The sequence below is a fragment of the Scyliorhinus torazame genome, chromosome 3 (assembly GCF_047496885.1).
Source record: "Scyliorhinus torazame isolate Kashiwa2021f chromosome 3, sScyTor2.1, whole genome shotgun sequence".
NCBI classification, from domain to species: Eukaryota; Metazoa; Chordata; class Chondrichthyes; order Carcharhiniformes; family Scyliorhinidae; genus Scyliorhinus; species Scyliorhinus torazame.
This window is the reverse complement of record NC_092709.1, coordinates 110,008,690-111,014,997: the sequence shown is the minus strand read 5'-3', so window position 1 is coordinate 111,014,997 and position 1,006,308 is coordinate 110,008,690. Positions and strand designations below refer to the sequence as shown.

The following is a 1,006,308-nucleotide window of genomic DNA, read 5'->3' as shown; positions in this document are numbered from 1 at the left end:
ATAGAGGACCTACCGTTGAGGAAGGTAACAAGGGACTTTCGTTACCTGGGGATCCAGATAGCCAAGAATTGGGGCACATTGCATAGGTTAAATTTAACGCGGTTGGTGGAACAAATGGAGGAGGATTTCAAGAGATGGGATATGGTATCCCTGTCACTGGCAGGGAGGGTGCAGGCGGTTAAGATGGTGGTCCTCCCGAGATTCCTCTTTGTGTTTCAGTGCCTCCCGGTGGTGATCACGAAGGCTTTTTTTAAAAGGATTGAAAAGAGCATCATGGGTTTTGTGTGGGCCGGGAAGACCCCGAGAGTGAGGAAGGGATTCTTACAGCGTAGCAGGGATAGGGGGGGCACTACCGAGCCTAAGTGAGTATTATTGGGCCGCTAATATTTCAATGGTGAGTAAGTGGATGGGAGAGGAGGAGGGAGCGGCGTGGAAGAGATTAGAGAGGGCGTCCTGTAGGGGGACTAGCCTACAGGCTATGGTGACAGCCCCATTGCCGTTCTCACCGAGGAACTACACCACAAGCCCGGTGGTGGTGGCTACACTGAAGATTTGGGGACAGTGGAGACGGCATAGGGGAAAGACTGGAGCCTTGGGGGGGTCCCCGATAAGAAACAACCATAGGTTTGCCCCGGGGGGAATGGATGGGGGATATGGAATGTGGCAAAGAGCAGGAATAACGCAACTGAAAGATCTGTTTGTGGATGGGAAGTTCGCGAGTCTGGGAGCGCTGACCGAGAAATATGGGTTGCCCCAAGGGAATGCATTCAGGTATATGCAACTGAGGGCTTTTGCGAGGCAACAGGTGAGGGAATTCCCGCAGCTCCCGACACAAGAGGTGCAGGACAGAGTGATCTCAAAGACATGGGTGGGGGATGGTAAGGTGTCAGATATATATAGGGAAATGAGGGACGAAGGGGAGACTATGGTAGATGAACTAAAAGGGAAATGGGAAGAAGAGCTGGGGGAGGAGATCGAGGAGGGGCTGTGGGCAGATGCCCTAAGCAGGGTAAACTCGTCGTCCTCGTGTGCCAGGCTAAGCCTGATTCAGTTTAAGGTATTACACAGGGCACATATGACTGGAGCACGGCTCAGTAAATTTTTTGGGGTGGAGGATAGGTGTGCGAGGTGCTCGAGAAGCCCAGCGAATCATACCCATATGTTTTGGTCATGCCCGGCACTACAGGGGTTTTGGATGGGGGTGACAAAGGTGCTTTCAAAAGTAGTGGGGGTCCGGGTCGAACCAAGCTGGGGGTTGGCTATATTTGGGGTTGCACAAGAGCCGGGAGTGCAGGAGGCGAGAGAGGCCGATGTTTTGGTCTTTGCGTCCCTAGTAGCCCGGCGCAGGATATTGCTAATGTGGAAAGAAGCCAAGCCCCCGGGGGTGGAGACCTGGATAAATGACATGGCGGGGTTTATAAAGCTAGAGCGGATTAAGTTTGTCCTAAGGGGGTCGGCTCAAGGGTTCATCAGGCGACCGTTCGTCGAATACCTCGCAGAAAGATAGACGGAATGGGAAAAAGAAGGCAGCAGCAGCAGCCCAGGATCGGGGGAGTGGGGGGGGGGGGGGGGGGGGAGGGGGGGGGGGTGGAGGAACCAGAAGGACTCTCAGGGTTGTTAATATATACTGTATAGTATGTATAGGTCGTTGCTACAGATAATTATATATTGGACTGTTAAATTATATTTTTGGAGAGTGTTACTTGTGACAAGGCAGTTGCCAATTAGGGCTAGTTTTCATTTTTGGTATTTAATTATTTATTCATTTTTTGTTTATAAAATAGGTCATTGTTATTTGTGTTGTTATAATATTGTGTAAAGGATGCACAATGTACTGTGTTGGTTGACCAAAAATTTTCAATAAAATATTTAATTAAAAAAAAGAAACGTTCTGGACCGGTAACAACAGGTTCCCCCCCCCCCCCCCCCCCCCCCCCCCATGCCTATTCATGCCCAAAAGGAAGGGGAAAGAAACCAGGAAACCCGGAGTTGATATTCCTTCCACGGACTCGGGGGGGCCTCGTGAAACTCCTTGGTAGCTAAGATGGTGATGGCAGAGCTGCAGTCATCAGCTGTCCCAATTACAATGGATATGCTATCAGATGCACTGGTGAAGGAATTTAACATACAATTTAAAATACACATTGAGTGGCAGTGGAAGTTGGTCTTAGAGAGATTATGTAAGTCGATTGAGGATGTGTTGGGCCCAGTCCGGGTGAAGCTTGATAAAGCTGTCGGGATGGTGAAAATCCTTGGTGAGATTCTGGAAGGTGTTGAGGAGGCGCTATCGAGGTATGATAAGTAGCGTCGTTGGAGGCCGAGATAAAAATTGTGGCCGATAAAAATGAAAGGTAGGAGGCAAAAGTCGACGACCTGGAAAATCATTTCGGGAGGCAGAACCTCCGTGTTGTGGGGTTGCTGGAGGGGGTGGAGGGCCTGTATCCCACCAAATATCTAGTATGGATGATTTGGAAGATGGTGGGTGATAGTGATCTCTCCTCCAGACCCCCCCCCCCCCCCCCCCCCCCCCCCCCACCACCACCACCGGTACTCGACATAGTCCATTGGATGCTCGGGAAGAAGCCTCGACCAAATGAGCCATCTTGTGCAAAGATCATTTTGGTTCCAAGGTTTTCAGGATATGGAGAAGGTCCTGCAGTGGGCAAGGAGAACTACGACACGAAATGGGAAAGAAATCTGATAAGGATTATCGAGGATGTCTGGGTCAGAGCTGGTGAGGAAGCGGGCTGCCGCTAACAAGGTGAAGGCTGCTCTCTACATGCCCAAGGCGTAGCAATTTTGATTAATAAGCGAGGGCCCCTATCGGCCACTGGAATTGTGACATACCCCAAAGGTGATAGTAAGTAGGTATTTGGCAGGTACTTTGGTAATTATGGTACATGTATATGCCCCCTAACTGGGACGATGTGGCATTTATTAAAGGTTATTAAGGGCCTCTATCACTGATTTGGACGCACCGGTTGGTCTTGAAGGGGGACTTCAGTTGTGTGCTGGAACCCAAAATGGATCAATCGGGGCCTAAATCTCTGTCTCTCTCAGGATTGGTGAAGGTACTTCGGACCTTTGTGGAGCAGATGGGGGGAGCAGACCCGTGGAGATTCCTGCACCCACACAACCGGGAATTCCCGTTTATTTCACATGTGCATGAGGTCAACTCAAAGATAGACTGTTTTTTGTTGGGTAATTCCTTGCTCCCGGGGAGGGGTTCAGAAAGGCAGAGTGTTCGGCAATAGTAACGTAATCACACAAGCTTGCCACCCCACATTGATTCTACATATACCTCCCGCTGCCTCAGGAACGCAGACAGCATTATCAGAGACCCCTCCCACCCAGGCATTGCCCACTTCCAGACCCTTCCATCAGGCAGAAGGTACAGAAGTCTGAACACTCACACATCCAGACATAGGAACAGCTTCTTCCCCACAGCTACAAGACTCACCGACTCCCTCAGACTGATCTGTTCCCTGTAAGAACACTATTCACGACGCCCTATGCTGCTCTTGCTCATGTATTTGCTTTGTTTGGCCCCTTGTTCCGCACTGTAACCAATCACTGTTTGTCGATGTACATTTGTCAATGCTCTCTGTTGATTATTCTTTTGTCTACTGTGTACCTACTGTGTATGTTCCCTCAGCCGCAGAAAAATACTTTTCACTATACTTCGGTACATGTGACAATAAATTAAATCAAATTAAAGAAAAAAAAATAGTACTAGCTTTTGAACAGAGAAACTCAGACGTTTTGGCACCTGAGAGAGATCAGAGGGATTCGTTTGATTGATTGGCTGGTGGCCAATTAATTGGCAATAGGCCATATTCTGCCCGATGACCAGCAGTGATTAGGTCCTAGCAGAGTGGGATTTTATTCAGAGTACCAAGGAAAGAACAGTCGGGTCCTGGATGCTCAGAGACGAAGCTGTGTGTGTCTCTCTCTCTCTCTCTTTCTCCAGAGAAGCTGCAAAGCTGCTGTATTTCTGAACCTGCAGAGAAACTGGATGAATCTACAATGAAAATCATTACCGACTGAAAGCAGAAACTTTGAACTGAAATACTAGACTGAAGGAAAGTGTGCAAAAAGACAACCATCTAAAACAAGACTCTTCTCCTTTTACATTCAACATTATTTTGACACCCCTCTTTTCCCCTCTGTGCTTGTTTGTCTGCGGGGGGTTAGTAATTAGATCATAGTTAACCAGTTGCATTTGCTGCATATTTAATTATAGTTCTTGTTAATAAAATTAAATGTATTTAAATTTACAAACCTGGTGACTGTAGTTATCGGGCAGCCAAAAACTTCAGGTGGTTTGATAAGAATTATTTGTTGATTTCAATTGTGTTGCGACTCCAAGTCAAGTGGGCTGAAATTGACCATGGACTAGCCCAGAGGGTGTCATAACACAAGGTAGTCGAGGATGGCTACATACACTGTGTGTGGACCTGTGTCAAAATTCAATCCTACTGGTCTGGTGTGGTTAAAGAGCTTGAGAGGATATTCAGCACAGCCTTAGAATTTGATCCTTTATTCCTTATTCTGGGGCTCCCAGATAGGAGAATTATTGACGTTAAAGAAAAAAGGCTATACAATATCCAAACTTTTGCAGCATAGAAGATTACCTTCTGCTCCTGGATTAGAGACAAGTGTCCTTTAATTCACAATTGGCATAAAATTATTATGGAAGGTTTTCCTTTCCTCTGTATTCTGTTCTAAATCGGAAACAATACAAAAAGTGAGACCCCCAATTCAAATTTATAGGTTCCGCTGTGTCTGACCTGTTCTTACAAGGTTTTCCATGGGTCATGGCGCACCATCTTGAATTCTCTGTATGTAAAGGTGTGCATCTTGTTACTTCATTTTACTATGTTTCTGCAGCCTTATCCTCTTCCCCACCCCGCAATCTCTAGCTTATCTGTTGTATGGTTGGAGACACTAAGTTTAAGAACCAATGTTTTGGCATTCTCCTATCTTTCTCTGTATGCAAGCAGAAGTAATTGTTCTGTACTATACCAATTTTTTGAAATCGCTAAAACTCTAATAAAACTATCATGGGCGGGATTCTCCGCTGGCCGTCGGCGGAATCAGGAAACGCGATTGGGCGGAGAATCGGTCCCGATGCCGAAATTGTGGGCATTAATAATGGATTTATCAGGACTGGAGCGCGGAGGTGGCTAAGAAGAGGGCCGGGTACAATCGGGCTCGACGGCAGCATCAGTGCGTTCCAGAACACACATGCAGTAAACGCCATTGGCATATCATTAGTGGGCTCGACCCGGTATTCTCCGGGGCCTCTGCGATTCTCTGCCTCCAATGGGCCGAATTCCTGACGGCAAGGTTCACTTGTGCTTTTAAAAATCGTGAAACGGGGGACTTCCAGTTGCGGCTATGCGGAGCTAAGTTGCATGTTCGGCAGCTCCCGCTAGAAACTGACTTTTGGGCTATTTTTAAGGCCCCCAACAGTACTTTTTCAACGATTCCCAGTGTGGGAAGGGGACAGCAATATTCCCCCCGGCACTGTATGGATTGGACCAGGAGTGGAGCGGTGAAAAAAGTGGAATTGGAGCAGAGAAAGGTGCGAGGGAGGAAGACCACGATGACGGCGGGTGGAGAGCAGGCAGCGTGGCGCAGTGGTCACAGGAGCAGCAGGAGTTTCTCCAACGCTGCTTCACGGAGCTGAAGGCAGAGCTGCTGGAGCCGATGAAGGCGTCAATTGACAAGCTACTTGAGACTCAGACGGCCCAAGGGCGGCGATCCGGAGGTGCGGCAAAAAGTCTCGGAGAATGAGGACGAGATCTTGGCCTGGCGGTGAAGGTGGAGGCGCACGAGGCGCTCCATAAGAAATGGCAGGCGAAGTTCGAGGACGTGGAGAACCGGTCGAGAAGAAAGAATCTGCGGATTCTGGGTCTCCCAGAGGGGCTGGAAGGATCGGATGTCGGAACCTACGTGGTCACCATGTTGAACACGCTGATGGGCGCGGGGGCCTTCCAGGGGCCCCTGGAGCTGGAGGGGGTGCATTGAGTGCTGGCGAGGAAGCCCAAGCCCAGTGAGCTGCCACGGGGGGTGCTGGTGCAGTTCCACCGTTTCGTGGACAGAGAATGTGTCTTAAGGTAGGCCAAGAAAGAGCAGAGCAGCAGGTGGGAGAACGCAGAGGTCCGGATTTATCAGGATTGGAGCGCGGAGGTGGCTAAGAAGAGGGCCGGGTACAATCGGGCTAAGGCGGTGCTGCATCGGAGAGGGGTGAAGTTTGGCATGTTGCAGCCGGTGCAACTGTGGGTCACTGAAGTGGGAAATGGTTCAGAAGTGAAGTGGGAAATGGTTCAGAAGGGCACTTGGCACAGAAGATGGCTGCCTGACACACAAGATGGAGACACAGAGAATAAAGCAGACATAACTGATGACTGGAGTCCATCGGGGTGCCAGTGGGACAGATCGGAATAGATCCAGGACAAGGGGAGCCAGACAGGAAGATTAAGAAATACATAAATGCGGGACACCACTTGAATAAAGCTGACTTCAGCCAAGGTGTACACAATGATATGCTAATACGAATGTCTTGGGCCATTTCCTAAAACAAAGGGACAATCAATACTGTTTTCCTGCTGCTACCTGTAACTTGTAAAACCTCTTTAACTATAACCATGTGTAAATGGCAAAATGCTTACAAATAGCGATGTACAATCTATAAAATGTTTAAAGATAACAAGGTGATAATTGTTTTGTATCTGGGCTCATTGTGAACCCAAAGTATAAAATGAATGACTTCCATTCAAACCACGAGAAAGGCTGGCTACCGTACCGCGGGGTACGTACGCTTTCTCCCGAAGCTTTGTGTAACAATAAACTGCACTAATTGGACACAGCAAGTCTGACTCATGAAGTAGTTGATTTTCCCACAACAGTCACCTACAGGGACCGTCACCATTACTTCAAGACGCCGGAGGAGGCTTGGACCTTTATTCAGGCCGAAAAGCTGGAGTTGGATTGAGGGCTGGGGACGAGGGGATGCTGAGGGGGGATGGTTGGGACTGTTGACAGTGTCGTGTTTTGGGGGGATTGTGCGGTTGATTGCCCCCTGATCCGGCTGATAACCTGGAATGTAAGGGGCCTGAACGGCCGGTCAAACGGGCCCGTGTGTTCGCGCACCATAAGGGGCCGAAGGCAGATGTGGTCATGCTCCAGGAAACGCATCTGCGGGTGGCAGATCAGGTAAGGCTAAGAAAGGGGTGGGTAGGGCAGGCGTTCCATTCGGGGTTAGATGCAAAAAATCGGGGGGTGGCGATTTTGGTGGGAAAGCGGGTGTCGTTTGAGGCGTTGAGCATCGTGGCAGACAATGGAGGTAGGTATGTGATGGTGAGTGGTAAGCTGCAGGGGGTGCGGGTGGTCTTGGTAAATGTATGCGCCCCGAATTGGGACTATGCGGTGTTCATGCGGCGCATGTTGGGCTGGATCCCGGGCTTGGCGACAGGGGGCTTGATAATGGGGGGGGGGACTTCAACACGGCATTGGATCGCTCTAGGTCTAGGACGGGCAGGAGTCCGGCGGCGGCCAAGGTGCTGAGGGGGTTTATGGACCAGATGGGAGGAGTGGATCCGTGGAGATTTGCGAGCGGGGGCGAGGGAATTCTCATTCTTCTCCCATGTTCATAAGGCCTACTCCCGGATTGACTTTTTTGTAATGAGCAGGGTGCTGATTCCGAGGGTGGAGGACACGGAGTATTCGGCGTTAGCTATCTCTGTCCATGCCCCGCATTGGGTGGACCTCGAGCTGGGGGAGGAGAGGGACCAGCGCCCGCTGGAGGTGGGGTTGTTGGCGGACGAGGAGGTGAGCGGGCAGGTCTGGGGGTGTATAGAAAGGTATCTGGAGGCCAATGATAATGGGGAGGTGCATGTAGGGTGATCTGGGAGGCGCTGAAGGCGGTGATCAGGGGTCAGTTGATTTCCATTAGGGCCCACAGAGAGGGGAAGGAGAGGAGAGAGAGGGAGAGACTAGTGGGGGAGATGGTAAGGGTGGATAGGAGGTATTCAGAGGCCCCCAAGGAGGGACTACTCAAGGAGCGACGAAGCCTCCAGGCCGAGTTCGACCTGTTGCCCACCAGGAAGGTGGAGGTGCAGTGGAGGAAGGCGCAAGGGGCGGTGTACGACTACGGAGAGAAGGCTAGCCGGATGCTGGCACACCAGCTTCAGAAGCGGGAGGCAGCGAGGGAGATCGGGGGAGTTAGGGATGGAGGGGGCAGCACGGTGCGAAGTGCGGTGGGTATTAATGGGGTCTTCAGGGAATTTTACGAGGGACCGTATCGGTCTGAGCCCCCATCGGAGGAGGGGGGAATGGGTCGCTTTCTGGACCGGCTGAGGTTCCCAAGGGTAGAGGAGGGGCAGGTGGCAGGGCTGGGGGGGCCGGATGGGTTGGAGGAACTGGTCAAGGGACTGGGGAGTATGCAGGCGGGGAAGGCACCGGGGCCAGATGGGTTCCCGGTGCAATTCTATAGGAAGTACGTGGACCTGTTGGGCCCGCTGCTGGTAAGGACTTTCAACGAGGCAAGGGAGGGGGGGGTCCTGCCCCCGACGATGTCTAGGGCGCTGATTTCTCTAATTCTGAAGCGGGACAAGGACCCTGTACAGTCAGGATCGTATAGGCCGATTTCACTCCTTAATGTGGATGTGAAACTGTTAGCAAAGGTATTGGCCATGAGGATTGAGGACTGTGTTCCGGGGGTCATACACGAGGATCAGACTGGTTTTGTGAAAGGGAGGCAGGTGAATACCAACGTGCGTAGGCTCCTGAATGTAATGATGATGCCGTCGGTGGAGGTGGAGATAGTGGCACCTATGGACGCGGAGAAGGCTTTTGATAGGGTGGAATGGGGGTACCTGTGGGAGGTGTTGAGGAGGTTTGGGTTCGGGGAGTGGTTCGTCAGCTGGGTGAGGTTGCTGTACGAGGCCCCGATGGCGAGTATGGCCACGGACAGGAGGTGGTCGGAATATTTCCGGCTATACCGAGGGACGAGGCAGGGGTGTCCTCTATCCCCCTTGCTCTTTGCACTGGCGATTGAGCCCCTGTGCATGGCTTTGAGGGAGTCTAGGAACTGGAGGGGGTTGGTGCGGGGGGTGCGCGGGGGTGGGAGAAACACCGGGTATTGTTATATGCGGACGATCTGCTATTTTATGTGGCGGACCCGGTGGGGGGAATGCCGGAGGTGATGCGGATCCTTAGGGTGTTTGGGGATTTCTCCGGGTATAAGCCCAACATGGAGAAGAGCGAGCTGTTCGTGGTGCACCCGGGAGACCAGGAAAGGGGGATTGGTGAGCTTCCGCTAAAAAGGGCAGAAAGAAGTTTTAGATACCTGGGGGTTCAGGTGGCTAGGAGCTGGGGGGCCCTGCATAAGCTCAACTTAATGAGGCTGGTGGAGCAAACGGAGGAGTTCAAAAGATGGGATATGCTGCCGCTCTCTCTGGCAGGTAGGGTACAGTCGGTTAAAATGACGGTGCTCCCGAGGTGTTTGTTTTTGTTTCAGTGCCTCCCCATCCTGATCCCTAAGGCACTCCGTCTGGGATCCTCCGAGCAAATATGCCAGGACAAGCCCTCCACCCCCATTGGGTTAATACCAGTTGGCAACGGGATGAGACTTTTAATAAGTGGGCATTAATTGGCCACTTAAGGGTCTCAATTGGTGGTGGTGTAGGAAGGCCATCCAAGAGCCTTCCTGTCCTCGACTTAATTTCCACCTGGACTAGCCACCTCCCAACCAATTAAATACCCCATGCCACCAAACCGGGCATGGGGGAGGACACAGAATTCTGCTTCAAGTCTCTGAAATGGTGCCTGAACCCACAACCTCTAGCTCATGAGATGTACATCAGCTGAACCAGAACTGACACCTCCTATGTACTTCAGTTCTTCACTTCAAATTTCAACAAAGCGCTTCAATTGTGTTATTTTATTACATCACCTAAAGCCCTCAGTCACAATATTTAATTTATAAATTCTTCCTCCACTTCAATCCATCTTGTATAATGTGTCTTTTTTAGGTTGCAGAGAATTAAACAAAATTTAGGATAAAAGATCAGGGGCTCGATCCTCCGATTTTGAGGCTATGTCCTGACACCGATGTTTGAACAGTGGCGTTTTACACCTGAAAAAACGGCGCAAAAGCTGCACCGATCCTCCGTCTGATGGGGGACTAGCAGGCACGCAGCATAAGGCCCCCGGCTCTAGCTGCAGATACGGCTGGAGAATTGACGATCCGTGGCGGCGCATATGCACGGTTACGGCCTGCAGTGGGCGCGCCGTGCATCATGGCGTTGGCCGCACGCGGACCGGCCTACCAAATACCCCTTTGGCCAGGCTCGCCACCCCCAGACCACCCCCCACTAGTGCCCTCAGCCCCGTCAAAGCCCCAAGCCCACGGATCGCCCCCTCCTGACTGTGGCGGCGCTGGACTCAGTCTGCAGCTGCCATGCCAGGTTCCCAAAGAAAAAGCACATGCGCCTCACACTGTCGGGGACTCGGCCCATCGGGGGCGGAGCATTGGGGTAGGGCCTCAGGTGACGTCCTGAGGCCGTCCCGAAGGCGTACGGCGTACTCTGCGAGTATGTCGTTTTGGATGGGCGGAGCATCGCAAAAGCAGCACCGCCCCCGATTTCGGCACCAATGAGGATTCTCCAGTCAATCGCAAAACGCGATTTCGGCGTCGGAGACCGGAGAATCCCGCTTCAGGTCTAATCTTAAGCATTCAGGTAAATATGCTGGGAGATCATTCTAAATATAGCTTCCTTGAATCAATAGGTGATTCCAAACCCTGTAAATAATGGATCATTTATGTGCCAATTTGTAGAGATGTAACTGACCCTTAGATGCTGAATATGGGATTGATGACGTTAATTAGACATTTGTCCTTTCCCCACTCAGGTCTATCAGTTTTGAACATCCTTTCTCTTGTGATAATTACAACGAATGCCAAATGTCAGATACTTTGAGAGAAGTGCGTGCACTTAACGTTCAAATCAGTGATTTATGCAGCAGGCCTGCGTTCATAACTTATTTTTAAAAATATGTTGAACAGCTTATATTATATGTACTTGAGGGCTTAAAATCGCTTAGCAGGGGATTATTTTAAAATAAATTTAAAGTACCCAATTTTTTTTCCAATTAAGGGGTAATTTCACGTGACTAATCCACCTATCCTGCACATTTTTGGGTTGTGGGGGTGAGATCCACGCAGACAAGGGGAGAATGTGCAAACTCCACACAGACAGTGACCCGGGGCTGGGATCGAACCCGGTCCTCGGCGCCGTGAGGCAGCGGTGCTAACCACTATGCCGCCGTGCCGACCCAAACTAATGTAGTACCTAAATTGGTGAATGAGGGGAATCTTTTGGACATTGTCTCCCTGAACTTTCAGAAAGCCTTTGATAAGCTACCTCACACTAGATTGCTTCACAAAATAGAATCTTGTGATATTAGCAGGAATTTGATACATTGGATTAAGAAATAGATCTAATCCCTCAGCTAAACATATATTGTCAATGGTTCAATTGTCAATCTGGAGGCACATTACTAGAGGTGCCACAGGGATCGGTCTTTGGCCCATTTCTTTTCACTGCGTTTATTAATCTGACAGTGTTAGGGAGGTAGGTCAGATTGCTGATGATATCAAATTCTGTGCGTGGGTTAAGGCAGTAGAAGTGTACAATCGAATACAAAGAGAGTTAGATGCAATGGTTTTTTTTTGTGCCAAACAATGGCAAATAACATTTAATTTAGATAAATGATGCATGTCGGTAGGACAACATAGAATACGTTTATCATTTACAGTGAACAATGCTCCAACCGAACCTAATCCCTCATTCTTAGAACCATGCAAGTAAATCTCCTTTACACCCCTGCATGGACCCTCCACATCCATCCTAAACTGTGGTGATGATGCCAGACTTGCTGAATATTTCCAGCACTTGTTGTTTATATTTATTTTAGGCTTTGAACTACCACAGCAAATGCAGTCCTTGCTAAACAGGTTCAAGACAGGCCATGGACCATGGTTCCTGTGCAGCTAATTTCGACTGCTGGGTCCTGAGGTCAAACCCCCTTATGTACCTCTGGAAAGATACAAACCATGCTATACATTACTGAGGATTAAGTGGCAGACTAATCACCTTAAACTCAACAAAGGGCGACACGGTGGCACAGTGGTTAGCACTGCTTCCGCACAGCACCAGGGACCCGGGTTCAATTCCGGCTTTGGGTCACTGTCTGTGCGGAGTCTGCACAATCTCCCCCTGTCTGCCTGGGTTTTCTCCGGGTGCTCAGGTTTCCTCCCACATTCCAAAGATGTGCGGGTTAGGTGGATTGGCCATGATAAATTGCCCCTTAGTGTCCAGAGATGTGCAGGTTAGGTGATGGGATTACGGGGATAGGAGGGAGTGGGCCTGGTAGAGTGCTCATTCGAAGGGTTGGTGCAGACTCGATGGGCTGAATGGCCTCCTTGTGTACTGTAGGGATTCTATGAAATAAGGTGGCTATCGCTTGACTTTGGGGATTTGCATTCAACACAAAATATAATATCCAAGTCATAGAGTCCTTACAGTGCAGAAGGAGACCATTCGGCCCATCGACCCTCTGAAAGAGCACTTACCTAGGCCCACTACCCTGCCTTACCCCTGTAACCCCACCTAAACTGTACATCTTTGGACTGTGGGAGGAAGCCCACGCAGACACAGGGAGAACGTGCAAACTCGACACAGTCACCCAAGGCCGGAATTGAACTTGGGTCCTTGGTGCTGTGAGGCAGCAGTGCTAACCACTGTGTCACCATGCCGCCCAAAGTCTATCTTATATGTTTACCATTCTCCAGTCTGAAAAGCAACTATTTACAATGACTTGCTGTTTTCTGTCCTTAAGTCATTTATTTATTCAAGTGACACTGACTCTTCTATTCCATGAGCCACAATTTTCTTAACCAATCTTTCCTTTATGTGGTACTTTGTCAAATGCTTTCTTAAATTCATTGTAGACAAAATCCAATTCATTCCTTTCATCAAACCTCTCTAATACTTCATCAACAATTAGATTAGTCAAGTACTTTAACAAATCAGTGTTGGCCCTCCTTAATTAACTGAAACCTCCAAGAGCCTGTTCATTGTTTTCGTTGTAAGAAGTCTGACAACACCAGGTTAAAGTCCAACAGGTTTGTTTCGAATCACTAGGTTTTGGAGCACTGTTTCTTCCTCAGGTGAATTGTTTTCCTTGATTACTAGTCCTAAAACCATACCTACCACTGATGTTAAACTGTCTAGCCTGTAGTTACTAGGAATGTCCTTACTCCCTTTCTTGAATAATCCCCGGACACATCCCCCATATCTGTGAAAGATTGAAGATTATGGCAAACCCTACCAACATCTCCACTCCCATTTCGTTTAGCAACCTGCGATACAAGCTATTTAAATGTAGACAGCTTTTATTACTTCATAGCACTTTGCTCAGCATCCATTACCTCTATCATCCCTAAGCTTTTGTTAGCATCCTCTTCAGTAAACACCAATACAAAGTACCCAATGAGTATTCTAGCCTTGTCCTGCATTTCTAAGCACATAACACCCATTGTTCTTAAAGGACCCACCCAGCCCCTTCCTTTTTCGTGGAAGTATTTTATAATAATAATCTTTATTGTCACAAGTAGGCTTATATTAACACTGCAATTAAGTTACTGTGAAAACCTAGTCACCACATTCCGGCACCTGTTCGGGTACACAGGGAGAATTCAGAATGTCCAAATTACCTAACAGCATGTCTTTCTGGACTTGTGGGAGGAAACCGGAGCACCCGGAGGAAACCCACACAGACACAGGGAGAACGTGCATATACTCCACAGTGACCGTGACCCAAGCCAGGAATCAAACCTGGGACCCTGGAGCTGTGAAGCAACAGTGCTAACCACTGTGATACCCAATACCACGTAATGTCAGATCTGCTATTATAAAGTGTCAGAAGTAGATATGAACAACATGCCCTCTCTAATAAACAATGGCTATCATGCATAATTCAAGATTTCAATGTAAATGGGATGAAAATCCTAGACAAGCTGAAAAGGCTTAAAATAAATAAATTTCCAGAGAAAGATGGTTCCAGCACTCTGGGATAAATCCTATTGCGGAGATATATAAGACATTAGAAGGCAGTCAAACATATCCACAGGAAGTATCAGCAGATTTGAAAAATAATTATTTAGTGTAGACATTCAAAAAGGTAAGAACAAAATTGCAGAGAAGTACAGATCTTAAATAATGGAATCAATTATATGGAGTAAATATTAGGATTGGTTTTCAAAAACCAAGTAAGCAACCTTCAACAAGGCTTTAAATGGGAAAATCCTCCCTAATCAATGTCCTTGATTTCTTCGAGGAAATGTCAAGTCAAGTGGGTTGTATTAAACCCCAAGAATTTTGTATTTAGTCTTCCAAAGGGCACGTGATTAAGTTCCACAGAGAAGGCAATCAGTTAAATGAAAAGCTGTGAGCATTCGGATCAAATCTTGGATAGGGATGAGAAATGAGCTGAAGGGTGGAAAAGAACAGATGGGTTAAATGGGTAACACTGGGATGGGGGTCACTACTGAATATAGATCCAAGGAATCGGTATTCAGACCACTGATTTTTCTAATTTACCTCAATGACTTGGGCCCCACTTATAACTTGTTCTGGTCACCAAGAAGCAACAGTTATTCAAACAATGGAAATAGTGCAGTCAAGAGCCACGAGGTTAATCCAAAGTGTTGGGATCTTGTGTTATGAGAAAAGACTGGAGACTTGGACTTTTCTGTATGGAAAGGAAGCACTACACAAGGTGAGTTTATCGTTATATCAAAGAGCAAATAGAAATCTGAATGACTTCAAAATAATCAATAGAAATCGGACACTGGCCTAAACTAAAATGTAACTTTCAGGCAGATACCAAGAGGTTGTTCACACTGAGTGATCAGCGCTTGGAATGGATTTCTGGGTAGAGCAATGGAGGTGAAAACCCTGAAATAATTTAAGAAATAACTGGAGGTGACAATGAGTGGCATGTAGGATTACTCCAGATGGATGACTTTATCCATAAGTATCTTGTGATCCAATTAGCTTTGTTGATAATAGCTTCACACTGATTGTAAGTGCTCAATAAAGGAGCAATGATGACATGCAAATTCTTTTACGACTTCACATTGTGATTCCTCCTCCATTTGAGACCATAAATCTTGGCCCATCATGCTTATGGTGTAGCTATGAGAAACTGCACCATCCTGCTGTGACTGGGCCCTTCGGTCATGGGGCCAGGATATGTTTTTATTTTACAGCATATTAATGAATCATGTCTGGTACTTTAATCCCTTTGCAATTTGCATCAGCTCTTAACTCATGAAGGGTGTCTCATTAACAGGTCTTTAAAAAATAAATTTTGAAGAACTATGAGTGACAGACTTTTGTTCTCTATTTCAGTTGATTTTTATTTCAAAAGTGGACATTGTTAATGGTGCTAGGCATTGTCTTGGAAGGTAAATTGAAACTACAGGAGCTAAATTGACAGCCAATGTTGAAGCAATGCAAGATCAAATAACTGTGTGCCTATAAATGTTTATTGAATTTACGTATACATTCCGATTTAGTAACCCAGCTCAGCAGTTCATTATAAATGTTCCAAAATTAAGACAGCACGGTGGCACAGTGGGTTAGCCCTGCTGCCTCACGGCGCCGAGGTCCCAGGTTTGATCCCGGCTCTGGGTCACTCCGTGTGGAGTTTGCACATTCTACCCGTGTCTGCGTGGGTTTCGCCCCCACAACCCAAAGATGTGCAGGGTAGGTGGATTGGCCACACTAAATTGCCCCTTAATTGGAAAAAATGAATTGGGTACTCTAAATTTATGTTTAAAAAAAATAATAAAATAAATAAATATTCCAAAATTGAGTGACCTAGACAGGAGATTACACCTGCTTCCTTAAAACTGATTCTGATGGCAAGATGCCTTCTTTATAATTCACAGAGCAAAAATAATTAAATTAACATTTGGAGCAACTGTTACTGTTAGTAATTCCTCACAGACCGATGCTAAGAATTTCCATTCTTATTCCTTCACGTGAGAGCTGGGCATGTTTCTGGCTGTGTCAGAGGGCATCTCAAATAAAAATAAAAATGCTGGAAAATTTAAGAAGGCCTGGCAACATCTGTGGAGAGAAACAGAGGGCGGAATCATCCGGCCCCGTTGACCGCGGGCGCAAGTGCGGTAATAGGTGCGAAATCTCAAGAGTGGCCAAATACAAGATTTGTGCAGGTGAGATCTCAATTTGAGATCTTCCTTCCCCCGCCCTGCTATTGATGGAATTAGGTTCACACCCAGGAAGAGCGTGAACCTAATTCCATAGATTCTAATGCATTAACATCTAATTACCGGGCTTGATGCCATAGTGTCTGCTCACAGCTTTAGGGCTTGACGTCACACTGGTGTGAAACACTGCTTGTTTTCAAAAATGAAAACCAGTCGTGATGACCTTACTGGTGTAGCCATCTCAGATGGCCACCTGCAAAGGACCATGGGAATTACTCAGGACTCAGACAGAATCAGAGCTTGTGTGTGTATTTGCAACCCAGATAGCTAGATGTGATCGAAACCCCCGCTCGTTAGCATTCTAATAGCCCATTTCCCCAGAACAAAAGAACTGTACTCAGGTAACCGATACAGATACAGAGTAATTGGCACCACTCCCTTTACTCAGGGAGCCCAAACAGCCACGGTCAATGACCGCTATGGACAGGCCCAGCCATCAAGGCACCCGCCCCTTTATTGGCCAAAATCGAAGGCAGTGATCAAAGCCTGTTGAATTATTGGGTCCAGGATAAGGACCGCCCCAAACAGCGCGAAATCCAAGAGGGATGAGAAGAGACACAGCCATGTGCTCGGTCTCTCTTGGATCCGGCCTATGCCAACCCAAGTGCAGCATAACGACCAGACAGGCAAGCTCAAGACCGACAATCGATACCAGACGGATGAGCCAAGCAGAAACAAAGCCATTTCTTCCACCCAGCCACACAAGATCCAGATAAAGGCCTTGTCTATCTGCATAGAGCTGGTTGCCCTGAAGTTAAGTATAGGTTACTGTAGTTGTTAGGTGTAGTTTAACTTGTAGTGTTTTGTGTTGCATGTCAAAGTAATCCTTGTGTGTAAATAAACCACCTTTGAACTTGAACTGACTAACTGGTTGTGCGGTCCTTTGATCGATATCTGGTAAAGCCTTGAGGTGGTATCATTTGATACCTGGCGACTCTAAAGAGCATCATTTTTAATTGGCAACACTGGAGACATGGAGGGGCCAGTAGCCCAGGGGGTTGAGGCACTGACAGGGGTACGGGTAGAGAGGGTTACCCCTCTCCATGGGGGAGCGGGGGGAATCCCCTACTGCATGTGTGGGGGGGGGGGGCGGAATTCCCCCTATCAATGGGGAGGGTCACCTTCTGCATGTTGGGGACGTGGGGGGTGTTCCTCTTATCTACCACATGGGGTCTCCGTCAATTAAACATCGAGATTGGAGCTCCCTTTAAAAACGCCGCCCAATCTCAGATTCCCGGAATTACTGGTTCCTTTTGGCCCTGCCCCTCCAGCTGGCTGTGTGATCATAGAATTATCATAAAATCCCTACAGTACAGAAGGAGGTCATTCGTCCCATCGGGTTTGCTTCGACCCTCCAAAAGACCACCCTACCTAGGCCCAATCCCCCATGCTATCCCCGTAACCTCACCTGACCGTTGAACACTAAGGGGCAATTTAGGGTGACCAATTCACCTAATGTACATCTTTGGACTGTGGGAGGAAACTGGACAGCCGGAAGAAACCCACACAGACACGGGGGAGAATGTGTAAACTCCACACAGACAGCCGCCTGTGGTTGGAATCGATCCCTGTGCTGAGACAGCAGTGCTAACCACTGTGCGACCGTGCCATCCCTCCTCACCTGATCCTCGTCTGCACTTTGAAATTGCAGAGAGTGCTGTTTAATCAGGCGAGAAAAGGCATCTGTGAAGCCGGCAAATTTCAGTTTTTCTTGCCTCCAACACTCTTGTGCAATGTTTGGATGTTTTGAGTCAATGTTATCACAATTGTGTAGGACAAGCTGGGTGTACCAGAGGATATTTTACTGTCTGTAACTGTTCATAGGTTCATATTTCAAATAAGCAGCATTACGTACGGAAAGTGGCCAGTAAACAATGTTCATTGATTATAAGCATGTGTCTAATGTTATAACTTCCATCATGTCAGAATAAATTGTGTTGCTTCATTTTCATCCATGATTGTTCCAGGACCGCCCCCCCCCCCCCCCCCCCCCCCCCCCCCCCCCCGCCAAACACAGTGACAATTATCTTCAGTATATCTTTTAATTCATCTTTTTAATCCTAATGATTTTAAATGATCGTTTGGTTGTACAGAACTTGAGTATTGCTGAAAAAAGAGACATACTATCAAAACTTCATCTTGCACTTATCAGGACAGCTATGCAAGATAAACCAACAGTAAAGGGAACAACAATTTATACTGCAGGAGAAGAGAGTGCTGGTTGGTTGGCAAGTGGTCTAATGGTTTTATATTATAATAAATTATTTTTTAACCTACCAAATACTTCCTGATGTTATACATGTCATGAATTACTGGATTAATGGTTATATCTGTAATCATAGAAACAGAAATAGGAAAAGGAGTAAGCCGTTTAGCCCACCTAGCCTGTTCTGCCATTCGTTGAGGTCTTGGCTGACCTGAAACCTAACTCCATGTACCCAACCTTGCCCCAAATCCCTGAATACATATGGATAGCAAATATCTAGCAATATGTTTTAGAATTAACAATTGATCTAGTATCAATTGCCATTTTTTAGACCATGCCCCCTAGTTCTCCCAAACATTTGTGGAAATAATTTATTTCAACTCTACCATATATGTTCCCCTTAAATATTTTCTAAAATTCAATCAAATCACCCCTTAACCTTGTAAATTCCAAGAAATACAACCCTTTTTTGGGTAATCTCTCCTTGTAGCTTAACCCTTGGAGTCTAGGAATGAAACCAGTAAATCAATACTCCACTCTCTCCAATACCAATGTATCATTCCTAAGGTGTGCTCAGCAGTACCCTAGGTTTGGTCTAACCAGGGCTTAGTATATAGGTGAAGCATGACTTTCACCATCTTGTATCCTAATGCTCCAGATATAAAGGCTAGAATTCCATTAGCTTTATTGATTATTCATGTGGCAGTTCATGAGATTTTAATTTAGAATTCAACTGTTTCTAGCTTTTCCCCATTTAGTAAATATCCTGTTCTATCCTTTTAGGTCTAAAGTTGATCTCACATTTTCCTACATTTCAATCCAGTTGCTACAGTTTTGCTCATTCACTTAATCTATTGATATCTCTTTATAATGTTACACCTCTGTTTGGAGTTTGCACTTTCTTCCCCTGTTTGCATGGGTTTCCTCCCACAGTCCAAAGATGTGCAGGTTAGATGGATTGGCCATGCTAAATTGCCCCTTAGTGTCCAGGGGTGTGTAGGTTAGGTGGGGTTATGGGGATAGGGTGGGGGAGTGGGCCTAGGTAGGGTGCTCTTTCAGAAGATTAGTGCAGACTCAATGGGCCCAGGGATGGTGCAGGGGGGAGGGTTTCAGATTTCTGGATAATTGGGGCTCATTCTGGGGTCGGTGAGACCTCTACAAGCGGGATGGTCTACACCTGGACCAGAGGGGTACCAATATCCTGGGGGGGGGGATTTGCTAATGCTCTTCGTGAGGGTTTAAGCTAGTTCAGCAGGGGCTTGGGAACCTGAATTGTAGCTCCAGTATACAGGAGGTTGAGAGTAGTGAGGTCTTGAGTAAGATTTCAAAGTTGCAGGAGTGTACCGGCAGGTAGGAAGGTGGTTTAAAGTGTGTCTTCTTCAATGCTAGAAGCATCCGGAATAAGGTGGGTGAACTTGCGGCATGGGTTGGTACCTGGGACTTCGATGTTGTGGCCATTTCGGAGACATGGATAGAGCAGGGACAGGAATGGTTGTTGCAGGTGCCGGGGTTTAGATATTTCAGTAAGCTCAGGGAAGGTGGTAAAAGAGGGGGAGGGGTGGCATTGTTAGTCAAGGACAGTATTACGGTGGCAGAAAGGACGTTTGATGAGGAGTCGTCTACTGAGGTAGTATGGGCTGAGGTTAGAAACAGGAAAGGAGAGGTTAGGGGTTTTCTATAGGCCTCCGAAAAGTTCCAGAGATGTAGAGGAAAGGTTTGCAAAGATGATTCTGGATAGGAGCGAAAGCAACAGGGTAGTTGTTATGGGGAACTTTAACTTTCCAAATATTGACTGGAAACGCTATAGTTCAAGTACTTTAGATGGGTCCGTTTTTGTCCAATGTGGGCAGGAGGGTTTCCTGACACAGTATGTAGATAGGTCAATGAGAGGCGAGGCCATATTGGATTTGGTACTGGGTAATGAACCAGGACAGGTGTTAGATTTGAAGGTAGGTGAGCACTTTGGTGATAGTGACCACAATTCGATTACGTTTACTTTAGTGATGGAAAGGGATAGGTATATACCGCAGGGCAAAAGTTATATCTGGGGGAAAGGCAATTATGATGCGATGAGGCATGACTTAGGATGCATTGGATGGAGAGGAAAACTGCAGGGGTTGGGCACAATGGAAATGTGGAGCTTGTTCAAGGAACAGCTACTGCGTGTCCTTGATAAGTATGTATCTGTCAGGCAGGGAGGAAGTGGAAGTGGAAGTGGAAGGAAGTGCAAGGGAACCGTGGTTTACTAAAGCAGTCGAAACACTTGTCAAGAGGAAGAAGGAGGCTTATGTAAAGATGAGACATGAAGGTTCAGTTAGGGCGCTCAAGAGTTACAAGTTAGCTAGGAAGGACCTAAAGAGAGAGCTAAGAAGAGCCAGGAGGGGACATGAGAAGTCTTTGGCAGGTAGGATCAAGGATAACCCAAAAGCTTTCTATAGATATGTCAGGAATAAACGAATGACTAGGGTAAGAGTAGGGCCAGTCAAGGACAGTAGTGGGAAGTTGCGCTTGGAGTCCGAGGAGATAGGAGAGGTGCTAAATGAATATTTTTCATCAGTATTCACACAGGAAAAAGACAATGTTGTCGAGGAGAATATTGAGATTCAGGCTACTAGACTAGAAGGGCTTGAGGTTCATAAGGAGGAGGTGTTAGCAATTCTGGAAAGTGTGAAAATAGATAAGTCCCCTGGGCCGGATGGGATTTATCCTAGGATTCTCTGGGAAGCTAGGGAGGAGATTGCTGAGCCTTTGGCTTTGATCTTTTAGTCATCTTTGTCTACAGGAATAGTGCCAGAAGACTGGAGGATAGCAAATGTTGTCCCCTTGTTCAAGAAGGGGAGTAGAGACAACCCCGGTAACTATAGACCAGTGAGCCTTACTTCTGTTGTGGGCAAAATCTTGGAAAGGTTTATAAGAGATAGGATGTATAATCATCTGGAAAGGAATAATTTGATTAGAGATAGTCAACACGGTTTTGTGAAGGGTAGGTTGTGCCTCACAAACCTTATTGAGTTCTTTGAGAAGGTGACCAAACAGGTGGATGAGGGTAAAGCAGCTGATGTGGTGTATATGGATTTCAGTAAAGCGTTTGATAAGGTTCCCCATGGTAGGCTACTGCAGAAAATACAGAGGCATGGGATTCAGGGTGATTTAGCAATTTGGATCAGAAATTGGCTAGCTGGAAGAAGACAAAGGATGGTGGTTGATGGGAAATGTTCAGACTGGAGTCCAGTTACTAGTGGTGTACCACAAGGATCTGTTTTGGGGCCACTGCTGTTTATCATTTTTATAAATGACCTGGAGGAGGGCGTAGAAGGATGGGTGAGTAAATTTGCAGGTGATACTAAAGTCGGTGGCGTTGTGGACAGTGCGGAAGGATGTTACAAGTTACAGAGGGACATAGATAAGCTGCAGCGCTGGGCTGAGAGGTGGCAAATGGAGTTTAATGCAGAAAAGTGTGAGGTGATTCATTTTGGAAGGAATAACAGGAAGACTGAGTACTGGGCTAATGGTAAGATTCTTGGCAGTGTGGATGAGCAGAGAGATCTCGGTGTCCATGTACATAGATCCCTGAAAGTTGCCACTCAGGTTGAGAGGGTTGTTAAGAAGGCGTACGGTGGACTTCCGGGTGCGGCGATGACCAGCTAAGTCGCACGTTTCGGCTGCTCCCGTTGGAACGGACGTTTGGGCTCTTAATAGGAGCCCCAACGGCAATTTAAACGGCCAAAAACACTGTGCGGTAAACCAGAAGGGAATCCCCCCAGACATGCATGGAAAAGGGAGAGGATAGCGGCCGGATTACGGAGGATCCTCTGGAGCAGCGGCAAGGAAGGGAAGCTCAAAACAAGATGGCGTCGGAAGGTGGCCGTTTGTTATGGGGCCCAGAGCAACAAGAGTTCCTGCGGCGCTGTGTGGAAGAGCTGAAGAAGGAGTTGAAGAAGGAGCTGTTGGCCCCGATATTACAGGCGATTGAAGGGCTAAAGGAGGAGCAGAGGACCCAAGAGCTGGAGCTTCGGGTCGTGAAGGCAAAGACTGCTGAAAACGAAGATGAAATACAGGGCCTGGTGGTGAAGGCAGAAACGCACGAGGCACAGCACAAAAGGTGTGTGGAGAGGTTGGAAGCACTGGAGAATAATTCGAGGAGGAAGAATTTAAGAGTCCTGGGTTTTCCCGAAGGGGCGGACGTCGGGACATATGTGAGCACGATGCTTCACTCGCTAATGGGATCGGAGGCCCCGACAGGCCCTTTGGAGGTGGAGGGAGCTTATCGAGCTCTGGCGCGAAGACCAAAGGCTGGAGAAATACCTCGAGCTATAGTGGTGAGGTTTCTCCGCTACAATGACAGAGAGACGGTCCTCAGATGGGCGAAGAAAACTCGGAGCTGAAGGTGGGAGAACGCGGTGATCCGCGTATACCAGGATTGGAGTGCGGAGGTGGCGAGAAGGAGGGCAAGTTTCAATCGGGCTAAGGCAGTGATTCACAAAAAGAAGGTTCAGTTTGGAATGTTGCAACCGGCGAGATTGTGGGTCACACACCAAGGGAAGCACCACTACTTTGAGACGGCAGAAGAGGCGTGGACATTCATTGTGGATGAGAAACTGGAATAGTCTGGCGAGAGAAAGAGCTTCTGGGACAAAGTGGTGGGGTGATTATGTGGGGGGGAGATGATTTTTCAATTTGTTAATTCTGTGATCCTGTAACCTTTCTCTCTTCCCCATGTTGGGGGGGGGGGGGGGTATGAGGAACTGTGGGTGCCGGCCATTAGGGGCGGGGACGAGTGGGAAACGCGGGCTTTGTTCCAGCGCTATGGTAATTGTGGCGGGAAGAGGGACGCAGGAAGGAGGGGGCCTCGCACAGTGGGGGCTGAGGACAAGGGGGGAAGCCGAGGTTAGACGGATAGACTTTTTTGTCTTGGGAAGGGCACTGATTCCGAAGGTGACAGGGACGGAGTATACAGCCATAGCCATTTCGGACCACGCTCCACATTGGGTAGACCTGAAGGTAGGAGAGGAAAAAGAACAGCACCCACTCTGGAGAATGGATATGGGCTTATTGGCGGATGAGGGGGTATGTCTAAGGGTGAGGGGGTGTATCGAAATGTACTTGGAGCTTAATGACAATGGAGAAGTTCAGGTGGGAGTGGTCTGGGAGGCGTTGAAGGTGGTGGTCAGAGGGGAACTGATATCCATAAGGGCACATAAAGGGAAGCAAGAGGGTAAAGAAAGGGAGCGATTGTTGAAAGAACTTTTGAGGGTGGACAGGCAATCGGCAGAGGCACCGGAGGAGGGACTGTACAGGGAAAGACAAAGGTTACATGTGGAATTTGACCTGCTGACCACGGGTAAGGCAGAGGCACAGTGGAGGAGGGCACAGGGTGTACAGTATGAGTATGGAGAGAAGGCGAGTCGGCTACTGGCCCACCAATTGAGGAAGAGGGGAGCAGCGAGGGAGATAGGTGGGGTGAGAGATGAGGAGGGAGAGATGGAACGGGGAGTGGAGAGAGTGAACGGGGTGTTCAAGGCATTCCTATGAGAGGTTATATAAGGCTCAGCCCCCGGAAGGGAAGGAGGGAATGATGTGTTTCCTGGATCAGCTGGAATTCCCGAAGGTGGAGGAGCCGGAGAGGGCGGGACTGGGAGCACAGATTGAGATGGAGGAGGTGGTAAAAGGGATTGGGAGCATGCAGGCGGGGAAGGCCCCGGGACCGGACGGATTCCCGGTGGAATTTTATAGGAAATATATGGACCTACTGGCCCCGCTTTTGACGAGAACCTTTAATGAGGCCAGGGAAAGGGGGCAGTTGCCCCCGACTATGTCGGAGGCGACGATATCGCTCCTTTTGAAGAAGGAAAAAGACCCGCTGCAGTGTGGGTCCTACAGGCCCATTTCCCTTTTAAACGTAGATGCTAAGCTCCTGGCCAAGGTGATGGCGACGAGGATAGAGGACTGTGTCCCGGGGATGGTCCACGAGGATCAAACTGGGTTCGTTAAGGGGAGACAGCTGAACACAAACATACGGAGGTTGCTAGGGGTAATGATGATGCCCCCACCAGAGGGGGAGGCGGAGATAGTGGTGGCGATGGACGCCGAGAAAGCATTCGACAGAGTGGAGTGGGACTATCTGTGGGAGGTGCTGAGGAAATTTGGTTTTGGAGAAGGGTTTATTGGATGGGTACAGCTGCTGTATAGGGCCCCGGTGGCGAGTGTGGTCACGAACAGGCAGAGGTCCGACTACTTCCGTCTTCATAGAGGGACGAGGCAGGGGTATCCCCTGTCTCCGTTACTGTTTGCATTGGCGATTGAGCCCCTGGCCATAGCACTGAGGGGCTCCAGGAAGTGGAGGGTAGTACTCTGGGGAGGAGAAGAACACCGGGTATCATTGTATGCAGATGATTTATTGCTGTATGTTGCGGACCCAGTGGAGGGGATGCCTGAGATAATGCAGACACTCAGGGAGTTTGGGGAATTTTTGGGGTACAAATTGAATATGGGGAAGAGTGAGTTGTTTGTGGTGCATCCGGGGGAGCAGAGCAGGGGAATAGATGATTTACCACTGAGGAAGGTAACAAGAGATTTCCGGTACTTAGGGATTCAGATAGCCAGGAGTTGGGGAACCTTACATAGGCTTAATTTAACAAGATTGGTGGAACAGATGGAGGAGGATTTTAAGAGATGGGACATGGTGCCCCTGTCACTGGTGGGTAGGGTGCAGGCGGTCAAAATGGTAACCCTCCCGAGATTCCTTTTTGTGTTTCAGTGCCTTCCGGTGATGGTCACGAAGGCTTTTTTCAAGAAAATTGAGAAAAGTGTCATGAGTTTTGTGTGGGCCGGGAAGACCCCGAGAGTGAGGAGGGGGTTCTTGCAGCGTAGCAGGGATAGGGGGGGACTGGCACTACCGAGCCTAAGTGAATACTACTGGGCCGCCAATATCTCAATGGTGTGTAAGTGGATGGGAGAAGGGGAGGGAGCGGCGTGGAAGAGATTGGAGATGGCGTCCTGCAAAGGAACCAGCCTACAAGCACTGGCGACGGCGCCGTTGCCGTTCTCCCCGAAGAAATACACCACAAGTCCAGTGGTGGTGGCAACGCAAAAAATTTGGGGGCAGTGGAGACGACATAGGGGAAGGACGGGAGCCTCGGTGCGGTCCCCGATAAGAAATAATCATAGGTTTGTCCTGGGGAGAATGGATGGGGGATTTGGAGCATGGCAGACAGCTGGGGTTGTGCAACTGAGAGATCTGTTCGTAGACGGGACGTTTGCGAGTCTGGGAGCGCTGACGGAAAAATATGGGTTGCCCCAAGGGAATGCATTTCGGTACATGCAACTGAGGGCTTTTGCGAGGCAACAGGTGAGGGAATTCCCGCAGCTCCCGACGCAGGAGATTCAAGATAGAGTGATCTCAGGGACATGGGTGGGGGATGGTAGGGTGTCGGATATATACAGGGAAATGAGGGACGAGGGGGAGATCATGGTGGATGAGCTGAAGGGGAAATGGGAAGAAGAGCTGGGGGAAGAGGTTGAGGAGGGGCTGTGGGCTGATGCCCTACGTAGGGTAAACTCGTCGTCCTCGTGCGCCAGGCTAAGCCTGATACAATTCAAGGTTGTGCACAGGGCGCTTATGACCGGAGCAAGGCTCAGTAAATTTTTCGGGGTAGAGGATAGGTGTGGGAGATGCTCGAGAAGCCCAGCAAACCACACCCACATGTTTTGGTCATGCCCGGCACTGCAGGGGTTCTGGGTGGGGGTGGCAAAGGTGCTTTCGAAGGTGGTGGGGGTCCGGGTCGAGCCAGGCTGGGGGTTGGCTATATTCGGGGTTGCAGAAGAGCCGGGAGTGCAGGAGGCGAAAGAGGCTGATGTCTTGGCCTTTGCGTCCCTAGTAGCCCGGCGAAGGATATTGCTTATGTGGAAGGAAGCCAAACCCCCGGGCGTGGAGACCTGGATAAATGACATGGCAGGGTTTATAAAACTAGAACGGATAAAGTTTGCACTAAGGGGTTCGGCTCAAGGGTTCACCAGGCGGTGGCAACCGTTCATTGACTACCTCGCAGAACGATAAAGGAAATGGGAAGGTAACAGCAGCAACCCAGGGGGGGGGGGGGGGGGGGGGGGGGGGGCGCGGGAGGGCTCGGGTGGGTCCTCAGGGGTGTTTTTGTATAAATATTTGTATTAGGCTATGTATATTGGATTGTTTGATTTTATTTTGGAGAGTTATTATTTTTGTTATGGCAGTTGCCATTTAGTTTATATATTATTTATTTACTTGTTAAAACGGTCACTGTTATTTATATTGTTTTATTGTTGTAAAAAGGAAAACCTTTGTATTGTTTTGTTTGGCCGAAAAATTTGAATAAAATATACTTTTTTAAAAAAGAAAGCATACGGTGTGTTAGCTTTTATTGGTAGAGGGGTTGAGTTTTGGAGCCATGAGGTCATGTTGCAGCTGTACAAAACTCTGGTGCGGCCGCATTTGGAGTATTGCGTGCAATTCTGGTCGCCGCATTATAGGAAGGATGTGGAAGCATTGGAAAGGGTGCAGAGGAGATTTACCAGAATGTTGCCTGGTATGGAGGGAAGGTCTTATGAGGAAAGGCTGAGCGACTTGAGGCTGTTTTCGTTAGAGAGAAGAAGGTTAAGAGGTGACTTAATTGAGGCACACAAGATGATCAGAGGATTGGATAGGGTGGACAGTGAGAGCCTTTTTCCTCGGATGGTGATGTCTAGCACGAGGGGACATAGCTTTAAATTGAGGGGGGATATATATAAGACAGATGTCAGAGGTAGGTTCTTTACTCAGAGAGTAGTAAGGGTGTGGAATGCCCTGCCTGCAACAGCAGTGGACTCGCCAACACTAACGGCATTCAAATGGTCATTGGATAGACATATGGACAATAAGGGAATAGTGTAGATGGGCTTTAGAGTGGTTTCACAGGTCGGTGCAACATCGAGGGCCGAAGGTCCTGTACTGCGCTGTAACGGTCTATGTTCTAATGGCCTCCTTCTGCACTGTTGGAATTCTATAGTTCTACCTACAATACTTACAATTTTGCCTATCTTTGTGTTATCAGCAGATTTGTATTTGTTTCTTTTTATTTCGTTATCTAAATTGTTAATGAATATAGTGGACAGTTGGATTTGGATTTTTGTTTCTTGTCACGTGTACCGAGGTACAGTGAAAAGTATTTTTCAGCGAGCAGCTCAACAGATCATTAAGTACATGAAAAGAAATTTAAAAAAAAAATACATAATAGGGAAAAGAGAGAGGTTAGTAATAATGTTAGTCTTAAAATTAAATTTTTAAAGATTAGAACGATAAAAGGGGATCTGCTACAGAGAGCTCGGAGAGAGTTGCCACGTTCCGGCGCCATTTTGCTGCTTTCCTACTAGTCACAAATAGCCAATTATAGAAATCGCTCAATTTCCCTACTCTGTGTCTCCTGCATTTATGGTCTATAAACTAATGCTAACTCATCTTTCTGCATGCTGCTCAGCTCTGTAATCTCAAACTAGTTTATTGTCTGCCATCAACAATCACTGTTTAACCAAATAGATTTGTAAAAAAATCATTTTTTGTTTTTTTATCTAATGATTACTGGTACTTTACCCCCCCCCCCTCCCCCCCAAAATGTCTTGAACATAACCTTAGTTCCTTACAGCATCAAGGTTTATGCTAAGGTGCAAGGTTCATGTTTTACTTTGTCTGTACTGTATGTGCCAGGGCTGGGTCACCCACTCTGGGTGAATTTGATAATCATAGACATATGGTTTGGGGGTCCCCGCACAGGCACTTTTAGTAAGCTGGAAACAAGGACCTTTAATTTGCACATATCCTGGATTACTAGAGAGCGTTCTCAGTAGTCTTTCCACTGCCATGGATTCTGAAAATGAAACAAAAAGCTTTAGATAAGATTTAAGGAAATATGAATTCATCCAATACATTGACCTAAGATACGTTTAGTAAGTCACAAAACGTTTAAGTGAATATCACTTTAAAATATCAATCTTTCAGTCTTCTGGTAAAATGGCCACACCATTTTGAACAAGTTGGTCCTCGTACATAGTGATACCTAATATTAAACTGATGATATTATAATATGTATCCTTCGTTTCTGAGCTACTATAATAATATCATATAGGCACCTCCCTCTCCTATGCTACTTAAAACTCTTCTAAAAGTCCAACCGGATTAAGAAATATAAAAACGCATTGCTTGCTAACGCAAAATGGACGATAGCCAATCAACAATCAATGTCACAATTTTGTTTGAAATGGAAAACAATCTCAAGCAGAGTGAACAGCTTGTATTTATTTATTTAAAAAATGTATTTTTATTGAGAAATCTTTTTCAAATATAACACCATCACAACCATATTCAAACAGCAATTACAATGTTTCAATCCCCACCCCCTCCCGCACCTCCCCAAAACCAAACCCAAAAAGAACAAAAAAAACAATCCCCCCCCCCCCCAAAAACATCTGACAGTGACCAGCTCCCTGAAGTGGGCAAATAACGGCCGCCACCTCAGATAGAACCCCTCTGTCGACTCTCTCGGGATATACTTAATTTTTTCTAAGTGTAAGAACTCCATCAGGTCACTTAACCATGCCGTGGCACTGGGCATGACCAAAGACTTCCACCCAAATAGCAGTCTTCATCGGGCTATTTGCGAGGCGAAGGCAGAGCATCTGCCTTCGCCCCATCTGCAGCTCCGGTAAATCTGATATTCCAAAGATAGCCATCAAAGGCAGGGCTCCAACTTAACTCTGAGAATTCCCGACATGGTCCTGAAGAAGGAGACTCCAAAGCTCAGAAGCTTACAAGACCAGAACATGTGCGTATGGTGCGCCGGACCCTTAGGACACATCTCGCACCTAGCATCTACTTCCGAGAAGAACCCACTCACCCGTGCCCTGGTCAGATGTGCCCTAGGAACCACTTTAAACTGAATCAGGCTCAGCCTAGCGCACAAGGAGGTGGAGTTGACTCTGTGTAGAGCCTCGCTCCACACCTTTCCATTTTTTTTTAATAAACATTTTATTGAGGTATTTTCGGTATAGTAACAACAACAAAATAAACAATATACATGAAACCATAAACATAGTGCAAAAGCCATTTACCTCTCATACAGGTACCACCCTTATTGACCCCCAACTCTAATCTAAACTACCCCCCCCCCACCCCCTCCTGTCTGCTGACGATTAATTTCCCGCAAAGAAGTCGACGAACGGTTGCCACCTCCGGGTGAACCCTAACAGTGACCCTCTCGAGGCAAACTTGATTTTCTCCAAACAGAGAAAGCTAGCCATGTCCGATAGCCAGGTCTCTGACTTCGGGGGCTTTGAGTCCCTCCATGCTAATAGTATCCGTCTCCGGGTTACCAGGGAAGCAAAGGCCAGAACATCTGCCTCTTTCTCCTCCTGGATTCCCAGGTCTTCTGACACCCCGAAAATCGCCACCTCTGGACTCAGCACCACCCTTGTTTTTAACACCGTGGACATGACGTCCGCAAACCCCTGCCAAAATCCCCTAAGCTTTGGACATGTCCAAAACATGTGGACATGGTTCGCCGGTCCTCCTGCACATTTTGCACACCTGTCCTCCACCCCAAAGAATCTGCTCATCCGGGCCACTGTCATGTGAGCCCGGCGGTGAACAACCTTAAATTGTATCAGGCTGAGCCTGGCACATGTTGCGGACGTGTTGACTCTACTCAACGCGTCCGCCCATAGACCATCCTCTATCTCTCCTCCCAGCTCCTCCTCTGTTATAACCTGCCTACTTACCATTGGCTGGGGACTAATGACTATCCCACAATCCTGTGGGAGTATGAGCTTCCCCAATGAGGGGGGCGGAGAAACCACTAGTAAACTCCTAGTATAAATAAAGCTGGCCAGTTCAGGAACCAGCAGGAAGGAGTATGTAGCAAGGGAAGTTACTGCTACTGTTATGTATATATGTTATAGTAAATAAATGTTATTACTTTGTATCCTTAAAACTCGTGCTGGATTCTTCATGGCCCTTACAAAATCCTCCCACTTGCGCTTCAGCTCCTCAGTCTGCGTCTCCTCCGACCCCATAAACTCCTTATAAATGTCCGAGACACTCCCTTCTCCTACCCACCCTCTGGAAACTACCCTGTCCTGAATCCCCATTAGCGGTTGGAGGGGGAAGGTTGACACCTGTTTACGAAGGAAGTCCCGCACCTGCAGATACCTGAATTTGTTTCACCTCGCCAACCCAAACTTTTCCTCCAACGCCCTCATACTCAGAAAGCTCCCCTCTATGGACATATCCCCCATACTCTCAATCCCCACTTTCCGGCATAACCGGAACCCCCCGTCCATACTCCCCGGGGCAAACCGGTGATTATCACAGATTGGGGCCCAGACCGATGCTCCCACATGCCGCCTCCTCTGGCCCCAAACTCGCTCCACACCTTTCCCATCAAACAACTGGCCCAGCTCCCCATCCCACTTCCTCTTAACCTCATCCAGTGAAACCTTCTCCATCGACACGAGCCAATTATAAATGTCCGACATCTTCCCTTCCCCTACATCCACCACAGAGAGAACCCTATCCATCAACAAGGCCAGAGGCGCCAAGGGGAAGGAATAAATTTCCTTGTGTACAAAGACCCGTGCGTACCTGATTCGTTTTTTAAAATTTAGAGTACCCAATTCATTTTTTCCAATTAAGGGGCAAGTTAGTGTGGCCAATCCACCTACCCTGCACATCTTTGGGTTGTGGGAACGAAACCCATGCAAACACGGGGAGAATGTGCAAAGTCCACATGGACAGTGACCCAGAATTAGGATCGAACCTGGGACCTCGGCTCCGTGAGGCAGCAGTGCTAACCACTGAGCCGCTGTGCTGCCCTAGGCACGTACCTGATAATACCCAAAGAGGTTAGCTCTCGCGAGTCGGTACTTGCCCACCTACTCCTCAAAATCAGCGAACTTCCCACCTGTAAATAAATCTCCAAACCGCTCCAATCCCTCCTCCCTCCATGTCCCAAACATATCCAAGGCCGTCGGTACAAAACAATGATTCTCACAGATTGGGACCAACGATGACATAGCATTAAGCTATCTAAACTGCCTCCATATTCTCCAGGTGGCCACCGGACTTGAAGTTCATTTAGCTGAGGAGAATGGAAGAGGAGCCGTAACCAAAGCTCTTAAACTGGAGTCTGCAGGCGCCTCCCTCCATTTGCCCCCACACAAACTCCATCCCCTGTACCACCCCTCACACTCTCAATATTTGCCGCCCAATAATAAAATAATAGATTGGGCAAAGCCAGGCCCCTGGCTACAAAAACTCCCTACGGATTCGTGGGGTCTTAGCTGCCCAAATAAAAGTTAACATTTTACTGACTTTCACAAAGAAAGATTTTGGGAGGAAAATTGGAAAGCACCGAAGCAAAAATAAAATCCGTGGGAGGATATTCATTTTTACTGACTGAACCCTACCCTCCAAGGTCAGCGCGAGACTTTCCCACCTCCCCAGGTCAGCCTTCACTACCTTGCCCAAATCTCCAAAGTTCAGTTTATGGAGCGAGGCCCAATGGTGGGCCACCCAGATAACGGAAGTTGGATCTGGCCTGGCAAAAGGGCAACCTCCCCAGATCGGCTCCTCTTCCTGGGTGATTCACCAGAAGGGATTCCCTTTAGCCCAAATTCAATTTATACCCAGGGAAGGAGCCTCCCGAGCAGCTTCCTTATCTCCTCTCCACTGGCGTGGGGATCTGTCACATACAACAATAAATCATCCGCATACAATGTTATGCTATGATCCGTCCCTGCCTACCCTTAATAAACCCCGTCTGCTCCTCCAATATAACCACTGGGAGGCAGGGCTCTAGGCTCATCGCCAGGACCTTCGCCAACAACTTTGCATCTGCATTCAGTTACAAAATAGGGCGATACAAACTGCACTTTGCCAGATCCTTATATTTCTTTAAGATTGAGGAGAAGACTGACTATGACAGGTCACATATGGCGACAGCATAAATAAGAGCACTAAAAACGGCCGTCTTGGATGGCCCCCAAGCAAACGGAAACACCGGAGGGCAGGTGTATATCCACATGGTGAATATGGCAAGGATGGCCATCTTGGGGCAGCACGGTAGCCTTGTGGATAGCACAATTGCTTCACAGCTCCAGGGTCCCAGGTTCGATTCCGGCTTGGGTCACTGTCTGTGCGGAGTCTGCACATCCTCCCCGTGTGTGCGTGGGTTTCCTCCGGGTGCTCCGGTTTCCTCCCACAGTCCAAAGATGTGCAGGTTAGGTGGATTGGCCATGATAAATTGCCCTTAGTGTCCAAAATTGCCCTTAGTGTTGGGTGGGGTTACTGGGTTATGGGGATAGGGTGGAGGTGTTGACCTTGGGTAGGGTGCTCTTTCCAAGAGCCGGTGCAGACTCGATGGGCCGAATGGCCTCCTTCTGCACTGTAAATTCTATGAACAGCCTCTGGACAAAGGGAAACCCCGGAGTGCAGGGGCACAGCCACATGGTGAGTATAGCGACAACAGTCATCTTGGATGGCCCCCAAACAAGGGGAAACACCGGAGCGCAGGGGCACATCCACAAGGCAAGTATGGTTGACGCCGGAGGAGTGGGGGGACAGAAATCCCCCATTAGGCTAGTCACCTGGAATGTCAGAGGACTTAACAGCCCAGTGAAAAAATCCAAAGTCTTTGCGCACCTGAGAAGTCTGAGGGCTGATGTTATCTTCCTCCAAGAGATGCACCTGAGAGAAAGGAACGACTGAGGTTAAGAAAGAGCTGGGTGGGATAGACTTACCAATTGTGCTACAGGGCGAGGGCTTGATGGAGTGGCCATGCTGCTCAATAAGTGGACAGTTTTCTTGGCGACAAAAACAGCTATGGATCCAGGGGGACTGTATGTCATGGATTGGATTGGATTTGTTTATTGTCACGTGTACCGAGGTACAGTGAAAAGTATTTTTCTGCGAGCAGCTCAACAGATCATTAAGTCCATGGAAAGAAAAGGGAATAAAAGAAAATACATAATAGGGCAACACAAGGTATACAATGTAACTACATAACACCGGCATCGGATGAAGCATACAGGGTGTAGTGTTAATGAGGTCAGTCCATAAGAGGGTCATTTAGGAGTCTGGTAACAGCGGGGAAGAAGCTGTTTTTGAGTCTGTTCGTGCGTGTTCTCAGACTTCTGTATCTCCTGCCCGATTGAAGAAGTTGGAAGAGTGAGTAAGCCGGCTGGGAGGGGTTTTTGATTATGCTGCCCGCTTTCCCCAGGCAGCGGGAGGTATAGATGGAGTTAATGGATGGGACGCAGGTTTGTGTAATAGGCTGGGCTGTGTTCACGACTCTCTGAAGGTTCTTGCGGTCCTGAGCCGAGCAGTTGCCATACCAGGCTGTGATGCAGCCAGGTAGGATGCTTTCTATGGTGCATCTGTAAAAGTTGGTAAGAGTTCAGGTGGACATGCCGAATTTCCCTAGTTTCCTGAGGAAGAATAGGCGCTGTTGTGCTTTTTTGGTGGTAGTGTCGGCGTGGGTGGACCAGGACAGATTTTTGGAGATGTGCACCCCTAGGAATTTGAAACTGCTAACCATCTCTACCTTGATGCTGACAGGGGTTAGTGGTGACCTGGAAGGGGGACAGTGATCCACGTAAATGTGTACGCTCCAAACTGGGATGATGCAGAATTCATAAAGAAAGCCATGGCAGAAATCACCGACATAGACTTCCACCGACTCATTATGGGGGGCTACTCCCAGGTTCACAGGGTCTACACTCGGGTCGACTTCTTCGCAGTGGGGAAAGCGGTGCTTCCAAGGATAGAGGGAGCAGACTACTCCGCAATAGTAATATACACAATATGTGGATGTGAGGTTGTAAATGGGCCGGGAACAACGCCCCCTCCCCCTCCCCCATGGAGGCTGGACATGGCCCTCCTCACCGATAAGGCATTCTACGAACGGATGTCACCAGCCATCAACTGATAAGTTACCAGCAACCAAAATGGGGAGGATTCCCATTCGGGGAGGCATTAAGGCAGTGATAAGGGGGAAATTATTGCATACAAGGCATGCAAGGATAGGAAGGAGAGGGCGGCTAGGCAGCAGTTGGTTGACTCCATACTGGCAGTGGAACGGCTGGCGGAGAGGAAAAAGCCACAAATAGACTTTAACCTGCTCTCCACTGGGAAAGCAGTGCACCAGCTCCGCCAGACATGGGGGACCTTTTATGAGCATGAAGACTTAGCCAGTCACCTGTTGGCTTACTGGCTGAGAAAGCAGGCAGCCAAGAGGGAAATAGCCCAGGTAAGGGACAGGAGCGGCAAACCAGTCGCAGTATCAGAACAGATCAACAAAGCCTTTGCAGTCTTCAGACGAGAGCTCCGAGCCCCTAGAGGGAATGAAGGCGGACTTCAAGAGGTGGGCTGTGCAGCCATTGTGCTGGGGGTTCCTGCCTCCACCTAATGTACATCAGCAGCAGTGTGGTGCTCACCAGACTGTGCCCCGAAGCCTGACCACTAATATGTCCCACTGAGGTGTGTGTAGCTGCACTGGTGGAGGGCAGGGATGATAGCTGTGCCGCGACTATAACAGTTACATCGTCGGAGCTCTCCTCCAAGGTGTTCTCCTCGGAATCAGGAGAGGGTTCTGCCTGGGAAGAGCCAGCACTGTCGGCTGGAGGACCTGTGGGAGAATGGACATGTGGAGAATGGGATGGATGGGTCAGTCAGTGAGGCAATAACAACTGATTTTTGACAGGTCCTCCGGGTGGAACCCAGCGAGTAGAACAAAACCCCTCAAAATATCGTGCTCCAACAGCGAGTCATATATCTCCCATTGCGATTATAGTACAAAGAACAACATTCCCGTAACATCTGCCATCAAAATCCAACTTTTGAAACAATCATCCCACCCAAGAACAAAGAAATACGAACATGTACAAGGAACCCCAACAACTCCCCACTACCCACTTGCCCATCGTCAACATCCAAAAACCTCACAAAAACCACAATCAACTTGCACCCAGCCCATGTTTTTTTACAATAGCATCTGCATTCTGCCCATCGAAGAAATAACCTTTCGTCTCAAATGTCACCCTGAGCTGCACTGGGTACACTATCCCAAATCGAACTCAATTTATACAAGGTGATTTTAGCCTTGTTAAACGCCGCCTACTTCCTTGCCAGCTCCACACCGACGTTTTGATAAAGCCTGATGGCGTGGCCTTCCCATTTATATTCCCGATTTTCCTTAGCTCATTTCAGGACCCGCTCACAGTAACACAATCATTCGTTGGGACGGGGTTTCTGCCAGAGTGACCGGTGGATATGATTCAGCTCAGGAGGGGATGTGAATCCATCCTCCCCCACCATCTTCCCAAACATCTCTGAAAAGTATTCTGTGGGAGTTGGGCCTTCCATTCCATCTGGCAACCCCTGCACTCGAATATTCTGACTCCTAGAATGGTTCTCCACCTTGGTCCTCAATGCCTTATTTACACCGGCCATCAGTTACATCTCAACTTCCCGAGAGGCAATCTGGTCACTGTGCTTCGAGAGACCCACCTCCACACCCTTTATCATTGTGCCATGTGCTTTTACCGTCTCTTTGATCTTTTTAACACCGACAGAATGGCTTACGGGCATCCTCAGACACAGCCCGCCATTGCTTCTCGAATTCCACCACCAAGGTGCCGGCAAGTATCCCGGCCATTAGCTAGGGTTCCTTGATGACATACTCGGTCAAATACTGCCTTGATGTCAAGGCCAGTCACTCTCACCCCACCTCTGGCATTCAGCTCTTTTGTCTATGTTTAAACCAAGGCAGGTAATGATATCAGGAGCTGAGTGACCCTGATGGAACCCAAACTGAGCGTCCGTGAGCAGGTTATTGCTGAGAAAGTGGTGCTTGATAGCACTGTTAATGATTCCTTCCATCACTTTGCTGACAATAGAGGGTAGGTTGATTGGGTGGTAATTGGCTGGATTGGATTTGTCCTGCTGCCCTTACCCTAAATGGTACCATTGTGGGTTTGGAAGATGTGCCTCTGGAGCCTTGGGGAGTTCCTGCTGTGCATCTTGTAGATGGTACACATGGCTGCCACTGTAATTCTTTGGTGGAGGGAGTGAATATTTATTGAAGGAGTGTCAATCAAGCAGACTGCTTTGTCCTGGATGGTGTTGAGCTTCCTGAGTGTTGTTTGAGCTGCACTCATCCAGGCAAGTGGAGAGTATTCCATCACTCCTGATTTTAGCGGTTCAAGTAGGGGTTGCTCACATCACCGTTTCAAAGGCAGTTCGAGATGGCCAATAAATGCTGACATTGCCAGAAATGCCAACACCCCACCAAAGAGTTTTTTAAAAATTGGAAGTCTTGGTGACGGAACGCATATGGGTTCAGAGCCTCGTACCAAGGTCAAATAGAATGCCAAGGTTGAGGACATTCTTGTTTGTCCTCAGAAAGTGGCCAGGGAGGATGATGGAGTTGCTGCCTTGGGAATGTAGTTTGTAGCTCGGATGAAAGACAATGGTTTCAGATTCCTCAGAATCGGATTCTGAGGGCAGCACGGTGGCGCAGTGGCTTAGCACTGTGGCCTCACAGCGCCGAGGTCCCAGGTTCGATCTTGGCTCTGGGTCACTGTCCGTGTATAGTTTGCACATTCTCCCTGTGTTTGCGTGGGTTTTGCCCCCACATCCCAAAAATATGCAAGCTAGGTGGATTGGCCACGCTAAATTGCCCCTTAATTTACAAAAAGGAATCGGACTCTGGACAAGTAGTATGGCAAATTAGAGACAGTGCAATGGTCAAGAGAGAACAAAGAATATTAGCAGGGGAGACTAGGACCCGGGGGCACAGCCTTAGAATAAAAGGGAGTCACTTTAGAACAGAGATGAGGAGAAATTTCTTCAGCCAGAGAGTGGTGGGTCTGTGGAATTCATTGCCACAGAGGGCGGTGGAGGCCGGGACGTTGAGTGTCTTTAAGGCAGAAGTTGATAAATTCTTGATTTCTCGAGGAATTAAGGGCTATGGAGAGAGAGCAGGTAAATGGAGTTGAAATCAGCCATGATTGAATGGTGGAGTGGACTCGATGGGCTGAATGGCCTTACTTCCGCTCCTATGTGTTATGGTCTTATAATATAGGAAATAAGTGCAAGAGTCGGCCAGTCAGCCCTTTGAGCCCGTTCCATCATTCAATGAGATCATGGTTGATCTTCTATCTCACCACCATTATCCTGCACTATCCCTATCCCTTGCTGTTTGATATGCAGAGGTCTATCAATCTCAGTCTTGAACATACTTAACATCTGAGCCTCCACAGCCCTCTGGAGCAGAGAATTTCAAAGATTCAGCACCTCCTGAGTGAACAAATTCTGCCTCATCTAAATAACATACCCCTTATCCTGAGACTATGTCCACTGGTTCTAAACACGTCCTCCGTCCCCTGCCCCACCCTCACCCCAGCCAAGGGAAACAGCCTTCCTGGATCTAACCTGTCATGCCCCGTAAGAATTGTGTATGTTTGAATGAGATCATCTTTCGTTTTTCTAAATTCCAGAGAATAAAAGCCCAGTCTATTTAACCTTTCCTTATAGGACAGTCCATCCATCCCAGGAATTAGTTAATGAACTTTTATTGCACTCCTTGTATGGCAAGTATATCTTTCCTCAGATGAGGAGACCAAAACTGCACCAAGTACTCCAGGTGTAGTCTCACCAAAGCTCTACATAATTGCAGTAAGGCATATACTCACATCCTCTTGTAATAAAGGCCAACATACCATCTGCCTTCTTAATTGCTCAATGTACTTGCATGTTCGTTTTCAGAGGTAATGATGAGGTCGAGTTGGATGTCATTAGTGTATATGTGGAACCTAGTGTGGCTTCAGATGATACCAATGAGAGGCAGTATGCAGATGAGAAATAGGAGGGAGCCAAGGATAATTTCTTCAGCGACTCCAGATATACCAGCGTAGGAGTGGGAAAAGAGGCCATTGGATTGGATTTGTTTATTGTCACATGTACCGAGGTACAGTGAAAAGTATATTTCTGCGAGCAGCTCAAACAGATCATTTAGTACATGAAAATAAAATAACATAAAATGAAAATACATAATAGGGCAACACAAGGTACACAATGTAAATACATAGACACCAGCATCGGGTGAAGCATACAGGAGTGTAGTATTAATCAGGTCAGTCCATAAGAGGGTCGTTTAGGAGTCTGGTAACACTGAAGAAGCTGTTTTTGAATCATTGCAGTTGATTCTGCTGTTTAAAAAAGGAGGTAGGCAGAAAGCGGGTAATTATAGGCCAGTTAGCTTAATTTCGGTAGTAGGGGAGATACTGGAATCTATCATCAAAGAAGAAATAGCGAGGCAACTGGATGGAAATTGTCCCATTAGGCAGACACAGCATGGGTTCATAAAGGGCAGGTAGTGCCTAACTAATTTAGTGGAATTCTTTGAGGACATTACCAGTGCAGCAGATAACGGGGAGCCAATGGATGTGGTATATCTGGATTTCCAGAAAGCTTTTGACAAGGTGCCACACAAAAGGTTGCTGCATAAGATAAAAATGCATGGCATTAAGGGTAAAGTAGTAGCATGGATAGAGGATTGGTTAATTAATAGAAAACAAAGAGTGGGGTTTAATAGGTGTTTCTCTGGTTGACAATCAGTAGCTAGTGGTGTCCCTCAGGGATCAGTGTTGGGCCCACAATTGTTCACAATTTACATAGATGATTTGGAGTTGGGGACCAAGTGCATTGTGTCCAAGTTTGCAGATGACACTAAGATGAGTGGTCAAGCAAAAAGCACAGAGGATACCGGAAGTCTACAGAGGGATTTGGGTAGGTTAAGTGAATGGGCTAGGGTCTGGCAGATGGAATACAATGTTGACAAATGTGAGGTTATCCATTTTGGTAGGAATAACAGCAAAAGGGATCATTATTTAAATGATAAAATATTAAAACATGCTGCTGTGCAGAGAGACCTGGGTGTGCTAGTGCATGAGTCGCAAAAAGTTGGTTTACCGGTGCAACAGGTGATTAAGAAGGCAAATGGAGTTTTGTCCTTCATTGCTAGAGGGATGGAGTTTAAGACTAAGGAGGTGAGGCCACACCTGGAGTATTGTGTTCAGTTTTGGTCTCCTTACCTGAGAAAGGACGTACTGACGCTGGAGGGTGTGCAGAGGAGATTCACTAGGTTAATCCCAGAGCTGAAGGGGTTGGATTATGGGGAGAGGTTGAGTACACTGGGACTGTCCTCGCTGGAATTTAGAAGGATGCGGGGGGGATCTTATAGAAACATATAAAATTATGAAGGGAATAGATAGGATAGATGTGAGCAGGTTGTTACCACTGGCAGGTGAAAGCAGAACTAGGGGGCATTGCCTCAAAATAATGGGAGGTAGATTTAGGAATGAGTTTAGGAGGAACTTCTTCGCCCAAAGGGTTGTCAATCTATGGAATTCCTTGCCCAGTGAAGCAGTTGAGGCTCCTTCATTAAATGTTTTTAAGATAAAGATAGTTTTTTGAAGAATAAAGGAATGAAGGCTTATGGTGCTCGGGCATGAAAGTGGAGCTGAGTCCACAAAAGATCAGCTGTGATCTCATTGAATGGCGGAGCAAGCTCGAGGGGCCAGATGGCCTACTGCTGCTCCTAGTTCTTATGTTCTCTGGCTTTCACTGGATAGACAAGAACTGAATTGGGTGTCATGCTAGCACAGTGGTTAGCACTGCTGCCTCAAAAGCGTCAGGGAGCTGAGTTCAATTCCGGCCTCGGGTGACTGTCTGTGTGGAGTTTGCACATTCTCCCCATGCCTGTGTGGGTTTCCTCCGGGTGCTCCGGTTTCCTCCCACAGTGCAAAGATGTGCAGGTTAGATGGACTGGCCAATTTAAATTGTTCTTTAATGGTCCTTAGTGACCAAAAGGGTAGGTGGGGTTACAGGGATAGGGTGGAGGCGTCGGCCTTTCAGAGAGTTGGTGCAGGCTCGCTGGGCCGAATGGCCTCCTTCTGCATTGTAGAGTTCTATCAATCAGGCAATAGTAGGCCTACCCAGCCCGTTGGTGGAAGAGGGGCATTGGAGGAGAATGGAGTGGTTAACCATGTCAAAGGCCGCAGATGGATGGGTGAGAAGGAATTATTACCAAAGACACGGTCAGAGAGAATTTCATTTGTGACTTAGATAAAAGCAGCTTTGATGCCCTGGCAGGGGTCGAAAGGTGTTACAGGAAAGTTGAGCACAGATTTGGGGGATGGTGACAGCACATTCAAGGATTTTGGAGAGGAAAGGAAGGTTGGAGATTTGGTGGTACAGAGGGGTAAAGGGTGTGTATCTTTGAGGAAGAGAGGTGACTTGAATGAGAGGGTGTCAGCACTTGGGGAAAGAGAACTTTTAACAATGCCAACTAACCAGGAAAAGGCTCAGTGATCAGCTGTTTGGTGGTATTAGGTTTTGGGGAAGAGCAGTGGGTCTCATGGACAAGTTGAATAGGAGAGAGCACGAGGGCAAGGAGGAGTGAAATTAGAGAATATACAAATTTGTGGCTCAGGCAGAGGGGAACCTTAGAAGAAGTTTGGCTCGGTAGACTAGGGGAAAAGAGGGAAGCAGTAGGGACAGCTGAATGGATGGTTTTAATCTTTGTGACAGAAAAGTCCATGAGGGACGCATATTTGGTGTTGGAGCCAAGGATGAAGGGAACAAAAAACAGGTGTTTAAGAAGTTAGTTTGTAATGAAGAAGAGAAGCCCGAGATTATCTTTGCATTCTATGGTGATCCTGGGATAGTCAGCCATTTCACTATTGTCCATGTTACAAGAAACATGTCACAAAATATGACAAAGCCCACTGACTCATCTTGTTCCTGTAGCAACAGATTCCCACGTTTTTATGGATTAACTGCTACCAGGTTCCTTGGCTCTGTTTCTGATAAATTATTCTAGGTTAGGATGTAAATGGAGGCATCAGTGGCAAGACAGCAGATCTGTCCCATAATTATTTTTTGGTCAGTTATAGTCTGTCAACGTGAAATGAATCAGGCAGTCCCACAAGAAGCCTTCACTATAATCCTCTTCAAAAGTACAGTCCCTTCTTATCATTATTATTGTTATTTTGTAAGCAGAAATATATTGTAATGGTTAAAATTCCAAACATTATTGGTTCTCTGGTCAAAAATTGCGCTAATTCAAATATTTTATATATGAGATTGAAAACGGCGGTTCTTGCATGTGTCTGGAGTAAACATGAGCAGCTGCTTTTATTTTGTTCTTGCTGCTGTGGAATCTATCCCACAATGTGGACAGTTTCCATGGCATCGGAAATGTGAAGATTCTTGAAGTGGTTATGTATCATAAATATGTCCTAAGCCTCATGAAATTAATGGATTGAAAACTGGATAGACAATTAGAAGCAGAAAGAGACAGAGGTAAGTGGGAAAGACTGTCTGGTGACAGTGTCTGGCGGGAGATTCCACAAGAATAGTTCCAGGTTCTCTGTTGTTCACACTATTCAGAAATAATATAAGAGTACCTACTGTAATAATAATATTATAATATTTGCAGATGACAAGTTATGTGGCCAGGTAATGAATATAAAGGACGTTGACTGTATCGAAGGATCGGGGGCCAATTACTGCAAACGCATTATTTAAATAGCAGAAGATAAAATCGAACATGATACAGTAAATGCAATTGAAACAAGAAAATGAAATGTGTACACAATGAACGAGTGTCTATTAGCAAAAGGTTGTAAAGAACCCTGGGGTGATCATTGACCATTCACTGAAATGGTTCTTTGTAAGTATACAGGAAGTGTGCTGCTAAGTGCTGGTAAGTGGTTTATGCCATGAGCACAAATTAGTTATTGCCACAAATGACAAACCATCTAATGTACTGCCAGTGATGTAATATTTTAATATTCTATGGTTAATTGTGTTCACTGCTAAATGTGTTCAGAAACACTTATGAGAGAGTAAAGCATTCATTTGCCGCAGTGAATTGGTGTGTTAGTTCTCCTGTGCTGAATTTTCACATTTCTGAGCACTAAAGTTAGCACTAATCCTGCAGAAAACAATTTGAGTTTTGGTAGACATCTCGTTTACTGTATTAATGACTCATCCATTGCTTCACATTACTGACCGAGGTCGTTTGACAAATAGCCCATGGAATTTTCTATCAATGGGAAACTTAATGGAACGTTGCTTCTTCCCTGTTTTAGTGGGAATGCATCTTGGTGGGAAGAATGAGGAAGGATAACATAACATAGAACATACAGTGCAGAAGGAGGCCATTTGGCCCATCGAATCTGCACCAACCCACTTAAGCCTCACTTTCACCCTATCCCCGTACCCCAATAACCCCTGCTAACCTTTTTGGTCACTAAGAGCAATTTATCATGGCCAATCCACCTAACCTGCACGTCTTTGGACTGTGGGAGGAAACCGGAGCACCCGGAGGAAACCCACGCAGACATGGGGAGAACGTGCAGACTCTGCACAGACAATGACCCAGTGGGGAATCAAACCTGGGACCCTGGCGCTGTGAAGCCACAGTGCTATCCACTTGTGCTACCGTGCTGCCCATGTTTTTAAAAAAAATATATATTTATTAAAGTTTTTTAACAACACAACTTTTTCCCCTTACAAACAATAACCCCCCACTCCCCCGTAACAAAATAACACAAAATCGCACTGAACAAGATATATGGCAAAATGGTATATTTACATAGCTTTATACACCGGCTCTCACCCGCACGTTGCAGTTTCCCCCACCCTCCATGTTATCTCCTGCTCATCCATCCCCTCAAGCAATCTCTAGTGTCCCGCCCCCCCCCCCCCCCCCCCCCCCCCCCGGGGTTGCTGCTGCTGCTGACCGACCTTCCTCTAACGCTCCGCGAGGTAGACTAGGAACGGTTGGCACCGCCTGTAGAACCCCTGCGCAGACCCACTCAAGGCAAACTTAATCCTCTCCAGCTTTATGAACCCGGCCATGTCGTTTATCCAGGCCACCAGGCTAGGGGGCTTCGCCTCCTTCCACAATAACAAGATCCTTCGCCGGGCTACGAGGGACGCAAAGGCCAGAATTCCGGCCTCATTCGCCTCCTGCACTCCCGGCTCATCCACTACTCCAAATACTGCTAGCCCCCAGCTTGGCTTGACCCGGACTTTCACCACCTGAGATATTGCTCCCGCCACTCCTCTCCAGAACCCCTCCAGTACCGGGCATGACCAAAACATATGGACATGGTTCGCCGGACTCCCTGAACACCTTCCACATCTGCCCTCTACCCCAAAGAACCTACTCAACCTCGCCCCCGTCAAGTGCGCTCTGTGAACCACCTTAAATTGTATCAGGCTGAGCCTGGCACATGAGGAGGAGGAATTAACCCTACCCAGGGCATCAGCCCACAAACCTTCCTCGACCTCCTCCCCCAGCTCCTCCTCCCATTTACCCTTCAACTCTTCTGCTAGGGCTTCCCCCTCTTCTTTCATCTCTTGGTGTATTGCCGAAACCTTGCCCTCCCCGACCCATACACCCGAGATCACCCTGTCTTGAATTTCTTGTGCCGGGAGCAACAGGAATTCCCTGACCTGTCGCCTCACAAAGCCCACCCCTGCATATATCTAAATGCATTTCCCGGGGGTAACTCAAACTTCTCCTCCAGTGCCCCTCGGCTCGCAAATGTCCCATCAATGAACAGGTCCCCCATTCTTCTAATCCTCGCCCGCTGCCAGCCCTGGAACCCCCCGTCCATCTTCCCCGGGACAAACCGGTGGTTACCCCTCATCGGGGATCACACCGAGGCTCCCACTGCACCCCTGTGCCGGTTCCACTGGCCCCAGATCCTTAACGTTGCCGCCACCACCGGGCTCGTGGTATACTTTGATGGCGAGAGCGGCAGCGGTGCCGTCACCAACGCCCCCAAGCTCGTTCCTTTACAGGACGCCATTTCCATCCTCTTCCATGTCGCCCCCTCTCCCTCCATAACCCACTTGCGGATCATCGCCACATTTGCTGCCCAGTAGTAGCTCCCTAGGTTTGGCAGCACCAGCCCTCCTCGGTCCCTACTGCGTTCCAGGAACCCTCTCCTTACCCTCGGGGTCTTATTCGCCCACACAAACCTCATAATACTCCTACCTACTCTCTTGAAAAAGCCTTTGGTGATCACGATGGGAAGGCACTGAAACACAAACAAAAACCTCGGAAGGACCACCATTTTGACCGACTGCACTCTACTCGCCAACGAGAGCGGCAACATGTCCCATCATTTGAAGTCCACCTCCATTTGGTCCACCAACCTCGTCAGATTCAATTCGTGTAGGGCCCCCCAACTCCTGCCGATCTGGATCCCCAGATACCGAAAACTCCCCACCGCCCTCCTCGGCGGTAGGTCCCCTATCCCTCTTTCTTGGTCCCCTGCCTGTAATACAAAAAGCTCACTTTTCCCTACATTGAGCTTATAGCCCGAGAACTCCCCAAACTCCCTCAGAGTCTGCATGACCTCCACCTTCCCCTCCATTGGGTCCGCCACGTACAGCAGCAGGTCATCCGCGTATAGCGACACACAATGCTCTTCTCCCCCGCGAACCACCCCCCTCCATTTATTAGACTCCCTCAGTGATATGGCCAAGGGTTCGATCTCCAATGCAAACAACAGGGGGGACAGGGGGCACCCCTGCCTTGTTCCTCGATACAGCCGAAAGTACTCCGACCTCCGCCGGTTCGTCACCACACTCGCCACCGGGGCACCGGAGCTTAACCCAGCTAATAAACCCTCCCCCGAATCCAAACCTACGCAACACCTCCCAGAGGTACTCCCACTCTACTCTGTCAAAGGCCTTTTCCGCGTCCATAGCTGCCACTATCTCCGCCTCTCCCTCCTCCGATGTCATCATTATCACGTTTAAGAGCCGCCGCACATTAGTATTTAATTGCCTGCCCTTTACGAATCCCGTCTGGTCCTCATGAATCACCCCCGGGACACAGTCCTCAATCCTCGTGGCCAGCACTTTTGCCAATAACTTAGCGTCCACATTAAGGAGCGAGATCGGCCTGTACGACCCACATTGCAGTGGGTCCTTGTCTCGCTTCAGAATCAAGGAAATTGTCGCCTCCGACATTGTCGGGGGCAGTGTCCCCTCCTCTCTTTCCTCGTTAAAGGTCCTCACTAGTAGCGGGGCCAACAGGTCCACATACTTTCTGTAGAACTCCACCGGGAACCCGTCCGGCCCCGGGGCCTGCCCCGCCTGCATGCTCCCCAAACCCTTACTCAGCTCCTCCAACCTGATTGGTGCCCCCAAACCAGCTGCCTCTTGCTCCTCCACCCTCGGGAACCGCAGTTAGTCTAGGAATCGTCTCATCCCCTCTTCCCCCCCTGGGGGCTGGGATCTGTACAGCTCTTCATAGAAGGCCTTGAATACCTTGTTTATTTTCGTTGCACTCTGAACCGTGGCTCCCCCTCCATCTTTGATTCCCCATATTTCCCTCGCTGCCGTCCTCTTACGGAGCTGGTGTGCCAGCATCCGACTGGCCTTTTCCCCGTACTCGTAGGTCGCCCCCTGCGCCTTCCTCCACTGTGCCTCCGCCTTCCCCGTGGTCAACAGGTCAAACTCCGTCTGGAGCCATCGCCTTTCCCCAAGTAATCTTTCCTCTGGGGCCTCTGCGTATCTCCTGTCCACTCGCAAAATCTTCCCCACTAACCTCTCCCTTTCCATGCCCTCTGTCTTCTCCCTATGAGCCCTGATGGAGATTAGCTCTCCCCTGATCACCGCCTTCAACGCCTCCCATACCACCCCCACTCGCACCTCCCCATTGTCGTTGGCCTCCAAGTACCTTTCGATACACCCCCTCACATTCCCACACACCACCTCATCTGCCAGCAGTCCCACGTCCAGCCGCCACAGCGGGCGTTGGTCCCTCTCCTCTCCCAGCCCCATTTCCACCCAGTGTGGGGCATGGTCCGAAACGGCTATGGCCAAATACTCCGTCTCCTCCACCCTCGGGATGAGCGCCCTGCCCAGAACAAAGAAATCTATCCGGGAGTAGGCTTTGTGCACGTGGGAAAAGAAAGAAAATTCCCTGGCCTGCGGTCTTGCAAACCTCCATGGGTCCATCCCCCCATCTGATCCATAAACCCCCTGAGCACCTTGGCCGCCGCCGGCCTCTTTCCCGTCCTTGATCTGGAGCGGTCCAGTGCTGGGTCCAGCACTGTATTGAAGTCCCCTCCCATTATCAGTCCTCCTACCTCCAGGTCCGGAATGCGCCCCAACATGCGCTTCACAAATCCAGCATCATCCCAGTTCGGGGCGTATACATTTACCAACACCACCCACGTCCCTTGCAACCTACCACTCACCATCACATATCTCCCTCCATTATCCACTACGATAGTCTTGGCCTGAAATGACACATGCTTTCCCACCAGAATTGCCACCCCCTGCCCATGTTTGTTAATCCTACTTGGGATATGAGCATTCCCAGCAAGGTCAGAATTTATTGCCCATCCCTAAATGCCTTTGCGAAGGTGGTGGTGAGCTGTCTTTTTGAACAACTGCAGTCCATGTGGTGCAGGTACACCCACACTGCTGTGGGAATTCTGGGATTTTAAAACAGTGACAGTGAAGGAACGGTGATACAGTTCCAAGTCAGGATGGTGTGTCACGTAAGAGTGTAAGGGATAAGAACAGGAGGGGGTTACACTTATGTTCTGTACTTATGCCTTTGTGGGTTAAATGTGTTTGGTCTTGTTTGGAAGGGGGGGTTTTAATATAGGTAAGGAGATGGTCCTGGGTGTTTTGGAAGGGAAAGAGGCTTGTTAATGAGGGTGGTGTTTGGGTGTGTTTGTGAGGAGTTTGGACCAGAAGGGATGGGGTGGTTGTAGTTTCTGAGGGGATATCAGAGGAGGGCCTTAGCTGGGGGCCACATTGCTAGTGATGAGGAGGGGGGAGGCTAGCGGATGGTGGGAGTGGAGTGAAAGGCTGCGGTCTGTTGGGCCTGTTTAGGTGGGTTACATTGGGCCTACTTGCTTGTTTGGGGGGGGGGGGGGGGTTGTGGTGCCAGGCAGTCTGCGAGCCTGGCCCCAGGGAGGGGGGTCCTATGTTTTTTTTCTTTGTCTCACTGTAGGGTGGCCAGTGGCCATCTTAGATGGGACTGGGATTCAGAAATCACGGTGCTGATGACTGACTCGGGGGTGGATGGGGGGATTCAGAGTGTGGATTGTATCGGCTGATTACCCTGCTTAATATGGATGCAAAAACACAGCTAAGGTTTTGTGGTTAAGGTTGGAGCCGTGCCTCCCAGAGGTTGTGGGAGTGGACCAGATGGTCTTTGTAAAGGATAGGAAGCTGTCATCTAATGTAAGGCGGTTATTCAACGTGGTTCTTACACCGGCAGTGGGGCCAGAGACAGATGATTGTATCGCTGGACGCAAAGAAGGCCTTTGATGGGGTACAATGGAGCCTTGGTTTGTGTCGTGGATGTGGTTGTTGTACAGGACACTGATGGCTAGGGTGCGAACTGACAACACAAATTTGGGGCCCTTTCGGTTGTATAGGGGATGAGGCAAGGCTGTCCTTTACCCCCGTTGTTATTTGCATTGCCGACTGAGCCATGAGCAATTGCTTTGAGGGCCTCGGACAAGTGGAGAGGGATTGTGAGGGAGGGGGCAGTAGGCAGTAGGGGGCTGGAGCGGTTATAGGACATATTTTTAGTGTGCTGACTGGGAGGAGCTGAGGGAGAAGGTAGGTTTTGGTGGGATGGATAGGTTCAGGTACTTTCAGGTGTGTGATTGGGTCTGACGAGTGTTCCTGACATTCCAGGTAGCGCAGTCGTCCACTTTGCTTGAGAGAATTGTTTCATGTGCAGCATATCCGAGTTATATGGATGGATCCTGGGGGAAGACAAAGTTCCAATGGAGGAGGCGAAAGCTAGATGAGAGGAGGAGTTGGGTCCCATTTTGGAGGAGGAGATGTGGAGTGAAGCTCTGCATAAGGTAAATGCTACATCATCCTGCACGAGGTTAAGTTTGATAAAACTCAAGGTGGTGTTCAGAGCACAGCTCACCAAGGCCAGAATGAGTCGCTTTTTGAAGGGGGTGAGGATAGGAGTGAGTGGTGCTCGAGGGGGCCAGCGAATCATACGCACGTGTTCAGGTCCTGCCCCGAGTTGGTGGGTTTTTGGGGGCCTCTTTTTTTTTTTAAATAAATATTTTATTGAAAATTTTTGGTCAACCAACACAGTACATTGTGCATCCTTTACACAATATTATAACAACACAAATAACAATGACCTATTTTATAAACAAAAATGAATAAATAATAAATAACAAAAATGAAAACTAACCCTAATTGGCAACTGCCTTATCACAAGTAACACTCTCCAAAAATATAATTTAACAGTCCAATATATAATTATCTGTCGCAACGACCTATACATATTATACAGTATATATTAACAACCCTGAGAGTCCTTCTGGATCCTCCTCCCCCCCCCCCCCCCCCCCCCCCCCCTGATCCTGGGCTGCTGCTGCTGCCTTCTTTTTTCCATTCCATCTATCTTTCTGCGAGGTATTCGACGAACGGTTGCCACCGCCTGGTGAACCCTTGAGCCGACCCCCTTAGAACGAACTTAATCCGCTCTAGCTTTATAAACCCTGCCATGTCATTTATCCAGGTCTCCACCCCCGGGGGCTTGGCTTCTTTCCACATTAACAATATCCTGCGCCGGGCTACTAGGGACGCAAAGGCCAAAACATCGGCCTCTCTCGCCTCCTGCACTCCCGGCTCTTGTGCAACTCCAAATATAGCCAACCCCCAGCTTGGTTCGACCCGGACCCCCACTACTTTTGAAAGCACCTTTGTCACCCCCATCCAAAACCCCTGTAGTGCCGGGCATGACCAAAACATATGGGTATGATTCGCTGGGCTTCTCGAGCACCTCGCACACCTATCCTCCACCCCAAAAGATTTACTGAGCCGTGCTCCAGTCATATGCGCCCTGTGTAATACCTTAAACTGAATCAGGCTTACCCTGGCACACGAGGACGACGAGTTTACCCTGCTTAGGGCATCTGCCCACAGCCCCTCCTCGATCTCCTCCCCCAGCTCTTCTTCCCATTTCCCTTTTAGTTCATCTACCCTAGTCTCCCCTTCGTCCCTCATTTCCCTATATATATCTGACACCTTAACATCCCCCACCCATGTCTTTGAGATCACTCTGTCCTGCACCTCTTGTGTCGGGAGCTGCGGGAATTCCCTCACCTGTTGCCTCGCAAAAGCCCTCAGTTGCATATACCTGAATGCATTCCCTTGGGGGCAACCCATATTTCTTGGTCAGCGCTCCCAGACTCGCGAACTTCCCATCCACAAACAGATCTTTCAGTTGCGTTATTCCTGCTCTTTGCCACATTCCATATCCCCCATCCATTCCCCCCGGGGCAAACCTATGGTTGTTTCTTATCGGGGACCCCCCCAAGGCTCCAGTCTTTCCCCTATGCCGTCTCCACTGTCCCCAAATCTTCAGTGTAGCCACCACCACCGGGCTTGTGGTGTAGTTCCTCGGTGAGAACGGCAATGGGGCTGTCACAATAGCCTGTAGGCTAGTCCCCCTATAGGACGCCCTCTCCAATCTCTTCCACGCCGCTCCCTCCTCCTCTCCCATCCACTTACTCACCATTGAAATATTAGCGGCCCAATAATACTCACTTAGGCTCGGTAGTGCCTATCCCTGCTACGCTGTAAGAATCCCTTCCTCACTCTCGGGGTCTTCCCGGCCCACACAAAACCCATGATGCTCTTTTCAATCCTTTTAAAAAAAGCCTTCGTGATCACCACCGGGAGGCACTGAAACACAAAGAGGAATCTCGGGAGGACCACCATCTTAACCGCCTGCACCCTCCCTGCCAGTGACAGGGATACCATATCCCATCTCTTGAAATCCTCCTCCATTTGTTCCACCAACCGCGTTAAATTTAACCTATGCAATGTGCCCCAATTCTTGGCTATCTGGATCCCCAGGTAACGAAAGTCCCTTGTTACCTTCCTCAACGGTAGGTCCTCTATTTCTCTACTCTGCTCCCCTGGATGCACCACAAACAACTCACTTTTCCCCATGTTCAATTTATACCCTGAAAAATCCCCAAACTCCCCAAGTATCTGCATTATTTCTGGCATCCCCTCCGCCGGGTCTGCCACGTATAGTAGCAAATCGTCCGCATACAAAGATACCCGGTGTTCTTCTCCTCCTCTAAGTACTCCCCTCCACTTCTTGGAACCCCTCAACGCTATCGCCAGGGGCTCAATCGCCAGTGCAAACAATAATGGGGACAGAGGGCATCCCTGCCTTGTCCCTCTATGAAGCCGAAAATATGCAGATCCCCGTCCATTCGTGACCACGCTCGCCATCGGGGCCCTATACAACAGCTGCACCCATCTAACATACCCCTCTCCAAAACCAAATCTCCTCAACACCTCCCACAAATAATCCCACTCCACTCTATCAAATGCTTTCTCGGCATCCATCGCCACTACTATCTCCGTTTCCCCCTCTGGTGGGGCCATCATCATTACCCCTAACAGCCTCCGTATATTCGTGTTCAGCTGTCTCCCCTTCACAAACCCAGTTTGGTCCTCGTGGACCACCCCCGGGACACATTCCTCTATTCTCATTGCCATTACCTTGGCCAGGATCTTGGCATCTACATTTAGGAGGGAAATATGTCTATAGGACCCGCATTGTAGCGGGTCCTTTTCCTTCTTTAAGAGAAGCGATATTGTTGCTTCAGACATAGTCGGGGGCAGTTGTACCCTTTCCTTTGCCTCATTAAAGGTCCTCGTCAGTACCGGGGCGAGCAAGTCCACATATTTTCTATAGAATTCGACTGGGAATCCATCCGGTCCCGGGGCCTTTCCCGCCTGCATGCTCCTAATTCCTTTCACCACTTCTTCTACCTCGATCTGTGCTCCCAGTCCCACCCTTTCCTGCTCTTCCACCTTGGGAAATTCCAGCTGATCCAAGAAGCCCATCATTCTCTCCCTCCCATCCGGGGGTTGAGCTTCATAAATTTTTTTATAAAATGTCTTGAACACTCCATTCACTCTCTCCACTCCCCGCTCCATCCCTCCTTCCTCATCCCTCACTCCCCCTATTTCCCTCGCTGCTCCCCTTTTCCTCAATTGGTGGGCCAGCAACCTGCTCGCCTTCTCCCCATATTCGTACTGTACACCCTGTGCCTTCGTCCATTGTGCCTCTGCAGTGCCCGTAGTCAGCAAGTCAAATTCTACATGTAGCCTTTGCCTTTCCCTGTACAGTCCCTCCTCCGGTGCTTCCGCATATTGTCTGTCCACCCTCAAAAGTTCTTGCAGCAACCGCTCCCGTTCCTTACTCTCCTGCTTCCCTTTATGTGCCCTTATTGATATCAGCTCCCCTCTAACCACCGCCTTCAGCGCCTCCCAGACCACTCCCACCTGGACCTCCCCATTATCATTGAGTTCCAAGTACTTTTCAATGCACCTCCTCACCCTTAGACACACCCCCTCACCTGCCATTAGTCCCATGTCCATTCTCCAGGGTGGGCGCCCTCCTGTTTCCTCCCCTATCTCCAAGTCTACCCAGTGTGGAGCGTGATCCGAAATGGCTATAGCCGTATACTCCGTTCCCCTCACCTTCGGGATCAACGCCCTTCCCAGCACAAAAAAGTCTATTCGCGAGTAGACTTTATGGACATAGGAGAAAAATGAGAACTCCTTACTCCTAGGTCTGCTAAATCTCCACGGGTCTACACCTCCCATCTGCTCCATAAAATCTTTAAGTACCTTGGCTGCTGCCGGCCTCCTTCCAGTCCTGGACTTCGACCTATCCAGCCCTGGTTCCAACACCGTATTAAAATCTCCCCCCATTATTAGCTTTCTCATCTCTAGGTCCGGAATGCGTCCTAGCATCCGCCTCATAAAATTGGCATCATCCCAGTTCGGGGCATATACGTTTACCAAAACCACGGTCTCCCCCTGTAGTTTGCCACTCACCATCACGTATCTGCCCCCGTTATCCGCCACTATAGTCTTTGCCTCGAACATTACCCGCTTCCCCACTAATATAGCCACCCCCCTGTTTTTCGCATCTAGCCCCGAATGGAACACCTGCCCCACCCATCCTTTGCGTAGCCTAACCTGGTCTATCAGTTTCAGGTGCGTTTCCTGTAACATAACCACATCTGCCTTAAGTTTCTTAAGGTGTGCGAGTACCCGTGCCCTCTTTATCGGCCCGTTCAGCCCTCTCATGTTCCATCGTGATCAGCCGGGTTGGGGGGCTTCCAACCACCCCCCCCCTCCTTGTCGATTAGCCATCCCCTTTTTCCAGCTCCTCACCCGGTTCCCACGCAGCTGTATCTCCCCCAGGCGGTGCCCCCCCGCCCATCCCCTCCCATACCAGCTCCCCCCTCTCCCCAGCAGCAGCAACCCAGTAATTCCCCCCTCCCACCCCCCCCCGCTAGATCCCCTGCTAGCGTAATTACTCCCCCCATGTTGCTCCCAGAAGTCAGCAAACTCTGGCCGACCTCGGCTTCCCCCCGTGACCTCGGCTCGCACCGTGCGACGCCCCCTCCTTCCTGCTTCTCTATTCCCGCCATGATTATCATAGCGCGGGAACCAAGCCCGCGCTTCTCCCTTGGCCCCGCCCCCAATGGCCAACGCCCCATCTCCTCCACCTCCCCTCCTCCCCCCATCACCACCTGTGGAAGAGAGAAAAGTTACCACCTCGCAGGATTAGTACATAAAACTCCTCTTTTCCCCCTTTTTAACCCCCCTCTTCGCCCCCACATTCGCCCCACCACTTTGTTCAAACGTTCTTTTTAATAACCCGCTCATTCCAGTTTTTCTTCCACAATAAAAGTCCACGCTTCATCCACCGTCTCAAAGTAGTGGTGCCTCCCTCGATATGTGACCCACAGTCTTGCCGGTTGCAGCATTCCAAATTTTATCTTCTTTTTATGAAGCACCGCCTTGGCCCGATTAAAGCTCGCCCTCCTTCTTGCCACCTCCGCACTCCAGTCTTGATAAACGCGGATCACCGCGTTCTCCCATTTACTGCTCCGAGTTTTCTTTGCCCATCTAAGGACCATTTCTCTATCCTTAAAACGGAGGAATCTCACCACTATGGCTCTGGGAATTTCTCCTGCTCTCGGTCCTCGCGCCATCACTCGGTATGCTCCCTCCACCTCCAACGGACCCGCCGGGGCCTCCGCTCCCATTAACGAGTGCAGCATCATGCTCACATATGCCCCGACGTCCGCTCCCTCCGCACCTTCAGGAAGACCGAGAGCCCTCAGGTTGTTCCTCCTTGCGTTGTTCTCCAGTGCCTCCAACCTTTCCACACATCGTTTCTGATGTGCCTCATGCGTCTCCGTCTTCACCACCAGGCCCTGTATGTCGTCCTCATTCTCGGCTGCCTTTGCCTTCACGACCCGAAGCTCCCGCTCCTGGGTCTTTTGTTCCTCCTTTAGCCCTTCGATCGCCTGTAGTATCGGGGCCATCAGCTCTTTCTTCATTTCCTTTTTGAGCTCTTCCACACAGCATTTCAAGAACTCTTGTTGTTCAGGGCCCCATGTTAAACTGCCACCTTCCGACGCCATCTTGGTTTTTGCTTGCCTTCTTTGCCGCTGTTCTAAAGGATCCACTGCAATCCGGCCACTTTCTCCTCCTTTTTTCATCCGTATCCAGGGGGGATTCCCTTCTGGTTTACCGCACAGTGTTTTTAGCCGTCAAAATTGCCGTTGGGGCTCCTATCAAGAGCCCAAAAGTCCGTTTCACCGGGAGCTGCCGAAACGTGCGACTCAGCTGGTCATCGCCGCACCCGGAAGTCCTTGGGGGCCTCTTTTTAATACCATATCGGCAATTTTAAATGTGGGTCTGGAGCCCTGTCCATTAGTGGCGATATTTGGGGTGTCAGACCAGTCGGACCTGAGGGCGGGGGTGATGGCGGACGCTTTGGCTTTTGCCTCCTTGCTGGCTCGGCAGCAGATCCTGCTGAGTTGGAGACAGGCGGCACCGCCCCAGTGTGGCAGCATGGCTCGGCGATTTGATATTCTTGCATCTCAACAAGGTTAGGTTCACGGTGAGGGGAGCGATCGGCGGGTTCTATCCCATTGGGGCAGCATGGTAGCACAGTGGCTTGCGCTGTGGCTTCACAGCGCCAGGGTCCCAGGTTCGATTCCCCGCTGGGTCACTGGCTGTGCGGAGTCTGCACGTTCTCCCAGTGTCTGTGTGGGTTTCCTCCGGGTACTCTGGTTTCCTCCCACAGTCCAAAGATGTGCAGGTTAGGTGGATTGGCCATGCTAAATTGCCCTTAGTGTCCAAAAGGGTTAGGAAGGGTTATTAGGTAACAGGGATAGGGTGGAAGTGAGGGCTTAAGTGGGTCGGTGCAGAGTCGATGGGTATCGCATCCTTAAATATATTCACAACCCTCTGGGGAATTCCGAAGACTCACAATCCATTGATTGAATAAATTTGTCCTCCCCTCAGTCCTAAATGATCTCCTTATCCTGAGGCTATGCTCACGTGTTCTAAATTCTCCCATCTACCAAGGTATCTACCTCTCAACATACTTCATATCAATTAGGTCACCTCTCATTTTCTAAATGCCATAGATTGACTATAGGCCTCTTGAAGGGGAAGTTGCAGGGACTTGGAGGGCAACTTTCAGGTTGTACAATTTTAAAGAGGGTACAGGCATGGAGAAGCCGAGGAGGTCACATATGTAAATCTTTGAAAGTGACAAAGCTGTTAAAAAAAGCATGTGGGATCCTTAAATTTATAAATAGAGGTATAGAGCATAAAAGAAAAGAATTAAAAGTAAAAGATTTACATCAAAGTCCAGCTGGTTCACAAATGTCCTTTAGATAAGAGCTGCCTGTTTCCGGGTCGCGGCGATGCAGAGCAAAGCCGCACGAGTCGGCAGCTCCCGCAGAAACGGACTTTTGGGCCCGCTAACGGAGCCCCAACGGACCTGTAAAAAAAAACACCCCGTGGGGAAGAACGGAGGAAGCCCCCTACAGCCCTGCATGGACCGGACCCGCAGTGAAACAGCGAGGAAAGCGGCCCTGGAGCAGCGGGAGAAGAAAGAAGAAAAAAACAAAATGGCGGCGCCCACGGACAGAGAGGAGATGAAAGAGTTCATCAAGTGCTGCTTCGAGGAGCTGCGTAAGGAGATGGTGGCGCCTATACTGGCAATGGTGGAAAAACTTGGAGCAACCCAGAAAGCCCAAGAGGTGAAGATTCAGGAGATCCAGGAAAAAGTGAGTGAGAACGGCGACGAGCTCGTGGGCCTGGCGGAGAGAGTGGAGCGGCACGAGGCGCTGCACAAGACGTGGGCAGGAAGACTCGAAGACCCGGAGAACAGATCAAGGAGAAACAACTTGAGGATCCTGGGTCTCCCAGAAGGAATGGAGGGGGCCGATGCCGCGGCATATGTGGGCACAATGATCGGGACGCTGATGGGTGTGGAGGCCCCCCCAAGTTTGCTGGAGCTGGATGGGGCGCACCGAGTGCTAGCGAGGAAGCCCAATGCAAAAGAGCCGCCAAGGGCGATGGTGGTGAGATTTCACCGGTTTACGGACAGAGAGAGGGTCCTGAAATGGGCCAAGAAGGAACAGAGCAGCAAGTGGGACAACGCGGAGATCAGAATATACCCGGACCGGAGCGCGGAGGTCGCTAAGTGGAGAGCGGGTTTCAACCGGGCTAAAGCGGTGCTGCACCGGAAAGGGGTGAAATCTGGAATGCTGCAGCCAGCGCGACTGTGGGTTACACATAATGGCCAACACCACTACTTCGAAACGCCGGAAGAGGCGTGGACCTTTATATTAGCTGAAAAATTGGACTCTAATTGAGGGTTTGTGTGGGAGGGGGGTGTTTGAGGGGTGAAGTATGATGGTTGTTGTACATAGGGGGTCAACCACGCGCAGGAAAGGATATATGGGCTGGGGGAGAGGGACAAGGCCATGACAGGAGCAGCGCCATGGGGGGCGGGGCAGGCTTTGGGAAGCGCGGGGTTGTATTTCCCGCGCGCGGCAAAAAAAAAAAGGGCGGGAAGGGGAACAAAGGAATGTACATTGATTGGGAGATTCCCACACGGGGGGGTTAAAGGGATGGTGGGGAAGCCGGGGTCAGCAGGTGCCAGCTGACTTACGGGAGGGATATGGGGGGAATAAAAAAGCTAGACGGGGATCTAGCGGGAGGCGGGAGGGGGGAAGGGGGGGGAAAAAGGGTTGCTGCTGCACTGGCCGAAAGAGAACGGGACACAGAAGAGGTGGCTGGGACGGGGGTCCCCCAGCTGGGGGACTGGAGAGTGAGGGAGACGCGGACAAGGGACTGGCCCAGAAAAGGAGATGGCTAGTCGGCAGGGGGGGGGAGGGGGTGAGAGTCCCTCCAATCCGGCTGATAACGTGGCACGTGAGGGGCCTCAATGGGCCGGTGAAGAGGGCTCGAGTGTTCGCGCACTTGAAGGGACTGAAGGCAGATGTGGCAATGCTCCAAGAGACACACCTGTAGGTGGCGGACCAGGTCAGGTTAAGAAAGGGATGGGTAGGACAGGTATTTCACTCGGGATTGGACGCAAAAAATAGAGGGGTGGCAATTCTGGTGGGAAAGCATGTGTCATTTGAGGCCAAGACTATCGTAGCGGATAATGGAGGGAGATATGTGATGGTGAGTGGTAGGTTGCAAGGGACGTGGATGGTGTTGGTAAATGTATACGCCCCGAACTGGGATGATGCTGGATTCATGAAGCGCATGTTGGGACGCATTCCGGATCTGGAGGAAGGAGGACTAATAATGGGAGGGGTCTTCAATACGGTGCTGGACCCAGCACTGGACCGCTCCAGATCAAGGACGGGAAGGAGGCCGGCGGCGGCCAAGGTACTTAGGGGGTTTATGGATCAGATGGGGGGAGTGGACCCATGGAGGATTGCAAGACCGCAGGCCAGGGAATTTTCTTTTTTCTCCCACGTGCATAAGGCTTACTCCCGGATTGATTTCTTTGTTCTGGGCAGGGCGCTCATCCTGAGAGTGGGGGGGACCGAGTATTCGGCCATAGCCGTTTCGGACCATGCCCCGCACTGGGTGGAACTGGAGCTGGGAGAGGAGAGGGACCAACGCCCGCTGTGGCGGCTGGATGTGGGACTCCTGGCCGATGAGGTGGTGTGTGGGAAGGTGAGGGGGTGTATTGAAAGGTACTTGGAGGCCAACGACAACGGGGAGGTGCGAGTGGGGGTGGTATGGGAGGCGTTGAAGGTGGTGATCAGGGGAGAGCTGATCTCCATCAGGGCTCATAGGGAGAAGATAGAGGGAATGGAAAGGGAGAGGCTAGTGGGGGAGATCTTGCGGGTGGACAGGAAATACGCAGAGGCCCCGGAGGAAAGATTACTTGGGGAAAGGCGACGGCTCCAGACGGAGTTTGACCTGCTGACCACGGGGAAGGCGGAGGCACAGTGGAGGAAGGCGCAAGGGGCGACTTACGAGTACGGGGAAAAGGCTAGTCGGATGCTGGCGCACCAGCTCCGAAAGAGGGCGGCAGCGAGGGAAATACGGGGAATCAAAGATGGAAGGGGAGCCATGGTTCGAAGTGCAACGGAAATAAATAAGGTATTTAAGGACTTCTATGAAGAGCTGTACAGATCCCAGCCCCCAGGGGGGGAAGGGGGGTGAGGCGATTCCTGGACCAGCTGGGGTTCCCGAGGGTGGAGGAGCAGGAGGCGGTTGGTTTGGGGGCACCATTTGGGCTGGAGGAGTTGAGTAAGTGTTTGGGGAGCATGCAGGCGGGGAAGGCCCCGGGGCCGGACGGGTTCCCGGTGGAATTCTACAGAAAATATGTGGACCTGCTGGCCCCGCTACTAGTGAGGACCTTCAACGAGGCAAGAGAGGAGGGAACCCTGCCCCAGACAATGTCGGAGGCGACAATCTCCCTGATCCTAAAGCGAGACAAGGATCCACTGCAGTGTGGATCGTACAGGCCGATTTCGCTCCTCAATGTGGATGCTAAGCTATTGGCGAAGGTATTGGCCACGAGGATCGAGGACTGTGTCCCGGGGGTGATTCACGAGGACCAAACGGGATTCGTAAAGGGCAGGCAGTTAAATACCAATGTGCGGCGGCTCTTAAACGTGATAACGTTGACATCGGAGGAGGGAGAGGCGGACATAGTGGCAGCTATGGACGCGGAAAAAGCCTTTGACCGAGTAGAGTGGGAGTACCTCTGGGAGGTATTGCGCAGGTTAGGGTTCGGGGGAGGGTTCATTAGATGGGTTAAGTTCCTTTACAGCACCCCGGTGGCGAGCGTAATGACAAACCGGCGGAGGTCAGAGTACTTTCGGCTGTACCGAGGGACGAGACAGGGGTGCCCCCTGTCCCCCCTGTTGTTTGCATTGGCGATCAAACCCTTGGCCATATCATAGAATTTACAGAGCAGAAGGAGGACCCTCTTCTTGGAAAGAGCACCCTACCCAAGGTCAACACCGCCACCCTATCCCCATAACCCAGTAACCCCATCCAGCACTAAGGGCAATTTTGGACACTAAGGGCAATTTATCATGGCTAGTCCACCTAACCCGCACATCTTTGGACTGTGGGAGGAAACCGGAGTACCCGGAGGAAACCCACGCACACACGGGGAGGATGTGCAGACTCCGCACAGACAGTGACCCAAGCCAGAATCGAACCTGGGACCCTGGAGCTGTGAAGCAATTGTGCTATCCACAAGGCTACCATGCTGCCCTCACTTAGGGAGTCTCAGAAATGGAGGGGGATAGTCCGCGGGGGTGAGGAGCATCGGGTATCGCTATATGCGGATGACCTGCTGCTATACGTGGCGGACCCAATGGAGGGATGGTGGAGGTCATGCAGACTCTGAAGGGGTTTGGAGAGTTTTCGGGCTACAAGCTTAATGTAGAGAAGAGTGACCTCTTTGTATTACAGGCAGGGGACCAAGAAAGAGGGATAGGAGACCTACCGCTGAGGAGGGCGGAGAGGAGTTTTCGGATCCAGATAGCCAGAAGTTGGGGGGCCCTACATAAACTGAATTTGACGAGGGTGGTGGAGCAAATGGAGGAGGATTTTAAAAGATGGGACATGCTCCCGCTCTCGTTGGCGGGTAGGGTGCAGTCGGTCAAAATGGTGGTCCTTCCGAGGTTTTTGTTCGTGTTTCAGTGCCTCCCCATTGTGATCACCAAGGGCTTTTTCAAGAGAGTAGGTAGAAGTATTATGGGGTATGTGTGGGCAAATAAGACCCCGAGGGTTAGGAGAGGGTTCTTGGAACGCAACAGGGACCGAGGAGGGTTGGCTTTGCCAAACCTAGAGAGTTACTACTGGGCAGCAAATGTGGCGATGATCCGTAAGTGGGTTATGGAGGGAGAGGGGGCGGCATGGAAGAGGATGGAGATGGCGTCCTGTAAAGGAACGAGCCTGGGGGCGTTGGTAACGGCACCGCTGCCGCTCTCGCCGACAAAATACACCACAAGCCTGGTGGTGGCGGCAACACTAAAGATCTGGGGCCAGTGGAGAAGACACAGGGGTGCAATGGGAGCATCGGTGTGGTCCCCGATCAGGGGTAACCACCGGTTTGTCCGGTGGAAGATGGACGGGGGTTCCAAGGCTGGCATCGGGCGGGGATAAGAAGAATGGGGGACCTGTTCATTGACGGGACATTTGCGAGCCTAGGGGCACTGGAGGAGAAATTTGAGTTACCCCCGGGAAATGCATTTAGATATATGCAGGTGAGGGCTTTTGTGAGGCGACAGGTGAGGGAATTTCCGTTGCTCCCGGTACAAGAAGTTCAAGATAGGGTGATCTCGGGCGTATGGGTCGGGCAGGGCAAGGTGTAGGAAATATACTAAGAGATGGAAGAAGAGGGGGAAGCGCTAGTAGAAGAACTGAAAGGTAAATGGGAGGAGGAGCTGGGGGAGGAGATTGAGGAAGGGCTATGGGCCGATGCCCTGGGTAGGGTTAATACCTCCTCCTCGTGTGCCAGGCTCAGTCTGATACAATTTAAGGTGGTTCACAGAGTGCATTTGACGAGGGCAAGGCTGAGTAGGTTCTTTGGGGTAGAGGATAGATGTGAAAGATGTTCAGGGAGCCCGGCGAACCATGTCCATATGTTTTGGTCATGCCCGGCATTGGAGGGGTTCTGGAGAGGAGTGGCGGGAGTAATATCCCAGGTGGTGAAAGTCCGGGTCAAGCCAAGCTGGGGGCTAGCAACATTTGGAGTCGTGGATGAGCCGGGAGTGCAGGAGGCGAAAGAGGCCGGAACTCTGGCCTTTGCGTCCCTCGTAGCCCGGCGAAGGGTCTTGCTATTGTGGAAGGAGGCGAAGCCCCCTAGCCTGGAGGCCTGGATTAACGACATGGCGGGGTTCATAAAATTGGAGAGGATTAAGTTTGCTTTGAGAGGGTCTGCACAGGGGTTCTACAGGCGGTGGCAACCGTTCCTAGAATATCTCGCGGAACGTTAGAAGAAGGTCGATCAGCAGCAGCAGCAACCCTGGGGGGGGGGGGGGGGGGGGGGGGGGGGGGGGGGGGGGGAAGGGGAACGAGAGACTGTTTGAGGGGATGGACGAGCGGGAGATAGCATGGAGGGTGGGGGGAAACGGTACGCGCGGCCAAGAGCCAGTGTATAAAGCTATGTAAATATACCATCTTGCCTTGCATATATCTTGCTCAGGGAGAATTTGCGTTATTTTGTTACGGTGTGGGGGGGGGGGGGGGCGGTTATTGTTTGTAAGGGGAAAAAATTGTGTTGTTAAAAAACCTTAATAAAAATATTTTTTAAAAAAAAGATAAGATCTGCCTTCCTTACTTGGTCTGGTCTATAATAGACTACAGATTACAGGAATGACTCTGATCTGTCCTCTGAAATCATAGAGCCACAGAAATGTATGGCCCATTGAGTCTGCGAGCTGAAAAACTGCTATACAGTCTAATCCCAATTTCCAGCTCTTGGTCATAAAATCATAGAGTCATACAGCATAGAAAAGGCCATTCGACCCATCAAGTCTGAGCCAGTCAAAAACAACCACCTATCTATTCTAATTCCATTTTCCAGCACTTGGCCCATCGCCTTGTATGCCTTGGGAATCACAAGTGCACATCTAAATACTTCTTAAATGTTATGAGGGCCTTTGCCTCCACCAGCCTTTCAGGCAGTGAGTTTCAAACTCCCACCACCCTCTGGGTAAAAATGCATTTCCTCACATCCTCTCTAAACCTCCTGCTCCTTACCTTAAATCTATGCCTCCTGGTCATTGATCCCTCCACCAAGGGGAAAAGTTTCTTCCTGTCGACTCTATGCCCCTCATCATTTTATACATCTAAATCATGTCCCCCCTCAGTCTCCTCTGCTCCAAGGAAAACAACCTCAGTCTATCCAATCTCTCTTCATAACTAAAACTCTCAAGCCCAGGCAACATCCTGGTAAATCTCCTCTGCACCCTTTCCAGTGCTATCACATCCTTCTTATGATGTCCCCCCCCCCCCCCCCCCCCCTCACCCGGTTAGTGATTTATTTGCTAAAGGAAATAGGTCCTTCTTTTCCACTCTATCTAGGCTCCTCATCATTTTATACATCTCAATTTTTATAAAATAAATTTAGAGAACCCAATTATTTTTTTTCCAATTAAGGGGCAATTTTAGCATGGCCAATCCACTTACCCTGCACATCTTTGGTTTGTGGGGGTGAAACCCACGCAGACACGGGGAGAATGTGCAAACTCCACACGGACATTGACCCAGGGTTGGGATTCGAACCCGGGTCCTCAGCGCCATAGGCAGCAGTGCTAACCACTGTGCCACCATGCTGCCCCTCAATTAAAGTTTCCCTCAACCTCTTCCAATCCAAAGAAAAAAAACCCTGTCTATCCAATATTTCTTTCCGACTAATATTTTACAGCCCTGGCAACATCCTTGTAAATCTCCTCTCTAATACGATCACATCCCTTCTGTAATGTGGTAACTCTGACTCTAGTCTGCACAGTACTGTGGCTGTGGCTTAACCAGTGTTACAGTATACAGTTCTAGCACAGTCTCTCTTCTCTCCGCTAATAAAGGAAAGTATCTGTTCTAACCTGCCTGGATCTGAATGGCAGGGGACAATTGGTTACCCCATGTTACTTGGGGAATATGAGCTCCCCCAATGAGAGGTGGCTGGGGCAATCATTAGCAGTACAGCTGTATAAATAGAGCTGGCCAGTGTGGGAACCAGTAGTGAACTATTGGCCCTGTGTACATATTCTGAAATAAAGTTACTTTCTGTTTGACTCGACAAAGTCATGCTGGATTCTTTATGGCCCTCACAAACGTATCCCATATGCCTTTTTAATAATCTTATCTACCTGTCCAATGGACATACAGTCCAAGGTATCTCTGCCCCTCTACACCTCTGACTATCCCAGCATTTATTACGCATTCCTTGACTTATTGCCCCTCCCCAAATGTATCACCTCACACTTTTCCAGATTGAATTTCATTTGTCACTTTTCTGCCCACCTGACCAGTCCATTGATATCTTCCTGCTTTTTCCTTCACTATCAATCACATCCCCATGGTAGGCTTATGCAGAAAGTAAGGAGGCATGGGATAGTGGGAAATTTGGCCAGTTGGATAACAAACTGGCTAACCGATAGAAGTCAGAGAGTGGTGGTAGATGGCAAATATTCAGCCTGGATCCCAGTTACCAGTGGCGTACCGCAGGGATCAGTTCTGGGTCCTCTGCTGTTTGTGATTTTCATTAATGACTTGGATGAGGGAGTTGAAGGGTGGGTCAGTAAATTTGCAGACGATACAAAGATTGGTGGAGTTGTGGATAGTAAGGAGGGCTGTTGTCGGCTGCAAAGAGACATAGATAGGATGCAGAGCTGGGCTGAGAAGTGGCAGATGGAGTTTAACCCTGAAAAGTGTGAGGTTGTCCATTTTGGAAGGACAAATATGAATGCGGAATACAGGGTTAACGGTAGAGTTCTTGGCAATGTGGAGGAGCAGAGAGATCTTGGGGTCTATGTTCATACATCTTTGAAAGTTGCCACTCAAGTGGATAGAGCTGTGAAGAAGGCCTATGGTGTGCTCGCGTTCATTAACAGAGGGATTGAATTTAAGAGCCATGAGGTGATGATGCAGCTGTACAAAACTTTGGTAAGGCCACATTTGGAGTACTGTGTACAGTTCTGGTCGCCTCGTTTTAGGAAGGATGTGGAAGCTCTGGAAAAGGTGCAAAGAAGATTTACCAGGATGTTGCCTGGAATGGAGAGTAGGTCTTATGAGGAAAGGTTGAGGGTGCTAGGCCTTTTCTCATTAGAGCGGAGAAGGATGAGGGGCGACTTGATAGAGGTTTATAAGATGATCAGGGGAATAGATAGAGTAGACAGTCAGAGACTTTTTCCCCGGGTGGAACACACCATTACAAGGGGACATAAATTTAAGGTGAAAGGTGGAAGATATAGGAGGGATATCAGAGGTAGGTTCTTACCCAGAGAGTAGTGGGGGCATGGAATGCACTGCCTGTGGAAGTAGTTGAGTCGGAAACATTAGGGACCTTCAAGCAGCTATTGGATAGGTACATGGATTACGGTAAAATGATATAGTGTAGATTTATTTGTTCTTAAGGGCAGCACGGTAGCATTGTGGATAGCACAATTGCTTCACAGCTCCATGGTCCCAGGTTCGATTCCGGCTTGGGTCATTGTCTGTGCGGAGTCTGCACGTCCTCCCCGTGTCTGCGTGGGTTTCCTCCGGGTGCTCCGGTTTCCTCCCACAGTCCAAAGATGTGCGGGTTAGGTGAATTGGCCAATGATAAATTGCCCTTAATGTCCAAATTGCCCTTGGTGTTGGGTGGAGGTGTTGAGTTTGGGTAGGGTGCTCTTTCCAAGAGCCGCTGCAGACTCAAAGGGCCGAATGGCCTCCTTCTGCACTGTAAATTCAATGATAATCTATGATTAATCTAGGACAAAGGTTCGGCACAACATCGTGGGCCGAAGGGCCTGTTCTGTGCTGTATTTTCTATGTTCTATGTTCTATGTTATTACCAATGTTGTACATCCACAAACGCCTTAATCATGCCCTCTCACAGTTAAGTCTAAATCATTAATATGTACCATAAAAAAACAAAGGGCCGAGGACCAAGGCTGTGGAACCCTACTGGAAACTGTCACAAAATCACCCACCATTCATTACGATTCATTACTTCCTGCCAATTTTGGATCCAATTTGCTACTTTCTCATGGATCCCATGAGCTTTTCCTCTTCTGACAAGTTTGCTACCTAGGACCTGTTAAAAGCCTTGCTAAAATTCCAACTATACTAAATCAAGAAAGCAACCCTCAAGACCTCAACCAAGTTAAATCAAATTCAATGAAATGGCCTAGCAAGCCATTCAGTTGTCGAGAAGTTGGGATGATCAATAAATGCTGGTTTGCCAGGAATGCCCACCGGCATGAATGACTAAAAATAAAATTATTTGCCCATGTTGAGCGTAAATGTCAACACAATCTGGTTGGACCAAACAATATTTTTCCACGTTGCAACTTCTTTGTATGTCTATATTCATCATCTGATCTAAATACCAATTTACAAAGATATTCTTTTATCTCCAAATACGACAAATGGTATGGTCACATAGCATAAAGGAAGATTGATGTGTTGTTGGAGGGCAATCATCTCAGCCCCAGGACATCACTGCAGGAGTTCCTCAGGATTCCTAGGCCCAGCCATCTTCAGCTGCTTATCAATGACTTTAATGTCAGAAGTGAGGGTGTTCACAGATGACTGCACAATGTTAAATATCATTTACAACTCATCAGATACTGAAGCAGCCAATGCTCATATGCAACAAAACATGGGCAACAGTTAGGCTTGAGCTGATAAATGGCAAGTACCATTCGTTTTGCATAAGTGCCAGTCAATGACCATCTCCAACAAGCGAGAATCACCCCTTGAGTGGGATTCTCTGGTCTCCGACTCCGAAATCGCGTTCATATGGTTTGGTCCTGTCCAAAGCTGGAGGATTACTGGAAGGAGGTTTTTAGGGTAATCTCTAAAGTGGTGCATGTGAAACTGGACCCGGGCCCTCGGGAGGCCATATTCTGGGTGTCGGACCAGCAGGGGTTGGAAACAGGTGCGGAGGCAGAAGTTGTAGCCTTCGCCTCATTGATTGCCCGAAGGCAGGTCCTGCTGGGATGGAGGGCAACCTCTCCACCCTGTGCCCTGGCATGGCGGAGGGACCTGTTGGAATTCTTGACTCTTGAGAAGTTTGAACTGAGGGGAAGGATGGAGGGGTTCTACAACTCATGGGCGTTATTCATTATGCACTTTCAAGAATTGGATAACATCGAACATTAGTCGGGGGGTTTGGGGGAGGGGGACTGTATGTGTTAATGGTGACTATGGGTGATCCCTGATTCCTTTTTGTTATTTGTTTATGTTAACATGCGGGCAGTTGTTTGGGGGTTGGTGGGAGGATGGGATTGTTGTTGATATGGGCATTGACATTATATTCGTTACTGCTTATTGTTTATTGTTGGTGGGTGCAAATTTGGGAGAAAATGTGAAAAAGGAGGAGAATAAAAATATTTCTTTTAAAAAAGAAGCTCTACACCATCCAGGCCAAAGCTTAATCATCTGAGCACTTTCTCCTAGTTTCACCACTGAAGGTTCATGGTCCACCTATTATGGTTAAAGCCTTGAAAAATAACTTAATTAAGACAAGTATTGGTAAATTGAGTTATGATTGGATTCAGATGTACAAATTATACATCCCAAAACCTTAATGTAATCAAAAATCTTTTACAGTGATGCTCTGTGAACAAATAAAAAAAGGTCCTTGTGACCACCCTGGTCAGGTGGAGCCTGTTTCAACAGTAGTTCCTTCCTTCACAATGCTGGAGCTCATGCCCCTAAAATGGAACCCTATTTGCCCACAGCCTTCCTTCAGCCACATGCTCACCTCCCTAACCTGTTTACCTCTATGCTAATTTGCACCTGGTCAGGTAAAAATCCAGAAATTATGACCCTTGAGATTCAGTCCTTCATTTTAGTTCCGAGATCCAATACTCTCCAAACAGGATGTCTTGCTTACTTTTTCTGACATTCTTCCTTCCACTATGAACCTCAAAGATTTAATTCTCCCTCTCCATCTCCAATATCCTTTCAAGATAGTTATAGATGTCTATCACTTTGCACTGGATAGGCAACATACCATGAGGGACTCTTGATCATTGTTTACAAATAATGGTATCTGTCCCACGAATTATTGAATGTCCTCAAACTATCACGTTATTCTTCCTTTCTTCACTTTGGCTGCTGCCATACTTGAATGATACATGGTCAGTATTCTGGTTCTCCTTCCAACAGTTCTCATCTTTATCCTCATAGACAGAAAGTACATTGTACCCGTGGAATAGGATCCATTTCTGTGGATCCATGTTCTTTGTCTCATCTAGGTTCTGTTGCGTCTGTACGCAATAGGTCACACCAACTCAATTCTGAAATCTGCTAAAAGCACACCTCACTCCCACAGCTACCTTGATTAAACTTCCTCCCACCTCACATCCGAGAGGGACTCTATTCCAGCCTCCCAGTTTGTCCATCTCTTGCATCAGTTCTGGCAATGTAATCATCCACATCATTACTTTCAGTCGGTTTTCACTTTTCCTCAACTACAAATTCCCCTTCACTGAGCTTGACAGGCTCCATCTTGAACAATCCATCTCCCATTTTCTGTCCTTACCTCTTCCCCTCCCATCTTGAAACTCAATAGGGTTCCTTTTGTCCTCAACCTCCACCCCATCAGCCTTTGTGTTCAATGGATCATCCTCTACCATTTCCACCACCTCAAGTGTAAGGCTACCATCAAACTCATCTCTCCTTTTCATTTCAGTATCCCAAAAGGACTGCTCCCTCTACAACATCCTGATCCAATCTTCATTCACCCCTAGTACCTGTGACATTATGTTGAATGTCTGGAATATAAAGGGTCAATGTAATATCATAATTGACCACTAGATGGAGCTAGATGATGGCCTATATAAAGCACTGACTCACAGGCTTCTGGGAGAGGGCTGGAAAGGTCTAGAGAGTGCAGAGAACAGTTATAAATAGAGTGTAGAGACTAGTATTAGTAGTGTGTAGATTATAGATTACTAGATTATTGCTTGCAATAGGAGGAAGTGGTTGAGTTTTAATAAGTAGTGTAATAAATGTTAGCTTTGTTATTGAACTTAGCTTCTGTCGTCTTTTTGGACACTACAACATCCATCCTGATAATAAGAATCACAAAGGACAACACAGTACCCACTCCCCTTCCCTTGCATATGCAGAAAGTGGAACACCTGCTGCTCTTTCACCCTCCTCCATTACCACTGTCCAGAGATCCAGAAACTCTTAGATTAAACTGTGACTTGCTTGTACTTTTTAGAAATTTCATATCCTGTATTTACTGTTCACGATGCAGTCTCCTGCCCCTTAGGGAGACCAAAGGTACATTGGATGACTGCTTTTTGGAATACCTCTGTTCAGCCCATAGACATGACCCTGAGTTTCAAGTCACTTTCCATTTTAGCTCTCTGCCCCATTTCTACTTTGACCTCTTGGTTCTCAGTCACCTACATGGTTCCAATGAAGCTTGACAGAATAATGAGGAATAGCACTTCATCTTTCGATTGGGCACTTCTGGACTCAACACTTGAGTTCAACATTTCAGATTATAACCACAGCTCCCTTTTTTTGGACAACAGTCGCTGGTAATGTTTTTGGGTCAACACTTCCTGGAGACCCATCTTTCTTTTCTTTACGTATCCCCATAACTACCCCCTTTTTGCTTGCACTATCATCCCTTGTGTCATTTAATCTAATCTGCCTTTTACCCCAGCACAAATCTTCCCTTTTTTCCCTCCAGGCGTTTGACTTGCTTAGAATCTGTTACATCGCTCACATTTTTCACTTCTGATGAAAGATCATCAACCTGAACCATTAAATATGTTTTGTTCTCCACATATGTTGCCTGACTTGCTGAGTATTTCCAACATTTCTTATTTTAGTTATGTTCTATTAACTAGGCTCGGGGTTGCTAGGTTAGGGAGAGACAAATTAACCAGAATACAAGTTCCCTATCATATTGTTGTCACCCGTGTGATAGGGTGTCCATATAAACATTTTGAATGTGGACAATGGTAGACTTGCTATTATGGCTCACTATTTAAAACCAAGCAAACTAATTATCCAGGCTTGTACACAGTGTGGTCACTTGACTGTAAAGACTGTTTCCCTTTTTATGGTAGCCACCTTGTAGATTTTCTGGGGTACAATGTTAGTGCTAATTCATAACACGTTAACTTCATTTTTATGCAGCATTCCTAACTCAACTAGGAAATAGAGTTGAGACTCTCCAAACTCAAAGGCTATGGGGGGAAGGTGGGATCAGCCTATTGAATTGGATGACAGCCATGATTATAATCAATGGTGGAGCAGGCTCAAAGGGCCGAATGGCTTTCTCCTGCTCCTATTTTCTATGTTTCTAACTGACTTTGTACATGTGCCTTACAATCAAAAGAAAGTCCTCATTCTTCAGGGAGAATTTGATTTGAACCTGGACCCAAACCTGAAAGAATAGTCTTGCTTAATAACTATCAACAAGCTCTCACTTTGTTTTCAATATTATTGAGCTTATGAAAATGTAAACAAGACTGTAGAGAGGTATGTATGGGTCTGTTGTGTTCTTCAATATCCGTGTGTTATGGATGCCTGGTCAGCTCTCAACAGTGGCTAAGATTCTGGACCAGAGCCATAAATGTTTTAAGTTTTAAGACGGTGCGGAGAGATCGATTCATTCCAGGAGTGATAATATAAGAAATATGGTTTGGGTATTTTATAAACAAACTTTATTAAAAGAAAACAATACTTAAACTTTTAAACTTCAACTCTAATAATGACAGATTACATGCGGTTTCGTAACCTTAACACACTAGTTCCCATTAAACAACACTGTAACAGAACATGTCACTTTTTTTAATGTAATTTATTTCAAACAGTAACATAAACAATACACTCCACAAACTCACAGTCCACCGTTTGTACAATTTTCCCCCCTTTACCCCCACCCCCCTCCTTCTTACCCTCCGTGATGAACAGTTCATCAAACATTGTCATGAACAACCCCACCATGTCACGAAGCCCTCCGCTGACTCCCTCTACTCAAATTTGATCTTTTCCAACTGGAGAAAGTCATACAAGTCACCCAGCCAGGCCGCCACCCCTAATGGCACATTCGACGTCCAATTCAGCAAGGTCCTTCGCCGGGCAATTAGAGAGGCGAAGGCCACAACATCTGCCCCCTTCCCGTCCAGCAGCTCCGGCATTTCTGATAACCCAAAGCTCGCCACCATTGGGTCCGGCCTGACCTCCACCCCCATAATTTTAGATCACGTCCCAAACACCGCTACCCAATAACTCTCCAGCTTCGTGCAACCCCAAAACATGTGTGCATGATTCGCCGGCTCTCGCACTCATCAGCCACCCCTTGGAAGAACCCACTCTCCTTGCCTGGGTCATATCTACCCCATGCACCATCTTGAACTAAATCAAGCCCCTTTCATGCAAGAAGAGGTTGAATTAACCCTATGCATTGCCTCACACCACAGTCCACTTTTCCCTCCCAACACCTCCTCCCATTTTTTCTTGATCCTCACTACTTGCACCTCTCGCTGCTCCCCCAACCAACCATATATATTCCCATTCCACCCTCTTCCGACTCATCCGGGAGCAACAGTTGTTCCACTCATGTCACTTTCACAGGCAGACAAAGGCAATACTTGCATTACTAAGCAATTTCTCTTCTGGTAGGGGCATTCGTTCTGAACCCTTTTTCCAAAGCCTGCCTCGGTAGCAACGTTCATGACCTTTTCGGTCTGTTTCCAAAGCCTGCTCCTGTTCAAAACAGCATTCTCTCTCTCTCCCTCTCTAAGCTCCGCCCAACCACTCAAACATAGGTTCTCCACTGGGGTTTCCAGACTTGAACCCATTATCATTATCTTGGCTGTTTGATTGCCCACTCCCATTTATACAAAAGAACAGAGTCATGCTATCGATATGCAACTAACCTCCCATTGACAGTCAAAGATGCCATCAAACTCTGTAATGGGATAATAGTTGGTAAGACATCAGTGTTCCGAAGAACAATGGATCTGGGGAATCCAGTGTATTCCTACTAACGAGTTTAAGTCTGACTGGGGCAATGTAATTTGACCAATGTGGGCGTATCCCTCTGACTCTGTGATAACAGTTTTTTTTCCACCTCAGTCTATTTAACCCCTAAATTGCCTCTTACATTGAGGTCTCATTTTTGGACTCAATTTCCTAATATCTCCCTCGTGTGACATGTGCGAAAAGTCACGAAACATAGCTAAGATAAAATAATCCAATGATGGTACTTTCAAATTGATTATGGATTTACCTTCCCTTCCAGCCTTCAGCAACCAGTGACTGATTGGAGTGACGTACTGAGGCTTGACATATCTGGACAGTGCCTGGTAATGAAAACAGAAATGAACTGAGTTCAATAACAAACAAGAATCGAGCAGAAGCCAAAACATCGGAAACCTGCCAGTGTAAAAATACGTTGATATTCTCCTAATGATGGGTTAATGGCGGGTCGGTTTTCCTGTTGCCTAGTGGCATGAAAGACATTTGCATTAATTCGCATGTCATGACTGCTCATTAAATTAACTGCTCGCCGGAATTTCCCCATGCCTTCCACACTTACCAGCGGGAAATCATGTCAGCCTCAAACCCATTTGTCAGTGAGTGATGTGCACAAGGCGGACCTCAGATCACGTGAGACTTCGAGATGAATGCACATACATAGCCTGCGCTGAACACCTCTCTGCTGGTACAGATTGGTTTGTGTCCTCCAGCTCAATGTTAAGCGCATCTTTATGGACAACACGGCACTGCGGCACTCATGGACCCTCCATTTGGACCAAACCTGACCAGTGCTGCACCTGGGGTTGGGGACTGCAGAGGCTTTCTGCTCCCGGTGCCTACACCGTTGTCTGTATCGACAGCACTGTACTGGAGGATTCATGTATCCTTCACTTTGGTGGACCAAAGTTTAACTGGGGGTGGGATGTGAGGTGAGGTGGGGCTGGTGAGCACAAGTGGAGCAATGGGGTAGTAGGACAAGGGGCAGGAGGGAAGGCAGAGATTCCTCCTGCTAAATGGAAAGGAGTCACAAAATGCAGAGTTTCCTCTTTTGAAATGGAATGGTGTCACAGAGTGCAAAGCTACGCTCCTGCGAAATGGAAAGGAGTCACAAATAATAGGCAATCCAGGGACTATGTGAAATTCACAGTCAGCGATAAGAGACAATGAGAGATGCAGGCATGGTGTACCCCAGTTGAAGAGAGAACAAGGACTGTGTGCTCTGCAGGAAATGAAGCACAGCTTAGTGTGCAGAGTGGTCTTACAGTTGCGATCCCTGAGCTTGGCAGGCTGCAGAGGGAATGGCGGCGGCCATGGGGGGCACCCGCAACCAGTAATACGGGGGGGGGTATGTGAAGCTCTCATTGAGGATTTCATCTCTGTACTTAACTGTGCTCACAGCCCCCATATGAGGTGGGTGGGGGTCCACGTGGGGATTGATGCTTCGCAGGTGATGGGCTTGTGGAGAGAAGGTCAGAACATCCACAATAATAGGATCCAGTATTAGTGGGAAGGCTTTAGAATACCAGGGCGTAGTTCTACCTTTGCATTGTGAGGTTCCAGGTACATTAGAGGTACGTGGACAGTGAGAAGGTTGGGGTGAACTCTGACCTTAAGTACAGGTGTAACAGCACTATCTTGAGGTCCTAGAACAATGGCATCATGCAAAAACAAAGGTGAGATTGGTTCTTTCTGGGACGAGTGTGAAGACTGCGTGGGAGGACCGCTAAGCTGGGCTATGGGGCTCCTTTAGTGTTGCTCCAGTAGATAAGATCCAGGTCAGTTACAACGGAGACAGACCTCATTGCCAGGAATCAATTGAAAGCCAATCATTTCATTCAGCGCTATTAAAGGGATAGGTAAAATGCAAGACCTTCACATCAAAGTCTCAACATTGGCCAAATTATAAGGTTGGAATGCAGCATTGGAGAGTGAAGGCAATTGTGAAGTGGGTACAAGTACGTAATATCTGCCATCCCATCAGTGAAGGGAAGGCATGGGTTTACAATGAATGCCATGCATCACTGGCCAAACATATTCCACTGATTGACCATTTCAAAGAATGGAGGGGTGTCAGCAACTTTCCAGTGCCTGCAGCTGCAGAAGTCCAGCCACCTCCAGGCCAAGAAACGTGCCAACAATGGGTGGTACCCAGGCCAACACAGAACATGTTGCGCCTAGTGGAAGCCTTGGGTCAACATGTCAGAATCATGGGTCAAATTGTCCAAGGCTTGGGGTACACTGTGCGGTCGATGGTTGAGGTGCTGGATACGGGAATCCAGTCACAGTGGACATGTCCCGGGCCCACATGTACATTGCTGAGGCGCTCCAGAGCTTGGTCCATTCACAAAGGGTCATGGCAGAGATCATCAAGAGCATTGGCTGACTCACCTTGGCCAGTCACAGAGAGACATGTCACAGGCACAGAGGGACTTGGCACAATAATCTTCCAAGGGTCGCCTGTGTGTTTGGGTGTTGCGTTATTTCAGTGCAGTCTGGGGCCGCTCCCCCGCGCTTCCTGTGGTGCCCGTGCTGGCCCCTTGTGGGCCGCAGAATCGCTGGGCTATGGGGCCCATTGATGTCGCCGTGAAACACTCCGGTGTTTACGCCGGCGTCAACACTTAGCCCCCGTTTCGGAGAATCCCGGCCCTGCTTCTTTCCTTAGATTTTCAAACTTCTGTCTGGAGGCTTCTGGCACTAGTTCACATGCACATAAAATGGCTTTTCCAACCTCATAATGCCTAGATACCTCCTCTGATAGCGATGCAAAAACTTCACGTGTTAGCTCCTACTAATTTAACTGGCTAACTTTCTTATCTTACATGGCTTACCACTCCTTCTATGTGTAACCCCAAACAACACATCAGACGTGGGGGCAGCCTGCTAGGTTTCGTACCCTCTGACCTGAGATGCTTTTGGCAGCCGTTCTCTGGAGGTCCTGGACCTGGATGTGTCCGGCTGACTTTCAGGTGTCACAGGACACGATGTGCCACCCTATTCTGCCCGCTGCCCCTGAGATGCTGCAGTGTCAACTGGGGGGATTTGATAGTGCTGAGGTGTTCCAGCACCTCCCCTGTTGGAGGCATCAGCACAGGCCCCATAATTTCCTCCTTCCTCAGGGTGCTCGATGGCCCTGGGCTATTCCATGGGATGGATGTGAGGACGGAGTGAGCTCCAGAGGCTCCACCATCCCCAGGATCTGCCAGTGCTGGACACCTGCTCTTGTTTCAACCAGGGTCTCGATGCCCTCAACCATGGAGCTCTGAGACTGGGACACACCCCTTAGCGAGTGGCACACCCCATGCTGCAGCCGTATAGAACGTTAGTTAGGCCACACTTGGAGTATAGTGTTCAATTCTGGTCGTCACACTACCAGAAGGATGTGGAGGCTTTGGAGAGGGTACAGAGGAGGTTTACCAGGATGTTGCCTGGTATGGAGGGCATTAGCTATGAGGATAGGTTGGATAAACTCAGCTTGTTCTCACTGGAATGATCAAGGTTGACGGGGCGACCTGATAGAAGTCTACAAAATTATGAGGGGCATGGACAGAGTGGATAATCAGAAGCTTTTTTCCAGAGTTGAAGAGTCAATTACTAGGGGGCATGGGTTTAAGGTGCGAGGGGAAAAGTTTAGAGGAGATGTGTGAGGGAAGTTTTGTATACAAAAGGTAGTGGGTACCTAGAACTCACTGCCGGAGGAGGCATTGGAAGCAGGTACGATAGTGACGTAAGTCGCATCTTGACATCTACATGAATAGGATGGGAATAGAGGGATACAGACCCCGGAAGTGTAGAAGGTTTACGTTAGACGGGCAGCATGGTCAGCGCAGGCTTAGAGGGCCTGTTCCTGTGCTGTACTTTTCTTTGTTCTTTGACGCTCCCTGAGCTGATGCCTGCTGTCACTTCCTCCCAGGAGGCACTGGCTGTCCTGTGGTTGACCATCCGAACCTCTCAGGGGAACAGGGCATCCTGTCTGGACTCCACCGCGTCCAACAGTCTTGCCAGGTTGGCATCCCCAAATCTTGGAGCTGGTCTCTTTGGTGGCATGGCTGCGTGCTGTCTGAAGTTTGCTGTGCGGGATCGGTTTAAGTGCTGCTCCCTTTTGTTTTGCGGGGAGCTGCCGGGCGCCATCCTAGCGAATCAGCCAGCGGGACAATCATTTGCAGCGTAAAGCCCTTGGGTCCTCGTTAAGTGGCCCAGTTTATGTTTGATACCCGTGACAACCTCACCAAGCCCACCATTGGGAAGCTCGCGGCAGTTCCCACTTGCTGCCACGCTCTTTATCCTTCGATGGCCTGAACAGATTTCTTTATCCTGGGGAAGACTTTACCTTTCTGTCTGCTTGGATATTTCTTTTTTCCGCCCTTGAACTGTCTCTAGTCTTTCCATCCTTCTCTGGGAGACCCTATCAGTTTGATCATAATCTGAATGTGTTGCTGCCGGTCCTCACTTCACATTTGTCTGGATTTATTTTGATCCAGCCGAGGGTCTGGATTGGGGTTTGTTGCGTTGTGCGGCATCTATGTTACTCCGCTTAGGACTGGGGTTTTCATACATTTTCTTTTGATTTTTGTAAGGATGAATCTGCTCTTGGCTTCCACATGGGTGCAGATGGGTCTGGTATCTGAAGAGAGGAGGCTGCGATAGGTCAGTGGTGCCTTTGGCGCTGCTGGAATCGAGGGGGATGTACGTTGGTGCACACCCAACCATGTCACAGAAGACTCATGATGATTTTTCATGGTGATTGTAGGCCTGTGGGGCATGGGGGAGGGTGCGCTGTCTTGTCATTTTTTATGGCTTTATCCTGTCTGTTCCTCGGTCTCTGGTGGGAGTATCTAATCCTGTCTAATGATTGTATCGAGCCGATCGTGATGTCATTCTCCTGTTCCACTCTGTACTCACTCTGTAGCTGTTTGTCAGCTTTGACAAAGAGTCATCCAGACTTGAAATGTTAGCTCCCTTCTCTCTCCACAGATGCTGTGAGGCCTGCTGCGATCATCCAGTGTTTTCTGTTTTTGTTCCACTCTGTATTCGTGTATATTAAGCCGTTTTCTTCTTCATACTCGTGATGTATTATTTTGTAATTTTGTTGCATTATTCTCTAAAATGAAAAACCTCAATAAATATACTTGAAACAAAGAAAGTGAGTTCTAGTCTAAACTCGAGCTGTGCTCCACCAAGGTGTGTGAACTGGGGGAAGAGTGCGGGTGAGCGCTGTGATGGACCTTCATGAGTCCCTTCATCATCAGACATGCTTTGGGGATGTGTTAAATTCATGTCCCCTGTTTGTGGTGAGCCCACCCCAGGGCGACCTGGTGGCACAGTAGTGGCACTGCTGCTTCACAGCTCCAGGGACCCAGGTTCCATTCCGGCCTTGGGTGACTGGGCGGAGCTTGCATGTTCTCCCTGTGTCTGTGTGGGTTTCCTCCGGGTGCCCCGGTTTCCTCCCACAGTCCCACAGGTCAGGTGGATTGGACAGGCTAAATTTCCCCTAAGTTCGCAAAAGGTTAGGTGGGGTTACTGGGTTGCGGGGATAAGGTGGGGGCGTGGGCCTAGATAAGGTGCTCTTTCTGAGGGTCGCTGCAGATGCGATGGGCCGAATGGCCTCTTTTTGCACTGTAGAGGTTCTATGGTTCTAAGAAGGGACAGTGGATGGAGTGTGCACAACATGTAAGATGGGTTGGTGGTGATGTGAAAGTTTCCGTGAGAAAGTAAGTGTTGATATGTGTCCCCCGCTAATGGATGTGTGAGATCCGTGAAGAGAGTAGCCGTTTGAGCAGATGATGTTATGATGAGAGTTTGATATTGGAGGGAGTTGAAGGATGACATACACTGGCAGAGCGGATTAGATCATTCACCCACTTCCTGCACTGCATTGTGGTCTGGTGTGGTTACCAACCACACTGATCTCCTGGGCAACGGCTTCCCAGACCAGTGAGGTGACATTCGGGTGCTTCCTGGAGCCACCTCATGGGAAGATAACAAACCTCTGCACCTGGACTCCTCGAATCAAGGTGTCGAGGACCTGGTGACTGAAGAGGGGTTGTACCTTCTTTTTGTGGGAGGTGATATTTTGCTTGTGGCTGGATGCCATGTTGATCAGTCTGTTGAGGACAGGTGGGGGCTGGAGACAGTGATATGAATGTGTGGCACTTGTGTATAAATATGGCACCGGGACCTTCAAACCCGCCAGCTGACAGCAGGCAGACGAATCAGCTCCCGACTCACCAGGTGATTCAGAGATACTCATTCGTGCATAATTAATGAGGCTCCAAGTGTGGAATCAGGCGCGGGTTCACACCATTCCGGTCAGTGGGAATGGTGTCACCGGAACCTTCGGCCACTGCACTTCGACAAAAGAATGGGAGAGTTCTGCCCATGGTGTGGGACTCCATCCATATTCTTCTACTGCAGAGACAGGAGCATTACCAACTGAGGAAGGCAGATACAAGGTAGGAATGTCTAATAATAATTTCAAAAGGCAATATTTTCCAAGGCACAAAACCCATCTGGGGGCCTCAGACAGAAAATCCATTCAGTAGAAATCCCATGGGCCTGCGGTTTCCAACAAGCCACTCACTGTAGTCGAGGCTCCACTTAGTGGCATGTATGTCAGAATTCTCCATCATCTTTCTCAAAACGTAGCTGTAAAACTGAGGGACTGATGGAGTCTTCTAGGAACATATGATAAACATTTTTGAACTGCCTCACATACCATAGTTTCTAAAGTTTAAAAAATGTTTTCTCTGATTTGAGGGGCTAACCTCCCACACCTTGGGGAATGCCTTTTGAGTCAGAAAGCAAAGTGATGAGTGAAAGTAGCAGTAGAGTAGAGTTAGGGCAGCACGGTAGCACAGTGGATAGCATTGTGGCTTCACAGCGCCAGGGTCCCAGGTTCAATTCCTCGCTGGGTCACTGTCTGTGTGGAGTCTGCACGTTCTCCCCGTGTCTGCGTGGGTTTCCTCCGGGTGCTCCGGTTTCCTCCCACAGTCCAAAGACGTGCAGGTAAGGTGGATTGGCTATGCTAAATTGCCCTTAATGTCCAAAAAAGGTTGGGAGGGATTATTGGGTTATGGGGATAGGGTGGAAGTGAGAGCTTAAGTGGGTCGGTGCAGACTCGATGGGCCGAATGGCCTCCTTCTGCACTGTATGTTCTATGTTCTATGTTCTAGCCTGACACCCAGATGGCTAAATTTTTAACATTGCACATTGCTTCCTCCAATAGCAAGGCTGAATCAAAAACTCACAGTGTGTGGGATATTCTGGATGCTGTTCTGGACTATTCAGTGGAGCAGTCACTGATTTATAAAACTGAAATTTCCTTAATTACAATAATGGTGCTGCAGCAAATCCTATACAATTGGCACATGGAAACTTGCCAAACAGATATTCCTCGAATTCAGTGCTAATCTCTACAGTGTGGAACCAGTGCCAGCAGCACTATGGGATGGAGGGCATGTACATGAGGGCACTGATCTGCAGCAACCACAGATTTGTCCCCGCGAGGCAAGACGCTAGATTTTGGGAGTGGGAACGGTTGGGGATTGGTGCTTCGAGGACCTGTTTGTGGGGTGGAAATTTGCGGACTTGTTGGAGCTAGGTGAGGTTTACCAGTTGCCAAACGGAAATGGGTTCAGATACCTTTAGATTATGCACCTCCTTTCTCATGAAGGCCTGAGAAAGAAGGTGGATTCGTTCCCAATGTTGCCGCCCTCGGCACTACAAGATAGTCTCCTATCAGAGGACGAGATTGGGAAAGGCAGGATCTGGGGCGAGATTCTCCGACCCCCCCGCCGGGTCAGAGAATCGCCGGGGGCTGGCGTGAATTCCGCCCCCGCCGGTTGCCGAATTCTCCGGCACTGGATATTCGGCGGGGGCGGGAATCGCGCCGCGCCGGTTGGTGGGCCCCCCCCACGATTCTCCGGCCCGGATGGGCCGAAGTCCCGCTGCTAAAATGCCTGTCCCGCCGGCGTAGATTAAACCACCTACCTTACCGGCGGGACAAGGCGGCGCGGGCGGGTTCCGGGGTCCTGGGGGGGGGGGGCGTGGGGCGATCTGGCCCCGGGGGTGCCCCCACGGTGGCCTGGCCCGCGATCGGGGCCCACCGATCCACGGGCGGGCCTGTGCCGTGGGGGCACTCTTTCCCTTCCGCCTTCCCCACGGTCTCCACCATGGCGGAGGCGGAAGAGACTCCCTCCACTGCGCATGCGCGGGAATGCCGTCAGCAGCCGCTAACGCTCCCGCGCATGCGCCGCCCGGAGATGTCATTTCCGCGCCAGCTGGCGGGGCACCAAAGGCCTTTTCCGCCAGCTGGCGGGGCGGAAATTCGTCTGGCACGGGCCTAGCCCCTTAAGGTTGGGGCTCAGCCCCCAAAGATGCGGAGCCTTCCGCACCTTTGGGGCGGCGCGATGCCCGACTGATTTGTGCCGTTTTGGGCGCCAGTCGGCGGACATCGTGCCGATACCGGAGAATTTCCCCCCTGATATCTGCGCAGAACTGAGCAAAAAGGAGGAAGCACCAATGGAGGAAATTAGGCTAAAGAGGGAGGAGGAACGTCAACGGAGGGAGGGAGGGTCTTGTCTTTTTTTCTTTTCTTTGGGTGAATTGGAGGCGGTGGGTTATACTGAATAAAACTTTAAGGGGGGAGGTAGGTGGGACTGTATATATGTAGGGGTTGATATGTTATGTTATTACACCACGGTTCAGATGTTATGGCTCATTGAGTCTTTATTTTTCTGTATATATTTGGAAATACCTCCAATGAACTATCTTTTTTTAAAAAAAGAAAAAAAAAAGATAAGAGCCTAAGTTTGAGTAGGGAGGGTGAGCAGTGTTACGGTGCAGGTAGAGTGAAGAAAGCTGGGTGTTCAGGCAGAGGAGGTGAGCAAGCGGGGGGGGGGGCATGAGGAGTGCTGGAGGTGTGGGTGGGTGACGAGAGCCAGGGTTGCAGGCAGGGATTTGTGACCAGTGAAGGGGCGTGGGCAAGAGGGAATGAGCAGGGTGGGAATGTGGGCAGGGAGGCAATGAGCAGGGTCAGGATTGCAGGTTGGTGGTTGTAGGGATCTAGAATTAAAAATAGATGACAGATGTATTTAAAAACACTAGAAGTCGCCAAAGTGAAGACAGTCCCTAAGGGACATGTCTTCAGCTTGTGCCGTGAAAGGAGGGGTGGCTCTGCTGTCATTACGCCTCGCATCACGGGAAACACTCCGATCACTGATAGATCCACATTGCAGTCACGAAAGGAAACTCCTAAAACTCCAGCAGTGTGCGCTCGGACTCCAGCACTGACCGGGAGATCGAGACTTATGTATATTATCATTACACATTTTTTTTAGAATACCCAATTCATTTTTGTTTCCAATTAAGGGGCAATTTAGTGCGGGCAATCCACCTAGCCTGCACATCTTTGGGTAGAGGGGGCAAAACCCACGCAAACACGGGGAGAATGTGAAAACTCCACACGGACAGTGACCCAGAACCGGGATTGAACCTAGGACCTCGGCGCCATGAGACAGCAGTACTAACCACAGCCCCAGCCCCACCGTGTTGCCCCATGTATATTATACACAATACAGTATTTCAGATAAATGTAATGATAATTACTGCGCTAGAGGGCGCTGCAAGACAAGAATTTATTTTGTGTTCACTTGTTTCATTGCAATGACGGGTCGTGTGCAGGCATGCTTTAAATCTTAATTCTTTCATAGTTTCTGCCCATCACATGGTGACAAACATTTCCATTCTGTAAAGAGTTTGATTCTTGCTTGTTAGTCTGTGCAATATGTTGGTGCATTGGCACACGAGCAGTGGACTAACACGACACAGGGTCCTCACTCCTGCTGTCCTTATGTATTGAGTTCATAATTTCAGCCTGTCCTGTTCAGGAACCAAACAGCATTAAGGGATTCCTGCAGAAAAAGGAAGAGAGTCAGAGAGTAAGAGCCAGAGGGAGGAAATCAGAAAGAAAGGCATATGAACAAGGAGTGGGAGTAGACCATTCAGCACCATCTAACTCTGGTTGCTCTTGCACACCACCTCAAAGGTCCAACATAGCCTCTTCCCTTCAAAATCAATATAATAAATCTGAAGGGACAAGACAGAACAATTTTCAATGAACTGGGTGCTTAAATTCGTCAGCCACTTTTATGTCGAATCTGGTCATTTCCCATCGAGGTCTTTACAGGAAAGAAGTTTCTCTGGGAAGAAAACTGACAACTTCTCCAATTAACATTAGAGCAACTGAGCTATTGAACTGCATTAGCATCACTGGTCACTAAAGAAGCTATTGTCTTCCCCACTCCCCTTTTAGTTTGACTCTTAACACCAAGAAAGTGTACAGCTTTAAATGAGAGTAATAAGGAGGGAAGTTGGTCAGACACTAATTCATAGTGAGAAAAGTTTCAGAGTATGTTTATCTGTCTGCGGGGAATGGTCAATGTGGTAATACCAGGTATTGCAGTACCCGAGAGGTGGATGCCCATTGGCTAGACCTAGGAGTCTACCATTGGCTAACGCACATAGCTCCACCCTGAGAGGTGGGGTATAAGAACTTATGCCGTCCCAGCAGCCTTCACTTTCTGTATCGAAGCTGCTGGGTACAGTTCTAGCTGATTAAAGCCGATTAGTATGACTCTCCTTGTCTCACGAGTAATTGATTGTGCATCAGTCATGTCATAGATTTATAAGATGTACAGAAAATCACCAACCCCTTGCAACTGTGACGGCTTTGCCTCTTCATCTGAAACTCATTATTCTAATCCCATTTCCATGCCAGTTTTCTATTAATCTATTCAATATTAATTTTCTCCTGTGTTATTACATATGAGATAGAATTGAAAACCAAGAGGAATACACAAGGTTCAGGGGGGAGATGAAAAGCACATTAGAGAGCATAGAAGGGTTAACAGAAAAGACTGGCAGCCGAAATAAAGTGAAATCCCAAAATCTTCTGTAGGCTAATAAACAGTAAAAGAGTGATAAAAGGAGGAGTACGGCTAAATAGGGACCTAAAAGAGAATTTACACATGGAGACTGGAGTCATGGCTGAGATATTAAATGAATACTTTGCATCTGGCTTTACCAAAGAGGTAGATGAGACATAAGACATAGGAACAGAATTAGGCTATTCAGCCCATCGGGTCTGCTTTGCCATTCAATCATGGCTGATATGTTTCTCACCCCCATCCTCTTGCCTTCTCTCCATTACCCTTGACCCCTTTATTAATCAAGAATCTATCTATCTCGGTCTTAAAGACACTCAGTGATTTGGTCTCCACAGCCTTCTGCATCAATGCGCTCCACAGAACCACCACCCTCTGGCTGAAGAAATTCCTCTTTGTCTCAGTTTTAAAGGATCGTCCTTTCAGTCTGAGGCTGTGCCCTCTGGCTCTAGCTTTTCCTACTAGTGGAAACATCCTCTCCACATCCACTGTATCCAGGCCTCTCAGTATCCTGTAAGTTTCAATAAGATCCCCCCTCATCCTTCTAAACTCTAACGGGTACAGACCCAGAGTCCTCAACCGCTTCTCAGATGACAAGCTCTTCATTACAGTGATCATTCTTGTGAACCTCCTCTGGACCATTTCCACGGCCAGCACATCCTTCCTTAGATACAGGGCCCAAAACTGCTCACAATACTCCAAATGGGGTCTGACCAGAGCCTTATACAGCCTCAGAAGTACAACCCTGCTCTTGTATTCTAGCCCTCTTGACATGATTGGTAACATTGTATTTGCCTTCCTAACTGCCGACTGAACCTGCACATTAACCTTAAGAGAATCTTGAACTAGGCAGCACGGTGGCGCAGTGGGTTAGCCCTGCTGCCTTACAGCGCCGAGGTCCCAGGTTCGATCCCAGCTCTGGGTCACTGTCTTTGTGGAGTTTGCACATTCTCCCCGTTTGCGTGGCTTTCGCCCCCACAACCCTCAACAATGTGCAGACTCGGTGGAGTGGCCATGCTAAATTGCCCCTTAATTGAAAAAAATGAATTGGGTACTTTAAATTTTTTTTAAAAAGAGAATCTTGAATTAGGACTCCTAAGTCCCTTTGTGCTTCTGATATCCTTAAGCCTTTTCCCATTTAGAAAATAGTCTATGCCTCCATTCTTCCTACCAAACTGCATAACCTCATACTTTTCCACATTGTATTCCATCTGCCACTTCTTTGCCCACTCACCTATCCTTTCCAGGTCCTTCTGCAGCAGCCCCCCCCCCCCCCCCCCCCCCACTTCCTCATACTACCAGTCCCTCTGCATATCTTTGCATCATCCGCAAACTTAGTAATCAAATTTAGCAATGATGCTATTCAGGATTGGTGACAGAGCAGGAAACTCACTAGAACCGTTCAAAATTGATAAAGAGGAAGTGTTGGATAGACTGTTGGTACTGAAAGTTGACAAAGTAACAGGACCGGATGAGATGCTTCCAAGGATATTGAAGGAAGTGAGACTGAAAATAGCAGGTACACTGACCATAATCTTCCAGTCTGCTATAGACTCGGGGAGGTGCCAGAGGACTGGAGAATTGCAAACATTACACACTTGTTCAAAAAAGGTGGCAGGGATAAGCCTAGCAATTACGGACAAGCCAGTTTAACCTCGGTTGTGGGCAAGCTTCTAGAAACAATTATCTGGGATAGAATTAGTAGGCACATGGAAAAATGTGGATTTATTAAGAAAAGCCAGCGTGGGTTTCTAAGGGGGAAATCGTGCTTAACTACCTTGCTAGAGTTTTTTGAAGAGGTACCAGAGAGGATTTATGAAGGTAATGCTGTTGATGTGGTGTACATGGACTTTCAAAAGGCATTCAGTACAGTGCCATACAACAGACTTGTGAGAAAAGTTATAGCTCATGGAATGAAAGGGACAGTAACAACATAGATACAAAAATTAGCTGAATAATAGGAGGCAGAAAGTAATGGTCAATGGATATTTTTTGGTCTGGAGGAAGATTTGTAGTGGAGTTCCCCAGGGTTTGGTATTGAGACCCTTGTTTTTTCTGATAAATATTAATGATCTAGATCTTGTTGTGCAGAGGACAAATTCAAAGTTTGCGGAAAACACAAAACTTGGAAGCATTGTAAACTGTGAGGACAGTATAGAAATTCAAAAGGACATAACCAAGTTGGTGGAGTGAGCAGATGGATGAAGTTCAATGCAGAGAAGTGTGAGGCACTGCATTTTGGTAGGAAGAATATGGACAGATAATATAAAATAAGAATTCTTAAGGTGGTGCAGGAGCAGAGGGACCTGGGTTACATGAGCATAGATCATTGAAGGTGGCAGGACAGGTGGAGAGAGCAGTTAATAAAGAATATGTATTATTCTATGTATTATTAATAGGGGCATTAGGTACAAGAATAAAGAAGGTTGTGCTGCACTTACACATGACACTAGTTAGACCTCAGTTGGAGTACTGTGTGCGGTTCGGGATGCCGCACTACAGGAAGGATATGAACACATTGGAGAGAGTGCAGAATAATTCCAGGAATGAAAGACTTCTGTTATGAGGACAGATTGGAGAGGTTGGAACTGTTCTCCTTGGAGAACAGAATGCTAAGAGGAGATTTGATAGAGATGTTCAAAATCATGAAGGAGCTGGACAGAATTAATGGAAGAAACTGTTCCCCCCATCGACATAGATCGGAGTATTTCCGACTATATAGGGGAACAAGACAGGGATGCCCGCTGTCTCCATTGTTGTTCGCGTTGGCAATTGAACCTCTGGCCATGGCGTTGAGAGACTCCAGGAAATGGAGAGGGGTGATTAGAGGGGGAGAAGAACACCGAGTCTCGTTATATGCGGATGACCTATTGTTATACGTGTCGGACCCAGCGGGGGGAATGATAGAGGTTATGCAAATTTTGAGGGGGTTCGGGGATTTCTCGGGGTAGAGGCTAAACATGGGGAAGAGTGAATTATTTGTGATACATCCAGGGGACCAGAGTAGAGAGATAGAAGGCTTGCCTCTAAGGAAAGTGGAAAGAAACTTCCGATACCTGGGGATTCAGATCGCTAGGAGCTGGGGAACCTTGCACAGACTTAATCTGACACGGTTGGTAGAACAAATGGAGGAGGACTTCAAGAGGTGGGACATGCAGCCTCTATCGCTGGCGGGCAGGGTGCAAGCAATTAAGATGATGGTCCTCCCGAGGTTCTTATTTGTATTTCAATGTCTCCCTATACTAATCACTAAGAACTTTTTTAATAAAATAGACAGGAGCATCACGAGCTTCGTGTGGGCAGGGAAAGTTCCGAGAGTAAGGAGGGGGTTCCTTCAGCGTAGTAGGGACAGAGGAGGATTGGCACTACCGAACTTGGGCGATTACTATTGGGCCGCCAATGTGGCAATGATACGTAAATGGATGATGGAGGGTGAGGGAGCGGCGTGGGAAAGACTGGAGAGAAAGTCCTGTAAAGGGACGAGTTTAGAGGCGCTGGTGACGGCGCCGCTACCGATCTCACCTAAAAGGTTTACCACGAACCCGGTGGTGGCGGCAACATTGAATATCTGGGGACAGTGGAGGCGACAGAGAGGGGTGCGGGGAGCCCTGGTGGGGTCCCCAATCAGGAACAACCATAGGTTCGCCCCAGGAAGAATGGATGGAGGATTTCAGAGCTGGTTCCAGTTGGGAATTAGGAGGGTGGGAGATTTATTTATAGATGGGACTTTTGCGAGCTTGGGAGCATTGGAGGAAAAGTATAAGTTGCCCCGGAGAAATTTCTTGAGATATATGCAGGTGAGGGCATTTACTAGACAACAGGTGAGGGAATTTCCGTTGCTCCCGACACAGGGGATACAGGACAGGGTGCTTTCAGGGGTGTGGGTCGGAGAGGGCAAGGTGTCAGAGATTTACCGAGAGATGAGGGAAGAGGGGGAGGAGTCGGTGGGCGAACTAAAAGGAAAGTGGGAAGAAGAACTAGGGGAGGAGATAGAGGAGGGTATGTGGGCTGATGCCCTAAGCAGGGTAAATTCCTCTTCCTCATGCACCAGGCTTAGCCTGATTCAATTTAAGGGCTACATAGAGCACACATAACGGGAGCAAGATTGAGCAGGTTCTTTGGAGTGGGGGACAAATGTGGGAGGTGTGGCGGGAGCCCGGCAAACCACGCACATATGTTTTGGGCATGCCCGGCACTGGAAGGGTATTGGAAGGGAGTGACGGGAGTGATTTCGCGGGTGGTGAAGGCCCGGGTCAAACCAGGCTGGGGGTTAGCTCTATTTGGAGTTGCGGAAGAGCCGGGAGTGCAGGAGGCGAAAGAGGCCGACGTTGTGGCCTTTGCGTCCCTAGTAGCCCGGCGCAGGATCCTACTCATGTGGAAGGAGGCGAAACCCCCCGGACTGGAGGCCTGGGTAAATGATATGGCGGGGTTCATTAAACTGGAGCAGATAAAGTTTGCCCTGGGAGGATCGGCTCAAGGGTTCACCAGGCGGTGGCAGCCATTTCTCGACTACCTAGGGGAACGTTAGAGGGAAGACAGATGACCAGCAGCAGCAACCCAGGGGGAGGGGGGGGGGTTTAGTTTAGGTCAAAGATAAAGGGGTTTTGTTACTTGTGTATTGTTTAAAATTTCTGTATTGTTATTGTTGCGTTTGCTTTGTAAGAGGGGAAAAATTGTTGTTTGGGAAAAAATTTTCAATAAAACATTTATAAAAAAAAAAAAAGAAACTGTTCCCCCTCGAAAAGGATCAAGAGTCAAAGGATACAGATTTAATGATTTGCAAAAGAAACAAATGCGATGTGAGGAAAACTTTTTCACACAATGAGTGGTTTGGGTCTGGAATGTACTGCCTGGAAGTGTGGTGGAGGCAGGTTCAATCGAGACATTCAAAGGGGGGAATTAGATGATTATTTGAATAGAAACAATGTGCAGGGGGACATGGAAAAGGCAGGGGAATGGCACTAAGTCATGATGCTCATTTGGAGAGCCAGTAAAGGCATGATGGGCTGAAGGCCTCCTTCTGCGCTGTAACAATCTTGTGATTCTGTGGTAAGTGGTATGCTGATACATTTTATTCTCATTTGTGTCAATCACGTGTTTGCACATTGGTACATAATTCACAAAATCACAGGGTAAGTACCAATGAGGAAATACATTCGGTCCAGCCTAGTTCAACAATCAAAAAAAACTCCAAAGGTCCCACCATAATACTCAATTAGCTTTTAAATGATTCAAGAGTTTTTCCTCTACTACCATGCTTGGAAATCCAGTCCACCTTAAATTTTCTTTCCCCAGTTTGAACAGGAACCTCTGAGATTGATACATTTTTGGGGAACCAAAGGTTACTGAGGGATATGGGGCGAAGGCACACAGAGTTTGACTGCAAATCAGCCATATTCTCATTGAAGGGTAGAACAGGCTCAAGGGATCAATAGTCTCTTATGGTTCTCATGTTCCCTGTCCTATTATCATTGTATCATTCGAAGTAATCTTGCAGATTTACCTTCGCTGAAAAGCTCAAGTTTTCTCCAGATGTTCATCACTGTTGTCCTGATGGTCAGAGAAACCTCAAGCCTCCTCTCGCTATCAAATCAGGGTCTGAATTACTAGCTACCATATTAGATCAGAAGTGGAGAGGAACCAGCTGTGGGGAGATTGGAGATTGAGCCGGGGGGGCGGGAGGTTGTTGTTTTGTGATCTGGTTTCTAACTGGAACGTTGACTTTAATGGCAGGACCTAGTTAACAGTTTTTTTGTCTCCATCTCCCAGCCATAGCCAATCAGGCTAAGAGGCAGCAACTGGTTTTGCTCCCTCACATGGTGAATCAGCCTGAATACTCTAGCTCAGGGTTTTTCAAACTCAGGGTCGCGACCCGCCGTTGGGTCGAGGGTTGGGAGGGTCACAGAGCAATCAGTCGCAGTTGGGGCGATGGATAGTTACAAGGTAGCGAGGAAGGATCTAAAGAGAGAGCTAAGACGAGCAAGGAGGGGACATGAGAAGTATTTGGCAGGAAGGATCAAGGAAAACCCAAAAGCTTTCTATAGGTATGTCAGGAATAAGCGAATGACTAGGGACAGAGTAGGACCAGTCAAGGACAGGGATGGGAAGTTGTGTGTAGAGTCTGAAGAGATAGGCGAGATACTAAATGAATATTTTTTGTCAGTATTCACTCAGGAAAAAGATAATGTTGTGGAGGAGAATGCTGAGCCCCAGGCTAATAGAATAGATGGCATTGAGGTACGTAGGGAAGAGGTGTTGGCAATTCTGGACAGGCTGAAAATAGATAAGTCCCCGGGACCTGATGGGATTTATCCTAGGATTCTCTGGGAGGCCAGGGAAGAGATTGCTGGACCATTGGCTTTGATTTTTATGTCATCATTGGATACAGGAATAGTGCCAGAGGACTGGAGGATAGCAAATGTGGTCCCTTTGTTCAAAAAGGGGAGCAGAGACAACCCCGGCAACTATAGACCGGTGAGCCTCACGTCTGTAGTGGGTAAAGTCTTGGAGGGGATTATAAGAGACAAGATTTATAATCATCTAGATAGGAATAATATGATCAGGGATAGTCAGCATGGCTTTGTGAAGGGTAGGTCATGCCTCACAAACCTTATCGAGTTCTTTGAGAAGGTGACTGAACAGGTAGACGAGGGTAGAGCAGTTGATGTGGTGTATATGGATTTCAGCAAAGCATTTGATAAGGTTCCCCACGGTAGGCTATTGCAGAAAATACGGAGGCTGGGGATTGAGGGTGATTTAGAGATGTGGATCAGAAATTGGCTAGCTGAAAGAAGACAGAGGGTGGTGGTTGATGGGAAATGTTCAGAATGGAGTTCTGTCACAAGTGGAGTACCACAAGGATCTGTTCTGGGGCCGTTGCTGTTTGTCATTTTTATCAATGACCTAGAGGAAGGCGCAGAAGGGTGGGTGAGTAAATTTGCAGACGATACTAAAGTCGGTGGTGTTGTCGATAGTGTGGAAGGAAGTAGCAGGTTACAGAGGGATATAGATAAGCTGCAGTGCTGGGCTGAGAGGTGGCAAATGGAGTTTAATGTAGAGAAGTGTGAGGTGATTCACTTTGGAAGGAAAAACAGGAATGTGGAATATTTGGCTGATGGAAAAGTTCTTGAAAGTGTGGATGAGCAGAGGGATCTAGGTGTCCATGTACATAGATCCCTGAAAGTTGCCACCCAGGTTGATAGGGTGGTGAAGAAGGCCTATGGAGTGTTGGCCTTTATTGGTAGAGGGATTGAGTTCCGGAGTCAGGAGGTCATGTTGCAGCTGTACAGAACTCTGGTACGGCCGCATTTGGAGTATTGCGTACAGTTCTGGTCACCGCATTATAGGAAGGACGTGGAGGCTTTGGAACGGGTGCAGAGGAGATTTACCAGGATGTTGCCTGGTATGGAGGGAAAATCTTATGAGGAAAGGCTGATGGACTTGAGGTTCTTTTCGTTAGAGAGAAGAAGGTTAAGAGGAGACTTAATAGAGGCATACAAAATGATCAGAGGGTTAGATAGGGTGGACAGTGAGAGCCTTCTCCCGCGGATGGAAATGGCTAGCACGAGGGGACATAGCCTTAAACTGAGGGGTAATAGATATAGGACAGAGGTCAGGGGTAGGTTCTTTACGCAAAGAGTAGTGAGGCCGTGGAATGCCCTACCTGCTACAGTAGTGAACTCGCCAACATTGAGGGCATTTAAAAGTTTATTGGATAAACATATGGATGATAATGGTATAGTGTAGGTTAGATGGCTTTTGTTTCGGTGCAACATCGTGGGCCGAAGGGCCTGTACTGCGCTGTATTGTTCTATGTTCTATGTTCTATTCCCGATCGGGGAAGAAGTGTCTAATGGCCATGAGCGGATTTTAAGAATGCTGGCCGCGACTGGCTTTTGAATACAAACGATGGAGTCTTCCCACCAGAAGTGGTGGCAGAGATCAAGTCACGAGCGCGGCATGTACCCTGACCTTGTCCATCCCTGATTTGGGCGCACAACCATGAAGGAGTGATTCCTCCATTTGTAGCTACCAGCAAGCAAGCAGCAGGGCTGTGTGAAGAACTGAAGATGGGTAATTTTGTAAGAAGGAAGAGAGGGCCAAAGACACAAACAGGCCAGGATCTCATAACTGAATCCGCTGGAGAGAGCATCTTAGGGAAGGACAAAGCAGCGCTGGTGTGAACTGTGTGCAGAGCTCGAGGGCTCAAGGTGAATACCCAACAAATAAAAAACTGAAGTCGGGGATAAAGCAGCCTAAAAATAATTTATTGAGGTGTGGCTTTCTCAATTGTGCCAATGAAAATCAGGATGCAAAGCCCATGTGTTTTATGCAGGGATGTACTGGTAAATGAAAGTTTAAAACTCTCAAAACTTCAAAGGCATGACGAGTGTCGTGTTGGGTGTTCTGATGCACAAATGATCCAACACGGCTGTAGATGGTACAACCCTGTTTTATTGTCTAAACAACGGTAACAACTAACTACTGGCTTGGGTACGTGCTTCACCAGCTAACCTGTGAACCCAGCCCTATCACTATCTTAGTGAGGCACTCAGCACATGGTCTATGTCTGAGGGGCACGCTGTGAGCTCTGTGCTCTGAGCTATCTCCTGGTAGAATGAGCGGGAACTGTGGTGTTCCCTGTTTTATAGTGCGTGTGCTCTCACTGGTGATTGGCTGCAATGTTATGTGTGTGCTGGTTGGTCCAACTGCCTGTCCATCAGTATGTATGTGATTGCAAAATGATATGCTGATGTGGATATTATGATATCCCCCCCTTTCACAAAGGATATGTGCCTACATGCTAATAAATAGAAATGTGTACTGAGACTTCCGGGTGCGGCGATGACCAGCTGAGTCGCACGTTTCGGCAGCTCCCTGTGAAACGGACTTTTGGGCTCTTGATAGGAGCCCCAACGGCAATTTTAACGGCTGAAAACACCGTGCGGTAAACCAGAAGGGTGTTCCCCCTGGACACGGATGGAAAAAGGAGAGGAAAGTGGCCGGATTGCAGCGGATTCTTTGGAACAACGGCAAGGAAGGCAAGCAGAAACCAAGATGGCGTCGGAAGGTGGCAGTTTCATATGTGGCCCTGAACAACAAGAGTTTTTGAAACGCTGCGTGGAGGAGATAAAAAAGGAAATGAAGAAAGAGTTGTTGGCCCCGATATTACAGGCGATTGAAGGGCTGAAAGAGGAACAAAAGACCCAGGAGCAGGAGCTTCAGGTCGTGAAGGCGAAAGCAGCAGAGAATGAAAACGACATACAGGGCCTGGTGGTGAAGTCGGAGATACAGGAGGCACACCAGAAACGATCTGTGGAGAGGTTGGAGGCACTGGAAAATAACGCAAGGAGGAACAACTTGAGGATTCTTGGCCTTCCTGAAGGTGTGGAGGGGGCGGACGTCGGGGCATATGTGAGCACGATGCTGCACTCGTTAATGGGAGTGGAGGCCCCGACGGGTCCGTTGGAGGTGGAGGGAGCATACCGAGTTATGGTGCGAGGACCGAGAGCAGGAGAAGCTCCCAGAGCCATAGTGGTGAGATTTCTCCGTTTTAAGGATAGAGAAATGGTCCTTAGATGGGCGAAGAAAACTCGGTGTAGTAAATGGGAGAACGCGGTGATCCGCATCTATCAAGATTGGAGTGCGGAGGTGGCGAGAAGGAGGGCGAGCTTTAATCGGGCCAAAGCGGTACTTCACAAAAAAAAGATAAAGTTTGGAATGCTGCAACCGGCAAGACTGTGGGTCACATATCAAGGGAGGCACCACTACTTTGAGACGGCGGATGAAGCGTGGACTTTTATTGTAGAAGAAAAATTGGAATGATTGGACTACGAAAATGAACATTTGGACAAAGTGGTGGGACGAGTGGGGAGGGTGGGGCGAAGAGGGATTGTATGATTAATCCTGCGGTATGGTAACTTTTCTTTCTCCCACAGGTGGTGATGGGGGAGGTGGGGAGGGAGAGGAGATGGGGCGTTGGCCATGGGAGGCGGGGCCGAGGGAGAGGCGCGGGCTTGGTTCCCGCGCTATGATAATTATGGCGGGAATAGAGAAGCAGGAAGGAGGGGGCGCCGCACGGGGCGAGCCGTGATCACGGGGGGAAGCCGAGGTCAGCCAGAGTTTGCTGACTTCTGGGAGCAACATGGGGGGAGTAATTACGCTAGCGGGGGGTCTAGCGGGGGGGGGGGGGGGGGAGGGGGGAATTACTGGGTTGCTGCTGCTGGGGAAAGGGGGGAGTGGGTGCGGGAAAGGATGGGCGGGGGGGCACCGTCTGGGAGAAATACAGCCGCGTGGGAACTGGGCGAGAAGCTGGAAAAAGATGATGGCTAACCGGCAAGGGGGGGGGGTGGGAAGCCCCCCAACTCGGCTGATCACGTGGAACGTGAGGGGGCTTAACGGGCCGATAAAGAGGGCACGAGTACTCGCACACCTTAAGAAACTTAAAGCAGATGTGGTCATGTTACAGGAAACGCACCTGAAACTGATAGATCAGGTTAGGTTGCGCAAAGGATGGGTAGGGCAGGTGTTCCATTCGGGGCTGGATGCGAAAAACAGGGGGGTGGCTATATTAGTGGGGAAGCAGGTAATGTTCGAGGCAAAGACTATAGTGGCGGATAACGGGGGCAGATACGTGATGGTGAGTGGCAAATTACAGGGAGAGATGGTGGTGTTGGTAAACGTGTATGCCCCGAATTGGGACGATGCCAATTTTATGAGGCGAATGCTAGGACGCATCCCAGACCTAGAGACCGGAAAGCTGATAATGGGGGGAGACTTTAACACGGTGTTGGAACCAAGGCTGGATAGGTCGAAGTCCAGGACTGGTAGGAGGCCGGCAGCAGCCAAGGTGCTTAAGGATTTTATGGAGCAGATGGGAGGGGTGGACCCGTGGAGATTCAGTAGACCTAGGAGTAAGGAGTTCTCGTTTTTCTCCTATGTCCATAAAGTCTATTCACGCATAGACTTTTTTGTGTTGGGTAGGGCATTGATCCCGAGGGTGAGGGGAACGGAATATATGGCTATAGCCATTTCGGATCATGCCCCACACTGGGTAGACTTGGAGATAGGGGAGGAAACAAGAGGGCGTCCACCCTGGAGAATGGATATGGGACTAATGGCGGATGAGGGGGTGTGCTTAAGGGTGAGGGGATGCATCGAAAAGTACTTGGAACTCAATGACAATGGGGAGGTTCAGGTGGGAGTGGTCTGGGAGGCGTTGAAGGCGGTGGTTAAGGGGGAGCTGATATCAATAAGGACACATAAAGGGAAGCAGGAGAGTAAGGAACGGGAGCGGTTGTTGCAAGAACTTTTGAGGGTGGACAGACAGTATGCGGAAGCACCGGAGGAGGGACTGTATAGGGAAAGGCAAAGGCTGCATGTGGAATTTGACTTGCTGACCACAGGCACTGCAGAGGCACAATGGAGGAAGGCGCAGGGTGTACAGTATGAATATGGAGAGAAGGCGAGCAGATTGCTGGCACACCAATTGAGGAAAAGGGGAGCAGCGAGGGAAATAGGGGGGGGGTGAGAGACGAAGATGGAGAGACGGAGCGGGGAGCGGAGAGAGTGAATGAAGTGTTTAAGACATTTTATTAAAAATTGTATGAAGCTCAACCCCCGGATGGGAGGGAGAGAATGATGGAGTTTTTGGATCGGCTGGAAATTCCCAAGGTGGAAGAGCAGGAAAGGATGGGATTGGGAGCACAGATCACGGTAGAAGAAGTGGTGAAAGGAATTAGGAACATGCAGACGGGAAAGGCCCCGGGACCGGACGGATTCCCAGTTGAATTTTACAGAAAATATTTGGACTTGCTCGCCCCGCTACTGACGAGGACCTTCAACGAGGCAAAGGAAAGGGGACAACTGCCCCCGACTATGTCAGAAGCAACGATATCGCTTCTTTTAAAGAAGGAAAAGGATCCGCTACAATGCGGGTCCTACAGACCAATCTCCCTCCTCAATGTAGATGCCAAGGTCTTGGCCAAGGTAATGGCAATGAGAATAGAGGAATGTGTCCCGGGGGTGGTTCATGAGGACCAAACTGGGTTTGTGAAGGGGAGACAGCTGAACACGAACATACGGAGGTTGTTAGGGGTAATGATGATGGCCCCACCAGAGGGTGAAACGGAGATAGTAGTGGCGATGGATGCCGAGAAAGCATTTGATAGAGTGGAGTGGGATTATCTGTGGGAGGTGTTGAGGAGATTTGGGTTCGGAGAGGGGTATGTTAGATGGGTGCAGCTGTTGTATAGGGCCCCAGTGGCGAGTGTGGTCACGAATGGACGGGGATCGGCATATTTTCGGCTCCATAGAGGGACAAGGCAGGGATGTCCTCTGTCCCCATTACTGTTTGCACTGGCGATTGAGCCCCTGGCGATAGCGCTGAGAGGTTCCAAGGGATGGAGGGGAATACTTAGGGGAGGAGAAGAACACCGGGTATCTTTATATGCGGATGATCTGCTACTATATGTGGCGGATCCAGCGGAGGGGATGCCAGAAATAATGCGGATACTTGGGGAGTTTGGGGATTTTTCAGGGTATAAATTGAACATGGGAAAGAGTGAGCTGTTTGTGGTGCATCCAGGGGAGCAGAGTAGAGAAATAGAAGACCTACCGTTGAGGAAGGTAACAAGAGACTTTCGTTACCTGGGGATCCAGATAGCTAAGAATTGGGGCACATTGCACAGGCTAAATTTGATGCGGTTGGTGGAACAGATGGAGGAAGATTTCAAGAGATGGGATATGGTAGCATTGTCAATGGCAGGGAGGGTGCAGGCAGTTAAGATGGTGGTCCTCCCGAGATTCCTTTTTGTGTTTCAGTGTCTCCCGGTGGTGATCACGAAGGCTTTTTTCAAAAGGATAGAAAAGAGTATCATGGGTTTTGTTTGGGCCGGGAAGACTCCGAGAGTGAGGAAGGGATTCTTACAGCGTAGTAGGGATAGGGGGGAGCTGGCACTACCGAGCCTAAGTGAGTATTATTGGGCCGCTAATATTTCAATGGTGAGTAAGTGGATGGGAGAGGAGGAAGGAGCGGCGTGGAAGAGATTAGAGAGGGCGTCCTGTAGGGGGACCAGCCTGCAGGCTATGGTGACAGCCCCATTGCCGTTCTCACCAAGGAACTATACCACGAGTCCGGTGGTGGTAGCTACACTGAAGATTTGGGGACAGTGGAGACGACATAGGGGAAAGACCGGAGCACTGGGGGGGTCCCCGATAAGAAACAACCATAGGTTTGCCCCGGGGGGAATGGATGGGGGATATGGAATGTGGCAAAGAGCAGGTATAACGCAATTGAAAGATCTATTTGTGGATGGGAAGTTTGCGAGTCTGGAGCGCTGACTGAGAAATATGGGTTGCCCCAAGGGAATGCATTCAGGTACATGCAATTGAGGGCTTTTGCGAGGCAGCAGGTGAGGGAATTCCCGCAGCTCCCGACACAAGAGGTGCAGGACAGAGTCATCTCAAAGAAATGGGTGGGGGACGGTAAGGTGTCGGATATATATAGGGAAATGAGAGACGAAGGGGAGACTATGATGGACGAACTAAAAGGGAAATGGGAAGAAGAGCTAGGGGAGGAGATTGAGGAGGGGATGTGGGCAGATGCCCTAAACAGGGTAAACTCGTCGTCCTCGTGCGCCAGGCTAAGCCTGATTCAGTTTAAGGTATTACACAGGGCACATATGACTGGAACACGGCTCAGTAAATTTTTTGGGGTGGAGGATAGGTGTGCGAGGTGCTCGAGAAGCCCAGCGAATCATACCCATATGTTTTGGTCATGCCCGGCACTACAGGGGTTTTGGATGGGGGTGACAAAGGTGCTTTCGAAAGTAGTAGGAGTCCGGGTCGAACCAAGCTGGGGGTTGGCTATATTTGGGGTTGCACAAGAGCCGGGAGTGCAGGAGGCGAAAGAGGCCGATGTTTTGGCCTTTGCGTCCCTAGTAGCCCGGCGCAGAATATTGCTAATGTGGAAAGAAGCCAAGCCCCCGGGGGTGGAGACCTGGATAAATGATATGGCGGGGTTCATAAAGTTAGAGCGGATTAAGTTCGTCCTAAGGGGGTCGGCTCAAGGGTTTACTAGGCGGTGGCAACCGTTCGTCGAATATCTTGCGGAAAGATAGATCGGGGAGAACAAAGAAGGCAGCAGCAGCGGCCCAGGACTTGGGGGGGGGGGGAGGGATGGGGGGGGATGGGGGGGGGGGGTGGCCTGAGACAAGGCAGTTGCCAATTAGGGCTAGTTTTTATTTTTTGTTATTTAATATTTATTTATTTGTTGTTGTTTTTGTTTAAATTTAAAAAAGGTCATTATTATCTGTATTGTTACAATGTTGTGTAAAGGATGCACAATGTACTGTGTTGGTTGACCAAAAATTTTCAATAAAATATTATTTAAAAAAAAAAAGAAATGTGTACTGAGTGCGTCTGAGTATGTGTGTGCAATATTTACAACATGTACATGAGGTTAAACTATATACAGAGGAAGGAGTCATGTGCAACAGAACAACGAGGTTGTACCAATAACAGAACAAATGCAATCAACAAACGACAATAGAAAACTTCTGGAACAATGAACGTCAAGAAAAGAAACTAGTTAACAGTACTGTAAAACAATTCAGTGAGTCCAATGTGCTAACAGGCTCATAAGTCAAGTCTCTCAGGTGGGCGACGAATTCAGGTTGACCATTAGGGTGGCACACCACTCATCGCCCGGATCAATGCTGTGCACTGGCAGCGGCTGGTAGTTCCGACTTGGGGACATCCGGTCCTTGTGGATTACCGCAACGCGGAAGGGCTCCCTGTCTTCGGTGTCGCTGATCTGCATACTATCTGGATATGACTCAGTGTAGGGGGGCTGAATCGCCCGTGTGTCCCGGTGAGGCTGGCGGAATTGTTGGGAGTTGACAGGTTGAGCTGCTCGACAGCAGGCAGCATAGTGGCCAATCCTGCCACAGCGAAGGCATTGTCGCGCTTTGGCCGGACGTTGCCGCTTTAAGTGGGCGGAGCTACAGTTGCCACACATCATGACGTCATGGCGTTCGTTGCGCCACTGCGCGTGCATGGTGCGGTCCTGCGTAGAGCGCGCCTGCGCATCACGTCCCTCTGCGTCATCGTCCCCTCTTTTGGCGCGTACAAGCTCGGGAGGCCTCGGAAAGCGTGTGAAATGGCCACCCTCGTCCGGGCCGCGATGAACTCGATCGACTGGACCCGCTCCGCCTCGTAGGACCCGTGCCGTGCCGTTTCGGCCGCCTGGATTTGGGAGTACCGGCTGGTCGCGTTCTCATGGAGGACGCAGGTCTCGATGGCAGTCGCTAGGGTGAGGCGCTTTATTTTAAGGAGCTGCTGGCGTAGGGTGTCCGAGATGACCCCAAAAACTATCTGATCCCGTATCATGGAGTCGGAGGTGGCCTCTTAACCGCAGGACTGCGCGAGGATACAGAGGTGTGTCAAATAAGATTGGAAAGGCTCATCCTTACCCTGCAGGCGCTGCTGGAATAGGTTTCTGAAAGGGTGCAGGTAGGTCTCACAGTCGCTGGTTAACTTCCACTACTGGTATCATGTCGTGTTGTGTCTTCTGATGCACAAATGATCCAACACGTCTGTAGATGGTACAACTCTGATTTATTGTCTAAACAACAGTAACCACTAACTACAGGCTTGGGTACGTGCTTCACCAGCTAACCTGTGGACCCAGCCCTATCACTATCTTAGTGAGGCACTCAGCACATGGTCTATGTCTGATGGCGCGCTGTGAGCTCTGTGCTCTGAGCTATCTCCTGGTAGAATGAGCGGGAACTGTGGTGTTCCCTGTTTTATAGTGCGTGTGATATACTGATGTGGATATCATGACAACAAGTTCAAGGACAAACCTCTTGATTTTTTCAAAGGATGCAGCTAGAACGCATAATTGTCAGCCGAAGTCCTTAGCAGAAATATAATACTGAATGACAAATCAAGTGAGATCATGAAGATCAAGCAGGCTCACCTGTTGCATTAAAGGTAAGAAATAATGGTGGGCCACGAAGGTTGGCCCATGTGGGTCGCGAAGATCAGCTGGCCTGGGTTGCAAAGGTCAATCGGCGTTGGTCGTGAAGGTTTGCCGGCATGGGTCCCGAAGGTTTGCCGGTTGGTAAAAGTGGATCCCGGGAAAACAAGTTTGAAAAACACTGCTCCAGCTCATTCACCACAACCAGATACAGAGCATCAACGGGAGAGCACTCGCTGAGCTGTCTGTCCCTGATCAGATGTGTGACGTAGAGGGATTTAGGAGAAGTCTAGAAAATATGAACAAAGGTTGGATTTTGAGGTCAAACATGAAAAAGTTGAGAAGACGTAACTCCCGGCCCTCTAGATGTTTTTGGAATGAATGCAGATTAATAATTTTACTCTCAGTATAAAGTAACCCAGAAGCAATTATTACAATGGCTAGTATGGCACAAATCACCCTTCTGCTTTTAGAATAATAAAATTACAACGTTCACTTGATCTATTAATAAAACAATCAGGCTTGTGCTTTTAACAAAATGAACTGCAGCACTCTGACAGTAGTGAATGTCCAGGGAATGAAATTAGTCACCACAAGATAGATATCACTGTACAAAATAATCAGCTAATGATCAAACACATTCAGCTAAACAGAATATTGCTGCAGTCAGTAGCCAGATAATTGTCTTCAGCAAAAAGGCTTCCCTTTCTTCTCTACCTTCTCAACTTCATTAAGATAATGCTGTGTGAGAGAGAAAGGATGTGTGAAGCCTGCCGATGTTGGGTATTTAAAACAGAAAATGCTGGAAACATTGAGCAGGTCAGGCAGATTCTGTGGAGAGAACAGAGTTTTAAAAAAAAATATTTTATTGAAAATTTTTGGTCAACCATTACAGTACATTGTGTATCCTTTACACAATAATATAACAGAAGAGATAACAATGACCTGTTTTATAAACAAAGAATAAATAATATATAACAAAAACGAAAACTAAAACTAAATGGCAACTGCCTTGTCTCAGATAAACACTCTCCAAAATATGATTTAACAGTCCAATATACAATTATTTATAGCAACGACCTATACATATTATACATATATAGTAATAACCCTGAGACTCCTTCTGGTTCCTCCCCCCCCCCCCCCCCCCCCCCCGGGCTGCTGCTGCTGCCTTCTTCTTTTCCATTCCCTCTATCTTTCTGTGAGGTATTCGACGAACGGTTGCCACCGCCTGGTGAACCCTTGAGCCGATCCCCTTAGGACGAACTTAATCCGTTCCAGCTTTATAAACCCTGCCATGTCATTTATCCAGGTCTCCACCCCCGGGGGCTTGGCTTCCTTCCACATCAACAGTATCCTGCGCCGGGCTACTAGGGACGCAAAAGCCAAAACATCGGCCTCTCTCGCCTCCTGCACTCCCGGCTCTTGTGCAACCCCAAATATAGCCAACCCCCAGCTTGGTTCGACCTGGACCCCCACTACTTTCGAAAGCACCTTTGTCACCCCCACCCAGAACCCCTGTAGTGCCGGACATGACCAGAACATGTGGGTGTGATTCGCTGGGCTTCTCGAGCATCTCGCACACCTATCCTCTACCCCAAAAAATTACTGAGCCGTGCTCCAGTCATATGCGCCCTGTGTAACACCTTAAATTGAATCAGGCTTAGCCTGGCACATGAGGACGATGAGTTTACCCTACTTAGGGCATCCGCCCACAGCCCCTCCTCAATCTCCTCCCCCAGCTCTTCTTCCCATTTCCCTTTCAGCTCATCTGCCATAATCTCCCCCTCGTCCCTCATTTCCCTATATATATCTGACACCTTACCGTCCCCCACCCATGTCTTTGAGATTACTCTGTCCTGCACCTCATGCGTCGGGAGCTGCGGGAATTCCCTCACCTGCTGCCTCGCAAAAGCCCTCAGTTGCATATATCGGAATGCATTCCCTTGGGGCAACCCATATTTCTCTGTCAGCGCTCCCAGACTTGCGAACTTCCCATCCACAAACAGATCTTTCAGTTGCGTTACTCCTGCTCTTTGCCATATTCCAAATCCCCCATCCATTCTCCCCGGGGCAAACCTATGGTTATTTCTTATCGGGGACCCCACCAAGGCTCCCGTCTTTCCCCTATGCCGTCTCCACTGTCCCCAAATTTTCAAAGTCGCCACCACCACCGGGCTTGTGGTGTATTTCTTCGGTGAGAACGGCAGTGAGGCCGTCACCATAGCTTGTAGGCTAGTCCCCCTACAGGACGCCCTCTCCAATCTCTTCCACGCCGCTCCCTCCTCTTCTCCCATCCACTTACTCACCATTGAGATATTGGCGGCCCAGTAGTACTCACTTAGGCTCGGTAGTGCCAGCCCCCCACTATCCCTACTACGCTGTAAGAATCCCTTCCTCACTCTCGGGGTCTTCCCGGCCGACACAAAACTCATGATACTCTTTTCGATCCTTTTGAAAAAAGCCTTCGTGATCACCACCGGGAGGCACTGAAACACAAAGAGGAATCTCGGGAGGACTACCATTTTGACCGCCTGCACCCTCCCTGCCAGTGACAGGGATACCATGTCCCATCTCTTGAAGTCCTCCTCCATTTGTTCTACCAATCGCGTTAAATTTAACCTATGCAATGTACCCCAATTCTTGGCTATCTGGTTCCCCAAGTAACGAAAGTCCCTTGTTACCTTCCTCAGCGGAAAGTCCTCTATTTCTCTGCTCTGCTCCCCTGGATGCACCACAAACAACTCACTTTTCCCCATGTTCAGTTTATATCCTGAGAATTCTCCAAACTCCCGAAGTGTCCGCATTATATCTGGCATCCCCTCCGCCGGGTCCGCTACATATAACAAATCATCCGCATACAGAGATACCCGGTGTTCTTCTCCTCCTCTAAGTACTCCCCTCCACTTCTTGGAACCCCTCAACGATATCGCCAGGGGTTCAATCGCCAGTGCAAACAGTAACGGGGACAGAGGGCATCCCTGCCTTGTCCCTCTATGGAGCCGAAAGTATGCAGATCCCCGTCCATTCGTGACCACACTCGCCACTGGGGCCCTATACAACAGCTGCACCCATCCAACATACTCATCTCCAAAACCAAATCTCCTCCACACCTCCCACAAATAATCCTACTCCACTCTATCAAATGCTTTCTCGGCATCCATCGCCACCACTATCTCCGCTTCCCCTCTGGTGGGGGCATCATCATTACCCCTAGCAGCCTCCGTATATTCGTATTCAGCTGTCTCCCCTTCACAAACCCAGTTTGGTCCTCATGGACCACCCTCGGGACACAATCCTCTATCCTCATTGCCATTACCTTGGCCAGAATCTTAGAGGAGGGAAATAGGTCTATAGGACCCGCATTGTAGCGGGTCCTTTTCCTTCTTTAGGAGAAGCGATATCGTTGCCTCAGACATAGTCGGGGGCAGCTGTCCCCTTTCCTTTGCCTCATTAAAGGTCCTCATCAGTAGCGGGGCGAGCAAGTCCACATATTTCCTGTAAAATTCAACTGGGAATCCATCCGGTCCCGGAGCCTTCCCCGCCTGCATGCTCCTAATTCCTTTCACTACTTCCTCTATTTCAATCTGTGCTCCCAGTCCCACCCTTTCCTGCTCCTCCACCTTGGGAAATTCCAGCCGGTCCAGAAAGCCCATCATTCTCTCCCTCCCATCCGGGGGTTGAGCTTCGTATAATTTTTTGTAAAATGCCTTGAACACTCCATTCACTCTCTCCGCTCCCCGCTCCATCTCTCCTTACTCATCCCTCACTCCCCCTATTTCCCTCGCTGCTCCCCTTTTCCTCAATTGGTGGGCCAGCAACCTGCCCGAAGTGTCCGCATTATATCTGGCATCCCCTCCGCCGGGTCCGCTACATATAACAAATCATCCGCATACAGAGATACCCGGTGTTCTTCTCCTCCTCTAAGTACTCCCCTCCACTTCTTGGAACCCCTCAACGATATCGCCAGGGGGTTCAATCGCCAGTGCAAACAGTCGCCTTCTCCCCATATTCGTACTGTACACCCTGTGCCTTCCTCCACTGTGCCTCTGCAGTACCCGTTGTCAGCAAGTCAAATTCTACGTGTAGCCTTTGCCTTTCCCTGTACAGTCCCTCCTCCGGTGCCTCCGCATATTGCCTGTCCACCCTCAGAAGTTCTTGCAGCAACTGCTCCCGTTCCCTACTCTCCTGCTTTCCTTTATGTGCCCCTTATTGATATCAGCTCCCCTCTAACCACTGCCTTCAGCGCCTCCCAGACCACTCCCACCTGGACCTCCCCCATTATCATTGAGTTCCAAGTACTTTTCAATGCACCCCCTCACCCTTAGACACACCCCCTCATCTGCCATTAGTCCCATGTCCATTCTCCAGGGGTGGGCGCCCTTCTGTTTCCTCCCCTATCTCCAAGTCCACCCAATGTGGAGCGTGATCCGAAATGGCTATAGCCGTATACTCCGTTCCCCTCACCTTCGGGATCAACGCCCTTCCCAAAACAAAAAAGTCTATTCGCGAATAGACTTTGTGGACATAGGAGAAAAACCAAAACTCCTTACTCCTAGGTCTGCTAAATCTCCACGGGTCTACTCCTCCCATCTGCTCGATAAAATCTTTAAGCACCTTGGCTGCTGCCGGCCTCCTTCCAGTCCTGGACCTCGACCTGTCCAGCCCTGGTTCCAACACCGTATTGAAATCTCCCCCCATTACCAACTTTCCCACCTCTAGGTCCGGGATGCGTCCTAGCATACGCCTCATAAAATTGGCATCATCCCAGTTCGGGGCATATACGTTTACCAAAACCACCGTCTCCCCCTGTAGTTTGCCACTCACCATCACGTATCTGCCCCCGCTATCTGCCACTATAGTCTTTGCCTCAAACATTACCCGCTTCCCCACTAATATAGCCACCCCCCTGTTTTTCGCATCTAGCCCCGAATGGAACACCTGCCCCACCCAACCTTTGCGTAGTCTCACCTGGTCTATCAGTTTCAAGTGCGTTTCCTGTAACATAACCACGTCTGCCTTAAGTTTCTTAAGGTGTGCGAGTACCCGTGCCCTCTTTATCGGCCCGTTCAGCCCTCTCACGTTCCACGTGATCAGCCGGGTTGGGGGGCTTTTTACCCCCCCCCCCCTTGTCGATTAGCCATCCCCTTTTTCCAGCTCCTCACACGGTTCCCACGCAGCTGTGTCCCCCCCAGGCGGTGCCCCCCCCGCCCATCCCAACCCCATACCAGCTCCCCCCTCTCCCCAGCAGCAGCAGCCCAATAATTCCCCCCTCCCACCCCCCCCCGCTAGATCCCCCACTAGCGTAGTTACACCCCATGTTGCTCCCAGAAGTCAGCAAACTCTGGCCGACCTCGGCTTTCCCCCCGTGACCTCGGCTCGCACCGTGCGACGCCCCCCTCCTTCCTACTTCCCTGTTCCCGCCATGATTATCATAGCGCGGGAACCGAGCCCGCGCTTCCCCCCTTGGCCCCGCCCTCAATGGCCAACGCCCCATCTCTTCCACCTCCTTTCCTCCCCCCACCACCTCCTGTGGAAGAGAGAAAAGTTACCACATTCGCAGGACTAATAACATAAAACTCCTCTTTCCCCCCTTTTTACCCCCCTCTTCGCCCCCCCATACTCGCCCCCACCACTTTGTTTCAAACGTACTTTTTTTTTAATAACCCGCTCATTCCAATTTTTCTTCCACGATAAAAGTCCACGCCTCATCCGCCGTCTCAAAGTAGTGGTGCCTCCCTTGATATGTGACCCACAGTCTTGCCGGTTGCAGCATTCCGAATTTTATCTTCTTTTTGTGAAGCACCGCCTTGGCCCCGGTTAAAGCTCGCCCTCCTTCTCGCCCCCCTCCGCACTCCAGTCTTGGTATACGCGGATCACCGCGTTCTCCCACTTACTGCTCCGAGTTTTCTTTGCCCATCTAAGGACCATCTCTCTGTCCTTAAAACGGAGGAATCTCACCACTATGGCTCTAGGAATTTCTCCTGCTCTCGGTCCTCGCGCCATCACTCGGTATGCTCCCTCCACCTCCAGCGGACCCGCCGGGGCCTCCGCTCCCATTAACGAGTGCAGCATCGTGCTCACATATGCCCCGACGTCCGCTCCCTCCGCACCTTCAGGAAGACCAAGAATCCTTAGGTTGTTCCTCCTCGCGTTGTTCTCCAGCGCCTCCAGCCTTTCCACACATCGTTTATGGTGTGCCTCGTGCATCTCCGTCTTCACCACCAGGCCCTGTATGTCGTCCTCATTCTCGGCAGCCTTTGCCTTCACGACCCGAAGCTCCCGCTCCTGGGTCTTTTGCTCCTCCTTTAGCCCTTCGATCGCCTGTAATATCGGGGCCAACAGCTCCTTCTTCATTTCCTTTTTGAGTTCTTCCACGCAGCGTTTCAAAAACTCGTGTTGTTCAGGGGCCCCATATTAAACTGCCACCTTCCGACGCCATCTTGGTTTTTGCTTGCCTTCCTTGCCGCTGCTCTAAAGGATCCACCGCAATCCGGCCACCTTCCTCTCCTTTTTTCATCCGTATCCAGGGGGGATTCCCTTCTGGTTCACCGCACAGTACTTTTAGCCGTTAAAATTGCCATTGGGGCTCTTATTAAGAGCCCAAAAGTCCGTTCCACCGGGAGCTGCCGAAACGTGCGACTCAGCTGGTCATCGCCGCACCCGGAAGTCCGGAGAGAAACAGAGTTAATGGGCGGGATTCTCCAGCCGCGTTTACCCGGCGACCGGAGAATCCCGTCCGAGGTCAATTTTTCCATTATCGGTGTATCACCCATGGCATTCTTGCGGCGGGCGGGGTGGGGGAATCCAGCCCAATGTTACAGGTTGATGACACTTCATCAAAATTGAGGGAAGATGAAAATTTCCAATGAAAGGCCACTGACCTGAAACATTCACCATGTTTCTCTGTTTTTGGCGCTGGTCGGAGGACATCGCGCCGATTGCGGAGAATCCCGCCCCACATGTAGGAGTCCTTGTTGTCGAGATGCTCCAGGGATGTGTGTCGCCAGGGACGCAGCGTCAGCTGTGGACCGGTTGTGGCAGAATGCGAATTGCCGTGGAACAAGGCATTCTGGGAGTATGGAGTTAATGTGTCTAATGACCAACCTCTCGAAGCACTTCATAATGATAGATGTCAAGGCCATTGGACGGTAGTCGTTGAGGCATGTTGCCTGGTTATTGTTTGGCATCGGTGTTCTTCTTGAAGCAAGTGTGAATGTCGGAACAGAGTAAGGAGAGGTTGAGATATCCGCGAACACACCCGCCAGTTGGTCGGCGCAGGATCTTAGTACACGAACAGGACTCCATCAGGACCCGTTGCTTTCCATGGGTTCACTTTCAAGAAGGTCGATCTAACTTCGGAAGCTGTGATGGTGGGTTTGGGTGTGTCCGAGGCTGCTGGAGCAATTGACAACGGTTTGTTGATTTCTTGCTTGAAACGAGCCTGTGCCAGCGTGGCCGGAAGCACCCTCCAGGACACGGAATCATTAAACATATCCAGCAGAAGTAGGACCAACTGATCAGCAAACAGTTTGTAAAATTCAATAGTGAACCCATCCGAACCCGGCTCTTTGCCCGTCTGCATTAACCAGATACAATTTATGATCTCCTCTGGCCCTATCAGCGTCTCCAATACCGGGCTTCTCTCCTGCTCCTCCTCCGTGAAGTTCAACCCATCCAAAAACTGCTTCATTGATGAACCCTCCTCCAGGGGCTCTGACTCATACAACCCATGGTAGAAGGCCTCAAACACCTCATTAACCTTCTCTGGGGCAGAAACCAACGCGCCATCCAAGTCCTTAACCTGCACTATCTCTCGGGAGGCAACCTGCCGCCTCAGCTGGTGAGCTAACAGACGACTGGCCTTCTCCCCATACTAATAAAATGTCCCCCTCGAGTGTTGCAGTTGGCTCACCACCTTACCCGTTGACAACAACTCAAAATCCATTTACAATTTATTTTTTTTTAAATGTTTTTATTAGGGTTTTTCTTTTTACACAGAGCAAAGGTAAACATGAGGATAACAAAAAACTATCTACAGCGATCAGTTACCATTCACTATATGCATCAGTTACAAATTATATTTCTCAGCGTGCTTAGTTTTGACTAGGTCTCTTGCTCCCAACTCCCCTATTTCCTCTCGATTCCCCTCCCCTTTGTGCTATCTGGCACGTCTTCTTTGTTTGTTGGATCTTCGAACCTGGACCTGTTGGGGTTGCATGGTGTTACATATGCTGTTTCATGTTAGGTATGGTTGGATTCTGTGCCTCTTTGTACCCCCCTCTTTCCCCCCCTGCTCCCTCCTCTTCCCCACCCTCTCCACCCCCTCCTCTCTTTTTGTTGTGTCTGTGGTTCATCTGTAGATCCCCTCTTCCTCTGTCTTATTGGCTGTTGGCTATAAATAGGTCTTGGAACAGATTGGTGAATGGCTCCCATGTTTTGTGGAAGTCCTCTTCCGACTACCGAATGACGAATTAGAATTTCTTCATTTGGAGACATTCCGATAGGTTGAACAGCCAGTCCTCAGCTTTGGGTGGTGCTACTGTTCACCAGGTGCGCAGGATTCTCCGGCGGGAGTTAGGGAAGCAAAGGTAAGGGCGTCGGCCCTCCTCCCATAAAGAGTTCTGGCTGCTCTGTTACCCCGAAGACTGCCACTCTCGGACACAGCTCCACCCTCATCTCCACAACCTTGGACATCACCTTGAACAAAGGCTGTCCAGAACCAAACAAGTCTGGGGCAAGACCAGAACAAGTGGGCGCGGTTGGCCAGGCCTCCTTGGCCTCCATCACTGGGAAGAACTTACTCATTCGGGTTCTGGTTAAGTCAGAACTTTCAGCTGCATTAGGCTTAGCCTTGCGCAAGTGGAGCTGGAGTTGACCCTGTGCAGTGCTTTGCTCCAGAGTCCCCCACCCTATTTCAAGCCCTTGGTCCTCCTCCATTTTCTCCTTGTCTCATCCAGTGGTGCGGATGCCCTTCCCAGTAATCGCTCATACAATTCCCCGCAGTTTCCCTTCCCTAGAATGTCCGCGTCCAGTAGGTCTTCTAATAGCGATTGTTGTGGTGGCTATGGGTATGTCTTTGCTTCCCCACATAAGAAGTTTTTGACTTGCATATATCTTAGTTCATTTTCCCCAGTCAATTGGACCCTCTCTGTCAGTTCCTCTCGTGTTGTCAGTCTGTTGTCTGTGTAGATGTCCCTAACTGTCACGTTCCCTCCAGCCTATATCCAACTTTTGAAGGTGGCATCCATTTTGGCTGGCACGAACATGTGGTTGTTGCAGATGGGGGGCTTATTAAAAAAAAAATTTTTATTCTCCTTTTTCACATATTCTCCCAAATTTGCAAATAAACAATAATCAGTAACAAATATAATGTCAATCCCCATTGTTATGGGTCAGGGTTTACAGAACCCCAAAGTATAGCATGGAGTTCAACTGACCCACAACTTTCAATAGATTGTGGTGTGGGGAGCACACGGCGCACTCTACAGGTGTGGTACAGCAGAAATGGGCAAGTGTTTTTTAAAACAAAACCATGTTTATTCTATCAACTCAAGTTAACCTTTTTAAAACAACCATTGAATATCTTAACACCCATTAATTCAAAGATAACCCCCAAAGACTAAGTAATCATTTCAGCTGCCCTTTTACCATCCAAAAGACTTAACCAACCTTCAAACATGAGCACATTAGGTTACATTCAATATATATAGTGAGAAAGGGTTCAGCCGTGCTGCTGCTTTTGGTTATTTCAGCTACAGCCCCTTTGTTTTCTTCCTGCAGCTCACTGGAAACACACAGACACACCCAAGCTGCTCTCTCAAACTGAAACTCAAAAAGCAGAAGTGAGCTCAGCTCTCCCCACACTCTCTCACATCACTTCAGTAATATGATCAGTTCCATTTCTTAAAGGTACATTTCTTTTAAAAAAAAATATATTTATTAATGTTTTTAACACAATTTTTCACCCTTACAAACAACCCCCCCCCCCCCCGTAACAAATAGAAAGAAAACGCACATAGCAAGATATAAACATGGTAAAACGATATGTTACAGAACTTTGTACATTGGATTCCTCCCGTACATGCCAGTTTTCCAGATCCTTCATGTATTATCTTGCTCAAATACCCCCCAGACAGACCCCCCGTCCCCCCTGGGTTGCCGCTGCTACTGACCGACCTTCATCTAACGCTCTGCGAGATAGTCTAGGAACGGTTGCCACCGCCTGTAGAACCCCTGCGCAGACCCTCTCAATGCAAACTTTATCCTCTCTAGCCTGATAAACCCTACCATATCATTTATCCAGGCCTCTACGCTGGGGGGCTTCGCCTCCTTCCACATTAGCAAGATTCTTCGCCGGGCTACTAGGGACGCAAAGGCCAGAATGCCGGCCTCTTTCGCCTCCTGCACTCCCGGCTCGTCCACTGCTCCAAATATTGCTAGCCCCCAGCTTGGCTTGACCCGGGCTATCACCACCTTAGATATTGTTCCCGCCACTCCCCTCCAGAACCCCTCCAGTGCCGGGCATGACCAAAACATATGGACATGGTTCGCTGGACTTCCTGAGCACCTCCCACATCTGTCCTCTACCCCAAAGAACCTACTCAGCCTCGCCCCCGTCATGTGCGCTCTGTGAACCACCTTAAATTGTATCAGGCTAAGCCTGGCACACGAGGAAGAGGAATTAACCCTACCTAGGGCATCAGCCCAAAAAACCCTCCTCAATCTCCTCCCCCAGCTCCGCCTCCCATTTACCCTTCAGCTCCTCTACCAACGCCTCCCCCTCTTCTTTCATCTCCTGGTATATTGCCGACACCTTGCCCTCTCCAACTCATACGCACGAGATCGCCCTGTCTTGAATTTCCTGTGCCGGGAGCAACGAGAATTCCCTCACCTGCCGCCTCACAAACGCCCTCACCTGCATGTATCTGAAAGCATTTCCCGGGGGTAGCCCAAACTTCTCCTCTAGTGCCCCTAGGCTCGCAAACGTCCCATCAATGAACAGGTCCCCCATTCTTCTAATCCCCGCCCGATGCCAGCTCTGAAACCCCCCGTCCATCCTCCCCGGGACAAACCGATGGTTGCCCCTGATTGGGGACCACACCGAGGCTCCCATTGCACCCCTGTGTCGTCTCCAATGGCCCCAGATCTTTAGCGTTGCCGCCACCACTGGACTCGTGGTGTACCTTGTCGGCGAGAGCGGCAGCGGTGCCGTCACCAGCGCCCCCAGGCTCGTTCCTTTGCAGGATGCCATCTCCAACCTCTTCCATGCCACCCCCTCTCCCTCCATCACCCACTTACGGATCATTGCCACATTTGCTGCCCAGTAGTAGCCACCCAGATTCGGCAGCGCCAACCCTCCTCGGTCCCTACTGCGCTCCAAAAACCCTCTCCTTACCCTCGGGGTCTTATTCGCCCACACAAACCACACAATGCTCCTGCCTACCCTCTTAGAAAAGGCCTTGGTGATCATGATGGGAAGGCACTGAAACACAAAGAGAAACCTCGGGAGGACCACCATTTTGACCGACTGCACTCTACCCGCTAGCGAGAGCGGCACCATGTCCAATCTTTTGAAGTCCTCCTCCATCTGCTCCACCAGCCTCGTCAGATTTAGTTTATGTAGGGCCCCCCAACTCCTAGCTATTTGGATCCCCGGGTACCGAAAGCTCCTTTCCGCCCTCCTCAGCGGTAGATCGTCTATCCCCCTTTCTTGGTCTCCTGCCTGTACTACAAAGAGCTCACTCTTCCCTACATTAAGCTTATAGCCCGAAAAATCCCCAAACTTCCTTAGAGTCTGCATGACCTCCACCATCCCCTCCACTGGATCCGCCACATACAGCAACATGTCATCTGCATAAAGCGACGCTCGATGCTCCTCTCCCCCTCGGACTACCCTCCTCCATTTCCTAGACTCCCTTAATGACATGGCCAAGGGTTCAATTGCTAATGCAAACAACAGGGGGGACAAGGGGCACCCCTGCCTCGTCCCACGGTACAGACGAAAATACTCCGACCTCCTCCGATTCGTAACCACACTCGCCACCGGGGCTCTGTAAAGGAGCTTAACCCAACTAATAAACCCTCCCACGAACCCAAACCTACGCAGCACTTCCCAAAGGTACTCCCACTCTACTCGGTCAAAGGCCTTCTCCGTGTCCATAGCTGCTACTATCTCCGCCTCTCCCTCCACCGATGGCATCATTATCACGTTTAGGAGCCGCCGCACATTGGTGTTTAGCTGCCTGCCCTTTACAAATCCCGTCTGGTCCTCGTGAATCACCCCCGGGACACAGTCCTCGATCCTCGTAGCCAGCACTTTTGCCAGCAACTTAGCATCCACGTAGAGGAGCGAGATCGGCCTGTACGACCCACATTGCAGTGGGTCCTTGTCCTGCTTCAGGATCAAAGAGATCGTCGCCTCCGATATTGTCGGGGGCAGGGTCCCTCCCTCCCTTGCCTCATTAAAAGTCCTCACTAGCAGCGGAGCCAACAGGTCTACGTACTTCCTGTAGGACTCAACCGGGAACCCGGCCGGTCCCGGGGCCTTCCCTGCCTGCATACTCCCCAAACCTTTGCTCAGCTCCTCCAACCCAATTGGTGCCCCCAAACCAGCCACCTCCTGCTCGTCCACCCTCGGGAACCACAGTTGGTCTAGGAATCGTCTCATCCTCTCTTCCCCCGCTGGGGGCTGGGATCTGTACAGCTCCTCATAGAAGGCCTTGAATGCCTCATTTACTTTCGTCGCACTCCGCACCGTAGATCCCCTTCCATCCTTGACTCCACCTATTTCCCTCGCTGCCATCCTCTTAAGGAGCTGGTGTGCCAGCATCCGACTCGCCTTCTCCCCATACTCGTACGTCGCCCCCTGCGCTTTCCTCCACTGTGCCTCTGCCTTCTCTGTGCCAACAGGTCAAACTCCGTCTGGAGACGTCGCCTTTCCCGAAGTAATCCCTCCTCAGGGGCCTCTGCGTATCTCCTGTCCACTCTTAAAATCTCCCCCACTAACCTCTCCCTTTCCATGCCCTCTATCTTCTCCCTATGAGCCCTCATGGAGATTAGCTCTCCCCTGATCACCGCCTTCAGCGCTTCCCATACCACCCCCACCCGCACCTCTCCGTTGTCGTTGGCCTCCAAGCACCTTTCAATACACCCTCTCACCCTCCCACACACTGCCTCATCTGCCAGCAGTCCCACATCCAACCGCCACAACGGGCGTTGGTCCCTCTCCTCTCCCAACTCCAGTTCCACCCAGTGCGGGGCGTGATCTGAAATGGCTATGGCCGAATACTCCATTCCCTCCACTTTCGGGATGAGCGCCCTGCCCAGAACAAAAAAATCTATCCGGGAGTAGGCTTTGTGCACGTGGGAGAATAAAGAAAATTCCCTGGCCTGCGGCCTGGCAAACCTCCACGGGTCCACTCTCCCCGTCTGATCCATAAACCCCCTAAGCACTTGGCCGCCGCAGGCCTCTTTCCGGTCCTAGATCTGGAGCGGTCCAGTGCTGGGTCCAACACCGTATTAAAATCCCCACCCATTATCAAGCTTCCTACCTCCAGGTCCGGAATGCGCCCCAACATGCGCTTCATGAATCCGGCATCATCCCAGTTCGGGGCGTATACATTTACCAATACCACCCACGTCCCCAGCAACTTACCGCTCACCATCACATATCGACCTCCATTGTCCACTACGATATTCTTGGCCTCAAACGACACCCGCTTCCCCACCAATATTGCCACCCCTCTGTTCTTCGCGTCCAGCCCCGAATGGAATACCTGTCCTACCCATCCCTTTCTTAACCTGACCTGATCCGCCACCTTCAAATGTGTCTCCTGGAGCATTACCACGTCTGCCTTCAGTCCCTTTAAGTGCGCGAACACTTGGACCCTCTTTACCGGCCCATTCAGGCCCCTCACATTCCACGTTATCAGCCGGATTGGGGGGCCTCCCACCCCCGCCCCCCGCCGACTAGCCACCTCCTTTTCTAGGCCAGTCCCGTGCCCATGCCGCCCTCACCTTCCAGTCCCCCAGACGGGAGACCCCCGCCCCGACCATCTCTTCTGTGTGTCCCATTCCCCTTCGGCAGTGCAGCAGCAACCCCCCCCCCCCGCTAGACCCGTGTGTAGCTTTTTTGCTCCCCCCATAACACACCGTAAGTCAGCTGACACCTGCTGACCCCGGCTTCCCCCACCGTCCCATTGACCCCCCCCGTGTGGGAATCTCCCAATCAGTGTGCGTTCCTCCATTCACCCCCCCCCCCCTCCTTTCTTCCCAGCGTGGGAAAACACCCGCGCTAAACAACATAATGGGCTACAAAGCGAAGCCGAACAGTATCTCCGGCAGCAGCGCACCCCTCCCCGATGAACTCAATGCATTCTGTGCTCGGTTTGAGCAGGTAACCAACAATCCGCTGGCGAGTGCCCCAGCACCCCATAATTCACCAATACCCACCATCACAGCTTCCGAAGTCAGATTGGCCTTCCTGAAAGTGAACCCTCAGAACGCAACGGGCCCAGATGGGATCCCTGGTCGTGCACTCAGAGCCTGCGCGGACCAGCTGGCAGAGGTATTCACGGACATCTTTAACCTGTCCCTACTCCACTCCGAGGTCCCCAGCTGCTTGAAGAAGACCACCATCATACCGATACCAAAGAAGAACCAGGCAACATGCCTCAATGACTACCGGCCAGTGGCCCTGACTTCAGTCGTAATGAAGTGCTTCGAGAGGTTGATCATGAAGCGCATCACCCCCATACTCCCAGAACGCCTTGATCCACTGCAATTCGCATACCTCTGCAACCGGTCCACATCAGACACCATTTCCCTGGCCCTACATTCATCCCTAGAGCATCTCGAAAAAAAGGACTCCTACATTAGACTCCTATTTATTGACTACAGCTCCGCCTTCAACACCATAATCCCAGCCAAGCTCATATCAAAGCTCCAAAACCTAGGACTTGGCTCCCCACTCTGCAACTGGATCCTCGATTTTCTGACCAACAGACCACAATCGGTAAGAATGAACAACAACACCTCCTCCACAATAGTCCTCAACACCGGCGCCCCGCAAGGCTGCGTACTTAGCCCCCTACACTACTCCCTGTACACACACGACTGCGTGGCAAAACTTGGTTCCAACTCCATCTACAAGTTTGCTGACGATACGACCATAGTGGGCCGGATCTCGAATAACGATGAGTCCGAATACAGGAGGGAGATAGAGAACCTAGTGGAGTAGTGTAGCGACAACAATCTCTCCCTCAATGCCGGCAAAACTAAAGAGCTGGTAATTGACTTCAGGAAGCAAAGTACTGTACACACCCCTGTCAGCATCAACGGGGCCGAGGTGGAGATGGTTAGCAGTTTCAAATTCCTAGGGGTGCACATCTCCAAAAATCTATCCTGGTCCACCCACGTCGACGCGACAACCAAGAAAGCACAACAGCGCCTATACGTCCTCAGGAAACTAAGGAAATTCGGCATGTCCACATTGACTCTTACCAACTTTTACAGATGCACCGTAGAAAGCATCCTATCGGGCTGCATCACAGCCTGGTATGGCAACTGCTCGGCCCAGGACCGCAAGAAACTTCAGAGAGTCGTGAACACCGCCCAGTCCATCACACGAACCTGCCTCCCATCCATTGACTCCATCTACACCTCCCGCTGCCTGGGGAAAGCGGGCAGTATAATCAAAGATCCCTCCCAACCGGCTTACTCACTCTTCCAACTTCTTCCATCGGGCAGGAGATACAGAAGTCTGAGAACACGCACGAACAGACTCAAAAACAGCTTCTTCCCCACTGTTACCAGACTCCTAAATGACCCTCTTATGGACTGACTTCATTAACACTACACCCTGTATGCTTCATCCGATGTCAGTGCTTATGTAGTTACATGGTATATGTTGTGGTGCCCTATTATGTATTTTCTTTTATTCCCTTTTCTTCTTATGTACTTAATGATCTGTTGAGCTGCTCGCAGAAAAATACTTTTCACTGTACCTTGGTACACGTGACAATAAATAATTCCAATCCAATTCCAATCAAGCTTTCCTAAGCCTGCCCCGCCCCCTCTGGCGCAGCTCCTGTTGCGGCCTTGTCTCATTTCCCCCATCCCCATCCCTCCCCCAGCCCGTGGAACATTTCCTGCGCGTGATTAACACCCTATGTACAACAAACATCAAACATCCACCCCCACCCTCACAAACCCTCAGTTTGAGTCCAACTTTTCAGTTTGAATAAAGGTCCAAGCCTCTTCAGGCGTTTCAAAATAGTGGTGTTGCTCCTTGTATGTGACCCACAATCGCGCTGGCTGCAGCATTCCGAATCTCTCTCCTTTCCGATGCAGCACCGCCTTGGCCCGGTTGAAACCCGCTCTCCTCTTTGCAACCTCCATGCTCCAGTCCGGGTATTATCGGATCTCCGCATTGTCCCAGCTGCTACTCCGCTCTTTCTTGGCCCATTTCAAGACCCTCTCTCTGTCCGTGAAACGGTGAAACCTCACCACAATCGTCCTCGCCAGCACCCGGTGTGCCCCATCCAGCTCCAAAGGCCTCGAAGGGGCCTCCGCGCCCATCATCGACTCGAGCATCGTGTTCGCATATGCCCCGGCATCGGCCCCCTCCACTCCTTCAGGGAGACCCAGGATCCGAAGATTCTTTCTCCTCGACCTGTTCTCCAGGTCTTCAAATCTTCCCGCCCACCTCTTGTGCAGCACCTCATGCACCTCCACCCTCACCGCCAGGCCCAAGATCTCATCCTCGTTCTCATTGACCTTTTTCTGCACCTCCTGGATCTTTACCTCGTGGGCCTTCTGGGTCATCCCTAGTCCTTCAATCGCTGACAGCATAGGCGACAGCATCTCTTTCCGTAGCTCCTCGAAACAGCGCTTGATGAACTCTTGCAGCTCCGGCCCGCATTCCACTTTATCCCCGGCCGCCGCCATTTTGTTTTTCTTCCCTCGCTTCTCCAATGGCGCTTTTTTGGCTGTTTCGCTTCTAGTCCGGTCCATAAACGGTGAAGGGGGACCTCACTCTTCCCTTCCCACACGGAACGTCTTAAAAAAATTCCCGTTGGGGCTCCTCTAGAGAGCCCGAAAGTCCGTGATCGCGGGAGCTGCCGAATCATGCGGCTTAGCTCCGCATCGCAACCGGAAGTCTGAAAGGTACATTTCTTAAACACCCATTTCTTAAAGGTACTCTCACATGACACCATATCAATAACAACGATCCCATCCTCCCACCAAACCCCAGACATTAGCCCGCATGTTAACATAAACAAATGACAAAAAGGAATCAGGAATCACCCATAGTCACCATTAACACAAACAGCCTCCCTACCCCCAACCCTCCCACCCAGCCGCCCCAACTAATGTTCGATGTTATCCAGTTCTTGAAAGTGCACAATGAGTAATGCCCAATGTGGTAGTATGTATTAGGGGTCATGTGGGACTGTGAAGCCGTGATGCTATTGGCTGACAGATCCCGGGTCCTGGTTGGCTGTTGACTCCTGGCTCCGCCCTGAACGCGGAGTATACGAACCCGGGCTTCTCCCCGCCGCTCCATTCTGTTGCTGAACTGCTGGGGACAAGTCTCGCTCAATAAAGCCTCATCGACTTCATCTCTACTCGTCTCTCTCGTAAGTCATTGTGCGCTACAATTTATTGAGCGAGTTTAAAGGACTATGGAGCTCCGGATCGCCCCGGAATGCCTGCGGATCAGCCCCCACGCAGCGAACTCAGCAGCAGTTTTTAAACACTGGCAAGCTTGTTTCGAAGGCTACCTCCGAACGGCCCCCGGCCGGATCACAGAAGACCAGAAAATGCAGGTCCTGCATTCGAGGGTAAGCCCGGAAATTTACCCTCTCATAGAAGACGCAGAGGATTTCCCGACGGCGCTCGCAGCACTGAAGAGCATTTACGTTCGCCCCGTGAACCAGGTCTACGCACGCTACCAACCCGCAACGAGACGGCAAAGTCCCGGAGAATCGTTAGAGGAATTCTACGCCGCGCTGTTAATTTTGGGACGGGGCTGCAGCTGCCCGCCGGTGAACGCGATTGAACACACGGACATGCTAATTCGCGATGCGTTTGTGGCAGGTATGAACTCTACCCAAATCCGCCAAAGACATTTAGAAAAAGAGTCGCTAGGACTCTCAGAGGCACGGGCCATTGCAGCTTCCCTAGATGTGGCCTCGCAAAACGCCCGCGCCTACGGCCCCGACCGCGCGGCAGCCCCTTGGGCTCCGTGGACCCCCGTCGCGACAACCCCCCCCCTCCCTCACAGGCTTGCGCGGTTAAAGCGCCAGATCATCCCGGGGGGGCCCGCTGCTATTTCTGCGGGCAAGCGAAACACCCCCGGCAGCGCTGCCCGGCCCGCACAGCTATTTGCAAAAGCTGCGGCAAGAAGGGCCATTTCGCGGCTGTGTGCCGGTCCCGGGGGGTCGCCGCAATCCCCGGAGAAGAACGAGCCCAGCGCATCCCAAACGCTCCCCAACCCCCCCCCCAGCGCCCCATGTGCGACCCGCGGGCGCCGCCATTTTGGGTCCCGGCCACCACGAGGGGGGGATGGGCGCCGCCATCTTGTGACTCCCCAGCCACGTGCGATTCATGGGGGCGGTCATTTTGTCCACCCCCGACCACGTGCGATCCATGGGGGTGGCCATTTTGTCCACCCCCGGCCGCATGTGATTCATGGACGCCGCCATCTTGGATGACAACAAAGGACCCCAGCGTCGACGGCTCCAAGGGGTCCGAAGACGCCGCCGAGACACTACGACCACGAATGGCTTCGGTGACGCTGGATCTATCACGGCACCGGATGCTCCAGACGACGACAACAACGGTGCTGATCAACGGACACGAGACATCATGCCAGATCGACTCCGGGAGCACCGAAAGTTTCATTCACCCCGACACGGTAAGACGCTGTTTTCTGACCATCCATCCAAGTACGCAAAAGCTTTCCCTAGCTGCAGGATCCCACTCCGTAGAGATCAAAGGGTTCTGCATCGCGAACCTAACGGTGCAAGGGAGGGAGTTTAAAAACTACAGGCTCTACATCCTTCCCCAACTCTGCGCGCCCACATTACTGGGATTAGATTTCCAGTGTAACCTGCAGAGCCTAACATTTTTATTCGGCGGCCCAATACCCCCGCTCACTATCTGCGGCCTCGCAACCCTCAAGGTTGAACCGCCGTCCTTGTTTGCAAACCTCACCCCGGATTGCAAACCCGTCGCCACTAGGAGCAGACGGTACAGCGCCCAGGACCGGATATTTATTCGGTCTGAAGTCCAGCGGCTGCTGAAGGAAGGCATAATCCAGGCCAGCAATAGTCCCTGGAGAGCCCAGGTGGTAGTAGTAAAGACCGGGGAGAAGCAAAGGGTGGTCATAGACTATAGCCAGACCATCAACAGGTACACACAGCTAGATGCGTACCCTCTCCCCCGCATATCCGACATGGTAAATCGGATTGCCCAGTATAAGGTTTTCTCCACCGTGGACCTCAAGTCCGCCTACCACCAGCTCCCCATCCGCCCAGGTGACCGCAAGTACACAGCCTTCGAGGCAGACGGGCGTCTATACCACTTCCTAAGGGTCCCATTTGGTGTCACGAACGGGGTCACGGTCTTCCAACGGGAGATGGGGCGAATGGTTGACCAGCACGGGTTGCAGGCCACGTTCCCGTATCTTGATAACGTAACCATCTGTGGCCACGATCAGCAGGACCACGACGCCAACCTCCAAAAATTCCTCCAGACCGCTAACGCCTTGAACCTCACATACAACGAGGAAAAGTGCGTCTTTAGCACAAACCGGTTGGCCATCCTGGGATACGTAGTGCGCAATGGGATAATAGGCCCCGACCCCGAACGCATGCGCCCCCTCATGGAATTTCCCCTCCCCCACTGCTCCAAAGCCCTGAAACGTTGCCTGGGGTTCTTTTCATATTACGCCCAGTGGGTCCCCCAGTATGCAGACAAGGCCCGCCCGCTAATACAGACCACTACCTTCCCCCTGTCGACAGAGGCTCGCCAGGCCTTCAGCCGCATCAAAGCGGATATCGCAAAGGCCACGATGCGCACCATCGACGAGTCCCTCCCCTTCCAGGTCGAGAGCGACGCATCCGACGTAGCTCTGGCGGCCACCCTTAACCAAGCGGGCAGACCCGTGGCCTTTTTCTCCCGAACCCTCCACGCCTCAGAAATCCGCCACTCCTCAGTGGAAAAGGAAGCCCAAGCCATAGTGGAAGCTGTGCGACATTGGAGGCATTACCTGGCCGGCAGGAGATTCACTCTCCTCACCGACGAACGGTCGGTAGTCTTCATGTTCGATAATGCACAGCGGGGCAAAATTAAAAATTACAAGATCTTAAGGTGGAGGATCGAGCTCTCCACCTTCAACTACGAGATCTTGTCCCGGAAAGCTGAACGAGCCGTCCAATGCCCTATCCCGCGGCACATGTGCCAACGCACAAATAGACCGTCTCCAAACCCTCCATGAGGACCTCTGCCACCCGGGGGTCACTCGGTTCTACCATTTTATAAAGTCCCGCAACCTCCCCTACTCTGTGGAGGAGGTCCGTACAGTCACCAGGAACTGCCACATCTGCACGGAGTGCAAACCGCACTTTTTCAGGCCGGATAGAGCGCACCTGATCAAGGCTTCCCGCCCCTTTGAACGCCTCAGTCTGGATTTCAAAGGGCCCCTCCCCTCCACCGACCGCAACACATACTTCCTGAACGTGGTGGACGAGTACTCCCGTTTCCCCTTCGCCATCCCCTGCCCCGACATGACAGCGGCCACAGTCATTAAAGCCCTTGGCACCATATTCACACTGTTCGGTTGCCCCGCATATATCCATAGCGACAGGGGGTCCTCCTTCATGAGTGACGAACTGCGCCAGTTCCTGCTCAGCAAGGGCATAGCCTCGAGCAGGACGACCAGCTACAACCCCCGGGGGAACGGGCACGTAGAGAGGGAGAACGGCACGGTCTGGAAGACCGTCCTACTGGCCCTACGGTCCAGGGATCTCCCAGTTTCCCGGTGGCAGGAGGTCCTCCCGGACGCTCTCTACTCCATCCGGTCGCTGCTGTGTACCACCACTAACCAAACGCCTCATGAGCGCCTCCTTGTCTTCCCCAGGAAGTCCTCCTCCGGAACGTCGCTGCCAACCTGGCTGGCGGCCCCAGGACCCATCTTGCTCCGGAAACATGTGCGGGCGCACAAGTCGGACCCGTTGGTCGAGAGGGTTCACCTCCTCCACGCGAACCCGCAGTACGCCTACGTGGCATACCCCGACGGCCGACAGGACACGGTCTCCCTGCGAGACCTGGCGCCCGCCGGCAACACACGCACCTCCCCGACACCGATCATCCCCTCCCTGCCACCGGCGCACCCTGCGACCACCCCCTTCCCGGGAGGATCGGTCCTCCTCCCGTGTCCGCCCAGGAGTGAAACAGGAACACACACCGAAACGCTCCCGGAGACGACAACGCCGGAACAAGCACCTGCACCACCACCGGGGCTGAGGCGATCGACGAGGAAGACCAGACCGCCCGCTCGACTCGTGGCATCGGCGTGACACCAAGAATGTTGTTGGACTGTAACAAAAAAAAATTTTCTCTTACTAATATTGTAACTAGTTTCACAAACCTTGTACATAGCCCAGTGTAGGGCGAAAACTGTAATGACATGCCCGAAATTTTCCTCCCAGGACCAGCCTTGTAAACCCCTACCACCATGCGAACCACCACCCTGCCGGGTTCATTTTTAACAAGGGGTGAATGTGGTAGTATGTATTAGGGGTCATGTGGGACTGTGAAGCCGTGATGCTATAGGCTGACAGATCCCGGGTCCTGGTTGGCTGTTTACTCCTGGCTCCGCCCTGAAGGCGGAGTATAAGAACCCGGGCTTCTACCCGCCGGTCCATTCTGTTGCTGAACTGCTGAGGACAAGTCTCGCTCAATAAAGCCTCATCGACTTCATCTCTACTCGTCTCTCTCGTAAGTCATTGTGCGCTACACCCATGAATTGTAGAACCACTCCATCCTTCCCCTCAGTTCAAACTTAACCTTCTCAAGAGTCAAGAATTCCAACAGGTCCCCCTGCCACGCCAGGGCACAGGGTGCAGAGGATGCTCTCCATCCCATCAGGATCTGCCTTCGGGCGATCACGAGGCGAAGGCTACAACATCTGCCTCCGCACCCGTTTCCAACCCTGGCTGGTCCGACACCCCGAATATGGCCTCCCGAGGGCCAGGGTCCAGTTTCACGTGCACCACTTTAGAAATTACCCTAAAAACCTCCTTCCAGTAATCTTCCAGCTTTGGACAGGACCAAAACATAGGAATGTGATTTGCCCCCCCCCCCTCCATAACGTTCACGCACATCTTCTACCCCTTCAAAGAATCGGCTCAACCTCACCCTTTTGAGGTGTGCTCTATATACCACCTTCAGTTGTATCAGCCCCAACCTTATGCACGAGGAGGAGGCGTTCACTCTCCGGAGCACCTCACACCAGAACCCCTCCTCCATACCCTCTTCCAACTCTTCCTCCCACTTTGCTTTGATCCCTTCCAGTGGTGCCTTCTCCTCTTCCAAAATAGCTCCATAAACTGCCGACACTACCCCCTTCTCCAGTCCCCCTCTCGTCAGCACCTTCTCCAGCAATGTGGAGGCCGACTCCACCGGGAAGCTCTGTATCTCCTTTCTGGCAAAATCTCGAACCTGCATGTATCTAAACATTTCCCCCTGCCCCAGCCCATACTTTGCTTCCAGCTCCTTCAATCCTGCAAACTGACCCCCAAGAAACAAATCTTTTAGTGTCTTAATCCCCTTCTCCTCCCATTTCCGAAAATTTCCATCCCACTTCCCTGGCTCAAATCTGTGGTTCCCCCGAATCGGCAATTCCCTTGACCCTGCCCCCAACCCGAAGTGTTGGGGAAACTGCCTCCAAATTACAGCTGGGGGTCTTAATGGACATCTCGGTTAGACTGAGGTGCTGTCATAGTTGATTCCACGACCAGAGTATAGCTATCACCACTGGGTTCATTGAGTACCTGGTCGGGGGGATGGGAGCGCTGCCGTGGCCAGTGTCTGGAGGGAGGTGCCCGTGCAAGAGCCCTCCTCCATTCTTACCCGTTTGTCCTCCGGTTCTTTTATCCATCCCTTTACTCTTTCTGCTGTTGCTGCCCAGTACTGCTGGTTTGGGAGGGAAAAGCCCCCCCCCATGCTTCTCGTTCTTTGCAGGACTTTTTGGGGAATCCTAGAGTCCTAGGCCCCCCCCCCCCCCCCGCCCAGCCCACACACACACTCGCACACACAAATGCCATGATCAATGTTTCCACTGAGTTGAAAAAGGCCTTGGGATGTAGATGGGTATGGATATGAACAGTAAGAGGAACCTGGGCAGCATGTTCATCTTGACTGTCTGCACCCTCCCCGCTAGGGAGAATGGGAGTATGTCCCACCTCTGCAGGTCCTTTTTAACTTCCTCCACCAGGCTGGTCAGGTTCCACTTGTGGATCTGTGTTCAGTCATGGGCAATTTAAATTCCCAGGTAGCGGAATGGTTTTGTGCATGTTTAAATGGCAGTCCCTCTAGCTCTGCCCCTCCTGATTGCCTCACCTGGAAGACCTCACTTTTGTTCAGGTTGAGTTTGTAGCCCGAGAAGGTTCCAAACTCTTTCCCTCCATGCTGCAACATAGAGGAGCAGGTCATCCGCGTAGAACGAGATTCTGTCTCCTCTCCAGAACCCCTTCCAATTTTTTGCTGCTCTCAGCATGATCGCGGTTTGATCGCTAAGGCGAACAGCAGAGGGGACAGCAGGCATCCCTGCCTTGTGCCTCTTTGCAGCTGGTGGTGTTCGCCACTTAGAGCTTGTGGTGTTCGTCCATATGCTCGCCTTGGGAACGCTGTACAACAGTTTCCCCCAGGCGGTGAACCCCATTCCAAGCCCGAACAGCTCCAGCACCTATATGAAGTACTTCCATTCGACTATGTCGAAGGCCTTTCTGTGTCCAGGGAGATGATCACCTCTGGTGTTCTCTCCCCGGGTGGTGTCATTATCAAGTTCAGCAGGCGCCTGATGTTCAATGTTAGCTGTCTACCCTTGACAAAGCCCATCTCGTCTTCTGCCACCACCTCTAGTATGCAGTTCTCCAGTTGCTTGGCTAGGGTTTTGGCCAGCATTTTCGTATTTATGTTTAGCAGTGAAATTCTGTTGGGTCTTTGTGCAATTTCTATCTTTCCGCAAATAACTCCGGTGTCAGGGTGATCAAGTCCTGGCGGTCCACCTCGAGAATGGTGTTCCCCACCCTTGCCTCTCCACCTTCCCAGATTTATCCCTATGCGCCTTACAAGAAATTATTGCCCTCCTAATAACCATGTTCTGGGCTTCCCAGAGCTTGGAAGGTGAGAATGTTTCAATCATGTTGAACTCAACGTACTCTCCAATGGCAGAGAATACAGGCTCACAAAAAGTCATTTCTGTCATGTCCAATCTCCAAGGGAGTCACTCGCTGAGTAACCCACCACCCTCACCCCAGGGAGAAGAGACCTACACACCGCAAAGAAGTCAATCCAGGAGTAAACCGGTTGGCTGTGGGAAAAAAGAAAACTTCTTCTCCCTCGGAAACTTAAATCTCCACAGGTCTGCCCCACGCATCTGTTCCAGGAAAACCAATAACTCCTTTGCCACCCCGATGGACTCAGAGACTTGGGACTCGAATTATTCAATCTTGGATCCAAAACACAATTGAAGTCTCTCTACCCCCCTCACCCCCTTAATAATTACCTGATGTGAATCAAGATCTGGGATATCTTATTAATGAATGGCGTGTCATCCCAGTTCGGGGCAGGCACATTGACCAACACCACCAGCGGCCAGCCAATGACCCACAGATGATTATGTACCTCTCACCTGAGTCTGCTAATACATTAACCACAGAAAAAGCCACTCTCTTTTTAATCAACACATCGGCCTCCCCGCGCCTTATAATCAAAACCCGAGTGATATACCTGCCCCACCCATCACTTCTGCAACCTAGTTTGATTATTGATTTTCAAATGGGTCTCTGTAGAAAAAACACATCTGCCATCAAACTTCTCAAGTGCGCAAATATACGGGACCTTTTTACTGTGCCTTTTAACCCTATCACATTCCAAGTTATCAACCGGACAGGAGGCCACTGATCTCCCCCGACCCCGGGTCAGCCATATCCACCTTGTGAGGCAATCCAGCAGTCCCCCAACCAGCGCCAACTCCGGGCCTACCCAAGATGGCCACCACCTCTCCCATAAAGCCAGTCCAAAAACAAAGGAACTGTCACTGTCAGCATTCTACCCCGCCCCCATCCCCCTCCACCTCTAGCCCCACCTCTCCCTGAAAACCAAACAAAAAAACAAAATGAACAAAAGCCCCTCTCCCCCACTCCCAAACAGAATAAAAACAAAAAGCCTAAGCACATTACTTTAAAAAACTCCTCCATGGTAACAAGCTGCCGACATTTCCCCTTCTCTGCTCCTGTTAGCTGACTATACTACTAGCAGGGTGACCCCCCCCCACACAGGGTAGAAATCAATGTCAACAATCAGACCCCCTGCCTAACCAAACTTTAATACAAAACAACAAAGGAAAATCTACATCCAACCCCCCTTCCCCCAAAAACTCCAACAGTACATTTGGTAAACATCAACTTCAGCCAAAATAAAACACCCACCAACAAGTCCAGTCAAAACACAAAATACAAATACAGATGAATTTAACAATGAACAAACAACAAACTCCATAGTCCTTAAGCACTTTAGTTCACCCCCAATATGTGCTTCTTGACAAACTCATGTGCATCCTCCGGTGCATCGAAGTAATAGTCTCTGTCCTTGAAAGTCACTCGAAGGCGATCGGATACACACCAAACCTCACGTTGCTCTTGTACAGCATGGAGTTGGCCTTATTAAATGCTCCACACCTTCTTGCCAGCTCTGCCCCAACATCTTGGTATATTCTGATGGCGTGGCCCTGCCATCTACTCTCAATGGCCCTTCACCCACCTCAGGACCTGCTCCATATCCAGGTATCAATGGAACCTGACAATGATTGCCCATGGTGGCTCCCTAGATCTGCCTCAGCAACCGATCGGCCCAGTCAGAAAAAAAAACTCCCCCACCAACGTTTCGAACATCTTAGAGTGGGGTTGGAGCCCTCTAGGCCCTCCAGCAGCCCAACAATTCTTAGGTTTTCGCTTCTGGAGCGGTTCTCTAGATCGTCAACCTTGGCCTTTAGCACTCCATGCTCCTCAGCCAACAATGTCAACTCTGCCTCCAGGGAGACAGTCCAATCACTATGGTCAGAGAGCGCCACCTCCACGTTCTGGATTATCGCCATCTTGTCCATGGCCGCCCGAATTGGGACCAAAGCCCCCTCCAATGCCTTCTCCAGATTCTCAGCAACCGCCTGCCGCTGCTTCTTAAATTCATTGGTGTGGTAGTCACCACTGTTGTATTGTAGATACCGCATAAGAGGGGTATTACTGTAAGGCCCCTGTACTACAGGTAGGGGAGTAGATCCCTGCCTGCTGGCTCCGCCCAGTAGGCGGAGTATAAATGTGTGGGCTCTCCGAGTTGCAGCCATTTCGGCAGCAGCTGCAGGAGGCTACACATCTCTGCGTAATAAAGCCTCGATTACACTCTACTCTCGTCTGGTCGTAATTGATAGTGCATCAATTTATTACGCAGAGATTTTACAACGATGGATCTCCGCATCAAGCCAAATCGCCTGCAGCTGCACCCTCAAGCAGACAACGCCAAGTCGGCCTTCGTACATTGGCTAGCTTGCTTTGAAGCATACATCGGATCTGCGACAGAACCACCCTCCGAGGCACAGAAGCTCCAGATCCTTTACACGCGGCTGAGCTCCGATATCTTTCCCCTCATCCGGGACGCGCCGACCTATGCTGAGGCCATGGCACTACTGAAGGTGAACTACATTCAGCAGACCAACAGAATCTACGCCAGGCACCTCCTGTCCAAGTGGCATCAACTCCCTGGTGAGTCTGTGGAAGATTTCTGGCGTGCCCTGCACGCCCTGGTGAGAGACTGCGATTGCCAGGCCGTTTCGGCCGCTGAACATTCTGACCGCTAGTTAGAGACGCGTTCGTTACGCGCATTGGGTCGGCCTATATCCGCCAGCGCCTCTTAGAAGGGGTTACCCTCGACCTTGCGGCGACCAAAAAACTAGCGATCTCGCTCACAGTCACCTCACGCGATGTACAGGCGTATGCCCCCGACCGCACGGCCCACCCCTCCTGGGCATCGTGGACCCCGCCATCGAACACCCCATCGTGGACCCCATCAGCGACCGCCCCCAGCCAACCCCAGGCCTGCGCCGCGAGGCAGCCAACTAACACCGGGGGACCAAAATGCTACTTCTGCGGACAGACAAAACACCCCCGGCAGCGCTGCCCGGTGCGGAGCGCGCTCTACAAGGCCTGCGGGAAGAAAGGACATTTCGCTGCTGTGTGCCAGGCCCGCTCGATCGTTGCTATTGTCCCTGTACTCCCCACGTGCAACTCGGGGGCGCCGCCATCTTCCTCTCCTCAGACCACGTGCAGCCTGTGGGCGCCGCCATCTTCCCCGCCTCAGGAACCCTGCTCGTCGGCCACTTCATCGGGCCACTCATCGCCTGCAGCCGCCGCCGACCAGCCGCTTATCGCCTCCATCACGATCGACCAGTCCCGACCGCACAACCTTGCGACCGCGTCGACGACAGTGAAGGTCGATGGGCACAAGATATCCTGCCTTCTGGACTTGGGGAGCACTAAGAGCTTCATCCACCCCAATACGGTAAGGTGCTGCTCCCTCATGGTACATCCCATTAACCAACAAAATCTCCCTGGCCTCCGGATCCCACTCCGTGGCGATCCGTGGGTACTGCATCGCCACCCTCACCATCCAGGGCATAGAGTTCAGTGGCTTCCGGCTCTACGTCCTCCCCGACCTCTGCGCTGCCTTGCTACTTGGCCTGGACTTCCAGTGCAACCTCCAGAGCCTAACCCTGAAATTTGGCGGGCCCCTACCACCCCTTACTGTCTGCGGTCTCAAGACCCTTAAGATCGACCCGCCTTCTCTGTTTGCAAACCTCACCCCGGATTGCAAACCGTTGCCACCAGGAGCAGACGGTACAGCGCCCAGGACAGGACCTTCATCAGGTCTGAGGTCCAGCGGCTGCTACGGGAAGATATTATCGAGGCCAGCAACAGCCCCTGGAGAGCCCAAGTGGTAGTTGTGAAAACTGGGGAGAAAAACAGGATGGTCGTTGACTACAGTCAGACCATCAATTGGTACACGCAGCTCGATGCATACCCCCTCCCACGCATATCTGATATGGTCAATCAGGTTGCACAGTACCGGGTCTTCTCAACTGTCGACCTAAAATCCGCCTACCACCAGCTCCCCATCCGTAAGGCGGACCGCCCGTACACCGCGTTTGAAGTGGACGGCCGCCTTTACCACTTCCTTAGGGTTCCCTTTGGCGTCACTAACGGGGTCTCGGTCTTCCAACGGGAGATGGACCGAATGGTTGACCGGTACAGACTGCGGGCCACCTTCCCGTACCTGGATAACGTCACCATCTGCGGCCACGACCAGCAGGACCACGACGCTAACCTTTCCAAATTCCTCCACACCACTAAACTCCTCAACCTAACCTACAACAAGGAGAAGTGCGTGTTCAGCACGAACCGATTAGCCATCCTCGGCTATGTGGTCCAGAACGGAGTGTTAAGGGCCGACCCCGATCGCATGCGCCCCCTCATGGAACTTCCCCTTCCCCACTGCCCCAAGGCGCTCAAACGATGCCTGGGCTTCTTCTCATACTACGCCCAGTGGGTCCCTAACTATTCGGACAAGGTCTGCCCACTCATTCAGTCCACCGTTTTCCCCCTGACGGCCGAGGCTCACCAGGCCTTCAACCGTATCAAGGCCAACATCGACAAGGCCGCGATGCACGCGGTCGATGAGACGCTCTCCTTCCAAGTTGAGAGCGATGCATCAGATGCCGCTCTAGCCGCCACCCTCAACCAGGCAAGCAGGCCCATGGCATTCTTTTCCCGCACCCTCCATGCCTCCGATATTCGGCACTCCTCCGTCGAAAGGCAGGCCCAAGCTATCGTTGAAGCTGTGCGGCATTGGAGGCATTACCTGGCCTGCAGAAGATTCACGCTCCTCACTGACCAACGGTCGGTTGCCTTCATGTTCAACAACACACAGCGGGGTAAGATCAAAAATGATAAGATCTTGAGGTGGAGGATAGAGCTCGCCACCTACAATTACGAGATTTTGTATCGCCCCGGTAAGCTTAACGAGCCCCCTGATGCCCTATCCCGAGGTACTTATGCCAGCGCACAAGTGGACCGACTCCGGACCCTGCACGACGATCTCTGTCATCCAGGGGTCACCCACTTTTATCACTTCATAAAGGCCCGCAATCTGCCTTACTCCATCGAGGAAGTCAGGGCTATTACCAGAGACTGCCAGGTCTGCGCGGACTGTAAACCGCACTTCTACCGGCCAGACCGAGCGCACCTGAAGGCCTCCCGCCCCGTTGAACGCCTCAACGTGGACTTCAAAGGGCACCTTCCATCCACCAACCGAAACACATACTTTCTTAATGTGGTCGACGAATATTCCAGATTCCCCTTCGCCGTCCCATGCCCCGATATGATGTCTGCCACCGTCATCAAAGCCCTCAACACCATCTTCGCTCTGTTCGGTTTCCCCGTCTACGTCCACAACGACCGGGGGTCCGCATTTATGAGCGATGAGCTGTGCCAGTACCTGCTCAACACGGGCATTGCCTCGAACAGAACGACCAGCTACAACCCCCGGGGAAACGGGCAGGTGGAGCGGGAGAATGGGACGGTCTGGAAGGCCGTCCAGCTGGCCCTACGGTCCAGAAATCCCCCAGCCTCCCGCTGGCAGGAGGTCCTCCCCGACACCCTTCACTCCATTCAGTCGCTCCTTTGCACGGCGACTAACGAAACTCCCCATGAAAGTCTCTTTGTCTTCCCCAGGAAGTCCACCTCTGGGGTTTCGGTCCCAACGTGGCTGGCAGCTCCAGGACCCGTCCTCCTCCACAAGCACGTGCGACTACACAAGGCGGACCCGTTAGTTGAGAGGGTACAGCTACTTCACGCAAACCCGCAGTACGCCTACGTAGCGTACCCTGACGGCCGCCAAGACACAGTCTCCCTCAGGGACCTGGCACCAGCTGGGTCCCCACCCCCCCCCTGCCCCGGCGCCACCCTCCCTCCCCCTAGCGCACCCCACCACAGCCCCTGCTCCAGGACGATCTGTCCTCCCCTTGGTCCCACCCGGGGATGAAGATGAGGTCGACACGCTCCCGGAGTCACTGACGACCAAACCAACGCTGAAATCGCCGGTGCTCACAACAACGGATCAAGGCGCCCAATCGTCTGAATTTGTAAACGTTTCCTTAAAATGTTAAACACCTGAATATAAATAGTTTTCCACCACCCCCGCTAGACTCTTTAACAGGGGGTGAATGTGGTCGTCACCACTGTTGAATTGTATATACCGCATACGAGGGGTATTACGGTAAGGCCCCTGTACTACAGGTACGGGGGTAGATCCCTGCCTGCTGGCTCTGCCCAGTAGGTGGAGTATAAATGTGTGGGCTCTCTGAGCTGCAGCAATTTCAGTGCATTTGAGTGCTATAGTGAGAGTTTGGTGACTGAGGGAGTATAAGGGTTCATTTTTTATCTAAAGTCTAGTCTTTCTTTCTTTTATTTAGTTAATTAACTTAAATGTTGCTATTTGGTTTAGAAGAAGGTGAATTTTCAGTCAGCTTTAAACAAAGGTTCTACTTGCAGGTATTTGCAGCTAGAGCTTGTTAATTAGTTAATTGGATTAGGCCAGTTTTCAGAGGCTCAATTCACAGTATAAATGTGATCCACTTTCAGTGCAGATTTTGTTTGCACTGAGTGCTGAATTTGGTGCATTTGAGTGCTATAGTGAGAGTTTGGTGACTGAGGAAGTGCTGAATTTGGTGCATTTGAGTGCTATAGTGAGAGTTTGGTGACTGAGGAAGTGCTGAATTTGGTGCATTTGAGTGCTATAGTGAGAGTTTGGTGACTGAGGAAGTGCTGAATTTGGTGCATTTGAGTGCTATAGTGAGAGTTTGGTGACTGAGGGAGTTAGGTGAGGAGAGAGTAAGGTGCTCCTTTAATTTCATTTCCTACATTTCCTCAAAGAGCGTGAAGGGAGACAGTTTACAGAGAGCGCAGCTTACTGGGAGCAGAGTCGGAGGGCGGAGGTGCAGTTGGTCCACAGGGCAGCTATATTCTGTAAGGTAAGTGGGGATGGAGGCTAGGCCAGTTGCACGCTCCTCCTGTAGGATGTGGGTGGTGAGGGATGCCACCGGTGTCCCCGCTGACTATACCTGCGGGAAGAGCACCCAACTCCAGCTCCTCAGAGACCGTGTTAGGGAGCTGGAGCTGGATGAACTTTGGATCATCCGGGAGGCAGAGGGAGTTATAGAGAACTGTTACAGGGAGGTAACCACACCCAAGGTACAGGACAACAGTAGCTGGGTTACAGTCAGGGGAAAGAAAACAAACAGGCAGACAGTGCAGGGATCCCTCGTGGCCGTTCCCCTTCAAAACAAGTATACCGTTTTGGATGCTGTTGGGGGGGATGACCTACCAGGGGAAGGCCCTAGTGGCCAGGTCTCTGGCACTGAGTCTGGCTCTGGGGCTCAGAAGGGAAGGGGGAGAATAGAAAAGCAATAGTAATAGGAGATTCAATGGTTAGGGGAATAGATAGGATATTCTGTGGTCGCGAGCGAGTCTCCCGGAAGGTATGTTGCCTCCCGGGTGCCAGGGCCAGGGATGTCTCGGATCGTGTCTTCAGGATCCTTAAGGAGGAGGGTGAGCAGCCAGAAGTCGTGGTGCACATTGGTACCAATGACGTAGGTAGGAAAAGGGGTGTGGAGGTAATAAACGAGTTTAGGAGTTAGGCTGGAAGTTAAAAGCCAGGACAGACAGGGTTGTTATCTTTGGGTTGTTGCCGGTGCCACGTGATAGCGAGGCTAGGAATAGGGAGAGAGTGCAGTTGAACATGTGGCTGCAGGAATGGTGTAGGAGGGAGGGCTTCAGGTATTTGGATAATTGGAGCGCATTCTGGGGAAGGTGGGACCTGTACAAGCAGGACGGGTTGCATCTGAACCAGAGGGGCACCAATATCTTGGGAGGGAGGTTTTCTAGTACTCTTCGGGAGGGTTTAAACTAATTTGGCAGGGGAATGGGAACCGGATTTGTAGTCCAGCAACTAAGGTAGCCGATATTCAGGATGCCAAAGCGTGTAGTGAGGCAGTGGGGAAGGGAACACTGACAAAGGAGAGTACTTGCAGGCACGGAGATGGGTTGAAGTGTGTATACTTCAACGCAAGAAGCATCAGGAATAAGGTGGGTGAACTTAAGGCATGGATCGGTACTTGGGACTACGATGTGGTGGCCATCACGGAAACTTAGATAGAAGAGGGGCAGAAATGGTTGTTGGAGGTCCCTGGTTATAGATGTTTCAATAATATTAGGGAGGGTGGTAAAAGAGGTGGGGGGTGGCATTGTTAATTAGAGATAGTACAACAGCTGCAGAAAGGCAGTTCGAGAAGTATTTGCCTACTGAGGTAATATGGGTTGAAGTCAGAAATAGGAAAGGAGACGTTGTGGTGATGTGCATCACTGTAAATACATGTAAGCTAGACAGACACTAGAGGGAGCACCAGAAACATCACACACACTCAACCAATAGATAAGTTAGATGGGAGGCGACCAATGGACATTCACGATACACAAGGAGGTGACATGACCACGGGGGGCATTACACCAACCCATACATAAAGGACACCACACACATGATCAGCCCCCTTCGGCCAGTGGAGACAGTCAGTGAGGAGAGGCACAGGGTTGATTCATTATCACACCCACCACGTGGAAGACAGCAGCTGGTTAGTCAGTTTAGGTAGCTACAATAGGATTAGCAGTAGTATCGAACTCAAGTTATAAAAGTGTACATAGTGTAAATAAATGAGTTGAAGTTATTTACACGTCTCGACCTTCCTTGACAAATGCAACACAAGGAAGCCGCTTATGTTACAAAAGAAACATAACAAAACATGGTACCACGGGTGAACTGCTTAAATCCAGATAGCCATACCTCAGCGTACAGTGACAACCAGCAATACCCAGGCAAGATGTATGAGCTCCTGGTTCCGCAGCCGCTCCAGTGCCACGGCGATCTCCGCAAAAACTGGCAGCGATTCTGATAAATGTTTGAACTCTTCCTGGTGGCAGCCGAACTTAAAGACCTGGCCGATGATGAAAAAATAGAGTTTCTCCTCACCATCGCCGGTGCAAGAGCAGAAGAAGTCTTTTAAAAATTCAAGTTCTCCAAGGGGCAAAACAGGTACGACTTCCAGGCAGTCCTGGACAAATTCGCCAAATACTGTGAGGAAAACAGCAAGCTCGTGGATAGACTCCACAATTGCAGAAACGCATGACTCCGATGCGCAGTCCTTGCAGGAACAAGACCAAGAGGGTCTAGCAACCTCCTCTGACCAACTAGCGGCAGACGATGCAAGTCTGCCATGCTCACGTAAACAGCAAGAAGGCTATAACAGTCTACCACGCTCCACTGCACAGCAGGACGACCATGACGGTCTATCATGCTACAATGAAGGGCACAGCGCTGATGACTGCTCAAGCCCAAATGAAGTCAAGCCAAAGGAATGGCCTCTTCCAAGCCCGAAGAAAAAAGGATTATGCGCTGACCTTCAGGATCATTCTAGCCGAAGAGATATTAATAATGCTGCACAGTCACAGAAGGATGCTGAGGACTTGCTAAAGAAATTGCTTGTATGTCTAACTTGCAAGGAGATGACTGAAAATTGCCATTGCTTTAGTACGGATCGAAAAAATGGACAAGACATTGATCCTCATTTAATGGAAATAACACAACCTGAATCATATCTACAGCAGGGACAACTGTCTCCCTTCAACACAAAACCGCAAAGTCCCAACTACAGAGACCAGCAATTAGTCAGTAATGACTCTTCAACCCCTGATGGGAATATTAATCGCATTGAACCTCTGCACACTCCACTGATAAATGAGCAGAACATTGGAGCAAGAATCCTGAGGACACCGACATCGAGTAGCTAGATAAAGCACTTAAAACCCGCAGCAGTTTCAAGTGAACCAATTGTGCTTTCCAGTGATGGTGAAGATGCAGATAAGGTCGACCTGATTATCCATTGTACCACATTAACTCCAGAGATTAAGCATTTATGTCTGGGGAGTAGAATGTGGGCAATTGAGAACAGTAAAAGAGAGACTGTGACTGTGCCAGTCCCAGCAAAATCAGAACCAGAGATTATGAAGGCATGTACATTAGAAAAGGATGCATATGAAGTAACTGAGAAGAAAATTGAAGCGGACTGTTCTTTGGAAACTAGTACAATGATGAAAGAAACATTGGATCTAACATTTGATGCCCTACATATGGGAGAAATTGAGGGAAATGAACAAGGTTCTGTAATGTCTGGGGGAAGATTTAAAATTCCAAAGAAGAAAAGCCCAAATGAAGGACAACGGCAAGACAATGACAGTCCACCCACATTGTTTGCACCACCAGATGAAAACTCTGACAATTTACCCAACCCTAATGAACAGCAAGCAGCTACTGAGGATCTACCCACGGTATGTGAAACGAGTGACGACAGCATCCCACTTCCCATGCAAAAGGTGCAAAGTGACAGACCTCAGCTAGTGTGTACAGAGGCACTCGACGATCACTGTGAGACCACTGGTGACTCCGGTGACAGCACACTACTTCCACCCTCAATTGCTCGAACCTCTCCGCTAGTCAATGCATTCCTGCATGTTCCGACTCCAGACGTGCAGCTTCAAGAAATCTCAGCTGACTCCAGTGAACCTGCTAAGACTCCGGACGGGGAGCATCAACAAAAAACAGACCAGACTCCAGATGGGGAGCAACCAAACGCCGACTCTGATTCACGTAAGCCAGACTTTACTCCAGACAGGCAGTGTCGCAACCTCAGTGATGGCACGCTCAGGGTGACAGCAGATGCCACAACGACAGGAGATGGATCACGTGACAATCACACTGGGTCAGCAATAACAAGCAGCAGCTATAGTCCAAGAGGAATACACCAATTTTCACCACAGCTATGTCCACACATTTGTTCCACACCGACAGTGCGGCCAATGACAGCTCATGTTGGACAAACCCAGTATTCAAGCCTGCAGCAGCCAGCAGTCTATGCAGCATATTCTCAAACAGGCCAGCACTGCGGATTGCCCACTAATGGAATCGAGACCGAAGGAGGACTACTGCCAGCGCAATCTGGATGATTTAGTTACTGCCCAGGATTTGCTGCACCACAGCCTGGCCAGACAGCATATTCCTATCAGATGCACGGTTCTAGTTTCACACCATCACCAGACATTGATGCGAGCAGCAATTCTGTCTCCAAATCGACATGCTTCAACACTTCTCAGCAGAATCACCCTTCCAGCACAGCATGTGGCCAGAACCAGTATGCAGAGTCTCATCCGACTTCAACATCTGGCACATCCATGACCTCTTTAATGTCAACGACCTATCAACTACAAGATGCCATCCGACAGCACCAACACAAACATAAAAAGAAAAAGACTCCAAAGCGGACAGCGCAGTGATTCGACCACTTCTTGGTTCCTGTTGATGCCGTTCATAACCAAGAGAGACATTTGACCATGATGATTGATGGTTTATGGATTCACATGAATGATTTGGACCATTCCCATGACTTGTATATACCTTACCTTCTCTACCTGTTCTTTGTTCAGTTTTTCTTAAAGTGTACAGAAAATATGAACATATAAAAAGGGGAGGATGTGGTGATGTGCATCACTGTAAATACATGTAAGCTAGATAGACACTAGAGGGAGCACCAGAAACATCACACACACACACTCAACCAATAGATAAGTTAGATGGGAGGCGACCAATGGACATTCACGATACACAAGGAGGTGACACGACCACAGGGGGACATTACACCAACCCATACATAAAGGACACCACACACATGATCAGCCCCCTTCGGCCAGTGGAGACAGTCAGTGAGGAGAGGCACAGGGTTGATTCATTATCACACCCACCACGTGGAAGACAGCAGCTGGTTAGTCAGTTTAGGTAGCTACAATACGATTAGCAGTAGTGTCGAACTCAAGTTATAAAAGTGTACACAGTGTAAATAAATGAGTTGAAGTTATTTACACGTCTCGACCTTCCTTGACAAATGCAACACAAGGAAGCTGCTTATGTTACAAAGGAAACATAACAAAACAGAAGTCACCTTGTTGGGAGTTTTCTATAGGCCTCCCAATAGCAGCAGAGATGTGGAGGAACAGATTGGGAAACAGATTTTGGAAAGGTGCAGAAGTCACAGGGTAGTAGTCATGGGTGACTTTAACTTCCCAAACATTGAGTGGAAACTCTTTAGATCAAATAGTTTGGATGGGGTGGTGTTTGTGCGGTGTGTCCAGGAAGCTTTTCTAACACAGTATGTAGATTGTCCGACCAGAGGGGAGGCCATATTGGATTTGGTACTTGGTAATGAACCAGGGCAAGTGATAGATTTGTTAGTGGGGGAGCATTTTGGACATAGTGACCACAATTCTGTGACTTTCACTTTAGTAATGGAGAGGGATAGGTGCGTGCAACAGAGCAATGTTTACAATTGGGGGAAGGGTAAATACGATGTTGTCAGACAAGAATTGAAGTGCATAAGTTGAGAACATAGGCTGTCAGGGAAGGACACAAGTGAAATGTGGAACTTGTTCAAGGAACAGGTACTATGTGTCCTTGATATGTATGTCCCTGTCAGGCAGGGAAGAGATGGTTGAGTGAGGGAACCATGGTTGACAAGAGAGGTTGAATGTCTTGTTAAGAGGAAGAAGGAGACTTATGTAAGGCTGAGGAAACAAGGTTCAGACAGGGCGCTGGAGGGATACAAGATAGCCAGGAGGGAACTGAAGAAAGGGATTAGGAGAGCTAAGAGAGGGCATGAACAATCCTTGGCGGGTAGGATCAAGGAAAAGCCCAAGGCCTTTTACTCATATGTGAGAAATATGAGAATGACTAGAGCGAGGGTAGGTCCGATCAAGGACAGTTGCGGGAGATTGTGTATTGAGCCTGAAGAGATAGGAGAGGTCTTGAACGAGTAATTTTCTTCAGTATTTCCAAATGAGAGGGGCCATATTGTTGGAGAGGACAGTGTGAAACAGACTGGTAAGCTCGAGGAAATACTTGTTAGGAAGGAAGATATGTTGGGCATTTTGAAAAACTTCAGGATAGACAAGTCCCCCGGGCCTGACGGGATATATCCAAGGATTCTATGGGAAGCAAGAGATGAAATTGCAAAGCCGTTGGCAATGATCTTTTCGTCCTCACTGTCAACAGGGATGGTACCAGGGGATTGGAGAGTGGCGAATGTCGTGCCCCTGTGCAAAAAAGGGAATAGGGACACCCTGGGAATTACGGGCCAGTTAGTCTTACTTCGGTGGTAGGCAAAGTAATGGAAAGGGTACTGAGGGATAGGATTTCTGAGCATCTGGAAAGACACTGCTTGATAAGGGATAGTCCGCACAGATTTGTATGGGGTAGGTCTTGCCTTACAAGTCTTATTGAATTCTTTGAGGAGGTGACCAAGCATGTGGATGAAGGTAAAGCAGTGGATGTAGTGTACATGGATTTTAGTAAGGCATTTGATAAGGTTCCCCATGGTAGGCTTATGCAGAAAGTAAGGAGGCATGGGATAGTGGGAAATTTGGCCAGTTGGATAACAAACTGGCTAACCGATAGAAGTCAGAGAGTGGTGGTGGATGGCAAATATTCAGCCTGGATCCCAGTTACCAGTGGCGTACCGCAGGGATCAGTTCTGGGTCCTCTGCTGTTTGTGATTTTCATTAATGACTTGGATGAGGGAGTTGAAGGGTGGGTCAGTAAATTTGCAGATGATACGAAGATTGGTGGAGTTGTGGATAGTGAGGAGGGCTGTTGTCGGCTGCAAAGAGACATAGATAGGATGCAGAGCTGGGCTGAGAACTGGCAGATGGAGTTTAACCCTGAAAAGTGTGAGGTTGTCCATTTTGGAAGGACAAATATGAATGCGGAATACAGGGTTAATGGTAGGGTTCTTGGCAATGTGGAGGAGCAGTGAGATCTTGGGGTCTATGTTCATACATCTTTGAAAGTTGCCATTCAAGTGGATAGAGCTGTGAAGAAGGCCTATGGTGTGCTAGCGTTCATTAACAGAGGGATTGAATTTAAGAGCCGTGAGGTGATGATGCAGCTGTACAAAACCTTGGTACGGCCACATTTGGAGTACTATGTACAGTTCTGGTCGCCTCATTTTAGGAAGGATGTGGAAGCTCTGGAAAAGGTGCAAAGGAGATTTACCAGGATGTTGCCTGGAATGGAGAGTAGGTCTTACAAGGAAAGGTTGAGGGTGTTAGGCCTTTTCTCATTAGAATGGAGAAGGATGAGGGGCGACTTGATAGAGGTTTATAAAATGATCAGGGGAATAGATAGAGTAGACAGTCAGAGACTTTTTCCCTGGGTGGAACAAACCATTACAAGGGGACATAAATTTAAGGTGAATGGTGGAAGATATAGGGGGGATGTCAGTGGTAGGTTCTTTACCCAGAGAGTAGTGGGGGCATGGAATGCACTGCCTGTGGAAGTAGTTGAGTCGGAAACATTAGGGACCTTCAAGCAGCTATTGGATAGGTACATGGATTACGGTAAAATGATACAGTGTAGATTTATTTGTTCTTAAGGGCAGCACGGTAGCATTGTGGATAGCACAATTGCTTCACAGCTCCAGGGTCCCAGGTTCGATTTCGGCTTGGGTCACTGTCTGTGCGGAGTCTGCACATCCTCCCCGTGTGTGCGTGGGTTTCCTCCGGGTGCTCCGGTTTCCTCCCACAGTCCAAAGATGTGCAGGTTAGGTGGATTGGCTATGATACATTGCCCTTAGTGTCCAACATTGCCCTTAGTGTTGGGTGGGGTTACTGGGTTATAGGGATAGGGTGGAGGTGTTGACCTTGGGCGGGGTGCTCTTTCCAAGAGCCGGTGCGGACTCGAAGGGCCGAATGGCCTCCTTCTGCACTGTTAATTCTATGATTATCTCTGTGTAATAAAGCCTCGATTACACTCTACTCTCGTCTCGTCGTAATTGATAGTGCAATTGGTCAAGAAGTTAACCAACATCTCAGTCGTCCAACTGAGGGGCCAACGGCACAGCCGAAGCTGCCACTATGTTCACCCCTGTTGAGGCTCAAGGAACTTCTGAGCCTGATGGCGATCCCTTGCCCGACTTCTGCCTTGTGTTCTATTTACCGGACATTACTCGTACAAGGGAATCTTATTCTATTAAACTACACCAATTTCCTCCAAATAAATCGCCCATAATCCGGGCATAAAAGGCCAAAACAAAGCACCCTGGCAGGAGCCACCGCGTGTGAAACTACTCACTATATAACCGCCACCGGAAAGCCACAATCGCTCAATCTTGACCAACAGCTGCACCATGGTCACTTGTCACCATATAAACTAACCACACATACAAAATAACACAGCTTTTTTTTTAGTATGTGGCTTTTGCTCATGCAATTGGATGAAACCATAGCTGAAAAACTTTTTGATCATAGATGTTTGAGAAAAGCACATTCAAGGAATAATTTAAATTAATTATATAAAGATACAGAAGCATAATGTCAGGTGGTGTAAGGAGCAAAGAATTTTACTGATTTGTGCTGAATTCCACGGTGACTTTTGCTTTGAAACTCATCTCTTTGAAAAACAACAGACAAAGGAATTTCAGGCGCATGGAAACACTTAACAGGTTAGTATAGAATTCCGTTGTTATATTAGCAGAAATGTTGGATTGGTAAATTCCTCATTAAAATAATAGGTAGATAGTGAACTCATTAAGCATCAACATGCTAATATTTGGAGAGCCAAATTTCAAAGCACTAATTTTGAAATTATACTTCTGGATGTAATTTTGTCACTATTTTCTGCTATTTTTCTCATCTTATTACAGCAATAACATGATTTGTCACAATCTAATAATGTCAACAAAAGTTGGCAAAATTGCCAATTGTGGTCTGTACATAGTCTTCATGGAACTTTGCTGGTAATTACAAATTACTCTCAACCTGCCGTGCCAGTTACTTACTTGATTGATGTAGCTTTGTCTTTCAACATCTTTCTTTGTTATATCCACTGATGTACTGATGATGCAATCTATCATGCTCTTCACAGCTTGGCGATCTAAGGAACCAAAATAATTCACACTGTCACAATTTCTATCAAACTTTCAATCTGGAAATGTCAGAAAAGATTTTTCAAAACAGTAGGTAACAGTGGTTATTAGTTGGCTAGAGTCAGCATCACAATTCTTTACCTTTTTCACCGGTAAGCTTCATCCAAGCCTCTGCTGCCCTGGCTACATTTGAATCATTGAGCACTGCCTGAAGTAACTAGAGCAGAATGGGAATACATCAGTCATTTTTAGTTATTTCTGATGAGAATAGAAGAGTGATTAACAGACGTTACCATGTTTAGTAAAACAACTCCAATCTGTGTGATTGTTTGCTGGTTGTTATCTCGGTACATACATCCCATGCATTATATACAGCAGGCATATTCAAAGTGGGGGTTGCGACCCACGGGTGGGTCGCGGAGCCATCCATTGTGCCGTTCCAGAACGTATGCATGCCCGCTCATCAGTGCGTGTGCCCGGAGCCCAGAGAGAAACACCGCCTCCTCCTGACGTCAGAGCGCTGACCCACAAGATTTTTTTTATAATTCAATTCAGTCTTCCTGCATCTGACTTCAACATGCTCAATGTCTGAACCTGCAGAACTCTCTTTGATAGTGAATTTTAGAGATTAAAAAGATTCACAATACGTTGAGTTAAGTAATTCCTCCTCATCTATGTCTAAAATCGTCGCATTGTTCTATTCTATTTCTATTCTATTCCATACGAGATGGGGAACAGAACAAGAATCACCCCCTCCCTCCATCACAAGATTTGTCAGACAATATGAAACCCAAATACATTTAGGATAAAGACTGTGCACAAATCCTGCGTACAACATTCAGCTTAACATGATATGATCTTGGCAAATCGGGATAATCAATGGTACAGGACATCACACCCACATTATTCACTCCATTGTAAAAGAAAAAATGGACAACATAGAGCAGATGACACCATGATCAACAGGGATCAAAGTCCAGGATAATAACCGAGATGTAGAAATGCAAGGCAGCCCTCAGGATAAATATTTCTTCACTGGTTCATGAAGAAAGCTAAAATCAAGGACGAGGCAGGATCAGGATTAATGAGCACTCTTCAGGATCTCAAGGATTCCAATGATCGAAGCACGAGACAACATTACTTCCACCAAGCCGTCTTACCAGGCAGTCAACAACCGAGGCTCTGGCCTGGGGGGTGACTTGACCGATTCAGCCACCCCGAACCACTCCAACCGACATCTGGAACAGGACAACATGGGACCAGTGGTTGAAAGGCCAAACCAATCCCAGTCTTCAAAGACAGGATTGATGTGCTCCATTGGATTTAATTTGTCCAGACTCTAGATCAAAATCCGCCCCCCCCCCCCCGCCAAGGAAGATGCTAATTTTTGTTTGGTTGACTGAATGTTTGACATCAGGCTTAACAGCATTTAAAGGGGCAGCACGGTAGCACAGTGGTTAGCACAATTGATTCACAGCTCCAGGGTCCCAGATTCCATATTATTCTCTAAGTCTGAATAAAGATTGTAGACTTCCAGTTAACACAAATACTTTATTCAGTAGGTTTGCTCTGTTTCCAGAGCTTAACTAGATGTAATACAGTCAAGACGTATGATCAGTGAAGCTAAGGTAAGCTGCCTATGCTGATCTGTCTCTGTCTGCTGCTGCTGCTCACTAGCCCTGTGCTTCTGAAAGAGGCGGATCCTACCTTGGGCTGGACCCTTTATACCCATCTCTGATGCACTCTAGTGATGCTGTGGCTGTTACATCTGTCTGCAGTCCCTGGTGTATGTGCAGATGTATGTACAGATGTACAGATCACTACAGGTTTGATTCCCGGCTTGGGTCACTGTCTGCGGAGTCTGCACGTTCTCTCCGTGTCTGCGTGGGTTTCCTCCGGGTGCTCCGGTTTCCTCCCACAGTCCAAAGATGTGCAGGTTAGGTGGATTGGCCTTGCTAAATTGCCCTTAGTGTCCAAAAAGGTTAAGTGGGGGTTACTGGGTTATGGGGATAGGGGTGATACGTGGGCTTGAGTAGGGTGCTCTCTGTAAGGGCCGGTGCAGACTCGATGGCCCGAATGTCCTCCTGCTGCACTGTAAATTCTATTATTCAATGATGACTCCAACGCAAACTGCTGGGAAATTCACAGCTATGTTTGTGTTGGCCCAACAGAAAATGGTCACTCTTCCCTCTGCATTATGCACCCGAATTACTTAAGACCAGAGAGCTAACGTACAGGTTAATGAAGTTAACCAATTGAGCACAGGGGTACTGTGGCTATTTCACCTGCTGAAACCAATGTAGCCTATTAGTAAGGTTTCTAGCATCTTCCAGCTCCCATACCCATCCATGCTTACAGGGTTATCTGGAGCTGACTGGAAACAACGGCATTTAGCTCCCAGAGAAAACTCTCTCTGAGTCCAATCAGTGAGTCAATTACCAACAGGCCAGACCTGCCTGGCTCAGGCATGGGAGGGCCGCCACATAGGGCTTATAATCGTTTATTGTCAAGTATGCTTTCTTAAGGACTTCCGGTTGCGGCTATGCGGAGCTAAGCCGCACGATTTGACAGCTCCTGTGATTACGGACTTTCGGGCTCGCGAGAGGAGCCTCAACGGAATTTTATTTACAGACAACCCGTGGGGAAGAGGAGAGAGAGGTCCCCTACCAACTTTTATGGACCAGACCTGAAGTGCAACGGCCAGAAAAGCGGCATTGGAGCAGCGGGAGAAGCGAGGGAAAAAAACGAAATGGCGGCGGCCGGGGACAAAGAGGAGATGCAGGAATTCATCAAGCGCTGCTTCGAGGAGCTGCGTAAGGAGATGCTGGCGCATATGCTGGCGGTAATCGAAGGACTAGGGATAACCCAGAAGGCCCACAAGGTGAAGATTCAGGAGGTCCAGAAAAGAGTGAGTGAGAATGAGGACGAGCTCTTGGGCCTGGCAGTGAGAGTGGAGCGGTACGAGGCGCTACACAAGAAGTGGGCGGGAAGACTCGAAGACCTGGAGAACAGGTCGAGGAGAAATAATCTGAGGATCCTGGGTCTCCCAGAAGGAGTGGAGGGGGCCGATGCCGCGGCATATGCGGGCACGATGATCGGGGCGATGATGGGTGCGGAGGCCCCTTCGAGGGCGCTGGAGCTGGACGGGGCGCACCGGGCGCTGGCGAGGAAGCCCAAGACAACTGAGCCGCCAAGGGCGATGGTGGTGAGATTTCACCGGTTTACGGACAGAGCGAGGGTCCTGAAATGGGCCAAGAAGGAGCGGAGCAGTAGGTGGGACAATGCAGAGATCCGAATATACCCGGACTGGAGCACGGAGGTGCCAAGCGGAGAGCGGGTTTCAACCGGGCCAAAGCGGTGCTGCATCGGAAAGGAGTGAAATTTGGAATGCTGCAGCCAGCGCGACTGTGGGTCACATACAAGGACCAACATTACTACTTCGAAATGCCTGAAGAGGCGTGGACCTTTAAGCTATAAAAGCTGAAAGGTTGGACTCTAACTGAGGGTTTATGAGGGTGGGGGGTGTTTAAGGGTTGAAGTATGATGGTTGTTGTATATAGGGGGTCAAGCACGCGCAGGAAATGTTATATGGGCTGGGGGAGAGAGACTAGGCCGCGACAGGAGCTGCGCCAGAGGGGGCGGGGCAAGCTTTGGAAAGCGCGGTTTTGTTTTCCCGCATGCGGAAAGAAAGGCGGGAAGGGGAACGAAGGATTGATTGGGAGATTCCCACACGGGGGGGTCAAAGGGACGGCGGGGGAAGGCGGGGTCAGCAAGTGTCAGCTGATTTACGGGAGTGATATGGGGGGAGCAAAAAAGCTAGACGGGGTCTAGCGGGGGGGGGGGGGGGGGGGGGGGAGGGGGGGAAGAAAAAGGGTTGCTGCTGCACTGGCCGAAAGGGAATGGGACGCAGAAGAGGTGGTCGGGACAGAGTTCCCCCGGCTGGGGGACTGGAGGGCGGGGGGGGGGGGGAGGAGAGGCGAGGTGAGGTGAGGTGAGAGACCCTCCAATCCGGCTGATAACGTGGAATGTGAGGGGCCTGAATGGGCCGGTGAAGAGGGCTCGAGTGTTCGCGCACTTGAAGGGACTGAAGGCAGACGTGGCTATGCTCCAAGAGACACACCTGAATGTGGCGGACCAGGTCAGGTTTAGAAGGGGATGGGTAGGACAGGTATTTCACTCTGGACTGGACGTGAAAAATAGGGGGGTGGCAATTTTGGTGGGAAAGCATGTGTCATTTGAGGCCAAGACTATCGTAGTGGATAATGGAGGGAGATATGTGATGGTGAGTGGTAGGCTGCAAGGGACGTGGGTGGTGTTGGTAAATGTATACGCCCCGAACTGGGATGATGCTGGATTCATGAAGCGCATGTTGGGGCGCATTCCGGACCTGGAGGTAGGAGGCCTGATCATGTGAGGGGACTTCAATACAGTGCTGGATCCAGCACTAGACCGCTCCAGATCAAGGATGGGAAAGAGGCCGGCGGCGGCCAGGGTGCTTAGGGGGTTTATGGACCAGATGGGGGGGAGTGGACCCATGGAGGTTTGCAAGACCGCAGGCCAGGGAATTTTCTTTCTTCTCCCACGTGCACAAAGCCTACTCCAGGATAGATTTCTTTGTTCTGGGCAGGGCGCTCATCCCGAGGGTGGAGGGGACGGAGTATTCGGCCATAGCCGTTTCGGACCACGCCCCGCACTGGGTGGAAATGGGGCTGGGAGAGGAGAGGGACCAACGCCCGCTGTGGCGGCTGGATGTGGGACTACTGGCAGATGAGGTGGTGTGTGGGAATGTGAGGGGGTGTATCGAAAGGTACTTGGAGGCCAACGACAACGGGGAGGTGCGAGTGGGGGTGGTATGGGAGACGTTGAAGGCGATGATCAGGGGAGAGCTAATCTCCATCAGGGCTCATAGGGAGAGGACAGAAGGCATGGAAAGGGAGAGGTTAGTGGAGGAGATTTTGAGAGTGGACAGGAGATACGCAGAGGCCCCGGAGGAAAGATTACTTGGGGAAAGACGACGGCTCCAGATGGAGTTTGACCTGTTGACCACGGGGAAGGCGGAGGCACAGTGGAGGAAGGCGCAGGGGGCGACCTACGAGTACGGGGAAAAGGCTAGTCGGATGTTGGCACACCAGCTCCGTAAGAGGACGGCAGCGAGGGAAATAGGGGGAATCAAAGATGGAAGGGGAACCACTGTTCGGAGTGTAATGAAAATAAACAAGGTATTCAAGGCCTTCTATGAAGAGCTGTACAGATCCCAGCCCCCAGGGGGAGAAGGGGGGGTGAGACGATTCCTAGACGAACTGAGGTTCCCGAGGGTGGAGGAGCAAGAGGTGGCTGGTTTGGGGGCACCAATCGGGTTGGAGGAGCTGAGCAAGGGTTTGGGGAGTATGCAGGCGGGGAAGGCCCCGGGGCCAGAAGGGTTCCCGGTGGAGTTCTACAGAAAGTACGTAGATCTGTTGGCCCCGCTACTAATGAGGACCTTCAACGAGGCAAGACCCTGCCCCCGACAATGTCGGAGGCGACAATTTCCTTGATATTAATGCGAGACAAGGACCCACTGCAATGTGGATTGTACAGGCCGATCTCGCTCCTCAATGTGGACACTTAAGTTATTGGCAAAAGTGATGGCCATGAGGATATAGGACTGTGTCCCGGGGGTGATTCATGAGGACCAGACGGGATTCGTAAAGGGCAGGCAATTAAACACTAATGTGCGGCGGCTCTTAAACGTGATAATATTGCCATCGGAGGAGGGAGAGGCGGAGATAGTGGCAGCTATGGACGCGGAAAAGGCCTTTGACCGAGTAGAGTGGGTGTACCTCTGGGAGGTGTTGCGTAGGTTTGGGTTCGGGGGAGGGTTTATCAGCTGGGTTAAGCTCCTTTACAGCGCCCCGGTGGCGAGTGTAGTGACGAACCGGCGGAGGTCGGAGTACTTTCGGCTGTACCGAGGAATGAGGCAGGGGTGCCCCCTGTCCCCCCTGTTGTTTGCATTGGCGATCGAACCCGTGGCCATATCACTGAGGGAGTCTAATAAATGGAGGGGGGTGGTCCGAGGGGGAGAAGAGCATCGGGTCTCGCTATACGCGGATGACCTGCTGCTGTACATGGCGGACCCAATGGAGGGGATGGTGGAGGTCATGCAAACTCTTAGGGTGTTTGGGGAGTTCTCGGGCTATAAGCTCAATGTAGGGAAGAGTGAGCTCTTTGTATTACAAGCAGGGGACCAAGAAAGAGGGATAGGGGACCTACCGCTGAGGAGGGCGGTGGGGAGTTTTCGGTATCTGGGGATCCAGATAGCCAGGACTTGGGGGGGCCCTACATAAACTTAATCTGACGAGGTTGGTGGACCAAATGGAGGAGGACTTCAAAAGATGGGACATGTTACCGCTCTCGCTGGCGGGTAGAGTGCAGTCGGTCAAAATGGTGGTCCTTCCGAGGTTTTTGTTTGTGTTTCAGTGCCTTCCCATCGTGATCACCAAGGGCTTTTTCAAGAGAGTAGGTAGGAGTATTATGAAGTTTGTGTGGGCGAATAAGACCCCGAGGGTAAGGAGAGGGTTCCTGGAACGCAGCAGGGACCGAGGAGGGTTGGCGCTGCCAAACCTAGGGAGCTACTACTGGGCAGCAAATGTGGCGATGATCCACAAGTGGGTAATGGAGGGAGAGGAGGCGGCATGGAAGAGGATGGAGATGGCGTCCTGGAAAGGAACGAGCTTGGGGGCATTGGTGACGGCACCGCTGCCGTTCTTGCCGTCAAAATATACCACGAGCCCGGTGGTGGCGGCAACGCTAAGGATCTGGGGCCAGTGGAGACGGCACAGGGGTGCAGTGGGAGCCTCGGTGTGGTCCCCGATCAGGGGTAACCACCGGTTTGTCCCGGGGAAGATGGACGGGGGGTTCCAGGGCTGGCATCGGGCGGGGATTAGAAGAATGGGGGACCTGTTCATTGACGGGACATTTGCGAGCCTAGAGGCACTGGAGGAGAGGTTTGAGCTACCCCCGGGAAATGCATTTAGATATATGCAGGTGAGGGCTTTTTTGAGGCGACAGGTCAGGGAATTCCCGTTGCTCCCGGCACAAGAAATTCAAGACAGGGTGATCTCGGGTGTATGGGTCGGGGAGGGCAAGGTTTCGGCAATACACCAAGAGATGAAAGGAGAGGGGGAAGCGCTAGCAGAAGAGTTGAAGGGTAAATGGGAGGAGGAGATGGGGGAGGAGATCGAGGAAGGTTTGTGGGCTGATGCCCTGGGCAGGGTTAATTCCTCCTCCTCATGTGCCAGGCTCAGCCTGATACAATTTAAGGTGGTTCACAGAGCGCACTTGACGGGGGCGAGGTTGAGTAGGTTCTTTGGGGTAGAGGACAGATGCGGAAGATGTTCAGGGAGTCCGGCGAACCATGTCCATATGTTTTGGTCATACCCGGCACTGGAGGGGTTCTGGAGAGGAGTGGCGGGAGCAATATCTCAGGTGGTGAAAGTCCGGGTCAAGCCAAGCTGGGGGCTAGCAATATTTGGAGTAGTGGACGAGCCGGGAGTGCAGGAGGCGAAAGAGGCTGGCATTCTGGCCTTTGCGTCCCTAGTAGCCCGGCGAAGGATCTTGCTAATGTGGAAGGAGGCGAAGCCCCCTAGCGTGGAGGCCTGGATAAACGACATGGCTGGGTTCATAAAGCTGGAGAGGATTAAGTTTGCCTTGAGAGGGTCTGCGCAGGCATTCTACAGGCGGTGGCAACCGTTCCTAGACTATCTCGCGGAACGTTAGAGGAAGTTTGGTCAGCAGCAGCAGCAACCCTGGGGGGGGGGGGGGATTCATTGGGGGGATGGAGGAGCAGGAGATAACATGAAGGGTGGGGGAAACTGGCACGTGCGGGAGAGAGCCAGTGTATAAAGCTATGTAAATATACCATTTTGCCATGTATATATTTTGCTCAGTGCGATTTTGTGTTATTTTGTTACTGTGGGGGGTTAATTGTTTGTAAGGGGAAAAAATTGTGTTGGTAAAAAACTTGAATAAATATATTTTTTCAAAAAAGCTATGCTTTCTTAACATCCGATCAATGTAATCGACTGTACTTTAGAAGGTACTGATCAAGAATCACTGCTGGATCATGCCATGAGTAATGAACCAGAACAGATGGCAGAGATAAAATCAGGACAGCGTCTGAGTTGTAACGATCACATCATTGTACAGTTCAAGATTAGGATTGAGAGTGACATAAATAGGACAAAGTCTATGGTAACCTACTGAAAAAGAGCAAATTCTGATAAAACTAAGTTGAAACTAAAGGTAAATTGGGAGAAAGTCTTGAAGAGCAAGGATTTGAACAACAATTCTGGCCTTGCTAGTGGCCACATCCGAGAAAATAATTTTAAAAAGACAAACAGAAGCGAGATCTTTGAATGAATAGAGTTCAAGGGAAATGTAAAGCAATAAACGTCAAAACAAACAAGCTAATTATGGGCAGAGACACACACCTCGGTGAGCGAAAGTAGTGGACAGGACTCTGGGGCACATTCTGGGAAGTATGCACAGACAGGCATGATCATCAGGTGGTGGTCGCACTCAAGTTGAATGCTCAGGGAGTGTAACCCCTTCCTGTTAATGAAGGGTCCTTCTGGACTGCCCAGTGCACGCAAGGCTGCGCGCTGATGCCTCCAGAGTTCAGGACAAGGGTCCAGGCCTCACAGCCTGACCGGGATGCTAGGCAGTAACAGCTGCCTGCGACATGCATATGTACCCACGGAAATCTACTTGGGAGCTGTGAAGTGCTTGCATTACATGAATTGCTAATTCCCCATTCGCAATAGCCTTCAGCTGTGCGGCCAGCGGCCACCACAGCCAATGGGAGTTAATGTGACCTTCACAATATTAATCCGGACGGGGCTCTGTCACAGGGATGTTTGGTGGGTCAGACAGGCAGCCGCTGGAGCTTTCAACGTTATGGGTATACACGATCCAGGGGGTGGCATGGCGGACCCCTCGGCACTGCGCCCCCTCGGCTAGGGATGACCTACCCCCCCAATGATTCCGACCCCCCCCACTAGGACAGCAGCCTCGGTGCCCCTGGCTGAGTGTCCGATTTCGGAGAGGGCTACTCAACTCCTCGGATCCCCACAACAGCCAGTTTGCTAGCATCTCGTTTTTAAATAAGTGTACTAAACGGCGCCTGTGTGGACGCTTGTTCGGGAGCCGGTTAGATCACAGGAGCTGTTCGATAATGTGATGTAGATTGGTCTTAATTGGTAGTTATTGGTTTCTCGACATGCCACAGCCAGATCCAGATCTCTCCAAAGGGTGCGGGCCAGTTAAACCAATTAGCGGCTGGCGTGGTTCCTGATTTTAGCCTCTCCCGCTATCTAACTGGCCGTTCATTTTCGTGTCCAGCACCCTTAGTGTCCAAAGATGTGTAGGTTAGGTGGGATTACAGGGATAGGGTGGGGATTGGGCCTTGGTAGGGTGCTCTGTCAGAGGGTCGGCGAAGACTAAATGGGCTGAATGCCTTCCTCTGTTGGGTATCTACGAATTCCATGAATTCATGGACTTTAAATATCTGAGGCCCCAAGTACAAATCCTTGCGGCACCCTACTTGAAAATGACCCATTTATTCCTCCTGTTTGCATTCTGTTCACTAATCCTCTGTCAAAGATAATGGGCGGGATTCTGCGCGAACCGGCGGGGCAGGCAACTCCGGCGCGAAGGAATGGCGTGAACCACTCCGGCGTCGGGCCGCCCCGAAGGTGCGGAATCCTCCGCACCTTCAGGGGCTAGGCCAGCGCCGGAGTGGTTTGCGCCACGCTGGCCGGCGGGGAAGCGGCTTGGCGCCATGCCAACCGGCACCAAAGGGCCTCCGCCGGCTGGCGCGAATTGACGCATGCGCAGGAGCACCAAAGTTTGCTGGCGTCATCCCAGGGCATGCGCAGGGGGGGGGTTCATCTCTGCACCGGCCATCGTGGAGGTCCACCGCAGCCGACGCGGAGGAATAGACTGTCCCCACGGCACAGGCCCGCCCACGGATCGGTGGGCCCCGATCATGGGCCAGGCCACCGTGGGGGCACCCCCCAGGGCCAGATCCCGCCCCCCCCTCCCCGAGGACCCCGGAGGCCGCCCGCGTAGCCAGGTCCCGCCGGTATGAACTTTGTCCAATCCACGCTGGTGGGACTGGCTGAAAACAGGTGGCCACTCGGCCCGTTGGGGCCCGGAGAATCACCGGGGGGGGCCACTGTCAACGGCTCCCGACCGGCGCACCGTGATCCCCGACAACCGCCAAAAAACTGCCGCCGGAGAATACGGCAGCCGGCGTCGGAGTGGCCGGGCGGGATTCACGCCACCACCACCCCGGCGATTCTCCGATCTGGGTGGGAGGTCGGAGAATCCCGCCCCATATTTTTGGATTTTAAAAGACCCTTTTAAAAAATATATATATATTTTTATTAAAGGTTTTTAACAACACAATTTTTTCCCCTTGCAAACAATAACTCCCCCCCCCCCGCCGCGTAACAAAATAACGCAAAGTCACCCTGAGCAAGATATATACATGGCAAGATGGTATATTTACATAGCTTTATACACTGGCTCTTGGCCGCACGTGCCATTTCTCCCCACCCTCCATGCTATCTCCCGCTCGTCCATCACCTCAAACAATCTCTCGTCCCCCCCCCCCCCCCACCCCCCCCCCCCCAAGAATTGCTGCTGCTGCTGACCGACCTTCCTCTAACGCTCCGCGAGATATTCTAGGAACGGTTGCCACCGCCTGTAGAACCTCTGCGCAGACCCTCTCAAAGCAAACTTAATCCTCTCCAATTTTATGAACCCCGCCAAGTCGTTTATCCAGGCCTCCAGGCTAGGGGGCTTCGCCTCCTTCCACAATAGCAAGACCCTTCGCCGGGCTACTAGGAACGCAAAGGCCAGAATTCCGGCCTCTTTCGCCTCCTGTACTCCCGGCTCATCCACTACTCCAAATATTGCTAGCCCCCAGCTTGGCTTGACCCGGACTTTCACCACCTGAGATATTACTCCCGCCACTCCTCTCCAGTACCCCTCCAATGCCGGGCATGACCAAAACATATGGACATGATTCGCCGGGCTCCCTGAACATCATTCACATCTATCCTCTACCCCAAAGAACCTACTCAGCCTCGCCCTCGTCAAATGAACCACCTTAAATTGTATCAGACTGAGCCTGGCACACGAGGAGGAGGTATTGACCCTACCCAGGGCGTCAGCCCATAGCCCTTCCTCAATCTCCTCCCCCAGCTCCTCCTCCCATTTACCCTTCAACTCTTCTACTAGCGCTTCCCCTTCTTCTTTCATCTCTTGGTGTATTTCCGACAACTTGCCCTCCCCGACCCATACCCCCGAGATCACCCTATGTTGAACTTCTTGTGCCAGGAGCAATGAAATTCCCTCACCTGTCGCCTCACAAAAGCCCTCACCTGCATATATCTAAAGGCATTTCCCAGGGGTAACTCAAACCTCTCCTCCAATGCCCCTAGGCTCGCAAATGTCCCGTCAATGAACAGGTCCCCCATTCTTCTAATCCCCGCCCGATGCCAGCCTTGGAACCCCCCCGTCCATCTTTCCCGGGACAAGCCGGTGGTCACCCCTGATCGGGGACCACACCGATGCTCCCGTTGCACCCCTGTGCCTTCTCCACTGGCCCCAGATCCTTAGTATTGCCGCCGCCACCGGGCTTGTGGTGTATTTTGTCGGTGAGAGCGGCAGCGGTGCCGTTACCAACGCCCCCAGGCTCGTTCCTTTACAGGACGCCATCTCCATCCTCTTCCATGCCGCCCCCTCTCCCTCCATGACCCACTTGCGGATCATCGCCACATTTGCTGCCCAGTAGTAGCTCCCTAGGTTTGGCAAGCCAACCCTCCTCAGTCCCTATTACGTTCCAGGAACCCTCTCCTAACCCTCGTGGTCTTATTTGCCCACACAAACCCCATAATACTCCTACCTACTCTCTTGAAAAAGCCCTTGGTGATAACGATGGGGAGGCACTGAAACACAAACAAAAACCTCGGAAGGACCACCATTTTGACCGACTGCACCCTACCCGCCAGCGAGAGCGGGAGCATGTCCCATCTTTTAAAATCCTCCTCCATTTGCTCCACCAACCTCGTCAAATTAAGTTTATGTAGGGCCCCCCAACTCCTGGCTATCTGGATCCCCAGATACCGAAAACTCCTCTCCGCCCTCCTCAGCGGCAGGTCCCCTGTCTCTCTTTCTTGGTCCCCTGCCTGTAATACAAAAAGCTCACTCTTCCCTACATTAAGCTTGTAGCCCGAGAACTCCCCAAACTCCTTCAGAGTCTGCATGACCTCCACCATCCCTCCATTGGGTCCGCCACGTATAGCAGCAGGTCATCCGCGTAGAGCGATACCCGATGCTCTTCTCCCCCCCCGGACTATCCCCCTCCATTTATTAGACTCCCTAAGTGATATGGCCAAGGGTTCGATCGCCAATGCAAACAACAGGGGGCACCCCTGCCTCGTCCCTCGGTGCAGCCGAAAGTACTCCGACCTCCGCCGGTTCGTCACTACACTCGCCACTGGGCGCTGTAAAGGAGCTTAACCCATCTGATAAACCCTCCCCCGAACCCAAACCTACGCAATACCTCCAGAGGTACTCCCACTCCACTCAGTCAAAGGCATTTTCCGAGTCCATAGCTGCCACTATCTCCGCCTCTCCCTCCTCCGATGTCATCATTATCAAGTTTAAGAGCCGCCGCACATTGGTATTTAACTGCCTGCCCTTTACGAATCCCGTTTGGTCCTCATGAATCATCCCCGGGACACAGTCCTCAATCCTGGTGGCCAATGACTTCCGGTTGCGGCAGGGATGAGCTAGCCGCACGTTTTGGCGGCTCCAGCTCCGACGGAACTTCGGGCTCTTTTAAGAGCCCCAACGGGGACTTGGACAACCGTAAAACCCGGTGCGAGGCGCGAGGGAAGGGAGTCCCCCCCCGAACGACGGAGGGAAAAACCGGCGGCGGCGGCTGCAGCCCGAAGAATCTGCAGCCAGAAGGTCAGAGGGAGTGGAACAAAATGGCGGCGGAGAAACCACAGGTGACATGGGGGCCTGAGCAGGACGAGGTGGTGAAACGGTGCGTGGACCTGCTGAAGAAGGAGGTAATGACCCCGTTGTTACAGGCAATTGAGGGGCTTAAGGAGACTTTAAAGACCCAGGAGACTGAACTTCGCGTGGTGGAGCAGAAGGTATCAGGTATTGAGGACGAGGTCCTGGGCCTGGCGGTCAAGACTCAGACACACGAGGCACTTCATAAAAAGTGTGCTGATAGGATTGAGGCCCTTGAAAATGGAGCGCGAAGGAAGAACCTTAGGATACTAGGTCTCCCGGAGGGTGTGGAAGGAGTGGACTGTGGAGCGTACGCAAGTAAGATGCTGAGCTCACTGATGGGTGCTGAGGCCCCTGCGGGCCCCATGGAGGTGGAGTGGGCAAATCGGATCACGGCGAGAAGACCAAAAGCGGGAGAACCACCGAGGGCGATAATCGTGCGATTCTACCGCCTTAAGGACAGAGAAGAGGTCCTGAGATGGGCTAAAAAGGTGCGGAGTAGCAGATGGGAGAATGCGGTGGTAAGGATCTACCAGGATTGGAGTGCGGAGGTGGCGAGAAGGAGGGCGAGCTTCAACCGAGCCAAAGAGGTTTTGCACAAAAGGAAGGTGAAGTTTGGGATGCTGCAGCCGGCAAGACTATGGGTCACGCATCAGGAGAGACACTATTATTTCGAGACGGCGGAGGAAGCATGGTCCTTCATCAATGAAGAGAAACTGGACCGGAACTGAGGGACTGATGCTGCAGGGAACTGTTATTGTTGTTATTATTGTTTTTGTTAATGGGATGGTGAAAGTTAATCGAGAAGTAAACAGGGAAGGGGGGGAACACTGGGGAAATGTGGGTGCCGGTGAGGGGGGAGAGGCGGGACATAGTCAGAGAGTGGGGAAGGAGAGGGGGAGGGGAAAGGGAGCTGCGCCATAAGAGGCGGGTCAGGTAAAGGGATGTTCCCGCGCCAGAAAGAATAAGGCGGGGAAACAGGCGCAAGGCGGATGGGAGTTCCCTCACACCGGGGGGGCCGAGGAGCGAGCAGGAGTAGTTGGGGTCAGTTGAAGTCAGCTGACTTACGGAAGTGATATGGGGGAGCAATCAAGCTAGATAGGGATCTAGCGGGGGGGGGGGGGTGGGGACGACGACAACTGGGTGCTGCTGCGGAAATCCAAAAGGAAATGGCTAAAGAGAGGGTGGTCGGGGGCAGAATGCGACGCTGGGGGAGCGAGCGGGAGCGCGGAGGCGGGATATGGGACTGGCCTAGAGAAGGTAATGGCTAGTCGACACGGGAGGGGAGCAGGTAGCCCCCCAGTGAGGCTGATCACGTGGAACGTGAGAGGCCTGAATGGACCGATAAAAAGGGCCCGAGCGCTCGCGCATTTGAAAGGACTAAGGGCAGATGTGGTTATGCTCCAAGAGACGCACCTAAAGGTGGCGGACCAAGTTAGGCTAAGGAAAGGATGGGTGGGACAGGTGTTCCACTCAGGACTGGACGCAAAGAACAGAGGGGTGGCCATTTTGGTGGGGAAACGGGTAGCATTTGAAGCAAAGAACATCGTAGCAGATAGTGGAGGTAGATATGTACTGGTGAGTGGTAGGCTGGAGGGAATGGAGGTCGTGTTGGTTAATGTGTATGCCCCAAATTGGGATGATGCAGGGTTCATGAGATGGATGCTGGGGCGTATTCCGGGCCTGGAGGCAGGAAATTTGATTTTAGGAGGGGACTTCAATACGGTGCTGGACCCGGGGCTAGATAGATCCAGCTCAAGGACTGGAAGAAAGCCAGCAGCGGCCAAGGTACTTAAGGGGTTTATGGACCAAATGGGGGGAGTGGATCCATGGCGATTTCTTAGACCCAGGGCTAGGGAGTATTCCTTCTTCTCCCACGTCCATAAAGTGTACTCCCGGATAGATTTTTTTGTTTTAGGAAGGTCGTTGATCTCTAGGGTGGAAGAAGCTGAATACTCAGCCATAGCGGTTTCGGATCATGCCCCACATTGGGTGGACCTGGAAGTAGGCGAGGACAGGGAGCAGAGAACACTCTGGCGATTAGATGTGGGACTGATGGCGGAGGAGGGAGTGTGTGCAAGAGTGAGGGGGTGTATCGAGAGATACTTGGAGGTCAATGACGACGGCGAGGTCCCTGTGGGAGTGGTCTGGGAAGCACTAAAAGCGGTGGTCAGAGGAGAGCTGATTTCTATTGGGGCCCACAAAAGGAAAACAGAGGCCAAGGAAAGGGATAGATTACTGGGGGAGATTTTAAGGGTGGACAGGGAATTTGCAGAGACCCCGGAGGAGGAGCTGTACAGGGAGAGGAGACGACTCCAAACCGAGTTTGACCTTCTGACCACCAGAAAGGCGGAGGTACTGTGGAGGAAGGCACAGGGGAGGAGGTATGAATATGGGGAAAAGGCTAGTCGCCTGTTGGCGCACCAACTGCGAAAGAGGGCAGCAGCGAGGGAGATAGGAGGAATTAGGGATGAAAGGGGAGACACTGTGCGAAGGGCAGGAAAGATAAATGAGGTGTTTAAGACCTTTTATGAAGAACTGTATAGGTCTCAGCCCCCAGAGGGAGAGGAGGGGATGCGGCAGTTCCTGGACCAGTTGAGGTTCCCGAAAGTGGAGGAGCAGGCGGTGGCAGGCCTGGGGACGCCGATTGAGGTGGACGAGGTTATTAAGGGACTGGGAAGCATGCAAGCAGGGAAGGCCCCAGGGCCGGACGGGTTCCCGGTGGAATTCTACAGAAAATATGTGGACTTGTTGGCCCCGTTGTTGGCGAGGACGTTCAATGAGGCCAGGGAAGGGGGGACACTACCCCCGACAATGTCGGAGGCGACAATATCGCTAATTTTGAAGAGGGACAAAGATCCGATGCAGTGTAGGTCCTATAGACCTATTTCACTATTGAACGTGGACGCCAAACTGCTAGCAAAGGTGCTGGCATCGAGGATAGAGGACTGTGTCCCAGGGGTGGTGCACGAAGACCAGACAGGGTTCGTAAAAGGGAGACAATTGAATGTTAACGTGCGACGGCTATTAGGGGTGATAATGATGCCCTCAGTGGAGGGGGAGGCAGAGATAGTGGCGGCAATGGACACAGAGAAGGCATTTGATAGGGAGGAGTGGGAGTATTTATGGGAAGTGTTAAGGAGGTTTGGGTTTGGGAACGGATTTATTCGCTGGGTTAGACTACTTTACGGGGCACTGACGGCAAGCGTAGTTACAGGTCGACATAGATCGGAGTATTTCCGATTATATAGGGGAACAACCAGGGATGCCCGCTGTCTCCATTGTTGTTTGCGCTGGCAATTGAACATCTGGCCATGGCACTGAGAGACTCCAGGAAATGGAGAGGGGTGACTAGAGGGGGAGAAGAACACCGAGTCTCGTTATACGCGGATGACCTATTGCTATACGTGTCGGACCCAGCGGGGGGGATGATAGAATCTTGAGGAGGTTCGGGGAATTTTCGGGGTATAGGTTAAACATGGGGAAGAGTGAATTATATGTGATACATCCAGGGGACCAGAGTAGAGAGATAGAAGGCTTACCGCTAAGGAAAGTGGAAAGAAACTTCCGATACTTGGGGATTCAGATCGCTAGGAGCTGGGGAACCTTGCACAGACTTAATCTGACACGGCTGGTAGAACAAATGGAGGAGGACTTTAAGAGGTGGGACATGCAGCCTTTATCGCTGGCGGGCAGGGTGCAAGCAATTAAGATGATGGTCCTCCCGAGGTTCTTATTTGTATTTCAATGTCTCCCTATTTTAATCACCAGGACCTTTTTAATAAAATAGATAGGAGCATTACGAGCTTTGTGTGGGCAGGGAAAGTTCCGAGAGTAAGGAGGGGGTTCCTTCAGCGCAGTAGGGACAGAGGAAGACTGGCACTACCGAACTTGGGAGATTATTATTGGGCCGCCAATGTGGCAATGATACGTAGATGGATGATGGAGGGTGAGGGAGCGGCGTGGAAAAGGCTGGAGAGAAGGTCCTGTAAAGGGACGAGTCTAGAGGCGCTGGTGACGGCGCCACTACCGTTCTCACCGAAAAAGTACACCACGAACCCGGTGGTGGCGGCAACACTGAACATATGGGGACAGTGGAGGCGACAGAGAGGGGTGCGGGGAGCCCTGGTGGGGTCCCCTATCAGGAACAACCATAGGTTCGCCCCAGGAAGAATGGATGGAGGATTTCAAAGCTGGTACCAGTTGGGAATTAGGAAGGTGGGAGATTTATTCATAGATGGGACTTTTTGCGAGCTTGGGAGCACTCGAGGAAAAGTATAAGTTACCCCGGGGGAATTTCTTGAGATATATGCAGGTGAGGGCGTTTACTAGACAACAGGTGAGGGAATTTCCACGGCTCCCGACACAGGGGATACAGGACAGGGTGCTTTCAGGGATGTGGGTCGGAGAGGGCAAGGTGTCAGAGATTTATAGTGAGATGAGGGTAAATTCCTCTTCCTCATGCGCCAGGCTTAGCCTGATTCAATTTAAGGTGCTACATAGAGCACACATAACGGGGGCAAGATTGAGCAGGTTCTTTGGAGTGGAGGACAAATGTGGGAGGTGTGGCGGGAGCCCGGCAAACCACGCACATATGTTTTGGGCGTGCCCGCACTGGAAGGGTATTGGAAGGGAGTGACGGGAGTGATTTCGCAGGTGGTGAAGGCCCGGGTCAAACCAGGCTGGGGGTTAGCTCTATTTGGAGTTGCGGAAGAGCCGGGAGTGCAGGAGGCGAAAGAGGCCGATGTCGTGGCCTTTGCGTCCCTCGTAGCCGGCGCAGGATCCTACTCATGTGGAAGGAGGCGAAACCTCCCGGACTGGAGGCCTGGGTAAACGATATGGCGGGGTTTATTAAACTGGAGCAGATAAAGTTTGCCCTGAGAGGATCGGCTCAAGGGTTCACCAGGCGGTGGCAGCCATTTCTCGACTACCTAGGGGAACGTTAGAGGGAAGACGGATGACCAGCAGCAGCAACCCAGGGGGGAGGGGGGGGGGGGGGGGGGGGGGGGTGGGGGGGGGGGGGGGGGGGGGAGGAGGCTCAGTTGAGTATAGGTCAATAGAGTACGAGGTTTTGTTACTTGTATATTATTATTATTATTATTGTTTAAAAGTTTAAAAATTTCTGTTTTGTTACTGTTATCGTTTCGCTTGTTTTGTAAGTGGGAAAAATGTTGCTCAGGGAAAAAAATTTCAATAAAATATATATATTTTTTTTAAATCCTGGTGGCCAATACTTTTGCCAATAGCTTAGCATCCACATTGAGGAGCGAAATCGGCCTGTACGATCCACATTGCAGTGGATTCTTGTCTCACTTTAGAATCAAGGAGATTGTCGTCTCCGACATTGTCTGGGGCAGGGTTCCCTCCTCTCTTGCCTCGTTAAAGGTCCTCACTAGTAGCGGGGTCTGCAGGTCCACATATTTTCTATAGAACTCCACCGGGAACCCGTCCGGCCCCGGGGCCTTCCCCGCCTGCATGCTCCCCAAACCTTTACTCAACTCCTCCAACCCAATTGGTGCCCCCAAACCAACCGCCTCTTGCTCCTCCACCCTCGGGAACCTCAGTTGGTCCAGGAATCGTCTCATCCCCCCTTCCCCCCCTGGGGGCTGGGATCTATACAGCTCTTCATAGAAGGCCTTGAATACCTTATTTATTTTCGTTGCACTTCGAACCGTGGCTCCCCTTCCATCTTTGATTCCCCCTATTTCCCTCGCTGCCGCTCTCTTACGGAGCTGGTGCGCCAGCATCTGACTAGCCTTTTCCCCGTACTCGTAGGTCGCCCCCTGCGCCTTCCTCCACTGTGCCTCCGCCTTGCCCGTGGTCAGCAGGTCAAACTCCGTCTGGAGCCGTCGCCTTTCCCCAAGTAATCTTTCCTCCGAGGCCTCTGCGTATCGCCTGTCCACTCGCAAGATCTCCCCCACTAACCTCTCCCTTTCCATGCCCTCTGTCTTCTCCCTATGAGCCCTGATGGAGATCAGCTCTCCCTTGATCACTGCCTTCAACGCCTCCCATACCACTCGCACATCCCCGTTGTCGTTGGCCTCCAAGTACCTTTCAATACACCCCTTCACCTTCCCACACACCACCTCATCAGCCAGCAGACCCACATCCAGCCGCCACAGCGGGCGTTGGTCCCTCTCCTCTCCCAGCTCCAGTTCCACCCAGTGCGGGGCATGGTCCGAAATGGCTATAGCCGAATACTCCGTCCCCTCCACCCTCGGGATGAGCGCCCTACCCAGAACAAAGAAATCTATCTGGGAGTAGGCTTTGTGTACATGAGAGAAGAAAGAAAATTCCCTGGCCTGCGGCCTTGCAAACCTCCATGGGTCCACTCCCCCCAACTGGTCCATAAAACCCCTGAGCACCTTGGCCGCTGCCGGCCTCTTTCCCATCCTTGATCTGGAGCGGTCCAGTGCTGGGTCCAGCACTGTATTGAAGTCCCCTCCCATTATCAGTCCTCCTACCTCCAGGTCCGGAATGCGCCCCAACATGCGCTTCATGAATCCAGCATCATCCCAGTTCGGGGCGTATACATTTACCAACACCACCCACGTCCCTTGCAACCTCCCACTCACCATCACATATCTCCCTCTATTATCCGCTACGATAGTCTTGGCCTCAAATGACACATGCTTTCCCACCAGAATTGCCACCCCTCTATTTTTCGCGTCCAATCCCGAGTGAAATACCTGTCCTACCCATCCCCTTCTAAACCTGACCTGGTCCGCCACCTTCAGGTGTGTCACTTGGAGCATAGCCACGTCTGCCTTCAGTCCCTTCAAGTGCGCGAACACTCGAGCCCTCTTCACCGGCCCATTCAGGCCCCTCACGTTCCACGTTATCAGCCGGATTGGAGGGACTCTTCCCCCCCCCCCCCCCCCCCTGCCTACTTGCCATCTCCTTTTCTGGGCCAGTCCCTTGTCCGCGTCTCCCTCACTCTCCAGTCCCCCAACCGGGGGACCCTCGTCCCAACCACCTCTTCTGTGTCCCATTCTCTTTCGGCCAGTGCAGCAGCAACCCTTTCCCCCCCCCCCATATCACATATCTCCCTCTATTATCCGCTACGATAGTCTTGGCCTCAAATGACACATGCTTTCCCACCAGAATTGCCACCCCTCTATTTTTCGCGTCGAATCCCGAGTGAAATACCTGTCCTACCCATCCCCTTTCTTAACCTGACCTGGTCCGCCACCTTCAGGTGTGTCACTTGGAGCATAGCCACGTCTGCCTTCAGTCCCTTCAAGTGCGCGAACACTCGAGCCCTCTTCACCGGCCCATTCAGGCCCCTCACGTTCCACGTTATCAGCCGGATTGGAGGGACTCTTCCCCCCCCCCCCCTGTCTACTTGCCATCTCCTTTTCTGGGCCAGTCCCTTGTCCGCGTCTCCCTCACTCTCCAGTCCCCCAACTGGGGGACCCTCGTCCCAACCACCTCTTCTGTGTCCCATTCTCTTTCGGCCAGTGCAGCAGCAACCCTTTCCCCCCCCCCCCCTTCCCCCCCTCCCCCCCCCTCCCTCCTCCCCTCCCCCCCGCTAGATCCCCGTCTAGCTTTTTTGCTCCCCCCATATCCCTCCCGTAAGTCAGCTGACACCTGCTGACCCCGGCTTCCCCGCCCCTTTGACCCCCCCCCCGTGTGGGAGTCTCCCAATCAATGTACTTTCCTTTGTTCCCCTTCCTGCCTTTCTTGCCGCGGGCGGGGAAAAAAAACCCGCGCTTTCCAGAGCCTGCCCCGCCCCCTATGGCGCAGCTCCTTGCGTGGCCTTGTCTCTCTCCCCCAGCCCATATAGCCTTTCCTGCGCATGGTTGACCCCCTATATACAACAACCTTCATACTTCAACCCTCAAACACCCCCCTCCCACACAAACCCTCAATTAGAGTCCAACTTTTCAGTTTGTATAAAGGTCCACGCCTCTTCGGGCGTTTCGAAGTAGTGGTGTTGGCCATTATGTGTGATCCACAGCCGCGCTTGCTGCAACATTCCAAATTTCACTCCTTTCCGATGCAGCACCGCTTTGGCCCGGTTGAAACCCGCTCTCCGCTTAGCGACCTCCGTGCTCCAGTCCGGGTATATTCTGATCTCTGCATTGTCCCACTTGTTGCTCCGTTCCTTCTTGGCCCATTTCAGGACCCTCTCTCTGTCCGTAAACCGGTGAAATCTCACCACCATCGCCCTTGGCGGCTCATTTGCCTTGGGCTTCCTCGCCAGCACTCGGTGCGCCCCTTCCAGCTCCAGCAATCCCGGGGGGGCCTCCGCACCCATCAGCGTCCCGATCATCGTGCCCGCATATGCCGCGGCATCGGCCCCCTCCACTCCTTCTGGGAGACCCAGGATCCTCAAATTGTTTCTCCTCGACCTGTTCTCCAGGTCTTCGAGTCATCCCGCCCACGTCTTGTGTAGCGCCTTGTGCCGCTCCACTCTCACCGCCAGGCCCACAAGCTCGTCGTCGTTCTCACTCACTTTTTCCTGGATCTTCACCTCTTGGGCTTTCTGGGTTGCTCCAAGTCTTTCAATTATTGCCAGCATAGGCGCCACCATCTCCTTGCGCAGCTCCTCGAAGCAGCACTTGATGAACTCCTGCATCTCCTCTTTGTCCGTGGGCGCCGCCATTTTGCTTTTTTTCTCTTTCTTCTCCCGCTGCTCCAGGGCTGCTTTTTTCGCCGTTTCGCTGCGGGTCCGGTCCATGCAGGTTAGTAGGGGACCTCTCTCCTTCCTTCCCACGGGTTGTCTGTATCAAAAGTTCCGTTGGGGCTCCCTTAGCGAGCCCAAAAGTCCGTCTTCGCGGGAGCTGCCGAATCGTGCGGCTTAGCTCCGCATTGCCGCAACCGGAAGTCCCGATTTTAAAAGACCCTTGACAAGATACCACACACTAGGCTTGTGACAAAGATTAAGGCATGTGGAGTCAGGTGGCAAATAACTAAATAGGGAGCGAATTAGTCAAAACAAATAGAAAGCAGAGAGGATAGGTAAAGGATAGTGAATCAAATTAGACTGGAGGAAGATAGATGTGGTACTACTGAGCGACACGTGATGATGGACATTGAAGTCCCCCACTCAGAGTACATTCTGCACCTTTGCCACCCACAGTGCTTCCTCCAAGTCGTTCAACATGGAGGAATACTGATTCATCACCTGACTTGTAAGTTGTAAGACTAGTTTTAGGAAAGAGAACTTGGAAATAACATAATAAAAGTCTTTACGATTATGGGTACGATTTAACTAAATCCAAAAGTAGGGGTCAAAAATACAATGGGCTCAAATTCACCTCAGAAATGGAGCAATCTAACAAGCTCCCTTTCTTGACAGGCTAGTTGACAAATTTGTCAATGGATTCTCTACTATTGTCTACTGCACTTTCACTGATCAATATGCATGTTGGGATTCCTAGAGCACCACGAGCTACAGGATGGGCCTAATCAGCAATTTTGTAAATAGGGTCTGAGCCATTTGCTCACCAGGCAAGCTTGACCACCGGTCAGATCATTGCTTGCTGTTTATTGCGCATACTCACTAATTGGCTAAAGGAAGTCACTTTCAGACCTGAAAAGTGTTCAATCTACCTCAAATTACCCTGGAAGGGTAAAGTATCTCAGAAATTTCAGCAAGAGGTGACACTCGCCATTTCATGCTGTTATTATGCAGTGACAACCGAGTGGTGTTTTCCACTAACAGGATGCTCCTGTCACGCCAAAATGACATGACCACGAGGAATGTGATATATGGGGCGAGATTCTCCGACCCCCCGCCGGGTCGGAAAATCACCGGGGGCTGGCGTGAATCCCGCCCCCGCCGGTTGCCGAATTCTCCAGCACCGGATATTCGAGCGGGGGCGGGAATCGCGCCGCGCCGGTTGGCGGGGCCACCCCCGCGATTCTCCGGCCCAGATGGGCCGAAGTCCTGCCGCTAAAATGCCTGTCCCACTGGCGTAGATTAAACCACCTACCTTACCGGCGGGACAAGGCGGCGCGGGCGGGCTCCGGGGTCCTGGGGGGGGGGCGCGGGGCTATCTGGCCCCGGGGGGTACCCCCACAGTGGCCTGGCCCGCGATCGGGCCCCACCGATCTGCGGGCGGGCCTGTGACGTGGGGGCACTCTTTCCCTTCCGCCTTTGCCATGGTTTCCACCATGGCGGAGGCGGAAGAGACTCCCTCCACTGCGCATGCGCGGGAATGCCGTCAGCGGTCGCTAACGCTCCCGTGCATGCGCCGCCCGGAGATGTCATTTCCGCGCCAGCTGGCGGGGCACCAAAGGCCTTTTCCGCCAGCTGGCGGGGCGGAAATTTGTCCGGCGCGGGCCTAGCCCCTTAAGGTTGGGGCTCGGCCCCCAAAGATGCGGAGCCTTCCGCACCTTTGGGGCGGTGCGATGCCCGACTGATTTGCGCCGTTTTGGGCGCCAGTCGGCGGACATCGCGCCGATAACGGAGAATTTCGCCCATGAATTCCAGTACCAATGCAATGACACATACATAAACTGTACATCCCAAAGATTAATGGGTTGTATCAAACAGGTCCCTTCAGCTGTTTGAAATAAGCAGGGTTCTGACCAGACTCAATGAAGGTGGGAGGGTGAATTGTGACGAGGATGCAGGGATCCTACAGCAAGATCTGCACAGGTTGGGCGAGTGGGCAAACCAATGGCAGATGCAGTATAATTTGGATAAGTGTGAGGTTAATCATTTTGGAAGCAAAAACAGGAAGGCAGATTACTACCTGAATGGTTATAAACTGGGAGAGGGGAGTGTGCAGCGGAACCTGGGTGTCCTCGTGCACCATTCGCTGAAGGTAAGCATGCAGGTGCAGCAGGCGGTAAAGAAGGCTAATGGTATGTTGGCCTTCATTGCAAGAGGTTTCGAGTATAGAAGCAGGGATGTGTTGCTGCAATTGTACAGGGCCTTGGTGAGGCCACACTTGGAGTATTGTGTGCAATCTTGGTCTCGTTCTCTGTTGAAGGATGTTCTTGCTCTCAAGGGAGTGCAGCAAAGGTTTACCAGAATGATACCAGGGATGGCGGGACTGTCTTGTGAGGAGAGATTGACTAGGTTGGGATTGTTCTCGCTGGAGTTCAGAAGAATGAGGGGGGATCTCATAGAGACTTATAAAATTCTAACAGGACTAGACAGGATAGACGCAGGGACGATGTTACCAATGGTGGGTATGTGCAGAACCAGGGGTCACAGCCTGAGGATTCAGGGTAAACCATTTCGGACAGAGAGAAGGAGACATTTCTTCACACAAAGAGTGGTGAGCCTGTGGAATTCATTACCACAGGAAGTAGTTGATGCTAAAACTTTGAATATATTCAAGAGGCGGCTGGATATAGCACTTGGGGAGAATGGGATCAAAGGCTATTGGGAGAAAGCAGGATTAGGCTATTGAGTTGGATGATCAGCCATGATCGTGATGAATGGCAGAGCAGGCTCGAAGTGCCAAAAGGCCTCCTTCTGCTCCTCGCTGCTATGTATCTATGTATCTGTGTAACCAAGCCGTGCCTTCAAAACTCAGAACAAATGTCTAACATTAGATGTGATTCTGCGATTGGGCAACATTTGCTGAACAATCCAGTGTGCTAAGAATAACAGTAACAACTAATTTAAGATTATCAGTCAGGCTCACAATGTAGCTCAGTTATGTTTGCTAGAAGCTACACATATTCATATGCAGGGACATGTCATCTGCAGGCAAAAAGAATATGTCCAGACATTTTTTAAATATAAATTTAAAGTACTCAATTCATTTTTGTTCCAATTAGGGTGCAATTTAGCGTAGCCAATCTACCCACGCTGCACATCTTTGGGTTTGTGGGGGGTGAGACCCACGCAGACATGGGAAGGATGTGCAAACTTCACACTGACAGTGACGCGGGGCTGGGATTGAACCGGACCCTCGGCACCGTGAGGCAGCAGTGCTAACCACTGGGCCGCCATGCCACCCTGAATATGTCCAGATATAGAGCCTACTTTAAATAAACAAAAGCTTGGGGAACATGGATAGAATTTCTGCAGTGCAGAAGGAGACCATTCAGCCCATCGAGGGGGGCACGGTAGCACAGTGGTTAGCACAGTTGCTTCACATCTCCAGGGTCCCAGGTTCGATTCCCGGCTTGGGTACTGGCTGTATGGAGTTTGCACTTTCTCCCCATATTTGCGTGGGTTTCCTCCAGGTGCTCCGGTTTCCTCCCACAGTCCAAAGATGTGCAGGTTAGGTGGATTGGCCATGCTAAATTGCCCTTAGTGTCAAAAAAGGTTGGGCTGGGTGGGGTTAGGGGGATAGGGTGGGGTTATGGGCTTAGGTAGGGTGCTCTTTCCATGGTCCGGTACAGACTAGATGGGCCGAATGGCCTCCTTCTGCACTAAATTCTATGATTCTATGATTCCCCCTCCTTATCGCGGCAACTCCACCTAACCAGCATATCCCTGGACTCGAAGGGATAATTTAGCATGGCCAATCCACCTAACCCGCACTTCTTTGGACTGTGGAAGAAAAACAGAGCATCCAGAGGAAACCAACGCGGACACGGGGAGAAAGTGGAAATTCCACACAGACCGAAATGAACCTGGGTTTCTGGCGCTGTGAGGCAGCAATACTAACCACTGTGCCACCGTGCCACCAGGGAATCCCTGGTACATCTGACATGATAGCGTCTTGACCAATCAGAGCATATCAGCGAACCAATCAGCACCCCTTTTCTCATGCAATAGAAGTCGTTGTTCCTTTTAAAATTTGGCATTCTTGCATCTGTCCTGACAAGATTCGACAACACATCTAATTTTTCAGCAATGCAATATAATTGCCAATAAAGCCAATAGGAAAATAAGGTGTAGCATCCTTACTCAGACAGTGGTGAGAACATAGAATGTGCTGCCACAAGAAGTGGTTAAGGTAAGCAGCTTAGATGCTTTCAAAGGAAATTGGACATGCATACGAAAGAACAGAAAAGATAAGCTGATTGGCTGAGATAAGACATATGGAAATAGAGGAGTCACGTGGAGGATAAAACACTAACTAATTTGGTCAAGTATCCTGTTTCCATGCTGAATAGTCTAGGTAATTCTATGGATTTCTCCAAATGAAGAGAAGAAAATTTAAAATCTGGTTACCTAAATGCTGCTCTTTCAACTTCCTAGTTTTCAGCTATATATATTGGTGAACTCAAGGGGGCCGCACTGTGGCACAGTGGTTAGCACTGCTGCGCAATGGCGACAAGGACCAGAGTTTGATCCCAGCTCCGGGTCACTGTCCATGTGGAGTTTGCACTTTCTCACCCCCACAACCCAAAGATGTGAGGTTAGGTGAATTGGCCACGTTAAATTGCCCCTTAATCAGAAAAAAATAATTGGATACAAATACATTAAACAGGATAAGTTTATTAAAAAAAACATTGGTGAACTCCTTAGAGTAAGTATCAAGCCTGTTCTCTCAGCTGAAAAAATTGTGCGATGTGGTGAGATTTCAGAAATGAGAAAGAAAACAATTTTTCTCTTGTTTCTTTTCTTCCATTCCGTCCTGTGCTGAAGATTGATTTTTTGTTAGGATACAATTCCACAAGGTGAGACACACTCCTGTCCATGATTTATCTGTGAAACCTGATAGTATGCATTGATGCCATTGTAGTCCAACTCAATCCTATCCACATTCACCACTGAATACTGGTCGGCTGGTCAGGTGGCTGCATCAGATTGTCTGCTTATAAGCTTATTATGTATGCATAAATAAGTTGCTTGCCCTATCTCGCTGCAGGGCAATCTGGATTCATTCGCCCCGCCATTACCTCATAAGGTCAAAGTTTCACTTTGGTTTCATATAGGGTTGAAATGGCACCCATACACACATTCACTCTCTGCAGCACAGGACTTGTGAAGAGTCATGGCCTGCAGAAGAGACAATTTCATAGAATTTACAGTGCAGAAGGAGGCCATTCGGCCCATCGAGTCTGCACCGGCTCTTGGAAAGAGCACCCTACCCAAGGTCAACACCGCCACCCTATCCCCATAACCCAGTAACCCCACCCAACACTAAGGGCAATTTTGGACACTAAGGGCAATTTATCATGGCCAATCCACCTAACCGGCACATCTTTGGACTGTGGGAGGAAACCGGAGCACCCGGAGGAAACCCACGCACACACGGGGAGGATGTGCAGACTCCGCACAGACAGTGACCCAAGCCGGAATCGAACCTGGGACCCTGGAGCTGTGAAGCAATTGTGCTATCCACAAGGCTACCGTGCTCTGCATCGAAGTTTAGAGACAAGTGCCTGGAAAGACTCCTCCAGGCAGTTGAGAACCAGCGGGAGGTACTCTACCCCTGTAATAAGAGCTGGAGGTCCACCAACCTCACCACCCAGTCTTGGCAAGAGGTGGCCAAGAAGGTCAGTACCGCGGAACTCAGAAGAGGATCCCTTCCCTCCAGTGCCAGAAAAGGATAAATGATCTCATCCTCTCCATCAGGATAAGTCAACCTTCTCTCCACTCTCAACTCGCATCCTCACAAGGCCATCAGGCATTCACAGCATTACAGTCCATTGGGCTCTACCAACACAAGGGACATCATCACGGATTCTCTCACATGCGCTTTAACATCTTCATCCCTTGTCATATCCTGCAAAAGCTGCGTCTTGAAGACGTGACATGTGCAGGATGTGACAAGAGATATAGGTCTACTCAGCACACACAGTGGATAGGCAAGCTTATCATCTGCTTTTGCATCTGTCCTGCCCACAGTCTGCCCATTTGTCTTTACACAGGACAAGTTTACTAACAACAAATGGGAGAGATCCCAGACTGGAGGAGGGCTGTCGAGCTCAGGCCACTCACCATCTTCAAGGCGCAGAAGGCATAGCTAGCCAACGAGGACAGAGACAGTTCCAGCGCCAAAGGTGAGATTAGTATCTCCCAACAAGTTTGCGCCCAACCACCAAAACTGTGAGTGCCCTTTAATGTAAGTGTCTCTCCAGTCAATAATTAATTATCTCTGTAATAATGTGTAAGGAGTGTAAAGGGTTAACAAGATGATGTTCATGTATCTCAACACTAGATGGCACCACAGAGTAGTCAGATAAAAGACTGTGTCTCCTGAAGTTCTGGGAGAAGGTTTTGGAGAAAGTGTTAGAGAAGGTTAATTAAAGGTTGAGATAGAGTGTTAGTTGTATTAGAAAGATATTATAGATTTTGGTAGCATCGATTTAATACTGATCATTTATTACCTGTTACTTAGTAAATGTGAATCATTTACAGTAGTGTAAAATAAACTTTGTTTCAAATACATAGCTTGATGTTCTTTGTCAGCACTACGACTTTTAGCCATTTTGGAGGACTACACAAGGAACATCACAATATCATCTCTCTATTACAAGCAGCAGCAAGAAAAGGCAGAGGGACATCTCCAGCCATGGGCAGCACAGTAGCACAGTAGCACAGTGGTTAGCACTGTGGCTTCACAGCTCCAGGGTCCCAGGTTTGATTTCCGGCTGGGTCATTGTCTGTGCGCAGTCTGCACGTTCTCCCTACGTCTGCGTGGGTTTCCTCCGGGTGCTCTGGTTTCCTCCCACAGGTCCCGGAAGACGTTCTGTTAGGTAATTTGGACATTCTGAATTCTCCCTAGGTGTATCCGAACAGGCCACCGGTGGCGACTAAGGGCTTTTCACAGTAACTTCATTGCAGTGTTAATGTAAGCCTACTTGTGACAATAAAGATTATTTTTAAAATTTTAAAAGCTAGCCCATCAGCCCCAGCCCCCAGAGCATCTCAAATTATAGTGTTGTGAGCCTATTAGATGTACAGCAGTCAGGGCAGCATGGTGGCGCAGTGGTAGCACTGCAGTCTCACGGTGCCAAGGTCCCAGGTTCGATCCCGGCTCTGGGTCACTTTTCGTGTGGAGTTTGCACATTCTCCCCGTGTTTGCGTGGGTTTCGCCCCCACAACCCAAAGATGTGCAAGGTAGGTGGATTGAACATGCTAAATTGCCCCTTAATTGGAAAATAGAATTGGGTACTCTATATTTAAGGAAAAAAAAAGATGTACAGCCGTCACTGCATTCACTCTCCATCCCACGCAGATACACCCTTTTGTGGTACATAGTTTGAAATGAAAATCGCTTATTGTCACAAGTAGGCTTCAAATGAAGTTACTGTGAAAAGCCCCTAGTCGCCACATTCCGGCACCTGTTCGGGGAGGCTGGTCCGGTAATTGAGCCCGCACTGCTGGCCTTGTTCTGCTTTACAAGCCAGCTGTTTAGCCCATTGTGCTAAACCAGCCCCTAGCTTTAGAGCAGGCTCGGGGTCACCATCTGGTGAGCACAGTTTCGGGTCCATAGACCGTGACAGCCAAGGTCACCAACACTTTGAGGACTGCTGGATGCCAGGCTCCTGCTGAGTCTCAGTCAAATGACAATCCTCTGGATTGTCATCAACCTTCAGAGAGGTGTTGGAGCTGCAAAGACAAACGGGGTACCAGCAGGCAGGATTGTCAGAGGCCGTCAGCAGATTAGAACGGAGGATGGAGGAGTCCGTCCAAGTTCTGTCTGATAAAGTGGCTCCCACACACAAACTCACCAAGGTCACCACTGGAAGGGTAATGTCCATCATGGAGTAGGGATGGTAGGGACATAGAGGTAGTGGTCGCAATGGACGCAGAGAAGGCATTTGACTGGGTGGAATGGGGTTATCGGTGGGAGGTACTGGGGCGGTTTGGATTTGGGCGGGGCTTCATTGACTGGGTCAGGCTGCTTTATCAGGCGCCCGTGGCGAGTGTTTGGACGAACAGGCTGACATCGGGCTATTTTAATAAATGTTTTATCAAAGCTTTTCCAATTAGCGTTTTTACATAACAAAAATCGGAATACAAATAATAATAAAAAATAACAAAAAACATAACCCAAAGCTTACAATGTAACTACTTACACAACAGTTTTTTTTAAAAACAGAACAAGTTGGGTTTTGTTTCCATGCCCAACTCACATTATATCAACAGTAGCCCCCCCCCCCCCGCTCCCACCTGAACCACCCCCCCTCCCCCCCCCCCCCAGGATGCTGCTGCTGACACTTACTGCTCCCCTAGAAAGTCAAGGAAAGGGTGCCACCGCCGGGAGAACCCCATCAAGGACCCTCTCAAGGCGAACTTTATTCGCTCCAGGCTGAGGAACCCCGCCATATCGCTAACCCAGGTCTCCACGCTCGGGGGTTTCGAATCCCTCCACATTAACAGAATCCGTCTCCGGCCTACCAGGGAGGCAAAGGCCAGTACCTCGGCCTCTTTCGCTTCCTGCACTCCCGGATCCTCCGACACCCCAAATATCGCTACCGCTGGGCTCGCCTTCACCCGAGCGTCCAAAACCCTAGACATCACCCTTGCAAACCCCTGCCAGAATCCTTTAAGCGTTGGGCATGCCCAAAACATATGGGCATGATTCGTCGGACTACCCGCACACCTCGGGCACCTGTCCTCCACCCCAAAAAACCTACTCATTATATGTGCCCGATGCACCACCTTAAACTGGATTAAACCGAGCCGGGCACATGATGAAGAGGAGTTCACCCTGCCCAGGACATCGGCCCATAGGCCCTCATCCAGCTCCTCGCCCAGCTCCTCTTCCCACTTATCCTTCAACTCCCCCACTGAGGCTTCCTCCACCTCCTGCAGCTCCTGATATATGTCCAACACCTTCCCCTCCCCTACCCAGACGCCAGACACCACCCTATCCTGGATCCTACGTGGGGGCAGCCGCGGGAATGTCCCCACCTGTTTTCTAAGGAAGTCCCAAACCTGAAGGTACCTAAACGCATTCCCTGGGGGCAGGCCGAACCTCTCCTCCAGCGCCTGCATGCTGGGGAAAACCCCATCTATAAACAGGTCCCCCATCCTCCTAATACCTGCCCTATACCAGCCTTGGTATCCCCCATCCAACCTACCCGGAGCAAATCTGTGGTTATTCCGTATTGGGGTCCACACCGAGGCCCCCTCCTCTCCCCTGTGTCTCCTCCACTGCCCCCAGATCCTCAGTGCCGCCGTCACCACCGGACTAGTGGTGTATCGCGCCGGCGAGAACAGCGAGAACGGTGAGAGCCGTAACAAATGCCCCAAGACTGGTGCCTCTACACAACGCCGCCCCCACCTCCACCACCCATTTCCTGATCATGGCCACATTGGCCGCCCAGTAATAACTGCAGAAGTTCGGCAGAGCCAGTCCTCCCCCTCCTGGTCACTTGTATCCTCAAGTACCGAAAGATCCTTTCCACTATCCTGAGCGGGGGCTCCTTCAGTCTCTCCTCCTGGCCCCTACCGTGGACCACGAACAGCTCACACTTCCCCACGTTCAACTTATACCCCGAGAACCTCCCGAAGTCCCCCAGGATCCGCATGACCATCCCCATCCCCTCTAACGGGTCCGAAATATACAACACTTTGCATCAGTATTCACCAAAGAGAAGAAATTGGTAGATGTTGAGTCTGGAGAAGGGTGTGTAGATAGCCTGGGTCACATTGAGATCCAAAAAGACGAGGTGTTGGGTGTCTTAAAAAATATTAAGGTAGATAAGTCCCCAGGGCCTGATGGGATCTACCCCAGAATACTGAAGGAGGCTGGAGAGGAAATTGCTGAGGCCTTGACAGAAATCTTTGGATCCTCGCTGTCTTCAGGGGATGTCCCGGAGGACTGGAGAATAGCCAATGTTGTTCCTCTGTTTAAGAAGGGTAGCAAGGATAATCCCGGGAACTACAGGCCGGTGAGCCTTACTTCAGTGGTAGGGAAATTACTGGAGAGAATTCTTCGAGACAGGATCTACTCCCATTTGGAAGCAAATGGACGTATTAGTGAGAGGCAGCACGGTTTTGTGAAGGGGAGGTCGTGTCTCACTAACTTGATAGAGTTTTTCGAGGAGGTCACTAAGATGATTGATGCAGGTAGGGCAGCGGATGTTGTCTATATGGACTTCAGTAAGGCCTTTGACAAGGTCCCTCATGGTAGACTAGTACAAAAGGTGAAGTCACACGGGATCAGGGGTGAGCTGGCAAGGTGGATACAGAACTGGCTAGGCCATAGAAGGCAGAGAGTAGCAATGGAAGGATGCTTTTCTCATTGGAGGGCTGTGACCAGTGGTGTTCCACAGGGATCAGTGCTGGGACCTTTGCTCTTTGTAGTATATATAAATGATTTGGAGGAAAATGTAACTGGTCTGATTAGTAAGTTTGCAGACGACACAAAGGTTGGTGGAATTGCGGATAGCGATGAGGACTGTCGGAGGATACAGCAGGATTTAGATTGTTTGGAGACTTGGGCGGAGAGATGGCAGATGGAGTTTAATCCAGACAAATGTGAGGTAATGCATTTTGGAAGGTCTAATGCAGGTAGGGAATATACAGTGAATGGTAGAACCCTCAAGAGTATTGAAAGTCAAAGAGACCTAGGAGTACAGGTCCACAGGTCATTGAAAGGGGCAACACAGGTGGAGAAGGTAGTCAAGAAGGCATACGGCATGCTTGCCTTCATTGGCCGGGGCATTGAGTATAAGAATTGGCAAGTCATGTTGCAGCTGTATAGAACCTTAGTTAGGCCACACTTGGAGTATAGTGTTCAATTCTGGTCGCCACACTACCAGAAGGATGTGGAGGCTTTAGAGAGGGTGCAGAAGAGATTTACCAGAATGTTGCCTGGTATGGAGGGCATTAGCTATGAGGAGCGGTTGAATAAACTCGGTTTGTTCTCACTGGAACGAAGGAGGTTGAGGGGAGACCTGATAGAGGTATACAAAATTATGAGGGGCATAGACAGAGTGGATAGTCAGAGGCTTTTCCCCAGGGTAGAGGGGTCAATTACTAGGCGGCATAGGTTTAAGGTGAGAGGGGCAAGGTTTAGAGTAGCTGTACGAGGCAAGTTTTTTACGCAGAGGGTAGTGGGTGCCTGGAACTCGCTACCGGAGGAGGTGGTGGAAGCAGGGACAATAGTGACATTTAAGGGGCATCTTGACAAATACATGAATAGGATGGGAATAGAGGGTTACGGACCCAGGAAGTGTAGAAGATTGTAGTTTAGTCGGGCAGCATGGTCGGCACGGGCTTGGAGGGCTGAAGGGCCTGTTCCTGTGCTGTACATTTCTTTGTTCTTAACAGCAGGTCATCGCGTAGAAGGAGACCCGGTGCTCCTCCCCTCCGCGCACCAGCCCCCTCCAATCCCCCGAAGTCCTGAGCGCAATGGCCAATGGCTCGATTGCCAGGGCAAACAGCAACGGGGACAGGGGAGACCATTGTCTCGTCCCCCGGTGCAGCCTGAAATATTCCGACCTTAGCCGGTTTGTGGACACACTCGCGACAGGGGCCTGATACAGCAGCTTGACCCACCCTATAAATCCCTCCCCAAATCCAAACCTGCCTAGCGCCTCCCACAGATACTCCCACTCCACCCTGTCAAAGGCCTTCTCCGCGTCCATCGTAGCCACCACCACCTCCACCTCTCCCCCCTCCGAGGGCATCATGATAATATTCAGGAGCCTCTTCACGTTCATGTTCAGCTGCCTGCCCTTAACAAAACCCGCCTGGTCCTCCCCAATCACCCCCGGGACACAGTCTTCTATTCTGGTGGCCAGAATGATTACCAACAGCTTGGCATCCACGTTCAGGAGCGATATCGGCCTGTAGGACCCACACTGAAGCGGATCCTTCTCCTTCAGGATGAGCGAGATCAATGCCTGCGACATTGTCGGAGGGAGGATCCCTTTCTCCTTTGCCTCATTGAAGGTTCTCATCAGGAGCGGGCTCAGCAGCTCTGAGAACTTCTTATAACATTCTACGGGGAAGCCGTCCGGGCCCGGGGCCTTGCCCGTCTGCATGCCTGCCAGCCCCCTGACTACCTCCTCCAACCCAATCGGGGCCCCCAGTCCCTCCACCTGCTCTGCTTCCACCCTCGGGAACCTCAACCGGTCCATGAACCGCCTCATCCCTTCCCCCTCCCCGGGGGGTTCCGACCCGTATAACCTTCCGTAGAACTCCCTGAAGACTTCATTAACCCTCTCTGGGCTCAGCACCATGTTGCCTTCCCTAGCCCGCGCTCCCCCAATCTCTCTGGCCGCCTCCCTCCTGCGCAGCTGGTGCGCCAGCATCCTACTCGCCTTCTCCCCATACTCATAAACTGCCCCCTTCGCTTTCCTCAGCTGCGCCTCCGCCTTCCCCGTGGGCAGCAAGTTAAACTCCGCCTGTAATTTCCGGCGCTAGTTCAACAGCCCCCCCCCCCTCTGGGGCCTCCGCGTACCTCCTATCTACCCTGAGTATCTCTCCCACCACTCTCTCCCTGTCCGCCCTCTCCTTCTCTCTATGGGACCTAATGGAGATTAACTCTCCCCTAATGACCGCCTTCAGAGCCTCCCAAATCACTGCCACCGTCACCTCTCCTCTGTCATTCCCTCCCTCATAATTCTCAATACTCCTCCTTATCCGCCCGCACACCTCTTTGTCCGCCAGCAGCCCCACATCCAGTCGGCAGAGAGGGCGCTGACCCCGTTCCGCCTCCAATCGCAGGTCCACCCAGTGCATGGCATGGTCCGAGACCGCAATGGCCGAGTATTCTACCCCCTCCACCCTCAGGATTAACGCCCTACTCAACACAAAGAAGTCTATTCGCGAACAGACTTTATGGACATGGGAGAAAAAGGAAAACTCCTTCGTCCTTGGCCGCGTAAACCTCCAGGGGTCCACTCCCCCCCATCTGGCCCATGAACTCCCACAGGGCCCTGGCCGCCGCCGGCCTCTTTCCCGTTCTGGACTTGGAACGATCCAAGCTCGGATCCAAGACCGTATTAAAGTCCCCTCCCATAATCAGGTGACTTATCTCCAAGTCCGGGATCCTACCCAACACGCGCCTCATAAAGTCTGCATCGTCCCACTTCGGGGCATATACATTCACTAACACCACCCGGGCCCCCTGCAGCTTGCCACTCACCATTATATACCTGCCCCACTTGTCCGCCACGATGCTCCCCACCTCAGACGCCACTCGTTTACTGACCAAAATGGCCACTCCTCTGGTCTTTGAGGACATCAGGCTATTTTAGGCTGCACCGGGGGACGAGGCAGGGATGCCTCCTCTCCCCGCTGTTGTTCGCACTGGCCATAGAACTGCTGGCAATTGCATTGAGAGCCTCAAAGGCTGGAAGGGACTGGTCTGGGGAGGGGTGGAACACAAGAGTCTCACTATACACGGATGATCTGCTCTTATATGTGTCGGGTCCATTGGAAGGGATGGAAGAAATTATGGGGATTCTGGGGGTTTTGGCCGGTTTTCGGGCTACAAATTGAACATGGGGAAAAGCGAGATGTTCGCAATCCAGGCAAAGGGGCAGGAGAGACGATTGGGGGAGCTGCTGTTTAGAGTGGTGGGGGTAGCTTTCGGTACCTAGGCATCCAGGTGGGGCGGGAATGGGAATGGCTGCACAAGCTAAATCTGGCCCGATTAGCAGACCAAATGAACGAGGATTTTCGAAGGTGGAACGTGCTCCCGTTGTCACTGGCTGGGAGGGTACAGAGAGTGAAAATGACTGTCCTCCCGAGATTCCTGTTTGTGATTCAGTGTCTCCCCATCTTTATTCCACGGTCCTTTTTTAAACGGGTCAACAAGGTGATCTCAGGTTTTGTATGGGCGGGTAAGACCCCGCGAGCTGAAAAGGGGATATCGGAGCGCAGCCGGGGGGGAGAGCGGGCTTGCACTCCTGAACTTTAGTAATTATTACTGGGTGGCAAATATAGCCATGATTAGGAAGTGAGTGGTGGGTTGGGGGGCGGGGGGGGAGATCGGTGTGGGAGCGAGTAGAGGCGGCATCTTGTAAGGGCACTAGTTTCGGGGCGTTGGTAACGGCACCTCTGCCGTTCCCGCCGGCACGCTACTCCACCAGCCCCGTGGTGGTCGCGGCCCTGTGATTCTGGGGCAATGGAGGAGACATGCAGAGGGAGCATCGGTCTGGGCTCCAGTCTGCAATAATCACTGGTTTGCCCCGGGGAGGTTAGATGGAGGGTTCCGGAGATGGCAGAGAGTAGGGATCGAGAGGATGGGAAATATGTTTATAGAGGGAGCTTTCCCAGCCTGCGGGAGTTGAAGGTGAAATTTGACGGGAGGGAATGAATTTAGGTACCTGCAGGTGCGAGACTTCCTAAGCAGGCAGGTCTCAACCTTCCCGCTCCTACCACCAAGGGGGATACAGGACAGGGTAGTTTCCAGAATCTGGGTAGATGGGAAGGTTTCGGACATTTATAAGGAGCTTATGGGGTCAGAGTAAACTCAGACCGAGGAGCTGAAACACAAATGGGAAGAGGAGTTAGGAAGAGAGATAGAGGATGGTCTCAGGGCGGATGCGTTGAGTAGAGTCAACGCGTCCACAATATGTGCCAGATACAGTTTAAGATCATTCGCCGGGCTCACATGACAGTGGCCCGGATGAGCAGGTTCTTTAGGGTGGAAGACAAGTGCGCAAGGTGTGCGGGAGGACCAGCGAACCATGTTCATATGTTCTGGGCATGCCCGAAGCTTAGGGGATTTTGGCAGGGGTTTGCGGACGTCATGTCCACGGTGTTAAAAACAAGGGTGGCGCCGAGTGCAGAGGTGGCGATTTTCAGGGTTTCGGAAGATCCGGGAATCGAGGAGGAGAAAGAGGCAGACGTTCTGGCCTTTGTCTCTCTGGTAGCCTGGATATTATTAGCTTGGAGGGACTCAAAGCCCCCGAAGTCAGAGACCTGGCTAACTGACGTGGCTAGCTTTCTCTGTCTGGAGAAAATTAAGTTCGCTTTGAGAGGGTCACTGTTAGGGTTCGTCTGGAGGTGGCAACCTTTCGTCGACTTCTTGAGGGAAAATGAACCGTCTGCAGAAAGGGGGGGGGGGGGGGGCTGTGGGGCTAGTTTAGGGGGTTAGAAAAGGTGGGACCTGTGAGAGAGGAAGATGAATTTTGCACTATGTTTATAATTTTATGTAATTTTTATTATAATTTTTTTCTTCTGTAACTGTTATAAAACCACAAATGCCTCAATATAATGTTTATTAAAAAAAAATACTGTGCTAGTAATAAAGTTTGTTTTAATATTCCATATCCCTATTTTGCATGAAATCTCTCCTGGAGTGAGGTATCCTTTCCTCACAGTCTTACAAAATTAAAATATTAGGGGTTTCTGTCCAGTATCCTAGCTACTTTTGGGGTCTATCTGGGATTATAATATTAGCTTGTTCTTCTTACGCTACACTGAAGTCTGTTCTCCATGGATGTTATAGGCTTTAATCGTGACCCACATTGGAATAGTTCTAACCCAGTGCATTTTTCAATGGCCTCCATGTAATGTCTGTCAGGTTTGGTTGCGCTGGGCAACATGGTGGCCCGGTGGTTAGCACTGCCGTCTCACAGCGCCGAGGTCCAAGGTTCGATCCCGACTCTGGGTCACTGTCCATGTGGAGTTTGCACATTCTCCCTGTACTTGTGTGGATTTCGCCCCCACAACCCAACGATGTGCAGGGTAGGTGGATTGGCCACGCTAAATTGCCCCTTAATTGGAAAAATTGAATTGGGTACTCTAAATGTATAAAGAAAAAAAAAGGTTTGATTGTGGGTTACATTTCAAGTAATAGTCAGGGTCCTTAGCCATTCATGGCGGCCTGCAGAATGATGCCATGACCATGTTTATGGCTAAACATTGCCCCTATAATAGTTCCCACTGTCCACCTACATGATACAGGCCTCCTGAAATGGTGACTCCTGAAATGTCTGCTAGATGGCATTGACTTTCTGAGGTTAGAGATTGTGTTTAGTCTCAGGATGCCAGTCTATTAAATGGGATGCTGGTATGCATCTGAAGGTCTGGCTACTGTGGTTTGATACAATCCCTGTACTAACTCTCATAAGGGCAATCGATATGGTTATCTGTTTCTGACAGTGCCATCACTGCTCTAGGCTTCCTCATGTACATTTTAACCTGATAGAATGAAAATGTGGAGGCCTCTGTTGGAATCAGAGCAAAGTTCCAGAGCTGTGCTCTTTATTATCAACACAGGTTCTTACTAATGCTTACATGTGGTGTGGAGACTTGGGCCACCTCCCACCCAGCTATCAAGAAATGCTGAATGTGAACTTGGGAAGCTCCACAGCAAGGTTGGGTCATAATTGCTTGTCAATGATCAGACGATGGACTGATGGAAGCTCTCACACAAAGCTGCTCTCTCTCCAGATATTCTATCCCCAGATCCTCCCTCGCAGCAGCAGCACAGCCGTGCACTGGTAGCTGAGTTCCCCCTCCCAGTCCCCTTCCTAACATGTCTCAGCTGAGGCTTGCCCTCCATATCCTGAATTGGAAATTATTAGGTAGCCCCTTTAATCAGCCCAAAAGTGCAGCAGTTATGTCCTCCGAAAAGCCCTCAGACCCACCCTCTGGTGATTTATTTTCCAAGGTTATTTTGAACTGTGTCATTTCATGGGCTGTCAAAAAGATACTGCGCAGCTTCTATTATGAGACCAGCTTCCAACACTGTTCCTCCACAGTCCATCACCGACCAATCACCTCCTATCATCCTGGAAGAGAATCACGTGCAAATTTCCCCCCTCTGGTCACTCTCCTCCCTTCCCCTTTAATGCTAGAGCCTTCAACACCATAATCCCAGCCAAGCTCATATCAAAGCTCCAAAACCTAGGACTTGGCTACCCACTCTGCAACTGGATCCTCGATTTTCTGACCAACAGACCACAATCAGTAAGAATGAACAACAACACCTCCTCCACAATAGTCCTCAACACCGGCGCCCCGCAAGGCTGCGTATTTAGCCCCCTACTCTACTCCCTGTACACACACGACTGTGTGGCAAAACTTGGTTCCAACTCCATCTACAAGTTTGCTGACGATACGACCATAGTGGGCAGGATCTCGAATAACGACGAGTCCGAATACAGGAGGGAGATAGCGAACCTAGTGGAGTGGTGTAGCGACAACAATCTCTCCCTCAATGCCAGCAAAACTAAAGAGCTGGTAATTGACTTCAGGAAGCAAAGTACTGTACACACCCCTGTCAGCATCAACGGGGCCGAGGTGGAGATGGTTAGCAGTTTCAAATTCCTAGGGGTGCACATCTCCAAAAATCTGTCCTGATCCACCCACGTCGACGCTACCACCAAGAAAGCACAACAGCGCCTATACTTCCTCAGGAAACTAAGGAAATTCGGCATGTCCACACTGACTCTTACCAACTTTTACAGATGCACCATAGAAAGCATCCTATCGGGCTGCATCACAGCCTGGTGTGGCAACTGCTCGGCCCAGGACCGCAAGAAACTTCAGAGAGTCGTGAACACCGCCCAGTCCATCATACGAACCTGCCTCCCATCCAGTGACTCCATCTACACCTCCCGCTGCCTGGGGAAAGCGGGCAGTATAATCAAAGATCCCTCCCACCCGGCTTACTCACTCTTCCAACTTCTTCCATCGGGCAGGAGGTACAGATGTCTGAGAACACGCACGAACATACTCAAAAACAGCTTCTTCCCCACTGTTACCAGACTCCTAAATGACCCTCTTATGGACTGACCTCATTAACACTACACCCTGTATGCTTCATCCGATGCCAGTGCTTATGTAGTTACATTGTATATGTTGTGTTTCCCTATTATGTATTTTCTTTTATTCCCTTTTCTTCTCATTTACTTAATGATCTGTTGAGCTGCTCGCAGAAAAATACTTTTCACTGTACCTCGGTACACGTGACAATAAACAAATCCAATCCAATCATTATTCTAGTTGATAGCCCTGTCCTCACCCCACATAGTTTTCTGTGGATATCCCAATGCCCCATGTCAACTTCACCCCTCCCCACCTGAAGGCCGTATGCACAGTGACCTACCGAGACCACCCCCCCTTCCCCACCGCATGAGGCTATCGAATGCCCCATTTACTTAGCAGTTTCCCATTTACAGCCAGCCCAATTCTTCCCTTGACAGTAATACCACCTGTTGCCCCAGTACCAAGCCACCGACACCCTGACCCGAATGTGTGAGAGACTGACCATTCCCTGCACACCATGCTGTGCACAACTAACACAGCATAGACAGGCCTTCCCCTTTACTGGACTGGGACCAAGACACGCTTGCCAGGCATAACCTAGTAGCATAGTGTGCACTGCCTCAGGACTGCCTTTGATTTCTGGCCCTGACCACATGGTGCACTTGCATCAGGATTATCTCAGACTTTTGCCCCTCTTCATGTAACCATCAGGCACAGTAGCATAGTGGTTAGTACTGTTGCTTCACAAATAGGTTCAATTCCCAGCTTGGGGTCACCGCCTGTGCAGAGTCTGCACATTCTGCCCGTGTCTGCGTGGGTTTCCTCCGGCTGCTCCAGTTTCCTCCACAACTCCCGAAAGACGTGCTTGTTTGGTGAATAGGACATTCTGAATTCTCCCTCTGTGTATCCGAACAGGCACCGGAGTGAGGCGACTAGGGGCTTTTCACAGTAACTTCATTGCAGTGTTAATGTATGCCTACTTGTGACAGTAATAAAGATTATTATTATTCATGTGTCTCTGTCCATTCCTTCACTCCCAGGCTCCAGTCAACACTACACCCTCGCACATCGCACGCTTTCCTTCCCCACACCTCCCCCCCGCCCTCACTGCCGGACAAGCGTGTGCCTTCTACCACCCCCATCCCTTCCTGCTGGTCTTGCCTGATCAGCCTTGACATGGAGTCGGAACAGCCTTGAGACCAGTGCAGTGAAAGGTAGGAAAACGCTTCATGTCCAAACTTCAAAGTTGCAAGTTAAGTGCGGTTCACCAGGTGCACGTCAGTTATATCCGGTCGTGGTTCACACCTGTCTAATTATCCAATGGTCTGCCGATTAGATTTGGAGTTTGAACATGATTCCAGTGAGCTATGTGTTTAATTTTTTTTTTTAATTTAAATTTTTAAATTTTTTTTAGAGTACCCAATTCATTTTTTCCAATTAAGGGGCAATTTAGCGTGGCCAATTCATCTACCCTGCACATCTTTGGATTGTGGGGGCGAAACCCACGCAAACACGGGGAGAATGTGCAAACTCCACACGGACAGTGACCCAGATCGAACCTGGGACCTCGGCACCGTGAGACAGCAGGGCTAACCCACTGTGCCACTGTGCTGCCCGAGCTATGTTTTTAATGAGCGTACATGAGACACAAAGGCAAATGTAGTTGCCAACATGGCGCGGCAGACTACCTGACCTGCCATGAAACCAGTTTTTATGCCGGCTAAAAACATGACTTTGGCAGCACTCTGGATTTTCTGACACTGCCTCCCACAATGCCCACCGGTGGCAGGACAGGAAAATCCCACCAAGCAAATCATTATGAGATAAATGATAGTGAAAATGAAACAAAAGAAAACACTGAAAATAATATACTGTTATACAATCCTCAAATGTAGTTCACTGAAAATGAGTTCTGACAATCGGGAACAAAAACAAGAACAAATAAACTGGAAACATTAAGTAAGCCAATTACCATTTGTTGGGAGAAAAGGTAAGTTAAGGAGGAGGGGGTTATTTTCCACTCTCTAGTTTTCAGGAGATGGGAACAGCAGAGTGGGGGGAGAATAGCATGGGAGTCCCAAAACAGTCAAAAAATGGCAAAATTCCGTCCAAGGGTTCAATTGTTTTCTCTCGCTTGGATGTATGTTCTCTTTTCCGCCTCCTGTTTGTTTAGTTCTTGGTCAAATGCTTTGAATTTATTTTTTTATTCATTTCTGATGTAGGATTACACATTAAAAAATCAATTTATTTTTGTCTCTACAGGTGTCTCTTGAGTTGCTGTGTGTTTCTGCGTGTGATTCAGTTTTCTGCTTTTTTCTGATACATCTTGCTGTAAAACCTCAGCTTTTAAAATGAAATATACATATATATAAAATTAAGTCACAAAATTCAGTAGCCCTGCTGGTTATTTGACATGTCATAAACACATCCCATTATAAAAAAACAGAATATCCTCAAACTCAAAGCAGCGGGAGATTTGCTGATAGGTGAATTAAAGCTACGACTGTAGTTGTTTCTACATGTACTTTAACATAATTAAATGTTTGTATTATACTAATCTCAGTAAAGCTCTATAAATATACATACATTTAATTGTAAAAGGACAATGCTGAAAGTTGATTTAGACTCTGCAAAACATACTTTATCAATAATAATTTCTGAACACTTCTTATCAAGTATTTAATTGTTTCCTGTGTTGCTGTTTAGTTCAAAATTCTGTTTCTCCCACCTTATTTGACATGGATAAGCCAAAATAATTAACATTTAAAAAGTGAAAAAGTACCAATCACCAAGTTTGACTTTTTAAATACCTCTCTGATTCTGTCAGTATTCATTGTTGATTGTGAAAGTGCATTAGGTTTATACCATCCAGGTGATCGTCTGGGATTTTTTTCCAATTTGTCTGTCAATGGAATAACAGTCATAAGAAAAACATCTGACACCGCTGAATTTGTCAACGCAGAGTTTTACACATGATTGACTATTTTTTTAATAGAGCAGGAAAAGAATAGGCCTTAAAGTTTGAATGAAATGGATACACAGAGAACAATTCCCCTGTCTGAAAAGATTGGCTCGAGGCACACTTAATATTAGGCTTTAGCCCTCTTTATCATCAAACTGGTGAGCCGGGAACACCTAAAGGACATCACCAAATAGTCGTAATTGAAGGGAAAATGAAGATTGGGCCACAGCAACACCAGCAGTGGCATTCACCTAAGCCTTAATGTGGTGGAAGGATCCTTTCCTGTTGATTCCCTTATTTCTCATGTATTTTACTTAGTCGTCATCATTTTGAATCCATGGATATTTAATGGACATATACCTTTAAGTCGAGCAGAGGAAGAAAGGAACTCAAAAGTTGCTAAATAATCCATTGTGCTATGGAGGCTTAGCTTCTGAACAGAAAATCTCAGACTTTCTGGCACCTGAGAAATTGGAGGGGTTTGGTTTGACTGGTTGGCTGGTGCCCAATGAATTGGCCAAAGGCTGTATTCTGCTGGGTAACAGGTGGTGACTGGGTCCTATCCATATGGGATGGTTTTCAGAAGACCCTTAAGGACAGTTGGGTCCTGGACACTGAGAGAAGAAGCTGTGAGCTGCTCTCTCTCCTTCTCTCTCCCTTTCTCCAGAAATGCTGCCTACCTGCTGTTTTCCAGATGAATCTACAGTGAAACCCATTACAGAGAAAGCCAAAGGTGGGAATTGTGTGGCAAGTAACTCACCTCCTGACTTCCCAAAGAATATCCACCATTTAAGGCACAAGTCAGGAGTGTGATGGAATACTCCCCACTTGCCTAGATGAGTGCAGCTCCAACAACACTCAAGGTGCTTGACACAATTCAGGAATAAACATTCCACTTGATAGATACCCCATCCACCACCTTGAACATTCATTCCCTCCACCACTTATGCACAGTGGCAGCAGTGTGTACCATATAAAAGGTGCATTGTAGCAACTCACCAAGCCTCCTTTGAAAGCATAGTCCAAACCAACGACTTCTACTACATAGAAGGACAAGGGTGGCAGATGTTTGGGAACACCACCACCTGGAAGTTCCCCTCCAAGCTACACACCATCCTGACTTGGAATTATATCACCGTTCATTCACTTTCAGTGGATCAAAATCCTGGAACTCCCTCTCTAATAGCACAGTAGGTGTACCTACACCACATGGACAGCAACGGTTCAAGAAGACAGCTCAGCACCATCACCTCAAGTTGGGGATGAACAACAAATGCTCACAAACAATCAGTAGGGAGGGAGCAGTGATTGGGTTTTGGAAGGATTAGTAGGATTCAATTGGGATTAGAGAAGGCAGCGATTGCATTTAGGAGTGGAGTGGCTGTAATCTTTGAATTGGGTTTGGGGATGAGGTGGAAGAGCAGTCTACATGATTGAATGTGGGATTGGAAGAAACATTTCTCCTCTTCATGTGTGTATATTTTAAACAGTTACCTTGTCGGTTGCACCCCAGTGCAAACCTTTAAGAATCGCCTGTTAATTCACATGTACACTTGGTATTTCTGAACACTGCTGGCATCAGAGCATCCTAATAATGTAGAGGCGGCTTCAAGCTGGCATTAAGCCCTTAAAAATACGCATGGGTGCTGTTGCCTGTTTCAGGCATGGCAAATTGGTTTTCCCACATCACTATAGTAGGCAACACATTTCTTTTTTATAAATTTAGACTATCAAATTATTTTTTTTCGATTAAGGGGCAATTTAGTGTGGCCAATCCACCGAACCTGCACATCTTTGGGTTGTGGGGGTGAAACCCACACAGACACAGGGAGAATGTGCGAACTCCACACAGTGACCTGGCTGGGATTGAACCCGGGTCCTCAGCGCCGTAGGCAGCATTGCTAACCACTGTGCCTCCATGCCGCCCAGGCAACACATTTCTAATATGTAAAGAGTGTGTGCTTTCTGACCTATTGGAGGCTTAGGTGCTCATTTTAGCACCCAGAGAACTTCTAGAATGTAAGTAGACAATCTCCAACACAAAATCGCCACAGCAGCACAGTGGCTAGCACTGCTGCCTCAGAGTGCCAGAGACCCAGATTCGATTTCGGCCTTGGGTGACTGTGTGGAGTTTGCAGTTCTCCCTGTGACAGTGTAGATTTTCTCCAGGTGCTCTGGTTTCCTCCCACAATCCAAAGATGTGGAGGTTAGGTGGATTCGCCATGCTAGGTTGTCCCTTAGTGTCCAAAGATGTGCAGGTTAGGTGGGGTTATGGGGATAGGGCGGGGGAGTGGGTCGGATCAGGTGCCCTTTCGGATGGTAAATACAGGCACAATGGACCAAATGGCCTCCTTCTGCACTAGAGGGATTCTATGATGTACTCTATTAAACTTAGTAGGCCCCAAGGCCTAACTCAAAAAGTTAGAGTCAGCCGGATGAAAAAGAAGACCCTAAAATAATCCTAAAAAATTTTGTGAACATGTCTCCCAGTAAAAAATATATTTTAAAATAAATTTAGAGTACCCAATTATTTTTTTTCCAATTAAGGGGCAATTTAGCGTGGCCAATCCACCTAACCTGCACATCTTTGGGATGTGGGGGTGAGGCCACGCAGACATGGAGAGAATGTGCAAACTCTACACAGAGAGTGAGCTGGGGGTGGGTTCGAACCCCGTTCTCAGCGCTGTAGGCAGCAGTGCGAACTCCAGTAAAAAATATACTCCTCGATAGACATGCGTTCAATTCAACAAGCCAAAGAGCAAATGAATCATTGCAATTTTATACTGCCACCCTCAAAATATTGGCAAAGAAATGTGCATTGGGAACTCTCACTGATGAATTATAGACCATCATATAGTCAGCGGGCAATAGAGAAACAGATTTGCAGACAATTCCCTGAGGTAAACTTCTATCACCTCGGTAGGATGCTCTTTCGGAAGATCGGTGCAGAATCGATAGGCCGAATGGCCTTCTTCTGCACTGTAGGGATTCTATGGATTCAAATCGTACATTAGGTGAGATACCACGATCTTCAGTAAATTTGTCCATTCCAACCTTTGGTCTATTTTCACAATGATCTACATGTCCTTTATTTACCTCTCAATGGTGGATTGGTTGTATTTTTGGACGTACTGTCGTGCCCTGGAATTCTATGGAGCCGTGTCATTAAAAATATTCTGAAAAATGAAAGCACATTGTCAATAACCTGTTTTCCAGGTTAATAAAAACTTAATATTTTGCAAGTCTTACAGCCCATTTATCTATATAAACATTATAACATCATGCACTCACTATCATGATGTAGCCTCTATAATGTTTGTTTTATTGGCAATATTTCAGTAGGATGGCAGTTTAAATATGTACACTGTGTGAACAATATTTGAAAAAACAATAAATATAATAATGGAGGATAAATGGTTTCTGGCTCCAAACCGATGCCAAAGAAGAACCAGGCAACGTGCCTCAACGACTACCAACCGGTGGCCCTGACATCTATCATTATGAAGTGCTTCGAGTGGTTAGTCATGAGACACATCAGCTCCAAACTTCCAGATTGCCTTGATCCACTGCAATTCGCCTGCCATCACAACTGGTCCACAGCAGATGCCATCTCTCTGGCCATGCACTAATCCCTGGAGCATCTCAACAACAAGGACTCCTTTGTCAGACTCCTACTAATTGATGACAGCTCCACCTTCACCACCATAGTCCCAGCCAAGCTCATATCCAAACTCCAAAACCTAGGACTTGGCTCCTCACTCTGCAACTGCATCCTCGACTTTCTGACCCACAGACCACAATCAGTAAGAATAAACAACAACACCTTCTCCACGATAATCCTCAATACCGGGGCCCCGCAAGGCCCCCTTACTTAGCCCCCTATTATACTCCTCATACACACACGACTGCGTGGCAAAATTCAGCGCCAACTCCATCTACAGGTTTGCTGATGACATGACCATAGTAGGTCGGATCACAAACAACGATGAGTCAGAGTACAGGTGGGCGATAGAGAACCTAGTACCATGGTGTAACAACAAAAATCTCTCCCTCAATGTCAGCAAAACTAAGGAGCTGGTCATCAACTTCAGGAAGAGATGTTATATTAAAGTGATATCTGCATCAATGGTGCCAAGGTGGAGATGGTTGACAGCTTCAAATTCTATACTTCTATTCTATAAATTCCTAGGTGTAAACATCACCAGTAATATGTCCTGGTCCACCCACATCGACACTACGACCAAGAAAGCACAGCAGCGCCTACACTTGCTCAGGAAAGTAAGGAAATTTGGCATGTCCACATTGACTCTTCCCAATTTTTACACATGCCCCATATAAAGCATACTATCTAGCTGTATAACAGCCTGGTATGGCAACAGCTCGGCCCAAGATCGTAAGAAACTACAGAGAGTCGTGAACATAGTCCAGTCTATCATGTGAACCTGCCTCCCATCCATTGACTTTGCACCTCCCACTGCCTTGGGAACGTGGGCAGCATAATCAAAGACCACTCACACCCGGGTTATTCTCTCTTCCAACCTCTTCCATCGGGCAGAAGTTACAAAAGTATAAGAACATGCACTAACAAATTAAAAAACAGCTTGTTCCTCACTGTTACCAGACTCCTGAATGGCCATCTTATAGACTGAACTGATCTCTCTACACATCTTCCCTACAGTTGTAGCACTTATTTCGTATGCCCCACCCACTGACTATGTAGCCTATTTCTGACAATAAAGATTATTATAAATGTCTATGTATTTACATTGTGCATTTATCGTATGTCCTATGTTTTCACGTATGGAGCGATCTGCCTGGACTGTACGCAAAACAATACTTTTAACTGTACCTCGATACACATGACAATAAATCTAAATAAAGCATTTGAACGATTCAGATAACAACCGAAGGAGAGAACTTCAGCAGCTTTATGCTGTACTACTTCATTAATCGTACTCTCAGAATGAGTATTTAAGGAAATGAAAGGGATAGTGGCAGCATGGATATGGAGCAATAGGAAACAGGAACAAGTGGTTAACAATTGTTTTTCAGACTGGAGGATGGTATTTGGTGGGGTACTCTGGATGTTTGCATTAGGAACCAGCTTTTCCTAATCAATAGAGATATTCAGGCCACAGGTGTGTCGGACACAACTTGGAAGTATTGTGAACTGTGAGGAGGATAGTGACAAACTTCACAGGCTGGTGGAATGATCAGACACATGGGGCGGGATTCTCCCCCGGTGGGATTCTCCGGTTTTGCCAATGCCTGGGGGTTTCCCGACAATGGCCATTGACCGGCCAGCGTAACGGAGAATGCCGCCGGCGGGTTGAGGCAGAAAAGTGGCGTGGCGGGGTGGAGAATCCAGCCCATGGCAGATGAAATTGAATAGAGCGTAGTGCGAGGTAAAGCATTTCGGTAAAAAGAACAAGGTGGGGCAACATAAAATAGAGGATTCAATTCAAAAAGGATGCAGGAACAGAGGGGTTTACGTGAACAAAGGTGACAGGGGAGGTTGAGGAAGTGATCAATAAGTCACACTGGATCCTGAGCTTCATAAATAAAGGCATGAGAGTGCAAAAACATTAGTTCGAACACAACTGGCTAAAAGTGTTCAATTTTAGGCACCACACTTTCAGAATGATGTGAAAGCATTTGATTGAATAAGAAAACATTTCTGAGATTGATTCTAGGAATGGGGACTTCAGTTACAAGGGTATATTGGGGAAGCTAGAATTAATCCCTTTAGGGGAGGCGGTGGCGTAGTGGGATTGTCACTGGACTAGAAATTTAAAGACCCAGGGTAATGATCTGGGGACCCGGGTTTGAATGTCACTACGGCAGATGGTGAAATTTAACCTCAATAAAATATCTGGAATTAAAAATCTAATGATTGGGCAGCACGGTGGGACAGTGGTTAGCACTGCTGCCTCACAGCACCAGGAACCCGGGTTCAATACCAACCTTGGGTGACTATATGGAGTTTGTATGTTATCCCCGTGTGTGCGTGGGTTTCCTCCGGGTGCTCTGGTTTCCTCTCACAGTCCAAAGATGTACAGGTTAGGTGGGGTTACTAGGTTACCGGGAGGTAGCCATATGCCGGGCTACCTCCCGATGAACGAATGGAGGGAAATTCCTACCACAGGAACTCCAAGAACTCAAACGTGAAACGATGGTGACGGTGAAAGTGGTGGTAGTGGAGGCACTGGTCACCCTGCAAGCTGCGCTGGAAAAGACGGAGCGGTGTCTGGTGACACAGGAGGCAGCGATCAGAGAGCTGGAGAAGGCCGCGACTGTCCAGAGCTGTCAGATCGCCTCACTGGAGACAGAAATGGCAAGGTTGGTGGCGACACAAAGGACATTACTGGGGAAAGTCAAAGACCATGAAAATCGTTCACGCCGCCAAAACCTCCGCACCGTGGGCATACCAGAGGGCACCAAGGGCAGGAACGCTATGGAGTATGTGTACCAGATGCTGGACAAACTGGTAATCGGGGAAAACATCCCCAAAACCCCAGAAGTGGATAGAACCCACAGGTAATGCTTACCAAGGCCCAAGGCCGGGGAGCAGCCACGGGCCATCATCACGATATTACACCGGTATCAAGACCGGGCAAAGATCCTGAACTGGGTGAGACACAAATGGTCCTGTAAATGGGAGGGACACTCGATCTGGGTGTACCAGGACATTGGGGCAGATCTGGCCAAGCGCCGGGCAGAATCTAACAAAGCCAAGGCGACCCTTTTTAAGAACAATGTGGGGTTCGGGATTTGTGGGTGACTTTCCAGGGCAGGGAGTACTACTTCACCTCACCGACGGAAGGCGATGAATTTGTACACCAGCATGGGCTGGGAAGGCAACAAAACCAGCAGTGAACCAGACATTTAATCATATCGGTCAACAAACAAATGTAGAGACCATTGACGCGGGATTGAATCGTCTCGTCTTCAAATCTGACATTGAGTCTCAGAAAGGAGGGGGTGAGAGCAGTAGGATGCAGGATGGGGTGAGGAGAAGGAACGGGGGGAAGAGACACGCATTGGTCAGGGAGGGGGCACCACAATAGCGGGTGAGCTAACGCAAGGAAGTACGAGTGAGGGGAGGGCCGCAGTACATCTGCCCGGGAGACGGTGCCTGGTGACATGGGGAGAGAAAACTCTAGATGGGGGGAAAATAGGGAGGGTAACAGAGAGGGAAAACTCGTAGGGACAGAGGGGTGGGGAAGGGGAGGAGACAGATCCAGGGAAAGCCGAAGGTGGTGGGGGGGGGGGGGGGGGGGGGGGGGTAATAGGCTGGCTACGACAGATCACATATGGTGGCAAGGAAAACGAAGGCACCGCAAACATCCATTTTGGAGGGCCCCCAAAGGGAAGCCTCGGAGTGCAGGGGCAACATCCACGTGGCGTACACAATGATGGCAGCCATCTTGGTTGGCCGCTGGTCAAAGGGAAACCTCGGAGTGCAGGAGCACAGCCACCTGGGGATTATGGTGACCACGGCCATCTTGGATGGTCCCCAAACAAAGGGGAACCCTGGAGGCGGGGGTGCATCCACAAGGTAAGTATGGTTGATCTCGCAGGAGGTGGGGGCAGAAACCCCCCATCAGGAAAGTCACCTGTAACATCAGGGGACTTAACGGCCCAGTGAAAAGATCCAGTCTTCGCCCACTTGAAAGTATGAAAGGCAACATAGTCTTCCTCCAGAAGACCCACCTGAGAGAGAAGGACCACCTGCGGGTAAGAAAGAGCTGGGTGGGATAGACATTCCATTCGTGCTACGGGACGAGGACGAGGAATAAGAGGACAGCATTTACAGGAACGAGGATGGTCACGGACCAAGTAGGATGTTATAACATGGTTAGTGGTGTCCTGGAAGGGGTACCAGTAGTCCTTGTAAACGTGTTCACTCCCAACTGTGACAACGCGGAATTCATGAAGAAACCATGGTGGATATCTCCGACATAGACACACAACAACTCATCATGGGGGGGGGGGGGGGCTTTAACTACCTACAAGACACACGGACAGACAGATCAAACGCTAAATCGGGGTAAAAGTCAAACATGGTGAAGGAACTGGGCGTGTTCATGGAACAGATGGAGGAAATGGACCCATGGAAGTTCATATACCCAAGGAGAATGAGTTCTCCTTCTTCTCCCAGGTACACATGGTATATACTTAGCATAGACTCCTTTGTAGTGGGGAAAGTAGTGCTTCCAGGGGTAGTAGGAGTAATCTCCGACCATGCTCCACATTACGTGGATGTGAGGTTGGAGACGGGCCGGGCACAACGGCCCACATGGAGGCTGGACATGGTCTTCCTGGCCTACAAGGCGTTCTTCAAACAGATATCACAGGCCATAGATGGGTATGTGACCAACAACCAGAATGGGGAAGTCTCACCCTCCATGTTCTGGGAGGCGCTGAAGGCATTGATAAGGGGGGAAAATTATTGCATACAAGACGAGCAAAGATAGGAAGGAGAGGGTGGCTAGCCAACAGCTGGTCGATTCCATAATGGAGGTGGATCAGTGGTACTCCTTGGCCCCGACTGTAGAGCTACTGGTGGAGGGGGAGAAGCTACAAATGGACTTTGACCTGCTGTCCGCTGGGAGAGCAGTGCATCAGCTCCACCAGCCATGGGGGACATTTTATGAACATGGAGACAAAGACTGCCTGCTGGCTCACCAACTGAGAAAGCAGGCCGCCACGAGGGAAATAGCCCAGGTTAGGGACAGCAGCAGTTGGCTAGTCGTCATGCCAAAAAGGGTCAACGAGATCTTTCTGGCCTTTTACCGGGACTATACACCCTCTAAATCTCCCGAGTGGGACACGGGGTTGAAACAGTTCCTCGATGGACCGTTGTGGGGGAAGAGAAGAGACTGGGCCTGGACGCACCATTAGAATAGGACGAAGTCATGGAGAATATCAATTCCATGCAGGCGGGGAAGGTGCCAGGGCCAGATGGATTTCCGGCGGGTTTCTACAAACAATTTGTGCCAGCACTGGCCCCGCACCTGAAGGATATGTTCACAGGCTCGCTAGTTAGGGGCACCCTACAATCGACACTGGCACAAGCCTCAACATCGCTGATATCCACAAAGGACAAAGACCCAACTGAATGCGGGTCCTACAGGTCCATCTCACTGCTCAACATAGATGCAAAGATCCTGGCATTCTCAGAAAACTATCAAGGAAATTCTTGCCCAGAGCAGTATTTCAGCATTTCAGTATATCAGCCAGTGTAGAGGTGGATAAAAAGGGACGGGGGTAGTGGCAATTTTGGTTAGAGAAACAACTACAGCTGTGAGACCATCAATTGAAGCCAAATGGATTGAGCTTAGGAACAAAAAAGTGGGAGCACACTATAGACCCCCAAACAGTCAGAGAGAGATAGAAGAGCAATTAGGGAGGCAAATCTCTGGGAAGTGCAAAAACAATAGGGCAATAATAGTAGGGGATTTTAACTAACTCAATATTAACTGGGATAATTTTAGTGTGAAAGAAATGGAGGACACAGAAGGTGCATTCAGGAGAACTTTTTCGGCTAGATTGCAGCAATTCCAACAAAGGACGGTGCAGTTCTGAACTAACTTTTAGGCAATGAAGCTGGGCAGGTGAAAGGAGTGGCAGTGGGGCAGTATTTTGGTGATCGTGGTTATAATTCAGTTCATTTCAACATAATTATGGAAAAGGACAAAAAAGAAGAAGAGTTAAAGAAGAGTTACACACCATCCTGACTTGGAACTATATTGCCGTTCCTTCACTGTTGCTGGATCAAAATCCTGGAACTCCTTTCCTAACAGCACTGTGGATTTTCCTACAACACATGGTTCATGAAAGCAGCTTCCCACCACCTTTTCAAGGGCAATTAGGGATGGACAATAAATGTTGGCCTAGCCAGCAACACCCACATCTCATGAATAATTCAATGAAAAATAAATTAAAGTGCCAATCATCCAGGCCCTTTAAAGTATCAGTAACAAAAATTACAAATGCTTAAAACCACTTAATCATGTGTAAGTAAACATTGTACAATTGACAGCAGAGATCAAAGAACATGAGCTGTCGATCAAGCAATGTGAAATGAAATGAAATGAAAATCGCCTATTGTCAGAAGTAGGCTTCAAATTAAGTTACTGTGAAAAGCCCCGAGTCGCCACATTCCAGCACCTATTCGGGGACGCTGTTACGGGAATCGAACCGTGCTGCTGGCCTGCCTTGGTCTGCTTTCAAAGCCAGCGATTTAGCCCTGTGTTAAACAGCCCCAGGGTTTTCCCTGGGTTACTGGTGTTTCAACCTGAGTAATGAATATTTGAACTCTCAGCCCAGTGTTTTTCTTCTAAATGAAATTATTTTCTTTTCGCATAGCAGAACATTATGAAAGAATTACATTTAAAAAGTTTTTTTTTTTTTTAAATAATATTTTATTGAAAATTTTTGGTCAACCAACACAGTACATTGTGCATCCTTTACACAACATTGTAACAATACAGATAATAATGACCTTTTTTATTTAAACAAGAACAAAAAATAAACAACAAAAAATAAATAAATATTAAATAACAAAAATAAAAACTAGCCCTAATTGGCAACTGCCTTGTCTCAGGCCACACCCCCCCCCACACCCCCCCCATCCCCCCCCCCCCCCCAAAGTCCTGGGCTGCTGCTGCTGCCTTCTTTTTTCCCCCATCTATCTTTCCGCAAGATATTCGACGAACGGTTGCCACCGCCTAGTAAACCCTTGAGCCGACCCCCTTAGGACGAACTTAATCCGCTCTAACTTTATGAACCCCGCCATATCATTTATCCAGGTCTCCACCCCCGGGGGCTTGGCTTCTTTCCACATTAGCAATATTCTGCGCCGGGCTACTAGGGACGCAAAGGCCAAAACATCGGCCTCTCTCGCCTCCTGCACTCCCGGCTCTTGTGCAACCCCAAATATAGCCAACCCCCAGCTTGGTTCGACCCGGACTCCTACTACTTTCGAAAGCACCTTTGTCACCCCCATCCAAAACCCCTGTAGTGCCGGGCATGACCAAAACATATGGGTATGATTCGCTGGGCTTCTCGAGCACCTCGCACACCTATCCTCCACCCCAAAAAATTTACTGAGCCGTGTTCCAGTCATATGTGCCCTGTGTAATACCTTAAACTGAATCAGGCTTAGCCTGGCGCACGAGGACGACGAGTTTACCCTGTTTAGGGCATCTGCCCACAGCCCCTCCTCGATCTCCTCCCCTAGCTCTTCTTCCCATTTCCCTTTTAGTTCGTCCACCATAGTCTCCCCTTCATCTCTCATTTCCCTATATATATCCGACACCTTACCGTCCCCCACCCATTTCTTTGAGATGACTCTGTCCTGCACCTCTTGTGTCGGGAGCTGCGGGAATTCCCTCACCTGTTGCCTCGCAAAAGCCCTCAATTGCATGTACCTGAATGCATTCCCTTGGGGCAACCCATATTTCTCGGTCAGCGCTCCCAGACTCGCGAACTTCCCATCCACAAATAGATCTTTCAATTGCGTTATACCTGCTCTTTGCCACATTCCATATCCCCCATCCATTCCCCCCGGGGCAAACCTATGGTTGTTTCTTATCGGGGACCCCCCCAATGCTCCGGTCTTTCCCCTATGTCGTCTCCACTGTCCCCAAATCTTCAGTGTAGCTACCACCACCGGACTCGTGGTATAGTTCCTTGGTGAGAACGGCAATGGGGCTGTCACCATAGCCTGCAGGCTGGTCCCCCTACAGGACGCCCTCTCTAATCTCTTCCACGCCGCTCCTTCCTCCTCTCCCATCCACTTACTCACCATTGAAATATTAGCGGCCCAATAATACTCACTTAGGCTCGGTAGTGCCAGCCCCCCCTATCCCTACTACGCTGTAAGAATCCCTTCCTCACTCTCGGAGTCTTCCCGGCCCAAACAAAACCCATGATACTCTTTTCTATCCTTTTGAAAAAAGCCTTCGTGATCACCACCGGGAGGCACTGAAACACAAAGAGGAATCTCGGGAGGACCACCATCTTAACCGCCTGCACCCTCCCTGCCATTGACAATGCTACCATATCCCATCTCTTGAAATCTTCCTCCATCTGTTCCACCAACCGCGTCAAATTTAGCCTGTGCAATGTGCCCCAATTCTTAGCTATCTGGATCCCCAGGTAACGAAAGTCTCTTGTTACCTTCCTCAACGGTAGGTCTTCTATTTCTCTACTCTGCTCCCCTGGATGCACCACAAACAGCTCACTCTTCCCCATGTTCAATTTATACCCTGAAAAATCCCCAAACTCCCCAAGTATCCGCATTATTTCTGGCATCCCCTCCGCTGGATCCGCCACATATAGTAGCAGATCATCCGCATATAAAGATACCCGGTGTTCTTCTCCTCCCCTAAGTATTCCCCTCCATCTCTTGGAACCTCTCAGCGCTATCGCCAGGGGCTCAATCGCCAGTGCAAACAGTAATGGGGACAGAGGACATCCCTGCCTTGTCCCTCTATGGAGCCGAAAATATGCCGATCCCCGTCCATTCGTGACCACACTCGCCACTGGGGCCCTATACAGCAGCTGCACCCATCTAACATACCCCTCTCCGAACCCAAATCTCCTCAACACCTCCCACAGATAATCCCATTCCACTCTATCAAATGCTTTCTCGGCATCCATCGCCACTACTATCTCCGTTTCACCCTCTGGTGGGGCCATCATCATTACCCCTAACAACCTCCGTATATTCGTGTTCAGCTGTCTCCCCTTCACAAACCCAGTTTGGTCCTCATGAACCACCCCCGGGACACATTCCTCTATTCTCATTGCCATTACCTTGGCCAGGACCTTGGCATCCACATTGAGGAGGGAAATTGGTCTGTAGGACCCGCATTGTAGCGGATCCTTTTCCTTCTTTAAGAGAAGCGATATCGTTGCTTCTGACATAGTCGGGGGCAGTTGTCCCCTTTCCTTTGCCTCGTTAAAGGTCCTCGTCAGTAGAGGGGCGAGCAAGTCCAAATATTTTCTGTAAAATTCAACTGGGAATCCGTCCGGTCCCGGGGCCTTTCCCGTCTGCATGTTCCTAATTCCTTTCACCACTTCTTCTACCGTGATCTGTGCTCCCAGTCCCACCCTTTCCTGCTCTTCCACCTTGGGAATTTCCAGCCGATCCAAAAAATCCATCATTCTCTCCCTCCCATCCGGGGGTTGAGCTTCATACAATTTTTTATAAAATGTCTTGAACACTTCATTCACTCTCTCCGCTCCCCGCTCCGTCTCTCCATCCTCGTCCCTCACCCCCCCTATTTCCCTCGCTGCTCCCCTTTTCCTCAATTGGTGTGCCAGCAATCTGCTCGCCTTCTCTCCATATTCATACTGTACACCCTGCGCCTTCCTCCATTGTGCCTCTGCAGTGCCTGTAGTCAGCAAGTCAAATTCCACATGCAGCCTTTGCTTTTCCCTGTACAGTCCCTCCTCCGGTGCTTCCGCATATTGTCTGTCCACCCTCAAAAGTTCTTGCAGCAACCGCTCCCGTTCCTTACTCTCCTGCTTCCCTTTATGTGTCCTTATTGATATCAGCTCCCCCCTAACCACCGCCTTCAACGCCTCCCAGACCACTCCCACCTGGACCTCCCCATTGTCATTGAGTTCCAAGTACTTTTCAATGCATCCCCTCACCCTTAGGCACACCCCCTCATCCGCCATTAGTCCCATGTCCATTCTCCAGGGTGGGCGCCCTCTTGTTTCCTCCCCTATCTCCAAGTCTACCCAGTGTGGGGCATGATCCGAAATGGCTATAGCTGTATATTCCGTTCCCCTCACCCTCGGGATCAATGCCCTACCCAGCACAAAAAAGTCTATGCGTGAATAGACTTTATGGACATAGGAGAAAAACGAGAACTCCTTACTCCTAGGTCTACTGAATCTCCACGGGTCCACCCCTCCCATCTGCTCCATAAAATCCTTAAGCACCTTGGCTGCTGCCGGCCTCCTACCAGTCCTGGACTTCGACCTATCCAGCCTTGGTTCCAACACCGTGTTAAAGTCTCCCCCCATTATCAGCTTTCCGGTCTCGAGGTCTGGGATGCGTCCTAGCATTCGCCTCATAAAATTGGCATCGTCCCAGTTCGGGGCATACACGTTTACCAAAACCACCATCTCTCCCTGTAATTTGCCACTCACCATCACGTATCTGCCCCCGTTATCCGCCACTATAGTCTTTGCCTCGAACATTACCCGCTTCCCCACTAATATAGCCACCCCCCTGTTTTTCGCATCCAGCCCCGAATGGAACACCTGCCCCACCCATCCTTTGCGCAACCTAACCTGGTCTATCAGTTTCAGGTGCGTTTCCTGTAACATAACCACATCTGCTTTAAGTTTCTTAAGGTGTGCGAGTACTCGTGCCCTCTTTATCGGCCCGTTAAGCCCCCTCACGTTCCACGTGATCAGCCGAGTTGGGGGGCTTCCCACCCCCCCCCCCCCCTTGCCGGTTAGCCATCATCTTTTTCCAGCTTCTCACCCAGTTCCCACGCAGCTGTATCTCTCCCAGACGGTGCCCCCCCGCCCATCCTTTCCCGTACCCATTCCCCCCTTTCCGCCAGCAGCAGCAACCCAGTAATTCCCCCCCCCCCCCCGCTAGACCCCCCGCTAGCGTAATTACTCCCCCCATGTTGCTCCCAGAAGTCAGCAAACTCTGGCTGACCTCGGCTTCCCCCCGTGATCACGGCTCGCACCGTGCGACGCCCCCTCCTTCCTGCTTCTCTATTCCCGCCATAATTATCATAGCGCGGGAACCAAGCCCGCGCCTCTCCCTCGGCCCCGCCTCCCATGGCCAACGCCCCATCTCCTCTCCCTCCCCACCTCCCCCCATCACCACCTGTGGGAGAAAGAAAAGTTACCATACCGCAGGATTAAATCATAAAACCCCTCTTCGCCCCCCCCCCCACTCGTCCCACCACTTTGTCCAAACGTTCATTTTCATAATCCAATCATTCCAATTTTTCTTCTACAATAAAAGTCCACGCTTCATCCGCCGTCTCAAAGTAGTGGTGCCTCCCTTGATATGTGACCCACAGTCTTGCCGGTTGCAGCATTCCAAATTTTATCTTCTTTTTGTGAAGTACCGCTTTGGCCCGATTAAAGCTCGCCCTCCTTCTCGCCACCTCCGCACTCCAATCTTGATAGACGCGGATCACCGCGTTCTCCCATTTACTACACCGAGTTTTCTTCGCCCATCTAAGGACCATTTCTCTATCCTTAAAACGGAGAAATCTCACCACTATGGCTCTGGGAGTTTCTCCTGCTCTCGATCCTCGCACCATAACTCGGTATGCTCCCTCCACCTCCAACGGACCCGTCGGGGCCTCCGCTCCCATTAACGAGTGCAGCATCGTGCTCACATATGCCCCGACGTCCGCCCCCTCCACACCTTCAGGAAGGCCAAGAATCCTCAAGTTGTTCCTCCTTGCGTTGTTTTCCAGTGCCTCCAACCTCTCCACAGATCGTTTCAGGTGTGCCTCCTGTATCTCCGACTTCACCACCAGGCCCTGTATATCGTTCTCATTCTCTGCTGCTTTCGCCTTCACGACCCGAAGCTCCTGCTCCTGGGTCTTTTGTTCCTCTTTCAGCCCTTCAATCGCCTGTAATATCGGGGCCAACAACTCTTTCTTCATTTCCTTTTTTATCTCCTCCACGCAGCGTTTCAAGAACTCTTGTTGTTCAGGGCCCCATATGAAACTGCCACCTTCCGACGCCATCTTGGTTTCTGCTTGCCTTCCTTGCCGTTGTTCCAAAGGATCCGCTGCAATCCGGCCACTTTCCTCTCCTTTTTCCATCCGTGTCCAGGGGGAACACCCTTCTGGTTTACCGCACGGTGTTTTTAGCCGTTAAAATTGCCGTTGGGGCTCCTATCAAGAGCCCAAAAGTCCGTTCCACCGGGAGCTGCCGAAACGTGCGACTTAGCTGGTCATCGCCGCACCCGGAAGTCTTTTAAAAAGTTTTTAACATATCCAACTATCACTAATGGGGTTCAGTGAGCAGGATTTTCCTGCAGGATCTATTGGTCCCACCAATGGTGACCCCTAGGGTGGAGGGTGCTAAAAACGGAAAACCCCGCTACCAGCGACAGGACAGGAAGGTCCCGCCACCGCCAATGGTGACCCCTAGGCTGGAGGGTGCTAACAACGGAAAACCCCGCTAACAGCGACAGGACAGGAAGATCCCGCCACCGCCAATGGTGGGCTGCTTCTACTGCCGTAAAACACGCGCCATGGGTGCAGTAAATCCCACCCATTGACTCTGTACAATGCATAGTGGATCATGGGGCTTGGAAGTGCCATAGTTTGGCACGGAGGGCTTGAGGGGCCATAGGGCGTGGGTGGAAGGGCATGGCTTGGAACTGGAGTTATGAAGGACCACTTTCCTGAGTTATCTTTAACATTTAGTCATTAAAATTAAAATTATATTTTAACCATTTTGATTCTAATGAAAAGTTTTCTGTTACAACAAATAATGTATTATTTTATTTCCAGAATCTTATAATAATATTATTGTCACAAGTAGGCTTACATTAATAATCTTTATTATTGTCATAAGTATGCTTACATTAACACTGCATGAAGTTACTGTGAAAATCCCCTAGTCACCACACTCCAGCGCCTGTTCGGGTACACGGAGGGAGAACTCAGAATGTCCAATTCACCGAACAGCACATCTTTTAGGACTTGTGGGAGGAAACCGGAGCCCCCGGAGGAAACCCACGCAGACACGAGGAGAACGTGCAGACTCCGCACAGACAGTGACTCAAACGGGAATTGAACCTGGGACCCTGGTACTGTGAAGCAACAGTGCTAACCACTGTGCTACCATGCTTTCCTAGAAATCAATTCCACAAATATTCTTTTTTTTAAATTTCAAGTACCCAATTCTTTTTTTCCAACTAAGGGGCAATTTAGAGTGGCCAACCCACCTACCCTGCACGTCTTTGGGTTGTGGGGGTGAGACCCACGCAGACATGGGGAGAATGTGCAAACTCCACACGGACAGTGACCCGGGTCCTCGGCGCCATGAGGCAGTAGTGCTAACCACTGTACCCCCATGCTACACTGCCACAAATATTCTAACTATTGTTTAAAAACTGCACATCAAATGATGCCTTACTCTGGTGGATGGGGCCTGTGTAGTCTGGTTGGGGAGTTTGGTCGGACCCGGCTCTGGGTTGGTTCATCCAACTGTTTTTTTCTGTGTTCTGCTGAATAAGTAGTAACACTTCTTAATTGATTCTCATGTTCTGCAGTCCAAGCAGTTCTTGCTCTCTGTTTGATTTTTTCAAACTCCTCAGGATCTAATGGTCTGAAAGGCATTTGAAAATATGCAGTTTTCACTTGAGTAGAGCCTTTCTTCAGATGGTGAATTGGAGTGTGATAAGCAAAAGCCAATGGAGAATAATTCTTTGCCATCTTAATAATTATTGATGAACAAGCCTGCGTTTTGCAAGAGTACAGCGTTGCTTTTAGATTCTTTGAAGTATCCCTGCCTTCACGGCGAACCTGAGCAGAGCTGATTATCGCAGCATGGCACTGAGTAGCAACTAGCTTTGTTGATGTCTTTTGCTAAGCAACGAGGCTGGTGGAGCACTGGCGGTTGCCTCCCACAATTTGGATGACTCATACTCTGCTACAAGTCCTGTCAAACAGCAACAACAACTCATGTTTTGACAGTGCCTTTAGCATAATAAAACATCCTGCGGATGCTTCACACAAACATTATAAAACACAAATGATACTGAGCTACATAAATAAATATTAGAAGCAAAAATATTAGGGCAAGAACATGAAAAAAACACAGCAGGAAATGAAAAAGATCTTTAAAAATGTATTCCTCACGAATCACTCTTTACAAAGAGGTGGAGGTTACGCTACATTTGTATAAAACTGGTTAAACCACATCTGGGGCACCACATTCAGTGAGCAATGTAACTCAGGAAGGATATATTGGCCTTGGATGGGAATGCAGCACAGCAAAGATTCATCAAAATTATACTGGGGTTACAATTTACATAGCAGAAGGAAGCCATTCGGCCCATCGAGTCTACAACAGCCCCTGAAAGAGCACCCTACCTAAGCCCACACCTCCATCCTATCCCTGTAATCCAACAACCTCGCCTAACATTTGGACACTACAGGGCAATTTAGCGTGACCAATCCACCTAACCTACACATCTTTGAAGGAAGCACATATGGGAGGAAACCGGAGCACCCGGAGGAGACATGGGGGAACGTGCAAACTCCACACAAACCCAAGCCAGGAATTGAACCTGGGTCCCCAGCGCTGTTAAGCAACAGTGCTAACCACTGTGCTACCATGGTTAAATTATGAGAATAGCTTGCATAGACTATGTTTGTATTCCTTGAGTATAGAATACCTATTTGATCTAATTGAGACATTTAAGATAATATGATAAGGTCTCCTTTGGACAGTTGAAAACAGGAGGCTTAACCTTACAATTAGAGCTTAGTTCTAATTGATATCAGGATCACCTCTTCACACAAAATGTCACAGAAATCTGAAGCTCCCCCGACCAATGATGTTGGGTCAATCAAAAATATCAAAGCTTAGGTTGTGAATTTTTGTTTCCCTTCAGTCCGGATGAAATGATCAATCGAACACCAAGTTACTTCAACAAACGTACGTTTATTCATGGCCGGGACTTGAGCACTGTACATCAGAGAGTCTACAGTAGCAAGCCAAAATTAATACAGCAGACAATTACTTATATATAATTAAATGATAATGTTTCCTTCCTAAGGACAGCCCCCTTAGAGAAGGCCTGAGAATTACAGCATTCTGTGGCTCTCAGCTAAAATATAGTTATCTGTAGAATTAGAAACGATTCCCAAGGCCGTGTCTTGTTACTGCAAACTGTCTAGCGCAAAAGCATAGGTGATTACAAAAAATCCTTGACATTCCATTAGACTAAAAGCTCTGTTTGACATTTCATTTTCCCATCAAGCTAAAAGCTGTTTGACATTTCATTTTCCCATCAAGCTCTATTCTAGTTTAAGCCATATTCTCATTCCCCCCTTTTATCATTTCATGATAACTTCTAATCCATAGCCAATCGTCTCAGTCTCTCCCATTCTATCTGTACTTCTATCATTTTCTTACGTTCCTCTGCACTTTCTTTCACATCCATTAACTCTTCAAGGCACACTTCATGTTGCTGCATTAACTGTTGGGGAATTACTGCTGCACCAACACTTTTACACAAACATTTCATTAGGAAGCTAAACATGATTACTACAAGTATTACAACTACTAGGATTATTAATCCAATCCATGCACTAGGTAAGACCCCCATGATCCAGCAAATAACCAATCTAACCACCCATCCCTTGATGTTTCATGCAGTTTCTTAACCTCTTTGCGGATATGATCCACGAGGTGGGTGATGTTCTCCGAACTATCGGGGATGTAGGTGCAACATTCCGAACCGATCACGGCACAAGTCCCACCTTTGTTTACAAGGAGGTAATCGAGAGCCATTCGGTTTTGTAGGGCTACGGTTTTTATTGCCACCATTTCATTATTTATCTCAGTCAATGCTTCAGTGGTGTCGTTTGCTACCTCCTCCAGGATTTTTGCTATCTTCCTTATTTCCTTCATTGCAAGAGCTACCCCGATAGGGGGAAGCAGGATCCCAAAGTATCGTTGCGTTTCGGTTATTGCTCTCTTTTGTCGCTTCATCATTTGGTAATGGTCACCTAAATTGGCGAGATGGTGTATAAAGGGGACTACATACCCCAGATAACAGGATCCCATCCAATTCTCTGGCAACCAGGGATATGCCTTGTGGCCACAAATAAAGTATGTCCCATTGTACGAAGTGTGTTTGTCCACATCAAACCCTTCAGCCATCAGGGAGTACTTGAAGGTACCTGTCCCGTTAGCGTAGGGGACGGACGTCCAGTGTACACCCATAAAATTGAGGAGACGTATATACGGGATAGACCTCGGATATGTTGACCACCACAAATCTGTGCTCGCATTGACTAGCACCTACAAATATCCCTTTAACCACATTCCTTACTAAACATATCATTCCCAGTGGTCTTCCCATGTTGGTGGTATTAGTGAGGGTAAGAAACGGAGGCTGGTGGGATCTCTTATAACTTGGTTGGTACCACATCTCAAAGGTGTTCATTGGATAGCCCCCCTCTTTCCAAGGTCCTGGGGATATGGGGAGAAACGATAAATTAGAAGCTACCCCGCCATCTGGGTGTCTTACCATAGATGCAATTCTTATAGTCCTAGGGGATTGACGAGTACCATTCTGGTAAATATACCATTCTACTGTTTCTGACAGGTTAAGCGGAACAGGTCTGAGGGGGATCCCTCCCTTAGCATGGGTCAGGATATGTGTACATACCCAGCAACCAGAAACATTCATGTCCTTTGCGTACACATATGACATATACAGATACGTGTTTACATGTAATTCCCTTTTTTTCCGCAGCCTTACCCTCCCTTGGTCAACGCATCCCAAGGGTAAAGTCTTATTTTTGTTTCTGCAGCTATAGTCCCATTTACAGTTGACCTGTTGACAGGGTAGGTTGCCCTTAGTCACTCCACTGATGAGTATGGTCCGATTGCATCGTTGTACGTAGGCCGAACATCCGTCCGCAGGGGTCACATTCCAAGATCCTTCTCCTGAGCCTTGACTGGTGCATTGTAAGGTGTCTCCTCGACAGAGGTGATGAGTCCGTCTTCCCTTGGGGCCACAGGTTCTTCGCTTGGCCTCTCCTCCCGTTTCCAAAAGTCCCAGCAGGGTTACGATAATAAGTGTGTCCTTCATCCTTTAAATGATGCTGAAGTTATTACCTGGGGCTCGAAACAGAGGGTTATTTTCTATTGCATTTTCACAACCTTACAATGGTGGATGTGGATCCAGGCATTTCTGCCTTCCAGTTTTACAGCAGTGGGAGTAGTGAGTAAGGACCTGGTGTGGTCCTTCCCATCGGGGTTCTAATCCTTTCCTAACCCAATTACGAATCAGAACATACTCCCCCGGATTAATAGTGACAGAACTGGACAAGGGAGGTATCTCCTCATAAGCAGCTCTTGCCCGTGAATGGAGGCCTTTTAGTACTTTAGTCAAGGCTATCACATAGTTGGCCATTTCAGTGGTCATATGGTGAAACTGTACTTCCTTATGTTTCCCTTGATCCCAAGGAGTACGCAAAGGTCTTCCGTATAAAATTTTGGCGGGACTCAGTCGTGTCTTTCCAGCTGGGGTTGCACGTATTTGGAAGAGGGCAATAGGCAATAATTTGAGCCAAGTGGCTCCAGTCTCTGCCTGTAGTTTTGCCAGTTTCGTTTTCACTGATTAGCCCTTTCTACCATTCCCGCTGCTTGGGGTCGGTATGCGCAATGTAATTGTTGTTTTATTCCCAGCTGAGTACAAAATTCCTCATTGATCTGTCCCACAAAATGAGGTCCATTATCAGAGCTTAATCGATATGGAATCCCAAATCTAGGAACAATTTGTTGCATCAAAACTTTTACTACCGTGGAAGCTTTGTTATCTACAGTGGGGTAAGCTTCTATCCATTTGCTAAATACATCAACAATAACCAATACATGTTTATAACATTGGCATCGTTCCAACTCAATGTAATCCATCTGGAGTGTCTCAAAGGGACCTTCCGGTAGCGGGGTTTTACCCATTTCACAGGGTATTGCTTTTCCAGGATTATACTGCTGACATACTAGGCAACGACTGCTAATGTTTTGCGCTATGTCCTGCAGTCTTGGATGCCACCAAGTCTTGAGCAATACATCACCCATAGCTCGCGCACCACAATGAGTTGCAAAGTGAACACATTCGCTGACCCAGGCTGCTAATGCATCGGGCATACACGTTTGCCCTGCCAGGGTGACCCACAATTTGTTTACAGGATCATAACAACATCCCAATTCTTCCCATAGTCTTTTTACACAGGCAGGAGCATCCTCCTGTAACTGAATGACGTCAGTGATGGTCGGCATTGGCTTTTCAGAGGGAGATTGACCCTTCGAGCCTTTAGTCTGGCTCATCATTTTTGGTACCACCATGTCTTTTAAGCGAGAAGCCTCTTTGGCTTGGTGGTCCGCCTGCCGATTACCCGCGTCCACCAGGGTTTTGCCTGTCGTATGGGCAGCGCACTTTTTTACGGCTATTTGTTTAGGGAGCATTAAAGCCTGTAGTAATTGTGTAACTAACTGTTTGTGGGATATCTGAGTGCCTGCAGATGTAAGAAATCCCCTGTTCTTCCATAATTGACCGAAGTCGTGTGTGACTCCAAATGCGTATCTGGAGTCTGTGTAAATGTTTATTTTCTTATTCTCTCCTAACACACACGCTCGGATAAGTGCAAATAGCTCGGCTTGTTGGGCGGAGAACGGCGTTTCAAATGCTGCTGCTTCCAGGGTTTCGCCCTGCTGATTAACTATAGCGTACCCTGCTAATCTATCCCCCCTTTTGCCGACGGAAGCACTGCCGTCGGTGAAAACAGTTAAGTCTACATCGGGCAGGGGAGTGTCAGTGAGATCATCGCGCATGGAGGCTTCCTCTTTTAGGAGCTTCAGGCAATCGTGGCCCGGCTGTGAGCATTCCGAGGGTGGTTCGGAGAGAAAACTTGCTGGATTGATGGTGGTGCAGTGGCGAAATTGGAGCTTGGGATTATTCAGGAGATAAATCTCGTATTTGTTCTGCCGAGCCATGGTTAAATGTTGGGTTTGGAGCTGTCCGAGCAGTGCCGTGACAGAGTGGGAACTGTAAACCACAATGTCCTGCTGGAGGGTAAGGTTAGCCGCCGACTGGAGGCTGTTGTAAATAGAAGCAAGGATCTGAGTGCAGGCAGGATAGTCAAGGACTGTCAATTTAAGAGAACTGTCATTATTCTGAATATTGCTTTATTCATTTTAAGAAATTAACATATCTTGTTAGTTGTGCTTTTTTTAATAGAATCAACAAATTAATCTACAGAAAACCAAGAGACAGCATGAGATTGGTTCAGTTATATGTTGAATAAGTTATTGTGTTTGATATTTTAAAATAAATGTTTAGAATTAGCCTGGAAATTAAAACTTCAAACAATGTGGAAGCTGTTTTTTTAAAAAAACCAAAACAACTCTGATTAAAAGCAAATCTATATTCCAAAAGAACAGATCGTTCAAAGACATTTGATAACGGGAATTTGGCAGCAATCCAACTTTTACTCCCAGTCCATTTGAGTGACAAATATTTTTTTTTAAAGTTTAGAGATGCGAATGGCATCATTCCAAGCTATACGCCTCTTTTTGTCTCTGCAAGAAAATTAACCCTTTCAACAAGCTTTTGTGTTTAATCCAGAAGATGTCAAATTGCAGAATGTTGCACTTTCATTCCCAATAACTCTAAAGAAGTTAAAGATTTGGCACTACATATCCAAAAAGAAATCAAAAAACTTGATCCACCCCAATTTGTCTCTCTCTGGGATCAAATTTGTGGGTGGCTTGGACACACTGGAATGTCCACAATAAGAATAATCTTATTCTCCTGTGTAGCTGTGTTCATCATTTACATAACATACCAATGTGCTAAGTGCATAAAAAAACTATTCGCTAAACGCAGGGGACCAACTATTAGAATGATTCAAACTAACCCAAATGTACCCCCAATCGATGAATTTGAGCTGAAATACGATTATTGAAATGTTACTGATCAATCAACTGTTTGACTGTATTATTAACACATTGTATAATTTATTAATACTGAACCAGTAGTATCAAATTTGATTAATTTATTAATTATAATAATTATTTTGACATGCCTGGTTGTTGGGCCCCGGGGGTTGGCAGGGTTGTATGCTATATTGGGAACTTGCCGGATGGGAAACTGACACTGCGGCTGATAATCATCTGGGTAATTAGGGAAATCCACCTCCGGTGCCTCCTCTTTTCCCGGGACTAACTCTTGATTCATCTGTGGGAATTGATTAGCACGGGTTTTAGAACGAGTGCGAGTCGCCGGACCTCCTTGCGACGGTGGAGGTAGTGGCGGTGGGAGCGGTGGATAAAGGGCTTGAATGTAAGGTGGAGGCGGTCGTAGTGGCGCTGTAACGGTCGGTCGTCCCCTATATTGCCAATTTTCAGGGTCATCCTCATCGTCTCCCTCGGTCAGGGCAAGGCCGGCCATTTGACCGTACGGTCCTGATTTAGAAATGTTTTTTTTTACAGACTTAGGTCTTTTTCTATGGTGGGCGCATTCCTGTCTCAAAACCTCCGCAGTCTTAACAATTCCCCCTTCTGTTAATTCACTACCCAATTTTAAAGCGTTAGCCTGTCAACTAGCTAATAAAGATGTATTTTTAAATTTTTGGCAGTACTCCCGCCATAACTCAATCAATTTCTTAGCCGTGGAGCTACGGTTATGTTGCCAAATAATCTGCTGTGCCTCCATAACCGTGGGCAAACCTTTTGATCCTCCCAGGGACCATTTCCCCTTTCCCAAAATCTTATGCAATTCCCCCGGCAACTGCCGCAGCTGCTTAGAATGTTCCGGATATTGTTCGCAAAGAGTCTGAAGCGCGCTTCCACTATCAGAGGTGTTATCCAGAGTATTACCCATTGTCTCCTATCCTCGGATGATCCTTGTGGTTACCTATTTAATTTTGATGGCGATCCTAAATCGCTTATTCAATCAAGAATTTAAACGGGGTTATCCTGCCCCGTTACCCAATCAGGAGACTTAGGCAATTGTTCGAAAGTAACTTTTAAAAGGTCAAAGTCTGGAAATGAAACATGAAAAGAGAGAGAGAGCTAATCTTCAGCTAAACTTAAACTCAAAGTCAAAAACACTACTGTCATGATATTCAAACACACACATCATGATAGACAGACCAACAGACAAATCAGCACACATAACACGACAGCCAATCACAGACAAGGACAGAGACAGTATAAGAGAAGATACACAACACCTGGTGGCCAGTAGATCTGGAGACGAGGACAAGGACACGACATGATTAACAACACACTCAGAGAGTCACCACGTGCTGAGTACCAGGACAGATCTGTAAATAACAAGTTGAAATAAAACAGCGTTGTACCAAATACAACCGTGTTGGTTCATCTGTACCTCAGAACACCCAACACCACATGGTACCTAGTGAGTGGATAGATGAAAACTCTGACAATTTACCCAACCCTAGTGAACAGCAAGCAGCTACTGAGGATCTATCCACGGTATGTGAAACGAGTGACGACAGCATCCCTCTTCCCATGCAAAAGGTGCAAAGTGACAGACCTCAGCTAGTGTGTACAGAGGCACTCGACGATCATGGTGAGACCACTGGTAACTACGGTGACACCACACTACTTCCACCCTCAATTGCTCGAACCTCTCCGCTAGTCAATGCATTCCTGCATGTTCCGACTCCAGACGTGCAGCTTCAAGAAATCTCAGCTGACTCCAGTGAACCTGCTAAGACTCCGGACGGGGAGCATCAACAAAAAACAGACCAGACTCCAGATGGGGAGCAACCTAACGCCGACTCTGATTCACGTAAGCCAGACTTTACTCCAGACAGGCAGTGTCGCAACCTCAGTGATGGCACGCTCAGGGTGACAGCAGATGCCACAACGACAGGAGATGGATCACGTGACAATCACACTGGGTCAGCAATAACAAGCAGCAGCGACAGTCCAAGAAGAATACACCAATTTACACCACAGCTATGTCCACACATTTGTTCCACACCGACAGTGCGGCCAATGACAGCTCATGCTGGACAGACCCAGTATTCAAGCCTGCAGCAGCCAGCAGTCTATGCAGCATATTCTCAAACAGGCCAGCACTGCGGATTGCCCACTAATGAAATCAAGACCGAAGGAGGACTACCGCCAGCGCAATCTGCACTACAGACGGGATGCCTTAGTTACTGCCCAGGATTTGCTGCACCGCAGCCTGGCCAGATAGCGTTTTCCTGTCAGATGCAAGGTTCTAGTTTCACACCATCACCAGACATTGATGCGAGCAGCAATTCTGTCTCCAAAGCGACATGCTTCAACGCTTCTCAGCAGAATCACCCTTCCAGCACAGCATGTGGCCAGAACCAGCATGCACAGTCTCATTCGACTTCAGCATCTGGCACATTCATCACCTTGAATGATATTGTTGATGGTACCTCTTCAATGTCAACGACCCATCAGCTACAAGATGCCATCCGACGGCACCACCACAAACATAAAAAGAAAAAGACTCCACCTCGTTCCTGGTATGCCTGACGGATGGATCGGTGCGTAAGCGCAATCGGCGAGCCTTTCACCTACTTCCACGCTCGCAACGGAACCACACACAGACGCCGCATCCTCCAATGGTTCCTGATAGTGACTTCGTGGAGCTGCCATATACCATGCCACTTCTGTCGCCACCCATGGCCAGGCTCGCACCTCAGCCGGTGGTTCTCGACCCACCCTTGAGGCGGTCAACCCGAATTCGTCGCACACCTACTAGATTGGACTTATGAGACTGTTCACACGTTAAAGTTTAGAAACTATTGTATTGTAACATGTTACTGTTTTATCATTCCAGATCTCGTTTGACCGGACCACACTTCAAAGTTTTTTCTTCTTGTTTTGTTATTGTACAACCTCGTTAGCATGACACACCCGACATCGCCCTATGTATATAGGTACGCCACATGTACCTGCTGTAAATATCACGCACACACACTTTTAGCTGCACTCAGGGCACATTCATATTTATAACCACGTAGGCACATAATCTTGTAAAAAAGGGGGGATGTCATGATATTCAAACACACACATCATGATAGACAGACCAACAGACAAATCAGCACACATAACACGACAGCCAATCACAGACAAGGACAGAGACAGTATAAGAGGAGAAACACGACACCTGGTGGCCAGTAGATCTGGAGACGAGGACAAGGACAGGACCTGATTAACAACACACTCAGAGAGTCACCACGTGCTGAGTACCAGGACAGATCTGTAAATAACAAGTTGAAATAAAACAGCGTTGTACCAAATACAACCGTGTTGGTTCATCTGTACCTCAGAACACCCAACACCACAACTACATCACTACAAAGACAGACTGACTTAAACAGACTGACAGACTCAGGGAAACAAAGACAGAACAACAGACAGACAGACAGACTGACAGACAATTAAGGACAGACCATTAAGGACAGACCATTAAGGACAGACTAAACAGACAAACAGACTCAGAGAATTAAAGACAGAACTAACAGACTTAAAGACAGACTAACAGACTAAGAATTGTTTGAGTGTTCCGACAGGGTACGCAACGGTGAAACCCTGTTTATTGTGGAGTTTAAGGTGTCATTCGCACCTGATGGGAAGTACTATAATTTGGACGGAGTTATCCGTTCTCCGCTGTAATGATAAAATATTAAAACATGCTGCTGTGCAGAGAGACCTGGGTGTGCTAGCGCATGAGCCGTAAAAAGTTGGTTTACAGGTGCAACAGGTGATTAAGAAGGCAAATGGAATTTTGTCCTTCATTGCTAGAGGGATGGCGTTTAAGACTAGGGAGGTTCTGCTGTAATTGTATAAGGTGTTAGTGAGGCCACACCTGGAGTATTGTGTTCAGTTTTGGTCTCCTTACTTGAGAAAGGACGTACTGGCACTGGAGGGTGTGCAGAGGAGATTCACTAGGTTAATCCCAGAGCTGAAGGGGTTGGATTACGAGGAGAGGTTGAGTAGACTGAGACTGTACTCTTTGGAATTTAGAAGGATGAGGGGGGATCTTATAGAAACATATAAAATTATGAAGGGAATAGATAGGATAGATGCGGGTGAAAGCAGAACTAGGGGGCATAGCCTCAAAATAAGGGGAAGTAGATTTAGGACTGAGTTTAGGAGGAACTTCTTCACCCTAAGGGTTGTGAATCTATGGAATTCCTTGCCCAGTGAAGCAGTAGAGGCTCCTTCATTAAATGTTTTTAAGATAAAGATAGATAGTTTTTTGAAGAATAAAGGGATTAAGGTTATGGTGTTCGGGCCGGAAAGTGGAGCTGAGTCCACAAAAGATCAGCCATGATCTCATTGAATGGCGGAGCAGGCACGAGAGGCCAGATGGCCTACTCCTGCTCCTAGTTCTTATGTTCTTATGTAGTCAATAGTCAACCCGGAGTGACGAACAAGTCAAGACACTGGTTGAGACAATCACTTGTTTTAAGGGCAACCTTTTATCGCAAAGGTATCAAGCAACCAGAAGGATCATCAGCCAAGCACCTTTCTAATTCGAAGCGGACTCTAACGTCTTACGGGCCTCTAACCCTGATTCGAAGAGGACTCTAACCTCTTACGGGCCTCTAACCTCTTACGGGCCTCTAACCCTGATTCGAAGAGGACACTAACCTCTTACGGGCCCCTAACCCTGTCTCGGGCCTCTAACCCGGACTGTAACGGGTTCGCCGGACTGACCTGATCTCGTAAGAGTCTCTCCAGAAACAGACGGTAGGACCAGGTTGCGCTCGGTACAGTGGAGGGGGAAACCAAAGTGGTAACAAGGGTACTCACATTTGGGGGCCCGATCCCTCCTTCGCCTCCGGACACGATCTGTCAGTTACACCGTCTGCTCCTGGCAAGGCTCCGTGAGAACCACCCTCTGCTACCAAATGTGAATTTTCGTTTCCCTTCAGTCCGGATGAAATGATCAATCGAACACCAAGTTACTTCAACAAACGTACGTTTATTCATGGCCGGGACTTGAGCACTGTACATCAGAGAGTCTACAGTAGCAAGCCGAAATTAATACAGCAGACAATTACTTATATATAATTAAATGACAATGTTTCCTTCCTAAGGACAGCCCTCTTAGAGGAGGCCTGAGGATTACAGCATTCTGTGGCTCTCAGCTAAAATAAAGTTATCTGTAGAATTAGAAACGATTCCCAAGGCCGTGTCTTGTTACTGCAAACTGTCTAGCGCAAAAGCATTGGCGATTACAAAAAAACCTTGACATTCCATTAGACTAAAAGCTCTGTTTGACATTTCATTTTCCCATCAAGCTAAAAGCTCTGTTTGACATTTCATTTTCCCATCAAGCTAAAAGCTCTGTTTGACATTTCATTTTCCCATCAAGCTCTATTCTAGTTTAAGCCATATTCTCAAGGTAAGGTGTTATACCAATAGTGGAGTAAAGTGGAAATCTGAAATTTGTCCCTATGTACAAAAAACAGTTCGGAAATGCAAGGACATAGGTTGATAAACATTCAGGCCAAGAAAGCGGCTCTTATGAAAATAGTTGCCAAGATTTGCAACTGTTTAAGATTGGCCTATGCACTTCATTCAAAACAGACGCAAAAGCGGAAATAATAATCTTTATTAGTGACACAAGTAGGCTTACATTAACACTGCAATGAAGTTATTGTGAAAATCCCCTAGTCGCCACATTCCGGCACCTGTTTGGGTACGCAGAGGGAGAATTCAGAATGTCCAATTCACCTAATAAGCACGTCTTTCAGGACTTGTGGGAGGAAACCGGAACACCCGGAAACCAACGCAGACACGGGGAGAACGTGCAGACTACACACAGACAGTGATCAAGCCAAGACTCGAACCCAGGTCCCTGGAGCTGTGAATAACAGTGTTAACCACTGAAAGATCATGGACATGATTTAACTAAATCAGAACAAAGTCCCAAAGCGAGCGCATTTAGCTATGTGTTTCTCGTGCTCACAGTGCCGAGAAACACAATGCTATCAAACGTTACTGGGGTTAGATAGGGGGCCTCAGCTGGGAACGTGGGGCCAAGGCCGCACACAGCCCCATTTTCTGCACTGAGGGGCTCTGCTTGCCAAACCCCTCAGTGTAGGGAAATGGTGTTCCGATTTCTAGAGCCCCCGATGTGACCCCTGAACCCCCGAAGCCCCAATTCACTATGAGGGGGTCCCGGGGTCCCCCAACACCCATGCAGGGCACCCACGGCCCGATCGCCAATGCATGAAAAATGCTAGCTTGGCACCTTGGCAGTGCCTACGTGATACCCTGGCAATATCCCTACCAGGGTGCCCAGGTGGCACCAGCAGTGCCTGAGTGCCACCCTACCCAGAGGGCATGCATTTGGGGGGGGCTCTGATCCCCTGGGAAACTCCCATGAGTGCTGGCCCATCTGATCCCCGTTTGTGGAGACCAGTGTTGAATGGCGCTCGCCTTAGGTTTCCGAGGTAAAGGAGATATATCCCACACCTCAGGAAACTGCATATTAGAGTGAGAATAGCTGTCTTGCTCTGATATAATATAATAATCTTTATTGTCACAAGTAGGCTTACATTAACACTGCAATGAGGTTACTGTGAAAAGCCCCTAGTCGCCACATTGCGGCGCCTGTTCGGGAGCACAGAGGGAGGATTCAGAATTTCCAAATTCCCTAACAGCACGTCTTTCAGAACTTGTGGGAGGAAACCGGAGCACCCGGAGGAAACCCACGCAGACATGGGGAGAGTGTGCAGACTCCGCACAGACAGTGACCCAAGCCGAGAATCAAACTTGGGATCTTGGTGCTGTGAAGCAACAGTGCTAACCACTGTGCTACCGTGCTGCCCACAATGATATGCAGATTTGCCAAAAAGTGATCCCACCCACAATGGGCAGGATTTACATCGTAACATCTCGCGAGATTGTTAGATCTCGTGAGGCATTGCAAGCCGGGTAGATCCTGTGAGCGGGGTCGCCTGGCTTCTATTGGCCATGTTGCGCCACGGCGTGCTGCGTTTTGAGCGCAGGGTGGCTGTTTGATGAAGCCCCAGAAGTAGGCTGAACAAAATAACAATTAAACATACAACCTAGTTATTTTGTAGGCACATATCGTGGTTGTATTATAGTATTAGAATAGAAGTTGTTCCCCTATAAGGTGATTAGAAACCATACAGCCACATGGCTGACTTGATTATCATAGATTATCATAGAATTTACAGTGCAGAAGGAGGCCATTCGGGCCATCGAGTCTGCACTGGCTCTTGGAAAGAGCACCCTACCCAAGGTCAACACCGCCACCCTATCCCCATAACCCAGTAACCCCACCCAACACTAAGGGCAATTTTGGACACTAAGGGCAATTTATCATGGCCAATCCACCTAACCTGCACATCTTTGGACTGTGGGAGGAAACCGGAGCACCCGGAGGAAACCCACGCACACACGGGGAGGACGTGCAGACTCCGCACAGACAGTGACCCAAGCCAGAATCGAACCTGGGACCCTGGAGCTGTGAAGCAATTGTGCTATCCACAAGGCTACCGTGCTGCCTGTTCATACTAGACGTGCCCGTTGATACTAGAGAGGGCCACGTAGAAAGGTGGGCTATGTGGTTTTATTGGGGTTCAGAGCATTCTCAAGGTGGTTGGAGCCTGGAAACCTCGTTATATTATTTGGAAAGGATCATTTTATTATTTATGACATTCAGTCAATATAAACGTCATCTCAAGGTAGTCGGACCCTGTGAATCAAATTATACAATGTGCATGCCATTTTGTCATTTAGTGTAACGTTATGGAACTGTTATAAGAAATGTGGTGTTGTTATTAGTCAATGTAATAAAGCTTGTTGTTATAATAAACACTGAATCATTGCTGCTAGATTGTATTACACTTCATTGCATTGGAAACCACCAAAGAAATCTTCCTACATTGGCATTCCCGGGTGGGGACCAAGATAAAGATTTGGAGATAACAGGCATTAATTAATTGATTGATGGATTCTGGCCATGGATAGGTAGCGATGTAATAATCCTTGAAAATGGGGATTTTGCTTGTGACCAAGTTAGAGTGTAGTAGTCGTCCTAGGGAGCAGGTTGAGCAAAGGTTGGAACAGCAAGGAGGGTGATTAAATGAAGCAGAGAGCAGTCAGAGCCAAAACCTGAATATTCAATTCGACCAAAACACCCAAACAGATAGGTGATTGCCTAGTTGGGTTTTTAACTTTTTGCAAAAAAACCCAAAGAAAATATCCATGTCAGTAGATTATCTTCAACTGAAGGTGGAAGAAAATGAACATGTAAGAACATGAACATCAGGCAGGAGAATTAACCCTGAGGGGAGTGTGAAAGTGTGTGTGTCTGTCTGGAGGTTTCTGGACCTACAAATGTTTAACTGTGCTATAATCAGCTTAAACCATTGTAGTCTTGACTTTGATTGCTTCTGTTTGTGATTCCACTCTGGGTTGCACACGAAAAACAGGGGGGCGGTGATACTGGTGGGGAAACGGGTGTCGTTCGAGGCTAAGAATATAGTGGTGGATAACGGGGGCAGATATGTGATGGTGAGTAGTAGATTGCAGGTCGTCGTGCTGGTAAATGTATATGCCCCGAACTGGGATGACGCGGGATTTATGAAGCGGATGCTGGGACGTATCCCGGACCTGGAGGTGGGAACCTTGGTAATGGGGGGGGGCTTCAATAATGTGCTGGATCCAGGGCTAGACCGGTCTAGATCCAGGACTGGAAGAAGGCCGGCAGCGGCCAAGGTGCTTAGGGGATTTATGGAACAAATGGGGGGAGTGGATCCGTGGAGGTTTGCTAGGCCGTTGGCCAAAGAGTTCTCCTTTTCCTCCCATGTCCACAAGGTATATTCCCGAATAGACTTCTTTGTTATGAGTAGGGCACTGATCTCGAAGGTGGCAGGAACAGAGTACTCGGCCATAGCCGTTTCAGACCATGTCCCGCACTGGGTGGATCTGGAATTAGGAGAGGAGAGGGAGCAGCGCCCACTCTGGCGACTGGATGTGGGACTATTGGCGGATGAGGGGGTCTGTGGAAGGGTGCGGGGGTGTATTGAGAGATACCTGGAGGTCAATGACGATGGTGAGGTCCAGGTGGGGGTAGTATGGGAAGCGCTGAAGGTGGTGGTTAGAGGAGAGCTGATCTCCATTAGAGCCCACAAGGAGAAACAAGAGGGCAAAGAAAGGGAGAGATTAGTGGGGGAGATTTTGAGGGTGGATAAAAGATATGCGGAGGCCCCAGACGAAGGACTATATAGCGAAAGGCGAAGACTTCAGACGGAATTTGACCTGCTGACCACAGGAAAGGCAGAGGCACAGTGGAGAAAGGCACAGGGGATGCAATATGAGTATGGGGAAAAGGCGAGCCGGCTGCTGGCCCACCAACTTCATAAGAGGATAGCGGCGAGAGAGATGGGGGGAGTTAGGGATGAAATGGGAACTATGGAGCAGAGAGCAGGGAAGGTAAATGAGGTGTTTAAGACCTTTTATGAGAGGCTATATAAGTCCCAACCCCCGGAGGGAAAAGAGGGAATGCTACATTTTCTGGACCAACTAAGGTTCCCGAGGGTGGAGGAGCAGGAGGTGGCAGGTCTGGGGGCGCCAATCGAGGTGACTAAGGGACTGGGGAACATGCAGGCAGGGAAGGCCCCGGGACCAGACGGGTTTCCGACCCCCCAGGGGACCTACCACATTAACCGCACACCGACCCTCCTCCAGCCGTCCCCTCGGCCTGACCTGACCCGCCCAAATCCAACCCAACCACCCCCACCAACACGACCTGACTGTCCCCTTCCCAGTGCGGCCCCTCCCACTCCCTCCCCCACTGGACTGACCTCCCCCTCAGACTGAACCTCCTCCCTGGCTGACCCCCCTCCCAGACTAATCCCCCCCCCCTTGGACCAATCTCCCTTCCGGATTGATCTCCCCCCTCATGTCCTGAACACCCTCCCTCCTTCCCCTTCCGTACTATCTCCCATCTTAATCCCAGACTTAATCCATTCTCAGACTGGTCGGCCTCCCTCCTTCTGTCCCGAACTGGCACTTCTCCCGGACTGACACCCACCCCGCTCCCAAACTGACCCTCCCACCTAGACTGAGCCCCATTGTGAACTGAGCACCCTTCATCCCAGACTGATCCCCCTACCAAACTGAGCCCCATTGCAAACATAGCCCCCTCCCTCCCGGAGTGATCCCCCTTCTGGACTAAGGCCCATCCCGGACTGACCAACACCACCACGGACCGGCGCTTCTTCCCGGACGGAGCCCCCTCCCAATTGACTCCCCTCCCTCCTGGACTGAATCTGCTTCCCTCCACCCCACCCCCCCCAACCTGGCCCGACTCCGACCTCCCCCTCGCTGCAACCGGGTCACACTGCTCCATCACCCCCCACCCTCCGGTGCAACCCGGCCCTCCTCTCCATTCCCTAAATTTTATAACTTACCTGCTGCCTGTAAATTGTCTCTTTAAACCTACCATTTCTGGACCTTCGGTGCCTGCCATGGAATGAGTGGTCGCACATTTGGTGATTCCCGCTCGAGGTGGAATTTTTGCCCCTTTCCCAACCAATTTCGGGGGTGTTTGCTGGAATGAGGTGCATGAGCACTGAGGAAGTGGCTCTCCTTCGGTGAGCCAGTTTATGGCTTACCAGACGAGGAGTCTAACAAGAAACAGCAGTCTGGGCAAGGGATTATTCGAGGTGCGACACAGGAAAAGATGGCGGAGGGTCCTGGGGCAATGTTGCCTGCCCAGTGGTCTACTGAGCAACTTGTGGAATTTTTGAACATGAGGTTTCAACAGCAGAGGCAGGCGGTCTCAGAGGACCTGCAAAGGTGATGGAGCCATCGAGAAAGTGGAGCAGAGGATGGAGGTGCAGGGCCTGGCACTCCAGAAGCTGGAGGAATCGATGGGAGAGCATGAGGACCTTTTTGGAGATGATGCTCGGGGTGGAGAACCATAAAAGTTTGAGGGAGAACGTGGAGAACCTGGAGAATCGTTCAAGATCATAGCGCTGCCTGAGGGGATCGAGACAATGCAGGCCGCAAAGTATGTGGTGAGTAAGTTGGAAACGTTGGTGGTTCCGAGAGGTCAGCGAGCCAGTCTGCAGCTTTGGGTGGTGCTGCCGATCGTCTGCCGAGCAGGATTCTCCGGGGTGCGATTAGGGAAGCGAAAGCAAGGGTGTTGGCCCCTTTCCCCATGTGTAACTCTGGCTGCTCCGATACCCCGAAGATTGCCACTATTGGGCATGGCTTCACCCTCACAACCTTGGACATTGCCTCGGAGAAGGCTGTCCAGAACCCAGCAAGCTTGGGGCAAGCCCAAAACATGTGGATGTGGTTGGCCGGGCCCCTCTGGCACCTCTCACATTTGTCCTCCACCTCTGGGAAGAACCTGCTCATTTGGGTTTGTCATGATATCCATATTAACATATCATGTTGCAATCACACACACACTGATGGACAGGTAGACGGACCAATCAACACACACACAACATCACAGCCAATCACCAGTGAGAGCACACGCACTATAAAGCAGGGAACACCACAGTTCCCGCTCATTCTATCAGGAGATAGCTCAGAGCACAGAGCTCACAGCGTGCCACTCAGACATACACCATGTGCTGAGTGCCTCTCTAAGATAGTGCTGGGGCTGGGTCCACAGGTTAACTGGTGAAGTACGAACCACAGCCAGAAGTTAACAGTTGTTATTGTACAGAATAATAAAACAGAGTTGTACCATCCACAACCGTGTTGGTTCGTTTGTGTCGGAACGCCCAACACGACATGATACCAGGATTGGAAACTCACCAGCGACTGTGAGACTTACCTGCACCTCTTCAGAGATCCGTCATCCTGCGCCATGGACACCATCAGCCCGCCGCAGCCGCTCCAAATCGCTCGAAATCTCGGCGTCAACTGGAAGCTGTTTAAACAGCACTTCCAGCTCTTCTTAGAAGCCACAGACAGGGAGAATGCATCGGACACCAGGAAGATCGCCCTCCTCCTCTCCACGGCGGGGCAACACGCCATCCACATCTACAACTCCCTGGAATTCGCGGAAGGCGAGGACAAGACGAAGTACAAGACTGTCCTTCTAGAATTTGATCAACACTTCAGCGTCGAAGTGAATGAGAGCTTCGAGATGTACCGCTTCCAGCAGCGCCTGCAGGGTAAGGATGAACCTTTTCAATCTTTTTTGACACACCTCCGTATCCTCGCGCAGTCCTGTGGCTATGAGGCCACCTCCGATTCCATGATTCTGGATCAGATAGTTTTTGGGGTCACCTCGGACACCCTACGCCAGCAGCTCCTCAAAATAAAGCGCCTCACCTTAGCCACCGCCATCGAAACCTGCGTCCTCCACGAAAACGCGACCAGCCGCTACTCCCAATTCCAGGCGGCCAAATCGGCATGGCAGGGGTACTACGAGGCCGAGCGGGTCCAGTTGATCGAGTTCCTCCCGGCCCGCGGCCTGGACGAGGGCGGTCATTTCGCGTGCTTTCCGAGGCCTCCCGCACTTGTACGCGCCAAAAGAGGGGACGTCGACGCAGAGGGACGTGATGCGCAGGCGCGCTCTACGCAGGACCGTACCGCGCATGCGTGGTGGCGCAACGAACGAACGCAACTGTGGATCCGCACACTTAAAGCGGCAATGTCCAGCCAAAACCCGACAATGCCTCCGCTGTGGCAGGATGGGCCACTACGCTGCCTGCTGTCGAGCAGCTCAACCTGCCAACGCTCCGCAATTCCGCCAGCCTCGCAGGGACGTGCGGCCATTCAGCCTCCATACACCGAGTCATACCCTGACGACGTACAAACCGGTGATACTGACGACCGGGAACCCTTCCGCGTTGTGGTAATAGACAGAAATCGGATGTCCCCAAGTAGGTCACACCAGCCAATGCCAGTGCACAGCATTAATCCGGGCGATGAATGTTGTGCCACCCTAACGGTCAACCGATCACCAATCACATTCCGCTTAGACACTGGTGCCTCCGCCAATCTCATTGCATGGTCAGCCTTCCACACCTTGAAGGTCAAACTACCGATTCGGCCATCCCACTGTCAGTTGGTCGATTACAACGGTAATGTTATCCCGGCCATGGGGTCCTGCCAGCTCGAGGTTGCACACAATTCATACACAGCCACACTGTCTTTTGAGATAGTTGGACCCTCGATGGACTCTCTGCTAGGCGCACAGGCGTGCAAGATCCTCCACCTCGTTCAGCGGGTACATACTCTGTCTCCAGAAGGCACGTCCAATTTCCCGGATGCAGACCTTAGGGCGCAGCTCCACTCACTCCTCGCCCACGACCAGGAGGATTTCGAGGGCGTGGGCACACTGCCCTACACTTACAGAATACGGCTCAAACTGGACGCCATCCCGGTCATTCACGCACCTCGTAGAGTCCCAGCACCACTCAAGGACCGCCTCAAGCAGCAGCTGCAGGATCTGCAGGATCAAGGAGTGCTTTCCCGGGTCACGGAGCCTACGCCATGGGTCAGTTCCATGGTGTGCGTAAGAAAGCCCTCTGGCGAGCTCCGGATCTGCATCGACCCGAAAGACCTGAACAATAACATCATGAGGGAACATTATCCCATACCCAAACGGGAAGAAATCACGAGCGAAATGGCCCGGGCTAAGATTTTTACCAAGCTTGATGCCTCAAAGGGTTTTTGGCAGATTCAGCTGGATCAGTCCAGCAGGAAGCTGTGCACTTTCAACACTCCCTTTGGAAGATACTGCTACAATAGGATGCCGTTTGGCATCATCTCGGCATACGAGGTGTTTCATCGAATCATGGAACAGATGATGGAGGGCATCGAAGGGGTGCGCGTCTATGTTGACGACGTCATCATCTGGTCCACCACACCACAGGAGCACATCAGTCGTCTCCAGCGTGTCTTTGCTCGGATACGAGCCTCAACCGAGCCAAGTGTTCTTTTGGCCAAACTGAGCTAAAGTTTCTGAGGGACCACATATCCCGGTCAGGGGTGCGTCCGGATGCCGACAAAGTGGCAGCTATTGCAGCCATGCCGCAGCCGGCAGACAAGAAGGCAGTGCTACGCTTTCTCAGGATGGTCAACTTCCTGGGGAAGTTTATTCCCAATCTTGCCTCGCACACAATGGCTCTTCGCCACCTGGTAAAGAAGACTACCGAATTCCAGTGGCTGCCCGCACACCAGAAGGAATGGGAGGAGCTCAAGATCAAGCTCACCACCACCCCGGTATTGGCGTTCTTCGACACTACTCGAGACACAAAGATCTCGACTGATGCCAGCCAGTCCGGCATTGGGGCGGTACTCCTGCAACGGGATGACACTGCATCATGGGCCCCGGTCGCCTATGCCTCACGGGCCATGACCCCCACAGAACAGCGCTATGCGCAGATTGAAAAGGAGTGCCTGGGTTTGTTAACCGGCATCGATAAATTCCACAACTATGTGTATGGTCATCCGCAGTTCACTGTGGAGACTGACCATCGCCCCCTGGTCGGCATCATACAAAAGGACCTCAACGAGATGACCCCTCGCCTCCAGCGCATTCTGCTCCAGCTCCGGAGGTACGACTTCCAACTTGTCTACACCCCGGGAAAGGACCTCATCATCGCGGATGCCCTGTCCAGAGTAGTGAGTACACCGCCCGAATCGGGGGGGGTTCGTTTGTCAGGTCGACGCACAAGTAGCCTTCACATCGGCCAATCTGCCGGCTACTGATGCAAGTCTGGCCCACATTCGCCGTGAGACTGCGGCTGACCCCCTTCTACAATGTGTGATGCGCCACATGACGGAAGGGTGGCTCAAGGGGCAGTGCCCACAATTCTACAATGTCCGGGACGACCTGGCCGTCATTGATGGTGTCCTCCTAAAGTTGGACCGGATTGTGATCCCACAAAGCATGCACCGGCTTGTCCTTGAACAATTGCACGAAGGCCATCTCGGGGTTGAAAAGTGCAGGCGGAGGGCCCAAGAAGCTGTGTACTGGCTGGGCATCAGCGATGACATCGCCAACATGGTGCTCAACTGCCCCACCTGCCAAAGGTTTCAGCCGGCGCAACCCCCTGAGACACTTCAGACCCATGAGTTGGTAACGTCCCCCTGGGCAAAGGTGGGTGTGGACCTTTTTCATGCGCTCGGCAGGGACTACATCATCATAATTGACTATTTTTCCAATTATCCGGAGGTCATAGGCCTGCACGACTTGACATCATCAGTTGTAATCAGAGCATGTAAAGAAACCTTTGCTCGCCATGGCATTCCGCTTACCGTCATGTCGGACAATGGGCCCTGTTTTGCGAGCCAAGAATGGTTTTCTTTTGCCGCTTCATACGGCTTCACACACGTGACGTCCAGCCCTTTGCATCCCCCGTCGAATGGCAAGGCGGAAAAGGGCGTCCATATCATGAAGCGGCTCCTTTGCAAGGCTGCTGATGCCGGATCTGACTTCTGTTAAGCCCTGCTGACCTATCGCTCGGCCCCACTGTCCACAGGCCTCTAACCAGCCCAGCTGTTGATGGGTCGCACCCTCAGGACCACTGTGCCGTCCATTTATGTTCATAAACCCGACCATGCTCCAGTACTGCAAAGGATGCGACAGCAGCGTGCTCAGCAGAAGGGGGCACATGACACTTGGGCAACTGATCTTCCTGCCCAGGCGCCTGGAGACAACGTCCGCATACACCTACCAGAGGGTGGCTAGTCGCCAACTGCCGAGGCTCTCTGCCGCGTGGCTCCCCGCTCGTTCCTGGTTCGCATGCCTGATGGCTCCATTCGCCGGCGTAATCGGCGGGCCCTTCGGCTGCTTCCGCGCTCGCTACGTGACCATGCACCAGTGCCACGCCCTCCTGTTGTCCCTGATGTCGACTTCGTGGAGCTTCCTGCCACTCTGCCTATTCCTCTATCGCCTGTGGCCAGGCCCATTCCTCAGCTGGTGGATCCTGACCCAACCTTGAGGCGGTCAACCCGAATTCGTCGCCCACCTACTAGACTGGACTTATGAGCCTGTTTGCACATTGGACTCACTGAATTGTGCAATAATGTTAACGTGTTTCTATTTTTTGTCGTTCCAGGAGTTCTCTTTCGATATTTGATGATTGCACTTGTTTTGTTTGTGGTACAACCTCGTTGCTCTGTTGCACCTGGCACCTCCCTTTGTATATAGTTTAGCCTCATGTACATGTTGTAAATATTGCACACACATACTAAGCCGCACTCAGTACACACCAATATTTATTACCATGTAGGCACATATCCTTGTGAAAAGGGGGGATGTCATGATATCCATATTAACATATCATGGTGCAATCAAACACACACACTGATAGATAGGTAGACGGACCAATCAACACACACACAACATCACAGCCAATCACCAGTGAGAGCACAAGCACTACAAAACAGGGAACACCACAGTTCCCGCTCATTCTACCAGGAGATAGCTCAGAGCACAGAGCTCACAGCGTGCCACTCAGACATACACCATGTGCTGAGTGCCTCTCTAAGATAGTGCTGGGGCTGGGTCCACAGGTTAACTGGTGAAGTACGAACCACAGCCAGAAGTTAACAGTCGTTATTGTACAGAATAATAAAACAGAGTTGTACCATCTACAACCGTGTTGGTTCGTTTGTGTATCGGAACACCCAACACGACAGGGTTCTGGTCAGGTGCGTTCTGTGCACCACTTTGAACTGTATTAGGCTTAGGCTTGTGCAGGAGTGGGTGGAGTTCGCCCTGCTCAGTGCTTCGCTCCAGAGTCCCCACCCTACCTCTGCCATGATTAGGCTGTCTCCGTTTTGGAAAAAGGCCTTGGGGATGAAGATCAGGATGGATCTAAACAGGAAGAGGAACCTTGGCAGTATGTTCATCTTGATCGTCTGCACTCTCCCCGCCAGGGAGAGTGGGAGAGCCCCACTGTTTAAGGTCTTTTCTTACTTCCTCCACCAGGCTGGTCAGGTTCCACTTGTGGATCTGTGTCCAGTCTCTGGCTATTTGGATCCCCAGGTAACGGAATCTGTTCTGGGCCGTTTTAAACGGGAGCTCCTCCAGCTCTGTCCCTCCCCCTTTTGGGTTCACTGGGAATGCCTCGCTTTTGCCCAGGTTAAGTTTGTAGCCCGAGAAGGTTCCAAACCCTTTCAGTATTGCCTTCAGTCCCTCCTGTGGCTTCGAGACATAGAGGAGGTCATCTGCATAGAGTGAAACTCTGTGCTCTCTGTCTCCTCTCCGGATTCCCTTCCAGCTTTTCGCGTCCCGCAGGGCTATCACCAGGGGTTCGATAGCTAGCACGAACAAGAGTGGGGACAAGGGGCAGCCCTGTCTTGTTCAAAGAACAAAGAACAAAGAAAAGTACAGCACAGAAACAGGCCCTTCGGCCCTCCAAGCCCGTGCCGACCATGCTGCCCGACTTAACTACTTTTTACTCTTTTCCAAAATCTGTCTACCTATCTGCTCCTCTATCTCCCGCTGGCTGTTGGGAGGCCTGTAGTAAACCCCCAACATTGTGACTGCACCCTTCTTATTCCTGATCTCTACCCAATATAGCCTCATTGCCCTCTGAGGTGTCCTCCCGTAGTACAGCTGTGATATTCTCCCTAACCAGTAGTGCAACTCCGCCACCCCTTTTACATCCCCCTCTATCCCGCCTGAAACATCTAAATCCTGGAACGTTTAGCTGCCAACCCTGCCCTTCCCTCAACCAGGTCTCTGTAATGGCAACAACATCACAGTTCCAAGTACTAATCCAAGCTCTACGTTCATCTGCCTTACCCGTAATACTTCTTGCTTTAAAACATATGCACTTCAGGCCACCAGACCCGCTGTGTTCAGCAACTTCACCCTGTCTGCTCTGCCTCAGAGCCATACTGTCCCTATTCCCTAGTTCTCCCTCAATGCTCTCGCCTTCTGACCTATTGCTCCCGTGCCCACCCCCCTGCCATACTAGTTTAAATCCTCCCGTGTGACACTAGCAAACCTCACGGACAGGATATTTATGCCTCTCCAGTTTAGATGCAACCCGTCCTTCTTATATAGGTCACACCTGCCCTGGAAGAGCTCCCAGTGGTCCAGATAACGGAAACCCTCCCTCCTACACCAGCTGTTTAGCCACGTGTTTAGCTGCTCTATCTTCCTATTTCTAGTCTCACTGGCACGTGGCACAGGGAGTAATCCCGAGATTGCAACCCTAGAGGTCCTGTCTTTTAACTTTCTGCCTAGCTCCCTGAACTCCCGCTGCAGGACCTCATGCCCCTTCCTGCCTATGTCGTTAGTATCAATATGTACAAAGACCTCTGCCTGTTTGCCCTCCCCCTTCAGGATGCCCTCTACCCGTTCGGAGACATACTGGACCCTGGCACCAGGGAGGCAACATACCATCCTGGAGTCTCTTTCACGTCCACAGAAGCGCCTATCTGTGCCCCTGACTATAGAGTCCCCTATGACTATTGCTCTTCTGCGCTTTGACCCTCCCTTCTGAACATCAGAGCCAGCCGTGGTGCCACTGCTCTGGCTGCTGCTGTTTTCCCCTGATAGGCTATCCCCCCCGACAGTATCCAAAGGGGTATACCTGTTCGAGAGGGGGACAACCACAGGAGATTCCTGCACTGACTGCCTGCCCTTTCTGGTGGTCACCCATTTCTCTGCCTGCCACTTGGGTGTGACCACATTTATATAACTGCTATCTACGATGCTTTCCGCCACCTGCATGCTCCTAAGTGCATCCAACTGCTGATCCAACCGAACAATGCGGTCTGTGAGGAGCTCCAGTTGGGTGCACTTTCTGCAGATGAAGCCATCCGGGACGCTGGAAGCCTCCCGGACCTGCCACATCTCACAGTCAGAGCACTGCACCCCTCTAACTGGCATTGTGTCAATTAATTAGTAAATTAAATTTAAAAGTTTTTTAAAAAGTTACTGTTAACTATATGTTTCCTGAGAGACTTCCGGGTGCGGCGATGACCAGCTAAGTTGCACGTTTCGGCAGCTCCCGTTGGAACGGACTTTTGGGCTCTTGATAGGAGCCCCAACGGCAATTTTTAACGGCCAAAACCACTGTGTGGTGAAATAGAAGGGAATCCCCCCGGATATATATGGAAAAAGGAGAGGATAGCGGCCGGATTGCATTGGATCCTTTAGAGCAGCGGCAAGGAAGGGAAGCTCGAAGCAAGATGGCGTCGGAAGGTGGCCATTTGGTATGGGGCCCGGAGCAACAAGAGTTCCTGCGGCGCTGTGCGGAAGAGCTGAGGAAGGAGTTGAAGAAGGAGCTGTTGGCCCCGATGCTACAGGCGATTGAAGGGCTAAAGGAGGCGCAGAGGACCCAGGAGCTGGAGCTTCGGGTCGTGAAGGCAAAGGCTGCTGAAAATGAAGATGAAATACAGGGCCTGGTGGTGAAGACAGAGACGCACGAGGCGCAGCACAAGAGGTGTGTGGAGAGGTTGGAAGCCCTGGAGAATAATTCGAGGAGGAAGAATTTAAGAGTCCTGGGTCTTCCCGAAGGCGCAGAGGGGGCGGACGTCGGGGCATATGTGAGCACGATGCTTCACTCGCTAATGGGATCGGAGGCCCCGACGGGCCCTTTGGAGGTGGAGGGAGCTTATCGAGTTCTAGCGCGAAGACCAAAGGCTGGAGAAATACCTCGAGCCATCGTGGTGAGGTTTCACCGCTACAACGACAGAGAGATGGTCCTAAGATGGGCGAAGAAAACTCGGAACTGTAGGTGGGAGAACGCGGTGATCCGCGTATACCAGGATTGGAGTGCGGAGCTGGCGAGAAGGAGGGCAAGTTTCAATCGGGCTAAGGCGGTGCTTCACAAATAGAAGGTTAAATTTGGAATGTTGCAACTGGCGAGACTGTGGGTCACACACCAAGGGAAGCACCACTACTTTGAGACGGCAGAAGAGGCGTGGACATTCATTGTGGACGAGAAGCTGGAATAGTCTGGCGAGAGAAAGAGCTTCTGGGATAAAGTGGTGGGGTGATTATGTGGGGCGAGGAAGGGGAAGGCGGGGATGATTTTTCAATTTGTTAATTTTTCAATTCTGTAACTTTTCTCTCTTCCCCTCATTGGGGGGGGGGGGGGGGGGGGGGGGGGGGGGGGGAGGGGGGGGGGAGAGGATGAGGAACTGTGGGCGCCGGCGGGAAGGAAAGGGGAAGGAGAAGGGAACTGCGCCATTATGGGCGGGGCATGGCTCCCACGCTATGGTAATTAAAGCGGGAACAGGGGCGCAGGAAGGAGGGGGCCTCGCACAGTGAGGGGCCGAGGGCAAACGGGGAAGCCGAGGTCAGCCAGAGTTTGCTGACTTCTGGGAGCAACATGGGGGGTGTAACTACGCTAGAGGGGGATCTAGCGGGGGGGGGGGGGGGGGGGGGAGTTGACTGGGTTGCTGCTGCAAAGGGGAAGGGGGAGCTGTTATGGGGCGGGGTGGTCGAGACGGGAGGGCACCGTCGGTGGGATATACGGGTACGTGGGAACCGGGTGAGGAGCTGGGTTAAAAAAGGGGATGGCTAGTCGACAAGGGGGGGGGGGGGGTAAAGAGCCCCCCAACCCAGCTGATCACGTGGAACGTGAGAGGGCTGAATGGGCCGATTAAAAGGGCACGGGTACTCGCACACCTAAAGAATTTAAAGGCAGATGTGGCTATGTTGCAGGAGACGCACCTGAAACTGACAGACCAGGTCAGACTATGTAAAGGATGGGTGGGGCAGGTGTTTCATTCGGGTTTAGATGCGAAGCATAGGGGGGTGGCTATTTTAGTGGGGAAACGGGTACTGTTTGAGGCAAAGACCATAGTGGCGGACAGTGGGGGTAGATACGTGATGGTGAGTGGCAGATTGCAGGGGGAGGCGGTGGTTCTGGTGAACGTATACGCCCCGAACTGGGATGATGCAAACTTCATGAGGCGTCTGTTGGGGCGTATCCCGGACCTGGAGGCGGGAAAGTTGGTAATGGGGGAGACTTCAATACGGTGCTTGATCCAGGGCTGGACCGGTCAGGTCCAGGACCGGGAGGAGGCCGGCAGCAGCCAAGGTGCTTAAGGACTTCATGGAGCAGATGGGAGGAGTAGACCCCTGGAGATTTATTAGGCCTAGGAGTAAGGAGTTCTCATTTTTCTCCCATGTTCACAAGGTATATTCACGGATAGACTTTTTTGTCCTGGAAAGGGCACTGATTCCGAAGTTGACAGGGAAGGAGTATACGGCCATAGCCATCTCGGACCACGCTCCACATTGGGTAGATCTGGAGGTAGGAGAGGGAAAAGAACAGCACCCACTCTGGAGAATGGATATGGGCTTATTGGCGGATGAGGGGGTATGTCTAAGGGTGAAGGGGTGTATCGAAAGATACTTGGAGCTTAATGACAACGGAGAGGTTCAGGTGGGAGTGGTCTGGGAGGCGTTGAAAGCGGTGCTCAGAGGGGAACTGATATCCATAAGGGCACATAAAGGGAAGCAAGAGAGTAAAGAAAGGGACCGATTGTTGAGAGAACTTCTGAGGGTGGACAGGCAATATGCAGAGGCACCGGAGGAGGGACTGTACAGGGAAAGACAAAGGTTACATGTGGAATTTGACCTGCTGACCACGGGTAAGGCAGAGGCACAGTGGAGGAGGGCACAGGGTGTACAGTATGAGTATGGAGAGAAGGCGAGTCGGCTACTGACCCAGCAATTGAGGTAGAGGGGAGCGGCGAGGGAGATAGGTGGGGTGAGAGATGAGGAGGGAGAGATGGAACGGGGAGCGGAGAGAGTGAACGGGGTGTTCAAGGCATTCTATGAGAGGTTGTATAAGGCTCAGCCCCCGGAAGGGAAGGAGGGAATGATGCATTTCCTGGATCAGCTGGAATTCCCGAAGGTGGAGGAGCAGGAGGGGGCGGGACTGGGAGCACAGATTGAGGTGGAGGAGGTGGTAAAGTGGATTGGGAGCATGCAGGCGGGGAAGGCCCCGGGACCGGATGGGTTCCCGGTGGAATTTTATAAGAAATATATGGACCTACTGGCCCCGCCTTTGACGAGAACCTTTAATGAGGCCAGGGAAAAGGGGAGGTTGCCCCCGACTATGTCGGAGGCGACGATATCATTACTTTTGAAGAAGGAAAAAGACCCGCTGCAGTGTGGGTCCTACAGGCCCATTTCCCTTTTGAACGTAGATGCTAAGCTCCTGGCCAAGGTGATGGCGACGAGGATAGAGGATTGTGTCCCGGGGGTGGTCCACGAGGATCAAACTGGGTTCGTTAAGGGGAGACAGCTCAACACGAACATACGGAGGCTGCTAGGGGTGATGATGATGCCCCCACCAGAGGGGGAGGCGGAGATAGTGGTGGCGATGGACGCCGAGAAAGCATTCGACAGAGTGGAGTGGGACTACCTGTGGAAAGTGTTGAGGAGATTTGGTTTTGGAGAAGGGTTTATTGGATGGGTACAGCTGCTATATAGGGCCCCGGTGGCAAGTGTGATCACGAACAGGCAGAGGTCTGACTACTTCCGTCTTTATAGAGGGACGAGGCAGGGGTGTCCCCTGTCTCCGTTACTGTTTGCATTGGCAATTGAGCCCCTGGTCATAGCACTGAGGGGCTCCAGGAAGTGGAGGGGAGTACTCAGGGGAGGAGAAGAACACCAGGTATCATTGTATGCAGATGATTTATTGCTGTATGTTGCGGACCCAGTGGAGGGGATGCCTGAGATAATGCAGACACTCAGGGAGTTTGGGGAATTCTCGGGGTACAAATTGAATATGGGGAAGAGTGAGTTGTTTGTGGTGCATCCGGGGGAGCAGAGCAGTGGAATAGATGATTTACCGCTGAGGAAGGTAACAAGAGATTTCCGGTACTTAGGGATTCAGATAGCCAGGAGTTGGGGAACCTTACATAGGCTTAATTTAACAAGATTGGTGGAACAGATGGAGGAGGATTTTAAGAGATGGGACATGGTGCCCCTGTCACTGGTGGGTAGGGTGCAGGCGGTCAAAATGGTAGTCCTCCCGAGATTCCTTTTTGTGTTTCAGTGCCTCCCGGTGATGGTCACAAAGGCTTTTTTCAAGAAAATCGAGAAAAGTGTCATGAGTTTTGTGTGGGCTGGGAAAACCCCGAGAGTGAGGAGGGGTTTTTTGCAGCGTAGCAGGGATAGGGGGAGACTGGCAGTACCGAACTTAAGTGAGTACTACTGGGCCGCCAATATCTCAATGGTGTGTAAGTGGATGGGAGAAGGGGAGGGAGCGGCGTGGAAGAGATTGGAGATGGCGTCCTGCAAAGGAACCAGCCTACAAGCACTGGCGACGGCGCCGTTGCCGTTCTCCCCGAAGAAATACACCACAAGTCCAGTGGTGGTGGCAACACTGAAAATTTGGGGGCAGTGGAGACGGCATAGGGGAATGACGGGAGCCTCGGTGCGGTCCTCGATAAGAAATAATCATAGGTTTGTCCCGGGGGGAATAGATGGGGGATTTAGAGCATGGCAGAGAGCTGGGATTGTGCAACTGAGGGATCTGTTCTTAGACGGGACGTTTGCGCGTCTGGGAGCGCTGACGGAAAAATATGGGTTGCCCCAAGGGAATGCATTTCGGTACATGCAACTGAGGGCTTTTGCGAGGCAACAGGTGAGGGAATTCCCGCAGCTCCCGACGCAGGAGATTCAGGATAGAGTGATTTTGGGGGCATGGGTGGGGGATGGTAGGGTGTCGGATATATGCAGGGAAATGAGAGACGAGGGGGAGATCATGGTGGATGAGCTGAAGGGAAAATGGGAAGAAGAGCTGGGGGAAGAGATTGAAGAAGGGCTGTGGGCAGATGCCCTAAGTAGGGTAAACTCTTCGTCCTCGTGCGCCAGGCTTAGCCTGATACAATTCAAGGTTTTGCACAGGGCGCATATGACCGGAGCAAGGCTCAGTAAATTTTTCGGGGTAGAGGATAAGTGTGGGAGATGCTCGAGAAGCCCAGCAAACCACACCCACATGTTTTGGTCATGCCCGGCACTGCAGGGGTTCTGGGTGGGGGTGGCGAATGTGCTTTCGAAGGTGGTGGGGGTCCGGGTCGAGCCAGGCTGGGGGTTGGCTATATTTGGGGTTGCAGAAGAGCCGGGAGTGCAGGAGGCGAGAGAGGCTGATGTTTTGGCCTTTGCGTCCCTAGTAGCCTGGCGAAGGATATTGCTTCTGTGGAAGGAAGCCAAACCCCCGGGCGTGGAGACCTGGATAAATGACATGGCAGGGTTTATAAAACTAGAACGGATAAAGTTTGCACTAAGGGGTTCGGCTCAAGGGTTCACCAGGCGGTGGCAACCGTTCATTAACTACCTCGCAGAACGATAAAGGAAATGGGAAGGTAACAGCAGCAACCCAGGGGGGAGGGGGGGTGGGGGGGGGGGGGGGCTCGGGTGGGTCCTCAGGGGTGTTTTTGTATAGATATTTGTACTTGGTTACGTATATTGGATTGTTTGATTTTATTATTTGGGAGAGTTATTATTTTTGTTATGGCAGTTGCCATTTAGTTTATATATTATTTATTTACTTGTTAAAAACGGTCACTGTTATTTATATTGTTTTATTGTTGTAAAAAGGGAAAAACCTTTGTACTGTTTTGTTTGGCCGAAAAATTTGCATAAAATATATTTTTAAAAAACAAACAAAAAAAAACAAAAAACTATATGTTTCCTAGCACTAGATTTCTACTATAAATGTGAAAGCTAAATACAGTACTCGCCGATCTCTGGCTTAGATACCCCTCTAAATTATAATTAAGTAATTCTGTTTAATTAGTTTACCAATGCTTAATTTTTTTAAATTTAGTGTAGATTCCCAACCAGCCAATCAGGTCACAGCTTTTCTGTGATGTCACTTCAGTTCCCCCCCCCCACACACACACACAACTTTAAAAGGTAATAAAAGTAAAAATGAGTACAAATCACTTACTTACCTTCTGAGGGTCTCAGATGCTCTCAGGTTCTCTCCCTACTGATTAAAAGTTACAGGCCAGAAGAAAGAGAGAGAACAAAACAGTAGGGAAAAAGCACCTTCTCCCACTCTGCACCGAATTACCTCACTGCACCAAATTACCAAGTTCCAATTCCCACGCTGGATGTGCCTCACTCAGGCTATGTCTCTTTGAGCTGCTCAACACTTACTGAGTGCGCTTTCTGTCTGTCTTTTATACAGACTTCAGGATGACTCACACTACTTAAACTTCAAAGAGACGAATGCAAAGAGAAGAATACAATGTGTACCTTTGTGCCCCTAAACAGGCCTCAGGTGACTGCTAGATAACTGCCTCTCAGCGATTAGGGTGGTGGCAGCTTCAGCCAATCAGACACTAATCTACACACTGCACTTTTAACTGAAAAACAGCACAATTAGATTTACCACTTACCTTTCCTGGTTACCTCACTGCACCAAATTACCAAGTTCCAAATTCCCACTCTGGATGTGTCTCACTCAGGCTGTGTCTCTTTGACCTGAGCAACGTTCCTCTCTGCAGCTGGAAGTATTCAGAGCTGGTGGTGTTAGTTCGGGCACTCGCTTTGGGAGCGTTGTACAGGAACCTCGCCCAGGCGGTGAACCCCGCTTCCAGTACCTCAAGGAGGTAGCTCCATTCGACTCTGTCGAAGGCCTTTTCTGCGTCCAGGGAGACGATCACCTCTGGATGATCCACATTCCGTCAGGTCTTTGTTGGGTACCAGTGAGATTGAGGCCTGCGCTAGCGTGGGAGCAGGGAGCCCCCTGCCAGTGAGTCCGCGAACATGTCCCTTAGGTGTGGGGCCAGGACTGATGCAAATTCTTTGTAGAAGTCCGCCGGGAACCTGTCGGGTCCCGGTGCCTTCCCCACCTGCATGGAGCTGATGCTCTCCATGATTCTCCCAGATCTATTGGTGCTTCCAGCTCTCCCCATCTGTCTTCCCTCACCACTGGTAGTTCCAATCTGTCGAGGAACTGTTTCATTCCCGCATCCCCGTTGGGGGCTCGGAGGTGTACAGTCCCGGTAAAAGGTCTCAAATGCTCGATTGACCTGCTTTGGCTCTGTTACCAGTCTGCCTCTGCTATCCTTAACCTGCGCTATTTCCCACGTGGCTGCCTGCTTTCTCAGCTGGTGAGCCAATAGGCGGCCAGCCTTGTCTCCGTGTTCGTAGAAGGTCCCCTGTGTCTGGCGGAGTTGGTACACTGCTTTCCTAGTGGATAGCTGATTAAAGTCCATTTGCAGCTTTTTCCTCTCCGCTAGCAGTGAATGGGGTTTTTCAGGTCCCTTCTGTTCTCGCCGGTTCAATACTCCATGAGTCTGGTAGTGTTATCAGCACTGAGGGTTTGGAACCAGTATCAACAGCACTTTGGGTTTAAAGGCATGTCGTGAGGGGCGCCGCTTTGCAATAATCATAGGTTTGCGCCAGCAGTGTTGGATGCCGGGGGTGGCAGTAGGTGGGCAGTAGGTGGAACTTTGTGAGGAAGCAGGTGCCATCCTTTCCTACCCTGCCGCCCCCGGTGCTGCGGGATAAGCTTCTGTCTGAGGATGAAATTGGGGAGGGCACGGTTGCGGACATGTATGATGAAGAGGGAGTATGCTCCTGTGGAGAACGTCAGACGTAAGTGGGAGGAGTTGGGGGTCAGAGTGTGGAAAGAAGCTCTGTGGAAATGCGTCCTCATCTTGCACTGGGTTAAGTCTTATCCAATTTAAGATGGTGCATAGAGCCCACATGACGATGTCCAGGTTGAGTCGGTTCTTCTAGGAGGTGGAGGATAGGTGTGGGTGGTGTGCGGTGCAGGCCCTGCGAACCACGTACAAATGTTTTGGCCCTATCCGAGGTTGAGGGAGTTTGGAAGGGATTTTGGGGGGAGTGATAAGTTGGAAAGGGAGGTGGGTGCAAGGATGGCAGTGAGATGAGTGGGGGCTGATGCTGAGGGCGGAGGATGCGGGGGATACCTGTTGCCACGGTTGGCTATTATATTTTTGTAATTATGTATATATTTAAAATGCCTCAGTAAAATATATATTTTTTAAAACCTACCCTTTTCAGTAGCTACTTACTCTCTGTGCCCCAGTTACTCCACGATGATGTTGCTGGGGGCATACTTCGCTGCTCTCGACTTACCCAGCCTGAGTGAGGAAGGGCGAGACAAAGGCTTCAGAGTCCCAGTGAAGGTAGATCTAGCGGGAGTGGCAATCCGATGGAGATTGCCACTCTGTAGAAGTTATGTCTTTTCTAGAAGTTTGTTAATTTTTTTTTCTATACAGGTATGCACGTGAGATACATTGGGCGGAATCATACCATATTTTTTCAAAGTGTCAGGCTCAGACTGAAAACTGTTGTGTCACTCCCCAGCTGCACAGACCAGTTTTTTCTCCAGATGTTAAACCACTTTAAAGAAAAAAAGTGACTGGATGTGGTTTACACCATCACTCTGGCAGGGCGGGCCCTGATAGAGCCGGCATTCGGGTGCTCTGAGATCAGGGTGCCATTTTGAGTGGGCTTAAGTTGTTTGCGGAATGGAGAATTGGGTGGTCTGGGGAGTTGGAGATGATGGCGGATCTTAATAGAGGAGGAGGTCGGAAGCCTCCGGCGAGGATTGTAACCTGGAATATCCAGGGTTTGAACGGGCCGGTCAAAAGGTCAAGGGTGTTTGCGCAACTAAAGAGTTTAAAGGCAGATGTTATTTTTCTGCAGGAAACGCATTTGCGAGTAAGACCAGATGCGGTTGAGGAACGGGTGAGTGGCATAAACTTTCCATTCAGGGTTTGACTCTAAGGCAAAAGGGGTCGTGATATTATTAAATAAAAAGGTTGATGTGTTGGGTGCTCTGGATCCGTGGAACACATACAGGCCACCAACACTTAAAATAGTGCAACATTATTTTATTAAGTCAGAAACTGTTGAACATACTTTCACTGTGGGTTAACACGATATTAGATTGAACTAAAGACCTATGCCTTGTCCTAACCAGTCTATGCACTCAGCACATGGTGAAGATCTGTGCTGCAGGCTGTGAGCTCTGTCCTATTAGGAGGCTGCAGCTCGAATGAGCGGAAACTCTGATGCCTCCTATCTTTATAGTGCGTGTGCTCTAACTGGTGATTGGCTGCGTTGTTGTGTGTGTTGATTGGTCCCGCTGTGTGTCCATCAGTGTGTGTGTATCTGCACCATGATATACTGGTGTAGATTATGACATCCCCCCTTTTATAAAAGAATGTATATGTGTGGCAATAAATAGTGTATGGTGAGAATGTTCCTAACTACGTGTGGGGTGCGAAGACATATTTACAGGACTACGTACATGAGAACTAAGCTATTTACATGGGACGGTGCCTGGTGCAGAGAAGCAGTATGCAACAAGAATAACAAGATGAACACTATATACAAACCAGGTAAACAATTAAACAAAGCAACAAAACAATTCAGAAAGTCTATAAGTCCGCAAAGTTCACAAATTAAGTCTCTGAGGTGGGCGACGAATTCCGGTTGACTGCCTCAAGGGTGGGTCGAGAGCCGCCAGTTCAGGAGCGGGCTGGATTGCGTCAGAGTCAGGAGGATGCAGAGTGTCAGGGATTTCGGCATAGTCCGTGGCAGGGTCAGCAGGAGGGCGAGGCGACAGTGGAGGATCACGTAGCGAACGTGGAACGAGACGAAGGGCGCGTCGATTGCGGCGCAGAATGGAGCCATCCGGTAGACGAACCAGGAACGAGCGGGGGGCCACCTGCCGAAGGACAACAGCGGTTGCAGACCAGCCACCATCCGGAAGATGGATGCAGACGTTGTCATCTGGAGCCAGAGCAGGGAGATCAGCTGCACGGGAGTCATGAGCCGCCTTGTGCTGTGCACGAGACAGCTGCATCCGGCGAAGGACCGGAACGTGGTCGAGGTCTGGGATATGAATGGACAGCACCGTCGTCCTTAATGTACGACCCATGAGCAACTGGGCTGGCGACAGGCCAGTGGACAGTGGAGCGGAGCGATAGGCCAGCAAGGCGAGGTAGAAATCAGACCCAGCATCGGCAGCCTTGCAGAGGAGCCGTTTGACTATATGTACTCCCTTCTCCGCTTTGCCGTTGGATTGGGGGTACAGGGGACTGGATGTCACATGGGCAAAATTGTACCACCTGGCAAAGTTGGACCATTCCTGGCTGGCGAAGCGGGGGCCATTGTCCGACATAACCGTGAGCGGAATGCCATGTCGAGCAAAGGTTTCCTTTAGGCACGAATGACTGCAGACGAGGCGATATCGTGCAACCGTATCACCTCCGGGTAATTTGAAAAGGAGTCCACGATCAGGACATAGTCTCTACGCAGCGCGTGGAACAGGTCGATGCCCACCTTGGTCCATGGTGACGTGACCAACTCCTGGGACTGCAGGGTCTCACGTGGTTGGGCCGGCTGGAAGCGCTGACAAGTGGGGCAGTTGAGCACTGTGTTGGCTATGTCCTCATTAATGCCGGGCCAGTACACTGCCTCTCGGGCCCGTCGGCGGCACTTTTCCACGCCAAGGTGGCCCTCGTGTAGTTGTTCCAGGACGAGCTGGCGCATGCTATGCGGGATGACAATGCGGTCCAGTTTAAAAGAACCCCGTCTACTACCGCCAGATCATCTCTGACATTATAGAACTGAGGGCATTGGACCTTGAGACACCTGTCTGTTAGGTGGCGCATGACACGCTGTAGCAAAGGGTCAGCCGCCGTCTCGCGGCGAATTTGGACGAGGCGTTCATCCGAGGCAGGTAGATTGGAGGCCGCGAATGCCACATGGGCGTCAACTTGGCAGAAATCCCGCTGGGTCACATGGAGTGTTGACTGCCCTGGAGAGAGCGTCAGCAATGATGAGGTCTTTGCCTGGGGTGTATACCAGCTGGAAGTCATATTGCCGGAGCTTGAGAAGAATACGCTGGAGTCGAGGCGTCATGTCATTCAAGTCTTTCTGTATTATATATATTTTTTTAAAATAATTTTTATTAAAGGTTTTCATAAAATATCAATAACAAAATGAGAAAGGAAAAAGAACCCAACAGGGTTAAGTACAAAACACAATCTAAAAAAGCAACCCCCCAAACCCCTCCCCCCTGTACATAAATAATAAATTAACATTAATACCCCGACTTAACACAACAGGTGTATACACCCCCTCAGACCCTCCTGTGTAAATAACATAAACAAACATAAAGTAACCGTCCCCCCCCCCCCCGAGCTGCTGCTGCCATTGACCAATGTCTACCGTTCTGCCAGGAAGTCTAAGAACGGTTGCCACCGCCCAAAGAACCCTTGTACCGACCCTCTCAAGGCGAATTTCACCCTCTCCAGTTTAATGAACCCTGCCATATCGCTGATCCAGGATTCCACGCTTGGTGGCCTCGCATCTTTCCACTGAAGGAGAATCCTTCGCCGGGCTACCAGGGACGCAAATGCCAGAATTCCGGCCTCTTTCGCCTCCTGCACTCCCGGCTCCCCTGCCACCCCAAATATTGCGAGCCCCCAGCCGGTCTGACCCTGGATCCTACCACCCTCGACACCGTCCTCGCTATGCCCTTCCAAAATTCCTCCAGCGCTGGGCATGCCCAGAACATATGGGTGTGATTTGCTGGGCTCCCTGAGCACCTAACACACCTGTCCTCACCCCCAAAGAACCGGCTCATCCTTGTCCCGGTCATGTGTGCCCTGTGCAGCACCTTAAACTGTATGAGGCTGAGCCTCGCGCACGAAGAGGAAGAGTTCACCTTCCCTAGGGCATCTGCCCACATCCCCTCTTCAATCTCCTCTCCCAACTCCTCCTCCCACTTACCTTTCAACTCCACCACCGAGGCCTCCTCCTCCTCCTGCATCACCTGGCAAGTTTCCGAGATCTTCCCCACTCCCTCCCACCCACCCCCCCGAGAGCACCCTGTCCTGTACTGTGTGTGGCAGTAGCTGTGGGAATTTCACCACCTGCCGTCTGGCAAACGCCCTTACCTGTAAGCACCTGAATGTGTTGCCCGGGGGGGAGCCCATACTTCTCCTCCAGCTCACCCAAGCTCGCGAACTTCCCGTCCACAAACAGGTCCCCCAACTTTCGTATCCCTGCCCCGTGCCACCCCAAAAACCCTCCACCTGTTCTTCCTGGGGCATACCGGTGGTTCCCCCATAATGGGGTCCACGCCGAGGCCCCAACTTCCCCCCTATGCCACCTCCACTGCCCCAAAACTTTGAGGGCCGCCACCACCACTGGGCTCGTGGTATACGTCCTTGGAGGGAGCGGCAGTGGCGCCGTTGCCAGCGCCCCCAAACTCGTAACCATACAGGACGCCGTCTCCAGTCTCTTCCATGAAGCCCCCTCCCCCTCTATCGCCCACTTGCGCACCATCGTCGCATTGGCGGCCCAGTAGTACCCACAGAGGTTGGGCAGCGCCAGCCACCCCCTATCTCTACTCCGCTCCAGGAACATCCTTCTCACCCTCGGAGTCCCTTGCGCCCACACAAACCCCATTATACTCCTGTTAACCCGCCAGAAAAAAGCCTTCGGGATAAACACGGGGAGGCACTGGAACAGGAACAAAAACCTTGGGAGCACCGTCATTTTGATTGACTGCACCCTACCCGCCAAGGACAGCGGCAACGCGTCCCACCTCTTGAACTCCTTCTCCATTTGCTCCACCAACCTTGTAAAGTTAAGCCTGTGCAGGGCCCCCCAGCTCCTGGCCACCTAGACCCCCAAGTATCTGAAGCTCCTCTCCGCCCTTTTTAGTGGGAGCTCGCCAATCCCCCTCTCCTGGTCCCCTAGCTGAACTACGAACAGCTCACTCTTCCCCATATTGAGCTTGTACCCTGAAAAGTCCCCGAATTCCCTAAGGATCATTACCTCTGGCATTCCTCCCACCGGGTCCGCCACATACAGCAGCAGGTCGTCCACATAAAGCGACACCCCATGCTCCTCCCCACCCCGCACCAACCCCCTCCAGTTCCTCGACTCTCTCAGTGCCATAGCCAGGGGTTCAATCGCCAGTGTGAAGAACAGGGGGGACAGGGGACACCCCTGTCTCATCCCTCGGTGCAACCAAAAGTACTCGGACCTCCTCCTATTTGTGGCCACACTCGTCATCGGGACCTCATACAACAGCCTAACCCACCTGACAAACCCCTCCCCAAACCCGAACCTCTTCAGCACCTCCCACAGGTACCCCCACTTTACCCTATCGAAGGCTTTCTCAGCATCCATCGCCACCACTATCTCCGCCTCCCCCTCCCTCGCCGGCATCATGATAACGTTCAAAAGCCGCCGCACATTCGCGTCCAACTATCTCCCCTTCACAAACCCCGTCTGGTCTTCATGGATGATCTGCGGCACACAATCCTCAATCCTTGTGGCTAAGACCTTCGCCAGCACCTTGGCATCTACATTTCGCAAGGAAATTGGTCTGTAAGACCCACATTGCAGGGGATCCTTGTCCCGTTTCAGGATCAAGGAGATCAGTGCCCGGGTAAAGCCCCCCCCCCTCCCTTGCCTCATTAAAGGTCCTAACTAACAGCGGGCCCAACAGGTCCATATATTTTTTATAGAACTCGACTGGGAAACCGTCCGGCCCCGGTGCCTTCCCCACCTGCATGCTTCCTATCCCTTTGATCAGCTCCTCCAGCTCAATCGGGGCCCCCAGTCCCGCCACCAGTCCCTCTTTCACCTTTGGAAACCTCAATTGGTCCAGGAAACGGCCCATCCCTCCCTCCTCCCGTGGGGGCTTGGATCGGTACAATTCCTCGTAGAAGTCCCTGAAGACCCCATTGATGCCAACCCCACTCCGCACCACGCTCCCTCCCCTGTCCTTAACTCCCCCTTAACTCCCTAGCTGCGTCCTGCTTCCGAAGCTGATGCGCCAGCATCCGGCTTGCCTTTTCCCCATACTCGTAGACCGCCCCCTGGGCTTTCCTCCACTGCACCTCCGCCTTCCTGGTGGTCACCAGGTCGAATTCGGCCTGGAGGCTGCGCCTCTTCCTCAACAATCCTTCCTCAGGCTCATCCGCATACCTCCTGTCTACCCTCACCATCTCCCTCACCAGCCTCTCCCTCTCCCCCCACTCCTTGTGGGCCCTAATGGAGATCAGCTCTCCCCGCACCACCGCCTTCAGTGCCTCCCATACCATCCCCACACGGACCTCCCCGTTGTCGTTGGTCTCCAAGTACCTCTCTATACTTCCTCGGACCCGCTCGCTCACCTCCTCGTCCGCCAACAGCCCCACCTCCAAGCGCCACAGCGGGCGCTGGTCCCTCTCCTCCCCCATCTCCAAGTCCACCCAATGCGGGGCATGGTCCGAAATGGCTATTGCCGAATACTCGGTATCCTCTACTCTCGCTATCAGTGCCCTACTCAAAATGAAAAAGCCGATTCCAGAATAAGCCTTATGGACATGTGAGAAGAATGAAAATTCCCTAGCCCCCAGCTTCGCAAATCTCCAAGGGTCCACAACCTCCCATTTGGTCCATAAATCCCCTCAGCACTCTGGCCGCCGGCGGCTTTCTACCCGTCCTAGACCTGGAGCGATCCAGTGCCGGATCCAGCACCGTGTTAAAGTCTCCCCCCATTATCAGGCCCCCCACTTCCAAGTCTGGGATCCGACCCAACATACGCCGCATAAAACCCGCATCGTCCCAGTTCGGAGCATACACATTGACCAGTACCACCCTCTCTCCCTGCAACTTATCACTTACCATTATGTACCTACCGCCATTATCTGCCACAATGTTCGATGCCCCGAGTGAAACACCTGACCTACCCACCCTTTCCTCAGTCTTACCTGGTCTGCCACCTTCAGGTGTGTCTCCTGGAGCATAACCACATCCGCCTTGAGCCCCTTCAGGCGGGCCCGCTTAACCGGCCCATTCAGTCCCCTTACATTCCAGGTTATCAGCCGGATCAGGGGGCTACCCGCCCCCCTCCCCCGCCGTCTAGCCATGACTACTCCTCGGCCAGCCACGCGCCCGCACCCCACACCCGGCCCGTTCCCCACAGCTGCATACCCCCGCCTCGACCCCCACCCCACTCACTCCAGCTCCTCCTTGACCTTAGCAGCAGCAACTCGACTCCCCCCCCCCCCACCCCCGGGGCCACCCTAGCTGGTTTACACCCCCCATTGCACTTCCGCAAGTCAGCTGACACCTGCTGACCCCGGCCACTCCCGCCTCCCCTTCGACTCCTCCCATTGTGTGGTACACCCTCCTCTTCTGCTCCCCATCCACTGGCTCTGCCCCCCCCCCCCCCCCCCTCCGTTCTAAGCGTGGGAAACAATCCTCGCTTCCCCACCCCGGCCCCGCCCCTCCAGTCTTCAGCGCGGGCAATAAGCCCGCGCTCTTCACCTACCAGGCCCCGCCACCAACCAAAACAGTGCCCAACCCGCCCCATCCACCCTCCCCAACCCGAAAGAGAAAAACAGAGAAAAAGAAACCCAAAACAATGAAAAGGCCCCCCCCACCCCCCGGAACAAAAAAATAGCCATAACATATCCACCGCAGCCCCCAATCGCCCATCCCGACCCTCAGTCTGTGCCCAGCTTCTCGGCCTGAACAAAGGCCCACGCCTCCTTTCTGTATTATATTGACCAGCGGACGATGGTCGGTCTCGACGGTGAATTGAGGAAGTCCGTAGACATAATCGTGAAACTTAACCACACCGGTCAGAAGGCCCAGGCACTCCTTTTCTATCTGCGCGTAGCACTGCTCCATGGGGGTCATGGCGCGTGACGCATATGCAATGGGGGCCCATGATGAGGCCTCATCAAGTTGGAGGAGCACTGCCCCAATGCCGGATTGGCTGGCATCGGTCAAAATTTTCATAGATTATCAGAGAATTTACAGTGCAGAAGGAGGCCATTCGTCCCATCGTGTCTGCAACGGCTCTTGGAAAGAGCACTCTACCCAAGGTAACACCTCCACCCTATCCCCATAACCCAGTAACCCCACCCAACACTAACGGCAATTTTGGACACTAAGGGCAATTTATCATGGCCAATCCACCTAACCTGCACATCTTTGGACTGTGGGAGGAAACCGGAGCACCCAGAGGAAACCCTCGCACACACGGGGAGGATGTGCAGACTCCGCACAGACAGTGACCCAAGCCGGAATCGAACCTGAGACCTTGGAGCTGTGAAGCAATTGTGCTATCCACAATGCTACCGTGCTGCCCTTTTGGTCTCCTTTGCTGGATCAAAGAATGCTAAGACCGGGGCCGTGGTGAGTTTTGTTTTGATTTCTCTTCATTCGCGCTCGTGGGCAGGGAGCCATTGGAAGTCTGTCGTCTTCCTGACCAGGTTCCTGTAAGCCGTGGTATGAGAGGCGAGGTTAGGAATGAACTTCCCTAAAAAATTGACCATGCCCAGAAATCGGAGGACCGCCTTCTTGTCCTCGGATGTTTTCATAGCTGTGATAGCAGCTACCTTGGCGCATCCGGCTGCACACCCAACTGGGAGATGTGGTCCCCGAGGAACTTGAATTCCGTCTGACCAAAAGAACATTTGGCTCTGTTGAGGCGGAGGCCATGCTCACGTATACGTTTGAATACGCGCTGGAGGCGACTAACATGCTCCTGACTAACATAATCCAAATGATTATGTCGTAGACATAGACGCGAACACCTTCAATGCCTTCCATCATTTGTTCCATGACCCTATGGAACACTTCTGAAGCAGATATGATCCCAAACGGCATCCTGTTGTAACAATATCTGCCAAAGAGGGTATTAAATGTGCAAAGTTTCCTGCTGGATTTGTCGAGCTGGATTTGCCAGAATCCTTTTGAGGCGTCGAGTTTGGTGAAGAGCTTGGCGCGAGCCATCTCACATGTGAGCTCTTCGCGCTTGGGAATTGGATAATGCTCCCTCATGATATTGCGATTTAGATCCTTGGGATCAATGCAAATTCTCAATTCGCCGGAAGGGTTTTTTACACATACCGTGGAACTGACCCAGCCGGTTGGTTCCGTGACTTTGGAAATCACTCCTTGGTTCTGGAGGTCCTGCAGCTGCTGCTTGAGGCGGTCCTTAAGGGGTGCTGGGACCCTGCGAGGTGCGTGCACCACAGGCGTGACATTCTGTTTTAGTAAGATCTTGAAGGTGTATGGGAGCGTGTCCATGTCCTCGAAGACGTTGGGTTGCTGGTTGATAATGGCGTCGAGTTGCGCCCTGAAGTCGGTGTCCTGAAAGACAGACGTGTCATCAGGAGAGAGTGAACTCTCTGAACTAGGTTCAACAGCTTGCATGCCTGCGCGCCAAGCAGGGAGGCTTTTGAGGAGCCCACGATTTAAAAAGGAAGGATGGCTTTGCGTGACCTGTGCGCCACTTCAAGTTGGCACGAGCCGCTGGCATCAATGGCATTGCCATTGTAATCTAATAGCTGGCAGGCTGATGGAAGGATGGCTGGTTTGACACAAAGGCTTTGGAGGTCAGACCGCGCAATGAGATTGGCGGAGGCACCAGTGTCCAGACGGAATCGGATTTGGGACCGGTTGACCGTCAGGGTGGCACACTACTCATCGTCGGGATCGATGCTGTATACCGATAGAGGCTGGAGTCTTTGCTTTGGGGACACCCTGTTTTTTGTCACGATGTTGACTCGAAAAGGCGCCTTTGGGTCCTCGATGTCAATGTTGGGTGGTAGGTCCGCATCGGACTCGGTGACCGTGGGTTGAATGGCCCGGATAGTCCTGCGAGGCTGGCTGAAGCGATATGAGTTGGCAGGCTGAGCTGCTCTGCCTAAGGCAGCATTATGGCCAAGTTTGCCACATCGCAGGCATTGCCGCTTTAAATGGGCGGAGGCACAGTTGCCGCACATCGTAGCGTCAGTACGTTCGCTGCGCCACCGCGCATGCACGGTGCGGTCGTACGTGGTGCGCGCCTGCGCATTACGTTCGTCGACGTTGCCGTCCCCTCGTTTGGTGCGCACAAGTGCAGGAGTCCGCGAAAGTGCGGGAAATGGCCGCCCTCATTCAGGCTGAGGCCCTGGAGTTGCTCGATTGCTTGGACCCGTTCTACCTCGTGGGGACCTTGCAGCCACTTGGATGTGGGAATACCGACTCGTGGCGTTTTCGTGTAGAATGCAGGTCTCGATGGCGGTTGCTAGGGTGAGCTACTTTACCTTGAGGAGCTGCTGTCATAGGGGGTCCGACTGAACACCGAAAACGATCTGGTCGCGTATTATAGAGTCTGAGGTGGGCCCGTAGCTACAGGACTGCGCAAGGATGCGGAGGTGGGTGAGAAAGGACTGGAAAGGTGTGTGATGGTGAGTGGGATGTTGGCGGCGATATTGGTGGCGCTGGTCAATGTATATGCGCTCAATTGGCATGATGAGGACTTCATGCAAAAGCTATTAATGAGCATCCCGGATCTGGATTCCCACAAGTTAATAATGGGGGGTGATTTTAATTGTGTGCTGGACCCAAGGGTGGACCGGTCGAAGCCCAAGTCGGCAGCAAGGACAGGGATGATGAGGGAGTAAGGGGAGTTTACGGAGCAGATAGGGGGGATGGATCCACGGAGGTTTAGGCACCCGGCTAAGAGGAAATGCCCCTTTTTCTCTCATGACCACTGGGTATATTTGGAAATTAATTTCTTTGTAGTGGGGAAGGAGGTGCTGGCGAGGGTGGTGGGAGCGGAGTATACAGGTATAGTCATCTCATACCATGCGCCGCATTAGGTTGATGTGAGGCTGGAGTTGGGGCCAGGGACCAGGTTAGAGATCAGAGACAGAGACTACAGTAGAGATTTGATTCGGGGTTATTGACAGATAAAGAAAATGTGATAAAGTGTCATTGGCAATAAAGGATTATGTAGAGTTCAATCAAAAGGGGGAGGATTCTGCAGCCACGTTCTGGGAGGCGCTGAAGGTGGTGGGCTGGGGGAGTGATTGCGTTTAAAGCCCATAAGGATAAGGTGGAGTGGGGGAGATTGCTGGAGGGTATTGTGGAAGTGGGACATAGATATTCGGTGGCCCTGATTAGGGAGCTGTTGATGGAAATTAAGGACTTGCAGGGGCAATTTGATCGGTTGAGGACAGGAAAGGCAAAGAATCAGTTCCATAGGGTGAAGGGGGCCCAGTAGTGAGAAGGTCACTTAGCTGCTGGTACATCAGCTGAGGAGACAAGCGGGGCACAGGAAATTGTGCAGGTGATGGCAGCAGGGGGAGGGGTGTTGGTGGAAACGGAGACGGAAAAGATCAACAAGGTCTTTTGGGACTTCTACAGGAGCCTGGGGCAGAGGTGGCGGATATGGGGGGCTTCTTGGATGGGTTAGTGTTCCCAGAGATGGGGGAGGACAGGCAGCAGGCGTTGGAGGAACCACTAAGGTTGCAGGAGATAGTGGAGGGGGTGGGGTTGATGCAGTCAGAGAAGCTGCCAGACGGCTTCCCAGCCACATTTTATAAAGTTTTTGGAGGAATTGGCCCTGCACTTCCTAAGTATGTTCAATGAGGCACTGGAGAGGGGGGAGCTGCCGGACACATTGGCGCAGATCTCTAGTTCTTTGATTCCAAAGAAAGACAAGGACTCATTGGAATGTGTTTTTTACAGGCCCACCTTGTTATTAAATACAGATGTAAAGATTCTGGCCAAGTTATTGGCCAGGCGATTGGGGGGGTGTGTGTGCCGGAGATAGCGGCAGAAGACCAGACAGGATTTGTGAAAGGGAGGCAGTTGTCCAATAACATAACTAGGCTATTGAATGTGGTCATGACCCAGTCGGACAGCAGGGTGCCGGAGGTGATAATAGTGATGGATCCGGAGAAGGCCTTCGATCGTGTTGAGTGGCGATATTTGTTTGAGTCTCTGAGGAGATTTGGGTTTAGGCCGACATTTGTGGCATGGGTACAATTGCTCAATTCATTCCCCAAGGCAATTGTCTGAACGAATGGGGTGGAGTCAAGATTTTTGAAGCTACACAGGGAAACGAGGATGCTGCTGCTGTCACCATTATTGTTTCCACTGGCAATAGAGCCGCTGGTGATTGTGCTCTGTGCATCGGAGGAGTGGAAAGGTATTGTGAGGGGGGCCGGGAGCACAGGGTGTTGTTATATGCAGGTGACTTGTTGCTATCGGTAGCGGATCCAATAGACAGCATGGGAAGAATTATGGCGTTGCTGGGAAAGTTTGGGGGGGTCTTCTCCGGGTACAAATTGAACGTGTTAAAGGGTGAGGTCTTCCCAGTGAATGAGTTGGAAAGAAACATGAACCTGGGGCCCTGCCAATCAAGATTGCGAATGTTCGGTTTAGATAGTTGGGGTTCGAGATCGCGCATGACTGGGTAGCGATGCACAGATGGAGCTTAACAAGGAGGGGGATAAGGGGGATCTAAAGCGATGGGATGCCCTGCATTGTCACCAGCAGGGGGAGTACAGGTTACAAAGATGACGTGCTGCCCAGGTTCTTGTTCATTTTTCAATCGCTCCCAATTTTTCTTCCCAAAGTCTTTTATTGGAGGGTTGATGGACTAATCTCCAAGTATGTATGGGTGGGTAAGACTGCGTGAGTTAGTCGGGCGCTGTTGCAGAGGAAAAGGCAGGTAGGGGGGCCAGCGCGCCTGAATCTGCTACAATACAATTGGGCAGCCAATGTGAAGAAGATGAGGCCGTGGTGGGCGGAGGGAGATCGGATGGTTACGGCTGGAGGACTCCTGCAAGGGTTCGGGTCTGAGAGCCATGTTAATGGCCCCACTCACATTTGACACAGGGAAATATTCTAATAGCCCGGTGGTGGTCTATTCGATAAGGATTTGGAACAAGCTGAGGAGGCACTTTAAGCTGGGACGGGGGTTGGTGCTGGCCCCATTGTGTGGGAACCATAGGTGAGCGTCCAGTAGGATGGATGGGATGTATGAAAGGTGGCGAAGGGAAAGAGTGAGGAACCTGTATGTAGAGGAGCGGTTTGCAGAGTGGGTGTAGTTTCGAGAGAAATTCGAGTTGCCTAGGGGAAGTGAGTTCCAATACCTACAGGCGCAGGAATTTGCACGGAAAGAACCACCCGGATTCCCTTCGTTACCAGAGTATATGTTTCTGGAAAAACTGTGATTCCAGATATATGGGAAGAGGGGAGTATTGGAGATGTCTATGGATGTCTGGAAAACAAAGAGATGGCATTGGTGAACAGGATTAAGGGCATTTGGGAGGAGGAGCTGGGGATTGAACTAGGATGGGGGATATGAAGTGAGGTGCTGCACTGGGTCAACGTGACCTTCTCATGTGCGAGGGTGAGTCTTATTCAATTCAAGATGATGCACAAGGTGCATATGACATGGGCCCGGATGAGCGGATTTTTCCCACTGCCAAAGATTGCTGTGAGAGGTGCGGGAAGGGGGCAGCGAACCTCACCCCCATGTTCTTTGGCTGTGTGAAATTGCAGTGGTTTTGAGGGGGGGGTTTAAAGTTTGTTGGAGATACTGGGGTTTGGGGTAACGCTGTGCCCCTGGTGGCGATCTTTGGTGCGTCACAAACCCCAGAGCTGCAGGTGGGGAAGGGGCCAATATGGTGGCCTTTGCCTTGTTGATTGCTCGGTGGAGGATAGGCGGTCAGGAGAGCCGCCAGGGGTGGCAGCATGGATGAGGGATGTAAAGGAATTTCTGAGCCTGGAGAAGATTAAGTTTGTCCGAAGAGGGTTGAAGGAGGGGTTCTGCATGAGATGGTATCCCTTCTTACCCATGTTTAAGGGACTATTTGTCACCAGGGAGGATAAGAACATAAAGGATAAAATAAAACTTAATACTCTAAAAACAGGGCAGCACGGTAGCACAAGTGATTAGCACTGTGGCTTCACAGCGCCAGGGTCCCAGGTTCGATTCCCCGCTGGGTCACTGTCTGTGCGGAGTTTGCACGTTCTCCCCGTGTCCGCGTGGGTTTCCTCCGGGTGCTCCGGTTTCCTCCCACAGTCCAAAGACGTGCAGGTTAGGTGGATTGGCCATGCTAAATTACCCGTAGTGTCCATAAGGGTTGGGAGGGGTTATTGGGTTGCGGGGATAAGGTGGAAGTGAGGGATTAATGTGGGTCGGTGCAGACTCGATGGGCCGAATGGCCTCCTTCTGCACTGTATGTTCTATGTAATCTATGTAATCTATGTAATACTTAAGATTGAAAACCTGATTTAATATTTCATTCACAAGCCTGTTCTATTGCTGAGTTCTTTATTTCATTCCACTTGTGCACTGCTCCCACACACCCTCATTGAACAGCAAAGTTCGTCCAGGGCTCATGAATGAGGTTGAATGGTAATTAATGGGATATTTAAAATTCAATTAGAAGTAATTGAGGATGTAAAATAAAAACCAGGGGCGAAATTCTCCGTTATCGGCGCAAAGTCCGCCGATCGGCGCAAAAAAACGGCGCAAATCCAACCTGCGTCACGCCGCAAAAATCGTCGCGAAGTCTCCGGCCCAAAATGGGCTAGCAGCGAGGTGACGGTATCCGCGCTTGCTCACATGGTTCACGCCGTGCAGCGTCATACACGCTGCACGGCGTGACGGCTCATAAGGACGCGCTGCTCCCCCCCACCTGACCGGAACACCCGACCGGATGGCCGGTCGCCACTCAGCCCCGAGGTTCGAGTCACGGGATGTGGAGGCGCTCCTGGACGCGGTGGAGCAGAGGATGGAGGCCCTGTATCCCGGGCATGGCCGCAGAGTTGCCCCACGCCACAGCCGGCGTCTGTGGAGGGAGGTGGCAGAGGCCATCACCGCTGTGGCCCTGACACCACGGACAGGCACCCAGTGCCACAAGAAGGTGAACGACCTCGTCAGAGCAGGCAGGGTGAGCCTCCCCCCCCTGCCCGATATCCATATTCCCCATATCCCCCCTCCCCCATATCCCCCCTCCCCTATATCCCCCTCCCCCATATCCCCCCTCCCCCATATCCCCCACTCCCCCGTATCCCCCCTCCCCCATATCCCCCCCTCCCCATATCACCTGATCACTGCCTGCGTGTCTAACCATGCATGCTTCATTGTGTATCGCAGGAGCAAACGTCTAGGCACCCATCGCCGCAGATGCAGACCGCCCGCAGGATGCCCCTCGGAGGCCATGGGAGACGGAGAGACCCGGACCCTCCGGCATGCGGCGCCTGCAGGATGCCCCTCACACACCACGGGAGACGGAGAGACCCGGACCCTCCGGCATGCGACGCCCGCAGGATGTCCCTTGGAGACCACGGGAGACGGAGAGACCTGGAGCAACAGGGAGAAGACGCCCCCGTCTCGTGCGGGTGCGACGACGCAGGCGTGTGCCACCCAGCGACGAGAGGGGCAGCCACAGGCCCCCGTCAGAGCCGAGCCAGGACACCACTACCCAGGACACCAGTACCCAGGACACCAATACCCGGGACAGCACTACCCAGGAAGACGAAATACCGGACAGTGACACAGAGTGGATGGGTGGAGACGAACCCCCATCCCAAAGTGCCATGGACTCAGAGTGGGACGAAGAGCACGACATAACGCCACTGCTGTCACCAACACCCTCCACCATCGCAGAAACACACACCTCGGTTGGGCACTTTAGTGATGAGGCGTCTGGTACACTCACTGGTGCGCACAACACAGCCGTCCCGGTACAGCAGGTGGAGGTAGGAGCAGCAGAGGGGCCGGGCGGTCGGAGGGCAGCCCAGCCCAAGCGAACATCTGCCGCCCAGATGGATCCCGGGTTCCTGGAGTTACCACACCCGCCCACAGATCCGATGCAACCACCGAACCGGAGACGAGCGAAGAGGGTGACGGCTGGCTTGTGGCGACTGCAGTCGCAGGTGGAGGAGTCCACCCGCGTCCAGGAGCTGGGAGTGGTGCCGGTCAAACGTGCCACCCAGGCCGACACCGCACGGGTGCCGTCCGCGGTGGAGGCAATGGGTGCGACGGTGTCAGATACGGGGAACGGTTTGCGAGGCCTGGGGCTTTCCGTGCAGGCGGCGTCTGTGGCCCAGGACATGGCTGCCCTCTCACAGGAGGCCATGAGCCAGTGCCAGCGACAGATGGCAGAGGCGCTCAACGCCATGGCCCAGTCTCAGCAGTCCATAGCCCAGTCTCTGCAGGCCATGGCCCAGTCTCAGCAGGCCATAGCCCAGTCTCTGCAGGCCATAGCCCAGTCTCAGCAGTCCATGGCCCAGTCTCAGCAGGCCATCGCTGAGGGCATCGGCGCCATTGGCCATGTGCGAGCCGGCGTCGCACAGTCACAGACAGGGTTTGCCAATCCCCTGGGCTCCATGGCTGCAAACCTGCAGACCCCTGTCGATACCAGCACGAGCCTCCAGGACTGGCAGCGCCAGATGTCGGGGGGGCGTCGGATGGCCAGTCCGTTCGCATCCCCCACCCATGTAGAGGCCTGGGGGCCATCGGGCACCCCAAGGGAGGAGGAGGTGCTGTGGTCCATCCCGGGTCCCCCTGTAGGGGAGGTCCCGGAACACCACGACACCTCGGACTCCCCCCCTTCCGTCCCAGGTGCATCGGGTGGGCAACGGGCAGGACAGGCTGGCAGCTCGCCATCCCAGTCGCCCGGGCCGCAGCCTGGCCCATCTAGGCCAGGACGCCCCAGGAAACGGCCGCCAAAGGGATCCTGTGTCAGAGGGCAGGAATCACAGGAGTCCACCTCCAGTTCTGCTGTACCGTCTGGGGAACCACGTAGACGTAGTCAAAGGGCCTGTAAGGCCAAATAATTAGACGTTGAGTAAGTTGGCACGGGTGCAGGGCACAGAAGAGTTTTAGGGGCTAGGGCACGTGCATGAACTCCTTTGGTTATTAAAGTCAATGTTACACCTACAGAAGCTGCCTTTGTGCTCTGTCCAAAGCGTGCGGGGGTGTCATGTACATTGAGCGCCAGTGTGTGTGTGAGGGGTGGTCTTACCTCAGCCCCAGGTGAGTCTGCCCCTTCCCCCTGGGCCGCCATCAACATCCCCCCGGGCAGAGGACGGGACCGTGCGCTGCAGTGTCACAGCCGCATGCAGGGATGGTCTGGGTGGATGGTGGTACTGTGGCCATGGGTCAGACATAGTCCGACGATGTGGAGCCAGGAGCTCATCGCAGGGCGGGTTGTCATCATCCTCCATGGCCTGCAATAGACAGGCGTCCACCGGCAACTGTGTGAGCCCGGCCGTTGCGCCGCAGGTGGATCGGCAATGGGGGGGGGGGGGCTGTGCATGCGGGTGGGGTGGGTGGGGTTGGGGAGGGGGTGAGGGTGCTGGGTGGGTGGATGGGTGGGGGGTGGGGGGTGTGGGTGGTCGGCTGTTGCCATGGTGTGCGGTCTGTGGCCATACTACCCAATTCCCACGGCCATCTAGTCAGTGAAGCGGGCGGCTATCAGCCTGTCCCGTGCCCGCTGGGCCAGCCGGTAACGGTGGACAGCCACCCGCCTGTGTCTAGCCCGTCTGCCCTGACCATTGCCCCCATCCCCCTCATCTGGGGAGGACTGCGCCTCTTCCTGCTGCTCCTCCACTCCGCCCTCCTCTGCCTGCGGCACATCGCTCCTCTGCTGGGTTATGTTGTGCAGGACGCAGCACACCACAATGATGCCGCCGACCCTATCTGACCGATACTGGAGGGCGCCCCCAGAGAGGTCCAGGCACCTGAAACGCATCTTCAGCACGCCAAAGCACCTCTCTATCACTCCCCTTGTCGCTACATGGGCATCATTGTAGCGGTTCTCCGCCTCATTGCGTCGCCTCCGTATAGGCGTCATCAGCCACGATCGCAATGGGTAGCCCCTGTCTCCCAGCAACCAGCCCCCCAGCCGGGGATGGCGTCCCTCGTACATGCCGGTGATGGATGACCGCGACAACACATATGAGTCGTGTACACTGCCCTGGTAACAGGCGCAGACGTGCAGGATCATCATGCGGTGGTCGCAGACCACCTGTATGTTCATCGAATAGGTCCCCTTCCTATTGGTGAACACGGCCCTGTTGTATGCAGGTGGCCGCACGGCGACGTGCATCCCATCAATCGCGCCCTGGACCATGGGGAACCCGGCCACGGCAGAGAAGCCCACGGCCCGGGCATCTTGGCTGGCCCGGTCCACAGGGAAGCGGATGTAGCGGTGCGCCATGGCATATAGGGCGTCTGTCACTGCCCGGATGCACCGGTGCACCGATGTCTGCGATAAGCCGGACAGATCCCCACTCGGTGCCTGGAATGACCCCGTTGCATAAAAGTTCAGGGCCACCGTAACCTTGACGGACACGGGGAGAGGGTGTCCCCCGCCAGTGCCACGCGGTGACAGGTGTGCCAGCAGGTGGCAGATGTGTGCCACGGTTTCGCGCCTCATCCGGAGTCTCCTCCTGCATTCCCGGTCCGTGAGGTCCTGGTATGACTGCCTGGGCCGGTACACACGGGGCGCCCTCGGGTGCCTCCGTTGCCGTGGGGCCGCGACGTCCTCCTCCCCCTCCTCGTCCTGTCGGTCAGGTGTCCCTCCAGCCTGGGCGGCTGCCGCCTGCCCCTCTGCGGCAGCCTGCGCCGCCTCTCTGGCACGCTCCTCCTCCTCCTCATCCAGGGCAACATAGACATTAGCGGCTGCCGCCACGGCGGCCAACACATCGCTGGATGATCGGAAAACATGACGGCCTGGTGGGGGGGGAACGACGACATGTCATCATTGCCCATACCCCCTCCTCCCCCCAGCCAGGTGGCATGGACCGCATGGGTCCAACTGTTGGAGGCTGGCACCTGGCCAGGTGGACCAACTCACTTGCCCTCACACGGGCTCCCCGGCACGGACCCCATCCTCCTCCCCGGCACGGACCCCCCCCCCATCCCCCTCCCCGGCACGGGCCCCCCATCCTCCTCCCCGGCACGGACCCCATCCTCCTCCCCGGCACAGACCCCCCCATCCTCCTCCCCGGCACGGACCCCCCCCATCCCCCTCCCCGGCACGGGCCCCCCATCCTCCTCCCCGGCATGGCCCCCCCCCACAATCCCCCTCCCCGGCACGGACCCCGCCATCCTCCTCCCTGGCACAGACTCCCCCCCCATACCCCTCCCCGGCACGGACCCCCCCATCCTCCTCCCCGGCACGGATCCCCACCCCATCCCCCTCCCCGGCACGGATCCCCACCCCATCCCCCTCCCCGGCACGGACCCCCCCATCCTCCTCCCCGGCACGGACCCCCCCCATCCCCCTCCCCGGCACGACCCCCCCCCCCATCCCCCTCCCCGGCACGGACCCCCCCCCATCCCCCTCCCCGGCACGACCCCCCCCCCATCCCCCTCCCCGGCACGGACCCCCCCATCCCCCTCCCTGACCCCCCCCTCCCGGCATTCCCCCGGAGCCCAGCCCACTCTAACCACCCCCCCCCGCCGCACACACACACACACACACAACCCTACACACACCTCTCCCCACACATTCAGACTGCGGCCACGCCAACGCCTGCCCAGCGGCCAACCTCCCAGGCCGTCACCCACCTCCACGTTGGTCAGCGTGAACCTGGAGCACAGGTTGACGCCGATTAAAAGGAGGTTTGATTTACGTCGACGAGACCCGTCATCACGTCGACGGGACTTCGGCCCATCCGGACGGGAGAATATCGGTAGGCCCAAAATCGGCTGCCTTGCGCCCACCCGTGCCATTCTCCGACGTCTGCGGTGCCATTAACGCCCCGCCGACTTTTCTCCCTTCGGAGACTTCGGCAACTGGCGGGGGCGGGATTCACGGCAGCCAACGGCCATTCTCCGACCAGCTGGGGGGTCGGAGAATGACGCCCATGAGAATTACACCAAAAACGAATCTTTCTAAAATCAGGAAAGAGTAAGTGGTGAATTAATAGCACTTCTCGGAAAGGATTATGTCATTGCTGCATCTGATGGTTGGCTTCTGGTCGAGAAATTGGAATGAGCAAGGATCTGCAGAAATCCCCCCCCTCACTGCCACCCCCCACATGATGTTTGGTAAGATGTGTGGTAAGAATAGCCCAAGAATGACTTGTATAGAATGTCATGTGCGGTATAAAATTGGAATAATGCCGCCTGTCCGCAAATGTGAAGCGACAAGCATGTCGAATTTATGGTAAAGATGTGATCCATTATTTGCCAACAGTGTGTCATGTGTCAGCTGTAGCTCAGTTGGTAGAACTCTCACCTCGAAGTCAGAAGGTTCTAGGTTCTAAGTCCTGCTCGAGGACTTGAGCATGAAAATCAAGGCTGATATCCCAATGCAGCGCTGAGCTGTTGACATTTGGTAGAGATGTTAAACTGAGGCTCTGTTTGTCTCCTCAGGTAAATACAAAAGATTCCATGGCACTAATTTGAAGAAGAGCAGGGGAGTAATCCCCAATGTCCTTGTCAACATTTATCCCTCAATCAACACCGCCAAAAATATTATCTGGTCATTATCACAATGCTGTTTGCAAAGTGGTTACTGTATTTCCTACATTACAACGATGGAAAGAAGCACGTCATTGGCTGTAAAGTGCTTTGCGATGTCTGTTGGTTGTGAAAGATGCTATATAAATGCAAGTCTTTAATTTATGGAATGCTTATAATGACTCAGGAGAGTGAGATAGCCGTTAAAATTATCAAGGCTCTAACACATGCTCCATAGAGAAAATAACTAATTAAATAAACAGGATAGAGGCAAACACTCTGTACTTGTCAGAGGAAATTAAGTTGAAGTGAAGAAGGTTTATTACAATTGAGGGCTGGGAGAAATAATACTCAGCAAGAACTATCCACAAAATGGATATAGTTAAAAGGAGAGCAGGAGAATCTTTAAAGATCATGCAGCGGGATTCTCCATGGCAGAAACTAAGTGCTGACGCTGGGACTGAATTGGTGGTGTTCTACGACAGCAAAATTGGTGCCGTTCCCAGATCGATTCACGGATCATTAAGGGGCTAGCATGGCGCCATGTGGAACATGACCAATTGTAATGAAAAACGGTGTCTGTTTCACCGGAGTTGGGATTGACACTCGAGAGGCTAACAAGTTGCAACCACATATAATCACTCCACTCCCCACACATACATCCCAGCCAACGAGATGGCAGCAAGGAGAGCGGTACCGCGGTTCACCGATGCCGGGTTGGAGACCCTAGTACACACAATGGTGGAGACAGACCACCCTGTACCTCAGGTTAGGGAGGTGGTTGCCACCCGCCGCCATGCACCCAGCCTGGGTGCAGGTGGGAGAGGTCATGAGCGCTGTTGGCAACACCATTAGGAGCGGCCAGCAGTGCTGCAAGCAACTACACATCATTCTCAAGGCGGCCAGGGTGAGTAGGTAGCACTGTGCCCCTGGCACTAGCCCCGACCCACACACCATAACAGCATCTTCCATCCCCAACCCGGGAGGCCACCAAACCTCAAACCTGCACCACCTGCCAGCATCCATACCGGCCGCCCTGTCCACGGAGGCCACCACCCACCCTCCCCCTGTGCTGCATGTGTCCGGCTGTCTAACACTGTGTGTTTCCTGTCACTGCCCCCTGCCCCCAAGAGAAGGCGGCGCACAAAGGAGAAAACCAGAGAAGGACCGTCGGCCCCGCACCGCAGCAGAGGGCACTTTAACCTGATCGGCGGGCCCGGGGAGTTGCCGAGGCAGAGGTCGGCATCGGGCGAGCAAGTGAGACCCTGCTGAGTTGAGGTTCTCCATGGCCCGTGTCACCCCCCATCAACCCCCTCACCCTCCCACACCCCCCACCACGCCACCACCCCCATTCCCCTCTCCACACTGCTCCCACCTCCGCCCTCATACACCCCCACACAAAATTGCCAAACAGTGCTGAGGACCCGGGTTCGATCCCAGCCCCAGGTCACTGTCCGTGGGAGTTTACACATTGTCTCTGTGTCTGCTTGGGTCTCACGCCTACAACCCAAAAGATGTGTCCGGTAATAATAATAATCTTTATTGTCACAAGTAGGCTTACATTAACACTGCAATGACGTTACTGTGAAAAGCCCCTAGTCGCCACATTCCGGCGCCTGTTCGGGTACACAGAGGGAGAATTCAGAATGTCCAAATTGCCTAACAGCACGTCTTTCGGGACTTGTGGGAGGAAACCGGAGCACCCGGAGGAAACCCACACAGACACGGGGAGAACGTGCAGACTCCGCACAGACAGTGACCGAAGCCAGGAATTGAACCTGGGACCGTGAAGACATGGTGCTAACCACTATGCTACCGTGCTGCCCAGGTGAATTAGCCACGCTAAAATGCCCCTTAATTGGAAAAAAAAGAATTGGGTACTCTAAATTTATAAACTGAAAAAATAATTTTTTTAAAAGTCCTGAGCTACTGACGTACAGGAAAAAGCTACAATTTCAATTTGAACTGGTGTCTTCTAGTAAGGCTGTGTGTCGTTAACGGAACTCCAGGGGTACCTTCTATGAGCATGGGGAGAAAGCCAGTTGTCTTCTGTCTCATCAACTCAAGCGGCAGACTGCCTCTTGAGTGATCCTATGATTCGTAATAAAGACGGCAATCTTGTTTCCGCTCCTCTCCAGTTTTCAGATCATATTACTGAGACGTGTATGAGTCAGAGCCCCCTCTGGACAAATCAAGTATGACTAGCTTTCTGGACGGTTTGCATATCCCGACTATTGAAGCGAGTAGGAGACAAGAATTTGATTCCCATTATGCCCGGGAGAGATTTTAACGTGTATGGGGCTGCTGCAATCTGGCAAAGCCCCAGGTCCCGATGGCTTCCCAGCCGAGTTTTATAAAAGTTCTCTGAACAGCTCATACCCTTAATAATGGATATGTTTATCAACTCACTGTCTTGGGGTTCATTGCACCCGGCTCTCACTCAAGCTTCAATTTCTTTGCTCCTTAAGGGGGACAAGGACCCAGTCGAGTGTGGTTCCTACTGACCTATCTCATTTTTGAATATGGACATCAAGCTGCTGGCTAAAGCCCTGGTGCTGCGGTTGGAGCCTTCCTTTCTCCTGGGCATAACAGAGGACCAAACCGACTTTGATAAGGATCAACAATTGTTGACCAATATTCAATGCCTTCTGGATATCATCCTCTCTCCCTCCGCAGCTCCAGAACCTGAAATTATAGTATCTTTGGATGCAGATAAAGCATTTGATAGGGTGGAAAGGGACTATCTACTCAAGATTCTCGGAAGACTTGGATTCAGCCCTAAATTTGCCTCCTGGATTTGTCTGGCGTACAGTGCCCCTACGGCCAGTATTCGCACAAACACTGTATTCTTAGATTACTTTCCCTTGGGTAGGGGCACTAAATAGGGCTGTCCTCTCTCCCCGCTGGTCTTCGCCTTGGCTAGTGAATCTCTCTTAATATCATCAAGGACCTCTGATCAGTGGAAGGGCATTTGTCGGAATGAGTGGAACATTGGGTATCACTTTATGTAGATAACCTACTTCTGTACATTACGGACCTGACTCCCGCCATAGGTAGCATAATGAGGTCGCTCACTACATTTGGTACCTTTTCCGATTATAAACTAAATGTAGGTAAGAGTGGGTGTTTCCAGTGAATCCACCTGTTAGAGGAACTCAATTTGGTTTGTTGCCGTTTCGCTTCTCTGACACCAGTTCTCCGGTATTTGGGGGTCCAGGCAGGCCATAATTGGGCCACATTTCACAAATTAAATTACTCAAGCCTCATCAATAATGTCAAAGTGGATCTGCGGAGGTGGAGTAGCCTCTCTCTGTCACTGGCAGGTATGATCCAAACAATCAAAATGAACATGCTTCCCAGATTTCTATGTTTCTTTCAATGTATCCCTATTTTTTTGCCCAAATCATTTTAAATTAAGGTCAACAAATTGTTCCTGTTATAATGTGCCTGAATCCTATTGGCTGGGGAGTGGGGGGAGGGATGGGTCAAATCATTAGCAGTTACACCTGTATAAATAGAGCTGGCCAGTGTGGCCCTGACTGCTGTGTATATATATGTATATGAAATGAAAAATGAAATGAAAATGAAAATCGCTTATTGTCACAAGTAGGCTTCAAATGAAGTTACTGTGAAAAGCCCCTAGTCGCCACATTCCGGCGCCTGCTCGGGGAGGCTGTTACTGGAATCGAACCGTGCTGCTGGCCTGCCTTGGTCTGCTTTCAAAGCCAGCGATTTAGCCCTGTGCTAAACAGCCCATATATACATATATATATAGAGCTGTAAATAAAAGTTACTTTCTGTTTGAATCGACAAACTTGTGCTGGATTCTTTGTGGCCCTCACAGATCCCTGCTTTTATTTGGCAAGGTAAGTGCCCCAGAGTCTACAGTGCTCTGCTCCAGAAGGACAGAGAATTGGGGCTTGGCCCTCCTGAATCTTTTGCTTTACTATTGGGCTGCTGTGATGAACAGTTACTGCCTTGTCATCATGTAAGGTGATGTCCCCTTTAAGACCGGTCTTGGAACCCTGGGGACTCCGCCTCTGGCTCTGCCCATCTGTGAGCCATATATAAGGGGCTGCCTTGTGGGCTGTGCAGCAGTTAGCACATGTCTTGGCTCTAGCATAGTTCTTAATCTATTAAAGCCTTCTTTACCGTTTACACTCTATGCGTCGTTATTAAGGGTACCTCAATTTAATAGACTAAACTAGATAAGGATGGACGCAGGCCTAAAACCAGAGAAGCTCAACCTGGAAGCACGGACACCGGAGGCAAAGGAAATTTTTTAATACTGGCTGCGGTGCTTTGAGGCCTACCTGGACTCCGCAGAGATACCCATCCTGGGGCCATGCAAGCTGAGCCTACTCCACGCCCGGGTGAGTCACAGAATTTCCGCCACGCTCGAAAAGGCGACGACTTATGAAGAGGCGGTCGAGTTACTCCGCAAGGGGTTTGTCAAACCCATCAACGAGGTACACGCCAGGCATCTACTCTCTACCTGCCGGCAGTGCTCGGGGCAATCGCTAGACGAATTCGTCGTGAAACTCACCCCGCTTGCTAAGGACTGTGACCATCAGGATGTGACAGGGGAAGTCCATATGAACCTGCACATCAGAGACGCTTTTGTGTCCGGCATCCACTCGACCTACATCTGGCAGCGGCTGCTCGAAAACGGGGCAAAAGACCTCCAGGACACGCTAACGCTCGCCTCCTCGCTGGAGGTGGCCCGACATAACTTGGGTACGTACCCCGTGGACTCTGCGAGCCCCCCCCGGACTTCCTCAGACTCAGCCGTATTACAGGCCTGCGCCACACAGCGACCCGCTCACCATGGGGGCACACCGTGCTACTTCTGCGGACAGGGCCAGCATCCATGCTCACACTGCCCAGCCCGCTCCCCGATCTGCAGCTACTGCGGGAAGAAGGGGCATTTTGCGAGGGTCTGCCTGGCCAGACCCAGGGGCCAGAAAAACAAAGAATAGCCGGCCCGAAAATCAGGTTCGCAGGCCCGCATGCCTCGCAATGCGGCTGCGCACCGACCCGACAGGCCCCCTTCTGACGCGTCATCAGCCTCGTGCGAATCATGGGAGCGGCCATCTTGTCGGCAGCCATCTTCTCGACCCGACACGTGCGACCGACGGCGGCGGCCATTTTACGAGTCCGACTCGGCTGAGGACTCGGACTACCCGCGAGTGGGAGCGATCATCCTCGACTAAACTCGGCCAAAACACCTGCAGAACTCTATGATGCAGGTCCAGGTCAACGGGCGCGACACTGCATGCCTCTTCGACTCCTGGAGCACGGAGAGCTTTATCCATCCTGAAACGGTAAGGCGCTGCTCCCTACGCACCCATCCCGCATCCCAAACTATAGCCCTCGCATCTGGGTCCCACTCGGTACAAATCAAGGGGTACTGTATTGCGGATCTCTCGATCCAGGGCGCCAAATACACCCGTTTCAAATTTTATATCCTCCCTCACCTCTGTGCTACCCTGCTGCTCGGACTGGATTTCCAGTGCAGCCACCGAAGCCTGACACTGAAGTTCAGCGGACCCTTGCCCCCCCTCACGGTATGCAGCCTTGCGACACTGAAAGTCGCACCCCCCTCGTTATTCGTGAACCTCACTCCCGATTGTAAGCCAGTCGCCACCAGGAGCCGGCGCTACAGTGCCCAAGATATGAATTTTGTCAAGTCAGAGGCCAGCGTTTACTGGGAGAGGGGGGTCATCGAGGCTAGCAACAGCCCTTGGAAAGCGCAAGTGGTGGTAGTCCGGTCCGGGGAGAAGAAACGGATGGTCGTGGATTATAGCCAGACCATAAACCGATTCACGCAGCTTGTACCCCCTTCCTCGCATCACGGAAATGGTAAATCGGATCGCCCAATACCGAGTCTTTTCCACGGTCGACCTCAAATCCGCCTACCACCAGCTCCCCATCCGACCAAAAGGCCGCCCCTATACTGCCTTCGAAGCAGCCGGCCGGCTCTTCCACTTCCTCAGGGTCCCCTTCGGAGTCACAAATGGGGTCTCCGTCTTTCAAAGGGCGATGGACCAAATGGTGGACCAGTACGGTTTGCGGGCTGCATACCCATACTTGGACAATGTCACCATCAGTGGCCATGACCAGCAGGACCATGACGCTAACCTCGAAAAGTTCCTCCAGACCACCCAAGCCCTTAACCTGACCTATAACGAGGAAAAATGTGTTTTCCACACCACCCGGCTAGCCATCCTCGGCTATGTCGTGGAAGACAGGGTCCTAGGTCCCGACCCCAACCGCATGCGCCCCCTTAAGGAACTCCCTCTCCCCCGCAGCCTCAAGGCCCTCAAACGGTGCTTGAGGCTTTTCTATTATTACGCCCAGTGGGTCCCCAAGTATGCGGCCAAAGCCCGCCCACTCATAAAGACCACCATTTTTCCCTTCTTGGCTGAGGCTCAATTGGCCTTCAACCGCATCAAGGCCGACATCATCGAGGCCGCTATGCACGCGGTGGACGAAACCATTCCTTTCCAGGTAGAGAGCGATGCATCAGACATCGCCCTGGATGCTACCCTCAATCAGGCAGGCAGACCAGTAGCGTTCTTCTCCCGAACCCTCACCGCCTCTGAGGTTCGACACTCTGCATTCGAAAAGGAGGCACAAGCCATTGTGGAGGCTGTGCGGCGCTGGAGACACTACCTCGCCGGTAGGAGGGTTACTCTCGTCACCGACCAACGGTCGGTCGCCTATATGTTCGATAACACGCAACAGGGCAAAATAAAAAATGATAAAATTTTGAGGTGGAGGATCGAACTCTCCACCTACACGTACGATATCAAGTATCGTCCAGGGGAGCTCAACGAGCCCCCAGATGCCCTGTCCCGCGGCACATGTGCCAACGCGCAGGCCGACCGCCTGCAAGCCATCCACAATGACCTCTGCCACCTGGGGGTTACCCGGCTCGTCCATTTTATCAAGTCCCGCAACCTACCTTACTCAACCAAGTTGGTCAAGGCCATGGTCAGGGCCTGCCAGATCTGTGCGGAATGCAAACCGCACTTCTACCGGCCAGACAAGGTTTGGCTCGTGAAGGCCTCGGGTCCCTTTGAGCGACTGAGCGTGGACTTCAAGGGGCCCCTCCCGTCCATCAATCGTTATGCCTATTCCTCACCGTTATCGATGATTTCTCCCGTTTCCCATTCGCCATTCCCTGCTCCGACATGACCTCAGCCACAGTGATTAAGGCACTGCACAGCATCTTCACTCTGTTCGGTTTCCCCGCTTATATCCACAGCGACCGGGGTACATTGTTCATGAGCGATGAACTGCGTCAGTATCTGCTCAGCAAAGGCATCGCCTCGAGCAGAACGACCAGTTATAACCCGCGGGGAAACGGGCAAGTGGAGAGGGAGAACGCGACAGTGTGGAAGGCTGTCCTTCTGGCCCTGCGGTCGAGAAATCTCCCAACTACCCGCTGGCAGGAGGTCCTACTCGATGCCCTACACTCCATTAGGTCACTCCTCTGCACGGCCACGAATGAGACGCCTCACAACCGATTGTTTGTCTTCTCCAGGACGTCTACCTCCGGGGTCTCGCTTCCACCTTGGCTGATGGCTCCGAGACCTGTTCTTCTCCGGAGGCACGTGAGGAGCCATAAAACGGACCCCCTGGTTGAAAAGGTCCGACTGCTCCACGCCAACCCCAGTTAAGCCTACATTGAGTACCCCGACGGCAGGCAAGATACGGTTTCCCTCCGGGATCTGGCACCCGCTGGATCCCCCACTACAGACGTCCCTTCCCGCGCCGCCCCCTACAACACACCCCCTTCCGGCCCTACTCCCCGTTGGTGAGCACCTACCGCGCGCCCCCCCTTTACACACCCCGCCGGCGCTGGCACCGCTACCCCCGGCCCTGCCTAGTCCCCCTGCCCCGACCTGGACCGAAGCTCCGACCGCTGTGCTCCCGGATGTACCCTCAACCAGGACGTCCGTGCCCGCCGCACCACCGCCCGAACTGAGGAGGTCGATGAGGACGATCCGGCCACCGAGACGGATGGACCTATGATGGCACTTCACCCCCGCCGGACTTTTTTTAAAAAACAGGGGTGAATAGGCGGTTACTGCCTTGTCATCATGTAAGGTGATGTCCCCTTTAAGACCGGGCTTGGAACTCTGGGGACTCCGCCTCTGGCTCCACCCATCTGTGAGCCATATATAAGGGGCTGCCTTGTAGGCTGTGCAGCAGTTAGCACACGTCTCGGCTCTAGCATAGTTCTTAGTCTAGTAAAGCCTTCTTTACTGTTTACACGCTAAGCGTCGTTATTGAGGGTACCAACATTTTAAAAAATCCTGCAGTGGCTTAGTGACCCTGACTTGGTTTGGGGCAAATTGGGGCTTGCTCATGCACCATCTCCTCTCTCCATGATATAATGACTGCACCACTGCATTACTCCCCTGTGGGATTTTCTTCAAATCCTGTGGTGAATTTTTCCCTCAGAATTTGGATACAGTTTTGGCAGCATTTCAAACTTCCTTCCCTGTCTTCTTTAGCCACTATTTGTAATAATCACCTCTTTTTGCCTTTCAGCCTGGACCCTTCATTTAAGTCTTGGTAGGCAAAGGGACTTGTGCATGTTGGGGATCTATTTGTAGAGGGGAGAATTGCCAGTTTTGAGGAGCTGGCTGACAAATTCCAGTTGCCCAGTTCTAACCTCTTTTTCTTGTTACTTTCAAATCTGTGATTTTTCTTGCAAGATCCTTGCTTTCTGTTAGCCCTACGACCCCTCCCCTCTTCCTCTCCCTCCCAACACACACTTTGCTGAGGAGGGTTTTGCCCTTGGCACAGCCTGATAAGGGGTCTATTTCCGATCTGTATGGCCTTATCCTTTTGTTTGATCCCACCCCTTAGATGGGATGAGGGAGAGGGAATTGGGTCCTGTGCTTACAGATGATTGGAGTGAAGCCCACTTCTTCCTGTGCCCTAATGAGTCTAATTAAGTTTAAAGTATTACACAGAATGCATTGGACCAAGGTGAGGATGAGTGGGATTTTCCAGGATATGGAAAACGAGTGTGATTGTTGCTTACTTGTGCCAGCTAACCACATTCACATGTTTTGATCTTTTCCCAAACTTGCTAGCATTTGGGTTTCCTTTTTCAATACTATATCGGAGATTCTTCAGGTGGTTCTGGACCCATGTTCACTAGTAGCCATATTTGGGGTCTCCGTGTCACTGGCATTTCACTCTGGGGTAGGGGTGGATATTCTTGCCTTTGCCTCTTTGGTGGCCAGGAGGGGAATATTGCTTGGCTGGAGGTCTCCACACCACCCAGTGTATCTGCCATTTATCTTTTTTATAAAATTATTATAGTTTTAATTTTCTAATTAAGGGGCAATTTAGCATGCCCCTTCCCTTAAATCTATGCCCCCTGGACATGGCACCAAGGGGAAAGGTTTATTTGCCTACACTATGCTCCTCATAGTTTTATACATCTTAATCATGCACACCTCGCCCCCCCCCCCTTTGTTCCAAGGAAAACAACCTTAATCTATCCAATCTTTCTACATAGCCAAAACTTTCCAGCCCAGGCAACATCCTGGTAAATCTCAGCTGCACCCTTTCCAGTGCCATCACATCCATCCTATAATGTGGATTCCAGAACTGCACACATTACTTTAGTTGTGGCCTAACCAACGTTTTATATAGTTCCAGAATAACCTCCCTGCTCTTATACTCTATGCCGTGGATATTAAAGGCAAGTATGCCATATGCCTTCTTAACCACTATCTAACTGTGCTGCTACCTTAAGGGATTGGTGTACATGCAAACCAAGGTCCCTCTGATCCTCGGTGCTTCCCAGGGTCCTGTTGTTTATCATGTATTCCCTTGCATTGTTTGCCCTGTCCAAGTGCACCACCTCACACTTAGCCGGATTTAATTAAATTTGTCATTGATCAACCCATCTATATCCTCCTGTAATCTAAGGCTATCCTCCTCACTATTTACCACCCCATCAATTTTCATATCATCTGCGAACTTACTGATCAACCTTCCCACATTCACGTCTAAATCATTTATATAAACCACAAACAGGGCCCCAACACTGATCCCTGCAGGACCCCACTGGGCACAGACCACCGGTCAGAAAAACACCCTTTGACCATCACCATCTACTTCCTGTCACTCAGCCAAATCTGGATCCAATTGGCCAAATTTCCTTGGATCCCACGGGCTCTTTTACAAAATAAATATATAGAGTACCCAATTATTTTTTTCCAATTAAGGGGCAATTTATTGTGGCCAATCCACCTACCCTGCACATCTTTAGGTTGTGGGGGCGAGACCCACAGAGACACAGGGAGAATGTGCAAACTCCACACTGGACAGTGACCTGGGTCAGAATGGAACCCGGGTCCTCGGTGCCGTGAGGCAGCAGTGCTAAACACTGTGCCTCCCGGATCCCACGGGCTCTTAACTTTGCTATTAGTCTCGCATGTGGGACCTTATCAAGAGCCTTGTTGAAGTCCAAGTAGACTACGTCAAATGCATTGCCCCCATCTACACACCTGGTCACCTCTTTGAAAAATTTAATCAGGTTGGTCAGACCTCCCCTTAACAAAACCATGCTGTTCTTGATTAATCCCTGCCTCTCCAAATGCAGATTAATTCTGTCATTCAGAATTGCTTCCAATAGTTTCCCCAATTACTGAGGGGAGACTGACTGTCCTATAGTTTCCTGGTTTATCCCTTCCTTCCTTCTTGAATAATGGTTCCCGATTGGCTATCCTGCAGTTCTACAGCACCTCTCCTGTGGCGAAAGAGTAATTGAAAAAAATATTTCCAGCCTCCCTGCTATTTCTTCTCTTGCCTCACTCAACATCCTGGGATACATTTGGTCTGGCCCTGGGGATTAGTCTACTTTTAAACACGACAGACTACTCAGAAATCTTCTCTGTTAATTTCTTTCATTTTATCATAGCCCTTCTCCTTGATTGCTATACCCTCACCAGCCCTTTCACTAGTGAACACTGACACAAAGTAGTCATTTGCGTCCCCCGGCTCCACACAGACATTACCATTGTGGTCCTTAATGGGGCCTACTATTTCCCTAATTATCTTTCACCCTTAATGTACTTGTAAAACAACTTAGGATTTTCCTTTATTTTACCTGCCAGAATCCTTTCCTGTCCCTTTTGCTCTCCTAATTTTCTTTTTAAATTCCTTCTTGCACATTCTATACACAAGGGCTTCTGCTGTTTTGAGCAGAGTCAATGCTCCTTAGTCAATGCTGTCAAACCCTCAATATCTAGGGTTCACTGCATTTGTTGGTCTCACCCTTTTTCTTGATTGGAATATGATGTCACTGTATGATGTCCTTCTTGAATGTGTCCTACTGTTGTCACAATTTACCTAAAAATGTCTCCTCCCAGTCCACCCTGGCCAAATCATACCTGATCTTATTAAAATTGACCTTCCCAATTTAGAACTTTTCTTATCCTTTTCTACAACAATTTTGAATCTAATGGATTTATGGTGGCTGTTTAAAAAATGCTCCACCACTGATACTTCAATCACTTGTCGGGCTTTGTTACCGAAAATCAAGTCCAGGACCGTGCCATCTCTTGTAGGACCTTCTACATACTGGCTTAAAAACTCTATGCCGTGGATAATAAAGGCAAGTATACCATATGCCTTCTTAACCACTATCTTGTGTAGAATGTAAAGAATGTCCACTATCTGGATGCATTTTAAGAATTCCACTCCCCTTAAATCATCCACAGTGTGACTACTCCAGTTAATGTTGGGGAGGTTGAAATCTCCCACTGTCACTACCCAATTACTTTTTCACTTTTCTGAAATTTGCCTACATATCTGCTCTTCTATTTCTGTTAGGGGGTCTATAGAACACTCCCAGCAATGTGACTGCTCCTTTTTTTATTTTCTAAGTGCTAAGACATCTGCCTTGCAGAAGACCTATGGCCAACAGGTTTTGGGGATGTGGGAGGTAAGTTACACACTACAAAATTCCTAGCCTCTGACCTACTCTTGTAGCTAGTGTTTATATGGCTAGTTCAGTTCAGTTGCTGATCAATGGTAACCTCCAGGATGTTGATAGTGGGGGATTCAGTGATCGTAATGCCATTGATTGTAAATGGGCGAAGATTAGATTGTCTCTTGTTGGAGAGGTCATTACCTGGCACTTGTATGGCAGACATCAGCCTAAACCTGGATATTGTCCAGGTCTTGCTGCATTTGGACATGACTGCTTCCGTGTCTGAGGAGTCATGAATTGTGCTGAACATTGCGCAATCATCAGCGAACATCCCCACTTCTGACTGTATGATGGAAGGAAAGTCAGTGATAAAGCAACTGAAGATGGTCTATTCAGCACTTCAGTGCTAAGCCTGCAGGGTTTTGTTAAGCAACTCCAGGCAAATTTGAATTGCTCTAATCAGCAATTAGGACCAAAATTGTACATCAAATCTGACTTTAAAACCGGCTAGTCTTATTAGCACCTTACCTTTTACCCTGTTTTCATCTTTGGCTCAAAATAACCCATTTGCAGTTTCAAGATTATAGAAATTGGGAAAATGAACTAACCTTTGGGAATACACAGGCCAGAATTTTACGCTGCTCAGGCGCGCGTGTACCCGACCTGGAAGTGCATGAAATTGCATAAGATGACTTCCGGTGATGGCGGGCGGGAGGCGGCCGCACAATGGAGGGCTCCCGGTCGGCAACGGCATTTCGGGGCTTTAAGCCCGGTCCCAGGGATGGCGGAGGCGGCAGAAGAAGGGTGAAGGCACGGAGGAGGCACAGTGAAGACACAGGAGGAAAAAAGGAACAAAGAAAAATGTTGAGGGTGAGCAAGAAAACGGCCGGAAAAAAAACAGCTGGAGGTCCGTTGGGGAGTGGAAAGGTCACCGCGGGGTCACCAGGAAAAATGAAGGCTGGAGCACCAGGGAAGGCCGCACTGCTTACGGCTGAAGAAATAACTAAGGTGATGGCTGCGGAATTTGAAAAGCAGTTGGCGCAGATTGCGAAATGCATGGAGACGGTGAGGAAGGAGATGAGGGAGGTTTTGAGTGTGCTGGTGGAGGAGGCGGTTTCCCCGGTGAGGACGGAGGTGGCGAGCGCAGTGGCGGAGGTGCGAGAGCAAGGGGAGGCGCTGAAGGAAGTGGAGGAGACGTTATTGCAGCACGGTGATCAACTTGCCTCGATGGGGAAAGAGATGCGGAAGGTGATGGGTACTAACAAGGATCTGCGAGGGAAAATGGAAGACCTGGAAAACAGATCCAGGCGACAGAATTTGAGGATTGTGGGGCTGCCCGAAGGAGTTGAAGGACCGAAGCCGACTGAGTACTTTGCCGCGATGCTGGCAAAATTATTGGGGGAGGGGGAGGATCCCTCCCGATATGAACTGGATCGGGCTCATCGGTCGTGGAGGCCTATACCAAAGGCGAGTGAGCTGCCAAGGGCAGTGACTCTGTGCTTCCGTAGGTACAGGGTGAAGGAGAAGGTCCTGAGCTGGGCCAAGCAGAAGCGGGTGGTGCAGTGGGCTGGAGCTGGTATACGTGTATACCAGGACTTTACGGTGGAGCTGGCAAGGAGGCGGGCTGCCTTCAACCGGGTGAAGAGGGCACTCTTACATTAGCAAGGTGTGGTGCGGCATTGTATATCCAGCGAAGCTGAGGGTGACTTACAAGCTCAGGGACTTTTATTTTAGAACGGCGGAAGCAGCGGAGGAGTTTGCGAAAGCAGAAGGACTGTGGCAGAACTGAGAAATTGAGGAATGGCCATTTGCCGATGTAAACTCATGACCGTATTTTCTTCTTTTTTGTAACACTGTGCGCGGGTGTAGAGATTAAAGGAGCCATTGAAGTATATATTTGGACAAGGGAAGGGACGGGACTTTCACTCGAAATGAGAGTTCTTTGGGGTGTAGGTGGATATGCGGGGTTTGTGTGTTAAAAGGGGATCTTTGGGCTTTCCTAGGGCCGGGCAAGTGGGAAAGGGACCCAGGCGGGGGCCCCCACGCTGGCCGGTTTAAGCCGGCCAGTGAACAGGAGTGAGGTGGGGGGAGGGGCTGCGGCCATCGGAGCCTGGCAGAACAGGGTCCGAGTGGTCTAGCCGGGGTGGAAAGTTGGGGGGAAGGAACCGAGGTTGGGAGGAGGAGTTTTACAAGAGGCAGTGGACAGGAGGAGCTGGAGACCTGCGGTGGGGGGAAGGGGGTGGGGGTGAGGGGGGGAGCTGTGTAAGATTAAGGGTGACTATGGGTAATCCCTGATTCCTTTTTGCCATTTGTTTGTGTAAACATGCGGGTTGAGGTTTGGGGGTTGGTGGGTAGATGGGATCGTTGTTACTATGGGGACTGACATATCTTGCTGATTATTGTTTATTGTTGATGGATGTAAATGTGGGAGAAAATGTGAAAAAGGAGAATTAAAAAAAATTTTTTTTTTAAAGAAATTGCATAAGATGTCGGTGCATGTCCCAATGTCAGCGCACAATTAAGCAACATTTTGGTGGAAGATGCACTTGAGTGTCAGAAGCGCACCCATCGAAAAGTCAAGCAGGGATTTAGCCCATTAAAGGGCCAATTGAACGTAATTTTACGTGGCCTGTCTGCTTTTACGGTTGGCGGATGGGCTGATTGATCAGCCTTTATGTTTTAGCTTCAACCTCGATTCAGGACAGGATGAACTATCCGGGCTGAAACAAAATTTTAAATGGTGTGTGGGTCTGAGGTTTGCCTTTGAAAAACTTTGCATAGTTTTTCCATCGCAATTTATTTTTTACAGATCCGCAGCTCCTTGACATATCTCCACAAAGGATTTCCTCCTGAGGGAGCACATTAGAAGTCGCATTGTGGAGTGGACCCGAATGGCCTCACTTCCGCTCCTACGTCTTATGGTCTTAAGTCCCAGCCTGCGCTCTCTCTTTTCTCAGCATTCACCCTCTTCCGCCCTTCCTGGCAGCACTGAGCCTTTCATTAAATGGCAGTCTTGCGTGAAATCACATTCTGGGACTGACTGTGGCTGGAATGTTTTGCACCTGCTTCTAATCCTGCTGAGTGTATGTGCTCTACTGACAAACAATTCAGACCATGTAAGCTACTGATAAGAACCTTGGTAAGACCAAGCAGCGTTGGGCAGCACGGTAGCCTTGTGGATAGCACAATTGCTTCACAGCTCCAGGGTCCCAGGTTCGATTCCGGCTTGGGTCACTGTCTGTGCGGAGTCTGCACATCCTCCCCGTGTGTTTCCTCCGGGTGCTCCGGTTTCCTCCCACAGTCCAAAGACGTGCAGGTTAGGTGGATTGGCCATGATAAATTGCCATTAGTGTCCAAAATTGCCCTTAGTGTTGGGTGGGGTTACTGGGTTATGGGGATAGGGTGGAGGTGTTGACCTTGGGTAGGGTGCTCTTTCCAAGAGCCGGCGCAGACTCGATGGGCCGAATGGCCTCCTTCTGCACTGTAAATTCTATGAACCACTATCAAAGTGCTGTGTGCATGCTGTGGGATGGAGGTTCAGGTATTAAAGAAAGATTTGCATTTATATAACATTATGTAGCATCTTTCACAACAAGCTGGATGAACTTAATGCTAGACTTACCTCTCAGAGGGAAGTAAGAGACTGCTGTGTGATCTGTCTCAGAGACATGGCTCACCCCTGCCTCACCGGACTGTGCCATAAAACCTGAAGGCTTCTCAATTCATTGGGCGGACCACACCGCGTCACCAGGCAAAGCAGAGGGTGGAGGGGTTTGCCTCCTCATCAACTCCTCCTGGTGCTTGGATGTGGCAACCATGGCGACCTACTGCTCCCTGGACCTGGAATACCTGACTGTGAAGTGCTGCCCATATTACCTTCCATGTGAGCTCACTTCAGCCATTACTCAAGCGTTCTACATCCCACTCCAGGCAGAAGTGAAGAAGGCACTCGACGAACTGTATACAGTTATAAACAACAACGAAACAGAACATCCGGAGGGCTTGTTCATAGTGGCCGAAGACTTCAACAAGACCAACCTCAAGAGTGTACTGCCAAAATTCCACTGTCCCACCAGAGGCAACACTCTTGACCATTGCTACACAAAAATCAAGGGCGCCTACGGTTCCATCCCCGTACCACACTTTGGAAAATAAGACCACAAGACGATGCTCCTTCTCCCGGCATACAAGCAGAAAATTAAGCAGGAGAATCCGGCTAAGAAGGTTGTGCAGTACTGGTCTGAGGAAACAGAAGAGCTCCTACGTGACTGCTTGGGGACAGTAGATTGGTCCATATTTAAGAACTCAGCAACCTACCTAAATGAGTATGCCACCACTGTCACAGACTTCATCAGCAAATGTGTGGCCCACTGCGTGCCAAAGAAAGAAGTACGTATGTTCCCCAACCGGAAACCATGACTTAATCGGGAGATTGACTCCCTACTGAAGTACAGGTCTGATGTGTTCATGTCAGGCGACTCTGACCTCTACAAGAAATCCAGGTAAGACCTCCGCAAAGCCATCCGGGATGCCAAGCGACGATATTAGACCAAGCTAGAGTCACAGACTAAAGTTACAGACTCTCGTCAGTTGTGGCAAGGCCTAAACAACATAACGGGCTACAAAGCAAAGCCAAGTAGTATCTCTGGCACCACCACACTCCTCCCCGATGAACTCAATGCATTCTATGCTCGGTTTGAGCAGGACACCATCAACCTGCCGTCGACTGCCCCAGCAGTCCCGGGACACACCCATACCCACCGTCACAGCTTGTGAAGTCAGATCAGCCCTCCTGAAAGTGAACCCTCCGAAGGCGACTGGTCCGAACGGGGTCCCTGGTTGTGCACTCAGCCTGTGCAGACTAGCTAGCAGATGTGTTCGCGGACATCTTCAACCTTTCCCAATTCCACTCCGAGGTCCCCACCTGCTTCAAAATCACCATCATACCGGTGCCAAACACCATAATCCCAGCCAAGCTCATATCAGAGTTCCAAAACCTAGGATTGGCTCCCCACTTTGCGACTGGATCCTCGACTTTCTGACCTATAGACCACAATCAGTAAGCATAAACAACAAGGGCAGCACGGTGGCGCAGTGGTTAGCCCTTGCAGTCAAGATCTGATTGATCACATTACAAAGTATGAATTGCATGCAGCCCAGCTGACCAAACTGCCATATAAACAAACCCCTAAAATGACGTATGTGAACCAATAAAATTAATCCTCACATAAAACACAATCAAGCAGCAAAGTAAATGTGTTTATTTTTCCCCAAGAGAAACAAGAGTTATGTGATAGGAATTGGTTGGTTTTGACAATTGCCAAAGGCATAATTACTTTACAAGATTTAATGAATACAACGGTGGGCTGGTGGTTAATTCAGTGGCATTGACAGGAGACCTCGCTTGCAATGCATATCAGAAAATCATGGGCAGGGCAACTAAAGTTTTCTGAAATGGTTTCCCATCAGATGTATTTGGCAAATCAATCTCCTAGACACAATCAATCATATGTCATAATAGATACCAAGTAAAACATAGTTTCCACAAAGTCCCGATAAGTCAAGAGATCAAAAAATGGTTTTAAAAAAACAGTTGTAAAAATGTACAGTTATAAACAGAAGCTATTTCATGGAAACATGTTTCATATGATTCTTATTTCACAAAATGACCATTTAGTCAATGTGATAAAGTGATTAGTGAATTGAGGCCAGTCAGCTTCACAAATGAAACCAGATTACATTGCAGTGCACGTCCAGGAAATATTCAGTACAAACATACATGATGACTTTAAAATGTGAACACAGTAATGCGAGAGAATTTTTATTAAGGTGCTTCTATATGGAGATCCCATAGATCCGGCAAGGAATATTACTTTTTAACATTTTGGGGTTACTAATATTTATCTACGCAAACATTATGCTCACTTCAAAATATGTAATGCAAAAATCTCAGATTTACAACATTTCATTTAGAATATAGTATTTATTCTTTTGTTGAAAATGCCTTCAGAAGGATATCTGCTGCCAGACCAGGAGTTATATCACCACTCACAACCTTATCTTCTAAACTGGGAATCTGATTCCTGACAGTTGGATGGTTGCAGAAGTACTCGGTAACATTCTCTTTGATCAGGCTCCACATCCACACTTTTTGTTGTTTTTGTCTATTTATTTGCAACTCACCACTTGCTAATATTGAGGCGTGGAATTCTCTTATTTTCTCCCATAGTTCAGGAATCCCGTCCCCAGTTTTTGAAGACACACTGAGCACCTAAAAAAAAGAAAATAAGCATCGCCTTACAAAATGGATACAAAGCTCTCCTTACAATTGGGTTGATCTTTTAGATCCCCATGCATATGAAAATTTAGAAAACTTTATGAAATGGGTTTCTCAAAATTAACAACAATTTGTGAATGGCAGTTTAATTTGACAACAGTACCTTAAATATATCATAATCTTCCAAATGACGTCAACTAGCAAACGTGCTCACTAAAAGCCATAGGAATTGCAAATCCAAATCCGCACCATTATTTACATATATTAGTGGAGCTAGCATGGCAATGGTCACAGTGAGTTGGAAGATGCACTGCTTTACAAGCATTTTACCATATATTCAAATATTATTGATCTGCTGCGGTATAAGAAAGTGCTTGCCTCTGTAACTCTCTCACACACAATGTTTCCTGCCCTCACACACAATGCCTGCTTATATCCTTCTCTCAATTTGTCTCTGAACCTTCACCCCCTCTAAGGGGAAGGCTGTGCCAGACCGTTACCATAGTGGTGTCCTTGTCTCTGTGGCCATCTCTTTTCTTGTTTCTGCAAGTCTTTTTTTTTAATTAAATATTTTATTGAAAATTTTTGGTCAACCAACACAGTACATTGTGCATCCTTTACACAATATTATAACAACACAAATAACAATGACCTATTTTATAAACAACAACAAAAAAAAATGAATAAATAATAAATAACAAAAATGAAAACTAGCCCTAATTGGCAACTGCCTTGTCACAAGTAACACTCTCCAAAAATATAATTTAACAGTCCAATATATAATTATCTGTAGCAACGACCTATACATACTATACAGTATATATTAACAACCCTGAGAGTCCTTCTGGTTCCTCCCCCCCCCCCCCCCCCCGATCCTGGGCTGCTGCTGCTACCTTCTTTTTCCCATTCCGTCTATCTTTCTGCGAGGTATTCGACGAACGGTTGCCACCGCCTGGTGAACCCTTGAGCCGACCCCCTTAGGACGAACTTAATCCGCTCTAGCTTTATAAACCCCGCCATGTCATTTATCCAGGTCTCCACCCCCGGGGGCTTGGCTTCTTTCCACATTAGCAATATCCTGCGCCGGGCTACTAGGGACGCAAAGGCCAAAACATCGGCCTCTCTCGCCTCCTGCACTCCCGGCTCTTGTGCAACCCCAAATATAGCCAACCCCCAGCTTGGTTCGACCCGGACTCCTACTACTTTTGAAAGCACCTTTGTCACCCCCATCCAAAATCCCTGTAGTGCCGGGCATGACCAAAACATATGGGTATGATTCGCTGGGCTTCTCGAGCACCTCGCACACCTATCCTCCACCCCAAAAAATTTACTGAGCCGTGCTCCAGTCATATGTGCCCTGTGTAATACCTTAAACTGAATCAGGCTTAGCCTGGCACACGAGGACGACGAGTTTACCCTCCTTAGGGCATGTGCCCACAGCCCCTCCTCGATCTCCTCCCCCAGCTCTTCTTCCCATTTCCCTTTTAGTTCATCTACCATAGTCTCCCCTTCGTCCCTCATTTCCCTATATATATCTGACACCTTACCATCCCCCACCCATGTCTTTGAGATCACTCTGTCCTGCACCTCTTGTGTCGGGAGCTGCGGGAATTCCCTCACCTGTTGCCTCGCAAAAGCCCTCAGTTGCATATACCTGAATGCATTCCCTTGGGGCAACCCATATTTCTCGGTCAGCGCTCCCAGACTCGCGAACTTCCCATCCACAAACAGATCTTTCAGTTGCGTTATTCCTGCTCTTTGCCACATTCCATATCCCCCATCCATTCCCCCCGGGGCAAACCTATGGTTGTTTCTTATCGGGGACCCCCCCAAGGCTCCAGTCTTTCCCCTATGCCGTCTCCACTGTCCCCAAATCTTCAGTGTAGCCACCACCACCGGGCTTGTGGTGTAGTTCCTCGGTGAGAACGGCAATGGGGCTGTCACCATAGCCTGTAGGCTAGTCCCCCTACAGGACGCCCTCTCTAATCTCTTCCACGCCGCTCCCTCCTCCTCTCCCATCCACTTACTCACCATTGAAATATTAGCGGCCCAATAATACTCACTTAGGCTCGGTAGTGCCAGCCCCCCCCTATCCCTGCTACGCTGTAAGAATCCCTTCCTCACTCTCGGGGTCTTCCCGGCCCACACAAAACCCATGATGCTCTTTTCAATCCTTTTTAAAAAAGCCTTCGTGATCACCACCGGGAGGCACTGAAACACAAAGAGGAATCTCGGGAGGACCACCATCTTAACCGCCTGCACCCTCCCTGCCATTGACAGGGATACCATATCCCATCTCTTGAAATCCTCCTCCATCTGTTCCACCAACCGCGTTAAATTTAACCTATGCAATGTGCCCCAATTCTTAGCTATCTGGATCCCCAGGTAACGAAAGTCCCTTGTTACCTTCCTCAACGGTAGGTCCTCTATTTCTCTACTCTGCTCCCCTGGATGCACCACAAACAACTCACTTTTCCCCATGTTCAATTTATACCCTGAAAAATCCCCAAACTCCCCAAGTATCCGCATTATTTCTGGCATCCCCTCCGCCGGGTCCGCCACGTATAGTAACAAATCATCCGCATACAAAGATACCCGGTGCTCTTCTCCTCCCCTAAGTACTCCCCTCCACTTCTTGGAACCCCTCAACGCTATCGCCAGGGGCTCAATCGCCAGTGCAAACAATAATGGGGACAGAGGGCATCCCTGCCTTGTCCCTCTATGGAGCCGAAAATATGCAGATCCCCGTCCATTCGTGACCACGCTCGCCACTGGGGCCCTATACAACAGCTGCACCCATCTAACATACCCCTCTCCAAAACCAAATCTCCTCAACACCTCCCACAAATAATCCCACTCCACTCTATCAAATGCTTTCTCGGCATCCATCGCCACTACTATCTCCGTTTCTCCCTCTGGTGGGGCCATCATCATTACCCCTAACAATCTCCGTATATTCGTGTTCAGCTGTCTCCCCTTCACAAACCCAGTTTGGTCCTCGTGGACCACCCCCGGGACACATTCCTCTATTCTCATTGCCATTACCTTGGCCAGGACCTTGGCATCTACATTTAGGAGGGAAATAGGTCTATAGGACCCGCATTGTAGCGGGTCCTTTTCCTTCTTTAAGAGAAGCGATATCGTTGCTTCAGACATAGTCGGGGGCAGTTGTCCCCTTTCCTTTGCCTCATTAAAGGTCCTCGTCAGTACCGGGGCGAGCAAGTCCACATATTTTCTATAGAATTCGACTGGGAATCCATCCGGTCCCGGGGCCTTTCCCGCCTGCATGCTCCTAATTCCTTTCACCACTTCTTCTACCTCGATCTGTGCTCCCAGTCCCACCCTTTCCTGCTCTTCCACCTTGGGAAATTCCAGCCGATCCAAGAAGCCCATCATTCTCTCCCTCCCATCCGGGGGTTGAGCTTCATATAATTTTTTATAAAATGTCTTGAACACTCCATTCACTCTCTCCGCTCCCCGCTCCATCTCTCCTTCCTCATCCCTCACTCCCCCTATTTCCCTCGCTGCTCCCCTTTTCCTCAATTGGTGTGCCAGCAACCTGCTCGCCTTCTCCCCATATTCGTACTGTACACCCTGTGCCTTCCTCCATTGTGCCTTTGCAGTGCCTGTAGTCAGCAAGTCAAATTCTACATGTAGCCTTTGCCTTTCCCTGTACAGTCCCTCCTCCGGTGCTTCCGCATATTGTCTGTCCACCCTCAAATGTTCTTGCAGCAACCGCTCCCGTTCCTTACTCTCCTGCTTCCCTTTATGTGCCCTTATTGATATCAGCTCCCCTCTAACCACCGCCTTCAACGCCTCCCAGACCACTCCCACCTGGACCTCCCCATTATCATTGAGTTCCAAGTACTTTTCAATGCACCCCCTCACCCTGAGACACACCCCCTCATCTGCCATTAGTCCCATGTCCATTCTCCAGGGTGGGCGCCCTCCTGTTTCCTCCCCTATCTCCAAGTCCACCCAGTGTGGAGCGTGATCCGAAATGGCTATAGCCGTATACTCCGTTCCCCTCACCTTCGGGATCAATGCCCTACCCAGCACAAAAAAGTCTATTCGCGAGTAGACTTTATGGACATAGGAGAAAAACGAGAACTCCTTACTCCTAGGTCTGCTAAATCTCCACGGGTCTACACCTCCCATCTGCTCCATAAAATCTTTAAGTACCTTGGCTGCTGCCGGCCTCCTTCCAGTCCTGGACTTCGACCTATCCAGCCCTGGTTCCAACACCGTATTAAAATCTCCCCCCATTATCAGCTTTCCCATCTCTAGGTCCGGAATGCGTCCTAGCATCCGCCTCATAAAATTGGCATCATCCCAGTTCGGGGCATATACGTTTACCAAAACCACCGTCTCCCCCTGTCGTTTGCCACTCACCATCACGTATCTGCCCCCGTTATCCGCCACTATTGTCTTTGCCTCGAACATTACCCGCTTCCCCACTAATATAGCCACCCCCCTGTTTTTCGCATCTAGCCCCGAATGGAACACCTGCCCCACCCATCCTTTGCGTAGCCTAACCTGGTCTATCAGTTTCAGGTGCGTTTCCTGTAACATAACCACATCTGCCTTAAGTTTCTTAAGGTGTGCGAGTACCCGTGCCCTCTTTATCGGCCCGTTCAGCCCTCTCACGTTCCACGTGATCAGCCGAGTTGGGGGGCTTCCTACCCCCCCCCCCCCCTTGTCGATTAGCCATCACCTTTTTCCAGCTCCTCACCCGGTTCCCACACAGCTGTATCTCCCCCAGGCGGTGCCCCCCCGCCCATCCTCTCCCATACCAGCTCCCCCCTCTCCCCAGCAGCAGCAACCCAGTAATTCCCCCCTCCCACCCCCCCCGCTAGATCCCCCGCTAGCGTAATTACTCCCCCCATGTTGCTCCCAGAAGTCAGCAAACTCTGGCTGACCTCGGCTTCCCCCCGTGACCTCGGCTCGCACTGTGCGACGCCCCCACCTTCCTGCTTCTCTATTCCCGCCATGATTATCATAGCGCGGGAACCAAGCCCGCGCTTCTCTCTTGGCCCCGCCCCCAATGGCCAACGCCCCATCTCCTCCACATCCCCTCCTCCCCCCATCACCACCTGTGGGAGAGAGAAAAGTTACCACATCGCAGGATTAGTACATAAAACCCCTCTTTGCCCCCCACATTCGCCCCACCACTTTGTTCGAACATTCTTTTTAATAACCCGCTCATTCCAGTTTTTCTTCCACAATAAAAGTCCACGCTTCATCCGCCGTCTCAAAGTAGTGGTGCCTCCCTCGATATGTGACCCACAGTCTTGCCGGTTGCAGCATTCCAAATTTTATCTTCTTTTTATGAAGCACCGCCTTGGCCCGATTAAAGCTCGCCCTCCTTCTCGCCACCTCCGCACTCCAGTCTTGATAAACGCGGATCACCGCGTTCTCCCATTTACTGCTCCGAGTTTTCTTCGCCCATCTAAGGACCATTTCTCTATCCTTAAAACGGAGGAATCTCACCACTATGGCTCTGGGAATTTCTCCTGCTCTCGGTCCTCGCGCCATCACTCGGTATGCTCCCTCCACCTCCAACGGACCCGCCGGGGCCTCCGCTCCCATTAACGAGTGCAGCATCGTGCTCACATATGCCCCGACGTCCGCTCCCTCCACACCTTCAGGAAGACCAAGAATCCTCAGGTTGTTCCTCCTTGCGTTGTTTTCCAGTGCCTCCAACCTTTCCACACATCGTTTCTGATGTGCCTCCTGCGTCTCCGTCTTCACCACCAGGCCCTGTATATCGTCCTCATTCTCGGCTGCCTTTGCCTTCACGACCCGAAGCTCCCGCTCCTGGGTCTTTTGTTCCTCCCTTAGCCCTTCGATCGCCTGTAGTATCGGGGCCAACAGCTCTTTCTTCATTTCCTTTTTGATCTCTTCCACACAGCATTTCAAGAACTCTTGTTGTTCAGGGCCCCATGTTAAACTGCCACCTTCCGACGCCATCTTGGTTTTTGCTTGCCTTCCTTGCCGCTGTTCTAAAGGATCCACTGCAATCTGGCCACTCTCTCCTCCTTTTTCCATCCGTATCCAGGGGGGATTCCCTTCTGGTTTACCGCACAGTGTTTTTAGCCGTCAACATTGCCGTTGGGGCTCCTATCAAGAGCCCAAAAGTCCGTTTCACAGGGAGCTGCCGAAACGTGCGACTCAGCTGGTCATCGCCGCACCCGGAAGTCGTTTCTGCAAGTCTTTGTTCTCTCCCATACCTGTATATGATTCCTGTACATGCCCACTGATCCAAAAGAAAGTCCTGTGAAGGAGGAGAAATGTGGGAGGTCTGGCCCATCCGAAACTACAGTTCCACCACTGGGTGGCCACAGCAGAAATGAGTACAGGGATGTGTCAAGGAACAGAACAGGGAGCAGACTGGGTGAGGATGGAGGAGAGTTCCTGGACAGGGACATCCCTCCATGCTCTGGTCACAACTGCACTCCCATCCCCCCCACCCAAATACTCAAGGATCCCAGTAGCCACACTCTGAACGTGGTACCAAATGAGGCAACACTTCAACGTATCCGAATTGTCCACCATGGCCCCCATCCTCAGCAACCATAGGTTCACTCCTGCAAAAATGGATGCCACCTTTAAAAGGTGAAGACAGGATGAAAGGACTCTGACGGTTAGGGACATGTACACGGACGATAGAGTAGCGACCCTGGAGGAACTCACGAAGAGGTTCCTGCTCCAAGAGGGAACAACCCAAGATACATTCAAGTCAAAACCTCCTCCACAAAGAAACAACAACATACCCCCAGATACCAGGACTGCTGTTCAGTAGAAAGACTGCTGAACATGGGCGATCTAGTGGAGGGGATTTGTGGGGACACGTATGGGCAACTGCTGAAGGAGGTACACTCTCCACCGGACCAGACAAGGAAAAAATGGGGGGAGGAACTAGGCATAGAGATCGGGGTAGGACGCTGGATCAAACTCTGCACAGGGAGAACTTCACCTCCACGTGCAAAAGGCAGAGCCTAACGCAGCTAAAGGTGGTGCACAGAGTGCACCTAACCGCAACTCGAATGAGCAGGTTCTTCCCGCGGGTGGAAGACAAATGAGAACAGTGCCTGGAGGCTCGGCCAACCACATCCACATGCTCTTGGCTTGCCCCGGGTTTGTCGGGCATTAGATGTCCTTTTTCAAAGCCATGTCCAGGGTTGTGGGAATTAGGGTGGAGCAGTCTCCGGGATATCAGATCAGCCAGAGCTCTTCATGGGGCCCGAGGCCGATGCCTTAGCCTAGAACTGGGACAGTCATATAAATAATGTGGCTACAAGAGTAGTACAAGCTGGGAAATGTACAGTGAGCAAATCCCCAAAGCCTGTTCACTATCTACAAGGCACAAATCAGGAGTGTGATGGAATACTCTCCATTTGCCTGGATGAGTGCAGCCCGAAAAACAACCTGGATATAGCAGGCTGCTTGCTCAGCACCCCATCCACCACCTTTCACATTAACTCCCTCCACCACTGATACACAGTGGTAGACCCAGATACAAGATGCACTCTAGCAACTCACCAAAACTCCAGTGAGATTACATTCCAAATCCATGATCCTTATTACCCAGAAGGTCAAAGACAACGGACGCAAGGGAAAACCCCCACCTCCAAGTTACAAACCATTTGGAACTGTATCACTGTTTCTTCACTGTTGCTGGAACAAAATCGTGGAACTCCCTTCCTAAAAGCACTGTGGGTATATCTACAACAGATTGACTGCTCAACACTGTGGGTATACCTACAACAGATTGAGTAGCTCAAGCCCGTGGCTCATGACCACTTTCTCAAAATGGCAATTAGTCATGGGCAACAAATGCTGGCCTCACCAATGATTCGCATCCCATGAAAGAATAAAAAGAGGTAGTGAGTACTGGTGACATGTTCAAATGAAACACCTAGAATGAGAGTGATGTGGATGACTGGAACATGGAATGCTTTTGTGTGGGAGAACTGAAGGAGGAAAAGGAAGATTGAGAAGGCCTGGCCTCAGAATGAAGCACAGCTACCACTTGACAGAGGTGATTTTTCAGTGTTTCAAACTGGTGGCAGGGAGAAGATGAGGTGCCACAAAGATCAACGGAAAAGGCTGTGAAGATCATTTACATGAACAGCAAGTCACAGTAGAGTTTGCACAAGGTATAACCACTATGTCTATGGGGTTTGGAGATGGTGGTAGATTTGCTTGCACAATGGCTCAAAAATATCAGTTAGAAAGATCAAGTTAAATAAAGCACATTCCACAGAATAAGTTAAACTCAAACCACCATCGTGTCACGCAGGAAACTTCGAAGAGTTGATTTTTAATAGAACTTTAGCAGTTTTGGGCAAGTTAAAATTATTTTCACAAACTATTAAAGCATTCTACATTATAAGTTACAATTATTTAAGGTGGATATAATTACCTGAGAAAACAACATGGTTCTTAAAATAAATTGGAGAATTTTTTTTTAGCTAATTGATTCTTCCATTTTGTAGCATTTGTTGGTTTCTAATTGATAGCTTTGAAAATAAATGAGCATCTTCATACATTGGTTTTGGTCTACAATTGGTAGGCTAACTTTTAAAAAATATATATATATTTTATTAAAGTTTTCAAACAAAATTTTTCCGTTTTTACAAATCAACATAAAAATAATACAATAACTGATAAATAACATTATTTAAATAATATAGTGAACTAACAAAGTGACAAAAAATAGTGCTCCCCCCCCCCGGGTTGCTGCTGCTGTCAATCTATTTTCCCTTAACGTTCCGCGAGATAGTCAAGGAATGGTTGCCACCGCCTGGAGAATCCCTGAGCCGATCCTCTCAGCGCAAATTTGATTCGTTCCAGCTTTATGAACCCTGCCATGTCGTTTATCCAGGCCTCCACGCCGGGGGGTTTCGCTTCCTTCCACATAAGTAGGATCCTTCGCCGGGCTATCAGGGACGCAAAGGCCAGAATATCGGCCTCTTTCGCCTCCTGCACTCCCGGCTCATCCGCTACCCCAAATATAGCTAACCCCCCAACCTGGCTTGACCCGGACCTTCACCACCTTTGAGATCACCTTTGCCACTCCCCTCCAGTACTCATCCAATGCCGGACACGACCAGAACATGTGTGTGTGGTTCGCCGGGCTTCCCGAGCACCTCCCACACCTGTCCTCCACTCCGAAGAACCTGCTCATTCTTGCTCCCGTCATATGTGCTCTATGTCGAACCTTAAATTGAATCAGGTTAAGCCTGGCACACGAAGACGAGGAGTTTACCCTACTTAGGTTATCAGCCCACAGCCCCTCCTCAATCTCCTCCCCCAGCTCTTCGTCCCATTTTCCCTTCTGCTCCTCTACCAGCGCCTCCCCCTCATCTCTCATCTCCTGATATATTTCGGACACTTTGTCCTCCCTGACCCATACCCCCGAAATCACTCTACCCTGGATCCCCTGTGTCGGGAGCTGCGGAAATTCCCTCACCTGTTGCCTCGTAAACGCCCTCACTTGCATATATCTGAAGATATTCCCCGGGGGCAACTCATATTTTTCCTCCAGCGCTCCCAGGCTCGCAAACGTCCCGTCTATAAACAGGTCCCTCAGTTTCCTAATTCCTGCTCGTTGCCAACTCTGGAACCCCCCGTCCATCCTTCCTGGGACAAACCTGTGGTTATTCCTGATCGGGGACCACACCGAGGCACCCGTCACCCACCTGTGTCGCCTCCACTGCCCCCAGATCCTCACGGTTGCCACCACCACTGGGTTTGTGGTATATCTTTTCAGGAAGAACGGCAGCGGCGCCGTCACCAGCGCCTTTAGGCTCGTTCCTTTACAGGACGCCATCTCCAGCCTCTTCCACGCCGCCCCCTCTCCCTTCCTCATCCACATTGGTGGCCCAGTAGTAGACGTTCAGGCTCGGCAGCGCCAGTCCCCCTCCATCCCTACTGCGCTGCAGGAACCCCCTCTTTACCCTCGGGGTCTTCCCTGCCCACACAAAACTCATAATGCTCCTGTCTATTTTTTTGACAAAGGCCTTTGTGATCAGAATGGGGAGACATTGAAACACGAAAAGAAACCTCGGGAGGACCATCATTTTTACCGCCTGCGCTCTGTCCGCCAATGAGAGCGGCAGCATATCCCACCTCTTGAAATCCTCCTCCATCTGCTCCACCAGTCGCGTCAGATTAAGTCTGTGTAGAGTTCCCCAGTTCCTAGCTACCTGGATCCCCAAATATCGGAAGCTCCTTTCCACTCTCCTTAACGGCAGAGCGTCTATTCCTCTTCCCTGGTCCCCGGGGTGTATTACAAAAAGCTCGCTCTTCCCCATATTTAGCCTGTATCCTGAGAAATCTCCAAACTCCCTCAATATCTGCATAACCTCTGGCATCCCCTCTACAGGGTCTGCAACATATAGTAGTAAGTCATCAGCGTAGAGTGACACTTGATGCTCCTCTCCCCCTCTAACCGCCCCCCTCCATTTCTTAGAGTCCCTCAACGCTATGGCCAGTGGTTCAATTACCAACGCGAACAGTAATGGGGACAGGGGACACCCCTGTCTTGTTCCCCTGTGTAGCAGAAAATACCCCGACCTTTGCCGGTTTGTGACTACACTTGCCACTGTGGCCCCATATAGGAGTCTGACCCATCTAACAAACACCTCCCCGAACCCAAACTTCCTCAGCACCTCCCACAAATAGTCCCACTTCACCCTATCGAATGCCTTCTCCGCATCCCCCTCCGCCGGAGGCGTCATCATCACCCCTAGCAGCCGTCGAACGTTGACATTCAGTTGTCTTCGCTTTACAAACCCTGTCTGGTCTTCATGCACCACCCCCGGGACGCAATCCTCTATCCTTGTCGGCAGCACTTTTGCCAGCAGTTTGGCGTCTACATTTAGGAGTGAGATAGGCCTGTATGACCGCATTGCAGCGGATCTTTATCCCGCTTCAGGAGTAATGATGTCGTTGCCTCCGACATTGTCAGGGGTAGTATCCCCCCTTCCCTGGCCTCGTTAAAGGTTCTCGCCAACAGCGGTGCCAACAGGTCCACATATTTCCTGTAGAATTCCACCGGAAACCCGTCTGGTCCCGGGGCCTTCCCTGCCTGCATGTTTCCCAGTCCCTTAGTCACCTCGATTGGCGCCCCCAGACCTGCCACCTCCTGCTCCTCCACCCTCGGGAACCTTAGTTGGTCCAGAAAATGTAGCATTCCCTCTTTTCCCTCCGGGGGTTGGGACTTATATAGCCTCTCATAAAAGGTCTTAAACACCTCATTTACCTTCCCTGCTCTCTGCTCCATAGTTCCCATTTCATCCCTAACTCCCCCCATCTCTCTCGCCGCTATCCTCTTACGAAGTTGGTGGGCCAGCAGCCGGCTCACCTTTTCCCCATACTCATATTGCATCCCCTGTGGCTTTCTCCACTGTGCCTCTGCCTTTCCTGTGGTCAGCAGGTCAAATTCCGTCTGAAGTCTTCGTCTTTCGCTATATAGTCCTTCGTCTGTGGCCTCCGCATATCTTTTATCCACCCTCAAAATCTCCCCCACTAATCTCTCCCTTTCTTTGCCCTCTTGTTTCTCCTTGTGGGCTCTAATGGAGATCAGCTCTCCTCTAACCACCACCTTCAGCGCTTCCCATACTACCCCCACCTGGACCTCACCATCGTCATTGACCTCCAGGTATCTCTCAATACACCCCCGCACCCTTCCACAGACCCCCTCATCCGCCAATAGTCCCACATCCAGTCGCCAGAGTGGGCGCTGCTCCCTCTCCTCTCCTAATTCCAGATCCACCCAGTGCGGGGCATGGTCTGAAACGGCTATGGCCGAGTACTCTGTTCCTGCCACCTTCGAGATCAGTGCCCTACTCATAACAAAGAAGTCTATTCGGGAATATACCTTGTGGACATGGGAGGAAAAGGAGAACTCTTTGGCCAACGGCCTAGCAAACCTCCACGGATCCACTCCCCCCATTTGTTCCATAAATCCCCTAAGCACCTTGGCCGCTGCCGGTCTTCTTCCAGTCCTGGATCTAGACCGGTCTAGCCCTGGATCCAGCACATTATTGAAGTCCCCCCCCATTACCAAGGTTCCCACCTCCAGGTCCGGGATACGTCCCAGCATCCGCTTCATAAATCCCGCGTCATCCCAGTTCGGGGCATATACATTTACCAGCACGACGACCTGCAATCTACTACTCACCATCACATATCTGCCCCCGTTATCCACCACTATATTCTTAGCCTCGAACGACACCCGTTTCCCCACCAGTATCACCGCCCCCCTGTTTTTCGTGTGCAACCCAGAGTGGAATCACAAACAGAAGCAATCAAAGTCAAGACTACAATGGTTTAAGCTGATTATAGCACAGTTAAACATTTGTAGGTCCAGAAACCTCCAGACAGACACACACACTTTCACACTCCCCTCAGGGTTAATTCTCCTGCCTGATGTTCATGTTCTTACATGTTCATTTTCTTCCACCTTCAGTTGAAGATAATCTACTGACATGGATATTTTCTTTGGGTTTTTTTGCAAAAAGTTAAAAACCCAACTAGGCAATCACCTATCTGTTTGGGTGTTTTGGTCGAATTGAATATTCAGGTTTTGGCTCTGACTGCTCTCTGCTTCATTTAATCACCCTCCTTGCTGTTCCAACCTTTGCTCAACCTGCTCCCTAGGACGACTACTACTGTCTCTAACTTGGTCACAAGCAAAATCCCCATTTTCAAGGATTATTACATCGCTACCTATCCATGGCCAGAATCCATCAATCAATTAATTAATGCCTGTTATCTCCAAATATTTATCTTGGTCCCCACCCGGGAATGCCAATGTAGGTAGATTTCTTTGGTGGTTTCCAATGCAATGAAGTGTAATACAATCTAGCAGCAATGATTCAGTGTTTATTATAACAACAAGCTTTATTACATTGACTAATAAGAACACCACATTTCTTATAACAGTTCCATAACGTTACACTAAATGACAAAATGGTATGCACATTGTATAATTTGATTCACAGGGTCCGACTACCTTGAGATGACGTTTATATTGACTGAATGTCATAAATAATAAAATGATCCTTTCCAAATAATATAACGAGGTTTCCAGGCTCCAACCACCTTGAGAATGCTCTGAACCCCAATAAAACCACATAGCCCACCTTTCTACGTGGCCCTCTCTAGTATCAAGTCAGCCATGTGGCTGTATGGTTTCTAATCACCTTATAGGGGAACAACGTCTATTCTAATACTATAATACAACCACGATATGTGCCTACAAAATAACTAGGTTGTATGTTTAATTGTTAATTTGTTCAGCCTACTTCTGGGGCTTCATCAAACAGCCACCCTGCGCTCAAAAAGCAGCACGCCGTGGCACAACATGGCCAATAGAAGGCAGGCGACCCCGCTCACAGGATCTACCCGGCTTGCAATGCCTCACAAGATCTAACACAATCTTGCGAGATGTTACGATGTAAATCCTGCCCATTGTGGGTGGGATCACTTTCTGGCAAATCTGCATATCATTGTGGGCAGCACGGTAGCACAGTGGTTAGCACTGTTGCTTCACAGCACCAAGTTCCCAAGTTTGATTCCCGGCTTGGGTCACTGTCTGTGCGGAGTCTGCACGGGTTTCCTCCGGGTGCTCCGGTTTCCTCCCACAAGTTCTGAAAGACGTGCTGTTAGGTAATTTGGAAATTCTGAATCCTCCCTGTGCTCCTGAACAGGCGCCGCAATGTGGCGACTAGGGGCTTTTCACAGTAACCTCATTGCAGTGTTAATGTAAGTCTACTGGTGACAATAAAGATTATTATATTATATCAGAGCAAGACAGCTATTCTCACTCTAATATGCAGTTTCCTGAGGTGTGGGATATATCTCCTTTACCTCGGAAACCTAGGGTGAGCGCCATTCAACACTGGTCTCCACAAACGGGGAGATGATGGGCCAGCACTCATGGGAGTCTCCCAGGGGTTCAGAGGCCCCCCCCAAATGCATGCCCTCTGGGTAGGGTGGCACTCAGGCACTGCTGGTGCCACCTGGGCACCCTGGTAGGGATATTGCCAGGGTATCACGTGGGCACTGCCAAGGTGCCAAGCTAGCATTTTTCATGCGTTGGCGATCGGGCCGTGGGTGCCCTGCATGGGTGTTGGGGGGCCCCGGGACCCCCTCATAGTGAATTGGGGCTTAGGGGGTTCAGGGGTCACATCGGGGGCTCTAGAAATCGGAACACCATTTCCCTACACTGAGGAGTTTGGCAAGCAGAGCCCCTCAGTGCAGAAAATGGGGCTGTGTGCGGCCTTGGCCCCATGTTCCCAGCTGAGGCCCCCTATCTAACCCCAGTAACGTTTGATAGCATTGTGTTTCTCGGCACTGTGAGCACGAGAAACACATTGCTAAATGCGCTCGCTTTGGGACTTTGTTCTGATTTAGTTAAATCATGTCCATGATCTTTCAGTGGTTAACGCTGTTATTCACAGCTCCAGGGACCTGGGTTCGAGTCTTGGCTTGATCACTGTCTGTGTGTAGTCTGCACGTTCTCCCCGTGTCTGTGTGGGTTTCCGGGTGCTCCGGTTTCCTCCCACAAGTCCTGAAAGACGTGCTTATTAGGTGAATTGGACATTCTGAATTCTCCCTCTGCGTACCCAAACAGGTGCCGGAATGTGGCGACTAGGGGATTTTCACAATAACTTCATTGCAATGTTAATGTAAGCCTACTTGTGTCACTAATAAAGATTATTATTTTCCGCTTTTGCGTCTGTTTTGAATGAAGTGCATAGGCCAATCTTAAACAGTTGCAAATCTTGGCAACTATTTTCAGAAGAGCCGCTTTCTTGGCCTGAATGTTTATCAACCTATGTCCTTGCATTTCCAAACAGTTTTTTGCACATAGGGACAAATTTCAGATTTCCACTTTACTCCACTATTGGTATAACACCTTACCTTGAGAATATGGCTTAAACTAGAATAGAGTTTGATGGGAAAATGAAGTGTCAAACAGAGCTTTTAGCTTGATGGGAAAATGAAATGTCAAACAGAGCTTTTCGTCTAATGGAATGTCAAGGTTTTTTTGTAATCACCTGTGCTTTTGCGCTAGACAGTTTGCAGTAACAAGACACGGCCTTGGGAATCGTTTCTAATTCTACAGATAACTTTATTTTAGCTGAGAGCCACAGAATGCTGTAATCCTCAGGCCTCCTCTAACAGGGCTGTCCTTAGGAAGGAAACATTGTCATTTAATTATATATAAGTAATTGTCTGCTGTATTAATTTCGGCTTGCTACTGTAGACTCTCTGATGTACAGTGCTCAAGTCCCGGCCGTGAATAAACGTACGTTTGTTGAAGTAACTTGGTGTTCAATTGATCATTTCATCCGGACTGAAGGGAAACGAAAATTCACATTTGGTAGCAGAGGGTGGTTCTCACGGAGCCTTGCCAGGAGCAGACGGTGTAACTGACAGATCGTGTCCGGAGGCGAAGGAGGGATCGGGCCCCCAAATGTGAGTACCCTTGTTACCACTTTGGTTTCCCCCTCCACTGTACCGAGCGCAACCTGGTCCTACCGTCTGTTTCTGGAGAGACTCTTACGAGATCAGGTCAGTCCGGCGAACCCGTTACAGTCCGGGTTAGAGGCCCGAGACAGGGTTAGGGGCCCGTAAGAGGTTAGTGTCCTCTTCGAATCAGGGTTAGAGGCCCGTAAGAGGTTAGAGTCCTCTTCGAATCAGGGTTAGAGGCCCGTAAGAGGTTAGAGTCCTCTTCGAATCAGGGTTAGAGGCCCGTAAGACGTTAGAGTCCTCTTCGAATTAGAAAGGTGCTTGGCTGATGATCCTTCTGGTTGCTTGATACCTTTGCGATAAAAGGTTGCCCTTAAAACAAGTGATTGTCTCAACCAGTGCCTTGACTTGTTCGACACTCTGGGTTGACTATTGACTACATAAGAACATAAGAACTAGGAGCAGGAGTAGGCCATCTGGCCCCTCGAGCCTGCTCCACCATTCAATGAGATCATGGCTGATCTTTTGTGGACTCAGCTCCACTTTCCGGCCCGAACACCATAACCCTTAATCCCTTTATTCTTCAAAAAACTATCCAATGTTATCTTAAAAACATTTAATGAAGGAGCCTCTACTGCTTCACTGGGCAAGGAATTCCATAGATTCACAACCCTTTGGGTGAAGAAGTTCCTCCTAAACTCAGTCCTAAATCTACTTCCCCTTATTTTGAGGCTATGCCCCCTAGTTCTGCTTTCACCCGCCAGTGGCAACAATCTGCCCGCATCTATCCTATCTATTCCCTTCATAATCTTATATGTTTCTATAAGATCCCCCCTCATCCTTCTAAATTCCAACGAGTACAGTCCCAGTCTACTCAACCTCTCCTCGTAATCCGAACCCCTTCAGCTCTGGGATTAACCTAGTGACTCTCCTCTGCACACCCTCCAGTGCCAGTACGTCCTTTCTCAAGTAAGGAGACCAAAACTGAACACAATACTCCAGGTGTGGTCTCACTAACACCTTATACAATTGCAGCAGAACCTCCCTAGTCTTAAACTCCATCCCTCTAGCAATGAAGGACAACATTCCATTTGCCTTCTTAATCACCTGTTGCACCTGTAAACCAACTTTTTGCGACTCATGCACTAGCACACCCAGGTCTCTCTGCACAGCAGCATGTTTTAATATTTTATCATTACAGCGGAGAACGGATAACTCCGTCCAAATTATAGTACTTCCCATCAGGTGCGAATGACGCCTTAAACTCCACAATAAACAGGGTTTCACCGTTGCGTACCCTGTCGGAACACTCAAACAATTTCTTAGTCTGTTAGTCTGTCTTTACGTCTGTTAGTTCTGTCTTTAATTCTCTGAGTCTGTTTGTCTGTTTAGTCTGTCCTTAATTGTCTGTCAGTCTGTCTGTCAGTCTGTCTGTCTGTTGTTCTGTCTTTGATTCCCTGAGTCTGTCAGTCTGTTTAAGTCAGTCTGTCTTTGTAGTAATGTAGTGTTTTTGACTTTGAGTTTGAGTTTAGCTGAAGATTAGCTCTCTCTCTCTTTTCATGTTTCATTTCCAGACTTTGACCTTTTAAAAGTTACTTTCGAACAATTGCCTAAGCCTCCTGATTGGGTAACGGGGCAGGATAACCCCGTATAAATTCTTGATTGAATAAGCGATTTAGGATCGCCATCAAAATTAAAAATTAAATTAAATAGATAACCACAAGGATCATCCAAGGATAGGAGACAATGGGTAATACTCGGGATAGCACCTCTGATAGTGGACTCTTTGCGAACAATATCCGGAACATTCTATGCAGCTGCGGCAGTTGTCGGGGGAATTGCATAAGATTTTGGGAAAGGGAAAATGGTCCCTGGGAGGATCAAAAGATTTGCCCACGGTTATGGAGGCACAGCAGATTATTTGGCAACATAACCGTAGCTCCACGGCTGAGAAATTGATTGAGTTATGGCGGGAGTACTGCCAAAAATTTAAAAATACATCTTTATTGGCTAGTTGACAGGCTAACGCTTTAAAATTGGGTATTGAATTAACAGAAGGGGGAATTGTTAAGACTGCGGAGGTTTTGAGAAAGGAATGTGCCCACCATAGAAAAAGACCTAAGTCTGTAAAAAACCCCATTTCTAAATCAGGACCGTACGGTCAAATGGCCGGCCTTGCCTTGACCGAGGGAGACGATGAGGATGACCCTGAAAATTGGCAATATAGGGGACGACCGACCGTTACAGCGCCACTACGACCGCCTCCACCTTACATTCAAGCCCTTTATCCACCGCTCCCACCGCCACTACCACTACCTCCACCGTCGCAAGGAGGTCCGGCGACTCGCACTCGTTCTAAAACCCGTGCTAATCAATTCCCACAGATGAATCAAGAGTTAGTCCCGGGAAAAGAGGAGGCACCGGAGGTGGATTTCCCTGATTACCCAGACGATTATCAGCCGCAGTGTCAGTTTCCCGTCCGGCAAGTTCCCAATATAGCATACAACCCTGCCAACCCCCGGGGCCCAACAACCAGGCATTTCAAAATAATTATTATAATTTATAAATTAATCAAATTTGATACTACTGGTTCAGTATTAATAAATTATACAATGTGTTAATAATACAGTCAAACAGTTGATTGATCAGTAACATTTCAATAATAGTATTTCAGCTCAAATTCATCGATTGGGGGTACAGTTGGGTTAGTTTGAATCATTCTAATAGTTGGTCCCCTGCGTTTAGCAAATAGTTTTTTTATGCACTTAGCACATTGGTATGTTATGTAAATGATGAATACAGCTACACAGGAGAATAAGATTATTCTTATTGTGGACATTCCAGTGTGTCCAAGCCACCCACAAATTTGATCCCAGAGAGAGATAAATTGGGGTGGATCAAGTTTTTTGATTTCTTTTTGGATATGTATTGCCAAATCTTTAACTTCTTTAGAGTTATTGGGAATGAAAGTGCAACATTCTGCACTTTGACATCTTCTAGATTAAACACAAAAGCTTGTTGAAAGGGTTAATTTTCTTGCAGTTTCAATTACAGCTGCCTTAAACACGCACTCACAGAATAAGGAGATGGACTGCAAAGGGTCCCAAAGAATTCACTAGGGGAATAATTATGTTAGTGGTTCTAATCAGATTTGTGCAGGCTTGCAGTGTGAATTCCAAATCAGGAGTTTAATCTTGGATTTATCTGCCTGACTGACTATTTTCTAAATGGGGAGATGCTTAGGAAATCAGAAGCACAAAGGGACTTGGGAGTCCTTGTTCACGATTCTCTTGAGGTTAACATGCAGGTTCAGTCGGCAGTTAGGAAGGCAAATGCAATGTTAGCATTCATGTCGAGAGGGCTAGAATACAAGACCAGGGTTGTACTTCTGAGGCTATATAAGGGTCTGGTCAGACCCCATTTGGAGTACTGTGAGCAGTTTTGGGTCCTGTATCTAAGGAAGGATGTGCTGGCCTTGGAAAGGGTCCAGAGGAAGTTCACAAGAATGATCCCTGGAATGAAGAGCTTGTCGTATGAGGAACGGTTGAGGACTCTGGGTCTGTACTCGTTGGAGTTTAGAAGGATGAGGGGGGGATCTTACTGAAACTTACAGGACACTGCGAGGCCTGGATAGAGTGGACGTGGAGAGGAGGTTTCCACATAGGAAAAACTAGAAGCAAGAGGACACAATCTCAGACTAAAGGGACAATCCTTTAAAACAGAGATGAGGAGGAATTTCTTCAGCCAGAGGGTGGTGAATCTGTGGAACTCTTTGCTGCAGAAGGCTGTGGAGACCAAATCAAAAAGGGGATCAGAGGTTAGGGGAGAAGGCAGGACAATGGGGATGAGAAAAATATCAGCCATGATTGAATGGCGGAGCAGACTTGATGGGCCGAGTAGCCTAATTCTGCTCCTATGTCTTAAGGTCTCATAGACTGAATGGTGTCCCTGCAAGTGCATAGCTCGGGTCTGTGCTCAAGTCCAAAATATGGATTATATTCAATTTCCTAACAAATGACACGGTTGATCAGAACACGCACCAAATTTTGAAAATATTGAAGAGTTCTTCCCAATCAATTAAAAAAAGTCTACATTTGCAGAGACTATTACTTTGATATAATGAACATCCCTACCAAGAAGGTTGCTACAGAGAAACATAGAAAATAGGAGCAGAAGGAAGCCATTCAGCCCTTCGAGCCTTTTCCATCATTCATTATGATCATGGCTGATCATCCAACTCAACAGCCTGATCCCACCTTTCCCCTATACCCTGTGATCTCCTTTGTTCTTGGGCCCCTAGTTCCCAACTGGGCCCCTAGTTCTTATGTTCTTATAGATGCGGGCAGGTTGTTTCCACTGGCGGGTGAAAGCAGAACTAGGGGGCATAGCCTCAAAATAAGGGGAAGTAGATTTAGGACTGAGTTTAGGAGGAACTTCTTCACCCAAAGGGTTGTGAATCTATGGAATTCCTTGCCCAGTGAAGCAGTAGAGGCTCCTTCATTAAATGTTTTTAAGATAACGATAGATAGTTTTTTGAAGAATAAAGGGATTAAGGGTTATGGTGTTCGGGCCGGAAAGTGGAGCTGAGTCCACAAAAGATCAGCCATGATCTCATTGAATGGTGGAGCAGGCTCGAGGGGCTAGATGGCCTACTCCTGCTCCTAGTTCTTATGTTCCAAGTGCTATATCTAACTGCTTCTCGAAAACATAGTGTTTTGGTCTCAACTGCGTTCTGTGGTAGAGAATCCCACAAGCAGACTACTCACTGGATGAAGAAATGTCTCCTCATCTCAGTCCTAAATGGTCTACCCCATATCCTCAGTCTATGACCCCTGGCTCTGGACACCCCCACCATTGGGAACATCCTTCTTGCATCTACCCGGTCTAGTCCTGTTAGAATTTTATAGGTTTCTGAGATCCCTCCTCATTCTTCTGAACTCCAGTAAATACAATCCTAACTGACTCAATCTCTCCTCATAAGTCAGTCCTGCCATCCCAGGAATCAGTCTGGTAAACCTTCGTTGCACTCCCTCTAGAGCAAGAACATCTTTCCTCAGATAAGGAGACCTAAACTGCACACAATATTCCAGGTGTGGCCTCACCAAGGCCCTGTATAATTGTAGCAAGACATCTCTGCTCCTGTACTCAACTCCTCTCGCTATGAGGGGCAACATATCATTTGCCTTCTTTACTGCCTTTTTGAGGTCCAGTCCATTTCATCTTTCACCAACTTTCTCTCTGCCGATATTTTGAAGGAACTTGCTGGAATATGATCTACATGTAGCATACGTTCTTGGATATTAATCATTTCTGAGCTTGGACAGTGGGAATTGGGAAGTTACTCAACCAGAGGAGGCCTCACAGCTGAACCTGATCAAAGTAAGTTTAGAAATTTATAATTTATGAGCCATGCACGCTTAATACTTTGTAGAACATACATAATTGATATTCACACATATACACTTCTTGAATTGCAACTATAAATGTGATTTTCCTCTCCCCTACTCAGGCATGGACATTAATTACGATGTTGCCCATCACAGCAATTGAGATCAGCTAACTTAAGGGTGAATGAAACTTGCCTGTACACTTTTTAAGTGGTCTGTCCAGCATTTGAAGGAAAATGCTGTGAAGCATAGACTCCCTAAAAACTCGGAAAAATATGCATTTTGGGAAGGAACCACCAACTAAATAAAGTTAAATATGTATATGGTAGCTGCTATTTCATGGCATAAATATTCTGCATTTCTGCCAATAAAAATATTAAAGTGGGACATGTTCAAGTTTAAGAAGACATATATAGTTCATGTTCAGTATATACCACCTTTGGCTGCCAATTCTTTGACCGACTACGAAGCAACCTCAGAGCACTTCTGTATTCAGCTTGTATCTTTTTTGCAGGAAGAAGGAAGTCTCCATCAGCTTTCGTTATAACAACTAAATCTGCCATTTCTATTATACCACGTTTAATACCCTAAGGAAAACAAAATACAATGAATTACTTTAAAAATATAGCAACTTCCTCAGTAGGGAAGTTTGTTGTATCAAAGTCTAGCCCTTTTCACCCTTCACTACCTTTCTCTCTGCTGGTCTTTTGAAGGAACTGGAATATGATCTACATGTAGCATACATTCTTGGCTATTAATCATTTCGGAGCATGGACTGTGGGAATTGGCTACTCAACCAGAGGAGACTGCACAGCTGAACTTGATCAGAACTTTAGAAATTTATAATTTATAAGCCATGCACTCTTCATACTTTGTAGAACATACTTACTTGATATTCACACATATGCACTTCCTAGAAGAGCTTATTCATCACATGTTTAGCAGAGGAATTGTCCAAACAGCGTTTTCTAATTTAGTGCAGAAACCTTTTCTAGCAACAAAATTTAAACTAACAATTACATTTTTAAAAGTTTCCTTTACATTAATAACACTCTAGTGTTGGATTCATTTAATAATCAAAGTAAAATATGCACAATTGTTACTCATTTTTTGTATTATATTACAATAAGGCTAACTCGGACTCATATAACTGGACAAGTACTATGGTACAGTGCAACTAGATTTGGGTAAGACTAAATAACCACTATTAAGTTCTACTGCATTAAAAAAAAAATCGAGGTAACTAAAAAAAATCAATTCAACATACCAAAATACCAACAATCGTCTAAATGACACATAGCAACCAGGATACTGCAGACTTAGTCCCAGAGCCATAGACCTTTACAGCACAAAAAAGAGGCCCTTCAGCCCATCATGCCTGCGCCGGCCATCAAGCACCTATCTATTCTAATCCCATTTTCCACCATACATGTAGTCTTGTATGCTATGGTGTTTCAAATGCTCATCTAAATCACCCTTTCATACAGTGAGTTCCAGATTTCCACTATCTCTGCACTCTCTCTGGTGCAATCACATTCTTCCTTTACTGTGGTGACCAGAACTGCACACAGTACTCCAGCTTTGGCTTAATGACCATTTTATACAGCTCCATATTAACCTTCTTGCTCTTATATTCTATGCCTCGGCTAATAAAATAAAGTATCCCATATGCCTTCTTAACCACCTTATCTACCTGTCCTGTTGCCTTCAGGGATCTACAGACATGCACCCCAAAGTCCCACTGGTCCTCTGTACTTCCTAGCATTCCTATCATTCACTGTGTATTCCCACGCTTTGTTACTCCTCCCAAAATGCTTCACCTCACACTTTTTAGGGTTGAATTCCATTTGTCACCGTTCTGCCCATCTGAGCAGCTTGTCTATATTGCCTGTAATCCAAGGATTTCCTCCTCGCTACTTACCACACCGCCAATCTTCATGTCATCTTGTTCACTAGAATACCCTTCGTAACAGCACATGGACTGGTTCAAGATGGCAGCTCACCACCACCTTCTCAGGGGCAATTAGGGATGGGCAATAGATGCTGGCTCAGCCAGCAATGCACATAATTTTTGAGTGAATGCAAAAGAAATGGTAAGATAGTTGATCTTGGTTGGAGTATTAGCTGAAACATTTAAATTAATCTCAGTATCCCTTGACCATAACCAGGGATGGGGATAAGAAGGGAAACAAATTGGAGTCCCTCTCTTGGCTAACATACTGTGACTCTTGCTGAAAAGAGTGCACCTGTGAAAGCTGGGTGTTTAGGTGCAAAACTCCTTTGGCCAAAAAGCCTTTCATATACATCAAAGATAGCCATTTGGAATGCTGCTGGTACACATAAAACCCTATACCAGCAGGAATGAGTGCTCCTACGGGCATGCTTAAAGAAAAATCAAAATAGGTTAGCTGTTTTTAATTTAGTTTGCAATTAGTTGGCAATTTTAATCACAGCTTTCAATATAATCTGCAGCTCAGAATTTCATGTTTATCCCTGTTCCCATCACATTAAAATGAAAAGAACCCAAACTACATGGAACTATTTTGTTGATGGTAATCATTCACGTCATATAAAAAGGTTTTCTGAACACTTAATTTCTATCAGCTCTAATTGCACAATGAAATGCATTAAAATATCCATTAAAAAGCTTCCATCTCACCTGCAGTTCATCTCCTCCTGCTGGTGGAATGAATAATATCAGCATATCCACCATATCCGCTACTGCAAATTCAGACTGGCCCACACCTGCAAAGAATGCAACAACTGACATTGTTTCATTGAACGGGCTCTGGTAAAACTATATTGATGGATTCTTTCATTGCTTCGACAAATGAGTGTTCCACAAAATAAATATTTCAGACAGTTGGAAACAAAGCACCATCAACCAGCAAGATTGCTAAATAGTATGAAAATGGATTCAGATTACTAGTTTCAATGATGATTAACAAGTAACATATGGGAATAAAAATTCTCAAAACTAGATTTTATAAAACAAGTCCTGAGAAAACAGAAAATATACTGTTTCTACTGGCTGTAAAAATTTCATTCTCCTTTGACAGGTTTCACCTTCCTGAATGTGTTCTGATCCCCGCAGAGATCAATAATTTTGAAAAAGAAATTTGAACTGCTTAATGGCTGAAAGCATCACGCAGCAAGATTTCAAGTTTTAAGACTTTTACTTTATCACACAAATTAAAAGCAACATTGACTAAAGACCATTTCAGTAGGCAACTTACATAACAGAAGAACTACAGAAAAGATCTCTCATTTAACATTTGTAATAACCAAAAATCTCCCTCTATATTTTACTCCGTCCCTTAAAACGATAGTCAATCCTGTCGGAGCCAGTCCAAACTGACTCTTAGCTTCTGAGACTAAAACAACGCGGTTTCAAGACTCCTCTTCCCAGTATACTCCTGGCAAACGTCCAAGTGATTGAAAACAAGCTGGACGAGCTTAATGCAGAATTATCTCTTAGAGGGAAGTAAGAGACTGCTGTGTGCTCCGTTTCACAGAGACATGGCTCATTCCTGCCTCACCAGACTATGCCTTAAAATCTGGCGGTTTCTTAATACACCGGATGGACCCGACAACATCATCAGGCAAAATGAAGGGTGGAGGGATTTGCCTCCTCATCAACACCTCCTGGTGCTCGGACGTGGCGACGCTGGCAAACTACTGCTCCCCGGACCTGGAATGCCTGACTGCGAAGTGCCGCCCATACTACCTTCCACGGGAATTCATCTGTCATCATCACGGTGGTCTACATCCCACCCCAGGTGGAAGTGAAGAAGGCGTTTGATGAATTGCACACTGCTATAAATAACAATGAAACAGAATACCGGAGGCCTTGCTCATCGTGGCCAGGGACCTCAACCATGGCGGAGGCGGAAGAGACTCCCTCCACTGCGCATGTGCAGGAAACTGTCAGCGGCCACTGGCGCTCCCGCGCATGCGCCGCCCCGATATGTCATTTCCGCGCCAGCTGGTGGGGCAACAAAGGCCGTTTCCGCCAGCTGGCGGGGCGGAAATCCCTCCGGCGTCGGCCTAGCCCCTCAATGTTGGGGCTCGGCCCCCAAAGATGCGGAGCATTCCGCACCTTTGGGGCGGCGCGATGCCCGTCTGATTGGCGCCGTTTTGGGCGCCAGTCGGCGGACATCGCGCCATTTGGGGAGAATTTCGCACATCAACTCCATACTCCCAGAATACCTTGATCTACTGCAATTCATATATCGCCACAACTGGTCAACAGCAGATGCTACCTCCCTGGCCCTACACTCATCCTTGGAGCAGCACGGTAGAATAGTGGTTAGCATAGTTGCTTCACAGCTCCAGAGTCCCAGGTTTGATTCCCAGCTTGGATCACTGTCCGTGCGGAGTCTGCACGTTCTCCCCGTGTCTGCGTGGGTTTCCTCCGGGTGTTCCGGTTTCCTCCCACAGTCCAAAGATGTGCTGCTTAGGTGGATGGCCATGCTAAATTGCCCTTAGTGTCCAAAAAAAGGTTGAGTTGGGTTACTGGGATAGGGTGGAAGGGTGGGCTTGGGTAGGGTGCTCTTTCCAAGGGCCGGTGCAGACCCGATGGGCTGAATGGCCTCCTTCTGAACTGTAAATTCTATGATTCTATGATCTCGACAACAAGGACTCCTACAGGCGGGGCCGAGGGAGAGTCGCGGGCTTGGTTCCCGCGCTATGATAATTATGGCGGGAATAGAGAAGCAGGAAGGAGGGGGCGCCGCACGGGGCGAGCCGTGATCACGGGGGGAAGCCGAGGTCAGCCAGAGTTTGCTGACTTCTGGGAGCAACATGGGGGGAGTAATTACGCTAGCGGGGGGTCTAGCGGGGGGGGGGGGGGGGGGGGGGGGGGAGGGGGGAATTACTGGGTTGCTGCTGCTGGGGAAAGGGGGGAGTGGGTACGGGAAAGGATGGGCGGGGGGGCACCGTCTGGGAGAAATACAGCCGCGTGGGAACTGGGCGAGAAGCTGGAAAAAGATGATGGCTAACCGGCAAGGGGGGGGGTGGGAAGCCCCCCAACTCGGCTGATCACGTGGAACGTGAGGGGGCTTAACGGGCCGATAAAGAGGGCACGAGTACTCGCACACCTTAAGAAACTTAAAGCAGATGTGGTCATGTTACAGGAAACGCACCTGAAACTGATAGATCAGGTTAGGTTGCGCAAAGGATGGGTAGGGCAGGTGTTCCATTCGGGGCTAGATGCGAAAAACAGGGGGGTGGCTATATTAGTGGGGAAGCGGGTAATGTTCGAGGCAAAGACTATAGTGGCGGATAACGGGGGCAGATACGTGATGGTGAGTGGCAAATTACAGGGAGAGATGGTGGTGTTGGTAAACGTGTATGCCCCGAATTGGGTCGATGCCAATTTTATGAGGCGAATGCTAGGACGCATCCCAGACCTAGAGACCGGAAAGCTGATAATGGGGGGAGACTTTAACACGGTGTTGGAACCAAGGCTGGATAGGTCGAAGTCCAGGACTGGTAGGAGGCCGGCAGCAGCCAAGGTGCTTAAGGATTTTATGGAGCAGATGGGAGGGGTGGACCCGTGGAGATTCAGTAGACCTAGGAGTAAGGAGTTCTCGTTTTTCTCCTATGTCCATAAAGTCTATTCACGCATAGACTTTTTTGTGTTGGGTAGGGCATTGATCCCGAGGGTGAGGGGAACGGAATATATGGCTATAGCCATTTCGGATCATGCCCCACACTGGGTAGACTTGGAGATAGGGGAGGAAACAAGAGGGCGTCCACCCTGGAGAATGGACATGGGACTAATGGCGGGTGAGGGGGTGTGCTTAAGGGTGAGGGGATGCATTGAAAAGTACTTGGAACTCAATGACAATGGGGAGGTTCAGGTGGGAGTGGTCTGGGAGGCGTTGAAGGCGGTGGTTAGGGGGGAGCTGATATCAATAAGGACACATAAAGGGAAGCAGGAGAGTAAGGAACGGGAGCGGTTGTTGCAAGAACTTTTGAGGGTGGACAGACAGTATGCGGAAGCACCGGAGGAGGGACTGTATAGGGAAATGCAAAGGCTGCATGTGGAATTTGACTTGCTGACCACAGGCACTGCAGAGGCACAATGGAGGAAGGCGCAGGGTGTACAGTATGAATATGGAGAGAAGGCGAGCAGATTGCTGGCACACCAATTGAGGAAAAGGGGAGCAGCGAGGGAAATAGGGGGGGTGAGAGACGAAGATGGAGAGACGGAGCGGGGAGCGGAGAGAGTGAATGAAGTGTTTAAGACATTTTATAAAAAATTGTATGAAGCTCAACCCCCGGATGGGAGGGAGAGAATGATGGAGTTTTTGGATCGGCTGGAAATTCCCAAGGTGGAAGAGCAGGAAAGGATGGGATTGGGAGCACAGATCACGGTAGAAGAAGTGGTGAAAGGAATTAGGAACATGCAGACGGGAAAGGCCCCGGGACCGGACGGATTCCCAGTTGAATTTTACAGAAAATATTTGGACTTGCTCGCCCCGCTACTGACGAGGACCTTCAACGAGGCAAAGGAAAGGGGACAACTGCCCCCGACTATGTCAGAAGCAACGATATCGCTTCTTTTAAAGAAGGAAAAGGATCCGCTACAATGCGGGTCCTACAGACCAATCTCCCTCCTCAATGTAGATGCCAAGGTCTTGGCCAAGGTAATGGCAATGAGAATAGAGGAATGTGTCCCGGGGGTGGTTCATGAGGACCAAACTGGGTTTGTGAAGGGGAGACAGCTGAACACGAACATACAGAGGTTGTTAGGGGTAATGATGATGGCCCCACCAGAGGGTGAAACGGAGATAGTAGTGGCGATGGATGCCGAGAAAGCATTTGATAGAGTGGAGTGGGATTATCTGTGGGAGGTGTTGAGGAGATTTGGGTTCGGAGAGGGGTATGTTAGATGGGTGCAGCTGTTGTATAGGGCCCCAGTGGCGAGTGTGGTCACGAATGGACGGGGATCGGCATATTTTCGGCTCCATAGAGGGACAAGGCAGGGATGTCCTCTGTCCCCATTACTGTTTGCACTGGCGATTGAGCCCCTGGCGATAGCGCTGAGAGGTTCCAAGGGATGGAGGGGAATACTTAGGGGAGGAGAAGAACACCGGGTATCTTTATATGCGGATGATCTGCTACTATATGTGGCGGATCCAGCGGAGGGGATGCCAGAAATAATGCGGATACTTGGGGAGTTTGGGGATTTTTCAGGGTATAAATTGAACATGGGGAAGAGTGAGCTGTTTGTGGTGCATCCAGGGGAGCAGAGTAGAGAAATAGAAGACCTACCGTTGAGGAAGGTAACAAGAGACTTTCGTTACCTGGGGATCCAGATAGCTAAGAATTGGGGCACATTGCACAGGCTAAATTTGACGCGGTTGGTGGAACAGATGGAGGAAGATTTCAAGAGATGGGATATGGTAGCATTGTCAATGGCAGGGAGGGTGCAGGCGGTTAAGATGGTGGTCCTCCCGAGATTCCTCTTTGTGTTTCAGTGCCTCCCGGTGGTGATCACGAAGGCTTTTTTCAAAAGGATAGAAAAGAGTATCATGGGTTTTGTTTGGGCCGGGAAGACTCCGAGAGTGAGGAAGGGATTCTTACAGCGTAGTAGGGATAGGGGGGGGGCTGGCGCTACCGAGCCTAAGTGAGTATTATTGGGCCGCTAATATTTCAATGGTGAGTAAGTGGATGGGAGAGGAGGAAGGAGCGGCGTGGAAGAGATTAGAGAGGGCGTCCTGTAGGGGGACCAGCCTGCAGGCTATGGTGACAGCCCCATTGCCGTTCTCACCAAGGAACTATACCACGAGTCCGGTGGTGGTAGCTACACTGAAGATTTGGGGACAGTGGAGACGACATAGGGGAAAGACCGGAGCACTGGGGGGGTCCCCGATAAGAAACAACCATAGGTTTGCCCCGGGGGGAATGGATGGGGGATATGGAATGTGGCAAAGAGCAGGTATAACGCAATTGAAAGATCTATTTGTGGATGGGAAGTTTGCGAGTCTGGGAGCGCTGACCGAGAAATATGGGTTGCCCCAAGGGAATGCATTCAGGTACATGCAATTGAGGGCTTTTGCGAGGCAACAGGTGAGGGAATTCCCGCAGCTCCCGACACAAGAGGTGCAGGACAGAGTCATCTCAAAGAAATGGGTGGGGGACGGTAAGGTGTCGGATATATATAGGGAAATGAGAGACGAAGGGGAGACTATGATGGACGAACTAAAAGGGAAATGGGAAGAAGAGCTAGGGGAGGAGATTGAGGAGGGGATGTGGGCAGATGCCCTAAACAGGGTAAACTCGTCGTCCTCGTGCGCCAGGCTAAGCCTGATTCAGTTTAAGGTATTACACAGGGCACATATGACTGGAACACGGCTCAGTAAATTTTTTGGGGTGGAGGATAGGTGTGCGAGGTGCTCGAGAAGCCCAGCGAATCATACCCATATGTTTTGGTCATGCCCGGCACTACAGGGGTTTTGGATGGGGGTGACAAAGGGGCTTTCGAAAGTAGTAGGAGTCCGGGTCGAACCAAGCTGGGGGTTGGCTATATTTGGGGTTGCACAAGAGCCGGGAGTGCAGGAGGCGAAAGAGGCCGATGTTTTGGCCTTTGCGTCCCTAGTAGCCCGGCGCAGAATATTGCTAATGTGGAAAGAAGCCAAGCCCCCGGGGGTGGAGACCTGGATAAATGATATGGCGGGGTTCATAAAGTTAGAGCGGATTAAGTTCGTCCTAAGGGGGTCGGCTCAAGGGTTTACTAGGCGGTGGCAACCGTTCGTCGAATATCTTGCGGAAAGATAGATAGGGGAGAACAAAGAAGGCAGCAGCAGCGGCCCAGGACTTGGGGGGGGGGGGGGGGGGGGGATGGGGTGGCCTGAGACAAGGCAGTTGCCAATTAGGGCTAGTTTTTATTTTTTGTTATTTAATATTTATTTATTTGTTGTTGTTTTTGTTTAAATTTAAAAAGGTCATTATTATCTGTATTGTTACAATGTTGTGTAAAGGATGCACAATGTACTGTGTTGGTTGACCAAAAATTTTCAATAAAATATTATTTAAAAAAAAAAAAACAAGGACTCCTACGTCAGACTCCTATTCATTGACTACAGCTCCATCTTGAACACCATAATCCCAGCCAAGCTCATATCTAAACTCCAAAGCCTAGGACTTGGCTCCTCCCTCTGAAATTAGATCCTCAATGTCCTGACCCATAGACCACAATCAGTAAGGATAAACAACACCTCCTCCACGATAGTTCTCAATTTCGGGGCCCCGCAAGGCTGCGTACCTAGAACCCTACTATACTCCCTATACACACACGACTGCATGGCAAATTTCGGCTCCAACTCCATCTACAAGTTTGATGACGAGACAACCGTAATGCAGGGGTTTTCAAACTCAGGGTCGTGACCACGAGGGTCCTGGAGCGATCAGGTGTGGCGTTCATGATCGCAGGAAGAAGTTCCCAACTGCCGGTACCAGCTTTTAAGGATGCCGGCCGCGGAATGTTCCCAATTGGTTGTGGTGTTTGAGGGGGCGGGCGGCGCAAGGCTGGGCTGTGTGCTGGTCACCGCGCGCAGAGCGGTGGGCGGGACGAACGGACTGGGGATGACGGGTGTCCACGTGGACGCGATGCTAACAGTGGTGGCCCCAGCTTGGAGCTCCTTTGCGCGCTTCTCGGTTCGTCCCCCGCCACTGATCGGCAGTATGCAACCTGCGGCAACTTGGTCAATCCGTTCAACAGCCGGCACAACATACGTTTGCACTCCCACAACGGCAAGTGCTGCTCAGGAAGTGGTCTGTGACTGGGGTGGGTACAGTGGGAGGAAGCCAGGCCAGGTTGATTAACCAAGGCCAGTCAATAGGGCTGACATATGTGAACACTGGAAGAAACTTACAGTCATTACTTTGTGTCGACACTCTCTGGAAACTAGGAAGTCAGAGCTTTTGGTGAGAATGGAGCAGGAGGTGACTTGGATGTTTGGATAGTGCAATACAGTGGAACCAGTAGGAAATAGTGTGACATCGTGTGTGTTTGACAAGTTATTTCATCTCCGCTAAAGTCGGAGTTTGTAAAGTAAAAACAAGATTGTACTTTTTTCTATAATTGGTTAAATTCTAAAGAAATGTTAATATATATAAAACAAAGTTTGTGTGTAAATGTAAGGATGCACAAGTTCAACTGAAGATGTTTTAATTCAAAGTTTAAAAAAAAGAATGCCGGCCGCATCTGGCCTTTAAATATGAATGGTGAGTCTTTTTGCCAGAGGCAGCCCCAGAGAGAAGGTCACGTGTCCGGCACATCAATGCTTTGGGTGCAAAATCATAGAGGTGAGATCCCCCATTTTGTAGCTGCCAGCAAGAAAGTAACAAACAGACCAGGATCTCACAACTAAATCTGCTGGAAATAGCTTCTCAGGGGAGTCCAAGGCAGGACAAAACAGTGCTGGTGTGAGCTGTATCCCGAGCTCCAGGGCATCTGAATAACAAACAATTAAGGAGAAATTGAAATAGGGGAAACAGCAGTATAAAGATGATTTCTTGAGGTATGGCTTTAATTGTGCCAATGGAAATCAGGATGCAAAGCCCATGTGTGTTATTTGCAGGGAAGTACTGAGACATGCAGTTCAAAACTGTCAAATCTTCAAAGGCATTTGAAGATTCAGCATGGAGAGTTCGATGACAAACCTCTTGACATTTTTCAAAGCATGCAGCAAGAACTTAAATCGTCAGCTGAAGTGCTTAGCAGAACTGTCACATTAATGACGGAGCAAGAGAGATCTTGAGGACCAAGCAGGCCCACCTGCTGCATTAAAAGTAAGCAATAGTGGTGTGTCGCGAATATCGGCCGGCGTGGGTCACAAATGTCAACCGGCTTGGCTTGCAAACGTTGACCAGCATGGGTCCCGAAGGTCCGCCGATTGATAAAAGTGGGTCCCGGGGAAAAAAGTTTGAAAAACACTGCCGTAATGGGTTGGATCTCAAACAACGCTGAGTCAGAGTACAGGAGGGAGATAGAGAACCTAGTGGCATGGTGCATCGATAACAATCCCTCCCTCAATGTCAGCAAAATTAAGGAGCTGGTCATTGACTTCAGGAAGCGAAGTGTCATACACATCCCTGTTTGTATCAATAGCGCCACGGTGGAGATGGTGGACAGCTTCAAATTTCTAGGTGTGCACATCACCAACAATAGTTTTGGTCCACCCACATTGACGCTACGACCAAGAAAGCACAACAGCTCCTGTCTTTCCTTAGGCAACTAAGGAAATTTGGCATGTCCACATTAACTCCTACCAATTTTTACAGATGCACAATAGAAACCATCCTATCTGACTGCATCACATCTTGTATGGCAACTGCTCAGCCAAGACCATAAGAAACTACATACAGAGAGTCGTGAACACAGCCCGGTCCATCATGCGAACCCGCCTCCCACACACTGACTCTATCCACACCTCCTGCTGCCTTGGGAAAGCGGATATCATACTCAAAAACCCCTCCCACCCGGGTTATTCTCTCTTCCAACATCTTCCATCGGGCAGAAGATACAAAAGTCTAAGAACACGCATGTACAGATTCAAAAACAGCTTATTCCCCGCTGTTACGACACCTGTATGGCCCTTTTATGGACTGAACTGATCTCTCCTCGAATCTACTTTACTGTGTAGCACTACACTCCATATGCCTCACCTAATGTCTATGCATTTACATTGTGTATTTATCGTATGTCTTATGCTTTTCATGTATGGAATGATCTGCCAGATCTGTACGCAGAACAATACTTTTCACTATACCTCGGTACGCATGTCAATAAATTTATTTCCCTTTTGTAGCCCAAGCCCTGAGCTGACTTTCATGGTATGGTTTACCCATATGAACATGAGAATTAAGAGCAGCAGTTAAGCCACCTGACCCCTTGAGCCTGTTCAGCCATTCAATAAGATCACGGTTGATCTGACTGTAACTTCAACCCCACATTCCTGCCTACCCCCATAACCTTTCAGCTCCTTGCTAATCTTGCTCTGCCTTCAAAATATTCAAAGACTCTACTTCTATTGCCTTTTGAGGAAGAGAGTTCCAGAGATTCACGACCCTCAGATAAAAAAGTTCTTTCCATCTCTGTCTTAAATGAGTGACCCCTTATTTTTAAACAGTGATCCCGAGTTCTAGATTTTCTGACAAGAGGAATTAGATTCTCCTACAAGAGGAAACATCCTCTCCATCGATACTCCTCAGGCTCATAAAGGTTTTGATCAAGTCACTGTACTTTTCTAAACTCTAGTGGATACAAACCTAACCTTTCAAACCTTTCCTCATTGGACACCAGCCCACTTCTGGTTTAGTAAAGTAAACCATCTCTGAACTACTTCTAACGCATAAGGCGATCAACACTCTCCACAATACTCCTGATGTGGTTTCACCAATGCTTTGTACAACTAAAGCATAATCTCCTTACTCCTTACTGTCATGTGAGAGTACCTTTAAGAAATGGGTGTTTATAAATGGGTGTGTATATAAATATCTATAGTGAAAGTACCTTTAAGAAATGGGTGTTTATTACTGCAGTGATGTCAGAGAATGGGTGGAGCTGGGCTGTCTGTCAGCTTTTTACTTTCGCTTTAGGCTTTTTACTGCACGGTGGATTTGGTTTCATTTTAGTTTTGGAGAAGCTGCAATCCCAGCCGGATGTGTGTGAATCTCTGAGTGTCCATTTGCTGATTTCAACGTGGTAACTGTTCGCAGTAGTGAAGTTAAGCCTGATGTCTTTCTGTTAAAAGGTGTTTTTAAGTCTTATGGATGTTAAAAGGAAAGTAAGAATTGCTTAGTGTTGTACTCTTTGGGGGTTGTATTTGAATTGATGGTTGCTAAGATGTTCACTGTATGTTTTAAAAAGGTTAACTTGGGTTCATAGAATAAACATTGTTTTGCTTTAAAAAATACTTTTCCTTTTCTGCTGTACCACACCTGTAGAGTGGGCCATGAGCTCCCCATACCACAATCTAGTAAAAGTTGTGGGTCAGGTGAACTCCATGATACACCTTGGGGTTCCCTAAACCCTGGCCCATAACAAATTGGGGGCTCGTCCAGGATAAAAGTCTATCTATTGGATTGGCTTAGTGAACTTAAAGACAGTGAGGGGTGAGCATATTGTGGTTGGTTTTCAGGTGTGGGTTTTCCAGTTTAAGTGGGGAGTGCGTTGTGGACAATGGCTCTTTCAGCGGCTCTAAAGTTTTTGGGGTGGAGACGGTCACACTCAGTACCTTACGGACAGAGACTAAAAGCAGGCTGTTAGATTTGGCAAAAACATTGCAGTTAACATTACCTGACAAAATGCGAAAAGATGAGGTAATTATGGCGGTGGCTAAGCATTTAAAATTGCCTGAGATACAGTTGAACTCACTGAAAATGGCAAAAATTCAGTTACAAATTAAACAAATGGAACATGAGAAAGAATTAAAGCAGCTTGAATACAAAAGAGAGGAAAAAGAAAGAGAGAGAGATAGAGAGGAAAAAGAGAGAGGAAAAAGAAAAGAAGAGAGAAGAAAGAAGAAAAGAAAGATTAGCGCTAGCAGAACAAAAAGAAAAACAAAGGGAGATACAGATCAGGGAAAAAGATAAAGAGAGAGAGTTTGAACTTCAGAAAATGGCCATGAAACATGACAGTCAGTTAAAATTGGCAGATGTAAAGGGAAACATCCAGTTGGATGATAGTGATGAGGATAGTGAAAGTGCCATTATCAGAAACGATTTTTGATCAGATGGTTGATAAACAACAAGAACAGGTGGAGGATGAGGCGGATATTTTTAGTTCAGGAACATTGGCGGAGATAAAACAAAAAGATATAGAAATAAAACAAATGTATCAGTAAGCATAGACGGAAGAGGAATCTGAGTGTATCCCAGAGTGTTATTACCGTCAAAGTGATGTCTTGATGAGAAAATGGAGACCTTTACATATGCAGGCTGATGAAAAGTGGGCAGAAGTTCATCAAGTAGTATTGCCGGTAGAGTATAGAAAGGAGGTGGTGCGAGTTGCACATGAGGTACCAGTGGGAGGTCATTTGGTAATAAGGAAAACTCAAGCTAAAATACAAAACCATTTTTATTGGCCTGGACTACATAAAGATGTAGTTAAATTTTGTCAATCATGCCACACATGTCAAGTGATAGGGAAACCTCAAGCAGTGATAAAACCAGCACCCTTAATAACCATTCCAGCATTTGAGGAACCTTTTACAAGGGTCCTAATTGATTGCGTAGGACCGCTTCCTAAAACGAACTGAGGGAATCAATATCTTTTGACTATCATGGATGTGGCTACTAGGTTTCCAGAGGCCATTCCAGTACGTAATATTACAGCTAAAAAGATTGTGGAGGAGTTACTTAAATTCTTTACTAGACATGGACTACCCACAGAAATACAATCGGATCAAGGATCAAATTTTACCTCAAGGTTATTCAAAGAAGTTATGGATACCTTAGGAATAAAACAATTTAAATCAACTGCGTACCATCCAGAATCGCAGGGAGCGTTAGAAAGGTGGCATCAGACATTAAAGACAATGTTGAGGGCTTATTGTCAAGATTATCCAGAGCATTGGGATAAAGGAATTCCATTCGTACTGTTTGCAATTAGGGATGCACCTAATGAGTCAACCAAATTCAGTCCTTTTGAACAAATTTTTGGTCATGAGGTAAGAGGACCACTTAAATTGATTACGGAAAAATTGGTGAGTGAAAAGTCAGAAATTACATTATTGTATTACGTGTCAAATTTTAGGGAACGATTAAATAGAGCAGGTTGCACAAAATGTGATGAAACGGGTAGCGGACAAGAAATCCAAAGTTTGTAGTTTTGCCAGTGGAGATAAAGTTTCAGTGTTGTTACCAGTGGTAGGTGAACCTTTAAAAGCAAGGTTTTTGGACCTTATCAGACTGAAAGGAAATTAAGTGAGGTGAATTATGTGGTAAAAACGCCAGATAGAAGGAAGACTCACCGAGTGTGTCATGTGAATATGCTTAAAAGGTACTTTGAAAGGGAAGGAGAGAAAAAGGAGGTTTTTTTTAATGATTCTAACTCAAAGTGACAAACCAAATCCAGATGACTGTGAATTTGACATAGCTCAAATTAATTTGGAAAATGAGGATGTTCTTAAAAATTGGGATAAATTGTTGAGTTACCTTCCAGAGGAAAAACAAACTGACCTGAAAGAGTTATTGATATCACATGGGCAGGTTTGTGGAGATAAATTGGGAAGTACTAAAATGGCTATACATGATGTAGATGTGGGAAATGCTATTCCAATCAAACAACATCCATATAGACTTAACCCTTTAAAACTGGCACAGGTTAACAAAGAGATTGAGAGTATGGCATAACTGAAGTGGGTTGCAGCTAATGGAGCTCACCCATAGTGATGGTACCTAAACCAGATGGTACCCAACGGTTGTGTGTGGACTATAGAAAGGTTAATGCAGTTACAAGAATGGACTCTTATCCTATCCCACGTTTGGAGGATTGCATTGAGAAAGTGGTACAATCAGCTTTTATTTCCAAACTGGATTTATTAAAGGTTACCTTTATCCGAAAGGGCGAAGGAGATTTCAGCTTTTGTGACTCCAGATGGTATATACCAATTCAAAGTTATGCCATTTGGCATGAAAAACGCCCCAGCTACATTTCAACGGTTAACTAACAAAGTTGTTTCAGGATTACCCAATTGTGCGGTATACATCGACGATCTGGTAATTTTCAGCCAGACATGGAAAGAACATTTAAAACATCTGATGGAGTTATTCGATCGACTTCAGGAGTTTGGTGATAAACCTAGCCAAAAGTGAATTTGGAAAAGCCCAAGTCACTTTCCTTGGCCATACAATCGGACAGGGTCGAATGGTCACACGGGCTATGAAACCAACAGTTATTGAGGAGTTTCCGATACCCTCAAGCCGAAGGGAAATAATGCAATTTCTTGGCATGAGTGGATTTGATCGAACATTTGTGAAAAGTTTTTGTAGCGTGGTTGCTCCACTGATAGACTTGCTGAAGAAACGTTGAAAATTTCAGTGGACAGCGGACTTTCAACAGGCATTTGACTGCCTGAAAGCTGTGATAATCAATGCTCCTGTGTTGGAGAATTACAAGGGGACTCTGTGATCAGACTGAACTAAAGTATCTGACTTTAAAGAGAAATGCCGAGGCGTAGAGAAATGGATGGATTGTGCAGAGATCTTCTTGTTCAACGAGACTGTCAATCGAGAAGGATTCCAGTTGGAGGATGAAGAAAAAACAAATGGACAATATTATTATACCTATTTGCGTATGTTGTTTTTTTTTCAACGAAAAAGTATATTTACTGTGTGCATTTCTTAAAGGATAATTAAAAGGTGAAAAATGAAATCATCTTGAAGGTGATGGTTTTATTTTTCTCGGGGGGAGGTGTCATGTGAGAGTACCTTTAAGAAATGGGTGTTTATAAATGGGTGTGTATATAAATATCTGTAGTGAGAGTACCTTTAAGAAATGGGTGTTTATTACTGTAGTGATGTCAGAGAGTGGATGGAGCTGGGCTGTCTGTCAGCTTTTTACTTTCACTTTAGGCTCTTTGCTGCAGGGTGGGTTTGGTTTCATTTTAGTTTTGGAGAAGCCGCAATCACAGCAGGATGTGAGTGAATCTCTGCAAGCTTATGAGTGTCCATTTGCTGATTTCAACGTGGGAACTGTTCGCAGTAGTGAAGTTAAGCCTGATGTCTTTCTGTTAAAAGGTGTTTTTAAGTCTTATGGATGCTAAAGGGAAAGTAAGAATTACTTAGTGTTGTATTCTTTGGGGGTTGTATTTGAATTGATGGTTGCTAAGATGTTCACTGTATGTTTTAAAAAGGTTATCTTGAGTTCACCGAATAAACATTGTTTTGCTTTTAAAAATACTTTTCCATTTCTGCTGTACCACACCTGTAGAGTGGGCCGTATGCTCCCCATACCACAATCTAGTAAAAGTTGTGGGTCAGGTGAACTCCATGATACACTTTGGGGTTCTCTAAACCCTGGCCCATAACATTACTTTTGTAATCAATTCCCCTCACGATAAATGATAACATTCTATTTGTTTTCCTAATTACTTGCTGTATCTGTAAACTAACCATTCATGAATCATGCACTAGGACACCCAGATCCCTCTGCACCTCAAGACCTCTGCAATATCCCACCATTTAGATAATGAGCTTTTTTATTCTTCCAGCCAAGGTTAGATGAACCTTCCAACTTTGTTTAAACTCTCAAGGCTTAGGTCTCTTCAATCTGAGCACCACCTCCCACCCGGTGGTGAACAATAAGAGACTTGCTGCCTCTATTTCTCTGCTCACTCTCTTAAATTCTGACCTCTCTTATAGCATTTGGTGATATTTTTAGGAAAACATGTAACGCAATTGTATAATGGCTTCATATGGACTGCCACACTGTGAAAGCCCATTTCCATGACGTGTATCACAAGAGTCTTGTATCTAGGTAGAAATGCTAATTGGCTATGCTTTAGACTCGCATAACTTAATCAGCTCATGTCACCAGAAGCACCCCATCCACAAACATTCACTGATACACAACAGGAACTCACCAAATCGCCTTAAGACAACACCTTCACAAAATCTCACAACAGCTACCATTTAGGCAGATGCATGGGAATACCACCAACTGGGAGTTCCCCTCACAGCTAAACGCCATCCTGATTTGTTCTTTCACTGTCACTGGGTCAAAATCCTTGAACTCCCTCTCGAACAGCATTATACCACATGGACTGCATCAACTTAAGAAGGCACTTCACCACGACATTCTCAAGGGCAGTTAGGAATGGGCAATAAATGCTGACCTAGCCACCGATGCCCACATCCAATTAATTAATACATAAATAATAATGGTTAATTTCCACCAGTAAAATAGCTCAGGTGATTGTCTTGATACCTTGCTATTGGGACAGGATATATGGTTCACTTCTCCTGGTCTTTATACATGACGGGTCTTTACAGACATGCAGCTGGATTCTCCGTTTGGGAGACTATGTGCTGACGCCGGCGTGGGAACAGTGGCATTTTATGCCCAAAAAAACGGCGCAAAAGCTGCACTGATCCTCCGTCTGGTAGGGGGCTAGCAGGCAAGCAGCGTAACGCCCCCGGCTCTAGCTGCGGATACAGCCAGAGAATTGCCAGGTCCATGGCCGCACATGCGCAACATGGCGCTGGCCGTGGGCAGGGATCCCATGGGCCGGGATTCTCCGAGCCCTCGCTGGGTCGGAGAATCGCTGGGGGGGGTTGGGGGACATAAGTCCCACACTGCCCTTGGTTAACCATCCACAGAACATTATGGCTGTGGGACAGGCTAGTGGGTCAGTTCCATGCCACCTTTGCCTCTGGCAGGAGCCATCCGCTCCAAAAACATTATTTCCATAGTCCCAAACCATAAACTGATAAAACCCCACATTTGTAACAAATGTTTGAATATTTAATTTAATGATTTAAGTCACATAACCTCCAAAACATGAAAGTTCTTATGGTTCAATAAAAGAGTTTTACAGTTATCAAAAATCTGTCAGGTATATTTATATATTTCATACATAAAAAACTCTTAAAGACTAAAACTTCCTGTTTTTGGTCCCAAGAAATAAGAGTAACTATTTTCAAATAGCTTAAAGCTAAACTAAACAACAAAAATGGGAAAAAAATGTAACCGAGAAATCCTACTTATTTTGAACACTGAGGGAAGAAATTTGTTTGCAGCACCAGAATGCAAACTTGTGTTGAATCTCAGGGTTAGGCAGTATTGAGGGTCTGCAGACAGTGGTCATGGCTGCCCCCGGGAAATCGCCAAGTCCACGTAGCACCACTGGGCTCCGCAAATGAACTTTTCTCCAAAGAGAATGGTGCTAAGCCCTCCAAGACTGAAATTTTAAAAAGAATTTGAACGAAGGCCAAGTTTCTCTTTCGCCGTTGGCAATAAGTACCTAATCTCCATTCTGTTTTGGGTCTCCACCCAGCATTGCTCCTCAATCCATTAATTACCCAAAGCTGGGGCGAGATTCTCCGACCCCCTGCCGGGTCGGAGAATCGCCGGGGGCTGGCGTGAATCCCGCCCCCGCCGGTTGCCGAATTCTCCGGCACTGGAGATTCGGCGGGGGCGGGAATCGCGCTGCGCCGGATGACGGGCCCCCCCCCCCGCAATTCTCCGGTCTGGATGGGCCGAAGTCCCGCTGCTAGGATGCCTGTCCCGCTGGCGGGACAAGGCGGCGCGGGCGGGCTCCGGGGTCCTGGGGGGGGGGGGCGCGGGGCGATCTGGACCCGGGGGGTGGCCCCACGGTGGCCTGGCTTGCGATCGGGGCCCACCGATCCGCGGGTGGGCCTGTGCCGTGGGGGCACTCTTTTCCTTCCGCCTTCGCCATGGTCTCCACCATGGCGGAGGCGGAAGAGACTCCCTCCACAGCGCAAGCGTGGAGATGCCGTGAGCGGCCGCTAACGCTCCCGCGCATGCGCCGCCCGGCAATGTAATTTCCGCGCCAGCTGGCAGGGCACCAAAGGCCTTTTCCGCCAGCTGGAGGGGGCGTAAATTAGTCCGGCGCAGGCCTAGCCACTCAAGGTTGGGGCTCGGCCCCCCAAGATGCGGAGGATTCTGCACCTTTGGGGCGGCACGATGCCCGACTGATTTGCGCCGTTTTTGGCACCGGTCGGCGGACATCGCGCCGATACCGGAGAATTTCGCCACTGGTCCCAATCAAACTTTCAATACTTTCGCGGTTCAATTCCAGTTGCTATGATGTTACGTAGGCTGGAGAAAAAGGGCACAGAAGGGTGGGTGGAATCCTCAGGAGAATGGGGGTGGGGGGATTGAAAGGGAGTGAGAAGGGACAATCCAGAGGTTGGATTGGGTTGTACAAAGAGGAAAAGTAATATAGGGATGGTGGGAAACAAAAGTGAAGGCAAAGGGGTAGAGGTTTTTTGGAGCGAGAGAATAACAATAGAGATGTTGGCGGCAGGGCATAAGAGAGGGATTGAAAGGAGGCTGCGTCCTTCTTTGGAAAATAAAATTGGTAGTCCTCAGGAGCTCTTTTCCATATCAAACTCTGTCCCAACCAAAAGGAACAAAAATTAAAAAGTTGAAGAGAAACAGTGGGAAACAACCAGAGAACAGCAGAAAAAGTGGAGACCCTTCAAATGCTTCATTTTTATAATAAACTCCATGAGAATTCACAGGCGGGAATCTCCATTGCCCGACGCCGATATCGTAATCAGCGAGAATCCCTTCCGCCGCCCAAATTAGGGACGGCGCCGGTTTGACGGTGGTTTTCTATTCTCCGTCCCATCCGAAACGGCATCATCGCGTTGCGCGCCGTTGGAACGGTGTTGGCGTGTCATCGGAATGCCCTCCCCCGATGCTCTGCCCTCGATGGGCCGAGTTCCCGACCGCACGGGGGACATGTGGTCTCAGCGGTCGGCAATCCGGCGTGGCAGCCGCAGACTGTGTCCAGCGCCTCCACAGTCGGCCGGGAGTCGTGCTGCTGGCCAGGGGGGCTTCCGTGAGGGCTGGGTGACTGGCTACGGGAGCAGTATTTGGCAGGTCGGGTGCCATGTTGTATGGCGCAACCACGGACCTGGCCATTCTCCGACCGTTTTTGGTGTGGCAGCCGGGAGTTTTACCCAGCGTGGCTGCTAGCCCCTCTCTGGTCCCAGGATTGGTGAGGGTTCGCCGCCGATTTTGGTGTATTAAAACGCCACAGTTCCCATGCCGGCGTCGGCACTTAGCCGCTAAATTGGGGAATCCAGTTGTCATGGGTGACTTCAACGTTCCAAATATTGATTGGAACCACTATAATTTGAATAGTTTGAATGGGGCTGTTTTTATCCAGTGTGTGCAGGAGGGTTTCCTCACATAATATGTGGATAGACCGACAAGAGGCGGGGCCACATTGGATTTAGTACTGGATAATTAACCGGGCCAAGTGTTAGATTTGGTTGTGGGAGAGCACCTTGGAGATAGTGACCACAATTCGGTGACTTTCACTGTAGCAATGGAGAGGGATAGGAACATACGGCTGGGCAAGGTTTATAACTGGGGGAAGGGTAATTACAATGCGATTGGGCAAGAATTGGGGAGCATAACATGGAAACAGGAACTGTCAGGGATAGGCACAATTGAGATGTGGAGCTTGTTCAAGGAGCAAATACTGCGTGTCCTTGATATGTATGTCCCTGTCAGGCAGGGAGGAAATGGTCGAGTGAGGGAGCCATGGTTTACAAAAGAGGTTGAATGTCTCGTCAAGAGGAAGAAAGGGGCTTATGTAAGGATGAGAAAACAAGGTTCAGTTAGGGCACTTGAGGAATACAAGATAGCTAAGAAGGAGCACAAGAAAGAGCTTAGGAGAGCTAGGAGGGGGCATGAGAAGTCCTTGGTGGGCAGGATCAAAGGAAAGCCCCAAGGCTTTTTACACTTATGTGAGGAATAAAAGAATGACCAAGGTGAAGTTAGGGCCGGTCAAGGACAATAGTGGGAATGTGTACAGAGTCTGAATATATAGGAGAGGCCCTAAATTAATACTTTTCTTCAGTGTTCACAAAGGAGAGGGCCCATGTTGTTGAGGAGGATAGTGCATTACAGGCTGGTAGGCTAGAGGAGGTAGATATTCGGAAGGAAGATGTGTTAGAAATTTTGAGAAGCCTGCGAATAGATAAGTCCCCTAGGCTTGATGTGATATATCCTAGGATTCTTTGGGAGGCGAGGGATGAGATTGCAGAGTCTTTGGCTTTGATCTTTATGTCCTCACTGTCTACAGGAATAGTGCCAGAAGACTGGAGAGAGGCGAATGTTGTCCCTTTGTTCAAGAAAGGGAATAGGTATAACCCTGGGAATTATAGGCCGGTTAGTCTCAATTCGGTCATCGGTAAATTATTGGAAAGGGCCTTGAGGGATAGGATTTATGATCATTTTTAAAGATACAGTTTAATCCAGGATAGTCAGCACAGATTTGTGAGGGGAAAGTCTTGCATCACAAGTTTGATTGTATTTTTTGAGGAGGTAACTAAGTACGTAGATGGAGGTAGAGCAGTTGACGTCGTATACATGGATTTTAGTAAGGCGACATGCAGAAAGTAAGGAGACATGGCATAGAGGGCAATTTGGCCGATTGGAGCAGTAACTGGCTATCACATAGAAGACAGAGGGTGGTGGTAGATGGTAAATTTTCATCCTGGAGCCCAGTCACCAGCGGTGTACCACAGGGATCAGTGCTGGCTCCTCTGCTATTTGTGATTTTTATCAATGACTTGGCTGATGGAGTTGAAGGTTGGGTTAGTAAATTTGCTGATGACACCAAGATTGGTGGAGTAGTGGATAATGTGGAGGGTCGTTGTAGGCTGCAAAGAGATACTGATAGGATGCAGAGCTGGGCTGAAAAGTGGCAGATGGAGTTTAACCCTGATAAGTGTGAGGTGATTCATTTTGGTAGGACAAATTTGAATGTGGATTACGGGGTTAACGGTAGGGTTCTGAAGAATGCGGAGCAGAGAGATCTCGGAGTTCATGTTCCTAGATCTCTGAAAGTTGCTACCCAAATGGATAGAGCCGTGAAGAAAGTCGATAGTGTGTTAGCATTTATTAATAGGGAGATTAAGAGCCGTGAGGTTATGCTGCAACTGTACAAGACCTTGGTTAGACCACATTTGGATTAGTGTGCGCAGCTCTGGTCACCTTATTATCGGAAGGACGTGGAAGCATTGGAAAAGGTGCAAAGGAGATTTACCAGGATGCTGCCTGGAGTGGAGGGTAGGTCTTATGAGGAAAGTTTGAGGGAGTTAGGGCTTTTCTCATTGGAGCAAAGGAGGATGAGAGGTGAGTTAATTGAGGTGTATAAGATGATGAGAGGGATAGATAGAGTGGATGTTCAGCGACTTTGTCCTCGGGTGGATGTAGTTGTTACAAGGGGGCATAACTATAAGGTTCATGGTGGAAAATATAGGAGGGATGTCAGAGGTAGGTTCTTTACTCAGAGAGTGGTTGGGGCGTGGAACGCACTCCCAGCTATGGTAGTGGAGTCGGACACTTTAGGAACTTTCAAGCGGTTATTGGATAGGCATATAGAGTGCACTAGAATGATTGGGAGTAGGTTGATTTGATCTTAGTTTCAGACTAGTTCGGCACAACATTGTGGGCCGAAGGGCCTGTACTGTGCTGTACAGTTCTATGTTCTATATGTTTATATACACATTTGGCTCCTAGGTGACATTGCTCCTGATAAATTGGAGCTTTTTAGAACAGGTTGATATAACAAGTATTGTTACTTCTCATTCAGTCAGCAAATGTCTATCTCAAAATACTCAATATTGTTTTAAAATCTCTCCATGGCCCACCTCTCCCTATTTCTGTAAGCTCCTCCACCCGACAACTAAGAAAGCTGCGCTTCTTCAACTCTAATTACTTCCCTATCCTCAATTTTCATTTTTGGGTGTTTAGCCTAATATCATATGCTGCTCAGTATCAAATATTGTTTGTTGACAAACCTGTGGTGTGTCTTGGGAAAGGTTATTATGTTAAAGCAACTATTTACAGGCAGTCATCGACCTTACGACTTTGAAGAATTAATACCCTCTTTTGAATTTACGATGTTGGTTTGACTTACAATGCCACTTTTATATTTTTATAAATATGATTCATAAATTTGATATGCTTTGAATGAGCCTGGGAAGTTGTGAAACCTCCTGACGAAACACTGGGCCAGCTGCACCCTTTACTCACTAGCCTGCAACTCTGAATTAGAGGGTCACTATGGAGAAAGGATACTGTGGCCTGCCGGTAGGACGTTGCCAGTCCGAGGTATAACTCAGAAATGAGGGAACAATTTGCCAGTCAAAAACTTGCCTGCCCCGCTGGTTGATTTCTCATTGATTATAATGGGATCTTTCAGACCTGCAGTCTGAAGCCTTATGCTTGGCCAGCTACAGAGAACTGTCACTGTGTGCCGTCCCCAGTGTATTCTCATATCTTTAGGCTTCCCCAAAGTATTTCACAGTCCATTAATCTTTGAAGTCACTACTATCATCAAGGTAAATGTAGTAGCGCTGCAAGGTCCCACAAATAGTAAATTTAATCGGTTTTAGTGGTGGTGATCAAGGGATAAATGTCTGACAGGACATTGAGAGAATTTCTTGCGTTGAAATTTTTTCCAAATTTTGAACATACACCATTGGAACCGGGAGATGGGACCGGGTTTAACATCTCAGCTGAAAGACAGCATCTTCAATAAGGCAAACATTTAGATTTATGCTTATATTAGAGAGCAAATACTAGATAAAATTGAAAGTCCAAAAATGTACAGAACCAAGAACATCCCTAGTTCGCAATACTGACGGCATAAATTGAACAACAATGTCTGCCCTGGTTCAGTAGTAGCATTCACACCACTAAATCAGAATGCTGAGTTTAAACCTCTCCTAAGAATTGAGTATATAATCCAAGTCATTGTTAAAGTCAGTGTAAAACCAAGGAAGTGCTTCGGTTTTGAAATAGGAAAATTGTCTGTAACATTCCCTGCGACTATACTTGTTAAATATCTGACTTCCAGTGGCGGCTATGTGGTAAGTAGTTGCACATGCGGTGGTTCCCGACAGGGTACTTTGGTTTGGGCCCTTTCTGCCTGGTTTAGGGGTGATTTCTTTGAGGAAATTGGTGTACTTTGATGGAATAAGATCCCCTTCTACGAGCAATGTCTGGTAAATATTTATTTTTAACAACCAAAACCATAAATGTATTACACTACTAACTAAGATTCGTTCACATTCCTAAAGTGGAAGGTTATTGTACAAAACGATGCTATCTCTAACTTACAGAACTCTCAAGTATACAACGGGCAGCACGGTAGCATTGTGGCCAGCACAATTGCTTCACAGCTCCCGGGTCCCAGGTTCGATTCCGGCTTGGGTCACTGTCTGTGCGGAGTCTGCACATCCTCCCCGTGTGTGCGTGGGTTTCCTTCGGGTGCTCCGGTTTCCTACCACAGTCCAAAGATGTGCGGGTTAGGTGGATTGGCCATGCTAAATTGCCCATAGTGTCCAAAATTGCCCTTAGTGTTGGGCAGGTTACTGGGTTATGGGGATTAGGTGGGGTTACTGAGTTATGGGGATAGGGTGGAGGTTTGGACATTGTGTAGGGTGCTCTTTCCAAGAGCCCGTGCAGACTCGATGGGCCGAATGGCCTCCTTCTGCACTGTAAATTCTATGTCTTCTATGTCTACCTGCTCTCTATGCTTGACACTCTTCCAGCTCTCTCCTAACTCTTAACTCCTAATCATCTAATCATTTTCTAATCTAATCCCAGAATTCCCTAGTCACATGATATTTATACGACTGTTGAGTGGTTCCCTCTAGTGGTAAGAAGCATTATCATTAACTTGTTAATTCTTTACATCCCAGTCAATATACATATTATTACAACCTCGACTTTGAAAACGATTGTCCTCGGACATGAGTCGCAGTCCTGCCCAAGTGCTGTCCAGTGTTTTTCTGGTCCCACCTCTCCCAGAACCACTCCTAATGTCCCAGGAATCTGAAACCCTCCCCCTCGCACCATCTCTTCAGCAATGTATTCCACTGATATCCTGCTATTTCTTTTTTTAATTTAGAGTATCCAATTATTTTTTTTCCAATTAAGGGGCAATTTAGCGTGGCCAACCCACCTATCCTGCACATCTTTTTTTAATAAATATTTTTTATTGGGTTTTTGAACATAGTATATTTACAGTTGTGTACACAGATTGAAATATATATTTTACAAAACTGGCAATATATTGTACACCAGCTCATAAACAGCAATTCTGTACAGTTAACAATATTACATTTAACAAATACGTAGGCACATGTTGCTGTGGGGGTGAAAACTGGGGAGGTATGGAGGTATAGCCCATTTGGTTGCCAGAGAAACAAATACAGTTGTTCTGTCCAATACAGAGGGGGCAATACGAGAATGGATCTGGTGTTGTCACTTGCTTCTCCCGGACGGTATTCGCTGCCGTTGTTGTTACACGTTCACCTCTGCTTCGGCCGTTCATCTCGGCTTTCTCCCGTATTTTCTTGCTCTCTGTTACTGTATTTGCCGAGTTTGTTGTCGTTTCCCGTGCTCTCCTTCCGGCTTTCATTCCCTCACCTCCCCTCCCTTTCTGGTTCCCCTCTGTTGTTCCCTGTCTCCTCCTTCTTCTCTCTCCTCCCCCCCCCCCCCCCCCCCCCCCCCCCCCCTCCTCCTGTGGTTCACCTTTCTTTTCTCTTAGGTTTACCTGTTCCGCGCCACCCCCCCGGATCTTTCGCTCCATCTCACGCCTTGGCTACTTTCCCCTGATTCTTGGCTTCTTGGCTTTTCTTCTGCTTGTTCTTTGGTCACAAACAGGTCCCGGAACAGTTGTGTGAATGGCTCCCACGTTCTGTGGAAGCTGTTGTCCGACCCGCGGATGGCAAATTTAATTTTCTCCTTTTGGAGAGATTCTGAGAGGTCGGACAGCCAGTCTGCAGCTTTGGGTGGTGCTGCTGACCGCCAGCCGAACAGGATTCTACGGCGGGCGATCAGGGAGACAAAGGCAAGGGCGTCCGCCCTCCTCCCCATAAATAGATCTGGCTGGTCTGATACCCCGAAGACCGCCACTTTCGGGCATGGCTCCACCCTCATCCCTGCCACTTTGGACATTGCCTCAAAGAAGTCTAACCAGTACCCATCAATTTTGGGGCAAGACCAGAACATATGGGCGTGGTTGGCCGGGCCTGCTTGGCACCGCTCACATCTGTCCTCCACCTCCAGGAAGAACCTACTCATTACAGTTCTTGTTAAGTGGACTCTATGTACCACTTTTAGCTGTGTCAGGTTGAGCCTCGCGGACATGGAGATGGAGTTGACCCTATGCAGTGCTTGGCTCCAGAGTCCCCACCCTATTTCAATCCTCAGGTATTTCTCCCATTTCTTTCTTGTTGCACCCAGTACGGTGTCGGCCCTTTCTACCAGTCGTTCATACATGTCGCTACAGTTTCCTTTAGGATGTTTGCGTCCAGTAACTCTTCCAGTAATGTCTGTCGTGGCGGTTGTGGATACGTCCTGGTCTCCTTTCGGAGGAAGTTTTTGAGTTGCAGGTACCTTAGCTCGTTCCCCCTGGCTGGCTGGAATTTCTCCGTGAATTCGTCCAGTGTTGCGATCCTACTGTCCGTATATAGGTCCCTGACTGTCAGTGTCCCTCCATCCTGTCCCGACTTTTTATAGGTGGCGTCAGTCAGCACTGGTGTGAACCTATGGTTAATGCAAATGGGGGCTTTGTCCGACATTTTGGTCAGGCCAAATTGCTGCCGTAGTTGGTTCCAGGACTGGAGGGTGGCTATCACCACTGGGCTGCTGGAGTGTTTTTTGGGTGGGGATGGGAATGCCGCCATGGCGAGGGCCCGGAGAGAGGTCCCCTTGCAGGAGGCCTCCTCCGCGTGCACATGTCTGGTAAATATAACATAAGGCAGAAGTAGGTCAAGGAATCGTCGTCAGACTCCAAAGTTCCTCGAGCCTCAGCAGGAGGAGACTTGGCAAAGGCTTCTGATGTGCCGTTGGCCCCTCAGTGGAGACATTGGTTAGCTTCTTGACCAACAAATTTAAGAAGCAGCAACACACGGTTGCTGAGGATCTGGAGAAGGCAATGGAGGAGGCTTTGGTCCCAATTCGAGCGGCCATGAACAAGATGGACCGGTGGATATAGATAAAAGGGGCGACGACACAGAAGGTGGAGGTGGCGCTCTCTGACCATAATGGTCGTCTTGTCCCCCTGGAGGCAGACATGGTGTTATTGGCCGAGGAGCGTAGAGTGCTAAAGGCCAAGGTTGAGGATCTGCAGGAAGCTCTCGTCACCAAAACCTAACAATCGTTGGGTTGGCGGGGGGCCTGGAGGCATGAAACTCAATGTCCTAGATGTTTGGAAGGTTGGTGGAGGAGGGGGTCTTTCCGACCCATCCTGAGTTGAACCGGGCCTATCAATTCACTGAGGTAATAGCCCAGATCTGGGGAGCTCTCACGGCGAGCACAGTCAGGTTTCATCAATACCTGGATAAGGAATGGGTCCGGAGGTGGGCGAAGGATCATTGAGATTCTAGGTGGGAGGACCATTCCATCAGAATATACCAAGATGTTGGGGCAGAGTTTCCAAGAAGGCGTGTGGTGTTTAATAAGGTCAAGGCCACTCTGTAAAAGAGCAATCGGAGGTTTGGTGTGGTGCACCCGGCTTGTCTTTGGGTGACTTGCATGGACAAAGGCTATTACTTCGAATCACAGGAGGATGCAAATGAGTTTGTCAAAAGGCACAGACTGGGGTGATCTAAAGTGCTTAAGGAATATGGAGTTTGCTTTTGTTCATTGTTAAGTTAATCTGCTTTTGTGTTTTTTGTGGGCATTTTTGTAAGATGGATGAGGGCATAGGATTATGCCTGGGTTTGCTGTCGGTTTTTTTCTGGGCTAAGTTGGGCAGCACGGTAGCATTGTGGTTAGCACAATTGCTTCACAGCTCCAGGGTCCCAGGTTCGATTCCGGCTTGGGTCACGGACTGTGCGGAGTCGGCACGTTCTCCCCGTGTGTGCGTGGGTTTCTCCGGGTGCTCCGGTTTCCTCCCACAGTCCAAAGATGTGCAGGTTAGGTGGATTGGCCATGATAAATTGCCCTTAGTGTCCAAAATTGCCCTTGGTGTTGGGTGGGGTTGCTGGGTTATGGGGATATGGTGGAGGTGTTGACCTTGGGTAGGGCGCTCTTTCCAAGAGCCGGTGCAGACTCGATGGGCCGAATAGCCTCCTTCTGCACTGTAAATTCTATGAAAATTGTACACTGCACTGTTCAGAGTTCTTTTGGAGAAAGATGGTTGGGTGTAGACTTTCCTCTACTGCTCTGTACTAAAGCCTGGTTAGGCGGGAGGAGGACTGATCATTGATATACTATAAGACCATAAGACATAGGAGCGGAAGTAAGGCCATTCAGCCCATCGAGTCCACTCCACCATTCAATCATGGCTGATTTCAACTCCATTTACCCGCGCTCTCTCCATAGCCCTTAATTCCTCGAGAAATCAAGAATTTATCAACTTCTGTCTTAAAGACACTCAACGTCCAGGCCTCCACCGCCCTCTGTGGCAATGAATTCCACAGACCCACCACTCTCTGGCTGAAGAAACTTCTCCTCATCTCTGTTCTAAGTGACTCCCTTTTATTCTAAGGCTGTGCCCCCGGGTCCTAGTTTCCCCTGCTAATGGAAATAACTTCCCTACGTCCACCCTATCTAAGCCATTCATTATCTTGTAACTTTTGATTAGATCTCCCATCAACCTCCTAAACTCCAATGAGTATAATCCCAGGATCCTCAGACGTTCATCGTATGTTAGGCCTACCATTCCTGGGATCATCCGTGTGAATCTCCGCTGGATCCGCTCCAGTGCCAGTATGTCCTTCCTGAGGTGTGGGGCCCAAAATTGCTCACAGTATTCGAAATGGGGCCTAACTAGTGCTTTATAAAGCTTCAGAAGTACATCCCTGATTTTATATTCCAAGCCTCTTGAGATGAATGACAACATTGCATTTGCTTTCTTAATTACGGACTCAACTGATGTACTGATTCGCTGACTTTGATTTCCACCCTGTGCAGAGGGTCACCCTGCTAGTTGTATAGCTAGTTTTTTTTTTTTTTATAAATGTTTTATTGAAAATTTTTTCCCAAACAACAATTTTTCCCCTCTTACAAAGCAAACGCAACAATAACAATACAGAAATTTTAAACAATACACAAGTAACAAAACCCCTTTATCTTTGACCTAAACTAAACCCCCCCCCCTCCCCCTGGGTTGCTGCTGCTGGTCATCTGTCTTCCCTCTAACGTTCCCCTAGGTAGTCGAGAAATGGCTGCCACCGCCTGGTGAACCCTTGAGCCGATCCTCTCAGGGCAAACTTTATCTGCTCCAGTTTAATGAACCCCGCCATATCATTTACCCAGGCCTCCAGTCCGGGGGGTTTCGCCTCCTTCCACATGAGTAGGATCCTGCGCCGGGCTACTAGGGACGCAAAGGCCACAACGTCGGCCTCTTTCGCCTCCTGCACTCCCGGCTCTTCCGCAACTCCAAATAGAGCTAACCCCCAGCCTGGTTTGACCCGGGCCTTCACCACCCGCGAAATCACTCCCGTCACTCCCTTCCAATACCCTTCCAGTGCCGGGCATGCCCAAAACATATGTGCGTGGTTTGCCGGGCTCCCGCCACACCTCCCACATTTGTCCTCCACTCCAAAGAACCTGCTCAATCTTGCTCCCGTTATGTGTGCTCTATGTAGCACCTTAAATTGAATCAGGCTAAGCCTGGCGCATGAGGAAGAGGAATTTACCCTGCTTAGGGCATCAGCCCACATACCCTCCTCTATCTCCTCCCCTAGTTCTTCTTCCCACTCTCCTTTTAGTTCGCCCACCAACTCCTCCCCCTCTTCCCTCATCTCTCGGTAAATCTCTGACACCTTGCACTCTCCGACCCACACCCCTGAAAGCACCCTGTCCTGTATCCCCTGTGTCGGGAGCAACGGAAATTCCCTCACCTGTTGTCTAGTAAATGCCCTCACCTGCATATATCTCAAGAAATTTCCCCGGGGCAACTTATACTTTTCCTCCAATGCTCCCAAGCTCGCAAAAGTCCCATCTATAAATAAATCTCCCACCCTCCTAATTCCCAACTGGAACCAGCTCTGAAATCCTCCATCCATTCTTCCTGGGGCGAACCTATGGTTGTTCCTGATTGGGGATCCTACCAGGGCTCCCCGCACCCCTCTCTGTCGCCTCCACTGTCCCCAGATATTCAATGTTGCCGCCACCACCGGGTTCGTGGTAAACTTTTTAGGTGAGATCGGTAGCGGCGCCGTCACCAGCGCCTCTAAACTCGTCCCTTTACAGGACTTTCTCTCCAGTCTTTCCCACGCCGCTCCCTCACCCTCCATCATCCATTTACGTATCATTGCCACATTGGCGGCCCAATAGTAATCGCCCAAGTTCGGTAGTGCCAATCCTCCTCTGTCCCTACTACGCTGAAGGAACCCCCTCCTTACTCTCGGAACTTTCCCTGCCCACACGAAGCTCGTGATGCTCCTGTCTATTTTATTAAAAAAGGTCTTAGTGATTAGTATAGGGAGACATTGAAATACAAATAAGAACCTCGGGAGGACCATCATCTTAATTGCTTGCACCCTGCCCGCCAGCGATAGAGGCTGCATGTCCCACCTCTTGAAGTCCTCCTCCATTTGTTCTACCAACCGTGTCAGATTAAGTCTGTGCAAGGTTCCCCAGCTCCTAGTGATCTGAATCCCCAGGTATCGGAAGTTTCTTTCCACTTTCCTTAGAGGCAAGCCTTCTATCTCTCTACTCTGGTCCCCTGGATGTATCACAAATAATTCACTCTTCCCCATGTTTAGCCTATACCCTGAGAAATCCCCGAACCCCCTCAAAATTCGCATAACCTCTATCATTCCCCCCGCTGGGTCCGACACGTATAACAATAGGTCATCCGCATATAACGAGACTCGGTGTTCTTCTCCCCCTCTAATCACCCCTCTCCATTTCCTGGAGTCTCTCAACGCCATGGCCAGAGGTTCAATTGCCAACGCGAACAACAATGGAGACAGCGGGCATCCCTGTCTTGTTCCCCTATATAGTCGGAAATACTCCGATCTATGTCGACCTGTAACTACGCTTGCCGTTGGAGCCCCATAAAGAAGTCTAACCCAGCTAATAAACCCGTTCCCAAACCCAAACCTCCTTAACACTTCCCATAAATACTCCCACTCCACCCTATCAAATGCCTTCTCTGCGTCCATTGCCGCCACTATCTCTGCCTCCCCCTCCACTGGGGGCATCATTATCACCCCTAATAGTCGTCGCACGTTAACATTCAGTTGTCTCCCTTTTACGAACCCTGTCTGGTCTTCGTGCACCACCCCCGGGACACAGTCCTCTATCCTCGATGCCAGTACCTTTGCCAACAATTTGGCGTCCACATTCAACAATGAAATGGGTCTATAGGACCCGCACTGCAACGGATCTTTATCCCTCTTCAAAATTAACGATATCGTCGCCTCCGACATCGTCGGGGGTAGAGTCCCCCCTTTCCTGGCCTCATTGAACGTCCTCACCATCAACGGGGCCAACAAGTCCACATATTTTCTGTAATACTCCACCGGGAACCCGTCTGGTCCTGGGGCCTTCCCTGCTTGCATGCTTCCCAGTCCCTTAATAACCTCGTCCACCCCAATCGGTGCCCCCAGGCCTACCACCCCCCGCTCCTCCACTTTCGGGAACCTCAATTGGTCCAGGAACTGCCGCATCCCCTCCTCTCCCTCTGGGGGTTGAGACCTATACAGTTCCTCATAGAAGGTCTTGAACACCTCATTTATCTTTCCTGCCCTTCGCACCGTGTCTCCCCTTTCGTCTCTAATTCCTCCTATCTCCCTCGCTGCTGCCCTCTTTCGCAATTGATGAGCCAACAGGCGACTCGCCTTTTCCCCATATTCATACCTCCTCCCCTGTGCCTTCCTCCACAGTACCTCCGCCTTTCTGGTGGTCAGAAGGTCAAATTCCGTCTGGAGTCGTCTCCTCTCCCTGTACAATTCCTCCTCCGGGGTCTCTGCAAATTCCCTATCCACCCTTAAAATCTCCCCCAGTAATCTTTCCCTTTCCTTGGCCTCTGTTTTCCTTTTGTGGGCCCCAATGGAGATCAGCTCTCCTCTGACCACCGCTTTTAGTGCTTCCCATACCACTCCCACAGGGACCTCGCCGTCGTCATTGACCTCCAGATATCTCTCAATACACCCCCGCACTCTTGCACACACTCCCTCATCCGCCATCAGTCCCACATCTAATCGCCAGAGTGTTCTCTGCTCCCTTTCCTCTCCTAATTCCAGGTCCACCCAATGTGGGGCATGATCCGAAACCGCTATGGCTGAGTACACAGCTTCTTCCACCCTAGAGATCAACGACCTTCCCAAAACAAAAAAATCTATCCGGGAGTACACTTTATGGACATGGGAGAAGAAGGAAAACTCCCTAGCCCGAGGTCTAAGAAATCGCCATGGATCCACTCCCCCCATTTGGTCCATAAACCCCTTAAGTAGCTTGGCCGCTGCCGGCCTTCTTCCGGTCCTTGAGCTGGATCTATCTAGCCCCGGGTCCAGCACCGTATTAAAGTCCCCTCCTAAAATCAAGTTTCCTACCTCCAGGTCCGGTATACGCCCCAGCATCCGTCTCATAAATCCCGCATCGTCCCAGTTTGGGGCATACACGTTAACCAACACGACCTCCATTCCCTCCAGCCTGCCACTCACCATTACATATCTACCTCCGCTATCTGCTACGATGTTCTTTGCTTCAAATGCGACCTGTTTCCCCACCAAAATGGCCACCCCTCTATTCTTTGCGTCCAGTCCTGAGTGGAACACCTGTCCCACCCATCCTTTCCTTAGCCTAACTTGGTCCGCCACCTTTAGGTGCGTCTCTTGGAGCATAACCACGTCTGCCCTTAGTCCTTTCAAATGCGCGAGCACTCTGGCCCTTTTTATCGGTCCGTTCAGGCCTCTCACGTTCCACGTGATCAGCCTCACTAGGGGGCTACCTGCCCCCCTCCCGTGTCGACTAGCCATTACCTTCTCTAGGCCAGTCCCATATCCCGCCTCCGCGCTCCCGCTCGCTCCCCCAGCGTCGCACACCATCCCCGCCCACCCACTCTTTAGCCATTTCCTTTTGGATTTCCGCAGCAGCAACCCAGTTGTCCCCCACCCCCCCCCCTCCCCCTCCCCCCGCTAGATCTCTTTCTAGCATGATTGCTCCCCCCATATTACTTCCGTAAGTCAGCTGACTTCAACTGACCCCGGCTACTCCTGCTCACTCCTCGACCCCCCCGATGTGGGGAACTCCCATCCGCCTTGCGCCTGTCTTCCCGCCTTATTCTTTCTGGTGCGGGAACGTCCCTTTACCTGACCCGCCTCTTATGGCGCAGCTCCCTTTCCCCTCCCCCTCCCCATTCTCCAACTATGTCCCGTCTTTCCCCCCTCACCGGCGCCCACATTTCCCCAATGTCTCCCCCCTTCCCTGTTTACTTCTCAATTAACTTCCACCGTAACATTAACAATAACATTTCCTGCGGCATCAGTCCCTCAGTTCCGATCCAATTTCTCTTCTTTGATGAAGGCCCATGCTTCCTCCGCCGTCTCGAAATAATGGTGTCTCTCCTGATACGTGACCCATAGTCTTGCCGGCTGCAGCATCCCGAACTTCACCTTCCTTTTATGCAACACCTCTTTGGCTCGGTTGAAGCTCGCCCTCCTTCTCGCCACCTCCGCACTCCAATCCTGGTATACCCGTACCACTGCATTCTCCCATCTGCTACTCCGCACCTTTTTAGCCCATCTCATGACCTCTTCTCTATCCTTAAGGCGGTAAAATCGCACGATTATCGCCCTGGGTGGTTCTCCCGCTTTTGGTCTTTTCGCCGGAATCCGATTTGCCCACTCCACCTCCAAGGGGCCCGTAGGGGCCTCAGCACCCATCAGTGAGCTCAGCATCGTACTTGCGTACGCTCCACAGTCCACTCCTTCCACACCCTCAGGGACACCCAGTATCCGAAGGTTCTTCCTTCGCGCTCCATTTTCTAGGGCTTCGATCCTTTCAGTACACTTTTTATGAAGTGCCTCGTGCGTCTGTGTCTTAACCGCCAGGCCCAGGATCTCGTCCTCAATATCTGTCACCTTCTGCTCCACCACACGGAGCTCTGTCTCCTGGGTCTTTAATGTCTCCTTGAGCCCCTCAATTGCCTGTAGCAACGGGGTCAGCACCTCCCTCTTCAGCAGCTCCACGCACCGTCTCACAATTTCATGCTCAGGCCCCCATGTCGCCTGCGCTTTCTCCGCCGCCATCTTGTACTTCTCTCTTTCTGACCCTTTGGTCGACGATTCCTCGAGCTGCAGCCGCCGCCGCCGGTTTTTTCCTCCTTCGTTTGGGGGGGACTCCCTTCTCACACGCCCCACACCGGGTTGCGTCGTCGAAAAATTCCCCGTTGGGGCTCTTGAAAGAGCCCGAAGGTCCGTCGGAGCTGGAGCCGCCGAAGCGTGCGGCTAGCTAGGCATCACCGCAACCGGAAGTCCCTTCAGTGGCCTTGATGAGGTCTTTTCACAGTTGTTCCCTCTGCTGCTAGAATTCACTTTTGATACAGGCCCTCAGGTCAGCTTGCAGCTTTAAGCTTGCCCTTCCCCCGCCTGCATGCTGGAAGAGGCCCTGTTTATCCTGCAGTTGCAGCCAAATCTTTTACTGTTTCTGCGTGTGTCTGGCAACCAAGAGACATACCCTTCCTGGGGGACACTGCCGGGGGAATATTGCAGCCTTCTTCCCACACCGGGAAATGTCAAACAAATACCGTGGGGGCCCTGTAAAAGAGCCCAAAAGTCCGTTCCAAGCAGGAGCTGCCGAATATGCGACCTAGCTCTGCATAGCCGCACCCGGAAGTCGTTGTATAGCTAGTTAACGGGAGCGGAGAAAGGGAGATGTCTGCAGCTTGCTACCATGGGGGTGTTTTTTTTTGTTGATTTTTTTAAGATAATGAGCTTTGGCTTTTTGTATACGTTTTGTTTGGGTTTTGGGAGGGGGGGGGGGGGGGGAAGAACACTTTTGTTCTACTGTTGGTTGTTTGTCAGGTTTTCTAAGCTTTACCCATCTTGGGTGGGCCCGGAGTTGGCGCAGGTTGGGGGACTGCTGGGTTGCCTCGCAGGGTGGATATGGCTGATCCTGGGGAGTTAAGAGGCCCCTTGTGCGGTTTATAATATGGAATATGGGGGGGTTAAATGGTCCGATATTAAGATCCCGGATGTTTGCGCACCCAAGATGTTTGAAGAGACACGAGAACAAAAACAAAATCCTCGGGAGAACATTCATCTTCACCGTCTGTACCCTTCCCGCTAAGATCAAAGGCAGGGCATCGCCCCATCCACCAGATGTTTTCGACGGAAGACCCGTTTATTTTAATTTAGAGTAGCCAATTATTATTTTTTAAATTAAGGGGAAATTTTAGCGTGGACAATCCACTTAACCTGCATATCATTGGGTTGTGGGGGTGAAACCCACGCAGACAAGGGGAGAATGGGTAAACTCCCCCCGGACAGTGATCCAGGGCCAGGATTCGAACCTGGGTCCTCAGTGCCGTAGGCTGCAGTGCTAACCACTGTGCCATGTGCCGCCCAACAGAAGACCCTTTTGAGAATCAAGGCTCAAACAAAGTTGTGGAAGGGATGGACAGTGCAGGTATATCACTCGGGTTTTGATTTTAGGGAGTGGGGGCCTCTGTGTTGAATAATAAGAGGGTGGCTTTTTCTGCGGTTCATATATTAGCAGACTCAGGTGGGAGGTATGTAATCATCTGTGGGTCATTGGCTGGCCGCTGGTGGTGTTGGTCAATGTGCCTGCACCGAAGTGGGATGATTTGGCATTTATTAATATGGTGCCGATGTTTATCCCAGACCTTTATTCACATCCGTTAATTATGTGGGGGGAATGCAGAGAAGACATTCAATAGGGTTTTATGGGGGTACCTCTGAGATTCTGGGGCGATTTGGCTTCAACCCAAAATTTATTTCATGGATTAGGCTTTCGTAAAGGGCACCCATCACGAGTCCATGCACTAATGCCCTGAGTTTGGGTTATTTTCTCTGAACTGAGTTTGGGTCATTTCCTCTGAACAGGGGTATGAGGCAGGGGTGTCCGTCGTGTCCACTTTTGTTTGCTGTAGCAATCGAGCCATTGCGTGGAGGTAGTCTACCAGATGGAGGAGATAGAGGGTGGAGGGAGGGAGCATAGGGTGCCCTTGTACGTGAACGATTTGTTACTATATATCACAAGCCCACTCTCCACTTTGGGGAAGATAATGGAGTTGCTCAGGAAGTTTGGCTCCTTTCCAGGATAAAATCTAAATCTGGACAAGAGTGAATATTTTCCGATGAACGCCTTGGAGAGGGGAACTGATCTGGGGAGGTTGCCATTTTGTCCAGCCAGGAGTAACTTTTGGTATCTGGGATTCCGGGTGGCCCATTACTGGGCCATGCTCCATAAACGTACGTTTTCTAGTCTGGTGGATGGGGCGATGCCCTCCCTTTAACCTTAGCGGGAAGGGCACAGACGGTGAAGACGAATGTTCTCCTGAGGATTTTATTTTTGTTCCCATGTCTCCCAGTCTTTCTTTTGCAGGATTAATAAACTGATATCTACTTTTGTTTGGGCTGGTAAGATTCCTTGGGTTCTTAGGACATTTTGCAAAGGGATAGACAGTCGAGGTGGTTGGCACTATCTAAACTATTATGGTACTACTGGGCAGCAAATACTGAGAAGGTGCGGGGTAGCTTAAGGATCCGGACTCTATATGAGGGCGGATGGAGGAAGTTTTGTGGACAGGGTTGAGCCCGAGGCCCCTGGTTACTGAACCACTTCGGTTTTCCCCTGCTGGATTCTCGTTGAGCCCGGTGGTAATAGCCACTTTTAGAATTTGGAATCGGGTTAGGCAGCATTTTAAACTGGGTTCCATATCATTGCTGGCTCCGATTTGCAGGAAACCGAGGTCTGTGCTGTCTGGCTTAGATTTATTGTTCAGGGCGTAAAAGAGGGGTTGGAGAGTCTTAGGGACATGTTTCTGGAAGGTTTGCCAGCCTAGACGAGTTGTTAGAAAAGTTCCAGCTCCCGAGAGGGAATGTACTTTCAGGTGCACGATTTTTTACACAAGTGGCTGCTTTCATTTTCTCGAGTTAGGGGAGGGTAAGATTTGTGATATCTATGAGCAGATGATGGCAACGGAGCAGGCATTGTTGGAGATGGTAAAGAAGTAGTGGGAGGGCGAGCTGGGCTTGGTATTTTGAGTGTGGATGGAGGATCTTCACAGGGTCAACTTCACATCCTCATGTGAGAGGTGAAGCCTGATCCAGTTCAACATGGCTCATGACTGCAGCGCGTATGAGTGGGTTCTTTGCAGGGGTGGAGGATAGGTGTGAGCAATGATCTCACATGCTGGTAAATCACATGCACACGTTTTGATCTTGACCCAAGTTTGTTAGTTTCTAGGTCTCCTTTTTTGATACAATGTTTTGATACAATGTATTTTGGGCATTCAGTTGGAGCTGTGCCCACTGATGGCCATTTTTGGATTATCGGACTTGCCGGTGCTGAAGACAGGGACAATGGCAGATGTCCAAGCCATCGCCTTGCTAATAGCCCGGAGGCGTGTTCTGCTTGGGTGGAGATCCCTGGTGCCGCCTGAGGTCTCGGCTTGGTTGGGGAACCTGATGAAATATTTGCACCTTAAGAAGATCAAGTACACCATGAGAGGGTCGGTGGAAGGGTTCTACTCGAGGTGACAGCCTTTCATCTCCTATTTCAGGGAACTGATCAGTGAGGGGGGGGGGGATGAGACAGTAGAGTTGGCAGGTGAGGCAGTCAAGTTGGCCGATGAGAGGGTGAGGCGGTCATGTTGGCAGGTGAGGAGGTGTTAGTTACCCACTTAAGGACCTCAATTGGACCAGGCGGACCATCAAATGCCTCTGCTGCTCATAAAACCACGGTGGATGGGGATGTGCCAGCGGTAAACATGCCACTAATGGTACAATGCCCTAATTTATGGATCCACCCACCTGCTTTCCCGCCTGCAGATGGCCGAAAAATTCAGTCCTTTGAGTTTTTCGGTAGTCTGCAGCATTCTTCTTGTAGTGACACTATTGTAACAGATGAGGCACATGGGAAATATCTGATCAGGAAAATGCCATCACTCGTTCTATAAAAATTGTTTTTTGTCAGTTCAAGGGCTAACAAATAAGCAGCAGCTCATGGTTACTTGTCACAGTCATCAATGATAACATGACAAGCAATGTAGCAAAGAGAAAATTCTCTATTTCCACTAAAAGCGAAACAGACACGTTTCTGTTCTCCTAATTTTCTGCTATTACTTAGAGTTAGAGTTTCCAATCTCTATATTTTTTTCATTGTTAATTATTATTTTGGACCAAACGTTGGCCTTTTAAAGGTGATTTTAAATTGCTGCCCTTGATGCAAAATTAATAACAGTACTAATGATCTTCTACCCTCCCAAGACAGACAAAACTCTTTCCTTTGATACTGTCAACAATAAACTTATCTGCATATCATCACCGTTTGCAGACCAGTGCAAGCAGTTTTGGATCTAATTCTACAGAATGAAGTACAGCAGGTGGCTATGTTTCAGTGGGAGAGATATTAATGATAACAATATCATTAGGCTTAGATTAGTTATGAAAAGAGGCAAGGAACAATCAAAACTGAAGAAACTCAACTGGAAGAGGGCTAATTTCAGTGGCTGAAAAGGGCTATTGCCCAGATTAATTGGAAACAAAGATTGGCAGCTGAAACAGGAAATCAGCAATCGCAGGTCTTTAAAAAGGCCAATGGTGGTGGAGAGTATTTGAAATCAGGGATGCTCAAGTGGTCAAAATTGTAGGGGTGCAGATATAGGAGAGGGTTGTTGGGCTGGCGGAGATTAGAGAAAGGAGGGGCAAAGTCAAGGCTACATTTGAAAACAAAGATGAAAATTTTAAAATCCGGACATTGCTTTTACAGAAATCAATTTGGCTCAGTGAACAAACAAGTGATTGGTGAACAGGACTTGGCGTGAATTAGGACATGGCCAGCAGAGTTTTGGGTGACCTCAGGTTTACGTGGAGGAAGGAGTAGGTTGGAAGAGTCAAGTCTCGAGGTAACAAATGCCTGGATGAGAGTAAATAGGAAATAGTTTTTTCCACTGGCAGTAGGGCAGTGGACACACATCTAAGGTAACTGACAAAGAACCAGAGCAGTTGTTATATAATGGAATTTGTTTTATTAATTCAAAGAGTGTGGCTAGGCCAACATTTATTGTCCATCCCTAATTGCCCTCGAGGTGGTATTGAGCTTCCTTCACTGTACTCCATGCAACGTAGTTACACCCACAGTGTTTTTGGGGAGGGATACCAGGATTCTAACCCAGTGACAGTGAAAGGACAACGATATATTTCCAAGTAAAGGTGGTGGGTGACATGGAGGGAAACTTCTAGGTGGTAGTGGTGCACCATATGTCTGCTGCCTTTGTCCTTCTAGATCAGTGATGGACAACCTAGTCTCGTGGGTGGGTTGCACGAGTGGCCCTCCTTCATCGTAGTGGGCCGCAAGATTGAAATCAGTCGTGTTCACTAACCATGACCCCATGAGTAAGATTAAATAAATTTAATACATGCCAAAAATTTCATAGCTAGTTATAGAAAATGCTTCATCATTTATATGTTAATTGAACTATTAACTACAGATGGTAAAAACAAAATAAATATTTACACTTTGGATGCAAAAGGAGAGCACGGCTCTCACAGTCAATGCTGTGTACAATCAGCATGTCACAGTCAATGCTGTGTACAATCAGCATGTGCCTCAGTTCACTTGCTCTGGCTTTACGTACGTATCACTTCAGCCATACCAGTAGGAAATAAACTACACAAAAGGGAATCAGCAGAATGTGACAAACCTGCGTGTGGGCAACGGTTAGTAAAATGTCTCATGGGCCACACTCAGAACCCAGGTGAGTTAGGACATGGCCTAGGTTGCCCACCACCGTTCTAGAGTATAGTGGTCATGGGTTTGGACAGTGCTGTGCAAGGAGCCTTGGTGAATCTATGCAATGCATCTTGTAGATGGTATACACTGGTACTACTGAGTGTCAGTGGTGGAGGGAATGTTTGTGGATGGGATAACAATCAAGTGGGCAGTTTTGACTCAGTCAATTGGGAAGTGCTATGGAAGACCCTGTCAAAGGCTGGCTATCCAGAGAAATTAATCAACATCTTCTGACTCCTCCATAAGAAAATATCGGCGACAGTCCTCACCGACGGAAATAAGACAGAAATCTTCAAGTCAAGACTGGAGTCAAGCATGGATGTGTCCTCGCCCCCACCCTTTTCTCCATCTTCAACGCCACTATCCTTCACCATGTCAAGAACAAGCTTCCCAGCGGAGTTGACATTGTCTACAGGATGAATGGGCAACATTTCAACCTCAACCAGTTGAAATTCAAGAAGAAAACGACATTGACGCTCATTTAACTTCAGTATGAGGATGATATTGGTATCTCCACTCTCTCAGGTGAGAATCTCCAAGCCATGCTTGACACCTTTGCGGAAGCATACCAAAGAGTCGGTCTCAGCCCCAACCTCAAGAAGACTCAAGTCCTTTACCAACCTGTCCCAGAGCAAGTTCAGGTCTCTCCCTCCATCAAGATCTACGGAGAAATCTTACCAAACTTGGAACATTTCCCAAATTCGGGGATTTCTCTAAGGCTGACGTTGATGTGGAGATCCAACATCGTATTCAAGCCACAAATGCTTCCTTCAGACACCTAAGGACGAGAGTCTTTGACGACCACGGTATCCGTGCTCACACCAAGGTCCTTGTTTACAAGGCAGTCAACCTCCCAATTCTTCTATATGACTCTGAACTCTGGGCCGTGGAGAAGTACTATCAACGCTGTCTGAGACAATTCCGCACATCAGCTGGGAGGACAGGTGTATTAATATCAGAGTCCTTGAAGGAGCCAAGATAATCCAGCATCGGAGTCATGATGATTCAAAACAAACTCCACTAGGTCAGCCATGTGCTCAGGATGTCAGAGTCCTGACTGCCAAAGCAAATCTTCTGTGCCCAGCTCAAGGAAGGTTTCTGAACAAGAGAAGGACAAAGAAAGCGCTTCAAAGACTCCCTGAAAGCTTACCTAAAAAAATTCAACATTGACATCAAAGCCGAGGAGACCTTGCTCAGAAGACACCTACTTGGAGGAACCTCCTGATTGAAAGGGCACAATTCCTCAAGGACACCCAATGGCAAGATGAGGCCTGGAAAAGCAGCATGAGAAAGGAATACCAGTGATCTAGAATCCAAGGACCGATCCCACCTCCCAGAAACACCTGGCAAGTGTGCCATCGAAGATGCAGCTCTAGGATCGGGCTCATCAAGATCCCACAGAACCCATGACCAGAAATACAGGATTACTTAGGAGAACAATCATATTTGTTAGTGAGTGATCGCCAAAGAAGGAGAATGTGTTTCATAGAATTTACAGTGCAGGAGGCCATTCGGCCCATCGAGTCTGCACCGGCTCTTGCAAAGAGCACCCTACCCAATGTCAACACCTCCACCCTATCCCCATAACCCAGTAACCCCACCCAACATTAAGGGCAATTTTGGACACTAAGGGCAATTTATCATGGCCAATCCACCTAACCTGCACATCTTTGGACTGTGGGAGGAAACCGGAGCACCCGGAGGAAACCCACGCACACACGGGGAGGATGTGCAGACTCCGCACAGACAATGACCCAAGCCGGAATCGAACCTAGGACCCTGGAGCTGTGAAGCAATTGTGCTATCCACAATGCTACCGTGCTGCCCTTGAATAAAATACCATTATTGTTAACATTTGAAAATGACGGTTCTCCCCAGATTTCCATTTGTATTCCAGTGCCTTCCCATCTTCATCCCTAAGGCCTTTTTCAAGCAGGTGAATAAGATCATCTCGGGATTTGTGTGGGCGAATAAGACCCCGCGAGTAAAGAGAGTGCTGCTGGAACGGAGTCGGGGGAGGGTTGGCTGGCGTTGCCGACTACTACTGGGCAGCCAACATAGCCATGATTAGGAAGTGGATATTGGGGGAGGGGTCGGCATGGCAGAGGTTGGAGGCGGCGTCATGTAAAGGCACCAGTTTGGGAGCGCTGGTAATGGCACCTCTGCCGTTCTCGCCGGCCCATTACTCCACAAGTCCGGTGGTGGTGGCGGCACTGAAGATCTGGGGGCAGTGGAGGAGACACAAGAGGGTGGAAGGCACGTCGGTCTGGACCCCGATATGTAATAACCACAGGTTTCTACCGGGCAGGATAGATGGCGGGTTCCAGAGCGGAAGAGGGCAGATATGTTTATAGATGGGAACTTTCCCAGCCTGCAGGCGCTGGAGGACAAATTTAAACTGCCACCAGGGAACAGCTTTAGATATTTACAAGTGCAGGCCTGCCTGAGAAAACAAGTGGTGGCTTTCCCACTTCTGCCGCCACGGGGGATACAGGACAGAATAGTTTCCGGTCTCGGGTCTGTGGGTGGAAGCCCTAGGTAGGGTCAATTCCTCCTCATCATGTGCTAGGCTCAGTTTAATCCAGTTTAAGGTGGCCCATCGGGCACACATGACGGTGGCGAGGACGAGTAAGTTTTTCGGGGTAGAAGACAGATGTGCGAGGTGTGCGGAAAGTCCAGCAAACCATGTCCATCTGTTTTGGGCAAGCCCGAAGCTTGGGAGGGTTCTGGCAGGGGTTTGCCAAGGCAATGTCCACGTTGCTAGGTGGTGCCAAGTCCAGAGGTGGCAATCTTTGAAGTGTCAGAAGACCCGGGAGTTCAGGGAGTGAAAGAGGCCGACGTTCTGGCCTTTGCCTCCCTGGTAGCCCGGAGATGGATCCTTTTCATAGAATTTACAGTGCAGAAGGAGGCCACCCGGCCCATCGAGTCCGCACCGGCTCCTGGAAAGAGCACCCCACCCAAGGTCCACACCTCCACCCTATCCGCACAACCCAGCAACCCCACCCAACACCAAGGGCAACTTTGGACACAAAGGGCAATTTATCATGGCCAATCCACCTAACCTGCACATCTTTGGACTGTGGGAGGAAACCGGAGCACCCGGAGGAAACCCACGCACACACGGGGAGGATGTGCAGACTCCGCACAGGCAGTGACCCAAGCCGGAATCGAACCTGGGACCCTGGAGCTGTGAAGCAATTGTGCTAACCACTGTGCTACCGTGCTGCCCTTTTAATGTGGAGGGACTCGAAACCCCCGAGTGTAGAGACTTGGGTCAATGACATGGCTGGGTTTCTCAGCCTCGAGAAAATAAAGTTTGTCTTAAGAGGATCAATGCTGGGGTTCTCCCGGAGGTGGCAGTCGTTTGTCGACTTCCTTGGAGAAATTTAAAATGTCGGCAGTAGCAGCATTCCGAGGGGGGGGGGGATATTTTTTAAAATTGTTAACATTTGAGCCACAATACAAAAAAGGCTAATAACATTTAATGGTAGACATGGTACCACAAATGACCAGTTAAACACAGAATTAAGAATTTATGTGCATTATGATTCTAAAAGAGTGCACATTCACTTACCTACAGTCTCTACAAGAACTAGATCATATCCTGCTCCTTCGCATAAAATAATTGCTTCATTTGTGGTCCTGGTTACTCCTCCCAACATACCCAGAGTGGGTGATGGACGGATATAAGCATTCATATCTCTTGCAAGTTCAGTCATCCGCGTTTTGTCACCCAAGAGTGACCCTGAAAATTGAAATAGCAAAATTAAAACAACTTCTCTCGTGAAATATAGTACCATTATTTTTGATACCATTTCAAGAGTGTTGTAATTTTGAAATGTTCCAAGACTTAATACTTGAAATATATCTTTGCATCTACAATGCTTGCAATTTTCTTGTGGTTAGAGATTACAAATACATAGCCTTCGATTATCTATTTTCTAATTGGTTATTGAATTATTTGTTTGGTTATCACATCAATTGCATATTTTCCCTTCTTTCTGTTCCTGTGTTGATGGGTTACTTTCTTCATATTTCTGTCTATAGCTTTCATTGTTTCCGTATTAGGCTTCCAATTTGTTCCTCAATGTTTATCAGTCTCTGTCAGTGCTGCCATTTCTCACTGCATATTGTCCTGTGTTCTGCCACTTTTCCTTCTATTACTTTTCCAGACTACTCCGTGTACTTTTTGCATTCCCATCAATTTTGTACAACAGCTGACTTTTATCACAGCAAACTTTCTTAACTGCTGCCATTTAACTCTGATCTCTCCCAGAGAGATTCTTGTTACATTATCCTAATGATGACAATCTCTCTGATTTTTGCTACTGCATCTTGGTTCCATCTTTACAGCTTTCTTTATATTCAATCTTCCTTCCTTCCCTCTCCACAAGTCTTTTCTCAGATCAGGAATAACAAAAGCTTTAAGAAAACTATTGAATTAGAAACCCCCTCCACCTGACTTGAAAAGCTGGTGAACACACAAAGAAAAAAAGGCTCTTCTCCTTCAACTAGCTGTTCAACGCGTTCTTGCTGCAGCATCCAGCTTACACACATAAATACATATTAAAACCATTTAACATATGTTTACTGCAGTGTGCTAGCTTGGTTTGTGTGGTGGCCCTTTAGCAGTGGATGTTGAGTTTAAACCTCTCTTTGTGGCTTGAATACAATCAAACGCATGAAACTTCAGTGCAGTACCAAGAGATTGCTACAAATAACTAAGTTTCCTATCTGCCTTCTCAAATAGGCATACAAGATCATGTGAACTATTCAGAGATGAGCACGGCATTTTTCCAGTTATTCTGTCCAATAATTGCACCTCAACCAACACACTCCTCCACATTTCCCTACCATCACAGCATCCACTTGGCCAAAATCCTGAACAACCTAAAACAGAATCTCTAGTCATTTATCCCATTACTGTTTAAGACTTGACTATGTTCATATACGCTGCCATGTTTGTCTACAAGTGTTTCAATGGTTCTGATGCATTTTGGAACATCCCAAGAATGTGAAAGGCACTTTATAAATGCAAGTTTGTTCTTGTTTCTTTCCGCACAAAATCTGTGCGCTTACATTCCAATGCAGTATGAAGAATTGCTGCATCCTTCAGATTGGACATTATCCAAGGGTCAATCAACCTGTTTCTGTAATTAAGTTGGCCATTAAGGATCCCATGGCACCATTCAAAGAACAACAATCAGTTCCCCCTGTTTACCTTCTCAACAACACTGGCATAAAATATTTATTCGTCACTCATTTGAGTGCTCTTTATGGAATTTTACTGTGTGAAAATGGTTTTCATTACTTAGTATTCTTTGCACCAACTAAGTTAGCCATTAATATTTTAATGTAAATATTGTCATGCTATAAATACATGAAGCTTATCAGCTCCAGTTATGTCATGACACATGCTTCTGGCAAAATCAGATTTGGACAGTAAAAAAAGTTTGTGAAATCCACAGCATGAAATAAAAAAGGACAACTGTGGGTAATGACAAGGCCATGACCTGAATTGGTTTTCAGATAACTGTGTAAACTCAACTTTGCTCTCATGTCACGAGAACATCTTGATACAATAACTATATGTAATTCCTAGAGATGAACTGCATGGTGTAATCCAAATGCATGGCCATTTGGATGTCTTATCAATTAGTGATATAGTGCATAGTAGCGATCTTTGGATTGTCGGAAGATCCGGGAGTTCAGGGGGCGAAAGAGGCCGACGTCTCCCTGGTAGTCCGGGGACGGATCTTGTTAATGCGGAGGGACTCAAAGCCCCCGAGTGTAGCGGTCTGGGTTAGTGACATGGCTGGGTTTCTCAGTCTCGAGAAAATAAAGTTCGCCTTAAGAGGGTCAATGTTGAAGGTGATTAAGACACTGAAAGATTTGTTTCTTAGGGGTCGGTTTGCAGGATTGAAGAAGCTGGAAGTGAAGTATGGACTGGAGGAGAAGCATATGTTTAGATACATGCAGGTTCGAGATTTTGCCAGAAAGGAGATACAGAACTTCCCGGAGGAGCCGGCCTCCACATTGCTGGAGGAGGTGCTGACGACAGGGGGACTGGAGAAGGGGATGTCAGCGGTCTACGGAGCTATTTTGGAGGAAGAGAAGGCACCACTGGGAGGGATCAAAGCAAAGTGGGAGGAAGAGTTGTGAGAGGATATGGAGGAGGGGTTCTGGTGTGAGGTGCTCCGGAGAGTGAATGCCTCCACCTCGTGCGCGAGGTTGAGGCTGATACAGCTGAAGGTGGTATACAGACCACACCTCACGAGGGCGAGGATGGGCAGATTCTTTGAAGGAGTAGAAGATGTGTGTGAGCGTGGTCCGTCCTGTCCAAAGCTAGAGGATTACTGGAAGGAGGTTTTTAGGGTAATTTTTAAAGTGGTGCACATGAAACTGGACCCGGACCCCCGGGAGGCCATACTCGTGGTGTCAGACCAGCCAGGGTTGGAAACGGGTGCGGAAGCAGGTGTTGTAGCCTTCACCTCGTTGATTGTTCGAAGGTGGATCCTGATGGGTTGGAGGGCAGCCTCTCCACCCTGTGCCCTGGCGTGGCGGGATCTGTTGGAATTACTGACTCTGGAGAAGGTTAAGTTTGAACTGAGGGGAAGGATGGAGGGGTTCTACAATTCATGGGCATTATTCATTATGCACTTTCAAGAACTGGATAACATCGAATATTAGTTGGGGAGGGTGGGTGGGAGGGCTGGGGGGAGGGGGGGCGATGGGTGTTAATGGTGGCCATGGGCGATTCCTGATTCCTTTTTGTCAGTTGTTTATGTGAACATGTGGGCGAATGTTTTGGGTTTGGTGGGAGGATGGGATCGTTGTTATTGATATGGGGATTGACATATTTGTTACTGATTATTGTTTATTACTGATTATTGTTTATTGTTGGTGGGTGTAATTTTGGGAGAAAATGCAAAATAGGAGGAGAATAAAGAAATATTTTTTTAAAACTGAGGGTCAATGTTAGGGTTCACCGGAGGTGGCAGCCGTTTGTTGACTTTCTCGGGGAAAATTAAAATGTCAGCAGATGCAGTATTCCAAGGGGGGTGTGGGGGTTGGGGGCGGATTGTTGTATGGTTGAGGTGCGTGAAGATTGGGCTGGGGGTGAAATGTTTATTTTACCATGTTGATGTTATTGTTTATACCTCAATAAAATATTATTTTTTAAAAAACTATCATTTATGTCAATCATTCTAAAGAACAGTAGATGGATGTTCATTTGCACAGGAAGTCTCCAACACTGGCAAACAGAAGCAGCAGTGTGCACCATTTACAAGATGCGCTGCAGGAACTCACCAAAGGTCCTCTGAAATCACCTTCCAAAACCATGAACACTATCATCTAAAAGGACAAAGGCAGCAGATACATGGGAACACCTCCACCTGGAAGATTCCCTCCAAGCCATTCATCATCCTGACTTAGAAATATATCACCGTTCCTTCAGTCACTGCGTCAAAATCCTGGAACTCCCTCCCTAACACCACATGGACTGCAGTAATTCAAGAAGGCAACTCACCATCACCTTCTCAAAGGCAATTATCAATGGACAAAAAAATGCTGGCCTAGCCGGTGACGCCCACACCCCAAGAATATTTGTTTTTAAGGGCAGCACGGTGGCGCATTGGGTTTGCCCTGCAGCCTCAGGGCGCTGAGGTCCCAGGCTCGATCCCGGCTCTGGGTCACTGTCCGTGTGGAGTTTGCACATTCTCCCCATGTTTGCGTGGGTTTCGCCCACACAACCCAAAGATGTGCAGGCTAGGTGGATTGGCCACACTAAATTGCCCCTTAATTGGAAAAAATGAATTGGGTACACTAAACTTAATTTTTAAAAAATATATTTTTAAAAAGTCCTGTGGCCCATCATGCTCGAGTTGCACTTTGCTGGAGCAACCCAAACTAATCTCAATGCCTTGTCCTTTCTCCACAGCTGTAGGTTCCACCATTTCAATTGTTATCTAATCTTTCCTTAAAAGGAAAGCAATGGCTTCAGCATCAATTACTCCATGAGAAAGTTGCCCACGCCAGAAAGACAGAAAGTATAAACTTGCATTTATATAGCAGCTTGCATGAGGTACTGACCGGGTTATCTGTTTTATTGATGTTGGCCAAGAGATAAATATTAGCCAGGAAAACTCCCCTTTTCTTCAGAGTACCATTGGATCTTTTATTATCCACCTGAGAAGGTAAACAAGGCCTTGGTTTACTGCTTTGTCCAAAAGTGCAGTACTCCTTCAATACTGCACTGAAATGTCACCCTGAATAAGTGGTCAAGTTTCTGGAATGTAACTTGAACCTGCAACCTTCTGGCACAGGGGCAATTGTGTGTCACCAGTGAGCCAAGGCTGATATCTAACAAATCTCTGTACAAAAGAAACGTCTTTTAAGCTCTCGTCTTACTCTCAAGGAACAATTTAAATTGATTACCCCAGATCACATGCTCCCCAACCAGAGATAGGGGGCGGGATTCTCCGAGCCTCCACGCCGAAATCGTGATCAGCGCGGGGGTGGAGAATGGGCGTCAAACCCGAGATCAGGTCCGATGCCGCTCCCGCGATTCTACGGAGCACCGCTGCCAATCGCACGCGTGCAGTAAACGCGCCGCCGGTCGGGGGCCATTGAAAGAGGCCCCCGCGGCGATTCACCGAGTCTAGCAGGCCGAGTTCCCGACAAGGTGGTTCTCTCATGGTTTCACCCGTCAGGAACTCGGTGTGGCGGCTGCGGACTCAGTCCACGTCCGCCCCGGTGGAGGGGGGCCTCCAGGATGGCCAGGCGCCACCGATCCCCGCGTGCGCGCGATCTGGGGGGGGGGGGGGCCTATGTTTTCGGTGCCGGTCCACGGTGTGGGGCAGCCATGCCTCGCGGGGCGGCTGCCGCCGTGCGCATGTGCGGACCCCCGACCGGATGTGCAGGGCCCCGTATCGGCAGCCGGAGCTGCGAGGACTACTCCGGGGCCCTGCTAGCCCTCTGCAAATCGGAGAATCACCCTGGACTTCTACAGGTAAGTCCAGAGTGATTCGCATGCGTTTTTCGCGGGCTTGGGGACATAGCCCCATTATTGGAGAATCCCGTCTAGGAATTTCCAATTTAACACTATAAAAACCTTTCACTATTTGTAATAACATTTCTATTAAATCCAGGAGGGAATTTAGGACAAACTTTATTTTCCTCAGAATGGTTAGTGCAACTCCCGACCACGTGTAATGGTTTGAGGTACATAGCGCAGATGCATTTCCTGGGAAGCGGGTCACGTACACAAGGGAAGAAGAAATAGGCAACGCTGATAAGGTGAGATAAAGTAGGGTGGGAGGAGGCACTTGCAGAGTATAAATGCCAGCAGTGGACTGTTTCTCAGCTGTAAATTCTATGTAAAACTACTCTTTGCCTTCCCCAAATTGGTTCCAGGACCTAAAGGTCCACCTAATAATTATCGTTAACATGCTGGCAAATCAATGTAGTAGTTCCCTTTTGGCTTTGATGTTCTTTCAATAATTATTTTCTCATTTCAACATGAAAGCTGATATATATATTTTTATAAATTTAGAGTACCCAATTTTTTTTCCAATTAAAGGAAAATGTAGCATTCATTTACCTTGCACATAGAACAAACAGTACGAGTCTACACCGACCCACTTAAACCCTCACTTGCACTCTATCCTAACCTTTTTGGTCGCTAAGTGCAATTTATCATGGCCAGTCCACCTAACCTGCACGTCTTTGGACTGTGGGAGGAAACCGGAGCACCCGGAGGAAACCCACGCAGACACGGGGAGAACGTGCAGACTCCGCACAAACAGTGACCCAGCGGGGAATCAAACCTGGGACCCTGGCGCTGTGAAGCCACAGTGCTATCCACTTGTGCTACCGTGCTGCCCACACATCTTTGTGTTGTGGGGGTGAGCACGCACACAAACACCGGGAGAATATGCAAAATTGTTTCGACAATAGCGGACTTGTCACACTCACTGTTTTTAAAAATAAATTTAGAGTACCCAATTCATTTTTTCCAATTAAGGGGCAATTTAGCGTGTTCAATCGACCTACCTTGCACATCTTTGGGTTGTGGGGGCGAAACCCACGCAAACACGGGGAGAATGTGCAAACTCCACACGGACCGAGATCGAGAGCCGGGATCAAACCTGGGACCTCGGCGCCGTGAGACTGCAGTGCTACCACTGCGCCACCGTGCTGCCCCACATTCACTGTTTTAAGCAGGTTTGACATTCCTCAAGTCTATTATGTAGACTGAGGCCTATTTCCAAATACAGACAAGTCTGAAATCACATGGTATGCTGTAAAATCGTGGTTTATTGCAAGTTAGCTTCTTTTCTTTATGGGTAAGAAGAATAGAGTTCAACTTCTTAGATGACTTGTGTCAGACTTCTCTGTCCACTTACTTGCGTATGCATTGTAGTCTGCGTATGGTAGAACCGATGTATGGAAGACTGGCTCTTGGCTTAACGGAAATAGTATTATAGAGCAAGTAGCATGTGGACGTATTTGAACTGTTAATCTATCCATAATCCCTCCCCCTTCAATCAGTTTCCAACTCCCTCATTAGGGACTTTACCCATCAGGGACAAGAATCACCGACAATAAGAACTTTGCCAGATTAAGCCTACACCAACTCAGTGGATACCCTCATACAAAATGGAACACATGCAACTACATACTTACCTCCAGAGGTTTGTGAAGATGGATCAACAGCTAGAACAGCAACTTTATGACCCTTTCCTGTCAGCATCTTCCCAAATATTTCAATAAATGTGGATTTCCCTGCACCAGGTGGACCAGACAGTCCTGTAGGGTAAACAAGTATGTTAAGTTACCACAATCGGGACTTGTTTCCAACACAAAGGTGGCTTCAAATTGCCAGCTCTCCAGAGCATTGAATATTTTGATGTATCTGGCATACAGATACTGGAAATTAAATTGCATGATCTTTTCACACAGAGCAAGACCTTTATATCATTTAATTCACTAATATGAAATGAAAGTCTTGTTTGGAAGGCGCAGTAAGAAGTCTTACAACACCAGGTTAAAGTCCAACAGGTTTGTTTCGAACACTAGCTTTCGGAAGTCTGCTCCTTCCTGATTCACCTGAGGAAGGAGCAGTGCTCCGATAGCTAGTGTTTGAAACAAACCTATTGTGGACTTTAACCTGGTGTTGTAAGGCTTCTTACTGTGCTCACCCCAGTCCAACGCCGGCATCTCCACATCTTGTTTGGAAGGGATATGGAGAAAAACATCACTGTGATAATTGTTTGTTGCGGACTAGACTATGTCTTTTCAGTGTGATAAGAAGCCATTCACATATACCTTATACATTACCTATTAGCTTATATATTCTCATCAACCTTCTGGATTATCTTTCATAATCAATTAGTTCCAAGATATAAAGTTCAAAATTTATGTATAATGGCTCCCAATTCCGATTTTGTTGATCACTATAAGAAAAACTATTTAACTGAAGAGTAACAGTTTACAGTTTTGGGTAAAATAGGATTAGATTCCAGGTTGGCAGACTTCCCATTGATTGCTAGCAGCTGGAATACAATTGATGAATCAGTAATTATAAACGCGAGTCAGAGCCATGAAGAACAAAAACATACACAGCGAGGTGTAGAAATGAGTAATAACAAAAAGATCAAACTTTGCAATCAGTGTGATCGTCAATGGCAACTCTACTATGGACTCAGGTGCTTCAGTAGCTCACATATTTATTGCACAAATCTCTCATCTTCCTTGGGCCCAATTTGTTTTGTGGGAGATTCAAGGTAAGCAAAAAGGAATGTTGAGATCCCTTCATGGTCAGATCTGTCAGTCTTCAAAGTAAAGATCAAAGTGATTAGAAGGTTCAAACAAGTAACCAAAGGGAATCTACTAGCCTTGACTTTTCAACATCCAAGCCATGTTGATCAGCCAAAATTCTGACCACCGATTAGCAATCACTTGCATGGATGTCAAGCGAAGCCAGGACAGGCATTACCTGTCACCATCTGGCAAGCAGGGGCGTGCTTAATTTCTAGCTTTATCTATCTCTAACAATAAACGCAGCTCCATTCACTTACAAGTTTTCAATTTTTGCAACCCTTGCTGGTCACAGAGAAAACAGAGGAAAGGAGCTTGAAATTCAGGAGCAAGTTAAAAAAAATTAGCATGACATAAGCACAAGGGGAGCTGCTGATTTCGGAGTAGAGAAATTACTGGAGAGAATTCTTCGAGACAGGATCTACTCCCATTTGGAAGCAAATGGACAAATTAGCAAGAGGCAGCACGGTTTTGTGAAGGGGAGGTCATGTCTCACTAACTTGATAGAGTTTGTCGAGGAGGTCACAAAGACGATTGATGCAGGTAGGGCAGTGGATGTTGTCTATATGGACTTCAGTAAGGCCTTTGACAAGGTCCCTCATGGCAGACTGTACAAAAGGGATCAGGGGTGAGCTGGCAAGATGGATACAGAACTGGCTATGTCATAGAAGGCAGAGAGTAGCAATGGAAGGATGATTTTCTAATTGGAGGTCTGTGACCAGTGGTGTTCCGCAGGGATCAGTGCTGGGACCTTTGCTGTTTGTAGTATGTATAAATGATTTGGAGGAAAATGTAACTGGTCTGATCAGTAAGTTTGCAGATGACACAGAGGTTGGTGGAATTGCGGATAGCAATGAGGACTGTCGGCGGATACAGCAGGATTTAGATCGTTTGGAGACTTGGGCGGAGAGATGGCAGATGGAGTTTAATCCAGACAAATGTGAGGTAATGCATTTTGGAAGGTCTAATGCAGGTAGGGAATATACAGTGAATGGTAGAACCCTCAAGAGTATTGATAATCAGAGAGATCTAGATGTACAGGTCCACAGGTCACTGAAACGGGCAACACAGGTGGAGAAGGTAGACAAGAAGGCATACGGCATGCTTGCCTTCATTGGCCGGGGCATTGAGTATAAAAATTGGCAAGTCATGTTGCAGCTGGATAGAACCTTAGTTAGGCGTATAGTGTTCAATTCTGGTCGCCACACTACCAGAAGGATGTGGAGGCTTTAGAAAGGGTGCAGAAGAGATTTGCCTGGATGTTGCCTGGTATGGAGGGCATTAGCTGTGAGGAGAGGTTGAATAAACTCAGTTTGTTCTCACTGGAACGACGGAGGTTGAGGGGCGACCTGATAGAGGTCTACAAAATTATGAGGGGCATAGACAGAGTGGATAGTCAGAGGCTTTTTCCCAGGGTAGAGGGGTCAATTCTAGGGGGCATAGGTTTAAGGTGCGAGGGGCAAGGTTTAAAGGAGATGTATGTGGCAAGTTTTTTTTTTTTTTTTTTTTTACACAGAGGGCAGTGGGTGCCTGGAACTCGCTGCCGGAGGAGATGGAGGAAGCAGGGACGATAGTATAGTTTAAGGGGCATCTTGACAAATACATAAATAGAATGGGAATAGAGGAATACGGACCCCAGAAGTGCAGAAGATTTTAGTTTAGACTGGCAGTATGGTCGGCACAGGCTTGGAGGGCCGAAGGGCCTGTTCCTGTGCTGTACTTTTCTTTTGTTCTTTGGGTGAGTTTTTTTCCACAAGTTTTTTAAAAAAGTTGAATAAACTAAAAAAACTGAACAGAAATAAATAGAGGTACGCAGAGCACCTCAGTCCTGGGTGCATACTATTCAATGTTCAACTGCAGGGCAATTGTGTCCTTCAACACATGTTCAGGAAGTGTCCCTGTGGTGTACCTGTGAGGCTGAGAGCTACTGTAGGGGGTACTCCACAGCTTAAGAGTATACAGACAGTGACTTCCGGGTGCGGCGATGACCAGCTAAGTCGCACGTTTCGGCAGCTCCCGGTGGAACGGACTTTTGGGCTCTTAATAGGAGCCCCAACGGCAATTTTAACGGCTAAAAACACTGTGCGGTAAACCAGAAGGGAATCCCCCCTGGACACGGATGGAAAAAGGAGAGGAAAGTGGCCGGATTGCGGTGGATCCTTTAGAGCAGCGGCAAGGAAGGCAAGCACAAACCAAGATGGCGTCGGAAGGTGGCAGTTTAATATGGGGCCCTGAACAACACGAGTTCTTGAAGCGCTGCGTGGAAGAACATAAAAAGGAGATGAAGAAGGAGCTGCTGGCCCCGATATTACAGACGATTGAAGGGCTAAAGGATGAGCAAAAGACCCAGGAGCAGGAGCTTCGGGTCGTGAAGGCAAAGGCTGCCAAGAACGAGGACGATATACAAGGCCTGGTGGTGAAGACGGAGATGCACGAGACATGTGGAAAGGCTGGAGGTGCTGGAGAATAATGCGAGGAGGAAGAATTTAAGGATTCTTGGTCTTCCCGAGGGTGCAGAGGGGGCAGACGTCGGGGCATATGTGAGCACGATGCTGCACTCGTTAATGGGATCGGAGGCCCCGACGGGTCCGTTGGAGGTGGAGGGAGCCTAACGAGTTATGGCGCGAAGACCGAGGGCTGGAGAAATTCCCTGAGCCATAGTGGTGAGATTTCTCCGATATAAGGACAGAGAGATGGTCCTCAGATGGGCAAAGAAAACTCGGAGCAGTAGGTGGGAGAACGCGGTGATCCGCGTATATCAAAATTGGAGTGCGGAGGTGGCGAGAAGGAGGGGGAGCTTTAATCGGGCCAAGGCGGTGCTTCATAAAAGGAAGGTTAAATTTGGAATGCTGCAGCCGGCAAGACTGTGGGTCACACATCAAGGGAAACACCACTACTTTGAAACGGCAGATGAGGCATGGACATTTATTGTCGAAGAGAAATTGGAATAAGTGGATTATAAAAAAGAACGTTTGAGACAAAGTGGTGGGGCGAATATGGGGGTCGAAGAGGGGGGAAAAGGGGGGAGAGATGATTTTTAAGTTATTAATCCTGCGACCCTGTAACTTTTCTCTCTTCCCCATGTTATGGGGGAGGGAGGGAGGGAGGTGGAGGAGCTGGGGGCGCGGCCATTGGGGGCGGGGCCAAAAGGGAAGCGCGGGCTTTGTTCCCGCGCTATGATAATTATGGCGGGAACAGGGAAGCAGGAAGGAGGGGGCGTCACACAGTGCGAGCCGAGGTCACGGGGGGAAGCCGAGGTCGGCCAGAGTTTGCTGACTTCTGGGAGCAACATGGGGGGTGCAATTACGCTAGTGAGGGATCTAGCGGGGGGGGGTTTAACTGGGTTGCTGCTGCTGGGGAGGAGGGGGAGCTGGTATGGGGTGGGGTGGGCGGGGCGGGGGGGCGCCACCTGGGGGGGGGACAGCTACGTGGGAACCGGGTGAGGAGCTGGTTAAAAAAAGGGGATGGCTAGTCGACAAGGGGGGGGGGGGGGGGGGGGGGGGGGTAAAGAGCCCCCCAACCCGGCTGATCACGTGGAATGTGAGAGGGCTGAACGGGCTGATAAAGAGGGCACGGGTACTCGCACACCTAAAGAAACTTAAGGCAGATGTGGTTATGCTGCAGGAGACGCATTTGAAACTGATAGACCAGGTCAGACTACGCAAAGGATGGGTGGGGCAGGTGTTTCATTCGGGGCTAGATGCAAAAAAACAGGGGGGTGGCCATACTAGTGGGGAAGCGGGTAATGTTTGAGGCAAAGACCATAGTGGCAGATAGTGGGGGCAGATACGTGATGGTGAGTGGCAAATTACAAGGGGAGGCGGTGGTCTTAGTGAACGTATATGCCCCGAACTGGGATGATGCCAACTTTATGAGGCGCATGCTAGGACGTATCCTGGACCTAGAGGCGGGGAAGCTGGTAATGGGTGGAGATTTTATCACGGTGCTGGAACCAGGGCTGGACAGATCGAGGTCCAGGACCGGAAGGAGGCCGGCAGCAGCTAGGGTGCTTAAGGACTTTATGGAGCAGATGGGAGTAGACCCCTGGAGATTTAGTAGACCTAGGAGCAAGGAGTTTTCGTTTTTCTCCTATGTCCACAAAGTTTATTCACGGATAGACTTTTTTGTTTTGGGAAGGGCGCTGATCCCGAAGGTGACGGGGACGGAATATACGGCTATAGCTATTTCGGATCACGCTCCACATTGGGTGGACTTGGAGATAGGGGAGGAAAAAGAACAGCGTCCACCCTGGAGAATGGACATGGGACTATTGGCGGACGAGGGGGTGTGCTTAAGGGTGAGGGGGTGTATTGAAAGTTACTTGGAACTCAATGATAATGGGGAGGTCCAGGTGGGAGTTGTCTGGGAGGTGCTGAAGGCAGTGGTTAGAGGGGAGCTGATATCAATCAGGGCACATAAAGGAAAGCAGGAGGGTAGGGAATGGGAGCGGTTGCTGAAAGAACTTCTGAGGGTGGACAGGCAATATGCGGAGGCACCGGAGGAGGGACTGTACAGGGAAAGGGAAAGGCTGCATGTAGAATTTGATTTGGTGACTACGGGTAATGCGGAGGCACAGTGGAGGAAGGCACAGGGTGTACAGTACGAATATGGGGAGAAGGCGAGCAGGTTGCTGGCCCACCAACTGAGGAAAAGGGGAGCAGCGAGGGAGATAGGTGGAGTGAGAGATGAGGAGGGAGAGATGGAGCGGGGAGCGGAGAGGGTGAATGGAGTGTTCAAGGCATTCTATGAAAGATTATATGAAGTTCAGCCCCCGGATGGGAGGGAGAGAATGATGTGTTTTCTGGACCAGCTGGAATTTCCTAAGGTGGAGGAGCAGGAGAGGGTGGGACTGGGAGCACAGATTGAAATGGAGGAAGTAGTGAAAGGAATTCGGAGCATGCAGGCGGGGAAGGCCCCGGGACCAGACGGATTCCCAGTTGAATTTTATAGGAAATATGTGGACTTGCTGGCCCCGCTACTGATGAGAACCTTTAATGAGGCGAGGGAAAGGGGGCAGCTGCCCCTGACTATGTCAGAGGCAACGATATCGCTCCTCCTAAAGAAGGAAAAAGACCCGCTGCAATGCGGGTCCTATAGGCCTATTTCCCTCCTGAACGTGGACGCTAAGATTCTGGCCAAAGTAATGGCAATGAGGATAGAGGATTGTGTCCCGGGGGTGGTCCATGAGGACCAAACTGGGTTTGTGAAGGGGAGACAGCTGAATACGAATATACGGAGGCTGCTAGGGGTAATGATGATGCCCCCACCAGAGGGGGAAAAGGAGATAGTGGTGGCGATGGATGCCGAGAAAGCATTTGATAGATGGAGTGGGATTATTTGTGGGAGGTGCGGAGGAGATTTGGCTTTGGAGATGGGTATATAAGATGGGTACAGCTGCTGTATAGGGCCCCGATGGCGAGCGTGGTCACGAATGGACGGGGGTCTGAATATTTTCGGCTCCATAGAGGGACGAGGCAGGGATGTCCCCATTATTGTTTGCACTGGCGATTGAGCCCCTGGCAATAGCATTGAGGGGTTCCAGGAAGTGGAGGGGAGTACTCAGGGGAGGAGAAGAACACCGGGTATCTCTGTATGCGGATGATTTGTTGTTATATGTGGCGGACCCGGCGGAGGGGATGCCAGAGATAATGCGGATACTTGGGGAGTTTGGAGATTTCTCAGGGTATAAATGAACATGGGAAAAAGTGAGTTGTTTGTGGTGCATCCAGGGAAGCAGAGCAGAGAAATAGAGGACTTACCGTTGAGGAAGGTAACAAGGGACTTTCGGTACGTGGGGATCCAGATAGCCAAGAATTGGGGTACATTGCATAGGCTAAATTTAACGCGGTTGGTGGAACAGATGGAGGAGGACTTTAAGAGATGGGACATGGTGTCCCTGTCACTGGCAAGGAGGGTGCAGGCGGTTAAAATGGTGGTCCTCCTGAGATTCCTTTTTGTGTTTCAGTGCCTCCCGGTGGTGGTCACGAAGGCTTTTTTCAAAAGAATTGAGAAGAGTATTATGAGTTTTGTGTGGGCCGGGAAGACCCCGAGAGTGAGGAGGGGATTTTTGCAGCGTAGTAGGGATGGGGGGGGCTGGCACTACCGAGCCTAAGTGAGTACTACTGGGCCGCCAATATCTCAATGGTGTGTAAGTGGATGGGAGAAGAGGAGGGAGCGGCGTGGAAGAGATTGGAGAGGGCGTCCTGCAGGGGGACTAGCCTACAAGCTATGGTGACGGCGCCGTTGCCGTTCTCACCGAAGAAATACACCACAAGCCCGGTGGTGGTGGCTACACTGAAAATCTGGGGGCAGTGGAGACGGCACAGGGGAAAGACGGGAGCCTCGGTGCGGTCCCCGATAAGAAATAACCATAGGTTTGTTCCGGGGAGAATGGATGGGGGATTTGGAGCATGGCAAAGAGCAGGGGTAACACAATTGAGAGATCTGTTCGTAAATGGGACGTTTGCGAGTCTGGGAGCGCTGACGGAAAAATATGGGTTGCCCCAAGGGAATGCATTTCGGTATATGCAACTGAGGGCTTTTGCGGGGCGGCAGGTGAGGGAATTCCCGCAGCTCCCGACGCAGGAGGTGCAGGACAGAGTGATCTCAGAGACATGGGTGGGGGACGGTAAGGTGTCAGACATATATAGGGAAATGAGGGACGAGGGGGAGATCATGGTAGATGAGCTGAAAGGGAAATGGGAAGAAGAGCTGGGGGAGGAGATTGAGGAGGGGCTGTGGGCTGATGCCCTAAGTAGAGTAAACTCATCATCCTCGTGTGCCAGGCTAAGCCTGATACAATTTAAGGTGTTACACAGGGCGCATATGACTGGAGCACGGCTCAGTAAATTTTTTGGAGTAGAGGATAGGTGTGCGAGATGCTCGAGAAGCCCAGCGAATCATACCCACATGTTCTGGTCATGCCCGGCACTACAGGGGTTTTGGGTGGGGGTGGCAAAGGTGCTTTCGAAGGTGGTGGGGGTCCAGGTCGAACCAAGCTGGGGGTTGGCTATATTCGGGGTTGCAGAAGAGCCGGGAGTGCAGGAGGCGAGAGAGGCTGATGTTTTGGCCTTTCCGTCCCTAGTAGCCCGGCGCAGGATATTGTTAATGTGGAAGGAAGCCAAGCCCCCGGGTGTGGAGACCTGGATAAAGGACATGGCAGGCTTTATAAAGTTGGAACGGATTAAGTTCGTTCTAAGGGGGTCGGCTCAAGGGTTCACCAGGCGGTGGCAACCGTTCGTCGAATACCTCACAGAAAGATAGAGGGAATGGAAAAGAAGAAGACAGCAGCAGCAACCCGGGGGGGGGGGGGGGGAAGGAATCAGAAGGCCTCTCAGGGATGTTATTGTATATGTATAGGTCGTTGGTATATGTAATTGTATATTGGATTGTTGGATTGTATTTTTGGAGAGTATTTATCTAGGACAAGGCAGTTGCCATTTAGTTTTATTTTTGATTTTGTTCATATATTATTTATTTACTTGTTTAAAACTGGCCATTGTTATTTATATTGTTTTATTGCTGTGTAAAGGAAACGCTATGTGCTGTTATGTTTGGCCAAAAAAATCTTGAATAAAATATATATTTTTTTAAAAAGAGTATACAGACAGTGAGAGAATGGGTAACCACCAGTCAATCAGGACCTGGCAGGTAGTGTAGGGGTCCGACTGCCTCCCATTCTCCAAATGGTATTCACTGCTGAATACTGGCAAAGGTGATGGTTTTTGGGAAGTACAACCAGAACCAACTTCATAGTACCATAACTCAACTGTGCAGTGCAAGGGTGGCAAGTGTGCAATATTGACAGGCAATACAATTGTTAAGAGGAAATAGATTTTCCTCCAAGAACGGGTGTGATTCCAGGAGAGTGGGGGCCAGGGTCCAGGATGCCACTGAACAGCAGCAGAACACTGAGGAGCTGGGTAAGCAAACAGTACAGCTGAATGTCTGGCTGGACAGATGGTGCAGAAGGGAGAGCTTGAGGTTTCCTGGGCATTGGGACAGGATTTGGGGAGAGAATCCGGACAGGCAATACTTCAAAAAGGTTTCAAGCCTGGATCAATATGTTGAAAAAAAGCTAGAAAAAAAAAAATCAGAATGTGAGTGCAGGAACAAGGAAGATCAAGTAACAAAGGCTAGAAATAGACAACAAAGGAACTGTTCAGTGATTAATGGTATGTACCTCAATGCAAAGTCTAATGATGAGCTGCAGCACAGATGGACACTTGGAAATATTCATGGCTGTTATTGATATCTGGCTCAGCAAAGAGCAAATATGGCAGCTCAACATTCTTGATCACGGAGTTCTCGAAAGGGATAAATTGGGCATAGCAAAAGGAGGAGGGGGAAGAGAATTGCAATTGTTTGAAAAACAATCACAGCTGTCGGAGGGCTGATTTGTGAGAAGAAACATGAAATGAGGCCATTTGGATTGAACTGAAGAATGAATAAAGGGGGCAATTGCACTGCTAGGTGTGATCACACCTCCAAACAGAGGTCTTTCTTTTCCATGTGATGGAAAGAATTTGGAGTGTCTACCATCATTATCCATAGCTCCAGACTGCAACATACATGTTAAAGTGCATGTTGCCACAGAAACGTGGCCTACCCGAGTGGTCTGTAACACATCACTACCAATGTGAACTGGGATAAATTTGGTGCAAAAGATATATTCAAGTGCAGATTTCTTAAAATGCATGAAGAACATTTTTAGCCAGCACATAAGCTCATACCACCAGAGAAGGGGTGGTTCTGGTTTTAAGGAATCAAGGCAGGTGGAAAGAGCATCATTAGAAGAGCATTTTAGTACTCGTGGCCATAGTTCCCTTAGATTTATAGTCATGGAAAAGAATGAAGATGGACAAAGGATAAAATATTTCAATTGGAAAGACCAAGTTTATTAAGCGGAGATGCGATTTGACGAAAGTGGGCAGTCTACGGTTACTTAAAGGTAAACCATAGGCATTCAATGAGGTGCTTAAGAGGGTCCAGAACAAATATGTTCTGAGGGGAGGCAGTTGCGTAGTGGTATTGTTGCTAAACTAGTAATCCAGAGACCCAGAGCCATACTCTGGGGACCCGGGTTCGAATTTTGAATTCAATAAAAAACTCTGGAATTAAAAGTCTAAAGATGATCATGAATCCATTGTCGATTGTTGTAAAAACCCATCTGATTCACCAATGTCCCTTTAGGAAAGGAAATCCAGTAAGGTTTGGAAGCAATGTGGTTGATTATTAAATATCCTCAAGGATGGGCAATAAATCCCATGAACAAATAAAAAACAAATAAAAAAGAACAAAAGAGGGGCTGTTTAGCACAGGGCTAAATTGCTGGCTTTGAAAGCAGACCAAGGCAGGCCTTGTAACTGAAGTTCCTCATCCCTGGAACCATTTTCATGAATCTTTTATTCACTTTCTTCGATGTCTTCACATCTGAACTGAACAATACTACAACTTAGACCAAACCAATGTTTTATACAAGTTAACATAACTTCCTTGTTTTTGAACTCTAAACCTCTATTGATAAATATGTATGCTTTATTGATCATACTCTCAACTTGGCCTGCTAGCGTCAATGACTTATGCATATATACACCCAGGTCCTTCTGCTCCTATAACCCCCTTAAAATTGTACCCATTAGATTAGATTATCTCTCTGCATTATAACTAAAATAAATCACTTCACAGGTCCCTGCATTAAATTTAATTGGCCACTTGGGACTTCCGATGGAGGCTATGTAGTGAGCAGTCACACAAAATAATAATCTTTATTGTCACAAGTAGTCTTACATTAACACTGCAATGAAGTTACTGTGAAAATCCCCTAGTTGCCTCATTCCGGCACCTGTTCGGGTAGACAGAGGGAGAATTCAGAATATCCAATTTACCTAACATGTCTTTCGGGGCTTTTGGGAGGAAACCAGAGCACCCGGAGAAATCCCATGCAGACACAGGGAGAATGTGCAGACATTGACCCAAGCTGGGAATGGAACCTGGGACCCTGGAGCTGTGAAGCAACAGTGCTACCCACTGTGCTACCGTGCTGCCCACGTGGTGGGTCCTGCCAGGGTACTTTGATTTTGGTCCTTTTCGCCCAGTTTATGAGTGATGTTTGGGGGGGAAATATGAGTAGTTCAATGGGATGCGGTTCCCACATAAAAGTAGTGCCCAATAAGTATAATACAAGGCAGCAGACCGGCAAACAAACGTCTTCGGACTCAGAAGCCACATGAGCATTGTTGGTGGAGAAAATGGCAGAGGCTCCTGCTGCGACCTTGGCCTCTCTGTGGACGGCCGAGATGCTGGCAAGCTTCTTGGCAGATTCATTCAAAAAGCAGCAGCAGGCGGTCTCAGAGGACCTGGAGAAAGCGATGGAAGGGGCCCTAGCCCCATTCGTGTGGCCTTGGAGAAGATGGATCAGAAATTAAAAGGAGCAAGGCATGGTGATACAAAGGGTGAGGTGGCACTCTCGGACCAGAGTGACTGGATTGTTTCTCTGGAGGCGGAGATGGCAATGCTGCTGAAGGGCATAAAGCATTGAAAACCAAAGTGGACGATTTGGAAAACTGCTCCAGACAGCAAAATTTAAGAATTGTTGGTCTGCCTGAGGGTCTGAGGGCCCAAATCCTACGGGTTATATGTTCAGGGTGTTTGGGAAGATGGTGGGGGCAGAGGATTGCCATCCCCTCTTGAATTGGATCGGGCCCATCGGTCGCTAAGGCAGAAGGCCCAATCTGGGGAACCACCAAGGGCGATCATCGTCAGGTTTCACCGGTACCAAGAAAAAGAACGGGTCCTGAGGTGGCTGAAGGACCATCGAGACTCTAGATGGGAGGGCCATGCCATTAGGAGAAATCAGGATGTGGGTTTAGAGTTCAAAAGCAAGGAAGTTATGTTAACTTGTATAGAACACTGGCCTGTGTGTGGCTGGAAGACGTGCGGCAATCAACAAGACCAAGGCCGTGTTGTACAAAAATAATGCGTGATCAGTGTGGTGTACCTGGCTTGCCTTTGAGTCACTTTTAAATAGAGCCGATTACCTTGATGCGCCGAAGGAAGCAGTTTGTAAAGAAACATGGACTGTGAGGTTTGATTTTTGGTCCTTTCTGCCCATTTTATGGGGAAGTTGCAGGTGGATAATAAGAATAATAAAAGTGGGAATACTAAAGAGTAAGGTATTCTCCTTTGGTGGGGAATGTCGAAGGGGTACCAGACGAGGAGTGTGTCAAATAAGGGGCTCTCTCCAGAACAGGAGGACACCCTTGGAACAGGGGAAACGATGGCATCATTGCCCACACAATGGGTGACGGAGCATCTGGTCGAATTCCTTGCGGCCGAGTTTAAAAAACAGAGGCAGGCAGCATCAGACGACCTGCCGAGGGTGGCAGAGTCGATTTGGGCTGCCTTGGAGAGAGTGGAGCAGAGGCTGGAGACGCCAATCCAAAAGGTGGAGGACACGGTGATTGACCACGAGGATTGGATTGCCTCGCTGGAGGCAGAAATGATGATGGCGGATGGTTCGAACAGGTTGAGGGAGAAGGTTGACGACTTGGGAGAACCGCTCAAGGAGGCAACACCTTGGGATCGTGAGGCTGCCTGAAGGTATTGAGCGAACGGGGACCCCGGAATATGTGGCCAAGATGTTTGAGAAGCTGGTGGGGGAGGGGGTCTTCGACTATCCGACTGAGATGGACCAGACACACCGGTCATTGAGGAGGATATCAAGAGCGGGGGAGCTGCCGCGGGCAATCATCGTGAGGCTACACCGGTAAGTAGACAAGGAAAAGATCCTGAGGTGGGTGAAGGAGACATGGGAATGCACCTGGTAAGGCCATACGATTTGTATTTTCCAGGACTTGGGAGGCGGCCATATTCAGGAAGAAAGTTGTGTTTCTGGGGTTGATGTATCCCCCTTGCCTTTGGGTTCCACATGGAAAGGAGTACTACTTCAATATGCCGGAGGAGATGAGTAACTTTTTAAAGGACCATGGACTGGGGGAAGTTTGAAGACTTTGGATGGGTTCACCTGTGATTTGGTCTGGGAAAATTTTATTCCGTGGGAGGGAGGGATGGTATGTTTTTCCGTGCGGTTGTTATGTATGTTTTTGTTCTTATTACCTACTCTGTATCGTTAATCATGTTGAAGACGGAATTTTGTACCATTTTCCTCCCCATGTTTGGGGGTGTTGGTGTTGGGGATATTAAAATGTGTGTGATTTGGTGGGTACCGTGGAGTTTGGGAGGGGGAATGCAGTAGTTGGTGCGACATGGTGACAAGGTGGGTTGGGGCAATAAGAGGGCTTCCTTTTGAAGAAAGTGTGTCCTTTGCCTCGGGTGGGGGTCACCATGCTAGCCGGTGTGCTAGTTAACAGGAGCAAGGGGGGGTGGGGGGGGGAGGGGGGAGAGGAGAGTGAGAGAGAGAGAACTGCGGTGGGTTATTGGTGAGGGTGGGTTGGTTTCTTTGATTCTTCTGGTTTCTTTTGTTTTTGGCTTGGCTTGGGATAGTGGGCCTGGGATGTGGGGCTTTCTTTGTTTTGGGTGGGGAAGAGGGAGGTAGGGAGGAGTGGCTGACTTTGAAGGTTTCTTTTTGGAGGTGGTGGTTGGAGGGGGTGGCGGTGACCATCTTGAGACCTAGGTGGTGGGCACGACAGGGGCCTGGAGGAGTCCACTGAAACTTGGATATGGCTGATCGGAGTTGGGTGTGTGTGTGTATGTGTGTGTGAGTGTGGAGTCCCCCGACCAGATTGGTCTCATGGAATGTTAGGGGTCTGAATGGACCAATCAGGAGGATCCGTGTTTTCGCTCATTTAAAGAGCTTGAAGGCAGATGTGATTTTTATGCAGGAGATGCACCCAAGGGTGAAAAATCATATGAGGTTGCGGAAAGGTTGGGTGGGGCAAGTGTTTCATTCGGGGCTGGATATGAAGGCGAGGGAGGCTGCCGTGTTAATTAATAAGAGGGTGGCCTTCTCAGTGAATAGCATAGTGGGGTACTCGGGGTAGATATGCTATGGTAAGTGGGAATTAGAGGGGGTGCCCTTGGTGCTGGTAAATGTCTATTCCCCCAACTGGGATGATGTGGATTTAATGAAGAGGGTGCCAGCGAAGTTCCGGACTTAGACTCGCTTCAGTTGATGAATAGGGGGATGGGATTTTAACATGGCTCTTGATCCTAGGCTGGATCGGTCATGCCCCAAATCCTTGAAGGTGTCGGCAATGGCAAGGAAATTGTTGGGGTTTATGGAGCAAATTGGGAGAGTGGACCCATGGCAATTTGGGCAACCGAGGGCGAAGGAATATTTGTTCTTCTCGCATGTGCATCCAGTGTTTTCCTGAATCGGTTTCTCTGCTGTGGGCAAGACGTTGTTGGTGGGGGTGATTGGGGTGGAGTATTCGGCGATTGTGGTGTCGGCCATGCGCCGCATTTCGTGGACTTGTGTGTAGAAGAGGGGGGGGTTCCCAGCGATTGCAGTGGAGGCTGGATTGGGATTGTTGGCTGATAAGGGGGCGTGTGAGAGGTTCTGTGTGGCTATACACAACAATGTTGAGTTTAATAAAAGTGAGATTGCTGCCCCCATGGGAGGTGCTGAAGGCAGTAATTAGGGTGGAGCTTATTTTTATCAAGATGCATAGAGATATGATGGAGCGGTTGGAAAGGCAGAGGTTAGTGGAGGCCATTTTAGTAGTAGATCGGAGGTACTCGGCAGCCCCCGAGGAGGGCTTGTTGAAAGAGAGGCAGAAGCTCCAGATGGGGTTGAGCTTTTGTCTCTGGGGAAGGCATGGGGCAGTTGCGACGGGTTAGAGGGTCGTTTTACGAGCATGGGGAGGAGGGCCAGTAGGCTGCTCGTGCACTAGCTGAGGCAGTAGACGGCAGCAAGGGAGATTGGGCAAATAAGGGGTTCGAGGAGCAGGGTGGTCAGAGCCAGGTAGTGAATGGAGTGTTTGAGGCCTTCTACGTGTGTGTATGTCATAGACTCAGTGGATAGTATGAATAGGATTATGGGGGTACTGACAGTTTGGGTTGTTTTCAGGTTATAAGCTTAATGTGGGAAAAGGGTGTCACGTGGCGCAGTGGTTAGCACTGGGACTGCAGCGCTGAGGACCCAGGTTCGAATTCCGGCCCTGGGTCACTGTCTGTGTGGAGTTTGCACATTTCCCTGTGTCTGCGTGGTTTTCACCCCCACAACCCAAAGATGTGCAGGTTAGGTGGATTGACCAAGCTAAATTGCCCCTTTATTGGAAAAAAGTAATTGGCTACTCTAAAAAAAAAAATTTTTTTTAATGTGGGAAAGAGCAAGGTGTTCCTGGTCAATGCTCAGATGTAGGGAGGGGTTTGGAGATGTTTCTATTTCAGCTGGTCAAGTCGTATTTTCGATATCTGGGAATAAGGGTGGCGCATAGTCAGTCTCCGTTACATATATTGAATTTAGCAATTTGGTAGAGGGGATGGAGGAAGACTTCACAAGGTGGGTTGTTCTTCCGCTTTCGCTGGCAGGGGGAGTCCAGACTGAAGATGATGGTTCTACTGAAGTTTCTGTTTGTCTTTCAGAATCTCCCGATTGTTGAGTGTCCAAGACTTTTTTTGATAGGTTAAATCGGTGTATTTTGGATTTTATATGGGCAGGTAAGGTACCTTGGGTTAGGAGAATGTTGCTGGAGAGGGTACACTTTATGGACATGGGAGAAGAAGGAAAACTCCCTAGCCCTAGGTCTAAGAAATCGCCATGGATCCACTCCCCCATTTGGTCCATAAACCCCATAAGTACCTTGGCCGCTGCCGGCCTTCTCCCGGTCCTTGAGCTGGATCTATCTAGCCCCGGGTCCAGCACCGTATTAAAGTCCCCTCCTAAAATCAAGTTTCCTACCTCCAGGTCCGGTATACGCCCCAGCATCCGTCTCATAAATCCCGCATCGTCCCAGTTTGGGGCATACACGTTAACCAACACTACCTCCATTCCCTCCAGCCTGCCACTCACCATTACATATCTACCTCCGCTATCTGCTACGATGTTCTTTGCTTCAAATGCGACCTGTTTCCCCACCAAAATGGCCACCCCTCTATTCTTTGCGTCCAGTCCTGAGTGGAACACCTGTCCCACCCATCCTTTCCTTAGCCTAACTTGGTCCGCCACCTTTAGGTGCGTCTCTTGGAGCATAACCACGTCTGCCCTTAGTCCTTTCAAATGCGCGAGCACTCTGGCCCTTTTTATCGGTCCGTTCAGGCCTCTCACGTTCCACGTGATCAGCCTCACTAGGGGGCTACCTGCCCCCCTCCTGTGTCGACTAGCCATTACCTTCTCTCGGCCAGTCCCATATCCCGCCTCCGCGCTCGCTCCCCCAGCGTCGCACACCATCCCCGCCCACCCACTCTTTAGCCATTTCCTTTTGGATTTCCGCAGCAGCAACCCAGTTGCCCCCCCCCCCCTCCCCGCTAGATCTCTTTCTAGCATGATTGCTCCCCCCATATTACTTCTGTAAGTCAGCTGACTTCAACTGACCCCGGCTACTCCTGCTCACTCCTCGACCCCCCCCATGTGGGGAACTCCCATCCGCCTTGCGCCTGTCTTCCCGCCTTATTCTTCCTGGTGCGGGAACATCCCTTTACCTGACCCGCCTCTTATGGCGCAGCTCCCTTTCCCCTCCCCCTCCCCATTCTCCAACTATGTCCCGTCTTTCCCCCCTCACCGGCGCCCACATTTCCCCAATGTCTCCCCCCTTCCCTGTTTACTTCTCAATTAACTTCCACCGTAACATTAACAATAACATTTCCTGCAGCATCAGTCCCTCAGTTCCGATCCAATTTCTCTTCTTTGATGAAGGTCCATGCTTCCTCCGCCGTCTCAAAATAATGGTGTCTCTCCTGATACGTGACCCATAGTCTTGCCGGCTGCAGCATCCCGAACTTCACCTTCCTTTTATGCAACACCTCTTTGGCTCGGTTGAAGCTCGCCCTCCTTCTCGCCACCTCCGCACTCCAATCCTGGTATACCCGTACCACTGCATTCTCCATCTGCTACTCCGCACTTTTAGCCCATCTCAGGACCTCTTCTCTATCCTTAAGGCGGTAAAATCGCACGATTATCGCCCTGGGTGGTTCTCCCGCTTTTGGTCTTCTCGCCGGAATCCGATTTGCCCACTCCACCTCCAAGGGGCCCGTAGGGGCCTCAGCACCCATCAGTGAGCTCAGCATCGTACTTGCGTAGGCTCCACAGTCCACTCCTTCCACACCCTCAGGGAGACCCAGTATCCGAAGGTTCTTCCTTCGCGCTCCATTTTCTAGGGCTTCGATCCTTTCAGTACACTTTTTATGAAGTGCCTCGTGCGTCTGTGTCTTAACCGCCAGGCCCAGGATCTCGTCCTCAATATCTGTCACCTTCTGCTCCACCACACGGAGCTCTGTCTCCTGGGTCTTTAATGTCTCCTTGAGCCCCTCAATTGCCTGTAGCAACGGGGTCAGCACCTCCCTCTTCAGCAGCTCCACGCACCGTCTCACAATTTCATGCTCAGGCCCCCATGTCGCCTGCGCTTTCTCCGCCGCCATCTTGTACTTCTCTCTTTCTGACCCTTTGGTCGACGATTCCTCGCGCTGCAGCCGCCGCCGCCGGTTTTTTTCCTCCTTCGTTTGGGGGGGACTCCCTTCTCACACGCCCCACACCGGGTTGCGTCGTCGAAAAATTCCCCGTTGGGGCTCTTAAAAGAGCCCGAAGGTCCGTCGGAGCTGGAGCCGCCGAAGCGTGCGGCTAGCTAGGCATCACCGCAACCGGAAGTCCCTTCAGTGGCCTTGATGAGGTCTTTTCACAGTTGTTCCCTCTGCTGCTAGAACCCACTTTTGATACAGGCCCTCAGGTCAGCTTGCAGCTTTAAGCTTGCCCTTCCCCCGCCTGCACGCTGGAAGAGGCCCTGTTTATCCTGCAGTTGCAGCCAAATCTTTTACTGTTTCTGCGTGTGTCTGGCAACCAAGAGACATACCCTTCCTGGGGGACACTGTCGGGGGAATATTGCAGCCTTCTTCCCACACCGGGAAATGTCAAACAAATGCCGTGGGGGCCCTGTAAAAGAGCCCAAAAGTCCGTTCCAAGCAGGAGCTGCCGAATATGCGACCTAGCTCTGCATAGCCGCACCCGGAAGTCCGGGTGTTTGCACACCTGAGAAGTTTGAAGGCTGATGAGGTGTTTTAACAGGAGACCCATTTGCGGATGAAGGACCAAATTAGGTTACAGTAGGGCTGACTGTGGCAGGTATACCATTTGGGTTTCGATGGTAGGGCTGGGGGCGGGCGGCAGTGTTGATGAACAAGAGGGTATCTTTTTCAGCTGCTAAAATATTGGCGCGAGGTATATAATTATTAGCGGGTCTTTGGCAGGCACATCGGTGGTACTGGCCAACATGTATGCACCAAACTGAATGATATGCCATGTATCAATACGTTGCTGGCTTCTATCCTGGATCTGGATTCACATCAACTAATTGTTTGGGGGGGGGGGACGGGGGGGGGGGGGGGGGGGGGGGGGGACGGACACGGAACTTCAATTGCAGTTTAGATCCTAGGTTGGATACGCCAAGTCCTAAGTTTCCATGTCAATTGGGGTAGCGAAGGCAATATTGGTTGTTATGGAGCAGATGGAAGGCAGACCAGTGGAGATTTATGTATTTAAGGGATAAGATTTTCTTTTTTCTCACACATCCATTGGGTCTATTACCGATTGACTTCTTTGTGGTGGGTAGTCTCTTCTTCCTGGGGTGAAGTGGGCCGGGTGCTCACTGATCGTTTTCTCAGATCATGCTCTGCATTTTGTAGATCTGATATTGGAGCCGGGCACCGCTCAGTGACCCCCGTGTAGACTGGACACAGCATTGCTGGCGGACAAGGGATTCTGTAAGCGTATTTCCTCCGCGATTCGGGAGTACATTAGAGTTCAATAGGAGGGAGGCGGTCTCGCCATCCACGTTGTGGAAAGCTCTGAAGGCGATTGTTGTAGGTGGGGGGTGGGGGAGAGATAATATCTTACAAGGCACATGACGATAAATCTGGAAGGGTGGAGAGACAGAGGTTGATGGATTTAATTCTGGAGGTGGACCGCCAGTACTCCACTGTCCCGATACTGGAAGTATTGGCGAATATGAAGAAGCTGTAAATGGATTTTGAGCTGCTCTCAATGGACAAGGCGGTGAACCAGCTCGAGCAGGACCTTTTATTAATACGGGGAGACGGCCAGTCATCTTTAAGCACACCAGCCGAGGGGGCAGGCTGCCTCCGGGAGATAGTGCAGATAGGGGGTTGGAGTGACAGGCTGGTTTATGCCCCAAGGAAGGTTAATGCAACATTTGAGGCCTTTGATCGAGAACTTTACAAATCAGATCCTCCAGAGGAGAGACTGTCAATGTTTTGGACATGTTGTCTTTCCTAGTGGTGGAGCAAGGGCAAGGGAGGAGTTGGAGGTGATGATGGGCCCGGATGCTCCAGGTTCGGATGGGTTCCCTATTGAATTTATAAAAGGTTTGTGGGTCAGTTGATCCAACTGTTGCTGGATATATTCAATGAATCCTTGGCCTGGGGGGGGGGGGGGGGGGGGGGGGGTGGTGATTTCAGAGGAGCAGACTGTTTTTGTTAAGGGCCGGCAGTTATCAGCCAACATACGGAGACTGTTAAATGTTGTTCTGTCCCTTGCCCCAGTGCTGAGGCAGAGGTGATTATTTCAAACGACACTGGAAAATCGTTTGATAGGGTTGAGTGGGGTACATATTTTAAATTCTTGGAAGGGTTGGCTTTGGGTCAAAATATATCATAGATTCGGCTCTTGTACAGGGCCTTTGCCACGAGTGTGTGCATGAATGCCCCGAGATCGGGTTACTTCCAATTGAACAGGGGTGCAAGGCAGGGTTGTCCATTGTCACCTCTTTTGTTTGTCACGGCAATTGAGCCTCTGGCTATTGTGTGGAGGTCGTCCATTAGGTGGAGGGGATGGCAGTTGGGGGACGGGGGGAGAGCAGCCTGGGTTGCCTTTATATGCGGATGATCCGTTTCTGTATATCATATAGCCACTTTCCAATGTAGAGAAGATAATGAAGCTACTTAGGAGTTTTGGCTCAGAGAGAGGCCCATTCGTGGACCCAGATAACAGAAGGTAGTACTGGCCAGACGAAACGGCAACTTCCCCAGATTAGCTCCCCTCCAGGGGATTCACTGGAAAGTATTCACTTTTGCCCAAATTCAGCTTATACCCGAGAAGGAGCCAAAACTCCTAAGCATCCAAAGCTCCCAAGCGGACTTAAAAAGGTGCGATGTCCTCTCACTGATCTTGGCGGGTAGGGTGCAGACTGTGAAAATGAACGTCCTCCTGAGGTTTTTGTTTCAGTGTTGCCCAGTCTTTCTCCCCAAATCTATCTTTTGTAGGGTTAATAAAATGGTATTCTCCTTTAAATGGGCAGGCAAGACCCCACAGATTTGTAAGGCATTTCTAAAGAGAGGCAGCTGGAGGGGTTTGACACTACCTAATTTGCTATACCATATACCAGTGGTTAGCACTGCTGCCTCACAACCGTAGAGACCCAGGTTCAATTCCGACCTTGAGTGACTGGTGTTTGCATATGCTTCCTGTGTCTGCCTGCGTTTCCTCCGGGTGCTCCAGTTTCCTTCCACAATCCAAAGAAATGCAGGTTCGGTGAATTGGCCCGTGTCAAAAGATGTGTAGGTTAGGTGGGGTTATGGGGACAAGGGCAGGGAGGTGGGCCTGGATGGGGTACTCTTTCACAGGGTCGGTGCAGACTCGAAGGGCCAAATGGCATCCTTCTGCACTGTACGAATTATATGGTTCCATGCAGTTGAAGTGCGGTAATAATAGGAAGAGCTGGAAAGTGGGATTAGGCTGGATTGGAACTCTTACCGGGTGCACACCCAATGAGTCAAATGACTTAGATTTACCATAAATCTACGTTTATATCAGCACGATCTGCGGGTTTTTAAAAGTCAGAGAGCGGTACTGACCCACTCTGAAGGACAGCGGCTTCCCTCCATTCGGACCCTCTCGTTCCCTCTGGAAGGTCAGTACTCTCTGCAGCAACAGCTGAGCCAATAACTTCTTATGTTTGACAGACGACTCCACCAGGGTGATGGCCTCCGCCAGGCAGGCCCTCTGTCCGCCCAGCAGTCCGCCCACCAGTCGGTCAAGCAGCCGCCTCTCCCACTCGGTCAGTGTTTCGGTCAGCAGCTGCTGCTCTCGCACCGCCGCCGAACCGCTGCTCAGGCTCCTGGGCTGCGCTCGAGCCGCCTGGCGGCGCGCGGCCTCCAACAGTCCCCGAGCAGCGCCCATCCGGGACATCGGGCGCCAGGCCCCAGAACGCGGCGCCCAGATCACACTGTGCCGCTCCGCGAGACCCCAACGGCTCCAGCGCCACAGCCGCGCCGCAATCGACATCCTTCGGGGGAAGATGAGATCCGAGCTTAAATCCCCGACAGCATGCTGTAAGTGGCTGTGGTGTTTTTAATTTTAAAAGTGCACTTGGGTGTGGGGAAACAATGTTTCTGTTAACTCAAGCTATCTGATTTTTCAACTCTTATGCGGTCACCGGCATATTACATAAGCGGGGAAAGAAAACACAGGCGGCTGAGGTGAATGTTACCCAGCGTGCACCGCCCTTAGGACACGTGGCCCTTCTTTCTGCACATGCGCAGAGCACACTGAGACCAATTAATATTGTCGAATCTTATTGGGAGTCAAATATGGAATCTTGGCCCAGATAGAAGTTATGGACAGGAACCTAACTTCAGACAGACGTTCCCCCCCCCCCCCCCCCCCCCCCCCCCCCCCAGCCCTTTCTCTTCCCTGGCCTCTTCGGCATTCGGCAGCTGAGACGGGCAAGGCGAATTGTGTACGAGTATGGCGAGAAGGCCCGCCGCTTGTTGGCAGGCGTCTGCGAGAGAGATTGTTTGGTTCAGGGATAGGACTGGGGAGCTGGTGGTGGCAGCTCAGATAGTGGCAAAGAGGTGGTGGAGTGCCTTCCGAAGGTGATTGGGGAGGATCAGACGGGGTTCGTAAAGGGCAGGCAGTTGTCATCAAATGTGCAGCGGCTTTTCATTGCACGGGAGCGAGGCCTATGCCCCCCTTCTGTTTGCGCTGGCAATAGAGCCCTTGCCCATAGCACTGAGGTGCTCGGATAAATGGAGGGGGATAGTGAGGTGGGGTGGAGCATAGGGTGTCCCTGCATGCTGATGATCTGTTGTTGAAAATATCGGACCCACCCGCTTTGGGGGATATAATGGGGCTGCTTTGGAGATTTGGGGCATTTTCAGGCTACAAGCTGAACTTGGGTAAAAGTGCCTGGCTTTGTAAGTTTACCTTTACGAGTCTGGTAGTAGGGTTCAGGCGGGTCTACTGAGGTGGGATAGTCTTCCCCTGTCGTTGACGGGTCGGGTGCAGGCACTGAAGATGAATATTTAGCTGCGGGTTTTATTTTTATTTCAATGATAGGTGAGGACCTTGAGATGATTGTAATCACTAAGGAGGCAGTATTGGGCAAGCTAATGGGGCTAAAGGTAGACAAGTCTCCTGGCCCTGATGGGATGCATCCCAGAGTGTTAAAAGAGATGGCTAGGGAAATTGTAAACGCACTAGTGATAATTTATCAAAATTCACTAGACTCTGGGGTGGTCCCAGAGGATTGGAAAGTAGCAAACGTGACACCACTGTTTAAAAAAGGAGGTCGTCAGAAAGCGGGTAATTATAGGCCGGTAAGCTTAACTTCGGTTGCAGGGAAAATGCTGGAATCTATCATTATGGAGGAAATAGCGGGGCACCTGGAGGGAAATTGTCCAATTGGGCAGACGCAGCATGGGTTCACAAAGGGTAGGTCGTGTCTGACTAATTTGGTAGAATTTTTTGAGGCCGTTACCAGTGCAGTAGATAGCGGGGAGCCAATGGATGTGGTATATCTGGATTTCCAGAAAGCTTTTGACAAGGTGCCACACAAAAGGTTGCTGCATAAACTAAAGATGCATGGCATTGAGGGTAAAGTGGTAGCATGGGTAGAGGATTGGTTAACTAACAGAAAGCAGAGAGTGGGGATAAATGGGTGTTTCTCTGGTTGGCAACCTGTAACTAGTGGGGTCCCTCGAGGATCAGTGTTGGGCCCGCAGTTGTTCACAATTTACATAGACGATTTGGAGTTGGGGACCAAGTGCAATGTGTCAAAGTTTGCAGACGACACTAAGATGAGTGATAAAGCAAAAGGTGCAGAGTATACCGGAAGTCTGCAGAAGGATTTGGATAGGTTAGGTGAATGGGCTAGTGTCTGGTAGATGGAATTCAATGTTGCCAAGTGTGAGGCTATCCATTTTGGGAGGAATAACAGCAGAATGGATTATTATTTAAACGATAAGATGTTAAAACATGCTGCTGTGCAGAGGGACCTGGGTGTGCTGGTGCACGAGTCGCAAAAAGTTGGTGTGCAGGTGCAACAGGTGATTAAGAAGGCTAATCGAGTTTTGTCTTTCATTGCTAGAGGGATGGCGTTCAAGACTAGTGAGGTTATGCTGCAATTGTATAGGGTGTTGGTGAGGCCGCATCTGGAGTATTGTGTTCAGTTTTGGTCTCCTTACCTGAGAAAGGACATACTGGAGGGAGTGCAGAGGAGATTCACTAGGTTGATCCCAGAGTTGAGGGGATTAGATTATGACGAGAGGTTGAGTAGACTGGGACTGTACTCATTGGAGCTTAGAAGAATGCAGGGGGATCTTATTGAGACATATAAAATTATGAAGGGAATAGATAGGATAGATGCGGGCAGGTTGTTTCCACTGGCGGGTGAAAGCAGAACTAGGGGGCATAGCCTCAAAATAAGGGGAGGTAGATTTAGGACGGAGTGTAGGAGGAACTTCTTCACCCAAAGGGTTGAGAATCTCTGGAATTCCTTGCCCAGTGAAGCAGTTGAGGCTCCTTCTTTAAACGTTTTTAAGAAAAAGATAGATGCCTTTCTAAAGAATAAAGGGATTCGGGGATATGGTGTACGGGCCGGAGAGTGGAGCTGAGTCCACAAAGATCAGCCATGATCTCATTAAATGGCGGAGCAGGCTTGAGGGGCCAGATGGCCTACTCCTGTTCCTAATTCTTATGTTCTTAATGCCTGCTGGTCCTTTTGCCAAAGTCGTTCTTTATTGGGGTGGATAGGCTGGTTTCATCTTTTGTCTGGGCAGATGTTGCTAACTTTTGCCTTAGTTTAATTGCTCTGTTTTATCACCTTTGCTCTTGAGTCGCCAGGTATCTTTCTGATACCGCCACGTGGTTGAAGTCCGAGTAATGATCAACAATCCAATACACCGCTTAGTAAGATTTAAATCAAAGCACATTTATTATACACAGCAATCACTACTCATATATAAATTCTACGTCTAAGCTACTCCTACAGCTAACAGGCCAATACTTAACTTGGAACTGGCCCACCAGGTCAGGGAAACGAATGGCCTTTCGTTCGGGTTCTGAGCCTGCGGGATTCGAAGTTGGTACAGATTGGTAGCTAGGAGCGCCTATCTCGTAGCGAGCGTTGAAGTAAGACTTACTAGATAACAGCGATGGCTGGACTGGTCACTGTCAAGGGTTGGTTTGCGTTTCTGAGTGACCCGGTCAAGCAGAGGGGCCGATTTGAACTTGAGCTTGATTCTTATAGTCCCCGGGGGCTTCCCGCCTTTCGGGGCGGACCCTGTACCTGGTTCCAAGTGATTAGACTTTGTCCCAATCACTTGGTTCGATTTCCTTCAATGCTGGAGCAATTCCCTGATCGATGGGTGGTCTGAGGTGGTCGTTCACCTCCCATTGTGTAGGCTTCTGCTGGCGCCAAAGAGTCTGGTTTGGCTTTGTTTCTAAATGTTGCTCATTATTCCCGGGGATTGCTCATTAATATGCAGATGGCTGGTGTTTTGTTATGTTGATGGTTGCCGGTATCGATCTTGTCTGGCCTTTCCAGAGGTAAATAAACACTCAACCTGCAGCTGCTCGTTTGTGTCCTGTTGGCTGACTTTCCCATCAGCCTTTGCCGTTCGCCATTTTAAATCGGGAGTTAGCCATTCTAAATCGGGAGTTAGCCATTTTAACTGGCTACTTACCCTCCTTGTGATCCTAACGCAAAGCGTGAAGGATCACATAACTATGTTGCTTTCCATTCCCTGACCTGGGGGGGACACTTGCTTCATGGCCTCTGCACTGACCATAGCTATGCAAAAATGTTTTAACTAACAATTCTAAGGGCGCTATGTCAAAGAGGGACATGCATTACAAAACAATAAACTGGGAACCTCTAACTATTCTTAATACTCTACACTCACTTAAACATTTCATCATCCTAACTTCCTCAATCATACAACAAAATCATAGTATTTTATACATCAGTCTTCCTGGCTTGGCAGTCAAGCTCAGGATCGTACAATTTACTCATGAACAGTTCTTTACATTTTTTATTTACAATAAACGCAAGTGAATGCACTTTATTATAGATCGCGGGGGTCGGGGGTCTGGTCGTATCCGAACATAGGGGATCTGATCCTATATACCGGGGTTCGAGTGCGGTAGGCTCTCCTCCATTTCCGTAGAAGCATAGTCCGCACAATGCAGCAGAGTATCGCTAATGCTAGTAATGTTTTGATTACATAGGACATAGAGTACCAGGTTATAAACCTGGCACACCAGGATGATGTGGTGTCGCTGGTGACTGGGTTCTGGGTACTGCGGGAAAGTGAAACATTAACGGCTGGGGGGCTTGAAGTCATGGGGTTCGCGTTCACGCGCAACCAAAAGTCTATATACATGATGCTGATCCATATGAAGGAAGTCCTCATGGCTCTTCTCTTTCCTTTTCTTTCTTCTCTTCTCCGGTCCTGGAGCTTCTGGAGTTCTGTGAAAACAAGCATAGTGTCTGTAACTATCTTTGTTTAATATCTTGTACGATAATGTGTCTGTCCTGTAGTGCCAATTACTCCCTTTATATTTGGTCACTATGTGTGACTCCCTCATTTTTTTTTCAAAAATCGAATTTTAGGACAAGACACACTTCCCAATAATGAACCAGTGCGAGCCGTCTCACAGACTGCACAATTTACCATCCACGTGTTTCAGGATGTAAATAGCATGTGGTTGGCAACCTAAAGGTTACCTAAACAAAACAAAACTTTTTGAACTGAAAGTGACAAAATGAGGTGCGTATGGGCCGCGATGGGTAAGAGTTGGATGGAGTCCAATGTAGGACGGCTACCAATGCCGTGCCTTTTCTTTTATTCCCTTTTCTTCTCATGGACTTAATGATCTGTTGAGCTGCTCGCAGAAAAATACTTTTCACTGTACCTCGGCACACGTGACAATAAACAAATCTCTCCTACCCAAGCGTAGTTGACCAGAGGGGGGTTCCCAGGCAGGGCGGGTCCCAAGCCGTTTCTCCACTACCTAAGCAACCGACAAGAACGGGCAAAAAAGGTAGTCATCGTGGTGGGGCTGCCATAGTGGTTCTATCCTTCGAACCAGAAGGGCAGTTACGAACGGGCGTCAGGTTCCTTAACCAGTCTCTGCAGACAAGCTCTCAGAGATTTCAGCCAAATTAGTGTCTGGCAATGGTGAGTCTCTGTAGGTAAGTCCTCAGAGGTTTCGGCCGAATAGGTGTGGGGCAGTGAGAAAAATTCTCCTGGCAGACATACAACATTTAACAAACGTACAAACAACATAAAACATTCTGCAGGTTCCATCAGAAAGGACAACACTTCTCCCAAGCGGCTCCTTTTAAAACATCATCTGGACACCTTAGTTCTCGGTTGCGAACAGGGTCGCAAAGGGGTTCTCGGTTTGGGAGTCAGACCCAAGGTCGTCCTCTTCTCCCGGGTGCCAAACTCTGGAGTGGATTAGGGCTGAAAGGGCTGCATGGTGTGAGTTGGGGTTGCTCTCGTCGTTGCGGACGAGTCTGAACGAGTTATCTCGGTGCCAGTAATTGGTGTCTAGCTGTGTGGGGACAAAATCGGGGTCGTCAGTGTGGTTTCGTGGTCGGTGGTGGGGTTTGTTCAGGAAAGTGATCATGAAGGAATCACTCGGATTGTAGTCTGAATCGCTGGGTGTGGGTCCTGTTGCATGGGAATAGTAGGGAGGCGTGCTGTGGCTATCGTCCGAGTCACAGTTGCTGTCTCTGCTGCTGCAGTCTGTGGGCGTTCCAGGGCGGAGTGTATATTTCAGGGGTGGAGTCGAGGTCGAGTCCGTGGCTGGGCTGGATGTGGTGGGGGTTGGTAAGGTTACGTTGGCCGTTGGCTGTGGGCGGGGTGTGGTGTGCTGCGTTGAGTATGACGTGGTGTGCGTGGTTCGACTGTGTTCAATATGCCTTCAGCTGGTTTATATGAAACCACGCAGTCTTACCATTGGGGTATTTTATTTTATAAACGGAAGGGCTTACTTTGTCCGCAATGGAATACGGACCCGAGTATTTTGGTGACAGGAATGTGCTGGGGTTATATACAGAGAGCATAACTTGCTGTCCTATACTATACTCGGTCGCATGCACTGTCTTGTCGAAACAAGCCTTGCTCTGTTTCTTCCTTGTGCCCAATTTTACTGCGGCTGCTAGCTGAGCCGTTTTAACATTCTCCACTAACTGTTCTACTGCTTTCCCGTGTGTGAGGGCCGTCACTTCGGGGCTGGTCAAGTCCAAACCTAATAAAAATTCTGTGCCTTTCATGGGGCGTCCGGTCATGAGGGTGTGTGGGGTGTAACCTGTGGAAGTAGAAATTGTGTTATGCAAAAACATCAGCGCAAAAGGGAGGCCTGAGTCCCAAGTGGTGTTGTTCTGCTGGACCATCTTTCTGACGGTGGATTTTAGGGTCCGATTCATGCGCTCCAGGATACCACTCGACTGTGGGTGGTATGCTATGTGGAATTTTTGGGTGATGCCAAATATCGTGAGGACGTTCTGCATGACAAGTCCCGTAAAATGGGAGCCTTGGTCGGATTCAATGCTGCGGGGGAGTCCCCATCTTGTAAAGATGTGGTGGGTCAAAATCTTGGCTGTGGTTTTTGCAGTGTTTGTGCGGGCTGGGAATGCTTCCACCCATTTTGTAAATGTGTCAATTACCACAAGTACATATTTATAGCCATTCCTGAAAGGGGGCAATGGTCCTATAAAATCGAACTGGAGGTTAGTCCAGAGGCCATTAACGGGTCGGATGTGGCTGAGTTGGGCCTTTTTGGCATATCTGTCCGGATTATTCTGGGCGCAGATCAGACAATTTTCTATGTAATGGTTTACATCTTCCTTTAAATTCGGCCACCAACAAAGCTGCTTGAGGTGGGCTGTAGTGGGATCGATTCCCTGATGTCCGTGACCGTCATGGAACAAGCAAATCAATTGATTCCTGTCCTGTTCAGGAACCACATAAAGGGTGTCTTTTAACACCACACCGTCGTGTGTGGTCAGTGCATTTCTAAATCTTTCATAGGGAGCTGGATATTTCCCTTTTATGATCTCCCTGAGATTGCTGTCCTGCTTCTGGGCCTCTACTAGATCCTCGATCTTTGTCTGTGAGACCTGAACTGCACTCACTGGTGCACTTTCGGGGGGTGTCCAAAAGTATCCATGCCTGGAACCTGCTTTGGCCAGTGCGTCGGCTTTCACATTTCCAGGGGGGGAGGAACGATGGTGACTGCGAACTTTGATGATCCCAAAAGTCCTGTTCTGGGCTCTTTCTAAAATATGACGGAGCAATGGGGCTGAGGGGAGGGGTTTTCCGTCTGCGGAAACAAATCCTCTTGCTTTCCACAGGGGCAGAAATTCCGTGAGGCTGTTGCAGACATAGAGGCTGTCCGAGTATGTGTCTGCTGGGCTGGGGAAGGAATCTGGGTGTTCAACTATATATGCGATGGCCGCGAGTTCTGCTGCCTGCGCACCTAAGTGTCCGGGTAGTTTTAACGATATTTCCTCAAGGGCGCGTCCCTGCGCGTCCTCGACATAGATACCGCAACCTGTTATGCGCTTCCCATCCTAGACTGTGGAAGATCCATCCACATAGATCTTTATGGGCTCACACGTGTCCATGTGTTGGGGGCTCTGGGTTGAACTACCTAACTTTCTGGGGGGTGTTTTCGCAATAAAGGGGCCTGTGTTGTGGTGTGGGGAGATAATTTCACATTCATGGGGGGTTCCGGTGTACTGTAAGTTGTTGGCTAAATAGGTGTGTGTCTTTGTCCTTTTAACAGTGATGTCCCGTCCCTGCAAGAGAAGGGTCCATCTAGCTGCTCTTATTTGACTAACTGTACCGTCCTTGAGTCGTCCGTCCAGTAAAAGTTGGGTGGGGGTGTGTTCGGTGAGAATTATGATGGGGTTCAGTCCGGTAATGTACGAAAAATACTGGACTGCCCAGAATACTGCGAGCAGGTGCCTCTCACAGACTGAAAATCCCTGCTCCACAGCATCTAAAAGTCTGGAGGCGTAAGCTACGGACCTTAACTGGTCGTGCCATTCCTGGAGGAGCACGGCCGAAAGGGTGCGGTCTGTGGTCGCTACCCCTGGCGTAAGGGGAAAGCAGGTCTGGAACTTGTAGTGCAGGGGCTGCTCTGAGTGCCTGTTTTAAAGAGTCCACAGCATCCGTATGCTGCGGAAGCCATTCCCAGGGGGCTCCTTTCTTTAGGAGGTCTGAGAGGGGCGCTGCCTTGCTGGTGAAACTGTCAATGTGGTTTCGGCAGTAGCCAACCAGTCCTAAAAACGACCGGAGGGCTGAAACATTCTGGGGAAGGGGCAATTTAGCAATCGAGTCAATCCTTTTATGCTCGTTCTCCCGTTTACCATGTGTGATAATTGTATAATATATCACCTTTTCTTCCAAAATCTGGGCCTTTTTGGGGTTGACTTTACAACCGATTGAGTGTAAGAGTTCCAGGAGTTCGGACAGAAGCTCAATGTGCTCTTCCTTGGTGTCTGTCTGCAGTAGTAGGTCGTCTACATACTGTACCAGACATTCGGGGCGAGAGAATTTCGCTAAACCATTTGCCAGCTGTCGGTGGAAAATAGAGGGGGAGTTGTGGAATCCTTGTGGCAGGCATGTCCACGTGTACTGCCGTGTTTTAAAGGTGAAGGCAAATTTGTACTGGCACGCCTTTGCCAATGGAATGGACCAGAATCCATTACTGACGTCCAAAACCGTGAAGTATCGTGAATTGAGTCCCTGCTTGAGCATGGTCTCGGGACTTGTTGCTACTGTGGGGGCTGCTGCGGGGGTGACTTTGTTGAGTTCCCGGTAATCGATGATCAGTCGCCATGATCCATCGGGCTTTTTCACTGGCCAAATCGGGGCATTATTAGTGGAGGCTACTGATCTAAGTACGCCCTGATCTAATAAGCTTTCTATTACCTTTGAGATTTCTCCCTCTGCCTCTTGGGTAAATCCATACTGTTTTGGGGGTCTAGGGTCAGGTCCTGTTACTTGTACGGAGCCAGTCATCCGTCCACAGTCGTGCTTGTGGGTCGCGAATGCTGCCCTGTTCTTTTGCAGAACTGCCCTAACCTGCTGCTTGTCCATACTAAGCGTGGTCGGGTTGAACCAAAATTCGCCTATGGCGCTAATTTTGTTCATGTACTCTCCTATGTTGAGCGTTGCGGGGGCTCTTGCGGATTTTGCCATCTTCCAGACACACTGGTTGACTGGATCAAATGAAAGATTGTGGGAATTCATGAAATCGATTCCCAGAATGTGTTCTGCTGTGTGGGGCAGGTCAACTAAAACTACGGGGTGCTTGGTGGTGATTGTACCGATTTGAATGGGTACAGGGGCTGTGATGTGTCCCTGCTGTGAGTGGCCTGTAAAGCCACTGAGGGAGATAGTGGCTGTAGTGGGCCACGTGTCTTTTTGAAACAGGGTGGAGGAATTTATGGTGGTGTGGGACCCTCCTGTGTCCCAGAGAAATTCGATGGGCTGTCCCCGAATTTTTGCTGCAACTACCGGTCGTCTGGACCGATCCCAAAGGATGTCGCAGACCCAACTGGGGGAGCCCGTACACCGTCAGTCCGTTCTGGTCAAGTCCGTCTGATCTGAACGGGCGCTAACGCTATGAATGGGCTCTGTCTTTTTCTTACTCAGAGTGCCCGTCTGCTGGGCTCTCTGTGGCTTTTTAGGGGCATTGCACTCTCTTGCGAAGTGTCCCAACTGTCCGCAGTTGTAACACTCCTGTGACTTGGGTGGGGGGCTGTTTTTTCCCTCATTCACCCATGCGGGGTTCTGGTGTGTTTTTACTGCCTGCATATCTGCGGCGGCCTGCTTTTCCTCAGTATTCTTAACTGCGGGTTTACTTTGAACAGACTGCTCCCAAGCGCGGGACAATCTTTTCACTACCCACTTCTCGTTATGGGCCTCCTCTGAGGCACCATAACTCATGCAGGCTTTCTGTCCTGTTTCTGTGGCATGGGAGATAAGGGTTCGGGTCCATTTGGCCATGTTGTCTGGGGACAAGTGGGCACGGTCTAAGTCTCCAAAGACTGCTGCAAAATGAATCCACAGGCGTCCAGCAAACGTTGTGGGGTGCTCGGATTTCTTTTGCCTACATTTGTTGAGGCCATCTACGGGGTCACCCCGGTTATACCCGATCGCATCCAGGATTGCGGTATGCATTTCTGCAAGGGTGCCTCCTCCTACGTTCTGTGGGTCGGGAAGGGCTGCTGCTACTGACAGGTCTAAACTTAAAACTGTGAGCTTTACCTGCTCTCTCTCATCCAGGCCGTACATGGTCGCCTGATGTTTAACTGTGGCAAAGAAATGGTGGGGGTCTGAGGTGGGGAGGAACGGTGTGATCTTATCGCACGCGTCCTGTAATTGGGTCACTGTTAAGGGGGTGGAATATAGAAATTCCGCGTCCGATGTGGCTGTGTGGTGGGTGGTTACTGGGTTCATTAGAGCGTGAACCATCTGCTCTGTGGGGGGTTGGGGCGCTTTTCTCTTTTGTGGCTTTCTCTGCGCACATGTTCCCTGAACATATCTCTGCGCTGTTTCATTCAACTCTTCCCAATCGGGGACTTCCGGTTGCGGCGATGCACTGCTAAGCCGCACGTTTCGGCAGCTCCCGTTCTAACGGACTTTTGGGCTCTTTTCGGGAGCCCCAACGGAAATTTTTTCAGACCAAACCCAGTGTGGGGTGACAAAGGAAGGTGCCCCCCCGGTGTGTATGGAAAAGACCAGTGGCAGTAGCCAGATTGCGAAGGATCCTTTGGAACAGCGGCAGAGAAGAGAAGGAAGAAGCAAGATGGCGGCGGATGGAGCCCAGACGACATGGGGCCCGGACCAGCAGGAATTCCTCCGACGGTGTGTGGAGGAACTAAAGAAGGAGGTGCTGGCACCAATGTTATTGGCAATCGATGGGCTGAAGGAAACACAAAAGGTCCAGGCGATAGAGCTCCGTGGAGTGAAGGCAAAGGCAGCCGAAAATGAGGATGAGATACAGGGCCTGGTGGTAAAAGCGGAGACGCATGAGGTGCTACATAAGAGGTGTATCGAAAGGCTTGAAGTCCTGGAGAACAGCTCGAAGAGGAAGAACGTCCGGATTCTAGGTCTCCCCGAAGGAACGGAGGGAGCTGACGTTGGGGCTTATGTGAGCACGATGCTCCACACGCTAATGGGAGCTGAGGCCCCATCGGGCCGCCTGGAGGTGGAAGGGGCTCACCGGGTCCTTGTGAGGAGACTAAAGGCGGGAGAACTACCAAGGGCGATAGTGGTGAGATTTCACCGCTTCACAGACAGAGAGGCTGTTTTGAGCTGGGCCAAGAAGTTACGGAGTAGCAGGTGGGAGAATGCGGTGATACGAGTGTATCAGGACTGGAGCGCGGAGGTGGCAAGAAGGAGGGCGAGCTTCAATCGGGCCAAGGCGGTGCTTCACAGGAAGAAAATAAAATTTGGGATGCTGCAGCCGGCGCGATTGTGGGTCACGCATCAAGGCAAGCACTACTACTTTGAAACGGCAGATGAGGCATGGACCTTCATCCAAGAAGAGAAACTGGACTAGAACTGAGAGACTGATGTTGGGGGGGAAACAACGAGGTTGTGGTACAGAAGTGTAAATTGGGAAATGGGAGGTTTATAATATTGAAACGATAGATGGGGAATTTCTCTCCTCTAGATGGGGGGACACGGAGAAATGTGGGCGCCGGTGGAAAAAGGGACTGAGAGGGGGGATGGGGAATGAGGGAGCTGCGCCATAGGGGGCAGGGCCGATAGGAAAGCGCAGGGTTTTCCCCGCGCTATGGAGATGATGGCGGGAAGATAGGCGCAGGAAGGGAGTTCCACACGCAGGGGGGTCAAAGAGAGAACGGGGGAAGCCGGGGTCAGTTAGAGTTAGCTGACTTTCGGAAGCATCATGGGGGGAGTAACAATGCTAGATGGGGATCTAGTGGGGGGGGGGGGGGGGGAGACTAACTGAGTTGCTGCTGCTGAGTGCAAGGGGGAGCTGGCAAGAGAAGAGGTGGTCGGGACGGGAAGGCGCCCCCGGGGGGATGGGTGGGTGCGCGGGACCCGGACGGTGGGCTGGCCCAGAATTGGGGATGGCTAGTCGGTGGGTGGGGGGGGGGATGGGTGGCCCCCCAATCCGGCTGATCACGTGGAATGTGAGAGGCCTGAATGGGCCGATTAAGAGGGCCCGGGTGTTCGCGCACTTAAAAAGACTGAAGGCGGACGTAGTCATGCTTCAGGAGACGCATCTGAAGGTGGCGGATCAGGTTAGGTTAAGGAAAGGATGGGTGGGACAGGTGTTCCACTCAGGGTTGGACGTGAAAAATAGGGGGGTGGCGATACTGGTGGGAAAACAGGTGTCGTTCGAGGCTAAGAATATAGTGGTGGATAACGGGGGTAGATATGTGATGGTGAGTGGTAGATTGCAGGGAAAGGAGGTCGTGCTGGTAAATGTATATGCCCTGAACTGGGATGATGCGGGATTTATGAAGCGGATGCTGGGACGTATCCCGGACCTGGAGGTGGGAAGCCTGGTAATGGGGGGAGACTTCAATACTGTGCTGGATCCAGGGCTAGACCGGTCTAGATCCAGGACCGGAAGAAGGCCGGCAACGGCCAAGGTGCTTAGGGGGTTTATGGAACAAATGGGGGGGGGGGGGAGTGGATCCGTGGAGATTTGCTAGGCCGTTGGCCAAAGAGTTCTCCTTTTTCTCCCATGTCCACAAGGTATACTTATGAATAGATTTCTTTATTCTGAGTAGGGCACTGATCTCGAAGGTGGCAGGAATGGAGTACTCAGCCAAAGCCGTTTCAGACCATGCCCCGTCCTGGGTGGACCTGGAATTAGGAGAGGAGAGGGAGCAGCGCCCACTCTGGCGACTGGATGTGGGACTATTGGCGGATGAGGGGGTCTGTGGAAGGGTGCGGGGATGTATTGAGAGATACCTGGAGGTCAATGACGATGGCGAGGTTCAGGTGGGGTTAGTATGGGAAGCGCTGAAGGCGGTGGTTAGGGGAGAGTTGATCTCCATTAGAGCCCACAAGGAGAAACAAGAGGGCAAAGAAAGGGAGAGATTAGTGGGGGAGATTTTGAGGGTGGATAAAAAATATGCGGAGGCTCTGGACGAAGGACTATATAGAGACAGGCGAAGACTTCAGACGGAGTTTGACCTGCTGACCACAGGAAAGTCAGAGGCACAGTGGAGGAAGGTACAGGGGATGAGATATGAGTATGGGGAAAAGGCAAGCCGGCTGCTGGCCCACCAACTTCACAAGAGGATAGCGGCGAGAGGGATTGGGGGAGTTAGGGATGAAACGGGAACTACAGAGCGGAGAGCAAGGAAGGTAAATGAGATGTTTAAGACCTTCTATGAGAGGCTATATACGTCCCAACCCCCGGAGGGAAAAGAGGGAATGCAACAGTTTCTGGACCAACTAAGGTTCCCGAGGGTGGAGGAGCAGGAGGTGGCAGGACTGGGGGCGCCAATTGAGGTGGATGAGGTGACTAAAGGACCGGGGAACATGCAAGCAGGGAAGGCCCCAGGACCAGACGGGTTCCCGGTGGAATTCTACAGGAAATATGTGGACCTGTTGGCCCCGCTGCTGGCGAGAACCTTTAACGAGGCCAGAGAAGGGGGGACTCTACCCCCGACAATGTCGGAGGCGACGATATCATTAATCCTGAAGCGGGATAAAGATCCGCTGCAATGCGGGTCATATAGGCCTATCTCACTCCTAAATGTAGACGCCAAGCTGCTGGCAAAAGTGCTGGCGACAAGGATAGAGGATTGTGTCCCGGGAATGGTGCATGAAGACCAGACAGGGTTTGTAAAGGGGTGACAACTGCATGTCAACGTTCGACGGCTGCTTGGGGTGATAATGATGCCCCCAGCGGAGGGGGAGGTAGAGATAGTGGTGCCGATGGATGCGGAGAAGGCATTCGATAGGGTAGAGTGGGAGTATTTATGGGAGGTGTTGAGGAGGTTTGGGTTCGGGGAGGGGTTTGTCAGATGGGTCAGACTCCTGTATGGGGCCCCAGTGGCAAGTGTAGTCACAAACCGGCAAAGATCGGAGTATTTTTGGCTACACGGGAACAAGGCAGGAGTGTCCCCTGTCCCCATTACTGTTCGCGTTGGCAATTGAACCACTGGCCATAGCATTGAGAGACTCTAAGAAATGGAGGGAGGTGGTTAGAGGGGGAGAGGAACATCGAGTGTCATTCTACGCAGATGACCTACTGCTATATGTTGCAGACCCTGTAGAGGGTTTGACAGAGGTTATTCAGATATTGAGGGAGTTTGGAGATTTTTCGGGATACAGGCTAAATATGGGGAAGAGCGAGCTTTTTGTAATACACCCCGGGGACCAGGGAAGAGGAATAGACGCCCTGCCGTTAAGGAGAGTGGAAAGGAGCTTCCGATATTTGGGGATCCAGGTAGCTAGGAGCTGGGGAACTCTACACAGACTTAATCTGACGGCTGGTGGAGCAGATGGAGGAGGATTTCAAGAGGTGGGATATGCTGAGGGTCTCATTGGCGGGCAGAGTGCAGGCGGTAAAAATGATGGTCCTCCCGAGGTTTCTGTTCATGTTTCAATGTCTCCCCATTCTGATCACAAAGGCCTTTTTCAAGAAAATAGACAGGAGCATTATGAGTTTTGTGTGGGCAAGGAAGACCCCGAGGGTAAGGAGGGGGTTCCTGCAGCGTACCAGGGACAGAGGGGGACTGGCGTTGCCGAGCCTGGACGACTACTACTGGGCCGCCAATGTGGCGATGGTTTGTAAGTGGATGAGGGAGGGAGAGAGGGCAGTGTGGAAGAGGCTGGAGATGGCGTCCTGTAAAGAAACGAGCCTAAAGGCGCTGGTGACGGCGCCGCTGCCGCTCTCCCCGAAAAGGTATACCACAAACCCAGTGGTTGTGGCAACCTTAAGGATCTGGGGGCAGTGGAGGCGACACAGTGGGGTGACGGGTGCCTCGGTGTGGTCCCCGATCAGGAATAACCACAGGTTTGTCCCAGGAAGGATGGACTGTTCCATCCAGAGTTCCAGAGCTGGCAACGAGCAGGAATTAGGAAACTGAGAGATTTGTTTATAGACGGGACGTTTGCGAGCCTGGGAGCGCTGGAGGAAAAGTATGAGTTGCCCCCGGGGAATATCTTTAGATATATGCAAGTGAGGGCATTTACGAGGCAACAGGTGAGGGAATTTCCGCTGCTCCCGACACAGGGGATACAGGATAGAGTGATTTCGGGGGTATGGGTCGGGGAGGGCAAAGTGTCCGAAATATATCAGGAGATGAGGGGGAGGCGCTGGTAGAGGAGCTGAAGGGAAAATGGGAAGAAGAACTGGGGGAGGAGATTGAGGAGGGGCTGTGGGCTGATGCCCTAAGTAGGGTAAAATTCCTCGTCCTCGTGTGCCAGGCTTAGCCTGATACAATTTAAGGTTCTACACAGAGCACATATGACGAGAGCAAAACTGAGCAGGTTCTTCGGAGTGGAGAATAGGTGCGGGAGGTGCTTGGGAAGCCCGGCGAACCACACACACCTATTTTGGTCGTGCCCGGCACTGGATGAGTACTGGAGGGGAGTGGCAAAGGTGATCTCAAAGGTGGTGAAGGTCCGGGTCAAGCCAGGCTGGGGGTTAGCTATATTTGGGGTAGCGGAAGAGCCGGGAGTGCAGGAGGCGAAAGAGGCCGATATTCTGGCCTTTGCGTCCCTGATAGCCCTGCGAAGGATCCTACTTGTGTGGAAGGAAGCGAAACCCCCCGGCGTGGAGGCCTGGATAAACGACATGGCAGAGTTCATAAAACTGGAACTAAAGAAATTTCGCTGAGAGGATCGGCTCAGGGGTTCTCCAGGCGGTGGCAACCGTTCCTTGACTATCTCGCGGAACGTTAAGGGAAAATAGATCGTCAGCAGCAGCAGCCGGGGGGGTAGGGGGGAGGGAAAGTGGGGGGAGCACTATTTTTTGTTACTCTGTTAGTTCACTATATTATTTAAATAATGTTATTTATCAGTTACTGTACTATTTTTATGTTGATTTGTAAAATGGAAAAATTCTGTTTGAAAACTTTAATAAAATATATATATTTTTTAAAAAACTCTTCCCAATCAGGGCCGTCTTCCTGATCTAATCTTTCTCCAAAGGTTTCCTGAAAACCTTTTTGAACAGAAAGCAGTGATTGCAGCTCTGCAATCTGCTTCCGGCACTTTGCGTGGTCTAATGTGCTTTGCCTTTGTTCTGTGGTGGCATCAAGGAGTGCTCTTAATGCTGCCTTGAGGTCACTACACTGTTTTTGTAATGCCTCTACCTGTTTTTCCATTTCTTCTCGTACCAGGACTGCACGTTACATGTCCTGATAGGCCTTTTCGTATTGAGACTGGAAGCTGCTTAAGTGCGCCAGACAAGACTGGTGAGCCCTTTTGGCGTCATCCACCTCTCCATCTTTTGCAGCCAATTTCCTTCTCAGGTCTAAATTCTCCTTTTCTACCTCGTTTATATCGACCTTACTCATCCGATGTATGCCCTCTACTTCTTTCCGGAGCATCCTAATGACCTCCTCTGTGCCTCGCAATTGTGCCAAGCAGGACACAATTGCCATCGGCTTGCGAGCTTTCCCTAAGCTCTTTTTGTGGATCTCGCTCAGGTTCTCCCACCAAGTATGTCCTATACTCTCGGGACCTGATTCCTCGTTGTCACAGAAATCATTCCAAAGGGGCCATCCTTTCCCTTTGAGATATTTCATGATCTCTTCCTCCCAAATGGGACATTGTCACTGCGACCGCAAATTCCTCAGAGTTCATGAGGCGCTGCATTGCCTGCATTGCCATCTTTCCTATCCGAATGCTTCTTTTAAATTTGGAACAGGGGAGCTAAGGCGGTGCTGTAAATACGGGTACGGCTTTCGCTACTTTCCGAAATACAAACTTCCGACAGTTTTGACGCAACAAACGCATTTCCGAATTATGAGTATTGATCAGAAATGCTTGAACACTTGTGGTTTTCTGTTTCCAATTGGATCTCTAAATCAAATTCTTGGGTTCTCCCGGAGTGGTTTTCCACTTCTAGATCGGGCCCCGTCAGGATGTCGCCAAATAATGTTGCTAACTTTTGCCTTAGTTTAATTGCTCTGTTTTATCACCTTTGCTCTTGAGTCGCCAGGTATCTTTCTGATACCGCCACGTGGTTGAAGTCCGAGTAATGATCAATAATCCAATACACCGCTTAGTAAGATTTAAATCAAAGCACATTTATTATACACAGCAATCACTACTCATATATAAATTCTACGTCTAAGCTACTTCTACAGCTAACAGGCCAATATTTAACTTGGAACTGGCCCACCAGGTCAGGGAAACGAATGGCCTTTCGTTCGGGTTCTGAGCCTGCGAGATTCGAAGTTGGTACAGATTGGTAGCTCGGAGCACCTATCTCGTAGCGAGCGTTGAAGTAAGACTTACTAGATATCAGCGATGGCTGGACTGGTCACTGTCAAGGGTTGGTTTGCGTTTCTGAGTGACCCGGTCAAGCAGAGGGGCTGATTTGAACTTGGGCTTGATTCTTATAGTCCCCAGAGGCTTCCCGCCTTTCGGGGCGGACCCTGTACCTGGTTCCAAGTGATTAGACTTTGTCCCAATCACTTGGTTCGATTTTCTCCAATGCTGGAGCGGTTCCCTGATCGATGGACGGTCCTGAGGTGGTCGTTCACCTCCCATTGTGTCGGCTTCTGCTGGCGCCAAAGAGTCTGGTTTGGCTTTATGTTTCTAAATGTTGCTCATTGTTCCCGGGGATTGCTCATTAATATGCGGATGGCTGGTGTTTTGTTATGTTGATGGTTGCCAGTATCGATCTTGTCTGGCCTTTCCAGAGGTAAATACACACTCAACCTGCAGCTGCTCGTTTGTGTCCTGTTGGCTGACTTTCCCATCAGCCTTTGCCGTTCGCCATTTTAAATCGGGAGTTAGCCATTCTAAATCGGGAGTTAGCCATTTTAACTGGCTGCACAGGTAAGTTGGCAAGGATTAGGAAGACGGTACTTCAGAAAGGGCGGCAGGTGGGGGATGGTTGGGCCTTCTGAACTTGTACTATTACTGGGTGGCAAATGTGGAGAAGGTGTGGGTTAGAGAAGGGAGACGGAGGCTTTGTGACTGAGGATGGAGCCAGGTTCTTGTATGGGGTCGGGGTTGCGGGCGTTTATCCCAGATAGATATTTAGGGAGTCCTGTGATGGTGGTCATGCTGAGCCTGGGAAGATGGATGTGAGGTTTCGGAGATGGGAGGAAAGGGTTGATGGAGAAGAAGGACTTGATTTTGGAAGGGTGCTTCGCAAGTTTGGGGGAGTTGGGGGCGAAGTTTGGGTTCCCGTGCAGGGAGAGTTTTAGGTACGTGCAGGGACAGGATTTTGAGAAAAGGTCTTTCCGTTCATTTTGGTAGCACCTTCCTTCTCATTGCTAGAGGAAGCACTGTCGGTGATGGGGTTGGAGGGTGGGGTCGACTGGGTGAATTGTGGGAGGATTTTGGAGGAAGATAAGGTCTCTCTGGAAGGCGTTGAGGTCAAGTGGGAGGAGAAGCTACGAATGGCACTAGAGGAGGATTGTGGTGTGAGATGCTGCGGAGGGTGAATGCCTCAACCTCGTGTGGGAGGCTGGGATTGATCCAGTTAAAGGTACACAGGGCGCACCTGACAAAGTCGAGGATGAGCCGATTGTTTGAGGGGGTAGAGAATCCTTGTGAGCAGTGTGGGAGGAGCCCAGTTAATCATGTACGTATGTTTTGGTCCTGCCCGAAGTTGGAGAAATGTTGGAGGTCGTGTTTCCGCACGGTGGCGATCTTGCACGTGGACTTGGAACCTAGTTCCCTGGTGTCCATATTCGGGGTGTCAGACCTGCTGGAGTTACAGGTGGGTGCAGGGGGCAGATGTTTTGGCGTTCGCTGCTCTGAAAGCTCACGTCTGGATTTGTTGGGGTGGAGGTCCGCCTCGGTGTGGCTGACGGATCTAATGGACTTCCTGCATTGAGAGAAGGTGAAATTTGTCCTGAGAGGGGTGAATGAGGTGATCCACAAGAGGTGGAATTCTGAATTTCGGAGAACTAGTTACCATCGACTGTTGGGGGGGGGGGGGGGGGGGGGGGGGGCGGGGTGGTATTTTGTGTTGGGTTTATTTTTGTGATGTAATGTTTTCAAATGTTATATATTTGAATAAAAATACTTTAAGGAGCCGACTTGTGCTTGGGAGCTTCAGGGTTTGCTATGTAACTTGTGCTTGGGAGCTTCAGGGCTTGCTGTGTAACGGAGGGAACATTTAAAAAAATTCATTTCTGGGAAGTGGGTGCCCATGTCTGGGCCAGCATTTATTGCCCATCCCTCAGGGCATTTTAGAGTCAACTACATTGCTGTGGATCTGGAGTCAAATGTAGGCCAGACCAGGTAAGGACGACAGATTTCCTTCCCTAAAGGACATTAGTGAACCAGATGGATTATTACAACAATCAACAGTGGTTCATGGTCACCTTTTAGACTTAATTCCATTCTTCAATTACCTTGACACACCCTGCCCTTGCCACAGCACCATTCTGTGCAGGAGATACCACCTCCTACCTTCCCACTGTCCACGTCTCCCAACACATCTTTCAGGTGAAACAGTGATTGATTTGTTTACTGCTGCTAGATTGATTTGCTGCTCATGACACAGTGTAGTCTCTTGTACATTGGGGAGACCAAACACAGATCAATTGATTGGTGAAGCACACTGATTCAATCTGCAAGCGTGACCCTGAGCCTCTGGTCACATATCATTTTAATTCTTTGCCCAACTCTGACCTGTCTGCCCTTGACTTATACTGTTGCAGTCAAACTCAATGGAAATTTGAGGAAGAGAACCTCATCCCTAATTGCCCTTGAAGATGAGCTTGCCAGGACAGTCATGAATGTACCACATAATCTGAGTCTGGAGTCATATACAGATGAGGATAGCAACTTTCCTTCCCGAAATTTTTTTTTCCAGGTGGGGCTTACAACAATTAATAATAGTTTCATGGTCACTTTTACTTTCAATTTCAGATTTATTAATTCATTGAATTTAGATTCACTGCTAGGGAGGCCTGTGACTCGGGTGCCTCAGGGGTAAGTGCAGGGCCCATTGCTGTTTATTATCTATATCAACGATTTGGATGAGAATGTACAAGGCATGATCAGTAAGTTTGCAGATGACACTAAAATGGGTGGTATTGTAGACCGTGAGGAAGGTTATCAAAAATTACTTTAAATCCATTTTTTAAAAAATAATTTAGAGTAACCAATTCTTTTTTTCCCCAATTAAGGGGCAATTTAGAGTGGCCAATCAACCTTCCCTGCACATCTTTGGATTGTGGGGGCGAGACCCACGCAGACACGGGGAGAATGTGCAACCTCCACATGGACAGTGATCCAGGGCCGGGATCGAACCCAAGTCCTCGGCATCGTGAGGCAGCAGAGGAAAAATTACTTTAAATCCATGCCCTCACATTCTCGAAAATGTATGAGTGGGAACAGTTACTCTCATCTGTCCAGTCCGCTCATGATTCTGAATACATCTATAAAAATGTCCTCTCTGCCTTCTCTTCACCATGGAAAACAGTCCCGTCTTCTCCAATCTGTCTTCATAACTGAAGTTACTTATCTTTGAAACCGTTTTCGTGAATCTTTTTCGCACTCTCTCCAATGCCTTCACATCTTTCCTAAAGTGCAATGCCCAGAACTGGAAGTAAAAGCTCCAGCTATGAGACTCTAGTGTCTCATTCAAGTTCAACATACCTCCTTGCACTTTTACTCGGGGCCCCTATTAATAAAGCCCGAGATGCTGTTTGTTTCATTAACTGTTTTCTCAATCTTTTCTGCCACCTTCAATTACTTATGCACATATACATCCAGATCCCTCAGTTTGCAGGACAAGTCCTGACTTGCCCGTCTCTGACCAGCGTATTCGAACTTGGCCTGTCTAAATTCCCATCAGACCTAGCTGTGGGCTGTTGGCTGTGGTTTAATTTAAAGTGTCCAATTCTGTGTCGGGCCTACAATCCAGGCCGTTGACTATCTGGCCACAAAGGTCTTGGTCAGTGGTGGGCAATCTGCGGCCCATCTGAGTTTTGAGTGCAGCCCATTGACCATTGCCACATTCCACTGATTTCCATCCATATAGCTTTTTTCCCACCGGATGACAAGTGATACGCACATAAAGCACAGGCACATGAAGTGAGGTGCGTGCTGATTGCACACAACATTGACAGAGAGAGCCGTGTTTCGTGTCTAAAGTGTAAATATGGATTTTGTTTTTTACCGTTTTAAGTCGATGATAGTTCTAATAATATATGTGGATAAGCATTTTCTCTTTTTTTTTAAATTTATCGTACTCAATTATTTTCTTTTCCAATTAAGGGGCAATTTATTGTGGCCAATTCACCTACCTTTCACATCTTTGGGTTGTGGGAGGGCAGCATGTGGCGCAGTGGTTAGCACTGGGACTGCGGCACTGAGGCCCCGGGCTCGAATCTCGGCCCTGGGTCACTGTCCGTGTGGAGTTTGCACATTCTTCCCATGTCTGCGTGGGTTTCACCCCCACAACCCAAAGATGTACTTACTGATTAGGTGGATTGGCCACATTAAATTGCCCCTTAATTGGAAACAAAAAATAATTGCCTACTCTAAATTTAAAAAAAAAATTCTTTGGGTTGTGGGGTGAAACTCATGCAGACAATGACCCGGGCTGGGATGGAACCTGGGTCCTCAGTGCCGTAGGCAGCAGTGCTAACCACTGCATCACCGTGCCGCCCTAAGTTAATTATTTTCTATAACTTATTATGAAATATTTGGAGTGTAGTAAATATATTTAATCTTATTCATGGGTTAGTGAAGAAGCTGATTTCAATCTTGCAGCCCGCTGAGATGAAAGAGGGCCACTCATGCAGCCCACTCACTAGCCTAGGTTGCCCATAACTGATGGGCTGCAAGGTAGCATAGTGGTTAGCACTATGGCTTCACAGCGCCAGGATCCCAGGTTCGATTCCCCACTGGGTCACTCTCTGTGCGGAGTCTGCACGTTCTCCCCATGTCTGCATGGGTTTCCTCCGGGTGCTCCGGTTTCCTCCCACAGTCTAAAGACGTGCAGGTTAGGTGGATTGGCCATGATAAATTGCCCTTACTGTCCAAAAAGGTAAGGAGGGGTTATTGGGTTAGGAGGAGAGGGTGGAAGTGAGAGCTTAAGTGGGTCAGTGCAGACTTGATGGGCGAAAGGGCCTCCTTTTGCACTGTATGTTCTATGAACAAGGTCATTAATATACATCAGGAAGAGCATGGTTCCAACCTTGACCCCAGAGGAACTCCATTGCAAACCATGGCTGTGTGGGTGGGTTAGGCGCCATGTTTTCTGGCATGACCGGAGCAGCATGGCATGTGCGTCCCCGGGACACGGTGATTCTCCGGTCGTTTTCCGTGCAGTCCGCAGGTGCTTCACACGGCACCCGTGCTAGCCCCTCATTGGTACAGGAATTAGTGAGGGATTCGCGACAATTTTCCCGTCATGAACTACCCGCGGATTCTCCGTTGGTGCTTGCACTTAGCCGCAGGAACAGAGAATTCCACGCATTGTGTTTGGCTTAGTGAGATGATGCAGTTAATGGGAGGAATCTGGGGCCGAAGCAGTCGGGTATTGAGTTCAGTTAAAGATCTGTCTGTGAACAGACCAGCAGCTTCTCTCAAAACAGTGAGTTAAAAATTTGCCTGTGAATAGGACAGGACCTTTTTGCCAAAGGCTTGCAGGTTAAACAGTAGTCTGACACAGACAAGCATCTACAGGCTGTTTGCTGACCAGATTTTCCTCTCTTGCCAATCTGCAAGAACTCCGATCACGTGTTCAACAGGCAACCCTGTGTTTGCTAACTATACTTACAAGTGGATTTTGACCTGAGATGGGTTATGCTTGAGTAGAGATAAAAAGCAGTTATCATAGAATTATCATAGAATTTACAGTGCAGAAGGAGGCCATTCAGCCCATCGAGTCTGCACCGGCTCTTGGAAAGAGCACCCTACCCAAGGTCAACACCTCCACCCTATCCCCATAACCCAGTAACCCCACCCAACACTAACGGCAATTTTGGACACTAAGGGCAATTTATCATGGCCAATCCACCTAACCTGCACATCTTTGGACTGTGGGAGGAAACCGGAGCACCCGGAGGAAACCCACGCACACACGGGGAGGATGTGTAGACTCCGCACAGACAGTGACCCAAGCCGGAATCGAACCTGGGACCCTGGAGCTGTGAAGCAATTGTGCTATCCACAATGCTACCGTGCTGCCCTTATGAGCAGTTTCATTGTGAAGCATTATTTAACTGGATAGTTGTAAGCTATTTCTTTATGATGTTACGGTTAATTTAATCCTGTGTTGGTAATAAAGTTTGTTTTAATATACCATGTTCCTATTTGTGCATGGAGTCACTCAAGGAGCAAAGTATCCTTTCCCCACAGTTATAAAAAAAAATTTTTATTGGGTTTTCTGCCCAGTACACTGAAATGACTTCAGATGTTTGGGTTTTCTATCAGGAAAGATAAATGTGATTTCTTTCAGACATCCATACAATATCTAGTTGTAAATAACAGTAAGGGTCTATATAAAGCACCTAAAAGATGGAAGCCATTTTGGATGCTCCACGATCAATGAATGTCACTCAACTTATATCATTGGTAGGTTTAATCAACTACTATGGAAAATTCATTCAGAATCGGGCAACCCTATTGAAACCCTTACATTCTTTGCTGTGTGCCAACAGGCATGGAAATGAACACCAGAATGTGAAAAAGCATATCAATCTGCAAAAGAAGCACTTAAAAAGTCAGAAGTGTTGGTAGATGGGCGACATGGTAGCACAGTGGTTAGCACTGTTGCTTCACAGTACCAGGGTGCCAGGTTCGATTCCCGGCTTGGGTCACTGTCTGTGCGGAGTCTGCACGTTTTCCCTGTGTCTGTGTGGGTTTCCTCCAACAATACCCGAAAAAACATGCTGTTTGGTGAATTGAACATTCTGAATTCTCCCTCTGTATACCCAAACAGGTGCCGGAATGTGGCGACTAGGGGATTTCCACAGTAACTTCATTGCAGTGTTAATGTAAGTCTACTTGTGACCATAAAGATTATTAATTAAAACATTTTAACCCTAAGTTACCATTACAACTTGCCTGTGATGCTTTGCCATAGCGTTGAAACGGTGGTGTCACACATACTACCTCCAGGGGAAGGAAGGCTTTTGCATCTCGTACATTGACAAGTGCTGTATCTAACTACACTCACTTGGAGAAGGAGGCACTGAGTATCATATTTGGTGCACGGAAGTTTCACTTATACCTGGATGGTCGTCACTTCACTGTTGGACCACAGGCCCGTAACAGCTATTTTTGGGCCACACAAAGATATACCTTAATTGGCTGCAAGTAGACTCCTACGATGATTATTAATCCTATTGGAAAATCCCAAGAGATCAAATGCCATCAATCCAAACATTATGCCAATGCGGATGCATTATCATGCTTTACCAGCTGGTCAAATACCACCTAGTGATGTTAATATTTTTACTGTTGACAGATTGAGAATGTTCCAGTGACTGCAGCTCAAGCCCAAAGACATACCAGAAATAATCCTGTGATGGCAGAGGTACTGGAAATGGTATAAATGGGGAGGATAGCAGAAAAACACCCTGCATTAAAATTATACACTTCCAGGAGACTCAAATTAGCAGCTCAGGGTGGATGTCTGTTGTGGGGTGCGTTAGTAATTATTCCACCAAATTAACAACAAAAAGTTTTGGAGTAGTTACACGAAGGCAAATGGAATGTTAGCATTCATTTTGAGAGGGCTAGAATATAAGAGCAGGGATACACTGCTGAGGCTGTATTAGGCTCTGGTCAGACCCCATTTGGAACATTGTGAGCAGTTTTGGGCTCCGTATCTAAGGAAGGATGCGACAACCTTGGATGGGATCCAAAGGAGGTTCAGAAGAATGATCCCTAGAATGAAGGGCTTCTCATATGAGGAAAGGTTGAGGACTTTGGGTCTGTACTCTATGGAGTTTAGAAAGATGAAGGGGGATCTCATTGAAACTTACAGAATACTGAGAGGCCTAGGCAGAGTGGATGCGGAGAAGATGTTTCCACTAGTAGGAAATACTAGAACCCAAAGGCACAACCTCAGACCGAAAGGACAATCCTTCAAAACTGAGATGAGGAGGAATTTCTTCAGCCAGAGGATCGTGAATCTGTGTACTTCCTCAGGAAACTAAGGAAATTCGGCATGTCCACATTGACTCTTAACAACTTTTACAGATGCACCATAGAAAGCATCCTATCAGGCTGCATCACAGCCTGGTATGGCAACTGCTCGGCCCAGGACCGCAAGAAACTTCAGAGAGTCGTGAACACCGCCCAGTTCATCACACGAACCTGCCTCCCATCCACTGACTCCATCTACACCACCCGCTGCCTGGGGAAAGCGGGCAGTATAATCAAAGATCCCTCCCACCTGGCTTACTCACTCTTCCAACTTCTTCCATCGGGCAGGAGATACAGAAGTCTGAGAACACGCACGAACAGACTCAAAAACAGCTTCCCCACTGTCACCAGACTCCTAAACGACCCTCTTATGGACTGACTTCATTAACACTACACCCTGTATGCTTCATCCGATGCCAGTGCTTATGTAGTTACATTGTGTATGTTGTGTTTCCCTATTATGTATTTTTTAATTCCCTTTTCTTCTCATGTACTTAATGATCTGTTGAGCTGTTCGCAGAAAAATACTTTTCACTGTACCTCGGTACACGTGACAATAAACAAATCCAATCCAATCATTGCGCAGAAGGCTGTAGAGACCAAGTCACTGAGTGTCTTTAGGACATAGATAGATTGGTTCTTGATTAATAAGGGAAGCGGGGGTTATGGGGAAATGGCAGGAGAAAGGGGATGAGAAACATTTCAGCCATGATCGAATGGGGGAGCAGATGCGATGGGCTGAATGGCCTAATTCTGCTCCTATGTCTTATGGGCACCCAGGCATAGTGAGAATGAAGGAACTAGCACAAAATAACTTTGGTGGCCAGGAATTGATGCCCAGATAGAAGAAAAAGCAGTACTGTGCCAGTCATGCGCACAGGTAAGGAACACACTGCCATTGTCCCTATTGCATCCATGAGAGCAGAGGGGAAATTTCAATGAAACATACATGCTGCAACACGGAACCCCAGCTAATGGGAGGGCTCCATACGTGGAAGTGACTGTTGTGGGAACACCAATCAGAGCCTTGGTAGCTATAGGTTTGCTGAAACATGAACCCCCTGAATTGGTGTGAAGTTTCTGAACTTGCATTGAGTAAAGGTGCAAAGCAGCTGCCAGGTTTCTGGCATTCGGTCTGGTGGGCAGCCTGAGGCAAAAGTTAGATCGCCAACCTAACATTGGAGTGCGAGCCTGCAAAGCCTTCAGTGAGGCTCCGAGGAAAGCAGAGGGTGATTCTTGACCTCCAGACCAGGGGTGAGGGCGGGAGGGCAGGCAGGCAGGCCACCAACTAAAAAGAGCACCAGGCCAGATAGCTAGCAGCAACAGCCAGCCAGGAGTACATGTGGTCGTCGAGGGTCGAAGCTTGAACCCTGGCCACCCAAACAAGAGATGAGCAGAGCAGTAGTTGGGAGGTGGGGAGAAGGTCAGGCAAGCGCTGGCGTCGTGTCTCGGGGAATCTAGCAGCAGCCTGTGGGAACGGGGCAACGTGACCAGAGGCCAACCAGACAGCTGGGCTGAGAGTGAGAGGGCTGGGGTGTGCAGCAACCAGACTGGGTGGTGAAGGCAAGAGAGAGAGCAGAGGCCAAGCCAGATAGCCAGCAGCAGCAGGCATCCAGGAGCACACGCGTTCGTCAAGGGTCGAGGTCCAAACACCCAAGCGAGAGATGAGCAGAGCAGCAGTCGGGAGGTGGGAGGAAGGCCAGGTAAGCTTTAGAGTCATGTCTTAGGGAATTGGGAGCAGGAGTGTCGCAAATTGACCAGAGGCCAGCCAGGCAGGGCTGAGAGTGGGAGGACTCTGCAGCAACCAACATCTTCTTTATTCTTGCTGTTTTTGCATGTGAATTTACTGCCTGTTTCGGTGTCACTCATTTCCCTCTCTGATGTCTTTGATGATACCCAGCTTGTCTGACTGACCATCCATCGGCATCACAGCTTTCCTGATAATTATTGGCAGCAGCAAGTTACTCTGGTCGGAGTTTAGCAATGAACTTCGACTCATCCTCACACCAATTCTTTTCACAATTTCTGAACACTACCCTTCTACCATCTCATAAGCTTTGTTTAATTCGTCAGTGCTCATGAGCAGCTCTGACATTGGCTGTTTTTGCTTAAGGAGGCTTCACTCGACAGAAGATTTTGAAGACTTATTTGTGAATCGTTGAAATCAAGACAGCTCAGCCCCAGTCAACATGAAGAGACACTATGAATCTGGAAGTCAAAAATGCAGCAAGTTGAAGGTGATGTAAGAGGACAAAGCTGGGCAGTCTGTTTGGCACTTTACTTTAAAGGGTTTGAAGTATTGAGCAATGTCCAAACTGCACATTCATCCCCAACAACAATATCCACCAAAAGGTTTGGTGACTTGTCTGATGACTTTGACCTGCCGATTTGTTGCCTCTCCTATTCATTAATTTCACCGATAATGATGAGCTCTGTGCTTTTGAGATCATCAGTGGATTTATACAGACCTGTACATGATGATTTTCAGGCAACCTTTCCAAATGTGAAAACCATTCTGAAGATTTTTTAAAAACAATTTCTGTCACAAATGCTTCAAGTGTCACAGCGCTGTGGGCCCAGGTTCAATCCCGGCCCGAGTCACTATCCATGTGGAGTTGGCACATTCTCCCGTTTCTGCGTGGGTCTCACCCCCACAACCCAACGATGTGTGGGTAGGTAGATTGGCCACACTAATTTGCCCCTTAAATTAAAAAAAATGCTTCCAGTGAATGTTATCTCTGGATTGAAGAGTGAAACAACAAAATTAAGTAAGCAAATCTCCACCATGTTCTCCAGTCTAAATTCTGTACTTTAGGAGACAACATGTACTGATCTGATATAATGGCTGGTGGTCACATGAAATTTCTGTGAAAAGCCTCTAGTCGCTACATTCCGGCGCCTGTTTGAGTAGACCGAGGGAGAATTCAGAATGTCCAATTCACCTAACAAGCATGTCTTTCTGGACTTTGGGAGGTTCGATTCTCGGCTTGGGTCACTGTCTGTGCGGAGTCTGCACATTCTCCCCGTGTCTGTGTCGGTTTCCTCCCACAAGTCTCGAAAGATATGTTGTTAGATAATTTGGACATTCTGAATTCTCCCTCAGTGTACCCGAACAGGTGCCGGAGTGTGGTGACTGGGGGATTTTCACAGTAACTTCATTGCAGTGTTAATGTAAGCCTGTTTGTGGCACTAATAAAGATTATTATTAAAATTTAAAGTGTGGACAAAAGCCTGTCTAATACCTCCTGATCACTTTTAAATCCTTGTGCATTGGTTGTTTCTTTCACTGTGGCCTTTGTTGTATCTTCTTCTTTGGTGTAAAGTCAGATGCAAAACCTTAATTTAGTAACTCAACTATACCCCTGCTTTGATGCGTAAATTCCCTTTTTGGTACCTAACCAGCCCTACTCTTTACCATCCTTCTATTTATATGACAATAGAAAACTTTGGGATTCCCTTTTATAGCTTCTGGTCTCATTTCATACTCTTGCTTTGCTTCTTTTCTGCTTTTTAACTTCACCTCTGAACCTTCCATATTCAGTCTGGTTCTCCATTGTATTATCCATCTGACATAAGCACACTTTTTCTTACTTTCTCTCATTACCTTGCAGGACTCACCCGATGAAAGAGCTGTCTCTGAAAGCTAGTGATTCCAAAAAAACCTATTGGACTTTAACCTGGTGTTGTAAGAATTACATTTAATAATGAGGAGAAAATTGTGCGAGGTCTTTGTAGTTGAAGTGATCAGAGAATATACGGCTTTGTAAATGAACAAAACTGTTTATTAATTAACTAAAACACTGAAGGGTTTCTATGATGTATGATTAGTTGAATATTACAGCTAAATACAAACAATTATGGTTAACTCTTATTATTGATATGTGACTGTACTCTGCTTGCTGTTCAGTTTCTGTGTCTGTGCTGTCTCGGAGATTACCCATCTCCAAGCGGCCTGTGTTCCAGTGACCTACACCAGTCATCATGCCACCTGTGGTTGGATGCTAGAATCTCAGTCTGTGCATATGGCATCTATCTTTACTTACAGTTCGGTTATTAAATTATACACATGATATTCTACATATCATTACAGTGATTATTTTCGTTTGGGGTTGGTGGCGGAAAGGGATTGACATAGCTTCAGATCACTTGTGGGGGAGGGGTCCAAAACCAAAGCCTCCAGGTCTTGGCACACACATTGGGCTGAATCTTCCCAGTGCCATGGGGCAGACGTCAGGGCGGGACCAGCTGAAATTTCAGAAAAAAAGACCCTCTCATTCCCACCTCTGAACAATCTTCCCAGAGCCAGGTCAGCACCCTTGCCTGCATGGAAGCAGTGGGTAGCCAATCTGCATCATTCAATAAAACCAAAATACCGTAGATGCTAGAGATCTGAAAAAACCTCAGCAGGTTTGGCAGCATCTGTGGAGAGAAAAACTCAGGATAGGTCATATTGGATTTGAAACATTAACTCTGTATCTCTCTCTCCACACATATTGCCAAGTTCTTCCACCACTTGTTTTTATCGCATAATTAAATGCCAATTTGTGGGCTGATTGGTTACACCATCCTGGATCTTCCTGGCTGCGGATGGGCATCAACCGAGATCAACATCTCACAGATACGTGGAGGTGGCGAGTGCTGGGCCCAGGCCTTCTGTTTTAACTGCTCCCTAACCGAAGCCACCCACAGCTACTACTGGGCCACAATTGCTGCAGCTCCACAGAGTTGGCCTCGCAGCTGTGGTCCTATGTATTTAATTGAATTCTATCTTCAGAGGACCTGCTCACAATGGAGGCACACTCATTTCCCTATGCACCCTCTGGTGGTAGGAGCCGTCCTCTCCAAGCTTGATGGGGCGTACCTGGAAACCATTGTCATGGCCCGGCCCAGGCAACAGTCACAGTTCTAACTCATAACTAAGCGCAGTCCATTCCGTCCATTTCCTCCTCCCCGGAGGTTCTAATATTATTAAAGTGGGTGGGGGAAACCAGGATTTCTTCTGCGTTGGGAGTACCCAATGTTCAACTTTGTGGACTAGGGAATTTTTAAAGGCTACTTCAGCGTTCCCTCATTTGCATCGGCATGTGTTCTGTTTAAAAAAAAAAGCAAGGCAACATTCAGCTGACATGCAGAATCCTTTGAGTCCCACACTGTTGAGCTGCGAGGCCAGCTTCAGTCCAGCCAGCAATTGATTCTTAACACTAACTATTCACCAGTGCGGGCTATTATGTGCAAATCCTACAAGTTCTTTGGCACCATTTGCTAGTTGCCATTTTGATTTCTGGAAGGCTGCCATTACAATTCTTTTGAAAGACTTTGAAATATACCATTACTGTCCTATTGTGATAGGTTGACTAGACATTAAGGCCTTTATGCATCTGCAACAATTTAGTTTTTCTGAATAGATGACCAAACATATTTCAGATTGGTGTTACGCCTAGAGGAAGTGAAAATGTGACATGTGGCAAGGTAGGAGAGGGTAGGTAGACAGGAGAAAATCTAATGTCTGGAGGGTTAGACTTAAAAATGAAATTGTTTGGAAATCAGTGATATAAATACTTTATGGGAAGGTGATTCAGGGAAGATATAAAGGAACGGACGCATACAGAGGGTAGGGGAATAAAGAGAGTGAGAGGGGGCGAAAATGAAGTATAATGGAAGAAAGAGACAGTAGTACAAGAATAGACAGGACGAGAAAGGAAAGGATAAAGGGGACAATGAAAAGATTCGCGAAGGGATAAGGGGAAGAGGGTGTGGTGGGGGAAAGGATGCCTTAATGTTACACATGAAGCAGCATTACTTGTGTATATATCTATAGAATGTTGAGGCCACTTATTTAATACATGGTTTTGCGGTTTAAAAACTTAAATTCATTGGTTCCATTCATGTTTGGAGTAAAAAAAAAATTAAGAAACAGGGGAAATAAACTAATCTCAATATTGTTCTCCCTTTCAATAATATTGCAACATTGGTCAAGAACAGGAGCAGATTCTGTGGAGTACAATAAAATAGTTCTATGAGTATTTTGGGTGAGATTAATTGGTGGTTTCTAATGCTCTTACTACTGCAACTATGTTTTCAAGTTAACATTTTCACCAGGCATAGAATTAAAGGCTATAACCTACACAAAGATGTGAATTGAGTTTCCCCAAAAAGCCATAATCTATTGCTCATCTCCTGTGACCAGGGGAGAGATTATCGCTTACAAGGGACAGGGAAGAGAGGGTGGCTCGACAACAACTGGTCGACTGGAAGTAGACAAACAATACTCCGAGGCCCTGACCGTAGAGCTTCTGGCGGAGGGGAAAAAGCTACAAATGGACTTTAATCTGCTGTACACCAGGAAAGCAGTGTACCAACTCCGCCACAGGGGACCTTCTACGAACAGGGAGAAAAAGCTAATATTACCAGCTACGAAAGCAGGCAGCCACGAGGGAAATAGCACCGGTTATAACAACGGAAGACTAGAAGCCAAGGTCAATGAAGCATTTGGGGCCTTCTACCGGGGGCTGTACACCTCTGAAGCCCCCGACAGGGACCCGGTGATGAAACTGTTCCTCGATGGACTGGACATGCCAGTCGTGAGGGAAGATAGGAAGGGGCTGGAAGCACCTCTGTAACTGGGAGGAGTCACAAAGAACATCAGCTCCATGCAGGCAGGGAAGGGGCCGGAACCAGATGGCTTCCCGATGGACTTCTACATAAAATATGCAGCAGCACTGGCTCCTCACCTGTGGGAGATGTTTGCAGACTCGCTAGCAAAGGGCACTTGCCTCCAATGTTAGCACAAGCCACTATATCGCTGATGCCCAAGAAAGTCAAAGATCCAACCGAATGTGGAACGTACGGACGCAACTCGCTGCTCAATGTAGACGCAAACATATTGGCAAAAATCCTGGCCAGGCGACTGGAGAATTGCGTACTAGAGATGGTCGCAGAAGACCAGACGGGCTTTGTCAAGGGCAGACAGCTAAAAGCAAACATCAGGCACTTGTTGAATGTGATAATGACCCCATTCGAGGAGATAACACAAGGCCCAATCCGGGGAGTCGAGTGGAAATACCTCATTGAGGTACTAGAGGTTTGGGCTGGGAACAGGGTTCACCCTCCTGTGTGAAACTTTGTGCAACGCCCCCATGGCGAGCATATAGACCAACACCACCAGCGCTGAATACGTCCAGCTGTACAGGGGCACAAGGCAGGGATGCCTGTCGCTCCCATTTGCCCTAGCAATTGAGTCACTGGCGATCACCATCAGAATGGTGGAAAATTGGAAGGGGATCCAGAGAGGGGACAGGGAGCAGAGAGTTTCACTCCATGAGTATGACCTGTTCCTCTACGTCTTGGACCTACAAAGCAGCATGGAAGGGATCATGAAGCCCCTGAAAGAATTTGGAGCATTCTTGGGCTACAACTGCACCTGAGCAAGGGTGAAGTCTTCTCGGTGAACCCGAAAGCGAAAGAAGCAAAGCTGGAGGGACTGCCCTTTAAGCAAGCCCAAAGCAACTTCTGTTATCCGGGAAAGAGGGCGGGGGGGGGGGGGGGGGGGGGGGGGAGTAAGAATCCAAGGATCCCCAAAAAGGTCCCACAGAGAAATAGTAGTATGGTAGGCCCTGGCCCTACCAAACCTACATTACGATCACTGGGTAGCCACAGCAGAAAGATGGGGTGGGTGAAGGAACCAGAAACTTAATGGGTGACGATGGAGGAGAGCTCCTGCAAAAGGATGTCCCTCCGAGCCTTCGCTTCAACGACACTCCCATCCCCGCCAGTCAAACAACTCAAGAAGCCCAGTGGTAGTAATCATACTCCGAACCTGGAACCAAATGAGACAACACTTCGGTCTGACCGAAATGTCCACTATGGCCCCCATCTGCGGCAACCACAGGTTCGCGGCAGCTACGATGGATGTCACCTTTAAGAGCTGGAGACAGGATGGAGGAACACCGACAGGGACTTCTTCACGAGGACAGACTAGAGACATTAGCGGAACTGACAGGACTACTACTGTCTACTGGGAACGAACTGCGATATCTACCAATAAAAAACGTCCTCCGGAAGGAAACATCATAGCAATGGACTCCAAGACATTCAATTTTAGAGGAGCTGTTGGAGGCTGGCAATCTGGGTGGGAATAACTGTGGGGACCTGAACCAGCGACTGTTAGAAGGGGCATGCTTCCCGCTGGACGAGACACAGGAGAAACGGGAGGAAGAACTAAGAATCGAAATAGAGTGGGGTATCTGGAGCCAAAGCACTGAACAGGGCCAACTCTACCTCCACATGAGCAAGGCTAAGCCTAATGCAGCTGAAAGTGGTGCAGAGAGCGCACCTAACCAGAACCCGAATGAGCAGGTTTATCTTGGAGGTGGAAGACAAATGTTAATGATGCCAGGGAAAGCCGGCCAACCACACCCACGTGTTCTGGACAGCCTTCTTTAAAACATTGTCCAAGATTGTGGGGGTGAGAATGAGTCAAGCCCAAAAGTAGCAGTCTTCAAGGTATCAAACCTGCCAGTACTATACATAGAGAGGCCGACGTTCTTGTCTTCCTAATCGTCCGCCGAAGAATCCTGCTCGGCTGGAAATCAAGCTGCAGACTGGCTGGTCGACTTGTCGAAATTTCTCCTGGAGAAAATCAAATTCACCATCCGAGGGTCGGAAGAGGGGTTCCACAAGACGTTCCCCAACTTGTTCCAGGACCTATTTGAAGCCAACAGCCAAGAGCGAGGCCCACACAAGGGTTACTAAAACTCCTAGGAATAAGAGGGAAGAAAGGGGGAGGTGGGGGTGGAAAATTAGGCAGATACTGCTAGGGTTAGGGCTGGGGGGGGGCAGAGATGGAGGCGAGGTACCCCACGTGTAAAGCCTCCCTCTCCCATCTTTGCTATTTTAGTTGGAGCCAACACAAGTAAATAAGTTAAACCCTATAAATATCTAAGACAAAGCATGATGCTAATGGAACACCTAAATGGTTATGGGGGAGAAGGGTTGGGGTTATTCGATATTGGGATGGGGGGGGGGGGGGGGCAGATACGGACTATTCCTACTATGATATGTAAATGTACGGTCTTTTTGTAAACTTTGTAAATATTGCTTACATCTCAATAAGAATATTTTTTTAAAAATCTATTGCTCATCTCAGTGCAGCTCCACTGAACACAGGGCTGCAATTCTTGACTAGTCCTTTTCAGTGGACCTGTCCACACTTTGCCCATAAGATTCCACAAGTTTCCAGACAATGGTGCATATGAAACTAGATTTTACGCAACATATTTTTCTACATAAATTGGGGGATTACTTTGAACAAAACTATTATCCCAGTGTCTGCGTGAGATTCACCCCCACAACCCAAAGAGGTGTAGGGTAGGTGGATTGGCCATGCTAAATTGCTCCTTAATTTAAAAAAAATAATTGGGTAATTAATTACTCTATTAATTTAAAACTCAATTTTTAAAAAAAAGAAAGCTACTACTTAAAATTACTACTGAATTCTATACATTTTGCTTTATTTTCCAGAGGAAGCAGCGAGGCTCAATTTTTTATAATATATTGCAATGTAGATTAGGAGTCTCATTTTCATGTGGGAAGTGATTGATTAATTTGAATGCAACAAAGTTGATTACAATCTTTAATAATGTTCAGAGTGGAGCAATTTGGCATGGGGTGGTGCGCGGAGGGGTCGCCTCTCATATAATATATATGGTCTGGGTTTTTCTCTATCAAATATTAGACAGTAAATATCTAAGCTCCCTGCATTGGTTAAGCCCTTAGTGCCTTGCCAAAATGTAATTTTCCGCTAATGATCAGGTGGAGCCATATGTCCCATCGCTTGCTTGGGTTGGTGTGGGACCCGTGAGATCATATTGTCTTGATGTGAACCAGCATTGGTACTGAAGTAGAATTGGAAAAAAAGTGTCTGACTGATCTTTCCCTTGACAAAATGCATTTGAATCTACAGTATTGTACAATAGCAGTACGAAACAATGTACAGTGTTTAGCAGGTCGTTCTGTTTGATTACATGAGCTTTGCCCAAAAGGTTTTATTATTTTACTTAATTTTGCAAACATACAAAACTTGAGGCAAATGGGCACCTGGAATTTTTATCACAAATATTAACTAAAATTTTAGGGAAAGTTACTTTAAAACGTTAACTCAATTTCAAATACATCTTCAATAAACCTCAGAAAATGTATGTTAAGGAAATTGCATCTGCTGTCCACTCAAAGTTAATTCCTTCACTTGCCCCACCACCCTGGGTAGAGCAAATAAATGTTGCTGCTTTTCCTGTGCAATGATGCCGATCCATCAGAAATCTTTTGACAACTAAATCATTATAGAGGTTGGATTCAGCAATCCAAATTTGCCAGCTAATTTGTACACCACAAAATTTTGCAAACACGATAAATGATCATATAATTATTTTTAGAATTATGTTGGTTGAGGAACAAATATTGGTCAGGCCATTATAACTTTGGTGTGAAAAGCATAACTCAAGGTGTGATACTGTAAGCAGAAATTTATAGACAAGATTTAACATATAGATGGACTTACAGTCCACAGTCACCTACTACTAGTGCAAGTTGGAAAACTGCAGTCATGTCATGTCCAATTTCCCTATCAGCAAGGTACCTCGCTGCCAGTGTGGATGTGGAAAAATTGAGTTCAAGGACTGCCTATTTTTGGTGATTGAGAATCATATAGGGAGAGAAAAGGGGTATGGAAGGCAAAAGAAAACAGGACATGAACTTTATTTTTCGTTTTTGCCAGTGACAGCATGCAAGATCAGTTAATGTCACTGGTATATTGGTTATCTCTTGAACCAAAATGTTACAAGAAGAAATGGCCTTGGATAATTCATAAAAATTTTTATTGAAACATTTCATGCAATTTGATCACAGCACTACACAGTACTCAAGAATATCCCAATTTTTCTGTTGAATAAAAAGGTTTATTTTGTACATGTAAATTCTGTAAAAGTTTTGTGTTCTTCCTCCCAGGTCTATAGATTTCCAGCGATTTTAAATTACAGACTGGTCCATTATGGGACGGAGGAAGAGGAACACCATAAGTGAAAAGGTCATCATATACCATGCCTACAAGATTGCTGAACGATATCTAATTCAAGTTGTCCTGCACTGCAATAGTGCGAAAGTTGGAATCTTCTCACTGATGACATTTATGGAAATTTTTGAGCTGCATCATCTGAACTGACTGCCTCCCATCCATATGGGATGCAGAAAAGCTGAAAATTGGAGAAGAAAAAATATAAAAACTTGAAAAACATGCAAGTTCTGTGGATTTATTTCCAATCACCTCTTTTTCACCCTCCTGTTGAGTTCATATACCTTTTAAAATGTTTTCATTCATTTGCAGCACGTTTATATTTCATCAGAATTAAACCACTCAATATTATGGCATCAACCAATTTTAACTAATGCAACATATGCAGTTGTATTGTATTTTGTGCATGTCATCATGATGAAATTTCACCGACATATAAAATGTTCCTATTATGAACCAAATTTGCATGCACCGGTGAAAATTCTATATAGATCCGTCCCCTGAATTTTTCGGGGGGTGTTCCCTCCCCTCTGGCCTCTCATTTCTCCTATGTCTGGTTAAGAGTATTTTGAACAGGCTGGGGAACAGGATGGTGATTTATAATTCTGTTTAGGAAAACCTGAGGATTTTTATCTCCACACCAAAAGCAAATAGAAAACACAAGATCCAATTGGATAAAATATTTAAACAAATGGACCAAATGAATTATAAACAGGGTTAGTTGCATAAACGTGCCTTTAAAGGCTCTAAAGATAGAATTTATGGGATATTTTACCATACAGACTTTGCGGTGGTGCAATTCTCAAATTTATTACAAACTTGTCAAAGGAAATAGGTATTTTAAAAATCATGCCAAAACAGATTTATATGTTTGAGTGGAGACTTTCTATCCTCACAATAATGACTGCTCAAAAATTCACAGCACAACAGCAAAGTCTTGTGTAAAAGTGCATATACAAAAACGGCAGAAAAGAAATGAGCACTGTTAGAAACAAATAAAAATATAAAACAAGCTGATTTAACCACTCAGGAAGCTAAAATTTGCAATGTATTGCAAACATCCAGCCAACTTGAACTAATCAAGCTAATCAAGTAAATGCACAAGAATCTAGTTCTATCGCTCTACAAACGTTCAACCTGTTGGCAGCCACTAATCTGGTGATCAGAGGATTTAGAGAAATGATTTCAAAACCACTCTTTAAAGAGACAAACTAACACATTTCAAAGAAAAGAAAGAGCCAGAACCACTGATGCAGCATATGCTCGCTGCAAATTTTGCTTGCCAAAATGTACTTCGGAACTAATGCTTGGCTACAAGAAAAAGGACAGTAGCTTCATAGACTGAACAAAGTACACATTAAATGCAAGTTTAAAAATACGGAATTCACCAAATGCACAGCAGAGGACATACTGCCTCCTTACCTACTTCCTTCTACTGTCAGATTGAAAGTCCCTTCCCAATTGAAAATGAGGACAGAGGTTACTATTAAACCTCAGCATACACATAAAACTATACACACCTTAGAAGTCCACTGAGAATGAAGTTGTAACTTGACACTATTCAGGTTTGATTACAAAATAATGTCAGCACTCAAGCAAGTTAAGACAGAGCTGCACACAGGGCTTATTTTGTCCACTTCCACATTTGTACTTAAGATGTCAAGTGACCTAATATGTAGAGTGTTTGTAAGTCATCATTTGTGCAATATACCTTCAACTTCAGCATACCAACTGTTGCAGCAATTGTGCTATCCTGCAAAAATGACTTTATATCTATATTTTGACCACAAACTAGTACGTAAAACACAGTATCAGTAACATTCAAATGAATTATCTATGGTTGGTCATCTTTTACCTCCATATTCTAAACCATAATCTATACAAGTTCTTCGGATTAGGTAGAAATGGAATACTACGGTGTAAACTGAACACTTTCACAAGAACAGCAGTATACTAAAAAGACTGATCATCTTTCTCCAACAATTGGTCACAAATCGTCAAGTATCTTCCAATTCCCATCCATGACAGTCCAGAGTGTATCCATTTTGTTTGTCCTCAAGTGATTGCAAACTCCAGAAATTCAACACTCAAGGATTTATGAGCACTATGAAGCAGCATTAAAGCACTGTTATGACACAGAAGAGATAGGATTATGTGGGGAACCCATCTGGGTTAGAACTTTATCCAGCCATTGCAGAGGACCATGTAGATGGATTTCTATCCAACAAGGAGTACTTGTTACATCCTGTCGATGATACTCAGCTCCCCAACCCTAAAATGCAAAAGAATGCACAGGAATTAAAACAAAAAGGTACAGGGAAAATACATTTTCTCCAAGAAAGAACAAGTTAATTAGGTTGTATGTATAAAATGCACTAATAATTAGCTTGCTCCAACTTCAGTATCTTGCAATGCCACAATGTTACATTTCCTGCATCAGTCATCTTTATGGTCAGGACCAGTTCTAAGCAAATAGCCGTTTGACAGTACAGAATTTGAGTATCCCTGAAAAGAAACAGACAAGTCAAAGCTTTTTTGTCTTGCATTCATCAGGACACTTTGAAGAATATCGATAGGTGAGGAAAACAACAATTTATACTGTATGAATATGAAACGTGTTGACTAATTGGCAAGTAGACGGATTGGTACAAGTGTTGCCATGGAAAATGCACCAGATGATTGACAGTTAACTGCCAAGCATAGTTTGAAATTTAAACCAGGCAGTTTGACCCTGACTGGTCAAGACTTTGATCTGAGGAATAAGTCAGTGAATGGCTGTCACTTATTTGGTTTAGCAGAAACAGGACCCTGTGTACTAATAGATGTAGCTGCAAATATATGCAAAAGCGCCGCACTACGATCCTAACTAACAATCTTAAATTGGTTGTTAGCGTAATTTTTAAACACCGAGGATTATTGAACAAATTTTGTCCAATTGCGGATTCACATCAAATATTGGACACTGAGTTTTACATGCAGTCTGTAACTTGCCTGTCGCAAACAGCGGCTGGGGCATTCTGCTTGATATGATCCACCAGGACTCAAGGCAAGGGAATATACAATGAATAGTCAGATCCCAAGTAGTACAGAGGATCAAAGGGATCATTTACAGGTTCACAGATCTCTGAAGACAGGACAGGTTTATTAAGCTGATTAATGCGGCCTATGTGCTTCTTGCCTTTATCAACCGAGGCACGGATTATAAGAGCAGGGAGGTTATGCTGGAGCTGTATAAAATGCTAGTTAGGGCCCAGCTGGAGTACTATATACAGCTCTGGTCACCACACAATAGAAAGGAGGTGATTGCACTCGAGAGGATGCAGAAGAGATTCACCAGGATGTTGCCTGGGCTGGATCGTTTCAGCTATCAAGAGAGACTGGAAAGGCTGGAGTTGTTTACCCTGGAGCAGAGAACGCAGAGCGAGGTCATGACTACAGTGTTCAAAATTATGAGGGACATAAATAGGGTGGATAGGAAGGTACTTTTCTCCTTAGTGGAGGGTCAATAAGTAGGGGTCAGAGATTTACGGTAATGGGAAGGAGGTTTAGAGGAGTTGTGAGGAAAATTCTTTATACCCAGAGGGTGGTTGGAATCTGGAACTCACTGTAGGTGGGAACCCTCACAGTTTTTAAGAAGTATTCAGGTGAGCACTTGAAATGCCATTGCATTCAAGTGCTGGAAAATGGGATTAGAATAGTTAAGTGCTTGATGGTTGGCATCGATGCGATGGGTCGAATGGCCTCTTTCTGTGTTGTAAAACTCTTAAGACCCTTTGGGACGTACAGCCTACATCCCTAGCATCGCAAAAGCTTTGACATGTCTTTTTTTTTCAGCAATACTCATATTGAATATCAAGTTTACAATGTCTAACTTAACAAGCCAAATTAATGCAATGTAGAACTGAAAGTTAATTCCAAAAAGGAGAATGCTCAGATGCACATTTGGCCAAACTTTCTTGAATTTTAATGCAGAAACTACAGTAATCCATGTTTAGCTTCACTAGAATATCCAGACGCCCGTGACATAGAGCTATGTATGATGAGATCTAAAAGGCAACAGGTCCATCAGCAAAGAAAATAGCTCCATTAAGAACAAAGGCAGGGGGAGGGCACCAACTGCAATAAACAGTCAGAGAGATGGGTGGAACATTAATGAGGGTTTTTCTTTAGGGAGAACATGATCACAGAGCAAGCTCTGGATACCATATAGAGCCTACCGGTCTTGGTAGTGCTGGATATCAAAACCAGTGGAAGAACTTAGCAAAGCTACTGACAGTAAATGCATTCCTGCTGATGGGCTCCAAGATCTTGTTTTGAGTTATTGAAATGCTTAGGTGATGACGTTATATCCTGAATTCATCAAGCATAGGAAACTGGCAATCCTACAGCAATGTCTGCCTCTATTGGGAGGGAGAGGATATGCATGATGCAGAATTTATAGAATCCCCTACAGCACCGAATGAAGCCATTCGGCCCATTGAATCCACACCGCTCCTATGAAAGAGCGCCCTATCTAGGCCCATTTCCCCGTCCTATCCCGGTAAACCCATAACCCGTGGACATGTGGAAATAATGTTACGGAGCTGCAAATATCAGTCCTAGTGAAGGCATAGATATGTGGTACAAGATCATCTTGGGATCAACTATGGCAACAAGGTAGTGAACCACGAGGTTCAGCCTCAGAGTTGCCAGGGTGATGGATAGAGTTGGTAGCTGCAGAACGGAGTTTGCATCAGGAATTAAAGACCATGGCTTTAGTCTTTCCATTATTTAATTGGAGGAAATTTATGCTCATCCGGAAATGAATGCCAGTAAAGAAGTCTGCTAATTCAGCAACAATGGAGAAGTCCCAAGAGGTTGGGTGAGGTAGATATGAATGTTGATAGTGTAAACATGAAAACTAAACACTGTTTTTGGATTCCACGGAGGGTTACAATATAGTTGAGAAAAAGGAGCCACGGGTAGATCCTTAGGGCACACCAGAATGAATGGTGAGGGATTGGAAAGAGAAACCATTCCAGGTGCTCCTGGGCCTACAATTAGAATAGAACCAGGTAAATTAAATCCAGCTGGAAGACAGCGGCAAGGTGTTGGAGGGAGGTGGTATGGTCAACCTTATCAAAATCTGCAGACAGGTGAGAAGGACGAGATTGGACAGTTTATCGTTTATGTCATTTATTTTTTACCTAGAATGTCATTTGTAACTCGGCGGCGTTTGAAAGGAGTATGGCATAAGGGAGAGCTAGCAAAATTGTAATCAATGGGAATCAAGGAGAGAACTCGTCACTACTTGGAAGCACAAAAGGACGATGGATTTGATTGTTGGAGGCCAATGATCTCAACTGCAGATCATCGCTAAAGGAGTTCCTCAGGGTCCAGTTCCTAGGACCGACCATCTTCAGCTGTTTCATCAATGACAATCCTTCCGTGATAAGGTCAGAAGTGGAGATTTTTGTTGATGATTGCAGGGTTCAGTACCATTCACAACTCCTTAGCTACTGAAGCAGTCCATGTCTGCACACATCAAAACCTGGACAACATTCAGGCTTGGGCAGTAAGTGACAAGTTACATACCACACAAGTACTAGGCAATGAATATCTCCAACAAAGAGAATTAACCAAATGCCAAGTAGCTCTATTCCTCTCCTTTGTGAGAAAGCATTTGTAAAGAAACATAAATATAAATATTAAACTTGGTTGAAATAGACATTCTGGAATTTTTATCTCCGGTTTCTTTCTTAGTCCTGGAAGAAATCAATGAGAGGATATACCCATTTACTTTTCCACTGTTGACCATGTCACATACTTGGAAACTCTACCAAGTGTGATTTACGTTGAAAATTTAGTTAAAAACCTTTTAAAAACATATTTTAGGCTTAAAGAAATGCCTGACGTTTGCGTAGACAGGGTTAAAGCAATATATAGGTTACTTACCAGGGAGGTTTTATTAGGTCTAGTTAGGTCAGAGCGAGAGCACGGTGTACAGTTCTGGTCACCACATTACATACTAGAAGGTAACTTTTCCAGCACTGGAAAGACTGGGTAGGCTGGCGTTATTTCAATCAGGCAAAGTTGAGGGAAAATGTAATTGAAGTGCGTAAAATTAATAGTCACCAAGATAAAGTGGATAGAAAGGACATATTTTATTTAACAGAGAGGTCAATAGCAAGGGACATGGATTTCAATAATTGCTGGAAAGATGAGGGGGAATATTTTCACTCAGAGGGTGTTGGAGATCTGGAACTTGCTGCCTGAAAGCCTGGTGGGGGACAGAAACAAGCAAAACAATGCAACTTCACCAAGCTATCAACATTCTCCTGGCCCCGGGTCACTGTCTGTGTGGAGCTTGCACATTTCCCCGTGTCTGCGTGGGTCTCACCCCCACAACCCAAAGATGTGCAGGATAGGTGGATTGGTGGAGGGGCAGCACGGTAGCATTGTGGATAGCACAATTGCTTCACAGCTCCAGGGTCCCAGGTTCGATTCCGGCTTGGGTCACTGTCTGTGCGGAGTCTGCACATCCTCCCCGTGTGTGCGTGGGTTTCCTCCGGGTGCTCCGGTTTCCTCCCACAGTCCAAAGATGTGAAGGTGAGGTGGATTGGCCATGATAAATTGCCCTTAGTGTCCAAAATTGCCCTTAGTGTTGTGTGGGGTTACTGGGTTATGGGGATAGGGTGGAGGTGTTGACCTTGGGTGGGGTGCTCTTTCCAAGAGCCGGTGCAGACTCGATGGGCCAAATGGCCTCCTTCTGCACTGTAAATTCTATGATAATCTATGATGAAATTGCCCCTTAATTGAAAAAAAAAAGAATTGGGTACTCCAAATTTATAAAAAAAAGTTATCACCATTCTTGATGCTAGGTTTTTATTCCAAACCCCCTTCCAAAATCGTTTCAGTGCTTTACAAGTGGATAATGATGACATTCAATCTGAAGTGAAGAGGTCAGGTGTGAGAAGAGACCGTGAGCCATTTTACAAATGAATGGCTTACTTGGCCACGTCATAGGGTATCGTAAGCCATTTAATGTGGGCCTGGACTTACTGATGCAAATATCGGATTCATAGCCATTCGTTTTAGATGTATAACTTTTAGTTTCAAGAATATAGCATTTAAGATGGAGATTAAAATGTTGGATGCAAGATAAATGGAAAGCCCGATTATGAATCTAGTAAACAAAGGGTTAATTACATTTAAGAAATAAGCGGTGCTATCTTACAAGGTCAGAGGTGGGAGTGTAAAATTTAAATAATGAATGACCGTTCTCTGAGCTTGTAAGGGCCAGAAGGTCCACCCTTGTCTCAATAAAATATTTAAATTGTTTATAACTAGTTTAGTCAGTAGGATGGACAGCTAGTGTGTGATGCAGAGCACGGCCATAGCGCAGGTTTCATTCCCATACTGGCTGAGGTTATTCATGAAGGCTCCATTTTCTCAAACTTGCTTCTCGCCTAAGGTGTAGAGACACTCAGGTTAAATCACCACCAGTCAGCTCTCCCCCTCAAAGGGGAAAGCAGCCTGTGGTCATTTGGGATTATGGCTACTTCACTCCAGTACAAAGCATTGCTGAAAAATGACATTTTGTCAAAGCTTTTCAGGAAAACAACAACTTTACACTGTATGAGAGAAGTGTGTTCATTGGTTGGCGTGTTGACTCTGAGGTGTTTTAGAGATTGCTCTAGTTAATGGTGACTGACTTAACTGACAAGCATTGTCAATCAATGTATCAAGGATCTTTTTCCACTACCACCCCTCAGTTCTCCCTACCTTGCTGATTGGCTGTTCCAATGCAAAGTTTTGACCTATGGGGGTAAGGAGAAAGTCTGTAGGCTGGACAGCTGCAATGCAAACCCAGGCAGCATGAAGCAGAGGGCTATTAAAAGCGAGAGGTAACTGACACAAGAACAAACCCAAAACATACACATCAGTATGAGAAAGACAGCATCAGGGCAGAAGCCCAATTAAGAGCTTTACATACTAATGCACGTCAAATAATAATTAAACTGATTGAATTACAACTCAAATACAGCTTAGAAGGTACGACATGCTGACCATTAGAGGGCTGCAAGCTAGTCAAAATTAGGAGCTAAGTATTCCAGGTTAAATTGGAAGTGGAGCAGGGATAGATTTATTGATTAAATATTCTGTTATAACATGAGAAAGCGAGATCAATCACTGGAGTCTCTGTTTAGCATTGAGGAGTAAAATGGGAATTAATACTGTAATGGGATTTGGCTGCACCTTTGATGGTGGCAATGAAGTGGTATTTGTTTATAGATTAGCGAGATTTTTAGAAAGAGTGAACTTTAATCTAACTGGAAAGAGATGAAAAACTCAATTTAAGTGCATTCAATGTAGTCTTTTAGAGCAATATGTTCTCGAGCTAAGAGGACAGGCCATTGTGTTTTATTATTTCATGGGTTGTGAGCAATATTGACGAGACCATTCCTAATTGCCCTTCTGGTCCAGACTTGTGCCAGTGCCCTATGAAATGGAACCCCACTTTCTCCCACTACATGTTCACCTACCTGATCTGTTTTTGTTCAACTTCCTGACCTGTTTATCCCAATGCCAATTAGCACGTGACCTGAATAATAAGCCTTACTTGTGATGGTGAGCTGCCATGATGCCTGGGTAGTGAAGGAGCTGCCACAGTGTTCTTAGAGAGTTTGATGCGGGTCTGGAGTCACAAACAAGCCAGAACAGGTTTCTTGGTCTTTAGATGATTTTAATGACAATCATGGGCAAAATTATTTTTATTTTATTATTCCAGATTTAGTTCGTTAACGGAATTCAAATTTCCCAAGTGTCATGCTGGAATCTGAACTCTATCTACGGATCATTAGTCTAGGCTTCTGGATTAATAGTTCAGTGATATAACAACTATGTTTCTTATTATTTATTCGGAGGATACTTCGATGAGCCAGATTTATTAATAATTTAAAAGCAAGGGAAGATTTAACCAGTGATCAGAACAGCGAATACAATGATAACAGTTTGAAGAGGAGCCAGTTAGCCTTACTGAAATCCAGAATCTTAGTATGTGTACAAACATTAATGGGATGATATATTGACCACAACAAACTGGTCAAAACTCTGATTAGGTAATGTGGTATGTTTGGACTTTCAGAAGGCATTTGACAAAAGTCCCGCATAAGAGGTATTGTGCAAAATTAAAGCGCATGGGATTGGGGGAAATGTATTGAGGTGGATAGAAAACTGGTTGGCAGAGGGGAAACAAAGAGTAGGGATTAATGGGTCCTTTTCAAATTGGCAGGCAGTAACTAGTGGGGTACTACTATGATTTGCATGAGGGAACAAAATGTAACATCTCACAGTTTGCAGACGATACCAAGTTGGATGGGAGGGTGAACTGTGACGAAGATGCAGGGATCCTACAGCAAGATCTGGACAGGTTGGGCGAGTGGGCAATTCACTGGCAGATGCAATATAATTTGGATAAGTGTGAGGTTATTCACTTCGGAAGCAAAAACAGGAAGGCAGATTACTACCTGAATGGTTGCAAATTGGGAGAGGGGAGTGTGCAGCGGGACTTGGGTGTACTTGTGCACCAGTCTCTGAAGGTAAGCAAGCAGGTGCAATAGGCGGTAAAGAGGGCTTATGGTATGTTGGCCTTCATTGTGAGAGGTTTAGAATATAGAAGCAGACCACACCTGGAGTAGTGTGTGCAATTTTGGTCTCCTTCTCTGAGGAAGGATGTTCTTGCTCTCGAGGGAGTGCAGCGAAGGTTTACCAGACTAATTCCAGGGATGGCAGGACTGTCATATGAGGAGAGATTGACTAGGTAGCGATTGTTCTCGCTGGAGTTCAGAAGAATGAGGGGGGAATCTCATAGAGACTTATACATTTCTACAGGACTAGATAGGGTAGATGCAGGGAAGATGCAGGGAAGATGTTAACGATGGTGGGTGTGTCCAGGACCAGGGGTCACAGTCTGAGGATTCAGGGTAAACCATTTTGGACAGATATAAGGAGACATTTCTTCACCCAAAGAGTGGTGAGCCTGTGGAATTCATTACCACAGGAAGTAGCTGATGCTAAAACATTGAATATATTCAAGAGGCGGCTAGATACAGCACTTGGGGAGAATGGGATCAAAGGCTATGGGGAGAAAACAGGATTAGGCTATTGAGTTAGATGATCAGCCATGATCGTGATGAATGGCGGAGCAGGCTCGAAGGGCCCAAAATAAAAAGGCCTCATCCTGCTCCTATCTTCTCATAGAAGATATGTATCTATGGCAGCCCTTGCGAATGGAAAGCTGTTTCAAGTGGTGTCCTTCAGGACTCGGTGTTGGGACCCATGTTGTTTGTTTCATATATTAATGATTTGAACATGGGAGGGCCAATTGGGAAATTTGCAGACAACACAAAAATTGGCTATGTAGTAGATAGCGTAGAGGATAGCTGTAAACTCTAAAATGATATAAATGGGATGGTGGAGTAGGCAGGAAAGTGGCAGATGGAGTTCAACTCGGAGAAGTGTGGAGTAATACATTTAGGGAGGTTAAACAGTAAAAGGGAATACACAATAAATGGGAATATACTGAAAGGGGCAGATGAAGTGAGAGATCTTGGTGTGCAAGTGCACACGTCCCTAAAGATAGCAGAACAGGTAGATTAGGTTGTAAAGAAGGAACATGGAATGCTCTCTTTCATTGGCAGAGGTATAGAATACAAGTAGAGATATAATGATGGAATTGTATAAGACATCGATGAGGCTACAACTGGAGTATTGTATGCAGTTCTGGTCACCATATTACAGAAAAGACATCGTTGTTTTGGAGAGCGTGCAGAGAAAATTTACTAGAATGTTGTCAGGGCTGGAGAATCGTAGCTACGAGGAGAGATTAGAGAGGTTGTTTTTTTCTCTTGGAACAGAAAAGGCTGAGGGGTGACATGATTGAGATATACAAAATTGAGAGGGGTAGATATAGATTAGGCAGGAGGAACCAGTTTCCCTTGACAGAGAGGTCAAAAACCAGAGGTCATTTCAAACTAAGTGGCAAAAGGTTTAGAGGGGACATGAGGAAAAATGTTTTTACGCAGAGTGTGGTGGGTGTCGAATTCGCTGCATGAGTTGGTGGTGGAGGTCGAGACCCTAAACTCTTTTAAAGTTCCTGGATCTGCACCTTAAATGCTGTAAGCTGCACGGCAATGTGCAGGAAGATGGGATTAGAAAGGGTTAGATCACACAAGCATTGACAAGATGGGCCAAATGGTCCCCGTTGGGGCACAGTACCTGAAGAGAGAGATCTCCAAGGAACTGGGAGAGATATTAAAACAAAAAGAAAGTTGTGATTGATAAAGATTAATAAAAGGTTTTGGTAATGAAAAAATGGGTGGTGTGAGCTCTTTAAAATAGATGCAGTAATACAACAAATGAAAATGGAAATGGCAGACATGTTGAATAATTATTTTGTGTCAAGCTTTCACAGCAAGAGGAAATTATACTTGCCATTTTGGGGAAGTTAATAATGAATCAAAGGCTGGCACTCACTAAAATTAACTGAGGAAACTATTAGAAAAAAATGGCACCAAAGACGGGCAAATTCCGATGACCTTATGGTTTCCTCCACAAGGGTTTAAAGGAAGATGAGGAAATTGTAGATGTTTTGGCCATATTCTTCCAAAGCTCCCATTTCTAGAATTGCTCCTAGATTGTAAAATTTCAAAAGCAACTCGATTGTTAAGCAAGGCGTGAGACAAAAAACAGGAAATTAGACCCATTGTCTAGCACCTGTTGTGAGGAAGTTATTGGAATCTATAATGAATGGCAGTGTGATTGAGCATGTGGAGAAATTTGAGCTGATTAAGAGAGTCAATATGGGTTTGTAAAAGGTTTTGGCTAAATCAGGTGTCAGATCAAGCCCAAGATGAGGTGCAATGTCTTTACTTGTCATCTTGGATCTTGTATGTCTCTCTTGTGGTGCCATGAATTGGATTCAATTTGAGTTTGAATTGTTTTTTGGAGCAAGGAATGAGGTGGATTAAGGGCTTGCCCTGTCTATTCTGTGTATTGGCTTTGTAACTTTAAGATTGGAGTAAAAAAAAAATGATAACACCCAAAAGGTAGCTAACTGAATTTTTTGAGGAAGTAACTCAAATAATAGGGGAAATATCTGTGGATGTAGCCCATATGAACTCCAAGACGACATTCAATAAAGGATCCTCCTGAAAGACTGTTAGGCTACATTAAACTTGTGGAACTGAAGACCTAGTTAGAAATCTTGTTAGGTGGCAAATGACAGAGTAAGAAATGCTGATTATATACTCAAATTGGAAGGAGGTGACCAGTTGCATTCCACAAGGAACAGTGTTCATAGAATCATAGAATTTACAGTGCAGAAGGAGGCCATTCGGCCCATCGAGTCTGCAGCGGCTCTTGGACAGAGCACTCCACTTAAGCCCACGCATCCACCCTATTCCCATAACCCAGTAACCCCACCTAACCTTTTTGGACACCAAGGTCAATTTAGCATGGTCAATCCACCTAACCCGCACATCTTTGGACCGTGGGAGAAAACCAGAGCACCAGGAGGAAACCCATGCAGCCACAGGGAGAACGTGCAGACTCCGCACAGACAGTGACCCAAGTCGGGAATCAAACCTGGGACCCTGGAGCTGTGAAGCAACTTTGCTAACCACTGTGCTACCGTGCCGCCCTATGTAAATTTAGAGTACCCAATTATTTTTTTTCAATTAAGGGGTAATTTAGTGTGGCCAAGCCACCTAACCTGCACATCTTTGGGTTGTGGGGGTGAAACCCATGCAGACATGGGGAGAATGTGCAAACTCCACAGGGACAGTGACCCAGGGCCAGGATTCGAACCTGGGTCCTCAGCGTCACATTCCCAGTGCTAACCACTGCGCCACATGCCGCCCCCTTTGAGGTGTTGGGGCCTCAACTATATTAATTAGTTAGTTAGATCACACAATAGATCCATACATCCAAACTTGATGACACAAACATTAGTGGTCAGAGGGTCATTATGACACGGGATTCAATTTGGCAAATCAAATAAATGCTGGCTCTCTGTAGGAAAATCCAGGTACTTCCATCCCCTGTTCTATCACTACAGCGCTGTAAGTTTATTTCCCTCAAGTGACCGTCCAATTTCCTTTTAAAATTATTCATTATATCTGATATCATCATTGTCACAGGCAGCGCATTCCAGGTCATCAACACTTGCTGCATAAAAAAGGTTCTCTCACATCCTCCATCTCTTGCCCAAACCATGAATGTGTCCCCTAGTTCTTGCAACTTGGGGTACAGTAACTAGTGTAAATGGGAGCATAGAATTAGAGACGTTAATAGATTGAGCAAGCAAAACCATGACAGATGGATTTCAAGGAGGCCAAGTGTGAGGTTATAAATTTTTGGACCAATAAAGGATAACTCAATTATTTAAATGGTGATAAGCAAGGAACAGTGGAAGTCCAGAGAGATGATGATGATGATTTAAAAATAAATACATTTAGAGTATCCAATTATTTTTTTTTTCCAATTAAGGGGCAATTTAGTGTGACCAATCCACTTAACCTGCACAGCTTTGGGTTGTGGGGGTGAGACCCAAGCAGACACGGGGAGAATATGCAAACTCCACACAGAGTGACCCGGGACCAGGATCGAACCTGGGTCCTCAGCGCTGTAGGCAGCAGCGCCAACCAATGTGCCACCTTGCCACCCCTAGATGATGATGAGATTACACACAGTAGGCTTGTATTACATGGAATAAAGAAGATGTTTTTAGGATTTTGAAATAAAATGAGGTTAGATACTGATGAGGTTAGCTAATGATGGAGAAGTCTCAGAAAAAGGGGCAATCTTAAAACTAGAGCCCGATCAATGAGGAGAGAAGTTAGGCAAAACTTCAAGCAACAGTTGGTAGGAGTGCAAAACATTCTCCCACAAAAAACAGGTGACTTAGCTCAATTAATAATTTTAAATCTGCAGTCAATAGATTTCTTGTGAACCAAAAAAAAAAAACAATTTTGAAGGCCCATTTTATAAAGCACAAACTCAGGTTGTCCTAAAGCACTTTATAGTCAATTATGTCCTTTTCTTTGGAGTGTAATCATTATTGTAATGAAGTATACATACACAGCTACCAATTTGCACCCAGCAAGATTCACAAGCAGCAATGTGTTAATAATCAGATAATCTGGTTTTCCTTTTGTGTTATTGATTGAGGATAAATATTGGCAAGGACACTAAGAATAACTACGCTGGTAAGTTCTTCAAAATAGTGCCTTGGGACCTTTTACATCGGTGCATTGGTTTAATGGCTCATCTCCAGGAGTGCAACACTGGAGTGTCAAGTCTGGATATGCTTTTGTGAAGCCTGGTGGGATTTGAATCTACACCCTTCTGACTCAAAGTGTCACCAACTGAGCCTCTCCTGGCACTATACACTGTCAATGGTGTAAAAGGAATGTGCAGCCAATGCAGATGAAGGTCAGACACAGATGAGTTATTATTTAATCTAACAGGACAGATTCAAGGGGTTTAATGGCCTACTTCAGTTCCTATGTGCTAAGGTACAAAAGGGAATATAAAGAGACGAGGCCAGCAAGATTGTGGTTGGGGGAGTGGATATAGTACTCCACTTAATCCTCCAAAATCCCCTCCATCCTTCTAAATTACTGGATTCCTCACTGTATAAAGTTCCAGAAACTCCCTCAGTTTTTACAAGCCTCTAGACTGAAATCTCAATACTCTGAACCCAAAACAACCCCTATATTTCTAAAACCATGACATCACGCTTCCTTGTGTTCCCTGCCTGAACACGGCAGCTTTCAAAATACTATAAGACTATCAGAGATCACTTCCCCGTACAGCAAGACCCTGGGGCCCATTTCCCAGTACTTCCAGATCCCACCATAATGCTTAAGTCAATAGCTTGGGTAATTCTATTAGGCATCATACCCTTATTCTTGGGAAACATTCAACCTCCCATGAACAATTCAAGAGGCATGGTAGGAAGAATAAAAATGGGTATCTTTGTACAAAAATAACTACTTATGACTACATATAAACTACATAGAATTTTACAGCACAGAACAGAACATTCAGCCTATAGTCTAGGAGGAAATTTCACAGGGTATACTTCCTACTCCCCCACCTTCGGTTGGTGTTTATCTAGTTTTATTTTGGACAATTTATGTGCAAATTCTATTACCTTTACAAAACTCATGCGTATGGTGCACATCTTGGTAAGCTCATAAACCGCTTCAAAGCCATGGTTAACTGACTGGGCCAAAAGCTGAGCAAATTCCTGATTGTTGAAGATCTTCAAACTGCATCCACTGGGAATCTTGCAAACAGTTGTTGGATGGAAGCCATGATGATAATTGCAGTTTCGACTTTGTACAAAAATACTACTATCGCTCAGGCATTCAGCATACACCTCTCCTCCAACATAATAAAGGTGAACACCTGCAAATCAACAGACACAGGTTTGCTTTCCATATACAAGCCACTGCTCTTATTTGCCTTAATAATGATCTAATTTCAAAACAAATTTAGCGATCACGAAGCACTTTGAGATGCTCACAGCACATGTATAAATACAGCACTATATAAATACAAGCTATTTACTGCACATTTCTAAGCTTGGCAATTATGACAATTTATTGAAAATGCAGCATGTATCAAAGTATGCTCAATCATATATTCAATGTACAGTGCTATGGCACAACATATTTGTACTCTTAAGTGTTATGTCAATAGTACAAGATACTTTTCCCAGTCTAAGGCTCAAGGACAATCAGTGCAGTACCAAGGGTGTGTTGCACTGTCAGAAATTATTAGCTTTCAACTTAAAAGTGTGATGCCATACGTTTCTATTTGAAAAGGTGAACATTGTATTTTATCCTCAGTTTAGAAGTATTTTAGTCCTAGCTTTATCTGGACAATTAAAAATATTGCTTGCTTGGTATCAGGCCCCAGTCCATAGTGCTCAAGCTAATCATTAAGTGGTGTTTAGTAGTGGGCTAAGTTGGGAAATTGCCAGCACAAGCTAAAATAAATTGTCCTTCTACAACACTTTGCAGCCTCAAGTCATCCTAACCAACATTTCTTCCTCAATCACCAAATAAAACCCCACAATTTGATCTACAACTCCTTTACACCAGTAACATTTCAAATGTTAGGGAGAGATGATGGTGTAGGGTAATGTCACTGGATTAATAATGCAGAGGCCCAGGCTAATATTCTGGGAACATGGGTTCAAATCCCATCACAGCAGCTGGTGGAATTTAAATTTAATTAATTAATCTGGAATTAAAAACTAGTCTCAGTAATTGTGACCATGAAACTATATTTGATTGTCTTAAAGATGTGTAATGTGGCTGATTCTTAACAGACTCTCTGAAATGGCCTAGCAAGCTACTCAAGCTACCAAGCGATGAATAAAACAACCAAAGAATAGATTTAAAATGGAATTCATTGGGCATAAAGCATTTAAGGACCCCCAAACATAAAAAGGATAAACAAATTTTTATTTTGTGCTCGCAAAAGCAAATTATTTTATACTGACAATTTCTGACCCTGTTTTACTCTCATGCACTTCCAAGAGGCCAAATTAAGAGTGCCAATAAAAAATGTTTTAACGGGTCAGCCTTCTCCTCATTCAGATGGAATTATGAAAGTGGAGCAACTAAACTGGTCAATAGTTACCTAGTTTATCCCATTTGAACAAGAGTTGTTATACTGTCAATCTTCCAAGACTCCGGATATAACTTCCATATCCAACAGCCCTTTTATGATCGTAATTCAAACTTCCATTTTGTTTTTGCCATCATCAGCATTCTAGCAAAGGTATCTTGGAGATGTTTTAACCCATTTCAGTGCCATCTCCTTATCCATATTGCGCCATCAGGTGATGGAGCTTGCATGTGTGGGAGGTACTGTTGAAGACGACAACTTGCAGCAGTATGCCATGTAGATCAGACTTGGGAAAACTATGGCCCATGCAAACGTCTCATCAGTCCTGTGGCTCTGAACTGGGGAAAACATGCAATGTGCGCCAGCAAATGCAATGCAACTTGAGCCATTGCTCCTGGCTGATTGGCATCAGGAGTGGTGCTGATCCTGGAGAGCTTCAAAGGTAGTACTTCAAGGCGAACAGAAGTAATTCCAAATAATTTGGAGTTAGCCATTGATCGGAGGCTGGCCTATCCAGGAAAATGCAACCACCAAGTTAAAACAGATAAGTGCACAGGGTAAGTGTGCACTTAAAAATAACTGCAGTTTTGTTTTGCATTTTTAGATTTTCAAGTATATACACTGGAATTTCAAAACTTCAATTTATTTGATATTCCGGTTTTGATACTCTTTATGTAAAGTCGGTTTTGTATGTCCATTTTTCTCATTCCCTCACAAAAGATTTTAATTCTTGCTCTGGTCTATTGCCATGGGTGCTGACAGTCCAGGATTTGAACTTGGAACCTTCAGGTCCGCCCTGGCATAATAACACACTGAAGAGTACTTTTACCCACGGAATGGTTACACATCTATAATCTATTAAAAAATCTTGCACCTGTGTGTACATTGTGTCAACTTTCTACTTTATAAATTACTAGTCACATTCATAATACACTAGGGATGTGGTACTTAATTAAGAGTGGAGGTGAGAAAAGCTGGGGTTGTTCTCTTTAAACAGAGAAGGTTAAGGGTAGATTTAATGGATATGTTCAAAAACAGTAAGGGCATTAATTAGGGAAATAATGAGAAAGATTCCGGTGGCAAAGGGGTCGGTAACCAGAGGACATGGATTAAAGATATTTGCCAAAAGAACCAGAGGATAGCATAGACTCAGCAAAAACCTGCTCTATAATTCTGCTGGTGGATAAGGGATTATTGAAGCATAAATGATGCCACCTGCAGCAAATCCCAAAATATGTATGGCTGAAAGTCGCCACAAAAAATCTCAGTTCAATATTTTGAGATGGACATCTCAATTAATAGTTGTTTATGCACATCTGAAAATTAAATGCTGAAAAAGCATGTCCTGCTCCTGCCAGAGTTGCAGCTAAGATTTAAACTTTTAGAAGGATGATAAATGCAATCAAAAGTAAAGAATGTTGGTTTTCGGTTAGGGCTTTATGTTTTTGAGAAAATTGAAAATTAGGAACTTGTTCCATAATAGGTGTCGAACAGATCACAAATGCAGTCGGTAGTGTCGCTTTAAAAATGTGTTGGAAGGTTATTAAATCCCAGCTCCAGGAATGAGAGATAGAGAGAGGATATGGATTACAGTACTCCCCACAAAATGTGGTAACTGCCTCTGGATGGCATGGTGGCACAGTGGCTAGCACTGCTGCCTCCCAGCGCCAGGGACCCAGGTTCAATTCTGGCCTTGGGTAGCTGTATGGAGTTTGTACGTTTTCCCAAGGTCTGCGTGGGTTTCCTCCGGGTGCTCTGGTTTACCCCAACAGGCCAAAGATGTGCAGGTTAGATGGATTGGCTAAATTGCCCCTTAGCGTCCAAAGGTTAGATGGGGTTATAGGGATAGGGTGGGGGAGTGGGCTTAGGTTGGGGTGCTCTTTCGGTGGGTCGGTGCAAACTCGATGGGCCGAATGACGATCTTCTGAACTGTAGGGAATCTTTACCTTTTGGTCTGGCCATGTTTTCTTTTATTTACTGTTTTTCCCTTAATGGTTCTTGCAACACCATACCCCATATAAATCACAGTAACATTTATATTGATAAAACAAAAGCAAAGTATCATTGATCCAGGTAATCTGAAATAGAAACAAAATGCTGGAGGTACTCAGCAGGTCAGGAACCATCTGGGAAGAAAGTTTAACATCGGAATTTGATGCCATTGGAAAGAGTGATGACCTACTGCACCGTTCATATTAAACCAAGAGGACTTGAAAAAGATGGTACATTTGTTGCATTATACAGGCAATGCCTCATTATGATGGTATAGTAATCGTAGGAGGAAGATTCTAAGAAAGGGATAAACAAACTAACCATGGAAGTTAAGGAAAGTATTAATTTAGAGGAAAAAGCATATAAGGAGGCAAAAATCAGTGATAGCCCCGAAGATTGGGATAAATTCAGAATCCAGCAAAAGGACTAAAAAGATAAAAAAAAAAGGGGAGAAAATAAACCACAAGGGCAAACTAGCGAGGAATGTAAAAATTCTTAATAAGAGCATCTTTAAATTTTTTAAAAGAGACAAGTCAAAGTGAACAGAGGCTCCTTAGAAAATGAATCTGGGAGATAGTTACGGGGAACAAGGAAATGGCAGAGGAGTTAAACAAATATTTTGCATTACTTCACAGTGGAAGATACCTCCGAACATCCCATTAATGCTAAAAAAAAAAATATATGGGAGCATCGCTTCTCGGCCTTTTGGCCATATGGTCAGGTGTAATGCCTGGATCCGGTGTCTCTCTTGTGGGGACCATGAATTGGATTCAATTTGAATTGGTTTTTGGAGCAGGCAAGGAGCTGGATTAGGGGTTTGCCCCGTCCAGACTCTGAGCTCTGGCTTTGTAACTCTGATAAAGTAATTTAAAAAAATACATGGGAGCAATTAAATACCATCACCATCACGAGGGAAGTAGTATTGGACAAACTAATGGGGCTCAAGGCAGAGAAGTCCCCTGGCCCTGATGGTTTGCATCCTGGGATCGTAAAAGAAGTAGCTAGAGATAGTGGATGCATTGGTTGCAATTTTCCAAAACTTCTTGAATGCTAGAGAAGTACTGGAGGATATGAAAACTGCCAATTTAAAACCCCTATTCAAAAAGGGAGGGAGGCAAAAAGCGGGTATCTATCGGCCGATCAACCTAACATCTATTGTTGGAAAAATGTTGGAATCAATTATTAAGGAAGTAATAACAGCACATTTGGAAAATCATAACCTAATCAAGCAGAGTCAGCTTGCCTTCAACGAGAGGAAATTGTGCCTAATTTATTCATTAGAGTTTTTCGAGGAAGACTCAACCAGTGGATAGAGGGGGACCAGTAGATGTATTGCATGTTTACTTCCAGAAAACGTTCGACAAAGTACCTCACAAAAAGTCATAAGAGCCCATCGTGTTAGAAGTAGTATATTGACATGGATAGAGATTTGGCTAATGGGCAGAAGAGAGATCAGTCTGGGTCTACAATGGTTTACAACATATATTAATGACTTGGAGGAATGGAGCGAATATACTGTAGCCAAATTTGCAGACAACACAAAAATAGATAGAAAGCCAAGTTGGGAGAGAGATGTAAAATTGATAGGTTAAGTGGGCAAAAAGTTGGCAAATAAGTGGGCAAAAGGTTGGCAAATGGAGTACAATGTGGGAAAACGTGAAAAGTTGTTCATTTTGGAAGGGAGAACAAAAGAACAGAGTATTATTTAAATGGAGAAAAACTACAGAAATCTGCATCACAAAAATGAATCTGAAACAAAACAGAAAATCTCAGGTCTGCAGAGAGAAAAGGGAGCTAACATTTCGAGTCTGGATGACTCTGTCAAAGCATGGAGGTACTTGTGCACAAAACACAGAAAGCCAGCACACAGGTACAGCAGGTAATCAGCAAAACTAATGGAAGTTGGCCCTTATTTCAAGGGATTGGAGTGTAGGAGTAGGGAAATCTTGCTGCAACTGCAGAAGGTACTGGTGAGACCACATCTAGAGTACTGAGAGCAATTTTGGTCCCCTTAGAATCATAGAGGTTTACAGCATGGAAACAGGCCCTTTGGCCCAACCAGTCCATGTCGCCCAGTTTTTACCATTAAGCTAGTCCCAGTTGCCCGCACTTGGCCCATAACCCTCTATACCCATCTTACCCATGTAACTATCTAAATGTTTTTTAAAAGACAATTGTACCCGCCTCTACTACTACCTCTGGCAGCACATTCCAGACACTCACTACCCTCTGAGTGAAGAAATTGCCCCTCTGGGCCCTTCTGAATCTCTCCCCTCTCACCTTAAACCTATGCCCTCTAGTTTTAGACTCCCCTACCTTTGGGAAAAGATGTTGACTATCTACCTTATCTATGCCCCTCATTATTTTATAGACCTCTATAAGATCACCCCTAAGCCTCCTACGCTCCAAGGAAAAAAGTCCCAGTCTATCCAGCCTCTCCTTATAACTCAAACCATCAAGTCCCGGCAACATCCTAGTAAATCTTTTCTGCACTCTTTCCAGTTTAATAATATCCTTTCTATAATAGGGTGACCAGAACTGCACACAGTATTCCAAGTGTGGCCGTACCAATGTCTTGTACAACTTCAACAAGACGTCCCAACTCCTGTATTCAATGTTCTGACCAATGAAACCAAGCATGCCGAATGCCTTCTTCACCACCCTGTCCACCTGCGACTCCACCTTCAAGGAGCTATGAACCTGTACTCCTAGATCTCTTTGTTCTATAACTCTCCCCAACACCATACCATTAACTGAGTAGGTCCTGGCCTGATTCGATCTGCCAAAATGCATCACCTCACATTTATCTAAATTAAACTCCATCTGCCATTCGTCGGCCCACTGGCCTAATTGATCAAGATCCCGTTGCAATCCTAGATAACCTTCTTCACTATCCACTGTGCCACCAATCTTGGTGTCATCTGCAAACTTACTAACCATGCCTCCTAAATTCTCATCCAAATCATTAATATAAATCACAAATAACAGTGGACCCAGCACCGATCCCTGAGGCACACCACTGGTCACAGGCCTCCAGTTTGAAAAACAACCCTCTACAACCACCCTCTGTCTTCTGTCGTCCAGCCAATTTTGAATCCAATTGGCAACCTCACCCTGGATCCCGTGAGCTTTAACCTTCTGCAACAACCTACCATGCGGTACCTTGTCAAAGGCTTTGCTAAAGTCCATGTAGACAACGTCTACTGCACTGCCCTCATCTACCTTCTTGGTCACCCCCTCAAAAAACTCAATCAAATTTGTGAGACATGACTTTCCACGCACAAAGCCATGCTGACTGCCCCGAATCAGTCCTTGCCTCTCTAAATGCTTGTAGATCCTGTCTCTCAGAATACCTTCTAGCAACTTACCTACTACAGACGTTAGGCTCACCGGTCTGTAGTTCCCAGGCTTTTCCCTGCTGCCCTTCTTAAACAAGGGCACAACATTCGCCACTCTCCAATCTTCAGGCACCTCACCTGTGGCTGCCGATGATTCAAATATCTCTGTTAGGGGACCCACAATTTCCTCCCTAGCCTCCCACATCATCCTGGGATACATTTCATCAGGTCCCGGGGATTTATCTACCTTGATGCGCTTTAAGACTTCCAGCACCTCCTCCTCTGTAATATGCACACTTCTCAAGACATCACTATTTATTTCCCTTAGTTTCCTAACATCCATGCCTTTCTCCACCGTGAATACCGATGAGAAATATTCATTCAGGATCTCACCCAACTCTTGTGGCTCTGCACATAGATGCCCTTGTTGATCCTTAAGAGGCCCTACTCTGTCCCTAGTTACTCTTTTCCCCTTTATGTATTTGTAGAATCTCTTTGGATTCTCCCTTGCATTATTTGCCAAAGCAATTTCATGTCCCCTTTTTGCCCTCCTGATTTCCCTCTTAACTCTATTTCGACAATCTCTATACTCTTCAAGGGATCCACTTGATCCCAGTTGCTTATGTACATCATATGCCTCCTTCTTCTTTTTGACCAGAGTCTCAATATCTCGAGTCATCCAGGGTTCCCTACTTCTACCAGCCTTGCCCTTCACTCTAAAGGGAACGTGCTTACCCTGCACCCTGGTTAACACATTTTTAAAAGCCTCCCATTTACCAGCCGTCCCTTTTCCTGCCAACAGTCTCCCCCAATCTACCTCTGCAAGTTCCTGTCTGATACCATCAAAATTGGCCTTGCCCCAATTAAGAATTTTAACTCTTGGGCCAGACCTATCATTCTCCATAGCTATCTTAAAACTAATGGAGTTATGGTCACTTGTCCCAAAGTGATCTCTCACTAGCACTTCTGTCACTTGCCCTTCCTTATTTCCCAAGACGAGGTCAAGTTTTGCCCCCTCTCTAGTCGGTCCATCCACATACTGAATGAGAAATTCCTCCTGAATACACTCAACAAATTTCCCTCCATCCAAGCCCCTAATGCTATGGCTGTCCCAGTCAATATTGGGAAAGTTAAAGTCCCCTACTACTACCACCCTATTATTCTTGCAGCTATCTGTAATCTCCTTACATATTTGCTCCTCAATTTCCCGCTGACTATTTGGGGGCCTGTAGTACAGTCCTACCAAGGTGATCTCTCCCTTCTTATTTTTCAGTTCCACCCATATAGACTCAGTGGGCAAACCCTCAGATATATCCCCTCTAAGTACTGCCGTGATGTTCTCCCTAATCAAAAACGCCACTCCCCCTCCTCTCTTACCTCCTGTTCTATCCTTTCTATAGCATCTGTACCCCGGAACATTGAGCTGCCAGTCCTGCCCCTCCCTTAGCCATGTTTCAGTCATAGCTATAATATCCCAGTCCCATGTGCCCGTCCATGCCCTGAGTTCATCCGCTTTGCCCGTCAGGCCCCTTGCATTGAAATAAATGCAGTTTAATGTAGACCTTCCTTGCTCTCTGCCCTGCTTTCTCAGGTCATGCTTACACACTCTCCCTTCCTGCCTTTTGTTTCTGTCCCCACTGACTTCCTACATCGGTTCCCATCCCCCTGCCACATTAGTTTAAACCCTCCCCAACTGCACTAGCAAACACACCCCCAAGAACATTGGTTCCAGTCCCACACAGATGCAGACCGTCCGATTTGTACAGGTCCCACCTCCCCCAGAACCGGTCCCAATGTCCCAGGAATTTGAAACCCTCCCCTTATTTAAGGAAAGATATTATTCTATTGGAGGCTGTTCAGAGAAGGTTTGCTAGGATGATCCCCGATATGGAGGGATTGTCTGATGAACAAAGATTAAACAGATTGGGACTCTACTCATTGAAATTTAGAAGAATGAAACATATAGGATTCTCAAGAGGCTTGGCATTGTAAATGCAGAGAGAATGTTTCCCCTCATCAGAGAGTCTAGGACCAGAGAGTACAATCTCAAAATAAAGGGGTGCCAATTTGACACAGATGTAAAAATAAATAAATTTAGAGTACCCAATCATTTTTTTTTTCCAATTAAGGGCCAATTTAGCATGGCCAATCCACCTGCCCCGCACATCTTTGGGTTTTGGGGGAGAAACCCACGCAGACACAGGGAGAATGTGCAAACTCCACATAGACAGTGACCCAGAGCCAGGATCGAACCCGGGTGCTCAGCGACGTAGGCAGCAATGCCACTGTGGCGCCTCTAATTTGAGACTGAGATGAGGAAGAATTTCCTCTCCTCGAGTGTCTTTGGAACTCCTTGCCACAGACAGCTGTGGGGGCAGTGTCCTTGTCTATATTTAAGGCTGAAATAGACAAGATTGGTGATCCATAAGGGAGTCAAGGGTTACAGGGAAAGGGCAGGAAAGTGGATGGGAGGAATGTCGGATCAGCCATGATCCTATAGTGGCGGAGCAGGCTCGAGGTGCCGAACAGTCTACTCTTGTTCAAACCTCTTATGGTCTTATGATAGTAAAGGTTTTATGCTTTTTAAAATCAAAATTTATCTTTATGAATCTTCATTTTTAGAGCAGTTATGGCTATTATGGCTATTGCCCCTCCCCAATATCCCAATACAATTTCCATATCCAGATATTGCTCTATGGCCATAGCTTCCACCTGCCAGATGTGGCCTATAATTTTCCCAGTCAGATCAATAAACTGATATTTGGTCTCAGGTAATCCAGAGATATAGGGATTGGGTAGGATAGTGGAATTGAGGCAGAAGGTCAACTATATTTGCACTTAATGACAGAGCACATTCAAAGGGCCATGTGTACTGCTCCTACTTATGTTATGACATGCAACATTTTCCACCAAACTTAAAAATTGAGAGATTACCTTTGCCAATGTGCCTCCTGGTATTTTCGATGGTGGAGTTACGATTCACGTTGGACAGAAGCCCAAGGCAGAATCTATTCTTGTTGTTTGAAGGATCAGTAAAGCCATCCACTAAGACACTAGTAGAGGAGGCTTGGAAAGCTTCACCCACACGGTTATTCAGTTCATAATAGACAATAGAGCACCAGTGTTTTGGTTCCTCATAAGCAACTGGTTGAACATCTACAAAGAGGAAAGTTAACATTAATATTTCTCCTATATGAACAGCTGCTTCCATCACCACCAAACTAGTGTATTTACATTGAATGGATTATATGATGATTGAAGCCACATATATCAGCCAACAATTCACTTTCTAATTGCTTCCAAGGGCTGAAGAAATCTAAAATATTTTCTGTTCTACCCCTTCAACAGAAGGAATAAAAGATTTTCTGGGGTACAGTTCTATAGGTAACGGGGACATTCTGGCACCTCACACATGGACAATTAATCAGAGCCAGAATGTCAAGTGCGTAGGCCAAACAATCACAGATCCGGGAGGGGGGGGGGTGCGACAAATGATAATTATAGAACAGCTATCGTCGCACACACTTGATCAAACTGCATCGTTCAGCTATTTATTATCTTAATTGGCTGAGCCACCCAAATTTAAGGTAAGTTTTTGGTCTCCTGTGCAATGGCACCTACACATAGGTGGACAACCTGCGTCAAAACAAGTGCTGGATGTGGGTCCACAGTCACTAGGAACGATAAGGAACTGCGACTAAGATAACCAATCCTCCAGAGGAATAACACTTGCCCATTCCTTGTTGCCCCATCATAGCAAAATGGCAAATATCAGAAATTCATTGCATTGACACAGAACTTTCTGAATTCTTAATTCACAGCATTCTGAATTTCCTCATAACAATGGTATATAACTACAAGAAATAGTTTAATCACACTAATTTAACATTTTCTCTCTCAAAGCACTACCAATCACTAAATATTTGGTTAGAGTATTGTATGTGATGGTCAATCACAATACTGTCATTTTGAAAAGAAAATTCAAACTTTGGTAGAAAATTCACCAGATAAATATAATTTTGGGGGAGGAAAACATAATTTGCAAAAATAATTCTAAAACTTGATTTATTGCTTAAAAATGGTGAGGCAAACTTGTAGACAAATAAGAGATTGCCAAAAATTGCAAATCGGCCAGTACCACAGAATGAATCATTATTTTCTTCAGATCTCTGAAAAGAGTTTCTTAAATTTGCCACAAATTGTGAAGTGTGGGTGTTTATTGTCTTGCAGTTCCCAAAATATGCTAAAGTTGGAAATTATTTAACAGCACTGACAGGATGCAGCATGTTAAATATAGTCTTTAAAGACTTAACTACAGTCCCAAGAGGAACAGCATTTCCATTTACTTAAATCTGGTATTTTCTACTATGCAGGAGTTACTGCATCTTAATTCCAAAAACACCACTAATCATTTAAACTTTAGATATGTACTAGATATATTTGCAACTTGGTCTCATTTATTGCACAAGGCATCAGCACTCAATCCTCAATTAGAGCTATGGAAGGTCAGGACTTTGATACATAGAAGTCCTGAAAGACGTGCTTGTTAGGTGAATTGGACATTCTGAATTCTCCCTCAACACACCCGAACAGGCGCCGCAGTGTGGCGACGAGGGGGTTTTCACAGTTATTTCATTGTACTGTTAATGCAAGCCTACTTGTGACACTAATAAAGATTATAATTATTATAAACAGACAGTATGAGTAATTTCACACCTTCAAGACATTTTATATTTATTAAAATGCATCGCTTCCAAGTCAAATACTGCATGATCGTTCTGAATCTTTCTGTTCGTGACCGGTGTGCATGGAACAGAAATGTAAAAGCACTGTAGTGACCAAAATTAAAATCAGCCATTTTTTATGATGTGGAGATGCCGGCGTTGGACTGGGGTGAGCACAGTAAGAAGTCTTACAACACAAGGTTAAAGTCCAACAGGTGTGTTTCGAAGCATTAGCTTTCGGAGCACTGCTCCTTCCTCAGGTGAATGAAGATGTGGGTTCCAGAAACATATATATATATATATATATATAAAATATATAGACAAAGTCAAAGATGCAATACGATACTTTGAATGAGAGTCTTTGCAGGTAATTGAGTCTTTACAGATCCAGAGAGAGGGGTAATCACAGGTTAAAGAGGTGCAAATTTGTCTTAAGCCAGGACAGTTGGTAGGATTTTGCAAGCCCAGGCCAGATGGTGGGGGGGTGAATGTAATGCGACATGAATACAAGGTCCCGGTTGAAGCCGTACTCATGTGTGCGGAACTTGGCTATATGTTTCTGCTCAGCGATTCTGCATTGTCACGCGACAACCGGGACCTTGGATTCATGTCGCATTACATTCACCCCCCACCATCTGGCCTGGGCTTGCAAAATCCTACCAACTGTCCAGGCTTGAAACAATTCACACCTCTTTAACCTGGGATTACCCCTCTCTTTGGATCTGTAAAGACTTAATTACCTGCAAAGACTCGCATTCAAAGTATCAAACTGCATTTTTGACTTTGTCTATATATATGTTTTTGGAACCCACCTCTTCATTCACCTGGGGAAGGAGCAGTGCTTCGAAAGCTAGTGATTCGAAACAAACCTGTTGGACTTCTTACTGTATCCACTTTTTAGGTGATAGGACACATTAGACAATACCGCAGTATTCACAAAATAGACTCAAGTTTTGAGAGTTGAGTGCACATTGTGCATTTGGGTGATTCTAATATGAAGCAACTTCATTCTGATCCATGCCAAATTTGGAAATTACATAAAATCTTGCTCTGGTGCATAGCTACCTGTTTTTTTTTTTTTTTTTTTGTAGGGTGGGGGCGAGGGCAGGTATTGGCCATAAAACAAAAATTGTCAAGCAAACCACTAGCACAAGATTTTTAATGGTTTGTATCTACAATCATAAGTGGTTCAGTCTTCAAAATAACACCGGATAAACTGCAAACTGGCAATGGTAGCAAAATTAAAGCATAGCCCCGGAATACAATTCAATACCGCTATGGTGAATGACACTAAATGAACTCTGGTTTGATAAACGAAACTTCCACATGGCTAAGGACCATGCATGAAAAAGCAGCTTACGTTCTTTGCACCGCACACCAATTATTCAGCCATTTTCCTTTAAGCACCACATGATATCAATTCACCCACCTAGTAATATCGAAAGTGTTTCAAATTGGCAAGTTGCATTTTGGCAGACATAAGGAAACAGCTGCAAGCCCCTCCCTCCCTTCTGCGCACATTTGCTCAACTATCATCGCCTAGAAATCCATATTTGTGCAGACTAAACAACTCAAGGTAAATTTTATGAAGTCCCCAAATGTCTGTAGGCTTTAATGCACATACTTTAAAAGTAGCTGGATTGCTAAATTAGTTACGTCACCTAATTTAAAATGTTACGTTTTAAAAGGGGTGGTAAGCAAAGAATAAAATTGTTCTGTTGAAAGTTTCATGTTGAAAGTTAGGGTTTAATTGATCATATAAAGTAGTTTAGGTCTGTATTTTCCACATATTTTGGAACAGTAGGTATACCAAGGAAAATTCCATTGTTCTCTGATTACCTATGCCCAAGCAAGCTCAAATCATATGTTATAAATGCAGGGCAGGTGTAAATATTAAACACTCTACAGGTGTACATGGACAGATGTATTTCTCTTCCCCTGCCCCATTTTTTTAAGCCACAATAGATGTGATGAAAGAGAATGGTTGAAAGTTCACAGAACCATTTGCCAATTTTATTTTTCTAACAATCCCAATTTTTCCTTATACTAGTCACAATGTACAAAGAGACAAGATCAAGTGTACTGGGTGAAGGTCAATTGGACCATGGCACAGAAACATAATTCACCCTATATTAAAGTAATGAATTCTTTCATTCGGTTTTCATAATTGAAAAAAAGAACTGTGCTCAATTTTAAAAGGGAAACTCCCTATGTAAATTTACCATGCTGTAATTTTACCAACCTGGAAACGGTTGCCACCTCCACAAGAGGACATGTTTGCATGGGCATTATTTCATTATTAAAGCAGCAGCAGAAATTCATAATAGAACAAGTTGGCAGAAGCGTGCACAGATGCTAGACTTTCATATTTTTTTAAAGTATTTTTCTACAGGGCAAAATACAACCATCTGTCTACACCTATCACATAACAAAGCCTCACCACACCATTTTATAGCTAAACAATAAAACAGTAACTAGAACATAAAAGAGAATAAAACAAACCAACCTCCCCCACCACCACCGCCAACCCCCCCCCCCCCCCCCCCCACCCCGTGACGTTTACAGATCCTTAAAGTAGGAGGTGAACAGACATAGTGCTGAAGGACTATTCAAATTGAATTAAACTTAATCTCGCACAGGAGGATGTCACATTTATCCTCCACAGGTCCTCACTCCATACTCGCCCATCAAATACCTCACTCATCTCCTCCTTCATTTCACTTCCTACAACGAGGACCTCTCCCCTTCTATCAACTGCCTGCAGATATCAGAGACCGTACCCTCCCCTAACATATCCTTGGTCACAATCTTTCCGAACAAGGGGCGGCAACCGTGGAAGCGTGGCCAGTTGCTTCCTAACAAAATCCCTAATGTGCAAGAACCAAACCCTTTGGCAACTGAAACTTCTCCTCCAGTTCTCAACTCTGCAAACCCGCCTTCCACAAATATATCCCTAAACCTCTCTATCCCCTGCTGCTCCCACATCCTTTACGTTGCATCCAACCCTGCTGGAATAAATTGGTGTTTGCCACAGATCGGCACCCACAACGACATGCCCTCAATCTTAAAATGCTGCCTGAACTTTACATGGCTACTACACCGGGCCCAGGGGAGTACTTTTCAGCAAGAACGGAAGGGGCATCATAACCAATACCTTCATAACTATCCCTCTACTTGACGCCTCCTCCATCCGCCTTCAAACCAACTCCTCTTCCATGACCTAATTCTGCACCTTCTCGGCGTTCGCCACCCAAAGGAAAACACTCCAGTGGCTGGAATCATATTTGACAAAAGATCAAGGTCACAATTGTCAGTGGACATTCACTATAGCTTCTGGCACTGAAGTATGAGTTCCTCAGGAAAGCATCTGCAGTCCAATTATCAAGGTCCATCCTGTCATCAAAAACTGAGGCTGTTAATTGTAAATTTCAGAATTAAGTTCCAATCGCAATTCCTTCAATAATCAAGTAGGTCATTCCAAAATACAGCTGCATTTGAAAACAGCCAAGAGGCAGATACCATCAGTATCCTGCAAATGACCATCTCAAACAAGATGCACCATATCCTCTGGTTCTTCAACAGCTCCACCTGAATGTCCTCCAACTCTCAATATCTCAGGATTTTATATTGACCAGAAGTGGACCAGCCATTTGAATATTGACTACAAGAGCAAGATAAAAACTGGGCACTCTGCTTGAAACCCCAATCTCTCGAGAGGACTCAAATTAGGAATGTGATGGAATACTCTTCACTTGCACAGATGGATGCTGTTCACACCAATTCAGAGACACATCATCCAGAAGGATCACAATTGTTACAACGCAGCAGGCGGTCATTTGCCCATGGCGGCTGCACAGGCTTTCCAATTCACAACCCCATAACCCTGCAAATTCTTCCATTTCAGATAACAGTCTAATTTCCCTTTTGAATGTTTTGATTGAACCTGTCTTCACCACACTGTTTCAGACCTTAACATAGATTATCATAGAATTTACGGTGCAGAAGGAGGCCTTTCGGCCCATCGAGTCTGCACTGGCTCTTGGAAAGAGAACCCTACCCAAGGTCAACACCTCCACCCTATCCCCATAACCCAGTAACCCCACCCAACACTAAGGGCAATTTTGGACACCAAGGGCAATTTATCATGGCCAATCCACCTAACCTGCACATCTTTGGACTGTGGGAGGAAACCGGAGCACCCGGAGGAAACCCACGCACACACTGGGAGGATGTGCAGACTCCGCACAGACAGTGACCCAAGCCGGAATCGAACCTGGGACCCTGGAGCTGTGAAGCAATTGTGCTAGCCACTGTGCTACCGTGCTGCCCGACTCATGGTGTAAAAAAGCTGTTTCACATATCACTTTTGCCAATTACTTTAAATCTCTTCCCCTTCGTTCTCAACTCTTTCACAAGTCAGAACAGTTTCTCCCAATGTACTCTGTCCAGACATCTCATCCCTGGAACCATTTGTGTGAATCTTTTCTGCACTGTCTCCAAAGTCTTCTCAATCTTCTTAAAGTGCAGTGTCAGAACTAGACATGTGCTGTTAGGTAATTTGGTCATTCTGAATTCTCCCGTGTACCCGAACAGGTGTCGGAATGCGGCGACCAGGGGCTTTTCACAGTAACTTCATTGCAGTGTTGATGCAAGCCTACTAGTGACAATATACTCTTATCTAGCTGAGGTCAAATCAGCATCATATATAAGTTCAATGTAACTTTCCTTGCTCTTGCATTCTATGCCCCTATTAATTAAGGATTCTGTTGCCTTTGTTAACTGTGCTCTCAACCTAATCTGTAACCTTCAATGACTTATGCACATAAATCCCTCTGCTCCTGCACTCCCTTTAGAATTGTACACTTCATATTATCTGCCCATGTTCTTCCTGCCAAAATCAATCACATCACATTGAACTTAATTTACCAACTGTCTGTCATTCCACAGGCTTGCCTATGTCCATTTTAAGTCCATGAAAAAGTTTACACAATTCTCCTCACAGTTCCAATGCTTCCAAGTTTTGTATCATCCATAAACTTTGAAATTGTGTTCTGTACCTCAAAACTAGACTATTAATATATGGACCCCAAGGTAACTCCATTACAAACCTTTCTCCAGCCTGAAAAAACATAATTAATATCTGCTCTCTGTTTCTTGTTACGCAGCCAATTTTGTATCCATGATGCAGCTGCTCCTTTTATTCCATGAGCTAGAACTTTGCTGAAAAGTGTTGTGTTATCAAACGCCTTTGGAAGCCCAGGTCAATAGCATTGCCCTAACAACCATCTCTGTTACTTCTACAAAAAACTCTCTGCAAGTAGTTAAACAAAATTTTTTCCGCAAGAAATCCATCCTGGCTTTCCATAATTAATCTGCACATGTTCTCTACCAAGGAAGGTGCTTCCCAGACCATAGTGAAAGAGAAGGTAATTCATACACTACAAGGATTTAAAATCAATAAGGAAGTGTTATTGGATAGGACTGTCTATACTTGAAGTTGATAAGGCACCAGGGCAGCACGGTAGCATTGTGGATAGCACAATTGCTTCACAGCACCAAGGTCCCAGGTTCGATTCCGGCTTGGGTCACTGTCTGTGCGGAGTCTGCACATCCTCCCAGTGTGTGCTTGGGTTTCCTCCGGGTGCTCCGGTTTCCTCCCACAGTCCAAAGATGTGCAGGTTAGGTGGATTGGCCATGATAAGTTGCCCTTAGTGTCCAAAATTGCCCTTAGTGTTGTGTGGGGTTACTGGGTTATGGGGATAGGGTGGAGGTGTGGATCTTGGGTAGGGTGCTCTTTCCAAGAGCCGGTGCAGACTCGATGGGCTGAATGGCCTCCTTCTGCACTGTAAATTCTGTGAAATCTATGTTCAGGCAGGTATTAATGTGCCCAAAGTAATGCTTCTAGACGGTTCTCCACCAACAAACAATTGACTGACCTGTAGTTGCTGGGTTTATCTTTACACGCATTTTTGAACGTGGGTTTAACATTTGTGATTCTCCAGTCCTCTGACACCCAAATCTAAGGAAGATTGAAAAATTATGGCCAGTGGCTCTGCAATTTCCACCCTCATTTCCCTCAGTATCTTGGGATGCATCTCATTTGGTCCTGGTGCCTTATCAACTTCAAGTATAGACAGTCCTAGCCAATAACACTTCCTTATTGATTTTAAATCCTTGTAGTGTATGAATTACCTTCTCTTTCACTATGGCCTGGGAAGCACCTTCTTCCTTGGTAGAGACAAGTACAAAGTATTCATCTATATTTATATTCAATACCTCAACCATGCCACCTGCCTCCATGCATAAATCCCCTTTTTGGTCCCTAATCAGGCAGACTCCTTTTCTTACCCTTTTATTATTTTTATGTTGACTGCCAATCTCTTTTCATACTTCCTCTTTGCTTCTCTTATTTGCTTTGTCATGTTTCTCAATCTTCTATATTCAGCTTGGTTCAATTGCATTTTTTAACCTGACATCTGTCTAAAGCACGCTTTCTCTTTATCTTAATTTCTATATCTTATACCTTCCAGGGAGCTCTAGCTTTGTTTAACTTTCAGAGGAAATATACCCTGACTGCACCTGAGGTACCTCTTCTTTGAAGGTAGCCATTAATCCACTACTGTTTTTCCTGCCAACTTTTGACTCCAATTTATACAGCCCAGACCTGTTCTCATCCCACTGAAGTTGGCTTTCCCTGGTGTTATGGGAGAGGCGTTTTCAGAACCCCAAAATGTATCATGGAGTTCAACCAACCTCCCCCTTTAATGTATTGTTGCTTTTGAAGCACACGGCTTGTTCTCCAGATGTGGTACTACAATTATGGACACGTGGGTTTTGAAACACAAAACAATGTTTATTCCATGAACTCAACTTAACCTTTTAAATAAATATTGGATCACTTAACACCCCTTACTTCAAAGGTAACCCCGAAAATAATACAACACTAAATAATCCTTCAGTTATTCCTTTCAACATCCAAGAGACTTAACACCTTTAAACAGAAACACATCAGGTTAAAGGCATTAATGAGTTTAAATCACCCAAATGATCCAGAGATAGTCTTTCATGGCAGCGATCACAGCAGATCCAGCTCACTGCAAACACAGGCACACCCAAGCTCTTTTTCTCAAAACTGAAACTAAAAACTGCAAAATGGCTGAGCTGAAACCCAGTTCCACCCACACTCTGACATCACTGCATTTCTTAACGGTACATTGCTTAAACATCCATTTCTTAAAGGCACTCTCACATGACAATAGTTAATTATTCTTATTCTGAATTGTTCCTCATCTTTTTCCCTAGCCAGGACCTATAGCCTACACCAAGCAATGTAATTTCACATTTTTTGTTCCTTAGCTCTAGCCAAACAGATTCTGTTCTTGACCCCACTGTAAAACTCTCCTTTATCAATACCACGGTCTCCTTTTCTTCCTTTCCTATCTTTCCTGAACACCTCACATCCAGGAATATTTAACACCAAACCCTGCCGTTCTTTGAGCCATGAATCTATTACAGCCACAGCATAGTATACATGGTACTCTGCACCTGTAACTCACCTGCCTGATTTACCACACTCCGTGCATTCATGTACATGCACAGTAACCCTGATTTAGACACTCTCCAGTAATTTGACCCCACATATTTCTTACTATTCCTTATTTTAATGCTAGCTATCATTCCCAGTGTTTAGTGTACTTTGGTATCCCGCTGATATTATTGCCCGATTCCCGACCCTTGTCAAGTTAATTTAAACTCACCCCAATAGCACTAGCAAATCGCCCCACAAGGAATTCTGTCCCAGCTCTATTTCAGTGCAACCCATCTAGCCTGTATATCCCAGTTCATTTTATCTTCTCGGGCTATCAGGCTCAAATTCCATTTCCTTCTACCACCAGCACAGCATATCTGCAGTACGTATGATTATATGATGACAGGCAACTAGCCAAGTTTAATTCAATAGTCCACTCATCCCTGTGACCTCAATGTCCAAAACAGACAAGAGTGGCAATGCTATGGAAAAACAGTAACTCCAAGTTTAATATTATCTTAGCCTTGCCAGATATCTTCTCATCATCACGGATTCAATATCCTGGTATTCCACATGTCGCCATTACAGGAGCAACATCCAGCAAGAACAGCAGCGGTTCAAGGAGAGGCACCTCCACCAGCATCTCAGGGCAACAAACGTGTTGTCAGCATCATTTTAAAAACATTAAATTGGATATATCAAATTTAAATATAGAACTATATTGGTAATCAGAAGCTCCATTTGCTCCCAAAAAAGCATCTTTAGGCAGCATCTTCAGGGAGAGAAAAGAGCTAATATTTCGAGTCCAGGTGACCCTTTGTCAAAGCCAAAAGAAAGTGGGAGATATTTATACTGTGGAATGAGGGAATGAAAGATGAGTCATAGCCACAGAAACCAAGGGAAAGAGTGCTAATAGCCACAGAAACAAGGTGAAAAGAGTGCTAATGGAAGTCCCCAGAGAGAATAAAAGGTTGGGGGTGGGGTGAAACAAAGGGGCGAAAAGGTAAGGAAGGGGGGGGGGAATAAATATATATATTATATATATATATATATATATAAAGAAAGACAAGAAAGAAATAAAATGTAAAAGATGTTAAAGTGAAATGGATTTCATTTTATTTTAAACTGTCTTTTACATTTTATTTCTTGTCTTTCTTTTTACATATATATATATAAATATATATATCACCCCTCTCCTTACCTTTTCTCCCCTTTGCTTCCCCCACCCCCCTACATCTGTCCCAGCTTACCCTCTGATGTTAGATTCTCTGCTGTTTGGCCTTTCACACCTTTTATTCTCTCTGGGGACTGCCATTAGCATTCTTTTCCCTTGGTTTCTGTGGCTATGACTCATCTTTCATTCCCTCACCCCACAGTATAAATATGGCCCACTTTCTAGGTCTTTTAGTTTTGACAAAGGGTCATCTAGACTCAAAACGTTAGCTCTTTTCTCTCCCTACAAATGCTGCCAGACCTGCTAAGATTTTCCAGCATTTTCTCTTTGGTTTTAGATTCCAGCATCCGCAGTAATTTGCTTTTAGCTCCATTTGCTCACCTTATACAAATACTCATTCTACATGGGTAACTCAAGAGAGAAGGACCATCAGTAGGATCGTAGAAAATGAAAAGTCAAACTCAATTCTACCCTTTTCTCTGCAATTATTTTAGTGGAAGTTACTGAACCAACAGTAGAACTCCTGCTTGATACTCTCCCTCACTCTAAACCAAGACGACTGTCATCAACCAGAGTGGCCCCAGTGCTATCTGGGCTCGGATGAACTAACAATGTAGCTCAGGAATCAAATACCCAAGTCAAATTATAAAGTATTTGGGGAGATTCACCCCTTGAAAAATATCATGCAGCATTCACAAAATAGGCATTTAAAGAAAAATAAACTGGAAGAACAAAGGAGCTATTTTAGTCTTTCTGGCAATTAATGAAAGATTAATTAGTGAAAGATCTTCAGAACAAGATTTAGCTCCAAATTGATTCACATCATAATACATACATCCAAAAGGCAATACCAACCACCTATATTCATAACTAACTCTGCTAACTTTCAATACACACATTTTATATTCTCATGAAAATTAAGAACACGTTATTTTGTTTTCAGTTTTTGTTTACAGTTCCCACACATTACCTGCTCTGTTGATTATATTTGGTGGTATTGTAGGAACAAGAACATTTGATGTATCCATGGGCTGTGAACTGTCTTGCGTCATTTGATCATCTGGAGGCATATAGGCAGGAGGAGGGGTATCAGCTGTAGACAGACAACAAAATTACATCTATATATTCTGAATGCTAAACAGTTTCAAATCAAAGCAAGTGCATCTATACAAATGCCAGTGGTGTAGGTACATAATTCAGAAAATATTCAATTTTTAAAAATCTGGAAGTGAAACTTATTGTGGTGGGAATTCTGGATAAAGCTGAAAGATACATAAATTGAAAGGATAAGTATTGAATACTTAAGAGGAGTAATATTATGTGGTTGGGATGGGAAGAACTATCGAGTGCAGTGTTGTAGACTGGGGCCATCAGCTGGTCTAATGTATAATAATTTGGATTTAGAACTTAAAGTGCTAGCCAGGCAAATTTACAGATGACACCAAGCTGGCTGACAGGGCAGGTGATTGAAGAGGATAGCCAGGAATCTATTAAAATGTGTTACATAAAATATTTAAGTGACTATAATGACACCCTTGGTAGTACAGAACTTGAGTATTGCTGAAAAAGAGACGTGTTGTTGAAGCTTTTCATCTTGCACCATCAGGACAGTTGCAAGAATGCCAAATTTCAAAGGCAACAATAATTCATCCTGCACGAAAAGAGTGGGCAAGTTGGCTCGAGTTAGTCAAGACATTACCATGGCGAATACACCAGGCAGCTATCGTCCCCCATGGTTTTGTTTATTCAAAAAAGATGCAACGTCTGGACATAGTCCTTTTACTTGCAAAGGAAGAATCCTACATTTGGAGATGCTAGCGAATGTATGTGAGCTACATTGTGGGCCTTACTGATAATCTTAAATTGGCTGTTACTGCATTTTAGTAATGCTGCCTTGTCACAGAATCACATATAATGTTAGATATTATGTTCCGGATTTTGCAACTACAAGTTGTTCAAGTACAGTCAAATAAGGATTCCTTCACTTTCGTGAAGACGATATGCAACCTGCATATCGACAGCAATGTGCTCATTCAACACTGTGAGCCTACTCACTAATGTGCTATTCAAAGAAGCCTTCGACATTTGTGTTGTGTCAGTACATGTTCCAAATCTGAATTCATTGAACTTACGAACTCAGCAACTTGCACAGTTGAATTCAGCTTCAATGATACCATGTATTCTCAAATAGATGGTGTTCCCATGGGTTCTTTTCTCGGGCCAGCTCTCACTAACATTTTTATTGGCTTCCATGAGAGAAGTGCTCTTCATGGATTGACCCCTAGCTTCTTACCCCTTGCATATTTCCGATACATAGATGACATGTTGGCTATATTTGAATTTGTGGCGGGGCAACATGGTGGTGCAGTGGTTAACACTGCTACCTCACAGCGCCGAGGATGTGGGTTCAATCCTGGCCCCAGGTCATTCTCCATGTGGAGTTTGCAGATTCTCCCCACGTAAGCATGGGTCTCACCCCCACAACCCAAAATGATGTGCAGGGTAGGTGGATTGGCTATGCTAAATTGCCCCTTAATTGGAAAAAAATTGGGTATTCTAAATTTATTAAAAATAAAAAAATTTGCGGCTGCACATAAGAATTTCTTTACACACTTTAATATACCCCAATCTGCGCTCAAATTCACCTTTGAAATCGAGAAGTCTAACCATCTTCCTTTCCTCGATGTGCTAGTTCAGAAATCTGCCAGTGTGGGCAGCACGGTGGCGCAGTGGTTAGCTTTGTTGCCTCACGGCGCCGAGGTCCTGGGTTTAATCCCATCCCCAGGTCACTGTCCGTGTGGAGTTTGCACATTCTCCCCATGTCTGCATGGATCTCACCCCCACAACCCAAAGATTTGTAGGGTAGGTGGACTGGCCATCCTAAATTGCCCCTTATTTGAAAAAAATCATTGGGTACTCTAAGTTTATTTTTTAAAATAAATCTGCCAGTGGGTTCTCTACTACTGTCTATCGCAAGCTACCATCACTGATCAACACGCATTAGAATTTCTACAGCTCCATGTGTTACAATATTGGCCATATCAACATTCTTGTAAATAAGTAGTGAGCCATTTGCTCACCGTGTAAGCCTGACACCGTTTTAGGGTGCATCAAAGCTATCCTGCAGGATAATTGCTACTCTGATCAGATGATTGCTCACTGTGGGGTTGCCACTTTCACACCCAAAAAGTGCCCAGTCTACCTCAAATAACTCTGGAAGGGTAAAATATCTCAAACATTTGGGCATCAATTGAAGCTCATTATTTCACGTTGCTAATACGCAGTGGCAACAAGAGTGGTGCTTTCCACTAACAGGTTGATGCCATCAAGCCAATAAAACGTTCTACCTACCGCAAAAATGAGTAATGTGGTATACGAATTTCAGTGTCAGGTACATAAACCATATGGCTCAATGACTGGCAGAATGCATCAAACAGCAAGTCCATTTGGCTGTTCGCAATTGGCAGAGTATTGACTGTACTCAAATAACCTGTGCTTGCAAAACTTAGGACATAATGTCTACTGTTAGATGTGATTCTGCAATTGGGTAGCATTCACACTAACAACCAATTTAACAAATTGGGCTTGATAGTTGATACCGACATTCATATACAGGACCCTGTCCTCTGCAGGCAAAAGGAATATGCCCAAACATTGTACTTTTCCTGAATAAACGGAAATATGCTGAGTAGCTTCCTGGTGCATTTGCTGTGCTACCACCTCAACCAGTCAATCGGCACCCCTTTTCTCCTGCATAACAAATTGTTGTTTCCTTTAAAATTTGGCATTCTACTATCTGTCCCAATGAGTTTAAGACAAGCTTCAACAACATCTCTTTTTCCAGTACCAACAACGTCCATTAAATTTTAAGTCTAAGTGGACACCTGGTAGAAATCATTAATATTATGCAGCAGCTTGATAGTGTGGATGTTGAGAAATGGTATCCACTTGTGATTGAGTCATGGACACGAGGGCAGCACGGTAGCATTGTGGATAGCACAATTGCTTCACAGCTCCAGGGTCCCAGGTTCGATTCCGGCTTGGGTCACTGCCTGTGCGGAGTCTGCACTTCCTCCCCGTGTGTGCGTGGGTTTCCTCCGGGTGCTCCGGTTTCCCCCCCACAGTCCAAAGATGTGCAGGTTAGGTGGATTGGCCATGATAAATTGCCCTTAGTGTCCAAAATTGCCCTTAGTGTTGGGTGGGGTTACTGGGTTATGGGGATAGGGTGGAGGTGTTGACCTTGGGTAGGGTGCTCTTTCTAAGAGTCGGTGCAGACTCGATGGGCCGAATGGCCTCCTTCTGCACTGTAAATTCTATGATAAGATAACCACTAACAGATCAACAAAAAATTCAGGGATTTCCGGTGACGTCATACAAGACGCACAAAAAGTGGCACCTGGCTGGGTCTTTGTTTCTGATCCTTTCTAACCTTCTTTTGGGGGGATTTGGATGACAACACGCCCATTGTTGGGTTAGTCATATCGAAAATGTCATTACAGAAGCCCAATTTGAAGAAAGCTCAGGAGGGTAGCCCATCGAAGGGATGTGAATGGGGGAAGGTGGCCACCAGACCCGTTATTTTAGACACGTTGGCTGTAATGATGGCAAGCAAATGTATCTGCAGTTTGGGTGGCAGGACAAGGAGATAAAAAGAATCCTTTAAAGCCACTGTCGAGGAAGCTCTGGCCCGATTCAGGAGAAGTTGGTAAACAACTCTGCACTGTAAGTTCTATGAAATTCGAACATGGTTAAGGTGCAGGGTGAGACTTTGAAGGGTGTGGAGGAGGCCCTGTCATAGCACAAGGATTGTCTGACCTCATTGGAGCCTGGGTTTCTGATGGTGGCAGATAGCAACAAAGGCCTGGGGTTGAAGGTGGAGGATCTGGAAAAAGTTATACCTCAGGTTGGTGGGGCTGCCGGAGGGATTAGAGGGCTCAAAGCTGACCCAGTACTTTGCCGAGATATTTTCTCAGTTGGTGGGCTGGAATGAGGTGCTCTGAAATTGGACAGAGCTCAGTTGGCGCTCAGGCAAAAACCAAGGCCAAATGAGCCCCCACGGTCAGCGATTATCCGCTTCCAAAACTTACAACTGAAACAGCGGGTCTTGGAGTGGGCAAAGACGATCAGGAATATTGACTGGAACGGGCATACCATGCGGTATATCAGGACATTTGGATTGAGCTTGCGAAGGGCGGGTAGTCTTCAACAGGGCGAAGGCTGTTTTCTATAGTAAGGATGTGCGATTCGGGGTGGTATACCCGACGAGGTTGCAGGTCGTCATGGATTCGAATGATAATTTTTGCGATACATAATTAATGATTCATGGCACGGGGTTCCCTTTCAGAGTCTTGGGGCAGGCTTCTATTTCGCTCCTTCCAAAGAAGGATAAGGATCCCACTGATTGTCGGTCGTTTCGGCAGATTTCTCTGCTTTGCGTGGATGCAAATTTACTATCAAAGTTTCTAGTGTTAAGGTTGGAGCGGTGACATCCGGAGATTGTGGGAGAGGACCAGTCAGGCTTTGTAAAGCTGTCGTCTAATGTGAGGCAACTTAATGTGGTTGTTGCACTGGTGGTGGGGCCAGAGCCAGATAATTTTGTCGTTGGACACAAAAAAGGCTTTCTATTGGGCTGAATGGAGATACTAGTTTATGGTTCTGGGAAAGATTGGGTTTGGGCCTGGGTTTGTGTCATAGGTGCGTGAGAGAAAGAGAGAGAGAGAGAGAGAGAGAGAGAGAGAGTGGGAGAGAGAGTGGGAGAGAGAGAGTGGGAGAGAGAGAGTGGGAGAGAGAGAGTGGGAGAGAGAGAGTGGGAGAGAGAGAGTGGGAGAGAGAGAGTGGGAGAGAGAGAGTGGGAGAGAGAGAGTGGGAGAGAGAGAGTGGGAGAGAGAGAGTGGGAGAGAGAGAGTGGGAGAGAGAGAGTGGGAGAGAGAGAGTGGGAGAGAGAGAGTGGGAGAGAGAGAGTGGGAGAGAGAGAGTGGGAGAGAGAGAGTGGGAGAGAGAGTGGGAGAGAGAGTGGGAGAGAGAGTGGGAGAGAGAGTGGGAGAGAGAGTGGGAGAGAGTGGGAGAGAGTGGGAGAGAGTGGGAGAGAGTGGGAGAGAGAGAGTGGGAGAGAGAGAGTGGGAGAGAGAGAGTGGGAGAGAGAGAGTGGGAGAGAGAGTGGGAGAGAGAGTGGGAGAGAGAGTGGGAGAGAGAGTGGGAGAGAGAGTGGGAGAGAGAGTGGGAGAGAGAGAGGGAGAGAGAGAGGGAGAGAGAGAGAGGGAGAGAGAGAGAGAGGGAGAGAGAGAGAGAGAGAGAGAGAGGGAGAGAGAGAGAGGGAGTGGGAGAGAGAGAGAGAGAGGGAGTGGGAGAGAGAGAGAGAGTGGGAGGGAGAGAGAGAGAGAGTGGGAGGGAGAGAGAGAGAGAGAGAGAGAGAGAGAGAGAGAGAGAGAGAAGCAGCACAGGGTGTCTTTGTATGTTGATGACCTCTTGTTGCATGTAAGGGACTATGTTGATGACTTCTTGTTGCGTGTAAGGGATCCCGATAGGTGATATTATGGGGATATTGGAGAGGTTCAGTTCTTTTGCGGAGTATAATTTGAATGTTGGGAAGAGTGAGTATTTTGTGGTCAGTCCCTTGAGGGAGGAGCTGAGGCAAGGGGGCTATCTTTTCGCTGTGCTGGGACTAACTTTCTCGGGGTCCAGGTGGCGTCGGACTGGACGCGGCTTTGCAGCTGTACTTCACTAGTTTGGCGAGTAGGGCGAGGGCAGATTTGCAGAGGTTGGACAGCTTTCCATTGTCTCTAGCGGGCCAGGTGCAGGCGATTAAGTTTAATATCTTGCCAAGATTCATATTCATTCATGTTCTTGTTTCAGTGCTTTCCGGTCTTCCTGCCAAAGGGATTCCGTGTACTGGAGCAGTATATAACAGGGTTTATGTGGCCAGTGCGACCACCCCTTTTCGGAGGGGGGTCTTGCAGAGGGAGAGGCAGACAGTGGGGGAATTGGTGCTGTCAAACTGGTTGTTTTACTACTGGGTGACCAATACGGAGAAGGTGCTGGGTTGGTTCAGGGATTAGGATGCGGTCTGGGTAAGGGTGGAGTTGGGGGTCATATAAGCAGTCATGCTGGAGGCGTTGGCAACGGCTATTCTGCCATTCACTCCAGCGATGTATTAGTCAAATCCATGGTCATATCTAAAGATATGGCGGCAGCACTGCCAGCATTTCAAGCTAGGAGGGGGTGGGATTATGTGCCAAGGCGGTCCCCTATTTGTGGGAACCATTTATTTCAGCCGGGGAAACTTGATGCCACTTTTGGGGGGCTGGAAAGGTAAGGGGCTGAAGCGGGTAACGGATTTCTTTTTGGAGGGTCGGTTTGCTGACTGGGAGGATCTAAGGGAGAGTGCAGGCCTCGGTGGGGTGGATATATTTAGGTACTTTCAGGTGAGCGATTGGGTCTGGCGAGTTTTCTCGACATTCCTGGTGCTGCCACCGTCCATTTTGCTGGGAAGGAATGTTTCTTGTGCGGGGTTGGATGAGAGCAGCATGTCCGGGATATGAACAGATCATGGGGGAAGAGCAGGTCTCAGCGGAGGAGGTGAAGGCTAGGTGGGAGGTGGAATTGGGTCCCATTTTGGAGGTGGTGTGGAGTGAGTCTCTCCGCAGGGCGAATGCTACATCATCCTGCGCGAGATTAAGTTTGAAACAACTCAAGGTGGTGTTCAGGGCACACCTCACAAAGGCCATAATGAGTCATTTCTTCGAGGGGGTTGAAGATAGGTATGTGAGCTGTGCTCGAAAGGGCCTGCGAACCATGCGCACATGTTCTGGTCCTGCCCCAAGTTGGTGGGGGCCTTTTTTAACACCATATCAGCAATTTTAAATGTGGATTTGGAGCCGTGCCCATTAGTTGCAATATTCAGAGTGTGGGACCAGTGGGAATTGAGGACGGGGTGATGGTGGACTTTTTGGCTTTTGCCTCCTTGCTGGCTCGGCAACGGATCCTGCTGAGTTGGAGGCAGGAGGCAACGCACCAATGTCGCAACATGGCAGGGTGACTTGTTGGGAGTTTTTGCATCTCGAGAAGGTTAAGCTCACTATGAGGGGAGCAATTGATGGGTTCTATCGCAGATGGTGTCCGTTTAGATTGCATTTAAGGATCTTGCCACTGTTAGCTGTTGGTTGGGGGGGGGAAGGGGTGTTCTATTGGGATGGGGGGAGGTTATTTTTGTTCGGGTCTTTTTGTTTTTGTTTGCTATGGTTTGTTGAGGTTGTTGATACATGCTTCATTGTTTTGCTGTTACTTATGTACAAGATGTTAAAAATACAATAAAAATGTTTTTAAAAAACAAAGAATTCAGGTGAATCTGTGCACAGAAAACAGTAAGAATGTAAAACTCACTGCCACATGGAAATATTGTGGAAAATGGCACTGATATATTTAAAGTCTGATGCACAGGAGAGAGATGGGAAATAATGGGATATTGGGGCGAGATAGAAAGAGGTCATAGTTGGAGGCGGTTGCATTTATATAAACACTGGCACAGCCCTGTTGGGCTGCATAGTCTATTTCTACACTCTAGGTTCTATGTAAAGGCTAACCCTCGCAAAGTCCTGGGTTTTGGGAAATGAGGGGGAAAACTTGAGACTTTCAGCTTTGAATCCAGCCAAATGAGAGGCTTCAGAGGTATGCAAAATACTAAATGGGGACAAGTAAATGTAGTACCAAAATCAATTCAAATAGTAGATCAAATATGAGGAAGAGATCAAACTGCAAAGGAGGAAATCTGGGACCGATGTCAGGAACTTCCTCACATGTGAAGTCATCAACACATGAAATGCACTTCCTGGTTAGATAGTGGAGAAAAACACTGGAAGAATTTGACAACTGGATGCTGGGAGAGAAGTATTGTATTTTCATGAACAGACAAACTAGGATGGGTTAAACGGGCTGGCATGCATCTATCTTATGACTTTGCATTAAATAGCGTAACCGATTCAAAAAGGGGAATATAGAAATAGTAAAACCAAAACATAGGCTTAACTTCCCAAAATAGATTTTGTGGCTTAATCCATGTGTTTTCTCCATGTTCGAGACATTGTGTGCTACATTTTAGAAAACTGCTTCATTCACAGTACATAAAATGTATTTTTAAAAATAAATTTAGAGTACCCAATTAATTTTTCCCAATTAAGGGGCAATTTAGCGTGGCCCATCCACCTACCCTGCACATCTTTTGGGCTGCGGAAGCGGGACCCATGCAGACACAGGGAGAATGTGCAAACTCCACACGGACAATGACCCAGAGCTGGGATCGAACCTGGGGCCTCGGCACCGTGAGGCAGCAGTGCTAACCCATGTGCCCGCATGCTGCCCTGTACTTAAAATGTATTAAGTAAAAATTGCAAGCTTAAAATTAAACTCATTAAAATTTATTTAACAGCGATCAATAACTTCAATTTTATGTCGCTCTCATAGGTTCAACATATTTCTCTTACAGTTCACCGCCTGTCAGTCAAGTATTAGCTTCTTCAGTGAAGTTACAAGGAGCAATTTAATTTAGAATCCTAGATTCATGGCATCAATTTAAAATACTGATAATTTATACAACAGTTAATCTAAAAAGTTCTGTAATATTTGTTTTGAAATTAAACATTCAATTGCAATATTTCACCTCTATAACCACAGCTTCTATCTTTGCTTCCGAGTTATAAACAACGGGCTCTCCCTCCTAGAATCAATTTCAGTGAAGGGAACCATTATAACTGTAGTCTTGATCAAATCAGTCTGTTTTCTTTTCACAAGAGGAAGCATGCAATCAATTGTACCTGACAAGCCTAGTGTAACAATCAATCAGAAGCTACATTTCATTTATTGGGAACAGACCAGTTTATTCTAGAATGTGATTACAATACTATACATCTGCACATAGCAGTGAATTCTAAGCACCCATTACTGTTCTAAAGAAACAGTCATAACTCATTTGTGTCCACAGGAGTAACAAATCGATTATTTGCTTTGCTTTGCTCTCACCACTTCACAACGCCCTTGTTATTCCTCAGCAAAAATTATGATGGGACACTAAAATTCTGAAATAAAATTTAAGACTACAACACTAGGTCGTGTCTTGTCAAAGGAAAGTTAAATTACTTTGGTTAGATCTAATTTGGATAGTTAATATAACTACGAAGGCTAATAAATGTTATAGCAAAACAGAATATTATTCTTACCTGGCATCTGAAATGGGCTGCTTGGTCCAGAGCTTGCTGGAGAATGAGGATATGTACTGCTCCCAGGGGAGCTGGGATAACTTCTGTTGGGAGAGTTGGGGAACGGGTGGGTGTTTGGTTGCTGAAAGGAAACTGGAAAGGCAGCATTTTGTGGCATAGGAGGATCATTATGTCCCAAATTACGAAACTGTGCAAGTAGGCTATGTTGTGGATTATATTCACTATGCCTTGGAACCAACACTGGAGGAAGAACTGGAATAAAAGGGAAGGCAAAAAATTAAAAAATGTTCCATAACAAGACTCATTTAAAACTGCTTTGCTGGTTAGTAAATAAAAGACGTACAAATGCAGAGCATGAACAAATCGTATCTCTTGAGATGTGTGCGCATAATGTATAGATAATATATTTTGAGTATTGCTAAAAAAAAACAGACATGTTATCAAAGCTTTTTGTCTGCATGCAGCAGGGCAACTGGCATGAAATTACCTAGGGTAAAGACGAACAACAATTTATACTGTGTGAGGTTATACTGCAGGTTAACTCTGGTCAAAACATTGGCCTGGGGAGTAAGCCATGCTGTTCGGCATGCTTTTGTTTACGTAGAGAAAAAGGTGCAGTGTTTGGGCATGTTCCTCCTGTATGCAAAGGACAGGACCCTGTGTGGGTTCATCCCCCAGGGTAATGCTTGACCAATTGAGAGACAACCAGCCTGGTTTGAATTTGAACAAAGCTGGGCAGTTAACTCTTCCATGCTGCATTCTCCATGTTAACACCTCCACCAGAGTCCACTTGGCAACTGATCAGCACACACTTCACATGCAGTGTTGTTCGCCTTTGTTTTTCAACAGTACTCAAGCTCTGTACTACCAAACTATTATTTTCATATTTTCTAAAATCTACCATGGAGTCAATACATTTACAACAATGACCTTCATTCCCACTGCTCAAAGACGGGCAGAATAGCAAATTGCATAGAATGATGCCTGCAATAAATCAAAACTCCGCACTGGTAAATCCAGATTAGCTGAACATGTCTAAGTTTGTCAAATGACTGTTCTGACCAGTTAGATCGCACAAGCACAAAATCTTGCAGTGCTGGGCAAGCCATATTTTGACATTAAGATCTTCCCCTGAAATGATGTGCAAAGCAGCTGGTTCGATTCCGGCTTGGGTCACTGTCTGTGCGGAGTCTGCACATCCTCCCCGTGTGTGCGTGGGTTTCCTCCGGGTGCTCCGGTTTCCTCCCACAGTCCAAAGATGTGCAGGTTAGGTGGATTGGCCATGATAAATTGCCCTTAGTGTCCAAAATTGCCGTTAGTGTTGGGTGGGGTTACTGGGTAATGGGGATAGGGTGGATATGTTGACCTTGGTTAGGGTGCTCTTTCCGAGAGCCGGTGTAGACTTGATGGGCCGAATGGCCCCCTTCTGCCCTGTAAATTCTATGAAAAAGCCTCTGAATATGAGAAAGTTACAACTGTTGCTTAAGAGATCACTTGCCTGTTTCCATAGCTGATGCGCAGAGGCCAAAGAGATGCCCCAGGATTTCAGCACAAAATACACCAAGGACATGTTTCACTGCACTGAAATGGGGGCTGTATCACACATGGGCAGCACGGTGGCACAGTGGTTAGCACTGCTGCCTCACAGCACCAGGGACCCGGGTTCAATTCTGGCCTTGGGTGACTGCGTGCAGTTTGTACTTTTTCCCCCGTGTCGGTGTGGGGTTCCTCCAGGTGCCTCCCACAGTTCAAAAATGTGTAGTTTAGATAGGGTTATGAGGTTACAGGGATAGGGCAGGGGAGTGGGCCTTGGTAGGGTGTTCTTTCGGATGGTCGGTCCAGACTTGATGAGCCGAATAGTCTCCTCCTGCACTGTAGGAATTCAATGCTTCTTTTTTCAAAGACAGCACGCCAAGCAGAAAAAGTTTTACCGCAGCTAACCCCCGACATTATTCGATGCAAAGGTCAGGCCATTGTATGGTGTGAACAAATTGAGTGAAGACTTCATCTCACATTTATTTACTGCTTCACTGTGTTTTCATTTGGCATTTTAACCTGCTATTTTTGACAGAGTGACACACACACCTACACCTACCTCTTTCTCACTAACACGCTCACATACCTGCCTTCTTCTTTGCCTTGCGCATCCACCTCTCTTTTATGGGCTCATGTGCCCATCCATACCTACCTCTTTCTCTTGTTATAATACCCTGGGCTAGTGCGCAGTCAATTCCAGTCCCACAGGCCCCAGAGTACCAACATAAGGGAATTAACCAATCATTCATATATATTTTCTGAAATCTTTGACCCATGACTGCTCCAATGACTTACAGGCACCAAGTTTGTAAGTAAAACTGAATAACTATTTATTTATAACAAGAGAGATAGACAGACATGTAATGGCGATAATAGAACAATGGTCTGCTAATGTAATTATTCCTCCCCTTCACCACCCCATCCTCTACCCACACACATATACAGTGGGAAGGGGGAAGGATAAAAATAAAGGGGATTAAAATGGGACTGAGAGATGAGTAACTTCATTGCTGAGGTCATAGTCTCTGTAGTTGGCTATCTTCCCGGGACATGGTGTTGAAACCCACCGGTGGATCATACCCATCTAGTTTGTGCCTTCAACTAGAACCCGCAAGCTGCAGAATTTGCCGTGGAGTCATTTTCACTTGACTGACCTCCACCAAATTGGCTCTCAATCTCAATGCAATAAAGTTAGAATTCTCTGCCTGAGAATTTAAAAAAGGGATTTACCTCCACTCTGCCTCTCGCCTGCTCTTTCTGCAGGACGGAACTAGCTGCAGTGGAGAGAGAGAGAGAGAGAAAAAGAGTTTTTTCTTCAAGACCTCCAGAGATCTCAGGAGAGATAACAGCCTGGGTGTTCCTCAGCTTTTCAAACAGAGGTTAAGTTTTCACAGGTGGCCTACAGAGAGACTGCTTGCAGCCTTTTTTTTTTTTAAATTTAGAGTACCCAATACATTTTTTCCAATTAAGGGGCAATTTAGCATGGCCAATCCACCTAGCCTGCACATCTTTTTGGTTTGTGGAGGCAAAACTCACGCAAACATGGGGAGAATGTGCAAACTCCACACGGACAGTGACCCAGAGCCGGGATCGAACCTGGGACCTCGGCGCCGTGAGGCAGCACAGCTCCTCCGTACTGCACCTGGCTGGTGAGAGTTTTAATCGCCAGGCAATGGCTGATAAGAGTGTCCAAACCTGCGCCCCCCACTTTCCTGAGTCTAAACAGAACTGAACTCAAACTGGGGCCTGCCTTCTTTTTCCAGAGTCTTCTGGAGCTCTCTAGCAATCAAAATCGAAGTCACACAAGTCCCAGGACTCCAAAAGGGTTAATTGGCTGCTAGCCAAGCCCATCAAAATGAGACATCACTGGACCATGCCAAATACTCTACCGAGGGGAGTCCTTGCATCAGTCCAAATATCACATGAGACTGGGTTAGTTCAGTTCAAAAGCAGTGTGCAGAATTGTAGTAATCATAGATTATCATAGAATTTACAGTGCAGAAGGAGGCCATTCGGCCCATCGAATCTGCACCGGCTCTTGGAAAGAGCACCCTACCCAAAGTCAACACCTCCACCCTATCCCCATAACCCAGTAACCCCACCCAACACGAAGGGCAATTTTGGACACCAAGGGCAATTTATCATGGCCAATCCACCTAACCTGGACTGTGGGAGGAAACCGGAGCACCCGGAGGAAACCCACGCACACACGGGGAGGATTTGCAGACTCCGCACAGACAGTGACCCAAGCCGGAATCGAACCTGGGACCCTGGAGCTGTGAAGCAATTGTGCTATCCACAATGCTACCGTGCTGCATAACAGATCATAAAGGGGATTACACAGGAAAGCAAGGTTTCAACTTGAGGATGGTTACACTCTCATAGAATCCCTACAATGCAAAAGGAGGCCTTCAGCCCATCAACTCTGCAACAACCCTTTGAAAGAGCACTCCTCCAATCTATTCCCGTAGCCCTGCACACTGATCAAGGCCATCTCACCTAACCTGCACATCTTTGTACAATAAGGGACAATTTAACATGGCCAATCCACCTAACCTGCACATCTTTGGGTAGTGGGAGGAAACCAGAGCACCCGGTGAAAACATATGTGGAGAATCTTCAAACTCTGCATAGTCACCCAAGACTGGAATCAAACTCAGGTTCCTGGCACAGTGAGGTAGCAGTGCTCGGAAGCTCTCACCCACCCGTACCCACCTCTCTCTTGGACCTGTGCGCCCACCTGCACCTATCTCTCTCTCCCAGCCTTGCGTGCCTGCCCCCACGGCCCCGGCCTCACGTGCCCACCCTCATGGCCCTCACGTCATGCGTCTGCCCCCATGGCTCTCAGTTTTGACCTGCCACCATGGCCCCACAACCATGCCCACCTGCCCCTGCTGCCTCCGGCCTCACATGCCCCCCACTGCTCCCGGCCTTGGACACGCTCATCCACCCCCATGGCCTCCCATTCACACACTCCCACGGCACCCAACCTCAGATTCATGCGCCCCCGGCCTGTGACCTGCACCCCCACAGGGCCTGGTCTCCTCAACCTTTCCCCCAGTCTTGGCCACAGTCAGATGTCCATCTGCCCAGTGGCTGCAGACTACATCACACCGCGACCACTCCACCAACCAGATGCTTTCGCTCACGCCTTGACTTTGTCGCTGACTGAATTTGCCTCTTTCTCAGCTCGTCCAATTGGAGGCCGGTTTCTTAGTTCATTGGCTGATAGGCGCACTACTCAGCTTATCAGTAGCCAAAATCTTCGATTGGACAAGTTTGGACAGAATCCCTGGATGAATCTCATAGAACCCAGTTTGGGAAACTCTGACAATTCCCAAATAAAGCACTTTCTTTAATCTTTGCTTTCACAGCGATTCTCTCATCCAAGGAATTTAATAATTTCCCCGAGAGTCCCTCAATGCCATGCACCACCATTAGTTGACAGGGTATCCCACAACAGAAAAAAAGAAAACCAGGCAAAGGGCGAGCTGGCTGAAAGGCCCAACTGACTGCTCCCCCACACCCCTATATCAAATGGTAAGGGTCAAATAATTTAAAATTCAGTATTAAAATTGTTTTGTCAGTTTTACAGGATGCATGTGTACACAATGAAGCACCATAGGCATTCGAAAAAGATTGCTGTCATTGTGTGCCCTTGTACAAAAACAGGATGCTTTTTAATCTTTGACTGTATCAAAATAGCTGACTGTCCACAATTACAAATATCCTTTATGCTCTGCTTGACTGGACAGAATCCCAAATTACCCATGACTGCATTCATTACTCAGTAAATCTGTGTTATCCCTCGCCTACCCGAATCTGCAACAGAATTCTGATATTAACTAATCAAGCTGATGCTCACCTCACCTACTGCAATCAGTCTATTATTTCTTTACCACAGACAGTCAGAAAAATCAATATGGAGTCTGTGGGAGAAACAGCAGCTAAAGTAATAAAATATCAATACAAAAATTAGTATGAGAGTGGATGAGTAATGCTGATTAATGTAACTACCCTGCATCCCTACCAGCAATAGACTATGAGGCCCCAAATCAACCTTCATTCATATAACTTGAATACATTTTAAATTGACTGGGCATGTGCATCGTATCACACAAAGAAACCAAGTTTCATATCTTCAGAGGCAATGTAGAATAAAAATAAAAAATAGATGCTCACTAATACATCAGTGATATATATTAAAAAGGCTAAATAGTCGGTTAGTACACATCTTTCCCTTTTGAGCCTGCTGTGTGAATCCCAGATTGAGATGAAAGTCACCATATTCACGAGAAGCTGGGTAACATTTTTGGTATTGGGTATAACTTTGAATTTGTTCAATAGAAAACTCAAATTGTAGAAAGTTGAACAGTAAATTAATTGGATTATTGTTTATTGTGACGTGTGCCAAGGCACAGTGGAAAGGATTTTTCTGTGAGCAGCTCAACAGATCATTAAGTACATGAAAAGGGTCCTTCCGGTGGGGTGGGCGAGCAGGGCGGCCGCAAAAAAGAGCTCCCTCCGGTGGCCGCGATTCGCGGCGATTTCGGGGAAATCCCCAAGACCCCACGCACTCCCCGACTATCGTTGGCCTTTGGGGCCGCCACGAGCAGCCAGCGGGGCCGGTTTAAAAGCTGGCGAAGAACCCCGGGCGGCGGGGGCTGAGGTGCCGGGCCCGGCAGGTCACAGCAGCGGGGGAGGAGCTACGGAGAGGCCGTGGCGGCAGGCCCGAGCACCATGTAGGGAGGGTGCTCCACGTCGGATGGCTCCCACCTAGGAAGAAGGAGGTTGAAGCCTGGTCCCAGGTGAATGTAGAGGAGAAAGAAAGAAGATTTATGGAGGTTTGGTAAAAGTTTTTTTTTCCTCAAAAAAGAAGAATGTCAGATTGATGAAGGGCAGGAGGGTGAAGGGGGAGAGAGGAGAAAGGAAAGAAGATGAAACGCGGGTTCGCCGCCGAAGGAGAAGACGCGCAAAAGCAAAAGTGTTGACAGGATGGCGGAAGCCGAACTGCAAGGCGGGACCGCACTACTTACGGTGGAGAAGATGACCGAGGTGATGGTGGTGGAGCTGGAAAAACGTTTGGTGAGGCACATGGAGGTCCTGAGGAAAGAGATGGTGGTCGTGGTGAGGACATTGTTGGAGGAGGCAATCGGCCCGATCAGGGTGGAGGTGGCAAAGGCATTGGCCGAGGCGAGAGAGCAGGGCGAGAAGATGAAGGAGGTGGAGGAGGCCGTGACACGACACAGCGACCAGGTCACCTCGATGGGGGACGAGCTGCGGAGGGTGGTGGAGATTAACAGAGGGCTCCGAGCAAAGCTGTAAGACTTGGAAAACCGCTCAAGGCGGCACAATTTGAGAATTGTGGGCTTGCCCGGAGGGACAGAGAGCCCAAGGCCAACGCAATACTTCCCTAAGAAGTTGGCGGAGCTGATGGGGGAGGGTGAGAACCCCACCCTGTACGAGCTAGACCGAGCTCATCGGTCATTAAGGCCGAAGCCCAAAGTGAACGAGCCGCCAAGGGCAGTAATTATCTGCTTCCATAAGTTTTGCATGAAGGAGAAAGTATTAAGCTGGGCGAAGCAGAAGCGTGAGGTGCTGTGGGATGGTACTGCAGTTCGGATCTACCAGGACTGGACAGTGGGGTTGGCAAAAAGACGAGCAGCGTTTGGGCGAGTGAAGGTGGCTTTGTACAAGAAGTGGGTGCGATTTGGTGTGGTGTACCCGGCGAAGTTGAGAGTAACATATAAAGCCAAAGACTTTTATTTTGAGACAGCGGAGGCGGCTGAGGCGTTCGTGAGGGCAGAAGGCTTGGGACAGACGTGAAGAGCGGAACTGGAAGAAAGACTGTGGATTGTGTTTGAGCTGCTGGAAAATGTACAAATGTTACAACTTTCTTTTTACTGATTTGTATTGAAATTTATTTCTCCTTGCATTGTTACAGAGTTCAAGTTAATGGCGTTCTGTGTTGCGACGGTTAAATGTTATGTTAGTGAATTGTAGGGGTTGGATTGCTGGGCTCGTTTTGGTTTTTCTTTCTCTGGGACTGGGCGGAAGGGGGCGAGAGGTATTGGCCGGGGGGGGGGGGGGGGGGGGGGAAGAGCCACCCAAGGGGGGGTTCTTGGGAGGGGGGGGGGCGGAAGGGGTTCGATGTTAACAATGGACAGGGGCGGGTCATGCTTATGGAGCAGGGCCCGGTGGTATGGTGATGGTGGATAAGAAAGGTGGGGGAGGGGGGGTGAGAGACCCCCAGCAAGGATAATCACGTGGAACGTGAGAGGGCTAGGATGTCCAGTCAAGAGGTTTTAAAAGTTTGAAAGCCGATGTAGCAATGCTGCAGGAGACTCACTTGAGGGTGAAGGACCAGGGGAGACTTAAAAAGGGCTGGGTTAGCCAAATGTTTCACTCCGGATTTGATGGAAGGGCTCAAGGGGTAGCGGTGCTGGTCAGCAAAAGGGTACGCTTCCAGATGGAGAAGGTGGTGGCAGATCAGGGGGGTAGATATGTGACTGTGACAGGGGCATTGGAGGGGAGATTAGTGGCGCTGTTAAGTGTATACGGTCCCAATTGGGACGATGTGGGATTCGCGAGGAAGGTGGTTGGGGCTATTCCCGACTTAAGACACGCATGAGCTGATTGTGGGGGGGGGGGGACTGGAACCTGGTGCAGGAGCCAAGGTTGGACAGATCACGGCCGCGCTCGCTGGTCCCATCGGGGGGGGGGGCGAAGGCGCTGGCTGGGCTAATGGTGGAAATGGGAGGGGTGGACCCTTGGAGGTTCCTGCACCCAAGGGAACGGGAGTATTCATTTTTCTCAGCAGTCCATAAGGTATACTCACGGATCGACTTTTTTGTGGTGGGGAAGGCTTTGCTGGCTGGAGTCAAGGGGTCGGAATACTCTGCAAGTGCAGTGTCAGATCACACTCCACATTGGGTGGATATGGTGCTGGAGAAGGGGGCAGCGCAGAGACCGGGGTGGAAACTGGATGTGGGGCTTTTGGGGAACCAAGTATTCTGTGAGAAAATTGAAAAGGTAATTAAGGAATATGTAGGCTTCAATTGTACGGGTGAGGTGTCGAAGGCAGTCGTCTGGGAGGCTCTAAAGGCGGTGGCGAGAGGTGAGGTAATTTTGTTTAAGGCTAGGGTGGATAAGGAGGAGAGGTTGGAGCGGCAGAGGGTAATAGATGAGATGTTGGAGGTAGATAGGAGGTATGCAGAGGATGGGGACCCGGCGAAGCTGGAAAAGAGGAAGGAACTACAGGCGAGCTTCGACCGACTGTCCACCAGGAAGGCGGTGCGCCAACTGAGATGAGCAAGGGGTGCAGTTTATGAACATGGAGATAAGTATGGTATGGTATGGTATGTTAGCAGGTCAGCTCCAGAGGGAGGCAGCGGCAAGGGAAATTCTTCAGGTGAAGGATAGGGCAGGGAAGTTGGTGGTGGCCCCAGTGCTGATTAACAAGGTTTTTGAGGAGTTTTATGAGAGATTGTACAAGTCAGAGCCACTCGGAGGAGACCGTGAGATGCAGGAATTTCTCGATGGGTTGGAGTGCCCGAGGCTAGGGGAGGGGGACAGGGCTACATTAGAAGGAGCAATAGTGGAGCAGGAGATAAAGGATGCGATTGGGAGGATGCAGTCGGGGAAGGTGGCAGGGCCGGATGGGTTTCCAGTGGAATATTATAAAAAATGTAAGGATAGGTTGGCACCCCTGATGGTGGGGATGTTTGAGGAGACAATAGGGAAGGGGGTGTTGCCGCAAACCTTGGGGCAGGCATCGATTTCCCTGTTACTAAAAAAAGATAAGGATCCGACGGAGTGTGGGTCGTATCGGCCCATATCACTTCTGAATGTGGACGTAAAAATGTTGGCGAAGGTACTGGCGGGTAGGCTGGAGGGGTGCCTTCCGAAGGTAATAGGGGAGGATCAGACGGGGTTCGTGAAAGGGAGGCAGCTGTTTTTGAACATTAGGAGAGTTTTGAACGTTGTTATGGCACCGGCGGAAAGAAAGGAAACAGAGGTAGTTGTGGCATTGGACGCCGAGAAGGCGTTTTATCGGGTAGAATGGGGGTACCTGATGGCAGTGCTGGAGCGGTTTGGGATTGGACCAAGGTTTGTGAACGGGGTAAAGCTATTATATAAGGAACCGAAGGCGAGTGTCCGCACAAATAATATCAGTTCTCTCTCCACCGTGGGACGAGACAGGGATGTCCTATGACCCCCCCTGCTGTTGCACTTGCGATTGAGCCATTGGCCATCGCATTGAGAAGTTCGGGAGTATGGAAAGGAATAGTGCGGGGGGGGGGGGGGGGGGGGGGGAGATAGAGCAGAGGGTGTCCTTATATGCCGACGACTTGCTGCTGTATGTGTCGGAGCCGAGTGCGTCGATAGGAGGAATATTGGAGCTACTGCGGGTATTTGGATCTTTCTCAGGGTACAAGTTGAACCTGGACAAGAGTGAGTACTTTGTGGTGTCTCGGCCAGGGGTGGGAGGGCTGCCATTCCGTAGAGCAGGGACTCATTTTAGGTATCTGGGGGTGCAGGTTGCCCGGGAGTGGGGGAGGCTTCGCAGGTACAACATCATTAGTTTGGTGGGGAGAGTGAAAGCCGATCTGGCAATGTGGGACGGCCTTCCTCTGTCACTGGCAGGTCGGGTACAGGCGGTTAAGATGAATGTGTTGCCGCGATTCCGGTTTATTTTTCAATGCCTACCGATTTTCCTGCCAAAGTCTTTTTTCAGGGAGATTGAGGGAAGGATTAACTCATTCATATGGGGAGGAAAGGTGGCCAGAGTGAGAAAGGTGCTGCTACAGAGGGGAAGGCAGGCAGGGGGTTTGGGTCTCCCGAACTTGTTGTACTACTACTCGGTGGCGAATGTGGAGAAAGTGCGGAGCTGGGTCAGAGGGGTGGATTCTCAGTGGGTCAGAATGGAGGAGAGTTTGTGCAGGGGGTCGGGGCTGAAGGCACTTGCAATAGCGCCGCTCTGCTCTGGGGAAATATTCAGGGAGTCCGGTAATAATAGCTTCATTGAAAATCTGGAGGCAGTTTTGCCAACACTTGGGTTGGGGTTAGGGTCAAGGGAAATGCCGATTCGGGGGAACCACAGATTTGAGCCAGGGAGGTGGGATGGAAGTTTTCGGAAATGGGAAGAGAAGGGGATTAAGACGCCAAAAGATTTGTTTCTTCGGGGTCGGTTTGCAGGATTGAGGGAGCTGGAAGCGAAGTATGGGCTAGAGCAGGGAGAAGTGTTTAGGTACATGCAGGTTCGGGATTTTGCCAGGAAGGAGATACAGAGCTTCCCAGAGGAACCGGCCTCCACATTGCTGGAGGAGGTGTTGACGACAAGGGGACTGGAGAAGGGGGCAGTGTCAGCGGTGTACGGAGGCATTTTGGAAGAGGATAAGGCACCACCGGAAGGGATCAAAGCAAAGTGGGAGGAAGAGCTGGGAGAGGTTATAGAGGAGGGGGTCTGGTGTGAGGTGCTCCGGAGAGTGAATGCCTCCACCTCATGTGCGAGGTTGGGGCTGATACAGCTGAAGGTGGTATATAGAGCGCACCTCACGAGGACGAGGATGAGCCGATTTTTTGAAGGAGTAGAGGATGTGTGTGAGCATTGCGGGGGGAGGGCCCGCGAATCACGTTCATATGTTTTGGTCCTGTCCAAAGCTAGGGGAGTACTGGAAGGAGGTGTTTAGGGTAATTTCCAAGATGGTGCGTGTGAAACTGGAAACGGGAGTGGAGGCAGATATCATAGCCTTCGCCTCGTTGATCGCCCGAAGGCGGATCCTGCTGGGATGGAGAGCAGCCTCTCCACCCAGTGCCCTGGCGTGGCGGGGTGACCTGTTGGAATACTTGAGCCTTGAGAAAGTTAAGTTCGAACTGAGGGGAAGCTCGGAGGGGTTCTACAAGTCATGGGCACTATTTATTATGCACTTTCAAGAACTGGATAACATCGAACATTAGTTTTGGGGGGGGGGGGTGGCTGTGTAGATTAAGGGTGACTACGGGTAATCCTTGATTCCTTTTTGTCATTTGTTTATGTAAACATGTGGGCTGAGGTTTGGGGGTTGGTGGGCGGATGGGATTGTTGTTATTATGGGGATTGACATATCTTGCTGATTATTGTTTATTGTTGATGGGTGTAAATGTGGGAGAAAATGTCAAAAAGGAGATTTAAAAAAAATTTTTTTTTTTTTTTAAAGTACATGAAAAGAAAAGGAAATAAAAGAAAATACATAATAGGGCAACACAAGGTACACAATTAACTACATAACACCGGCATCGGGTGAAGCATACATGGTGTAGTGCTAATGAGGTCAGTCCATAAGAGGGCCGTTTAGGAGTCTGCTAACAGCAGGGAAGAAGCTGCTTTTGAGTCTGTTCCTGCATGTTCTCAGACTTTTGTATCTCCTGCCCGATGGAAGAAGTTGGAAAAGAGTGAAGTGGATGGGAGTAGTCTTTGATTATGCTGTCCGCTTTCCCCAGGCAGCGGTAGGTGTAGATGGAGTCAATGGATGGGAGGCAGGTTCGTGTGATGGACTGGGCTGTGTTCACAACTCTCTAAAGTTTCCTGAGGTCTTGGGCCGAGCAGTTTGCCATACCAGGCTGTGATGCAACCAAATAGGATGCTCGGACCCATCAAGGACTTAATTTAACACACTTCCCTGACATTATTCCAGCAGTGCAACTGCAAAGTGGTTTCTCAACTGAATGAAATGCTCTCCCTGTGCATTCTGCATCAGTGCAGTAACATGATGGTTCTGGGCACTGCTACTCAGGAAGCAGATATTGGCCTTGGTGAGGGGAAATATAATTGAGGCATTTAAGATGATTCAAGAATTTGCTACATTTTCACCATCAATCCTTTTTCCACTAGAGGGTAATCCATAACACCAGGGGGGCAAGGTGAGAAGGCAAACCTCCAGGAATAACCTCAAACAGTACGGGAACTGAACGCGCACTGCTGGCTTCGCTCCTCGCTCTGCATCACAAACCAGCTGTCTCGCCAACTGACCTAAACCTGCCGCACAAAAGCCTACTAGCTATAAGCGGAATGACTGGTGGCCACCATTCATTTGCTGCTGCCCATAAAATTTGAGTTACTGTGGTCTTGTGTTTTGTCGCAGCTTTCTTCGTGTTAATCTAATCCCAATTTGGCATGATGTGCAAATTTGATAGTGTACTTCTGATTCCAGAGTCCAAATCGTTTATATAAAATGGCAAAATAGTCCCAGCACTATTTGCATCCATCCATCTCGGAAGATGATGGACTGCACCCAGGGTCTATGTCACTTAGAATCATAGAATTTACAGCGCAAAAGAAGGCCATTCGGCCCATTGAGTCTGCACCGGCCATTGGAAAGAGCACCGTACTTAAGCTCATGTTTCCACCCTATCCCCGTAACCTGTAACCCCACCTAACCTTTTGGACACAATGGGGCAATTTAGCATGGCCAATCCACCTAACCTATATATCTTTGGACTTCTTGTACTGAACATCGGGCATGATAAGTGATCACGTTGCACATGATGCAGATCCGGGCACAGCAGGTGAATCTCAGATGAGTTCGCTCCAAATCGGGCTCTGAGCCGGGTCAATCGCGCATCACACCTGCCTCGCTCTGCCCGATCTGGATTTCACCCTCACCAGGAGAGATCCAAATCTGCATATTTAAACAAGCCATTAGGCTCATTTAAATACCTGGACGCCAGATTCACTCATGCCCGGGAGTCAACGTCCGCATCATGAAGACCTCGCCAGGGTGCCGTTTAGTAACTGGTCTACACAAACGTGGAACAGGCATAACGGCACCTCGGAGGATGGAGGGGTTTTCCAGGGCATTTGAGACGATTAGGTGGTCAGAGACAGGGCAGGATGGTACTCTGGCACCCCTCTGACACTCTGGTGTCACCTGGGTACTGCCACTTGTTTAATTTATTTTGTCCTCTACTCTTTCCACATCCTCCCTGACTGCTTGCTCCCAGACACTCTTAGGTTAACAGTGAGAAATTTCCATTCACCGCTTCTGATCCTAGTCAACTTGAAGTCTTGCGTGGGCGACCTGTTGTACTTACAGCAAGCTTCCCATAGAGCTTTTCTTTGGGGATGTGAGCATCATTCATTCAGCTCACATAACACAACTAATGGAGTCGGTGCTGACTCAAGAGAGCACACACGATAGGGATTCCTGCACCCTGATATTTTACACTTTGTCTACCAAGAAAATGCCCAATATATATCTGGAAGCAGTTCAGATGTGCTTTTTGGCTTGCATAAGTTGTCCTGTCCCACGACCCTAAAGCAGGGTGCTGAGAACCCAAGCCTGGTACCCAGATTTGTATATTTGGTTAGTTTGCTGTTGGTCCACACTCAACTTTGACATGACAGCTTTGGCCATGGCAATCCTAGTGATCATTTTGGTATCAACGGACAGGCTGCCAGTAATTGTTGATCCAAGACACATTAAGCTTTCGACGAGCTTCAGTTATTAATGTTGATGAAAGGTGCAGTCTCTACGTCCTGGTCCAAACACTGATCCCTGTGGAAAGCCATCACTTATCTACTAGATACAAAATAGCCCGGCCCCTAGTTGGTTCTTCAATGTATTGCTCTAGAAAACCACCCAAAATTCCAAGAATTTGTTCTCTACAGCATTACTACCAAGCAAGTTTACCCAGTCTATATGCAGATTGAAATCCCCCAAGATTGCTGCATTATCCTTAATTTCTAATTTCCTGACTTAGACTGTGATTTACATTATCAATGCGGTTTGGTGGTCTATAAACAATGTGCAGCCAGTTACAGTTTCTTAGCTCCACCCAAACTAATTCAAAGTTTTGATCTTTAGAATAAGATCATCGCTCACTACATTACTAATGACCTCTTTAATTAACAGAGCTACCCCACCAACTTCTCCCTGCTTTCTGCCCTTTCTGTTTGTCACATATACTTGATATAAAGTCCCAGCTTTGGTTTCCTTGTAGCCATGTCTCTGTAATGGCTATCAGGTCATACATTTGAATTTCTACTGAGTTGACAATAAATCTGTTTTATCGCAAATGCTGCAGGCATTCAGATACAGAGATCCTTTATTCAGTTTTTTAATAAATACTGTTTTTGTAAACTCTGGCCCTAACTGCTGGCAAACAAGTCAGCAATCACTACCCCTTCCTGCCATACACTGATTATTAATACCTTTATTGATTCCTTAATCTACTGCCTTGTCAGTTTCCTTGAACTTACTCAATCTTCTCCTAGAACATAGAACATACAGTGCAGAAGGAGGCCATTCGGCCCATCGAGTCTGCACCAACCCACTTAAGCCCTCACTTCCACCCTCTCCCCGTAACCCAATAACCCCTCCTAACCTTTTTGGACACTAAGTGCAATTTAGCATGGCCAATCCACCTAGCCTGCACGTTTTTGGACTGTGGGAGGAAACCAGAGCACCCGGAGGAAATCCACTCAGACACGGGGAGAACGTGCAGACTCCGCATAGACAGTGAATTCCAGCGGGGAATCGAACCTGGGACCCTGCCGCTGCGTAGCCACTTGTGCTACCGTGCTGCCTTATAATGATGTAAGAACTAGGTACATGATCCCTTCCCCCCCCCCATTATTTACAGTAAGAAGTTTTACAATACCAGGTTTAAGTCCAACAGGTTTGTTTCGAATCACTAGCTTTCGGAGCACTGCTCCTTCCTCAGGTGAATGAAGAGGTGGGTTCCAGAAACATATATATATAGACAAAGTCAAAGATGCAATACGATGCTCTGTATGAGAGTCTTTGCAGGTATTTATGTCTCAGGTCCAGATGTTATACACCAAATATTTTGATGCATTTTTTTCCTTTGGACTCACGCTGAAGCATCACTGAAACGACTACACGATGACATCAATAAGTTCCATCCCACCATCAGACTCACCATGGGCTACTCTCCGGAATCGGTTGCATTCTTGGACACACTCACCTCCATCAAGGACGGTCACCTCAGCACTTCGCTTCATCGCAAGCCCACGAATAACCTCACGATGCTCCACTTCTTCAGCTTCCACCCTAAACACATTAAAGGAGCCACCCACTATGGACAAGCCCTCCGTATACACAAGATCTGCTCAGACATATGCTGAAAGATGCCCTCGTACGAACGGGATATGGCGCTCAACTCATCGATCCGACAGTTCCAACGCGCCACAGCAAAAAGCCGCACCGACCTCCTCAGAAGACAAACATGGGACACAACCGACAGAGTACCCTTTGTCATCCAGTACTTCCCCGGAGCGGAGAAACTACGACATCTTCTTTGCAGCCTTCAACACATCATCAATGAAGATGAACATCTTCCCACGGTCATCCCCACACCCCCACTACTTGCCTTCAAACAACCGCGCAACCTCAAACAAACCATTGTTTGCAGCGAACTACCAAGCCTTCAGAACAGCGACCACGACACCACACAACCCTGCCATGGCAATCTATGCAAGACGTGCCAGATCATCGACATGGGTACCACCATTACACGTGAGAACACCACCCACCAGGTACGTGGTACATACTTGTACGACTCGGCCAACGTTGTCTACCTCATACGCTGCAGGAAAGGATGTCCCGAAGCGTGGTACATTGGCGAGACCATGCAGACGCTGCGACAACGGATGAACGGACATTGCGCGCCAATCGCCAGGCAGGAATGTTCCCTTCCAGTCGGGGAACACTTCAGCAGTCAAGGGCAATCAGCCTCTGATCATCGGGTAAGCGTTTTTCACGACGGCCTTCAGGACACGCGACAACACAGAATCGCCGAGCAGAAACTTATCGCCAAGTACACCAGTACGGCCTCAACGAGGACCTTGGATTCATGTCGCATTACATTCACCCCCCCCACCATCTGGCTTGGGCTTGCTAAATCCTACCAACTGTCCTGGCTTGAGACTCAGGCCAACACTGCTAGGGTGGTGACCGCAGTGGAAAGCCTGGGGCAGGACGTCCGCATCCTGAGCGGTGGTATCCAAGGCATGGTTCAGTCTATGGCAGCACGGTAGCATTGTGGATAGCACAAATGCTTCACAGCTCCAGGGTCCCAGGTTCGATTCCGGCTTGGGTCACTGTCTGTGCGGAGTCTGCACATCCTCCCCGTGTGTGCGTGGGTTTCCTCCAGGTGCTCCGGTTTCCTCCCACAGTCCAAAGATGTGCGGGTTAGGTGGATTGGCCATGCTAAATTGCCCATAGTGTCCAAAATTGCCCTTAGTGTAGGGTGGGGTTACTGGGTTATGGGGATAGGCTGGAGGTGTGGACCTTGGGTAGGGTGTCTTTCCAAGAACCAGTGCAGACTCGATGGGCCGAATGGCCTCCTTCTGCACTGTAAATTCTATGATAATCTATGACCATGGCTGAGGGCTTCGACATCATGTCCCAGTCACTGAGGGACGTGTCCCAGTTGTAAGTGGACATAGAAGCAGTGCTCCGAAAGCTAGTGATTCGAAACAAAACCTGTTGTTTAACCTGGTGCTGTAAGACTTCTTACTGTGCTCACCCCAGTCCAATGCCAGCATCTCCGCATCATGCCCCCCATTATTTAGTTTAAAGACCTCTCGACCGTCCCAGTTTATATGACTTATCAGAACACTGGTTTCAGCACAGCTCAGGTGAAGTTCTTCCCAACAGTACTGCCCTCATGAACCACAGCCCATTTCTTCCACGCCAGACTTTTAAGCCATGCATTAATGTCTGTAATATTATTTACCCTATGACAATTTGCACATGGCTCAGGTAACAACCCAGAGATTATTCCCTTTGAGGATCTGCTTTTTAATTTAGTGTCTAGCTTCCCATACTCCCAATGCAAAACCTCTTTCCTAGTCTTATCTATGCCGTTGGTACCTACAAGGACCACGACAACCTCTCCTGCCACTGCTGAGCAGATATCCCAAACCTGCCCCAGACAGAAAATGCAGCCTTCTAGATTCTCGCAACCAGCTGCACAGAACAGGGTCTACCTCCCCTGACTATAGTATTCACTCTACCACTGCATTCCTTTTTACACCCCTAACTTGAATGGCTTCCTTTTATCATGCTGCCAGGGTCAGTCTGTTCATCCACACTACAGCCCTCACTTTTGTCCTTGCAAGTTGCAGGAATCTCAAACATGCTTAACTGCAAGGGCTGAGGCTCCTCAACTCCAACCCTCTTGATCCCCTTACCTGCCTGACTCACTCTCTTGTCCCTGCCCACTGACCAAATCAGATAACACTAACCTAAATGCCTTCTGGAACAAAGTGCCCAGGTAACTACCCCTCTCCCTGATGCATCGCAATGTCTGCAGCTTGGCCTCCAGCTCATTAACTCTGAGCCAAAACTCCTCACACCATAGACATTTGTGGTCACCATGGATTGCAGCCATGGCATATCACCCTTGATGCCATCTCAATTATGCTGATTACATACATTAATTTAAAAATTAATTTACAGTTCCCTTCTTCACCAATCTCCCAACTTCTCACACCGCGCACTCAAAGCTCAGACTCCGGCATTTTATACTCTCTGAAAGACGAGTCAGCTTTGCTAAAGTTCAGAAACCAGTTTAAGCTAGCTACCTTATTAACTAGTTACAGCTTGTATATCGTGGGCGGCACGGTAACAGTGGTTAGCACAGTTGCTTCACAGCTACAGGGTGCCAGGTTTGATTCCGGCTTGGGCCACTGTCTGTGTGGAGTCTGCACGTCCTCCTCGTGTGTGCGTGGGTTTCCTCCGGGTGCTCCGGTTTCCCCCCCACAGTCCAAAGATGTGCAGGTTAGGTGGATTGGCCATGATAAATTGCCCTTAGTGTCCAAAATTGCCGTTAGTGTCTGCAGGGGTTTCCTCCGGGTGCTCCAGTTTCCTCCCACAAGTCCCGAAAGACGTGCTGTTAGGTGAATTGGGCATTCTGAATTCTCCCTTTGTGTACCTGAACAGGCGCCTGAGTGTGGCAACTCGGGGCTTTTCACAGTAACTTCATTGAAGTGTTAATGTAAGTCTATTTGAAATGAATGAAATGAAAATCACTTATTGTCACAAGTAGGCTTCAAATTAAGTTACTGTGAAAAGCCCCCTAGTCTACAGTACTTTTAAATTAACTTTATAAACCCACAGTAAACATCTTTTTTTTTAAAAATATATATATTTATTAAAGTTTTTTAACACAATTTTTCTCCCTTACAAACAATAATCCCCCCCCCCCCCCCCCCCCACCCCTCCATAACAAAAAAAAGAGAAATCGCGCAGAGCAAGATATATACATGGCAAAATGATATATTTACACAGCTTTGTACACTGGCCCTCACCCGTACGTGCCAGTTTCCCCAACCCTTCACGTTATCTCTTGCTCATCCACCCTCCCAGGCAGTCCCCCCCGCCAAGTTTGCTGCTGCTGCTGACCGACCTTCCTCTAACGCTCCGCGAGATAGTCGTGGAACGGTTACCACTGCCTGTAAAACCCCTGCGCAGACCCTCTCAAGGCGAACTTAATCCTCTCCAACTTTATGAACCCAGCATATCATTTATCCAGGCCTCCAGGCTGGGGGGCTTCGCCTCCTTCCACATTAGCAAGATCCTTCGCCGGGCTACTAGGGACGCAAAGGCCAGAATGACGGCCTCTTTCGCCTCCTGCACTCCCAGTTCGTCCACTACTCCAAATATTGCTAGCCCCCAGCTTGGCTTGACCCGGACTTTCACCACCTGGGATATTGCTCCCGCCACTCCTCTCCAGAACCCCTCCAGTGCCGGGCATGACCAAAACATATGGACATGGTTCGCCGGGCGCCCTGAGCACCTTCCACATCTGTCCTCTACACCAAAGAACCTATTCAACCTCGCCCCCGTCAAGTGCGCTCTGTGGACCACCTTAAATTGTATCAGGCTGAGCCTGGCACATGAGGAGGAGGAATTAACCCTACCTAGGGCATCAGCCCACAGACCTTCCTCGATCTCCTGCCCCAGCTCCTCCTCCCATTTACCCTTCAACTCTTCTACCAGCGCTTCCCCCTCTTCTTTCAACTCCTGGTGTATTGCCGACACCTTGCCCTCCCCGACCCATACACCCGAGATCACCCGATCTTGAACTTCTTGTGCCGGGAGCAACGGGAATTCCCTCACCTGTCGCCTCACAAAAGCCCTCACCTGCATATATCTAAAGGCATTTCCCGGGGGTAACGCGAACTTCTCCTCCAGTGCCCCATGGCTCGCAAACGTCCCGTCGATGAACAGGTCCCCCATTCTTCCAATCCCCGCCCGATGCCAGCTCTGGAACCCCCCCCCCCCCGGGACAAACCGGTGGTTACCCCTGATCGGGGATCACACCGATGCTCCCATTGCACCCCGGTGCCGTCTCCACTGGCCCCAGATCCTTAGCGTTGCCGCCACCACCGGGCTCGTGGTATACTTTGTCGGCGAGAGCGGCAGCGGTGCCGTCACCAACGCCCCCAGGCTCGTTCCTTTACAGGACGCCATCTCCATCCTCTTCCATGCCGCCCCCTCTCCCTCCATAGCCCACTTGCGGATCATCGCCACATTTGCTGCCCAGTAGTAGCTCCCCAGGTTTGGCAGCGTCAACCCTCCTCGGTCCCTACTGCGTTCCAGGAACCCTCTCCTTACTCTCGGGGTCTTATTCGCCCACACAAACCCCATAATACTCCTGCCTACTCTCTTAAAAAAGGCCTTAGTGATCACGATGGGAAGGCACTGAAACACAAACAGAAACCTCGGAAGGACCACCATTTTGACCGACTGCACTCTACCCGCCAGCGAGAGCGGTAACCTGTCCCATCTTTTGAAATCCTCCTCCATTTGCTCCACCAACCTCGTCAGATTCAGTTTATGTAGGGTCCCCCAACTCCTGGCTATCTAGATCCCCAGATACAGAAAGCTCCCCTCCGCCCTCCTCAGCGGTAGGTCCCCTATCCCTCTTTCTTGGTCCCCCGCCTGTAATACAAAGATCCCACTCTTCCCTACATTGAGCTTATAGCCCGAAAACTCCCCAAACTCCCTTAGAGTCTGCATGACCTCCACCATCCCGTCCATTGGATCCGCCACGTACAGCAACAGGTCATCCGCATATAGCGACACCCGATGCTCTTCTCCCCCTCGGACCACCCCCTTCCATTTATTAGACTCCCTCAATGACATGGCCAATGGTTCGATCGCCAATACGAACAACAGGGGGGGGGACAGGGGGCACCCCTGCCTCCTCCCTCGGTACAGTCGAAAGTGCTCCGACCTCCGCCGGTTCGTCACTACACTTGCCATCGGGGCTCTGTAAAGGAGCTTAACCCAATTGATAAACCCTACCCCGAACCCAAACCTGCGCAGCACCTCCCAGAGGTACTCCCACTCTACTCGGTCAAAGGCCTTCTCCGCGTCCATAGCTGCCACTATCTCCGCCTCTCCCTCCTCCGATGGCATCAGTATCACGTTTAAGAGCCGCCGCACATTGGTGTTTAGTTGCCTGCCATTTACAAATCCCATCTGGTCCTCGTGGATTACCCCCGGGACACAGTCCTCGATCCTCGTGGCCAGCACTTTTGCCAGCAACTTTGCATCCACATTGAGGAGCGAGATCGGCCTGTACGATCCACATTGCAGTGGGTCCTTGTCCCGCTTGAGGATCAAAGAAATTGTCGCTTCCGACATTGTCGGGGGCAGGGTCCCCTCCTCTCTTGCCTCATTAAAGCTCCTCACCAGTAGCGGGGCCAACAGGTCTGCGTACTTCCTGTAGAACTCCACCGGGAATCCGTCCGGTCCCGGGGCCTTCCCCGCCTGCATGCTCCCCAAACCCTTGCTCAGCTCCTCCAACCCAATTGGTGCCCCCAAACCAGCCACCTCTTGCTCCTCCACCCTCGGGAATCTCAGCTGATCTAGGAATCGTCTCATCCCCTCTTCCCCCGCTGGGGGCTGGGATCTGTACAGCTCTTCATAAAAGGCCTTGAATACCTTGTTTATTTTCGTCGCACTCCGAACCATGGCTCCCCTTCCATCTTTGACTCTCCCCTATTTCCCTCGCTGCCATCCTCTTACGGAGCTGGTGTGCCAGCATCCGACTAGCCTTTTCCCCATACTTGTAGGTCGCCCCCTGCGCTTTCCTCCACTGTGCCTCCGCCTTCCCTGTGGTCAACAGGTCAAACTCCGTCTGGAGCCGCCGTCTTTCCCCAAGTAATCTTTCTCTGGGGCCTCTGCGTATCTCCTGTCCACTCTCAAAATCTCCCCCACTAACCTCTCCCTTTCCATACCCTCTGTCTTCTCCCTATGAGCCCTAATGGAAATTAGCTCTCCCCTGATCACCGCCTTCAACGCCTCCCATACCACCCCCACCCGCACCTCCCCGTTGTCGTTGGCCTCCAAGTACCTTTCGATACGCCCCCTCACCTTCCCACACACCACCTCGTCCGCCAGCAGTCCCACACCCAGCCGCCACAACGGGCGTTGGTCCCTCTCCTCTCCCAGCTCCAGCTCCACCCAGTGTGGGGCATGGTCCGAAACGGCTATAGCCGAATACTCCGTCCCCTCCACCCTCGGGATGAGCGCCCTACCCAGAACAAAGAAATCTATCCGGGAGTAGGCTTTGTGGACATGGGAGAAGAAAGAAAATTCCCTGGCCTGCGGCCTTGCAAACCGCCATGGGTCCACTCCCCCCATCTGATCCATAAGCCCCCTAAGTACCTTGGCCGCCGCCGGCCTCTTTCCAGTCCTTGATTTGGAGCGGTCTAGTGCTGGATCCAACACTGTATTGAAGTCCCCTCCCATTATCAGGCCTCCTATCTCCAGGTCCGGAATGCGCCCCAACATGCGCTTCATGAATCCTACATCATCCCAGTCCTGGGCGTATACGTTTACCAACACCACCCACATCGCTTGCAGCCTACTGCTCATCATTACATATCGCCCTCCATTGTCCGCTACAATAGTCTTGGCCTCAAATGACACCTGCTTTCCCACCAATATTGCCACCCCTCTATTCTTCGCGTCCAGTCCCGAATGGAATACCTGTCCTACCCATCCCTTTCTTAGCCTGACCTGGTCCGCCACCTTCAGGTGTGTCTCTTGGAGCATGGCCACGTTCGCCTTCAGTCCCTTTAAGTGCGCAAACACTCGAGCCCTCTTCACCGGCCCATTCAGGCCCCTCACATTCCACGTTATCAGCCAGATTGGAGGGGCTCTCACCCCCCCCACGCCCCGCCGACTAGCCATCTCCTTTTCTGGGCCAGTCCCGTGTCCACGCCTCGCTCACCCTCCAGTCCCCCAGAGGGGGGAACCCCGTTCCAACCACATCTTCTGTGTCCCATTCCCTTTCGGCCAGTGTAGCAGCAACCCTTACCCCCCCCCCTCCCCATCCCCCCGCTAGACCCCTGTCTAGCTTTTTTGCTCCCCCCATGTCACTCCCGTAAGTCAGCTGACGCCTGCTGACCCCGGCTTCCCCCGCTGTCCCATTGACCTCCCCGCGTGGGAGTCTCCCAATCCATATGCATTCCTTCGTTCCCCTTCCCTCCTTTCTTCCCGCGCGCGGGAAAACACCCCGCGCTTTCCAAAGCCCACTCTGCCCCCTCTGGCGCGGCTCCTGTCGCGGCCTTGTCTCTCTCCCCCAGCCCATGTAACATTTCCTGCGCGTGATTGACCCCCTATATACAACAACCATCACACACCAAACCTCAAACATCCCCCCTACCCTCACAAACCCTCTGTTAAAGTCCAACTTTTCGGCTCGTACAAAGGTCCACGCCTCTTCAGGCGTTTCGAAGTAATAGTGTTGGCCCTTGTATGTGACCCACAGTCGCGCTGGCTGCAGCATTCCGAATTTCACTTCTTTCCGGTACAACGCCGCTTTGGCCCGGTTGAAACCCGCTCTCCGCTTTGCAACCTCCGTGCTCCAGTCCGGGTATATTCGGATCTCTGCATTGTCCCACTTACTGCTCCGCTCCTTCTTGGCCCATCTCAGGACCCACTCTCTGTCCGTGAACCGGTGTAACCTCACCACCATCGCCCTTGGCGGCTCATTTGCCTGGGGCTTCTTCACCAGCACCCGATGTGCTCCGTCCAACACCAGCGGCCTCGAAGGGGCCTTTGTGCCCATCATCGCCTCGAGCATCGTGCTCGCGTATGCCCCAGCATCAGCCCCCTCCATTCCCTCAGGGAGACCCAGGATTCGCAGATTCTTTCTCCTCGACCAGTTCTCCAGGTCTTCGAGTCTTCCCGCCCACCTCTTGTGTAGCGCCTCGTTCTGCTCCACTCTCACCGCCAGGCCCACGAGCTCGTCCTCGTTCTGACTGACTCTTTTCTGTACCTCCTGGATCTTAGCTTCGTGGACCTTCTGGGTGATCCAGAGTCCTTCAATTGCCAAAAGCATAGGCGTCAACATCTCTTTGCGCATCTCCTCGCGCTGCTCCTCGAAGTAGTGCTTGATGAACTCCTGCAGCTCCCCTTTGTCCCTGGCCGCCGCCATTTTGTTTTCTTTCCCTCGCTTCTCCCGTTGCTCCAGTGCCGCTCTTTTCGCCGTTACACTTCTGGTCCGTTTAAAAAGTCTATGGAAACTCCTGAAAAAGGTCTGAGAGTCAGTTCCAGACGGGAGCTGCCGAATGCGCGACCTACTCCTCCATGGCCACCACCGGAAGCCTCGTCCCTGCTTCTTCAATGGCCTTGGTAGATCTTTTCACAGTTGTTCCCTCTGCTGCTAGAATTCACCTTTGATAGAGTCAAGTCAGGTTGCAGCTTTAAGCTTGCCCTTCCCCCGCCTGCATGCTGGAAGAGGCTTTTGTCTAAACCTGCAGCCAAAGCCAAATCGTTTACTGTTTCTGCCGGGTCTGGTAGCCAAAAGACATAACATTCCTGGGGGACACCGTCAGGGGAATGCCGCAGTCTTCTTGCCACACCAGGAAATGTCAAACAAATGCCGTGGGGGCCCTGTAAAAGAGCCCAAAAATCCGTCCAAGCGGGAGCTACCGAATATGCGACCTAGCTCTGCATAGCCGCACCCGGAAGTCCCCACAGTAAACACCTTAACAACTATCAACACCAATTCTCCCCACAGATACAATATTCTATAAGTAAACCTTAATCTTTCCTTATTAACATCCATAAGACGAAAGACCCTTTTTAACAGAGATCAGGTTTAAATTCTCTACTGAGAGCAGTCAGCACTTTGAAATCACCCAAGTGAACACTCTTTAGCTTGTAGAGACATCCATGCACATCTGCTGGCTTTCACTGCAGCTCTACTCTGAAAACGAAACTAAACACACCCTGTAGCAAACAGCCTAAAACTAAAGTAAAGCAGACAGACAGCCCAGCTCCACCCACACTGTGACATCACTGAAAAACACTCATTTCTTAAAGGTACTCTCACATGACACTAGTAACAAAGATAGGACCCTCCTGGAGTGTTGCAAGAGGCAACCAGATCAGTTCAAGATCAGTGAACAGCAGGTCTTGGGGAGTCAATCAGCCAGCTACTATCCGAGGTAAAGGACAACGGAGGGGACAGAAAGAGGTCCCACTTAAGTCAAAAAGCATGAAAAGGGTTGTAGTTAGCAGATTTCAAGTGAAGTGGTCTTGAGAGATGCGCAGAAGATACATAAAAGCAATCAAAGCTTGGGGCAAAGGTACCCCATTAGATCAGTCATTTTGGCACATCCTGAGTTGAAATTGTGATAGTGAGCTAGTATTTGAGTGCATTCAGAAATCATAATCGCAGAAGGCAAGCTCGTAATCCTCATGGGCCACGCAGCCTCATGGCGCCGAGGTCGCAGGTTCAATCCCGGCTCTGGGTCACTGTCCGTGTGGAGTTTGCACATTCTCCCCGTGTTAGAACATCGAACATTACAGCGCAGTACAGGCCCTTCGGCCCTCGATGTTGCGCCGACCTGTGAAACCACTCTAAATCCCATCTACACTATTCCCTTATCGACCATATGTCTATCCAATGACCATTTGAATGCCCTTAGTGTTGGCGAGTTCACTACTGTTGCAGGCAGGGCATTCCACGCCCTTACTACTCTCGGAGTAAAGAACCTACCTCTGACATCTGTCTTATATCTATCACCCCTCAATTTAAAGCTATGTCCCCTCGTGCGAGCCTTCACCATCCGAGGAAAAAGGCTCTCACTGTCCACTCTACCTACTCCTCTGATCATCTTGTATGCCTCAATTAAGTCACCTCTTAACCTTCTTCTCTCTAACGAAAACATCCTCAAGTCCCTCAGCCTTTCCTCATAAGATCTTCCCTCCATACCAGGCAACATTCTGGTAAACCTCCTCTGCACCCTTTCCAATGCTTCCACATCCTTCCTATAATGTGGCGACCAGAATTGCACGCAATACTCCAAATGCAGCCGCACCAGAGTTTTGTAAAGCTGCAACATGACCTCATGGCTCCGAAACTCAACCCCTCTACCAACAAAAGCTAACACACCGTACGCCTTCTTAACAACCCTCTCAACCTGGGTAGCAACTTTCAGGGATCTATGTACATGGACACCGAGATCACTCTGCTTATCCACTCTACCAGGAATCTTACCATTAGCCCAGTACTCTGGCTTCCTGTTATTCCTTCCAAAATGAATCATCTCACACTTTTCTGCATTAAACTCCATTTGCCATCTCTCAGTCCAGCGCTGCAACTTATCTATGTCCCTCTGTAACTTCTAACATCCTTCCGCACTGTCCACAACTCCACCGACTTTAGTGTCATCTGCAAATTTACCCACCCATCCTTCTACGCCCTCCTCCAGGTCATTTATAAAAATGACAAACAGCAGTGGCCCCAAAACAAATCCTTGTGGTACACCACTAGTAACTGGACTCCAGTCTGAACATTTCCCATCAACCACCACCCTTTGTCTTCTTCCCGCTAGCCAATTTCTGATCCAAACTACTAAATCATCCTGAATCCCATGCCTCCGTATTTTCTGCAGTAGCCTACCATGGGGAACCTGATCAAACACTTTACTGAAATCCATATACACCACATCAACTGCTTTACCCTCATCCACCTGTTTGGTCACCTTCTCAAAGAACTCAATAAGGTTTGTGAGGCACGACCTATCCTTCACAAAATCGTGTTGACTATCTCTAATCAAATTATTCCTTTCCAGATGATTATACGTCCGATCTCTTATAAACCTTTCCAAGACTTTTCCCACAACAGAAGTAAAGCTCACTGCTCTATAGTTACCGGAGTTGTCTCTACTCCCCTTCTTGAACAAGGGGACAATATTTGCTATCCTCCAGTCTTCTGGCACTATTCCTGTGGACAAAGATGACTTAAAGATCAAAGCCAAAGGCTCAACAATCTCCTCCCTAGCTTCCCAGAGAATCCTAGGATAAATCCCACCTGGCCCAGGGGACGTATCTATTCTCACACTTTCCAGAATTGCTAACACCTCCTCCTTATGAACCTCAAGCCCTTCTAGTCTAGTAGCCTGATTCTCAGTATTGTCCTCGACAACATTGTCTTTTTCCTGTGTGAATACGGACGAAAAATATTCATTTAGCACCTCTCCTATCTCCTCGGACTCCACGCACAACTTCCCACTACTGTCCCTGACTGGCCCTACTCTTACCCTAGTCATTCTTTTATCCCTGACGTATCTATAGAAAGCTTTAGGGTTATCCTTGATCCTACCTGCCAAAGACTTCTCATGACCCCTCCTTAGCTCTCTCTTTAGGTCCTTCCTAGCTAACTTCTAACTCTTGAGCGCCCTAACTGAACCTTCCTGTCTCATCTTTACATAAGCCTCCTTTCTTCCCCTTGGCAAGTCCAAAGATGTGCAGGTTAGGTGGATTGGCCATGATAAATTGCCGTTAGTATCCAAAATTGCCCTTAGTGTTGGGTGGGGTTACTGGGTTATGGGGATAGGGTGGAAGTGTTGACCTTGGGTAGGGTGCTCTTTCCAAGAGCCGGTGCAGACTCGATGGGCCGAATGGCCTCCTTCTGCACTGTAAATTCTATGTATGTCTATGTAAGTGTTTCGACTGCTTTAGCAAACCACGGTTTCCTCGCTCGACCACTTCCTCCCTGCCTGACAGGTACATACTTATCAATGACACGCAGTAGCTGTTCCTTGAACAAGCTCCACATTTCCATTGTGCCCATCCCCTGCAGTTTTCCTCTCCATCCAATTCATCCTAAGTCTTGCTTCATCGCATCATAATTGCCTTTCCCCCAGATATAACTCTTGCCCTGCGGTATATACCTATCCCTTTCCGTCACTAAAGTAAACGTAATCGAATTGTGGTCACTATCACCAAAGTGCTCACCTACCTCCAAATCTAACACCTGTCCTGGTTCATTACCCAGTACCAAATCCAATATGGCCTCGCCTCTCATTGGCCTATCTACATACTGTGTCAGGAAACCCTCCTGCACACATGGGACAAAAACGGACCCATCTAAAGTACTCGAACTATAGCGTTTCCTGTCAATGTTTGGAAAGTTAAAGTCCCCCATAACAACTACCCTGTTCCTTTCGCTCCTATCCAGAATCATCTTTGCAATCCTTTCCACTACATCTCTGGAACTTTTCGGAGGCCTATAGAAAACCCCTAACAGGGTGACCTCTCCTTTCTGGTTTCTAACCTCAGCCCATACTACCTCAGTAGTCGAGTCCTCATCAAATGTCCTTTCTGCCACCGTAATACTGTCCTTGACTAACAATGCCACCCTTTTCCCTCTTTTACCACCTTCCCTGAGCTTACTGAAATATCTAAACCCCGGCACCTGCAACAACCATTCCTGTCCCTGCTCTATCCATGTCTCCGAAATGGCCACAACATCGAAGTCCCAGGTACCAACCCATGCCGCAAGTTCACTCACCTTATTCCGGATGCTCCTGGCATTGAAGACACACTTTAAACCACCTTCCTGCCAGCCGGTACACTCCTGCAACTTTGAAACCTTACTCATGACCTCACTACTCTCAACCTCCTGTATACTGGAGCTACAATGCAGGTTCCCAAACCCCTGAACTAGTTTAAACCCTCCCGAAGAGCATTAGCAAATTCCCCCCCCCAGGATATTGGTACCCCTCTGGTCCAGGTGTAGACCATCCCGTTTGTAGAGGTCTCACCGACCCCAGAATGAGCCCCAATTATCCAGAAATCTGAAACCCTCCCTCCTGCACCATCCCTGTAGCCATGTGTTCAACTCCTTTCTCTCGCTATTCCTCGTCTCGCTAACACATGGCACGGGTAACACCCAGAGATAATAACTCTGTTTGTCCTAGATCTAAGTTTCCACCCTAGCTCCCTGAATTCCTGCTTACATCCCTATCCCTTTTCCTACCTATGTCGTTGGTACCTATGTGGTCCATGACTTGGGGTTGCTCCCCCTCCCCCTTAAGGATCCCGAAAACACGATCGGAGACATCACGGACCCTGGCACCTGGGAGGCAACACACCAACCGCGAATCTCTCTCGTTCCCACAGAATCTCCCATCTATCCCCCTAACGATGGAGTCTCCAATGAATAATGCAGTCTTCAATGACTAATGTTTGCGTGGGTTTCGCCCCCACAACCCAAAGATGTGCAGGCTAGGTGGATTGGCCACGCTAAAATTGCCCCTTAATTGGAAAAATGAATTGGGTACACTAAATTTTTTTTTTTTTTTTTTTTAAACTTCGGTTTATTGGAACGAAGGAGGTTAATGGGCGACCTGATAGAGGTCTGCAAAATTATGAGGGGCATAGACAGAATGGATAGTCAGACACTTTTTCCCAGGGTAGAGGGGTCAATTACTAGGGGGCACAGGTTTCAGGTGCGAGGGGCAAGGTTTAGAGGAGATGTACATGGTAAGTCTTTTTTACACACGAGGGTAGTGGGTGCCTGGAACTCGCTGCCGGAGGAGGTGGTGGAAGCAGGGACAATAGTGACGTTTAATGGGCATCTTGAGAAATACATGAATAGGATGGGAATAGAGGGATACGGACCCCGGCAGTGTAGAAGATTCTAGTTTAGACGGGAAGCATGGTCGGCGCAGGCTTGGCGGGCATGTTCCTGTACTGTACTTTTCTTTGTTCTTTGTTCCTTGACGGTGAAGAATGGACACTCACTTGACAGAGATGGTTTTCAGTGACATTGGTTGACTCAGTACAGCTATCATCTTTGTAGGTTGTTACGAAATCCATGGAATACATTTTGGTCCCATCTGCCATTTATTGGGAAGTGTGGTGTGTTGGACCACAGTTGGCTGGCTAATTCACATGTAACATATATCTGTCCTGAATATTTGAGTATACTGCTTCAGTATAGAGGGGGCGGCGAGGCGGTGCAGCCAGGCCAGAGGGGGCGGCGAGGCCACGCCAGAGGTGGCGGGGTGGAGGGGATGTGCCTGTTTGGCAATAGATGGGTGGAACGTATGTGTGTTAGAGGGAGGCATGCAAGTGTGAGAAAGGAAGTTGTGTGTGTGTACGCTTGCGTATAAGTGAGAGGGAGACGTGTGAGAGAGGTGCGTGCATGTGTGTGAGGGAGAGAGAGCCACATGTGTTTGTTATGAGGAGCAGTTTTGCAGCATCACACCTATCATTAAAAATGACAAATAATGAGAAAACCTTTTAGATTAACCACTCCTAAAGTCAGTACTACTTTCAGAGGTTAATGTTACAGAGCCATGGGAGGGTAGTTTGACCAGAGCTTAATGGGAGGGGACGATCTAGCTGGCGAATGTATTTATGACTATGTGCGTCTTCCCACTAGATATAGCTAGAAACGGCTTGTTTACATTTGATTTATATCTTTGCACCTATTTCAGGCCAAAGAAAAGGGGAGTTGACATTATGAGAATGTTTGGGATTCCTCGATGCTCTTGGGAGGTAACTAGCAATTCTGTGGCTCACAAAGTTTGGGATCCAGGGTGTCGGAGCGATCGGTCGCGGCTTTTAAGAATGCCGGCTGCAGGCAGTCCCCGATTGGCTGCGATGTTCAAGGGTGCGGGGTGGGGCTGGGTTGCGTGCTGCGCACCACGTTGAAGGGGAGGGGGGGCAGGGGCTGGCGGGTGGCCGTGCGATGCTAACGGTGGTGGTCTTAGATTGGAGCTCCGCTCTAGTGCTTGCCCTCCGAGTGATGCTCGGCTCGTCCCCCGCCAGCGATCGGCAATGTGACCTGCAGCTCCGTGGTCAAGCTGTTCAACGGCCTTGCACTCCCATGACGTGAACTATGGGTCAGGAAGTGGTCAGCAGCCTCTGACTGGATGGATGCATGTGACAACACTAACAGGGAGAGAGAAGCAATGCCAGTTTGCCAGCCAAGAACACCAATCAAATGAGGCCAGTCAATATGACTGACACATGTCAACACTGGAAGAAACCTACACAGTCAATACTTTGTGTCACCACTTTCTGGAAACCAGGAAACATGTGCTTTTGGTGAGAATGGAGGTGGTGTCTTGGATGTGTGGATAGCGCAATGCAGTGGAACCAAGAAGCAACATTGTGTGCGTTTGACAAGTTACTTCACCTCATCTAAAATCATAGCTTAAGTAAAAACAAGATTGTACTTTTTTTAAAATCTCTAATAAATGATATATTTAAAACAAAATTTACACGTAAAGGTAAGGATGCACATGTTCAACTGAAATTGTAAAAAGTCATAAACTTGGAAAAATGAGGCATTGGAAATCAAAATAAAATAAAAATGCTACCCGCGACCGGCTTTTAAGTTGAGAATGCAGGCTGCAACCAGCCTTTAATATACAAACAGCAGTCTTCCGGTCAGAAGATGCGACAGAGAGAAGATCACACACACAGCATGTACACTGACGCCATGTGTCCTATATGTCCATGCTTTGGGCGAGAAATTACGAAGAAGAGATTCCTTCATTTTGTTGCTGCCAGCAAGCAACAGGATTGTGTGAAGAACTGAAGATGGATTCTTTTGGAATAAGGAAGAAGGGACCAGAGGTACAAACAGGTCAGGATCCACTACTGAATCTGCCAGAGAGCGCTTCGTCAGGAGAGTCCACGGCAGGACAAAGCAGTGCTGGTGTGAGCTGTACACAGAGTTCTAGGGCCTCTGGTGAACAATCCATTGAAAACTGAAATAAGGAACAAAGCAGTACAAAGATGATTTTTTGAGGTATGGCTTTAATTGTGCGAATCAGGATGCAAAGGCCATGTGTGTTATATGCAAGGAAGTGCTAGCAAATGAAAGTTTAAAACCCTCAAAACTTCAAAGGCATTTGAAGACTAAGCATGGCGCGTTAGATAGATAGAAGATAGAATTTACAGTGCAGAAGGAGGCCATTCGGCCCATCGAGTCTGCACCGGCTCTTGGAAAGAGCACCCTACCCAAGGTCAACACCGTCACCCTATCCCCATAACCCAGTAACCCCACCCAACACTAAGGGCAATTTTGGACACTAAGGGCAATTTATTATAGCCAATCCACCTAACCCGCACATCTTTGGACTGTGGGAGGAAATCGGAGCACCCGGAGAAAACCCACGCACACACGGGGAGGATGTGCAGACTCCGCACAGACAGTGACCCAAGCCAGAATCGAACCTGGGACCCTGGAGCTGTGGAGCAATTGTGCTATCCACAAGGCTACCGTGCTGCCCATAAACAAATTAGATAAATCCGCGTTAGAGGACAAATCTCTTGATCTTTTTTCCAAAGGATGTAGCGAGAACTGTCAGGTGACGTTCTTAGCAGAAATGTAACATTGAATGACAAAGTAAGTGAGAGCATGAGGACCAAGCAGGCTCATCCGACGCATTTAAGGTAAGCAATAATGGTGTGTCGTGAAGGTCAGCCGGCATGGGTTGCAAACGCCTGTTGCGAAGGTCGGCCAGCATGGGTCCCGACGGTTGGGTTGGTAAAAGTAGGCCTTGGGGGAAAAGAGTTTGAAAAAACACTGATCTACAACATGTCTTTGTGACACCTTTGTTCTCTGCCCTGCTTTCTTGTCAATCACCAGTTCTCCATAAAGCACCTGCTACCAACATTACTTTGAATCAGCCATTGGGAGACACAGAACAGTAATTCATAGATGATTCAATTATTCCTCAACTTTCCCCATGGGTAAAAAGGCTTCTGGTCTCGCCACTCAGGTGACATCATCACAGTCAGCGTTTCTGCAACTGCAAGATTGTCCCAGTACTGAAAACATTAATCAACAATGCAACAATTTAGGAAATAAAGCAATTTAAGCTTTCATTTTTTTAACAAAGGTATATAACTTGTGATTAATGTAGTTATTTCTGACCATTTTATTAAGGGGCCTTTATCTATTTCAGACCTCTTGTACTACACACCCATACCAAGCTAAGTTGCAAGTGATCAATTCCCAATGGTATGTTCCAGATTAATAAGTAATTATATTTCTGACTGCACAAAAGGTAGCAGCTGGAAGGGAGTGCAACATGAACAGCTGTCTAATGGAAATAATCTTGGCAGTTTTTGATAGCATGAAGATATGTAGAAATTGTATTTGAGAACATCAGGGAAGTTGGATTTCCCATGGCTTAAAACATGGAATCATAGATACTCCTGCAGTTCTGGTTTACAAATGATTAATTCTGCATTTAAACTTTCTATATAAGAACTCCAAGCAATTTTATGGGACAGTTCCACAATTAGGAGCAGTACTGAATGAAAATATAAACACTGGCTGTTTGCACAGTTCTTTTGGATTAGTAAATTACTGCAACATCTTTGAACTCTTAGTAGGACCATGAACTACTGTTTAACAAATGACATCTGTAGCCCCGTTTCAGACATATTTTGGGGACGTAATAAACAGCTACATCTCTGAACTTGTGTGGATTCAGAATATTGAAAGCCATTCTCAAATGTATTGGTCAGCCAAATGATCAGGACACCTTCAAACTCAAACATAGTTAAATTTATCTCCGATTTTACGGGGTGGGCAGCAGGAGTGGTGATGAAGAAGTAAAGCTGTATAACATCAGTGAGTGAAGCTGATCCCACATTTGAATGTTTCACTATCTGGGATGATGGAAGATGAAAAAGCATAATCTGATGAGGAATCCTTAGGGGCTCCCAAAGTACATGGATAGAAAGAAGCGATTGGCAGAGATGCTCTGGGCATGATCAGAAAGGCAAGTGGGACCAAACAAAGGACGGCACACCAACCTGGACAACATATGTTCTGGGATGGCATCAATATTGTCAGTGTTATGTTGTTTGCAACTGAGGTGCAAATTTGATTAGAGAAATTCAAAGTTACAGGACGGAAGAGATCTGGGGAAATACCAACACTCGAAGATTTAGCAGGAGGTGGAAGATGGGTGGTTGGTCGCCATGGTAGAGGTTGAGTTTTTTTGAAAAGAGGGATTGGCTAACTGTTTTGAAGGGTATAACTGTACCCAACAAAGGAGCTTCTTACAATATCAGTTCACATCAGGCCGGGTTGTTGGCTACTAAAAGTGGGATTGGAGTTTTTTTTTAAATCTGGCAGTTTGGATGTAATGCAGAAAATAACAATGTTCCAACAGCATTCCTCACAAACCATAGACACAACTTATTTTCAAAAATTACACCAACATGTAGACAAAAAGCCGCATGATGGTACTAACAGATTGGCAACTCCTAAATAATATAGCTAGTGATAAATCAGCATTCATCTGCAATTACTATCTATTAAACTCCTTTAACAAATGTTATAGGATGCATAAAAATTATACAAGCGATTCCGAGCCAGAATTCTTATTTCAGGTAACACCTATAACCATCAACGTAAAACAAATTATAGAGTCTTTAATATAATGAAGCTTCCCAAGGTGCTTCACAGGGGCATTATAAAGCACATTTAGACATCAAGGTGATATCAGGTCAGATGACCAAAAGCTTGGTCAAAACTGAAGATATATTTTACTGGTTAAAAATCATTTACATATATCTAGTCTTCCTTTATCCCACAGCACCTACAAAAGTATTTTAAGAAAATGTTTTTTTATATAACAAACATAACCTTTCTCTCTTCCCCCACAACCAAAAAACTAAAACTCAGACCAATTGTTGTGATCAGAGACATTACATCTGTGTACTGCCAGCACCAAGATTTTAAGACTGTCAAGCAACTAAACAGTTAAGATGCCAGATGACATGTTAAATGAAGTTACCCAAAGCACTTTGTTTGCATTTCCTACAATTGTGTACAACATTATGAGTCACTTCCTGTGCCCGTCTTCCTCAAAATGCCACATGTCGGCAGCAGTTTGCAGCACTCGGCAAGAGTGTGCTCAAAACAAAGCCCTCATTCTCAATCTGGAATTTCCTGCCTATTCAACACATCCAGCTGTTCCTGTAAAGTCAGATGACCCTCTGTTCTGCCAAAGCAAATTACTTTCCAAGAAAAGACGGCACACTGGACAACTGCACATATAAGTTTTTAGAATTTCATACATGAACATGTTCACCAAGCAACTGAATGTCAACTTCTATAACGACAATTCATACCATGAAAAAACCTTTTTCATAGCATAATTAGTAAACTTTTTTAATGAAAAGAGAAGCTTTCGAAGAGGTAGGATTTAATGGGCAAAGATTACACACGCTTTATACAGTGGGCCACAGTGGATGCAGAGGACCTGAACAGATTTAAATTCACTTAATCAGCTGGAATCATAAATACTTCAGCAACATTAATTTGCCTATTATCTTTTGCAGCAGACTCTACAAATGACCAAATATATGCATTCTTCAAAAAGGAAGCGCAACCGAAATTAACATCCAACTTGGAATACCTTTTTAAAAAAACATACAATTCGTGTTAGCATCCTGCATTCTGAAAATGAATTTCCAGCTGTCTATTTACGTAAAAGTCATAACACAGGCAGGTAATTCAGCCCAAGTCAGTCCATTCTGTTATTTATCCATTAAAAGATTTCTCTAGCCCTTTGTGGGTGCCGGTTCCCATATCATAGAATTTACAGTGCAGAAGGAGGCCATTCGGCCCATCGAGTCTGCACCAACCCTTGGAAAGAGCACCGTACTTAAGCCCACACATCCACCGTATCCCCGTAATCCAACCTAACCTTTTTGGACACTAAGGGTAATTTAGCATGGCCAATCCACCTAACCTGCACACCTTTGGACTGTGGGAGGAAACCGCAGGACCCGGAGAAAGCCCACACAGATACAGGGAGAATGTGCATACTCCGCACACAGTGACCCAAGCCGGGAATCGAACCTGGGACCTTAGAGCAGTGAAACAACAGTGCTAACAACTGTGCGACCATTCCGCCTTGGGTTCACTTGGTTTGTCTTCAATACTTATCTAACCTCTTCTTAAATATTGACATGATTTCTATTTTAAATCACTAACACGATGATGCATTCCACAGCTTTACACCTTTCTCCCATTCTCCGTCCAAAATAGTCTGTATTTATGTACCTTCATTCTTGAATTAATGGAAGCTGACGATTTCTAACAAACACTTCCAAAGAGTCATATTGTTTTTTGGACTCGAAACTCTGTTTCTCTCCCGGCAGAATGCTGGCAGACATGCTGAGTTCTTTTCGCACTTTTTCTTTTTATTTCTGACATCCCTGCCCCACCTTTTAATACTTATAAATAACTATATCAGCCCATAATCTCACAGGATGATTTGAAAGAGGCATTTAAAAACTACCTAAACCTTCTAAGTCATCTTTCTCCGTAGTCGTTTTTCCTCATGCTAGGTGGCATCCCACTGAATTCACACAGTACCTTCTCTTTTACCTTCATAATCTTCCCATAGATTGCATACGAAAATTGCGCACAGTACTGTTAACTGTGTTACTAAGCTTTTATAGATTCATAATACCTCTACTGATATCGTATACCTACTTGAAATGCATAAAACCAATTTTGTGAACCAAACTGCTGACTACTCCAGAATTGTAGCCTGTGCCACAAGTGAGGCAAGGTGATAAGCGTAACAAATAAAAGCAAAATACTGCCGATGCTGGAAATCTGAAATAAAAACAACTAAGTGCTGGATAAACTCAGCAGGTCTGGCAGCATCTGTGGAGAGGGAAACAGTTAATGTTTTGAGTCCATATGACCCTTCTACAGAGCAACAGGATAGAAATGTGATGAATTATATTCTTGGACAGGGAGGTGGGGCAGATTAGAAAGTCAGTGTTAGGTCAGAGTTTTTAAAAAAATACATTTTAGAGAGTACCCAATTAATTTTTTCCAATTAAGGGCAATTTAGTGTGGCCAATCGACCTACCCTGCACATCTTTGGGTTGTGGGGGCGAAACCCACGCAGACATGGGGAGAATGTGCAAACTTCACACAGACAGCGACCCAGAGCCGGGATCGAACCTGGGACCTCGGCGCCGTGAGGCAGCAGTGGTTAGGTCAGAGTTAAGGAGAGATGGACAAAGACGTCACGGACATGAGACAAAAAGGTTGATAATGGTGCCATTAGGAACTGAAGATTGTTAATAGTGGCAATGGTAAGATAGCAAAATGTGAAAATAGGAGAAGAGGTCAGTGCTCAGTGGGAACAACAAGGGACAGTGGCCACATGAGGTGGGGCGGGGTTTTATTGGGTTAAGCCAGGGGAGCCGAATTTAACAGAAGGTTACACGTGTAATATTTCAAACAAGGGCCCAAGACAGTTGCGCTTGCTGCCCACCTGCGCAATGCAAACCATGCCGCTCAATAACAGTTTCTGAATATTTAAGGTTCAACCTCTTAAAGTTTCAGTTTTGTTGTAGAAACCTACAGCACAGCTGGTGGTCATTAAACTATGCTGGTTCATTGAAAGAGAAGTCTTGGTTTTCCCACATCCCAACTTTTTATCCATAACCCCAAAGTTCCTATTATCAAATACTTGTCAAATTACCTTTGAAAATGTTTACGGACCCTGACTGCACCTTTCACAGCACATGCTAGAAAAAAAATGTATCTTCTCCCCGAGAGATCGTTTTCAAATGATTTTGAATCTATGACTTCAAGTTATTGAGTCACTTATCTGAAGGAATATTTCTTCTCTATTTACTCCACCAGGAACTCTATCATTTTTGAAATCTATTAGGTCACCTCTTAACCTTCCCTGTTCCAAAAACAGTTCATTCCCCCACCCCTCCGGAAGGACTTTAAGTGGCGGCATGTAGGGAGCAGTCGCACACGAGGCAGCTCCCATCAGGGTAGTTTATTTTTGCCCTTTAGGACCAGTTGTTTTGGCTAAAACATTACTCCTTTGATGGAATAAAATTCCCTGCAAGAGATATGCCCAGAAAGCTCAGGACAAGGAAACCTCCAAATAAAAATTCATTGACGGATTTGGAAGCCCCTCGAGGTTCTTCAGGTGAGAAAATGGCAGAGGCCACTATCACTCCACTGGTGGTGAGATGCTTACAGGCATCTTGGAATTGGAATTTCAGAAGCAGCAGCTGGCGGTTGCAGAGGACATCCACAAGTCAATAGAAGAGGCCCTAGCTCCTATTCGGTCAGCATTGCAGAAGACTGCTGAGACGCAGGGTGTGGCAATACAGGGTGTGGAGGCAGCTCTCACAAGGCGAGCGATCAGATTGTCTCACTGGAAGCTGTGATGGCAATGTTGGCCGGTGTTAATAAAGCACTGAGGGCCAAGGTAGCTTTTTTAAAAATATTTTTTATTCTCCTTTTTCACATTTTCTCCCAAATTTACACCCACCAACAATAAACAATAATCAGTAACAAATATGTCAATCCCCATATCAATAACAACGATCCCATCCTCCCACCAAACATTAGCCCGCGTGTTCACATAAACAAATGACAAAAAGGAATCAGGAATCACCCATTTAGTCACCATTAACACACACCGCCCCCCCCCCCCCCCCCCCCACCCCCCCCCCAACCCTCCCACCCATCGCCCCCAACTAATGTTCGATGTTATTCAGTTCTTGAAAGTGTATAATGAATAATGTCCATGAATTGTAGAACCCCTCCATCCTTCCCCTCAGTTCAAACTTAACCTTCTCAAGAGTCAATAATTCCAACAGGTCCCCCCCGCCACGCCAGGGCACAGGGTGGAGAGTTTACTCTCCAACCCATCAGGATCCGCCTTCGGGCAATCAACGAGGCGAAGGCTACAACATCTGCCTCTGCACCCGTTTCCTACCCTGGCTGGTCCGACACCCCGAATATGGCCTCCCATGGGCCCGGGTCCAGTTTCACATGCACCACTATAGAAATTACCCTAAAAAAACCCTTCCAGTAATCCTCTAGCTTTGGACAGGACCAAAACATATGAACCTGATTAGCCCCCCCCCACCCCCCGGCCGCAACATTCACACACATCTTCTACTCCTTCAAAGAATCGGCTCATCCTCGCCCTCGTGAGGTGTGCTCTGTATACCACCTTCAGCTGTATCAGCCCCAATCTCGCACACGAGGTGGAGGCATTCACTCTCCGGAGCACCTCACACCAGAACCCCTCCTCCATATCCTCTCCCAACTCTCCCTCCCACTTTGCTTTGATCCCTTCCAGTGGTGCCTTCTCCTCTTCCAAAATAGCCCCGTAAACCGCCAAAACTACCCCCTTCTCCAGTCCCCCTGTCGTCAGCACCTCCTCCAGCAATGTGGAGGCCGGCTCCACCGGGACGCCCTGTACCTCCTTTCTGGCAAAATCTCAAACCTGCATGTATCAGAACATTTCCCCCTGCTCCAGCCCATACTTCGCTTCCAGCTCCTTCAGTCCTGAAAACCGCCCCCTAAGGAACAAATCTTTTAGTGTCTTAATCCCCTTCTCCTCCCATTTCCGAAAATTTCCATCCCACCACCCTGGCTCAAATCTGTGATTCCCCCAAATCGGCATTTCCCTTGACCCTGCCCCCAACCTGAAGCATTGGCGAAACTGCCTCAAACTCTCAATGAAGCTATTATTAACGGACTCCCTGAGTATTTCCCCGCAGCTATCATATAGGGAGTGGCGCTGTTGCTAGTGCTTTCAATCCCGACCCCCTGCACAAACTCTACTCCATTCTGACCCACTGGGAATCAACCCCTCTGACCCAGCTCCGCACCTTCTGACGGCCAAGTTGGTTGATCTGGAGAATTGCTCCAGGAGTCAGAATGTTAGAATTGTACACATTCACCCCATGTCTGTGTGGGTTTCACCCCCACAACCCAAAGATGTGCAGGTTAGGTGGATTGGCTATGCTAAATTGCCCCTTAATTGGAAAAGAAAATAACTGGGTACTCTAAATTGTTCGCCCTTTGGTTCCTCTTGTTGGCAGACAAAGGATTTTGCGATCACATATCCTCTGATTGGGGAGTACATTACGTTTAATAAGAGTAAGTGTATTTCACCTTCTGCATTGTGAGGCCCTGAAGGTGATCATTGGGGTGAGTTAATCTCCCAAAAGGCACACCAGGATAGAATTGAGAGGGTGGAGTGTCAGAAACTGGTGGATTTGATCCTTGAGGTGGACCATCAATACTCGCTTGCCCCAATATCGGAGTTGCTGGCGAGTAGGAAGGAGTTAGTCGCAATTTGAATTACTCTCAACTGGTAAGGTGGTGTGCCAGCTGCGACGCTTGAGGGGGACATTGTATGAACATGGGGAGAAAGCCCGTCGCCTTTTGGTGCTCCATCTGAGGCGGCAGGCTACCACCCCAGAGATTGTGCACCTAAGGGACTCAGGTGGCAGTTTGGTTTCCTATCTTGTTGTTGAATGCTGATGCTAAATTGCTGGCACTGCGGTTGGAGCCCTGCCATCCAGAGGTGATCTCGGAAGAACAGACACTATTTGTCAAGGGTCGGCAGCTATCGGCCAACATACGTCACTGATCTAACATCCCCCTCTCCAGTGCCCAAACCGGAGGCCATTGTCTCAATGGACACCAAAGACATTTGATAGGGTGGAGTGGGGGTATTTCAGATTCTTGGGAGGTTTGGTTTTGGGCCGAAGTTTATACCTTGGATTCCTCTTCTGTACAGGGGCCCCATCACAAGCGTTTGCCCAAATACATTGAGCTCATGTTACTTTCATTTGACTAGGGTTATGAGGCAGGGTTGTCGTTTGCTTTGGCTATTGAACCATTTCCCATAGATCGCCCACTGATTGGAGGAGGTTAAAGCCAGGGGGGGTACAAGGGTGTCCTTGTATACAGATAATCTGCTTCTTTATATCGCGGATCCAGTCTCCGCCATGGATGTGTTAATGAAATTATCTAGGAGCTTTGCGGGCCACCTGCTTTGGCTCCTTCTCGGGGTTTAAGTTGAATTTGGCCAACGGGAATACTTTTTGGTGAATCCCCAGGATCTTGCCTTTTCGTCTTGCCAGATCTAGCTTTCGTTATCTGGGTGGCCCGCAATTGGGCCTCACTATCAATTAAACCATGCTAGTCTGGTGAATGGGGTTAAATCTGACTTGCAGGAGTGGGATAACCTTCCCATATCCTTTGCAGGCAGGGTTCAGACTGTTAAAATGAATGTCCTCCCAAGGTCTTTATTTCTTTTTCAGTGTCTTCCCAAATCTTTCTTTGCCAGAGTCAACAAAGTGATAGCTTCCTTCATTTGGACAGGTAAGACCCCAAGGATTCATAGGGTGTTTCTTTAGAGAGAGACACAGTGAGGTAGCTTAGCTTTACCTAATTTATCACTGGGCAGCTAATAATGAACCAGTACTGGGGTGGCTCAAGTAGCCGATGTCCATGGGGCAGATGGAGGAGAGCTCTGGCAGTTCTAGCCAGGGGGCTTTGCTAACTGCCTTGTTTTCGTTTTCCGCTGCAAAACGTACCTAGAGACCGGTAGTGGTGTCCACTGGGGATTTGAAGACAGTTTAAGCAACGTTTTAAGCTCAGCTCCATGTTGATGCTAGCCCCTCTTTGTAGTAATCATCTCTTTGTGCCAAGACTCGATGTTCAGGTCATGAGGAGCTGTTGGACAAATTTCAACTCTTGAGGACCAATTTAATAGGAATTTTCAGGTTTGTGATTTCTTGCGAAGGAGATTTCTTCATTTCTCTTGGCATCTTCACTCTCACTCTTAGATAGGATCTTAGCTTTGGCTGTAACGGGTGAAGGGAAGATTTGACATTTATGGCTAGATCCTGTCAGCGGAGCAGGCTCCATTGTATTAAGTGAAGAGGAAGTAGGAAGGAGAACAGAGTCTGGTTTTGGATAGGGGTGGGGTGAGGCTCTTCACAGGGTCAACTCTACTTCCTCATGTGCTAGGCTCAGCTTGATTCAGTTAAAGGTGACGCAAAGGGCACATCTGACCAAGGCGAGAATGAGTTTTTCTTTCCTTGGAGGTGGAGAATACATGTGAAAATTGCTCTCAGGGGCCGGCAGAGCCCACATGATCTGGTCGTGTGCTAAACTTGAAAGCTTTGGGAACACCATGTCAGAGATTCTTGATATAGATCTGGAGCCTTTTCCGAAATTTCAGACTCGCCAGTGCTGCAGACAGGGTGGGGGGGCTGAAGACGGATGTCCTCGCCTTTGCCTCGTCGATAGCGTGGAGGCGAGTTCCGCTTGCATGGAGATCGTCTACTTTGCCCAGTGCCTCAGCCTGGTTGGGTGACCTAATGGAGTCCCTATATTTGGAGACGTTCATTAGAGGGGGGGGGGGCGGGGGGGGTGTCGGGAGAAGGGTTCTACTCGAGATGGCAGTCATTCATTGCCTTTTTTCCCCACAGAGTTAAGTCACCGTCAGCTGTTGGTGGGCGGTAGTTTAGGTTGAGCATTGATTGTGATATTTTTGCATTATATCTTTATGTATTGGTGGTATAGTGTGATATTGTTTTGTTGTAATGAAACATTTCTTCAATAAAAATATATATTTTTTAAAAGTACAATTTTTCCAACCTTCGTAACTGAATTGTCTCATCCCTGCTAACATCCTGATAGCCTCCTCTGTATCCTAATGCTTTTACATGTTTCCTTCAGTGTGATGCCCCGAGTGGTCTACAATACTCCAGCTGGAGCCTAACCAGTGATTATAATAAAGTCCTAGCATGAATTTTTTGTTTTTATATTTTATTGCTCTATTTATAAACCCAAGTTACCAAAATGCCCTTTTGATTACTTAATCAGTTTGCCCTGTCACCAAGGTGTCTCTGTTAATCTACACTTTTCAAATTCAGACCATTTATACAATACTGTCTTTCTTTATCAGTCCCATCAAAGTGCATTAAATTCCAGTTGCCTTCCTCTACCAATTTCGCTATCCTGAAGCCTACGGCTACCTTCATGATCTACTGCTTTGCATACACAAAAATTAGGAATACATACCGTTCTGTCCTTCGAATCTGTTCTGCTAGTTAATAAGATCATGGCACAGTAGCATAGTGGTTAGCACTGTGGCTTCACAGCGCCAGGGTCCCAGGTTTGTTTCCCCGCTGGGTCACTGTCTGTGCGGAGTCTGCACGTTTTCCCCGTGTCTGCGTGGGTTTCCTCTGGGTGCTCCAGTTTCCTCCCACAGTCCAAAGACATGCAAGTTAAGTGGATTGGCCATGCTAAATTGCCCTTAGTGTCCAAAAAGGTGAGAAGAGGTTATTGGGCTGGGGTGGAAGTGAGGTCGTGGTGGGTCGATGCAGACTCGATGGGTCGAATGGCATACTTCTGCACTGTATGTTCTATGATCCTCTCTTTTGATACACCATACTGCACTATCCCCATATCCTTAAGTCACCAAAAATACCTCTCAACTTCGTTTCAATTGCTCAACATCTGAGCATCCACAGAATTCCAAAGGTTCATACTCCTGAGTGACATCTCAGTCCCAAATGCCCAACCCTTTATCGTGAGACCATCAGCCCTGATTCGAAACTCCCCACTCAAGTGGAACATCCTCCCATCATTTTCTATATTTTGATGAAATCACCTGTGAGTCTTCTAAACTCTGAATATTTGACAAGGCTACCAAATCTCTCATGGGACAATCCCCTCATCCCAAGAATTGCCAGATGAACCTTTGCTGCATTCCTTCCTTCGGTAAGCAAACCAAGTGCGCACACTACCCCAGGTATGGTCTCATCAAGGCCCTATTTAAGCATACTATGTAAATTCATTTATGGGATGTGGGCTTCATGTTTAGGCCAGCATTTATTTCCCATCCCTACCTGCTCTTCAGGTGGTGGTGAGTTGCCTTCTTGAACCGCTGCAGGTGCAGGTATACCGACAGTGCTGTTAGGGAGGGAGTTCCAGGATTTTGACCCGGTGACAGTGAAAGAAAGGCGATATTTCCAAGTCGGGGTGGTGTGTGATTTGGAGGGGAACATCCAAGTGGTGGGGTTCCCAGGTATCTGCTGCTCCGTCATTCTAGATGGTAGTGCTCGTGGGTTTAGAAGGTGCTGCCGAACGAACCTTGGCGAGTTCCTGCAGTACATCTTGTAGATGGCACACACGGCTGCCACTGCTCGTTGGTGGTAGAGGGATTGAATGTTTGTGGAAGGGGTAGTAATCAAGTGGGCTACTTTGTCCTGGATGGTGTCGAGCTTCGAGTATTGTTGGAGTTGCACTCATCCAGGCAAGTGGAGAGTATTCCATTACACTCCTTACTTGTGACTTGTAAGTGGAGGATGGGCTTTGGGGGGTCAGGAAGGGAGTTACTCGCCATCGGACCCCTGGCCTTTGACCTGCTCTGGTCGCCACAGTATTAATATGGCTAGTCCAGTTCCGTTTCTTATTCATGATGACCACCAGGATGTTGATTGTAAGGGAATTCAGCGATGGTAATGCCATTGAATGACATTACTCAGACAACAATTCCAGATTTTTCCAACTCCATAGGATCTCTACAGTACAGAGGGAGTCCATTGAGAACATAGAACATTACAGCGCAGTACAGCCCCTTCGGCCCTCGATGTTGCGCCGACCTGTGAAACCACTCTAAAGCCCATCTACACTATTCCCTTATCGTCAATATGTCTATCCAATGACCATTTGAATGCCCTTAGTGTTGGCAAGTCCACTACTGTTGCAGGCAGGGCATTCCACGCCCTTACTACTCTCTGAGTAAAGAACCTACCTCTGACACCTGTCCTATATCTATCTCCCCTCAATTTAAAGCTATGTCCCCTCGTGCTAGACATCACCATCCGAGGAAAAAGGCTCTCACTGTCCACTCTACCTACTCCTCTGATCATCTTGTATGCCTCAATTAAGTCACCTCTTAACCTTCTTCTCTCTAACGAAAACATCCTCAAGTCCCTCAGCCTTTCCTCATAAGATCTTCCCTCCATACCAGGCAACATTCTGATAAATATCCTCTGCACCTTTCCAATGCTTCCACATCCTTCCTATAATGCGGCAACCAGAATTGCACGCAATACTCCAAATGCGGCCGCACCAGAGTTTTGTACAGCTGCAACATGACCTCATGGCTCCGAAACTCAATCCCTCTATCAATAAAGCTAACACACCGTACGCCTTCTTAACAACCCTCTCAACCTGGGTGGCAACTTTCAGGGATCTATGTACATGGACACCGAGGTCTCTCTGCTCATCCACACTGCCAAGAATCTTACCATTAGCCCAGTACTCGGTCTTCCTGTTGTTCCTTCCAAAATGAATCACCTCACACTTTTCTGCATTAAAACTCCATTTGCCACCTCTCAGCCCAGCGCTGCAGCTTATCTATGTCCCTCTGTAACTTGTAACATCCTTCCGCACTGTCCACAACTCCACCGACTTTAGTGTCATCTGCAGATTTACTCACCCATCCTTCTACGCCCTCCTCCAGGTCATTTATAAAAATGACAAACAGCCTTGGCCCCAAAACAGATCCTTGTGGTACACCACTAGTAACTGGACTCCAGTCTGAACATTTCCCATCAACCACCACCCTTTGACTTCTTCCAGCTAGCCAATTTCTGATCCAAACTGCTAAATCATCCTGAATCCCATGCCTCAGTATTTTCTGTAGTAGCTTACCGTGGGGAACCTTATCAAACGCTTTACTGAAATCCATACACACCACATCACCTGCTTTACCCTCATCCACCTGTTTGGTCACCTTCTCAAAGAACTCAATAAGGTTTGTGAGGCACGACCTACCCTTCACAAAACCGTGTTGACTATCTCTCATCAAATTATTCCTTTCCAGATGATTATACATCCTATCTCTTATAGATCTTTCCAGGATTTTGTCCACAACAGAAGTAAGGCTCACTGGTCTATAGTTACCTGGGTTGTCTCCACTCCCCTTCTTGAACAAGGGGACAACATTTGCTATCCTCCAGTCTTCTGGCACTATTCCTGTAGACAAAGATGACTTAAAGATCAAAGCCAAAGGCTCAGAAATCTCCTCCCTAGCTTCCCAGAGAATCCTAGGATAAATCCCATCCGGCCCAGGGGACTTATCTATTTTCACACTTCCAGAATTGCTAACACCTCCTCCTTGTGAACCTCAAGCCCTTCTAGTCTAGCAGCCTGAATCTCAGTATTCTCCTCGACAACATTGTCTTTTTCCTGTGTGAATACTGACGAAAAATATTCATTTAGCACCTCTCCTATCTCCTCGGACTCCAAGCACAACATCCCACTACTGTCCTTGACTGGCCCTACTCTTACCCTAGTCATTGGTTTATTCCTGACATATCTATAGAAAGCTTTAGGGTTATCCTTGATCCTACCTGCCAAAGACTTCTCATGTCCCCTCCTGGCTCTCTCTTTAGGTCCTTCCTAGCTAACTTGTAACTCTCGAGCGCCCTAACTGAACCTTCATGTCTCATCTTTACATTCTTCCTCTTGACAAGTGTTTCAACTGCTTTAGTAAACCACGGTTCCCTTGCTCGACCACTTCCTCCCTGTCTGACAGGTACATACTTATCAAGGACACGCAGTAGCTGTTCCTTGAACAAGCTCCACATTTCCATTGTGCCCATCCCCTGCAGTTTTCCTCTCCATCCAATGCATCCTAAGTCTTGCCTCATCACATCATAATTGCCTTTCCCCCAGATATAATTCTTGCCCTGCGGTATATACCGATCCCTTTCCATCACTACAGTAAACGTAATCGAATTGTGGTCACTATCACCAAAGTGCTCACCTACCTCCAAATCTAACACCTGTCCTGGTTCATTACCCAGTACCAAATCCAATATGGCCTCGCCTCTCGTTGGCCTATCTACATACTGTGTCAGGAAACCCTCCTGCACACATTGGACAAAAACGGACCCATCTAAAGTACTCGAACTATAGCGTTTCCAGTCAATATTCTGAAAGTTAAAGTCCCCCATAACAACTACCCTGTTGCTTTTGCTCCTATCGAGAATCATCTTTGCAATCCTTTCCTCTACATCTCTGGAACTTTTCGGAGGCCTATAGAAAACCCCTAACAGGGTGACCTCTCCTTTCCTGTTTCTAACCTCAGCCCATACTACCTCAGTAGACGAGTCCTCATCAAACGTCCTTTCTGCCACCGTAATACTGTCCTTGACTGACAATGCCACCCCTCCCCCTCTTTTACCACCTTCCCTGAGCTGACTGAAATATCTAAACCCCGGCACCTGCAACAACCATTCCTGTCCCTGCTCTATCCATGTCTCCAAAATGGCCACAACATCGAAATCCCAGGTACCAACCCATGCCGCAAGTTCACCCACCTTGGCCCATCAGTGGACCAATCGTCCGAAAGAGGACCCTATCTAGGCCCACTTCCATGCTCTATTTAGCATAGCCATTAATTGAATTCAAATTCCACCAACTGCCATGGTGGGATTAGAACACATGTGCCTAGGTCTCTGGAATACTAGTCCAGTGACATTACCACCAGGCCACCATTTCTCCCCAATTAATATATTGTTTTTGTGGGCATCTGGGAGTCACGTTAACTTTCAAGTCGGAAAATGGGGTCGCAATGGAAAATAGTTTGGGAAGCACTGGATTTATACTTGCTGATTAATGAGTGTTTCAGATTTTTGCTTCCACAATAGAAACCCTGATGGGAATAAATTTACACGGGCAGATGTATAAGCTGTGGGGAGTATACAGCAAGCATAATTACACGTCCCATTTCATAAACTTTCATTTGATTAAAAATAACTTACTCTCAGAATAAGATGTGACCTCTAACAGGATGTAAACAAAATATTACGGATCATATAAAGTTTCCCTACTGTATGAAAAACATTTACTAGCAAAGATAAATTCAGAGTCACAAATAATTCTGCCAGAACAGGTTGAGTATCCTTTATCCAAAACCCTCGGGCTGATTGCATTTTGGATTTCAGATAATTTCAGTTTTTGGATACCCCACACACAAACTTATATTACAATAGCCTAAGACTTTCGGTGGCGGCAATGTGCTGCTGGGACGCACATCAGGCGGCACCCATCCCACGCGAACCCAACAGAGGCAATTTATCGGGAATTTTGGCTTAAAAGGCCCACCAAAATCCACCCAAAGACGAAAGACAAGAAGAGCCAAGGGGACGCCGAGATATTAGGAGCTGGAACGAAGGAAAGGGGCAGGAACAGCCGGCGCGCAAACAGGCGGCGACACGAGGTGAGGCGTAGGTTCAGGCGAACCAGGAGGGGGGAAAGCCGGCGAACCGAACAGTGGAGCCAGAGCAGGACACGGCGACATCGTCCGTCCCCCCCCCTTTAATAGAGCAAAATCAGCGCTCTATAAAAGTAGGGTGCGATTTGGGATGCTATTCCCAGCCAGACTCTGGGTGACATTCAAAGGCAAAGAACTGTACTTTAACAGGCTGATGAGTTTGTTAAAACAAACAAATTGGAGGAAGAGCAATCGCGGCAACGATGAAAGCTGCAGGGGCGGGGGAAAAAAAGAACGAAACAGAGAGCGGAAGACAGACCGTAAACAGAGATGATAATACCATGAACGCTATACACATGTTTATTTACGCGGGACTGTGCTGCCTCGTTTTCAGGCTTGTCTCTTACCTTAATGTGATGAGGGGGAGCAGGGCAAAGGGAGCGAGAGTAAGAAAAGCAGGCAAGAAGCGAGGTATGGGGTGGAAGGAGGAGGGTAGAACAGGGCCAGAGCTAAACAAGCACTGGGAGGGGAGCCACCGTACTATCGAGGAGGGCAAACACGGGAGGGCAGAAAGCAAGGGGGGCCACGGCATACCTCTCAGAGGAGAGGGAGCGCTTGGCACAAAGGAGGCTGAAGGGGGGATGGGACTCTGGAGCGAAGCACTGAGCACGGTTAACTCCACCTCCTCCTGCGCAAGACTCAGCATAATGCAGCTCAAAGTGGTGCACAGAGCGCATCTGACCAGAACCCGAATGAGCAGGTTCTTCCCGGAGGTGGGGGACAAATGTGAACGGTGCCAAAGTTCTGGGCATGTCCCAAACTTGCTGGATTCTGAACTGCCTTCTCGGACGTAATGTCCAAGGTAGTGGGGGCGAGGGTGAAGCCATGCCCAATTGTGGCAATCTTTGGGGTATAGGTGCAGCCAAAATTACACATGGGGAAGGGGGCCAACACCCTTGCTTTCGCTTTCCCAATCGCACACCGGAGAATCCTGTTCGACTGGCTATCAGCAGCACCACCCACAGCTGCAGACTGTTTGCAGACCCTTCGGATGCCATCCGAGGGTCGGAGGAAGGCTTCCTAGATACATGGGGGCAGCTCGTCGGCCTGTTCCAAAACCTGTTCGAGGTATAATTTAAGAATACGGGAAGAGAGGACGAAAAAGAGGAAAGAGAGGGGTAAAAAAAAAAACAAGATAGATGAGGAACCAAAGGACTGCACAATCCAGGGGGAAGCTGCAGGGGTTGGGGGGTGGGAGAGAAGACGGAAGGAAAGTGGGAAAGCCATAAAAGAGAAGAGGAGGGAAGAGGTGGGGGGGGGGGGGGGGGGAACACAAAAGCAAAGCCGAAGCCAACGGGGAGAGTACACAAGGGGGGGGGGGGGGCGGCAGAAGGGACCATAGGCCAAATCAGAGGGCAGCAAATTGTATATAGGGTTAATTAAAGGACAGGATAAACCTTTGCTTTTCTGTACAATAAAGTAAATCACCGCAGTTAAGAAAAATGTGGATGTATATATACACAATTGTTTATAAATATGGAAAAAGCCAATAAAAATATTTTTTTTATAAACAATAGCCTAAGCGTAGCCTAGCTATAGTCTAAAGTAAATGAAAGGCTAAAAAAGATTTAGCACCGAATAATAAATACAGGGTATCTGTAGTAAGTTTCTTTCTGACATTTTCACCACAAATATTGCAAGGTTAACAATGCAGACAAACAACTAGACGTTCTGCTCTAAAGGTTGATGAGGTTCAATAAAGTGTTCTGTTTTCAGATTTATGGATAAAGGATACCCGAACTGTATTTAAAAGAAAATAAATCTCACTACATGTGTAGTCCTCATCATCTCCTCCATCCCCTCAGGCATTCTCTTATCATGCATGTGACTTACCCACCTACTTGCATAGTACACACTTCAGTTCTTTTATCCTGAGTTTTACTCCAAAAGCAGCAATTTAACAAGTCAGAAAAACATACATTGATATAGCGCTTTAACGTAGAAAAACATTCCCCAAGCACATCACTGAAGCTTAAATCAGATTTTTAAAAAGGATGTCAAGCCAAAGGAGGGATTAGAAGATGTGACTAAAACTTTGATCAAAGCGCATATTTAAGGAGGGAAGAGATGGCGGCATTTAAGGACATAACCCAAGACCATCAGGTCTAGGAGACAAGGTCGCCAATGGTGAGACAAAGGGGCATGCAGGGTGTTTAAGAGGCAAGTCATAGGCAGTGTTCCAAGAGGTATATGGCTAGAGAAGACGAGAAATTTATTTAAGGTGCATTGTACTGAAGCAATCCTTTTCTGCTGAGCTGAACTGCCAGTACTGGATACCCACTGGCAGCACGGTAGCACGGTGGTTAGCACTGTTGCTTCACAGCTCCAGGGTCCCGGCTTGGATCACTAACTGTGCGGAGTCTGCACCTTCTCCCCGTGTCCGGGCGCACCGGTTTTTCCCACAAGTCTGAAAGATGTGCTTGTTATGTGAATTGTACATTCTGAATTCTTCCTCTGTGTACCCAAAATTGGAGAGATTCAAAGCCCAGTTCTCATCTTTATTCTCTGGGATGTTCTTGGTGTAGTCAGCAGTTTTGTCAGAGACCAATGAAATCTGATGATGTTTGATGTGGCCGAGCCAGATTTGGTGCCAGACTGCTAAACTAGTTATATGCCAGATAATCTCAGTCCAAGCCAATTGGATATCGATTTAGGATCCACAAAGTTCAAGGAACAGAAAGGAAAGGTAGGTTGCAGATGGGTTGGTGATGTAATTAGCAGAGTTGATGAGGGGGGGGCCAGTGAATGTGGTTTATTTGGACTTCCATAAGGTTTTTGACAAAGTTCCGCCAAAGAGAATAGCATATAAAATTAAAGCGCATGGTAGTACCTTGAGATGGATAGAAAACTGATTGGCAGACAGGAAACAAAGTAGGAATTAACGGGTCTTTTTCAAATTGGCAGGCAGTGACTAGTGGGATATCGCAGGGATCGTACAACAGTCATAATAAGCATGCAGGTACAGCAGGGGGTAAAGAAGGGAAATGGTATGCAGACCTTCATAGCGAGAGGATGAGTATAGGAGCAATGATGTTTTGCTGCAATTATACAGGGCCTTGATGAGGCCATACCTGGAATATTGTGTGCAGATTTGATCTCATTAGGAAGGATGTTCGTGCTCTAGAGCGAGTGCAGCGACGGTTTACCAGACTGATTCCTGGAATGGCGGGACTGACGTATGAAGAGAGATTACATTTAGTCGAATTCAGAAGAATGAAGGAGGCATCTCATAGAAACTAATAAAATTCTAACAGGGCTAGATAGGGTACATGAAGGAAGATTGTTCCTGACCCTTGTGTCCAGAACCAGGGGGTCACAGTCTGAGGATACACGGTAGACCATTTAGGACAGAGACGGGGAGAAATTTCTTTACCCAGAGTGGTAAGTCTGTGGAATTTGTTACCACAGGAAGTAGTCGAGGCCAAAACATTTATGTTTTTAAGAAGCAGTTAGATATAGCAGTTGGGGCGAAGTGGATCAAAGGATATGGGAGGAAAGCAGGATTGTGTTATTGAGTTGGAATATCAGGCACGATCTTAATGGATGGTGGATAAGATTCGAAGAGCCGATTGGCCTCATCCTGCTCCTATTTTCTATGTTTCATGGACAGCGGAATCAAGGGCGAGTTCAAGAGTGTCGATCTTGGCAGTTTTGAAAGGGTCAATATCCAAGAGCGAAAACAATTTGTATTTTAGCTAGCATGGACATCAGGAAGGACAACAGCTAAAAGGTTGGCAGGTTAGTGAGCATGAAAGTCAAAGCAGAAGGTTGCAGATGACATGAGCTGAGAGTGGGCATATGGAGAGATAGGATCGCAACTAGAGCAGTACTTCTCAAACTACTTTCAATGCAACTACATTTTAACACTTGTAACCCCAGACACCAATATAATAATTATCTTTATTGTCACAAGTAGGCTAACATTAACACTGTGAAAGGCCGCTAGTCGGCACATTCCGGCGCCTGTTCTGGTTTACAGACGGAGAATTCAAATGTGCAATCCACCTAACAGCACGTCATTCGTGACTTGTGGGAGGATACCAGAGCACCCGGAGGAAACATATGCAGATCCAGGGAGAACGTGCAGGCTCCACACAGTGATCCAAGCCGGGAATTGAACCTGGGATCCTGGCGCTGAGAAGCAACAGTGCTAACCACTGTGCTACCATGCCGCCAATGAAAACAATAAAGCCGCATAGTAACATTCAGTATATAATTATTAGGGGTTATACATCAGAGAACAACAGAATATATCAAAGAACAAAGAAATGTACAGCACAAGAACAGGCCCTTCGGCCCTCCATGTCTGCGCCGACCATGCTGCCCGTCTAAACTAGAATCTTCTACACTTCCGGGGTCCGTATCCCTCTATTCCCATCCTATTCATGTATTTGTCAAGATGCCCCTTAAACGTCACTATCGTCCCTGCTTCCACCACCTTCTCCGGCAGCGAGTTCCAGGCACCCACTACCCTCGGTGTAAAATAACTTGCCTCGCACATCTACCCTAAACCTTGCCCCTCGCACCTTAAACCTATGCCCCCTAGTAATTGACCCCTCTACCCTGGGGAAAAGCCTCTGACTATCCACTCTGTCTATGCCCCTCATAATTTTGTATACCTCTATCAGGTCTCCCCTCAACCTCCATCGTGCCAGTGAGAACAAACCAAGTTTATTCAACCTCACCTCATAGCTAATGCCTTCCATACCAGGCAACATCCTGGTAAATCTCTTCTGCACTCTCTCTAAAGTCTCCACATCCTTCTGGTAGTGTGGCGACCAGAATTGGCCACTATACTCCAAGTGTGGCCTAACTAAGGTTCTATACAGCTGCAACATGACTTGCTAACTTTTATACTCAATGCCCCGGCCAATGAACTTGACTACCTTCTCCACCTGTGTTGTCCCTTTCAGTGACCTGTGGACCTGTACACCAAGATCTCTCTGACTGTCAATACTCTTGAGGGTTCTACCATTCACTGTATATTCCCTACCTGATTTAGACCTTCCAAAATGCATTACCTCACATTTATCCGGATTAAACTCCATCTGACATCTCGCCGTCCAAGTCTCCAAACGATCTAAATCCTGCTGCATCCTCTGACAGTCCTCATCGCTATCCGCAATTCCACCAACCATTGTGTCATCCACAAACTTACTAATCAGACCAGTTACATTTTCCTCCAAATCATTGATATATACTACAAACAGCAACGGTCCCAGCACTGATCCCTGCAGAACACCACTAGTCACAGCTCTCCAATCAGAAAAGCACCCTTCCATTGCTACTCTCTGCCTTCTATGACCTAGTACGAAGTCTTACAACACCAGGTTAAAGTCCAACAGGTTTGTTTCGATGTCACTAGCTTTCGGAGCGCTGCTCCTTCCTCAGGTGAATGCAGAGGTCTGTTCCAGAAACACAGATATAGACAAATTCAAAGATGCCAAACAATGCTAGGAATGCGAGCATTAGCAGGTGATTAAATCTTTACAGATCCAGAGATGGGGTAACCCCAGGTTAAAGAGGTGTAAATTGTATCAAGCCCGGACAGTTGGTAGGATTTTGCAGGCCAGATGGTGGGGGATGAATGTAATGCGACATGAATCCCAGGTCCCGGTTGAGGCCGCACTCATGTGTGCGGAACTTGGCTATAAGTTTCTGCTCGGCGATTCTGCGTTGTCGCGGGTCCTGAAGGCCGCCTTGGAGAACGCTTACCCGGAGATCAGAGGCTGAATGCCCTTGACTGCTGAAGTGTTCCCCGACTGGAAGGGAACATTTCTGCCTGGTGATTGTTGCGCGATGTCCGTTCATTCGTTGTCGCAGCGTCTGCATGGTCTCGCCAATGTACCACGCTTCGGGACATCCTTTCCTGCAGCGTATGAGGTAGACAACGTTGGCCGAGTCGCACGAGTATGTACCGCGTACCTGGTGGGTGGTGTTCTCACGTGTAATAGTGGTATCCATGTCAATGATCTGGCACGTCTTGCAGAGATTGCCATGACAGGGTTGTGTGGTGTCGTGGTCACGGTTCTGAAGACTGGGTAGTTTGCTGCAAACAATGGTTCGTTTGAGGTTGCGCGGTTGTTTGAAGGCAAGTAGTGGGGGTGTGGAGATGACCTTGGCAAGATGTTCGTCATCAATGACGTGTTGAAGGCTGTGAAGAAGATGACGTAGTTTCTCCGCTCCGGGGAAGTACTGGACGACGACGGGTATTCTGTCGGTTGTGTCCCATGTTTGTCTTCTGAGGAGGTCGGTCCGGTTTTTCGCTGTGGCGCGTTGGAACTGTCGATCGATGAGTCGAGTGCCATATCCCGTTCGTACGAGGGCATCTTTCAACGTCTGTAGATGTCTGTTACGCTCCTCCTCGTCTGAGCAGATCCTGTGTATACGGAGCGCTTGTCCATAGGGGATGGCTTCTTTAACGTGTTTAGGGTGGAAGCTGGAGAAGTGGAGCATCATGAGGTTATCCGTGGGTTTGCGGTAAAGCGAAGTGCTGAGGTGACCGTCCTTGATGGAGACGAGTGTGTCCAAGAATGCAACTGATTTTGGAGAGTAGTCCATGGTGAGTCTGATAGTTGGATGGAACTTATTAATGACATCGTGTAGTCGTTTCAGTGATTCTTCCCCGTGGGTCCAAAGGAAAAAAATGTCATCGATGTATCTGGTGTATAACGTCGGTTGAAGGTCCTGTGCGGTGAGTAGGTCCTGTTCAAACTTGTGCATCAAGATGTTGGCGTATTGGGGTGCGAATTTGGTCCCCATGGCTGTTCCGTGCGTCTGGATGAAGAACTTGTTGTCGAAGGTGAAGACGTTGTGATCCAGAATGAAGCGGATGAGTTGCAGAATTGCGTCTGGAGATTGGCAGTTGTCGGTGTTGAGTACTGAGGCTGTTGCAGCAATGCCGTCGTCATGGGGGATGCTGGTGTAGAGCGCCGAGACGTCCATTGTGACGAGGAATGTTCCTGGTTCAACTGGTCCATGGGTGCTGAGTTTCTGTAGGAAGTCCGTCGTGTCGCGACAGAAGCTGGGTGTACCTTGTACGATGGGTTTCAAGATGCCCTCGATGTAGCCAGAGAGGTTCTCACACAGGGTCCCATTGCCTGAAACGATAGGGCGGCCTGGTGTGTTGGCCTTATGTATTTTCGGGAGGCAGTAGAGATTTCCAATGCGTGGGATGAGAGCTCGTAGGGTGCTCTGAAGATCTGGATCCAAGGTCTTGATCAGTCTGTTAAGTTGGCGGATGTGTTCCTTGGTCGGATCTGCGGGTAACTGTCTGTAGTGTTCTTGGTTGTTCAGTTGTCGGTATACTTCTTTGCAGTGGTCCGTTCTGTTCAGTACGACAGTGGCCCCTCCTTTGTCTGCTGGTTTGATGACGATGCTGCGGTTGGTCTTGAGAGCGCGGATGGCATTGCGTTGTGCTTGGGTGATGTTCGGGGCTGTCTTGTGAATGCGACTGATGAATCTGGCATTGACACGACTCCTGACGGCTTGAGCATACATGTTGAGTCTAAGGCAGCGGCCTTCCGGAACAGACCTCTGCATTCACCTGAGGAAGGAGCAGCGCTCCGAAAGCTAGTGACATCGAAACAAACCTGTTGGACTTTAACCTGGTGTTGTAAGACTTCGTACTGTGCTCACCCCAGTCCAACGCCGGCATCTCCACTTCTATGACCTAGCCAGTTCTGTGTCCACCGTGCCAGCTCACCTCTGATCCCGTGTGACTTCACCTTTTGTACCAATCTGCCATGAGGGACCTTGTCAAAGGCCTTACTGAAGTCCATATAGACAACATCCACTGCCCTACCTGCATCAATCATCATTGTGACCTCCTCGAAAAACTCTATCAAGTTAGTGAGACACGACCTCCCCTTCACAAAACCGTGCTGCCTCTCGCTAATACGACCCCTTGCTTCCAAATGAGAGTAGATCCTGTCTCGAAGAATTCTCTCCAGTAATTTCCCTACCACTGATTTAAGGCTCACCGGCCTGTAGTTCCCTAGATTATCCTTGCTACCCTTCTTAAACAAAGGAACAACATTGGCTATTCTCCAGTCCTCCGGGACATCACCTGAAGACAGTGAGGATCCAAAGATTTCTGTCAAGGCCTCAGCAATTTCCTCTCTTGCCTCCTTCAGTATTCTTGGGTAGATCCCATCAGGCCCTGGGGACTTATCCACCTTAATATTTTTCAAGACGCCCAACACCTCGTTTTTTGGGTCTCAATGTGACCCAGGCTATCTACACACCCTTCTCCAGACTCAACATCCACCAATTCCTTCTCTTTGGTGAATACTGATGCAAAGTATTCATTTAGTACCTCGCCCATTTCCTCTGGCTCCACACATAGATTCCCTTGCCTATCCTTCAGTGGGCCAGCCCCTTCCTTGGCTACCCTCTTGCTTTTTATGTACATTTAAAAAGCCTTGGGATTTTCCTTAACCCTATTTGCCAATGACTTTTCGTGACCCCTTTCAGCCCTCCTGACTCCTTGCTTAAGTTCCTTCCTACTTTCCTTATATTCCACACAGGCTTTGTCTGTTCCCAGCCTTCTAGCCCTGACAAATTACTCCTTTTTCTTTTTTGACGAGGCCTACAATATCCCTCATTATCCAAGGATTGCGAAATTTGCCATATTTATCCTTCTTCCTCTCAGGAACATGCCGGTCCTGAATTCCTTTCAACTGACATTTGAAAGCCTCCCACATGTCAGATGTTGATTTACCCTCAAACATCTTACCCCAAACTATGTCCTTCAGTTCCCGCCTAATATTGTTATAATTAGCCTTCCCCCAATTTAGCACATTCACCCTAGGACCACTCTTTATCCTTGTCCACCAGCACTTTAAAACTTACTGAATTGTGGTCACTGTTCCCAAAATGCTCCCCTACTGAAACTTCTACCACCTGGCCGGGCTCATTCCCCAATACCAGATCCAGTACAGTCACTTCCCTAGTTGGACCATTGTTTTAAGAAGCCCTAAGTGAGTCCCAGTCAATATTGGGGAAGTTAAAGTCTCCCATCACAACTACCCTGTTGCTTTTACTCCTTTCCAAAATATATCTACCTATCTGCTCCTCTATCTCCCGCTGGCTGTTGGGAGGCCTGTAGTAAACCCCCAACATTGTGACTGCACTCTTCTTATTCCTGATCTCTACCCATATAGCCTCACTGCCCTCTGAGGTGTCCTTCCGCAGTACAGCTGTGATATTCTCCCTAACCAGTAGCACAGTTCCTCCACCCCTTTTACCTCCCCCTCTTTCCCGCCTGAAACATCTAAATCCTGGAATGTTTAGCAGCTAATCCTGTCCTTTCCTCAACCAGGTCTTGTAATGGCAACATCATAGTTCCAAGTACTAATCCAAGTTCATGATGTGGAGATGCCGGCGTTGGACTGGGGTGAGCACAGTAAGAAGTTTTACAACACCAGGTTAAAGTCCAACAGGTTTGTTTCGATGTCACTAGCTTTCGGAGCGCTGCTCCTTCCTCAGGTGAGGAAGGAGCAGCGCTCCAAAAGCTAGTGACATCGAAACAAACCTGTTGGACTTTAACCTGGTGTTGTAAAACTTCTTACTGTGCAATCCAAGTTCATCTGCCTTACCCGTTATACTTCTTGCATTAAAACATATGCACTTCAGGCCAACAGTCCTGCTGTTTTCAGCAACATCTCCCTGTCTGCTCTTCCTCAGAGCCATAGTGGCCCTATTTCCTAGTTCGCCCTCAATTTTTTCACCTTCTGATCTATTGCTCCAGTACCCACCCCCCTGCCATACTAGTTTAAACCCTCCTGTGTGACACTAGCAAACCTCACGGCCAGGATATTTATGCTTCTCCAGTTTAGATGCAACCCGTCCTTCTTATACAGGTCACATCTGCCCCGGAAGAGCTCCCAGTGGTCCAGATAACTGAAACCCTCCCTCCTACACCAGCTGTTTACCCACGCCTTTAGCTGCTGTATCTTCCTATTCCTAGCCTCACTGGCACGTGGCACAGGGAGTAATCCCGAGATTACAACCCTTGAGGTCCTGTCTTTTAACTTTCTGCCTAGCTCCCTGAGCTCCTGCTGCAGGGCCTCATCCCCCTTCCTGCCTATGTCGTTAGTACCAATATGTGCCATGACCTCTGCCTCTTTGCCCTCCCCCTTCAGGATGCCCGCTACCCGTTCGGAGATATCCTGGACCCAGGCACCAGGGAGGCAACATACCATCCTGGAGTCTCTTTTACGTCCACAGAAGCGGCTATCTGTGCCCCCGACTATAGAGACCCCAATGACAATTGCTCTTGTGCACTTTGACCCTCCCCGCTGAACATCAGAGCCAGCCGTGGTGCCACTGCTCTGGCTGCTGCTGTTTTCCCCTGATAGGCTATCCCCCCCCGACAGTATCCAAAGGGGGATACCTGTTCAAGAGGGGGACAAGCAAAGGGGATTCCTGCACTGACTGCCTGCCCCTTCTGGTGGTCACCCATTTCTCTGCCTGCACCTTGGGTGTGATCACATTTATATAACTGCTATCTATGATGCTTTCTGCCACCTGCATGCATCCAACTGCTGCTCCAACCGAACCATGCAGTCTGTGAGGAGCTCCAATTGGGTGCACTTTCTGCAGATGTAGCCATCCGGGACGCTGGAGACCTCCCGGACCTGCCACATCTCACAGTCAGAGCACTGCACCCCTCTAATTGACATTGCGTTAATTAATTCGTAAATTAAATTAAAAAATATATATATTTTTTTAAAGTTACTGGTAACTATATGTTTCCTAGCACTAGATTTCTACTATAAATGTAAATGGTAAATACAGTACTCTCCGATCTCTGGCTTAGATACCCCTCTAAATTATGATTAAGTAATTAATTAATTATGTTTTATTAGTTTAACAGTGTTTAATTTTTAAATTTAGTGCAGATTCCCTATCACCCAATCAGGTCACAGCTTTCCTGTGACATCACTTTTCAGTTCCCCCCCCCCCAACGAAGGAAACAGAACAAAAAGGGAAACAGCACCTCCTCCCACACCGCGCCTAATTACCACACTGCCCAAATTACCAAGTTCCAATTCCCACTGGCTGTGTCTCACTCACTCAGGCTGTGTCTCCTTCACCTGCGCAAAGCTTACTGAGTGCGCTTTCTGTCTGTCTTTTAAACAGAACTCAGCTAAACAAGATGAGTCACACTATTTAAGCTTCAAACAGAAGAATACAATGTACACCCTTGTGGCACTAAATAGGCCTCAGGTGACTGACAGATAACTGCCTCTCAGCAATTAGGGTGGAGGCAGCTTCAGCCAATCAAACACCGAGCTCGACACTGACCTTTTAACTGAAAAACAGTTTTGAAGATTTGAATTCACCACTTACCTCTTTAATTTCCAAACTGCCCAAATTACGAAGTTCCAATTCCCACTCTGGCTGTGTCTCACTCACAGTATCATAAGTATGAACATCTGCATTTTAATCTTTGTTAAAATATTTCATATATTTATGTTGTTTTCAAACACTCTATTTCACCAGTGACAAGAGATTGGCTGAAGGTCCACTCCTCCTGTTTCTTGAACAGAACAGCTATGCATGCACCCTGCTGGCCCCTATAAGGAGGGTGGCCATGTAAACACCGTGCTGCACATATACCTAGAAAGATAGCAGCCAGTAAACCAGGCCTCCCACTTGGAGAAACCCCAGAGCTGCAGTCCTGCTCGTTGCAAACAAGGTACCTTCTAAATCAGGGTTTCTGGCCTACACAAGATGTTTACGAAGCCTGCCTGCTCACCTGCCAGGTGCATAACTCACCTCTGCTATGCCTTGGAGAGAGACCAAGAGAGGAGCAGGACATGGCTGGGCACCACCTTGGATTTGATGTGGGGAACAGTCTTGGAGGAGACGTAGCTCGCTGTTTCTGCAACACCGACAGGGGCTGGAGTCAGCATTTTACAGCACAGAAAGATGCCCTTCAGCCTATCATGTTTGCACCAGCCATCAAGCACCTATTTATTTTAATCCCATTGTCCAGCACTTGGTCAATTGTCTTGTATGCAATGGCATTTCAAGTGCTCACCTAAATATTTCTTAAAAGTTGTGAGGGTGCCAGCATCTACCACCCTTTCAGGCAGCGAGTTTCAGATTCCCACCATCCTCTGGGTGAAAAAGCTTTTCCTCAAATCCTCTCTAAATCTGCTGCCCATTACTTTAAATCTATGTCCCCTGGTTACTGACCCCTCTACTAAGGGGAAAAGTTTCTTCCTATCTACCCTACCTAGGTCCTTCTTAATTTTGTACACCTCAATCAAGTCCCCCTTCAGTCTTCTCTGCTCGAAGGAGAACAAGCTTAGCCTAACCAGCCTCTCTTCATAGCTGAAATCTTGATCTCCGCTACACCCTTTCTAATGCATTCATGACCAGAAGTGCATGCAATACTCCTGTTGTATACCAGCATTCTATACAGTTCCATTAAAACCTCCCTGCTTTTGTATTCTTAGGCCTCGGTTAATAAAGCCAAGTATCCCATATGCCATTTTAACCACCTTATCTACAGTTAGTGAAAATACCATGGCAGCAGCATAGAACAGCAAGTTTTGCCTGTTGCTCAAATTCGATACCCTTCAGGATAATGAGGTGGACTGGACACTTTTCAGGGTGAAAGTGGCAGCCTTATGCCCATTTGGGAGCACTGGTCTGACTTGGTAGCCACTTTCCTGCATCCTACAATATTTGAGGCTGGTTTAGCACAGTGGGCTAAATAGCTGACTTGTAATGCAGAACAAGGCAGCAGTGCAGGTTCAATTCCCATACCGGCCTCCCCGAACAGGCGGTGGAATGTGGTGACCAGGGGCTTTTCACAGTAACTTCACTGAAGCCTACTTATGACAATAAGCAATTATTATATTATTAGATTGTCAATAAGGCAAACGCGTGGATCTGTAAGAATTGCAAGAGGCATATTGACGAGGCTTGCAGTAGGCAGTAGTAGAGAATCCACTGGTGAATTTCTCAACTTGTGTACGAGCGTGGGACATTATTTTTTTATCCATTTATCAGATGTTGGTGTCACTGGCTAGGTCAGCATTTATTGCCCATCCCTATTTGCCTGTAGAAGGTGATGAGCTGCCTTGAGCAGTCCCTGCAGGATGGAATGCATTAAGTTGTGTGTGATAATTCTAAGATGCAGCTGCAGATTCAAATAGAGCAAAAGTGTTGTCTACATATCAGAAGCAGGCAAGGGGTAGGAGCTTAGGGATCATTCTATCGAAAAGCGTTTCTCATGGAAACAGACAAAATATTAGCAAGAGCCAGTCCTTGAAGGAATCCCATGGCAACAACATCCATTTTGTCATACATAGTGTCAGTAAGGCTGAACTCAACACAAGTTGCTGAGTTCATAAGTTCAATTAATACGGATTCAGAAAATGGTGGTGTGTCCAGATTACAATGACAGTGATTGTCGCACAAATGTCGATGACTTTCTTGAGTGACACATTAGTGGACAGACCACAATGTCAAACGAGCATAGACACAGTTATGACACCCTGAGTTAGTGCGCAGTTGATTCCAGCCCCTCACACCCGTCAGAACACAAGTGAATCAACCAATAATTCGTATAAAGTTTCAGAGATATTTGGCCCTTGACTGCTCCAATGAGTTACAGGCACCAGATTTGTAAGTGAAACACAGCTGTTTATTTTTAACAAAAATAGAGACAAGACATGCAATACTTAGAAAAATGGCAAGCTAACCTACTACACCCCTCTCTACCCAAACTCACACAGACAAGACACACAGAGGCAGGGGGAGGGGTAAAAATGATAGGAATTAAAATGTGAAATGTAAGACCCGTGTCCTTGCTTCGGATGTTGAACTCGTTGCAGCAGCAGGCTGTCTTCCCAGGACATGGTGTGATTGTAACCACCAATTGGGTTGCCAACAAGGATTTTCTGGCAGTTACATTCAGTCAGAACTCCCCAGGCTGTAAGGTTTCCTCTGGAGTAAGTCACTTTAACTTTTATTGCCCTGGGTCTTCACTCATAGAATCCTTACAGTGCAGAAGGAGGCTATTCGGCCCCTCAAGCCTGCACTGTCCCTTGGAAAGAGCACCCTAATTGAGCCTTAAAATCACTCAAAAGAACAGCCTCAGGCCTGTGTAATTCCTATCTGTTTCAACTCCACCAGAATGACCAACAGCCAGTCTTAGACAAGAACAGATTTCCCCACACAGGAGTTTGAAAGGGTTTAAACAACTGACCCAAATTTCAGCTGGTGGCTGGATTGGATTTTTGTTGCAGCTCAATCTGGCAGTGCAGAGAGAAAGGTTTTTACTCTGGGCCTTCAGAAAGAATCTATCAGATGAGAGAGATCAGGGCTGTGACGCTTCAGCATCTGTTCAAAACGAAACCTAAAAGTAAGATGAAGCTTTTCCAGAATGGTAAGCACCAATCAGCGTAGAATATCAGATAAGCCCTGGCAATGTGAAACAGTCCATTGGACAACATCCACGTCCTTAAGAGGTGTTTAGATTCAACATGCACAGCAATGACTTCACTCCATGTCTCCTGGTGTTAAGGCTGCTTGTCTAGCACTTGGTAAGCAGGTATGACCGAGGCTAGCTTTCGCCTCTAGATTTTATTAATTGAATATAAATTCCTCCAGCTGTTGTGATGGGACCTGAATCCATGGCCCAAGAGCATTAGCCTGGGCCTCAGGATTACTAGTCCAGTAGTATTAGTCATTCGGCCACCATCTCCCCTTATTGCATCTGCATCTATCTGACCGAGCGGAGCTTCCAATATATTCCCCTTCATTACCACGGCCAACTTCTTTCCTCTCCAGAATACCACCCACCTTTACCAACTCCGCCTTCACCAGTAATACAGGTGACCAAACTTGGTTTGACGGGAAGCATGTTGGATACAGGGCCAGACCTACCTGAAACTGAGATGCTAGCCTGAAGTTCCAACACAGTACTACATACATGTTAAACAGAAGATGCAGCATGCTGCAGACAACCAATAGGTGAGGGCAAAGCCTTGGAAGAGTCCAGCATGCAATTGCAAAGGGGGTATGCAAGGCTGACCCACTTGCAACCATCTTCAGCCAGAAATGCCAAATGGACAATTGCTTTGGGTCTCTTCCTTTGATTCCTACCAGAGTAGATGCCAGTCTTCAGCCAATTTGATTCACCCCATCACCAAGCTGAATGCACCGGACACAGAAACGGCAAGGACCCTCCGACAATATTCCAACTACAATGCTGAAGACACATGCTCATAGCCAAGTTGTTCCAGTACACTTACAACATTGACATCAATGTGGAAAATTGCCCAATTATTTTCTGCCATAACCTAGTCAATCAGTACTAATAAGCCTACTTACAATCAAAGTAATGGAGTCATCAATACTGCTATCAAGTAGCATTTATTATTGCTCACCGATGCTCAGTAGGGTTGGGTTCATCAGGATAATAGAAAAAAGTAGACTATACGATCCATCAAGCCTGCTTGCTGATCTTCAGTCTCAGCTCCATTTTCCTGCCCGCTTCCCATAACCCTAGATTCTCGAGACCATAATCATATTCAATGAAGCATCAAAACCCTCTGCGGTAGAGAATGCCAAAGATTCACTACTCTTTGGTTGAAATAAATACTCCTCCGCTCAGTCCCAAATGATTGGCCCCTTATCCTGAGATCCATGTTCCAGATTTCCTAGCCGGGGGAAACAACCTGTGATTACCCAGTCATTCTCACATTCATTTGAACTCCTGAGGGTATAGGCCCAATTAATTCAGCAACTCATCTTGGGACAACCCGCTCATCCCAGGAACCTTTTGCTGTCCCGCCTTCATGTCCTTCCTTATATATGGAGATTAAGCCCATGCTCAGTATTCCAGGTGTATTCTCACCAAAGTCCTGTACAACTAAAGCAAGATTTCCTTATTCTCCCACTCCAATTCACTTGCAATAAAGACCAATAGTTTGCTGTACTTACATGCTCACTTTTGATGTTCCTTTAAGAGTACATGCAAGCCCATCAACATGTACAAGTTTCATGCTTTAAAAAAAAAATCTGCATTTCCATTCTTACAACCAAAGAGAATAACTTCCCACTTCCCAATAATCTATCTGCCACCTTGCTGCCCAATCACTTAACCGGTCTATATTTTCTTTCAGCTTCTTTGTGTCCTCCTCAGAGTTTACAGTCCCATCTTAGATTTGTTTCATCAGCAAATTTAGATATATTACACTCGGTCTCTTCCTAAATGCCAATAATATGGATTGTACCTAGTTTGAGATCTCAGCACAGATTCTTGTAGCACTCCATGAGTCAGTCTGCCAACTACAAATGCTGCATTTATCATGCTCCCTGTTCATTAACCGATCCTCTATCCATCCGAATGTATTACCCCCAACTCCATAAGCCCTTAACTTACATATTAACAGTTTGTGTGGCAGCTCATCAAATGCTTCTTGGAAATCCAAGTATACAACACCTACTGGTTCCCTATTGCAGACTACTTGCTACATCCTCAAAAATTCTGTAATTTGTCAAACACAATTTCCCTTTCAAAAATTGCATTGACTTTGCCTGATCATACAATGATTTTTCAAGTGTATTGTTAAGATTTCCTGAATAATAGATACCAGCATTTTCCCAACGACTTATGTCGGGTTAGCTGACCTGTAGTCCATTTTCTCTCCCTCTTTCTTGAATTTACTAACTTACAATATGCTAGGACTATTCTAGGATCTAGGGAATTTTGAAAGCTCAACCAACATTTGCTGCAGCTCTCTTTTAGAACCCTTGGATGTAGGTCATCAGGTCACAGGGATGTTGAATTTTACGCCCTTGTGTTTCTCGAATACATTTTCACTGCTGACATTAGTTACCTTAAATTCCCCGCTTTTATTAGCCCTTAGGTAACCGCTATTTGTAACATGCACCATCTACTGTGCAGACACAATTTTTTTGTTCACCATCTTTGCTATTTCTTCATTCTCCATGACAATTTTGCCTGCCTTGGTTTCAAAATCCACATTGACCTGAGGCGAGGCGTAAACCAGCCTGACACTCGAGTCCCGTATCTGCCCAATCTCCCAGGAAGCTGCCTGCCATCTCAGCTGGTGAGCTAAAAGGCCCTTCTTCCAATGTTCATAAAATACACCCCTTTAATATCGTAGCTGGCCCACCACCTTATTCGTTGATAATAATAGTTGTGTCTGCAGCTTTTTCCTATTTGCCAGCAACTCCAGGATTGGGACAAGTGAGTACTGATGGTCCACCACAAGAATGGAGTCCACAAGCTTCTGCCACTCCACCCTCGCAGTCTTTTCCATGTGTACTTCGCAGGAAATTATCTCGCCCCTGATAAACACCTTACTTACGGGCTTTCCACAGTGAAGAAGACGAGACAGACTGAATTAAAAATTTTATATATTGCCCAATGGCAGTGGAAATTATCTCGCCCTTAATAACCACCTTAAGGGCTTCCTGTAGCCAAGATGGTGAGATAGACACTTTTATTAAATTTAATATATTCCCCAATGGCGGTGGACATGGCTCACAAAATCTCCTGTCTGCTAATAATGCTATATCCAATCTCCATGGTGGACACTGGGAAGGACCGATTATCATCAAATCAACAAAATGTGGGGCATCATCTGAAATCACAATCGCCGAGTAACCCGCCTCCCCCTCACCGAGGGGAGGAAACCCCTATCTACCACAAAAAAGTGAATACACGAGTAACTTCATTGCAGTGTTAATGTAAGCCTACTTGTGACAATAACGATTATTTATTTTTTTACCTGGTGGACATGGAAGAAAAAGGAAAAGTCTTCATCACCCAGGTGTACAAAATGCCACGGATACCCCCCTACCCACCTGCTCCATGAAAACCAACAATGTCTTTGTCACCCCTGATGGAGTCAGAGATTTGGGCCTGGACCAAAGACAGCTCATGTCACCTCCCACCCACCCGCCCCGGCAAAATAAACTGCTGCAAATCCAAATCAGGGATGGAGGCTCAGGGTTTGTAAATAAAACCCGTATCGTCCCAGTTTGGAGCACAGACATTAACCAGGACCACCGAGGTACCCACCATAAACTCAAAGACAATAACATCTCTCCCATTGGGGTCAGCCAAGATCTTAGCGGCAGAAAATTGAACCCTTTTATTGACTAAAATTCCCGCACCTCGGGCCCTACCATCAAAACCCAAATGGGAAACATATCCCACCCACCCCCTCTGCAACCTTGTCTGGTCTGTGACCCACAAATGAGACTCTTGCAAAAACACCGCATCCTCATTTAAACTTTGAAGGTGAGCAAATATTCTCTACCTTTATACTGGGCCATTCAACCCCCGGATATTCAAGGTGTCCATAGAAAATACAGCAAATAGGCCCACCCAAGATGGCCACCAAACCCACTAACAAGATTAAAGGAAAATCTGTACACACACACACACACACACACACACACACACACACACACACACACACACACACACACACACACACACACACACACACACACACACACACACACACACACACACACACACACACACACACACACACACACACACACACACACACCTATACCCAAATAGGCAGTTGGAAAACAGCACAGTGAACATAAAACACAACCATACTTCTGATAAAACTAGCCCCAAACTGAACAAAAACACTAGCTCATTATCTAAAAATGAATTAATAGAAAGAGCTGCAGTCAACCCTCCAGCACCACTCCTGCTAGCTAACTCTATAGCTAGTAGGTCGGCTCCCGCCAAAAGTAAGAAAAATGTTCACAGCAAAAAGACACAAGGTATAAAATAAGCTTTAAAATACAGTACACCATTTTCATAACAGTGAAAATCCACATAAAATTAAACCCGCACCCAGCCCTTGCTTCTTTACAAAGGAATCCATCTCTTCCGGCACATTAAAAAAAAAGGTCTTTTCCCCCCAAAAGTCACTTTTGCCCACCGGGTACACCACCCCAAACCTGACTCTGCTTTTATACAGGGCAGCTTTGGCCTTGTTGAATGCCGGCCACTTCTTTGCCAGCTCCACTCCCACATCCTGATAAAACCTAATGGCGTGGCCTTCCCATTTGTAATCGTGTTCCTTCACCCATCTCGGGGCCCGTTCTTTTTCTTGGAAGCTGTGAAATTTACCGATTATTGCTCGCAGTGATTCATTGGGATGAGCTTCTGTTGGGGTATTTGGTGGACATGGTCCAGTTCGGGAAGGGATGAGAGTTCTTCATCTTCGCAAACATCTTTCAAAATACTCTGTGGAAGTTGAGCCTTCCATCCCCTCTGGTAACCATGTTCTATGTTACCCCACAATTTGGATATTTTGCCTCCTCGATCGATTCTCCAAATCATTCACTTTAGCCTTCAGTGTTTCAGTCGCATCAGACATACCTCTGCTTCCAGAGGGGGCAATCTGGTTGCTATGAACATAGAACATACAGTGCACAAGGAGGCCATTTGGCCCATCGAGTCTGCACCAACCCACTTAAGCCCTCACTTCCACCCTATTCCCATAACCCAATAACCCCTCCTAACCTTTTTAGTCACTCAGGGCAATTTATCATGGCCAATCCACCCAACCTGCATGTCTTTGGACTGTGGGAGGAAACCGGAGCACCCAGAGGAAACCCACGCAGACACAGGGAGAGCGTGCAGACTCCGCACAGACAGTGACCCAGCGGGGAATCGAACCTGGGACTCTGGCGCTGTGAAGCCACAGTGCTATCCACTTGTGCTACCGTGTTGCCCATGCTTCAAAAGAGCCACCTCCATGCCTTGTAATATTCTCTCCAACGCCAAACGAACGGGAGCCAAGACGTCTTTCATTGGTTTGCAGAGGTCACCCGACACAATCCACCAGTGCTGTCGAATTCTGCCATCAAGGTGCTGGCAAGTACCTTGGCTGTAGTGAAGTGGCCAAGTCACAGATGCTGTCTCAGCTATTTTCTCCACCAGCGAGCGGATGTCTCCGAGTCAGGTGACAAATTTCCGCTTTCAGTCTTCCCCCCACCAGGTTTTTTAGGTATTTTAGATATGTAGGCACTTTATTCCTGTGGGTTTTTCAACAAAAAGACCCCCTGAAACTCAGCAAAAAGGATTAAAAGAACAGTAACCTTGTGGGAGCCACCTCGTGCAAGTCTCATCATCACAGAATCCCTACAGTGCAGGAGGCCACCATACAGTCCATCGAATTTACACCAACCCTCCGAAAGAGCACCCTACCTAGGCCCATATCCCTACCCTATGCCCGTGACCCAATAAACCCACCTAACCTTTTGGGCGATTTAGCATGGCCAATCCACCTAACCTGCACATCTTTGGACTGTGGAAATGGAGCACCTGGAGGAAATCCATGCGGACACGGGGAGAATGCGCAAACTCCAAACTCCACACAGTTACCCAAAGCTGGATATAAAGCCGCCAGAAGTTTCCAAGGGATATGTTATCACAGAATCACAGAAAAGTTACAGCACAGAAGGAAGCCATCCGGTCCATCGTGCCCATGCCAGCCAGAGGACACCAAGGTGCCCTTTCTGATCCCACCTTCCTGCACCCAGTCCATAGCCCTGTACCTTGGAGCACTTCAGGTGCAGATCCAGGTACATTATAAAATAATTTAGGGTCTCTGCCTCCACCACCAACTCAGGGAGTGAATTCCAGACTCCCACTACCCTTTGCGTAAGAAGGTTTCCCCTCATATCCCCTCTACACCATCAGCCTCTCATCTTGAATCTATGTCCCCTGGTTCTAGAATTCTCCACCAAGGGAAACAATTTTATCCTGCCCACACCATCTCTTCCCATCAGAATTTTGTACACCTCAATTAAGTCACCCTCAGCCTTCTTTGTTCCAAGGCATTATATAAAACAAATGTCATTACTAACACAGTATGACTAACTTCAACATCATACAGAAATTAGTTTACACTTACCAGTTAAATATTCTCAACAATGAAATGCTCAACTGCTTTCTTTTAATCGCCACTTGAGCAAAACCAATCTCAGGTCAAAATTCATTTTTAAATACAGTTTGCAAACAGTGTTACCTACTTTACACTTGAATAGAGTTGATTTTAAAAGACTGACTGGAGCGAGAGACACATCCAGTCAGGAAACAGCCTGCAGATTCCTGTCTATCTCAGACTGCTGTTTAACCTACCAATCTCTGGCAAAAAGCTCCTGTCCTGTTCACAGACAGATCTTTAACTGAACTCAACATCTGACTGCTTCAGCCCCAGATTCCTCCCATTAACTACATCATCATACCAAAGCTAAACACAATGCCTCTAATTATCTACTCCCCTAGGAACTTTCTTTATATAAACAAAATTCCAATAGCCCTTACTTTTACAATGTTGTAATTGTCCCTTTTGTAGTTAGTGTCTGTTTGTCTTGTAAATCAGGATTACTGCAGCAATCTCACACTCACCCTAACCCAGGCTTTTAACCCTTACTGCACCAAAGAGAATACCCTATATCTGAAATTCCTACATCCATCACAGCCATTCAGGAGTTATCACGATATACAGCACAACATTAGCTGATCGGGGTAGCGATCATCCCACAGGATGTCTTTGACACACCCTATTTCAACATTCAAGCATCCAACTTGCATAGCAAACACATGGCTCGCATCTATTTGCAAGATTGCCAATTAGGCCCACCTTGTACCATGTGGAACTATAAGAATCAAAACACGCATATTGATTAGTGAAGCTGGGGGGGTGGGGGGTCTACCCTGATAGGATCATTTCACGGTGTATATAAAGTAAACTCATGAATGGGCTCAAGGCCGTCACCTTCAGCCCTGAAAAGTGCAGGCTACCTCGGATGAGCAAGGTACCTCAAAAGGATTTGAGCACCAGGTGAAGCTAGTTATTTCACGGTGCTAATTTGCAGCAGTAGCACCAGTGATATTCACCACGAACAGGGTGCTGCCATCAAACCTAGATATTCTGCCTATCACAAAAATGAATAAGAGTTAACGAATTTCAGTACCAATATCATGCTAGGCATGTGGGCCATTTGTAAGAGTGGTGGATCGTATCAAACAGTATGTCCCTTCTGTTGTTTGCAGCAGGCAAGGCACAAGCCGTATCCAACCAGACCGTGCTTGCAAAATTCAAAATACAAGTGTTGAACATTAGTAACGATTTCACAATTGGACATTTGCCAAATAATCCTCAGTGTGCTAAGTAGTACGCCAATGACCAATTTAAGATTGCCAGACAGACACGCAACATGGTCCATTTTAGTGTACTGGAAGCTACATATAGTAATACACAGGGCCCTGTTCTTTGCACTCAGAAAGAACATACACAGTGGGCCTATTTCAACTAAACAAAATAAATGACAGCCAACCGCTGTTTCAATTCTCAGGACAATTCCTTGACCATAGTCAAGCTGCCTGGTTTAAATTTAAAACAATGCTTGACAGTTAACTGTCAGTCACCATATTTGGTGCATCCTTAATGGCAACACCTTTTCCAATCAGAGTCCAATTCTCAACATTCAGCATGCTCATACAGTATAAATTTTTTGCTTCCCTTCGATTTATAATCTTGAGATTGTCCCGAGTGTAAAATGAAAGGCTTTGACAAATAATGTCTTTTTTTCTGCAATACCCAAGTTCTGTACTACCAAATGACTATCAGTAGAAACAGGGATTACATTCTGTAACCTGAGGCTAGGGCGTAGGCAGTGGAGCGGAAAAAGCAAATTTCACAATGTGGGAAACTAATCCTCAATTCTATACTAGTACAAGGAAAGAGATTTTGTTTACTTGCCACCGTTACAGCAATGGACAGTCGACAATCATCTTCAGTAATTATAGGTTGCTAATTACTTTAGCCGAAACAGTATGGAGCCTATAAACCTTTGAGGGGAGAAGTGAAGGCACCAGAACCTTCCTACACAGAAAGTTAGGGGTCTAAACAAAAAAAAAAAAAAAAAAAACTTGCACCCAGGATAGAAAAATGGAATCAAGAATGTGCAGTCCATTATGATTCTGGCTTGCACTCAGAAGAAACCAAATCATGATTTCATGGAGGACAAATCACAAAGAAAACTCTTGCCGATCATTAGGTTGCACAGAACTTTATTTTAACATCCTTTGGTACACACAACCACCATCTAAACCATATGGACTGTTAGCAGCTCTATTTTTCTCTCAGAAAGTAGATATTCCACTTATTTAAGGTGCATTGTACTGAAGCAATCCTTTTCTGCTGAGCTGAACTGCCAGTACTGGATACCCACTGGCAGCACGGTGGTGAGCACTGTTGCTTCACAGCGCCAGGGTCCCAGGTTCGATTCCCGGCTTGTCTGTGCAGAGTTTGCACGTTCTCCCAGCATCTGTGTGGGTTTCCTCCGGGTGCTTCGGTTTCCTCCCACAGTCCAAGATGTGCAGGTTAGGTGTATTGGCCATGATAAATTGCCCTTAATGTCCAAAAAGGTTAGGTGGGGTTACGGGGATAGGGTGGAGGCGTGGGCTTAAGTGAGGTGCTCTTTCCAAGTGTTGGTGCTGACTTGATGGGCCAAATGGCCTTCTGCACTATAAATTCTATGATTCTACCCAACACATTCAAACACGAACACAGATGCTCTTCCAAGTTAGCAAATTACTTTATCATTAATGGTTGATTAATGTTATAACATTTTGAATAAGGAAATAAAACATTTAACTGAAATCAGATTCAACTCTCAATTTCTCAGTCGGGTTCCACAACTTCAATAAATGATAATATCTATATCTTCAAATACCATGACATTTTCCAGATTTGGATTTCTAGCTGTCATCAGATTTATTAAGCATGGTAAGCAAAAAGATATAAAAAGCATTGTTGTTATCATTCTGGAACAAGCACAGGTTGATATTTAGCTTTATGTTAATTAAGCTGCTTCATTACCTAACTATTAAGGAGTTATTTCACTCTCAAAGCCTACGATTTTATTAAAATTACTTCAGTCTCACTATGGCACGTCAGGCAGGCTTTCAGGGAGCTAGGATGGAAGCTCAGAACGAGAACAAACAGAGTTGTTATCTCTGGGTTGTTGCCCGTGCCACGAGATAGTGAGATGAGGAATAGGGAGAGAGAGCAATTAAACACGTGGCTACAGGGATGGTGCAGGCGGGAGGGATTCAGATTTCTGGATAACTGGGGCTCTTTCTGGGGAAGGTGGGACCTCTACAGACAGGATGGTCTACATCTGAACCTGAGGGGCACAAATATCCTGGGGGGGGGGGGGGAGATTTGTCAGTGCTCTTTGGTGGGGGGGTTAAACTAATGCAGCAGGGGCATGGGAACCTGGATTGTAGTTTTAGGGTACGGGAGATTGAGAGTATAGAGGTCAGGAGCACAGATTTGACTTTGCAGGAGGGGGCCAGTGTTCAGGTAGGTGGTTTGAAGTGTGTCTACTTCAATGCCAGGAGTATACAAAATAAGGTAGGGGAACTGGCAGCATGGGTTGGCACCTAGGATTTCGATGTTGTGGCCATTTCGGAGACATGGATAGAGCAGGGACAGGAATGGTTGTTGCAGGTTCCGGGGTTTAGGTGTTTTAGTAAGCTCAGAGGAGGAGGCAAAAGAGGAGGAGGTGTGGCGCTGCTAGTCAAGAACAGTATTACGGTGGCGGAGAGGATGCTAGATGGGGCCTCTTCTTCCGAGGTAGTATGGGCTGAGGTTAGAAACAGGAAAGGAGAGGTCACCCTGTTGGGAGTTTTCTATAGGCCTCCTAATAGTTCTAGGGATGTAGAGGAAAGGATGGCGAAGCTGATTCTGGATAAGAGCGAAAGTAACAGGGTAGTTATTATGGGAGACTTTAACTTTCCAAATATTGACTGGAAAAGATATAGTTCGAGTACATTAGATGGGTCGTTTTTTGTACAATGTGTGCAGGATGGTTTCCTGACACAATATGTTGACAGGCCAACAAGAGGAGGCGCCACATTGGATTTGGTTTTGGGTAATGAACCGGGCCAGGTGTTAGATTTGGAGGTAGATGAGCAATTTGGGGACAGTGACCACAATTCGGTGACGTTTACGTTAGTGATGGAGAGGGATAAGTATACCCCGCAGGGCAAGAGTTATAGCTGGGGGAAGGGCAATTATGATGCCATTAGACATGACTTGGGAGGGGTAGGTTGGAGAAGTAGGCTGCAAGTGTTGGGCACACTGGATATGTGGAGCTTGTTCAAGGAACAGCTACTGTGTGTTCTTGATAAGTATGTACCGGTCAGGCAGGGAGGAAGGCGTTGAGCGAGGGAACCGTGGTTTACCAAAGTGGAATCTCTTGTTAAGAGGAAGAAGGAGGCCTATGTGAAGATGAGGTGTGAAGTTTCAGTTGGGGCGCTTGATAGTTACAAGGTAGCGAGGAAGGATCTAAAGAGAGAGCTAAGACGAGCATGGAGGGGACATGAGAAGTATTTGGCAGGTAGGATCAAGGAAAACCCAAAAGCTTTCTATAGGTAGGTCAGGAATAAAAGAATGACTAGGGTAAGAGTAGGGCCAGTCAAGGACAGGGATGGGAAATTATGTGTGGAGTCTGAAGAGATAGGCGAGATACTAAATGAATATTTTTAGTCAGTATTCACTCAGGAAAAAGAGAATGTTGTGGAGGAGAATGCTGAGACCCAGGCTATTAGAATAGATGGCATTGAGGTACGTAGGGAAGAGGTGTTGGCAATTCTGGACAGGTTGAAAATAGATAAGTGCCCGGGGCCTGATGGGATTTATCCTAGGATTCTCTGGAAAGCCAGGCAAGATTGCTGAGCCTTTGGCTTTGATCTTTATGTCATCATTGGCTACAGGAATAGTGCCAGAGGACTGGAGGATAGCAAATGTAGTCCCTTTGTTCAAGAAAGGGAGTAGAGACAACCCCGGGAACTATAGACCGGTGAGCCTCAAGTCTGTTGTGGGTAAAGTCTTGGAGGGGATTATAAGAGACAAGATTTATAATCATCTAGATAGGAATAATATAATTAGGGATAGTCAGCATGGCTTTGTGAAGGGTAGGTCATGCCTCACAAACCTTATCGAGTTCTTTGAGAAGGTGACTGAACAGGTAGACGAGGGTAGAGCAGTTGATGTGGTGTATATGGATTTCAGTAAAGCGTTTGATAAGGTTCCCCACGGTAGGCTATTGCAGAAAATACGGAGGCTGGGGATTGAGGGTGATTTAGAGATGTGGATCAGAAATTGGCTAGCTGAAAGAAAACAGAGGGTGGTGGATGATGGGAAATGTTCAGAATGGAGTTCAGTTACAAGTGGCGTACCACAAGAATCTGTTCTGGGGCCGTTGCTGTTTGTCATTTTTATAAATGACCTAGAGGGCGCAGAAGGGTGGGTGAGTAAATTTGCAGACAACACTAAAGTCGGTGGTGTTGTCGACAGTGCGGAAGGATGTTGCAGGTTACAGAGGGACATAGATAAGCTGCAGAGCTGGGCTGAGAGGTGGCAAATGGAGTTTAATGTAGAGACGCGTGAGGTGATTCACTTTGGAAGGAATAACAGGAATGCGGAATATTTGGCTAATGGTAAAATTCTTGGAAGTGTGGATGAGCAGAGGGATCTCGGTGTCCATGTACATAGATCCCTGAAAGTTGCCACCCAGCAAGTTGATAGGGTTATGAAGAAGGCCTATGGTGTGTTGGCCTTCATTGGTAGAGGGATTGAGTTCCGGAGTCATGAGGTCATGTTGCAGCTGTACAAAACTCTGGTACGGCCGCATGTGGAGTATTGCGTACAGTTCTGGTCACCTCATTATAGGAAGGACGTGGAAGCTTTGGAACGGGTGCAGAGGAGATTTACCAGGATGTTGCCTGGTATGGAGGAAAAATCTTATGAGGAAAGGCTGATGGACTGGAGGTTGTTTTCGTTAGAGAGGTGGTTAAGAGGAGACTTAATAGAGGCATACAAAATGATCAGGGGGTTAGATAGGGTGGACAGTGAGAGCCTTCTCCCGCGGATGGAAATGGCTAGCACGCGGGGACATAGCCTTAAACTGAGGGGTAATAGATATAGGACAGAGGTCAGAGGTAGGTTCTTTACGCAAAGAGTGGTGAGGCCGTGGAATGCCCTACCTGCAACAGTAGTGAACTCGCCAACATTGAGGGTATTTAAAAGTTTATTGGATAAGCATATGAATGATAATGGCATAGTGTAGGTTAGATGGCTTTTGTTTTTTGACTTCCCATGTCGGTGCAACATCGTGGGCCGAAGGGCCTGTACTGCGCTGTATCGTTCTATGTTCTATGTAGTGGTAGTAGAAACTTCACCAAGTATCCCTTGTCTATAAAAGCAAATTACTGTGGATGCTGGAATCTGAAACAAAAATCAGAAAATACTGACAATCTCAGCAAGCCTGACAGCATCTGTGGAGAGAGAAGGGAGATAACGTTTTGAGTCTGGATGACTCTTTATCAAAGCCTATGTATCAGTTCTATGTGTCAGCCGTTCACCCATTACACTTGATCCAAATTCTACAAACAGCCTTTTTAGGAAACGCAGAAAATATCAAGCCTTCTGCCAACTAGAAACAATAAAGACTTCAGATTAAACTGAAGTGTCCTTACAGTAAATGTCTCTGCCTTATTTTTTTTAACAGAATTGTAGATATACTGGAATTTAAAAGTTATATTTGCCTGTCCGTAAATATTACAAATCTGCAAAAAGTCTAGAGGAGTATCAAAAGTGTAAGAGTAAAATTATAAAGGAAGTTAGGAAATATGGAGGGGGAATGGAAAATCTTGGAAAGTCAAGTCAAGCAAAACCCCAAAATGTTTTTATGAATACATAACGGGCAAGGGAGTACTTAAGGAAATATTTGGGCGAATGAGAGATTAAACTGGTAACAGGATGTGAGCATGGTTCTTAATGAATAGCTTGTATTTACTTTCACAAAAGAGAGGGACAAAACAGACATTGTAGTTCAGGAGGAGTGTTAGATTAAATAGTGAAATATTAAGTGGGATAAACAATAAAGGAGGAGATATTATGGTGCAAACATGCTTATTAGTGAAATAATCATGAGGCTGCTGATGGTAACAAGGGAATAAATAATGGTGGTTCTGACCACTTTCCGATCCTCAGGCTGTAGTCATTGGTGCTGGAAGACTGCTAACATTCTTTAAAAAAAGAGGAAGAGATAGCCTGAGTAATTATGGACCAGTCGGCCTAACTTCTCTGGTAGGTAAATTATCGGAAATATATTTGAGATGGCATAAGTAGTTATTTAGAGAGGCATGGATTGATTAAGGACAGTCAGTATGTGTTTATTTATTATGGGGAACTTATATTTGACTAACTTGATTTTTGTGGTGGTAACAGAGATTCGTTGGGTCGGTTGTCTGATGCAGTTAGCGTTGATTTTGGTCGGGGTTTTGACAAGTTCCCAACTAGCAGACTTCAACCTTTCATGCGATGTGAGCGTTGCTGACAAGGCCAGCATTTGTTGCCTATTCCTCATTGTCCTTGAGATGCCTTCTTAATTCTGTGCAGTCAATGTGGTGCAAGATTCAGGAATTTGACCCGGCGACAGTGAAACGATGGTGATATATTTTTAAGTCAGGATGGAGGAGAACTTGCAGTTGGTGGTGTCCCATGTGTCTGCTACCCTAGTTCTGCTAGGGGTGGTAGAGGCCGCAGGCTTGGAAAGTGCTGTTTCAGGAGCCTTGTGGAGTTGCTGCAAGTGTATTTGCATATGGTACACTCTATTGCCACTGTGCATGGTGCAGGAGGGAGTGAATGTTTAGTGGTCGATGGGGTGCCATTCAAGCAGGTTATGGCTTCAGCGATTCAGGAGATGAGTTATTCAACACAGGATTCCAAGTCTCTGACTTGATAACCAGCCATCTAAATATTGTGGCTACGTTACTGGCCAATAGTAACCTCACTGGATGCAGATGGGGAAGATGGAGCGATGGCAATGCTGTTGGATGTCAAGAGAGATGATTGGATTTTCTCTTGATGGAGGTGGTCATTGCTTGGCATTTGTGTGGTACAAATGTTACTGACCACTTAATAGAATTAAGCCATTTAGCCCATCGAGTCTGCTCCACCATTCAATCATGGCTGATATGTTTCTGAACCCTTTCCAAGGCCAGCATATCCTTTCTTAGATACGGGGTCCAAAGCTTGATGCATATGGACACAAAGCATTTCTGAATATCTAAGGATCAGTAAATTAAAAGCCCATGGGATCCAAGGGTGTTACAGAGTGGCACTTGGAATACACAGTAATTGCTTCTCTGGCATCTGTTGAGGATTTTGAGTATGTGCTGGCTTTGATGGGTGTTTCAGTCTGCAAGAGGGTGAGCTGTAAGCAAGACCCCTTTAACTGGTGCTCCCGTTTTCATAGTTAATACTGTTACTACAGTTCGACTGAGTTACTGCTATTGTCAAACTTCATTATTCATTTATATAAAGAAGTTCCTTCTCTTAAGCAACCCATTGGACAACGTTCTTTGTGGTCTCAAGTTATTACATCTTTTTGACGATGAGGAGAAAACGACAAGAAACTAACAAAGTTAAATGACAAAACAAAACGATGTTCAGCATGGCAAAACAAGATAGCATTCAGTGAGTACCAGGGCAGCACAGTGGTTAGCACTACTGCCTCATGGCACCGAGGATGCAGGATTGATCCCAGCTCTGGGTCACTGTCTATGTGGAGTTTGCACATTCTCCCCGGGTCTGCGTGGGTCTCACCCCAAATTACCCAAAAAAGATGTGCAGGGTAGGTGGATTGGCCATGCTAAATTGCCCCTTAATTTGAAAAAAAAAGCATTCAGTGAGTAGCACCGTGGGTTTATTCGGCAGAAATTCAAGTTAGCAGCACCATGTCTGAGGAAGAAAATTTAAATTCGAAAGCCTCAATCAGCTACGCTGATTTAAAAAGCTCAGAGTAGGCAGCGAAGGAAGCTTATGGCATGTTTAATGTGAATGAGGCACGAGCAGAGCCTATTTCAGCTACAGTGGTGGTCGATTGTAAGCAAATCAAAATGGAGGTGGACACAGGAACCTCTGCGTCTGTAATTAGTGAAGAAAGTTACAAATCGACATGGTACTCGAACAAAGCACCAACCCTTACTCCGGCAGATTAATCTTCAGACGTACATCGGAGAGACCATACGTTTTTCTCAGGGCATTGGAAGTCCATATTGCTTCTAATAGTCAAGAAATCTTCAATGACATTTGAAGACTAAGCATGGCGATTCGAGGCCAAATGCCTTGCTTTATTTCAAAGGATGCAGCGAGAACTTAATCATCAGCTGAAGTTCTCAGCAGAAATGTAACATTGAATGACAAAGCAAGTGAGAAAGTTGAGGGAAAAGCAGGCTCACCTGCAGCATTGAAGGTAAAAGAAAATGGTGTGGTGCGATGGCCAATAGGCTGCGAGGAAAAGAAGTTTGAAAGTCACTGGTCTAGGCCACAGAATCACTGCATAAGGCTCATCTCCTGCGGAGGGGAAAATTTAAGCCATTTAGGAAGTCCCGGAGCCCAGGAATGTGTCTGAGCTCAGGTAATTTTTTAGGCTTGATGAACTATCATGGAAAGCTTTTGTCACACCTGCACTGGCTCCACTGTACCTACTTCTGCACAAAGAAACCAAATGGAAGTCTGCACAGAAGGCATTAAAGCGCTGCTGCAATCGGCTAATTTGCTAGTCCATTTTGATCCACACAGGGAGGGGATTTATCCTGTCGTACAATGCCGCGCCCTATGGTGTGGGGGTGGTACTTTCTCATCTACATCTGCTTCATCCAGATCTCAGAGCAAAAGTGAGCAGGAGACAGGAACATGACTACCACACCAAAGAGAGGCAGTTCAAACTGGGTGACCAGGTTTACATTAGGAACTTTGGTAGCAACCAGAGGTGGTTACCGGGAATAATCTTAATCCAAAGTGGTCCTGTATCTTGAGTAATGAGGGTGCAACACAGAAGAGTTGTTTGCAGACACCAAGACCATAGAGTTGATGTTATGATTCAGATTCAGGATAATTTTGAGTCAGCAATCGTTGCAGACAACATGGCAGAAGGTAATGCTGCTGTGGGCGTTCATCAGGACATAGTTCCTGTGTTTCCAGATTTACCAGTTGACTCTGTTGGGAGAGTGGAAGAGGAATGTTCATCTTCAGATTCTAAATCTACCTCTTCCCTTACGATTCAGGATCAACCATTACTTGATTCATCAGTGGTATTCCAGAGGTCACAACGCAATCGCAAAGCTTCTGGCAGCCTTTCTTATAATTAAGACTTTTGTTGTATTCCTGTCTTAATGACGGTTTGGGATTTAAGGGGGTAGAAGTGTTAGTGTGTTCATTTGGATTACAGTGTTCTTATAAACTGTTCTCCTATGTAATTGTTTCTCTACGTCTGTTGAGGATTTTGAGCCTGTGCGGGCTTTGGCGGATTTTTCATTCTGCAAGAGTCTGACCTGTAAGCAAGACCTGTTTTATTAGCAATCCTGTTTTCATTGTTCACACTGTTAGCACTGTTCTGCTGAGTTCCTTCACTATCGCTGGGTCAAGATCCTGAAACTCCCTTCTTAACATCCCTGTAAGTGTACCTACACTACATCAACTGCAGTGGTTCATGAAAGTAGCTCACCACCACCTTCTTAGGGCAATTAGGGATGGGTAATAAATGCTGGTGCTGCCAGCGAAACTCAAATTTCACAAAATAATTTTAAAAAGCACCCGCAAGAGTATCTTTTTGGTCCCTAATCAGCCTCACCTTTCCATTTGACGACTAAGTATCAATTTACTATTTATAAAGTACTTAGCAGTCCCTTTCATGTAACCACTATTCTTTTCTAATACATTCTTTGCCCTTTTTATTTACTCTTTCAGTTCTACTTTGCACTCTATTCTGCTTGATTTTTGGCTCTTATGAAACTGAAATTAAGCCTCCTTTTACGATTTCATTATAATTTTGTCATTCTTGAGGCTCTGGCTTCGGAAGCCCTTCCTTTCTTTCTTATAGGAATGTGTGCTGTCTGTACCTGAACTATCGCCTCTTTGAAAGCCCCTCATTACTCATTTACCGCTTTACCTGCTAATCTTGGTTTCCATCAACCTGGGCAAGATCTCTTCTCAGCTCACTGAAAATAATCCCCTTGCAATTTAGTCTTTCTCAGCTATGTTCTTGTATTTAAATTGTAACAAAGCCAAGATTATAATTTGTTAATGGAAATCATAAGTGTCCAATTCCTTATTGTCCTTCTTTCATTTTCTGGCTTGAGTTCGAAGCAGTGTAACATGCATAGTTACACAATGACAAACCTATTATTAGAAAGGGATTATTTTGTCTATGAGCTTGGTAGAGGGGTACAAAAGGAAATGAAGTACGTAGTATCTACGTTAGAGACAATATCATCCAGATTATATCCACCTCATTTATATTACTTGCAGACAATTGTCGCATTGGGCAACTGGTTAGTTGTTAAGACTATCTTTGCAATGTTCCAATACTGGCATGAAACAGTTCTTTTGGCACAATGGCCATAAGATTGCGACCCATCTTAAGCTCATTTATTTGAACCGTTATGTCCAAGTAACTAGCAAAATGGGCTCACTGGAGCATTAAGTGTCCAAAGAGGCCTCACAGATTTCTGAGATATTTAAAGAGACTTTAAATATCAGAATACTCACTTGAAACAAATTGCCTTGAAACCAAAGTATCAAAAAGTTTGAAGTAAGCGCTTGTAGCTGATTAAACTTGTTTCTACGTACAAAAACAAGTACTGCAGGTGTTGCCGATCTGAAATAAAAACAAAATGTTGGAAAAACACAGGCCTGGCAGCATCTGTAGAGAACCAGCTAACATCGTGTCCAATACGACTTCTCGATTCCAGAATCATTTGTATTGGACTCGAAACATTGGCCGGCCATTCTCGCCAGCGGGATCTTTTGGTCCTGCTGACGGCAAATCCCTGATCCCACCACTGGTCAATGGCGAGCCAACTCAGTCACTGCAAAACACACTATGGAGGTGCGTGGAAAATCCCATCCATTAACGCTGTTTCTGTCTCCATAAAGTCACCAAGCCAGCTGAGTTTTTCAAGCATTTTTTTTTATTGCTTCGGTGTATATTTCTTTCCTCAGCATCAAATATGTGCTCAGCCAAGGTATCTTTGGTCTTAAAAAAAGGCATGAACCTATGCCAAAAATTGGTATGAAAATGGTGATGCATCATCTATGCCTGCCAGAACCTGCTGCAATGAGGAAGTGCCATTTTGAAGTACATGTCTCACTTTCATGGTATGGGTGAGCTGTCAGCACTACTCATGCTTGTATTCATGTATCATGAGTCGAGAAGAATCCAGCAACACTTATAATCTAAAGGTGATTTACACCACTTAAAAGAGATGGTTTATTTGGTGAATGCTGAATTACTGAGCTACAATTACTAGAGCCTTGCTTTTCCCAGTCAAATGGTGACTAGGAGGATGTTGTTCATCTCTAGGCAGATAGCAGAGTAACAGTAGAAAACAGTAACTGACTACGTTACTGTTAAGAGTTTCACACCCAATATCTGGCAATAACGGGCAGCACGGTAGCATAGTGATTAGCATTATGGCTTCACAGCGCCAGGGTCCCAGGTTCGATTCCCGGTTTGGATTACTGTCTGTGCGGGAGTCTACATGTTCTCCCAGTGTCTGCGTGGATGTCCTCTGGGTGCTCTGGTTTACTCCCACAAGTCCCGAAAGACGCGCTATTAGGTAATTTGGACATTCTGAATTCTCCCTCTATGTACCCGAACAGGCGCCGGAATGTGGTGAGTAAAGGCTTTTCACAGCAACTTCTTTGCAGTGCTATTGTAAGCCTACTTGTGACAATAAAGATTATTCTAAAAATATGGAAAGAACTTTAGTTACTTGGCCAGAACTGCTTTACAAGACTCCCATATTGAAACCCATCACAATAAACCCAGCACCAAGTCTTCCCACAGCCGCTTACCATCTCGCTCCTTCAATTACAGCAGCATACATTAATATACCTCTTGCTGCTTCCGCACTCTATGGACGGGTTTCTCCGACCCGCCGCACCATATTTCTGGTGCGGCATGCCGTCGGGATTCTCCGTTTCGCCGGCTGCTCAATAGGGCTTCTCATTGTGGGGCAGTCCCATGCCGTCAGGAAATCCCCCGGGCTGCCGGCAAAACAGAGAACCCCGACGGCGGTGAATTCTGCCCTATATCTACTGCAGCTGAGAATCTCAATTGTCGGCACCTCTTTTCCACTTTGTTATTTCTTGGCCTCTCTCACCACACACCATACACATTAATGCACTCCCATTCTCAATGTTTAACAAACTGTCTCACAACAGCATCAACGATCACAGTAGGCCCATCACTAATACAGCAGGCAAAACTAATGCAGGAAGGACATTGATATACAGAGTGGAAAGATGCAGGGTGCTAGACTTCCTTTCTTGAGACAGAAATCATAGAATCATAGTATACCTACAATGCAGGCCATTTGGCCCATCGAGTCTGCACTCTCCAAAAGAGCACCCACCCAGGCCCACTATCCCGCCCCATCTAACATTTTGGACACTAAGGGACAGTTTTAAGGGAAACCTCTCTGGTTTTCCCCTTGCTCCTTTCTTGAATAGTGGTGTGACATGTTCAACTTTCCAATCTAAAAATCTAGTTTCCAAATCGAGAGAACTTTGGGAAATAGTCTGCAATTGTAAAGTTCTTGCATATTTTGATGGAAACAATCTTGTCCTGGAGATTTGTTATTTTGATTATGTTAATTCTTTTTTTAATATAAATGTTTTTAATTGGGTTTTTGAACAAAGTATATTTCCGGTATGTACACAGGATAAGAGACATATATATACACATATATATAAATATATAAATATATATATATATATATATATATATATATATATATAAGAGAAGGTCACACCCCAACATACCAAAGAAAAGAAAATAATAAATAATAAAAAAATACAATAAAAAAATAAAATAGAACAACTGGTAGGGTATTGTGCACCAGCTCAACAGCAGCAACTCTGTACACCTGGCAAAATTATTTACAACACATAAGTGGGTGACTGTTGGTGGGCGAGAGGTGGGGGGAGGAAAAGACTGGGGAGGTAAATATACATTTGGGTGCCGGAGAAACTATTAGTGGGTAATACGCGAATGGGTTTGGTGTTGGTGTTGCCGCTTGCTTCTCCTGGACGGATCTCGCTGCCCTCTCGCGCTCACCTCCGCTTCTGCCGTCCTCCCGTCTTTATTCTCCTCGTACCCTGCTCCTGGAGATGCCAAGTTTGTTACTGTATCCTGTGCCTTCCTTCCGGCTCATTTCCCTGCCCCCCCCCCCCCCCCCCACCACCCACCTCCCTGGTTCTCCTCTCTTGTTTCCTCTCTCCATCCCCCATCCCCCCCCCCCCCCCCCCCCGTGAGTCGCCCTTTCTTTCCTCTTAGGTTTAGCTGTCCGTCCGTCGCCCTCCCGGTCTATCTCTCCCTCTCATGCTTTGGCGACTTTCCTCTGATTCTTGGCTACCTGGCTATTCTTCCGCTTGTTCGTTGGCCACAAACAGGTCCCGGAACAATTGGGTGAATGGCTCCCACGTTCTGTGGAAGCCGTCGTCTGACCCTCGGATGGCGAATTTGATTTTCTCCATTTGGAGAGATTCCGAGTGGCCGGACAGCCAGTCTGCAGCTTTGGGTGGTGCTGCTGACCGCCAGCCGAACAGGATGCTACGGCGGGCAATCAGGGAGGCAAAGGCAAGGGCGTCCGCCCTCCTCCACAGGAATAGATCTCGCTGGTCCGAACCCCCGAAGACCGCCACTTTCGGGTATGGCTCCATCCTCATCCCCACCACTTGGCCTCGAAGAAGGCTGTCCAGTACCCTGCAAGTCTGGGGCAAGACCAGAACATGTGGGCGTGGTTGGCCGGGCCTCCTTGGTACCGTTCACATCTATCCTCCAACTCCGGGAAGAACCTACTCATACGGGTCCTTGTTCAGTGGGCTCTATGTACCCCTTTTATCTGCGTCAGGCTGAGCCTTGCGCACATGGAGGTGGAGTTGACCCTATGCAGTGCTTCGCTTCAGAGTCCCCACCCTATCTCAATCCCCAGGTCCTCCTCCCATTTCTTTCTTGTTGCGTCCAGTATGGTGTTGGCCCCTTCTATCAGTCGGTCATACATGTCACTACAGTTTCCTTTATCTAGTATGCTTGCGTCCAGTAATTCTTCCAGTAGTGTCTGTTGTGGCGGTTGTGGGTATGTCCTCCTCTCCTTTCGTAGGAAGTTTTTGAGCTGTAGATACCTTAGCTCTTTCCCCCTGGCTAGCTGGAATTTCTCTGTCAGTTCGCCCAGTGTTGCGATCCTGCCGTCCGTGTATAGGTCCCTGACTGTCAGTGTTCCTCCGTCCTGTCCCCACCTTTTGAAGGTGGGGTCAGTCAGTGCTGGTGTGAACCTATGGTTGTTGCAGATGGGAGCTTTGTCCGACATTTTGGTCAGGCCAAATTGCTGCCGTCGTTGGTTCCAGGATTGGAGGGTGGCTATCACCACCGGGCTGCTGGAGTGTTTTTTGGGTGGGGATGGGAGTGCTGCCGTGGCGAGGGCCCCGGAGGGAGGTTCCGTGCAGGAGACCTCTTCCACGCGCACCCACTCGGCTTCTGGATCCTTGATCCTCATTCGCTCGGCCGTCGCCGCCCAGTGGTAGAATTTTAGGTTTGGGAGGGCTAGCCCCCCCCCCCCCCCCGGATTTTGTTTTTTGCAGGACCTTCTTTAGGATCCTAGCATTCTTCGCCCCCCATACGAACGCCATGATTAGTTTATCCAGCGCTTTGAAAAAGGCCTTGGGAATGTAGATCGGAAGGGATCTAAGTAGGAAGAGGTACCTGGACGGAACGTTCATTTTGATCGTCTGGACTCTCCCCGCGAGGGAGAGTGGGCGTGTTCCATCTTTGCAGGTCCATTTTTACTTCCTCCGTCAGGCTGGTGAGGTTCCATTTGTGGATCCCTTTCCAGTCATGGGCTATTTGGATCCCCAGGTAGCGGAATTTGTGTCGGGCTTGTTTAAACAGCAGTCCCATTAGTGCTGCCCCACCCCCTACTTGTGGGTGTACTGGGAAGATCTCGCTTTTGCTCATGTCGAGTTTGTAGCCTGAGAAGGCGCCAAACTCTTTCAGGAGTGCGATAATTCTGTCCAGGCTGCTCTGTGGGTCCGAAATGTAGAGGAGCAGTTCATCTGCATAGAGTAAGACTCTGTGCTCTCTGCCTCCCCTTCGGATCCCCCTCCAGCTTTTTGCTGCTCTGAGTGCGATTGCTAGTGGTTCGATCGCTAGAGTGAACAGGTGCGGGGACAGTGGGCATCCTTGTCTGGTGCCTCTGTGCAGCTGGAAGTATCGGGAGTTGGTATTGTTGGTCGTACGCCCGCCATGGGAGCGTTGTATAGGAGCTTTACCCAGGAGGTGAACTCTGTTCCAAGCCCGAACCGCTCCAGTACCTCTATGAGGTATTTCCATTTGACTCTGTCGAAGGCCTTTTCTGCGTCTAGGGAGACGATCACCTCTGGTGTTCTCCCCCAGAGGGGGTCATTATCACGTTCAGCAGGTGCCTGATATTCAAGGTAAGCTGTGACAAAGCCCGTCTGGTCCTCTGTGACCACCTCAGGTACACAGTCTTCTAGCCTTTTGGCCAGTATTTTGGCATCCGCATTCAGCAGTGAGATGGGTATGTATGACCCACATTCCGTTGGGTCTTTGACTTTCTTAGGTATCAGTGAGATTGAGGCCTGTTCTAGAGTGGGTGGCAGTGTGCCCCTCGCTAGCGAGTCTGTCAACATCTCCCGCAGGTGCGGGGCCAGTGCTGTCGCAAATTTTTTGTAGAAGTTCGCCGGGAACCAGTCAGGTCCCGGCGCCTTCCCCGCCTGCATGGAGCTAATGCTGTCCATGATCTCTCCCAGTGCTAGTGGTGCTTCCAAGCCCCGTTTTCTGCCCTCCCCCACGACTGCAATGTCCAGTCCATCAAGGAACCGTTCCATCCCAGACTCCCCCATTGGGGGTTCTGAGGTGTACAGCCCTTGGTAGAAGGCCTTGAAGGTTTTGTTGATCTTTTCTGGTTCTGTTTCTAATGTGCCTCTGGTATCCCTGATTTGTGTAATTTCTCTGGTGGCTGCCTGCTTTCTCAGCTGGTGTGCCAACAGGCAGCTGGCTTTGTCTCCGTGTTCGTATAGGGTCCTACCTGCCTGGCGGAGTTGGTGCACTGCTTTCCTGGTGGAGAGGTCAAAGTTCCTTTGTAGCTCTTTCCTGTCCGCTAGGAGCTCTACGGTCGGGGCCTCGGAGTATTTACGGGCTACCTCCAGTGTAGAATTGACCAGCTGCTGCCTCGCCGCCCTTTCCTCCCTATCTCTTCGCGCTTTGAAAGCAATGATTTCCCCTCTTAGTACGGCCTTTAGCGCTTCCCAGAACGTGGAGGGTGAGACCTCCCCGTTCTGGTTGTTCTCTGTGTACTCTGCCATGGCCCGCGATATCCTTTCGTTGAAGGCCTGGTCAGCTAGTAGGGCAACGTCCAACCTCCATGTGGGGCGTTGGGCCCTGCCCGTCTCCAGCCTCACGTCCATGTAGTGTAGAGCGTGGTCTGATATCACAATTGGGGAGTATTCCACTTTGTCTATCCCCGGAAGCACCGTTTTCCCCACCACAAAGAAGTCAATTCTGGTGTATACGTTGTGTACTGGGGAGAAGAAGAATTCCTTCTCCTCTGGGTGGGTGAACCTCCAGCGGTCCACCGCTCCCATCTGCTCCATAAAGTGACTGAGTTCCCTTGCCATGCTTGAGGTTTTCCCCATTTTGGGGTTTGATCTGTCGGTCTTTGGATCCTGTACACAGTTGAAGTCCCCCCTATGATTAGTCAATGCGTCGCTATGTCAGGGATTTCTGCCATGGTCTTCTTGATGAAGCTTGTGTCGTCCCAGTTGGGTGCGTACACGTTAACTTGTACTACCGGTGCCCCATCCAGGGCCTTGCTGACCATGACGTACCATCCCCCCAGATCCATAACCGTCTTTGTCGCCCTAAACATCGCCCTCTTGCCGATCAGTATCACCACCCCCCTGGCCCTTGTCCCATAGCAGGAATGGTAGGTTTGTCCCACCCAGCCCTTTCTTACCCGCAGTCGGTCCTGCTCTCTCAGGTGTGTCTCTTGTCTCGGCCCTCATATTTCTTAGGTGGGTGAGGACTCTGGATCTCTTCACTGGGCCGTTGAGTCCCCTTACGTTCCAGGTGACTATCCTGGTGGGGGGCCTCTGGTCCCCTCGCTCCTGTGGGATTAACCATATTTACCTGGTGGACACGGCCCTGACCTCCGGGGTTCCCCTTTGTTAGGGGGCCATCCAGGATGGCCGCTGTCACTGCTCTCTCCATGCGGTTGGGTCCCTGCGCTCCGGGGTTTCCCTTTGTCCCGGGGGCACCCAACATGGTCGCCCACTGTGCGTCCCCCACGCGGGTAGTCCCCTGCACTCTGGGGTCTCCCTTCGCCCAAAGACCGTACTGGGTGGGTGCTTGCAGCGATTCCTTGTTTCGAGCCCCTGGTTGTGGCACATTGTAGCCCTATTCCTTTTCTAGCCTTGTTTGTCCCTCCTTCCCTGTGTCCCCCCCTCCCCGGTCTCTCCCTCCCTGTGCCGTCGTCCGTCCCCCCCCCCCCCCCACCCCGTCTCTCCCTTTCTCCCCCTCTCCCGTATACCCCTCCTTTGTCCCTCTTTCCCCTGTTCCTATCCCCGTTTGCTCTCCCACCTCTGTAGAGTGGTCGTCGTCCCCCACCCTGCCTGGCGCCTTCCCCCCTGTTGGGGGCACGCTGCGGCCCTGTTTTGTTGCATGCCCCCGGCGCTAGCTTTCCTGCTCGTGCGGTGGCCCGCCTCTCGGGAGTTACTGTCTCGCTTCTCCACTGCCCGACCTCTGTGGTTTTCTGCCCGCTCTTCCCCTATCCTAAAGTTCCCCATGGTAGGCTTCTGCACAAAGTAAGGAGGCATGGGATAGTGGGAAATTTGGCCAGTTGGATAACGAACTGGCTAACCGATCGAAGTCAGAGAGTGGTGGTGGATGGCAAATATTCAGCCTGGATCCCAGTTACCAGTGGTGTACCGCAGGGATCAGTTCTGGGTCCTCTGCTGTTTGTGATTTTCATTAATGACTTGGATGAGGGAGTTGAAGGGTGGGTCAGTAAATTTGCAGACGATACGAAGATTGGTGGAGTTGTGGATAGTAAGGAGGGCTGTTGTCGGCTGCAAAGAGACATAGATAGGATGCAGAGCTGGGCTGAGAAGTGGCAGATGGAGTTTAACCCTGAAAAGTGTGAGGTTGTCCATTTTGGAAGGACAAATATGAATGCGGAATACAGGGTTAACGGTAGAGTTCTTGGCATTGTGGAGGAGCAGAGAGACCTTGGGGTCTATGTTCATACATCTTTGAAAGTTGCCACTCAAGTGGATAGAGCTGTGAAGAAGGCCTATGGTGTGCTCGCGTTCATTAACAGAGGGATTGAATTTAAGAGCCATGAGGTAATGATGCAGCTGTACAGAACCTTGCTGAGGCCACATTTGGAGTACTGTGTACAGTTCTGGTCGCCTCATTTTAGGAAGGATGTGGAAGCTCTGGAAAAGGTGCAAAGAAGATTTACCAGGATGTTGCCTGGAATGGAGAGTAGGTCTTACGAGGAAAGGTTGAGGGTGCTAGGCCTTTTCTCATTAGAGCGGAGAAGGATGAGGGGCGACTTGATAGAGGTTTATAAGATGATCAGGGGAATAGATAGAGTAGACAGTCAGAGACTTTTTCCCCAGGTGGAACATACCATTACAAGGGGACATAAATTTAAGGTGAAAGGTGGAAGATATAGGAGGGATATCAGAGGTAGGTTCTTTACCCAGAGAGTAGTGGGGGCATGGAATGCACTGCCTGTGGAAGTAGTTGAGTCGGAAACATTAGGGACCTTCAAGCAGCTGTTGGATAGGTACATGGATTACGGGAAAATGATATAGTGTAGATTTATTTGTTCTTAAGGGCAGCACGGTAGCATTGTGGATAGCACAATTGCTTCACAGATCCATGGTCCCAGGTTCGATTCCAGCTTGGGTCATTGTCTGTGCGGAGTCTGCACGTCCTCCCAGTGTCTGCGTGGGTTTCCTCCGGGTGCTCCGGTTTCCTCCCACAGTCCAAAGATGTGCGGGTTAGGTGAATTGGCCAATGATGAATTGCCCTTAATGTCCAAATTGCCCTTGGTGGTGGGTGGAGGTGTTGAGTTTGGGTAGGGTGCTCTTTCCAAGAGCTGGTGCAGACTCAAGGGGCCGAATGGCCTCCTTCTGCACTGTAAATTCAATGATAATCTATGATTAATCTAGGACAAAGGTTCGGCACAACATCGTGGGCCGAAGGGCCTGTTCTGTGCTGTGTTTTCTATGTTCTATATGTTCTATATGTATCCTACCCTGCACTCCTCTTGCTTGCTCTCCCATCTCTGCTACTCTTGTTCCCTCGTGCTGGGGCCTGGTCTCTCACCTGAAGCGGTCCCTCGGGCAGTGGTTTGCTCTTTGTTCAGGGTGCGCTCACTGTGGCGGGGGGGGACGGGGACGGGGGACACTGGTGTTGCCTCCCCCCTCCCCGCCCCCCCGTCGGCGTGTTGTTGCCCCTTGCCAGGAGCCCCTCGTTTCTACCCTCGCTGCTGGTTTTCTAGCCCGTGTTCCTCGACAAACTTGTTTGCTTCGGCGGGGGCTGTAAAGAAGTATTCTCTTTCTTGGTATGTGACCCAGAGTTTTGCCCGTCTCCTGGCTAGGTCTGCCCCAATGTCCTCGTAAATTCTAATGGAGTGTCCTTCTCATTTGCAGGTTCTGTTTTTCCTGGCCCAGTGCAGGATTGTTTCCCTGTTTGGTACCGGTGCAGTTTAGCTATAACTGCTCTCGGGTGGTCCCCTGCTTTGGGCTTCAGGCGCAGCGACCGGTGTGCTCTGTCCATTTCTGGTGGTTTGGGAAAGGTTTCCCTCACCACCAAGTTGCCCAGCATCTCGGCCACGTATGTCGTGGGGTTTCTACCCTCGATCCCCTCTGGTAGGCCCACTATCCTGACATTTTGCCTTCTCGAGCGATTTTTCCTGGTTGTCCACTCTGCCCTTCAGGCTCCCCTGTGTTGTGCCCAGTCTTGCCACCTCCCTCTCCAGGGCCATGATCCGGTCGCTCATGTCAGTCGCTGCTTTCTCCAGCTCCTTAATGGTCGCCTCTTGGGCATCCAGCTTCTCCCCTTGGGCCTCCAGTTTCTCCTCTGCTCTGCCCAGGGCATGCTGCACCTCCGTCAGGGCCTTGGCCATTGCTGTCTGCCCTGTTTACCTGATGTTCCCTCAGCGCCTCGGCAAAGGCGGCCTTCCAGTTCCAGTTCCCCGCTGGCCCGGGAGGAGAATGCACCTGTCTGCCCAGCTCTTTTTGATGCAGCGATACTTCCGTTCCGCCGCTTCGTGCGCTGATTAGCTCGTCTGAATTGGCTCGCCCATTGCCCAGTCTGACTTTGGTGCCCCTTCTCCCTCTGCTTTGGCTCCCTTCTGGCATTTTTTTTCCTCCCCTTCCTTCTTTTTTTCCTTTCCCCCCCCCCTTTTTTTGTTTGTTTCTTCCCTTTTTCTTTTCCCCTCCCTTCTCTCCTTTACCACTTTATTTTTCCTCTTTTATAAAATTCTTTTCAGGAGAGGGAAAAAAAATGCAAAAAGAACTTCTTTTTTTCCCCCACACCTCTCTTTAAAAGTTTTGTTTTTCCAAAAGTTCTTTTTTCCTTTCTTTTCCCTCACTCACCCAGGGTCGAGAGAGAGAGAGAGAGAGAGAGAGAGAGAGAGAGAGAGAGAGAGAGAGAGAGAGAGAGAGAGAGAGAGAGAGAGAGAGAGAGAGACGGGCTTCTGGTCGGGAGTCCCTCTTTGTTCCTGCCTCGTGGTCGCCGCCGCCGGGGGTCGGTCCCTGCTGCTTGGTCCAGGCCGCCGCTCGTCGCCCCCTGCGCTCCAGTTTTCCTGCTCCCAATTTCGGGATTTTAATTTCTTTTTTACGGAGACCCCCTGAAAAAGCCCCGACTTCGTAGACCTGCGGGAGCCTTTTTGCTGCGATCCCTCCGATAACGAACGCCACCGGAAGTCGATTATGTTAATTCTGATGAGTTCCTGCCCTAATATTAATTTCCTTGGGATTTTCAATTGACCTGTTCCTCCACTGTAAATACTGACGTAAAGTAATTATTCTTTATATTCATTGACAAATCAGCTTTCAACGCATATCTTTGTTCCGAATAATTTTTTTTAAATGTTTACTTTGACATCCCTTGTTAAGATTTGTTTCATACATCTCTGCAGCTCTTACCATCTGTTTGTCACCCTTTGCTCTGCTTTGCATTTATTACATTCACCACTTTTATATTGCCTCTTGGTCATCCGTGGCTTTTTTTTTTGCCAAGTAGATCTCTTGCCTCTTAGCAGTATAAACAATTTCAGTAGGACATTAAATACTTTCTTAAAAAAAACATCTCCCATATTATTTCCAATATAAATCCGTGATTGAACTGAGTATCCCTGAGGCATACTACACCCCATTCTCACAAAAATTAAGCTATGCTTCATAGGAAATACAACCCGACAATGGAAACTCTCTCATTTGATGAGCACAGGTAGCAAGTTGGGAGTGGATCCAAAGTGTAACAAATCTATCTTAGCCATTTAAGTAACTCTAATGTTAATTTTTAAACTGGGTTTACAATTTAAAATTGGGAAAACATGGGTGGTTTGTTACATCTTATTTTGCATTACAAAAAGTGTGTAAATAGAAGTTCTTTCATTTGTCCATCTTAACTTGCAAGCACACAAGAAAAAGGACTGATAAAATATTTGGCTCCTCAAACCTGCTCTACCATTCAATAAGGCCAAATACTCTTTCCTGCCTGTCCCTCTTGACTCCCATGTCAATCAAAAATCTATTTAACTCAGCTTTGAATATATTCCCTGACACTCCTTCATTATACTCTGGGGTAGAGAATTCTACAGACTAACAGAAAAAAATCCTCATCTCCATCAGCACAGTGGGGAGCACTGTTGCTTCACTGCTCCAGGGTCCCAGGTTCGATTCCCGCTTGGGTCACTGTCTGTGTGGAGTCTGCACGTTTGCCCTGTGTCAGTGTGGGTTTCCTCCGGGTGCTCCGGTTTCCTCCCATAAGTCCCGAAGGACATGCTGTTAGGTGAATTGGATATTTTGAATTCTCCCTGTGTACCCGAACAGGCGCCGGAATATGGCGACGATGGGTTTTTCACAGTAACTCCATTGCAGTGTTGATGTAAGCCTACTTGTGACAATAAAGATTATTTTTAAGTTGCGTTCCCGGTTCTAGTCTCTCACAAGAGGAAACATCCTCCCACCATCTAACCCATCAAAATCTTACATGTTTCAATAAGATCGCCTCTCTTTTTTTTTAAACTCCACTGAGTATAGGCCCAACCTGCTCAACCTTTCCACTTAAGGCAGCCTCTTCCCCCAGCAACCAATCTTCTCTGAACTGCCTCCAATCGAGTGTATATCAGACTGCTATGGGAGGTGAGGGAGAAGTGTGCCGGAGCTCTGACACAAATTTTCAATTCCTCTCTGGCCACACAGGTGTTAGAGGACTGGAGAACAGCTAATGTGGTCCCACTATTTAAGAAAGGTTGTAGAGACAAGCCAGAGAACTACAGACCAGTGAGTCTCACATCAGTGGTTGGGAAACTAGTGGAGAAGATTCTGAAGGAGAGAACCTATCTCCACTTGGAGAGACAAGGTTTGATCAGGGATAGTCAGCATGGCTCTTTCAGAAGGAGGTCAAGCCTAACATATAACCAAATGTGTAGACGAGGGTAGAGGGTAGAGCAGTTGTCACAAGTATGAAGTTACTGTGAAAAGCCCCTAGTCAAGAAAGGTCTGACACTGGGAAGTTCCAAAGACCAAAGAGACCTTGGTCCATAGATCTCTGAAGACAGACAGGCAGTTTAATAGGGTGGTGAAAAAGGCATATGGGACACTCGCTTTTATCAGTCGGGGCATAGATTACAAAAGCAGGAAGGTCAAGATGGAGCTGTGTAGAACTTTGGTGAGGCCACAGCTGGAGTACAGTGTGTAATTCTGGCCGCCATATTACAGGAAGGACGTAATTGCACCGGGGGGGTGCAGAGACGATTCACCAGAATGTTGCCTGGGATGGAATATTTAAGTTGTAAAGAGAGGTAGGATAGGCTTGGGTTGTTTTCTCTGGAGTAGAGAAGACTGAGGGGTGACCTGATTGAGGTGTACAAGATTATGAAGGGCATGGACAGGGAGCAGCTGTTCCTCTTAGTTGAAGGGTCAGTTGCGAGGGGATAAAAGTTCAAAGTGAGGGGTGGGAGATTTAGAGGGGATTTCAGGAAAACCTTTTTCTCAGAAAGTGGTGACTGTCTGGAATGCACTGCCTGGGAGGGTGGCAGAGACGGGATGCCTCACATTCTTTAAAAAGTACCTGGATGAGTACTTGGCATACCATAACATTCAAGGCTATGGTCAAGTACTGGCAAGTGGGCTTAGGGGGGCAGGTCAGGGCCTTCATGCGTCGGTGCAGGCTCAATGGGCCGAAGGGCCTCTTCTGCATTGTGGTATTGAGAGATTCTGATTCTATCCCACCTATACAAGGAGTCTAAAACTAGACATAGGGCGATACGGTGGCACAGTGGTTAGTACTGCTACCTCAGAGCTCCAGGGACCCAGAATCAATTCTAGCCTCGGGGGATTGTCTGTGTGGAGTTTTCACTTTCTCCCGTGTCTTCCTCCCACAGTCCAAATTTGCGCAGGTTAGGTGGATTGGCCATGCTAAATTGCCCTCAAGAGTCCAAAAGACTAGGTAGCATTACTGGGTTATGGGGATAGAGTGGATGTGTTGCCTAAGTAGGGTGCGCTTTCTACCGGCCGGTGTGAACTCGCTGGGCTGAATGGCCTCCTTCTGCACTGTAAATTCTATGGTTCTTTGATAGTACTCAAGCAGTTGTGCCTTGGAACCCTGCAAAAAAGGCTTTATTTCAGGGCTTCCACAGTGCTTCCTCCAAAATGAAAGCAAACAAACAGGAAACTGATCCCCGGTAGTATTTAATATTAATATAATTTCACCTCTGCTTCCCTTTTAAGCTTAAGTGCACATTACGAGTTGCAATCCAAGTATCTGCTCTAATAATAAAAAATCTTTTAATTATCTCAAGTAGGTATACACCAAAATCTTGCAAAACAGTAACAACCGGAATGCAGATTTCAGCTTTGGTGCTTATTGCCAACGGAGAGAAAAGTTTATCTGTTTTGCACACATTTTGCCTTCATCATATGCTTTCAGCAATTACTATTTTGTCTACCATACATAAGGATTGACAAAGATACCTACCAGGACTTTCTACTCGTTTGTAGTGGTATGGATTAATGCAGACCTCTTTCTGCTTTGAGCCAAATGGAAATTCACAACACTCTAGTGGTTTCAGTTCATGGTGACTTTGAAGATCTGGCCATCGCCACACACGACAGTATATTACATGCGGTAGGCCTTTCCGATGAGATACCTGAAGGCGACCATCTAGAGAGCGGGGAATAGTGACACAATTACTAGGCTGACCTGGACTGCTTAATGCCTTCTCCAACTCCTCCATTGCCCCCTTTTTCTTCTTGAGTTTTTTCACTAGTGCATCAACAGCTTTTTCTGCCCACTTTTCTTCCTCGTCTCCTTGCTTCCAGCCTAGCAGGCGTTTCACAGCTGGGCTGGTGAACGAGAACAAGCTTGCCATTGTCATCTTGATCAGTTTTTGAAGTCAATAGCAGTGACACTATTGGGTATAAGAGTAGTTCTGAACAAGTGATTTTTAAAAGTACCGTTTTATGCACCAAATCCAGTCTCAAGATATGAAATTCCGTTATGTACTTTTATCAAGATTTTATCAAGTACAGCTTTAAAAGAAATCCATGGGCAAAAAGAGTCTTAAGTCCTGTGCTGGAATGTGTTCAATTATTTTTCTTCTGGATCTAAGAGAAAATAAGTAGAATGTAGAAAGTTAGACTAAAACAAAAAAAACATGTTCAACATTAATTATCTAATCACTCCAAATTTAAATAACTCAATGTATTAGCACTGTACTATGCACGGCTATAAAAATGAACCTCGCACTTAGTGTGAGCGTAACCATTTTTTCGCTACAAGTTGGAACTAGAGTCATGGTTTTAGACACTGGAATGCAAGACGACTCGTATAAATTAGCTAGATTCAAATTCCGGTTTGGTTTCTTGTGAATGAATTGTATCGAGCCATAGCTTTATTAGAAAGCACTTTGATATCCTACAACATACAGTATTTACACATGCTGTGAAATGCTTAGGAAAAGGCGTTTAAAAGTCAGCATGGTTACTCAGCCACACATCACATCCAACTATTACAAATAACCTCTAATTTGTAATCATAAGTATGAAAAAAATTAAAGAAATGCATTTCGATTTCAGAAAGAAAAAAAGGTTTCAGTCCAACCTGACATTCAGATAAGAAAGGATCAGGCATTCTCTCAAAAATCTTTTTACAAAAAGAAATACAATATTTTGCCCTTGGCTGAATATCAGTGATAACATTCAGGATCAGTGCTGACCTTCCTCTCCTCCAATCCTGGCTTTCCTTACCTCATTCATCAAAAGTGCACACAATTAAATCAGCCAGCACTTAATTAATAATAATTAATTAATAATCGCTTATCGTCACAAGTAGGCTTCAATGAAGTTACTGTGAGAAGCCCCTAGTCGCCACATTCCGGCGCCTGTTCGGGGAGGCCGGTACGGGTATTGAATCCGCGCTACTGACCTTGTTCTGCATTACAAGCCAGCTATTTAGCCCACTGTGCTAAACCAGCCCCTTGTTGGTAAATTAAAACAATGCTGTACTGGTTTTTAATGAGCAGCTTATCCTCTACAAAAGTTTCAATGGTCCGCTAAGTAATAATTCTGACACAGGCACAACTTAGCTCTAATCTAAGAAAGTCTAACTTAATCTAATATTCCAAGACAAGATGAATAGCAATCGCAAAATAGCCAACAAGTCAGAGCTGCCTGAGCCAATACGGGCCCACTAAAATTACTGCTTCCCTCAAACTAATCAAGGACCAGAGGGGGGGGCAAGATATTTAGTTCTACCAACCAGTCCACTTGATAGTGTGACTGTAACATTCTGGAGTAAAATGTCAAGCAGTTTAAATGCTAATATTAATATATTGACACCAAGAGTAACTAATATTGCCTACATTACAACAGTGATTGCACTTCAAAAGTACTTAATTGACTGTAAAGCGTTCGAGGTATGCTGTGTCCTTGAAAGGAAATATATATAATACATATGCAGAACTTTTCTTTCTCCTCAAAAAGTCACTTTAGACTTGTCTGTAATGGTGGTTTTGAGTTAAAGTGAAACAAATTAAAGTAGTAACAATGCTCTGTCTCAACACAAAGCCAGTAAACTTTACAAATAAGATGACTAAATGCTAATACACTCATAATAAATCAAATGGTAAAATCTATTAAGGGGTGCGCATTAGTTCAGAACAGGTTGATTTCCAAAAGCAATTCTCTATAGTTCTCTACTGCTCATCAATAATTTGAGAGAGCTTAAATCTTGAAATATAGGGCATAATGGGTTGCAATAACCTTCAAGCACTGCATTTCAGCAGCAAAAAGAACCTCAAGCAGCCTGGTAGCTGTTGGATACCAACCCTGGTCTACTGCAACACACATCCGAAGAACAGTACATACAGGATCTAATGTTCTGAACACAGCATGTGCTTATTTGTTGCAAAAGTTGTGTTTATGGAACACAGTACATGTTTACATGTATAAACAAACTTGGGGACAGTGATTTGCCCCCAGGAGAGCAGTGTCAATGGGTACTTTTACTCTAACGAACCTTTGAGCATAATTTTTTGAAGGAATTGCAATTTAAAAAAAAAACTTGACAGACAATTGGTGTGGATCAGGTTTTTACTTTTGATTCTCCTAAAATGAACTTGACTGCATTGTGATCCTTGTTCCTCTTGATTATCTGCAAAACTGGAATGCTAATCATCCAATCAATGCTCTCACTTATGGTCAGATCCAACAGTGGTTGGATCAAATCCAAATCATTCTCCGTTGCACGCACCACTTGTGAAGATGAATCACTTTCCTTAATCAGAAAGTCAGGACGCTCCATTTCTCTGGCAATTTACATTATGCTTCTCTTCATGAACTAATTAAATATTTGCATTGCCAACCTGAAAGGAGTGATTACATAACATAAGAACCAGGAGCAGGAGTAGGCCATCTGGCCCTTCGAGCCTGCTCCGCCATTCAATGAGATCATGGCTGATCTTTTGTGGACACAGCTTCACTTTCCCGCCCGAGCACCATAACCCTGTATTCCTTTATTCTTCAAAAAACTATCTTTATCTTGAAAACATTCAATGAAGGAGCCTCAGCTGCTTCACTGGGCAGGGAATTCCATAGATTCACAACCCTTTGGGTGAAGAAGTTCCTCCTGAGCTCAGTCCTAAATCTACTTCCCCTTATTTAGAGGCTATGCCTCCTAGTTCTGCTTTCACCTACCAGTGGAAACAACCTCCCCGCATCTATCCTATCTATTCCCTTCATAATTTTATATGTTTCTATAAGATCCCCCGCATACTTCGAAATCCCAACGAGTAGAGTCCCAGTCTACTCGACCTCTCCTCGTAATCCAACCTCTTCAGTTCTGGGATTGACCTTGTGAATCTCCTCTGCACACCCTCTAGCGCCAGTACATTCTTTCTCAGGTAAGGAGACCAAAACTGAACACAATACTCCAGGTGTGGCCTCACTAACACCTTAAACAGTTGCAGTATAACATCCCTAGTCTTAAACTCCATCCCTCTAGCAATGAAGGACAAAACTCTATTCGCCTTCTTAATCACCTCTTGCACCTGTAAACCAACTTTTTGCGACTCATGCACCAGGACACCAAGGTCCCTTTGCACAGCAGCATGTTTTAATATTTTATCATTTAGATAAAAATACCTTTTGTTGTTATTCCTACCAAAATGGATGACCTCACATTTGTCAACATTATATTCCATTTGACAGACCCTAGCCCATTCACTTAAACTATCCAAATCCCTCTGCAAACTTATAGATACATAGAAGAAATGAGCAGGAGGAGGCCATTTGGTCCTTCGAGCCTGCTCCGCCATTCATCACGATCATGGCTGATCATCCAACTCAATAGCCTAATCCTGCTTTCTCCCCATAGCCTTTGATCCCATTCTCCCCAAGTGCTATATCCAGCCGCCTCTTGAATAAATTCAAAGTTTTAGCATCAACAACTTCCTGTGGTAATGAATTCCACAGGCCCACCACTCTTTTTGTCTCCTTATCTCTGTCCGAAATGGTTTACCCTGAATCCTCAGACTGTGACCCCTGGTTCTGGACACACCTATCATTGGTAACATATTCCCTGCATCTACCCTGTCTAGTCCTGTTAGAATTTTAAAAGTCTCCGAGATCCCCCCTCATTCTTCTGAGCTCCAGCGAGAACAAACCCAACCTAGTCAATCTCGCCTCATATGACAGACCCGCGATCCCTGGAATCAGTCTGGTAAACCTTTGCTGCATTCCCTCGAGAGCAAGAACATCCTTCCTCAGAGAAGGAGACCAAAACTGCACACAATACTCCAAGTGTGGCCTCACCAAGGCACTGTACAACTGCAGCAACACATCCCTGCTTCTATACTCGACCCTCTTGCAATGAAGGCCAACATACCATTCGCCTTCTTTACCGCCTGCTGCACCTGCATGCTTACTTTCAGCGAATGGTGCACAAGGACACCCAGGTCCCGCTGCACACTCCCCTCTCCCAATTTACAACCATTCAGGTAGTAATCTGCCTTCCTGTTTTTGCTTCCGAAATGAATAACCTCACACTTATCCAAATTATACTGCATCTGCCATTGGTTTGCCCACTCGCCCAACCTGTCCAGATCTTGCTGTAGGATCCCTGCATCATCACAATTCAGCCTCCCACCTAATTTGGTATCATCTGCAAACTTTGAGATGTTACATTTTGTTCCCTGATCCAAATCATTAATATATAGTGAATAGCTGGGGTCCCAGCACCGATCCCTGTGGTACCCCACTGGTTACTGCCTGCCAATTTGAAAAGGACCCATTAATCCCTACTCTTCGTTTCCTCTCTGCCAACCAGTTTTTTATCCACCTCAATACATTTCCCCCAATCCCATGTGCTTTAATTCTGCACAATAATCTCTTATGCAGGACATTGTCAAACGCCTTCTGAAAGTCCAAATATACCATATCGACTGGCTCCCCCTTGTCGACTGTACTGGTTACCTCTTCAAAGAATTCCAACAGATGTGTCAAGCATGAAGGTGTTTAAGGTGTTTCCCTTCATAAATCCATGCTGACTGACTGATCCTGCCACAGCTTTCTAAATGTTCCGCTATAAAGTCCTTGATAATGGATTCAAGCATTTTCCCCACTACTGATGTTAGGCTTACTGGTCTACAATTCCCTGCTTTCTCTCTACCTCCCTTTTTGGATATCAGAGTGACGTGAGCTACCCTCAAATCTGTCGGGACAGTTCCAGTCTATAGAATCCCTGAAGATGACCACCAATGCTTCCACTATTTCCAGACCCACCTCCTAAAGCACTCTGGGATACAGATTCTCAGGCCCTGGGGATTTATTCCCCTTCAATACCTTCAGTTTTCCCAGCACTATTTCTCTACTAATGTTGATCACCCCCAGTTCTTCCCTCTCACTAAACCTTTCATTCTCCAACATTTCTGGGATCTGATTTGTGTCCTCATTTTTTTTTTGTTTTTTTAATATGTTTTATTGAAATTTTTTTCCCAAACAACAATTTTTCCCCTCTTACAAAGCAAACGCAACAATAATACAGACATTTTTAACAATACACAAGTAACAAAACCCCTTTATCTTTGACCTAAACTAAACTAAACTAAACCCCCCCTCCCCCCTCCCCCCCCCGGGTTGCTGCTGCTGGTCATCTGTCTTCCCTCTAACGTTCCCCTAGGTAGTCGAGAAATGGCTGCCACCGCCTGGTGAACCCTTGAGCCGATCCTCTCAGGGCAAACTTTAACTGCTCCAGTTTAATGAACCCCGCCATATCATTTACCCAGGCCTCCAGTCCGGGGGGTTTCGCCTCCTTCCACATGAGTAGGATCCTGCGCCGGGCTACTAGGGACGCAAAGGCCACAACGTCGGCCTCTTTCGCCTCTTGCACTCCCGGCTCTTCCGCAACTCCAAATAGAGCTAACCCCCAGCCTGGTTTGACCCGGGCCTTCACCACCCGCGAAATCACTCCCGTCACTCCCTTCCAATACCCTTCCAGTGCCGGGCACGCCCAAAACATATGTGCGTGGTTTGCCGGGCTCCCGCCACACCTCCCACATTTGTCCTCCACTCCAAAGAACCTGCTCAATCTTGCTCCCGTTATGTGTGCTCTATGTAGCACCTTAAATTGAATCAGGCTAAGCCTGGCGCATGAGGAAGAGGAATTTACCCTGCTTAGGGCATCAGCCCACATACCCTCCTCTATCTCCTCCCCTAGTTCTTCTTCCCACTTTCCTTTTAGTTCGCCCACCGACTCCTCCCCCTCTTCCCTCATCTCTCGGTAAATCTCTGACACCTTGCCCTCTCCGACCCACACCCCTGAAAGCACCCTGTCCTGTATCCCGTGTCGGGAGCAACGGAAATTCCCTCACCTGTTGTCTAGTAAACGCCCTCACTTGCATATATCTCAAGAAATTTCCCCGGGGCAACTTATACTTTTCCTCCAATGCTCCCAAGCTCGCAAAAGTCCCATCTATAAATAAATCTCCCAACCTCCTAATTCCCAACTGGTACCAGCTCTGAAATCCTCCATCCATTCTTCCTGGAGCGAACCTATGGTTGTTCCTGATTGGGGACCCCACCAGGGCTCCCCGCACCCCTCTCTGTCGCCTCCACTGTCCCCAGATATTCAATGTTGCCGCCACCACCGTGGCGGTTCGTGGTAAACTTTTTAGGTGAGATCGATAGCGGCGCCGTCACCAGCGCCTCTAAACTCGTCCCTTTACAAGACTTTCTCTCCAGTCTTTTCCACGCCGCTCCCTCACCCTCCATCATCCATTTACGTATCATTGCCACATTGGCGGCCCAATAATAATCGCCCAAGTTCGGTAGTGCCAATCCTCCTCTGTCCCTACTACGCTGAAGGAACCCCCTCCTTACTCTCGGAACTTTCCCTGCCCACACGAAGCTCGTGATGCTCCTGTCTATTTTATTAAAAAAGGTCTTGGTGATTAGTATAGGGAGACATTGAAATACAAATAAGAACCTCGGGAGGACCATCATCTTAATTGCTTGCACCCTGCCCGCCAGCGATAGAGGCTGCATGTCCCACCTCTTGAAGTCCTCCTCCATTTGTTCTCCCAACCGTGTCAGATTAAGTCTGTGCAAGGTTCCCCAGCTCCGAGCGATCTGAATCCCCAGGTATCGGAAGTTTCTTTCCACTTTCCTTAGAGGCAAGCCTTCTATCTCTCTACTCTGGTCCCCTGGATGTATCACAAATAATTCACTCTTCCCCATGTTTAGCCTATACCCCGAGAAATCCCCGAACCCCCTCAAAATTTGCATAACCTCTATCATCCCCCCCGCTGGGTCCGACACGTATAACAATAGGTCATCCGCGTATAACAAGACTCGGTGTTCTTCTCCCCCTCTAATCACCCCTCTCCATTTCCTGGAGTCTCTCAACGCCATGGCCAGAGGTTCAATTGCCAACGCGAACAACAATGGAGACAGCGGGCATCCCGGTCTTGTTCCCCTATATAGTCGGAAATACTCCGATCTATGTCGACCTGTAACTACGCTTGCCGTTGGAGCCCCATAAAGAAGTCTAACCCAGCTAATAAACCCGTTCCCAAACCCAAACCTCCTTAACACTTCCCATAAATACTCCCACTCCACCCTATCAAATGCCTTCTCTGCGTCCATTGCCGCCACTATCTCTGCCTCCCCCTCCACTGGGGGCATCATTATCACCCCTAATAGTCGTCGCACGTTAACATTCAGTTGTCTCCCTTTTACGAACCCTGTCTGGTCTTCGTGCACCACCCCCAGGGCACAGTCCTCTATCCTCGATGCCAGTACCTTTGCCAGCAATTTGGTGTCCACGTTCAATAGTGAAATAGGTCTATAGGACCCGCACTGCAACAGATCTTTGTCCCTCTTCAAAATTAGCGATATCGTCGCCTCCGACGTCGTCGGGGGTAGAGTCCCCCCTTCCCTGGCCTCATTGAACGTCCTCGCCATCAACGGGGCCAACAAGTCCACATATTTTCTGTAATACTCCACCGGGAACCCGTCTGGTCCTGGGGCCTTCCCTGCTTGCATGCTTCCCAGTCCCTTAATAACCTCGTCCACCCCAAATCGGTGCCCCCAGGCCTACCACCCCCCGCTCCTCCACTTTCGGGAACCTCAATTGGTCCAGGAACTGCCGCATCCCCTCCTCTCCCTCTGGGGGTTGAGACCTATACAGTTCCTCATAGAAGGTCTTGAACACCTCATTTATCTTTCCTGCCCTTCGCACCGTGTCTCCCCTTTCGTCTCTAATTCCTCCTATCTCCCTCGCTGCTGCCCTCTTTCGCAATTGATGAGCCAACAGGCGACTGGCCTTTTCCCCATATTCATACCTCCTCCCCTGTGCCTTCCTCCACAGTACCTCCGCCTTTCTGGTGGTCAGAAGGTCAAATTCCGTCTGGAGTCGTCTCCTCTCCCTGTACAATTCCTCCTCCGTGGTCTCTGCAAATTCCCTATCCACCCTTAAAATCTCCCCCCAGTAATCTTTCCCTTTCCTTGGCCTCTGTTTTCCTTTTGTGGGCCCCAATGGAGATCAGCTCTCCTCTGACCACCGCTTTTAGTGTTTCCCATACCACTCCCACAGGGACCTCGCCGTCGTCATTGACCTCCAGGTATCTCTCAATACACCCCCGCACTCTTGCACACACTCCCTCATCCGCCATCAGTCCCACATCTAATCGCCAGTGTTCTCTGCTCCCTTTCCTCTCCTAATTCCAGGTCCACCCAATGTGGGGCATGATCCGAAACCGCTATGGCTGAGTACTCAGCTTCTTCCACCCTAGAGATCAACGACCGGCCCAAAACAAAAAAATCTATCCGGGAGCACACTTTATGGACATGGGAGAAGAAGGAAAACTCCCTAGCCCTAGGTCTAAGAAATCGCCATGGATCCACTTCCCCCCATTTGGTCCATAAACCCCTTAAGTACCTTGGCCGCTGCCGGCCTTCTCCCGGTCCTTGAGCTGGATCTATCTAGCCCCGGGTCCAGCACCGTATTAAAGTCCCCTCCTAAAATCAAGTTTCCTACCTCCAGGTCCGGTATACGCCCCAGCATCCGTCTCATAAATCCCGCATCGTCCCAGTTGGGGGCATACACATTAACTAGCACGACCTCCATTCCCTCCAGCCTGCCACTCACCATTACATATCTACCTCCGCTATCTGCTACGATGTTCTTTGCTTCAAATGCTACCCGTTTCCCCACCAAAATGGCCACCCCTCTATTCTTTGCTTCCAGTCCTGAGTGGAACACCTGTCCCACCCATCCTTTCCTTAGCCTAACTTGGTCCGCCACCTTTAGGTGCGTCTCTTGGAGCATAACCACGTCTGCCCTTAGTCCTTTCAAATGCGCGAGCACTCGGGCCCTTTTTATCGGTCCGTTCAGGCCTCTCACGTTCCACGTGATCAGCCTCACTAGGGGGCTACCTGCCCCCCTCCAGTGTCGACTAGCCATTACCTTCTCTAGGCCAGTCCCATATCCCGCCTCCGTGCTCCCGCTCGCTCCCCCAGCGTCGCACACCATCCCCGCCCACCCACTCTTTAGCCATTTCCTTTTGGATTTCCGCAGCAGCAACCCAGTTGTCCACCCCCCACCCCCACCCTCCCCCCTCCTCGCTAGATCTCTTTCTAGCATGATTGCTGCCCCCATATTACTTCCGTAAGTCAGCTGACTTCAACTGACCCCGGCTACTCCTGCTCACTCCTCGACCCCCCCGTGTGGGGAACTCCCATCCGCCTTGCGCCTGTCTTCCCGCCTTATTCTTTCTGGCGCGGGAACATCCCTTTACCTGACCCGCCTCTTATGGCGCAGCTCCCTTTCCCCTCCCCCTCCACTTCCCCATTCTCCACCTATGTCCCGTCTTTCCCCCCTCACCGGCGCCCACATTTCCCCAATGTTGTGTCCTCATTTTTGACGACAGAACCAAAGTATGTATTTAATTGTTCAGCCATTTCTTTGTCCCTTATTTTGCATTCCCCTGTTTCTGTCTGCAGTGGGCCTACATTTCTCTTTACCAATCTCTTTCTCTTCACATATCTTAGTGTCAGTCTTTATGTTCCCTGCAAGCTTCCTTTGGTACTGTACTTTCCCCTTCTTAATCAATGCCTTCGTCCTTCTTTGCTGAATTCTAAACTGCTCCCAATCCTCAGACCTATTATATTTCTTGGCCAATCTGTATGCTTCTTCCTTGGATCGGATACTATTTTAAATTTCCTTTCTAATTTCTAACTTCCAGTATCCTCTGCACTTTTTGCTTTACCACTTATCTTAGTGTCTTCTGCAAACTTGGACACATTGCACTTGGTCCCCAACTCCAAATCATCAAAATAAATTGTGAACAATTGTGGGCCCAACACTGATCCCCGAGGGACACCACTAGCTACTGATTGCCAACCAGAGAAACACTCATTAATCCTCACTCTTTGCTTTCTATTAATTAACCAATCCTCGAGCCATGCTACTACTTTGCCCTTAACGCCATGCATCTTTACCTTATGCAGCACCCTCTTGTGTGGCACCTTGTCAAATGCTTTCTGGAAATCCAGATATGCCACATCCATTGGCTCCCCCATTACCTACCACACTGGTAATGTCCTCAAAAAATTCCACTAAATTGCATGCTTTCTTGCTGACGATCACCTTCGATCATTTCCCTCATCGTAGTTTCCCCTCTTGGCAAAGACTATAAGAGATATTCACAATATTAGTAGTGGGTATAATTGTTGCAAAACAAGATTAAAAGCGTCCAATCATAAATTCAAAAGCTAGCTTCTCCAGCCCTGCAAGGTAAAATGTAATGATTGGCTCAAAAGTAAAGACATCACTCTTCTCATTTTAGAAGTGCGAGAAGGAGAGATGAGAAAATGCTTTTAAAACAGCCTGCAGTCAAGGTGGTCAGTCAGGTCCACTAATGGAAAGCCAAACAAGAAATGCTGGAATTACATTGCGGCTCAGTCAGCATCTGCTGAGTGAAAGGTTAATACCTCAGGAAGAAGCTACTTCAGAATTAATAGAAAGTGTGTACCTAACAGTGTCAGGTGACACAGCAGTATTGCCGGCTGACAAGGGCAAGATATTTTATTGACACAGAAGTTTTGTTGTTAGTGCATATGACAGACCATTTTCATTGGACAGACTTTTTCTTAAAACAAGCATGGCAAACAGGATTGAAACACAAAGAGCAAGAACAGAATAGAAAACTTCAGTGCCTACCACAGAGAAAAATGCATCATTTATTCAAAGGAGTGGAAGGGATAGGAAAGAAAGAGAATTGGCATTTCCTTTTTTTAATTTGAAGATTTTTTTTTGACGAGGGTACAAGATAAATACCATTCTGAACAGCCAACAGTATGAAGCAATCATTTTACTGGGACAGGAAGAGATGAAGGTTGTAACTGGTTGAAGATCTAGCATTGATGAAACAGTGGCCTGGATTTCACCATCAGCAGCAAAATAATAACTGCTGACCTTTGTAGTTGTTAACAAAGATCTAGTGAGCTCGGTGGCAGAACTTCCCCTTCCCGGACGTTAATTAAATTCTGACACTTGCTATATGGAATCTCTGTCATCAAGCAGCCAATCACATTGAAGAATTCTCAGACAACGCAAACTAGAAACTAACAGACTTTAGCATTCAATTTTTATTTCATTTTCTGTAAAATTTAAAACGATTAAGAAATACACATCTTATGAAGTGGGACGGTGGGAGCTCACTGACAGCAACTTCTGGATTTCTGTGCTCAACTGCGCACGTACAATTGCTAGAAGTTACGATAGTTGTCGCGTAATGACGGTGAACACCAACAGTTTCACTAACATTACAAACCCATACTCTAGGAAATTGTTTCCATCTTTCTACCTTCACCTCCACTCGTAGTCAGGAATAATAATAATAATATTTATTATGTCACAAGTAGGCTTACATTAACACTGAAATGAAGTTACTGTGAAAATCCCCTAGTTGCCTGTTCGGGAACACTGCGGGAGAATTCAGAATGTCCTATTCACCTAACAAGCATGCCTTTCGGGACTTGTGGGAGGAATGGGAAAGGAAAATAGTTATTAACTTCAAACTAGATTTTTGGGAGCTCATTACTGGAGACAGAGGTGGTAGCGTAGTGGTATTGTCACTGGATTAGTAAACCAGCAACCCAAAATAATGCACCCAGGTTCAAATCCCGCTACTGCAGATGGTGAATTAAATAAAAATCTGGAATTAAAAGTCTAATGATGACTATGAAACCATTGTCGATTGCCATAAAAACCCATCTGGTTTCACTACTGTCCTTTAGGGAAGTAAATCTGCTGTCCTTATCTACATGTTACTCTAGACCCACAGCAATGTGGTTGACTCTTAACTGCCTCAAGGGCAATTAAGGGTGGGCAATAAATGGCACAACCTGCGACACCCACACCCCATGAACGAATAAAAAAAGATTAAAAAATAAGCACTCATTCTTCACAGCTGCAGAGGTTGCATTCTCCTTTAAAATATTTCTACTAAGGATCATGTGTGTACAATGGTAGAAAGCAAGGGAACTATCATTTACATGCTAGTCACCACAAAGCAATTACCCCTCCCCAACTACATTTGTACATGAAAAGTTCATGATGCAAAAAGGAGCCTAGATCTACACCCAGCTGCCACCAGAAATGTCTGGTTATTTAGTTACAACCGAAAATGATGCCAACTCAGACATAATAGCTCAGGAACTTTCAGGTTAGATATAGCGAGGATGAGGTGCAACAAATATAAAACACAGAGTCAAATGATAAACCTCTCACAAAAAACCATTTGTACTAAGCATATATCATTATTTTTTCTTTCGCAAAAACAGTTTTCCTGCAGAGATAAGATGACTAACATCTTTAACTCACAAGTAAATCAAAAACTTCTGTTGAAAACAAAATTATCCATCATTTCTAAACGAATATCATGATCTGAAAATTATTTCAAGAGCACCAGTTTATTTTAACTTCATTTATCATTTATGCAGAAGAAATGTTGGTGAATCTCTACCATAGTGAGATTTCAGTTGGGAGATGCAACTAAGCTTACAAATTAAGGTTTAATTAACGCTCCAGTTATATGCAAGCCTGCTGAAAGAGCAATAACATTGTATTGTATTCAGTTGAATAATCTAATCCAATCAGTGACCTCACTTGGAAGCTTAGCTCATTAAGGCTGTGACAGTCACGCCACCAAAACAGTAGATGGTTCAATCCCTAAACTAGCAAGAGTTAGGTCAGCAATGGGTGATCCATCAATGAGTTAAAGTAATCGTGAGCCAATTTAGCTCAGTTTGCTGGGCAGCTGTTTTGTAATGCAGAACAAGGCCAACAGCACGGGTTCAATTCCTGTATCGGCTGGGGTTATTCATGAACCTTCTCAACCTTGCCCCTTTGCCCGAGGTGTGGCGACCCTCAGGTTAAATTACCACTAGTCAGCCCTCCTCCTCAAAAGGGGAAACAGCCTATGGTCATGTGGGACTATGGTGACTTTACTTACTTATAGTACCGCAGATATGTTGCTAACCACAAATTACAGAGAGGAAGTATTAAGAATAGCAAGACTTGGAGTATTCTTTATTTTTTAATAAATATTTTTACTCTCCACCTTTTTCACATTTTCATCCAAATTTACACCCACCAACAAACAATCAACGGTAACAAATACAATGTCAATCCCCTTCTTTGAATAATTTTCCAATCTCCAAGAATTTTTCCCCTTTCTTAAATGATGCTGCTTATGAAGGGTTCATGTTTGATTGGCTTAGGTAGGGTGCTCTTTCAGAGGGTTGATGCAGTCTTGTTGGCCGAATGGCCTCCTTCTGCGCTGCAGGAATTCTATGATTGAACATGCACTAGTACTTTGCCAATGTAATCATATTTTCTTGCTCTTCCACCTCGGAGGCTATTTGGCTGCAGTGTTTAACATTGCCAAGTCCAATCCGGTCTTCACTCAACATTCAATGGAGCTGAGGCAGAAACTACCGTCTATTTTCTTGGCCCCAATATAGAGATCGAGGTCCATTAGAGAACCACCAGCTGATGTCAACGATTAGCAAACCAGGAATAAAACCAAGGACCTTCCTAGTCTATGGAAGATAGCTACCTAGAGGATAAATTTGTCAATCCATCACAAAAGCCCCGAATATAGTACTTTTTAAATGCAAAATGAAAATAATTGAACCAATTCATTGTAAATTTCTCCTGGAGAAAATCAATGCAGCACTACAACACCAAAGCAAGCAGGTCAATTGCCTGTATTTCAGTAATGGCTTTACAATGGAACTGGCAGAGGCATCGGGAATCAGATCCCAATACTCGAGGCGGTATGGGGGGGGGGGGGGGGGGGGGGGGGGGGGGTCTTCATCCCGACCCTGGGGATGGAGCTGTATCACCACTCCCTCAATTGCTGGCAATCATTCACCTCAAGCACCCAACACAGAACCTCTCAGACACCAGCCGACACTCTCCACACAAATCGGAGGTGAGCCATGAGCCGCGGACATTTATGTTTCTCTCTCCACCCCCGCTGTCCTTCCCCCAATTACTGACTCACCCTCTCTGCCGCAGTCGTGGACATTTTCAAACCTGGCCGCCATTCTCAATGTCAAAGACAATAGCAGTCGTTGGGCACTTCTCCCACGATTGGGACCACCGCGGGACCAGCACGACCAATTGCTCTGCAACCCTCCCGACACCCGCCTGCGACCCAACCCGGACTTTCAAAAATCCTGCTTTAAACCAACCTGCTTTCAGCCAGGCAGTGTATTAATAATGGGTGCGTGGCTTCCCCGAGTTTACTGGAGTTGCATCGCACTATGGCTTTCTGAAGGATCCATGCAGCTCCAGACAGCAGAGGTTTGAACAAACTTTTCCAGAGCATGAAAGTGCGCTTTATACTCTTGCAATTTCAGTGGGCCATGACTTTACACTGCTGTCTGGAAGTTACAACTCCATATATCGCAAAGATCAAGCCACTTATAAAATATTAAGTGGTAAAATTAGGTGCGGGTGATTACAGAGGCAGTGAGTCGACAATCTGGGAGAATGAACAAGGACAGAGTCCAAGATAGAGACAATCTGGTGACTCTTTTAAAATTCATTTATGGGATGTGGGCGTCCTGGAGTTAGACCAGCATTTCTTGTCCCTTCCCAGTTACCTTTCAGGTGGTGGTGGTGAGTTGCCTTCTTGAATTGCTGCAGTCCCCGAGGTAGGTACACCCACAGTGCTGTGAAGGAGGGAGTTCCAGGATTTTTACCCAGCGAAGGAACAACATTATATTTTCAAGTCGGGGTGGTGAGTGACTTGGAGGGGAACAACCAGGTGGTGGGGCTCCCAGGTATCTGCTGCTCTTGTCCTTCTCGATGGCAGTGGCCATGAGTTTGCAAGATGCTGCCGAACCTTGGCGAGTTCCTGCAGTGCATCATATAAATGGTACATATGGCTGCCACTGTTCATCGTGGTAAAGAGATTGAAGCAATTTCTTGATATCATGTGGAGTGAATCATATTGGCACAAGACTGACATCTGTGATGTTGGGGATCTCTGGAGGAGAGCGAGATGGATCATCCACTCGGCACTTTTTATTTCTTTATAAATTTAGAGTACCCAATTCTTTTTTTCCCAAATAAGGGGCAATTTAGCGTGGCCAATTCACCTACCCTGTACATCTTTGAGTTGTCGGGGTGAAACCCACAAACACAGGGAGAATGTGCAAACTCCACACGGACAATGACCCAGAGCTGGGATCGAAGCTGCTCGGTGCCGTGAGGCAGCAATGCTAATCACTGCGCCACCGTGTTGCCCCACTCGGCACTTCTGGCTGAAGAATATTGCAAATGTTTCAGCCTCGTCTTGTGCTGGGCTCCTCCATCATTGAGGCTGGGGATATTTGTGGAGCCTCCTCCTCCAGTGAATTGTTTAATTGCCCACCACCATTAACGGCTGGATGTGGCATGCCTGCAGTGCTTGGATCTGATGCATTTGTTGTGGAGTTGTTTAGTTTTATTACTTATTGCTTATGCTGTTTGACAGCTGTGCTGTGGCTTCACCAGGTTGACACCTCATTTTTAGATATGCCTGGTGTTGCTCCTGGCATGCCCTCCTGCACTCTTCATTGAACCAGGGTTGATCCTCTGGCTTGGTGGTAAAGGTAGTGTGAGGGATTTGGGCCGGGCCACGAGGTTGTAGATTGTGGCGGAGTACAATTCTGTCGCTGCTGATGGCCCACATATCCTCATGGATGCCCAGTCTCCAATTGTTCGATCTGTTCCAAAATCTATCCCATTTAGCATGGTGGTAGTGCCAAACAACAAGATGGATGGCATCCTCAATGCCAAGACAGGATTTTTGTCTCCACAGGACTGCTCAGTGGCCACTTCTACCGATACTGTCATGGACAGATGCATCTGCAACAGGCAGGTTGGCGAGGATGAAGTCAAGTATGTATTGCCCTCTTGTTGGTTCCCTCACCATCTGATACAATCCCAGTCCAGCAGCTATGTCCTTTAGGACCCGGCCAGCTCAGTCTGTGGTGTTATTATTGAGCCACTCGTGTTACTGGACATTGAAGTCCCCGATCCAGAGTATAATCTGCGCTCTTGCCACATTCAGTGCTTCTCAACATGGAGGAGTACTGATTCATCAGCTGATGGTGGACGGTACTTGGTAATCAGCAGTGTTTAACCTGAAGCCATGAGACTTTATAGGGTCCAGAGTCGATATTGCGGACTCCCAAGGCAACACCCTCCCGACTGTATACCACTGTGCCACCACCTCCATTGGATCTTGTGTTGCTGGTGAGACAGGACATACCCAGGAATGATGATAGTGGTGTCTGGGAGATTATCTGCAAGGTATGATTCTGTGAGTGTGACGATGTCAGGCGGTTGCTTGACCAGTCTGTGAGACAATTCTCCCAACTTTGGCACAAACCCCCAGATGTTACTACATAGACTTCGGAGGATCAACAGGGCTGGGTTTGCAGTTAATAGTTTCCTATGTCGGGTGGTCCGCCCGGTTTAATTTCTTTATTATGCTTTTGTAGCGGTTGAATAATGCAACGGAGTAGCTTGCTAGGCCATTTAAGAGTCAACAGCATTGCTGTGGGTCTGGAAATGTAGAACAGACCAGGTGAGGATGGCAGATTTCCTTCCCTAAAGGACTTGTGAACCAGATGTGTTTTTACAACAATCAAAAATGGCTTCACGGTCATCAATAGACTTTTAATTCCAGATATTTTATTGAGTTTAAACTCCACCACCTGCCATGGTGGGGTTCGAACGCGGGTCCCCAGATCATTACCCTACAATACCACTACGCCACTGCCTCCTCGTCTGCTATTGTCATCCCTTGACCCCTTCTAGCCTTGCAAACAATTGCCCAATCTCTAACTCCTTTCCTCTCGGAAATCCTTAGAAACATTATCACCACCTAATCCATATCCATAATTCCATGTTTGCAGCCCTTCAGTCACATTCCACAACAGTTCACCAAAATCATACAGGACTTTCTATGGGACTCTCACCATAGCCAACTATCCTTCTCTACCCATCTGCAACTTCCACTCTCCCTCATCACCAATTTGGGTGGGATTGTCCTCGGCCAATGACAGCCAGAAAAATCACATGCAACGGCTTCTCTTCCAGTTCTTGCTCCACGGAGTCAAGTCCCCAAGGGTCCCTATTCTCATCGGCATCTTCCAAAATCACATCAGGTTCCACATGTTTCATGACAGCACCTTGCTGTACCTCACCACCAGCGCTTTCAACCCCCATGATGTTTATGCTGTCAGATTTTTCGGTTCTTCCTGATGTCCAGTACTGGACAAGCAGAAATGTTTTCCAATTAAAATACTGGGAAGACAAATGTTTTTCAGTTCCTGCCACAAAGGCAATTAATTCCCTAGCCACTGACTCCATATATCTCCCTGATCACAGAGGCTCAAAACAGATTGTTTGCAGCTTGATGCTCGATAGACCCAAAGATCAACATCCAACCACATACCTTCTCTATCACCAAGGTCACTCATTTCACTAACACGGTCTGTCTCAGGTTCCACCTCAGATCATCCACTGATAAACCTTTCATCCATGCCTTTGATACCTCCAAACTCAATTAATCCAATGCGAGCTGATCCCTAATGCACACCTCCCACAACTTTACTGCCCATATCCTAACTGGAACCAAACTTGTTCACCCATCATCATCCATGCTTGCTGACCTACATGGATCCCAGTCCAGCATTGCACTGATTTTAAAATTCTCAATATTTTCACCAATTCCCCCCATGGCCAGTCCCTGCCCTATCTCTGTAAGCCTCTAACCCTACAACCTTTAGATCACCGCATTTCTCAAATTCTGGTCTCTGTCACATCCTTTGCGGTGCACCCAGCAAGCTTCCGCAACTTATGTTTCACCATGATCTCACTCCAATCAGGTTCACAGGAGGGGGCAATGTGCATATCAGGTGCAGAGTTCAACTGGTTCCTTTGTGCTGTCTTCATCTTTGAGAGGTCGGAAATTCCAACCTTGCACATGTAGATCATTGTGAATGGCAATAGCAACAAAATGCTGGCATTACTCAGCACCAGATGCTCCTCAGAGACGCTACTCCAGAATGCTGACAGCCTCATGGACATTGGTGTGTTTTTGATGTGCTGTCACAGATGAAGTGCAGAGGTTCAGGCTTTTCATTTGGAGTCAGCTGTAAGTTAATCATAGATTCTGGGGTCTCAAATGCAAAAAGGACTTTTCACCCACCTCTTTTCCTTTCAAAATCTGAAACTTCCCTGAAAAATAGCAACACAAACACTTGGAATAGTGTGTCCACTTCTGGTCACCTCATTATAGGAAGGCTGTGGATGCTTTGGAGAGGGTGCAGAGGAGATGTACCAGGAAGCTGCCTGGACTGGTGGGCATGTCTTATGAAGAAAGGCTGAGGGAGCTAGGACTTTTCTCACTGGAGTGAAGAAGGCAGAGAGGTGACTTGATAGAGGTGTACAAGGTGATGAGAGGCATGGATAGAGTGGATAGCCAGAGACTTTTCCCCAGGGCGGAAATGGCTGTCATGAGGGGACATAATTTTAAGGTGATTGGAGGAAGGTATAGGGAAGATGTCAGAGGTAGGTTCTTTACACAGAGAGTGATGGGTGTGTGGAATGCACTGCCAGCAGAGGTGGTGGAGTCAGAGGGGACATTTAAGCGACTCTTAGACAGGCACATGGACAGCAGTAAATTGAAGGGCTGTAGGTTAGGTGATCTTAGATTAGGGTAAATGGTCGGCACAACATCGTAGGCTGTTCTATGTTCTGAAAACTGTTGGTCAGTGCAGCCAGATGCGACTGAATAAGGCTTGCCAGTCTATTGATAGTTCCCTTACTAATACTGTTTTCTTCGATGTGTTGTAGTAGTGAGGGGAACATGTAGTAGTTTTGGCTTTGTACTCGCATTTGCCAAACTTTCAATTACTTTTGAAAAGCGTCTATTTTGTCACACTGCCGAAAGCAATAATCATCCTTCCCTTGCAATTTCAGGTTCAGTTCGTTGAGAATTGAAAGGATGTCTTCAACGCAAGATATTGTTAGCATCCAACTCTAATTTGCCAGTACTTCCCTGCATGTAACACATGGGATTTGCATCCCGATTTTCATTGGCACAATGAACAAAGCCATAACTTCAGAAACCATCTTTCTACGGCTTTGTTCCCAATTTCAGTTTCTTCTTAATGGGTTGTTCACCAGAGGCCTGGACCTCCGTATATAGCTCACACCAGCACTGCTTTGTCCTGCCGTGGACTCCTGAGCAGCTCTCTCCAGCAGATTCAGTTGTGTGATTCGTGCCCGTTTGTGTCTCTGGCCCTCTCTTTCTTATTACAAAATGACTCATCTTCAGCTCTTCAGTTTTGTTGCTTGCCTGCTGGCAGCTACAAAATGGAGGAATCTCTCCTTCGTGATTTCACGCCAAAAGCACAGACATACAGGGCACGTGACCTGCTCTCTCCCATCGTTTCTGGCAGGAAGACCACAGCGTTCACATTTAAAGGCTGGTCACGGACGGCATTCTTAAAAGACAGCCGCAGCCTTTGGGCGCTTCTCCCGCGATCGGGATTGCGGTGACTGATCACACTGCAGCCCTCCCGTGACCCACCTGTGGGCCGCGACCCCCAGTTTGAAAAACCCTGCCCTGGAGGGGTCAGTGTGTGCAAGGATCCACCTGGGACTTTAAAATAGTTACGCAGTAATTATAATAATCTTTATTAGTGTCTCAAGTAAGTGCACATTAACACTGCAATGACGTTACTGTAAAAATCCCTTTGTCCCTAGTGTTTTGTGCTTAAACAAAGGAGATTACAATCGGATGAGAGAAGAGCTAGCTAAGGTAGACTGGAAGCAAAGACCTCATGGTGAAACAGTTGAGAAACAATGGAGAACCTTCCAAGCGATTTTTCACAGTGCTCAGCAAAGGTTTATACCAACAAAAAGGAAAGACGGTAGAAAGAGGGGAAATCGACCGTGGATATCTAAGGAAATAAGGGAGAGTATCAAATTGAAAGAAAAAGCATACAAAGTGGCAAAATTAGTGGGAGACTAGAGGACTGGGGAATCTTTAGGGGGGTAACAGAAAGCTACTAAAAAAGCTATAAAGAAGAGTAAGATAGATTATGAGAGTAAACTTGCTCAGAATATAAAAACAGACAGTAAAAGTTTCTATAAATATACAACACAAAAGAGTGGCTACGGTAAATATTGGTCCTTTAGAGGATGAGAAGGGAGATTTAATAATGGGAGATGAGGAAATGGCTGAGGAACTGAACAGGCTTTTTGGGTCGGTCTCCACAGTGGAAGACACAAACAACATGCCAGTGACTGATGGAAATGAGGCTATGACAGGTGAGGACCTTGAGATGATTGTCATCACTAAGAAAGTAGTGATGGGCAAGCTAATGGGGCTAAAGATAGACAAGTCTCCTGGCCCTGATGGAATGCATCCCAGAGTGCTAAAAGAGATGGCTAGGGAAATTGCAAATGTACTAGTGATAATTTACCAAAATTCACTCGACTCTGGGGTGGTCCCGGCGGATTGGAAATTAGCAAACGTGACACCACTGTTTTAAAAGGGAGGCAGGCAGAAAGCGGGTAATTATTGGCCAGTTAGCTTAACTTCGGTAGTAGGGAAGATGCTGAAATCTATCATCAAGGAAGAAATAGCGAGGCATCTGGATGGAAATTGTCCCACTGGGCAGGCGCAGCATGGGTTCATAAAGGGCAGGTCGTAAATAACTAATTTAGTAGACTTTTTTGAGGACATTACCAGTGCGGTAGATAACAGGGAGCCAATGGGTGTGATATATCTGGATTTCCAGAAAGCTTTTGACAAAGTGCTACACAAAAGATTGCTGCACAAGATAAAGATGCATGGCATTAAGGGTAAAGTAGTAGCACGGATAGAGGATTGGTTAATTAATAGAAAGCAAAGAGTGGGGATTAATGGGTGTTTCTCTGGTTGGCAATCAGTAGCTAGTGGTGTCCCTCAGGGTTCAGCGTTGGGCCCACAATTGTTCACAATTTACATAGATGATTTGGAATTGGGGACCAAGTGCAATGTGTCCAAGTTTGCAGACGACATGAAGGTGAGTGGTAAAGCAAAAAGTGCAGAGGATACCGGAAGTCTGCAGAGGGATTTGGATAGGTTAAGTGAATGGGCTAGGGTCTGGCAGACGGAATACAATGTTGACAAATGTGAGGTTATCCATTTTGGTAGGAATAATAACAAAAGGGATTATTTAAATGATAAAATATTAAAACATGCCGCTGTGCAGAGAGACCTGGGTGTGCTAGTGCATGAGTCACAAAAAGTTGGTTTACAGGTGCAACAGGTGATTAAGAAGGCAAATGGAGTTTTGTCCTTCATTGCTAGAGGGATGGAGTTTAAGACTAGGGAGGTCATGCTGCAAATGTATACGGTGTTAGTGAGGCCACACCTGGAGTATTGTGTTCAGTTTTGGTCTCCTTACATGAGAAAGGACGTACTGGCACTGGAGGGTGTGCAGAGGAGATTCACTAGGTTAATCCCAGAGCTGAAGGGGTTGGATTACGAGGAGAGGTTGAGTAGACTGGGACTGTACTCGTTGGAATTTAGAAGGATGGGGGGGGGGGGGGGGGGGGTCTTATAGAAACGTATAAAATTATGAAGGGAATAGATAGGATAGATGCGGGCAGGTTGTTTCCACTGGCGGGTGAAAGCAGAACTAGGGGGCATAGCCTCTAAATAAGGGGAAGTAGATTTAGGATTTAGGACTGAGCTTAGGAGGAACTTCTTCACCCAAAGGGTTGTGAATCTATGGAATTCCTTGCCCTGTGAAGCAGTTGAGGCTCCTTCAATAAATGTTTTTATGGTAAAGATAGATAGTTTTTTGAAGAATAATGGGATTAAGGGTTATGGTGTTCGGGCCGGAAAGTGGAGCGGAGTCCAAAAAAGATCAGCCATGATCTCATTGAATGGAGGAGCAGGCTCGAGGGGCCAGATGGCCTACTCCTGCTCCTAGTTCTTATGTCTCCTGTTCGGGTACACCAAGGGAGAATTCAGAATGACCAATTCACCTAACAAGCACGACTTTCAGGACTTGTGGGAACAAACTGGAGCGCCCGGAGGAAACCCACGCAGAAACGGGAGAAAGTAGACTCCGCACAGACAGTGACCCAAGCTGGGAAACGAACCTGGGTCCCTGTGAATCAACAGTGCTATCCACTGTGCTGCCATGCCACCCATAAAGTAAAGGGGTTTTATTTCCTCTGACATTTTCTGAGTAACTATTAGTGTAACCTGGCAGAACCTTCCAAAGTATGCAATTTTAAATCGCATTTTCGGTTGATTCCCAGCACAATTGTCCAGAGATAACTGGGAACTTCCAAGAGGGATTCCCCAGCACATCTTTGGGGTACCCCCAAAAAAATCTGACACTGCGGATCTCTGCACGTACAGCGCAAAGTGAATTCAGAGACCTTTATTCGGGTAACAACAACAGAATCAGCTTGCATTTAACCAGCAGTTTTAATGTAGAACCAGCATCCCAAGGCACTTCACAAGTGACAGGTTGAGCCAAAGGAGGGCACTTAAGAGGGTTGGCCAAATGTTTGCCAAATTGGTGGAGGGGGCAGAGTGAGTCGCAGAAAACAGAAATTGGGTAGCTAAAGACTTGGTGTCAATGGCAGGCAAAGGCTGGGAGCTAGGTTTTTTTGGGGCTGAAAACGGTTACAAACTAATTTGGGGATGAGGCTGGGGTCAATGATGCATCTTTGGTCGACTCTCGTGGTGATTGCACAGGAATGGACGGAGGAGGTACTGTTAATGATCCTCTATCCATAATTAAATAGGCAAGCCAGGCCAGTGCCATGATCAGAGTTGCAGAGAATGTGATCTGCGACTTTGTTTACTGAGCAATTGTTGAAAAATGGCAGGTTTTGATTTGCATTGAAAAATTGCGTGGAACAGGACAAAAAGCAGAGTTTTATCCAGAGTTGCCATGAGAATTACAAACTCATTTAAATGGCTCTCAAAGGCATTACCTTTCAAAATAATTGGTAACATTTGGTAACTCTATAACTTAAGCTAATTTGAGGTGCAAAACCTGCAACTTTTGGTTTTCTCCAAAGAGAAAAATGTATTTTTGTATGCTATTCTCATTTAGCTTTACAAGCCTGGGATCAAATATAACCCTTCAAAATATTAACTTTATAAATACACAACCCTTTAATGCTTTCAGGGACTTAAGACAAATCAAATCTTCTAATAAGATTTTGCCAAATTCTTTACAAGTCATAACATATTTGGGATTTTATGATTAATTAACTACTGGCAGGTGAGACTGATGATCGAACAGATGCACTGCAATCTCCAAGTTTCATAATTACTTTTGGCAAGCTTTAAAAAAAAAACACTGCAACCTTCTAAATCTACATATAGCCTTCAGGCAAATATCCAGATGCAATGGAATTCAGCCAACTATTTCCTGTTAAAATGCAGTCATCTGCACGCCCCATCTTTAGCACATTTGCTACAAGAATCCTTTCCCAATGGCTTATGCATTTTAAATCAGCTTCATAAATTAATCAGCTACTGCATACTTGGAATGCTTCGTAAACAATGAAGTACTACAAAACAAAATGGATCTTCAGTTTATCATTCGAGTCTCCTCTGATATGAAAGCTTACTGCGGATCCTGTAAATCTGAAATAAATAAAAAAAATACTGGAATGCTCAACATGTCAGGTGGCATCTGTGGAGAGAAATACCAAGTTAATATCTCAGTTCAAAGACTTTACAGCTGAACTGCATCGGCATCCCTCACATCAGGTTTCTACCCCACCCTCTGTTTGAAGCAGCCAAAACGTTACAATCAAAGTCCTCTGACCATGAACCTATTTGTTCATCTCAACATCTTCACAGCCTTCAACACAATCTCACAATCCTCCTTAAATGGTTTTCCTCCTTACATTCAGAATTTCTATAGTAATCATTTCTCTTCGCACCCCAAAAGCCCTAATTTCCATAATCCCACAATTGCCTCTCTCCATTTCCATATTCTACCCCCATGTGATACCATCTGCAAACAAGATACCAGCTTTCACATATACACGGATTACACCTAGATCTAATTTTCTTACAAAATCTACATTGGAAAAGGATAACTAGGGAAAGAGAAGGGCTCAATCTGTGGGTGGAGCCAAAGGGCATTGGTAGGGTTGCTGAACAAATACTTCACCAAAGAGAATGAGGATGTAGGTATGGAACTCTGGGGGAAGAGACTCTGAGTTTCTTGAGCAAATTGACATAGGGAGTGACAAGGTACTGGTGGTATTGGCAGGCTTAAAAGTGGACAAATCAGGTCCAGATGAAATGTGTCCCAGGCTGCTGTGGGAGGCGAGGGAGAATGCAGGGGCTCTGACGCAAATTTTTAATTCCCCTCTGGCCACAAGGGAGGTGCCAGAGGACTGGAGAACAGCTAACATGGTCCAACTATTTCGGAAAGGTTGTAGAGATAGCCAGGGAACTACAGACCAGTGAGTCTCATGAGAGTGGTAGGGAAACTATTGGAGGAAATTCTGAAGGAGAGAAACTATCACCACTTTGATGATAATGTTTGATCAGGGATAGTCAGCATGGCTGTCAGAGGGAGGTCATGCCTAACAATTTTGATTGAATTTTTTGCGGAAGGTAACCAAGTGTGTAGATGAGGGTAGTTCAGTTTATCTAATGTAGATTATATGAATTTCAGCAAAGCCTTTGACAAGGTCCCACATGGGAGATTTATAAAGTCAATGCCCATTGGATACAGGGTAACTTGAGAAGGTGAATTCAAAATTGCCTTAGTTGTGGGAGATGGAGCGTGATGACAGACGGCTGCTTTAGTGACTGGAGGCCTGTGTCCAGTGGCATACCACAGGGATCAGTGCTGGGTCCCCCATTGTTAGTCATTTATAGAAACAACATAAATGACCATGTGGGGGGGTAGGATCAGCAAGTTTGCAGATGACACAAAGATTGGCTGGGTGGTTTACAGTGAGGCTGAGTGTCTTGGGTTACAGGAAGATTCAGACAAGATGGTCAAATGGGCAAATAAGTGGCAGATGGAATCTAACCCTTAAAAGTGTGGGGTGATACACTTTGAAAGGAGAAATTTGGCAAGGAAGTATATGATGAACGGGATGACACTGGAAAGTTCCAAGAAACAAGGGACCTTGGCATGTTTGTCCATAGATCCCTGAAAGCGGGAGGGCAGGTTAATAGGGTGGTGAAATAGGCATTTGGGATGCTTGCCTTTAAAAAAGGTGGCATAGATTACTAAAAGCAGGGAAGACATGTTTGAGTTGTTTAGAACTTGAGGCCAAAAGCTGGAGTACTGTGTGCAATTCTAATCACCAAATTATAGGAACAATATGATTGCATTGGAGGAGGTGCAGAGGAGGTTCACCAGGATGTTACCTGGGATGGAACATTAAATTATGAAAAGGGCTTGGATAGGCTCGAGTTGTTTTCGTTGGAGCAAGGAAGCCTAAGGGGTGACCTGATTGAGGCGCACAAGATTACGAGAGGCATGGACAGGGTGGATAGGGAGCAGTTGTTCCACTTAGTTGAAGGGTCAGTCACACGGGGACACAGGTTCAAGGTGAGGGGCAGGAGGATAAATGGGGATTTGAGGAAAAACCTATTTACCCAGAGGGTGGTGACAGTCTGGAATGCTCTGCCTGGGAGGGTGGTAGAGGCTGGTTGCCTCACATTCTTTAAAATGTATCTTGATGAGCACTTAGCACATCATAACATTCAAGGCTATGGGCCAAGAGCTGGCAAATGGAATTAGGTTGCTAGCTCATGTGATTTTCACGTCGGTGCAGACTCGATGGGCCAAAGGGCCTCTTTTGCACTGTATTTTGTGATTCTGTGACTAATGCCAATCCTCAATCTTTGCTGGAAATCTTCCCCCTTATCAACCAACTACATACCCCTTCCTGACCACGGTCTCAGAATAAACCTCGCAACCTCAGCATCATTTTAACCTGGAGTTTGAACTTGGAACCTTAGATCCTCTATCACAAAGACAGCCTACTTCCAATCTCACTGCATCACATATGTACCCTCAGCCCACCTCTAAGTTTGCATTCCTCCAATGAGGTTTCCACTTCTGAGAAAAGCGGTTTTGTTACAGTGGCAAAGTCAAGATGAATCTATGTGACAACAACAAACTTTCCCTTCTTGTCCTTGCAACCTTTGACATGCTTGACTAACTATCCTGGTCCAACTGGGTCGCATGGCTCTCATTCTTATCTAAATATATCCAGAGTATCAATGCAATGGTTTCTCTTCCTGCTCCTGCACCATTACCTCTGGTGACCCCCAAGGATCTATCCTTGATCCTCTCCCATTTCTCTCCTACATGCTGCCTCTCAGTAACATCTGAAAATACAACATTAATTTTCACACATACGTTGACGACACAAAGATCTACATCACTGCCATCTCTCTCTCTCGACGGCTCCATATTGCAAAATTAAATGATCTAACTGCTCATCTAATACTTAGTACTATGAACAGATATGCCCAATTAAATATTGGGAAGACAGAAGCCCTCGTTTTTGCCACCCGGTTCAAACTCTATCCCTCCCTATAACAACTTCTGAGATTAAGTTAGTCTGTTCACAATCTTGCTGTCACATTAGACCCCAAGCTGAGCGGTCTCCTATTTGCATCACCATTAAGACCGCCCATTTGAACCCGCTGTAACATCGCACAATTTTGTGCCCATCTCATCTCACCTGCTGCTGAAACTTTCAAAATGCCTTTGTTACCTCTTGATTTGACTATTTCAACACACTTCTGCTGGTATCACATTATATCCCCTGTAAACTTGGGGTCGTTCAAAACGCTGATGCTCAGGTCTTCACTTGCACCAAGTCCCATTCTCTTATCATCCCTGCAGTCACTGACCCAAATGGTTCCTATTCAACCAACATCTTAATTTTAAAATGCCCAAAAGTTTGATTACAAGGAGATGATCACGATCAAGGAAAGTACAAAAAGGATATAGATAGGTTACGCGAGTCAGCAAATATCTGGCAAATGGAAAATAATGTGGAAAAATTTGAGGTTGTCCCATTTTGGCAGGACAGATAAAAAAGCATACTACCTAAATGGTGAGAGATTGCAGAGGCCTGACATAGAGGGATCGGGGTGTTCCTAGTGCATGAATCACAGAAGGTTAGTATGCAGGTGCAGCAAGTAATTAGCAAAGCTAATAGAATGTCGGTAATTGCTCTTTTAAAGCTGAACTGTGCTGTTCACAATGCCACTTAAGGAGATTCAGACATCAATGTCTGTTTAATGAGGGTTCAAATCCTTGCTGGACATTTGTCCAATTATCAACTAATGACTACTATATCTGTAGCCAGCTGGGTATAAAATGCTAAGCAATCTTAACAGGAATTTTGCCAGACTTACTTAAGGCACTACCAATAACTGAACAACTCATCTAACTCATTAATGGGAAGGGCTGCCCAGCCCTGCCCGGTCGGTGTCTGTTATGTTTAGTTTCTGATGAAAAGAGGTGTGTTTCTCAGACTTACATCTGAAAGGTTCTCTCCCAAGTATAAGTGGCATTTTGAAATGTGTGGATTTTGCTTAATTGAAACTGTAGAAGTAGATGGGAAAGTAAGCTCAAAGACCTTTCTTTGAGTTTTTTGCAATAACTGTTCAAATGTTAATTGAAAAGCCACTTTTTTTCCTTGGATGTTAATGAGGTTAATCTTGTGTTAATAATAAAGTTTGTTTTAATATAAAAGATCCTTTCATTGCCAGTGAAATCACTCTTGGAGCGAAGTATCCTTCCCTCACAGTAATTGTTAGGGGTCTCGTCCAGTTTTCGAATATAAATCGAGATCTGGTCCGGGTACCGTAACAATTCAGCGGTCTACGTTTTTGCTCTGCCGATCAAATCTCTCTGGATCTACCCAAGCTGGGCATTCCCCAACAAAATGCACCATTTACACCACACAAGAGTTATCAAGGGGGCAGGGGCACAGCAGAGAGATGCGCACGCGGCCGAAAAGGAGGAAGAGTGCCGGGGGGGGCTTCACGATATACACACAATAAATATTTTTAAACTTCTTTACATTTGTTTTTGTATATTTGTATCCATTGCACAATAATTTGGTTTGTAGCTCAATTCTTTAATATACTAATGTTTTTTAGGCATACTCTTGGCAGGTCAAAAGAGTTTCGTTGCTGGAAAAGTTTGGGATACCCTGGGTTAAGGTATAATTTACGACTGATCCATGCACCACAACTGAAAAACACCTGAAGGAGTGTCACATCTCCACATACCTAAAATATTGATTTGAAAACAACTATTAACACAAGAACATAAACATGAGCTGTAGGCAATCGGCTCCTCAAGCCTGTTCCACCATTCAATAAGATCATGGCTGATCTGATTGTCACCTAAACATTTTCTTGTCTGCCCCCATATCCATCAACTCCCTCGTTCAAAAATCTATCCAACTCAGCCTTGAATAATCCAGTCTTCACTGCTCTCTGGGGAAGAGAATTCTCTCAGACAAGAAATATCTTCATTTTAATTTGTGTCCCCACCACTAGACTCCTCCACCAAGGAAGTATGCTCTCCTCATCCACCCTGTCAAGTCCCTTCAGGATGTTCAAACAAGATCACCTCTCATTCTTCTGTAGTTGTGGTATACTTGGACTTCCAAAAGGTGCCCCATTAAAGGTTACTCGACCTGCTCAACCTTTCCTCTGATGATAAGCCCTTCATCCAGGAATAAGTCAAGTGAACTTTCTTTGAACTGCTTCCAACGCAAATATATCCTTTCTTAAGTAAGGAGACCAGAACAGTACATAGTTCTCCAGATGCGGTCTAACCAAGGCCTTGTACAGCTGCATCAACACTTTGTTAATTTTACATTCCCTTGCAATAAATGTCAACATTCCATTTACCTTCCTAATCACTTGCTGTACCTGAAGACTTTGTGGTTGGTGTACTAGAACACCCAGAACCCTCTGTACAGCCTAGTATTTGTAATCTCTCTTCATTATATGCTGCTGTTCTATTCTTCCTGCCAATGTGGACAAGTGCACATTTTTCCACATTATACTCCATCTGCCAAATGTTTGCCCAATCACAATCTATCTAAATCCTTTGTAGGCTCTTTATGTTCTCCTCAAAACTTACTTTCCTACCTATCTTGTGCCATCAGAAAACTTAGCTTCATCCAAGTCATTGATACAGATTGTATCCCATCACTGATCCCGGTGACACTCCAATCTGAAAATGACTCATTCTCTACTCGTTGTCCACTATCCATGCTAATATGTTAACCCCTATAGCTTGAGCTCTTATTTTATGTAGTAACCTTTGATGGGGCACCTTTTGGAAATCCAAGTATGCCACAACTACAGGTTCCTCTCTATCCACCTAACTAGTAACTTGCTCAAAAAAAAAAAATCTAATCACTTAGTCAAACATGACTTCCCATTCACAAAACAATACTGACTCGGCTGGCTGTGTTATGTGCCCTGTTTCACAGAGACATGGCTCACTCCTGCCTCACTGGACTGTGCCATACAACCTGTTGGCTTATCAATGTACCAGATGGACAGCAGGACGGCATCCAGTAAGGCAAAGGGTGGAGGGGGTTTGCCTTCTCATCACCTCCTCCTGGTGCTCAGACATGGCGACCCACTGCTCCCCAGACCTGGAATACCTGACTGCGAAGTGCCGCCCATACGATCTTCCATGGGAGTCCACTTCTGCTATCATCACAGCAGTCTACATCCCACCCGAGGCGGAAGTGAAGAAGGCACTTGATGAATTGTACACCGCTATAAATAATAGTGAAACAAAATACCTGGAGGCCTTGTTCATCGTGGCCGGAGACTTCAACCAGGCCAACCTCAGGAGTGTTCTGCAAAAATTCCACCAACACATCTCCTGTGTCACCCGGGGCCGCAACATCCTTGACACTGCTACACAAACATCATGGGCACCTACCGATCCATACCCCAATCGCACTTCGGTAAATCGGACCACAAGACTGCTCCTTCTCCCGGCATACAAGCAGAAACATAAGCGTGAGAATCCAGTTAAGAAGGTCATGCAATGCTGGTCTGAGGCAACGGAAGAGCTGCTACGTGACTGCTTGGAGTCTGTGGACTGGTCCATATTCAAGAACTCAGTGACCAACCTCGGCGAGAATGCCACCATTGTCACAGACTTCATCAGTAAGTGTATTGAAGATTGCGTGCCCAAGAATGTAGTACATGCATTCCCCAACTGGAAACCATGGCTTAACCAGGAAATCGACTCCCTACTGAAGCTCAGGTCTGAGGCGTTCAAGACAGGCAACCCTGACCTATACAAGAAATCTAGATATGAACTCTGCAAAGCCTTCAGGGAGGCCATGAGACAATACCAGACTAAGCTAGAGTCACAGACTAATGGCACAGACTCTCGGCAGTTGTGGCAAGGCTTAAACAATATAACAGGCTACAAAACCAAATAGAATCTCCGGCAGAGCACCTCTCCCCGATGAACTCAATGCATTCTATGCTTGTTTCAAGCAGCATGCCAACAAACCATTGTCAACTACCCAACAGCCTCGGACACACCCATACCTACCGTCACAGCCTCATAAATCAGATCGGCCTTCTTGAAAGTGAACGCACGGAAAGCAATGAGTCGTGACGGAGTCCCTGGTCGCACACTCAGATCCTGCGAGGACCAACTGGCAGGTGAGTTCACAGACATCTTCAACCTCTCCCTATTTCGTTCCGAGGTTCCCACCTGCTTCAAGAAAACCACCATCATACTGGCGCCAAAGAAGAACCAGGCAATGTGCCTCAACGACTCCCGTCCAGTGGCATTGACAGCTATCATTACGAAGTGCTTTTAGAGAGTTGGCCACGAGACACATCAACTTCAGACTTCCAGAATGCCTTGAGCCACTGCAATTCGCATACTGCCACAACGGGTTCACAGCAGACGTCATCTCCTTGGGCCTACACTCATCCCTGGAGCATCTCAACAACAAGGACTCCTATTCATTGACTACAGCTCCGCCTTCAACACCATAATCCCAGCCAAAATCCAAAACCTAGGACTTGGCACCTCCCTCTGCAACTGGATCCTTGTCTTCCTGACCCATAGACCACAATCAGTAAGGATAAACAACGACACCTCCTTCACGATAGTCCTCAATACCAGTGCCCCACAAGGCTGCATACTTAGCCCCCTACTATACTCCTTATACATACATGACTGTGGGGCAAAATCTGGCTCCAACTCCATCTACAAGTTTGATGACATGACCATAGTGGATCCCATCTCAAACGACGATGAGTCAGAGTACAGGAGGGAGTTTAGAGAACCTAGTGGCATGGTGCAGCAACAACAATCTCTCCCTCAATGTCAGAATAACTAAGGAGCTGGTCATTGACTTCAGGAAGCGAAGTGTCATACACACTCCTGTCTGCATCAATGGTGCCGAGATCGAGATGGTGACATCTTCAATTTCCTAGGTGTACACATCACCAACAATCTGCCCTGGTCCACCCACGTTGATGCTACAAACACGAAAGCTCAACGGCACCTATATTTCCTCAGGAAACGAAGGACATTTGGCATGTCCACGTTGATTCTTATTAATTTTTACATAGAAAGCATCCTACCTGGCTGCATCACAGCCTGGTATGGCAACTGCTCGGTCCAAGACCGCAAGAAACTACAGAGTCGTGAACACAGCCCAGTCCATCACACGAACTAACCTCCCATCCATCGACTCAGCCCACACCCCCTTTTGGGAAAGCAGGCAGCATAATCAAAGACCCCTCCCACCCGGGTTATTCTCTCTTCGAACTTCTTCCATCGGGCAGAACATACAAAAGCCTAAGAACACGCACTAACATATTCGAAAACAGCTTCTTCTCCGCTGTTACCAAACTCCTGAATGGTCCTCTTATGGACTGAACTGATCTCTCTACATATCTTCTTTACTGTTGTAGCACTTACTCCGTATGCTTCACCCGATATCTATATCTATGTATTTACACTCGGTGTATTTATCGTATGTCCGTTTTTCATGTATGGAACAATCTGCCTGGTCTGTACGCAGCACAATACTTTTCACTGTACCTTGGTACATATGACAATAAATCTACATCTGTAATGTCATTTTCACCCTGCTATTACCTCCTTCATAATGAAAAGGCTAGAATCCATTATGACAGTTGTTAAGCTAACTGGCCTATAGTTTCCTGCTGTGTCTCTCCTTTCCTATCTTCGAGAACTTTTCCAGAATCTAGGGAATTTTGGAAGATCACAACAAATACATCTACAATCTCTGCAACCACTTCTTGTAAAACCCAAGATGCAAAAGATCAGGTCCAGGGGACTAGTCAACCTTTAGTTCTAATAGTTTTTCTAGTCCCTTTGCTCTTGTCATTGTGGTTTTAACCTCTCAATTTTCAAGTGTGGAATTTGTCTTCTACAGCGAAGACAAGACAAAAAATGCATATTCAAAGGTTCTGCCAGTTTCCCCCTCAAAGGGACCAATGCTCACTTTTGCTACTCTTATTTTTTAAATACCTGTAGAAACTCTTCCTATTTTTATTTTTCTAGCTAGATTTTTCTCACTCTTAATTTCACCCTCCTCATTTTTACAGTTGTCTTTCGCTACGTTTTAAAATTTGCCCAACCATGCGACCTACCTAGTTTTTTTGACAATGTTGTACGCCTTTTCTTTCAATTTGATACTATCCTTAACTTTCTTATTTAGCCTACATTAATCTCAGTGTCTTTCTTTTCCAATGGAACATCATCTTTGAGTTATGAAATATCTCCCGAAACATCTGCCATTGCTTCTCTACTGTCCTACATTTTAACCTAGTTTCCCAGTTCACTTTAGCCAACTCTGCCCTCTAAATTTAAATAAAGGCAATTACAAGGGTAGTTACAACCACATTTCTCACCCTCAAACTGAATGCTAAATTCTATCATGTTATGATTATTGCTGCCTAAATGGCATTCATTAATCTTGTCTCATTGTATACTCCCATGTCTAATGTAGCCTACTCCCTGATTGACAATAGAATATGCTACTCTAAGAAATTGTCCCAAATATACTCTTATGGACTTATCTTCCAGGCTACTTCAGCCAAGCATATTTGCCCAATCAATATGAAGATTATGATTTTAACCTTATTAGTCTGAGAATTGTGAATATGGCCAAGAAGAAAACAAGTAAGCATCATCAGCATTTCAGCATTCATAAGAAAACAAAATGTTGTTAAGATACAATGGGGAAGCATTTCCACTTTGGGTGCAATCAAGAATCTGGGCACAAATTCCAACATGAACTTACATCTCAACTTGCCATCCAAATTAACTTGTATAATCACAAATGCCAAATCTTGCATAAACCAATTCCATTGGGCAACAAGGTTTTTCCCCCTTGTAGAGGTGGTCACGTAGTCTAGTTTTTTAACAGCTGAAAAGTAAGAATTTTAATGAGCGTCTAGCCCACTAGAACAAGAACATAGTACAGTGCAGAAGGAGGCCATTCGGCCCATCGAGTCTGCACCGACCCACCCAAGCCCTCACTTTCACCCTATCCCCGCAACCCAATAGCCCCTCCTAATCTTCTTGGGCACTAAGGGCAATTTATCATGGCCAATCCACCTAACCTGCACGTCTTTGGACTGTGGGAGGAAACCGGAGCACCCGGAGGAAACTCACGCAGACATGGGGAGAACGTGCAGACACCGCACAGGCAGTGGCCCAGTGGGGAATCGAACCTGGGACCCTGGTGCTGTGAAGCCAGTGTGCTGCCCAAGTTAGTAACTTCATTGTAAAATTACTGAATGCTCAAAGCTATACTAAATAATTTACTGGCTTCAAAAGTGAAGAGTAATTAACATTTAAAAAATTTAAAAACATGCTTGTGAGCACCTTTAAACTCAAGAAAATGTTTAATTTGACTTGAACGGTCACAAACTGGTGAAATCACCGGAAATTCACCATGCGCATTATTTCCACGTGACAGCATGGGCAATTCTGCTGGCAGGTCCAACTTTTTTTTCAAATCAGTGTTAAACATAGTGGAAACTCAATTTATGCATAATTGTAATGCAAATTACGTAACGCAAATAATGCTTTTAGACAAATATTTGAAAATTTTGACACCAGTGTCTGACAGTTCATTTTTAAATTAAACCTAATGTCTTCAGGGAACACTTAAAGGGGAAACAGTCAAAAAAGATTAAGGAGGCTCAGCACAAAGTTATATGCTTCGCTATCAAAAACTGCTTTGTATAGAAATCACACGATTTTCAATCCCCAATGGAAATGTTCTTAAGATCAAGCATCCCTTTTATACATCAACAACACCTAATTTCATAAAGGTCAGGTTTAAACTGTCGGACTGACATGCACCAGAAGAATGCCAACTTACAAACTTGTAAAATTAATACTGGTCTAACTCGCAGTGATGCGCATGAAAGTGAAATGCAGAGCCAAATCACATATCAAAATACATTGGTCGCAATTTTCTTGCCGCATTGAGCTCAAGCAAGAGCACAACACGGCTGAAAAATCCTGGGAGATCCTCCAGCGGCCCTCCTGACAGCCTCCGTGCCTCGCAGGATTTACCCAAGTCCCATGAGACAGAGTCAGAACTCCACCCTAGGTCATAAACCTACTTGCGCCCTACCTGCCTGGGATCCACCGGCCTCTGCCAATTCTCCTGCCTCCCAAGGGAGGCTGCAGCCGGGCACCGATCAGTGCTGGGCCACACAAACGTGGGCCAGGCAGAACGGCACCCGGGGTCACTCGGGCCATCGGAGGCTCTTTGGTAGTCAGGTGGCTACCTGACCCTCCCCCTGGAACTTGGGCACCTTGGCACTGCCCAGCCGGCACCTTGGCAGTGCTATTTTCAGCTTATGTTAAATATTTTAATACTGTGTTAGTAATAAAGTTTTATTTTAATATACCATATCCCTATTTCTTCATGCAACCACTCCTGGAGCGAAGTATCATTTCCTCACAGCCAAACAAAATTAAAATAAAATATTGGGTTTCGGTCCAGTGTCCTAGCCATTGTTGGGGGGTGTAAGATCGTAATAGTGTGTACATGCAGGGAGGTGAGTGTGTGATCGAACATGGAGAGAGCGCTTGTGGGCACACATGGGAGTGTGAGAGAGAGAGAATGTGTGAGCCATTCTCCCAGATGCAGGATTCCTGCTTGGGTCACTGTCTGTGCGGAGTCTGCATGTTCTCCCCACGTCTGAGTGGGTTTCCTCCGGGTGCTCCGATTTCCTCCCACAAGTCCCGAAAGACGTGCTACTCGGTGAATTGGACATTCTTAATTCTCCCTCGGTGTACCTGAACAGGCGAATGTGGCGACTAGGGGATTTTCACAATAACTTCATTGCAGTGTTAATGTAAGCCTACTTGTGGCAATAATAAAGATTATTATTATGAGACTAGAGCGAGTTTGGCACACAGCCTCTCTCACTTGCTCATTTATTATTAATCTTTTTTAGAAACTTCTTATTGCTATGACATTGCCTTATTTTTTTCTCAGCAATGGTTTCTTTTCTTAATATCTTTTTTTGAAATTCAGTTTGAAGTTGTGTCAAGCCTCATATTTCTGAAATTTACTCATTGGTTCCTTGAGTGAGAAAGAAAATGGAAATTTTCTCCCCTGCAAGCAAAAAGGTTGGACAAGCCAAGCCCGATTTAGTTCTTTGAGGTGCACCTGACATTTGAAGAGTTACAATTTTGCCAATTAAAGCACAGCATAGTGGTCTTTAATTTGCCGAGATTGTGTAGAATATCTGCTCATGAAACTATATCTCGTCACCACATCTATAGGTTGCACACTCATTAAGTAATTTTTTTGTGCAGACAATAGTTTATGCTTCACTTGCTCTGGCATCAGATAATAACAGTTTTTAAAAGTTTTGTTATGTATTTGACTGATTAGTCAGTTCATGATGGTGAGCTTGGCTGTATAGAATGGATTCCAGTGAGTTTCAAGAAGATGGCAAATAGAGCCAGCACAGCAATTTGACAAGCCAAAAATGTTTATTTTATGATTGTGTACACCATCTCATATAAGTTAGGATTCAAATGCATCAAATATTTTTTAGAAATCGAAGTTATCTTCACTGTCTTCCTATTTCTCCAGTCTCAAGATTCCTTCCAAATATATCATTTTTGTTTGGTGATGTAGCTGGACAGACTTCCAACTTGATGCCCTGGTCAGAGTACATTCTCATTCAAGAACCACAATTAATAAACAACGATATTTGAATCTCTCTTCCTGAGAAGAGCCTTTGAATATTTTACGGCAGAGGCGGATAGGTTCTTGGTAAGCAAGGTGGTGATAGATTATTAGGGGGTGGGAGGGATGAAGTTACTATCATATCAGCCATGATCTTAATAATGGCAGAGCAGGCTTAATGGACAGAGTGGTCTACTTATTTCATAGATTTTACAGTGCACAAGGAGGCCATTCAGCCCACCAAATCTGCACTGGCTCTTGGAAAGAGCACCCTACCCAAGACCACACCTCCACCCTATCCCAGTAACCCCTCCTAACCTTTTTGGACACTAAGGGCAATTTAGCATGGCCAATCTACCTAACCTGCACATCTTTGGACTGTGGGAGGAAACCGGAGCACCCGGAAGAAACCCACACAGACACGGGGAGAACATGCAGACTCCGCAAAGACAGTGACTCAAGCTGGGAATTTCAAGGAGTTGAGAGAGAGAGAGAGAGAGAGAGAGAGAGAGAGATAGAGAGCATGGTATTGAAATTGGATGATCATATTGATTGGTTTAACCAGGTCGACTGGGAGCAAAGACTTTATGGTGACACAGTTGAGGAACAGTGGAGAACCTTCCAAGTGATTTTTCACAGTGCTCAGCAAAAGTTGATACAACAAAAAGAAAGGACGGTAGAAAGAGGGAAAATCAACCGTGGATATCCAAGGAAATAAGGGAGAGTATCAAATTGAAGGAAAAAGCATACAAAGTAGCAAAGATTAGCGGGAGACTAGAGGATTTGAAAATCTTTAAGGGACAACAGAAAGTTACTAAAAAAGCTATAAAGAGATAGATTACGAGAGTAAACTTGCTCAGAATATAAAAACAGATAGTAAAAGTTTCTACAAATATATAAAACAAAACAAAAAAAGAGTGGCTAAGGTAAATATTGATCCTTTAGAGGATGAGAAGGGAGATTTAATAATGGGAGATGAGGAAATGGCTGAGGAACCAAACAGGTTTTTTGGGTAGGTCTTCACAGTGGAAGATTTGTGAGGCATCAGCGATCACTGAACATTAGGAACGTACCAGGAGATTCAAAACCAGGTCAATCCAAAAGAGTACTTTGAAATGAACTGCAACAGTAGGGCATGAGGATATGAGGATATAGGCTCAAATTAGGAAAAGGCAAAATAATAAGGAAAGACTTCTTCACAAAAAAGTGGTCAATACACAGAATAGACTTTGAGACAAAATAGTAGAGACCAAAACCCTAGAAACATTTGAAGAGACTAGTGAATGGTGCAATGGGAGGGATGTAAAGTACTTCTGGAGAGATAAATTGCAGTGAACTGTAATTAGTTTAAAGGAGAACCTATCTATTCCCAACCCCCAACACCAAGCAAAATTTCTAGACTTGTATTAGAGTTCATGCATTATATTCACAAAATCTGAAGACCCAAACAATACTATTTAATCAATAGAAAATCCTTAACAATGGAGGTTAAGCAGAACAACGATAAACGAGAATCATTTTGTTCTGTCAATGAAAGCTACTATTATGGTCTATAATGGCATAAATATTTAAATATAACCAAAAGCTGCATTCATACAACTTGGTCCAAAATAATTTTGCTGTGCACTAATGCTGCGTAAATCTAAAATCAGGAATCAACATGATCCAAAGCAAAGCAGCAAGGTCCCTTCCTTTATGCACGGACACTGCAGCCTTACAACTGCCTAATAGGTCTGGCAGTGAGTTTAAGACAGTAATTCAATCCTGCAGATCTGCTGATGTTCACCAACCACTCACAATTTACAACACCAGAACAGCTCAACTGAATTACAACCTTGTAACGCGCTACCAGACATTTGTTACACTACCTAGAATATATAGACATATAGCACAATGAATGGTGCATGAATATACCTTATGTCCTTGTCGTTAACTGACTCCGAGCTAGTCTAGAAGTGATTGTTCTTGGATAGGAAAGACAATGGTGCAACACTGAGAAAGTTTCATGCCACGGACAAATCTTAAAGATCACAATCATCATGACCTTGCTGGTCAGCTAATCCAATGTCAATTTTCATTTTTTTCTTGCATCAGACCCATTGAGCTAGTATATTCAAGCATTCTTAATAAAATATCTCCATAATAATAAAATCTACTGTCCACTCACCATTAAGAACACTGAAGGACACGCCAAACAATCTGACTCCATGTCCAATCAAATGGGTTAATTACTATGTCTGGATAATGGGATCACATCTTGACTTTCACTGACTGACCTGATGTAGACTGGAGTATCATTTTGCACAATTCCTCAGCTGTAAATCAATTGAGGATTTCAAAGAAGGTTGAAGAGTCTGATAATGATGCTTTCTCTGTAGTCTCTTGGGATTCCATTTTACAAAGAATGTACATTATTTATAAAGGATAGCTGGTGTGTCCATTAAAGCTCTCAGGCTCAATAAACAAGAGCTTCTGCATCACAACTCTAGCGATATAGTGCTGGACTGAAATTTTCTTTCTAGGTAGCTAATGGCAATTAAGTACCAGTTACCTTCCTTTCCCAATGAGGGTTAGAACATTTCACTCCTCTTTGAATATTACAATAGTTTATTTTAACAGGGAGACAAGACTTTTATTTCATCCAACGAACAGATCTCCCAACAATGCAGCATTTCCTCATTATTACAGTGCCGTATTTTACAACTATATTTAAATCCATATGCAAGGCTCACCATCTTCGGACACAGGGGCCAACCAAAATACCACAAGTAAAATTGTGCCAAGAATCTACAAGTTGCAGAACTACCAGAAAGGACAACTAACCATGTTTCTAACATTTCACAAACGTCTTAAGGCAGTCACAGATCCTTCATTACACATTCATTGCTGGATATTTTAAGTTTGTCTTGGTTACCAGGATTTCAACTTTGATTCCAAGAACAATTTATAACTTTACAAGTAAAAACCTTCCCAACAGGGAGCACACACTATTCCAGAGCATGTTCCTTATTTATAGATTACAACTGTTATTTCTGGAGCTTATAAAATGTCTTTCACTGTCTCGACTTGCATGAAGTTGGAGTTCTCTGCTGAAACGTTCAAACTCAAACGAGAGAGAATTTAACAGCTACTAAAAAGTAGTCTTTTTTAATGCAATGCTTTGAATTTTAGCATGGCTGTGGGGTTCCCTGAATTTGACCGTTACTTAATGAAGCAAATCCACAGCAATGAAGCAAATCCACAGCAACAATATTTACCAAACTACAGCTGCAAGATTGACTTGTTTGATTTTTTTCAAAGTAGATTTGTGACTTACAATTCTACTTACACAACATTCTCTATGTTTTATATTGGCTAAGAATGTATTATTTACAATACTCCTCTGACAACATTGTTTGGCAGTCGCAGAATCCAAAACACCATGCTCAAGTTGCATGTGACTCCAGATAGAGGGTTTTCAGCTTATTAATGTGAAAGTACCACGAGATACATCATAGGATAAAGGGGGTAGAAAACATGAACAACATTATGGGAAAAAAAAGCTACGCAGGTTGGGGTACAAAATAAATCTGAGTCTTATAGGGGTATAGCTCCTTTAACATTTTTCCCTTATACGAGTTGCCAGTGAATGCAATCAAGACTATTTAAACTTGGAGAATTACAGCTGTGAATGACCAACACCCAGGCACCTATACTTTTCAGCAAAGGTCCATGACAAACAGTCAAATGGGACCTTGGTTGATTCTTCTCCTTAAAACAAGCATTACAACCAATCATAATGTCTCACAGGTGAGATCACCTGAAGAATGAAAGCTGCAAACTTCTTGGTTGGTACGATGTGTTGCAGTACCTACTATTCCATTGTAAGAAGTCTTACAACACCAGGTTAAAGTCCAACAGGTTTGTTTCAAATCACTAGCTTTCGGAGAACTGCTCCTTCCTCAGGTGAATCAGGAAAGAGCAGTGCTCCAAAAGGTAATAATTCGGAACAAACCTGTTGGACTTTAACCTGGTGTTGAGACTTCTTACTGTGCTCACCCCAGTCCAACGCCGGCATCTCCACATCATGGCTATTATTCCATTGACAAGGGGTGCATTTAACATATTAAAACTCCATGCACCATGCCCCACATATGGCAGCCATGGTTTAGTTGATAGCACTCTTCTCTGAGTCAGAAGATTGTGAGTTTAAGTCCCATTCCATAGACTTGAGCACAAAAGCTAGGCTGAAATGTTAATGCAATATTGTGGAAGTGCTGCATCTATTAGATGAGGTGCCAAACCATCTCCTCTCAAACAAATGTAAAAATATTCAATGGTATTATTTCAAACAAGAGCAGGCACCACGATTCGAAATTTACCGGTCATTAAATTTCTAAAAACTGTTTATTTAATCATCACATGCTTGTGGCAGCTTGCTGTGCAGAAAATTGTGTGCCAGATTTCTTACATTACAACAGTGACTGCACTTTTTAAATCTTTAATGGTTGTAATGCCTCGAGATCTTGAAAGGGCTACATAAAAGCATTTTTAATATGTAGCAACAGCTGTTGCACCCAACGATTTCACACTCTCAACATCAGTACAAGAGTTATAACGGAAGATCAAAAATCCTTTCCTACATATGCGTTTGACTCATGACAAACTTATTTGTTGTGCAAAATGATTTATGCCTTCAATCATGAAGCAAAGTTCATTGTACTATATTAAAGCCCCATTTTCACTTTCCTTGCTCATTTTTTCTGCCTGGCCAAGCAAACAGGAGGAAGGTGACTTGCTTCCAATTCCATTAGCTAACTGTAAACCCTTAAGGGGGTAAATGGCCCATGTACTATGCAATAACATGTACTATGCAATAGCAATGTGCAAGTAATCAAATACACCTTCCCCATGTTGGTCAGGGATTGAGAAGATTCAGTATTGCAACTTCGTGGAAATTTGAAGTCTACAACACACCGAAGCATCCAACACAATGCTTGGTGCACTAATTTACTACACGTCTTGAAGGTCCACTCTTCATGAATGCATAGACAGTGGCAACAGCAGGTTTGTCAACACTTAAGATAATCGCAGCTGAACTGAGCCTACTCACAACCAAAATCCACACTTTCCAGCAGCAAACAGTGACCTTGATTAGAGCAGTAAATCCAGCTGGAGTTTCTCCTTACTAGACTCGGCATGACAAGACCATATAAGCTATTGTACTTGAAACATGAACTGAACCCAGGATCTTTCTGATGTGCATGTCTCAATACAACAGCCAGTGTATTTACTCACTGAGTCACGAAGACCTGTTGATGGGCTTACACTTCAAGCATCTCCCCTGACTGCAAATTCGTAATTGCTCCCAGGTCAATAGTTTTGCATTCATAAAGACAAAACTGACCCATACAGCTCAGCAAGGGGAACTGCCCTGTAACCACTAATTAATCAAAAGTGAAAGTGCTCTATCAGGAATACAATTCAAATCATAAAACAGATTCACACCTATAGAAATAGAATCCAGAGATTGTTTTCATTACACTAAAATCCTGGTGTCAAAACTGAAACCGATAAAAAGTCAGTAACTTCCTGAAAGTGAAATTCTGAATCTTAAAATTGCAATATCATTTGCAAGTATTCATATTATACAGAACTGGAGGATGCTACAGTTTAAAATAATTTGTTAAAATTTAAGTCCATGCATGATTCATTTACTTGAAAATACAGGCAATGTAACTAGTCAACATGTGACTATGAAAGGCATTTGTGCACATTTATATTAAATCTACTCCAGCGCAAGTGTCTCTTCAGGCAATCTAACCAAGAACTAACAACACTACTCCTTTGAGAATGGAGGTCATTTGATGCAACAGATAGCGTCCATGCCTCTTGAGCCAAAAGCTCTGGATTGGAGTCCCACCTGAGGACTTGATGGCCATGGAAGGTGCGTTCATAATCAGCAAAACTGGCTGAATATCACCTTGCAGATCCTTCCAACACGGCACCATAGTGGTTAGCACAATTGCTTCACAGCTCCAGGGTCCCAGGTTCGATTCCCAGCTTGGGTCACTGTCTGTGCGGAGTCTGCACGTTCTCCCAGTGTCTGCGTGGGTTTCCTCCGGGTGCTCTGGTTTCCTCCCACAGGCCAAAGACGTGCAGGTTAGGTCAATTGGCCATGCTAAATTGCCCATAGTGTCCAAAAAGGTTAAGTGGGGTTACGGGGATAGGGTGGAGGTGTACGGATAGGGTGGAGGTGTGAGCATAGGTAGGGTGCTCTTTCTAAGGGACGGTGCAGACTCGATGGGTCAGATGGCCTTCTTCTGCACTGTAAATTCTATGATATGCCAATGGCAGGTGGTACAAGCAGAAGTGATGTGATGTAAATAAAGTTGGAGCCTCTACCATCATTACCCATAGTTCCAGACTACAACATGCATGGAACCTGGACTCCCAAGTGAACTGTAACACAAATACCATTCCTTTGAGGACCACATCACCAAATTCAGTACGATTTTGGGAAACAGCAAGTACCGAATTACCCTATATTGCAACAAATAACTATCATCCTTTCCCAATAAGACTGAAATTTCTGTTCAAAGTCTAATTGTTACTCGTATGATTCACTTTAAGTTAGTTTTTCTCAGCCTGCCTTAATGAAGGTTTCTAAACAAGCAGCACCATGCAGGGATAAAGAATAAGCAGAAGTGCATAACTTGTCTTATTTGACTCATTTCTTTCTTCCACACCAGTCCCCATCCCACTAAATGGTTGTATAGTTCTGCAAAAACTCACCAGCCTAACCTATATTATTTTGAGCAACAACCAAGTGGAAATATAGGAGTACCAGGAATGTGCAGTGACATTTGCATTTATAACACAAATGGGGAGGGCAGCATGGTGGTGCAGTGGCTAGCACTGCTGCCTCACAGTGTGGAGGACCCGGGTTCAATCCTGGCCCTGGGTCACTGTGTGTGGAGTTTGCCCTACGCCTGCGTGGGTCTTACCCCCACAACCCAAAAAGATGTGCAGGGTAGGTGAACTGGCCACTCTAAATTGCCCATTCATTGGAAAAAAAAGACTTGGGTACTCTAAATGTATTTTTTTAAAATAAAAAAGGGGCAGGTGGGGAGATTTTCAGGTGTTCTAAATTCTGGCCCATAACTTGATTGAGAGAACACCCTCAGAAATTACTGACCAAAAACTTTGCCATTCAATAAGATTCTGTATGTCAATAATGCACCAAATAACTACTTGTCTGAAATACGAATAGTTTAATTAGCAATATCAGCTACAGAATCCTGCAAATATGAAATGAAAATGAATGAAAATCGCTTATTGTCACAAGTAGGCTTCAAATGAAGTTACTGTGAAAAGCCCCTAGTCGCCACATTCCGGCGCCTGTTCGGGAGGCTGTTACGGGAATTGAACCGTGCTGTTGGCCTGCTTTCAAAGCCAGCGATTTAGCCCTGTGCTAAACAGAAGACTATTTAATAATAATTTAATATAAATTAGTTGAAATACTTTATCCTACACATCCTTTAAATACCATTGAATGCAAAGATAAACCAACAATTGTCACAACCCAAAGTCTACATGCACCTCCTTATTTGTGGTGGCATTGGAAGCAGTTCAGAGGAGGTTCACCAGGTTGATTCCAGGGATGAAGGGGTTGATGTATGAGGAGATATTAAACAGTTTGGGCTTATATTCACTGGATACGAGGGGGATCTGATCGAGGTAGATAAAATGCTTAAAGGGATTGATAAAGTAAATGTAGACCAAATGTTCCCCCTTGTGGGGCAATCCAGAACAAGAGGTCACAGATATAGGTTGAGAGGTGGTGGATTTAAAACTGAGATGAGAAGGCACTACTTCTCACAGAGGGTGGTGAATTTGTATAACTCGCTGTCCCATAGTGCAGTGGATTCCAAATCATTAATGGTTTCAAGGAGGGATATAGATATATTTCTGATTTTAAAAACGGGTAAAAGGGATATGGGGTACCTCGCAGAAAGATAGATGGAATGGAAAAAAGAAGGCAGCAGCAGCAGCCCAGGATTGGGGGGGGGGGGGGGGGGAACCAGAAGGACTCTCAGGGTTGTTAATATATACTGTATAATATGTATAGGTCGTTGCTACAGATAATTATATATTGGACTGTTAAATTATATTTTTGGAGAGTGTTACTTGTGATAAGGCAGTTGCCAATTAGGGTTAGTTTTCATTTTTGTTATTTATTATTTATTCATTTTCTGTTTATAAAATAGGTCATTGTTATTTGTGTTGTTATAATATTGTGTAAAGGATGCACAATGTACTGTGATGGTTGACCAAAAATTTTCAATAAAAGGGATATGGGGGGGGGGGGGGGGGGGCCACGGTGGCGCAGCGTTTAGCACTGCTGCCTCCCGGCACCGAGAACTCGGGTTCGATCCCAGCCCTAATCGCTGTCCGCTTGTAGTTTGCATATTCTCCCCGTATCACCCCCATAACCCAAAGATGTGCCTGGTAGGTGAATTGACTACACTAAATTGCCCCTCAATCGGGAAATAATTTTGGTACACTAAATTTATTTTTTTTTAAAGAATATGGGGAAAAGTCGAGAGGTGGCTTTGAGACCAGGATGAGATAATCTATGATTTGATTGAATGGCAGAGCAAGATTGAAGGCCTGAATTGCCTACCTTTGCTCCTAATTTCGGTGTTCCTAAAAGATGTAGAAACTAGTTTAAAACAGAAAAGAATTGTACGCAAAACCATTTTTTCCACATTGGCCACTGAAGAGGCATTCTTAGTTCAGATATACATCACATTTGGACATTCTGAATTCTCCCTCCGTGTACCCGAACAGGCGCCGGAATGTGGCGACTAGGGCTTTTCACCGTAACTTCATTGCAGTGGTAATGTAAGCCTACTTGTGACAATAAAGATTATTTTAAAAATGCCTAGGCTGAAATTGAAAAGATAAAAATACAAAAATATCAGAACGTGCTCTGAGGGAAAGCTTCAATCTTTCATTTTGTGAATGAAGATCTTTATAAGTTATTTTTAAACAAACAATAGCCCACCTGTATACACACACGGACATATTAAACTGCCTGAAATTAGATTTAAAGGTCTGTCGTGTATTACAAAAATGGTCCCTACATTTTAAAACACATGTTTAAAAAGTTAAAACTTCAGACCTTCCGAGGACATTTCCAAAGGTTTTGTTGACAACAGGAAAACAAGGCAAAAATGCTGGTGGATAATTTGTAATGGTGATAAGGATACATAGAATATAAACAAAATTTAAAAATTCCAATGCAAGGACAAATTTCTTGTCCTTTTGGTAACTCAATCCCTGCCTTGAACTGATTCCTGTCCAAGTGCCAAGGAGGATGAATGGCAGAATGCACCAGCCTTAAAAAAAAATCTCCAGCACAAATAAAAAAAAACATACTGTGCACACACGAGACTGTAACCAAAATATGATAATCCACACGTCATTTCAGTTATGTGCAAGTACCCGTTACAGTCACCGAGAACAAATTACAGCTAAAAGTATACAAAAAAACTGACTCAGGCAAAATCTTTTAGCCAGCTAAATTTAGAAACAAGATACCTTCTTTATACCAAATCAAAAATAAACAATTCTTTCTACACAGCGTCAATGATATTTTCCCAATTAGTACTTTAACACATCAAAAGACTCCAAACATATTTTTGAACATGGCCAAATTTCCTTTCGCAATCCAAGTGCTTGTACACACGTTTAACGGCGACTTTCCTCACGTCTTTTTTTTGGAAGATCCTCCCGTAAAACTTCTCCTTGTTTTAATGCGAGAGGAAAAAAAACGTGGCACATCTTGGGAGACTTTCTGCCTTTCACCCAGGGATGATCCGTGGAACGGAAATCGAGCAGTCAAGAAGATGGAGGAGATGGGTTTCACAAGATTTACACCAGAGTTGGATAAAAATAAATCACGTCCACAAACCCCACTCAAACTCTTAATCAAATGTCAGGAAGCGCACACACACACACACACATACCAAAAATAAAAGTCCAAGGTTCTCAAAACTCGGTGAACCCTGCGGCGTCTGGCAGACACACGCGTTATTAAAACATTTTCACCTCGGTGGGGAACGTTATTCCATCAACGTCTAAAGAAAACGAGGCTGCCGAGGGGAGGAAGACCAGTCGCATCCTTTCCATTAAATTGCACTTCTGAAAAGGAGAAAACTTTTGCAGCGGATCGCAGGGCGCTGGAGCACCAAAATACCGGCAACGACTAAAGAGTTTGCAGCTCGCATCAACTTGAAGGAACTTTCCCCGGGAGTTGCCGTGCTTCATTCCCCGGATCCGAGCTGGCCGGCTCCACTTTTTCCCCCTTTTCCCTGTGACGCCATGTTGTCCTAAAAGTACTTTTAAGGAGGTGGGAGGAAGGGGGGGGGGGGGGGGAGAGACCGACAACTTTCACTCTTTTAAAAGCGCGCCCGCTCCAACGCGGCTGAAAAGTTAAAAGAAATTCGAAGCTGAAGGGGAATTGAATATTACTGAGGGATTCGCGCTGTCGACTTACCTGAACACCGGCCGCTCGGCCTCCTCTCTCCCTCTCCATCTGCGGCTCTTCCATCGGCCGCTTCACCGACAGAGCCGCGGCGTCAGCCAGGCTGCGACTGCTCACCGCGCCACATATCCGCCCGCCAGCCAGCCGCACTACTTTCCCAATCACTTTAAACAGAGAGGAGGGAGGGAGGGAGAGTCAAACTGCTGAACTCCAGTCGACACACACACTGTCAGCGCACGTCTCACTTCAACAAGAACTCCCCCACCCACCCATCTCGTCCACGATTGCTTTGTTTATTAATTATTGATACCTGCTCCTTATTATACGTCACTGTTATTTCGGCAAGGCTCTTTTTGTTTTCTGATGCATCTAAAACCTTTCATGCCTGGGAGAGTTGAACTATTGTGTGTATGGATATGCATTATTACCGGAGTCTCTTCCATATTGAAGTTCAAAAACAAATCTGTCGTAATTTACATCGCTTCCTGGTGGATGTTTTTAATATTTAAAGCAAACATTAGTTTTCCAATTTGATCCAATAACGTAAGCATTCGTAGTTTATTATCTAGTTGATGATTGCCAGGGTTACTTGCATTTAAAAAAACCTCCTTAAACACACCTGGCCTGCGATGGAATTGTTGTCTCGTCAGTAACTTTTCTACAATTTCTTATATTTTAACTCTTTTCCATTTTTTGAAAAGTGCTTAACAATTATTCTTTTGGGCTCACTGGTTATTATTGCTTGTCTCACAATTCAAACCCTCATGCAATCCTTAGGTAGGAGAGACAAACGCTGAAGAATTGTAAAAACAAACGAGGAGAGAATGGCAAGTGTTAAAAGATAAACATGGAAAAGAAAAAAATTACCTCTCTGCAATACTGGGTTGCAGTCTCAGCACAACGTGGATTACGTTTGAATTGCAGTTTATATAGGCAATTGCAGGAACCAGTTGCATACAGCGAAGTCCCACAATTAATAACTAGACGATCCTTTCCAATGGTGTTATTTGAAGGAAGAAAGTTAGAACTTAAGAAAATAAGAAATAAAGTCAGGAGTAGACCATATCGTCTTTCAAACCTGCACCACCATTCAATATGATCATCACAGAATTATTACTGCACAGAATATCTGCACTGGCTCTCCGAATGAGTCTTAGTGGCATCCTCCCACCCTCTGTCCATGACCTTGCACATTCTTCCTTTTCAGATAATTGTCTAATTCCTTTTTGAATGTTTCAATTAAACCTGCCCGCACCACACTCTCAGGCAGTGCATTCTAGACTTTGCTCACACATTGCGTGAAAAAGATTTTCCTCATATTGCACATGCTTCTTATGTCAGTGCTTAAAACCTGTGCCCTCACGTTCTCAATTCTTTCCAGAGTGGGAATGGTTTCTCCCTATCTACTCTATCCAGACCCCACTTGACATCCACTTGAGCAGGCAAATAGGGCCCCCATTTAATATCTCATTCAAAAGTTATTATCTCCAATAACACAGCACTTCCTCAGTGCTGCACTGAAGGTTCAGCATCGAGCAGGAGCCCTGACATTCCTGAGGCCAGTGACTGTAGCTTTCCATTGCACAGGCAGTCTCTCGCTTGAATTTGAGATGAAACTCAAAACCCATGGACTCTTTGCTGCTTCAACCCTGTCAGAAATCCTGACACTTTCTTCTCCAAGTGTGTGCCATCTACATGATGCACTGTAGCACCTGCCAAAACTCCCTCTATTGCATCTTCTGCCACATAGAAGAACACGGGTGGTAGATACATATGAACACCACCAACTGCAAGTTCTCCTCCTCCTGACATGGAAATATATTGCTGTTCCTTTGCTGATACTTTGTTGAGATTCTGGAACTCCCCCTACCAGCACGGTTGGTGTACCTACATGACATGGCCTATGATCATTCAAGAAGGCGGCTCACCACCACCTTCTCAAGGACAATTAGAGATGGACAATAAATGTTGGCCTTGGCAGCAATATTCGCATGAATGAGAGAAAATGACACAGCCTATTTCCTACATTTACACCTCAGTAATGCAGAATCTCAGGCCACCTTTGAGTCCCTAATACCTAGAATTACTAGGGTAGTGGAACAATTGAGTTTAGAATTCAGTGGCTCATTTTAGTTACGCAGCCATTGGTGACCGATTACATTGTTGAAAAGGGGGAAGAGAGTAATTCTTTCTTGGCTCTCCTTTCCAGAACTCGAAATGAATTTATCTCAAATGACTCCAACTCTCCAAACAAGAGTGACACATGGGCAGAATTTCCCAGCTCAGAGGAATTGGGTTCCGGAGTGTAAAGGGTGGAATAATCCCAGAAATTAGTAATGGCTTGTATCTTAATGTGATCTCGTGTTCTTGTAATGTTTCCTGGGATGGTTTGAGAGTCCAGTGGTGAACCCCCTTGGGTCTGGCAGGAAAGCAACTGAGATGGATAAGCAGACAATTCTTAACCATGAATTCTTTCTTTCCCAATTTACGCTCAGTATCTGCATCTCGCCAGGATTATCGAGGCGATTGTGCACTGGGAAGAACATTGTAAGTGAAACTGACAAGCAGTGAATGCTTTGCTCAGTTACACCAAAGAACACAAGCAATGGCCATTGAAGAACTTGTTCAAAGTACTGCTTCTCTCAGAGAGCACTATTATTGCTTGACAGGCGATTACCAAACTCTTAGAAGACACTTCACTTGCCTGGCACTTCACACATCTTCACTGCTGCAAGCCTTCAATATTGTACGGGAGCAGCTTCCACCTCCACTGAGGGACAAGAGCAGAGGTCACACCATCACCAACTGCTGAAGAGCAAGACCAACAGCAATATCATGTGCCTTCTCCTCAACCATAGGATCCTCCGGAGGCAGATGGAATGGACACCAAGGTCCAGTTAGAAGGAGATGAAATCCCCATCACAGGATCTAGAGACAGGCAATCATCTTTCTTGATAAGACATTAGTTCCTCAAGCTCCCATCGATGGTCTCTGATGACATGTGCAGCCTCCTGAAAGAAGACTTCCTTCCCAGTGGAGCGGGTGAGCATGCATTGGCACTGGCTAATACGATGGCTGTTAATAGCCCTTCAGATCCCTCCAGGTAAGAACGTGAGACCCAGGGAGCAACCTGCCCATGTGCCCTCTCCATTTCTGTGATTTCTGCAGCCTCAAAAATCCAAGTGCTGATGAATCCTTGCATCCTATGCCATGATCCCTCCTTCATTGGTCAGGAGCCCAGAAGCAGGATGGTGATTAGTTCAACTCGAGGAAAGAATTATGGCTGGGTGTGCAAATCCCTGACTTGCAAACCGATAATGATCCCACCGTTCCTGCAAGAACTAAGGCGAAAGATTTCTGCCCATAATCTCCCACACTGTGGATATTAACACTGGTCATCTTAGACCTCAGTTAATGTGTTCTGGTCCCTAAACCGCCCCCCCATCATAACTCATGGCAGGGAATAGAAATATGGACCTTCGTCCCAATTCCCCAGCGCAGCCTGCCATTTATATCTCACAGAGATCAATAAAGAGTTCAAACACCCACTGGGGCACAGTGGTTAGCACTGCTTCCTCCCAGTACCAGGGACCCGGGTTGAATTCTGGCCTCGGGTGCCTGTCTGTGTTGACTTTGCACTTTCTCCCCGTGTCTGCATGGGTTTCCTCCGGGTACTCCGTTTTCCTCCCACAGTCCAAAGATGTGCAGATTAGGTGGATTGGCCATCCTAAATTGCCCTTAGTATCCAAAAGGTTAGGTGGGGTTACTGGGTTACGGGGATAAGGTGGGGCTCTTTCAGTGGGTCGGTGCAGACTCGATGAGTCGAATGGCCTCCTTCTGTACTGTAGGGAGTCTATGAGTCGATGAATCCAGAGCTAGTTCTGTGCCTATCCAAAGATCCCACTAAGATAATCACTCCTCTCCCCAGTATGACACAATGGAGAGATGCCAAGAAGGCTCACCTCAACTGAATACAGAGCTCGGAATGAAAAAGAGATCACAAGATTTTGACAGCTTCACCAGAAGTGCTAGATTCTGTGCTTCCATCAGCTATCCGACAAATTATCTTTTGTATAATATGACTAATAGCAATCACTATCCTCAAAGGAAATGCTGTCTGCAATAATTTATAGATTTCAAAGAGACTCATCACTCTTGGAATTTTTCCTCCCCTTCCCAACAGCCTCTTGTGAGTGTATTTCATCCCATATTTAATCATACCTCCATGACTAAGAACAGAGCATAAAACCTGAAGGATGCCTGGAAACTTGATTGAGACCAACTGCTAAAGGAAGAAGAATAGCAAAGGGCTTGGAGTCAGGTCCTAGACATCCCAAAGTTAAGTAAATTGCAGGACAGTTAATTCAAAATAATGCATATCACACGGCGCACAAGCATTACAAGTTGTATGGCTCTAAACCAAGCACATTCTGCAGGGATGCCAACTGAAGAAACCGACCTTCCCATATTGTGCTTGTGCCTTTGAGTCCACTTATTCCAGACAACAGTCCAGGAGATCCTTTGGAATATAACTGGTCTCACAACCCCAGAGGACCCAAGTTTGTGCTTGTTGGGACTGCCTATTTCAAAATATAAGGACCAGTTTGACCCTCAGCAGTGGTTGCAATTGGTGCATATGGCACAGCCACCAATCTAAACGAATTACATTTGATTTATATCTGGATCTAGGAAACAGTAGAGAGTCTGAATGTTGGGCCAAGGCAGTTGAATGTGTTGTGTTATTCACCCTGGGGTAACACGGACTGCAACAGGATGCAGATGAACTGTAAAGCATACACCAAAAGTAGGCATTGGTTCAATATGATTTATTGAACTTCTGTAACAATGCACACAGCTGGCTGTGGGTTGATACTCTACTACTCTAAGTGTACTAACTCTAACTTACTAGACCAGGCTAGCTCTGATCCACGTCTAGAAGGTGCTGACTGATATATACATCCTGACTGTCACTACAGTTGTCACCAGTGGAAAGAGGCGGAGTGCTGATGCCTTGTGTGTTTTATAGTTGGAAGACCCCTCTGGTGTTCTGCCTGGTGATTAGTTGTGTTCTTTCCTGTATGTTGATTGGCTAACCTGGGTGTCTGTCACTGCCTGTTTTTACCTCATGATGTGCATGGATGCATACTATGACACCCCCCTTTAAAAAAAAATTTTGGCGGTTGCTTAGAGCATATACAACATATTTACAGATATAACTATTTACAGCAAATGGCGAGTGAAGGCATATGTACATGTAAGTTGTCTAGTGTACAGATACAGAACAAATATACAAAGTAAATATTTATAAGTCCAATCTCTGGGGCTGGCGCCAGTCGGATCCTTGTCTACCGCCTGAGAGGTGGAGGTGGGGATGACGGCGCTTTGACAGGCGGGATTGCTGCCAGATTGGTGGCCTCGTGGAGCGAGGTGTCTGGAAAAGGCATAACGACAGCTGGGAACGTGAGATCCGGTGGTTGGCAGGCAAGTTTGCGTAATGCCCTTCTGTTGCGCCTGACAATGGATCCATCAGCCATGCGAACCACGAACGACTTGGGAGCAGCCTGTCGAACAACAACAGCTGGAGCTGACCAGCCTGCACCAGGGAACTTGATACGAACAGCATCTCCGGAGAGAGCACAGGCAAATCAGTAGCATGAGCATCGTATGTCAGCTTTTGCCAGTTTCTGAGTTGCTGCACCTTTTGCAGCATTGGGAGGTGATCCAGGTCAGGTAAATGAATGGCCAGAACAGTCGCCGCAGTCACGATTCATAAGGAGTTGTGCCGGAGACATACCGGTGGACAGAGGGGTTGCCCTGTACGCGAACAGCGCAAGGTTAAAGTCAGAAGCTGAGTCCGCAGCCTTGCAGAGCAGTTGCTTCATGATGTGGACCCCTTTTTCGACTTCCCGTTAGATTGCGGGTAATGCGGGCTCGAGGTAATGTGCTTGAACTGGTATAGCTTCGCGAAGTTGGACCACTCTTCGCTGTAGAAGCAGGGACCGTTGTCGCTCATGACCGTGAGCGGAATACCATGCCTGGCAAATGTCTCCTTGCAGGCCTTGATGACAGTCCTTGATGTGAGGTCGGACAGTTTCACCATTTCGGGGTAACTCGAGAAGTAGTCAATTATAAGCACGTAGTCACGCCCATTGGCGTGAAAAAGATCGATTCCCACCTTAGACCACGGAGAGGTCACAATCTTGTTTTGCTGGAGTGTTTCTTTGGGCTGAGCAGGCTGGAAACGCTGGCAAGTCGCAGAATTGAGGACCATGTTGGATATGTCCTCGTTGATGCCAGGCCAATAGACAACCTGCCGGGCCCTGCGCCTGCATTCCTCGATACCGAGGTGTCCCTCGTGAATCTGTTTGAGCACTAAGCTCTGGAGGCTGCAAGGAATAACGATACGATCCAGCTTGAGGAGGATCCCCTCAACAACTGTTAGGTCATCCTTGACATTAAAGAACTGGGGACATTGCCCTTTCTGCCAAACATTTGCAAGGTGATGTATGACCCGTTGCAGAAGAGGGTCCTTGGCAGACTCTTCTCGAATGTTGATGACTCATTCGTCTGAGGCCGGGAGGTTGCTGGCACACAGTTGCACCTGTGCCTCAATTTGGCGGATGAAATCGACCTGTTCACAGGGTGAGGTAGGGCATCCACAATGATTAGCTCCTTGCCCGGTGTGTAAACCAATTCAAAATCATACCTGCGGAGTCGAAGGAGAATGCGCTGAAGCCTGGGAGTCATGTCATTCAAGTCCTTGTGAATGATATGGACTAGGGGTCTGTGGTCAGTCTCTATTGTGAAGGTTGGTAGACCGTAGACGTAATCATGGAACTTTACAAAACCGGTGAGGAGGCCCAGGCACTCTTTCTCTATCTGAGCATACCTCTGCTCAGTGAGAGTCATGGCCCTGGACGCATAGGCCACTGGAGCCCAGGACGAGGAGTTATCCTTCTGGAGGAGCACTGCAGGTAGTGTTCCCACATTATGTTTCGGTTAAGATCCGTGGGATCTATACATATGCACAGTTCTCCAGAGGGCTTCTTCACACAGACCATCAAGCTGACCCAGTCAGTCGGTTCCATCACTTTAGAGATTATACCCTGGTCTCGGAGCTCCTGCAGCTGCGCCTTTAAGCGGTTCTTCAGATATGAGATTGGCTGAAGCAGCAGTGTCCAGCTTGAACCGGCTGCTGCATTGGTTGACTTGTATGACAGCACGCCATTCATCCGCAGAATCCACGTTGAGGATGGGTAGGCGTGTTGCTGAATTTGAGGAGGCTTTGTCATACGTGGTAATGATGCCCACACGATATGGGGACTCCAGGAAGTCGTCCTCTGGATCTGTGGTGTTACCAGGTTCCGAATCCAGCAGCCCTTGCTGCACACTTTGAACACGATTGTGTTGGAACTGGGATCGTTGGCCCACGATCGGAGGTGCAGACCTGACAAAGCTGCATAATGGGCAGGCTTCCCACAATTTAAACATCATCTGCCTCTTGCAGGGCATTGCCGCTTTAAGTGGGCGGTGCCACAGTTCGGGCACGTCATGATGTTGATGTCATAACGCTCCATGCGTCGTCGCACATGCGCAGTGTGGTCAGCCGCCGCTCGCACCTGCGCAGTGTGGTCTTCGGCCGTTTCGTTCTCCCGTCTGTGGTGCGCATGCGTGGGACCCCGGGAAAAGCGCGCAAAATGGCCGCCTTCATAGATGCTAAGGCGCCGCATTCAGATGATGGCCTGTACACTCTTTGCCTCGTGGGAGGCAAGTTGGTCCTGTTCTGCGATTTAAGGCGGGAGTAGTGGCTTTTCGCCTGTTCATGCACTTTACACGTCTCGATTGGGGCAGCACGGTAGCATTGTGGATAGCACAAATGCTTCACAGCTCCAGGGTCCCAGGTTCGATTCCGGCTTGGGTCACTGTCTGTGCGGAGTCTGCACATCCTCCCCGTGTGTGCGTGGGTTTCCTCCGGGTGTTCCGGTTTCCTCCCACAGTCCAAAGATGTGCGGGTTAGGTGGATTGGCCATGCTAAATTGCCCATAGTGTCCAAAATTGCCCTTAGTGTAGGGTGGGGTTACTGGGTTATGGGGATAGGGTGGCGGTGTGGACCTTGGGTAGGGTGCTCTTTCCAAGAGCCGGTGCAGACTCGATGGGCCGAATGGCCTCCTTCTGCACTGTAAATTCTATGATTCTATGATGGCCACTGGGAGGGTCATGTTTTTTATTTTTAGGAGCTGCTCCCGCAGGGCGTCGGAGTGGACCCCAAACACGATCTGATCCCTGATGAGGGAATCAGCGGTGCCACGTTAGTTGCAGGATTGCGCGAATATGCAGAGATGAGTTAGAAAGCATTGGAAAGGCTCATCCTTACCCTGAAGGCGTTGCTGGAAGACATAGCGCTCAAAGCCCTCATTCGTTTCGACTTCACAGTGACTGTCGAAGTTGGCTAACACGGTCAGGAACTTGGTCTTGTCCTCGCCGTCGGCAAAAGTGAGCGAATTGAAGATTTGGATGGCTTGGTCCGATGCAGTCGATAGGAGCAGTGCGATTTTTCTGGCATCAGCCGCATCCTCGAGGCCTGAGGCCTCAATGTATAGACTGAATTTCTGCTTGAAGACCCGCCAGTTGGCACCGAGATTTCCGGAGATCCGGAGCTGTGGAGGGGCCTGGATCTTCTCCATGCCGCTGGAAGGCACTTGCTGGTCGTCACTGAATTATTCAAGATAAATTACTGAGATGAAGTAGACTCCTGGTATCATGTTGTGTTATTCACCCTGGGGTAACACGGACTGCAGATGAACTGTAAAGCATACACCAAACGTAGGCATTGGTTCAATACGATTTATTGAACTTCTGTAACAATGCACACAGCTGGCTGTGGGTTGACACTCTACTACTCTAAGTGTACTAACTCTAACTTACTAGACCAGGCTAGCTCTGATCCACGTGTAGAAGGTGCTGACTGATATATACACCCTGACTGTCACTACAGTTGTCACCAGTGGAAAGAGGCAGAGTGCTGATGCCTCGTGTGTTTTATAGTAGGAATATTCTGTCTGATGTTCTGTCTGGTGATTGGTTGTGTTCGTTCCTGTATGTTGATTGGTTGATTGGCTAACCTGGGTGTCTGTCACTGCCTGTTTTTACCTCATGATGTGCATGGGTGCATATTATGACAGAATGGATGGCCACAAATGATAGAGCAATTAAAATTGGGGATACACAAGAAAACAGAATTGGAAGAATACAAAATTCCCAAAGGCTTCCACCGTCCTCCACCATTTTGGCTCTCAAGCATGATGCCATCACCAAGTCCTTCGCTTTCAGAATTCTGAAAGGACTATTCCCTCCAAAGCACCCTGGTTCAATCCTCAGTCACCCCCACCTCTCCCTCACTCCTATACACACCTTTCCATGTGTTACAAATACAGGGCTTGACAAGGTGGGATGGCAGTCGGACTAATCTCTTCCTGGTGACTGGCCTGCATCATCTGTTTGGCATGGAAAAGAAACCAAAACCAAAACCTATTGAAAAGTGACTATTTTCACATCTTGACACAGAAAAGGGGCAACTTCTTTTTGGAGACGCAGGGACAAAGAGAGAGAGAGAGACAATGCAGCTGCCGTGAAGAGCAAGGAAAGACTGTGCGGTGTTAACAGCCGAGCAGGATGCTGGTTAGAGCTGGTAAGAGCTGGTATCTGTTCAAAATGAAGAAGATGGAATGAACAGGACTTCAGGAGATTTGAAGAACAAGGTGTTGCTGAGGTGAGCCTTGCTGGTTGTAATCGGTTCTGGAATACGCAGGCTGAGTGGGATGATTTTTATTTAGAACATAGAACATAGAACATACAGAGCAGAAGGAGGCCATTCAGCCCATCGAGTCTGCACTGACCCACTTAAGCCCTCACTTCCACCCTATCCCCGTAACCCATAACCCCTCCTAACCTTTTTGGTCACTAAGGGCAATTTATCATGGCCAAGCCACCTAACCTGCACGTCTTTGGATTGAAATTTCCAAGTTTTTACATTCTTGCACCAAAACAAAAGGAAAAGAGAAAATTGCCTTTGATATCAATGCAAAACAGGTACAGCACACATAACAGAAGTAATTGCAAACATTTTTAAAAATAAATTTAGAGTAGCCAATTATTTTTCTTTTCCAATTAAGGGGCAATTTAGCATGGCCAATCCACCTAACCAGCACATCTTTGGGTTGTGGGGGTGAAACCCACCCAGACATGGGGAGAATGTGGAAATTCCACACGGACAGTGACCCAGGGCCGGGATTCGAACCCAGGTCCTCAGAGCTGCAGTTCCAGTGCTAACCACTGCGCCACATACCACCCACAGGAATTGCAAACATAAGAACAAAAAAGACCAGGTGGGTCAGGGACAATTTCCCCCCCCCATGTTCCCTTCTACACCAAAGCAGGATATAGTCCACAGCACAGGGTTATATCATACCCATAGCTTCAAAGAAAAGTAACAGAGGAATAAAAATGCAGAGAACCCCAGAACTAAGGGGGAATTACACTGAGACCCACAACACAATCCAAGTCCACTTCTGGTGACGGCAGGCGTGGGGCGGCTGCACAATGGAGAGCCCCCGCTCGGGAACGGCAATTCCGGGGCTTGAAGCCTGGTCCCAGGGTCCGCGGAGGTGGCAGAAGAAGGGAGGAGGCACTGAGAAGACACAGGAGGGAAAAAAACCCAACGGAAAATGTCGAGGGTGAGCAAAAAAACGGCCGAAGAAAAACCAGCTGGAGGTCCGTCGGGGACTGGAAAGGTCAACGCGGGGTCACCAGGAAAAATGGAGGCTGGAGCACCAGGGAAGGCCACACTGCTTACGGCTGAAGAAATAACCAAGGTGATGGCTGCGGAATTTGAAAAGCAGTTGGCGCAGATTGCGAAATGCATGGAGACGGTGAGGAAGGAGATGAGGGAGGTCTTGAGTGTGCTGGTGGAGGAGGCGGTTTCCCCGGTGAGGATGGAGGTGCGGCAGTGACTCTGTGCTTCCGTAGGTACAGGGTGAAGGAGAAGGTCCTGAGCTGGGCCAAGCAGAAGCGGGTGGTGCAGTGGGCTGGAGCTGGTATACGTGTATACCAGGACTTTACGGTGGAGCTGGCAAGGAGGCGGGCTGCCTTCAACCGGGTGAAGAGGGCACTGTACATTAGCAAGGTGGCGCAGTGGCGGAGGTGCGAGAGCAAAGGGAGGTGCTGAAGGAAGTGAAGGAGACGTTATTGCAGCACGGTGATCAACTTGCCTCGATGGGGAAAGAGATGCGGAAGGTGATGGATACTAACAAGGATCTGCGAGGAAAAATGGAAGACCTGGAAAATAGATCCAGGCGACAGAACTTGAGGATTGTGAGGCTGCCCGAAGGAGTTGAAGGACCGAAGCCGACTGAGTATTTTGCCGCGATGCTGGCAAAACTACTGGGGGAGGGGGAGGACCCCTCCCGATATGAACTGGATCGGGCTCATCGGTCGTGGAGGCCTGTACCAAAGGCGAGTGAGCCGCCAAGGGCAGTGACTCTGTGCTACCTAAGTACAGGGTGAAGGAGAAGGTCCTGAGCTGGGCCAAGCAGAAGCGGGTGGTGCAGTGGGCTGGAGCTGGTATACTTGTATACCAGGACTTTACGGTGGAGCTGGCAAGGAGGCGGGCTGCCTTCAACCGGGTGAAGAGGGCACTGTACATTAGCAAGGTGCGGTGCGGCATTGTATATCCAGCGAAGCTGAGGGTGACCTACAAGCTCAGGGACTTTTATTTTGGAACGGCGGAAGCAGCGGAGGAGTTTGCGAAAGCAGAAGGACTGTGGCAGAACTGACAAATTGAGGAATGGCCATGTGCCGATGTAACCTGATGACTGTATTTTCTTCTTTTTTGTATCACTGCGCGCGGGTGTAGAGATTAAAGGAGCCAAGGTGGTATATATTTGGACAAGGGAAGGGACGGGACTTTCACTCAAAATGAGAGTTCTTTGGGGTGTAGGTGGATAGGCGGGGTTTGTGTGCTAAAAGGGGATCTTTGGGCTTTCCTGGGGCCGGGCAAGTGGGAAAGGGACCCGGGCGGGGGCCTCCACGCTGGCCGGTGTGTGCCGGCCAGTGAACGGGAGTGAGGTGGGGGGAGGGGCTGTGGCCATCGGAGCCTGGCAGAACAGGGTCTGAGTGGTCTAGCCGGGGTGGAAAGTTGGGGGGGAAGGAACCGAGGGTAGGGGAGGAGTTTTACAAGAGGCAGTGGACGGGAGGAGCTGGAGACCTGGGGTGGGGGGGCGGGGGGGGGGGGAGCTGTGTACGATTAAGGGTGACTACGGGTAATCCCTGATTTATTTTTGTCATTTGCTTATGTAAACATGCGGGTTGAGGTTTGGGGGTTGGTGGGTAGATGGGATCGTTGTTGTTATTATGGGGACTGACATATCTTGCTGATTATTGTTTATTGTTGATGGATGCAAATGTGGGAGAAAATGTGAAAATGGAGGAGAATACATTTTTAAAAAAAAAACACAATCCAAGTCCCTTCCAGGCCCAGGACAGAGCAGTCAACCATCATATCATTACAAGGCTACAAAGAGAGGACCGGTACTACAAGTCTAAGGAAATCTCAGATGTCAGACCTCAAACCCAAGGCCTCCCATAGAAAATTAAGAAAAGAGCAAAGAGTAAGGGGCAAGAACCCAAGCTACCAAACCCCATCCACCGGGCCCCTGGTCCAAAGGAGGAATAGGCTAACGGACCATAAAGCAATGGCAGATCCCCTGGGGGACTCCAGGATAGCATGAGGCCCAAGGTTAAGAAGGATATCATCAGATCCGAGCTGTAATGTGGAATCCCATCCCAGCGAAGAGGTGGCCGGCAAGGGGTGACTGCGAGGGAGGGCCAGACCACCTCACCCGAGCACCAGGGAATCCACCCCGACAGCCAGGACCACTCAAGAAAAAGGGGTCGGGTTCCCATCAGACAACCTATCAAATAGGCCCACTTAATTAACCATAGCACCGAGACCCACCATTTTAGCATCACCACAAGTAGCTCGAGGGAAAACCAAGTACAGAGTGAGGGGCACAACGGAAGAAACATCTCCGATGTCTCTCAATATGAGGAAAAAGGATAAAGAGAAAGAGCAAGAACGATCAGAGCTAATCGCTTGAATAACAGACCTACCCGAGCTACCGCCCAAAGCATTCCAAAATGGACAAGAGCATGCCAAATGAAACAGAGGGTGACTTCACTCCTACCCGGGGGTAAAGTAAATAAGAACAACTCTTAGGCACAAAGCTCGGTATGTTCCAAAGTCATTGCTCACCCAGGTACGAGACCCAGCCACAAGACCCAGCCACACCAGGCTCACCCTCTGGGTGTCCTGAGAGACAGCACATTCCAAGGGGGCAACAGAATACTGACCATGGCACTGGGCCTGGCCAGCACCATCACAAAAAGAAACTAAGGAGAACTTAACCCCAGTCAGTCCTAACCTTTAAAACCCACCGGGAATGCACCAACCCAGTCCTAATCAGGACAAGTACTACACCAGCCCCCACCCAGCAAGAAAGGACAGCCTAATTTGCCCCAGCCAATGGGGAACCCAGCCCTCGTGTAAGAAGAACTGTCAAGAAACCCATGTCGCGGGTGCCCTGGGACGGAGGGCCGGCGGGATTCTTCGTTTCAGAAACTGTTGATGCCGGGATTGAATTGGTGGTGTTCTACAACAGCAAAATTGGCGATGTTTCCAGAGCAATTCATCAACCGTTAATGGCTAGCACCAGCGCCACATGGAACATGACCGATTCCAATGAAACCCGGTGTCCGATTGGCCAGAGTTGGGATTGACATTTGAGAGGCTGACAAGCTGCAGCCACATATAAGCACTCCACTCCCCATGATACCCAGGGCCCCCAACCACCCCAACATGTCAAGCCAGAACCAAAACCAACATCACATTCACCCAGATGGGAGATGAGAAAATGACTCCCTGGAGAGGGGACACCCAGCCAGATCATGGAAAGTACCATCATATAAAGGCTACTCAAGGCCACCCTTGGCCTCAGTGAAACTTCTAATAGCAACAAAAACAGGAAGAGAGGAAGACCCATAATCAGGAGTCCAGGCTGACTTGACCCAAGGGAAGTGTCAAATATAACCCAGCCCTCATCAGGATGACATGCAGTCTTCCAGGGCCTGAAAAGAAAAAGGCACAGATGCTCTGAATCCAAATGGAAAGAAGAAAGTTAAAAAAAAAAACCAAAGCTGGTTAGTTCTAACTCGGATGACCTTCCTCGATTACAGTGAGACAAACTAACTCTACCAACTCTAACTGTACCAACCCTCCACCCCTCACCATGCTCCGGCTCTGCTCATCTTCTTTCTAAGCGAGATAGGGCGGGGGGGGGGGGGGGGGGGGAACAACAAAAATAACCCCCTCCCTTATAAATTTAGAGTACCCAATTATTTTTTCTCCAATTAAGGGGCAATTTAGCGTGGCCAATCCACCTAACCCGCACATCTTTGGGTTGTGGGGGTGAAATCCATGCAAACATGGGGAGAATTTTCAAACTCCACACGAACAGTGACCTAGGGCCAGGATTTGAACCCGGGTCCTCAGCACCATAGTCCCAGTGCTAACCACTGCGCCACATGCTGCCCTTAAGGCCCAAATACATTGAGAATAAAGACTGTGCACAAATCCTGCATTCAACATTCGGCTTAACATGATATGAACTTGTTGAATCAGGATAAGCAAAGTCCGGGATAATAACCGAGATGCAAGAATGCAAGGCAGTCCACAAGATAAAGATGTTGATGCACGATCAATGACCACTAAAGCGAGGTTGTAGTCCAACTGAAGGCTTTAATAAGCTAGATGTTTCCCTCAGCAGCTCAAGTACAGAATGAAGGCTGCTGGGGTGGTACGGGCTCTTATACCCTGCCTAGCAGGGCGGAGCTACCATACATCCTAACCAATAGAAAGCATTCGGTTTCCACCAATGGTGCTCCAGCCTATCAGGTACCGTAATACCTCTAATACCACAGATGTCTTCACTGGCGGTCGAAGAAAGCCAACATCAAGGATGAGGCAGGATAAATGAGCACTCTTCAGGATCTCTCAAGGATTCCAATGATCACAGCACGAGACACAGTTACTTCCACCATGCCATCTAGGCGGTCAACAATCTAGGCACCGGCTGGGGAGGATGAGTCGACCTGTTCGGACACCCCCAACCCCTCACAATCGACATACGTAACAGGACAACACAGGACCAGCGGCCGGAAGGCCACACCAACCCTAGGCCTCAAAGTAAAGATTAGATGTGCTCCATCAAATTGACTTTGTCCAGTCTCCAGATCGAGATTCTTGAAACATGGCACCAATTCTCAAACTCAGCTGGAAATCTCTCCACCGCCTCATCTCCTGACTCATTCAGGATGCACGACAGGACATTCAGCAGAAATCAACCGTATGGAGGCGGGGCCCCACCAGGGACAGTCCTCCCTCTATTGCAAGAATATCCTCATGTGCCACCGTTGCCTCCATAAATACACCCTGCAACACTTGGAATTGGGCCTTGATGGCCTGGAGCAGAGCCAAGGTATTCACCCAGAACAGCACCTTCATTGGCATCCATCATCTGTCAATGCACACCGCACCATCGGAGTGGGATCCCACTTAAAATAACTGCCACTAAAGTCAGCACCCTACCCCAACTCCTTCCAGCCCCTACAAACAAACAAGGATTTCAACATTCTAACTCAGCTCCATCATGCAGAAACATTGACCAACAACTCTCAGGACACAGTGTAAACTATGTAATCCAAGGAAAGACAAAAAAGAAATGTGCACAAGGATGACTAGATGGATTAAAAGATGAGCAGAGCCAGAGCGCGGAAAAATGCATCCACTCCCGATCACATCACGTGACGCCGGGTTGAGCGATTTTTGAAGGACCGCAGAAAATTTGACCTGGTGGCAGAGATCTGCTGGGTTTCGAACATTTTATGTTTTAACCTCAAAACTTGGTAGGGCTGGAAAAGCCGACAGAGGTAGGGAGTGGCAAGGCCATGGAGGCATTTGAAAACAAGGATTAGGTATTTAAAATTGAAACGTGGACCGGAAGCCAATGAAGATCAATAAGCAAGGGGTTATAGGTGACTGAGATTTGGAGCAATTGTAGCTGTGGCCAGAAGAGTTTTGAATGAGCCCCAGTTTACGGAAGGTAAGAAATGGGAAGGCACCAGGAGAGCCAAGTGTAAGCAGTAACAAAGGCATGGATGAGGTTCCAGCAGCAACTGAAGTGCTGTTACAATTGAATAGGGGTGCAAGTAGGCAGTCTTGATGATATATGTGCTTGGATATTCATCTCCGGTTTAAACACAATAACAGGGGTGGGATTCTCCAACCCAACGCCGGATCGGAGAATCGCCGGGGGCTGGCGTGAATCCCGACCCCGCCGCGTCCCGAAGTCTCCGCCACCAGAGATTCGGCGGGGGCGGGAATCGCGCTGCGCCAGTCGGCAGGCCCACCCCCACCGATTCTCTGGCCCGCGATGGGCCGAAGTCCTACTGCTGGAATGCCTGTCCCGCCAGCGTGGATTAAACCACCTTTTAAACGGCGGGACAAGGCGGCACGGGTGGGCTCCGGGGTCCTGGGGGGGTGCCGCCACGGTGGCCTGGCCTGCGATCGGGGCCCACCAATCGGCGGGCAGGCCTGCGCCGAGGGGCACTCATTTTCTTCACCATGGTCTTCACTATGGCGGAGGCGGAAGAGACCCCCTCCCCTGCGCATGCGCGGGGATGACGTCAGCAGCCGCTGACGCTCCCGCGCATGTGCGGACCCGCGTCGCCCTGCGAAGACCTTTCGGCCCCGGCTGGCGTGGCGCCAAAGGCCTTTCCCGCCAGCCGGTGAGCGGAAATCGCTCCGGCGCGGGCCTAGCCCCTCAAGGTGAGGGCTTGGCCCCGGGGCGGCCCGACGCCAGAGTGGTTCCCGCCACTCCATCACGCCGGGACCCCCCGCCCCGCCGGGTAGGGGAGAATCCCGCCCCAAGTCTGTGAACAGACTTACTCAGCTTAAGACAGTTGTGAGAAATTGGAAATTGTTGTCTGGTTATGGGGTTCATGTCACAGGCCAAAGCAAGCGGCGGGATTCTTCGTTTCAGAAACTGTTGACGCCAGGACTGAATTGGTGGTGTTCTACGGCAGCAAAATTGGCGATGTTTCCAGAGCAATTCATCAACTGTTAATGGCTAGCACCGGCGCCACATGGAACATGACCGATTCCAATGAAACCCGGTGTCCGATTGGCCGGAGTTGGGATTGACATTTGAGAGGTTGATAAGCTGCAGCCACATATTAGCACTCCACTCCCACAAACACACACCTCAGCCAACAAGATGGCAGCAAGGAGAGTGGCGCCGCAGATCACAGACGTGGAGCTGGAGACCCTACTGGATGCAGCGGAGAAGAGGCGGGCCACCCTGTACCCCGGGTTGGGAGGTGGTTGCCAACTGCTGCCATGCATCCAGCCTGATCACAAATGGGAGAGTCTGTGAGCGCCGTGGGCAACACCACCATGACCATCCAGCAGTTGCACAATCTCCTCAGGGTGGAAACTGCCCAATTTTCTCAGGGTGGCCAAGATGAGTAGGCAGCACTGTGTCCCTGGCAGTAACCCCCAGCCCACACACCCCTCCCCCCTCCACCCGGAGGGCGACCGAATCCCCACCCGTGGCCTGGACACGAAGAACACCAGCTACCCACCCCCTGTGCTGCATGCGTCCAACTGTCTAATATGTGATGATATGCATAAAACAATTCTGTACATAATATTACACATGACCTCCGACCACCAGGTGGCAGTGTAAACTTATCATGTGACTCTGTGTCTAGGGGAGTTGGGAGTAAGCCATGGTGGTGGATGGATGTAGTTTTCAGTAGCTCTGGAATATTTAGTTAGTATTAGTAGAATGTTATTTAATTATTTTAGTTATCTTTTACCATGCAGTTGTTTCATAATAAATTATTTAAACTAGATTTTCTGTTGTGCATCATTCATATCGGCCAGTCTGCAGAACATGACATGGTACCAGGATTAATGATCGACTGAGAACAAGAAGATTCTACAAAAAATCCGAACTATTAAAGATAACTTTGAAGAAGAAGAAAGAAAACCCATCCTTCCTACTAACCGTGCAAGCTACTGACAACTGGTGGTCAACGCGCGGTAAAACATCAAAGCCCAGGATGGAAGGTATCAAGGCACCTCAACAGCTTCAGATCACCGGTAATGTAGACAGGAATTAGAGCGTGTTTAAGCAACAGTTTAAACTCTATGCTGCAGCCCATGGTCTGCAGACATAGCCTGACGAGAGGCGTATCGCGTTGCTGCTCACTGTAGCAGGTCCACAAACAATTGACATTTTCAACACGTTTATCTTAGAAAGCGAGGCAGACAGCAAGAATTTCGGCAAAGTTTTCAAGCAATTTGATTGGCATTGCTCTAAAAAAAAAATGAAATCTTCAAAGACTTTGGGCGCGATTCTCCACTCCCTAGCCGGTTGGGAGAATAGCCTGGGCCGCCAACATTTCAGGGGACGCCGGTCCGACGCCCTCCCGCGATTCTCCCAAGCGGCGGGAACGGCCCAGTCGAGTTTCATGGGCCGCAGGCCGGAGAATCGCCGGAGACACCGAAAATGGCGATTCTCCGGCACCCCCGCTATTCTGAGGCCCGGATGGGCTGAGCGGCCAGGCCAAAATGGCGGGTTCCCCCCGGCGCCGTCCACACCTGGTCGCTGCAGTCGTGGGCGGTGGGTGAACGCTGGTGTGGCGGCCTGTGGGGGGGGGGCAAGGGAGGAGCCTGCACCGGGCTTTACCTGGAATGTAGGGTGGCCCGCGATCGGTGCCCACCAATCGTCGGGCCATCCTTTCTGAAGGAGGACCTCCTTCCTTCCACGGCCCTGCAAGATCCGTCCCCCATCTTCTTGCAGGGCGGACTTAGAGAGGACGGCAACCACGCATGCGCGGGTTGGCGCCGGCCAACCCGCGCATGCGTGGATGACGTCCGTTATGCGGCGCCGGCCGCGTCATCTATGCGGCGCCGCTTTTACGCGGGCGACAAGGCCTGGCGCGTGTAGATGACGCGGCCCCGATCCTGGCCCATTATCAGGGCCTGAATCAGTCGGGACCGGGGCCGTTCCGCGCCGTCGTGAACCTCAACGCCGTTCACGACGGCGCGGCCACTTTGGCATGGGAGTGGAGAATCCCGCCCTTTTTATTTCTTACCCGCACCCAGAATGCTGGCGAGGCATTTGATAGCTTCCTCACCGACTTGAAGGTGCAGTCATGCAATTTTAGTACCCACCAGTCAATGAGCCACAATCAGATCATTTTCGGGATCTCCAACGTTAAGGTGCGCGAGAGGCTTCTAAGGGAAACAGACCTTCAATTCGAAAATGCTATCCAAATACGTCACGCTAGGGAGCTTGCAGCAAAACAGATCAGCACAATGAATCTCCGGCATTTTGACGCAAAGGTAGAAGAGGCGGTCAACGCCATTATGTGGTGATACAGTCGAATTGAAAACGTGCTCCCAGTGCAGGTGGCCATTTTGAGCGACTGACCTGATCCTCCATTTTATGCCCACGATATGGCAAACGGCATTTGCCACGACAATGCCCAGCGTTTGGAAAGACATGTTCCAATTGTAATGGCAGAAATTATTTTGCCACACAATGCTTTTCCAGGATAAGGGCGGGATTCTCCGCAATCGGCGCGATGTCTGCCGACCGGCACCAAAAACAGCGCGAATCAGTCCGGCATCGCGCCGCCCCAAAGGTGCGGAATTCTCCGCATCTTAAGGGGCCTAGCCCTCACCTTGAGGGGTTAGGCCCCCGCCGGACTGATTTCCGCCCCGCCAGCTGGGGGGAAAGGCATTTGGTGCCCCGCCAGCTGGCGCGGAAATGACCTTGCCGTGCGGCGCATGCGCGGGAGCGTCAATGGCCGCTCACGGCATCCTCGCGCATGCGCGGTGGAGGGGGTCTCTTCCGCCTCCGCCATAGTGGAGACCATGGCGAAGGCGGAAGGAAAAGAGTGCCCCCACGGCACAGGCCCGCCCGCGGATCGGTGGGCCCCGATCGCGGGCCAGTCCACATTGGGGGCACACCCTGGGGCCAGACCCCCCCCAGGACCCCGGAGCCCGCCCCCGCTGCCTTGTTCCGCTGGTAAGAGAGGTGGTTTGATTCTCGCCGGCGGGACAGGCATTCCAGCAGCGGGACCTCGGCCCATCACGGGCCGGAGAATCGCCGGGGGGGGGGGGGCCGCCAACCAGCGCGGCGCGATTCCCACCCCAGCCGAATATCCAGTGCCGGAGATTTTGGCAACCGGCGGGGGCAGGATTCACGCCCGCCCCCGGCGATTCTCCGACCCGGCGGGGGGTTGGAGAATCCTGCCCAAGGCCTGAACAAACAAAAGTTATCAATACAGTGTGGACATGATTTCCAGTGAAGACAAGGAAACTCAAGACATGTCAAATGACAATGCATTTGTGACAATTTGTACTTATAGTGAATTAAAGGCAAAAATCAAAAGGATAAATAGACAGTGCCATTAAAGATAAATGACACAGTTATAACAGTCAAACCCGACACAGGTGCAAGGGCCAACCTCATCAATCTGTCCGATGTAAAAAAGCTGCGAATTGAACCGAAAGTAGTGAACAAAACAGTATTGTTAAGAGATTACAACGAAAATGCAGATACCGGGCGAAATTCTCCCGAAACGGCGCGATGTCCGCCGACTGGCGCCCAAAACGACGCCAATCAGACGGGCATCGCGCCGCCCCAAAGGTGCGGAATGCTCCGCATCTTTGGGGGCCGAGCCCCAACATTGAGGGGCTAGGCCGACGCCGGAGAAATTTCCGCCCCGCCAGCTGGCGGAAACGGCCTTTGTTGCCCCGCCAGCTGGCGCGGAAATGACATGTCGGGGCGGCGCATGCGCGGGAGCGTCAGTGGCCGCTGAAAGTTTCCCGTGCATGCGCAGTGGAGGGAGTCTCATCCGCCTCCGCCATGGTGGAGACCGTGGCGGAGGCGGAAGGGAAAGAGTGCCCCCACGGCACAGGCCCTCCCGTGGATCGATGGGCCCCGATCGCGGGCCTGGCCACCGTGGGGGCACCCCCTGGGGTCAGATCGCCCCGCGCACCCCCCCAGGACCCCGGAGCCCGCCCACGCCGCCTTGTCCCGCCGTTCAAAAGGTGGTTTAATCCACGCCGGCGGGACAGGCAATTTATCGGCGGGACTTCGGGCCATCCAGGCCGGAGAATCCAGCGGGGGGGGGCCCGCCAACCGGCGCGGCCCGATTCCCGCCCCCGCCGAATATCCGGTACCGGAGACTTCTGCAACCGGCGGGGGCGGGATTCACAGCAGCCCCCGGCGATTCTCCGACCCGGCGGGGGGTCGGAGAATGACGCCCCTGAGGTTCGCCGACAACCGCACAGAAATCATCGTCCTCTGAAACGTCTAATTAATAAATGTGTTTATTAATTGTTCATATCGTAAATTTTGATTGTTAATGTTATATTCAGTTTCATTGCAGGAACCTCTAATGTAAAGGGAGAAGAAAAGTGTTGTGTCTTCATGTGTGTTCCTCGTTGGAACAAGGCCACTTTAAGAGTCCAGTGATGTGATGCATTGGTGCCATCATCAGCCATTTGCATGGGCAAATGGGCAATCTATCCTAACAGCCTGTAGAAGAATAAACATCTTGTTTGTTTGTACCTTTGTGGTCTGCAAGCCTATCATTTAAAAATATGATAAACAGGGCACAACTTCATCAGTTCTGCCATCCCATCAGTGACCGGGAGTCACGGGTTAACAATTGGTGCCTTTCACCAGTGGGCAAACGGATTCCATTCATTCACCATGAGCAAACAAAAGCTCAAGGTTATACCATGTCAAACGGTGGAGTTCAGAGCCACATTGGTTTAATGATGAAATTCACCCCCCCCCACAGGGCTCAAGATGTAATATCTGTGAAATGAAATGTTGCTCACCTGTGTGTGTGTGTGTGAGAGACTCAGTGGCATGAGGGACAATGTGGTCCAAGATGCCAAAGCTTAGCTTTCCAACCTCTACCATGGGTCTCTCATTCACATCTTTGTTTTAAGCACCCTTTACCATTCTGGTCTTCAATATATCTTTTCAGAGAGGTGGCAAAAGTAAAAAAGTGGTCCAGAATGCTTTTCTACAAATCCATAGGCAGTGGAGAAAACATGCATCACCGAGGGTTTATCGTCCATGAGTGTCCTTTCTACCAATGTTTGAGAGGCAGTGCAGGGCAAGGCTGCAATTGTCCAAAGATCTGGTCCACCACATATGCCCCATGCTCCAAGATGACCTGACGCTACGTGGGTTTGGAGGCCTAAAGGTGATGACAGCTCTTAATTTATTTTTCTCTGGGTCTTTCCAGGGAGCAACTGAGGACATATGTGTCATTTCTCAGTCAGCAGTACATCAGTGTATACAGGAGCTGACTATAGCTCTTTACATGAGGACCTATCATTCTGTGAACTTTCTTGTGGACGAGGATAGCCAGGCTCAGAGATTCATGGGCTTTGCAGCTATCTTTGTGTTCCCTAGGGTGTAGGAAGCAATAGGCTGCATGTATGTGGCTGCAGAGTTTCCCTGGCAGCAGATTTTGGGGTTCATTATTGGTAAGGGCTTTCATTCCGTCAATGTGTAATTGGTGTGTGACCATGAAAAGCAAATACTGCACGTTTGTGCACGGTTTCCTGGGAGCTGCCATCACCCCTACATCCTCAGTCACTCCTAGGAGCCTCGGATCTTTGAGGGGCCAGAACTTCTGCAGGGATGGTTGCTGGGGGATAACGGTTACTCAATTAAACAGTGGTTAATGACTTCAGAGTGCTGCCCTCAGAATCCAGCCAAGGAAAGGTACAGAGCTCCTCACACCACCACATGCTTCCTCATAGAGCAGACCATTGGACTGCTGAAGATGTGAGTCAGATGCCTAATGCGTCGCAGAGGGTTTGCTGCATGATCACAGTTTGCTGTGCCGTTCGCAATGCAGAGAGGTGATGTCCTGCCAGAACCAGAGGAGGAGGAGCCCCCTTCGGAAGATAAAGATACAGAAGTGCACAAAGCCCTGGAGACAACATGAGAACCCTGATGCCATGGAGGAGGGGAGATGTTGAAGGCATACCCATGATACCCTCATAAATGACAGGTTCCAAGAGCAGTAAAACTAAGTCCAATTATCAGGAGACATCTCCGTTAGCCCTCTCAGCCATTTCCTTACTTCTGAGGGAATGGCCGAACCATCGCTGAGAGGACAGCTCCTGCATTCACACTTGGACCTTATGAGATCACGACTCACTAGGATCAGATCTTAGCTGTGGTCATCGGTGTCCTGCTAATGCGCTCACTCTGTCTGTCAACTTAAAGTCCAGTAAGGAATAACAGTGATATGAGTTGAGGCTAGAGACTCCCGACGGAACGTAAGGATGCAAACACTACTGTAAAGGACATGCAGACCAGCGTAGGATCTCATCCTAAAGTGCAGATTTTGGTTTGGGACACTATCAGTCAGGAAATCCAGATGCACAGAGTCACATAGCTGATGAGCCCTCCTCAGCCATTGCTATCCCTTGAGGATTAAGGGTTGAGAAGTTGCCCACCATATAGAACATAGAACATACAGTGCAGAACATACAGTACCCTTAATAAAGAATTAATAATAATAATCTTTATTATCACAAGTAGGCTTACATTAACACTGCAATGAAATTACTGAAAAGCCCCTACACACATCTTGACAACACACAAGGGTCAGTAACATATTGCTCTGAGGTTGATGTCACATGAATGTTAATCTTAAAAGGGACACCCTGAATGTGAGGAAGGCTGAATTTCAGAATAAGAGGATTGTAAAGATCTAAACCAAAGTGCTTTCACCCGTCCATGACATTCATATGCCCATGAAATGATTTTCAAAAAATGCAATTTATTCACAGTCATTGAGCATTTTTGACCTTGAGGTGACATCAAAATCTTTTGACTTTCCTAACCTTACCACTATGCCTTGGTGCAGCCACGACATCCTCACCAGGGATGTCCTGAGTGGAGGCCCTGGGGATGTCCAGCTGGAGCGTATCCTCCCTGTGGGTGCCAGAGGGCCCCCATTCTGATTACTATGGGAGATGACTCTGACCAATAGGTAACTTTTATTTTAAAACAAACTTTAATTTAAACACAGAATTAACCACATCAACGTCAAAGAAATAGCTTTATAATTGTCAGTGTTACGGATGGCTGGTCAGCTCTCAACAGTGGCTAAGAGATTGGACCAAAACCACTACTTTTTAAAGTCTCAAGATAGTGCAGAAAGATTAATTCATTCCAGGAGTGACAATTTAAGAAATTGGGCTTGGTTATTTTATAAACAAAATTTTTTTTTGTTTAAAACGAAAGAAATGTAAACAATATTTAAACGTTTAAATTTTGACTCTGACACTAACATGTAGTTTCTTAACCTTAACATACTAGTTCCCATTAAACAGCACTTTAACACAACATGTAGCTCTCATGCCACTTACAGATGCCAGACAAAGGCAATACTTGCATTTACAAAGCAATTTGTCTTCCGTTAGGGACATTCATTGAGAACCCTTTCCCAAAGTCTGCCTCGGTGGCAACTTTCACAACCTCTCTCGGTCGATTTCCAAAGCCTTCACCTGTGTCTGTTCAAAACAGGATTATTTTTCTCTCTCTCCCTAAGCTTCTCCCAGCCCCTCAAACAAAGGTTCTCTGCTGGGTTTTCCAGATTTGAACCCATCACTGTTACCTTGGCCGTTTGATTTCCGACTCCCATTTATACAAAAGAACAGAACCATGCTATTGATGTGCAACTAACCTCCCATTGACATACAAGGAGGCCATTAGACTCTGTAGTGGACTAATGGCTGGTCAGCCAGGAATGTCCCGAAGGACAATGGATTTGGTGCATCCTGTGTATTCCCACTAACGAATTTAGGTCTGACTGGGACAATGTAATTTAGCCAGGCGTGGAAGTATCCCTCTGACTCCATGCGAGCAGATTTTTTTTCTTCAGTCAGTTTAACCCCTAAATTGCCTGCTACATTTTTATCTCATTTCTGGACCCAAATTCCTAATATCTCCCTTGCGTAGCATCAATTAAGCAGTTTGCCTGTTACTGATTCCAATTAAGCAACCCAATACAGTTTCAAATGCCACTTATAAATAAAGTTAAAGTATCTGTGTAGATAATTTTAGAGAGACACCCTTTCAAGAAAAGATCCAGCACACTTTTATCTTGTCAGACTCAAATCCTATGGCTAATAGCTGTTCAACTTAAAATTCTATAACAGACTGCAAAACTACAACCGGACCTGGCTCCTCCCATTAATTACATCATCTGTATCACACTAAGTTCCATGACCTGCTTAGCTAGGACAAAATACAATCCCACATGAATTATCTACACTCCAGGGAACCATCCAAAATATAAACAATGTCCCATTTGCCCTTTATCTGTAACAAAGTAAATGGTTTAAATGAATGATTACCTCACTCCTTTGCAACACCTGAATTACAGCTTTAACAGATATACTACCTGTATGTATTTTAAACCAGGGTTTTTTCTAACACTACTGCCACAAATGTGAAATGTAATATATATAAATTTCTTCCATTCATCACAATAGACAATGGTGCTAACAATGGGAGCCACGTAACATTGAGTAAAGTCATGGGACAGCCACCAGCGTCGTGAAGCAATGATTGTGCTGCTTGGACTGCTCGGGGGAAGCCAGCAGTATTCACTGAAGAGAGCCTCCCTATTCATACTGATCTCCTGCATTCGCCACAACCTGGCCACCATGACGATCCAATTCTTGAACAAGGCCTTTAGCAACCATAGCAGAAAGAAGAGGAACAGAGGAAAAGGAGGAGGAAGAAGAGGCATTGGGCACATCATCACTCTGGGCAAATTGTCTGTGTGCATCACATCAGATTCTGGACCCCCTGAAAAAACTCCCCAGAGCTCTGTTGGTCTTCTCTACATTTCCATCCCTCTTCTGGTCTGCTTCCAGTGCAAGTTTATCCCTTCTTAAATAAAGAGACAAAACCTACATAGTATTCTACATGTGGTCTCACCAACTTTCTTTCCAGTTGTAGCAAGCCTTCTATGCTTTTAAAGCCCTGGTTTAGCACACTGGGCTAAATAGTTGGCTTTTAGAGCATACCAAGGCAGGCCAGCAGCATGGTTCAATTCCCGTACCAGCCTCCCCGAACAGGCGCCGGAATGTGGCGACTAGGGATTTTTCACAGTAACTTCATTTGAAGCTTACTTGTGACAATAAGCAATTTTCATTTAATTTCAAGTCCATCCACCTTTGCAATAAAGTCCAACACTCGATTAGCTTTTTTAATCACTGACTGTACCTGTATGCTACCTTTCTGTGATTCATACATAAGGACATTGTGATCCCTCTGTACTGCAGTATTCTGTAGTATCCCTTTATTTAAATAATACTCTGCTCTTCTATGCTTCCTACCAAGCTAGATAACCTCATATCTTCCACATTATACTCCATCTGCCAAATTTTTGATCACTCATGTAACCTATGTATATCTCTTTGCAGACCCTGTGTCCTTCTCACAATTTATTTTCCCAGTTATCTGTGTATTGTAACTAAATTTGCTACCAATACACTCTATCCCTTCATCCAATTCATTAATATACATTACAAATAGTTGAGGCGCCAGTACTGATCTATGTGGAACCCCTCTCATTACAGTTTGCCAACCATTTATTGTGACTCTCTGTTTCCTGTTAGTTAGCCAATCCTCTATCTAAGCAATATATTATGCTAACATATCTTGTGTAAAAACCTTTAATGGGGAGACCTATTGAATGCAGCTTACTGAATGCCTTTTCTTGCACTGTATCCAGGTCCGCGAGTCCAGACCCCTTGGATTGACCTCCATGGCTATCTGCTTGACTGCCTTCATAGTATGAATCTGGAGGTCATCCTAGCCCAATGTCAATAGCCAACCTCCCTCCTCCTTTCCACTTCCTGCACCTAGTTCTCAGTGCTGCATCTAAGAACATACGAGCCTTCTCCCTGGCTTGGTGCTGCATTGCTCTGGTTTCTTCCTGCTCATAAAGTCTTTTACTGCCAGTTCTAGCCCCTGCTGCAGCCACCTTTAAGAAGTGCAGGTTAGCTTTCCTCTGTATGTTCATTAATCATTGTGTGTAGGATAAATTCTGGACAATCCACGATTGGCTGAATGGCCTCCTTCTATGCTGTAACAATTATGTGACTCTGTAATTCTGTGATTCTATACTTCTGTGATTCTGTAATTCTGTGATCCTGTAATTTGGTGATTCTATAATTCTGTGATTTTGATATTCTGTGATTCTGAGATTCTATAATTCTGAGATTCTATAATTCTGTGATTCTGTAGTTCTATAATTCTGTGATTCTGCAATTCTGTCATCCTGTAACTCTGTGATTCTGTGGTTCTGTAATTGTGTGATTCTGTAATTCTATGATTCTGTAATTCTATAATTCTATAATTCTGTGATTCTGTAATTCCGGCAATTCTGTGATTCTATAATCCTGAAATTCTGTAATTCTATAATTCTGTGATTCTATAATTATATATTTCTGTCATTCTATATTTGTGTAATTCTGTGATTCTATAATTCTGTGATTCTGTAATTCTGTGATTCTGTAATTCTGTGATTCTGTAATTATGTTATTCTATAATTCTGTGATTCTGTAATTCTGTGATCTGTAATTCTGTGAATCTTGAATTCTGTGATTCTATAATTCTGTGATTCTGCAATCCTGTGATCTTGTAATTCGGTAATTCTGTGATTCCGTAATTCTTTAAATCTGCTATTCTGTGATTCTATAATTCTGTGATCCTGTAATTCTGTGATTCTGTACTTCTGTTATTGTGTAATTATGTAATTCAGTGATTCTGTAATTATTTGATTCTGTATTTCTGTAAATCTGTTATTCTGTAATTCTGTGATTCTATAATTCTGTGATTCTGTAATTCTGTGATTCTGTAATTCTGTATGTGTTCTATAATTCTGTAATTCTGTGATTCTATTAGTTTGAACCTGCAGCCTCTTGTCTTACTTTTGTAATTTGGTTTGAAGGAAAGTCTCAGAGTTACCTTTTTATACATTATTTTACAAAGCTTGATAAGGTTACTTCTCAATTATATCCTTTCATAGTCAAAAGATCTAATGGCTGGATTTTCTCCATTAATCTGCCTGAAATTGCTTGAGACAGCGACTGAGCAGGAGACAAAACAAGAAGCCAGTACGCAGCACCTCACTGCCCTGTGCTGAGTTTCTACCTGATTTATTTTGACACTATTCACGGATTGTGTGGTATATGTTGCTCATTTATCTTTCTACATGAAGTGCTTTACACTTACCCTTATTAGCTTTCATCTGACAATATCCTGCCTACTTAGGTTATGTTTTAAAACTTGTTTTGCAATTCCCTAGTTTCCTGTGTGGCATAAACTGCTAGTTTGGTACTTGCAGAAAATGTAACCAATTTGCATTGAGATTTTAAACCTTTTGTTTAATTTAAAAACAATAAAAGTCAGGGGCGAAATTCTCCGTTATCGGCGGAAAGTCCGCCGATCGGCGCAAAAAACGGCGCAAATCCGACTTGCGTCACGTCGGAAAAATGGGTCGATAGTCACCGGCCCGAAATGGGCTAGCAGCGACGTAACGGGATCCGCGCTTGCGCAGTGGTTCACGCCGTGCAGCGTCATACGCGCTGCACGGCGTGACGGCTCATAAGGCCGCACTGCTCCCCCCCACCCGACCGCAACACCCGACCGCAACACCCGACTGGATGGCTGGCCGTCGCTCAGCCCCGAGGTTCGAGTCACGCGATGTGGAGGCGCTCCTGGACGCGGTGGAGCAGAGGAGGGACGCCCTGTATCCCGGGCACGGCCGCAGAGTTGCCCCACGCCACAGCCGGCGTCTGTGGAGGGAAGTGGCAGAGGCCGTCACCGCTGTGGCCCTGACACCACGGACAGGCACCCAGTGCCACAAGAAGGTGAACGACCTCGTCAGAGCAGGCATATCCCCCCTCCCCCATATCCCCCATATCCCAAAATATCCCCCCTCCCCATATCCCCCCCTCCCCATATCCCCCATATCCCCTCTCCCCCATATCCCCCCTCCCCTATATCCCCCATATCCCCCCTCCCCCATATCCCCCCTCCCCCATATCCCCCCTCCCCCATATCCCCCCTCCCCGATATCCCCCCATATCCCCCCCTCCCCCATATCCCCCCTCCCCCATATCCCCCATATCCCCCCTCCCCCATATCCCCCTCCCCATATCCCCCCTCCCCATATCCCCCCTCCCCCATATCCCCCCCTCCCCCATATCCCCCCTCCCCCATATCCCCCCTCCCCCATATCCCCCCCTCCCCCATATCCCCCATATCCCCCCCTCCCCCATATCCCCCCTCCCCATATCCCCCCTCCCCCATATCCCCAAGTGAATCCAGCCCTAACCTTAACCTCTGCAATGCACGCGCAACCGATGGCGTGCATTCATATACCTGCCTAACACTGTTGCCTTTTACCCCTGCCGCTCCCCCCACAGGAGAAGCGCGCACACAACAATAGGGAGCATGTGAGGACTGGAGGAGGGCCCGCTGATGAGAGGCCACTGACCGTACACGAGGAAAGGGCCCTGGAACTGGCTGGCGGACCTGAGGACCGGGAGGTTGCTGATGCAGAGGTCGGGGGCGTACTAGCGAGTGAGCCACCGACAGCCCGTCCCCATATCCCCCCTCCCCTATATCCCCCTCCCCCGTATCACCTGATCACTGCCTGATGTCTAACCATGCATGCTTCATTGTGTATCGCAGGACCAAACGTCCAGGCACCCATCCCCGCAGATGCAGACCGCCCGCAGGATGCCCCTCGGAGACCACAGGAGACGGAGAGACCCGGACCCTCCAGCATGCGACGCCCGCAGGATGCCCCTCGGAGACCACAGGAGATGGAGAGACCCGGACCCTCCAGCATGCGACGCCCGCAGGATGCCCCTCGGAGACCACAGGAGACGGAGAGACCCGCACCCTCCAGCATGCGACGCCCGCAGGATGCCCCTCGGAGACCACAGGAGATGGAGAGACCCGCACCCTCCAGCATGCGACGCCCGCAGGATGCCCCTCGCACACCACGGGAGACGGAGAGACCTGGAGCAACAGGGAGACGACACCCCCGTCACGTGCGGGAGCGACCACCCAGCGATGAGGGGGGCAGCCACAGGCCCCCGTTACATCCGAGCCAGGACACCACTACCCAGGACACCACTACCCAGGACACCACTACCCAGGACACCCCTACCCGGGACAGCACTGCCCAGGAAGACAAAATACCGGACAGTGAGTCAGAGTGGATGGGTGGAGACCCCCACCCCAAAGTGCCATGGACTCAGAGTGGGACGAAGAGCACGACACAACGCCACTGCTGTCACGAACACCCTCCACCATCGCAGAAACACTCACCTCGGTTGGGCACTTTAGTGATGAGGCGTCTGGTATACTCACTGGTGTGCACAACACAGCCGTCCCGGTACAGCAGGTGGAGGTAGGAGCAGCAGAGGGACCGGGCGGTCGGAGGGCAGCCCAGCCCAAGCGAACATCTGCCGCCCAGATGGATCCCGGGTTCCTGCAGTTACCACACCCACACATAGATCCGATGCAACCACCGACCCGGAGACGAGCGAAGAGGGTGACGGGCGGCTTGCGGCGGCTGCGGTCGCAGGTGGAGGAGTCCACCCACGTCCAGGAGCTGGGAGTGGTGCGGGTCATGCGTGCCACCCAGGCTGACACCGCACGGGTGGCGTCCGCGGTGGAGGCAATGGGTGCGACGGTGTCAGACATGGGGAACGGTTTGCGAGGCCTGGGGCCTTCCGTGCAGGCGGCGTCTGTGGCCCAGGAAATGGCTGCCCTCTCACAGGAGGCCATGAGCCAGTGCCAGCGCCAGATGGCAGAGGCGCTCAACGCCATAGCCCAGTCTCAGCAGGTCATGGCCTAGTCTCAGCAGGCCATGGCCCAGTCTCAGCAGGCCATGGCCCAGTCTCTTCAGGCCATCGCTGAGGGCATCGGCGCCAGTGGCCAAGTGCGAGCCGGCGTCGCACTGTCACAGACAGGGTTTGCCAACACCCTGGGCTCCATGGCTGCAAACCTGCAGACCCCTGTCGATACCAGCACGGCCTCCAGGACTGGCAGCGCCAGATGTCGGGGGGGCGTCGGATGGCCAGTCCGTTCACATCCCCCACCCATGTAGAGGCCTGGGGGCCATCGGGCACCCCGAGGGAGGAGGAGGTGGTGTGGTCCGTCCAGGCTCCCTCTGTAGGGGAGGTCCCGGTACATCGCGACACCTCGGACTCCCCCCCTTCCGTCCCAGGTGCATCGGGTGGGCAACGGGCAGGACAGGCTGGCAGCTCGCCATCCCAGTCGCCCGGGCTGCAGCCTGGCCCATCTAGGCCAGGACGCCCCAGGAAACGGCTGCCAAAGGGATCCAGTGTCAGAGGGCAGGAATCACAGGAGTCCACCTCCAGTTCTGCTGTACCGTCTGGGGAACCACGTAGACGTAGTCAAAGGGCCCGTAAGGCCAAACAATTAGATACTGAATAAGTTGGCACGGGTGCAGGGCACAGATGAGTTTTAGGGGCTAGGGCACGTGCATGAACTCCTTTGGTTATTAAAGTCAATGTTACACCTACAGAAGCTGCCTTTGTGCTCTGTCCAAAGTGTGCGGGGGTGTCATGTACGTTGAGCGCAAGTGTGTGTGAGAGGGGTGGTCTTACCTCAGTCCCAGGTGAGTCTGCCCCCTTCCCCCTGGGCCGCCATCAACATCCCCCGGGCAGAGGACGGGACCGTGCGCTGCAGTGTCACAGCCGCATGCAGGGATGGTCCAGGTGGATGGTGTACTGTGGCCATGGGTCAGACATAGTCCAACGATATAGGGCCAGGAGCTCACCGCAGGGCGGGTTGTCATCATCCTCCATGGCCTGCGATAGACACGCGTCCACCCGCAACTGTGTGAGCCCGGCCCGTTGTGCCGCAGGTGGATCGGCAATGTTGGGGGGGGGGGGTGTGCATGCGGGTGGGGTGGGTGGGGTTGGGGAGGGGGGTGAGGGTGCTGGGTGGGTGGATGGGTGGGGGGTGTGGGTGGTCGGCTGTTGCCATGGTGTGCGGTCTGTGGCCATACTACCCGATTCCCACGCCCATCTAGTCAGTGAAGCGGGCGTCTATCAGTCTGTCCCGTGCCCGCTGGGCCAGCCGGTAACGGTGGACAGCCACCCGCCTGTGTCTACCCCGTCTGCCCTGACCATTGCCCCCATCCCCCTTATCTGGGGAGGACTGGGCCTCTTCCTGCTGCTCCTCCACTCCGCCCTCCTCTGCCTGCGGCACATCGCCCCTCTGCTGGGCTATGTTGTGCAGGACGCAGCACACCACAATGATGCGGCCGACCCTATCTGACCGATACTGGAGGGCGCCCCCAGAGAGGTCCAGGCACCTGAAACGCATCTTCAGCACGCCAAAGCACCTCTCAATCACTCCCCTTGTCGCTACATGGGCATCATTGTAGCGGTTCTCCGCCTCATTGCGTGGCCTCCGTATAGGCGTCATCAGCCACGATCGCAATGGGTAGCCCCTGTCGCCCAGCAACCAGCCCCTCAGCCGGGGATGGCGTCCCTCGTACATGCCGGGGATGGATGACCGCGACAACACGAATGAGTCGTGTACACTGCCTGGGTGACGGGCGCAGACGTGCAGGATCATCATGCGGTGGTCGCAGACCACCTGTACGTTCATCGAATAGGTCCCCTTCCTATTAGTGAACACGGCCCTGTTATCTGCAGGTGGCCGCACGGCGACGTGCATCCCATCGATCGCGCCCTGGACCCGGCAACGGCAGAGAAGCCCACGGCCCGGGCATCTTGGCTGGCCCGGTCCACGGGGAAGCGGATGTAGCGGTGCGCCATGGCATATAGGGCATCTGTCACTGCCCGGATGCACCAATGCACCGATGTCTGCGATATGCTGGGCAGGTCCCCACTCGGTGCCTGGAATAACCCCGTTGCATAAAAGTTCAGGGCCACCGTAACCTTGACGGACACGGGGAGAGGGTGTCCCCCACCAGTGCCACGCGGTGACAGGTGTGCCAGCAGGTGGCAGATGTGTGCCACAGTTTCCCGGCTCATCCGGAGTCTCCTCCTGCATTCCCGGTCCGTGAGGTCCTGGTATGACTGCCGGGGCCGGTACACACGGGGCGCCCTCGGGTGCCTCCGTTGCCGTGGGGCCACGACGTCCTCCTCCCCCTCCTCGTCCTGTCGGTCAGGTGTCCCTCCAGCCTGGGCGGCTGCCGCCTGCCCCTCTGCGGCAGCCTGCGCCGCCTCTCTGGCACGCTCCTCCTCCTCCTCCTCCTCCTCCTCCTCCTCATCCAGGGCAACATAGACATGAGCGGCTGCCACCACGGCGACCAACATCGCTGGATGATCTGAAAACATGACGGCCTGGTGGGGGGGAGGGGAACGACGACATGTCATCATTGCCCATATCCCCTCCTCCCCCCAGCCAGGTGGCATGGACCGCATGGGTCCAACTGTTGGAGGCTGGCACCTGGCCAGGTGGACCAACTCACTTGCCCTCCCATCCCCCTCCTCGGCACGGACCCCCCCCCAACCTCCACCCCGGCACGGCACGGACACCCCCCCCAACCTCCACCCCAGCACGGACCCCCCCCCCACAACCTCCACCCCGGCACGGCACGGACCCCCCCCAACCTCCACCCCAGCACGGACCCCCCCCCCAACCTCCACCCCAGCACGGACCCCCCCCAACCTCCACCCTGGCACGGCACGGACCCCCCCCCAACCTCCACCCCAGCACGGACCCCCCCCCAACCTCCACCCCAGCACGGACCCCCCCCCAACCTCCACCCCGGCACGGCACGGACCCCCCCCAACCTCCACCCCAGCACGGACCCCCCCCAACCTCCACCCCGGCACGGCACGGACCCCCCCCCCAACCTCCACCCCAGCACGGACCTCCCCCCAACCTCCACCCCAGCACGGATCCCCCCCCCAACCTCCACCCCGGCACGGCACTGACCCCCCCCAACCTCCACCCCGGCACGGACCCCCCCCAACCTCCACCCCGGCACGGACCCCCCCCAACCTCCACCCCAGCACGGACCCCCCCCCAACCCCCAACCTCCACCCCGGCACGGACTCCCCCCCAACCTCCACCCCGGCACGGACCCCCTCCCGGCACTCCCCCGGAGCCCAGCCTACTCTAACCACCCCCCCCCCCCCCGCCGCACACACACACACACAACCCGAGACACACCTCTCCTCACGCATTCAGACTGCGGCCACGCCATTTCCTGCCCAGAGCCAACCCCCCAGGCCGTCACTCACCTCCACGCTGGTCGGCGTGAACCTGGAGCACAGGGTCACGCCGATGAAAAGGGGGTTTGATTCACGTCGACGTGAACGGTCATCACGTCGACGGGACTTCGGCCCATCCGGAAGGGAGAATATCGGCAGGCCGAAAATCGGCTGCCTTGCGCAGACCCGTGACATTCTCCGCGGCAGCGGCACCATTAACGCCCCGCCGACTTTTCTCCCTTCGGAGACTTCGGCGGGGGCGGGGGCGGGATTCACGGCGGCCAACGGCCATTCTCCGACCCTCTGGGGGTTCGGAGAATGACGCCCCAGATCATCAATTCCTTGAGCAGCCACTAAGCACTTCCACTACCACAAACATTTTTAACAGTATCTGTCTGACCTGCCTATTTGAGCCTTACTGGAATGGTATGAATAAAATGGGTAGAATCTTTCAGTGATTAAAATTCTGCAACAAAGATAGTAATGGCAGACTGTTTAATGGCATAGCTGTTATTGGTAACATGTTAGTTTATTTTGAGATGTGACCATGATCGTTCACATCCCATCCTTTCCTGTAAATTAACAATGCCTTATCATTCCAGATGAGAGACCCCTCTATGGCTTCTCTTCCTAACTAATGTACAACAGTAAAGTGACTCATTATCATTCTCGTTGGCCGATACGATAAGGGAGATGCAAATTAGGAGATGTTTGGAATCTTATTTTAAGTTAAACACTGTAACACTGTTTGCCCCCCAGGAAGGAAAGTTGGCCTGATGCCAACACAACCAGAACAAGCCCACCTCACAGCTATAATATGCTGATGGTCGACTGTATTATAACCCGTAAGTATCTTATGGGGTGGGAACAATTAGCTTCGCCGTGAACCTTGCAGAATATGAGCTCTCCAGTTCAGGGGGCCGGGGACCTCTAAACAATGTATAAGTGTAGGGTATATAAAGCCGGCCAGTTAGGCACTGGCAAAGCAGACCCAGTTAGGATCCAGTTGGGATCTACCATGTGATGTATATAATAGTTATTGTAAACAAACTAGGTTTCTTTGAACTACCCAGTGTGGACTCTTTTGCGGCCTTATAAAACTGGTGATGACAGTCAAACTGGGTAGCTATCAACGCTGCTACACCATCGGATAAACCACTTCCAAGTCTCTGTTGTATAAAGGTTGGATTTCTCTTTTCATTATGCCTTTGTTCAGATGTTAGATATCTTTGACACCAGCTTGGAAGACTGGAATCAGTATGCAGAGCGAATGCGCTACTTTTTCAGGGCTAACAATATCACAGGGAATGACCACCAGGCAGTCATCCTGCTGACTGCCTGTGGCGCACATACATTTGGAATGATATGAATACCTACTTACCCAACAGTGCTCAGCACGCAAACCTCCGACCAGCTAGTAACTCTAGTGGGGCAGCCGTTTAACCCAGCTCTGTCCGTTATTGTACAGGGGTATCTTTTTAAAAAAATCTTTTTATTCTCCAAATTTTCAACATTTTTATCAAATAAACAACAAAAGAAAAACAAACGAAAAATAAACATGATAACAATCCCCCAGAAACTACAATCCCCTCAATATACAATCCAATACATCCATTCATGCATTCCAAGTAATAGTTAACAACAAAACAGTAAAACATTAAACCCAACCCCCTTCCCCCCCCCCTCATGTTCAATGGCAACCAGTTTCCGAAAGTGGATAATAAACAGTGCCCATGAATTGGCGAATCCCTCCTTCATCCCCCTCAGCTCAAATTTCACTTTCACAAGGGTCAGAACTTCAAGTAGGTCCCCCCCTGCCAAGCCGAAGCACAGGGCTGAGAAGCCGATCTCCACCCCAACAGGACCCACCTCTGGGCAATCAGCGAGGCGAAGGCTAAAACATCTGCCCCTGGCACCCGCCTGCAGCTCAGGCCTGTCTGACACCCTGAAAATGGTCTCTAAGGGACCCGGCAACAAATTCACATGTAGTACCCCCGGGATGATACTAAAGATCTCCATCCAATACCTCTCCAGCTTCGGGCAGGACCAAAACACCTGTACATGGTTTGCGGGACCCATCCCACACTGCTCACATACATCCTCCACAAATGGGGACCAGATGGAACGGCACTCTTGGGGGTCTCCAAGGGGATTGGTGGCCCCAGCTGTAAGTTCTTTGGGCAGGGTGGTGTCCTGGCACTGCTGGTGCCAGCCTGGCACCCTGGCAGTGCCACCTGGGTAACAGCCTGGCACTGTCCAGGTGGCATTGCCAGCTGGTATAAGCACCGACAGGGTACACGGTTGGTACTGCCAAGGTGCCAAGCTGGCATTTCCTGTGCGCACATGATCGGGCTGGGGTTTCCTGGCTTGGGTGTTGGTGGGGAGGGCAATCTTTCCAAAAGGGAATAAAGTCCCCGAGTGAGCGCGTTTAGCAGTCCCGAGAAACACATGGCTCTTCAACTCGACTCGTGCTGAATAAAGGGCTTGAATGGGGAACGCAAGGCTGAGGCCGCACATAGCCCCATTTTTTACAAAGAGGAGCTCCGCTTGCTGGAACTCCCCATTATAGTGAGAGATCGGGACACCATTTTGGCTGACATGCAGAAGCGATGTTACTTGAGGTAATACAGATCAGTCTGAATGATGGATGGCAAGTCAATTAGGCATCAGTTTCTGCACCAACACCTCAAAAACACACTTTTCCTAAATCCTGTGAGTTAACAGTAATTACGCAACACAGTTGTTTTTGTCCATCACTTGCCCAGTTGTTGTTCTCACATCCATCCCATCCTCTGAGGAATTATTCATTTATAAAAAAGTAAACCCATAATTCCTTGGAGGTTGGTTCACCATTTCTGTGAGGCCCTAATATAAATGATTGAATGGGAGAGGTGTCTGTCAACCCAAATAGTTACTGATTACTGCAGAGCCAGCGAATCTGCTGGCAAGATTGCTGGAGATGAGGAGATTCTGCCTTTAACACTCATGTTTGCATTCTGCGAGTGTGGGTTTGAGTAAAATTGTACGTCATTGCATTCATGTGCATGCCTGCTGACTCTCTTGTGATAAAGTGGTACCACTGGTTAGCTACTGCTAAACTGTATCATCTCCAAACACCTTCAAACTAAACACAGCTTTAATTGAATAAGTAATGTTGACCTTTCTTAAACTCCAATTAAAGCAATTATTGGGCGTTGAATGCCATCTGAATAAGCAATGCTTTTGTTTAGAGCTAAACATTGCCTATTCAAGTTAAATTTGGCTTTAAAAAATATTCATATGTTGTTAGACATAAAGCCAAATCAGATGACTAACTAATATTTTGCACAACTGAACATATTTAAGCAACATTTCCAGCAAAAAGTCGTTGTTTTGCTTACAATTCAATAGGTTCACAAGCAGTACTAAAATAATTGCATTTTTCATATTAAACTGCAATGGGTTACAAATAATTTCAGGAAAGCAAGGTTCCTCGCAGAACAGGGGAATTTTAAAATCTAAATATTTTTAAAAAGTGGCTGGCTAATAACACTGAAGAAGAATGAATTGAATACAGAAGTGATTAAAATCAAAATTTATTTGAAAAGTTATCAAATGAAAGAAAGTAAATACAATTAGACTTATATTTTGACATAGTAAAATCAGTCATAGAATCATCGAATTTACAATGCAGAAGGAGGCCACTCGGCCCAATGACTCCGCACCAGCCCCTTGAAAGAGCACCCCACCCACACCACCACTCCATGTCCGCAACCCAGCAACCCCACCTAACCCCTTTGGACACTAAGGGCAATTTTGCATGCCAACCCACCTAATCTGCTCATCTTTGGACTGTGGGAGAAAACCGGAGCACCCGGAGAAAACTCACGCAGACACGGGGAGAACGTACAGACTCCGCACAGACAGTGACCCAAACCAGGAATCGAACCTGGGTCCCTGGAGCTGTGAAGCAACTGTGCTAACCACTGTGCTACCGTGCCGCCCAGTAAGACAGATGGAACAATGATCACTATTAAATTGTATTTCTGTACATCATCTGGATTCTTTAATCACTTTTCTCTTTAAACATTTTTAAGCGTCAGGACAATTTCTGGCTTCCACCCTGCTCGGGTCAGGGGTGTACCGACAACGGAGTCCTCCGGAAGGCAGTTGATTGAGAGGCCACCTCTGCATTCAGCGTCCAAATAAGTACGGGAGGTGGGAGTACAATGGAGACTGGCAATCTCTAATGTGAGGTGGGTGGGAGGAACTACACTGCTGGAGTGGCACAAAGGCCCTGCCAGTACCTTTAGTGTCTGTGGTATAGCTGTAAGGTTTATTGCATATGGCCATTGGAGTTATCTAACTCCACAATATCTTGGTTGAATAGGAAGGCTGCAATATAGACAAATGGTAGCATTGCCATACACTGCTCGTGAACTCTTCAACAGCCTCAAAAATAACAAGGCCCTTACCTCTCACCTCTTGGGGGGCTAACAGAGCAGGGAAGTTGGGAAGCCAGGTATGGACCAACAGCAAACTAACAGAAAATACAAAGCTTTGTGTGTATCATGTTTGCATTCTCAAAACCCTCCTTTTCAGGAGCAAATTATGGGCAACTTAATGGAAGCCATGATAAGTGGCTGAACCAGCTTCCATCTCTGCTGCCTCAGATGATTATTAGGCATCTCCTGGCAAGACAGAGTGCTGAATATGGAAGTACACCAATGTTCAGGGATCCCCAACATGTTTGCTCTCTTGAGTCACTGGCGACTTTGTTGTCTGGGTCACATGGATAACATTGGGCAAGATTCTGTGGCCTCTCTGCGCTTTGTTTCTTGGTGGCGGGAAGCAGCCCGCACTTGGTAGGTGGTGGAATCTTCTGGTCCCACTGGTGTGAATCCACCCTATGCCACCAGGAAACCCATGGTAAGGATGTGCCATCTGCGGGATTGGAAGATCCCGCCGGTGTGAACAGCCGGACGATCTCGCCCATGCTCTAAGGTGAGCTTACTATTGGCATGAGACCAACAGGTTGCCCCACACCTGCGATACAAAGGTAAGCAAAGGAGCAAGGGAGACTTCAAATTGATAGGGATCAGAGTCAATGCATGGGAAATCTTTGCTGGTGATTGAAGTGCGTGGAGGCAAGCAGTCAGCAAGAGTGTGGAACATGTAGAGGCCAAAATAAATGACCAGAGGGCAGAAAACATAGCCTGCCAGAAGGAAAAAATGTCAGTCGCCCTCGGGCCAATCCTATTCATCCTTGCCAACTGCGGAACGGATTGCTGCTTAAGAATTGGTCTTTATAGCCACAATGGACGATGTTCAATTTAGAAGTGGCATACCCAGTCCATGATCTCCCAAGATGGATGGATGGAAATAATAATTGCTGAATAGCTTTGACTGTCTGAATATCGCCGGTTTTAGCTCGGTGCCATTTTTAGCTGATTACACAGCTGTGACATGCCTGGGAGCATTTTACAATGTTAAAGGTGCTGTATAAATACACTGGGGTGTTGTTGATTCCTACTTTCAAAATAGAGATAGAAAACAGGAAAGAAAGATTGGGGAAAATATGAATATATTGAACAAAATTAGAGTGTTATTGTTTTATTCTTAGTTACAAGAGTATTACTATTTATTTATTTCAGATAAGATTATGATAACTAACTATTCCTGATATTTGAATAATTTTATTACTTGATATTAATATTATTTTCAGTATCACGGTGGTCTGAGCTGAAAGTAAACAATATTAGTCAGCCCAGTGAAACATTGAATTTCCCTCAGCCTGTTTCAGTGTCTAAGGCCACATCTTCCTGAAAAAATAATGGCCGAAATGTTCCACCTTTGTTCATGGCTGGGATTTTCTGGTGCCGCTGAGAGTGAACGGAGTTCTGGCTGCACCAGGTCCCGCCACGGTCAAAATGAAGAATCCCATCCCAATGGGACTAATAATGCACAAATTGGCCAATAAGTTCAAGGGAGTTCAAAATCTCCTGACAACTTTCACAGGATATATATTCAAGAGGCGGCTAGATATAGCACTTGGGGCAAATAGGATCAAAGGTTATTGGGAGAAAGCAGGATTAGGCTATTGAGTTGGATGATCAGCCATGATCGTGATGAATGGCAGAGCAGGCTCGAAGGGCCAAAAGGCCTACTCCTGCTCCTATCTTTTATGTATCTCGGATATGGGCATCATCAACAAATGATGGAGATTTGTTGCTCATCCCTAATTGCCTTGGAACTGGGCGGCTTGCTGGGCCATACTGCTGTGGGTCTGGAGTCACATGTAGGCCAGACCAGGTAAGGACAGAAGCTTCCCTTTCCTAAACAAGGTCACCATTACTGAGACTCGTTTTCAATTCCAGAATTATTAAACGCTACCAAAGTGGGAGTTGATCACTTGTCCCCAGAACATTAGCCTGGACCTCTGGATTATAAACCTAGTGACATTACCACTACACCATCTCACTTCCACTTCCTTGTCATTTTAAAGAGCTTGTTGGATTTATGTATTAATTGCTCATTAAATTTGCCAAAGAAGGGCAGTGCTCACAATTAATGGTGTAATATCATTTTAATGGTATGATAATTGTTAATGCAATACCAATAAATCTCTCTCTCCAAGAGAAGGAACAATTTAAACTGTCGAGTCTCATTCTTGCATGTAGTTAATCATAATAGAGATTTTTAAAATGTCAGTTTTGAAAATTTATTTCTCACTTTCCCTTTCTGCTTTTTTCTCTCAATCCAATCTTTCTTTTCTTCTGAATTGACTCTAATTCAACCTTCTAATCAAGTCATGGGCAACCTAGGCTAGTGAGTGGGCTGCATGAGTGGCCCTCCTTCATCTCAATGGGCCACAAGATTGAAGTCGGGCTTGTTGACTAACCATGATCTTTTGAATAAGATTGAGTACATTTGATACACGCCAAATATTTCATAACGAGTTATAGAAAATGCTTAATCATTCATATATTAGTAGATTTGTCATCAACTTCAAATGGTGAAAACAAAATAAATATTTACACTTTGGATGCAGACGGAATGCACAGCTCTCACAGTTCATGCTGTGAGCAATCACAGGTAGGAAAAAAACTACGTAGGCGGAAATCAGTGGAATATAGCAACCCTGCAGGACAGGTCAACAAAATGTCTTGTAGGCTGCACTCAGAATCCAGATGGGCCGCTGTGGCCCCAGGCCACAGGTTGCCCACCAGTGTCCAATCCAGCACCTATTTTCTTTCTTAACCCTTAGATCTCATTGGAGATGCTGTTGATCACACCATTCACCAAGATCCCAGATGCCTGTTCTGATGAAAGGTTATCGACCTAAAATGTTAACTCTGTTTCTGTGCACAGATGCTGCCTGACCTGTTATTTCAAGCATTTTCTGTTTTTATTCCAAATGATTCTTTGCTCTTGTCACGCTCTGAGGAGCTTGTACTTTCAGCAAGTTATAATGCAAAATATGCTTGAGCTGAAGGACTTGTGCAAGATGGCCCATGCCATTTGATGCTTGATCCAACAAGATTTGACACAAAATGAATACTTTTTCAATAAGTGAAGTATTTTAAAATTGTTTTTTTTGATATAATCATAATGAAGGTGGAGTTTGTTTTTGTTTTCTATCCCATTTTAAGAGTTGGCTTTAACTCTGTGCAAAGAGGCTTGTCTATCATTATGAAATTCATACAGTTGTGATTGAATATTGAAACAGGGGAAAGTATATCCTCAGAATGGCCTAGGCTAAATTATTTTTTCTGTGCATGTTACCAGCAATGACAGAGCTTCGTGCAAATCCACATACCGCAGTGCAAAAAGATGTAATTGTATTTGCGCAGCATGAAAAGGAGTTTTGTGACTACCAAATTAATGCTGATAAATTGAATTAAGCGCATTTCCTGAGCACTTTCATTTCAGAATTCTGTCTCGGCCAGCAATACGATGATCTCACACAGCATAGAAAAGTTAGAGAGGTCATTTATTTTCCAGTAGTAAAGCAGAGGTGAAAGTAAAGAGAAATCTGTTGGACTCAATTGGAATTCTGTCCTTTGAGTCTCTTGTCTGTTGCTTGTCTGATGCGGAATGGAGAATACTGAGGTTTACCCCACTAAATCTAAAATGTAGTCAGCAGCGTTTACAATGGTTCAACGCTTTTAAATAACTTTTCACCATTATCGTTGGAAAGGAAGTATGAAAGAAAGAAAGAGCTTGAATTTATGTAAAGCCCTTTACAACCTATTTGTGCACAACAATTTACAACATTGAGTGCAACCTCCCAAAATCAAATAAAATACAGTACCGGCGTATATTACATAAACATTTGGGTGGCTCAGAAAATGAGAGTTTCCTGTTTGAATAATACAGTGTGATGAATGTAGGAAATTGTTAGATATTTTCTATTTGTTGCAGTAATGTTATTAAAAACCCTGGGTCCCCATGTCTGTGTGCATCTCACCCCCACAGTGCAAAGATGCGCTGGGAGGTGGATTGGCCACGTTAAATTGCTGCTTAATTGAAAAAAAACCCCTCTGGGTTTAACTACATACAGGCAGTCTGCTAAAGCTGCGATTAAGTGATCGTAAAGCTGAGTTAATCATCGATTGTAACCATTTACTTGTTTACAGAGTGATGACTAATGGAACATTGTTTTGATTTTGGAGGATCCCTGGGGTGTAGATAATTTATGCGGGATTGCGTTTAATCCTAGCTAAGCAGGTTATGGGACATCTTAGTGGAGGAGACAGAAGGATCCTTTATGATGTAATTAATCATGTAATTAATGAGTCTGTAGTTTTGCAGTCTGCTATAGGATTTTAAATTGAACAGAAGTGTCTGACTAAACAGAAGGATTTTCAGGTTGCACCTGAAAGGATCGCTCTCCAAAGATCTGGACAGAGAAGCGAGTAACCCTGATTGTCAATTTTATTTATAAGTGGCATTTGAACTTTATTGGGTTGCTTAAATGGAATATACAGTGGCAAGTGTTAAAGTTTTTTTCCTTTTATTTCAGAACTATTTTAACGGTTGATTGTAAAGCTATTTCTTTGTTGTTCATATGGTTAATTCTGTGTTTAAATTACAATTTGTTTTACCATGAAAGATACCTACTGGTCAGTATTATTACTCCTGTAGTTTAATAGTCTTCCCTCACAGTCTTAAAAATTACAAATTGGTGGGATTCTCGTACGGGATCCTAATATAATCTATCATTCAACCGACACATGAACCAACGTATATAAAAACTTACATGCTTCCTGCAAGTAAAGTACACCATAAACATTTTTGTTTGCAACAGCACAAACGTCAAAATATTGTTGATTAAATCATATCACATTGTTTAGTTAAAGTGTTCTATTGTCTAAGTTGTGTTGATACAACTTAGGGGAGGGGCTGGGGGGAGGAGATGGGGGAGGGGCTGAGGGGAGGGGGCTGGGGGGAGGGGCTGGGTGGATGAGCTGGGGGGACTGGGGGTGGGGAGAGGGGCTGGGGAGGGGCTGGGGGAAGGGGCTACGGGGCTGGGGGGAGGGGCTGGGGCAGGGGCTGGGGTGAAGGGTCGGGGGGAGGGGCTGAGGAGGGGGCTGGAGGGGGGGAGGGGGGGTTGGGGAGGGTGCATGATGGAGAGGGTGCGTGCTGGGGAGGGGGGGTAGCAGGGAGGGCGAGTGGTGGAGAGGGTGCATGCCGGGGAGGAGGGAGGGGTGTTGGGGAGGTTGCGTGCCGGGGAGGGGGTGGTTGGGGAGGATGTGTGCCGGGGTGGAGGGTGGGGGGGGGTTTGGGGACTGTGCGTACCAGGGAGGAGGGGGAGGGTTGGGGAGGGTGCGTGCCAGGGAGGGGGGGGGGGTTGGGGAGGGTGCGTGCCGGGGAGGGAGGGGGGGGGGTGTTTGGGGACGGTGCGTGCTGGGGAGGGGGGGATTGTCCGCCTAGCCATGTGCCAGCTGGCAACAGTCGCAACCATGCAGCCTGGCTGCGGGGGGGGGGGGGGGGGGGGGTTATTGGCAATGGTGACATGTCTTCTATCCCACTCACCCCCACCCTCAACCCCCTGCAGGCCGTTATGTTTGGTGATCACCCAGCGATGTTGCCCTAGGGGAGCTGGAGCAGGAGGTGCCAGGGAGGCGGCGGAGGCTGCCGTAGACGAGCGTGCCGCAGGGAGGCAGGTGGCAGCCGCCCAGGCTGGAGGGCCGCCCGCACGACAGGATGAGGAGGAGGACGAGGTGGTGGTGGTGCCACGCGACGGAGACGCCCGATGAGGCCCCGTGTGTACCGGGCCCGCTCGTCGTACCAGGACCTCACGGACCGGGCATGCAAGAGGAGACTCCGGATGATCCGGGAAACCGTGGCACACATCTGCCACCTGATGGCACACCTGGCATTGCGTGGCCCTGGGGGAGGACACCCTCTCCCCGTGGCAGTCAAGGTTACGGTGACGCTGAACTTCTATGCCGTGGGGTTATTCCAGGCGGCGAGTGGGGACCTGTCCGGCATCTCGCAGGCATCGGTGCACCGGTGCATCCGGGCAGTGACAGACTATGCCATTGTATGCCAAGTTTGCCATTGCAGACCGCTACATCCAGTTCCCTGTGGGACCGGGCCAGCCAGGATGCCCTGGCAGCGGGATTCGCTGCCGTGGCCAGGATGCCCATGGTCCAGGGGGCGATCGATGGGATGCACGTCGCCGTGCGGCCACCTGTGGATAACAGGGCCATGTTCACGAATAGGAGGGGGGACCTATTCCATGAACATTCAGGTGGTCTGTGACCACCGCATGAGGATCCTGCACGTGTGCGCCCGATACCCGGGCAGTGTACATGGCTCATTCGTATTGACGCAATCTTTCATCCCCACCATGTTCGAGGGACGCCCCCCCGGCTGAGGGGCTGGTTGTTGGCCGACAGGGGTTACCCGTTGCGGTCGTGGCTGACGACGTCTATACGGAGGCCACAGACTGACGTGGAGAACCGCTACAACGATGCCCATGCAGCGTCCAGGGGTATGTTGGAGAGGTGCTTTGGGCTGCTGAAGATGCGCTTCAGGTGCCTGGACCACTCTGGCGGAGCCCGCCTGTACCCGCCAGGTAGGGTCGGCCGCATCATTGTGGTCTGCTGCATCCTACACAACATAGCCCAGCAGAGGGGCGATGTGCTGCAGGCAGAGGAGGGGAAGGGGAAGAGCAGCAAAATGAGGCGCAGACCTCCCCAGATGAGGAGGATGGGGGCAATGGTCAGGACAGACGGGGTGGACATGGACGGGAGGCTGCCCACTGTTACCGGCTGGGCCAGCGGGCACGGGACAGGCTGATAGCCACCCGGTTCACGGACTAGGGGGGCGTGGGAATCGCCGAGTATGGGCACTGACTGCACACTGCGGCACCAGTTGACCACCCTCACCCCACCCACCCACACCAACCACCCTCACCCCACCCACCCAACACCAACCACCCTCACTCCACCCACCTGCATGCACACCACCCCTCCATTGCACATCCACCTGCGGCACAACGGGCCGGGCTCACACGGTCGTCGGTGGAAGCGTGTCTATTGCAGGCCATGGAGGATGATGACAACCCGCCCTGCGATGAGCTCTGGGCTCTACATTGTTGGACTATGTCTGACCCATGGCCACAGTACCACCCTCTACCCGGACCGTCCCTGCATGCGGCCGTGACACTGCAGCGCACGGGGGATAAAACATAGAACATAGAACATTAGAGCGCAGTACAGGCCCTTCGGCCCTCGATGTTGCGCCGACCTGTGAAACCACTCTAAAGCCCATCTACACTATTCCCTTATTGTCCATATGTCTATCTTATGACCATTTGAATGTCCTTAGTGTTGGCGAGTCCACTACTGTAGCAGGCAGGGCATTCCACACCCTTACAACTCTCTGAGTAAAGAACCTACCTCTGACGTCTGTCTTATATCTATCTTCCCTCAATTTAAAGGTATGTCCCCTCGTGCTAGACATGGTGAGGGCGACTCGGGGGGAGTGGGGGCACACTCACCTGAGGCCGACGTTCTATCACCCCTCACACACCCACTGGCGCTCACCTCACACCACACCCCCGCACGCATCGGACAGAGCACAAAGGCAGCTTCTCTAAGTGTGAAAGTGATTTTAATAACTAACAGTTCATACATGTGCCCTAGCCCCAGAACTCATCTATGCCCGGCACCCGTGTCAACTTACTCAGTGTTTAATTTTTTGGCCTTATGGGCCCTATGACTACGATTAGGTGGTTCACCAGATGGTACAGCAGAACTGGAGGTGGACTCCTGTGATTCCTGCCGTGACTAGGAACCCCTATGGCGGCCTTCTCCTGGGGCGGCCCAGCCTAGATGGGCCAGGCTACGGCTCGGGCGATTGGGATGGCGAGCTGCCAGCCTGTCCTGCCCGTTGCCCACCAGACGCACCTGGGATGGAAGGGGGGGGGGGGTCCAAGGTTTTGCGATGTTCCAAGACCTTCCCTACAGGGGGACGCGTGACGGGCCCCAGCACCTCCTCCTCCCTCGGGGTGCCCGATGGCCCCCGGGCCTCTACATGGGTCGGGGATGCGAATGGTCCGAGCACCCGACGCCACCCTGACACCTGCCGCTGCCAGTCCTGGAGGCCCGCCCTGGTATCAACAAGGATCTGCAAGTTTGCAGCCATGGAGCTCAGAGAGTTGGCCATCCCTGTCTGTGTCTGGGCGACGCCGGCCAGCACCTGGGCAATGGCGCCGATGCCCTCAGCGATGGCCTGCAGAGACTGGGCCATGGCCTCTGGGACTGGGCCACGGCATTGAGCGCTTCTGCGACCTGCTGCTGGCTCTGGCTCATGGCTGCCTGTGAGAGGGCAGCCATGTCCTGGGCTACGGACGCCGCCTGCACGGAAAGCCCCACACCTTGCACACTGCGACCCATGTCTGACACCGTCGCACCCATTGCCCCCACCGCGGACTCCACCCGTGCGGTGTCAGCCTGGGTGGCACGCATGACCGGCACCACTACCTGCCCCTGCACGCAGGTGGACTCCTCCACCTTCGTCTACAGCTGCCGCAAGCCAGCCGTCACCCCCTTCAGTCGTCCTTGGTCCGTGCCTGCATCGGGTCTATGGGTGGGTGTGGAAACTCCAGGAACCCGGGACCTGTCTGGGCGGCAGATGGTTGCCTGCGCCGGGCTGCCCTCCGACCGCCCGGCCCCTCGGCTGCTCCTCCCTCCACCTGCTGTACCGGGACGTGTGGTAAACCACGTTATTTCATTACATGTACTGTATTGTATTGTACTGTATTGGGCTTGTCCAGGCTGGCTCTGCCTGTGGCTCCTCCCCTCGGGCTTCTATATAAAAGTGGGAGGTCTCCGCTTCCGGACCCAGTTCGGGACCAGAGGCCAGAAGGCTTGCTGTTTAGTGTATTAAAGCCTCAGTTACGTTCATCACTCGTCGTGTGTTATTGATGGTGTATCAGGACGGCTGTGTTGTGCGCACCAGTTAGTGTCCCAGATGCCTCACCGCTAAAGTGCCGAACCGAGGTGAGTGTCTCTGCGATGGTGGAGGGTGTAGGAGATAGCAGTGGCGTAATGGCGTGCTCCTCATCTGACCCAAAGTCCGGGGTCCCCTGGAGTGGTGATTCATGTCCATCCATCCCCATGTGTGGGTATCGTGTGCGTCAGTGTGCTGTGTGTTAAGATCCTGTGTGTTAGGGTCCTGTGTGTCGGTGTCCTGTGCGTCGGTGTCCTGTGTGTAAGGGTCCTGTGTGTTAGGGTCCTGTGTGTCGGTCCCCTGTGTGTCGGTGTCCTGTGCGTCAGTGTCCTGTATGTTAGGGTCCTGTGTGTTAGGGTCCTGTGTGTCGGTGTCCTGTGCGTCGGTCTCCATTGTGTTAGGGTCCTGTGTGTTAGGGTCCTGTGTGTCAGTTTCCTGTGCATCAGTGTCCTGGGCGTCGGTGTCCTCTGTGGTTAGGGGTCCTGTGTGTCAGTGTCCTGTGTGTTAGGATCCTGTGTGTTAGGGTCCTGTGTGTCAGTGTCCTGTGTGTCAGTGTCCTGTGCGTCAGTGTCCTGGGCGTTGGTGTCCTGTGTATTAGGGTCCTGTGTGTTAGGGCCCTGAGTGTTAGGGTGCTGTGTGTTAGGGTCCTGTGTGTTAGGGTCCTGTGTGTCAGGTTCCTGTGCGTCAGTGTCCTGGGCGTCGGTGTCCTGTGTGTTAGGGTCCTGGGTGTCAGTTTCCTGTGTGTCAGTGTCCAGTGTGTCGGTGTCCTGTGTGTCGGTGTCCTGTGTGTCAGTCTCCTGTGCGTCAATGTTCTGTGCATCAGTGTCCTGGGAGTTAATGTCCTGTACGTCAGTGTCCTGGGTCGGCTGCGACGGGGGCCTGTTGCTGTGGCTGCCTCCTCGTCGCTGGGTGTAGCCCGCCGGCGTCGCCGCACTCGCAATAGATGTGGGCAGCGTCCGCCTGGTGTTCCTGGGTCTGTCCCTGGCTTGTGGCTGCCCTGGAACGTCCTGGGGGCATCGTATGCCTGATTGGCCGGGTCTGTCCCCCCTTCCCCCATATACCCGCTCCCCCCCCAATCCCCCCTCCCCCCATATCCCTCTTCCCCCATATCCCCCTTCCCCATATCCCCTTCCCCCATACCCCTTCCCCCATATCCCCTTCCAACATAGCCCCTTCCCCCATATCCCACCATACCCCCTTCACTCATATCCCCATATCCTCTTCCCCTTAACCCCCTTCCCCCATATCCCCTTCCCCATATCCCCCTTTCCCCCATATCCCCATATCCCCCTTCCCCCAATCCCCCCTTCCACATATCCCCTTCCCCCATAGCTCCCTTCCCCATATCCCCTTCCCCCATATCCCCCCTTCCCCCATATCCCCCTTCCCCCATATCCCCTTCCCTCATACCCCCTTCCCCCTTCCCCATATGCCCCCTTCCCTATATCCCCCGTCCCCCATATCCCCTTCCCCGATATCCCCCCTTCCAACATAGCCCCTTCCCCCATATCCCGCCATACCCCCTTCCCCCATATCCCCTTCCCCCATATCCCCGTTCCCCCATATCCCCCTTCCCCAATCCCCCTTCCACATATCCCCTTCCCCCATATCCCACCATACCCCCTTCACACATATCCCCATATCCTCTTCCCCATAACCCCCTTCCCCCATATCCCCCCTTCCCCATATCCCCCTTTCCCCATATCCCCCTTCCCCCAATCCCCCCTTCCACATATCCCCTTCCCCCATATCTCCCTTCCCCATATCCCCTTCCCCCATATCCCCCTTCCCCCATATCCCCCTTCCCCCATATCCCCTTCCCTCATACCCCCTTCTCCATATCCCCCCTTCCCTATATCCCCCTTCCCCCATATCCCCTTCCCCGATATCTCCCCTTCCAACATAGCCCCTTCCCCCATATCCCGCCATACCCCCCTTCCCCCATATCCCCTTCCCCATATCCCCCGTTCCCCCATATCCCCCCATATCCCCCTTCCCCAATCCCCCTTCCACATATCCCCTTCCCCCATATCCCTCTTCCCCCATATCCCCCCATATCCCCTTCCCCCTTATCCCCCGTTCCCCCATATCCCCCTTCCCCAATCCCCCCTCCCACATATCCCCTTCCCCCATATCCCCCTTCCCCATATCCCCTTCCCCATATCCCCATATCTCCCCTTCCCCATATCCCCCTTCCCCCATATCCCCCCTCCCCCATAGCCCCTCCCCATATCTTCCCTTCCCCATATCCCCCTTTCCACCATATTCCCCATATCCCCCTTCCCCCATATCACCCCTTCCCCATATCCCCCCTTCCCCCATATCCCCTTCTCCCATATCCCCTTCCCCATATCCCCTTCTCCCATCTCGCCCCTTCCCCCATATCCCCCCTTCCCCATATCTCCCATATCCCCAATCCGCCTTCCCCCATATCCCCTTCCCCATATCCCTCCTTCCCCCATATCTCCCATAATCTCCATTCCCCCTATCCCCTTCCCTCATATCCCCCCATATCCCCCCTTCACCCATAGCCCCCTTCCCCATAACCTCCTTCCCCATCCCCCCTTCCCCCATATCCCCCCTCCCCCCTCCCCCATATCGTCCCTTCCCCATATCCCCCTTTCCACCATATTCCCCATATCCACCTTCCCCCATATCACCCCTTCCCATATCCCCCCTTACCCCATATCCCCCCTTCCCCCATATCCCCCCATATGGGGGGATATGGGGGAAGGGGGGATATGGGGGAAGGGGGATATGGGTGGAGGGGGGATATGGGGGTATGGGGGAAGGAGGGATATGGGGAAAGGGGGATATGGGGGGATGTGTGGGAAGGGGGATATGGGGGAAGGGGGGATATGTGGATATGGGGGAAGGGTGATATGAGGGAATGGGGGATATAGGGGAAGGGGGATATGGGGGAAGGGGGTATATGGGGTAGGGGAAATGAGGGAAGGGGATATGGGGAAGGGGATATGGGAGAAGGGAGGATATGGGGGATATGGGGAAGTGGGGATATGTGGAAGTGGGATATGGGGAAGGGGGATATGGGGGAATGGGGTGTATGGAGGGATATGGGGAAGGGGGATATGAGGGAAGTGGGATATGGGGAAGGGGGGATATGGGGGAAGGGGGGATGGGGAAGGGGGAAAGGGGGCAGGCAGTGGTGGGTTTCACTTGGCGCTGCACGGTGGGCGGACATTTTGCCGGGTCTCAGGGGGGGGCATCTTGTGTGCAGTGACGCCGCATGTGTCCGTGTCAGGTGACACTGTCGCGAATGGCGTCACGCCGCTCCTAGGCCATTCCCGGCCGGAGAATTTGTGATATTTCAGGGCGCCCGACGCAGGAGTGATTCGTGCCGTTTTTGCCGCCGGGTTCCGGCCATTGTGCCGATTCACGGAGAATCCCGCCCCTTGAGTAAAATCTTGGAAAGCTATGAAGAGTGGCCAGTGCTGTCCGTGGCAGTGGGAAAATCATATCAGCTATCAATCTGCCAGCTCTAAAGCTGCACAGAGACTCAGGCATAGATACATGTCCCAATAGTTAACAAGGCCTCCGTAATTGTTGTAGTCACTGTCATCCCCTTTGTATTTGTACAAAGTGACCATTTTTGCAACACACATGTCTTGAGGCACGAACCTTTCCTCACAGCAGAGGCACAATTGCTAATGGAAAAGCTGCAGCCAATTTTGATGATTTCATGTTGAATGCCATCATTTCCTGGGTCTTTACCACTGGCAAGACAGTCAAAGGCCTTGTTGAGCTCTACTCTGTGGGCTGGCTGTCCGGCTGCTCCATGATTGGAAAGTCTGGAATGCCGCTGAGAGCTTCTTCAGTGACAATGTCCTCCATTGTGAGTTTGAGATAATGCCGCACCGAACTATCCATCTGTTTGCTAGGTTCAGTGATAGTTACCCCTGTTTTTGTCTACAAGGGAGCTGATCTGGTTGCTGCTGGGCTTGTTGCTGTCTTGATACACTCATACATTCCTCCTGGATTTAGCAGCAGATTGTATGTTGCCGCAGGATTTCAAGCAGTATTAATAAGCACAGTGCTGTGCAGTCAACTGAGAGGGTTCTGGCAGCTCTGAGAGCATCTAGATTTTGTTCACTGTGGATTTGCTTGTAGTTCATGAGGGCTTTCCCTTTGGTTGCAATAACTGGCTCCATTTCCGTCCAAGGTGCCTCAAATCAGTCAGCATTTCTCTGATCTTTTTTCCCGTAAGCAGCGAGTGCAGAGCTATATATGGTGTTGTGCAAATGATCAAATGTTGATGCCACATTCTGACCTTGGGGGTTATTGTCCGAAAGAGCCTGATTGTGGATGTTGAGGAACTTTTCTGGGCCAGTGGTATGGCAAGTGTTGATCCAGGGATGACCTTTCTTCTTGGAGTGATATGGTTTCCTTGGCTGAAGCTTGTATTTCTACACATCAAGGAGTTGTCAGTGTCACAGTCAGTGCTGTGATAGCAATGGGTGGTGAGGGCACTGTTGAGGATGATATATCTGGTGATATTGAAATCTAGCTGGTGCCAGTGGCATGATCTTGGACCTCTCCAGGGTACCTTGTGGCAAGGTTGGAAGTAGCTGTTCATCACACAGAATCCATGGTAACAGCATTACTCCAGCAAGCTCCATCCATTTACATTCATCTTGCCAATTCCCTGGTGCCCTTTGCACATTGGCCAAGCTGTGTTGTTAGTATATACCCTTGTGTTGAAGCTCCCTAGAATGTACAATCCCTCAGTGCTGGGAATTCTGCTGATGGCAGCGTCTTAAAGTGCGAGTTGTAGCATTTTGGGAGGACTAACAAGGTAAGGGAATACACAATGAACTGTAGAATGCTAGGAAGTACAGATGATCAGAGGAACATTGGGATGCATGTCAAAACATCTCTGAAGGCAGCAGGACATGTGGATAAGTTGGTTAAGAAGGCATATGGGATAGATATATCTTTATTAGCTGAGGCATGGATTATAAGAGCAGGGAGGTTATGTTGAAATTGTGTAAAATGCTTGTTAGACCATAGCTAGAGTACTGTGCAGTTCTGGTCACCACACTATAGGAAGGATGTGATTGCGCTGGAAAGGGTGCAGAGGAGATTCACCAGGATGCTGCCTGGGCTGGAGCATTCAGCTAAGAAGAGAGGCTGGGGTTGTTCTCCTTATAGCAGAAAAGGCTGAGGAGGAACCGGATTGAGATGTACAAGATTATGAGGGAGGTAGATAGGATGAAGCTTTTCCCTTCAGTAGAATCACAGAATCATAGAATTTCCAGTGCAGAAGGAGGCCATTCGGCCCATCAAGTCTGCACCGGCTCTTAGAAAGAGCACCCAAGCCCACGCTTCCACCCTATCCCCGTAACCCAGTAACCCCATCTCACGTTTTTAGACACTAAGGGCAATTTATCATGGCCAATCCACCTAACCTGCACATCTTTGGACTGTGGGAGGAAACCAGAGCACCCGGAGGAAACCCATGCATACACGGGGAGAACGTGCAGACTCGACAAAGACAGTGACCCAAGCCAGGAATCGAACCTGGGACCCTGGAGCTGTGAAGCAACAGTGCTAACCACTGTGCTACTGTGCTGCCCCGCTGGGAGTCAATATTGAAGGGTCAATAATAGGGGACATAGATTTAAAACAATGGATAGGAGATTTAGAGGGTATTTGAGGAAAAACCTTTTCACCCAGAGAGTGGTTGGAATCTGGGGCGACACTCTCCGACCCCCCGCCGGGTCGGAGAATCGCCGGGGGCTGGCGTGAATCCCGCCCCCGCCGATTGCCGAAGTCTCCGGCACCGGAATTTCGGCGGGGGCGGGAATCGCGCCGCGCCGGTTGGCGGGCCCCCCCGCTCGATTCTCCGGCCCGCATGGGCCGAAGTCCCGCCGATAAATTGCCTGTCCCGCCAGCGTAAATTAAATCACCTACCTTACCGGCGGGACAAGGCGGCGTGGGCGGGCTCCGGGGTCCTGGGGGGGGGCGCGGGGCGATCTGACCCCGGGGGGTGCCCCCACGGTGGCCTGGCCCGCGATCGGGGCCCACCGATCCGCGGGCGGGCCTGTGCCGTGGGGGCACTCTTTCCCTTCCGCTTCCGCCACAGTCTCCACCATGGCGGAGGTGGAAGAGACTCTCTCGACTGCATATGCGTGGGAAACTGTCAGCGGCCGCTGACGCTCCCGCGCATGCGCCGCCCAGAGATGTCATTTCCGCGCCAGCTGGCGGGGCAACAAAGGCCGTTTCCGCCAGCTGGCGGGGCGGAAATTCCTCCGGCGTCGGCCTAGCCCCTCAATGTTGGGGCTCGGCCCCCAAAGATGCGGAGCATTCCGCACCTTTGGGGCGGCGCGATGCCCGTCTGATTGGCGCCGTTTTGGGCGCCAGTCGGCAGACATCGCGCCGTTTCCGGAGAATTTCGCCCCTGGAACTCACTGGCTGAAAGGGTGGTACAGGTGTAAGAAGCATTTAGATGAGCACTTGAAACGCCACAGCAGACAAGGCTACAGACAAAGTGCAGGAAAATGGGATTAGAATAGATAGGTGCTTGATGGCCAGTGCAGATACGATGGGCCGAAGGGCCTCTTTCTGTGCTGTAAAACTAGACTCGAAGACTCAAGTGCCTCACAGAATTGATCTTGACTTCTGGGTAGAGGTGAGTGTTGGGGCACAGATGCATGAGATTAGCTGGGCCCATGCATGCTGCTAAGCGAAGTGTACAAAGTCTTTCTTAGTCTTCTGTGAGGCATTCGGTCCTCACAAGATGATTGTTTTTAACAGCGAAACCCATTCCATGCTCATGTGTTGCCTCTTGAGCTTTCTCCCACCAGAGGAATGTACTTCAAGGGATTTTGAATGAACCAAGCTTCTTGCAGCAAAGCAATGTTCACATTGGGCCTTATAAATTCTTTATCTTTCACAATTTTCTTGTGTACATCATCAGCTTGCAGATGCCCATCGGTAAGGTCAGGACGCACAGTCCTTGGGCGAGATTCCCCACTCCCGCGCCGGTTGGGAGAATCGCCTGGGCCGCCAAAATTTCCCGGGACGCCGGTCCGACGCCCTCCCGCGATTCTCCCAAGCGGCGGGAACGGCCCCGTCGAGTTCCGCGGGCCGCAGGCCAGGGAATCGCAGGAGACACCCAAAATGGCGATTCTCCGGCACCCCCGCTATTTTCAGGCCCGAATGGGCCGAGCGGCCAGGCCAAAACGGCGGGTTCCCCCTGGCGCCGTCCACACCTGGTCGCTGCCGTCGGGAACAGCGCGCGAATGCAGGGGGGGCGACCTGCGGGGGGGGGGGCGAGGGGGGATCCTGCACCGGGGGGTACCTCAAATGTGGGGTGGCCCGCGATCGGTGCCCACCGATCGTCGGGCTGTCCTCTCTGAAGGAGGACCTCCTTCCTTCCACGGCCCCGCAAGATCCATCCGCCATCTTCTTGCGGGGCGGACTTAGAGAGGACGGCAACCACGCATGCGCGGGTTGGCGCCGGCCAACCTGCGCATGCGCGGGTGACGCCAGTTATGCGGCGCCGGCTGCGTCATCTATGCGGCGCCGCCTTTATGCGGCGACAAGGCCTGGCGCGTGGAGATGACGCGGCCCAGATCCTAGCCCATTGCTGGGGCCTGAATCGTTCGCGATCGAGGCCGTTTCGCGCCGTCGTGAACCTCGACGGCGTTCACGACGGCGTGGGCATTTTGGCGCGGGAGTGGAGAATCCGCCCCTTATGTTCCAGCTTTCGACTGGTGCCCACTTAGTTGAGTTTGTCTTGCCTGCTACATAGATCAGCAACTCGCCTGTCGAGAGATGACTCTAAGTTCCATTGAAGCAAGAAGGCCATGGCAGGACAGCACCTAACTAACTGGGGCTGCCCAGCTTGGGGCAGGCAGTAGCTATCCAATGTGGCGCGATGAACTCTCATCAAATATCGAACAGGGGCTTATAATTGGTAACTGTTTCTTACCGTCTTGTGCCAACGTAAACCACAGAGGTGAAGTGCCCTCTACAGGGTATAGGCCTGGACAAATAGTATAGAGACCCTGAGTTTCAGCCTTCATGTGGGACATGACATTGTGGGCCTGAAAAGCAGTGCACCATGGCACAACGTGGCTGGTAAATGCCAGGAAACCCTGTTCCCGGGATCTACCTAGCTCACCATGCCTCGTGAGATCATATTAGATCTTGCGAGATGTCGCGATGTGAAGCCATTGTGGACAGGATCACGTTTTGGCAAATCTGCATATTAGAGCAAGACAGATAGGGCGGGATTCTCCGACCACCCTACAGAATTGGAGAATCGCCGGGGGTCGGCGTGAATCCCGCCCCCACCGTCCTCCGAATTCTCCGGCCCCCCAAAAATCGTCCCGCCGTGAATCGCGCCGCCCGCCTTGCGACGCTATGGGTCCCGGGCTGCTGCCAAAGTCCCACCGACGTGGCCCGTAAATCAAACCACCTATTTAACGGCATCAACCAGTTGTGATGGTTGACGCCGGCCAGCGCGGAGGTGGGTCTCGGCGTGGGGTGGCCGCGGGAGAAGTGATGGCGCGACCGCAGTTGGTGGGGAGGGGGGTGTGTGTGTGTGGAGTGGGGGGATGTGTGTGTGGAGTGGGGGGATGTGTGTGTGGAGTGGGGGGGATGTGTGTGTGGAGTGGGGGGGGATGTGTGTGTGGAGTGGGGGGGATGTGTGTGCGGAGTGGTGGGGATGTGTGTGTGGAGTGGGGGGGATGTGTGTGCGGAGTGGGGGGGGATGTGTGTGCGGAGTGGGGGGGATGTGTGTGCGGAGTGGGGGGGATGTGTGTGTGGAGTGGGGGGGATGTGTGTGCGGAGTGGGGGGGGATGTGTGTGCGGAGTGGGGGGGATGTGTGTGTGGAGTGGGGGGGGATGTGTGTGCGGAGTGGGGGGGGGATGTGTGTGTGGAGTGGGGGGGATGTGTGTGCGGAGTGGGGGGGGATGTGTGTGCGGAGTGGGGGGGGTGTGTGTTGAACTGTTGGGTACTCTGATACACAGACGAACCAACACGGTTGCGAATGGTACAACGCAGTTTTATTTCAATGAACTATTAGCATATTAAACTCTGATATTCAGCACATGGTGAACCTCTGAGTGGCTGGCAATGAGGTCTGTGCCCTGAGCCCTCTCCTGCTCGAGTGCCCAGGAAGTGTCGTGTTCCCTGCTTTGTACTGTGTATGCTCTTGTCTGTGATTGGCTGCCGTGTTTTGTGTGTTGATTGGTCCGTTGATCTGTCCATCATTATGTGTGTATGTATGTGCTGTGATGTTCACCTGAATATCATGACATGTGTGTGGAGTGGGGGGGGTGCGTGTGTGGAGTGGGGGGTGTGTGTGTGTGGAGTGGGGGGGCGTGTGTGTGTGGAGTGGGGGTGTGTGGAGGGTGTGTGTGTGTGTGTGGAGTGGGGGGCGTGTGTGCGCGGAGTGGGGGTGTGTGGAGTGGGGGGCGTGTGTGTGTGGAGTGGGCGGCGTGTGTGTGCGCAGTGGGGGTGTGTGTGTGGAGTTGGGGGCGTGTGTGTGCGGAGTGGGGGGGTGGAGTAGGGCGGTTGTGGAGTGGGGGGGGTGGAGTAGGGGGGGTGTAGTGGGGGAGGGTGGACGGGGAGGTGGAGTGGTGGAGAGGAGAGAGCGAGTGCCGGGGAGGAGAGGGCGAGTGCCGGGGAGGAGAGGGCGAGTGCAGGGGAGGGAGGAGAGGGGCGAGTGCCGGAGAGGGGGAGGGGGAATGCCGGGGAGGGGGAGGGCGAGTGCCGGGGAGGAGAGGGCGAGTGCCGGGGAGGGGGAGGGCGAGTGCTGGGGAGGGGGAGTGCTGGGACGGAGAGGTCGAGTGCCGTGGAGGAGAGGGCGAGTGCCGGGTGGGAGAGGGCGAGTGCCGGTGAGGGGGGAGGGCGAGTGCCGGGGAGGGGGGAGGGGAAGTGCCGGGGTGGAGAGGGCAAGTGCCGGTGATGGGGGAGGGCAAGTGCCGGGGAGGGGGAATGCGGGGGAGGGGGAGTGCCGGGGAGGAGAGGGCGAGTGCCGGGGAGGGGGACTGCGGGGAGGGGGAGTGCCGGGGAGGAGAGGGCGAGTGCCGGGCAGGGGGAGTGCGGGGAGGGGAGTGCCGTGGAGGAGAGGGCGAGTGCCGGTGAGTGGGGGAGGGTGAGTGCCGGGGTGGAGAGGGGCGAGTGCCGGTGAGGGGGGAGGGCAAGTGCCGGGGAGGGGGAATGCGGGGGAGGGGGAGTGCCGGGGAGGAGAGGGCGAGTGCCGGGGAGGGGGAATGCGGGGGAGGGGGGAGTGCCGGGGAGGAGAGGGCGAGTGCCGGGGAGGGGGAATGCGGGGAGGGGGAGTGCCGGGGAGGAGAGGGCGAGTGCCGGTGAGTGGGGAGGGTGAGTGCCGGGGTGGAGAGGGCGAGTGCCGGTGAGGGGGGAGGGCAAGTGCCGGGGAGGGGGAGGGCGAGTGCCGGTGAGGGGGGAGGGCAAGTGCCGGGGAGGGGGAATGCGGGGGAGGGGGAGTGCCGGGGAGGAGAGGGCGAGTGCTGGGGAGGGGGAATGCGGGGGGAGGGGGAGGGGGAGTGCCGGGGAGGAGAGGGCGAGTGCCGGGGAGGGGGAATGCGGGGGAGGGGGAGGGGGAGTGCCGGGGAGGAGAGGGCGAGTGCCGGTGAGTGGGGAGGGGGAGTGCCTGGGAGGAGAGGGCGTGTGCCAGGGAGGGGGAGTGCCGGGGAGGAGAGGGCGAGTGCCGGGGAGGGGGAGGGCGAGTGCCGGGGAGGAGAGGGCGACTGCCAGGGAGGGGGAGGGCGAGTGCTGGGGAGGGGGAGGGGGAGTGCCGGTGAGGGTGGAGGGGGAGCGCCGGTGAGGGGGGGAGGGGGAGTGCCGGTGAGTGGGAGGGGGAGTGCCGGGGAGGAGAGGGCGAGTGCCGGGGAGGGGGAGGGCGAGTGCCAGCGAGGGTGCATCCGGGCAGTGACAGATGCCCTATATGTCATTGCAGATCACCACATCCAGTTCCCTGTGGGACCAGGCCAGCAAGGATGCCCGGGCAGCGGGCTTCGCTGCCGTGGCCAGGATGCCCATGGTCCAGGGCGCGATTGATGGGATGCACGTCGCCGTGCGGCCACCTGCAGATAACAGGGCCGTGTTCACGAATAGGAAGGGGACCTATTCCATGAACATTCAGGTGGTCTGTGGCCACCACATGAGGATCCTGCACGTGTGCGCCCGGTACCCGGGCAGTGTACATGGCTCATTCGTATTGGCGCAATCTTTCATCCCCACCATATTCAAGGGACGCCCCTCACCCCCGGCTGAGGGGCTGGTTGCTGGGCGGCAGTTACCCGTTGCAGTCATGGCTGATGACGCCTATACGGAGGCCAGAGACTGACGTGGAGAACCGATACAACGATGCCCATGCAGCAACCAGAGGTGTGATAGAGAAGTGCTTTGGGCTGCTGAAGATGCGTTTCAGGTGCCTGGACGCTCTGGAGGGGCCCTCCAGTATCGGTCAGATAGGGTCGGCCGCATCATTGTGGTGTGCTGCGTCCTGCATAACATAGCCCAGCAGAGGGGGGATGTGCTGGAGGAGGAGGAGGGGGAAGGGGAGGAGCAGCAGGAAGAGGCGCAGTCCTCCCCAGATGAGGAGGATGGGGAAATGGTCAGGACAAACGGGCTGGACATGGACGGGTGGCTGCCCACCGTTACCGGCTGGACCAGCGGGCACGGGACAGGCTGATAGCCGCCCGGTTCACTGACTAGGGGGGGCATGGGAATCGCCGAGCATGGGCACAGACTGCACACCACGGGAACAGCCGACCACCCTCACCCCCCCCACCCACCACCAACCACCCTCACCCCACCTGCATGCACACCACCCCTCCATTGCCCATCCACCTGCGGCACAACGGGCCGGGCTCACACGGTCGTCGGTGGAAGCGTGTCTATTGCAGGCCATGGAGGATGATCACAAGCTGCCCTGCGATGAGCTCTGGGCTCTACATCGTTGGACAATGCCTGCCCCATGGCCACAGTACCACTCTCTACCCGGACCGTCCCTGCATGCGGCCGTGACACTGCAGCGCACGGTCCCGCCGTCTGCCCGGGGGGGGGGATGGTGAGGGCGACCCGGGGGGGGGGGGGGGCACACTCACCTGAGGCTGACGTTCTATCACCCCTCACACACCCACTGGTGTTCACCACACACCACCCCCCCGCACGCATCGGACAGAGCACAAAGGCAGCTTCTGTCGGTGTGAAAGTGATTTTAATAACAAACAATGCACACATGTGCCCTAACCCCAGAACTAATCTGTGCCCTGCACCCATGCCAACTTACTCAGTGTCTAATTGTTTGGCCTTACGGGCCCTTTGACTACGTCGACGTGGTTCCCCAGACAGTACAGCAGAACTGGAGGTGGACTCCTGTGATTCCTGCCCTGTTACTCTGGATCCCTTTGGCAGCCGTTTCCTGGGGCGGCCCGGCCTAGATGGGCCAGGCTGCGGCTTGGGCGACTGGGATGGCAAGCTGCCAGCCTGTCCTGCCCGTTGCCCACCAGATGCACCTGGGACGGATGGGGAAGAGTCCAAGGTGTCGCTGTGTTCCGGGACCTCCCCTACACGGGGAGCCGGAATTGGCCCCAGTACCTCCTCCTCCCTCGGGGTGCCCGATGGCCCCCGGGCCTCTACAGATCTACGGATTGGGGGTGCGAACGGACCGACCATCCGACGCCCCCCCGACACCTGGCACTGCCAGTCCTGGAGGCCCGCCCTGGTATCAACAAGAGTCTGCAAGTTTGCAGCCATGGAGTTCAGGGAGTTAGCCATCCTTGTCTGTGTCTGGGCGACGCCGGCCAGCACCTGGGCAATGGCGCCGATGCCCTCAGCGATGGCCTGCTGAGACTGGGCCATGGCCTGCTGAGACTGGGCCATGGCCTGCTGAGACTGGGCCACGGCGTTGAGCGCCTCTGCGATCTGCCGCTGGCTCTGGCTCATGGCTTCCTGTGAGAGGGCAGCCATGTCCTGGGCCACAGACGCCGCCTGCACGGAAAGCCCCAGGCCTTGAATACTGCTCCCCATGTCTGACGCCGTCACCCCCATTGCCTCCACCGCGGACGCCACTCTTGCGGTTTCAGCCTGGGTGGCACGTATGACCAGCACCACTCCCTGCTCCAGGACGCGGGTGAACTGCTCCACCTTCGTTTGCAGCTGCCGCAAGCCGGCCGTCACCCCCTTCGGTCGTCCCTTGTTCCGTGACTGCATCGGGTCTATGTGTGGGTGTGGTAACTCCAGGAACCCGGGACCCGTCTGGGCGGCTGATGGTTGCCTGCGCCGGGCTGCCCACCGACCTCCCGGCCCCTCGGCTGCTGCTGCCTCCACCTGCTGTACCGGGACGGCTGTGTTGTGCGCACCAGTTAGTGTCCCAGAAGCCTCATCGCTAAAGTGCCCAACCGTGGTGAGTGTCTCTGCGATGGTGGAGAGTGTAGGAGTTAGCAGTGGCGTAATGGCGTGCTCCTCATCTGACCCAAAGTCCATGGTCTCCTGGAGAGGTGGTTTTTGTCCATCCGTCCCCTGTGTATGGGTGTCCTGTGTGTCAGTGTCCTGTGCTTCAGTGTCCTATGTGTCAGTGTCCTGTGTGTCAGTGTCCTGTGCTTCAGTTTCCTATGTGTCAGTGTCCTGTGTGTCAGTGACCTGTGTGTCAGTGCCCTGGGTAGGTGTGTCCTGGGTAGGGGTGTCCTGGGTAGGAGTGTCCTGGGTAGGTGTGTCCTGGGTAGGGGTGTCCTGGGTAGGAGTGTCCTGGGAAGGGTTGTCCTGGGTAGGTGTGTCCTGGGTAGGTGTGTCCTGGGTAGGTGTGTCCTGGGTAGGGGTGTCCTGGGTAGGAGTGTCCTTGGTAGGGGTGTCCTGGGTAGGAGTGTCCTGGGTAGGTGTTTCCTGGGTCGGGGTGTCCTGGGTAGGGGTGTCCTGGGTAGGAGTGTCCTGGGTAGGTGTTTCCTGGGTCGGGGTGTCCTGGGTAGGTGTGTCCTGGGTAGGGGTGTCCTGGGTAGGAGTGTCCTGGGCTGGTGTGTCCTGGGTAGGTGTGTCCTGGGTCGGTGTGTCCTGGGTAGGGGTGTCCTGGGTAGGGGTGTCCTGGGTAGGTGTGTCCTGGGTAGGGGTGTCCTGGGTAGGGGTGTCCTGGGTAGGTGTGTCCTGGGTAGGGGTGTCCTGGGTAGGGGTGTCCTGGGTAGGAGTGTCCTAGGTAGGGGTGTCCTGGGCTGGTGTGTCCTGGGTAGGTGTGTCCTGGGTCGGTGTGTCCTGGGTAGGTGTGTCCTGGGTAGGGGTGTCCTGGGTAGGTGTGTCCTGGGTAGGTGTGTCCTGGGTAGGTGTGTCCTGGGTAGGTGTGTCCTGGGTAGGGGTGTCCTGGGTAGGTGTGTCCTGGGTAGGGGTGTCCTGGGTAGGTGTGTCCTGGGTAGGTGTGTCCTGGGTAGGGGTGTCCTGGGTAGGAGTGTCCTGGGTAGGGGTGTCCTGGGTAGGAGTGTCCTGGGTAGGTGTGTCCTGGGTAGGAGTGTCCTTGGTAGGGGTGTCCTGGGTAGGTGTGTCCTGGGTAGGGGTGTCCTGGGTAGGTGTGTCCTGGGTAGGGGTGTCCTGGGTAGGAGTGTCCTGGGTAGGTGTGTCCTGGGTAGGGGTGTCCTGGGTAGGAGTGTCCTGGGAAGGGGCGTCCTGGCTCGGCTGCCTGTGGCTGCCCCCCTCGTCGCTGGGTGTGGCCCGCCGGCGTTGCATCACCCGTACGAGATGGGGGCACGTCTACCTGGTGCTCCCGGTCTCTCTCTGTCGCGTGGCCGCCCTGGATCGTCCTGGGGGCAGTCGGCACACAGACGGGGCATGGTGGCACCTTGGCATTGCTGGTGCCAGCCTGACACCCTGGCAGTGCCACATGGGTGCCATCCTGCCACTGTCAAGGTGCTCAGGTGGCACTTACTGCTGGCATTTTCTGCTCAGCGGTGATCGAGCTCAGGGGGTGACCAGTGCACATGAGGCGGGGTGTTCGTAGGGGGTGATGCCAAGTTGGGACTTTGAGGGGGTTTGGTGTTGTGTCCCAGGGGGCGGGGAGGATCAAGAGATTGGGATTTCATTTAAAAATGGCACCCCAATCTCTCCCTGCACTGAGGAGTTTCGGCGAGCGGGGCTCCTCAATGCAGGAAATGGGACTAAGTACAGCCTCGGCCGAGCGTTCCCTGCTGAGGCCCCATATTTAACCAGAGTCGCATTAGACCAGGCATTGTCAAACTCAGGGGCACGACCATGAGGCGGGTGGGTAGCGGGCGGGTGTCAGGTGGGAGCCGTCCGTCGCGGCGCTCCCGATCACGCAAATCCGCAGCAGCCGGCTTTTAATAATGCCGGCTGCGAGCGGCCTTCAAAATGGCCAGGAACAGATTTTTAAAATTTGGCTGCACTGCGCGTGCATGCCCGATCATTGGTGCGCATGCGCAAAACTATGTGCATGCGCACCGATGATCGGGCACGCATGCCCCGTGCGGCTGCATTTTTAAAAATATGGTCGCAGCCTTTTATCTTCAAGTTCGGGGGGGCAAAGGAACCAAAGGGACCATTGGGGTCAGAGGGACCCAAAACCATTGCCCCCATTTTTGTCATCAACAAACAAAGTAAGAGAAAATGGTGGATCGCGCAGGTCGGCCGGCAAAGGTTGGCCGGCGTGGGTTGCGAAGGTCGGCTGGGTTGGGTCCCTAAGGTTGGCCGGTTGGTAAAAATGAGTCCCCGGAAAAAAAGTTTGAAAAACACTGCATTAGACAGCATTGTGTTTCTTGGTGCTGCGAGGGCCTTGGAACATGAGGATAAACAGGCTTGCTTTGGGACATAGTTCCCATTTGGTTTGATTGCGCTTGGATGATGATGCTGAGGCGCAGCATTTAGATGAGAAATAGGAGGGGGCCCAGGATAGATTCTTGTGGGACCTTAGTGTTGGATAGGAAGATTGATCATTGCCAGAGATTCTCTGGCCAAGGATAGATAACAATGGAACCAGGAGCAGGTAGTCCTGCTAATCTGGATGAAGGAGGAGAGGCATTTGGAGCAGGATGGGGTAATTCAACCATATCAAAGCCTGGAGACAGGTTGGGTCAGATGATGGGGGATATTACACCAAAGTTGGAGTTGGGGGTGATAGTGTGCAAAGACAGAGGCGTCAGTGGGTTTTTAGATGAGGCAGGCGGTGGTTCCGGATTTGAAAGTGAGGGGAACAATACAAGGAGAGGGAATCAATCAGAATATCTACCAATTATAATATCTGCCAGCATGGAAGTTGGGATGGAAAGTTGGGTGGACTACAGTCTGGTCAGAATAAGGGTAGTTCCCATGGACAAGATAAGCTTGAGAGGCATGGAGGACTTGTGGAGGTACAGAGGAAAAAACAGACAGAGAAGCAAGCTCAGGTCTCTGGCGGGATAACTCGGATGTAGCACATCTTGGCGGGTTAAGAGAAGGGAGGGTTGTGGGAAGAGAAGCTGGATGAGTAATAATCTTACTGGCAAAAGTCGATGAGCTCCCTGCTCTTGTTGGAGATGAGGGTAGATGTGGCAAAGGATAAAAATATATTTAAAAAAAAATTGATTTCCATTAGTTTAATATGAACACTAAAAGTGATGGGCTCAAATGTCCATGGAATGTGTTGAATTTTATTTGCACCAATCTTCATTGCTTTCAGATGTTTTTGTACCAAAATCCTCTGGAATATCCTGGATCAGCTCATTTGCATATCGCATGGATGGTCTATTGGTGCAAATCACATGTAAAAAGGAAATAACATGTTGGGGGTTGATTGGAAAAGTGAGTACTCCTTTAAGAAAAAAACATTTCTGCAGAAGATTGCAGCAAAAGGTTGTAGGGTCTGCAGATAGGCAACAAAGAATCATCTCTCCGTTTGCTGCCAGCTATAGTGGTCGAAACAGATTCAATAATATCTTTCAAAAGGAAATGGGATAAGTACTTAGAAGCATCGAACATTTAAAACACAAAAGGTGACTATATAGCTCATTGTGTCCGTGCCAGACAACAAAGAAATAATACTGTCCAGTCTAATCCCACTATCTAGCTTTTGGCCGGTAGCCCCAAGCGTTAAAGCACTTCAGGTGCATATACAAATACTCCTTAAATAAAATGCGAATTTCTGCCTCTGACACTTTTTCAGGCAGTGAATTCCAGACCTGAAACACCCTACATTTAAACAATTCTCAATTCAACTCTAATCCTTCTGCTAATTACTTTAAATCGTTACACTTGCTCGGAAAAATAAGGCCTTCTATTCCAATGTATCTTGGTCCCTCATAGTATTATACACTTTATCTCCACTCAGTATCTTCTGTTCAAACGAAAACAACCTCAGCTTATCTAATCTTTCCTCATAACCAAAATTCTCCAACTCCTGACAACATCCTCATAAGTCACTTCAGCACCCTCTCCAGTGTGATCACATCCTTCCTGTCGCCTGTTGACCAGAATTGTGAACAGTTGTCTTGTTATGGTCTCATAATGAGTTATACAGTTTTAATATAATGTCCTTGCTCATATATTCTATGCCTTGACTAATAGAAAAAAAACAACCCTTATTTTTTTTTTAAACCCTTATTTTTTCTTAACCACCTTATCTACTTGTCCTGCTACCTTAAGGGATCTATGGACATGTACTTTAAGGTACCCCACCCCTTCCTCCATACTTCTCAGTACCCTCTTGCCTTGAATGCATTCCTCAAATTCCTTACCCCTCACTTCTTGAAGAAAATCTATAGGACCAGCAAGGAAAGGGGAGGGTACTGGGCATAATTGGACAGTTTCTTAGTGTAACAGAACTTGAATATTGCTGAAAAGAGAAACATGTTGCCCAAGCTTTTCATTTTGCCATTGTCAGGACAAATGCATGAATATCAAATTTCAAAGATCACAATTTATACTGCAGGAGAAAAAGGCGTATGTAATAATAATAATAATAATCTTCATTAGTGTCACAAATAGGCTTATATTAACACTGCAATGAAGTTACTGTGAAAAGCCCCCAGTCGCCACATTTCAGCGCCTGTTTGGGTACATGGAGGGAGAATTCAGAATGTCCAAATTACTTAACAGCACGTCTTTCGGGAGTCCTGGGAGGAAACCAGAGCACCTGGAGGAAACCCACACAGACATGGGGAGAACGTGCAGACTCCGCACAGACAGTGACCCAAACCGGGAATCGAACCTGGGACCCTGGCGCTGTGAAACGACAGTACTAACCAATGTGCTACCATATGTCAATCAATTAGTACCCTTTTCTCCTGTAGCTCAGTAGGCTAGACAGCTGGTTTGTGATGCAGAACAAGGCCAGCAGTGCGAGTTCAATTCCCGTACCATCTGAGAATTCTGAATTCTCCCTCCGTGTACCCCGGAATGTGGCGACGAGGGGCTTTTCACAGTAACTTCATTGCAGTGTTAACGTAAGCCTACTTGTGACAATAAAACGACTATTATTAAATTGTTGGGATCTTTTGATATTTGGCATTGTTGAGTTTGTTCTTATGTTCATGAAATGCAATGATGAAAAACCTTGGCAACATACCTTTCTTTTCTGCAATAATTGAAAATCGGACTGCAGGACTTCCGGTGGCGGCTATGAAGGAGTAAGTCGCACATTTGGTGGCTCCCGCTCTGGTCGGACTTTTGGACCTTTTCCCCCGATTTTCTACCGGGCATGAATTGTAAAACTGATGATAGAAGCAATTGTGTACTGAATTCCCACATCGGTGCATGGAGAGAAGGACTAGAAGTGCTCGTAAAGGCAGAAACAGAAAGACAGAGAAGGCTTGGGCTGAAGCTGCAGCGGGAGACAGCTGGAGGACCGGACCTCTGGCTTGTCGACCCAGCGGTCAATGGAGCAGATGATGCAAGTCATTCAGGAAGGCTTTGCTAAGCAGAAACGGGACTGCTTGGACCAGATAAAAGAGTCAATTGAGCGGCTGGAGCTTAGATTGGACGCCCAAGATCGGGCGATCCAGAAGGTAGAGAAGGCACTGGCTGAGCAGGAGGAACATCAAACTGCGGTGGAGTTGGAGGTGGGGATGCGGAGAGACCAGCAGAAGAAGCTCCTGGAGAAGGTGGAGGACCTAGAGAATAGGTCCCGCCGGCAGAACTTGAGAATCGTTGGGCTCCCGGAGGGGTCCGAAGGAGCAGACGCTGGGGCATACATCGCAGACATGTTTGTGAAACTGCTGGGTGATGGGGCATTTTCACGGCCCTTGGAGGTGAACAGGACTCACAGAGCACTCGCGAGGAAGCCGTGAATGGGAAACTCCCCGAGGGCAATGGTGGTGAGATTCCACAGGTACTTGGATAAGGAGCGCATTCTACAGTGGGCCAAGCAGACACGGAGCTGTAAGTGGGACAACAGTATCCTGCGGGTTTACCAAGACCTGAGTGTGGAGGTGGCCAGGAGAAGAGCAGGCTTCAACCAGATTAGGTTGATCCTTTTTAAGAAAAAGGTGAAGTTCAGACTGTTCTTTTCGGCCCGCCTCTGGTTCACGCACGAGGAACAGCACTTTTATTTTGAGTCGCCTGAGGACGCGTTGGACTTCGCGAAAAGGAAAGGACTGGTGGTGGACTGAGATCTTTTGAACATTGCTGCAACGTTCATGGATTTTTTTTGTTGTTTATCTGTTCTTTTTTAAAAAGAAAGTTTCTCGTTTTTCATTTTGTGGAAGCTGTTTGTAATGCCTTTTGCATTGATTTGGGACCAGTGGCAGAGCTGAGTGAGTTAAGGGTTTAATTTGCACTGTTGGGGGATGGAGGTGTGCTTGTTTAGATCTTGGAGTTTTTCTGTCGGGCAATTGTGTGGGGATTGTTTGATGTTGGAGTATGTTTGTACGAGTGGGGGGGGGGGGGAGGGGGGGGGAGGGAACAATAGGTGGGAGACTATCCGGCGCCAGGGATGGGGGCCACCAAGCTAGCTGTGCGGGCTAGCTCTCGGAAGCGCAGTGGGGGGTGTGCATATGTTCGGTTTATTAAAGGGATTGGGTTACAGAGTGTTGTTACTGGGGGGGGGGGGGAGGGCTAAATGTTCTGCTGACGAGGGAGGGACTTGGGCTAAGGGACAGAGAGGAGATTGGGGACAGAGGCTGCCTGGGGGCAGGCCTGTGGAGGCGCGGAGCATGGGCTGGAGGCGGGCCCAAAAAAGGGGATGGCTGATCGGGGGAGGGGGGGGTCAATAAGCCCCACAACTAGGCTGATCACCTGGAATGTTCGAGGGTTAAATGGGCTGGTCAAGAGGCCACGTGTGTTCGTGCATCTTAGGGGACTGAAGGCGGACGTGGTAATGTTGCAGGAGACGTACCTTAGAGTAACTGACCAGATTAGATTGAGGAAAGGCTGGGTCAGTCAGGTCTTTCACTCGGGACCAGACTCAAAGACTAGAGGGGTCGCGATCCTGATCAATAAACGGGTGGTGTTTGAGGCGGATAGAATAGTCTCGGATGTGGGAGGTCGGTACATTATGGTCAGTGGGAAACTGGAGGGGGTGCAGGTGGTATTAGTAAATGTGTATGCGCCAAATTGGGATGATGTGGAGTTTATAACGAGGATGCTGGGATGCACAGGTTGGTCATGGGAGGGGACTTCAACACAGTTATTGACCCTGGGTTGGACCGGCCAAGCTCAATAACAGGGAGGGTGCCAGCAATGGCAAAGGAACTAACAGGGTTCATGGAGCAGATGGGGGGGGGGGATCCGTGGAGATTTAGGCAGCTGAGGGTGAAGGAGTTCTGAGGTACCCTCAATAATGATGCTTAGAGATTAAACTGTAAAGAAGGCTTTATTAGACTAATAACTATACTACAGCTAGAGACGAGAGCTGACTGTTACACAGACCATGAGGCAGGCCTTTATGTATGGCTCCCAGATGGGCGGAGCCAGAGGCGGAGTCCCAGGGTTCCAAGCCCGGTCTTAAAGGGGACATCACCTTACATGATGATAAGGCAGTAACCGTTCATCACAAGTTCTCCTTCTACTCACACCTGCATAAAGTGCATTCCCGGATTGATTTTATTATTTTGAGCAGGGCCTTACTGACAGGGGTGGTGGACACGGGGTATTCGGCGATCACAATCTCAGACCATGCTCCGCACTGGGTTGACCTGCAGGTTAGTAAAGACAGTAACCAGCACCCTCACTGTAGGTTAGATGTGGGACTTTTGGCTGACGAAGGGGTGTGCGAGCAGCTGAGGAAATGTACTCAGAACTATCTGCAGGTCAACGACACGGGGGAAATTTCAGCAGCGATGGTCTGGGAAGCACTGAAGGCGGTGGTCAGAGGGGAGCTGATCTTGATACGGGCCCGTAGGGAGAAGGTGGACAGGGCAGAGACTAAGGAGATACTACAGATCGATAGGAGGTATGCAGAGACCCCAGAGGCAGGGCTTTTAAGGGAACGGCGGAGGCTACAATGCGGTGTTCGGCTTGTTTTTTTAAAAAAATATATTTTATTCAAAATTTTTGGCCAACCATAACAGTATATTGTGTATCTTTTACACAGTAATATAACAATATAAATAACAATGGCCAGTTTTTTAAACAAGAAAAATAATATATAAACAACATCAAAATTAAAAAACAAAACTAAATGGCAACTGCCTTGTCCCAAATAAATACTCTCCAAAAATACAATTCAGCAGTCCAGTATACAATTACCTATAACAACAACCTATACATATTATACTTATACACGAACATCCCTGAGAGGCCTTCTGGTTCCCCCCCCCCGGGCTGCTGCTGCTGTCTTCTTTCCCATTCCCTCTATCTTTCTGTGAGGTATTTGACGAACGGTTGCCACCGCCTGGTGAACCCTTGAGCCGATCCCCTTAGGACGAACTTAATCCGTTCCAGCTTTATAAACCCTGCCATATCATTTATCCAGGTCTCCACACCCGGGGGCTTGGCTTCCTTCCACATCAACAGTATCCTGCGCCGGGCTACTAGGGACGCAAAGGCCAAAACATCAGCCTCTTTCGCCTCCTGCACTCCCGGCTCTTCTGCAACCCCGAATATAGCCAACCCCCAGCTTGGTTCGACCTGGACCCCCACTACCTTCGAAAGCACCTTTGTCACCCCCACCCAAAACCCCTGTAGTGCCGGACATGACCAGAATATGTAGGTGTGGTTCGCTGGGCTTCTCGAGCATCTCGCACACCTATCCTCTACTCCAAAAAATTTACTGAGCCGTGCTCCAGTCATATGCGCCCTGTGTAACACCTTAAATTGTATCAGGCTTAGCCTGGCACACGAGGACGATGAGTTTACTCTACTTAGGGCATCAGCCCACAGTCCCTCCTCAATCTCCTCCCCCAGCTCTTCTTCCCATTTCCCTTTCAGCTCATCTACCATAATCTACCCCTCGTCCCTCATTTCCCTATATATGTCTGATACCTTACCGTCCCCCACCCATGTCTTTGAGATCACTCTGTCCTGCACCTCCTGCGTCGGGAGCTGCGGGAATTCCCTCACCTGTTGCCTCGCAAAAGCCCTCAGTTGCATATACCGGAATACCAACCCATATTTTTCGGTCAGCGCTCCCAGACTTGCAAACGTCCCATCTACAAACAGATCTCTCAATTGTGTTACTCCTGCTCTTTGCCATGTTCCAAATCCCCCATCCATTCTCCCCGGAGCAAACCTATGGTTATTTCTTATCGGGGACCACACCGAGGCTCCCGTCTTTCCCCTATGCCGTCTCCACTGCCCCCAAATTTTCAGAGTAGCCACCACCACCAGGCTTGTGGTGTATTTCTTCGGTGAGAACGGCAACGGCGCCGTCACCATAGCTTGTAGGCTAGTCCCCCTGCAGGACGCCCTCTCCAATCTCTTCCACGCCGCTCCCTCCCCTTCTCCCATCCACTTACATACCATTGAGATATTGGCGGCCCAGTAGTACTCACTTAGGCTCGGTAGTGCCAGCCCCTCCCTATCCCTACTACGCTGCAAAAATCCCTTCCTCACTCTCGGGGTCTTCCCAGCCCACACAAAACTCATGATACTCTTCTCAATCCATTTGAAAAAAGCCTTCGTGATCACCACCGGGAGGCACTGAAACACAAAGAGGAATCTCGGGGGGACCACCATTTTAACCGCCTGCACCCTCCCTGCCAGTGACAGGGATACCATGTCCCATCTCTTGAAGTCCTCCTCCATCTGTTCCACCAACCGCGTTAAATTTAACCTATGCAATGTACCCCAATTCTTGGCTATCTGGATCCCCAAGTAGCGAAAGTCCCTTGTTACCTTCCTCAGCGGTAAGTCCTCTATTTCTCTGCTCTGCTCCCCCGGGTGCACCACAAATAACTCACTTTTCCCCATGTTCAGTTTATATCCTGAAAATTCTCCAAACTCCCCAAGTATCCGCATTATCTCTGGCATCCCCTCCGCCGGGTCCGCCACATACAACAACAAATCGTCCGCATACAGAGATACCCGGTGTTCTTCTCCTCCCCTGAGTACTCCCCTCCACTTCCTGGAACCCCTCAATGCTATTGCCAGGGGCTCAATCGCCAGTGCAAACAATAATGGGGACAGAGGACATCCCTGCCTCGTCCCTCTATGGAGCCGAAAATACGCAGACCCCCGTCCATTCGTGATCACGCTCACCATCGGGGCCCTATACAACAGCTGCACCCATCCAACATACTCATCTCCAAAGCCAAATCTCCTCAACACCTCCCACAAATAATCCCACTCCACTCTATCAAGTGCTTTCTCGGCATCCATCGCCACCACTATCTCCGCTTCCCCCTCTGGTGGGGGCATCATCATTACCCCTAGCAGCCTCCGTATATTCGTATTCAGCTGTCTCCCCTTCACAAACCCAGTTTGGTCCTCATGGACCACCCCCGGGACACAATCCTCTATCCTCATTGCCATTACCTTGGCCAGAATCTTAGCGTCTACGTTCAGGAGGGAAATAGGCCTATAGGACCCGCATTGCAGCGGGTCTTTTTCCTTCTTTAGGAGAAGCGATATCGTTGCCTCTGACATAGTCGGGGGCAGCTGTCCCCTTTCCCTCGCCTCATTAAAGGTTCTCATCAGTAGCGGGGCGAGCAAGTCCACATATTTCCTGTAAAATTCAACTGGGAATCCATCCAGTCCCGGGGCCTTCCCCGCCTGCATGCTCCTAATTCCTTTCACTACTTCCTCCATTTCGATCTGTGCTCCCAGTCCCACCCTCTCCTGCTCCTCCACCTTAGGAAATCCCAGCTGGTCCAGAAAACACATCATTCTCTCCTTCCCATCCGGGGGGTGAGCTTCATATAATCTTTCATAGAATGCCTTGAACACTCCATTCACTCTCTCCGCTCCCCGCTCCATCTCTCCCTCCTCATCCCTCACTCCCCCTATTTCCCTCGCTGCTCCCCTTTTCCTCAATTGGTGGGCCAGCAAACTGCTTGCCTTCTCCCCATATTCGTACTGTACACCCTGTGCCTTCCTCCACTGTGCCTCTGCAGTACCCGTTGTCAGCAAATCAAATTCTACGTGTAGCCTTTGCCTTTCCCTGTACAGTCCCTCCTCCGGTGCCTCCGCATATTGCCTGTCCACCCTCAGAAGTTCTTGCAGCAACCGCTCCCGTTCCCTACTCTCCTGCTTTCCTTTATGTGCCCTGATTGATATCAGCTCCCCTCTAACCACTGCCTTCAGCGCCTCCCAGACCACTCCCACCCGGACCTCCCCATTGTCATTGAGTTCCAAGTACTTTTCAATACACCCCCTCACCCTTAGACACACCCCCTCATCCGCCATTAGTCCCATGTCCATTCTCCAGGGTGGACGCCGTTCTTTTTCCTCCCCTATCTCCAAATCCACCCAGTGTGGAGCGTGATCCGAAATAGCTATAGCCGTATACTCCGTCCCCTTCACCTTCGGGATCAACGCCCTTCCCAAAACAAAAAAGTCTATTCGCGAATAAACTTTGTGGACATAGGAGAAAAACGAAAACTCCTTACTCCTAGGTCTGCTAAATCTCCATGGGTCTACTCCTCCCATCTGCTCCATAAAGTCTTTAAGCACCTTGGCTGCTGCCGGCCTCCTCCCAGTCCTGGACCTCGATCTGTCCAGCCCTGGTTCCAGCACCGTGTTAAAATCTCCACCCATTACCAACTTCCCCACCTCTAGGTCCGGGATACGTCCTAACATGCGCCTCATAAAGTTGGCATCATCCCAGTTCGGGGCATATACGTTCACCAAGACCACCGCCTCCCCCTGTAATTTGCCACTCACCATCACGTATCTGCCCTCACTATCCGCCACTATGGTCTTTGCCTCAAACATTACCCGCTTCCCCACTAGTATAGCCACCCCCCTGTTTTTCGCATCTAGCCCCGAATGAAACACCTGCCCCACCCATCCTTTGCGTAGTCTAACCTGGTCTATCAGTTTCAAATGCGTCTCCTGTAACATAACCACATCTGCTTTAAGTTTCTTAAGGTGTGCGAGTACCCGTGCCCTCTTTATCGGCCCGTTCAGCCCTCTCACATTCCACGTGATCAGCCAGGTTGGGGGGCTCTTTACCCCCCCCTTGTCGATTAGCCATCCCCTTTTATCCAGCTCCTCACCCGGTTCCCACGCAGCTGTGTCCCCCCCAGGCGGTGCCCTCCCGCCCCGCCTCCCCCACCCCATACCAGCTCCCCCTTCTCCCCAGCAGCAGCAACCCAGTAAATCCCCCCTCCCACCCCCCCCCGCTAGATCCCCCACTAGCGTAGTAACACCCCCCATGTTGCTCCCAGAAGTCAGCAAACTCTGGCCGACCTCGGCTTCCCCCCGTGACCTCGGCTCGCACCGTGCGATGCCCCCTCCTTCCTGCTTCCCTATTCCCGCCATAATTATCATAGCGCGGGAACAAAGCCCGCGCTTCCCTTTTGGCCCCGCCCCCAATGGCCAACGCCCCCAGCTCCTCCACCTCCCTTCCTCCCTTCCCCACAACCTGTGGAAGAGAGAAAAGTTACCGGGTCGCAGGATTAACAACATAAAAATCATCTCTCCCCCCTTTTTCCCCCCTCTTCGCCCCCCATATTCGCCCCACCACTTTGTCTCAAACGTTCTTTTTTATTAACCCGCTTATTCCAATTTCTCTTCAACAATAAATGTCCACGCCTCATCCGCCGTTTCAAAGTAGCGGTGCTTCCCTTGATATGTGACCCACAGTCTTGCCGGCTGCAGCATTCCAAATTTAATCTTCTTTTTATGAAGCACCGCCTTGGCCCGATTAAAGCTCGCCCTCCTTCTCGCCACCTCCGCACTCCAGTCTTGATATACGCGGATCACCGCGTTCTCCCACCTACTGCTCCGAGTTTTCTTTGCCCATCTGAGGACCATCTCTCTGTCCTTAAAACGGAGGATTCTCACCACTATGGCTCTGGGAATTTCTCCTGCTCTTGGTCCTCGCGCCATCACTCGGTATGCTCCCTCCACCTCCAACGGACCCGTCGGGGCCTCCGCTCCCATTAACGAGTGCAGCATCGTGCTCACATATGCCCCGACGTCCGCCCCTTCTGCACCTTCAGGAAGACCAAGAATCCTTAAATACTTCCTCCTCGCATTATTCTCCAGCACCTCCAGCCTTTCCACACATCGTTTATGGTGTGCCTCGTGCATCTCCGTCTTCACCACCAGGCCCTGTATATCGTCCTCGTTCTCGGCAGCCTTTGCCTTCACGACCCGAAGCTCCCGCTCCTGGGTCTTTTGCTCATCTTTTAGCCCTTCAATCGCCTGTAATATCGGGGCCAACAGCTCCTTCTTCATCTCCTTTTTAAGCTCTTCCACGCAGCGTTTCAAAAACTCGTGTTGTTCACTGCCACCTTCCGACGCCATCTTGGTTTTTGCTTGCCTTCCTTGCCGCTGCTCTAAAGGATCCACCGCAATCCGGCCACTTTCTCCTCCTTTTTCCATCCGTATCCAGGGGGGATTCCCTTCTGGTTTACCGCACAGTGCTTTTAGCCGTTAAAATTGCTGTTGGGCTCTTATTATGAGCCCAAACGTCCGTTCCACCGGGAGCTGCCGAAACGTGCGACTTAGCTGGTCATCGCCGCACCCGGAAGTCCAGGTGTTCGGCTTGTTAACCACAGGGAGGGCGGTAGAGCAGCTGAGAAAGGCAAGGGGGGCGATCGAAGAGCATGGAGAGAAGGCCAGCAGAATGCTTGCACAGCAGCTTAGAAAGAGGGCGGCAACCAGGGAGATAGGGAAAGTAAATGACGGAGATGGGAACCTGGTTGGAGATTCAGCAGGGGTGAATAAGGCGTTTCGGGATTTCTACAATAGGCTGTACAGGTCGGAACCCCCTGTGGGGCTGGAGGGGATGAGGCACTTCTTGGAGGGGCTGAATTTCCCAAGGGTGGACGGGGAGCTGGTAGAAGGGCTGGAGGCCCCGATCGGGTTGGAAGAGATAGTGGAGGGTCTGAAGGCCATGCAGTCGGGTAAAGCCCTGGGGCCGGATGGGTACCCAGGGGAGTTTTATAAAACGTTCTCTGGAATATTGGGGCCGGTATTGATGAGGATGTTCAATGAGGCAAGGGGAAGAGGGGTGCTGCCCCTGATGATGTCACAGGCCACGATTTCACTGATTCTGAAGTGGGACAAGAACCCGGAGCTGTGTGGGTCCTACAGGCCGATATCCCTGTTAAATGTAGATGCCAAATTGCTGGCCATAATTTTGTCCTCCAGAATTGAGGATTGTGTTCCGGGCGTTATTGGGGAGGACCAGACTGGGTTTGTTAAGGGTAGGCAGTCAGTGGCCAATGTATGAAGGTTGTTAAACGTGATCATGATGCCCCCGGAAGGTAGGGAGGTGGAGGTAATGATCGCAATGGATGCAGAAAAGGCTTTTGAGCGGGTAGAATGGGATTATCTGTGCGAGGTACTGGGACAGTTCGGATTTGGGCGGGGCTTTATAGAGTGGGTCAGGTTGCTGTATCAGATTCCTGTGGCAAGTGTACGGACGAATTGGACAACATCGGACTATTTTAGATTGCGGCGGGGGACGAGACAGGGATGCCCCCTCTCCCCACTGTTGTTCGCGCTGGCTATAGAGCCGTTTGCAATTGCTCTGAGAGCCTCAAGGGACTGGAAGGGGCTGGTCCGGGAGAGCTGCTGTTTAGATTAGTAGGGGGAAGCTTTCGGTACCTAGGTATTCAAGTGGCGCGGGAATGGGACCGGCTGCATAAATTAAATCTGGCCCGACTAGTAAACCAAATGAAGGACGATTTTCGGAAATAGGACGCGCTCCCGTTGTCATTAGCTGGGAGGGTGCAGACGGTGAAGATGACGGTCCTCCCGAGATTCCTGTTTGCATTTCAGTATCTCCCCATCTTTATTCCGCGGTCAGTTTTTAAATGGGTCAACAAAGTGATCTCTGGCTTCATTTGGGCAGGCAAGACCCCGTGAGTAAGCAAGGTAATGCTTGAGCGGAGTCGGGGAGAGGGCGGGCTGGTGCTGCCAAATTTTAGTAACTATTACTGGGCGGCGAATATAGCCATGATCAGGAAGTGGGTGGTGGGGGAGGGGTCGGCATGGGAGCGTATGGAGGAGGCTTCATGCAAGGGCACCAGTCTGGGGGCGTTGGTAACTGCGCCTCTGCTGTTCCCGCCGGCAGGTACTCCACCAGCCCCGTGGTGGTGGCGGCGCTGAGAGTCTGGGGGCAATAGAGGAGACCTGTGGGAGCAGAGGGAGCATTAGTCTGGTCCCCAATCTGTAAAAATCACCGGCTTGCCCTGGGAAGTATGGATGGGGGGTTCCGGATATGGCGGAGAGCAGGGACTGAGAGGATGGGGGATATGTTTATAGAGGTGAGCTTTCCGAGTATGAGGGAGTTGGAGGAAAAGTTCGGGTTAGCGAGGGGAAACAAATTCAGGTATCTGCAGGTGCGGGACTTCCTACGTAAACAGGTGTCAACCTTCCCGCTCCTACCGCCAAGGGGGATTCAGGACAGGGTAGTTTCCAGAGGGTGGGTAGGAGAAGGGAGCGTCTCTGACATTTACAAGCAACTTATGGGGTCAGAGGAGACGCAGACCGAGGAGCTGAAGCGCAAGTGGGAGGAGGAGCTCGGAGGAGAGATAGAGGATGGTCTATGAGCGGACGCGTTGAGTAGAGTCAACGCATCCGCAACATGTGACAGGCTCAGCCTGATACAATTCAAGGTCATTCATCGGGCCCACATGACAGTGGCCCGGATGAGCAGATTCTTTGTGGTGGAAGACAGGTGTGCAAAATGTGCGGAAGGACCGGCGGACCATGTCCACATGTTCTGGGCATGTCCGAAGCTTAGGGGATTTTGGCAGGGGTTTGCAGATGTCATGTCCACGGTGTTAAAAACAAGGGTGGCACTGAGTCCAGAGGTGGCGATTTTCAGGGTATCGGAAGACCCGGGAATCCAGGAGGAGAAAGAGACAGACGTTCCAGCCTTTGCTTCCCTGGTAGTCCGGAGACGGATACTATTAGCTTGGAGGGACTCAAAGCCCCCAAAGTCGGAGGCCTGGCTATCGGACGTGGCTAGCTTTCTCTGTTTCTCTGTACAACTATCCAATCTAACTAATCTGATAATACGCTACCCACACCATAAAACATTTGACGTGGGCAGCAAGGCGGAAGTGGAAGGTCTGTTTTTTAAAACTTAAATGTTTAAAGGATGGGAAGGAAAAGTGGGTTGCTGTTTGTAGTGCTGTGTTGTGTCGATCATGGGTCAGTCCTCCCTTAGGCCGAAACCCACTATTTCTTCCCACCCGCAACCTCCCTTAAACCCCCACCCCTCTACCCAAACTACCCATGACCTCCTGGCCCGTGACCTCAGGCTTACCTGCTCCAGGGATACATGGGCCTTTATCTTTACCTTTTCTTTTATTGTTGGCAGCTGCCACTGATGCCTTCCTGGTGCTGTCTGGATTGATAGTGTGGGCTTAGGTGGGGTGCTCTTTCGAGGGGCTGGTGCAGACTCGATGGGCCGAATGGCCTCCTTCTGCACTGTAAATTCTATAATTCTAAGATCCCTTTTGATGAGATTGAGCACAATCAGTCCTTCTCCTTTATGGAGAAGCTGCATAAAAATGAAAATTGTGCTATGTGGTTGGAAATGGTTACTCAAGAGTCTATCGTAGTGTTTTTCAAACTTTTATTCCCGGGACCCACTTTTACCAACTGACAGACCTTCGGGAACAACGCTGGCAGACCTCAGCGAGCCATGCCAGCCGGCCTTCACGACACGCCATTATTGATTACCTTTAATGTGACAGGTGAGCCTGCTTGGTCTTCACAATCTCACTTGCTTTGTTATTCAATGTTACATTTCTGCGAAGGACTTCAGCTGATGATTTAAGTTCTCGCTGCATCCTTTGAAAAAATTCAAGAGGTTTGTCCTCGACCTTGCCATGCTTAGTCTTTAAATGCCTTTGAAGATTTGAGGGTTTTAAACTTTCAGGACTTCCCTGCATATAACAAACATGGGATTTACATCCTGATTTACATTGACACAATTAACAAAACCATACCTCAAGAAATCATCTTTATACTGAGTTCTTCCCGATTTCAGTTTCTTCTGAATTGTTTGCTCTCCAGAGGCCCTGGAGCTCTGGAGACAGCTCACACCAGCACTGCTTTGTCCTGCCGTAGACTCTCCTGAGAAGCTCTCTCCACCAGGTTCAGTTGTGAGATCCTGTCCTGTTTATGCCTCTGGCCCTCGCTTCCTTATTACAAAATAATCAATTTTCAGTTCTTCACACAGTCCTGTTGCTTGCTGGCAGCTACAAAATGGAGGAATCTCTCCTCCATGATTTTGCGCCCAAAGCACGGACATACGGCACGTGATGCTAGTGTACGTACTGGGCGTGTGACCTTCTCTCTGACGCTTCCTCTGGCGGAAATACTCCATTGTTCATGTTTAAAGGTCGGTCTAATACCTTTTTCCCAGTTTATTAATTTTTACTACTGAAAATTAAAACAATTTTAGTTGAACGTGCACATCCTTACATTTACACACAAACATTGTTTCAAATATATTCCCATTTCTTTAGAAATTGAAACATGTATAGAAAAAAGTACAATCTTGTTTTTAACTTTACAAACTATGACTTTAGAAGAGATGAAGTAACTTGCAAACACACACAATTTCACGATATTTCTTACTGGTTCAACTGCATTGCACTATCCAAATATCCAAACCATCTCTTTCTCCATTCTCACGAAAAGCACTTACTTCCTGGTTTCCAGAGAGTGGGGACACAAAGTGAGGACTGTGTAGGTTTCCTACAGTGTTGACATATCCCCCATATCCCCCCTCCCCATATCCCCCCTCCCCCATATCCCCCCTCCCCCATATCCCCCCTCCCCCATATCCCCCCCATATCCCCCTCCCCATATCCCCCTCCCCATATCCCCCTCCCCATATCCCCCATATCCCCCTCCCCATATCCCCCATATCCCCCTCCCCCATATCCCCCCTCCCCATATCCCCCCTCCCCCATATCCCAGCTCCCCCATATCCCCCTCCCCCATATCCACCCCCTCCCCCATATCCCCCCTCCCCATATCCCCCCTCCCCATATCCCCCATATCCCCCTCCCCATATCCCCCATATCCCCTCCACATATCCCCCATATCCCCAAGTGAATCCAGCCCTAACCTTAACCTCTGCAATACACGCGCAACCGATGGCGTGCATTCATATACCTGTCTAACACTGTTGCCTTTTACCCCTGCCACCACCCGCCTCCCCCCCACCCCCCCCCCCCCCCCCCCCCCCGCCACAGGAGAAACACGCACACAACACCAGGGAGCATGTGAGGACTGGAGGAGGCCCCGCTGATGAGAGGCCACTGACCGAACACGAGGAAAGGGCCCTGGAACTGGCTGGCGGACCTGACGACCGGGAGGTTGCTGATGCAGAGGTCGGGGGCGTACTAGCAAGTGAGCCACCGACAGCCCGTCCCCATATCCCCCCTCCCCTATATCCCCCTCCCCCATATCACCTGATCACTGCCTGCGTGTCTAACCATGCATGCTTCATTGTGCATCGCAGGAGCAAACGTCGAGGCACCCATCCCCGCAGATGCAGACCGCCCGCAGGATGCCCCTCGGAGGCCACGGGAGATGGAGAGACCCGCACCCTCCGGCATGCGACGCCCGCAGGATGCCCCTCGGAGACCACGGGAGACGGAGAGACCCGGACCCTCCAGCATGCGACGCCCGCAGGTGCCCCTCGCACACCACGGGAGACGGAGAGACCTGGAGCAACAGGGAGACGACACCCCCGTCACGTGCGGGAGCGACCACCCAGCGACGAGGGGGGCAGCCACAGGCCCCCGTCACATCCGAGCCAGGACACCACTACCCAGGACACCACTACCCAGGACACCACTACCCAGGACACCACTACCCAGGACACCCCTACCCGGGACAGCACTACCCAGGAAGACGAAATACCGGACAGTGACTCAGAGTGGATGGGTGGAGACGAACCCCCACCCCAAAGTGCCATGGACTCAGAGTGGGACGAAGAGCACGACACAACGCCACTGCTGTCACCAACACCCTCCACCATCGCAGAAACACTCACCACGGTTGGGCACTTTAGTGATGAGGCGTCTGGTACACTCACTGGTGCGCACAACACAGCCGTCCCGGTACAGCAGGTGGAGGTAGGAGCAGCAGAGGGACCGGGCGGTCGGAGGGCAGCCCAGCCCAAGCGAACATCTGCCGCCCAGATGGACCCCGGGTTCCGGCAGTTACCACACCCACACATAGATCCGATGCAACCACCGACCCGGAGACGAGCGAAGAGGGTGACGGGTGGCTTGCGGCGGCTGCGGTCGCAGGTGGAGGAGTCCACCCGCGTCCAGGAGCTGGGAGTGGTGCAGGTCATGCGTGCCACCCAGGCTGACACCGCACGGGTGGCGTCCGTGGTGGAGGCAATGGGTGCGACGGTGTCAGACATGGGGAACGGTTTGCGAGGCCTGGGCCTTCCGTGCAGGCGGCGTCTGTGGCCCAGGAAATGGCTGCCATCTCACAGGAGGCCATGAGCCAGTGCCAGCGCCAGATGGCAGAGGCGCTCAACGCCATAGCCCAGTCTCAGCAGGCCATGGCCCAGTCTCTGCAGGCCATGGCCCAGTCTCAGCAGGCCATGGCCCAGTCTCAGCAGGCCATGGCCCAGTCTCTGCAGGCCATCGCTGAGGGCATCGGCGCCAGTGGCCATGTGCGAGCCGGCGTCGCACTGTCACAGACAGGGTTTGCCAACCCCCTGGGCTCCATGGCTGCAAACCTGCAGACCCCTGTCGATACCAGCACGGGCCTCCAGGACTGGCAGCGCCAGATGTCGGGGGGGCGTCGGATGGCCAGTCCGTTCGCATCCCCCACCCATGTAGAGGCCTGGGGGCCATCGGGCACCCCGAGGGAGGAGGAGGTGGTGTGGTCCGTCCCGGCTCCCTCTGTAGGGGAGGTCCCGGTACACCGCGACACCTCGGACTCCCCCGGAAACGGCCGCCAAAGGGATCCAGTGTCAGAGGGCAGGAATCACAGGAGTCCACCTCCAGTTCTGCTCTACCGTCTGGGGAACCACGTAGACGTAGTCAAAGGGCCCGTAAGGCCAAACAATTAGACACTGAGTAAGTTGGCACGGGTGCAGGGCACAGATGAGTTTTAGGGGCTAGGGCACGTGCATGAACTCCTTTGGTTATTAAAGTCAATGTTACACCTACCGAAGCTGCCTTTGTGCTCTGTCCAAAGTGTGCGGGGGTGTCATGTACGTTGAGCGCAAGTGTGTGTGTGAGGGGTGGTCTTACCTCAGCCCCAGGTGAGTCTGCCCCCTTCCCCCTGGGCCGCCATCAACATCCCCCGGGCAGAGGACGGGACCGTGCGCTGCAGTGTCACAGCCGCATGCAGGGATGGTCCGGGTGGATGGTGGTACTGTGGCCATGGGTCAGACATAGTCCAACGATGTAGAGCCAGGAGCTCATCGCAGGGCGGGTTGTCATCATCCTCCATGGCCTGCGATAGACATGCGTCCACCCGCAACTGTGTGAGCCCGGCCCGTTGTGCCGCAGGTGGATCGGCAATGGGGGTGGGGGGGAGTGTTGTGCATGCGGGTGGGGTGGGTGGGGTTGGGGAGGGGGGTGAGGGTGCTGGGTGGGTGGATGGGTGGGGGGTGTGGGTGGTCGGCTGTTGCCGTGGTGTGCGGTCTGTGGCCATACTACCCGATTCCCACGCCCATCTAGTCAGTGAAGCGGGCGTCTATCAGTCTGTCCCGTGCCCGCTGGGCCAGCCGGTAACGGTGGACAGCCACCCGCCTGTGTCTACCCCGTCTGCCCTGACCATTGCCCCCATCCCCCTCATCTGGGAGGACTGGGCCTCTTCCTGCTGCTCCTCCACTCCGCCCTCCTCTGCCTGCGGCACACCGCCTCTCTCCTGGGCTATGTTGTGCAGGACGCAGCACACCACTATGATGCGGCCGACCCTATCTGACCGATACTGGAGGGCGCCCCCAGAGAGGTCCAGGCACCTGAAACGCATCTTCAGCACGCCAAAGCACCTCTCTATCACTCCCCTTGTCGCTACATGGGCATCATTGTAGCGGTTCTCCGCCTCATTGCGTGGCCTCCGTATAGGCGTCATCAGCCACGATCGCAATGGGTAGCCCCTGTCGCCCAGCAACCAGCCCCTCAGCCGGGGATGGCGTCCCTCGTACATGCCGGGGATGGATGACCGCGACAACACGAATGAGTCGTGTACACTGCCTGGGTGACAGGCGCAGACGTGCAGGATCATCATGCGGTGGTCGCAGACCACCTGTACGTTCATCGAATAGGTCCCCTTCCTATTAGTGAACACGGCCCTGTTATCTGCAGGTGGCCGCACGGCGACGTGCATCCCATCGATTGCGCCCTGGACCATGGGGAACCCGGCCACGGCAGAGAAGCCCACGGCCCGGGCATCTTGGCTGGCCCGGTCCACGGGGAAGCGGATGTAGCGGTGCGCCATGGCATATAGGGCATCTGTCACTGCCCGGATGCACCGGTGCACCGATGTCTGCGATATGCCGGACAGGTCCCCACTCGGTGCCTGGAATGACCCCGTTACATAAAAGTTCAGGGCCACCGTAACCTTGACGGACACGGGTAGAGGGTGTCCCCCGCCAGTGCCACGCGGTGACAGGTGTGCCAGCAGGTGGCAGATGTGTGCCACGGTTTCCCGGCTCATCCGGAGTCTCCTCCTGCATTCCCGGTCCGTGAGGTCCTGGTATGACTGCCGGGGCCGGTACACACGGGGCGCCCTCGGGTGCCTCCGTTGCCGTGGGGCCGCGACGTCCTCCTCCCCGTCCTGTCGGTCAGGTGTCCCTCCAGCCTGGGCGGCTGCCGCCTGCCCCTCTGCGGCAGCCTGCGCCGCCTCTGTGGCACGCTCCTCCTCCTCCACCTCCTCCTCATCCAGGGCAACATAGACATGAGCGGCTGCCACCACGGCGGCCAACATCGCTGGATGATCTGAAAACATGACGGCCTGGTGGGGGGGGGAGGGGAACAACGACATGTCATCATTGCCCATATCCCCTCCTCCCCCCAGCCAGGTGGCATGGACCGCATGGGTCCAACTGTTGGACGCTGGCACCTGGCCAGGTGGACCAACTCACTTGCCCTCCCATCCCCCTCCTCGGCACAGACCCCCCCCTAACCCCCAACCTCCACCCCGCACGGACCCCCCCCCCAACCTCCACCCCAGCACGGACCCCCCCCAACCTCCACCCCAGCACGGACCCCCCCAACCTCCACCCCAGCACGGACCCCCCCCCCCCCAACCTCCACCCCAGCACGGCACGGACCCCCCCCAACCTCCACCCCAGCACGGCACGGACCCCCCCCAACCTCCACCCCGGCATGGCACGGACCGCCCCCCCCAACCTCCACTTCAGCACGGACCCCCCCCAACATCCACCCCAGCACGGACCCCCCCCCAACCTCCAACCCGGCACGGACCCCCCCAACCTCCACCCCAGCACGGACCCCCCCCAACCTCCACCCCAGCACGGCACGGACCCCCCCCAACCTCCACCCCGGCACGGCACGGACCCCCCCCAACCACCACCCCAGCACTGACCCCCCCCAACCTCCACCCCAGCACGGACCCCCCCCCCAACCTCCACCCCGGCATGGACCCCCCCCCCACCTCCACCCCAGCACGGCCCCCCCCCAACCTCCACCCCGGCACGGCACAGACCCCCCCCCCCAACCTCCACCCCAGCACAGACCCCCCCCCAACCTCCACCCCGGCACGGCATGGACCCCCACCCAACCTCCACCCCAGCACGGACCCCCCCCCAACCTCCACCCCAGCACGGACCCCCCCAACCTCCACCCCGGCACGGCACGGACCCCCCCCAACCTCCACCCCGGCACGGACCCCCTCCCGGCACTCCCCCGGAGCCCAGCCTACTCTAACCCCCCCCCCCGCCGCACACACACACACACACAACCCGAGACACACCTCTCCTCACGCATTCAGACTGCGGCCACGCCATCGCCTGCCCAGAGCCAACCCCCCAGGCCGTCACTCACCACCACGCTGGTCGGCGTGAGCCTGGAGCACCGGGTCACGCCGATGAAAAGGAGGTTTGATTCACGTCAACGTGAACGGTCATCACGTCGACGGGACTTCGGCCCATCCGGAAGCGAGAATATCGGCAGGCCGAAAATCGGCTGCCTTGCGCAGACCCGTGACATTCTCCGCGGCAGCGGCGCCATTAACGCCCCGCCGACTTTTCTCCCTTCGGAGACTTCGGCAACCGGCGGGGGCGGGATTCACGGCGGCCAACGGCCATTCTCCGACCCTCTGGGGGGTCGGAGAATGACGCCCCTGATCCAGAACAAGTTGGTTTCTCCAGTTATATAGAAACATAAACTGCAAGTTTGAGAAAAGCTGGTACTGAACAGAGAACAATAAAGACAGCAACACCGACACTAGCTACCAAGTCATGGTGGTTAGAAGGCAAGATGTTCTCTCAGTTCTCTCAGAATCTGATGGCTGCTATTAGACCAGTGGGGCAAGATCCAGGGTTTGGCAGAATGGTAATAACTGTAATGGAGATGTCTGAAGTTTCCCCTGTTCAGCACAGGGCAGCAGATCCTCCCCTCAGATCATCACAAAAGTGGCACAAATAATAATAATAATCTTTATTATTGTCACAAGTGGGCTTACATTAACACTGCAATGAAGTTACTGTGAAAATCCCGTCGTCGCCACACTCTGGCGCCTGTTCGGGTACACAGAGGGAGAATTCAGAATGTCGAATTCACCTAACAAACATGTCTTTCGGGACTTGTGGGAGAAAACTGGAGCATCCGGAGGAAACCCACGCAGACATGAGGAAAACGTGCAGACTCAGCACAGATAGTGACCCAAGCTAGGAATCGAACTGGGTCTCTGGCACTGTGAAGCAACCGTGGTAACCACTGTGCTACCGTGCCATCCACAAGGAGGCAACCAGGATATCCAGGAACCAGCTCCAGAGAAGCATCCAGCAGTAACTCCCTCTCACTAGCAAGGACAAAAGAAAGGCCAGTTTATTTAGCTGCCTGTGAGAAGCCCTTGCTGTGGTGGGTGGTTGTGTTGAAAACCCCATACTGCAGAAACAGCCTGAAACAAAGCTGTGCAGGAAGGATGCCAACAATATTGTTCCAAAACTCCCAGCTGCACCATAAGCCGAGCTTTCAGCAATCTTCAAGCTCAAAAACTCCTCAATTCCGCTAGTCTCAGATGACCCTGGAGAAAGCTGCTCCTTATATTTATTAGTTTAGAATAGAATAGAATTCCTTCAGTGCAGAAGTAGGTCATTCGGCCTATCGAGTCTGCACCGACCTTCATAAAGAGCACCCTACCTCGACCCACTTCATCGCTTTATCCCCGGAACCCTGCCTAACTCGCTAAGGGGCAATTTAACATGGCCAATTCACCTAACCTGCATATCTTTGGACAGCGGTAGGATATGCTGTATAGAACCTTAGTTAGGCCACACTTGGAGTATAGTGTTCAATTCTGGTCGCCACACTACCAGAAGGATGTGGAGGCTTTAGAGAGCGTGCAGAAGAGATTTACCAGAATGTTGCCTGGTATGGAGGGCATTAGCTATGAGGAGCGGTTGAATAAACTCGGTTTGTTCTCACTGGAACGAAGGAGGTTGAGGGGAGACCTGATAGAGGTCTACAAAATTATGAGGGGCATAGACAGAGTGGATAGTCAGAGGCTTTTCCCCAGGGTAGAGGGGTCAATTACTAGGGGGCATAGGTATAAGGTGAGAGGGGCAAGGTTTAGAGTAGATGTACGAGGTAAGTTTTTTACGCAGAGGGTAGTGGGTGCATGGAACTCGCTACCAGAGGAGGTGGTGGAAGCAGGGACGATAGGCATCTTGACAAATACATGAACAGGATGGGAATAGAGGGATACGGACCCAGGAAGTGTAGAAGATTGTAGTTTAGTCGGGCAGCATGGTCGGCACGGGCTTGGAGGGCCGAAGGGCCTGTTCCTGTGCTGTACATTTCTTTGTTCTTTGTTGTTCTTTGACAGTGGGAGGAAAACCCACGCAGACACGGGGAGAAAGTGCAAACTCCACACAGACAGTCACCCAAGGCCGGAATTGAACCCGGGGCCCTGGCGCTGTGAGGCAGCAGTACTAACCATTGTGCCATCATGCTGCCCATCGTACTGCATGTAAGTTTAACTCACATGCTTTGATAAGAGAGTGGGGATAAAGGAGTTAACGGGGTCTTTTTCAGGGTGGCAGCTGGTGACTAGTGGTGTGCCTCAGGGGTCGGTGCTGGGACCACAACGTTTCACAATATACATTAATGATCTGAAAGAAGGAACTGAAGGCACTGTTGCTAATTTTGCAGATGACGCAAAGATCTGTAGAGGGATAGGTAGTATTGAGGGCAAGTGGCCTAATTCCAGTCCTATGTCTTATGGTCTTATGGTTAAAATAACCAGATAGTTTGTTTTGTTTTCTTTTTGTTGCAAATGCAAATTAGGAAATGCAAGATTGCTGCATTATTTGAATATCTTACAAGAAAGAAGGCTTTAACTGAGTATGCTTAGAGGTAATTACATAGAATATACAGTGCAGAAGGTGGCCATTCGGCCCATCGAGTCTGCACCGACCCACTTAAGCCCTCACTTCCATCCTAACCCCCTAACCCAATAACTCCTCCTAACCTTTTTAGACACTAATGGCAATTTAGCATGGCCAATCCACCTAACCTGCACGTCTTTGGACTGTGGGAGGAAACCGGAGCACCCGGAGGAAACCCACGCAGACACAGGGAGAATGTGCAGACTCCGCGCAGACAGTGACCTAGCTGGGAATCGAACCTGGGACCCTGGCGCTGTGAGGCCACAGTGCTAGCCACTGTGCTACCGTGCTGTCCTCAGAGTCCTCCCAGAGTCCTCAAACAAGTAAATTTATTTGCAGCATATATGAATACTCACTGCCTAAGTTGAATACTGAATTTGTTCCATACAATACAATACTAATTACTTGTGCCTGCATTTAACATCGAAGTAATGAATTGAACACTCCCTGTCAAATTACGAAGGACAATCAAAGAGAAGCCAGCATAGAATTTAAAATCCGCGGACTTCCAATTCTTCAAATCTAAATAATATTAAATAGGGTCCCAGGACCTTCTTTAAAAGATGCTGTCATGCAAATAAACAAATGCTCACAATTTTGTTTGCATTCTGTGTATTTTATCAAGGAAATTAAGGTGCAGTTTAGTAAAAACAACTTAAACAGTGTCTCTTCATAGGAGATTTATCAGCTGGTTTTCTTAGACAGGAGCTGGAAATTGAAGTTTTAAATTAAATTTAAGTAGCATCCATAAAATATGCCAGCTTTCATAAAAAATTCCATGATGTTATATTTCATATTTTGCTGCAATCCATAATTGTTAATGGATTTTAAAAAATGGTTTGTTTATTGAGTAATGTTGCCTTTTTCTTTAATGATTTGATTTAACTGGAAGGTAATGGGACTGTTGGCATATGTTATAGAAAGAGTCCTACAGGTTAGAGATTGTATTCATTTATTTGTTTCATATGCACACCATTTGTCTTTATAAACATGCATTATGCATGTGTACAACCTAATTTTACTTGGTGATTTAATCAAATAAATTGGAGACAGTAGGCTTGTCCCTCAACCAAATATCTTCTTGTTAACTTCTGGTGAATTTCATTAATTCAGATTTAACCAAGCAGCTATTCCCCATCCAGATGATTAATTTTACTGGCCCTATCAGTAAACAGATTGCAAAAAAAAAAGTTTCAAAAAAGGAATTGTTCAAGTTAAGTTTAGTTGCAATCTTGTATCTTCAATCATGAGCTGTGTGGTTAAACCTTAAGGTCATCGGGGACCAGCATGACAGGATTCTCCAGCTCTGCCTGCTAGAAGCGGGATTTGCGATCGGCCACAGATTAACGCGTCGGGCCCAAATCGGTATTCGCGCTGGGCGTCAGACCTATCGCAAGTCTCCAGGTCCGCTCTGCTGGCCATAAGGGGATTCTCAGCCCGTTGCCAACAGGAACGTGCAAAGCATTAATAAGCACTAATTTGAATGCAATTAAAGGGTTGGAAGCCCAATTCTACTCTTGCATGTGTTGTTCTGCCAACCCCCTCCCCAGCCCAGCTAGGTATCACGTGGGCATACTGCCAGTATTGACAAACGTGGACCTGGCGGCTTGAAGTCGAGGGGTGGCAAGCGGTAAGTACCCTCCCAACAATTGACTCCACGGTGCTGAGGGGGTCATTCATGGGCTGGAGGGGCTCAGGTCAGGGATCCTTTCCGGAATGGGTTTTGTTTGGCTGCTCTCCCCATCTGTAGCCTTTAAACAGTCAGTTAGTCTGTAAAAAATAAAGTTTTCTCATAATAAAATGCAAGTGTTCTCACCTGTACACCAATACCATTTAAACAGTCACTCAGTATCTCAGAAATGCACATCTTTCAGAGGAAGGCGGTGGCGTAGTGGTATTGTCGCTGGACTAATAATCCTGAGACCCAAAATAACGATTGTAGCCATCTAAAAACACAGATAAAGGCCTTATCTCCCGCACAGAGCCGGTCACCCCGAAGTTAAGTAAAGGCCATCTTAGTTATTAGGTTAAGTTTAGTGCGTAGCCGTGTGAATCATTGCATATAGAACAAATGTGTTTGTTAATAAACTGTCTTTTGGACTAATGTACTGGTTGTCTGGTCATTCGGTCAATATACGAAACAGCTTGTGGTTCACATAGAAATAAAGAAGCAGAACATTTCTTGGCGACTCCGACGGGATCTCGATTAGAAGTGACTTTGTTACTCCGAGAGAGAGCCCACAGCTTTGAATTGAATTGGGAAAAGAGAAACGAACCACAAGAGTAAGTTTCATATCGACCAAATAACCAAATTTCGGGAGTGTGCACTAACCGCATGCGTAACTAACAGGGAAGGCTAAGGTAAACTCATCAGACTTGCATACAAATCGAGAGGGATTGTGAACCGGAATATAGACGTAAGCTGTACCCGTTGTTCGATCGACTCCTTATTCCCCCTATTCCAAATTGCAAGTAGAGAAGAGGTGGCAGCACAGATAACAAAGAACAAAGAACAAAGAAATGTACAGCACAGGAACAGGCCCTTCGGCCCTCCAAGCCCGTGCTGACCATGCTGCCCGTCTAAACTAAAATCTTCTACACTTCCTGGGTCCGTATCCCTCTATTCCCATCCTATTCATGTATTTGTCAAGATGCCCTTAAATGTCACTATCGTCCCTACTTCCACCACCTCCTCCGGCAGTTAGTTCCAGGCACCCACTACCCTCTGTGTAAAACACTTGCCTCATACATCTCCTCTAAACCTTGCCCCTCGCACCTTAAACCTATGCCCCCTAGTAATCCACTCCGTCTATGCCCCTCATAATTTTGTAGACCTCTATCAGGTCGCCCCTCAACCTCCATCATTCCAGTGAGAACAAACCGAGTTTATTCAACCGCTCCTCATAGCTAATGCCCTCCATACCAGGCAACATCCTGGTAAATCTCTTCTGCACCCTCTCTAAAGCCTCCACATACTTCTGGTAGTGTGGCAACCAGAATTGAACACTATACTCCAAGTGTAGCCTAACTAAGGTTCTATACAGCTGCAACATGATTTGCCAATTCTTATACTCAATGCCCCGGCCAATGAAGGCAAGCATGCCGTATGTCTTCTTGACTACCTTCTCCACCTGTGTTTCCCCTTTCAGTGACCTGTGGACCTGTACACCTAGATCACTCTGATTTTCAATACTCTTGAGGGTTCTACCATTCACTGTATATTCCCTACCTGCATTAGACCTTCCAAAATGCATTACCTCACATTTGTCCGGATTAAACTCATTCTGCCATCTCTCCGCCCAAGTCTAAACCTAACCCTAACCCTAACCCTAACCCTAACGATCTAAATCCTGCTGTATCCTCTGACAGTCCTCATCGCTATCCGCAATTCCACTAACCTTTGTGCCGTCTGCAAACTTACTAATCAGACCAGTTACATTTTTCTCCAAATCATTTATATATACTATGAACGGCAAACGTCCCAGCACTTATCCCTGTGGACACCACTAGTCACAGCCCTCCAATTAGAAAAGCACCCTTCCATTGCTACTCTCTGCCTTCTATGACCTAGCCAGTTCTGTATCCACCTTGCCAGCTCACCCCTGACCCCGTGTGACTTCACCTTTTGTACCAGTCTACCATGAGGGACCTTGTCAAAGACTTTACTGAAGTCTATATAGGCAACATCCACTGCCCTACCTGCATCAATCATCATTGTGACCTCTTCGAAAAACTCTATTAAGTTAGTGAGACACAACCTCCCCTTCACAAAACCATGCTGCCTCTCACTAATACGTCCATTTGCTTCCAAATGGAAGTAAATCCTGTCTCGAAGAATTCTCTCCAGTAATTTCCCTACCACTGACGTAAGGCTCACCGGCCTGTAGTTCCCTGGATTATCCTTGCTACCCTTCTTAAACAAAGGAACAACATTGGCTATTCTCCTGTCCTCCGGGACATCACCTGAAGACAGTGAGGATCCAAAGATTTCTGTCAAGGCCTCAGTAATTTCCTCTCTCGCCTCCTTCAGTATTCTGGGGTAGATCCCATCCAGCCCTGGGGACTTATCTACCTCAATATTTTTCAAGACGCCAAACACCTCGTCTTTTTGGATCTCAATGTGACCCAGGCTATCTACACACCCTTCTCCAGACTCAACATCCATTTGGTGAATACTGATGCAAAGTATTCATTTTGTACCTCGCCCATTTCCTCTGGCTCCACACATAGATTCCCTTGCCTATCCTTCAGTAGGCCAACCCTTTCCCTGGCTACCCTCTTGCTTTTTATGTATGTGTAAAAAACCTTGGGATTTTCCTTAACCCTATTTGCCAATAACGTTTTGTGACCTCTTCTAGCCCTCCTGACTCCTTGCTTAAGTTCCTTCCTACTTTCCTTATATTCCACACAGGCTTCGTCTGTTCCCAGCCTTTTAGCCCTGACAAATGCCTCCTTTTTCTTTTTGAGGAGGCCTACAATATCTCTCGTTATCCAAGGTTCCCAAAATTTGATGTATTTATCCTTCTTCCGCACAGGAACATGCCGGTCCTGAATTCCTTTCAACTGACATTTGAAAGCCTCCCACATGTCAGATGTTGATTTCCCTCAAACATCCTCCCCCGATCTAGGTTCTTCAGTTCCCGCCTAATATTGTTATAATTAGCCTTCCCCCAATTTAGCACATTCACCCTAGGACCACTCTTATCCTTGTCCACCAGCACTTTAAAATTTACTGAATTGTGGTCACTGTTCCCGAAATGCTCCCCTATTGAAACTTCTACCACCTCGCAAGGCTCATTCCCCAACACCAAGTCCAGTAAAGCCCCTTCTCTAGTTGGACTGTCTACATATTGTTTTAAGAAGCCCTCCTGGATGCTCCTTACAAACTCTGCCCCGTCCAGGCCCCTAGCACTAAGTGAGTCCCAGTCAATATTGCGGTAGTTGAAATCTCCCATCACAACAACCCTGTTGCTTTTACTCGTTTCCAAAATGTGTCTACCTATCTGTTCCTCTATCTCCCGCTGGCTGTTGGGAGGCCTGTAGTAAACCCCCAACATTGTGACTGCACCCTTCTTATTCCTGATCTCTACCCATATAGCCTCGCTGCCCTCTGAGGTGTCCTCCCGTAGTACAGCTGTGATATTCTCCCTAACCAGTAGCGCAACTCCGCCACCCCTTTTACATCCCCCTCTATCCCGCCTGAAACATCTAAATCCTGGAACATTTAGCTGCCAAACCTGTCCTTCCCTCAACCAGGTCTCTGTAATTTTAAAAAAACATTAAAAAAAAGAAATTTAGAGTACCCAATTCATTTTTTCCAATTAAGGGGCAATTTTAGCATGTTCAATCCACCTACCTTGCTCATCTTTGGGTTGTGGGGGCGAAACCCACGCAAACACAGGGAGAATGTGCAAACTCCACACGGACAATGACCCAGAGCCAGGATCGAACCTGGGACCTCGGCGCCATGAGACTGCAGTGCTACCACTGCACCACTGTGCTGCCCTAACCAGGTCTCTGTAATGGCAACAACATCATAGTTCCAAGTACTAATCCAAGCTCTAAGTTCATCTGCCTTACCCGTAATACTTCTTGCATTAAAACATATGCACTTCAGGCCACCAGACCTGCTGTTTTCAGCAACATCTCCCTGTCTGCTCTTCCTCAGAGCCATACTGGCCCTATTCCCTAGTTCTCCCTCAATTTTTTCACCTTCTGACCTATTGCTCCGGTACCCACCCCCCTGCCACACTAGTTTAAACCCTCCCGTGTGACACTAGCAAATCTCGCGGCCAGGATATTTATGCCTCTCCAGTTTGGATGCAACCCGTCCTTCTTATACAGGCCACACCTGCCCCGGAAGAGCTCCCAGTGGTTCAGATAACGGAAATCCTCCCTCCTACACCAGCTGTTTAGCCACTTGTTTAGCTGCTCTATTTTCCTATTTCTAGCCTCACTGGCACGTGGCACAGGGAGTAATCCCAAGATTACAACCCTAGAAGTCCTGTCTTTGAACTTTCTGCCTAGCTCCCTGAACTCCTGCTGCAGGACCTCATGCCCCTTCCTGCCTATGTCGTTAGTACCAATATGTACAATGACCTCTGCCTGTTTGCCCTCCCCCTTCAGGATGCCCGCTACCCGTTCGGAGACATCCTGGACCCTGGCACCTGGGACCCTGGATGTTAGAAAAGATGATGAATCCAAAGCAGAAACCAGAGGTCGCAGTAGTCGACAAATCAGAGCAATGCCCCATATGGGAGGATGTGTTGAGAAAGTATTTAAAGGGGAAAGGATGGCCCCTTTGGTCGAATTTCTGTGCAAATACTGAGTCATGTCCAGGAAAGATAGGACAAACTTGGTGGGAGAATTTATGTGAAGTCTACAAGAAAAACGCAGTAAAGTTCAGAAAGCCAATGGCAATAGTAGCATTGTTGCGAGGCACCGAGGAGGTCGTCGAGACACTCCGCAGTCAGTTAGTAGAGAAGGAAGAGGAGAATGAGGGAAACAGTAAAGAAAGTGAGAAAACTATTGAGGAACTCCGGGAGAAGTTAGCCGCTAAAGACAGGGAAATCGCCGATGTTAAATTCGCCCACCAGTCCTGTTTAGTACACCTTAGCAGCTTCCAGACTCAGTACGACAAGGCCTATCAAGACACACAGTGCGCAGTCTTGGTAAGAGAGAAGACTGAAGACCAGGTCACTCAATTAACAAAAAAATGCGCCGATTTACAGGCAGCTTTAAGAGCGCTCCACCCGTCCACTAAAGAACAAAGGCAGAGCACCGCTGACCACACTAAATGCCAGCGAAAGATAGATAAGCTCCAGTCGTTACTTTCCGTTCAGAATAGTTTTATGTGTCCCTTCGGGACAGATGAGACAGATGAAGAAGAGATGGCAGATTGGGAAGAGTTAAATGAGAGCGCGCACATGTATGTAAAGAGAACGAACAGTCAAAAACAACCGTCACGCATCCCAAAAAGAAAGGCACCAGCAGCACCGGCTGCACAGGTCGCACCAACCCCCACAGCTGCCCCGACACCCATGAATCCGATAACCACAGAGAGAAGGCTAAGGGATCAGGCAGGTCCAGATATCACCTACATCACCCAACTTTTGGTAACCCAGTTAAGGGACGCTTGCACTAAAATCATTCCATTCCAGCCCACCGCAGACCCGCATAGCTTCGTTGAGGAGGTGCAAAAACAAAAGGTTATGTACGGATTAGATGAGAGGAAGGAAGTAAAATTGATCGTAATGAATCTCAGCCAGTTGGTACGGTCAGCTTTGCTAGACCCCCAAAATGTAGGAGGGGGAATCTGAGAGGAAGGATGACCGCAACATTAGACGCTGTTGGATCAACAAAGGGGATCAGGTAGAGGGTTTAAACAAATGCAGACTAAATAAAGGGGAACACCCGACTGCTTTTGCCAGTCGCCTCTGGATACATTTCAAGGCAGTATATGGCAATTTAGACCACGCTCACTTAGATGACGAAGACACCACTAAATGGTCCCGTACTTTAGTTTCACATACCACTGAAGTAGGTAAAAAGGCTTGCGCAAATTATGACCCGGCAGATACCACACACAGTGAGATTTGGGTACTCAGACCCTATCTAGGGCAGGGGAACAGGCTCTTCAGGATCAGATGGATCAGGACAGAGTAGAAGCCACAATATACCCAGTTAGAACTAGCCAGGGACCCACATGGACAAATGAGGGCAGAAGAGAGGAACACTACCCCTGAGAACAGCACCCCAGAGCACAAGGCCCAGTTCATGTTACACTTGTGGACAAGTAGGACATTTCGCCCGCGATTGCAGACGAATCCCCCCCACACAATCAACGACCCCAACAGACCAACCTCCCACCCAGAAACAATAGGCCAGACCACGATCGACAGCCACGACAGCTAGAAGGCAACGTTCGCCCCACGAATGCCCGCTCAGGCAACCTCGCTTATAACTCCTTAGATTGACGGTGTCCGGAGTCTCCAAAATGGGTCTGTGACACACGCTGGGATAATGTCGGATGGCTGGTGGTCACAGGCACAGTCCGGGGACATGCAGTTGATTTTCTCTGGGAGACAGGAGGGTCCCGCACCACACTAAACTCCTCAAACCTGTTCCAAAAAACACCTTGGCCAACCTCAGATACCATTACACTCAGTGGATTTACAGGCCACATGCAAGAGGGATACATCACAGCCCCCATACCTGTCCAGATAGGAAATGTAACCACCAAACACCCTGTTGTTTTAGTTGACCTACCCCAACCGCAGAACACATCCTAGGCATAGATTTCATGAACTCTCAGAACTTCTCCTTTGACCCCATAAACAAGTGTGTCAGGCGGATGTCCAAAACAGCTAGAGCCCCCGCCACGCTCTCAGTAGGAGATTACGAAAACAGGATTTGCTCAGTGGGGGACTATTGGTTTAACCATTTGGCAATTAGCACAGACACCACCATGAAACAGGTACTAACCACAAACAAAGGTGCTTTTGCCCAGCACAAACACGACTGTGGGCAGATTCCTGGTACAGTTATGATTTCAGGTTCCAACCCCAAACTGCAGAAATAGTACGGATTCCAACAGCAGACTGAGAGCAAAATTTTAAAAGTCATTAACAGTCTGTTAAAACAAAGAGTGATCAGACCCGTAGCTTCCACTAATAATGCCCCGATTTGGCCCCTAAAGAAACCAGGCGGTTCATGGCTACTCACAATTGATTAGCGCCAACTAAACAAAGTTACCCCTTTAACAGCCCCCACCATTGCCACAAGTCCCGCGACCATGTTTAAACAGGGAGTGCAAGCAAAGTATTTCACCCTGCTGGATATTAGCAATGGTTTTTGGTCCATTCCCCTAGACCGAGCTTGCCAGTATAAATTCGCGTTCACTTTTCAAGGCCTACAGTACACATGGACGTGTCTTCCCCAAGGATTCCATAACTCCCCTCCATTTTCCACAGACAGCTAGCTGCTGGTCTCTCTAATTCCTCCTGCCCCGAATGCCTAGTTCAATGTGTAGACGACCTGCTCCTGCAAACCGATACCAGGGAAAAGCATGTGGCTCTGTTAGCTGAATTACTAACCCTGCTCCAGTCCATCGGATGTAAGGTAAATGCCAAAAAAGCACAGATACTGAGGGAAAAGGTACTCTATTTAGGCACCATTATCACCCACGGCAAACATGAGATTGAACAGAAGCGAATTGACTCTATTGTGAAATTGCCCCTGCCCCGTAATGTAAGTGCACTCCGTTCATTCCTCGGTTTAGTGGAATACTGTAGGAATTACATAGATGGTTTTGCCACAAAGGCTGCCCCACTCTCAGAGCTTCTGAAAAAGAACACCCCATGGAATTGGCTTCCCCAGCACACAGACGCCATAGACGACTTAAAACACACCCGAGGCACAGCTCCCGCTTTACAAGTCCCCTACCCTGACTTGCCCTATGCCATAGAGGTAGCAACCACCGACTGAACCCTATCAGCAATGCTCCTACAGGAACGCCATGACCGATTAGGACTGGTAGCCTATGCTTCTAGAGTTTTAGACCCGTAGAACAAGGATTTGCTGCCTGTGAACGACACTTGCTTGCAGTCTTTTGGGCAGTTCAGTATTTTGCCTACATTACAGGCCTCAACCCAGTCACGATCTTGACCAAGCGCACCCCCACTCAACATTTGTTAGACGGCAGACTAAAAGATGGTTCAGTTAGCCAGATCAGAGCAGCTCGCTGGACACTCTTACTACAAGGCAGAGATATTTTGATTAAACGCACCAAGACCTACACAATTTTGGCAGACAATTTGCAATACGCAGGAACCCCACATGACTGCCAGATAATTGCAGCCGACACCCACACAGGACCCTTTGTTCCCAAGTCACTACAACCACGTGTAAGCTGTGAGAAACAAAGTTCCCAAGACACAGGGGACACAGTAAAAATCTATGTAGATGGCTCCTCCACTGTTGAGGATGGTGTGAGAATCACTGGATGTGGGATTTCTATGGAGTATTCACAGGAACGCCCCCTAGAAGAGGTATCTTTAAAATTGCCCGGCCACTTAAGTTTGCAAGCAGCAGAACTCACAGCCATAGCTTATGTAGTTAATCACCCAGACACCTTTCCAATGCCTGCGGACATACACTCAGACAGCTTGTATGTCTGCAACAGTTTAACAGAATTCTTCCCCCTATGAGAAGCTCGAGGTTTTGTATCCGCCTACCCTCTGCCCCTTTACTGAAACACATTCTTAAAGAAGCCACCGGCCACACATACGGCATCATTAAAGTAAAGGATCATCACCGCACTTCCCCACCCGGTAATCGCAACGCCGACGCCTTAGCTAAAGCAGGATCACGCAATCGTCACTTCTGGCAACCACCCGAAGGCAAACAGATGCCCCCCCCCCCGCAGAAATGGTTTCACCCCCCCCCCTCCCCCGCAGAAATGGTTTCAAGTATATGCTGGTTGTTATAGGTACATTTACAAAATGGGTTGAAGCATTCCCCACACGTTCAAACACAGCAAAGACACCGCTAAAATTTTGACCCAACGCGCTGGGGTCTTCCACGCAGCATTGAGTCAGATCAAGGTTCCCACTTCACCGGCAGGGTAATGCAAAACGTTATGACCATTTTCGGCATCAAACAGAGATTCCACGTAGCATACCACCCCCAATCCAGCGGCATAGTAGAGCGCATGAATCGCACTTTAAAAACGACCATTAGAAAAACGCTACAGCAGAACAATTCCACTTGGGACACAGTACTACCCTTTGCTCTCATGATTATCAGGAACACAGTTTCCAGTTCCACAGGTTTCACCCCCCACACCCTTCTGTCAGGGAGACCCATGAAAGGCATTGAATATTTATTAGGGCTCGATTTGGGAAATCCCGCAGTAACCCACGAAAAAGCAGTTCAACAGGTCACAGAGAACATTAAAGCGGCAGAGTTAGCTGCTGCTATCTGACTAGGCGCTAGAAAGAAGCAGAGTAAAGCCAGCTTCGACAAAAAGATTCACTCCATAGAGTACACAGTCGGCCAGCAAGTTATGATCTTGTTGTACAACCCCAGTTCCTTCCTATCCCCTAAATTCGCAGGCCCCTACTCCATTTCTGACAAAGTAAGCCCCTTTGTGTACAGGATAGCGTACCCTAACGGTAAGACTGGTTGGTTCCACATCAACCAACTCAAAGTCTACAGAGCACAACACAGCCACGCCCACCACTTATCCTTGGTAATGGGAGAGGATGACGCTCTGCCCACTGACGATTCAGCCCGACGCCCACTCTAACCCTCCCCCCCTAATGACGACACCTATCCCTCGACTCCGCCCACCCTCACAGGTTTCAACCTCACACTTGACTCTGATGAGAGCCCCCCGGAATTGACTGACATCCCTAGCAACTGGTGTGATCCCTCCGCCATCAGCTACCCTAGCCCCCGGAACAAAGTCTTGAATCTCTTCGACCCATTCAACCCACCAACTAATCCTCTGCCCACCCCCAGCAACACTGCCTCCACTTCCAGTTCGCGATCACCCTCCATTACGCCACTGCCCCGTAACTCCCTTTTGGCACCGTGACAATTCCTGCAGGCTAGTAAGACATGGCGAATCGGACCATCCGCATGCCTACGCGACTAACGGCCAAAATCTGCAGACACAAGTCAGGCAACCAGGAGAAGAAAGCACTGAGCCCCTCTTGGGCAATGATTTAACGCAATTGATGCACGCAAATATCTGAGGTGTCCAGATGTTGAGAAACGGACACTAGCTAAGAATGAAGGTGTCCTAATTTCTGATGGAGCCTGCCCGTCTTCTTCTTTCTATCTTATCCTCCTTCTCAATACATGGTTTTAACTGATGTCGGCCTGACACCCGATTTCTTGATAGTCATAGTTACTCTTCTCACAGAAACAAAGACGCGGTCTACTGACCAATGGCCGGTAAAGGCACACTTGTTGGATCTCACATGACTACAAATTCTTTCCGCTCATTTTGGTCACCCAGGTAGGGAGTAACGGCACTAATCCCTGCCCTACCTGAGGGCCCCAGAATTATCTGGTCAAATCAAGCTCGGGTAGTGGAGTAACGGCACTAATCCCCGCCCTACCCGGGGATCCCACCCATTCTTGTCCCGCAGCGGCCCACACGCACCTCATGTTCCCTTCATGCACCCTGGAATGGTTTACTACACACTACAATGACCTGGGCAAGTATTGAATCTTCCTTTCACTCCACTCTCTAAACACTTACTTCTTTCACCTTTCTTTAGACCCCTTCGGGTAGCTTCCACATTGCTGTTTACACTTAAAAACACAATGGTTGTTGATCACTGCTGCTACCTCTGAGCCCCTGGGATGAAACGTTATGAAACTGTCCGCCTTAAAATTCAGCTGGTTAAGCTAAGCCTCAACCTCCCATGGTTGTTAGTAAAGATGGAGCCTGGTAGAAGAAAGCATCCACCACTCCTAGCATCGACCACACAAGCTGTGAGACACTTGAATGATTGCATTGCAGCACTTGAATTAGTACCTCTCAAATTTTTATTTTTTTAAAAACAAAATGGGGAGTCACACATGGTGACAATCATTAAGGGCAATTGGAACTAAGAGAGAAAGATGAATACACACAGATATTAACCAAAGATAATGCATGACACTATGCTTGATTCTCTAGGATTACACAGAGAACAGACACACCACAGGATGAATCCAGGACACCTGTTCCTCACATGGATAATCGCTGGACTTACCGGACTCCGAGCGCAAAACACCAAAGACTCTCCACAGCCCGGCGGCTTGTGGTACGAACCCCCAGATGCAGGGGAATGCTAAGATGGAACCCTTTGGGTCAAGCCCAACAGAAGCATCCTATTTGGGTGTAATAACCAAAGAACCATATATCGAAAGCCCAACGGAACCACATCAGAATGTTACATCAGTACAACTGGGAAAGGAGATTCGTGGGAACTTACTAATGAAGGGTGCCCTGAAATTGGATGTTTAAAGAGAAGTACAGGGAACACATTCAGAATCAGACAGAATTCCGGGATACCCACGAAAGGTAACTTGGTATTACACATAATTAGAGTAGGACATAAGCCATTCCCAAACGCCACCACACAACAGACCACTTCCAGTCAGGATACCACCCAGCAACTGTTAGAGATCGAGACCGAAACCCCCACCTGGTGGGAACACATTGCAAAATGGAACCCACTATCATACATAGTAGAGGCCCTCTTCTTGATTGCAATAAAACACATAGTCGTCCTCACACTCCGACTCCGTAAATGGAAGGCAAAAGCCTCCCTATATATACAGTTCAAGCCCCCTTCTTTGGAATTCAATAAAGCTATCATAAGAATGTATTGCTTTCAATCAACTGTAACAACTACTGCTAAAATGTGCCATTTGTGCCTCTGTAATGATGAAATAGGATAAAAAGAAATGTGGTGCTGCTTTGTAAAAATTGTCTGTTGTAAATAAGTTTGTTATGTAGAAGCAGCAGCATGAGTCTAGTTCAGAAAGTTTAGTTAGAAACCAACTGTTTCATATGAATCCAATTTTAGGAATGAAATAGCTATTAGTAGTGAATTGATTTAATGAATGTATGTAATAATGAATTAGGTACGATTGTGCAATAACTTTAGGACAGAGCAGAGTAGGAACTTTACTGACCTAAAGGGTGACCAAACCAACAAGACAGATATGGGATCAATACTGTGATCCACCACGCTTCACGTTCAGGATCAAGAGGACGGAATGCAGTCATCTAAAATGGCCACCTGCAAAGGACCATGGGAATTGTGGTCAATTTGGACACAGACAAGTACACAGCCTCTGTGTATTGTGCAAAGAAGCCAGACCTGACCAAAACTTGCAACCATTAAAAGTCAATCACCATTTCCTCCAGGACAATAGAGTTTGAATAAACGAGCTACAGCAGTAGCAGACTAACCAGCGCCACTTTCCCTTATTTGGAAAGGCCTACGTGCCTAGGACAATGATAGCTCGGAGCCGCCCAGCTACCGAGGTATCCGCCCCCTAATTGGCCATGATCAATGAGGGTGATCGAAACCCTATCGATCCATTAGAGCTAGAGATAGGACCGCCCAAAAGGGCGCGAAAGAGAAGGAGGATAAGAAGCCCTGCGCACTAGGGACTGGCCTCTTTTGGACCGGCCTGTGTGCGGCCAATTGCAGCATATCAACCAGCCAAGTTCAAGGACCCGCGATCGCTACCTGAAGGAAGAGCACAGCCGAGACGAACCTGAAGACTTCCAACTGACCCACGTGGACACAGATAAAGGCCTTATCTCCCGCACAGAGCCGGTCACCCCGAAGTTAAGTAAAGGTCATCTTAGTTATTAGGTTTAGTTTAGTGCGTAGCCGCGTGAATCATTGCACATAGAACAAGTGTGTTTATTAATAAACTGTCTTTTGGACTAATATACTGGTTGTGTGGTCATTCGGTCAAGGTAAGAAACAGCTTGTGGTTCACATAGAAATAAAGAAGTCAACACGACCTGGGGATCCGGGTTCAAATCCCACCACGGCAGGTGATGGAATTTAAACTCAATAAAATATCTGGAATTAAAAGTTGATTATTCATTTGGATCACTAATACCTTTAGGGAAGGAAATCTGCCGTCCTTACCTGGTCTGGTCTGGCCTACATGTAACTCCAGACCCATAGCAATTTGATTGACTCTTAAATGGCCTCGCAAGCCACTCAGTTGTATTCAACCGCTACGTAAACACAAAAAAAGGCAACTCACCACCAGCTTCTGAAGGGCAACTAGGGATGAGAAATAAATGCTGGCCTAACCAGCGATGCCCACATCCTGCAAATGAATTTAAAAAATACATTTCAGTGATCCCATCTGTATCCCTAAACCTTTTAAAATGTCTGTCAGTATGCCAAGTTTGAAGGTCTGAGCTGAAGGGACAAGTAATCCTCTAAAATGGTGGAAGCCTTTGAAGTTGTTTTCCCACAGTCAATTTCATTGTCCTTTAAAGTATAGAAGTCTGTGTGTATGCATAGAAGGCTGAAAGCTTTGACCTGGACTGCTTACATTCAATTTCATGCCTTATTGCCAGCTAAAAGATTTCTGATTGACATGTCAAAACAGTTTCAAAGGAGAGAATCAGATTGTTATACAGCTCTGCAGGGATCCATCAACTCAGGATAGCATGTGTTTTCCTAACTGCAGCTGTTATCAATCATTCTGCTTCTTTGTTCTCAAGTGTTTCCTGGAAAGTGCAGGGGCTGCCCCACAGACTTTTTCTTTTCTTATTTAAATACTTGGCAGCCTATCCACCATCTTAAACATTCACTTCCTCTACCACTGGCACACTGTGACTGCACAAGATGCACTGTAGCAACTTACCAAGGCTTGCTTGTCAGCACCTTCCGAAAGCCTTAACCTCTATTGCCTAAGAGAACAAAGATGGCAGGCACATAGAGACACCATTTCCTGCAAGTTCCCTTCCAAGTCACACACCATTCTGACATGAAACTGCGGCTGGGATTTTTGAAATTTTTGCTGGTTCGCTAAATTTACCATCCTGCCTGTGGCTGGTCCCGTTGCGGAAAATCCTGACCTATCTGACTATTCTTTTATCATTGCACGGTCAAACTCTTATAACCCCCTACCTAACAACACTGCGCATGTACCTACACCACATGAACTGCAGCAATTCAGGAAATTGGTTCCCCACCTTCTCAAAAGCTATTAGGGATGGGCAAGAAACTCTGACCATGCCACTAACTCCCAAATTCCATAAGTGAGTGAAAAAAAAAGCACAAAAAGCCTAATGCCCCATGGCCACAGTCACAGAGGTTATGATTTGTGACTTTGGTTAGTGTCAATTTAGTGCAGTAACAGGGGTAGAAACTGACCGGAAAGATTTAAATGAGGCGTTGTGGCAAATTTGGGCATGGATTTTGGATGTAACAGCACAATTCAGTACTTTCGAGAGAAAAGGCAGGTTAAAGTAGGGTAGCAGTTTGCAAGAGTATACATAAAACATTCAGTGCTGAAGGAAGCCATTCGGCCCATCGAACCTGCACCAACCCACTTAAGCCCTCACTTCAATCCTATCCCCTTAACCCAATAACCCCTCCTAACCTTTTGGGACACTAAGGGCAATTTAGCATGGCCAATCCACCTAACCTGCATGTCTTTGGACTGTGGGAGTAAACCAGAGCACCCGAAGGAAACCCACGCAGACAAGGGGAGAACATGCAGACTCTGCAGACAGTAACCCAGCAGGGAATCAAACCTGGGACCCTGTCGCTGTGAAGTCACAGCGCTAACCACTATGCTACCATGCTGCCCAGGTACTGAAGATCGTTTTTTTTTTAAGAGAATGTTGATGATAGATCCACCACCCACCCCTAACCCCCTGCTCCTTTGAAAAGGACAAGGAAATTGTGCCTCAACCGAGTGAACTATTTGCAATGTCAGCTCGAATGGGGCCAGGAAGAGAAGTTGGGTCATCAGAAGTTTAATGGCAATGGGCTCAGGAGAGCCAGTGCTAAATCTTATGCCCTTTAGGACAGGGTATAGTGGGCTATTGTTGGCTAAAGTAGTTTCACCCCAAGTTAGTGTCTGCATCTGTAGGAAACAATTCACAGAAACATAATGTGGTAACAGATCATTTAGCGCAGCCAGTCTATGTTGGTCCTTACCATCCATGTTAACAAGCAGTTCTAATCTCATTTACCCACCCTGTACCCATAAAAAGGGAGAAAATCCCCAAAAAGGAAAAATATTGAGATGCACTTATTCTGGAGGTTGAATTATTGACAACATCACAGATTGCTACAAAAATTGTCATTTTTTTCTAAAATGGGTGGCACAGTGGTTACTACTGCTGCCTCACAGCACCAGGGCCCAGGTTCGATTCCGACCTTGGGTGACTGTCTGTATGGAGTTTGCACATTCTCCCCTTTTGGCGTTGATTTCTTTTGGGTGTTCCGGTTTTCTCCAATGGTCCAAAGATATGCAGGTTAGGTGGATTGGCTATGCTAAATTGCCCCAAGTATCCAAAGGTTAGGTGGGGTTGCTGGGATAGGGCAGGGGTTTGGCCTAGGTATGGTGCTCTTTTCGATGGTTAGTGCAAACCCGATAGGCCAAATGGCCTCCTTCTGCTGTTGGGATTCTATGACATTTCTGTCTTAGTAAGAACCTTTAGAGGGTAATACATGTACAACGGTATACCATAAGCTGCAATGTGGCTACAAGGCTGCACCTTCAGCGCAATATTCTTAAAACTTACAAACTATACTTTTGGACTTTCTTCTTGATTAGGGTAAAACGCAAACTTAATTTGTTTCAAATGTGTAATTTGCCAGTGCTTCCAGATTCAGGCAATTTGAGTTCAATGTGTTGTGTAGTTATGTGGGGGTGGAAGGGGAAGGAAGTTATAATCACCCACTACATAAGTCTAATCAGTACATACTGTCAATCCATTAGATGTTTCAATGCTAATTAGATGTTTTCAATGCTTCCACATAATGTTCACCATATTCTATGGATCTCCATTTTCATATAGCCAATTTGTTAATGTGGAAAATGGTGATCTCAACCTCACTGAATTTTAAGAGTTTATAATCTTTATTTTATATATAGACCATCAAAGAGGATAGCCACTTTGAAATTTTCTTGTCATTCAGTTTTTCTTACAAACTAGAAAACCAAAGTTTGTAAACAGGTGAATTGGTTGGTATTATCTCACAATCAGTTAGTTTTTTTGACATTATTTGGGATGCAAAGTAGACATCCTTAATCGAACAACTTCCTGTTCTTCATTGTTGTAACACTCACCAAATTGATAGCTATCGGCAAAGATACAGAAATGTTCAAAGTTAAGAATAATATTATTAATTTCATTCATAATGACTGAGAAGTCCATTAATAGGGCAAAATTAGCTTTCCTAAATTAGGGGAAAAAATTGCACTGACATAATAAATGGATTCAAAAGGAGATTTATAGATTCCTTGCATTTGGTGAAGCGAACAGCCTTTTCCGTTGTTTGCGCAGATTAAAGAATAAAAGACGATTGAAGGTAAATTAGGCCTGGACAGCCTTTTCTCTTCATGGGCAGTTTAGATACCTCTTTTCTGGTGAGCTGCCCGGGGACACCAATTAGGTATCCCAGATTCGTCAGTTCAATAATAATGTGACACAAGGCCGAAAGCTGCGCATGTGTGTGTCCCTCAGGCCTATTCATTCAGGGATAGGGATTGTTCCTTTGGTTCATTTCATGCCAGCACGAATGAATATAGCGGTACAGGCGTGGTGTGAGGACGGTCAGATGGCCGCAGGGGTGGGGGGTAGTCAGAGGTTCCAGTTGCCGGGGGTGGGGAGGGTTGGTTCAGTGCCATTGTTAAGCAGCAGTGAGAAGTAATTTTAATCCTTCTAATTTTTTCTGTGTAACCATTCCGCTACGGATTGCCAGAACCATCTGAAGTCTCCGATTTAAATCATTGGCCATTCGTTGTTTAAACTTCCCAGTCAATTCCTGAGTAGTCCTTGCTGGCAAACGTTCGGGAGAGGTCTCCAAACATATCTTCTGCAGTACCTCTGGGGTATCTGAGTTGCAAGGCCATTACCTGGCATTTCTTTTAGATTCTTATAATAGAATCATAGAATTTTACCGCACAGAAGGAGGACATTCGGCCCATCATGTCTGCACCAGCTCCGGAAAGTCCCATTTCCCAGTCCTTTCTCCGTGGCCCACTCTCCCATGCAACACATTCCAAATCCCAACAAGTCTCTGAAAAAAAAAATGTTTCTCCTCAACTCATTCCTAGCTCTCTTGCCGACCATCTTGAAATTGTGACCCCCCAGTCACTGACTTACCAAATACGGGAAACTGAACATCTTTTTTTACCCTGTCAAAATTATTCAGAATTTTGAACACCTCAATAAGGTTGCCTCTTAATCTTCTCTACCCCAAGGAATACAAGCCCAATTTCTTTAATCTTTCCTTGTATCTAAAATTCCTCATTCCTGGTATCATTCTTGTAAATCTCCTCTGCATTCTCTCTAGCGCTTTAAGATCCTTTCTTAAATAAGGTGCCCAGAACTGAACACAGCTGGCTGCGTCTCAAAATCCTGGGGCCGGTTGTCTCGGAGCCATAGCTGCGAGCTGTATGGGGATGGCTGTGCAAGAGCAGTTTAAGTGCTGCTTTCCCTTTGGGGCAAGGGCTGGCAAGCATGGTCCTGGTGAATTGGCTGGCGAGCCATGATTTGCGGCGCGAAGCCCGTGTGGCCTCCTTAACTGGACCAATTAAGGTTGAACTGCGGTGACGGCCTAGCCGGGCCGAGTGCCGGGAAGCCCGCGGCAGTTCCCGTTTGCTATCACACGTAGAAACGTTTTTGTTGAATCGCACCCAATGTTTCTTCGCCAAAAATGCATTACCTCACATTTCGCTGCATTGAAGTTCATCTGCTAGATGTCTGTCCATTTGGCCAACTTGTCAATATACCTCTGAAGTCGCTCAGCGTCATCCTCACAATTCAATACTCTCCCTAGCTTAGTATCATCTGCAAATGTATAGGGGGCGATTCTCCAATATGGAGTCCAAGTGTTCGCGCCGTCGCGAACGCCGTCGTGTTTCATGACTGTGCGAACCGGGCCCGGGTACGACCGATTCTGGCCCCCAAAGGCGCTGGAGTGGTTGGGCCTCGCCAACCTGCACATGCACGGGGAGCTTCTTTAGCGAGCCGGCCTCGACTCAACATGGCGTTGATGTTCAGGGGCCGACCATGCCAGAAAGGAGGCCCGGGGGGGGAGAGGCCGGCCCGCCGATCGGTGGGCCCCGATCGTGGGCCAGACCCCATCGGAGGTCCCCCCCCCCCGGTGAAGAAGCCCCCTCCCCCCCACAGGCCGCCCCCCCCCCATCCCCCACCCCCGACCGTTCATGCAGAGTTCCCGCCGGTAGTGACCAGGGGTGAACAGCGCCGTCGGGACTCTGTCGTACCGGCACAAATGATGCCGATTCTCCGCACCTCGGAGAATCGCGTGTCGGCATTGGGGTGTCATGGCGCGGTTGCGGCAATTCTCTGGCCCGGCACGGGGCTCGGAGAATCGCCCCCCTAGATTGTGCCCGCGACATCCATCTTTAAATCATTTATATAAATCAGAAAAAGCAAGGGAACCCTGGGGAACACCACTTTCAACTCATCTAAACGCATCTAATGCCCATCTAAACTTACCCTCTGTTTCGTATCTCTTAGCCAACTTCTAATCCATGCTGCCAACGGCCCATCAGTCCCAAACATTTCTAATTTGCTATCCGATCTGCTCTGTGGCACTGTATCAAACACTTTCTGAAAGTCCAAATATACAACATCCACAGCACCACCCTCAGCTACTGCCTGTGCCACCTCATCAAAGAACACAATTAAATTTGTCAGACATGACCTACCTTTGACAATGCTATGTTGACTGTATAGTATTAACTTATTTTTCTCTAAGTATATTTATCTGATCCAGCATTATGGCCTCCATCAGTTTTTCCACTATTGATGACAAGCTGACAGGTCTGTTGTTTCCAGAGTTATCTTTTGCCCCTTTCTTAATCAACGGCGTCACATTTGCAATCCTGCAGTCCCCCCGGATTAATCCTGTGTTCAGAGAGGCCTGGAAAATTTCTGTCAATGACTTCGCAATTTGTTCCCTTACCTCTCTCAGCAATCTAGGATGCATCCCATCCGGGCCTGACAACTTCTCTACCTGGAGTGCTGCCAGCCTTTTTTAAAAAAACTTTATTGAAGGTGTCATATTCAACAAACACGCATTGAACGAAAACACAACTGCGAAAATTGTTCAAACATGGTACAATTGTCACGTTATAACCCAAGAAATCAGAGATATAGAAAAATACACAGCAAAAGTTACATCCAAATTCCTTCTGTATCCCACCAAGCCTACCCATAAACCCTACAGCTGATGGTGATTAACTTTTTGAAGTGAGAGTTAAATGGCTGCCACCTCAGGTAGAATCCCTTCACTGACCCCCTGACGGTGTACTTGATATTTTCCAGGTGTGAAAAGTCCATTAGGTCACCCAACCAGGCCGAGGCATTAGGCGGAGTGGACACTCTCCATCCCAGCAGAACTCGCCTTCGGGTTATCAGTGAGTGAAAGGCAAGCACATCTGCCCTCACCACAGTCCCCAGCCCAGGCGAGTCTGACACCCCGAAAATAGCCACCAATGGCCAAGGCTCCACATCGATATTAAGAGCCGTTGACGTGTTATTAAAGAACGAGACCTAAAAGCTCACCATCTTTGGACAAGACCAGAACATGTACGTATGGTTGGCGGGTGCACAAGAACACTGCTTGCGTCCGCCCTCCACACAATCAAAGAACCCGCTCACCCTACTTTTGGTTATATGAGCTCTATGAACCACGCTGAGTTGGATGAGGCTGAGCCGCGTGCAGGATGAGGTGGAATTTACCTTGCAAAGGTTCTCATTCCACACATCCTCATCTAAGATGGGCCCCAACTCCTCCCATTTCGCCTTCACCTGGTCAAGCAATGAAGATTCCAATGAAATGGTCCGCTCATAGATGCTCGAAATCTTCCCCCCCTATCCCAGTCCTCACCAACCGCAAGATCTCCTCCAAAAGGAAAGGGTGTGGTACCAAAGGGAATGCAGGGCAAACCCCGCAAACTAAGTCAGGCAATTGAAAATATCTATGTGACCTTGATAGTTGGAATTTCGCCGAGAACTCCTCCCTCGCTTTATAAGCAGTTCTTTAAAGCACTCTAGCTCCTTCCTTTCCCATGCCCTAAAAGTTGAATCCAAACCTGATGGTGGAAACAAATTCCACCCCCCAACTGTGGGCTGCTCAAGAGCTACCCTATGAATTCTCGGCACCCTACCCGCCCATATAAAGGAATTCACTAACTTGTTCACCCTAGCGAAGAATGATTTAGTGAGAAAAATAGGAAGGTATTGGAACAGAAATAGAAACCCCGGCAGAACGTTCATTTTGAGGGGCGGCATGTGGCGTAGTGGTTAGCACTGGGACTACGGCGCTGAGGACCTGGGTTCGAATCCCGGCCCTGGGTCACTGTCCGTGTGGAGTTTGCACATTCTCCCCGTGTCTGCGTGGGTTTCACCCCCACATCCCAAAGATGTGCTGCTTTGGTGGATTGGCAATGTTAAATTGCCCCTTAATTGGAAAAGAAAAATAATTGGGTACTCTAAATTTACAAACAATAATGAAGAATGTTCATTTTGATGATTTGAACTCTGCCCACCAGGGACAACGGAAGGTTACTCCATCTCTGCAAATTGTATCTCACCTAATCTAACAAATTTATAAAGTTTAACTTCTGAAGCCTATGACAATAACATGACACTTGGATGCTCAGAAACCTGAAGCTCCCTCTGGCTTGGCGGAAGGGTAATATCCCAAGATTGGCTCCCCTCCCCGGGAAATTAACTGGAAAGTACTCACTTCTCCCCAGATTTATTTTTTAGCTCGAGATGGAGCCAAAGCCTCTCAGCAGTCTCATCATCTGTCTCCAGCTCAAAATCTACCAAATGTGGAGCGTGATCAGAGATCACTATCCCCGAATATTCCGTTTTTCTGACTCGCTGGAGCAGAGACTTATCAAACAAAAAATAGTCTATTCTTGAGTAGTGTGGTAGTATGTATTGGGGGTCATGTGGGACTGGAAGCCCTAATGTCATTGGCTGACAGATCCCGGGTCCTGGTTGGCCGTTGACCTCATACTCCGCCCTGAAGGCGAAGTATAAGAAGCCGGTGCCTTCCCCCGCAGGCCAGTTTACTATCGGGCTGCTGGGGAACAGACACGCTTAATAAAGCCTCATCGACTTCACTCTATTCGTCTCACGGAGTCTTTGTGCGCTACAAGTAGAACTTACGGACATGTGAGAAAAATGAAAATTCACGATCACGTGGTGCAGGATTCTCCACAGGTCCGCTCCCCCCATCTGCTCCATAAAAGTTCGAAGCACTATCACCATCCCTGAGAGATCCAGAGATTTAGGGCCCATTTGGATTCCAAAACACAGTTAAAGTCTCCGCTCAAGATCAATCTATATGTGTCCAAATCAGGGATGGAGGCTAGCAAACCTCTGATAAATGCAACATCATCCCAGTTAGGGACATATACATTCACCATAACTACCAGAGTACCTGCCAAGGGCCCACTCACTATTACATACCTACCATTAGGGTCACCAACAATCCTGGTGGCCGTTAGGGGCACTCACTTATCAATTAAAACTGCTGAGCCTTGGGCTCTACCATTGAAGCTCGAGTGGAACACGTGCCCTATCCACCCCTTCAGGAATCTGGGGCAGGATTCTCTCAGCCCGGGACCGGAGAATCGCCGCGACCGGCGCAAATCGCACCATGCCACCCCGGTGGCGGGATGCCCCACAGAGCGGAGAATCGGCACCATTGGTGCCAGCGTGGTCGGTGTAGCGCCGGTCAGGGGCCGCTCTACGGCCCCCCCCCCCCCCCCCCCCGCCGATTCTCGGCCGTAACAAAAATCCCGAGTCCCGCCGGTGCCGTTCTAACCTGCTCCTAGCCGGCGGGACCTCGGTGTGGAAGGGTCCGGGGGTGGCCTGTGGGGGGGGGGGTCGCCTCTGTTGTGGCCTGGCCAGTGATCGGGGCCCACCAATTGGCAGGCCGGCCTCTCTGGCTGGGGGCCTCCTTTCTTCCGCACCGGTGCCTGTTGCCCTACGTCATGTTACGTTGGGGCCGGCATGGAGAAGGGAGCCACTGCGCATGCCACGTTGGCGCTGGTGCCACTGCGCATGCGCAGGCCCTGCGGCGCCCAGTTGAGCCGGGATCAGCAGCTGGAGCGGCGAGGGTCGCTCCAGTGCCGTGCTGGCCCCCTGTAGGGCCAGAATTACTAATCCTGAGGCCATGTTGACGCCGTCGGGAAATGTGACGGCGTTTCCGATGGCGTCAACACTTAGCCTCAGGATCAGAGAATCCCGCCCAAGGTTTGATCTCTCACCTGCAAATGGGTCTCCTGCAAAAACACCACATCAGCGTTTAAGTTCTTTAAATAGGAAAGGCTCTTAATCTCTTAACTGGGCCACCCATTCCCCTTACGCTCCAGGTGACCAGTCGAATTAGGGGTTTCCTACGCCCTCCTTCCAGAATCAGCCATTTCTACCATAAGGGATAAGCAAATAAACATTAAAGAGGTATCGATCAAAGATGACAGCCATTCACCCCCCCAGAAAAACACTAAGAATGTTCTAGAAACACCATCAACCAGCTAGCCCCCCCCCCCCCCACTCCCATTCCTTCCCTAAATCCCCAAACTGGAATCAGACCAACAATTTCAGCCCACTCACTCCATTCCCAACCCAGCCACAAAGCACGCCAAATCAGTTAGTACTGGTTTCACAGCTGCAGCTCCTCCCCTCACCTCATTCCCGTTCGGCAGCATTATACACTGATAGCGAGGTAGCTCCCATCAGGACAATGAAAGGGACAACATCATTGCACAACATGAGGATAAACTATTTCTAGGAGGAGAAAAGATAAAGATCCATCAACCACACAACATATAACTTCCTCCATTATCCCTTCAACTAGAAAAAAACAAACTTCAATGACCGATTGTCAAGAACCAAATACAGTAAACGCACCACCCCCTTCAACCCACAACGTTTGCAAGAAATCACAAATAAAGAGATTCCCCACGTAACACTTCTTGTTTAATTGGACCCCAGTCCATGTTTGTTGATAATGTCCTCTATGTCTTCAGGTGTCTCAAAGAAAAAGTCCTTGGCCTAGTGCATGACCAGCAGCCTTGCCGGATAAACCACTCCAATATGAATGCCCTTCTTGTGGAACACTGCCTTTACCTTGTTAAAGGGTGCCCACTTCCAAGCTAGTACTGGACCCACATCTTGCTACACTCATATAGTGCTTCCTTCCCATTTCACGTTGTGGTGTTCCTTGGCCCACTGCAGGATCGTTTCCTTATATTTGAAACCCAATGGTCAACGTGCGAGGTGGTTCATTTGGTCACTGCCTCTTCCTGATGTCCGATGGGCCCTATTGAGTACCGGGGGGTTGAGAGACCATTATCATCCACCATCTTCCAGATCATCTGTGATCAATACTCGGTGGGCTTCGGGCCCTCCATTCCCTCCGGCAATCCCACAATTCGAAGGTTCTGCCTCCGTGACCAATTTTCCAAATCGTCAACCTTCAACACTTTACTGTTATCGGCCAACACTGCAATCTCGGCTTCGAGCACACAAGCTGGTCCTCATGTCTTGTAAGTGCCTCCATGACACCTTACCGCGTCTTGCCATGTTTTTTTTACCATTCCAATGGCTTTGTCGAGCTCCGTTCAGACCGTCCCCAGCGCCTCCTCGATTGACTTAAGTTTTGTCGGAGATCAGCTTCCAATACTTCTCGAAGTATAAGTTGAATTGTTTATTGAATTCTTTGGCCAGTGTGTCTGAAAGCGTGTCTAGTGTGATTGGCCTGCTGCTGACTGCTGTGCTGTGGTTGCCATCTTAGGTGCCGAGGAGTTCCACAAAGTTCCCAAGTCCGTCGAGATCAGGTCAATTTCAGGCTTCTTGGATCCTCTTCCTTTGCATTTGGGCATGGGATTGGCATGAGGGGAACCTATTTTGTTGGTCTCTGCAATTCCCTGGTGAGTAACTTATGAGAAACTGGCAAAAATTATTTAAAAAATCGGGTCCCAATTGGAGCTCCCAATAGTGTGACCTCCCACTTACATGTTGCACCAGAAATCCGCTTCCAGCCTTTCTAGCACCTCATCTTTATCTATCACCATACTGCTCAGAGGCTCAAAACCCACATTTTCAACTGAGCCATTGTCACCATCTTCTATTTTGGTAAAGACAGAAGCAAAGTACTCATTTAGTACCTCTGCCATACCTTCTCCTTCAGTGAGCAGTTTGGCCTGCTTGTCCCTTATGGGCCCCACTCTGTCCTTCACTAACCTTTTACTATTAATATGTTCGAAGAACATTTTATTATTTGCTTTAGCGCAATGACTGAAAAAGGTCCAGAAGTTACCTTCTAAAGTATAATACTGCTTCACTACCAATCCTTACCGCTCCACAGTCAAGCAATGAACAATACTGCATAGCTCTTGTCAATTTTCATCTTGAGGTTTGATGTTATACCCCCTGGAAATAATTGATCAAGCTGCTTGGCCAGAGAGCTGATGAAGACAAGAAAAATCACCACAGTTTGCGTTTAATCAGCAGTTCTAATGAAAGGCCATTAATCTGAAATATTAACCCTGCTTTTGTCTCTCCACAGATGTTACCTGACCTGCTGGGTTTTACCAGCATTGTCTGTTTTCGTTGCATTTATTTAACTCCTTTAATGTTGGAAAACATCCCAAGGTGCTACGCAGAGGCGTATTTAGTCAAAAATGGATGTCAAACCAAACCACCCACAAAGCAGCAGATTTCTATTGTCTTTGCCGTTGTGAGGAAATAGTATGTACATCTGCGCAGGAAGTCAGAGAGGGACGGGAAACTGTGAAAGTTACAACCTGGGAATTAAAAGAAAAATTGATTTACTAGACTGAATGTTACTTGGAAATATCCTCTTACGTGAAACCACTGACCATTGTGTAACTTATACAATATGACAAAGGAGCAGTAAAATGTGAGCCAAAGCAATAAAAAATGTTTTCCGTGGCTGAAGGCGCAATCGACAATAGAGAATACCGTTAACATTCATATTACTGTGAGAAGAGGTTGTTAATTAATTCTTGCTACAGCTGCTTTATAAAAATTAGATAAAATTGAGAACAGTCTACAGTTCAGATTCAATTAAAATATTTTAATAATGTAAGTGTAGAGCCAGTCAAGGTAACGTAGGCCGTAAAAGGTACATTTGTTGCAAAATTAGATGGCAAAAAATGGAATCCTGGCCAATATGATGTGGTTGGAGATAACATAGGGATCTCGTATTTTATTCATCAACAAGGTGTGATGAAAAGTCTTCATAGGCAGCTATGATTAGCTGATAATTTGTAAATGTGTGACAAATATGATAACAGGAAGTAAGGTTTTTTGGACAGGAAGTGTGCACAGACAGAGGACTTCTAATTTTTGAGAGATTATCTGCCTTCCACAACATATATTCTTCTCTTTTAAACCAGCCTGCTGCTTTATACTACACCAATGTGTGGTAACCATATTCTATAATACTCCCTCTCTCTCAATGTGAGAAAACAGGTCTAGCTAACCCTTACTTGGATGCAGTCTTTGATAAATCACCTCTACCATACTATTATGTGCCTCTGTGCATTTTCAACAAGGAACATCCCGAAATATGTTGAATTGAATTGAATTGAATTTGATTTTTGTCACGTGTACCGAGGTACAGTGAAAAGTATTGTTCCGTGTACAATCCAGACAGATTGTTCCATACATCAAAAAACATAGGATATACATAAATACATTCATCCATTGTTCATCCAATATTCACTATCAAATGGCTCCTACTGCACCTACCCATCTTCAATCCCCAACCTTTGTATTATTATGCTGAAAAGATGGGAAATGTTCAACCTTAGAGAGTCTAAATTTTAAGAAAAATAATTAGTGGAATTCTCCATTTGAGAGACTAAGAGCGGGATTCTCCAGCCCCGCCTATCCGACAACCGGAGAATCCCGCCCAAGGTCAATGGATTTTTCCATTGTCTGCATCTCGTCTGTGGCGATCTTACGGAGAGTGGGGCAGAAGAATCCAGCCCAAAGTGCTGATGCTGGGACTGAATCGCGAGTGTTCTAAGTTGACAAAAGCGATGCTGGTCCCGGAGCAATTCAGGATCCGTTAATGGGCCAGCACCGGCGCCACGTGAACCTAATGCAATTCCAATGCATGACGCCGCCTGATTTGCCGGGGCTGGGAACGACACTAGAGAGCCTGACAAGCTGCAGCTGCATATAAGCGCTCCATTCCCCACACACACATTCCAACTAACAAGATGGCAGCACGAAGAGCGGCACCCCATTTCGCCATTTGAGACCCTGCTGGAGAACATCTAAAACAATGAGATGTAAATCCCCATTCTCTTTATATAGACCTCGTATTTTCAATATTATGATAAGCAGATATCTACACATATGTTTACCTATCAATGCGCAGAGCTCTGCTTTCCGTTATTAAAAAGGTGCAAGTGAGGCAGCATTATTCAATCGTAATTCCTCTTTCTCTCATAACAGGCAAACTGCTACTTGTACAATGGCCAGATCTGCGATTGGAATATAGTGCAAAACGTACACTTCCCGATGATACCAAACTTGGAGGCGTGGCACAGTGTGAGAATTATACAAATTAACTGCAACAGGATATAGATAGAGTAGCAGAGTGGGCAGACAAATGGCAGATGGAATTTAATACTGAGAACAATGAAGTGATATGGAGAGGCAAAATAGACTTAATGGTACAGTTCTAAATATTGTGCAAGGATGGAGGGACCTGTGGTTTATTTGAATAGATCTTTGAGGGATGCAGGATATATAGAAAGACTAATTTGCAAAGTATATGGGATCCCCTCCCACCCGGGTTAGTCACTCTTCCAACTTCTTCCATCGGGCAGGAGATACAAAAGTCTGAGAACGCACACTAACAAATTCAAAAACAGCTTTCCCCCCGCTGTTACCATACTCCTGAATGACCCTCTTATGAGCTGATCTGACCTCTTCACACATCTTCTCTACTGAGTAGTACTGCATTCCATATGCTTCATTCGATGCCTGTGTCTATATATTTACATTGTGTATTTATGTATGCCCTATGTTTTTTTCATGTATGGAATGATCTGTCTGGACTATACGCAGAACAATACTTTTCACTGTACATCGGAACAGATTGTGATTATATGCATAATCAATCATGTACAGAATGATGTACATGACCTCCGACCTGCAGGTGGCAGTGTAAATCTACCATGTATCTCTGTACCTCGAGGAGTTGGGAGTTAGTCGTGTTGGTGGATAGTCATACTTGCAGTAACTCTCGGATAATTTATTAGTATTATTAATTTGTAATATATATCTTCTAGTTATCTTTACCACACATTTAGAACATAGAACATACAGTGCAGAAGGAGGCCATTCGGCCAATCGAATCTGCACTGACCCAATTAAGCCCTCACTTCCACCCTATCCCCGTAACCCAATAACCTCTCCTAAACTTTTTGGACACTAAGTGCAATTTAGCATCCACATAACCTGCACGCCTTTGGACTGTGGGAGGAAACCGGAGCATCCGGAGGAAACCCACACAGACATAGGGAGAATGTGCAGACTCCGCACAGACAGTGACCCAGCGGGGAATCGAACCTGGGACCCTGGCGCTGTGAAGCCACAGTGCTAGCCACTTGTGCTACCGTGCTGCCCAATATTTGCTTTATAATAAATTACTTTAACTAATCAAGTACTAAATGTTCTATTGTGCATCATTCCTACCGACCATGGCACAAGAACATGACACAAGTGACAATAAAACAAATACAAATCCAAATCGTGGGCTATGTACATAGAGGTAATGAGTACAAAATCAGGAAAGGTATACTCTGGTTTGGAGTGATGGTGGTGTAGTAGTAACTTTACTGGACTAATGTTCAGCAAACATGAGTTCAAATCCCATCATGGAAGCTGGTGAAATTTAAATTCAATTGATGAACAAATCAGAAATAATAGTGGACTGGATTTTCCAAGCAACCTGCGACATGTTTCGTAGTGAAGGAGGAGGCCTGTCATTGGCCGGTGGTGGGATCTTATGGCTCTGTATTGTCAGTGGGGTTTCCCGTTGAATGCACTCCTTGCCGTAGGGAAACCTGTGGCAGTGATCCGCCCTCGGCAGGACTGGAATATCCTGCCAGCATAAATGGCAGGAAAGTTCCAGCTAGCCTCTGTAATGGTGACGATGAAACATGAAACAACGGGATTGTTGTAGAAATTCAGCTGATTCGCAGTTGTCTGCCATGTCACATTCCAATCTGGTCTGATCTATATGTTACTCACGACCCAGAGCAATATAGCTGACTCTTAACCAGCCTCTGATATGACCTAGTAAGCCACTCAAATATATCAAACCACAAAGAATAAAACTGGACAGACCATCAGGCATTGCCCTATGCACCAGAAACAACAAAGGGCACACCCTGCCTAGTGGATCTGGCAAAATCCTTCATACATTATTTGCAGATTTGTCCCAAAGGTGGGAGAGCTGTCCCACAGACTAATCAAACAACAGCCGGACATAGTCAGGCTCATTGAATTACAGTAAGAATTCTTACAACACCAGGTTAAAGTCCAACAGGTTTGTTTCAAATCACTTGCTTTCGGAGCACTGCTCCTTCCTCAGGTGAATGGAGAGGTAGGTTCCAGAAACATTTATATAGACAAAGTCAAAGATGCAAGATGATACTTTGAATGCGAGCATTTGCAGATAATTAAGTCTTTACACAGCCAGAGATACGGGTAACCCCAGTTTAAAGAGGTGTGAATTGTCTCAAGCCAGGACAGTTGGTAGGATTTCGCAAGCCCAGGCCAGATGGTGGTGGGGGGTGAATGTAATGCAACATGAATCCAAGGTCCCGGTTGAGGCCGTACTCAAGTGTGCGGAACTTGGCTATAGGTTTCTGCTCGGCGATTCTGCGTTGTCGCACACCCTGAAGGCCGCCTTGGAGAACGCTTACCCGGAGATCAGAGGCTGAATGCCCTCGACTGCTGAAATGTTCCCCGACTGGAAGGGAACATTCCTGCCTGGCGATTGTAGCGCGATGTCCGTTCATCCGTTGTCGCAGTGTCTGCATGGTCTCGCCAATGTACCAAGCTTCGGGCCAAGTTCCAACGCGTCACAGCAAAAAACCGCACCGACCTCCTCAGAAGACAAACATGGGACACAATGGACAGAGTACCCTTCGTCGTCCAGTACTTCTCCGGAGCGGAGAAACTACGACATCTTCTTCGCAGCCTTCAACACGTCATCGATGAAGATGAACATCTTGCCAAGGTCATCCCCACACCCCCACTACTTGCCTTCAAACAACCACGCAACCTAAAACAAACCATTGTGTGCAGCAAACTACCCAGCCTTCAGAACAGCGACCACGACACCACACAACCCTGCCATGGCAATCTCTGCAAGACGTGCCAGATCATCGACATGGGTACCACCATTACACGTGAGAACACAACCCACCAGGTACACGGTACATACTCGTGCGACTCGGCTAACCTTGTCTACCTCATACGCTGCAGGTAAGGATGTCCCGAAGTCTGGTACATTGGCGAGGCCATGCAGACGCTGTGACAACGGATGAATGGATATCGCGCTACAATTGCCAGGCAAGAATGTTCCCTTCCAGTCGTGGAACACTTCTGCAGTCGAGGGCATTCAGCCTCTGATCTCCGGGTAAGTGTTCTCCAAGGCGGCGTTCAGGACGCACGACAACGTAGAATCGCCGAGCAGAAACTTATAACCAAGTTCTGCACACATGAGTACGGCCTCAACTGGGACCTTGGATTCAGGTCACATTACATTCCCACCATCTGGCCTGCGAAATCCTACCAACTGTCCTGGCTTGAGACAATGCACAGCTCTTTAACCTGGGGTTACCCCTATCTCTGGCTCTGTAAAGACTTAATTACCTGCAAATGCTCGCATTCAAAGTATCATCTTGCATCTTTGAATTTGTCTATATAAATGTTTCTGGAACCTCCCTCTTCATTCACCTGAGGAAGGAGCAGCGCTCCGAAAGCTAGTGATTTGAAACAAACCTGTTGGACTTCAACCTGGTGTTGTAAGACTTCTTACTCTGCTCACCCCAGTCCAACCCTGGCATCTTCACCTCATTGAATTATACCTTTTGATCAACCAGACACAACCATCACCACCCTAAGGTATATCCTGTCCTACCGGCAGAACAGACCCACTGGAGGTACAGTGATATACAATCTTAGAAATGTCAATATCGACTCCGGACCTCAAGAAATAGCTGATGAATCGTTGCACTTCCATGTTGGAACCACATGGCACTGAGGTCAGCAAGGATGCAGAATGGAGGTGGGGGACTTCATTGCCCACATCCAAGAGTCCCCCACCTCCATGACTGGTGCTATTGACTGAGTACTACTAGACTGGGCCTAAGGCAAATTGTGAGAGAACCAACAAGAATTCACCAATCTACCTATTGTAGATGCATCTGTCCATGACAGTATTAGCAGCAGTTCACAATGCTTGTGGAGACAAAGTCTCAACTTCAATCTTCCATCATATTATCACAGAATTTACAGTGCAGAAGGAGGCCATTCGGCCCATCGAGTCTGCACCAGCTCTTGGAAAGAGCACCCTACCCAAGGTCAACACCTCCACCCTATCCCCATAACCCAGTAACCCCACCCAACACTATGGGCAATTTAGGACACTAAGGGCAATTTATCATGGCCAATCCACCTAACCTGCACATCTATGGACTGTGGGAGGAAACCGGAGCACCCGGAGGAAACCCACGCACACACGGGGAGGATGTGCAGACTCCGCACAGACAGTGACCCGAGCCGGAATCGAACCTGGGACCCTGGAGCTGTGAAGCAATTGTGCTATCCACAATGCTACCGTGCTGCCCTATTGTGTGGCACTATCAATGTTCTAAATGGGATAGATTCAGAACAGATTTAACAATATTCAACCACAATCAGTAACCTGATGGTCCAGCATGCCTCTCACTCTACCATTGGTGGGTGGCACGGTAGCACAGTGGTTAGCATTGTCGCTTCACAGTTGCAGGGTCCCAGGTTTGATTCCTGGCTTGGGTCACTGTCTGTACGGAGTCTGCACGTTCTCCTCGTGTCTGCGTGGGTTTCCACCGGGAGCTCCGGTTTCCTCCCGAGTCCAAAGACGTGCGGGTTAGGTGGATTGGCCATGCTAAATTGCTCTTAGTGTCCAAAGGGGAAGGGGTGGGGTTGCTGGGTTACGGGTGATGTGTTAGGCAGATCAGTTCGGTGTGGACTGCACTTGATGTAGCGATGCGAGAAACAGACTGCTAACACTGTAGGAGATCCAACACGGTTTTATTGAACAATAGAACTAACATACATATTTAACTGTGGGTCAACACTGTACTGAACTGACTGGAGACCTTGTACTAGCCTGACCAGACTTACTAGCTACCGCGTGGTGTTTGCACTGTGCTAGCTCATGGACTCTGACTGTCTCAGTGGCTGGGTCCAGAGAGAGCGGGAAACCTAGTGCCCTCTGGCTTTATAGTGGTGGTGTCCTGTCTGGTGATTGGCTGCACTGTGCTGTGTGCTTATTGCTCATCCTGTGTGTCAATCACTGCCTGCCTGCACTTCATTATATACATGCGTGGATATTATGACATCTCCCCCTTTTTTAAAATTAAAAATAAATAAATACTAAGGTGTGGATGCTTATAAATATATATATCTATATATATATGTATGTGCCTGACTATATAAAGAAAGATGTCTAAACGAACGTATATACAGAGGAAGGTTGCGATAGTGCAGATACATGGCAAACAAAACGATATTTACAGAGGTCCAATTGGTGAAGTCACAAAAATGTACAAAAGCTCAGTCTATAGATTTAGTCTTTGTGGTGGGCGACAAATTCTTGTTGATTGCCGCAGAGGCGGATTAGGAGCCGCCTGTGCTTGGAGAGGCGGGATCGCTGGCATCGCGGTGGGCGCGTGGACCGGCAGGATTGCTCATAGATCGGTGGCCTCGCGGTCGGGTACGTCCGGAGGAGGCATCGTAGGCGGCGGGGCACGCCGGTCAGGTAGCGGGCATGGAACTCTTCGCAGTGCTCGTCTGTTGCGCCGTAGCAGGGAGCCATCAGCCATGCGGACAAGGAACGATCTTGGGGCCACTTGTTTGAGCACAACAGCTGTGGCTGACCAGCCGCCCTCAGGCAACTGTACGCGAACATGATCAGTTGGGGCCAGCTCGGGCAGATCCTTGGCATGGGCATCGTACGTGGCTTTCTGTTGGGCACGTGACTGCTGCATTTTCTGTAGGACCGTGAGGTGGTCAAAGCCGGGAACTTGGATGGCTGGAACAGTGGTCCTCAGAGTGTGATTCATGAGCATCTGGGCTTGAGGCAATCCAGTGGACAGTGGGGTCGGCCTGTACGCCAGCATCGCCAGGTTAAAATCGGAGCCTGAATCTGCAGCTTTGCACAGCAGCCGCTTTACAATATGGACCCCTTTTTCGGCCTTCCCGTTTGACTGCGGGTAGTGGGGACTGGAGGTAACGTGACGGAAGTTGTAGGACTGTGCGAAGTCAGACCATTCCTTGCTGTAAAAGCAAGGACCGTTGTCGCTCATTACCGTGAGCGGTATCCCATGCCTGGCAAACGTTTCTTTGCAGGCTTTGATTACCGCCTTCGACGTGAGGGCAGACAGTTTCACTGCTTCTGGGTAACTGGAGAAGTAGTCGACCAGGAGTACGTAGTCACGCCCCTTGGAGTGGAAAAGGTCTACACCGACTTTGGACCACGGAGAGGTCACAATCTCGTGCTGCTGCAACGTTTCTTTGGGTTGAGCTGGCTGAAACTTCTGACAGGTAGGGCAATTGAGGACTGTGTCGGCAATGTCCTGGCTGATGCCCGGCCAATAGACCGCCTCCCGAGCTCTGCGTCAGCAATCCTCGACCCCAAGGTGACCCTCATGGGGTTGGCCCAGCACCATAGCCCGCATACTCTGAGGAATTACAATCCTGTCAAGTTTCAGAAGGAGTCTCTCCACCACCGCCAGGTCGTCTTTTACATTATGGAATTGGGGACACTGTCCCTTCTGTCAGCCATTGCTGAGGTGCTGCATCACACACTGCAGCAGAGGATCCTTGGCTGTCTCCTCACGAATTTGGACCACCCGTTCGTCGGAGGCCGGAAGGTTCGAGGCACACAACTGCACTTGCGCTTCTATGTGGCAGATTAAGTCACTTTGTTCATGAGGTGTGGTTATGAACCTGGACAGGGCATCTGCAACGATCAGCTCTTTACCTGGCGTGTAGACCAGTTCGAAGTCATAGCAGCGTAGCTTTAGACGAATACGCTGTAACCGAGGTGTCATGTCGTTTAAATCCTTCTGGATTATGTGGGCTAGAGGCCTGTGGTCCGTCTCTACTGTGAATTTCAGCAGGCCATAAACATAGTCGTGGAACTTGACTATCCCTGTTAGGAGGCCCAGACACTCCTTCTCAATCTGAGCGTACCGTTGCTCAGTGGGCGTCATGGCCCTGGAGGCATACGCCACTGGAGCCCAGGACGCGGAGTCATCCTGCTGAAGGAGCCCCACTGCCGTCCTGGCTTGCATCAGTTGATATCTTGGTTTCATTGGTTGGGTCGAAGAACGCTAGGACCAGGGCTGTCGTGAGTTTTGCTTTCAGCTCACGCCATTCCTCTTCATGCGTCGGCAGCCACTGGAATTCCGTCGACTTTCTGATGAGATGGCGGGGGGGGCGTGGTGTGGGATGCCATATTGGAAATGAATTTCCCGAGGAAGTTGACCATTCCGAGAAGGCGGAGGACTGCCTTTTTGTCCTCCGGGGTCTTCATGGCGTTGATCACCAAGACCTTGTCGGCGTCTGGCCGTACGCCCTGCTGCGAAATGTGGTCACCTAGGAATTTGATCTCCGATTGACCAAATGAGCACTTGGCCCTGTTGAGCTGAAGACCATGTTCATGAATTCTTTGGAGTACCTTCTTGAGGCGAGCGATGTGTTCCTGGGGTGTTGTGGACCAGATAATGACATCGTCAACGTACACTCGCACCCCCTCGATGCCCTCCATCATCTGTTCCATGATGCGATGAAATACTTCGGAGGCAGAAATGATGCCAAAAGGCATCTGGTTGTAGCAGTAACGACCAAACGGGGTGTTGAATGTGCACAACTTGCGACTGGACGCGTCCAGTTGTATTTGCCAAAAACACTTGGAGGCGTCGAGCTTAGTAAAGAATTTGGCATGAGCCATCTCACTGGTCAACTCTTCTCATTTTGGTATTGGGTAATGCTCCCTCATGATGTTTCGGTTTAGATCCTTAGGGTCAATGCAAATGCGAATCTCCCCTGACGGCTTCTTGACGCAGACCATGGAGCTGACCCAGTCTGTGGGCTCTGTAACCTTTGATATGATGCCCTGTTCTTGGGGGTCCTGTAATTGCTTCTTCAGACGATCCTTGAGGGGCGCCGGCACCCAGCGAGGTGCATGAATTACAGGGGTGGCGTTCGGTTGGAGCAGGATTTTATATCGGTACGGGAGCATGCCCATTCCGTCGAACACGCTGTGGTACTGCGTGATGATGTCGTCTATGTCGGCTTGCAAGTTTCCATTGGGCGAGGCCGTCGCCGGTGATGATGACATGGTGTGGACGCGTTGAACAATGTTCAGGAGCTTGCAGGCACGAGCACCGAGCAGAGATGCTCTGTCAGGCCCGACGATTTCAAATCGCAGCGTCGCCTTGATCGCCTTATTGGATACCCCCAGTTGAGGCGAGCCACTGGCAGCTATGGTGTTGCCGTTGTAGTCAAGGAGCTGGCAGGCCGGTGGAAGAATGCTTGGTTTGGCGCGGATGGTGTCGAGGTCGGATATCGCGATGAGGTTCGCCAATGCACCGGTGTCCAGTCTGAACCGGATGCGGGCCTTGTTCACTGTGAGGACAGCAGACCACTCATCGTCGGGATCCACACTGAGGATCGAGAGGTTACGTAGGTGTGGTGGAAGGCAGCGCAGGTGTAGTTATGATGCCCACCCGGTATGGGGATGTAGCGCACAAAGACTCCGTGAGACGAATAGAGTGAAGTCGATGAGGCTTTATTAAGCGTGTCTGTTCCCCCGCAGCTCAATAGTAGACTGGCCTGCAGGGGAGGACTCCGGCTTCTTATACTCCGCCTTCAGGGCGGAGCTAGAGGTCAACGGCCAACCAGGACCCGGGATCTGTCAGCCAATGACATTAGTGCTTCCAGTCCCACATGACCCCCAATACATACTACCACATTCACCCCTTGTCAAAAATGAACCCGGCGGGGTGATGCTTCGTATGGTGGTAAGGGTTTACAGGGCTGGTCCTGGGAGGAAAAAAAACATTCACATGGCAATACAGTATTGTACAATTTTGTCCTGTTTCAACTATTTACAGAGGGTATAGGGAGAAAAGCAAAATGTTCTTGTGAAAAGTCCATATTTTGATTTAGATCGACGCCACGAGTCGGTTGGGCGGTCTGGTCGTCCGTGTCGATCGCCTCGGTCCCGGTGGTGGTGGTGGTGCTTGGATCGGTGTTGTCGTCTCCGGGAGCCTTACGGTTTCAGCTTGGGCTTTATTCTTGGTCGGGCCTGAGGGGAGGGGAACCGATCCTCCTGGGAAGGGGGTGGTCGCGGGGTGCGGCGGTGGCAGGAAGGGGGGGGGGGGGTTGGGTGAATGGTGTCGGGGGGGTGTGTGTGTTGCCGGCGGGCGCCAGATCCCGCAAGGAGACCGTGTCCTGTCGGCCGTCGGGGTACTCCACGTAAGCGTACTGCGGGTTCGCGTGGAGGAGGTGAACCCTTTCGACCAACGGGTCCGCCTTATGTGCCCGCACATGCTTTCGGAGCAAGATGGATCCTGGGGCCGCCAGCCAGGTCGGCAGCGACGTTCCAGAGGAGGACCTCCTAGGGAAGACAAGGAGACGCTCATGAGGCGTTTGATTAGTACTCGTACATAATAATGACCGGATGGAGTGGAGAGCGTCCGGGAGGACCTCCTGCCACCGTGAAACTGGGAGGTCCCTGGACCGTAGAGCCAGTAGGACGGCCTTCCAGACCGTGCCGTTCTCCCTCTCTACTTGCCCGTTCCCCCGGGGGTTGTAGCTGGTCGTCCTGCTTGAGGCTATGCCCTTACTGAGCAGGAACTGGCGCAGCTCGTCACTCATGAAAGAGGACCCCCTGTCGCTGTGGACGTATGCGGGGTAACCGAACAGTGTGAAGATGCTGTTCAGGGCTTTAATGACTGTGGCCGCGGTCATGTCAGAGCAGGGAATGGCAAAAGGGAAGCGGGAGTATTTGTCCACCACATTAAGAAAATATGCGTTGCGGTCGGTGGAGGGGAGGGGCCCTTTGAAATCCAGACTGCGGCGTTCAAAGGGGCGGGAAGCCTTAATCAGGTGCGCTCCATCCGGCCTGAAAAAATGCGGTTTGCATTCCGCGCAGATGTGGCAGTCCCTTGTGACTGTACGGACCTCCTCTAAAGAGTATGGGAGATTGCGGGACTTGATGAAATGGAAAAACCGAGTGACCCCCGGGTGACAGAGGTCCTCGTGGAGGGTTTGGAGGCGGTTAATCTGTGCGTTGGCACATGTGCCGCGGGATAGGGCATCGGACGGCTCGTTCAGCTTTCCGGGACGATACAAAATCTCATAGTTGAAGGTGGAGAGCTCGATCCTCCACCTTAAGATCTTGTCGTTTTTGATTTTGCCCCGCTGTGCATTATCGAACATGAAGGCTACCGACCGTTGGTCCGTGAGGAGAGTGAATCTCCTGCCGGCCAGGAAATTCCTCCAATGTCGCACAGCTTCCACTATGGCTTGGGCTTCCTTTTCCACTGAGGAGTGGCGGATTTCTGAGGCGTGGAGGGTCCGGGAGAAAAAGGCCACGGGTCTGCCCGCTTGGTTAAGGGTGGCCGCTAGAGCTACGACAGAGGCGTCGCTCTCGACCTGGAAGGGGAGGGACTCATCGATGGCGCGCATCGTGGCCTTTGCGATATCCGCTTTGATGCGGCTGAAGGCCTGGCAAGCCTCTGTCGACAGAGGGAAGGTCATGGTCTGTATTAGGGGGCGGGCCTTGTCTGCGTAGTGGGGGACCCACTGGGCGTAGTATGAAAAGAACCCCAGGCAGCGTCTCAGGGCTTTTGGGCAGTGCGGGAGGGGAAATTCCATGAGGGCGCGCATACGTTCCGGGTCGGGGCCTATTATCCCATTGCGCACTACGTAGCCCAGAATGGCTAGCCGATTGGTGCTAAAAACGCACTTGTCCTCGTTGTACGTGAGGTTCAAGGCTTTGGCGGTCTGGAGGAATTTTTGGAGGTTGGCGTCGTGGTCCTGCTGGTCGTGGCCGCAGATGGTTACATTGTCGAGATACGGGAACGTGGCCCGCAACCCATGTTGATCAACCATTCGGTCCATCTCCCGTTGGAAGACCGAGACCCCGTTTGTGACGCCAAAAGGGACCCTTAGGAAATGGTATAATCGCCCGTCTGCCTCGAAGGCTGTGTACTTGCGGTCACTTGGGCGGATGGGGAGCTGATGGCAGGCGGACTTGAGGTCCACGGTGGAGAAGACTTTATATTGGGCAATCCGATTGACCATGTCGGATATGCGGGGGAGAGGGTACGCGTCTAGTTGTGTGTACCTGTTGATGGTCTGGCTATAGTCTATGACCATCCTTTGTTTCTCCCCTGTCTTCACTACTACCACCTGCGCTCTCCAGGGACTATTGTTGGCCTGGATTATGCCCTCCTTTAGTAGCCGCTGGACTTCGGACCGAATGAAGGTCCGGTCCTGGGCGCTGTACCGTCTGCTCCTAGTGGCGACGGGTTTGCAATCCGGGGTGAGGTTCGCAAACAAGGACGGGGGTTGCACCTTGAGTGTTGCGAGGCCGCAGATAGTGAGTGGGCGTATTGGGCCGCCGAATTTGAACGTAAGGCTCTGTAGATTGCATTGAAAATCTAATCCCAGCAAGGTGGGGGCACAGAGTTGGGGAAGGACGTTTAGTTTGTAGTTTTTGAACTCCCTCCCCTGCACTGTTAGGGTAACTATGCAGAATCCTTGGATCTGTACGGAGTGGGATCCTGCAGCTAGGGAAATCTTTTGTGCGCTGGGATAGGTGGGCAAGGAACAGCGTCTTACCGTGTCGGGGTGGATAAAGCTCTCCGTGTTCCCGGAGTCGACTAGGCATGGCGTCTCGTGGCCGTTTATTAGCACCGTTGTCGTCGTCGTCTGGAGTGTCCGGGGCCGAGCTTGATCGAGCGTAATTGAAGCGAGACGTGGTTGTAGTAGTGGAGTGGGGTCCGTTGTTGCCGTCCAAGATGGCGTCGGGGATGGACAAAATGGCCGCCCCCATACATCGCACGTGGCTGGTGGGTCACAAGATGGCGACGGGGGTGGACAAAATGGCCGCCCCCACGCGTCGTACAGGCCTGGGGCAGTCCAAGATGGCGGCGCCCTTCCTCCCCTCGTGGTGGCCGGGACCCAAAATGGCGGCGTCTGCGGGTCGCACATGGGGCGCTGAGGGGGCTGGGGAGCGCTACGACCGCGCGGAGCTCCCTCACCGGGGACAGAGGTGGTCGGGACCCAAGTTGGTGGTGCCGGCGGGTCAGATGTGGGGCGCGGGGTGGGGGTTAGGGGGGCGTTAGGGACGCGCAAAACTCCCTCTTCTCCGTGGAGAGTGGTGGCCGGGACCCAAAGCGGTAGCGCCGGCGGGTCATACATGGCGTGCTGGGGGGGTTGGGGCACGTAAACGGCTTGCAGAGCTCCCTGTTCTCCCGGGACAGCGGCGACCTCGCGGGACCGGCACACAACCGCGTAATGGCCCTTTTTCCCGCAGCTCTTGCAGATAGCTGCGCGGGCCGGGCAGCGCTGCCGGGGGTGTTTCACCTGGCCGCAGAAATAACAGCGGCGCCCCCGGTGCGACTCGGCGTTTGGACCGCGCAAGCCTGTGGGGTGTCCGGGGGGGGTGGGTTTGTCGCGATGGGTACGTACGGAGCCCAATGGGCTGCCGCGCGGTCGGGGCCGTAGGCGCGGGTATTACGCGTGGCCACGTCTAGGGAGGCTGCTAGGGCCCGGGCCTCTGAGAGTCCTAGCGACTCTCTTTCTAGAAGTCTTTGGCGGATTTGGGAGGAATTCATACCTGCCACAAAAGCATCGCGCATTAACATGTCCGTGTGTTCATTTGCGTTCACCGAATGGCAGCTGCAGGCACGTCCCAAAATCAGCAGCGCGGCGTAGAATTCGTCCATCGATTCTCCGGGATTTGGTTAACTGGGCGGACATAGAGACTTTTCAGTGCTGCGAACGCCGTCTGGAAATCCTCCGAGTCTTCGATGAGGGAGAAGATCTCCGTGCTCACCCTCGAGTGCAGGACCTGTAGTTTTTGGTCTTCTGTGACCCGGCCGGTGGCCGTTCTGAGGTAGGCCTCGAAACAAGTCTGCCAGTGCTTGAAGGCTGCTGCCGCGTTCACTGCGTGGGGGCTGATCCTCAGGCATTCCGGAATGATCCTGAGCTCCATAGTCCTTTTTTAGGCACGCTTAATAAATTGTAGCGCACAAAGACTCCGTGAGACGAATAGAGTGAAGTCGATGAGGCTTTATTAAGCGTGTCTGTTCCCCCGCAGCTCAATAGTAGACTGGGGGGGAGGACTCCTGCTTCTTATACTCCGCCTTCAGGGCGGAGCTAGAGGTCAACGGCCAACCAGGACCCGGGATCTGTCAGCCAATGACATTAGGGCTTCCAGTCCCACATGACCCCCAATACATACTACCACAGGGGACTTGAGGCAGTCAGCATCAGGGTCTGTTGGGCTGTCAGGATCGGAATCCGGCATGCCTTGTTGTATTGAGCGGACACTTCTGCGCCGCAGCTGGGATCGCTGGCTGCTGAGCGGTGGAGCAGATCTGCAAAGGGCTGCGTAGTGGCCAAGCTTGCCACACTGTAGACACCGGCGTCCTTTTGCCGGACATTGCCGCTTTAAATGGGGGGAGCCACAATTTGGACACGCCATGATGCCGACGTCAGCGCGTTCCGTGCGCCATCGCGCATGCGCAGTGCGGTCGGTCGAAGTAAGCACCTGCGCAGCCGGGTTGTCGGGCTCATCGTCCACTCGGTCGTGGCGCGCATGCGCAGGGACCCGGGAAAAGCGCGCGAAACGGCCACTCTCCTCGATGCTCAGGCCCTGCATTTGTGCAATGGCCTGCACCCGTGCCGCCTCGTGGGAGGCCAGCTTCGCAGTTTCTGCTGCCCTGATGCGGGAGTAACAATTCTTAGTATGCTCATGGACAACGCACGTCTCGATAGCGACAGAGAGGGTCAACTGTTTGACTTTCAGGGCTGCTGCGGAATGGAGTTCAGCAATGATATCTCTTAAAACTGAATCGTTAGCATGAGTAGTTTTACATAAATTGTTTTATTAAGGATTGAGATGAATGATAGGACTGAGTAATCATTATTAACCATTAAACATGTATTTTTAGGACATAGCAGTAATAAGTACTCAAATGGGATTTAGGATAGCTCACTTGGCCAAAAGGACATTACTTCTGACATCTGTTGTTCTGTTTCTCACAAACAGTCAGCAAGCTGCTGGGATCGTAAGCAGCTGTCAGGATGATGATCAATCATGCGCTGCTTGCGACTCTATTGGGTGAAGTTAAACACTGCTTGCAATTCTATTGGATAAGTTTAAAAGAAGCAGCTTCAGGGATTGGATCGCGTTCAACTGGGGTGTGATGAATGATATCAGTATACACATGTACCTTTAATGCATAGGCCCCTTTAAGACCGGGTTTGGAAGCCTGCGGGACTCCGCCCCGAGGAAGCTGTACATAAGGTTACATTCAGTAGGCAGCGTGCAGTGAGCACACTTCTCGGCAGCTGTCTGGTTCTCTGGTAATTAAAGCCTTTGTATTATCAAACTTTCGGTGTCACAAACGGAGTCTCCGTTTTCCAAAGGGCAATGGATCAAATGGTGGACCAGTACGGCTTACGGGCTACATACCCGTACTTGGACAACGTCACCATCTGCGGCCATGACCAGCAGGACCATGACGAAAACCTGAGGAAGTTCCTCCAGACCGCCTGGGCCCTCAATCTGACATACAATAAAGAGAAATACGTGTTCCACATAACCCGGCTAGCCATCCTCGGCTACGTCGTGGAAAATGGGGTCCGAGGGCCAGACCCCGACCGCATGCGCTCCCTTAAGGAACTTCCCCTCCCCCGTAGCCTTAAGGCACTCAAACTGTGCCTGGGGCTCTTTTCCTATTATGCCCAGTGGGTCCCCAGATATGCGGACAAAGCCCGTCCACTCATTAAGACCACGGTCTTTCCCCTGGCGGCTGAGGCTCAGTCGGCCTTCAGTCGTATCAAGGCCAATATCATCAAGGCCGCCATGCACGTGGTGGACTAAACCATTCCCTTCCAGGTAGAAAGCGACGCATCAGATGTCGCCCTGGCTGCTACCCTCAACCAGGCGGGCAGACCAGTAGCGTTCTTCTCCCAAACCCTCACCGCCTCGGAAATTCGGCACTCTGCAGTCGAGAAGGAGGCACAAGCCATATTGGGGCTGTGCAGCACTGGAGGCACTACCTAGCCGGTAGGAGGTTCACCCTCGTCACCGACCAACGGTCGGTCGCCTTTATGTTCGATAACGCACAACGGGACAAAATAAAGAATGATAAAATTCTGAGATGGAGGTCGAACTCTCCACCTACACGTACGATATTACATATCGTCCGGGAAAGCTCAATGAGTCCTCAGATGCCCTGTCCCGCGGCACGTGCGCCAACGTGCAGAAAGACCGTCTGCGGGCCATCCACGATGACCCCTGCCACCCGGGGGTCACCCGGCTTGCCCATTTCATCAAGTCCCGCAATCTACCTTACTGCACCAAGGAGGTCAAGGCCATGACCAAAGCTTGCCAGATCTGTGCGGAGTGCAAACTGCACTTCTATCGATCAGACAAGGCTCTCCTGGTAAAGGCCTCTGGGCCCTTTGAGCGACTAAGCGTGGACTTCAAAGGGCCCCTCCCGTCCACCAACCCCAACAGTTATTTCCTCACTGTCATCGATGAATTCTCCTGCTTCCCCTTCGCTGTCCCCTGCCCCGATATGACCTCGGCCTCCGTAATCAAGGCCCTGCACAGCATCTTCACACTGTTTGGTTTCCCCACTTATATCCACAGCGACCGGGGTACATCGTTCATGAGCAATGTGCTGCGTCGATATCTGCTCAACAAGGGCATCGCCTCGAGCAAAACGACCAGCTACAACCCGCGGGGAAACGGGCAGGTGGAGAGGGAGAACACGACAGTTTGGAAGGCTGTTCTTCTAGCCCTACGGTCAAGAAGTCTCCCAATCGCCCGCTGGCAGGAGGTCCTACCCGATGCCCTACCCTCCATTAGGTCCCTCTGTACGGCCACGAACGAGACCCCTCACAACCGTTTGTTTGTCTTCCCCAGGAAGTCCACCTCTGGGGTCTCGCTTCCACGTTGGTTGACGACACCGGGACCAGTTCTACTCCGGAGGCACGTGAGGAGCCATAAGACAGATCCACTGGTCGAGAAGGTCCAACTACAACATGCAAACCTTCAATACGTCTACGTCGAACACCCCGATGGCAGGCAGGACACCGTTTCCCTGCGAGACCTGGCACCCGCTGGCTCGCCCACCGACGCCCCCCCTTCCACCAACGCTCCCTCCCTGCACCGGCGGTCGACTCCGACAGCGCCCCCCCCATAGCGCCCCCCTCCCCCAAGCTGCTGCCGGCACCAATCACCCTAGTCACCCCGGATACCCTTCTGCTCCAACGCGGGCAAAGGCTCAGACAACCGTGCTCCCGGATATACCACCACCGAGGACGACCGTATCCGCCGCACCACCGCCGGAGCTGAGAAGGTCGACACGGGCAATCAGACCACCCAAAAGACTGAACTTGTAATTCCACTTCACCCCCGACGGACTATGCGTTTGTTTTAAACAGGGGGTGAATGTGATGAATGATATCTGTATACACATGTACCTTTAATGCATAGGCCCCTTTAAGACCGGGTTTGGAACCCTGGGGGACTCCGCCTCTGGCTCCGCCCCCAGGAAGCTGTATATAAGGTTATGTTCAGTCGGCAGCATGCAGTGAGCACACTTCTCGGCAGCTGTCTGGTTCTCTGGTAATTAAAGCCTTTGTATTATCAAACGCCTCTCCTGAGTCGTAATTGAGGGTATCTCATGAGGTGGGCTATTGATTTTTGAATATTGTATAATTACTGTGCTCAGCTCTTTGTTCGGTAGAACAGGTCTTGTCTGATATCCAGTCTGTTCTCCGTGTACACGTAACAAGCTTGATTAAATAGCCAGCTTGTCCAGGTTGTGGTGTTTTTGTTTCTCTCTGTACTGAGCTGAGCCACAGGGAATAACCCCACGTGGAAGAACTCAATACACAGGTCTTGAAACCGCTCCTACAGTCTGCTCCACCATACTATCATGGCTGATATGCTCCTCACCTGCTACCTACAATGTTACAGACCAAGAGCTGGATTGCGAAATCAGCCAGAGCATCTCCTCCCTAGAACACATGAAATAGGAGCGGGAGAAGGCAATTTAGCCTCCCGAACCTAAACACCCTCAATGTGATCATGGCTGATCCCATCTTGGCCTCAACTCCACCGCCCTGCCCGTTCTCCATAACCCTTCAACCCATTACCAATAAAAAATCTGTGTAACTCCTCAAATTTACTCCCTGTCCCTGCATCCACCACACTCTGGGGTAGCAAATTCCACAGATTCGCAACCCTTTGGGACGTAAACAAAAGCAGTAAGTGCAGTTGTAGGATCATTAGCTCATAACCTGGTTCAGTGTGCAAAGTAGAAGAGAACTGCAGAAATGCGTGTATTTGATAGAATGGATCCCTCCGACGCCTCTGCTGAAGATTGGGTGCGGTATGTTGAGCGATTGGGATTTTTCTTCAGAGCAAATGGAGTTGAGGAGGAGGGAAAGAAGAAGGCAATATTACTAAGCATGTGTGGGAGCCAAATTAATAATTTAAAGCATAGTTTTACGTCCCCAAACGAACCCATTGCAAGTTTGTTTATTGATATCGCAATTTGGTAAAATGGCAATGCCACACAAAGCCCTCTGTGATTTGGAACGATTCAAAGTCAATTATTTGGGGAGAGCCCCAGGAGAGACCATTTAAACTTACATAGCAAGGCTTAAGAAAATTATGGAACAGTGACTTCAGAACAACACTAAATGATACGATGAGGGATCGCTTAATTTGTGGAGGCCATACAGAGGAAGTTGCTGGCAGAAATTGGATTCATTTGAAAAAGGTGTTAGAAATAGTGTTAGCGATGGAGATCATTGTGAAGGGTATCCAGCGACTTCAGACCGCACAGAATGGAGCGGTCCACCAATTAGCACGGGAAACTGCAGGCAGCAGTGGCATCAAAAGCAAAGTCACTAGTTGAAACTGAGAAACAAATACTGAAGCTGGTAAAGTTAGAACATTCAGGAGAGTGAATCAACAGCCTCAGGCCGGTACAGTGTTCCAGGTGTGGGGAAGTCACTCACCAGAGATTTGCAGGTTCAAGGAAGCGGAATGCTTTGTGTGCCACCAGAAGGGCCATTTGAGACACAGGTGCAAGAGTAAGCAGAACCTGCCTAGTAGCAATACAATGAACAGTTCAGCATCTGTACATAGTGTTGAAGATTTTTCTGCGCGTGATCGGAACATTCTTAAGGTAAATAATTTGAAAATGGGCAAGATAGCCACGGTTACAGTAGTGTTATTGGTCAATGGCAGACCATTAAGAATAGAAGTAGACATTGGAATGGCTGCTATCATAGCAGAGGAGCAGATCTATAGATATCTTCGAGAAGGTGTTCAGTCTCTGAGGCTGCAGAGCACATTAGCTAGATTGGCTACCTACATGAGGGAGGCCATTAAGATTGTCAGGGCGAGCAAAATACGTGTTGGTTATGGGCAACAATCTGCCCAACTTCCATTAATCACAGTGTCTGGCCAAGGACCAAAGCTAATGGGCCATGACTGGCTCCAAGAAATTAAACTCAACTGGTGGGTGGCATGGCAGCACAGTGGTTAGCACTGTTGCTTCACAGTGCCAGAACATAAAACATAGAACATAGAACATTACAGCGCAGTACAGGCCCTTCGGCCCTCGATGTTGCGCCGACCTGTGAAACCACTCTAAAGCCCATCTACACTATTCCCTTATCATCCATATGTCGATCCAATGACCATTTGAATGCCCTTAGTGTTGGCGAGTCCACTACTGTTGCAGGCAGGGCATTTCACGCCCTAACTACTCTCTGAGTAAAGAACCTACCTCTGACATCTGTCTTATATCAATTCCCCTCAATTTAAAGCTATGTCCCCTCGTGCTAGACACCACCATCCGAGGAAAAAGGCTCTCACTGTCCACCCTATCCAATTCTCTGATCATCTTGTATGTCTCAATTAAGTCACCTCTTAACCTTCTTCTCTCTAATGAAAACAGCCTCAAGTCCCTTAGCCTTTCCTCATAAGATCTTCCCTCCATACCAGGCAACATTCTGGTAAATCTCCTCTGCATCCTTTGCAATGCTTCCACAATCTTCCTATAATGCGGCGACCAGAATTGCACGCAATACTCCAAATGCGGCCGCACCAGAGTTTTGTACAGCTGCAACATGACCTCATGGCTCCGAAACTCAATCCCTCTACCAATAAAAGCTAACACACCGTACGCCTTCTTAACAACCCTCTCAACCTGGGTGGCAACTTTCAGGGATCTATGTACATGGACACCGAGATCTCTCTGCTTATCCACACTACCATTAGCCCAGTACTCTGTCTTCCTGTTATTCCTTCCAAAATGAATCACCTCACACTTTTCTGCATTAAACGCCATTTGCCACCTCTCAGCCCAGCGCTGCAGCTTATCTATGTCCCTCTGTAACTTGTAACATCCTTCCGCCCTGTCCACAACTCCACCGACTTTAGTGTCATCTGCAAATTTACCCACCCATCCTTCTACGCCCTCCTCCAGGTCATTTATAAAAATGACAAACTGCAGTGGCCCCAAAACAGATCCTTGTGGTAGACCAGGGACCCGGATTCGATTCCCAGGTTGGGCCACTGTCTGTACGGAGTCTGCACGTTGTCCCTGTGTCTGCGTAGGTTTCCTCCGGGTGCTCCAGTTTCCTCCCACAAGTCTCGAAAGACGTGCTGTTAGGTAATTTGGCCATTCTGAATTCTCCCTCTGTTTACCTGAACAGACGCTGGAGTGTGGCGACTAGGGGCTTTTCACAGTAACTTCATTGCAGTGTTAATGTAAGCCTACTTGTGACACTAATAAAGATTATTATTATTGACAATTTTCAGAATTAAGAAAGGGGACCTGCATGAAGTAATCTGGAAGTATCAGGACGTTTATCAAGTTAAACGTGGAAAAATTAAACGTTTAAAGGCAAAAATCTATGTAGACTCAGATGCCATCTCAAAATGTTTCAGGCTGGTCCTGTGCTCTATGCTTTGTTGGAGAAAGTCGAGTCTAAGCTGAAAAGGCTTTAAGAACTGGGCATGATCCAGCTAGTTCAGTTTGTAGAATGGGCAGCCCCTGTGGTAAAACCAGATAAAACAATTCACATCTGCGGAGATTATAAATTAATAGTAAACCAGGAGGCAAAACTAGACAGATATCCTATCCCAAAAGTAGAGGATTTATAAGCAAGATTGGCTGGGGGGAGGGCACTCATTTATGAAATTGGATATGAGCCATGCATTTCAACAGTTGGTGTTAGATGCTGCTTCCAGAGGCTATCTGACTATTATCACCCATAAAGGATTATATCAGTATACACAATTGCCCTTTGGTTTTTCATCAGCTTGTGCAATATTTCAAAGATCCATGGAAAGTTTACTACAGGGCTTGCCACATGTCGTTGTATATTTGGATGACATATTGATTTTTTTTTTCTTTTTTAAATTTAAAGTACCCAATTCATTTTTTCCAATTAAGGGGCAATTTAGCATGGCCAATCCACCTAGCTTGCACATTTTTGGGTTGTGGGGGCAAAACCCACGCAAACACGGGGGGAATGTGCAAACTCCACACAGACAGTGACCCAGATCCGGTATCGAACCAGGGACCCCAGTGCCGTGAGGCTGCAGTGCTAACCCACTGCGCCACCGTGCTGCCCTGGATGACATATTGATAACTGGTGCAACTGAAGAAAACACTTGGCTAATCTAGAACAAGTACTCAGAAGATTCCAGGAGGAAGAAGTTCAACTAAAAAGAGGAAATTGCACTTCACAGGCCAGCAAAGTAGCTTACCTTGGTTACTTGATTGCATCCTATGGAGGGCAAAGTAAGGGCAGTAAAGGAGGCACCAGCCCCTGGAAACGCCTCAGAGCTTAAATCATTCCCGGGGATGGTGAATTGTTGTGGGTGTTTCCTTCCAAATCTGTCGACACTATTGGTTCCTTTACACGTGTAACTGAAGAAACACCAGAGATGGTTCTGGAAAGCAGCACAGAGAGAAGCATTTAGTAAGGTCAAGCAACTATTGCATTCATCTTGCCTACTGGTACATTTTAATCCGTCCAAGAAGTTAGTGCTAATGTGTGACACCTCCCCACATGGCATTGAGGCAGTTTGATCTCACAGAATGGATGATGGGTCTGAGAGGCCTATTGCATACTTGCAAAGAACCCTTTCAGAAGCTGAGAAAGATCATTCGTAGTTATAAAAAGAAGACTGTCTGTTGTGTGCGGAGTAGAAAAATCCACCAGTATGTCTATGGAAGGCATTTTACTGTTGGAACGGGCCATAAGCTTGGGTCTTTTCAAGGAAGACAAGACTATTCCACTGATTGCATCAGCATTAGGCATCACGTTGGGCAGCACGGTAGCATAGTGGTTAGTACAATTGCTTCACAGCTCCAGGGTCCCAGGTTCGATTCCGGCTTGGGTCACTGTCTGTGTGGAGTCTGCACATTCTCCCCATGTCTGCGTGGGTTTCCTCCGGGTGCTCCGGTTTCCTCCCACAGTCCAAAGATGTGCAGGTTAGGTGGATTGGCCATGATAAATTGCCCTTAGTGTCCAGAATTGCCCTTAGTGTTGGGAGGGGTTACTGGGTTATGGGAATAGGGTGGAGGTGTGGGCTTGGGTAGGGTGCTTTTTGCAAGAGCCGGTGCAGACTCGATGGGCCGAATGGCCTCCTTCTGCACTGGAAATTCTATGGTCTATGGTCAATCTTATCAGCCTATGAATACACATTTGAACACCGACCAGGGACATGAAAAGCCAATGCTGGCGTCCTTAGTTGCCTTCTACTGCCAAAGAGTACACCACCACCACCAGCCCCCCAGTCCCCCATCCCCAGAACCAAAGGAAATCATGATGGTAATGAATTTTCTAGACATTTTGTCAGCAAATAAAATTGTGGAGCAGCTGTTATCAAAGATAAGACACAAAATATTAGCAAGTTGGCAGAATGACAGGATTTCTGAAGACATGATGCCATACCACATTAGGAAAGACGAGCTAAGCTGTGAGGACAGCATCATCCTGTGGGAGCAGAAGTAATCGTCCCTGTGCCAGGGAGGGCATTGCTCCTGGCAGAGTTGCATAGTGTCCATCCTGGTGTGTTAAAATTGAAGATGTTTGCCAGTAGCTATGTTTGATGGCCAGGCATTGATGCCAATATTGAGAGATTAGTGAAGCACTGTGATCAGTGGCAGTTGCAGCAGACGTTACACACTGCAGCCCCCTTGCACCCTTGGGAATGACCAGATCAGTCATGGGTGTGAGTCCACATAGATTATGCAAGAACATTTTTGGGCAAGATGATTCTACTATTGGTGGACGCCCACTCCAAACGGCTGGAGGTATTTGAGATGAGTTCCACAACCGCCCATGCCACTGTTCGGAAGTTCACCAGTGTTTTGCGCTGTATGGGTACTCGTATTAGATAACGGAACGGCTTTTACAAGCACCGAATCTCAACGTTTTATGTCTTCCGATGGGATAAAGCACTTCAGAACTGGACTGTATCATCCCTCATCCAATGGACTGGCTGAGGGAGGACAGACTTTCAAGACCAGCTCAAAGAAACAATCAGCTACATCTTTGGAAACATAAATCGCTCGGTCTCTCTTAGCGTACAAGACTACCCCGCACTCAACCACAGGTATATCTCCAGCAGAACTATGTCAACGTTTAAGGACCAGGCTAAGCCTGGTATTTCTAAATTTAGCGGGGAGTGTAGAAGCAAAACAGTGTAATCAAAAGAGGAACCTTGATTCAACTAAAGATGCAAGATCGTTCGAAATAGATGACCCAGTTCATGTGAGGAATTTCGGGAGTGGTCCAAGCTGGGTTTGAGGAATTGTTGTGGCCAAAACAGGACTGTTATCTGACAAAGTGAGTGCACAAAACAGGATTTTGAGGAAACATGTGAACCATCTGCGTGAACGAGAGTCGTGCCAAGAGCCAGTGTTACAGCCTGATTTGTTGTTGCCAGCTGGAGGTTTCGTCGGCTGCCCAGGAAGTGAAATTTCCAAACAGCCTGTGACAGGCAAGAGTATTGTTCTGACTGAAACAGAGGAAGTTGAAGCATCAGTATCAGAATAGAGACCTAGTGTGACAGTTTCTGCAGAAGGTACCTCAACAAAGCACCCCAGGCAGTGGAGTTGCATCGCTCTAGGAGGAACGGAAGCCACTAGAGATACTGGGCGGGTTTCTCCATTCCTGCTGCTAAGTGCCGGCTCGAATGGAGAATCTGTGGGAGGTTTACTTGGAAAAAAATTGGCGCAAAGTCCTCACTGATTCCGGTACCGGTGAGCGACTAGCACCAGCGTCGACCAAAGTTCCCGCACTGAAAACGGCCGGCGAATGGCCAGGTCCCGGGCCGCGCATGCGCACGGCTGATGACCTGCAGCGGTCGCGCCATACAACATGGCGCCGGCCCTGCGCGGATCCAACCCGCCATCTGCGACCTCACAGCACACCCCCTGGCCACCTCCCCAACTGTCCCCCCAGCCCTCGCAGATGGCCCCCCGGCCAGCGGCACAGATCCCGGCTGAGTGTGGCGCCGCTGGACATAGTTGCCACACCTGGTTCACGATTTGCGTGAGCACATGTGTCCCACGTCGTCGGGAACTCAGCCCGAGGGAACTCAGGGGAGGAGCATCGCGAGGTGGCCGGCCAATGAGGCAGCAACGGCATTGTGACTGCGCGTGTCGCACGTCACGATGGTGCCAGCTTGGAGGGGGGGGGGCAGACTCGTAAACTGGCATCAAACCAGCGCATGCCCCGATTCCAGTGTAGGAATCGATTCTCTGCCCAATCGCTGATTACGATTTCGGCGTCAGGCAACGGAGAATCCCACCCACTGAATTTTTGATGGACTGATTAAAAATATTCATTGTTGTAAGTTATGGGGAACTGTAAATGTTAATTGTATCGTAAGGAACATAGAGGGGTGGGATATGGTAACCTCCCCCTTTAAGGGGTGTGATGTGCCATCAATGAACACAAAACGAGTAGTGAACGTAACTGAGGCTTTAATAAACTAAACAGAAAGCCTCCTGGCCTCTGATCCTGAACTAGGTCAGAGGCGGAGACCAGCCACCTTTATACCGGGCCCGAGGAGAGGCGGAGCCATCGGGCAATGGTTTACCACATTACATATAATACAGTAGCCGTTTACCACAATACACATATTATACACTACAGTGGTTTACCACATTCACCCCCTGTTAAAAAAAGAGTCCAGCGGGGGTGAAATGGACTTAAAGATCAAGTCTGTTGGGTGCCTTGACCTTCCGCCGTGATCGCCTCAGTCCCGGCTGTGGTGTGGGCACCGGTGTCGAGACCTGTGTGTCCGGGAGCATGTTGTCCTCTTCTTCACCCAGTAGTTGAGTTGGTGGAGGGGGGTGCGGTGTATGGGCGGGGGTAGTGGTGATGGTCGCTGGTGGGCCTGCAGGTGCCTGTTCTTGAAGTAGCTGGGTAGTGGTGGAGGGAAACGGTGTAGGGTCGGGGATGGTGGTGATGGTCGCTGGGGAACCTGCAGGTGCCAAATCCCGGAGGGAGACTGTCCTGTCGCCCATCATGATGTGCCATGTAGGCATATTGTGGATTGGCATGGAGGAGCATGACCTTCTCGATGGGGTGATCTGATTTATGACTCCTCGCATGCTTCCGGAGGAGGTCGGGCCCTGGGACTGTCAGCCAGGACGGGAGTGAGACCCCTGAGGTGGACTTCCTGGGGAAGTCAAACATACGTTCGTGAGGGGTCTCGTTGGTGGCTGTTCACAGGAGCGACCGGATGGAGTGAAGCGCATCGGAGAGGGCCTCCTGCCAGCGGGAGACTGGGAGATTTCTAGACCGTAGGGCCAGGAGGATGGTCTTCCAGACTGTAGCGTTCTCCCTTTCCACCTGTTCGTTGCCCCGGGGGTTGTAGCTGGTCGTCCTGCTGGAGGCGATGTCCTTGCTGAGCAGGAACTGACGCAACTCGTCGCTCATGAAGGAGGATCCCCGATCACAATGGATGTAGGTAGGGAACCTGAACAGGGTGAAAAGACTGTGCAGGGCCTTGATGACGGAGGCAGAGGTCATGTCAGGCATGGGATGGCAAAGTATTCGTCAACAATGTTGAGGAAGTACACGTTACGGTCAGTGGAGGCGAGGGGCCCTTTGAAGTCGATGCTGAGGCGCTCAAAGGGACGGGAGGCCTTTACCAGGTGCGCTCTGTCTGGCCAATTGAATTGCGGTTTGCACTCCGCGCAGACCTGACAGTCCCTGGTCACGGTCCTGACCTCGATGGAGTAAGACAGGTTGCGAGCCTTGATAAAGTGAAAAAAACGGGTGACCCCCGGGTGACAGAGGTCATTGTGGAGGGCCCGAAGTCGGTCTACTTGTGCGCTGGCACATGTACCGTGGGATAGCGTATCTGGGGGCTCATTGAGCTTCCCGGGTCGATGCAAGATATCGTAATTGTAGGTGGAGAGCTCGATCCTCCACCTCAGAATCTTGTTGTTCTTGATTTTGCCCAGCTGTGCATTGTTTAAAAAAAAAAATTTTTATTGAGGTTTTCACAAAATATCAACAACAGAATGAAAAAGGAACCCAAAAGAATTAAATACAGAACAAAATAGAACAACCCCCGTGCCCCCCTCCCCCCTATACATAAATAATAAATGAACACCCCGAATTAACACAAAGCAAACATGGCAAATATATCCACCCCCTCAGATCCCCCAGTGTAAACAAACAAAAATAAAATAGAACCCCCCCCCCCTCCCCGCCGGGTTGCTGCTGCTGCTGACCATTGTCTACCGTTCTGCCAGGAAGTCCAAGAATGGTTGCCACCGCTGAAGAACCCTTGTACCGATCCCCTTAAGGCGAATTTCACCCTCTCCAATTTAATAAACGCCGCCATATCGCTGATCCAGGATTCCACGCTTGGGGGCCTCGCCTCCTTCCACTGAAGAAGAATCCTTCGCCGGACTACCAGGGACGCAAAGGCCAGAATACCGGCCTCTTTCGCCTCCTGCACTCCCGGCTCCCCAGCAACCACAAATATTGCGAGCCCCCAGCCCGGTTTGACCCTGGATCCTACCACCGACACCGTCCTCGCTACGCCCTTCCAAAATTCCTCCAGCGCTGGGCATGCCCAGAACATATAGGTGAGGTTTGCTGGGCTCCCTGAGCACCTAACACACCTGTCCTCACCCCCAAAGAACCGGCTCATCCTTGTCCTGGTCATGTGTGCCCTGTGCAGCACCTTAAACTGTATGAGGCTGAGCCTCGTACACGAAGAGGAAGAGTTCACCCTCCCAAGGGCATCTGCCCACGTCCCCTCTTCGATCTCCTCTCCCAACTCCTCCTCCCAATTACCTTTCAACTCCACCACCGAGGCCTCCTCCTCCTCCTGCATCACCTGGTATGGTTCCGAGATCTTCTCTCCAACCCACCCCTCCGAGAGCACCCTGTTCTGTACTGTGCGTGGCAGCAGCCGCGGGAATTCCATCACTTGCCGCCTGGCAGACGCCCTTACCTGTAAATATCTAAAGGTGTTCCCTCCTCCAGCTCACCCAGGCTCGCGAACCTCCCATCCACAAACAGGTTCCCCAACCTTCTTATCCCTGCCCTGTGCCACCCTGAAAACCCTCCATCTATTCTCCCTGGGACAAACCGGTGGTTCCCCCATATTGGGGTCCACACCGAGGCCTCAACTTCCCCCCTGTGCCGCCTCCACTGCCCCCAGATTTTGAGGGTAGCCGCCACTACTGAGCTCATGGTATACCTCATTGGAGGGAGCGGCATCGGCGCCGTTGCCAGTGCCTCCAGACTCGTACCCTCACAAGATGCCGTCTCCAGCCTCTTCCATGCAGCTCCCTCCCCCTCCATCACCTAGGTACGATAGGCACCATCGCCGCATTGGCGGCCCAGTAGTACCCACGAGGTTGGGCAGTGCCAGCCCCCCCATACCTCCTGTCTACCCTCACCATCTCCCCCACCAGCCTCTCCCTCTGCTCTCTCCTCTCCTTGTGGGCCCTAATGGAGATCAGCTCTCCCCTAACCACCGCCTTGAGCTCCTCCCATACCATCCCCACTCGGAACTCCCCGTTATCGTTAGCATCCAGGTATCTCTCTATGCTTCCTCGGACCCGCTCACTCACCTCCTCGTCCGCCAACAGCCCCACCTCCAAGCGCCACAACGGACGTTGGTCCCTCTCCTCCCCCAGCTCTAGGTCTACCCAATGCGGGGCGTGATCCGAAATGGCTATCGCCGAGAACTCGGTATCCTCTACTCTCGCAATCAGCGCCCTGCTCATTACAAAAAAGTTTATCCAGGAATAGGCCTTATGAACATGTGAGAAAAATGAAAATTCTCTAGCCTCCAGCCTTGCAAATCTCCAAGGGTCCACCCCTCCCACCTGGTCCATAAACCTCCTCAGCACTTTAGCCGCCGCCGGCCTCCTACCCGTCCTAGACCTGGAGCGATCCAGTGCCGGATCCAATACCGTGTAAAAGTCTCCCCCCCATTATCAGGCCCCCCACTTCCAAGTCCGGGATCCGACCCAACATGTGCCGCATAAAACCCGCATCGTCCCAGTTCGGGGCGTACACGTTGACCAGCACCACCCTTTCCCCTTGCAGCTTACCACTTACCATTACGTACCTGCCGGCATTGTCTGTCACAATGCTCGACGCCTCGAACGACACCCTCTTTCCCACCAAGATTGCCACCACCCGATTTTTGGTATCTAGCCCCGAGTGAAACACCTGGCCTACCCACCCCTTCCTCAATCTTATCTGGTCTGCCACCTTCAAGTGTGTCTCCTGGAGCATGACCACATCCGCCTTCAGCCCCTTCAGGTGCGCGAACACCCGGGCCCGCTTGACCGGCCCGTTCAGTCCCCTTACATTCCAGGTTACCAGCCGGATCAGGGGGCTACCCGCCCCCCTCCCCCTCCGACTAGCCATAACCCCTCCTAGGCCAGCCACGCGCCCGCACCCCACGCCCGGCGCGTTCCCCACAGTGGCAGACTCCTGTCCCAACCCCCTCTACTCGCTCCAGCTCCCCCTTGACCAGACCAGCAGCAACCCGGTTCCCCTCCCCCCTCCACCCCCCCGCTAGGACCCCTCCTAGCTGCTTTGCCCCCCCCATTGCACTCCCGCAAGTCAACTGACTCCTGCTGACCGCGGCCACTCCCGCCTCTCCTTCGACTCCTCCCATTGTGGGACATCCCCTCCTCCTCCATTACCCATCAGCAGGCTCTCCGCCTCCCCCTTCCATCCCAAGCGTGGGAAACAACTCTCGCTTCCCCACCCCGCCCCCTCCAGCCTTCAGCGCAGGGAAATGCCCGCGTTTTCCATGTGCCCGGCCCCGCCACCTCTGACGCAGCACCTTTTACAGGCCCAGTCCCCTCACCCCCGACTCGGGCCTCCCCCTCCCCCGCGGGGCCCCATCCCCCCTGCCGGCCATCCACCCCCTACTCCATTTACTTACTCCCCTCCAAGAGGCCACCCGACAGACCCAACCAAAACAGTGCCCAACCCACCCGAACCACCCACACCGAAACAAAAAGAAACAAGAGCAAAGAACCCCCCCTCAAAATGTAACACACCAACAGCAATCCCCGACCCCCCATCCCGACCCTCAGTCTGTGTCCAGCTTCTCAGCCTGAACAAAGGCCCACGCCTCCTCCGGGGAGTCAAAATAATTGTGCCGGTCCTTGTAGGTGACCCACAGTCGCGCCAGCTGCAGCATGCCAAACTTCACCCCCTTCCTGTGCAGCACCGCCTTCACCCGGTTGTACCGGCCCTCTTCTTCACCACCTCCGCGCTCCAGTCCTGGTATACTCGAACCTCCGCGTTCTCCCACCTGCTGCTCCTCTCTTTCTTGGCCCACCTGAGTACGCACTCCCGATCAGCGAACCGATGAAACTGCACCAGCACCGCCCGCGACGGCTCGTTAGCCTTGGGCCTCCTCGCCAACACTCTATGGGCCCCATCCAGCTCCAGGGGCCCCTGGAAGGACCCCGCTCCCATCAGCGAGTTTAACATGGTGACCACATAGGCCCCCACGTCCGACCCCTCCAGCCCCTCCGGGAGGCCCAGAATCCGCAAATACTTCCCCCTCGACCGATTCTCCATCTCCTCGAACCGTCCCTGCCATTTCTTGTGGAGCGCCTCGTGCGCCTCCACCTTTACCGCAAGGCCTAAGATCTCGTCCTCGTTGTCGGAGATCTTTTGTTGGACCTCGCGGATCGCCACCCCTTGGGCTGTCTGGGTCTTCAGCAGCTTGTCAATAGAAGCCTTCATCGGCTCCAGCAAGTCTGCTTTGATCTCCCTGAAGCAGCGCTGGATAGCATCCTGCTGCTCCTGCGCCCACTGCATCCACGCTGCCTGGTCCCCGCCCGCCGCCATCTTGCTCTTCTTCCCTCGCACTTTCTTTGGGTTCACCACCACTTTTTTAGTCGCCCCGCTCCTGGTCCAAGCCATACACTGTCGGGGAATATTGCAATCTTCTTCCCACACTGGGAAATGTCAAGAAAATGCCGTTGGGGGCTCTGAAAAGAGCCCAAAAATCCATTCCAAGCGGGAGCTGCCGAACGTGCGACTTAGCTCTGCATAGCCGCAACTGGAAGCCCGCTGTGTATTGTTAAACATGAAGGCAACTGACCATTGGTCAGTGAGGGGAGTGAATCACCTGCCGGCCAGGTAATGCCTCCAATGTCGCACAGCTTCTACAATGGCTTGGGCTTCCTTTTCGACGGAGGAGTGACGTATTTCGGAGGCATGGAGGGTACGGGAGAAGAAAGCCATGGGCCTGCCCGCCTGGTTGAGGCTTCTTCGCCACCTCCGCGCTCCAGTCCTGGTATACTCAAACCTCCGTGTTCTCCCACCTGCTGCTCCTCTCTTTCTTGGCCCACCTGTGTACGCACTCCCGATCAGCGAACCGGTGAAACCGCACCAGCACCGCCCGCGGCGGCTCGTTAGCCTTGGGCCTCCTCGCCAGCACTCTATGGGCCCCATAGCGGCCAGAGCAAAGTCCGATGCATCGCTCTCCACCTGGAACGGAATGGACTCGTCCACAGCGTGCATCGCAGCTTTGGCAATATCTGCCTTCATGCGGTTGAAGGCCAGACGGGCCTCAGCTGTTGGGGAAAAAATGGTGGATTTAATAAGTGGACGGGCCTTGTCCGCATAATTGGGGACCCACTGGGCATAGTAAGAGAAGAACCCCAGGCATCTCTTCAGGGCCTTGGGGCAGTGGGGAGGGGGAGTTCCTGGAGGGGGTGCATGCGGTCGGGGTCGGGCCCTAGGACTCCGTGTTCCACAACGTAGCCAAGGATGGCTAGGCGGGTTGTGCGGAAAACACATTTTTCTTTATTGTAGGTGAGGTTCAGAAGTTTAGCGGTGTGGAGGAAGTGCCGGAGGTTTTCGTCATGGTCCTGCTGGTCATGGCTGCAGATGGTGACATTATCTAAATACGGGAACGTGGCCCGCAGCCCGTACTGGTCAACCATTCGGTCTATTTCTCGTTGGAAGAACGAGACCCCATTGGTGACGCCGAAGGGAACCCTGAGGAAGTGGTAGAGGCGGCCATCTGCCTCGAAGGCAGTGTATTGGCGGTCCTCCGGGCGGATAGGGAGCTGGTGGTATGCAGACTTCAAGTCAACTGTGGAGAAGACTCGATACTGCACAATCTGGTTGACCATGTCAGATATGCAGGGGACGGGGTACGCATCGAGCTGCGTGTACCGGTTGATGGTCTGGCTATAATCGATGACCATCTTGTGCTTCTCCCCAGTCTTGACGACCACCACTTGGGCTCTTCAGGGGCTGTTACTAGCCTCAATGATCCCCTCTCGTAGGAGTTGCTGGACCTCCAACCTGATAAAGGCCCTGTCCCGGGCACTTTATCGTCTGCTCCTAGTAGCGACGCGCTTACAGTCCGGGGTGAGGTTAGCGAAGAGCGAGGGTGGGGCGACCTTAAGGGTTGCGAGGCTACAGATGGTGAGGGGGGGCACGGGTGCACCAAACTTTAAAGTAAGGCTTTGGAGGTGGCACTGGAAGTCGAGCCCCAGTAATAGGGCAGCACAGAGATGGGGAAGGACGTAGAGTTTAAAGTTAGTGTACTCTACGCCTTGTACAGTAAGGGTCGCGACACAGTACCTCCGGATTTCTACTGCATGGGATCCGGAAGCCAGGGAGATTTTCTGGGTCGCGGGTAAAATTGGGAGGGAGCAGCGCCTTACCGTATCTGGGTGCATGGAGCTGTCTGTGCTCCCGGAGTCGAAAAGGCAGGCCGTCTCGTGCCCGTTGATCCGGACGGTCATCGTAGATTTTGTGGGGTGATGAGGCCGGGACTGGTCGAGCGTGATGGAGGCGAGCTTCGGAAGGTGATGGGTAGGCCGGTCGGGGGTAGTGACGGCCAGCATACGACCGGGTGAGCAGGACTCCCGGGAGGCTGCGGGATGGTCCCAAGATGGCGGCCCCCATGGGTCACGTGTGGCGTGTGGAGTACAAGATGGCGTCAAAAGGGTCACACGTGGCGGGCAAAATCGAAGATGGCGGCAAAGAGGGCGGCCCCACAGGCAGCAGGTCATACATGGCGGGTGGCGCGGCAGTTGGGGGCGGCCCCACAGGCAGCAGGCAGCGCTGCTGGGCCTAGGAGTTTTAGGGAGAGATCGGGCCTGGCAGGCTTTCACAAAGTGGCCCTTCCTCCCACACCCGTTGCAAGTCGCGTTCAGTGCAGGGCAGCATTGTCTGGGATGCTTACCCTGGCCGCAAAAGTAGCACTTCGGGCTTCCGGCGTTGGCGGGCTGCTGCTCGGCACCCACGATGTCCACGAGGGTGCTGCGTGGTTGGAGGTGTAGGCCTCCATGTTCTGGAAGGCCACCTCCAGCGAGTTTGAGAGCTGCACTGTCTCTGGGAGGCCGAGTGTACCCTCGTCTAGCAATCGCTGGCGGATGTAGTTCGATTTCATGCCTGCGGCATAGGCGTCCCTGATCAACAGCTCCGCGTGTTGGGTAGCCGATACCGCCCGGCAATCACAGTTCCGGCTGAGTACCAGCAAGGCACGCAGGAATTCTGCTAGTGATTCCCAAGGGCGTTGTCGTCTCATGGCAAGAAGGTGCCTAGCATACACCTCGTTTACAGACTTTACATATTGTCTCTTCAGCAGCATTATCACCTCCGTATACAAGGGGGCGTCCCTGATGAGAATGAAGACTTGCAGGCTCACCCATGCATTGAGGATCTGCTTCTTTTGGAGAACGGTGAAGTGTTTGGTGGAGGATCCGAGGTACGCTTCGAAGCAGCTTAGCCAGTGCTCGAATGTTGCAGTGGCATCCGCTGAAGGACCGGAACGTGGTCGAGGTCTGGGACGTGAATGGACGGCACCGTGGTCCTGAGGGTGCGACCCATGAGCAGCTGGGCTGGCGACAGACCCGTGGAGAGTGGGGCAGAACGGTAGGCCAGCAAGGCGAGGTAGAAGTCGGATCCTGCATTGGCAGCCTTGCAGAGGAGCCATTTGACGATGTGGACGCCCTTCTCCGCTTTGCCATTGGATTGGGGGTGCAGGGGACTGGATGTCACATGCACAAAGTTGTATCTGCTGGCAAAGTTGGACCATTCCTGGCTCGCGAAGCAGGGGCCATTGTACGACAACACAGTGAGTGGGATGCCGTGACGAGCAAAGGTCTCCTTGCAGGCACGGATGACCGCCGATGATGTGATGTCGTGCAGGCGTACGACTTCCGGGTAGTTCGAAAAATAGTCTACAATCAGAACATAGTCCCTGCCGAGCACATGGAACAGGTCAACGCCTACCTTAGACCAAGGGGACGTGACCAACTCATGGGGCTGTAGGGTCTCACGTGGTTGGGCCGGCTGGAACCGCTGACAGGTGGGGCAGTTGAGCACTGTGTTGGCGATGTCCTCATTGATGCCGGGCCAGTACACAGCCTCTCGGGCCCTCCATCGGCACTTCTCCACGCCAAGGTGGCTCTCGTGTAGCTGTTCCAAAACGAGCTGGCGCATGCGGTGCGGGATCACGATGCGGTCCAGCTTCAGGAGGTCACCATCGACTACTGCCAGATCGTCTCTGATATTGTAGAACTGCGGGCATTGGCCCTTGAGCCACCCGTCCATCATGTGGCGCATGACACGCTGTAGCAGTGGGTCAGCCGCAGTCTCGCGGCGAATGTGGGTAAGACGTTCATCCGTGGCCAGCACATTGGAGGCCGTGAAGGCCACATGGACGTCACCCTGGTAGGCGAACGCAAAGGGGTGTTGACTGCCCTGGACAGAGCGTCGGCCATGATCAGGTCCTTGCCCGGGGTGTATAGGAGCTGGAAGTCGTACTGCCGGAGTTTAAGCAGAATGCGCTGGAGGCGAGGGGTCATATCATTCAGGTCTTTTTGTTTAATGTTGACCAGCGGGCGATGGTTGGTCTCAACAGTGAATTGGGGGAGGCCCTAGACGAAATCATGAAATTTGTCGACCCCAGTCAACAGGCCCAGGCACCCCTTTTCGATCTGCGCGTAGCGCTGTTCCGTGGGGGTCATGGCTCGTGACGCATATGCAACGGGGGCCCATGGTGAGGCCTCATCGCGTTGCAGGAGCACCGCCCAATGCCGGATTGGCTGGCATCCGTTGAAATTTTTGTTTCCTTCGTGGGATCAAAAAATGCCAATACCGGGGCCGTGGTAAGCTTGGTCTTAAGCTCCTCCCATTCGCGCTCGTGGGCGGGAAGCCATTGGAAGTCTGTCATCTTCCTGACCAGGTTCCGGAGAGCTGTGGTATGGGAGGCGAGGTTGGGGATGAACTTCCCCAGAAAGTTGACCATGCCCAAAAATCGGAGGACCGCTTCTTAGCCGCTGGCTTCTGCATGGCCGTGATGGCTGCCACCTTGTCCGCATCCGGCCGCACACCCAACCGGGAGATATGGTCCTCTAGGAACTTGAGTTCCGTCTGGCCGAAGGAACATTTGGCTCTGTTGAGGCGAAGGCCTTGGTCCCGTATTCGTTTGAAAACGCGCTGGAGGCGACTGATATGCTCCTGCGGGGTGGTGGACCAAATGATGACGTCGTCAACATAGACGCGCACACCCTCAATGCCCTCCACCATTTGCTCCATGATCCGGTGGAATACTTCTGATGCCGATATAATCCCAAACGGCATCCTGTTGTAGCAGTATCTGCCAAACGGGGTATTAAAGGTACACAGCTTTCTGCTGGACCTGTCTAGTTGAATTTGCCAGAATCCTTTCGAGGCGTCAAGTTTGGTGAAGATGTTGGCCCGAGCCATCTCGCACGTGATCTCCTCGCGCTTGGGGATAGGGTAATGCTCCCTCATTATGTTGCGATTCAGATCCTTTGGGCCAATGCAGATCCGTAGCTCGCCGGAAGGCTTCTTTACGCACACCATGGAACTGACCCAGTCGGTTGGTTCCGTCACTCTGGAGAGCACTCCTTGGTCCTGGAGGTCCTGCAGTTGCTGCTTGAGGCGGTCCTAAAGGGGTGCTGGGACTCTGCGAGGTGCATGAACGCCACGTCTTGTTTGAGCAGGATTTTGTAAGTGTATGGAAGCGTGCCCATGCCTTCGGAAACATCGCGGTGCTGGTCGATGATGGCATTGAGTTGCACCCTAAAGTCCGCATCCTGGAAGACAGACGTGTCCTCTGGAGAGAGAGAGTGTACTCGTTGAACGAGGTTTAGGAGTTTGCACGCCTGTGCGCCTAGCAGAGAGTCCTTCGAGGAGCCCACGATCTCGAAGGGAAGGATGGCTTTTCGCGAGTTGTGCGTCACTTCGAGTTGGCATGAACCGGTAGCAGGAATGACATTGCCATTGTAGTCCACTACTTGGCAGGTCGACGGAAGAATGGTTGGTTTAACCCCAAGGGTCTGAAAGGCTGACCACGCTAGGAGATTAGCGGAAGCATCAGTGTCCAGGCGGAATCGTATCTGGGATCGGTTGACTGTCAGGGTGGCATACCACTCGTCATCTGGATCAATGCTGTGCACCGACAGCGGCTGGTGGTTTTGATTCGGGGACAGCCTGTTCTTTGTTATAACAGTGACTCGAAAAGGCTCCCTCGGGTCCTCGGTGTCTCTGGTTTGTGGGAAGTCAGAATCAGACTCAGTTTGAGCGTAGGTAACTGCTTGTTGCAGGGTTCTTCGGAGCTTTATTTCATTTCCTGGTTCAATTTGAGGCATTGTGCTGTCATTCCAGGTGAAGGAAGGTTGTTTTACAGCTTTAAAAGATTTTTTCTTTGATTTGGGACGTTTCCCCTTTGACGTGGTCTGGGGCCTCTGACGTCATGACGCGCGTGATGTAGCACGTAGGAGACGTTTGCACATGCGCAGATCGCGGTTCCTTTACTGATGGCCGTTTTCGTGATTGCGCATGCGCGGTGTCGCGCAACTGCGCAAGTGCAGTCCCTTTAGAAAGATGGCCGCCGTCCAAAATCGTTCTCTGCTCTGTGATTTCGGCCTCGAGGTGAGTACTGGCACTTCTCTTACCTTTTCTTGCTGGTTGGAGTGTGTTTTCCTCACAGTATTTGCCGAATTTGTCCAGGACTGCCTGGAAGTCGCTCCTGTTTTGTCCCTTGGAGAACTTGAATTTTTAAAAGATTTCTTCTGCTCTGGCACCGGCGATGGTGAGGAGAAACTCTGTTTTTTTCAGGATCGGCCAGGTCTTCTAGTTCGGCTGCCAGCAGGAAGATTTCAAACTTTTGCCGGAATACCCGCCAGTTTTCACGGAGATCGCCGTGGCACTGGAGCTGCTGCGGAACATGGATCTTGAACATCTTGCCTGGGTATCGTTGCTGGTTGTCACTGTACGCTGAGGTATGGCTATCTGGACTGAACCAGTTCACTCCTGGTATCATGATGTGTTGGGTGTTCTGGATCACAAACAGGTCACCAACACTTGAAGTGGTGCAACTCTATTTTATTATAAGGTTAACTATATTAACTTGAACTGTGGGTAAATGCAATACCAGCTTTAACTGTTGACCCTGCCTAGTCCTAACCAGGTGATGCACACAGCACATGGTGAATGCCTGTGTTGCAGGCTGTGAGCTCTGTGCTCCGAGCTGGCTGCTACTAGAATGAGCGGGGACTCTCCTGTCCCCTGTCTTTATAGTGTGTGTGCTCTCACTGGTGATTGGCTGCGGTGTTGTGTATGCTGATTGGTCCCACTGCATGTCCATCAGTGCATGTGTGTGTGTCTGCACCATAATATACTGGTGTACATTATGACAGTGACTCCAATCTAACAATGATTTAGGCCTTCGACAGAAGACTTCTTCAAAGGAAAAATCAGAAGAGTTACCTTCTAAGAGGTACACTGCAAATCATGAGCAGTGTCAGCACCAGTCGAGCAGTCACTGCCTCTTCACCAAAGAGCCATAGAGAAGCCACCATCTGAGTTGCAAAATAGGCAAATCCAGAGGTAATGTCAGTATTGGGTTTGCATACAGAAGTATCAGGTTAATACATTCCTGCGTGTAGTGGGGCTCATTACAGATGATGTTCTCCTGAGGCAGCAGGTTGAAGAGATCTCTGTGGATTTTGAAACTGTCTTGAAAACATTCAATACATATTTCAGCCCCAAATGGAACCTCGCAATCAAGCAAATGCAATTCAATCAGAGATCTCGAAAGCCAGATGGATCCAATGAAATGTTCTTCAGAGATTTGTGTGGGCTAGCCAGTTATTGCGGGTATGATGCATTGAAAGATGAACTTATTTGTCGAAGTCTGTGGCGAAAAAGCTGCCAGATGACCGAACACTTGAACAAATGGTTCAATATGCCAGGCAGGACGAACATAGGGAGTAACATTGCGTCATAATCTGTGGAAATACCAAGGCTTTAGATGAGTCTATTCGTTAGGTAGCCCAAAACCCTGCCCATCCAAAAGCCTGTCAAAATGGTGGAGAGAGCAGGAAACACTGCAGCAGCCATCTTAAAGTTTCTGCACTCCGGAACTAAAAAATAACAGAGAAGGCAAGATTGCCCAGCAAGGGGCACGGAGTGTTTCCAATGTGAAAAGATAGGACACTTCAAACAGTTCTGTAAATCTAAACGCACAATTAAAGAAAGAAGGCAAGAGAACGTATGAAATGCAGGCAATCCAGAAAATTGGAAATAAGGAAAGAAATAAGAATACACATTTCCTAGGAGAAGTAAGGAATGAAAAACAGGAATTGTGGTTAGTTGCTGTAGAATTTAAAGGCTTTAAAACTAAGTTCAAACTTGATACTGGAGCCAGTGTTACATTACTGGCTGACCATCTGGAATGGCTGGAAGCAGTAAACATCCAGGCATCACAAATTAAATTGCATGGCCTGGGTGGTACGGATCTTCAAGTAAAAGGTGAGATAACTGCCAGCCCTAGCCACAAGGGGTGAGAAATTACAGAGACCCTCTATACTCAGCTCAACCAAAGAGCATCTTTATTGAGCAGAAATGCAAGACTACAACTGAGCATTCTGGAACGAGCAGCTGAAGCCCTACAGCAGGACAGCTCGGTACCAGTCAGGAATGAATTTCCAAGGTTGGGTGATGAACCAATCGATTTTGATTCAGTAGCGGCTGGTGAGTTTTATTCATTGAGCAGTGGGTCATTCTTTATTACCGAAGCACCATTCACTGGACCTGAGGAGACGATTGTCGAACTCTCAGTTCTTTTCAAAGACAGGCTGGAAAGAATAAAAATACAGGGCACTGACGACGACAGTGAGGAGCTTCTAGATCTAAATCTTTCCTGAAGTAGTTTATGAGAAGGAAGGCATTGTAGCAAGGAGTGATCTGATGGAAGATGGAATGCTCTTTGAATCTACTGCCAAAGCATTTGAAGTTTCTGTTGCCTTATTCGAGGAATCAGCTGTGTTTGCTGCCAAATAGTTGAATTTGTATATTTCTCCCTGGATTGTAGTTTCAGGGTAAGGGAGAATGAGAGTACAGAGGTCAGGAGCACAGATTTGACGTCGCAGGAGGGGGCCAGTGTTCAGGTAGGTGGTTTGAAGTGTGTCTACTTCAATGCCAGGAGTATACGAAACAAGGTAGGGGAACTGGCAGCATGGGTTGGTACCTGGGACTTCGATGTTGTGGCCATTTCGGAGACATGGATAGAGCAGGGACAGGAATGGATGTTGCAGGTTCCGGGGTTTAGGTGTTTTAGTAAGCTCAGAGAAGGAGGCAAAAGAGGGGGAGGTGTGGCGCTGCTAGTCAAGAGCAGTATTACGGTGGCGGAGAGGATGCTAGATGGGGACTCATCTTCCGAGGTAGTATGGGCTGAGGTTAGAAACATGAAAGGAGAGGTCACCCTGTTGGGAGTCTTCTATAGGCCTCCAAATAGTTCTAGGGATGTAGAGGAAAGGATGGCGAGGATGATCCTGGATAAGAGCGAAAGTAACAGGGTAGTTATTATGGGAGACTTTAACTTTCCAAATATTGACTGGAAAAGATATAGTTCGAGTACATTAGATGGGTCGTTTTTTGTACAGTGTGTGCAGGAGGGTTTCCTGACACAATATGTTGACAGGCCAACAAGAGGCGAGGCCACGTTGGATTTGGTTTTGGGTAATGAACCAGGCCAGGTGTTGGATTTGGAGTTAGGAGAGCACTTTGGGGACAGTGACCACAATTTGGTGACGTTTACGTTAATGATGGAAAGGGATAAGTATACACCGCAGGGCAAGAGTTATAGCTGGGGGAAGGGCAATTATGATGCCATTAGACGTGACTTGGGGGGATAAGGTGGAGAAGTAGGCTGCAAGTGTTGGGCACACTGGATAAGTGGAGCTTGTTCAAGGATCAGCTACTGCGTGTTCTTGATAAGTATGTACCGGTCAGGCAGGGAGGAAGGCGTCGAGCGAGGGAACCGTGGTTTACCAAAGAAGTGGAATCTCTTGTTAAGAGGAAGAAGGAGGCCTATGTGAAGATGAGCTGTGAAGTTTCAGTTGGGGCGATGGATAGTTACAAGGTAGCGAGGAAGGATCTAAAGAGAGAGCTAAGACGAGCAAGGAGGGGACATGAGAAGTATTTGGCAGGTAGGATCAAGGAAAACCCAAAAGCTTTCTATAGGTATGTCAGGAATAAGCGAATGACTAGGGAAAGAGTAGGACCAGTCAAGGACAGGGATGGGAAGTTGTGTGTGGAGTCTGAAGAGATAGGCGAGATACTAAATGAATATTTTTCGTCAGTATTCACTCAGGAAAAAGAGAATGTTGTGGAGGAGAATGCTGAGACCCAGGCTAATAGAATAGATGGCATTGAGGTACGTAGGGAAGAGGTGTTGGCAATTCTGGAAAGGCTGAAAATAGATAAGTCCCCGGGTCCTGATGGGATTTATCCTAGGATTCTCTGGGAGGCCAGGGAAGAGATTGCTGGACCTTTGGCTTTGATTTTTATGTCATCATTGGCTACAGGAATAGTGCCAGAGGACTGGAGGATAGCAAATGTGGTCCCTTTGTTCAAAAAGGGGAGCAGAGACAACCCCGGCAACTATAGACCGGTGAGCCTCACGTCTGTAGTGGGTAAAGTCTTGGAGGGGATTATAAGAGACAAGATTTATAATCATCTAGATAGGAATAATATGATCAGGGATAGTCAGCATGGCTTTGTGAAGGGTAGGTCATGCCTCACAAACCTTATCGAGTTCTTTGAGAAGGTGACTGAACAGGTAGACGAGGGTAGAGCAGTTGATGTGGTGTATATGGATTTCAGCAAAGCGTTTGATAAGGTTCCCCACGGTAGGCTATTGCAGAAAATACGGAGGCTGGGGATTGAGGGTGATTTAGAGATGTGGATCAGAAATTGGCTAGCTGAAAGAAGACAGAGGGTGGTGGTTGATGGGAAATGTTCAGAATGGAGTTCAGTTACAAGTGGAGTACCCCAAGGATCTGTTCTGGGGCCGTTGCTGTTTGTCATTTTTATCAATGACCTAGAGGAAGGCGCAGAAGGGTGGGTGAGTAAATTTGCAGACGATACTAAAGTCGGTGGTGTTGTCGATAGTGTGGAAGGATGTAGCAGGTTACAGAGGGATATAGATAAGCTGCAATGCTGGGCTGAGAGGTGGCAAATGGAGTTTAATGTAGAGAAGTGTGAGGTGATTCACTTTGGAAGGAATAACAGGAATGTGGAATATTTGGCTAATGGTAAAGTTCTTGGAAGTGTGGATGAGCAGAGGGATCTAGGTGTCCATGTACATAGATCCCTGAAAGTTGCCACCCAGGTTGATAGGGTTGTGAAGAAGGCCTATGGAGTGTTGGCCTTTATTGGTAGAGGGATTGAGTTCCGGAGTCAGGAGGTCATGTTGCAGCTGTACAGAACTCTGGTACGGCCGCATTTGGAGTATTGCGTACAGTTCTGGTCACCGCATTTTAGGAAGGACGTGGAGGCTTTGGAGTGGGTGCAGAGGAGATTTACCAGGATGTTGCCTGGTATGGAGGGAAAATCTTATGAGGAAAGGCTGATGGACTTGAAGTTGTTTTCGTTGGAGAGAAGAAGGTTAAGAGGAGACTTAATAGAGGCATACAAAATGATCAGGGGGTTAGATAGGGTGGACAGTGAGAGCCTTCTCCCGCGGATGGAAATGGCAGGCACGAGGGGACATAGCTTTAAACTGAGGGGTAATAGATATAGGACAGAGGTCAGAGGTAGGTTCTTTACGCAAAGAGTAGTGAGGCCGTGGAATGCCCTACCTGCTACAGTAGTGAACTCGCCAACATTGAGGGCATTTAAAAGTTTATTGGATAAACATATGGATGATAATGGCATAGTGTAGGTTAGATGGCTTTTCTTTCGGTGCAACATCGTGGGCCGAAGGGCCTGTACTGTGCTGTATTGTTCTATGTTCTATGTTCTATGAACCCACAAATGAAATACATTGTAAATCATTGGCCGAGCACAGTGAGCTGTCCAGAGAGAACAAAATGCTTGATTTCAAGTTAGAACAAACTGCTGGAATGAAGGTGGAGCCTATTAGTTTCTGTGAAACTGAATTGATGCCCATACTTCAATCTCATCAGCAAATTGTCCTTACACTAGAGTTGTTCTTCAATGCAGAAGTAGAGGCCAAAACTACAGAGCTTCTATGGATGAAGAATGCTGAACAGAAATTTCCGATATGGTCAGTTGTGGAGATTCGTTCCATTGTTGGAAATGGTATAGTTTTATATTCTTATGCTGACACCGTCATCTCATTTCCTATCATGCGGAGTAAGTGTGCCAATATTTTTTTCTTGGTGTGGTGGAGGCAGATTCAATCATGGCTTTCAAAACAGAATTGGGTAGGCACCTGAAGAGACTAATGTTGTAGGTCTGCGGGGAAAGGTTAGGGAATGGGACTAGCTAAATTTGCCTTGGCAGAGAGCCGACATAGACTCAACAAGCCGAATGGCCTCCTTTTGTGCTGTAGCCATTCTATGATTCCATGAAATGAGGCAGCACTTCGCGGTTTTCTTTGGCTAAGGGCCATCATTTCTTGTGAACCTACACCAAGGTTACTCGATATTTCTTCACTGAGGTCCATAATCTCAGCGTGGCACTTTTCATTTCAATATTTGTCTTGCCTCCAGTAATACTTCACAGTTGACCGAATATGGATCAAAGCCCAGATATGTGGAACAGCATCTACTGCAATGGTTTCAATACTGAGTCGCACTGACTCAGGCAGTGAATGTCGACAGTTTATTTAATGGGATTGGGGCGGGGCTGGGCAGGGAGACATAATTCTGCACGGACACATACCCGCTTTCCAATTGTCAAGTAATAAATAGTGAGTAATGATCCTATTGGAATGAGTATTTGCGGGTGTTTCCTTCCCAAACTAGAAGATAGTCAGCCACTGTTATGAAACAATTTCTGCTGTGCTGCAATTTGTATACTGTTGGTCAGTTTTGGAGCCAAAGCTGGTGCCTACATGCCTTATGTCAGGCCTTGATTTTGTGGCTACATGACAGCGGACGGTACTTCTGGGGTGGGCTTGGGGTTAGGGGGGAGGGGCTGCGGGGAGAGGTGCAACCAAACTAAATGTATGAAAGAAGGCAGACATGCAGCAAATGATGCATGTTCCATATATGCACTTACTTAAATTGTCTCTATTGTAGAAATTAATCAGGCTGAAATATCTGAATGTGTTGTTCTACAATTAAGTCTTAGTTTCATCATTGGCTTCGTGTTCCAAAAAATGTTAGACTGTACACGCTGTATACTGGCAACACAAAAGGTATGGGAGATCGATAACCAGCATAAGGTGGCTTTAAAACGTTTGCAAAATCTAATAAAGTTTATGATAATTATTTCCAGCCATTGAGTAGTGAACTGACAAAACACTTCACATAGGGCACGATTCAATGGCCTCTTGTGAGATTTGCGTCGCTCTAAACATCTCGTGAGATATTGTCTGGATCTCACCCTCACCAGCCGAAAACCCAGATCTGCCTATTTGAATGAGCCATCAGGCTCATTTAAATATGCGATCGTGGGTTTCCCCTGGCACCCGGAACCTAATGGCGCCTGGCAGACCTCACCTGGCCGCCATTTGGCATTGGTTTCTACAAACATGGATTAGTCGTAATGGAACTTGAGGAGGGGAGCGGGGTATTCTGTCAGGCTTTTAGAGACCCCAGGTGGTCAGGGACAAAACAAGGCAGGATTGCACCCTGGCACTTCCTCTGGCACCCGGCACTGGCACCTTGGCACCCTAGCAGTGACACCAAGGCACCTTGTCACTTCCAAGTTGCCATGGTGGCACTGTCAGGCTGATAGGGGCATTGCAGCCAACGAGAAACATCCTGCTAAATGCACCCAAAACTGGAAATAGATTTTTTTTTCGTTGAATCACGTCCATAATCTCCAGAAGGTCTAGTCTTGGCCAATTTCAGATGCTCTCACGGAATGCTTTCTCTCCAGGACCTATCCTCTGTGGTGATGGCTGAATCCGCACTCATTGCTCCAGGCAATGTAAGGTGAACCCTTTTCCATTGGCGACATGATGTCAGTGACTGGAAATGGTGGGTCTGTGTGGAGATTCTAATCAGAGGTGCTCGAGACAGGGAGCAGAATGCAGCTGTGTGCTCACAATACAGAGGCTCCAGCCCAGCTCTCTCCCTCAGCCAGAATAACTCAACCATCCAATCTGTAATGTCTTGTCGGATTACCTGATTTATATTACAAGAACACTTGTAGCTAAAGCTATAAACAATTTATTAACATTAACTGTGGGTCAAATCTATACAAACAACAGATGAATAATAGTATGACCAGGCCACAAGCAACCTCTCTCCCAGCTCCCTTGTCAGTCTGCGGTCACCTGATTCTAACGTTCACTTAAATACTAATGGGACTCCTAGTGGTCAGTCAGTGAATTACACCACAACCATGATATCACCGCATAATCAACTCTGTGTCACTCCCTTCATCCCCTCGTCTATACTCCGTTCCGCTTTCCCTGCAAAATTCCCCCCACTTTATTCTGCGAAGCTTCTTGTCAGAGCAGCGGCAATGATGATTAATTTTGTGCTCAGTCCCTACCTGAAGCTAGCAAAATGTTACAGCACTCTGAACTATTCAGTGAGTCGTTAAGTGGAAGTATTGCTTGGAATTGATTTGTTGTGTGGAAATGGTGCTATGATTTTGATCTATGTCTTTTCAGGTCCTTAAAAGCCATTGCCCAGGACTTTGAACTGGTTCTTTTCGGTAATGGATTGTGAACGGTCACACAAGAGATACATGCTCCAATTCTGTAACTGCTAACGGTGATGGTTGCTGATATGCAGGTCTACATCTGTAATTCTCAATACTGTTGGCACAAGGAACTGCTGTGGTTCAGGGAGAAGGCTCACTCCCATGATAGGGTAATAAATACATCCTGGAAGAATTTTCTGCTCTCAACATGCCAAATTTATTGAAGGAAAATGATGCCCTCCACTTTCCAATAACACACTGTGAAAGCATTTCTCAGCTTATGCCCCCTTTACCCCAATTCATCAATCAGTGAAAATTACCGTTTACTATTTAGCCCTTAAAGAAATTAGAGAATAACAATACATTAGAGAAGGGGTCAACCAACTCACCCAGTCTCCTCCAATGAGCAATCCATTTAGTCCCACTTCCCTGCTCTTTCCCCAACATTTTCCTTCTCATATTTATCAAATTCCTTTTTGAAGGTTTCTACTGAATGTGTATCCACCATCCTATCAGGCAGTGTGTTTCAAGTCCTAACCATTCCTTGCATAAAAATGTTTAGCCACATGATGCCTCTGCCATTTTTTTTCCTATCACTTAAAACTTTGTCCCTTGGTAATCAACCTGTTAGTCATCGGAAACCGTCAGCCGAATTCTCGATCGGCGGGATCCTCCGGTCTGCCAGCAGCGCACTCACACCCGCTGGTTACCCAACGGCGTGGGGTGGCCATAATGGAAAACACCGGACTGGATTCTCCGCAGCCCCATGCCGAAATCGCGGCCGGCGCCGGGGCGGAGAATCCAGTTTCACGCTGTAATCGGGCCCGCTGCCGGTTCGGCGATTCTCCGGGCACCGAAAATCGGGGTCGCCGCGGAGTACGCCGCGCCTCCGGGAGGCCATTGCCAGACGCCCGCTCAGCAATCCTCTGCTCCCGACCAGCCGAGTTCCCGACAGCGTGGAACTAACTACCTATTGCCGGTCGGGATGCTGGCGTGGCAGCTGCAGACTCAGTTCGCGGCCGCCCAGGTAGGGGGAAGACGAATCGGAGACCAGGGGGGAGGGCCTTATAGCTGGTCGGCGATTAAATGTGTGGGGTTTGAGGCTCGGGCGTCTGGCCGATTGGGGGTTTATTTTTTTTGTCTGTCTCCGCGGTCCAAGTCCACCATGGTGAATGGCGTGGCTGCTGGAGACCCCCGCCTTGCGCATGTGTGGCCGCTGACCCAGAAGTATGGGGCCCGTATCTGCAGCAAAACTGCGAGATTCACTCCGGGTCCCTGCTAGCCCCCTGCAGGGCTTTTATTCATTCAACTTTTTTCAAGTAATTTCGGGAGTAAAACCCCACCGTTTTTACACCGGCATGGGGACATAGTATCATTTTGGGAGAATCCAGCCCCCCATCGGCTGGCTGCGGGAACGGGAAATCAACTTGAGCTGAAATGGTGTTTTTTGTCATTTTTGAATAACTTACTGGCTCTTATACATTGTATCCCTGTTTGTAAAGTCCAGGATCCCATATGATATACTAACTGCTTTGTTAATCTATCCAACCAGCTTCAAACACCCCTGCTCTCTCTCATCTAGCATCCCCTTTAAAATTGCACCAATTTTGTATACTGCCTCTCCTCATTATTATTACTAAAACATGTCGGGCGAGATTCTCCGTCCCACCGCACACCTTTCCTGATGCAGCGCGCTCCCGTTGGCAGCGGGATACTCCGTCCCGGCAGCCGGCCAATGGGGTTCCCCATTGTGGGCACCCCCACGCCGTTGTTAAATCCGTGGACATGAGTGCGCTGCCGGTGAAACTGAGGATCCCGCAAACCTTTCACTTTTCTGCATTGAATTTCATTTGCCACCTGTCTGCCCATTACACCAGCTTTATGCCCTCGAGTTGAATCCTTAACTTCCTCCATGCACTACCAAGTTTCATGCCATCTGCAAATTTTGAAATTGGGCTACGCACCTCAAGTCCAAGTCATGATGTCAAAAACAGCGGTTACTCTAACACTTAATATTGGGGAGCTCCACTGCAAATTCCCTTCACTCCAAAACAGCTCACTCTATTTTTTCTCCTTTAGCCAATTTTGAATTCATGCTGCTACTGCCCTTTTTATCCCATGGGCTTCCATTTTATTCAAAGTTTTCCAAAAAAGGATAAAGCAGGGTACTTTCTTAATGGAAAGAGGTTGGATACAGTGCATGTCTAAAGAGACTTGGGGGTTCAGGTGCGTAGATCCTTAAAATGCCAGGAACAAGTACAGAAAATAATCAAAGAAGTTACGCTGCAGCTATACAAAACCCTGTTTTGACCTCATTTGGAGCACTCTGAACAGTTCTGGGCACCGAGACAGGCTCGAGGGGCTGAATGGCCTACTCCTGCTCCTATGTTCCTATTGACATATTGGTGTGTTTTTTTTCAATCAAATTCTTTGAAAGTCCATATGCACAATATTGATTACTCTGCCCTCATCCATCCAATCTGTTACTTCATCAAAAAACTCAATCAAATTTCTCAAACACGATTTTCCCTTAATAAATGCATACTGCTTCTCCTTTGTCCATTCATAGAATCCCTACAGTGCAGAAGGAGGCCATTCGGCCCATCAAGTCTGCATCGGCCCGCCGAATGAGCACCCCGCCTTGGCCCACTCCCCTGCCATCCCTGCAACTCCACCTAACCTACGGGTCAATTTTATCATGGCCAATCTACCTAACCTGCACATTTTTAGACTATGGGAGGAAACTGGAGCACCCGGAGGAAACCCATGCAGACACGGCCGGACTTGAACCTGGGTCCCTGGTGCAGTGATAATCACTGTGCCAACTTGCCGCCCTTCTCCAAATGGCTGTTAATCTAAAAAGTTCAGCACCACAAATGTTAAACTGACTGGTTTGCAACTGCCAAGTTTATCCTGCTATTCGGGCTCAGTTAGCCCAGTTGGCTGCAGCATGGTGCTTAGTAACACCAGTGACATATATCTAGTTGTCCCTACAAGCTAAGGTAGTTCTTGGGCGTTGCCACCTCTACTTACCCTATTGTGATATAAAGATATCATGGAAAGATTGCTAAAAACATAGATGTGTGGAAAGCCATGCTTTCAACCTATGGACAACTGTGGTCACTACAAGTGAGAGAGAGAGATCCTCCTTTTCTGAACAGTAGCATAATGTTTGCAATGCTTCGGTCCTTTGGCACCACTTCTGTATCAAGGCGGATTGGAAGATTGTCCTAGCACCTCTGTAATTTCTACCCTTACTTCCCTCAGCATTGTAGGATGCATCCCATAGAGATGTGGTTTAGGCTCTAGCTGAAAGTCATGGGACTGGATTCTCCATTTCTGAGAAGAAGTGTTGACGCCAGGGCAGAATTTGTGGACTTTCATACTTTCATGACAGCAAAACTGGTGCCGAACCTAGATCAATTCAGTGACTGTAGAGGGGCTAGCGCCGGCGCCTCGCGGAACACAATCGATTCCAATGTAAAACGGTGCGGGTTTCGCCGGGTCTGTGATTGACATTCGGGAAGCTGACAAGCTGCAGCCACATATACACATTACAATGACCACACACACCATCCCAGCCAACAAGATGGCACTGGTTGTGCTGAAGCATGCCCATACAGCTGATGGGTCACCTGGGCATCTGGGGCCAGAGAGCACCTGGGGGGGGGAGGGGGGGGGGGGGGTGAGGGGGGGGGGGTGAGGGGGGGGAGGGTTGGCCGGGGGACACCTATACGGCCCATGGTCCTAAGTTCAAAGTGGGCTGCCAGCGGCGTGCACAGCTGCATGGGTGCCTTGCCGGCTGCAGCAATGGTGTTCCATGCCCGTCCACCCCGACCCCACAGCTCACCTCCTGGCCACCCCGCACTACTCCCCCCCCCCAGTCCCTGGCAGAAGCCTCCCCCGGCCCCTGACACAACTGTCAGCAAGCTATGGCGATGTTGGACACTTTCCATGTCCCCTCTCTCTCTCTCAGCAGCCATGATCCCCGTTTCACGATTATTAAAAGCACAAGTGAACTGCGTCATCGGGAACTCGGCCCATCGAAGGCGGAACTTGGTGGAGGCCTCGGAGAATACCGGGTCAGGCCCGCTAATACTTCTCCCTCTTCCTCCAGCTCCTTTCCTTGTGGGTAAGCCGTGGTGGTGAGTGTTCACAGAGCCCAAACTAGCCCTCATGCAGCTTCCATGCACGCACACAATTAAAGCATAAACTATATCAGAACCCGAAGATGCCTTTCATAATCCAAGACTTGTATGGCCAGTTGCAGCAGCCAAGAGACTGCAATTGAGTTAACTTAGATAACTTTGTACAAACTAAAGATTGAACCTGAGATTTTCCTAGTTTCTATAGAAAATAAAATATACTGCAAAAATATTTTAATATTTTTTTCTTGCGGTATTGATGACAATGTTATCAACTGTTGATCTGCACAGTTCAGTTCGGCTTTGGAAGTTCAAATACTCCATTTATCTAAAAATATGGGCTAGAGGGAAAAACGCAAGGTGCAGGAAATCAGGGCAGATGGGTCAGCGAGGAAATGAACACATTGCACTTTGATTAAACCTTCTGTCATCACCGCTCTGCTGGCACATCTGGCCTGATATTGTAAATGAAGTTTGTGTTTAATTCTACAAGGCTGGTGCTCTCTTGTTCCTGCCACAGCTCTCAAACAGAAGGAAATAATAAGAATGTGCCCAGCAAAGTCTCGTAGTGGCTTTTGATCTGATGCAACAATCCTGCTGTGGTTAAAGATAAGTAAATAACTTAGATCTGAGTCTTTAATGGTGTGCGATAGGCCATATTTAAACAAAGATTGCTTTCAACTGTTCCACAGAATATGCAATCTGTGGGACTGTTTACAGCACAGTTGCTCATTTGGGATTGTGTGTATCCTGCAGCTGTTGTGATTTAACAGTCCGTTAACCCTGCTGTTACTGGAGGGTTAATATGGACACATTGTACCAATAATTTGAAACTGGGTAAGGATCAAAATGATTTGAAAACAGGCTATGTAATCATTCTGATTAGAATCTCTGATGGATTTCAGTTCCAGATTGCCCTTCCCCCCAATAATCCTACGCATTTGACTTGTGAATTGACATGATCTGACTCTAGTATAGTGTAGGCTGTTGTGTTAAGTAGTTTGGAATAACACAGGCTGCCACTTGGTGCAGTTTTAAGTAAAAGATGCTCCAGACTTTGAAGTGAGTTCAATGTGTTTTATTGAACTATTAGCACAGTTCTCAATGAGTTCGACTCTCTGCTAATCTAAATGTAGTAACTCAGTCTAACTGAACCAGCCTTGCTCTAAGTTACGTACTGGGGTGTGATGCTGAGGATACACCCTTCTCACTCTGTAGATGTTGGTCTGTGGAAAGGGGCGGGATGTGAGTGCCTCATCCCTTTTATAGTGAGATACCACCCCTGAGTGGCCTGACTGCTCATTGGTCGTGTCCTATTCTATGTGTTCATTAGCTGCATGTTTGCATATCATGACATAGGCATTGCAGGAACACTGAACTCTGGATCAATAGATTTGATCTTGAATTCAAGCTTTCATAAATGAGCTATTAGATGCAGGGCTGCATGCCAATTATTTTAATTTGTGCACCAACAATTTGTCAAATTATGCATTGAATTTACAATGTCCTTTCTTCATTTACAGCATTTAGTTTATAAATCATATTTTAGAATCATTATTGTGCAATGAACAAAGTGAAGAAAGGTATGATGGGAGTGAAAAGATAAAACCTGATTTTGGAACAGAAAATATATGTCATGTGGCCAGAGCTATGTGCATGACTGTAAGAGTTTATGTACATGAATAAATATGACATTATCATAAATATTATGTTACAATACAAATATAGGCATTGACAAATGTTTCATTGTTGATGCCGAGTGTCAGTGAGGTTTTGGTAATCCCATTCCTAGTCTTCACAGTGGTGTTGTATGTTGGCATCTGAATTGACGATTTTGGCGGGCTTTCTCAGAGGATTTTCATTGGGCTGCATCCCGACCTTGCTCCTCTTGAACTGTCTCTTCCAGGTCTCCCATCACTGTCCTTGCTGTAGACCTTGGCTGTGTTTGAAAGGCTTTGAAAATGGCTGCTCAGCAGTAAGCAACATCATGTGTCTCTCATTGTCTCATCACCATGGTACTTTTTGGCTCTCACACAGTTTCAAAGTCAATTTTCTTCTTTCACTGGTCATCATGAGTTTGCTAGACGGTGAACTCCAGTGCTGCCGCCATGTTAGCATTAGTGAAGTATTACTGCTACCACGCTTTCTAGTCTTACTGTGAATTGCTGTGGATTTTCTTTTCTTTAACAGACTTGAGATAGTTGGTATGGTTGAACTTCAAACAATTTACTAAGAACTATTTCCAAAGGCTTCAGGGTAAGCACATGGTATTCAGGACACAGACTATTCTGCATCTCGCTCTCTTGGAGACTCTCGGTCATCTGATTACTGATGTCATAGTTACATCATTAATATCATCATGGTCCCATTGGCATTTCCTCTAACACATTACTCTACTATAAAGAATTTACAGGCTTATAGTTGGAAAACATTTATTAATGAACCTACTATAACAATGTCAGCCTTGACTCCTTGAATATAAATATAATGAAGCCAATCCTCAGAAAATTTGATTCACTCCACGTGATATGAAGTACAACACTGGCATCCTCCCAGCAGAGTGGAAATGGGAAATGTCCTGTCCATCAAAAGCAGGACAAATCCAACCCAGTCAATCACTGTCCCATCAGCCTACTCTTGATTGTCAGTAAAGTGATGGACGGTGTTATTGACAATGTTATAAAGCAGCACTTACACAGCAATAACCTGCCCATCAATATTCAGCTTGGGTTCTGCAATGCCCCTTAGCTCCAGACCTTAAAATATGGACAAAAGAGCTGAATTCCAGAAGTGGAGTGAGAGTCACTGGGCTGGATTCTCCATTTCAGCGGCTAAGTGCGGCTGAAACGGAGAATTCGCAAGCGATTTACGACGCCAAAATTGGTGGCGAATCCTCACTGATTCCGGGACCAGTGAGGGGCTAGCAGCGGCGCAGGGGGAAACTCCCACGCCAAAAACGGCCGGAGAATGGCCGGGTCAAAAGCTTTTTCTGGGTTTCCATATTATTGATATCACGGGGCCGAGCGTACAAAACAGGTCCGTTCTTACAAAATTTGGTTATTTTCGTAGCTGAGATATGACCTCGGTGAACCTCCCCGCCATATTAAACCGATAACTTTGAACTATTATCAACGGGGTTGCATTAAAGTGTTGCACCACAAGTGTCACGAGCTGGTCGACTGTTCGCATATTCAATGTCGCCGGGTACGTGAGACTCTGGATCACCCCAAACGTATGCAGTCCATAGACCGTCAACAGTATGACCATCTGGTACTCGTTGTCTGTGATATTGTTGGCCTGCAAGAAATAATGCATGTGTTCAGCATATTCGTTGCAGTCTTCAACACCATTGTCAAATGCATCTAACAATCCAAACAGAGGCATGGCGAATTAAAGAAATCCAAACGTGGGTTCAGAAAGTGGGGAGATGGCTCAGTCGAGTAGGCCGCCGCGTTGACAGCAAACCAGTTTACTCCTCATCGCAAGTTTAATAAGGACACGGGAAGTCTACATCGTGTAAAGTAAGAACAATGTTTTATTTACACAAACAATGGGCGTCATTCTCCGACCCCCCAGAGGGTCGGAGAATGGCCGTTGGCCGCCGTGAATCCCGCCCCCGCCGGTTGCCGAAGTCTCCGAAGGGAGAAAAGTCGGTGGGGCGTTATTGTCGCCGCTGCCGCGGAGAATGTCACGGGTCTGCGCAAGGCAGCCGATTTTCGGCCTGCCGATATTCTCCCTTCCGGATGGGCCAAAGTCCCGTCGACGTGATGACCGTTCACGTCGACGTAAATTAAACCTCCTTTTCATCGGCGTGACCCGGTGCTCCAGGCTCACGCCGACCAGCGTGGAGGTGAGTGACGGCCTGGGGGGTTGGCTCTGGGCAGGCAATGGCGTGGCCGCAGTCTGAATGCGTGAGGAGAGGTGTGTCTCGGGTTGTGTGTGTGTGCGGCGGGGGGGGGGGGGGGTGGTTAGAGTAGGCTGGGTTCCGGGGGAGTGCCGGGAGGGGGTCCGTGCCGGGGAGGTGGATGGGGGGTCCGTGCCGGGGTGGAGGTTGGGGGGGGTCCGTGCCGTGCCGGTGTGGAGGTTGGGGGGGGTCCGTGCTGGGGTGGAGGTTGGGGGGGGTCCGTGCCGTGCCGGGGTGGAGGTTGGGGGGGGTCCGTGCTGGGGTGGAGGTTGGGGGGGGGGTCCGTGCGGGGTGGAGGTTGGGGGGGGTCCGTGCCGTGCCGGGGTGGAGGTTGGGGGAGGGGTCCGTGCCGTGCCGGGGTGGAGGTTGGGGGGGGGTCCGTGCCGTGCCGGGGTGGAGGTTGGGGGGGGGGTCCGTGCTGGGGTGGAGGTTGGGGGGGGGGGGGGGGTCCGTGCTGGGGTGGAGGTTGGGGGGGGTCCGTGCCGGGGTGGAGGTTGGGGGGGGGTCCGTGCCGTGCCGGGGTGGAGGTTGGGAGGGGTCCGTGCCGTGCCAGGGTGGAGGTTGGGGGGGTCCGTGCCGTGCCAGGGTGGAGGTTGGGGGGGGGGTCCATGCTGGGGTGGAGGTTGGGGGGGGGGGTCCGTGCTGGGGTGGAGGTTGGGGGGGGGGGGGGTCCGTGCCGGGGTGGAGGTTGGGGGGGGTCTGTGCCGTGCCGGGGTGGAGGTTGGGGGGGGGTCCATGCTGGGGTGGAGGTGGGGGGGGGTCCGTGCCGGGGTGGAGGTTGGGGGGGGTCCGTGCCGGGGTGGAGGTTGGGGGGGGGTCCGTGCCGTGCCGGGGTGGAGGTTGGGGGGGGTCTGTGCTGGGGTGGAGGTTGGGGGGGGGGTCCGTGCTGGGGTGGAGGTTGGGAGGGGGGTCCGTGCCGGGGTGGAGGTTGGGGGGGGGGTCCGTGCCATGCCGGGGTGGAGGTTGGGGGTGGGTCCATGCTGGGGTGGAGGTGGGGGGGGGTCCGTGCTGGGGTGGAGGTTGGGAGTGGGGGGTCCGTGCCGGGGTGGAGGTTGGGGTGGGGGTCCGTGCCGGGGTGAGGTTGGGGGGGGGTCCGTGCCGGGGTGGAGGTTGGGGGGGTGTCCGTGCTGGGGTGGAGGTGAGGGGGGGTCCGTGCCGGGGTGGAGGTTGGGGGGGGTCCGTGCCGTGCCGGGGTGGAGGTTGGGGGGGGTCCGTGCCGTGCCCCGTGAGGACGTGAGGACGTCGCGGCCCCACGGCAACGGAGGCACCCGAGGGCGCCCCGTGTGTACCGGCCCCGGCAGTCATACCAGGACGTCACGGACCGGGAATGCAGGAGGAGACTCCGGATGAGCCGGGAAACCGTGGCGCACATCTGCCACCTGCTGGCACCACCTGTCACCGCGTTGCACTGGCTGGGGGCACCCTCTCCCCGTGTCCGTCAAGGTTACGGTGGCCCTGAACCTTTATGCAACGGGGTCATTCCAGGCACCGAGTGGGGACCTGTCCGGCATATCGCAGACATCGGTGCATCGGTGCATCCGGGCAGTGACAGATGCCCTTTATGCCATGGCGCACCGCTACATCCGCTTCCCCGTGGACCGGGCCAGCCAAGATGCCCGGGCCGTGGGTTTCTCTGCCGTGGCCGGGTTCCCCATGGTCCAGGGCGCGATCGATGGGATGCACGTCGCCGTGCGGCCACCTGCAGATAACAGGGCCGTGTTCACTAATAGGAAGGGGACCGATTCGATGAACGTACAGGTGGTCTGCGACCACCGCATGATGATCCTGCACGTCTGCGCCCGTTACCCAGGCAGTGTACACGACTCATTCGTGTTGTCGCGGTCATCCATCCCCGGCATGTACGAGGGACGCCATCCCCGGCTGAGGGGCTGGTTGCTGGGCGACAGGGGCTACCCATTGCGATCGTGGCTGATGACGCCTATACGGAGGCCACGCAATGAGGCGGAGAACCGCTACAATGATGCCCATGTAGCGACAAGGGGAGTGATCGAGAGGTGCTTTGGCGTGCTGAAGATGCGTTTCAGGTGCCTGGACCTCTCTGGGGGCGCCCTCCAGTATCGGTCAGATAGGGTCGGCCGCATCATTGTGGTGTGCTGCGTCCTGCACAACATAGCCCAGCAGAGGGGCGATGTGCCGCAGGCAGAGGAGGGCGGAGTGGAGGAGCAGCAGGAAGAGGCCCAGTCCTCCCCAGATGAGGGGGATGGGGGCAATGGTCAGGGCAGACGGGGTAGACACAGGCGGGTGGCTGTCCACCGTTACCGGCTGGCCCAGCGGGCACGGGACAGACTGATAGATGCCCGCTTCACTGACTAGATGGGCGTGGGAATCGGGTAGTATGGCCACAGACCGCACACCATGGCAACAGCCGACCACCCACACCCCCCACCCATCCACCCACCCAGCACCCTCACCCCCCTCCCCAACCCCACCACCGCACCCGCATGCACACCCCCCCCCCCCCCCCCCATTGCCGATCCACCTGCGGCACAACGGGCCGGGCTCACACAGTTGCGGGTGGACGCGTGTCTATCGCAGGCCATGGATGATGATGACAACCCGCCCTGCGATGAGCTCCTGGCTCTACATCGTTGGACTATGTCTGACCCATGGCCACAGTACCACCATCCACCCGGACCATCCCTGCATGCGGCTGTGACACTGCAGCGCACGGTCCCGTCCTCTGCCCGGGGGATGTTGATGGCGGCCCAGGGGGAAGGGGGCAGACTCACCTGGGGCTGAGGTAAGACCACCCCTCACACACACACTTGCGCTCAACGTACATGACACTCCCCCATATCCACTTTGGACAGAGCACAAAGGCAGCTTTGGTAGGTGTAACATTGACTTTAATAACCAAAGGAGTTCATGCACGTGCCCTAGCCCCTAAAACTCATCTGTGCCCTGCACCCGTGCCAACTTACTCAGTGTCTAATTGTTTGGCCTTACGGGCCCTTTGACTACGTCTACGTGGTTCCCCAGACGGTACAGCAGAACTGGAGGTGGACTCCTGTGATTCCTGCCCTCTGACACTGGATCCCTTTGGCGGCCGTTTCCTGGGGCATCCTGGCCTAGATGGGCCAGGCTGTGGCCCGGGCGACTGGGATGGCGAGCTGCCAGCCTGTCCTGCCCGTTGCCCACCCAATGCACCTGGGACGGAAGAGGGGGAGTCCGAGGTGTCGCGGTGTACCGGGACCTTCCCTACAGAGGGAGCCGGGACGGACCACACCACCTCCTCCTCCCTCGTGGTGCCCGATGGCCCCCAGGCCTCTACATGGGTGGGGGATGCGAACGGACTGGCCATCCGACGCCACCCCGACATCTGGCGCTGCCAGTCCTGGAGGCCGTGCTGGTATCGACAGGGGTCTGCAGGTTTGCAGCCATGGAGCCCAGGGGGTTGGCAAACCCTGTCTGTGACAGTGCGACGCCGGCTCGCACATGGCCACTGGTGCCGATGCCCTCAGCGATGGCCTGCAGAGACTGGGCCATGGCCTGCAGAGACTGGGCCATGGCCTGCTGAGACTGGGCTATGGTGTTGAGCGCCTCTGCCATCTGGCGCTGGCACTGGTTCATGGCCTCCTGTGAGAGGGCAGCCATTTCCTGGGCCACAGACGCCGCCTGCACGGAAGGCCCCAGGCCTCGCAAACCGTTCCCCATGTCTGACACCGTCGCACCCATTGCCTCCACCGCGGACGTCACACCGTGCAGTGTCGGCCTGGGTGGCACGCATGACCGGCACCACTCCCAGCTCCTGGACGCGGGTGGACTCCTCCACCTGCGACCGCAGCCGCCCGTCACCCTCTTCGCTCGTCTCCGGGTCGGTGGTTGCATCGGATCTATGTGTGGGTGTGGTAACTGCAGGAACCCGGGATCCATCTGGGCGGCAGATGTTCGCTTGGGCTGGGCTGCCCTCCAACCGCCCGGTCCCTCTGCTGCTCCTACCTCCACCTGCTGGACCGGGACGGCTGTGTTGTGCGCACCAGTGAGTGTACCAGACGTCTCATCACTAAAGTGCCCAACCGCGGTGAGTGTTTCTGCGATGGTGGAGGGTGTTGGTGACAGCAGTGGCGTTGTGTCGTGCTCTTCGTCCCACTCTGAGTCCATGGCACTTTGGGGTGGGGGTTCGTCTCCACCCATCCACTCTGAGTCACTGTCCGGTATTTCGTCTTCCTGGGTAGTGCTGTCCCGGGTAGGGGTGTCCTGGGTAGTGGTGTCCTGGGTAGTGGTGTCCTGGGTAGTGGTGTCCTGGGTAGTGGTGTCCTGGCTCGGATGTGACGGGGGCCTGTGGCTGCCCCCCTCGACGCTGGGTGGTCGCTCCCGCACGTGACGGGGGTGTCGTCTCCCTGTTGCTCCAGGTCTATCCGTCTCCCGTGGTGTGCGAGGGGCATCCTGCGGGCGTCGCATGCTGGAGGGTCCGGGTCTCTCCGTCTCCCGTGGTCTCCGAGGGGCATCCTGCGGGCGTCGCATGCTGGAGGGTGCGGGTCTCTCCGTCTCCTGTGGTCTCCGAGGGGCATCCTGCGGGCGTCGCATGCTGGAGTGTGCGGGTCTCTCCGTCTCCCGTGGTCTCCGAGGGGCATCCTGCGGGCGTCGCATGCTGGAGGGTCCGGGTCTCTCCGTCTCCCGTTGTCTCCGAGGGGCATCCTGCGGGCGTCGCATGCTGGAGGGTGCGGGTCTCTCCGTCTCCTGTGGTCTCCGAGGGGCATCCTGCGGGCGTCGCATGCTGGAGTGTGCGGGTCTCTCCGTCTCCCGTGGTCTCCGAGGGGCATCCTGCGGGCGTCGCATGCTGGAGGGTCCGGGTCTCTCCGTCTCCCGTGGTCTCCGAGGGGCATCCTGCGGGCGTCGCATGCTGGAGGATGCGGGTCTCTCCGTCTCCTGTGGTCTCCGAGGGGCATCCTGCGGGCGTCGCATGCTGGAGGGTGCGGGTCTCTCCGTCTCCTGTGGTCTCCGAGGGGCATCCTGCGGGCGGTCTGCATCTGCGGGGATGGGTGCCTGGACGTTTGGTCCTGCGATACACAATGAAGCATGCATGGTTAGACATCAGGCAGTGATCAGGTGATACGGGGAGGGGGATATAGGGGAGGGGGGATATGGGGACGGGCTGTCGGTGGCTCACTCGCTAGTACGCCCCCGACCTCTGCATCAGCAACCTCCCGGTCCTCAGGTCCGCCAGCCAGTTCCAGGGCCCTTTCCTCGTGTACGGTCAGTGGCCTCTCATCAGCGGGCCCTCCTCCAGTCCTCACATGCTCCCTATTGTTGTGTGTGCGCTTCTCCTGTGGGGGGGGGGGGGCAGGGGTAAAAGGCAACAGTGTTAGGCAGGTATATGAATGCACGCCATCGGTTGCGCGTGCATTGCAGAGGTTAAGGTTAGGGCTGGATTCACTTGGGGATATGGGTGATATGGGAGAGGGGGGATATGGGGGAGGGGGGATATGGGGGAGGGGGGATATGGGGGATATGGGGGAGGGGGGCTATGGGGGAGGGGGGATATGGGGGATATGGGGGAGGGGGGATATGGGGGAGGGGGGATATGGGGGAGGGGGGATATGGGGATATGGGGGAGGGGGGATATGGGGGAGGGGGGATATGGGGGAGGGGGGATATGGGGGAGGGGGGGATATGGGGGAGGGGGGATATGGGGGAGGGGGGGATATGGGGGAGGGGGGATATGGGGGAGGGGGATATGGGGGAGGGGGGATATAGGGGATATGGGGGAGGGGGGGATATGGGGGAGGGGGGATATGGGGGATATGGGGGAGGGGGGATATGGGGGATATGGGTGAGGGGGGATATGAGGGAGGGGGGATATGGGGGAGGGGGGATATGGGGAGGGGGGATATGGGGATATGGGGGATATGGGGGAGGGGGGATATGGGGGAGGGGGATATGGGGATATGGGGAGGGGGGATATGGGGGAGGGGGGATATGGGGGATATGGGGGAGGGGTGATATGGGGGAGGGGGGATATGGGGAGGCTCACCCTGCCTGCTCTGACGAGGTCGTTCACCTTCTTGTGGCACTGGGTGCCTGTCCGTGGTGTCTGGGCCACAGCGGTGAAGGCCTCTGCCACTTCCCTCCACAGACGCCGGCTGTGGCGTGGGGCAACTCTGCGGCTGTGCCCGGGATAGAGGGCGTCCCTCCTCTGCTCCACCGCGTCCAGGAGCGCCTCCACATCGCGTGACTCGAACCTCGGGGCTGATCGACGGCCAGCCATCCAGTCGGGTGTTGCGGTCGGGTGTTGCGGTCGGGTGGGGGGGAGCAGCGCGGCCTTATGAGCCGTCACGCCGTGCGGCGCGTATGATGCTGCACGGCGCGAACCACTGCGCAAGCGCGGATCCCGTTACGTCGCTGCTAGCCCATTTCGGGCCGGAGACTATCGACCCATTTTTCCGACGTGACGCAAGTCGGATTTGCGCCGTTTTTTGCGCCGATCGGCGGACTTTCCGCCGATAACGGAGAATTTCGCCCAATATATACACTACCCGATAGATCCCTACTGGGTGCCTCTCTTGTCGGTGCTTTACTATCTGACCTTATAAGCATTGTTTAATTGAGATACATTACCCTGAGTAGGGGAGGTTGTACTCAGCAAGGAGCACGGGGAAGACAAGCATTGCCACCCTGTTGTCTCCTACGGGATATTGCAATTCCTTCACACTTCACACTGTTCCAGGAGGCATCCACACAGTATGGTAGGTACTTCAGACTTAGTCCGTGGTCAGGGACAGGAACATGTGCTCTACTATGAACTTCTAACTCTCTCCCCCGACAAATGCACCCAGCAAATGTCCTCTGATGAATGCTGTCCCCTGAAAAATTGAAGTGCTTATTGGTGCATTCCTGGTTTTGTTCTGATATTATATTTTAAATATATCATGGGCTGGATTCTCCGATTTGGACGCTATGTCAGAGCACGTGTCTAGTCTTATGACCAAAAAGTCGGCGCCACCCCCGCACCGATGCTCCGCCCGGTGGGGGGCTAGCAGCCGCACCACATTTACTGCATATACGGATGGAGAATTGCCGGGACCGTGTGCATGCACATGGCGACGACCTGCAGCGGTTGCGCCATACAACATGGCGCTGGCCATGTGCGGACCCTGCCTGCCAGATAGTGCCCCCTATAAGCCCCCTCGCCACCCCTGGACCACCCCCCACCAGGGCCCGCCCCCTGACCAGCGGAACGGCTCCCCCTACTGTGGCGACGCTGGACACAGCTGGGCCACCACGTGAGGTCCAGGAAAACTGTGAGCACATGCTCCCCCACATCGGGAAGTCGGCCCATCAGGGGCGGAGCATCGTGGGAGGGCCTCTGGTGATGTCCTGAGGCCGTCCCACCGGCATGCGACATACTCAGCGATGATACTGTTTTTGAGGGGGCGAAGCATCCGAAAAACAGCACCGTCCCCGATTTCGGCATCAAAACGGATTTTCCGGCCAACTGCTGAATGAGATTTTGCCGTCGGCAATCGGAGAATTAAGCCCTAAGTGTTGAAGCCTGTGCAGAATTTGTGGGCTTTTGAGCATATCCCGCCCCATATTTTTTGTGTCAACACAATTAACACCTTCCCAAACATTTGTAACTCTTGATTATTGGGAAGAGTCTTCCAAGCTTCCCCGCAACAATTTGAGCCAATCAACTTCACAGCCCTGGCATCCCTCCTAACTGCTGATTATAAGTTGTGTTCTTTTGACTGGAGGTCCTGGATGACTGGTACTCTGATCAGTTTTTTGGCCAAAGCTTCAGCATTTTCTTAAAGCTAAATGCCGACTTCCGGTGGCGTGGGTGAGCAGGGCGGCCGCAATAACAAGAGCTCCCACCGGTGGCCGCGATTCGCGGCGATTTCGGAGAAATCCCCGAGTCCTCACGCACTCCCCGACTATCGTCAGCCTTTGGGGCCGCCACGAGCAGCCAGCGGGGCCGGTTTAAAAACTGGCGAAGAACCCCACGCGGGTGTCGGGCGGCGGGGTCTAAGGCACCGGGCCCGGCAGGTCAGAGCCGGGGCAGCGGGGGCGGAGCAACGAGGAGGCCGAGGCGGCAGGCCTCCGCACCTTCAGGGGCTAGGCCGTCCCTGAAGTGGCTTGCGCCGGCCGGCGAGAAAGGGGATTGGCGCCACGCCAATCAGCGCCGAAGGGCCTCCGCCGGCTGGCGTGAGTTGGCGCATGCACGGGAGCGCCAGCGTGTGCTGGCGCCATCCCAGTGCATGCGCAGGGGGGGATCTTCGCCGCGTCGGCCATCGTGGAGGACCACAGCGGCCGACGCGGAACAATAGAGAGCCCCCACGGTGGGCCCTGATCGCGGGCCAGGCCACCGTGGGGGCACCTCCCAGGGCCAGATCCCCCCCCACCCCCTCAGGGACCCCGGAGACCACCCGCGCCGCCAGGTCCCGCCGGTAAGGACCTACTCTAATTTACGCCGGCGGGACCAGCAAAAAACGGTCGGCCACTTGGCCCATCGCGGGCCGGAGAATCGCCAGGGGGCCTCTGCCAGCAGCTGCCGACCGGCGGGGCGCGATTCCCGCCCCCGCCAAATCCCCGGCGCCGGAGAATTCGGCAGCCGGCGGGGGCGGGATTCACGCCGCCCCCCCCGGCAATTCTCCGACCCAGCGGGGGGTCGGAGAATCCCGCCCCTCATTCATAGAGAGTAGTGGAGACTGACTCATTGAATATATTAAAGGCTAAGTTATGCAGATTTTGATTGAACGGTGAGTTACATGTTATTGGGACAGGCAAGAAAGTGGGGTTAAGGCCAAAATTAGATCAGCCATCACCTTTTTGACAAACAGAGCCAATTTGAAGGGTTAATGGCCTCCTCCTGTGCCTATTTCTATCATCTTATGATCTTAAGTGGATCTTTTATTTTACTGGAATTAGCAATGGTCTGCTTCTTGCACCTTCTTGCCAGTAAAACAACCTTTTCCTTTTCCAGCCAGGCAACATCTATCCCTGAACTGACTTTCACGGGAAGGGTTACCTTGGAGAATCCTCCCTCTAACCAAAGCTAAGTGAATCTTCTAGCCTTGTTTAATTCCTTACAAACTTGATCCCTTCAATTTGGGTATGAGCTCCTACCTGCATTCTGTGTGGTGAATAATGAAGGCAGCATTTTCTCTGCTTCAGGTGCAGGTTTAGCTGCCTCAATCTCTCTGTTCTCTCTCTCGAATTCTTGAATACTCCATTCTCTCGGTGAGATAGAGGATGTCTTAGAAAAACTCTGTAACCTCTTACAACAATGGCTTGCTATGGACTCTTCCCCTGTCAAAGTTCATCTCTCTTGCAACATGAATAACTTGCACCTTGTACCCAAGTAGTAATGCTTATTAACTATCCTCTAGACCCCCCCAAACTCCATTATTTCTTGGAATTAAATGGACAGTTTAAGATGTAACTGTTTATAAAATCTGACATTCCTAACATCTCTATGTGAGACTTGGAGTCTACCCACAGTCATCATAGATGCTTTTGCCATTGTTTACAGGTGTGAACATCTTGCACCTTCTTGCCAGGAAAACAACCTGGACCTGCTTTACCTTGTAACAACCAAGTAATCCAAGCTTGTTCTTGGGGAGAATTCCGAACAGGTCACATGCCCCCCCCTCCTCATTCCTCTATTTTACCCTAAATTAAAGAGAGTCTCAAAACATAACCTTGGGCTGGATTCTCCGCCGCGCCACATTCTGCCCCAACCCGCCGGCTGGTCAATGGGGTTTCCCATTATGGGGAGCCTCACGCCTTCGGGAAACCCCAGGGCACCGGCAAAACGGAGAATCCCGCCGGCGGAGAATCCCGCCCCTTGCATTTGCAACAAGCTTGACATCATCCAGAACAAAGCAGACCGCTTGATTGGCACCCCATCCATCACCAGCACATCGTAGCTGCAGTGAGTACCATCTGCAAGGGTTCATCGAAAACACCTAGGGGAGATGGTGGCGTAGTGGTATTGTCACTGGACTAGTAATCCAAGACCCTGGCTCGAATCCCACCACAGCAGATGATGACATTTGAATGCAATAAAAGTCCAGAAAATCTGGAAGTCCAATGATGACCATGTTGATTGTTGGAAAAAACATCTGGGGCGAAATTCTCCCCCAACAGCGCGATGTCCGCCGACTGGCGCCAAAAACGGCGCCAATCAGACGGGCATCGCGCCGGCCCAAAGGTGCGGAATGCTCCGCATCTTTGGGGGCCGAGCCCCAACATTGAGGGGCTAGGCCGACGCCGGAGGGATTTCCGCCCCGCCAGCTGGCGGAAATGGCGTCTGTTGCCCCGCCAGCTGGCGCGGAAATGCGGCGCATACGCGGGAGCGTCTGCGGCCGCCGACAGTTTCCCGCGCATGCGCGGTGGGGAGAGTCTCTTCCGCCTCTGCCATGGTGGAGGCCGTGGCGGAGGCGGAAGGGAAAGAGTGCCCCCACGGCACAGGCCCGCCCGCGGATCGGTGGGCCACGATCGCGGGCCAGGCCACCGTGGGGGCACCCCCCGGGGTCAGATCGGCCCGCGCCCCCCCAGGACCCCGGAGCCCGCCCACGCCGCTTGGTCCCGCCGGTAAATACCAGCTTTGATTTACGCCGGCGCAACAGGCAATTTCTGGGCGGGACTTCGGCCCATCCGGGCCGGAGAATTGAGCGGGGGGTCCCGCCAACCGGCGCGGCCCGATTCCCGCCCCCGCCCAATCTCCGGTACCGGAGACTTCGGCGGGGGCGGGGGCGGGATTCACGGCGGCCAACGGCCATTCTCCAACCCGGCGGGGGGGGGGGGGGGGGGGGGCGGAGAATGACGCCCCTGAATACTCACACACGCTTTCACTTAGCACAAAAATAACCCCAAAGGCGAACCCTGTGAATTTAAAAGTAAATGTACATCACAGAAAATATGAAGTGATTTCTCATGAGTAATCAAATCAAGAAATTGAAATGATAGCTATGAACCACAGAAGCTTTGCTCCTGCAATTTTTCATATTTCTGAAAAACCTAATTACATTACTATTAATTCCTGGCTATCCTTTAACATATTTTTCTATGCTCTACTATAGTAACAGACATTTGTGTGGTGCATATATCTTTTGTTTCAATATTATCTTCTCACTCTTTATGCCTTTCTCTGCTCAGAACAACATAATGATAAATATTTTAGAAGTATGAGCTATACACCATGCATTGAAAAATGGCAGACATTGAATTTTAGAGCAGTAATTCAATCTGTTGGTTCTGCTGATGTTCATATAAGTGGCTCAAGCTTCTTTCTGATGGCTTATGCCGGTGATGTCATCTTAGCTGCTTGCCTGAAGGATTCGCAACTCACTGCCAGCCATCTATTAATGTGTAGGAGCATTCTGTAATTTCATTGCGAAAATACAACATTGGAAACATAAAACATATTTGTGTTTCTTTGGTCTGTAAAAATAATATGAAATTTTCTGTAAATATTATAAAATATGAATTCACAGTGGTAACACTGGCACCTCCTGAATTGCCTAGGTCATCAGATACATAAGCCTATAATCTAAAATGACATGTCAGTGCCATATTGAGACATTGCAATCCTTATGGAGCAGCCGGTTTTCTAATAAAGTGTTAAGTCGAAACCCATCTGTCCTTGCTGGTGGATGCTCAAGATCCCATGGCATGACCTGAAAGATTGCTGGGGAGTTGTCCGACTCAACATTAGTGTCTCAACCCACACCACCAGGGCAAATTAATTTGCCATTTATTCCACTGTTATTTGTGGGATCTTGCTGTGTGAAAATTGGCTGCCGTGTTTTCCTGTATTAAATCAGTGACCACACTTCAGAAATACTGGCTGTGAAGCTCTTTGCAATGTCCTGAGGTTTTGAAAATCACTATAGTTCTTTACGAAATATAGAAAATTCTTGAAATGCACAGCAGACCAGCCAACAGTTGATAGAGAAATATGCCATTTTGAATTTAACCCAAAATAGATCATAGAATCCCTTATTCCAGATCATGGAATCCCTACAGGGCAGAAGGAGGCCATTCGGCCCATCAAGCCTGCACCGACCCTCTGAGAGAGCACCCAACCTAGGCCCACTCCCCCGCCCTATCATTACAACCCCGTAACCCCACCTAAACTGTACATCTTTGGACATTAAGGGGCAATTTAGATTGGCCAATCCGTCGAACCTGCACATCTTTGGACTGTGGGAGGAAACTGGAGCACCTGGGGGAAACCCGCGCAGACACGAGGAGAACGTGCAAACTCCACACAGACAGTCACCTGAGGCCGGAATTGAACCTTGGTCTCTGTCGCTGTGCCACCATGCTGCCCCTAAATCTAAATTTCCCAGGTTCCATGGTGGGATTTGAACTTATGCCTTCAGATCATTAATCCAGGTCTCTGAGTTACCAGTCCAGTCGCATAATCACTAATCTGTTATTGCCAATAGCAAAGTCTAATTGGTTATGAGCAACCATTAATTGCCCCACTGTGTCACATGTTCTAAGGACTTAATTCAATACTTTAATGTTGCTGTGAAACAGTTGTAACAGGTCTAAACATGTATCGTGATCTGGTTGTGATGAATGTAGAAATTTTGGATATATTGTATATGTATTTGGTGTAGTAAAAGTTAAAAGCAGAAGGTGGTGCATGTATGATTGCTGCAGTAGAGTTTTTAGAAATCCTGGTTTGCAAGACAGCTAAGTTCTTTGGAGCCAGAGGTGCAATTAAAGCATTGTAAAAGCGTGGGTTAATAAACTTTTATTTATATTAAGAGGGTTCCCTGGGGAGTAGATAATTAGAGACATTGTGTTCAGCTTAGTAAGATGATATAGTTAATGGGGGGTGTCTGGGCTGGAGCAGTCAGGTGTTGAGGTTTTTGGTGTTAGTTTTTGGCTGGAAGGTGAGCTGGGAGTATTTCTGAAGCAGACAAGCAGAGATTCTGCATTATTCTGACAGGTTGCCAGGTTTCTTTCTTTCAATCAGTCTCAAAAGATCTCTCTTTCTCAACGTGGATAGTCCAAGACATTTCTTTACAGCAAGTATTTCTGAGTCTGCTAACTGGATTTAAAAGTGGATTGTGACTTGAGATGACTTTGTTGTTTCAGTGGAAATAAAGATAGCAGCTAAGAGTTATTGTGTCACTGCATTGATTAGCATTGTTGAAGGGTGGGGCAGCACGGTGGTGCAGTGGTTAGCACTTCTACCTCACGTCGTTGAGGTCCTAGGTTCAATACCGGCCCCGGTCACTGTCCGTGTGGAGTTTGCATATTCGCCCCGTGTTTGCGAGGGTTTTGTCCCCACAACCCAACGATGTGCAGTGTAGCTGGATTGGCCACGCTAAATTGCCCCTTAATTGGAAAAATAAATTGGGTACTCTAAAATTTATTTCTAAAAATACATTGTTTAAGGGGCTATTTTCTTGTGCGATGTTAAAGATATTGTAATACTGTGTTAGTAAGGAAGTTTGTTTTAATATACCAGATCCCTATTTTGTGTGAAATCTCTCCTGGAGTGAGGTATCCTTTCCTCACAGTCTTACAAAACTAAAATAAAATACTGGGGTTTCTGCCCAGCATCCTAGCCACTGTTAGGGTCTGCTTCGGGATCATAATAAGTTAAATAAAACAGGTAAGAAAATCTGGGTCACAAAAAGAAAAGCAACTATAAATCAACACTGTGGCATTTTAATGCAGGCATATGATTATGCTTTTATTTCTGGGTTTGGAATTGAATGCATGGTGGCAGGAGTGATGCTGACCTAGATGGTACAATCTCAAGTCAGGTATTTACAGGGCCTCTCCAAAGCCGGAGTTTGAAGTAGTTGGATAGCTTGGCTCAGAGGCTGCAATTGCAGAATTAGGGCACTTCAAAGGCACCATTAATAACACCTCCCTTGGAAAAAGGGGAAAGAATTTCTAGACTGTATAGTTGATTGCTGGGAAGTATGTTTCCCTGGGTGTTTATGTGCTGTAACCCTGTTTTGATACATGTTTGTAATAAAATACATTAAAAAAATAACACATCTCTTGATGTATTGTTGGGACAGTGAGAAAAAAGATAGAAAAATACTCTTCCCCAGGAACCAGAGGAAGAAATGCACTGCTGCTGCAAGGGTGTGGCTGGAGGTGGCCCAGGAGGTCAACATATGGAACATTGTACTACACTCCTAGATTCAGGCCAGGAAGCGCTTTAATGACATAACCAGTTCAGGAAATGTGAGTATGGTTGCACATTCATCTCCATCCTATTGTCTTCCCCCTGCCTCATTCTGCTTTCGCAAGCTTACTCCAGGAAATCACTCCTCACATGCACTTACTTTTCAAGTGCATCCTTCCTCTTTCTATCCCGTCATATGCCTTTCTATCCATCCTCCACTCCGCTCATTCTTATCCTTACAGAATTTTAATCTTCTTCATGATAGTCTCCCTCATTAAATGCACTGTACCATTTAGTGAACACGTGTAATTACAGTCACTTATTGCAGGAGAAGAGAATGTAGAAGATTTGAACTTTGTCTTGTCCTCGTCGTCTGCGAATGCGAGGGAGTTGAAGATGTGGATGGCGTGTTGCCCAGCCGTGGAGAGGAGCAGAGCAATCTTCCTGGTGTCCGAGGCGTTCTCCCTGTCCGTGGCTTCGAGGAAGAGCTGGAAGCGCTGTTTGAAAATCTTCCAATTGACCCCGAGATTGCCGGCGATGCGGACCGGCGGCGGGTTGATGTTCTCCATACTTCAGGATGCCGGAATGCTGATTAGTTGCAGATGGGTCTCAGAAGTGCTAGTATGTAACCACTCCTTGTACCATGATGTGTTGGGTGTTCTGGATCACAAACAGGTCACCAACACTGGAAGTGGTGCAACTCTATTTTATTATAAGGTTAACTATATTAACATACTTGAACTGTGGGTAAATGCAATACCAGCTTTAACTGTTGACCCTGGCCTAGTCCTAACCAGGTGATGCACTCAGCACATGGTGAATGTCTGTGTTGCAGGCTGTGAGCTCTGTGCTCCGAGCTGGCTGCTACTAGAATGAGCTGGAACTCTCCTGTCCCCTGTCTTTATAGTGCGTGTGCTCTCACTGGTGATTGGCTGCGGTGTTGTGTATGCTGATTGGTCCCACTGTGTGTGTGTGTGTGTCTGCACCATAATATACTGGTGTATATTATGACAGTTATCAATCCACATGTCATACAACACTCCATGATGCTCCATAGAAGGGTAATTTAAACACTGGGGGTGATTTTGAGTTTGAGTCAGCCATCAGTGAGAATGACGTCGCAGGTGGAAAATTCAGTGAGAATCAGAAAATAAGATTCTCTTTGATGACTTTGCGATTTCCAGGACACTCACTAGTGGTGAGAAATCCACATTGGAAGGCCAGGAACTTCATTTTAATACATTATAATATCATTGGCGAGCCCTTCCTCCGGGACTTCCCCACTCACTGAATATTCATCGGTCGCCGGTGTGACGTCACGCTTGCGCGATTTACAACAGCTGTATAAAAGTAAGAACCTGGTGACCTCACCTCAAAAGGAAATATCGAAGGTGAACGTCTCGGTCGCCATTACCATCCAGGACCCTAACCCTAACCCTGGTCACAGAGGGGGCAGAGGAGAGGACATGAGGGATCCAGATAGGCTCAGCTCAGGACTGGGGGAGAGTGGGGGGGGGGCAGGGCTCAGTCTTGGCATCTCAGGGGGTGTGGTCATTCGCAGGCCTTAGCGGCCCTTCAGGTCTGTGAGTCCCTAGGTGTAAGGGTGGCTGGTATGCAGGCAGCGCTTCCTGTGTTCTCCTTGTTGGAGATATAATCGCTCAGAGATTGCCCTTCCAGAGTGGTGGTTGGAAAGTGGGTGGGAGCAGGTGAATCCATCGGGTCAGCACTGGGGGCGACTGTGAGGTTCATGGGTGGGGTCCTATGAGAGGCCAGCTTTCATCGGCAGAGTGGGGGACTCTGAGAAGGGGTGTTTTACAGCCTCATGAGGCCTGAAGACCCTCACATGGTGGGGAAGATGACTGCAATGAGAATAACCCCCACACTTGGGCAGCACTGTGATCCCAGAGGGGCACTGTATGGAAATTCAAGGCCACTAGTTATGGAGGCCAGGCTGTCAGAGGTTAGTGTATGGGTGGTTGACCGTTCCAGTGGGAAGACTTGTTTAATCTGCTGTCCCTGTGAGCTGGGGGAATGAGGGACAACTCACAGCGCTAAGTGTCCGGCTCGTGGCCAATGCCATCCATGACCTTAAAACAGTCGTGCTCTGACCCGACGGCACTCGCGGTCTTGAGGAGACACGAGTGTGCAGTGGACTTTTGTCTGAGCGTACCCCTGCTCGGGAGGAATTTCACATTAACCCTAGGCCTGCGAAATGCCGTCCGTGCCCTTTGGCATTGCACAGAGGGATTTCCTGTGTGGGCTGCTGCTGCACACTCTTCACTTCCTTGCCCTCGCCATTCGCCTGACATGACGTGGCGTGCCTTGTTGTCGTCCAGTGGTGGAGGTCCCCACTGGAGGTCCCTCTATGGAGGAGTCCTCATCCTTAACATTGGGGACCTGGGGTGGAGGGTGTTGCATGCAATAGTTCCATACACCAGTAGGTTGCACCGGTTCACGGACTCCCAAGGTACCTGCCCTTTTTGCAGTCTTGTGGAGTCCGTGGACCAAGTTTATACAGGATGTACGAGACTGCACTCTCTGTTTCGTTACATAAAAAATCTTTTTTTGAAGTTTTGTTTGCACTTCAGCTCCTCAAAGCTCCTAACCTACGGGCGCCCAGTGCGGAGAGGTGCAGTATGGGGGGAGGTCCTCCTTGTGAACCTGCTCATGGGCATGGCAAAGCTTGTCATCAACAAGTCCAGGCAGTGGGCGATCGAGGGGGGCGTCCTACCTGACTGCCTGTCCCTCTTTGGTAAGGGCTCCCTCTGAAAATGTTGGTGCTGTCTTCCTGGCAGCCACCCCCTGACTGGACTTGGGATAAATTCATTTGATGCAGGGGAGACGTTTAGAAGCAGTGCCCCACTGATTGCAGAGAATAAGTTTTCCCGCGGCAAGCAAATTGGAAGCAAGTAGCCATGAGCTCAGCGTCAATCATGTGGGAAGAAAATGGTTAAAGCAGCTGGATATTCAGTGAATTTTCCTGCCAACACCAGATTCCAGTGGGATCCCAGCGGGATTCTCACTGGTTTTCTCACCGGAAACCGATACCTTGAAAAATATGGTAAGGTTCCTGTTAACTCTGTTTCTCTCCACAGATGCTGTCAGACCTACTGTGTTTATCCAGCATTTTTTGTTTTTACTCCATCATGTTAATTTGATTTCTGCAGACAGTGAAATATGATCTTCATAATAAGATACATCATTGTTATCTTTTTTCTTCACCAGGAGTTCCATGTGCGCAGCAGGAATCCATGGAACATTTGATCGATGAATCCTTAGAGAGCAGAATCGTTAAGGCGCACCCTCACAGGACCCATACCTACCATACATCAGCTCAGATACTTAGACTTCAGTGGGTCCACTTAGGATTGGGACTCACAGTTCACAAGTGAGCAAGATGGTGGTGGAAGGGATGGCTATGGAATGTCAGGTCAGAGGGAAGAGACCTCTCCAAGCTGTGCTCAGCTAGGTGCTCCAGAGGCCATTGAGGAAAAGGATAATTATTGAGGAGTTGTAGAAAATCTGTCATGTACAACAGCCTTTCCAGCCACACTGTTGATGATTGCAGAAAGAATGGAGGAGTCCACCTCAAGCATCAAGGTGTTGATGTCGCAAAGCATTGTGAGGCTGTCTTCTCCCTTGGATAGAGTGGCTAACTCTGTGGAACATCAATTGTATCAATGAAATGAGTTGCTGTAGGCCTTGACCACAGCAATATATTTTGTATGCCATCAAATCTAGCACATTAATTAGGTTGACGATCTTGGGTGTACAGTGCATCACTAATCTGCACCAAGCTACTCTCCAGCAGAGTGGTAAGAGTGAAGTGCAGCTGGACCTTGAGAGGGATGATGGCAAAACGGGACATGAAAATGGGAACTCAGAATGTTCCCAGGTCTCACCCTTTGCTCCTCCATGTTCCCCTTAGCCAACAACAAGTCTTCTGTGCCAATGGCTGAGTCTGCCCCTGCAGAGATACAGGTGGAATAATTTTGGTGAGGCTCCCATGGACTCCAAGGTCCACAGCTCATCATCCATGAATATCTAAGCAATTAGAACAGGGATCTGAGCAGAGTGCCTCTACCTCTGCTGAAGCCACACTTGTTCCTATTTCTGTAGTCTCCTCCAGTCCCACAACTGCCCGATTTATCTGTGTTCCCCTAATTCTGGCTCTTTCAGCTCACTGATTTGAATTGCTCCAACACTGATGACCGTGCCTACAGCTGTGTAGGCCCTAATCTCTGTAAGTCCTTCCCTAAATCTCTTCAGCTCCTTATCTCTCTTCCCTCCATTAAGGTGCTCCTTAAAACATATCACTTTGGCCGAGCTTTTGACCATCTACTCTAATGGGTAGCAGCTTTATGCTGCTCTGCATCAAATCTTGCCTTATAATGCTCCTGTGAAGCGCCTAGGGAAGATTTGTTACATTAAAAGTGTTATATAAATACAAACTGTTGTTGTTAAGAAAACTTGCTCAAGTTAAAAATCAGACTTTGGCAAATTGGAACTGACTTCCAGGCACAAATGTATTTTAAGCTACTTTTTTTAAAAATAAACATTTTATTGACGTATTTTTGGTATTATAACAACAACAAAATAAACAATGTACATGAAACTATACACGTAGTGCAAAAGCCGTCTCCCTTCCTTACAGGTCCCACCTTTATTAACCCCCTACTCTAAGCTAAACTGACCCCCCCCCCCCCCCCCCGCTCTTCCCCCCCCCCCCCCCCCCCCCCGTCTACTGACGATTAATTTTCCGCAAAGAAGTCGACGAACGGTTGCCACCTCCGTGCGAACCCTAACAGTGACCCTCTCAAGGCGGACTTGATTTTCTCCAAACAGAGAAAGCTAGCCATGTCCAATAGCCAGGTGTCCGACTTCAGGGGCTTTGAATCCCTCCAAGCTAATAGTATCCATCTCCGGGCTACCATGGAAGCAAAGGCCAGAACGTCTGCCTCTTTCTTTTCCTGGATTCCAGAGTCTTCCGACACCTCGAAAATCGCCACCTCTGGACTCAGCGCCACCCTTGTTTTTAACACCGTGGACATGATATCTGCAAACCCCTGCCAAAATCCCCTAAGCTTTGGACATGCCCAGAACATGTGGACATGGTTTGCTGGTCCTCCCGCACATTTTGCACACCTGTCTTCCACCCCAAAGAATCTGCTCATCCGGGCCACTGTCATGTGAGCGACCTTAAATTGTATCAGGCTGAGCCTGGCACATGTTGCGGACGCGTTGACTCTACTCAACGCGTACACCCATAGACCATCCTCTATCTCTCCTCCCAGCTCCTCCTCCCACTTGCACTTCAGCTCCTCGGTCTGCGTCTCCTCTGACCCCATAAGTTGCTTGTAAATGTCCGAGACGCTCCCTTCTCCTACCCACCCTCTGGAAACTACCCTGTCCTGAATCCCACTAAGCGGTAGGAGCGGGAAGGTTGACACCTGTTTACGTAGGAAGTCCCGCACCTGCAGATACCTGAATTTGTTTCCCCTCGCCAACCCAAACTTCACCTCCAGCGCCCTCATACTCGGAAAGCTCCCCTCTATAAACATATCCCCCATCCTCTCAATCCCTACTCTCCGCCATATCCGGAACCCCCCATCCATACTTCCCGGGGCAAACCAGTGATTATTACAGATTGGGGACCAGACCGATGTTCCCTCTGTTCCCACAGGTCTCCTCCATTGCCTCAGACTCTCAGCGCCACCACCAACCACCACGGGGCTGGTGGAGTACCGTGCCGGCGGGAACGCCAGAGGTGCAGTTACCAACGCTCCCAAACTGGTGCCCTTGCATGAAGCCGCCTCCACACGCTCTGATGCCGACCCCTCCCCCACCACCCACTTCCTGATCATGGCTATCTTCACCGCCCAGTAATAGTTACTAAAATTTGGCAGCACCAGTCTGCCCTCTCCCCGACTCCGCTCAAGCATTACCTTCCTTACTTGCCCATCCAAACAAAGCCAGAGATCACTTTGTTGACCCGTTTAAAATAGGACCGCGGAATAAAGCTGGGGAGACATTGAAACACGAACAGGAATCTCGGGAGGACCGTCACCTTCACTATCTGAACCCTCCCAGCTAATGACAACGGGAGCGCGTCCCATTTCCGAAAATAGTCCTTCATTTGGTCTACTAGTCGTGTCAGATTTAATTTATGCAGCCGGTCCCATTCCCGCACCACTTGAATGCCTAGGGACCTAAAGCTTCCCCCTACTAATCTAAACGGCAGCTCCCCCAATCGCCTCTCCTGTCCCCTCGCCTGGACCGCAAACATCTCACTTTTCCCCATATTTAGCTTATACCCCGAAAACCGGCCAAATTCTCCGAGAATCTTCCATCCCCTCTAATGGGTCTGATACATACAGAAGTAGGTCGTCTGCATAGAGCGAGACTCTGTGATCCACCCCCCCCCCCCAGACCAGCCCCTTCCAGCTCCTTGAGGCTCTCAGAGCAATTGTCAACGGCTCTATAGCTAGCGTGAACAACAGTGGGGAGAGGGGGCATCCCTGTCTCGTCCTCCGGTGCAGTCTAAAATAGTCCGTGTTGTCCTATTCGTCCGTACACTTGCCACAGGAGCCTGATACAGCAACGTGACCCAGTCAATAAAGCCCCGCCCAAATCCGAACCGTCCCAGCACCTCGCACAGATAATCCCATTCTACCCGATCAAAAGCCATTTCTGCATCCATTGCGACTACTACCTCCACCTCCCTACCTTCCGGGGGCATCATGATTACATTTAACAACCTTCTTATTTGGCCACCAACTGCCTACCCTTAACAAACCCCGTCTAGTCCTCCACAATAACATCCGGAACACAATCCTCAATGCTGGAGGACAAAACTTTGGCCAGCAGTTTGGCGTCCACATTCAACAAGGATATCGGCCTGTAGGACCCACACAGCTCCGGGTTCTTGTCCCGCTTCAGAATCAGCGAAATCGTGGCCTGTGACATCGTCGGGGGCAGCACCCCTCTTTCCCTTGCCTCATTGAACATCCTCATCAACACCGGCCCCAATATGTAGTGGGGTCGTTGCCCACATTCTCCACTTTCATTGGGCAGCATGGTAGCATTGTGGATAGCACAATTGCTTCACAGCTCCAGGGTCCCAGGTTCGATTCCGGCTTGGGTCACTGTCTGTGCGGAGTCTGCACACCCTCCCCGTGTGTGCGTGGGTTTCCTCCGGGTGCTCTGGTTTCCTCCCACAGTCCAAAGATGTGCAGGTTAGGTGGATTGGCCATGAAAAATTGCCCTTAGTGTCCAAAATTGCCCTTAGTGTTGTGTGGGGTTACTGGGTTATGGGGATAAGGTGGAGGTGTTGACCTTGGGTAGGGTGCTCTTTCCAAGAGCCGGTGCAGACTTGATGGGCCGAATGGCCTCCTTCTGCACTGTAAATTCTATGATGATCTATGAATATCCCAGAGAACTTTTTATAAAACTCCACTGGATACCCGTCCGGCCCCAGGGCTTTACCCGCCTGCATGGCCGTCAGACCCTCCACTATCTCTTCCAACCCGATCGGGGCCTCCAGCCCTTCTACCAGCTCCCCGTCCACCTTTGGGAAATTCAGCCCCCCCAAGAAGTGCCTCATCCCCTCCGGCCCCGTAGGGGGTTCCGACCCATACAGCCTACTGTAGAAATCCCTAAACGCCTTATTCACCCCTACTGAATCTCCAACCAGGTTCCCATCTCCGTCATTTACTTTCCCTATCTTCCTGGCTGCCTTCCTCTTTCTAAGCTGCTGTGCACGCATTCTGCTGGCCTTCTCTCCATGCTCATAGATCGCCCCCCTCGCCTTTCTCAGCTGCTCCACTGCCCTCCCTGTGGTTAACAACCAAACTCCGCTTGTAGCTTCCGCCGTTCCCTTAAAAGCCCTGCCTCTGGGGTCTCCGCATACCTATCGATCTGTAGTATCTCCTTAACCAGTCGGTCCGTCTCTGCCCTGTCCACCTTCTCCCTATGGGCCTGTATCGAGATCAGCTCCCCTCTGACCACCGCCTTCAGTGCTTCCCAGACCATCGCTGCTGAAATTTCCCCCGTGTCGTTGACCTGAGGTAGTTCTGAGTACATTTCCTCAGCTGCTCGCACACCCCTTCGTCAGCCAAAAGTCCCACATCTAACCTCCAGTGAGGGTGCTGGTTACTGTCTTTACTAACCTGCAGGTCAACCCAGTGTCGGGCATGGTCTGAGATTGTAATCGCCGAGTACCCCGTGTCCACCACCCCTGACAGTAAGGCCCTGCTCAAAATGAAGAAATCGATCCGGGAGTACACTTTATGCACGTGTGAGTCGGAGAACTCCTTCACCCTCGGCTGCCCAAATCTCCATGGATCCATGAACCCTTTTAGTTCCTTTGCCATTGCTGGCACCCTCCCTGTTTTTGAGCTTGGCCCGTCAAAGCCAGGGTCAATAACTGTGTTGAAGTCCCCTCCCATGACCAACCTGTGCGAGTCCAGGTCCGGTATCTTCCCCAGCATCCTCTTTATCAACTCCACATCATGCCAATTTGGCGCATACACATTTACTAATACCACCTGAAACCCCTCCAGTTTCCCACTGACCATATCCGAGAATATTCTAGCTGCCTCAAACATCACCCGCTGATTGATCAGGATCGCAACCCCTCTAGTCTTTGAATCCAGGCCCGAGTGAAAGACCTGACTGACCCAGCCTTTCCTCAATCTAATCTGGTCAGCTACTCTAAGGTGCGTCTCCTGCAACATTACCACGTCCGCCTTCAGTCCCCTAAGATGCGCGAACACACATGCCCTCTTGACCCTCTTGACCCATTTAACCCTCGAACATTCCAGGTGATCAGCCTAGTTGGGGGCTCATTGCTCCCCACTTCGCCGATCAGCCATCGCCTTTTTTGGGCCCGCCTCCAGCCCATGCTCTGTGCCTTCACTGGCCCGCCCCCAGGCAGCCTCCGCCCCCAACCTCCTCTCTGTCCCTTGGCCCAAGTCCTTCCCTCGCCAGCAGAACATTTCCCCCCTCCCCTCCTAGTAACAACACTCTGTAACCCAACACCTTTAATAAACCGAACATATGCACCCCCCCCCCGCATGTCCATGAGCTAGCCTGCCCAGCTAGCTTGGTGGCCCCGATCCCTGGCACCGGATAGTCTCCCACCTATTGTTCCCACCCCACCCTCCCCCCTGCTCATACAAACATACTGCAACATCAAACAATCCCCACACAATTGCCTGACGGAAAAACACCAAAATCTAAACAAGCACACCTCCATCCCCCAACAGTGCAAATGAAAACCTTAACTCACTCAGCTCTGCCACTGGTCCCAAATCAATACAGAAGGCATTACAAACAGCTTCCACAAAACGAAAAACGAGAAACTTTTTTGTAAAGAACAGAGAAACAAAAAGAAAAAAAAACATGAATGTTGCAGGAAAGTTCAAAAGTTCTCAGTCCATCACCAGTCCTTTCCTCTTCACGAAATCCAGCGCGTCCTCAGGCGACTCGAAATAAAAGTGCTGTTCCTCGTACGTGACCCAGAGGCTGGCCGGATACAACAGTATGAACGTCACCTTTTTCTTAAAAAGGATCAACCTAATCTGGTTGAAGCCTGCTTTTCTCCTGGCCACCTCCACACTCAGGTCTTGGTAGACCCGCAGGATACTATTGTCCCACTTACAGCTCCGTGTCTGCTTCGCCCACTGTAGAATGCACTCCTTATTCAGTGACCTGTGGAATCTCACCACCATTGCCCTCGGGGGGGTCTCCCATTCGGGGCTTCCTCGCGGGTGCTCTGTGAGCCCTGTCCACTTCCAAGGGTCGGGAGAATGCCCCATCCGCCAGCAGCTTCTCAAACATATATGTGATGTATGCCCCAGCGTCCGCTCCTTCGGACCCCTCCGGGAGCCCAACGGTTCTCAAATTCTGCCGGCGGGACCTATTCTCTAGGTCCTCCACCTTCTCCAGGAGCTTCTTCTGCTGGTCTCTCAGCATCCCCACCTCCAACTCCACAGCAGTTCCTCCTGCTCAGCCAGCGTCTTCTCCATCTTCTGGATCGCCCGATCTTGGGAGTCCAATCTAAGCTCCAGCCGCTCAATCAACTCTTTTATCGGGTCCAAGCAGTCCCGTTTCTGCTCAGCAAAGCCTTCCTGAATAACTTGCATCAGCTGCTCCATTGACCGCTGGGTCGACAAACCAGAGGTCTGGCCCTCCGCCATGCTGTCTCCCGCTGCAGCTTCAACCCAAGCCTTCTCTGTCTTTCTGTTTCTGCCTTTACGAGCACTTCTAGTCCATCTCTCCATGCACCGATGTGGGAATTCAGTACACAATTGCTTCTATCATCAGTTTTACAGTTCAAATCCGGTAGAAAATCGGGGGAAAAGGTCCAAAAGTCCGACCAGAGCGGGAGCCACCAAATGTGCGACTTACTCCTTCATAGCCGCCACCGGAACCATTTTAAGCCACTTTAACCTTCCACCTGCGCCTCAGCCTAGGCACTCTGTGATCAACAAAGGGACTCCCCAACAGCAATAGAGTCACGTACCAACTTCTACCCCCCCCTCCCCCCCCCCCGCCCCCTGTCAGGACCTGCTTTATTTCCCCCTGTCACCAGGCACAACTCACCTCAGGGAGGGCAATGTGCATTGCTGTATTCTCTCAGCTGGATGCAATTTGAGCAGTGGCCACTGCTACTGTGACGGAGGCCCTGACGCTAACTAAGTAGGATTAAATTGGCCAAACATGTGGCCAGGGATCCCACAAATAGCCAAGGCAGGGTTGCCTCTGACATTTGAACTCATTGTCAGGCCCATGTTCCCTTGACTAAATTCAAACTGTTTATAGTGAACCAGCACCAAGCCATGTGAAACACTCCTCCCAAACGTTTGCCCACCTGAGTAACTACACTTAACTTCTATTTTCTGTTTTGTAGCTAGCTTCATATGTAACACATATTTGCTATTTGTTATATAATATATGTCTGCTACTTGACTCCACATTGTCTGATCTTAGTCTTACCACCACTATGGTGTACATTGTGGTGATGTGCATCAATGTAAATGCATGTAGGCTAGCTAGACACTAGAGGGAGCACCAAAGACATCACACACACTCAACCAATAGATCAGGTAGATAGGACACGACCAATGGGCATTCACGATACACACGGAGGTGACACGACCACAGGGGGGCATTACACCAACCCATATATAAAGGACACCACACACATGATCTGCCTCTTTCCAGTGGAGACAGTCAGTGAGAACAGACACAGGGTTGATTCAATATTATACCCACCACGTGGATTGCAGCAACTGGTTAGTCAGTCTGGGTAGCTATAGTAGGATTAGCAGTAGTGTCGAACCCGAGTAATAGAAGTGTAAATAGTTTAATAAACGTGTTGAAGTTATCTCGTCTGAACCTTCCTTTGTCAAGTGCACCACAAAGAAGCCGCTTATGTTACACCTACAACATAGCAAATCATACATGACCAAAAGTAACCTGAAAACCTGCACATATTACATCTATCACATACATTCGTATACTCTTTGTAACTTCTTCAAAGAATTTACTGAGGTCGGTCAACCATAAGTTTCCTTTTTGAAATATATGCTGACTACTCTATTATATTTTGGGTGAGATGTTTTTCCATTACATCTTTGATGAAAGATTCCATTATCTTTCCTACCACTGACATTGAGCTAATCATTCGATAGATCCTTGGACATTTTCTGTCTGTCTTTCACAATATAGGAATATTGGAATCAATTGGCTTCGGCACCATTTCTCTTTCTAATGAAATTTTATGAATATGTAATAGTGCCTCTGCTATCTTTTCCCTAACTTCTTTGAATATGTTTGGACGTAAGCCACCTGGACCTGAGATTTTACTCTCTCAAAGCTTGACTAGCTCATCAAATATGTCCTCCGCTTTCTTTTTAGTTGTTATGATGATTGTTTTGCCTCTTCCTGTAATGCCATATCCACCCTTTTAGTGTACCTGGTAAATAATGAGGCAAAGCCATTATTCCACATTTATGCTACATCACTGTCATTACCTGTGAATTTATCTTGTGGATCCCTTAATGACCCTATACCTATCCCAATTTCCCATTTTATATTTATGCCTAAAGAACAAGTTGCTATTTCATTTACATTCCTTGGATAATTTAATTTTGAAGTTCCTCTTTTCTTTTCTAGTTAAATTATTTTTAAACGCCTTCATATTCCTTGTGTCGTTCTCTTATCATCCTTTCCTTTCTTGTATCTCTATGCCTTTTTTCTAGTTTTAATTTTGCTTTTATATTTTTACTCATCCATTATTGACTAGTTTGTTCTTGCTTTTAGCAGTACACATTACTCCTGAATTTTAATGATCTTTTGAATATTTCCCACGCTGTTTGTTTCATCTCTCTGCTTGTCAATATTTATTTTCAGCTAACATTTCATTGCTCCATTCTCATTCCTTTATATTTAGCTTTCTTTCCCAATCGATTATTTCTTTGGTCTTGAATTTACGTCTTTCTCAATCATTATCTTAAACAAAATGATGTTGCGATTGCTTCTGCTTACATGTTTGTGCGAATGGTGCAGCGTGTTTGGGTGGTGTGTCTGTCAAACTAGGTGAATGGGCAAAACTGTGGCAATTGGATTTCAATGTGAGCAAATGTGAGGTTATCCATTTTGGACCAAAAAAGGACAGATGAAGGTATTTTCTAGATGATATGAAGTTAAATTCAGTGGATATCCAGAAACCTGTGGGTTTGGGTGCATAGACCTTTAAAATGCCACGAGCAATTGCAGAAAGTATCACAATCCCAACAGGGTTTCCAGATGCAACAATTTTTGTGTATTTTTGTTAGATTTAGCGCCCATCATTATTACATGCTCATTGACTATTATGTGCTGCTCACTGCAGTGTCACTATAAATATTTAATTGAGCCGACCTCACTTTGTTATATAAAGTCTGCCCAGAGTGTTTGAGCGGGATTCTCCGACCCCACCCCGCCGGGCCGGAGAATCGCGGGAGGGCGGCGTGAATCCCGCCCCCGCCCCGCCGGCTGCCGGATTCTCCGGCGCGGGGGTTTGGGGGGGGAGCGGGAATCGGGCCGCGCCGGCGTAAATTATACCTGGTACTTACCGCCGGGACCTGGCTCTGCGGGCGGCCTCCGGGGTCCTCGGGGGGGCGCGGGGGGATTTGGCCCCGGGGGGTGCCCCCACGGTGGCCTGGCCTGTGATCGGGGCCCACCGATCCGCGGGCAGGCCTGTGCCATGGGGGCACTCTTTCCCTCCGCACCAGCTGCTGTGGCCTGTGTGGAGACGAACCCCCCTGCGCATGCGCTGGGATGACGCCAGCACACGCTGGCGCTCCCGCGCATGCGCCAATTCCGCCGGCCGATGGAGGCCCTTCGGCGCCGGCTGGCCCGGTGCCAACATTGCCGGCGCCGGCCTAGCCAATGAAGGTGCGGAATCCGCACCTTCTGGGCGGCCCGATGCCGGAGTGGTTCACGGCACTCCTTGGCACCGGGACCGCCCACCCCATCGGTAGGGGAGAATCCCGCCCTTTGTTTTGTTAGCATTAAACCGGATAATTGTTTTGACAAAGTGTGATTATATCAACAGGTAATTATTGGTTGACTGTGTTCTGAACTATATCTAAGGTCACATGCAGAGCTATTGGATCCTGGTTAATTTTACGTATTAGGCTCGTGAATGGTGAGAAAGATGTTACTTGACATGTTTTTCCTTGGCAAGGCTGGGGTCCCTGTTTTTTTTGGTCAGTAGCTTAAGGGTCATTTTTGGTACAATGCTGCTGATCGAACTTAAAGCTGCAGCTTCCTGAGAGTGTGGGAAAATGAGGGGAAACGAAAGCAGCTGGTTAATGCTTGTGTCTCAATCTGCTGTGTTCCTTGTTGCTTCACTGAAAGTCAGGAAAGGGATCTTCATCCTGTTCACTAGTGACTTGAGGCCCTTTGCATTACGGGAGAGATATGACCCTTGTCTATTACAAGGCTCATTTCACATGTTTAGAACAAGATTTGCTCAAAGAACAGGACTTACAAAACTAATCTTGATCTAAACTATTTTGGGACCTTTTTCAAATATGTATAAAATATATCTTGTTTTTTTCTTTGGTGCCACTCAAATTTCTATCTGTTTAATTTGATGAATCTATCTATCCTCTGCAGATATTTGCCGTCTGGAATTACATACAAGGAATTTAGGCTTATCCTTCCGAAGATTTTTCACCCACTATGGACAGAAAAATCAATGGGTCAAAAATCTATATATATATTTTTGTTGGGCAAGGATGTAAATGAGTAAAATTATCCACTCTCTGTATAGAATTTAGAACATTGTTAGTCATTCACAGAGACTTCCTAAACTAACAGAATGGAAAGTTTCTGAAATAATCTCAGAATATAGCGGGTAACAAGGAGGGGGTGGTGGCATTGTGCTATTGTCACAGGACTGGTAATAATAATAATAATCTTTATTGTCACAAGTAGGCTTACATTAACACTGCAATGAAGTTACTGTGAAAAGCCCCTAGTCACCACATTCCGGCACCTGTTCGGGTACACTGAGGGAGAATTCAGAATGTCCAAATTACCTAACAGTATGTCTTTTGGGACTTGTGGGAGGAAACCGGAGCACCCGGAGGAAACCTGCGCAGACACAGGGAGGACGTGCATGCAGATGCTCAGGATAATGCTTTGGGGACTTTGGTTCGAATCCCCCCCGCGGCAGATGGTGAAATTTGAATTCTGGAATTCAAAGTCTAATAATGAGCACAAAAGCTTTCAAGGAAGGAAATCTGCCATCTTTGTTTGGTCTGGTCAATGTGTGACTCCGGATCCAACAATGCGGTTGATTCTTAACTACCCTCTGAAACAGCCTAGCAAGTCACTCAGTCCAAGGGCAATTTGATATTAAATGCTGGCCCAGCCAGTGATGCCCATAAACAATTATTTTTAAAAAAGAGTCCAAAAGTATGACTACCGAAACAAACTACGGCAGACTTCAAATTGGCAAAAGCTGTTGGTTCAGGAGCTCTTGGCATTGAGGGGTGTGGTCAGGGACTTTCTGCAGTATGAGACGTGGGAAAGTTTTAGAGTCTGCAAAAATTCAATTTGTTGCTCCTGTAATCCTTAAACAACATACTGTTTAGAGTGCTGGGGTTCTTAAATCTGGCAGCTGCTCCGCCAACAAGTGTACTGCGAACAGCTCAGCTGCAGAAAATCTGTCAGCAATGGACGTGTTTTTTTTTTGTTTCCATCAGCTGACATAACAAATGAGGTGTAGATTCCAGAGAATCTGTTTGTCAGAGTTAGCCATTCTGATTAGGAAGAGTTCACTTTTCAGCTGATGGAACAAAGGGTAGGGGTCAAGATGTTGGCTCAGAAATGACTGACTGCTGCATCTGTGTTAAGTCAAGAAGTGAAAAAACATCTTTACAGTTTGAAAGGAACATCCTGTTCTACCTTCTGAAAGGTTCCAGAATGTGTTAATTAAAATATTGCACTTAACGTTTAACAGAAGCATCATTTTGTTTTGTTATGTTAGCCTGACATACAGCTTTATGATTAAAATGAAACTGTGCAGTAAAGTTAAAGGAACGTAGTTGACTCTTTAGGGAGTTTTCAGGCCGCTCTTTTTCCTGGAACAGCCTGTTCGGAATACTCAGCTGCAGAGCCTGCCTTTTGGCAGCAGTAGGAAGGTTGAGCTGGAGCCAATACTTCACCGGCTGCTGCACAAGCTTTTTGATCAAGTTATTTTTTAATCACAGTTTTTATTATCTATTCTTTTATCACAATGTTGTCAAGCTAGTGAGACTAATTTCACCAATGAATTCTGTTGTTGAGGTTTGCTGCAAAGCCTTGTCCTTAAACCCATGCCAGTGATGGTCTACTTTAGTGTTTTTTGAACATTTTTTACCCAGGACCCACTTTTGTCAACTTGCCGACCTTCACGACCCACGCTGGCTGACCTTCGCGACGCACGCCATGTTTGCTTATCCTTAACGTGAAAGAGGAGTCTGCTTGGTCCACATGATCTCACTCCAATCAGGTTCACAGGAGAAGAGTGAAATGTGCATATCATGTGCTGTTCCTTTGCACTGTCTGCATCTTTGTGAGAACAGAAAATCCAAACCTTGCACAAGTAGGTCGTCATGAAGGGCAATAGTACTCAGCACTGAATACTCCTGGGAGATGCTAATCCAGAATGCTGATAGCCTCATGGGCTTTTGGTATGATATTAATGTGCTGTCGCAGGTCAGGTACAGCAGCGTGGACTTTTAATTTAGAGTCAGCTGTAAGTTAATAACTGACTCTGGAGTTTCAACCTCAAAAAGAGCTTTTCACCCACCACTTCTCTTTCAAAATCTGAAACTTCTCTCATCTGAAACATCTCTCATTTGCCAGTACTTCCCTGCTTATAACACACATGGGCTTTGCATCCTTATTTGCGTTGACTCAATTGACAGAACCATAGCTCAAGAAATCATCTTTATACTGCTCTGTCCTGTCCTGGACTCTCCTAAGCAGCTCTCTCTAGCAGATTCAGGTGTGAGACCCTGACCAGTAGGTACACTGCCAATTTGTGTCTCTGGCCGATTCTTTCTTACAAGAAAACAATTCATCTTCACAGTCCTCGTGCCTTGCTTGCCAGCAGCTAGAAAATGGAAGAAGTTTTCCTCTGTAATTTGGCGCTAAAAGCACGTACATACAGGGTGCTTATGTCAAGTGCACATACAGGACATGTGACCTGCTCACTGCTGCAACCTATTGCCGGAGGACTCCACAAAGCCTCATTTCCTTCTCAGTTAAAAGGCGGCTGCGATCACCATTCTCAATAAAAATGCTGGTAGCGGTTGTTGGGTGTTTCTCCTGCAATCAGGACCACCGCAACCGATCACTCCACGACCATCCTAACACCCGCCCATGACCCACCTGCAGGTTGCAACCTGCATTTTGAAAAACCCTGTCTACTTGAATCCTGCCCAATCTTACTATGTCACCACTACATTTATTTTTTTAATTTTTAAAAATGTATTTAGAGTACTCAATTCATTTTTTCCAATTATGGGGCAATTTAGCATGACCAATCCACCTACTCTGCACATCTTTTTGGGTTGTGTAGGCGAAACCCACGCAGACACGGGGAGAATGTGCAAACTCCACACGGACAGTGACCCAGAGCCGGGATCGAAGCTGGGACCTCGGCGCCTTGAGGCAGCAGTGCTACTCACTGCGCTACCGTGCTGCCCTACCACTACATTTATTTAACAGCATAGAACATATTCAATATATCCTTAGCATAAATTACAATTACGTTCACACCAAAACAAATCTCATTCAGATTTTAATTATTACATTAGCTTCGTAATTACAAGTCCTGTCAGGCACTACAGTTTTGGAAAGGACATACTTCCAAATAAGGAACTGATTATTCTAATACCTACTTTTATCATTTGGCCCCAGTGAATATATTAAATTCCTTGGCCTGATCTCAAATTCACTGGCTTTTCTGGTAGAATAGTGGGGGTGGTGGAAGGGATTTTGGTGTAGCTTGAATATTTATTATCAAGTATATTCTAAATTATAACAATATACTTTATATAACTAGCGCAATCAAAAAGTTGTGCCATGTGCCAAAATCGAGAATAACTTGATGGTCTTGAATATAGCCATGGAAAGCCCTGATTGAGACTGAGATTCTCCTTTGTTCCGGCAATGATTGTTCTTACTTTTGCAACATCCCGCATTTGTGCCTATTTGCATGAGGTATAATTACCAATGGTTTAGATTAGAACTCTTGACTGTAAATGAACAATGAATATTTGATTTGATTTGATTTATTGTCACATGTACCGAAGTACAGTGAAAAGTATTTTTCTGCGGCCATGGGAACGTACACAGTACGTACACAGTAGACAAAAACAGAATAATCGACAGAGTACATTGACAAATGGTACATCGACAAACAGTGATTGGTTACAGTGCGGAACAAAGGTATTTGCAAACTCAATATTAACTTAGGACTGACTGCTACGACATATTACAATACAGTACACTATGTGTGCAAATGTAAAAATTCATCACTAAAAATAGTTATACCACTGCACACCTTGAGGAAATGATCTAATTGTATAATTGACAGATAATGCATAAAGTGACATGTTTGGGACAACGTGACACCATCATGATGTAAAATATGGGCTGAGATAGCCATGAGTCCTTCAAGCCATGTGGTCTATCATGTCAGATGTACTGTACCATTCCAATGTACATTCTATCAATAGGTTGCGACACACTAATTGACAAATTATCACGAAGTTGTTAACAGAGAGGTTTCTTCCACAAGAAGGCAGTGAGCTTTGAAAGTGACAATTCCAACATTTAACATTTTTCGTTATAAGAAAACACTGTCACTGTAGTTAACTGGAATTGCAAAATATATAATCAGCACTTCATTATTGAGACGTTCTGAATTACCGATTACAGTTTGCTTTACCTTTTATATATAAAATTCTCATAAATCTCACCAACGAACAAGAAAATACACAAGGCGTTCATGTCAGAGTTTTGGGGCCTATTAAACTCAGAATGTTTCGCAAGGGAGCCACCCCAATTCATTGCAAGAATGACTTCAAACTCAATCACACATCTGCTTAATCTTGTTCCCTGAAAAATACTTTTCAAATCAAATTGAAAATAACTTGTTGTTCTATTTTTATTATGTCGGTTATGATATAAATAACAGGGTAAAAATTTTCAAGGGCTGTACATGAGCACCAAAGTCCCAGTAGCATCTGCAGAGACAACAGATAGGTTAACCAGATAGGATAACATTTTGTTATTGTTACAACCCCTACAGAGGTCACGGGGTGTGGACCACCGGTTCACTGTGACCTTTACGGAATATGAACTTCCCCGGTAACGGGGCAGGGCTTCCCCTTTAATGAGGGGACTCCTCATAGTATTAAAACCCCGACCTTGCTGCAGGACGAGGAGCGAGGCCCTTCAGGGAGTAGAGAGTATTTGTGTATTGACAATAAACCAGTATTTGTTGCATCCTACCTACTATTCCAAGTGTGTTCACTCTGTCGGATTCTACACTGTCGACGAGGGTTAAGTGGAGCTGCCACTGACGCTGAGTGCTGCGCACCCAGAGCAGTTCATTTAGGCCTCAAGAGGCCTCCCACCTATCGGCAGAGATGCCTCACATTGGAAAATTGGAGCCATACGATGCAGGCACTGATGATTGGGGGAAATACGTCAAATACATGCAGTATTTGTTCGGACCAATGTGATCATTGGGGAGGAATGGCAAATGATAAGACTACTCACGGCTTTTGGCGGACCTTCCTACAGTATCATAAAAAGTTTGACCCGCCCGGATGCACCTAAGTGGCCCTTATATGGGAATACTTTAACCCCAAGCCTCCTATAATCATTTGCTGGTTCAGGTTTCACACAGCCACCCAGTCCTAGGATGAATCTACTAACAACCTCTTGGCCCAATTGTGGAAATTGGCTGAAAGTTGCAAGTTTGGGAGAATGTTGAATGAAGCCCTGAGAGCTCGTTTGGTCTGTGGAATCTGTGACATGGCAGCGCAACGAAAACTCAGCGGAGACCCACCTGCATTTACAACGGGAGGTTGAGATAGCTATCTCCCACGAAAGCGCTGAACAGGGAGTCCAGGAACTCAAAGGCATGGCGGTCCTGTACCTAGGCTGCCTGACCGAATGGCATTCGACCTTGCTGAGACCGGAACAGATAAGTCCCCGATGATGGGGCTATTACCGCAGGGACACAGGCCGCCATGCTACAGAGGCCCAGAGAGCCGCTGCACAGCCTCCCTCTGACCCAGAGGACACGCATAACGGGTACAGGTCAGCAATATGCAGCCGAGACCAAGGTGACAGGTGGCCGCCTGAGGGCTTACATCCCCACCATCCCGCCAGATGCGACCGCCCCCCTCGTGATCGGGCTTACCATGTAGATGATGAAAACACATCCTACAAGCAGCTACACTGCGTAGTGGCACCACAGGTGGCTCTGATCCACATTACACTGCATTGCATCCAGATGGAACTGGATATCGGAATGGCGGTCTCCGTGGTCAGCCGCTGCATGTTCAACAAAATCTGGTTGGGCCTCCAGATGTTGGCTCTACAAGACACTCATGCCTGACTTCCCACATACACAGAGGAGCCATTGGCGATTGAGGGTACCTCAGTGGTCCCGGTTACATATGGGCAGCAATCAGCAAGTCTACCGCAAGTAGTGGTGTGTGGAAGCAGGCTGGGTTTACTGGGCTACGGCACCTCTGCCTGGATTGGCAGAAGGCCTGCTGCATATATCTGCAGGGACCGGAAGAGGTCCTAGTGAAATTCCCCAAGGTTTTCCAGGAGGGCCTGGACACCATAAAGGAGGCAGTGGCCCAGATGAGTGTTAACCCATTGGCGCAACCATGCTATTTTCAGGCTTGACCAGCCCCATAGGCCTTGAGGCCTAAGATGGATGCTGAATTGGATCAGTTGGAACATTTGGGCATTATGCACGCCATTCAGTTCTGCGACTGTACAGCCCCAGTCGTACCGCTGGTGAAGCCTGATGGCTCCGTAAGCCTATGCGGCGATTATAAGATGACGGTAAACCATGGGCTGGATTCTCCGATTGTGAGGCTGTGTTCGAAGATGCGGCCCAAAACTGACACCGATCCTCCGTATAGCTGGGAGCTAGCATTCCGGCAGTGTACAGCACCCAGCTCTAGCTGCCGAAACGGCCCGGAGAAGTGCGACATGGCGCCTGCCGCTCGCGGACCTGGCCTGTGAAATAGTGTCCCCGTTTGGCTGGCTTGTGATATGCCACGGCCAACCCCCCAACAGTGCCCCCAGCCCCTGATAAAGTCCCCCCCTGCCCGCGGATCAGTCCTCCCTGACTGTGGAGGCGCTGGCCTGACCGCACAGCCGCCACGCCGAGTTCCCGACAGATGAGACCACACGCGACTGATGCCGCCGGGAACTCGGCCGGTCGGGGGAGAAGCATTGGGGGGTGGGCCTCAGGTAATGTCCTGAGGCTGTTGGTATGCTGCTTTAAAGAGGGCGGAGCATCGCGAAAGCCGCGGCGCCCCCAATTTGGTCGTGAACGGCGATTCTCCGGCTCATCGGCTAACACGATTTCGTTGTCGGCGACTGGAGAATCCAGCTCCATGTCTTTTGAGTGGACTGCTGGTCCCTCGCATCGAGGATTTATATGCGAATTTCAGTGGTGGTCGCACCTTAACGAGTTAGATATGAGCCATGCATCTCTCCAGCTGACCCTGGACCACAGCTCCTGACGTTTCATGACGATAAGTACGCACCGAGGGCTGTACGAATATACCCGGTTGCTTTTTGAGGTCTCCTCTGCATGTGCGATCTTCCACAGAGTAATGGAGAACTGTCCAGAGTGGCGGTATACCTGGATGATGTGCTGATTATGGCTCCTGTACCAGGAGCTCCTACAGAATTGGCCGAATTCCTGCGGCGTTTCGAGGAGGCTGGCATCCGCCTCCAGCTCGTCAGTTGTGGCAATGCTTAAACAACATAACGGACTATAAAGCAAAGCTAAGTAGAATCTCCGGCAGCAGTGCACCCCTCCCCGATGACTCAATGCGCTGAACTCGCACCGATTCCGGGACCGGTGAGGGGCGAGCAGTGGCACTGTGTAAAACTCCCGGCTTCCGCACCAAAAATGGCCGGATAATGGCCGGGTCCGTGGCCGCGCATGCGCACGGCGATGACCTACAACGGTTTGGCAGGTTGACCTGCCAAATACTGCCCCACAGGGCAACCCCTGGCTATTCCCCTCAGTCCCCCAGCCCTCACGGAAACCCCCTCGGCCAGCAGCACAGCTCCCAGCCGACTGAGTCGGCACTGGACACAGTCCGTGGCCGCCATGCCGGGTTCCCAACCATTCAGACCACACGTCAACCGCGCGGTCGATAACTCGACCCATCGGGGGTGGAGCATTAGGGGACGGCCTTCCGATGACGCGCCAATGCCGTTCCAAAGGCGTGCGGCAATGGAGGGAGCGGGGACTAGAAAACCGGCATCAAACCGCTGCCCCCCCCCCGATTTAGGCGTCGGGAGGGATTCTCCGCCTGATCACTGATTATGATATCAGAGTCGGGCAATGGAGAATCCCGCCCAGGGCTAGGGTGGGATCCTAAGAGATTAGAGGGATTTGGAAGTGATGGGGTGATCAGGTGGAGGTGGTCTGAGATCAAGCGAATCAAAGGAGTTGAAGATTAGGTGAAATGGAGATCGCACAAGGGTGAACGTTGGAGATCAGGAGGAGTAAAAGGAGTCCGAGATCATGGTGGAGGAGTCAGATGCAAAGGCTGGGGTGTCTGGACTCATAGAGAGAGGGTGGAGTGGGTGGGGAGATGTTGGCCAACCATGGAGTGTGTAAAGTGGTTAGCTTTTTGGGGTTGGAAGAAACACTCAGGTTCCCTATCGCCCAAAAGCCAAGTGTCGTGATGATTGGACCATAAGTGCGCAAGACGTCACTCATAGGCAGGATGGCTACTCATGCAGATGCACAAATCATTCCTCACGGGTGAGGTGTCCGATCAATCCAATAAGGCAGGAAATCAACAATTCTGCCGCTGCATCACAGGGTCAAAGGTCCAGGTGCCAAAATTACATGGCACCTGGACGAGTATTCATTCCCTGTCAGTGTGGTTGTGTGAGAGGACGCCATGTGAATATAGCTACTGCTAGAAACTTCTGTATCCTCCCTCCCACCCCCATATCCTTAAATACTGCTACCATCTACTCATCTTCCCCCACCACCGGAAAACGGTAACTTCTGATATCACCTGCTATCCTGAACTGATGTCTCAGTATAACAGTAAGTGACTCCACAATTTTGCAATGTGTCCCTGCAGGTTCACCACCACTCTGTCCAGGAATGGTAGGAGGTCCTGTTTCCCAGTGACGGCAGCAGGCCCCAGCCTCCCTCCCAGCCCTACCCACTCCTCCCCCCAGCCCTCCTCACATCTCCTCCCAGCCCTCTCCCTTCTCCCCCCAGCCCTACCCACTCCTCCCCCCAAGCCCTCCCCCCTTCTCCCCCCTAGCCCTCCCCTCTCCTCCCCCAGTCCTCCTCGCTCCTCCCCCAGCCCTCCTCTTCTCCCCTCAGCCCTCCTCCTCCCCTCCCCCTTCATCCCCTCCTCCTCCATGTCCCCCCTCCTCCTCCCAGCCCCCTCTTGCCCCCTCCCCCACAAGCCTCTATAGTCTATAACAAACAACTCTCCCTACCTCAGTCAGCCATGCCCAATCCCCCTTGCACTGTCGCCACCCAATCTCGTTGCACTAAAGCCTCCTGTCCAGACCTCCAGCAAAGCTCCCCAGGGAGGAAATGCAGCTCATACTGTCATGTGAGGGTACCTTTAAGAAATGGATGTTTAAGCAATGTATCTTTAAGAAATGCAGTATTGTCAGAGTGTGGGTGGAGCTGGGTTTTAGATCAGCCATTTTGCAGTTTAGTTTTCAGTTTTGAGGAAAAGAGCTTGGGTGTGTGTCTGTGTTTGCAGTGAGCTGGATCTGCTGTGATCTCTGCCATGAAAAACTATCTCTGGATCATTTGGGTGATTTAAACTCATAAAAGTAAAGCCTTTAACCTGATTTGTTTCTGTTTAAAGGTGTTAAGTCTCTGGGATGTTGAAAGGAATAACTGAAGGATTATTTAGTGTTGTAATATTTTCGGGGTTATCTTTGAAGTAAGGGGTGTTAAGAGATCCAATGTTTATTTCAGAGGTTAAGTTGAGTTCATGGAATAAACATTGTTTTGTGTTTAAAAACCCACGTGTCCATAATTGTAATCCCACACCTAGGGAACAAGCCGTGTGCTCGGAAAAGCAACAATAGCATTAAAGGGGAGGTTGGTTGAACTCCATGATACATTTTGTGGTTCTGAAAATCCCTCGCCCATAACAATACTCAGTCCAGATCCATCAGGAAGATTACCACGCCTGCTACTTGCAAAGTTAGTTTTAAACAGGAAAGGCTAGTTCGCATCACTTTATTAGTGGCATAAACAGGGAATTCCTACAGTGCAGAAGGAAGCCATTTGGCCCATCAAGCTTGCACTGACCCTCTGAAAGAGCACCTTACCCAGGCCCACTTCCCCGCCCTATCCTTGCAACGCCACCTAATCTGCACACCTTCGGACACTAAGGGGAAATTGTATCATGGCCAATCCCTGCTGTGAGGCAGCAGTGCTAACCACTGTGACACTGTGCTGCCAATATCAATGAGAGATGCAAGAATCAGCATTTGTTTCCTATGGCCCACATTGGTCAAGGCCTGCGATTGTGGCTGCAATGTCCATTTACACAATCTATGGGTGTTCTATAGCCACTTCTCCAAAGGGGGTGCTCTCGCTTATCCAGTCTCCCAATAGTTCTGCTATTCTATCAGGCTCTGTTGGATTTGAAAACTGCACACAAGGGGTTCCAACTAAGGGAGCAATCATTGTCACTTTGAGGAATAAATGTTCCTTGAGTGGGCTTATTTTGCTTCATACACCTGACTACATGTCAATTGAGCTGATGCTAAACTGTCTCAGCGATAGCACTACCTTCACTTTTTAACTTATTTTTACAGTAATGTGGCTGATAATTCCGCCCCCCCCCCCCATGTGTTTATGTACAACATCCCCTGCTGGTCACTCCCAGTGGAGCCCTTGTCCTGAGGCCACTTTCCTTTACTCAGTTCTGCCTTGCCCCTTCCAGAATGGAACCCTTGCCCTACAAAAGCCAGGCACACCCTAACCCTGGTCTGGTCTCTGTGGAGACTTGCCTGGGAGACACCCATGAAGCCATGGAGGCACTTACTTCTAAGCCTTGCACTGACCCCTGTGAGCGCTATGCAAACCAGACCTCAGGCCGCCAGCTATACCTTGGTTAAATGCTTTTGTAAATCACATTGGCCTGCTTTCACGCCGATGTGGAATTTTAATTCAATGTGGGGGTGATTCAGGCAAGTAGGTGCCACAATGAGATGCAAATATATGATAATGACATTCATGATATTATGCAGCATGAAACACGGCCCACCATCGATGGGAGGAGAGGAGGGGGGGGGGGGGGTGGCGGGGGAGAGTACACAATCGTTTCCTGATTTTACATCAGGAAATTGTGCCTCAGGCCTTCTCATGAGATTTTGCAATTCGCCCATTCTGATTCGATCCGATCAGAAGCAGAAAATCTCGGAGCAAGACTTTATAAATAGAGGCATAGAGTACAAAAGCAAGGATGTTATGGTGAATCTTTATAAATCACTCCGTCCCAAATAGCGCATTGCGTCCAGTTCTGGACAACACGCTTTGAGAAGAATGTGAAGGTTTTAAAGAGGGTATTGAAAAGAATTACAAGAACTACGAGAATTACGAGAAATTAAGAGGCGATTCGATGAAGGTCTAGACAGAATAGATGGGGAGACAAATCCTGATCTACATGGTTTGGTATCATAGAATCATAGATATCATGGAATCCCGACAGCGCAGAAGGAGGCCATTCAGCCCATCAAGTCTGCACCGAGCCTACAAATGAGCAATCTACCCATACCCTATTCCCGTAACTCCATAACTAACCTAAGTTGCACATCCCTGGACACTAATGGACAATTTATCATGGCCAATAATAAATTCAATCCACCTAACCTGTACATCGTGGACTGTGAGAGGAAACCAGAGCACCCGGAGGAAACACACGCAGACGTGGGGAGGAAACCGGAGCACTCGGAGGAAACCCATGCAGACACGGGGAGAACAGACAAACTCCATACAGACAGTGACCCAAGCCGGAATTGAACTTTGGCTCTGGCGCTGTGAGGCAGCAGTGCTAACCACCGTGCCACCATGCCTGTTAGTACACCAACAGATTTTGCATTTAGCCATTGCAGAAGCTAAACATAATTAAATTATAATATTTATGATACAGACATCAGGTAATCTGAGTTTGCAGGCATTACTTCCAGGTGAAATATCCTTACTCCATACGGGGACGTGATAAAATAATGATCTTTACTCAAGCAATTTTTATTCTTCCCTTTGATTTATGTTCAAGTACAGTTCCATGGGCACTACCTGCTGACCATGAGTAGGCATTCTTTGCTTGAGGTTAAATACTGAATGCTGGCATTAGTAGGATATTCAACTGTGTGTAGGTTTCATGGCCAAGACTGATCTTGGCCTTACCTGATGTCCCCACAAATGCACATTCCAGTAATCAAAACCAGAAACCTTGGGAAATTTGAGCCCAAGGATGTTGAGGGTAATTGTAGCACCTCTAAACTGAGGCTAGCTAAGCCAGGACACCTAACATGCCCTGTTTCTATATGGCTCAGCTCATGTATCTACTGAGCCGTGTCTGGTAAAGCAGCAATCAGAACCCATTATAAGGCGATAAATTCCTGAGCACCTTACGATTCTCTGAAAGTCTCATTTCATGCATGTTTAAATGCTCAAAATGTAACGTTCTGCATGCTGGGCTGCAATGCAGCCATTCAGCATTGCATATATTTTAGACAGGGAGCTATCCATGAATCAGAACTCCAACCAAACAATATGCACCCACCAAAGCATTGAGCAAATCTTGTTATTGCTTCAATGTCCACATCTTGAAGAGTACCTTGCTTGTCATTGCTCCTCACTTGATAATTCATTTCTGTGGTATAAAGTGAAGATAGATCAGAATACATTGCGTTCATTAATAACTAGGCAATAAGTCTACCCGTTAACCGTCACATAACTGGCTAACGTGTCTCCGTGCCATATGAAAATAGCCTCTTCTGCTCACTTGGTTGATAAAGGAACCACAGCTTATATTCATGAGAATCAAAGGGAACATTTGGTGCTTTGTTAAGTGGGGAATTAAATTAAATTTTTAACATTTTTAACATTTTTAAAAATTAAAGAAAGCTGAAGAGTAAATAAAATAAAGAAAAGATTTATTATTTGAGTATTTGAGCTGAATACTCTTGGACAACATGAAAGAAAAGCAGGAAAGAAGTGCAAACTTAAAAGCCAAAATAGGGGAATATGAACACCTTTTTAAAGAACGAGAAACGGCAAACACAGCCTTTGTTCGATGAAATCTGACCCAGAAATCAGAAAATAATCTGTCTGTTCTGTGGTATTACACACTGAATTAATCATTGGCAACACTCCTTTATTTCCTGTCAAAGCATTTCTTTTCCAATACAAGTTTTGATGAGTGATGAAGTTACGGTTCAGCTCCAAGTATGACCCAGGGGGAAAAGCTTGTCTCAGTAAAGGTCTGGACAGACCTGTTATGATTGAGCATCTAAAAAAAGTGCTTGGAAAACATCCAACAATCTTTCACAAACACAGTGGGGTATTGGAACAAGAACATCCTATTCTTACCTGTGAAGCAAATTGTTCTTATAAACAGGATGTAGTTATTAAACACCTTCCCGAGCTAACCACAATGGAAACAAACTGGAATTTTATAATAATGTTCTGGGCATTGAGACTCGTACAATGTGAGTTCAGTATTACAGTGTCATCCACCAAAGTGGGAGGGGAGGCTGCTAAGAAGTCCTGTGTGGGTGGGGGGAATCCCCTGAGGGGTGGGGAATACTTTGTGAGGGTGGTTAGTTGTGGGGAGACCCTGGGGGAGTCCTCTAATGGGGGACAGGAGTGTTCAGGGAGTCCTGTGGTGGAGGTGGGTGGTCACTCTGGGTCTTTACAATAGTTACTCCAGAAATTAGAAGCGGTTTTAATCCATTTTACTTTTTCTAGCAACTATTGGTGTAACCCTAGCAGGACCATCGTAGGTTTATGATATTAATCGCATTTTCAGATGGTTCCCATCGTAGGGCAATTACCCAGAGGAAGTTTGCACCTCTCGTCTATTGTCGTGCAAATGCTTGTGAGGTTCCAAGAAGGATTCCCCAGCGCATCTTTGGGATAACCCCCCCCCCCAATCAGAAACTGCGGAGCTCAGAATTTATGGATCCACCTTCTTCCAATAAGAACATAAGAACATAAGAACTAGGAGCAGGAGTAGGCCATCTGGCCCCTCGAGCCTGCTCCACCATTCAATGAGATCATGGCTGATCTTTTGTAGACTCAGCTCCACTTTCCGGCCCGAACACCATAACCCTTAATCCCTTTATTCTTCAATAAACTATCTATCTTTATCTTAAAAACATTTAATGAAGGAGCCTCTACTGCTTCACTGAGCAAGGAATTCCATAGATTCACAACCCTTTGGGTGAAGAAGTTCCTCCTAAACTCAGTCCTAAATCTACTTCCCCTTATTTTGAGGCTATGCCCCATAGTTCTGCTTTCACCCGCCAGTGGAAACAACCTGCCCGCATCTATCCTACCTATTCCCTTCATAATCTTATATGTTTCTATAAGATCCCCCCTCATCCTTCTAAATTCCAACGAGTACAGTCCCAGTCTACTCAACCTCTCCTCGTAATCCAACCCCTTCAGCTCTGGGATTAACCTAGTGAATCTCCTCTGCACACCCTCCAGTGCCAGTATGTCCTTTCTCAAGTAAGGAGACCAAAACTGAACACAATACTCCAGGTGTGGCCTCACTAACACCTTATACAGTTGCAGCAGAACATCCCTAGTCTTAAACTCCATCCCTCTAGCAATGAAGGACAAAATTCCATTTGCCTTCTTAATCACCTGTTGCACCTGTAAACCAGCTTTTTGTGACTCATGCACAAGCACACCCAGGTCTCTCTGCACAGCGGCATGTTTTAATATTTTATCATTTAAATAATAATCCCTTTTGCTGTTATTCCTACCAAAATGAATAACCTCACATTTGTCAACATTGTATTCCATCTGCCAGACCCTAGCCCATTCACTTAGCCTATCCAAATCCCTCTGCAGACTTCCAGTATCCTCTGCACTTTTTGCTTTACCACTTATCTTAGTGTCATCTGCAAACTTGGACACATTGCCCTTGGTCCCCAACTCCAAATCATCCATGTAAATTGTGAACAGTTGTGGGCCCAACACTGATCCCTGAGGGACACCACTAGCTACTGATTGCCAACCAGAGAAACACCCATTAATCCCCACTCTTTGCTTTCTATTAATTAACCAATCCTCTATCCATGCTACTACTTTACCCTTAATGCCATGCATCTTTATCTTATGCAACAACCTTTTGTGTGGCACCTTGTCAAAGGCTTTCTGGAAATCCAGATATACCACATCCATTGGCTCCCCGTTATCTACCACACTGTTAATGTCCTCAAAAAATTCCACTAAATTAGTTAGGCACGACCTGCCCTTTATGAACCCATGCTGCATCTGCCCAATGGGACAATTTCCATCCAGATGCCTCGCTATTTCTTCCTTGATGATAGATTCCAGCATCTTCCCTACTACCGAAGTTAAGCTCACTGGCCTATAATTACCCGCTTTCTGCCTACCTCCTTTTTTAAACAGTGGTGTCACGTTTGCTAATTTCCAATCCGCCGGGACAACCCCAGAGTCTAGTGAATTTTGGTAAATTATCACTAGTGCATTTGCAATTTCCCTAGCCATCTCTTTTAGCACTCTGGGATGCATTCCATCAGGTCCAGGAGACTTGTCTACCTTTAGCCCCATTAGCTTGCCCATCACTACCTCCTTGGTGATAACAATCCTCTCAAGGGACTCACCTGTCATAGCCTCATTTCCATCAGTCACTGGCATGTTATTTGTGTCTTCCACTGTGAAGACCGACCCAAAAGACCTGTTCAGTTCCTCAGCCATTTCCTCATCTCCCATTATTAAATCTCCCTTCTCATCCTCTAAAGGACCAATATTTACCTTAGCCACTCTTTTTTGTTTTATGTATTTGTAGAAACTTTTACTATCTGTTTTTATATTCTGAGCAAGTTTACTCTCATAATCTATCTTACTCTTCTTTATAGCTTTTTTAGTAGCTTTCTGTTGCCCCCTAAAGATTTCCCAGTCCTCTAGTCTCCCACTGATCTTTGCTACTTTGTATGTTTTTTCCTTCAATTTGATACTCTCCCTTATTTCCATAGATATCCACGATCGATTTTCCCTCTTTTTACCGTCCTTCCTTTTCGTTGGTATAAACCTTTGCTGAGCACTGTGAAAAATCACTTGGAAGGTTCTCCACTGTTCCTCAACTGTTTCACTATAAAGTCTTTGCTCCCAGTCTACCTTAGCTAGTTCTTCTCTCATCCCATTGTAATCTCCTTTGTTGAAGCGCAAAACACTAGTGCTTGATTTTACCTTCTCACCCTCCATCTGTATTTTAAATTCCACCATATTGTGATCGCTCCTTCCGAGAGGATCCCTAACTATGAGATCCTGAATCAATCCTGTCTCATTACACAGGACCAGATCTAGGACCGCTTGTTCCCTCGTAGGTTCCATTACATACTGTTCCAGGAAACTATCGTGGATACATTCTATAAACTCCTCCTCAAGGCTGCCTTGACCGACCTGGTTAAACCAATCAACATGTAGATTAAAATCCCCCATGATAACTGCTGTACCATTTCTACATGCATCTGTTATTTCTTTGTTTATTGCCTGCCCCACCATAATGTTACTATTTGGTGGCCTATAGATTACTCCTATCAGTGACTTTTTCGCCTTACTATTCCTGATTTCCACCCAAATGGATTCAACCTTATCCTCCTTAGCACCGATGTCATCCCTTACTGTTGCCCGGATGTCATCCTTAAATAACAGAGCTACACCACCTCCCTTACCATCCACTCTGTCCTTCCGAAAAGTTTGATACCCTCGGATATTTAACTCCCAGTCGTGACCATCCTTTAACCATGTTTCGGTAATGGCCACTATATCATAGTCATTCACGATGATTTGCGCCATCAACTCATTTACCTTATTCCGAATACTACGAGCATTCAGGTAAAGTACACTTATTTTGGCTGGAATGCCTGTCCCGCCGGCGAGAATCAAACCACCTCTCTTACCGGCGGGACAAGGCGGCGCGGGCAGGCTCCGGGGTCCTGGGGGGGGGGGGGCGCGGGGCGATCTGGCCCAAGGGGGTGCCCCCCACGGTGGCCTGGCCTGCGATCGTGGCCTACCAATCTGCGGGCGGGCCTGTGCCGTGGGGGCACTCTTTTCCTTCCGCCTTCGCCATGGTCTCCACTATGGCGGAGGCGGAAGAGACCTCCTCCACTGCGCATGTGCGGGGATGCCGTGAGCGGCCGCTGACGCTCCCGCGCATGCGCCGCACGGCAAAGTCATTTCCGCGCCAGCTGGCGGGGCACCAAAGGCCTTTCCCGTCAACTGGCGGGGTGGAAATCAGTCCGGCGCGGGCTTGAATGCTTGCATGAAGTAGTGTGGATGCCAGAAATCTGAAATAAAAGCAAAATCCACAGGCCTGGGGAGAGAAAATCAGGAGGATTAACCTTTCATCTAGATGATCCTCCAGCTGAATTGGGAATTCTAAGAGATCTATATCTGAGGCTGGATTCTCCGCAATCGGCGCGATGTCCGCCGACCGGCGCCAAAAATGGCGCGAATCAGTCCGGCATCGCGCCGCCCCAAAGGTGCGGAATTCTCCGCATCTTGAGGGGCCGAGCCCTCACCTTGAGGGGCTAGGCCTGCGCCGGACTGATTTCCGCCCCGCCAGCTGGCGGGAAAGGCCTTTGGTGCCCTGCCAGCTGGCGCGGAAATGACTTTGCCGTGCGGCGCATGCGCGGGAGCGTCAGCTGCCGCTCACGGCATCCCCGCGCATGCGCAGTGGAGGGGGTGTCTTCCGCCTCCGCCATAGTGGAGACCATGGCGAAGGCGGAAGGAAAAGAGTGCCCCCACGGCACAGGCCCGCCCGCGAATTGGTAGGCCCCGATCGCGGGCCAGGCCACCGTGGGGGCACCCCCTTGGGCGCGCGCCCCCCCCAGGACCCCGGAGCCCACCCGCGCCGCCTTGTCCCACCGGTAAGAGAGGTGCTTTGATTCTCGCCGGCGGGACAGGCATTCCAGCAGCGGGACTTCGGCCCATTGTGGGCCAGAGAATCGCCGGGGGGGCCCGCCAACCGGCGTGGCGCGATTCCTACCCCCGCTGAATATCCGGTGCCGGAGAATTCGGCAACTGGCGGGGGCGGGATTCACGCCAGCCCCCGGCGATTCTCTGACCCAGCGGGGGGTCGGAGAATCCCGCCCAACATTTCAAGTGAGGAGCAGGGAGGGAGGAAAAATGAACAAATGGTGGGTCCATGTCATGACAACATGCTGTATGTCAAATAATGAATTTAATTCACTGCCTGGAAACATGAATTGAACTTTTAAAAACAGAGACTTTTTATAAACAGAGATTAAAATTGATTTAAGCTCACAGCCAAAGATGCCTACTTCAATTTACATTGATATACATGCCACCTTCCAATCTATTGGACTGGAGCGTCCATAGAACCATAGAATTCCTACAGTGCAGAAGGAGGCTAATCAGCCCATCAAGTCTGCACCAATCCTCTGAACGAACACCCTACCTAGACCCACTCTCCCACCCTATCCCCATAGCCCCACCTAACCTGCACATCTTTGGACACTAAGTGGCAAACCTATCATGGCCAATGCACCTAACCGGAACAATGTTGGATTGTGGGAGGAAACCGGAGCGCTCGGAGGAAACACACGCAGACACGGGGAGAAAGTGTAAACTCCACACAGACAATCACGAAGGCCAGAATTGAACCCGTTTCTTTGGCAGCAGTGAGGCAGCAGTGCCACCGTACCACCCTTTTGCATGTCTGCAAAAACCATCAAAGCCAATGACCTCAGGGGAATGTGAAGGTACCAATTTCTCCAGCCCTATTAGCAAGGCAGTCATCTGAGGTAGTCAACTGTTGGAGATGAACCATTAAGCCGAATCGTAAAACACCAGAGTTCCCACGCAGGCGTTGGCACTTAGCCGCAGAATGGGAGAATCCATCCGCCTATCTCTGATTCCCTTCTCCCAACTCCCCTGATGCTTTTGGGTGGAAACCCGTTAGAAACATTTAAAAGACTCCCTGCAGTTAATTTCAGCAGGATATATGTGAAATCTGTTCTTCCAGATTATCTTTATAGACATTCTGACCACACCTGGCATCCTCAGCTCCCACTCCAGGGTTCCTCATGGCACTGAATAAATATCGGTGTATTTGTCTTTTTGATTGGCTGTCTACATACTTTTGAGCAGCTTCTTATAAGCATATATCATATCATTTAGAACAATCTGTAGTTTATATTCCAGCACCCCAGATGTTCTGAATCTTGCTTGACTGACTCTATCGCGGAGTGTATTTTTTAATACCATAAAAGGCTATTTATAAGGATGAAGATGGCACAATGGATGTGGTTCACACTTAGAATCCACATATGAAGAATTCTGGATCTCAGTCATGTCAGGGAACGTTAACTGGGAATTTGCTTGAAGGGTTCTCCTAATCAGTAGAGTTGCCAACAGTGATTAAATGTATACCTGGAGATTTCATCACATGACTTGCCCCATGTTCCAGCCATTTGTTGGCCAACACATCCATCCTTGTGATACACTGCCTTCCAACGCCAATTGAAAAGCAAAACGCTCATTACTCAATTGGATGTTACTTGACTCTCAGCCAAACAGCCTTTTTCTTGTTGCCATTTTCGATGTATTCGTATCTGATAAAGAGAAATGGTCAAAGAAAATGATAGAAAAAAAACAATCATTTGTAACTCAGTTTTTCTTCAGCGATGCACCCAGCAGTGTCCTGGAGGTTGATCTTCAATTCCTGGTGAATCCAGGCCAATCCAGCAGGGTTGGCAACCCTATTAGTCAGCCACTGTAATCTAGACGATCATTAATTATCCCAGGTAAACCTCATTAAAATCAATCTTTTATTTACGTCATGGTGGCCAATCAGGAACTGTGTACAAAATGACCAACAATAAAGAGCTTTGCTTATTACTTTGTGACAAGGATGGAAGTAAAGCACTTTTAAAAAATTATTATGGGACGTGGGCATCGCTGGCTGGGCCAACATTTATTGCCCATCCCTAATTGCCCTTGAACTGAGTGGCTTGCTGGGCCATTTTAGAGGGCATTTAAGAATCAATCACACTACTGTGGACCTGGAGTTACATGTATGCCAGACCAGGTAAAGGATGGCAGATTTCCTCCACTAAAGGACATTACTGAACCAGATGGGTTTTTAATGACAATCAACAGTAGTTTCCTGGTCATCACGGGTAGCACGGTAGCATTGTGGATAGCACAATTGCTTCACAGCTTCAGGGTCTCAGGTTCGATTCCGGCTTGGGTCACTGTCTGTGCGGAGTCTGTACATCCTCCCCGTGTGTGCGTGGGTTTCCTCCGGGTCCCCCCCCCCCCCCCGTGTGTGCGTGGGTTTCCTCCGGGTCCCCCCCCCCCCCCCCCGTTGCGCTCAGTGATCCTCGATATGCTTGGTCCTTCTAGCTCTACTGCTGCTTCTAAGGTTGACCCCAGGATGCACATCTGAGGTGGAGGCATCCTGCTGCTTACCTCGTCCCATGGCCCTCAATGCCCCTGGCAGGTATCCTCTGGCGCACTTTTTAAAAATGAATTTAGAGTACCCAATTCTTCTTTTTTCCAACTAAGGGGCAATTTAGCGTGGCCAATTCACCTACCCATCTTTGGGTTGTGCGGGTGAGACCCACGCAGGCATGGGGAGAATGTGCAAACTTTACACGGATAGTGACCCGGGGCCGGGATCGAACCTGGGTCCTTGGCACCGTGAGGCAGCTGTGCGCCCTGGCCCTGACATAATTGTCAGCAGCACATGCACAGCTGTGCCAGCCTGTTCCGTGTGCTGATATGCTGACTGTGCGACGAAGCCTCATCAGAGGGGTGGAACTTATGGATGCTGGTGGCCACCGTCGCCAATCTATGGGATGGTTCCGGGTTGGCAGCCAGTGCCCCCTGGGGTTCATCTTGGCACTTAGGGGCAGCTGGTCCAAGCCCTGGCTGCCCCTTCATCACCTGGCAGCTCCCCGATGCCTGCACCATCGTGTTGATGCTCTCGGCGATGCTCCTCAGTGACTGGGCCATGCTTTGCAACGTCTCGGTAGTACGACTGGGACAAGCTCCGCAGCGTCTCGGCCATTCCCATCTGAGAGCAGGACATGCCCCGCAGCACCTCATCAAGGTCAGCCTGGTACTGGTTAACATACCCCAGCGAGTCGGATATTCTGCCGAGACACTCCACCATGACCATCACTGATTGCGTGACACCTTGGACACCTTCACCAATGGTGCTGGCATCGTACACTAGGCTCTCCATAGTGGTCTGCCATCCGAGCAGTGACATCTCAATGCCATGCATTGCTGGCGCCATCACCAGCGCCCGTAGCCTCTGGGACTCCTCCAATCAGCTATGGACCTGCTGGAGTGTCGCTGACATCTCCCTCATGACTGTCCTGACCACACCCTGATGTCTTCATCAGCTCCAGGTAACCCTGTACCAGAGGCTCAGCATCAGGCTGGGACCCAGCTGGGTCCTGGGATCCAGCAGACCTCCGACTGCTGAATGCATCGGGGGTTTCTGTCTCCAGCTGATGTGCTTCAGCAGCAGTGTATTTCTCACCAGATTGTGCCCCAGAAGCCTGATCACTAACATTTCCGAATGAGGTGCGTGTATCTGCACTGCTGGAGGGTGAAGATGACAGCTGTGAGACCTCGATCATGTCTTCCTCGGTGTTCCCCTCCGAGGTGTTCTCCTCGAAGTCAGGAGAGGGTGCCTCCCGGGATCGGCTGGAGGACCTGCAGGAAAATGGACATGTGGTCAGTGGGATGGACGGGTCAGTCAGTAAGGCAATAATAACTCACGTTTGACAGGTCCTCCGGGTGGGGCCCGGTGGATCCTCACCTCTGGGGCCTCCACCAACCTCAGCGTTGCTGACCGCTCTGTCCTCGGCCACTCCCACCACCTGCAGGGCCTGTTCCTCAAAGAAGGTGAGGATTCTTATGTCCGGAATGCCTCCACAACAGTTGTGGGCGAGCTTTTCCTGAGGAAACACAGAGACGGTATCATTGGCCACACGCGTGGTTCAAAGTGGTGTGAGAGGGGTCTGAAGGAAGGGTTGAAGGGATAGGGGGGGTGAAGGGAGGGACAGTGGCCACATGGGGAGTTGGGGGGGTGGCTGTAGGCGTGGGAGTGGAAAGGTCTCAGGGGGCGTGGATATTGGTGTCTACTCATTCGTGTTGCACGGTGAGCTTTTTCTGGCACTGGAGGCCAGTCCTCCTGGTCACACTCCTGGTGCTTCCAACCGCCACCACCTCATCCCAGGCAGCACAGGTTACCCTATGGTTGACCCTCCCGGACCCTCAGGGAACAGGACATCCCTCCTGGCCTCCCCTGCGTGTATGAGCTTCCCCTGGTCCGCATTACGGAATCTTGGGGCCGGTCTCCTCGGCGCCAGTGTTGCGAGCTGACTGGAGTTGGCTGAGCAAGTGATGCTCAACCTTGTTAGCGGAGGGCTGGCGAGTGCGGTGCCCGCGAATCAGCTGGCGAGTCTTGAGAAACTCGAGTGGACTTGTTAACTGGACCAATTAACGTTGAATACCATTGCCGGCCTCATTGGGCCGAGCGCTAGGACGCTCGCAGCAGTTCCAGCTCGCTACCACACTTAGAAATCTTTCCAGAGAACCATTTGCCTTGAACTATTCCCCAGCTGAGAGGATGAGGAGGAAATTGTCTCGTACTCTCTGGCAGTGGCCCAACTCATTCAGCTGTTTAATTTCCTTTTCACACCGTTGAAGAAGTAGTTGGTTGCTTCACGCTTATGATACACGCCTCAGTATAATATGTTCAAAGTGCTGCCATTGAACCAAACCTATTTACTGGGGAGAATGGCTAGGGGTGGGGATCGGCATTAAGTTCAAGGAGGGTTGTTGCAATGAGAGGTGCAGGTTAGAATTCAATCAGGGTTGTGAACCAGCCAGACAATTAAAGATATTTTAAGATTCTGCTGTTTATTCACAGATGTTGTTGCTGTAATAATTCTCTGAAATTAAACTCACAGTGAATATTGCCAAGAGAGGTTGGGTGGGGATGTAATTCAGTTTGGTTGAAAACCAGGCTGACTTGCGGGAAATGAGCATGCTGCAGGAAAAGGAGATATTAACCTAGGCTGAAGGCCAAATTGCAAGGGTTCAGTTTTATTGCAGCCAATAGTACCACAGAAAGTAAATTGATTTTAAAGCATGTCCATATAAGATGAATAATGTGAATTCATTATTCTAGTTCTGGTTCCTGCAATATTTTCTCTTTCTCTTTCCTATTTTTACCTAGCTTCTTAAATAACATTTATCCCAGATTCCCATCATTTTATTTTCGCTCAATTAAAAATCTTTCCCATGGATCCATGTTAAAAACTTCCTGAAAATTCAAAAAATCACATGGCAGGACGTTCCTTTTTCTAATTGGTCGCGGCGTTGTCATGGGAATAAACCAGGAAATGGCTGTTCCCCCAAGCTTGTTTAGTTGAAAAAGGTGATGAGTGTGGACTTGCTCCTTCTCTTGGTCTGTCTGGTTTGAATTTGAACAAAAGCTTGGCAGTTAGCTGTTACCTGGTGCATTTTCCGTGGTAACATCTCTACCAATTGCAGTCCCGTCGCCAAATCAACACTCATGCAGAATAAATTATTGTTTCCTTTGCTATTGATATTCTGGTGAACTGTTCTGCTGAGTGTAAGATGAAAAACTTCGACAGCATGTCTCGTTTTTCAGCAATACTCAAATTCTGTACTACCAAATGACTATTGATTAATTTTACTTATTACCCTTTATTCTTAAGTACCATGTTTTAAAGAAAAATTGCTTTCCAAACTTATTTTATTTGTTTACACATGCTGATTGTGATGAGCTGAATGATGTTATAAATATATGATCACTAATCGTAAAATTCCCCTCAACCACAATTTGTCGTGATTGTGCAGTTTGTATGTGATCATGTCCACCATGTTGGTGAATTTCCTCTATCATGGCTGCACTCACAATGCTTTCATCCTGTATCAATCAGTTGCATCAGCCATCTTCAAGCCATCACATTAAACAAGAGGGTGGCGACCCAGTGACAAGGGCTATTTGCTCTACACGTGACTGATGGCTCCCTGTCACCATCCAATAACACATGGCCAGCCTTCCTACCACGAGAACCATGCTATAATAAGGAATGTCATGGAGCAGACATTGGTAACTGAAGCAGCAATTCTACTATCTGAATTGTTCAGGGCATTCTCACCGATACGCATCAGAAAAACTCCTGATTCTTGGTGATTGGCTGCCTCCTCCATAACATCCATTGTAATGATGTCATCAATTCCACACTGCACGGGATGGGCTCCAAGCTGCAAGGTCCTGTATCAAGTTGGAGTCAGATTCCTCCATACTCCATTTAAGAGACACCAGCTCTATGACAGGCCTACCGATGCCCCAAGTATCTCTGTGTGAATGTCCATCCGCATTTTACTGTACTCCACCCCATGAGAGCCCTTATCAGAGTCCTCTGCAGCGGGACTCATCTGTGGCCTTGCCCTCTGGGGAACTGTCATATGGCCTATCTTTTATCATGGCCTTGCTGCAGCTCACTTTCGCTTGTGTGTTGATCCACCTCTATACCATTCTCTAAAATATGTACAGTCCTAACTTCCGAGCAAGTCAAACCAATTGACAGTGCTTCTTCCTCCCCAGTCTGCTTTCACTTTGGGCCATCATCCTTAGGCTCTAGACTGGCCAGCCGACAGGTCAGAGGTATCTGAAAACATAAATGCACAAGGGGAGGGGTTGGAGTGAGGGAAAGTGGCTGGAAAGCATAAGGCTATGTCATCTGATGCTTGTGCACCACACCAGATTGTGAGGTGAAGGTGAAGTGAGTTTAAAGATTTAAGTGCCTAAGGCAGGAACTTATCGTCACACTGAATAAATTCAGAGACGCTGCTTGTCACAGCTTTAGTGATAGTCATATTAATAATGCTGAGCATTGTCTCCTTCAAAAGGTGTAGCTACTTGGCCATACCTGTCCCCCATCAGTTCTTTGCTGTGAGTAAGTGGGGAAGGATGAATGTTCAACCTGAGTCTGGATTGCATAAGATTGTGGCTAGGAGAATGATTGGGGTGTGGTGCACAGAGAAATGTGTGAGGTTGGTGGCATAATTATTGAAGATGTATTCATTGACCTTGACCACTTGTATGAGATAATTAAATGTTTTCAGACACTGTAACTAGATCCCCAGTGCCAAGCTCCTGGCATTGATCTCTGTGGCTAGCTGCTCCCATTGCCTTTGCAGTGTAAATATGGAGATACTCCTGGCCCTCCTGCAGGAACATAGCATCTCCCCCCTTTCCACCTCCTCCACAAAGGTCCCCAGCGCTGCATAAGAGATCCTAGGAATCCTCTCTCTGTCCTGATGCTCCACTGATCCAGTTTCTTTTTGATCGGAATGACTTTTCCAACCAATTCCATCAGATTCAGGATAATCGAATCTCATGATCATCACAACTGCTAACGGACCTTATCAAATTTCTCCCCCATCTCATCTTGGACAGGACTAATAAACCAATTTCCCAATCATGACCCAATATAAAACATCATGCCTCCCACCCACCACCATGGTCTTTCATATCCTCCATTCCAACTGAATGCCAAATCACTCAGTATCCTCCTGAGGCAGACCTCAGATGCCATGTGGAGGTGGAATAAAATAAAGTTTGAAAAATCGAAGGAGCTCTCACTCTACACACTTGATAGACAAAAAACTCCCATTTATGAAGCCCATTGAAAACTTTTAAATCTCAAGTGGTCAGTCTTTTATAAAAATAAATCAATCAATTTATACCCTGTTAAACCATCAATAACAGTCAAGTTTTTATAATGGACTCTTTAAGTGCCAATCAGACTGTAAACTCAGAGTCCCATGCTGAGGTAATTGTGGCTTTTGAAACTCAACCAAGCTTGCACATTGGCATAAACATAGCCCTTAGGGAAATGTCAACAAATTCTGCATAAACAGATGCTACACCAGCTGGTCTATCAATCAAAATAATGAAGCATGGTTTTTTTTAAAACAATCACTGACCTGCAGTTTGGCTTTTATCATGTTTAAAGTCCTGGAAATTAAAAATAAACTTCAGATCATAACAGTTAAACAGACCTTCTACACCCATGAAGAGCATTTATGTCTACTCCATAAGTTTGGGACTCCCACACTGGGGATTAAGGCCCTTGCAACAGCCGTAATAGAGTAAGTTTGAAATCAGCACTGAGTTCAAATGGCCCTTCCGAGATTGCATTTCCCATGTGATTGAATCACTCCCCAGCTCTTTTTGCCTACTGGCAAAAGTAGGAGATTACTTCATACTGTCAGAAATTAAGGCAGGACTCCTGCATCTGAGTCCCTCATGCCATTTTTAAAGGTCCATGGAGTCTTCCCAACTTGGTGAAAATTCAGCCCTTGGTATTCCAGTTCTCACATTTTGTAGGAAATAAGAAATGAGGTATGCTTCAAAATTGCTATCACCAAATCTGTTTTATGCTGGAGACAATTGTGCAATAGAATTGGAAATGCTAGCAATACAACATGTCATTTACCCACTGCTCAGTCCCCAATATTAACAGATCACCGATATAGTAAAATATAAGCATTAATGCATTCAAATTGTGCCCTCGTAGACGGAGAGTTAACAGGGAGATATTGCCATGTCTGCGTTAGGAAGACATCAACACCACATGCAGCATCTGTTCAAAACCAGCAAGTTCCCTTAAGGCTTTTGCACTTGGTTTCTTTCACCCTGCCACTAGGGATATCACAGTGTCAGTTAGTTTACAGACACAAATGTATCAAGGAGGTCATAGTGATATCACTCAGTGGGACTACTGACTTAATCATTTTCTCCACTGACCAACAGCAGCAACATTAGACGGCAAAGCAATTCTACACAATGACTGATTTTCCCAGAGCTTGTCAGCTCACTGACTGCAGCTATGATACTATTCTTGTCCCTCGCCATATAACTGTTTCCTATATGGTCAGAAAGGGGCTTTTGTATATGAGTATGAAAATTACATGCAACCACCAACTTCAATTTATGCTTTCCTGGAAACCCTCATTGGGACTTCATTTTAAGGAAATCATCTATGACACTGTTATTTAAAAATATATATTTTTATTGTTTTTTGCATTTATTTGCAACAACATTGGAAAGAACAAAAATGAAAAAAGAAAAGCTGGGGAAAAAGAAACAGGTATGAATATGTAGGAAATAAATATACAGAAATGAGGCAAATTAACATTGGGCTCCCAGTAATCGGTGACCAAAACCATACTGTTTAACAATTTAGGTGTTGCCCCATAATATTAAAACATACCAGGGGCGTGTTTGAGGCCACCAAGGTGTACCCTGTTGTTTGCTGTGGCCGCACCCATGTTTCTTTTCCCCTCAGTACCCTTTGGTTTCTCTGCCCTACTTTCCCTGCACTCTGGGTGGTGTCTCCCTGCCCCCCCCCGTTTCCTACCCACCCCCTCTCTCTTCCCTTCTTCTTTTGTCTGTTTTGGTCCCCCCTTCCCAATCTCTGCCCCTCCCCCCTTATTGATTGCTGGATACGAACAGGTTGGTAAATTGCTTTCATGTGTTGCGGAAGCCTTCCCCCGATCCTTGGATGATGAATTTGATCTTTTTCAATTTCATGAATTCTGTTAAGTCGGACAGCCAGTCTGTGACCTGGGTGGCATTGCTGATCTCCAGCCAAGCAGGAGTCTCTGGCGGGCGATCAGGGAGGCAAAGCTGCCCCTCTCCCCGTAAAGAGCTTTGGCTGTTCCGCTACTCCGAAGACCGCCACTAGTGGGCAAGGCTCCACCCTCACCCCCTCAATCTTGGCCATCGCCTTGAAAAAGGCGGTCCAGTTCCCGACAAGTCTGGGACAGGATCAGAACATGTGGGTGTGGTTGACCGAGCTTCCATGGCACCGTTCACATTTGTCTTCCACCTCCGGGAATAACCCGCTCATGCGAGTTCTGGTCAAGTGCGTCCTGTTCACTACCTTTAGCTGCGGTAATTCAGCCCTGCGCATGAGGTGGTGGAGTTCACCCTATGCAGTGCGTTGATCCAGAGTCCACCCCTGGGCTGGATTCTCCAATTTGAAGACTATGTCCTTATACCGGCGTGGGAATGGTGGCGTTTTCCGACTGAATAAACGGCCACTGATCCACCGTCTGGTGGGGGGCTAGCGGCCTCGCAGCGTAGAGCATCCGGCTCTAGCTGCGGGTGCAGCCGGAGAATTGCCGGGTCCATGGCCACGCATGCGCACGGCGGCGTCCTGCAGTGGCCGCGCCGTGCAACATGGCGCCGGCTGCGTGTGGACCTGGCCTGCCAAATAGTGCCCCCCTTTGGACAGGCTCGCCACCCCCAGGCCACCCCCCACCAGTGTCCCCAGTCCCTGCCAAAGCCCCCCTTGCCCGCGGATCGGCTCTCCCCCAACTGTGGCGACATTGTGGCGGCTCAGTTCACAGTCGCCACGGCGAGTTCCCGGAAAGAAAATAGCACGAGTGACCCACGACGTTGGGAACTCGACCCATCGGGGGCGGAGCATCGGGGTAGGACCTCACAGTATGCCGTTTAGGAGGGGCGGAGCATCGCAAAAGCGGCTCCGCCCCCGATTTCGGCACCAACGTAAATTCTCCAGCCAAACGCGGAACGCGATTTCGGCGTCGGAGATCAGAGAATCCCACCCGCTATCTCTATGCCCAGCTCCTCCTCCCACTTTTCCCATGTCTTGTCCAGCAGGGCCCTTACCTCCTCTTGCAGTCATCTGTACATGTCAGTGCAGTCACAGGGACAGGGAGAATGTGCAAACTCCACACTGGCACCCAAGGTCGGAATCAACCCAGGGTCCCAGGCACTGTGAGGCAGCAGTGCTATGTGTGAATAAAATGTTTGTTAAAGACATAAAGAGAGTTTGTTGCAAGTCACTTTATAATTTGAATTCACCAACAGAGGTTTTTAAAAAGGTTTTCCAATTGAGGGGCAATTTAGTGTGGCCAATTCACCTTCCCTGCACATCTTTGGGTTGTGGGGGTGAGACTCAGAGACACAGGGAGAATGTGCAAACTCCACATAGTCAGTGACCCGGGGCCACGATCGAACCCGGGACTTCGGCGCCATGAGTCAGCAGTGCTAACCACTGCGCCACCGTGCTGCCCAACAAACAGAGGTTTTGGAAAAAATCACTACAGCCTATTTCAAAAATTAAAACACCCAGCTTCTGGACAGACGTGAAAAAATAAAGGGCCTCAGCTTTGCCTCTCTCCCCGTAACAATAGTTTGGATTTGGATTTGTTTATTGTCACGTGTACAGTGAAAAGTATTTTTCTGCGAGCAGCTTAACAGATCATTAAGTACATGAGAAGAAAAGGGAATAAAAGAAAATACATAATAGGGCAACACAGCATATACAATGTAACTACAAAAGCACTGGCATCGGATGAAGCATACAGGGTGTAGTGTTAATGAGGTCAGTCCATAAGAGGGTCATTTAGGAGTCTGGTGACAGTGGTGAAGAAGCTGTTTTTGAGTCTGTTCGTGCGTGTTCTCAGACTTCTGTATCTCCTGCCCGATGGAAGAAGTTGGAAGAGTGAGTAAGCTGGGTGGGAGGGATCTTTGATTATGCTTCCCGCTTTCCCCAGGCAGCGGTAGGTGTAGATGGAGTCAATGGATGGGAGGCAGGTTCGTGTGATGGACTGGGCGGTGTTCACGACTCTCTGAAGTTTCTTGCGGTCCTAGGCCGAGCAGTTGCCATACCAGGCTGTGATGCAGCCTGATAGGATGCTTTCTATGATGCATCTGTAAAAGTTGGTAAGGGTTAATGTGGACATGCCGAATTTCCTTAGTTTCCTGAGGAAGTATAGGCGCTGTTGTGCTTTCTTGGTGGTAGCGTCGACGTGGGTGGACCAGGACAGATTTTTGGAGATGTGCACCCCTAGGAATTTGAAACTGCTAACCATCTCCACCTCGGCCCCGTTGATGCTGACAGGGATGTGTACAGTACTTTGCTTCCTGAAGTCAATTACCAGCTCTTTAGTTTTGCTGGCATTGAGGGAGAGATTGTTGTCGCTACACCACTCCACTAGGTTCTCTATCTCCCTCCTGTATTCGGACTCGTCGTTATTCGAGATCCGGCCCACTATGGTCGTATTGTCAGCAAACTTGTAGATGGAGTTGTAACCAAGTTTTGCCACGCAGTCGTGTGTGTACGGGGAGTAGAGTAGGGGGCTAAGTACGCAGCCTTGCGGGGCGCCGGTGTTGAGGACTATTGTGGAGGAGGTGTTGTTGTTCATTCTTACTGATTGTGGTCTGTTGGTCAGAAAATCAAGGATCCAGTTGCAGAGTGGGGAGCCAAGTCCTAGGTTTTGGAGCTTTGATATGAGCTTGGCTGGGATTATGGTGTTGAAGGCGGAGCTGTAGTCAATAAATAGGAGTCTAATGTAGGAGTCCTTGTTTTTGAAATGCTCTAGGGATGAGTGTAGGGCCAGGGAAATGGTGTCTGATGTGGACCGGTTGCGGCGGTATGCGAATTGCAGTGGATCAAGGCGTTCTGGGAGTATGGAGGTGATGCGCTTCATGATCAACCTCTCGAACCACTTCATTAGGACTGAAGTCAGGGCCACTGGTCGGTATTCATTGAGGCATGTTGCCTGGTTCTTCTATAGTACCGGTATGATGGTGGTCTTCTCGAAGCAGGTGGGGACCTCGGAGTGGAGTAGGGACAGGTTAAAGATGTCCGCGAATACCTCTGCCAGCTGGTCCGCGCAGGCTCTGAGTGCACGACCAGGGATCCCGTCCGGGCCCGTCGCCTTCCTAGGGTTCACTTTCAGGAAGGCCAATCTGACTTCGGAAGCTGTGATGGTGGGTATGGGTAAATTATGGGCTGCGGGGGCACTCGACAGCGGATTGTTGGTTACCTGCTCGAACCGAGCATAGTGAGGAAGATTTCAAAATTTGATGGCAGAAATTTGATGACATACAGTTAAAGGGGACATAGATGTGTAGCAGAATTTTCAGATGGCCCATTCAATTTTCTGTGGTGTAAGATGGTGCATTTGTGAGGGAAAAGGGGTGTACAAAGTAAATTAAATCTATAAAGGAACAGAGACACCTAGTGGCTAAAATACATAATTGTTTGAACGCACAAGTGCATTAATATAATAACAATTTGGGTTTTGTAATAAAGATATTGAGGTAATGATAACCAGGTACAGGGCATTGGTTAGCCGACAATTAGGGATGATTTTTATCTGCAGAGAGAGTCTAGAACAGCTTCCCTTTGAGTAGAAAAAGGCTAAGAAAGGGCTTAATAGAGATCAAAAATCATCAAACCTTTTGACTGGATGAAAGATAAAGTTATTTCCTGTGGTGGGGGAGTCAGTAATGAGGCATCATCACTTTAACATTGTAACTCGGAGAATGAGGAGAAAGATTTGGTCAGATTTTCTTTTCATGCAAACCTTTTGATAGGCAATGTTATTCTTTGCTGGAGAGAGTGGTTGAATTTAAATTAATTTTAAAGAAATTAAAAGTTCAAATGTGTTCTGGCACATCAGAGTTCTGGGAGTCATGCTAATTGTTTCAGGTAAAATCATTTATTAGAAGAGTCGGTGACCCATTTCAGGTCAAGCTTAATAAAAACAAAACATGTGACGGATGACGAGGTCACCTGTGAAATAAAATTATTCACATATTGGTTGTGCCAATTATGAGAAAGTTGTGCTGTGTCAAGTAAACTACCTTCCTGTAAAACATTTTTCTATAATGCAAATTTAAGTTAATATATAACTTCGTAACATCTCCAAAAATTAGTGTAAACTTCTGAAATTTGAATCAATGGAATGTAAAATTTGAATGAATACTCAGCTCCTCACTTTGATATCTGTCGAACCTAGTAAATCTGTGCAATTAGGACAGTAGCGAGCAAATCAGTAATGTTTCATTTCCACTCACAATGAAAATGAAGGGGATTTTGTTGCTGAAAGTAAGCACCCGGGAAATAACCACGAGCAACAGGCAGCAACTTTGTTGTAAAGTACGTTTATCGTACATCAGAATTAGGATTTGGTGCCATTTTCTGCCCTTTATGTTGGATGAACACCGCATCTTAATTTTGTCCAGTTAGTCAGCCAGTGTGTAGAGGTCTTGTGGCACAGTGGGTAGAGTCCCTGCCTCTGAGCAAGAAGTTCTGGGTTTGAGTTCCACCTCAGGACTTGATGGCCAAGGAAGACACAGTCAAACAGATTGAGTGTGCCAACCTGCAAATCCTTCCAACACGGCAATGGCTGATGGTAAGAGCGGGAGAGACACCTGGTCAGCCTCGCTTGATGTGGAGTGGCGCCCCCTCAAGTTATACGCCCCTGACGACAGACTAGCGACCTGTTCCGGGAATTCAGATGAAAGTCTGCCTTAGTGCGTGCAGGAAGAGAATTGTCATCCACGGTTGTGCTCACTCAGAATGACTTTCACGGTTGTGTATCTGCACATGTTTATGGGACAGTGTATCACTTTTTACAGGGTGGGGCAGTCAGTAATGGTATGTCTGGGCCCAGTGACAGACAGCAGATATGGAGTGTTTGGGGATGCTTAGGGCTGGCCAATCTTAGCACCAGGTTGCATTTAAATAAAAGTACCTGCCGGACACCTGTTCATATTCACACCTTGGCTGGCAGGGAGGAGAATGTGGCAGCAAGATGCTGCTGCTGGTGATCTCTGGGAACAGTCAATGGGAGGAGGAATCTTGAGAATGAAAAGAGGGAGGCCAGGCTGGGGTCCTAAGAGAGGCCAGTGATCAGAGGTGGGGGTGGTTGTGTCTGAAGTTGGGGCTACCCTTGGACTCTTGTCTGTTGTGTGTCAGCAACAAATTGTTATGATTAATATAAGACTTCCGGTTGCGGCGATGCACTGCTAAGCCGCACGTTTCGGCAGCTCCCGCTTTAACGGACTTTTGGGCTCTTTTTGGGAGCCCCTACGGAAATTTTTTCAGACCAAACCCCGTGTGGGGTGACGAAATAAGGAGTCCCCCCTAATGTGCATGGAAAAGATCGGTGGTAGTGGCCAGATTGTGAAGGATCCTCTGGAGCAGCGGCAGAGAAGAGAAGGAATAAGCAAGATGGCGACAGATGGAGACCAGACGACATGGGGGCCGGATCAGCAGGAATTCCTTAGACGGTGTGTGGAGGAATTAAAGAAGGAGGTGCTGGCGCCGATGTTGTTGGCAATTGAAGGGCTAAAAGAAACGCAAAAGGCCCAGGCGATAGAGCTCCGTGGGGTGAAGGAGAAGGCAGCTGGAAACGAGGATGAGATTCTGGGCCTAGCGGTAAAAATGGAGACGCATGAGGCGCTACACAAGAGATGTATCGAAAGACTCGAAGTCCTGGAGAACAGATCGAGGAGAAAGAACCTCCGGATTCTGGGTCTCCCCGAGGGAGTGGAGGGAGCTGACGTTGGGGCTTATGTGAGCACGATGCTCCATTCGCTAATGGGAGCTGAGGCCCCCTCGGGCCCCCTGGAGGTGGAAGGGGCTCACCGGGTCCTTGCGAGGAGACCCAAGGCTGGAGAACCACCAAGGGCGATAGTGGTGAGATTTCACCGCTTCACCGACAGAGAGGCGGTTTTGCGCTGGGCCAAGAAGGTACGGAGTAGCAGGTGGGAGAATGCGGTGATACGAGTGTATCAGGACTGGAGCGCGGAGGTGGCGAGAAGGAGAGCGAGTTTTAATCGGGCCAAGGAGGTGCTTCACAAGAAGAAAGTAAAGTTTGGGATGCTGCAGCCGGCGCGATTGTGGGTCACGTACCAAGATAGACACTATTATTTTGAAACGTCGGAAGAGGCATGATGGACCTTCATCCAAAAAGAGAAATTGGACCAGAACTGAGGGACTGATGCTGTGGGGGAGATGACGATGTTGATGTACAGAAATGTAAATTGGGGAATGGGAGGTTCACAGTATCGGGACGATAGATGGGGAGGGGAAAGGGAAGAGAAAAATCCCTTTTTTCTTTGATGGGGGGACACTGAGAAATGTGGGCGCCGGTGGAAAAAGGGACATAGGTGGGGGATGTGGAATGGGAACGGGGCTGTAGGGGGAGCTGCGCCATAGGGGGCGGGGCTGATCTAGGAAAGCGCGTTTTTTTTCCCGCCCTAGGGAGATGATGGCAGGAAGATAGGCGCAAGGAGGATGAGCGTTCCACACACAGGGGGGTCAAGGAGAGAGCGGGGGAAGCCGGGGTCAGCTGGAGTCAGCTGACTTTCGGAATCATTATGGGGGGAGTAAGCATGCTAGATGGGGATCTAGCGGCGGGGGGGGGTATAGCTGGGTTGCTGCTGCTGGGATCGAGAGGGAGCTGGCAAGGGAAGAGATGGTCGGGATGGGAGTGCGCCGCCTGGGGGACTGGTGGGTGCGCGGGACCTGGACGTGGGACTGGCCTAGAGTAGGTGATGGCTAGTCGGCGGGGGGGGGGGGGGGGGGGGGGGGGGCACAGCCCCCCAATCCGGCTGATCACGTGGAATGTGAGAGGCCTAAATGGGCCGATTAAGAGGGCCCCGAGTGTTCGCGCACTTAAAAGGACTAAAGGCAGACGTGGTCATGCTTCAGGAGACTCATCTGAAGGTGGCGGATCAGGTTAGGTTAAGGAAAGGATGGGTGGGACAGGTGTTCCACTCAGGGTTGGACGCGTGTAGCGCACAATGACTTACGAGAGAGACGAGTAGTGATGAAGTCGATGAGGCTTTATTAAGCGAGACTTGTCCCCAGCAGTTCAGCAACAGAATGAAGCGGCGGGGAGAAGCTCGGGTCTTTATACTCCGCCTTCAGGGCGGAGCCAGGAGTCAACAGCCAACCAGGACCCGGGATCTGTCAGCCAATAGCATCACGGCTTCACAGTCCCACATGACCCCTAATACATACCACCACATTCACCCCTTGTTAAAAATGAACCCGGTGGGGTGGTGGTTCGCATGGTGGTAGGGGTTTACAAGGCTGGTCCTGGGAGGAAAATTTCAGGCATGTTATTACAGTTTTAGCCCTACACTGGGCTATGTACAAGGTTTGTGAAACTATTTACAATATTAGTAAGAGAAATTTTTTTTTGTTACAGTCCAACAACATTCTTGGCGTCACGCCGATGCCACGAGTCGAGCGGGCGGTCTGGTCTTCCTCGTGAATGGCCTCAGCCCCGGTGGTGGTGCAGGTGCTTGTTCCGGCGTTGTCGTCTCCGGGAGCGTTTCGGTGTTTGTTCCTGTTTTACTCCTGGGCGGGCACGGGAGGAGGACCGATCCTCCCGGGAAGGGGGCGGTTGCGGGGTACGCCGGTGGCAGGGAGGGGATGATCGGTGTCGGGGGGGTGTGTATGTTGCCGGTGGGCGCCAGGTCTCGCAGGGAGACCGTGTCCTGACGGCCGTCGGGGTATGCCACGTAGGCGTACTGCGGGTTCGCGTGGAGGAGGTGAACCCTCTCGACCAACGGGTCCGACTTGTGCGCCCGCACATGTTTCCGGAGCAAGATGGGACCTGGGGCTGCCAGCCAGGTCGGCAGCGACGTTCCGGAGGAGGACTTCCTGGGGAAGACAAGGAGGCGCTCATGAGGCGTTTGGTTAGTGGTGGTACACAGCAGCGACCGGATGGAGTGGAGAGCGTCCGGGAGGACCTCCTGCCACCGGGAAACTGGGAGATCCCTGGACCGTAGGGCCAGTAGGATGGTCTTCCAGACCGTGCCGTTCTCCCTCTCTACTTGCCCGTTCCCCCGGGGGTTGTAGCTGGTCGTCCTGCTCGAGGTTATGCCCTTGCTGAGCAGGAACTGGCGCAGCTCGTCACTCATGAAGGAGGACCCCCTGTCGCTATGGATATATGCGGGGCAACCGAACAGTGTGAATATGGTGCCAAGGGCTTTAATGACTGTGGCCGCTGTCATGTCGGGGCAGGGGATGGCGAAGGGGAAACGGGAGTACTCGTCCACCACGTTCAGGAAGTATGTGTTGCGGTCGGTGGAGGGGAGGGGCCCTTTGAAATCCAGACTGAGGCGTTCAAAGGGGCGGGAAGCCTTGATCAGGTGCGCTCTATCCGGCCTGAAAAAGTGCGTTTTGCACTCCGCGCAGATGTGGCAGTTCCTGGTGACTGTACGGACCTCCTCCACAGAGTAGGGGAGGTTGCGGGACTTTATAAAATGGTAGAACCGAGTGACCCCCTGGTGGCAGAGGTCCTCGTGGAGGGCTTGGAGATGGTCTATTTGTGCATTGGCACATGTGCTGCGGGATAGGGCATCGGACGGCTCGTTCAGCTTTCCGGGACGATACAAGATCTCGTAGTTGAAGGTGGAGAGCTCGATCCTCCACCTTAAGATCTTGTCATTTTTAATTTTGCCCCGCTGTGCATTATCGAACATGAAGGCTACCGACCGTTGGTCGGTGAGGTGAGTGAATCTCCTGCCGGCCAGGTAATGCCTCCAATGTCGCACAGCTTCCACTATGGCTTGGGCTCCACTGAGGAGTGGCGGATTTCTGAGGCGTGGAGAGTTCGGGAGAAAAAGGCCACGGGTCTGCCCGCTTGGTTAAGGGTGGCCGCCAGAGCTACGTCGGAGGCGTCGCTCTCGACCTGGAAGGGGAGGGACTCGTCGATGGCGCGCATCGTGGCCTTTGCGATATCCGCTTTGATGTGGCTGAAGGCCTGGCGAGCCTCTGTCGACAGGGGGAAGGTAGTGGTCTGTATTAGCGGGCGGGCCTTGTCTGCATACTGGGGGGCCCACTGGGCGTAATATGAAAAGAACCCCAGGTAACGTTTCAGGGCTTTGGAGCAGTGGGGGAGGGGAAATTCCATAAGGGGGCGCATGCGTTCGGGGTCGGGGCCTATTATCCCATTGCGCACTACGTATCCCAGGATGGCCAACCGGTTTGTGCTAAAAACGCACTTTTCCTCGTTGTATGTGAGGTTCAAGGCGTTAGCGGTCTGGAGGAATTTTTGGAGGTTGGCGTCGTGGTCCTGCTGATCGTGGCCGCAGATGGTTACGTTGTCGAGATACGGGAACGTGGCCTGCAACCCGTGCTGGTCAACCATTCGGTCCATCTCCCGTTGGAAGACCGAGACCCCGTTCGTGACACCAAATGGGACCCTTAGGAAGTGGTATAGACGCCCGTCTGCCTCGAAGGCTGTGTACTTGCGGTCACCTGGGCGGATGGGGAGCTGGTGGTAGGCGGACTTGAGGTCCACGGTGGAGAAAACCTTATACTGGGCAATCCGATTTACCATGTCGGATATGCGGGGGAGAGGGTACGCATCTAGCTGTGTGTATCTGTTGATGGTCTGGCTATAGTCTATGACCATCCTTTGCTTCTCCCCGGTCTTTACTACTACCACCTGGGCTCTCCAGGGACTATTGCTGGCCTGGATTATGCCTTTCTTCAGCAACCGCTGGACTTCAGACCGAATAAATATCCGGTCCTGGGCGCTGTACCGTCTGCTCCTAGTGGCGACGGGTTTGCAATCCGGGGTGAGGTTTGCAAACAAGGACGGCGGTTCAACCATGAGAGTTGCGAGGCCGCAGATAGTGAGTGGGGGTATTGGGCCGCCAAATTGAAATGTTAGGCTCTGCAGGTTACACTGGAAATCTAATCCCAGTAATGTGGGCGCGCAGAGTTGGGGAAGGACGTAGAGCCTGTAGTTTTTAAACTCCCTCCCTTGCACCGTTAGGTTCGCGATGCAGAACCCTTTGATCTCTATGGAGAGGGATCCTGCAGCTAGGGAAATCTTTTGCGTACTTGGATGGATGGTCAGAAAACGGCGTCTTACCGTGTCTGGGTGAATGAAACTTTCGGTGCTCCCGGAGTCGATCAGGCATGGTGTCTCGTGTCCGTTGATCAGCACCGTTGTTGTCGTCGTCTGGAGCGTCCGGGGCCGTGATTGATCCAGCGTCACCGAAGCCAGTCGTGGTCGTAGTGTCTCGGCGTCTTCTTCGGACCCCGTGGAGCCGTCGATGCTGGGGTCCTTTGTTGTCATCCCAGATGGCGGCGTCCATGAATCGCACGCGGCCGGGGGTGGACAAAATGGCCGCCCCCATGGATCGCACGTGGTTGGGGGGTCACAAGATGGCGGCGCCCATCCTCCCCTCGTGGTGCCCGGGACCCAAAATGGCGGCGCCCGCGGGTCGCACATGGGGCGCTGGGGGGGTTGGGGAGCGTTTGGGATGCGCTGGGCTCGTTCTTCTCCGGGGATTGCGGCGACCCCCCGGGACCGGCACACAGCCACGTAATGGCCCTTCTTGCCGCAGCTTTTGCAAATAGCTGCGTGGGCCGGGCAGCGCTGCCGGGGGTGTTTCGCTTGCCCGCAGAAATAGCAGCGGGCCCCCCCGGGATGGTCTGGCGCTTTAACCGCGCAAGCTTGTGAGGGAGGGGGGGGTTTGTCGTGACGGGGGTCCACGGAGCCCAAGGGGCTGCCGCGCGGTCGGGGCCGTAGGCGCGGGCGTTTTGCGAGGCCACATCTAGGGAAGCTGCAATGGCCCGTGCCTCTGATAGTCCTAGCGACTCTCTTTCTAAAAGTCTTTGGCGGATTTGGGGAGAGTTCATACCTGCCACAAACGCATCGCGAATTAGCATGTCCGTGTGTTCGATCGCGTTCACCGGCGGGCAGCTGCAGCCCCGTCCCAAAATTAGCAGCGCGGCGTAGAATTCTTCTAACGATTCTCCGGGACTTTGCCGTCTCGTTGCGAGTTGGTAGCGTGCGTAGACCTGGTTCACGGGGCAACGTAGATGCTCTTCAGTGCTGCGAGCGCCGTCGGGAAATCCTCTGCGTCTTCTATGAGAGGGTAAATTTCCGGGCTTACCCTCGATTGCAGGACCTGCATTTTCTGGTCTTCTGTGATCCGGCCGGGGGCCGTTCAGAGGTAGCCTTCAAAACAAGCTTGCCAGTGTTTAAAAACTGCTGCCGGGGGCTGATCCGCAGGCATTCCGGGGCGATCCGGAGCTCCATAGTCCTTTAAGCTCGCTTAATAAATTGTAGCGCACAATGACTGACGAGAGAGACGAGTAGTGATGAAGTCGATGAGGCTTTATTAAGCAAGACTTGTCCCCAGCAGTTCAGCAACAGAATGAAGCGGCGGGGAAAAGCTCGGGTTCTTATACTCCGCCTTCAGGGCGGAGCCAGGAGTCAACAGCCAACCAGGACCCGGGATCTGTCAGCCAATAGCATCACGGCTTCACAGTCCCACATGACCCCTAATACATACCACCACAACGTGAAAAATAGAGGGGTGGCAATATTGGTGGGGAAACGGGTGTCGTTCGAGGCTAGGGATATAGTGGTGGACAACGGTGGCCGATATGTGATGGTGAGTGGTAGATTGCAGGGAATGGAGGTCGTGCTGGTAAATGTATATGCCCCGAACTGGGATGATGCGGGATTTATGAAGCGGATGCTGGGACATATCCCGGACCTGGAGGTAGGAAGCCTGGTAATGGGGGAGGGGGGATTTCAATACTGTGCTGGATCCAGGGTTAGATCGGTCTAGATCCAGGACCGGAAGAAGGCCGGCAGCGGCCAAGGTGCTCAGGGGGTTTATGGAGCAAATGGGGGGAGTGGATCCGTGGAGATTTGCTAGGCCGTTGGCCAAAGAGTTTTCCTTTTTCTCCCATGTTCATAAGGCCTACTCCCGGATAGATTTCTTTGTTTTGAGTAGGGCACTGATTTCGAGGGTGGAAAGAACGGAGTACTCGGCCATAGCCGTTTCAGATCATGCCCTGCACTGGGTGGATCTGGAACTAGGAGAGGAGAGGGAACAGCGCCCACTGTGGCGACTGGATGTGGGACTATTGGCGGATGAGGGAGTCTGTGGAAGGTGCGGGGATGTATTGAAAGGTACCTGGAGGCCAATGATGCTGGTGAGGTCCAGGTGGGGGTAATATGGGAAGCGCTGAAGGCGGGGGTTAGGGGAGAGTTGATCTCCATTCGGGCTTACAAGGAGAAAAAAGAGGGCAAAGAAAGGGAGAGATTAGTGGGGGAGATTTTGAGTGTGGATAAAAGATATGCGGAGGCCCCGGACGATGGACTATATAGGGAGAGGCGAAGACTTCAGACGGAGTTTGCCCTGCTGACCACAGGGAAGGCAGAGGCACAGTGGAGGAAGGCACAGGGGATGTGATACGCATCTGGGGAAAAGGCGAGTCGGCTGCTGGCCCACTAGCTTCGTAAGAGGATAACGGCGAGGGAAATACGGGGAGTTAGGGATGGAACGGGAACTATGGTGCGGAGTGCAGGGAAGGTAAATGAGGTGTTTAAGACCTTTTATGAGAGGCTATATAGATCCCAACCCCCGGAGGGAAAAGAGGGGATGCAACAGTTTTTGGACCAACTAAGGTTCCCGAAGGTGGAGGAGCAGGAGGTGGCAGGTCTGGGGGCGCCAATCGGGGTGGACGAGGTGACTAAAGGGCTGGGGAACATGCAGGCAGGGAAGCCCCCGGGACCAGACGGGTTCCCGGTGGAATTTTATAGGAAGTACGTGGACTTGTTGGCCCCGCTGTTGGCAAGAACCTTTAACAAGGCCAGAGAAGGGGGGACTCGACCCCCGACAATGTCGGAGGCGATGATATCATTAACCCTGAAGCGAGATAAAGATCCGCTGCAATGCGGGTCATATAGGCCTATCTCGCTCCTGAATGTAGACGCCAAGTTGCTGGCAAAAGTGCTGGCGATGAGGAGGATTGTGTCCCGGGGGGTGGTGCATGAAGACCAGACAGGGTTTGTAAAGGGGAGACAACTGAATGTTAACGTGCGACGGCTGTTGGGGGTGATAATGATGCCCCCAGCGGAGGGGGAGGCAGAGATAGTGGCAGCGATGGATGCAGAGAAGGCATTTGATAGGGTAGAGTGGGAGTATTTATGGGAGGTGCTGAGGAGGTTTGGGTTCGGGGAGGGGTTTGTCAGTTGGGTTAAACTCCTCTATGGGGCCCCAGTGGCAAGTGCAGTCATAAATCGGCAGAGATCGGAGTATTTTCGGTTACACAGGGCAACGAGGCAGGGGTGCCCTCTGTCCCCATTACTGTTCGCGCTGGCAATTGTACCACTGGCCATAGCGTTGAGAGACTCTAGGAAATGGAGGGGGGTGGTAAGAGGGGGAGAGGAACACCGAGTGTCACTCTACGCAGATGACCTACTGCTGTATGTGGCGGATCCTGGGGAGGGGATGACAGAGGATATAGGCTTAATATGGGGAAGAGTGAGCTTTTCGTAGTACACCCCGGGGATCAGGGAAGAGGGCTAGACAACCTGCTGTTGAGGAGAGCGGAAAGGAGCTTCCGATATTTGGGGATTCAGGTAGCCAGGAGCTGGGGAACTCTACACAAACTCAATCTGACACGGCTGGTGGAGCAGATGGAGGAGGATTTCAAGAGGTGGGATATGCTGCCGCTCTCATTGGCGGGCAGAGTGCAGGCGGTCAAGATGATGGTCCTCCCAAGGTTTCTTTTTGTGTTTCAATGTCTCCCCATTTTGATCACTAAGGCCTTTTTTAAGAAAATAGATCGGAGTGTTATGAGTTTCGTGTGGGCAGGGAAGACCCCGAGGGTAAGGAGGGGGTTCCTGCAGCGCAGTAGGGACAGAGGGGGACTGGCGTTGTCGAATCTGGACGATTATTACTGGGCCGCCAATGTGGCGATGGTTCTCAAGTGGATGAGGGAGGGAGAGGGGGCGGCGTGGAAGAGGCTGGAGATGGCGTCCTGTAAAGGAACGAGCCTAAAGCCGCTGGTGACGGCGCCGCTACCGCTCTCCCCGAAAAGGTATACCACGAACCCAGTGGTGGCGGCAACCTTAAGGATCTGGGGGCAATGGAGGCGACATAGAGGTGTGACGGGTGCCTCGGTGTGGTCCCCGATCAGGAACAACCATAGGTTTGTCCCAGGAAGGATGGACGGAGGGTTCCAGAGCTGGTATCGGGCAGGAATTAGGAGATTGGGAGATTTGTTTATTGACGGGACGTTTGCGAGCCTGGGAGCGCTGGAGGAAAAGTATGAGTTGCCCCCGGGGAATATCTTTAGATACATGCAAGTGAGGGCGTTTACGAGGCAACAGGTGAGGGAATTTCCGCTGCTCCCGACACAGGGGATCCAGGATAGAGTGATTTCGGGGGTATGGGTCGGGGAGGGCAAAGTGTCCGAAATATATCAGGAGATGAGAGAGGAGGGGGAGGCGCTGGTAGAGGAGCTGAAGGGAAAATGGGAAGAAGAGCTGGGGGAGGAGATTGAGGACGATCTGTGGGCTGATGCCCTAAGTAGGGTAAATTCCTCTTCCTCGTGTGCCAGGCTTAGCCTGATACAATTCAAGGTTCTACACAGAGCACACATGATGGGAGCGAGGCTGAGCAGGTTCTTCGGGGTGGAGGACAGGTGCGGGAGGTGCTTGGGAAGCCCAACGAACCACACACATATGTTTTGGTTGTGTCTGGAACTGGATGAGTACTGGAGGGGAGTACTGGGCAAGAGTGATTTCAAAGGTGGTGAAGGTCCGGGTCAAGCCAGGCTGGGGGTTAGCTATATTTGGGGTAGCGGAGGAGCCGGGAGTGCAGGAGGCGAAAGAGGCTGATATTCCGACCTTTGCGTCCCTGGTAGCCCGGCGAAGGATCTTACTCATGTGGAAGGAAGCGAAACCCCCCGGCGTGGAGGCCTGGACAAACGATATGGCACGGTTCATAAAACTGGAACGGATGAAGATTGCGTTGAGAGGATCGGTTCAGGGGTTCTCCAGGCGGTGGCAACCGTTCCTTGACTATCTCGCGGAACGTTAAGGGAAAATAGATCGTCAGCAGCAGCAGCCCAGATGGGGGGGAGGGAAGGGGGGGGGGGGGGAACCTGTTTTGCTCTGGTTGGGGTGGAGGGGGGGAGCACTATTTTTTTGTTACTTTGTTAGATCACTATTTTATTTAAATTATGTTATCTATTAGTTATTGTGTTATCTTTGTTGTTGATTTGTAAGGTGGAAAAATTGTGTTTGAAAACTTTAGTAAAATATATTTTTTTAAAAAGATGACCCTTGAACTCGGCAACCAATCACCTGAAATGACCTCAGCATCTGTGGGAGCAACTTGGAATTTAGTGACCTTTGTATATGTAAATATAAGAATGGTTAATGCGCAGTCAGTACAGTCAGATGATCACTCGAGGGCAACACTAACAGGGAGTATATAAATAAGCTCAAGCTGTTTTCCTGCTCTCTTTGTGTGTGTTGGAGCTAGAGAACAAAAGTTTAGTAAGCTCAGAATGTAGAGTATTATATTCATTGTTAATCTAATTCAATTTTGTTTAATTTGACTACTAGTAAAAGTATTGAAGAAAATAACTCACAAGTAAATTAATTAGTTATTCAATAAATAATTTGTTATCACTGGAAGACTTGGAATATTCATCATCAAAGTTAACTCGGCGTAAACATATGAGTAACATATATTACTCCCAAGTAATATAACAGGACTTACTTACTAAAGCACACATGTGCAATCAGCAGGTAGTGAGGGGGAATCCCCAGTAAGAGTGGAGTACGGAGGGAGGATCCCAGACAGTTTGGAAAAGCGATGCTGGTGAATCCCAGGAAGAGATCGAGCTGTCCACTACAAACATCAAAGGATTCATGAAATTCTGAAAGAGTGATGCTACTATTGACGTCACAGTGTGTACAGAGGAGGAACTCTGAGGGTGAGTCTTTTCAGAGGCTTTTTCGCAGGGTAGAGGGGTCAATTACTAGGGGGCATAGGTTTAAGGTGCAAAGGGCAAGGTTTAGAGGAGATGTACGAGGCAAGGTTTTTACACAGAGGGTAGTGGGCGCCTGGAACTCGCTGCCGGAGGAGGTGGTGGAAGCAGGGACGATAGGGGCATCTTGACAAATACATGAATAGGATGGGAATAGAGGGATACGGACCCCGGAAGTGCAGAAGATTTTAGTTTAGATGGGCAGCATGATCGGCACAGGCTTGGAGGGCTGAAGGGCCTGTTCCTGTGCTGTACTTTTCTTTGTTCTTTGTGTCAATGGGGTGAGTAACAGAAAGTAATTATTTTCTTCAGCAAAAAGCAGTCTTCAATTGGAAAGCCCAGAAACAAGGGAGAGCGAGGTGACTGGTGAGCTGCCGGTGAGTTTATTTTTAATGGAAATGAACAGGAGCTGAAAGCCAGAGCAGGGATTTGAAAAGATCGGTTATTCTTCTGATTCTAAGTTAGGGAACTGAAATAAAAACAGAAAATGCTGGAAATGTTCAGCCTGTTATGGCAGCATTTGTGGAAAGAAACAGACTTGACATTTTAGACCTGTGGCTTGTCATAATAAGTGGGAAAGTTTAGGAATGTTCTAAGCAAGGGGTGTATGGGACTAGGACAAAAGCAAGGTCTGTGATAGGGTGAAATACATGAGAGATTGACAGAAGAATTAGTCTTCCTGAGAGGGCAAGGAAAGTACTAAAAGACGTTGCTAGCTGTAAACAAAAAAAAACAATGCAAAGGAAAAGAAACATAATGGGCGCCGAGGTTTTGGTCTGAAATAATTGAACTCAGTGTTAATCCCTGAAGGCTGTAGGGTGTCTAATCGAAAGGTGCTGTTCCTCAAAGCTTATGGTGAGCTTCACTGGAACGGTGCAATGGGTCGAGTGCAGAAATGTCAACATTGCCTCCAGTAGAAGCTTGGAGCCATGCTTGTTGTAATGGTGCTAGTTACAGAATAGGTTGAATTCTACATTTTTGAGACTAAATGCAGTGGTGGGCAACTCTGGCATCATCTTTCCCACTCACTACAATTCTGGGATACTGCACCACGTTCTGCACTTGGAACCTCATTAATTACGCACAGGCAAGTTCCCCTCAATCACCCGGTGGACCAGCAGCTGATTTGTCTGCCTGCCGGCAGCTGGTGGGTTCAATGGCCCTGCCGCCATATTTAAACATCAGTCCAGCACACTCCCATCACTCTCTCCAGCCCACCTGTGCTCACCAGACTGTGCAGGATGTCAGCAACCCAGATGAAAAAGGCTAGCGGTCTCAAGACGAATGCAGCACCAGCTTTCACCGCCAGGACCCGTGATACCCTTATTTAGGAAGTATAGGCCAACCGGCACGTGCTCTACACAAGAAATAGGTCGAGGAAGCACATCAAGTTCATCTCTCTGGCCTGGGAGGCTGTTGCCCAAGAAGCCAGGGCAGCTGCCACCCGTCCACAAAGTGTCACAGTGTAGGAAACAGATGAATGATCCCATCCATTCCGCCAGGGTCTCTTCAGGTCCCTCCGATATCAAACTCAGCATGGCACAATGTACCTGTGGTATTATAGGTATTGAGGTACCTGATAGGCTAAAGCACCAATGGTGGAAACTGTATGCTTTCTATTGGTTAGAGTGTATGATAGCTCCGCCCTGATAGGCGGGGTATAAGAACCCATGCCACCCCAGCAGCCCTCATTCTGTACCTGAGCTGCTGGGGGAAACATCTAGCTTATTAAAGCCTTCAGTTGGACTACAACCTCGCTTTGGTGGTTATTGATCGTGCATCAGTACCTAAACGGCTACTCTCTTCACGGACCTCACGGGTCGTGGGGAACACAAATCAACACTCACTCTCTCAACAAGACTTTCACAACACCACCATCCCATCTGTCTTGTTGCTCACACTCCATTCTCTGTCAATCCTGGGTTGGGCTCACTACACACAGGGGAAATGCATTTCACCCACCCTCTGCTCCATCCCCTCTGATCACATCTTTCTTTTGACCCTATACAGGCCAAACCTGCGCACAACAAGCGAGAACCAGCCCAGACCGGGGGAGATGCAGCAGAGATACTCGCCCTCAGTGAGTTTGAGGAGGCTGCATCAGAGCTCGCCAATGAGGGCAAGAATCACTCCTCAGGTGATGGAGAGCTTGTCCCCTCACCACAGCCTAGTGCGGATCTCAGGCCCATCACTTCACTGAGGTTGAATAAACTTGGTTTGGTTGAATAAACTTGTTTTTTTCTCACTGGAATGAAGGAGGTTGAGGGGTGACCTGATAAAGGTCTTCAAAATTATGAGGGGCATAGACAGAGTGGATAGTTAGAGACTTTTTCCCAGGGTAGAGGGGTCAATTACTAGGGGGCATAGGTTTAAGTTACGAGGTTTAGAGTAGATGTACGAGGGAAGTTTTTTACACAGAGGGTAGTGGGTGCCTGGAACTCGCTGTTGGAGGAGGTGGTGGAAGCAGGGACGATAGTGACGTTTAAGGGGCATCTTGACAAATACATGAATCGGATGGGAATAGCGGGATATGGTCTCGGACGTGTAGAGGATTTTAGTTTAGATGGGCAGCATGGTCGGCGCAGGCTTGGAGGGCCGAAGGGCCTGTTCCTGTGCTGTACTTGTCTTTGTTCTTTGAACCCTGCAATTCACAATGAGTGCCATGTACTCTGAAATAGCTTCAGCTCATCCACAAAAAAGTGTCCTTTTGTACTTGTCAGGTACCAGCAAACAATGGCCAGCCAGCCAGCCCAGCAGCTCTCCAAGCCCCGGAGCCCGTCTGAAGATGAGGGGCCGCAGGAAGAGCTGCTGGGCTGGCAGTGCCCCTAACGGCCTAGCAGTGCCACCCAGGACCATTGCAATTCTAAGGTGGTACTGCCAGAGTGCCAAGGTGGCACTGCCAAGGTGCCAGGTGTCAGCAGGAGAGCCAGGGTAACACCCTGCCCGGATCCCGTCCACCCATGTGTCTCTAATGGCCTGGGAGACCGCACCTAGATGCCGTTCCGCCTAGTCCATGTTTGTGGAAACCAGTGCTAAGTGGGAACATGGCACATACATATTTAAATTTGCCTAATTTAACTTAAATATGTTAATCTGGATGTTGCCCAGATCGCGAAGTCTCGCAAGATTCTGTTAAATCTCATGAGATGCTTTGAGCATCACAAAGAGGCCTCTCGCGAGTTTAAACGGCATTGCCGCATCATCAAGTCAGGTACGACAAGGGCATTAAATCTTGCCCAATGTTTCGATTCCCTCCAAATTGTTGGTCAGTTTATCATGTTTCTCTGATAGACTCAACAAAACTAAAAAATTCACTATATATCTGCTGAAGTTCATTGCATGTTATGAAATTGCTGGATGTACAAATTTAATGTAAATTAAACGTGTTGCAGCCATTAGCGTTGATAACTAAAATCAGTGTCAATAAAGAAATAGTACTGGAGAAATGAATGTGACTCGATGATGATGCATTCCCTGGCTCCAATGACCTACATACTAGGGTTTTAAAACAGGTAGCTGCAGAGATAGTGGATGCATTGGCTTTGATCTTCCAGGTCACCTTAGATTCTAGAACAGTTCCCAAGGATTGGAAGGTAAGAAACAGAATTCTACTGCTTAGGAGGGAGAAAGAAGACAAGGAACTATAGGCCAATGGCCTGAGTTCAGTCGAGGGCAAAATGCTCCAATCTATTAATCGAGAAGCAGTAACACCGTACTTAGAAAGTCATACTGTGACTAAGGAGAATCAACATGGACTTACGAAAGGGAAGTAATGTTTAAAAAATCTGTTAGGGCAGAATTTTACAACTCCGTTGTGGCGGGGGCAGGGCTGGAAAATGCATCAAGCCATTCAAAACTTGATTGACTTTGGTGGAACTGGAATATCCTTAAAGTTTTTTGAGGATGTAACTCGTAGAATGGATCATGGGGGAATCAGATGATGCATTATATTTGGATTTTCAAATCTTTTTGGTCATTAGACAGTTGGGACTCCTGGGATTGGCATGCATTGAGAACTGGTTAATGGGCTGGAAACAGAGAGTAGGACTAAACAGGACATTTTCAATTTGACAGGTTGCACTTATCGGGATTTGGTCCTCAGCTCTTTTAATGGCTTAGTTTTGGATTTGATTTGATTTGATTTATTGTCACATGCATCGAAGTACAGTGAAAAGTATTTTTCTGCAGCCGAGGGAACGTACACAGTACGTACATAGTAGACAAAAGAATATTTCTGTTCAATCCTGGGCCCCGGTCACTGTCCATGTGGGGTTTGCACATTCTCCCATAACCCAAAGATGTGCAAGGTCGGTGGATTGTCCACGCTAAATTGCCCTTTATTGGAAAAATAAACGACCCGAATGTTAACCGCCAAACTATGCATAAGAGATAAAAGCTGGAAGTACCTGGATCTATTTCCAACATTTCTATGTTTTACATTTAGGATTCCCAAGATTTTGCGGTTCTTATTCTGTTACTGGAGTGCAGTCGGGTATTAAAAAAATTAATGTCACGCGTGCTTCAATTTTTATCCGTGTGGAAACATTCCCAACAAAAAAAGTTATTTTGATGCTAGGTCCAGATGCCCGGTTGCGTTTGTTGACACAATGTAGCAGCGTCGCAGGGAACTATTCCGGTGTCTTTGCAGCGCGTCGAAACCTGAGACGTTGGCTGGAATCGACTTTTTGTGTTTGTCCTAGCGAAGCCCCCGTCGTGCCGGGAGGCGGGTGTGCTGGGGCAGGGGATTGGCTGATTGTGCGGAGCCCGGCGGCAGGAGGAAAGGTTCGGCTTGGGGAAGGAGAAACTTTCGAATCGTCCGGGCCACGTTCCAACCGAGCAGTAAGTCTGATTGGTATCGAGCGGGCGCCGGGCTGCGGCCAGGGCCCGAGGCCTGCTCATCCCAGCCGCCCAGTGCATTGCTGTAGCGCCTGTGTAAAGTTTGTGTCCCGGCTGTTCGTCGGGGGCCTGGTGAACTCGGTCGTCTTCCTTTCCGCGGTATGTTCACCTTTTCTACAAAGGGTCAATGCATGCAGACCCTGTGGATATCTTGCCCGGGATCACATTGAGTGTACAGCACGGGGACAAGCCATTCACCCAGCCGGACTCTGTCGGACGTTTATGCTCCGCACGAGCCTCCTCCCAACCCTCTTCATTTCTCCTGGTCTGTCGCCTACCCCTTTCCCCCTCATGTGTTTATCTAGCTGCCCTTTAAATGCACCCGTGATATTTGCCTCACCTACCTGCTGTGATGTTCCACATTCTGACCATTTTTCTCAAAGACTTCTTGAGATTACCCCTCAGACTCCTCATCCCGAGAGAAGCCTATTCAGAATTCCTGATAAGTATATCTTCTCATTTCAGGTGTGAATCTTTTTGCACCTTCACAAGTGCATCTAGAACCTGTTATAATATCGAGGGCAGAATTCTGCCGCAGGAATACTTGTATGTTGGTGTAGTCTTGTCCTGGGTAATGTGTTTTACAATTTTATAATTTTTCTGTTGAATTAAATAAAATAAGAAATAGGAGCAGAAGTAAACCCCTTGCACCAAGACTCCATAGTCAGCACCCTTCCAATTGATGCTAGATCAGTTGTTAATTTGAAATCTGAGATAGATAAATTGTTGTATTAAGGGATACGGGCCAAAGACGGGTATATGGAGTTAGGCCACAGGTCAGCCATGATCTCTTTGAATGGTGGAGTAGGCTCAAGGGGTCGAATGGCCTAATCTTGTTCCCATGTTTGACCACTACCATCTAGAATTAGAAGGTCAGGGGCAGCAGATCCATGGGAACACTACCACCTGGAAGTTTCCCTCCAAACCACACACTATCCTGACTTGGAAATATATTGCAGTTCCTTCACTGTCGCTGAGTCAAAATCCTGGAACTCCCTCCTGAATACTGTGGATGTACCTGCACCACATGGACTCCAGCAGTTCAAAAAGGCAGCTCACCACCACCTTCTCAAGGGCAATTAGGGATGGGCAATAATTGTTAGCCTGTCAGAAAAGCCCACATCCCTTGAATGAACATCATGGATGATGTTTGACCTCAACTCCACTTTCCTGCCTGATCCCCTTAATTCTTCCAGAGTCCGTCCCACCGTCCATCCATCCCACGGTACATCCATTCCACCGCCCATGGACTATATTCAATGTCTGAGCATCTACAGGCCTCTGGCTAGAGAAGTTTAAAGATTCACAACCCTCTTAAGTGAAAACATTCTTTCTCGACTCAATCTTAAAGATCGAGACCATGTTCTTTAGTTCTGGACTCTTGGGGCCGGGATAAAACAGTCTTCTCTGTCTACCTATCAAAGCCTCAGAATATTTTATGCTTTAAGGAGATCACCTCTCATTCTTCTAAACTCCAGAGGACAGCCCTCTCATCCAGGGATCAATCTAATGAATCTTTGCTGCATCTCCAAGGGAAGTGTATCTAACCTTAAATATGGAGACCTGAACTGTGCACAGTACTCCTGGTGACGTCTCATCAAAGTGCCCAGAATGATTGTGGCAAGATTTCTATTCTCGTACCTCTTTGCAATAAAGGCCACATGCCATTTGCCTTCCTAATTGCTTGCTATACCTGCATGCTCCCGGTATGAGCACACCCAAGTCTCTCTGAATATCAACATTTAAAAGTTTCTCACCATTTAAAAATAATCTGATTTTCCATTCTTCTTGTCAAAGTGAATAACTCTCATTTCCCCACATAATACTCCTTATTGCCACCACTCAATTAACCCATTCATGTCTCTTTGCAGCCTTTCCTGGATTGTCCTCACAGTGTATGGTTCCATCTAGCTTTGTATCATCAGCACAGTTGGATACATTACTTTTGGCTCCTTCATCAAAGTTATTAATATAAATTGTAAATAGCTGAAGCCCAGCATTTGATTCTTGAGGCATTCCACTAGTCACAGGCTGCAAATTTGAAAATTCCCCACTTATCCCTCCCCTGCTTCTGTCAGTTACCTGATTATTCCATCCATGCTAATGTACTATCCTTACCTCCATGAGCTCTTGAGTAATAACTTTTGACGTGGCACTTTGTTGAATGCCTTTTGGAAATCCATACCTACTACATCCACTAGCTATCTTTTATCTATCCTACTGGTTGCTCACTTAAAAAAAACTCTTGCCTTAATTTTCCTTTATAAAGTCATGTCGAATTTGCCTAATCATATTATGATTTTCTAAGAGTCTTGGTAATGCCTCCTTAATAATGGATTCCAGCATTTTTAAATGACCAATGCCAAGTTAACTGGCCAGGAATTCTCAGATTTTCTCTCTCCTTCCTTTCTTGAATAGTGACCAATGATGCTATAGTTTCTACTTCCCAATCTGCTGGGACTGTTCCAGAATCTAGGGAATTTTGGAATTGCAGACAATGCATCCACAATTTTGCAGCCACCTATGTCAGAACTCTAGGTGTAGGCCATCAGTCCCAGGGGGTTTGTCAGCTTTTAATTTCTGCAGTACCTTTTCGTCACTAATAATAGTTCCTGGGTGGGATTCTCCCATTCGGCGGCAGTGTGTCCACGCCGTCGGACACGCCATCGCGTTTCACGATGGCATGATTGAGCCGCTGGGAATACCGATTCTGGCCCCTATAGGGGGCCAGCATGGCGCTGGAGCGGTACACGGCGCTCCAACCTCCCATCCCGGCGCGAACTGTGCGCTGTGGCATCCGCGCATGTGCAGTGGCGTCGGCGCCAACCCGCGCATGCGCGATGGTCTCCCTCAATATGCCGGCCCCGACGCAACATGGCGCGGGAGTTCAGGGCCCGGCGCGGCAGAAAATAGGCCTGGGGAGCGAGAGGCCGGCCCGCCGATCGGTGGGCCCTGATCGGAGGCCCCCCCAGGGTCGGAGCCCCCCCACCCGCACAGGCTCCCCCAGACCCTGCGCGCAGAGTTCCCGCCGGCTGCGACCAGGTGTGGACGGCGCCGGCAGGACTCTGCCTTTTTAGAGCGGCCGCTCGGCCCATTCGGGCCGGAGAATCGGCGGGCCGGCCGCGTACAGTGGCCTGCACCATGCGCGCCGGCGCCAATGGCGCTGACTCTCCACTCCGCGGAGAACCGCATGCCAGCGTCAGGGCGGCGTGGCCCGGTTGCGGGGATTCTCCGACCCGGCCCCCGGGCTGGGAGAATCCCGCCCCCTTACTCTCATTAGAACTTGGTTCCCAATTGATTTTGTTATGCGTTTTGAAGACGGAAACAAAACATTTGTTTAACATTTCTGCCATTTTCTTATTCCCTATTATTATTTCTCCGGTTTTGGCTTTTAAGGAACCAGTGTTCACTTTAGCTACTCTCTTCCTTTTTATATGCTTACAGAAGTTTAGTACTATTCTTCGTATCATTATAAGCCTCTATTAATCTAATATTGTCCTCAACCTCTTTAATCAGCCACAGATGGATCACATTTCCTGGGAAATCTTTTGTTTTTCAGTGAAATGTATTTTCACTGTGAATTTTGAATTATTTCTTCAAACATTTCCCACTGCTTATCTACCACCATACCTTTTTAATCTTTTTCTCAGTCAGCCTTAGCGAGCTCAGCCCTCATTAAATTTAAGACTCTCGTTTTGGACTTACATATGTCACTATCAAACTTTGTGTGAAATTCTATGATCACTCTGCCCGGTATAACCCTTTACTATGAGATTACTAGTTCACCCTGTCACGTTGCAAGATTTAAAATAGCCTCATCACTGGCTGGTTTGGCAATGCTTTGTTCCAGGAAACTGTCTTGAATGGATTCCATGAGCTCGTCTTCCAGCCTGCCTTTGTCAATTTAATTTATCCAGTCTATGAAGATTGAAGCCCCCCATGGTTATTGTATTACCTTTGTCACAAGTTCTTATTTCTTGTTTAATACTTTATCCAGTGGTATAGCTGCTGTTAGGAAGCCTACAAACTATTCGCACTAATGATCTCCATCCAATACTAATTCTAACTCCTGACCTTCTCTCACAAGATTCTTTGTCACTCTAAAACTAAAGACTTACTATACGCACAACTGCAGAATGATGGTAATAGAGAAAATAGGATGTGGTTGTGATGGTTATGTTCTTAAAAATTCTAATTGCAACAGCAACTTAGAGATTGCTTCTTCTTAAAACAGAATTCTTTGTTTATGGTAGACAAATAGGTAGAAAGCTATACTGCACTGTTTTGTAGCAGCACATGGATTAAGGCATGGGACTGTGGTAAAACTTGCCACAATTACTTTTAAGCAGTGTTATTGCCTGGAAATCTCCTCATTGAGCATGGAAGTTCAAATTTGAAATTAATTTTCTCTTGCTCACCCAGTGCTTGGATTGGATTATGGAGAACTTCTTACTTGAGTTCTTGTGCTTCTCAATACAATTTATACAGGTCTTTTTGTGTAACAAAACTTACTTTCAATAAAAAAAAGCAATAACCAATCTGCACATTTCATATCCTCAGGATGCAGGAAAACATGACATCAATTGGTGTACAGCAAAATCCCAGGAGCATCTATTAAATTAATAAACCAATGATCTATTTTAGTAGTGATTGAGGGGTAAATGTTGGTCAGGACGCCGGGAGAATTTCCCTATTCTTCAAGTTGTGCCAGTAGATGTTATACATCCATCTGAGAGACAGGTGGGGCCTTGATTCCACCTCACCTAAACAATGGCAGCGATTTTGTGCTGTCTGCCCATTAATTGGCAAGCCATCCCAGATGGATGCTGAGAATGGCTGAGCACGGCCAGGGAGCATCGGAAGAGGATGGGTGGCGAGAAAGAGGAGGGTGCAGGCTGAAGTTTCTAATGTGTTCCCTCAAAGGAACAGCTGCTGTGGAGCTATCTCAGGGAGCAGTTTAAAAAAAAAAAATTGCAATGGAAAAATGTTGTGAACAGTGTCTAGGCAGCACGTTCAAGCTCAAACCTCAGTCCCCAGGTACCTTTTACTTCATCCCTGACATTTCAGGCTGCCCTAGATTGTGGTTGAAGCAAAACTGAAACACCAGCTGGTCAATTTGCCCGAACCGCCAACTGTAAAAGCAGATGGGCCACGTAAAACATTGTTCAGTTTGCCCCTTAATGGGCTAAATTGCCTGCTTGATCGTGGACCGAAATATTGCACGGGTGGGCGATTGAATTCGGGAACCATGCCGGAAGTAATTTTACAAAATGTTAAGTTCAGCCAGTTGATCGCGCGGCCAACCCCTGAATGTAAAATTCTGTCTCTTTTTCTCTCTCTCTCTCTCTCTCCTTCACTCATGACCACAATTTGCAAATGTGCATAAACCTTTGTGTGATTCTTTGAAAAGTCTGATTATTTATGCTTGGTCCATCATTGAGGAAATGTTTCTTTTGTGCAGGTGCGTAGGCTGAAGGATACAAAATGAGCCTGCGAAAGCAAACGCCCAGCGATTTTCTAAAACAGATCATAGGGAGACCAGTGGTGGTCAAACTGAACTCTGGAGTGGATTACCGAGGTAATGTATATTGGCCCACTTAGATTCTTGTGTGCTGGATTAAAAAGACCAGTTGTAATGGACACCTCTTTTAAGAGAAGAAATAAACTTAATGGAATTACCTTGCAATCATCAGAGCGTTCCTGCTGCTCAGAATATTTAAGTTGTGCTTGTCCTCTTTCTTTGGTGCATTGTGGATATGGAAACTGAAGTTGAAATCTTCAGTGATTTTGTACCAAATTTATCTGCTATAAATATACAAGACAGATTTGTTTTGTTTTCACCTTTCCTCTTTTCCTGCTCATCTTTCCCAATGGAGATAAGGAACTGTCACTTAGGTAAGATGTTAACAAATGAAGGGTTCATGCCCAAGTGTCAGGTGAAACTAGCAATCTTCCATTTTATAATGGGAATGAGTTCAATTTTAACCATCTATTTTAGGGAGTAAGGATGCTTTTAATTGTATGTTTTATTCTGGTGTAATATAAGGAGTGTATTCGCATTGTCACTCGAGGTCTATAGATTGTGGCAAAAAATTTATTGTACCATAAAATCCACATTTAGTTCTAATGTACAGTAACTGTTATATATAACTCAGTATTGTAACCAATTATATTGAGCATTCACATACTGGGTTTTAATAAATTATAATTGCGGTTGTCCCATTTTACCAGGTGTTTTGGCTTGTCTGGATGGGTATATGAATATAGCATTGGAACAGACAGAAGAATATGTAAATGGTCAGCTTAAGAACAAGTACGGAGATGCATTTATTCGAGGCAACAATGGTAAATTAATTTTTTTTCCGAATAGAATATGATTCTCTCTGCTTTATGTTAACACATATGGTGTTAATTCTGTACCAAGGCTTTTGAAAAACTCCTATTCCTGTGACTCATTTTACTTGTCTTCCACTCTTGTGAATGTGGGTCTACGTGCATGTCTCTCTTATGCCCCCCACCCCCCTCCTCTCTCTCTTTCTCTCTCTCAATCTATATTTTGTTCCTGTATCATTCTGCTTCTTTCTGGAAGAACAATAAGATGCTTGCTTTTAAATGTGATGCTGCTGCGATCTTGGTAAGAGTGACCGTGGCTGTGATTATGAGCTTTGCTATGATAGGCACACTTACCCATTCATGCCACTTTATCAGATCCCTTTCCTGGATGTTTTATCTAGTCACGTTATGAAGTTTGCTATTAATTGAGTCATTTGGGGAGTTTTATTTTTCTTTCCCTTTTTCTTCGAGGATGACATTTTCAGAGACATATCCTAACGCTTATGTCTACTTGCACCACCGAGCCACAGCCCTTTCCTTCTGGATTTATCCTTTTCCTTCTGTATTTTATCAGTGGTACTGTGTGTTTGTTTAGAAGTCTTCCCAAATTGTACTTTCCATTTCCAATTTTAAATCAAAGTATTTAAATTATTCAAAATATTCATAACCACTAATTAAACTCACATCAGACTTTATCAAGCATAATGGCTGCCTAATTAATGTGCTGTTCTGAGGTCCTAATGAAGAACCTTGGACCATGTGAGAAGTTACTCTTTGCAAAATATCCAATAATACAAAGCTTATTTGTAAAATAAAATATGGGGAACATGGATCTTTAGAAACCGAGAGTCTGATAAATGTGATACTGTTCTGGCAGTTTAACTATCCTGTTTATCTCTTTCCCAAAGTAATACTTGTTTAAAAACCTCCCGCAGGAAAATAAGCGAAACTAGTCTTGACTAATGTCATCTTCATTGTTCTTCCTCATCTCCAACTTCCCAATCAGTTTAGTCAGCAACAAAGCATTTAATGTTTACAATGGTATAATGAATGCAGTAGGCTTGTCACAATATTGCCTTTACATTGATGGTTTAGAAGAAAGATGCACGACTGTGGTGTGGCTGGGATATTTGCTGAAGTTTAAGGAATTATTTTGTTCCATCTGACCCTTGTGTTAACCACAGTATTGTCCTCTGTGTTGAATAGTATACATGAACTGGTGTTTAGATTGTTTATCTTAAACTAGAGAATCCTTACAGTACTTTTTTCTTTTTCCTTTCAGTGTTGTATATAAGCACACAGAAGAGAAGACTTTAGATGATGTTTTGCACCGAGTTTTGTTTTTTATTTAAAAAGACAAAAAATGTTTTTATTCTTGTTTTTTTTAAGGAAAAGGACATGCTAGTTTAATAATTCTTTCCAATTTGGTTATCTACAGTACATAGTTTTTCATGAATATGAACTATTGATTTACATTTTCTGGAAGATTTTGTCTTCATTTGCTTTATTTCAGAAGTGGATAATGGCTATGATGTATGTATGAAAACACAAAACTTCCCCAAAGCAAGCATAGGCATGTTTTGAAATGTTTGGCACATTTAAAGCTGTTTATGGAGAAGCTACAAACATTGCGAATAAAGGACTTAATATACATGTCTCACTTCGTTTAAGTTCAATATCACTACAGTAGAAATATATTAAAAATAACCTTTTAACCAAAGGGTAGCAGTGTGTGGAAGACTTCTGTTTGCAATTTATAGTAAAATCATAAATGCTATATCTATTCATGGACTTAAGATTTTGGTTTGAGTAGCAGCAATCTTCCCCTTTGGCTATTTGTGTCTGTTAATAGTGGGGTTATCTTACACAGGATTTTGTAACAGAATAGATAATCCTCACTGTGATCTAATGGTTAGCTTGTAGTTCTTCCATAAAATCGTACAGCACACGAGGCCATTTCACCCATTGTGTCTGTGCTGGCTCTTTGAAAGAGCTATCCAATTTGTCTCACTCTCCTGATCTTTCCTCATAGACCTATGTAAATGCAGTGCCACTAAATTAAAGAAGAGTTCGTACTTCGAGCCACAGATTTTGGATGCAGAGCAGGAGAATATATTGAGTCCCACGTAACTGATATATTCAAAGCACCAGCAACTTGGGAAAATGGGTTATTTTCTACAGCTGAGTCCTATATGGAACATCCATAGAATCCCTCCAGTGCAGAAAGAGGTAATTCGGCCCATTGAGTCTGCACCAACCCTCTGAAAGAACACCCTACCTAGACCCCCTGAAAGAACACCCTACCTAGACCCACTCCCCTGCAACTCCACCGAACCGTTTGGACACTGAGGGGCATTTTGGTATGGCCATCCACCTAACCTGCACATCTCTGAACTGTGGGAGGAAACCGGAGCTCCCAGAGGAAACCCACGTAGATACGGGGAGAAAGTGGAAACTCCACACACAGTCACCCAAGGTTGGAATTGAACCAGGATTCCTGGTGCTGTGAGGCTGCAGCGCTAACCTCAGTGTCGCCCATCTATCATCACATCTAGGAAGCTTGTCAATAAGGGCTCAGTGATTCCGTGTTTGTCGGTTATGGGCGTTACCCAAGTTTTAAATTGAGATTTTGGCAGCCACTTCCTGATTTTCAGGGATGCAAAATCTTCCAAGTAGCTTGTTTTTTGTTTGGGGTCGCTCGAAGTGCAAATAGAAAAGTTCCTGAAAGTCCACGTGGCACTGAGGTCCCCGGAATGATAATGTATTCCTGTTTCAATCGATCATGGATTTCTTTGTCATCAAGGTAGAGACAATCCATTCAGGATTCTTGGCTGTTCTCCCCTCTCCCCTTTTCTCACCAATTCAAACCTATCGTGTCCCCTTCATCTTAGTGCTGACCAGCCCCCACCCCATCAGTCCAGTATCTGTCAGGGAACCCCCCCCATTTTTTTCTCAAATCTCTCCAAGCTCCTTTATGGGTCTCACCTGCTGCTGCCTTTATTTCCAAATCCACTAATCACCCCATGCACTAATTGCTCCCCACCTCGTCACTACACCAGCAGCGGGATAACCTGACCTCTTCTTCCCCACCCCAGGGCATACGCAACTGCCCCCACCCCACACACACATATGGGCAACCCCCCAGTGGGGCTCCCCATAGTGCAGTGCCCGGCCATGTCCCTCGCCACCCGGGGGCTAATAAAACCTCTGTTCCTCTTGCCTCATCAAGACTGGTCTTCGTTTTTGAAAACCAGTAGTGATGCTCATCAGCGTGACATCATGCCACCAGCATGAGGGGTGGGGGAGGAGCTAGCGTGGGTGGATGTTATGCCATAAAACTGTTTAAGAATGTTTAAATGTATTAAAATTCATAGAAATCGGGTTCACAGTCAGAAAGGGCCTGAACCTGACCACATCACTGGCAGTGAGGAGGTGGGGTGATATCAAACCGATACCTCGCTGGTGCAAATCCCATTATGGCCCTCTCGTGAGATTTAGCAGCCAGAATGGGATTTGCTCCCACGGCAAAATGGGGCTTCCAAATTCCACCCTATGTCTCAGTTAAAAAACTGCTTTCATCTTTTCTCTTCAAACTCCTATCTGTGATTCCTGTCTCTGCCAGCTGTTACCTCCATCTCCAATTCTCCTTTCTGAAGCCCTTGAATGAATTGTCCCTGCCCAGATCCTTGCTCAATCCTTCCCTCACTTCATCTTTGAATCTCTCTCAGATTTCCAGCCCATCCCACAAGACCTGAATGGTCCCAACGAATGATAAACTCCTTGATATCACAATGAGGTAATATCGTTCATTGACTTCTCTGCAACCTGTGACCTGGTCTACAATAAACGATTTTCATTTCATTTCATTTCATATCACCTTCGCCTAAAACCCCTCTGCATCCAGCTTGGTGAGACTACCTGTGTTTGATCCCACTCTTTTACAAGGGTAAGCAGAGTATCTATCTTGTATCTACTTTTTCACTTTGCACTGTCACCTGAAGAGTTTCCCAAGCTTCCATCCTTGGCTCTTTCCACATGCACATGCTATCAATTGGCAATGTAGATGGCACAGTAGCCCGGTGGACCAGCACCAGGGACCCGGGTTTGATTCTCTGCTTGGGTTACTGCCTGTGCAAATTGGTGTACAAATTGAAGCTGAACCCCAAGTTGCAGACAACATAATCTTTATTAGTGTCACAAGTTGGCTTACATTAACACTGCAGTGAAGTTACTGTGAAAATCCCCTAGTTGCCACATTCCGGCACCTGTTTGGGTACACAGAGGGAGAATTCAGAATGCCCAATTCACCTAACAAGCATGTCTTTTGGGACTTGTGGGAGGAAACCAGAGGACTCGGAGGAAACCCACGCAGACATGTGGAGGACGTGCAAACTCCCCACAGTCACCCAAGGCTGGAATTGAACCAGCAAGGCAGCAGTGCTAACCACATTGCCACTATGCCGCCACAACTGAAGAACAGGGGTGTTTGAGATGTTTCCGATGATTGAAGAATTTGATAGGGGAGGGAACAACTATTACCTCCGGTGGGGGAGTCCAAAACAAGAGGATCTATCCTTAAATTTAGAGCCAGGATGCTCAGTGGTGATGAAAAGAAACGCTTCTTCACATAAAGGCAGTGGGAATCTGAAAACTGCCCTCCATCCCCTAAAAATTGTGACGATTTGAACATTTCAAAACTGATGTTGATAGATGTGTACCTTTTCACAGCACCATGACCTTCGACGCAGGTATGCCAAGGAGGCAGGTCCTGAACCCCATGCTGTTGGCACCAATTTTCTCAGTCCCGCTGTCCAGCCAACCTCCACCGCCTAACATACACCTTCACATGCATCATAGAATTTACAGTGCAGAAGGAGGCCATTCGGCCCATCGAGTCTGCACCGGCTCTTGGAAAGAGCACCCTGCCCAAGGTCAACACCTCCACCCTATCCCCATAACCCAGTAACCCCACCCAACACGAAGGGCAATTTTGGACACTAAGGGCAATTTATCATGACCAATCCACCTAACCTGCACATCTTTGGACTGTGGGAGGAAACCGGAGGAAACCCACGCACACACTGGGAGGATGTGCAGACTCCGCACAGACAGTGACCCAAGCCAGAATCGAACATGGGACCCTGGAGCTGTGAAGCAATTGTGCTATCCACAATGCTACCGTGCTGTCCTTGTTGTAGACTGGAGCTATGGATTGAGATGATAGAGGCTCCAATTTCTTTCCATCACATGGCTAATAAGGAATCTCTCCTGTTCTTACTACCTGCCATTTGTTTTCGTTTACAAGTGTTATGAATGTACCTTCCTTGGCCATCAAATCCTGGAGTGGGACTTGTACCCGGTGCTTCTGGCTCAGTGGCAGGACACCGCATCACAAGATCTCAATATTTGTTCCACACAGGATTATGGAACCAAGGAAAATAGATAGAGTTAATATACAATCAGCCAGGATCTAATTGAATCGCAGAATAGGTCTGAGTGGCGAAATGACCTCCACCTGTTCTTAAATTGTGATTTTATAATTTACAAAATGGAAAACTACCATAAAATGCACGAGCAAAAAAAGGATGGAGGTCAATTTTGATGGTAACAGTTGTACTTGCATTTTTGTCATTAAAATTTTCTATTTGACTCATTAAGTCCTCTGTACTGCACATTGAAGTGTTGGTAAAGTTACTCAAAAAAACACTGATACTGAAACACTCATTTTCTAACTAAAGATGCTACACACCTAACTCCCAAGATAATCGAACCAAGGGTAAACTTTAGATTTGGATTGACACCGTGAGGTTGTTAACCCATTGAAATGAATAGAGCTGAGGTTATTCTCCAGTGATAAATACAAAAAAAAGTTACATTTTTCACAATAAGAAAGTTGTAACCATCACCGGAAATATGTGTCTGCCAATCAAATTGCTGCTAATATTTGAAGTGAATTTTGGTCAGGAAAATAAGAAGAGCATATTACCATACCCTGACCTCCATCCCCTTTATCAGTAGCCTATTCACTACAGATATTGGACCTCGCTTTCCCAACATAATAAAAAGGGCCTTTGGAGAAAGTAAAAGACATAACTTTAAAGATCCAGGGCGGCACGGTGGAGCAGTGGTTAGCACTGCTGCCTCATGCTGCCACCGACCCGGGTTCGATCCCGGTCCTGGGTCACTGTCCGTGTGGAGTTTGCACATTCTCCCAATGTCTGCGTGGATCTCGCCCCAGAACCCAAAGAAATATACATGGTAGGTGGATTGGTCACACTAAAATTGCCCCTTAATTGGAAAAAAAGAATTGGGTACTCAAAAAAAAACTTAAACTTTAAAGATCCATTTTAAAGAGAATGAAAATATAATAGAGAAAATAACAATGAAAGGATCCAAACATAGAAGAAAATGGAAACGGAAAAAAGAGAACTGAAATCGATTGCTTCTGACCACGTTTAAATACTTGAGAAGAGTACTTTATATTCACTATCAGTTTCAATTTGTTTCTACACTTTATGTTCTAAATATTAATGATAAATTGATTTCTTAACAAAAGTCTGTTCAGAATACTGGCAGAATGGCTCTTATAACACAGGAACACCATTAAAAGATGAGATAACTAATAAAATTGTAGTTTGGGAATTCCTCACTTTTATTCCCATACTAACTTCTCTTGTCGAACTCCTCGTAAATAATGCCACAGTGCCACCTCCAGTCTAACCTGGCTATATTCAGCTGAATTCAGTGTGATAATACCCTGCCTCATCAATTTTACTGTAAATAAATATTCAGGATGGTATAAAAGCAATCTCCATCCTCCACTCCATTATCAGTGCTAAGATCCTGAGTTGTATCTTACTCTCCGGAGCTCTGGTCATCAAATCTTTCTCCCTACCTTCAAAAACATTCCCAACAACAATTTGCATTTATATAACATTGGAAAAACATTCCAAGATGCTTCACAGAAGTGTTATCAATCATTGAGCCACTATATTTGAACATGTGACCAAGCTAGTAGGTTTTGAGGAGCATTCAATGGAGGAGACAAAGAGACAGGTTTAGGGAGGGAATGACAGAGCTTAGACCCCAGACAGTTAAGGACACCACTGCCAATGACAATGCAATTTTACAATTGGGGATACACAAAAAAAACTTGAATTAGAGATCTCTGAGAATTTTAGAGCTAGAGGAAGTTGGGAGGATGGTAGCCTACTGGTAATATTGGACGCGTAAGTCAGGCCTAGGCTAATAATCTGGAACTAATAATCTGGAACACAAGTTCAAATCCTACCATTGCAGCTGAGGGAATTTTTAATTAATAAATCTGCATCGAAAAGCTAGTAAACAGATTGTCAAACCCACCCCCATCTTGTTCTCCATTTCCCTTCAGAAAATAAAATCTACCATTCTTATTTGGTCTGACTTCTGATCCACAGCAATGTGGTTGACGTTTAATTGCCTTCTAGGGCAGTTAGGGGTAGGCAATAAATGATAGCCTCTCCAGCAATGTTTACATCCCAAGAATACATTTTTAAAAAGATACGTAGAGTGGCAAGACCATAAAATGATTTTAAACAATGGTATAAATTTTAATGTAGATGCATTGCCAGATTGGGAGCCAATGTGGATTAGCAAACCCAGGGGACGATAGGCGAACGGGGCTTGGTGTGTGATGGGATATGGGCAGCAGTATTTTGGAAGAGCTCAGGTTTGAGGTGGGACAATCTCCCGCTATCGCTTGCAGGTCGAGTTCAGTCGGTTAGAATGAATATTTGATTTATTGATTTGATTTATTGTCACATAAACATACTGCCTAGATTCCTATTCCTCGTCCAGGGCCTCCCAGTATTCCTGCCTAAATTGTTTTTTCAAGAGATAGACTGACTTATTATGGCAGTGTTCTTTAAACTTTTTTTCTGGGGTCCCATTTTTACCAACCGGCCAACCTTCGGGATCCAACCCGGCCGACCTTCGCGACCCACGCCGGCCGACCTTCGCGACCCACGCCAGCCGACCTGCGCGACCCACCATTTTCTCTTACCTTGTTTGCTGCTGACAAAAATCGAGGAAATGGTTTTGGGTCCTGCAATGGAACCTGTTGGATGAAGGTGAAGCCTTCCGGTGTTGGAAAGGCTCCCCGACCCTCCCGACACCCGCCCGCGACCCACCTGCGGGTCGCGCTCCCGAGTTTGACAATGCCTGTATTATGGTATTTATCTGGGTGAGCAAGGTCCCAAGGATTTAAAGGGAGATGCTTCAGAGGGAGCGACAGGTGAGGGGGCCTTGCAGCCACATTTGTTATATTACTATTGGGTGGCTAACCCAGAAAAGGTATTGGGGACCCGGGGACTCTCTGGGTAAGGATGGAATCGGAGTCAGTTAGGGAGACGAGCGTGGGGGCGCTAGCATTGGCGCCACTCCTGGTAGCGCCGATGAAATATTCAACAAATCCTGTGGTGGTGGCCACACTAAAAATTTGGAGACAGCACCGCCAACGTTTCGAATTGGGGGCAACATCGCAGCTGACTCCCATCTATGCAATCACTGATTCAAACCGGCAAGGCTGGATGCCAAATTTAGTGTTTGGAAAGAGATGATTGGAGAAGGTGTGAGATCTATTTTTGGAGGGATGGTTCACTAGCTTGGAGGAGTTAAAGGAGAAATAGAGGCTTTTGGTCGCAGAGCTGGGTTAAGCATTTTTTTCCGGTGGTTCAGCCACCCACCTTGTTGGAACAGATTTTATCCTGCGCTGGATCGGTGGAGGATAGCACGTCTGGGATGTACCAGCATATAGCGTGGGTGGAGTTGGGTTCGGTTGAAGGGACGAAGGCAAAATGGATGGAGGAGTTGGGGCCGATACTAGCGGAGTGTGGTATGAGGCATTGAGGAGGGTGAATGCGACATCATCTTGCGTGAGGCTGAGCCTCATTCAGCTAAAGGTAGCTTTTCATGCTCACCTCATTAAAGCAAGTATGAGCCGCTTTTTTGAAGGGACAGAAGATAGGTGTGAGAGGTGTTCTCACATGCATGTTCTGGTCGTGCCCAGGTTGATGGGGTTTTGAGGGTCCTTTCTTGACACCATGTCGGCGATCCTGAATGTGGAGGTGACCCTGCCCATTGGTGGCGATTTTTGGGGTCTCCGAAGTGCTGGAACTGCAGACGAGAGAAGGGGCGGATGTCCTGTCCTTTGCTTCGTTGGTGGCTCGGAAGCATATCTTTTGGACTGGAGGATGGCGGCACCACCGAAGGCTTCGGTGTGGCTGGGTGATTTGATGGAGTTTGTGCGCCTCGAGAAGGTCAAGTACACCTTGAGAGGGTCGACTGAGGGGTTTTATCAAGATGGTGACCGCTCATTGTGTACTTCAAAGAATTGGTCACTGCTAGAGTTTAAGGGGGGAGGGAGGCTTACTTGTTTACAGGGGAGGGTGGCCCAGGTGGGGCGGGGTGTGTGTGTGTGGTGTGGTGGAGGTGAGAGTCTTTGTAAAAAGTGTTTATTGATGGAATCTTGTTGAAGAATGTTCGTGTATTTTATATTCTTTCTTATGAAAGGTAAAAAATGTAATAAAAATCATTTCCAAAAATACCCCAAAGGTCGCCGATTTAAGGTGATTGGAAAAGGAGCCAAAGGAAACATAAGGAAAATCATCTTTATACAGCAAATACACATGTGCATCTAGAATGCACATCCTGAAGGGGTGGCTGAGGCATGGTCATCCTGACTTTCAAAAATGGAATCGGATAAAAACCTGAAGGGAAAGTGTCTGTAGGCCTAAGGGGAAAGGGTCAGGGACTAGCTGAATTGCTCTTGCAGACAGCCGATCCCACCTCCTGGACACACTACCAAAAGTGTGCAGTCGAAGGTGCAACTCTCACATTGGGCTCATTAGTCATGCAAGAACCCACAGAACCTTTGGCCAGTAACATGGAGTTTCTTAGGTGGACAATCATACTCCTTAGCAAGTGATCGTCGAAGAAGAAGCAGATGATATACTAATTACTGGTACTAATGAACAGGAACACTTACATAACTTAGAAGCCACAGTGGAATGCCTTCAGATGCATTGTCTTTGTGTCAGGAAAGATAAGCGTGACTTTCAAACAACAGTCCAATATTTAGGTCATGTGAATGATAGTAAGGGTTTACACAAGGCATCTGAGAAGATGAAGGCTACAATGGAGGCCCCACAACCAACGAATGTAACTCAATTAATTCCTTGGGTTAATGAACTACTATGGGAAATTCATTTTGAATCTAGTAACCCTGCTTAAACTGTTACATATTTTATTGTGTGTAAAACATGCTCTGAAATGGACACCAGACTGCAAAAATATATATTAACTAAAGAAGCACTGAAGTAGTCAGAAGTGTTACATTTCAACTCAAAGTTACCAATGGAACTTGGCTGTGATGCCTCCCTGTATGCAGTTGGAGCAGTGGTGTCATACATATGACATTCAGGGGACGACGGACCAATAGCTTTTGTGTCACATACCTTAACAAGTGATGAATCAAACTATGCTCAGTTGGAGAAGGAGGCACTGAGTATTATTTTTAGTGTGAGAAAATTTCACCACCTCTATGGTCGTTTCTTCACATTGCTAATGGATCAAGGGCTCTTAACAGCTATTTTTGGGCCACATAAAGGTATTTCTTTGTTGGCAGCAAGTAGACCCAACGATGGTCTTTAATATTATCTGCACATTTCTATGAGATCAAATACCATCGGTCAAAGAGCCATGCCAATGTGGATGCTTTGTCACGTTTGCCTTTGCCTTCTGGTCAGATACCACTCAATAGTGAAAATATCTTTTATTCTGCATTCTAGTGACTGCAGCTCAAGTCCAACAACATCCCAGAAGTGACCCATGGTGGGGAAGGTGCTGGAATGGAATTAAAAGGGAGGATAGTGGGAACTATCCAGAATTAAAGACATACACATCCAGGAAACTCGAGTTGACAGTACATAGCAGATACCTGTTGTAGAGGATGAGGTTAATAATTCCACCAAACTTGCAATAAAGAGTATTGGAACAATTACATGAAGGACACCCAGGTATAGTTTAAATGAAGGAACTCACACAGAGCTACTTTTGGTGGCCAGGAATCGATGCCCAGATAAAGGAAAAATCAGGACTGTGCCAGTGATGTGCGCAGGTAAGGAACGCACCGCCATTGTCCCCATTGCATCCATGGGAGTGGCCTAAAATGCCTTGGCAATGTCTGCACATTCAATTTGCAGATCCATACAAGGGGCACATGTTCATGGACGTCGTAGACACACACTCCAAGTGGCCTGATGTGGTTCTAATGAAATCAACAACCAGGGAACAAACCATTGAAAAAATCATTGAGATTTTCGCCAAATTTGGGAAACCAGAACAAATCGTGAATGACAAGGACCACAGCAGTGGTTCAGCAGTTCGAGGGCTAATTAAAGATGAGTGGTATCCAACATATAAAATCATAACCTTACCGTCCCTTCCACAAAAGGTTTAGCCAAAAGTATTGTCCATTCTTTGAAACATACATTGAAAGCCACCAAGGACCAAGGTTCATTACTTTGCCGCCTGAACAGTTTCTTGCTGACGTATCGTAATACCACACAAGCGACTACTTGGAGTTCCCCAGCTTTACCACTCCTGAAGAGGAAGCTGAGAACTACATTTGATCTACTCTTACTGCAGGAGATGTCTGAGATAATAGAACACAATCAGCAGTCGAAAATCTTGAGAAGAGAAAACAATTCGAATAGATGCTTGTTTCAACAAGAAGAGCAAGTGTTGGTGTGCAGCTATACCACTAGCAAGAAGTGGGTACCGGCTCAGACTGGCCCTATCTCCTATACAGTGCAAACTGAAGATGAGCTAGTATGGAAATGACACGCAGATCACTTTTTATCTACACAGATCAATGTGCCATTACCATATATGCCAGAACTATCTCAGGAGGAAACGCCATCCATACTACCAGACCGTGTGACTGCGACTTCTGGTCAATACGCAGAGGCAGCGATTGCCAAAGAATCCTCTGCTGCTATTAGTCTTACTTCTGCAAAAGAGTAGAGACTGTAGCCAGTTAAAATGGCTAACTCCCGATTAGAATGGGCAAACCCCGATTTAAAATGGCGAACGGAAGAGGCTGATGGGAAAATCAGCCAACAGGACTCAAACAGGCAGCTGCAGGCAAAACTGTGTATTTGCCTCTGGGGAGGCCAGACAGAATCGATACCTGCAGCCATCAACATAACAACACACCAGCCATCTGAATATAAATTAGCAATCCCCGGGAACAATGTGCAACAAATTAGACACACAAAGCCAACCCAGACTTTTCGGCGCCAGCAGGAGCCTACACAAAAGAGAAGTGAATGACCACCCCAAAACCGCCCATCGATCAAGGAATCGCTCCAGCATTGGAGAATATCGAACCAAGTGATTGGGACGAAGTCCAATCACTTGGAACCAGGTACAGGGTCCACCCCGAAAGGCGGGAAGCCCCTGGGGACTATAAGAATAGAGTCCAAGGTCATATCAAGCTCTCTCTCCATCCTTCCGCACCCTTCGAGACCCTACTGCTGACCTTCTACAACAGCCGCGAGAACCGTAAGTCTTACTCCAACGCTCGCTACGAGATAGGCACTCCTGACTATCGACCTGTACCCGCTTTGAATCCCGCAGGCTCAGAACCCATACGAAAGGCCATTTGTTTCCCTGACCTGGTGGGCCATTTGCAAAGTTAAGTATTGGCCTGTTAGTTGTAGGAAGTAGCTTAGAAGTAGAATTAATGTATAGGTATTGGTTACTGTATATAATAAATGTGCGTTGATTTAACTCTTACTAAGCGGTGTGTTGGATTATTGATCATTACTCGGACTTGAACCACGTGGCGGTATCAGAAAGATACCTGGCGACTCAAGAGCAAAGGTGATAGAACAAGAGCAATTAAACTAAGGCTAAAACGAGCAACAAGACATCCTCTGAAGAACTTGAGAGTAAAGTCCAGAAGTGCAGAGGAAACCAGTACGAAATAGATGCCCACCTGATCCTCTTTTTTATTAACTGTAATATGACTGTGTAATTATTTAATCTCTGTATGTCAACATTTTAATGACTATGTAAAAATAATATAATTATTTGTTGTGTTGGACTTAGACGTAAAGGGGAGGATGTTATATGTATGGATTATTGTTGCATGGTCCCTTTAAGAGCCTAGTGATAGTCCGTGATGTCATCAGCTGTTTTGCGGGATTTGCCTCAGTCTGGACCAAGCCTTTGAACAGTTCATAGCCATCTAATAATTATTATTGCGTTCAACCCACGTGCTTCAACATTACATTATTTTATCCTGTAAGTACAACATAAAACAAAAACATTTGTCATATTTGGAAAATGCTTTGATATGTGTTTGATATTCAATAATCCACTGGGCTACGGATTATGCTTTGAAAAGTGTGATTAGGTGCAGGAGCTGCCTATTGGACAGCACAGACATGATGGGTCAAATAGCCTCCTGTGCTGTAAATATTCTATGCGCAAAATTATCCATTTGGGAGACTATGGGCTGGATTCTCCGATTTTGAGGCTATGCGCGGAGGCAGCACAGTAGCACAGTGGTTAGCACTGTTGCTTCATAGCACCAGGGTCCCAAGTTCATATCCCGGCTTGGGTCACTGTCTGTGCGGAGTCTGCACGTTCTCCCCGTATTAGTGTGGGTTTCTTCCGGGTGCTCCGGTTCCCTCCCATTGTCCAAAATTGTGCAGGTTAGGTGGATTGGCCATGCTAAATTGCCCTTAAGTGTCCCAAAAGGTTGGGTGGGGTTACTGGTTACGGGGATAGGAGGTGTGGCCTTGCGTAGGGCGCTCTTTCTAAGGGCTGGTGCAGATTCGATGGGCCGAATGGCCTCCTTCTGCACAGTAAATTCTATGATTCTATGATAAGTGTCTAGTTTTATGATGAAAATATTGATGAGGCCCCAGCACTGACCCTCCGACCGGTGAGGGGCTAGCAGCCACGCCACGTAAAGCGCATGGCCTTCACAAAATAAATGGCCGGAGAATTGCCGGGTCCGTGGCCGCATATGTGCACGGCGACGACCTGCAGCGATCGCACCGTAAAACATGTGTTTGTTTTGCTTACGAGGCCTGGAGCGAGGATAGGGAGGATGTAAGGTGACCTACTATCAGCACCGGAGAAGAGGAAGGAGGTGTTCTTCTGGTGTGCTCTGCGTCAGTTTGACTTTCTGGTGTGACTTTCCACTGTTGAGAGTCTGCTGCTGGAGCTGCAGGAGGTGGAGAGAGAGACGGATTGATCCAAATGAGGAACTTGATGAAGATGTTGAAGAAATGTTTTTGCAGATTACTGGTGACTTTATTGGACTGTTGACTGTTTAATTTTTAAAGTGTGCTTGGTTTTCTTTGTATAAATGCACTGTTGTAGTTTTGTTTTTGTACTGATATTCTGGAGCGAAAAGGTGCTTGTCTGTGTCTGGCACGGTGGCCTTTCCTTGCCGGTTACTGGTTAAAGTGATGTCTGAATTGTCCAGTAGTTTGTTTTCATCTTTTTGTATAAAGGTACTGTTGACCGTTTAATGAACAAAATGTTCTCAAGTGGCTTCTCGTGGGCATAAGTGTCATGTCTCAGACGGTGATTATTGCATCACATTTCAATCAAACTTTGATGCCTGAACACCGTGCCAGAACTCTAGGAGTGTCAGCACGATAGAGCCAGCAGCCACCAATCAAACACTCAAGAGCTGGCTTCAGTACTGTGGATATTCTCACGACCAAACGGTAAGTGTGTGGGTCGGGGAAGGCACCAGAGCATTGCCTCCCTAAGGTTCCCGGCAGGGTCCTGCTGTGGCCGGGGGTGAGTGTGCAGAGCGAGGTTCTCCAGCACAATTGGCTCGGTGGATGGCACTCTGAGAGTAGGTGGGACACGTAAGGATGGAGGAGGCTTGGGTGATTTGAGGATCCCAGGGTGGAAGCCCTGACTGATTGTCAGTCTCTCTCCTTCTCCAATTCCTTACAGATATAACAATATGGCTGTGTTGTCAATCCACCAGATGCTGCCCTTGCAGAGGTGGTGACAGCCCAGGAGGCCAGAAGCCGGAGACGGTGGCAACAGCACCGACGCAGGCTGGAGGCGGCATCCCATGTGCAGGGGCCAACCTTAACCCTGAAAACCCGGCTGCCTATCAGGCTGAGGAGGAACCCTGAGAGGGACGCCAGCGATGGCCCAAGGTGTGCAGGCGTTGTTGGTTTTACGATTAGAAAACAGACAGCATGTGCCACAGGAGACTCCAGCTCAACAAAGAGACAATGCGGTGCCTGTGCCATGTCCTTACGGACGTGGCACCCCGTGGGGGTAGGAGGACACCCGTTCCCGGTGGCCGTGAAGGTCACTGCAACCCTGAACATTCATGCAAGTGGATCATTCCAGGGCTTGAGCGGGACTTGCGCGGCATTTCCCAAGCTACAGCCCACAAGTGCATCTGTGAGGTCACGGATGCTCCGTATGCCCGGGCATCCGACTATATCAACTTTGAACTGCACCAGGCCCACCAAGATGCCCAGGCTGCAGGATTCTCCACCTGCACCTGGATGCCCCAGGTCCAGGGGGTAATTGATGTCATGCATGGCACGCATTGGGGCACCATTCATTAACAGAAAGGGGTTCCACTCCCTGAATGTTCAAATCATGTCCGACCACCACCTCCGGAACATGCACATGTGTGCATGCTTCCCAGGAAGCGTCCATGACAGCTATATCCTGGGACACTCGAAGATTCCTGGCATCTTCGAGGCATACCCCAGGATGACGGAGTGGTCCTTGGGGGATGGGGTACGCGCTGATGTCCTGGATGATGACGCCAGTCCGGAGGACAGAGACCGAGGCGGCGACCCAATGTAACAAAACCCATGTTGCCACCTGTGCTGGCATTGAGCGGTGCATCGGGATGCTCAAAATGCAGTTCCAATGCCTGGAATGCTCTGGTGGTGCACTGCAGTTCACCCCCCCAGAGGGTCTTCCGCTCTGTGGTGGTCTGCTGTACAATCCACAACCTGGCCCAGCAGTGGGGCGACATGCTGGCAGAGCAGGAGGGACATACAGCCTCAGCTGAGGAGGAGGTGGACCAGGACGGGATGGAGGACGACCCCGGGGAAGACCAGCAAGAGGAGCCGGAGGATAGAACATAGAACATAGAACATTACAGCGCAGTACAGGCCCTTCGGCCCTCGATGTTGCGCCGACCTGTGAAACCACTCTAAAGCCCATCTACACTATTCCCTTATCGTCCATATGTCTAGCCAATGACCATTTGAATGCCCTTAGTGTTGACGAGTCCACTACTGTTGCAGGCAGAGCATTCCACGCCCTTACTACTCTCTGAGTAAAGAACCTACCTCTGACATCTGTCCTATATCTATCTCCCCTCAATTTAAAGCTATGTCCCTTTGTGCTAGACATCACCATCCGAGGAAAAAGGCTCTCACTGTCCACCCTACCTAATCCTCTGATCATCTTGTATGCCTCAATTAAGTCACCTCTTAACCTTCTTCTCTCTCACAAAAACAGCCTCAAGTCCCTCAGCCTTGCCTCATAAGATCTTCCCTCCATACCAGGCAACATTCTGGTAAATCTCCTCTGCACCCGTTCCAATGCTTCCACATCCTTCCTATAATGCGGCAACCAGAATTGCACGCAATACTCCAAATGTGGCCGCACCAGAGTTTTGTACAGCTGCAACATGACCTCATGGCTCCGAATCTCAATCCCTCTACCAATAAAAGCTAACACACCGTACGCCTTCTTAACAACCCTCTCAACCTGGGTGGCAACTTTCAGGGATCTATGCACATGGACACCGAGATCTCTCTGCTCATCCACACTGCCAAGAATCTTACCATTAGCCCAGTACTCTGTTTCCCTGTTATTCCTTCCAAAATGAATCACCTGACACTTTTCTGCATTAAACTCCATTTGCCACCTCTCAGCCCAGTGCTGCAGCTTATCTATGTCCCTCTGTAACTTGTAACATCCTTCCTCACTGTCCACAACACCACCGACTTTAACGTCATCTGCAAATTTACTCACCCATCCTTCTTTTTTTTTAAAATTTAGAGTACCCAATTATTTTTTCCAATTCAGGGGCAATTTAGCGTGGCCAATCCACCTACCCTGCACATCTTTTGGGTTGTGGGGGTTAAACCCATGCAGACACGGGGAGAATGTGCAAACTCCTCACGTGGTGGGCGGCAAGCGACTGGCATGCCTGGAGGACCAGGGGGGCACTCATCCTCACTTGATTTTCATAGGACGAGCTTAGTTGGCCAGCTCACCCCTCTCCCTCAATCCCTCCTTCCTCCAACCCTCCGCCCCCATTCCCTGCCGGCCCACCCACTACCCCCTCCCCAAACCCCCAAAACCTTATGCACTTCCCTCTATTCCCATCCTATTTATGTATTTGTTAAGATGCCTCTTAAGCGTCACTATCATACCTGCTTCCACTACATCCCTCTGCAGCGTGTTCCAGGCACTCACTACCCTCTTGTGTAAAATACTTGCCTTGCACATCTCCTCTAAACGTTCCCCCTCGCACCTTAAACCTATGTTCCCATGTAATTGACTTTTCCACCCTGGGAAAAAGCATCTGACTTTCCACTCTGTCAATGCACTCATAATTTTGTAAACATCTATCAGATTTCCCCTCAATCTTCATCGTTCCTGTGAAAATAATCCAAATTTATCCAACCTCTCCTCGAAGCTAATATCCCCCAGACCAGGAACATCTTGGTAAATCTCTTCTGTACTCTCTCTGAAGCATCCACATCCTGCTGTTAGTGATTTCCAGGGTCCGTTCCTAATAGGGGGGTTGAGGACGCTAATCTCTGGTACCCTGCGCCCCCCGTATTGGCCCTCTCCCGCTTATTATGGGCCATCTTCTCCTGCGGGACAAAGAGAGGGCATTGCGAACAGCATGCTTGATGGGTCAGGGGGGTCTATAGCAGGGTCTGTATATGTGGGCACCGTGCCTGGAGATGAAGGTTTTGTGCTGGTGGATGCCAGGGGTGACGAGGAGCAAGCACGAAGATCAGATGTGGGGAAGGTGCGAGGTTTCAGACAGTGATTTGTGGGGGGAGGTGGGGGGAGGGGGGGGGGGTGGGGTGCTGTGGGGGAGTGTTGAGAGTTTGAGTGGTGGCAGGCAGAACTGATGCCAAAAGAGAAGTGGTAACTTACTCTTGCAGCTCAGTGGAGATCGTTGGTCTTCTTCCGACATTGGACGGCGGACCTCCTGGTCATGCTGCCTAAACTGACAGCTGCTGCCACTGCCCCCCAGGCGGCATTGCGGACCCTGCTGCTGGTCCTCCGATCCCCCTCGGGGGGACAGGATGGTCCACTCCGCATCAATGGGGTAGAGGAGCCTGGTCGTGTCGGCATCGCCAAAGCAAGGAGCAGGTCTGCGCTTTGCCATGCCTGTGTGTTGACTGGGAGTGAGTGGTGAGGGAGTGTTTAAAAGCAGCTCCCCCTTGATAGTGACGAGATGTTAAGGCTGAAGTCTGGCGAATCAGGTGGCAAGACAGACAGTAATGACGAGAAGCTCGGGGGGCTCATTTCTGGCACTAAGTGCCATTAAATACGGGTCACAATCTCGCCGGCGCAGCCGTTGAGAAACAGCCAACCAATCATTCCTGCAATGACACTTCAAAATCTTTCAGTTAAATCGTGCTAAAACTCGATCAGTATTTGATTGACAGGCTGCAGCATTTGGGAGCTGCAGGATGACATTGTGATCCAGGGTGAGCATGCCTGCAGTAAATGTTCTTTTGAGGATATTCAGCTCAGTCATTGTGTTGGAGGCTGAACTGCAGTCATTGCGACACTTCAGGGAGGGAGAGTGTTACCTGGACACTTGTTTCAGAAGGCGGTCACAGTCCTTAGGATAGGGTCTTCTGGTTTGGAAAGTGGTTAGGAACAGGGGTGTGTGACTGCAGCTGAAGCAGGGGAGGGTTCCCAGAGGGCAGGCATGCAGCAGCGTCAGCCTCTGCAATTGTCCAACAGGCTTGAGGTTCCATCAGCTTGTTTGGATGAGAGTGCAGACTGCAGGGTGGATGAGTTGCCTAGCTGCCCTCTCTTCCCTGTCTCTGTGCGCTTTGTAGGCGATCATTTCTCTTCTGATCGCAGCCTTCAGCGCCTTGCAGAAGGTGGAGGGTGACACCTCCCTGTTCCGGTTGTTAGTGTGTATCTGTCTATGGCCTGTGATATTTTCTGGCAGAAGATCTTGTCGGCCAGGAGGGCCATGTCCAACTTCCACAAGGGGCCTTGGGCACATTCCGTCTACAACCTCACATCCATGTATTGTGCAGCCTGGTTGGAGATTACGATCGTGGGAAATTCCGTTCTTACTATCCATGGAAACACCGATTCCCCACTACAAATAAGTCAATACGGGTGTCGACCGCATGTATCTATGAGAAGAATGAGAACTCCTTTTCTCCCGGGTGCATGAACCACCATAGAATTTCATAGAATTTACAGTGCAGAAGGAGGCCATTGTCCATCGACTCTGCACCGGCCCTCGGAAAGAGCACCTTACCTAATCCCACACCTCCACCCTTGCCCCGTAACCCCACACAATCTTTTTTTGGACACTAGGGGCAATTTAGCTTAGTCAATCCACCTAACCTGCACATCTTTGGACTGTGGGAGGAAACTGGAGCACCCGGAGGAAACCCACGCAGACACGGGGAGAACGTGCAGACTCCGCACAGACAGTGACCCAAGCCGGGAATCGAACCTGGGACTCTGGAGCTGTGAAGCAACAGTGCTACCCACTGTGCTACCATACTGCCCATGCTGCTCCATGGATCCACTGCCCCATTTTCTCCATAAATTTCCCTAGTTCTCTTGCCAGGTTTTCATATTTTTCAGGTTGGCGAAGACTCTGGATCTTTTCACTGGGCTGTTAAGTCTCCTGACGCTCCAGGTGACTATTCTGATGGTTTTTTTTGTCCCCCACCCACTCCTGCATAATCAACCATACTGCCCCTGCACTTTGGGATTTCCCTTTGTTAGGGAGCCATCCAAAATGGGCACGGTCACTGTACTCACCATGAGACCGGGGCATCTGCCTGCGCTCCGGGTATTCCTTTTGTCCAGGGGCCACCCAACATGGCTGCCAACTATGTGTATGCCATGTGGGTGAGCCCTTGCATTCTGGGGCCCAGACGAGAGAACTTGGATGAGAGAAGTGAATGTATTGTTGTCAATTTGCGGACGACACAAAAATACATGGGACGTCAATTGGTGAGGATGACACAAAGAGTCTTCAGAGGGATATAGACAGCTTCAGTGGGCAAAAACTTGACAGATGGAATATAATGTAGGAAAATGCACTTTAATAGGAGGAATAAAGGAGCTGAATATTTAATTGGAGAAAGATGTAGCACAGAGGGATTTGGGGGTCCATGTGCATAAATGATAATAAACTAGCATGCAAGTTCAGCAGGTAATAGGGAAGCCAACTGGAATGTTAACCTTTATTTCAAAGGGAATGGAGTATAAAAGTAGAGAAATGTTAAAACTGTACAAGGCAGTATAGTGTATTCCACCCCTGGGATACTGTGAAAGTTTTAGTCCCTTTACCTAAGGAACGATATACTAGCATTGGAGGCAGTCCAGACAAGGTTGACTAGGTTGATCCCTCGTTCATGGAGGTATTTTCTTATGAGGAGAGGTTGAGTAGGTTGGGCCTGTACTCACTGGAGTTTAGAAGAATGGGAGGTGACCTTATTGAGACAGATAGGATTCTCAGGGGACTTGACTGTGTAGATGCTGAAGGATGTTTCCTCTTGTGAGAGAGTCTAAAACCAGAGGACATAATCTCAGAGTAAGGGGTTGCCCATTTAAGATAGAGATGAGGAGGAATTTCTTCTCTCAGAGGGTAGTGAATCTGTGGAATTCTTTACCACAAAGAGCTGTAAAGTTTGGGCCATTTATGTTCAAAGCTGAGATAGGCAGATTTTTAATCTGCAAGGAAAGCATGGATTATGGGGATTAAGTGGGAATGTGAAGTTGAGGATTATCACATCAGATTGATTATAATCTCATTGAATGCTGTGCAGACCCGATGGGCCGAATGGCCTACATCTGCTCCTATGTCTAATGATCTTATGGTTTGCCACAACCACAATGTGAAATCATTGTGATTCTCTCAGGATGTTTGAACCATCGCCAGGACCATGGATTGAGGTTGGTGGTGATTTTTGTCGATTTGCACATTGTTGACCATCTGCTGGTTGTCATTGACAATTACCACAGAATTCAAGTCATGGGCAGAGTGAAGTCAACTTCAACGAAAGCAATCAAATCAAAACTTGAACAGATTTCAGCCTTGTTCAGAATCCCTGAAACTGTGACATTTGTCAATGGACCCCCATTCAACAGTGATGAGATTGGTAAATTCACAAGTTACCTCGGTTTCCACAATAGAAACATGCTATGTTTCTCATTTACTCAAAAAGGGGGGGGGGGGGACCCGAATGTATGGCTGCTAAATGTTTTCACAGTAACTCTTTGCCATGTAAGCCAACGTGTGAGAAGAAAGATTATTATTATTACATTTACTGATGGCTCAAAATTAGATAGGAAAGTAAATTGAAATGAGGACACGAGGAATCTGCAAAAGGAGAGAGATAGGTTAAGTGAATAGGCATAAATTTGGCAAATGGAGTATAATGTTGGAAAATGTGAACTTATCCACTTTGGCAGGAGGAATAGAAAAGCAGATGGAGAGAGATTGCAGAACTCTGAAGTGCAACGGTATCGGGAAGTCTTGGTACATGAATCGCAAAATGTTAGCATGCAGGTACAGCAAGTGATTGAGGCAAATGGAATGTTGTTGTTTGCAAGGGGAATGTGATAGAAAAGTAAGGATTTTTGCGACAGTTGCACGGAGTATTGGTGAGACCACACCTTTAGTATGATATACAGTGTCATGCGAGAGTACCTTTAAGAAATGGATGTTTAAGCAATGTACCTTTAAGAAATGGAGCTGATCATATTACTGAAGTGATGTCAGAGGGTGGGGGGAGCTGAGCTCACTTCTGCTTTTTTGAGTTTCAGTTTGAGAAGGCAGCTGGGAGTGTCTGTGTGTTTTGCTGTGAGCTGCAGGAAGAAACACAGAGCTGGTCTGTTGATGTCTGACAATCCAAAGACTATAAATATATTGAATGTAACCTAATGTGTTCTACTTTTTGAAGGTTTGAAGTCTTTTGGATATTTAAAGGAACAGTTTGAAGGATTATTTAGTGCAGTAGTCTTTTGGGGTTATCTTTGAAGTAACGGGTGTTAAGATATTCAATGTTTGTTTTTAAAAGGTTAACTTGAGTTCATAGAATAAACATTGTTTTGTTTTAAAAACCATTTGTCCATTCCTGGTGTATCACACCTGGAGAGTACGACGTGTGCTTCCCACAAAAGTTGTGGGTCGGTTGAACTCCATGAAACACTTTGGGGTTCTGTAAACCCGGACCCATAACAACAGTTTTGGTCTCTTTATTTAAGAAAGGATTTAAGTGCACTAGAAGCAGTTTAGAGAAGGTTCACTCAACTGATACCAGGGATCAGGTGGTTATCTTATGAGGAAAGGTTGGACAGGTTGGACCTATATCAACCTGTATTGGAGGTTAGAAGAATGAGAGGTGAATGTAATGAGACATATAAGATCCTGAATAAACGTGATAAAGTGGATGCTGAAACTCTTGGGGTTGGTTAACTCAGTTGACTACACTGTGATGCAGAATGACACCAACGGCATGCTTTCAATCTCCATACTGGCTGCGGTAGTTCATGGAGGCCTGCCTCCTTGCTTTGCCTCATGCCTGTGGAGTAGTGCCCCTCAGGCTGTATATAATCAATTGTTTCTCTCTAATGAAGAGAGATTTTTTGTGGACTATGGCCAAGGACCAATCCACCTAATGTTAGATTTCCATGTTACCTTTCGGATATATTAACTACATTGATCTTAATTTAGTGCAACCTCCTATTATCTGTGGTCAACTGTTGCAATTCATCACCAACCATTTGTTGTAAAGGAAGGAACCTGAAAAGATCTTTGATGTGCATTAAATAATGGATTGTCATGGATGGCTTGCTGATCTGAGTTGTTTGTTTTAGTCATGCATGGCTGCAATTTATGCTTGTCCTGGCCCCATACTAACTAGGCTGCATGCAGCCCTGTAATTCATCCTGGGCCATTCATTATCTCATATCTAATTACATCATTGTGAAAGGTTCCTCTTGTTTCCTCACAAATCATGATTTGGAAAGGCAAGAATGCGGCACCAGGAGTCTTCACTTGATTACCATTTGTCACTGGCAGTCTTTTCCAAAGACAATCAGTTAAGTATGGACAAAATGCAAATGAACCTGTCAGAACCAAATGCTTGCGTGAGGGAAAGAGACTGCTGATTTAAAAGCCCAGGGCTATTTATATTCCAAATCACAACCTTGGTAGTTCCCTTGTGATTGTCCCAAACAATGCAGAGCCTTTCCACCTGGAAACATCAACTTCTGTAATGAAGTGTAGGTACAGATGGATAACACCTATAATTCTGTCGACATTCAAAATTTAAACTACTAGAAGTTGTTTTTTTACTCGTGTGTGTGGTGGCAGTGAATTGCAGCCAGGGTAACTGCTACTACTGGGCTGGATCTTTGTGTGAGCCCAGCTCACAGCAATATCTTGGGCTGTAGGCTATTGTCTGTGGTGCACTGAACTGGAAACAAAAGTCAGATGTTATTAAAATCGTTCACATGCTGTAGGGTGGGAAATGGGGGGGGGAATAGGAAAAACATCAGGGGAAGGAAAAAGCGATGAAAAAAGTTATAAAATCAAAACTGTTAGTGACCACCTTTCACTGTGCACCTAGCTTGAGATTCAAAATCTCATCTGCACTTTCTGTGAAGAAGCTAACTACAGCTTTTGATTTGAAATGAATGATTCCGTTGGACCTCCAGAATTAAACATATGTCCTGTGACCCATTCTATCTAAAACTTCTGAGTTTAGGTCCCAGGCTGAGTAATAGAGGCAGAAAATTCAGTGTCTTATGTGATGTAAATAACAGAAGCAGACCGATGTGAAAATATTTCTCTTTATCCTTTTTTTCTTTTGTCTTGAAATGTATGTCCATGCTTATCCTAGCTCTGTAAACTACAAAAACCTCAATAAAAACATTTAAATAAATAAATACAAAAACTTACAAATACAAGGGCAGTTTTTTCACAGAAAGTTAACACATGGAATGCATATAATATCAAACAAAGCCACACTATCCTGGTGTGGAAACAGTTATTACGGACATGGTGGTAAGGAACAACATGAATCAGATGGACTGATTTAATTGCAAGACTTTGTGTTATAAAGGCAATCCCAATCCTTTAATATGAGATCAAACGACTGAAAACCGGAGTCTTCAGGATGGGCACAGGGAGACCAGAAATTAAACCAACTCCTTTTTGTTTGTACAACACGGATTAGACAGGAAGAGCGAGAGGGGGAAAAAGAAAAACTTTGTTTGCTGCTAATGGGATTAAAGAAAGAGGCTGACATCACCAAAAAATTCACTATTATTACAGCGACAGCTGTTGCACTTGTCATTAGAGGGAAAAGTTCACAGTTTTTGGAGATGTGCATCCCTGATCAGAAAGCCCTGATACATTAGACGTGGCTTATACACAGCTTGTCTTGGCAGGAAATGCCCACAAAGGTCAGTTTATTTAATGATTACACTTTACTTTTCATAAATGGTAATAAGGTAAATGCTCAGGTATCTTGTAAGGAGCCCTTTGGGTGCTGTATGATATGATAGCATTGCTTGTTTCAGTGGATTAACTGCACATCCGTCCAGAGGCGGATCTATCTTACTTTTAATCAGCGGCGTGTGAGCTAATGGTGGGGGTAGGTAGGGTAAATCTATAAAATGATGCTTCCAGATTGATATAATGGATGAAAGTTTTGATGCATTATTTAATTAAATAATATGTATACAGAACACATAGGGATGAAATTGGTCATCAATGGCCGTACAAAACAACGGAAAGCAAATTAGTCATCTGTTTTAGATCTCATCTGATTTTCATTTCTATTTAAATCGATAGAGAAGAAATTCAGCCAATTTCTGCTGATTGATTGATTGATTTTTATTGTCACATGTATCGAAGTACAGTGAAAAGTATTTTTCTGCGGCCAAGGGAACGTACACAGTACGTATACAGTAGACAAAAAGAATAATCAACAAAGGACATCGACAAATAATGATTGGTTACAGTGTGGAGCAAGGGCATAACAAAGCAAATACATGAACAAGAGCAGCATAGGGCGTTGTGAATAGTGTGCTTACAAGGAACAGATCAGTCTGAGGGAGAGTCGTTGAGGAGTCGAGTAGCTGTGGGGAAGAAGCTATTCCTATGTCTGGATGTGCAGGTCTTCAGACTTCTGTACCTTCTGCCCGATGGAAGGGTCTGGAAGTGGGCAATGCCTGGGTGGGAGGGGTCACTGACAATGCTGTCTGCCTTCCTGAGGCAGCAGGAGGTATAGACAGAATCAATGTGAGGGTGACAAGCTTGTGTGATGCGCTGGGCTCAGTTCACCACACTCTGCAGTTTCTTGCGATCTTGGACCGAGCAGTTGCCATACCAGGCTGTGATGCAGATGGATAGGATGCTCTCTATGGCTCATCTGTAGACGTTTGTGAGAGTCGATGCAGACATGCCGAATTTCTTTAGCTTCCATAGGAAGTAGAGATGTTATTGGGCTTTCTTGACTGTTGCATCAATGTGAGTGGATCAGGGCAGACTGTTGGTGATGGTGATCCCCAGGAACTTAAAGCTATCGACCATCTCCACTTCGGATCCATTGATGTAGACCAGCGGGGAGGTCATGCTATGCTTCCTGAAGTTGCTGATCAGTTCCTTGGTTTTGCTGACATTTAGAGAGAGGTTGTTTTCGGTACACCGTGCAACCAAGTGATCTAGCTCCCTTCTGTAGCCTGATTCGTCGTTGTTTGAGATACGACCCACCACATTCATATCATCCGCAAACTTTTTGATCGCATTGGAGTTAAATCTTGCCACACAGTTGTGTGTATATAGGGAGTATAGCAGAGGGCTGAGCACACACCCGTGCAGGGACCCGGTGTTGAGGACTATTGTGGAGGAGGTGCTGTTATCTATCCTGGCAGATTGCAGTCTGTTGGTGAGAAAGTCAAGGATCCAGCTGCACAGGGAGGGGTCAAGTCCAAGATTGCAGAGTTTGGTTATTAGTCTTGTCGGGATAATGGTGTTGAAGGCGGAGCTGTAGTCTATGAGCAGCAGCCTGACATAGGTGTCCTTGTTGTTGAGGTGTTTGAGTGTTGATTGTAGGGCCAGGGACATGGCATCTGCTGTGGACTGGTTGCGGTGATAGGCGAACTGCAATGGATCAAGACCATCTGGGAGGCTGGCATTGATCCGTCTCATGACTAGCCACTTGAAGCATTTCATGATAACAGACGTCAGGGCCACCTGTCGGTAGTCATTGAAGTGAGGTGTTGAAGATGGCTTCGAATATACTCACCAACTGGTCTGCGCAGGTTCTGAGTGCTCACTCAGGGACTCCGTCAGGGCCCGTCGCTTTCCGCGGGTTCACTTTCAAGAAGGCAGCTCTCACCTCTGAGGCTTAATAGTGGGTATGGGTGTGTCCAGGGTTTTTGGGGTGGTGACACTGATGCATTGGCTGACTGCTCAAAGCAGGCATAGAACTTGTTCAGTTCATCGGGGAGGGATGCTCCAGCCCCTGAGATTCCGCCTGGCCTTGCTTTGTAACCCGTAGTCTTGTGTCAGACCGGCCATTGATGTCGTGGGTTTGTGTTGTTGGCTGAGATTCTAGTTTGATCCGGTATTATCTTTTGGCGTCCATGATGGCTTTATGTACGTCGTACCTGGATTTCTTATATTGGTCAGGGTCGGTCGGACTTGAACGCCTCCGTCCAGGACTTCAGCAGGGAGTGAATCTTTCTGTTAAGCACGGGTTTCCAATTGAGGAACACGCGTATTGTCTTCTTTGGTACACAGTCCTCGACACACTTACTGATGAAATCTGTGATGGTGGTTGCGTACTCGCCCAGGTTAGCTGCCACGGCCTTGAATATGGACCAACTCCAAGCTGTTGATGATCTATTTGATTTCCTATGTAGTTCCTGGTCAATTGTGGGCAGAGTTTACCTGTCCAGTACTGACACAGTACCACACAGTGGGCAGAGTTTACCTGTCCAGTACTGACGCAGTACCACACAGTGGGCAGAGTTTACCTGTCCAGTACTGACACAGTACCACACAGTGGGCAGAGTTTACCTGTCCAGTACTGACACAGTACCACACAGTGGGCAGAGTTTACCTGTCCAGTACTGACACAGTACCACACAGTGGGCAGAGTTTACCTGTCCAGTACTGACACAGTACCACACAGTGGGCAGAGTTTACCTGTCCAGTACTGACACAGTACCACACAGTGCCGCACTGCTCCAGAGTTTGGGGTTTGGAAGTTGAGCAATTCCCTTGATAAACATCTAATGACGATTTTTTTTCAAACCACTGACTCCTGGTAAAGGGTTTGGCAAAATGCTTTCCTAATTTTCTGAACGTGATCACTGCTTTTGTTTGACTCGTTTCTGCTGTTACTCATTGGAACTATAAACTTTTAAGTAAAAATAGACTGAAAAAAAAATCACATTGTGTAAAGGACCGTTGCTGCAAATAGACCACCTTCGAAAGCAAGGCCTGCCTCAGTTATCCAAGATGAACTTGTATTTATATAAATATTTTTATGCTCCATTTTCACATTTCCTTCAGAATTTACACCCCACCAACGGTGGTAAACGGTAACGAATACAATGTCAATCCCCTTATCAACAACAACGATCCCATCCTCCCACCACCCCCCAAACAACGGCCTGCATGACAATATAAGCATCAAATAAAACAAATCCTCCCATGGTGAGAAAAAAAGAAAAAGGAATCAGGAATCGCCTGTGGTCACCATTGACATATACAGCCCACCCCCAACCCCACCCCCCTGATATTCAATGCCATTCAATCCCCGAAAGAGTACCGTGAATGACACCCATGAATTGTAGACACCCCCCCATCCCCCCTCCCGGACTCCTCCCCTCCAATTGCTCTTGTAAACTCCTCCCCCCAACCTCAGTTCCTTCCCTCAACTTTTCACCCTGGCTAGACTCACCGAAATCTGTTCTACCAGGCTCCGATGGCCGCAGCCCTCCCCACCTCACTCCCGTTCGCTGGTTGGCTTAAACTGGCCAGCGTGGAGGCCCCCGCCCGGGTCTCCTTCCTCCTTGCCCGGTCCCAGGAAAACCAAGAAATCCCCTTCAGCACACAACCCCAACATACACACCCAAGCCCCAAAGAACCATCATTGCAAATTAAAGTCCCATCTCTTCCCTTGTCCAAATATATACAGTTTCAACTCATTTAATACATACACCAACATGCAGTGAAAAAATAAAGTTACCTGAGGCTACATCGGTACACGACCATTTCTCAATTCTGCCACAGTCCTTCTGCTTTGCAAACTCCTCCGCCGCTTCCGCCGTCCCAAAATAAAAGTCCTTGAATTCGTAGGTCACCCTCAATTTAGCTGGATATACTATGCTGCACTGCACCTTGCTGATGTACAGTGCCTTCTTCACCCGGCTGAAGGTAGCCCGCCTCCTCGCCAGCTCCACCGTAAAGTCCTGGCACATGCGTATACCAGCTCCAGCCCACTGCACCACCCGCTTCTGCTTTGCCCAGCACAGGACTTTCTCCTTCATGCTATACCTACGGAAACATAGGGTTACTACTCTTGGCGGCCCACTCACCTTTGGTATAGGCCTCCACGATCGATGAGCCTGATCCAGCTCATATCGTGAGGGATCGTCCCCCTCCCCCAATAGCTTTGCCAACATCGTGGCAAAATACTCTGTCGGCCTCGGGCCTTCCACCCCTTCGGGCAGATCCACAATACTCAGATTCTGTCACCTGGATCTGTTTTCCAGGTCTTCCATTTTGGCTCGCAGACCCTTGTTGGTCTCTGTCACCTTCCGCAACTGCTTCCCCATCGAGGTGAGTTGATCACTGTGCTGCGATAATACCTCTTCCACTTGCTTCAGTGTCTTGCCTTGCTCCTGCACCTCCCCCGCTGCGCTTGATACCGCCGCCCTCACCGGGGCAATCGCCTCCTCCACCAGCACTTTCAATTCGCCCCCATCTCCTTCTTCATCACTTCCATGTGCTTTGTGAACTGTTTTTCAAGTTCCACAGCCATCACCTTGGTCATTTCTTCTGCTGTGAGCGATGTGGCCTCTCCTGGTGCTCCAGCCTTCGCTTTCCTGACAGTTCCTGAGCTGACGTTTTCACTCTCCGGTGGACTTTCATTAACCCCCTTTTTCACGGCCGTTTTTCTCCCAAACTTGGACATTTCTCCTCCCTGTGCCTTCTTACAGCCTTTTCAGCCTCCGTTGCCCCCGGGATCGGGCATTAAAACTCCAAAATTTCTATTCCCGAGTGGGAGCCCTCCAGTGTGTGGCTGCCTCCCGCCCGCCATCACCAGCAAGAACTTGTATTTATAATGTCATCTTTAATGTGATGAAACAGCTCAAGGTGCAGCAAGGCAGAAATTCACATTTAGCCACATAAGGTGATATTAGGGTAAATGACAAGAGCTTAGTCAAAGAATTGGGTTTTAAAGAGTGAATTATAAGGGGAAACAAGGTAAAGCGGCTTTGGGAGGTTATTGCAGAGCTTGTGGCCAAGGCAAGGACGGACGCCCGTGATGGAGTGATTAAAATCAGAATGCTCAAGAAGATGGAATTTGTGACTTTAATGAGAGCAGTTTTTGCACTGTTGCAAGGCCAGAATACTGACCAAAAGGTGTCGTATTGGGTGCTCTGCTACACAGACGAACCAACACGGTTGCGGAAGGTACAACTCAGTTTTATTACTAACAACCTCCTCCCATTCCTTCTGGTGTGCGGGCAGCCACTGGAACTCCGTGGACTTCCTGACGAGGTGGCGCAGAGCCATTGTGTGGGAGGCAAGGTTGGGAATGAACTTCCCCAGGAAGTTGACCATGCCTGGAAAGCGTAGCACTGCTTTCTTGTCTGCCGTCTGCGGCATGGCTGTAATGGCGCTCACCTTGTCTGCATCCGGACGCACTCCCGACTGGGATATATGGTCCCCCAGAAACCTTAGCTCAGTTTGGCCAAAGGAGCACTTTGCTCGGTTGAGGCACAGGCTGTGTTCCCGTATCTGCGCGAAGACACGCTGGAGACGACTGATGTGCTCCTGTGGTGTGGTGGACCAGATGATGATGAAGTCAACATAGACGCGCACCCCTTTGATGCCCTCTATCATCTGTTCCATGATTCTGTGGAATACCTTGGATGCCGAGATGATGCCAAACGGCATTCTGTTATAGCAGAACCTGCCGAAAGGAGTGTTGAAGGTGCACAGCTTTTGGCTGGACAGATCCAGTTGGATCTGCCAAAAACCCTTCGAGGATTCAAGCTTTGTGAGACTTTTAGCCCGGGCCATTTCGTTCGTGATCTCCTCCTGTTTGGGTATGGGGTAGTGTTCCCTCATGATGTTGTTGTTCAGGTCTTTCGGGTCGATGCAAATCCGGAGTTCGCCAGGAGGCTTTTTAACGCACACCATGGCAGGGCTCCGTGACCCGGGATAGCACCCTTTGGTCCTGGAGATCCTGCAGCTGCTGCTTGAGGCGGTCTTTGAGTGGTGCTGGGACTCTACGAGGTGCGTGAATGACCGGGGTGGCATCCGGTTTGAGCCCTATTCTGTCGGTATAGGGCAGTGTGCCCATGCCTTCGAATGCCTCCTGGTTGTGGGCGAGGAGTGAGTGGAGCTGTGCCCTAAATTCAGCATCCGGGAAGTCGGACGTGCCTTCTGGAGACAGAGCGTGTACCCGCTGAACGAGGTGGAGAACCTTGCACACCTGTGCGCCTAGCAGGGAGTCCTTTGATGAACCAACAATCTCGAAGGACAGTGTGGCCTTATACGCATTGTGCGTCACCTGGAGCTGGCAGGATCCCATGGCCGGGATAACGTTTCCGTTATAGTCGACCATCTTACAATGGGATGGCTGAATTGGTGGTCTGCCCTTCAAGGCATAGAAGGCTGACCATGCTATCAGGTTGGCGGAGGACCAGTGTCCAGACGGAATGTGATTGGTGATCGGTTGACCATTAGGGTGGCACACCATTCATCACCCGGATTGATACTGTTCACTGGCATCGGCTGGTGGGTCCTGTTTGGAGACATCCGGTTCCTGTCGATGACCGCAACGCGGAAGGCTTCCTGGCCGTCTGTATCGCCGGTCTGAATATCGTCGGGGTATGATTCGGAGTATGGAGGCTGAATGGTCCGCACGTCCCTGCGAGGCTGTCGGAATTGGGGAGCGTGGGCAGGTTGAGCTGCTCGGCAGCAGGCAGCGTAGTGGCCCATCTTGCCACAGCGGAGGCATTGTCGGTTCTTTGCTGGACATTGCCACTTTAAATGTGCGGATCCACAGTTGCCGCACGTCGTGACGTCATGGCGTTCGTTGCGCCATCGCGCATGCGCAGTTCGGTCCTGCGTAGAGCGCGCCTGCGCGTCACGTCCCTCTGCATCGACGTCTCTTTTGGCGCGTACAAGCGCGGGAGACCGCGAAAAGCGCGCGAAATTCCCGCCCTCGTCCGGGCTGCGGGCCGGGAGGAACTCGATGGACTGGACCCGCTCTGCCTCATAGGACCCCTGCCCTGCCGAGTCGGCCGTGTAGGACCCTTGCCGTGCCAATTCGGCTGCTTGGAATTGGGAGTAGTGGCTAGTCGCGTTTTCGTGGAGGACGCAGGCTTCGATGGCGGTGGCTAGGGTGAGACTTTTTATCTTGAGGAGCTGCTGGCGTAGGGTGCCCGAGGTGACCCCAAAAACTATCTGGTCCCGAATCATGGAATCGGAGGTGGCCTCGTAACCGCAGGACTGCGCAAGGATAGGGACGTGTGTAAGGAAAGATTGAAAAGGCTCATCCTTACCCTGCAGGCGCTGCTGGAAGAGGTACCTCTCGAAACTCTCATTTACCTCAACGCTGAAGTGTTGCTCGAGTTTGAGAAGGACCGTCTTGTACTTCGTCTTGTCCTCACCTTCCGCGAACACCAGGGAGTTATAGATGTGGATGGCGTGTTGCCCTGCCGTGGAGAGGAGGAGGGCGATTTTCCTGGTGTCCGAAGCATTCTCCCTTTCTGTGGCTTCTAGGAAGAACTGGAAGCACTGTTTGAACAACTTCCAGTTAACGCTGAGGTTTCCAGCGATTTGGAGCGGCTGTGGCGGGCTGATGTGTCCATGGTGCAGGATGGCGGATTCCTGAGGATGCGTAGGTAGGTCTCACAGGTACTGGGTTCCAATCCTGGTACTATGTTGTGTTGGGTGCTCTGCTGCACAGACGAACTAACACGGTTGCGGAAGGTACAACTCAGTTTTATTACTAACAATTATTAACATTTGTAAACTGGTTTCTGTGGTTCGTTCATTACCCTCTAACCTCTGGACCCAGCCCTAACACTATCTTGGCGAGGCACTCAGCACATGGTGAATGTCTGAGTGGCTTGCTGTGAGCTCTGTGCCCTGAGCTGTCTCCTGCTGGAATGAATCGGAAGTGTCGTGTTCCCCATTTTATAGTGTGTCTGCTCTTGCTTGTGATTGGCTGTGATGTTGCGTGTGTATTGATTGGTCCGTTGATCTGTCCATCAGTGTGTATGTGTGTTTGCACCATGATGGTTATCTGAATAACATGACAAAAGGGACAATATGGTGTTCTAGCAGAGATGTGTATAGGTTTGAGAGGTGACGATGCATAGTAGTAGCCAATTTTTGCAGATGAGGTCAACACCCATACCTCTTTATGTGGTCCAGCCACATCTGGCAGTGAAAGACTGTGTACCTTGGAGTTAAGGGAACTGAGGCAATGGCCATTCCAGACGGAATGGTAAGGATAAGAGAAAGCGATTCTCTATCCCAGAATGCAGTGGAAGCCCGAACACTGAACAGATTTAAGGAGGAGATAGATAGGTTTTAATTTAGTAGCGGGATGAAGCATTATGGGGAGCAGGTAGGAAGGTGGAGATGAGGCCAAGATGAGACCAGCCATGATCGTATTTATTGGCGGAGTGGACTTGAGTGGATGAATTGCCCACTCCAGCTCCTAGTTCTTATGTTCTTAATGGTTTTATTAGGAGCCAGGGAGTCAAAGGGAGTCAAAGGTGGAGGTGAGGCTGCGTTGAGCAAATTAGTAGCTGCAGAAATGTTCTGGTAGATGGAGAACTATAAAATCTTCAGGAGTCCCGAGAAGGTAACAAAAACAAAGGTTTACTTGACAAACAAAAGTAAAGGCCGTACCGTGGCATACAGCACAAGTCCCAGCCGGGACTATTGATCATGCCGTTCCAATCCGTGCCGGCTTTTTTTTTATTTTTTAATATTTTTTATTGAAAAGTTTTGGTCAACCATCACAGTACATTGTGTATCCTTTACACAATAATATAACAGTATAGATAACAATGACCTGTTTTATAAACAAAGAATAAATAATATATAACAAAAACTAAAACTAAATGGCAACTGCCTTGTCTCAGATAGACACTCTCCAAAAATATGATTTAACAGTCCAATATACAATTATTTATAGCAACGGCCTATACATATTATACATATATATTAATAACCCTGAGACTCCTTCTGGTCTCTCCCCCCCCCCCCCCCCCCCTGGGCTGCTGCTGCTGCCTTCTTCTTTTCCATTCCCTCTATCTTTCTGTGAGGTATTCGACGAATGGTTGCCACCGCCTGGTGAACCCTTGAGCCGATCCCCTTAGGACGAACTTAATCCGTTCCAGCTTTATAAACCCTGCCATGTCATTTATCCAGGTCTCCACCCCCGGGGGCTTGGCTTCCTTCCACATCAACAGTATCCTGCGCCGGGCTACTAGGGACGCAAAGGCCAAAACATCGGCCTCTCTCGCCTCCTGCACTCCCGGCTCTTGTGCAACCCCAAATATAGCCAACCCCCAGCTTGGTTCGACCTGGACCCCCACTACTTTTGAAAGCACCTTTGTCACCCCCACCCAGAACCCCTGTAGTGCCGGACATGACCAGAACATGTGGGTGTGATTCGCTGGGCTTCTCGAGCATCTCGCACACCTATCCTCTACCCCAAAAAATTTACTGAGCCGTGCTCCAGTCATATGTGCCCTGTGTAACACCTTAAATTGAATCAGGCTTAGCCTGGCACACGAGGACGATGAGTTTACCCTACTTAGGGCATCCGCCCACAGCCCCTCCTCAATCTCCTCCCCCAGCTCTTCTTCCCATTTCCCTTTCAGCTCATCTGCCATAATCTCCCCCTCGTCCCTCATTTCCCTATATATATCTGACACCTTACCGTTCCCCACCCATGTCTTTGAGATTACTCTGTCCTGCACCTCATGTGTCGGGAGCTGCGGGAATTCCCGCACCTGCTGCCTCGCAAAAGCCCTCAGTTGCATATACCGGAATGCATTCCCTTGGGTCAACCCATATTTCTCGGTCAGCGCTCCCAGACTTGCGAACTTCCCATCCACAAACAGATCTTTCAGTTGCGTTATTCCTGCTCTTTGCCATATTCCAAATCCCCCATCCATTCGCCCCGGGGCAAACCTATGGTTATTTCTTATCGGGGACCCCACCAAGGCTCCCGTCTTTCCCCTATGCCGTCTCCACTGTCCCCAAATTTTCAAAGTCGCCACCACCACCGGGCTTGTGGTGTATTTCTTCGGTGAGAACGGCAGTGGGGCCGTCACCATAGCTTGTAGGCTAGTCCCCCTACAGGACGCCCTCTCCAATCTCATCCAAGCCGCTCCCTCCTCTTCTCCCATCCACTTACTCACCATTGAGATATTGGCGGCCCAGTAGTACTCACTTAGGCTCGGTAGTGCCAGCGCCCCCCTATCCCTACTACGCTGTAAGAATCCCTTCCTCACTCTCGGGGTCTTCCCGGCCCACACAAAACTCATGATACTCTTTTCGATCCTTTTGAAAAAAGCCTTCGTGATCACCACCGGGAGGCACTGAAACACAAAGAGGAATCTCGGGAGGACTACCATTTTAACCGCCTGCACCCTCCCTGCCAGTGACAGGGATACCATGTCCCATCTCTTGAAGTCCTCCTCCATTTGTTCCACCAATCGCGTTAAATTTAACCTATGCAATGTACCCCAATTCTTGGCTATCTGGATCCCCAAGTAACGAAAGTCCCTTGTTACCTTCCTCAGCGGAAAGTCCTCTATTTCTCTGCTCTTCTCCCCTGGATGCACCACAAACAACTCACTTTTCCCCATGTTCAGTTTATATCCTGAGAATTCTCCAAACTCCCGAAGTGTCCGCATTATCTCTGGCATCCCCTCCGCCGGGTCCGCTACATATAACAACAAATTATCCGCATACAGAGATACCCGGTGTTCTTCTCCCCCTCTAAGTACTCCCCTCCACTTCTTGGAACCCCTCAATGCTATTGCCGGGGGCTCAATCGCCAGTGCAAACAGTAACAGGGACAGAGGGCATCCCTGCCTTGTCCCTCTATGGAGCCGAAAGTATGCAGATCCTCGTCCATTCGTGACCACACTCGCCACTGGGGCCCTATACAACAGCTGCACCCATCCAACATACTCATCTCCAAAACCAAATCTCCTCAACACCTCCCACAAATAATCCCACTCCACTCTATCAAATGCTTTCTCGGCATCCATCGCCACCACTATCTCCGCTTCCCCCTCTGGTGGGGGCATCATCATTACCCCGAGCAGCCTCCGTATATTCGTATTCAGCTGTCTCCCCTTCACAAACCCAGTTTGGTCCTCATGGACCACCCTCGGGACACAATCCTCTATCCCCATTGCCATTACCTTGGCCAGAATCTTAGCATCCACATTCAGGAGGGAAATGGGCCTGTATGACCCGCATTGCAGCGGGTCCTTTTCCTTCTTTAGGAGAAGCGATATCGTTGCCTCAGACATAGTCGGGGGCAGCTGTCCCCTTTCCTTTGCCTCATTAAAGGTCCTCATCAGTCGCGGGGCGAGCAAGTCCACATATTTCCTGTAAAATTCAACTGGGAATCCATCCGGTCCCGGAGCCTTCCCCGCCTGCATGCTCCTAATTCCTTTCACTACTTCCTCTATTTCAGTCTGTGCTCCCAGTCCCACCCTTTCCTGCTCCTCCACCTTGGGAAATTCCAGCCGGTCCAGAAAGCCCATCATTCTCTCCCTCCCATCTGGGGGTTGAGCTTCGTATAATTTTTTATAAAATGCCTTGAACACTCCATTCACTCTCTCCGCTCCCCGCTCCATCTCTCCTTCCTCATCCCTCACTCCCCCTATTTCCCTCGCTGCTCCCCTTTTCCTCAATTGGTGGGCCAGCAACCTGCTCGCCTTCTCCCCATATTCGTACTGTACACCCTGTGCCTTCCTCCACTGTGCCTCTGCAGTACCCGTTGTCAGCAAGTCAAATTCTATGTGTAGCCTTTGCCTTTCCCTGTACAGTCCCTCCTCCGGTGCCTCCGCATATTGCCTGTCCACCCTCAGAAGATCTTGCAGCAACCGCTCCCGTTCCCTACTCTCCTGCTTTCCTTTATGTGCCCTTATTGGTATCAGCTCCCTCTAACCACTGCCTTCAGCGCCTCCCAGACCACTCCCACCTGGACCTCCCCATTATCATTGAGTTCCAAGTACTTTTCAATGCACCCCCTCACCCTTAGACACCCCCCCTCATCTGCCATTAGTCCCCTGTCCATTCTCCAGGGTGGGCGCCCTTCTGTTTCCTCCCCTATCTCCAAGTCCACCCAATGTGGAGCGTGATCCGAAATGGCTATAGCCGTATACTCCGTTCCCCTCAACTTCGGGATCAACGCCCTTCCCAAAACAAAAAAGTCTATTCGCGAATAGACTTTGTGGACATAGGAGAAAAACGAAAACTCCTTACTCCTCGGTCTGCTAAATCTCCACGGGTCTACTCCTCCCATCTGCTCCATAAAATCTTTAAGCACCTTGGCTGCTGCCGGCCTCCTTCCAGTCCTGGACCTCGACCTGTCCAGCCCTGGTTCCAACACCGTATTGAAATCTCCCCCCATTACCAACTTTCCCACCTCTAGATCCGGGATGCGTCCGAGCATACGCCTCATAAAATTGGCATCATCCCAGTTCGGGGCATAAACGTTTACCAAAACCACCGTCTCCCCCTGTAGTTTGCCACTCACCATCACGTATCTGCCCCCGTTATCCGCCACTATAGTCTTTGCCTCGAACATTACCCGCTTCCCCACTAATATAGCCACCCCCCTGTTTTTCGCATCTAGCCCCGAATGGAACACCTGCCCCACCCAACCTTTGCGTAGTCTCACCTGGTCTATCAGTTTCAAGTGCGTTTCCTGTAACATAACCACGTCTGCCTTAAGTTTCTTAAGGTGTGCGAGTAGCCGTGCCCTCTTTATCGGCCCGTTCAGCCCTCTCACGTTCCACGTGATCAGCCGGGTTGGGGGGCTTTTTACCCCCCCCCCCTTGTCGATTAGCCATCCCCTTTTTCCAGCTCCTCACCCGGTTCCCACGCAGCTGTGTCCCCCTCAGGAGGTGCCCCCCCCGCCCATCCCACCCCAGACCAGCTCCCCCCTCCCCCCAGCAGCAGCAGCCCAATAATTCCCCCCTCCCACCCCCCCCGCTAGATCCCCCACTAGCGTAGTTACACCCCCCATGTTGCTCCCAGAAGTCAGCAAACTCTGGCCGACCTCGGCTTCCCCCCGTGACCTCGGCTCGCACCGTGCGACGCCCCCTCCTTCCTGCTTCCCTATTCCCGCCATGATTATCATAGCGCGGGAATCGAGCCCGCGCTTCCCCCTTGGCCCCGCCCCCAATGGCCAACGCCCCATCTCTTCCACCTCCTTTCCTCCCCCCACCACCTCCTGTGGAAGAGAGAAAAGTTACCACATCGCAGGATTAATAACATAAAACTCCTCTTTCCCCCCTTTTTACCCCCCTCTTCGCCCCCCCCATACTCGCCCCACCACTTTGTTTCAAACGTTCTTTTTTTAAATAACCCGCTCATTCCAATTTTTCTTCCACGATAAAAGTCCACGCCTCATCCGCCGTCTCAAAGTAGTGGTGCCTCCCTTGATATGTGACCCACAGTCTTGCCGGTTGCAGCATTCCGAATTTTATCTTCTTTTTGTGAAGCACCGCCTTGGCCCGATTAAAGCTCGCCCTCCTTCTCGCCACCTCCGCACTCCAGTCTTGGTATACGCGGATCACCGCGTTCTCCCACTTACTGCTCCGAGTTTTCTTTGCCCATCGAAGGACCATCTCTCTGTCCTTAAAACGGAGGAATCTCACCACTATGGCTCTAGGAATTTCTCCTGCTCTCGGTCCTTGAGCCATCACTCTGTATGCTCCCTCCACCTCCAGCGGACCCGCCGGGGCCTCCGCTCCCATTAACGAGTGCAGCATCGTGCTCACATATGCCCCGACGTCCGCTCCCTCCGCACCTTCAGGAAGACCAAGAATCCTTAGGTTGTTCCTCCTCGCGTTGTTCTCCAGCGCCTCCAGCCTTTCCACACATCGTTTATGGTGTGCCTCGTGCATCTCCGTCTTCACCACCAGGCCCTATATGTCGTCCTCATTCTCGGCAGCCTTTGCCTTCACGACCCGAAGCTCCCGCTCCTGGGTCTTTTGCTCCTCCTTTAGCCCTTCGATCGCCTGTAATATCGGGGCCAACAGCTCCTTCTTCATTTCCTTTTTGAGTTCTTCCACGCAGCGTTTCAAAAACTTGTGTTGTTCAGGGCCCCATATTAAACTGCCACCTTCCGACGCCATTTGGTTTTTGCTTGCCTTCCTTGCCGCTGCTCTAAAGGATCCACTGCAATCCGGCCACCTTCCTCTCCTTTTTTCATCCGTATCCTGGGGGGATTCCCTTTTGGTTCACCGCACAGTACTTTTAGCCGTTAAAATTGCCGTTGGGGTTCTTATTAAGAGCCCAAAAGTCCGTTCCACCGGGAGCTGCCGAAACGTGCGACTCAGCTGGTCATCGCCGCACCCGGAAGTCTCCGTGCCGGCTTTTAAGCAGTAGATTTATGAGCCCCAGCTGCCAGGTATCCACCGGGCACCATTCCCAAAATTCCGGACATACACAGTGTCCCCTGGCTTGAACCCTCTGTCCTGTTTCATTGGTCATGGTACTTTTTCTCGAGATCTTGTTTCTTCTCCACCTTCCCAACAAGATTAGGAAACATTAGGCCTAGGCGGGGTCTGTAGTCTTTGGCCCATCAGTAATTCTGCCAGTGCTACCCCGGTTGTCGTATGCAGCGTGATCCAATAGTTGAACAGGAAATGCGCCAGTTTTGTCTCAACTGACCCTGCGGCTCATATCTTCATGCCCCGCTTGAAAGTCTGTATCGCTCGCTCAGCCAAGCCAATTGAAGAAAGGTGGTAAGGGGTGTTCCGAATGTGTTTCACTCCATTTGCCTGCATGAACTTCAAGAATTCCAGACTGGTGGAAGGTGTGCCGGTATCGGTGACGAGCACCTCAGGAATTCATTGGACACTGATTGACTGGCGTAGCTTCTCTATGGTGGTCCATGAAGTGGCGGACGGCATCCGGTAAACGTTCATCTATTCTGAGTGGCTGTCGAAGAGTAGTAGAGACACTGACCCCAAGAAAGACCTGGCAAAGTCAGCGTGTGAACACACCCAGGACTGGCCTGGAGTGAGGCTGATGGTGGAAGCTTTTTTAAAATAAATTTAAGAGTACCCAATTATTTTTTTTTCCAATTGAGGGGCAATTTAGCATGGCCAATCCACCTATCCAGTACATCTTTGGGTTATGGGTGTGAAACCTACGCACACATTGGGAGAATGTGCAAACTCCATACAGACAGTGACCCGGAGCCATGTTCGAACCTGGGTCCTCAACGCTGTAGGCAGCAGAGTTGCACTGCGCCACCCTGCCGCCGCGTGATGGCAGGAGCTTTTGGTGCTCTTGGCATGCTCTTGGCATGAGAGGTGATAACCTCTCAATATCACCATTAAGCCCTGGCCACCACACCTGTTGGCAATGGGAGTTAGTTCAGGTCATCCATGTGCACAATCTGTGTTCCCGGATGATACTCGAAGGCATATTCAGAAGCTGTCAACAATAATGCTCATCACTGGATCCTGGGCAATGAGATCGGAGGTATCATCTTGTCTTCTTTGAAGAGACTGAGTAATGGTTTGTGGTCCGTGATGAGAAGGGCCATGCATAAACGTACTGATAAAACTCTTTGACTGCAAAGATCACAGCCAGATCTTCCTTTTCGTTTTTTAAAAATAAATTTAGAGTACCCAATTATTTTTTTCCAATTAAGGTACAATTTAGCGTGGCCAATCCACCTAACCTGCACATTGTGGGGGTGAAACCCAAGCAAACATGGGGAGAATGTGCAAACTCCACATGGACAGTGACCCAGAGCCGGGATCAAACCTGGGACCTCGGCACCGAGAGGCAGCAATGCTAACCACTGCGCCACCGTGCTGCCCCTAGATCTTCCTTTTCAATCTGAGTGTACCAGTGCTCTCTGTCAGCCAAGGTTCTTGACTCATAGGCTATCAGTCTCTCTGCCCCAGCGTCCATCCAATGCCAAATGGGAGGCATTGCACTTGACAATGAGCAGTTTCGAAGGGTCGTAATGTGTTAGCAGCTTAGAGGGCAATAATTGTCATTCTTTTGTGGTGCCTTCCATGCTCATTCCTGACATTTCTTTAAGAGTGCAGGTAATAGTGTTAGTCTGGTCGCCAGATTTGGAATTAACTTTCCCTAATTTATAAACCCTAGGAATAGCCTCAGCTCTGTCGTATTCTCTAGCTTGGGGGTCAGTTTGATAGCTCAAACCTTCTCTTCTCTTGGATATAAACCATCCTTGTCTACTCGGTACCGCAGGCATAGTGGGCTGGATTTTTCGTTGTTGAGACTATATCTTCACTCCGGCGTCAAAACTGTGGACTTCCATGCCAGCAAAACTGGCGTGAAAGGGCCACATATTTCTAGCCCTGCAGGGAGCTTGCAGGGACCCGGCATAAATCTAGCAGCTCTTGCTGGATATACGGGCCCCAACACTTCCGGGTTGGAGGCCGCACATGTGCATGCTGGTGGCCTCCAGCAGCCGCACAGTGCACCATGGCGGAATCGGACCGTGGAGCTGGACCCTGAAAATCGAACCCCCCATTGGCCGCGCGCCCTACTCTGACTGCCCATACAAACATTCCCCGGCCGCATATAAGGCCCCCCCCTGCCCTCCGATCGGCCCGCCCCCGACCAGGGCGGCTGCGGACTGAGCCTGCAGCCACCCGTGAGTATCCCGCGGACCACATTAGATCCACGTCATCGGGACTTCAGCCGGTCAGGGGCGGAGCAGGCCTCCAGTAATGGCCCAAGGTAGGTCCTAGGTAGGTCTCCAAGTATGCCACTTTTCGGGGCCTGCAGAATCGGGGAACTGGCACCTGTCCCGATTCTGTGTGGGGAAATGGATTCTCCACCCCCTACGCCAGCCGCGATTTCAGCGTCGGGATGCGGAAAATCCAGTCCATGACCTCTCTTGCCTGGAAAACAAAATTGCCCTTTTCAGGCGGACACCTGCCTCCGAGAAACAACGGAGGACTTCCTCTAAGTTATAGAGGTGTTCCTTCTCGGTGGCTCCGAAAGGCAATATGTCATCCAGTAGACTGCTGCTCTTGGCAGCTCTTGAAGCATGCTCGCCATAACCTGCAGGAAGATTGCACAGGCAGGTGACAGTCCAAATAGGGGCAGCACGGTAGCATTGTGTATAGCACAATTGCTTCACAGCTCCAGGGTCCCAGGTTCGATTCCGGCTTGGTTCTCTGTCTGTGTGGAGTCTGCACATCCTCCCCGTGTGTGCGTGGGTTTCCTCCGGGTGCTCCGGTTTCCTCCCACAGTCCAAAGATGTGCAGGTTAGGTGGATTGGCCATGATAAATTGCCCTTAGTGTCCAAAATTTTCCTTAGTGTTGGGTGGGGTTACTGGGTTATGGGGATAGGGTGGAGGTGCTTACCTTGGGTAGGGTGCTCTTTCCAAGAGCCAGTGCAGACTCGATGGGCCGAATGGCCTCCTTCTGCACTGTAAATTCTATGAAAATTCTATGAAATAGGAGGCTGGTGTATTTATACAGTCATCTGTGGGTATTGATAGTCACATATTATCTGGACGCCACACCGAATTCCAACTGCAGGAAGGCGTGGCTCATGTCCAACTTGGAGAAAGAATGACCCCCTAGCCAACTTTGCATAAAGGTCCTCCACAAGTGGCATTGGGTACCTTTCCAACAGAAGGCCTTGTTCACCATTATTTTATAATTCCTGCACAGGCAGGCAGTCTTGTCTGGCTTCGGCACCGGGAATACTGGTGTTGCCCACTGCGGGAACTGAACCGGGAGAATAATCCCTAAGTTTTCCAGCCGGCTTTTGACAGTAGGGCACTTGGGACTTAGGTTGGGCTTTTGGGTCCACATAAACTTTGGCCATGGCTTCCTCAAACTATCTTGGAAAATTTCCAGGTATTTTCCCAGGACCTCATACAACCCGCCTATACCCAATTTAAAAATCTGTTGCCAGTCTAGGCAGAGCCTCTGTAACCATTCGTGGCCCAACAGACCACTATCAGTGGCAGGCGAACTGACTGCTGCTCCTAGGTAACTGGAGCCGTTGTTGTTCCATGATCGTTAATGGCTCTCCAGTGTATATCGGCAACCATTCCTTAGTGTTCCTTAGGGCCGGGTGTTGGATCCCCGTATGGACCTTCCGGTATGTTTGCTATCCAACAACAAAGACACTGGCCCCAGTATATATTTCCAACTCTAGTGAGTGGCCATTGTGACAGTCGAGGAGTATTCTATCTAAGATCTTCCTGATTCGTCGAGGTTGTAAGCTACCAGACAAGGTCTTGTGAATATCTAAAGTAAGGCTCGCTATTTGGGAGATCTAATTATAGTATTCACAATGTGCCTTGTTTTCACTACCTTCAGTGTACAGGATAGACTATGACTTAGATGGCTATCTTATCCTTAACTTGAACTAAATATTTCTAATTCTTGAAAGCCGGGCATGGGTAAGTGACCCTTCCAATAGCCTCAAAGGGTGAGAATATGATGAGCCTGAGTTACATGTCAGTCTTATTTATTAAAATAGACACGGATCTGTATGGTAAAATATATACACAATTTATTTAAAGAAAAAGGATAACACAAGTATTTTTGGTAAATGATACAGTTTGACAAATACAGGATATATGATGAGTTAGCCTGTGAGTTTTTAACTACATATTTGCTTAAGCTATAAACATCTAATACTTACATGGACTAGTAGCCTCAGAGCTCGATACTCAATCAAGAGTAGAACTCTATGAGTCGAGATAGCAGCTTGGTCAGATAAACACCCAGCAATCTCCTAAACAGCTCTCCAAGCAAAACTCGTACTTTCACAGCCTGTGCTTAAACATTTATATCCTTTTCTTACTTAGGGAGTTCTAGGGAGTTTTAGCAGAGCACCTGCTTCTGAAAAATAGATTGACTCCCTCAGTTATTTTGAGACAAAGAACAGTCTCTCTTGGTTGGCAAGGCCTTAGTTTCAGGGTCTAGCAGGGCACCTGCTCCGAAAGATACGAGATTGATCCCTCCAATAGCTATCTCCAGAAAAACACCAGCCTCCCAAGTTGGCAAGGCCTCTTGACAAGCAGTAGCCTCCCTTAGTGGCAAGGCCACTAGACAAGCAGTAGCTTCCCTTAGTTGGCAAAGCTTATTTCTAGACAAGGCCACTAGACTTAATGAGCTCACTGCATCTGGACTTTTACAAAGATAACGTCTGTAATACTTGTTGAAAAACATTATTGCGATAAGTAATAGTTTACAAGAGATACATGACTTCATCAGTCATCAGTTTTCAATAGAGAGTGAAATACTATTTTGTTCTGGAGAAAAATTCAAGTTTGAAACTTTAAAAATCGCAATAAAGATCAAGTTTTTAAAATACATACAGTGTTGGGATTCTTTTCCTTGTCAGAGGAATCCAACAACATCTTCAGTACCATTTTATCAATTAATGATGACCTTTTATTGTCACAAGTATGAAGTTACTGTGAAAAGCCACTAGTCGCCACATTCCGGCGCCTGTTCGGGTAGGCTGGTACGGGAATTGAACCCGTGCTGCTGGCCTTGTTCTGCATCACAAACCAACTGTCTAGCCCACTGAGCTAAACCAGCCCCTATTATGTACTGTGCTGACTCACTGTGTACTTGAATATGATGTGAATGTGGTGCAATATTTCAAATTGCTCAGACATCCCCAAAATTACCTTCAAGGGTATGTCACAATGTTTTTCTGTCCTTAATTCTTCAAATTAAATGCAAGAGAAAACTTCATCTGAACCTCGTCACCGTCTTTCTGTTATGTTTGTATGCACTGAGTAAGGCAAATATGTGCTCAGATGCAAGCAGCCATTATTGAGGCTACTTATTTCCACCTCCCCAACAGAGAGGGCAGCAGAGAGGGCAATATATTTTTTTGAAATGTTCTTGATGTACCGTCAATTACCACAAGACAAGAATGGTGAAACAATTGAGGCTTTATTGCACAAGATGTTGTGCCTCCTGCAGCTGGAACCAGAATGGGAGCAGCGCAGGAGAGCACACACTTTTATATGCCACCTGCTGGGAGGAGCCAGCAGTCAGGGATTTACCGTTGTACCTGTAATAGAGTAGCAGTACCGTAATACATGCAATGTGTTACTAGTGGTGTTTACCACATTCACCCCCTGTTTAAAAAAAGAGCCCGGTGGGGTGAAGAAAAACATTACAGATTGAGTCTGTCGGGGGTTCTGACCCTCCGCTGCGATCGCCTCAGTCCTGGTGGTGATGTGGGCGCCGACGTGGTCACCTGCGACTCTGGGTGCGTGTTGTCCTCTTGTTCGTCACCCCTTAGTGTATCCAGTGGGGGGACGGATCCTGCTGGGGTGGGGGCTGCGGTGAGTTTCGCTGGTGGAAGGATGGGTGGCGCAGGGGTGAATTAGGCAACCGGGGGGGGAAGGAGCGGTATCAGGTCGGGGTTGAGGGTGGGGACCAGTGGGTGCCAGGTCACGGAGGGAGACTGTCCTGTCGCCCGTCGGGGTGTGCCACGTAGGCGTACTGCGGGTTTGCATGGAGGAGGTGGACTTTCTCAACCAAGGGATCCGATTTATGGTTCCGCACATACTTCCGGAGGAGGACGGGTCCAGGAACTGTTAGTCATGTTGGGAGCGAGACCCCGGAGGTGGACGTCCTAGGGAAGGCAAACACACGCACGTGAGCGTTTTTTTAGTAGCGGTGCACAGGAGCGACCAGATGGAGTGGAGCGTGTCGGGGAGGACCACCTGCCAGCCGGAGACCGGGAGATTTCTAGACCGAAGGGCCAGCAGGACGGCCTTCCAGACCGTCCTGTTCTCCCTCTCCACCTGCCCGTTTCCCCGGGGCTTGTAGCTGGTCGTCCTGCTCGAGGCGATGCCCTAGCTGAGCAGGAACTGACGCAGCTCATCACTCATGAAAGAGGATCCCCGATCGCTGTGGATATAGGTGGGGAAACCGAACAGAGTGAAGATGCTGTGCAGGGCTTTGATGACCGTGGCAGAAGTCATGTCGGGACATGGGATGGCGAAAGGGAACCGGGAGTACTCATCAATTAAGCTGAGGAAGTACACGTTGCGGTCGGTGGAGGGGAGGGGCCCTTTGAAGTCCATGCTGAGGCGCTCAAAGGGGTGGGAGGCCTTCACCAGGAGCGCTCTATCTGGCTGGTAGAACTGCGGCTTGCAGTCTGCGCAGACTTGGCAGTCTCCTCAATGGAGTAGGGCGGGTTACGGGCCTTGACAAAATGGAAGGCCGGGTGATCCCCGGGTGGCAGAGGTCATTGTGGAGAGCCCGGAGTCGGTCCACTTGTGTGCTGGCACATGTACCGCGGGATAGGGCATCAGGCTGCTCATTGAGCTTCCCCGGGCGATACAAGGTCTCATTGTTATAGGTGGAGAGCTCGATCCTCCACCTCAAGATCTTGTCATTTTTGATCTTGCCCCGCTGCGTATTATTAAACATGAAGGCAACCGACCGTTGGTCAGTGAGGAGAGTGAATCTCCTGCTGGCCAGGTAATGCCTCCAATGTTGCACAGCTTCCACAATGGCTTGGGCCTCCTTTTTGACAGAGGAGTGTAGAATTCCGGAGGCATGGAGGGTGCGGGAAAAGAAAGCCACGTGTCTGCCTGCCTGGTTGAGGGTGGCGGCCAGAGTTATGTCTGATGCATTGCTCTCCACCTGAAAGGGGAGGGTCTCGTCGACTGTGTGCATCGTGACCTTGGTGATGTCCATAAGACCATAAGACATAGGAGCGGAAGCAAGGCCATTCGGCCCATCGAGTCCACTCCACCATTCAATCATGGCTGATTTCAACTCCATTTACCCGCGCTCTCTCCATAGCCCTTAATTCCTCGAGAAATCAAGAATTTATCAACTTCTGTCTTAAAGACACTCAACGTCCCGGCCTCCACCGCCCTCTGTGGCAATGAATTCCACAGACCCACCACTCTCTGGCTGAAGAAATTTCTCCTCATCTCTGTTCTAAAGTGACTCCCTTTTATTCTAAGGCTGTGCCCCCGGGTTCTAGTCTCCCCTGCTAATGGAAACAACTTCCCTATGTCCACCCTATCTGAGCCATTCATTATCTTGTAAGTTTCTATTAGATCTCCCCTCAACCTCCTAAACTCCAATGAATATAATCCCAGGATCCTCAGACGTTCATCGTATGTTAGGCCTACCATTCCTGGGATCATCCGTGTGAATCTCCGCTGGACCCGCTCCAGTGCCAGTATGTCCTTCCTGAGGTGTGGGGCCCAAAATTGCTCACAGTATTCTAAATGGGGCCTAACTGATGCTTTATAAAGCTTCAGAAGTACATCCCTGCTTTTATATTCCAAGCCTCTTGAAATAAATGACAACATTGCATTTGCTTTCTTAATTACGGACTCAACCTGCAAGTTTACCTTTAGAGAATCCTGGACTAGGACTCCCAAGTCCCTTTGCACTTCAGCATTATGAATTTTGTCACCGTTTAGAAAATAGTCCATGCCTCTATTCATTTTCCCAAAGTGCAAGACCTCGCACTTGCCCACGTTGAATTTCATCAGCCATTTCTTGGACCACTCTCCTAAACTGTCTAAATCGTTCTGCAGCCTTGATGTGGTTGAAGGCCTGGCGGGCCTCAGCCGCCAGGGGAAAAACTGTGGACTTGATGAGTGGGCGGGCCTTGTCCGCATAATTCGGGACCCACTGGGCTTAATACGAGAAAAACCCCAGTCATCGTTTCAGGGCCTTGGGGCAGTGGGGGAGAGGGAGTTCCAGGAGGGGGTGCATGCGGTCGGGGTTGGGCCCTAGGACTCCATTTTCCACTACGTAGCCAAGGATGGCTAAGAGGTTGGTGCAGAACATGCATTTCTCCTTATTGTAGGTGAGGTTAAGGTGTTTGGCGGTATGGAGGGATTTTTGGAGGTTTGTGTCGTGGTCCTGCTGATCGTGGCCGCAGATGGTGACGTTATCTAGGTATGGGAAGGTGGCCCGCAGCCCGTACTGGTCAACCATTCGGTCCATTTCTCGCTGGAAGACCGAGATCCCATTGGTGACACCAAAGGGAACTCTGAGGAAATGATAGAGGCAGCCATCTGCTTCGAAGGCAGTGTATTGGCGGTCCTCCGGGCGGATGGGGAGCTGGTGATAGGCAGACTTCAAGTCTACTGTGGAGAAGACTCGATACTGCGCAATCTGATTGACCATGTCAGATATGCGGGGGAGGGGGTACACGTCGAGCTGCGTGTACCGGTTGATGGTCTGACTGTAGTCAATGACCATCCTGTGCTTCTCCCCAGTCTTCACTACCACCACTTGAGCTCTCCACGGGCAGTTGCTAGCCTCAATGATCCCTTCCCGCAGAAGCCGTTGGACCTCCGTCCTGAAGGCTCCGTCCAGGGGCTGTTTAGCACAGGGCTAAATCGCTGGCTTTGAAAGCAGACCAAGGCAGGCCAGCAGCACGGTTCGATTCCCGTAACAGCCTCCCCGAACAGGCGCCGGAATGTGGCGACTAGGGGCTTTTCACAGTAACTCCATTTGAAGCCTACTTGTGACAATAAGCGATTTTCATTTCATTTCATTTGAAAAAGGTCCTGTCCTGCGCTCTGTACCGTCTGCTCCTAGTGGCGACGGGCTTGCAGTAGGTGGATCGACCTTAAGGGTCGTGAGTCCGCAGACGGTGAGGGGGTGCAGGGGTCTGCTGAATTTCAAAGTAAAGCTTTGGAGGTGGCATTGGAAATCAAGGCCTAGTAACAGGGCAGCGCAGAGATGGGGGAGGATGTAGAGCCTGAAGTTGCTGACCTCTACGCCCTGAACGGTGAGGGTCACAACACAGTACCCCGGATTTCCACGGAATGGGAGGGAGCAGCACCTTACCGTAGCCGGGTGGATGAAACTCTCTGTGCTCATTGATCTTCACCGTCGTCGTAGCGGTTGCGAGGTTGCGGGGCCGAGACTGATCCAGGGTGATGGAGGCGAGCTGCGGAAGATGTTGGGAGGTCCCGGGCTGATCAGCGGTGGCGGAGGTATCAGCGGGCAGCGAATGGCCAGACGAGCAGGGGTCCGACGGCATGGTCCAAAATGGCGCTGAAGATGGCTGCGCCCACAGGGCTCACATGGCGGGCGGCATCAAAGATGGCGGCGCCCACAGGCCGCACGTGGCTTGTGGTGGGGAAGATGGTGCTGCCCCTAGATTGGCAGGGGGGGGGGTGTGGCAATGCCGGGCCTGGAAACAGCGGCAACCGACCGGGCCTGGCAAATGGCAACGAAGTGGCCCTTCTTCCGGCACCTGTTGCAGGTCGCGCTCCACGCCGGGCAGCGCTGCCTGGGATGTTTGCTCTGGCCGCGAAAATAACACTTGGGCCCCCCGGAGTTGGCTGGCTGCCGCGCAGCGCAGGCTTGCAGTGTACTCGAGTCAGCAGCTGGTGGGGCCCACGATGCCCATGAGGGTGCCGCGCGGTCAGGGGTGTCGGCCTCCAGATTACGGGAGGCCACTTCTGGTGAATTAGCAAGCTGCCTAGTCTCTGCAAGATCGAGCGTACCCCCTTCCAATAGTCGTTGGCGAACGTAAGTAGACTTCATGCCCGTGATTTAAGCGTCTCTGATTAATAGTTCGGTGTGTTGGACTGCCGAAACTGCCTGGCAGTCACAGTTCCTGCCGAGAATCTGTAGGGCCCGCAAGAAATCGTCCAGAGTCTCCCCTGGGAGTTGCCGTCTCGTGGCCAGGAGGTGCCTGGCATACACTTGATTCACCGACTTAATGTACTGTCCCTTTAGTAGCGTCATCACTTCTGTGTAGGTGGGCGCATCCCGGATAAAGGGAAAAATCTCAGGGTCACCTGTGAGTAGAGGACTTGGAGCTTCTGTGGGTCCGAGAGTTCTTCAGTGGCTGCTCTGAGGTAGCCTTTGAAGCAGGCTAGCCAGTGCTTGAAGGCGGACGTGGCGTTGGCTGCGTGAGGGTTCAGCTGTAGGCGATCAGGCTTGATTAGGAAGTCCATCTTTGTAAAATCGTGTACAATAAATTGATGTACCGTCAATTACCACGAGACGAGAATGGTGAAACAATCGAGGCTTTATTGTACAAGATGTTGTGCCTCCTGCAGCTGGAACCAGAATGGGAGCAGCGCAGGAGAGCACACACATTTATACGCCGCCTGCTGGGAGGAGCCAGCAGTCAGGGATTTACCGTAGTTCCTTTAATAGAGTAGCAGTACCGTAATACATGCAATGTGTTACTAGTGGTGTTTACCACAGTTCTTATTGAAGTTTTTACATATTATACACTATACAAGCAGCAAGGGTAACTGTGCTAATTACAATGTACATATCAATTTCCTTTGTGTCAGCCCCCCACCCCCCCCGTCCCTCGTTGTTTCAGGGTCCTTTCCTGGGCACTTTACCGTACAATGGTTAGTTATTCATTATTTACAAGTGGGTGGCGAATTCCCTTTCCCCCTCACTTTTGTTGTTGGACCTCCCCACACCCCCTCCTGTTATTGGCCTTACCTTGGAGGTTCCTTTTCTAGTGTTCTTGTTGTAGGTTCTCTGGCCTCTGTGTCTGGTGTTTTCTGGCTTCCCCTCCTTTTTCCAGTAGCCTCGCCCCCTACTTTCCTGCCTGCCTTTCCTGTTTGCTCCCTGTTGTTCCGTTGGCTCCCACACAGAGACCCCCCCCCCCCCCCCCCCCCCCCCCACCCGTTCTATTAGCTGTTGGCTTCAAACTGGTCCTGGAACAAGTTGGTAAATGGCCTCCATACTTAGTGGAAGCCATCCTCTGACCCTCAGATGGTGAACTTGATCTTCTCCAGGTGGAGATGTTTTGATAGGTCTGCCAGCTAGTCTGCAGCCGGGGGTGGTGCTGCTGATCACCAGCCGAGCAGGATTCTCTGGCGGGCGATTAGAGAAGCAAAGACAAGGTCGTCAGCCCTCTTCCCCATGAATAGCTTGGCTGGTCCGATACCCTGAAGACTGCCACGTTTGGGCACGGCTCCACCCTCACCTCCACAACCTTGGACATTGCCTTGAAGAAGGCTGTCCAGAACCCGACAAGTCTGCGGCATGCCCAGAACATGTGGGCATGGTCGGCCAGACGTCCTTGGCGCCATCCACATTTGTCCCCCACTTCCGGGAAGAGCCTGCTCAGTCTGGATCTTGTCAGGTGCGCTCTGTGTACCAAATTCAGCTGCATGAGGAGGTGAAATTGGCTCTACACCGTGCTGCACTCCTATTTCTGGCTCTTTTGTTCGAGGTCATTTATATCTGATTATGATAAGAGAACATCAGACAATCTGCTGCAAGTATTTTGTGCAGAACACACTTGCCGAGGGTGATGGAGGTTGTGCTCTGATGAACATAAGTAACTGTTTCTGTACTATTTTAATACTACGGTCCAGATAGAGTTTATGGCCTATAAACGTGATGACACGTTTTCAAGTGTGAACTAAATGCCGAAGCACCCACCATGGCAGGGAGAGTTTACATGATCACTGCGGGCTGGAAGTATGCCACGTGTCATACTCATGATGGCAGAGGCACATGCCTGAAACAGACTTTGGACTTTTGAAGTTGATGCTGGGCCAGTTTCATTCAGTGCTCCTTAAAGGGACTACCGAAAGCCAGCAGCAGCCAGTAAGTCTTTAAAGAATTATTGTCTGAATGTGGTGTCGTGAAGAATGCAAATGCTCTGACCAGAACTACAGCAGTCTTAAAGACCGTTGCCAGCCCCTGCTTGGTTCACTGTGGTTCCTGATTTCTTCCCTGCCTCTCTTGGGACATCCTAGTAACTCTTCCCACAATCCAAAATCAAATTCCTCTGCTGGCAAGTTGCAAGGGGATACACAAAGGCATCGGCTACTCACTGACTTCATGAAAATGAGGCCCTAAATTAGGTGTAGCTGAGGCCTATTCATTCTGTCACAGTGTTCCTTGTGCCAGGTTTTCATTAACAGGCTGATATGAACCAACCTTTAGGCCTACATATCTTATCAAATCATAGAATTATAGAATTTACAGTGAAGAAGGAGGCCATTCAGCCCATCGGGTCTGCACTGGCCCTTGGAAAGAGCATCCTACCTAAGCCCACGCCTCCACCCTATCCCCGCAACCCAGTAACCCCACCCAATTTAGCATGGCCAATCCACCTAACCTGCACATCTTTGAACTGTGGGAGGAAACTCCCGGAGCACTCAGAGGAAACCCACGCAGACACGGGGAGAACGTGCAGACTCTGCACAGTGACCCAAGCCGGGAATCGAACCTGGGACCCTGGAGCTGTGAAGCAACTGTGCTAACCATTCTGCTACCGTGCTGCCCTGTCACTTACATTATGTACGGAATACGATGGCAGGCCTCTGCTTTCCCCTCTCCCACAGCTGTGGAGCATCAGAAATATATTAATGTGTCAAACCTCATGTTTCAGCTCCTTGGTTTTGCAAATTCCAGGTTTCATTCGGCAGAGCAATAGATTGTCTCCCTGCTGTCAATCCCCCTCAACTCCACCTCACTGCTGCCTAACTCCAGGGCCCTCAGCTCAGTCCTATAAAACACCAGGATCAGCCCCATTGCTACCAAAGCACTGGAGCACATCTAATGGAACGAAAGCTCAGAACCATTACCAATATCACCGAAGCCCAGAAACATTTGCGATGTTACCAAAATGCAGAAGTACATCTATAGCCGATTTACCCTGCCAATGCTGCTAAACATTAGGGGTGGCATTTGAAACAACAAAAAGAAAATTGGATGGGTTCAATATGAGCACACAATGCACTCTACCAGATTACAGCCCAGGTAGTGAACAGTGTAATGTTCCTTGTATAGTTCTCCAAGATAGCTAAAAGTTGTAGCGTTTACAAAGAATATCAACTATGTATTTTTTAAAAAGCTAGTTTATTTTGCACTACTTTAAATGGTTCACACACTCTACTAAGTAATAGTTAACAAAACAACAGTATTAAATCTCTGCTACAGTAATCTATAACGTCTTTCTAATACAACTAACACTCTATCTCAACCTCTCACTATCCTTCTCCATAAGCTTCTCCCAGAATGCTTAGAGATGCAGCCTTTTATAAGACTACTTATAGTGATGCCATCTAGTATTGAGATACATGAACATCAGCTTGTTAACCCTTTACTCTCCTTACATTATACACATCATTACAAACAGGAAAATCCATATCCAGATATTTATGTCCAAGTCTGTCCTGGAACCATTTTTGAATCTATTATTCTATAACTCTTGCATGCCAGTGCTGAGTATTCTCAGCTTTCAAAAGGTAAGTGATATGACTGAAATACATAATCAAGTAATATCTTTAACAAGCCACGGGCAACATGGTAGCACAAATGGCTAGCACTGTGGCTTCACAGCGCCAGGGCCCCAGGTTCGATTCCCCGCTGGGTCACTGTCTGTGTGGAGTCTGCACGGTCCCCCCGTATCTGCATGGGTTTCCTCTGGGTGCTCCGGTTTCCTCCCTGATGTACCATCAAGTCACTACAAGACGATGAGAACGAGTGAACATAGGCTTTATTATCCAAGAACTTGCCTGCCTGTGACTGCTGTAACAATGAGCGCCTCCCACAGGCGGCAGGTCTATATACCGCCCTGGGGGGGACAGAGCCAGAGGCGGAGCCCACCAGGGTTCCAGTACAATACCTGGAAGGAGATCATATTACCATTCCCTGGCTATAGGCCACAGTACTGTACAGACAACTTATATTATGGTGAATACATTCACCACGCTCCCACAATCCAAAGACATGCAGGTTAGGTGGATTGGCCATGCTAAATTGTCCTTAGTGTCCAAAAAAGGTTAGGAGAGGTTATTGGGTTACGTGGATAGGGTGGAAGTGAGGGCTTAAGTGGGTTGGTGCAGACTCGATGGGCCGAATGGCCTCCTTCTGCATTGTATGTTCTATATTCTATGTTCACTGTTATCTTGGAGGGGAAGAAGATTTGAGAGCATCTACTACTCAAGATTGACCACCCTGAACTAAACTACGTTAGTTGTGATAAGAAGCTACTGGGCTGGCTGATCCTTCTTGACCTGACTCCCTTTTAAATGTTTGAATTTCCTTACGTTGCTGTAATATGTATTTCTGACTGTTTCACAACAGATTGTGTTGAAAATGTTAAGAAGTCATGTAGCTCTGCTGGCCTGGATGCTAGGTGTGCTTTGCCTGGTCTCTCTCACCAGTGGATTCTCTCATGGTGCAAGTACCACTGCTTGTGTTGACATGAAACCAAAACACATCAGTGCTCATCCACAAGATCCACACAGCAACTTTATCAGTGTGCACACCGACAAGTCTACCTACCTCCCTGGGGACAAAATACCAGGTAGGGAAATATGATTATTGGTGTCCTGTGTTATAGGACATAGTGTGTTCACTGTCATAACCTACATGAGAAGAATTTTTTTTTTTTAATGGCGATCCAATGTTTCAGAGTAGATAAGAATTACCATGGTTGAGAAAAGGCAATTTAGCCCACTGAAACGGATTCTACTGGATACATTTGAATAACACCAATATTGTGTCTCTATAATCCTGACTGGCAGACTATTGAAAACATTATCACTCTTTGATCAAAAAACTTCTTCCTGATATTATCTTTATTCTATTTTCTACTTATACCTTCTAGTCCTACTTTCATGGTAAACTTGAAGTAATATTGTAGGCTGATTTGTAGATAACATTTTACATATTGCAGGTAGTTTCATTTTCACCACAATGTTTATATGACAAAGCTTGTACCTTGGTTTAGCTCTGTTGCTGATTTTTCACCTTGTTGCAATGTAAATGCATTGTTTCATTGTATTGACCAAGACTGAACACAGTATGAGAAGGGAAATGTCTTTCCTAAGTTTAACTCCTGTAGCCTTGATCCTCAAAGTCTCCTGGGGGATTTGGCCAATGTTATGCTGTAATTGGCAAGAGCATTAGAAGATGGCGGACGGACTGTTTTGGGAGCTTCTAATAATCTTTATTATTGTCACAAGTCGGCAATGAAGTTAATGTGAAAATCCCCTAGTCGCCACACTCCGGCGGCTGTTCGGGTACACTGCTGCAGTGTAACACAAATAGTGACAATAGGCTGGGAAAGGTCTCTTTACACTGGGAATTTTTACTTCCAAGCCTGGATTGGGGCCTAGTGCATCATGTGAGTCTGTTACAATAAACGGGTTGAAATACTCCGATCTTCAGCAGGTTGGGTGTGGGTCTCAGGATTGTATAAGCTCCGCCAATGGCTTCTGTTTGGGTACAAACAGAAGTGGTGCCATTGGGTGGTTATGGGCCCTATGAGTGGGATTCGTGGGGCATTGGAATGGGTGTGGGCCCCACTGGTGGGATCTGGGTGCATCCAAGAAACCTAGGCACCTGAGGAAAGCATTTTAAAAATTGATTTGTCCTTTGTTTATGAGTGAGCAGAGGCCTGAAGCAGCAAAGTATTAGGGTCAATCTCAGTCAACTTCTGACATTGGATCCTGAGGAGTTTTAACCCTTTATATTGAACAACATTTGCTGTTTCACAATAACTTGTTCATTGATTTATCTCCAGCAATTAAACACCTTTTATGGAAGTACAAAAGAGACACCAAAGAATACTGTTTTCTACTCCAGATAAGATGTTGCAAAGTTACAAACAAAGCAAGGAATTTGTTCTGATAATACTTTTCTCAGAAATAGAGTCTTGGCATCCTTCTGATAGGAAAATACAAACATGAATGTCTGCATCCTGGTTTAGCACAGTGGGCTAAACAGCTGGCTTGTAATGCAGAACAATGCCAGCAGCGCAGGTTCAATTCCCGTACCAGCCTCCCCGAATAGGCGCCGGAATGTGGCGACTCGGGGCTTTTCACAGTAACTTCATTGAAGCCTACTTATTATTATTATTATCCTTGATGCAAATTGCCTGAATATTTTGAGACAGAGGAACCAACTTGAAATTTTCTCCAGAAATTGAAGAACTCATGGGTGAGAAACCCTCAAGGGTGAAATTGAGCTTGGTAGTACTTGTTTCTTGAACCACTATAAGGCTCCTTATGGTTCCAAAATGGTGGTTGTAGCAGATGTTCACATATTCTGTGCCGGACTCTGTATTGATAAATATACTGGTATGTGCAGCTAACGCCCACCGTGACCATGCAGGTCAGACAGATTGTGATGCTGCTACGATTCCTTTAAGGACCAGTAACTTTTCTTTAAAGTAGACAACATGTGAGATCCCAGGTATTTACTAAGAGAATAAAGCTACAAGATTCCATAATTTTAAATATAGAAAATGAACTTTACTATACAAAGTCAGAAAAGTAAAGCAATTAGAATAATTTATTCAGAATTAATGAGATAAATATGAATTATGAGACAAACTGTGGCTGAACACAGCATACTGCATATTCATAGCAGCTGTGACCAAGGCAGATCTCATGGCTTTACCAGCATCCGACCCAGATGTCAGTGTCCATGGTGAATTTCACAATCTTGTGAAAACTTTGTCTCCCTTATGAGGGATTGTAAATCTCCACTCTCGAAGATCTAGCCTCTGAGTATCCTCAAAAGCCACTCCTAATCATACTACCTCAACAACTGCACACTCCCAATGGTTCAATCTCTTCTCCTGAGACTGCCTTCCATGGGAGTCACAAAGCTCCACTCCAGAATCTAATTTTTGGCACAATTTTGGCTCTTTAGCAGAGCGCTAGCTTCACTGAACCGATACTGCTCCTGTGTTTCTCTGAACTCCAGTTTTCCAGTTTCACTCTTCCAGATCTTCTTCAGAGACCTAAACTTTTCCATCATGGATGAAGTGACCTTCTGGCACCTTCTTGGTTCCACCAGGACTTCCCTCAACTCTCTCTACCTGGAACCTGCTAACAACAGCACTTTTACTTTTGGTGCCTCTTCTGCCTCCTGCACACCCAGTCACATGGGCTTAACCTTTGTCACCACCATGAGCCCCACAGTCATGCTTCTGTGCTACCAATGCCACGGGGGCACCCTGATGATCTCTGCCATGACCCTGAAGAGCCCGGAATGAGCTGAGCTGATCCTGTCACCTTGCTGCCTTCTGTGTATGTGCCCGAAATCCTTGGCCTCGGCCTGGAATAAGGTTAGTTCACATTTCTTAACAAGGTCAATCAGTGGGCAACCACTGATTCTGGACTCTGGACACATGTAAAACCCATGCTTGGCCTTTGTCGGGCTAAACCCCTGACATTGTGACTTTCTATTCCCACAACCTAGGGGCATGTGTCTGGAAGGACATCTCTCATCCTGTTCACCTCTTCCACTATGACCTCAAATGCCATGTCCAAAAACCTTTTCTTTCCCACAGTCAGCCATTGTTGATTGCTGCACAATCAAAGATCTCAGCACCTCCAGCAGCCACCATACATCTTCGAATAAAGAGGTGTAAATTAGACTTCCGGTTGCGGCTATGCCTAGTTAGATCGCACGTTAAGCAGCTCCCGCCAGGAACGGACTTTTGGCTCTTCAGAGGGGCCCCAACGGCAATTGTTCGACGGCTATCAATGTGGGAAGGTGACAGCAAGGTTCCCCCGACATTATATGGATTGGACCAGGGGTGGAGCGGTCAAAAAAGCGATCCTGGTGCAGCAGAAAGTGCGAGAGAGGAAAAGCAAGATGGCGGCGGGTGGAGACCAAGCAGCATGGGCGCAGTGGTCGCAGGAGCAGCAGGAATTTCTTAAACGCTGCTTTGCGGAGCTGAAGACAGAAATGCTGGCGCCAATGAAGGCGGCGATTGAGAAGCTTGTGGAGACCCAGGAGGCCCAATGAGCGGTGATCCAGGAGGTGCGGCAAAAAAGCCTCGGAGAACGAGGACGAGATCTTGGGCCTGGCGGTGAAGGTGGAGGCGCACGAGGCGCTGCACAAGAGGCGGCAGGAAAAATTTGAGGACCTGGAGAATAGGTCGAGGAGGAAGAACCTTCGGATTCTGGGTCTCCCTGAAGGAGTGGAGGGGCTCGATGCCGGGGCATATATGAGCACGATGCTCAATTCGCTGATGGGTGCGGGAGCTTTCCTGAGGCCCCTGGAGCTGGATCGGGCTCATCGGGTCCTGGCAAGGAGATCCAAGGCCAACGAGCCGCCAAGGGCTGTAGTGGTGAGGTTCCACCGCTTTGTAGACAGAGAGTGTGTCCTGAGATGGGCCAAAAAAGAGCGGAGCAGCAGGTGGGAGAACACGGAGATCCGTATTTACCAGGACTGGAGTGCGGAGGTGGCTAAGAAGAGGGCTGGTTTTAACTGGGCCAAGGCGGTGCTCCATCGGAAGGGGGTGAAGTTCGGGATGTTGCAGCCAGCACGATTGTTGGTCACATTCCAAGATCGGCACCACTATTTTGAAATGTCTGATGAGGCTTGGAGCTTTCTACAGACTGAAAAGTTGGACTCAAACTGACTGTTTGTCGTGGGGGGATGTTTACTGTGTTTACTGCATTTGGGGAATGTTCTTTTTGTTTTGGTGCTGGGTGGGGATGGGTGAATGGATTTGATGCGGGGGCTGTGGGAGAGTGTGGGTGTCGGTGTTGGAGGGGCAGGGCCCCGCTGAGGAAGAGGGGGGGTGGAGGCCCGGGGATGGGGAGTTGGGGTAAGGCCGCAAAAAGGAGCTGCGCCAGAGGGGGCGGGGCTGGCTCAGACGGAAAGCGCGGGCTTTTTCCCACGCTAGGGAAGGATGGGGGCGGGGCCGGGGGGAAGGGCGGTGCTGGAGAGGAGCGCACACTGACTGCCAAGGGGTGGGGGGATTCTCACACTGGGGGGTCGATGGAATGGCGGGAGTGGCCGGGGTCAGCAGGAGTCAGCTGACTTATGGGAGTGTCATGGGGGGAGCAAAATGGCTAGATGAGGATCTAGCGGGGGAGAGGGGGGAGAGGGGGAGGTTGCTGCTGCATTGGCCAAAGGGGAGCTGGAAGTAGGAGAGGTGGTCGGGGCGGGGGTCCGCCGCCTGGGGGACCGGAGAGTGTGGGAGGCGCGGCACGTGGCTGGCCCAGGAGAGGAGATGGCTAGTCGGCAGGGGGAGGGGGCGAGCAGCCCCCTGATCCGGCTGATAACTTGGAATGTGAGGGGCCTGAACGGGCCGGTCAAGAGGGCCCGGGATGTTCGCGCATTTAAAGGGACTGAAGGCAGACGTGGTTATGATCCAGGAGACACATCTGAAGGTGGCAGATCAGGTTAGGCTGAGAAAGGGATGGGTAGGGCAGGTCTTTCATTCAGGGCTGGATGTGAAGAACACAGGGGTTGCATTACTGGTGGGGAAGCGGGTGTCGTTTGAGGCAATGAATATTGTAACGGATAATGGAGGTCGAAATGTGATGGTGAGTGGTAGGTTGCAGGGGGTGCGGGTGGTACTGGTAAACGTATATGCCCCCAATTGGGATGATGCCGGATTTATGAAACGCATGCTGGGTCGGATTCCGGATCTGGAGGCAGGAAGCTTGATAATAGGGGGGGGGGACTTCAACACGGTGCTGGACCCAGCACTGGACTGTTCTTGGTCCAGGACGGGTAAGAGGCCGGCTGCGGTCAGGGTGCTCAGGGGGTTTATGGACCAGATGGGGTAAGTGGATCCATGGAGGTTTGCCAGGCCGCAGGCCAGGGAATTTTCCTTCTTTTCCCACGTCCATAGAGCCTACTCCCGGATAGATTTTTTCATTTTGAATGGGCGCTAATCCCGAAAGTGGAGGGAACGGAAAATTCGGCCATAGCCATCTCGGATCACGCCCCGCATTGGGTGGAGCTGGAGTTGGGGGAGGAGAGGGATCAGCGCCCGCTGTGGTGCCTCGATGGCCGACTGTTGGCGGATGAGGGGGATGTGTGGGCGGGTGCGGGGGTGCATTGAAAGATACTTGGAGGCCAATGACAACGGGGAGGTGCAGGTGGGGGTTGTTTGGGAGGCGCTGAAGGCGGTGGTCAGGGGAGAGCTAATCTCCATTAGGGCCCACAGGGAGAAGAGAGAGAGCAGGGAGAGGGAGAGGTTGGTGGGGGAGATTTTAAAGGTGGACAGGAGTTATGCAGAGGCCCCCGAGGAGGGGCTACTTAGGGAGCGACGGAACCTCCAGACGGAATTCGACCTGATGACCAGGGGGAAAGCAGAGGCACAGTGGAGGAAAGCGCTGTTGTGTTGGGTGATCCGATGCACAAATGATCCAACACGGCTGTAGATGGTACAACTCTGTTTTATTATCTTAACACCAGTTACAACTAACTGCTGGCTTGGGTACGTGCTTCACCAGCTAACCTGTGGACCCAGCCCTATCACTATCTTAGTGAGGCACTCAGCACATGGTGTATGTCTGAGTGGCACGCTGTGAGCTCTGTGCTCTGAGCTATCTCCTGGTAGAAAAAGCGGGAACTGTGGTGTTCCCTGTTTTATAGTGCGTGTGCTCTCACTGGTGATTGGCTGCGATGTTGTGTGTGTGCTGGTTGGTCCAACTGCCTGTCCATCAGTGTGTGTGTGATTGCACCATGATATGCTGATGTGGATATCATGACAAGCGCAAGAGCGGTTTATGAGTATGGGGAGAAGACGAGTCGGATGCTGGCACATCAGCTTCGTAAGAGGGAGGCAGCGAGGGAGATTGGTGGAGTTAGGGATAGACGGGGAATACGGCGTGGTGTGCGGTGAGAATAAACAAGGTATTTAGGGACTTCTATGGGGATCTGTACAGGTCTGAGCCCCCAGCAGGAGAGGAGGGGATGCGACGATTCCTAGATCAGCTGAGGTTCCCGAGGGTGGAGGAGGAGCAGGTGGCTGGTTTGGGGGCGCCGATTGGGCTGGAGGAGCTGGTTAAAGGATTGGGGAACATGCAGGCGGGGAAGGCCCCGGGGCCGGATGGGTTCCCGGTTGAATTTGATAGGAAATACGTGGACCTGCTGGGCCCGTTGCTAGTGAGGACTTTTAATAAGGTGAGGGAGATGGGGACGTTGCCCCCAACAATGTCCAGGGCGCTGATTTCTTTGATCTTGAAGCGGGACAAGGATCCATTGCAATGTGGGTCGTATAGACCGATCTCGCTCCTCAATGTTGACGCTAAGTTGCTGGAGAAGGTGCTGGCTACGAGAATTGAGGATTGTGGCCCGAGGGTGATTCATGAGGACCAGATGGGATTTGTGAAGGGTAGGCAGCTAAATACAAATGTGCGGAGGCTCCTCAATTTGATTATGATGCCCTCGGTGGAAGGGGAAGCGGAGGTAGTGGCAGCTATGGACGCGGAGAAGGCCTTTGATCGGGTAGAGTGGGAGTATCTTTGGGAAGTGTTGTGGAGGTTTGGGTTCGGGGAGGGGTTCATCAGTTGGGTCAGGCTGCTATATAGAGGCCCGGTGGCAAGAGTGGCTACGAACCGACGGAGGTCGGAGTACTTTCAGCTGTACCGGGGGACGAGACAGGGGTGCCCCTTATCCTCCTTGTTGTTTGCACTGGCAATTGAGCCGCTGGCCATGGCACTGAGGGAGTCCAGGAAATGGAGGGGATTGGTTCGGGGGGGGGGGAGAGACACCGGGTGTCATTGTATGCCGATGACCTGTTGTATGTTGCGGATCCAGTGGAGGGGATGGCGGAGGTCATGCGGATCCTTAGGGAGTTTGGGGACTTTTCGGGGTATAAACTCAACGTGGGGAAGAGCGAGCTCTTTGTGGTGCACTCAGGGGACCAGGGAAGGGGGATAGACGAGTTACCGCTGAAGAGGGCGGAAAGGAGCTTTCGGTACCGGGGGATCCAAGTAGCTAGGAGTTGGGCGGCCCTGCACAAGCTCAATTTGACGCGGTTGGTGGAGCAGATGGAGGAGGATTTTAAAAGGTGGGATATGCTGCCACTCTCACTGGCGGGTAGGGTGCAGTCAGTAAAAATGACAGTCCTTCCGAGGTTTCTCTTTGTGTTCCAGTGCCTTCCCATTTTGATCCCCAAGGCCTTTTTCAAATGGGTAAGCAGGAGCATCATGGGATATGTGTGGGCGAATAAGACGCCGAGGGTGAAGAGGGTGTTTCTGGAGCGTAGCAGGGACAAGGGGGGGTGGGGGGCTGGCGCTGCCGAATTTGTGTGGCTATTATTGGGCAGCCAATGTGGCGATGATCCGTAAGTGGGTAATGGAGGGAGAGGGGGCCGCGTGGAAGAGGTTAGAGATGGCGTCCTGTGTGGGCACGAGCCTGAGGGCGCTGGTGACGGCACCGCTGTCGCTCTCGCCGACAAGGTACACCACGAGTCCAGTGGTGGCGGCGATGCTGAAGATCTGGGGGCAGTGGAGGCGACACAGGGGCGAGGTGGGGGCCTCGGTTTGGTCCCCGATTCGGGAGAACCATCGGTTCGTCCTGGGAAGGATGGATGGGGGGTTTCGGAGCTGGCATCGGGCAGGGATTAGAAGAATGGGGGACCTGTTCATTGATAGGACGTTTGCGAGCCTAGGGGCGCTGGAGGAGAAGTTTGGGCTACTCCCAGGAAACGCTTTCAGGTACATGCAAGTGAGGGCGTTTGTGGGGCGGCAGGTGAGGGAATTCCCGCTGCTTCCGGCACGTGGGATTCAGGACAGGGTGATTTCGGGTGTATGGGTTGGAGAAGGCAAGGTTTCGGCGATTTATCAGGAGCTGCAGGAAGAGGAGGAGGCCTCGGTGGAGGTGTTAAAGGGCAAGTGGGAGGAGGAGCTTGGGGAGGAGATAGATGAGGGTCTGTGGGCTGTTGCCCTGAGTAGGGTTAATTCTTCCTCCTCTTGCGCCAGGCTCAGCCTAATACAATTCAAGGTTACTCACAGAGCGCATATGACAGGGGCGAAGTTGAGTAGGTTCTTTGGAGTGGAGGACAGATGTGGGAGGTGCTCGGGGAGCCCGGCAAATCACATCCATATGTTCTGGTCGTGCCCGGCACTGGATGGGTTTTGGAGGGGTTTTGTGAGGACTATGTCCAAGGTGGTGAACGCCCGGGTCAAGCCGAGCTGGGGATTAGCATTATTTGGGGTATCGGACGAGCCGGGAGTGCAGGAGGCGAAAGAGGCCGGTATTCTGGCCTTTGCATCCCTGGAAGCCCAGCGGAGGATTTTGCTACTATGGAAAGATGCGAAGCCCCCTAGTGTGGAAGCTTGGATCAATGACATGGCAGTGTTCATCCAGCTGGAGAGGATAAAATTTGCCTTGCGAGGGTCTGTGCAAGGGTTCATCAGGCGGTGGCAACCGTTCCTAGACTATCTCGCGGAGCGTTAGGAGGAGGTCAGCAGCAGCCCAGGGGCGGGGGGGTGGGTGGGGGGGGGGGGGGGGGGCGGGGGAGGGAGAGGGGGAGGGAGTGGGGGTTTCTCTTGGGGTGGCGTTTGGGTTAAGGTGTTTTTTTCCTCCCCTATTTGTGCTTTTTACTGTTATATGGGGGGTTACTGTATATGGGGGAAATCCAATGTATAATTTTTACTTGTGTTCTTGTTGCTTTCTTTTGTTGGGGGGGGGGTTTGTTGAAAATTTGTTAAAAAACTTGAATAAATATATTTTTTTTAAAAAAGAGGTGCAAATTAGTTTTAAGCAGTACCGTCCCGCTTTTTAAAAAATATATTTTTATTCTCCTTTTTCACATTTTCTCCCAAATTTTGACCCACCAACAATAAGCAGTAACGTGTACAAAGTCAATCCCATATCAACAACAGCAATCCCATCCATCACCAAACCCCCAAACAGCAGCCCACATGTTAACATAAACAAATAACAAAAAGAAATCAGGGATCACCCATAGTCACCATCAACACATTCAGTCCCCCCCCCCCAATTTTCGATGTGATCCAATTCTTGAAAGTGCATAATGAATAATGCCCATGAATTGTAGAACCCCCCAATCTAACCCTCAGTTCAAACTTAACCTTCTCAAGAGTCAAGAATTCCAACAGGTCCCTCCGCCACGCCAGGGCACAGGGTGGAGAGGTTGCTCTCCATCCCAACAGGATCCGCCTTCGGGCGATCAACGAGGCGAAGGCTACAACATCTAGTACCGTCTAGCTTTAAGTGGTGCTGGTAAGTAATGATATTGGGCCCCCGATGATTTGTACAATGAGATTAGCATTGGTTGGATGCAGAAAACATTATCACGAGGAGGTAGCATGAGGTTGGCAATATGTCTGCATTACACTGACTGCTATGGATTAATTGCATCTCCCTGTATCTGTTCTTGGGGGCTGTTTAATTTAATCTCCCTTGTCTTCTGAGGACCACAATACAATATGAGTAAAATCTGAGTCTTTCTTGTCACTAGATTTCCCTCTTCCTCTTTGTATCAGGGTCATGTCAGTATTCCCGCTGGTGGGAACTCACCAGTGGGTGGAAGGAAACTGGCTGCTGGTGCAATTATACAGGGTAGAAATTCTAATGCCGCTCCTGTTGGAATCTTGTGTAGGCTGGGCAGAGGTATCTGAATTTGGGATAGATCCCAGATCAGATGAGTTTCTGCCTCATTAACAAAGCTAAACAGAATTGCCACCTGGAAAAGAATGGGCTCATTATCTGCATGGCCCTACCGAGCACCAGATATTCCTCTGGTAGACTTTCAGATGCGTAAGTTTTATGGCAGTAATTGTAGGTGTGGTTCTAGGTCACAATTGGAGCACTTGGTAAAACAATCTTGCTCATTGCAAACAGATCCAAGAGAGTTTGAACAGCAGGAGGCCCAGAATGAAGATATTATCAACAGTCCTTTCGTTGTTTGGCCTAATTGGCTTCTATCTCCTCTACTTGGACTGGAAGGGTGCCACTCCCAGATTCTGTCAGGTGGGCACCCTTGTTCCCTCACTGTTGGTGTCAGTACCTGACCCTCATATTCAATAACCCCGTATGTGGCATTTTGCAGCATCAAAGTAGCAGGAGGAAGTTCTATCCTGTTGGACTGCCTGCAGTGCAATAGTGCCACACAACCTTTGCACTCGGATGTCAGCATCAGTTTAAAATGCTGGATGGTTTTGAAGAAGTACAACGAATTTCATGATCCTGACAAGGAGCAGATGATGTTCTGCTGTGGATCTGTTCCTTCATCACTGCTGCATTGATTATCTTCACTGCTTAATACAGCTATATGATTCTCACCCATCTTCCTCATCTGAATAACCCTGTCAAATGGGGGGAATCTTGCCTACTCAGACCTAACCGAGAATTTAGGAGTGTGGGATTCTTTAATCTGCCAAGGGAGTCATGTGCTGATGGTCCAGTCTGTACGGTGCAAGGAATATCTCTTCCCTGAACATCCTACACAGAATACTTTCCACACCCTCATCCTGTCCATGTGCCCAAAGATCCATGTGTCAAGAATCGGCCTGTTCAGTCAGATGAAGGCCAACGGCAGAAACCAAGGACCCTGAATTGATATCCTCAACTCAAGGGATAGACACCACCACAGACAATGACAACACAAAATACAATTTGAGGCTTTGTTATGGCACTAGAAATCCTTCAGAACTCTACAATCTATCAATATGGATTTTTTATAATAACACAAATGTGGTGCATCTGAATGTACTTTTATCTGAATGTCTCCAATGACAAATGCATGATTCTCTCCCCATTAGTTACTGAACGCCACCTAATTTAAGAAATCAACACTGAAAAGGTACTGCCCGATTAAAGGTTAGCAGTTTGACTAAAGTGAACACAGAAAGCCTGTCTTGGCATTGGAATGTAAAAAGGGGGTGGGAGTGGGCAGTCGACAGATCTCTATCACAATACCAAATCAGATTAGGGGGTACAAAAAGTAATTTTAGATTGTAGCTTTTCAGGGAGCCCATTACCACACCACCAACAGATTACAAATACCTTGGGTACTACTGGGCAAGAGGGGCTTCAACCAATGGATAGTTTCTTTATGTGTTGGCCTCATCAGCAAGGATTTACATCTTTACAAAAAGTGTTTCCCAAAATAGATTTATTTCGATAAAAATTAAGATGTAAAATGGTAATAAGGTTTAATGAACGCATTGCACAATAATGAAAGCCTATGTAATAACGATTTCCTGCCACTAGATGTAGCTGGTGGACTGTAAGAAATTGCAGACCAGACAGCATGCGAGACTTTGCCTGCCTTTAAAGAGGGATTTCAGTTTGAGAGAGGAGGCTACATTAAAGACAAAACTTTATGAAATGAATAGATCAAGCGAAAATTGACCTCAAATGTCACTGGGTTCAAGTTATGATCTATAGTTAGCCTTATTTGGAGTTTTGAGTAATGATCAAACTGAAAAAATAATGAAATACCTACCAAAATAGTAGGTGATGTAGGAAATAATGACACAATATTAATCCTTCCTTGGGTCATTTATGGCCATTCAGAAAGTCGCAGAGTATGCTAACATCCGGTGACACTGTTATGGCTGGGCCTTGAGTAGTTTTTACATTTTTGTTTGCTGAATTTAACCCATTTCATTCAATTCACATAATGCTGCACCATTGGCTCAAGTTAGGCTACAACGTTAAGTTATCCTAGCGTTTAATGCTGGGTCTACTTTTTGTATACATTTTGTGTATAGATGACTTTGTCTTGGGTATTGACAACACAATTTATTGATGGGAAGGAGGTCTGGCAAACAATAAAATACTTCAGCAACAACGTTGATTTAGATAAGACCTTTAATGTAAATGGACACTGAGCCAAACAAAATATTAAGAGGTGTGATCAAAACCTTGCTCAAACTGGTGGGTTTTGAAGAGGGATTTAAAGGATAATAAGATGGAGGGAATTCCAGAGTGAAGGATCTTGGTACCATGACTGCCAATAGTGTGGTGAAGGAAATCAGACACATAAAGAAATTGGTGGGGATTTAGGGCTGGTGGACATTACAGAGAAAGGAAGATGCAAGATAATGAAATGATCGAAATACGGAAATAGGAATTTTGAATTTAATACTCGGGGGACCAGGCAGCAATGTAGGTCAATGAGGACAATGTTGGGTAAGTGGGACTTGAAATGGGATTGGAAATGGGTAACAGAGTTTGGGATGTGTTGAAGCTTATGGTGGCAATTTATTGTGGAGAAGTACGGGCATTTTTGGAGAGAAAACAAAGAATGAGAATCCTAATCGTAGAATCGTAAGAAATCATAGAATCATAGAATTTACAGTGCAGAAAGAGGTGATTCGGCCCATCGAGTCTGCACCGGCCCTTGGAAAGAGCAACCCACCCAAGCCCCCCCCCCCCCCCCCCCCCCACCCTATCACCGTAACTCCACCTAACATTTTGTGTTTGGACACTAAGGGCAATTTAGCATGGCCAATCCACCTACCTGCACATCTTAGGGCTGTGGAAGGAAACCGGAGCACCCAAAGGAAACACACGCAGACACGGGGAGAACGTGCAGACTCTGCACAGACAGTGACGCAAGCTGTGAATCGAACCTGGGACTCTGGAGGTGTGAAGCAACTGTGCTAACCACTGTGCTACTGTGCCTCCCTTACAGGTTACAGGAGAAGGCATTTTGGCCTCTTGAACCTGCTCCATCATTCCCTAGGATCATGGTCGATCTGATTGTGGCCTCAACTCCACTTCTGTCTTCCTCCTCATAACCCTTAGTCTCCTTGTAGATTATCAATCTGTCTAACTCGGCGCTCGAATATATTCATGACCCAGCCTCCACTGCACTCTGAAGTCAAGAATTCCAAAGGTGAATGACCCTCCGAGAGAATACATTCCTCCTCATCTTAGTGTTAAATGGGAGATCCCTTATTTTTAAACTGTGTCCCCTAGTTTTAGATTCCCCAACAAGGGGCACGTCCCTCTCAGCACCTACCCTGTCAAGCCCCTTCGGAATCTGAAGTAAGGAGAATATTATTATTCACTGTACATGAGTTGTGCATCATCCAATTCCCTGTATAGCTGTAGCCTTCCTATCTCTATACTCCACTCCCTTCAAATAGAGGGCTGCATTCCATCCCAAATTACACATGCTACTGAAGGTGGGCAGAGATAATGGCCGGGATTCACCGCCCCGCTGCGCCACATTTCTGCCCCGACCGGCCACCGGGATTCTCCGTTACGCCAGCCGGTCAATGGGGTTTCCCATTGTGGGGCAGCCCCAAGCCGTCGGGAAACCCCCGGGCGCCGAGATAACAGAGAATCATGCCCGCGGAGAATCCCGGCCAATGTTTTTACCCCTGTTAATTTGTCTGTTTGTCTGTAAACAATATCTCAAAAACTAATGGATGGATTTTAATTAAACTTAGTACACAGAAAGGACATAGCTCAAAGAAGAAGTGATTATTATTTTTTGTTGATGATGTGGATCTATATGCACATCCCAGAATTTTTTTAAGGATTCATTCATATTAGAAAGAAAGGCAATTTATTTTAGAATATTGTGGGTTGATTTATTTAGAACATTATTGATTGCTTTAGAATGTTATTTATTGTCTCTGCTGTTGTGATGGAATTTGTCACAGCTGTCAAAATGTGAACAGATTTTTCAGAGCAGGTTGTTTGATATGGATTAACCTCATGCCTCCTCAGTGAAATGGAAGATTTTAATTTTTTTTTTAAATGCAGTGTAGTTACAGAGCATCAACCAGGCAGAAAAAAGCCCCAAGGATCAGTTGTGCAATTGTAATAATGTGAAGTTAACACTGTAAGGTGGTAATATGCACTCTGCTGTGTTCCCTCTTCACTTGTTACTTGTTTTACCTGCATGCAAGTGTTTTGTGATTCAGGTACAAGGACACCCAGATCCCTCTGTGCTGCAGAATTCTGCTTTGTCTCTCAATTTAAATAATATTCTGCTTTTCTATTCTTCCTGCAAGGTGAACAACCTCACATTTTCCCACATTACACGCCATCTGCCAAATTGTTTGCCCACTTACTTGACCCATCTATTGCTCTTTGCAGATTCTTTGTATCCTCCTCACAACTTGCTTTCCTATCTATTTTTGGACTGTCAGCAAAATTAGCCTGAAAAAAGTTGGTCCCTTCATCCAAGTCTTTAATATAGATCATAAATAGTTGAGGCTCCAGCACTGATCCCTATGGCACTCCACTAGTTACAGTTTGCTATCCTGAAAATGACCCATTTATCCCGATACTCTGTTTTCTCTTAGCCAAACCAATATCCAGGCTAATATATCACCCCAATACCATGAGCTCTTATCTTCAGCAGTAATATTTTATATGGCATCTTATTGAATATCTTTGCAAATCTAAATACACTACATCTACTGATTCCCCATTATCCATCCTGATTGTTACATCCTCAAAGAACTCTAAAATGAATTTGTCAAACATGATTTCCCTTTCACAAAGCCTTGTTGACTCTGCCGACTGCATTATGGTTTTCTAAATGTCCTGCTATCCATTAGTGATGGATTCTAACATCTTCCCAATGACACATGTTAGGCTAATTGACCTAAATCAGGCTTGCTGATTTCTGACTTCCTCCTTTCTTGAATAAAGGTGTTCAATTTGCAACTTACATCTGTTTCAAATCCGCTCTGACCCTACCAGAATCTGGGGAATTTTAGAAGTTTACAACAAATGCATCCACTGGGCAATATTTACTGGAGACAAAGGGCATCTCACATGTCAGCTGGAGAGCTGGTCCCCATATGGCCTCTTTTAGGGAAGGCCTGTCGAATCAAGCACCACTCAGTAACTTAACTGAACAGTGATGAACCTTCCCCGAGATCCAGGCCTCCAGGTGAGGAGTTTCTGTCGCCTAGAGCTGCAGGCGAATCAGAGGCTGCCAGCTGTCATTGCAGGTGGTGCCACCAGGAGGGGAAGGCTGCCGCTGTTTTGACACCCACCCGAGGCCTAGTATCAGCATAGGATCCCAAGTCACAGCTGAGTGATGGCAGGAGAGGAGTTTGCTATCCTGAAGATCGCATAGTGGAGGTTGTCGAGAAGTGTGGTCAACAAGAAGGGCAAGTGGATAGCTCTCAGCAGGCACCCTCCTTCCTGATGGTGTGTTCCTCGATCAGAGACTGAGTGAACAACTCCTCCCTCACCCCCAGGAGCCCACAAACAACCCCACGCAGGTTTGTTAGTCGTGCTCCCTACATAGCAAACCCCACGCCCACCACTGCGTTAATACCAGCAGCAGGTTGAGGCCCTTAAGTGGGCAGTAAGTGCGGGATTATGTGACCCAAGGCCGGGATTCTGTGAGTCCCCCAGGCATGTGTTTCTCGGCAATGTGCCGTTCGCTGGTGGAAGGATTCTCTGTCCCTGCCGCTTGTCAATGATATTTCCCATTGAAGACACCCCACGCCATTGGGAAATGCACGGGCTGTGGTGCACTGCTGGCAGGAACAGAGAATCCTAACGGCCGGTGAATTCCGACCCATGAGTGAGGAAAGAGGTTAGGATAGTTTTTTAGTCAGAAGCTTTGGAATGGTTTGCAACATATTGGTGGAAGAAGAGATCATTGGACTGTTTAATGAAAACTCGGAAGAATGTTAGGCCGAGATTCAGGTCGAAGAAGAGAGTTCAGTCAGTGGGGTTACCTTAGGAATGCTCAAAAAAGAGCCAGCGTAAACAAATAGACTAAGGTCAGAATTATCCTGTGGTTTGGATTCTCTTTTCCTGACGGCAGCACATCCCTGCCTGCGGGTTTCCCGACAGCATGGGGTGGCTTGAATGGGAAATTCCATTGACAAGCAACGGGGGTAGAGGATGGCGCCACCGAGAACCATGCGGCTGGGGAACCGGAGAATCCCGCCCCGCATCTGAGAGGGCGCGTGATGGGATTTAATGATAATAAGGATATCAAATTTAAAATGTTGGGAAATGGAACCAGTTTAAGTCTCTGTGCAGGGTTTAGTGCAAAACAGACGTCTGCTGATTGCTGGGTGAGTTGGAACTTATAGAGGGTGAAGGATGGAGTCCATCAAGGCGAACATTAGAGAAACTGAGCATAGAGGTAAATGAAAATTTGAGAAGGTAAGATGTTGAGAAAAGAGTGGGGAAAGAAATAAAACCTATTAAAGAGTGGTGGTGCAAAGGAAGATGATATGGCGAGTTCCAACTGAAGGACTGTGTGTTTTGAGAGTAGCTCCTGGATTGAAGGAAAAAGCCTGCTTGCTCCTAACAATGAGGAATATCTCTTATTCTTTCCAGTGACGATAAGGAGCACTCGAGACTTCATGGGTTTTCTGATGCAGGCTCGCCGAGTTGCTGATGACCAAGTGGCTGGGACGTTCATTCTCATTTCGTCTGGGTCAAAACTACTGAAGTGTTCTAAAGATGGAGATACCGTGACCCACTCAGACAAGTCATTGAAGAGAAATCTCTCATTTATTTGGAAAGCACCAGACCAACTCACGGGGAACATCAAACTTTTGTAATTATTGTCTGTGACCTTAAAATGCTTACAGAAAATGTATGTAAGAAAATTAGCAAAAGCAGAGAAGTCTTGCAATGTTGTGGGTGGAGGTCAATGAAAATTCAAATTCACCTTCCATTCACTCTGTATCATTTTCAAGAAAATTGTGCATCAGGGTTAGGAGTCTGGCCAGGAGTGTGTAAGTACTGAGACACTGAACCATTCCAGAGTTGTGCAGATCATGGGCAAGATTCTCCGACCCCCCGCCCGGGGGTGGGGGGGCGGGGGGGGGGATTCCGCCCACCAGCTTTTACCTGTTCAAAGTTTCAGACGCACATGCTGCATTTATGTGATGTGCCTGAAAAATGGTGAGCTTGACTCTAGTAAAGAAGCTTAGAACAAAGTTATATTATGTGCAATCTTTTATGCACATATTTAGGTTTTCAGATAATCTTTCTGAAGGACGGCCTTGTGACTGCTATGAGCAGTACTAATCTTTGTATGACCATGACCAAATGTTTCCCTTGTGGGGCAAACTAGAACAGACAGGTGAGCCTAATGTATGGACCGGTGAGCCTAATGTACAGACCGGTGAGCCTAACGTACGGACCGGTGAGCCTAACATATGGTCTGGTGAGCCTAACGTCTGTGTTGGGTAAGTTGTTAGAAGGTATTCTGAGAGACATCTACAGGCATTTAGAGAGGCAAAGACTGATTAGGGACAGTCAGCATGGCTTTGTGAGTGGAAAATCATGTCTCACGAATTTGATTGAGTTTTTTGAAGGAGTAACCAAGAAGGTAGATGAGGACAGTGCAGTCGACGTTGTCTACATGGACTTTAGCAAGGCCTTTGACAAGGTACCACATGGTAGTTTGTTGCACAAGGTTAAATGTCATGGGAACCATTGGATACAAAATCGGCTTGATGACAGAAGACAAAGGGTGGCTTGAGAGGGGTTTTTTTTCAAACTGGAGGCCTGTGACCAGTGGTGTGACTCAGGGATCAGTGCTGGGTCTACTGTTATTTGTTATTTATATTAATGATTTGGATGAGAATTTAGGAGGCACAGTTAGTAAGTTTGCAGATGACACCAGGATTGATGGCATAGTGGATAGTGAAGAAGGTTATCTAGGATTGCAACGGGATCTTGATCAATTAGGCCAGCGGGCCGATGAATGGCAGATGGAATTTAATTTGGATAAATGGGAGGTGATGCATTTTGGTGGATTGAATTGGGACCTACTCAGTTAATGGTAGGGAGTTGGGAGAGTTATAGAACAGAGTGATGTTGGAGTACAGGTACAGCTCCTTGAAAGTGGAGTCACAGGTGGACAGGGTGGTACATCGATACATAGTAGATAGAAGCAGGAGGTGGCCTTTTGGCCCTTCCCGTCTGCTCCGCCATTTAACACAATCATGGCTGATCATCCAACTCTATAACCTAATCCTGCTTTCTCCCCATAGCCTTTGATCCCATTCACCCCAAGTGCTATATCTAGCCGTCTCTTGAAAATAATAATGATAATAATCACTTATTGTCACAAGTAGGCTTCAATGAAGTTACTGTGAAAAGCCCCTAGTCGCCACATTCTGGCGCCTGTTCGGGGAGGCCTGTACGGGAATTGAACCCGCGCTGCTGGCCTTGTTCTGCATTACAAGCCAGCTGTGTAGTCCACTGTGCTAAACCAGCCCCATATATTCAATCTTTTAGCATCAACTACTTCTTGTGGTAATGAATTCCACAGGCTCACCACTCTTTATGTGAAGAAATGTCTCTTCATCTCTGTCCAAAATGGTTTACCCTGAATCCTCAGACTGTGACCCCTGGTTCCGGACACATCCACCATCGGGACCATTTTCCCTGCATCTAGCCTGTCTAGTCTTGCTTGAATTTTATAAGTCTCTATAAGATCCCCCCTTATTCTTCTGAACTCCAGCGAGAACAATCCCAACCTAGTCAATCTCTCCTTATATGACAGTCCCGCCATCCCTGGAATTAGTCTGGTAAACCTTCGCTGCACTCCCTCGAGAGCAAGAACATCCTTCCTCAGAAAAGGAGACCAAAACTGCACACAATATTCTAGGTGTGGCCTCAACAAGGCCCTGTATAATTTCAACAACACATCCCTGCTCCTGTACTTGAAACCTCTTGCAATGAAGGCCAACATACCATTAGCCTTTTTTACTGCCTGCTGTACCTGCATGCTTACCTTCAGTGACTGGTGCAGTAGTAGAGGCAGGTACAATTTTGTCTTTTAAAAAACATTTTGACAGCTATAATAATAGTATAATAATCTTTTATTGTCACAAGTATGAAGTTACTGGGTCATGGGCCAAATGCTTGCAATTGGGACTAGCTTAGTGGTAAAAACTGGGCGGCATGGACAAGTTGGGCCAAAAGGCCTGTTTTCATGCTGTAAAACTCTATAACTCTAAGAGGTCACAGATATAGGTTGATTTAAAACTGAGATGAGGAGGCACTACTTCTCGCAGAGGGCGGTGAATTTGTGGAAGTCCAAATTATTAAATGGTTTCAAGAGGGAGATGCATATGTTTCTGATTTTAAAAACGGGTTAAAGAAATATGGAGAACAGGCAGGGAGGTGGCTTTGAGACGAGGAAGCGATCAGCCATGATCTGATTGAATGGCTGAGCAGGCTCGAAGGGCTAAATTGCCTACTTCGGCTCCTAATTCCTATGTTCATATGTTCCCGTGTCAGAAGACAAAGTCTGATTCCTGATGGGACAATGGTTTAAAATATGGGGTCACGCCAATGGTGTAAAAATATGTAACGCTTTGGGCCATGTAATATGGGCTAAAATGTCCTGGCCCTGTGGAAATGTGTTGGAGGCAGGCAGCCAATTCGGGTAATTAAGGCCCCACTGAGAGGCCATTTTGTGACAATGTCAAGGCTGTTTCCAAGTTCCCGACCTGGAATTTTGGCTGACATCAGGATTGGGACTCATTCGGGGAATTTCAGTCCATATGTTTCAGCATATCCCACTTCAGATTCCGGTGCACAGCCAATGTTGTTACAGTTACCTGACGGTGCTGCTTGCTGAGATATTTTCCCTCTGGATCAGTGAGTGTTGAGAATGACAACATCCCCTGAGATCGCACTCTAATCAATGACTTTTGTTCTGTGTAACCTGCAGCGTTTCAGCCGTCCAATCATACTTTGTTTACTGGGCCAGAGTTGGGTCTGGCCCCATTTCTGAGCAAAAACAGAATGATTCCATATTGATGCGGAATGAGGAATTAAAGGAAACATTCCCAGCATCTGTATACAACAATACCACAGGAAGAACCGTTCCCTTTACTGAAGGTACAGCACATTTTACTTCACTATTATAAAGTGGGTATTATTGATTTCAAGTTATTACAGCATTGAACTGCTGGTGTCATTCAGCAAACAATATTAAAACATTTCATGACAAATTCCTCCATTAGTGACAATAATCTGGATCTGAAATAACTTTTCTTTAACAATAAACAAGGAAATGCTTGTATTTCCTCTGTAATTAGTAATGAAACATGGATTCTTTGAAACACGGAATCTTGGATTATATATTTTACTTGGCAGCGCATTCTTACTGAAGAGGAAAACACAAACTTTTCCCCATTTTTCGGTAAGAGGAATTTTGCGAGGTCCCGGATTCGATCCCAGCCCTGGATCACTGTGTGAAGTTTGCACATTCTCACTGTAGCTGCGTGGGTCTCACCTCCACAACCCAAAGATGCGCAGAGTAGGTGGATTGGCCCTTAAAATAAAGAGGAATTTCACTTGCTTATGTTCTATTTAAATAAACTGAAATCAAAGTGTTAAGGAATAACACCATGTATGAAGAAGTCTTCCTGGCCCCAGTATCAAAAGCCCTCCCCAAATAGTTCTGAGATGTGTCAGATATGATTGATTGAGGTTCACCCTTGCATTCTAACGTTTATGATGAATGTATGAATTTGTTATATATTATATTTTATATTTGTGGCAGTAATGTCATTAAAAACCCTGATTTAAAATACACCCAGGCAGCCTATCTACTAAAACTGTAATTAAGGAGTTGTAAAAAGCGAAGTAACCACAGTTTCTAGCCATTTACTTGTTTACAAAATGACTAATGGAACATTGTTTTAATTGCAGGAGATTCCCTGGGGTGTAGCTAATTTGTGAAGGAGTGGTGTTTAGTCTGAGCTAAGCAGGTCATGGGACAACTTAATGGAATACAGATGATGTAATTAATGGAAGGAACCAGGCATCTGGAATTTTGCAGACACTGAAAGATTTTAAGTTGAAAAGCAGCTTGCCGTAGGATTTGAGTCTGATAAGGCAGAAGGAGTTTCAGGTTGTTCCTGAAAGGGACTCTCTCTCCAAAGGTCTGCACAGATAACCAAGTAACCCTGATAGTTAACTTTATTTATAAGTGGCATTTGAACTGTATTGGATTGCTTAATTAGAATATAGTGGCAGGTCTAGATAGTAAGATAACATTTTTCCTTCTATTTAACTGTTAATTGTAAAGCTATTTCTTTGATATCAATGTGGTTACTTCTGTGTTTCATTTAAAGTTTGTTTTAACATAAAAGATACCCATTGGTCAGAGTCATCACTCCTGGGGTGAAGTATCCTTTCTTCACCATTCTACAAATTGAAATTTGTTTGGGGTTTCTCGTCTGATATCCTATCAAAAGTTGGGATCTGGTCCAATATCCTAACACATTGGATGTAAACTTACAGCAGTTGATTGACAACTGTTCACAGAGAATTCAAGTGAAACATCGTAGAAAGCTTTAAGGCCATTGGACCTTTGTTTATTTAGTTCAACTGGATAACTTCCAATTCATCAAGCTCTGGTCTGAATCTTTTCAATAGCACAATTCCACACTGCTTGTCGTTTTGGTCTCTGAATATTGTTGTGTGCACAGGCATGAATAATATAGCCTCAAAATGTACTCCAGCATCAGACTGCAATACAGACATCATTCCCTGTGACAATCATGGAATCCTTTATGATGCACTTGATGTTACAACAAGGTCATCATGTTTTGAGCTCAGGGAACTCCATTAATAACACAAAACCATGTATTGCAAACAAAATATCAAAATTGAATGTATAATCAGAGGCTGGGAATTCTGCAGCGAGTAACTCACCTCCTGACTCCCCAAAGCCTGTCCCCATTCACAAGGCACAAATTGGGAGTGTAATGGAATACTCTCCACTTGCCTGGATGAGTGCAACTCCAACAACACTCAGCACCATCAGGACAAAGCAGCCCGCTTGATTGGCACCCCTTCCACAAACATTCACTCCCTCCACCACCGATGAACAGCCCTTCAAGAAGGCAGCTCACCACTACCACCTTCTCAAGAGCAACTAAGGATGGGCAATAAATGCTGGTCTAATCAGTGACACCCATATCCCGTAAACAAACAAAACAAAATAATGAAATAGGATTATGGTTGGAATAGCTTGACTCAGGAAACAGGATATAAACCTTTTGTTAGCCATAAGATTTATTATATTTTAATATCTATTTAATATTGTCTTAAAAGAAGATTATTCAATCTTTTCAGCTCTTTTTAACTTCCATTGTTGTAGACACCAGTCAGAACTTGTTCCTTACTTTCTGAGCCTCTGACAATGGCATTCATAGCTAGCTACTGGGAGATGTGTGGCATTGGGTCAAGGATAATTATTTTGCTTTCTTTGTAGTGGGTAGTCCCGGACCTTTGCTCAAGGTTTCCCTCTGTGGGAAAAGTTGAGAACAGAAATTTATCAGCGTTGGTGGTAGGCTGTCACATTTCTCCTTTACTGTGCCTCCTCGTTTACCATATAAATATCATTGTGGATGACTCAAAGCTAAATCTCTGTGTGCTGTGATATTGAGCCTCACAAAACTGGAATATCCAAGGTTTTATTTGCATCCTGTACTTAGTCAGCTGACCTGAACTTTTCACTTTTCATCAGGGTTCTGTGATCCTTTGCTGAGAAATGGATTTTTAGTGAGTGCAGGATTAGTCATTACTATAACGGCTCCTGTAGTCAAATAGCATGCTGCTTAATGTCTAGGTTCTCAAAAGCAAAAGCTAACCAGTGAAAGTCATTGCCTTCAGGAAAGGTGTGAAGGAGCTCCTGCTGGTCCTGGCATACCCTGCATTGTTGGTCGGGTACTCGATCTACGTGTCCAAACCCGATGACCACACGTAACCACGGGTAAGCATCTCATTTTTGACATGTTGGGGTGCCCATTGTGGAGGTCAGCCAGGATGGGGCATTGCCTATTGTGTGGAACGACCATGCGCATGCCACAAAGGACACAGTCTTCAATGCTCAACTCAGTGATCTTCATAGAAAAAGCCTTTTGTTCACTGGGAAGGACGCGATGCATGTCCCATACAAGATGATGAAAAATGATGTGGTGAATCTTGGACAGCAGGGAGTTGGTCTGGGTCCAGCACGCATCTCGGCTGCCATGATAGGCAAGGTATCCATGAAATGTATGGTAGCGTCGACTTCGTTGGCACTGGGAAGGTCAGCGGCCTTGTTGGGAACAGGAGCCTAGTCAAGGTGTCTGCATGTGCAATTGGCGTTCCAGGGCTGTGTTTCACCATGTACTCAGACGCAGTATGAAGGCCCATCGCTGAATCCTGGCCGAAGCAATGGGAGGAATGGCCCTGTCTTTGAATAACCCCAGCAATGGCTGTGATTGGTCAGCAGTGGAACCAACGCCCATAGACGTACTGATGGAACGTTTTGATGACAAAGACCATGGCCAAAGCCTCCTCTATGTGGGCATAGTATTGCGCTGAGCTACGGCAAGCGTCCTTGAGACAAAAGCGATTGGGGACTCCTTGCTGTCATTCATCCCATGGGATAATACCGCCCCGATGCCATGTTGCGAGTCCACAGGTGACCAAGAGCGGCTTTACAGGGCGAAAGTAAGTGAGCAGCTGAGAAGAAGTGAGCTGCCTCTTTACTTCAGTGAACGCAGATTCCTGCGACTGACCCCATGCCCACACCTGGCTCTTCTTGAGGAAACTGTGCAGGGGGGGCCAACATTGTTGCCAGGTCCGGGATGAATTTGCCTTAGTAATTGGCAAGCCCCAGGAATGAACGGAGTTCCATCGCTCCCTCCGGCACGGGGGCCTGCCGGATGGCTCGTCCCTTATCTTCGACCTGGTGAAGGCCCTGCTGGTCCACGCGGTAGCTCAGATAGGTCACCGCACGGGTGTGAAAAATGCAGTTCTCCTTACGGAGGCGAATGTCGGAGTCTGCGAAGTGACGGAGTACCTTGTCCAGGTTATTTAGGTCCTGGTCAGACATTCTGTTGATCAATACATCATCCTGATTAACCGCTACGCGCAACAGGCCCCGCAAGATACTTTCCATCACACGCTGAAAAATGGCGCAGACTGACGACACTTCGAAAGGCAACCTGGTGTATTTATACAGTCCCCAACGTGCATTCACCGTCACATGTTTTCAAGACTCGGTGTCGAACACCAACTGGAAGTCCGCATGGCTCATGTCGAGCTTGGTGAAAGAGTGACCTCCACTCAGCTTGGCATAAAAGTCGGCGATCTGTGAAATTGGATAATGGTCTAGTATGGAGGCCCTTTTCACGGTGATCTCATAGTCACAAAAAAGGCCTACAGCACCGTCGGGTTTCATGACAGGGATGACTGGCGCTGCCCACCCAAAAATGTTACCAGGTGGATGATCCCAAAGTCTTCTAGGCAATCGAGCATCGCTTCCACTTTAGGCAGCAGCACTTAAGGAACTGGGCAAGCACGGAAATACTGTGGCTGTGCTTCAGGGCCCATGTGGATCTTCGCTATGACCTCAGGGACGGTGCCTAGCCCAGTTTTGAAAACAGTGGGGTACTTTGCCAACACTGTGTGGAAGCTGCCCGAGTTTTTCTGGAACACCTGCAGTCAAGGCGGAGGCGCTGCAACCAATCGTGGCCGAGCAAACTGCTCATACTATGACCAGGGGTAGGCAGGTGGACTATCGGGGTCATGGTGGTTCCAGCTATCGCCAGCGGCTCCCCGGTCTATGTGGCCAATGGAGCCTCCGTGTCCTGTAAGGACAAGAGCTGTACTCCTGCCTGGAATTTCTCAAAAGTGTCCCAATTGACAACTGAGACAGTGTCCAACTCTATCAATAATGCGTGACTGACACCAAAGACCAATCTGACTCGCAACATCTCAGAGAGGGTGGCGCCATATTGGCAGAAATCCACGTGTTTCCGAAGGGGCACTACTAATTTCATGATGGATACCCCAGGGATCCATTCAGCCATTGAAATGATAACGCTGGACTATGACTGACGGTTTAGGGTTGAAGTGCTCAACCACAAGGACGAACAGGTCCACAAATGACTTTGAGTCCAGGTCGACGGGGTATGTCAAGTTATTTATCACACTAAAGGTGGGGGGCAACAAGCTGTTAAAAGGATCATGGTCTGGCATTCATCCCCAACAATGGTGTTGGCCCTGAAAAAAATAACGGATTTGTTCAACATACTGCGACCGGTCTTCAGTACCTGTATAAAACGCTTCTAGTTTCCCAAAATGCGGCATTTAGGCAGCAGGCGAAACAACCTCCAGAGGCCTTTGGAGAGGTGGCCAAGCATCGCGAAAAGGCATTGTCTGCATCTCCACTTCATTCTCATTGTCAGTGTTGAGTTTGAGGAAACGATGAAACAGGAGCATAAGGAAACAAAAGGTTTAGTGATGTAGAAGGAAGACTTTATGTACAATGGTCCCAGAAGGGGCTACCCACACTCGGGTCAGGGTTTTTATCTCCTGATTTGTTGCGCTGCTGATAAGGAAGCTCCACTCCTCAGTGGGAAAGCACATACTCCACAAGACTCATGGGGAGTCCAATCTGCTCAGCCGTGGGTCTTGTGTAGGTTACAACATTCACTAAATAAGTAAATCACTAATTTTTGTTTAACAGCATAATACTTTCATTAATACCAATACATTGGCCACAAATCTATTCTTGCCTTCCATGTGCACTACATAATAATTTGGAATTTGATCGATGTGACTTTGACCGATTGAGTGTTAATGAAATACAGTGTCCACATTACCATCTTGGAAGTTAGCAGACTACATAAACCCTCAAGCAATTCCTCAGGCGAAACAGGAATATTCACAAACTCCACTCTTCACCACAGGTTACCTCAGGCCAGAGGCTGCTCACGTGGAAAGCTATTTGCCTGAACTGTTCGGATATTCTCAGGATCACAGCCCTGCAACCCAGCAGTCAAGTTTGGACCTGGATCAGAATGCTGCACATCTCCAGCCATCCCTGAATCCCATGAGCAGAGAAACGCTGACTGATATCCAGACAATGGAGAGCAATTTTCTGCTGAAAACCAGAGAGTTTGGGAACACACAAAGGTAGATTTAGTCCTGTCTTAATATTCCTTTCAAAATGTGAAACTATCTACACCACAAATATTAGAAGGACCTCAGCACAGCGGCAAAGTGGTAAGCACTGCTGCCTCACAGCGGCAGGGACCCAAGTTCGATTTCAGCCTTGGGTGACTGTGTGGAGTTTGCACTTTGCAATCTCTTTCGTTTCAGATTCCAGCATCCGCAGTAATTTGCTTTTATATATTACACTTTCTCCCCGTGCATGCGTGGGTTTCTTCCGGGTGATCCAGTTTTTCCCAGGTTAGTTGCATTGGCCATGATCAATGACAGGATTACGAGGATAGGGAGGGGGAGTGGGCCTAGGTAGGGTACTCCTTTGGAGGATCGGTGCAGACGCGAAGGGCCGAATGGCCTCTTTCTGCTCTGTCGGGATTCTATGGATTTTTCTATGGAAATGAACCAAATGATCTGATAATTGTTTTAAATTATATGTAAGAGTTGTACAATGTTCATGGCTGCATTTTCCCTCTGGAGCATCTGATACGCCACAATTGTCTGTGTGAAGAAATGGAGATATCTGGTTCTCAATTCACAGTGGCTTACTACCTGCAGCAAGAGGGTTCTGGCTTTGCTCCAGTCAAGTGCAGTCAAGCCCCAGTAGTGAAGATCTGGCTTGCTTCTTTAAATTGGTGGGTAAAAGGCAATCCTAACTTCTCTGCCTGTTAATGGATTCTAGGCAGGATCATTCCTTTGGCTGTATCACTTCCCTCTAAGTCTTCTTGACTGACTCTCATAATGTGTGTTAATAAATGTTCCTTATCACAACCTGGTTTCAGTCAGATAACCATAGTATCTAATTTCTATAGTCCACACAAATGATTCCTGATGACTTGAGCATTGACGCACAATAGGATTTGAGTTTTGGCAATTTGCATCTCTCTGTGTTAAAAATGGGTTTCTCTTTAGCACTGTTTTGTGGAATTCCATTCTGTAACCAAGACATCTGCAGGGCCATTGTGCACCAGTTTCTGCAGATATTTGGACAATAGCAGCTCTTAGTCTACAGGAATGATCTGTTGCATTTCAATATCTGCTCAATGGAATTTCCCAAAAGGCTGTTTGATTTTTTTTAATAAATGTTTTTTATTCGGTTTTCGAACATAGTATATTTACAGGTGTACACAAAAAAGAAAGAAAAGACTGAGAAGATATTGTACACAAGATAAAAACAACAATGCGATATAGTTAGCAAAATCACGGGATTAACAAGTAAAGAAAAACATGTAGCGGGGAGGAAAAACTGGGGAAGTGTATATTCATCGAGGTACTGGGGAGACAATTACAGTACATCTGTACGCCCTTCTTGTGCATTCTTTCATTTTTATACATTTTGGGGGGGTCCAGTACAGAGGGAGAACACATAAAAAATGTAGCTCGGGGGGGGGGGGGGGGGGGGGTGGCGCCCCGATGGTGTTGCTTGCTTCTCCCAGTTGGACTTTGCTGCCACTGCTGTTTCGGGTTCACCTCTGCTTCAGCTGTTCTTCATTTCTTCCTCCTGTTGTCATGTGAGAGTACCTTTAAGAAATGGGTGTTTATTACTGCAGTAATATCAGTGAGTGGGTGGAGCTGGGCTTTCTGTCAGGTTTTTACTTTTATTTTTGAGCAGGCTGCAGGGTGTGTTTTAGTTTCGTTTTCAGTGTTGGCGCTGAAGCCAGACCAAGCAGGTGTACTGCTATTCTCTCTGCCATCAAAAGACTATCTCTTGATCATTTGGTGAATTTAGAATTATAAATGTTTTCAGTAGTGAATGTAAACCTAATGTGCTTCTGGTAAAAGGTGTTTTAAGTCTTATGGATGTTTAAATGAAAGCTTAAAGGATTACTTAATGTTGTATTCTTTGGGGGTTGTATTTGAATTAATGGTTGCTAACATGTTCACTGAATGTTTTAAAAAGGTTAACTGGAGTTCATAGAATAGACATTGTTTGGTTTTAAAAAATACTTTTCCATTTCTGCTGTACCACACCTGCAGAGTGGGCCGTGTGCTCCCCATACCACAATCTAGTAAAGGTTGTGGGTCAGGTGAACTCCATGATACATTTTGGGGTTCTCTAAACCCTGGCCCATAACAAATTGGGGGCTCGAGGGGGATAAAAGTCTATCTATTGGATTAGCTTAGTGAACTTAAAGACAGTGAGCGGTGAGCATATTGTGGGTGCTTGTCACGTGTGGTATTCTAGTTTAAGTGGGGAGTGTGTTGTGGACAATGGCTCTTTCATAGGCTCTGAAGTTTTTGGGGGTGGAGACAGTCACACGCAGTACCTTACGAATGGAGACTAAAAGCAGACTGTTAGATTTGACAAAAACATTGCAATTAACATTACCTGACAAAATGCAAAAAGATGAGGTAATTATGGCGGTAGCTAAGCATTTAAAGTTGCCTGAGATACAATTTGACTCATTGGAAATGGCAAAAAATTCAGTTACAACTTAAACAAATGGAACATGAGAAAGAATTAAAGCAGTTTGAATACGAAAGATATAGAGAGGAAAGAGAAAGGGAGATACAGATCAGGGAAAAAGATAAAGAGAGAGAGTTTGAACTTCGGAAAATGGTCATAAAACATGACAGTCAGTTAAAATTGGCAGGCATAAAAAAAAAGTACAGTTGGATGACAGTGATGAGGATAGTGAGAAAGAGCATCATAGTCGAAGGTTTGGTGGGGATCTATTTAAATATGTCCAAGCATTGTCAACGTTTGACGAGAAGGAAGTGGAAACCTTTTTCATTTCATTTGAGAAGGTAGGTAAACAAATGAAATGGCCACAGGTCATGTGGGTATTACTGATTCAAACAAAGCTGGTAGATAGGGCTAGTGAAGTGTTTGCATCACTACCGGAGGAGGTATCTGGGACGTATGAGGTGAAAAAAATCCTTATTAGGTGCATATGAATTAGTGCCTGAAACCTACAGACAAAGGTTTAGAAATTTAAGGAAAGAATTTGGTCAAACATACATGGAGTTTGAAAGGCTCAAACAGAGTCATTTTGATAGGTGGATAAGGGCTTTGAAAATAGACAAAACGTACGAAGCTCTCAGAGAAATTATACTTTTGGAGGAGTTAAAAAATTCAATTCCTGATGTAGTGAGAACGCATGTGGAAGAGCAGAGGGTTAAAACTGTGAGATTAGCAGCAGAAATGGCAGATTATTATGAATGAGTTCATAAATCAAAGCTTGGTTTCTGACATCAGTTTCAGCCTGTGAGGGATAGAAACTGGGGACATGAGAAATACTCAAGTGGTAAAGGTAAAGGTGATCTGATGGGAGATAATAAGGAGAGTGTACCTCAGATTAAAAAAGAAATCCAGGAGGGTGGAAAAGAAATGAAAAGTTTCAAATGTTTTCACTGTAATAAACTAGGCCTTGTAAAGTCACAGTGTTGGTGGTTGAAGAAAAGGACTGGGAAGGCTGATGTGGTAAAACAGGATAAGACAGTGGGGTTTGTTAAAGTGGTAAAGGAAAGCCCAAATGAAGCGAAGGAGGTGCAAAAGATTGTACAACCTGATCAAGAAGGTGCCAGATCTCTTTAAAGGGTTTACTTGTGTGGGTAAAGTTTACTCATGTGTATCAGGAGGAGCAGGTAAAGAAGTCACAATTTTAAGAGATACGGGAGCTAGTCAATCTTTAATGGGAAGAGATGAGGAGTTATGTCGTTTGGGAAGAATGTTGCCAGAAAAGGTGGTAATATGTGGAATTCAGGGTGAGAGGAGTAGTGTTCCATTATATAAGATAAGTTTCGAAAGTCCAGTGAAGAGTGGTGAAGTGGTAGTAGGAGTAATAGAGAAACTAACTTGTCCAGGAATACAGTTTATCTTGGGTAATGATGTTGCTGGATCGCAGGTGAGAGTGATGCCTACTGTGATTGATAAGCCAGTGGAAAATCAGACCACTGAAGTGTTGAAGGACGAATATCCTGGGATTTTTCCGGATTGTGTAGTAACAAGGTCGCAAAGTCACAGGTTAAGACAAGAGGAGAAATCAAAGTTGAAGTTGAAGTGCAATTATCAGAAACAATTTTTGATCGGATGGTTGAAAAAGAACAAGAACAGGTGGAGGATGAGGCGGATATTTTTAGTTCAGGAAAATTGATGGAGTTACAACAGAAAGATGTAGAAATAAAACGGATGTATCAGAAAGCATACACGGAAGAGGAATCTGAGTGTATACCAGTGTTATTACCGTAAAAGTGACGTCTTGATGAGGAAATGGAGACCTTTACATATGCAGGCGGATGAAAAGTGGGCAGAAGTTCATCAAGTAGTATTGCCGGTAGGGTATAGAAAGGAGGTGTTACGAGTTGCACATGAGGTACCAGTGGGAGGTCATTTGGGAATAAGGAAAACTCAAACTGAAATACAAAAACATTTTTATTGGCCTGGACTACATAACGATGTAGTTAAATTTTGTCGATCATGTCACACATGTCAAGTGACAGGGAAACCTCAAGCAGTGATAAAACCAGCACCCTTAATACCCATTCCAGCATTTGAGGAACCTTTTACAAGGATCCTAATTGATTGCGTAGGACCGCTTCCTAAAACGAAAAATGGGAATCAATATCTTTTGACTATAATGGATGTGTCTACTAGGTTTCCAGAGGCCATTCCAGTAAGTAATATTACAGCTAAAAAGATTGTGGAGGAGTTACTTAAATTCTTTACTAGATATGGACTACCCACAGAAATACAATCGGATCAAGGATCAAATTTTACCTCAAGGTTATTCAAAGAAGTAATGGATAGCTTAGGAATAAAACAATTTAAATCAACTGCGTACCATCCAGAATCGCAGAGAGCGTTAAAAAGGTGGCATCAGACATTAAAGACAATGTTGAGGGCTTTTGGCAAGATTATCCAGAGGATTGTGCTAAAGGAATTCCATCCATACTGTTTGCAATTAGGGATGCACCTCATGAATCTACCAAATTCAGTCCTTTTGAATTAATTTTTGGTCATGAGGTAAGAGGACCACTTAAATTGATTAAGGAAAAATTGGTGAGTGAGAAATCGGAAATTACATTATTGGATTATGTGTCAAATTTTAGGGAACGATTAAATAGAGCAGGTGAATTGGCTAGACAACATTTAAAAGTTGCACAAAATGTGATGAAACGGGTAGCGGACAAGAAATCCAAAGTTCGTAGTTTTGCCATTGGAGATAAAGTTTTAGTATTGTTACCAGTGGTAGGTGAACCTTTAAAAGCTAGGTTTTGTGGACCTTATCAGATTGAAAGGAATTTAAGGGAGGTGAATTATGTGGTAAAAACACCTGATAGAAGGAAGTCTCACCGAGTGTGGCATGTGAATATGCTGAAAAGGTACTTTGAAAGGGAAGGAGAGAAAAAGGAGGAGGTTTTAATGATTCTAACTCAAAGTGACAAACCAAATCCAGATGACTGTGAATTTGACATACCTCAAATTAATTTGGAAAACGAGGATGTTCTTAAAAATTGGGATAAATTGTTGAGTTACCTTCCAGAGGAAAAACAAACTGACTTGAAAGAGTTATTGATATCACCTGGGCAGGTTTGTGGAGATAAATTGGGAAGTACTAAAATGGCTATACATGATATAGATGTGGGAAATGGTGTTCCAATCAAACAATAGCCATATAGACTTAACCCTTTAAAATTGGCACAGGTTAACAAAGAGATTGAGAGTATGCTTAAAAATGGCATAATTGAAGTGGGTTGCAGCCAATGGTGCTCACCCGTAGTGATGGTACTTAAACCAGATGGTACCCAACGGTTGTGTGTGGACTATAGAAAGGTGAATGCAGTTACAAGAACGGACTCTTATCCTATCCCACGTTTGGAGGATTGCATTGAGAAAGTGGGACAATCAGCTTTTATTTCCAAACTGGATTTACTTAAAGGTGACTGGGAGGTACCTTTATCCGAAAGAGCGAAGGAGATTTCAGCTTTTGTGACTCCAGATGGTATATACCAATTCAAAGTTATGCCAGCATGAAAAACACCCCAGCCACATTTCAACGGTTAACTAACAAAGTCATTTCAGGATTACTCAGTTGTGTGGTATACATCGACGATTTGGTAATTTTCAGCCAGACATGGACAGAACATTTGAAACATCTGATGGAGTTACTCAATCGACTTCAGGAGGCAGGTTTGGTGATAAACCTAGCCAAAAGTGAATTTGGAAAAGCCCAAGTCACTTTCCTTGAGGAGTTTCCGATACCCTCAAGACAAAGGGAAATAATACGATTTATTGGCATGAGTGGATTTGATCGGACATTAGTGCAAATGTTTTGTAGCATGATTACTCCATTGATGGACTTGCTGAAGAAATGTTGAAAATTTCAGTGGACAGCGGACTTTCAACAGGCATTTAGAACATACAACATAGAACATAGAACAATACAGCGCAGTACAGGCCCTTTGGTCCACGATGTTGCACCGAAACAAAAGCCATCTAACCTACACTATGCCATTATCATCCATATGTTTATCCAATAAACTTTTAAATGCCCTCAATGTTGGCAAGTTCACTACTGTAGCAGGTAGGGCATTCCACGGCCTCACTACTCTTTGCGTAAAGAACCTACCTCTGACCTCTGTCCTATATCTATTACCCCTCAGTTTAAAGTTATGTCCCCTCGTGCCAGCCATATCCATCCGCGGGAGAAGGCTCTCACTGTCCACCCTATCCAACCCCCTGATCATTTTGTATGCCTCTATTAAGTCTCCTCTTAACCTTCTTCTCTCCAACGAAAACAACCTCAAGTCCATCAGCCTTTCCTCATAAGATTTTCCCTCCATACCAGGCAACATCCTGGTAAATCTCCTCTGCACCCGCTCCAAAGCCTCCACGTCCTTCCTATAATGCGGTGACCAGAACTGTACGCAATACTCCAAATGCGGCCGTACCAGAGTTCTGTACAGCTGCAACATGACCTCCCGACTCCGGAACTCAATCCCTCTACCAATAAAGGCCAACACTCCATAGGCCTTCTTCACAACCCTATCAACCTGGGTGGCAACTTTCAGGGATCTATGTACATGGACACCTAGATCCCTCTGCTCATCCACACTTTCAAGAACTTTACAATTAGCCAAATATTCCGCATTCCTGTTATTCCTTCCAAAGTGAATCACCTCACACTTCTCTACATTAAACTCCATTTGCCACCTCTCAGCCCAGCTCTGCAGCTTATCTATATCCCTTGTAACCTGCTACATCCTTCCACACTATCAACAACACCACCGACTTTAGTATCGTCTGCAAATTTACTCACCCACCCTTCTGCGCCTTCCTCTAGGTCATTGATAAAAATGACAAACAGCAACGGCCCCAGAACAGATCCTTGTGGTACTCCACTTGTGACTGTACTCCATTCTGAACATTTCCCATCAACCACCACCCTCTGTCTTCTTTCAGCTAGCCAATTTCTGATCCACATCTCTAAATCACCCTCAATCCCCAGCCTCCGTATTTTTTGCAATAGCCTACCGTGGGGAACCTTATCAAACGCTTTGCTGAAATCCATATACACCACATCAACTGCTCTACCCTCGTCTACCTGTTCAGTCACCTTCTCAAAGAACTCAATAAGGTTTGTGAGGCATGACCTACCCTTCACAAAGCCATGCTGACTATCCCTGATCATATTATTCCTATCTATATGATTATAAATCTTGTCTCTTATAATCCCCTCCAAGACTTTACCCACTACAGACGTGAGGCTCACCGGTCTATAGTTGCCGGGGTTGTCTCTGCTCCCCTTTTTGAACAAAGGGACCACATTTGCTGTCCTCCAGTCCTCTGGCACTATTCCTGTAGCCAATGATGACATAAAAATCAAAGCCAAAGGTCCAGCAATCTCTTCCCTGGCCTCCCAGAGAATCCTAGGATAAATCCCATCAGGTCCCGGGGACTTATCTATTTTCAGCCTGTCCAGAATTGCCAACACCTCTTCCCTATGTACTTCAATGCCATCTATTCTATTAGCCTGGGGCTCAGCATTCTCCTCCACAACATTATCTTTTTCCTGAGTGAATACTGACGAAAAATATTCATTTAGTATCTCGCCTATCTCTTCAGACTCCACACACAATTTCCCATCCCTGTCCTTGACTGGTCCTACTCTTTCCCTAGTCATTCGCTTATTCCTGACATACCTATAGAAAGCTTTTGGGTTTTCCTTGATCCTTCCTGCCAAATACCTCTCATGTCCCCTCCTTGCTCGTCTTAGCTCTCTCTTTAGATCCTTCCTCGCTACCTTGTAACTATCCATCGCCCCAACCGAAACTTCACACTTCATCTTCACATAGGCCTCCTTCTTCCTCTTAACAAGAGATTCCACTTCCTTGGTAAACCACGGTTCCCTCGCTCGACGCCTTCCTCCCTGTCTGACCGGTACATACTTATCAAGAACACGCAGTAGCTGATCCTTGAACAAGCCCCACTTATCTAGTGTGCCCAACACTTGCAGCCTACTTCTCCACCTTATCCCCCCCAAGTCACGTCTAATGGCATCATAATTGCCCTTCCCCCAGCTATAACTCTTGCCCTGCGGTGTATACTTATCCCTTTCCATCATTAACGTAAACGTCACCGAATTGTGGTCACTGTCCCCAAAGTGCTCTCCTACCTCCAAATCCAACACCTGGCCTGGTTCATTACCCAAAACCAAATCCAACGTGGCCTCGCCTCTTGTTGGCCTGTCAACATATTGTGTCAGGAAACCCTCCTGCACACACTGTACAAAAAACGATCCATCTATTGTACTCGAACTATATCTTTTCCAGTCAATATTTGGAAAGTTAAAGTCTCCCATAATAACTACCCTGTTACTTTCGCTCATATCCAGAATCATCTTTGCCATCCTTTCCTCTACATCCCTAGAACTATTAGGAGGCCTATAAAAAACTCCCAACAGGGTGACCTCTCCTTTCCTGTTTGTAACTTCAGCCCATACTACCTCGGAAGAAGAGTCCCCATCTAGCATCCTCTCCGCCACCGTAATACTGCTCTTGACTAGCAGCGCCACACCTCCCCCTCTTTTGCCTCCTTCTCTGAGCTTACTAAAACACCTAAACCCCGGAACCTGCAACATCCATTCCTGTCCCTGCTCTATCCATGTCTCCGAAATGGTCACAACATCGAAGTCCCAGGTACCAACCCATGCTGCCAGTTCCCCTACCTTGTTTCGTATACTCCTGGCATTGAAGTAGACACACTTCAAACCACCTACCTGAACACTGGCCCCCTCCTGCAACGTCAAATCTGTGCTCCTGACCTCTATACTCTCATTCTCCCTTACCCTAAAACTACAATCCAGGTTCCCATGCCCCTGCTGCATTAGTTTAAACCCCCACAAAGAGCACTAACAAATCTCCCCCCCAGGATATTTGTGCCCCTCAGGTTCAGATGTAGACCATCCTGTCTGTAGAGGTCCCACCTTCCCCAGAAAGAGCCCCAGTTATCCAGAAATCTGAATCCCTCCCGCCTGCACCATCCCTGTAGCCACGTGTTTAAATGCTCTCTCTCCCTATTCCTCATCTCACTATCACGTGGCACGGGCAACAACCCAGAGATAACAACTCTGTTTGTTCTAGTTCTGAGCTTCCATCCTAGCTCCCTGAAAGCCTGCCTGACATCCTTGTCCCCTTTCCTACCTATGTCGTTAGTGCCAATGTGGACCACGACTTGGGGCTGCTCTCCCTCCCCCCTAAGGACCCGGAAAACACGATCCGAGACATCACGTACCCTTGCACCTGGGAGGCAACATACCAAACGTGAGTCTCTCACGCTCCCACAAAATCTCCTATCTGTGCCCCTGACTATAGAGTCCCCAATTACTAATGCTCTGCTCCTCTCCCCCCTTCCCTTCTGAGCAACAGGGACAGACTCCGTGCCAGAGGCCCGTACCCCATGGCTTACCCCTGGTAAGTCCCCCCCCCCACAAGTATCCAAAGCGGTATACTTGTTTCTCAGGGGAACGACCGCAGGGCATCCCTGCACTGACTGCTTTTTCCCAGTCCCTCTTACAGTTACCCACCTATCTCCAATCTTTGGTGTAACTAATTCCCTGAAGCTGCTATCTATGACCCCTTCTGCCTCCCGAATGATCCGAAGTTCTTCCAACTCCAGCTCCAGTTCCCTAACTCGGTCTTGGAGGAGCTGGAGATGGCAGCACTTCCTGCAGGTAAAATCAGCAGGGACACTAACTGCATCCCTCACCTCAAACATCCTGCAGGAGGAACATTGCACTCCCTTCCCTGCCATTCCTCTTACTTTCTACCAAGATCTGGCCAACAACTAAATTAAATTTTTATAAAAAATAATAATAATATAATAAAATATGGTACCTACCTCAGACCAATGGGTTTTATTATTAGGTAAGAGGAGGAGGGCGGGTGGGAGACACTACACGTGTAGTGTCTCGGGTTTCCTCTCCACCAGAATTTATTGGTGAGGGTCTTTCCAGACGTCCGCGGGTCGACTTCCTGTTCCCGCCTAAAAAACTAATTTAAAAAAAAAGAAAAATTCTCAGCTCCTGCTGAAATTGACTAACCAGCCAGCTCCACTCCCGCCGAAATCGACTGGCCTGCCCCTGCAAAGACAAGTGCTTTTAAAGGTTGACTTACCTCCCAGCAGCCACTTCCGCAATGCTCCCGCTGAAACTGATTCACCAGCTGATTCTCCCGCCGAAATCGACTGGCCTGCCCCTGCAAAGACAAGTGCTTTTAAAGGACACTTACCTCCCAGCAACCACTCCCGCAATGCTCCCGCTGAAACTGACTCACCAGCTGTTCTCCCGCCGAAATCGACTGGCCTGCCCCTACAAAGACAAGTGCTTTTAAAGGTTGACTTACCTCCCAGCAGCCACTTCCGCAATGCTCCCGCTGAAACTGACTCACCAGCTGATTCTCCCACCGAAATCGACTGGCCTGCCCCTGCAAAGACAAGTGCTTTTAAAGGACACTTACCTCCCAGCAACCACTCCCGCAATGCTCCCGCTGAAACTGACTCACCAGCTGTTCTCCCGCCGAAATCGACTGGCCTGCCCCTGCAAAGACAAGTGCTTTTAAAGGTTGACTTACCTCCCAGCAGCCACTTCCGCAATGCTCCCGCTGAAACTGACTCACCAGCTGATTCTCCCGCCGAAATCGACTGGCCTGCCCCTGCAAAGACAAGTGCTTTTAAAGGACACTTACCTCCCAGCAACCACTCCCGCAATGCTCCCGCTGAAACTGACTCACCAGCTGTTCTCCCGCCGAAATCGACTACTCGATTTGACGGCCTGAAAGCTGTGATAACCAATGGAGAATTACAAGGGACTCTGTGATCAGATTGAACTAAAGTATCTGACTTTAAAGGGAAATGCCGAGGTGTAGAGAAATGGACGGATCGTGCAGAGACCTTCTTGTTCAAAGAGACTGTCAACCAAGAAGGATTTCAGTTGGAGGAAGAAGAAAGAAAAATGGACTATATTATTATACCTGTTCGCATGTGTTGTTTTTTTAAAATGAAAAATATATTTACTGTGTGCATTTCTTAAAGGATAGTGAAAAGGTGAAAAATGAAACCATCTTGAAGTTGATGATTTTTTTTTCTTGGGGGGAGGTGTCATGTGAGAGTAGCTTTAAGAAATGGGTGCTTAAGAAATGTACCTTTCAGAAATGGGTGTTTATAAATGGGTGTGTATATAAGTATCTGTAGTGAGAGTACCTTTAAGAAATGGGTGTTTATTACTGCAGTGATGTCAGAGAGTGGGTGGAGCTGGGCTGTCTGTCAGCTTTTTACTTTTGTTTTTGAGCAGGCTGCAGTGTGTGTTTTAGTCTCATTTTCAGTGTTGGAGCTGAAGCCAGACCAAGCAGGTGTACTGCTGTTCTCTCTGCCACCAAAAGACTATCTCTTTATCATTTGGTGAATTCAGAATTATAAATGTTTTCAGTAGTGAATGTAAACCTAATGTGCTTCTGGTAAAAAGTGTTTTAAGTCTTATGGATGTTAAAAGGAAAGCTTAGTGGATTACTTAGTGTTGTATTCTTTGGGGGTTGTATTTGAATTAATGGTTGCTAACATGTTCACTGTATGTTTTAAAAAGGTTAACTGGAGTTCATAGAATAAACATTGTTTTGCTTTAAAAAATACTTTTCCATTTCTGCTCTACCACACCTATAGAGTGGGCCGTGTGCTCCCCATACCACAATCTATTAAAAGTTGTGGGTCAGGTGAACTCCATGATACATTTTGGGGTTCTCTAAACCCTGGCCCATAACATTGTACTTTCTTACTCTCTGTTACTGTTTGCCATGGTTGTTGTCGTTTCCTGTGCTCTCCTTCCAGATTTATGTTCCCTCGTCTTCCTCCCACCTCTGGTTCCCCTCTATTGTTCTTTGCCTCCTCGCTTTCATTCTTCCCGCTGCCCCCTTCTCCCGTTCCCCACTCTCTTTCCCTGACGTTCACCTTTCTTTTCTCTTGAGTTTGCTATCCCCCTGCACTGCTCCCCATGTGGGTATGGTTGGTCGGGCCTCCTTGGCACCGCTCACATATGCCCTCCACCTCCGGGAAGAACCTACTCATTCGGGTTCATGTTAAGTGGGCTCTATGTACCACCTTTATTTGCGTCAGGTTGAGTCTTGACCCTATGCAGTGCTTCACTCCAGAGTCCCCACCCTATTTTGATCCCCTGGTCTTCCTTCAATTTCTTTCTTGTTGCGTCCAGTACGGTGTCAGCCCTCTCTACCTGTCGTTCATACATGTCGCTACAGTTTCCTTTACCTAGGATGTTTGCGTCAAGTAAGTCCTCTAGCAGCGTCTGTCGTGGCCGTCGTGGGTACGTCCTTGTCTCCTTCCGTAGGAAGTTTTTAAGTTGCATGTACCTTAGTTCTTTCCCCCTAGCTAGCTGAAATCTCTCCGTCGGTTTGTCCAGTGTTGTAACCCTGCCTTTGGCGTATAGGTCCCTGACTGTCAGTGTAGGTTGTTTGATTTTTAATGTCTTGTCCAGACAAACAGGCTAACCTCGAACCTTGCAGGTCCATGCATATCGGAAAGGAGGTCACTTGACCTCTTAATTCCACCTTGTTTGAAAGCAAATAATCCGTTCTCCATTTTGTTTCTGAAAATGTCCATTTTCCGTACGTCCACGGGCATAACTGCAAGGGTGTGACATGTTTTATTTATTTTTTCTGATGGCAAAGGCCCTACAGAACAAAACTACAACTTTTGCGTTGTTTGCAATGGGAAAATGTGATTTACCTGAAGTCGTTTCAATTAAAATTGCACTTTTTAAGAGTGTAACAATAGATTTTTGTGAGGACATAACTGCTTATAAGGCAAGCAACCAGACTCTTAAAGATGGTGTATGCAGTTTTGTGGACCATTCCATTTAATTGAAGAAATCACTTCAAACCAGTTGAAAAAATTAACTTAAGTAGGATATTTAATTACACTTACCACAGCAAAAGTAATCATTGTCTTCTTACAATTTTACATTCTAGTGAAGATATTCTGAATAGTGATTTCTACCAGGCCTTTCAACCTTGCATGAATTGCAGTGATACTGTACAAGTAAGTATTCACTTAATTTTCACACTGGGGTGCTGTAACAATTCTTATGTTTTACAGATATTTGGCTGAATCGGCTAATCCCTGGAGTGCTGGATAGTTTCATTTAGCATCATGAACCTTAAACATGGTAAATGATATGAGTATCATGTGGACAAATAGGAATCCACATTTGCAACCAGGCATATCAACAGGAGATTTTGCTTTTAATTTATTGTTTTTGGGTGGGGGAAGGAAAATATTAGTATTTTGCAATAACTGAAAGTATTAGCAAGGCAATAAATTGATCAAAGGACACAGAAGTGAAAGGTTCAAGCAAATTTTGACTTCAATCTGAATTGGATGAAGAGGCTGGTGGGAGGCACAGGAAGTGTCATTGTCACTTCTGTCCCCAGGCATGGGCCAAGCTGCATGATCACTGGGAGATGATGTAAAGATGTCGGGTTCCGATCATTCGCTCCTGACTGCAATGGAAAGGGTGGTGAAGGTTGCACTCAGACACATGACTGAGGGCGAGGGGGGAGGTGGAGCTGGAGCTGCGGGCTGAGAGTGTCTTCTGAGCCAGAATGAGGACAAGTCTCTTACAGAGGGACAGAAGAGAGTTGGGGCCTGAATGGGAGGATGGCAGAACAAAGAAGCTTCAGTTTGCATTCCCGACCTTGCAAAGACTGTCCTTGTCCCAGTCCAGAGAGGTGGAGAGCACGTCAGCCTGGTGTCAATCATGTCCAACCTGTTGTGCATAAGGCACGGTCATAACATCGAACGGTTCAGTCCAGGGGTTTGTGACAAAAAAACTGGGCTGCAAGAAGGCGCTCTCAGTCAGGAGAGGCCTCTGCAGCCTATAGATGTGGAAAAGGATAGTGTACGGGCATTCCAAGGTCTCATGGGTGGGGGGAGGCAGTGGGGAGGATATCTCTAAATTTCTCTGTGCAATCGGCCTCAAGATATGGAGGCGTCAGGTCCACATGTACTTTTTGAGTGGCAATAGGTGGCAAAGGAAATAATAAATGTTGCAGCATGACAGTGTCAAGTCTGAAGAATTAAAGGTTGTGCTGAAATCACTGCAAGATTATCTTGCAATAAGCATCATGCCATAAAACAAACAATTTGAGTTCATTGCTGTGGTGTTCAATTCCTATCATGATTGTATTTTAAAGGTCACTTCTACAATGGTTGATTCGGGATCTTCAGCAGTTATTTCTTTGTCAATAAAAACTGGTCAAGAATATTCTACCTTCTGGTTTGTCGACTTCACTTCAAGGGAGGTAATGGACTGGGCACCCACAGATGTACAAGATACCAAAAACCCAGTAGGTAAAGTAATTCTGAGCTCCGGGCGAGTTCCAAAGCGAGAGGATATCAATCCAACATTGACTGAAAACCAGCTGACGTCACATGGTGCTTCAGCAAACTTCCTGCAGTTGGCAGAGAACTCAGCTTCCAGAGCTGATCTGGGTAAAGTGGTCAGAAACATGTCCCTCGGGGTGACACAAACCATAGAGAAAGAAAATGACTCGGGCCGAGGAGGTAGTCCTGCTAAAGGAACAGATCTGGGTATTCCTCAATTAGGAATCCTGTTGGGTTGCTCCGCTGCCCTTGGCATGGCACTAGCAGTAGGGTTACGCCATCTTTTTTCCCAACATTGCCGAAAACACACAGAAGTGTCCTTTCGGGATCCAGATAGCAGCATCATCAGTGTGGGAGAGAGTGGTGAGCTGGTGCATGTAAGAAAGATACGTGAAAATAGCTTTGTGCTTGTTCAGGCTGAATACAATGTGATCGCTCCATCAGCCACTCCTGGAAAGTAATTGCATATTGAGATGTGTAAGGTTTTAAAAATTTCATTATCCACCGCAGCTTCATTAAAATGCACGCTATTATATAACATTATGAGCTCCGCCGTGAATGAAGAAGAGAAAGTTGGAATCTTTGTGTGTTCAGCCCCCAGCCTGTCCTCTTTCCACATACAGATTGTGAATATTCTGATTTGACAGGACATATCCATTTTTCAATTCCCTGTGTGCAAGGCTGGTGAAAATATCTGTAATCACTTCTCGATGTCACCATTTAGTCCTCACCTTTACCTGTTGGCTCAAAGGGTACATGTATAAAGGCAGCCGGATTACAGCAGTGCTTTCTGGAGATGGGGAGGGAGGGGAAGGGTAGGAGGTGCTGGATGAAGAGATGGATGTGCAATTTTAAGATGGCAGTCTCACTACTATTGATGCGATAATAAGCTAATTTGGCATCTTCCAGAGAATTCCATTTGTGTTGGTGGCAACTTGCATTGTGGATACATCATGAGTAGTTACCGATCTGCTGCTTATTGTTGTTAATTAGCACAAGTCAGTTGATATTGCTGCTTGTGTTAGGTGCAAAATGACTGACCCAATCTATTTAATCATGCTTCACTAGGGGTGGTCACCTTAAAGCAGGGGTAAAGGAAAACTGGGTTTTCTATGTTTCATAGTCAATGAAATTCTGGCAATTTTCACCCGCAGAAAGGACCAAATGAAGGAGACACCTCTAACCCATCAAACATGAACTGAGCAATTTTCTTCAATGCTTAAAAGTAGTTTGAGTTTTTGACTTGCTCTAGTTATTCAAAAGATTTTTTAAACACCTGACTAATAGATTTTTAAAAATCATTATTTACACTCCTTCTTAAGAGCCAACATCAGTATTGGACCAACAGTATCCACTGACTTGTACCAAGTAACACAAATTAAAACATTAACCTTTTTGCTGTGCAGTACTGGGCAATGACCATTGGATTTGTGGAATATTCAAATTGATTTCTTATCGCAACAGTGGAAAACAGCAGAAATCTATTTTAGGAGAACTCATCATTGAATAATTCTATTAAATGCTACAACTAAACAAGTCCTAGCCCTCACTTAGCAGTGTCCAACTTTAAAGGAAGTAATTACAAATGACCAAGAGTGCAGTCAGTTTTATGCTGATGTGAAGCAGTTGGGTATGAATTGACGTAAAAGTAGCTTGTGACATTAAATAAAATATGAAAGTCAAGTAGTCGGACCCTTCCACTTTTGAGATTTTGTTACACAACATGGGTTCACATTAATTTTAGTATAACTCCAGATCAGGCTAGTTCTCTGTCTCATCAAGGGGTATTATGATTTAAAAGTATGACCATTTTACCAATTTTGAAATCATAAACAGGTACATCTCTCGTTTGCTGGCAATTTTTCCCCATGCTGAAGAAAGAAAAATATAACTTTTTTTACACAAGATTGACCTGCTCACCACCTAGTCTGTGGTTATTTTTGCCTTGCATTGTAATGAGAAATGTGTATTCTCAATGTTACAAAATCTTTGCAGCTGATTTTTCCACAGTACAATATGGAAAACGCTTGCCTCTAAAGGTTTCCATTATCGCGAGGGTGGAATGTAATTCTGAGCTCACAGAAACACCTTGGTTTGCAAAAAAATCTCAAATAAATTCTTATTTTCTGTAATTAGAGTATTAACATTTAACCGTTTGTAATAGTATGTTCGCTTGTAAACAATTCTCTCGAGGAGGCTTTCTAATCTTTGGAAACGGATTAAAATGGATGAATGAAATGCCAACTTTACTTTATTGTGGATATTTCTATTAATTAGTTTTGTTCTGTTTAAGCCGCATTAAATTCTGCATGTTGTTAAGAAGCATCATTCAACCCTAGTCTGTCTATTAATCTTTCCTACAGAAATCAGGCCCTGGTGGAATTCTCTGGCCTCCCAGCCATGAGCTCTTCAGTGGCGGGAGGTGGCTTGGCCTTCTCTGGTATTCTCTGCTCCCGCCACTGTCAATGGGAATTCCCATTGACGCCATCCCACACTGCCAGGATTCCAGCGGGCGGGATGCACTGCCGGCAGGACCAGAGAATCCCGCCGCCAGCAAATGACAGAGAATTCCAGCCAGGATCTCACAAAATAACTCACTCAAACTTTACAATATGTGGAAATGTGTTGGAGAAGTGTGACCTTTTGATAATTATAGCCCAACACATCAATTGGCAAATAGATATTTTGAAGTTTGGTTCATATAAAAGTTGAAGAATTTCTAGGGATTAGTACGATGAGTACCTGCTGGGGCAGAGTCTCCATTCCAATGCAGATAGCGGCATTCCCGATCCGGCAGAGAATGGCGTGTTGGCCGAAAAACGTCCGGTCCACCCACCAGCAGCAAGTTACAAGCCCCATGCTGGCGCAAGGATGCAAATCGGTGATTTTCACCATTTGCATCTGATTAACGGGCTGGAAACCTGAGTCTTCAACCCACTCTCCTTTTATGCACTGACTCCCCCCCAGCAGGAAATATCCTGGCGGGGTTTGGTGTAAGTGTTCCCCAGCATGGCCTCGACGCGGTGGACCTCACGTGGTTCAAGGGGGTCAGTGCATATGAAGTGTCCCCCAAAAGTCGATTGGAAGGTCCCCTCCTCCACAACGCAAATCTTGCCCCGCACAATGCCCCCAACCGACCCCATAAGTCTCTCCACCAGATCCCCATCAGAGAGCAAAATCAGACCCCATCAGAGCCCCCTATTAGGCACCCTCATCAGAGGCTCCCAACGCAGATCCCCATCAGAGATCCATCTGAGACCTTCATCAGAGACCTCCATCAGAATCCCCCAACAGAGACCCCCAGCAGTGATCCCCATCAGAGACCCCTGTCTGAAGGCTGAAGAGCATTCCAGGCAGCAGTGTGAAAAATCACTGCATTTCACTGACCCTTCCTTAACACCTGCTGGCTCAGACAAATGCGTTTAAAGCAGCAGCTGTTGCAAAGGGTCAGAGGCTTCCTCAAAGCCACATGCACTTCAAAGGGCTTCAAATCCCTTGACAGCCTTTGAAATGCAAATTTTCCATTCAATTTCACACAACAATGCATTGCATTAGCCAGTGATTGGCAGTGTTTTGACTCCAGAGACAGGCTTGGTGGATTGTTGATCTCTCTTTCCCTTCATGCTTGAACGCATCTCAAGTAACTTGCTTGATGTTTTTTTCAAATATCTTTCTTTGGTTTTAACATTTATGCATGAAACAAAACAACACAAAGCAAAAGGAATAACAGCAGAACTCCCACTCCCACTCCACCACCAACACACATATGACTCAAAGATTAACCCACACCCCATCCTTGCCCCCCCCCCCCCCCCCCCCCCCCCACCCTCCCAAACTCGCCCTAGGCAGCTGACGGTGACCAATGTGTTAAAGTGAAGAATAAACAGACCCTATTGCTTCTGGACCCATCAATCATCCCCTGAAGGTAAATTTACCGTCTCAAGATACAAAAACTCTATCAGGTCCCCCAGCACACTGCCAGAGGCACAGAGCCAGCAAGCAGTCAGCGAGATGAAGGCTAAAACACCCGCCCCCAACCCCCCTCTTCAGCTCCGACACCCCAAATATGGCCCCCAGGGGGCTGGGCTCCAAATCCAAGTGCAAGATTGTCAACATGGTGCTGAAAAAAGAACCCCAACATTTCCCCAACTTCGGACAGTGACAGTGGCAGATAAGGGAGAATAGTGAATTGAGCGACTTCAGAGGGACATTGATACATTGGCCAAAAGGGCAGACACCTGACAGTAGAACTTCAATGCAGCAAAATGTGAGGTAATGCATTTTGGTGGAAGAAACATGGTGAGACAATATAAGCTCAATCGTACAACTTTGAGGGCAGTGCAGGAGCAAAGGGACCTCGGGGTCAAGTGCATAATTCTCTGAAGGTGGCCAGGCAGGTTGAAACAGTTGTTAAGAAGGCTTATAGCATCCTTGGGTTTTAGAAATAGAGGTATAGAGTATAAAAGCTAGAATGTGATGCTACCACCTCTACAAATCATTGGTCAGACCACATTAGAGTATTGTGTTCAGTTCTGGGCACCTTATTTAAGGAAGGATGTTAAAGCCCTGGAGAGAGTGCAGACGAGATTTAGAGGCATGTGGAATTTTAGATACAAGGAAAAATTGGAGAAATTGGAGTTATTCTCCTTGGAGCAGAGAAGATTAAAAGGTGACCTTATTGAGGTGTTGAAAATCTGAACAATTTTGACGGTAAAGAAGGATATTCTGTTTCCACTGGTGGTAAGTCAGTGACTAGGGGTCACAATTTCAAGATGGTCAGCAAGAGAACTCAGAGTGAGATGAGGAGAACCTCTTTACTCAGAGAGTTGTTGAGGTTTGGAATGTGCTGCCTGGGAGAGTGGTGGAGGTGGATTCTATAGGAGGTTTCGAAAGAGAGCTGGATATATATTTGAAAGTGATGAATTTAGAGGGCTACGGAGATAGTGCTTGGGAATGGGACTAACTGGTTGCTCTTTTGGGAGCCGGTGAAGACCGATAGACCAAATGGCCTCCTTCTGTGCTGTAAATAACAAACAAATAAACAAACAAATCTTCTCTGAGGTTCAGAAGCATGAGAGGCGACACATTGAAAACATACAAGTGTTATGGGCCAGGGTTTAGAGAACTCCAAAGTGTATCATGGAGTACACCTGACCCACAACGTTTAATAGATTGTGGTATGGGGAGCACACGGCCCACTCTACAGGTGTGGTCAGCAGAAATGGAAAAGTATCTTTTATAGCAAAACAATGTTTATTCTATGAACTCAAGTTAACATTAAAAAAAAATAGTGAACATCTTAGCAACCATCAATTCAAATACAACCCCCAAAGAATGCAACACTAAATAATCCTTAATAACTTCCCAAACAACATCCAGAAGACAGAAGAAATACCTTTTAACAGAAGCACATTAGCTTTACATTCACTACTGAGAACATTTATAATTCTGAATTCACCAAATGATCAAGAGATAGTCTTTTATGGCAGAGAGATCAACAGTACACCTGCTCTGTCTGGCTTCAGCTCCAACACTGAAAAACGAAACTAAAACACAACCCTGCAGCAAACAGCCTAAACGAAGTAAAAAGCTGACAGACAGCCCAGCTCCACCCACACTCTGACAGCACTGATAAACACCCATTTCTTAAGGTACATTTCTTAAACACCCATTTCTTAAGGTACTCTCACATGACACAAGATCGTGAAGGGGCTTTATTTTGTGGATGCTGAGAGATTGTTTAAGTTGCTCAGTATAAGGACACATCATTTCGGACTGAGATGAGAATAAATTTCTTTAGTCAGAGCATTGTGAACCTTTGGATTTTTCCAGCCCAGAGGGTTGTGTATGCTCCATCGTTAAATACATTTCAGACTGAGACAGGCAGATTTTGGTCCCTCAGGGAGTCGAGGGAGTGAGCAATAAAGTGGAGTTGAAACCCAATATTAGCCATGGTCATATTCAATGGTGGAACAGGATCAATGGGCCATGTGGACAATGCCTGCTGTTATGTCCTGTGTTCTTGTGACTGGAAGAGATGGATCCATGGATACTGAGGAAACTAAAGGTGAAAATTGCGGATGCACCGGCCAAGAGTTTTCTATCCGAGGTAGATGTATGGATGGTGCCAGAGGATTGACTTGGATTCACTCAGGGTCTTGGATTCCCAGTGAAATGACCTCATCCTTCCCGAACTCTGTAGCCTCACCCAGCCCTGGAGCTCTCGGAGATATCTGTGTGGAGTTGCACATTCTCTCCGTGTCAGCGTGGGTTTCCTCCGGGTGCTCCGGTTCCCTTCCACAGTCCAAAGATGTACAGGTTTAGGGGGCTGGTGGGTCTAGGTAGGGTCAGTGCAGCCGCGATGGGTTGAATGGCTTCCTTCTGCACTGTAGGCATTCTATCTCTTCTCCTCGCGTTCCAACCTCTTTCCTAAATTGATTTCAGTTGCTCCACCTTTAGGAGCTGTTCCTAAGCTCCTAAGGTCCCGAGTTCTGCCATTCCCATTTGAACATCTCCGTCTTCCCTCTTCCTTTACAAGTCGACTTAATCCTTCCATTTTGGCCAAGCGTTTGGTCACCTGTCCCCTAATATCTGCTGATGTGCTCAGTGTTAGATTGTGTTTGATAACACTCCTGTGAAATGCCTCTGTCGCTTTACTGTGTGGACAGGTGCGATATAAACACAAGTTGTTGTAATAATGAAAAGAAAGTCTGACTTGTAGCAATACAGATGTTAAAGTGATTCCTTTATTAGTAATTGAAAATGAACGATACAGGGACCACAGTGGAGAGTTCCCATCACAGCACGCAGGATCTTCCACTATCACCCAGATCCAGAGACTGTGGCTGCGATCTAATGGAATTGCAACAGAGTCCCGTATCGAGTGTGTTTAGCTGGCTGTTACCGGAGCTCGCAGCCCTGATAAAGACCACGCTATCGAACGGGACTCTGTTGCTATCTGGGGTCTCAGCGGGAAAGGCCCCACCGAGGCTGCACTTAATCCTATTTCCTGCACTAAGGAGCTCCGCTTTCCAAAACCCCTCGGTACAGGAGGAAATTGGAATGCTATTTCTGAATGTTGTCCCGATCTTTCTACTCCCCGACTTGACCCACGGACCCCTTGAATGGCCCAACTGACCTATAACGGCATCCTCAGGCCTCACCACACACCATATGTCTGGCTTTGTCACCTGGGCACTTTGGCAATGCCAGGCTGGCACCCAGACCAGACCAGCTACCTCACTCTAATATGCAGATCTGCCAAATACTGATCCCGCCCAGATCCCAACGTCTCACAAACTCCCATTTGATCTCGCGAGGCACAGCAGACCTGGTAAATCCCAGACGAGGTCTCTTCTGGCATCTACTGGCTGCGTCCCGCCCCCGCTTGGGCACAATGTGTACAGGAGATCGCATCCTGGACCTCAATTTTCAACTATGATCACCCCTGATCTCCTGATTAATCACTATACCAAGCTCTTGCAGCCCTCACCAACTCTGTCAGCTCCTCCGGTCCCTATAACTCTCCCTGGCCAGAGAACTCTCCTGCTGTTGTGATTCACTTTTCCCGCTGGCATTAAACCCACGCCCATGGGTTTCTCGGTGGCATGGAGTGATTACAATTGGAAATCCCATTGACAAGTAGTGGGAAGTTAGAATCCCGCCGCCAGGCGTCCAGTGGCCGCTATGGAGTGAAGGGTCACACATTTGGTGGCTCCTGCTCGAGCTGGAATTGTTTGGACCTTTCCACCCGATATAGGGGGTGTTTAAGACCAGCAGACATATGAGCAGAATTAGGCCATTCGGCCCATCAAGTCTTCTCTGTCATTCAATCATGGCTGATATGTTTCTCATCCCCATTCTCCTGCCTTCTCCACAACACCCCTGGTTTCCTTTTAATCACGAACCTATCTGTCTTAAAGACACAGTGATTTGGTCTCCATAGCCTTCTATGGCAAAGAGTTACACAGATTCACCACCCTTTGGCTGAAGGAATTCCTCCTCATCTCTGTTTTAAAAGATTGTTCTTTCAGTCTGAGGCTGTGCCCTTGGGTTCTAGTTTTTCCTGCTAGCGGAAACATCCTCTCCACATTCACTCTATCTCAGTATCCTGTAAGTTTCATGAGATTCCCCCTCATCCTTCTGAACTCCAATGTGTACAGACCCAGAGTCCCCAACTACTCCTCGTGTAACAAGCTCTTCATTCCAGGGATCATTCTTGTGAACCTCCTCTGGACCCTTGCCAATGCCAGCACATCCTTCCTTAGAATCAGGGCCCAAAACTGCTCACGATGCTCCAAATGGGGCCTTATACGGCCTCGGAAGTAAATCTCTCCTCTTGTATTCGAGCCCTCTCGACATGAATGCTAACATTGCATTTGCCTTCCTAATTGCCGACTGAACCTGCACGTTAAGCTGAAGAGAATCATGAACTAGGAGTCCTAAGTAACTTGGTGCTTTGTGCTTCTGATTTCCTCAGCCTTATCCCATTAAAAAAATAATCTATGCCACCATTCATCCTCCCAAAGTGCACAACCTCACACTTTACCACATTGTATTCCATCTGCCACTTCTTTGCCCACTCTGCGAGCTTGTCCAAGGCCTTCTGCAGCCCCCTGCTTCTTCAATACTACCTGTCCCTCTGCATATCTTTGTATCATCTGCAAACTAAGAAACAGTACCGTCAGTTCTTTCTTCCAGATCATTAATGTACATTGTGAAATGTTGTGGTCCCAACACCGACCCCTGAGGCAGACCATGAGTCAACGGCTGCCATCCTGAAAAAGACCCCTTTATCCCACTCTCTGCCTCCTGCCAGTCAGCCAGTCCTTTATCCATGCCAGTATCTTATCCTTAACACCATGGGCTCTTATTTAACAGCCTCCTATAGAGCACCTTGTCAAAGGCCTTCTGGAAATCTAAATAGATCACATCCACTGATTCTACTTTGTCTAGCTTCCTTCTTACCTCCTCAAAGGAAAGGTGGAGGGATTTGCCTCCTCCTCAACTCCTCCTGGTGCTCGGATGTGGCGACCCCTGGCAACCTGCTGCTCCCAGACCTGGAATACCTGACCATCAAGTGCCGCCCGTACTACCTTCCACGTGAGTGGGTGGCACGGTAGCACAGTGGTTAGTACTGTTGCTTCACAGCACCAGGGATCTGGGTTCAATTTGCGGCTTGGGTCACTCTCTGTGTAGTGTCTGCATGTTCTCCTCGTGTCTGCATGGGTTTCCTCCAGGTGCTCCGGTTTCCTCCCACAGTCCAAAGATGTGCCGGTTAGGTGGACTGGCCATGATAAATTGCCCTTAGTGTCCAAAAAGATTTGTTGGGGATAGGTTGGAGGTGTGGGCTTAAGTAGGGTGCTCGTTCTAAGGGCTGGTGCAGACTCGATGGGTCGAAGGGCTAGCACACCATAGCCCTCTTCACAGCTCTATCCACTTTAGTGGCAATTTTCAAAGATGTATGAACATAGACCCCAAGATCTCTCTGCTCCGCCACATTGCCAAGAACTCTACCATTAACCCTGTATTCCGCATTCATATTTGTCCTTCCAAAATGGACAACCTCACACTTTTCAGTGTTAAACTCCACCTGCCACTTCTCAGCCCAGCTCTGCATCCTATCTATGTCTCTTTGCAGCCGTCAACAGCCTTCCTCACTTTCCACAACTCCACCAATCTTCGTATCGTCTGTAAATTTACTGACCCACCCTTCAACTCCCTCATCCAAGTCATTAATGAAAATCACAAACAGCAGAGGTCCCAGAACTGATCCCTGCGGTACGCCACTGGTAACTGGGATCCAGGCTGAATATTTGCCATCCACCACCACTCTCTGACTTCTATCGGTTAGCCAGTTCGTTATCCAACTGGCCAAATTTCCCACTATCCCATGCCTCCTTACTTTCTGCATAAGCCTATCATGGGGAACCTTATCAAATGTCTTACTAAAATCCATGCACACTACATCCACTGCTTTACCTTCATCCACATGCTTGGTCACCTCCTCAAAGAATTCAATAAGACTTGTAAGGCGAGACCTACCCCTCACAAATCCGTGCTGACTATCCCTAATCAAGCAGTGTCTTTCCAGATGCTCAGAAATCCTATCCTTCAGTACCCTTTCCATTACTTTGCCTACCACCGAAGTAAGACTAACTGGCCTGTAATTCCCAGGGTTATCCCTAGTCTGTTTTTTGAACAGGGGCACGACACTCGCCACTCTCCAATCCCCTGGTACCACCCCTGTTGACAGTGAGGACGAAAAGATCATTGCCAACGGCTCTGCAATTTCATCTCTTGCTTCCCATAGAATCCTTGGATATATCCCGTCAGGCCCGGGGGACTTGTCTATCCTCAAGTTTTTCAAAATGCCCAACACATCTTCCTTCCGAACAAGTATTTCCTCGAGCTTACCAGTCTGTTTCACACTGTCCTCTCCAACAAAATGGCCCCTCTCATTTGTAAATACAGAAGAAAAGTACTCGTTCAAGACCTCTCCTATCTCTTCAGACTCAATACACAATCTCCCGCTACTGTCCTTGATCGGACCTACCCTCGCTCTAGTCATTCTCATATTTCTCACATATGTGGAAAAGGCCTTGGGGTTTTCCTTGGTCCTACCCACCCAAGATTGTTCATGCCCTCTTTTAGCTCTACTAATCCCTTTCTTCAGTTCTCTCCTGGCTATCTTGTATCCCTCCAGCGCCCTGTCGGAACCTTGTTTCCTCAGCCTTACATAAGTCTCCTTCTTCCTCTTAACAAGACATTCAACCTCTCTTGTCAACCATGGTTCCCTCACTCGACCATCTCTTCCCTGCCTGACAGGGACATACATATCAAGGACACGTAGTACCTGTTCCTTGAACAAGTTCCACATTTCACTTGTGTCCTTCCCTGACAGCCTATGTTCCCAATGCATTATGCACTTCAATTCTTGTCTGACAACATCGTATTTACCCTTCCCCCAATTGTAAACCTATCCCTCTCCATTACTAAAGTGAAAGTCAGAGAATTGTGGTCACTATCTCCAAAATGCGCCCTCACTAACAAATCTATCACTTGCCGTGGTTCATTACCAAGTACCAAATCCAATATGGCCTCCCATCTGGTCGGACAATCTACATACGGTGTTATCCCTCCACCACCCCCACCCCCACCCTCACCATCTCCACACCATCACCACCGCCCCCCCCACCCTCACTCCCACCTCCCACACACCATCCCCACACCACCCCCCCACCACCATCTCCACCCCCCACCCCCACCACCCACCACCCCCACCCCCACACCCCCACCACACCCACCATCTCCACCCCCCACCCCCCACCATCTCCACCCCCCACCCCCACCATCTCCACACCCCACCCCCACCACACCCCACCCCCACCACCCCCACACCATCTCCACACCCCCCCCACACCCACACCACCCCGACCACCCCACCATCTCCACACCCCACCCCCCACCACCCCCCACACCATCTCCACACCCCCCCCACACCCACACCACCCCGACCACCCCACCATCTCCACCCCCCACCCCCACCACCCCCCACACCACCCCCCCTCCCCCACACACCACCCCCCACCCCCACACCACCCCACCATCTCCACACCCCACTCCCACACCATCCCCACCACCCCCCACCATCTCCACACAACCCCCACCACCCCCACACCACCCCCCACCCCCACCACCCCCCACACCACCCCCCACCCCCACTCCCACCTCCCACACACCATCCCCACACCACCCCCCCACCATCTCCACACCACCCCCCCCACCACACCCCCACCCATTACACCACCCCCACCCCCTTCACACCCACACCACACCATCCCAACACACCCCACCTCCACCCCAAAACACCCACACCACCACTCCACCCTCACACCAGCCCACCTCCCCACACAACACCACCACCCCTCCACCACCCAAACCTACTTACGACCAACCTGCGCGGGATCCACCGCCCTTCAATTCGACGGCCTCTCCAGGGAGTTCCCAGCCGGGCGCCAATCAGTGCTAGTCCACACAAACGTGGAGCAGGCGGAATGGCACCCAGGGGATCTTGCGGGCCATCGGAGATTCCAGGGTGGTCAGGGTAGGTGGAGGGTGGCCCCCTGTCCTTACTTCTAGTACGCAGGCATCTTCGCACTGCCCAGCTGGCATCTTGGCACTGAAACCCTGGCACTGTCGAGGTGCCGGGATGGCTCGGCCAAGCCAATAGGAGCATGACTGGGTCCTAGGGCTGCAGTGCAAGGGTGCCAGCTGGGCAGTGTGAAGGTGCCCGTGTACCAGGGGTAAGGCCAGGGGACCACCCTACACCAACCCTGACCACCCTGGAATCTCCGATGATCCGCAAGACCCCCTGGGTCCCGTTCCTACTGGTCCACCCCAGGATGGCACTGCCAAGGGCGAGGGGGGCCTTGTCCATAAAATGAGAGTGGAGGAAGGGTTTGAAGGGAGGGAGAGTACAGGGCAGGTAAGTAGGTGCCTACGGGAAGTTGGGGGTGGGTGATGGGTGGGGTCCTGGAAGGGAGGGGGTGCTGTGAGGGCGCTTGGGGGCCTGAAGAGGGGGGACCCCCAGGGACCGCATATCAGGGTGTCCTCACTTGGGGTGTGGGTTAGTGTCCATGTGTGTGGGGGGGTGACATTTCCCAAGGGTGAGGGGTGTAATCTCACTTAGAGATTGGGGCACCCTTTCAAAATGGTGGCCCGATCTCCGAGTTCAGCTCCCCAGTGCAAACAAAAATTCTGGGCACGATCTTCCGGCCTCATTGCACCCGCGCTCAAGCGTAATGAGGCCGGTAAATAGCGGGAGAGGCCAGAAACGGGAACCGCGCCAGGCACCAAACATTTTGCGATGCAACCGGCCTGCTCCAGTAGGTGAATTCGGAATCCCGCAGGAGCGTGGCGAGAAACCAATTATCATCACTTAAGGCCCACTTTCCATACAATTAACGAGAGCCACCTGTCGTCCAACGGCCTCCTGTCATTCAACGGCCTCCTGTCATTCAGCGGCCTCCCCAGCAACTGGTCACGCTGGCGCCCAGTGATACTCCTTTTTCAAAATGTGAACCTGGCGGAAGGACTTCCGTGGGGAGCCGAGGAGGGCAGTAGCAATTTTTGCACAGAGGCAAAGAGACCAGGTTTTACTGGTCTTGCCATACCAGTGCTCGGTGGGGGGGCGGGGGACCCTACACAGGGGTGTGCCGCCATGGGGGGGGGGTGGAGGGGAGGCGCTGAGGGGGCAATTGGGGGGGCAATCACTGGCACTACCATGCCAACCCTTGGATCCCAACCCCCATGCCGGGAACCTCTGACCCTGTCCGTCTGCTCCAGCGATCACTCATAACCCACACGCTGAGGCTTTTGCTGCGCAGCTGAAGGCTATTAATAATAGGGAGCTGGCAATTGTGGTTAAGGGAGCACTTGACACATGCCAAGTGGGGCCATGTATGTAGCATGTGGGACTCATTGCCCAGTACTCCAATCAAACCTTGATGCCTGGACATTGTGTGGGGTTCAACACCACACACACAGCAGCCAACATCCAGCCACCCAGGGGACACAGCTCCCGGGAGATGATCATGGCCGGAGGGTGGGTGGGTGCCACGGGGAGGGGGGGTGTTGCCTGGAGAGACGGGCAAAGTGTCCCGGGGTCAGCCCGCATTGCGGAGGAAAGTGAGAGGCATCGTAATAGATCACAGAATTTACAGTGCAGAAGGAGGCCATTCTGCCCATCGAGTCTGCATCGGCTCTTGGAGCACCCTACCCAAGCCCACACCCCCACCCTATCCCCATAACCCCACCCAACACGGTAGCACGGTAGCATTGTGGATAGCACAATTGCTTCACAGCTCCAGGGTCCCAGGTTCGATTCCGGCTTGGGTCACTGTCTGTGCGGAGTCTGCACATCCTCCCTGTGTGTGCGTGGGTTTCCTCCGGGTGCTCCGGTTTCCTCCCACAGTCCAAAGATATGCAGGTTAGGTGGATTGGCCATGCTAAATTGCCCTTAGTGTCCAAAATTGCCCTTAGTGTTGGGTGGGGTTACTGGGTTATGGGGGTTGGGTGGAGGTGTTGACCTTGGGGAGGGTGCTCTTTCCAAGAGCCGGTGCAGACTCGATGGGCTGAATGGCCTCCTTCTGCACTGTAAATTCTATGATAATCTAATTCTATGATAAACACTAAAGGCAATTTTGGACACTGAGGGCAATTTTAGCATGGCCAATCCACCTAACCTGCACATCTTTGGACTGTGGGAGGAAACCGGAGCACCCGGAGGAAACCCACGCACACACGGGGAGAAGGTGCAGACTCTGCAGAGACAGTGACCCAAGCCGGGAATCGAACCTGTGACCCTGGAGCTGTGAAGCAATTGTGCTAATCACTGTGCTACCGTGCTGCCCACAAGTTCTTTAATTTGCTGTACAATACCCCATTTCTGAGAATGCCGCACCCCCCAACCCTCCCGGCCCCCAACCCCACTCATTCACCACCCTCTACCTGAACCCTCCCCCCTACCCTGGTGCCCTCAGTGTTCCTCAAAGTGCCTGGCCCTCCTAGCTCCACCTCGGCGAATCAGCTGGCGAGCCGGCATTCGGGGTGGGAAGCACTATTGGGAATGGGGCATTGTACAGCACATTAAACAACTCTTTGCGCAGACATTACGATGCCTCTGTCACTTTCCTCTGCAATGCGGGCTGTCCCCCGGATCCTTTACCTGTCTCTCCAGGCAACACCCCTCTCCCCTGTCACCAACCGAGGCCCCTGGAGCCGGATGGGGCTCATCGGGTCCTGGCAAGGAGACCCAAAGCCAACGAGCCGCCAAGGGCTGTAGTGGTGAGGTTCCACCGCTTTATGGACAGAGAGTGTGTCCTGAGATGGGCCAAAAAAGAGCGGAGCAGCAGGTGGGAGAACACAGAGATCCGAATTTACCAGGACTGGAGTGCGGAGGTGGCTAAGAAGAGGGCTGGTTTTAACCGAGCTAAGGTGGTGCTCCATCGGAAGGGGGTGAAGTTCGGGATGTTGCAGCCAGCGCGATTGTGGGTCACGTTCCAAGATCGGCACCACTATTTTGAAACGCCTGATGAGGCTTGGAGCTTTCTACAGACTGAAAAGTTGGACTCAAACTGACTGTTTGTCGTGGGGGGATGTTTACTGTGTTTACTGCGTTTGGGGAATGTTCTTTTTGTTTTGGTGCTGGGTGGGGATGGGTGAGTGGATTTGATGTGGGGGCTGTGGGAGAGTTTGGGCGTTGGTGTTGGAGGGGCAGGGCCCCGCTGAGGAAGAGGGGGGGTGGAGGCCCGGGGATGGGGAGTTGGGGTAAGGCCGCAAAAAGGAGCTGCGCCAGAGGGGCGGGGCCAGCTCAGGAAAGCGTGGGCTTTTTCCCACGTTAGGGAACGATGGGGGCGGGGCCGGGTGGGGGGGGAGAAGGGCGGTGCTGGAGAGGAGCGCACACTGACTGCCATGGGGTGGGGGGGGATTCTCACACTGGGGGGGTCGATGGAATGGCGGGAGAGGCCGGGGTCAGCAGGAGTCAGCTGACTTACGGGAGTGTCATGGGGGGGGGGGCAAAATGGCTCGATGAGGATCTAGCGGGGGAGAGGGGGGGAGGGGGGGAACTGGGTTGCTCCACAGCAGCTGATTTTTTTTCTTTATCAGAGAATGTGATCCAGGATAGTAAACAGACAAGACATAGCGGGCACGATTCTCCGCTCCCCGCGCCGGTTGGGAGAATCGCCTGGGTCGCCAAATTATCGCGCGACGCCGGTCCGACGCCCTCCCGCGATTCTCCCAAGCGGCAGAGAACGGCCCAGTCAAGTTCCGCGCGGCGCAGGCCGAAGAATCGCCCGAATTGGGCCGAGCGGCCAGCCCAAAACAGCGGGTTCCCCCCGGCACCGTCCACACCTGGTTGCTGCCGGCGGGAACAGCGCGGGAACACTGGGGGGGGCGGGGGGTGGCCTGCGGCGGGGGGGGGGGGCGGGGGGAGGCGATCCTGCACCGGGGGTGGGCCTGAAATGGGGTCTGGCCCGCGATCGGTGCCCACCAATCGTCGGGCCGTCCTCTCTGAAGGAGGACCTCCTTTTTTCCGCAGCCCCGCAGGATCCGTCTGAAATCTTCTTGCAGGGCGGACTCAGAGAGGACGGCAACCACGCACGCGCGGGTTGGCACCGGCCAACCCGCGCATGTTCGGCTGACGGCAGTTGTGCGGCGCCAGCCGCGTCATGTGTGCGGCGCTGCCTTTACGCAGCGCCAAGGCCTGGCACGAGGTACAGGCAGTATCGCACTCGATGAAGAAGCATGCGCAGTTGAAAAAAAGAGCGCACTCTGGATGAAAATCGATTCACGCATGCGCAACTGATGACTATGCATTACGTAACGAGCGTCATGACGTCAGAAGACTCAGACCACGCCTACTTAAAGGTAAACTGCCTGAACATTTTAAAAATGTTTTAAAGCTACAAAATTCGAATTGTTTTTACCTCGAAATGCACAAAAATGCCTGAACATCAACAAAAAGTTCTAAATAACTTTTGCAACACAATGGAACAAGCAATTTGCAGCATAAAAAGTGAAAATCACAATAAAAACTCCAAAATAAAAGCTGATTACTTCTTGGACATAGCTAATTTATTTGGATATAATGATCATAGCATCAGCAACAAGGTTGAATACGGCTCCACACAGAGGACTGACCAACTCAGTTGAGCGAGAGCTGATAGTCTCCACCGAGAGAGCACCTCACGACTCCACAGAGAGAGCGATGAAAGACTCCATAGAGAGAACGATAGCAGCTCCCACAGAGAGATCATTGACAGACTCCAGAATGGAAGCAATTCAAGACTCCAGAACGACAACCATGCATGAAGAAGACTATGAATGTCTATCCACCTTATTTAATCAACATCACGAAGACAATGAAAGTCTGCCAGCTGTATGTGACAACAGTGACACAGGGATTACAATCAACATACAAGATGTGCTAGATCACAGCAAGACTGACAGACCTCAGCTTGACTACACAAAAGCACTTAACAATCAAAATAAAAATACTTATGACTCCAGTGAGACCACATCCAGTGAGACCACAACAATTCAAACCTCATCTACTCTTGACAACCTACACAAGATCAAAGATGAAGAAAATCAACCAGAAATGACCAAAATCCTCACGATCAATGAAACATCAGATACCACAAAGGATACTGATACAAGTAGCTGTGAGAATGACTAAAGGAACAGTCATTAAGCACAATAACAGAAACAACAAAAACAACAATGAAACAACAACCTGTACAACATGGTACAACTACAATTACAGGACAATGTTACAGCACAGTCCTAAACAATGGCAAGAGTACAAACACTTTGTTCAGACCAACCAAATGGAATGACAATGAATTTCAAGAATTCATATTTGCTCCAATACAAAGGAGCACACAGTTTTCAAGGCAAATGACATACAATTTCACGACCCCAAGCACAAGAAAAAAGTCAATATCTGACAAAGCTTGCGAAATAACACAATTTTCTCCAAGATCTTATCTCATCAGAACTTCTGAAGGAAACATTCTGAGAAGAAATAGAAGAGATCTACTTCAAGTCACAGATACTACGAAAATTTCTCCTGATCTTGATTTGAAACAAATTGAACAACAAATGCATTCAAATTTGGTGATCAGCAAAGACATTGAAACTTCCTCATCACTGTTGACGTTAAGAAGATCGACAAGGAGAAGAAGACCCAATCGTCTGAACTTGAGAACTTTTTCAATAATCTAGTGATTCCTGCATACTGTTTACACTGCATTTATGTAAATTTTCTTTTCAAATATTTCAGGAAAATGTTAAAAAGGGGATGTAGTGATATTCAGATATCAATATACATGACTAATGTATGTAAATGTAGTACAGTCATTTCAACACTAGATGTCTCAATGTCAGATGGTATAAGAACCAGATTCCCGCTCTTTATCAGAGAGTATGATCCAGGATAGTGAACAGACAAGACATAGAATAGCTAGAGGGAGAGAAGTTAGAACTACTGTAGAATAATATTGTATAGTTAGATAGTTATCAGTATTGTATTTCATTTATTTTGTTAGTTCAATATTGAGTACAACAGGACTCAAAATTCTTGTTTATATTACTCATTAAATAGTTCATCTTTTACAAGAAGACTATTGATCATTTTATTATCGGCTAGTTCAAAGAGTAACATATATATTTTAGAAAGGGGATTATTTAAAATATAACACTGTCGAAGGCGGGGAGGTGATGATAACCCGCAGAGTGTTCCTCAATCTATGCCACAGTCTGTGAATGGCTATGGGGTGGCATGGGACAGGGAGGATGAGTGGCTATGGCGTTGTACGGGGAAGTGGGGGTGGGGAGGATGTGAGCAGCTATGGGGGCTGTATGGGGAGGTGGGTTAGGGAGGATGTGAGTGGCTATGGGGCTGTATGGGGATGTGGGACAGGGAGGATGTGAGTGGCTATGGGGCTGTATGGGGAGGTGGGACAGGGAGGATGTGAGTGGCTATGGGGCTGTATAGGGAGGTGGGACAGGGAGGATGTGTGACTATGGGGCTGTATGGGGAGTTGGGACAGGGAGGATGCGAGTGGCTATGGGGCTGTACGGGGTGGTGGGACAGGGAGGATGTGAGTGGCTATGGGGTTGTATGGGGAGGTGGGGCAGGGAGGATGTGAGTGGCTATGGGGCTGTATGGGGAGGTGGGACAGGGAGGATGTGAGTGGCTATGGGGCTGTCTGGGGAGGTGGGACAGGGAGGATGAGAGTGGCTATGGCGTTGTATGGGGAAGTGGGACAGGGAGGATGTGAGTGGCTATGGGGTGGCATGGGGAGGTGGGATAGGGAGGATGTGAGTGGCTATGGGGCTGTATGGAGAGGTGGGACAGGGAGGATGTGAGTGGCTATGGGGCTGTATGGGGTGGTGGGACAGGGAGGATGTGACTGACTGTGGGGCTGTATGGAGAGGTGGGACAGGGAGGATGTGAATGGCTATGGGGCTGTATGGGGTGGTGGGACAGGGAGGATGTGAGTGGCTATGGGGCTGTATGGGGAGGTGGGACAGGGAGGATGTGAGTGGCTATGGGGCTGTATGGGGAGGTGGGACAGGGAGGATGTGAGTGACTATGGGGCTGTCTGGGGAGGTGGGACAGGGAGGATGTGAGTGGCTATGGGGCTGTATGGGGTGGTGGGACAGGGAGGATGAGAGTGGCTATGGGGCTGTATGGGGAGTTGGGACAGGGAGGATGTGAGTGGCAATGGGGCGGCATGGAGAGGTGGGACAGGGAGGATGTGAGTGGCTATGGGGCTGTATGGGGAGGTGGGACAGGGAGGATGTGAGTGGCTATGGGGCTGTATGGGGAGTTGGGACAGGGATGATGTGAGTGGCTATGGGGCTGTATGGGGAGGTGGGACAGGGAGGATGTGAGTGGCTATGGGGCGGCATGGAGAGGTGGGACAGGGAGGATGTGAGTGGCTATGGGGCTGTATGGGGAGGTGGGACAGGGAGGATGTGAGTGGCTATGGGGCGGCATGGAGATGTGGGACAGGGAGGATGTGAGTGGCTATGGGGCTGTATGGAGAGGTGGGACAGTGAGGATGTGAGTGGCTATGGGGCTGTATGGGGAGGTGGGACAGGGAGGATGTGAGTGGCTATGGGGCTGTCTGGGAGTTGGGACAGGGAGGATGTGAGTGGCTCTGGGGCTGTCTGGGGAGGTGGGACAGGGAGGATGTGAATGACTATGGGGCTGTATGGGGAGGTGGGACAGGGAGGATGCGAGTGGCTATGGGGCTGTATGGGGAGGTGGGACAGGGAGGATGTGAGTGGCTATGGGGCTGTATGGGGAGGTGGGACAGGGAGGATGTGAGTGACTATGGGGCTGTATGGGGAGGTGGGACAGGGAGGATGCGAGTGGCTATGGGGCTGTATGGGGAGGTGGGACAGGGAGGATGTGAGTGGCTATGGGGCTGTATGGGGAGGTGGGACAGGGAGGATGTGAGTGGCTATGGGCCTGTATGGTGAGGTGGGACAGGGAGAATGTGAGTGGCTATGGGGCTGTATGGGGAGTTGGGACAGGGAGGATGTGAGTGACTGTGGAGCTGTATGGAGAGGTGGGACAGGGAGGATGTGAGTGGTTATGGGGCTGTATGGGGAGGTGGGACAGGGAGGATGTGAGTGGCTATGGGGCTGTATGGGGAGGTGGGACAGGGAGGATGTGAGTGTCTATGGGGTGGTGGGACAGGGAGGATGTGAGTGGCTATGGGGCTGTATGGGGAGGTGGGACAGGGAGGATGTGAGTGACTATGGGGCTGTATGGGGAGGTGGGACAGGGAGGATGTGAGTGGCTATGGGGCTGTCTGGGGAGGTGGGACAGGGAGGATGTGAGTGTCTATGGGGTGGTGGGACAGGGAGGATGTGAGTGGCTATGGGGCTGTATGGGGAGGTGGGACAGGGAGGATGTGAGTGGCTATGGGGCTGTATGGGGAGGTGGGACAGGGAGGATGTGAGTGTCTATGGGGTGGTGGGACAGGGAGGATGTGAATGGCTATGGGGCTGTATGGGGAGGTGGGACAGGGAGGATGTGAGTGACTATGGGGCTGTATGGGGAGGTGGGACAGGGAGGATGTGAGTGGCTCTGGGGCTGTCTGGGGAGGTGGGACAGGGAGGATGTGAGTGGCTATGGGGCTGTATGGGGAGGTGGGACAGGGAGGATGTGAGTGGCTATGGGGCTGTATGGGGAGGTGGGACAGGGAGGATGTGAGTGACTATGGGGCTGTCTGGGGAGGTGGGACAGGGAGGATGTGAGTGGCTATGGGGCTGTATGGGGTGTTGGACAGGGAGGATGTGAGTGACTATGGGGCGGCATGGAGAGGTGGGACAGGGAGGATGTGAGTGGCTATGGGGCGGCATGGAGAGGTGGGACAGGGAGGATGTGAGTGGCTATGGGGCTGTATGGGGAGGTGGGACAGGGAGGATGTGAGTGGCTATGGGGCTGTATGGGGAGTTGGGACAGGGAGGATGTGAGTGGCTATGGGGCTGTATGGGGAGTTGGGACAGGGAGGATGTGAGTGGCTATGGGGCTGTAAGGGGTGGTGGGACAGGGAGGATGTGAGTGGCTATGGGGCGGCATGGAGAGGTGGGACAGGGAGGATGTGAGTGGCTATGGGGCTGTATGGGGAGGTGGAACAGGGTGGATGTGAGTGGCTGTGGGGCTGTATGGGGTGGTGGGACAGGGAGGATGTGAGTGGCTATGGGGCGGCATGGAGAGGTGGTACAGGGAGGATGTGAGTGGCTATGGGGCTGTATGGGGAGGTGGGACAGGGAGGATGTGTGTGGCTATGTGGCTGTATGGGGAGGAGGGACAGGGAGGATGTGAGTGGCTATGGGGCTGTATGGGGAGGTGGGACAGGGAGGATGTGAGTGGCTATGGGGCTGTATGGAGAGGTGGGAGAGGGAGGATGTGAGTGACTGTGGGGCTGTATGGGGAGGAGGGACAGGGAGGATGTGAGTGGCTATGGGCTGTATGGGGTGGTGGGACAGGGAGGATGTGAGTGGCTATGGGGCTGTATGGAGAGGTGGGAGAGGGAGGATGTGAGTGACTGTGGGGCTGTATGGGGAGGTGGGACAGGGAGGATGTGAGTGACTGTGGGGCTGTATGGGGAGGTGGGACAGGGAGGATGTGAGCAGCTATGGGGGCTGTATGGGGTGGTGGGACAGGGAGGATGTGAGTGGCTATGGGGCTGTATGGGGAGGTGGGACAGGGAGGAGGTGAGTGGCTATGGGGCAGCATGGAGAGGTGGGACAGGGAGGATGTGAGTGGCTATGGGGCTAAATGGGGAGGTGGGACAGGGAGGATGTGAGTGGCTATGGGGCTGTATGGGGAGGTGGGACAGGGAGGGTGTGAGTGGCTATGGGGCTGTATGGGGAGGTGGGACAGGGAGGATGTGAGTGACTATGGGGCTGTCTGGGGAGGTGGGACAGGGAGGATGTGAGTGGCTATGGGGCTGTATGGGGTGGTGGGACAGGGAGGATGCGAGTGGCTATGGGGCTGTATGGGGAGGTGGGACAGGGAGGATGTGAGTGACTATGGGGCTGTATGGGGAGGTGGGACAGGGAGGATGTGAGTGACTATGGGGCTGTATGGGGTGGTGGGACAGGGAGGATGTGAGTGACTGTGGGGCTGTATGGGGAGTTGGGACAGGGAGGATGTGAGTGGCTATGGGGCTGTATGGGGAGTTGGGACAGGGAGGATATGAGTGGCTATGGGACTGTATGGGGAGTTGGGACAGGGAGGATGTGAGTGGCTATGGGGCTGTCTGGGAGTTGGGACAGGGAGGATGTGAGTGACTGTGGGGCTGTATGGAGAGGTGGGACAGGGAGGATGTGAGTGGCTATGGGGCTGTATGGGGAGGAGGGACAGGGAGGATGTGAGTGGCTATGGGGCTGTCTGGGGAGGTGGGACAGGGAGGATGTGAGTGTCTATGGGGCTGTATGGGGAGGTGGGACAGGATGTGAGTGGCTATGGGGCTGTATGGGGAGGTGGGACAGGGAGGATGTGAGTGACTATGGGGCTGTCTGGGGAGGTGGGACAGGGAGGATGTGAGTGGCTATGGGGCTGTATGGGGAGGTGGGACAGGGAGGATGCGAGTGGCTATGGGGCTGTATGGGGAGGTGGGACAGGGAGGATGTGAGTGGCTATGGGGCTGTATGGGGAGGAGGGGCAGGGAGGATGTGAGTGGCTATGGGGCTGTATGGGGAGGTGGGACAGGGAGGATGTGAGTGGCTATGGGGCTGTCTGGGGAGGTGGGACAGGGAGGATGAGAGTGGCTATGGCGTTGTATGGGGAGGTGGGACAGGGAGGATGTGAGTGGCTATGGGGTGGCATGGGGAGGTGGGATAGGGAGGATGTGAGTGGCTATGGGGCTGTATGGAGAGGTGGGACAGGGAGGATGTGAGTGGCTATGGGGCTGTATGGGGTGGTGGGACAGGGAGGATGTGAGTGGCTATGGGGCTGTATGGGGAGGTGGGACAGGGAGGATATGAGTGGCTATGGGGCTGTCTGGGGAGGTGGGACAGGGAGGATGTGAGTGTCTATGGGGCGGTATGGGGAGGTGGGACAGGGAGGATGTGAGTGGCTATGGGGTGGTGGGACAGGGAGGATGTGAGTGGCTATGGGGCTGTATGGGGAGGTGGGACAGGGAGGATGTGAATGACTATGGGGCTGTATGGGGAGGTGGGACATGGAGGATGTGAGTGACTATGGGGCTGTATGGGGAGTTGGGACAGGGAGGATGTGAGTGGCTATGGGGCTGTCTGGGGAGGTGGGACTGGGAGGATGAGAGTGGCTATGGCGTTGTATGGGTAGGTGGGACAGGGAGGATGTGCGTGGCTATGGGGTGGCATGGGGGGTGGGATAGGGAGGATGTGAGTGGCTATGGGGCTGTATGGGGAGGTGGGACAGGGAGGATGTGAGTGACTGTGGGGCTGTATGGGGAGGTGGGACAGGGAGGATGTGAGTGGCTATGGGGCTGTATGGGGAGGTGGGACACGGAGGATGTGAGTTTCCATGGGGTGGTGGGACAGGGAGGATGTGAGTGGCTATGGGGCTGTATGGGGAGGTGGGACAGGGAGGATGTGAGTGGCTATGGGGCAGCATGGAGAGGTGGGACAGGGAGGATGTGAGTGGCTGTGGGGTTGAATGGGGAGGTGGGACAGGGAGGATGTGAGTGGCTATGGGGCTGTATGGGGAGGTGGGACAGGGAGGATGTGAGTGGCTATGGTGCTGTATGGGGAGGTGGGACAGGGAGGATGTGAGTGACTATGGGGCTGTCTGGGGAGGTGGGACAGGGAGGATGTGAGTGGCTATGGGGCTGTATGGGGAGGTGGGACAGGGAGGATGCGAGTGGCTATGGAGCTGTATGGGGAGGTGGGACAGGGAGGATGTGAGTGACTATGGGGCTGTATGGGGAGGTGGGACAGGGAGGATGTGAGTGACTATGGGGCTGTACGGGGTGGTGGGACAGGGAGGATGTGAGTGACTGTGGGACTGTATGGGGAGGTGGGACAGGGAGGATGCGAGTGGCTATGGGGCTGTACGGGGAGTTGGGACAGGGAGGATGTGAGTGGCTATGGGGCTGTATGGGGAGTTGGGACAGGGAGGATGTGAGTGGCTATGGGACTGTATGGGGAGTTGGGACAGGGAGGATGTGAGTGGCTATGGGGCTGTCTGGGAGTTGGGACAGGGAGGATGTGAGTGACTGTGAGGCTGTATGGAGAGGTGGGACAGGGAGGATGTGAGTGGCTATGGGGCTGTATGGGGAGGAGGGACAGGGAGGATGTGAGTGGCTATGGGGCTGTCTGGGGAGGTGGGACAGGGAGGATGTGAGTGTCTATGGGGCTGTATGGGGAGGTGGGACAGGGAGGATGCGAGTGGCTATGGGGCTGTATGGGGAGGTGGGACAGGGAGGATGTGACTGGCTATGGGGCTGTATGGGGAGGAGGGGCAGGGAGGATGTGAGTGGCTATGGGGCTGTATGGGGAGGTGGGACAGGGAGGATGTGAGTGGCTATGGGGCTGTCTGGGGAGGTGGGACAGGGAGGATGAGAGTGGCTATGGCGTTGTATGGGGAGGTGGGACAGGGAGGATGTGAGTGGCTATGGGGCTGTATGGAGAGGTGGGACAGGGAGGATGTGAGTGGCTATGGGGCTGTATGGGGTGGTGGGACAGGGAGGACGTGAGTGGCTATGGGGCTGTATGGGGAGGTGGGACAGGGAGGATGTGAGTGGCTATGGGGCTGTCTGGGGTGGTGGGACAGGGAGGATGTGAGTGTCTATGGGGCGGTATGGGGAGGTGGGACAGGGAGGATGTGAGTGGCTATGGGGTGGTGGGAGAGGGAGGATGTGAGTGGCTATGGAGCTGTATGGGGAGGTGGGACAGGGAGGATGTGAGTGACTATGGGGCTGTATGGGGAGGTGGGACAGGGAGGATGTGAGTGGCTATGGGGCTGTATGGGGAGGTGGGACAGGGAGGATGTGAGTGACTATGGGGCTGTCTGGGGAGGTGGGACAGGGAGGATGTGAGTGGCTATGGGGCTGTATGGGGAGTTGGGACCGGGAGGATGTGAGTGGCTATGGGGCTGTCTGGGGAGGTGGGACAGGGAGGATGAGAGTGGCTATGGCGTTGTATGGGGAGGTGGGACAGGGAGGATGTGAGTGGCTATGGGGTGGCATGGGGAGGTGGGATAGGGAGGATGTGAGTGGCTATGGGGCAGTATGGAGAGGTGGGACAGGGAGGATGTGAGAGGCTATGGGGCTGTATGGGGAGGTGGGACAGGGAGTATGTGAGTGGCTATGGGGCTGTCTGTGGAGGTGGGACAGGGAGGATGTGAGTGTCTATGGGGCGGTATGGGGAGGTGGGACAGGGAGGATGTGAGTGGCTATGGGGTGGTGGGACAGGGGGGATGTGAGTGGCGATGGGGCTGTATGGGGAGGTGGGACAGGGAGGATGTGAGTGACTATGGGGCTGTATGGGGAGGTGGGACAGGGAGGATGTGAGTGGCTATGGGGCTGTATGGGGAGGTGGGACAGGGAGGATGTGAGTGACTATGGGGCTGTCTGGGGAGGTGGGACAGGGAGGATGTGAGTGGCTATGGGGCTGTATGGGGTGGTGGGACAGGGAGGATGTGAGTGGCTATGGGGCTGTATGGGGAGGTGGGACAGGGAGGATCTGAGTGGCTATGGGGCGGCATCGAGAGGTGGGACAGGGAGGATGTGAGTGGCTATGGGGCGGCATCGAGAGGTGGGACAGGGAGGATGTGAGTGGCTATGGGGCGGCATCGAGAGGTGGGACAGGGAGGATGTGAGTGGCTATGGGGCTGTATGGGGAGTTGGGACAGGGAGGATGTGAGTGGCTATGGGGCGGCATCGAGAGGTGGGACAGGGAGGATGTGAGTGGCTATGGGCTGTATGGGGAGGTGGGACAGGGAGGATGTGAGTGGCTATGGGGCTGTATGGGGAGGTGGGATAGGGAGGATGTGAGTGACTGTGGGGCTGTATGGGGTGGTGGGACAGGGAGGATGTGAGCAGCTATGGGGGCTGTATGGGGAGGTGGGACAGGGAGGATGTGAGAGGCTATGGGGCGGCATGGAGAGGTGGGACAGGGAGGATGTGAGTGGCTATGGGCTGTATGGGGTGGTGGGACAGGGAGGATGTGAGTGGCTATGGGGCTGTCTGGGGAGGTGGGACAGGGAGGATGTGAGTGGCTATGGGGCTGTATGGGGAGGTGGGACAGGGAGGATGTGAGTGGCTATGGGGCGGCATGGAGAGGTGGGACAGGGAGGATGTGAGTGGCTATGGGGCTGTATGGGGTGGTGGGACAGGGAGGATGTGAGTAGCTATGGGGCTGTATGGGGAGGTGGGACAGGGAGGATGTGAGTGACTATGGGGCTGTCTGGGGAGGTGGGACAGGGAGGATGTGAGTGGCTATGGGGCTGTATGGGGTGGTGGGACAGGGAGGATGTGAGTGGCTATGGGGTGGTATGGGGAGGTAGGACAGGGAGGATGCGAGTGGCTATGGGGCTGTATGGGGAGTTGGGACAGGGAGGATGTGAGTGACTATGGGGCTGTATGGGGAGGTGGGACAGGGAGGATGTGAGTGACTATGGGGCTGTATGGGGTGGTGGGACAGGGAGGATGTGAGTGACTGTGGGGCTGTATGGGGAGGTGGGACAGGGAGGATGCGAGTGGCTATGGGGCTGTATGGGGAGTTGGGACAGGGAGGATGTGAGTGGCTATCGGGCTGTATGGGGAGTTGGGACAGGGAGGATGCGAGTGGCTATAGGACTGTATGGGGTGTTGGGACAGGGAGGATGTGAGTGGCTATGGGGCTGTCTGGGAGTTGGGAAGGGAGGATGTGAGTGACTGTGGGGCTGTATGGGGAGGTGGGACAGGGAGGATGTGAGTGGCTATGGGGCTGTATGGGGAGGTGGGACAGGGAGGATGTGAGTGACTATGGGGCTGTCTGGAGAGGTGGGACAGGGAGGATGTGAGTGGCTATGGGCTGTATGGGGAGGTGGGACAGGGAGGATCCGAGTGGCTATGGGGCTGTATGGGGAGGTGGGACAGGGAGGATGTGAGTGGCTATGGGGCTGTATGGGGAGGAGGGGCAGGGAGGATGTGAGTGGCTATGGGGCTGTATGGGGAGGTGGGACAGGGAGGATGTGAGTGGCTATGGGGCTGTCTGGGGAGGTGGGACAGGGAGGATGAGAGTGGCTATGGCGTTGTATGGGGAGGTGGGACAGGGAGGATGTGAGTGGCTATGGGGTGGCATGGGGAGGTGGGATAGGGAGGATGTGAGTGGCTATGGGGCTGTATGGAGAGGTGGGACAGGAAAGATGTGAGTGGCTATGGGGCTATATGGGGTGGTGGGACAGGGAGGATATGAGTGGCTATGGGGCTGTATGGGGAGGTGGGACAGGGAGGATGTGAGTGGCTATGGGGCTGTCTGGGGAGGTGGGACAGGGAGGATGTGAGTGTCTATGGGGCGGTATGGGGAGGTGGGACATGGAGGATGTGAGTGGCTATGGGGTGGTGGGACAGGGAGGATGTGAGTGGCTATGGGGCTGTATGGTGAGGTGGGACAGGGAGGATGTGAGTGACTATGGGGCTGTATGGGGAGGTGGGACAGGGAGGATGTGAGTGGCTATGGGGCTGTCTGGGGAGGTGGGACAGGGAGGATGTGAGTGACTATGGGGCTGTCTGGGGAGGTGGGACAGGGAGGATGTGAGTGGCTATGGGGCTGTATGGGGTGGTGGGACAGGGAGGATGTGAGTGGCTATGGGGCTGTATGGGGAGTTAGGACAGGGAGGATGTGGGTGGCTATGGGGCGGCATGGAGAGGTGGGACAGGGAGGATGTGAGTGGCTATGGGGCTGTATGGGGAGGTGGGACAGGGAGGATGTGAGTGGCTATGGGGCTGTCTGGGAGTTGGGACAGGGAGGATGTGAGTGGCTATAGGGCTGTATAGGGAGGTGGGACAGGGAGGATGTGAGTGGCTATCGGGCGGCATGGAGAGGTGGGACAGGGAGGATGTGAGTGGCTATGGGGCTGTATGGGGAGGTGGGACAGGGAGGATGCGAGTGGCTATCGGGCGGCATGGAGAGGTGGGACAGGGAGGATGTGAGTGGCTATGGGGCTGTATGGAGAGGTGGTACAGGGAGGATGTGAGTGGCTAAGGGGCTGTATGGGGATGTGGGACAGGGAGGGTGTGAGTGGCTATGGGGCGGCATGGGGAGGTGGGACAGGGAGGATGTGAGTGGCTATGGGACTGTATGGGGAGGTGGGACAGGGAGGATGTGAGTGACTGTGGGGCTGTATGGGGAGGTGGGACAGCGAGGATGTGAGTGACTATGGGGCTGTATGGGGAGGTGGGACAGGGAGGATGCGAGTGGCTATGGGGCTGTATGGGGAGGTGGGACAGGGAGGATGTGAGTGGCTATGGGCTGTATGGGTAGTTGGGCCAGCGAGGATGTGAGTGGCTATGCGACTGTATGGGGTGGTGGGACAGGGAGAATGTGAGTGGTTATGGGGCTGTATGGGGAGGTGGGACAGGGAGGATGTGAGTGGTTCTGGGGCTGTATGGGGAGGTGGGACAGGGAGGATGTGAGTGGCTATGGGGCTGTATGGGGATGTGGGACAGGGAGGATGTGAGTGGTTATGGGGCTGTATGGGGAGGTGCGACAGGGAGGATGTGAGTGGCTATGGGGCTGTATGAGGAGGTGGGACAGGGAGGATGTGAGTGCCTATGGGGCTGTCTGGGGAGGTGGACCAGGGAGGATGTGAGTGGCTATGGGGCTGTATGGGGTGGTGGGACAGGGAGGATGTGAGTGGCTATGGGGTGGCATGGAGAGGTGGGACAGGGAGGATGTGAGTGGCTATGGGGCTGTCTGGGGAGGTGGACCAGGGAGGATGTGAGTGGCTGTGGGGCTGTATGGGGTGGTGGGACAGGGGGGATGTGAGTGGCTATGGGGTGGCATGGGGAGGAGGGGCAGGGAGGATGTGAGTGGCTATGGGGCTGTATGGGGAGGTGGGACAGGGAGGATGTGAGTGGCTATGAGCTGTAAGGGGAGTTGGGACAGGGAGGATGTGAGTGGCTATGGGACTGTATGGGGTGGTGGGACTGGGAGGATGTGAGTGACTGTGGAGCTGTATGGAGAGGTGGGACAGGGAGGATGTGAGTGGCTATGGAGCTGTATGGGGATGTGGGATAGGGAGGATGTGAGTGGTTATGGGGCTGTATGGGGAGGTGAGGCAGGGAGGATGTGAGTGGCTATGTGTCTGTATGGGGAGGTGGGACAGGGAGGATGTGAGTGACTATGGGGCTGTATGGGGAGGTGGGATAGGGAGGACGTGAGTGGCTATGGGGCTGTATGGGGAGGTGGGACAGGGAGGATGCGAGTGGCTATGGGGCTGTATGGGGAGGTGGGACAGGGAGGATGTGAGTGGCTATGCGGCTGTCTGGGGAGGTGGGTTAGGGAGGATGTGAGTGGCTATGGGCTGTATGGGGAGGTGGGACAGGGAGGATGTGAGTGACTGTGGGGCTCTATGGGGAGGTGGGACAGGGAGGATGTGAGTGGCTGTGGGGCAGCATGGAGAGGTGGGACAGGGAGGATGTGAGTGGCTATGGGGCTGTATGGGGAGGTGGGACAGGGAGGATGTGAGTGGCTATCGGGCTGTATGGGGAGGTGGGACAGGGAGGATGTGAGTGGCTATGGGCTGTATGGGGAGGTGGGACAGGGAGGATGTGAGTGGCTATGGGCTGTATGGGGAGGTGGTACAGGGAGGATGCGAGTGGCTATGGGTCTGTATGGGGAGGTGGGACAGGGAGGATGTGAGTGACTATGGGGCTGTATGGGGAGGTGGGACAGGGAGGATGTGAGCAGCTATGGGGGCTGTATGGGGTGGTGGGACAGGGAGGATGTGTGTGGCTATGGGGCGGCATGGAGAGGTGGGACAGGGAGGATGTGAGTGGCTATCGGGTGGTGGGACAGGGAGGATGTGAGTGCCTATGGGGCTGTATGGGGAGGTGGGACAGGGAGGATGTGAGTGGCTGTGGGGCAGCATGGAGAGGTGGGACAGGGAGGATGTGAGTGGCTATGGGGCTGTATGGGGAGGTGGGACAGGGAGGATGTGAGTGGCTATCGGGCTGTCTGGGGAGGTGGGACAGGGAGGATGTGAGTGGCTATGGGGCTGTATGGGGAGGTGGGACAGGGAGGATGTGAGTGGCTAAGGGGCTGTATGGGGAGGTGGGACAGGGAGGATGTGAGTGACTATGGGGCTGTCTGGGGAGGTGGGACAGGGAGGATGTGAGTGGCTATGGGGCTGTATGGGGAGGTGGGACAGGGAGGATGCGAGTGGCTATGGGGCTGCATGGGGAGGTGGGACAGGGAGGATGTGAGTGACTATGGGGCTGTATGGGGAGGTGGGACAGGGAGGATGTGAGTGACTATGGGGCTGTATGGGGTGGTGGGACAGGGAGGATGTGAGTGACTATGGGGCTGTCTGGGGAGATGGGACAGGGAGGATGTGAGTGACTATGGGGGTGTATGGTGAGGTGGGACAGGGAGGATGCGAGTGGCTATGGGGCTGTATGGGGAATTCGGACAGGGAGGATGTGAGTGGCTATGGGGCTGTATGGGGAGTTGGGACAGGGAGGATGCGAGTGGCTATGGGACTGTATGGGCTGTTGGGACAGGGAGGATGTGAGTGGCTATGGGGCTGTCTGGGAGTTGAGACAGGGAGGATGTGAGTGACTGTGGGGCTGTATGGAGAGGTGGGACAGGGAGGATGTGAGTGGCTATGGGGCTGTATGGGGAGGTGGGACAGGAAGGATGTGAGTGGCTATGGGGCTGTCTGGGGAGGTGGGACAGGGAGGATGTGAGTGTCTATGGGGCTGTATGGGGAGGTGGGACAAGATGTGAGTGGCTATGGGGCTGTATGGGGAGGGGGGACAGGGAGGATGTGAGTGACTATGGGGCTGTCTGGGGAGGTGGGACAGGGAGGATGTGAGTGGCTATGGGGCTGTATGGGGAGGTGGGACAGGGAGGATGCGAGTGGCTATGGGGCTGTATGGGGAGGTGGGACAGGGAGGATGTGAGTGGCTATGGGGCTGTATGGGGAGGTGGGACAGGGAGGATGCGAGTGGCTATGGGGCTGTATGGGGAGGTGGGACAGGGAGGATGTGAGTGGCTATGGGGCTGTATGGGGAGGAGGGGCAGGGAGGATGTGAGTGGCTATGGGGCTGTATGGGGAGGTGGGACAGCGAGGATGTGAGTGGCTATGGGGCTGTATGGGGAGGTGGGACAGGGAGGATGCGAGTGGCTATGGGGCTGTATGGGGAGGTGGGACAGGGAGGATGTGAGTGGCTATGGGGCTGTATGGGGAGGAGGGGCAGGGAGGATGTGAGTGGCTATGGGGCTGTATGGGGAGGTGGGACAGGGAGGATGTGAGTGACTATGGGGCTGTCTGGGGAGGTGGGACAGGGAGGATGAGAGTGGCTATGGCGTTGCATGGGGAGGTGGGACAGGGAGGATGTGAGTGGCTATGGGGTGGCATGGGGAGGTGGGATAGGGAGGATGTGAGTGGCTTTGGGGCTGTATGGAGAAGTGGGACAGGGAGGATGTGAGTGGCTATGGGGCTGTATGGGGTGGTGGGACAGGGAGGATGTGAGTGGCTATGGGGCTGTATGTGGAGGTGGGACAGGGAGGATGTGAGTGGCTATGGGACTGCATGGGGTGTTGGGACAGGGAGGATGTGAGTGGCTATGGGGCTGTCTGAGAGTTGGGACAGGGAGGATGTGAGTGGCTATGGGGTGGCATTGGGAGGTGGGATAGGGAGGATGTGAGTGGCTATGGGGCTGTATGGGGAGGTGAGGCAGGGAGGATGTGAGTGGCTATGTGTCTGTATGGGGAGGTGGGACAGGGAGGATGTGAGTGTCGATGGGGTGGTGGGACAGGGAGGATGTGAGTGACTATGGGGCTGTATGGGGAGGTGGGATAGGGAGGACGTGAGTGGCTATGGGGCTGTATGGGGAGGTGGGACAGGGAGGATGTGAGTGACTGTGGGGCTCTATGGGGAGGTGGGACAGGGAGGATGTGAGTGGCTGTGGGGCAGCATGGAGAGGTGGGACAGGGAGGATGTGAGTGGCTATGGGGCTGTATGGGGAGGTGGGACAGGGAGGATGTGAGTGGCTATCGGGCTGTATGGGGAGGTGGGACAGGGAGGATGTGAGTGGCTATGGGCTGTATGGGGAGGTGGGACAGGGAGGATGTGAGTGACTGTGGGGCTGTATGGGGAGGTGGGACAGGGAGGATGTGAGCAGCTATGGGGGCTGTATGGGGTGGTGGGACAGGGAGGATGTGTGTGGCTATGGGGCGGCATGGAGAGGTGGGACAGGGAGGATGTGAGTGGCTATCGGGTGGTGGGACAGGAAGGATGTGAGTGCCTATGGGGCTGTATGGGGAGGTGGGACAGGGAGGATGTGAGTGGCTGCGGGGCAGCATGGAGAGGTGGGACAGGGAGGATGTGAGTGGCTATGGGGCTGTATGGGGAGGTGGGACAGGGAGGATGTGAGTGGCTATCGGGCTGTATGGGGAGGTGGGACAGGGAGGATGTGAGTGGCTAAGGGGCTGTATGGGGAGGTGGGACAGGGAGGATGTGAGTGACTATGGGGCTGTCTGGGGAGGTGGGACAGGGAGGATGTGAGTGGCTATGGGGCTGTATGGGGAGGTGGGACAGGGAGGATGCGAGTGGCTATGGGGCTGCATGGGGAGGTGGGACAGGGAGGATGTGAGTGACTATGGGGCTGTATGGGGAGGTGGGACAGGGAGGATGTGAGTGACTATGGGGCTGTATGGGGTGGTGGGACAGGGAGGATGTGAGTGACTATGGGGCTGTCTGGGGAGATGGGACAGGGAGGATGTGAGTGACTATGGGGGTGTATGGGGAGGTGGGACAGGGAGGATGCGAGTGGCTATGGGGCTGTATGGGGAATTCGGAGAGGGAGGATGTGAGTGGCTATGGGGCTGTATGGGGAGTTGGGACAGGGAGGATGCGAGTGGCTGTGGGACTGTATGGGCTGTTGGGACAGGGAGGATGTGAGTGGCTATGGGGCTGTCTGGGAGTTGAGACAGGGAGGATGTGAGTGACTGTGGGGCTGTATGGAGAGGTGGGACAGGGAGGATGTGAGTGGCTATGGGGCTGTATGGGGAGGTGGGACAGGAAGGATGTGAGTGGCTATGGGGCTGTCTGGGGAGGTGGGACAGGGAGGATGTGAGTGTCTATGGGGCTGTATGGGGAGGTGGGACAAGATGTGAGTGGCTATGGGGCTGTATGGGGAGGGGGGACAGGGAGGATGTGAGTGACTATGGGGCTGTCTGGGGAGGTGGGACAGGGAGGATGTGAGTGGCTATGGGGCTGTATGGGGAGGTGGGACAGGGAGGATGCGAGTGGCTATGGGGCTGTATGGGGAGGTGGGACAGGGAGGATGTGAGTGGCTATGGGGCTGTATGGGGAGGTGGGACAGGGAGGATGCGAGTGGCTATGGGGCTGTATGGGGAGGTGGGACAGGGAGGATGTGAGTGGCTATGGGGCTGTATGGGGAGGAGGGGCAGGGAGGATGTGAGTGGCTATGGGGCTGTATGGGGAGGTGGGACAGCGAGGATGTGAGTGGCTATGGGGCTGTATGGGGAGGTGGGACAGGGAGGATGCGAGTGGCTATGGGGCTGTATGGGGAGGTGGGACAGGGAGGATGTGAGTGGCTATGGGGCTGTATGGGGAGGAGGGGCAGGGAGGATGTGAGTGGCTATGGGGCTGTATGGGGAGGTGGGACAGGGAGGATGTGAGTGACTATGGGGCTGTCTGGGGAGGTGGGACAGGGAGGATGAGAGTGGCTATGGCGTTGCATGGGGAGGTGGGACAGGGAGGATGTGAGTGGCTATGGGGTGGCATGGGGAGGTGGGATAGGGAGGATGTGAGTGGCTTTGGGGCTGTATGGAGAAGTGGGACAGGGAGGATGTGAGTGGCTATGGGGCTGTATGGGGTGGTGGGACAGGGAGGATGTGAGTGGCTATGGGGCTGTATGTGGAGGTGGGACAGGGAGGATGTGAGTGGCTATGGGACTGCATGGGGTGTTGGGACAGGGAGGATGTGAGTGGCTATGGGGCTGTCTGAGAGTTGGGACATAGAGGATGTGAGTGGCTATGGGGTGGCATTGGTAGGTGGGATAGGGAGGATGTGAGTGGCTATGGGGCTGTATGGAGAGGTGGGACAGGGAGGATGTGAGTGGCTATGGGGCTGTATGGGGTGGTGGGACAGGGAGGATGTGAGTGGCTATGGGGCTGTATGGGGAGGTGGGACAGGGAGGATGTGAGTGGCTATGGGGCTGTCTGGGGAGGTGGGACAGGGAGGATGTGAGTGTCTATGGGGCGGTATGGGGAGGTGGACCAGGGAGGATGTGAGTGGCTATGGGGCTGTATGGGGAGGTGGGACAGGGAGGATGCGAGTGGCTATGGGGCTGTCTGGGGAGGTGGGACAGGGAGGATGTGAGTGACTATAGGACTGTATGGGGTGTTGGGACAGGGAGGATGTGAGTGGCTATGGGGCTGTCTGGGAGTTGGGAAGGGAGGATGTGAGTGACTGTGGGGCTGTATGGGGAGGTGGGACAGGGAGGATGTGAGTGGCTATGGGGCTGTATGGGGAGGTGGGACAGGGAGGATGTGAGTGACTATGGGGCTGTCTGGAGAGGTGGGACAGGGAGGATGTGAGTGGCTATGGGCTGTATGGGGAGGTGGGACAGGGAGGATCCGAGTGGCTATGGGGCTGTATGGGGAGGTGGGACAGGGAGGATGTGAGTGGCTATGGGGCTGTATGGGGAGGAGGGGCAGGGAGGATGTGAGTGGCTATGGGGCTGTATGGGGAGGTGGGACAGGGAGGATGTGAGTGGCTATGGGGCTGTCTGGGGAGGTGGGACAGGGAGGATGAGAGTGGCTATGGCGTTGTATGGGGAGGTGGGACAGGGAGGATGTGAGTGGCTATGGGGTGGCATGGGGAGGTGGGATAGGGAGGATGTGAGTGGCTATGGGGCTGTATGGAGAGGTGGGACAGGAAAGATGTGAGTGGCTATGGGGCTATATGGGGTGGTGGGACAGGGAGGATATGAGTGGCTATGGGGCTGTATGGGGAGGTGGGACAGGGAGGATGTGAGTGGCTATGGGGCTGTCTGGGGAGGTGGGACAGGGAGGATGTGAGTGTCTATGGGGCGGTATGGGGAGGTGGGACATGGAGGATGTGAGTGGCTATGGGGTGGTGGGACAGGGAGGATGTGAGTGGCTATGGGGCTGTATGGTGAGGTGGGACAGGGAGGATGTGAGTGACTATGGGGCTGTATGGGGAGGTGGGACAGGGAGGATGTGAGTGGCTATGGGGCTGTCTGGGGAGGTGGGACAGGGAGGATGTGAGTGACTATGGGGCTGTCTGGGGAGGTGGGACAGGGAGGATGTGAGTGGCTATGGGGCTGTATGGGGTGGTGGGACAGGGAGGATGTGAGTGGCTATGGGGCTGTATGGGGAGTTAGGACAGGGAGGATGTGGGTGGCTATGGGGCGGCATGGAGAGGTGGGACAGGGAGGATGTGAGTGGCTATGGGGCTGTATGGGGAGGTGGGACAGGGAGGATGTGAGTGGCTATGGGGCTGTCTGGGAGTTGGGACAGGGAGGATGTGAGTGGCTATAGGGCTGTATAGGGAGGTGGGACAGGGAGGATGTGAGTGGCTATCGGGCGGCATGGAGAGGTGGGACAGGGAGGATGTGAGTGGCTATGGGGCTGTATGGGGAGGTGGGACAGGGAGGATGCGAGTGGCTATCGGGCGGCATGGAGAGGTGGGACAGGGAGGATGTGAGTGGCTATGGGGCTGTATGGAGAGGTGGTACAGGGAGGATGTGAGTGGCTAAGGGGCTGTATGGGGATGTGGGACAGGGAGGGTGTGAGTGGCTATGGGGCGGCATGGGGAGGTGGGACAGGGAGGATGTGAGTGGCTATGGGACTGTATGGGGAGGTGGGACAGGGAGGATGTGAGTGACTGTGGGGCTGTATGGGGAGGTGGGACAGCGAGGATGTGAGTGACTATGGGGCTGTATGGGGAGGTGGGATAGGGAGGATGCGAGTGGCTATGGGGCTGTATGGGGAGGTGGGACAGGGAGGATGTGAGTGGCTATGGGCTGTATGGGTAGTTGGGCCAGCGAGGATGTGAGTGGCTATGCGACTGTATGGGGTGGTGGGACAGGGAGAATGTGAGTGGTTATGGGGCTGTATGGGGAGGTGGGACAGGGAGGATGTGAGTGGTTCTGGGGCTGTATGGGGAGGTGGGACAGGGAGGATGTGAGTGGCTATGGGGCTGTATGGGGATGTGGGACAGGGAGGATGTGAGTGGTTATGGGGCTGTATGGGGAGGTGCGACAGGGAGGATGTGAGTGGCTATGGGGCTGTATGAGGAGGTGGGACAGGGAGGATGTGAGTGCCTATGGGGCTGTCTGGGGAGGTGGACCAGGGAGGATGTGAGTGGCTATGGGGCTGTATGGGGTGGTGGGACAGGGAGGATGTGAGTGGCTATGGGGTGGCATGGAGAGGTGGGACAGGGAGGATGTGAGTGGCTATGGGGCTGTCTGGGGAGGTGGACCAGGGAGGATGTGAGTGGCTGTGGGGCTGTATGGGGTGGTGGGACAGGGGGGATGTGAGTGGCTATGGGGTGGCATGGGGAGGAGGGGCAGGGAGGATGTGAGTGGCTATGGGGCTGTATGGGGAGGTGGGACAGGGAGGATGTGAGTGGCTATGAGCTGTAAGGGGAGTTGGGACAGGGAGGATGTGAGTGGCTATGGGACTGTATGGGGTGGTGGGACTGGGAGGATGTGAGTGACTGTGGAGCTGTATGGAGAGGTGGGACAGGGAGGATGTGAGTGGCTATGGAGCTGTATGGGGATGTGGGATAGGGAGGATGTGAGTGGTTATGGGGCTGTATGGGGAGGTGAGGCAGGGAGGATGTGAGTGGCTATGTGTCTGTATGGGGAGGTGGGACAGGGAGGATGTGAGTGACTATGGGGCTGTATGGGGAGGTGGGATAGGGAGGACGTGAGTGGCTATGGGGCTGTATGGGGAGGTGGGACAGGGAGGATGCGAGTGGCTATGGGGCTGTATGGGGAGGTGGGACAGGGAGGATGTGAGTGGCTATGCGGCTGTCTGGGGAGGTGGGTTAGGGAGGATGTGAGTGGCTATGGGCTGTATGGGGAGGTGGGACAGGGAGGATGTGAGTGACTGTGGGGCTCTATGGGGAGGTGGGACAGGGAGGATGTGAGTGGCTGTGGGGCAGCATGGAGAGGTGGGACAGGGAGGATGTGAGTGGCTATGGGGCTGTATGGGGAGGTGGGACAGGGAGGATGTGAGTGGCTATCGGGCTGTATGGGGAGGTGGGACAGGGAGGATGTGAGTGGCTATGGGCTGTATGGGGAGGTGGGACAGGGAGGATGTGAGTGGCTATGGGCTGTATGGGGAGGTGGTACAGGGAGGATGCGAGTGGCTATGGGTCTGTATGGGGAGGTGGGACAGGGAGGATGTGAGTGACTATGGGGCTGTATGGGGAGGTGGGACAGGGAGGATGTGAGCAGCTATGGGGGCTGTATGGGGTGGTGGGACAGGGAGGATGTGTGTGGCTATGGGGCGGCATGGAGAGGTGGGACAGGGAGGATGTGAGTGGCTATCGGGTGGTGGGACAGGGAGGATGTGAGTGCCTATGGGGCTGTATGGGGAGGTGGGACAGGGAGGATGTGAGTGGCTGTGGGGCAGCATGGAGAGGTGGGACAGGGAGGATGTGAGTGGCTATGGGGCTGTATGGGGAGGTGGGACAGGGAGGATGTGAGTGGCTATCGGGCTGTCTGGGGAGGTGGGACAGGGAGGATGTGAGTGGCTATGGGGCTGTATGGGGAGGTGGGACAGGGAGGATGTGAGTGGCTAAGGGGCTGTATGGGGAGGTGGGACAGGGAGGATGTGAGTGACTATGGGGCTGTCTGGGGAGGTGGGACAGGGAGGATGTGAGTGGCTATGGGGCTGTATGGGGAGGTGGGACAGGGAGGATGCGAGTGGCTATGGGGCTGCATGGGGAGGTGGGACAGGGAGGATGTGAGTGACTATGGGGCTGTATGGGGAGGTGGGACAGGGAGGATGTGAGTGACTATGGGGCTGTATGGGGTGGTGGGACAGGGAGGATGTGAGTGACTATGGGGCTGTCTGGGGAGATGGGACAGGGAGGATGTGAGTGACTATGGGGGTGTATGGTGAGGTGGGACAGGGAGGATGCGAGTGGCTATGGGGCTGTATGGGGAATTCGGACAGGGAGGATGTGAGTGGCTATGGGGCTGTATGGGGAGTTGGGACAGGGAGGATGCGAGTGGCTATGGGACTGTATGGGCTGTTGGGACAGGGAGGATGTGAGTGGCTATGGGGCTGTCTGGGAGTTGAGACAGGGAGGATGTGAGTGACTGTGGGGCTGTATGGAGAGGTGGGACAGGGAGGATGTGAGTGGCTATGGGGCTGTATGGGGAGGTGGGACAGGAAGGATGTGAGTGGCTATGGGGCTGTCTGGGGAGGTGGGACAGGGAGGATGTGAGTGTCTATGGGGCTGTATGGGGAGGTGGGACAAGATGTGAGTGGCTATGGGGCTGTATGGGGAGGGGGGACAGGGAGGATGTGAGTGACTATGGGGCTGTCTGGGGAGGTGGGACAGGGAGGATGTGAGTGGCTATGGGGCTGTATGGGGAGGTGGGACAGGGAGGATGCGAGTGGCTATGGGGCTGTATGGGGAGGTGGGACAGGGAGGATGTGAGTGGCTATGGGGCTGTATGGGGAGGTGGGACAGGGAGGATGCGAGTGGCTATGGGGCTGTATGGGGAGGTGGGACAGGGAGGATGTGAGTGGCTATGGGGCTGTATGGGGAGGAGGGGCAGGGAGGATGTGAGTGGCTATGGGGCTGTATGGGGAGGTGGGACAGCGAGGATGTGAGTGGCTATGGGGCTGTATGGGGAGGTGGGACAGGGAGGATGCGAGTGGCTATGGGGCTGTATGGGGAGGTGGGACAGGGAGGATGTGAGTGGCTATGGGGCTGTATGGGGAGGAGGGGCAGGGAGGATGTGAGTGGCTATGGGGCTGTATGGGGAGGTGGGACAGGGAGGATGTGAGTGACTATGGGGCTGTCTGGGGAGGTGGGACAGGGAGGATGAGAGTGGCTATGGCGTTGCATGGGGAGGTGGGACAGGGAGGATGTGAGTGGCTATGGGGTGGCATGGGGAGGTGGGATAGGGAGGATGTGAGTGGCTTTGGGGCTGTATGGAGAAGTGGGACAGGGAGGATGTGAGTGGCTATGGGGCTGTATGGGGTGGTGGGACAGGGAGGATGTGAGTGGCTATGGGGCTGTATGTGGAGGTGGGACAGGGAGGATGTGAGTGGCTATGGGACTGCATGGGGTGTTGGGACAGGGAGGATGTGAGTGGCTATGGGGCTGTCTGAGAGTTGGGACAGGGAGGATGTGAGTGGCTATGGGGTGGCATTGGGAGGTGGGATAGGGAGGATGTGAGTGGCTATGGGGCTGTATGGGGAGGTGAGGCAGGGAGGATGTGAGTGGCTATGTGTCTGTATGGGGAGGTGGGACAGGGAGGATGTGAGTGTCGATGGGGTGGTGGGACAGGGAGGATGTGAGTGACTATGGGGCTGTATGGGGAGGTGGGATAGGGAGGACGTGAGTGGCTATGGGGCTGTATGGGGAGGTGGGACAGGGAGGATGTGAGTGACTGTGGGGCTCTATGGGGAGGTGGGACAGGGAGGATGTGAGTGGCTGTGGGGCAGCATGGAGAGGTGGGACAGGGAGGATGTGAGTGGCTATGGGGCTGTATGGGGAGGTGGGACAGGGAGGATGTGAGTGGCTATCGGGCTGTATGGGGAGGTGGGACAGGGAGGATGTGAGTGGCTATGGGCTGTATGGGGAGGTGGGACAGGGAGGATGTGAGTGACTGTGGGGCTGTATGGGGAGGTGGGACAGGGAGGATGTGAGCAGCTATGGGGGCTGTATGGGGTGGTGGGACAGGGAGGATGTGTGTGGCTATGGGGCGGCATGGAGAGGTGGGACAGGGAGGATGTGAGTGGCTATCGGGTGGTGGGACAGGAAGGATGTGAGTGCCTATGGGGCTGTATGGGGAGGTGGGACAGGGAGGATGTGAGTGGCTGCGGGGCAGCATGGAGAGGTGGGACAGGGAGGATGTGAGTGGCTATGGGGCTGTATGGGGAGGTGGGACAGGGAGGATGTGAGTGGCTATCGGGCTGTATGGGGAGGTGGGACAGGGAGGATGTGAGTGGCTAAGGGGCTGTATGGGGAGGTGGGACAGGGAGGATGTGAGTGACTATGGGGCTGTCTGGGGAGGTGGGACAGGGAGGATGTGAGTGGCTATGGGGCTGTATGGGGAGGTGGGACAGGGAGGATGCGAGTGGCTATGGGGCTGCATGGGGAGGTGGGACAGGGAGGATGTGAGTGACTATGGGGCTGTATGGGGAGGTGGGACAGGGAGGATGTGAGTGACTATGGGGCTGTATGGGGTGGTGGGACAGGGAGGATGTGAGTGACTATGGGGCTGTCTGGGGAGATGGGACAGGGAGGATGTGAGTGACTATGGGGGTGTATGGGGAGGTGGGACAGGGAGGATGCGAGTGGCTATGGGGCTGTATGGGGAATTCGGAGAGGGAGGATGTGAGTGGCTATGGGGCTGTATGGGGAGTTGGGACAGGGAGGATGCGAGTGGCTGTGGGACTGTATGGGCTGTTGGGACAGGGAGGATGTGAGTGGCTATGGGGCTGTCTGGGAGTTGAGACAGGGAGGATGTGAGTGACTGTGGGGCTGTATGGAGAGGTGGGACAGGGAGGATGTGAGTGGCTATGGGGCTGTATGGGGAGGTGGGACAGGAAGGATGTGAGTGGCTATGGGGCTGTCTGGGGAGGTGGGACAGGGAGGATGTGAGTGTCTATGGGGCTGTATGGGGAGGTGGGACAAGATGTGAGTGGCTATGGGGCTGTATGGGGAGGGGGGACAGGGAGGATGTGAGTGACTATGGGGCTGTCTGGGGAGGTGGGACAGGGAGGATGTGAGTGGCTATGGGGCTGTATGGGGAGGTGGGACAGGGAGGATGCGAGTGGCTATGGGGCTGTATGGGGAGGTGGGACAGGGAGGATGTGAGTGGCTATGGGGCTGTATGGGGAGGTGGGACAGGGAGGATGCGAGTGGCTATGGGGCTGTATGGGGAGGTGGGACAGGGAGGATGTGAGTGGCTATGGGGCTGTATGGGGAGGAGGGGCAGGGAGGATGTGAGTGGCTATGGGGCTGTATGGGGAGGTGGGACAGCGAGGATGTGAGTGGCTATGGGGCTGTATGGGGAGGTGGGACAGGGAGGATGCGAGTGGCTATGGGGCTGTATGGGGAGGTGGGACAGGGAGGATGTGAGTGGCTATGGGGCTGTATGGGGAGGAGGGGCAGGGAGGATGTGAGTGGCTATGGGGCTGTATGGGGAGGTGGGACAGGGAGGATGTGAGTGACTATGGGGCTGTCTGGGGAGGTGGGACAGGGAGGATGAGAGTGGCTATGGCGTTGCATGGGGAGGTGGGACAGGGAGGATGTGAGTGGCTATGGGGTGGCATGGGGAGGTGGGATAGGGAGGATGTGAGTGGCTTTGGGGCTGTATGGAGAAGTGGGACAGGGAGGATGTGAGTGGCTATGGGGCTGTATGGGGTGGTGGGACAGGGAGGATGTGAGTGGCTATGGGGCTGTATGTGGAGGTGGGACAGGGAGGATGTGAGTGGCTATGGGACTGCATGGGGTGTTGGGACAGGGAGGATGTGAGTGGCTATGGGGCTGTCTGAGAGTTGGGACATAGAGGATGTGAGTGGCTATGGGGTGGCATTGGTAGGTGGGATAGGGAGGATGTGAGTGGCTATGGGGCTGTATGGAGAGGTGGGACAGGGAGGATGTGAGTGGCTATGGGGCTGTATGGGGTGGTGGGACAGGGAGGATGTGAGTGGCTATGGGGCTGTATGGGGAGGTGGGACAGGGAGGATGTGAGTGGCTATGGGGCTGTCTGGGGAGGTGGGACAGGGAGGATGTGAGTGTCTATGGGGCGGTATGGGGAGGTGGACCAGGGAGGATGTGAGTGGCTATGGGGCTGTATGGGGAGGTGGGACAGGGAGGATGCGAGTGGCTATGGGGCTGTCTGGGGAGGTGGGACAGGGAGGATGTGAGTGACTATGGGGCAGTCTGGGGAGGTGGACCAGGGAGGATGTGAGTGGCTATGGGGCTGTATGGGGTGGTGGGACAGGGAGGATGTGAGTGGCTATGGGGTGGCATGGAGAGGTGGGACAGGGAGGATGTGAGTGGCTACGGTGCGGCATGGAGAGGTGGGACAGGGAGGATGTGAGTGGCTATGGGTTGTATGGGGTGGTGGGACAGGGAGGATGTGAGTGGCTATGGGGCGGCATGGAGAGGTGGGACAGGGAGGATGCGAGTGGCTATGGGGCTGTCTGGGGAGGTGGGACAGGGAGGATGTGAGTGGCTATGGGGTTGTATGGGGAGTTGGGACAGGGAGGATGTGAGTGGCTATGGGGCTGTATGGGGAGGTGGGACAGAGAGGATGTGAGTGGCTATGGGGCGGTATGGGGAGGTGGGACAGGGAGGATGCGAGTGGCTATGGGGCTGTCTGGGGAGGTGGGACAGGGAGGATGTGAGTGGCTATGGGGTTGTATGGGGAGTTGGGACAGGGAGGATGTGAGTGGCTATGGGACTGTATGGGGTGGTGGGACTGGGAGGATGTGAGTGACTGTGGAGCTGTATGGAGAGGTGGGACAGGGAGGATGTGAGTGGCTATGGAGCTGTATGGGGATGTGGGATAGGGAGGATGTGAGTGGCTATGTGTCTGTATGGGGAGGTGGGACAGGGAGGATGTGAGTGTCGATGGGGTGGTGGGACAGGGAGGATGTGCGTGGCTATGGGGCTGTATGGGGAGGTGGGACAGGGAGGATGTGAGTGACTATGGGGCTGTATGGGGAGGTGGGATAGGGAGGACGTGAGTGGCTATGGGCTGTATGGGGAGGTGGGACAGGGAGGATGTGAGTGGCTATAGGGCTGTATGGGGTGGTGGGACAGGGAGGATGTGAGTGACTATGGGCTGTATGGGGAGGTGGGACAGGGAGGATGTGAGTGGCTATGGCGCTGTCTGGGGAGGTGGGACAGGGAGGATGTGAGTGGCTATGGGGCTGTATGGAGAGGTGGGACAGGGAGGATGTGAGTGGCTATGGGGCTGTATGGGGTGGTGGGACAGCGAGGATGCGAGTGGCTATGGGGCTGTATGGGGAGTTGGGACAGGGAGGATGTGAGTGGCTATGGGGCGGCATGGAGAGGTAGGACAGGGAGGATGTGAGTGGCTATGGGGCTGTATGGGGAGGTGGGACAGGGAGGATGTGAGTGGCTATCGGGCTGTATGGGGAGGTGGGACAGGGAGGATGTGAGTGACTATGGGGCTGTATGGGGAGGTGGGACTGGGAGGATGTGAGTGGCTATGGGGTGGTGGGACAGGGAGGATGTGAGTGGCTATGGGGCTGTATGGGGAGGTGGGACAGGGAGGATGTGAGTGGCTATGGGGCTGCATGGGGAGGTGGGACTGGGAGGATGTGAGTGGCTATGGGGCTGTATGGGGAGGTGGGAGAGGGAGGATGTGAGTGACTGTGGGGCTGTATGGGGAGGTGGGACAGGGAGGATGTGAGTGGCTATGGGGCTGTATTGGGAGGTGGGACAGGGAGGATGTGAGTGACTGTGGGGCTGTATGGGGAGGTGGGACAGGGAGGATGTGAGCAGCTATGGGGGCTGTATGGGGTGGTGGGACAGGGAGGATGTGTGTGGCTATGGGGCTGTATGGAGAGGTGGGACAGGGAGGATGTGAGCAGCTATGGGGGCTGTATGGGGTGGTGGGACAGGGAGGATGTGAGTGACTTTGGGGCTGTATGGGGAGGTGGGACAGGGAGGATGTGAGTGGCTATCGGGCTGTATGGGGAGGTGGGACAGGGAGGATGTGAGTGGCTGTGGGGCAGCATGGAGAGGTGGGACAGGGAGGATGTGAGTGGCTATGGGGCTGTATGGGGAGGTGGGACAGGGAGGATGTGAGTGGCTATCGGGCTGTATGGGGAGGTGGGACAGGGAGGATGTGAGTGGCTAAGGGGCTGTATGGGGAGGTGGGACAGGGAGGATGTGAGTGACTATGGGGCTGTCTGGGGAGGTGGGACAGGGAGGATGTGAGTGGCTATGGGGCTGTATGGGGAGGTGGGACAGGGAGGATGCGACTGGCTATGGGGCTGTATGGGGAGGTGGGACAGGGAGGATGTGAGTGACTATGGGGCTGTATGGGGAGGTGGGACAGGGAGGATGTGAGTGACTATGGGGCTGTATGGGGTGGTGGGACAGGGAGGATGTGAGTGACTGTGGGGGTGTATGGGGAGGTGGGACAGGGAGGATGCGAGTGGCTATGGGGCTGTATGGGGAGTTCGGACAGGGAGGATGTGAGTGGCTATGGGGCTGTATGGGGAGTTGGGACAGGGAGGATGCGAGTGGCTATGGGACTGTATGGGCTGTTGGGACAGGGAGGATGTGAGTGGCTATGGGGCTGTCTGGGAGTTGGGACAGGGAGGATGTGAGTGACTGTGGGGCTGTATGGAGAGGTGGGACAGGGAGGATGTGAGTGGCTATGGGGCTGTCTGGGGAGGTGGGACAGGGAGGATGCGAGTGGCTATGGGGCTGTATGGGGAGGTGGGACAGGGAGGATGTGAGTGGCTATGGGGCTGTATGGGGAGGAGGGGCAGGGAGGATGTGAGTGGCTATGGGGCTGTATGGGGAGGTGGGACAGCGAGGATGTGAGTGGCTATGGGGCTGTATGGGGAGGTGGGACAGGGAGGATGCGAGTGGCTATGGGGCTGTATGGGGAGGTGGGACAGGGAGGATGTGAGTGGCTATGGGGCTGTATGGGGAGGAGGGGCAGGGAGGATGTGAGTGGCTATGGGGCTGTATGGGGAGGTGGGACAGGGAGGATGTGAGTGACTATGGGGCTGTCTGGGGAGGTGGGACAGGGAGGATGAGAGTGGCTATGGCGTTGCATGGGGAGGTGGGACAGGGAGGATGTGAGTGGCTATGGGGTGGCATGGGGAGGTGGGATAGGGAGGATGTGAGTGGCTTTGGGGCTGTATGGAGAAGTGGGACAGGGAGGATGTGAGTGGCTATGGGGCTGTATGGGGTGGTGGGACAGGGAGGATGTGAGTGGCTATGGGGCTGTATGTGGAGGTGGGACAGGGAGGATGTGAGTGGCTATGGGACTGCATGGGGTGTTGGGACAGGGAGGATGTGAGTGGCTATGGGGCTGTCTGAGAGTTGGGACAGGGAGGATGTGAGTGGCTATGGGGTGGCATTGGTAGGTGGGATAGGGAGGATGTGAGTGGCTATGGGGCTGTATGGAGAGGTGGGACAGGGAGGATGTGAGTGGCTATGGGGCTGTATGGGGTGGTGGGACAGGGAGGATGTGAGTGGCTATGGGGCTGTATGGGGAGGTGGGACAGGGAGGATGTGAGTGGCTATGGGGCTGTCTGGGGAGGTGGGACAGGGAGGATGTGAGTGTCTATGGGGCGGTATGGGGAGGTGGACCAGGGAGGATGTGAGTGGCTATGGGGCTGTATGGGGAGGTGGGACAGGGAGGATGCGAGTGGCTATGGGGCTGTCTGGGGAGGTGGGACAGGGAGGATGTGAGTGACTATGGGGCAGTCTGGGGAGGTGGACCAGGGAGGATGTGAGTGGCTATGGGGCTGTATGGGGTGGTGGGACAGGGAGGATGTGAGTGGCTATGGGGTGGCATGGAGAGGTGGGACAGGGAGGATGTGAGTGGCTACGGTGCGGCATGGAGAGGTGGGACAGGGAGGATGTGAGTGGCTATGGGTTGTATGGGGTGGTGGGACAGGGAGGATGTGAGTGGCTATGGGGCGGCATGGAGAGGTGGGACAGGGAGGATGCGAGTGGCTATGGGGCTGTCTGGGGAGGTGGGACAGGGAGGATGTGAGTGGCTATGGGGTTGTATGGGGAGTTGGGACAGGGAGGATGTGAGTGGCTATGGGGCTGTATGGGGAGGTGGGACAGAGAGGATGTGAGTGGCTATGGGGCGGTATGGGGAGGTGGGACAGGGAGGATGCGAGTGGCTATGGGGCTGTCTGGGGAGGTGGGACAGGGAGGATGTGAGTGGCTATGGGGTTGTATGGGGAGTTGGGACAGGGAGGATGTGAGTGGCTATGGGACTGTATGGGGTGGTGGGACTGGGAGGATGTGAGTGACTGTGGAGCTGTATGGAGAGGTGGGACAGGGAGGATGTGAGTGGCTATGGAGCTGTATGGGGATGTGGGATAGGGAGGATGTGAGTGGCTATGTGTCTGTATGGGGAGGTGGGACAGGGAGGATGTGAGTGTCGATGGGGTGGTGGGACAGGGAGGATGTGCGTGGCTATGGGGCTGTATGGGGAGGTGGGACAGGGAGGATGTGAGTGACTATGGGGCTGTATGGGGAGGTGGGATAGGGAGGACGTGAGTGGCTATGGGCTGTATGGGGAGGTGGGACAGGGAGGATGTGAGTGGCTATAGGGCTGTATGGGGTGGTGGGACAGGGAGGATGTGAGTGACTATGGGCTGTATGGGGAGGTGGGACAGGGAGGATGTGAGTGGCTATGGCGCTGTCTGGGGAGGTGGGACAGGGAGGATGTGAGTGGCTATGGGGCTGTATGGAGAGGTGGGACAGGGAGGATGTGAGTGGCTATGGGGCTGTATGGGGTGGTGGGACAGCGAGGATGCGAGTGGCTATGGGGCTGTATGGGGAGTTGGGACAGGGAGGATGTGAGTGGCTATGGGGCGGCATGGAGAGGTAGGACAGGGAGGATGTGAGTGGCTATGGGGCTGTATGGGGAGGTGGGACAGGGAGGATGTGAGTGGCTATCGGGCTGTATGGGGAGGTGGGACAGGGAGGATGTGAGTGACTATGGGGCTGTATGGGGAGGTGGGACTGGGAGGATGTGAGTGGCTATGGGGTGGTGGGACAGGGAGGATGTGAGTGGCTATGGGGCTGTATGGGGAGGTGGGACAGGGAGGATGTGAGTGGCTATGGGGCTGCATGGGGAGGTGGGACTGGGAGGATGTGAGTGGCTATGGGGCTGTATGGGGAGGTGGGAGAGGGAGGATGTGAGTGACTGTGGGGCTGTATGGGGAGGTGGGACAGGGAGGATGTGAGTGGCTATGGGGCTGTATTGGGAGGTGGGACAGGGAGGATGTGAGTGACTGTGGGGCTGTATGGGGAGGTGCGACAGGGAGGATGTGAGCAGCTATGGGGGCTGTATGGGGTGGTGGGACAGGGAGGATGTGTGTGGCTATGGGGCTGTATGGAGAGGTGGGACAGGGAGGATGTGAGCAGCTATGGGGGCTGTATGGGGTGGTGGGACAGGGAGGATGTGAGTGACTTTGGGGCTGTATGGGGAGGTGGGACAGGGAGGATGTGAGTGGCTATCGGGCTGTATGGGGAGGTGGGACAGGGAGGATGTGAGTGGCTGTGGGGCAGCATGGAGAGGTGGGACAGGGAGGATGTGAGTGGCTATGGGGCTGTATGGGGAGGTGGGACAGGGAGGATGTGAGTGGCTATCGGGCTGTATGGGGAGGTGGGACAGGGAGGATGTGAGTGGCTAAGGGGCTGTATGGGGAGGTGGGACAGGGAGGATGTGAGTGACTATGGGGCTGTCTGGGGAGGTGGGACAGGGAGGATGTGAGTGGCTATGGGGCTGTATGGGGAGGTGGGACAGGGAGGATGCGACTGGCTATGGGGCTGTATGGGGAGGTGGGACAGGGAGGATGTGAGTGACTATGGGGCTGTATGGGGAGGTGGGACAGGGAGGATGTGAGTGACTATGGGGCTGTATGGGGTGGTGGGACAGGGAGGATGTGAGTGACTGTGGGGGTGTATGGGGAGGTGGGACAGGGAGGATGCGAGTGGCTATGGGGCTGTATGGGGAGTTCGGACAGGGAGGATGTGAGTGGCTATGGGGCTGTATGGGGAGTTGGGACAGGGAGGATGCGAGTGGCTATGGGACTGTATGGGCTGTTGGGACAGGGAGGATGTGAGTGGCTATGGGGCTGTCTGGGAGTTGGGACAGGGAGGATGTGAGTGACTGTGGGGCTGTATGGAGAGGTGGGACAGGGAGGATGTGAGTGGCTATGGGGCTGTCTGGGGAGGTGGGACAGGGAGGATGTGAGTGTCTATGGGGCTGTATGGGGAGGTGGGACAAGATGTGAGTGACTATGGGGCTGTATGGGGAGGGGGGACAGGGAGGATGTGAGTGACTATGGGGCTGTCTGGGGAGGTGGGACAGGGAGGATGTGAGTGGCTATGGGGCTGTATGGGGAGCTGGGACAGGGAGGATGCGAGTGGCTATGGGGCTGTATGGGGAGGTGGGACAGGGAGGATGTGAGTGGCTATGGGGCTGTATGGGGAGGAGGGGCAGGGAGGATGTGAGTGGCTATGGGGCTGTATGGGGAGGTGGGACAGGGAGGATGTGAGTGGCTATGGGGCTGTCTGGGGAGGTGGGACAGGGAGGATGAGAGTGGCTATGGCGTTGCATGGGGAGGTGGGACAGGGAGGATGTGAGTGGCTATGGGGTGGCATGGGGAGGTGGGATAGGGAGGATGTGAGTGGCTTTGGGGCTGTATGGAGAAGTGGGACAGGGAGGATGTGAGTGGCTATGGGGCTGTATGGGGTGGTGGGACAGGGAGGATGTGAGTGGCTATGGGGCTGTATGGGGAGGTGGGACAGGGAGGATGACAGTGGCTATGGGACTGCATGGGGTGTTGGTACAGGGAGGATGTGAGTGGCTATGGGGCTGTCTGAGAGTTGGGACAGGGAGGATGTGAGTGGCTATGGGGTGGCATTGGGAGGTGGGATAGGGAGGATGTGAGTGGCTATGGGGCTGTATGGAGAGGTGGGACAGGGAGGATGTGAGTGGCTATGGGGCTGTATGGGGTGGTGGGACAGGGAGGATGTGAGTGGCTATGGGGCTGTATGGGGAGGTGGGACAGGGAGGATGTGAGTGGCTATGGGGCTGTCTGGGGAGGTGGGACAGGGAGGATGTGAGTGTCTATGGGGCGGTATGGGGAGGTGGGACAGGGAGGATGTGAGTGGCTATGGGGCTGTCTGGGGAGGTGGGACAGGGAGGATGAGAGTGGCTATGGCGTTGCATGGGGAGGCGGGACAGGGAGGATGTGAGTGGCTATGGGGTGGCATGGGGTGGTGGGATAGGGAGGATGTGAGTGGCTTTGGGGCTGTATGGAGAGGTGGGACAGGGAGGATGTGAGTGGCTATGGGGCTGTATGGGGTGGTGGGACAGGGAGGATGTGAGTGGCTATGGGGCTGTATGGGGAGGTGGGACAGGGAGGATGTGAGTGGCTATGGGACTGCATGGGGTGTTGGGACAGGGAGGATGTGAGTGGCTATGGGGCTGTCTGGGAGTTGGGACTGGGAGGATGTAAGTGACTGTGGGAATGTATGGAGAGGTGGGACAGGGAGGATGTGAGTGGCTATGGGGCTGTATGGGGAGGTGGGACAGGGAGGAAGTGAGTGGCTATGGGGCTGTATGGGGAGGTGGGACAGGGAGGATGTGAGTGTCTATGGGGCTGTATGGGGAGGTGGGACAGGATGTGAGTGGCTATGGGGCTGTATGGGGAGGTGGGACAGGGAGGATGTGAGTGGCTATGGGGCTGTCTGGGGAGGTGGGACAGGGAGGATGAGAGTGGCTATGGCGTTGCATGGGGAGGTGGGACAGGGAGGATGTGAGTGGCTATGGGGTGGCATGGGGAGGTGGGATAGGGAGGATGTGAGTGGCTTTGGGGCTGTATGGAGAAGTGGGACAGGGAGGATGTGAGTGGCTATGGGGCTGTATGGGGTGGTGGGACAGGGAGGATGTGAGTGGCTATGGGGCTGTATGTGGAGGTGGGACAGGGAGGATGTGAGTGGCTATGGGACTGCATGGGGTGTTGGGACAGGGAGGATGTGAGTGGCTATGGGGCTGTCTGAGAGTTGGGACAGGGAGGATGTGAGTGGCTATGGGGTGGCATTGGTAGGTGGGATAGGGAGGATGTGAGTGGCTATGGGGCTGTATGGAGAGGTGGGACAGGGAGGATGTGAGTGGCTATGGGGCTGTATGGGGTGGTGGGACAGGGAGGATGTGAGTGGCTATGGGGCTGTATGGGGAGGTGGGACAGGGAGGATGTGAGTGGCTATGGGGCTGTCTGGGGAGGTGGGACAGGGAGGATGTGAGTGTCTATGGGGCGGTATGGGGAGGTGGACCAGGGAGGATGTGAGTGGCTATGGGGCTGTATGGGGAGGTGGGACAGGGAGGATGCGAGTGGCTATGGGGCTGTCTGGGGAGGTGGGACAGGGAGGATGTGAGTGACTATGGGGCAGTCTGGGGAGGTGGACCAGGGAGGATGTGAGTGGCTATGGGGCTGTATGGGGTGGTGGGACAGGGAGGATGTGAGTGGCTATGGGGTGGCATGGAGAGGTGGGACAGGGAGGATGTGAGTGGCTACGGTGCGGCATGGAGAGGTGGGACAGGGAGGATGTGAGTGGCTATGGGTTGTATGGGGTGGTGGGACAGGGAGGATGTGAGTGGCTATGGGGCGGCATGGAGAGGTGGGACAGGGAGGATGCGAGTGGCTATGGGGCTGTCTGGGGAGGTGGGACAGGGAGGATGTGAGTGGCTATGGGGTTGTATGGGGAGTTGGGACAGGGAGGATGTGAGTGGCTATGGGGCTGTATGGGGAGGTGGGACAGAGAGGATGTGAGTGGCTATGGGGCGGTATGGGGAGGTGGGACAGGGAGGATGCGAGTGGCTATGGGGCTGTCTGGGGAGGTGGGACAGGGAGGATGTGAGTGGCTATGGGGTTGTATGGGGAGTTGGGACAGGGAGGATGTGAGTGGCTATGGGACTGTATGGGGTGGTGGGACTGGGAGGATGTGAGTGACTGTGGAGCTGTATGGAGAGGTGGGACAGGGAGGATGTGAGTGGCTATGGAGCTGTATGGGGATGTGGGATAGGGAGGATGTGAGTGGCTATGTGTCTGTATGGGGAGGTGGGACAGGGAGGATGTGAGTGTCGATGGGGTGGTGGGACAGGGAGGATGTGCGTGGCTATGGGGCTGTATGGGGAGGTGGGACAGGGAGGATGTGAGTGACTATGGGGCTGTATGGGGAGGTGGGATAGGGAGGACGTGAGTGGCTATGGGCTGTATGGGGAGGTGGGACAGGGAGGATGTGAGTGGCTATAGGGCTGTATGGGGTGGTGGGACAGGGAGGATGTGAGTGACTATGGGCTGTATGGGGAGGTGGGACAGGGAGGATGTGAGTGGCTATGGCGCTGTCTGGGGAGGTGGGACAGGGAGGATGTGAGTGGCTATGGGGCTGTATGGAGAGGTGGGACAGGGAGGATGTGAGTGGCTATGGGGCTGTATGGGGTGGTGGGACAGCGAGGATGCGAGTGGCTATGGGGCTGTATGGGGAGTTGGGACAGGGAGGATGTGAGTGGCTATGGGGCGGCATGGAGAGGTAGGACAGGGAGGATGTGAGTGGCTATGGGGCTGTATGGGGAGGTGGGACAGGGAGGATGTGAGTGGCTATCGGGCTGTATGGGGAGGTGGGACAGGGAGGATGTGAGTGACTATGGGGCTGTATGGGGAGGTGGGACTGGGAGGATGTGAGTGGCTATGGGGTGGTGGGACAGGGAGGATGTGAGTGGCTATGGGGCTGTATGGGGAGGTGGGACAGGGAGGATGTGAGTGGCTATGGGGCTGCATGGGGAGGTGGGACTGGGAGGATGTGAGTGGCTATGGGGCTGTATGGGGAGGTGGGAGAGGGAGGATGTGAGTGACTGTGGGGCTGTATGGGGAGGTGGGACAGGGAGGATGTGAGTGGCTATGGGGCTGTATTGGGAGGTGGGACAGGGAGGATGTGAGTGACTGTGGGGCTGTATGGGGAGGTGGGACAGGGAGGATGTGAGCAGCTATGGGGGCTGTATGGGGTGGTGGGACAGGGAGGATGTGTGTGGCTATGGGGCTGTATGGAGAGGTGGGACAGGGAGGATGTGAGCAGCTATGGGGGCTGTATGGGGTGGTGGGACAGGGAGGATGTGAGTGACTTTGGGGCTGTATGGGGAGGTGGGACAGGGAGGATGTGAGTGGCTATCGGGCTGTATGGGGAGGTGGGACAGGGAGGATGTGAGTGGCTGTGGGGCAGCATGGAGAGGTGGGACAGGGAGGATGTGAGTGGCTATGGGGCTGTATGGGGAGGTGGGACAGGGAGGATGTGAGTGGCTATCGGGCTGTATGGGGAGGTGGGACAGGGAGGATGTGAGTGGCTAAGGGGCTGTATGGGGAGGTGGGACAGGGAGGATGTGAGTGACTATGGGGCTGTCTGGGGAGGTGGGACAGGGAGGATGTGAGTGGCTATGGGGCTGTATGGGGAGGTGGGACAGGGAGGATGCGACTGGCTATGGGGCTGTATGGGGAGGTGGGACAGGGAGGATGTGAGTGACTATGGGGCTGTATGGGGAGGTGGGACAGGGAGGATGTGAGTGACTATGGGGCTGTATGGGGTGGTGGGACAGGGAGGATGTGAGTGACTGTGGGGGTGTATGGGGAGGTGGGACAGGGAGGATGCGAGTGGCTATGGGGCTGTATGGGGAGTTCGGACAGGGAGGATGTGAGTGGCTATGGGGCTGTATGGGGAGTTGGGACAGGGAGGATGCGAGTGGCTATGGGACTGTATGGGCTGTTGGGACAGGGAGGATGTGAGTGGCTATGGGGCTGTCTGGGAGTTGGGACAGGGAGGATGTGAGTGACTGTGGGGCTGTATGGAGAGGTGGGACAGGGAGGATGTGAGTGGCTATGGGGCTGTCTGGGGAGGTGGGACAGGGAGGATGTGAGTGTCTATGGGGCTGTATGGGGAGGTGGGACAAGATGTGAGTGACTATGGGGCTGTATGGGGAGGGGGGACAGGGAGGATGTGAGTGACTATGGGGCTGTCTGGGGAGGTGGGACAGGGAGGATGTGAGTGGCTATGGGGCTGTATGGGGAGCTGGGACAGGGAGGATGCGAGTGGCTATGGGGCTGTATGGGGAGGTGGGACAGGGAGGATGTGAGTGGCTATGGGGCTGTATGGGGAGGAGGGGCAGGGAGGATGTGAGTGGCTATGGGGCTGTATGGGGAGGTGGGACAGGGAGGATGTGAGTGGCTATGGGGCTGTCTGGGGAGGTGGGACAGGGAGGATGAGAGTGGCTATGGCGTTGCATGGGGAGGTGGGACAGGGAGGATGTGAGTGGCTATGGGGTGGCATGGGGAGGTGGGATAGGGAGGATGTGAGTGGCTTTGGGGCTGTATGGAGAAGTGGGACAGGGAGGATGTGAGTGGCTATGGGGCTGTATGGGGTGGTGGGACAGGGAGGATGTGAGTGGCTATGGGGCTGTATGGGGAGGTGGGACAGGGAGGATGACAGTGGCTATGGGACTGCATGGGGTGTTGGTACAGGGAGGATGTGAGTGGCTATGGGGCTGTCTGAGAGTTGGGACAGGGAGGATGTGAGTGGCTATGGGGTGGCATTGGGAGGTGGGATAGGGAGGATGTGAGTGGCTATGGGGCTGTATGGAGAGGTGGGACAGGGAGGATGTGAGTGGCTATGGGGCTGTATGGGGTGGTGGGACAGGGAGGATGTGAGTGGCTATGGGGCTGTATGGGGAGGTGGGACAGGGAGGATGTGAGTGGCTATGGGGCTGTCTGGGGAGGTGGGACAGGGAGGATGTGAGTGTCTATGGGGCGGTATGGGGAGGTGGGACAGGGAGGATGTGAGTGGCTATGGGGCTGTCTGGGGAGGTGGGACAGGGAGGATGAGAGTGGCTATGGCGTTGCATGGGGAGGCGGGACAGGGAGGATGTGAGTGGCTATGGGGTGGCATGGGGTGGTGGGATAGGGAGGATGTGAGTGGCTTTGGGGCTGTATGGAGAGGTGGGACAGGGAGGATGTGAGTGGCTATGGGGCTGTATGGGGTGGTGGGACAGGGAGGATGTGAGTGGCTATGGGGCTGTATGGGGAGGTGGGACAGGGAGGATGTGAGTGGCTATGGGACTGCATGGGGTGTTGGGACAGGGAGGATGTGAGTGGCTATGGGGCTGTCTGGGAGTTGGGACTGGGAGGATGTAAGTGACTGTGGGAATGTATGGAGAGGTGGGACAGGGAGGATGTGAGTGGCTATGGGGCTGTATGGGGAGGTGGGACAGGGAGGAAGTGAGTGGCTATGGGGCTGTATGGGGAGGTGGGACAGGGAGGATGTGAGTGTCTATGGGGCTGTATGGGGAGGTGGGACAGGATGTGAGTGGCTATGGGGCTGTATGGGGAGGTGGGACAGGGAGGATGTGAGTGACTATGGGGCTGTCTGGGGAGGTGGGACAGGGAGGATGTGAGTGGCTATGGGGCTGTATGGGGAGGTGGGATAGGGAGGATGCGAGTGGCTATGGGGCTGTATGGGGAGGTGGGAGAGGGACGATGTGAGTGGCTATGAGGCCGTATGGCGAGGAGGGGCAGGGAGGATGTGAGTGGCTATGGGGCTGTCTGGGGAGGTGGGACCGGGAGGATGAGAGTGGCTATGGCGTTGTATGGGGAGGTGGGACAGGGAGGATGTGAGTGGCTATGGGGTGGCATGGGGAGGTGGGATAGGGAGGATGTGAGTGGCTATGGGGCTGTATGGAGAGGTGGGACAGGGAGGATGTGAGTGGCTATGGGGCTGTATGGGGTGGTGGGACAGGGAGGATGTGAGTGGCTATGGGGCTGTATGGGGAGGTGGGACAGGGAGGATGTGAGTGGCTATGGGGCTGTCTGGGGAGGTGGGACAGGGAGGATGTGAGTGTCTATGGGGCGGTATGGGGAGGTGGGACATGGAGGATGTGAGTGGCTATGGGGTGGTGGGACAGGGAGGATGTGAGTGGCTATGGGGCTGTATGGGGAGGTGGGACAGGGAGGATGTGAGTGGCTAGGGGCTGTATGGGGAGATGGGACAGGGAGGATGTGAGTGACTATGGGGCTGTCTGGGGAGGTGGGACAGGGAGGATGTGAGTGGCTATGGGGCTGTATGGGGTGGTGGGACAGGGAGGATGTGAGTGGCTATGGGGCTGTATGGGGAGTTAGGACAGGGAGGATGTGAGTGGCTATGGGGCGGCATGGAGAGGTGGGACAGGGAGGATGTGAGTGGCTATGGGGCTGTATGGGGAGGTGGGACAGGGAGGATGTGAGTGGCTATGGGGCTGTCTGGGAGTTGGGACAGGGAGGGTGTGAGTGGCTATGGGGCTGTATAGGGAGGTGGGATAGGGAGGATGTGAGTGGCTATGAGGCTGTATGGGGAGTTGGGACAGGGAGGATGTGAGTGGCTATGGGGCTGTATGGGGAGGTGGGACAGGGAGGATGTGAGTGGCTATGGGCTGTATGGGGAGGTGGGACAGGGAGGATGTGAGTGGCTATGGGGCGGCATGGAGAGGTGTGACAGGGAGGATGTGAGTGACTATGGGGCTGTATGGGGAGGTGGGACAGGAAGGATGTGAGTGGCTATGGGACTGTATGGGGAGGTGGGACAGGGAGTATGTGAGTGGCTATGGGACTGTATGGGGAGGTGGGACAGGGAGGATGTGAGTGGCTATCGGGCGGCATGGAGAGGTGGGACAGGGAGGATGTGAGTGGCTATGGGGCTGTATGGAGAGGTGGGACAGGGAGGATCTGAGTGGCTATGGGGCTGTATGGGGAGGTGGGACAGGGAGGATGTGAGTGGCTATGGGGCGGCATGGGGAGATGGGACAGGGAGGATGTGAGTGGCTCTGGGGCTCTATGGGGAGGTGGGACAGGGAGGATGTGAGTGGCTATGGGGCTCTATGGGGAGGTGGGACAGGGAGGATGTGAGTGGCTATGGGGCTCTATGGGGAGGTGGGACAGGGAGGATGTGAGTGGCTAAGGGGCTGTATGGGGAGGTGGGACAGGGAGGATGTGAGTGGCTATGGGGCTGTATGGGGAGGTGGGACAGGGAGGATGTGAGTGACTATGGGGCTGTCTGGGGAGGTGGGACAAGGAGGATGTGAGTGGCTCTGGGGCTCTATGGGGAGGTGGGACAGGGAGGATGTGAGTGGCTATGGGGCGGCATGGGGAGGTGGGACAGGGAGGATGTGAGTGGCTAAGGGGCTGTATGGGGAGGTGGGACAGGGAGGATGTGAGTGGCTATGGGGCTGTATGGGGAGGTGGGACAGGGAGGATGTGAGTGACTATGGGGCTGTCTGGGGAGGTGGGACAAGGAGGATGTGAGTGGCTATGGGGCTGTATGGAGAGGTGGTACAGGGAGGATGTGAGTGGCTAAGGGGCTGTATGGGGAGGTGGGACAGGGAGGATGTGAGTGGCTATGGGGCTGTATGGGGAGGTGGGACAGGGAGGATGTGAGTGACTATGGGGCTGTCTGGGGAGGTGGGACAAGGAGGATGTGAGTGGCTCTGGGGCTCTATGGGGAGGTGGGACAGGGAGGATGTGAGTGGCTATGGGGCGGCATGGGGAGGTGGGACAGGGAGGATGTGAGTGGCTATGGGGCTATATGGGGAGGTGGGACAGGGAGGATGTGAGTGACTATGGGGCGGCATGGGGAGGTGGGACAGGGAGGATGTGAGTGGCTATGGGGCTATATGGGGAGTTGGGACAGGGAGGATGTGAGTGACTATGGGGCTGTCTGGGGAGGTCGGACAGCAAGGATGTGAGTGGCTATGGGGTTGTATGGGGAGGAGGGGCAGGGAGGATGTGAGTGGCTATCGGGCTGTATGGGGAGGTGGGACAGGGAGGATGTGAGTGGCTATGAGCTGTAAGGGGAGTTGGGACAGGGAGGATGTGAGTGGCTATGGGACTGTATGGGGAGGTGGGACTGGGAGGATGTGAGTGACTGTGGAGCTGTATGGAGAGGTGGGACAGGGAGGATGTGAGTGGCTATGGAGCTGTATGGGGATGTGGGATAGGGAGGATGTGAGTGGTTATGGGGCTGTATGGGGAGGTGGGACAGGGAGGATGTGAGTGTCGATGGGCTGGTGGGACAGGGAGGATGTGAGTGACTATGGGGCTGTATGGGGAGGTGGGATAGGGAGGACGTGAGTGGCTATGGGCTGTATGGGGAGGTGGGACAGGGAGGATGTGAGTGGCTATGGGGCTGTCTGGGGAGGTGGGACAGGGAGGATGTGAGTGGCTATGGGGCTGTATGGGGTGGTGGGACAGGGAGGATGTGAGTGGTAATGGGGCGGCATGGAGAGGTGGGACAGGGAGGATGTGAGTGGCTATGGGGCGGCATGGAGAGGTGGGACAGGGAGGATGTGAGTGGCTACGGGGCTGTATGGGGAGGTGGGACAGCGAGGATGTGAGTGGCTATGGGGCTGTATGGGGAGTTGGGACAGGGAGGATGTGAGTGGCTATGGGGCAGCATGGAGAGGTAGGACAGGGAGGATGTGAGTGGCTATGGGGCTGTATGGGGAGGTGGGACAGGGAGGATGTGAGTGGCTATCGGGCTGTATGGGGAGGTGGGACAGGGAGGATGTGAGTGGCTATGGGGCTGTATGGGGTGGTGGGACAGGGAGGATGTGAGTGGCTAGGGGGCTGTATGGGGAGGTGGGACAGGGAGGATGTGAGTGGCTATGGGGCGGCATGGGGAGGTGGGACAGCGAGGATGTGAGTGGCTATGGGGCTGTATGGGGAGGTGGGACTGGGAGGATGTGAGTGGCTATGGGGCTGTATGGAGAGGTGGGAGAGGGAGGATGTGAGTGACTGTGGGGCTGTATGGGGAGGTGGGACAGGGAGGATGTGAGCAGCTATGGGGGCTGTATCGGGTGGTGGGACAGGGAGGATGTGTGTGGCTATGGGGCTGTATGGGGAGGTGGGACAGGGAGGATGTGAGTGACTGTGGGGCTGTATGGGGAGGTGGGACAGGGAGGATGTGAGTGGCTATGGGGCTGTATGGGGAGGTGGGACTGGGAGGATGTGAGTGGCTATGGGGCTGTATGGAGAGGTGGGAGAGGGAGGATGTGAGTGACTGTGGGGCTGTATGGGGAGGTGGGACAGGGAGGATGTGAGCAGCTATGGGGGCTGTATGGGGTGGTGGGACAGGGAGGATGTGTGTGGCTATGGGGCTGTATGGGGAGGTGGGACAGGGAGGATGTGAGTGACTGTGGGGCTGTATGGGGAGGTGGGACAGGGAGGATGTGAGCAGCTATGGGGGCTGTATGGGGTGGTGGGACAGGGAGGATGTGTGTGGCTATGGGGCTGTATGGGGAGGTGGGACAGGGAGGATGTGAGTGGCTATCGGGTGGTGGGACAGGGAGGATGTGAGTGCCTATGGGGCTGTATGGGGAGGTGGGACAGGGAGGATGTGAGTGGCTGTGGGGCAGCATGGAGAGGTGGGACAGGGAGGATGTGAGTGGCTATGGGGCTGTATGGGGAGGTGGGACAGGGAGGATGTAAGTGGCTATCGGGCTGTATGGGGAGGTGGGACAGGGAGGATGTGAGTGGCTAAGGGGCTGTATGGGGAGGTGGGACAGGGAGGATGTGAGTGACTATGGGGCTGTCTGGGGAGGTGGGACAGGGAGGATGTGAGTGGCTATGGGGCTGTATGGGGAGGTGGGACAGGGAGGATGCGAGTGGCTATGGGGCTGTATGGGGAGGTGGGACAGGGAGGATGTGAGTGACTATGGGGCTGTATGGGGAGGTGGGACAGGGAGGATGTGAGTGACTATGGGGCTGTATGGGGTGGTGGGACAGGGAGGATGTGAGTGACTGTGGGGGTGTATGGGGAGGTGGGACAGGGAGGATGCGAGTGGCTATGGGGCTGTATGGGGAGTTCGGACAGGGAGGATGTGAGTGGCTATGGGGCTGTATGGGGAGTTGGGACAGGGAGGATGCGAGTGGCTATGGGACTGTATGGGCTGTTGGGACAGGGAGGATGTGAGTGGCTATGGGGCTGTCTGGGAGTTGGGACAGGGAGGATGTGAGTGACTGTGGGGCTGTATGGAGAGGTGGGACAGGGAGGATGTGAGTGACTATGGGGCTGTCTGGGGAGGTGGGACAGGGAGGATGTGAGTGTCTATGGGGCTGTATGGGGAGGTGGGACAAGATGTAAGTGGCTATGGGGCTGTATGGGGAGGGGGGACAGGGAGGATGTGAGTGACTATGGGGCTGTCTGGGGAGGTGGGACAGGGAGGATGTGAGTGGCTATGGGGCTGTATGGGGAGGTGGGACAGGGAGGATGCGAGTGGCTATGGGGCTGTATGGGGAGGTGGGACAGGGAGGATGTGAGTGGCTATGGGGCTGTATGGGGAGGAGAGGCAGGGAGGATGTGAGTGGCTATGGGGCTGTATGGGGAGGTGGGACAGGGAGGATGTGAGTGGCTATGGGGCTGTCTGGGGAGGTGGGACAGGGAGGATGAGAGTGGCTATGGCGTTGCATGGGGAGGTGGGACAGGGAGGATGTGAGTGGCTATGGGGTGGCATGGGGAGGTGGGATAGGGAGGATGTGAGTGGGTTTGGGGCTGTATGGAGAAGTGGGACAGGGAGGATGTGAGTGGCTATGGGGCTGTATGGGGTGGTGGGACAGGGAGGATGTGAGTGGCTATGGGGCTGTATGGGGAGGTGGGACAGGGAGGATGTGAGTGGCTATGGGACTGCATGGGGTGTTGGGACAGGGAGGATGTGAGTGGCTATGGGGCTGTCTGAGAGTTGGGACAGGGAGGATGTGAGTGGCTATGGGGTGGCATTGGGAGGTGGGATAGGGAGGATGTGAGTGGCTATGGGGCTGTATGGAGAGGTGGGACAGGGAGGATGTGAGTGGCTATGGGGCTGTATGGGGTGGTGGGACAGGGAGGATGTGAGTGGCTATGGGGCTGTATGGGGAGGTGGGACAGGGAGGATGTGAGTGGCTATGGGGCTGTCTGGGGAGGTGGGACAGGGAGGATGTGAGTGTATATGGGGCGGTATGGGGAGGTGGGACAGGGAGGATGTGAGTGGCTATGGGGCTGTCTGGGGAGGTGGGACAGGGAGGATGAGAGTGGCTATGGCGTTGCATGGGGAGGCGGGACAGGGAGGATGTGAGTGGCTATGGGGTGGCATGGGGAGGTGGGATAGGGAGGATGTGAGTGGCTTTGGGGCTGTATGGAGAGGTGGGACAGGGAGGATGTGAGTGGCTATGGGGCTGTATGGGGTGGTGGGACAGGGAGGATGTGAGTGGCTATGGGGCTGTATGGGGAGGTGGGACAGGGAGGATGTGAGTGGCTATGGGACTGCATGGGGTGTTGGGACAGGGAGGATGTGAGTGGCTATGGGGCTGTCTGGGAGTTGGGACAGGGAGGATGTAAGTGACTGTGGGAATGTATGGAGAGGTGGGACAGGGAGGATGTGAGTGGCTATGGGGCTGTATGGGGAGGTGGGACAGGGAGGATGTGAGTGGCTATGGGGCTGTATGGGGAGGTGGGACAGGGAGGATGTGAGTGTTAATGGGGCTGTATGGGGAGGTGGGACAGGATGTGAGTGGCTATGGGGCTGTATGGGGAGGTGGGACAGGGAGGATGTGAGTGACTATGGGGCTGTCTGGGGAGGTGGGACAGGGAGGATGTGAGTGGCTATGGGGCTGTATGGGGAGGTGGGATAGGGAGGATGCGAGTGGCTATGGGGCTGTATGGGGAGGTGGGAGAGGGACGATGTGAGTGGCTATGGGGCCGTATGGGGAGGAGGGGCAGGGAGGATGTGAGTGGCTATGGGGCTGTCTGGGGAGGTGGGACCGGGAGGATGAGAGTGACTATGGCGTTGTATGGGGAGGTGGGACAGGGAGGATGTGAGTGGCTATGGGGTGGCATGGGGAGGTGGGATAGGGAGGATGTGAGTGGCTATGGGGCTGTATGGAGAGGTGGGACAGGGAGGATGTGAGTGGATATGGGGCTGTATGGGGTGGTGGGACAGGGAGGATGTGAGTGGCTATGGGGCTGTATGGGGAGGTGGGACAGGGAGGATGTGAGTGGCTATGGGGCTGTCTGGGGAGGTGGGACAGGGAGGATGTGAGTGTCTATGGGGCGGTATGGGGAGGTGGGACATGGAGGATGTGAGTGGCTATGGGGTGGTGGGACAGGGAGGATGTGAGTGGCAATGGGGCTGTATGGGGAGGTGGGACAGGGAGGATGTGAGTGGCTATGGGGCTGTATGGGGAGATGGGACAGGGAGGATGTGAGTGACTATGGGGCTGTCTGGGGAGGTGGGACAGGGAGGATGAGAGTGGCTATGGGGCTGTATGGGGTGGTGGGACAGGGAGGATGTGAGTGGCTATGGGGCTGTATGGGGAGTTAGGACAGGGAGGATGTGAGTGACTATGGGGCGGCATGGAGAGGTGGGACAGGGAGGATGTGAGTGGCTATGGGGCTGTATGGGGAGGTGGGACAGGGAGGATGTGAGTGGCTATGGGGCTGTCTGGGAGTTGGGACAGGGAGGGTGTGAGTGGCTATGGGGCTGTATAGGGAGGTGGGATAGGGAGGATGTGAGTGGCTATGAGGCTGTATGGGGAGTTGGGACAGGGAGGATGTGAGTGGCTATGGGGCTGTATGGGGAGGTGGGACAGGGAGGATGTGAGTGGCTATGGGACTGTATGGGGAGGTGGGACAGGGAGGTTGTGAGTGGCTATGGGGCGGCATGGAGAGGTGGGACAGGGAGGATGTGAGTGGCTATGGGGCTGTATGGTGAGGTGGGACAGGGAGGATGTGAGTGGCTATCGGGCGGCATGGAGAGGTGGGACAGGGAGGATGTGAGTGGCTAAGGGGCTGTATGGGGAGGTGGGACAGGGAGGATGTAAGTGGCTATGGGGCTGTATGGGGAGGTGGGACAGGGAGGATGTGAGTGACTATGGGGCTGTCAGGGGAGGTGGGACAAGGAGGATGTGAGTGGCTCTGGGGCTCTATGGGGAGGTGGGACAGGGAGGATGTGAGTGGCTATGGGGCGGCATGGGGAGGTGGGACAGGGAGGATGTGAGTGGCTATGGGGCTATATGGGGAGGTGGGACAGGGAGGATGTGAGTGACTATGGGGCTGTCTGGGGAGGTCGGACACCAAGGATGTGAGTGACTATGGGGCTGTATGGGGAGGTGGGACAGGGAGGATGTGAGTGGCTGTGGAGCTGTATGGAGTGGTGGGACAGGGAGGATGTAAGTGGTTATGGGGCTGTATGGGGAGGTGGGACAGGGAGGATGTGAGTGGCTATGGGTCTGTATGGGGAGGTGGGACAGGGAGGACGTGAGTTGCTATGGGCTGTATGGGGAGGTGGGACAGGGAGGATGTGAGTGGCTATGGGGCTGTATGGGGTGGTGGGACGGGGAGGATGTGAGTGGCTATGCGGCTGTATGGGGAGGTGGGACAGGGAGGATGTGAGTGACTATGGGGCTGTCTGGGGAGGTGGGACAGGGAGGATGTGAGTGGCTATGGGGCTGTATGGGGAGGTGTGACAGGGAGGATGTGAGTGGCTATGGGGCTGTATGGGGAGGTGGGACAGGGAGGATGTGAGTGGCTATGGGGCGGCATGGAGAGGTGGGACAGGGAGGATGTGAGTGGCTATGGGGCTGTCTGGGGAGGTGGACCAGGGAGGATGTGAGTGGCTATGGGGCTGTATGGGGTGGTGGGACAGGGAGTATGTGAGTGGCTATGGGGCGGCATGGAGAGGTGGGACAGGGAGGATGTGAGTGGCTATGGGGCTGTATGGGGAGGTGGACCAGGGAGGATGTGAGTGGCTATGGGGCTGTATGGGGTGGTGGGACAGGGAGTATGTGAGTGGCTATGGGGCGGCATGGAGAGGTGGGACAGGGAGGAAGTGAGTGGCTATGGGGCGGCATGGAGAGGTGGGACAGGGAGGATGTGAGTGGCTATGGGGCTGTATGGGGAGGTGGGACAGGGAGGATGCGAGTGGCTATGGGGCTGTATGGGGAGGTGGGACTGGGAGGATGTGAGTGGCTATGGGGCTGTATGGGGTGGTGGGACAGGGAGGAAGTGAGTGGCTATGGGGCGGCATGGAGAGGTGGGACAGGGAGGATGTGAGTGGCTATGGGGCTGTCTGGGGAGGTGGACCAGGGAGGATGTGAGTGGCTATGGGGCTGTATGGGGTGGTGGGACAGGGAGTATGTGAGTGGCTATGGGGCGGCATGGAGAGGTGGGACAGGGAGGATGTGAGTGGCTATGGGGCGGCATGGAGAGGTGGGACAGGGAGGATGTGAGTGGCTATGGGGCTGTATGGGGAGGTGGCACAGGGAGGATGCGAGTGGCTATGGGGCTGTATGGGGTGGTGGGACAGGGAGGAAGTGAGTGGCTATGGGGCGGCATGGAGAGGTGGGACAGGGAGGATGTGAGTGGCTATGGGGCTGTCTGGGGAGGTGGACCAGGGAGGATGCGAGTGGCTATGGGGCTGTATGGGGTGGTGGGACAGGGAGTATGTGAGTGGCTATGGGGCGGCATGGAGAGGTGGGACAGGGAGGAAGTGAGTGGCTATGGGGCGGCATGGAGAGGTGGGACAGGGAGGATGTGAGTGGCTATGGGGCTGTATGGGGAGGTGGGACAGGGAGGATGCGAGTGGCTATGGGGCTGTATGGGGAGGTGGGACTGGGAGGATGTGAGTGGCTATGGGGCGGCATGGAGAGGTGGGACAGGGAGGATGAGAGTGGCTATGGGGCGGCATGGAGAGGTGGGACAGGGAGGATGTGAGTGGCTATGGGCTGTATGGGGTGGTGGGACAGGGAGGATGTGAGTGGCTATGGTGCTGTCGGGGGAGGTGGGACAGGGAGGATGTGAGTGGGTATGGGGCTGTACGGGGAGGTGGGACAGGGAGGATGTGAGTGGCTATGGGGCTGTATGGGGAGGTGGGACTGGGAGGATGTGAGTGGCTATGGGGCGGCATGGAGAGGTGGGACAGGGAGGATGAGAGTGGCTATGGGGCTGTATGGGGAGGTGGGACTGGGAGGATGTGAGTGGCTATGGGGCTGTATGGAGAGGTGGGAGAGGGAGGATGTGAGTGACTGTGGGGCTGTATGGGGAGTTGGGACAGGGAGGATGTGAGTGGCTATGGGGCTGTATGGAGAGGTGGGAGAGGGAGGATGTGAGTGACTGTGGGGCTGTATGGGGAGTTGGGACAGGGAGGATGTGAGTGACTATGGGGCTGTATGGGGAGGTGGGACAGGGAGGATGTGAGTGGCTATGGGGCAGCATGGAGAGGTGGGACAGGGAGGATGTGAGTGGCTATGGCGCTGTATGGGGAGGTGGGACAGGGAGGATGTGAGTGGCTATGGGGCTGTATGGGGAGGTGGGACAGGGAGGATGTGAGTGGCTATGGGGCTGTATGGGGAGGTGGGACAGGGAGGATGTGAGTGACTATGGGGTGTATGGGGAGGTGGGACAGGGAGGATGTGAGTGACTACGGGGCTGTATGGGGTGGTGGGACAGGGAGGATGTGAGTGGCTGTGGGGCTGTATGGGGAGGTGGGACGGGGAGGATGCAAGTGGCTATGGGGCTGTATGGGGAGTTGGGACAGGGAGGATGTGAGTGGCTATGGGGCTGTATGGGGAGTTGGGACAGGGAGGATGCGAGTGGCTATGGGACTGTATGGGGTGTTGGGACAGGGAGGATGTGAGTGGCTATGGGGCTGTCTGGGAGTTGGGACAGGGAGGATGTGAGTGACTGTGGGGCTGTATGGAGAGGTGGGACAGGGAGGATGTGAGTGGCTGTGGGGCTGTATGGGGAGGTGGGACAGGGAGGATGTGAGTGGCTATGGGGCTGTCTGGGGAGGTGGGACAGGGAGGATGTGAGTGTCTATGGGGCTGTATGGGGAGGTGGGACAAGATGTGAGTGGCTATGGGGCTGTATGGGGAGGTGGGACAGGGAGAGTGTGAGTGACTATGGGGCTGTCTGGGGAGGTGGGACAGGGAGGATGTGAGTGGCTATGGGGCTGTATGGGGAGGTGGGACAGGGAGCATGCGAGTGGCTATGGGGCTGTATGGCGAGGTGGGACAGGGAGGATGTGAGTGGTTATGGGGCTGTATGGGGAGGAGGGGCAGGGAGGATGTGAGTGACTGTGGGGCTGTATGGGGAGGTGGGACAGGGAGGATGCGAGTGGCTATGGGGCTGTATGGCGAGGTGGGACAGGGAGGATGTGAGTGGTTATGGGGCTGTATGGGGAGGAGGGGCAGGGAGGATGTGAGTGACTGTGGGGCTGTATGGGGAGGTGGGACAGGGAGGATGTGAGTGGCTATGGGGCTGTATGGGGAGTTGGGACAGGGCGGATGCGAGTGGCTATGGGACTGTATGGGGTGTTGGGACAGGGAGGATGTGAGTGGCTATGGGGCTGTCTGGGAGTTGGGACAGGGATGATGTGAGTGACTGTGGGGCTGTATGGAGAGGTGGGACAGGGAGGATGTGAGTGGCTATGGGGCTGTATGGGGAGGTGGGACAGGGAGGATGTGAGTGGCTATGGGGCTGTTTGGGGAGGTGGGACAGGGAGGATGTGAGTGTCTATGGGGCTGTATGGGGAGGTGGGACAAGATGTGAGTGGCTATGGGGCTGTATGGGGAGGTGGGACAGCGAGGATGTGAGTGGCTATGGGGCTGTATGCGGAGGTGGGACAGGGAGGATGCGAGTGGCTATGGGGCTGTCTGGGGAGGTGGGACAGGGAGGAAGAGAGTGGCTATGGGGCTGTATGGGGAGGTGGGACAGGGAGGATGTGAGTGGCTATGGGGCTGTATGGGGAGGTGGGACAGGGAGGATGCGAGTGGCTATGGGGCTGTATGCGGAGGTGGGACAGGGAGGATGTGAGTGGCTATGGGGCTGTATGGAGAGGAGGGGCAGGGAGGATGTGAGTGGCTATGGGGCTGTATGGGGAGGTGGGACAGGGAGGATGTGAGTGGCTATGGGGCTGTCTGGGGAGGTGGGACAGGGAGGAAGAGAGTGGCTATGGCGTTGTATGGGGAGGTGGGACAGGGAGGATGTGAGTGGCTATGGGGTGGCATGGGGAGGTGGGATAGGGAGGATGTGAGTGGCTATGGGGCTGTATGGAGAGGTGGGACAGGGAGGATGTGAGTGGCTATGGGGCTGTATGGGGTGGTGGGACAGGGAGAATGTGAGTGGCTATGGGGCTGTATGGGGAGGTGGGACAGGGAGGATGTGAGTGGCTATGAGGCTGTCTGGGGAGGTGGGACAGGGAGGATGTGAGTGTCTATGTGGCGGAATGGGGAGGTGCGGCAGGGAGGATGTGAGTGGCTATGGGGTGGTGGGACAGGGAGGATGTGAGTGGCTATGGGGCTGTACGGGGAGGAGGGACAGGGAGGATGTGAGTGACTTTGGGGCTGTATGGGGAGGTGGGACAGGGAGGATGTGAGTGGCTATGGGGCTGTATGGGGAGGTGGGACAGGGAGGATGTGAGTGACTATGGGGCTGTCTGGGGAGGTGGGACAGGGAGGATGTGAGTGGCTATGGGGCTGTATGGGGTGGTGGGACAGGGAGGATGTGAGTGGCTATGGGCTGTATGGGGTGGTGGGACAGGGAGGATGTGAGTGGCTATGGGGCGGCATGGGGAGGTGGGACAGGGAGGATGTGAGTGGCTATGGGGCTGTATGGGGAGGTGGGACAGGGAGGATGTGAGTGGCTATGGGGCTGTATGGGGAGGTGGGACAGGGAGGATGTGAGTGGCTATGGGGCTGTATGGGGTGGTGGGACAGGGAGGATGTGAGTGGCTATGGGGCTGCATGGAGAGGTGGTACAGGGAGGATGTGAGTGGCTAAGGGGCTGTATGGGGAGGTGGGACAGGGAGGATGTGAGTGGCTATGGGGCTGTATGGGGAGGTGGGACAGGGAGGATGTGAGTGACTATGGGGCTGTCTGGGGAGGTGGGACAAGGAGGATGTGAGTGGCTATGAGGCTGTATGGGGAGGTGGGACAGGGAGGATGTGAGTGGCTATGGGGCTGTATGGGGAGGTGGGACAGGGAGGATGAGAGTGGCTGTGGGGCTGTATGGGGAGGTGGGACAGGGAGGATGTGAGTGGCTATGGGGCTGTCTGGGGAGGTGGGACAGGGAGGATGTGAGTGACTGTGGGGCTGTATGGAGAGGAGGGACAGGGAGGATGTGAGTGGCTGTGGGGCTGTATGGGGAGGTGGGACAGGGAGGATGTGAGTGGCTATGGGGCTGTCTGGGGAGGTGGGACAGGGAGGATGTGAGTGTCTATGGGGTTGTATGGGGAGGTGGGACAAGATGTGAGTGGCTATGGGGCTGTATGGGGAGGTGGGACAGGGAGAGTGTGAGTGACTATGGGGCTGTCTGGGGAGGTGGGACAGGGAGGATGTGAGTGGCTATGGGGCTGTATGGGGAGGTGGGACAGGGAGGATGCGAGTGACTGTGGGGCTGTATGGCGAGGTGGGACAGGGAGGATGTGAGTGGTTATGGGGCTGTATGGGGAGGAGGGGCAGGGAGGATGTGAGTGACTGTGGGGCTGTATGGGGAGGTGGGACAGGGAGGATGCGAGTGGCTATGGGGCTGTATGGGAAGTTGGGATAGGGAGGATGTGAGTGGCTATGGGGCTGTATGGGGAGTTGGGACAGGGCGGATGCGAGTGGCTATGGGGCTGTCTGGGAGTTGGGACAGGGATGATGTGAGTGACTGTGGGGCTGTATGGAGAGGTGGGACAGGGAGGATGTGAGTGGCTATGGGGCTGTATGGGGAGGTGGGACATGGAGGATGTGAGTGGCTATGGGGCTGTTTGGGGAGGTGGGACAGGGAGGATGTGAGTGTCTATGGGGCTGTATGGGGAGGTGGGACAAGATGTGAGTGGCTATGGGGCTGTATGGGGAGGTGGGACAGCGAGGATGTGAGTGACTATGGGGCTGTCTGGGGAGGTGGGACAGGGAGGATGTGAGTGGCTATGGGGCTGTATGGGGAGGTGGGACAGGGAGGATGCGAGTGGCTTTGGGGCTGTATGCGGAGGTGGGACAGGGAGGATGTGAGTGGCTATGGGGCTGTATGGGGAGGTGGGACAGGGAGGATGTGAGTGGCTATGGGGCTGTCTGGGGAGGTGGGACAGGGAGGATGTGAGTGACTATGGGGCTGTCTGGGGAGGTGGGACAAGGAGGATGTGAGTGGCTATGGGGCTGTCTGGGAGTTGGGACAGGGATGATGTGAGTGACTGTGGGGCTGTATGGAGAGGTGGGACAGGGAGGATGTGAGTGGCTATGGGGCTGTATGGGGAGGTGGGACAGGGAGGATGTGAGTGGCTATGGGGCTGTTTGGGGAGGTGGGACAGGGAGGATGTGAGTGTCTATGGGGCTGTATGGGGAGGTGGGACAAGATGTGAGTGGCTATGGGGCTGTATGGGGAGGTGGGACAGCGAGGATGTGAGTGGCTATGGGGCTGTATGCGGAGGTGGGACAGGGAGGATGCGAGTGGCTATGGGGCTGTCTGGGGAGGTGGGACAGGGAGGAAGAGAGTGGCTATGGGGCTGTATGGGGAGGTGGGACAGGGAGGATGTGAGTGGCTATGGGGCTGTATGGGGAGGTGGGACAGGGAGGATGCGAGTGGCTATGGGGCTGTATGCGGAGGTGGGACAGGGAGGATGTGAGTGGCTATGGGGCTGTATGGAGAGGAGGGGCAGGGAGGATGTGAGTGGCTATGGGGCTGTATGGGGAGGTGGGACAGGGAGGATGTGAGTGGCTATGGGGCTGTCTGGGGAGGTGGGACAGGGAGGAAGAGAGTGGCTATGGCGTTGTATGGGGAGGTGGGACAGGGAGGATGTGAGTGGCTATGGGGTGGCATGGGGAGGTGGGATAGGGAGGATGTGAGTGGCTATGGGGCTGTATGGAGAGGTGGGACAGGGAGGATGTGAGTGGCTATGGGGCTGTATGGGGTGGTGGGACAGGGAGAATGTGAGTGGCTATGGGGCTGTATGGGGAGGTGGGACAGGGAGGATGTGAGTGGCTATGAGGCTGTCTGGGGAGGTGGGACAGGGAGGATGTGAGTGTCGATGTGGCGGAATGGGGAGGTGCGGCAGGGAGGATGTGAGTGGCTATGGGGTGGTGGGACAGGGAGGATGTGAGTGGCTATGGGGCTGTACGGGGAGGAGGGACAGGGAGGATGTGAGTGACTTTGGGGCTGTATGGGGAGGTGGGACAGGGAGGATGTGAGTGGCTATGGGGCTGTATGGGGAGGTGGGACAGGGAGGATGTGAGTGACTATGGGGCTGTCTGGGGAGGTGGGACAGGGAGGATGTGAGTGGCTATGGGGCTGTATGGGGTGGTGGGACAGGGAGGATGTGAGTGGCTATGGGCTGTATGGGGTGGTGGGACAGGGAGGATGTGAGTGGCTATGGGGCGGCATGGGGAGGTGGGACAGGGAGGATGTGAGTGGCTATGGGGCTGTATGGGGAGGTGGGACAGGGAGGATGTGAGTGGCTATGGGGCTGTATGGGGAGGTGGGACAGGGAGGATGTGAGTGGCTATGGGGCTGTATGGGGTGGTGGGACAGGGAGGATGTGAGTGGCTATGGGGCTGCATGGAGAGGTGGTACAGGGAGGATGTGAGTGGCTAAGGGGCTGTATGGGGAGGTGGGACAGGGAGGATGTGAGTGGCTATGGGGCTGTATGGGGAGGTGGGACAGGGAGGATGTGAGTGACTATGGGGCTGTCTGGGGAGGTGGGACAAGGAGGATGTGAGTGGCTATGAGGCTGTATGGGGAGGTGGGACAGGGAGGATGTGAGTGGCTATGGGGCTGTATGGGGAGGTGGGACAGGGAGGATGAGAGTGGCTGTGGGGCTGTATGGGGAGGTGGGACAGGGAGGATGTGAGTGGCTATGGGGCTGTCTGGGGAGGTGGGACAGGGAGGATGTGAGTGACTGTGGGGCTGTATGGAGAGGAGGGACAGGGAGGATGTGAGTGGCTGTGGGGCTGTATGGGGAGGTGGGACAGGGAGGATGTGAGTGGCTATGGGGCTGTCTGGGGAGGTGGGACAGGGAGGATGTGAGTGGCTATGGGGCTGTATGGGGAGGTGGGACAGGGAGGATGCGAGTGACTGTGGGGCTGTATGGCGAGGTGGGACAGGGAGGATGTGAGTGGTTATGGGGCTGTATGGGGAGGAGGGGCAGGGAGGATGTGAGTGACTGTGGGGCTGTATGGGGAGGTGGGACAGGGAGGATGCGAGTGGCTATGGGGCTGTATGGGAAGTTGGGATAGGGAGGATGTGAGTGGCTATGGGGCTGTATGGGGAGTTGGGACAGGGCGGATGCGAGTGGCTATGGGGCTGTCTGGGAGTTGGGACAGGGATGATGTGAGTGACTGTGGGGCTGTATGGAGAGGTGGGACAGGGAGGATGTGAGTGGCTATGGGGCTGTATGGGGAGGTGGGACATGGAGGATGTGAGTGGCTATGGGGCTGTTTGGGGAGGTGGGACAGGGAGGATGTGAGTGTCTATGGGGCTGTATGGGGAGGTGGGACAAGATGTGAGTGGCTATGGGGCTGTATGGGGAGGTGGGACAGCGAGGATGTGAGTGACTATGGGGCTGTCTGGGGAGGTGGGACAGGGCGGATGTGAGTGGCTATGGGGCTGTATGGGGAGGTGGGACAGGGAGGATGCGAGTGGCTTTGGGGCTGTATGCGGAGGTGGGACAGGGAGGATGTGAGTGGCTATGGGGCTGTATGGGGAGGTGGGACAGGGAGGATGTGAGTGGCTATGGGGCTGTCTGGGGAGGTGGGACAGGGAGGATGTGAGTGACTATGGGGCTGTCTGGGGAGGTGGGACAAGGAGGATGTGAGTGGCTATGGGGCTGTATGGGGAGGTGGGACAGGGAGGATGTGAGTGGCTATGGGGCGGCATGGGGAGGTGGGACAGGGAGGATGTGAGTGGCTATGGGGCTGTATGGGGAGGTGGGACAGGGAGGATGTGAGTGACTATGGGGCTGTCTGGGAGTTGGGACAGGGAGGATGTGAGTGACTGTGGGGCTGTATGGAGAGGTGGGACAGGGAGGATGTGAGTGGCTGTGGGGCTGTATGGGGAGGTGGGACAGGGAGGATGTGAGTGGCTATGGGGCTGTCTGGGGAGGTGGGACAGGGAGGATGTGAGTGGCTATGGGGCTGTATGGGGAGGTGGGACAGGGAGGATGCGAGTGGCTATGGGGCTGTATGGGGAGGTGGGACAAGATGTGAGTGGCTATGGGGCTGTATGGGGAGGTGGGACAGGGAGAGTGTGAGTGACTATGGGGCTGTCTGGGGAGGTGGGACAGGGAGGATGCGAGTGGCTATGGGGCTGAATGGCGAGGTGGGACAGGGAGGATGTGAGTGGTTATGGGGCTGTATGGGGAGGTGGGACAGGGAGGATGCGAGTGGCTATGGGGCTGTATGGGAAGTTGGGATAGGGAGGATGTGAGTGGCTATGGGGCTGTATGGGGAGTTGGGACAGGGAGGATGCGAGTGGCTATGGGGCTGTATGGGAAGTTGGGATAGGGAGGATGTGAGTGGCTATGGGGCTGTATGGGGAGTTGGGACAGGGCGGATGCGAGTGGCTATGGGACTGTATGGGGTGTTGGGACAGGGAGGATGTGAGTGGCTATGGGGCTGTCTGGGAGTTGGGACAGGGATGATGTGAGTGACTGTGGGGCTGTATGGAGAGGTGGGACAGGGAGGATGTGAGTGTCTATGGGGCTGTATGGGGAGGTGGGACAAGATGTGAGTGGCTATGGGGCTGTATGGGGAGGTGGGACAGCGAGGATGTGAGTGACTATGGGGCTGTATGGGAAGGTGGGACAGGGAGGATGTGAGTGGCTATGGGGCTGTATGGGGAGGTGGGACAGGGAGGATGCGAGTGGCTATGGGGCTGTATGCGGAGGTGGGACAGGGAGGATGTGAGTGGCTATGGGGCTGTATGGAGAGGAGGGGCAGGGAGGATGTGAGTGGCTATGGGGCTGTATGGGGAGGTGGGACAGGGAGGATGTGAGTGGCTATGGGGCTGTCTGGGGAGGTGGGACAGGGAGGAAGAGAGTGGCTATGGCGTTGTATGGGGAGGTGGGACAGGGAGGATGTGAGTGGCTATGGGGTGGCATGGGGAGGTGGGATAGGGAGGATGTGAGTGGCTATGGGGTGGCATGGGGAGGTGGGATAGGGAGGATGTGAGTGGCTATGGGGCTGTATGGGGAGGTGGGACAGGGAGGATGTGAGTGACTTTGGGGCTGTATGGGGAGGTGGGACAGGGAGGATGTGAGTGGCTATGGGGCTGTTTGGGGAGGTGGGACAGGGAGGATGTGAGTGACTATGGGGCTGTCTGGGGAGGTGGGACAGGGAGGATGTGAGTGGCTATGGGGCTGTATGGGGTGGTGGGACAGGGAGGATGTGAGTGGTTATGGGGCTGTATGGGGAGGTGGGACAGGGAGGATGTGAGTGGCTATGGGGCTGTATGGGGTGGTGGGACAGGGAGGATGTGAGTGGCTATGGGGCTGTATGGGGAGGTGGGACAGGGAGGATGTGAGTGGTTATGGGCCTGTATGGGGAGGTGGGACAGGGAGGATGTGAGTGGCTATGGGGCGGCATGGAGAGGTGGGACAGGGAGGATGTGAGTGGCTATGGGGCTGTATGGGGAGGTGGGACAGGGAGGATGTGAGTGGCTATCGGGCGGCATGGAGAGGTGGGACAGGGAGGATATGAGTGGCTATGGGGCTGTATGGAGAGGTGGTACAGGGAGGATGTGAGTGGCTAAGGGGCTGTATGGGGAGGTGGGACAGGGAGGATGTGAGTGGCTATGGGGCTGTATGGGG

General features: G+C 49.3%; 5 protein-coding genes and 1 long non-coding RNA gene across 13 annotated transcripts; 3 read left to right on the top strand and 3 right to left on the bottom strand.

The window, feature by feature from the left end:
* Nucleotides 1-28,253: 28,253 nt before the first annotated feature.
* Nucleotides 28,254-198,196, bottom strand: LOC140408643 (uncharacterized). The gene is made up of 7 exons (XM_072496121.1): nucleotides 197,815-198,196; nucleotides 183,760-183,839; nucleotides 180,512-180,603; nucleotides 138,272-138,347; nucleotides 138,044-138,138; nucleotides 71,042-71,114; nucleotides 28,254-28,450 (listed from the first exon to the last, which is right to left on the bottom strand). The coding sequence occupies exons 1-7, from the start codon at nucleotides 198,111-198,113 to the stop codon at nucleotides 28,257-28,259; spliced, it is 909 nt and encodes a 302-aa protein (XP_072352222.1). The 5' UTR covers nucleotides 198,114-198,196; the 3' UTR covers nucleotides 28,254-28,256.
* A 70,676-nt stretch (nucleotides 198,197-268,872) lies between these two features.
* Nucleotides 268,873-363,698, bottom strand: mmaa (metabolism of cobalamin associated A). The gene is made up of 6 exons (XM_072496120.1): nucleotides 363,269-363,698; nucleotides 342,152-342,274; nucleotides 335,037-335,207; nucleotides 293,447-293,532; nucleotides 291,225-291,374; nucleotides 268,873-269,905 (listed from the first exon to the last, which is right to left on the bottom strand). Exons 1-6 carry the CDS (start codon nucleotides 363,696-363,698, stop codon nucleotides 269,618-269,620), a joined length of 1,248 nt encoding a protein of 415 aa, XP_072352221.1. The 3' UTR covers nucleotides 268,873-269,617.
* On the top strand, nucleotides 363,587-400,304 carry LOC140408644 (uncharacterized). Of its 2 annotated transcripts, XR_011940161.1 has the most exons (4): nucleotides 363,603-363,745; nucleotides 387,807-387,861; nucleotides 388,335-388,403; nucleotides 400,019-400,304. It is a non-coding gene; the product is annotated as an uncharacterized lncRNA (long non-coding RNA). The 2 variants fall into 2 exon arrangements; XR_011940160.1 differs by lacking the exons at nucleotides 387,807-387,861; nucleotides 388,335-388,403 and having other exon boundaries at nucleotides 363,587-363,745.
* smad1 (SMAD family member 1) lies at nucleotides 399,872-782,093 on the bottom strand. Of its 6 annotated transcripts, XM_072496114.1 has the most exons (9): nucleotides 781,946-782,093; nucleotides 723,762-723,947; nucleotides 689,404-689,469; nucleotides 540,162-540,790; nucleotides 445,733-445,984; nucleotides 436,495-436,617; nucleotides 425,033-425,254; nucleotides 415,282-415,538; nucleotides 399,872-402,354 (listed from the first exon to the last, which is right to left on the bottom strand). In XM_072496114.1, exons 4-9 carry the CDS (start codon nucleotides 540,559-540,561, stop codon nucleotides 402,211-402,213), a joined length of 1,398 nt encoding a protein of 465 aa, XP_072352215.1. In that variant the 5' UTR covers nucleotides 540,562-540,790; nucleotides 689,404-689,469; nucleotides 723,762-723,947; nucleotides 781,946-782,093; the 3' UTR covers nucleotides 399,872-402,210. The 6 variants fall into 6 exon arrangements, with proteins under 6 accessions (XP_072352215.1, XP_072352220.1, XP_072352214.1 ...); XM_072496119.1 differs by lacking the exon at nucleotides 689,404-689,469; XM_072496113.1 differs by lacking the exons at nucleotides 689,404-689,469; nucleotides 723,762-723,947; nucleotides 781,946-782,093 and adding an exon at nucleotides 587,590-587,712.
* A 49,178-nt stretch (nucleotides 782,094-831,271) lies between these two features.
* lsm6 (LSM6 homolog, U6 small nuclear RNA and mRNA degradation associated) lies at nucleotides 831,272-839,496 on the top strand. 2 transcript variants are annotated; one of them, XM_072496111.1, is made up of 4 exons: nucleotides 831,272-831,446; nucleotides 836,965-837,081; nucleotides 837,735-837,848; nucleotides 839,119-839,496. In XM_072496111.1, the coding sequence occupies exons 2-4, from the start codon at nucleotides 836,988-836,990 to the stop codon at nucleotides 839,151-839,153; spliced, it is 243 nt and encodes an 80-aa protein (XP_072352212.1). In that variant the 5' UTR covers nucleotides 831,272-831,446; nucleotides 836,965-836,987; the 3' UTR covers nucleotides 839,154-839,496. The 2 variants fall into 2 exon arrangements, with proteins under 2 accessions (XP_072352212.1, XP_072352213.1); XM_072496112.1 differs by having other exon boundaries at nucleotides 831,444-831,602.
* A 23,029-nt stretch (nucleotides 839,497-862,525) lies between these two features.
* On the top strand, nucleotides 862,526-935,529 carry LOC140408639 (reelin domain-containing protein 1-like). The gene is made up of 7 exons (XM_072496110.1): nucleotides 862,526-862,604; nucleotides 891,730-891,952; nucleotides 908,662-908,884; nucleotides 912,023-912,192; nucleotides 918,051-918,276; nucleotides 931,783-931,852; nucleotides 933,007-935,529. The coding sequence occupies exons 1-7, from the start codon at nucleotides 862,593-862,595 to the stop codon at nucleotides 933,655-933,657; spliced, it is 1,575 nt and encodes a 524-aa protein (XP_072352211.1). The 5' UTR covers nucleotides 862,526-862,592; the 3' UTR covers nucleotides 933,658-935,529.
* Nucleotides 935,530-1,006,308: the final 70,779 nt, after the last annotated feature.

Bases quoted from the DNA above. Each gene is read 5' to 3' on its own strand.
- mmaa (XM_072496120.1), bottom strand. From the start codon at position 363,698: ATGTCGATTGCGGCGCGGCTGTGGCGCTGGAGCCGTTGGGGTCTCGCG. The intron at 291,375-293,446 runs GTGAGATGGAAG...TGTTTTCCTTAG, and splicing joins CAGGAGGAGATGAACTGCAG to GGTATTAAACGTGGTATAAT. The intron at 269,906-291,224 runs GTGGTATATACT...TCTTTTTTTTAG, and splicing joins CAAAGAATTGGCAGCCAAAG to GTGCTCAGTGTGTCTTCAAA.
- LOC140408643 (XM_072496121.1), bottom strand. From the start codon at position 198,113: ATGGCAAAGAATTATTCTCCATTGGCTTTTGCTTATCACACTCCAATT. The intron at 138,348-180,511 runs GTATTTAAAAAG...ATTCTGCTCTAG, and splicing joins ATACTGACAGAATCAGAGAG to TTACTTCAGGCAGTGCTCAA. The intron at 138,139-138,271 runs GTAAAGAATTGT...TTGGTTCCTTAG, and splicing joins GAAGCTTACCGGTGAAAAAG to ATCGCCAAGCTGTGAAGAGC.
- lsm6 (XM_072496111.1), top strand. From the start codon at position 836,988: ATGAGCCTGCGAAAGCAAACGCCCAGCGATTTTCTAAAACAGATCATA. The intron at 837,082-837,734 runs GTAATGTATATT...CCATTTTACCAG, and splicing joins CTCTGGAGTGGATTACCGAG to GTGTTTTGGCTTGTCTGGAT. The intron at 837,849-839,118 runs GTAAATTAATTT...TTTTCCTTTCAG, and splicing joins ATTTATTCGAGGCAACAATG to TGTTGTATATAAGCACACAG.
- LOC140408639 (XM_072496110.1), top strand. The intron at 912,193-918,050 runs GTACAGCACATT...TCTTCACCACAG, and splicing joins AACCGTTCCCTTTACTGAAG to GTTACCTCAGGCCAGAGGCT. The intron at 918,277-931,782 runs GTAGATTTAGTC...TTTACATTCTAG, and splicing joins GAGTTTGGGAACACACAAAG to TGAAGATATTCTGAATAGTG.
- smad1 (XM_072496114.1), bottom strand. From the start codon at position 540,561: ATGACAATGGCAAGCTTGTTCTCGTTCACCAGCCCAGCTGTGAAACGC. The intron at 436,618-445,732 runs GTAAGAATAATA...GTCTGTCTACAG, and splicing joins CAGCCCATTTCAGATGCCAG to CTGATACCCCTCCTCCTGCC. The intron at 415,539-425,032 runs GTAATCTCTCAA...GTTGATTTGCAG, and splicing joins CAGGAGGCACATTGGCAAAG to GTGTTCACCTTTATTATGTT.